Raw genomic sequence first — 1,153,433 nt, 5'->3', positions numbered from 1 at the left:
ACTTATTATATGTACTCCCATAGTACCTGAGCTATATTGCCTCTCACATATTTGTTACTACAAATACTATATGTACTCTCAAATAGGGATGATCCGAACACTCCCCTGTTCGGTTTGCACCAGAACCTTCGAACGGACCGAACGTTCGCGCAAACACTTAGAACCCCATTGACGTCTATGGGACTCGAACGTTCGAATTCAAAAGTGCTCATTTTAAAGCCTAATATGCAAGTTATTATCGTAAAACGGATTTGAGAACCTGAGTCTTGCCCCAGAGAACATGTATCAATGGAAAAAAAAGTTTTAAAAACGGCCGTTTTTTCTGGAGCAGTGATTTTAATGATGCTTAAAGTGAAGAAAAAATAATTGAAGATTCCTTTAAATATCGTACCTGCTGGGTGTCTATAGTATGCCTGTGAAGACAACTGTCGGAGATCTTACGGTTTAAAGCAAAAGCCCTAATCCAACGAGGGAAACAAATAGATTATGAAATAGGAGATAAATGTGGCAGATTGTTAGCAGGGAAAATTAAAGAAAAGAATAGGTCAACTTATATATCACAAATAAAAGATAAAGAGGGACATTTAAAACAGATACCTAAAGATATTGCCCAGACATTCGGGAAGTATTATGCTACTTTGTATAACTTGCCTCACGCTACTTCCCCTCAGTCCAGGATAGCAGAATATCTAACCTCGACAGGTATGACGAGATTACCCTCACCAGCCCGTTATAGTCTGGACACTCCTATTACGGTAAAAGAAGTGACTGAAGTATTAAAATCATTTAAATCTGGAAAATCTCCTGGTCCGGATGGCTTTACTATAAGTTACTACAGAGAATTTTCTGAGTTGCTAAGTAAACAAATGACAAAAGTCTTTAATGCGGTGGGTCTGACTTCCACATTCCCTATGGATACCCTGAGAGCACATATTACGTTAATTCCAAAAGAGGGGAAGGACCCGGCGGATTGTGGAGGTTACAGACCCATCTCGTTACTGAACACAGATTTAAAAATATTTACGAAAATATTAGCAACCAGAATACAATCATGGATCCCCCAAATAATAGATTTAGACCAAGTAGGGTTCGTCCCCACGAGAGAAGGTAGAGATAATACAACAAAAGTTCTTAATTTGATTAATCAGGTAAATGATAAAAAAATACCGTGTGTATTTTTAAATACAGACGTGGAGAAGGCGTTTGATAGGGTAGACTGGCGGTTCTTATTTGAGGTGCTGAAACAAATAGGAATGGGAGAACGAATGATTAGCTGGATTAAAAGTGTTTATACAAACCCTCAAGCGGTTGTAAAGGCAAATGGGGTCCTTCCTGAACCCTTCAGCATCTCGAATGGTACTCGCCAGGGCTGCCCCCTCTCACCCCTTCTCTTCGTTCTCTCTTTGGAACCATTGCTGAACAGAATTCGCCTGAATCCGGATATACAGGGTATTAGGGTTGGGGAAGGAATCCACAAGGTTTCTGCTTATGCGGATGATATGCTTTTTTCAGTAACCGAGCCTCATATTTCTCTCCCTACTTTGCTGAGTGAGATTGAGAAATATGGCACTCTCTCTAATTTAAAAATAAATCAGACTAAATCAGAGGCCATGAGCATGTCACTATCCCCTCTTTCCCGGGATTCCATTCGGGCGATTTTTTGTTTTAAATGGAGTCCAATGCTTAGATACTTGGGCACAAATATTCCATCAAAAGAAAAGGACATTTTTAAAATGATTTTTTTACCAATGTATAATCTATTACGAGCCCTACTTGACAAATGGCGACTTGGTTCCCATTCTTGGTTTGGCCGCATTAGTATAATCAAAATGTACGTTCTTCCGAAAATTTTGTATTTACTTCAGGCGCTACCAATTAAGATTCCAGTGACTTTTTTGCGTCAGATACGTAGTTTATTTATGAATTTTATCTGGGCCGGGAAACGTCCTAGGATTAAAAGAGATCTGTTGACTATGCCTAAGAATCTTGGTGGAATGGGGGTCCCAGATATATTTAAGTATTATTATGCAGTACATCTATCTAGATTAGTGGACTGGTGTAAACATGTTAGATCTAAGAGGTGGGTTGACATAGAACAACAGCTGAGTACAGTTCCTTTAGGTAGAGCACCTTGGTGCTATACAGTATTACCGGCTCCTCTTAAAAATCACCCTATAATTGGCACAACACTAAAAATTACTGCACGTATATGCCAAAACGGGAACTTTTCTACAGTGCGATCACCTTTGTTTCCCATATTGGGGAACCCAAGTTTTAGTCCGGGTAATGAAAGAGGATCTTTCCGGTTATTAATAGAGAAAGGAGTATATCAGGCCTCACATTTTATTATATCAGAAAACTGGCCATCGATTAAAACATTAATACAAATAGGAGGTCCTTTTGAAGTCAATATCTGGCAGGCGTTGCAATTAAGTAATTTTTTTAGATCATTAGGCCCGGGAAGTAATTTTCATCGTCAGTTAACAATCTTTGAGTCATACTGTAATGATTTAGAACCACTAGCCCGAGGGATCTCTAAAATGTATGGACTATTAAATAAATTTAGGGAGGATCAGGAGATACCAGGCCTTAACAAATGGGAGAAGGACCTAGATAGGACCTTCTCTGCATTACAACGTAAACAGATTATCTTTTTGACTCTAAACTCTTCAATCTGTACACGAATTCAAGAATTAAACTATATAATCTTGATGCAGTGGTACCATACTCCAGTACGACTCAAAAAATTCTGCAATGAAAATTCTGACAGATGTTGGAGATGTGGAGAAGAAAGCGGGACATTGATTCATATATTTTGGTTTTGTAAAAAAATAAGAGTTTATTGGTTGTCAATTATGAGAATCTTGCAAAAAATTAAAAGTTAAAAATACCCAATGATCCCGCTTTTTTCCTACTTCACCTATCTGAGATCCCAGTTCAGACTTATCGGAACTCAGTACTGTGCCATTTGGTGAATGCAGCTAAAGCAGGTATACCCTTACGGTGGAGGGATACTACGTCACCAACAGTTTTAGAGTGGATAAATAGAGTTAGAGATATAGAAGCTATGGAAGACCTAGTTCTCTCAGCTAAGGGTAAAAATAAACTATACAAAGAAACGTGGAAGAGCTGGAATTTGTTTAAAAATTCAGATGAGGGGAAAAGATTAATGACTGAACCTGATAAATGAAGAATTGGATACGCGCAGGGAATTATAATGTAAAATATAATATGAAGGATAAACCGACTTTCCTGTTATGAATTGTGGTTTAAGGGAGGGAGAGGATGGGGCTCCCCTTCTCTCTCCCCCTCTTTTATCTTTTTTTCTTTTTTTTCTCTTTTTTTTTTTTTTCTCTCGTCTTTTGAGGGGGGGGAGCTGGGAAAGGGCAGATGCATCACTTGTCTCTCTGTGAGAGAGAGTGATGACTAAGAAAAGGGTTAGAGTGGGAAGATTTAGTGAGGGAGTTTATGGGAGGGTCCAGAGCGAATATGTATGTATTTTTTTTGTCAAGAGGATTGTATTCATGTTTGTTTTTGGCAGAGTATTTGCCCTGTGCCTTTCCATATGCTGTTTTATGTAAAGAAAAGAAAAAAACAAATAAACATATAAAGTACAAAAAAAGTATGCCTGTGAAGTGGCACGTGTTTAGAACTGTCCCTTCACAAAATGAGATTCCTATAAGAAAAAAGTAATTTAAAACTGATTGCGGCTTTAATGTAATGTCTGGTCCCTGCAATATGGATGAAAAATAGCATGGGTTTACCCCCACTCCCCCCAGGTCATTACAAGCCCCTTTGGCCCTATATACTTTGAACAGCAGTATACAGGTGGTGCAAACAAGGCAGGGACTGTAGGTTTGTTGTTAAGTAGAATCTGTTTGTAATTGTGAACTGGTACTTTTTTAAAGTGTAGCTCCAGCCATAAAATCTATTTTTAAGCTTTTCTGAAAACGTAGAGAAGGGTTATCACCCCTGTAACATTTGTTTTGATGTCTGTGTGCATCTGTTCAGAAGATTGTAATTCACTTTCTGTCCCAATGACAAATGATTTTTTGAAAATGTGGGTTTTTTAGTGAAACAAGGATTGGTGATAAAGCATCAGTGAACAGGAGACACCTCTTACAGAAGATAATTTACCTTCCTAGGGGTAGATTTCCTCTCACTTCCTGTTGTCTCCTTCCGTTTGCACGTAGGAGTCGTTTGTAAGTTGGATGTTTGAAAGTAGGGGCCTGCCGTATATACTCTGCATAAATTTGGGCCCTAGGTGTTGGTGTTGCCACAACACTGTAAGCCCTCAAAGTTAGTCTTGGTGGGCGCTGGAACGCCCTGCTGTGTGAACTATTATATCAAAAACTGTAATTACATGCCATTGTTGAACAGTGGTAGAAAAATTGGGCCTTTGGTGCTGGCGCTGGTGCCACAACACTGTAAGTACTCACCGTTGGTAGGCGCAGGAATGGGCCCTGCTGTGAAATATTAGATCAAGAATTGTAATTACATGCCCCTGTTGAAAAGGGGCAGAAAAATTGGGCCTTTGTTGGTGGTGGCGCTGGTGTCACAACTCTGTAAGCCCTCACAGTTACTCTTGGTGGGCACAGGAATGGGCCCTGCTGTGAAATATTAGATTAAGAATTGTAATTACATGCCCCTGTTTAACAGGGGCCGCAAAATTGGGCCTTTGTCGGTGGTGGTGGTGCTGGTGCCACAACACTGCAACCCCTCACAGATTCTCTAGTTGGAGCGCAGGAATGATCCCGCTGCAAAGTATTGCATCAAAAATTGTAATTACACGCTCCTGTTAAACAGGGGCACAAAAATTGGGCCTTAGGCACTGGTGCTGGTGCCACAACACTGCAACCCCTCACAGATTCTCTAGTTGGAGCGCAGGAATGATCCCGCTGCAAAGTATTGCATCAAAAATTGTAATTACACGCCTCTGTTAAACAGGAGCACAAAAATTGGGCCTCAGGCACTGGTGGCAGTGCCCAGAACCAAAAATGTTCCTACAAGCTATCAGCATGATCATTGAGGAGGAAAAGGATAGTCACTCAGCATAACAGAATAGTCACTCAGCATAAGCATAGGTAGTCTTGAAGGGATCTGACATTTCAAAAAAAATTATTCAGTTACATCAGCATCAGGTGCTTGGTAGCTGGTGGTGATCCAAGCCATATTCATTCTTATGAAGGTCAGTCGATCGACCAAGTCGGTGGAGAGGCGCACCCTGTGATTGGTTACAAAGCCTCTAGCAGCACTGAATGTGCAGGACAAGGGTGTAGCTCAATTGCGTACTGCAAGCTCTGGCCAGTGATCCATCCTCAAGACCCAGTAAGCCAGAGGATTTTTGGTGGGAAAGGTGTCCATGTCTGATCTTGCCCCTAGGTATTCCTGCACCATGTAAAACAGATGCTGGCGATGGTTGCTGGAACCGGTCATACCTTGGGGCTGCTGACTAAAAAATTGTCTGAATGCATCGGTCAGACGACCACCTTCTCCACCACTCCTTCTGTGACTGACCAAAGCCTCAGCAACACGTTGTCCAGGACCAGGATTTTGTAACCTCCCAGTATCTGGGAACGCGTTGCACAGACCTTTCTTCAAGGCCTCCCGAAGATGTTTCATCTTCTGCTCCCTCTGTGCCGGCAAAATAAGGTCCGCAACCTTACTCTTGTAACGTAGATCAAGGAGGGTTGCCAGCCAGTAATGATCCCTCTCCTTGATGCCATGAATAAGAGGATCCTTCCGCAGGCTTTGCAGGATCAGGGAGGCCATACAACGTAGGTTTGCTGAGGCATTCGGTGCGGAGTCCTCTGGGTCACTGAGGACGACATGATCCGCAGCCACCTCGTCCCAGCCACGTACAAGTCCATGGGTTCCTTGGGACTGTAATTTATCCCTTGAACACTGCTGCTGATGCTGAGTGCTTTGCTCCACCTCCATGCTGACACAATCCTCCTCCTCCTCCTCCTCTTTTTGTGTGATAGGTGGGCAAGAAGGAACACTGTCTGGAAAAAGGGGGCCTTGAGAGGTAAGGAAGTCCTCCTCTTCCTCCCTCTGTTCTGCCTCAAGGGCCCTATCCATTATTCCACGCAGTGTGTGCTCCAACAGGTGAATAAGAGGGACAGTCTCACTGATGCATGCACTGTCACTGCTCACCATCCTCGTGGCCTCCTCCAATGGTGACAGGACAGTGCATGCATCCCTGATCATGGCCCACTGGCGTGGGGGAAAAAAAACAAGCTCCCCTGACCCTGTCCTGCTGCCATATTGGCACAGATACTCATTGATGGCCCTCTGCTGCGTGTGCAGCTACTGCAGCATGGTCAATGTAGAGTTTCACCTGGTGGGCATGTCACAGATTAGGCGGTTCTTGGGCAGGTTGTATTCCTTTTGGAGGTCTGCCAGCGGAGCACTGGCATTATATGACCGTCGGAAATGCACACAGACTTTCCTGGCCTGCTTCAGGACATCCTGTAAGCCCGGGTACCTGCCCAAGAACCACTGCACCACCAAGTTAAGGACATGAGCAAAACAGGGCACATGGGTCAGTTGTCCCTGTCGCAGGGCGTAGAGGAGGTTGGTGCCATTGTCGCAAACCACCATTCCTGGCTTAAGCTGGCATGGCGTCAACCACCTCTAAGCCTGCCCCTGCAGAGCTGACAGAACCTCTGGCCCAGTGTGGCTCCTGTCCCCCAAGCACACCATCTCTTTGCCTGCGTACCTGCGTAGCCCCTTGGACGTGTACGGAGCACTGCTGGTTCCGAGGACACATCAGCACAGGAAGAGGCCACAGAGGAAGAAGAAGAGGAGGGGATGGAGGAGAGAGGTGTGTCACAACCAGTAGTAGCATTTTGGAGGCGTGGTTGCGGAACAACCTCCAACACTACTGTACCTTGTCCTGCGTCCTTCCCAGCTGCCAGCAGAGTCACCCAATGCGCCGTGAAAGATAGGTAACGTCCCTGTCCATGCCTGCTGGACCATGAGTCAGTGGTAATATGCACCTTACCACTGACCGCCCTGTCCAGCGAGGCATGGACATTGCCTTCCACATGCCGGTAGAGAGCCGGAATCGCCTTCCGTGAGAAAAAGTGATCTTTGGGAACTTGCCACTGAGGTACCGCACATTCCACAAACTCACGCAAGGGGGCAGCATCTACCAACTGAAAAGGCAGCAGTTGAAGTGCTAGCAATTTAGCTAAGCTAGCATTTAACCGCTGGGCATGTGGATGGCTGGGAGAGAACCTATTTTGGCCTGGTACAATCTGCCATTGGTGTACCGATAGTAGATTGCCCACAAGTACTTGGCTATGACACACGTAATTCTACACCCTCAGTCCTATCAGTGCAGGCTTTAGAGAGGACTGAGGGTATAGTGGGGTTGGAGATCCCAGCTGATGAGGAGCAAGGGGATGTCCGCTTTGTTCTTTGGTGTGGGTCTTTGAGGTGCGCTTGCCAACGAACTGCATGGCAGGTCGACATATGTCTGGTCAAGCATGTGGTGCCCAAGCGGGTGATGTTTTGGCCACGCGAGATACGCTTGAGACATATGTTGCAAATAGCAGCGGTGCGATCTGATGCACTCGTCTCAAAAAAGGCCCACACCAAAGAACTTTTGGAATAACGCTGAGAGACAGCAGCACCCTGCACATGCGTAGCTCTGCGTTATGATGCAGTCGGTGTGCTGCCCTAAAGCTGGCCCCTGGAGGGCATCCTGCCTCGTTGGAGATGTGCCTGTGCCTCTTCCTCCTTCTCCTCTCTCCTATCAGGCACCCACGTAGAGTCAATGACCTCATCATCCCCTCCCTCCTCATCACTGTAGAAAACCTGGCAGTATGCTGCAGCTGTGGGGACATGACTGCCAGATTGCTGTTCTTCTTGGGCACCCCCTCTCTCTGGGCTCACTTTACTGCCTTCCTCTAGCTGTGTACCAGCATCAGAGCCTTCAAAACGCTGCGCATCCTCATGCAGCATGTACCCAACCCTGTGGTCAAACAGTTCGGGGGACTCCTCAGGAGGACATGGTGGGGCTAGGGAAGGAGTGACTGATGCCATTGGGCAGAGGGAAGAGGCCGCCTTGACAGCTGCTTTGCCAGACAAAGTAGCCTGAGCCTGGGTGAGAGAAGGTGAGGATGGCTTGGTCACCCACTCTACCAAGTCTTCGGCATGTTGCATCTCAACGCGGCCAGCTGCCGAAAAAAAGGATGAGCGTGTCCCGCGGTCACGTGCTGATAAGGATGAACCGTGTCCACGACCAGCACTGTTGCCTCTAGACGCAGAGCCTGCTTGCCCTCTTTTATCGGCTCGTGACTCTCTGCCTTTCCTTGTTGTCCTTCCAGACATACTAATGGCCTGCAGAGGACACAGACAGTACACCACGTGAAAGTACTTGCAGCAATATACCCTGCCTGTAGTATTAATATGAGCAGATCCCTGCTTCTAGGAGTAAATATCAGAAACATGAGGAGCACAAGCTTTACGTTAGGTGCACAATGTGCAGAGGACACAAGCTGTACACACACCACGTAGCTTTAGGTGCACACTGCAGAGGACACAGACAGTACACACACCACGTAGCTTTAGGTGCACACTACAGAGGACACAGGCAGTACACACCACGTAGCTTTAGGTGCACACTGCAGAGGACACAGGCAGTACACACACCACGTAGCTTAAGGTGCACACTGCAGAGGACACAGGCAGTACACACACCATGTAGCTTTAGGTGCACACTGCAGATGACACAGGCAGTACACACCATGTAGATTTAGGTGCACACTGCAGAGGACACGGGCAGTACACACACCATGTAGCTTTAGGTGCACACTAGAGAGGACACAGGCAGTACACACCACATAGCTTTAGGTGCACACTGCAGAGGACACGGGTAGTACACACACCATGTAGCTTTAGGTGCACACTGCAGAGGACACAGGCACTGCACACCACGTAGCTTTAGGTACACACTGCAGAGGACACAGGCACTGCACACCACGTAGCTTTAGGTGCACACTGCAGAGGACATGGGCAGTAAACACACCATGTAGCTTTAGGTGCACACTGCAGAGGACACAGGCAGTACACACCATGTAGCTTTAGGTGCACACTGCAGAGGACACGGGCAGTACACACACCACATAGCTTTAGGTGCACACTGCAGAGGACACAGGTAGTACACACACCACGTAGCTCTAGGTGCACACTGCAGAGGACACAAGCAGTACACACCACATAGCTTTAGGTGCACACTGCAGAGGACACAGGCAGTACACACCACGTAGCTTTAGGTGCACACTGCAGAGGACACAGGCAGTACACCACGTGAGAAAACTGCAGCTAGCACAATCACCTGCCTGCCTGTCAGTAAATTGCGAAGAGCGGATCTAGCTAAACTATACAGTGTATAAATATTGTAAGGGGTTAGCTCGGTAGCGGGGTGTGTGACCCCCTGGATGGGTTCACTACACACTGAATTTATACAGACAGGCAGTCGAAGACGGTTGAAAACAAAGATTTTGGTTTATTCTTCCATCTTGCTGGAAACAAGTGCAAGCATCCAAACAGCATAAACAAAATCAAACATAAAATAAACCCTGGCCACTTGGGTCTTCTACCTTCCCCACACAGGAACCTATCTAGGGAGTCTGGCACAGCCTAGTGCTGAGCAGACACTGCTGGTCATACAGCAGAAAAACAATAGTCTTTTGATTTTTATCACACAGAAAAATCAATCACCTCATCACCTCCTCAGAAGACTTTCGGTTATTGCTCTCCTTCACTCAGAAAGCCTCAGGATGCAGCAATTCAGTGGTAATCCTCTGAATTACTTATAGAGGCCTTAATTGCCTCATTCTGAACAGCTGAAGTTTTCCAACGCCCTTAGAGCTTGTCTGGCTATTTTTGCAGCCGACGCCTAATAACAATTGGTGTATTGTCTAAACAATGCAGAAATGTTAGTCCCGTCTGTGACAACACCCACAGATTTACCTGACTTCCTGGCAACCTGTGTCCCAACCCTAGGGTTGAAACAAGAGGGGGGGGTACATAACAGGGTGTTCCTCCCCCTTGATAATCTGAGACAGTACAGCTCCTAATCCCACATTTGACGCATCTGTCTGAACCACAAAGTCCCGTGAAAAATCAGGCGAATTTAAAACTGTCTGACAACATAAGGCCTGTTTTAAAGCCTGAAAAGCTGTTTCTGCTTCGGGAGTCCATTTGGTCATTACAGACTCCTTCCCTTTGGTCAAATTGGTCAGGGGAGCAGCCTTTGAGGCAAAATGGGGGATAAAGCGGCGATAATAGCCCGCGATCCCCAAAAATGCACAAACCTGTTTCTTGTTTGTGGGACGGGGCCAATCCTGAATAGCCTCAACTTTGTTTATTTGGGGCTTGATTAGACCTCTTCCAATGGTATACCCCAGACACTTTGCCTCTTCTAGCCCAAGGGTACATTTTTTTGGATTGGCTGAAAACCTGGCTTTCCAGATGGAATCCAACACAGCCTGAACTTTTGGCAAGTGTGATTCCCAATCCTCACTGTGGATGACAACGTCATCGAGGTATGCAGCAGCATAGGCTCGATGAGGCCGAAGGGTCTTATCCATGGTGCGTTGAAATGTGGCGGGAGCATTCTGTAACCCAAAAGGCATCCTCCGATAATGGAAAGATCCGTCTGGAGTTACAAATGCTGTTTTTTCGCTGGCCGACTCCGAGAGAGGAATTTGCCAATAACCCCTGGTCAGGTCTAACGTTGTCATGTACCGGGCAGTGCCTAGGCGATCAATCAGTTCATCTATGCGGGGCATAGGATAGGTGTCAAACTTAGTGATTTTATTCAGGCTGCCAAAATGTCATTACAAAACCGCCAACTTCCATCTGGTTTGGGCACTAAGACAATGGGACTGGACCAATCACTATTTGACTCTTCTATCACCCCCAGCTCAAGCATTTTTTTTACTTTCTGGCGAATTGCCTCTCGCCGGGCTTCTGGAATTCTATAAGGCTTCAACTTGACCTTATCCCCTGTTGTGGTGATAATGTCATGTTCAATTCCGGAGACCCAACCTGGCAGGTCTAAAAACTTCTCCTTATTATGGAGCACAAATTCTTTAACCTCCTGTTTCTGAGTTTTGGATAGAGTCTCTGCTATCCCAACTTCAGGGACAGCCAGGTTAAATGGAGCAGAAAATCGGGTAGTCTTAGCGACCAAGGACTCTCTATCCTTCCATGGTTTTAGCAAGTTCACGTGATAGTTGAAAGGGAAGAGTATAGCCTCTTTTAAAATAGTGGTAAAGGTAGTATAATGTGCCAACATCCCATTTGGTATGTAAAACAGTGAGACCTGATTATTGAGATATCATTGGCTGCTTGAAACCAATAAACATCAAACTCATAGGTCAGAAGGGGCAAGGGGGTGGGTTTTTTTTTGGTGGGGACTTTTCACGGCACTGATAGGAAACGGAAGTAGTAAAAAATAACAATATTTATTCAACATAAAACAATTACAATAAAACAACATTTAGGGACAGGCCCCTCATTGCACATCAGAAAACAAAAACCGACTGTGTCAATTGCAGGAAGCCAATGACCTCGACCGGTTTCGCGGTGATACCGCTTCTTCAGGAGGGAATTTCTAAAGGACATTCATAAAACATGTAAATAAAAATGCACAGAGTATATAAACATTTTGTTAAGAACACAGCAGCATGTTACTCAAGGGAGAAGAGACTCAACCAGGTTGGTCATATGATCAGGCGCAGGGCCTGGTTGTAGCCTTCTTTGGCGCATGGAGGGGGATTTTTGTTAGAACGGGCTCTAATAAGGTGAAAGGTATAATCAATGTACAATAATGGGAGTAGAATTTACTTATGTGAGGTTGGACACTGGGTGATGAGTGAGGTTGGGAGTGCGCAAGTGAGGGGAAGGACAAGGGGGTATGTGTGTATGCTGTGAGGGGTGGGGAAGACAGGGTAAAGGAAATGGGATGTATATATCAGGGGAAAAAAGAATGTGTAAAAGTTAAAAAGAAAAGGGGAAAGGGAAGTGGGGAAAGGAAAACCGAGAAGAAAGGGAGGGGAAGGGAGGGGGGAAAGGGGGGGGCGGGGGAAGGAAGAAGAAAAGAAAAGAAAAAAGATATGTGCAATGGAAAGAAATCATGGGAACGAAAGAAAGGAGAAATGACACATAAAGTAGTATAAAATCAAAAGAGAGAAGGGTAAAAAAACGGAAGGACGAGGGGGAAGAAAAATAAATAAGGCAGAACAGAACAATGTGATGGAGGGGAGGAGGGAATGAGGGTGGGGAGGAGGGAATGAGGGTGGGGGGGAGGGGAGGACGGGGAAAAAAGGGAGGAAGGGAAAAGAAGAAAGAAAAAGGGGAAAGGGAACGAGGAGCGGAGAAAGGGGGAGAAAGAAAGGAGGGGGGAAGGGAGGGGGAGTTTGAAAAAGGAAGAAAGTAAAATTGAGGGAAAAAAGGGGAGGAAATATATATATATAATCACAACTTGAAAGACCACAAAGGGTCCTTACCATGAAAATAGTAAAAATCCAAGATTACTGGAGCACATAGAGGCGGATATATTCAGCCAGGCAGATGATGCATGTAATTCCAAGTTATGGACAGTGCCTGGCACTTAGTCTGGCTATAGGGAAGTCAGAGAAAGAGAGCTTAGAATAAAAGCTCAAATTGTAGCAGGCATTTGAGGAGAGGGGTAAAGACCGTGTGGTAAGGCACTAGTCCAACTTACCATAGTCATGCGGAGTCGCCGTGTGTCCCCAGGGAGAGCGTCCGTGCTGTCTCACATTCACAGCTGATTCAGCTGCTTTTGTAAGGATCCCTGGACAGCGCCTGACGTCATCGAATTGCGACGCCATCCAACGTCCCACCCACACACGTGAGTGCGCAGGTGTGCAGCCTCAGACCCAATGGCTAAGCGCCAGGTCAGAGGCTGCAAACAGAGAGCTGCGATTGGTGCTCTCTGCTGGGGACGACATTCCATGCGCCAATAACTGAAGGGGGGGCCAGGCATAGGGCCAGTTCAGCCAATCAAGGCGGCTGAGCTCCGAGAACGTGCTGCTGTAAATAAACATGTACAAAAGACATTTACAATCGCGATTTAAGCAGAAATCAATCAGGAATACAGTATATATATATATATATATATATATATATATATATATATATATATAAAGGGGAATCATCCCATGATCATACCTATGTTGCAAGAAGAGAGCTGAATATTCATAAATACCGAAATAGGAACTAAGGATTGCATATAGCAGGCGTCATATAGGTTCAATATATTCAACCAAGTTGAGGTAACATATGAAGATAGCTATTGCCGCAAACCTAATTATGAAAGAGTGTGGTGATAACCACATGTGTGGGGGAATAGGCAAGATATAGATGGGGAAATGGAGGGGTAGGGAAACAAGGGAGGAGGAAGGGAGGGGGCAAAAAATGGGAAGATAAGGGGGAAAGGGAAAAACAAAAGAAAACGAAAAAAGGGGGAGGGGGGGAGGGGAAGGGAGAAGACTGGAAGGGGACAGGGAACACATAGAGATTATCGCAGAAATGATTTATATGAGTTCATTTCGTTTAGCCCTGGGAACACCGTAGAATTTTGGTGTTCAATCCAGAGGCATTCTTTTTGTAGAATAATTTTATCCCAATCACCCCCACGTGGATGTGGGGGGATCACTTTCAAAATAAAGAAACGCACAGCAGAGAGGTCATATTGGTGATAAAATCCGACATGACGTCCTACTGTCGTCAGTTTGCCGACATCTGAATCGTATAGGTGGTCACCCATACGTTGTCGGAATTCTCTAAAGGTCTTGCCTATATAGAAGGCTCCACAAATACAGGTCATAAGGTAAATAACCCCTCTCGTGCCACAATTGGCAGAAAAGGGGGGGTAAAACTCCTCGCCATTAGGTAGGGTGAAGCGTTCGCCTTCCAACACCCAGGGGCATCGTGGGCAACTGCCACATTGGTAGGTGCCCCTGGGTGTTGGTCGGGCTACACGTTCAGTAACGTAGTGACTCTGTTAGTCGGTCTCGTAATGAGTTGGCACGACGAAACACCATCTCAGGCTGTCCTTTGACATATTTTTTCAAGATATTATCCTCCGTGAGGATATGCCAGTGTCCTTGCAGAATGTTGCGCAGCTCATTGTGATGAGCTGAGTAAGTTGTTATAAATCGTACTGATTCATGGGTGCATTTTATTTTGTTTTTAGAAGGGCCATATAGCAGTGAGTTGCCTAGAACGAAGGCATGCCCTGTAATAGGCCCTTTTAAGGTTAGTGTGAGTGCAACCCCTAGCGAGGAGGCGTTCTCGTAGTTCATCAGCTTGTGTTTTGAAATCTGTCCATAACGTACAGTTCCTGCGTAACCGCAGGTACTGGGCAAATGGAATACTTCGGATGAGTGGTTTTGGATGAGCACTGGAGGCGTATAGTAGGGTGTTTCCCACCGTAGGCTTTCTATAGACGTCAGTGGCCCAGATTCAACATAGCTTGCGCGATATTTGCAGGGGAGCAGGGCAACGATTTTGCCCTGCGCCCCCGCAAATATTTTGCGCTGCCCTCGATTCACGGAGCAGTAGCTCCGTGAACTGCGAGGGCGCGCCGGCAAATTTGCCCGGCGTAAGCGCGCACAAGTTAAATGATCCCGCCGGGGGCGGGAATCATTTAAATTAGGCGCGCTCCCGCGCCGAGCGTACAGCGCATGCTCCGTCTGGAATCTTTCCCGACGTGCATTGCGGCAAATGAAGTCGCAAGGACGTCATTTGCTTCAAAGTGAACGTGAATGGCGTCCAGCGCCATTCACGAATCACTTATGCAAACGCTGTGAAATTCAAATTTCACGGCGCGGGAAGGCCGGCTATACTTTAGCATTGGCTGCCCCTACTATTAGAAGGGGCAACCTTGCGCTAAAGTTGCCGTAAGGAAACTCCGTACCTGGCTTGCGCGGGGCCCGCGCAAGCTTGTGAATCAGTGGTAGTATGCAATTTGCATACTACACGCTGATACACAATGGGAGCGCCCCCTAGCGGCCCCCGCAAGAATGCAGCCTAAAATCTGCGAGGCATAAGAGCCTTATGCTGCGCAGATTTTAGGCTGCAGCCGGTGTAGCGATGGTTCCTGAATCAGGAGCACTCATTACACCGGAGCAAGTAAGCAATTGCGCCGTGTAACTTATGGTTACACGGGCGCAATTGCTTCTTGAATCTGGGCCAGTGTGTAGTGTGCCATCTATTTGCTTGATGACAACCAGGTCCAGGAAGGGGACCTGGTTCTCATCAAACACAACCGTAAATCTCAAATTAAATTCATTAACATTAAGCATTTGTACAAATTCCAGTAGGGACTCACTTGAGCCCGTCCAAATGATGAAAAGGTCATCAATGAACCTGTACCAAAGTAGGATCTTATCCATGAATCTACTAAACATTTCACTTGCATTAAGGAACCGCTCCCACCCACCCAAGTATAAATTTGCGTAAGCCGGGGCACAGGAGGTGCCCATGGCTACGCCCTGGGTTTGTAGAAACAGCTCATCATTAAAGGTAAAATAATTTTTTGTCAAAATAAATAATAATAGCTGCAGGACGAAGTCAACAAGGGGCCAGGAGGTATTCTCCTGTTCGTAAAGAAACGAGCCAGCCATCCTGACGCCCTGCTCGTGGGGGATGCTCGAGTATAAAGCCTCGACATCCAAGGCCACGAGCAGGGCGTCAGGAGGGACTTGGGTCCCCTCTATGTGTTTCAACAGGTCAGTGGTGTCTCTGATGTAGGACGGGAGACTGATAACATGGGGCATCAAGAAAGCATCCACAAATTTACTGGTGTGATCTGTAAGTGAACCTATGCCGGAAACAATAGGTCGACCAGGAGGTTTCTGTAAAGTTTTATGTGTTTTGGGGAGGGCATAAAAGGTGGGGAGACGAGGAAATTTTGGGATTAGATACTCTAAAGTGTCCTTATCTATTAGGCCGTTGAAATAGGCCTCAGTGCATATGGCCTTTAGTTCATTGGAAAAAGAAGCAATTAAAGTAGAACAAATACGACAGTACCAATGATGGTTATTTAGTATAGATAGGCACATGTCTTGGTAAAACAGGTGTGTCATTAGAACAATGTTGCCCTCTTTGTCGGATTGTTTAATCACGATCTCGGGGTTCTTTTGCAAAGTTTTGAGGGCTTTGGTTTGGTTACTAGTTAGGTTTGGGGTGATCTTCTGCCACTCCTGTCGTTTGAGGTCACGTATTGTGGCCTGTACAAAGGACCATATCGAAGGACAAGTCATCAAATCGGGAAATCTCAGAGAGGAAAGTCGAAAAGGTTTGCGGGGAGGACGAGTAGAGGGAGGCTCTTGCGATGGACCAAGGTCGGGAACCGATAAAGACTCAGTGTGTTCTGGATTACTCTCGTCGTAAAGGAGCATGAGGTCGCGGAGCGCACGAAATTCAGCAACCGTGAACTGTTTGGTGCGCTCCGCCAGCTCACGCTCCAATCCCACGCGAGCTCGGTCACTATCAAAAATAAATTTATAAGTCAAGTTACGGGCAAAGAGGTAGAGGTCCTTGATCGTGTGAGTTACTTTAAGAGGGTCAAGGGGACAAAAGCCCAGGCCCAGTTGTAGGACTGAGGACTGATCCTCAGAAAGTGCATAGGGGGTGAGGTTAATAATATTTAGGTGGGTATTTTGAGAGGAGTTGGCTGGAGTGGGGGTGGTAGAGTTTGAATTGTTTTGAGAACAAACGTGTCTAAGTTTCCTTGTTGCTGTTTCTTTAGGTCTAAAAAAATGGTCCCATCATTAATTTTTGTATATCTGTTAGTCATGAGGGCGGAATTAAGCACTTTAGGGATAGCACCGTGTAGTGACGTAGATACTGCCGTGTTATCTGTGGGTAAATTGGTGTCAACCAAATCGCCTGCAGTGGGAACACGTTTTTTTGTACTTTTGGAGGTTTTTCTGTCACGTGATAGAGCTGCTCAGGTTTTCGTCTTCCCGGTTGGCTAATTTTATAATTCACCACTCCCATTTTTTCCAACACTTCATATGGACCCTGCCATTTGGCTAGGAATTTACTTTCGACCGTGGGGACCAGCACCAACACCCTATCACCAGGTGCAAAGGAACGGACCTGGGCCCCACGATTGTAAATCCTTTGTTGAGCAAATTGGGCTTGGGCTAAATGTTCCTTCACAATCGGCATCACTTGGGCAATTCTATCTTGCATTTGGGCCACATGTTCAATCACACTTCGATGAGGGGAACTCTCACTCTCCCATGTTTCCCTGGCAATGTCCAGTAGGCCCCGGGGGTGCCTCCCATACAGTAGCTCAAATGGAGAGAACCCTGTGGACGATTGGGGAACCTCTCTTATTGCAAACATCAGATAAGGGAGCAGATAATCCCAATTCTTTCCGTCTTTATCCACCACCTTCCTCACCATTTGTTTTAAGGTTTTATTAAACCTTTCCACTAACCCGTCTGTTTGAGGGTGATATACTGATGTACGTAAATGGGTCACTTTCAGGAGTTTACAAAGTTCTTTAGTAACCCTAGACATAAACGGGGTGCCCTGGTCAGTTAGGACTTCCTTAGGAAGACCCACACGGCTGAAAACCTGAAATAATTCTTTAGCAATGATTTTAGCAGAGGTGTTTCGGAGAGGAATCGCTTCTGGGTAACGGGTGGCATAGTCCATTAATACCAAGATGTGCTGGTGCCCTCTAGTGGACTTCAGTAAAGGGCCAACCAAGTCCATGGCGATCCTCTCAAAAGGGACCTCGATAATGGGCAGGGGTACCAACGGACTGCGGAAATGTGGCATGGGTGGAGTAATCTGACACACTGGACAGGAAGAGCAGTACAATTCCACTTCTTTAGTGATCCCAGGCCAATGAAACCGGGTTTTTTCTGCTCCCAAATGTCCCCCAAGAGTGTGCCCATGGGCCAGTTCCAAAACCATCTTGCGGTATGGTTTAGGCACTACCAGTTGTTCAATGGTGTCCTCTATCCTCTGTGACACTCGATATAACAGGTCCCTTTCAATAATGAAGTAAGGGAGGGCAACCCTCTCGTCAGGGTTAACTAACTCCCCATCTATCTTCACTACATTCTCCCAGGCTCTTAGCAATGTGGGGTCCCTCAATTGCTCAGTGACAAAATTTTCTCTGTGCACCTCGATGTCATCAAACCCTATCGACCGCTTTTCCTCTTCTGAGGTAGCAGGCTCCTCCCTAGGGACTGGTGTTTCCCCTGCTAATACTGAGAATGGAAACTCAGGAGAATCCTCACAGTTATAGGTTTCTGGAGTAGATGGTTCAGACTCAGAAGAACCACTTACTGTGGAATCTAGGCAGTCCCAGAGTTCCCAGAATTTTGGGAAATCCCTTCCCACAATGGCGTCATGTGGCAGTTTGGGAACTAAACCCACCTGGTTACATAGTTACATAGTTAGTCAGGTTGAAAAAAGACACAAGTCCATCCAGTTCAACCACAAAAAACAAAATAAAAAAACACAGTAAAATCCTATACACCCAACTTCATACCCACAGTTGATCCAGAGGAAGGCAAAAAACCCCAGCGGAGCATGATCCAATTTGCTACAGCAGGGGAAAAAATTCCTTCCTGATCCCCCGAGAGGCAATCGGATTTACCCTGGATCAACTTTACCTACAAATCTTAGTACTCAGTTATATTCTGTACATTTAGGAAAGAATCCAGACCTTTCTTAAAGCAATCTACTGATCTGGCCAGAACCACCTCTGGAGGGAGTCTGTTCCACATTTTCACAGCTCTTACTGTGAAAAAACCTTTCCGTATTTGGAGGTGAAATCTCTTTTCCTCTAGACGTAAAGAGTGCCCCCTTGTCCTCAGTGATGACCGTAAAGTGAATAACTCAACACCAAGTTCACTGTATGGACCTCTTATATATTTGTACATGTTGATCATATCCCCCCTTATTCTCCTCTTCTCAAGAGTGAATAAATCTAGTTCCTCTAATCTTTCCTCATAGCTGAGCTCCTCCATGCCTCTTATCAATTTGGTTGCTCTTCTCTGCACTTTCTCCAGTTCTCCTATATCCTTTTTGAGAACTGGTGCCCAAAACTGAACTGCGTATTCCAGATGAGGTCTTACTAATGATTTGTACAGGGGCAAAATTATATCTCTGTCTCTGGAGTCCATACCTCTCTTAATACAAGAAAGGACTTTGCTCGCTTTGGAAACCGCAGCTTGGCATTGCATGCCATTATTGAGCTTATGATCAACTAAAACCCCCAGATCTTTCTCCACTACAGACCCCCCCAGTTGTACTCCCCCTAGTATGTATGATGCATGCATATTCTTAGCCCCCAAGTGCATAACTTTACATTTATCTACATTAAACCTCATCTGCCACTTAGTCGCCCAATCAGACAGAGCATTGAGGTCGGCTTGTAAATTGGAGACATCCTGTAAGGACGTTATTCCACTGCATAGCTTGGTGTCATCTGCAAAGACAGAAATGTTACTTTTGATCTCAGACCCAATATCATTTATAAATATATTGAAAAGTAAGGGTCCCAGCACTGAACCTTGGGGTACACCACTGATAACATTGGACCATTCAGAGTAAGAATCATTAACCACGACTCTCTGAATTCTGGCTTTCAGCCAGTTTTCTATCCATTTACAAACTGATATATCCAATCCTGTAGACCTTACCTTACACATGAGCTGTGTGTGCGGAACTGTATCGAACGCTTTTGCAAAATCCAAATATATCACGTCCACAGCCACGCCTCTGTCCAGGGTTTTACTTACCTCTTCATAAAAGGAAATCAGGTTTGTCTGACAACTTCTGTCTTTCATGAATCCATGTTGACTGCTGCTTAAATAGTTTTTTTCCAGCAAGAACTCATCCATGTGGTCTTTTATTAAACGTTCCAGTATCTTCCCAACTATAGAAGTTAAACTAACAGGTCTATAGTTACTTGGTAAAGACTTTGTTCCCTTTTTAAATATGGGCACCACATTGGCCCTGCGCCAATCCAGTGGTACTATTCCTGTCTTTAATGAGTCCCTAAATATTAGATACAGTGGCTTTGAAATGACAGAGCTCAACTCACCTAGGATCCGTGGATGGATGCCATCAGGTCCAGGTGCTTTATCCACCTTTATTCTGTCTAAATATTTCTGGACCATATCACTTTTGAGCCATTGTGGATTTGGGGCTGTGTCACTCCCACCCCCATTTTGGACATGAGCTCCCCCATGCTCCATTGTATACACAGAGCTGAAGAAAACATTTAATAAATTTGCCTTCTCTTTGTCCCCAGTCACCCACTCTAGATTATTTTGTAAGGGGCCTACATGCTCAGACTTCACCTTTTTACTATTAATATATTTAAAGAATTTTTTGGGGTTTGTCCTACTATCTTTTGCAATCTGTCGTTCGTTTTGAATTTTTGCATCCTTGATTTCCTTTTTGCATATCCTGTTATATTCTTTGTAACATTTAAACAACACTAGTGTTCCTTCATTTTTATATTTTTTAAAAGCTACTTTCTTATTGTTTATAGCTTTTTTAACTTTGACCGTGAGCCACATAGGTTTTATTTTTAGCCTTTTAAACTTATTGCCCATGGGAACATACTTTGCAGTGAGGTTCCACACAGTCTTTTTGAAGAATTCCCATTTCTGTTCTGTGTTCATATGTGCCAATAGTCCCTCCCAGTCCAAGTCCTGGAGAGCAGCCCTCATCCTTGGAAAATTTGCTCTCTTAAAATTTAGTGTTTTAATATTTCCTGTATGTATTTCTTGCTTATAGTTAACATTAAATGAAATCATGTTATGATCACTGCTACCCAGGTGTTCCTTTATCTGAACATTAGTAATAAGCTCTGCATGGTTTGAGATTATCAGGTCCAACAGAGCATCATTCCTAGTTGGGGCCTCAATAAACTGCACCATAAAATTGTCCTGCAATAGGTTTTTAAATTTTTGTCCTTTAACTGTCCCAGAAGTGCCATTAATCCAGTCAATTTCTGGGTAGTTAAAATCCCCCATTATTATCACCGTCCCAGACCTTGCAGCCCTTTCCATCTGTGCAAGGAGCTGAGTCTCCACCTCCTCATTAACATTGGGTGGTTTATAACAAACTCCAATGATTAATTTTGAACTACGCACATCTGTATGCAGTTCCACCCATAATGCTTCAGCCTCATCACACGCTCCATCAACCAGGTTCTCTTTCACGCTTGCTTTGAGGTCACTTCTCACATAGAGACAGACCCCTCCACCTTTCCTTTTTACCCTGTCTTTCCGAAAGAGAGCATAGCCAGGAATATTAATAGCCCAGTCATGTGAGGATTGAAGCCAAGTTTCAGCAATACCGATTACATCATAGCTCTCCTCATGCATCAGAGCTTCCAGCTCACCTGTTTTGCTTGGCAGACTTCTGGCATTGGTGAACAAACACTTAAATGTATTGTTACATTTTTCTCTGGTGTTTTTCATATAATTTATAGTAGTACAAATGGCACTATTATTTCCAATGGCTGTTTGCAACATGGGAACTTTCTTGTCACCTGCCATAACCCTCCCCCCATCTATCCCCATTCCACTCTCCATTAATGTCTGACCACTAACTGACCTGTCTGCTCGATGTAATTCTAATTCACCCTCCCCCCTCAATCCTAGTTTAAATACTCCTCCAGCATTCCCATAAACCTCTCCCCCAGCACAGCAGACCCCCTTCCATTCAAGTGCAAACCGTCTTTAGCATATAGGCTGCACCCCAATGAAAAGTCACCTGGTGACACAAGTTACCGAGGGAGGTTTTAAAGGAAACCGTAGTCACCGGATATTCTCGAGTGTCCCCATGTACACAAACTACAGCCATTTTCCTAGGATGTAAGGTTTTTCCCACCACTAGATCACTTTTCACTAAGGTGAACAGGCTACCTGAATCCAACAATACCACAACATTTTTTCCATCTAAGCACATTCTATATAAAGGTTTCTCATTTCCCTTTACTGCAGTGCATGTGGTTGCAAAAAGGGACTGTCGTCTCTCTGTCAGAAAGTCACACTGCATGGGTTCATCACCCGCTGGGCAAACCGCTGCTACATGTCCCTCTTCCCGGCAACGGTAACAAATCAACCTTCTGGTCCTCTCCTGTGGGATGGGTCTTCCAGGCCGCTCTCGGCCAAACATTAGCAGTAGTCCCGATAATTCGGACAGAGATATAGAATAGATAGATAGATAGATAGATAGATAGATAGATAGATAGATAGATAGATAATAGATAGAATAGATGATATAGAATAGATAGCTAGCTATAGATATAGAATAGATAGCTAGCTATAGATATAGAATAGATAGCTAGCTATAGATATAGAATAGATAGCTAGCTATAGATATAGAATAGATAGCTAGCTATAGATATAGAATAGATAGATAGATAGATATATACATAGATAGAAATAGATAGATATAGAATAGATAGATAGATAGATAGATAGATAGATAGATAGATAGATAGATAGATATAGATATAGAATAGATAGATAATCGATAGATAGAGATATAATAGATAGATAGATAGACAGATAGATAGATAGAGAGATAGATAGAGAGATAGATAGAGAGATATAATAGATAGATATAGAGAGATAGATAGATAGATAGATAGATAGATATATAGATAGATAGATAGATAGATAGATAGATAGATAGATAGATATAGATAGATAGCTATAGATATAGAATCGATAGATAGATAGATATAATAGATAGATATATAGAGAGATAGATAGATAGATAGATAGAGATATAATAGATAGATAGAGATATAATAGATATATATATATATATATATAGAGAGAGATAGATAGAATAGATAGATAGAGATATAATAGATAGATAGAGATAGATATATAGTGAGATAGATAGATAGATAGATAGATAGATAGATAGATAGATAGATAGATAGATAGATAGATAGATAGATAGAATAGATAGATAGATAGATAGATAGATAGATAGATAGATAGATAGATAGATAGATAGATAGATAGATAGATAGAGATATAATATATATATATATATATATATATATATATATATATATATATATATATATATATATATATATATATATAGATAGATAGAATAGATAGATAGAGATATAATAGATAGATAGAGATAGATAGATAGATAGATAGATAGATAGATAGATAGATAGATAGATAGATAGATAGATAGATAGATAGATTTGGAATAGAAAGAGAGAGATATAGGAGAGAGAGAGATGAGAGAATACAGACCTATACACACAGCATGAGCTGCATGACTCTAGCATACTTGCCAACTGTCCCGTTTTTAAAGGGACAGTCCCGTTATTTGGGACCTAGTCCCAGCTAATTTAGCCTGCCGGGACTTGTCCCGGCTAGTGGGCAGTGCTCGAGTCCTGCAGGAATGCATCCCCGTCCCTCAGGGACTGGCCTTTGGCTGCTTACACACACAGCCCCGTCCACCACACACTCTGCCAATCAGAGCTTCACTTACATCATGCTGCAGAGCCCTGTTCCCGATATCCAATGAGGGCACTGCTGACATGTCCCTCCTCAGCCACCACGTGTGCCTGGCTCTCACTACTCTGTGGGTGTGCAGCGATTGCTTGGAGGAGCATCAAGATGCCGGGAGGAGGGGGAGACCCAAGATGACAGGGGTGGAGTGCTTAGGACTGGACACAGGTGAGCTGTGTCATTGCTGCTCATTAGTGTCTCTGTACTGTACAGATGGGAGCTGTATACTGTGTCCTGGGGGCAGACTGCATGTGTGTTAGGACAGACCTGAAGTGTGGATATGGGATGGGCACTTCAAGTTACTGCTCTGTCATCTATTAGCTATGTAGGTATGAAGAGTTATGTACAACTTGGGGGCCCTCCACCACACTATTTACTTGCCACAGTGATGAAAAAAAAAAGTACAAACTCCAGATCCTGTTAAGAGTTTTTGCAGGGCTAAGGACTCCATACTTACCTCCACAATCTCTGATCATCTCCTGTATTATGACCGCACAGTCTCTGACCATCTCCTGTATTATGGCCGCACAGTCTCTGACCATCTCCTGTATTATGGCCGCACAGTCTCTGACCATCTCCTGTATTATGACCGCACAGTCTCTGACCATCTCCTGTATTATGACCGCACAGTCTCTGACCATCTCCTGTATTATGACCGCACAGTCTCTGACCATCTCCTGTATTATGACCGCACAGTCTCTGACCATCTCCTGTATTATGGCCGGACAGTCTCTGACCATCTCCTGTATTATGACCGCACAGTCTCTGACCATCTCCTGTATTATGGCCGCACAGTCTCTGACCATCTCCTGTATTATGACCGCACAGTCTCTGACCATCTCCTGTATTATGACCGCACAGTCTCTGACCATCTCCTGTATTATGACCGCACAGTCTCTGACCATCTCCTGTATTATGACCGCACAGTCTCTGACCATCTCCTGTATTATGACCGCACAGTCTCTGACCATCTCCTGTATTATGGCCGCACAGTCTCTGACCATCTCCTGTATTATGACCGCACAGTCTCTGACCATCTCCTGTATTATGACCGCACAGTCTCTGACCATCTCCTGTATTATGACCGCACAGTCTCTGACCATCTCCTGTATTATGACCGCACAGTCTCTGACCATCTCCTGTATTATGACCGCACAGTCTCTGACCATCTCCTGTATTATGACCGCACAGTCTCTGACCATCTCCTGTATTATGACCGCACAGTCTCTGACCATCTCCTGTATTATGACCGCACAGTCTCTGACCATCTCCTGTATTATGGCCGCACAGTCTCTGACCATCTCCTGTATTATGACCGCACAGTCTCTGACCATCTCCTGTATTATGGCCGCACAGTCTCTGACCATCTCCTGTATTATGGCCGCACAGTCTCTGACCATCTCCTGTATTATGGCCGCACAGTCTCTGACCATCTCCTGTATTATGGCCGCACAGTCTCTGACCATCTCCTGTATTATGGCCGCACAGTCTCTGACCATCTCCTGTATTATGACCGCACAGTCTCTGACCATCTCCTGTATTATGACCGCACAGTCTCTGACCATCTCCTGTATCCTGGACACACAGTCTCTGACCATCTCCTGGTTGCACAGTCTCTCTCTTTTTTTATACACACTATTAGTTTTAGAAATTCCCGAGGGAACCATTATCACACATTGTGGTGTTTTTTTTTTTTTGTGTGTGTAATGCATGTAAATTTTGGAGCTGTCCTCGTGAACTGGCACTTTACAATGAATGTTGCACTTTATTTGTTTTATATATATATATAAATTATGCACACACACACACACATTCTTTTTATTTTTGAGGTGGGGGGTGGTCTTGGGTGAGTTCCCACACTTTTTTCCCCAGGACTTGACCCCTGCTAGTGGGGAAGGCATGTGCGGCTTCAGGGCCTCTCCAAATATTACCATGATGGGCGTTTGTCGGGTCCTCTGAGCTCAGCACAGTTCTCGGTCGGAATAATGCAGGACGCAGCGGGAGTCTGAGCGAGACGAAAAAACGGCACAACACACTGGATACAGATCACCGGAACCAGTGAGAGGGCAAGCTGATGCAAGAGAGATAAGATCACCGGAACAAGCGAGATCAACTGGTGGCTAGAGGGGGAGGGCTGCGGAACAAGAGAGAGGGAAACGTCTGCTAGAGCGACGGCTCAGTGCATGGAGAGGCGGGGCCGAGTTGTAGTCAGCCTCCCCTGTCACCTCAGCGTACTCCAGGACCGCTCCAAGAGGGAACGTAAGACCGGGGGAGGAATAAGGACGCACCGGAACCAGCGAGAGCGGGGAGGAGCGTCTCCTTTCCACCACAGAGAGGAGGGGCTAAGCCAACTCCTAAGAGACTTGGTGAGTGCTGCACTTTACACAGCATTATGTGTGAGCCTCTGTGATTTATTATTGTGTTAGTAAACAAGGTGGTGTGTAGGGGTTCTAGTCCAATGTATCGTGTCTGATAATAGAATGATAAGTAGGCAAAGATTATGCGGAGTGGGTGGAGCTTCGGGGGAAGTGAGTGTGGTAATTTAATTAATAGCTGTGCTGCAAAGTGTCCCTGGAATTTTTTTTCAAATGTTGGCAACTATGCTCTAGGAGGTTGCAGAGCTGGGGGCCCTCGTGTTACACATACTGGAGATGTGTAATAACACTAACAGCCCCATCCAGATTACTGTCCCCAGGAAATGTGCTAAAAGCTTCTCAGCCCTTCACTGTACTCTCCCCTCCTTCTACCTCCCAGATCCACTACACACAGGACACTGCTGCTGCACGTTCTGAGAGCACAACACAAGAGTTCTCTGCCTAATTACCTGCTAGCAGCTCAGTGAGATGTCCCGATGTTCACACTAGCGAGGATGAGTCACTGAGAAAACGGGAAGTGATTGGCTGGTCCGATAAAAGCACCGCCCTAAGTCCTATGGACCAGCCAATCACTAACCACCAACAGGACACATCCAGCACAGAGTGGTTGTGCGAGCGCGGAGCTTTGCGCTCCGTGGGCAGTATAAAAGCCAGCCGATAGATTTGCTTGCCCAATCTCACGATTTCGATGACATCATGCTTCCCACAGCACCTCGGTGGCCTGCGCTCCGCCCCCCCACACACACACTTAAAGGGACATGTTATAAAAATAAAAAAAAATGTCATTTTTTTTTTCATTTTTTTTTTTCATTTTTTTTTTCATTTTTTTTTTGTTGATGAGTAGCTTTGGGGGGGCGGCGCCCCTGCGCCCACTATGGATGGGCCGCCACTGCTCCTTGGTCCCTCTCTCCACCCCCATCCCTTGATGCAGTCTTACCTATCGGTGGGGAGGGTCTGGTCTAAGGGTGGAAAGTCTGTGCCTCTCTGGTGGAAGAGGACAAATTCTCTGTTAGGTACCTTTCGACCAGGTCTACAAGTTTGTCTGCGGTTTCTGGACCACCATGGTTCACCCATTTCTGCAGGGTGTTAGGAAGAGACCTAAGATATTTGTTCATGACTACTCGCTCCAAAATTTTTGGTCCGGACAGAGTTTCTGGCTGCAGCCATTTCCTAGCCAAATGGATGAGGTCATACATCTGCGACCGAGGTGGCTTCCTCAGCTGATAACTCCAATTGTGGACCCGCTGAGCACGGACATCCAGGGCTACACCAAAACGTGCCAATATTTCCTCTTTTAACCGATCATAGTTTTTAGCGTCTGCCAGCTCCAAATCAAAATATGCCTTTTGGGCTTCTCCAGATAATAGGGGGGCCACTAGTCCAGCCCACTGTTCTTTAGGCCAACTCTCTCTTTCCGCTGCTCTCTCAAACGTGGTCAGAAACATCTCAGGGTCCTCATCTGCAGTCATCTTTGGCAATAAGTGTCATACCCGAAAAGTCAGTATGTTACTGGCCTGACTCCCAGCCTCGATCTGCTGTCTCTGAAGCTGTTTCACGATGGCCTCCATTTGCTGCTGGTGTCTCTGTTCCAAGCCTGCAATGCTCTCTCAGTGAGCTGCAAGGCTCTCTTGGTGAACCTGTTGTTGAGCTGCCATGCTCTCTTGGTGAGCCTGTTGTTGAGCTGCCTGAGCCTGTTGTTGAGCTGCCATGCTCTCTTGGTAAACCTGTTGTTGAGCTACCATGCTCTCTTGGTGAGCCTGTTGTTGAGCTGCGTGAGCCTGTTGTTTGAATTGCAAGGCTCCGCTGCAAACCTGCATTTGTCTGCTGTTGATTTGCATTTGGCCAATTATGGCTCTCCGTTTTTTGGAAGCTGTGATTGGCCATGCATGCGGGTCATAGTGCATGCTTGGCCAATCATCAGCCAGCAATGCACTGCAATGCCGCAGTGAATTATGGGCCGTGACACGGCACTCGAATTTGGCGCGAACGGCCCGTAACGTTCGTATTTCGACGAACTGTCGAACATACGATGTTCAAGACGAACGTGAGTTCGACCCGAACACGAAGCTCATCCCTACTCTCAAAGTACCTGAGCTATACTGCCTCTCATACGTTTCTATTAGTTGTCAGTACAACTTGTGTATTATACGTGTACCCTCAGATTACCTGAGCTACACTGTCTCTCATATGCAATTAATACCTGTTACTACAAATACAATTTACTACGTACTTGACAGAAGTATAAAATACTTATAGGCCTTGTCCGAATTGTTGAACATGTTCGCTCTAACTTTTCTATGCTAGGGGCTGATTCTATTTCATAGCATCTCCCCTAGTGGCCTAAATACATCTCTACATGCTAAGGTTGATATGATGTAGAGAACCCCAAAACTCCTGTTGCTAGGAGTGACACCTGCGGTCCCTTACTGATAATTACTTGCATGTAGTGGTGTATTGGAATATTGACCTTGTACTATAATTTTAAACGCTAAGCCTTGGTTGTAATGCGTCCATGCTTAGTAGCTCAACGTCTTCCTTTATGTGACACAGAGATGATGTATAGATCCCCAAACTCCTGTTGCGAGGAGTGACGCCTGGGGCCTAATACTGAGTTGTTGCATAGAGAATCGCATTGAATTCCTTGCTAACCGCAGTTGTGGTACACTCCGTTCACCAGTGCCGTTACAATGGCATGCTAGGGCACAATGCAATGTAGGTAAACAGGGTAGATCAATAAATGAATAAACATAATAACACATGATAAAACAATGAAACCAGCAATGTGACCCAGAATGACATATAACCATAATAAATAGTAAAATACAATTGATGATTCAGACAATATCAAGCCCATAGTAATAAACATCTTCAATGTGACATGACAGCTATATTGTATGTTCGTATGCTCGATGCATTTCGTGGAATAACTCCACTCATCAGGAGTAGTGATGTCGCGAACCTAAAATTTTCGGTTCGCGAACGGCGAACGCGAACTTCCACAAATGTTTGCGAACGGGCGAACTGGGAGAACCGCCATAGACTTCAATGGGCAGGCGAATTTTAAAACCCACAGGGACTCTTTCTGGCCACAATAGTGATGGAAAAGTTGTTTCTTTCAATTGTTTTTTTATTGGTTCATAAAAAAGAGTGACAATACAAAAATTGCAGTTATCTATACATACGTATACAATTTTTCAACATTCGTCAATGCAGAACCAACGGATATTTGCGTAAAATTAGTAGAGGGAATAATACAAAAAGAGAAACTTAGCATTAAGATATTGACCGTAGAGTCACACCTGTCTCCAATGATTAATAGGTAAATGAGGAAGCACGCCCTACTGCTAAATGTGGGCGTTACCTCCCCTCTGGACATTCCCATGTTGGGAGGTGGCATGAACCCCAAGAGTACTATAGATCTTGCCGCCAAAACACTTATCCGGTGATCTAAATGATACCACACGTGGTATAGCAATGGATATTAACCCAGAATGTAGGTTGCTTGTAAATATAGCACCCAAGAAATGAACCAGGGTTATAATCAACAAATCAAAGGGGTACAAGGGGAAAACAAACAAAGAATGAGGGGAAAAGAAAGGAAGAGGAGGAAGATAGGGAAAAAAGAGGACTACCAAGGGAAGTAGAAAGAGAGAGAAGAAGAAGAGAGAAGAGATTGCCTCAAGAGTGACACTAGAGTGAATAGCTAGTAATTATATTTTGCCTGCCTGTCAGCACATATATTTCAGTAAAAAAAAAGAAAAAAAAAGAACCAACAGAGCTAAGAGACTGTTCGATGAACTATATACCTAGTTGCCTAGTTAACCTGGAATTTAGATGCCCATGAATCCCACTGGTCACGAAATGTTGCTACTGAATGGGATTGGGCAGCAAAATGCTTTTCATATGAGTACTGCTCCTGCACCCGTTGAATAACTTCACTAATGTTCGGAACTAAGGTGGACCTCCATTTAGAAGTGATTGTAAGCCTTGCTGCAATGATAACATGGCTTATGATGCTCCTAAGTTGTGTAGGGATAGTTTGGATGTTGAGAAAGAGAAGCGCTAATTGAGGGGAAGGTTTAAGAAAAAAACCTGTTATTGAGGAGATCAGTTTAAAAACTTCTCGCCAAAAACTGCGAATGGATTTGCACTCCCAGAGAATATGTAATATGTTCCCTCTTGCTCCGCATTATCTCCAGCACTCACTGGTCTCCGAGGAAAATATCAGAGACATCCTCACCAGAGTCAGGTAAGACCTGTGAAGTGTTTTTAACATTAGATCCCAGTGGTTGGAGCAATGAGAGACTCTATAGCAATTGGCGATTGCCCTTTTCCAGTGTTCTATAGAATGGACAGAGCCTAGATCCCTTTCCCAACTCAACATGTGGGAAGATTTGCTGAACCTAGAATTATTTTGTAGTAAGTCATAGAACCAAGACAAACCTTTAGGTTTCCCGTGATTAGTCCTGAGATATTCCCATACTTCATTATGCAAAAAATAAGTTTTATCTGGAAATCTAGAGCGAAAGTAATGAATCTGTGTTTTAGAGAACTGATGTGTATCTGGATCTCTTGCTAGCAAGTCCTCGTATGTGAGTATGTCTTCTTTTAGCCACTGACCCACACTAATGTTGGGAATCAGGTATTCGTACACCTGGAGACTAGACAAGGGATATTGTTTTAACGACTCCCGGGGGGCTGTGAGGTGGAGTTTTTTCCAAGCCATAAGCGTCGCCTCAATAGAGGGGAACTTAGGACAAATTAAAGGAGCTTCGATCAGGTTTGCTATAAGGAGGGAGGGAAGGTCTCTGTTAGACACTACTGATCTCTCTATGTGTACCCAAAGTTTGGGAGACTGTTGGTCAAACCAGGCTTTACTCTGGTCTAATATCGCCGCTCTGTAGTAATTTCTCATATTTGGGAATCCTGCCCCGCCATTTGTCCTATGCTTCTGTACTATTACATAAGGGATCCTAGCCATTTTCCGGTTCCATACAAACTGTCTAAAAAGTTTGTCTATAAGTGCGAAGAAAGATTCAGGAAGACATATAGGGATAGTACGAAAGTAGTAGATCAGTTTTGGGAGTACCACCATTTTTAATGCAGCAATTTTCCCTAGCCACGATAGTTCATAAGAGGCAATGTGCTGTAGATCGTTCCTCACTGTGTGGATCAAGTTAGGGAAGTTGGCCTCATATGTAAACGAGGAGGGGAAGGCTAAACGGACACCCAAATAAGAGATCGCCTTAGACATCCATTGGAATTTATATCTACTTTTCAGGTAAGATATTTGTCTCTGTGATAAATTTACGGGCAACAGGCATGACTTTACTACATTCAACTTATAATATGAGACATTGCTATACCTTGTCAATATTTCAAATACGCCCTCCAGGGAAGAAGCCGGGTCAGTGAGAGTTAATACTACGTCATCGGCAAAAAGACCGATCTTGTGGGTGGTTTTCCCTATCTTAAAACCCGAAATCCCGCCCACATCACAGTCATCCCCAAACCAGACAAAGACCCTACCCTATGCAGTAGTTACAGGCCCATTTCCCTTTTAAATATCGATACCAAACTCTTTGCCAAGGTTATAGCGAATAGGTTACTTCCCCTTTTACCCAAATGGGTTTCGGCTGATCAGACTGGTTTTATCCCTAACAGAGAGGCCAGAGATAATTCTCTTCGCACTCTGTCCTTGATCCATTATGTTCGGAAGTGCTCCCAGCCCACCCTCCTTCTTTCCACTGATGCTGAAAAAGCATTTGACAGGGTGGATTGGGACTACCTTAAAACTACTCTCCGTCATTTTGGTCTTGGCCCTAAAATGTTTTATCGAATTTTTTCTCTTTATTCTAACCCCACTGCACAAGTACGTATCAATGGCTCCTTAAGTGACTCCTTTTCATTACATAACGGGACTAGACAAGGCTGCCCTTTATCCCCTCTTTTATTTGCTATCTCGCTCGAACCCTTCTTAGCCACAATTAGAAATAATAGGAGCATTAATGGCATTAGAGTTGGCACTAGAGTTCATAAATATGCAGCTTACGCTGATGACATCCTATTCTTTATTCAACAGCCACGTATCTCTTTGCCAAATTTGATGTCAGAATTCTCCTCCTTCCAGACACTTTCTAATTTTAAGATTAACCTTTCCAAATCTGAGATTTTAAATATAACAGTTCCCCAACCGATAGCTGATCAGCTGAAACCCCTATTTCCTTTTCGTTGGGAACCAGCACGCATGAAATACCTTGGCATCTACCTGACCCCTCACCTTCACTCCCTCTTTAGACATAATTATATCCCTCTTCTTAACACCATTAAAGATGATCTCCGAAAATGGTCTTCTTTTTCACATTCATGGTTAGGTAAAGTTAATATAATCAAGATGAACATACTTCCCCGCGTTCTCTTTATATTGCAAATGATCCCCATAAAAGTTCCTATGGATTTCTTTACTCTTTTACAGACCATGATCACCCGTTTCATATGGAAAGATGGGCGTCCTAGGGTTTCCAGAGAGACTCTTTTTAGGACCAAATGCTCCGGGGGACTATCTCTACCCAATTTTAAAACGTACTATCAAGCAGTCATACTTTCACGTATAACGGACTGGAAGTATGCTTCTACCTCCAAATTATGGGTTCAACTGGAGCACTCCCTGAGCAATTCTGATCTCTCTGCGACCCCTTGGATTCCACGCTCTTTTAGAACTCTTTCCCCTAATACTTCGCCTCTTACTCTAATCTCCTTACAAGTATGGGACGGTCTTCATAAGAAATTCACATGGTCATACGATTCTCCATTAACCCCATTAGTATTTCATAACTACTTTGCACCAGGTTCCATTGACCCAGGTTTTCAAGCTTGGTCTCCAGGTGGACCTCTCCTCCTACATCATGTTGTCTCTGCCAATTGCCTTAGACCTCTGCCCGAGATTTTGGGTCATGGTTCACCCTCAATCTTGGACAGATGGAGATACAATCAATTGAGTTGTTTTATTCGATCTCTTCCACATCCATTACGGGGTATTCAGGATCTCAATGGCATAGAACAGGTCTTTCTTCATGAGGACCCCCCTATACATTGTATTTCCCAATTTTACAGGGCCCTTAATGATTTGCAATACCCTTTATACCCGGGATACTTATCCAAATGGGAGGGAGACTTGGGAGCTAATATCTCAGATAAAGTAAAAGACAAAGTGCTTAAACTTACACATGTCTCCTCCTTGGCTTCTTCCATGGCTGAAACTAACTTCAAGCTTCTAACTAGATGGCACTACACGCCTGTCAAACTCCATCACATGTTCCCTAATAACTCTCCACTCTGTTGGAGGAACTGCGGTCAGAACGCTACCCATGCCCACATCTGGTGGCTCTGCCCTTCCATTCGGCCTTACTGGGTGGAAATATTAGACATGATACACCAGATCACCGAAGTGAAATTGCCACTTGAGCCGTGGATAGTTCTTTTTCATGCCACTTCAAGACCCATAGGTAAATATAAACGTTCACTTATCCCACATCTCCTTAATGCAGCTAAAGCTGTTATCCCCCGTCTCTGGGGCCAACCCACAATCCCCACCATTAAATCATGGTTACAAAGAATCTCCGAGATTAGTCTCATGGAGGAACTCACCCATATTGCCAGAGACACTAGTGAGCAATACTCCAAAAACTGAGCCCCCTGGTCCTTATTTATTTCTACTCAACACTATAAAGATATAATTTCCCTACCCCCTCATGATTCTCAAACTTCATAAAACCTCATATCACTGATTTGGGGTCCCTGCTTGTACTAAATGTAGTGACCCTGGCCTCTCATTGAGGTTTTACTGAATATAATGATTTTGCCAGCTGTCCATTACTATTGCCATGTGTGCCGGCTTCATCCTCCCCCCCTCCCACTCCCCCTAATATCTCTCTCTACATCTCTCTCCTTTCCCTCCCTCCTTTTTTCTCTCTCTTACTCTGCATTTAATTTTATTTATTTCTTATTTTATATATTTTCTTTTTATTATATAATTATTATTATTTTTATTTTTTTTCTGATAAAAATGTTATATAGACTTGAACTACTTTGGTTCTTTGTAATAACATGTTGATTACATTTATCTGTATACTATTTGTATGCTATATTTCTCTTGTATCTTACCTTGTTGTGGTATTTGAATGTACCTTTTTTTTCTTTCAATAAAAACATATTAAACAAAAAAAAAAACGAAATCGAGTTATCAGTCCTAATGGCCTCCGCCAGGGGCTCCATCATAAGGGTAAAAATGATAGGGGAAAGAGGGCACCCCTGGCGGGTACCGTTCGTGATGTAAAACTTATCGGAAAGAGCAGTTGAGGTAGAAACTTTCGCCGATGGGTTAGAATATAGAGCTAGTATTGCCGATAGGATATGTCCCTGAAGGCCACATTTTTGCAGCGTAGCACAAAGGTATCCCCAGTGGACCCTATCGAAGGCCTTTTCGGCGTCGAGTGCTAGAATAGCTGCGGGGATTTTTTTGCTTTCAGCTATGTGAAGTAGGTTAAACAGCCTCCCAGTGCCATCAGGAGCCTGTCTTCCCTTGACAAAGCCCACCTGGTCCGATTTGACCAAGGAGGGAGTTATTTTAGCTAACCTGTTGGCCAGGATTTTTGCGTAGATCTTGAGATCCGTGTTAAGGAGGGAGATGGGTCTAAAATTTTGGGGCGAGTCCGGCTTCTTCCCCGGTTTGGGCAGTGTCACGATTATAGCTTGTAACATTTCCTCTGGGAAGGAGGCTAGGGATGAGACCTTACTGAACAACCTCTCCATATATGGGACAAGTAAGTGAGAAAATGCTCTGTAATATTCGGATGTGAAGCCATCCGCTCCTGGGGATTTGTTTTTTGGTAGGGAATTGATGGTGTCCAGTATTTCTTTTTGGGAAAACTGCGAATTTAGCATGGCTAAGTCTTCTTCCGTCAGCGAAGGTAGTGACACTGTGGATAGGAAGGAGTCAATGGAGTGAGGAGTCGGTTGTGGGGTGTCGCTATCTAAGTGGAGATTATATAGGTCACGATAATATTTCATGAAAGAATTGGCTATTTTATTGGGGTGATGTTCAAGTATGTTGGTGTGGGGGTCCCCGATAGATGTCAGGTTGGACTTCTGTTGTCGCCTAGATATGTAACTAGCCAAAAGTTTGCCCGCTTTATTACCGTGTACATAAAATTGAGCCTTGAGTCTCTTTAAGCAATTTTGATGGCCAGATAAAAGGGCTAAACGTACTTTCTGTCTACATTCGATTAGATCAGATTCTATTGCAGGGGAAGGGGTCAACTTATGAAGGTCCTCTAAGGATTTCAGGTCCCTGAGGAGGTTGTTCAGCAATGCCCCCCTGCGTTTTTTCTCCCGAGCTGCCGCTTGAATAAGCAATCCCCTGCTAAAAGCCTTATGTGAGCACCATAACATAGAAACATCTATATCAGCAGTATCATTAAATTAAAAAAATTCAGATATTTGAGAATTAAGAGAAGAAATAACAGAAGGATTAGTTAGGAGTTCAGCATTGTTTCTCCAAAGGTACGTGGGGGGAACATGAGAATTATTCTGCAATACTAAAGAAATCGGGGCATGGTCTGACCACGTAATGGAGTGGATTTTAGCTAACTGTGCTTTATGTAAAAGCGATAAATCCGTGAGGAAGTGGTCAATCCTAGAATATATGCGGTGAGGGGAAGAATAATAGGTGTAATCCCTTTCCGTCGAGTTGAGGCACCTCCAAGGATCATAAAGGTTGTGCTCCGACAGTAACGGTTGCAGTTCTTTTCTTGAAGAAGGCTTCGTGCCAGAGCTGTCTAAGTGCTTATCAACAATGCAATTAAAGTCACCGCATAACAATAGAGAGCCCTTCTTGATTTTATCAACTTTTTTTAATAATGATTTGAGAAAAGAGAGGGGTCTACGGTTAGGGGCATATACGTTCACCAAGGTATATGTGGAGTTGTTTAAATCGCATATCAGTATAATGAACCTGCCATTCGGGTCTGTAAACACTTCATGTAGCTTGAAAGTAATAGATTGCTTAATTGCAATTAACACTCCCCTTTTTTTAACTGCTGCTGTCGCCTGAAAAATATGAGGGAAGGCCCTGTGAGTGCATTTCGGTTGTTTTGTAGTCATAAAGTGGGTTTCCTGTGCACATAGAATTTCCCCTTTAAGTTTGATGGCTTCCCTCCACATAGCACTTCGCTTAAACGGGCTATTTAGCCCGTGCACGTTCATGGAGACTACAGACAAAGACATATTGAAGGGGTAAATCTAGATTCTTCATTGCTGATGATAAATAGTTCTTCCATATGTAGTACCAAAAAGTTACCTGTAGATGGTGCTATCGAAGTGGAGTTGGATGTCCAGGTCTCAACAGCAGTGCGAACGGCTGAATATATATGAAACAGGAGAATTGCATAGCAGGCAGGCATGGTGTCATACTCTTCAGGCAAGATGTCAAAAAGAAAAAAGAGAGAAGGGGGGAAGAGAAAAACAAACCAAACAAAAAAATAAAAGAGCAAAAATGTCAAACAACACATACAAATTTGAAAACTTTCACAGAGTGCGAGTATTCCTCGCATTTCTCACGGGGGGTATGAGCTCCCAAAAGAACCAAACATAGGAAAAAAAGATGACTACAGTTGTCATCATAAACCAGCCTCGGGTGAGGCGTAGAAGAAGAAGGCATTTAAAGCTAAGATACAATGCATTTCAAGTGGTGCTCCAATCAGGGGATAACCGAGCAGGTGTGGTTTTGGGAAGAGAAGTAGGAGGTTCTGCTGGAAGAAGGTTCCATTTTTTGGCTAGTTCCAGTCACTCATCGATATTTCTGATAGCAAAGGTGCGGTTATCTCTTGTGATCAGCAGCTTAGTGGGGAAGCCCCATGAGTATGTGATCTTGTTATTTTGCAGAATCTTGGTAATGGAGGTCAAATTTTTGCGAGCCATCATGGTAAATTGTGACAGATCCGAATAAATCGAAATGTCTGAGTATGGAGCAGGGAGGGGATGGTTTTTCCTCGCAAAGCGCATTAAATCATCCTTAATATGGAAAAAATGAATGCGGACAATGACATCCCTGGGGACTTTTTCAGGCAGAAATTTAGGTTTGGGGAGGCGGTGTGCTCTGTCTACAATGATCTCAGCACCAGGGACATCAGGCAAAATGGCCGCTATGAATTCCTGAACATATTGTCTTAGGTCCGATGGTGGCACTGACTCCTCCACCCCCCGCAATTTTATATTGTTCCTTCTGGACCTATCCTCTAAGTCTGCCAATTTTTCGCGCATGGCCTGGATATCCCCTTCTGCCTCATAGTGAGCCTCTACCAAGTCATTGTGAGCTATGGTGAAATCTCCCATTTTGTCCTCCACGTGGCTTATCCTGTCTCCAATGGCCGACACCTCATGCTTCAGTTGTGATACACACTGCATCATGTCCCTATGCATAGACCCTCTAAGGGTTACCAGCATGTCCTTCATAACTGTGTCACTGAGCGGGACCCCAGAAGTAGGGAACTTGTGGATCTGTTCCACAAAATCTCTTGTGCTATTTTGGGAGTTGCAGGTGTCATCTTGCTCACCTGCATATCTGTGGTCTTCCGATCTCCTCATAGCGGATTTCTGCGGGCTGTTCAGTGGGGACGGGGTCGGCGTGGAGCCCCCGCTTCCCCCCCCCTGTTCGATGGGACGGAGAACCGCTCGTCAGTTGCGATGGGCTATGCTGGCGTCCGCCGCCGTTGGAGCCGCGCTGTGAGGCCGAGGCCCCGGCGCCATCTTGCGGCCTAGGGGTGCTCGCTGCGGGGTAGAAGTCGGTAAGTTTTTTAGGCTTCCTATCTTGCTTCCGCTTCCCCATCGCTGCTCCTTCTCCTACTAGGATGTCTGCGGAGGTTAGGGAGTAGAAACTGGCTGGTTTAAGCGCTGGATGTCGATGGCTGGAGGTTCTGTGGACGGAGCTCCTCTCTCACACAGCCATCCGCTCCGGCTGCTGGCCACGCCCCCCCGGAAAAGTTGTTTCAAGGGGACTAACACCTGGACTGTGGCATGCCGGAGGGGGATCCATGGCAAAACTCCCATGGAAAATTACGTAGTTGTCGCAGAGTCCGTTTTTAATCCATAAAGGGCATAAATCACCTAACATTCATAAATTGTTTGGAATAACGTGCTTTAAAACATTAGGTATGATGTTGTATCGATCAGGTAGTGTAAGGGTTAGGGTTAAGGTTACAGACAGGGTTAGGGTTACAGATAGGGTTAGGGTTACAGACAGGGTTAGGGTTACAGATAGGGTTACAGACAGGGTTAGGGTTAGGGTTACAGACAGGGTTAGGGTTACAGATAGGGTTAGGGTTAGTCTGTAACCCTAACCCTGTCTGTAACCATAACCCTAACCCTGTCTGTAACCCTAACCCTATCTGTAACCCTAACCCTATCTGTAACCCTAACCCTATCTGTAACCCTAACCCTAACCCTGTCTGTAACCCTAACCCTATCTGTAACCCTAACCCTATCTGTAACCCTAACCCTGTCTGTAACAGGGTTAGGGTTAGGGTTCACAGTGACAGACCAAACTCCCCGTTTAACGCACAGCAAACAACCGCAAACAGTCCATTTGCACAACCGCAAACTCCCCATTTACACAAGGTTGAATACCAAGCTAGCCATGTCCCGTTCCTTGTCCTCACTGACGTCATTAAATGTCTCTTCCTCCACTCAGCCATGTACAAAACCAAGGGTCCCTGAAAGGTGACAACAAGCCCCCTGGGACGCCTGCTATGGTTGGTCTTCCACTTCCTCAAAGCCAACTTCCTCCTCTGACTCCTCTTCTTCAGACTCCTCTCTCTCAGAAAGAAGATTTGCGGTCCAAGGACCTAGACTAGGGATGAGCTCCGCGTTCGATTCGAACGTATGTTCGAATCGAACATCGGTCGTTCGATCGTTCGTCGAAAATCGAACAAAACGGGTCGTTCGCGCCAAATTCGAATGACACAAAACGTCCCATAATTCACTGGGGCATTGAGCGCTGATGATTGGCCAAGCATGCTGTATGTCCCGCATGCTTGGCCAATCACAGCGCTCAAAAAACGAAGAGCCATAATTGGCCAAAGCCAGGGTGGCTTTGGCCAATTATGGCTCAGGGGGATTAGTACACGCCCCCCACTATAAAAGGCAGCCTGCACGGCTGCCTAGTGTAGTGTGTTGGCGGTTCTAGAGAAGATCAGTCAGTCAGACAGAGAGAGATAGAGAGATAGAGACACAGTGTCTTAACCAGATAGATAGATAGATAGATAGATAGATAGATAGATAGATAGATAGATAGATAGATAGATAGATAGAGTAGTTAAAAGTACAGTTTGTAGAGAATATATTCACATCCTTAGGCGTTGTCAATATATTTATAAACTGTACAGCTCAGCTAGTTTATCTATTAGTATCTGTCAGGCAGGAGATTGTTCTACATGCAGCGCTCTAACGTGTTGTATTGCCTGCATTAGGGATTTACTTTAAATATAATTATTCTGTGTTATTTAACGTGTGCTAGTTAATTGCACACACAGACGCATTACCTGTTACTGCACGTGTGCAATTTATTTGCACAGAAGCGCAGTCGCTGTTAATGCAACTGGGCTATTGAATTGCACAGAAACGCAGTCGCTATTACTGCGTGCGTGCTGTTTAATAGCAACTAAAGGCAGTTGGTGTCACTGCGTGCGTGCTATTAAATCGCATTTGACCGCAGTCGCTATTACTGCGTGCGTGCTGTTTAATAGCAACTAAAGGCAGTTGGTGTCACTGCGTGCGTGCTGTTAAATCGCATTTGGCCGCAGTCGCTATTACTGCGTGCGTGCTGTTTAATAGCAACTAAAGGCAGTTGGTGTCACTGCGTGCGTGCTGTTAAATCGCATTTGACCGCAGTCGCTATTACTGCGTGCGTGCAGTTTAATAGCAACTAAAGGCAGTTGGTGTCACTGCGTGCGTGCTGTTAAATCGCATTTGGCCGCAGTCGCTATTACTGCGTGCGTGCTGTTTAATAGCAACTAAAGGCAGTTGGTGTCACTGCGTGCGTGCTGTTAAATCGCATTTGACCGCAGTCGCTATTACTGCGTGCTGCTTAATAGCAACTAAAGGCAGTTGGTGTCACTGCGTGCGTGCTGTTAAATCGCATTTGACCGCAGTCGCTATTACTGCGTGCGTGCTGTTTAATAGCAACTAAAGGCAGTTGGTGTCACTGCGTGCGTGCTGTTAAATCGCATTTGACCGCAGTCGCTATTACTGCGTGCGTGCTGTTTAATAGCAACTAAAGGCAGTTGGTGTCACTGCGTGCGTGCTGTTAAATCGCATTTGACCGCAGTCGCTATTACTGCGTGCGTGCTGCTTAATAGCAACTAAAGGCAGTTGGTGTCACTGCGTGCGTGCTGTTAAATCGCATTTGACCGCAGTCGCTATTACTGCGTGCGTGCTGCTTAATAGCAACTAAAGGCAGTTGGTGTCACTGCGTGCGTGCTGTTAAATCGCATTTGACCGCAGTCGCTATTACTGCGTGCATGCTGTTTAATAGCAACTAAAGGCAGTTGGTGTCACTGCGTGCGTGCTGTTAAATCGCATTTGACCGCAGTCGCTATTACTGCGTGCGTGCTGTTTAATAGCAACTAAAGGCAGTTGGTGTCACTGCGTGCGTGCTGTTAAATCGCATTTGACCGCAGTCGCTATTACTGCGTGCGTGCTGCTTAATAGCAACTAAAGGCAGTTGGTGTGACTGCGACTATTTTGTTACTTTACACTTGAGCCAAGTCGCTCTTACTGTGTGGTTGCTGTTTAATACCATCTGAACGCAGTTGGTGTGACATCGACTATTTTGTTACTTTACACTTGAGCCAAGTCGCTCTTACTGTGTGGTTGCTGTTTAATACCATCTGAACGCAGTTGGTGTGACAGCGACTATTTTGTTACTTTACACTTGAGCCAAGTCGCTCTTACTGTGTGGTTGCTGTTTAATACCATCTGAACGCAGTTGGTGTGACTGCGACTATTTTGTTACTTTACACTTGAGCCAAGTCGCTCTTACTGTGTGGTTGCTGTTTAATACCATCTGAACGCAGTTGGTGTGACTGCGACTATTTTGTTACTTTACACTTGAGCCAAGTCGCTCTTACTGTGTGGTTGCTGTTTAATACCATCTGAACGCAGTTGGTGTGACAGCGACTATTTTCTTCCTTTACACTTGAGCCAAGTTGCTCTTACTGTGTGGTTGCTGTTCAATACCATCTGAACGCAGTTGGTGTGACATCGACTATTTTCTTACTTTACACTTGAGCCAAGTTGCTCTTACTGTGTGGTTGCTGTTTAATACCATCTGAAAGCAGTTGGTGTGACAGCGACTATTTTGTTACTTTACACTTGAGCCAAGTCGCTCTTACTGTGTGGTTGCTGTTTAATACCATCTGAACGCAGTTGGTGTGACAGCGACTATTTTGTTACTTTACACTTGAGCCAAGTCGCTCTTACTGTGTGGTTGCTGTTTAATACCATCTGAACGCAGTTGGTGTGACAGCGACTATTTTGTTACTTTACACTTGAGCCAAGTCGCTCTTACTGTGTGGTTGCTGTTTAATACCATCTGAACGCAGTTGGTGTGACTGCGACTATTTTGTTACTTTACACTTGAGCCAAGTCGCTCTTACTGTGTGGTTGCTGTTTAATACCATCTGAACGCAGTTGGTGTGACAGCGACTATTTTCTTACTTTACACTTGAGCCAAGTCGCTCTTACTGTGTGGTTGCTGTTTAATACCATCTGAACGCAGTTGGTGTGACAGCGACTATTTTCTTACTTTACACTTGAGCCAAGTCGCTCTTACTGTGTGGTTGCTGTTTAATACCATCTGAACGCAGTTGGTGTGACATCGACTATTTTCTTACTTTACACTTGAGCCAAGTCGCTCTTACTGTGTGGTTGCTGTTTAATACCATCTGAAAGCAGTTGGTGTGACAGCGACTATTTTGTTACTTTACACTTGAGCCAAGTCGCTCTTACTGTGTGGTTGCGGTTTAATACCATCTGAACGCAGTTGGTGTGACAGCGACTATTTTGTTACTTTACACTTGAGCCAAGTCGCTCTTACTGTGTGGTTGCTGTTTAATACCATCTGAACGCAGTTGGTGTGACAGCGACTATTTTGTTACTTTACACTTGAGCCAAGTCGCTCTTACTGTGTGGTTGCTGTTTAATACCATCTGAACGCAGTTGGTGTGACTGCGACTATTTTGTTACTTTACACTTGAGCCAAGTCGCTCTTACTGTGTGGTTGCTGTTTAATACCATCTGAACGCAGTTGGTGTGACAGCGACTATTTTCTTACTTTACACTTGAGCCAAGTCGCTCTTACTGTGTGGTTGCTGTTTAATACCATCTGAACGCAGTTGGTGTGACATCGACTATTTTGTTACTTTACACTTGAGCCAAGTCGCTCTTACTGTGTGGTTGCTGTTTAATACCATCTGAAAGCAGTTGGTGTGACAGCGACTATTTTGTTACATAACACTTTAGCCAAGTCGCTCTTACTGTGTGGTTGCTGTTTAATACCATCTGAACGCAGTTGGTGTGACTGCGACTATTTTGTTACTTTACACTTGAGCCAAGTCGCTCTTACTGTGTGGTTGCTGTTTAATACCATCTGAATGCAGTTGGTGTGACTGCGACTATTTTGTTACTTTACACTTGAGCCAAGTCGCTCTTACTGTGTGGTTGCTGTTTAATACCATCTGAACGCAGTTGGTGTGACAGCGACTATTTTCTTACTTTACACTTGAGCCAAGTCGCTCTTACTGTGTGGTTGCTGTTTAATACCATCTGAACGCAGTTGGTGTGACTGCGACTATTTTGTTACTTTACACTTGAGCCAAGTCGCTCTTACTGTGTGGTTGCTGTTTAATACCATCTGAATGCAGTTGGTGTGACTGCGACTATTTTGTTACTTTACACTTGAGCCAAGTCGCTCTTACTGTGTGGTTGCTGTTTAATACCATCTGAACGCAGTTGGTGTGACAGCGACTATTTTCTTACTTTACACTTGAGCCAAGTCGCTCTTACTGTGTGGTTGCTGTTTAATACCATCTGAACGCAGTTGGTGTGACAGCGACTATTTTGTTACATAACACCTGAACGCATAACTATGGCTGGAAGGAAAAAGAGAGGCAGAGAGTCACGAGGGCAAGCAGGCTCTGCATCTAGAGGTAACGCTGGTGATGGATGTGGTGCATCCTCTTCAGCACGTGGCCGTGGCCGCTCGTCCTTCTTTTCGGGAGCTGGCCGTGTTGAGCCTCAACATGCTGAGAAATTAGTTGAGTGGATGACCAAGCCGTCCTCATCCTCCTCATCCTCTCTCACACAGACTGATTATAGTTTGTCTGGCAAAGCAGCTGCCAAGGCGTCCTCTACCCTCTGCACAATGGGATCACACAATCCTTCCCTAGTCCCACCGTGTCCTCCTGAGGAGTCCCCCGAACTGTTTCAACACAGTGTTGGGTACATGCTAGCTGAAGATGCACAGCGTTTTGAAGACTCCGATGACGGAACACTGATAGAGGAAGGCATTGATGTGAGCCCAGGGAGAGGGGGTGGCCGAGAGGGACAACAATCTGGGAGTGATGTTCCCCCAGCTGGAGCATACTGCCAGGTTGTCGCCAGTGATGATGAGGAGGGAGGGGATGATGAGGTCATTGACTCTACCTGGGTGCCTGGTAGGAGAGAGGAGGAGGAGGAAGAGGACGAGGCACAGGCACATCTTCAAAGAGGCAGCAAGCCCTCCAGGGGTCAGCTTAAGGGCAGTACACCAACTGCATTACGTGGCGCTGCTGTGTCTCAACGGTACAGCAAAAGTTCTTTGGTGTGGGCCTTTTTTGAAACCTGTCCATCAGATGCTACCTTTGCTGTTTGCAACATATGTCTCAAGCGTATCTCGCGTGGCCAAAACATCACCCGCTTGGGCACCACATGCTTGTCCAGACATATGTCGACCTGCCATGCAGCTCGTTGGCAGGCATACCAGAAAGACCCACACCAAAGACCAAAGCGGTCCTCCCCTTGCCCTTCTGTGACCTCAAACCCCACTAGACCCCTAGTCCTCTCTGCAGCCTGCACCGAAGGTGTAGAAATAGGTGTGTCACAACATAGTAGTGGTAGTACATCCGGCCAATCTACTGATATTACCAGACAAATTTCCCTGCCCCAGCTGCTGCAGTGCCGAAAGAAGTACGCTCCCAGCCATCCACATGCCCAGCGGTTGAATGCTAGCTTAGCAAAATTGCTAGCACTTCAACTGCTACCTTTTCAGTTGGTAGATTCTGCCCCCTTCCGTGAGTTTGTGGAATGTGCAGTACCTCAGTGGCAAGTACCCAAACGCCACTTTTTTTCACGGAAGGCGATTCCGGCTCTCTACCGGCATGTGGAAGGCAATGTCCATACCTCGCTGGACAGGGCGGTCAGTGGTAAGGTGCATCTTACCGCTGACTCATGGTCCAGCAGGCATGGACAGGGACGTTACCTGTCTTTTACGGCCCATTGGGTGACTCTGCTGGCAGCTGGGAAGGACGCAGGTCAAGGCACAGTAGTTTTGGAGGTTGTTCCACCACCATGCCTCCAAAACACTACAACTGCTTGTGACACACCTCTCTCCTCCACCCCCTCCTCTTCTTCTTCCTCTGTGGCCTCTTCCTGTGGTGATGTTGGCTCAGAACCAGCCGTGCTCCGTAGGCGTACGACGGGCTACGCAGGAATGCAGGCCAAGAGATGCCATGCGGTCCTAGAGCTGGTGTGCTTGGGAGACAGGAGCCACACTGGGGAAGAGGTTCTTTCAGCTCTGCAGGGGCAGGCTCAGAGGTGGTTGACGCCACGCCAGCTGAAGCCTGGAATGGTGGTCAGCGATAATGGCACCAACCTCCTCTCTGCCCTGCGACGTGGAAAACTCACCCATGTGCCCTGTTTTGCGCATGTTCTCAATTTGGTGGTGCAGCGGTTCTTGGGCAGGTACCCTGGCTTACAGGATGTCCTGAGGCAGGCCAGGAAAGTCTGTGTGCATTTCCGGAGGTCATATAATGCCACTGCTCGGCTGACAGACCTCCAGAGGGAATACAACCTGCCCAAGAACCGCCTAATCTGTGACATGCCCACCAGATGGAACTCTACGTTGGCCATGCTGCAGCGGCTGCACACGCAGCAGAGGGCCATCAATGAGTACCTGTGCCAATATGGCAGCAGAACTGGCTCAGGAGAGCTTGGGTTTTTTTCACCACGCCAGTGGGCCTTGATCAGGGATGCATGCACTGTCCTGTCACCATTTGAGGAGGCCACGAGGATGGTGAGCAGTGACAGTGCATGCATCAGTGAGACTGTCCCGCTTATTCACATGTTGGAGCACACCCTACGTGGAATAATGGACAGGGCCCTTGAGGCAGAACAGAGGGAGGAAGAGGAGGACTTCCTTACCTCTCAAGGCCCCCTTTATCCAGACACTGTTCCTGCTTGCCCACCTGGAACACAGGAAGAGGAGGAGGAGGATGAGGAAGAGGAGGAGGAGGAGGATTGTATCAGCAGCATGGAGGTGGAGCCTAGCACTCAGCATCAACAGCAGCAGTCTTCAAGGGATCATTTACAGTCCCAAGGAACACGTGGACTTTTACGTGGCTGGGATGAGGTGGCTGAGGATCCTGTCGTCCTCAGTGACCCAGAGGACTGTGCCCCGAATGCCTCTGCAAACCTACGCTGCATGGCCTCCCTGATTCTGCAAAGCCTGCGTAAGGATCCTCGTGTACGTGCTATCAAGGAGAGGGATCATTACTGGCTGGCAACTCTCCTTGATCCACGTTACAAGAGTAAGGTAACGGATCTTATGTTGCCATCGCAGAGGGAGCAGAAGATGAAACTACTGCGGGAGGCCTTGCAGAAGGGTCTGTGCAATGCATTCCCAGAACCGGGGGGATTACCAAAACCTGGCCCTGGACAACGTCTTGCTGAGGCTTCGGTGAGTCAGAGAAGGAGCGGTGGAGAAGGTGGCCGTCTGACCGATGCGTTCAGACAATTTTTTAATCCGCAGCCCCAAGGTCTGACCGGTTCCAGCAACCATCGCCAGCGTCTGGTTTACATGGTCCGGGAATACCTAGCGGCAAGATCCGACTTGGACACCTTCCCCACGAAAAATCCTCTGGCTTACTGGGTCTTGAGGATGGATCACTGGCCAGAGCTTGCACAGTACGCAATTGAGCTACTGGCTTGCCCTGCATCCAGTGTTCTTTCAGAACGTACATTCAGTGCTGCTGGAGGCTTTGTGACCGATCACAGGGTACGCCTCTCCACCGACTCTGTTGATCGACTGACCTTCATCAAAATGAATCAGGCTTGGATCAACACCGGCTACCAAGCACCTGATGCTGATGTTACTGAATAAGAATTTTGTGTTGAAATATCAGATCCCTTTGAGACTGCTGATGCTGAGTGACTGTCCTGTTGTGCTGCTGATGGAATATCCTTCTCCTCCTCACTTTTCATGCTGTTAGCTAGTAAGAAATTTTGTTTTTCTGTGCTCCGCCACCAGTGCCTAAGGCCTAATTTTTCTGCCCCTGTTTAACAGGGGCGCCTAATAACAATTTTTGATGCAATACTTTGCACGTGGCCTAAGGCACAATTTTTGTGCCCCTGTGTAACAGGGGCGCCTAATAACAATTTTTGATGCAATACTTTGCACGTGGCTCCTTGTTGCGCTCCAATTACAGATATTGGGAGGGGTTGCAGTGTTATGTTGCGCCTACGGACACATTTTTATGCCCCTGTGTAACAGGGGCGCCTAATAACAATTTTTGATGCAATATTTTGCACGTGGCTCTTTGTTGCGCTCCAATTACAGATATTGGGAGGGGTTGCAGTGTTATGTTGCGCCTACGGACACATTTTTATGCCCCTGTGTAACAGGGGCGCCTAATAACAATTTTTGATGCAATACTTTGCACGTGGCTCCTTGTTGCGCTCCAATTACAGATATTGGGAGGGGTTGCAGTGTTATGTTGCGCCTATGGACACATTTTTATGCCCCTGTGTAACAAGGGCGCCTAATAACAATTTTTGATGCAATACTTTGCACGTGGCTCCTTGTTGCGCTCCAATTACAGATATTGGGAGGGGTTGCAGTGTTATGTTGCGCCTACGGACACATTTTTATGCCCCTGTGTAACAAGGGCGCCTAATAACAATTTTTGATGCAATACTTTGCACGTGGCTCCTTGTTGCGCTCCAATTACAGATATTGGGAGGGGTTGCAGTGTTATGTTGCGCCTATGGACACATTTTTATGCCCCTGTGTAACAAGGGCGCCTAATAACAATTTTTGATGCAATACTTTGCACGTGGCTCCTTGTTGCGCTCCAATTACAGATATTGGGAGGGGTTGCAGTGTTATGTTGCGCCTACGGACACATTTTTATGCCCCTGTGTAACAGGGGCGCCTAATAACAATTTTTGATGCAATACTTTGCACGTGGCTCCTTGTTGCGCTCCAATTACAGATATTGGGAGGGGTTGCAGTGTTATGTTGCGCCTACGGACACATTTTTATGCCCCTGTGTAACAGGGGCGCCTAATAACAATTTTTGATGCAATACTTTGCACGTGGCTCCTTGTTGCGCTCCAATTACAGATATTGGGAGGGGTTGCAGTGTTATGTTGCGCATACGGACACATTTTTATGCCCCTGTGTAACAAGGGCGCCTAATAACAATTTTTGATGCAATACTTTGCACGTGGCTCTTTGTTGCGCTACAATTACAGTATGTTTGAGGGGTGCCCTTTTTTCTACAATTTTGCTTTCCCAAAAAGATAATGCCACCCCCCCACCACCCCTAAAATAATCGAGATATTGTTCCCACACAGCACGTGCGCAACCAGTATTAAATTACTTTGTTCTTATAATAATTTAATGTTGTGCAGGGACATTTCTAAACATGTGCCACTACTAGAGACACACAGCAGGTGTGATATTTGAAGGAATTTTTCTTTTTTTTTTTTTCACTTTAAACATCATTAAAATCGCTGCTCCGCAAAAACGTCCGTTTTTAAAATATTTTTTTCGATTGATACATGTTCCCTGGGGCAAGACCCGGGTTCTGAAAGACGTTTACCAACATTAAATTGAATATTGGTCTTTAAAATGATCGTTTTTGAATTCGAACGTTCGAGTCCCATAGACTTCAATGGGGTTCTAAATGTTCGCGCGAACCCGCGGTCTGTTTGAACGTTCTGATGCGAACCGAACCCGGGTATGTTCGGCTCATTCCTAACCTAGACTATGGAACGCTTTACCAACCAGCATTCGGTTGTAGGAGAATCACTTGGCCTTTAGGAGAAAGATCAAAACCCATCTCTTTTGAGGACAAAGAAGAAAGGGACAACGAGCGCCCAGAGGCGATTCAGTTTGCATGTTGCTGCGCTATATAAGTTTCTCACTCACTCATTTACTGTGCGTTGCCGCAGGTCCAGCAATCGACGACGACAAGGCTGCTTCTGGTGGTGATGGTGAGCACAACTCTTCCTCTTCATGCTCATCTACGGCCTGATCCAGCACTCTTCGCAGGGCACAATCCAGAAAAATCGCATATGGGATGAGGTCGATGATGTTGCCTTGGGTTTGACTGACCAGGTTTGTCACCATGAGCATGAGCTTATAGCCATTGTGCATGAGCGTTCAGTAACACGGCCAAAAAATACCCAGCTCCGCAGAGGCTGTGCTCTTTTTTTTTTTTAAATTAACAAAAATCAGTGCGTGCGCCGTGTAATGTACTGTGCAATCCCAATATGAGTGGTATGTTAAGTAGTACTATTCCTATCAGTTAAATCCCTGTTACGTCCCCTATCAGGAGACGTGTATGGAATAGAATTTAGACAACTGCAAAGAGTTGTCAATAGTTGACACACACATGACATAAATTTTATTCCTCTATGCGTCAATCTTGGTATAGTGATGACTGTGCTCATGCGCACGTTTTGGAGATTGCAGGCGATGGGGGTTTTTCAAAGCCTATGGTCGTGCTGAGGTAGTTCAGTGACAGTTAAGTGACCCAGAAAACAATGATTCTGCAGTGTGGGCCCATTGTTGGCCTAGTAGGCTTTAATGATCAACTTAGATGATCACACAGAAAATTAATGTTTTTTCTATGCAAAATTATGCAGCCGATCGCTTTTGGTCTGTTCACAATGAAGCAACGACCTTATCATCTGGGGTGTGCCAACATGGCCATTGACAACACACTCATAGAGGTGGTCGCTTCATTGTGATACGCAAGCCCCTTCACCACAACAAGGTAACGATCACGAAGGGGAATTGACACATGTATGTGCCTTTTTTTTGGTTTTGGTTTTGCAGCCACAGTGCAGCACCAGAGGCCAGAAAAATTAGGCATGTACACATGCCTGAAAAAGTAGGTACTGTTGCAGCCGCTGCTATAGCAGCGGCCAGAAAAAATTATGTTTTCCAGGCAGAAAGTGCACTAAAACATTGTGGCTTGAACCCTAGTTGGTGGTGGATAAGTCACGCAAGTCATCCGGCATGCAGAGATAAAATGCAGCAGCATGTGGACCATTTTTAGCCCAAGGAAGCTCATCTCATCAGGCCTTTAGTCAAATGTATCGCCCACTGTCAGTCCCTTCGGGATCCATGCCTCATTCATCTTAATAAAGGTGAGGCAATCTAGAATTTTTTGACCTAGGCGACTTCTCTTCTCAGTGACAATACCTCCTGCTGCCCTGAAGGTCCTTTCTGAAAGGACACTTGAAGCGGGGCAGGCCAGAAGTTCTATCGCAAATTGGGATAGCTCAGGCCACAGGTCAAGCCTGCACACCCAGTAGTCAAGGGGGTCATCGCTCCTCAGAGTGTCGATATCTGCAATTAAGGCGAGGTAGTCTGCTACCTGTCGTTCAAGTCGTTCTCTGAGGGTGCAGTTGATGTGGAGCAAGACACAGCAGCAGAAGAGGACTCAGCCGAGGAGGTTATCGAAGAGGATGGATTAGGAGGAGTAGAGGAGGTGGCAGCAGACCTGCCTGCAATTCGTGGCGGTGTCACCAACCCCTCTGCAGAGCCACGCATTACATGCTTGGCAGCCGTCAGCAGGTTTACCCAATGCGCAGTGTAGGTGATATACCTGCCCTGACCGTGCTTTGCAGACCAGTTATCAGTGGTCAGATGGACCCTTGCCCCAACACTGTGTGCCAGGGATGCCATGACCTCCTTTTGCACAATAGAGTACAGGTTGGGGATTGCCTTTTGTGAAAAGAAATTTCGGCCGGGTACCTTCCACTGCGGTGTCCCAATAGCTACTATTTTTTTGAAGGCCTCAGACTCCACCAGCTTGTATGGTAAAAGCTGGCGGGCTAATAGTTCCGACAAGCCAGCTGTCAGACGCCGGGCAAGGGGGTGACTCTGTGACATTGGCTTCTTACACTCAAACATGTCCTTGACAGACACCTGACTGTGGGCAGATGAGTTGGAACTGCTCAAGGTGAGAGACGGAGTGGCGGATGGTTGAGAGGGGGCAAGGGGGACAGCAGTGGTTGACGTGACTGAAGATGCTGCAACAGGAGGAGGATGGTGGCTTTGAGCTTGTGTGCTGCTTGTACTCGTCATCATGTGTTGATCCCATAGGTGTTTGTGATGTGTGATCATGTGCCTTTGCAAAGCAGTTGTACCTAGGTGGGTGTTGGATTTCCCATGACTCAGTTTCTTTTGGCACAGGTTGCAAATGGCATCGCTGTTATCAGAGGCAGACACACAAAAAAATGCCACACTGCTGAGCTTTGCAATGATGACATTCTGGTGGTGGCAACAGCATGCGTTGATTGGCGTGCTGTCTGGCTGACCCCGGGTGCCGATACATGCTGTCTGACTGTGCCACTAGCTCCTTGCGATGACTTCCCCCTGCTTCCAACTCGTCTCCTCCTCCTCTCTGTCTCCCCATCTGAACTTTCCCCCTGTTCTTCTTCTCTTTGAGCGGGCACCAACGTGACATCCCCGGACACATCATCATCATCATCAACCGCTTCACTTGCATCTGACAACTCAGCAAAGGAAGCAGCAGCGGGTACATCATCATCATTACACCATACATCCATGTGTGTAATACTGCCTGACTGAGTCATATCCCTTTTATCTACATCCTCTGGCAATAATGGTTGCACATCACTCATTTCTTCCAACTGATGTGTAAATAACTCCTCTGACAGATCAAGTGAAGCAGCTGTAATGCTAGTGTTGGTGGTGGCAGCATGCGGGCGAGTGGTAACTTGAGAGGTGCCCGAAGCTGAGCTGGAGGAGGATGGTGCATCAAGGTTCCGAGCGGAAGCTGTGGAAGATTGAGTGTCCTGTGTTAGCCAGTCAACTATGTCCTCAGAACTTTTCGAGTTCAGGGTACATGGCCTCTGAACACTGGGCATTATTCTAGGGCCAAAGGGAATCACAGCACCATGACCACGACGGCCCCTGCGGGGTGGCCTGCCTCTGCCTGTCATTTTTTTTAGATTAGTTTAGTTGTACTATGCGTGCAAGCTACTGTGCCACCAGATATGAGATGTGGCACTGGCAGGCAGGTGGGCACCGTTTACCCTGTGAGGCAAAGACACCCTGGCAGACAAAAGACTACTATTTAGTATTGCAGTGAATTTTGTTTTTATATCTTATCAACTGTGCCAACACAATATAGATGAGATGTGGCACTGGCAGGTGGGCACAGTTTAGACTGTGAGCCTGGGCCCCTTACATTACACAGCACCCCACATCTCTGGGCCCCTTTACATAGCACCCTGCACCACTGGACCCCTTTATATTACACAGCACCCTGCACCTCTAATATAACTAAACTATACAGTGTATAAATATATGTACAACTCCTGGTGATGTATATATATCCTCTACACACTGTAACATTAACTGACTAGCCTGCCTGCTCTAACTCCCAAAAATTACATTCTCTCTCTCTCTCTCTCTGTCTCTCTCAGTAAACCACGCAGCACAGATTACAGAGAAAAAAAAAGCTGACTGATTGATTAGCCCTAACAAGGGCTGTTTGGGGTGCTGTTCTAACAGCAGAGATCAGATGAGTCTTTCAGGACTGGAGTACACTGGCCTAACTATCGCTTTCCCTATAAAATCAGCAGCAGCAACACTGTCCCTCCTCTCACTAAGAATGCAGAATCAGAATGAATCTAAAATGGATGCTGCCCTAGAGGTGGGAGGGTCAGGGAGGGAGGGTATGCTGCTTATTGGCTGGAATGTGTCTGCTGACTGTGAGGTAGAGGGTCAAAGTTTGCTCAATGTTAATTAATAGGAGGCGGATCGAACAGCGCATATGTTCGCCGGCGAACGCGAACAAGCGAAAATCGCCGCAAACTAGTCGCCGTCGAACCGTTCTGTACATCACTAATCAGGAGTAGCTAGGGTATGGAGTAACCTACAATAAATAACAGTTGATATTGAGAAACTAATTAATGGTAATTAATTAGAAAGGGAAGAGAGGGAACACTACACGGTGATCCGAACAATCTTACCTATGGGTATTTGGTAAAACAATATAAGCAGTAGCAAAGCTGATAGAAGGCATTTGGGGGATCATATCCCCGGGAGCTGAAGTGGCTGCAAAGCGGCAGCAGGAGACACCCAAATTGACAAGGTAATCATGTAGTGATAGGTATAACAGTGGAAGTCATGAGGATTTCTGTAACAAATAATAAAGTATGCATAAAAATTGTGAACTGAACTAGTGGAAGGCAAAAACTATAATGATAAAAGTGGAAATATTAATATCAGGTCAGGGCGTATAAAACACCTTAATGTGTGAAGATAGCGAAAAAGTGGTGAGGGATGAATCGACCCAATGTATAGGAGTCAGAAACAACAGTAAAGTGAGTGTACCTATTGGCTGCGGGGCTGGGGGGATGTACTCGCTGCGCATCGCCGTCACGCCTCACACGTCCGCGCGATTGACGTCTATCCTGACGCCACGTGCTGGCGTGTGTATTTCCATCTGCATTAGCTATAAAGGGAGGGGTTAGGTGACTACTTATAGGCAATGGTTGCGTGTATGCGGTCGCCGCTCCTCTCCAGCACACCACGTGACGTTAGTGGGGCTCTGTCGGCTGGTGGGGTGTCCCTCTTTTGACTAGTGTCTATGGTCACTACCTTTACCTTTTTTCCTGGACACTTTTACACCATGGTTATCATGGTTAAACCTTCTAATTCACTCACTTTACTGTTGTTTCTGACTCCTATACATTGGGTTGATTCATCCCTCACCACTTTTTCGCTATCTTCACACATTAGGGTGTTTTATACGCCCTGACCTGATTTTAATATTTTCACTTTTATCATTATAGTTTTTGCCTTCCACTAGTTCAGTTCACTATTTTTATGCATTATTTATTATTTGTTACAGAAATCCTCATGGCTTCCACTGTTATACCTATCATTACATTATTACCTTGTCAATTTGGGTGTCCCCTGCTGCCGCTTTGCAGCCACTTCAGCTCCCCGGGGTTTGATCTCTCAGCCCCCAAATGCCTTCTATCAGCTTTGCTACTGCTTATATTGTTTTACCAAATACCCATAGGTAAGATTGTTAGGATCACTGTGTAGTGTCCCCTCTCTTCCCTTTCTAATTAATTACCATTCATTTGTTTCTCATTATCAACTATTATTTATTGTAGGTTACCCCAGTCCCTAGCTGCTCCTGATGAGTGGAGTTATTCCACGAAACGCGCCGAGAATACGAACATACAATATAGCTGTCATGTCACAGTGAAGATGTTTATTACTATGGGCTTGATATTGTCTGAATCATCAATTGTTTTTTACTATTTATTATGGTTATATGTCATTCTGGGTCACATTGCTGGTTTCATTGTTTTATCATGTGTTATTATGTTTATTTTTGTTACTATTAGAATGCTATATGATTTACCAATCATGCTTCTGTTATACATTGTAACTCATTTATTGATCTACCCTGTTTACCTACATTGCATTGTGCTCTAGCATGCCATTAATAAATATTTTTTATCATATTGATTGATTCACTCTGCCCTAGTGTTCTCTTTCAATTAAAGTAAAATAATTTATTTTTCCTTTTTCATGTTGCCGGGGATGGAGGCTTACGTGTAGGATGGCCATAGCTTAATTTAAAGTCCCACCCAATTAGGTTTTAAATTTAGCAATTTAAACTTTATATGTGGCCAGTTATGGTTCAGCAGGGGGCCTGCTCGCGCACTCCCCCCTTTCCTGGCCTGCCAGGCTGCATGCTCGGATAGGGGATTTAGGCATAGGGTTCCCCTCAAAAATCCATACCTGACCTATCGGGGCACTTTTTTGTTTGTTTTACTAAAGGAGTGCATTTTTATTTGACACTTTTTTGGTGAATGAGTAAGGGTGTGTACCATGTACCACATTCTCATTCATATAGGGGGGATCTGGGGGCATCCTTGTTAAAAGGGCTTCCAGATTTCAATAAGTCGCACCCCCACAACCACCAGGAGGAAAAAAAACAGCTTGGGGTCCCCCAATCCATACCAGGCCCTTGTCCTCATCAACAGGCACGCTGTTTTTATTTTTTTTACTTTTTATTGCCGCCAATTGTTTTGTTTATATTCAGCAAATTAGCCATTCATTGTCAGTGGCGTCTCCAGCTTTCATATTTAGGGGGGCACATGGGGGGACAGGGACAAAGGTAGGGGGGCCAACTATAAAATGCAATTATATATATATATATATCCTGGGGCCCTTTACTACGATCCCACAACGGGCCCTTTCACATGTTCTGCAGTGAGCTCCCTTCCTACTATACTGGGGCCCCCCAGGGTGGCAGAAAACAAGAGATATATGTCACCAGCACACCAAGAAAATATAAGAGTCCAAAGCAGTGGGAGAACTATCAGGGTTGCAAAGGTTGTCTTGCCACCGGGCCCTGGTGTTCTGCCACTGTGGGGTTCCCCAGCTGTCCTGTCCCTGCTATTGACAGCGCTGGTCTGGCGTCTGTCTCCTTGGCAGCGGCGGAAGTCTATTAGGACCTACTGCTGATGACATTATGGGTGCATGCGGGGGAAGGCTGGCACTATTGGTTATAGAGAGCTGAGCCCCCAGCTGGTCACCTAGCAGCAGTAATGCTGTATAACGTTCTCTGTTGTCATGCTGATCGGCATGTGATCCAGATGATGCTCCCAGTCAGATCTAATAAACACAGTATTTATTAGCATCAAGAGTACAACCACATATATATAATCAACCGTATATTCAGCAGCCATGTTGGCTCAATGCCTGTAAAGTGTGGGCTTTGATTAATAAAATCACTGATATTTAACACTAGGATTTGACTAGGAGCATCACCTGGATTACATCCCGATCAGCATGTCAGAGAAGGCTCCACTGCTGCTAAGCAACCTGCAGGGAGCGCAACTGTCTACAACCAATAGAGATGGGCTTGAGAGTGTTTAAAATACCCACATGCCTGAGCCCGCCAGGAAGCCGACACTCCACAGTGCTAATCACAGCCAGTGAGACATTTCCTGATCTGTGCAGCTGCGCACCGGGAAATGTCTCAATGCCTGTGATTAGCGCTGTGCAGTGTTGGCTTCCTGGCAGGCGCTGGCATGTGGAATTTTGAACATTCCCAGCCCATCTCTAACAACAAATTGTGCCGGCCCTCCTGTACATCAGCCCCATAAAGTAACCAGCACTGGGTTACAATGTGCTGCCGCCGCTGCCATGGAGACAGAGACCAGCGCTGTGAATAGCCGGGGCAGGACAGCGACTCTGGTTGTTCCACCACTGGTCCACACTGGGAGGATTCCCCCATCCACCTATAATATGTAGATGGGGGAATTGGATCATTTCTTTTTTTTTTTCATTAAACCTAATAGTTAAATGAAAAAAAGTGATCAATGTATGGGCTGCCTAAGAGCTAAGACCAGCCATAGACAGTTTAAATCTCAGCTGGTTCAGCAGGAACTGGCTGAGATTTGAACAATTAATGAGCAGATTCTCTTATGATTATCACTAGTGATTGTTATAGCCACTAATGATAATCACTGTTTGTCGGGAGAATACAATTGCTGGGCAGGAGGGATATTCCCCTGTCAGCACTCTCTGTGTTGATGGGGGAATCATGCAAGTTTCTTTTCTGCAATCTGTGGATGCATGAAAGAAATTTGCACCATCTATTACCTGCCTAACTGAAAGTGAAAGTAAATTGTGAATGTCTTGAAAGAACAGGAGAGGGGGAGGGAGACAGATGGGGGAGAGAAGGGATGGAGATAATGCAGTTCCTTGATTACAGTGTACTGCAGTCTGCAGTGCATACACTTACCCGTGGTCCAGGCTAGAATCTCAGGCATCATTCACACACAGCCAGGAATGCTGCTCATTTTCATATTTACCACCCACACATCCCCTCTCTTCAGATAAAGCAAGCCGGGATAGTGTGGGCGGGACTGGAAAGAGGAGGAGGAGCTGTATTCCTCCCTGCTCGTATGTGAGGAGAGTGAGGACTCACTGGGCTGTGAAAGAGTGTCATAGACTGACACTTGGCTCAGCTTGTAGTCACCACTCTCAGAATTTACAGGCTGGTTCTCCTGTCCTAAGGATGGGAGAAATCAGTCTGTTTTTTCAGTAACTGAGATGAAGGCTTGGGCCCCCCTCCCCCCACAGTGCTTGTAGAGTCCTTCCTGAAACTCACTCTTCTCCGTGCCAATGAGGATGCAGGGGAAGAAGCAAATCGGGCGGCTGTGGTTGTGTGGGCGCTCGCATTATGCAGTGTCAGCGAGCAGAGGGACGGGGGAGGAATCCCCTGCAGAGCTGACTGGTGACGCACTCCCTCTCAGGAGAGACTGTGTTACTCCAGTGGCAGCCCGAGCAAAATACAAAAAAAAAAGGAACGCCATTGTTCATTGTTAAGAAAGCAGCAGCTGGCTTGCTGGCCCCCTTCTTAACAACCAGCTATACACTGGTTGTTGAGGATGCCGTTGGGCCGCTGGCTATAAAAATTATTTATTTATTTTTCTGTTCCAAGAAGCTGAAGCTTGAAAAAAACATCTAGCCTAAAATAGTGTGCATGGACACCTAGGATAACACTATTTGCATCTAGGGGCAGAAAAAAAATCAGCTACTAGGAGCTTAAAAATAAGCTACTGTTCATGGAGCCTGAAAAATATGTTACATTTTTACAAATTTATTGCCCAGCTTTTCTTATTTGAAAACAATGTATTATCCTGGTTTAGAGTAATTTAAAGTGGATGTAAACCCACATTTTTTTTGCTGTCACAATGTAGAGTATAAGATTTCCTATCATCTGTGCCCAGTCTTGCCACAAAGAGTTAATCCAGCTCTGAGCAATCCTCTTTTCTTTTTTTCAGTGAGATAAAAGGACAAACAGGAGAAAACTTTTGTCCGTTCTTCCCCCTTGCTATGAATGACAGGTTATTTACATATCTCATGCACTAGCCTGAGACAGGCATTATTCCCACCCCCACTCCTTTTCTGAAGTCATATGGTTACTTTTCTGGATTTTGACTGGATGTTGGTGATTATAGCAGAATTTAGTGTAAGGAATACACATGAGAAAATGCATGTTGACAAGGGGAGTGTAGAGGTGGGCGGGGAGTCTACTAAAATCACGACTCCACCCACTGAGCTCCAGACAACAGACCCACCCACAATCTGCAGTTTTTCAGTTCTTATAACAGACAGAGGGGAGACATTTGACAGGTAAGAATACATGCAGGAGGCATGTATATCATTATAGATCAGCACTATGGCAGTAGTTTATAAAGGATGAGAGTGGGTTTACATCCACTTTAACCACTTACCGACCACCGCACGCGTATATACGTCTGCAGCATGGCACGGGTAGGCAAAAGGATGTATATATAAGTCCCTTTTAGGATGACGGCATTGTGGCCGCGAGCTCCATGACTCCGACCACGGGTCCCGTGGACTCAATGTTCATGGGCATACCCACGATCGTGTCACAGTGAGGAAGAACTGAGAACTGCTGATGTAAACAAGCATTTCCCCAGTCTTCCTAGTGACAGGACAGTGTTTACAGCTTCCTGTAATCGGAAGCTGTGATCACTGTCCTGTCACACACAGCCCATCCCCCCTACAGTTAGAAACACTCCCTAGGGCACACTTAACCCCTTCAGCACCACCTAGTGGTTAACCCCTTCACTGCCGGTGTCATTTTCACAGTATTCAGTGCATTTTTATAGCACTGATCGCTGTAAAAATTACAATGGTCCCAAAAATGTGTCAAAGGTGTCCGCCATAATGTCGCAGTCACGATAAAAATCGCAGATCACCGCCATTACTAGTAAAAAAAAAATTATAATAATAAAAACGCCATAATTCTATCCCCTATTTTGTAGACACTATGGCCCGGATTCAGAAAGAAGTTACGACGGCGTATCCCTAGACGCCATCGTAACTCCGAATGCGGGCCATCTCAACTCGGCGCCTGATTCATAGAATCAGATACGCCTCACAGTGGCCTAGATACGAGCGGCGTAAGTCTCTTACGCCATCGTATCTTAGTTGCATATTTACGCTGGCCGCTAGGTGGCGCTTCCGTAGATTAACGCGTTGAATATGCGTTGAATATGGTAATGAGCTAGATACGCCGATTCAGAAACGTAGGTGCGCCCGGCAAATTTTTTTATGCCGTTTACATAAGGCTTTTTTCGGCGTATTGTTACCCCTGCTCTATGAGGCGTAGCCAATGTTAGGTATGGACTTCGGGCCAGCGGCGAATTTTGCGTTGTTTACGTCGTTTGCGTAAGTCGTACGCGAATAGGGCTGTGCGTAATTTACGTTCACGTCTAAAGCAATGACTATTTGCAGTAATTTGGAGCATGCGCACTGGGATACTTTCACGGACGGCGCATGCGCCGTTCGTTAGTAACGTCAATTACGCAGGGTCACGACTATTTAGCATACAACACGCCCCCTACCTGCCTATTTTGAATTACGCGGGCTTACGCCGGCCCATATACGCTACGCCGCCGTAACTTCGGGCGCAAGTTCTTTCTGAAAACGGGACTTGCCTCTCAAAGTTACGGCGGCGTAGCGTATATGAGATACGCTATGCCCGCCTAAAGATAGGCATTTGTATCTGAATCCGGGCCTATAACTTTTGCGCAAACCAATCAATATACGCTTGCGATTTTTTTACCAAAAATATGTAGAATATGTATCGGCCTAAACTGAGGAAAAAAACTTTTTTTATATTGTCATGGACCTTGGGATGCTAAAGTGTTTCTACTTGACATCTGTTACACAGGAGAGGGTTGCTAATAAATCATAATTCATGTATTACATGAGATGGGACATATTACAGGTGATTTCATGTGGGCCAGAGTGACTCATTCCTCTGCATAACAGACTGTTGAAATGCTAATGTCCCACCACCAGCCAGCTCTCTATTCTAAAGGTTAATTGATCTATTGTGTGTGTGAAGAAGACCTTAAGAGATGTGTATTGTATCGTGGGGAATTGCAGACGAGACGCCTATTCACCTCGTCAGGCTAAATGATTAGATAATTGGCTCAGGTTAATTATTCTGATTGCTTCGTTGTTATTCTGTATTCTGTTACAATTAGTAATTAACTTCACTAATGTCATTACCTAAAGAAATGTGTCTTGTCAGGGTCGGCACCAGAGTGTCTACCTATAATCTGTATGGAAGCCCCAGTGTGGAGATTTCATTGTTCTTTGATTGATGATAAGCTTGTAAACTGTATATAACCAGCAGAATGCGGCCATTAAAGAGAGTCCTGTTTGAACTTACATACAGCCTGCCTGGTGTTTGTTCTTAATGGGTCTGAACGGCACATAGCTGTAGTTCGGATCCCGGAACCTTGGATGACTGGACCATCAGACGTTGCAATCTGCAAGCTGACTCAATAGTAGCAGAGGAGTGTCGGGAGAGCAGAACCGGGCGAGCAAAGGGTCTCGTCACATATATGTTTTTAGGGGATATTTATTATAGCAAAAAGTAAAAAATATAGATTTTTTTTCAAAATTTTCGCTCTAGTTTTGTTTATAGCGCAAAAAATAAAAACCGCAGAGGTGATCACATTTGGTGATACCACCAAAAGAAAGCTCTATTTGTGGGAAAAAAAGGACGTCAATTTTGTTTGGGAGCCACATTGCACGACCACGCAATTGTCAGTTAAAGCGTCGCAGTGCCGAATCGCAAAAAGTGGCCCGGTCTTTGGCTAGCAAAATGGTCTGGGGCTTAAATGGTTAAATAAGCAGCAAACCTGAATGTCTTTTTTTTTTTTTATATCCATACACCCATTCCCAGTAACATCATTTTCAGACCATTGCGAAAAGCAAGAAAACTATAATTTCTGTGTTAGGATGTCGCATTGGTCTGGTTTGGTGTCATTCCTGTTTGTAAATATGTATGTAGAAAATCCTACTTATTTCAATATGGCACTGGCATCCAATGTGTAAAAGATGTGCCACAATAGATCTTTTTGTGTCAGAAACGTAAGGTTGCTCTGTGGTTCTTAGTATTATTTACACTGGTATTGTTTTATTCTTGGTATCTGCATACATCTCTCAAGGAAAACTAAATTAATGTGTTCATTTTTTTCCCACTGCTTTCTACACAATGCATCAGCCAATGATGTATATCACATTAATAATACACATTAGGATATACATACGGTATATTATACGGAATCATGCTTCCTTTTGCACTATTAAAATACAGTCTTCGGATTTTCAGCCTGAGTACTCTCAGCATCATAAAAATAAAATAATAACAATAATACTGCAGTTAAGTGGTTTGACTGTGAGCTAATGTTGCAAATATAACGTTTATTAACGTATGGGGAAAATGTGCTCAAGAAAGAAGGGCATGCCAAACTACTTATTCACTGTAATGTCAATATGTGCTTTTTAAGATTTCTTCCCAGTAGCTTAGCTTCATTGAATTTACTGGCGTCAGGAAAACAAACCTACACTATTACTGTGAACTGAATGGGTGTTGGGGGGACAATATCACTTTTCCTATGGATAAAGATGGTGCCATCCTCATTGGAAAGTGATACACCAATGTAGTCTAATATATAAGGGAACAGCACAACTGCTCAAATTGTTTTGATGATTATCCTACAGTTGTGTTGAAAATTATTCAACCCCCCAATGCTGTAAAGGGTTTTAGTGAATTTAGTGTACATTTGTAATTGTATTCAGAATGAAATCCTACAAGGACTTCTTAACCTGTTCCCGACCCGCTCCTGTACATTTACGTCAGCAGAATGGCACGGACAGGCACATTAACGTACCGTACGTGCCCTGCTTGACGGGGGTCGGGGGTCCGATCGGGACCCCCCCCCCCGGTACATGCCGCGGGTCGGTAAGCTGCAGAAGCGATCCGGGATGGGGGGCGGCTGTTCGTTTTCAGCCACCCCCTCCGGATCGCTCTCAGCCAATGCCAGCGCTCCCCTACTCCTCTTCCTGTGTTTAGTGTAAACACAGGAAGCAGGAACTGTGTGATCTCTCCTCGTGGTGGTCATATCGACCACCGCTGAGGAGAGAAGACATCACACAAGTAAGTTGCACCCCAACACTACTCTAACACCAGCACATTAGGCACATTTGACCCCCCCCCCAGTCACCGCCGATCACCCCCCCCCCAGTCTCCTGTAACAGTGTCACTGAATGCAGTAATCATTTATTTTCTGATTGCTGCATTTAGTGTCAGTGATACAGAAAAAAGTGTTAGGGCAGTTAGTTTTAGCCCCCTTTAGGTCCAGGGTAGCCCCCTACCCCCCCCTAATAAAGGTTTAACCCCTTGATCACCGCCCTAGTTAACCCTTTCACCCCCTATTGCCAGTGTCACTAAGCGATCGATTTTCTGATCGCTGTATTAGTGTCACTGTTGCCGCTAGGCAGTTATTTTTTTTTGAGGTTCGCCGCCAGGTTCTATAGCGTTAGGTACCCCCATAAATAAAGTTTTTAACCCCTGATTGCCCCCTAGTTAACCCTTTCACCCAAATTGCCACTGTCACTAAGCGATCGATTTTCTGTTCGCTGTATTAGTGTCACTGTTGCCGCTAGGCAGTTAGTTTTTTTTGAGGTTCGCCGCCAGGTTCTATAGCGTTAGGTACCCCCATAAATAAAGTTTTTAACCCCTGATTGCCCCCTAGTTAACCCTTTCACCAGTGATCACCGTATAAGTGTTACGGTTGACGCTGGTTAGTTAGTTTGCTGTTTATAGCATCAGGGCACCCGCCGTATATAACCCAATAAAGGTTTAACCCCCTGATCGCCCAGCGGGTGATATAAATTAAATTTTAGCGTCAGTCAGGGTCTGCGTCGCCCCAGGTAGCGTTAGGTTAGGGCCAGTACCGCTTACACCCACTCGCAAAGCATACACCCCCCTTAGTGGTATAGTATCTGAACGGATCGATACCTGATCTGATCAGATCTATACTAGCGTACCCAGCAGTTTAGGGTACCCAAAAATGCATTGTTAGCGGAATCAGCCCAGATACCCGCTAGCACCTGCGTTTCCCCCTCTGCCCAGCCCAACCCACCCAAGTGCAGTATCGATCGATCACTGTCACTTCAAAAACACAAGACACATAACTGCAGCGTTCGCAGAGACAGGCCTGATCCCTGCGATCACTAACAGTTTTTTTCGAAGCGTTTTCTACATTTTCCTTTCTATAGTCAGGTGCTTTTTTTACCTGTGAATCATCACCAGTGTACCACTAAATTTAGAGCCCAAAATGGCAAAGCGAATGTACACTGGTGAAGAGGCCGTCAGGATTCTGTGCATGTCAGATAGTGAAGAGGAGGAGGTCACGCATCTGTCAGAATCAGGCTCAAAATATGAACCTGTTTACGACAGCGGCTCCATGTCAGGTAGCTCGGACGACGGAGTGGTGGTCCCTGCTAAGGCCAGGCGTACCCGACCCCGTTCTGATGTTGTTGAGCAGCAAGAACCGCAGGTCCCTCGTATGGAGCAGAGAGCCAGTACTAGCGCCGCTATTCCTTCTGGTGGATTGGCAAGCACCAGCGGCCTAGTACACCCTGGTCGTTCATCCAGCACTGCAGTATCACGTGGTGACGTGGCGAGTCCCATAAGTGCAGTTCAAGCTGGCGAGGTGGCAAGCATGAGTAGTGTCCCGCTGCCACCAAGAAGAAGACAAAGACAGGCCCGTCGTGCTCATAGTGCCCTTCCTGCAGAATTCGCCTATCCTGATTGGGTCCCCACCACTTCTGCAGAACCCGTACTTCCCCCATTCACTGGCCAACCCGGTATTCAGGTGGATACAGCGAATTTTATGGCACTTGATTTTTATTTGCTGTATTTCACGGAAGATCTCTATAGATCTATTGTGGACCAGAGTAATTTATATGCTGGTACCTACATCGCCGCTAATCCCCAGTCTCTCCTTGCCAAAGAATGGAAACCTATTGAGGTTTCCGAATTTAAAACCTTTCTGGGCCTTACCCTCAACATGGGCATACACCCATTTCCGGAATTGCGGATGTATTGGTCCACACATCCAATTGACCATATGCCCGTGTTCTCTGCTCACATGGCCAGGAAACGATACGAGGCGATCCTGCGGTTTCTGCATTTCAGTGACAATGCACTTTGTCGTCCACGTGGAGACCCTGAATTTGACCGGCTCTACAAAATTCGGCCCCTCGTAAACCATTTCAACGAACGTTTTGCAGCCTTGTTTAATCCCCAGCAGGTTGTTTGCGTTGATGAGTCCCTGGTTAAATTTGCTGGCCGCTTGTCTTTCAAACAGTACATTCCCAGCAAGCGTGCCAGATACGGGGTCAAGCTCTATAAGCTCTGTGACAGGGCCACAGGCTACACATGGAGCTTTAGGGTTTACGAGGGCAAAGATAGTCAGGTAGAGCCAGAAGGATGCCCAGATTACATGGGGAGCGCTGGCAAGATCGTTTGGGACTTGGTGTCACCCTTATTCGGAAATGGGTACCACTTGTATGTGGACAATTTTTACAGCAGCGTGCCACTTTTTAGTCACTTGTTTGATCGTCAGATTGGAGCATGTGGCACCGTGCGACCTAATCGCCGGGGCTTTCCCCAGAGGCTTGTAGATTCTCATCTAAGGCTGGGGGCGAGAGCCTGCTTCAGATGTAAACATTTGCTCGCTGTGAAGTGGCGGGACAATAGGAATGTTTTTGTTCTTACCACCCTTCACGCAGACACGACAGTACAAATTCGTACGGCGACTGGTGTTGTGGAGAAACCCCTCTGTGTCCACGAATATAACCAAAATATGGGAGGGGTGGACCTCAACGACCAGTTGATGGCGCCGTATCATATTGCCCGCAAGACGAGACGCTGGTACAAAAAAGTGTCTCTACATTTATTTCAATTGGCTCTACTGAATGCTCAGGACAGAGCTTCAGGACAGAATGGATCCTTCCTTCAATTCCAGAAGGATATCATCACAGAACTCCTGTATCCAGGCGGTACTGTACCTCACCATCCCCAACCAAATGCAGTAAGCCGACTGCATGAGAGGCATTTTTCATATGCCCTTGAGAGTACCCCTACCCAACGAGCCCCCCAAAGAAGATGTCGTGTCTGTAGCAAGCGCAGATTTAGGCGTGACACCCGTTATTTTTGTCCCAAATGTCCTGCCGATCCTGCCGGTCTTTGTATTGGTGAATGTTTTGAACGCTTCCAGACACAAGTTAATTATTAGTGTAGGGTAAAAACATTTCACAGGCTAGGCACACTTACACAGGGTCTCCCAAGATGCCATCGCATTTTGAGAGACCCAAACCTGGAACCGAAAAGTTGAACAGTTACAAAAAAAAAAGTGTTAAAAAAAACAAAAAAAAAATAGTTGTCGTTTTATTGTTCTCTCCCTCTCTATTCTCTCTCTATTGTTCTGCTCTTTTTTACTGTATTCTATTCTGCAAAGTTTTATTGTTATGTTTTTTCATGCTTGCTTTTCAGGTATGTAATTTACTTTACTGTTTTCAGGTACGCCATTCAGCTGTTGTGCGGACTTATTTATCTTGACAGCAACAGCGTTTGCTCCCACGATATATAAACCTGCGACTCCAGTGCTGTAGGAGGTGATTTCACCACCACAGTTAAAAAAAAGAGCATATATGCCGAAGCATGGGGGCAGCAGGGGCGGAGGAGCGATTTTGCTCCTAATGCCGCGTACATACGGTTGACATTCCTACGGAGGCTTTTCCGTGGAAAAGTCTGACCATGTGTACACGGCATAGAAAAGTCCGACCGTGTGTACGCGGCATAGAAAAGTCCGACCGTGTGTACAGGGCATAACTTTTTTGCGGGAGGATGCCCCCATGCTTCGGCATATATATATATTTTAGGCACAGGTTGCGTTAAAAAATGTTTTATTTTTTACTATGTTTTTTTTATTGGTATTTGCTTTGCAGGTATGGTATGTTCTTACTGTTATACTGGAATGTTACTTTGTTTTAATGTTAACCATCATTTGCTTAGCAGGTACGCCATTCAGTTGCAGCGCGGATTTATTTAGCGTGACAGCAACAGCGTTTGCTCCCACGATATATAAAGCCGCGACTCCAATGCTGTAGGAGGTGATTTCACCACCACAGTTCAAAAAAGAGCATATATGCCGAAGCATGGGGGCATTAGGGGCGGAGGAGCGATTTTGCTTCTAATGCCGCGTACATACGGTTGACATTCCTACGGAGGCTTTCCCGTGGAAAAGTCTGACCATGTGTACACGGCATAGAAAAGTCCGACCGGGTGTACGCGGCATAGAAAAGTCCGTACACACGGCATAACTTTTTTGCGGGAGGATGCCCCCATGCTTCGGCATATATAATTGGTGCATGTATGCCCATCATTAGAAGTGGGTGGATGAAGGGAGGTATTCTAAGGGTGGGCATACCCACCGATCAATCTTTTTTTCGTTCAGCCAACAGGCTGCATGAAAAAAAAAAGGTTACAATACATGTCCAACAAGAACCATCAACGTACTGGTATGTTGCTGGACTTTGAATGGTTATACCAGAATGATGCCTGCGGGTTTAGGCATCATCTTGGTATCATTCTTTTCAGCCAGCGGTCGGCTTTCATGTAAAAGCAGTTCTAGCGGCTAATTAGTCTCTAGACTGCTTTTACATTCAGTGGGAGGGAATGTCCCCCCCCCCGGATATAAACAGCGCCATTGGGAATATGGGAAAGCATTTTATCACACCGATCTTGGTGTGGTCAGATGCTTTGAGGGCAGAGGAAAGATCTAGGGTCTAACAGACCCATTTTTTTAAAAAAAAGAGTACCTGTCACTAACTATTGCTATCATAAGGGATATTTACATTCCCTGAGATAACAATAAAAATGGTAAAAAAAAAAAAAAAAATGGAAGGAACAGTTAACAAATAAAATAAAAAAAGCTAAATAAATATATATATATAAAAAAAAAAAAAAAAGCATCCCTGTCCCCCCCTGCTCTTGCGCAAAGGCGAACGCAAGCGTCGGTCTGGAGTCATATGTAAACAGCAATTGCACCATGCATGTGGGGGTATCACCCTCGAGGGCAGTCATTTTAGCAGTAGACCTACTCTGTAAATCTAATGTGGTAACCTGTAAAGGCTTTTAACCACTTAAGGACCACCCCATGTACATATACGTCCACAATATGGCACGTACAGGCACATGGGCGTATAGGTACGTCCTCGCCTATTAGCGGGTGGGGGGTCCGATCGGGACCCCCCCCGCTACATGCGGAGGTCGGGTCCGCTCGGGGAGCGATCCGGGACCACGGCGCGGCTATTTGTTTATAGCCGCTCCGTCGCGATCGCTCCCCGGAGCTGAAGAACGAGGAGAGCCGTATGTAAACACGGCTTCCCCGTCCTTCACTATGGCGGCGCATCGATCGCGTCATTCCCTTTATAGGGAAGACACGATCGATGACGTCATTCCTACAGCCACACCCCCAAACAGTTGTAAACACATACTAGGTGCACCCTAACTCCTACAGCGCCACCTGTGGTTAACTCCCAAACTGCAACTGTCATTTTCACAATAAAGAATGCAATTTAAATGCATTTTTTGCTGTGAAAATGACAATGGTCCCAAAAATGTGTCAAAATTGTCCGAAGTGTCCGCCATAATGTCGCAGTCACGAAAAAAATTGCTGATCGCCGCCATTAGTAGTAAAAAAAAATTAAAAAATAAAAATGCAATAAAACTATCCCCTATTTTGTAAACACTATAAATTTTGCGCAAACCAATCGATAAACGCTTATTGCGATTTTTTTTACTAAAAATAGGTAGAAGAATACGTATCGGCCTAAACTGAGGAAAAAAAATGTTTTTATATATGTTTTTGGGGGATATTTATTACAGCAAAAAGTAAAAAATATTGCTTTTTTTTCAAAATTGTCGCTCTATTTTTGTTTATAGCGCAAAAACTAAAAACCGCAGATGTGATCAAATACCACCAAAAGAAAGCTCTATTTGTGGGGAAAAAAGGACGCCAATTTTGTTTGGGAGCCACGTCGCACGACCGCGCAATTGTCTGTTAAAGCGACGCAGTCCCGAACTGTAAAAACACCTTGGGTCTTTAGGCTGCATATTGGTCCGGGGCTTAAGTGGTTAAAGGCTTTTAAAAATGTATGTAGTTTGTCGCCACTGCGCGTTTGTGCAGTGTCGTGTTTGGTATTCATGTACTCGGCCTAAGATCATCATTTTTATTTCATCAATAATTTGGGCAATATAGTGTGTTTTAGGGCTTTAAAATAAAAAAAAGTGTATTTTTCCCCAAAAAATGCGTTTGAAAAAACGCTGCGCAAATACTGTGTGGAAAAAAAAATTGCAACACCCACCATTTTAATCTGTAGGGCCTTTGCTTTAAAAAAATATATAATGTTTGGGGGTTCAACCTAACTTTCTTGCAAAAAAAAAATATGTTTTTATGTAAACAAACAGTGTCAGAAAGGGCTTTTTCTTCAAGTGGTTAGAAGAGTGGGTAATGTGTGACATAAGCTTCTAAATGTTGTGCATAAAATGCCAGGACAATTCAAAACCCCCCCAAATGACCCCATTTTGGAAAGTAGACACCCCAAGCTATTTGCTGAGAGGCATCTCAAGTCCATGGAATATTTTAGATTTTGACCCAAGTTGCGGGAAAAATAAATATATATATATTTTTTTTTTGCGCAAAGTTGTCACTAAATGATATATTGCTCAAACATGCCATGGGCATTAGTGGAATTGCACCCCAAAATACATTCTGCTGCTTCTCCCGAGTACGGGGATACCACATGTGTGAAACTTTTTGGGAGCCTAGCCGCATACGGGACCCCAAAAACCAATCACCGCCTTCAGGCTTTCTAAGGGTGTAAATTTTTGATTTCACTCCTCACTACCTATCACAGTTTCGAAGGCCATAAAATGCCAAGATGGCACACAACCCCCCCAAATGACCCATTTTGGAAAGTAGACACGCCAAGCTATTTGCTGAGAGGCATGTTGAGTCCAAGGAATATTTAATTTGTTTGCCCCAAGTGATTGAATAATGACCAAAAAAAATTAAAATAAAAAAATGTACAAAACATTGTCACTAAATGATATATTTCTCACACATGCCACGGTTATATGTGGAATTGCACCCCAAAATACATTCTGCTGCTTCTCCTGAGTACAGGGATACCACATGTGTGGGACTTTTTGGGAGCCTAGCCGCGTATGAGACCCCGAAAACCAATCACCACCTTCAAGATTTCTAAGGACATACATTTTTGATTTCACTCACACAAATCTTGAAGGCAGTGCTTGGTTTTCGGGGCCCTGTACGCGGCTAGGCTCCCAAAAAGTCCCACACATGTGGTATCCCCGTACTCAGGAGAAGCAGCAGAATGTATTTTGGGGTGTAATTCCACATATGCTCATGGCATATGTGAGAAATATATCATTTAGTGACAACGTTTTGTAATTATTTTTTTTTGGTCATTATTCACTGACTTGGGGCAAAAAAATTAAATACTCCATGGACTCAACATGCCTCTCAGCAAATAGCTTGGGGTGTCTTCTTTCCAAAATGGGGTCATTTGGGGGGGTTGTGTGCCATCTTGGCATTTTATGGCCTTCAAAACTGTGATAGGTAGTGAGGAGTGAAATCAAAAATGTATGCCCTTAGAACACTTGAAGGCGGTGCTTGGTTTTCGGGGTCCCGTACGCGGCTAGGCTCCCAAAAAGTCCCACACATGTGGTATCCCCGTACTCAGGAGAAGCAGCAGAATGTATTTTGGGGTGTAATTCCACATATGCCCATGGCATATGTGAGAAATATATCATTTAGTGACAACGTTTTGTAAAAATTTTTTTTTTTTTTGGTCATTATTCAATCACTTGGGGCCATAAAATTAAATATTCCATGGACTCAACATGCCTCTCATCAAATAGCTTGGGGTGTCTTCTTTCCAAAATGGGGTCATTTGGGGGGGTTGTGTGCCATCTTGGCATTTTATGGCCTTCAAAACTGTGATAGGTAGTGAGGAGTGAAATCAAAAATGTATGCCCTTAGAAATCTTGAAGGCGGTGCTTTGTTTTCGGGGCCCCGTATGCGGCTAGGCTCACAAAAAGTCCCACACATGTGGTATCCCCGTACTCAGGAGAAGCAGCAGAATGTATTTTGGGGTGCAATTCCAAATATAACTATGGCATGTGTGAGCAATATATCATTTAGTGACAACTTTTTGTAATTTTTTTTTTTTTTTGTCATTATTCAATCACTTGGGACCAAAAAAAAAATATTCAATGGACTCAACATGCCTCTCAGCAGTTTCCTTGGGGTGTCTACTTTCCAAAATGGGGTCATTTGGGGGGGTTTTGTACTGCCTTGCCATTTTAGCACCTCAAGAAATGAGACAGTCATAAAATAAAAGTTGTGAAAATTCCAGAAAATGTACCCTAGTTTGTAGACGCTATAATTTTTGCGAAAACCAATAAATATACGCTTATTGTGATTTTTTTTACAAAAGACATGTGGCTGAATACATTTTGGCCTAAATGTTTGACTAAAATTTAGTTTATTCGATATGTTTTACTTTTTGTTATAAGAAAAATCATTTTTTTTCAAAATTTTCGGTCTTTTTCCGTTTATATCGCAAAAAATAAAAATCGCATAGGCAATTAAATACCATCAAAAGAAAGCTCTATTTGTGGGAAGAAAAGGACGCACATTTCGTTTCGCTACAACATTGCATGACCGCGCAATTACCAGTTAAAGCAGCGCAGTGACAAATTGTAAAAACACCTTGGGTCTTTAGACAGCGTATTGGTCCGGGGCTTAAGTGGTTAAAGAACCATATGCAACTAAAATGACATCAATTGGTTTTGTAATACAGTAGTAAATGTTTATTTTGTGAATTCTTCATTTACACAATTATTCAACCCCTTAAAGACTACCACTCTGAAGAACTGAGGTTCATTGAAGTGTTTTCAATCAGGTATTGAAAACACCGGTGGATGTCAGGGAGCTGCAATAAAGCCTAATAAGCACCAATCATGCAGCTTTCAAATGACTTTGATACTCGGCTCCTTCTAGACATTTACTAGTGTGGTTACAAACATGGTGAAGTCAATGGAATGGTCCTGGAAGACAATAGAAGAGGTGATTACTCTTCACAGGAAGGGCAATGGCTATAAGAAGATTGTAAAGATGTTAAACATACCAAGAGACACCATAGGAAGCATCATTCGCAAATTCAAGGCAAAGGGCATTGTTGAAACGCTACCTGGTCGTGGCAGAAAGAAGATGCTGACTTCGACTGCTGTGCGCTACGTGAAGTGTAGAGTGGAGAAAAGTCCCTGTGTGACTGCTGAGGAACTGAGAAAAGATTTGTCAGATGTGGGTACTGAAGTTTCTGCTCAGACAATACGGCGCACACTGCTTAATGAAGGCCTCCATGCCAGAACTTCCCAGGCACACCCCCTTGCTGTCTCCAAAGAATAAGAAGATTCGACTGCAGTATGCAAAAATCATGTGGACAAACCACAGAAGTTTTGGGAATGTGTTCTCTGTACTGATGAAACAAAATTAGAAGTGTTTGGGCCCATGGATCAACGCTATGTTTGGAGGAGGAAGAACAAGGCCTATGATGAAAAGAACACATTACCTACTGTGAAGCATGGCGGGTGGTCAATCATGCTTTGGGGCTATTTTGCTTCTGCAGGTACAGGGAAGCTTCAGCGTCTGCAAGGTACCATGAATTCTCTTCAGTACCAGGAGATAGTGGATGACAATGTGATGCAGTCCATCACAAACCTGAGGCTTGGGGGACGTTGGACCTTTCAACAGGACAATGATCCCAAGCATACCTCCAGCGTCTGCAAGGTACCATGAATTCTCTTCAGTACCAGGAGATAGTGGATGACAATGTGATGCAGTCCGTCACAAACCTGAGGCTTGGGGGACGTTGGACCTTTCAACAGGACAATGATCCCAAGCATACCTCCAAGTCCACTAGAGCATGGTTGCAGATTAAAGGCTGGAACATTTTGGAGTGGCCATCACAGTCACCAGACATAAATCTAATTGAAAACCTCTGGTGGGACTTAAAGAAAGCAGTTGCAGTGCGCAAGCCTAAGATTGTGACTGAACTGGAGGCTTTTGCCCATGACGAATGGGCGAAGATACCCGTAGATCGCTGCAAGACACTTGTGTCAAGCTATGCTTCAAGTTTAAAAGCTGTTATAACTGTAAAAGGATGTTGTACTAAGTACTAAGATTGAATGTCAATTGGGGGTTGAATAAAACTGATAATGATGTGAGCACAGAAAAGACATTTGTGGTTATTTCATTATAAATGTTATGTTATATTTGTCTGACCTACACGTGCCTCTTTGATTTAATTGTAAGCAGGATGACAGGATGATCAAAATCAATGTCAAACTGGGCAAAACAATCAATTTCAGTGGGGGTTGAATAATTTTGAATACAACTGTATTCATTTTAAAAAGTTTAAATGTTTTGGTTATTCCATACTACAAGCGTATAAGCCAAAGCTTAGACCTCTTTCACACTTGGGCGGTGCAGGCGTTAGAAGTAAAGTGCCGCAAAATTTTGTGGCGTTTTACCGCTGTTATAGCAGTGCTTTGACAATGCTAGCGGGGCACTTTTAACCCCCCCAGAAGGGGTTAAAAGCGCCTGCTTAGCGCTGCTTTCAAATCGCTTTTAAGACAAATCGCTTTTAATTCATTTTAATGGCCAGGGGCGATGGAGGAGCGGTGTATATACCACTCCCCCACTGCCCCAAAGATGCTGCTTGCAGGACTTTTTTTTTCTGTTCCGCAAGCGCACCGCCCCAGTGTGAAAGCACTCAGGCTTTTACACTGGGGCTGCAGAAGAGGCAGTTTACAGGAGCTATTTTTTTTTTAAACAAAGTTTTATTTGTAATCAAAATTAACAGTTGTACAATCATACTAGCATTTGTACATGAATTTTAGCATGGTAAATGTAACATTTAGTTTAGCTGGATTCAGTAGTGGATGTTTTTTCCCCTTTTTTCTCTTTTCCCCTCCCCATTTTCCCTCTTTTTTCCCCCTCCCAACCAACTTCATTGTAAGAAAAAGTGCATACATGTCTTTACATACATCTAAAGTGTCAATGATAACATGAGGGTGTACAGTGATCAGAATACCGAAAGTTCAAAACCAGTGTCATGGCCAACAAACAAATAATGTTAATTAACTGAAAAAATAATAAAACATTTAAAAAAGAGAGCAGTATCTGGTACCGACATACAGGTCCTCCAGACCCACAACAGAGCGCCCAGCTAGGTGTAGGCCACCCATCTGGCACCACAGACCCGTGGCGCCTTACGTACAAGTATCAGAGTCTTGTAGCCAGCGGTCCCAAATGTTGTCATATTTGGTCGGGCATTCCCTGTTGATGTACATAATCTTTTTGAATGGTAGATTATTATTGATCTCCACCTTCCACTCCACAAACCTAGGGGGCATGGGTCGCATCCAATTCCGGGCAATAACCTTCCGCACCGAGAACAAGGTCTCATGCAGGAACGTCTTCGTATATTTGTCTATATTATCCGGAAGCACCCCAAGAAGGCACCGTTTGAGGTCCAGCGTGACCGGAGAGCCCATGTGATCGTACAGAAAGGGCCCCGCAGCCAAGGCGTATAGTAGTGGTGAAAGAGGGCAGCCCTGTCTCGTGCCTCTGCTAAGGTCAAACAGTCGAGACAGCCAGCCATTGGCCACCACCCTGGCCGTGGGCGCCCGATAATTTTTACTGCAAGAACCGTATGTGCCCAATTAAAAGTCATAAGTGCCGTTGCACCATTGTCATCCCGAGGTCACCAGATGAACAATAAACAAATATGTATAATAATAAGCGTTCAAAAAAGGAAGAAAATAATAACATATCTAATAGGAGGAGCAATAGATTCAGTGTATATTATTAGGAATGAATGAGTAGTGTATGATGGAAATATCCATCTGATAGCCCTAATAGTTGCTTAAAAAGCAATTAAGGTCAAAATCAACATTCAAACCTCCTGGGGTAAGTGTTTTAAGAGTGTGTATCCAGCGTGATTCTTTTTGGCTGATCATACGGATTTTATGACTCCCCCTCCATGATGCCTTGTATTTCTCCACGCCCCAAAATTGTAGTTTTGTGGGGTCTTGGTTATGTACTTTGGCAAAGTGGCGTGATACACTGTGTTTGGGGTACCCTTTAGCTATATTGCGAACATGTTCCTCTATTCTAGTTTTGAGTGCTCTCTTTGTTCTGCCCACGTACTGGAGTTTGCACTCAAACTGAAGAATATATATCACTCCCTCTGTGTTACATCCTATGAAGTCTTTGATGTCATAGGTGTGACCTGTGCTGTTGCCAACAAAGTCACTCCTTTTGCCTTGAAACGGTTTAGCATGTCGACATGCATAACAGTTTCTGCAAGGAAAGAAGCCCTTTCCATCAAAAAAAGAGAAACTTTAAATATCACACCACGTACTGGAGTTTGCACTCAAACTGAAGAATATATATCACTCCCTCTGTGTTACATCCTATGAAGTCTTTGATGTCATAGGTGTGACCTGTGCTGTTGCCAACAAAGTCACTCCTTTTGCCTTGAAACGGTTTAGCATGTCGACATGCATAACAGTTTCTGCAAGGAAAGAAGCCCTTTCCATCAAAAAAAGAGAAACTTTAAATATCACACCTGCTGTGTGTCTATAGTAGTGGCACGTGTTTATAAATGTCCCTGCACAACATGAAATTATTATAAGAAAAAAGTAATTTAATACTGCTTGCGCACGTGCTGTGTGGCAACAATATCTCGATTATTTTAGGGGTGGTGGGGGGCCATTATTTTTTTGTGAAAGCAAAATTGTAGAAAAAAGGGCACCCCTCAAACATACTGTAATTGGAGCGCAACAAAGAGCCACATGCAAAGTATTGCATCGAAAATTGTTATTAGGCGCCCCTGTTAAACAGGGGCAGAAAAATTTGTCCTTAGGCACAACACAACACTGCAACCCCTCCCAATAACTGTAATTGGAGCGCAACAAGGAGCCACGTGCAAAGTATTGCATCAAAAATTGTTATTAGGCGCCCCTGTTAAACAGGGGCAGAAAAATTGTGCCTTAGGCACAACACAACACTGCAACCCCTCCCAATAACTGTAATTGGAGCACAACAAGGAGCCACATGCAAATTATTGCATCAAAAATTGTTATTAGACGCCCCTGTTAAACAGGGGCACAACAATTAGGCCTAAGGCACAACACAACACTGCAACCCCTCCCAATAACTGTAATTGGAGCACAACAAGGAGCCACGTGCAAGGTATTGCATCAAAAATTGATATTAGGCGCCCCTGTTAAACAGGGGCAGAAAAATTAGGCCTTAGGCACTGGTGGCGGAGCCCAGAAACACAAAATATAGTATATAGACTTTTTCCTTCAACCCCTCGTTCAGAAAATGCCTTTGTATCTGAGGGATACCAAACAGGTGATTAATTTACTATCACAAATTCAGCCAGATAAGAACACTTGGATGGTGACAGCGGATGTCAATTAAACGTAGTTGGTCTGACTGCACGTTTGCTGTTTAATAGCACCTAAACGCAGTTGGTCTGACTGCACGTTTGCTGTTTAATAGCACCTAAACATAGTTGGTGTGACTGCACGTTTGCTGTTTTATAGCACCTAAACGTTGTTGGTCTGCCTGCCTGTTTGCTGTTTTATAGCACCTAAACGTAGTTGGTCTGACTGCACGTTTGCTGTTTTATAGCACCTAAACGCAGTTGGTGTGACTGCACGTTTGCTGTTTTATAGCACCTAAACGTAGTTGGTCTGACTGCACGTTTGCTGTTTTATAGCACCTAAATGCAGTTGGTGTGACTGCACGTTTGCTGTTAAATAGCACCTAAACGTAGTTGGTCTGACTGCACGTTTGCTGTTTAATAGCACCTAAACGTAGTAGGTCTGACTGCACGTTTGCTGTTTTATAGCACCTAAACGTAGTTGGTCTGACTGCACGTTTGCTGTTTTATAGCACCTAAACGTAGTTGGTCTGACTGCACGTTTTCTGTTTTATAGCACCTAAATGCAGTTGGTGTGACTGCACGTTTGCTGTTAAATAGCACCTAAACGCAGTTGGTGTGACTGCACGTTTGCTGTTAAATAGCACCTAAACGCAGTTGGTGTGACTGCACGTTTGCTGTTAAATAGCACCTAAACATAGTTGGTCTGACTGCACGTTTGCTGTTTAATAGCACCTAAACGCAGTTGGTGTGACTGCACGTTTGCTGTTTAATAGCACCTAAACGTAGTTGGTCGGACTACACATTTGTTGTTTTATAGCACCTAAACGTAGTTGGTCTGACTGCACGTTTGCTGTTTTATAGCACCTAAATGTAGTTGGTCTGACTGCACGTTTGCTGTTTTATAGCACCTAAACGTAGTTGGTCTGACTGCACGTTTGCTGTTTAATAGCACCTAAACGCAGTTGGTGTGACTGCACGTTTGCTGTTAAATAGCACCTAAACGCAGTTGGTGTGACTGCACGTTTGCCGTTTAATAGCACCTAAACACAGTTGGTTTGACTGCACGTTTGCTGTTTAATAGCACCTAAACGCAGTTGGTTTGACTGCACGTTTTCTGTTTAATATCACCTAAACGCATGAATATGTCTGGAAGGACAACAAAGAGATGCAGAGAGTCATGAGGGCAAGCAGGCTCTGCATCTAGAGGTAACGCTGGTGGTGGATGCGGTGCATCCTCTTCAGCATGTGGCCGTGGCCGCTCGTCCTTCTTTTCGGGAGCTGGCCATGTTGAGCCTCAACATGCAGAGAAATTAGTAGAGTGGATGACCAAGCCGTCCTTATCCTCCTCATCCTCTCTCACACAGACTGATTGTAGTCTGTCTGGCAAAGCAGCTGCCAAGGCGTCCTCTTCCCTCTGCACAATGGCATCACACAATCCTTCCCTAGTCCCACCATGTCCTCCTGAGGAGCCCCCTCGAACTGTTTCAACACAGTGTTGGGTACATGCTGCATGAAGATGCGCAGCGTTTTGAAGGCTCCGATGACGGAACACAGACAGAGGAAGGCATTGATGTGAGCCCAGGGAGAGGGGGTGGCCAAGAGGGACAGCAATCTGGCAGTGATGTTCACCGAGCTGGAGCATACTGCCAGGTTTTCAACAGTGATGAGGAGGGAGGGGATGATGAGGTCACTGACTCTACGTGGGTGCCTGATAGGAGAGAGGAGGAGGAAGAGGAGGAGGACGAGGACGAGGCACAGGCACATCTCCAAAGAGGCAGGATGCCCTCCAGGGGTCAGCTTAAGGGCAGCACACCAACTGCATTACGTGGCACATCTTCGCTTGTGCATGGCGCTGCTGTGTCTCAACGGTACAGCAAAAGTTCTTTGGTGTGGGCCTTTTTTGAAACATGTCCATCAGATCGTACCTTTGCTATTTGCAACATATGTCTCAAGCGTATCTCACGTGGCCAAAACATCACCCGCTTGGGCACCACATGCTTTCCCAGACATATGTCGAGCTGCCATGCAGCTCGTTGGCAAGCATACCAGAAAGACCCACACCAAAGACCAAAGCGGACCTCCCCTTGCCCTTCTGTGACCTCCAACCCCACTAGACCCCCAGTCCTCTCTGAAGCCTGCACTGAAGGTGTAGAAATAGGTGTGTCACAACCTAGTAGTGGTAGTACATGCGGGCAATCTACTGATAGTACCAGACAAATTTCCCTGCCCCAGCTGCTGCAGCGCCGAAAGAAGTATGCTCCCAGCCATCCACATGCCCAGCGGTTGAATGCTAGCTTAGCAAAATGCTAGCACTTCGACTGCTACCTTTTTAGTTGGTAGATTCTGCCCCCTTCCGTGAGTTTGTGGAATGTGCAGTACCTCAGTGGCAAGTACCCAAACGCCACTTTTTCTCACGGAAGGCGATTCCGGCTCTCTAACGGCATGTGGAAGGCTATGTCCATGCCTCGCTGGACAGGGCGGTCAGTGGTAAGGTGCATATTACCGCTGACTCATGGTCCAGCAGGCATGGACAGGGATACCTGTCTTTTACGGCCCATTGGGTGACTCTGCTGGCAGCTGGGAAGGACGCAGGGCAAGGTACAGTAGTTTTGGAGGTTGTTCCTCCACCACGCCTCCAAAACACTACTACTTGTTGTGACACACCTCTCTCCTCCACCCCCTCCTCTTCTTCTTCCTCTGTGGCCTCTTCCTGTGGTGATGTTTCCTCAGAACCAGCCGTGCTCCGTAGGCGTACGAGGGGCTACGCAGGAATGCAGGCCAAGAGATGCCATGCGGTGCTAGAGCTGGTGTGCTTGGGAGACAGGAGCCACACTGGGGAATAGGTTCTTTCAGCTCTGCAGGGGCAGGCTCAGAGGTGGTTGACGCCACGCCAGCTGAAGCCTGGAATGGTGGTCAGCGATAATGGCACCAAGCTCCTCTCTGCCCTGTGACAGGGAAAACTCAATGTGCCCTGTTTTGCGCATGTCCTAAATTTGGTGGTGCAGCGGTTCTTGGGCAGGTACCCGGGCTTACAGGATGTCCTGAAGCAGGCCAGGAAAGTCTGTGTGCATTTCCGGAGGTCATATAATGCCACTGCTCGGCTCACAGACCTCCAAAGGGAATACAACCTGCCCAAGAACCGACTAATCTGTGACATGCCCACCAGATGGAACTCTACGTTGGCCATGCTGCAGCGGCTGCACACGCAGCAGAGGGCCATCAATGAGTACCTGTGCCAATATGGCAGCAGAACTGGGTCAGGGGAGCTTGGGTTTTTTTCACCACGCCAGTGGGCCTTGATCAGGGATGCATGCACTGTCCTGTCACCATTTGAGGAGGCCACGAGGATGGTGAGCGGTGACAGTGCATGCATCAGTGAGACTGTCCCTCTTATTCACATGTTGGAGCACACGCTACGTGGAATAATGGACAGGGCCCTTGAGGCAGAACAGAGGGAGGAAGAGGAGGACTTCCTTACCTCTCAAGGCCCCCTTTATCCAGACACTGTTCCTGCTTGCCCACCTAGCACACAGGAAGAGGAGGAGGAGGAGGAGAAGGAGGATGATTGTATCAGCAGCATGGAGGTGGAGCCTAGCACTCAGCATCAACAGCAGCAGTCTTCAAGGAATCATTTACAGTACCAAGGAACACGTGGACTTTTACGTGGCTGGAATGAGGTGGCTGCGGATCCTTTCATCCTCAGTGACCCAGAGAACTGTGCCCCGAATGCCTCTGCAAACCTACGCTGCATGGCCTCCCTGATCCTGCAAAGCCTGCGTAAGGATCCTCGTGTACGTGCTATCAAGGAGAGGGATCATTACTGGCTGGCAACTCTCCTTGATCCACGCCTTGCTGAGGCTTTGGTGAGTCAATAATAATTAATTAATAATTTATTAATCAGCTCCGGGGCCCCCCTTTCTTCTTTAGCTCTTTCCGAAGGGGGGGTTTCTTCTCTCCCGATCTTCCGCCGGGACCCTGGGCTTCGGCGATTTCTGCCGGGGGAGGGCGCCATCCCTCGGTCCTCTCCGGAGCCTTCCGCCGGGACCCCCAACCCATTTAAGCTCTTTTTCATTAGGGGGGGGCATCCGGACTTCGGCGACTTCTGCCGGGGGATGGCGCCTATCCCCCGGTCTTTCCGGTGCCTTCCGCCAGGGTTCCGGTCTTGTTCGTCTTCTGCCGGGGATGCGCCAACTCCCCGGTCTTTTCTCTGCTGTCTTCTCTGTTCCCTCTTCTGCCTGGCTCCCCCGCGGAGCCAGGGCTTTCTTTCCACTTCTTTCTTCTCTGTTCCCTCTTCTGCCTGTCTCCTCCGGGAGCACAGGGCTTTCTTTCCGCTGTGTTCTCCCTTCTCTTCCATTGGATGTTGACACGACGAGGTTCCGCGCTGACATGCCGTGTGAGCGGTGGGCATCGACTTATATAGGGCAATGCCACCATGTGACCTCAACCCATGTGACATCACATTCCCTGGGCATGATGGGAATGTGATGTCACATGGGTTGAGGTCACATAGTACAGATTAGTCTTTTTCCGTCTTTTTCACATCCCCCGGAGGAGAAACCTTCCAAGAAAGGCCTAAAGCTAATCTGCTCATTGAGGCCAGGTGGAAGATTGGCCTCTAGTTCGGCAATCCAACAAGTTTCATGTTGTAACAGGATCTTGTTCCAATCCCCACCTCTGGGGCTTGGATGGATCCTATCGAGGATTAGAAATGTAACCCCTGAAAAATGTCCATTGTGTTGAGACAAGATGTGGCGCCCTAGTGGTAAGTCTGGGTTAGCCGAACGCATGGCATGTAAGTGCCGGGAAGCTCGCTTAAAAAATGGTAATTTGTTTTTTCCCACGTAGAACCTGTTACATTGACACGTGAGTAAGTATATTACACCAAATGTCTTGCAATTAGCAAAGTGTCTCGGTCTATAAGGCCGACCATTGGGTAATACAATGTCTCGCTCTATATTGATGTATCGACAAATAGAGCAGCCCCCACAGGTGAAGGTACCCTTCCTTTTACAAGGATCTTTCCTGAAGCTGTCCTTGAACTCACTGGCCACGAGGTGGTCTTTAAGTGAGCAGGCCCGTCGATAAGTTATCGCTGGCTCTTTTGGTACAAAGGGACTGAGTTGAGGGTCAAAGGAGAGTAGGTGCCAGAATTGTTTGAAGATCCCTCTCGTTTGTTGATGTTGAGTGTGGTACTTAGTGATTAGTCTGGTAACATCACTGCCATCGGGAGACTTCTTGCCTGATTGCACCAATAGGTGTGACCTAATTTGTCCATTGGCCCGTTGAAATGCTCTTTTGAGGATTTTTTTGGAGTACCCTCTGTGTAGTAATCTATCACGTAATCCAGCTGCCTCCCGTAGAAAGGATTCCTGGGTAGAACAGTTGCGTCTGAGGCGTAGATATTGACTATAGGGTATTGATCCTATCAGAGATGTGGGGTGTGCACTGGTAGCGTGCAGTATTGTATTACCCGCCGAGGGTTTTCTATAGAGCCCTGTTGATAGGTACCCATCGGGGCTTTTAAGCAGGGTAACATCAAGAAAGGGGATTTGAGAGTTGCTAGAGGATACTGTGAACTTTAGGTTCAGCTCATTGCAGTTCATGATGGACATGAATGACTCGAGCTCCTCAGTAGATCCCTCCCAAATCATGAGGACATCGTCGATATATCTGAACCATCCAGATACGAGATGAATAAATGGTTCTACCGGGTTACTGGTCAGGAATAGTTTTTCCCACTCCCCCAGGTACAGGTTGGCATACGATGGGGCACAAGAGGTCCCCGTCGCAACCCCCTGCACCTGGAGGAAGTGGGAGCCGTCAAACGAGAAGACACCGTGGTAGAGTATGAACTCCAAGGCCATGATGAGGAATTCCCCAAGCTTCCGATCAGCACGGAAGATGGGAAGTAAAACATCCCTTATAGCGGCCAAACCCAAGGGGTGTGGGATGGAGCTATAAAGGGCCTCCACGTCGATGGCTACCAGTAATGCTCCTGGAGATACTCTAAGATGCTCAACTTTGTTTAGAAGATGGATGGTGTCCTTAATATAGGATGAGAGGTGCGTTACAAAGGGTTTCAAGTGTGAATCGACAAAGATACTCAAGTTCTCCGTTAGGGCGCCACTGCCAGATACAATGGGTCGACCCGGTGGATTTGTGAGATCCTTGTGGATTTTGGGTAAGCAGTAGAAAGTTGGAATTTTGGGGTATTTGGTACGGATAAACTCCCATACATCATGGTTCACTGCACCCTGAGAAAAAGCTCCATCTACCAGAGCATAAAATTCAGTTTCGAATTTTATAATGGTAGATGTGGGGATGGGAATATACCAATCCCTATTAGAAAGGATTTTTACACACATAGCCTTGTATTGATCATTGGTTTGGATCACGATGTTGCCCCCCTTATCGGAGGGCTTGATGGTAAGTGAGTGGCAGTCTTTAAGTTTCTCTAGTGCCTCGTTTGATTGGTAAGCAAACTGTCTGGTGTTGCGTGGTTTTCGTAGTTTCTTGATCTCTGCTGTTGTGAGTGCTACAAAGGCAGCCAGGTTCGAATTAGTTTGTAAAGGAGGGAACTTATCCGACTTGATTTTTAATATGTTAGAAGTTCGTTCAGGTACTAGAGTGGGGATGGATTCCGACATAAGGGTTTCTATGTCCGAGATGTCATCAAAATCAGAGAGGTCTGCCTCGTCACAAAGTGATAGAAGCAGATCCATATCTTCTTTGTGCTGTTGGGCACTGGTATGAGAGATTTCTGTTTTGGGTTTAGAGTAAAGACTCTTAAGTAACAACTTCCTTGCGAACAGGTGAATATCCTTTATAATTTCAAAAGTGTCCAGGGGTGCCACTGGGCAGAAAGAGAGGCCCTTGGTTAATAATGTCGTTTCGTCGGTAGAGAGTTCATAATTAGAAAGATTTATTATATCGAGACCAACATTGGATCTCGATTTATCATCAATCAATTTGGGAGGGTCTAGGTGTCTTGCCGTGTGTGAACTACTTGGGGAAAAAACCCAATATCCGTGGTTTCTCTGATTGTGGGTCTTAGCCCTTCATGAGTGAGTTGGGTACTGTGTTGTTGTGAAGTCGAGAACACAGGGAACAGCCCAGTTGTTTGAGCTGGGGAATTGCTGTGTTGATTGGATCTATCAGAGTCAACGTGGGTATTGGTGGGTCCTGGCTGTTGGACTATGCGTTTCTTGATGGTATTATCATCTTTGTCCGACAAAGCTCGTTTCGGTTTAGCATTCCTGTTTCTAGTGAAATTTTGTGTGGGGGCATTGTTGGGAACATTTGATGAGGCCTTATTGCCCTTTTTAGGAATAAAGGCATTACCTCCTTTGGAGGAATTTTGTTGGATGGAATAGGCCTATTGCCATTTGTAGGCTTTGCCTTCTTGGAAAGACCGTTTATCCCTCCAAAATTTTGTTTCCTTTTTGTGCAGAGTTTCTGCAGTGACCACATCAAGTCGTCCCTTGATTTTAGTCTCATGCTCTTTAAAGGCGGGTAAAGCCAGGAAGGGTAAAAGTTTGGTATAAATTTCATCAATGTCCTTTTCAACTTGTGCCGATCTAGTCTTGTATTCTTCTATGAGAAGTTTCATCATGCTGGCAGTACAAAGTTGAAGGTTTAGCTCCCATTTTTTACGGAAATCAGAGTTCACATTGTCTAGCAATGGAAAAATCTGAATCCAAAGACCATAGGGATTAATATCTTCTCTTAGATATTTTTCAAAACTCTCAACGTGCCAAAAAAGCGCTGCCTTCTTTTCCACCAGTCTGCCAAGTTGGCTACACAGGGAGGAGAGCTCAGACTGTATGGCCTCCCCCTTGTGATGACTGGCAGAGTAACCCTGCATCAGTTCATCCTATTCCCTGCCTTGAAACATGGTCAGTGGCAAAAGTAAAAAACTGTACCAGATAAGAATGTCTACTTGCTCCAAAAATTGGAGTAAAAAAAAAAACGAAATCCACAAAAAATATATAACAAAGTTCAGTACAAATAATGAATAAGAGTAAAATTTGTACAGTAATTCAAACGAATATATGAGATAAATAGAGATCAAGCAAAGATGTAAATGGGGGGGCTGAAAGTGGTGGTAAGCCGCTTTCATGGGTATTTCCTACCCTAAATACAAAAATATGAATAGAACAAAAGCATGAGACTAAAATCAAGGGACGACTTGATGTGGTCACTGCAGAAACTCTGCACAAAAAGGGAACAAAATTTTGGAGGGATAAACGGTCTTTCCAAGAAGGCAAAGCCTACAAATGGCAAACGGCCTATTCCATCCAACAAAATTCCTCCAAAGGAGGTAATGCCTTTATTCCTAAAAAGGGCAATAAGGCCTCATCAAATGTTCCCAACAATGCCCCCACACAAAATTTCACTAGAAACAGGAATGCTAAACCGAAACGAGCTTTGTCGGACAAAGATGATAATACCATCAAGAAACGCATAGTCCAACAGCCAGGACCCACCAATACCCACGTTGACTCTGATAGATCCAATCAACACAGCAATTCCCCAGCTCAAACAACTGGGCTGTTCCCTGTGTTCTCGACTTCACAACAACACAGTACCCAACTCACTCATGAAGGGCTAAGACCCACAATCAGAGAAACCACGGATATTGGGTTTTTTCCCCAAGTAGTTCACACACGGCAAGACACCTAGACCCTCTCAAATTGATTGATGATAAATCGAGATCCAATGTTGGTCTCGATATAATAAATCTTTCTAATTATGAACTCTCTACCGACGAAACGACATTATTAACCAAGGGCCTCTCTTTCTGCCCAGTGGCACCCCTGGACACTTTTGAAATTATAAAGGATATTCACCTGTTCGCAAGGAAGTTGTTACTTAAGAGTCTTTACTCTAAACCCAAAACAGAAATCTCTCATACCAGTGCCCAACAGCACAAAGAAGATATGGATCTGCTTCTATCACTTTGTGACGAGGCAGACCTCTCTGATTTTGATGACATCTCGGACATAGAAACCCTTATGTCGGAATCCATCCCCACTCTAGTACCTGAACGAACTTCTAACATATTAAAAATCAAGTCGGATAAGTTCCCTCCTTTACAAACTAATTCGAACCTGGCTGCATTTGTAGCACTCACGACAGCAGAGATCAAGAAACTACGAAAACCACGCAACACCAGACAGTTTGCTTACCAATCAAACGAGGCACTAGAGAAACTTAAAGACTGCCACTCACTTACCATCAAGACCTCCGATAAGGGGGGCAACATTGTGATCCAAACCAATGATCAATACAAGGCTATGTGTGTAAAAATCCTTTCTAATAGGGATTGGTATATTCCCATCCCCACATCTACCATTATAAAATTTGAAACGGAATTTTATGCTCTGGTAGATGGAGCTTTTTCTCAGGGTGCAGTGAACCATGATGTATGGGAGTTTATCCGTACCAAATACCCCAAAATTCCAACTTTCTACTGCTTACCCAAAATCCACAAGGATCTCACAAATCCACCGGGTCGACCCATTGTATCTGGCAGTGGCGCCCTAACGGAGAACTTGAGTATCTTTGTCGATTCACACTTGAAACCCTTTATAACGCACCTCTCATCCTATATTAAGGACACCATCCATCTTCTAAACAAAGTTGAGCATCTTAGAGTATCTCCAGGAGCATTACTGGTAGCCATCGACGTGGAGGCCCTTTATAGCTCCATCCCACACCCCTTGGGTTTGGCCGCTATAAGGGATGTTTTACTTCCCATCTTCCGTGCTGATCGGAAGCTTGGGGAATTCCTCATCATGGCCTTGGAGTTCATACTCTACCACGGTGTCTTCTCGTTTGACGGCTCCCACTTCCTCCAGGTGCAGGGGGTTGCGATGGGGACCTCTTGTGCCCCATCGTATGCCAACCTGTACCTGGGGGAGTGGGAAAAACTATTCCTGACCAGTAACCCGGTAGAACCATTTATTCATCTCGTATCTGGATGGTTTAGATATATCGACGATGTCCTCATGATTTGGGAGGGATCTACTGAGGAGCTCGAGTCATTCATGTCCATCATGAACTGCAATGAGCTGAACCTAAAGTTCACAGTATCCTCTAGCAACTCTCAAATCCCCTTTCTTGATGTTACCCTGCTTAAAAGCCCCGATGGGTACCTATCAACAGGGCTCTATAGAAAACCCTCGGCGGGTAATACAATACTGCACGCTACCAGTGCACACCCCACATCTCTGATAGGATCAATACCCTATAGTCAATATCTACGCCTCAGACGCAACTGTTCTACCCAGGAATCCTTTCTACGGGAGGCAGCTGGATTACGTGATAGATTACTACACAGAGGGTACTCCAAAAAAATACTCAAAAGAGCATTTCAACGGGCCAATGGACAAATTAGGTCACACCTATTGGTGCAATCAGGCAAGAAGTCTCCCGATGGCAGTGATGTTACCAGACTAATCACTAAGTACCACACTCAACATCAACAAACAAGAGGGATCTTCAAACAATTCTGGCACCTACTCTCTTTTGACCCTCAACTCGGTCCCTTTGTACCAAAAGAGCCAGCGATAACTTATCGACGGGCCTGCTCACTTAAAGACCACCTCGTGGCCAGTGAGTTCAAGGACAGCTTCAGGAAAGATCCTTGTAAAAGGAAGGGTACCTTCACCTGTGGGGGCTGCTCTATTTGTCGATACATCAATATAGAGCGAGACATTGTATTACCCAATGGTCGGCCTTATAGACCGAGACACTTTGTTAATTGCAAGACATTTGGTGTAATATACTTACTCACGTGTCAATGTAACAGGTTCTACGTGGGAAAAACCAAATTACCATTTTTTAAGCGAGCTTCCCGGCACTTACATGCCATACGTTCGGCTAACCCAGACTTACCACTAGGGCGCCACATCTTGTCTCAACACAATGGACATTTTTCAGGGGTTACATTTCTAATCCTCGATAGGATCCATCCAAGCCCCAGAGGTGGGGATTGGAACAAGATCCTGTTACAACATGAAACTCGTTGGATTGCCGAACTAGAGGCCAATCTTCCACCCGGCCTCAATGAGCAGATTAGCTTTAGGCCTTTCTTGGAAGGTTTCTCCTCCGGGGGATGTGAAAAAGACTGAAAAAGACTAATCTGTACTATGGGGACCTCATGTCACCTATTGTCTTCGTCCGCAACCTTTTTTATTTTTATTTCTATTCTGTCAACTCCCATGTCAGTATCATACACTGAATGTTCCCTGCATTTATCATTATGCTCATGTACCCCTCTGCATACCCCCGGGGACTTCGCTTTCCAAGCGCAGACTGGCTCGATTGGCATGCCTTTTATTGTCACTCCCTAGCTAGGCGCACGTAAGCCGTCTGTCCTCCTTCTATGGGAGACGGCTTTTTCAGACCTGGTCTCCCTGCACCCTTTGGTGTCTCTGACCGTGGGTTGATACTTGCGCCTATAACAGGGGCAGGGATCACACAGTGGACATCTCCCATGCCCCTGTTCTTCCTTTTTGCCCCTGGACCTATCGGCCCCTGTGTCCATATTTTTGCATAATCATAATATCCTTATATATAATTTTTCATGTTGCTGTCCCTTTAATTTTAGGGTTGAGCATACCTGTATTTACAAACAATTTTACATACACACCTCTACGTGCACTTAGCAGTTTTAATATAGTAATCCCCCCTCTTTACTGTTCCTTCCTCAGCTGACCTTCCATGCACACATTTCTCCCTATGCCTGTGTCTATGATGCTTTTGCATCACACCGTCTTTGCCTACTCTGTCCAACTAGCTATCCATTTGCATATCTCCTGCCCCTCTGTCATGTGATCTCCCTGGTCACATGCTGTTGCACTCCTACGGTGCTGTGGCGTACTTACGCCATTCGCGCTGTGAGGCGGCGTTTGTGGGCAGCAGTGAGAGAGCAGGACGTATCTTCCGCCCTCTCTCTCCGTCCCGCCCATCATACACATGACCTAGTTGAGTCTCGATGCAGCCCTGCCACACTTACGTCACCAGTGCGGGCTTCCATGTGAGGAGAGCGAGGCACATCCGTCCTCCCCCTCCTCACTCAGAAGCGCATTACGTCACTACGTTTGAGTACCGCCCCTTTTCCACACTGACCCATAGCAACCTATGCTTTGATGACAGACGCCTCCCACCTTACTCCCCCTTCCCTTCCCTCTCCTATTTAAAGCTAAGCAGCCCCACAATGTCAGACATTGCTGGACGGCTGCAGCATCAGTATATACTTTACACTGATTGTGATTTTCCCCATGTAAGTACTGCCTCCTTTGATGTCTCCCAGCTAGACTCCCAGCCTGTTTTCATTGCTTTACATGTCATTTCCCCATACTCTGTATATCTCTAAATTGCCATTTATATTATTTTCACTTTCCAGCTTCTGAGCTCTCTACTGACCTCTCTGGCTACTCTTTGACATTACAGGTATGTCCCTCACCTTATATATAAATTTTGGTTCAGCTTTCTCTTGTGTTTTTTTCCGCTTGGTACCGTTGATATTATCTTGTCCTTTTATTTTTTGGGACAGGTAAAAATATAACCAACTAAACTTTTTACGCTGTGACACTTCGGGCCAAAGGTCTTGCTATATTGTGATTGATACAGGATGCCAGTCCTCATTCCTCTTTTCACCATCTGAGGTTTGCCATGCGTCCTGACTGCGATGTCCCACTCAGGGGTGTGCTGAGCCGTTGAAACGTCTTGGGTGGTATGATGTTTTCTTATCTGTGCCAGTTTAATATGCATTTTTCCATTGTATGTTATTATTTTCAACACATTGCTATCTATTTATTTTTCTAGAAAAGTTGTTTGTTACACTCTTTGACTCCACACATACTTCGGTCCCTGAAGAAGGAAACCCGAAACGCGTTGGGCCCTGTATTTATATTGTGGACTCTCTACTCTTTTCAAATTACACCCCAATATGTGTTGTTTTTAAAACTATTGTATTATATATGTTTACCATATTTTTTGATATTTTTTGTTACTATTAAACTACTATATATTTTTGTATCTACCATGACTATTTGTATTACTGTTGCCTAAAAAGCCCCACCCTGGGGGATCCTCCATTTTTCCTATATAAGTCAATGCCCGCCGCTCAGATGGCATTCCAGCGCGAGACCTCGTTGTGTCAACATCGAATGGAAGAGAAGGGAGAACACAGCGGAGACAACACCTAAGCTCCCGGAGGAGCCAGGCAGAAGCGGAAGGCACCGCAGAAGCCCGGAGGGTGGCACCCTCCGGCGGAAGACAGTGGAGACAAGCCCTGTGCTCCCGGAGGAGACAGGCAGAAGCGGAAGGCACCGCAGAAGCCCGCGGGTATCGCCCCCGGCGGAAGACACCGTAGAAGCCTGGGGGGCTACAGCCCCCCCCCCGGCAGAAAGCGACGAAGCCCAGAGCCCTCTCCCATAGGCAAGGAGCCTCATGGTGAAGGGGGCTCCGGCAGAAAACAGCCCGGGGGGGGGGGGGCTACAGCACCCCCCCGGCAGAAATCGACGAAGCCCGGAGCCCTCCCCCATAGGCAAGGAGCCTCATGGTGAAGGGGGCTCCGGCAGAAAACGGCGTAGAAGCCCGGGGGGCTACAGCACCCCCCCTGGCAGAAATCGACGAAGCCCGGAGCCCTCCCCCATAGGCAAGGAGCCTCCTGGTGAAGGGGGCTCCGGCAGAAAACAGCCCGGGGGGGCTACAGCACCCCCCCCGGCAGAAATCGACGAAGCCCGGAGCCCTCCCCCATAGGAAAGAAGCCTCATGGTAAAGGGGGCTCCGGCAGAAAACAGCCTGGGGGGCTACAGCACCCCCCCCGGCAGAAATCGACAAAGCCCGGAGCCCTCCCCCATAGGCAAGGAGCCTCATGGTGAAGGGGGCTCCGGCAGAAAACGGCGTAGAAGCCCGGGGGGCTACAGCACCCCCCCGGCAGAAATCGACAAAGCCCGGAGCCCTCCCCCATAGGCAAGGAGCCTCATGGTGAAGGGGGTCCCGGCGGAAGACGGGGGAGGGGGTAGGTGCACCCCCCGCAGAAAGCGCCGACGCCCGGGACCCTCCCCCATAAGCAAGGAGCTTCATGGTGAAGGGGGTCCCGGCAGAAGATGGCGCAGAAGACAGGGGTAGGTACACCCCCCCGCAGAAAGCGACGAAGCCCGGGACCCTCCCCCATAGGCAAGGAGCTTCATGGTGAAGGGGGTCCCGGCGGAAGACGGCGAAGCCCGGGGCCTAATGGGGTGGTGGTGGGGGGCCCCGGCAGAAGACCCCCAGCTGACTAATAAATTAATTTATAATTGTGTGTGTTTTTTTTACATTTTTTTCCCCAGGTGAATGGGTAGGGGTACAATGTACCCCATACTCATTCACATAGGGTGGGGGGGCCAGAATCTGGGGGCTACCTTATTAAAGGGGGCTCTCAGATTCTGATAAGCCCCCCGCCCGCATACCCTGACAACCAACGGCCAGGGTTGTCGGGAAGAGGCTCTTGTCCCTATCGACATGGGGACAAGAGTGCTTTGGGGTGGGGGGCAGTGCCCCCCTCCCCCACGGCACACACTCCCCCATGTTGAGGGCATGCGGTCTGGTATGGCTCAGGAGGGGGGGCGCTCGCTCGTCCCCACCCCCATTCCTGTCCGGCCAGACTGCGTGCCTGGGATAAGGGCTTGGTCTGGATCTTGGGGGGGACCCCACGCTGGTTTTCGGTGCAGGTTTAACCCCTCACGTTCCGGACCAAGCCAAAGAGCCCAATGTACCCCTGGAAGGGGACCCGCACTGGTTTCTTGTTAGAAATTTGGCGTGGAGTCCCCCTTTATCCCGGTCCTGTCAGGGGGGGGAAATGCCTGATCGTCTGTTCATACAGTGTATGAACAGCGATCTGTCATTTCCCCTAGTCAGTCCCACCACCCCCTTACAGTTAGAACACACCCAGGGAACATAATTAACCCCTCCCTCGCCCCTAGTGTTAACCCCTTTCCTTGCCAGTGACATTTTCATAGTAAGCAATGCATTTTTAGAACATTGGTCGCTAGAAAAATGCCAATGGTCCCAAAAATGTGTCCGCCATCATGTCGCAGTACCGATAAAAAACGCTGTTCGCCGACATTACTAGTAAAAAAAAATATAATAAAAAAGCCATAAAACTAAACACTATTTTGTAGACGCTATAACTTTTGCGCAAACCAATCAAACGCTTATTGTGATTTTTTGGAACCAAAAATATGTCGAAGAATTTTGGGGATATTTATTATAGCAAACAGTAAAAATGATTTTTTTGGGTTAAAAAAAAATGTTGCTCTATTTTGGTTTATAGGAAAAAAAAAAAAAAAGGCAGAGGTGATCAAATACCACCAAAAAAAATAATCTATTTGTGTGAACCACGTCGCACGACCGCGCAATTGTCAGTTAAAACGACGCAGTGCCGAATCACAAAAACTGGCCCGGTCATTGACCAGTAATATGGTCTGGGGCTCAAGTGGTTAAAAATTAACAAAACACTAAAGTTAGCCCAATTTACGCAAGTCCCGCCCACATATGTAAACATCATTCAAACCACACATGTGAGGTATTGACGCGTGCATTAGAGCGAGAGCAATACTTTTAGCACTAGACCTTCTTTGTAACTATAAACTGGTAACCTGAAAAAAAAAAAAAAAGGTCGCCTATGGGGATTTTAAAGTACTGAAGTTTGGCGCCATTCCATGAGTGTTTGCAATATTAAAGCGTGACATGTTAGGTATCTATTTACTCGGTGTAACATCATCTTTCACATTATCACCAAAAATTGGGCTAACTTTAGTGTTTTGTTAATTTTTAACCACTTGAGCCCCAGACCATATTACTGGTCAATGACCGGGCCAGTTTTTGTGATTCGGCACTGCGTCGTTTTAACTGACAATTGCGCGGTCGTGCGACGTGGTTCCCAATCAAAATTGTCGTCCTTTTTTTTTCACAAAAATAGATTATTAAATGTGCGTGTTCACTTCTGACTGGGAGGACAGGGGCATTTTAATTATTATTATTTAGTTTTGTTACGTAATAATTCACCAAGACCTCCCCTTCAGGCTGGAAAGCATGAGTTCAGGGGAAAAAAAAAAAAAGCTCTCATGCCATTGCAGCTTTATTCCTACATGTGTGATGAACTGAGTCTGCTCAGACACTTAGAAAAAATGTTCCTTTTTTTTTAAAAGGTGAAAATCACTTGGATGCTCATAGAGCTTGGTTGGGTTATTACCAGGTGTAAGCACTTACAAGCTCACCCAAACTAGAGACTGAAATTTGTTCATGTGATTTCAATTTCTTCATTACTAGCACATGTTATAAAAAGCATGGATCGATCAGTCCTCAGCTGCCCTCCGAGGGGCATGCAGGAATGCTGTTGCTAAACAGAAATGTGGTTTGTTGCATGTTTATTTTGCCAATGTTTTTTGTTTATTTTTAAATGATGTTCACTTTGATGTATTTGTCTCTGCTGCCTTATTTTGATAAAAATTTCTGAAGATGTTGGGACGGTTAACCTATGTTTATTTTGATCTTTGAAATGTATTTTTGTTTGTGTGTTTGTTTGTCTTTTTTTGCTTTCCTTGTTTTGTTGACCAATAAAAATTACTTTAAAATTTTGAAGTTTTGTTTTTTGTTACTTTTTCATGCTACATATTTTGACAGCTGCAGCTGAAATAGGTTTGGGCCTAACAAATTAGGTGTGATTTTTGTCTAAGCTTCTTTCTTGGTGTGTAATCATGAAATGTTTGCCATGTTTATTCTCCATGAATTTAAAGACAAAGTGGTAAGTATTTTCTTTTTACTGCAGTGGTCCTCAGCCCTCAAGTACCCCCGACAGGACATGTTTTGTGTATTTCTCTTATCAAGAATTGCTGTCCAGACTGTCTTTTAAAGCACATGTGCAAGATGAAGGAAAACCTGCAAACATGGCCTGTTGGGGGGGGGGGGGGCTATTGGTGGACAGGCTGGAAGTGCTGGGTTACAGCACTGTGCTTAAATCTAGCGCAAGGCAATCCTATTCTAATTGTGGGTGTTTGAGGGAAGCCAAGTGAGTGTTAGAACCCCTGCTTGTGTTTTTTTTTGGGTTGAGCTTTGTGTCCCTTTTCTTAAAATTGGCTTCACTTCCTGTCACACAGCTGAACAGGAAGTGAGGTTAAAACCCTACCAGTGTCTTTTCTTGGGGACACAGGTCAATCTAACTAGTGTCCCCATTAAGCAAATTACACTCCAGCACTGCTGTGTACACCCCAAATCATGGGTCTTCAAACTACGGCCCTCCAGTTGTTCAGGAACTACAATTCCCATCATGCCTAGTCATGTCTGTGAATGTCAGTGCATTACAAGGCCTCATGGGATGTGTAGTTCTACAACAGCCGGAGGGCCGTAGTTTGAGGATCCCTGCCCCAAATGATTATTTAGTTTGGGGTTTAGTAAAGGCAAAGCCACTCTGCAGTACAAGTGTAGTCGCTGAAAATCAGAGAGGAAGCACTGATGGTTTTAACATCCAATCCTGTAGAAGCAAAGTTGTTTTGTTTTCTTCCTTGCTTGTCCACTTGTAGTGCAAAATGGATTTGCCTTTAGTAAATGGACCCCAAAGTCCAAGATCCCTAATAATTTGGGGTGTACACAGCAAAATGCTAGAGTGCAATTTACATAATGGGAAACTATTTAGATTGATCTCTGTGTCCCCAAGAAAAGATATTAGTAAGGTTTTACCCTCAATTCCTGTTTGGCTATGTGACAGGAAGTGAATGAATTTGAATTAGAAAGGGTGAAGACACCTCACAAATGTTGTCACTATCAGGGGTACAGACATCCCCAAAAAATGAGCAGATAATACTTTTTTTTTTTAAAGGTTTTTATTAGCCATAAAGCACATTCACAGGAAACGACAGTGCATTCAAGGTACAAAAATAATGGTACACATTCCTAGTGAGGAGGATAGGAAATTCACATGGCATTCAAAGTACAAGAATAATAGCACACATTCTTAGAACGAGGAGGATAAGGAATTTCACATGTGCACGTCTCTTCATATCCAAATAACAGAAGAAGATCCTAACATGGGTCTTCCTAAAGTGCATACAGCAGTTTTTTTATATTTTACAAACTTGTTGCTACAACTAAACCTTGCAGTTCTGTCTAATAATCATCAAGTAGTACAGTAATCCATATCATGGAGGAGCGACATAGTGCGGCATAGCCATCATAAAATAGAACACAGAGTAAAGAAACTAAAATACAGAGAAAAAAAAAAAAAAACATACCAAAGTATCCCACCAGAAAAAAAAGAAAAAACCCCATTTGTGTGCCGTGCGCTGCAGTCCCTCCGATCCCCACATTTCTCTCAACATCAAGTATACAATGAGTGTTATATGTTTCAGTCAAAGCCAGCCGGCCCTTACGTCTCACCAGGATTGGTATCCATGGAGTCCACCCATCTCCCCCATACGCCACAGAATTTTTTCTTGCTTCATAGGTCATTTTATACATTGTGACATTGGTGTTGACCAGCCCCTTCCAAGCAGATAGAGTGAGACCTTCCCTCTTCACCCAATTCAGGACTATCAGTTTTCTGACATAGTAAAAGAGCAACCTCAAAAATATTCGCATATTATTACTCATAACTTCATCTTCTATAATGCCTAAAAGGCACAAAAGTGGACTACATATATGTGGGAGATCGAAAGTATCTGCAATAAACTGTGTAACCTGCGACCATAACGGGCAGATCCTGTCGCACTCCCACACCATATGAATAAAGGTGCCTTCTGCCACCAGACACTTATGACAAACAGGGTCATCTCTTCTGCCCATCCTATACAATCTGTGTGGTGTATAGTACATTTGGTGCAGGTACCTCAGTTGTATTAGTTTGTCCCTAGCGGAGATCACCGTAGGGAGATAGGATAATAGTACCTCCTCCCAGTGGGATTCAGTCAGTTCAGGGATTATAGCCATCCACCTAAGTTTCGCCTTTTCCTCCCTTGGCTGTGTCCTTCCCATTAGCACCGCATAATAAGTGGAAATCAGTTTAGTGTGTTCAGGCTTCAGTAGCAAGGACTCCAGCTTAGTGTTTTTCAAGATGACGGGTCCCGTACCAAAATGAGCGCGAACAGCATGCCTCAGTCTGGTGTAATGAAACGACCATGTTGCAGGCACACCCAGCTCTCCCCTTATATGTGTGAATGTCTTAAATTCCCCCCGATCGAAAATTTGATGGAGATGTACTAGGCCAAATTTGGCCCATCTATGCCCATCATCCAGCAGGTGAAGGTTCGCCAATCTGGGATTAAACCACAGAGGGGCATTAGGAGACAAGTGTAGGGGACTATCATGGACATGCTTCATACAGATCTCAAGCACCTTTCTGGCTGGTCGAAGGACCGCCATTCCACCCTCCGTCGGAGCCTCCCCCCTATAAAAAAAGTTTAACAGTGTCTCATAGGAGGTTGCCGCAGCTGCCTCCACCGCAACAGCGGCGTTGTTCAGCTGAGGAAACATACGACAGTGTGCCTGAACTAGCTGTGACGCCAAGTAGTACAGACGGAGGTCGGTAATTGCCAGACCTCCCCTCCCTACTGGTAGTTGCAACACAGCCAGCGCCACTCGAACAGCCCCACTTCCCCACAAAAAGGAGGACAGCAGGGAGTCAATGTATCTAAAGGTCTTCCTGGGGATGTACAGGGGGGCATTAGAGAGTATATACAAAAACTTTGGGAGGTATATCATTTTAAACAGGTTGGCCCTCCCCAACAGCGTGAGCGGAAGGTCCTTCCACTTCTGTACCCTGTCCCTGAAGTCTCTAATTACCGACCATAAATTTGTCTCAGAGAACCTGTCCACTGGTAGCTCTATATTTATTCCTAAATATTTAAAATGGGTTGTCACCCTGAGCGGGAACTGAGTGGGGGGGGGGGTCAGGGTCGGCTGTGGATCTAGAGGGAAGAGCGTCGATTTGGACCAATTGATCCTGAATCCGGAGAAATCTCCGAACTACTGTATCAGGGAGAAGGCAGCCGTCAAAGACACATCCGGGTCCCCCAGGTACAGGAGCATATCATCAGCATATAATGATACGCGTTCCTCCAAGTCCCCAACCAACAGCCCTTTGATGTCAGCCTGATCTCTGAGCTTAACCGCCAGGGGCTCTATGGCCAAGGCAAACAAAAGTGGTGACAGGGGACAACCCTGTCTCGTTCCCCTGCCAATGTTAAATGATTGCGAGATAAGTCCGTTGACCCTAACACTTGCTCTCGGTTCCTTATAAAGCAACCTAACCCAGCCCACGAAATGTGGCCCAAGGCCCAGCTTCAAAAGCAAAGCAAAGAGGTAGTTCCATTCGACAGAGTCGAACGCTTTTTTGTGTGTCGAGTGAGGCCACCACCCGCCTACCACAATTAGCATGTGACATTTGTAGATTGACATATAGCCTCCTCAAGTTCATCTGAGTGCACCTCCCCAGTATGAACCCGGTTTGATCTGAATGAATTAGCTTAAGTATCACCGATTGCAACCTACCGGCCAAAATTTTGGCCAATACCTTGACATCAGTGTTGATCAACGAGATCGACCTGTATGACTCGCATTCCAGAGGATCCTTACCGGGCTTTGGAATCACCACAATCAAAGCCTCTCGCATGGATTCCGGTAATATACCTTCCTTTTCTGCAGTGATAAACACCTTCTGAAGACAGGGAATCAAGCTCTCTTTATGCAGCTTGTACCACTCCGCCGGGAAGCCGTCCAAACCGGGCGATTTCCCCTGTTTAAAAGAAGCAATGGCAACAGCTATTTCCTCAGATGTGATGGGCTGGTCAAGAGTAGTCCTGTCACCCTCCGTCAGGGATGGCAGAGTCATGCCATCCAGATAGGAAGCGAGTTCCTGATCCGAACAGCAGGACTGGGATTGATACAAAGTATCATAGAAGTGTAGAAATGTGTCAAGAACGCTTTGGGAGTCACTCACTAAACCACCATCAGGGCTCTTAATCTGCAGAACCGAAGTAGGAGTATACAGGGGCCTCGCCAGGAAGGCTAAAAGTCTGCCGCTTTTGTCACCAAACTCAAAAATAGACCTGGCCTGTCGTAACTGCAGTTTCATAGTCTGGTCAGTCAGCAGTAGTTTATATTTTCTCGTCAGGTCCTGCCATGAGCTGTAGGCGGTATGGGATGGGGTCTGTGTGACGGTATCGGTATGATATCCCCGTCAAGCATTCCCTCCTCTCCATACAAGAACATCACAGGATTCCCCACACATGAGTCAAGACTGGATGCTGGAACCAAGCCACTTTATTGACACAAAAACTCAGCTTATATGTGGTTACAGCCTGTTAGGAACGCCCCCCTCACACAGTGGGGTTTCCCATACAGATTATAGGAGACAAGTCGGAGCCGACCATGCAGACACGTTTCTTTAGATAAAGACATCAGGGGAGTTAATTAATACACTGAAGCAATCAGAATAATTAACATACTACTTCTCTAATCATTTAGCCTGATGATACAATACACATCTTTTAAGGGTAAACACAGATCTTCTTTACACAACACAATAGATCAATTAACCTTTAGAATAGTGAGGGGACATTAGCACGTCAATAACCGGTCAGAGGAATGAATCACACATGAAATTCCTTTCTACCTCTACAGACATGGCAAGCAGGGAGCAGTACACTGAGACATATAGGCAAATGTATCACAATGGCCCCCCTTTTGCTCCCTGCTCCGGCAAATCCGGTTGGACCTTCCCTGGTCCAGTAGGGTTGACGGGTTCAGAGCTTTTAGTCCGAGGTTAACTCCGTTTGGCATGACTGACCTCCCTTGGCAACTGCTTCAGACTCAGGTATGTCACCGGGTCGTCAGATCACACGCCGGTCAGTCCCCAAGTCTTTGTGCGATCTGCAAAGTCACCAGAAGTCAGTGTGAAGACAGCGAATGGGTCTGTGCGCCGCCGTCTAGGTGTCCCGCTATGGGAGGGGGCAGGTTATGGCTCTGAAGTGACAATCACAGGAGATTCATAAAAAGAAAAAGTTATATTTGTTGAAATGCTGTAGCACTGGTGCTCAGAGTCCGGGGGGGGGGGAGAGGGGACTCAGAGCCCCATAAGGTCAGCCACCCCCTGCTCCCTCCGCAGCCGCCGGTTCTCCTCTTTGAGCTTCTCCAGCTCCATCTCCAGTTCATGGAGCCTGGGGGGGGTCAGCCCGCTGTGACCTCAGGTGGTTGTTCTCCTCCTCCATGCGGCTTATGCACTCCTCCAGCTCTATGTACTCACGGATCAGATCCTGCTTGCTCATGTCCTGCAGGCTCTCCACGTGGTCCTTCATCATCAGGAACTGGGTGGTGGTGTAAGTGGCCACCGGTGGGCCCTTGGCGAACATCTCGGCCCGCATCTGGGGCGCCCGCTGCGATTCCATCTCCTCCAGTCGCTTCTTCTCCTCCCAGGTCCGCTGGTTATATGACTTCCAGGACCTCTTCTTCTTGGAGGGTAGCTGGCGGTGCCTCTTTCTGCCCAGCTCCCTCCAAGGCCCCTCCGGCTCATGGCTGTCGCCCATGACCAGCTGACAATGGTGTTCCCTGTTGTCCGTAATAACAGATTGTACCATGAGGGCTTCGTAAGGGGTGCCCAATGGTTCTTCCTGACCCAGCTCCTGGGGATCCCAAGCCGAGTCTACACAATGGGCTGCTGCTGGTGGGCGGTACCCAGGTTGAGACCAATTTGACCTGGTGTTGTCATTCATGGGGCAATTCTGCTTGAAGTGACCCAACTGTTTGCACCGGAAGCAGCATTGTTCGTTGTCCTCCTGGCGTGGGTAGCGAGGGCTAGATGTCATCGGTCTGTTAGGCGGTTGGTATCTAGCGGCTGGTGGGTGTGAGGGCGCCGTTGGTTGTGGAGGTTGTACCCGTGGTGTGACCTGGTTTGTCTTGCGAGTATCCGCATATTCATCCGCCAACTTCGCGGCCTCTGGTAGAGTCATGGGCCTGCGATCTCTCACCCAATCTTTGACATCCGTCTGGATGTGATTGTAAAATTGCTCCAGGAGCATTAGTTGCAAAATGTCCTCTGCGGTGGTGGCCTGGCTGCTGTTAACCCAGTTAGAGGCCGACAGGGACAGCTGGCATGCCCATTCTGCGTAAGAGTCTTTCGTGGTTTTGCGTGAGTCCCTGAACTTCTGTCGGTGGGACTCTGGGGTTACTGCATAACGAGCCAGGAGCGCTTCTTTAACCCTGGCGTAGCTATGGATATCCTGATCTGGCACGGTCCGGAAAGCATCAGAAGCTTTGCCTGACAGTTTGCCTGACAATATTGCAACCCACTCTCTTCTAGCTATTCGGTGCAGGTTACATTGTCGCTCAAAATCCGCCAGGTAGTTATCAATCTCACAGTCCTTTTCATCAAAAGCTTTAAAAGCGCTAAACGGAATCTTCCTTGCGTCTGCTGTGCTGTACTCACTGTTCGTAGAAGGTGCGGCTGCTTGTTGGACTGCTGCCAGTTTTAACTGTAGCTCTGCGTCCCTTATTTGTTTATCCTTCTGTAGTTCTGCGTCTCTTATTTGTTTGGCCTCCTCCGCTAACAGGTCCATCACTTTCAGCACCACATCCGGCGTTGGGTTCGGGCCGAACCACGCTAGCTTCTCTCTCATTAGCTTGTTGGCTGGCGATTCCTCCTCCTGAATCACTGATGTCTCCATCTCTTGTACTGCTGGCGTTGCTGCAATCCCGTCCTCCTGGTCTATCTCCATTGATTCTGCTATGATGACCCGCTTGGTTTTGTTGCTAGCAATCCTTCCACGAACTTCCAGTAGTTCTTCCAGTGTCTGCTTGGAATCCGGGTGTGAAGGAGAGTAGAAGGGAAAATCCCACTGCTACCAACCAATTGTGACGGTATCGGTATGATATCCCCGTCAAGCATTCCCTCCTCTCCATACAAGAACATCACAGGATTCCCCACACATGAGTCAAGACTGGATGCTGGAACCAAGCCACTTTATTGACACAAAAACTCAGCTTATATGTGGTTACAGCCTGTTAGGAACGCCCCCCTCACACAGTGGGGTTTCCCATACAGATTATAGGAGACAAGTCGGAGCCGACCATGCAGACACGTTTCTTTAGATAAAGACATCAGGGGAGTTAATTAATACATTGAAGCAATCAGAATAATTAACATACTACTTCTCTAATCATTTAGCCTGATGATACAATACACATCTTTTAAGGGTAAACACAGATCTTCTTTACACAACACAATAGATCAATTAACCTTTAGAATAGTGAGGGGACATTAGCACGTCAATAACCGGTCAGAGGAATGAATCACACATGAAATTCCTTTCTACCTCTACAGACATGGCAAGCAGGGAGCAGTACACTGAGACATATAGGCAAATGTATCACAATGGCCCCCCTTTTGCTCCCTGCTCCGGCAAATCCGGTTGGACCTTCCCTGGTCCAGTAGGGTTGACGGGTTCAGAGCTTTTAGTCCGAGGTTAACTCCGTTTGGCATGACTGACCTCCCTTGGCAACTGCTTCAGACTCAGGTATGTCACCGGGTCGTCAGATCACACGCCGGTCAGTCCCCAAGTCTTTGTGCGATCTGCAAAGTCACCAGAAGTCAGTGTGAAGACAGCGAATGGGTCTGTGCGCCGCCGTCTAGGTGTCCCGCTATGGGAGGGGCAGGTTATGGCTCTGAAGTGACGATCACAGGAGATTCATAAAAAGAAAAAGTTATATTTGTTGAAATGCTGTAGCACTGGTGCTCAGAGTCCGGGGGGGGGGGAGAGGGGACTCAGAGCCCCATAAGGTCAGCCACCCCCTGCTCCCTCCGCAGCCGCCGGTTCTCCTCTTGGAGCTTTTCCAGCTCCATCTCCAGTTCATGGAGCCTGGGGGGGTCAGCCCGCTGTGACCTCAGGTGGTTGTTCTCCTCCTCCATGCGGCTTATGCACTCCTCCAGCTCTATGTACTCACGGATCAGCTCCTGCTTGCTCATGTCCTGCAGGCTCTCCACGTGGTCCTTCATCATCAGGAACTGGGTGGTGGTGTAAGGGGCCACCGGTGGGCTCTTGGCGAACATCTCGGCCCGCATCTGGGACGCCTGCTGCGACTCCCTCTCCTCCAGTCGCTTCTTCTCCTCCCAGGTCAGCTTGTTATACGGCTTCCAGGACCTCTTCTTCTTGAAGGGTGGCCGGCGGTGCCTCTTTCTGCCCAGCTCCCTCCAGGGCCCCTCCGGCTCAGGGCTGGAGCCCATGACCAGCTGACAATGGTGTTCCCTGTTGTTCGTTGTGACGGTATCGGTATGATATCCCCGTCAAGCATTCCCTCCTCTCCATACAAGAACATCACAGGATTCCCCACACATGAGTCAAGACTGGATGCAGGAACCAAGACACTTTATTGACACAAAAACTCAGCTTATATGTGGTTACAGCCTGTTAGGAACGCCCCCCTCACACAGTGGGGTTTCCCATACAGATTATAGGAGACAAGTCGGAGCCGACCATGCAGACACATTTCTTTAGATAAAGACATCAGGGGAGTTAATTAATACACTGAAGCAATCAGAATAATTAACATACTACTTCTCTAATCATTTAGCCTGATGATACAATACTCATCTTTTAAGGGTAAACACAGATCTTCTTTACACAACACAATAGATCAATTAACCTTTAGAATACTGAGGGGACATTAGCACGTCAATAACCTGTCAGAGCAATGAATCACACATGAAATTCCTTTCTACCTCTACAGACATGGCAAGCAGGGAGCAGTACACTGAGACATATAGGCAAATGTATCACATCCGTAATAGCAGATTGTACCATGAGGGCTTCGTAAGGGGTGCCCAATGGTTCTTCCCGACCCAGCTCCTGGGGATCCCAAGCCGAGTCTACACAATGGGCTGCTGCTGGTGGGCGGTACCCAGGTTGAGACCAATTTGACCTGGTGTTGTCATTCATAGGGCAATTCTGCTTGAAGTGACCCAACTGTTTGCACCGGAAGCAGCGTTGTTCGTTGTCCTCCTGGCGTGGATAGCGAGGGCTAGATGTCATCGGTCTGTTAGGAGGTTGGTATCTAGCGGCTGGTGGGTGTGAGGGCGCCGTTGGTCGTGGAGGTTGTACCCGTGGTGTGACCTGGTTTGTCTTGCGAGTATCCGCATATTCATCCGCCAACTTCGCGGCCTCTGGTAGAGTCATGGGCCTGCGATCTCTCACCCAATCTTTGACATCCGTCTGGATGTGATTGTAAAATTGCTCCAGGAGCATTAGTTGCAAAATGTCCTCTGCGGTGGTGGCCTGGCTGCTGTTAACCCAGTTAGAGGCCGACAGGGACAGCTGGCATGCCCATTCTGCGTAAGAGTCTTTCGTGGTTTTGCGTGAGTCCCTGAACTTCTGTCGGTGGGACTCTGGGGTTACTGCATAACGAGCCAGGAGCGCTTCTTTAACCCGGGCGTAGCTATGGATATCCTGATCTGGCACGGTCCGGAAAGCATCAGAAGCTTTGCCTGACAGTTTGCCTGACAATATTGAAACCCACTCTCCTCTAGCTATTCGGTGCAGGTTACATTGTCGCTCAAAATCCGCCAGGTAGTTATCAATCTCACAGTCCTTTTCATCAAAAGCTTTAAAAGCGCTAAACGGAATCTTCCTTGCGTCTGCTGTGCTGTACTCACTGTTCGTAGAAGGTGCGGCTGCTTGTTGGACTGCTGCCAGTTTTAACTGTAGTTCTGCGTCCCTTATTTGTTTATCCTTCTGTAGCTCTGCGTCTCTTATTTCTTTAGCCTCTTTCGCTAACAGGTCCATCACTTTCAGCACCACATCCGGCGTTGGGTTCGGGCCGAACCACGCTAGCTTCTCTCTCATTAGCTTGTTGGTTGGTGACTCCTCCTGAATCACTGGTGTCTCCATCTCTTGTACCGCTGGCGTTGCTGCAATCACGTTCTCCTGGTCTAGCTCCATTAATTCTGCTATGATGACCCGCTTGGTTTTGTTGCTAGCAATCCTTCCACGAACTTCCAGTAGTTCTTCCAGTGTCTGCTTGGAATCCGGGTGTAAAGGAGAGTAGAAGGGAAGATCCCGCTGCTGCCAACCAATTTGTGACGGTATCGGTATGATATCCCCGTCAAGCATTCCCTCCTCTCCATACAAGAACATCACAGGATTCCCCACACATGAGTCAAGACTGGATGCTGGAACCAAGCCACTTTATTGACACAAAAACTCAGCTTATATGTGGTTACAGCCTGTTAGGAACGCCCCCCTCACACAGTGGGGTTTCCCATACAGATTATAGGAGACAAGTCGGAGCCGACCATGCAGACACGTTTCTTTAGATAAAGACATCAGGGGAGTTAATTAATACACCGAAGCAATCAGAATAATTAACATACTACATCTCTAATCATTTAGCCTGATGATACAATACACATCTTTTAAGGGTAAACACAGATCTTCTTTACACAACACAATAGATCAATTAACCTTTAGAATAGTGAGGGGACATTAGCACGTCAATAACCGGTCAGAGGAATGAATCACACATGAAATTCCTTTCTACCTCTACAGACATGGCAAGCAGGGAGCAGTACACTGAGACATATAGGCAAATGTATCACAGTCTGTATGTAGAGATGCTCAGCAGCCGCGGCAGCCTGCTCGGCTAGCTGAACATCTGAGTTTAGCGCCTTTGCAAAGTCCCGTGTCTCCCTGGTAAACACCCCCCTCAAAGTGGCTTTAAAAGCATCCCATTGAGTGGACACCGAGGTGCCAGAAGCATTCTCGGTCCAATATTGATCCATGGCTAGTTTACATTTTATCGTCATGTACTCCTCCTCTAACCATTGCGTCTTCATTCGCCACATCCTTCTCCTGCTGGGCACATCCAAAGTCAATGTGACCTCCACGGGAGAGTGATCAGAAAGAGCCCTGGGGAGGTACCTAATCTCAGAAACGATGGGGAGAGCATCAACCGAGGACAGTAACATGTCTATCCTGGAGAGTGTCCGATGTGACCCCGAGTGGCATGAATATGCCCTGACCCCAGGGTTACGACAGCGCCATACATCCTTGAGGGCATAGCTGTCCAACCAGGAGGAAAGAGTAGGGCGCGGGCCAGCCGCACACCCATGTCTGTCGAGTGTCGCATCTGACACCACGTTAAAATCACCTAGCAGGAGCAGCGGACCCTGTGCCACCTGTACTGAAGCACTAAGGACCTCTTCCAGGACCTGGAAAGAGAAAGGAGGGGGGATATACACACACACCAATGTCATACATACCCCAAATATTTGACACACTAGGACAGCATACCTCCCCTTCGGATCAGTTTTAACCTGCAAAACATGCGCAGCCGCCCTCTTAGTGATTAAAATGGCCACCCCCCTAGAATAGGTAGAGTACTCAGCGTGTATAACCCTCATAATATTAGCCTTTTTCAACGCTAGAACCTTAGAGCCTTGGAGATGCGTCTCCTGTAGCATCATAATATGGGGTTTATACCTTTTTAAAAAGTCAAATACAAGGGAGCGTTTTATCTTCGAATTCAAACCCCGGACATTCCAGGACAGTATATTTATCTTACCCGCCATTCGGTGAGCAGACACATCAGTGATGTGCATTGAGGAACTACCTGGTCGACCAAAGGAGGACCGATACTTGCAACCTGCGGGGATCGAGAAAGAGAGAGACAGCAGCACACGGCACTAACCAACAGAAAATGAACAGTTCCCCACCCCCCACCCTGCACACAGCACCAACATGCCAAGTGCCTGTATCCCATAACCACAAAAAACAAAATTACTCCAGGGGGTTATAAGGCCTCCACCCTCTGTCCACCAATACCCCCTAAGGAGTACGTAGTTCACAATGTCAGTGCCAAGGGCACAGAGTCACTATTCCAGACCCCCCAAAAAAGAGAAAAAAAAGAAAAAAGGGGGGGGATAAACCACCTCACGGGCGGGTGAGGGGTGGAGGGGGGAGGACCGTCAGGAGATGGTCAAAAAAAATAAAACAAAAAACAAAAAAGGGGGAGGAGACGAAGGGGAGGCCCGGGGGGGGGGGAGAGGCCCAGCTAAGAACTGAGCAGCAGCTATTCAACCGAAGTCAAAGGAAAAAAAAAATAGCAGCAAAAAAAAAAGGGAAACAGGAACCGATTCAGTCAAATTGCTGGCAGGACCGGGCAAGGCATAGCCCAGGAAAAATGTAGCATCAGAGCAGATTGCAGAGCTGAACAGATCCGCAAAAGTTCAATTGCTGCAGGGCTAAGAGGTAAATAATAAAGGCCCATAATAAGGGTCAGGCAAACGACAGTCTTTCAGTGGCCATTTCTTTGGCTAGGGCGCCCCCTAGTGTCCAGCCATCTCAAAGCCTCTGTAGGAGAAGTGAAGAAGAAGACTTTACCCTCATCGACCACTCTAAGCTTTGCTGGATACATCATACTGTAGGCCATGTGTGCATCCCTCAGCCTCTTCTTAACATGCAGGAAGCTTGCTCTCTGTTTCTGTGTAGCTGCAGAAAAATCAGGATAGATGGAGATTCTGTTCCCATTAAATTGTAGATCACCCAGCGTGCGAGCCGCACGGAGGATATTTTCATGATCTCTGAAATGCAGGATACGGGCAATCATCGGGCGTGGATGAGATCCGGGGGGGGGGGGGGGGGTTTCGATGGTATACGGTGGGCCCTCTCTATAGCAAACAAACAGGAAAATGTAGTGTCTGCCATAGAATCCTTAAGCCACAGTTCAAGGAAGTCCTCAGGCTGCTTGCCCTCCACCTTCTCAGGGAAGCCCACTAGGCGTATGTTGTTCCTCCTTTGGCGGTCTTCCATGTCCCATAGCTTGTCAGTATGAGCCCCCACTTAAGAGTGGACATCATGGAGTTTGTTCTCTAAGGGACGGACCACATCTTCCAAGTCACTTATCCTTTGTTCAGCTTCACCCGCCCGTTCCCTGATAGTCTGCATGTCATGTTTAAGGAACGACATTTCAGTCTTAATGCCATCAATATGTTCGGTCAGCGTGGCCTGGCAGTTACAAATGGCCTCCATGATCTGCTTCAGGGAGGGCTCCCCCCCGCCTGTGTCAGGAACCTCATCCCCCTCTGCCTGCGGCTGCAATCCGGCCCGGTGTGAGCCCTTCTTCAGACCCTTAGTTCTGGGGGGTAGCTGGCTTACCTGGCTATCCGACAGAGGAGGCCAGTCATCGCCATCCGGCTGTGCAGAGCTGGGGCCCTGTTCCTCCGCCTCATGGCCGCCGCCATCTTGGGATCCCCAGGCAAGCTGGGAGATACGTTTTCCGGGGGATTCCACCGGCGTCCGGCCGTATTTAACCATCGCCGGGTGATCAGCACGGGTCCAGGAGTCTGCGGCCACCCGTGTCGGTGAGATTCGGCGGCTCTGACGCCCAGGATGAATGCAGGATCACTCTGCCTTGCACGGAGCTCCGGACCAGCGCTGCTCACATGTCGGCCGCTGGCTCTGCCCCGAGCAGATAATACTTATTTGTAAATTAATAATTTTTTAGTTAACATCGGGTGGTGTTTGTGGGGGGCCCTAACACACACATTCATACATATTAGCAACGCTGTATCCTGGCCTATTGGCATGGTTATATTTTCTTAGGCCTCTCAATAAAACTCTCTGAAATTTGTGCTTAAACTAGAACTATAATCAACACTTTTTATTTTCTTTAATTTTGGATAGAGTGAGGGAGGGTTATAGGCCCTGTCAGTTTATTTTGTATTATCTGTGTCCAATTGGGGAGATTTGCCTTCACTTCCTGCCCCATAGCCAAACAGGAAGTGAGAGAAAAACTAAATTAAGGGAGTCCAGTAACCCCCCCCAGAACTAGTGTGTGTGTGTGCCCTGAAAATTCCTGGGCGGGTCATACAAACGAGGGTGTGGCTTTGACAGGAAGGCATGGGTCATTTTTCTATTAGGAGGTGCAGAAATGTAGTCAGGCCTAGGGCAGCACAAAACCTAAATATACTACTGCATATTAGGGCTTATTTAGACCGGATCCGATTTACAGCATGTTTTTATATTGTGGGAGGAAACCCACGCAGGAACAGGGAGAACATGCAAACTGGTGCGGTTCAGGAGAGGGGGGGGCCGCACTCTGTCCCCCCCTCTTTTCTGTGGCTGGCCAGGTTAACGTGCTCGGATAAGGGTCTGGTGTGGATTTTTAGGGGGACTCCACGCCATTTTTTTTTAATTTGGGGTGGAGTTCCCCTTAAAATCCACACCAGACCTGAAGGGCCTGGTATGGATATTTGCGGGGAACCGCACGTCTTTTTTTTTTGTTTTTACGTCGGGGTTCCCCTTAATATCCATTCCAGACCTGAAGGGCCTGGTAATTTAATTTGGGGGAACCCCATACAATTTTTTGTTTGTTTTATGAATGAATCCTCTCTGAATTGTCAGAGCCGACAATTCATTATAGCCGCATGTGAATTTTAAATGACTTTTTTTCCTTCTGAATGTCATTTTGTGCAGAGACAGTTCTAAGTGCGGGAAAAATTTGCTATTTCACATGCTGACATTACACCCCCCCCCCCCCAGGTACGAAATTTAAAGGAATATTTCACTTTTATTGTTTCACTTTAAGCATTATTAATTTCACTGCTCCCGAAAAAACGGCCGTTTTAAAAAATAAAAAAAGCATTGATACATGTCCCCTGGGGCAGGACTGAGGTCCCCAAATACTTTTTAGGACAAAACTTGCATATTAGCCTTTAAAATTAACACGTTTGATTTCTCCCATAGACTTCTATAGGGAGTTTGGCGCAGCTTTACATATTACTTGCAATGCGCCAGCTGCTACGCTGGTTCATGCGCCTAATTAAGGCTTCACCCGGAGTATTAATTAAGGCATGAACCAGCGCAGCGCACTGACAATAGTAAATCAGCCCCTGTGTCTCTATCTAACTGTCTGACTGATCTGCTCTCATTAACAACCGCAACACACTACACGAGGCTGCCTTGCAGGCTGCCTTTTATAGTGTGGGGCGTGTACTAAACCCCCTGAGCCACAATTGGCCAAAGCCACTCTGGCTTTGGCCAATTATGGCTCTTCGTTTTTTGCGCGCTGTGATTGGCCAAGCATGCGGGACATAGAGCATGCTTGGCCAATCATCAGCGCAGCAGTGAATTATGGGACGTTTTGCGTCACTCGAAATTTGTCGCGAACGACCCGTTTTGTTCGAATTTCGTTGAACGATCAAATGACCAATGTTTGAGTCGAACATACGTTCGTATCTAACGCAAAGCTCCAGGGGCGTACCTAGAGCATTTGGCACCCGGGGCGGATCCTACATCTGGCACCCCCCCCCCCCCCAACGTTTACCAGAAAAAAAACACATTTTTTTTCATGTTTTCAAGAACATTTATTGCACAAAATTTGTAAACTTTACATCAACTTAAAAAAAAAAAAAACATTGGAAAATAAGTTATTAACTTACTTAAACCTATTTCAATTATTTATAACATTTACTGAACAGATAATACATGTCTACATTCTGCACACTGTAAATCGCACGTATCTACATTCTGCACACTGTAAATCGCACGTGTCTACATTTTGCACACTGTAAATCGCACGTGTCTACATTCTGCACACTGTAAATCGCACGTGTCTACATTCTGCACACTGTAAGTCGCACGTGTCTACATTCTGCACACTGTAAATCGCACGTGTCTACATTCTGCACACTGTAAATCACACGTGTCTAAATTCTGCACACTGTAAAATCGCATATGCCTACATTCTGCAACCCTCCCAATCAGGTCAGCTACAGTGTTACACTATACACATGGCAGGGGGGTTGCGGACACAGTAATCACCCCCCCCCCCCAATCAGGGCCGTCTTAATAGCATCATGGGCCCCTGGGCAAAGTAATGCTCTGGTGCCCCTACAATAGAGACAATGCAGGTAAACAGATATCAAGTAGGTAGGAGGTAGGGGATATCTAGGGTGAAGAGGGGTCAGAGTGCTGGAGTTATATCTGGGATGTAGAGGGGCAGCCCGGGGCCCAAGGAACAGCTGCTTTGGGTAAAAAAGCAGGGGCCCCCATGCAACTGGGGCCCCTGGGCAGTGCCCAGTGTGCCCTCTCGTAAGACAGCCCAGGGGCAGCTACATACAGTGCTAGTACACATGTCAGGGGGTGGCGGACACAGTAATCACCCCCCCCCCCAAATCAGGTCAGCTACATACAGTGCTAGTACACATGGCAGGGGGTGGCGGACACAGCAATCACCCCCCCCCCCCAAATCAGGTCAGCTACATACAGTGCTAGTACACATGGCAGGGGGTGGCGGACACAGCAATCACCCCCCCCCAATCAGGTCAGCTACATACAGTGCTAGTACACATGGCAGGGGGTGGTGGACACAGTAATCACACCCCCCTCCCCCCCCCCAATCAGGTCAGCTACATACAGTGCTAGTACACATGGCAGGGGGTGGTGGACACAGTAATCACACACCCCCCCCAAATCAGGTCAGCTACATACAGTGCTAGTACACATGGCAGGGGGTGGCGGACACAGCAATCACCCCCCCCCCCAATCAGGTCAGCTACGTACAGTGCTATACACATGGCGGCAGAAACAGTATCACCTGCCACTCCCCCCCCCCACATCCCGCACCCCCCCCCCCCCCCAAATCAGGTCAGCTACATAAAGTGCTAGTACACATGGCAGGGGGTGGTGGACACAGCAACCCCCCCCCCTCAAATCAGGTCAGCACATGGTGGCGTGGCAGAGCAGAGCAGACAGACACACATACACACTCCTCCAGGCTCTTCTTCTTCTTCTTCTTCTTACAACCCCCCCCCCTCTCACCACTGTTGTGCCTCAGGCTCTCAGACTCTGCCTCTGCTAGGGAGTAACTTGGGAGGTCCGGATTAGATCCCTGATCCTGCCTGTGTCTCTGTGTGTGATAGCAGCAGCTGAGCTGCCCCAGCGGAGAGAGATGACAGACACAGGCTGAGGCTGCAGTGGTGGGTGGAGGCGGAGCTATCAGGAGGGAATTCAGTCAATGAATGAGTGGACGATCTGGACTAGTCCATTGCGGCCGCGGCGATGGGGGTGTTCTAAAAAACACCTAAAGTAAAATGGAACAGCCAGAGCCAGCAGGGATGCCCTTGGGATGATTGGACAGTGTGACCCGAATCGGGTGCGGAGCACACCCCATATAGCGAAGTAACTCGGCCACTGACACCCCCCAATGTGTGGTACCTGGGGCGGTCCGCCCCCCCGCACCGCTATTGGTACGCGCCTGCGAAGCTCATCCCTATCAGAAACAGGTGACTACTTGCGAAGTCTGTTGTTGGGGACTATGGTCCCCATTGTCTCTGGAGGCAGAAGGAGGAAATTATATTTGTCGGGATGCGAGGAGAACTTTCGGCGAGAGTCGAGGCGTCATGGACGGCGTTTATCAGCCCCACATTCTGCAGAGTAGTTTGCAAATCCATTGCTCTACGGCAAGTATATTTGTGGTTTTGGTATGAGAATCTCACAGAGAAGGGGAAGCCCCACTGGTAAATGATGGTGTTGCGTTTCAGTATTTGGAGGAGTGGTTTCAGAGCCCTACTTTTGTTGATAGTTAGCTGCGACAGATTGGCGAAAAGTTGTTAATTGTATCCTTGAAATTGCAACGTATTTTATTTTTTTTTTCAAAAATTCTTTATTTATATCCAACAATGAGCGTCACTGCCTGGAATCACAGTGATATGCAAAACAGAGTGCCAACTCTAGGTATACAAATGAACAAAATTCCAGTCATACATACATTGTCAGCAAAATTCGTGCAGTCAAGGATCCGCGGATCCGCCCACCATTTTCCTATTTTCTATGAAGTAGCAAGAGCTAAGAATTTTTTTTTAGCAAAGAGCAGCAGCTCCCAAGACATAGCCTGGGGAGCTAGGGGGGATAGACACCTTGTGGGTAGAAAAAACCCGTTCGGGGGGTCCAGGAGAGGAGGAGGGGGGAAAGAGAAAGATAGGGGGGGGGACCGCGAGCATGGGCCACGCGTCTGGTGGCCCCTATCTGTATTTAGGTTGGTTTGGCCTGTCTGTCGCTGCTTTAACAAGGGAGTCAGTCCATCCCTCGGTTCTAAGTCTGATCTCCCTCAGGCCTGTCCGCTCATCTGAAATAGATGTAGATATTCTCACAACTGCCATGAGGCTTTGTAGGCATCTTGCCTGTCTATGACTTGAGAGAATCAAATCCTCCATTTTACTAATGTCGTCCCACCCTCCTTACCACATTGCAACAGTCGGTGGGTCTGGGGATTCCAACGGATGGGGGATGCATGCCTTAGCGGCGTCAAAGAGGTGTCCGAAGAATGGATTTTTTTATATTACACGGGCAGGGATGTCATTGGCGTGCAACAGAAAGGGAAAGGCTGGGTCGTCAGGAAGCTGTCGTTCGTGAACTTCTGGGAGATCTTCCGGACCTCCGACCAAGAAAGGGTCTCAACTAGGGCAGTGCAGCCATATTTTTATTGCCTTGCTGCATTCAGTAGTAGTTCTTTGGTCTAGGTATTAATGAAATTTGCGATATATATCGCGTGGCGGGCCATCTATTTTTTTTGGAGCGAGGGCTCTGTGTACCCTATCCATTTCAAGTCGCTCCACCTGTATTCCCGGTTGCAGTTCCTGAAAAAGAGCAGTCATTGTGGCCTGTAAATCAATCACTGTTTCGGAGATTCCTCTAATGTTTCGCGTGATTTTCGTAATCTTCTAATCTTGTTTGTAGAGTCAGATTTTCCTCTTTAAGGTTATCGATTTCTGAAGATAAATCAGCTGTACATTTTTTCCTTAATCGTCAGTCCTTAATTCTAGTGCTGAAGTTCGCTGCCCTAGTTCCCTAATCTCCTTAGTAAGGCTTGTAGTGATATAGTCTGAGGTAGCCTTTAATGATTTTTGCAGCTAGCAGCTCTATTTGTTCCAATGTTATTTGTGGTGGCAAGTCCTTCTGTAGTGTTTTTATCACAGGTTCTCCATTATATTCCCTGGAGAGTATTTATTCTGGCTTTGTTCCTTTAATGGGGCTGGAGCTTCACTGAGTGACACAGCAGGAGGGGCTGTCTTCTGTTTCAGCTCCCTCTCTGTTACGTCTGCATAGGATGGCTTCAGGGCCATGACAGAAGCACTGTGGCACTGTGAGGCGGCTCTCTCAGGCCGATTTTCGGCACAAAATGTGCTCCAAAACCCCCCCCGAAAAGGTTACCCATGTGAAGTAGGTGGCTGTGGGGTCCCTTTGGGTAGCTTTTTGGGCAGATTTGGGGGTTATCTCTGCCGTTATTAGGCTCCTCCGGTCCGTGGTGTATGGAGCTCTAGGCAGGCATTACCTCACCACCGAGCTCCGCGTGCGTCTTGACGTAGAGAAATATTTTTTTCCATTTAATGTTACCTTCCAATTTCACCTTGACATTAATTTGTATATCTGGCTTCCCCCATTAGCTGAATCTATATAAATAAAGACAGAATCATACTGACTACATTAAAGCGGAGTTCCACCCAAAAATGGAACGTCAGCTTTTCGGAATCCTCCCCCCTCCGATGTCACATTTGGCACCTTTCAAGGGGGAGGAGGGAGCAGGTACCTGTGTAATTCAGGAATTTGCTCCCACTACCAGGCATAGGTCGCCGCGGGGACCTACGCCACTTCTAGTGCCTTCTCTGTCACCCCGCTGTCTTCTGGGAGACACACACGTCCCAGAAGACAGCAGGGACCAGTGGGATCCCACAGCGCAACTCACGCATGCGCAGTAGGGAACCAGGAAGTAAAGCCGCAATGCTTCACTTACTGATTCCCTTACCGAAGATGGTGGTGGCAGCACCTGGGAGCCAAGGGACAGATCGGCTTCGGGTGTCGACATTGCGGGCACTCAGGACAGGTAAGTGTCGATAAATTAAAAGTCAGCAGCTGCAGTATTTAAAGCTGCTGACTTTTAATTTTAAGCGGAACTCAGCTTTAAAGTAGGCTGAAAGTTTAAAGGATATGTTACCCCAATATTTCATATTTCTGATATATGCCTTCTATTCCATGTGCTTGTATGAAAACGTATACTGTTCTCTTTGTATTGCTTCCTTTGTGTGAAATCCCTAGTGTTCTTGCCAGTCCCTCTGCTTTCCAATTTAAAAACTGACCACACTAAGCAGGAGAACACAACGTGGTCAGTTCTCTAGTTATGCTGGGAACTCAGCTTGTTCTGCAATGATCAGATCAGACTTGTCCTGAACCCCCCCCCCCCTGCACAGTCTTTCACTGGAAAGCTCAGTGTGCTGCTGTTTCTCCTCCTCCAGCTCTTATGTAGCTGAGAACAGAAAGTATGTGATCACCTATTAACTACTTCAGCCCCAGAAGAATTTACCCCCTTCCTTATCAGAGCACTTTTTGCGATTCTGTAAGAGGGGGGGGGAACTAATGCGCAAACCACACTAAAGAATAAGATGATCAAGAATGTGTAAATTAATAAATAAACAGCTGCCACAACCATACAACTGCTCTCACACTCAAAATAAATGATATAAGAGGGGGTGTTATGGCGCTTGCTAATACTAAATAATGTATAAATAAATAAATAAATATATTAAAGTAAAGTGCTATGTGCAATCCAATGTGCAAGCCACAAATGTGCATAAAACTAATAAGTACGCACAGAACACTGATACTGATGCGTGTCTGCTGAAAAAAATGGGTAAGTGGGTGGAGTGGGTAAGTGGGTGGAGAGACAGACATGTGGAGAGAGACAGAAAAGTGAATTTCTGCTAAGGGAACACAGACTATGGGGCTGATTTACTATGCTCTGTGCGCTGCACTGGTTCATGCCTGAATTAGTGCGCCGGGTGAAGCCTTAATTAGGCGCATGAACCAGCGTAGCAGCCGGCGCATTGAAAGTAATATGTAAAGCCGCGCCAAACTCCCTATAGAAGTCTATGGGAGAAATCAAAAGTGTTCATTTTAAAGGCTAATCTGCAAGTTTTGTCCTAAAAAGTGTTTGGGGACCTCAGTCCTGCCCCAGGGGACATGTATCAATGTTTTTTTTTATTTTTTAAAACAGACGTTTTTTCGGGAGCAGTGAAATTAATAATTCTTAAAGTGAAACAATAAAAGTGAAATATTCCTTTAAATTTCGTACCTAGGGGGGTGTAATGTCAGCATGTGAAATAGCGCATTTTTCCCGCACTTAGAACTGCCCCTGCACAAAATGACATTCAGAAGGAAAAAAGTCATTTAAAAATTCACACGCGGCTAAAATGAATTGTCGGCTCTGACAATTCTAAAGGGATTCATTCATTCATAAAACAAAAACAAAAAATGTGTAGGGGTTCCCCCAAATTAAATTACCAGGCCCTTCAGGTCTGGAATGGATATTAAGGGGAACCCCGCTGTAAAAACCAAAAAAAAAAGACGTAGGGTTCCCGGCAAATATCCATTCCAGGCCCTTCAGGTCTGGTGTGGATTTTAAGGGGAACTCCACCCCAAATTTAAAAAAAAAATGGCGTGGAGTCCCCCTAAAAATCCACACCAGACCCTTATCCGAGCACGTTGACCTGGCTGGCCGCAGAAAAGAGGGGGGGACAGAGTGCGGCCCCCCCTCTCCTGAACCGCACCAGGCCACATGCCCTCAACATGGGGAGGATGTCCCCATGTTGATGGGGACAAGGGCCTCATCCCCACAACCAGGGGCGGACTGACAGCTCATGGGGCCCCCGGGCAAAAGGAGATCATGGGGCCCCCTGTGTCTCCGCCCATGTGTGTACCCGCCCACGTTCAAGCTACATTTACACAAAGTCCCACCTACATATTGCACTGCCCACATTGAATGCGTTCAAAGAATTTCTCTACACAATGTTCAAAATACATGTTTATTATAGGAATTAGAAAATTCTTCCCACTGATCACCAATGTAAGGAACATTCTTCCCACTGATCACCAATGTAAGGAACATTCTTCCCACTGATCACCAATGTAAGGGACATTCTTCTCACTGATCACCAATGTAAGGGACATTCTTCTCACTGATCACCAATGTAAGGGACATTCTTCCCAGTGATCACCAATGTAAGGGACATTCTTCTCACTGATCACCAATGTAAGGGACATTCTTCCCACTGATCACCAATGTAAGGATCATTCTTCCCACTGATCACCAATGTAAGGGACATTCTTCCCACTGATCACCAATGTAAGGGACATTCTTCCCACTGATCACCAATGTAAGGGACATTCTTCCCACTGATCACCAATGTAAGGGACATTCTTCTCACTGATCACCAATGTAAGGATCATTCTTCCCACTGATCACCAATGTAAGGAACATTCTTCTCACTGATCACCAATGTAAGGGACATTCTTCCCACTGATCACCAATGTAAGGAACATTCTTCCCACTGATCACCAATGTAAGGGACATTCTTCCTACTGATCACCAATGTAAGGGACATTCTTCCCACTGATCACCAATGTAAGGGACATTCTTCCCACTGATCACCAATGTAAGGGACATTCTTCCCACTGATCACCAATGTAAGGAACATTCTTCTCACTGATCACCAATGTAAGGAACATTCTTCCCACTGATCACCAATGTAAGGGACATTCTTCTCACTGATCACCAATGTAAGGGAAATTCTTCCCACTGATCACCAATGTAAGGAGCATTCTTCCCACTGATCACCAATGTAAGGAGCATTCTTCCCACTGATCACCAATGTAAGGGACATTCTTCCCACTGATCACCAATGTAAGGGACATTCTTCTCACTGATCACCAATGTAAGGGAAATTCTTCCCACTGATCACCAATGTAAGGAGCATTCTTCCCACTGATCACCAATGTAAGGGACATTCTTCCTACTGATCACCAATGTAAGGGACATTCTTCCTACTGATCACCAATGTAAGGGACATTCTTCCCACTGATCACCAATGTAAGGAGCATTCTTCTCACTGATCACCAATGTAAGGGACATTCTTAGTGTACAGATGACAGTATTAGGCCGCTTTTACACTGGGGCGGTGGCGGTGGTAAAGTCTCGCTATTTTTAGCGGCGCTTTACTGTAATTTTTGTGGAGGTATTAGGCCGCTAGTGCTAGCGCTTTTAACCCCCGCTAGTGTCCGAAAAAGGGATAAAACAACCCGCAAAGCACTTCTGCATTTCAATGGGCAGGAGCGGTGTACACACCGCTCCTTCACCACTCCAAAGATGCTGCTTGCAGGAAAAAATTTAACGTCCTGCCAGCGCATCACCCCAGTGTGAAAGTACTTAGGCTTTTACATTTACACTGCAGAGGAGACGTTTTACAGGCGCTATTTTAGCCCAAAAGTGCATGAAAAACTTCCGCCCCGTGTGAAAGGGGCCTTAGTCCCATTTCACACTGGGATCAGTGATGATCCACCTCCGTATGCTCTGCTTGCTCTGTTGATCCCCGCTGAGACAGGGCGGTCCTCACACACTGTGCAGGGACCGCCCTGTCTTTTCTCCGCTCTCCCCTATGGGGGGAATCGGATGCACATGCACATGTTCATCCGATCCACAGACAGAAGAAAAAATAGGGTTTTCTTCCGTCTGCAAAATTGGATCTTTGTGGAGGTGGACAAGATTGGGTGTCAGCGGATGTTTATCCGCTGACACCCGCAATCTCATAGGGACCAATGTATGTCCCTTTTTCATCCGCAAACTGATGGATGAAAAAGCAGACATACGGTCCGCACGTGTGAAAGGGACCTTAGGGAAAAGCACTCAGTGTATACATTTCAATAATTTTTATATATATATATATAAAATGTGTGTGTGTGTGTGTGTGTGTGTGTGTGTGTGTGTGTGTGAGAGAGAGAGAGAGAGAGAATAACACTCACTTAGCCCAGGTTCACACTGACAGCGGGAATGAAATCCTGCAAGTTCAGCTAAACTCGCACGATTTCATACCCACATGTCAGTGCGAGTTTGGTGGGCGATTTCAAGAGACATCTGTGTGGGTTGCTGCACAGATGTCTATGGAAATTGCACCCAGAAGTCACTAAAAGTTGTACAGAAACTACTTTTGGGAATCGGTGTGGTGCCACAAATGGGGAATCGCACCGATTCGGGTAGTGCCATTGCCATGCGCTTTGACATGTCAAATCGCATGGCAAATTGCTCCCATGTGAACCAGGGATAAGTGCTAATCCCTATATAACACTGATATCTATACACTGAGTGCATTGAGTGGCATTCAGTGTACCAGATATCAGTGTGCACTAGTGAATAGCACCTGGCCTGCCACCTGTTAAATAGACACACAGTACAGGGCAAGAAAAAAGGAACCAGGAAGTAACACTCAGCATGGCTCTTCTAACAACACAGACACAGTGGCCCAGATTCAAGAAGCACTTGCGCCCGCGCAACCATAGGTTGTGCGGCGCAAGGGCTTACTTGCTCCGGTGTAACGAGTGCTCCTGATTCAGGAACCTCGTTACACCGACTGCAGCCTAGGATGTGACAGACATAAGCCTCCTTATGCCTTCACATCCCAGGCTGCATTCTTGCGTTGGCCGCTAGGGGGCGCGGCCATTGTGATCGGCGTATAGTATGCAAATTGCATACTACCACCGATTCACAAAAGTTGCGCGGGCCCTGCGCACGCAAGGTACGGAGTTTCCGTACGGCGGCTAATAGCAGGGGCAACCAATGCTAAAGTATAGCCGCGCTTCCCGCTCGCGACGTTCAAATTTTACGTCGTTTACGTAAGTGAACCGTGAATGGCGCTGGACGCCATTCACGTTCCTTGCGACGTCATTTGCCGCAATGCACGTCGGGAAAGTTTCCCGACGGAGCATGCGCTCGGCGCGGGAGCGCGCCTAATTTAAATGATTCCCGCCCCCGGCGGGATCATTTACATTAGGCAGCCTTACACCCGGCTGTTTAGCATATCGCCCGCGCAATTTACGGAGCAATTGCTCCATGAATCGCGGGCAAAGCGCAATATTTGCGTGGGCGCAGAGAAAAATTTTTGCTCTTTGCCCACGCAAATATTGCGCGAATCTACCTGAATCTGGGCCAGTAACTGCAGTGATTTCATTATCACACTGACCTGTTGCACACAAGGCAGGTCAGTGTGGATGCCGTTTGGAAATTTGAAGCTGTCTCAGTCCCCTCCGCTCTGTGTGCTGTGCAATGCACTCTCCCTCCAGCTCCTTCACAGACTGGACCCCACGGCAGTGACTTATGGCCCCGCCCCCTCAGCTGAATTCCCCAGGGGGAGAGGTGGCCAGAGCGCCTGTCACTGTCTGAACATCCCTGCACGGCTCACAGCTCTGATGAGCCATCCACCCCGGCCAGCTCACACCTCCAAACCGCTCATACAGCCACATCAACCGGGTGGCATTTAATAGTTTAATGGCACTGTTTCCTCGGGGGTACCGTTTTTCTTTTAATTCTGTGGATAATAATCTGCTGCTGCGGGCACCTCCAGGGGCAGACTGAGCCGACCCGGGCCCCCCCCACCACGGGGCCCTCGGGCAGTGCCCGACTGACCGAATGGTCAGTCCGCCCCTGCCCACAACCCTTGCCCGGTGGTTGTGGGGGTCTGCGGGCAGGGGGCTTATGAGAATCTGGAAGACCCCTTTAACAAAGGGGACCCCCAGATCCTGGCCCCCCCCTATGTGAAATGGTAATGGGGTACATTGTACCTCTACCATTTCACCCCAAAAAAAATGTCAAAAGTGTTAAAAATGACAGTAGCCGGTTTTTGACAAATCTTTTAATAAAATCTTCTTTTCTTCTTTCCTTCGGGTTTCTTCCGCTGCTTCTTTCTTGGGTCTTCTCGTCCACATCTTGCCCGACGTGTTCTTCTATCTTCTCTGTCCGTCCTTCAGCCTTCTGGTCCCGCATCTTGCCCGTTGTCTTCTCCTGTCTTCTTCTCCGTCCGTCCGCCAGCCTTCTCGTCCACATCTTTTTCTTCCCCGGACCCAGCGTTTGAATTTGATTTGGCCACCGTGTTGCGCTCCTGGGACCCGCCCCCCTCTGACGCCACAAGTAAACTCCTTAGAAGGTCATGTGCATATGTGCGTCAGAGGGGGGCGGGGTCACAGAGCGTCACACGGCGGGGAATTCAATTTCAAGCGCGCCGCCCGGAGAAGAAGATGCCGCCGCTTCCAATTGAAGTTCCCGCCGTGTCACACTCATGTGACCCCGCCCCCCTCTGACGCACATATGCCACACGCGGACTTTAATATGAGTTTACCTGTGGCGTCAGAGGGGGCGGGTCCCAGGAGCGGGAACACGGCAGCCAAATCAAATTCAATCGCGGCGTCCGGGGAAGAAAAAGATGTGGACGAGAAGGCTGGCGGACGGACGGAGAAGAAGACAGGAGAAGACAACGGGCAAGATGCGGGACCAGAAGGCTGAAGGACGGACGGAGAAGATAGAAGAACACATCGGGCAAGATGTGGACGAGAAGACCCAAGAAAGAAGCAGCGGAAGAAACCCGAAGGAAAGAAGAAAAGAAGATTTTATTAAAAGATTTGTCAAAAACCGGCTACTGTCATTTTTAACACTTTTGACATTTTTTTGGGGGTGAAATGGTAGAGGTACAATGTACCCGATTACCATTTCACATAGGGGGGGGCCTGTCCCCCCCTCTTTTCTGCGGCCGACCAGGTCAACGTGCTCGGATAAGGGTCTGGTGTGGATTTTTAGGGGGACTCCACGCCATTTTTTTTCAATTTGGGGTGGAGTTCCCCTTAAAATCCACACCAGACCTGAAGGGTCTGGTATGGATATTTGGGGGGACCCCACGCCATTTTTTTGTTTTTTTTTTACGGCGGGGGTCCCCTTAATATCCATTCCAGACCTGAAGGGCCTGGTAATTTAATTTGGAGGGACCCCCATTTTTTTTTTTTTTTTTTATTATTTTTAATGAGCAATGACTGTATTCTTTATAGCCATGAGTACTTTAAACTTCCTTTTTTTTGTTTCATTTCAGAAATGACATCTTGTACAGGGACAGTTCTAAGCACGGGAAACATGCGTGTACCCCCCTCCCCCCCTGTATAAAAATTTAAAGGAATATTTGACTTTTATTATTTCACTTTAATCACTTCCATACCGCGCCTATTCTGGCACTTCTCTCCTTCATGTAAAAATTATATTTTGTTCCTGGGAAATTAATCAGGACCCCCAAACATTATATATAATTTTTTAGCAGACACCCTAGGGAATAAAGTGGCGGTCATTTTTTATTTGATTTCCAACGGTATTTGCGCAATAATATTTCTAACGCCTTTTTTTTTTGGCCCAAAAAAAAAACACGGTTCATGAATTAAAAAAAAAAAAAAAACAGTAAAGTTAGCCCAATTTTTATGGATAATGTTAAAGATGATGTTACACCGAGTAAATAGATACCTAACTTGTCACGCTTTAATATTGCACACACTCATGGAATGGCGCCAAACTTCAGGACATAAAAATATCCATAGGCGATGCTTGTTTTTTTTTTTACAGGTGACCAGTTCAGAGTTACAGAGGAGGTCTAGGGCTAGAATTATTTCTCTCGCTCTAACGCACGCGTCAATACCTCACATGTGTGGTTTGAATGGTGTTTACATATGTGGGCGGGACTTACATGCATATTCGCTTCTGAGTGCGAGCTTCTAGGGACAGGGGCGTTATTTTATTTTTTTGTTTGTTTTTTTTACCTCATATTTTTCTTCTTGCACTTTTTTGACACTTTTTTTGATTTTTGGATCACTTTTCTTCCTATTACAAGGAATGTAAACATCCCTTGTAATAGGACTAGTGTGTGACAGGTCCTCTTTATGGAGAGAGGCGGGGTCAATAAGGCTGGAAAGCATGGTATTGGAAAAAAAAAAAAAGATCTCATGCTTTCAGCTGCAATCATGTTCCTTCAGCACAGTGGTGTAGTGTATAGCACTTTGACCTAGCAGCAAAAGGGTCGCTGGTTCGAATCCAGCCCGTGACACCATCTGCATGGAGTTTGCATGTTCTCCCTGTGCCTGCGTGGGTTTCCTCCCACAATATAAAAACACGCTGTAAATCGGATCCGGTCTAAATAAGCCCTAATATGCAGTAGTATATTTAGGTTTTGTTCTGCCCTAGGCCTGACTACATATCTGCACCTCCTAATAGAAAAATGACCCACCCCTTCCTGTCAAGGTCACACCCTGTTTTTGTATGACCCGCCCAGGAATTTTCAGGGGACCCACACACTAGTTCTGGGGGGGAGGGGGGCACTGGATTCCCTTAACCACTTCCATACCAGGCACTTACGCACCTTCCCGCCCAAGCCAATTTTCAGCTTTCAGCACTGTCGCACTTTGAATGGCAATTGCGCGGTCATACAACACTGTACCCAAACAAAATTGGCGTCCTTTTTCCCCCACAAATAGAGCTTTCTTTTGTTGGTATTTGATCACCTCTGCGATTTTTTTTTTTGCGCAACAACTAAAAAAAGACTGCAAATTTTGAAAAAAAAAAACGTTTTTATTTTTTTCTGTTAATTTTTTTGTAAATAAGTTTTTCTCTTTCAATTACGGGCACTGATATGGCGGCACTGATGGGCACCGATGAGATGGCACTGATGGACATCGATGAGGTAGTACTGACGGGCACAGATGAGGTGGCATTGATTGGCGGCACTGATGGGCACTCATAGGCGGCACTGATGGGCACTCATGGGCGGCACAGATGGGCACTCATGGGCGGCACTTATGGGTGGCACTGATGGATACTTATGGGTGGCACAGGTGGGCACTGTGCATGGATGGGCACTGTGGGGTGGCACTGATGGACACTGTGGGGTGGCACTGATGGACACTGTGGGGTGGCACTGATTTTCCCAGGTTGCCAGTCAGTGCCCATTTGTGGGCACTGATTGGCATCTTTTTTTCTTTTTTTTTTAATGCTTTTTGTTGTTTTTTTCCATATTTTTTTTTTTTTTTTGCCCACCCTGGTGGTCCAGGGTGGGCATCCCTGGTGGTCCAGTGTGGGCATCCCTGGTGGTCCAGTGTGGTGATCCGAGGGGGGGCTGCGCTGATAAACAATCAGCGCGAACGCCCCCTGTCAGGAGAGCCGCCGATCGGCTCTCCTATACTCGCATCTGTCAGACGCGAGTGAGGAAGAGCCATCGATGGCTCTTCCTGTTTACATCGTGATCAGCCGTGATTGGACACGGCTGATCACATGGTAAAGAGTCTCCGTCTCCGTGAGAGACTCTTTACCGAGATCGGAGATGCAGGGTGTCAGACTGACACCCCGCATCACCGATCGCCGCGCTGCGTGCCCCCACAGGCGCGCGCGGCATGAAATCCTGCAGGACGTCCTGTCAGGATTGTGTAACCACTTCCCGGACGTAAATCGGCCATAGGCTGGGCGGGAAGTGGTTAATTTGCATAGTTTTTCTCTCACTTCCTGTTTGGCTATGGGGCAGGAAGTGAAGACAAATCTCCCCAATTGGACACAGATAATACAAAATAAACTGACAGGGCCTATAACCCTCCCTCACTCTATCCAAAATTAAAGAGAATAAAACGTGTTGATTATAGTTTCCAGTTTAAGCACAAATTTCATAGAGTTTTATTGAGAGGCCTAAGAAAATATAACCATGCCAATAGGCCAGAATACAGCGTTGCTAATATGTAGGAATGTGTGTGTTAGAGCACCCCACCCAATGTTAACTAAAAAATTATTAATTTGCAAATAAGTATTATCTGCTCATTTTTTTTGGGGATGTCTGCACCCCTGATAGTGAGAACATTTGTGAGGTGTCTTCACCCTTTCTAATTCATTCACTTCCTGTCACATAGCCAAACAGGAAGTGAGGGTAAAACCTTACTAATATCTTTTCTTGGGGACACAGAGATCAATCTAAATAGTTTCCCATTATGTAAATTGCACTCTAGCATTTTGCTGTGTACACCCCAAATTATTAGGGATTTTGGACTTTGGGGTCCATTTACTAAAGGCAAATCCACTTTGCACTACAAGTGCAAAGCAAGGAAGAAAACAAAACAACTTTGCTTCTACAGGATTGGATGTTAAAACCATCAGTGCTTCCTCTCTGATTTTCAGCAACTATGCTTGTACTGCAGAGTGGCTTTGCCTTTACTAAACCCCAAACTAAATAATCATTTTGGGCAGGGATCCTCAAACTACGGCCCTCCAGCTGTTGTAGAACTACACATCCCATGAGGCCTTGTAATGCACTGACATTCACAGACATGACTAGGCATGATGGGAATTGTAGTTCCTGAACAACTGGAGGGCCGTAGTTTGAAGACCCATGATTTGGGGTGTACACAGCAGTGTTGGAGTGCAATTTGCTTAATGGGGACACTAGTTAGATTGACCTGTGTCCCCAAGAAAAGACACTGGTAGGGTTTTAACCTCACTTCCTGTTCAGCTGTGTGACAGGAACTGAAGCCAATTTTAAGAAAAGGGACACAAAGCTCAACCCCAAAAAAAAACACAAGCAGGGGTTCTAACACTCACTTGGCTTCCCTCAAACACCCACAATTAGAATAGGATTGCCTTGCCCTAGATTTAAGCACAGTGCTGTAAATCAGCACTTCAATCCTGTCCACCAATAGCAACCCCCCCCCCCCCACAGGCCATGTTTGCAGGTTTTCCTTCATCTTGCACATGTGCTTTAAAAGACAGTCTGGACAGCAATTCTTGATAAGAGAAATCCACAAAACATGTCCTGTCGGGGGTACTTGAGGGCTGAGGACCACTACAGTTAAAAGAAAATACTTACCAGTTTGTCTTTAAAGTCATGGGGAATAAACATGGCAAACATTTCATGATTACACACCAGGAAAGAAGCTTAGACAAAAATCACACCTAATTTGTTAGGCCCAAACCTATTTCAGCTGCAGCTGTCAAAATATGTTGCATGAAAAAGTAACAAAAAACAAACTTCAAAATTTTAAAGTAATTTTTATTGGTCAACAAAACAAGGAAAGAAAAAAAACAAACACACACAAACAAAAATACATTTCAAAACTCAAAATAAACAGATTTAAAGTCGCAACATCTTCACAATTTTTTCATAAAATAAGGCCACAGAGACAAATACATCAAAGTGAACATCATTTAAAAATAAACAAAAACCATTGGCAAAATAAAAACCCATGCAACAAACCACATTTGTGTTCCGCAACAGCATTTCTGCCTGCCCCTATGAGGGCAGCTGAGGACTGATCGATGCACGGTTTTTATAACATGTGCTAGTAATGAAGCAATTGAAATCACATGAACAAATTGCAGTCTCTAGTGTGGGTGAGCTTACACCTGGTTAATTAACGCTCTATGACCATCCAAGTGATTTTCACCTTTTAAAAAGAAAGAATTTTGAGCAGACTCAGTTCATCACACATGTAGGAACCAAGCTGCAATGACATGAGAGGTTTTTTTTTTTTCCCCTGATCTCATGCTTTCCAGCCTGGCCCGGTCATTGACCAGCAATATGGTCCGGGGCTCAAGTGGTTAAAAATTCACAAAACACTAAAGTTAGCCCAATATTTGGTGATAATGTGAAAGATGATGTTACACCGAGTAAATAGATACCTTACATGTCACGCTTTACTATTGGAAACACTCCTGCAATGGGGCCAAAATTAATTCCGTGAATATCCCCATAGGCGACCTTTTTCTTTTTTTTCAGGTTACCAGTTTATAGTTACAAAGAAGGTCTAGTGGTAAAAGTATTTCTCTCGCTCTAACGCACGCGTCAATACCTCACATGTGTGGTTTGAACGATGTTTATATATGTGGGCGGGACTTGCGTAAGTCTTTCACATTATCCCCAAAAATTGGGCTAACTTTAGTGTTTTGTTAATTTTTAACCTCTTTAGCCCCGGACCATATTGCTGGTCAATGACCGGGCCAGTTTTTGTGATTCGGCACGGCTTCGCTTTAACTGACAATTGCGCAGTCGTGCGACGTGGCTCCCAAACAAAATTGGCAACCTTTTTTTTTTCCCCACAAAGAGAGCTTTATTTTGGTGGTATTTGATCACTTATGCGTTTTTTTTTTTTTTTTTAGAGCTCTAACCAAAAATAGAGCGACAATTTTAAAAAATAAAGAATTATTTTTACTTTTTGCTATAATAAATATCCCCAAAAATATATATTCTAAAAAATAAAAAAACCCTCAGTTTAGGCCGATACGTATTCTACATCTTTTTGGTTCCAAAAAATCGCAAATAGCGTTTAGTGTTTGGTTTTGGCAAAAGTTATAGCGTCTACAAAATATGTCTTTTTTTTGTTTTAACTAGTTATTGCGGCGATCAGCGATTTTTATCGGTACTGCGACATTATGGCGGACACATCGGACACTTTTTTGGAACCATTGGCATTTTTCTAGCGATCAGTGCTGTAAAAATGCATTGCTTACTATAAAAATGCCACTGGCAGGGAAGGGGTTAACACTAGGTGCGAGGGAGGGGTTAAATATGTTCCCTGGGTGTGTTCTAACTGAAGGGGCGGGGGTGGGACTGACATGGGTAAATGACAGATCGCTGTTCATGAAGGGGAACTCCAGACCCCAAAAAAAAAATAACGTGGGTTCCCTCCAGGTGCATACCAGGCTCTTAGGCTTGGTCTGGAACATAAGGGGTTAAACCCGCGCAAAAAAAACAGCGTGGGGTCCCCCCCCAGATCCAAACCAAACCCTCATCCCAAGCACGCAGTCTGGCCCGGACAGGAATGGGGGTGGGGACGAGCGAGCGCCCCCCCTCCTGAGCCGTACCAGACCACATGCCCTCAACATGGGGGAGTGTGTGCTGTGGGGGAGGGGGGCACTGCCCCCCCACCCCAAAGCACTCTTGTCCCCATGTCGATAGGGACAAGAGCCTCTTCCCGACAACCCTGGCCGTTGGTTGTCGGGGTATGCGGGCGGAGGGCTTATCAGAATCTGAGAGGCCCCTTTAATAAAGGGGCCCCCAGATTCCGGCCCCCCACCAAATGTGAATGAGTTAGGGGTACATTGTACCCCTACCCATTCACCTGAGGAAAAAAAATGGAAAAATAATACACCACACACATTTAAAAATTAATTTATTAGTCAGCCGGGGGTCTTCTGCCGGGGCCCCCCACCACCACCCCATTAGGCCCCGGGCTTCGCCATCTTCTGCCGGAACCCCCTTCACCAGTGAGGGTCCTTGCCTTTGGGGGAGGGTCCCGGGCTTCGACGGTTTCTGCGGGGGGGGGTGCACTTGCACCCCACCCCCCTCTTCAGCGCCGTAATTCACCGGGACCCCCTTCACCAGTGAGGTTCCTGTCTTTGGGGGAGGGTCCCGGGCTTCAACGGTGTTTTCCGCCGGGGGGCAACACCCGCGGGCTTCTGCGATGCCTTCCGCTTCTGCCTGTCTCCTCCGTGGAGCACAGGGCTTGTCTCCGTTGTGTTCTCCCTTCTCTTCCATTCGATGTTGACACGACGAGGTCCGGCGCTGGAATGCCGTCTGAGCAGTGGGCATGGACTTATATAGGGCAATGCCACCATGTGACCTCAACCCATGTGACATCACATTCCCATCATGCCCAGGGAATGTGATGTCACATGGGTTGAGGTCACATGGTGGCATTACCCTATATAAGTCCATGCCCGCCGCTGACACGGCATGTCAGCGCGGAACCTCGTCGTGTCAACATCCAATGGAAGAGAAGGAAGAAGACAGCGGAGACAAGCCCTGTGCTCCCAGAGGAGACAGGCAGAAGAAGGAAGAGAGAAGAAAGAAGACGGAAGAAAGCCCTGGCCCCGCGGGGGAGCCAGGCAGAAGAGGGAGCAGAGAAGACAGAAGAGAAAAGACCGCGGAGTTGGCGCACCCCCGGCAGAAGACCAGGAAGACCGGAACCCTGGCGGAAGGCACCGGAAAGACCGGGGGATAGGCGCCATCCCCCGGCAGAAGACCCCGAAGTCCGGATGACCCCCCCTAATGTAAAAGAGCTTAAATGGGGTGGGGGCATCCGGCGGAAGGCTCCGGAGAGGACCGAGGGATGGCGCCCTCCCCCGGCAGAAATCACAGAAGCCCAGGGTCCCGGCAGAAGATCGGGAGAGAAGAAACCCCCCCTTGTAAGAGAGCTAAAGAAGAAAGGGGGGGCTCCGGAGCAGATTAATAAAATATTTTATTGTGTGGTGTTTTATTTTACTTTACACTTTCCCCCATGTGAATGGGTAGAGGTACGATGTACCCCATACTCATTCACATAGGGTGGGGGGCCGGTATCTGGGGGCCCCCTTATTAAAGGGAGCTCGCAGATTCCGATTAGCCCCGCCCGCATACCCCGACAACCAATGGCAAGGGTTGTCGGGAAGAGGCTCTTGTCCCTATCGACATGGGGACAAGAGTGCTGTGGGGTGGGGGGGCAGTGCCCCCCTCCCCCACAGCACACACTCCCCCATGTTGAGGGCATGCGGTCTGGTACGGCTCAGGAGGGGGGGGCGCTCGCTCGTCCCCACCCCCATTCCTGTCCGGGCCAGACTGCGTGCTTGGGATGAGGGCTTGGTTTGGATCTGGGGGGGGACCCCCGCGCCGAATCGGCGTGGGTTTAACCCCTCACGTTCGACCAAGCCGAAGAGCCTAATGTAGCCCTGAAGGGGGACCCGCGCCGATTTCAAGTTTGAAATTTGGCGCGGAGTTCCCCTTCATGACTGAAAACCGCTCGGAGATTCCCGTGCCCCGCGTCACGCAGCGCATTCACGGGTACGCCGCTTGGTATTTACCAAGATTTTCACGGCGTACTGACAAGGCGCACGGGAAGCGCCGAAATTTCTCTCTGCGCATGCCTAGTATGCAAATGAACCTCCCGAGGTTCAGGCGCACTGTGCAAGCGTACGGGGAACTGTTTTCAAAAAACACTTTCCCTTTCAATTCGGCCCGCCAAACACATTCAAACACATGTCACTTCACTTCCCCTGCATCACCCCACCTCCCCCCCTAATAAACTCCCGCCCAAACCCCCGCAATTTACATTTCAATGTGCCGTGCGCCAGGTCTGTACTGGTGCACAATGCACCCTCTCCTGGGCGCACGGAGCACATTAGTAACTAGGGAAATACACTGCACTAGCAGCGTATTTCTTTGGTAAATGACCAAACGGCTGCTACTCCTGCTTTTACTCCATGAGTCATGGAGTAAAGGCTTGGTAAATCAGCCCCTATATCTCAGTCTCTGGCTCTGGTCACTTTCCCCGTGAAAAATCTGTGTGCATCAGGATCGGCGTGCACACCTCGGCTCCCATGCTGCAAAGAGAAAGCAGTCAGATCAACTTAAACTGCTCCATAGTGTTTTACTCCTGTCTGTGTCCAGCTGGGGAGATTTCACTTTACTTTTTCTCGTGGCAACACAACAGGAAATAAGAGGAAATCTCATAAGGTTAATCCAGAGGAATGCGAAAAAATCCCAGCAAAGCATGATCCAGTGTGAAGTGTAAGTGTATCTACTTTTTTTAAATAAACAATCTGAAAACGTTAATGCACTATGGAGCCCCTGCTTTTCTCATTGTATATCTGAGAGCCATCCCTCCACGCTAGAGGTTATACTGTCATCCAGGAGCTGCGGCCATTGTGGATTTAGAGAGGCTTATTTGCAAGCCAGCCAAGGTGAGAGGCTGGGGGAAACGGGGTCACTTAGATTGGAGCACCTAACATTCAGGAATTGTTGTGGATTGGAGCACTGTACACTTAGAAATTGCTGTGGATAGTGGAAGATTGTGCACGATATTAGACTTTTATTTATTTATTTTCACTCAGAGACTCACTTTTTGCAATTTGTTTATGCATTTTTTGCATGAAGATATTATCACATTTTGGATGTTTTACAGTTATTTATTATCATTAATTACTATTTTAATCTGTTAGAAATTTCTTATATATTTTTAAGAATGTAACCTATTAAAAAATTTTTTTTAAACATTCAGCTTTTATTGAAAAGAAGTCAAGAAACAGGTTACATAGTATGTCATATGCAAGTACAGGTACATCAATAAACAATGTGATACCGTGTGTACATGAGTCAAGAGGATTGTAGAGTATTCCCATTTTAAGCAAATCAGTAGTTCAAAGGTTGAAACTTAATCTTCCTAAGCATGCCCCAAAGGATCTAAATACTGGTGATGTAGTTTCGCCCTGAGCCTGTGGCCTAGGTCACCTATTAAATTTTATGTAATTTCCCATCATTGTTTATTTTCTTTCCCTTGCAACATTGTCTTAAACCAGAAGGACACCTGATCTGAAAAGTTGAACCACCACTCAAGTTTGTCTTAAAAATTAGGCCTTAGGCCTCGTACACACGACCAAGTTTCTTGGCAAAAACCAGCAAGAAACTTGCTGGGAGATATTTTTTTGCCGAGGAAACCGGTCGTGTGTACATTTCCGTCGAGGAAACTGTCGAGAAACTCGACAAGCCAAAAAGAGAGCATGTTCTCTTTTTCCTTGACGGGAATGGAGAAAATTGGCTTGTTGAGTTTCTCGACGGCTTCACAAGGAACTCGACGAGCAAAACGATGTGTTTCGCCCGTCGAGTTTCAAGGTCGTGTGTACGAGGCTTTATGGTTACAAGTGGGGAATGACTGGACACATGATAATTAATGCTTAACCACTTACGGACTGCCCGCCGTCAATTTACGTCGCTATTTTGAAGAGGAATACCGTTGTTATGGTAGAAGATAGCTACCATAACCCTGGTATCCTCTTCAAGAGTGGGCAGTCCGCTTCAAGATAAAAGTGGTATCTGTGGCGGATTCACAGCGAGATCACTTTTCTCGGTGGCAGGGGGGGAGCCCCCCCTTCCACCACTCTCTGGTGCCCTCTGCCGCTTACCAGAGCTGCCGGCAGCAGTGGAGGCGATCGCGTCTGCTCCTTTGTGTGACATGGAGATGAGTGAGGGGAAGATGGCCCCCACACATCTCCATATAATTGCAGAGCGGAAGCAATGTCAAAACGCCACATCCTCCCAATGCTCTTAAAGGGACATTTTTATTTTTGTATTTTTTTTTTAAATGACATAACATTTTTATTTTTATTTAATTTTAGTCTAAATATAAGATCTGAGGTCTTTTTGACCCCAGTTCTCTTACTTAAAGGATCACTAAAGGAATTATTTTTTTTAGCTAAATAGCTTCCTTTACCTTACTGCAGTACTGGTTTCATGTCCTCATTGTTCGTTTTTGCTTTGAAGTAGCTGTAATTCTGCTGTGATCTCCACACTTCCTGCTTGCCTGGCTCCTTATAACCATCGTACTGGGAGCTTTTCACGGTGGTCTAAGCTGTCATTACTGTGTGTCTAAAACTCCTCAGAACCAATCAGATTCATTTTAAAAACAAAACACTGCCCTGGATTTGTTTGTTTTTTTTCTGTGAGTCTTCCCGACTCACCTCTCACCCGGAACTTCATGTATGTCCTTTAAAACCGAAAGTGAAACTAGAGGCACATTATATGATAGATTAAATTCAATTTTTAATCATTTTTAAAAGCAATCAGTTAACTTTTATGTCTCTATAACCAATAAACAGTCATTTCAGCAAAAAAAATGTTTTCCTTTAGTGACCCTTTAAGAGTTCATGTCATGCTTTTTTTCAATTACAAGGGATGTTTACAAAAAGAACATCCCTAAAAATAAATAAGAAAAAAAAAGATTTAAAAAAATTAACCGCGTTCCATCCCACGAGCTCACATGCAGAAGCGAACGCAAACGTGAGCAGTGCCCGCATATGAAAACGGTGTTCAAATCACACATGTGAAGTATCGCCGTGTTTGTTACAGTGAGAGCAATAATTCTAGCTCTGGACCTCCTCTGTAACTCAAAACATGCAATTTTTTTAAACGTTGCCTATGGAGATTTTTAAGTGGAAAAGTTTGTCGCCATTCCATGAGCGGGTGCAATTTTGAAGTGTGACATGTTGGGTATCAATTTACTCGGTGTAAAGTTATCTTTCACAATAGAAAACAATTTGGGCTAATATTACTGTTGTCTTATTTTCTAATTCAAAAAGTGATTTTTTTCCCTGACAAAAAGTATTGCAACGACCGCCCTATTTTCTAGGGTGTTAGAAAAAAAATGATTTAATGTTTGGGGTTCTAAGTCATTTTCTTGCAAATTTTTTTTTTAACTTGTAAATAGAGTTGAGCGAACCCGAACTGTGAAGTTCGGGTTCGGTACGGACTTTGGTTTTTTCCCGAACCCGGACCTGAACCCGAATAATTGGAAAAAGTTCAGGTCCGGGTTCGGAGTTCGGGAAAAAAAAATGCACGGAGGTCCCCGCAAATTCAATAACCAGACCCTTTAGGTCTGGTATGGATATTAAGGGAACCCCGCCATCAATTTAAAAAAAAATTACGTGCGGTTCCCCCTAAATATCCATAACCAGACCCGTTATCCGAGCACGTTGACCTGGCCGGTCGCAGAAAAGAGGGGGGGGGGACAGAGTGCGGCCCCCCCTCTCCTGAACCGCACCAGGCCACATGCCCTCAACATTGGGAGGGTGCTTTGGGGTGCCCCCCAAAGCACCTTGTCCCCATGTTGATGGGGACAAGGGTCTCACCCCCACAACCCTTACCCGGTGGTTGTGGGGGTATGCGGGCGGGAGGCTTATCAGAATCTGGAAGACCCCTTTGACGTACCCTCTGCTACGTCACTGGGGAAGCCCAGGAAGAGGGAAGACTGAGCTTACCTAGTGACGTAGCAAAGGGTGCGTCAGAGGGTGCGGGGTCACGTGACGGGTGGCCCTGCCTCCCCTATATAAGTAATGTCACAGCTTCAGCGCGTCATTCGCTGGGCTGTGTCCAGCTGCGCTCTGGATGGATGGATCTTCTCATCGCTGGAGATCACCCGAACCCGTCGCTGGATCAGGACAACGTTGGAGCAGGAAGCCGGGAACGAGTGGATTATAACCGCTCGGGTTTTTTTCTGCAAACAAAAGTCGTGGGCAGAAATTATATTGACAGGGATGCCAACTTCAGGGGTCAGAGTGAGAGTCTGTTCAATTTACCAAAAAATAAATGCAGTGACAGCCAGGAGGAGGAAGGGGTGAGTGGCAGACAGGAGGAGGCTGGGCCGAGTGGCAGTCAGCAGGTGCCCAGGCCCAGTGGCAGCAATGAATCACAGGTGGCTCCCCTCCAGATGCGCCCAAAAGAAACAAGGCGCATGTCCCACCTGGAGGAGGAGCCTCTGCGGGTCATTAGGGAGGCAGCTGAAATCATGAGGGCCCCCCTTAATGAGGGCTACAGCTCATACCTTGCTGACCAGCTGCAAAAAATGGATGAGCGACAACGGGCCCTGGCAGAGGATATATTTGCATCTGTGATTCAGAGGGGAAGAAGGGGCCTGCTGACTGAGACCACACAACTCAGTGACCCGGCCCAGTCTCCTCCTCCTCCTCCTGCTGCCACATTCTCACCACCTGCAAGGGGCCGTGGAGGGAGCCGTGGAAGGAACGCTGCAGGGAGCCGTGGAAGGAAGGCTGCAAGGAAGACCAGAAAGTGATTCCCTGGCTTCAAGCTGATCTGCCAGAAAACCGAGGTTGTTGTAGTACCACTGCTTGGGGTCATGTATGACATCTGCTGCTGCTTCTCATTTCTGAGATTTGGGGACCACATTGTAACCCCAATTAGAGGGACTCCTCATGTTATTGATTTTGTTGTTTATCATGGTGGAATGTGCCTTTGGGGTCCAAAGTCTGCATATATTTGGCTGATTGCTCAATTGTTGCCCTTCATGTTTTTTTTTTGTTCCAGAAAAAATGGAGATTTCATTTAAGTTAAATTCTTGTCTATTGTGTTTTTCTGGTGAATAGCCATAAAACATTTCAGAAATACAATGGGCCAGATTCAGAAAGAGATACAACGGCGTATCTCCTGATACGCCGTCGTATCTCTGAGTTCGGCCGGTCGTATCTATGCGACTGATTCAGAGAATCAGTTACGCATAGATATCCCTAAGATCCGCCAGGTGTAAGTGTCTTACACGTCGGATCTTAGGCTGCAATTTCAGGCTGGCCGCTAGGTGGCGCTTCCGTATTTTTACGCGAGGAATATGCAAATGAGTATTTACGCCGATTCAGAAACGAACGACCGCCCGGCGCTTTTTTTTACGTTGTTTGCATTCGGCTTTTTTTCTGCGTATAGTTACCCCTGGGTCTATGAGGCGCAGCCAATGTTAAGTATGGCCGTCGTTCCCGCGACTAAATTTGAATTTTTTACATCGTTTGCGTAAGTCGTTCGCGAATACGGCTGGACGTAATTTACGTTCACGTCGAAAGAATGGCGATTTTCCGACCTCATTTGGAGCATGCGCACTGGGATTCAGTCGCGGCCGGCGCATGCGCAGTTCGTTCGGCGCGGGGACGCGCTTCATTTAAATGATACACGCCCCCTACCCGCCGAATTTGAATTCCGCCGGGAGATTTACGCTACGCCGCCACAACTTTACAGGCAAGTGCTTTGTAAATAAAGCACTTGCCTGAAAAACTTGCGGCGGCATAATGTAAATGAAATATGTTACGCCAGCAGAAAGATCCGATGATCTTTCTGAATCTGGCCCAATGTGTAATTAACAAAGACACAACCTCCTTGAGGGGGGAAAAAATAAAATAAAAATGTTGTTGTGATAACTTGATAAAAAAAAAAACCTGAAATAAAAAAGAGATGTGGAGTACAAAAAAATTATTTTGGAGATCTGCCTTTTAAAAAAAAAAAAAAAGGATTATTCATGAGATCACAAGCAAACAATAAAAGAAGTCAGTATGGGAGAACTCTGTCTAAATACCATCAGCAAAACACTGGGCCATATTCTCGTAGATTTCCGGCGGGCGGCGCGTAAGCCATTTACACTCCGCCGCCCCAACCTACAGGAGCAAGTGCTGTATTCCCCAAACACTTGTTCCGTAGTTTGGGGCGGCGGAGTGTATTTGGCCTGGCGTATCCCCGCGTATCTCCAAGGGGCGGCTTCTATTTAAATTAAGCGCGCCCCCGATTCTAACGAACTGCGCATGCGCCGGGCTTAAAATAGCCCAGTGCGCATGCTCCAGTTCTCGGCGTAAAACGTTAATGACGCCGACGTGTGCGTCATTTACGTAAAGTCGTATTCAAGAACGACTTAGTAAAACGACGTACCCGACGGGAAAACACGACGCGGACCCGACGCCATACTTAACATGGCCTACGTGGGACTGGCGTAAGGTTACCCCCTCATATAGCAGGGGTAACCTTACGCCTACGCAAACGACATAAGCGACGGTTACGCGACGTAAATTCGTTCGGGAATCGGCGTATCAGACTCATTTGCATAAACAAATGAGACCTGAACGTAAACGCCACCTAGCGGCCGGCGGAGTAATTACATTTAAGATCCGACAGTGTAAGTGACTTACACATGTCGGATCTTCAGTGTATCTATGCGAAAATGATTCTAAAGGCCAGATTCACAAAGAGATACGACGGTGTATCTACAGATACACCATCGTATCTCTGACTTACACTGGTCCTATCTATGCGCCTGATTCATAGAATCAGATACGCATAGATAGGGCTAAGATCTGACAGTGTTACACTGTGTTACACTGTCGGATCTTTTTTTCAATTTAAAAATGGCGCCGGGGGCGTTCCCGCTGATTTACGATAAATAATATGTAAATCAGCGAGATACGCAAATTCACGAACGTACGCGGACCCGACGCAGTCTTCTTACGACGTTTCCGTAGCGGCTTTCCCGGCGTATACTTACCCCTTCTTTTATCAGGCGCAGCCAATGTTAAGTATAGCCGGCGTTCCTGCGTCAAATTTGAATTTTTTAACGTCGTTTGCGTAAGTCGTTCTCGAATACGGACGGACGGCGTTTACGTAAGCGTCGAAACCACTGACGTCCTAGCGACGTCAGTGCGAGGCAATGCACGCCGGGAAATTTCGCGGACGGCGCATGCGCATTTAAATCGGCGCGGGAACGCGCCTGATTTAAATAGTACACTCCCCCTAGCCGCGGAATTTGAATTCCGCCGGGGGATTTAGGATCCGCCGCTGCAAGTTTGGAGGTAAGTGGTTTGTGAATTAGCCACTTTTCCTCTCAAACTTGCGGGGAGCGTATGCTTAAATCACGTAGATCGAGCGGTTCTATAGATCCGCTGATCTACTGAATCTGGCCCTTTGAATCACTCGCATAGATACACTGGCCAAAAAGAGAGATACGATGGAGTATCCTGAGATACTCCATCGTAACTTTACTCAGAATATGGCCCAATGTCTTTATTCTAGCAATAGAACTAAGAAAAAAATGCGCTGCAATAAACGAGGCACTAATTTAAAAAATTTAGAATGTGCCATCTCCATAATGAACGCTAGTTTTACCAGAACGAGCGCTCACCCGACCCCTAATTTAGTCTGGGCATGCGTGGATTTATAACCGATGGACGTGCCTACAAACGATCGTTTTTTTGCTATCGGTTAGTATCAATCGGTTAAATTTAAGACAAGATTGAATTTTTTAAACTGATGAATAAATAACCGATGGGGCCTACACACGATCGGTTTGGTCTGATGAAAACGGTCCATCAGACCGTTCTCATCGGTTTGACCGATCGTGTGTACGCGGCATAACTGTCTATAACTGACATACATTATTAGATTCTGACCATGTCCGAAACTTCAAACAAGCTTTGAGGTTACCTTCTAGGGCTGAAGATGTCTTAATTACTCCACGTAATAAAGATTCTTGCCCGAAATTTGGTTCACTGCAGAGATATCCACTCATTGTTTGGATGACTCTGATTTTGTTTACATTTTATATTGTACCCGTTTTTGCATTCAAGATTGTATTTCTTTTCTTTGTGAAAATTTCAATAAAAACATTGAAACAAAAAACAAGTATGATCAGATGGTAGTGATAGCGTAGCATCGAAAAATGGCTCTACATGTTTTGTGGGTTCTTCCCACTCATCAGGAGCCGATGAAGAGTACATATACTTGTATCTGCAAAAAAGTGCATATATATGTAATCTGTTTTTTGATGCAAAGTACCAGGGATGAAGGCATATGACACTACCCAGTCACTGCCTCATTTAAAGTCCTACCTACCCCCCTTCTCAATGAGTCTAGGGGTTGCCCTGGGAAATTTGCAAAAACTTTGGGATATCTGGTTTGACTACTTAGCAACGAATCCTTCTTGGTATACCTCAACCTGATTCGCCCTCCCTCCCTACCTTTTACTTTATTGAACCATTGAAAGCACCTGCAAAGTGGAGGCAGATTGGTCAATGTTATCATTGGTTATGCCTATGCCAGAGAGCTGTATTCAAAAAGACACCTTGATTGCCAAGAGTCTAGTTGTGCTAAGCAGTGTTTTTGGGTTGCTTTTTCTTTTCCTTTCTTCTTTTTTGTGTTTTCTGTGTTTACCAATAGGCTGTGTTTTATATCGTAAATTCAAATACTTAAAGTGTTACTAAACCCACAACAGTAAAATCAGTCTATAAATAAATCATGCTTGTTATACTCACTGTGGAACCTAAGGGGGTAATCCTCTGCATTGTGTAAAAAGGCTGTTTGATCCTGTATGCACAGATCCTTCTCTTCTCCCACTGACTCCAAAACAAGTCCGGATATGACAGAGTTACTAGTGTCAGGCTGCACATGCTCAGTTTGGTGTGTATTGCTAGAGTTTTATTTTGGCATTACCCTGAAAACAGCAGAGATATATGTGTTGTTCTACTCTCAGAAAATAATCTGCAGCTTTTCAGAATCCATCAATAATAAATTCCAAGTAACTCTGTGAATAATAAGTTCCAAGTAACTCTACCTATGGATTATTTAATATCAATGCTATACTGGTAAAGAGACTAATTTGACCTATGTTAGATAAAATGGTAATTAACTATTACTCACAGAGTTCCTCTGTTACTAGTGTACTTAATGGCTTAGTGGTGTATTCATAAGCATTCTTTTTCTAAATACACACAGAATCATTCTGTGCAAAAAGGACCAACAAAAACAAATGTTGTCAGGCTATTCCTGTGCTGTTGAATGTTTTTCTTTGATTTAAAATTAAAATACCTGTGATGTCCTATGATACTTAGCGCTATCTACTGGCCAAATGTGGTATTTTCCATCTTCCCTTGTATTTGGCCACTAGATCGTGCTATGTATCACAGGAATTACCTATGATGCGTATAGAAAGATCACTCCAAAGAGTGTATTTCCTATGGTGGGACTTTGAAGGGAGCAATGAGGGAAGAGAGGAATGGAAGGAAACCCCCCAAGAGTGGACACAACACCACAAAGATGGACAGATATCCCCGACAAAACGTCAGCAGGTCCACAAAGGGCGCACCCAAGCCTGCAAAGGCCTCCCTCCTCATTTCCTTGAACAAGGGGAAACGGACCTAGTCACAATGGAATGGTCCACCACCGCCGAGTAGAAACTGCATATGCAACAGGGGATAAAGGATTCAGTGTCAAAAACCAGCCCACAGATTAAAAAATGGTGCATCAAGGCAGCCGAAGCAGACCGGATTCCCCAGTGCATGAATGAATTGTCACAAAAACAACACATAATTAGTAGGGGCTGTGCAAATTAACTTTTAATTAATCGATTAATCTTAAATTTTTTGATCGATCAAAATCTTTTTGATCGATTAAATTCTTTTGATTGGTACTCACCTCTCCCGCCGCTTCTGGGCCTTCAGGGAGTTCCGTTGGAGATCCAGTAATGTCACGGACACCGGCGGGGCATGCCGGTCCATCTGAAGGCTCCTTTGCTGTGCCTTCATATCTGCATGCCGGCAGGACCTTACTATCTGCCACACGCAAGGGCTGTTACACTTCCCATCGATCAACCTGGGATTCTACAGCCATCCACTGGGAGTTATGATAGTTCCCTTCATGGGACATTTCAGCCGCCGGACTGATGTTAACCTCTCCTCATCTGGATTCAGCAGTGGTATCGTTGTACACCATTTTATACCAGTATCATACTTAGCTACATGTTTTTTATGACCGTTTGGTATTACTCGCACAATTTTTACAGTTTATGTAGCTACATCGATTTTATCTCCAGTGCAATATTTATTTTGTTACCTATTTGAAGACTATAAAAGTTTTAATGTTATTCCCATCGAGCGCTGCCTTTGTGTGTTTTTTGTATCCTGCTATCCATTTTTCCAGTGGTTGGTAGCTGCACTGGGAATCAGCCTGCAAGGAGATCAGCTAAAAGTAGTTGGATCTGTATGTGAGTTATAATTAATCGAAATTAGTCGATTAATCGATAAAAATATAGATAGGGTTCATTTTCCTAATTTTAGACTCTGGATTGTATAGAAGATAATTTCTAGTTCTCAATGTGGCCCTCTTCTATGCCTTCTTAAGACATGTATTGGAACAGCCTCATTTTTGAAAATTGCACTGTCGGTGCAATTTCTCTGTATCCTTAGATACTGACTGAAAGGAATGGATGTTATGAGTGCATTAGGGTGAAAGCTACTGGTATGCAGAATAGAATTGCCAGAAGTTGGCTTTCTATAGAGACTGCTACTGAGATGGTCCATTTCATCCTTATGGATTGTGACATCCAAAAAGGTGATGGAAGATTTGTTCCATGTCATTGTGAATGTTAGATTAAAATTGTTTCGATTTAACTGATCAAGAAACATTTCTAGTTGGTCATGTGGGGCCCCCACACGAGGAAAACATCATTGGAGATTATATATATATATTATATATATATATATATATATATATATATATATATATATATATATATATATATACCAAATCCCAATAATCCTCATGAGGGGCATCTCCCCCAGGCACAGATTGGTGTACGATGGGCACACAAGGTCCCCATCGCAACTCCCTGTACTTGGAGGAAGTGGAACCATTGAAGGTTAAGTGATTGTGTTTGAAGTATGAAGTCGAGAGAACTCAACATGAATTCGTTGGTTTTCCGTTTGAAGCGACTATTTTTCTTAGTGATACTTAGTGCCATCTAATAGACAAATGCAGTTTCTTTATCTTTAAATCAATAAAAAACATTTGACCACACAGGAAATAGCCCAATAACAATTTTTGCCCAATTTGTATAGAATGAATGTACATGTACTTTTACTGGGCGAATTGCTATTTTTTTTTTGTTTTTATTTAGTTTTTTAGATATAGGGGTTGATTTACTAAACCCAGAGAATGAAAAATCTGGTGCAGCTGTGCATGGTAGCCAATCAGCTTCTAACTTCAGCTTGTTCAATTAAGCATTGTTGGAAAAAAGCTGGAAGCTGATTGGTTACTATGCACAGCTGCAGCAGATTTTGCACACTCCAGTTTTAGTAAATAAACCAAATAACAACAAAAACCTGGGGAATGCCCAGGGAAAAACCAAGCCTACTTACCGACCAGCTTGCAGAAAACCAATTTACCTGTCTACAGTATGCGTTAAAAACAGGGGTTCGGTCCGCATGCATTTGCAAACGCATGCGTGAGCCACAGAGCCCGCGCCAAGGCACCCTGTAATATCTGTGGTCCTAACACTAAATCAATGAGCGTCCCACAGTGGAGGCACATGCATGTTAATGGATAACAGGGGCAGGTGAACTGAAGGGAAGCCACCCCTCCTTTAAGGTACAAGAGCACACCAAGCACCCTAGTACAATAAACACAATAAACCCCCTAGTACAGTGATGGCGACTTTTGGGCACCACAGTTGTTTTGGAACCACATTTCCCATGATGGTCAGCTACACTGCAGAGTGCAAGGTTTGCCATCACTGCCCAAGTGTCTGTAAGGATCACGCTGTTATTTAAATGATTACTTTGAATTTACATATAATAATCCTGGTCTGTTCACAGGTGAGAAATCTATGTTACATGATTACCAGGAGGGAAAGAATGAAACACTCCATATGCAAACTTGAAGAGCAAATTTTCCAGCTACAGATGAAGCTTGTCGAAAAAGATCTCATCACGGTAAGAAGCTAAAGCCAAAAATATTAATTTTTTGTAATATTCTTTCTAATTTACTTTTAGAGATGTATAAACTCATTGAAAGGCTCTATTGTTTGCCTGCAGTAATGTAGCTGGAGCCATAAATCACAGAATAATTGTATGTATTAATTTAAGGAAACAGCTTTATTTTTGCTCTGTTCACTGCAATCAGGGGCCGCCTTAGCTGTTCAGGCGCCCTGTGCGAGCTAATCCTGTGCAAACCCCCCTCCCATTCAGTACCTCAGATCAGCGTGTGGCAGCACATGCACAGAAGGGTCCCCTCCCCCTCTGTACACATAAACAGAGAGGAGGGGGAGGGCGGCTTCACTCGGCTGTGCCTGTGGACATCAGGTGTTCTGTGAGAAGTGCCGAACACTGCTAATCGGGCAGCTCAGCCGCGGCCGTGAGAGGAGGGGATGATGGTGCAGCGATGTCACCCCCGCACCCCACCTTGTTATCGCGGCATCTGCCTGTGCCTGAGTCTCCCTGCAGCTCTTATTTGCCGCGGCGCTGCCTAAAGTCACAGAGCGTCGGCGGCGCTGTCACTGCATAAGTCACTGAGGGGGGCTCAGTGTGTGGCACCTCCGGTCCTGCCCGCCCCCCACTTAGTATGCCTCTGACCGCATGGCGCCCCTGTTGCCCATGACGCCCTGTGCGGCCGCACAGCTCGCACACCCCAAAGGCCGGCCCTGACTGCAATCATCCATTTATATACAGTACTTCATTTGCAGTACAGAAAAAATATTTTCTGATGCTCTTTAAGGCCCCGTATACACGACCAAACATGTATGCTGAAACTGGTCCGCGGACCAGTTTCAGCATACATGTTCGGTCATGTGTAGGCGCGAGCGGGCAGAATTCCAGCAAACATTTTCCCGCCAGGCCTTTTTCCAGCGGGCAAATATTCCTGGACTTGTTTTAAAACCGTCCGCTGGAATCCTGCCCGCTCAGACATATATGGTCGTCAGTACAGACCTACCGTACATGTCCGATCGCCCGCCGTCCCTCGCATGCGTCGAATGACTTTGAGGCATGCATGGAAGCATTTAAAAGGCAGGCCCACCCACGTCGCTGCGTCATCGCCGCGTCATCGTCGCGGCGACGGCGTGGACACGCCCCGCGTATTGTTTACGCGTGGACTTCTGTACGATGGTTAGTACAGCCATCGTACTGAAGTCCCCGGCAGACATGTACGGTGAAAACGGTCCGACAGACCGGGTTACTCGTACATGTTTGCCCGTGGTACCCGGCCTTAGAAGTAGTAAAAAAAAAATAACTTCACTTATTTACAGTGTGGGGTGAAGGGTTTACGTTTTACAGCTAATGTGGCACATAGACAACCAATATTAATCAAATATAAGAGCTTGATGCTATCAGCATACCAGTTCAACTTTAGAGCATGTCAGCCTATTTGGCAACATTGTAAGCTTGGCAAGTTGACTGATTTTGCTTTTAAATTGCTCTTTATGAAAGGATCTATGAAATTATCAAGTCTACAATTAGCTTGTCTGTTCCCAAAAATGTAACTGTATATTTTCAATGACTTTTAGATTGTGTATTCCGTTTTAAATCTCACTGGGTTGTAGCAGGTGAAGGAGGGAAACTTCTGTGGAAAATGGGCAGAGTTGTGGTGCAAACCTGTACAACTAAAAGATCTGTTCTGCAGTGTTTTGCTAACAGCCAGCAAAAGAACATCGGGAGAGTCTGTCTGTTGCTTTGGCCTTCAAACATTTTTGATCATTACAAGCTAAAAGAGACCTAGACTTAAAGGGTAATTTTCACACTTTTTTTTTCTAATTTCCAGCTCCCCTATGCACCAATATAGCATTCATGTACTTTTTTTGCAAAAATCTCAAAGCATTCCATTAAAACCTACAGTCACTGTCCTAATCCAACATTTTCAGACATTTTCCATTAGTGATGTATTTTTTCCTTTCAGTCTGTAGGTTTATGACACAGGAAGGAGATGACCAGATGACCTCATTAGCACACACCCTGCATCATCCACCCACCCACTCCCAGGTGCAAGTTTTTTTTTAAATTAATGCAGTCAATCAGTGATCACACTTCTCACTAAATACACAATATACAATCAGATTGTATAGTGTATAACCATTTTATACACTTAAAATTACTAGTTGAGCTAGTTTGAGCTTTCAGTGTCATTAATGTTAACGGCACATCCAAACACACATTTTGCAAATGCGAAAACGAGGGACACATGAGCAAAACGCACAGTAAAAAATGCACAACTGGTAAAATGGCCCATTACCACATGTAGTGCAGCCAATTGAAATCAACAGCCTGCCCTATGCATGCACAGAAAAAACGAGACACAAAATGTGCGCTCCCGCTGCCCACTATGCTAGATGTGAATGGGGCCTGAAAGTTAAATTGGTGCTGTAACACATGAACAATAAGGGTCCAGTAAAAAATGCACCGAGCTCCACTTTAAAAAAGCTCAAGAAAAGTAAGTGACTGTAGATTTAATGGAAAGCTTTGATATTTTTACAAAAAAAAAGTGCATGAATGCTATATTGGTACATAAGGGAGCTGGAATTTAGGTGAACTTACCCTTTAAGGCTCCATTCACATCTACTTCATGCACCGTATCGCATTTTTTTTTGTTCATGTGTCTGCATGACAGCATAGGCCAGCCCATCTATTTGAATGTGCAACAAAAGCGCCAAAGTAGCTCCTGAACTTTTTTTTGCAGTGAGCCTTGTGCATTTTTGAAAAACGCATCTTGGCGCCCTTTTTGTAATGCGTCCCTCCTCATGCACACAAAATGTTCCTGAAACGTCAAGATGTGAAGGGTGTCTAAATGTTGGTATGTCTTTCACCATATTTTTAAATAACATGCAGTATTTGTTTACTACATCTATGTCCAACAACAGAAAATAGAAAGCAGTTCAATGCACAAGAGCTAATTCAAGTTATAGGGGAGAGTGATTAAGTTGGTGTACGTTTAATAAACCGTGATTAGCCGAGATCATGATGATCTCAGAGTATTGCCGGTTTAATAAACTAAGGCTTACCTATATGTACAGTCAATATCTCCTAAACGTGCGCCATTTAGGAGATATTTACTTTGTACTGTGCTGATAAAGTAATCGCGCACACCCTGTGAAGAAACGGCCATCCGTGCCGTTTCTTCACTAGCGAGTGCAGTGACTGGCACTCCACGGCCCCGGAAAGAAGGGGAGCGAACTTGGATGCCTCCAGAGGGGACAGCGCGGATTTCGTTTGCAGGTAAGTGTTGCATAATGTGCTAGTATGGGATGCATATTAGCACATTATGCAGGGAACAAAAAAGAAAGTAAAACTCATCAAGGTTTACTTCCTCTGTAGCCACCCTGGCGTTATGATTATGTCAGATTTTTTAATCTCAATGCGGGACATTGTTTTGCATAGAAATATGGCATTTTATATTGTAGGCCGGTAATTCTTAGTAATAGCACACTTAAATCTGCCAAAACAAGAGTCTAGTAGACATTCTGGGTATGATAAAGTTTGAAACACGAAATCATAAATTATAATATAATAAATAACTATAAATAATTATGAAAAAATAATAATATAATAATAATAAAATTAATTTCCCCACAATTCGCTATCGCTCACTATCGCTAAGTGTTCTAATTTACTATCGCTGTTTCCTAGCTGGTCTAAAACCAATTTTGACGTAAAGGGATACTTTTTGGTTGCCGTGGACAATCTCAAGTTTCCAGACAGAAATAACAGTGGGGCTCAGAGCGAGTACGCCGGCGTATCTACTGATACGCCGGCGTACTTTCAAATTACCCGCGTCGTATCTTTGGTTTGAATACTCAAACCAAGATACGACGACATCTGGGTTAGATCCGACAGGTGTACGTCTTTGTACGCCTTCGGATCTAAGATGCAATACTTTGGCGTCCGCTGGGTGGCGTTCACGTCGTTTTCCGCGTCGGGTATGCAAATTAGCTATTTACGATCCACGAACGTACGAGCAGCTGGCGCATTCCTTTATGTCGTCTCTAGTAGGCTTTTTCCGGCGTATAGTTAAAGCTGGTATTTTGCGGCATATAGTTAGACTTGCCGTCGTTCCCACGTTTAATTCGATTTTTTTTTGTTGTTTGCGTAAGTCGTCCGTGAATCGGAAGTCCCGTCTATGTTAAAAAAATTAAGTCCTTGCGACGTCATTTTGCGCAATGCACGGCGGGAAATTTCGGGACAGCGCATGCGCAGTTCATTCGGCGCGGGGACGCGCTTCATTTAAATTAAACACGCCCCCTAATTGCCGATTTGAATTCCGCCGCCAGAGATAGACTACGCCGCCGTAACTTACGGCGCAAAATCTTCCTGGATTCGAACTAAAGCCAGGTAAGGTACGGCGGCGTAGCGTATCTATGATACGCTGCGCGGGTGCAGATCTCTGTGGATCTGCCCCAGTGTATATAATATAAAAGTGCATGCAGGGCACTGGACAAAGCACTAGGGACAAAAGGAATGTGAAATGATTTGATACAGTAATGTAATCTGTAAGGTTACAGTGTACTGTATGTGTTATGTTTTGTGTACTTTTTGAATTTGCCATGGGCTCCGTTCCCGTGCATCGTGACACTCATCATGAATGAGTCCGGCACACAGAGCATCGGGCGGAGGACACAGCCCGCAGAGACACAGCGGGGTGACATCACAGGATCCCAGGACAAGGTAAGTAACCTGGACCAGTATCCTGAGATGCAATCCCGAGTGTGGCTCGGGGTTACCACTAATGGTACTGAAATTTAACCCTGAGCCACACTCGGGATTACCGCCAGGGAGGTTAAAGCAACACAGTGCCGTATCGTAAAAAAATGATGCATGTAATTTTCTTTTTCTAAACTAACTGTCTCTATTTTAACAGAAAAAGCAAAGAAAAAAATAAAAGGGAACAAAGCTGATCCCAAACGAAAAAGCAGAGATGGTCTCAGAGGAAGTCCGGAGAAAAAGGAAAGAACAAGAAGAGGAAGCGGTTCTGTTTTAGGACAACTGGGTAAATATAGTTTTGAGAAATCTCACAAAATGTTAATAAAACTGGAAGGAAATATTATAGTTGTATATGTGCTTTTGCAAAGTTAAAGGGAATTCTCTTTTTCTCTGACTGTTCTGTAGTGTGAACTGCCACCTCATCAGTAATTTATAATTTACCTCCGCCGTTTTGGAGGACATCGAAGAGGTGTGTGTCAATGGAGAAATGTAGATTGTTGAGCATCCGATAGTGGTTTTTGTAGGTCTTGTTCCCAATTAGTTAAGAAGGGCGGCCAGTCCTTTGAGGATAGTGCCAAGGTTTCTCAGGCGGTTGATCATCTACTGTCAAAGGTGCTTAAAGCTGGTCCTCCTATATTAGCACCGCTCAGCTCTTAGGAATTTTCAATAAAGGTATTATATGCAATATAATGTGTCTTAGTATGAGATATACCGTATTTATCGGGGTATTGCGAGCTCCGGCGTATAGCGCGCACCCCTAATGTAGACCCGAAATTCCTGTAAAAAAACATTTTATTACTTACAGTTTTGGTGTTTTGCCCGGCGGCCTTGTCCGGTCCAGTGTCCTCCCGGCTTCTCCCGCGCTGTCTCCAAGTCGAATCCCCGCTTCCCGCGCTCAGTTTGAACGCCTCCGCCGACATATACCGAGCGCAGTACACTCGGGCACGCTCGGCCACGCTCGGCTTCTCACGTATAAACGTCACAGAGCGTGACCACGAGCGAAGCGGAGCCTGGCCGAATGTACCCGAGTGTACTGCGCTCGGTATATGTCAGCGGAGGGGTTCAAACTGAGTGCGGGTATCGGCGTATATCGCGCACCCACGATTTCCCCCTTATTTTAAGGGGAAAAATGTGTGCCGTATACGCCGATAAATACGATAATACTTATTATAAAATCATAAAATAGCAGCCACTTAAAAAAACTATCTGCAATAAAAACAATACTCAAGAATAAACACTATACATGTCCACATAAATATTGTAGTGGCGCTCTTGTAAAAAAACACTGACAAGCTTCTTTATGTAATTCATGCAGTTCATGTAGTTCATAAAGGAAAAGCAGAGATGGGTGCATGAAAAAGTTCAAATTCTATTTTTGTGCAGTGATTGGACGCATCAAGGCAGACACCATTCACCCAACGATACACCTCGTGGAACAAGGAGCCCCCTTTGGGGATGCACTTACCACAACGATAAGTGTAAGGCCCCATATACACGACCAAACATGTATGCTGAAACTGGTCCGCGGACCAGTTTCAGCAGACATGTTCGGTCGTGTGTAGGCGCGAGCGGGCAGAATTCCAGCAAACATTTGCCCGCCGGGCCTATTCCCAGCGGGCAAATATTCCTGGACTTGTTTTAAAACCGTCCGCTGGAATCCTGCCCGCTCGGACATGTACGGTCGTCTGTACAGACCTACCGTACATGTCCGAGCGCCCGCCGTCCCTCGCATGCGTCGAATGACTTCGACGCATGCGTGGAAGCATTAAAAGGCAGGCCCGCCCCACGTCGCCGGGTCATCGCGCGGACTTCTGTACGATGGTTAGTAAAGGCATCATACAGAAGTCCCCCGGGCAGACATGTACGGTGAAAACGGTCCGACGGACCGGTTTCATCGTACATGTTTTGCCGTGTGTACCCGGCCTAAAACGCTCTCATAAAGATAGATCCACCTCCTCTTTATTTCACCTTCCACCAACTTTAGAACACGTGTAATAAGAGATCCAGGGATCTCTCTCCTTCATGTGTCCACTTTAGAGCTCTAAAGTAGGGATGAGCTTTGAGTTTCGAGTCGAACTCACGGAGTGAACCAAAACTGCGGTTAGCAAGGAATTTTTTTATTTTTTTTAAAAAGATATTTTTATTGAGTTTTGCACATAAACAACAAAACAGTAACCAAACACAAAAAGAAACCATCACAATACACACACAAAACAGACAGTTTTGCTCCTAATATCACACTATGCCAGTAACGACAGTACATTTCTGTGGGTCACAATCAGAATAAAAAGCAACATACTCAGAAAGTACAAAGTAGGGCATCAATTAACACCTCGTGGGTCTGCGCATAAAAGGTACTATGGTAGAAGGAGACCTCGTTATTCGTTCTGCCCATCAAGGCTGGACAGGGGATTAGGGTCAGGGGCTAGCCAGCCACCTACCCCCAGATCTTATGGAATGATTTATTTATTTTCCTAATCTCAAAGGTGAGCTTATATAGCGGGCGGGCATCATTGAGCCAATTCTAACCATAGGCCCCTTGTCGGGGTCGTTGCCCCCTTTCCAGGTCATCAGGATAGACTTCTTAGCTTAGAAGTACAGGACGCAAAGCAATTTTTGACCTGTGAGGGAACAGAGAGGTCACCGAAAAAAAGACCCCCAGTAGACAGTTCTTAGGGTCCAGTATATTAGGAAGCTCCAGAGCAGAAGAGAGGAAGGATCCTATACTTCTCCAAAAGTCCCGTACAACGGGACAATTCCAGAAGCAGTGGATGAAATCTGCCAATTGACCACATCCAGGGAAACAGTCTGCAGAGGGTAAAATGCCCATTCTGTGCATCCTAGCCAGACTCAAATGCGATTGGTGGAAAATTTTTATTTGGATTACCCTGTCTCTGGAGGATATAACAGTAGCCTTGAAAGTGTCACAGAATTCAGACCAGTCATCGTCCGTCATAGCAATGTCTAGAGATTCCCATTTGCGTTGTGATGCCTTAAATCTAGGGTTAGAGTTTACTGCTAAAGCTAAATAATAAGTAGAGATGAGTTTTGTTCGGTCCGGGGCACGTAGAAGTTTTTCCAGGTCTGGAACCCACAAGTGGACTGTCCAGGGAGCCAAACTGGGCTCGTGCAGCGTGTCTTGAGCCGATAGTAAAAGAACAAATAATTGGAGGGTAGGGTAAAGTCGTCTCTCATTTGGGCGAAGGATTTAAAGCCCTATGGGGTAAACAGGTGGCACAGTATTTAACCCCTCTAGATATCAACTTCTGAGGGTCAGGCAAAGTATTCAATTCTAAGAGCGTTGTATTGAACCATAGTGGATTATTAGGAGATGTCAGCCACGAACCCGGGGCATGTTTAAGAGTCACCGTTTTAAACAAAGACAACAAGGTTTGTAGCACAGACAGTCCTGGCCCAGGAGGAGTGCATCCACGGTAGATAATATTGTGCAGTGTCTCGAACAACGTGACCATAGCTCCTTCAGTAGTGGTGCATGCATTATTTGAGTCAGGGGTGTAACCAGTCGTGAACATTCACCAACTGGGAAGCTTGATAATAGAGGTAGAAGTCAGGGAATGCCAATCCTGCAAATGAGACGGAAGTCTAAGCGTTTCTAGTGCTACCCTAGGGGCCTTACCATTCCAGAGGAATGCTATACAGATCGAGTCAATGCTCTTAAATAAGGATTTAGGAATCTTGCATGGGGCATTAGCTAGGACATACAGTAACTTGGGTAGTATATCATTTTAAGACATTGGCCCGTCCCATCAGATCTAAGGGTAAGTCTTTCCACTGTTTAGTCTGGGAGTGCAGCTGAAGTAACACAGGGCTCAAATTATTAGTGATATATAGGGATAATGGTAACTGGACCACAACAACCAAATATCTAAATTAAGTGGCCACCAGCAATCTAGAGTCCGAGTGGATTTGAAGATTAGGCGACTGATCTATGGGTAAATAATAGACTTCTCCCCATTTACTGAGAAATCCCCGAAATCTGACACCATTTCCAATACATTAGCAAGTGAGTCCTGGGCATCTGCCAAATATACTAATGTGTCGTCAGCATACAGCGAGATTCGCTTCTCAATACCATTAATGGGCGATACCCAGAAGCGAAGGGGCTCCATGGCTAGGGCAAAAAGCAGGGGTGACAACGGACAACCCTGCCCGGTCCCCCTAGTAATTGGAAAGCGTCCGTAACCTGCGAGTTGATTCGAATGCGGGCAAGTGGCATGTAATAAAGGAGTCGAATCCAGGCAACCAAAACCATACATCTGTAAGACCCGGAACAGATATGGCCATTCTACACTGTCGAAGCTTTGCAGGTGTCCAAGGACACCACAACCCAGTCGATGGACAGTCGTGTGATATGACAGGTTATGGAACAGTCTGCGAATGTTCATTCTAGTCGACCTTTCTGGAATAAAACCACTCTGATCACTTCCCACCAGGCGAGCAATCACCTTATTCAGACGGTTCGCCAGGGCCTTAGCTAAAATCTTCGCATCTACATTTATAAGAGATATTTGGACGGTAAGAATCACATTTCAGCGGGTCTTTCCTGGGTTTAAGAAGCAGAACAATCAGAGCCTCTCTCATCGAGGGGGGCAACACCCCCTCTTTCAGTGCCTCATTGTAAGTCCTAAGTAGAAGAGGGCTAAGAAGGTGTTGGAATTGCTTATACCATTCCACTGGAAACCCATCTAAGCCTGGCGATTTACGAGCCGGCATCTGTGAAATTTCAAGTGATAATTCCTCCACAGACAACGGTTCATCCAACTCCTCCTGAACCCGGTCCTTCAGTTTAGGTAGTGGTACTTGGTCCAGATAATCACTAAGCTGCGTATCAGAGTAGTCAGCCCTAGAGGTGTAAAGATCATGATAGAAAGAAAGGCATTCTGTTATATCTTGGGGACATCGCTAATCTGGTTTATTGAAGTCAATATCCTAGGGATAGAAATAGGGGTACTCTCAGCTCTTGTAATGTACGCGAGTAAACGACCCGCCTTGTTACCATGCTCAAACGTCTGAGATTCAGAGATTCACCTATATATTTCTCAAATTTAGGGTCTTGCCCTAATTTTGAAAAATGTTAAATACAAAAAAGTGTAAGCTGGGGAAATAGGCAGAGATTCACCTATATATTCTCCACCTATAGCAAGAAGCAGGAACCCAGCCCCTAAACAATGTACTGCACAGACAGTATATCACAGGGGACAGGTGCAGTGCTGTTGAAATATACAGAGTCACCTATAGATTGCTGACTGCCCCTATAGGAAAAATATTTCAGCAAACTCTCCCTGACTATGTACTTGACAGAAACACAGTATATCACAGGTGCACAGGTGGTGTGGCAGGTGTACTGCTGTTGAAATACTCAGTCACCTATAGAAGTGCTGACTGCCCCTATAGGAAAAATATTTCAGCAAACTCTCCCTGACTATGTACTTGACAGAAACACAGTATATCAGAGGTGCACAGGTGGTGTGGCAGGTGTACTGCTGTTGAAATACTCAGTCACCTATAGAGTGCTGACTGCCCCTATAGGAAAAATATTTCAGCAAACTCTCCCTGACTATGTACTTGACAGAAACACAGTATATCAGAGGTGCACAGGTGGTGTGGCAGGTGTACTGCTGTTGAAATATTCAGAGTCACATATAGATTACAAACTGCCACTATAGCTGACAAAATTCCTAAACTATATGAAGCACAGCAGATGTCACAGGAATAGAGTGCTTGTTGATATTTCTGGAGCAACATACACCTAAAACTCTCCCTAAGCAGATTTAGCAGCCTTTCCCTCACATAAGTGAAGCAGTGACACGAGCCAGATGCCATAAGATGATGCAGATATCAAAGAAATAAAGTGTGCTTCTTGATATTTCTGGAGCAGCATACCAGCATAGACCTAACACTGTCCCTGAGCAGATTCAGCAGCCTTTCCCTCACATAAGTGAAATACAGTGACAACGAGCCAGATACACCTAAGACTTTCCCTTAGCAGCAGATTCCAGCAGCCTTTCCCTATCATGAGTGAAGCAAAGAGACGATCTGTGCTGTGTGCCTCTATCTAATATAGAGACTGGTCACATGATGGGTCACATGCTGCACTGGCCAATCACAGCCATGCCATAAGTAGGCATGGCTGTGATCAGTTCCCAGTCACAGTAGTAACACGAATGGCGATTGGCTGCCGTGCAGCGCGCCAAAACATACTCGAACTCCGAACCGAACCCGGACTTTTTCCAATTATTCGGTCCGGGTTCGGGAAAAAACCCAAAGTCCGTACCGAACCCGAACTTTACAGTTCGGGTTCGCTCAACCCTAGTTACAATCAATTGCAAGTGTTAATTGCATATAACTCAGATAACAAAGAGAGGTATCTAGGTTTAGTGATTTGCGCACTTAATATAAAAAGTAAAATACAATAAAACTAAAGACAATAAAAGACAATGTGACCAAAAGGCTAAGTCAGACCCAAAAATACGCTGGGTTCACAAAAAAGTTGCTGCTTTGGTCCAACTCGACCATGGAAGCCATTTTGTGTGTGCCTCAGCGTACTTTCCAGTACTAGAGGCCATTGTTAACTCGCAATTGTAGTGTAGATTTACCAAGTCAATAGTACTTTCAATCGTTGGGGGTTGGGTATCTTTCCAGAGTCTAGTTATACTCAGTCGAGCTGCAAGTAAGATGTTAGTGACTACCAGTCTCGTGTTGTAGGGGATCAGGTCAATATGCATATTGAGCAATGCCAGTGCTGGCGAGGGAGGTATGTTGGTTCCTGTTATGTCTGATTAAAATTTGGAAAATATTCGCCCAGTATGGTTTGATAGACGAACATGTCCAAAGGATGTGGAAGATATCACCCTTGGTTGTGATGCATCTCCAGCAGGAGTCAGGGATATCCTTACCAAACTTAGCTATTTTAGCAGGAGTGAGGTACCAGCAGAGATTTTTATCGTGAGTTCCCATAACGTCGCATTGCGGGTGGATTTGTATATGGATTTGAGCGCAGAATGCCAATGCGTTTCAGTGAATGTTTGACCTGTGTCTATATCCCACTGATCGTGAGGTTTGGCTTTGGTGAACACCTGTTTCTGGCGAAACATATCATAGAATACGGAAATTCCCTTCTGCTTAGAGGTGGCGTCGGTCAAAAACGACCATATTTTGGGAAGAATGGAATAGCATGGTTTGGGCATCTGGGATAGACAATGTTTAATCCTAATGTATGTGAAGAGCTCTGTGTGCCAAAATTTAAATTTGTCCTGTAATTGAGGGAAAGTGAGCATTGAAGCACCTTGGAAGATGTCTTGTATGTAGTGTATACCAGTGGATGTCCAGTGGGACAACATAAGATCTTCTGTGCAATGTTCTAGAATAGTCAGTGGGAGAGGAGGTTGGAACGAATGAGGATGCAGTTCACCCTGTTTAACTAGAAATTTCCAAGCCAGAGTCGAAGCCCTCATCGTAGGGGAGACTGTGGGACCCCCAGAATCCAGTTTCGGAGTGTGTGGTGCTTGACCATCGTGGATTCCAACTGCCCCCAAAGGGTAAGGGGGCGAGGAAGGAACCAATCCCTAAGCTGGGTAAGGATCGTAACCCAGTAGTATTCTTTGAAGTCGATGGACCCTGCACCGCCTGCAAGTTTATGTTTAGTGAGTAGCTGTTTAGCGCACCGTGATTTTTTGCCTTGCCACAATAGTTTATTCAGGATAGTTTGGAGAGATTGAAAGTAGGACGATCAGATGGGTATGGGGATTGTCCGAAACAAGTACAATAGCTGAGGGAGATGCATCATTTTAAACGCTGCCAGTCTACCCAACCAGGAGAGTTCGTATTTGGCCAGTGAGTGAGTTTCGGCTTGGAGAGTAGCTAGGAAGGGTTTGAAGTTGCTTTTGAAAAGGTTTTTGGTGAATCTTGTCAGTTGAACCCCTAGGTAGGATATTTCTTGGTCCGCCCATGTGTAGGGAAATTGTGTTTGCAGAAGATTCCTAGTGGTAGCGTCTAGACCTAAGTCAAGTATATATGATTTAGTGGCATTAACTTTGTAGTATGATATCTTACTGAACCATTGAAGGGTTTTTTTGCGCTTCCGCCAGTGACAAAGTCGGGTTAGTCAGCATAAGGATGATGTCGTCTGCAAATAGACTGATCTTGTGGGAATTGGGGCCTATTTTGAACCCAGTAATGTTTGGATTTTGCCTAATATGTTCCGCAAGGGGTTCAATGAGTAGGTTAAAGATCAGTGGGGACATACTTGTCTAGTACCGTTCGTTATATTAAATGGTTGAAAAAGCATGTCAGCTGAGAACACTCGTGCTGATGGGGTTGTATATAGGGCAAGTAAGGCATTCGTTATTCGACCTTGAAATCCAAATTTTTGGAGAACCTTCTGGAGATATCCCCAGTGAATTCTGTCGAACGCCTTCTCTGCATCCAAAGCTAGGAGCAGAGAAGGCGTTCCGCTAGTCTCAGCATGGTGTAAGATGTCGATTACCCTTCTTGGGGCGTCGGACACCTGTCTCCCGGCAGTGAAACCCGATTGGTCTCTGTGGATCAACATGAGCATGACATTAAGGAGTCTCGTGGCAATCGTTTTCGCGTAGATTTTTAGGTCTAGATTTAGAAGTGAGATTGGACGGAAGTTTTGGGGGGTCGTCGGATCTTTTCCCGGTTTGGGCAGGGTTACAACAAGAGCTTGCAGGGATTCTGCTGGGAAATTGGAGGTAATGGCCGCATCGTTGAATAACTCAGTTAGTGCTGGCGCTAGTTGGTGAGCAAATTGTTTATATTATTCCCCGGTGAGGCCATCTGGGCCAGGGGATTTACCCGCAGGTAAGGAGTTGATGGTAGCTATTTCTGCAATGGTAAAGGGAGAGTTTAATCTGGACAACTGGTCTGATGTAAGGGATGGGAATCTAATGTGGCTGAGGAAGTCGTCTATTTCTGTAGAGGAAGGCTGGTGCGTGTTAGGATCAGTGTGCAGGTTGTACAGGTCACTGTAATACGCGCTGAACATGTCAGCGGTTGCCTGAGGGTTTTTAAGTTGTTCCTTTGTATGTGGATGTAAGATGTGGTCAATTTTAGATTTTAACCTCCGCCCCTTGATGCGTTGTGCTAGGACTCTGCCTGCTTTATTGAATGTGGAGTAGAAGAATGCTTTTATTTTCCTTTGGGTGCATTCAAAGGACTGCAATAGGAGGAGTCTAAGTTCCTGTCTTAGGGATAATAGTCGTGCGGAGTTGTTCGGGTCGGGGTTGGATTTTTTGAGTCGTTCTAAAGTGTCTAGTTGTGATACAAGAGCATCTATCCTTAACGATCTAGTCTTTTTATGAGCTGAATTCAGCTTAATCAAAATGCCTCTGATGAACGCTTTATACGCATTCCACACCACGCCTGGATCGGGCACAGAGCCTGTGTTAGTAGCAAAGTATTCTTTTAGGTGGTCAAAAATTTCCCGAGAGAAGGAAGGGTGTTGCAAAATATAATTGTAAGCTCTCCAAACAAATGTAGGTCTTACGGTTTGTGAGTCAGAAATAGTGATTGTTATGGGGGCATGGTCCGACCAGGTCGTGGTGTGGATCACAGATGCGCTGACAGATTGCAGAAGCCATTTGTCGGAACAGGTCAATGCGTGAATATGTTTTGTGGAGGGGAGAAAAGAACGTGTAGTCATGCTCAGAGCCATGGCAGCATCTCCAGACGTCAAACAAATCGTGCAAGGCGATGAAGTTTCAGAGGAGATTCTCTGTGTTTAGAGGCAGTGGTGGAGTCCAAGAGGACTTCCGGGACTTGATTGAAATCCCTGCATAAGATAAGGCGCCCTTGTTTAATGGGGTGGATGAGTTTCATCACTTTACCGAGGAATCTGATCTGTTTGATGTTGGGAGCGTATACGTTAATCAGGGTATAGTCAGTGCCATTCACATTACGCACAAGTACAATGTATCTGCCATCAGGGTCCAATTCAATGTGTTTCAGAAGGAATTTGGCAGTATCTCTTATCGCTATAAACACCCCCTCTAAAAACACGTGAGGGAAATGTCTATTAACACAAACAGGTGCACCATTAGAGATAAAATGTGTTTCTTGAACACATAGTATGTCACATTTCAGATCTAACGCTGTTTTCCATAGGGAATGTCTATTTGCCGGGTGGTTCAACCCATTGGCGTTAAGAGACAGGATCTTGATCGCCATTAGGGACTGGCTGTGAGTATAAAATGAGGTGGAAAGTCACTTACAGTTCAGAGAAGAGGCTGAGCTTGTCTGTACGAGTATACCTAAGAACGTTGTTGAGGTCACTGTTAATCGTAGATCTTAGGAGTGCAGGTCCCTGGACAGGCAACGTAGTAGCTGTAAAGGTAACACAGTTAGTAACAAAACTGAACAAGCAAGAAAAACTGGAGACCAAAGAGTGTGAACTAAGGGTGGCATCACCACCAATGAAACTAAGTGATGGAGTAGAGGAACGGTATTTCCAACTAAACCACTGGGGTGGGGAAACAAAAGTTAGTTATCGGCTGTAACAAAAAAGGTAGAGAGCTGGGTGCCAGGGAGAGTCTCTGATGTGTAGATGTAGAGGCCCTTAGTTATTCAGGACATTTGTTCTGGTTCATCATCACGAGTTGCGAGATCGCGACGTGGTGGGCGAGCATTTCGTTGTTCTTTCGGAGGTGCTAGTTCTTGCGGTGGTTTCAGGAGGATTCCCCAGGTGTGGAGCAAATGCAAGCCCTTCTGTAGGTCCTGGATCATATGGTTGGTACCATTTATCGTTATGAGCAGCGTAGCCGGGTAACGCCATTTGTACTGGATCTTGTGATTGAAAAGGCATTTGGTGATCGGATTAAGTTGTCGCCTCAGCTGTAGAGTATATTTGGAGAGGTCAGGGAAAATCTGGACTCCCTCAAACGGGTCTTGCAATGGTGGGCCGTTTCTGGCGGCTGAAAGCAGTCTCTCTTTGACGTGAAAAAAGTGGACCCTCATTAGTGTGTGCCTGGGGACTGTTGAAGCAAGGTGTGAGGGTTTAGCTATCCTGTCAACGCAATTAATTATCAGATCTCTAGGAGATGCATCTGGAAGGATCATATGCATAAGCTCTTTGGCATATCTAGGGAGGTCGGCAGGCATGATGGTTTCCGGGACCCCCCGCAATTTCAAGTTATTTCTTCTGGACCGATCTTCCAAATCGACCAGCTTGGCCCTCACCCAGGTTTGTTCCTTCTGCAGGTCACCATAGGAGTCGACTAGGTCATTTACTGTGGCTGTGCAATCCTCCATGCTGTTCTCAAGGTGGGACACCCTGTCATCCATCACATGCATGTCAGCGGTGAGTTTAGTAAAGATAGAAGACAAATTTGTCATAAGGGAGGTCTGGAGGGAGAGCAGCATGTCCTTGAGCGTGGTGTCCATCAACGGTTGTCCCGTTGTGGGGAAGGAGGCCATGGAGGATTTTAGGGCCTGGTTGGATGGACGGTGGCCATAAGCCCGGGCTCGATTTGCGGGGAGGAGCGCAGCGGTGCCGGTCCTATCCGCATCCGCGCTTTCGCCGGGCTGCCCGTGACAGGATTTTCCCCCGGTTTGAGCACAGGAGGAGGGGCAGAGAGGAGCCTGTGGTCCCGATCCGCCATCAGGGATATCTGGGTAGGCCTTGGGTGCCGCGGTCCCGGCGGCGCCATTTTGACTGACCTGACTCGGCTTTGTGAAGAAGGCCATCAGTTTCTGGGGGTGATGTTCCGTCATCCTCTTCCTGGACATGGTTCACTAGTGTCCACGAGGTGTTAGGATGTCGGATGGGTGCAGATTGCTGGCTAGGTTGGGCCCAGAACGCTCCGTTTCTCTCCCCTGGCAGACAAGCACAGAGTCTAAGCAGCCATCACCAGCGCTGGCAGACCACGCCCCCCGCTTAGTGTTTAAAATTATAGTACAAGGTCAATATCCCAATACACCACTACATGCAGGTGATTATCAGTAAGGGATCCCAGGCGTCACTCCTAGCAACAGGAGTTTGGGGGTTCTCTACATCATATCAACCTTAGCATGTAGAGATGTATTTAGGCCACTAGGGGAGATGCTATGAAATAGCATCAGCCCCTAGCATAGAAAAGTTAGAGCGAACATGTTCAACAATTAGGACAAGGCCTATAAGTATTTTATACTTCTGTCAAGTACGTAGTAAATTGTATTTGTAGTAACAGGTATTAATTGCATATGAGAGACAGTGTAGCTCAGGTACTCTGAGGGTACACGTATAATACACAAGTTGTACTGGCAACTAATAGAAACGTATGAGAGGCAGTATAGCTCAGGTACTTTAAGAGTACATATATCATTTGTAGTAACACATATTAATTGCATATGAGAGGTAATATAGCTCAGGTACTTTGAGAGTAGGGATGAGCTTTGTGTTCGAGTCGAACTCACGTTCGACTCGAACATTGTATGTTCGACAGTTCGTCGAAATACGAACGTTACAGGCCGTTCGCGCCAAATTCGAGTGGCGTGTCACGGTCCATAATTCACTGCGGCATTGCAGTGCATTGCTGGCTGATGATTGGCCAAGCATGCACTATGACCCATGGTGGCTTTGGTCAATTATGACTCAGGGGGTTTAGTACACGCCCCACACTATAGAAGGCCGCCTGCAGGTCGGCCTTGTGTAGTGTGTTGCGGTGGTTAGGAGAGAACAGAGAGAGACAGAGAGAGAGTGTCATTTTTTGCAGGTAGATAGAGCCGGCAGACAGGCAGGCTAGTCAGTTAGAATTACAGTGTGTGTCGTCATGGCGTGCACGTGAGGAAGAGGCGCGCTCGTAGGTGGGGGGAGTGAAGAGCGGGGAGTTTGCTGGGGGATGAGGACGGACCGTGCCAAATGAAGACAGGAGCTGGCAGCTCCCATCCGTACGCCGCATGCTGCCTCTCGGAAGTCGGCCCACTGGAAACTATCGCAGCATAGCGGCGGGGACGGACCACTGCACGGGACGGACCAGCCTAACCCGCATCACGCTAGGCTGTGTAGCCACATCGGGGCTCACAGCGGGTAAAGAAGCAGAGACAGACGGGAGAGGAGGAGGCAAGCGGAACGTGCAGCGGGGAGGTTTAAACCATGCAGGAGCGTGAGAAAGGTCGTATACATCTACCCATACCCATATCCACCATCACAGAAGATAAGGTCGGCTTTTATTTGTTTTATGCTTGTACTTCAAAGGCACTCGGAGGAGGTGGAGGTGAGGTAAAGGAAATCCCTAAGGGATGAGGATTAAGAGTCAGGGAAGAAACTGCCAATGCTGTTAAAGCTGTGCTAAAGGTTTAATTTTGTCTAGCTCTGTCTTGTTGCTTCCTAAGTTATTTGGAGTGTAAACTATAAGGCGTAACTGATGAAACTCGTAACGACTACTGACACTAGAAGATAGTAAAGGTGTGTAGATGATTGGACCTCTGACAGTGGCGTTTTAACAAAGGTTTCAACAATGTAAAAGACTCTGCTATCGGCGACCTGTGAGTCTTGTCTTCTTCCTCACAAAGACCTAGTTGCAGCATAGCACCAGCTTTCCATGACATTCTGGATCATCTGTGATGCATGGTCACTGCCCCTAAATGATGTGTGGAAGAGGTGTTATGGGGTCGAGGGTTAGGAACCATCAAATGCTGAGAATCCTTTTGTACACTACTAATGCCTTTACCTGTACACTAGTTTAATTCAATATTGCCTGTTATTGAACGGTGAAGATCTATAGAAAAGTGGTCAGAGAACCCAATAGGGGAAAAATATAAACATTGACAAAAAAACAGTAATCCCCTTTAAACTAGCCACACCAATTGGTGATCATCCAAAGTCTATAGATAGCTTTACTCTCCATGATGTTGTGACAGCTATGTAGAAATGTGTCAAGGAAATCCAATTCATCTCCATGCTCAAAGAAATGTGCATGCAGTCAGAACAGTCCACAGAACTGTGCAGGACCATACGTGCATTTACACGTGCATGTGCACATATAAGCACATATAAGTAAGCCTTAGCGCGCTAGTGAGCATGTACATTTGAATAGCCTTTGGCGCCCAATGGTCTATTTAAAGCACTGCAAGACTCAGGATCATTGCTAAACAGTTGTCAGCTCCTTCTGCCTGTGACCTGATCCTGACGCTTCCTCCTGCCTGCTGTTCCTTCTCTGCTCGCCCGATTCTGACCTTGGCCTGGCTCTGACTCCTGGTTTCCTATTCTCTACCTCTGCCCGGTTGTTGCCAAATTCTACCTGCCTGAAAACGCATCAGAGATCCTGCACTTCACAACTTTCCTGCTGCACTGCCTACCCTGTTGCAGTGTACCTCCCTCCCTTGATAGAAGGGAAACTAATTAAGCCTTTCCCCTATTATAATAACAACTACCCACAGCAATTTTGTTGGAAATATTCTGAAAATAATCTGAAAACTCGGGATATTATATATTCTTATACAAACAGGAAGGAGGCTCGGGGGAAGGAAGGGGATAGAGGAAAAAAAGAGAAAGGAGAGAGAGAAAAAGAGAGGGGTACCTTGCCTGAGATTGCCCAGCATCACGGAGGGGAGGGACAGTTAGGGGCGATCGCAGAGAGGGGGTTGAGGTGACAGGAGAGGAGGCAGAAGAAGGTCAAGCTGGGGAAGGGAATTAGAAGAAGAGACAATAATATGAGCAGAATGACAAGCAGGTCTACAAAGGGGGGACCCCCGACAACCCCAAGTAACATAACAACAAGCTCAATTAGACCATTTATGACTAAAGGAGAAAGCCCACGAATTCAAGGTACCCAGGGAACAACAAAGCAACAACAAGCAAACAAAGATAAGAAGCTAGAAACTAGAAAACCCCAGGGGGGGAATATCAGTGAAACATCTATGGAATTAAGAGAAGAAGGAATTATAGAGAGGGGGGCTGAAAGCAGTAGGACGGAGGAACAACATACAGACTCGCAGTCCCTAACAAAAGGAGAAATGGCAGAGATGATGCTAAAACTGGAAATAGCGATTAAGGGTGAAATACAGAACCTACGGACGGATCTGGGACACTTGCTCGGCAGAATCGAAACAATTGAAGAACGAACAGAGAAGCAAGAACAAGAAGTTAAAGCATTAAAGGACCAAATAGACCAGACACAACTACAACAGAGACTTATCCTCTACAAAATAGAAGATCAGGAAAATAGAAATCGGAGACAAAACCTGAGGATAAGGTCAATCCCAGAGGAGAGGGGAGAAGATCTCAGGAAAATAATGCAGAAGATATTTAACCCCCTGCTGGAAAAACCAGTAGAAGACCTTATTAGGATTGAAAGGGTCCACAGAGTGGGGAACCCGCAAAGAGCTAGTTCGGAGCGAACAAGAGACGTTATAATCAGGTTTCGACTCTACGAGGACAAAGAAATAGTGTGGAAGAAACTAAGGGGACAATCCCCGATAGTCTTTGAAGGAACAGAGCTACAGATATTTCCTGACCTATCACTAGAGACCCTGGCAAGGAGACGAGTATTGAAACCACTTTTAAAGCGGATGATAGATCTAAACATCAAATATACCTGGGGGTTCCCGGCATGCCTAATTGGTACAAAAGACGGAAGATCTGCAATACTGAGATTCCCGGAGGACTTAGAAGAGTTCTGTAAAAAATTATATATTCAGATACCCGACCTACCAGGATGGGGATAGAGGAGGAGGGGATAAGGGAGGAAAATGATTAGATAACCTATAATAGTCTATTCTCCGATTTTCTTTATCTTTTTCTTGGCGGTTCTTTTTTTTTTTTTTTTTGGGTAGTAGGGGATTTACCCATCCCCCCCCCCCCGCTCCACGATTAGATCAGGGGGGAGGCAATCCCAGGACCCCACCTAGAGGGAACTGGACCAAACATGGAGGATGGTTCAGAGGTCAATAATTGGCCTAATAGGGAGGGGGGGGGGAGGGAGGGGGGGGCGGGGAAGGGAGAGAGAGGAGGGGGGGAGGGGGGTGGGGGGGAGTTAGGGAGGGGAGGGGGGAGACTGGGCCTATCTCACCGAAATAATCAGAAGAAAGAATAGGGGAAAAATCAAAGATGCCACTAATTAAATGTTTATCATACAACGTAAAAGGTCTTAATAGCCCAATTAAGAGACATAAAGTGCTTAAAGAATTGAATTGAAAAGATATAAAGCAGATATTGCCTTCCTACAGGAAACTCATATCACTCTAGGATCAAATGTTAGACTATATGCCCCAGAATTCCCTATCGGGTACTATGGGGATACTATCTCCAAAAGAGCCAGAGGGATCGCAATTGGAATTTCAAAAAGGACACGGTTTGAATTAACTGAGAGACTGACTGATCCGGAGGGGAGATTCCTCTTTTTAAGGGGAAAACTGGAAGAGATGGAGTGTACCCTAGTAAACATATACGCTCCAAATGCTCTACCGATAAAATTCCTCTTGGGAATATTAGGGAAGCTGACAGACTTTAGGAGGGGGAGAATAATCATGGGAGGAGATTTGAATGTATGCATGAACCCAAAAATAGACAAGACGTCCCAGACACCGGGGGTACAGGGTGTACAGTTAAGAAAGCTAAAAGACACTCTATTTAGGAGTCAATTGATTGATGTGTGGAGAGCCTTCAACCCAGACCAACGTGATTATACTTTTTATTCCCCGGTGCATGGAACATATTCGAGGATCGACCACATATTGGTGGACCATAGAATGTTAGAAATAGTGGTAGAGACGAAAATAGAAACCATGACTATTTCTGACCATGCCCCGGTTAGCATTTCAATAGACATTCCAGGAAATCAAAGGCCGTTCCAAAATTGGAGGTTAAACGAATATTTGCTGGTGGACGAGACTAGTCTAACAAGGGTCCAAAAGGAGCTGGAAGAGTATTTCAGGCTAAACGAGTCAGATGAAGTTTCAGTAGCAACACTGTGGGACGCACACAAAGTGGTGATAAGAGGGGCCCTGATCTCAGAGGGAGCAAGGAAAAAAAAAGAGAAAAGCCGTAAAAAAGAAAAATTGATTGAAGAGATCTTCTTGCTAGAACAAAAACATAAGAAAATGGTAAAGCAACGAGACGTGTATATGGACCTGGTTAACAAACGCAACGAACTAAAAGAACTTTTGGACCAAGAAACTAGACGGGATTTCAATCTAATAGCCAGGGAAAGATACATGTGGGGGAATAAAACAATTAAACATCTAGCAAGGATGGTGCAGAAAAAGAAATCAAAAAATTACATAGATAAAATTAAAAATGGAAAAGGAGAGGTGATGCATACAACAAAAGATATAGCTGAAACCTTCAGAGTATATTACGAGAAACTCTACTCGGTTGAACAGAAGAATGGACAGAAAGGGGAAAAAATAAATAAAATCGCAAAATTCCTGAAGGAAGCAAGGCTGTCAAAAAATAAGCAGAACCGATGCATCAGTGATGGATAGGCCAATAACAGAAAAGGAGATTGAGCTGGCACTTGCGGGCTCAGCCTCAGGTAAAAGTCCAGGTCCCGATGGCTTTACCATACTGTACTACAAAAAATGCAAGAAGATCCTTATACCAAAATTATGTCAATACTTTAATGGACTGGGAAAAGATTTTAATTTAAGCAGAGAGGCCTCAGAGGCAAGTATTACGATTATCCCCAAGGAGGGCAAGGATAGGAGGGACTGTGCAGGGTATCGACCGATATCTTTGTTGAACAACGATATAAAACTGTTCGCAAAGGTCCTGGCCGAGAGAGTCAAACAGGAAATGATAAATCTGGTACACCCAGACCAGACAGGATTCATTCAAGGAAGAGAGGGGAGGGACAATGGTGTTAGAGCACTACTGATAATTCAAAAAATGAAAGCGACCGGGTCCCCAGGTCTACTCCTGTCTATAGATGCAGAAAAAGCATTTGACAGGGTAGACTGGGGACTCATGTTACGTACTCTGGAGGAAATGGGATTTGGCCAAAGGATGAGGGAGTGGATAGCGACGCTATATCAGGAACCTAGGGCCAAAATAAAAATAAATGGAAGTCTCTCCCAAGCACTGACAATGAAAAATGGAACAAGGCAGGGGTGCCCCCTGTCGCCACTCCTGTTTGTGCTCTCCTTAGAACCACTGTTGGCTAGGGTACGTAACTGTCCTGATATTGGAGGAGTTCAAATAGGAGAAGACGAACATAAACTCTCTGCGTTTGCAGATAACGTCCTCTTCTATCTGACAAACCCCAAAACCTCAATACCAAAGTTATTAGATTTATGTACGCAGTACGGAGAAATATCAAACTTCAAAATCAACGTAGCCAAAACTGAGATCTTGAGCATTAATATAAATAGGCGAGAAGAGAAGGACCTCAGAACGGAGCACCGATTCTCGTGGGTAAAAGAACTTAAGTACCTGGGCATTTTCTTAGCAAAATCAATTAAAAAAATGTATGCGATAAATTATATCCCCCTTCTAAATGAAATCAGGAAAGAAATAGGGAAGGTGAAAAATAGACCAATATCCTGGATAGGGCGGATTAACTACTGTAAAATGGTTATACTGCCAAAAATTATCTACAGGTTTCAGATGATACCTATAAGTTTGCCTGGAATACTTTTCTCAGCTCTCAAGAAACAGATTATGAATTTCATCTGGAAGGATAGGAAACATAGAATCTCTCTCCAGACCCTAAGACAACCAAAAAATAAGGGGGGATTAGCAGTACCGGATATTAAAACATATTATGACGCAGTAGTGGTGGCGAGGGTGGTGGAGTGGGCCAGAGCCAGCAAGGAAAAAAGGTGGGTCAACATTGAAAATGAACTGTCAAAGACAAGGTTGGATAAGATTATTTGGAACCCGCCCCAATTTAGGGCACTTGATAAAAATACACATGAGATAACAAAAAATGCACTAAAAATTTGGGACACAGTATATAAAAAAATTGAAAAGGAATATAATTCACCCTTATTAGCACTAAAAAATAATGAGTATTTTGCACCCGGAAAAACACAGATTGGAGGAAATTGGATAAAAAAGGACACTATGCAATTAAGAGACATAATTAAAGACGGGCACCTACTAACACTACAAGAATTAAAAGGGAAAAAGAATTGGATAGAAATCAACGAATGGAGGTATCAGCAGCTAGACCACTTTATCCAAACTCTGACGCATCCACTGAGGTCAGGGGAGCAGCTGACCGAACTGGAAAAACTGTGTACAACCGAGAGGATCAAGGGAACTACTTCAAAACTGTATAAAATCCTTTTGAAGGTGGACGGGCGAATGACTCCTCCATTCGTTGAAAAATGGGAGAGGGAACTTGGGTCACAAAGGGATAGGGTCACAATAGACAAAATGCTGACTCTGGTACACTCCTCGGCGGTAGACAGTCGCACAGCGGAGATGAGTTATAAATGCATCACAGGGTGGTACATGACCCCGGACAAATTATCTAAATTTAATGATGGACAAACAGGAGATTGCTGGAGGGGATGTGGTCTACCGGGAAACATGGCCCACCTATGGTGGAAGTGTCCCAAAGTGGAGGAATTTTGGGAAAAAATCCTGGGGTGCATAGAAGAAATCACAAAGGCGAAAATTAAGTTGGACCCCTGGGTGGTACTGTTCCATGGGGGAGAGGAAGGAATTAAAAAATATAGGAAAACCCTAGTGCCACACTTACTTAACGTGGCCAAGAGGCTAATACCAAGAAAATGGCAGGAGGTGGACTGTCCCTCAATTTGGGAATGGATTGATTCGGTGGAAGAGACTTATAGAATGGAAGAACTGAGAGAGGGATTAGAAGGCAATAACATAGCACAAGTTAAGAAATGGGACAACTGGAGGACTTTTAAGAAATCCTGGAGCTACGCGGAAAAATTAAGGGAGGCGAGTTAAGATAGCCCCCCCAAAAAAACAAAAACAAAGGGAAATTTAGATGGCATCAGAGATTATTTAGGTGAGATAGGGGGAGGGAGGGAGGGAAAAGGGAAGGGGGAGGGAAGGATAAGGGGATAAAAGTATAAGTCTTATAATACATATATATGTAAAAAAAAAAATATATATATATACATATATATATTTATACGAATAAGAAAAGCAAAGGAAAGCAAATAAATAAAAAAGACACACTAATGATGCGAAACCAAAACTAGAGACGCTAAGGGCTGGCAAACAGAACATGAGCGTACACACGCATACTCTATGAGGTTGGAGTCTGAAGTGTATAAAAAAAAAAAAAAAAGAATTACAGTGTGTAGAGGATATATGCACCCCAGGTGTTGTGTATATATATTTATACACTGTATAGTTTAGCTAGATCCGCTCTTCCTAATTTACTGCCAGGCAGGCAGGTGATTGTGCTAGCTGCAGTATTCTCACGTGGTGTACTGTCTGTGCCCTCTGCAGTGTGAACCTAAAGCTACGTGGTGTGTGTACTGTCCGTGTCCTCTGCACCTAACGTAAAGCTGGTGTTTCTCATATTTACGCCTAGAAGCAGAGATCTTCTCATATTAATACTACAGGCAGGGTATATTGCTGCAAGTACTTTCACGTGGTATACTGTCTATGTCCTCTGCAGTGTGCACCTAAAGCTACGTGGTGTGTGTACTGTCTGTGTCTTCTGCAGTGTGCACCTAAAGCTACATGGTGTGTGTACTGTTTGTGTCCTCTGCAGTGTGCACCTAAAGCTACGTGGTGTGTGTACTGTCCGTGTCCTCTGCACATTGTGCACCTAACGTAAAGCTGGTGTTTCTCATATTTACTCCTAGAAGCAGGGATCTGCTCATAATAATACTACAGGCAGGCTATATTGCTGCAAGTACTTTCACGTGGTGTACAGTCTGGGGCTGATTTACCAAGCCTTTACTCCATGACTCATGGAGTAAAAGCAGGAGTAGAAGCCGTTTGGTCATTTACTAAAGAAATACGCTGCTAGTGCAGTGTATTTCCCTAGTTACTAATGTGCTCCGTGCGCCCAGGAGAGGGTGCATTGTGCACCAGTACAGACCTGGCGCACGGCACATTGAAATGTAAATTGCGGGGGTTCGGGCGGGAGTTTATTAGGGGGGGAGGTGGGGGGATGCAGGGGAAGTGAAGTGACATGTGTTTGAATGTATTTGGCGGGCCGAATTGAAAGGGAAAGTGTTTTTTGAAAACAGATCCCTGTACGCTTGCACAGTGCGCCTGAACCTCGGGAGGTTCATTTGCATACTGGGCATGCGCAGAGAGAAATTTTGGCGCTTCCCGTGCGCCTTGTCAGTACGCCGTGAAAATCTTGGTAAATACCAAGCGGCGTACCCGTGAATGCGCTGCGTGACGCGGCGCACGGGAATCTCCGAGCTGTTTTCAGCCATGAAGGGGAACTCCGCGCCAAATTTCAAACTTGAAATCGGCGCGGGTCCCCCTTCAGGGCTACATTAGGCTCTTAGGCTTGGTCCGGAACGTGAGGGGTTAAACCCGCGCCGATTCGGCGCGGGGGCCCCCCCCCAGATCCAAACCAAGCCCTCATCCCAAGCACGCAGTCTGGCCCGGACAGGAATGGGGGTGGGGACGAGCGAGCGCCCCCCCCCCTCCTGAGCCGTACCAGACCGCATGCCCTCAACATGGGGGAGTGTGTGCTGTGGGGGAGGGGGCACTGCCCCCCCACCCCACAGCACTCTTGTCCCCCCACCCCACAGCACTCTTGTCCCCATGTCGATAGGGACAAGAGCCTCTTCCCGACAACCCTTGCCATTGGTTGTCGGGGTATGCGGGCGGGGCTAATCGGAATCTGCGAGCTCCCTTTAATAAGGGGGCCCCCAGATGCCGGCCCCCCACCCTATGTGAATGAGTATGGGGTACATCGTACCTCTACCCATTCACATGGGGGAAAGTGTAAAGTAAAATAAAACACCACACAGAATAAAATATTTTATTAATCTGCTCCGGAGCCCCCCCTTTCTTCTTTAGCTCTCTTACAAGGGGGGGGTTTCTTCTCTCCCGATCTTCTGCCGGGACCCTGGGCTTCGGTGATTTCTGCCGGGGGAGGGCGCCATCCCTCGGTCCTCTCCGGAGCCTTCCGCCGGATGCCCCCACCCCATTTAAGCTCTTTTACATTAGGGGGGGCATCCGGACTTCGGGGTCTTCTGCCGAGGGATGGCGCCTATCCCCCGGTCTTTCCGGTGCCTTCCGCCAGGGTTCCGGTCTTCCTGGTCTTCTGCCGGGGGTGCGCCAACTCCGCGGTCTTTTCTCTTCTGTCTTCTCTGCTCCCTCTTCTGCCTGGCTCCCCCGCGGAGCCAGGGCTTTCTTCCGTCTTCTTTCTTCTCTCTTCCTTCTTCTGCCAGTCTCCTCCAGGAGCACAGGGCTTGTCTCCGCTGTCTTCTTCCTTCTCTTCCATTGGATGTTGACACGACGAGGTTCCGCGCTGACATGCCGTGTCAGCGGCGGGCATGGACTTATATAGGGTAATGCCACCATGTGACCTCAACCCATGTGACATCACATTCCCTGGGCATGATGGGAATGTGATGTCACATGGGTTGAGGTCACATGGTTGCATTGCCCTATATAAGTCCATGCCCGCTGCTCAGACGGCATTCCAGCGCCGGACCTCGTCGTGTCAACATCGAATGGAAGAGAAGGGAGAAGACAGCGGAGACAAGCCCTGTGCTCCGCGGAGGAGACAGGCAGAAGCGGAAGGCATCGCTGAAGCCCGCAGGTGTCGCCCCCCGGCGGAAAACACCGTAGAAGCCCGGGACCCTCCCCCAAAGGCAGGAGCCTCACTGGTGAAGGGGGTCCCGGTGAATTACGGCGCTGAAGACGGGGGTGGGGTGCAAGTGCACCCCCCCCCGCAGAAACCGTCGAAGCCCGGGACCCTCCCCCAAAGGCAGGAGCCTCACTGGTGAAGGGGGTTCCGGCAGAAGATGGCGAAGCCCGGGGCCTAATGGGGTGGTGGTGGGGGGGCCCCGGCAGAAGACCCCCGGCTGACTAATAAATTAATTTTTAAATGTGTGTGGTGTATTATTTTTTTCCATTTTTTTTCCCCAGGGGAATGGGTAGGGGTACAATGTACCCCATACTCATTCACATAGGGTGGGGGGCCGGAATCTGGGGGCCCCTTTATTAAAGGGGCCTCTCAGATTCTGATAAGCCCTCCGCCCGCATACCCCGACAACCAACGGCCAGGGTTGTCGGGAAGAGGCTCTTGTCCCTATCGACATGGGGACAAGAGTGCTTTGGGGTGGGGGGGCAGTGCCCCCCTCCCCCACAGCACACACTCCCCCATGTTGAGGGCATGTGGTCTGGTACGGCTCAGGAGGGGCGCTCGCTCGTCCCCACCCCCATTCCTGTCTGGCCAGACTGCGTGCCTGGGATAAGGGCTTGGTCTGGATCTTGGGGGGGACGACCCCACACTGTTTTTTTTGCGCGGGTTTAACCCCTTATGTTCCAGACCAAGCCTAAGGGCCTGGTATGCACCTGGAGGGAACCCACGTTATTTTTTTTGGGGGGGTCTGGAGTTCCCCTTCATGAACAGCGATCTGTCATTTACACATGTCAGTCCCACCCCCCTTCAGTTAGAACACACCCAGGGAACATATTTAACCCCTCCCTCGCACCTAGTGTTAACCCCTTCCCTGCCAGTGACATTTTTATAGTAAGCAATGCATTTTTACAGCACTGATCGCTAGAAAAATGCCAATGGTTCCAAAAAAGTGTCCGATGTGTCCGCCATAATGTCGCAGTACCGATAAAAATCGCTGATCGCCGCAATAACTAGTTAAAACAAAAAAAAGCCATATTTTGTAGACGCTATAACTTTTGCCAAAACCAAACACTAAACGCTATTTGCAATTTTTTGGAACCAAAAAGATGTAGAATACGTATCGGCCTAAACTGAGGGTTTTTTTTTTTTTTATAATATATATTTTTGGGGATATTTATTATAGCAAAAAGTAAAAATAATTCTTTATTTTTTAAAATTGTCGCTCTATTTTTGGTTAGAGCTCTAAAAAAAAAAAAAAACGCAGAAGTGATTAAATACCACCAAAATAAAGCTCTCTTTGTGGGGAAAAAAAAAGGTTGTTTGGGAGCCACGTCGCACGACTGCGCAATTGTCAGTTAAAGCGACACCGTGCCGAATCACAAAAACTGGCCCGGTCATTGACCAGCAATATGGTCCGGGGCTCAAGTGGTTAAAAATTAACAAAACACTAAAGTTAGCCCAATTTTTGGGGATAATGTGAAAGATGATGTTACACTGAGTAAATAGATACCTTACATGTCACGCTTTACTATTGGAAACACTCCTGCAATGGGGCCAAAATTCATTCCGTGAATATCCCCATAGGCGACCTTTTTCTTTTTTTTTCAGGTTACCAGTTTATAGTTACAAAGAAGGTCTAGTGCAAAAAGTATTGCTCTCGCTCTAACGCACGCGTCAATACCTCACATGTGTGGTTTGAACGGTGTTTACATATGTGGGCGGGACTTACGCAAGTCCCGCCCACATATATGGGGCGGGACTTGCGTATATGGGGCTGACTGACAACTCATGGGCAATAGAAGAGTATGGGGCCCCTCTGGCTTACAGATGGCCACTACGCCAGGAGGTAGTGCAGAGGCAGGGCAGCTAAAATCTTGGGATATTCACATTAAAAGCATGTCATTTTCGGACATATCAGGGACAGATCTAAAAAAAACACAGATTTTTACATACTGTCCCTGGTTTTACTGAGCCTGGCAACCCGGATGGGGCCCCCTAGTGGCAGTGCCCGAGTGACTCAATGGTCAGTCCGCCCCTGACTAGAACTACAATCCAACACGTTTTATTTTCTTTAATTTTGGATAGAGTGAGGGAGGGTTATAGGCCCTGTCAGTTTATTTTGTATTATCTGTGTCCAATTGGGGAGATTTGCCTTCACTTCCTGCCCCATAGCCAAACAGGAAGTGAGAGAAAAACTATGCAAATTAACCACTTCCCGCCCAGCCTATGGCCGTTTTACGTCCGGGAAGTGGTTACACAATCCTGACAGGACGTCCTGCAGGATTTCATGCCGCGCGCCTGTGGGGGCACGCAGCGCGGCGATCGGTGATGCGGGGTGTCAGTCTGACACCCTGCATCTCCGATCTCGGTAAAGAGTCTCTCATGGAGACGGAGACTCTTTACCACGTGATCAGCCGTGTCCAATCACGGCTGATCACGATGTAAACAGGAAGAGCCATCGATGGCTCTTCCTCACTCGCGTCTGACAGACGCGAGTATAGGAGAGCCGATCGGCGGCTCTCCTGACAGGGGGCGTTCGCGCTGATTGTTTATCAGCGCAGCCCCCCCTCGGATCACCACACTGGACCACCAGGGATGCCCACCCTGGACCACCAGGGATGCCCACCCTGGACCACCAGGGTGGGCAAAAAAAAAGAAAAAGCATTAAAAAAAAAAGATGCCAATCAGTGCCCACAAATGGGCACTGACTGGCAACCTGAGAAAATCCGTGCCACCCCACAGTGTCCATCAGTGCCACCCCAAAGTGTCCATCAGTGCCACCCCACAGTGCCCATCCATGCACAGTGCCCACCTATCAGTGCCCACCTGTGCCACCCATAAGTATCCATCAGTGCCACCCATAAGTGCCGCCCATGAGTGCCCATCTGTGCCGCCCATGAGTGCCAATCAATGCCACCTCATCTGTGCCCGTCAGTACGACCTCATCGATGTCCATCAGTGCCATCTCATCGGTGCCCATCAGTGCCGCCATATCAGTGCCCGTAATTGAAAGAGAAAAACGTATTTACAAAAAAAATTAACAGAAAAAAATAAAAACGTTTTTTTTTTCAAAATTTGCAGTCTTTTTTTAGTTGTTGCGGAAAAAAAAAATCGCAGAGGTGATCAAATACCAACAAAAGAAAGCTCTATTTGTGGGGGGAAAAGGACGCCAATTTTGTTTGGGTACAGTGTTGTATGATCGCGCAATTGCCATTCAAAGTGCGACAGTGCTGAAAGCTGAAAATTGGCATGGGCGGGAAGGTGCGTAAGTGCCTGGTATGGAAGTGGTTAAGGGAATCCAGTGCCCCCCTCCCCCCCAGAACTAGTATGTGGGTCCCCTGAAAATTCCTGGGCGGGTCATACAAAAACAGGGTGTGACCTTGACAGGAAGGGGTGGGTCATTTTTCTATTAGGAGGTGCAGATATGTAGTCAGGCCTAGGGCAGCACAAAACCTAAATATACTACTGCATATTAGGGCTTATTTAGACCGGATCCGATTTACAGCGTGTTTTTATATTGTGGGAGGAAACCCACACAGGCACAGGGAGAACATACAAACTCCATGCAGATGGTGTCACGGGCTGGATTTGAACCAGCGACCCTTTTGCTGCTAGGTCAAAGTGCTATACACTACACCACTGTGCTGAACGAACATGATTGCAGCTGAAAGCATGAGATCTTTTTTTTTTTTTTTTCAATACCATGCTTTCCAGCCTTATTGACCCCGCCTCTCTCCATAAAGAGGACCTGTCACACACTAGTCCTATTACAAGGGATGTTTACATTCCTTGTAATAGGAAGAAAAGTGATCCAAAATCAAAAAAAGTGTCAAAAAAGTGCAAGAAGAAAAATATGAGGTAAAAAAACAAACAAAAAAAAATAATAACGCCCCTGTCCCTAGAAGCTCACACTCAGAAGCGAATATGCATGTAAGTCCCGCCCACTTTTGTAAACACCATTCAAACCACACATGTGAGGTATTGACGCGTGCGTTAGAGCGAGAGCAATAATTCTAGCCCTAGACCTCCTCTGTAACTCTGAACTGGTCACCTGTAAAAAAAAAAACAAGCATCGCCTATGGATATTTTTATGTCCCGAAGTTTGGCGCCATTCCATGAGTGTGTGCAATATTAAAGCGTGACAAGTTAAAGCGTGACAAGTTGGGTATCTATTTACTCGGTGTAACATCATCTTTAACATTATCCATAAAAATTGGGCTAACTTTACTGTTTTTTTTTTTTTTAATTCATGAACCGTGTTTTTTTTTTTTGGGCCAAAAAAAAAGGCGTTAGAAAAATTATTGCGCAAATACCGTTGGAAATCAAATAAAAAATTACCGCCACTTTATTCCCTAGGGTGTCTGCTAAAAAATTATATATAATGTTTGGGGGTCCTGAGTAATTTCCCAGGAACAAAATATAATTTTTACATGAAGGAGAGAAGTGCCAGAATAGGCGCGGTATGGAAGTGGTTAAAGTGAAAAAATAAAAGTGAAATATTCCTTTAAATTTCATACAGGGGGGAGGGGGGGTACACGCATGTTTCCCGTGCTTAGAACTGTCCCTGTACAAGATGTCATTTCTTAAGTGAAACAAAAAAAAGGAAGTTTAAAGTACTCATGGCTATAAAGAATACAGTCATTGCTCATTAAAAATAATAAAAAAAAAATGGGGGTCCCTCCAAATTAAATTACCAGGCCCTTCAGGTCTGGAATGGATATTAAGGGGAACCCCGCCGTAAAACCCCCCCAAAAAATGGCGTGGGGTCCCCCCAAATATCCATACCAGGCCCTTCAGGTCTGGTGTGGATTTTAAGGGGAACTCCACCCCAAATTGAAAAAAAATGGCGTGGAGTCCCCCTAAAAATCCACACCAGACCCTTATCCGAGCACGCTGACCTGGCCGGCCGCAGAAAAGAGGGGGGGACAGAGTGCGGCCCCCCCTCTCCTGAACCGCACCAGGCCACATGCCCTCAACATGGGGAGGATGTCCCCATGTTGATGGGGACAAGGGCCTCATCCCCACAACCCTTGCCCGGTGGTTGTGGGGGTCTGCGGGCGGGGGGCTTATCAGAATCTGGAAGACCCCTTTAACAAAGGGGACCCCCAGATCCTGGCCCCCCCTATGTGAAATGGTAATGGGGTACATTGTACCTCTACCATTTCACCCCCAAAAAAATGTCAAAAGTGTTAAAAATGACAGTAGCCGGTTTTTGACAAATCTTTTAATAAAATCTTCTTTTCTTTCCTTCGGGTCCGCTGCTTCTTTCTTGGGTCTTCTCATCCACATCTTGCCCGACGTGTTCTTCTATCTTCTCCGTCCGTCCTTCAGCCTTCTGGTCCCGCATCTTGCCCGTTGTCTTCTCCTGTCTTCTTCTCCGTCCGTCTGCCAGCCTTTTCGTCCACCTCTTAATTCTTCCCCGGACGCCGCGCTTGAATTTGATTTGGCCGCCGTGTTGCGCTCCTGGGACCCGCCCCCCTCCGACGCCACAAGTAAACTCCTTAGAAGGTCATGTGCGTCAGAGGGGGGCGGGGTCACATGAGTGTGACACGGCGGGAACTTCAATTGGAAGCGGCGGCATCTTCTTCTCCGGGCGGCGCTCTGTGACCCCGCCCCCCTCTGACGCACATGACCTTCTAAGGAGTTTACTTGTGGCGTCAGAGGGGGGCGGGTCCCAGGAGCGCAACACGGCGGCCAAATCAAATTCAAGCGCGGCGTCCGGGGAAGAATTAAGAGGTGGACGAGAAGGCTGGCGGACGGACGGAGAAGAAGACAGGAGAAGACAACGGGCAAGATGCGGGACCAGAAGGCTGAAGGACGGACGGAGAAGATAGAAGAACACGTCGGGCAAGATGTGGACGAGAAGACCCAAGAAAGAAGCAGCGGAAGAAACCCGAAGGAAAGAAGATTTTATTAAAAGATTTGTCAAAAACCGGCTACTGTCATTTTTAACACTTTTGACATTTTTTTGGGGGTGAAATGGTAGAGATACAATGTACCCCATTACCATTTCACATAGGGGGGGGGCAGGATCTGGGGGTCCCCTTTGTTAAATGGGTCTTCCAGATTCTGATAAGCCCCCTGCCCGCAGACCCCCACAACCACCGGGCAAGGGTTGTGGGGATGAGGCCCTTGTCCCCATCAACATGCGGACATCCTCCCCATGTTGAGGGCATGTGGCCTGGTGCGGTTCAGGAGAGGGGGGGCCGCACTCTGTCCCCCCCTCTTTTCTGCGGCCGGCCAGGTCAACGTGCTCGGATAAGGGTCTGGTGTGGATTTTTAGGGGGACTCCATGCCATTTTTTTTTTAAATTTGGGGTGGAGTGCCCCTTAAAATCCACACCAGACCTGAAGGGCCTGGAATGGATATTTGCCGGGAACCGCACGTCTTTTTTTTTTTTTTTTTTTTTTACGGCGGGGTTCCCCTTAATATCCATTCCAGACCTGAAGGGCCTGGTCATTTAATTTGGGGGAACCCCTACACATTTTGTTGTTTGTTTTATGAATGAATCCCTTTAGAATTGTCAGAGCCGACAATTCATTATAGCCGCATGTGAATTTTTAAATGACTTTTTTCCTTCTGAATGTCATTTTGTGCAGGGGCAGTTCTAAGTGCGGGAAAAATGCGCTATTTCACATGCTGACATTACACCCCCCCCCCCTAGGTACGAAATTTAAAGGAATATTTCACTTTTATTGTTTCACTTTAAGAAATATTCATTTCACTGCTCCCGAAAAAACGGCCGTTTTAAAAAATAAAAAAAACATTGATACATGTTTCCTGGGGCAGGACTGAGGTCCCCAAACACTTTTTAGGACAAAACATGCAGATTAGCCTTTAAAATGAACACTTTTGATTTCTCCCATAGACTTCTATAGGGAGTTCGGCGCGGCTTTACATATTACTTTCAATGCGCCGGCTGCTACGCTGGTTCATGCGCCTAATTAAGCCTCCACCCAGCGCACTAATTAAGGCATGAACCAGCGCAGCGCACAGAGCATAGTAAATCAGCCCCTCTGTGTCCTCTGCAGTGTGCACCTAAAGCTACGTGGTGTGTGTACTGTCTGTTTCTGTTGGGACAGAAAGTGAGGTGCAATCTTCTGAACAGATGCACACAGACAGCAAAACAAATGTTACAGGGGTGATAACCCTTCTCTATGTTTTCAGAAAAGCTTAAAAATAGATTTTATGGGGGCGTGGCTTGGATCGCGAGCCGGATGGACGCGTGAGACCAGAGCTCCGGACCAACGGGAATCAGAGCGGCACCTAGCAGCCCGTGTAAGGCCCAATTACACCCACAACACCCGGTGGATCTGCCCGAGAGACCTGTCGCCATGACCGGGAAGCGTCACACGGACAGAAAGCTGCAGCGGCTTACTGATTTTTTCATCCCGCACGGAAGAGCCGAGAAGCAAGATGGCGCCAAGGCCTGCTCGCCTGCACACTCCTCTACGCAGATGAAGCCAGCTAAAGCAGGTACTCGCACCCAAATCTTGCTATCCCCTGATGCTATGCCATCTGCTCCCTCGACCCCATCCTCCCGCAGCCCAGCTAAATCCAAACCCAGGCTAGATGATGGGGGATTCGATTGGGCCGCGAGCCTGAATGGGAGCCAGGCCTCAGACTCTGGGGATGACACGCGGGATCTACCCGAATCCATTGTATCCTATCCCACACAGAATCAACCAGTAGTTGATACTGTTCTAAAAGACAATGTTGATTTCACTGAGAAGCACTCTGCAGTCAGATATGGCATCATGCATGCATCGCCTCAGTAAAGACATACAAGAAGTGGGCAGGAGGGTAGACCATATAGAGACCTAAATGGAGGAGTATGGCACAACTATAAATGACCTGATAGACGCAAACGAAGACAGGGAAGGTGACTCTGAATCGGTTAAAGCGAAACTAGCGGATTTAGACAGGTTCAGGAGGAACAACCTAAAAATCAGGGGGATCCCAGAATCTGTGTTGCAACCAGACCTGTGCCAATACGCCACTACCATGTTCAAGGCCCTCATACCAGAGCTTGTCGATCTAGATGTCACGATCGACAGAATTCATCGTTTACCTAAACCGTCCCACCTCCCTGACCAAGTCCCCAGAGATGTACTCTTAAGGTTGCACTTTTTTCATGTTAAGGAGCAATTTATGTTACTGATGCGGAAGCACGAAGATTTGCAGTTTTTTGCAGACCTATCCCAGTACACCCTGCTGAAACGGCGGAATTTGAATACTGTGACCAAAGTGCTCCGTAATCACAGAATCATATACCGCTGGGGATACCTAACTAAATTCTCTGTTACCAAAGACAACCGCACCTTCACAATTACCTCATTAGAAAAAGGCCTCGACCTACTTAAAGAATGGGGTATTCTACCTGACAACACTGAAGGGCATTCGGCAGACCACACCCCCCGCCGGATTGAACCCGAATGGAGACAAGTCACAGCCAAGAATGCTAAGTCACACACCTGAAGTGGGCCATGGGCTCTATCCACACCTAGGTTCCCTGTACCCGGAACCGACTCAATCTGTTCTAACCTTTCCCCCTGTTGCAAGTTGCAATCTGCAGCGTGTTGCTGCTGAAGGAAACTAACCTTCTGTCCTGGCTGCTGCTAGTACCGCAGTGGCGTTGTTGTGTTTACAATCGTTTTGTTTTTCTCCCTTTTCTTTCTTTTTTCACATCTTTTTTGGTTCATTAACCAGCTCTTTTTCTCCTCACTGCCGTGCCGCAAGCTCTCCACACCAGAGGCCACAGGGTATGTTCTTCAGTCCTTTTACCGAGCCGAACAGTCCTATACACCTGGTCATGTGAGTACTATGTTTCTAATAACCGACCCAATGATGTATGGTCATGTTACCCACTCAACGGTGGCTGAGGTGGATTACTTGAGACTATTCATAGATATCTTATGCCACCAGGTAGCACTTCCTACTCCCCTACACCATACCGCTTAACATTTTATCCATGAACACTAAAGGGCTCAATCACCCGGTCAAGCGGAAGTCCCTATGGAAAGAGGCACTTACCCATTACTGTGATATCATCTGTGCCCAAGAAACGCACTTCTGTGCGAAGGCCCCACCAAGGTGCTCTCACGGGAGTTTTCCACATGTGTTCACGGCTAACGCGGACTCCAAAACTAAAGGAGTCCTAACTGCCATCAGAGATACCGTGGCGTTTAAGTTGCATGATCTCATCAGAGATCCCTTGGGAAGGTTCCTAATTTTGATTTGTGACCTGGATACCACCACTTACACAATAGTCAACGTCTACTCCCCTAACAAACATCAGGTGCACTTTTTCAACAAATTGATGAAGAAAGTCCAACGGGTCCAGCAAGGTTTACTTGTTGTGTGTGGTGACTTCAACATGACCCCTGATCCAACTATGGACTCCACCACCACCTCTACACGCCATCTCCCGGCGCTGTCCCCATCAATTATCAAGAACAACCTCTATGATGCTTGGCGCTGTCTACATGACAACGAAAAGGATTTTACTTTTTTTTCCACACCTCACTGTGTTTATACGAGGATAGATCTTTTTTTGGTAGAGCAGAGGGTCTTATTTCAGGTTAAGTGGGTAAAAATTAATGATATATCTTGGAGTGATCATGCTTCTGTGGTACTGTCTTTGGCTGATTTTGCTTCTTGTAAACAAACTCCGGTTTGGAGACTTAATACCTTCCTCCTACAGGACAGGGAGATTAAGGACAAAATCCAGTCCCACATATCCGAGTTCTTTAGAAACAATCTCGGCTCTTTTACACTCTGGAATGCCCATAAGGCATTTATCCGGGGTATTTTCATTCAAGCAGGGGCAAGACATAAGAGGCAGAGGCGACTTGCAGAGCTTATGGGTCAAATATCGGATTTAAAAATAAACAGAATCCAACTATCACAGTGTCTGAACAACTCACAAAACTTAGGTTTAATCTTAGGCTACACCTCCTAGAAAATCTTGAGCAGGCTTCCAAGCGTTTAAAGATGACCTATTATGCATCGGGCAATAAGGCAGGGAAATTGCTGTCAAGAGCCCTTAAAGGGTATAGGTACAAAACGAAGGTCCCTTTTGTAATACATCCTGACTCTGCCCAGAAAGTGTTCCACCCCCAACAAATTGCAGATGCTTTCAGCTGCTAATATGGCAAACTGTACAATCTCAAAGATGACTCGTCTACCATTTAACCAACCCCTGAGCTTATCTCCCAATTTCTAGAGAAAATAGACATCCCCAAGTTGTCAAGCAATCAACTTAATTTTCTTAACCTCCCCTTTAACGATAGCGAAATCTCTAAAGTTATAGACTCCCTACCTCTTAATAAGTCACCTGGCCCTGATGGCTTTAGCAGCGAATACTATAAAGAATTTAAACCCTTGCTTTCACCATGCCTATTGCAGATGTTTCAGTCGGCAGCTACCTCTGCCTCCTTCCCACCAGAAATGCTAGAAGCTCTCATCGTAGCACTACCCAAACCAGGTAAAGAACCCACCTCCCCGTCTAATTTTAGACCGATCTCACTACTCAATATAGACCTCAAAATCTATGCCAAACTACTTGCCACACGTTTCGTAGATATTATGCCCACGTTGATACACCCAGACCAATCAGGCTTCACTAAAAATAGACAAACATTGGACGCCACTAGGCGCATGATCAATGTTATTCACTTAGCAAAAACACAACGAAGGCCTTCTCTGCTCCTCTCTTTGGACGCAGAGAAGGCCTTTGACAGGATCCATTGGCTGTACTTGTCCAGGACTCTGGAGTCGTTTGGTTTTAGCGGCAGTATACTCACAGCAATTCAGGCCATGTATTCTAAACCATCGGCTAAGGTGTACATGTTGGGTATCTTATCGGCCCCATTTAGTATAACTAATGGTACGAAACAGGGGTGCCCCCTGTCCCCATTGATTTTTAACCTGTTAATGGAACCATTGGCTATTTCAGTGAGGACACACCCTAAAATAACTGGGTTCAAGGTTGGTAGAGAGGAACACTCTATCAGTCTTTTTGCTGATGATATTATTATGATTTTGACGAATGTAGATACATCGCTTGCAGCTACGCAAGACCTTCTAGGTCTATTTAACAAGGTTTCGTATTATAAAATTAATGAAAGTAAATCGTATATTCTAGGTTTGGGTCTAGATGATGGTTTGTCTGCTAAGATTAGACACCAATATCCAGTATAGTATTTTCTAATGTCTGGGACCGCAAGTCCTCCGTGTTTTTTTTTTCTGTTTTAAAACCAGGAAGGAGATTCTGTGTTTTTTATTTTTCCATATGTAATTCATTAACATAGTTTTAAGTACTCGAAGGAAAGACTGCGGCAATGCGATTGGTATCATCTGAAATGTATAAAGAATTTTGGGAGCAGGACCATCTTCAGGATATTAATTTGACCAATCCAAGAAATTGGCCTGTTTAACATCCTATTTATTCCTGTTTTAATTTCATCAAGTAGGGGGATATAATTAATTTTGTATATTTTCTTGATTGAATTGGCAAGTTTAATTCCTAAATATTTAAGTTCCTTCTGCCAAGGAAACTCAAACTCCGCCCTTAAGAGCCGTTCTTCTGACTTTCTAATATTTATATTTAGGATCTCGGTCTTAGTTACATTCATTTTAAAATTTGAGATATCTCCATACTGTTTAAGTATTTTTAATAAATTCGGGATTGATGTTCTGGGGTTGACTATATAGAGCAATACATCATTCGCAAAGGCGGATAATTTATGCTCCTCTTCATCCACTTTAATCCCATTGAAGTCTGGGCTATTACGGATACTGGCCAGAAGGGGCTCTAAAGACAGCACAAACAAGAGCGGCGAGAGGGGGCACCCCTGTCTCGTGCCGTTTTTCATTTCAAATACTGGGGATACCCTACCATTTATTCTTATCCTTGCCATTGGTTGGTGGTACAGTGTTTTCTTGTTCAATATATTTATTGAGTTTTACATGAAAAAAAAAAAAGCAAACAAAATGTAATAAGCAACATATTATGAGATACATATACAATAAGTAGAAACATGTCAATGCTTCCATAACTCCATGCAACTCAAAACTAACAGGAGAGTAGGAAGAAAACGTCATGAGTAGCACATAGTTAGATAACAAATGAGAGGACCCAATAATGGGTCAAATATTTTAAGGGTAAATTTCTGTAGAGCATGCCTCCTGACCACTCAACCAACCCAAATGGGCTCAAACTGTGGATGAGTGGGGGCACGCTCAGTAAATGTAAGAGTAATTAACGTAATTGAATAGTAAACCATGCGTTATGGAAAAAGGGATAAAATGTTCCCCTAACAAATTATAATTTCTATAGTGGAGAGTTTATAGCTATCATACCACTGACTTGTGGAAACAATAAATTGAAAGTGGAAATACAAAACATAAGAATATTGATCTATCAAACCGTCTAAATATAATTCTTCAGTGGTAGGATATGCCTCAAAAAAAAAGAGAGAAATAGGTATTCCTATATTATAAGTAACATATAGGGAAAGAGAGAAAAGAGAGAGAAAAAAAAATTTGATTCACTGACATGTCTGATTATAACATACCAACCTAAAAAAAAAGAAAACTTAAAGCAAAACATTAGTGACAGAGAGAGGGGAGAGGAAGGGGTAGGAGGAAGAATTTCCCGAGGTGATGGCCTGGCTCACGATTGAGAAAGACAAATAATTAGCAAATAGTGTAAGTAACCTAGTGTGGAAATAGCAAAGACTGGTCAAAATCAGTGGGGAGGTAATGTTTAACCCATGGTTGCCAAACCTTACGAAATGTATTTATTTTATTGTCTTCTATGGCTGCCGTCTTAGAAAATATAAGCGCTCTGTTCATTCTGTGTTTAGTCTCTGCTAGAATTAGAGTTTGGGATTTCCATGCTTTGGCAATAGTTTGCTTAGCTACTGTGGTAAGTTGAATGAGGAGTTGAAATTGTGCATGGGTGAATGCTGTAGCGGGATCAGGGTGAATTGAGGTTTCTAAAGCTGTAGATGCCATTAAAAAAACATTTGTCCAGAAATCCTGGGCTACTGGACATTGCCACCAAATGTGGAAATATGTACCTGGTGTTTGATAACCTCTGAAGCAATTAGTTGTGTATGTGGGGATAAATTTGGCTATTCTAGCAGGTACCATATACCAACGTGCTAAGACTTTATAATTCGTTTCTACGGCAAAACAATTAGGAGAGGAAGATTTAGTGGCTAACCAGATCTTAGGCCATTCTTTGGTATCGAACACTCGGCCAATGCCTTGCGCCCATTTAGTAGCATACGAGGGTAACATTTCATCAGTGGGCTCATTAAGACGTTGGTATATTATAGATATTAGACCTCTAATATGTGGGTCGCTCATACAGATCCGCTCAAATTGCGTCATTTGGTTAAGAGGTGAGCCTGTATGAAGTAACGGTTCGTAGAAATTTTTGATTTGCAAATAACGGAAAATTTCACTGTTAGGAAGGCCAAAGGTTTCACATAATACAGGGAAGGTATGAATAGTAGTAGCAGAGGTTAGTCTGTACAAACAAGTCAGGTTACTGGAGGACCAGGCAGAGAATGATCTTGGGAATTTCCAAGCGGGGTAGAAAGCTGGATTACTCAAAAATGAAAGTAGGGGATTATGTGGGGATTGAAGGTTATATGAACTCTTAAATTTGTCCCAAGTAGCTAAGGTTTGTTTTGTTATAGGGTTGGTGATACATAATCTATCGGCAGTACTAAGCCATAGTATGTTGGCCACTGAGATTGGGTTGTATCCACCGATTCGATAGCTACCCATAAGGGTGTTTCAACTGTAGCATGGTATTTGGGAAGAAGTGCGATTTGTGCAGCATAAAAATAGGAGGAGAAATTGGGTAATCCTAAGCCACCTCTCAATTTATGTAGATAGAGTGTGGATTTGGAAATGCGAGGCTTAGTGTTACCCCAAATAAAGGACATGACTCTCTGTTGAGTGAGCCTCAAAAAATAAGATGGTATCGAAATAGGAAGGACTCTAAATAAATATAGAAATTTTGGCAGAATAGACATCTTTATTGCATTGATCCTACCCAACCATGATAGTGTAAGAGAGGTCCATTGTTTCATAAAACTAGAAGTTTGTTTCAAGAGAGGTAAGTAATTGGCCGCAAAAAGATCTTTAAGAGAGATAGTGAGTTGTATACCTAAGTATGGGAGTTGTTTAGGGACCCAATTAAATGGTAGTTCTGATGGGGATAGAGAAATATTTAACGCATTTGATTTTGTTGGGTTAACATGAAGTCCTGAAATGTGGGCAAAGTTATCTAATGTAGCAAGTAAGTTAGGGGTGGATATATGAGGATTTGATAAGGATATCATCCATGAAAAGACATAATTTGTGTTGGTGACCACCTAATTCAATACCTTTAATATCGGGATTAGATCTGATTAATTGTGCCAGGGGTTCTATTAGTAAGGCAAAAAGTAACGGAGAGAGGGGACAACCTTGTCTGGTTCCTCTCCTGATGTCAAACATTGTTGACTTATAACCAGAGTATTTGATGTATGCTCTCGGATTATTATAGAGAGAAGACACCCAGGTTAAAAAATGGTTACCAAAACCCCATTTTTGAAGTGTATACTCCATATATGGCCAAGTGACAGAGTCAAATGCTTTCCTTATGTCTAATGAAACGAGACAAGCTGGGATGTGTCTAGTTTTTGCGGCATGGATGAGTAAGAGTGTTCTTATATTATCCCCCGCCTGGCGTTTAGGCATAAAACCTGTTTGATCTTTGTGAATTAGGTGGCCAATGATATTATTCAGTCTAGTGGCTAGGATTTTGGCTATCAATTTTATATCTAAATTAAGGAGGGATATAGGGCGATAGTTGGTCCAGGAAGTAGAATCAGAATGAGGTTTGGGGATCATAGCAATGATAGAGGTGAGTGTCTCTGACCTAAATGAGTGTCCTTTAAGGATCGAATTGAAAGCTCTAGTTAAAACTGGTGTTAAGAGTTGTGTAAACTGTTTGTAATATATTGCAGAGAATCCGTCTGGTCCAGGTCTCTAATGCAGTTTTAGAAATTGTATAGCATTCAGGACTTCAGTATCAGTAATAGGGCTTTCAAGAAGATCGCGTTGTTTTTGGTCAATATTTGGAAGTGTGATGTTAGAAAATGTGATGTGATGTTAGAAAATGTCCTATCGAAATTCGGGGCAGGGGAGTATATCTTGGCTAGATTGGAGCGAAAAACTTCGAGAATCTTAACTGGGTTGCTAGTGTACGCTGATCGGGATATTTTCAGTCAGATAGAGGTTTGAGGGTGTAATGTATTTTTAAAAAAATTCTGGCCATGGGCGTGTCGGGTTTATTAGCCTTAAGATATTGGATATGTTGGCGTTTGCGTATGGGTTTATCTGCCGAGTCAGTGAGAAAAAGATCTAAATCTAGGCGGGCTTTTTCCAGTTTAGCATTATTAATATTAGTCAGGGAAGATTGAAAGGTTTGATGGCAGTCATTAAAGGTAGCTTCAAGCTTTGTAAACATGAGTTTGCGTTCCTTCTTAAGTGCAGTAGCTAGTTGAATCAATCTACCCCTAATAACTGTTTTATGGGCTTCCCATAATGTGAGGGCCGAGATGTCATCCGTATCATTGGTTTCAAGATAGTCAGATAATGCTTTTTCAATCTCGGCACGGTGAGAAGGATGGGTCAGTATAGAGTCATTTATACACCAAGTGGTGTCTTGGGATCTAGGTACTAGGTACTGTGGATTTAATAGGTACTGTGGATTTAATAGTGGTAAAATAGTGGTAAAATGGTAGATACTTGGCGAGAACTTTATCCCACCAGTAGATGTTTTACTCACTATTCATACCCACACAACTCATTCTCACGAATAGACCATATTCTAATTCCTTCTAGTATGTTGCCAGAAATCATCTCATCCAAAATTATACCCATCCCGTGGACTGACCACTGTGCTATTGCACAGTGGTCAGTCCACGGGATGGGTATAATTTTGGATGAGATGATTTCTGGCAAAAAATATCATTGGGTGAATGGTGTCTGCCTTGAAGCGTCCAACTGCACAAAGATAGAATTTGAACTTTTTCACGCACCTATCTCTGCTTTTTCTTTTATGAACTACATGAACTGCATGGATTACATAAGGCAGCTTGTCAGTGTTTTTTAACAAGAGCGCAGCTACCGTATTTATGTGGACATTGTATAGGGTTGATCATCTACGAGGACGGTTTCTACCGGTGTTAGGTCTGCTAGAGTGCGCAGTAGTTTTGGAAGTGATTGTATGAATTTGGAGACCTGTTGGTATCTCCAATGGTCCATTAATGACACTGTAGAAGATGGTAGGAGTGTACAAGAGAGGTGAGATGCCGGTAGCGGATGTTACTTGGTGGAGTAGAGCTGGAGTCCCAAAGTTCCAAGTGTGAGACTTGGGGTCAAGATTTCCCAGGGGGAAGTAGGCATGATCCGTTTATTTCATTAGGGGAGAGTTATACAGCCATTTGTGCGCTTTGCATATTGAGTCCCAGATCGCAAGAGTGGACCGGGTAAGTGGTGAGGTGATCATGAACAGTTTCCAAAATGTCCTGGTTATCCATATTTCAGGGAATAGGTCCACGCCACTGAGGTTTAATTCAAAGAGTACTCACAGAGTAGAGTCTTTGTGGTATTTCCAATATTCTATTCAAAACTATTGCTAAGAAGTAACTCTTAGGCCGGGTACTAACGACCAAACATGTTCGCTGGAAAGTGTCCGACGGGCAGTTTCCGGCGTACAAGGCTGTTTTGTCTTTTGGCCCGCTGGCTTGTACACACCAGCGGACCATATTTCGCGGTGGACCAGAACGTGTGCACGTAAACCATGTTTGACGTCACTATAAAGGGAAAGGCCAAAGTCAATGGCGACGCCCTCTGTTCCGCTTTTGCTAGTTACGGCTTTGCTCGTGTTAGTGAAGGTTTGGTTAGAGCTGATTCGCGCTTCTCGGTCTCCGTGCTTTAGCAGGTCGTATTTTCGGGTTCAGTGCGTGTGCTTGTGGGTTCGTAGTTGGCATTCGGGTACAGGCGTGCAGTTCGTTCTGCTTTGCAGTTTCGTACTGTGCGCTCGTATCTGTTTGTCGCGCGTTCTTTGCAGGTACCGCTGGATTTGATTGTGCTTTCTGTTGGAGTGTGTTCTTGACTGACCAGCCGGCCGGTTTGAAGCCATGATGGAGCAGCAGCATCAATTTTCGCGAGTTGGTGCTGTTTATGGGATGGCTGCTGGATATGTTCATCATTCCAGTACTTTGGCCAGGAACAGGGGGCGGAGGCGTTCCTGGACCAAGAATTGGTTGCGCCAGCGTGACCAGTTCTCTCATATGCCTCTGCTTAGGGAAATCCAGGAGAATAATCCTAATGACTATAGGAACTTTCTCCGCATGACGGACCCCGTATTCAACCGTCTGCTGGATCTTCTGTCCCCCTATATCACGAGGCAGGACACTGTGATGCGCCAAGCCATCACGGCCGAGCAGAGGCTTATTGCCACGTTGCGGTACCTGGCGACTGGGAGGAGCCTGCAGGACCTCAAGTTCTCGACAGGCATCTCTCCGCAGGCGTTTGGGGTCATCATACCGGACACGTGTGCTGCCATCATCAAAGTTCTGCAGGAGGAGTATATTAAGGTAAGTTTCCTCATTTTACCCTCACAATCTGGCTTTAATAATGTGGGCAACTAACTATTTATTTTATTTCCCAGATATGCTGTGTGTTTAACTAATGTTCCCTTTTCTCCCTATGCATGTTGATATAAGCTTTCCATGTTCTTTTTCTTTTGGCCTACCTGCATATTTGTACCTTACCCAATATTAACCTGTCCAGCATGCTATCCTAGGGCCAACCCCCACCTTGCCTATTTGTAGTTAATATTTTTGATTTTTAAACAGTTTAAACACCCCCCACCCCCCCTTAAAAGTGTTTTTGTCCCCATCAGAGGGCTGTGGAGTCTCTTATTAATTAAGTGGGCCTATATATTTGTGCCCCGAAAATCTCCCTTCACAATTTGAAAATGCTATTTGAAAACTGTGAAGTTGCACAAGGATGCTTGTAGGATTATGTTTGCAATGTTTATGTGCCGAAGTCGTAAATCTCTTTTTTTGTTTGTCCCCACAGCTACCCTCCACACCACAGGAATGGCAGTCTGTGGCTTCACAATTTGCCCAGCGGTGTGATTTTCCTAACTGCGGTGGAGCAATAGATGGGAAACACGTCCGCATAGTGCCCCCACCCCACTCGGGGTCCTACTATTATAACTACAAGGGTTATCATAGTATTGTGTTGATGGCGGTGGTGTCGGCACAGTATGAGTTTCTATATGTGGACGTGGGGAAGAACGGCCGGCTGTCAGATGGGGGAGTATTCGCGCGGACAGAATTCTACAGTCGTCTCCAAGCTGGTGGTCTGGCATTGCCACCAGATGAAGATAATGTTGAAGGACTTCCGTTTGTGTTTCTAGCAGACAAAGCTTTCGGGCTTGGACCTAACCTCATGCGGCCGTTTCCCCAGAGGACCCTCACCTCAGAGAGGAGGGTGTTCAATTATCGGTTGGCCAGGGCTCGGAGGGTAGTCGAGAATGCCTTTGGGATCCTCACCAACCGGTTCCGCCTGTTCCTGACAGCGATACACTTGGCGGAATATAAATTAAACACCATTGTATTTGCCTGCTGCATTTTGCACAATTTTCTACGCAGGCACTCCCCCAGTCGTACCTACCCCCCATGGGCTCTGAGGCAGGACTACCCTCAGATAACATTCCTGGGCTGGACACTGGTCGCGCTGGCTTGGCTCCCTTATCTGCTCGTGAGGTACGCGACAAATATGTTGAGTACTTCATGGGTGGGGGGGCCATTGCTATGCCAGATCATATTTCTTTCTAATTCGGCCCCCAAAAGAAAGAAATATTCACAGAACTAATAAATAATTTGACCATTGGACTTTATACAGTTGTTTGTCATTATTGCTTTTTCTCTTTTTTTCTGTCTTGCTGGTTCTCAAACTAACTAGTGCACTTCTAGTGCCAATTTAAGTTAGGCAGATTTAGTAAATAACCACAATTGCACATTATTCACTCATCTACAAACTGGGTATTGAGTCGAGAAATACAAAGCCACTCATTTTTCATCTTTTGATGTCACCATTTTTATTTTTATTTTTTTCCTTACTCCACAAAAAATGATGCATTTTTGGAGTCAAACATGTTTTTTGAATTTGGAGTCAAATTTTTTTATTTATTTTTTTTAACATTTTTTTCAAATTTTTTTACAGTGATTAGCAAGAATACTGATAGAAACACAATGTCAGATATATTTTTTGCAAATATAGATAATAATTTTCTGGCTTGTCTATATATATATATATATATATATATATATATATATATATATATATATATATATATATATATATATGCACTTCAAAATGTACAAATCTTTATTTTTAGCATCAAAATAATCTTTAGATATTTTTTATTTTTGTGGTTTTCTGTAAACAAGATTTATTCTTTTGATCATATTTTTTGGGGGTTTTTCAAAAACATTTTTGAAAATCTTTATTTATTTTTTTTGGTTTTGTTTTGGTAAAAACAGTTTTTTCTTCAATTTTAGTTTTTTGGTTGTGTTTTTCAGAAAAATTTGCTTTTTGTATTCTTATTTTTATTTTTAATTACTCCTTCTTTATCCATCAATACCCCTTCAAAATCACTCAATTCTGCTTCATCAAGTTCCGCCTCATCTTCCCTGAATTCTAAATCCAAATTTAAGTCTTCCTCCTCTCTTCCTTCCTCCTGTCTTACTTCCACATCCTCCTCTCTTACTTCCACATCCTCCTCCACATGCGGAGGTGTGTGATTTTGGGGGTGTCTGGCCCTCTCTGCCTCCTCCAATTGCTGGCGTCTTCTTTCCCCTATAAGAAATAAGAAAAAACAAAAGGTATACTCATCAGCACACAGATATTGTAGAGCTGAACTCGCACACATTGCTTAGAAGAGGCCTTTTTTATTTTGTTTTATTTTCTTCTTTCAGCAAACCTACTTTTTTGGCGGAGTTCTAGGCCAAGCTCTGATCCTGCCCCTTTTTTGCTAAGAAGTGACACACATGGATGTCCCCCCAAAACATTAATTCTCGGATACCCTACTAAAAATTCTGCTTTTATTGTTGAGACACAGGTGCTTTGCATTTCCAGATGGGAAAACATCTGCTTTATTAGCACTGTTGAGAATGAATCTTGTTTGGCTGTCACATTCACTCAATTTAATTTCTCTGATTTTGCTTATCAACAATGTTTGCAAACAAAGTTTGGGGCCAGTCAGCCATGTCCAGGTGTGTTGTTCCTGGACTAACCTCGCATTTCTGCGAAACGATGTCATATTACACGGGTTACTATTTCACGATATTTGCTAAAGGTTGGTATTTAACATAAACACAATACAGTATCTACACGTGTTCAAAAGTACAAGGAGGCAGATGTCAAAATCTACATGTCAACACATTCTTGCAGACATTTCCCCCCCCCCCCCAAAAAATATGGACTTACTTTTCCGCAGAATTTTGAGAATCTTCTCCAGCAATTTCAAGTCGGACCAACGCTTCCTGAGTTGCTCTTTGGACCTGGTGACACCAAACATCTTCCTCATTCTCCTCGCCACCTTGTCCATAATGTGTGACTTTCTGCGGTTAGGGGTCTTGTAGGGCCCAAATTCACCATCATAGTCCTTCCTACGCATGATGTAAACTAACTCCACCATTTCGTCGAAAGCCATATTAGTGGCTTTATATCTTTTTGGCCTGGATCGCGACGGTCCTGCCTCTGTCCCTTCACTTGCGCCATGAGAGCTCCGTGCCCGCTCGTGTGACATCGCCATCTTTCCTTCCCACAGAGATTAGGGGCGTGGAAATGAGGAAATGTCCCGTCATGGGCGGAGATGAGGGCGGGGATTCATGCATATGCGGAGTGTCGAGAATGCAAACGTGTTTACGTAGGTTACGCGGAGAATATTTGCGCGATTCCAGAACCTACACAGTTAACGCCATATTTCCGTTTCACATTGATTAGGGGCATGGCAAAGGTGACGAGGGCGGCGTTTCATACATACGCGGAGTGTATAAAAGGCGCACGCCGTGATTACATAGGTTACGCGGTCATTAATCGACGTTACAAACGAGCAATTTGAGAGAGGAAGGTAAGAAATTTAAACATGGGATCAGCAGCGGCCTACAAAATGGAGAGCCATAGGATGGGGGTTTGGTCTGTTGGTTGCACCCTTTTATTAAGCTATTATGTCTCTTGGATACCACAATGGGATTTTGGGAGCCAAATGCTTTTGTAGACATCACAAAATATAGATGTGAAAAATGCTCTACCTCATTACAATTTATGTAGGGTGTATTCAGATCAGGCCAAGTATTGTTCTGTGTTGGTTGGACAGAGGACATTAGGAAGTGTCTTTCATGTAATCAATGCTGAGGGGCAGGATATCTACACATGAAATAGTGCCTTGATGAATGCTCTCATTTGTAATAATTGGGTATGGTTCTAGATTCCACTTATTTACTGCAATGGAACCAAAGGGGCAGAGCTGGCCAGCATTTTGGAAACAAGAGACACTGTGTTTGTATTTCTATATAGGTCATACATTTTGTGCCACATATTCTATCAATGTCAACGCTGAGCCTTTTTTAAATCGTGTTTTTGGTTTATTTTTCTTTTGGTAATCTAGACTAAAATTAGCCACAACAAATATTTGGAATGGATCTACTGCAGACCCAAGAGATTATCCAGCACTTGCTGGATAAATTCAGAGAAATGCCCATCCTGTGGGATTCCAAGCATCCCACTTACCACAATAAGGACCTACGAGCGGCAGCACTTGAGCAGCTAGCAGCATACATGAGAACATGGGTGCCAGAATGCAGTGCCAACATGGTGAAGGATAAACTTGCCAACCTCAGGGGCACATATAGGAGAGCGTACAAAGCTCACCAAAAGCAGCTAAGATCTGGAGCAGCAGCAAGACCAACAAAGGAACCCAAGCTATGGTATTTTAACCAGATGTCGTTTTTGCGGGATCAACTGGAGGGCAGGACATCAATGTCAAGTCTGCCTCCCAGCCTTCCCTCCACGCTACCTTCCAGCGGGACTTCCCCAGATCACCACAGCCCTGCAGAGTCGGATGAAGAGGGCCTGGCTGACAGAGACGCAGATCTGCGCCTCTACGATGATGAGGTATAGTAGTTTCCTAAATATTTCTGGACTAATAATAATTATTGTTGGATTATTGACTTGATATTGTAAAATAAAAGACAAGCTGGGAAAAAAAATTAAAAAGTCGTGGGCAAACAAATAGGTGTCAGGGATGACAAATGCAGGGGTCAGAGGGTGAGTCTGTTCAAGTTTAAATTAGCCCCAAAAAAGGAGATTCAAGCATGAAAATGTGAGTGATTAGATTTAGAAATATATTAAAACATGTCCCTTTTTTTTACACAGAAAGAAGAGACCAGCCAGGAGGTGGCAGATCCTCTCGTCACTGTCAGCCAGGCCGAAGGGGTCAGTGGCAGCCAGGAGGAGGCCGGGCCCAGTGGCGTTCAGCAGCTCCCCAGGACAACCACCACCAGCCAGGCTCCTCCCCTCCAGATGAGGCCAACAGGCCGAAAGAGGAAATTGGGGCCAGTGGAGGAAGCCAGTCTCAAAATGATTCAGGAGGCGAGTGCCATCATGAGGGCCCCCCTCAACCCCACTGAGGCCTACAGTGCCTCCCTGGCACACAATCTCAACAAAGGGACGGAGGAGCAGAAGCAACTGGCAAAGGGCGTGATCAACCAGGCCCTTTGGTGGATGGAGAGGGAGCTGCTGACCACAGACACTGGGCTATGTGACCCGGCCCGGCTTGCTGAACACCATCCTCCTGCTGCCACATCATCCCCACCTGCAAGGGGCCAGGGAAGACCCGCTGGAAGGAAGCCTGGTGGGAAGGTTGCAAGGAAGAGGAGACGGTGATTCCCTGCCTTCCATTTGATCCCCCACAAATGGCATCTTGTTTGGACTACCACAGCTTGGATTCCTTTGGTTATGTGCTGCTGCTTCAGAATTTTGTTTGTGTGCCTCCTGAGGTTTGCTAGTTTATCCTTCACCATGTTTGAAATGCAAGTCTGCATGTATTTTGCTAGCTGTTCAAGTGCTGCCATTCTGTTTTATTTACTTTTTCACATTTGCCAAAATAAATGGCTTTTTGTTTAATTTAAAAACGTGCCTATTGTTTGTTATACTGTGGGGATTATTTTAGGCATCAAACATTCAAAACAAATATAATGTTTCATTTAAAAATGACACAAAGTCCTTTGGGGGTGGGGGTGCATTTGGTGTGCCAACATGGTAGACAATTGAAACAACCTTCAATAAAATCTATGAAAAAATTCAAACAAAATCTAAATAAAAAAATTACGTACCACAAAATTAAAAATGGTGACATAACTATAAACACGGAAAAAAAGTGGCTAAGATGAACATTAAAGAAAACCTAAAATAAGATATACATGTGGAGGACCCAAAAAAATATGCTACATCTGGCCTAGAAAAGATTTCTAAAATATTACTACATCCCAAGCAACAAATGTCACTTTTCAGTATGGGACAACTTAGTTGAAATAGCATCAGCAAGATAACGGGTTTATTCTAGCAAGAGAACAATGAATAAAACGACGCCATCAACTGTTGTTTATTGCGTCGTTTTCTTCATTGTTCTATTGCTAGAATTAATCTTTCTATTGACGAATGTGCCATATCCCAAACAAACGTGAGTTTTACCTGAACGAGCGCTCCCGTGGCCTCCTTTAGTCTGAGCATGCGCGGGGTTTTTGTACGTTGCTTTTGTGTACTAACCACCGAACATGTCCGAGCGGACAGGATTTCAGCGGACGGTTTTAAAACAAGTTTGGAAATAAATGTCTGCTGAAAAATGGCCCGGCGGGCAAATGTATGCTGAAATTCTGTACGCTCGTAACTACACACGACCGAACATGTCTGCTGAAAATGGTCCGCGGACCAGTTTCAGCAGACATGTTTGGTCGTGTGTACGGGGCCTGAAAGTCCAGTAAAGCTAGACCCCCTTCTCTTTTTGATCTAATAAGAAGGTTTCTAGTAATTCTGGGTCGTTTGCGATTCCACACATATTTGCAGACTATCGATTTCAACACTGTAAAGAATCACAAGGGGATCTTGTATGGGATCCTTTGGAACATGAATAGCAGCCTGGGTAATATGTTCATCTTCGTAACACTAATCCTCTCCAACCATGAGTGTGCTAGCTGGGTCTATTTATGTAGGTCTGATCTAATCGTGTTTAGTTGGGTTAAAAAAATTACACAAAATAGAGAGGCAGTGTTGGATGTAAGAAATATGCTGAGGTACTTTGAGTGTGGTTGCCAACTAAAGGGAAAGAATAGTTTCAATTGAGCTACAGTTTTATGTGGGATTGAAATGTTTAACCACTTCCTGACGGCCGTACGACTTTATACGGCCGCAGGGTGGATCTAAATTTCCACTTTTAGTAGCACCGCCAACGGCGGCATGCGCGTGCCCACAGATGTAAACACATAGATCCACGTCCTGTCAGGGAGAGAGGAGAGCGATCTGTGTCCCTTGTACATAGGGACACAGATCGGTCACCTCCCCCAGTCAGTCCCCTTCCCCACAGTTAGAAACACTATGCAGGGCACACATTTAACCCCTTCCTCAAGGAGTGTCCATAGCATTTAAAAAGACATGCCCAGTTATCGTGATATCTTCACAAATAGACCCCAAGGGTAGGTACCTTTTCTTAAAAGCGAAATTGAACGGCTACTGCTATACATTTGCCTCAGTGTATGCCCCAAACACAGGCACGGCTAACTTCCTGATAAAAACCTTGAAATCACTAGAGAAGTATAGAGAAGGATTTCTGATTTTAGGGGGTGACATTAATTTAGTATTAAATCCAAGTATAGACACATCAACAGGCAAAACACCCATATCATTCAAGGCTCTAAAACACATAAAACAGCTTTTACGGACTGCCCATTTGGTAGATGGATGGCGAGCAACGCATGAGGGGATAAAAGACTATAGCTATTATTCAAAAATACACAATATGTACTCTCGTCTTGATCTTTTTTTCGTGGACCAGTTCTACCTAGAAAGGATCAGATCTTGTACGATAGAATCAATAACAATTTCAGATCATGCACCTGTCATTATGACCTTACATCCAGTATCATTGGGCCACTTGGAACGAACTTGGCGGTTAAATGAGACACTGTTAGACGACAGCCGCGTTGTGGAAGATTTAACCATTAAAATCAAAACATATTTTGAAAGGAACGTGTCTGGGGAAACTTCTGAACAGGCTATTTGGGAGGCCCATAAGTCAGTGATCAGGGGGGAATTGATAGCATGGGGGGCAAGGAAAAAAAAAAAGAAAAACAAAAAGAAATAACAGATCTGCTGGAAGAAATAAATAAGATAGAGATAAAACATAAATCCTCCATGGACCCAGCAGACGCTAAGAGGTTGGAAGAGGCACGAAGTAAACTGACACAGTGTCTAGATCAGAAAACCAGAAATAAATATAGATACTACGCACACCGTTTCTATGAACAGGGAAATAAATGTGGTCGCCTTTTAGCTAGACAACTTAAAAAACAACAAGATTCCAGACATGTTCATAATTTAACTATACAAAATAAAAAAATTGTAGAAACACAGGCAATTGCGGCAGAATTCCATAAATTCTACGAGAATTTATATAATATTCAACAGGAATTGGCAAGCACCACTAATGAATTCCGAGTGGGGGAGATTAGGGAATATATTGCGGACTCAGAGTTACCTTCACTGCCATCTGAAGCCACGGAGATGATAAACAGGCCGATTACAGTAGAAGAAGTGCATGGAGTAATAGCAAATTTGAGAATAGGAAAAAGCCCAGGGCCAGATGGCTTTACGAATTTATATTATAAAAAAAATTCTGAAAACCTGGGTGCCCCAATATGTGATTACCTCAATTCGATTAACATTCTGAATCCACTTCCTCCAGAAGCACTATTGGCACACATTACAGTCCTCCCAAAACCAGGAAAAGATCCCCAACATTGTGCTAATTATAGACCAATTTCTCTGTTAAATTCTGATACAAAGTTATTATCAAAAATTGTGGCACTTGGACTACAGGATCATTTAGTGAAGCTAGTTCACCCTGATCAAACAGGCTTTATGAAGGGCCGTGAAGCTAGAGACAACACCATAAGAGCATTAAATGTCCTCCATTGGATGCAATACGGTCCGGACAGAGCCCCCAGAATAATATTATCTATGGATGCCGAAAAAGCTTTCGACAGGGTTAGCTGGATGTTTATGACTGAGGTGGATGAAAGTGGGAGAGCGTGTGATGGGTTGGGTGCTGGCGTTGTACGCGTCCCCGAGAGCAAGAGTCTTTACTCTTTACTCTTTACTTAATGGCACTTTGTCAGACTATTTCCAAATATACAATGGTACGAGACAAGGGTGTCCCTTGTCTCCCTTATTATTTGCAATGATATTGGAACCCTTTCTCTGCAAAATAAGAAGAAATAACGGAATACAGGGAACGTGTATTGGGCCGGATGAACATAAGGTCTCGGCATATGCCGATGACCTGTTGTTCTATCTATCGACACCACAGACTTCATTACCTGCCTTGATGGAAGTAGTATCTAGGTTTGGGGCCCTATCCAATTTTAAAATTAATTTTGAGAAGTCTATATTATTTCCTAGCCATGTATCTTTAAGTATGGCGAACACTCTACAAGAAGCATATCGCTTCATATGGAATAAAAAATCACTAGTGTACTTAGGGACGCATATAACGCCTGACCCTAAACTTTTATACGACCTGAATTATGGTACCTTAATGGAAGGGGTAAGAGAGGATCTTCAGAAATGGAAGGGGCAGTTTTTAACTTGGTTTGGAAGGGTGAACGCAATAAAAATGAACATACTACCTAAAATAATTTATGTCTTACATACAGTGCCAATTCACCTCCCACAGAGTTTTTTTAAGGGCATACGGAAGGCTTTTGTATCCTTTGTATGGAACGATAAATGCCCCAGATTAGCCTATGAAATTTTGTGTAGCGAAAAGTCAGAGGGCGGAGTGGGGCTGCCAGATGTAATATCATATTATAGGGCAATGGCACTAGTACGTATACTAAATTGGAATCACGATCACTCAACTAAAACATGGGTAAAATTAGAGCAAACAATGGCAGGAAGGAACCTAGCCGGAGCTCCTTGGATACCGAAGACAGAAAGAGGGCTCTCAAAATGGATGTCACCATTAACTAATAATACACTAAGGATATGGGATAAAATAAATCAATCAGAAGATTATGCCCCTGGGATATCCCCCCTGGTCTCCTGGAGGGATTCCCGTGGTTCCCCCCCAGGCGAGGAAGTAGGATCAATGAAGGCCTGGGGGAGGGACACCACATGCGGCAAATTTGCCCCATGTGGAACCCTGACCCCCTTACCTGAATTGAGACGGAGCTTGGGAACAGCCACAATGGTGGAGTGGAGGTATCATCAATTAGGGTGCTTCTTTCAAAAGTGGAAAACCAGGATAAGGCCTCTTAATTCGCTTACTATATTTGAAACCAGATGTGTAAAGATTGGGAGGGCCAAACACTTACTGTCTCAAATGTATAGATTAATCCTAGGGACACGGAGAAAAACAACACCTTACTATATTAGAGACTGGGAAGGAGAGCTAAATCACAGGTTTACCACGCAACAAATTAAAAAACTTATTGATTCCACACACTATACATCTGTAAGCTCACAAATTCAGGAGATGTCTTATAAATTTCTATCTAGGTGGTATAGAACCCCAGTAAGATTGGCACAGATGTATAGGCTTGCGGACAATAGGTGTTGGAGGGGATGTGGACAAGAGGGTACCCTACTCCACCTGTGGTGGTCATGCCCAAAGATCAGAGGATTTTGGCAAGAGATTGCCCCTTGGGTTGGAAGGCTATCTCCCGAGGAAATAGAACTGACACCTTTAAACTTCCTATTCCACAGGTCAGCGAGGTCAATGGGATCATATAAGGAGAGTAGTACGCCTCATTTATTAAATGCGGCAAAATTATTAATACCTAGCTTATGGAAACAGGATAAAAGGTCAACTATTCTTGAATGGAAGAGAGAAGTTAATTTAATTATGGAGGCAGAAAGATGGATTTCCAGGGTTAAAGATAGAAAGGAAAAGTTTAGAGTAATATGGTCAGAATGGGAAAAATGCTCGCTAGAGATTGAATAATTTAAGGAGCTGTAGGAAAACGTAAGTGGATAGCCTGTGGGGGGGGGGGGGAGGTTCTGGAGAATAACTTGTTTGTCTTTTTTTTTTGTATTTATTTATTTATTTATTTATTTTTAGCTCTCAATATGAAATCCTGGCACTGCGCCTAACCCCCCACCTGTACAGGTTTAAGAGAGGGTGGGCACAGAGGGTGGGATTGGGATATACTACATAATAAGGGGTCCTTTTTTTTTTTTTATTATATACATTTACTTATTTTCTTTCGGGGTTGGTGTGTGGAATAGGGAAGGGAGAAAGGGTGAGATAAAAAAGCGGGGGGGGGGGGGGGGTTTAAGTCATTAGTGGCTTTATGGCCTGACAGAGGCCTCAGATTTCAAACACTTGGTAAAAGTGTTTTTAGGGGATGGGGTAACAAGGAATAATGAGCGATAAGCTATAGAATGGCTTTTTAGAAGCCTCATATCTAAGGGATCACTTTTTTTATTTATTTATTTATTTTATTTTCTGTTTGGTGTTTGGAGGGGGGGGGGAGAGAGCCACAGGGAATAAGTGAGGGTGGGGGGGGGGGTAATTTTTCTCCCCTTTTTATTTTATTTATTTATTTTTTTCTTTTTCTCCTTTTTTTCTTTTCTTTTTTTTCTCTTTATTTCCCCCGGGGGGGGGGGTATGGGATACAGACAAGGATGTTTATTGTACAAGGGCGTAATATAATGTAATATATTGTTAAATGGAAATGTTGAAAAACTAATAAAAATTTTGATAATAAAAAAAAAAAAAAAACCCCTTCCTCACCCCCTAGTGTTAACCCCTTCAATGCCAGTCAAATTTATACAGTAATCAGTGCATATTTATAGCACTGATCGCAGTATAAATGTGAATGGTGCCAAAAATGTGTCAAAAGTGTCCGATGTGTCCGCCATAATGTCACAGTGCCGATAAAAATCGCAGATCGCCGCCATTACTAGTAAAAAAATAAATAATAAAAAATAATTATGTCCCCTATTTTGTAGGCGCTATAACTTTTGCGCAAACCATTCGCTTATTGCGATTTTTATCGGCCTAGACTGAGAAAATTATTTATTTATTTTTTAAATTGGGCTATTTATTATAGCAACAAGTAAAAAATATTGATTTTTTTTTTTTTAAATTTACGCTTTTTTTGTTTATAAAAAATAAAAACCGCAGAGGTGATCAAATACCACCAAAAGAAAGCTCTACTTGTGGGGAAAAAAGGACGTCAATTTTATTTGGGAGCCACGACTGCGCAATTGTCAGTTAAAGCGACGCAGTGCCGGAAGCTGAAATTTCACCTTGGCAGGAGGGGGGTATATGTGCCCGGTAAGCAAGTGGTGAATATTTCGGATTTGGACGGGTTGATTTTAAAGTTGGAGATGGTTCCGAATACTGTAAAAGCCAACATCAGATTAGGGAGAGAGATAAAGGGCTGTTGAACGTAAAATATATATTATCTATGTAAGCCGCATATTTATACTGTTTTACCTATTTTAATTCTGTGGATGTTAGGGTTGTGTCTTATCATCGAGAGGGAAAATAAAATAGGGTAGAGGGGACAGCCCTGATGAGTGCCATTATGTAACGTGAAAGGTTTGCTTAAGGTACCATTAATTTGTAGTTGTACGGTAGGAAAATTATAAAGTGCTGCATAGTTACATAGTAAGTCAGGTTGAAAAAAGACACAAGTCCATCCAGTTCAATCACAAAAAATAAACAAACAAAATAAAAAACACAGTACAATCCCATACACCCAACTTCATACCCACAGTTGATCCAGAGGAAGGCAAAAAACCCCAGCAGAGCATGATCCAATTTGCTACAGCAGGGGAAAAAAATCCTTCCTGATCCCCCGAGAGGCAATCGGATTTACCCTGGATCAACTTTACCTACAAATCTTAGTACTCAGTTATTTTATGTACATTTAGGAAAGTATCCAGGCCTTTCTTAAAGCAATCTACTGAGCTGGCCAGAACCACCTCTGTTCCACATTTTCACAGCTCTTATTGTGAAAAAACCTTTCCGTATTTGGAGGTGAAATCTCTTTTCCTCTAGACGTAAAGAGTGCCCCCTTGTCCTCAGTGTTGACCGTAAAGTGAATAACTCAACACCAAGTCCACTGTATGAACCTCTTATATATTTGTACATGTTGATCATATCCCCCCTAATTCTCCTCTTCTCAAGAGTGAATAAATTCAGTTCCTCTAATCTTTCCTCATAGCTGAGCTCCTCCATGCCTCTTATCAGTTTGGTTGCCCTTCTCTGCACTTTCTCCAGTTCTTCGATATCCTTTTTGAGAACTGGGGCCCAAAACTGAACTGCATATTCCAGATGAGGTCTTACTAATGATTTGTACAGGGGCAAAATTAATCTCTGTCTCTGGAGTCCATACCTCTCTTAACCCCCCTGGCGGTAAACCCGAGCGTGACTCGGGGTTGGTTTTTCATGTTAGGATCGGTAACCCCGAGTCACGCTCGGGGTGGACGTGCAGAGTGTGCAGCGGCGCGGCTTACCTTCTCGCTGGATCCACAGGCAAGTTACTCACCTTGTTCCTGGATCCAGCGATGCCACCCGCTGTGTGAGCGAGCGGGACCTCCTCGCTCGATTCACAGTCTCCCCGTGTGCCACCGATCTCCGTTCCCTGCGACGTTACGACGCACGGAAGCGAAGAACGGCGCCAAATTCAAAAAAGTAAACAAACACTTTACATACAGTATACTGTAATCTTATAGATTACAGTACTGTATGTAAAAAATACACACACCCTTGTCCCTAGTGGTCTGTCCAGTGCCCTACATGTACTTTTATAAAAAGAAAAAAATTCATTTCTGCCTAAAAACTGTAGATTGTCCAAAAGTGTCCCTTTATGTCAAAAATGGTTTTAGATCAGCTAGAAAACAGCGATAATAAATTATAATCACTTGCAGAATTGTGCGATAGCGATTTGTGGGGAAATTCGTCATAAAAAAAAAAATGACAGCGACAATTCTGCAACTGAGCACATTTCAGTGATTTTGAGTTGATTACATTATTGAATAATTTTTATTATAATTATATTATTATTTGTTATAATTATTTATTATATTATAATTTATAATTTTTTTTAAAAAAAAAATCATACCCGGGATGCCTACAAGACTCTTGCTTGGTCAGATTTAAGTGAGTTATTTCTAAAAATTAAAGGCCAACAGTATAAAACGCCAAATTTCCTTGCAAAATAATTGTACCGCTTTTGGTACGTAATTCCAGACAGAATCATACCGCCAGGGAGGTTAATACAAGAAAGGACTTTGCTCGCTTTGGAAACCGCAGCTTGGCATTGCATGTTATTATTGAGCTTATGATCTACCAAGACCCCCAAATCCTTCTCCACTACAGATCCCCCCAGTTGTACTCCCCCTAGCATGTATGATGCATGCATATTCTTATTCCCTAAATGCATAACTTTACATTTATCAACATTAAACCTCATCTGCCACTCAGTCGCCCAATTAGACAGAGCATTGAGGTCGGCTTGTAAATTGGAGACATCCTGTAAGGACGTTATTCCACTGCATAGCTTGGTGTCATCTGCAAAGACAGAAATGTTACTTTTGATCTCAGACCCAATATCATTTATAAATATATTGAAAAGTAAGGGTCCCAGCACTGAACCTTGGGGTACACCACTGATAACATTGGACCATTCAGAGTAAGAATCATTAACCACGACTCTCTGAATTCTGTCTTTCAGACAGTTTTCTATCCATTTACAAACTGATATATCCAATCCTGTAGACCTTACCTTACACATGAGCCGTATGTGCGGAACTGTATCGAACGCTTTTGCAAAATCCAAATATATCACGTCCACAGCCACGCCTCTGTCCTCTGCTTTGAGGTCACTTCTTACATAGAGACAGACCCCTCCACCTTTCCTTTTTACCCTGTCTTTCCTGTCTTTCCGAAAGAGAGCATAGCCAGGAATATTAATAGCCCAGTCATGTGAGGATTGAAGCCAAGTTTCAGCAATACCGATTACATCATAGCTCTCCTCATGCGCCAGAGCTTCCAACTCACCTGTTTTGCTTGGCAGACTTCTGGCATTGGTGAACAAACACTTAAATGTATTGTTACATTTTTCTCTGGTGTTTTCATATAATTTATAGTAGTACAAATGGCACTATTATTTACAATGGCTGTTTGCAACATGGGAACTTTCTTGTCACCTGCTGCGATCCGGGATATCAGGGATGGGTCAATGCGAGTTAACGTCACCATCAGATATTCCACTTTTTAAGCATCTGTTCAGAGTAAAAGGGTGGGCTGGGAAGTTTTGCGAACCTGAGCTATCAGAGATAGAGTTTTTAGGAAATTATCACAAGCCTCCCTCCCTGGGATGAATCGGCTTTGGTCTCTAGATATCCATTGAGGTATTAGGGGTGTGAGTCTATTTGCGATGGCTTTAGCATATAGTTTGGCATCAAGTTCAATCGAGAAATTGGTCTATAACTTCCGCAGTTGCTGGGGTCCATACCAGGTTTAGGGAGAATAGTAATGTGAGCGTGAAGAGTTTTTGGTCAGAGAACACTACCTGCAGAAACAGAGTTAGCATAAGGAGTTAAACGAGGGAGTAATGTATCCACGAAGGCGCGGTAATAGGCTATTGTTAGGCCATCTGGTCCCGGAGCTTTGCAATTAGCCATGGCATTAAGCGCCACCCTGAATTCTGAGGTAGTGAATTTCCCTTCCAGAGCTTCAAGAGTGGAAGTGGGTAGTTTTGGTAGGTTAGCTTGTGTAAGATATTCTTGGATAAGGGTGTCTCTAGCCACTTTGTCTGCTACAGTGTGCTGCACGTGAAAGAGTTACTGATAGAAGAAACAAAATTCTTTAGCTATGGCAAAGGTCTCATGTACCAGGGTGTCAGAAGGAGTCTTAATTTTAAATTGGATATAAATGTTCCAGCTTTTTTCTGTTGCAACGAGCGAGCAAGAAGTCAGCTAGGCTTATTTCCCCATTCGCACATGCGTTGGGAAATTATGCAAAATTGCTGTTTCTGTTCTGAGTGGAAGAGGGCCTTTAATTATTTTCTCTTTAAAGTCAGGGAATTAAATATTGTCTGGGATTGTAATGTTTCATGTTTTCTCTCTAAGGAACCTATTTCCGGGATAAGCTCAGATTGTAGATGTGTTCTCTCTTTTTTTCCTAGAACCTAGTTCTATGAGCTTTCCACATATATGCGCCTTGTGAGCCTTCCAGAGCACACTAGGTGAAACATCTGGGGCCGTATTGTCTTTTAAATAAAGAGAGAGTTCATCCCCGATCAGTTTTTTATCAATGTCTCCAGAGATAAGGGTATCATTAAGTTTCCAGTTTGTAGTCTTTATGGACAAGGAGGGGATTTTCAATTTGAGACTAATAGTGGCATGATCCGATATTGAGGTTTCAGTGTCAGAATCGAGTAATAAGGCTAAGTGATGATGGTCAATAAATAATCTATCCTGGAATAGGATTGGTGTAGGTGTGAGTAGTGCGTGTAGTTTTTCACTTGCGGGTGCATCACCCTCCAAATATCCATGAGTTGAGTGTCGTGTAGACGTGTGCGGATATATATCAAATGTTTGTGGGAGATACTAGATCTACCCTGTGATGTGTCTATGGTGGGTTCCAGGGGAGTGCTAAAGTCCCCTGCCAGGAGAATGCACCCGCAAGTGAAATCCCACAATTTGGAAAGAGTGGCTGCAATGAAACCCGCTTGATCATGGTTGGGGTGTATATATTAGCTAAAGTGCATGGCATATTACCCAGGCTGCCTCTCAGGAAAAGGTATCGTCCTGAGGGGTCACTTAGTCTTGTTTCAAATGTGAAAGAGGTTCCCCTACAGAGTCCAATGGCCACTCCCTTTGCCTTATTAACATCTGATAGGCTGTAGTGCCATGTTGGATAGTGCTGGGGAAAAAAGCTTGTTAGAGGTAGTATGGTTAAGGTGAGTTTCCTGCAAGAAGACAATGTCACCTTGCAGGCGATTAAGTTCTCTATAAAGGTTATGTTGCTTACCAGGGGCATAGAGTCCCCACACATTGAGGGAGATCAAATTTACCATTGCCTTCGGAACCATAGGGGAGACTCTTGATGCACAGTCCACCAAAGATTCTGGAGCCGAGGCAAGAGAGGGGGAGCAAAAAGAAGAGGGAGGTAAAAAGAGCATAAGAGAGAAAACCAGTAAAAGTACACAAAAAGCAAATCAAAAACTTCAAACCACATGCAGGATTGTACAAGGTTTGCACGCAGAAATCTGCGGTGCATATACAGTGCACACGCGGGGCCCAACATCCACTAGCACGTCACCCAGTGAAGGACAACTACACAGGGGCATGGGGTCACATGGTGCCCCGCAGAGGGATGCTGTGCAGCCCCCGGACATCAGTGCATACCAAAAACCATCTGGATGCTCCGGCATGGGCACTGTGCATACAACAATGACGTGTTCATATAATAAAACCATAGCTTAGTAACAAAAGCATACGCATGAACAGAAACAAAACCACTGTTAGGCAGAGAAAATAATGTTCAACCAAACTTTAAGGACTGAAAGAGCAAACATATCAATCGATCTGACACTTGCGTGGAGGCTAGACCCCCACATAAGGGCCACGAGACAACATCATAGGTGATTCACCCCATCTGTGGTGAAGAGCCCGGTGTGGCAGAGCGGCGTTTCCAATCTACTTTCCGCTAGCGAACCTCCGAGGTATTAGAGAGCAGAGGGATAGCATCTTTCTAGCCTGTGAGTTCCAGAGGGTTGATGTTGAGATCCATATAGAAGTCTAAAGCACGATCGGATATTTGATGGAATCTAATCCGATGGATTTTTTTATCGGATATCCAATGAAGCTGACTTTACTCAGTCTTGCCTACACACCATCGGTTTAAAATCAAATCGTGTCCAACGCGGTGACGTAAAACACTACGACGTGCTGAGAAAAATGAAGTTCAATGCTTCCATGCATGCGCCGACTTGATCCTGAGCATGCATGGATTTTTGACTGATGGACTTCCCCACAGACGTTCATTTTTTTCTATTGTTTTTTTAACCATAGAAAAAATTTAAAACAGATTCTATTTTTTTTTACCAATGGAAAAAAACGATGGGGCCCACACACGATCGGTTTGTCCGATTAAAACGGTCCATCGGTCCGTTTTAATCAGACAAACCGATCGTGTGTATAGGGCTTAAGTCTTCTGGGAAAACGAAGAACAGCGGGTTTGCCATCCCTGTTCGCTATGAGGGAAGTCGGGAATCCCCATCGGTAGTTGATAGAGGCAGAACACAACTTATCTGTCAGGGGTTTAAGGGCCCTACGACGCTCCAGGGTTTCCCTAGCCAGATCGGGGAAGAAGGACAGGGTAACCCCATCGAAGTCCAGGGTAGCTGCTTCTCTTGCCTTCTGCATAAGGAGCTCCTTCTCTTCATAGTAGTGAACCCTGCATATCTCTCGGGGTGTCTGAAAAGAGGTTGCAGGGGCAGAAGGCCCAGTGGACTCGGTTCAATTTCAATGGATGTCTGACGGGTTGCTCAGCAGGCCATTAAAGATACCACAGAAAGAGACCGGGAGATCAACATCCCTTGTTGCCTCAGGTAGGCCTCTTATCTGTATATTGTTCTGCCTGTTACGGTTCTCTTGGTCTTTGATTTGGTACACAGCCATTCTTTGAGCAATAGAGAGATTGCGGGTGGTAGTCTGCAGGCTTCTAATGGCTACTGCATGGCGGTCTAGGCGCTGTTCAGTTTCCTCCACTTGCTCCAACACTTGTGACAGATCAGAGCGGATCTGTTTAAGTAGGCAGTCAACTTACCATAGTCTAGACCGATAGTCTAGACAAGCTCCTATCTCTGTCTGAGCCGAGAGAGGAAGCTGGAGACTGATGTCCGGATTCAGGCCTGTGTTGGGAGGCGGAGCCAGAGCCTGAGCCATGTGGAGAGCAGCCTAGTCCGTCTGTGTCAGTGAAGTCGTCCTGTTCCGTGGCCAGGAAGCGTTTAATGGGGCCCATAGGGGGGTTTTCCTTAGGCAGGGTCTTACCCGTTCTCTTGCCCATGATGACCGTGCTGTGAAAGCTGTCAGATATCGAAGTAAAACTATTAATACGGGTGCCAGCACAGGAGCTTACAGGAGAAGCATCCTCACTGCTTCATGCCGAAACCACACCCCTCCATTCATGCCTCATTCATGCCCATCTATGCCTCATTCATGCCCATCTATGCCTCATTCATGCACTAATGTGCCTCATTCATGCCCATATGTGCCTCAATTATTCACATCCGAGCCTCATCCATGCCCATCCGTGCCACATCTGGCCTCATCTGTGGTCATTCATGCCACATCCATTCTTCATCCATGCCACATCAGTGCGCTCATCTGTGCCACATCAGCGCTCATCTGTGCCACATCAGTGCTCATTTCTGCCACTACAGTGCTTATCAGTGCCCTACAGTGCCTCACAAAAGTGTAATAGGTAGTTAGGAAATTGGATTTCTAATTTTATGTCCCTAGAGCGCCTGATGGGTCCCCCTGAATGTTGGGCCTCTGTATGTGGCCAGGCTGTGTAAAAGTCTCACATGTGGTATCGCCATACTCAGGAGGCGTAGCAGAATGTAATTTTGTGGGTGTTTTCATTGTCCTGGTGTTCCAGGGCCTTCAAACGTGTAATTTATGCTCCTAGAATGCCTGGAGGTGCTACTTGCATGTTGGGGATCTCTATGTGGCCAGGCTGTGTAAAAGTCACACAGGTGGTATCGCCATATTTAGGAGGAGTAGCAGAATGTGTTTTGGGTTGTAGTTGCAAGTATGCCTATACAGTGTGTGAGAAATAACTTGGTAATATGACAATTTTGTGGAAAAAATAAATCCTAACTTTGCAAAGAATTGTGAAAAAAAAATTACAACTTCCAAAAACTCTCCATGCCTCTTACTAAATAGCTTGGAATGTCTACTTTACAAAAAAAGGTCATTTGGGGGGGGGGGGGGTATTTGTACTTTCCTGGCTAACAAGGCTCAGTTCACACTGAGGCAACTTGTCAGACGACTTAGCCGCCTGACAAGTCGTGCTCCATGCAGTGCAATGGAACCGTTCTAATCGGAGCGACTCGAGTCACCCCGACTTAGAAAAAGGTTCCTGTACCTTTTAGGGGCAACTTCGAAGTGGCTTGCATTTACCACTTTTACAGAAGTCATTTGCAAGCCACGCTGAAGTCGTGCTGTACAGGGCGGCTTCAGAGTCAGGCAATTTTGAAGCTGCCTCAGTGTGAACCGCCACTTGGTGTATCAAGAAGTAAGATAGGCCGTCAGTACATCAGGTGTGATAAATTTTTAATTATTGCCACCATAGCTTGTAGACTCTAAGGCTGGGTTCACACCATCGCCGCATGCGGCTTCCAGCAGGGGTCTGGTGCGTCCTGGTTCACCGTTTCAGGTCAGATTTCAGCCCGAATTTTTGCTGAATTCGTACCTGAAATGGACCAAGAGACGCACAGAGCTCCTGTGCAAATTCGCACCTGAGCTACAGCGGTGATATGTGAACCGGCTCCATAGAGAGCCGGTCAAAATCTCATGCTATTGGTGCAGTGGTGTTATTTGGGTTATTTTTACCGAAGATATGTAGCAGTATAATTTTTGGCCAAAATTTATAAAGAAAAATTACTAATTTGCAAAATTGTATAACCGAAACAAAGAAAAATGCATTTTGTTTACAAATTTTTTGGTCTTTTTCTATTTATAGCGTAAAAAACAACAAAAATAAACTGTGGTAATCATTGATTATACCACCAAAAAAAGCTATATTTGTGTGAAAAAACGAAACAAAAATTTAATATGGGTACAGTGTTGCATGACTGAGTAATTGTCATTCAAGGCGCTCATCTAGTGCTGAAAGCTGAAAATTGGAATGGTTAGGAAGGGGGTTTAAATGCCCAGTGGGCAAGTGGTTAAAGGAAACCTGTCATAACAGAAAAATGGGCGCTGCCATTGCTGAGCGTCTGAACATACTAGCATCCATGCTGTTTTGGTAACCTTGCTGCTTGAATACTTTGAGCCACTTACCTGGAACATGTGTGCAGATAATGGCCCGGATTCACAAAGCACTTGCGCCAATGTATCTCGCCGCGTAAGTGCAAATATGCGCTGACGTATCTATGCGCCTGACTCAGAAACTAAGATACGCTTGAAAATAGGCTTCATCCGACCAACGTAACTTGCCTACGCCGGCGTAGAGTGGGCGCATATTTACGCTGGACATATTTGGCGCTCCCATTGATTTTCTATTCACATATGCAAATGAGGGAGATACGCCAATTCATGAACGTCCGTCCGTCCGACGCAGTGCATGTAAAGTCCTTCGTCTGGCGTAAAGTTATGCCCCATAAAGGAGGTGTAACTCAGCAGCATCCATGCAAAGGGCTGCACCAGGGAACACAAGCCGACGTATTTTACGTAGTTTACATAGGACGTGAATATGACTAGGCGTAGGTTACGTTCACGCCGTAGGCAGTGATCTGACGTATCTTAGGCAGTTGTTCCGACGTGATTGTGAGCATGCACACTGAGATGCGTCCACGGGACGGCGCATGCACAGTTGGCGATTCGTATCTGTCTGGCGCTCGGCCCATCATTTGCATGGGGTCACGCCTCATTAGCATGGCTCACGCCCACTTCCACTTACGCCGACTTGCGCCTTGGAAACCCAGCGCAGATTTGGGAGGAAGTGCTTTGTGAATTCAGTGCTTGCCTCTCTGCGCTGCGTCGGCATAGCGTAAAGGAGATACGCTACGGCGGCATAAATATGCGCCAGTGTCTGTGAATCTGGGCCAATGAGTTTTGACTTTTTTACTAGTTTCTTGTTCTATGTATGTGTTTGAGATCAGTTATTTAAATGATATAGAAGCTAGTGGGTCAGCATAACTGCCAGTCAATTAGCATTTTAGAATCAAGGTCAATAGCCAAGTATATTTTGCGTGACAATTTTTAAACACTGAATTTTTGTATTGTTGTGTGAATCTGTATTTTAATATTTAAAAATATGTGGTTTATGTGTCTTTCTAGGTTTGTCATCAACACTCCCTATAGATGGCACATTTTTTAACAGCTGGCTAGCTCAGTCAGTTCAGATCACCACTGAGAACATGACAATGAGTGAGTGGGCCTTAAACAATGGTCACAAAGAGAATGACACTTCTGGTCTTCTGTCAGAAGAACTGTTACAGGATGAAGAGACACTGTTAAGCATCATGATGGATAACTCACTCAAATCTCCTTTCAAACAGATGGAGACTGTAAAGAAGGTTAAAAGCAAAACAAGAATGAATGGTAGGAAAAAACTACCAAGAAACAGTCCTGAAACTGTTCATAGGAATCCGCAGGATGACTCGGCCCAATGGAATAATGCAAACTATTTATCAGATGAGACTGAAATACCTCCTGGCTACAACTCCAAATCAAACAAAACTGGCAAAGGAGCTGCCAAGGTACAAGTGGACCACAAAGGCCCTGTTGAGAAAAAGACATTGAGAATGTGCTCTGTGTTGAAGTCTGATGGTAAATTCTCAGATCAGAGTCAAGTAAATAACAGTGAAATGACAGTGAGATGCACACAACCCAAGTCTGATTCTCTTGGCAAAGTGCCTGAGTCATTGGGTTCTGCAAAAACCGTCACAAGGTTTAAGTTACCAAAGGGAGGAAAAACAAATCTGGAGACAAAGTGTGTAGATCCAGAAAGGGCAAATGGACTTAGAGTCAAGGGAATGCCCAAAGAAAACCCCCATTTAGACAATGAAACTGATGGCTACTATTCAGATGCTGAAATGACCAACTCAGATGAGGAGTCAAGTAAAGCAAGGATGCAACTTAGCCAGTTTGACCCATCAAATGATGATATTGTTCGAATGAGTATTTTGGCATCTTAATTTTCTAGCTGAAAATATACTGGACAGCTCAATGATGCCTAAATCAAGAGATGACTGCCATTTTCAACACACCTACTTTTTCCAGAAGAGTCATGTATTTGTAATATGTCTTGCATATAGTCACGTATATGTAACACATAAGCAGGTTCAGTACAGTTGTCTTTCTCTGCTATTTACACATTATGCCTCACAAACACAGGTTGTTCTATTGTAAATGTTTCATGGTAGATCACAATGCATATGCCCTTTAATGCAAGCACATAAATCAAGGACTTGTGCTTGATACCCCAAAGAAAACTGTTAAAGGATGATGAGATAACATTAAATGGGCATTATTTTATGTAAGGGCAGTGATGAAAATACACATTGAAATGTCCTCCCTTCATCAAAAAAGGAAAAATACATAGTAAAATAAGCAAAAGGGGAAAGAAAAGCACAAAATAATTGCTTATTTGAAGAAAGCACTTATAAGTAGGGAAAGGCAACTCCAGCTGTTTAAAAGTTTAATCTTTGTTCTTCTCAAACTCATTCTCTTCCGTTGGGACTTTTTTGTTGGCCAAAAGCAGACATGTACATAGCAGAAGCGTGTGGCACTATGAGCCAAGCAAGGCTCTTCTTATCAATACATCTGCTACGTCTGTAAATGGAATGTGCAAACATCTATTGGAAAACATATATGGCTAAGCCCATTAAAAGCTAGTTGGATTTACTTGCTCAGGTGGATAAACCAGGCTTCGCCCCTGTGGTTGAGCCAAGAGGGTACAACTTAGGTAATTGTTTTTGTAACAAGACATTTTAAACCACCTATTCATCAATATAAGGGATATCCAGTTCCATCTGCACTCGTGATTGAGTTACAATTAAGTTCTAATGCGTGTTCCATTCCTTTGTAACAGTGCTATGAAGATACTTACAACTGTAAATGTCATATTGTGAGAATGGGCTGCCTCTAACACTTCCGTTGTTGGTGATCTATATTGTTCAAGTACCAACACGCCTAAAAATATGGCCAGCTTGGCATCATAAAAGATGTATCTCAACTAAAGTGACAACATTTCAGATTTCCTGACATAACATGTTTGGTTCCACTAAAAAAAGCTTGCATCCTGTTTTGTCAACGGAGATGATAGCAAAAAATATTGGTATTATCTATTTAGCGCAGGGGTTCCAAATGGAAAATATGTATATAAATGCACTTTTGTGGATTATCCACAGTCTTTTGTTTAATAAGGATCATTACGATAACCACACATAGATAGCATGGCATCTAATGTCAACAGAACAGTAAAAATAGACAGTTAAACATTGTGTTGCCAATCACTGCTTACATTTACCTGCTTATGACAATGCACTGGTACTCTAAGGGAATTATGCAAAGATTTGGTAACTAATCCATGTGCTGACTTCGGTGGGACAGAATAGGTTCCTCCAAAATTTCCAATGACACATTTTTGTCAGAAACTCTCCTAATAAGGGTGTATACTGACTTTGAATTGCACTGTACATAACCTGTGGCATCTTGATTTTTTCCACAATAATTACTGTCAACAGCGCTTCCTAGTTACTTCAAGGAACATAGGAGTTCCTATTTCGGGTAAAGCTAAGCCCTTCTATCAGTCTAGGATACTGGCCATACACATAGTGATTAAGCTACTGAGCCAGACCTGAAACACAGACACAGACACTTTGATCTTCAAAGCTTTTGGCCATATGTATATGGCCCAATCTGTTAGTTCCAGCAGTTACTGTGCTATGCGTATCATATATATTCTATTGATGAGGTGGGGGAGTTGTGGTCTCCCCTTAACAGTGGCCAGTTTTTCATGAAATTAGGTTAAAAACTAAGTTGTTTGGCCTAAGTTTAGGGGTAACTAAACTTTTATGTTCAACACTGTTCACATTACTCAATAAACACTATCAGTGTGCTGTATTTATTTAGGAGATAATGGACCCCTTTTTGCTAACATACAACAACATCTTTGTACCAAACAATGAAGTTGAAAACGAATACAGCGCTTCCAATTTTGAGAACCCTTTCTAATGATGTCCATTCAGGGTCGTGTCATTACAGGTTAAGTGTCCTAACTCATTTCACAGGGCTAGTACCAACTACCAGCTTCAACCATTGTTTCTTGTTGTACCTATGTTGGCTTCAAATTGTATAGACGTACATGTCTCAGGTTTTTACCTCGTTTGCACTTCAATTTTTTGAGAGATCTGTAAATTTCAAGTCAAGGTTTTTGTGTAGCCAGTTTGTGTTCTGAAAATTTGATGAAAATGTAAAAATGATCACTCATTTATAGCATAATAATAATATTGTTTAATTTAGCATGTGTGACATGGTTTAAAATCCTTCCATATGAGGATGGAGTCATTTTGCCTTCGCTAACATGTATAGGTAAACTCAGTTGTCAGAAGGCTCATGATGCTTTGGTGCACCAATAATGGCGGAAAAAACTATTTTCTTTGTTTTACAGGGACATACCAGAAACTAAGCACTGTTGACATTTGAGACAATTAGCACATTAGCCAACACGCAGTGATATAAGTCCCTTTAAGCCTTAAAAAAATGCTTTGTGCTTCTGTCAGTGAAATTGTGTATGGGTCAGAACATCTAATTTTATCTTACAGCATTCTTTAAATATGTATTTGATATTTTGCAGTTTGTGTGACCCCAGGGTGAGCTCAGGGAAAACCACATGTCATATAATTGAATAAAAAAGCAAAAACACAAACACAGGGCATTTCTGCGGCCTACAAACCTGTAGCTTTTCCAGCAAAGGAAAATATACTCCAAGAATACTGTAAGTCAGACAAAAATCATTCAGCAGATGCCAAAGAATGTTTGTATATGAGTAAAAGTTACAGTTCAGATACGTACCTTAAGCAAACTATTGGGGGTAAAAAAAAAATGCAGTTGTTTCAATCTTGGATCATATGAGCTCACAACATCCAACAGTAGAAATAAATGTCTGTATACACAGCTTAAAGTCTGATGACTGCGCCCCCTACTGTTTTTATTTACAACTTACTTTACGTCATCAGTTATGATTATCTTGTCAAAATGCCTTTCGGGAACAGCCGTACCAGCAGCTTAAACTGTTATACCTTTCTATAATGTTTCACTCCAGTAGCTTGTTTCATATAACTACACAAAAATAGAAAAACAATCAAGGATTATACTATAAATATGCCCTTTGTTTTTTAGTAAAGTGTCTGAAGAAAAAAATGTCATGCCCATAACAAAGATTGAGACTTTTTCTTCCATTTTCAATGTGAGATTGAAACAAAGAATCCTTCAAATACTTTGATAAATAGGGTTGAGTGTTGTGCATGATGTGAAATAATCTTGCACGTTTACAACACGTTTCGTATTTGGCTATATTGCTGGTGGGCAAGTGAAACCAGACAGTTCAGGTGGCTGTTCGTAATTAGCAGAATCCAATTAGTTTGGATTACAGAGCTCCAACTTTTACTAACGTGGAGCCAATGAAGGGTTTTTGTGTTAAAAATTTTAAATACAGGTTAGGACTAGTTCAACTTTACATGCTTGTTAGAATTTAGATATGATTACTAGTATTGGTTTAATACCAATAAGTAATATGCTGCATTTACTGTTATTGCTTCTGTGTGCTTCAGTTAAACTATGGATACAAAGTTACCCACAAACCATTGCTTCATGACCTACTTTTAGTGTTATTTGCCTGATCAGTACAGAAAGCAAACTGAGAATTTTCTTTAAAGAACAACCAGCTTTCTTTGTGCACACTTGTTAAACATTAATGTATTACAAAGGTTTTGTTCTCTAGGTATATAATAACTCTTAACCCAACAAATATTGGCAAGACACTTATTTTCTGACTGACTGTAATTTTTAGGCAGAGTAAAAAAAAAAAGAATATTAGGAGGGAAAACGTGTTATGGCACCGCTTACAAAGTTGGGAAAAATTTCCAAAAACCCACTCTGGAGAAGTCCACCGAAAGTTGATATTTTCTGTTCTGGATGGATGCATGATGGTTCATAGGCTTTTCAACACATCGGTATCTAACCAAAGCTGAAACTATGTGGCCAGACAAAACGAAAAACAAATTATTCTTGAATGCCTTCTGCTAAAAATGTATTCAGTTATCAAATGAAAAGTATCACATTTACATTATTTACAAGTTGCTGTTTGTATGAGTGTCTAACATGGCGCAGCACTTTGGAGGGAAGCAGCGCTTTAAAATACTTTTTATGTGAAAGAATGCTGCCACCTACACAAATATTATAATTCACTTATCTTCCTGCATCAAACAAACATATAAATATGTATAATTCTGAAAACAAAACCACATCGAAACAAGAAATAAACAAAATCTTAGATATTTCACATTTTTGCAAAAAGTTACAAACAAAATAGAAAACCTCCAAAAAATTTGTGATTTTCTTTTGCTTTCACTTTTGGTAATAGTGGTAATTAGGACAAATAGAGAGGGTGAATCTCACTAAGGCAGGCACAGACAGCAATAAAAACCTGACTAGTTATACATAAATGTTTAAAAAGGGTACCATATACTCCATAATTAGTAGAATCTCATATTATAAGTGATTACATCCTATTTCCTAGAAACACCATCCTATAAGGATTGAACAAGCATATAATAAACAATACAATATAGGAATTTAAGTGTGCTGCCAGAAAAATCCAAATACAATGAAACCTCAGATTGTGAGTAACGCGGTTTACAAGCATTTCACAATACGAGCAATTTTTTTTTAATTCCTGGCTCGATTTGTGAGCAGGATTTAACCCGCTGGGGTGTGTGTTACCACATTTGGCCAGGGGTGCGGGGCGCCAGTGACACTCGGAGACACTCCGCCCCTTCACCTCTGGCCACGGGCGGTACTGCATTCACCGGCACCCCCGCACCTTTGGCCACATACAGTACTGCATACACCAGCAGTCACTGTGGAATGAATTATCTGAGTTTCCATTGATTCCTATGGGGAAACTCGGTTTGATATACCAGATATACAGTACTTTGAATTACAAGCATGCTTTTTGAATGAATTTTGCTCATAATCCAAGGTACTATTGTACTTATAATAAAATTTATATTTTATTGTACAACAAATAATAAAACTGCCCATAACTAAATTGCCCAAATACAAAAGTGATCATTAAAATGCATATCACAATGTGTATGGACTATTTTAGGATATGCCCCATAAAGTTGGCGCATTTCATGTTCCTACTGCATGTCTACAACCAGAAGGAGAGATTGACAAGAATGTGAAATAGGGACAAGGGTGAGCTTAATTTGCATTTTTCATGAAGATTTTCTTTAAAGTGGTCAGTCCCTAACAGTAATTTTACATAACATTCTGTTAATAGTCTTGCTTTGATAGCTAGTGGATCAACAGAACGAGTTATTTTCCATTAAGAAAATGCTGGTCAAGGCTCAATTTAGCATAAGTCCACTATAAAGGAATTTTTATTTTTTTATCAAACCTATGTTTATTTTGGAGAAACAGCAGTACATAAAATATGGGATGGACTAATCAATATAAAGTACCCATTGTAAGATACAGATCATGAATACAATAATGACATAGCATAACGGCCATAAAAGTTGACAAGACAATAAAAAATAAATTTGAATCATGAGACTTGTTTGCAATGGTTGCATCCCAGTTATCATTACAAATGACTACTGTTTCACAGAAACTTCTTTTATATGTGTCTTTAGTTTACAAAGGGAACTCAAGACATATATTTAAACCCAATGGACAGAGAGGGTAAGAGGAATAAAGAGAGAGAGAGCAAAAAAAGAAAAAAAAAACGTAAAGGTAAGAGGGAAGAAAGTAAGTGCGAGTAGTTGGGTATGGGAAGGAAGTCCCCATCCCTTCCCCACTTCACATTGCTACATCAAGACCAGCAAAAGGAGAGCATTGTCTAACCTTCTGCTGTGAGGCTAGTGGTATTTTCTCTTTTTAAAAGAAATATGGTTTCCAAATCTGCCAATACTTCTCCTCCTGAACCTTCATAGCCATAGTAAGATTTCCCATTTGGTTTTCTGCAATTCTGGCAAGCAAATGTGACTTGGTAGGGGTGAACAGATTGTTTAGTGATAGAATGCAGGCTTTATAACATAAGGAGATGTTTCAGTAAGGAATGTTTATATTTGTTGTTGGATAAGGGAGTATCATGAAGTAGAATTGTTACTGGATTCCTCTCAAGATGCCCATAATTGTTTTTTTTTTTTTTTTTTTTACCACCTCAGCTTTTTACCAAATTCTAGAGACCAGCTCATGATTTGATGCTTCTTACGTCTCAGGTTGTGGTTTGCATCATATGTGGTATTTATTCTGCACTCTTTTTTTTTTTTTTTTTTTAACTTAATCGTAAGTATTACAGTTTCTATGTCGGCCAACCGCTGGGGCAGAAAGGCCTTGACCCTACTACATACCCTTCGACACCCCATCAATGCTGGTCGAGACCCAATATCATTTGACAAAGATTCTTAAAATTATTTACGCCCCCCCCTCCCCTCATGGCTCCCAGGGATCTCGTCCTATTCCCCTCAAAGATATCTCCTAACAAGTTCAGCAAAGGAAACTATGTATACATGTCCCTCTAATAGAAGACAATAAAAAAGATGCATGTGGTTTAAGGTCTACTTACACATTTCTTGTTCCTAGCAAACCCTGACTCTCTCAGCATAGCTCCATGTTTTTTTGTATTCCTTCCATTTTACCCATTTCTCCCTATATTCACTATTCATTTCCAGATGACTGTCCTTTAGTTCTTCTAACCTATACGTTTCCTCTACTTCGTCAATCCAGTTCCAGACGTGTGGGCTTTCCTTCTCCTGCCACTTTTTGGGTATGAGTCTCTTGGCTGCGTTTAAGAGATGGGGGAGTAAAGACTGCTTATATTTTTTTACCCCTTCAAGGCTACCGTGAAAGAGCACGACCCAGGGGTCTTTCTTTATCTCCTCACCCGTTATGGCCTTTATTTGGCTCAATATTGTGTCCCAATAGATTTGGATTTTTAGGCATAGCCACCATAAATGGGCCATCGTGCCTATTTCTGAACAGCCCCGCCAACACTCTGCGGGCTGGTTTGCTTTAAATTTATTAGCTTTCTCCGGAGTGATATACCACCCTGAGATGCACTTATAATTTGCTTCGGCTGTGCGTACGTCTATTGCAGATGAGTGGGTTAATTGAATGATCCTCTGAAAAGTGTTTGCCCCTCTCGTGATACCTAACTCTCTTTCCCATTTATCTATAAAGGGTGCTTCTCCCCGAGAACCTATCTTGACCAATATCCCGTAAAGTTTAGTGATAGTGCCCTTTGAATTCTTAGATTTACAAATCCTCTCAAGTGGAGTCAGCTCCGCCTCCATCCGTAATGGGCGGGGGAGGTGCCGCACAAAGTGATGCAGCTGGGAATAATGCCACCTATCGAGATTCCAATAGTCCGTTTTGGATTTCAAATCTCCGTAGGTCATTATTTCTCCGTCTTTAATAATATCTCCTAAGTGCACAGTGTCTTTCCTAATCCAGTTCCCTCCGATTTTGTTTTCCCCAGGTGCAAAATAAGGATTTTCTTTTAAATTCATTAATGGGGAATTGAATTTCCCTTCTAATTGTGCCTGAGTTCTATCCCACATTCTTAAATTGTCTCGTGTTATATCGTGTATTTTGTGATCTAGTGCTCTGTGTTGTGCAGGGATCCATAAGATATTATTCAAATATTTGCTAGTTAACGCTTTCTCAATTTGCACCCATCTTTTATCTGGCCTGTTCCGAGCCCATTCTACCGCCCGCGATAGGACCGCCGCTTTATAATAACTTTTGATATCCGGTACAGCCAGCCCGCCGAGTAGCTTTCCCTGTTTTAGTGTGGAGAGGGATATTCTATGCTTCTTGTTTTTCCATACGTAGTTTAGTAACAAGGTGTTAAGAATACTCAGAAATTGCTGTGGGAGGATGATTGGAACCAGTAAGAATTTATAAAGAATTTTTGGAACTACAACCATCTTCAGCATATTTATGCGTCCAATCCATGATATGGGTTTATTTGCCATACTTTTTAGTTTGTTCTTAATCTCATTTAGTAAGGGAACATAGTTTATTTTATACATCTTCTGTACTGTGTTGGCGAGTTTAATACCTAAATACTTTAGTTCTTTAGTCCAGGGAAAAGCACAGACTTCCTTCACTAATCCTACCTCTCTTTTATTTAAATTAATGTTCGAGATTTCTGATTTGGTTACATTTATTTTAAAGTTAGAAATGGCACTGTATTGTTTCAATACTTTGGAATGGATTTGACCGGGTTGGTTAAATAAAATAAAATATCATCGGCAAAAGCCGATAATTTGTGTTCCTCCCCGTCTACTCTTACTCCATTAATATCGGGATCCTTACGAATAGTAGCCAACAATGGCTCTAATGATAGAATGAAAAGGAGGGGGGACAGGGGGCACCCCTGCCTTGTCCCATTTTTCATCTCGAAGGGTTCCGATAACGTACCGTTTATTTTAATTTTTGCGGTAGGATGGAGGTAAAGTGTTTTGATCCAACGGGACATCCTATTCCCATGGCAGTAAGGGTCTCCGTCATGAGCCCCCAGTCTACCCTGTCGAAAGCTTTTTCAGCATCAACTGACAGGAGTAGACCGGGGGACTCGTTCTGCCTTATGGTCTGAAGCAGGAGAATTGCCCTTAGACTATTGTCTTTGCCCTCTCTGTTGGGTACAAACCCTACTTGGTCGGGGTGCACCAAAGAGTGCATAACCCCCTTCAGGCGCCCTGCAAGAATTTTGGCAAAAAGCTTGATGTCTGTATTTAACAGAGAAATAGGTCTGTATCCCGAGCAGAGAGAGCTATCTTTCCCTTCTTTCAAAATTATAGCAACCACGGCCGCTGTAGCTTCACTACTAGTTTCGAATTCGGAGCCTAGCCCATTAAAGTATTTGCACAACCTTGGAATCAGTATATTACTAAATCTCTTATAGTACAAGGTGGAGAACCCATCCGGACCCGGGCTCTTTCCGCCCGTGATGGTATTTAGAGCTATTTTTATTTCTGCCTCTGTCATGGGGCGATCCATGTTCAAGATCTCCGTCTCCTCCAGTCTAGAAAGTCCTGCCTTTACGAGAAAATCTCTGGTCTCTTCCTCCCTTTCCCCTTCCTGCCAACCTGGATGTTCTATTGTGTATAATTCCTCATAATATTTTTTGAAAGTATCCGCGATTTCGCAAGTTGCGTAAACCAAATTCCCATTTTTCCTTTTAATTTTTTCAATGTAGTTCCTAGTTTTCTTTTTTTGAGCCATTTTGGCTAAGAGCTTACTTGGTTTATTACCCCATATGTACCTCTCCTTGGAAATGCAGTTTAGTTTGTAGCTTGCTTCCTGTTCCATAATTTCGTTTGGGGCGTATATATTTGCTAGAGTGTAGATAATATTATCAATCTTTATTTTGAGAAATAAAAATCTCCCTTCGGGATCCGTCAACCTCGCCTCAAGAGTAAACCCAAAACCTCTTGTAAACCCGATAGCCACGCCCCTTGCTCGTTTTGAGATGGAGTCACCGTAAAACCAAATGGGGTACGCTGGGGAGTATAGCTTAATATTTGCGTCTATGGTCAAATGAGATTCTTGGATAAATACCTCATCCGCTCTAAGTTGTTCAATCTCGGCCAGGACTTTTAGTCTTTTGACAGCTGAATTTAAACCCTTTACATTATAGGATAAAAATTTTACTTCTGTCATTTCCTATTACTAGATCGTTTCCTTGAACGTGCTGAACTTTCTAATAGATCCCCTGGGAGCCTTATTCCCTATTCCCTCCCTATTTTGAAGGGGGAGAGTCCCCTCTCCCCTTCCAAACCCACCCCTCCACCTCCCCTCCCCCCCCTTGCCTAGGCCAGTACATCGCCTCTGAACCGTGGGGGTCCACGGTACCCCCTACCCGTCGGTTCTTTTGGATGAGGTGTAACACCCAGCGCCCCTCCCACACATTATCCCCAGGAATTTCCCGGGGAATCGATCTTATATGTGTGGGGTTACAGATCCGCCCTCCTTGTTCCCCTCTCTAGTCGCCCACCCACCCTCCCTCCCCCTCCTCTCTATTCAACCCATCCGGGTAACTCAATCACCGGGATATCCAGTTTACGGCAAAACCCTACCAAGTCCTCAGGGAATGTTAGTTTTGCTGACACTCCCTCTTTATAACCTATCAGGCAGGCCGGGAACCCCCATTGGTAATTTATGTTAGACTTCCGCATCTGTTCCAATAAGGGTTTTAAGTGCCTTCTTCTGGACAGGGTTTCCCAGGCCAAATCCGTGTAGATCTGGATTTCAGTCCCGTCATAGGATAAGGGAGGCTTTCTTCTTTTTGCCAGATTTCCTCTTTATCTTCGAAGTGTCTAAACCTGACAATTATGTCCCTGTGCCAATTTCCTCCTCCCTCCCTAGTCTTTCCCACTCGATGTACCCGTTCTATTTTTAGGGGACCTTCCAAGCCATTGTTTAGGAGGGGGAGGAGCAAATCATTGAGAATTTTCCTCAGGTCTTCACCCTTCTCTTCCTTGACCGATCGTATCCTTAGGTTTTGCCTTCTATTACGGTTCTCGTAATCTTCCAGTCGGTATTGCAGCAACCTCTGATTTTGTTTCATGTTCAGATGTTGGATTTTTAATTCTTTTACTTCAAGATCCTGCTTTTCTATTTTTTTTCTCAGCTTCCTCTACCCGTTCTAGCGTATAAAATAAGTCTGTTCTTAGTGTACTGATTTCCTCTCTTATTACATTCTCCAATCTCCTTAACATAGCATCCATTTCCCCCTTAGTGGGGATATGAGAGTCCGAACTCTAATCTTCCATTTGGCTGACTGCATATTCAAGTTCTGCTGAGGTATCAGCACTTGGGGTTGCTGCCCCCCCTATTCCCTTTTTGTTTGTCCCAGTTTTTTCTGCTTTTTTTGCCAGTCCTGGGCTCTTGGAACTACCTTCCGGCGTCATGTAGTGTCTAATCGTACTGGTGGTGGAGATATCTTTAGGGATTTTAGGGGCAGCCCCCCTTGTTGATCTGTTCATATTATATTTCTTTATCGCTCTGATGCGTTTCCCCAGTTTGAATGAAGGATGGAGAGCCTCACCCCCCCCCCCCCCCCCCCTTTTTTTTTTTTTTTTTTTTTTTAAGAGAGGTTTTTATAACTCCCTAGGGGGCAATTTTATATAATTACGGGGGTATTAATTCTTGTTGGGTATTTAACACCAGGTATTTCCATAGGTTGAAAAATGGCCCAAAAATTCACCCGTTTGTGCTATGGCGGGTTTTGAAAAGAAGGATTGCTCGCCCTCTGTTATAAGGGCGGTGCAACCCCTGATTGGGTTTGAGGCTTTCTTAGGATTTTTCCGCTGCGGGGAGCCTTGCGGTCTTTGGACAGCAACAATCCTATGGGGTGGGCCGTATTTGCAACCCCCCTTTTTTTTTTTTTTTTGTAGTTTAGTCAATACTTTGAATATAATGGGGCATGTTATACAATGGCCGCTGGTACTATCCTCCCAGCCCCCCCGAAATTTGCGGAGATTTTTATGGGTGAGGAATCTAAGGTCTCTCGGACAACAGACACCGTCCCCCCTGGGCCCCGGGGTCTAAGTCTGCAGAATATGTAAGCTGAGAACTTATAGTCCTGATGTAATTGGGTACCTTGAATAAGGGAATTAAATATTATCCTATTAAATATTATCCTATTTTCGGTTCATAACCAGCCTTAATTGATAATATAGGATATGTTGCATACCGACCCCTGAGGTATCAACCGGTGCTTCGGGGCATACCCCTTCCAGGATTTAACTAAATTTTATGGGGACAGGTACAATATCAGATGCTTTTCTACTTGTCCGCCAAAGTAAATGTCCGCAGTATATAAGGCTGTCAACCCATAGGTGGATGAATTCCTGTATAGGTAAGTGGACGTAGAGATATATAAAGCTTATGTAAACAGCATTCACCACAAGCACCCCTCTGAAGTTTCACAATTTTACCAGGTTACACAGAGTCTCCTCTTTGTTAGTTCCCTCCGCACACTTATTGTAACCAACCATGGGGTATCTGGGAATGAATCAGTAACTGCAGTTCTCCTACCCTGTCTCCGCTGTTAGGGGCAGGTCTCAGGTTACTCCCATTGCTACGATACAGTTCATATAGCAGAGAACGAAAGAAGAAAAAAAACGGATAGATATTACCAGTTGGCCGTTTGTTGTGTGCTGTTATTTTCACTCCTTCTTCTCCTTTTTCTCCGATGGCAAGGTAGCCTGTAGTCGCTGTGTACATAGGAGGGAGGGGGACTGCCCACCACCGCGCCACGAGTGGAGGCTTCCCTGCTATCCCTCCGTGCCGTACCTTACCTGCTGTCTCCCAAAGGGGTGCGAGGGGGGTCGGATGGTGAGGGGTTACCGGAGAGCGGCGGGCGCAGATGTAGTCCGCGGGTTGGATGGGCTAACCGCTCGGTGGGCTCCCTCTCTGCGGCACGTCCGCTGCCGCTGGGCCACCTCCGGGTCTCTGTCCTCCCATCTCCCGTTGCCGGGTCGGATCTGTAGCGCGAGCTGCTCCTCCCTCAGACGTGCGTGTGTCACGTGCACCACGTCATGCTGACGAGAACGCCCAACCGCGCCCATAATTGTTTTAATCATTTATTCAAACACATTCCAAAAATCTCAGTTTTGGGCATTCCCAGAAGATATGCAACAAGGTGCTTTCGGATTTCAGGCAGCGTCTCTAGACCTGTGAGAACATGGGGCGAAGGACCACAGAGATCTTGTACCACCTAGTGAGAGGTTTGTAACCCCTTGATACTAAAGAATGCTTTTTGATGATTTTTTTATCCAGGCTAACCTGATTGCTTCGATTTGTATGGAAATAAATGCAGTTCTCATTCAAACAAATACCCAGTTGCACCAACCCCAACATCAATTTATTTGTTTTTCAACTGATGTTGGTGTTGGTGTACTTGGGCATCTGAATGAAAACTGCTTTGCTTCCTATACAAATCAATGAGAAAAGAAAAGCAGTTAAAAAAAAAGGTCAGAAGAAACTTAAAAGCATCTTAAACAAACCTCAAACGTAAGCTGATCGCACCTGAAAGCATGCAGCATTTTGCACATCTACATTATCCCCTACATCTTTTTATTTCCAAATATATATATATATATATATATATATATATATATATTTTTTTTTTTAAATACAGCATGCCCCATGGCACCGGTGTCAGATTTAGCACTATAAAGCACTGTCTTTGATTGGCAAAGTAGCTAAGGTTTAGTCTGAAAACCCCACTTGCTCACAGAAAATATTTCATATTGACCAGTTTAAAACAAAATAAAAAGATAATAAATAATTTTACAATTTCAGTGCTTTAGTTTTGAACATACTAATGAAATACATAACACAATATACATTTATTGTAACTAGGTTAAAAGAAAATAAGCGTTGAATGTTTTGTGGGACTTTTATGAGTAAAGTAAAGGAAAACATTTTTACAAGATAACTTGCATCTGCAACTACACAGTATTGCTGGTTGTTCTTTAATACTTTAAATCTACTGATTATTCTTTGTCTCTCCATTCAGCAAATGAAACCGTATGAAACCACATCAGATGCAGAAACCTATATGAATGTCACAGGGGGAACACTCCTGTCTTTGTTTTTTAAGAAAAAAATAAAATGGATGTGCCATTTGTTAATATAAAGAGAAATATTGAAAATATATTGAAAAGAGCAATTATAAATTATTTTTGGCTTATGTTGCAATATTTATTTTCTTGTATTAGAAATTCCTTTGTAGACGGAAAGAAAATTGTATTTTTCATTAATGCAAAGACCTATTTCTCCTTTTTGTACATTTTCCATGTTAGGCGTTCCTTACAGCAATATTATATATATGGGAATTGTTCAGTGTTACTGTATATGCATGCAATTTGATTTGTCTGCTATTGTTTTACTCTTCTTTAGAGTCCGGCATTTGCTTTAAGACACATGGGACCACAACCCACTGCTCATGAAAAAAAAAAAAAATCCTTTGCATTCTTTTAATGTGATTGCAAAAACCGTTAATAAAGCAATGTTTTATGTGTATGCTAGTGTGGTTTCTGTTCACAGTCCAGACAGGGGAAATCTATAGCTTTGTGCCACCCAGAGGCGTATCTTGTGAAAATGGCGCCTATGGCAAGCACTGAAACTGCGCCCCTATTAAAACATTTGAAACCCATCTTTCAGATAATCTTAACAAAAAAGCTAACAAAACTACAGGTCAAATTTTCAAAATATGAAATTGTAGTATATTAGTGATGGTGACACCCTCTATTGTAAGTGGAGTTATTTTATTTCTTGAGGGGTGTTACCATCACTTATATATTTCAACTTGTTATCAAAAATCTTTTGAGGGGGTGTCAATATCACTAATATGCTGAAATTTTATATTTTGCTATTGTTATTTGTTTGAAAGATATAAAGTTGTATATTTGGTTTACAGGACACCACATATACAGTATATGGTATTCAGAGGGAAGGCTCCACCATCACTTAAAGTAGAAGTAAACTTCCTTTACTGCCTCTTACATATAGGTAGGTCTATAATAAGGCTTACCTATAGGTACAGTAAATATCTCCTAAACATGTACAGTTTAGGAGATATTCAGATTACATGGAGCCAGTGACATCACTGGCGCATGTGCTCTCAATGAACGGCCACCAGGGCTGTTCCTTTAGAAACCTATGCCATGAACGGTGGCTCCCGTGTGCATGCACGGGAGTGACTTCATCATGGCTCTGGCCAGTCACAGAGCCTGCAAACCTGGAAGCAAGATGAGTAAAAATTAGATCATCTGCTGTAAGTTTACCATAATCTACTAGTAGGCAATACATACTAGCACATTATACTTTTTGCTTGCAGGGTAAAAAAAAAAAAAAGTTCAGCAGTATACAACCGCTTTAAATTATGCAGTTACAGTTAAATTAAAACACTAAGGTGAAGGAGGACGCACATTATTGTATATTTTATTGTATATTTACAAAGTGTTTATACTGGTTATGGCAAGAGGGGAAAAAAGGGAGGGGGCAGAGAAGATGGAAGGGGGAAGAGAGAGAGAACTGGAGAGGGGGGGAGGGAGAGGGAGAGAGGAGGCATACAGAATACCTCAGAAAGTACAAAGAGAGGAGCTCTTGCAGTAAATGTCTCTTCCTGTGCACATTCTCCAGATTACCTGAATGCCTTATTCTGCTTCTCTTCCTCATTTCTCCCCCTTCTCTGCCCCCTCCCCTGTCTCCACGGCAGCTCAGCTCTTTCTCCAGGCTCCAGCATAGCTCCAGTACTCTTTTCTCAATCGAAGGGGGCGGGTTACAGCAGCGCCCATTGGCTCAGTAAGCAGCAGGAGGTGGAGCTGTTAACTCTTACTTGTCCTGTGGGTTTGCCAGCAGCCTTCCTATAATATAAGGCAGCTGGTTCTTTTCTGCTGCTTCTAATCTAAAGGGAGAGGAAGGAGGAAGCTGCAGCTGTAGAACACAGAGCCACTGGGAGTAAAGAGCTGCAGTTTCTGGACTGTGAAGCTGGAGAGGCACAGCGCACCTCCCGACTCTTTTCCTCTCTCTGGCACGGCAGCCTATTTTGCAAATATCCTAGGGGGACACCACTGCCTAAACACCTCTCTCCCCTTGTGCACTGGAGTCAGTGCCTGTGCCTCACATGCTTCTTGTGCACTCGAGAAGATGCAGGGAGGTGGGTGGAGCTAAGCAGCGGGCGCGAGGAGGAGGAAGTTAAATCTCCTCGCTCGCTGTGAATGCTGGTCTCTGCCTCTCTCCTCCTCGTGATGTCACTGGTTGCTAGACGCGAGGCGGGCCATAGCTAGCAACCAGTTTGGGCAGTGAGTCAGGGGACAGTGGTGAACAACCTAAAGCAATCTCCGCTAGCCAGGACCTCACCCCAGGCTTACAGTGAGCATTACCAGGGCCATATTAAGAAGAGATATCTATAAGTGCCTTGCTGCCCAGCCACTCAGGAGCCCCCCCTTCATATGGCGCCCATGGCACTTGCCATATCTGCCATACCCTGGATACGCCACTGGTGCCACTTGTGGCAATTCAGCTCATTTGATCCTGCCCCCCTAGTCTGACTCTAAGGTGTAAACATCTGACTAAGAATGACAGGCAATGTGATATCTGCCAGTCCTTAAAATGGAAACAAGAAGAAAGGCAGAGCAATGTCAGCAATTTTGTACACTTTATTAAGAATAAAGGAATCATCCACTTACATATAAAAAAAAATACTCAAGCCTGGTAGGGGGCGCAGTCACCAGCTCACAGGGTGCCACAGCATAACTGATACAGATAGGGAGAGCCAGGATCCACACACAGTACAGGAGTGCAGCCTCAGGAAACTGGAAATTGTGAGAAGCCAGAAATGCAGTGTTCAGGACCCTCTGTATTTTTATCACACCCAAAGTGTAAAAGAGCCCTTAAGCTGTTCACCAAAATCAAAGGGTGAGTATTAAATCAAGGGAGTATACCCATTTTTCTTTAATAAAAAAGGTGTCATCTTCGCCTCACCTCTGCAAGTGTAAACTGTTTTCCAAAGCATGTGCTATGGTTTGCTTAACTGCTAACAAAATATAAGTGATCAGTTTATGCTGTGAGGCACGAACCAAAGGTCCCTGGGGACATAGATACAAAACAAGTTGTGTATTAGCCCTTTTTCCCAAAATCTACCAATCAATGCACAGATCCACCATACAGTATATGAATAACATCCCCACCGGTACAGCCACAGAAGCATTTTCAAATGATTGCACAGCATGAAGATGTTCCATGAACCAAGAGGTAAGAACTTTAAAGGAAGATTCCAAGAAGGTATAATTAATTGAAATAGTAGTCACTGTGGGGCCAAATTTGTAACTAGATTCTAGGCTTCTAGATATTAAAATCCCTTTCCCACATGGGAAAAGCCATGACCTGAGGGATTAGATACTGAATTATAGGCTAGTAATCAATATAAATTAGTTTAGGGGATATAGTGGCATGAAAGCAAATTTATTTGAAGGATGGACAGCTGGACACCCAGAACAGTGTTGCAACTTATGAGAAATGAGAACCAATGTCTAATTTTAGGTATCAGAAAATTCCACTTTTTTTTTTTTTAATTTATCTTTGCTGTCCAAGCCAACTGAGGATAGTTCCATTATCTAAAAAAGAATAACCAAAAATGCAGTTATGGGGGGTCCATCAGTAAAACATTCCAGGGAAAACAATGGTTCTGCAGCAAAGGAAGCATTAGTAAATGCAGGAAAATGTATTTACTATAATTTTTTTAATATTTCATACTATCCCTGAGCTGGGAAAGAAAGGGACTTAGTGACGTATGGGACAAGGCTTGAAAAATGGTTGGGAGCACTGGTAAGGTTCCAGTTCTACCCATAATTATGCTTGAAAGAAGGTGTGAAAACAGAGTGATTTATGCTGCCCTGAAGTATTAAGCCAAGTTTGGAAGGCCTTGGTCTTGTATGTGTCCATACAAAATCCATGATGTAATTCTGGAAGGAGTCAATTCTATGTCTAGGAAGTGGAGTGGAATGTGTGCAAAAGAGGTGAAGCAGTTTTGGTAACAGTCATCTTAATTGCAATTGCTCTTACCTATAAATAAAAGATTATGTCAGAGAGAACGGAGAACAAATTGGATGAAGAAATATGTTACAGTGAAAAGTCTTCAGCAGAGAATAGGATATACCCTACTGGCTGGCTTGCCAAACTGTTGTAGAATTAGACCTAAATTTCGGTCTTAAAAATGCGTCTTTTATAGTACATCCGGAGGCACTTACAATAGGAACAGAAAAAAACGCAATCACCGAAGTGAGCAAAAGTCGGACTTTGAGGCAAGACAGAAGTATGTCTAAAATATATTATTTATTGCAAAAATAGAAAAAAATATATATATATTTTTTACAACATAGATGAAAATTCTATAAAAAAACATATAAATAATTGATTGATTATGAACAATTCCTTTGAAGTCGCCTACGCGTTTCGCCATTGGGCTTCCTCAGGACGAGACAAGAAGGATTTTTTGCAGTATACAAATATTGTTTTCACAATCTGAAACAATATGTATCAAGTTAGTACAACATAGAGACATTTTTAATGGTTTTACAAACAGTTACAACAAGGTTTAAAAACACCCACATATAAGGTCGGCGTGACGTGCGGACGTCGCTAGTTCGGTGCCCTTGGCTGTAGGAAGAAGATGGGGTACTGGGATACACCAGACGGAACCGATTGCGGGGAAAAGGCATTGCTGACAACGAAGATAGTCACGGGGCTGGGTGTAATGGGATCTGCATATTACATAGTGCTTTTCGAGCCTAAGACAGTACTGGAGGGCATTAAAAAAGCTGGAGGTGCAACTCTTGCTATGGCTTCGCTTGGAGCAATCTTTGGTATCACTACCTGTTTAACAGCCCAGATTCGTGAGAAGCCAGACGATGCATGGAACTATTTTGTAGGGGGTTGTACTTCTGGTGCACTCCTAGGATTAAAAAGTCACAGCTATGGAACTGGGGCCACGGCATGTCTTTTGCCAAGATTTCAAAAAAAGAGGGCTGGGTATGAATTCCATCTGAACCAAGACTCTGAAACTTTGTATTTTTGTCTTGTGATATAACTGCTGAAAAGAAATATGAACATTACTGAATTCTGAATTTGTTTTACAGCTGAGTCACACTTTTTGGTTGCTGTAGTGTACACAGTATATACATTGGTCCCTATCTGAGCAGATAAATAAACCTGCTACATTGATATTGTGTTGCAACTGTGCTCTATAATGCTTCACCATATGGAATAAAAAAACTTTCATAGATTAAAAAAAAAAACAAAAAAAACACCCACATATATATGTACAGCACAGTTACATCACCTAGTACATCATGGTGGACGTGTCCATCCAAACTATTTGGGCATTCCTTGAGTAGATCTCCCCTAGTCTGTAGCATACCATACGGACAGTATTTGCGTCTACGACGCAACTGCTCCGATGATAAACATTTTTAAATGGAAGCAGACCAATTATATATCAGACTATCCAGCAGGGGTTACAGCAGGACATGCCTTAAAAAGGCATATAATAGAGTAATAGGTAAACAGAGAGTGGAGCTACTTTCGAGAGTGGCCAAAAGGCCAATGCCTAACACTACCGGTTCATTACCACGTACTCCGATCAGCATAAACAGATACGAGATATTATGTACAAACACTGGCACCTTCTAACCATTGACCAGACGCTATCCAAGTACGTAGGATATAATCCTGAGATTACTTTTAGACGCGCTCCTTCCATCCATGACCGCTTGGTTAAGAGCAAATATTGTAAGTCAAGCTCTGAACCACTACCAATTCCAGGCTTATTTAAATGCGGGTGCTGCAATTTCTGTGATATGATATTGGAGGGCACTTTGGTTCGGCTACCCAATGGTCAAACACACAAACTGCGGCATCATATTACATGCCAAACCAAAGGAGTCATCTACATTATATTCTGCCAATGTGGCAGTTTTTATGTGGGTAAAACCATTCGCCCTTTTTGGAAAAGAATCAAAGATCATGTATATTATGCCACAAATGGCCTACTTAACACTACTATAGGCCACCATGTGGCATTCAGACACAAATACAAGCCTTCTTTATTCAAATTCTCTGCCCTGGAATGTATCCTCCAGGATACACGGGGGGGCAATTTCGATCAAAGAGTTTTACAATGTGAAACAAAATGGATCTACTGCCTCCGAGCGAACTATTTTCCAGGTCTTAATGAGGCTATTAGCTTTAAGTCCTTTCTGGAGAGCTGATCTGGTAATCCTATAATTGGGGTCCCAGTGTGCACAATTCTTTCCGTCCAATAAGTTTCTCCGCCCCTGCAATTTCCTGTGTTGTGGCTCTATCCAGGTTGGCCAATACCAACTTGGATATAAGTGCTTTTGAACTGGCTTTCAAACATGATATGTGAATAGTCCAAGGATAGGGACAATCTATTCTCGGAACCCCATGGGTCATATTCCTTGGACTGTCAACAATCAATTTGATTTAGGAATGACAACTGTTTAACGCTATACCATTTTTGTATATGAAAATATTATACCATTGCTATATTAGTGTTTTACTAATTAGGAAGTATTTTAATTTAGTGCAAGTATTTTTTCATTATTGTTTAATATATTTTCTATACTCATATGTCATGTGCACATGTATTGCACCCTCTTGTGCATTGTGGTACATTCTAGTGTCCATCCTAAAAATCATCTTAACCAATTGGCTAATTTTGGACACCACTCTTTTAATTTGTGCTGTCCCCTTTATTACAGACTCTAATATATGTTTTATGTGGAGAGGTTTTCTGTCCCTTTTCGCTTTTCTTATTTTTCCCTTTTTCCACAATCTTCCCTCCACTTCCCCTTTTGCTGTTCTACGTAAGGATTTCCTTTTCTGAGTGTGCCCTGCAAAAGGACACGGAGACGGATTAAAATATGCTCATTGATGACAGTCCTTTGTAGGTCCGGACGTTTATTAGGTGCCCTCCCTGTTGGTCTGCCCTGAATTGACCAATCACTGATCTATAACCAGACCGGTAGGCGTGTACTCTTCCAGGGTTACACGGTGCCTCCCACTAGTAATGAATGGCTTTCCAGCACACAATTGGCACCAAGCCTGTAATGGACGTTTAAGCGTCATGACGCTTGAAACGGGCTCCACCTTCCATAGACATCTCTGTGTTGATGCGCTGCTGGTGGTATGGCAATGACGTGACGTAATGACAATGACGTCATTACGTCACGCCGCTGCCACAGGCTATTTAAACTCAGCCCACATTGCTATCTGTGTACACAGCGTCGGCTGCTACCCTGGGGCATACATGTATTTCTGCTCATCATAGTAAGTTATCTAGGAGTTCTTTGCTCATTCTTGGTTGTAACTGTCCATTATTGTGCTATGTTTTTTAAATGAAGCGGTTGTCTGTTTTTTTTATCTTGCTCCTCTAGGAGCACTTTGGCTTGTTGGGCTCTATTGCCTCAAGTGCGTTCCATAGCTGGATTCTTACTGCACTGCTGCCTGTATGTGACTCCGTGGAAATCCACCCCAGTTATTTTTCCTTCATTGAATATCTTTGGTATATTTCTTATTATTTTTTATGGTTTTTGGTTCTGTTTTGGTAGTTATACTATTATGCGACCATGCGATTTATATAATTACCTGCGGTAGATATTCTTTATTTTTTATTTGCATATCCTATGTATTTCTTCTTAGAATGGGGTATCTGCCTGACTGATTGTTCGGCGACACCCCTATCTACCTGCTGCTGGTTGCTACCGTGCTGCATCAATATACCGCTTCTATCATATAATCTTTGACACCATGGGTCTACCATCATAGGTGGAATTAACTAGGACTACCGGTATGTCAATTTCACTTATATATTTGGAAAGTCTGGCTTGGTTTTGCTTTCTACCTTTTTCCTTTCCTGTTTTTCTCTTCCTAACTTCCCCCCTCTCTATATGAATGCTCCCACACAAACAGAGTCTATACAAACTGTTATTTATTTTACCCAATAGATGATCATCAGCTATTCTGACATAATCGATAGTAAGTGAAATCGATTTTTGGCATCTACTCAAGGAATGCCCAAATAGTTTGGATGGACACGTCCACCATGATGTACTAGGAGATGCAACTGTGCTGTACATATATATGTGGGTGTTTTTAAACCTTGTTGTAACTGTTTGTAAAACCATTAAAAATGTCTCTATGTTGTACTAACTTGATACATATTGTTTCAGATTGTGAAAACAATATTTGTATACTGCAAAAAAATCCTTCTTGTCTCGTCCTGTGGAAGCCCAATGGCGAAACGCGTAGGCGACTTCAAAGGATTTGTTCATAATCAATCAATTATTTATATGTTTTTTTTATTGAATTTTCATCTATGTTGTAAAAAATATATATATTTTTTTATATTTTTGTAATAAATAATATATTTCAGACATACTTCCGTCTTGCCTCAAAGTCTGACTTTTGCTCACTTCGGTGATTTGCGTTTTTTTCTGTTCCTATCATATACGGATGTAGCTCATGTGAGTGCTTTTTCCTAGTGTATCTTGCCCCCCCTTAATTTTTTTTCTTGCTTTCTCTCCCCTTTTTTCTATCCTTTCCCCTCCCTCCCCCCCTTTTCTCCTTTTCTTTTCCCTTTTTTTCCACCTTCCTCCTCCTTTCTGTGCCCTCAAGCTGCCCTTCCCTTTCCCATCCTCCCCTCCCTTTATTTTTTGAAGCACTTACAATAGGATTATGTAGCAAGTCCGGCACAGATTTAAATGCATAATCTACAAAGAAAATATATCACACTATACAGATTGGGCACTAACATATTTATCTGACTTCCTATGTCACCTGAATATAGTGGCATAATTGCCTATTACAGTTACAGTAATAATTATTTTCAGGAATTCTTGTTAGATGGTTATTCCCATTTTCCCAAGCTCCTTGTATGGAGATGACTCCATAATAGCTGGGGGTTGGGAAGACAAGGGATTGGAGTAATGTTTTAACTGTTGGTTAGTGTGTATAAGCCTTGGTGGAGTTTTCATAGACATATAGGGGTTGATTTACTAAAACTGGAGAGTGCAAAATGTGGTTCAGCTCTGCATAGAAATCGAACCGCTTTTTTTTGTCAGAGCTTAACCTGCCTATCGGTATTCCCGAGTCAGGCTCAGGGTAAATTTTACATACCAAAAGCGGTAACCCCGAGCCAGACTCGGGATCACATTGCAGAATACAGGGGAAGTTACTTACCTTGTCCCTGGATCCTACGATGTGTGTGCAAGCTGTTTTCTCGCTTGATTCACACACTGGTGACTGCCGAGTGCCGCCAAGCTCCGTTCCCGATCGGCGCAACGTTCGGGGGCGGAGTTCGGTGCCAAATTCAAAAAAGTAAAAACACAGTATAGATACAGTATACTGTAATCTTAATAATTCTAATTAATTAAGTAATATTAAGTAATAATAATGACACATCCCCTTTGTCCCTAGTGGTCTGTCCAGTGTCCTGCATGCAGTTTTATATTATAAAAACTGTTCTTTCAGCCTGGAAACTGGAGATTGTCCATAGCAACTAAAAAGTGTCTGTTTATGTAAAAAGTGGTTTTAGACAAACTAGAACACAGCGATAATAAATTAGAATCACTTGCAGAATTGAGCGATAGAGATTTGTGCGGAAAATTCATCATCAAACACTGAAAGTAATGACAGCGACAATTCTGCAACTGAGCAAATTTCTGTGTTTTTGATTTGATTACATTATTGGATAATTTTTATTATAATTACATTATTATTTGTTATAATTATTTATAGTTATTTATTATATTATAATTTTTGAATTTGTGTTTCAAACTTTATCATACCCAGGATGTCTACTAGACTTAATTGAACTAAGAGGTTAATTGAACAAACTAAAGTTATAAGCTGATTTTCTATCATGCACAGCTGCACCAGATTTTGTACTCCAGCTTTAGTAAATCAACCTCAGTGTTACTTCGTAATAAAAACAGAAGTCACAGTACAGCTTGGTAAATACAAAAGATATGTTAAAATGGGATCAACAATTCAACTAGGAAGCGGATCGATAGATGGAGGAAAGCTAAAATATGAAATTAGGTCAGAGTGCAGTAATAATAAGATCTACTGTTTAGGGTACCTAGTTTATAGAGTGAAAAAAGGCTTTAATCCATCTAGTCCAACCAATAGAAAAAAACTAATCAATATACTAAACAAATAGAAAACTTCCATGTACAGAAACTTATACCCACAGTTAATGGAATAAAATTATACCAGCGCAAAAAAAATTGTTAAAATATAAACAGCTGCTGAACACTTAAGGCCAATTTACAAAAAAATCCCAAGCAATAATAGTACAAAGAATAGTGCAGCGCTAAATATCACAATTTATACATCTCTTCATCCAATTAATCAATACTTGATAGATATAGTTATTGGAAAGGAAAAATCATAAAAAGTTAATATAGAAATCAGGACTCCAAAAAGTGATAATGTGCTGAGTCAATGAAGACTGAAAATCAATGAAGTCAACAAAATCCTGGAGAGTAGCAATAAACCTCTTCAGAGTGCAATGGGCATGGATCACCACATCAGCTCATATACAGGGGATCACAGCATAAGATCTTCAGTGTCCGAATATCCCGATATATGCAAATAAAACAGGAAATATCTAGTGCTCTCTGCTGGCATGTATGTAATATGATAAAAATGAAGAATCACACTTACATACCCTTGTATCACACTTACATACCCACTTCCATTAAGCCAGGGGTGCCCAACCTTTTGAAGAGCGAGGGCCACTTAAGCAACTTGGAAACCAGTCGCGGGCCACAATGAGTGGAGCAGGCGGATGACAGGTGACGGCTACTCTATAGGGCCTCCAATCTGATCTGCCCACATGGAAGGGGATGAATTCCCTTCTATTTTTTTTTAGAGGATCGGATTGGAGGTAGGTGGACGTAAACAGACAAAAGTCTGTTTACATCTGACGCTCTGTAGAGATTAATTGAGGGTCTGATTAGGTAGGGACGATCGTGTGAAAAGGGCCTAAGACTGCTTTCACACTGATGTGCTGTGGTTTACCCACACCGCGGGTGCAGTGTAGTGCACCTATGTCTATCCTGCGGGTTTTGCCATAGACTCCTCCTGTACAGGAAGCATCGGCTTATGGGTTTCTGCTCCGCAGTCATTTTCTTTCTTTACCACCAGCTTCATTCACAACAATGATGCTGTGGTATGACGGGTTGGCAACCTGCAAACTGGGCTTGCCAAGCCGCCATTCCAGAGCAGGAGGTCAAGGGCCACATCAGAGGGCTCCGCAGGCCACAAGTGGCCCCCGGGCCACTGGTTGGCCACCCCTGCATTAAGCATTCTGTCATATAAAACCACATGGAGTCAGCATGAGGAGACGGCCGTGGGTGAAGTCAATCCCTCTCGCACACGTATCATCCCAAGGAGCAGGACTTCATCAGCGTATGAGGAGATGTATTAATTGTGAGATTTAGCGCCGCACTATTCTTTGTACTATTAAACCCACAGTCAGTGCCGGCTCAAGAAAGAATTTAATGTCCCCCCCTAAAAAAAAAATATCGCCCACCAAAATGCTCCCACATCCATTATTTTTTATCATGATAAATAAAGTGGACCTGTCATGGCTCTATACATGTATCGGAATATAAAGAGGACCTGTCATGGCTTTATACATGTAACCGAGTATAAAGAGGACCTGTCATGTTTGTTTACATGTATGTAGGAGTGTAAAGAGGACAAATCATAGCTCTATATATGTGTATAGGTGTGTAAAAGGACGTGTCATAGCTCAATACATGTATGTAGGAATATGAAGAGGACCTGTCATGACTCTATAAAAAGGACTTGTTATGGCTCTATTCATGTCTAGAAGTATAAAGAGGCCCGGTCATGGCTCTATACATGTATATAGAAGTATAAAGAGGATTGGTCATGGCTATTTACATGTATGTAGGAGTATAAAAGGATCTGTCAGGGCTCTATACATGTGTATAGGAGTGTAAAAGGACGTGTCATGGCTCAATACATGTATGTAGGAATATAAAGAGGACCTGTCATGGCTCTATACATGAATATAGGAATAAAAAGAGGACCTGTCATGGCTCTATACGTGAATATAGGAGTATAAAGTGGACCTGTCATGGCTCTATACGTGTATATAGGAGTATAAAGAGGACCTGTCATGGCTCTATACATGTATGTAGGAGTATACAGAGGACCTTTCATGGCTCTATACATGCATAGCAGCATAAAGATGACCTGTCATGGCTCTATACATGTATGTAGGAGTATAAAGAGGACCTGTCATGGCTCTATACATGTATATAGGAGTATAAAAGGACACGTGTGTGGGGCCCGGTGGCCGCGATGCCAGCCGGCCACCCACGATCGCTCCAGAGAGCCAGAATGGGGATCTGTCAATGTAAACAGACAGATCCCCATTCTGACAGGGGAGGAAAGACAGATCTGCTGTTCCTAGAGATTAGGACCAAAGATCTCTCTCCTTCTCCTGTCAGTCCCATCCCTCCCAGTTAGAAACACCTCCCAGGGAACACATTTAACCACTTTCCTGCCAGTGACATTTACACAGTAATTAGTGCATTTGTATAGCACAAATAGCTGTATAAATGTCACTGGTCCCAAAAAAGTGTCAAAAGTGTCCGATCTGTCCACCGCAATGTCGCAGTCTCGCTAAAAATCACAGATCAATGCCATTACTAGTAAAAAAATAATAATAATAAAAATGCCATACATCTAGATTGTAGACGCTATAACTTTTGCGCAAACTAATCAATATACACTTATTGCGTTTTTTTTTACCAAACATATGTAGAAGAATACGTATCAACGTAAACTGATGAAGAAATTTTAATTTTTATTTTTTTGGATGTTTATTATAGCCAAAAGTAAAAAATATATATATATTTTTTCAAAATTGGCGCCATTTTTGTTTATAGCACAACAAACAAAAAACGCAGAAGTGATCAAATACCACCAAAAAAAAGTTTTATTTGTGGGGAAAAAAGGACGCAAATTTTGTTTAGGTACAACGTCACACAACTACGCAATTGTCAGTAAAATGCAGTGTCGAATCACAAAAAAGATTATTGAAGTGCATTATTTCTATTATTACATTGTTATATAAAATAAAATAGTTCAACTCACCATAATGCAGAAACAGTGGGAGCCCTGAGTGTGTCACTTGCCACGTCACCTGCCACCAGATGCAGATTGTCACTTGCCACATGTTGCAGATTGTCACTTGCCACAATGTCACACATTGCGAATTGTCACTTGCCATTATGTCACCTGTCAGCAGATGCGGATTGTCACTTGCCACGTCACCTGTGGATTGTCACCTGCCACCTGTTGAGAATTGTCACTTGCCACGTCACCTGCCACACATTTCAAATTGTCACTTGCCACACGTTGCAGATTGTCACTTGCCACGATGCCACCTGCCACATATTGTGGATTGTCACTTGCCACTTGCCACACGTTGCAGATTGTCACTTGCCACGACGTCACCTGCCACATATTGTGGATTGTCACTTGCCACAGGTTGCGGATTGTCACTTGTCACAACGTCCTTTGCCACACATTGCACATTGTCACTTGCCACAGGTTGCGGATTGTCACTTGTTATGATGCCACCTGCCACACATTGCGGATTGTCACTTGCCACGATGTCACACATTGCGGATTGTCACTTGCCACCACGCCACCTGCCACACATTGCGGATTGTCACTTGCCACGATGTCACACATTGCGGATTGTCACTTGCCACGACGCCACCTGCCACACATTGCGGATTGTCACTTGCCACGATGTCACACATTGTGGATTGTCACTTGCCATGTCACCTGTCAGCAGATGCCAATTGTCACTTGCCACGTCACCTGCAACACATTGCAGATTGTCACTTGCCATGTCACCTGTCAGCAGATGCGGATTGTCACGTCACTTGCCACACATTGCGGATTATCACCTGCCACACGTGAATTGTCACTTGCCATGTCACCTGCCACACGTTTCTGATTGTCACTTGCCACATGTTGCAGATTGTCACATGCCACGATGCCACGTGTTGCAGATTGTTACAACTCCACCTGTTGCAGATTGTCACTTGCCACACGTAGGGGATTGCCACTTGCTGTGAGTAAAGTGCTGTGAGTAAAGTGCTGTGAGTAAAGGCAGGCAGAATTTCTCTGCTGCCCGAGGCTGTAAACGGTAAATGATGTCATCTCTCTGCTCCCCGGCCTGCTGATTGGCCAGCAAGCCCGCTCACCTGATTGGCCAGCAAGCCCGCTCACTCAGCTGCCGACCCGCCCGCTGACTGTTCCCTGTTCTGCCCGCACGTTTGGCGCTTGGCATACTATCCACAGTGGAGCGGGTGGAACGGGCTGGGTGGCGGGCGGCAGTTCGCCGCCCCCTGAAAGTGCCGTCTGGGACCAGGGTACCATCGGGTCCCATGGTAGGGCCGGCCCTGCCCACAGTTGATCAAGAGGAAGGAATAAAAAAAAAACTACAAAGCATTTTTCAATTTTCTTCACCCAGAACTAGTTCTTGACTGAGCTTATTCCACATATTCAAAACTCTAAAGCCCTGTACACACGATCGGCTATCTGATGGAATCTAATCTGATGGATTTTTTCGTCTGATATCCGATGAAGCTGACTTTCATCAGTCTTGCCTACACACCATCGGTCAAAAATCTGACCGTGTCTAAGCGCAGTGATGTAAAACACTATGACGTGCTGAGAAAAAAGTTCAATGCTTCCGAGCATGCGTCGACTTGATTCTGAGCATGCGTGGATTTTTGACCGATGGACTTTGAAAGGAAGGTGGGGTTACCATTATGTTTTGGGTGATCTGGTCTGGCATAAGAACAGGAGGGTAAGAACCTTTATTTTCCTATCAAACTTAAAATTATTTTTAAGCTTTTATATTACAGATTCTTTTCTCGCTTATGAAACAAAGGCAAAAAGGCTTGTATTACAGGAAACTTAAAAGCTTGCATTTTGCAGAATGTGTGAAATATTATTTTCAAAGTGTGAAATACTGGCTAATATTTTATAGACATTTGGGGCCAGATTCACAAAAGAGATACGACGGCGTATCTCCTGATACGCCGTTGTATCTCTGTTTCTATCTATGCGACTGATTCATAGAATCAGTTACGCATAGATATCCATAAGATCCGACAGGTGTAATTGTTTTACACTGTCGGATCTTAGGATGCAGTACCGCGGCCGCCGCTGGGGGGAGTTTGCGTCGTAAACCAGCATCGGGTATGCAAATTAGGAGTTACGGCGATCCACAACGGATTTTCGCGTTCGCTACATCGCCGCTAGTCTAGTTTCCCGTCGCAAAGTTAGTCGTCGTTTTTGGTGCCCTAACTTTAGTCAGCAAACGTATTGCTGTCTAAAGTATGGCCGTCGTTCCCGCGTCGAAATTTAAAAATGAACGTTGTTTGCATAAGCCGTCCGGGAATACGGAATTACGCTACGCGCGTCGCCGTTCGAAAAAATGACGTCACTGCGCGCAAAGCACAACGGGAATTGCGAAACTGAGCATGCGCAGTAGGTCTGGCGCGGGAGCGCGCCTAATTTAAATGGCACACGCCCATTTGAATTGGCCCGCCTTGCGCTGGACGTCTTTACGATACACCGCCGCAAGTTTCCAGGTAAGTGCTTTGTGGATCGGGCACTAAAACTCGAAACTTGCGACGGTGTATCGTAAACGGGTTACGTTACACCGGCGCTCTTGTACGTGAATCTGGCCCATAGGTTTTATTAACAAGCTTATTAACAAGTTTTATACAATTATAGAAATAGTGTGAGACAATGGTCAGAAGATATTTTATTTTTGTTGATGAGTAATATCTAAGCAAATTTTGTATTTTAAGAAATTTTATTTATGGTCTTATGTGAACAAACTTGGTATAAAAAATATATACTGTAAGAAATTGTAACCTGATTGTCTGGTCCACGAAGAGATACATCCCAGAGGGTGTATCTCAAATTTTTAATAAAACCCGCTGAATTCCGGAAATAAATTGTAATCTTGCTAAATGATACTTGCGTGAGTGTCTTATTGGGAGATTACCCGACCGGTCATAGGACTCCTCGTACCCAGAGCAAAATAGCAGACCTAACAAATGGTACCAGTGGAAGTGGGGTGTGCCGTGTTTCAGCAGGTAAGTGTAAAACCTCTACAATGTATTTTCTCATAAGAGAATATTTGTATGAAGGTCGCACTTACCTTGCTTGATCCGGTACTCCGAACTAGAATATGATATAATATAATATACTTGACTGAAGTATTTTTAATATTTATTAGGAAGCTAGGTTGGCTTACCTGGGGCTGGTTTTTAGGAAATCATTTAGCGGAAGCTAGGTTGGCTTACCGGGGATAATTAATATTAGAAAAGATAGAAAATTATTTCGCGGAAGCTAGGTTGGCTTACCGGGGATAATTAATATTAGAAAAGATAGAAAATTATTTTGCGGAAGCTAGGATGGCTTACCGGGGATAATTAATATTAGAAAAGATAGGAAATTATTTTGCGGAAGCTAGGTTGGCTTACCGGGGATAATAAATATTAGAAAGGGTAGGATATTGTCTTGCGGAAGCTAGGCTGGCTTACCGGGGAAAATAGGAAATTAGGGACCTCCTGTAATAGAGAGGACCATACGGGACCCTCTCTCGCTCAGGGGACGAACAAGGGTGCGAGGATATCCAAACCTAAATATATGAAAAACGTTTATCTGATTACATTGGTTATCTGCGCACAATATTTTTGTCTGGTTATCCTGTTGATAGTGTTGTCTGGTTTGGTGTTTTGCAGTATTATAAATATTCTGATGTTTAGAGTTATCATATTGTGTGAAATACTGTATGATTTTATGTCACAAATTTCTTTATTACAAAACTGTCCGGGATTGTTATTTGTATGTACTAAAACATCTATCCGTTTGGCGGCCACTGTTCCAGGGGGTTACCACAGCAAATTGGGAAGGGGTCCGTATTTTAGAAACAGGACACCTAATTGTCCAGTGTCTCAGGTATAATTTGCACAATTCTGGAAGGTTCCCTTTGGGAAGAGATTGTGCAAATTATAAAGACTATTAGCTGGATACAGTAGAGCAGTAGATACGCAGTCGTAACTCTGAATCCGCGCCGCCGTATATTTAAGCATATGCTCAAACTGAGATACGCTTAAATGTTGCTAAGATACGACCGGCGTAAGTCTCCTAAGCCGTCGTATCTTAGCTGTCTATTTACGCTGGCCGCTAGGGGCGTGTACGCTGATTTACGCCTAGAATATGTAAATCAGCAAGATACGCCTATTCATGAACGTATGCACGCCCGTCGCAGTAAAGATACGCCGTTTACGTAAGGCGGTTTCAGGCGTAAAGATAAACCACCAAAAAGATGGCGCAGCCAATGTTAAGTATGGACGTCGGAACAGCGTTTTCACGTTTTACGTCGTTTGCGTAACTCGTCCGTGAATGGGGACTATTTGCGCTGTGATTTTGAGCATGCGCACTGGAATACGTTCACGGACGGCGCATGCGCCGTTCGTTTGGCGCGTCATTTACGTGAGGTCACAATTCATTACCATACAACACGCCCACTACAGCCTACTTTGAATTACGCGCGCTTACGCCGGCCCATTAACACTACGCTGCCTTAACTTAGGATGCAAGTTCTTTGTGAATACTTGCCTCTCTAACTTACGGCGGCGTAGCGTATATGAGATGCGCTACACCCGCCTAAAGTTAAGCACAGCTACGTGAATCTGGCTACATATATATAAAGATATTTGTGTAGTCTGCCCTAAATCTTGGAAATACATGAAACCCTCAGACGTTGGCCTATAATGGGTAATAAAACGGGGAAGGCTGCTTTTGAAGGTGAGCAAGAACGGCCAACCCCATATGATTTTGTTAAAGGTACCTGTGGTTTAAATTATGTCGAAACATATTGGCAAAATGTTCAAAAACTTGCCCACCAGTTACAATTGTCAGGTATAGGTCCCATGGGACCCTGCTCTGCTGAGCAATGGGAGGAGGTTAAAAAAAATTGTGGGGCACACCCTCAACATAATTATCCACCGGATAACTGGGATGATGCATATATGTTGAAATGTTGTAAGAAATGGGAAAAAAGTTTTAAGGAATTAAGGAATATAGAAACAGATTTCCCTTGTCAGATCCTGGTACTGAAAAATTGCCTAGGGCCTTTGATACTAATATATTAGTTCCCTCTTGTCCCTCACCCCCAATTTTAATACCCCCAATACTCTCCCCTACAAAAAATATCCCCACACCTTCAATCTTTTTTCCTTCAGCCCCCCCGCATCCTCCATCATCATCTTAACGATAGGGCATCAACAAGAAAGGGACGCAGAAAAAGAAAGGGAGAGGTGTAGGGAAAGACAGATAGAAATAGAACAGAGAGAAGCAGAGGAACACAGAAGGAAAAAAGATGCAGAGACCAGAGCTCAATTAGCATTAGAGCAAAAACAGGCTATAGCATTTGAGAGATATCGTCAGCAGCCCGAATCTGATGAAGAGGTAAGTACCGAAGAAAGAGAGGGTGCAAGGGAAGAAAGTGATGATGATGGGGAAGAAAAGAGATTAAGAGAAGAGCAGAGAAAAAAGTTGGAAAAGGAAAAGAGAAAAGCTAAAAAAGAAAGAGAGAAACAAGACCAAGCAGCAGTGATATTATAGACAATAGATGTAGAAGGTCAACAAGTTTTAAGATCTCAGGCAGCACGAGTGCAACAAGAGTCACAGGAAGAATTACCAGAAAGTTCTTCAGTTCCCGATGCTAAGATGCCTCTCATTAATGTAGAAAGGACAGAAGTACATGTACCCTTACAGATAGGACTATTAAAAGACCTAAAAGCCACATGCCCTAGTCCGAAAAAGGATCCCCGGGGAGCAGCCACATTTCTGCATAGATTTACTTCAGGAGCCCGCATCACACTGGAGGATGCTAATATTATTGTGCTGTCAATGGATCCATACCCACCCTTGCCTATTGATGTAGATAAACTTTTCACAGAGGCATCCCCATTCACCACTACAGGTGGATGGGAAACATTTTGGGATGCAGTGGGCAATGAATGGCAAAAGATGTATAAGGGGGAAACTACAATTCATACTATGTTATCATGCAAACAAGCCCCAGGGGAAGATTTTTATGCCTTTGCGAGGAGGTTACACAAGGCTTATGTGAGTTCTGGAATACACTCCGATGAACTGTGGACGTCTGGATCACTGAGAACAGGAACAAGCTGAGAACAGACCAAGACAGGAGAATTTCCTGGCCCAACAGACTGTGGCCAGACCAGGGCAAGAGGATCTCTTGCAGATGGACTGGCCAGGTCAGCGAACACAAACAAATATTCCACCATTAATCCCCGTGTCCAGCAACAACCCATTTCGTCCGCCTAGGGGTGGACAAGGTGGACAGAATGGACAATAAGGATGCCCGGAGCATGTCCCACCCTTGGTATTGCATTTTGTCTCTAGAACTTGGCGTGCCCTTCCCCAAATTTTGTTGAAAGTCAACCAAGAACCAGTTGTATTTTTGGCTGACACGGGGGTGGGATCTAGTTGTCTAACGGATCCGAAATTTATCACGGCAGAATGCACTGAGGGATGTTCTGTGGGAATTGATTTGGGATGAGATAATACATAAGGTAACACCGCTTTTAGAAGTTTCCTCCATGAAAGGAAAAGTCGTGGCACAGCTAACTTTTGCAGTATTACCTGCTTGTCCAGTTCCACTAAGCTACAGATTACCATTATTTTTGACAAAGAGGGTAACCTTTGGGCCAGGTCCCCCATTTGCAAACTGACAAACCCAAAGTACCAAGATTGGAGAGGACATTACATGTTACTCCCTGCAAACCTTGAGACACATCCCATATGGGCACAATCTAAATCCTCTGTAGGACTGGTCAAGTGCACGCCATATGTTCCAACACTACACTCACAATTCAAACCTTATTTTCACAAACAGTAACCACTCACAGAAGAGAAGAGGAAAGGGATAGAGCCCTTAATTCAGGAATACATAAGGGAGGGTATTTTAAGGCCCACAGTAAGCCCATGGAATACACCAATCAATCCAGTGAAAAAGGCAGACGGTACATGGAGATTAGTACAAGACCTCAGAGGGGTAAATAAGGCAGTCATACCCCACCCCCCTTTGTGGCAGACATCACTGCTATTTTTGTAGCAATTCCCTCCACTTCACAGTGCTACACGGTGATAGATTTAAGTAATGCATTTTTTAGTGTTGCTGTCGATTGGGAAAGCCAAAATATCTTCGCTTTTCAGTGGAATCATCAGGGGGGGACAGCTAACCTGGTGTAGGCTCCCTCAGGGCTTTGTGGATAGCCCTGCCGCCTTCTCAGTGGTTTTGAAAAAGTCATTAGATGACTGGGAGCCCCAGAAGGGATCTGTTCTGCTCCAATACATGGACGACTTACTGGTGTGTAATTAGAGCAAGGAAATTGTATGGTAGACTCTAGGCACATGTTAGACCATCTCGCCTCGAAAGGTCACTTGGCATCTCAGAAAAAAATCCAGTGGTGCAGGTCAGAGGTGGAATACTTGGGGTGTATCATTGCACAAGGAGAAAGGATGGTATCACCCGCCAGAGTAAGAGCGTTAAGCTCCCTCACACCTCCGGTGACAAAGACAGCACTACTGTCCTTCCTTGGCTCAATCGTCTACTGCCGGCAGTGGATTCCCGATTGCTCTCATTTTGATTCAATTTTGAGGCAGGCCACTTCAATGACATCCCCAAAGCTGGTTGAGTGGAGCGGATCCATGTTAGAGGCTTTTCAATATTTAATTAATTCTCTTGCCTCCGCCCCTGCACTTGGATTGCCCTTATATAAGAAACCTTTCTTGTTGCACTGTGTAGTCTCAGGGGATGCTTTTGCAGCTGTATTGGCACAAGATCACGGGGGAAGTCAAAGACCAGTAGCATATCTATCCAAGAACTTACCCAATTAGGTGCAGGGAATGCCCAATTGTTTACAAGCTCTGGCAGCCTGTGCTATGGCAGTAAACGATGCAAGTAAAATAACCCTGGGAACACCATTAACTCTTTACACAACACATTCAGTCACTTACCTTTTACAAAATATGTCCACACAACATGTAACAGCACAAAGGATGAGTGGATATGAAATAGTTTTGATGAACACAGCCAATTTAACAGTGAAATCATGCTCAGAAACCACCCCAGCAATAAGAATGCTACATTCTCTACTGAGAATGACTGGTGACTCACAAGACCTCCCAGCTTTACATGATTGTAATCAAACATTGCATGACACCACATCACCTAGGAAAGATCTCACCGATACTCCAAACGATGAATATTTAAATGTTTATGTGGATGGCAGCTGTACTAGGCCAACTGACTTTATTTTCCGGACAGGTTATGCTGTAGTGATGTTACCAGATATAGTGATTGAAGCCTATGCAGAGGCTACATCAGCTCAACAAGCAGAACTTATTGCTTTAACCAGGGCATGCCAACTTTTTGAGAATCAAAATGTTAATATCTACACAGACAGCAGATACGTGTTCAGGGTGGCACATGACTACGCCTTGCTGTGGCAGAAAACGGAAAATTTGTTATTCTTACCTACGGTAATTTTCCTTTCCTGGCCTGTCCTCACGTCAGCACATCATGGGTTAATCCCTCCTTCGGTCCACCAGTACCACCTTCTTCTAGCTAATAAGTAGGGGGCCCCTCCTCCCCAGTCCTTGTTCCACTAATTTGGCGGACGACAGACTATAGGGAGGGAAAGGCTGTGCTGACGTGAGGACAAGCCAGGAAAGGAAAATTACCATAGGTAAGAATAACAATTTTACGTTTTCCTGGCCAGTCCTCCCGTCAGCACATCATGGGATTTAATTTAGCACCCTAGGGCGGGAAAATGTATATAAGACTCGGACGACAACTATAAATGCTGCTTAAAGCGGTGTTTCACCCTAAAAAACAACTTTATAGCATGTCATTCAGCAATAGTAGCGCGAGCTACAGTATGCCTTTATATATATTTTTTTTGGCGCCGTACTAACTGTTTAATCGCGTAGTAAAGTTTCAGACTCCCCGCGGGGAATGGGCGTTCCTATGCAGAGGGCTCGTGATTGACGGCCGGCTATGGCGCGTCACGCTTCACGAAAATAGCCTGAGTATCAGGAACCTGTACTCACCGAGGCCGAGATGCTGAGGACGGCTCACCTTTGCGACCCTGCGCAGTCCACTCCCTGGAGTTGAGACAGAGGAGGGAAGGCACAAGGAGGCACCGGTGCCGGAAGCACGTAAGTAGACTTGGTGCAACTGACGGAAGCAGAGCAGACGTGGATGACTGGAACCACTGGAGGTCAGGCAGGAACTGGAAGGAACTGGCAGGAAGTCCAGGAAAAACAAGCAGGAGACAAAGGCAAGTCCAGGTCACAGGCCCTGGGTCAAGGGCTGGAGAAAGCAGAGAAAGTCCGTAGGTACAAGCCAAGTTCAAGGGGCAGGAGACAGCAGCAATCCAAGGTACGTTAGCCAAAAGGTCAGAGGTTCCGGGTGAGAGGAGAGTCGTCAGGAAGTCCGGGTCAAAACAGGAAGCTAAGGCAACAGGTACACACACTAAAGCTGATGACAAACCAGCAACCTGTTCAGGGGATGTTGCTGGTTTAAATAGGACTGTCAGTCCTCTGATTGGCCCCAGGGCTGCCGCGTGCGCGCCCGTGCGCGCGTCCACGCACACGGCGTGCCGCTGTACCGCGCATGCGCACGCGCAAGTTGCACCCAGGCATGCGCCGAAGCCCCATTCCACCGCGCATGCGCGGGAGTCTATCAGAGACGGGATTAGTACCCTGGCAGTGCCCCCCCCAAGGGGGGGACTCCGGACGCCCAAACTGGTCATTAACTCTGGGTGTTCCATATGAAAAGCCCGAATCAGGCGAGGGGCATGGAGATTCCGGGAAGGCTCCCAAGAGTTATCTTCAGGGGGATACCCCTTCCATTTAATGAGGTATTGTAGCTGCCTTCCTTTCTTTCTACAACTCAAGATAGCTTCCACCTCAAATTCTTTTTCCCCCTCAATCTCCACTGGTGGTGGTGGCAGTTCTTCTCTTCCGTTGAAGGGATCCGACACAACGGGTTTCAGTAGAGAGGCATGAAACACGGGATGGACCTTGTAAGACTCGGGTAGTGCCAGTTCGAAAGCCACTGGATTAATCTTCCGTCTGATCTCAAATGGGCCGATGAACCTCGGACCCAGCTTCCGAGAGGGGACAGGCAATTTGAGGTTGATGGCGGATAACCAGACCTTCTCACCCACTTCGAAAACTGGGCAATCCTTCCTTCCTTGGTCATAAAACCTCTTATAGTCCTCCTGAGCTTGCCGCATGACCTCCTGTAATTTCTGAAAATTCTGCTGAATGCAGGTTACATGTTCCTGGACAGCTGGCACAGGTGCTTCAGGGATGGAGTCTGGGAGAAAGGGAGGATGAAAACCAAAGTTAGCCCAGAATGGAGTTTGGTTAGTGGAGGAATGTATGGAGTTATTATAGGCGAACTCTGCTGAAGATAACAAAGAGGACCAATCATCTTGAGAGACTGAGCAAAAGCAACGTAAGTACTGTTCCAGCGTTTGGTTAGTCCGTTCTGTCTGGCCATTACTTTGGGGATGATAGGCAGAGGAAAGGCAGATCTTTACTTCCAGTGCTTTGCAGAGCTCCTTTCAAAATTTGGATGTAAATTGGGTACCCCTATCGGATACTATGCTTTTGGGCACCCCATGAAGTCTGACGACTTCTTTAAAAAAAATTCTGTCTGTATCTGCCGCAGAGGGCGTACCTATCATAGGCAAAAAATGCGCCATTTTGGACAGTCGGTCCACCACGACTAGGATCGTGGTAAACCCTGCTGATGGGGGCAGATCGACAATGAAGTCCATGGAGATGTCAGCCCAGGGGCGGTCCGGAATGGGTAGAGGTTTAAGCAGGCCCCAGGTCTTCGTGTTTGGACCCTTATTTCGTTGGCAGCGAATGCAGGAAGAGACGTAATCTTTGCAGTCGGACCTCCATTTTGGCCACCAAGAGCGAGAGATTAGCTCGGAGGTTTTACGTGTACCGAAATGACCAGCCAATTTGCGATCATGGAAAGTGCTCAGAATCAACTGCCTAGCTTCCGTTGGCACAAAAATTTTTCCTCGTGACCACAGCAGGTCATCCCTTTTCTCCACGGAGGAGATCTCATGGTCAGGGCACCGTCGACAAGCTGCTTTCAGAGTGGTCAACAAGTCCGCTTGAGGGAGTAGCAAGAAATTTTGAGGTGATAGGATAGTGCTGGGTTCGGATGTGTTGGGCGTTTCAGGAAACATCCTGGAGAGGGCGTCAGCTTTTTCGTTTTTTGAGCCGGGACGGTAGGTAATATGGAAATTGAAGCGAGTGAAGAAGAGAGCCCAGCGGGCCTGCCTGGGCCTTAGACGTTTTGCGGACCGTAAGTACTCTAGGTTCCTGTGGTCGGTGAAAATGATAATGGGGTGAACTGCCCCCTCCAGCAGGTACCTCCACTCCTCTAATGCGAACTTTATAGCCAGTAGTTCCCTATCCCCCACATCATAATTCCTCTCAGGAGGGCTCAGATTCCGGGAAGCGTAGGCTACCGGGTGAAGAAGTGACTTTGGCCCCTGTCTTTGCGAAAGAACAGCGCCTGTAGGACAAAAGGCATCAACCTCTAGGACAAAAGGCAGTGTTGAATCCGGATGACATAGCACAGGTGCCGAGGAAAAAGCTGTTTTAAGTTTAATAAAGGCCTCTTGGGCCTCTTGTGGCCACTGAAAACGGTGCCCCTGGCGGGTCAACTTGGTGATAGGGGAGACAATAGACGAGAAACCGATGATGAATCGTCTATAAAAGTTGGCGAAGCCAATGAAGCGCTGAACGCCTTTTTTGTCCGTTGGAGGTGACCACTCTTGGATTGCCCTGATTTTCTGGGGGTCCATGGCTACCCCATTTACGGAAATGATGAATCCTAAAAACTGCACCGATGTCTTTTCAAATTCACACTTCTCTGCTTTGAGATAAAGCTTGTGTTGTCTTAAGATAGTGAGAACCGTCCTGACATGATGCCGATGTAATTCCATTGTAGCTGAAAAAATGAGGATATCATCCAAGTATACTACCAGGAAGTCATCCAGGTGTTGCCGGAAAAAATTATTGACTAGATGCTGGAATGTGGCGGGAGCATTACAAAGCCCAAAGGGCATGACCAAGTACTCGAAGTGCCCGAATCTGGACCTAAAAGCTGTCTTCCACTCGTCTCCTGCTCTTATTCGAACAAGGTTGTAGGCGCCCCGGAGGTCAAGTTTAGAGAAGACCTGGGCCGTTCGAAATCGTTGGAACAGCTCGGGAATCAGAGGCAACGGGTAGTGGTTCTTGATGGTAATTTTGTTTAACTCCCTATAGTCAATGCAGGGTCTAAGGTATCCGTTCTTTTTTTCGACAAAAAAGATCCCCGCCCCAGCGGGTGAGGAAGAGGGGCGAATTAACTTTTTTTTTTAATTTTCGTCAATATAGACCTTGAGGGACTTCAACTCAGTCTCTGACAAGGGGAATATGCGCCCAAAAGGAATTTCAGACCCAGGCAGGAGGTCGATGGGGCAGTCATATGGCCGATGTGGTGGGAGACTGTCGGCTTGTTGTTTGTCGAACATGTCTTTAAATTCTAGGTAGACTGAGGGGACGTGCTGAAGGTCTTCAGGTGGAGTGGTTAACGTGGAGCAAGTGGCTGACACTGGTGCTAGGCAGTGCTGAGAACAATAGGAGGAGGAGAAACTGACTTCTTTTTTGAGCCAGTCGATGCAGGGCAGATGGACTTGCAACCATGGGAGACCCAGGATAATGGGGAACATGGGGGACGGAATAAGGTCCAATCGGAGAAATTCATGGTGTCCGGAGTCTGAAATGGCACGGATAGGAAGGGTTTCTTGGGTGATCAGTCCTGAACGGGGAAGAGAGCCGTCGGCCAAGTGGACTTGTAGATGAAAATCCTTGGTACGGCAGGGGATGCGCAGCTTTTGGGCCAAGGAAGAGTCCAGGAAGCAGCTGCAGGCCCCAGAATCAATGATTGCCGGCAGACGAGTTGCCCCTTCCGGGAGCTGTAGGGAAAGAAAGAGGACAACGTAAGTCTGAGGCAAACTGGTAACATGGTAGTTGAGAATAGGTGGAGGCTTCGACTTACAGGGTCTCACTGGACAGGTGCGCAAGAAGTGGCCGGCGGCTCCGCAGTACAGGTAAAGGTTGCATTGACGTCTCCGGAGTCTTTCTTCCGGGGTAAGAGGGGCCCGAACTAGGCCGAGCTGCATAGGCTCCGGTTTGGGTAGTGAAGAGGTTGGTGGAGATGAGTGGGGAGGCGGTGCTGAAGCATATCTCGGCGGGGCCCAGCTGGGACAATTGGTCTGGAACCTCTCAGAACGACGTTCCCGAAGGCGCCTGTCGAGCTGGGTGGCAGTTTGGATCAAATCTTCCAAGGAGGCAGGAGGTTCTGACCTCGCAAGCTCATCTTTAAGGTTTTCAGAGAGGCCTTGGCGATACTGGTATTTGAGAGCCACCTCATTCCAGCCTGTGTCAGCTGACCACTTTCTGAACTCGGCGGTGTAATCTTCCACCGGTCTTCTCCCTTGATTTAAGTTGTGCAGAGTGCCTTTTGCTGTGGCTGAAAGCAGAGGGTCGTCGTATAATTTGGCCATGTGGGTGAAAAAGGTATCGATGCTGTCAAGTATCGGACTTCGTTGTTCCATCAAGGAGTGCGACCACGCTTGGGGCTCATCCGACAGAAGAGAAATGACGAACCCGACCTTCACGGCCTCGGAAACAAAAGTTCTGGGTTGAAGGGCCAAATACAGGAAACAGGCATTTTTGAAGGCCCGGTACTTCCGGCGATTACCCGCAAAGCGCTCGGGCATGGGTACTCGAGGTTCGGGGTTGGTCCCCATCATGGCAGAACTTGCGGGAGCCTGTGAGGCTGAAGGTCCGGGAGGTGAAGCTACAGCAGCAGTGGAAGGTCCAGGTAAGCCAGCCAGTTGTTGGAGGTGGCCATCAATCTGAAGGTAGCCTTCCTGAAGTTTTTGAACTGCGTCTGTCAAAGCGGAGACCTGCTGGCACAGGGTCTCAAAAGGTGAGCGTGCCCTGTCGGCCTCAGACATCTGGCTAGTTTGTACTATCAGGAACCTGTACTCACCGAGGCCGAGATGCTGCGGACGGCTCACCTTTGCGACCCTGCGCAGTCCACTCCCTGGAGTTGAGACAGAGGAGGGAAGGCACAAGGAGGCACCGGTGCCAGAAGCAGGTAAGTAGACTTGGTGCAACTGACGGAAGCAGAGCAGACGTGGATGACTGGAACCACTGGAGGTCAGGCAGGAACTGGCAGGAACTGGCAGGAAGTCCAGGAGAAACAAGCAGGAGACAAAGGCAAGTCCAGGTCACAGGCCCTGGGTCAAGGGCTGGAGAAAGCAGAGAAAGTCCGTAGGTACAAGCCAAGTTAAAGGGGCAGGAGACAGCAGCAATCCAAGGTACGTTAGCCAAAAGGTCAGAGGTTCCGGGTGAGAGGAGAGTCGTCAGGAAGTCCGGGTCAAAACAGGAAGCTAAGGCAACAGGTACACACACTAAAGCTGATGACAAACCAGCAACCTGTTAAGGGGATGTTGCTGGTTTAAATAGGACTGTCAGTCCTCTGATTGGCCCCAGGGGTGCCGCGTGCGTGCGTCCACGCACACGGCGCGCAGCTGTACCGTGCAGGCGCAAGTTGCACCCAGGCATGCGCCGAAGCCCCGTTCCACCGCGTATGCGCGGGAGTCTATCAGAGACGGGATTAGTACCCTGACACTGAGTAGGTCTCAGCTCTTCACGGCGCTATACGGTGCCTGCGCACAGACATCGGAGCTGACTGCACAGGCGCCGTGAAGAGCAAACTCCTATTTCGGCTATTTCCATCACGCGTGACGCGCCATAGCCGGCCGTCAATCACGAGCCCTCTGCATAGGAACGCCCATTCCCCTGAAAATTTACTACGCGATTAAACAGTGAGTACCCCTTGGCTGGAGCACCCCTCCCCCTCTTCATTACCTCACATTAGTGGCCACCATTGTATAGGAAGAATCCCTTCAGTTCTCCCACATAGAGGAGTATATCTCCCATGGTTGAGACCCAGGTTCTTTCATTCTATTACTAGGGTAGGACCCACTAATTCGGGGTACTTTGTCGCAGTAAGTGGGCTTAGCACTATATGACTATATAGTGTGACCAAACCCCCGTATTTTTGAATATGTTCAGGTGTTTTTAACTAGCCTTGCAGGATAAATGTCATTTTTGCATGTGTGCACTATAATCTGTTTTGTACTGTATTTGGTCTTATAGCAGCACCAGCTTAGATGTATAGCATTTTTAGGGTGTGCCCACCAAGTATCTTTTTGTATTTTGTATAGACCCTGACCAGGTCTCTTGGCTGGAGCACCCCTCCCCCTCTTCATTACCTCACATTAGTGGCCACCATTGTATAGGAAGAATCCCTTCAGTTCTCCCACATAGAGGAGTATATCTCCCATGGTTGAGACCCAGGTTCTTTCATTCTATTACTAGGGTAGGACCCACTAATTCGGGGTACTTTGTCGCAGTAAGTGGGCTTAGCACTATATGACTATATAGTGTGACCAAACCCCCGTATTTTTGAATATGTTCAGGTGTTTTTAACTAGCCTTGCAGGATAAATGTCATTTTTGCATGTGTGCGCTATAATCTGTTTTGTACTGTATTTGGTCTTATAGCAGCACCAGCTTAGATGTATAGCATTTTTAGGGTGTGCCCACCAAGTATCTTTTTGTATTTTGTATAGACCCTGACCAGGTCTCTTGGCTGGAGCACCCCTCCCCCTCTTCATTACCTCACATTAGTGGCCACCATTGTATAGGAAGAATCCCTTCAGTTCTCCCACATAGAGGAGTATATCTCCCATGGTTGAGACCCAGGTTCTTTCATTCTATTACTAGGGTAGGACCCACTAATTCGGGGTACTTTGTCGCAGTAAGTGGGCTTAGCACTATATGACTATATAGTGTGACCAAACCCCCGTATTTTTGAATATGTTCAGGTGTTTTTAACTAGCCTTGCAGGATAAATGTCATTTTTGCATGTGTGCGCTATAATCTGTTTTGTACTGTATTTGGTCTTATAGCAGCACCAGCTTAGATGTATAGCATTTTTAGGGTGTGCCCACCAAGTATCTTTTTGTATTTTGTATAGACCCTGACCAGGTCTCTTGGCTGGAGCACCCCTCCCCCTCTTCATTACCTCACATTAGTGGCCACCATTGTATAGGAAGAATCCCTTCAGTTCTCCCACATAGAGGAGTATATCTCCCATGGTTGAGACCCAGGTTCTTTCATTCTATTACTAGGGTAGGACCCACTAATTCGGGGTACTTTGTCGCAGTAAGTGGGCTTAGCACTATATGACTTTATAGTGTGACCAAACCCCCGTATTTTTGAATATGTTCAGGTGTTTTTAACTAGCCTTGCAGGATAAATGTCATTTTTGCATGTGTGCGCTATAATCTGTTTTGTACTGTATTTGGTCTTATAGCAGCACCAGCTTAGATGTATAGCATTTTTAGGGTGTGCCCACCAAGTATCTTTTTGTATTTTGTATAGACCCTGACCAGGTCTCTTGGCTGGAGCACCCCTCCCCCTCTTCATTACCTCACATTAGTGGCCACCATTGTATAGGAAGAATCCCTTCAGTTCTCCCACATAGAGGAGTATATCTCCCATGGTTGAGACCCAGGTTCTTTCATTCTATTACTAGGGTAGGACCCACTAATTCGGGGTACTTTGTCGCAGTAAGTGGGCTTAGCACTATATGACTATATAGTGTGACCAAACCCCCGTATTTTTGAATATGTTCAGGTGTTTTTAACTAGCCTTGCAGGATAAATGTCATTTTTGCATGTGTGCGCTATAATCTGTTTTGTACTGTATTTGGTCTTATAGCAGCACCAGCTTAGATGTATAGCATTTTTAGGGTGTGCCCACCAAGTATCTTTTTGTATTTTGTATAGACCCTGACCAGGTCTCTTGGCTGGAGCACCCCTCCCCCTCTTCATTACCTCACATTAGTGGCCACCATTGTATAGGAAGAATCCCTTCAGTTCTCCCACATAGAGGAGTATATCTCCCATGGTTGAGACCCAGGTTCTTTCATTCTATTACTAGGGTAGGACCCACTAATTCGGGGGTACTTTGTCGCAGTAAGTGGGCTTAGCACTATATGACTTTATAGTGTGACCAAACCCCCGTATTTTTGAATATGTTCAGGTGTTTTTAACTAGCCTTGCAGGATAAATGTCATTTTTGCATGTGTGCGCTATAATCTGTTTTGTACTGTATTTGGTCTTATAGCAGCACCAGCTTAGATGTATAGCATTTTTAGGGTGTGCCCACCAAGTATCTTTTTGTATTTTGTATAGACCCTGACCAGGTCTCTTGGCTGGAGCACCCCTCCCCCTCTTCATTACCTCACATTAGTGGCCACCATTGTATGGGAAGAATCCCTTCAGTTCTCCCACATAGAGGAGTATATCTCCCATGGTTGAGACCCAGGTTCTTTCATTCTATTACTAGGGTAGGACCCACTAATTCGGGGGTACTTTGTCGCAGTAAGTGGGCTTAGCACTATATGACTTTATAGTGTGACCAAACCCCCGTATTTTTGAATATGTTCAGGTGTTTTTAACTAGCCTTGCAGGATAAATGTCATTTTTGCATGTGTGCGCTATAATCTGTTTTGTACTGTATTTGGTCTTATAGCAGCACCAGCTTAGATGTATAGCATTTTTAGGGTGTGCCCACCAAGTATCTTTTTGTATTTTGTATAGACCCTGACCAGGTCTCTTGGCTGGAGCACCCCTCCCCCTCTTCATTACCTCACATTAGTGGCCACCATTGTATAGGAAGAATCCCTTCCGTTCTCCCACATAGAGGAGTATATCTCCCATGGTTGAGACCCAGGTTCTTTCATTCTATTACTAGGGTAGGACCCACTAATTCGGGGTACTTTGTCGCAGTAAGTGGGCTTAGCACTATATGACTATATAGTGTGACCAAACCCCCGTATTTTTGAATATGTTCAGGTGTTTTTAACTAGCCTTGCAGGATAAATGTAATTTTTGCATGTGTGCGCTATAATCTGTTTTGTACTGTATTTGGTCTTATAGCAGCACCAGCTTAGATGTATAGCATTTTTAGGGTGTGCCCACCAAGTATCTTTTTGTATTTTGTATAGACCCTGACCAGGTCTCTTGGCTGGAGCACCCCTCCCCCTCTTCATTACCTCACATTAGTGGCCACCATTGTATAGGAAGAATCCCTTCAGTTCTCCCACATAGAGGAGTATATCTCCCATGGTTGAGACCCAGGTTCTTTCATTCTATTACTAGGGTAGGACCCACTAATTCGGGGTACTTTGTCGCAGTAAGTGGGCTTAGCACTATATGACTATATAGTGTGACCAAACCCCCGTATTTTTGAATATGTTCAGGTGTTTTTAACTAGCCTTGCAGGATAAATGTCATTTTTGCATGTGTGCGCTATAATCTGTTTTGTACTGTATTTGGTCTTATAGCAGCACCAGCTTAGATGTATAGCATTTTTAGGGTGTGCCCACCAAGTATCTTTTTGTATTTTGTATAGACCCTGACCAGGTCTCTTGGCTGGAGCACCCCTCCCCCTCATCATTACCTCACATTAGTGGCCACCATTGTATAGGAAGAATCCCTTCAGTTCTCCCACATAGAGGAGTATATCTCCCATGGTTGAGACCCAGGTTCTTTCATTCTATTACTAGGGTAGGACCCACTAATTCGGGGTACTTTGTCGCAGTAAGTGGGCTTAGCACTATATGACTTTATAGTGTGACCAAACCCCCGTATTTTTGAATATGTTCAGGTGTTTTTAACTAGCCTTGCAGGATAAATGTCATTTTTGCATGTGTGCGCTATAATCTGTTTTGTACTGTATTTGGTCTTATAGCAGCACCAGCTTAGATGTATAGCATTTTTAGGGTGTGCCCACCAAGTATCTTTTTGTATTTTGTATAGACCCTGACCAGGTCTCTTGGCTGGAGCACCCCTCCCCCTCTTCATTACCTCACATTAGTGGCCACCATTGTATAGGAAGAATCCCTTCAGTTCTCCCACATAGAGGAGTATATCTCCCATGGTTGAGACCCAGGTTCTTTCATTCTATTACTAGGGTAGGACCCACTAATTCGGGGTACTTTGTCGCAGTAAGTGGGCTTAGCACTATATGACTTTATAGTGTGACCAAACCCCCGTATTTTTGAATATGTTCAGGTGTTTTTAACTAGCCTTGCAGGATAAATGTCATTTTTGCATGTGTGCGCTATAATCTGTTTTGTACTGTATTTGGTCTTATAGCAGCACCAGCTTAGATGTATAGCATTTTTAGGGTGTGCCCACCAAGTATCTTTTTGTATTTTGTATAGACCCTGACCAGGTCTCTTGGCTGGAGCACCCCTCCCCCTCTTCATTACCTCACATTAGTGGCCACCATTGTATAGGAAGAATCCCTTCCGTTCTCCCACATAGAGGAGTATATCTCCCATGGTTGAGACCCAGGTTCTTTCATTCTATTACTAGGGTAGGACCCACTAATTCGGGGTACTTTGTCGCAGTAAGTGGGCTTAGCACTATATGACTATATAGTGTGACCAAACCCCCGTATTTTTGAATATGTTCAGGTGTTTTTAACTAGCCTTGCAGGATAAATGTCATTTTTGCATGTGTGCGCTATAATCTGTTTTGTACTGTATTTGGTCTTATAGCAGCACCAGCTTAGATGTATAGCATTTTTAGGGTGTGCCCACCAAGTATCTTTTTGTATTTTGTATAGACCCTGACCAGGTCTCTTGGCTGGAGCACCCCTCCCCCTCTTCATTACCTCACATTAGTGGCCACCATTGTATAGGAAGAATCCCTTCAGTTCTCCCACATAGAGGAGTATATCTCCCATGGTTGAGACCCAGGTTCTTTCATTCTATTACTAGGGTAGGACCCACTAATTCGGGGTACTTTGTCGCAGTAAGTGGGCTTAGCACTATATGACTATATAGTGTGACCAAACCCCCGTATTTTTGAATATGTTCAGGTGTTTTTAACTAGCCTTGCAGGATAAATGTCATTTTTGCATGTGTGCACTATAATCTGTTTTGTACTGTATTTGGTCTTATAGCAGCACCAGCTTAGATGTATAGCATTTTTAGGGTGTGCCCACCAAGTATCTTTTTGTATTTTGTATAGACCCTGACCAGGTCTCTTGGCTGGAGCACCCCTCCCCCTCTTCATTACCTCACATTAGTGGCCACCATTGTATAGGAAGAATCCCTTCAGTTCTCCCACATAGAGGAGTATATCTCCCATGGTTGAGACCCAGGTTCTTTCATTCTATTACTAGGGTAGGACCCACTAATTCGGGGTACTTTGTCGCAGTAAGTGGGCTTAGCACTATATGACTATATAGTGTGACCAAACCCCCGTATTTTTGAATATGTTCAGGTGTTTTTAACTAGCCTTGCAGGATAAATGTCATTTTTGCATGTGTGCGCTATAATCTGTTTTGTACTGTATTTGGTCTTATAGCAGCACCAGCTTAGATGTATAGCATTTTTAGGGTGTGCCCACCAAGTATCTTTTTGTATTTTGTATAGACCCTGACCAGGTCTCTTGGCTGGAGCACCCCTCCCCCTCTTCATTACCTCACATTAGTGGCCACCATTGTATAGGAAGAATCCCTTCAGTTCTCCCACATAGAGGAGTATATCTCCCATGGTTGAGACCCAGGTTCTTTCATTCTATTACTAGGGTAGGACCCACTAATTCGGGGTACTTTGTCGCAGTAAGTGGGCTTAGCACTATATGACTATATAGTGTGACCAAACCCCCGTATTTTTGAATATGTTCAGGTGTTTTTAACTAGCCTTGCAGGATAAATGTCATTTTTGCATGTGTGCGCTATAATCTGTTTTGTACTGTATTTGGTCTTATAGCAGCACCAGCTTAGATGTATAGCATTTTTAGGGTGTGCCCACCAAGTATCTTTTTGTATTTTGTATAGACCCTGACCAGGTCTCTTGGCTGGAGCACCCCTCCCCCTCTTCATTACCTCACATTAGTGGCCACCATTGTATAGGAAGAATCCCTTCAGTTCTCCCACATAGAGGAGTATATCTCCCATGGTTGAGACCCAGGTTCTTTCATTCTATTACTAGGGTAGGACCCACTAATTCGGGGTACTTTGTCGCAGTAAGTGGGCTTAGCACTATATGACTTTATAGTGTGACCAAACCCCCGTATTTTTGAATATGTTCAGGTGTTTTTAACTAGCCTTGCAGGATAAATGTCATTTTTGCATGTGTGCGCTATAATCTGTTTTGTACTGTATTTGGTCTTATAGCAGCACCAGCTTAGATGTATAGCATTTTTAGGGTGTGCCCACCAAGTATCTTTTTGTATTTTGTATAGACCCTGACCAGGTCTCTTGGCTGGAGCACCCCTCCCCCTCTTCATTACCTCACATTAGTGGCCACCATTGTATAGGAAGAATCCCTTCCGTTCTCCCACATAGAGGAGTATATCTCCCATGGTTGAGACCCAGGTTCTTTCATTCTATTACTAGGGTAGGACCCACTAATTCGGGGTACTTTGTCGCAGTAAGTGGGCTTAGCACTATATGACTATATAGTGTGACCAAACCCCCGTATTTTTGAATATGTTCAGGTGTTTTTAACTAGCCTTGCAGGATAAATGTCATTTTTGCATGTGTGCGCTATAATCTGTTTTGTACTGTATTTGGTCTTATAGCAGCACCAGCTTAGATGTATAGCATTTTTAGGGTGTGCCCACCAAGTATCTTTTTGTATTTTGTATAGACCCTGACCAGGTCTCTTGGCTGGAGCACCCCTCCCCCTCTTCATTACCTCACATTAGTGGCCACCATTGTATAGGAAGAATCCCTTCAGTTCTCCCACATAGAGGAGTATATCTCCCATGGTTGAGACCCAGGTTCTTTCATTCTATTACTAGGGTAGGACCCACTAATTCGGGGTACTTTGTCGCAGTAAGTGGGCTTAGCACTATATGACTATATAGTGTGACCAAACCCCCGTATTTTTGAATATGTTCAGGTGTTTTTAACTAGCCTTGCAGGATAAATGTCATTTTTGCATGTGTGCGCTATAATCTGTTTTGTACTGTATTTGGTCTTATAGCAGCACCAGCTTAGATGTATAGCATTTTTAGGGTGTGCCCACCAAGTATCTTTTTGTAAACAGGGAGTACGGCGCCAAAAAAATATATAAAGGCATACTGTAGCTCACGCTACTATGCTGAATGACATGCTAGAAAAAATTTCTTTTAGGGAGAACCCCCGCTTTAAGTAAATATATTGTAATAGTGAGGGTCCCGGTCACCATAAAACGCAGCAAAAACTGACACAGAGTCTGCATGTTTTGGCAGCTTTCTCCGGGTTTTGCTAAGTTTGAATGGGGCTGTGTGGTTTGGAGATCCTGCAGAGACGTGGGCGGGATGGGATCTCCGGCCCTGTATCCAGGTCTTGGGAATAGCCAGCAAGTTGGGTGCTCAGGTGAAAACAGCCAATATAATCAGGTACTGGTGAGAACAGAGTGGAGAGGAAGGTGGAGTGTGTGCAGCTGGCTGTTGCTGCAAGGCAGATCTGTGTGTGGGAAGCTGTCTGTCTACCCTGCAAGACTACATCCCTTGTGTGGGGGGGACTTCGTGCCGATGGACTGAGAGGCTAGTAGACCTGGGGTGGCTAGTGAGTCCAAGAGGGGCTGAAGGAAGTCCTGAAGTCGGGGAGACAATAGACTGGAGAATCCTGTTGAGGCCAGGAGTGGGCCAAGGTTTAACAGGTACAGCCAGGCTGAAGTAAGCATAGGAGCCAGGAAGCTTGGCATTTTGTGTTTGTAAACTGTAGTGGAGAAGAACCTCTGCGTGGGAATCCTATGAATGGACTTTTTATTTTGTTTCCTTTTAATAAAAATGGGCTGCCATGCCCTTAAATCTTACAACTGGCTGCTGTGGACTCTCTAAATCGCACTTACCACTTAAGCTAAACCCCCAATGTTTACAGTGGTGGATTCAGCGGGCATCTAGACTGTGAAATCCGGGTCCTTGGTGGTGAGTCGCAGCAGGAACTACTGCTAGCTGTGTGTGGCAGCCAGGTTAACGGCATTGCGCAGAAGTTTATTTTGACAGACTGTGTGGCATACAGATGGTGCACCTGTGAGATTTTTTTTCCCTTTTTCCTGCTGTGAACTGTGTGACAAGCTGCTGTGAATACGACTGCAAGGATGAGGCAGTCAAAACACAAGAAGTTCATGTTAAAGCAAGTTAAAGGAGAAGTGAGCTCAGCGTGGCCTGAGATGTCTCCACCTAGGAGGGCCAGTCAAAAGGGGCCAGTGGTGTATGAAACTGCTAATGAGTGGTTCAAGTGGAACCAGACTAAAGAGTCGGATGCGGTGCAAAGGGCAGAGATAGTGGCCTCAGATTACATGCAACCCATGCTACCTACAGAGGAGGTTGGAGACTTCCTGAACATTTTTGAAAAAGTCGCTGTCAGGAGAAAATGGCCTAGAGACGGGTGGCCAAAATTGCTGCAAACCTTATTACTGGTAGAGTACCGATCGATTTACCATTTGATGGACGGTGACCAGGATGACTACTGCCAGTTTAAAGAGGAAATCCTTCTTAGAGGAGAGTTCCATCGCATCATGGGCCGCCAGCAATGCCCCAGCAAAGGGAGGTCATCACCCATAGCAACGGGAGAGGCGTCCCTGCGACAGCAAAGCACCAATCAAGTAATGGCTCAGGAGAGCATGAGTGTGCATCGGTGTAGCCAACCATCTTTGGAGTGCTGTTACCCTTAGCAACAGGGATCCTGTGTTGCATGCGGTGGGTGTTGGTGGGTCTGAAAAGGCTGCAGTGTTTCTCCATGACCACATGAAAGATTCAGCCTATGGAGACACCACAGCTAAGAGACAGCGCACTCAAGTGAAGACTATGATGCCAGCCACTGAATATGGTAAGACTGTTTCAGTTTTTTTTTTTTTTAAATTGTTTATTTATTGAATATTTCAAGAAAAATAAAATAAAAGAAACATTGTACAGAATCAAAAAGAACTGTCAACAAAAAGGGATATATTCCCAATGAGAAAGAAATAATCATAACATGTCAGATGATCATCAAACAAATGGAATGCAACATGGTATGGAAAAGAAAAAGAAAAGTGCACAATAGGCTAAGCGTCATATGTTCACATGTTTCATCTAATCATTTCACTCCCAAACCTACGAGTCCAAAGTTACCTGTGTAATCTCAGAGTTATATTCAGAAGAATCCCATTTTTCCCAAATGGCGTCAAAGCTAGTTAAAGAATCTTCAATTACAGCTGTGAGGCGTTCCATTCTACGTATATCTATAATAGCCGTTAAAAATTGTGTAAAGGATGGAGGAACATTAGATAGCCAGCATTGTGGGATAGCCCGTTTAGCCGCTAATAGGATAAAGGCCATCAATTTCCTAAGGGGTTTAGGCATCCTTGGGAGGGGTAATCCCAGGAGGAGATATAAGGGGTTTAAGGGGATAGGAATACCTAGAACTTTTTCCAGAAGGGCATGTACTTTGGACCAATAGGGTGTAATCATAGGACACTCCCAGAATATGTGATAGTGGGTACCTAAGTAAGAACCACATCTCCAACATTGTCCAGAAGGTGTCAGTTTCCTTGCCAACAAAAATTCCGGGGTCCTATACCAAAACATTAATATTTTATAGGCAGTTTCCTTCTGAGCTACACACCTAGATACCTTGGAAGTAGCCTCCCAAATACTCCTCCATTCGGTTAAAGAAATGGGTTTATTTAAAATATGGGACCATTTCCGCATGTATGAATGAGTTTGCTCCATGATCTGAGGGGTATCATGCAGAATCTTATAAATGGTGGATATTAGGCGGGGTTCATAAGGTCCTCTGAAACACAACAATTCAAATTCCGTGGGCATAACTAAAGTAAGATGTGGGATTCTAGTGGAAATGAAATGTCTGATTTGTAAAAAAGAGTAGAAGAGAGTTTTCGGGATTTTGTATTTTGATTGCAGCTCAGAAAAAGTAAGAAATGTACGTGTCACTGGGTGTACTAGGTGGCGTAGCTGAAATACACCAGCTTTTGTCCAGGGTAACATGGCGTCGTATGATAAGCTGTCAGGAATTTCTGGGTTAAAGATAATGTTCACTAAAGGAGAGCATGGGGATGAGAGAGGGTATTTCACAGAGCATCTTTTCCAGATTGAAAGTGTAAACAGCATAGGGTTTAAACAGATTTTACGCAGCTGGGAGATGTACTTGTCAGAGGACGGCCACAACATGCAACAGGGGTGGGCAGGGACTGTAATGCTCATCTCTATCTCTGACCACCTATTAGGTGCACACCTGGACGTCCAGGAGGCTATAGCTCTCAAGTGTGTGGCATAATAATATTTGATTATGTCGGGCGCCCCCAAACCCCCACCATCGCGGGCTGCAAAAAGAACTGTGCTAGCTATTCTATGGGATGTGTTATTCCATATGAAATTCAAAAAGTTTCGTTGGAGTAATTTCAGTTGGGACATTGGGACCATCACTGGTAGGGTCTCAAAAAGGTAGAGGAGCTTAGGGACTACCGACATTTTGAGGACATTTATCCTCCCAAGAAGGGATAGGGGAAGCTTCGTCCAGGTCTTAAGCAACCTATTAATTTCCGTGAACAAAGGAGGAAAGTTAGCCTGAAAAAGTGAAAGGTAAGAGGGCGTTAGGTATACTCCGAGGTATTTGAGCGATTGAGAACACCATCTGTATTTGAAGTTTCCTTTTAGGTTCGAGAGTGTTTCTGCCGATACATTCACAGGGAGGGCCTCAGTCTTGGTCGAGTTAATTTTGAAACCTGAAATACTGCCAAATTGATTTAGAGTGGTATGGAGCAAGGGGAGTGAAATATGGGGGTGGGTCAGTGTCAATAAGATGTCATCGGCAAACAGGGACAGTTTGTATTCCCTATGTCTCAACGTCACCCCCTTTATATCTGGGTGAGAGCGAATGGCCGCAGCCAAGGGCTCTAGACTAAGGACAAAAAGTAGGGGAGATAAGGGACACCCCTGTCGAGTACCATTGCTCAGGGAAAATGGCGAGGAGACATAAGAAGCCAACTGGACCTGAGAGGTGGGTGTGGAATATAACGCTTTTAGAGCTTGCATAAAGGGACCATTGAAGCCGTATCTGGAAAGAATAGCGAACATAAATGACCAATTCAGGCGGTCAAAAGCCTTCTGGGCATCTAAACTGAGTATCACGGCAGGTTTCTTCGTCTTAGTTAGTAAGTCAATAAGGTCAATAGTACGCCTAGTGTTGTCTCCTGCATGTCTAGTGGGGACAAACCCTACCTGGTCCCTATGAATGAGTGAGGGAAGGAGTAGAGACAGTCTGTTAGCCAGAATTTTTGTAAATATTTTATAGTCAGAATTTAGGAGGGCGATGGGGCGATAGTTATCCGGTAGTGACGGATCTTTGTCCGGTTTCGGGATGACCGTTATAAAGGCGTGTAAAAATTGGGAGTGGGGGATCGTTCCAGACATCAGAGAGGCGAACAATTTAACCATATGGGGTGTCAGGATCGAAAGGAAGCTCTTATAGTAGGAGTAGGGTAACCCATCAGGACCGGGAGATTTGTGGGATGGGAGTTGATTCACGACCGCAGTGAGTTCTTCAACAGTGATGGGAGTATTTAGACCCGCGCGGTCTTCAGGAGAAATTGAAGGGAGTTTCAGAGATTCTATAAAGGCATTAAATTTTTCTTGAGTGAACTGAGGATTAGGGTCTACGGAAAGGCAATTATATAGTTTTTTGTAAAAGTCACCGAAGATTCGTGACATATTTTGGGGACAATATGTGGGGTTACCATCAGGCTGTAAGAGAAAGTCAGGGATAGAAGTTGTGGGTCTCGGTTTTAGTTTATGAACCAGCATCCTATGGGGTTTGTTAGCATAATCATAGAACTTTTGCTTGGACCAAAGTAAAGATTTAGCATGTTTAGTCGAGTCTAGAGACTTAATGCGATTACGTAACGAAATTACCGTCCTAAGACGTGTCACTGTGGGGAGAGTAAGCAAAAGTTTTTCTGCTTTGGATAGTTCAGCTAAAAGGGATTTCCTCTGATGTTCTCGATCACGTTTAAGACGGGAACCAGAGGAAATGCACTCCCCTCTGAAGAAAGCCTTATGGGCCTCCCACAGGGTGGACACTTCAGAGACCGAGCCCTCATTGAGTTCAAAGAATTCAGACAGTTTCTGTTGTAGATGGAGGTGAACATCAGATGTGGTGAGAAGAGATTCATTAAGACGCCAATGACATTGTCTAGGCGTAGGTTTGGCTAACAGGAGGTCCAATATTATGGGAGCGTGATCAGACCAAGTGATTGGGCTAATCTCCGAGTGGACCACATAAGTCAATAAGGGCGCTGAGACAAAAAAGTGGTCTAGTCTTGTATATAGCTTGTGAGGGGGGGAGTAAAATGTGAATTGTTTAGCAGTAGGGTGTTTCACTCTCCAAGTGTCGTAAAGGTTATGGGCATGTATCAATTTTCGGAAAGAGGAGGAGTTCCTTTGAACCTGGGGGGGTGAGGCTTTTGCAAAGAGGGCAAATCTATCTTTGATTGGTGACATGCATAAGTTAAAATCACCTCCAATAACCATAAAGGGTTGGGAAAAAGGTTGAAGTTTCTCAAAAAAGTCCTCTAAAAACCCAATCTGACCTGAATTGGGCACGTATACATTGGCAAGGGTGAAGGAAGTATTTTGGTGACTGCAGCTCAGGAGAATAAACCTACCTCGGGGATCTAAATAAGAGGATTTGACACGAATGGCAGAGGAGCGTCTCAGTAGAATAGCTACCCCTGCCTTACCAGAGGGGTCGGAGGCTACAAAAGCAGTGGGGAAGTGTTTAGAAGCAAACTTAAATGAACCCTCTTCTTTGAAATGTGTCTCCTGAACCATGATCACCTCTGCCCCAGAGGATCTGAACTCCTTCAACGCCAACCAGCGTTTACGGATGGAGCCCAGACCTTTAACATTACATGAAAACATACTGACAGCCATATTTAAACTGTATGAGCATAGCACACATTACATTCATGAAACGGAAGAAAAAAAAAAATATACACCATGGTGCATAATTCTTAAGAACTAAAATATTATGAACAATCAAATGACAATGAGGTGATAACTGAAATATATACCTGGGTAACAAACATGGGTCAAAAAGGGACCCTAGAACCAAAAAAAAAATGTGAGAAACATAAGGCCAGCAAAAAATAATAATAAAAATTGAGGTAAAAGAAAATAGAAATAAAGCAGCAGTGAGTAAGCCTTGAGTAGGATCAAAAAGGATCCATAAAGAAAAAAAAAAGAAAACAATGAAAAAAAGTATATACCAATTAGATGGTAGGCCTGAGGGGGGGGAACCCCTCAGGAGGTCATGGTCATATTTCAAGACCATGTTGAGGGTGGGGCACGGTAGCCTGCAAGGGTAGTCACTGAGGCCCAGCCCGGTCCAAACATCATAGAAACATGTAAAAATAGGGAACTGTCAACATATTATTTTTGAATGGGTTTGTAAGCAAAAAAGAAACAAAAAGAACGCTTACGTGGGGCATATTGGATGTAAAGAATCAGACTCCGAGCCCGGAGTCCCGGAGGGTATAGGTCTGCATGATGACCTATCCGTAAAGATGAAGCATGGAGGGAAGCAGACATATAGTCTCAAGTGGGGCCCTTGGACTGTCCAACTCTCTGGGGAGTGATTGGGGCCTTTCGTGACCTCTGACGTACCGGGGTCCAGATCCTCCCAGGCGTAGAGAATGGTCGTGGAGCAGGGATCTGCATCTGTAAGTCCTCCTCAGGTATAGGGGGGAGACCAAGGTTCCGGATAAAAGCCTCGCATTCCTGTAGATCTCTCATGGAATGTTGCGATCCATCTTTGGTAACAGACAGGCGGAACGGAAAGCCCCAGCGATATGGAACTTGATTCTGCTGCAAGTGGGAGGTGACTGGGCGCAGAGCACGGCGTTTAGCCAATGTAATGGGTGATAGGTCATTGAAGATTTGAATTTTTGCCCCCTTGAAATCAACTCGTGACTTGTTGCGGGTAGCAATGGTCAGGGCTTCTTTGCTTTCGTAAAAATGGAAGCGTACAATAATGTCCCTGGGGTTGGCTCCCGGGGGAGGCTTAGGAGCCAGCGATCTGTGAGCTCTATCAAGGCGCCAGTCTATGTCAGGAATGTGGGGTGCCAGAGTGACAAAAAGGGCGAGAAGATAAGGTCGGATTTCCTTATCTGGGATAGACTCGGGAACCCCGCGGATGCGTAGGTTCTGGCGGCGCTCCCTGTTTTCAAGATCTTCTTGTTGTATCTGCAATTGTGAGACTAAGTTTTTCAAATTAGCATTTTCTTCCTCTATGACATGAACATATTGTATCATGTTGTCAAATTTAGATTCCAAAGTGTCTGTCCGTTCCCCTAACTGGTCAATCTCACCCCTAAGTTCATGCGCCAGTTTGCCAACTTCTTTAGTAATGTTTTGAGTAAGGCTATGAAGTAAGGTCTGCAGTTTGGCGTCCAGCACCTCTACAGTAATTGGTGATGACATTGTGGAAAGTTCGGGTGGTCGTTGCTTGTGTGGGAGGTTTTCCACAAATAGAGTGGGGTCAACCAGCGGGAGGGCGTCTGCCGAGTCCACGTCAGTCGCTGGGGTCCCCGAGATCGGGGATGATGATTTCCTGAGGAAGCGATCCATAGGTTGGGAAAGCTGAAGTGCGTTCTGTGGAATGTGTTTCTGGTAGATATGCCGTTGGTTTCCAATCTTACCCATATAACAATCGGGAAGTAGCTGCAAAGTTCCCTAAGCTGATGAGACGGCTCCCGGATCTATTAAAGGCTAATAATGCAGAGCGGGAGCATCGGACAGGCGGGCAAAAAAGTCGGGCCTTACATCTTAAGCGACTGTCATCTTACATGCTAGGCGTGCTTCCCTCTGTGGGGTATTGTGAATGGAGAGCACAGGGGGGGTCCGCGGGTAATCCGTACGATTGCACAAGAGGCGGGACAGGGTCACAAAAATAAAAGGAGCGTATGAGTGAAAATAAGATGGTTAGTTTCTGTGAATCACAGCACCAATGCCCCAGCTAGAGTTGTGTAGATAAGGAGAAGAAAAGCTTGTTAGAGACCCTGTTGGGGATTACATGTTGCCAGACCAAGACTCCACAGGTGTAGGCAGCTTGGAGTTTGCCTGGGGTCAAGGCTTTTAGATCTAGGGCTGCAGACTGTAGCGGGTGGGTGACTACTTAATGGGCCAGTCCAGGATCTTAGGTCGGTGAGCCAGGGTGCCTCCGGGGATGGATGGAGATGTATTTCAGGTAGAAAGGCCACTGGGGTGTACCAAGATGGCCGCCGTAACTTACCAGGGCCTGCAGATGTCTCCAGGGGACAGTCTAGATCAGGGAGCAGATCCCGGATGGCACATAGGGTTAGGTCTGCGGAGGGGTAACCAGCCAGGGATGCGCAGCTGAGGGCAGGGTCAGTGCTGAGTTGGTAATTTGGCACAGGATCCGGTCGCCGCGTGTAGGCCCAAGCCGCGGCCTAAATTTTCGGATGGCTGGAGGGTCCGCGATCGTCTCACCTGGAAAACGTCCCCGAGTAGCCTACCTCAAAGGGAGTTGTTGCGGTATGGTCCGGAGGTGGTTGCCGCTCATCTCACGGCCCCGAGCGCGGCACCCGAGCTCTGCGAATCCCAGGCTTCACAGGCCTCAAGATGGCGGCGATACAGCAATGGATGGCGTCAGCTGCAGCAAGGACAGCAAAGTGATCCAGCGTCCCACTGCTCCAATACAGGTAGGGATCTTCTCAGGCGTAGAGGAACCTTTCTGATGCCCGGATCACAGGAGGCAGGAACGGAGCGCTCCGGAGGTATAGGCCGCAAGATGGCGACGGCGGGGATCGGACCTCACTACAGGCCTCAGAGGGGTATATTTTGCCCAAAGATGTCGAAAAAAATGCTGGGGTAGGAGCAGAGGGTGTTCCAAAGTAGGTGCTGCAGAGATGGGATCCAAAAAGCCAGAAACAGGGCTAGGATGGCAGTGGATCTAATCTGTCTGTGTGGAGCTCAGCATCCACACGTCCTCCCTGTTGTACGTCCGGACCAGACTGTTTCAGTTTATTATTCTGATCCCAGTGAAGTGGGAGTATGTCCAGTGGGGAGATCCGCAGTACAAATGGACATAGACTTGCTGCAGTGTGCTACCCAGAGCAGTGGGGTGGCATATGGTGAAGCCCAGCTGACGGCAAGGTTAAAGACTCAAATGGACGTGGGGACTGTGCATGCGCCTGCTATAATCCTGCAGAGTGCTGGGAAAGTTGAGCTAGGGGTGACCAAAAGTGTCTTTGTGCCATGTTCCCTAGTGACAGGTGCTGCAAAGTTGCCCAGGGAAACCTCCAATGAGCTTGCAGTGATGAAGCAGAGCGTTTCCCAGGTCAGCTATGGAGCTGCCCAAGGAGCAAAATATTCCCCTTTAAATATAGAGGGTTCTGTGAGGAGAGGCTCACAGGCTGTGGTGGGTAATGGACAATCCACAAAAGTAGAAGTTATGTCTAAACGTAATGAAAATGCTGATGGTTATACTGACAAAAGTGTTAATGTTGGAAAATGTGATGGTATTGGTGATAATGACATTGAAAAATGTGTTTCCCTAAGGCCGGGTACTCACGACCAAACATGTATGGTGAAAGCGGTCCGTCGGACCGTTTTCACCATACATGTCTGCCAGAGGGCTTCTGTACGATGGTTGTACACACCATCGTACAGAAGTCCGCGCGTAAACAATACGCGGGGCGTGTCCGCGGTGTCGCCGCGTCGATGACGCGGTGTCGCCGCGACAATGACGCGGCGACGTGGGCGGCCCGCCTTTAAAATGCTTCCACGCATGCGTCGAAGTCATTCGACGCATGCGAGGGACGGCGGGCGCCTGGACATGTACGGTAGGTCTGTACTGACGACCGTACATGTCCGAGCGGGCAGAATTCCAGCGGACTGTTTTAAAACAAGTCCAGGAATATTTGTCTGCTGGGAAAAGGCCCGGCGGGCAAATGTTTGCTGGAATTCGGCCCGCTCGCGCCCACACACGACCAAACATGTCTGCTGAAACTGGCCTGCGGGCCAGTTTCAGCAGACATGTTTGCTCGTGAGTATGGGGCCTTAATGTCGTGTCTGGAAATGTGTTTGCTACCAATGATGGAAGTAGGATATCTCCCATGACAACCAGAAGCGCAGGATTGTCCATGAAAGTCTCATGGGGTCCCCATGGGTTGGAGCCAGAGGTTTTCCAGGATGGTTGTTATGCGACTCTGATGAAACAAGGGAAGACTGTGTCACACAGTGAGTGTGTGTGGGCGCAGCCCCACAACCCCAAGTGTAACCCAGTTGTCAAGGGGTTAATTCAGCCTGCAAAAGCTGAAAGTGCAGAGCTGTGTGTGTCAGTAGCACCCCAGAGCAGGTAGGGCAAAAGCATGTATTACAGCCTGCCTTGTCAGACGTATCATCCCAATGTGAGAAGTATAGAAGTGACACAGATGATGTTTTGGCTAGTGAATCCCAGGTTCCTGTGGGGTCTTCTAGACCAGGTGATGGAACCACAATGGACTGGGATAGTTGGTATGAGAATGCAATCACAATACTAAATAATGTGGTGGACATAACACCTGCTATGCCCAATGGAGGGATCGCAGATCAGCTGGTGCTCAAGTACATGTTTGCTCCTGCGAAGGTTAATGCCCTCCAGTTTGAAGGAACAGTTCAGGGCACTGGCATAGCAGATGTGTTGTCCACAGCCCAGCAACTAAGTAATAGCAAGTGTCAAGGTGACAATGTGACTTGTGATGACCTGCAGAGGCTCATTGACACTGGTGCAGAAAGGATGAGTGTGAGACATGTGTCTGACAGCGCTCAAGGGGAGCAACAGGCAGTGATGATGGGTATCTCCCAGGAGGTGGAGGTCTCTTCATATGTCTCACCCTTTCAACCTGCAGTGGATGAGTCCCTCCATGTCTTGGACAGGGAAAAAGTCCCTAGAAAGGTCTGGTATTTAGACATGGGTTGCATAGAGATGACAAAAACCTTATTAGAAATGCTGGAGTTGTTAAAAACGCACTCGCTGTACACTTGGGTGTTTTCACCGCAGACGGACCAGGTTGTGCTGCGTAGTACCAATAGGTGGAGCCAGGTGGTACAGGCTGTGCAGGGAAACTTTGATCAAGAGTGGTATTGGTGGGTCCAATGCTTATTAACAGTGTGGCAAATAGTCCTGAGGTTCTCTAAGATGGTGCTCCCAGTTACTGAGTGGTATGGAAGGTGCTCAGACTTGTTGGAGACATCAAAGGTCTCTCCGGCTGGTGTAGTGACTGGAAACATCCCTGCTGGTGTAGTCCGAGGTGCAGCTGAGAAGTAGTCAGTAGAGGGCACAGACACTGTCTCATCAGCTAAACCTCATGAGAAGGAAGGGCCCAGAATAAATGCAGCACTAGCAGAGATGCTTTCTATCACTCAGAAAGAGGTACAACTTCAAGTACCCGGAGACGCTGTGAGAGAAAGTACTAATGTTGGTTTCTGCAACAATGTAATGTGTACATCAGAAAGAAGTAGTTGTGTAGATCAGTGTCATTTGTTTTGATCAGTTACCCATGGAGTGTCGGACAACAGGTGAGGTGGAGCTGTGCTATGGTCCTGTGGGTTGTAGTCACTTACCTGTGTGTGGTCCCTCCTCTGGTCTAGTTCTGCCAAGCACTAAGATGGATGGCACTGATTGTGTTGGACTGGCTGACATTGAAATGTCTGATCTGCTAATGAGTGGTGCTGTCAAAAGTAATGTGGTTGCCATGGGTAACCAAAGAGGGGTTCTTGAACCTGAAAGTCATGTGGTGAAAGGTAAAACTTACTTCTGTAAGCTGAAAGGTAGGATCAGGGAAGGTAGAGTTCCCCCGAGAAAAGCAAATAAGCCCAAGAACCCCAGAAGAGGGAGAAATCGTAGGATAGAAAAAAGTGGGATCCCATGGAGAGTCAGGGTACTTACCTGGAAGCGCACCCGAAAAAAGGGTTGGGCCTACGCGGCTGACAGCCAGCACAGAGGTGTCCCAACCCTGATGACGTGTGCTGGTGTTCCGCCCCCTTCGGGTTCGAAACAAAGGGGGGGGATATGTAATAGTGAGGGTCCCGGTCACCATAAAAACGCAGCAAAAACGGACACAGAGTCTGCATGTCAGTGGACTGCAGAACTTCACAGCATAACTTTAAAACGGAGAAAACTGTTTTGGCAGCTTTCTCTGGGTTTTGCTAAGTTTGAATGGGGCCGTGTGGTTTGGAGATCCTGCAGAGACTTGGGCGGGATGGGATCTCCGGCCCTGTGTCCAGGTCTTGGGAATAGCCAGCAGGTTGGGTGCTCAGGTGAAAACAGCCAATATAATCAGGTACTGGTGAGAACAGAGTGGAGAGGAAGGTGGAGTGTGCGTAGCTGGCTGTTGCTGCAAGGCAGACCTGTGTGTGGGGAGCTGTCTGTCTACCCTGCAAGACTATATCCCTTGTGTGGGGGGGACTTCGTGCCGATGGACTGAGAGGCTAGTAGACCTGGGGTGGCTAGTGAGTCCAAGAGGGGCTGAAGGAAGTCCTGAATTTGGGGAGACAATAGACTGGAGAATCCTGTTGAGGCCAGGAGTGGGCCAAGGTTTAACAGGTACAGCCAGGCTGAAGTAAGCCTAGGAGCCAGGAAGCTTGGCATTTTGTGTTTGTGAACTGTATTGGAGAAGAACCCCTGCGTGGGAATCCTATGAATGGACTTTTTATTTTGTTTCCTTTTAATAAAAATGGGTTGCCATGCCCTTAAATCTTACAACTGGCTGCTGTGGACTCTCTAAATCGCATTTACCACTTAAGCTAAACCCCCAATGTTTACAATATTTATTCTTTTCTTTTTTTTTTTCTTTTTTTTTTTCTTTTGCCTGAAAAGGTGCCGATACCACGGCATTTCCGAAACTAGACGCCTTAGATGACATCACGTCTAAACTGTAATGCCTAGCGAAGGTCTTGCAGGAACTCCAACTAGCCGTCCTGCATATTTCTTCAACTGGAATTTTGGCAAATGCTGCCCAAGAGGCTGCCACCCCTCTGGTAGAATGAGCTCTCGTTGCCTGCGGAGGCGTCAGCCCTTGTTTCTCGTACGTGAGCTTTATTACTTTGGTGATCCAGGTTGAGATTATTCTTGTTGAAGCTGCTTGTCCTCTTTAAGGCCCAGATGGTAAGATGAAAAGGGAATCTGTTTTGCGCACTTGTTGAGACCGGTGCAGGTAAATTGAGAAAAGGTTGACCATGTCCAGAGGTCTGAGGTCCAGTTCTTCTTCCTGCCTAGGAGGTAATGTAAAGCTAGGTAGCACTGCCTCCCAGTTAAAGGGGAGTTCCACCCATAAATATAACATTACATCAGTAGTTTTAAAAAAATGTCATTAGTCCTTTACGAAAAATTTTTTTTTTTAGATGCCTTCAAAGTGTTGTTGCTAGGCAGAATAGTTAATCTTTCCACTTCCTGCACCTAGGTGCTTAATGCTTCCTAACCTACACCGCACACACTCCTGGGAATGTAGTGGGTGTAACTTTCCAGGAGTCTGTGCACTCCCCAGTCTCAAAGAATCATGTGACTTGGACAGCACAGATGCTGAAACCTGATCTGACACTGCTTGTGCAGCACTGAGCATGTGCGAGATCTGCAAGGCTGAAATCCAGGAAGTCATACAGTCTGGCTTCATGATGCCCACACTTAATGGCCCCAGTCAATTTCTATTTTATAAAGTGTCTAAATGCTGTAACAACCTAACAAAACGGACCTTAGTTGAGCCCAGGTTCACACTGGGTATGATTTCCTTCGATTTGAGATGCGATTTCACATGTGAAATCGCATCTCAAATCGGCGGCATTTGCCGGCAATTGTCGGCAATGACACTGTCTTAATCGGTGCGATGCCGCATTTGCGGCGCTGCACCGATTTCAAAAAGTAGTTCCTGTACTACTTTTTGCGATTTCGGGGGGCGATTTACATAGACATCTGTGCAGAAACCTGCACAGATGTCTCTTAAATCGCGGCCGAAATCGGGACTGCCAGCGGGAGTGAAATCATGTGAGTTCAGCTGAACTCGCACGGCTTCACTCCTGCAGCCCAGTGTGAACCAGAGCTTACAGACTAACTTTACTAGAATATATTAAGCTTGTGTATTACAGGGGTATTTATATTTAAAAAGTGAAATTGTGGCCGTAACTCTGCTTTAAGGTGAAATTTTGAAACTACCTTGGGTGTTGCTATTGGTGAAGGCCTCAGAATTACTTTGTCTGGAAGAATGATGCAGTACGGTTCCTTACTGGACAGGGCCGCTAGCTCCGAAACCCTCCTTGCCGATGTTACGGCGGTGAGAAAAACCAGCTTAAGTGTTAGAAACCAGAATGGACAAGATTCTGCCGGTACAAAAGGATGTAGAAGCAGCGCTTTTAGCACTGTGCCTAAGTCCCAGGCCGGGAATAGAAACTTTCTTGGAGGATTTATTTTCATGGTCGCCTTTAAGAACTGTTTCACCAGTGGTTCGTCTGCCCATCTATATCCTGTAAAACACGACAAGGCTGATATTTGTACTTTCAATGTACTATAGGCCAAGCCTTTGTTTAGAGCAGATTGCAAAAAGTCCAGTACTTGTGCCACATTCGGATCCACTGAAGAGAAATTTTGTTGTAACGCAAAGGTTGTAAACTTTGCCCAAATCCTGTTGTAGGTGACATTGGTCGAGGCCTTCCTAGACTTTAACAGTGTTGAAATTACTTCCTTTGAAATGCCTTGTGCTTGGAGTCTGGTTGATTCAGCAGCCAGGCCGTCAGTTGCAACCTGCTCGGGTTGGGGTGTACCCATTGGCGCTGCCATAGGAGGTCCCTCTTTAGCGGTAAACATATCGGGGGAGCCAACGCCATGTGTAGGAGTAGAGGGAACCACGGCCTCTGCGGCCAAAAGGGAAGAATTATTATTGTATGGACCTTCTCCTTCGCAATCTTTAACAAAGTCCTCATTACTAGCGGCACCGGCGGAAAAATGTAAACTAGGGGAAAATCCCATGGAATGGAGAAGGCATCCTGGGTCAAGGCTTTGTTGCAACGGAACCTGGACACAAATTGAGGTGACTTTGCATTGACTCGCGTCGCCATCAGATCCACTGAGGGTGTCCCCCACTCGGAAAATATTGGTTCTAGGAACTTCTCGTTCAAGGCCCATTCGTTCTTGTCGAGGAAGTCCCGGATGATCCGCGATGGAATTCTGGCTGCCCGAAATGTAAGCTGCTGTTTGGGCCGAAACACATCTGGAAGCCCTAACAAATATTTTGGTTGCCACCTGCAGAAGTGGCAAGCTCTTGGTTCCGCCCTGTCTGGCTATATATGCCACTGCTGTCTTGTTGTCTAACATTAGTTTGACTTGAGCTCCCTGTACCAGTTTCTCGAAGGCCTGCAGGGCCATGTATGCTGCTTGCAGCTCTAAAAGGTTGGAGTGTCGGGATTGCGTCTTGTTCCAAACTCTTTGCACCTGCCTGCCGAGGCAGTGAGCACCCTAGCCCCGGAGACTGGCATCCGAAGTTATCAGAACCCAGTCCTCGGGGCTGAGGGGCATGCCCTGCGACAGGTTCTCTGATGACTTCCACCAAGCTAGGTTCTGTCGAATCCGGCTTGGTATGAGGATCCTCTGGTGAAGAGAGGTACCGTCCCATTGGTTCAAGAAGGTTGCCTGGAAGGCTCGTGTGTGGAACCTTGCCCAAGGAATGGTTGGGCTTGCTGCAGTAAACATCCCGAGTAGGGTCATACAATCTCTCGCCGTTAGCGATGTTGATCTCATCACGCTGCCAAAGCAGGCTACCAACTCTGCCTTCTTTCGTTCGGGTAGAAGGACCAGGCCTCTGTTTGTATTGAAAGTCAGTCCCAGATATTCTATCTGTTGTGAGGGAATTAATTGGCTCTTTTGCCTGTTGATGATCCAGCCAAATCTTGATAGGATTTCTAGAACCATCTCGCGTTGAGACGCCAGTTCTTCGCTCGAACGTGCTACTACCAGGATGTCGTCTAGGTAGTGAAAAATCTTTATGCCTTTCAGGCGAATGACGGCAATAACGGCTAGCAAGATTTTGGAAAACACTCGTGGGGCTGTGCTGATGCCGAACGGCAGACACCTGAACTGGAAGTGGTCTTCCCCCACCAAGAATCTTAGGTATTTTTGGTGGCTCTCGTTGTTCGGGACATGCAGATATGCATCCGTTAGATCAACTGATATCAGCCAGTCTCCTGGTTGCAACACAGAGATGATTGTAAATACGGATTCCATCTTGAACGTCTTGGGCTCTATGAAGTGGTTTAGAACTCTCAGGTCCAGAACTGGTCTGAGATCCCCTGATGCTTTGGGAACTAGAAAGATTGGAGAGTATACCCCTTTTCCTTGTTTACATAGGGGTTTAGGCGAAATTGCCTTCTTTTGCTGTAAGCCGGTTAAATATTCTTGTAAGCAGTTCCGTTTTCTCTGATCTGTCGGCCATTCTGTGTGGACCACCGTATTGGGTGGTTTCTTCTGAAAAGATATTTTGTAACCGTATTTGATCGTCTTGCGGACCCATTGGTCCTTGACTTCTTCCGCCCATACTTCCCAGAAGGACATTAATCTGGCGCCCACCTGGGGAGGATGGGCGGTTAACCCGTCAAAAAGACTTTTTGGGTTTCTTTGCGGTCTGTGCTGCTCTAGACTTTACCTTCCGCAAGAAAGAATTTTGTGGATTTTTCCAGTAGGGTCTTGTATATTCTCGTCCTGGCCTGTATGATCTGGCGTCATACGCCCTTTTGTACTCTGGCTGGGCTGGCCGGGTGGCCTGCTGTCTCTTCCTGGGTCTCTGTGGCATTAGACCCGATTTTCCCCCTGTAGCTCGACTAATAGCTTCTTCTAGGGTCTTTCCGAACAGCACCTTGCCGTTAAGCGGAATATTGCAGAGACTCAGTCACTGCAAAAGCCATGATATTTGCGAGTAACTTTGTCAGGTCCATAGAGGCTTCTGCTATGAAATCGGCGGCAAGATCGAATTCCTCCATTGTCTGTATGACTGATTCTGACCCTGTATCTGCCTTTAGGGCTGCTTGGGTTCTCGTGGTCCAGACCTTGAGTGCTCTGGAGACTGAGGTTAGGGCAATAGCCGGACGGCACGCTGCACCTGCGGCTGAGTACACCTTTTTTAGGTCTGTGTCTGCACGTCTGTCCATTGGGTCTTTGAAGGTTGTGGAATCTTGCAATGGCAAGGCGACCTGTCTGGCCAGGCACTGTAAGGCCACATCTAAGCCCAACGGTGAGTCCCAAAGGTCTGCCTCTGGGGTTTTAAAAGGGTACAACCTTGAGAAACGATTTTGTACGTTTGCCCTCTTTTCTGGCTTTTCCCATTCTTCCTCGAACCATTCTCGGATTTCTGGCAAGAGGGGGAAAGTAACTCCTTGTCTTTTACGGCTAGGAAAAAATCTTTTAATTTTTTCAGGTGGCTGAACATCTTGATCCCAGTCAATGGCCTCTCTTATGGCTGTGACAAATATTCTGAGGGCTCTTTAGAGTCCAATGAGCCTAGTGATAGTGCCTCCCGGGCAGGTGATTCATCGCGCACTGGTTGATTGGCGCTACTAACTTTGGATCTTGATCTAGGTGTTTTGGTGGCTGAGGCTGACTGAATACCCTCTGCCACTGCGTCTTGAATATAGTCTCTAATTCTTCTCGCCTCTGCTTCCCTGTCTGTAGCCACGTCTTTAATGCAGCCGGCGCAAAGAAGCTTGCCAGGTTCGGATGGTGCCGAACATGCCCAACAAAGACCGTCGTCTGGGCGGGGCCTTGACCCACTTGGCTCTGCTCCAGTCGCAGAGTGACTGGATTTGCGTGCTGGGCTGGAATGGGACTTATGCGTTGCCCGAGAGCCAGACGCCTGTGGAGATTTTGAGCGGTGGTGAGACTTTTTTCTCCGTACATGTCTTATCTTAGGGCTTCTGCTCCTAAAAAGACAACCAAGAAAAACTACCTTTAGCTCTTGGTATGCACTCTTTTACACTGTGGCCCCCGTTGACCCCTCCTACCTGTCAGGTGACCTTGGTGCATTCTGGGGCTGTGGTGAGCTCATGCTGTGTAAAGAAGCAGGATACGCACATCAGGTGGTGAGGCAATCAATTGTAGAGTCCACTTTAATATCATCTATCTATTATAAATATCTATTATATATATCTCCCATTATTATACATATATATATTTATTTCTTTTTAAAACTGAACTTTTAAATAGACATTTATTCTGTTTTTACCTTTTAAATGAAAAAATAAATCAGGGTGGCAGCAGGTATTTAGGAATGAGTTGCTGAAAGTCCTGTCAGATAAGTGAAAAAAAACAGCATATTGAAAATAGCACAGCGCTGACAGCGCTGCCACAATCTCTCTCAACCTCACTCCTCTGCTGGAGGCTTACCTCACGCTTCCTCTCCAAGGACAGTGGCAGACCGCACTGAGCCTCTTGCCATTGAGAGTTTATAAAGTCGCTCCGGGCCCGCCCACGGCACCGCCCCCCTGTGACGTCATCGCCGCCTGACAGAAAGCGGAGGAAGGAGGGGCGGCGCGCTCCTACGGAGCTCAGATTTCAGCAAGGGGAAGGAGCCACAACATGTCCTCGCAGATGGACAAGAGACACACCACAGCCCTAGTGAAACATCAAGCTCCTATAAGCTATAACGCCCGCAGCTCATGCACCTGAGCGTCCAGTGTCATAAAGGGGCATACCTTTATTACTTCTGGACCTTCCAACCCGAGGAGAGGCTCAACCTGGTTGGAGATGGTTCGGCAGGGGGGTATTATCCTCTTCATTTTGTAGTCTCTGGAAGAGTCTTTTGGTGGTCTGGTCGTCCGACCAAAAAAAAGGAACAAGGACTGGGGAGGAGGGGCCCCCTACTTATTAGCTAGAAGAAGGTGGTACTGGTGGACTGAAGGAGGGATTAACCCATGATGTGCTGACGGGAGGACTGGCCAGGAAAAGAGATTATCGATCAGCAAATAATAAGCCAATAGCTAATAAACAGCTCACTTACTTTTACCTGCAAAAATTTATGTCATCAAGGTTACAGCTCACACCTATGATAAAACCCCAATAGCAAGAGGCAATGCACTAGTAGCCAAGCAGGTGGCACTCCAATCCACACCAGAGACAACAACTTTGTTTTTCATGCAGGATTTTGTTTCCCCGGATTTTGCAACGGTAGTTACACAACTTCAAGGTAAAGCAAGCGAGTTTGATCTGATTTTCTGGGAGAGCGAGGGAATGAGAAAGGATCAGAATGGTCTGTGGACTATAGCAGATGTGAAATTAGGAAACCCTGAAGCCGTAGCTCCGCTGTAAGGCCCCGTACACACGAGAGGATCGATCCGCTGAAATTGATCCGCTGACCGGTTTCAGCGGATAGATCCCCTGGTGTGTACAATCCAGCGGATCTGTTTCTGTGGATTTTTGTCCCCGGGGATGGATTTCCAGCGGATAAAAATTTCCTAACATGCTAAGAAATCTATCCAACGGATTGATCCGCTGGTCTGTACAGACTCACCGGATCAATCCGTCCGAATCCATCCCCCGCATGCGTCGTAATGATTCGACGCATTCGTGGAAGTCCTTATATCGTCGCGTAAGTCGCCGAGTCATCACCGTTTCCGCGGATAAATCCTCTCGTGTGTACTAGGCATCAGTCTCCTACTTACATGGATCTGGACATATAGGAAGGAGAGCCACCCTTGCCAAATATAAAGAAGCTTTTGTAACTAGGAACATTTCAGACATTGTCCAAACTCTGGTATATTCATGTCTTACCTGTGCCCAAAATAATGTACAAGGAAATGCACATGGAAAACATGGTCATTTGCCCCCACCGATATGCCCTTTACAAAACTTGCAAATAGATTTCACCCATATGCCCAAACAAAGAGGAAATCTCAAATATCTATTTGTGATCGTTGACAGGTTTTCAGGATGGATTGAAGCCATCCCAACCACAGGAGAAACAGCAGGTATCACGGCTAGGGCCCTAATGAATCACTGGATTTGCAGGTACGGATTACCACAAATCTCTTCCAATCAAGGCCCCGCATTTACCTCTAAACTCACCCAGGAACTAACTAAAATCTTAGGGCCAGATTCAGGTAGAAGTGCGGTGGCGTAGCGTATCGTAGATACGTTACACCGCCACAAGTTTTCATCGCAAGTGCCTGATTCACAAAGCACTTGCGATGAAAACTACGCCGGCGGCCTCCGACGTAAGCCCGCGTAATTTAAATGGGCGTGTGCCATTTAAATAAGGCGCGCTCCCGCGCCGGACCTACTGCGCATGCTCCGTTTCGGAATTCGCGCCGTGACGTCATTTTTTCGAACGGCGACGTGCGTAGTGTAATTCCGTATTCCCGGACGGCTTACGCAAACGACGTTAATTTTTAAATTTCGACGCGGGAACGACGCCCATACTTTATACAGCAATACGATTGCTGTGTAAAGTTAGGGCAGGTCAAATAACAACTAAAATTGCGACGGGAAACTTGACTACGGACAACGCAGCGACCGCGAAAATCCGTCGTGGATCCGCCGTAACTGCTAATTTGCATACCTGACGCTGGAATACGACGCAAACTCCACCCAGCGGTGGCCGCGGTATTGCATCCTAAGATCCGACAGTGTAAAACAATTACACCTGTCGGATCTTAGGGCTAGCTATGCGTAACTGATTCTATGAATCAGTCGCATAGTTAGAAACAGAGATACGATGGCGTATCAGGAGATACGCCGTCGTATCTCTTTTGTGAATCTGGCCCTTAGGCTTTAAATGGAAGCTACATATAGCTTACCATCCCCAAAGTGCAGGTGCAGTTGAAAGGATGAATCGGAACATAAAAGACAAATTAAAAAAGGTCACCGCTGGAACTTTGAAAAATTGGTTGCACTTCTTACCAGGAGTGTTATTCCAAATCCGTACTACTCCGAACCCAAAGGCAGGCTTGTCTCCATATGAAATTCTCATGGGAAGACCAGCACAAAAGAGACAGTGTAAGGAGGGTGAAGAAATTAACCTTTATTTCCACCAAGAGGAGCACATTAAGCATCTAATAAATGTACTTACAGAAATATATGACAAGGTTGCTGTCACCTTTCCTCCTCTTTCCACAGATCCCACACATCCCTTCTTACCGGAAGAACGTGTGTTGATCAAACAACTTGCTGCCAGGCGACAGACAGGACCAATCTACCAGGAACCCTTTGAAGTTCTCAAAGTAACAAGGACAGCTGTTCTCACTGACCAGAGCCCCCAATAGATCCATGCATCGCGCCTAAAGAGGGCCCCAGTACCACCTATATCGTCCCCACCCAAGAATTCAGAGACATAATCCCAGAGTTCCTGTGGATCCAATGTGAAAGATGGTTAAACAATTATCCAAAACCATCCTGGTGGGAAGATCCTCAAGATGACACAGATCGAGAAAGAACAGAACATTACTTTTATAACAGATGGTCCGAACTTCCCTCTATCCAAAAGGACTTGAACTTTCCAATACATTGGCCCTGGTCCAATTTGATTGCAGGCCCAGTGAATCCAGACACCTTACCTCCCTTGTCCCTTTGTAGTACACCATCCACTTCTAAAACACCATCCCCTGAGCCATCACTTCAAAATTCCCCCTTTTATCCCCACAATGAACCCCAACCCCAAATGATCCGCAAGCCACTGTATGTGTATTGGTTTAAGGTGATACTGTTAATTTGTTTTACAATGACTATTTTTGTTGCAGTCTCACTGGGTGGTCTGTGGTTTATGCAAGGAAGAGGGGAGGGCTAGGGAGACATACATTTCCATGGCTCCTCCCAATGATAACAATATGTCTCATCCAATTAGAAAGACTAGGGCAATATCTTCTTTTGAGGCCCCCAAAGTTATCAAACAGTCTCAACCCCAGGACCTTCTGCATGTAAAGCTTTTACCCTGCTGTACTAATGTAGCTACTAAAATTACATACCAAGCTTTAAAAAAGGTTTATGGATATTATGAGCAAAAGAGGGACTCTCGGTGTTCCATCAAGGGAGAAATGTTTCATTGTGCTATTCCCCAAATCTTAAAAAAAAAAAAGAAATATGTCAGGACACAACGGAAGGTCGGGAAACCACCAATTTATGTAAATGAAATAGTCAGAACTAAAAAATCAGCCCAAAGAAATAATCCCAGAAAAACTATCTTCACAGTTGTAAACCCAAAAGACATAGAAATAGTTAATCCAGAGGACAAGGGTGATCCAGAAACATACACAACATTAGAAATTATTCCCCATCCATGGTTTTTAATGCATGCTTTTGAAAGACAGAAAAAAGAATAAAAATGCTGGGTATTTCACATTTGGCTACAGGACAACATATTTTTCCTATGATAGGGAAAGCAGTTTCTGTTTTGACCTCAATCAATACTACTCAATTACCAAAAGCACAACAGATCACCACCCAAAACAGGCCTTTCCTAATCCAAGGTTTCTCAGAGCCACTTAAAATATGTTTTCTGAATGGTGCATTTAAAATCCAAGTGGAAGATCAGGATCTCCCCAATGCAAAATTTTGTAGAAATGCTACTGTGAATTTTACTCTACTTGACTTAGATAAAATTAAGAAACAAGAAATTTATATTGAAGGTCTCAACACAACCACTGTAGGAGATGCTGCTGAAAGGATCGATCTATTAGCCACGTATAATATCACTAAATGTGCTAGGTATAATGGAGATTTTTACTCTGGGAGACTAGTTACAAACTGGTTACAGGATACACATTTCTTGGGACCTTGGATTACTTCTGAACCAGATCAGCCACCTCCATCCTTAGGAGATTGGATTTGTCTAATTGGTCTCAGATGGGGCCCACCCGTTCCAACTAGAGTTGCATCTCCACATATGCCCAAGGGATGGATGGTGTGTTGTGGTCTTTGGTGCCACAACACTATCCCTTATCCAACGGACGAACGATCCAGCGGATGGTGCACTTTTGTTAGATTGGTACCTTATCTGGGAACAGCTGAGACTGGGCAAGTTTCCATGCTACCAGCTATGGGACACCTTAGATTCCAACACCACCAACACAAAAGATCCCTAACTTATGAATGGGAAAAACATATATGTTTACTGGACCTTTCGGAATGTACTCTTTGCTGGCCAAACTAGATGACTTTGCTGACTTAATAGAAAAATGGTTGAATATTACAACTAAGGATCTGGGCTTAATGAATCAGGAAATTAGGGAAATTAGAATGGAGCAGGAGGTCATTAAGCAAAAACAAGAAAGAACATGATGGCTGTTACAGGGCTATGTGACCAAACTGAAAACAAACAACTTTGCTGCATATATTTTAATAATTTGTCCAAATCCACTCTGGATATTGAAGTTCCAGATTATTATGATATCATTAAGGGCCATCAGCAAGAAACAATAAGATTACAAACAGAGGCAAGTAATTTCGCTGACACGTGGAATCCATTTCAGGGTATGGGAGGAAGTTGGATTGGAGGAATCTGGAATAGAATCTTGGGTTTCTTTAAAAAGGCAGGAATGGTGATTTTGATGATAATCATATTGGCTGTCTTCTGTTACATTGCTTTCAAAATCATAATGTGTATAATTTCAAAAATAGCCTCAGCCAAAATACGTAAAGAAGAAGGTGGAACTGAAACTGAAATGATCAGATGGTATAGTGAGTAATTGATCAAATGTTCTTAAGCAGAACATTGATCAACAGGAGGGGTTGAAAGGAAGGTGGGGTTACCCGTATGTTTTGGGTCATCTGGTCTGGCATAAGAACAGGAGGGTAAGAACCTTTATTTTCCGATCAAACTTAAAACTCTATTTAAGCTTTTATATTACAGATTATTTTCTCGCTTATGAAACAAAGGCAAAAAAGCTTATATTACAGGAAACTTAAATGCTTGCATTTTGCAGAATGTGTGAAATATTATTTTCAAAGTGTGAAATACTGGCTAATATTTTATAGACATATAGGTTTTATTAACAAGCTTATTAACAAGTTTTATACAATTATAGAAATAGTGTGAGACAATGGTCAGAAGATATTTTATTTTTGTTGATGAGTAATATCTAAGCAAATTTAGTATTTTAAGAAATTTTACTTATATGGTATTAAAGTCTTATGTGAACAAACTTGGTATAAAAAATATATACTGTAAGAAATTGTAACCCAGAGGGTGTATCTCAAATTTTTAATAAAACCAGCTGAATTCCCGAAATAAATTGTAATCTTGCTAAATGATACTTGCGTGAGTGTCTTATTGGGAGACTACCCGACCGGTCATAGAACTCCTCGTACCCAGAACAAAATAGCGGACCTAACAGACTTCCACACAGACAATCGTTTTTTTCTATCGTTTTTTTATCCATAGGAAAATTTAAAACCATGTTCTATTTTTTTTCACTGATGGAAAACAAACCGATGGGGTCCACACACGATCGGTATGTCTGATGAAAACGGTCCATCGGTTCATTTTCATCAGACAAACCGATCGTGTGTACAGGGCTTTACTGTGAAAAAGTCCTTCAATATGTAGAGGTTAAATCTCATTTCCTTCAGATGTAAAGCGTGCACCCCTTTGTAATTAAGTTATTAAAATGAATTCTTCACAAAGTTTACTATATGGACCACCTATGTATTTATACGTGGTAATCATATACCCCCTTAATTGTCTCTTCCGAAGAGAATAAACTGAGTTCAACTAATCTTTCCTCATACAATGTCCTCCATGGATCTTATCAGTTGGGTTGTCTTTCTCTGCAAATTCTCCAGTTCCCCAATATCCTTTTTGTGAACTAGTGTTCAAAACTGTACAGTGGTAAAATATGTCTGTCTCTCTGGAGTCTATACCTCTTTTAATGCAAGAAAGTATTTGCTTGCTTTTGTATTATCTACCAGAACACCCAGGTCCTTCTTTGCCATTGACTTCCCCAGTTGTACTCCACGTACAATATACGTTTGCAGGTTTTAGCCCTGAAGTGCATAACTTTACATTTGTCAACAATAAACCTAATTTGCCAAATCGTTGCCCAATGAAAAGTACATTCAACACATCCTGCAGGGACTCTACTCCACTACATAACTTGTCTGGCACCTTCTCCACCCCCCCGCTATATTCTGGGAGACACACAGGTCCCAGAAGACAGCAGGGACCAGTAGCATCACGCAGCGTGACTTGTGCATGCGCAGTAGGGAACCAGGAAGTGAAGCCGTAAGATGGTGGAGGCAGCACCCGAGAGCCGAGGGACGGATCAGCTGCGGGTACCGACATCGCGGGCGCCCAGGACAGGTAAGTGTCCATATATTAAAAGTCAGAAGCTGCAGAATTTGTAGCTGCTGACTTTAACCACTTAAGCCCAGGACCATTTGGCTGGCCAAGAGCCAGAGCACTTTTTTGCGATTCGGCACTGCATCGCTTTAACTGACAATTGCGCGGTGTTGAGGCGTGGCTCCCAAACAAAATTGAGGTCCATTTTTTCTCCACAAATAAAGCTTTCTTTTGATGGTATTTGATCACCTCTGCGGTTTTTATTTTTTACGCTATAAACAAAAATAGAGCAACAATTTAGAAAAAAATCTATATTTTAAATTTTTTGCTATAATAAATATCCCCCAAAAAATCTATAAAAAAACTTTTTTTCCACAGTTTAGAAATAATACGTATTCTTCTAAATATTTTTGGTAAAAAAAAAATCGCATTAAGCGTATATTGATTGGTTTGCGCAAAAGTTATAGCATCTACAAAATAGGGGTAGTTTATGGCATTTTTATTCATTTTTTTCTACTTGTTATGGCGGCGATCTGCAATTTTTATCATGACCGTGACATTATGGCAGACACATCAGACACTTTTGGCTCTATTTTGGGACCATTCACATATATCAGTGCTATAAATATGCACTGATTACTGTATAAATGTGACTGGCAGTGAAGGGGTTAACCACTAGGGGGCTAGGAAGGGGTTAAGTGTGTCCTAGGGAGTAATTATAACTGTTAGGGGGCATGGCTAAGAGTGACACGTTACTGATTGCTGCTCCCGATGAGAGGGAGCAGACAATCAGTGACGTGTCACTAGGCAGAATGGGGAGATGCTTGTTTACACTTGCCTCTCCCCATTCTGCAGCTCTGTGACCCAATCGCGGGACACCGGCGGACATCAAGTCCGCAGCTCCCGCGGTCACCGAGCTCGCGGCAGGGGCGCTGTTGTGGAAATTTAAAGATGTATTGTCATAATGGCACCCAGTTTTAGTACTTCCGCAGCCCGCTCTAAATAGAACTGACTGGGGCAGTCTGAGGCTGGTTGAATCTCGTCTGGTAGTAGAAAATGTCTTGAGGTTGGAATGTGATGTTTGCGGCGTGGGCATATGTCCGCTAACGAGGGGCCCTCTGTGCATTTAGCACAGACGATCGTTGGGGAGGGTATGCGCTCACTCCGCAAGCACACGAGTGGTTATGGACAGATGTGCGTTCTTATCTGGGTCTTGTCTGATCAGCAGGGCTTGGGATTCGTAGCGTACGCCTGTAGATAGCCTCCATTCCACCTTAATAAGGGTATAATCTGGATATGCATTATTCTATGGAATGGCGCAGTTTCAGAATTCTATCAGCGTTTAATATGAGAGCTTATGGACGTTTCTGGAGGGGCACATGCGCTCCCCGCCCGGACACGCCCATAAGACTTTAGCAGCATTGTATGTATTTGTATTCATTGTATGTATTTCTATTCATTGTATTGTATTGTGGTGTTGTTGTATTATTTTGTTATTGTTATATTACTGTATTGAATCCCTGTTGGAAGGGCTTCCGTATATGGGCATCTGCTTGGTGGAGCTGACACCCTGTGACCTCACTTCCTACTGAGTCTTTAATAAAACTGCCTGTGAGGGCGTCGGCAGACCAGTGATGACTGGGACGGTGACTTGAGAACAAGCTGATGGGTGATGGTGTCTTTTTGTATGGATGGTGAGTGAATCTATTTAGTTTAAATATGGATTATTTCATTAAGACGGATTCTGTGCTTAATAGCACAGGGCAAAATGGCGGTGTGCTCTGCATACAGCCCAGTTTTGCCACAACAGGCGCCCACACAGCAGGAATTTTAAAGTGGAGTGAATATACGTTACTCTGCCCAGCCGTGCCATTCTGCCAACGTATATGTGCAGGAGCTGGTCATTGACCGGTTAAAAAAAAAAAAAATTCCGACAGAACTCCGCTTTAATGCCTGTTTAAGTTGAAACAAATCTCAATGTCTCAATGCCTGAACACAGTTTTGCAACTTTGTCATGTGTTTGTAAAACTGTACACATCATCGCCACTATTTAGTGTATCCAGTTAAATTATTCCTTGTTTTTTTTTTCCATGATAAATTGGGCCTTTATTTGGTTATAAATAGTAATGGGTCTCTCACTTGTTCATGTTTTATCACTGGTAAATGCTTTTACTATGACCTTGTGCTTCAATAAAAACGTTTGTAAACAAATAAATAGTAATGGGTATTGATTGAGTTTTTTTTTTGTTTGTTTTTTTAATCAAAAGAAAATTAGCCCCCAAAATATATTTTTTTTTACTTTGGCTGTATATTTCTTGCAATGACGCAACATAAAAAAAAATATCTACTCCTGATATTTTCAGCAATATCATAAATGTGTATATAAGAAACAATAGTGCGTTTTTTAAAACTCTGCCTAAATCATGCTGACCTGGACCTTTGACCCTTACTCTGGATTTTGAACGTGACCCTGATATTTCTAGATCTTACCTTGATCTACTTACTTTCTTTATTTTTATTTTCTTACACACAGAAGATACTTTTTTCTTCTTCTTTTCATAAGGAGAAAGAGAGTGTAGGGTCATATTTTACAGACTACTATGTCGCAGGCTATCACAGCAATCACATAATGCAGAGTCGGTCATCCTGACTCCCGATAATTAAAACAATATAAGAAGCTGCCAGGGTCAGTTAAGTCTCTGTGCTGGGAGTGCGCTATGGGGCACACTTTTAGCACAATTGCTGGCGCGCATATATGTGGTTCTTTCGAAGAAAGCCCACTTCTGTGACACCACATACAGTATATGTTTGGTGCTGGTGGCAACAGGTTAAAGGAGTTAGTCAATAGACCCAATGACCAAATGCCAAATTTATCACGATCATGCAAAAAGTATGTCCCCTAGCTAAATAAATATGTAGCCAGTTTTGAGGATAGTAACATGCAATGTATAAAAATGTTCGGCTGAGACCATGTAAATGTGTAGCAATAAAGTAATGTACAACTTAACCACTTCCAGACTGCTCCCTGACGTTATACGTCAGTAATTTGACGTTGAATACTGTTGTTCCAGCAGCAGATAGGTAAAAACTGCGAGCGGTCCGCTTTCAAATATAAGTGATCTCTGTGGCGGATTCGCTGCAAGACCACTTTTATCGGCAGCGGGAGAGGTGCCCACCCCCCTCCTAGAGACGATCTGGTCCTTTCTCCTCCGAGGCTGGAAGTCGAGTGAGGGAATGATGGCCCCCAACTCAACTCCATACCATTGGATGGTCTTAAAGGGGAATTGTTTTTCTTTTATTTTACTTTATTGCATTTAAGTGTAAATGTGAGGTCTTTTTGACTCCAGATCTCACATTAAAGAGGTCCTGTCATGCATTTTTTTTCTGCTATAAGGGATCCAATTTTTTTCTGCTATAAAGTGATCCAATTTTTTTTTTAAAGGTACAGTGTACAATTTTTTTTTAAAATAAATAATAAAAAAAATGTAAGTGTTCCGTCCTGCCGTGCTCGTGCGTATAAGTGAATGCATACGCAAGTCGTGCCCGAATATGTAAATAATGTTCAAACCACACATGTGAGGTATTTCTGCGATTGTTAAAGCGAGAGCAATAATTTTAGCAAAACACCTACCCTGTAGCTCAAAACTGGCAACCTGTAGAAATATTTAAACTTCGCCGATGGAGATTTTAAAGTGACAACGTTTCTCGCCATTCCACGAGTGGTTGCAATTTTGAAGCATGACATCTTGAAACATTATCTTTAACAATATACAGAAAAAAATTGGGCTAACTTTACTGTTTCCCTTTTTTTTTAATCCTTAAAATGTGTATTTTTTCACTGTGCAAATACAGTGTGACATATTCTCTAGGGTGTCTTAATATATATATATATATATATATAATGTTTGGGGGTTCTAAGAAATTTTCTAGCAAAAAACAAATGATTTTAACTTGTAAACTAGGGTGACCAGACATCCCCAGTTTCAGGGGACAGTCCCCTGATTGAGGACACTGTCCCCGGACCAAGTCTGTCCCTGGTTTTGTCCCCAGATTGGATTTAATATGGGGCAGGGGCAATTTCAAAGACAGTCAGTGCAGAATTAAAATAAAAAAATTTGAATTACACCCCCCCGCTCCGCCGTGCCTACTAGCAAGCATAGAGGGGTTGTATTTTTCCCATTATCTGTGCCCCTTTCTGACGATCATGTGCTGGTCGGAGCGGAGGGAATATTTCTTCAGTTTCGGTGCATGCCCATTCAGCTTCGCTCGCATGTTCTTCTGCCTTGGCTCAAATCCTGGCCAGCCACCTGCCTGTCTCCTTGCCTTCCCTGGCGGAGTGATCTTCCTCCGCTCCACATCCAGTAGTAGCCGGGGCCCGAAGAGTAAGACTTGAGAGGCTGTGAGGCGGGCGGCGACGGGCAGAGCGTTGCTGATTGTTGCCATTACTAGTAAAGAAAAAATATGTCCCCGGATATCATTTGAAAAATCTGGTCACCCCTTTGTAAACACCAAGTGTAAAAAAATAGACCCGGTCCTTAACCACTTCCGGACCGCCCGCCGTCATTTTACGTTGTTACTTTGAAGAGGAATACCGTTGTTATGGCAGAAGCTAGCTACCATAACCCTGGTATTCTTCAGCGGGTGGTCCGCTTCAAGATAAAAGTGGTCTCTGAGGTGGCAGACACAACATCACTTTTATCGGTGGCAGGAGAGGACGGTGCCCTCTGCCGCTTACCAGAGCCAGTGGCGATTGCGTCCTGTCCCTGGCTTGGCATGGAGATGAGTGAGGGAAAGATGGCCCCCACTCGTCCCCATATCATTGCAGGGCGGAAGCGACGTCAAAACGTCACTTCACCCATAGCTCTTAAAGGGACATTTTATTTTTAATTTATTTTTTCAAATGACATTCATTTTATTAAATTTTGTTATTGCATTTTAGTGTAAATATGAGATATTGACCCCAGATCTCATGCTTTTTTTCTATTACAAGGGATGTTTACATTCCTCATAATAGGAATAAAAGTGACACCATTTTTTTTAAAAGAACAGTGTAAAAATTAAAAAGCTTGTGTGCAGAAGTGACCGCACACGTGAGTAGCGCCCGCATATGAAAACGGTGTTCAAACCACACATGTGAGGTAATGGCACGATCGCTAGCGCAAGAGAAAAAATTCTAGCCCTAGAGCTCCTCTGTAACTCAAAACATGCAACATGTAGAATTCTTTAAACGTTGCCTATGGAGATTTTTAAGAGTAAAAGTTAGTCGCCATTCCACGAGCGGGTGCAACTTTGAAGCAAGACATGTTGGGTATCAATTTACTTGGCGTAACATCTTTCATGGTATAAAAAAATTGGGCTAACTACAGTTGCAAGAAAAAGTATGTGAACCCCTTTGGAATGATATGGATTTCTGCACAAATTGGTCATAAAATGCTACAGGCATCATTACAGGCATCATTCAGATATCTTTTTTTTTTTTTAGGTGGCGATTCTGCACATTATAAGAATGATCATAGCGGCGGTTCTGCTGCTTGATCATTCTTACAGGCAGCGAGAGGGGACATCCCCCCCTCCCGCCGCCATCCGGTGCTTCTCCGGGCTCTCCCGTGCCATCGGAGGCCTGGAGAACGAATCGGCTGCTGCCGAATGAAGAACATAGAGATTTCCGGTGACCGGTTATGACATCATGCCCGGGTACCCGAAAGTAAACAAAGCCGCAATCGCTGTTGAAAACATGAGATCTGTGATTTTTTTTCCAGCCTGGAGGAGATATGTGGGGTCTTATTGACCCCGCATCTCTCCATAAAGAGGACCTGTCACAAACTATTCCTATTACAAGGGATGTTTACATTCCTTGTAATAGGAATAAAAGTGATAAAAAAAGTGTAAAAATAAAAAAAATTAAGTAATATAAAATATATATATAAAAAAAAAAATTAAACGCCCCTGTCCCCAGTAGCTCGTGCTCAGAAGAGAAAGCGCACATAAGTCCCGCGCACATATGTAAACGCCATTCAAACCACACATGTGTGGTATCACCGCGTGCGAGAGCAATAATTCTAGCACTAGACCTCCTCTGTAACTCTAAACTGGTAACCTGTAAAAAAAAATGTAAGCGTTGCCTATGGAGATTTATAAGTACCGAAGTTTGGCGCCATTCCATGAGTGTGCGCAATTTTAAAGCATGACAAGTTAGGTATCTATTTACTCGGCGTAACATCATCTTTCACATTATACAAAAAAATTGGGCTAACTTTACTGTTTTGTTATTTTTTTAATTCATTAAAAAATGTTCTTTTCCAAAAAAAAGGAGTTTGAAAAATGATTGCGCAAATACCGTGCGAGATAAAAAGTTGCAATGACTGCCACTTTATTCCCTAGGGTGTCTGCTAAAAATATATATATATATAATGTTTGGGGGTTCTGAGTAATTTTCTAGCAAAAAAATTATGATTTTTACTTGAAGGAGAGAAGTGCCAGAATGGGCACGGTATGGAAGTGGTTAAGTGGATAAAGTGAAAATGTAATAACATGCACCAAAAGGCACTTTTTTTGGGCATACATCACTATTTATGAACAAAATATATGAATCTAGTGCCATTTTTGCAAATAATTCCTTTAACCACTTAAGCCCCGGACCAATACGCTGTCTAAAGACCCAAGGTGTTTTTACAATTTGTCACTGCGCTGCGCGGTCATGCAATGGTAATTGCGCGGTCATGCAATGTTGTACCGAAACGAAACTTGCGTCCTTTTCTTCCCACAAATAGAGCTTTCTTTTGATGGCATGTGATTGCCTCTGCGATTTTTATTTTTTGCGATATAAACGGAAAAAGACCGTAAATTTTGAAAAAAAATTATTTTTCTTATAACAAAAAGTAAAAAATATCGAATAAACTAAATTTTAGTCAAACATTTAGGCCAAAATGTATTCAGCCACATGTCTTTAGTAAAAAAAATCGCAATAAGCGTGTATTTATTGGTTTTCGCAAAAGTTATAGCGTCTACAAACTAGGGTACATTTTCTGGAATTTACACAGCTTTTATTTTATGACTGCCTATCTCATTTCTTGAGGTGCTAAAATGGCAGGGCAGTACAAAACCCCCACAGTGATTGAATAATGACGAAAAAAAAAAATGTTTACAAAAAGTTGTCACTAAATGATATATTGCTCACACATGCCATGGTTATATGTGGAATTGCACCCCAAAATACATTCTGCTGCTTCTCCTGAGTACGGGGATACCACATGTGTGGGACTTTTTGGGAGCCTAGCCGCATACGGGGCCCCAAAAACCAAGCACCGCCTTCAGCATTTCTAAGGGCACAAATTTTTGATTTCACTCCTCACTACCTATAAAGGTTTCGAAGGCCATAAAATGCCAAAATAGCACAAAACCCCCCCAAATGACCCCATTTTGGAAAGTAGACACCCCAAGCTATTTGCTGATAGGCATGTCGAGTCCATGGAATATTTAATATTTTGACACAAGTTGCGGGAATATGACAAACTGATTTTTTTTTGCACAAAGTTGTCACTAAATGATATATTGCTCACACATGCCATGGTTATATGTGGAATTTCACCCCAAAATACATTCTGCTGCTTCTCCTGAGTATGGGGATACCACATGTGTGGGACTTTTTGTGAGCCTAGCCGCGTACGGGACCCCGAAAACCAAGCACCACCTTCAAGATTTCTAAGGGCATAAATTTTTGATTTCACTCCTCACTACCTATCACTACCTATCACAGTTTTGAAGGCCATAAAATGCCAATATGGCACACAACCCCCCCAAATGACCCCATTTTGGAAAGAAGACATCCCAAGCTATTTGCCGAGAGGCATATTGAGTCCATGGAATATTTTTTTTTTTTTGCCCCAAGTGATTGAATAATGACCAAAAAAAAAGAATTTTGCAAAATGTTGTCACTAAATGATAAATTGCTCAAACATGCCATGGGCATATGTGGAATTTCACCCCAAAATACATTCTGCTGCTTCTCCTGAGTACGGGAATACCACATGTGTGGGACTTTTTGGGAGCCTAGCCGCGTACCGGGCCCCGAAAACCAAGCACCGCCTTCAAGATTTCTAAGGGCATACATTCTAAGGGGGGGAAAAGGGAAGGGGGGGAGGGGGGGAGGGATAAAGCAATAGTATCCTCATATGATTTATAAGCCATTTCTATCTATGTCTATACTGAATTATCATACAGAATCTACCCTGTACATGATTGTCAACATGCCAATAATAAGATGTGATGTTTGGATTACCAACCCTTATTTTTGTCAATAATCTGCTCTCCCCCCCCCCTTTTTTTCCCCCCACCCCTCTTCCCCTTCCCTTGCTATTTCTATGCTATTCTATTTATGCAAGGAATTTTCAATTATGTATGAAAAACATTTTTTGTTATATCCCCATAATTACTAATACTGCAATCAGTACTTAGCACTATACACACACGGGCAATGATTTCTGCCTAACTTTTCTTCCCCCCTTGCTTCATCTTTATTATGCCCTCTTCTATACCCTCTATGTATTTCAGTCCTGATGTGGTTAACTCCATCCACGGAGATTCCCCCCCCCCTCGATGCAATGGCTGGCCGCGCATTATAGGTCTCTCTTTAGAGATTTGTAATCGCACCACTAGATGGAGCCTTCTATCCTGGTGCGATACCTCTTATGTGTGACGCTGCAATTCCCTTGCGGCGCACACACATGATGAGGAAATGTGCGGATGACGTCACACGCAAACTGCCGTGTGCTACGTCCTCTCCGTTCTGAGCGAGGCTCTATTTAAGCCCCCGCACATGAGACACGTTTGCTGCAGTCTCTCGGGAGACATGTGGAGGAGGTTGCCGCTGTACTATTACAACCAGGTATGCCTTGGCCTATTTTCGTTTCCACATCTTCTTAACTTAGTTCCATATTCTGGTTATTAATAATCTTTAATTCTCCTCTTAACATACCAGGCTTATTCTTGCCTAAATATCTGGCTTCCAGCCGGCATCCAGACCTGGTTACTATCTTCACTTCTGCTACCAGGAAGTCTAGCATCCATTGAGGACTGACAGAGGGGATTGCTCATCCTCTCCCTTCTCACCTTTCCCTTAGGCTCTACCCTCCTTCATTGAAGGTAGGATGCCTTTACTGTTATCTTTGCACTAATATGCCTTAGTTATAAAGTTGCCAAACATATTAAAAACACCATTATATTTTATTATTCTCCAGACTTTTATTATTTTTATTTTGGGTCGTGTTTCACACTCCTTATAATACGTCCAGCAGCCCGGACATAGTCAACCCTTTTTTCTTCTATTGTTGCTACGAAATCTCCATGCTTAATACGCATTGTTCATGGATTATTTCCTATATCAATAAATACTATCTGTAAGTATTCACAGTATTCTCCTTATTTTATTATTTATTTCTCTCCTCCCCTAAAAGTATTCTACTATATACCCTTGCTCCCATTGTATCATTGAGGAAATGCTCTGTGCCTGGTCTTTACCCATCAGGACTCTATCTTCCCACCTTCTCTTCTCCCCCCCCCCCATTCATTCCTTCTTGTCCCATAACTTTTCTTCACTTCTGACCCTCTCTTTGTCCCTTTTCTTCCCTTCCTTTTCTTCCATGCTCCCCTTTCCTTTCCAGACCCCCCTCTCCCCTCTTAATCACCTTCTCCGCTTTTGTTTTTCCCTCCTTTTCTCTTCTACTTTAGAGCCTCCCCTTCCCTTTCTCTTTTTTTTTTTTTTTTTCCCCCTCCTTCCATTTTCTATTTGCCCGTATGTGTATTTTTATATCATTTTATTAATGTCATTATCCAAACTGATGCATCTTTTTCGCTTTATTTGTCTTTGTGTTATTATTTAATGTTGTCCTACAGTTGAAACCACGCTGCTGACTCCGTGAGGAAGCGCTATCAAAGCGCGAAACCGGTCGAGTCTACTAACGTAGCAAGCCATATTACTGCAGACATACTTCTGCCTGCATCTCCACAACCTGACAGGATTACCAATTATACTTATGCACTTTATTTTCACATTTTTGAAAATGTTCAATTCCTTTGTGGATATATTGATACTTTGTGTATGATTCCTGTCAATGCTTATGGATAGGCTTGTTTAGTTAGTCTTTTAGATAGCTCTTTGCTGGAAACGGCAATTACTTTTTCCCTTGTCCTATATATATTATGATATTTTATATCTAAATAAACAAAAACTTTTTAGAGAAAAATCTCTTCTTGTATGATTATATTCTGACCAACCAAATTGTGCCTAAAAAGTCCAAAAACTAGCCCTTAGTTATCTCCTTTATCATATATATATATATATATATTTTTTTTTTTTCCCGCAACTTGGGTCAAAATATAAAATATTCCATGGACTCGCGATGCCTCTCAGCAAATAGCTTGGGGTGTCTACTTTCCAAAATGGGGGGGTTTGAATTGTCCTGGCATTTTATGCACAACATTTAGAAGCTGACACATCACCCACTCTTCTAACCACTTGAAGAAAAAGCCCTTTCTGACACTGTTTGTTTACATAAAAACATATTTTTTTTTGCAAGAAAGTTAAGTTGAACCCCCAAACATTATATTTTTTTTTAAAGCAAAGGCCCTACATATTAAAATGGTGGGTGTTGCAATTTTTTTTCCCACACAGTATTTGCGCAGCGTTTTTTCAAACGCATTTTTTGGGAAAAGAATACACTTTTTTTTATTTTAAAGCACTAAAACACACTATATTGGCCAAATTATTGATGAAATAAAAATGATGATCTTAGGCCGAGTACATGGATACCAAACACGACATACTTTAAAATTGCACACAAACGCGCAGTGGCGACAAACTACATACATTTTTAAAAGCCTTTAAAAGTCTTTACAGGTTACCACATTAGATTTACAGAGTAGGTCTACTGCTAAAATGACTGCCCTCGATCTGCCCTTCACGGTGATACCTCACATGCATGGTGCAATTGCTGTTTACATATGACTCCAGACCGACGCTTGCGGTCGCCTTTGCGCAAGAGCAGGGGGGGACAGGGATGTTTTTTTTTTTTTTTATATATATTTATTTCGCTTTGTTTATTTTATTTGTAAACTGTTCCTTCCATTTTATTAATTTTTTACCATTTTTATTGTTATCTCAGGGAATGTAAATATCCCTTATGATAGCAATAGTTAGTGACAGGTACTCTTTTTTAAAAAAAATGGGGTCTATTAGACCCTAGATCTTTCCTCTGCCCTTAAAGCATCTGACCACACCAAGATCGGGGTGATAAAATGCTTTCCCATTTTCCCAATGGCGCTGTTATTATCCGGGGGGGGGGGCATTCCCTCCTACTGAATGTAAAAGCAGTCTAGAGGCTAATTAGCTGCTAGGACTGCTTTTACATGAAAGCCGACCCCTGGCTGAAAAGAATGATACCAAGATGATGCCTAAACCCGCAGGCATCATTCTGGTATAACCATTCAAAGTCCAGCAACATACCAGTACGTTGATGGTTCTTGTTGGACATGTATTGTAACCTTTTTTTTTTTCATGCAGCCTGTTGGCTGAACGAAAAAAAGATTGATCGGTGGGTATTCCCACCATTAGAATACCTCCCTTCATCCACCCACTTCTAATGATGGGCATACATGCACCATTTATATATGCCGAAGCATGGGGGGCATCCTCCCGCAAAAAAGTTATGCCGCGTACACACGGTCGGACTTTTCTATGCCGCGTACACACGGTCTGACTTTTCTATGCCGTGTACACATGGTCAGACTTTTCCACGGGAAAGCCTCCGTAAGAATGTCAACCGTATGTACGCGGCATTAGGAGCAAAATCGCTCCTCCGCCCCTAATGCCCCCATGCTTCGGCATATATGCTCTTTTTTTAACTGTGGTGGTGAAATCACCTCCTGCAGCGTTGGAGTCGCGGCTTTATATATTGTGGGAGCAAACGCTGTTGCTGTCACGCTAAATAAATCCGCGCTGCAACTGAATGGCGTACCTGCTAAGCAAATGATGGTTAACATTAAAACAAGGTAACATTACAGTATAACAGTAAGATCATACCATACCTGCAAAGCAAATACCAAAAAAAACCATAGTAAAAAATAAAACATTTAACGCAACCTGTGCCTAAAATATATATATGCCGAAGCATGGGGGCATCCTCCCGCAAAAAAGTTATGCCGCGTACACACGGTCGGACTTTTCCACGGGCAAGCCTCCCTCCGTCGGAATTTCGACCGTATGTACGCGGCATAAAAAGTTATGCCGCGTACACACGGTCAGACTTTTCCACAGGCAAGCCTCCGTAGGAATGTCGACCGTATATACGCGGCATTAGGAGCAAAATCGCTCCTCCGCCCCTAATGCCCCCATGCTTCGGCATATATGCTCTTTTTTTAACTGTGGTGGTAAAATCACCTCCTACAGCACTGGAGTCACAGGCTTTATATATCGTGGGAGCAAATGCTGTTGCTGTCAAGATAAATAAGTCCGCGCAACAGCTGAATGGCGTACCTGAAAACGGTAAAGTAAATTACATACCTGAAAAGCAAGCATGAAAAAACATAACAATAAAACTTTGCAGAATAGAATACAGTAAAAAAGAGCAGAACAATAGAGAGGGAGAGAACAATAAAACGACAACTATTTTTGTTTTTTTCATTTATATTTTTTTTTTTGTGTTTTTATTTTTTACTTTTTTTTTTTTTAACACTTTTTTTGTAACTGTAAACTGTAACTTCAACTTTTCGGTTCCAGGTTTGGGTCTCTCAAAATGCGATGGCATTTAGGGAGACCCTGTGTGAGTGTGCCTAGCCTGTGAAATGTTTCACCCTACGCTAATAATTAACATGTGTGTGGAAGCGTTCAAAACATTCACCAACACAAAGACCAGGATCGGCAGGACATTTGGGACAAAAGAAACGGGTGTCACGCCTAAATCCGCGCTTGGTACAGGCACGACATTTTCTTTGGGGGGCTCGTTGGTTAGGGGTATGCTCGAGGACATACGTAAAATGCCTCTCATGCAGTCGGCTTACTGCATTTGGTAGGGGCTGGTGAGGTACAGTACTGCCTGGATACAGGAGTTCTGTGATCATATCCTCCTGGAATTGAAGGAAGGATAAAGTGTGTCCTGAAGCTTTGTATAAGACAAAAGCATTCAGTAGAGTCAATTGAAATAAATGTAGAGACACTCTTTTGTACCAGCAACTCGTCTTACGGGCAATATGATACGGCACCATCAACTGGTCGTTGAGGTCCACCCCTCCCATATCAAGGTTATATTCGTGGACACAGAGGGGTTTCTCCACAACACCAGTCGCCGTACGAATTTGGACTGTCGTGTCTGCGTGAAGGGTGGTAAGAACTAAAACATTCCTATTGTCCCGCCACTTCACAGCAAACAAATTTTTACATCTGCAGCAGGCTCTCGCCCCCGGCCTAATACGGGCATCTACAAGCCGCTGGGGGAAGCCCCGGCGATTAGGTCGCACGGTGCCACATGCTCCAATCTGTTGATCAAATAAGTGACTAAAAAGTGGCACGCTGCTGTAAAAATTGTCCACATACAAATGGTACCCCTTTCCGAATAAGGGTGACACCAAGTCCCAAACGATCTTGCCAGCGCTCCCCATGTAATCTGGGCATCCTTCCGGCTCTACCTGACTATCTTTGCCCTCATAAACCCTAAAGCTCCATGTGTAGCCTGTGGCCCTGTCACAAAGCTTATAGAGCTTGACCCCGTATCTGGCACGCTTGCTGTGTAGGTACTGTTTGAAAGACAAGCGGCCAGCAAATTTAACCAGGGACTCATCAATGCATACAACCTGCTGGGTATTAAACAAGGCTGCATAACGTTCGTTGAAATGGTTTATGAGGGGCCGAATTTTGTAGAGCTGGTCAAATTCAGGGTCTCCACGTGGACGACAAAGTGCATTGTCACTGAAATGCAGGAACCGCAGGATCGCCTCGTATCGTTTCCTGGCCATGTGAGCAGAGAACACGGGCATATTGTGAATGGGATGTGTGGACCAATACATCCGCAAATTCGGAAATTTGTGTATGCCCATGTTGAGGGTAAGGCCCAGAAAGGTCTTAAATTCGGAAACCTCAAGAGGTTTCCATTCTTTGGCAAGGAGAGACTGGGGGTTAGCGGCGATGAACGACCAGGGTGTACTAGGCCGCCGGTGCTTGCCAATCCACCAGAAGGAATTGTGGCGCTAGTACTGGTTATTTGCTCCATACAAGGGTCCTGCGGTTCTTGCTGCTCAACAACATCAGAACGGGATCGGGTACGCCTGGCCTTAGCAGGGACCTCAACTTCATCGTGAGAGCTATCTGACATGGAGCCACTGTCGTAAACAGGTTCGTATTCTGAGCCAGATTCTGACAGATGCGTGACCTCCTCCTCTTCACTATCTGTCATGCTCATGAACTCGTAGGCCTGCTTATCATTGTACATCCGCTTTGCCATTTTGGGCTCTAAATTTAGTGGTACAATGGTAAGGATTCACAGGTAAAAAAAGCACCTGATCTGTAGGAAAGCTTAAAAAAAAACTGTAAGCGATCGCAGGGATCAGGCCTGTCTCTGCGAACGCTGCAGTTATGTGTCTTGTGTTTTGTAAGTGACAGTGATCGATCGATACTGCACTTGGGTGGGTTGGGCTGGGCAGAGGGGGAAAACGTAGGTGCTAGCGGGTATCTGGGCTGATTCCGCTAACAATGCGTTTTTGGGTACCCTAAACTGCTGGGTACGCTAGTATAGATCTGATCAGATCAGGTATCGATCCGTTCAGATACTATACCACTAAGGGGGGTGTATGCTTTGCGAGTGGGTGTAAGCGGTACTGGCACTAACCTAACGCTGCCTGGGGCGACGCAGACGCTGACTGACGCTAAAATTTTATTTATATCACCTGCCGGGTGATCAGGGGGTTAAACCTTTATTCGGTTATATACGGCGGGTGCCCTGATGCTATAAACAGCAAACTAACCAACCAGCGTCAACCGTAACACTTATACGGTGATCACTGGTGAAAGGGTTAACTAGGGGGCAATCAGGGGGTTAAAACCTTTATTAGGTAATATATGGGGGTACCTGACGCTTTCTAAAAACCTGGCGGCGAACCTAAAATAACTAAATAACTAACTGGCTAACCGCGTCACCAGTGACACTTATACAGTGATCAGTGGTGAAAGGGTTAACTCTAGGGGCAATCAGGGGTTAAAACCTTTATTTATGGGGGTACCTAACGCTATATAAACCTGGCGGCAAACCTAAAAAAAAACTAACTGCCTAGCGGCAACAGTGACACTAATACAGCGATCAGAAACCGATCGCTTAGTGACACTGGCAATAGGGGTGAAAGGGTTAACTCTAGGGGCAATCAGGGGTTAAACCTTTATTGGGGGGGGTAGGGGGCTACCCTGGACCTAAAGGGGCCTAAACCTAACTGCCCTAACACTTTTTTCTGTCACACTGACACTAAATGCAGTGATCAGAAAATAAATGATCACTGCAATCAGTGACACTGTGACAGGGGGTGATGTGGGGGTGCTCGGGGGGTGATCGGGGGGGGGGGGTTATGTGCCTATGTGTGCTGTGTCAGTGTTGTGTTGGTGCAACTCACAGTACAGACTTCTTCTCTCCTCTGGAACCGGACGAAAAGACCGACAGAGGGGAGAAAACATCACTTCCTCCCTGCCTGTGTTTACAGTTACACAGGCAGGGCGGGCTCAGGAGGAAGCCGATTCGCCGGGGGAGATCGAGAGGGGGTGGCTGGAAACCAATAGCTGCCCCCTCATCCCGGATCACCCGTACACCGTTCCCGACCTTCGCATGTACCGGAGGGGGTCCCGATCGGACCCCCGAACCCGGTAAAGGCAAGGACGTACTTGAACGCCCATGTGCCTGTACGTGCCATATTGTGGACGTACATTTACATGCGGAGGTCAGGAACTGGTTAACCACTTAACGCCCGCCGCACGACTATATACGTCCGCAAAATGGCACGGACAGGCAGATGGGAGTATATATACGTCCTCGCCTATTCGCGGGTCGGGGGTCCGTGCGGCGGTCGGTAAGTGGTTACAAGCAATCCGGGATGAGGGGGCGGCTATTCGATTCCAGCCACCCCCTCTCGATTGCTCACAGCCAATGGGCGTCCTGCTCAGCCCCTTCCTGTGTTAAGTGTAAACACAGGAAGGGGAAGTGAAGTCCTTGGATCCAGAGGAGAGAGGACTTCTGTAACGTGAGTTGCACCAAACAGTACACTGACACGTTACACATAGGCACACAACCCCCCCCCCCCCCAGTCACCGCTGATCCCCCCCCCCCCCCAGCCAACTGTCACAGTGTCACTATTGCAGTGATCATTTATTTTCTGATCACTGCAATTAGTGTCATTTGTGACAGAAAAAAGTGTTAGGGACATTAGCTTTAGGCCCCCTACCCCCCTAATAAAGGTTTAACCCCTTGATCACCACCCTAATTAACCCTTTCACCCCCTATTGCCAGTGTCACTAAGCGATCGGTTTTCTGATCGCTGTATTAGTGTCACTTTCGCCGCTAGGTAGCTAGTTTTTTTTTTAAGTTCGCCGCCAGGTTTATATAGCATTAGGTACCCCCATAAATAAAGGTTTTAACCCCTGACTGCCACTAGAGTTAACCCTTTCACCAGTGATCACCGTATAAGTGTCACTGGTGACGCGGGTTAGCCAGTTAGTTATTTAGTTATTTTAGGTTAGCCAGGCTTTTAGAAAGCGCCAGGTACCCCCATATATTACCTAATAAAGGTTTTAACCCCCTGATTGCCCCCTAGTTAACCCTTTCACCAGTGATCACCATATAAGTGTTACGGTTGACGCTGGTTAGTTAGTTTGCTGTTTATAGCATCAGGGCACCGGCCATATATAACCCAATAAAGGTTTAATCCCCTGATCGCCCGGCGGGTGATATAAATGAAATTTTAGCGTCAGTCAGGGTCTGCGTCACCCCAGGCAGCATTATGTTAGTGCCAGTACCGCTTACACCCACTCGCAAAGCATACACCCCCCCTTAGTGGTATAGTATCTGAACGGATCGATACCTGATCTGATCAGATCTATACTAGCATACCCAGCAGTTTAGGGTACCCAAAAACGCATTGTTAGCGGAATCAGCCCAGATACCTGCTAGCACCTGCGTTTTCCCCCTCTGCCCAGCCCAACCCACCCAAGTGCAGTATCGATCGATCACTGTCACTTCAAAAACACAACACACATAACTGCAGCGTTCGCAGAGACAGGCCTGATCCCTGCGATCGCTAACAGTTTTTTTGCTTTTCTATAGTCAGGTGCTTTTTTTACCTGTGAATCATCACCAGTGTACGACTAAATTTAGAGTCCAAAATGGCAAAGCGAACGTACACTGATGACGAGGCCTACTTGTTCATGAGCTTGACAGATAGTGAAGAGGAGGTCACACATCTGTCAGAATCTGGCTCAGAATATGTACCAGTTTACGACAGCGGCTCCATGTCAGATAGCTCTGACGACGAAGTTGAGGTCCCTGCTAAGGCCAGGCGTACCCGACCCCGTTCTGATGTTGTTGAGCAGCAAGAACCGCAGGACCCTTGTATGGAGCAGAAAAGTACTAGCGCCGCTATTCCTTCTGGTGGATTGGCAAGCACCAGCGGCCTAGTACACCCTGGTCGTTCATCCAGCACTGCAGTAAGACGTGGTGACGTGGCGAGTCCCATAAGTGCAGTTCAAGCTGGCGAGGTGGCAAGCACAAGTAGTGTCCCGCTGCCACCAAGAAGAAGACAAAGACAGGCCCGTCGTGCCCATAGTGCCCTTCCTGCAGAATTCGCCTATCCTGATTGGGTCCCCACCACTTCTGCAGCACCCGTACTTCCCCCATTCACTGGCCAACCCGGCATTCAGGTGGATACAGCGAATTTTATGCCACTTGATTTCTATTCGCTGTATTTCACGGAAGATCTCTATAGATCTATTGTGGACCAGACTAATTTATATGCTGGTACTTACATCACCGCTAATCCCCAGTCTCTCCTTGCCAAAGAATGGAAACCTCTTGAGGTTTCCGAATTTAAGACCTTTCTGGGCCTTACCCTCAACATGGGCATACACCAATTTCCGAAGTTGCGGATGTATTGGTCCACACATCCCATTGACCATATGCCGTGTTCTCTGCTCACATGGCCAGGAATCGATACGAGGCGATCCTGCGGTTCCTGCATTTCAGTGACAATGCACTTTGTCGTCCACGTGGAGACCCTGAATATGACCGGCTCTACAAAATTCGGCCCCTCATAAACCATTTCAATGAACGTTATGCAGCCTTGTTTAATCCCCAGCAGGTTGTATGCGTTGATGAGTCCCTGATTAAATTTTCTGCCCGCTTGTCTTTCAAACAGTTCCTTCCCAGCAAGCATGCCAGATACGGGGTCAAGCTCTATAAGCTCTGTGACAGGGCAACATGCTACACATGGAGCTTTAGGGTTTATGAGGGCAAAGATAGTGAGGTAGAGCCGGAAGGATGCCCAGATTACATGGGGAGCGCTGGCAAGATCGTTTGGGACTTGGTGTCACCCTTATTCGGAAAGGGGTACCACTTGTATGTGGACAATTTTTACAGTATCGTGCCACTTTTTAGTCACTTTTTTGATCATCAGATTGGAGCATGTGGCACCGTGCGACCTAATCGCCGGGGCTTTCCCCAGCGGCTTGTAGATGCCTGTCTTAGGCTGGGGGCGAGAGCCTGCTACAGATGTAAAAATTTGCTCGCTGTGAAGTGGCGGGACAATAGGAATGTTTTCGTTCTTACCACCCTTCACGCAGACACGACAGTACAAATTCATACGGCGACTGGTGTTGTGGAGAAACCCCTCTGTGTCCACGAATATAACCTTAATATGGGAGGGGTGGACCTCAACGACCAGTTGATGGCGCCGTATCCTATTGCCCGTAAGGCGAGACGCTGGTACAAAAAAGTGTCTCTACATTTATTTCAATTGACTCTACTGAATGCTTTTGTCTTATACAAAGCTTCAGGACAGAACGGATCCTTCCTTCAATTCCAGAGGGATATCGTCACAGAATTCCTGTATCCAGGCGGTTCTGTACCTCACCATCCCCAACCAAATGCAGTAAGCCGACTGCACGAGAGGCATTTTGTATATGCCCTCGAGAGTACCCCTACCCAAAAAGCCCCCCAAAGAAAATGTCGTGTCTGTACCAAGCGCGGATTTAGGCGTGACAGGCGTTTTTGACACCCGAGTGAAGTATTAGCGTAGGGTAAAACATTTCACAGGCTAGGCACACTTACACAGGGTCTCCCAAGATGCCATCGCATTTTGAGAGACCCAAACCTGGATCCGGAAAGTTCAACAGTTACAAAAAAAAAAAAAAGTAAAAAATAAAAACACAAAAAAAATATAAAATTAAAAAACCAAAAATAGTTGTCGTTTTATTGTTCTCTCCCTCTCTATTCTCTCTCTATTGTTCTGCTCTTTTTTACTGTATTCTATTCTGCAAAGTTTTATTGTTATGTTTTTTCATGCTTTCTTTTCAGGTATGTAATTTACTTTACTGTTTTCAGGTACGCCATTCAGCTGTTGTGCGGACTTATTTATCTTGACAGCAACAGCGTTTGCTCCCACGATATATAAAGCCGTGACTCCAGTGCTGTAGGAGGTGATTTCACCACCACAGTTAAAAAAAGAGCATATATGCCGAAGCATGGGGGCAATAAGATTTTGCTCTTATTGCCGCGTATATACGGTCGACATTCCTAAGGAGGCTTGCCCGTGGAAAAGTCTGACCGTGTGTATGCGGCATAACTTTTTATGCCGCGTACATACGGTCGAAATTCCGATGGAGGCTTGCCCGTGGAAAAGTCCGACCGTGTGTACGCGGCATAACTTTTTTGTGGGAGGATGCCCCCATGCTTCGGCATATATATATTTTAGGTACAGATTGCGTTAAATGTTTTATTTTTTACTATGTTTTTTTTTTGGTATTTGCTTTGCAGGTATGGTATGATCTTACTGTTATACTGTAATGTTACTTTGTTTTAATGTTAACCATCATTTGCTTAGCAGGTACGCCATTCAGTTGCAGCGCGGATTTATTTAGCGTGACAGCAACAGCGTTTGCTCCCACGATATAGAAAGCCGCGACTCCAACGCTGTAGGAGGTGATTTCACCACCACAGTTAAAAAAGAGCATATATGCCGAAGCATGGGGGCATTAGGGGCGGAGGAGCGATTTTGGTCCTAATGCCGCGTACGTACGGTCGACATTCCTACGGAGGCTTTCCCGTGGAAAAGTCTGACCATGTGTACACGGCATAGAAAAGTCCGACCGTGTGTACGCGGCATAGAAAAGTCCAACCGTGTGTACGCGGCATAACTTTTTTGCGGGAGGATGCCCCCATGCCTCGGCATATATAAATGGTGCATGTATGCCCATCATTAGAAGTGGGTGGATGAAGGGAGGTATTCTAATGGTGGGCATACCCACCGATCAATCTTTTTTTCGTTCAGCCAACAGGCTGCATGAAAAAAAAAGATTACAATACATGTCCAACAAGAACCATCAACCTACTGGTATGTTGCTGGACTTTGAATGGTTATACCAGAATGATGCCTGCGGGTTTAGGCATTATCTTGGTATCATTCTTTTCAGCCAGCGGTCGGCTTTCATGTAAAAGCAGTCCTAGCAGCTAATTAGCCTCTAGACTGCTTTTACATTCAGTGGGAGGGAATGTCCCCCCCCCGGATATAAACAACGCCATTGGGAAAATGGGAAAGCATTTTATCACACCGATCTTGGTGTGGTCAGATGCTTTGAGGGCAGAGGAAAGATCTAGGGTCTAATAGACCCCATTTAAAAAAAAAAAAGAGTACCTGTCACTAACTATTGCTATCATAAGGGATATTTACATTCCCTGAGATAACAATAAAAATGGTAAAAAATAAATAAAATGGAAGGAACAGTTTACAAATAAAATAAAAAAAGCGAAAATAAATATATAAAAAAAAAAAAAAAAAAAAGCATCCCTGTCCCCCCCTGCTCTTGCGCAAAGGCGAATGCAAGCGTCGGTCTGGAGTCATATGTAAACATCAATTGCACCATGCATGTGAGGTATCACCGCGAAGGGCAGATTGAGGGCAGTCATTTTAGCAGTAGACCTCCTCTGTAAATCTAATGTGGTAACCTGTAAAGGCTTTTAAAGGCTTTTAAAAATGTATGTAGTTTGTCGCCACTGCGCGTTTGTGCGCAATTTTAAAGTATGTCGTGTTTGATATCCATGTACTCGGCCTAAGATCATCATTTTTATTTCATCAATAATTTGGGCAATATAGTGTGTTTTAGTGCTTTAAAATAAAAAAAAGTGTATTTTTTCGCAAAAAATGCGTTTGAAAAAACGCTACGCAAATACTGTGTGAAAAAAAAAATTGCAACACCCACCATTTTAATATGTAGAGCCTTTGCTTTAGAAAAATATATAATGTTTGGGGGTTCAACTTAACTTTCTTGCAAAAAAAAAAAAATATGTTTTTATGTAAACAAACAGTGTCAGAAAGGGCTTTTTCTTCAAGTGGTTAGAAGAGTGGGTGATGTGTGTCATAAGCTTCTAAATGTTGTGCATAAAATGCCAGGACAATTCAAAACCCCCCAAATGACCCCATTTTGGAAAGTAGACACCCCAAGCTATTTGCTGAGAGGCATCGTGAGTCCATGGAATATTTAATATTTTAAACCGAAGTTGCGGGAAAAATAAATATATATATTTTTTTTTTGCGCAAAGTTGTCACTAAATGATATATTGCTCAAACATGCCATGGGCATATGTGAAATTACACCCCAAAATACATTCTGCTGCTTCTCCTGAGTATGGGGATACCACATGTGTGAGACTTTTTGGGAGCCTAGCCGCGTACGGGACCCCAAAAACCAATCACCGCCTTCAGGCTTTCTAAAGGTGTAAATTTTTGATTTCACTCCTCACTACCTATCACAGTTTCGAAGGCCATAAAATGCCAAAATAGCACAAAAAAAAACAAATGACCCCATTTTGGAAAGTAGACACCCCAAGCTATTTGCTGAGAGGCATGTCGAGTCCATGGAATATTTTATATTTTGACACAAGTTGCGAGAATATGACAAACTGATTTTTTTTTGCACAAAGTTGTCACTAAATGATATATTGCTCACACATTCCATGGTTATATGTGGAATTGCACCCCAAAATACATTCTGCTGCTTCTCCTGAGTACGGGGATACCACATGTGTGGGACTTTTTGTGAGTCTAGCCGCGTACGGGGCCCAGAAAACCAAGCACCGCCTTCAAGATTTCCAACGGCATACAATTTTGATTTCCCTCCTCACTAGCTATCACTACCTATTACTGTTTTGAAGGCCATAAAATGCCAAGATGGCACACAACCCCCCAAATGACCCAATTTTGGAAAGAAGACACCCCAAGCTATTTGCTGAGAGGAATGTTGAGTCCATGGAATATTTAATTTTTGTGTGAGCAATATATAATTTTTTTTTTTTTTTGTCATTATTCAATCACTTGGGACAAAAATAAATAAAAATATTCAATGGACTCAACATGCCTCTCAGCAGTTTCCTTGGGGTGTCTACTTTCCAAAATTGGGTCATTTGGGGGGGTTTTGCACTGCCCTGCCATTTTAGCACCTCAAGAAATGAGGCAGTCATAAAATAAAAGCTGTGTAAATTCCAGAAAATGTACCCTAGTTTGTAGACGCTATAACTTTTGCGAAAACCAATAAATATACGCTTATTGCGATTTTTTTTACTAAACACATGTGGCTGAATACATTTTGGCCTAAATGTTTGACTAAAATTTAGTTTATTCGATATTTTTTACTTTTTGTTTTAAGAAAAATATTTTTTTTTCAAAATTTACGGTCTTTTTCCGTTTATATCGCAAAAAATAAAAATCGCAGAGGCAATCAAATACCATCAAAAGAAAGCTCTATTTGTGGGAAGAAAGGACGCAAGTTTCGTTCCGGTACAACATTGCATGACCGCGCAATTACCAGTTAAAGCAGCGCAGTGCCAAATTGTAAAAACACCTCTGGGCATTAAGCTGCATATTGGTCCGGGGCTTAAGTGGTTAAATAGGACTAAAAATATGTCAATACAACTGACAGACAGGGGTTGTAAGACAACAAATAGTTTAACAGTCATATAAACTTCTATTTATGTTGTTTCCTTTATGCCATCATACCTAGGGGCAGATCCACAAAAGGATTACGCCGGCGTATCTATTGCTACGCCGGGGTAATTTTAAAATTCCTGCGTCGTATCTTTGTTTTGTATCTACAAAACAAGATACGACGGCATCTCGGGTCGATCCGGTCGGATCTTAGGTGTATTTTTTCCGAAATCGAAATCAAACTTTTTGGCAACAATGCAAAACGCTATGTTTGGCGTAAAAGCAACACAGCTCATCACCCTGAACACACCATCCCCACTGTCAAACATGGTGGTATCAGCATCATGGTTTGGGCCTGCTTTTCTTCAGCAGGGACAGGGAAGATGATTAAAATTGATGGGTAGATGGATGGAGCCAAATACAGGACCTATCAGGTACTATCAGGTAGTAACAAAAGTACACTTACCAAGTACCAAGTACACTTACCAAGGCCAAGATGCTGAGGGTGGCTGAGGGTGGCTCCCTGTCCGCCCCCTGAAGTGGGGACAGGGGAACAGACGCACCAGGAGGCACCGGTACCGATGGGAAGGTGAAGGTTGGGTGCGTGAAACAGGAACAACCAGGCAGTAGTCCACTTGGAAATGGCTGAAAATACGGCAGGGAATTCCAGGAGGTCCGGGAAGCAGGATTGGTATGAAACAGGGAAATCCAGAAAACAGACTGTGGTCAAGGAAGCTCAGATAAACAAGGTAGTCCAAAGTTCAAGCCAAAAAGGTCAAGGGCAGGTGAGATCAGAATAGTCCAATAGGCAAGCCGAGGTCAAGGTAGGAGAAAGCAGCAATCCGGTAGAGTATAGCCAAGGTCAGGTAAACAGGAACAAGATCAGGTAAGGTTTTTCCAGGATCCAGGAAACACTCCAAACAAACGCTGTGACAAACCAGCAACTAGCCACAGGAAAGGGAGAGGTTTAAATAGCCCGCTCAGGGCACTGATTGGCTGGACGGAACTACAGGTCTTGCGCGCCCGTGCGCGCGCCAACACCACGCACGCGCGCGCCAACACCACGCACGCGCGCGGCGCAAACAGCCGCGATTGCACTGTTCTGGAAGGCAGGTAAGAGTTAGTGCCCTGACAGTGCCCCCTCCCTAGGGGCGGACTCCGGACGCCTAAACTGTCCATCAGTTCCGGATGGTCCCGGTGAAAAATTCGGATCAGGCGAGGAGCATGTAAATTTCTGGAAGGTTCCCATGAGGTGTCTTCAGGCGGGTAACCCTTCCATTTGACAAGGTACTGGAGTTGTCTCCCTCTCTTCCGACAACCTAAAATAGATTCGACCTCAAATTCTTTTTCACCTTCAATCTCCACTGGAGGAGGTGGAAGTTCTTCCCTTCCTGGAAAAGAGTCTGGAATAACGGGTTTGAGCAGAGATGCGTGGAATACGGGGTGGATCTTGTATGACCCTGGTAATGTTAGTTCAAAAGCCACAGGATTGATCACTCTTTTAATTTCGAATGGGCCTATGAATCTAGGACCTAATTTACGAGAAGGAATGGGTAACCTAAGGTTCGTGGCCGATAGCCATACCTTCTCCCCGACTTTAAAAGCTGGACACTCCTTCTTTCCCTTATCGTAGGATCTTTTGTAACTTTCCTGGGCCTGTTGCATGTTTTTTTGAAGTCTTTGAAAATTTTGTTGTAAAGCAACTATATGTTCTTGGACAGCAGGTACCGGAATCTCGGGAATTGAATTTGGAAGAAAAGTAGGATGGTAACCATAGTTAGCCCAAAATGGAGTCTGGTTAGTGGATGAATGTAGAGAATTGTTATACGCAAATTCTGCGGATGGTAGCAAAGACGACCAGTCATCTTGCAACGAGGAGCAGAAGCAACGGAGATACTGTTCCAACGTTTGGTTGGTCCTCTCTGTCTGACCATTGGACTGCGGGTGGTAAGCTGATGAGAGGCAGATTTTAATCTCCAGAGATTTACAAAGTTCCTTCCAAAATTTAGATGTAAATTGTACACCTCTATCCGAAACGATGCTTTTGGGTGTTCCGTGGAGCTTCACGATCTCTTTGAAGAAAACTTTAGCGGTTTCTGCTGCAGAGGATGTGCCAATCATGGGCACAAAATGTGCAAATTTGGACAGCCGGTCGACCACTACCAGGATTGTAGTAAAGCCTCCAGAAGGTGGTAAGTCTACAATAAAATCCATAGAGATGTCCGCCCAGGGGCGTTCAGGAACAGGAAGAGGTCTGAGTAAACCCCAGGATTTGGCGTTTGGGCCTTTGTAACGTTGACACCGAGAGCACGAAGTTACATAGTCTTTACAGTCCGACCTCCACTTTGGCCACCAGAAGGAGCGGCTAACTAATTCCGCGGTTTTCCGAGCTCCAAAATGGCCTGCTAGTTTGTGGTCATGGAATATGCTCAGTACTAGTTGTCTCACTTGTTCAGGTACAAAAATTTTGCCTCGAGACCATAGTAAACCGTCTCGTCTTTCAAGAGAGAGTGAGGGTATGTTGGTAATTTGAGTGGAAGCCGTCTTTAAAGAGGAAAGTAGATCCAACTGAGAAATCAGAAAGAAATTTTGGGACGTCAAGATGGTACTGGGTTCTGACTGATCAGGGGTTTCGGTGAACATTCTGGATAGGGCGTCAGCTTTTCCATTCTTAGATCCTGGTCTGAAGGTTATGTGAAAGTTGAAGCGGGCAAAGAACAAGGCCCAACGGGCTTGCCTAGGTCTCAGACGTTTGGCAGATCGCAGGTATTCCAAGTTTTTATGGTCTGTGAAGATCAAGATGGGGTGAAGAGCACCCTCTAAGAGGTACCTCCACTCTTCAAGAGCGAACTTAATGGCCAACAGTTCCCGGTCCCCAACATCATAATTTCTTTCCGAGAGATTTAGTTTTCGTGAAGCGTAAGCTATGGGGTGCAGTAAGGATTTGGGTCCTTGTCTTTGTGACAGGATAGCACCGATGGCCGTCTCCGAAGCGTCGACCTCCAGGATAAAGGGCAAGCTTGGATCTGGATGCCCAAGGATAGGGGCTGAAGAAAATAAGATTTTTAATTTTTTGAATGCTTCTTGAGCTTCCCGGGACCAATGAAAGCGATGACCTTGGTGACTTAGAAGAGTGATAGGGTCCACAATGGATGAGAAACCAACAATGAATCTTCGGTAAAAGTTGTCAAAGCCAATAAAACGCTGTACCCCTTTTTTGTCAACTGGCGCTGGCCAATCCTGAACTGCTTTGACCTTTTGCGGATCCATGGATATACCGTCGGTTGAAATGATGAACCCCAAAAACTGAATTGTAGTCTTCTCAAATTCACATTTTTCCGCTTTAAGATAAAGCTTGTGTTCTCTGAGGATAGTCAGGACCTTCTTAACGTGGATGCGATGTAGTTCGAGTGATACCGAAAAAATGAGGATGTCGTCCAAGTAGACGACTAAAAAGTCATCCAGATATTGGCGAAAAATGTCATTTACCAGATGTTGGAAAGTGGCAGGGGTGTTGCAGAGGCCGAATGGCATTACTAGGTATTCAAAGTGCCCGAACCTTGATCTAAAAGCGGTCTTCCATTCGTCCCCATGCCTGATCCGGATGAGGTTGTAGGCCCCACGGAGATCGAGCTTAGAGAAAATCCGGGCTGATCGGAAGCGTTGAAAAAGTTCCGGAATGAGGGGCAAAGGATACCTATTTTTGACAGTGATTTTATTTAGCTCCCTGTAATCAATACAAAAGATTCCAGCCCCGGCTGGGGAAGATGAAGGGCGGATGAATTTCTTTCCTAAATTTTCATCGATATAAGCCTTTAGGGCCACCAATTCAGTCTCTGAGAGTGGGAAGATTCGACCAAAAGGGATTTTAGAACCGGGAAGTAAATCAACGGGGCAATCGTATGGTCGATGTAGGGGAAGGCGGTCAGCCTGTTGTTTATCGAACACATCCTTAAAGTCTGAGTATGCAGCAGGAACGTGTTGAAGATCCGATGGTGCAGATATCAAGGTGGAGCAGGAGGCTTTAACGGGAGGAAGACAATGCTGAGAACAGAAAGCAGAAGGGAATATGATGTCTTTTTTGAGCCAGTCTATAGAAGGTTGATGCGCTTGTAGCCAGGGTAAACCCAAAATAATAGGGAATAAAGGGGAAGGAATGAGGTCCAGGCACAGATACTCTCGATGGCCGGTGTCGGAGATGGCGTGGACGGGCAGAGTTTCCATGGTAACTAATCCAGAGCGGGGTAGAGAGCCGTCTGCCAGATGGATCTGTAACTGAAAGTTTTTTGGCCGGTATGGGACATGCAGCTTCTGGGCTAGGGCAGAATCAAGGAAGCAGCTGCAAGCCCCGGAGTCAACGATGGCTGGCAGCCGGAACGCCCCCTGCGGGAGCTGTAGAGAAAGAAAAAGTACAACATAAGTCTGTGGTAAGTTGGAAATATGGCAATTGAAAAAAGACGGTAGTCTTGACTTACTGGGTCTTATGGGACAGGTGCGAAGAAAATGTCCTGCAGCGCCACAATACAGGCAGAGGTTGGACTGCCGTCTACGTTGTCTCTCTTCAGGGGTGAGAGGTGCCCGGAGTAGGCCGAGCTGCATTGGTTCTGGATCTGAAGACGAAGCAGCAGGTGGAACTGGAGCAGGTGGAGGAGCCGGTGAGAATCTAGGCGGAATCCAATTAGGACGGGATGTCTGGAAGCGTTCCTGCCGGCGTTCTCGAAGGCGTCGATCAAGCTGGGTGGCCGATTGGATTAAGGCTTCCAGAGTGGCAGGTGGGTCACCTCTGGCTAGCTCGTCCTTGAGGAATTCCGACAACCCTTGGCGAAACTGGTATTTTAGGGCAGTTTCATTCCACCCCGTATCAGCAGACCATTTACGGAAGTCAGCAACGTAGTCCTCTACAGGTCTCCTCCCCTGAGTTAGTTGATGAAGGGTAAGTTCCGCGGTAGCTGAACGGAGAGGATCATCGTATAACTTAGATAAATGTTCAAAGAAAGTGTCCATGGTGTCTAATATCGGGCTCCCTTGTTCCAACAAACTATGGGCCAAAGCTTGTGGTTCATCTGCAAGGAGGGAGATCACGAAACCAACCTTTACAGCTTCTGAACAAAAAGTCCTGGGTTGAAGAGTCAGATACAGGGAGCAAGCGTTCTTAAATGCCCGAAATTTCTTTCGGTCGCCAGCGAATCGCTCCGGGGTAGGCACACGTGGTTCAGGGTGAGTTACCAGCACTGGAGGGGCAGAAGAGGGTTGAGAAGAAGCAGGACCTGTAGCTAATGCTGCCGAGGCGGTCGAGGATCCGGGGGTGACATTCATCTGTTGTAAGCGACCATCTATATGCAGATAGCCTTCCTGAAGTTTCTGTACCGCTTCGGTGAGGGCTGAGACTTGTTGGCATAGCGTCTCAAAAGGCGAGCGCACCCTGTCGGCCTCGGACATCTGGCTGGTTTGTACTATCAGGTACTATCAGGTAGTAACAAAAGTACACTTACCAAGGCCAAGATGCTGAGGGTGGCTCCCTTTGCGACCTGGCGCGGTCCGCCCCCTGAAGTGGGGACAGGGGAACAGACGCACCAGGAGGCACCGGTACCGATGGGAAGGTGAAGGTTGGGTGCGTGAAACAGGAACAACCAGGCAGTAGTCCACTTGGAAATGGCTGAAAATACGGCAGGGAATTCCAGGAGGTCCGGGAAGCAGGATTGGTATGAAACAGGGAAATCCAGAAAACAGACTGTGGTCAAGGAAGCTCAGATAAACAAGATAGTCCAAAGTTCAAGCCAAAAAGGTCAAGGGCAGGTGAGATCAGAATAGTCCAATAGGCAAGCCGAGGTCAAGGTAGGAGAAAGCAGCAATCCGGTAGAGTATAGCCAAGGTCAGGTAAACAGGAACAAGATCAGGTAAGGTTTTTCCAGGATCCAGGAAACACTCCAAACAAACGCTGTGACAAACCAGCAACTAGCCACAGGAAAGGGAGAGGTTTAAATAGCCCGCTCAGGGCACTGATTGGCTGGACGGAACTACAGGTCTTGCGCGCCCGTGCGCGCGCACCTGCACGCGCCCGCGCGCGCCAACACCACGCACGCGCGCGCCAACACCACGCACGCGCGCGGCGCAAACAGCCGCGATTGCACTGTTCTGGAAGGCAGGTAAGAGTTAGTGCCCTGACAGGACCATTCTGGAAGAAAACCTGATGGAGTCTGCAAAAGACCTGAGACTGGGACGGAGATTTGTCTTCCAACAAGACAATGATCCAAAACATAAAGCAAAATCTACAATGGAATGGTTCACAAATAAACATATCCAGGTGTTAGAATGGCCAAGTCAAAATCCAGACCTGAATCCAATCGAGAATCTGTGGAAAGAACTGAAAACTGCTGTTCACAAACGCTCTCCATCCAACCTCACTGAGCTCGAGCGGTTTTGCAAGGAGGAATGGGCAAAAATTTCAGTCTCTCGATGTGCAAAACTGATAGAGACATACCCCAAGCGACTTACAGCTGTAATCGCAGCAAAAGGTGGCGCTACAAAGTATTAACTTAAGGGGGCTGAATAATTTTGCACGCCCAATTTTTCAGTTTTTTATTTGTTAAAAATGTTTGAAATATCCAATAAATTTCGTTCCACTTCATGATTGTGTCCCATTTGTTGTTGATTCTTCAAAAACAATTACAGTTTTATATCTTTATGTTTGAAGCCTGAAATGTGGCAAAAGGTCGCAAAGTTTAAGGGGGCCGAATACAGGCACTGATATATATATATATATTGTGACAGAAGCCACTGTCACTGTGGCCCAGATTCAGGTAGATTTGCCCATTAGTTGCACATGTGAAGAGCAGCTGATTTGCTCTGCGCTGGGGCAAATTGGAAAGATTGCCACCTGATTCAGGATTCCTTTTGTCTGCTAATTTGCTCCTTTGTAAGGCAAAAATCAGGGCGTAAGGCAGCGCAAGTGAAAGTGGGTGTGCCCTATGCAAATGATCTTTTTTCCACTCAGCAGTGGTTTGCGCCTATTTTCAGGGCAAATTCTGCCCAGCTGCTTGCACTGAGCAAATAAATAGGGGCAGACCTGCGCAGGTCCTGTGCAAAATTACATCCTGCTTTTCCCACCCCCCCCCCCCTGAGCAAGGTAATTTTGCCCTTTTTTCTGAGATGGCACCTCCTGATAAGAAAAAAAAAAGAAAAGCAAATTTTGTCTCCGCTGAGATGGATATACTGCTTGCGGCACTGACGCGCCATACTGCCGTTCTTTTTGGTTCAGAGCGGAAGAATACCACCGTAGCCCAAAGGAGGGCAATATATGAGGCTATTACATTGGACATAAATGCCCTGGGCATTGAGGAGAGGTCCTGGGAGGACATCCAAAAAAAATTTACTGACATGCGTCGTCGAGTCAGGGACAAAATTGTCCTAATCAGAAAGCATAGCAGGGGCACGGGAGGAGGACCAGCCTGCTCTTTACGATTAAATCCAGAGGAGGAGGTGATCGCACAAAGTTTAGCGCTGGAGCAGGTGGAGGGACTCCCAGGCTATGACTCCACTGTTGGGGACTTGGGGACTGGTAAGTTTGTTTTCTCATATTTGCTGTGTATCATGGGAGGGGGTAGAAGGGAACATATGAGGGGGTAGAAGGGAAGATGTAAAAAGTTTTCATTTCTCATATTCGCTGTGTATCATGGGAGGGGGTAGAAGGGAACATATGAGGGGGTAGAAGGGAAGATGTAAAAAGTTTTTATTTCTCATATTCGCTGTGTATCATGGGAGGGGGTAGAAGGGAATAAGTGTGTTGCTCCAGCAACATATTTTTTTTGTGTCATCCACAGATGTTGATGATGAGGCTGGGCCAGCGTCGGCTGTAGGGCGACCCACACCATCCCCAGTACATCATGTGGTCCAGTCAGGCCCCCTGCAGATACTGGGCATGTTGGTGGAGGAGGATATCGGCCAGAGTCCATCTAGGGAGGAGGAAGTGGTGGAGGAGTTCATTATCCTCAACCTGGATGAATCTGTGTACCTCCAGGAGGATCCCACCATCCCTGACCTCCCCACCACCCCCCCGACCATAACGTCATCCCCCTCCAGGGCAAGCCCCTCCAGTGTCCCCCCTCCAGTGTCCCCCCCTCCAGTGTCCCACCCTCCAGTGTCCCTCCCTCCAGTGTGGCCCACTCCCCTTCTTCTCCCTCAGTTCGTGCCCCAGCCTCTCCTCCAAGGAAGGCTCTATGTAAAATGAGGGGTGTACCCTCCAGCCTCCGTGAAGGTCTGCAGGAGGAGCAGGCCCGGCAGACCCGCCATATAGGGGACATGGTGGGAGACTTGAGGCGGGTGGCGGACAGCCTGGCATCCTCCTCCTCCTCTCTGCAGCAGGCCCTCACCCTGCATGCTGACCGGGGGATACGAGATACTGAGAGCTTGGAGGAAGTCAGTGCCAACTGTGGAGCCATGGTCACCTGCATGGTCGAGCAGCAGGGTGCCATCGCTTTGCTAACAGCGGAGGTGAGCAGGTTGGCAGGTGCGGTGGAGGCCAACATTGCTGCTGTGCGACAGGAGGAGAGATTAAACCGGCGGCAGCAGAGGACCAATACCACCCGGCAGCTGCGGATGTTGGCCCAAACCAACAGCGTGCTCACCCGCCTGGCCAACGCCATGGAGGGCATGCAGGCACCACCTGCCAGGAGTGAGGAAGTAGGGGTTGATGCTCCTCCCCCCCCTCCATCCCCACCCCATGCTCCATCCCCACCACAGGCTCCATCCTCAGCCCAGGCTCCATCCCCACCACAGGCTCAACCACGCAGACTGAGGAGCCAGAGCCGGGGCACCCTTGGCACAAGGATGTAAAAAAAAAATATATATATTTTCCTTTTATTTTTTGTATTTTTTACCTATCCCTTGCTGCTCATATAATGAGCTTTTTCTATTTATTTTGATTATGCTTATATTTTTTTTTTTGGGGGGATATTTTTTTGTTGCTCAGATTAGGAGCTTTTCTCTATTTAGTTTATGCTCAAAGTTTTTTTTGTTTGTTTGTAGTCCCTACACATGGAGAGGAGTGCTGTAGTTGCTCTCCAGCTGACCTGTGGCCATCTGTTGCTAACATGCCCCTGCTTTTATAAAGTGCAAATTTGCCCCGGCCAAACAGCTTGCGCGCTTTGGGAGCAAAATGCTCCTCACACGCGCAAGTTTATGAATCAGTGGCAGTTCCTCATTTGCATATTTACTGAGGGAAAACCATGAGAGCGCAAGTTGCTCCCTGAGCAAAATTGCCCCTTAATTGCGCCGGGGCAGAGAAACTGCCTCCGTGCAAAAATGGCACATTTCAGGCTTAGCTTGCTTTCTGGGTCACCCGCAAATTTGCCTGGGAGCAAATCCGTACTTGCGCGGCGCAAATCACACTTGCTCCCGCGCAAGTCGTACCTGAATCTGGGCCTGTGTGTTTTGGCGGGGGCTGTGGGCTGGCCTCCTACCCAAAGACTTTGGCTCAGAAGAGACGGGAGACTTGGGGACAAGCTGGCATTGAGATAATGTAATGTAATGCTACAACACTTCTCCCCCATCCCCCCTCTTGTTGCTGTGTTTAATTGTGTTGGTTCATGGCACATAGACAATGGTCTGGACTGGAGACATCTCTCCGCAAGGGATGTGTATTGAGGGGCTGCCTGCCTACCATAATCCCTTTATGTTAAACTGTAGTCTATTTCAATGTGTTCAGTTCCCATTGGTTCTTCCTTGTCCCCTACCCCCTCCCCTCTATGACAAGGATAAGGGGAGTGCCCCTAACTGTGTGTAAAAGTGTATGTTTTGTATTTAATAAACAGTTTATGCTCTGCATGTTTAACCCTCAACACCTGTGTGGCTTGTCTTGTGATTGAGGGGTTAAGGGTTGGTTATTGCAAGTCTGCAGGCGCGTTTGGAGGACAGGAGACACAGGTCTGGCGGAGATGCCCACCTGTGGTATCCGAGATCCGCCACAGTGGTGGCAGCGGTGCAATGTCTCCTGCAGTCCAGGACATCCAAACCACCACCAGGATTCAAGATCCGGGCAGCTGCCGAGGAGCGATACGGGGACCGGCCAGCATGAGAGTGGTGTTCGGGAGGAGGCTGCAAGGCAGGCAGAAGCAACATCGGGGACCAGCGAAGGAGCACACCATGCTCGGCTGGGGGGGATGTGATCCGCCAGCAACTCTGGCATGAAACGCTAAGCCACAAGCGGCACCATCAGGGGAAGATCCTTCCCTCCGCCACAGAGATGTACTGGAAGCAGTACCGTGCGTGAGAGGTGTTCCTGAGGGAACAACCGTGAGATGAATGAAAGTCGGAGCTCAGAAGATTGGTCCAGGAGGAGATGTGGCTGGACGCCAGCTACAGAGTCCTCCAGTGGTTCACGGCTCAACTGTGGCCAGGTACAGCAGATGGCAGCCTGACAGAAGGCGTTGGCTACGGCGGTGTGGGACTGCTCCATCAAAAAATGTACGGAGACCCAGACTTTGTGAGAGATGAGGAGTGGCGGCTGGAAAACATCCTGGACTTCCGAGATGAGGTGCTGGACCTCCCCAAAGAGGTGTGGGACCTGGAGGAGTTGGAGTTCCTGGTTGAGCAGGAATGGGAGCTCGAGATTGCCTACAAGTGGCTGTTTGATGGTGATCAGCAGCCTGGCATGGCTCCCATTGCCTTGGACTGTCCAGGAGAAATAGCAGACAGGAAGCTGATGCCCAGCATCAGAAAAAGACTTGGATCCGGAGAGTCCGAGAGATGATTTTCGTGAGCCGTTACCCCAACAGCAGATACACCACTGGGAGAGGAGAAAGCAATTTTCCCTCCCCAGCAATTGGACACTATCCCAATGTTCATGCCCCCAGCAGAAGCGCTGGCTACGTGGCAGAGTGCCGCTGACCTCTGCCCACCCTTAGAGTTAGATCCAGGGAGTCCGAGGGATGAACTCCGTGAGAGGTTGCCAAGCACTTGGACACTACCCCAGTGTTTATCTCCCCAGCAGAAGCGCTGGCTGCATGGCAGAGTGCCGCTGGCCCCTTCCCAGCCCTCAGTATGTTTTTGGAGGGTTTGGGAGACAGCCCCTGTCAGAAGTTGCCTCGGCAGCTGGTCACAGAACCAGGAGGGGAGAAAACCCTTCCCCCTCCCTAGCGGCTGAACTCTACCTTTGTATATGTCCCCCCAGCAGAAGCGCTGGCTAAGGGGCAGAGCGCTGTTGGTCTCTACCCAGCATCAGAAAAAGAAATGGAGAGTCCGGGAGATAGTCCCTGCAAGATACCTCCCAAGCGGCTGGTAACTACACCAGGAGAAAAGCAAGTACCTTTTCCTCCCCACCGGCTTAGCACTACCATCCTACGCTCCCTACCAGCTGAAGCGCTGGCATCGGGACAAAGGATTATTCAGCTCCCCCCAATACCTACCACCCACCCCCCAATCTGCAGCGGCTTGTGTTTATTCCCGGGAGACCGTATGTGTGATTTTGCTCCCCAGCTCCAGAGTCGTACTTTTCCTTTTGCTGTTTGCCTGGGGTGGAAACTTGTAACTAACACAGGTCCAGACCAGTTGAGGGTCAGGAACCTGGTTAGTCTGTTTTTAAAAGGGGAGAAATGTGACAGAAGCCACTGTCACTGTGTGTTTTGGCGGGGGCTGTGGGCTGGCCTCCTACCCAAAGACTTTGGCCCAGAAGAGACTGGAGACTTGGGGACAAGCTGGCATTGAGATAATGTAATGTAATGCTACATCCCTTCTCCCCCATCCCCCCTCTTGTTGCTGTGTTTAATTGTGTTGGTTCATGGCACATAGACAATGGTCTGGACTGGAGACATCTCTTCGCAAGGGATGTGTATTGAGGGGCTACCTGCTTACCATAATCCCTTTATGTTTAACTGTAGTCTATTTCAATGTACAAGTGTTCAGTTCCCATTCATTCTTCCTTGTCCCCTACCCCCTCCCCTCTATGACAAGGCTAAGGGGAGTTTCCCTAACTGTGTGTAAAAGTGTATGTTTTGTATTTAATAAACAGTTTATGCTCTACATGTTTAACCCTCAACACCTGTGTGGCTTGTCTCGTGGCTGCGGGTGCGTTTGGAGGACAGGAGACACAGGTCTGGTGGAGATGCCCACCTGGGGTACCTGAGATCCTAGATCCGTCACATATATAATAAATAATATATATATATATATATATATATATATATATATATATATTTATATATATTGTACAGGACGCCAGGGTTGGGTCCTGGATGGACGCTACATAGCGCCAATTTTCGGAGTCTAGTCCCTTCTGACCCCGGGCTTTCAGGCACACAGGGGGTTAACAACTTCCAGGAAGTCAGCTAAAAGGAGAAGTGCTGACAGAGGGGGGAGGAGTGTGGAAGTGAAGGTGTCTGCAGAAGTTGTATGCTGCCGAGAAGGACTGGAATACTTACCAAACCGTATGTGCCTGTGTTTTGTTTTGATTGCTGTGCTGAAGGAAAAACAGGCTTTTTTTGTTTGTGCTGAAGACAAGCAGGACTTTTGTTTTGATGATTTTCCCTATGCTGAAGAAAGCGTTGTTTTGTTTGGTTTGGTTTGCAAATAAAAACCCCTTTTTATTCACTACTACGGTTTAAGCACTAGTCTCGCTGAGATAAAGAACCCCCAAAGTTCACAACTGGTGTCGAATGCGGGCAAAGTGCATTTGCATGCGCAAAAAAACGTTTAAAACTAAAAACTGACATTTAAAGTGTCCTTATGGCATGTATTGGGTGAAGTCAGCCCAGGCATTAAAAACAGCAGGCAAAGGCATGGAGGAGGTCATTAAGGTCACAAGCCACCCTGACCCAGCAGCAAGCCACCGTGACCCAGCAGCAAGCCTTAGCAGAGGCAAACCGTCGCCATGAGGAAGCGATGGCTCAGCAGCAAGAAAACACAAGGCTGCTGGCCGCTCAGTTTACGGCCCAGCAGGAGTCCATTAAAGCACAGGTGGCTGCCTTGCAGAAGGCAGTACAGCAGCTGTCTCAGGGACAAGAGCAAGCGGTCGTTGCCGCTAGCAACCCAGGGTCTGTGAGGGCCAGCCATTTCTTGCAAAAACTAACGCCCAACGTTGACGTGGAAGCCTTTCTCACCACCTTTGAAAGGATAGCAGAGAGATAGGGGTGGCCCCGGGACCAATGGGCCAGCATTATCTCCCCTTTTCTCACCGGTGACCTGCAAAAGGCCTATTTTGACCGCCCAGCTGAGCACATCAGGGACTATGAGCGTCTGAAAGCCGAGATCCTGGCCCGCCTGGGAGTGACCACAGCCGTCCGGGCTCAAAGGGTGCATCGCTGGCGTTACAAACCTGACCAACCACCCAGGTCCCAAATGCATGAACTAATTCAGTTAGTTAAAAAATGGTTGCAGCCAGAAAAGTTGTCAGGTCCACAAATGGTGGAACAAGTAGTGATGGACCGGTACCTACAGTCCCTACAAGATGACCTACAGCGCTGGGTAAGCCATGGAAACCCTACTAACGCTGACCAGCTGGTCGAGCTGGTCGAACGGTACACCGTGGTGGAGGACCTGCTTGGGCCTGCCAAGCGTCAGGAACCCACGCCAAGGACACCCAGACCAGCCACCACCCCAAGGAGAGAAGCCTTGCCAGATGTTGGCGTCCGCAGGTTTACACCGTCTGCCATAGAACCACGGAGGTCGATTCCTGTGCCAAAGATGGGGGACATACAGTGTTGGCGATGTCAGTCCTGGGGGCATACCCGGGCACAGTGCCCGCTTCAGGAGGAGCCAGTGCGAGATTGCCCGAAGAAGCTCTTTTTATGTGCAAAGAGCGTGTGCCACGCATCTCGCCCTAGCTTCCGGACGGTTTGAGTGTGAAGTGTGGGTGAACCACCTTGCTGCCAGGGCTCTACTGGACTCCGGCAGCATGGTCACACTGGTACATGCCAGGGTGCTTGGGAGGATAGGCCCAGTAACTAAGACTCTACAGGTAGTATGTATCCATGGGGACACCAAGGAGTACCCCTTGGTCCCGGTAACTGTGTCCTATGGCCATACCTCGGTTACCCAGGAGGTTGGGGTGGTAAAAAGCTTGATACATGACATCATAGTGGGGCGGGACTGTCCACTATTTTTGGAACTATGGAACCAGATACAGACGGGTCTGCCAGGAGAACTGGGGACACTGAGCTTGGAAGGGACAGAGTCTGGGGGATCCGGGCCTAAAAACCTCCACAACACACCCCTCTAATGTGGAGATACTTGTTGGTGATAATGACGTTGCAGAGAATCTTAGTTCTAATAATAATGGTCCTGTGTCAGGTCTCAAAACCGAGTTGACCTCTAAGGGGGGGGGAGTCTCCCCATTACAAGTCATGCTGAGGGAGGATGACGAGGAGCTCTCCCCGGTTGAGGAGGGTGAGGGGGAAACGTCCCCGAGGCCAGTGCATCCTGACCTGGATGTACCCAGGGGTGCGTTTGGCACTGCCCAGTTACAGGATCCTACCTTGGTGAACGCTCGAGAGCAGGTTTTTGTCATTGATGGGGTTTCACAAATACCAGGTGCAGATCAGAGGTTTCCTCATTTTGCGTTGAAGGGGGACCTAGTCTATCGTGTGGCTTAGAGCCGAGGGGAACCCATAGAGCAGTTGCTGGTCCCTCAACTGTATAGGTGGATGCTCCTTGATCTAGCCCACAACGACGCACTGGGAGGACACCTGGGGGCGGAGAAAACGGAGGCCAGGATAACCGACCGGTTTTACTGGCCAGGGGTGAAGGCTGAGGTTAAAAGATATTGTGAGTCTTGTCCTGTTTGCCAGTTAACTGCCCCAGTGCCCCGCTATAGAAACCCCCTAGTACCCTTGCCAATTATTGAGGTCCCATTTGAGCGGATCGCTATGGATCTTGTGGGACCCCTGGTAAAGTCGGCAAGGGGGCACCAATACATATTGGTCATCCTAGACTACGCCACTAGATACCCAGAAGAAAAATGTCCTCTAAGGCCATTGCCCGGGAGTAGGGTTGAGCGAACCCGAACTGTAAAGTTCGGGTTCGGTACGGACTTTGGTTTTTTTTTGCTCCCGAACCCGAATAATTGGAAAAAGTCCGGGTTCGGGTTCGGAGTTCGGGTATGTTTTGGCACGCTGCACGGGAAAGCCAATCGCCATTCGTTTTACTACTGTGACTGGGAACTGATCACAGTCATGCCTACTTATGGCATGGCTGTGATTGGCCAGTGCAGCATGTGACCCAGCATGTGACCAGCCTCTATATTAGATAGAGGCACACAGCACAGATGCTTTAGTTATGATAGGGAAAGGCTGCTGATTCTGCTGCTTAGGGACAGTGTCAGTGAGGTTTGATCCTGCTTCATACATCTAACCAAGCATTCTTTATTTATTTGACATCATTATCATCTTATGGTTTATGGGCCGCTTGTCAGTCTAGTGTAGCTATGGTAGGGACAGGCTCCGGATTTTGAGGGACAGTGTCAGTGAGGTGTATGCTGCTTCAGAAATCTAAACCAGCACTCTTGATTTCTGTGACATCTGCTACATATAGTACATTGTTTAGGGCTGGGTTACCTGCTTCTTGGTATAGGTAGAGAAATATATAGGTGAATCTCTGCCCATTTCACCAGCACACTCTACCTGTCCCCTGTCATATACTGTCTGTGCAGTACAATTGTTTAGGGCTGGGTTACCTTCTACTTGCTCTAGGTAGAGAAATATATAGGTGAATCTCTGCCCATTTTACCAGCACATTGTACTGCACAGACAGTATTTGACAGGGGACAGGTAGAGTGTGCTGGTGAAATGGGCAGAAATTCACCTATATATTTCACTACCTAGAGCAAGAAGCAGGTAACCCAGCCATAAACAATTGTACTGCACAGACAGTATATGACAGGGGACAGGTAGAGTGACCCTTTAAGCGTATGCTTATTTGGGTTCAATACCTCTGGTAAGCCTCCGCTTCTGGTGGTGGTCATTTTCACAAAGCTGAATGTAAGTTGGTTAAGACCACATCAACCGGATCTGGATATACGATTGGGAGGATACCCTGAAGACATCGTGTAAACCAGCACAGGGGGGAATAGCAACAACTTGGAGGTAATTCTCAAAGGATCAGGCCGTATCCAAAGTGCATAAAGGAAAACGAAGGCACATAGTGTGATACCGTAACAATGTTGAGATTTAATAACGGTTAAAAACACTTACAGTTTTGTTGAATTAAAAATTACATCAATAAGAAATAGTGCATGGCAGCAGCAGAGTCCCGACGCGTTTCGCAATAGTTTGCATCATCACCCCCAGATGATGCAAACTATTGTGAAACGCGTCGGGACTCTGCTGCTGCCATGCACTATTTCTTATTGATGACCTTTTTATTCAGCAAAACTGTAAGTGTTTTTAACCGTTATTAAATCTTAACATTGTTACGGTATCACACTAACGGTTAAAAACACTTACAGTTTTGCTGAATAAAAAGGACATCAATAAGAAATAGTGCATGGCAGCAGTAGAGTCCCGACGCGTTTCGCAATAGTTTGCATCATCACCCCCAGATGATGCAAACTATTGCGAAACGCGTCGGGACTCTGCTGCTGCCATGCACTATTTCTTATTGATGTCCTTTTTATTCAGCAAAACTGTAAGTGTTTTTAACCGTTATTAAATCTCAACATTGTTACGGTATCACACTATGTGCCTTCGTTTTCCTTTATGCACTTTGGATACGGCCTGATCCTTTGAGAATTACCTCCAAGTTGCTGCTATTCCCCCCTGTGCTGGTTTACGTGATGTCTTCAGGGTATCCTCCCAATCGTATATCCAGATCCGGTTGATGTGGTCTTCACCAACTTATATTCAGCTTGTATTGACCCTTTAAGCGTATGCTTATTTGGGTTCAATACCTCTGGTAAGCCTCCGCTTCTGGTGGTGGTCATTTTCACAAATCATTTACTTTGATTCACCGTGGTGTTTGGAACCATTGACTTGATTACTCATCCATCAACAGTTTATTTTTAACAATCTACTGTCATTGATTTATTATATATGGACTTTTTCATTTCATTACACTGTCAATTGGTGTTAACACAGACTATTAGTACCATATCGTTATCATTATTATTATTTTTAGCGCCACAAAATTGTTTTCTGTTTTTTCACTGCTTTCTTGTTTCACTGGATTGTTTGTGGCTGCTAAGTATTTGGATAGCGCAGATTTATTTTTGTTTTTGCCTCTGTTAAACAGGGTAGAAAAATTAGGCCTTAGGCACTGGTGGCAGAGCACAGAAAAACAACATTTCTTACTAGCTATCAGCAAGAAAAGTGAGGAGGAGAAGGATATTCCATGAGCAGCATAACAGGACAGTCACTCAGCATCAGCAGTCTCAAAGGGATCTGACATTTCAACAAAAAATTATTATTCAGTAACATCAGCATCAGGTGCTTGGTAGCTGGTGTTGATCCAAGCCTGATTCATTTTGATGAAGGTCAGTCGATCAACAGAGTCGGTGGAGAGGCGCACCCTGTGATCGGTCACAAAGCCTCCAGCAGCACTGAATGTGCGTTCTGAAAGAACACTGGATGCAGGGCAAGCCAGTAGCTCAATTGCGTACTGTGCAAGCTCTGGCCAGTGATCCATCCTCAAGACCCAGTAAGCCAGAGGATTTTCCGTGGGGAAGGTGTCCAAGTCGGATTTTGCCGTTAGGTATTCCCGGACCATGTAAACCAGACGCTGGCGATGGTTGCTGGAACCGATCAGACCTTGGGGCTGCGGATTAAAAAATTGTCTGAACGCATCGGTCAGACGCCCACCTTCCCCACCGCTCTTTCTCTGACTCACCGAAGCCTCAGCAAGACGTTGTCCAGGGCCAGGTTTTGGTAATCCCCCCGGTTCTGGGAACGCATTGCACAGACCCTTCTGCAAGGCCTCCTGCAGAAGTTTCATCTTCTGCTCCCTCTGCGATGGCAACATAAGGTCCGCTACCTTACTCTTGTAACGTGGATCAAGGAGAGTTACCAGCCAGTAATGATCCCTCTCCTTGATAGCACGTACACGAGGATCCTTACGCAGGCTTTGCAGGATCAGGGAGGCCATGCAGCGTAGGTTTGCAGAGGCATTCGGGGCAGAGTCTTCTGGGTCACTGAGGACGACAGGATCCGCAGCCACCTCATCCCAGCCACGTAAAAGTCCACGTGTTCCTTGGGACTGTAAATGATCCCTTGAAGACTGCTGCTGTTGATGCTGAGTGCTAGGCTCCACCTCCATGCTGCTGATACAATCCTCCTCCTCCTCATCCTCCTCTTCCTGTGTTCTAGGTGGGCAAGCAGGAACAGTGTCTGGATAAAGGGGGCCTTGAGAGGTAAGGAAGTCCTCCTCTTCCTCCCTCTGTTCTGCCTCAAGGGCCCTGTCCATTATTCCACGTAGGGTGTGCTCCAACATGTGAATAAGCGGGACAGTCTCACTGATGCATGCACTGTCACTGCTCACCATCCTCGTGGCCTCCTCAAATGGTGACAGGACAGTGCATGCATCCCTGATCAAGGCCCACTGGCGTGGTGAAAAAAAAACAAGCTCCCCTGAGCCAGTTATGCTGCCATATTGGCACAGGTACTCATTGATGGCCCTCTGCTGCGTGTGCAGCCGCTGCAGCATGGCCAACGTAGAGTTCCATCTGGTGGGCATGTCACAGATTAGGCTGTTCTTGGGCAGGTTGTATTCCCTCTGGAGGTCTTTCAGCCGAGCAGTGGCATTATATGACCTCCGGAAATGCACACAGACTTTCCTGGCCTGCTTCAGGACATCCTGTAAGCCCGGGTACCTGCCCAAGAACCGCTGCACCACCAAATTGAGAACATGCGCAAAACAGGGCACATGGGTGAGTTTTCCCTGTCGCAGGGCAGAGAGGAGGTTGGTGCCATTATCGCTGACCACCATTCCAGGCTTCAGCTGGCGTGGAGTCAACCACCTCTGAGCCTGCCCCTGCAGAGCTGAAAGAACCTCTTCCCCAGTGTGGCTCCTGTCTCCCAAGCACACCAGCTCTAGCACCGCATGGCATCTCTTGGCCTGCATTCCTGCGTAGCCCCTCGTACGCCTACGGAGCACGGCTGGTTCTGTGGAAACATCACCACAGGAAGAGGCCATAGAGGAAGAAGAGGAGGGGGTGGAGGAGAGAGGTGTGTCACAAGCAGTAGTAGTGTTTTGGAGCCGTGGTGGCGGAACAACCTCCAAAATTACTGTACCTTGCCCTGCGTCCTTCCCAGCTGCCAGCAGAGTCACCCAATGGGCAGTAAAAGATAGGTAACGCCCCTGTCCATGCCTGCTGGACCATGAGTCAGCGGTAATATGCACCTTACCACTGACCGCCCTGTCCAGCGAGGCATGGACATTGCCTTCCACATGCCGGTAGAGAGCCGGAATCGCCTTCCGTGAGAAAATGTGGCATTTGGGTACTTGCCACTGAGGTACTGCACATTCCACAAACTCACGGAAGGGGGCATAATCTACCAACTGAAAAGGTAACAGTTGAAGTGCTAGCAATTTTTCTTTTTTTTTTAAATCAAAAACAAGTTTATTGTAGAAAAATAGAGATACAATCACATGGTTGCACACAGACAGGTAAGTATCATTTGCAGTATACAGGGAAAAAACAAAAAGGGTCAGGATACAATCTTATATCAGCGTATATCAAGTTTCGGTCTAATACCAATGTACTCTAATGGCATGCCTGCCAACATAAACGTAAACAAGGCAGTTATGAGAAAGTGTTACACTTTACAATACTACAAGCAGTATGCATTATTACCCTGGTGAATGTAGTCTGACTGTGCACAGAAGCATCCGACTGCAATCTCAGGGGGTGAGAAAAAGTTTCACAAACTAAGGTTGAGAAAAAAGGGAGGAGGGGAGACAGGTAGTGAAAAAGAGTGAGAAAGAAAGAAAAAGGAAGAAAAGGATAAGGAAGAAGAGGGGAAAAGAAAAAGAAAAAAGAACTGTGGACCACCATTATGTTCTCAGCACCTCTTTGGGTTCTCCAATGAGTGGTGTAGCATGCCCCACTCTCTCTCTCTATTCACAGCGCAGTCGCATTTCCACACCCTGAAACAAAGGCATTTTATCCCTGCAATAATCTGTCCCTCACCAACTGCAAGGGGCCTAGTCCCGGCACATCTAGCCATGGCTGCCACATAGAATAAAATTTCTTTAATGCACCCCGATGTTGGTATGTTAACTTTTCGCGTATTAAAATACTGTTGACCTGTGTCACCCATTGTGTGCCTGTTGGTACCCTAGGGGTTATCCATAGTTTAGCTATCTCTTTGCGGGCAAGATAAAGCAATCTTAGCACTGCGGTATGGCCATTTGGGGGGAGGTCAGGTAGTTCCAAGGCACCAAGGAGGCAAACCACTGGATCAGTAATAACTGGAATCTGAAACACCTGAGCTATAGTATCCAGAACGAATTTCCAATACCGGAATAACTTGGGGCACTTCCACATCATGTGTAGCAGATCACCAGTTTGTGCAGTGCATTTTGGGCACAAGGGGGTGTCCCTAAAGCCCCATTTGTGTAGCCTGGCTGGGGTCCTGTACACCCTATGTAGTAAATATAAATGTGATAGTCTTTGAGATGTAGAGACTGAGACTAAGGGGGCGGATGTCAGACACAACTCCCAGGTTTCCCCATCTATAGGTCCCAAGTCACGCTCCCACCCACGTCTGCAGGGAAGTTTACTGGCATCATGAGTGTGTTGGAGCAGTCTTGCATATACCCGTGAAATCATACCTGCCCTGTCCTCCGTGGAGAGCACATCTCTCATCAGAGGGTGCGCTACCACAACCAGTGGGGAGAGCCTACCCTCACACTGTAATGCGTGTCTCAACTGTAGGTATTGATAGAATTGGGTGTTATGTAACCCAAAGTCCTCTTTCATGGCCGCAAAAGTTTTAAAGACAGTGCCAGAGAACAACTGGGTAACATAATGTATCCCGAGCCTCTCCCATGGGCCGAAGCCCTTCAGTGTAAAGAGCTCTCCTAAATATTTATTTCTCCAAATTGGAGTGAACTGGCAGATCGCTTTAAGTTTAAAAGTGTTTCTCACATATTTCCATAGAGTGTTCAATAGAGTTATCGTGGGAAGAGTATCAGGGAACTGGGTAAGACCAGCCTCCAGATACACCAGTGCCGGGAGTGCCGAATCTACTGGGACTATCAATGACCTAATCGGATACGAGTCATCAACCACAGCCCAATTACCAAGATGCTGGAGCTGTGAGGCTATAAAATAGAACCTCGAGTGTGGGACCGCAAGGCCCCCTTGATCTTTTGTAAGCTGCAGTGAGTGTAGACTAATACGAGCCACTTTTCCCCCCCAGATTAGTTCCCTAAACTGAGAGTCTATCCGAGTAAACCATCTATGTGTAATCCAAATTGGAGAGTTGTGAAAGATGTACAGGAGCTGAGGCGCCCAAACCATCTTAATTAAATTGACTCTACCAGTCACGGACAGTGGCAATTTCCTCCAGGCTGAGCATTTTAGGCGGAGTTTTTGTAGTAATGGCGATAGATTCCTGTCTAGGTATTGAAGCGGGAGTGGTGTGACCTGTATGCCCAAATAACGAAATTCATCCACCACAGCAATGTCCCTTGCGCAGTCAGGCAATGGACCCGGCAGGGGATCTAAGGGCATAAGAACCGATTTATTCCAATTAATAGAGAAACCCGAGAGCCGACCGAAGCCAGCAATTAGGTTCATAACATTTTTTAAAGAGCCGTCTGTATCTCCCAAGTATATTAGAGTGTCATCCGCATAAAGGGAGACCACATCTTTCCTAGGTCCTCTCTGAAACCCCACTATTTCCTGCATATGCCTGATGTGAATGGCCAGTGGTTCGAGAGCCAGGGCAAACAACAGGGGCGACAAAGGGCACCCCTGCCGGGTGCCCCTAGCAAGATGGAAGGGTCCCGATACTTCCCCGTTGACGCGCATTCTCGCCGACGGGGAACTATACAACAGCCGAACCCACTTCAAAAATGTGGATCCCACCCCAAATCGACTCAGGACTTCCCAAAGATAGGGCCATTCTACGCTGTCGAACGCCTTGGCGGCGTCCAACGATAGAACCGCCCTATTTCCTACATTGTCCGGGGGGATTTGCAAGTTTAAGAAAAGTCTGCGCAAGTTCTGCGAAGTCGACCTCGTCGGGATAAACCCCGACTGATCTCTGTGAATCACTTTTTGTATGCATTTAGCCAACCTGCTAGCCAGAGCCCTGGCCAACAGCTTGACATCACATGTCAGAAGTGAGATCGGCCTATAGGAATCCGGTGACAAGGGTTCCTTACCAGGTTTCAACAGGACCACCACAAGGGCCTCATTCATGGATGGGGGAAGGAAACCCGTTTCAAGTGCATGGTTATAGACTTTAAGAAGAGTAGGGAGGAGTTGGGTAGCATATCTTTTGTACACTTCAGATGGTAACCCGTCAGCCCCCGGGGCTCGACCATTTTTCGAGTGTGCTAGTGCTTCTAGTAATTCCTCCTCTGTTAGAGGAGCATTGAGCAGGGCAACATCCGAAGCAGACAAAGATGGAATGGGGTATTTGTCCAGAAACGTGTAAATCTCGGCCTGAGTGGGGTTAACTTTGGAAGAATATACTTCCTGAAAAAAAAGTTTGAAGGTCTCTATGACTTCCTTAGTTGAGTGACACGGAATCCCCGCGTGATTCGTGATCGACGTAATGTGAGAGGATGATTGTTGTGATCTAGCTAGTAGTGCTAACATGTGACCTGTGTTTTCACCCTCTTCAAAGTGGCTCTGCTGTAGGAAGAAACGTTTATTTTCAGCTAACTGCATGGATAGGTCTTTAAGTAAGGTTTGTGTCGCTAGCCACGAACGTCTATTATCGTCCGTGGGGTCAGCTATATATCTGGCTTCAGAGGATCCTACCTCCTCCAGCACCGACATCTCCCACTTCTTTGTGGACGTTTTGACCTTGGAAATTTCCCTAATAAATTGGCCTCTGAGGAAGGCTTTAATCGTATCCCATACCACGTCCAATGTTGCCGTGTTCAAGTTTCGTTCAAGGAAATTTGTGAGTAGTTCCAGGATAGGGTCTGGATCTGGAATAAGCGATAGCCAGAAGGGGTTGAGCTTCCAAAGGGTATTACCCCTGCGGGCTCCACACCTGATGTCTATTGACAATGGGGAGTGGTCCGAGACCTGCCTGGGGTGGTACTGGGAGGACTCTAACATTGGTAGGAGCAAATCATTCCCTAAACCGAGGTCAATTCTGGACAGGCAACCAATAGAGGCCGATTGACAGGAGTAAACCCTGGCCTCCGGGTTATGAGCCCTCCAGACATCTGTGAGGCCCATTTCCGCTAGTAAGCGGGCAAACGAAGTGGGCCCGCTCCCTCCCCGTACTCCCACTTCTCCTTGTGCAGACATTCTATCCCTAGTATTATCCAGACAGTTATTAAAATCACCGATCACTAATACAGGTATTCCCGTAAAGCGGGCCATGAAATCTGTCAATACCTTCAATATACTAGATGAAAACGGAGGAGGAATATATATTCCAGCCAAAATACATTTAGTACCGTGTATACAACATAAGATAAAGATATACCTCCCATCAGGGTCAATTTGTGTTTTCAGGACCGTAAACTGCGCGCCCTGCTTGACCAGGATACTCACCCCCCTCGAGTACACTGAGAAGGTAGAATGAAATTGGTGGCTAAATTGCCTTACCGCAAATTGGGGCGTGGAGGTCGGGGGGAGGTGAGTCTCCTGCAGACAAATAATATCAGCAGCTATCCGCTTGACCGTACGGAGCACGGCCAGGCGCTTAACCGGGTTGTTTAAACCCCTCACATTCCAAGACACAAATCTAGTCAATGCAGCCATTGTAGTTTAGAAACAGGTAAAACATGCATGGTAATAACAATACTATCATACTGAGTATGAGGATGGTAGATCAGACCGGCAAGGAGGAAATGGGCATCCGATCTCCGGCAGACGCAAGAGATATGTATCGGGGTAGGAAGGTGCGGCATCAGTAGTAGGGATGAGACAGAGAGCAATGTGCAATACACAGTTGAGGTAGTTACAAGAGGGGGGGCAAGTTCAGGACGTGAGTGGTACACGACGAATCGAGGTGGTCCTCCAGCGAGGTTACTCAGAAGATGAAGGGATAGTAGAAGAAAAAACAAAGTCATATAACCATAGGCCAACATGGCCAAACTTATGTGCTCGTAGGCAAGGTGGGGCCGCAGCCAGATCCACATGGGGGCAACAGTGGAAGTGCACCAAAGTGTTCAAACTTCTCAGCAGCTAAAACAAAGTAGCCCAATTAGTAAAATGTGGATTAAACATCAGCAGCTTCTCCGCCTTGGAATAGGAACAAACAGGTAGTTGTCAGCGATAATTAAATCAGAGTATTACCCGTCCTGTTGAGCGCGGCGTTGGATGCGACCATCACGGATTGAGCGTTCCTCTCTGTCCAGCCACTGTGCAGCCGAAGACGAAGGTCAAAAAAGTGAACGGAGCCTAGAGCTTCCACCCTTAGCTTAGAGGGGTATAGCATAGCATACTTTACATCTAGAGCTCTGAGGCGACGTTTAATGTCTATAAACTTTGCACGTTGCTTTTGTAGCTCAGCAGAGAAGTCAGGGAAGCAGGAGATTTTAGCATTATCAATCTTCATGGCTTCAGGTTTAAGCCTAGCATTGCGCAGTATAGCATCCCTATCTTTATAATGGAGCAGTTTAAACAGAAAGGGTCTTGGAGGGGCCCCCGGTGGCAGAGGCCGAGAAGGCACTCTGTGTGCTCTCTCAACTGAGAATAATGGAGTGAAAGCTTCTTTGCCAAAAGCAGTCACCAGCCAGTTTTCAATAAACTCAACAGGGTCCTTTCCTTCAGCTCTTTCAGGCAGACCAACCAGTCTCACGTTATTCCTTCTCATTCTGTTCTCTAATTCCTCTAATCGGGATGAGTGTTGAGTGAGGAGATGGTTATTATATGAGAGATCTCTTTGCATGGGGGCCATGTCATCCTCAATGGAGCTTATCCTGCCCTCTGCAGCAGAGGTTCTTTCCCTCAATTTTTGTGCATCTTGCCTCAAAAATGTTATTTCCGCCTTAACCCCTTTGATGTCAGCAGTCAGGGCAGCTAGGGAGGTATTGCACGTGGTAATGGCCGCAAAAATGTCTCTAAGTGAGGGCTCACTATCAGAGGCAGGGCTGGGGAGAGACTGCGGCCTAGTGGGGTTGCTATTAGGAGTACTCACGGCGCTCCATAGGAATTCCGGGCCTCCGCCATCCTCCAGAGGGACAGTATCGTCCGTATCAGATGTTCCCCCGGCCAGCTCGCTCTGTCTCTCCGGGAGAGCGCCGGGATCCGCAGCCAGTACTCTGGAGAAGAGTCTCTCCGCTCCATCCCTGTGCTTCTCCTTGGCTGTGCGGGAGGCCTGCGCGCCATCTTGGCTTGCCATGCTGTCTGCAGCTCGGTTTGCGTTTTGCTTCCTAGCTGCCGACATCCTCCTCGGATCTAGGAACGGAGGGCACCGGGATGATCAGGGCACTGTTCCGCAGCACTTGGGCACCAAGACCAGGCAGGACGGGCAACGTGCAGGATGGATGTCAGGAGATTCGGCGGAGAGAGCTGAGAGTGCGTCCGGTTACATCAGCTGCCTGGCCACGCCCCCTACAATTGTATCTAGCAATTTTTCTAAGCTAGCATTCAACCGCTGGGCATGAGGATGGCTGGGAGTGTACTTCTTTTGGCGCTGCAGCAGCTGGGGCAGGGAAATTTGTCTGGTACTATCAGTAGATTGCCCGCATGTACTACCACTACTAGGTTGTGACACACCTATTTCTACAACTTCAGTGCAGGCTTCAGAGAGGACTGGGGGTCTAGTGGGGTTGGAGGTCACAGAAGGGCAAGGGGAGGTCCGCTTTGGTCTTTGGTGTTGGTCTTTCTGGTATGCTTGCCAACGAGCTGCATGGCAGGTCGACATATGTCTGGACAAGCATGTGGTGCCCAAGCGGGTGATGTTTTGGCCACGCGAGATACGCTTGAGACATATGTTGCAAACAGCAAAGGTACGATCTGATGGACATGTTTCAAAAAAGGCCCACACCAAAGAACTTTTGCTGTACCGTTGAGACACAGCAGTGCCACGTAATGCAGTTGGTGTGCTGCCCTTAAGCTGACCCCTGGAGGACATCCTGCCTCTTTTGAGATGTGCCTGTGCCTCGTCCTCCTCCTCCTCCTCCTCTTCCTCCTCCTCTCTCCTATCAGCCACCCAGGTAGAGTCAGTGACCTCATCATCCCCTCCCTCCTCGTCATCATTGTCGAAAACCTGGCAGAATGCTCCAGCTGGGGGAACATCACTCCCAGATTGTTGTCCCTCTCGGCCACCCCCTCTCCCTGGGCTCACATCAATGCCTTCCTCTATCTGTGTTCCGTCATCGGAGTCTTCAAAACGCTGCGCATGTTCATGCAGCATGTACCGAACACTGTGGTGAAACCGTTCGGGGGACTCCTCAGAAGGACACGATGGGACTAGGGAAGGATTGTGTGATGCCATTGTGCAGAGGGAAGAGGACGCCTTGGCAGCTGCTTTGCCAGACAAACTATGATCAGTCTGTGTGAGAGACGATGAGGAGGATGAGGACGGCTTTTTTGTTGCTATTTTGTTGAGCCTCAACAATTTCTCTGCATGTTGAGGCTCAACACGGCCAACTCCCGAAAAGAAGGACGAGCGGCCACGGCCACGTGCTGAAGAGGATGCACCACATCCACCACCAGCATTACCTCTAGATGCAGAGCCTGCTTGCCCTCGTGACTCTCTGCCTCTCTTTGTCCTTCCAGCCATATTTATGCGTTCAGGTGGTATTAAACTGCACACGCGCAGTAAGAGCGACTGCGTTCAGGTGCTATGTAACAAAATAGTCGCAGTGACACCAACTGCGTTTAGGTGGTATTAAACAGCACCCGTGCAGTAAGAGCGACTGCTTTCAGTTGCTATTAAACAGCACACACGCAGTAAGAGCGACTGCGTTTCTGTGCAATTCAATAGCCCACTTGCATTAACAGCGACTGCGTTTCTGTGCAAATAAATTGCACACGTGCAGTAACAGGTAATGCGTGTATGTGCAATTAACTAGCACACGTTGACTAACACGGAGTACTAAGTTTAAGCTAAACCCTAATGCAGGCAATACAACACGTTAGAGCACTGCATGTAGAACAATCTCCTGCCTGACAGATACTAATAGCAGATCTAGCTGAGCTATACAGTTTATAAATATATTGACAACTCCTAGGGATGTGAATATATTCTCTACAAACTGTAGATTTAACTATACTGACTAGCCTTCCTGCTCTATCTATCTATCTATCTGGTAGAAAAGACACTGTCTCTATCTCTCTCTCTCTCTCTCTCTCTCTCTCTCTAACTGTCTGACTGACTTCTCTAACAAAAGCCGGAACACACTACACGAGGCCGCCGTGCAGGCTGCCTTTTATAGTGTGGGGCGTGTACTAATCCCCCTGAGCCATAATTGGCCAAAGCCACCCTGGCTTTGGCCAATTATGGCTCTTCGTTTTTTGCGCACTGTGATTGGCCAAGCATGCGGGACATACAGCATGCTTGGCCAATCATCAGCGCTCAACGCCACAGTGAATTATGGGACATTTTGCGTCACTCGAATTTGGCGCGAACGACCCGTTTTGTTCGAGTTTTGTCGAACGGTCGAACGACCGATGTTCGAGTCGAACTTACGTTCGTATCGAACGCGAAGCTCATCCCTAGCCACAACAAACAGCACCACCAGCTGATATGGAAAGTTTTAGCAGGAGGCAGCATTTCAGCAACATGGTGGAGCAGTATGTGTGCACACGCCTACACGTACTCAATGACGGCTATGCCCCCTTAAACTTCTGGGTCTCCAAATTGGGCACATGGCCTGAGCTTGCCCTTTACGCCTTGGAGGTGCTGGCCTGCCCTGCGGCCAGTGTATTGTCTGAACGTGTATTTAGCACGGCAGGGGGCGTTATCACAGACAAGCGCAGCCGCCTGTCCAGAGCCAATGTGGACAAGCTCACGTTCATTAAAATGAACCAGGCATGGATCCCACAGGACTTGTCCGTACCTTGTGCAGAATAGCCCCCGGGCCGGCCTTTTTTTTCTGATCTTTCTAGGGTTGCCATCTCATTCCTTTAAAAGCAAAAACATATTAATTACACGGGTTCTCTGGCTGATTAAGTTGCTGCTAATTAAACTCACTTGGTGCCTTATCGACAGTAAATTAGCCCCAGAACCTGTGTAATTACTCTGTGTTCTGGTTTAAAGGGATGACGTAGCAACCCTAGATCTTTCTGACTCTTTTGGGGTTTACCCTAATTTAAAAAATACATATATTAAAAACCAAAACCTGCTGTGTTGGCTACCTCCTCCACCGTCGCTTCCACCTACACCGCCACATCCACCACATCCTAATACATATGGACCTCGTCCTCCTAGGTCAAAATGATTTTATTTTTTATTTATTTTTTTTAATGTTTTATTGTATGTTATTTTGAGTTATTTCCCTATCCACATTTATTTTCAGAGTACTTGCCATGCTCTTCCCGACATTTTGCTGCCATTTGCAGCCCTCCAGCCCTTTCCCTTAGTTTTTTAGAGACATTTTGTAGTCAAAAGTCCGGGTCCCCATTGACTTCAATGGGGTTCGGGTCCGGGTCAAAGTCCGGGTTCGGGTTCGGTCCCAAACTTTTTTTTCAAAGTCCGGGTTTGGGTCCGAACCCGAACATCCAGGTGTCCGCTCAACTCTACCCGGGAGTTATTTCAAATGTTCTCACAAACTGGGTTCTAACGGATCAGGGCACCCCTTTTATGTCAAAGGTGATGGCGAACTTGTGCAGGCTGTTACAGATTAAGCAGTTGCGGACGTCCGTCTATCACCATCAGACCGAAGGCCTAGTTGAGAGATTTAACAAAACTCTAAAGTCCATGTTAAAAAGAGTGGTCCAGAAAGACGGGAAAGATTGGGACATGTTACTCCCTGCCATGTTGTTCGCTATTCGGGAGGTACCACAGGCATCCACGGGTTTCTCACCATTTGAGCTAGTGTACGGACGAAGGCCCCGGGGATTGCTTGATCTGGTAAAGGAAACGTGGGAAAGTGAGTCCCCCCCCGCACAAAACCGTGGTAGAGCATATTTCTCAAATGCGAGAAAGGGTGGCTAAACTGATGCCGCTGGTGAGAGAGCACATGCAGAAGGCTCAGGATGCCCAAAGAAGGGTATATAACCAGTCGGCTAAAGTGAGACAGTTCCAAGTAGGAGACAGGGTAGCTGTCCTAATACCCACAGTGGAGAGAAAGTTCTTGGCCAAGTGGCAAGGTCCATTTAAAATAGTGGAGAAAGTGGGTGAGGTAAACTATAAGGTACACCAACCAGGAAAAAGAAAACCCTACCGGATCCCAGAAGCTCATAGAGTGTCAGTGTCTGGAGAGGTTAAAAGGATGCTCGAACTTGGGGTCATCGAAGAGTCGCAGAGCGAGTGGTCCAGTCCGATCGTGTTGGTGCCCAAACCCAATGGTACTCTCCGCTTCTGCAACGACTTTAGAAAACTCAACGAGGTCTCCAAGTTCGATGCATACCCCATGCCACGGGTAGATGAGCTGATTGAGAGATTGGGTCCTGCCAGGTACATCACCACGCTGGACCTCACAAAAGGTTACTGGCAGATTCCCCTGACCAAGGAGGCCAGGGAGAAAACAGCTTTCTCTACCCCAGAAGGTCACTTCCAGTATAAGAGAATGCCGTTTGGTCTACACTGCGCCCCTGCCACATTCCAAAGGGCCATGAACAAAACTTTACGTCCACACCAACGGTATGCCTCCGTTTACCTGGATGACAACCCCCTGTGGTTAACATAGTCATTTTCAGCATGGACTGGGATTCCCATCTTCCCCGGGTACAGGCAGTGGTAGACTCCTTGAGAAGAGCAGGGTTTACCATCAATCCGGAGAAGTGTCCGGTTGGGGTGGAGGAAGCCAAGTACCTAGGATACATTGTAGGTAGAGGGTTAGTGAAGCCCCAAATGAGCAAGGCAGAGGCCATACAGGGCTGGCCCCGCCCCCTAACAAAGAAACAGGTTAGAGCATTTTTAGGCCTAGTGGGTACTATAGGAGGTTTGTCCCCAACTTCGCCACCATTGCGGCACCGCTAACTGACCTCACCAAAGGCCGAAAGTCGGTCATGATCAAATGGAATGCTGAGGCTGAAAAAGCTTTTCAAATGCTTAAGACAGCACTCTGCCAGGATCCGGTGCTTGTGGCGCCAGATTTTTCTAAGGATTTTATAGTGCAGACAAATGCCTCAAGTGAAGGGCTAGGAGCAGTTCTGTCTCAAGAAATCAACGGAGAGGAGCACCCAATAGTTTTTCTTAGTAGGAAACTGACGCCAGCTGAGAAAAACTATGCAGTGGTGGAACGCGAATGTCTTGCCATCAAGTGGGCTTTGGACTCCCTACGGTATTTTCTCCTAGGTAGGAGGTTTCGCCTTATATCAGACTATGCTCCTCTTACGTGAATGAGACAGAACAAACACACCAATGCCAGGGTAACAAGGTGGTTTTTGTCTCCGCAGGAGTTCAATTTCATGGTAGAGCACAGACCCGGGAGACAGCATCAGAATGCCGATGCCCTCTCCCGAGTCCACTGTATGATGGCAAATGGTGCCTGTAGCTGGCCAGCTAAAAAAGCATGTCCTGGAGGCAGAAACCTGTATAATAAGTTCATATAGTTAACACACTTAGGTGTATAAAAGTGACAATAACCCACACACAGAGTTTATATATGTATTTTTAAACTATGGAAAGAGTTATCGCTGTATTTTGCATTTAATATTTTGTTTGTGAGCAAGAGTAGAAAAGCAGGCTATGCCTGTGAGCTAGCTTTGATGGACAGCGATCCTAGCCAATGACAGATTACCCGCCCCCTCCCTTTGTGAGGCAAAGTGAAACCAAGCTTTCCAGCAGCCATTTTCCTTCCAGATCTAGAGAGAGCAGACAGCAGAAAGTCAGCTCCACAACAGAGAGAGTTCTGTGAAAGCAAGAGGCAAAATAGGTGAGCAAATCCACATATAGTATGATCTAGCTTATCCTTATTAACTGCAGAGTAAGCGGAACTGTATTTTGAATGTGTATCTATGTTTTATCTGCAGTTCCACCATATCATACCATACCACCATATCATACCATACCACCATACCATACCATACCATACCGTATCTACTGTTTCACCATTTCCTATTCCGAATACTTCATTATACTGATACGACGTGTTATATGGACTATGGCTGTGCAAGCAGCAATGTTATGAAGCAGTTTGAAGTTATAAATGAACGCAGTTATTAAAGAACAGTTATCTAAGAAGAATTGTATGGTGTGTTCTTAACCCTCTCAGCGCTTCACAGAACGGCATCTTAGGGAAGAGTCAGAGATTACATCATTAACCCTAATGCCATAGCGCATGGTGCTACTCAGTATTTAAGTAGTGCTGCGCCTGCCACAGTGCCTCCAACACCTCCGCGTTGAGGCAGGGGGGGGATATGTACAGGATGCCAGGGTTGGGTCCTGGATGGACGCTACATAGTGCCAGTTTTCGGAGTCTAGTCCCTTCTGACCCCGGCTTTCAGGCACACAGGGGGTTAACAACTTCCAGGAAGTCAGCTAAAAGGAGAAGAAGTGCTGACAGAGGGGGGAGGAGTGTGGAAGTGAAGGTGTCTGCAGAAGTTGTATGCTGCCGAGAAGGACTGGAATACTTACCAAACCGTATGTGCCTGTGTTTTGTTTTGATTGCTGTGCTGAAGGAAAAACAGACTTTTTCGTTTGTGCTGAAGACAAGCAGGACTTTTGTTTTGATGATTTTCCCTATGCTGAAGAAAACGTTGTTTTGTTCGGTTTGGTTTGCAAATAAAAACCCCTTTTTATTCACTACTACGGTTTAAGCACTTGTCTCGCTGAGCTTAACAACCCCCAAAGTTCACTATATATATATATATATATATATATATATATATATATATATATATATATATATATATATATATATATATATATATATATATATATAGTACTCATATCATATAGTTGAAGGAGAATCCCTCTTAATGCAAAATACCAAACAGGGCTGGTGTTGGATGTCAGGTGACTAACAGCACCATATAGTACAACTAGACAGATAATCAGTTCCAGGTGACTTGAAAAAAGTTTTCACATAGATAGAATGTCCAATAATGGTGAAAGAGGATATAGAGATTGTGCACCATCCACCGCACTCGCAATCCACCGCGTGTTGAGAAAACGGTCCCCGCAGGGGTTCAAACTCACCAGAGATAAAAACAAAGCAAACCTTTCACAGTAATCGAAGATAAAGCTATGAAGACTGCTGTCATGTCCGTCTCATAAGGGAATCACTTCTTATAGGATCGACCTCAGATGTGATAAATAAACACAAAAAATGCCAACATAGCGTGATTCTGTTTAATGTACATCCCTTCCATCAGGCACCCCCCTTAAAATTGTACGTACACAAAGTATAATCAAAATAAGCAGAGTAAAATCACTTCACCCGGTCCTTTGCAAAGAAGCAGCGTGCTTGGCCACAGTCCCCAGCTGGTATGCAGGTGGAACAACTTCCTTCTCGGATCCCTCAGTGTAGTGTAAATGACATATCCAGTTAAGGCGTAAGGCTGTAACCCTTACTAGTTTTGTCAATCGTGCGACTTCTGCGGAGGGTATAGCTACGCTCACGACATGACCGGATATAAATAATCTCCCTTCATCCATCCGACGGCCAATCGGAACCCCTAGGGGCATTCCTACAGGCAATCGCCTGTCAGCCAATCGGAACACAGAAGGCGTTCCAAACAGATGCACGTCACGGCGTCCCGTGTTATCGATCCACTCGTACGCTTAAAAAGAGTGTGTGGATCGGGATGAGGTGATAAAAAGCTGCTGCACACAGCAAGCGGACGTTCACCCTCAATGAGGGAAAAAACAAGCAGATAACTCATTAGCCCATCACGTGCTTCATTGCAGCAGCCGGGGTGAAAGGACAAATGGCATTTAACGGCAGCTTATATGTGTTTCCTCCACATTCATTTTTAGAGGAAACATTATTTCTGATCTTGTGTTTTTTGAAAAGTGAGAGTCCACCAGGCGCCGAGCTGTGTATTGTAGGCCTTTTAAGAATACACAATTTTACTATATATATATATATATATATATATATATATATATATTTTGTAAGGTTTGGGGGACCAGCTTGATCGCAGGACACAGGCTTTTTAAATCAAAACTGAGGTTTATTAAACTTAAAGCGGAGTTCCGGCCACAATTTTAAAAATAAAAACTTTTTAAATATGAAAACCCCTGTAATACACAAGCTTAATGTATTCTACTACAGTTAGTCTGTAAACTAAGGTCCGTTTTGTTAGGTTGTTACAGCATTTAGACACTTTATAAAACAGAAATTGACTGGGGCCATCTTAAGTGTGGGCATCATGAAGCCAGACTGTATGACTTCTTGGATTTCAGCCTCGCACACGCTCAGTGCTGTACAAGCAGTGTAATGGTTTCAGATCAGGTTTCAATAGCAACGGGAGTGTCAGAGGAAGTTACCGCCCCTTATCTATGCAAACCTCTCCTCCCCTCCTCCTTCCAGGAACCAGTAAATATACAAAATAATTTGTTCCTGTGCAGATATATCTACATAACAAGATGATATATATCTCTTGTTATATATGTGGTGTGTATACATATACCAGACATGTGCACTGTCAATAAATTCATTTTGTTTAGTTCCATTTCGCATTAGCCGTTATTTCGTATTTTGTGCCCGAAACTCAATTCGGATTCGTACGCTCATAATGGGCACAGCAGGAGTACAGCCACAGGAAGTCAGCACAGAACAGGGATGGTTGGAACCCTTAATGAGGGATTCCCACCATCCCTGCACTGAGTTCCCGGGTCTGTACACCCGCTGTGCCCATTATGAGGGCTTCCCACCATCCCTGTGCTGAGTTCCCGGGTCTGTACACCCGCTGTGCCCCATTATGAGGGGTTCCCACCATCCCTGTGCTGAGTTCCCGGGTCTGTACACCTGCTGTGCCCATTATGAGGGGTTCCCACCATCCCTGTGCTGAGTTCCCGGGTCTGTACACCCGCTGTGCCCATTATGAGGGGTTCCCACAATCCCTGTGCTGAGTTCCCGGGTCTGCACACCCGCTGTGCCCATTATGAGGGGTTCCCACCATCCCTGTGCTGAGTTCCCGGGTCTGTACACCCGCTGTGCCCATTATGAGAGGTTCCCACCATCCCTGTGCTGAGTTCCCAGGTCTGTACCCCCCTGCTGTGCCCATTATGAGGGGTTCCCACCATCCCTGTGCTGAGTTCCCAGGTCTGTACCCCCCGCTGTGCCCCATTATGAGGAGTTCCAACCATCCCTGTGCTGAGTTCCTGGGTCTGTACACCCGCTGCGCCCCATTATGAGGGGTTCCCACCATCCCTGTGCTGAGTTCCCGGGTCTGTACTCCTGCTGTGCCCATTATGAGGGGTTAATTTTGTTTATTGAAAATCTTACAAACAACAACAACTTATACAATAAAACCATAATAAATAAGTAAAACATATTTACAAAATAATTGAATATAAATACAAACAGAAAGAACAAGAACAAAATAAACATAATCCCTACGAGAAGCCAGACTAAGAAACATCACCGTCACCATGCATGTAGCCTTTTATCAAAAATATATTTGATCTGAAAATCTAGGGGAGTGAAGCAAGGATAGAAAGAAAGCCGCACACCCCGAGATCAACAGGCAGCAGCTACAGAGTCCTGATATTCCTCCACGCCTTTATCCAGGCCTCCTGCTGCCACCTGTTTTTCTCAAGACCCCGAATCTTCCCAACCTCACCCAGAACATCCTGCACCACCACATCGACAGGGAGGATTTTACTCCGTAAGGATACCTGACACCGTGCACTCCATGTGAAAAAACGTACTACTAGACTAACTAAAAAAAGTGTTTCCAAATCATAATCCTGAGGAGTCTGGAATGCCCCATACACCCACTCTGCATAACTCATATGGGGGAGGAAGGGTATACTCAGAGCCCTCCCCACCCTCTTGTACACCTCTATATTGAAAGGGCACTGAAGCAGAAAGTGATCCATGGACTCCACCACTCCTCCACACTCCACTCTCGGGCAGCCCCGATCACTCATGGAAAGAAACTTCAAGTTGCCCTTTACATATAGTTTTCCATGAAAGGCAAGTCAAGCCTGATCCCTAAACTTCATTGGGATTCTCTCCAAATTAATCAATCGCAAACCCGCCCCCAAAACCAGGCTTGGGCAATCCCTTAACCTCTTCCCCACCGCGCCATAGCGAAAATACTGCTACAGCGCGGTGGAGTTATTCCGGGACGACGTCCCTGGGACGTCCTCCCAGAATCCTTCACTCGCGCGCCCCCTGGGGCGCGCTCGCGGAATCATCTGTGAGCGCCGGGTCTAGAAGACCCGGCGCATCACAGATCGCGGTAAATCGCCGCTGATAGCAGCGGTTTACCACGTGATCGCTCCGTCAAATGACGGAGCGATCACTTGTAAACAAACCGGCGTCATGTCATGACGCTGGTTCCTCCCTCTCCTCTCTGTACCGATCGGTACAGTGTGAGAGGAGAGGGGGAGAGCGGCAGCAGCAGCAGCTGCTGTGGGATGGATCTGTGACACATGCAGTCACAGATCCATCCCTCCCTCCCTGTGCAATACTCTGCAATTAACCCCTCATACTCTGCAATACTCTGCAATTAACCCCTCATACTCTGCAATACTCTGCAATTAACCCCTCATACTCTGCAATACTCTGCAATTAACCCCTCATACTCTGCAATACCCCCATACCCCCCATAATCTGCATTTAACCCCCATACTTTGCATTTAACCCCCCATACTCTGCATTTAACCCCCCATACTCTGCAATAACCCCCTCATACTCTGCAATAACCCCCCCATACTCTGCAATAACCCCCCCATACTCCGCAATACCTGCTAATATGACAGAAACGATTTTTTTTTACAGAATTTTCAGTGTTTTTTCTTTTATAGCGCAAAAAATAAAAATCGCAGAGGTGATCAAATACCACCAAAAGAAAGCTCTATTTGTGGGAAAAAAAGGACAAAAATTTCAGATGGGCACAATGTTGTATGACTGAGTAATTGTCATTCAAATTGTGAGAGCACCGAAAGCTGAAAATTGGTCTGGTGAGGAAGGGGGTTTAAGTGCCCAGTGGTCAAGAGGTTAAGGCCAGTGGCTCGCAAAAAGCAAAGCTCATGATCCGCTTCTCAAGAAGTTTCCTTGGAAGGGATCTGACTTCTCCTGCCGTTACTTGCCACTGCCGAAGCATTTTCAAACACGGGGCAACATAAGCCGGATGCTTGTCATGCTTGACCCTCAGGCTTTTCACTGGCCCACCATTTTCCCAGTCTCGCAGAAAGGGCCTAAACCAGGACTGGAAAATACCAACCCACCCAGGCGGTCTCTCTGCCAACATATTACCAAGATTGTACTTCACAAACATCAGAGAGAAAAAGACTACAGGGTTGATCATCCCTAGACCACCCTCCCGCCTAGGAAGGTAAGTCACATTCCTTTTGACAAGGTTTATTCTGTTCCCCCATAACAGCTGGAAGAAACAACTATAGATCCTGGTATAGAGAGAAGCTGGCAAAATGCAAACAAAACTGACATACAGAAAAATCGGAATCAGGTAAGTCTTGATCAGGTCAACCTTTTCCCTCAAGGAAAGCCGCCAGCCCTTCCAGCTTGCCACCTTGGCATCGGCATTCTCCAGCCTGTTCACCCAATTTGCATGGCCATAGTCACCTGGGCCGAATTCAATGCCTAGAACTCTAATTTTTTGTTGGGGCTGCGGGAAGTCGTCCGGGACAACAAAGCTCTCACCTTCCACGCCCATCCAGAAAGCTTCACACTTGTCCTGGTTGACCTTTGAACCTGATGCCTCTGTATACTGCCTTATCACTGAGACCACCTCCTGCACCTCCCCAGTCCCAGAGACAAAAACAGAAACATCATCAGCATAGGCCACAACCTTCAAAGGAGGCTTACCAGCGATGCCCAAAGGTACACCGCACAATGGTCCACTCTCTAGCCTTCTGACGAAGGGGTCAATTGCAAACACATATAGCAGAGGACTCAATGGGCACACCTGACGCACGCCCGAGCCAACCACAAAGGGCTGCCCGACCCAACCATTAACCAGAGGAAAGCTTTCAGCCCCTTTGTACAAAATCTTGAGCCAATCAATGAAACCCCCCCCAGGCCATATTTGCCGAGAAGGAGCCATAAGTACTCATGATTAACCCGATCAAAGGCCTTAGCCTGATCCAATGTCAGCAAAAATTTACCCCAACCAGCAGCCCTACAACGCTCCAAGGCCTCCCGGACAGCTAACACTGCTGAGAAGGTACTTCTACCTTGGATCGAGCAGTGCTGGTGGTGGGATAACAAACTGCCTGCCACTGGTGATAATCGCCAGAAAAAAATCTTTGCCAGTATCTTTCTATCGACATTAAGAAGGCTGATGGGGCGCCAATTCTCAATCATCGAAGGATCTTTACCCTTTGACAGAAGGATCACTGCAGATTGCCTCATGGAGGGAGGGAGAGAACCCTCTTGTAAACAGCCATTAAAGACCTCCGCAAGGTAGGGAGCCAGGATTGTCTTAAAACATTTATAAAATTTGGCTGTCAAACCATCTGGCCCTGGCGTTTTCTTGATGGCCAGTTTCTCAATAGCCCGGATTACCTCATCTGCAGTGATTTCATCTGTCAAATTCATCAAAGGAACATTACTTTCCAGTCCTGGTGTAGAGTCCAAAAAACCCAACATCCTTGTCCGATCAAGGTTCCTTCCTCCGAGGAGATCGGCATAGTATGACCTGACAACCTCCAGGATCCCTAACCTAGACTTTGTCAGAGAGCCCGTACTGTCCTTCAGGCCATTGACTGTCTTAACTGCTACGCTCTGTTTACAGTTCTGGTAAGGGTCAGGCGAATGGTATTTCCCGTATTCCCTCTCCTGAACCAAAGAGGCGTGCCGGTCATATTGATGTCTCCTAAGGAGGAGCTTCACCTCAGAGATCGCCCCAGAATCTCCTCCATTCGAAACAAGGCGGTCAAGTTTCCTCCGCAAACGCTGGTAGGCGATATACTTATCCTGCTGCTTCTTTTTCCCTATGGCCTTGAAAAGCCCAACAGTCCGCTGTTTTACAAGCTCCCACCATTCTGACTTGCTGTTGCAAAAGTCTAGGATCGTTACCTGTGCTTGAAAAAAATCCTCAAAGGATTGTCTTACTCTCTCGTCTTCCAGGAGGGTGGAATTCAATCTCCAGATACCCCTCCCCCTAGGTGGCATGTCTGAGGCATTCAGAGTCACATATAGAATACAGTGATCAGAAAACTCCACTGCCCGACACACAGGTGCCGAAAAAGCAGAGTCTCCCTTTAAAAAAAACCTATCTATCCAACTCTGACTATTACCTCGCTGAAACGTGAACCCCGTGCTGTCTGGGCAGCGCTTAATGTGCGCATCTACCAGACCTGCTTCCCTAACTATCGCATTGAGAAAAAGGGTGTCATAGCCCAGCTTATCTCTGACACCTCTCCTGTCTTTAGACCTAGTAATGGTGTTGAAATCACCTCCAAAGATAACCTGCTGGGCCGTAAAAAGAAAAGGCTTAATCTTTGTAAAGAGGCATTTCCTGTCCCACTTCGTCTGGGGACCATAGATGTTAATCAGGCGCAGGTCCTGCCCCTTCACAGAGACGTCCAAGACCATGCATCTCCCAATCTCTACCTCAATTACCCGCCGGCACATTACCATACCAGAAAAAAGGACTGCAACCCCGCTGTAAGGCTCAGCCGCAAGAGACCAAAATGAGGGACCACGCCTCCACTCCTTCTTTGCCAGATGTACATCGGCCAGACTACTCAGATGGGTCTCTTGCAAAAACAAAATGTCAGCATCAAACTCGCTGAGCAAAAATAAGGCCATATGACGAGCACTTACTGATCTTAAGCTGGCAACATTAATGGTTGCCACTTTTAACGGAGTGGGAACTGCCATTAGGGTAGTTGAGGCAGCCGTTTCTTAGCCTGACTATTCCGTCTCCCTGGAGAACCAGCACGCTTTGCTGCACCCTGGCACTCATCATCCATAGAGGATGCAGAACTGAATGAGTCCCATTCCTCATCATCATCATCATCATCATCATCATCATCCTCATCAGACAGTACCTTAAATTTATTCGCCAAAGGCAAAACCTCAGGACTTAAGGTAACTGTACCTCCTTTTTTTTTCTTCCTTTTGCCCCTCCTCCTCCTATCCTCCAACCACTCCATATCATCCTTGGACAAACCGGAGTCAACAGCCTCCCCACACCTATCCTCCACTTCACCCCCCTCCCCCCCACACTCCCTTCCCTTATCTACCACCAGGCCAGCCTCTTCACCATCCTCCCCACTCCTCTGCACCCCACAATCCTTAACAGGAACCCTGCAGCGTCGAGGGAGGGGGACTGGCACTGCACTTGATGCACCAGCACCTCTTGCTGCCTCTGAAATTTTAGAAGACACAGACTGGGAAGACACTGACACACTAGGTAAACGCACAGACTGGGGCACCACAGACTGGGGAGACACGGCACATTGGGTGTTGGCACAGACTGGGACACCACTGACTGGGGCACCACGGACACATTGGGAATTGGCACAGTCTGGGGCACCACAGACACATTGGGAATTGGCACAGACTCAGATGGACTCACAGGCCCTCCAGCTGTTGAGCTCCGAGCATCCTCCATGTCCAGGCGGAAGAACTCCCTCATGAGCTCAGGCTTATTGTGCATTGCCTCAGGACACTGACTGTAAGGATGTCCCACCGCATTGCACAGATTGCACCTTATGATGTTACAATCCTTAGCCAGATGTCCTATTCCCTGGCACAGAGAGCACTTCATCACTGGACAGGAGGACGCAAGGTGACTTTTGTCTCCACACTTATTGCAGAGCTTTGGCTGGCATGGATAAAAGATGGTCAGCCTGTCTCTCCCCAGGAAAGCTGAGGATGGCAGATGCTGGACGACATTATCAATGATCTTTAGTTTTAACTGTACAGACCATCCCCCCGTCCATATTCCCCGGTCATCCAGAATCTTCTTTAGGGGGCCCAGGACGTCTCCATACCTCCTCAGCCATATACATAGATCCCCCTGTGGTATGGACTCATTGCGGACCAGAATCGTGACCACTTTAATGAGTGGCTGGCGGGAGACAAGTTTGGGCATGAGCCCCTTCCAGTCTGGCAGGCCCCTACACACGTGTTCATATTTCTCCCAAAAAATGTCCAAAGACTCCGGGCGGAGAAAGGACAAATCATACTCATAGGAACCTGCCGGACTGATCAGGGCGAAGATATCTGCGGGCGTGAACCCCATCTGTAGAATCTTATCCACCACCGCCCTCCTATGTGGGGGGATTCCACCGCCTTCCCACCTCAGCTGCACAACATTCCTCCTTTTAAACAGGGAGGAAGACAAACCATTCCCATGCTCCTTCCCCGCTTGTTCCCCCTTCCCAGATCCTGCAGCAGCAACACCAGCATAGGATTTCCTTCCACCCCCAGTACTTGCAGTCCTGTCCTTAGACACATTCAAACCTGCCGGCAAAGCGTCTGATTCAGCTGGGATTGTATTAGCAGAGGCAGGACCCACCCCTCCCCCCGCTCTGTAAACACAGCTCCAGTCCTGTCCAATGCAGACTTCTGCAGAGTTGTGGCACTACTGCACCCAGCATCACCTCCATCATTCGCAGGTACAGCCGCTGTGCCTGGTCCAGGCAAAGTCACTGTGTTGTCCATGGACCTCTCCGCAGACTGGCAGTTTTTATCAGGTGTACGCTGTACATTGTCTATGGGCTGACTGCCTGCAGCACTACAACCCTCAGCAAGCTTATTGTCAATAATAAAGTTCCCACCACCATCCTGCACACACACTGTACCTGCTTGCTGGGTTGTTACCTGTGCGATTTTATGGCTGGGATCAGAGCTTCCCTCAGCTGCTGCAGACTCCATGGTGGATCTTGCTCTCTCCACAGGACTAGAAACGGTGTCCATCTTGACATCACCATCTGGGGAAGCCGCATCTGGAGGGGATTCCAACTTGGTTATGAAATCCAGCATGGCAGGACCTTCACCCTCCTGAGATGTGCCACATTGCTGAGGTGTGAAGGGGGCAGAGGGCTCATCCTCCGGGCCCACCTTCTCACTCACCGCCGACCCTGCCTGTACCTGCATCTCCTCGCTGGCTTCCCCATCCTCCATGCATGAAGCGGCTCCTCTTCTCATGCGATTAAATCGCTCCTCATTCCTATATTTTTCTTTAAATATTCCGCTGTTCTCCTTCAGAGAGCTCACCAGTTCTTTCTGCTTCCTTACAGCTTGCTCCAGGTCCTTCAGCTCAGGCCTCAGAGCTGGTCTTTTCTTACTGTATACTTTAGCACAGATCTGTTTTTTCTTCCTGAACTCAGCCATCAAAACCATCAATTTCTCCTCCTCCTTCTCAATCTGCTTCAACCTACTGACAGTCCTCTGTCTGAAGGCTGACAGGGATTCATCTTTCCTTTGGGTAGGCCCAGAATCTTCCACAGGCCTATCCAGGGGGCCCCGCCCGGCTCTTCCCCAGGATCCAGCATCCCTCCTGGGGCAGAGAAGCCACTCTAGCCCCTGGTCTCTGGAGCACAGGAGCAAAAGGAACTAGCAACCACACCCTCACTGACAAGGAGTGGAATGGCAGTTTCCCACCATCCCTGTGCTGAGTTCCCGGGTCTGTACACCCGCTGTGCCCATTAAGAGGGGTTCCCACCATCCCTGTGCTGAGTTCCCGGGTCTTTACACCCGCTGTGCCCCATTATGAGGGGTTCCCACCATCCCTGTGCTGAGCTCCTCCTGCTTCCTTCTTCCCCCAGCACAGCACATTGCCACCATAACATTGCCCACCGCATCGTCTCCGGCACAGCACCCCGCATCGGCCCCAGCCCACTGCATCATCCCCGGCACAGCACCCCGCATCGGCCCCGGCACCCCGCATCGGCCCCAGCACCCCGCATCGGCCCCAGCCAACCGCATCATCCCCGGCACAGCACCCCGCATCGGCCCCGGCACAGCTCCCCGCATCGGCCCCCCGCTTTGGCCCCAGAACCACAACCAGACCCAAATGTCAGGGTACACCAGTGCAGATTATCAGTGCCCACCAGTGCATTATCAGTGCCCATTAGTGCGGTGACACCAGTTCATTATCTGTGCAGTGGCACCAGTGCCTTATATCAGTGCGGTGACAACATTATTAGTGCCCATCAGTGCGGTGACAACATTATTAGTGCCCATCAGTCTGGTGACAACATTAGTGCCCATCAGTGCGCTGACAACATTATTAGTGCCCATCAGTGCGGTGACAACATTATTAGTGCCCATCAGTGCGGTGACAATATTAGTGCCCATCAGTGCGGTGACAACATTATTAGTGCCCATCAGTGCGGTGACAACATTAGTGCCCATCAGTGCTGTGACAACATAATTAGTGCCCATCAGTGCGGTGACAACATTATTAGTGCCCATCAGTGCGGTGACAACATTATTAGTGCCCATCAGTGCGGTGACAACATTATTAGTGCCCATCAGTGTGGTGACAACATTATTAGTGCCCATCAGTGCGGTGACAACATTATTAGTGCCCATCAGTGCGGTGACAACATTAGTGCCCATCAGTGCGGTGACAACATTATTAGTGCCCATCAGTGCACTGACAACATTAGTGCCCATCAGTGCGGTGACAACATTATTAGTGCCCATCAGTGCGGTGACAACATTAGTGCCCATCAGTGCGGTGACAACATTATTAGTGCCCATCAGTGCGCTGACAACATTATTAGTGCCCATCAGTGCGGTGACAACATTATTAGTGCCCAACAGTGCGGTGACAACATTATTAGTGCCCATCAGTGCGGTGACAACATTATTAGTGTCCATCAGTGCGGTGACATCAGTGCGGTGACATTGGTGCGGTGACAACATTATTAGTGCCCAGTGCGGAGTGGGGGGAGGTACAGATGATCAGGCATACAGAGCGGATCTCTGATAGGTCTGTATGTGAGTACACTGATCGTAGTACAGCCCCGCCTCCCTGCACTAGAATTGTAACAGACAGTGCAGAGCGATGTTTCAATGTACAGGGAGGCGGGGCTGTACTACGAGCGGTGCTCTCAGATACAGACCTATCAGACAGAGATCCGCTCTGTCTGTCTGATGATCTGTATCTCCGTGCACCGGAGACAGACGGCAGGCTGGCGGGTGGTGGAGAGGGGAGGACGGGGCGGTGCTAGGACGGGGGAGGAGTTAGAGAGGGAGAAGAGGAAGGACACCACCTCTATGGGCGGCACTGCCCTCCCTCCCGCCCCCCGAGATGTTCAACTACGGCTGCGATGTTGAGGCCAGCCTCCTGGGATTGATGACACACATCTCCCAGGAGGCATAGCAGCGCTAGATGCGGCGGGGAGGCCATTCCGCCGCGGCGGGGGAAAGAGACTCACACCAAGAAAACCGTGAGTTTTTAAAAGACAAAAAAAAAACATCCCAAATGTATTTAAGGGGGCAGTGTAAAAACGAATGCAGATAAATTGAAAAATAGGGTGGAACTCCGCTTTAAATGGCTTAGCAGCAGCAAAAACGAAAGAAATAACAGTCTCACCGACTTGTACAGCTCAGAACTGCTATCGCAGTTAAACAGTCCTTGCAGGTAAGTCCTTCAGTAGCAGGCTTTCAGGCAGGACACTGCCAAGTCCTTTTAAAGTTGTTCACAGCTTCTCATAGCTTCCACTGCTTTCACTTCTCCACCATTACCAAGCAAAGACTCCACTACACTCCTTCACCCTCACCTGCAGCTTCCTGTCTGCTTTAAACTACTTCCTTAGACAGGTGTGTTAACCCTTTCCGTTCCCTTAAAGGCACCACAGTCCAAACAGAGGGGAAATATAACGTCCTTCCAGGACCCAGCCACGGCGTCCTGTACATATCCCCCCCCTGTGCCCCAACGCCAAGGAGGTAGAGGCAACAATGGAGCTCAAACAATGGACTCGGGAGAGGGCATCTGCATTTTGATGCAGTCTCCCGGGCCTATGCTCCACTACAAACTTAAATTCTTGGAGCGCCAGGAACCAACGTGTAATCCTGGCATTAGTCCCTTTACCCTGCCTCATCCATGTTAAAGGGGCATGATCAGAAATGAGCCTAAACTTCCTCCCCAAGAGGTAATACCTGAGGGACTCCAGAGCCCACTTAATGGCCAGACACTCTCTTTCAATTATAGCGTAGTTTTTCTCTGCTGGTGTCAACTGTCTAATGAGGAAGACTACTGGGTGTTCCTCACCATGAACAACCTGTGACAATACAGCTCCCAATCCTACATCTGAAAAATTGGGCGCTATCAAGATAGGGTGTTGACACAGTGCTGACTTGAGCTCCAAAAAAGCCTTTTCAGCGTCTGCATTCCACTCCACCATGACCGATTTCCGACCCTTAGTCAGATCGGTCAATGGAGCCGCCAATGTGGCAAAGTTGGGTACGAACCTCCTGTAGTATCCCACCATGCCCAGGAATGCACGTACCTGCTTTTTTGTGAGGGGGCGGGGCCAACTCTTTATAGCGTCTACCTTGCTGACCTGAGGTTTCACCACCCCTCTACCCACGATATAGCCCAGGTATTTCACCTCCTCCATTCCCAAAGCACAATTTTTAGGGTTTATTGTAAACCCCTCCTTCCAGAGAGAGTCCAGTACTGCCTGGACTTTGGGCAAGTGTGACTCCCAGTCTCTGCTAAAAATGACTATGTCGTCCAAGTGCACTGAGGCATACTCCCGATGAGGTCGTAAAATCCTATCCATTGCTCACTGGAACGTGGCTGGAGCAGTTTGCAGTCCAAAAGGCATTCGTTTGTACTGAAAACTCTCCTCTGGGGTAGAAAAAGCAGTTTTCTCTTTAGCAGCCTTAGTTAATGGGATTTGCCAATACCCCTTGGTAAGGTCTAATGTTGTGATATACCTGGCTGGACCTAGTCTCTCAATAAGTTAATCTACCCGGGGCATGGGGTAGGCATCAAACCGTGAAACCTCATTAAGTTGCCGAAAATCATTGCAGAATCGCAGAGTCCCGTTGGGCTTTGGTACCAACACAATCGGGCTCGACCACTCATTCTGCGATTCCTCAATGATCTCCAGGTCTAGCATCTTCTTTACTTCCTCTGAAACGCCCTTCCTTTGAGCCTCTGGGATGCGGTAGGGCCTGACAAAAACTTTGACTCCAGGTTCCGTGATAATATCATGCTCTATGATACTAGTTAGCCCCGGGAAGTCTGAAAACTTCTCTTTTTTTCTCTGCAAGAACTCCTTTGCCTGCTGACTTTGGTATTTAGATAGGGTATTTGCTACTTGTACACTCTCCACCCCAACCTGAGGCTCAAGTCTTGCACTAGCCAGGGAGGTCACCGGTCCCCTGTCTGTCCAGGGCTTTAACAAGTTGACATGATATATCTGATACGGTTTCCTCTTGCCTGGCTGGTGAATTCTATAATTGACCTCTCCCACTTTTTCCACAACTTCAAAGGGTCCTTGCCACCTGGCTAAGAACTTACTTTCCACAGTGGGAATTAGCACCGCTACTCGATCCCCCACTTGGAAGTGCCTTATTTTAGCAGCCCTTTTATAGACCCATCGTTGAGCCTCCTGGGCCTTTTGCAAATGCTCTTTGACTAGCGGCATCACGGTTTGGATCCTTTCCTGCATTTGGGAGACATATTCTAGGACACTCTTATGCTGAACAGGTTCACTTTCCCATTCCTCTTTAACCACGTCAAGAAGTCCGCGAGATCTCCGCCCATATACCAACTCAAAGGTCGAAAACCCTGTGAAGGCCTGGGGCACTTCCCGGATAGCAAACAGGAGAGCTGGTAACAGGCAGTCCCAATCTTTCCCATCCCTTTGTACCACTTTCTTGAGCATAGACTTAAGGGTCTTATTAAAGCATTCCACCAACCCGTCTGTTTGGGGATGGTAGACCGATGTGCGTAGCTGTTTAATCCGGAACAGCTTGCACACATCGGCCATAACCCTTGACATAAACAGGGTACACTGGTCTGTGAGTATTTCCTTTGGGAAACCAGTCCGTGTAAACATCTGGAATAATTCCCGGGCAATGGCCTTTGAGGAGGTATTCCGCAGGGGTATCGCCTCAGGATATCGGGTGGCATAGTCAAGAATCACCAATATGTAGGAGTGACCTCGAGCTGACTTTACCAAGGGACCCACTATATCCATGGCTATCCTCTCGAACGGGACCTCAATTATGGGCAGAGGGACCAAAGGGCTCCAAAAACGAGTCACTGGAGCGGTCAACTGACAGGTGGGACAAGAGGTACAGTATCTCTTTACCTCTGCTTTCAGGCCTGGCCAGTAAAACCGGTCGGTGACCCGTGCATCCATTTTTTCAACTCCCAGGTGTCCCCCTAACACATCATCATGGGCCATGTCTAGAACCTTTCGTCTATATTGTTGGGATACCAACAATTGCTCTACCACATTTTCTCTCTCCTTGGTAACCCGATACAGCAATTTGTTATATATTGCAAAGTGTGGCCACCTCTCATTCGCACCTGGCTCTTGGGGAACCCCATTGACTACTACAACTTGTTCCCCCTGGGGAACACCCAAATCCGGCAGCGCAGGGGTAGAGGCCACTTCCTCATCCTCTTCCCCCAGCATTACCTGAAGTGGGGAAGGCTCCTCCCCTTGGGGTTTTCATAGGTCTGTGGACCACATATCTTGACATCCTCAATAGTATCAACACTACTTTCATCACCATTAACCCAATCATTAGCATTTTCCTCATCTGGGTCCACATTAACGTTTGGCAGTTCAGGGTTATCCCTCTCAGCAGCAGGAACAGGGGGGCTAGTTTCTCCCCAGTCTCTGAACTGTTCTCCTTGTTCCCACAGTTTTGTAAACAATGGACAGTCTCGTCCTATTATAACATCATGCACCAAGTTCTTTACCACCCCCACCTCTTGCGTAACAAGCTGCCACATGCTGAGTAGATAGACAACGTGATGAGAGGGTACTCTCTAGTGTCCCCGTGAATGCATACCACCCATAAAGTTTTTCTTACCGGACCAATCTTCCCAATCACTTTAGGATGAACCAGGGTTACCATGCTTCCAGAGTCCAACAAAGCCCGGGCAGGTAGGTGGTTCACTTGGACTTCACACTCAAACTTTTCCTCATCCAGGTGTGTGGTGCACACTTTATGGGCACAAAAAGACCCCCTCCGAAGAACCCCGCATTCCATGGGCTCCTCTTGCAGTGGGCAGTGTGCCCGGGTATGACCCCAGGAATGACATCGCCTACATTGTACATCCCCTCCTCTCCAAACAGGAACAGAACGCTGAGGAGGTACCAGGAGTGACTCTTGGCCTTCCGGGGTGTTTGTCCCAGGGCTCCTTGGAACATCCTTTCGAAGGGCAGCAGTTGGTCGAACAGGCCGTGGCAGACTAGGCCCTATGCGCTTGGTAGGTCCCAGCAGGTCCTCCACCACTGTATATCGTTCCACCATCTCAACAAGGAGGTTTGCTGTTTTGGGGTCTCCATGGCTGACCCACCGCTGAAGGTCATCTGGCAGGGACCTCAGTTATCGGTCCAGCACGACCGGCTCTACGATTTGGGGGCCAGACAACACCTCAGGCTGCAGCCATTTCTTTACTAGTTGCACCAGGTCATGCATTTGAGACCGGGGTGGCCGATCTGGACGATATTTCCATTGGTGTACCCGTTGGGCCCGAACGGCCGTGGTCACCCCCAGATGAGCCAGAATTTCTGCCTTTAGCTTTTGATAGTCTTTAGCATCATCTGGTGGCAGGTCAAAGTAGGCTTTTTGAGGATCTCCAGTAAGAAAAGGAGCAATGAGACCGGCCCACTGGTCCTGAGACCATCCTTCTCTCTCCCCTGTCCTCTCAAACGTAGCAAGAAATGCCTCGACATCATCGCTTAGGGACAATTTCTGTAAAAAATGGCTTGCCCTCACAGTCACCTGGTTGCCAGGGGCAACAGCCGCTGGCTCCTGAACCTGAGACAGCTGCTGCACCGCTTCTTTTAAGGCAGTCACCTGAGCCTGCAAAACCCCTTGCTGGGCTGCTTGCTGGGCTGCTAACTGGGCCACCAACAGGCGAGTATTTTCTTGCTGCAGAGCCAGCGCCTCTTTGTGGTAAGTTTGCGCTTGTATGTTAGCCAGGGTCAGCTGTTTAATTAGCTCCTCCATTGCTTCAACTTTCAATGTTTGTGCAGCTTTAACCCAGGACATAAATTCAATGTACTGTCCCTTTAAATGTCAGTTCAATATAAAGTACAATGCAAAAAGAAAAAAAAAAAACGTTTTTTTTGTTTTTTTTCCTTATGCCTGTTATTCTGTCCTGCCCGCATTCGAGCACCAGTGTAATGTTTGGGGGACCAGCTTGATCGCAGGACACAGGCTTTTTAAATCAAAAGTGAGGTTTATTAAACTTAAATGGCTTAGCAGCAGCAAAAACAAAAGAAATAACAGTCTCACCGACTTGTACAGCTCAGAACTGCTATCGCAGTTAAACAGTCCTTGCAGGTAAGTCCTTCAGTAGCAGGCTTTCAGGCAGGACACTGCCAAGTCCTTTTAAAGTTGTTCACAGCTTCTCATAGCTTCCACTGCTTTCACTTCTCCACCATTACCAAGCATAGACTCCACTACACTCCTTCACCCTCACCTGCAGCTTCCTGTCTGCTTTAAACTACTTCCATAGACAGGTGTGTTAACGCTTTCCGTTCCCTTAAAGGCACCACAATCCAAACAGAGGGGAAATATAACATCCTTCCAGGACCCAGCCACGGCGTCCTGTACATATATATATATATATATATATATATATATATTTATGGTCGTTACCCTCTGAGAGAGAGATGTGGATCACATAAACACGCGACAAGACTTACAACATAAATAGACCTGAAGTGTGCCTTGGTGGTCTGGTCAGTATGCCAAGAAAAGGGGGCATACCCAAGGTAAGTAATGGGTAGTTAATTGAAGAAGGATATGCTGAGAATTGCCCTGAAAAAGGGAGGGCGGGAGGGTGTCGAATGCGATTGAATGCGCAGACTCAGGGACATGAGGTGAGCTGGGGAGAGTCGGCCCAGTGACGTGTAGTACCGCACACTGAACCGACAAAGAGCATGTGTGAGTGGTCTGCTTAAATACCCTCCGGGCTCCTCCCATAAACTCAGGCCACCATACTGGCCTTCTTATTTATGGTCGTTACCCTCTGAGAGAGAGATGTGGATCACATAAACACGCGACAAGACTTACAACATAAATAGACCTATTTTTTCACTCTCAATATCCTCCACTTTATGGTTATTTTTGTTGGATGGTATTCCGGTTTAGAGTGATACACTTTTAATCAATACCAGGAGGCGGAGTCTATTTTGTTGTATCTCTTATATATTTATTATATACATTATTTTAGTGATTTTTGTTGCAAGCGCCACCACATCCCCCATTTTATCATTTACTGTCAGTGTGTGAGCACTATTAGTGGTGGCTGCTGCATATTTATTTATTCTATATTTATTCTGTTCTTGATTAGGTTGGTTTGCGCATTAGTTCCCCCCTTATTTCATACTTGTTGTTAGATCTATACTACTTGTGCAGCAAACCATGGAGGTATTTAAATTTTTGGAGAATAGGGAATTAGATATGGATAATATCTTTGAAAAACCTGAGGAGAACCCAGGTGGAAATATTGAAAATAGTTTTAGGAAAATGGGCCATCTGATGGAAAAGAAAATAAATGCTTGGTGGGATATTGCTACCCATGAGAAGTACATCAAGGATAGACTAATCCCAAGGAGATTAAGATGGGATGTACCCATCAATGATGGCTTAACTAATAAGGAATCCACTGATGAGTGGTTCCAGTTTTTCAATGATAAAGGTCTAGAACTGCTACAACTATTGATTAAAAGGAAACAACGGAAAATCAGAGCCATTGATCGTAGTATGACAGAAATAAAAACTAACTTGGAAGGTAGCAAAGACCTTCCTGAATTTATGGCTCTGTCCAAACAATTACAATGGGACATGGAACAAAAAGATAAGGAGACAGCAGCTAGGAAAAAAAGAAAATACCAGAGGGACATGAAAGACTATGAGGATGATCTGGTGTATAAGTGGCAGAATAAAATAGAAGAAGTAGGAACGACCTCAAATAGGAGTTCTCCGGATCAGGACACAAGACTTGATGATAATAGCAATAAAGAAACTAATCAGAATACCAATACAATGGAAAGAAACCAAGGGGCCAATACCCCAAATCAAAAACCGAGAAAAAATGGGAATAACAATGGCTGGAAACCCTTTTGGAAAAAGAACTGGCAAAACCAGAATGCATATAATGCCCCTAGACCCTTCCAACATATGCCTAATAGGGGGAGATCACGGACACCTCCTTGGAGAAATCAGACTTATCAGGACACCTATCACTATGAAAATCCAAGACGGGATGGAAACTACTACCAACAGGAAGAGAGAAGGGTCTATGAAAATTCATATAATGTACCAGTGTATAACCATTATGACCACCTGAGAAGAGATGATGGAGGAGGAGGTACAACACCAAGACATTATGAAAATAGAACACCCAATCGCCACTACTCGTATGGAAGAGAGAATAGAAACGCATCACCAAGGCGTTTTTTAGAGCAAAGACGCCGAGAATCCCCCAGGCGTCACCAGGAGAATGGGGTACAGAGAGCACGGAATTGGAGTCCAGAAACCAGACCAGGCAATATGAGGAAAGAAGATCACAGGAATCAGAATGTTCAGAGGAATCGGGACAGGGAAGAGAAAACGAGGAGATCACCAGGAAGGACCCAAGAAAATCAGTCTGGAGGACACGGAAATCAAAGAGAGGATGCAGAGCGGGAGCAAAGAAGCAGAAGAAAAAGAGATTGATAGGAGAAGGGATTGTCAATATTAGTGGAGTAGAACTCACCAAGGAGGAAATAAAAGTATTGGACAAGGGCCTCAAATATGCCCCAAAGAAAAACTTTAATAAATTCGATGCCTATGTGGATATTAACAAATTTGCGAGAAGCCTTCACATCAAGAAGTACATGATGAACAAACCAGGAGAGGGTATAACAAGAAATCTCACGGAAGCTACAGATGTGGTGTTTAGTAACCTGAGAAACAAATCGGTATTCAACCCACCAATTAGTAATGATGGACATATTGAAGTTTTCAGACGGATGGTACTAAAAGATCTACAGGATTTGAAAATTAAGAGAATCTCGGATCCAGGAGACATCAAGAATGGTATAAGAAAATTGGAAGAAAGAAATGACGTGGTCGTGAGGCAAGCGGATAAAGGGGGAGCTATTGTCATTCAGTCCAAAGAGGCCTATAAAAGAGAGATTGAACGTCAACTGAGTGACAATACAACGTATTTGAGGCTACCAGGGAACCCTATAGTCCGGTATAAAGACGATTTAGCAAGCCTTATAAAAAGAGGAACCAAGAAAGGCTTATTGAACAAAAAAGAAGCTAAATATCTTCAACCCCTGGGATGCAAAATTCCAGTTCTATATACGCTCCCTAAAATACACAAATCAAGAGAAGATCCCCCAGGAAGGCCTATTGTGAATGGGATTAACTCTGTAGGTGCCAGAATAGGTGAATACATAGACTGGTTTTTGCAACCTCTAGTGAAAAAGACTGAATCGTACCTCAGAGACACAAAACACCCTATCCAGCTATTGGATACGATTTCACTTGATGAGAATTCTATATATCTAGCAACAGCTGATGTATCTTCATTATATACAATTATCAACCATAAGGAAGCAATACAAGCCACTGAGTGGGCATTGAATGGTCTAAGTGATCTTAAAACCGTACAGAAAGAATTTATTTGCAATTGTCTAGACTACAGTCTAGATCACAATTATTTCTGGTACGGAAATGACTATTTCAAGCAAATCTGCGGTATTGCGATGGGCGCGAAGTATGCACCAAGTGTTGCCAATTTGTATATGGCCGAATGGGAAGCAGATGTTTTATATAACAGAAAACCGCAACAGTTACTTTTATACAGGCGTTTTATTGATGATATTTTAATTATTTGGGCAGGAGATAGGGAGAGTCTTATTGACTTTGGCTTTTATTTGAACACAAATGAAAAAAATATCAAATTGACCTGGGAGATTAGTGATGAAAAAATCCACTTTCTTGATCTGGAGATTACCAAAGAAGGAACAAAATTGGTAACACAAACGCACTTTAAAACTGTGGATAGAAACAGCTACTTGCCTTTGGATAGTTGTCACCACACGCCCTGGCTAGACAATATACCAAAGGGTCAGCTTTTGAGATTAAGGAGAAATTGCACCAAAACCGAAGTATTCTTGAAACAGGCGGACTTTATTGGCAAGAGATTTGTGGAAAAGGGCTACAAATCCGATTTTATTGAGAAAAAGATACAAGATGTTGTTACCCTAGATAGAAATACACTGATCCAGGATTCTACAAGAAAAAACTCCTATATGGGGGGAGTACCCCTAATAATGGACTATAACGTGCAGCATAAGCAGATAGAGGCGATCTGTAGGAAATATTGGCACATTGTGAGGGCCGACCGTCATCTGGCATCAATACTTCCAGAGAGGCCATTATTTACATATAGGAGGGCCCCTACTCTACGGGACATGATTGCCAAAAATGTTCTTGATCGTCCAGAGAAAAAAAGTTTTTAATTTTTTTATGAGAAAGGTTACTATCCCTGTAAAAGATGTTTTACTTGCAAACGTACTAAGGAGAGTAAGAAGAAAAAAGAAAATTTTAAATCGTGCTTCACAGGGAAGGAATATAAAATCAAAGAATTTATTTCATGTGAGACTGAAGGGGTAGTCTACCTTCTGGAATGTCCATGCAAGATCCAATATGTTGGTAGAACTAAGAGAAAATTGAGGAAAAGACTACGTGAACACACGCAGAATATAATAAATGGGTTCCCTAAGCATAGTCTGTCTCGCCATTATGAGCAATATCATAATAAAGACCCATCCTCACTAATGGTGTGGGGTATAGAAAAGTATAAACCCCATTGGAGAGGAGATAATAAAGTGCAGAAAATTAGCCAGGCAGAATCCCGCTGGATACACGAATTGTGCACCTTAACGCCACATGGGCATAATGTGGAATTTTATCTTAATTGTTTTATTTCCAACTTTTAAGATTCTTATCCCATCACTCTCTTTTTTAACGTTTTTACTATTTTAATATATGCTTTTAGTGAGTATTTTATTACTTGCCATTTTGTGGATTTTAAAATACCTGTTGCGGTTTTTTAATATTTTATTAATAGTGATTTATATTTATTCACTTATCCTCTTTTATTGACCATTTATGGATTATCTATTATTATCCTTCCCTCTGAAATCATCTGTTATTAATAGGCATTTTGCTATAATATTTCCTGTTTTTTATCCCTTTGAATGGTCTGTTATCAGTCTGGATAAACTATTGTCCTATCCCAGGGTCTGGTTTCCTCAAATCTATGTATTTAGATATTTGTGACATATATTTTTATGTCCAGCAGGGGGTAGTGGCGTACCCTCATTTTTAGCTATTTTACTCCTACTATTCGCTATCATGCATATCCTCCCTCAACCACCAGAGGGGGCTATTTATGTTTATTTTGTAATTATTATTACATTCTTAGTTTTAACAATGGATTGCTGTTTTGAGAGTGAGATCGTCCAGGCGACATTGCAGTTATCTCATTGTGATGTTTCGCTGGCCGGTTTCTCTCATGTATTCATTAGTAAGCTACTATAAATGTCACCCTCGTACCAGCCGCCCTCCATCCTATGATTAAGCGACGTCGGCTGTCGCGATACGCGTGAGGACGTTGGAGGGCTGTTGGTGACGTCACCCGCTTGCGGCCGCAGAGCGGGAGACACAGGACTACACACACGCCGTTGTACATGCTGTTCTTACAGCACTGCTTGTAAGTTACTACTTTTTTCATTAAAATATTGTTTGTAATCATACACTATGGAGGCATTCCTGTGCTTTATTTTGAGAATCATCGCGCTGAGCCTGTGAATACATTGGAGTGGATCGATCGGTTGATTGTGGGAGATATCATTGGGAAATATTCCTATAGGCTATTTATTAGCCTCCCTGAGGTAAGGGGCTAGCACTTATATTCCTGGTCACCGTGGAGAATCGGGCTGACTGCAATCACAATTACTCTGCATGTCACAGCAACCTGAGCACAGATGCACTTTAGAAACTCATTATATTTATTAGCCACTGGATTTTTATTTTTCACTTTTGCACGATTTGTGCACTGGACATTGATTCCTATTTTATAGTTTTATTGGGACCTTTTTTACACAGGGACTCTTGTGTGGACTTTATATATATATTTTTTTCACTTTTAGCACTTTTTGGATTGTTTTTTATCATCGGATTTATTCACATTTATTTATTTGCAATATTTTGTGGACAGTTGGTCATTGGATATTTATTTATTTATTTGCATAGTTGCACATTGCACGATTTATGGATGAAGCACTGTTTGGACTATCATAATTATATTTGAAGGAAATGTTGTATGCACAGATTGAAGTTTGCTATTTTATTTAGACTATTGTGCTGTCATTGGCACATTGGTCACACATATTTCATTATTTTTTCACTCTCAATATCCTCCACTTTATGGTTATTTTTGTTGGATGGTATTCCGGTTTAGAGTGATACACTTTTAATCAATACCAGGAGGCGGAGTCTATTTTGTTGTATTTCTTATATATTTATTATATACATTATTTTAGTGATTTTTGTTGCAAGCACCACCACATCCCCCATTTTATCATAAATAGACCTGAAGTGTGCCTTGGTGGTCTGGTCAGTATGCCAAGAAAAGGGGGCAAAAGACTCAGATAGGGAAATAGTTTATATTGATTTCTTGTATTTATTGAGCCAGCTTGGTAAAGGCTTGCGCCATTCCTTCATGAGGATTTGGGATGTATGTGGCAAAACAAGGAGACTTCCATCAGCCTGGTATTTTGATTACGTAGTCTGGTACTCCCTGTTGGGAGGCAACTGAGGCTGCTCCAATTCGGAAAGAATGTCCAGAGAACTGACTGGGGTTTGAAGCCCAAGTTACTTAGGAGGATTCTGACATGCTTGACACACTGGCTGACACTCAGGGAGCTGGTTTAGAAAGGGTAGCAACGAGCTACCATCAGATTGGCTGGGTAGATGGAGCAGTAGTGGGTCGAGCACCGTCACTGGGCGTCAGGCGTTGTCAGTCTGAAACAGGTTGATGTCAACCCCAGGGGCTGGTTTGTTGCGTTTGCAGACTGTGAGAGTGTAGTGGTTCGAAAGCGAGTCGGGTGGCGTCGGAGCAGTGTGTGACTGCCGGAGCCGCTGACTAAATTCACTAGGTTGTAGGGAACCGTAGAAGGCCTGGTAGATGGCTGTTTGGGTGACTAGTCTGGGCAAAGCCCTAAACAGGGAACGAGTAAGGATTTTAGACATGTCCCTAAAGAGGGGACTCTTGAAAGGTAGGCGCTTGCCACTGACTACAGGTTGGTGCTTCTGTATGCCCTGTAGGAGGGACTTGACTGCATGGGCTCGAGAATACTGACGGTTTACTGGGGTCCAGCAGGGACAGGAAATGCTGGATGCCATCTAGATATGGCGTGATAGTATTGAGAAATGGTCAGCTGCATGTGGCAATACGATATGAAGGCTAGGATGTGTCCAACGTTGCCTATTGCTGCTCCGGGGCAAGGGGCCAAAAATGTGCGATTAGTGTTCCAAGCAGTGCGATAGGCCTTCAGTGTGTTGCGTGCCAAGGAGTGGTTAATAAGTTGGATTGCGTTGGTGAGATGTGACTTCAGTGCATCGTCAGCAATGTCCATGGTGGGACAGGGATAGTTGTTGGGTCGGCTCCAGGCTCTTGCTGGAAAAAACATCCATTTCAAGGTTGGAATAGGAAAGCGCATCAGCTGCTTTTTGCATTTGCCTGGAAAAGGTCTACATAAGATATTTTTTTTTTTTTTTTAGATTATAATTCTTTTTTTATTTTAAAACAAATCAGTACAACACATATATATATAAAAAAAAAAAAATACATAACAGAACATTATTACAAAACAACAGTCACAGTCCATCGTATTATTATACATCCCCTTTAACCTTGTTGTCAAAATCAAACATATATCTCCTTCTTACGTATCTCTCCCCTTCCCAAACATCCCTGAGAGAGAAAGAAGAAGAAAGGGAGAAAAAAAAAAAACGCAACAACCCACCCTACTTCCCTCTCCTCCGACCCTTCTCCATATTCCTGTGGTTTCTCATTAAATCCCACATATACCCAATCCAAGTTCCCGGGCTCCTTCTATACCAATCAGCCTTATCCCCCTTAACCTTCCCCCTTGTGGTCCATATAGGACTTCCAGGGAGTCCAAGTTCTTAAATATTTTTCCCTTTTATATTGTGTTGTCAGGACTAACTCTTCTAATTTGCTTATTTCCCTAACTTTACATATCCACATCTCCGCTGTTGGTGGAACTGGTGACTTCCACCTCTTCGTTATACAGGCCTTAGCGGCATCTAATAGATGGCATATAATCATTTCCCTATAGGCTTTTTCTGGTATTTGGTTTAAATGCAGAAGATAGAATTCTGGATCTTCCGGAATCTCATAATCTGAGCAAAACTGTAAAGCACTTTTAATCTCTGCCCAAAAACTCCTTAGCATTGGGCACTCCCAGAATATATGTAGCATCGTTCCTTTGCTTCCTTGGCACCTCCAGCATTTATCTGATACCTCTGCAAACATTTTGCTTAACTTTTCTGGTGTCCTATACCATCTTGTGAAGATCTTATAGTTTGTCTCTTGTATTCTCACACATATTGATGTTTCGTGTGTTCGCCTGTATATGCATTGTCGCTGTTCCGAACTGAAGGACTTCTCCAATTCCCTTTCCCATTCCTGAACGCACCTCAGAGGGCAACCTCCTGATTGTACTAATAACTCATAGCTTATTGAAAGACTATGTAGTAATGTTCCTTGTTCGTTACATATTTTCTCGAATTTCATGAGTGGTCTTTCAAAGCTCTCTGGATTTGGCAAAGTGTTCAGGAAGTGAACTATCTGAAGTGCATTCCAGAATTTCAAACGGAATACATTTCCTATTTCCATCAGTTCCGCTATGGTTACCCATCTTCCCATGTGGATATACCTTGCTACTTGTATACACTCTCTTTTTCTCAACTGCCAGAATGCTCCGTCTTCGTATCCCGATGGGAAGAGGGGGTTACCTATCACTGGGTATAGTGGGGAGGTCCTGGGCTCGATGCCCATCATAGGTAATGCTGCTGCACAGATCCTCACCGTGTTACCCACTACACTACATAAGATATTAACTGGTGACGGAGTGACAGCTGCGCGAGCCTGCGCAGGAAGTGATGGGGAGTGATTTAGATCTACCTTAATTGATGATGTCGGCTGTGGCCTGATTGTCTGTGGTGAAGAACAGTGTCTGTCCTGTTCAAGTGTGGTCCCAGACCTGGGCAGCTGCCACGATGGGGTGCAGCACGAGGTGTGATGAAGACTGGGTGAAGCAAAAATTTAAGAGAATTTCTGGGGGCCAAGTTTTGGAGAACCAGTGGCAGCCTAAAAATGGCTGCAAAAGCCTTTGGTGGCTCGGCTGACACTGCCGGGATGAAGATTGAAATGCTGTTCTATCAGGTGGGGAAGTTGTCCCACATAGCTAAGTCTGCTACTGATGCTTGGTCTAGTTTGAGAACTTAGACTGGATCTTGCATTGGTGTGAGAAAATCAAGACAATACACAGGTGCTCAACAAGACGATATACATGCACTCGCAGGCCAACGTGCACTCGCAGGCCAACGTGCACTCGCTGGTGCTGGATGAAAACCTGAACTAACCGCAGGGAAAAAACACAGAGAAAAGATTAGTGGCCCGCATGCCACTGAAGATGAATGGCCAACTGGGTGCCACTGTGTGTTTGTGTGGCTGATTGTTTGTCACTGAGGTGTGTTTGCAAGTTTAGTTTGTATTCGGGTTTTCACGTAGGTGCCTGCCGCAAAGTGTTTTATACTACTGCAGACAATATTGTGCGGTTGCAAGGGTGTCAGTGAGTGTCAGGTTGCTGGGACGATATTGTGTGGTTGCAGGGGCCTTGAGTATGAAGGTTTGTTTTGAGACGGCATTGCGTGTTTGCAAGGGTCTCAGTCTGGTTTGCTGAGACGATATTGCCTGGTTGCAAAGGTCGCGATGATTATGAGGTTTGTTTTGAGATGGCATTGTGTGGTTGCCACGACTTTGTATGGCTGCAAAGGTCTGAACGGGTGTCAGGTTGCTGAGATGAGATTGTGTGGTTGCAAAGGTCTAGACGGGTGTGAGGTAGCTGAGATGATATTACATTTAGCAAGGGTCTCAAATGAGTGTCAAGTTGCTGAGACAATATTCCCCTTTATTTTATTTTTTAATGAAAACGACTGTGAATGAAACGCTGGTAAACATGAGTTACCGCATCTGGCAGTGTTTACAAGCTGTTACAGGCATTGGCGTTTCGAATGCGTTTCGAATGCCTCTGAACATCCGTCTGAACCCATTTTTTTTTTACCAACAGCAGTATACATGAGGCCAAAGATGATTTGTCTGGCTGCAAGGGTCTCAATGAATGCCAGGTTGCGAGACTGCATGGTCACAAAGGTCTTTGACGAGTGGGAGGTTGCTCAAGACAGTATTGCGTGGTTGCAAGGGTCTCGATGAGTGTGGCGCTGCTGAGACGGTATTGCATTTGCAAGGGTCTGAACTATGGTGTGAGACTGCTGAGACGGTATTCCGTGGTGAGTGTGGGGCTGCTGAGACAGTATTGCGTTTGCAAGGGTCTGAACTATGGTGTAAGGCTGCTGAGACGGTATTGCGTGGTTGCAAGGGTCTCGATGAGTGTGGGGCTGCTGAGACGGTATTGCGTTTGCAAGGGTCTGAACTATGGTGTAAGGCTGCTGAGACGGTATTGCGTGGTTGCAAGGGTCTCGATGAGTGTGGGGCTGCTGAGACGGTATTGCGTGGTTGCAAGGGTCTCGATGAGTGTGGGGCTGCTGAGACGGTATTGCGTTTGCAAGGGTCTGAACTATGGTGTAAGGCTGCTGAGACGGTATTGCGTGGTTGCAAGGGTCTCGATGAGTGTGGGGCTGCTGAGACGGTATTGCGTTTGCAAGGGTCTCAACAATGGTGTGAGGCTACTGAGACGGTATTGCGTGGTTGCAAGGGTCTTGATGAGTGTAGGGCTGCTGAGATGGTATTGCGTTTGCATGGGTCTCAACAATGGTGTGAGGCTGCTGAGACGATTTTGCATGGTTGCAATGGTCTCAACAGGTGTCAGGTTGCTGGGCCGAGATTGTGTGGTGACAATTTATTTATTTTTTTATTATTTTTTTTGCACTTTTTATATTTCTTCTTGCGTGTTTTTTTTTTTTTTGCATTTTTTTTTTTTTGCGTTTTTTAAGGGTCATGTGTTGCAAGGGTCTTAACAAGGGTGTCAGGCTGCTGAGACAATTTTGTGTGCTTTCCAAGAGTCTCCATGAGTGTGGGGCTGCTTAAACGGTATTGCGTTTTCAAGGGTCTCAACAAGGGTGTCAGGCTGCGGAGACGAATTTTGCGTCGTTGCAACGGTCTCAACAGGTGTCAGGTTGCGGGGCTGAGATTGTGTGGTGGCAATTTTATTTATTTATTTATTTTCTGCACTTTTATTTCTTTTTTTTTTCTCTTTTTTTTTTTTTGTAAGGGTCATGTGTTGCAAGGGTCTTAACAAGGGTGTCAGGCTGCTGAGACGATTTTGTGTGGTTGCAAGAGTCTTGATGAGTGTGGGGCTGCTGAGACGGTATTGCGTTTGCAAGGGTCTCAACAAGGGTGTCAGGCTGTGGAGACGAATTTTGCGTCGTTGCAACGGTCTCAACAGGTGTCAGGTTGCTGGATTGAGATTACGTGGCGGCAATTGTTTTATTTATTTTTTGCGTTTTATATATTTTTTTCCATTTTTTTTTTTTTTTTTGTAAGGGTCTTGTGTTGCAAGGGTCTCAGCAAGGGTATCAGACTGCTGAGATGATTTGCATGGTTGCAAGGTCTCAATCAATAAGAATTGGGTTACTGAGAAAGGATAGAAACACCTGGTTTGTTTGTACCTTAAGCAAGCAGTATAAGGTAGAAGGACAATGCCTGTTTGAATCGTAGGGGCCACTAATGAACGATATGGGAGACAAAGAATGGTAGCAAATTGATAAGACATAAAGAATGTAATAACAAATCTTACTTGCGACAGTGGGCCATGCGAGTGAGTTTGCTGCGGACTGTGGCTGGAGTGAAACATGTCGGGAACGTGTAGCGTGATGCCGGGTGTAGAAAATAGAACACGAGAAGTGCGTATCAATGCTTTGTAAGCTCCACTGCGGGAACCAAACATATGGTACAGGTGACACCACGAGTGGCCACGAATTTGACATGACAAACAAGCTACCGAATCCTACCTGGACAGTGAACGTTCGACTGGGTTTGCTTTGGACTGGAGTGGATGTGCAACACATCCCAAGAGTGTGGTGTGATGCATGACGCACAGGCAATAACTTTGGTAAATAAATTAGAGAGAAGAGCCGTGTACAAGCAATACGTAAGTTCCGCTGCAGGAACTAAAACACACGACATGGGGGAAACAATGAATGACAACGGTAGGAAGTATGCAATGTATCTGATACAAAATGGTTGTAAAATGCATGAAATGAATACGATACGAATTGACAGTAAGGAGTATTGAACGAATCTGATACGAATTGGTTGTAGAGTGTATGCTACCCCTTGCTTTGAAACCGAACACCTACCAACCACCCATCCCCCCCAGGCTAATCAAGTGCAGACAAGGCACCATGTGAGTCCAATTACCACCTCAATCTGCCAAAGAACCCATACAAACACATGTCAATCTCCAAATGGATTTACAAATGAATCGTATGTTTGGCATAAGGAAGTTTCAAATGTACTACACCTGAGCCGAATGATGTTGAAACATGAGCAACAATAACTCAGAGGCAGGTTTTTTTCCCAAAAGAAATGCAGGATAGGAAGCATAACGAATTGCAAGATTGCACAAGATACAAAAAGGTTTGAATCCTACCTGCGACAGTAAGCGGGAACCACCGTCGAAGACCATGAAGGGAGAAGCCGCAAAGCGCTTGCGATGTCGAATGCGATTGAATGCGCAGACTCACGGACATGAGGTGAGCTGGGAAGAGTCGGCCCAGTGATGTGTAGTACCGCACACTGAACCGACAAAGAGCATGTGTGAGTGGGCTGCTTAAATACCCTCCGGGCTCCTCCCATAAACTCAGGCCACCATACTGGCCTTCTTATATATATATATATATATATATATATATATATATATATATATATATATATAGCAAGGAATGTGAAAGTACAAATATTTTCAATCCTGAGCAGCAATAATAAATTGAAACATAGAAATTGCATGCATGTGAATAGGATGTGGAGCTAAGTTGGCTCCCAACGGAAAATGGATCCTAGGAAGATAAGACCTGGATCCTGGGAAAGAGGCACGCTGGCATATTGTGGTAGGTGTTGTTAATTCCTTGATGTATCCAAAGGGGGGGAATTGCTGAGATATGAAAGGGGAAAGGGCGGCACCCTGGGTCAACAGTGGTCTAGAGGAGGTATATGGAACTGAAGGGTACAGTCATAGTATGTATGTGGCATGAAACGCAAGAGATTTAAATGCAAAACATGTCCTATAACCTTCCTCTCACTGTTGTAAACCATAATTTGATATCCAGAGTATGCATGCAACAGAGGCGGAACTAAAACCTTAAGGGCCCCAGTGCAAGAAACCATAATAGGCCCCTCTACCCCCCCCCCCCCCCCTTCCATCCGAGCCCCGGGCTTCCAATTTTGGGATAGTGTCCATGGACATCCTCCCAAAACCGTGGGACATGCATCCAGCGCAATCACAGCAGCACTTTACCATTAGTTCCCATCAATGCTACCTATCAGTGCTCATTAATTCTGCCTATTAGTGCCCATCAATTCTGCCTATCAGCACCACCTATAAGTGCTCATTAATGCCGTCCATCAGTGCCATCTATCAGTACTCGTCAATGCTGCCCATCAATACTGCCTAAGTTCTGGCTATCATTGTTCCTCAGTGCCACCTATCAGTGCACAATAGTGCCTCCTATCAGTGCGCACCAATGCCTCCTATCAGTGCCCATCAATGCCATCTATCAGTGCCCTCTATCAGTGCCCATTAGTGCCTTCTATTAGTGCTCATTATTGCCTCCTATCCGTGTCTATCAGTGCCTTCTATCAGTGCCCATTAGTGCCTTCTATCAGTGCTCATCAGTGAATCCAATCATTGCCGTCTGCCTTCTCAGGACAGCACTGCTCTGAGTGGAGAATGTGGCTATCATGGAACATCAGCACAGAGACAACGGCATTGATGGTTCTATTTCCCTCTCCGGCCATCCTCTCTCGCACGGGATGAGAGAGGACACAGCCGATCTGCTCCCCCCTCCTGTGTGTGTTTCACTGGAAGTGTGAGCTGGTTAGCTTCACACTTGACTGCTCGCGGAGCACAACCAGGAGAGGGGAGGGGGAGAAGGGGGAGCAGATCGGCTGTTTCCTCTCTCATCCCATGCAAGAGATGACGGACGGAGGGGGAAATAGAACTGTTAATGCCAGTGTCTCTGTGCTGCTGTTCCATAAGGGACACGCTCTCCGCTCAAAGCCGTGTGAATAGCAACCCCGCTGGGCCCCCCCTTACAATGACCAAATGCCAGGGTCCCGTCGCAAGTGCGACTGTTGCGACCCTGGTAATTCCGCCACTGTCATGCAAGTTGACATTCCTGGTCCATGGGAGTTACATGGATAAAAGCATATAGCATAAAAGCGTATAGCAAGTAGAAATAGATATTTATCAGATAGCGATGTAAAGACAAATCTTCTGTGCCAGTGCCGATTTCCAATGAAGCTTGTCAAGCATGAAAAGAATTGAGTATTTCTCTGGGGGCATCTGAAGAGACAGGGGTCCCCAAAGAAAGATAGAGGGCTACTATTGGCTGTAATGGACAATAAAAGATCATAGATAAAAAATATATATATATTATTGAATGTATCAAAAAGTCAGGTTACATGATAAAAAGTATCGCTCTCATAACAGGTGCTGTGAAAAACTAGTCTTTCTTAGAATTAGTCAGTGTAGCACTGTTATAACAAGGTATACAGTCAGGTGCACAAACAAAAAACACATAGACATGTGCAAACAATAAACAATAACAAACAATGAACCTGGAGGCCTGGATTCACGTAACACTTACGTGGTGTATCTCGATATACGCGGCGTAAGTGTAAATGTGCGCCGTCGTATCTATGCGCCGTGCCCATAGAACTAGATACTCCTGAAAATAGGCTTCCTCTGACCGACGTAACTTTCCTACGCTGGCATATCTTGGGCGCATATTTCCGCTGGCCGCCTCATTGTCCAACAGAGGCTCTGCTGTTGCCGCCGGGCCATCCTGTTCATACAGGGACCTGAAGAATATCTTCCTTAAAAATAGCACCACAACTTTATACACTGTAAATTCATCCATGTCGCTTACGGGGGAGAATGACATATCCCATTGTAGTAGTTGGATGTGTCTCGAGTCTAGGGGAAAAGATGACAGGTTGATAACTTTCATGTCACCAGGGGTAGTAATCTCCCCTTCTATCGTTAAATTTATCGATTCTGGCTCCTCATGCGGTAGCCTCCTCTTCCTCCATATCCTCCAGTCACTGGGGCAAGGTGGACAAGGAAAAAAAGAGCCTAACCGGTTTTGCCGGTCACCACCGACTGCGTCAGAGGCAGCGTGATCCCGTCAGATAGAAGGTTTTCCCTTGAGGTCTGCCAACCACGTAGTAGGTCTCAAACAAATGTAACTCTTTAGACTCTGACAGTGAGAGACCCTGCCACTGTGTAAATAGTTGTAAATACATTAGTAAATTATTGATTATGAGCAAAGAAAATGTTTTTCATAGATTTGACTGGATTTTGGTATTCCCAGACTTGGCTCCATAGTTTGGAGATTTTAAAGTTATTTGAGGGGGAAGAAATCTCCAACTCAGTGACCAGGCTTTGGGTGTGTGTTCAGCTGCACACAGCCCTTAACCACTTGCCGCCCGCCCTATTACAAAATGTTGGCGGCAAAGTGGTTTCAATACCCTGACCCAACGTCATATGATGTCTTTAGGATATTGAGCCACTACGTGCCCCCTGGGGGCGCACATCGCTGCGTTCGTTGTTGCGGTGAGTCTGACACCCCGCAACACCGATCTAGGTAAAGAGTCTCTGACGGAGACCACATGATCAGCCGTGTCCAATCATGGCTGATCACGATGTAAACAAGAAGAGCCGGTGATCGGCTTTTCCTCACTCGCGTCTGTCGGACGCGAGTAGAGGAGAGCAGATTTCTGCTCCTCTGACGGGGGTTTGTGCTGATCGATTATCAGCGCAGCCCCCCCCCCCCGCGAGGATGCCCACACTAGACCACCAGGGATGCCCACCACCAGGTATGCCACCCTAGACCACCAGGGATGCCAATCAGTGCCCACAATGGATGCCAGTGCCCACAATGGATGTCAGTGCCCACAGTGGGCATCACTGATTGGTATGGGACCCTGAGACAGAAGGCATTGGAAACCGCCAGGGTACATCCACCACCAAGCGCACGAGATCGGCGTACCAGGGACACAGAGGCCAATCTGGAGTGATTAGAATCATCAGGATCCCCTCTGCCTCCACTCTGCGGAGCAGCCGAGGAAGCAGCTTCAATGGGGGAAAGGCATAAAGTAGCCGATACTGACCCCACAGGGCCACCAACGCGTCAGATGCGTCAGCACAGGGATCACTAGACCTGGCCACAAACTTCGACACCTTGCGTTTGAGATGAGCGGCCAGGAGATCCACACCATGTGAGCCCCACCTCCTGCAAGGGAGCTGAAACACCTTCGAGTGCAAAGACCAGTCACCCTGGTCCCGCATTTGACAACTCAGTTAGTCCGCCTGCCAGTTTACCAGATAGTAGACATAAGCTACAGCCGTGGCGTTGTCCGACTGAATCCTGATTGGGCGACTTAGCAACCTCCCTGACCACGAGGAGAGGCGAAGCCTGAATGCCCGGAGTTCTAGGACATTGATCTGTAGACGGGATTTCTCTAGAGTTCAGCAACTCTGGGCCGACTGAACCCCCCAGACGCCCCCCCAACCCGTGAGGGTGGTGTCCGTCATAATCACCGTCCACTGGAAGAGAAGAAACAACTACCCGGACCGAAGAGCCAGGGATCTCTGCCACCAACTCAGAGAGACTAGGTGGCTTACCTGAATCTGACGATCCATAGACAAAGGAGATTTTGCAAAAATGGAGAGAAAACTATTTGCGTGATGTCAACACCTTCACTACAGACTGAAGAGTCTGCAAATTCTCCAGGCGAAGAAAGACCTTTGCTTTTAAGGAGTCCAGGATCAACCCTAGGTACTCCAAATGCTGAGTCGGAACCAGGAACGACTTCTGAATGTTTAACACCCACCCAAACTCTAGGAGGGTCTGGCTGGCTATAGACCCATCCTCCTCCAATTCTGAGCCAGAAGCTGCTCTCAGAACAAGGTCGTCTAAGTAGCCCACAATGGCAATGCCTCACTGTCTCAGCAAGCTAGGATCAGTGCGAGCACCTTGGTGAAAACTATTGGTGCTGACGCTAGACCAAAAGGAAGGGCCAGAAATTGAGAGTGGTCCTCCCCTAATGCGAGGCGCAGAAACCTCTGGTGACTTGCGCAAATTGGGACATGCAAGTATGTGTCCTTGATGTCCAAGGATGCCAGAAGGTCCCCTGGATGGAGCGCAGCTACCACCGAATGAAAGGATTCCATGCTGAACTTCCTTACTCTCACGAAGGCATTTAGGGCTTTGAGATCCAAAATTTGACAGACCCCGTCCATCTTCAGGACCCTAAACAGATTTGAATAAAATCCCTGAAAACTCTCGTCCTGCGGAATGGGTAAAATTACCCCACAGCTTAGCAAGTCCTGCACTGCCCCTAGCAGGGCAGACCGACGAGCCGGAAGGACAGGGAGACATGAGGGAAAGAATCTGTTTGGTGGATAGGAAAGAGCTCCTCTGCTGTGGGGGAGTGGGTGCCCCTACGGGATCCTCCTCATCACCCGGCGATTCACAGCCCCTCTGGCCATGGGACCATCCACTCCACTTCAGCGGTAAATATCTTATCATGTTAGACCCCAAATGGGACTTATGATGATGTTTTCCTATATCTGAAATTATGTAATGTTTTTTATAGAGCTAATTTCCCCCTGATGATGACCGCTACAGAGGTCGAAACGCGTCGGTGATTCCACCACGTTCAGCAATCTGATGTGTAACAATGTGCATGTATTGTGTAAACTTGAATACAAGCTACATTGTGGACTATGTATATTACCTATTGATCAGCCTTTTAAATGTTGTAACTTCATTCATTGTGATACCTGTACAATTTCAATAAAATGTACCCCTTTTTGCTATCCATTTGCCAATTTTTCAACTATATTACACTGCTGTCCAAAGCCCCACTGGGGAACCTTCCCATTCTTCTTCTACCATTCCAGGGTTCGCAGCGCTTAAATCTCTCCCCCATGTGTCCTTTCCCATAGCAAACTTTTTTGGGTGGTTAAATGCCCCTTTCCTCTTCGAGACACAGAGAGACACTATAGGATTTGTGTACTGTTCTTTAAATTGTCCCGTTACCTGCAAGTCAACCTTTCTACCCTAACCATTACATACATTTGTGGGTGATTTATCGTTAACCTCATTGTGAGGCTAATGGGGGAATAGATCTTAACTGTATCCTACCCCTTCTCACACATCAGGATATATCTAACCTATAATCCTGTATGTGCAGTATGTTCAGGCAATTAAACAATATTGTTCTGACCATACATGCAGAAATTCGGACCATTGAACGCCTACACAACTACTATTTTATTCAAACCAATATGCAATGGATATTGCTAGACTTATAATTATACCAATTTATTCTATGAAGTACACTATTGTGTCATGTGTCCTAATATATCATGCACACACTTGATGGGTGTGATTCTGCCGTTGAGTGTGGTAGGCCCCTGTGGTGCCCGCCTCTTGGTGGGGTGGGCCCTGGTCCTATGTGGCTTCCCAGCAGGGTGGGGCGGGGTGAGCACTTGTCCGCGTCCCCCCTACATTGCTTTTGTTGGCGGATGCATCCGCCGACTTTAGCTTTACCCTGCTGGCGGCGTCCCTTGTTCATCTCTGGACTGTTCCTGGCAAAGTGCGCATGTGCAGGTTTTATCGGCATGCACGCAACGCCATGACATCATGCGTCTTGCTGCGGAGATGACGGCAATGGCCGGGGCGACTTTGCCTTCCATGACCCCGAGGGAGCCACACGGAGGCCGCCCCCAAGCGGCCTGGACGCACATTCACCAGGGAGAGGGGGAAGGAGGCACCACCTGCATCTGTCTACCCTAATTGCCTTTGGTATATATCAATGACCAGCTGCTTGCAGATCACACCATGATCGCTCGCAGACCCTATGGACCACACTGCAAATATCCTCTCCTGGTTCCCAGTTACCAACTTTTCTGCCAGACCGCAGTTAAACCTATATTTCAACATATATTAACCAACATAATACAAGGTAAATGTTTTGATACTCGTTTAACTTTTTCACTAATTAGGTTCATTCACTCACACTCTAACACCCATTTGCAGACACACACACTTGTTTTTACATTGCTTCATCACCACAGCTTATATCCTGCAGGTAACATCAAAACACATACACATACACAACACACACATACACACCTTTTCTCATTTTCACATATTATTTTAATTTTATTTTTAATTAATTTATTTTATATTTATATTATATATATTTTTTTTCCTTCTTTTTTTCTCTCATTTGATCACCTTCAGCATTCCACACAACACCTTATCACTCCAATTTGATCACTAACACTTCACTGTCCCTGCTGGGCTTGCTCTATCACATATATATTTCACTCACATAACCTTCACCAATCCCAACACTCTTTTAATTCAAGATTGCACCTTAATCTACTACAATTACACTCCATCTTACATTGCAAACTAACATACCTTATTACCCATACCCCTAGAAGTTAACTATACTTCTGGGATTTTTGGTACCTGATGAGACATTATGATAGCGGTTGGTCCATATACTTCTAATAATCCATGTTAATGTCTCAAGAGCCAATATACCCATAACCTTTACACTCTATATACGGTCATTGATTGGGGATTCATTGCAGGTTCCGATTCTCCTGTCCCCTGGAGGGTGTCAATCTTTACACTCTATATACGGTCATTGATTGGGGATTCATTGCAGGTTCCGATTCTCCTGTCCCCTGGAGGGTGTCAATCTTGTGTGGCTCCTTGTAAGCCCCTCGGACCGGGCTCTTCCGCCGTGGGGGAGTGGGTGCCCCTACGGGATCCTCCTCATCACCTGGCGATTCACAACCCATCTGGCCATGGGACCATCCACTTCACTTCAGCTGTAAATATCTTATCATGCTAGACCCCAAATCGGACCTATGATGATGTTTTCCTATATCTGAAATTATGACGATGTTTTCCTATATCTGAAATTATGCAATGTGTTTTATAGAGCTAATTTCCCCCTGATGATGACCGCTACAGAGGTGGAAGCGCGTCGGGGATTCCACCACGTTCAGCAATCTGGGGCCAGATTCACGTATCTGGGCGCATCTTTGTGCGGGCGTAGCGTATCCTATTTACGCTACGCCGCCGCAATTTAGACAGGCAAGTGCAGTATTCACAAAGCACTTGCTCCGTAAGTTGTGGCGGCGTAGCGTAAATGGGCCGGCGTAAGCCCGCGAAATTCAAAGTAGGCTGGTAGGGGGTGTGTTGTATGGTAATGAATCATGACCCCACGTAAATGACGCGCCTAACGAATGGCGCATGCGCGCGCATGCTCAGTATCACGTAAAATTTTCTCCCTAAGTTACGCCGGCTCAATGCCAAGTCGACGTGAACGTAACCTACGCCCATCCCCATTCACGTACGACTTATGCAAACGACGTAAAATACAACGCTGTTCTGACGTTTCCGACGTCCATACCTTAACATGACTTACCCCTGCTTTATGAGGTTATGCCGGTCGTACGCCTTACGTAAACAGCGTATATTAATACGCTGGGCGCAAGTACGTTCCTGAATTGGCGTATCTAGCTCATTTGCATATTCGACGCGGAAATATATACGGAAGCGCCCCTAGCGGCCAGCGTAAATTTGCACCTATGAGACTTACGTCAGTCGTATCTTAGACAAATTCTGGCGTATCTGATTCTTTGAATCAGGCGCCGAGATACGACGCCTCACATTCGGACTTACATGGAGATACGCCGTCGTAAGTCCTTTGTGAATATGGCCCCTGATGTGTAACAATGTGCACAGTATTGTGTAAACTTGAATACAAGCTACATTGTGGACCATGTATTTTACCTATTGGCCAGCCTTTTAAATGTTGTAACTTCATTTATTCATTCATACCTGTACAATTTCAATAAATGTACCCCATGTAATCAATTTGCTAATTTTTCAACTATATTACACTGCTGTCCAAAGCCCCACTGGGGAACCTTCCCATTCTTCTAGAACTCTACCTAGTACCCCAAAGAGACCACCTCTCAGACCCACTGGTCGGAGGGCAGGGAGGTTCACCTAGCTGTGAACCTGCGAAACGGTCCCCCTACCCATGAGACGGGCAGGGGTAAGGCTACATACATTGGCAGGTTTGGGTGTCGGCTTGTGCGCACCCAGGGATGTTTCCGTCCCCCAGCTGAGCCCTTGTCGGCCTGGGATGGTTTACCTGTGGGCCCTGACTGATAAAAAATACCGCTTCTGAGCGGGGAATGAAGGACCCGGCTCACGGCGCGGCTCCTTTCTCCTGGTGGACTGAGGGAGGAGAGTGCTCTTACATCCTTGATAATGCCAGTGAGGTACCAAAAAAACTCACACCCCTGAAGGGTAAATCAGCCAGGGCTTTTTTGGATGCTTGGTCAGCAGACCAGCATTTTAGCCAAATCAGGCGGCGCAAAACCACTGCCGAAACAGAGGCTCTGGACATCAAGGATGCTGCATCCTGTGTAGCATCACAGACCTATACAAGGCCCTGGACCAACTGGTCGGCCGGTCTAACAAATTAGGGAGGGAGTCTGGTGCAAAACCTTGGCCATTCAGTGAGTGTCTGAGACACCAAGGTTGCGGCCACAACAGGCAGTGATGCAGACCCCAGCATGGTAAACATGGATCGGGTCAGCGCCTTGGACCTCCTATCAGTATGGTCCTTGAAGGCAGGGGTCCCTTCTATAGGGAGAGCGGTCACCCCCCTTTTTAACTGAGCACCGGGGCACACGTGTCTTTGGAGTGTGGGAGGAGACTGGAGTACCCGGAGGAAACCCACGCAGACACAGGGAGAGAACATGCAATCTCAGGCAGATTGGTGTCGGGGAGGAAGAACCAGACACTGACTCCATCTAGACAGCTCTCAGGGACCCATTTCAGACCTGAATAAATCCCACCCTCCTTGCTGCGCTGACCGGGGGGTTACCCAGGGGACTCACCATTCACCGGAGGAGATCGTTCAGCGCCACTGCCTACCCTCAGAACATAGCGTGTGTCTGAGGAGAAATGCTGTGAGGTAAAGCTGTGATCAAAAAATCATGAGGAGATCTGTTCGCCCCACATAAATAATCCACAAGGGCACCACAATAGGTACACTACATGTACAATACATTCCTTTTACTTAAAAAATGTCATGGTCAATATTCGTAAACCTAGACATTCCCCTACTTACATTTACCGTTCTACAACATATGCACTTCCTACACAAGTAGAATCCTTTTAGGTTGATTTTTATTGTTTGTTGGCCAGGTGGATCTTTCTTGGTCACTAAAATTGGTCTTGGTCACCAGTGCTCTTGGTCACAAAAATTAGGTGCTCTTCTGTATATACATTTTGGTTGATCTGGTAAGACTTCCCATGAAAGTCTGGGCCAAATTCTCAAAAACCTGTGTAAATTTAGGATTATCTAATTTATGTCATTTAAGTTACGGTGCCCTAAGTTGGTGTCGTAAGTACCGTATTCTCAGTGCATTTGCGCACAAAATTGCGCCATCCTTAACTTAAGTTTCAATGCGTAAGGCGTGGTTATGGCAAGTGGGAATGAAGTGGGCGTGCTTCATTGTAATGAGCCGTGACCCCATGCAAATGAAGTGCCGGCCGTACTGCGCATGCGCGCACGAATCTGGACCTCACTGCGCATGTGCAGAACTTTGGTCATCGCAATCAGTGAGATAGGTAAAAGGCCAAGCGTACTTAGTTTGAAGATCGCCCTGTGTCTAAATAGCCCCAGTCAAACAGACTTCAATTGCAAAAGTATTTCCCTGTGTTCCCTTCCTAAAGCAAGTTGCTTCTGCTTTGAACGTTTGTCAGTGTTTCTTGGTAAGATTTGTTTGTGAGAAAAGTGTTTGTGGAGTTGGAGGGTATAGTTGGTGTTTGTTTTTGATTATTTGTTTTTTGTTTTCCTTTTTTGCCTGTTTGTTTTTGATAAGTGTTTGTTTTTTGGTGTGTGATTGTTTTTTGGTTTCCTTTTTTGCCTGTTTGTTTTTGATAAGTGTTTGTTTTTTGGTGTGTGATTGTTTTTTGGTTTCCTTTTTTGCCTGTTTGTTTTTGATAAGTGTTTGTTTTTTGGTGTGTGATTGTTTTTTGGTTTCCTTTTTTGCCAGTTTGTTTTTGATAAGTGTTTGTTTTTTGGTGTGTGATTGTTTTTTGGTTTCCTTTTTTGCAAGTTTGTTTTTGAATTTATAGTCGCTGTCTGTATAATTTTTTTTTTTGCTTGTTTGTATTTTCTTTGTTGTGTGTGTGTATTGTTGTTTGTTTTTTGGGTGAGTTCCCTGTTGCTGGGTGTTGTCTGTCATGGCTCCCAAGCGCAGGAAGCTTAATTTTACCCTGGCAGAGAAGCATATACTTGCTCAGGGCGTCATTAAATTTGGGCGATTTCTCCATGGCCCTGAGAGCCACAACACCACCCCGGCCAGGAGGAAGGAGATCCTTCAAAAGATCACCGATCGGATCAATGCGGCGGGGGGGGAGACCAGGACCATCGCTGGAGTTCAAAAAAAAATTAATGACTTGAGGAGCGTGTCCCGGAAAAAGCTGGCAACGCTGCATGCCCATACCAGGGGCACTGGAGGAGGGGGACCCTGCCCAGTCAGGATGAGTGAGGAGGAATGGGCAGTGGCCCAGTGTTTCCACCCACAGCAGGTGGTGGGCCTGCCTGGCTTTGACAATGATCCTCTTATGAGGACAGGTAATTTTTTAGAATTTCTATCTGGTGATTAGCATGTGTGGGTGGGGGAAGGGAAGATGTGCCAAGTGTGTGGATCCAACAACCTGTGATTGTTTTGTGTCCTCCCCAGATGGCCAGGAGGTGGCAGCCCCATCAGCCCAGGAGGTGGCAGCCCCATCAGCCCAGGAGGTGGCAGCCCCATCAGCCCAGGAGGTGGCAGCCCCATCAGGTCAGGAGGTTGCTGGCCCATCAGGGCAGGAGGTTGCTGGCCCATCAGGGCAGGCTGCTGCACCACCCCCAAGACAGGCTGATGCAGAGTCCCAAGAAGGGCAGGATTCGCCATGGGAGGGGAGTGCCCACAACTCCCCTAATTTGGATGTTGAGTGGGAGGAGGATGAGGGGGAGGAAGATGACAATATTGTGATTGGGCAGGAAATAATGATGGGCCAAGATATGACCTTTGAGTCATCCCCTGAGGGAACCCCACAGGCGCCCAGCAGTCAGGCCACCATCATGGGTCGCCCCTTCCAACCCTCCTCCAACATGCAGCAGCACCCATGGCTCACTCCAACTCCTCCTCCAAGGCCACAAGCCTCAGGGGCAAGTAGGAGGCCGACCCCGGAAAACAGGGGGGGTTGGTGCGTCTGCCAGTCAGTCTGTTGAGGGACAATGTCCGGCAGACCCGCAGTCTGTCTGCAATCCAAAAAACAATGACCAAGGTGGAGCGCAGCCTGGGTGCAATGAGGGAGTCACTGGGTGACGTAGCCACCAACTCCGTGGGGGTCATCACCTGTTTGTGGGACCTGAGGAACGCCACAACAGGTGTGGCCCAGGAGGTGACTGCCCTCACCCAGGCTGTGCAGGCCAATACCCGGGCTGTGCAGGCCAATACGGCTGACATTACTTCCTGTCTGACAAGGATAGCCGTTGCCTTGGAGGGAAGGCCAGCAGGAGGACAGACACCAGGGGAGGCTGCTTCTTCCCCTGCACAGACCCCCCCTGAAAAGACTCCCTCCCCTGCACAGACCCCCCCCCCCTGAAAATACTCCCTCCCCTGCACAGACCCCCCCCTGAAACTAGTCCCTCCCCTGCACAGACCCCCCCCGTGAAGATCCCCCAGTCGGCCGTGGCCGTCCCCGTCCCCGTCCCCGTGCCCGTGGCCGTGGGCAGCCCAGAAGGAGCACTCGGCAACATCCTTAATTTGCAGGGGTACTTTTGATATTTTTTTTTTGCTACTGTACTTATGATTTGGTTTATGTGTGTGAATGATGTGTGAATGTGGGGGGGTGGCATTCCTAAAATCAGAAGGGTGTCACCCTCAGTTTTGGTGGAGTATGGATCCCCAGGACCAGGGAGAAGTCATCCTAGGTTCCTGAATGGTGTATGAATGCACAGTGACATAATTGGAGCCGTGGCGGGGCGTTACTGCTCCCAAGTACCAAAGGGGGGGGGGGGGTACTTGGATCTAATCCAATTCGATGTGCATGTGATGTGTCTGTGCTAGGGACCACAGTGAAGTGCATTCATGCATTCTCATGGTGAGATAATTAATGTGCGTTTTGTACCAAAAAAGACATTATCATTGACATATAAGTAATGTGCATTTTATGTGCAAAGAAAATATTTACAGGTCACATAATCTCTGTGATTTATTCTGGCCAAAGAAAAAAGAAAAAGATAATTAGGGTCCATTTACTGGGCAAAGATGCCTTCAGCCAGTTGTCTCCTTATTACCTGGCCCTCAGCAGTCCGGGTAGAGGGGTTTGGGGGGGGGATTGCCTGGGTGGGGGGTTAGGTCAGGACATATCTCCACATGCAGGCCCCTTCTCAAAGCAAAGTTATGGAGGATGCAACATGCCCCAATAATTTGGCAGACAAAGTCTGGGGAATACAAAAGTGTACCCCCAGTCTTGTCAAGGCATCTAAATCTGGACTTGAGAAGGCCAAAAGTCCGCTCTACTATTGCCCGGGTCTGGATGTGCACCTCATTGAATTTCCGTTCTCCGGGTGTTTGGGGGTTCCTAAAGGGGGTCATCAGGTGGGGTCCCAACGCATATCCTGAGTCACCTGTAAGGGAAAAGACAGGAGGATATTAGTCATGCATGTGCCCCTTGTGATGTCTGCATCATGGGGGGGGCATACCTGACACCAATGTCACTCACCAATCAGCCAGCTGTCTCCATAAACGTTCATCTCAAAGTCTCTGTAGATCTTGGTCTGCCTTAGGATGTAACTATCGTGGCACGAGCCTGGAAACTTGGCACAAACGTGCCAGATGAGGCCATGTGCATCTACGATAACCTGAACGTTTATCGAATGCCAGCCTTTCCTATTTCTGAACAGGTGTTCAGTATCATGGGGGGGCTGTAGTGCCACATGGGTGCAGTCTATCGCCCCGATGGTCTTTGGAAAGCCAGCAATGTTATAAAAGTCTGTCATGGCTTGCACACGCTGGTCCTCCTGGGTGGGCATGACAAACTGGTTGCTCATGCGCCGCAGTATGGCAGGGACCACCTGATGGACACATTTGCTCATTGATGACTGCACCATCCCAGCCACACCTCCAGATGCTCGCTGGAATGAGCCACTCGCTAAAAAATGGAGGGTTGCCATCACTTTTTCGAGAGGTGTCAGGGCATGGGACCGTAGGGTTGGGGCGATAAGATCCGCATTAAGGAGTTGGGTGATCTCCAGGATGGCCTCCCTATCAAAACGGTAGTTGCCAATCACCTCATAATCTGGCATTTGCCAAATATCACGCCGTGGACAATAAACTCGCGCCTGTGCCCTCATCCTTCTCCTCTGTGCCCTCCTCCTCCTTTGTGCCTGTAAGGCAGCAAGTGCCGTCAGAATCATAGCTGGTCCTGGCATTTTTCCAAAAATAACCTTCACAACTAGAGCTCTAACCTCTAGTCACTACCTACAGCAAACCCTTCCACAGCATGTGTAAAATTAGGGCTGGTTTTATAATGTGGAAATTTAGTCAGAAAAACTAACAGGTGCGCACAGGGCGGAAAATACGGCACACACACTTAATTCTGAGAATCGCCCTAACTCCCTCATTTGCATCTTTGCCTATCAAAAACAGCGGCGAGCCTAGCGTAATTTGCGCCCGGGAATGCGCAGGTGTAACTAATTTAAGTACGACTGAAAATACGGAAATGTTTGCTTAAGTCGTTTTGACGATCGTGCGCAAATATAAAATTAAATTAAATATAAAATGTAAATTTAGAAAAATGGAGTTAAGTCTGCGTATCTCTTTTGAGAATTTGGCCCTCTGTCTCTACTTAAAATGTGCAAATATTTTTTTTTAAATGGTTTCAATTTCCTTATACTGAAAATGAAAACTTGATATACAGTAAATCCCCATTGATGTTGGTCATTTGATGTTTTGACTTCTCTTTTCTTTAAACATTGGTCCCTTGGAGTATTTGCTACCTCCTGAATTATTTCATTCAGAGTGTTTTCTCGATGTCCCTTTTGTATAAATTTGTCTTTTAGTGTATTTGCTTGTGTATGGTAATCCTCTTGTTTAGTACAAGAGTTTTTGGCATTATTAGCAAGCATCAACCCTTTCTATGTGGTTTAACGCATTTGAGCCAAGCAGGAGAGTGTAAGGCACATAAAGTTGGTGAGTGCATTGTCTGAAGGGAGCGAAATCACTGGCACACTGGTGTGGTGAATGAATAGGAAGATACTGCACTGAATCAACTTCATTGGATTATTCTTATGGACTTTTTGTTATAAGATTTTATTTATTTGTTCACACTTGTCACAGGGTGATCATGTCTTATTAATTATTTTGTTTATTTTCACATATACATTTTTGCGGAGATAGGCATTCATTATATCACTGCATTATTGTGATTTAAGCGCCACAATTCTTTTCACTATCCAATTTTGATAGAGGTTAAAAACACTACTCAAATTATCCTACTTTACTGAAACGAACTACAAATTTGCTTTAAAAATGGTCATCCATACCAATCTCATGGTGTGGGAAAATTAATATAATAAAATGGCTATACTCCCTAAATTCTTATTCTTATTTAGAGTCCTTCCAATACATGTTCCTGCCTATTTCTTTAGAATCATACAACAAAAATAATACAATTTGCTTGGGGGAAACTCAAAACACACTTACCTAGAGAAGCTTTATACCTTTCCAAAATTCACAGTGGCTTAGGATTTCAAAAATGTACTTATATTATAAGGCTGCTCAATTGGCACAATTAACAAAATATCACTTCAATGTAGAAACTCATTGAAGCAATGGATTGTGACCCTCTCTCCATACAAAATATCTAGTGGCTACGCCCAATAGATCATAAGACTTTAAAGAACCCAATCACTAAACATTCCCTATCTATTTGGGACAGACACAAAATCTCAAACAATCTACAATCAACACATAATCCACTTTTTCTCAAAAACTCTTTTTACCCAGCATGAATATCTCCCTAGTCTTTTCAGGCCTGGTCTGAAGATGGTATAACATGCTTACACAACATGGTTTTAACTACAACAATCTGCTCCTTTGCAGATTTATGTAAATCTTTCGGGCTCCCCCAATCCAAACTATTTTGTTACCTTCAAGTCAAGAATTTTTACACCCATCTCTAAATAAAATAATCATACCATAGACAATTTCTCTAAATTTGAACACATATGCATGAAATACCCTCATGCTAAAGGCCCTATATCAACAAAATACTCTCAAATGATTATTAAATCAGATGTTTAGTGGACTGGCAGTTCCTTAGCGCGGTTCTGGAGAAGTCAGGGTTGGGCCCATGTATGTTAAGCTGGATCTCTACGCTTTATGTCTCTCCTACAGCACAGGTTAAGGTGAACGGTGGTCTCTCGGCTGGGTTCGCGATCCGGAATGGCACGAGACAGGGGTGTCCGCTCTCGCCCCTTTTGTTTGCATTGGTCCTGGAACCGTTGCTGCAAAGGGTCAGATCTAACCCCAACATTAGAGGAGTAAATGTAGGCTCCCTAGAACGCAAGCTCTCTGCTTACGCAGATGACATACTGTTCCATGTGGTAGAGCCCCTTGTCTCGCTGCCAGTCTTGATGGATGAATTAAGAGAGTACGGGGAGGTGTCGAACTTCAAGATAAACTATTCGAAATCCGAGATACTGCCTGTCACTGTCCCCCCCACCTTAGCGTCCTCTTTGAAGGACTCATTCCCCTTCAGGTGGTCCGCGTCCTCCATGAAGTACTTAGGGATCCAGCTTACTAATTTTTTAGACTCACTTTATTCCCAGAACTATATCCCTCTTTTGAAAAAGACTCTTGCAAATGATACCTATAAGATTACCGAAATGTTTTTCGCTGAACTACGAAGTCTTTTCACTAAATTTGTATGGGGGGGTAAAAGACCTAGACTGGCAATGACGATCTTGCAGAGGTCCAAGTTGAGGGGAGGCTTGGGAATACCAAATATCCTTAGGTATTATCAGGCGATTGCACTACAGCGCATCCTGAACTGGAAGTTCCATACGTCCCTTAAGTTATGGGTCCCTCTGGAAAAGACAATGGCGGGACGGGACTTGTCCTACGCACCCTGGGTCCCGACGGACAGCAGGGGGCTCTCTGACTGGGTGTCCCCGCTGACGGCTCACTCCCTGTCCATGTGGGATAAACTGAATGGTTGCCTGGCACTGGCGCCGAGGACTTCTCCTCTGGCGCCCGTCGGTGGTTACCCTTGGTTCTCCCCTGGAGAGCTGAAATCCTCCCTCGGAACGTGGGTTAGGGATGGGGTAGTTAGCCTCGCAAGATTTATGGACAGCGGAGATTTAACACCGCTGGCCACCTTGCACGCCCGATATGGTAGCTTTCCCTTTGACTTCTGGAGATACCGTCAGCTTGAGACCTTCACAGCAAAGTGTCAGAGGGTAGCACAGATCAGAACTAGCCTGACAGAGTTTGAGCGCCTTTGGGCGTCGGAAGATCCAGAGCCCCATTTGATCTCGGTACTATACCGGCTGTTGGAGGACGCATCTCCGAATCCCCATCCTTACTTTGTTAGAGAATGGGAGAGGGACCTACAGACTGACCTGACGGATGACCAACTTTACCACCTATACCGCCTGACCCACAAGAGCTCAGTTGATGCCAAAACCCAAGAAAATAATTATAAGTTATTGACGCGTTGGTACAGGGTGCCGGCCTCATTAGCTAGAATCTTCCCTAATGTATCCGATAGGTGCTGGAGGGGGTGTGGACAGAGGGGCACTGTAACGTACCTGGTGTGTAGAGTCTGACGCAGGGTAGCCTCTCTTACGACTCTGGTTCACGAGCCACTGAATGTGGGAACAGCGGACTCGGAGCACAGAGGGGTAGGAGTGCCGAGGTGATGATGGGTAGTTGCAGAAGGACGAATACCTCTGGTGAGTAGATGTTGAACACAGAAGCGGAGGATGGGTCAGCGACCCGCACGGGATCTGCGACTACAGCGGCACAAGCAGGAAACAGTTCAGATATAGCAGAGTCAGACAAGCCGGGTCATAACAGGTGAGCGTGCAGGAAGATGGCTGAAGAATAGTCGGTAAAACAAGCAGGTGGATCTGGCAACAGTGAAGTCAAGCAAGCGGATGGTCAAACGGAGCCGGGTCTGGATTGGAGAGGTTCGGGTAGTCAGGCAAGCCGGGTTCAGGTTTCAAACAGGTATTCAAGCAGGATAAACAGGTAACAGGTCTCAGGTATGATCTGGTCAATACTGCAGATCAGGCAGCGAAGACACTGTGCTGCTGAGGTGTTTAAATAGGGCAGCCTGCTGTTAATCACTAAAATCAGTCTGCACCATTAACCCTTAAGTGGCAGATCCATGACATTGCCCCCCCCCCCCCCCCAAGGGGCAGCCTCCGGATGCCCAGTCGGGCTTCTTTGTCAGGATGAGCAAGGAAAAAAGCACGTAACAACCTCTTGGCATGTATATTACCTTCTGGCTCCCAAGAATTATCCTCTGGGCCGTACCCCTTCCATTTGACTAGGAACTGATTCTGGCCTTGTCGCTTCCGACAGTCCAATATGGCTTCTACCACGTATTCTTCCCATCCGTCCACATGAATGGGTTCTGGAGGTTTAGACCCTCTGTTGGGAAAAGGATCGGCAACTGCAGGCTTGAGCAAAGAGACGTGAAACACAGGATGTATCTTTAGGGTGTCAAGCAAAAACAGTTCGTAAGAGGCTACATTAATTTTTCTTTTGACTGGAAAAGGACCCAAAAACTTAGGTGCTAGCTTTTTAGACGGACAAGGTAATCTGAGGTTATTTGAAGATAGCCATACCTGATCGTCCGGTTTTAGATCCAAGTCACCCCTTCTCTTCTTATCGAAAAAAAAAATTGCTGTCCGCCTGAGCCTTGGTAATTGCGTTGTGCAAAAGTTGATTGTTGCGTCTGAGAAAGTCCATAGTACTTTGTACGGTTGGAACTGGTGACTCCGAAAAGAAATCTGGCAAAAATGTTAAATTGAACCCATAATTAGCAAAGAAAGGAGATTGCCCAGTAGCTGAATGATTGGCATTGTTGTATGCAAATTCTGCCAAAGGTAGCAGGGAGACCCAATCGTCTTGGGAGAAGGTTGTGAAACATCTAATATATTGCTCTAATGTTTGATTCGTCCTTTCCGTTTGTCCATTGGACTAAGGATGATAGGCAGAGGACAAGGACAGTTGAATTTGTAGTGTTTCGCAGAGAGCTCTCCAGAATCGGGAAGTAAACTGAACCCCTCTGTCAGAGACGATATTAGAAGGTACTCCATGCAATCTGATAATCTCCTTGATAAACACGCGGGCCGTCTCCGCTGCAGAAGGCGTGTTTTTCAGGGGCAAGAAATGGGCCATTTTGGTGAAACGATCCACAACAACAAAGATCGCCGTACATCCCTCGGAACGAGGAAGTTCAACAATGAAATCCATTGCGATCATTTCCCATGGTCGGTTGGGTGCTGTTAATGGTTTTAGTAAACCCCAAGCTTGTTTTCGGGGTGTTTTATTTCAGTTGCATATAGGACAAGAATTGATGTATGACCTACAGAAGTCCTCCAGATTGGGCCACCAGAATGTGCGTCGTATTAATTCAAGAGTTTTATTAACTCCAAAGTGGCCTGCTAATGGATGATCATGACAAAGTTTCAAGACCTCGACTCTGATATCTTCTGGTACAAAAACCTGACTTCCTCTCCAAAATAGTCCGTCTCTAGAGGTTAGTGAGATATTAGAGGGTTTAGAGGAATCGGAAGAGGCCCTTCTGATCATAGAGAGTAGGTCGGTATGTAACAGTAGGAAGTTGTTGTCCGGTAAAATGGTATCAGGAGTGGATGCATCCTTCGGATTGTCGTGCATTCGGGATAATGCATCCGGTTTCACGTTTTTAGATCCTGGCCGGTAAGTAATGTGAAAACAAAAACAAGAAAAGAAAAGAGCCCAACGAGCTTGTCGAGGTTTAAGGCGTCTGGCAGTTTTTAAGTATTCCAAATTTTTGTGATCCGTATAGATCAGAACAGGGTGAGCGGCGCCTTCTAGCAAATATCTCCATTCCTCTAAGGCGGTCTTAATGGCTATTAATTCCCGATCTCCCACGTCGTAGTTCTTTTCTGTGGGGGAAAGCTTTCGAGAAAAGAATCCTATTGGATGTATTAGATCTTTATCTCCTAAACGTTGGGAGAGGACGGCCCCAACGGCAACTTCAGAGGCGTCTACTTCGAGGAGGAAGGGTAACGCTGGATTGGGGTGTCTGAGAATTGGAGCTGAAGTAAAAAGTCTTTTTAGAGTGTCGAAGGCCTTCTGGGCTTCAGGGTTCCAACGGAAGCGAAGGTTCTGTTTTGTGAGTTGTGTGATGGGGGCGACAATAGCAGAAAAACCTTTAATAAATTTTCTATAAAAATTCGCGAATCCTATGAAGCGTTGTACCCCTTTCTTATCTAGAGGTGTTGGCCAGTCTAAGATTGCAGATACCTTCTTTTGATCCATCTCAATTCCTGTTGGAGAAATTACCAAGCCTAAAAATTGAATGGTTTGCTGCTCGAACTCGCATTTTTCAGCTTTCGCATACAAACTGTGCTGGCGAAGACGATCCAAAACTTTACAGACATGTCCTCGGTGTTCTTCTAAGGAACGAGAGAAAATTAATATGTGATCTAAATAAACAATAACGAAAATGTCCAAGAAATCTCTGAACACGTCATTAACAAAATGTTGGAACGTTGCAGGCGCATTGCATAACCCGAAGGGCATGACCAAGTACTCGTAGTGGCCATAACGGGTACGAAATGCTGTCTTCCACTCATGTCCGTCTTTGATACGTATTAGGTTATACGCTCCCCTCAGGTCTAATTTCGTGAAAATGACGGCAAACCTTAGCTTTTGGAAGAGTTCCGGTATTAGGGGTAAGGGGTAACGGTTTTTCACTGTAACATTGTTGAGTTCCCGGTAGTCAATGCAGGGACGGAGAGATTGATCTTTCTTTGTAACAAAAAATATTCCGGCACCTGCTGGTGAAGTGGACAGGCGGATAAATCCCTTTTCCAGATTTTCATCCAGGTAGATCTTTAATGCGTCCTGTTCTTTTTCGGAGAGTGGAAAAATTTGTCCGAAGGGAATCTCAGCCCCGGGAAGGAGGTCGATCGGACAATCATATGGCCGATGAGGTGGAAGGGAGTCAGCTCCCTTCTTGCTGAAGACATCCAGGAATTGGTGGTAGGGTTTAGGGACGGATTGTAGCAGACTTGGATCGGTATTCAAACAAAGTAGGGCAGAAGATGGATCAGGGCGTCCAGGTAGACAGTGTACTTGACAGTAGGGGGATGAAAACAAGATTTCTTTGGATATCCAATCGATCGGAGGATTATGTGCTTTAAGCCAAGGTATTCCCAGGATCACCGGGAACAAAGGAGACGAGATAACGTCCAAAATCAAAAGTTCCTTATGATTGGAGGCAGTGATGGCAGGTAAAGGAAAGGTTTCCTGGGTTACTTGCCCGGATTTGATATGTGAGCCATCAGCCAAAAAAACTGAAAGTGTAAAGTTCTTTAAGCGGACAGGGATGTTGTGCATATCGGCAAATGAGGAGTCAATAAAGCAGCTGCACGCACCTGAATCAACGATGGCTTTGACCGACACCGTCTTTCCTGGAAGCTGTAACAAAAGGGAGATATCGAGAAGGTTGGTATTGGTAGAGATAGCAGAAATGTTACCAGGAACTGATGATCGGGACTTACGTAGTTTAACAGGGCAATTGTGAACGTAGTGGCCGGCCTCACCGCAATACAGGCATAAGTTCAGCTGGCGGCGGCGAATGCGTTCTTCTGGCGGTAAGGTAGGTCGCATCATGTCTAACTGCATGGGTTCAGGAGTGTCCAAGGAAGAGCCAGTAGAGTTAGAAGAAGTTGGTGGCTGATAACGAGAAGGAGGCAAAGGAGCTCGGGTAGTGACCCAGACTGGGCGACTTGGCTGAGAGGATCGTTCTGCTCGGCGCTCCCTTAATCGTCGGTCGATCTGCACAGCTTTATCGATCAGGTCATCCAGGGTGTCGGGTACCCCAATACGGGCCAATTCATCTTTTAAAGCTTCAGACAAACCTAAACCAAATTGATGGCGCAAGGCTGCGCTATTCCACTGAGTGTCCGCACTCCAGCAGCGGAAATCTGTAACATAGTCCTCTACGGCCCTTCGCCCCTGTTGGAGAGCGAGTAGAGCCGCTTCAGCTGTGGCAGTTCTCTGAGGGTCGTCTTAAAGTTGCGCCATGGCCTGGAAAAAGAACGGCAAAGTCTCGGTTTGGACACTGTTCTCCTCCAGTAATCGATGTGCCCAATTCAAAGGTTCCCCTTGAAGCAAAGAAACAACAAATCCTACTTTGGTAGCTTCCAAAGAAAATGTGCGAGGTTGCAAGGCGAAATACAACTGACAGGAGTTGCGAAAGTCCCGGAATTTGGTTCGATCTCCAGAAAATCGTTCGGGCATGGGAACCCTGGGTTCGGGCGGTAACATCACTACTGACGGACCAGAAGCGGATGAAGATGCAGATGGTCTAGCAGCAGATGCTGAAGTTGCGTCCCCAGATGCTGTTAAGTTCTGAACTTGTCCCTCCAACCTTAGATAGCCATCTTGCAGATTTTTCACGGCTTGGGTAAGGGAAGCTAGATGTTTACACACCTCTTCCATGGCCGGAACTACACCTGCAGACTCTGTCATGGCTGCCTGATACTGTAACGTACCTGGTGTGTAGAGTCTGATGCAGGGTAGCCTCACTTACGACTCTGGTTCACGAGCCACTGAATGTGGGAACAGCGGACTCGGAGCACAGAGGGGTAGGAGTGCCGAGGTGATGATGGGAAGTTGCAGAAGGACGAATACCTCTGGTGAGTAGATGCTGAACACAGAAGCGGAGGATGGGTCAGCGACCCGCACGGGATCTGCGACTACAGCGGCACAAGCAGGAAACAGTTCAGATATAGCAGAGTCAGACAAGCCGGGTCATAACAGGTGAGCGTGCAGGAAGATGGCTGAAGCAGGTGGATCTGGCAACAGTGAAGTCAAGCAAGTGGATGGTCAAACGGAGCCGGGTCTGGATTGGAGAGGTTCGGGTAGTCAGGCAAGCCGGGTTCAGGTTTCAAACAGGTATTCAAGCAGGATAAACAGGTAACAGGTCTCAGGTATGATCTGGTCAATACTGCAGATCAGGCAGCGAAGACACTGTGCTGCTGAGGTGTTTAAATAGGGCAGCCTGCTGTTAATCACTGAAATCAGTCTGCACCATTAACCCTTAAGTGGCAGATCCATGACAGGCACTCTCCTCCATATTTGGTGGGAGTGCCCGGTGCTTCGCCCCGTTCTGGGACATGGTAGCCAAACACGTGTCTGAGGGCTTGGGCATGGATATCCCGGCCCAACCCCAACATTTCCTGCTCCACGTCCCCCCCATCCCCCTGTCACGGTATAAACGTAGTGCTCTCCCCCACCTCCTCAATGCGGCAAAACGACTTATCCCGATTCATTGGAAAAGCTCACACATTCCCAGCGAGCAAGACTGGTTGGGAAAGGTGAGGGAGATCATGGAGGCGGAGGATTGGCTGGCCACTTGCAGGGATACCCGCGAAAAATTCGAGGTCACCTGGGCAGAGTGGAAGGCCCACGTTCATGACACGGCTTTGCTATCCTCCAGTTTGGATGAGGCGCTACTGGTGTTGGCTGACCCCTCCTTTGGGGAACTTGTCCGGGCGCATCGTCAGTCGGCCTCCTGAGGCCCCAGGTTGATGGGGGTCCTTTAAGTCGGCGAGTGTGGTGAGTGCTGGTCCATCTATCCTCTCATTTATCTTCTCTACACTCTCTCTGTCCCTCCTCCTGACTTTCACTCTGTTCCTCTATTCCTTGCTCCTCTTCCCCCTACCAAATGTTTAATGCATAGATATTTGTTTAATATTGGGACCATCGATGCAACCCCCAACTTGTTTGACTGGTCCCATTGTCTCAAGTCTGTTACAATTAGCATGTAGTAAAGGGAGCCACCTTGCTGGCTGCCGGGGAGCAGAGACACGGGGACACATTCCCTCCCCCATATTTAGGGGGGGGACCCGCCCATGAGGATCGAATGTCCCGGGCGGGCGGTGTGTCCTCCCGTCCCTGCTTTATGGCGGGCCATTTCTCCCGGTTTAATGTCTGCCTGAGCTCGGACCAGAGGCACTATCCCTAAGAGTCCCTTCTCCCCCCCTTCCCTTCTCCCTCCCTTTGGCCCACTATCCCATATCCCTCCCTTTCCTCACCGTCTCCCCCTACTCTGGTTATTGTTATTATTTTGTATTGGCTTTCTGTCTGATTGATAATGCCGCATTGTACAACTGTCAATACCTTTGTGAAAAATGAAAATAAATATTTTACAAAAAAAAAAAATCAGATGTTTACACCCTTACGGACCGCCTGCCGTCAAAATACGGCGGCACTTTGAAGAGAGGTATAGTTATCGGGTCCTCTTCCGTGTGTGGTGTGGAGCTGACTAATGGGAAGATGACCCCCACCCGGCTCCATATCACTGCAGGGCGGAAGCGACGTCAAAACGTCACTGCTGCCCATAGCTCTTAAAGTGGAGTTCCGAACAAAATTACACTTTTGAAATAAAAATACCCTTATAATTAGGGATGAGCTTTGTGTTCGATTCGAACGTATGTTCGACTCGAACATTGTCTGTTCGTACGTTCGACGAATTTCGAACAAAATGGGTCGTTTGCGCCAAATTTGAGTGACGCGCAACGGCCCATAATTCACTGCGGCATTGCGCGCTGATGATTGGTCAAGCATGCACTATGACCCTGCATGCTTGGCCAATCACAGCGCTCAAAAAACGGAGAACCATAATTGGCCAGGGTGGCTTTGGCCAATTATGGCTCAGGGGGTTTAGTACACGCCCCACACTATATAAGGCCGCCTGCAAGGCGGCCGCGTGTAGTGTGTTGCGGCGCTGTTACAGACCACATCAGACAGTCAGTCAGTTAGAGAGAGAGAGAGAGAGAGAGAGATAGAGAGAGACACAGTGGGCCAGATTCATGTAGATCAGCGGATCTTTAGATCTACGTGTTTTACGATCCGCCGGTGCAATTTAGCGAGGCTAGTGCATGATTCATAAAGCACTTACCTCGCAAATTGCACCGTCGGATCCTAACTCCCCCCGGCGGAATGCAAATTCTGCGGCTAGGGGGAGTGTACAATTTGCGCCGCCGGCGAAAAAGCCCAGTGCGCATGCTCCAAATGACGTCGCTAGGACGTCATTGTTTTCGGCGGCTAGGTTACTTACGGCCATCCGTATTCCTGACGGACTTACGCAAACGACGTAACAAATTTAAAACTCGGCGCGGGAACGTCGGCCATACTTAACATTAGCTACCCCTCATATAGCAGGGGTAGCTATCCGCCGGAAAAAGCCGAACGCAAACAACGTTAAAAAAGAGCGACGGGCGGGCGTACGGACGTGAATCGGCGGTTCTCCTCATTTGCATATGCGACGTGTAAAAAAAAAGCGACGACACCTAGCGGCCGGCGGGAGATTACAGCCTAAGATTCGACTGGTATAAGTCACTTACACCAGTCGGATCTAAGGGAGATCTATGCGGAACTGATTCTTATGAATCAGTCGCATAGCTCCGACCGTGGGATCTCACAGATCCGACCATCGGCTCTCACAGATACAACGGCAGATCAGGAGATCCGCCGTCGTATCTCTTGATGAATCTGCCCCAGTGTCTTTTCTACCAGACAGATAGATAGATAGACAGAGCAGGCAGGCTAGTCAGTTTAGTTAAATTCACAGTGTGTGGAGGATATATATACATCCTAGGCGTTGTACATATATTTATACACTGTATAGCTTAGCTAGATCAGCTATTCCTATTTGTCAGGCAGTAGATTGTGCTAGCAGTGCTCTAACATGTTGTATTGCCTGCATGCTGTTTAGTTTAGTGTTAGTGCACGTGTGCTATTTAATTGCACATAAACGCATTAGCTGTTACTGCATGTGTGCTATTTAATTGCACATAAACGCAGTTGCTGTTAGTGCACGTGTGATATTTAATTGCACATAAACGCAGTTGCTGTTAGTGCATGTCTGCTATTTAATTGCACATAAACGCATTAGCTGTTACTGCACGTGTGCTATTTAATTGCACATAAACGCAGTTGCTATTACTGCACGTGTGCTATTTATTGCACATAAACGCAGCTGCTGTTAGTGCATGTGGGCTATTTAATTGCACATAAACGCAGTTGCTATTACTGCACGTGTGCTATTTAATTGCACATAAACGCATTAACTGTTACTGCACGTGTGCTATTTATTTGCACATAAACACAGTTGCTGTTACTGCACTTGGGCTATTTAATTGCACATGAACGCAGTTGCTGTTACTGCACGTGGGCTATTTAATTGCACATAAACGCAGTTGCTGTTAGTGCATGTGTGCTATTTAATTGCACATAAACGCATTAGCTGTTACTGCATGTGTGCTATTTAATTGCACGTAAACGCAGTCGCTCTTACTGCACGTGTGCTGTTTAATTCTAATTTTGTCCTGTGCAGGCCATTAAAATGTCTGTAAGGACAACAAAGAGAGGCAGAGAGTCACGAGGGCAAGCAGGCTCTGCATCTAGAGGCAACACTGGCCGTGGACACGGTGCATCCTCTTCAGCACGTGGCCATCTGTCACGCTCGTCCTTCTTTTCGGGAGCTGCCCGTGTTGAGCCTCAACATGCAGAGAAATTAGTAGAGAGGATGACCAAGCCGTCCTCATCCTCCTCATCCTCTCTCACCCAGGCTGAGCTTAGTTTGTCTGGCAAAGCAGCTGCCAAGGCATCCTATTCCCTATGCACAATGGCATCACACAATCCTTCCCTAGTCCCACCATGTCCTCCTGAGGAGTCCCCCGAACTGTTTCAATACAGTGTTGGGTACATGCTGCATGAAGATGCGCAGCGTTTTGAAGGCTCTGATGATGGAACACAGATAGAGGAGGCATTGATGTGAGCCCAGAGAGAGCGGGTGCCCGAGAGGGACAGCAATCTGGTAGTCATGTTCCCCCAGCTGCAGCATACTGCCAGGTTTTCGACAGTGATGAGGAGGGAGGGGATGATGAGGTCACTGACTCTACATGGGTGCCTGATAGGAGAGAGGAGGAGGAGGAGGAGGAGGAGGAGGAGGAGGAGGAAGAGGCACAGGCACATCTCCAAAGAGGCAGGATGCCCTCCAGGGGCCAGCTTAAGGGCAGCACACCAACTGCATTACATCGCAGAGCTACGCATGTGCAGGGCGCTGCTGTGTCTCAACGGTACTGCAAAAGTTCTTTGCTGTAGGCCTTTTTTGACACATGTGCATCAGATCGCACCGTCGCTATTTGCAACATATGTCTCAAACGTATTTTGCGTGGCCAAAACATCACCCGCTTTGTGCTCCACATGCTTGACCAGACATATGTCGACCTGCCATTCAGTTCGTTGGCAAGCATACCTGAAAGACCCACACCAAAGAACAAAGTGGACCTCCCCTTGTCCCTCATCAGCTGGGACATCCAACCCCACTAGACTCTCAGTCCTTTCTGAAGCCTGCACTGATAGGACTGAAGGTGTAAAAATAGGTGTGTCACAACCTAGTAGTACATGCGGGAAATCTACTGATGGTAGCAGACAAATTTCCCTGCCCCAGCTGCTGCAGCGCCAAAAGAAGTACTCTCCCAGCCATCCACATGCCCAGCAGTTGAATGCTAGCTTAGCAAAATTGCTAGCACTTCCACTGCTACCTTTTCAGTTGGTAGATTCTGCCCCCTTTCCGTGAGTTTGTGGAATGCGCGGTACCTCAGTGGCAAGTACCCAAATGGCACTTTTTCTCACGGAAGGCGATTCCCGCTCTCTACCGGCACGTGGAAGGCAATGTCCATGCCTCGCTGGACAGGGCAGTCAGTGGTAAGGTGCATCTTACCGCTGACTCATGGTCCAGCAGGCATGGACAGGGACGTTACCTCTCTTTCACGGCATATTGGGTGACCCTGCTGGCAGCTGGGAAGGACGCAGAGCAATGTACAGTAGTGTTGGAGGTTGTTCCGCCACCACACCTTCAAAACACTACTACTGGTTGTGACACACCTCTCTCCTCCACCCCCTCCTCTTCTTCTTCCTCTGTGGCCTCTTCCTGTGCTGATGTTTCCTCTGAACCAGCCACGCTCCGTAGGCGTACGAGGGGCTATGCAGGAATGCAGGCAAAGAGATGCCATGCGGTCCTAGAGCTGGTGTGCTTGGGAGACAGGAGCCACACTGGGGCAGAGGTTCTGTCAGCTCTACAGGGGCAGGCTCAGAGATGGTTGACGCCACGCCAGCTTAAGCCAGGAATGGTGGTTAGCGACAATGGCACCAACCTCCTCTCTGCCCTGCGACAGGGAAAACTGACCCATGTGCCCTGTTTTGCTCATGTTCTGAATTTGGTAGTGCAGTGGTTCTTGGGCAGGTACCTGGGCTTACAGGATGTCCTGAAGCAGGCTAGGAAAGTCTGTGTGCATTTCCGAAGGTCATACAATGCCACTGCTCGGCTGACAGACCTCCAAAGGGAATACAACCTGCCCAAGAACCGCCTAATCTGTGACATGCCCACCAGATGGAACTCTACATTGGCCATGCTGCAGCAGCTGCACACACAGCAGAGGGCCATCAATGGGTACCTGTGCCAATATGGCAGCAGAACTGGGTCAGGGGAGCTTGGTTTTTTCCCCCACGCCAGTGGGCCTTGATCAGGGATGCATGCACTGTCCAGTCACCATTTGAGGAGGCCACGAGGATGGTGAGCAGTGACAGTGCATGCATCAGTGAGACTGTCCCTCTTATTCACCTGTTGGAGCACACGCTACGTGGAATAATGGACAGGGCTCTTGAGGCAGAACAGAGGGAGGAAGAGGAGGACTTCCTTACCTCTCAAGGCCCCCTTTATCCAGACAGTGTTCCTGCATGCCCGCCTACAGTACATGTTGCCGAGAATGTGTTTCTAGCATGACAGCATCGCGCTGATTCTCGGCGACATGGTGCCGACATCTCGCACTCGCTGGAATAGACAAAGCACATTCCAGCGAGCGCGTCATAGAAGCGACGGGGATCCGACTTGGATTCCCGCCAATTCTAGGTGCGGCATTTGGTATGCATTCCTGAGAGGGAGAACTCCACGCCAATTTTTAAATAAAAAACCAACATGGGTTTCCCCCAGGAGCATACCAGGCCCTTAGGTCTGGTATGGGTTGTAAGGAGACCCCCCCTACGCCGAAAAAACGATGTAGGGGGTCCCCCTACAATCCATACCAGACCCGTATCCAAAGCATGCTACCCGGCCGGCCAGGAAAGGAGTGGGGACGAGCGAGCGCCCCCCCTCCTGAGCCATACCAGGCCGCATGCCCTCAACATGCCCTCAACATGGGGACAGAGCACCCTGTCCCCATGTTGATAAGGACAGGGCCTCTTCCCGACAACCCTGGCCGTTGGTTGTCGGGGTCTGCGGGCGGGGGGATTATCAGAATCTGGGAGCCCCCTCAAATAAGGGGGCCCCCAGATACCGGCCCCCCACCCTAAGTGAATGGATATGGGGTACATCGTACCCCTACCCATTCACCTGGAGGCAAAGTGTTAAAGTTAATAAACACACGACACAGGGTTTTTAAAATAATTTATTAGTCTGCTCCGGGGGCCCCCCTGTCTTCTTTAGCTCTTTTAGCAGGGGGTACTTCTTCTTCCACTCTCCGGGGGGTCTTCTGCTCTCCGGGGGGTCTTCTCCGCTCTCAGGGGTCTTCTCCGCTCCCCGGGGGGATCTTCTCCGCTCTCGGGGGGTCTTCTTCTATCTTCGCCGCTCTCCGCTGTTGACTCGGCGCACCCCGGTTCTTCTCGTTCTTGTATCAGCAGCATGGAGGTGGAGCCTAGCACTCAGCATCAGCAGCAGCAGTCTTCAAGGGATCACTTACAGTCCCAAGGAATCATTACTGGCAACTCTCCTTGATCCACGTTTCAAGAGTAAGGTTGCGGAGCTTATCTTGCCATCGCAGAGGGAGCAGAATATGAAACATCTTCGGGAGGCCTTGCAGAAGGGTCTGTGCAACGCGTTCCCAGAACCTGGGGATTACCAAATCCTGTTCCTGGACAACGTGTTGCTGAGGCTTCGGTGAGTCACAGAAGGAGCGGTGGAGAAGGTGGCCGTCTGACTGATGCGTTCAGACAATTTTTTAGTCCGCAGCCCCAAGGTATGACCGGTTCCAGCAACCATCCCCAGCGTTTGGTTTACATGGTGCGTGAATACCTAGGGGCAAGATCAGACTTGGACACCTTCCCCACCAAAAATCCTCTGGCTTACTGGGTCTTGAGGATGGATTACTGGCCAGAGCTTGCACAGTACGCAATTGAGCTACTGGCTTGCCCTGCATCAAGAGTTCTTTCAGAACGCACATTCAGTGCTGCTGGAGGCTTTATGACCGATCACAGGGTGCGCCTCTCCACCGACTCTGTCGATCGACTGACCTTCATAAAAATGAATCGGGCTTGGATCAACACCTTTTACCAAGCACCTGATGCTGATGTAACTCAATAATTTTTTTTAAATGACAGATCCCTTGGAGACTGCCTATGCTGATGCTGAGTGACTGTCCTGTTATGCTGCTGACTGAATATCCTTTTCCTCCTCACTGATCTTGCTGATAGCTAGTAAGTACATTTATGTTTCTGGGCTCTGCCACCAGTGCCTAAGGCCCAATTTTTCTGCCCCTGTTTAACAGGGGCGTCTAATAACAATTTTTAAAGCAATACTTTGCATGTGGCTCTTTGCTACGCTCCAATTACAGTATCTGTGAGGGGTTGCAGTGTTGTGTTGTGCCTAAGACCCAATTTTTCTGCCCCTGTTTAACAGGGGCGTCTAATAACAATTTTTGATGCAATACTTTGCATGTGGCTCTTTGCTACACTCCAATTACAGTATCTGTGAGGGGTTGCAGTGTTGTGCCTAAGGCCCAATTTTTCTGCCCCTGTTTAACAGGGGCGTCTAATAACAATTTTTGATGCGATACTTTGCATGTGGCTCTTTGCTGCGCTCCAATTACAGTATCTGTGAGGGGTTGCAGTGTTGTGACACCGCCACCAGTGCCTAAGGCCCAATTTTTCTGCCACTGTTCTAGTACTTTTCTTTGTTTGATTCTTTTCTAATTTGAGTTCATTTTAGCTTTCTCCTACGTTATCATAGTGTCATGTTTATTTTCCTGTACTAAATACTCATCATTGTCAATGTAAACACCACAAATCTAGATTTGTTCTTTTAGGCAGCATTGATATAATAAGAAGCCACACATTGTTGAGTATCTAAAAATATGTATTGTATCACACTTAAAATGTGTCATTTTTATTTTTTTTTTAAATATCTTAATAGAAATTCTTAAATTTTTTTTTGTCAAGAAAAATATATTTTTGCTTTGAAATACTTGTCTACATCAATTTTTTATTTATTTATTTTTTTTTTTTTTTTTTTAAACCCTTCCCAGCACATCAATGAGATTCTTTAGTTTTTGGTCCACCTTTTTGTTTTTCTTTATAAGGTTCTCTAAGGTGAGGTTTGTGTCCTCTATTTCTGCCCTGCAGGACATGATCTCCCCAATTAGGACATGGGCACTGTAGGTGTCCAATCCGCCCCCAACAGCTCCAACACCTCCTGAAACTTGGAAAAAAAACATGTATTACAATTATGCAGGCCTACATGTATTACCTGAAGCTGTGCTGTATGACACTGACCTGATGTGGTGGCATTTTCCACTTCCTGCACATCCGGCGAGGGTGGGGCTTGGCTCTGTGTGGGGTTGGTCGGCTCCACTGCTGCAGCTTGATTGCGCCCTATGAGATTGTAAAAAAAGGGATACATGAATCAAAAAGATTAGAGGCCTGAAAGAGGAATATCAATCATTCTTTTTATAAAGTGTGGCACAATTGTCTGTTTTACAATCCTTCTAAGCATAACACAGGATTTTATCCATTACCAAAGCTGCTGCATTTCTCTATCTTTGGCCAAGTTTCCTACATGGAAAAACAACAAGTATACACTGGATCACCATTGTGTGACACCCTAACTAGGTTGTTCTTGTGGCCAACACTCAGTGCCGAACCTGCCCTCCCTGGGGCCCTAAGCAAAATGACATGGCACATTAAAAATGAGAAGCGGGGGGCGTGGCTTGGCGCATGGAGCAGTAAGACGTGCTTTCTCCTGGCTCCCTGGACACCCGGCTCCACGGACACTACCGCTGCTAGGATTTAGCTCAGAATCATCCCAAACTCGGCACATGGGGAAAGATAAGCCCCGGGCACAGAAGGGCTCAGGCGGGGAACGGAAAGGAGGCGATCTCGAGGACTATTTCGCCCGATCCCGGGCCGCATCACAGCGCCACTCTGAAGCCAAGATGGCGCCGGCTCCTCCGTCCCCAGCACGCTCTGAGTCCTCCCTGCAGTCCCAGGTGAGTGCACATGGCCCCCTCTCTCTCCCTGGGGAATCTGACTTTATGCTCACTAGGAGCCGTTCCAATGCCTCCCTGGGCTCAGGTGAGGGATGGGACATGGAGGCTCAGATACGCTCCCTGCACAGCTATATTAGGTCCCTGCCTACCAAAGCTGATTTTGAACACTGTGTTAACAGGATTGAAAAGGCCTATAAGAAAGAGATGTCTGATTTTAAAAAGGACGTAGGAGCACGTTTTGAGGACCTGGATGCCACCACTGATGGCCTTAGCACTGCAGTGCAGTCTCATGACAGAATCCTGAACTCTCATACTGTTATGTTGCAGCAGTTGGCGTATCAGCAAGACGACATCGAAAACCGTAATCGTCGCAATAATATTCGCATTCGCGGAATACCCGAATCTATTGACGCCAAGGCCCTGCCTGCCGCTGTGACCACCATTTTCAATCAGTTACTGCAGCACCCCAAGGATGATCCCATTGAGCTGGATCGGGTACATAGGACCTCGGGCCCTCGGACCCAGGACCCCTCTTTTGTCCGTGACACACTATGCCGGGTCCACTTCTATAAAATTAAGGAATCCATCATGAGAGCTGCCAGCTCACAGGACACTATTCTATTCAACAATACCCCTGTGATGCTCCTTCCTGACCTGTCACGCCAGACCTTACTGATGAGAAAAGCTCTGAAGCCGCTCACCCTACTCCTGCAATCCAAACAAATTAAATACCAATGGAGATTCCCGTTTCACCTGCGAGTGCACTACGAGGGCAAGACCGCCATTTTCCGTAATCTTGGGGACCTGCCCACCTTTCTCAGCACGCTGGAGCTTCCACAGGTGGCCCTCCCGGACTGGCCGTTCACACCATCTACACCTGGCTTGCCCTTTGCCTCACCATGGCAGACCCAAGGCCGCAGACGCAACCCCAAATCCCTGCACCGCCGGGACTCTGAAGATTGAACAAGTGCTGGAGGCACCGACCTCTTCATCCATCTTGCCCTCATAGGGGCTTACCCCCTGTGCCTGTGTTGCTATCTTGGTTTACACACTGTCGGAGTTACTGTTGTTTTTCCCATTCTCCCATCACTGACATCCCCTGAGAATTTGAACTGCCATCACTCCCCTAGTAACTGTCGGTTATCTAGGGTTCCCTCCTGTTGGGCTCCGGCCTATTGATACTTCTGCTTTAACTAACCCTCATGTTTCTTTTTCTCAGGTCAGTCGGAAACCGTGAATTAGCTTAGGAGTCTTCAGCAGACCACTCCAGACTGTTCGTTGTGTACAACCTCTGATAGTCCGCCTGTTTTTGCATATTTTTCTTTTATCTTTATTTCTATTTCTTTTTTTTGGCAGCTACAGCGTTTTGATTCACACTCGCTCGTAGCTCGGGATCGGGCATGCAATTTTCATTATTCGCTGGCCAACAAGTGTGGCAAACAGCTAGCTCGGGTCCTACACCCTAGATCTTCGCGATGCAACATCCCCTTTATTTCACGCCCTGATCACACCAAATCATTCCATACGACGGGTATATCCTCTGCCTTCCGGGAATATTACTCTCACCTTTATAATCTGTCGCCCACCGACGCGGCCGCACGCTCCATTCCTTCGGGGGGCGACATGTGGGACTATATCGTCGAGACTGCGTTGCCCACCATTGCCGCCTCTGACGTAGTTGCACTGGATAAACCCTTAGGCTCGTTTGAATTTCTAGGTGCCATCAAGGACCTGAAAATAGGCAAGTGTCCCGGCCCAGATGGGTATACCCCCCGCTTTTATAAAACCTTTGCCCCGTTGTTGGCCCCTTTGATGGCTAAAACATTCAATGCCATGGATGATTCTTTCCCCCCACCTAAGACATTATTATCCGCTAATATCTCCATTTTGCCCAAGCCGGGCAAAGACCCCTCCCTTTGCAGTAGCTACCGGCCGATATCCCTTCTTAATGTTGACCTAAAATTGTTCGCTAAGGTTTTGGCCAACCGTTTGTCCCCTCTACTCCCCGGCGTGATCCATAATGACCAGGTGGGGTTTGTCCCGGGCCGAGAAGCCAGGGACAACACCACCAAGACAATCCATTTAATCTCCCTTATCCAGCGCAAGGGCCTGAAGGCCTGCCTCCTCTCATTCGATGCTGAAAAAGCATTCGATCGGGTTAATTGGGGATTCCTCCGACTCTCGCTTGAACAGTTGGGGATAGGTTCGTCCTTTATCTCTAAGGTGATGTCCCTCTATTCGCATCCCTCGGCCTCGGTCTTGGTTAATGGCTCTACTTCAGAAGCTTTCGACATCTCCAATGGCACCCGGCAGGGCTGCCCCTTATCCCCCCTCCTTTTTGTCATTGTAATAGAACACTTAGCCTGTGCCATTAGACAAAACTCTTCCATACATGGGATCCACACACCTTCCGCCCATCACAAGCTTTCTCTTTACGCGGACGATCTTCTGGTATACGTACAGGACCCCTTCTTTTCCCTACCGTCCCTCTTCGCGGAATTCCGCCGTTTTGGCTCATTCAGCAATTTTAAGCTCAACGTTTCCAAGACCGAGGCCCTCAACATTTCCCTTCCCCCTGCCACCATGACCATGTTAAAAAACAATTTCTCCTTTCAGTGGCAAGCAAGGGGGATTTCGTATCTTGGGGTCATCATCCCGTCTAACCTCGCCAACCTATTTTCCCTCAATTATGTACCCTTGCTCTCACGCGTCCGAAAGGACTTAGAGGAATGGGGAGGGTCCTCTCTGCCGTGGTTTGGCCGGATCAACACACTCAAAATGGACACTCTTCCCAAACTTCTTTATCTTCTCCAAACTATTCCAATTGTAATCCCCAAATCCTTCTTCACTTCCCTACGCTCTCTTGCCATTAGATTCTTATGGAGTCGTGGGCTGCCCAGGGTGAAGTACAACTTGCTCACCCGCTCGAAGTTGCAGGGTGGAGCCGGTCTCCCTGACTTTGAAACGTATTACAAGGCCACCCATGTAGCACGAGTAATGGAATGGTTCCCTCGTCCGTTTTTAAAGGCCTCTGTTGCCATAGAACAAGACCTGGCCCACGTTGATCTCCGGTCCCTATTGTGGGGATATAGGTCTGACTTGACACGCATGCCTCCTCCATCCCCACTTACTCTGGCTTCCCTTAGGATTTGGTATAACAGGGGGTTGTGCGCCCTTTTATCCTCGGATCCCTCTCCACTGACCTCACTGTTTGATAATCCATCCTTCCCTCAGGGTATTGGGGTACCGTTGTTGGGTCCCTTTAGAAGGACCGCATGGCCTCAAGCACGCTCGTTTGTTCACCCGACACTGGGGACGCCGGTGGTACCGGAGGGGACGCACGATTGGCTAACTGCTATACATCTCTCTACACTCACTAAGCACCTACACTCTTCTTCTCAAATACACCGTCCTAATACCGAGTTTGAACGTCTGTGTTCTCTCTCTGAGACCCCTAGACACCTTCTATCAGCCATATATAGTCTTCTCCAGTCACTCACACACTCCGAGCTCCCGTCTTACACTAGGATGTGGTCCGCAGACCTGGGTGAAGACATCCCACGTTCAGATTGGCAGACTTCGTTTCACTTTACCCATAAGTCCACAATCTCCTGCTACTCGCAAGAAAAGAACTACAAGATTCTCTCAAGATGGTACAGGGTCCCCTCCATGTTGCACAAAATATTTCCGTCCACCCCGGCATCCTGCTGGCGATGCTCTGCAGCTACAGGGTCTTATCTACACGTCTGGTGGGAATGTGAGAGGATCCGCCCCTTCTGGACTCAGGTATTTGAGTGTTATAATAAGACTTATAATGAATCGTTGGTTCCCTCCCCCAAAATTGCTCTCCTTTCCGTTCTGCCTGGCTCCATTGCATCGCAGAAGCGGAGTCTCCTCCGCTTCTTTATGTCATCAGCGAGGCAGCTCATACCTTCCTACTGGAAATCGACCACCACTCCTCCCTTGTCACATTGGGTCTCAATTATGAATGACACTATGAGAATGGAGGAGATGTTAGCTCTGGACAATGATACCTACGAGAAATATAAACAACTGTGGCTCACCTGGCTCCACTTCTCTTCGTCTGATACTCTGTTGAGCATGTTGTCTCCCGCAACATGATCGTAAGTGTAATGTTTTATTCCCCGGGACGGGTTGGGGCCCCGATGTGGGACCTTCCGCCGTAGATACACCTTCCCTCACCCTCCCTCTAGATTGTCCTGTCGGCAGCCCACGCATTCCCCCCTTCAAATCCCCTCTCACCTGTGTCTCATTCACTTTCTCCCTCTCTCCTCCTTCTCTCTCCTTCTCCTTTCTCATTTCAACTTTCTCTACACTCCTGCTCCTCTTTTCCTCCTTGTTTCTCTTTTTTTTTTTTTTTTCCCCTCCCCCCCTTTATTTTTTATTTTTCTCTTGTCATATCAATACAGTAGTTTTACAGTCACAGCTCCACTAAAAAGCAGAGACCCTAGTGGTCACGCATAATTTCCTTTATTACTGGTTCATTTTATATAAAGTTGTAGCCATGTCTATTGTTTTGCTTATTGGTGAGAGTCTAGCTGTAGGCGATAGCCACTTGGCTGATTCTTCCCTCCAATCATTATTGTGACTGTATGCGGACTGTGCCTTCTAATGTTTATTGTCTTTTATCTGTTTGATATGTCGAAAATTTTCCAATAAACATATTTTCAACTCTAAAAATGAGAAGCGGGAGGCGCTGACGACAGTGACATGTCACATTAAATAGAGTTGAGAAGTGGGGGGAGGGGGTGTTCTGCTGTCAGAAATGACATCTTACATTAAATTGAGAAGCAAGGGGTGCTGACTTCTTGCCTCTTCTCCCATGCAGCCAGCGAGTTGAGAAGCGGGGTGAGAGGGCGAAAATAACTTCTTACCAGGCGGGGCCTCTAGTAATTTGGGGGGGCCCTTCGCAGCTTTGCGGGGCCCTACGTGGCTTGCCTATAGGGCGGATCGGCCATGCCAACACTTCTACTGCTACTGAGTCCATATGTGTAACCAACTGCTGAGCATACTCTCCTTTTACTGTATATTGACTTAAGTTGGATTATTTAAATCTAGTTAATAACACATCTACATTAAATAAAAAATTGGTCTCACATAAAAAGATCTTAAATAGAATGAACAACCAATTATTATGCCCACAAACATGAACCTTAAGACATCTATTCTTGAACTGTATATATACACAACCTGAAATAAACAGCACATGCCGCAAAATAATAAAAACAAATATTCAGAGTACACATGAAAATTACTTACGTCTTCTGATGACTCTTTGAATTCTCTCCATCTGGTCCGGCTCTCTGATTTTCAAATCAGACCATCTCTTGCGCAACTGCTCCCTGGACCTCTGCACCCCGAATTTTGCATGGATAGTCCTCCGTACCTTCTCCATGATCTCGGCCTTGACTTTATTTGGGTTCTTGTAAGGCCCTTTTTTGCAGTCGTAGTCCTCCTTTTTAAGAATAGCCACCATCTCAACCATCTCGTCCAAGGTCATGTTGGTGGCTTTGTACCTCCTGCTCCTCCTGGTGTGTGCCTGGCCTCTCTCCTGCCTGGTTGCAGCTTGCTGTCTCTCCTCCATCATGTCTTCACCGTCTTGCATTGACCGACTGAAAAGGGGCGTGGCAATCACTAGAACGATCGTCATGGGCGGGGAAACGTGCGGAGCTTCTCACATGCGCAGTGTATAAAGGGATATTGCGTGAATGAGAACGTCGTTCACAGTCGGTAGAAAATGTCGGAAAAACGATCGTGCAGTACGACGATACAAAACTTGATTTTTGGACTTCATGATCAGTGGATGAGTTTGTGGGTTAGATATGGGGAGGAAGCTAAGGCTTGACTGATATTAGCTTTTTTTGCTTAATTTTGACTTTCAGGAATAATGGAGGCCTTCAGAGAACAGGAGTTCTTCACAGAATTTGTTCAAAGGGGGCCCCGGATGGCAACCCCCCTTTTTTCTAAAATTTTTATTTCCCAAACAAAAAATGTATTCAGCCAAGATCTGGCATTGTAATGCCCCCCCCCAACCCTAAAATAATCGACATATTGTTGCCAGTTGCCACACAGCATGTACACTTTGGGTGGCCAAGCCTGTATGGACAGTCTCAGGGGCCACCACCACTGGAACATCAGTGGCCTCATCAGGCACAAATGTCATGCAGTTTGTTGAGGGTCTCTTTGGAAATTTTGCAATATGCAGGAGCAAAGTCCTTATCTTGTTTGCAACGCCTGTATACTGCTGTTCAAAGTATATAGGGCCAAAAGGTCTTGTCAGGGCCGATCCTCACTATAGGCTCACTATGCAAGCCGCTTAGGGCTCCGCAAAGCTGCAAAGGGCCCCCAAATTACTAGAGGCCCCGCCTGGTGAGAAGTCATTTTCGCACCCTCACCCCGCTTCTAAACTCGCTGGCTGGCCTGAGTCATTTACAACAGCAGAACACCCCCTCCCCCGGCTTCTCAACTTTCTTTAATGTGACATGTCACTGTCGTCAGCACCCCCCCCCCCCCCCCCCCCCCGATTCTCATTTTTAATGTTCCATGTAATTTTGCTTAGGGCCCCAGGGAGGTCAGGATCGGCACTGGGTCTTTTAATGACCTGGGGGGAGTGGTGGCGGGGAAACTCATGATTTTTATCCAAATTGCAGAGACCAAACATTACATTAAAGCCGCAAGCAGTATTAAATTTATGTTTTCTTATAGTAATCTCATGTTGTGCAGGGACATTTCTAAACACGTGCCACTATAGACACCCAGCAGGTATGATATTTAAAGGAATTTTTGATTTTTTTTTTCACTTTAAGCATCATTAAAATCGCTGCTCCACAAAAAAAACTACAGTTTTCAAAAGTTTTTTTTCCATTGATACATGTTCCCTGGGGCAAGACCCGGGTTCTCAAAGACGTTTTCCAACAATAACTTGAATATTGGGCTTTAAAATTAGTATTTTAAATTCGAACATTCGAGTCCCATAGACTTCAATGGGGTTCTAAATGTTCGAGCGAATGTTCGGTCCCTTCGAAAGTTCTGGTGCGATCCGAACGCGGGTATGTTCGGCTCATCCCTACTTATAATACACAAGCCTAATGTATTCTAGTAAAGTTAGTCTGTAAACTGAGGTCCGTTTTGTTAGGTTATTACAGCATTTTGAATTTTTATAAACTAGCATTAGAATGTGGCCATCTTAAGTGTGGGCATATGAAGCCAGACTGTATTACTTCCTGGATTTCATGCTTGCAGATCTCGCACATGCTCAGTGCTGCACAAACAGTGTAATAGGTTTCTGGTCAGGTTTCCATAGCAACGGCAGTGTTAGAGGAAGTTATCTATGCAAACCTCTCCTCCCTGCAGGAACCCGGCAATATACTGCATGCTCAAAGAATACTATTTTAAGAAATATATATATATATATATATATATATATATATATATATATATATATATATATATATATATATATATATATATATATATATATATATTGATATCTTGTTATATATATTTCTTATTCTGTGTGTGTGTGTGTGTGTATATATATATATATATATTGTGACAGGAAGTCAGGTAAATCTGTGGGTGTTGTCACAGACGGGAGATACATTTCTGCCTTGTTTGGACAATACAGCAATTATCATCGGGTGTCGGCTGCAGAAGTAGCCAGAAAGGTTTAAAGGCGTTGGAAAACTTCAGCTGTTCAGAATGAGGCAATTAAGGCCTCCATAAGTAATCCAGAGGATTACTACTGATGCTGCATCCTGAGGCTTTCTGAGTGAAGGAGAGCAGTAGCAGAAATACTTCTGAAGAGGTGAGGTGCTGTTTATTTTTCTGTGTGATAAAAATCAAAAAGAGACTATTATTTTCTGCTGTAGGACCAGCAGTGTCTGCCCAGCACTAGGCTGTGCCAGACTCCCTAGATAGGTTCATGTGTGGTGAAGGTAGATGCCCCAAGTGGCCAGGGTTTATTTTATGTTTGATTTTGTTTATGCTGTTTGGATGCTTGCACTTGTTTCCAGCAAGGTGGAAGAATAAACCAAAATCTTTGTTTTCAACCGTCTTTGACTGCCTTTCTGTATAAATTCAGTGTGTAGTGAATCCATCCCGGGGGTCACACACCCCGCTACCGAGCTAACCCCTTACACATGGTGGAGAATGAGGGCAATCTAGACGGTGGAATCCGGGACCTTGCTCCGTGAAGTGAGTCGCAGCAGGAACTAGTGCTAGCTGTGTGTTGCATACAGGTGGTGCACCTGTGAGATTTTTTTTCTTTTTATTGCTGTGAACTGTGTAACAAGCTGCTGTGCATGCGACTGCAAGGATGAGGCAGTCAAAACACAAGAAGTTCATGTTAAAACAAGTTAAAGGAGAAGTGAGCTCAGCCTGGCCTGATATGTCTCCACCTAGGAGGGCCAGTCAAAGGGGGCCAGTGGTGTATGAGACTGTGAATGAGTGGTTCAAGTGGAACCAGACTAAAGAGTCGGATGCAGTGCAAAGGGCTGAGATAGTGGCCTCTGACTATATGCAACCCATGCTACCTACAGAGGAGGTTGGAGACTTCCTGGAAAATTTTGAAAAAGTTGCTGTAAGGAGGAAATGGCCTAGGGACCGGTGGCCAAAATTGCTGCAAACCTTATTACTGGTAGAGTACCGGTCGGTTTACCATTTGATGGACGGTGACCAGGATGATTACTGCCAGTTTAAAAAGGAAATCCTTCTTAGAGGAGAGTTCAGTCGCATTATGGGCCGCCAGCAATGCTCCAGCAAAGGGAGGTCATCACCTATAGCAACGGGAGAGGCATCATGGCGACAACAAAGCATCAATCAAGCAATGGTTTAGGAGAGCATGAATGTACATCAGCGTACCAGTCCTGCGTTTTCTGCAAACATATCGGTTGTCACCCCTGGCAACAAGTGGCAAGAAGTCTGTGTGGCCTGCAAGGGGTAGCCAACCATCTTTGGAGTGCTTGTCTGCTGTTAACCCTAGCAACAGGGATCCTGTGTTACATGCAGGGGGTGTTGGTGGGTCTGGAAAGGCTGCAGTGTTTCTCCATGACCACATGAAAAATTCAGCCTATGGAGACACCACAGATAAGAGACAACGCACTCAAATGAAGGCTATGACAACGGCTAAAGGAATTGGTAAGACTGTTGCAGTTTATGGGACAGAACCCAATGAAGCGGAAGTGTTTTCAGTGGGGAGATCCGCAGTACAGGTGGACTTGCTACAGTGTGCTACCCGGAGCAGGGGGGAGGGGTGAAGCCCAACTGTCAGCAGCACTAAAGACGATAAAGGACATGGGGACTCTGTATGTACCTGGTGGAATTCAGCAGAGTGCTGGAAGAGCTGTACTAGGGGTGACCAAAGAAATCCGTATACCATGTTCCCTACTGACAGAGACAGGTGCTGTGGGGTTGCCCAGGGAAACCTCCCAGAAGCCCACAGTGTTGGAGCGGAGGGTTTCCCAGGTCAGCGGTAGAGCTGCTCAAGTGGGTAAGGGACCATCCACAATAGCTACAGCTATGTCTAAGTGTCATGATGATCCTCTAAATGTTGATAAATGTATTTCTGGAAATATCAAATTTGAGAGTAATATTGGTGATATGATTACTAAAAAGGATGGGAGTAGGATATCTTCCGTGACCGCCAGAGGCAGAGCTGCAGGGTTGTCCATGGAAACCTCCCGGGATCTCCCTGTGTTGGAACTGGAGGTTGTCCAGGACCGCTCTGGTACTACTCTGGGGGAACAAGGAGGGACTGCACCACACAATGAGAGTGTGTGGGTGCAGACCACCCACCTGATATGTGACCAATTTGGTGAAAAATGTCTTCATCCTGTAAAAGTTAGTAGTGTAAAGCGGGATGTGATGGTAGCGCCACCAGAACAATCTGGTCAAAATAGTGTATTGCACCCTGCGGTTTGTGGCGAAGCATCGTCCCAATTTGACATAAGTGAAACTGTGCTTGTACAATGTGATGCGTATAGAGATGACAAATGTACTGTATTGGGTAATGAGTCCCAGGTTCCTTTGGTGCTTCTTGGAATAGGTGATGCAGCGCTGCAGAATGCCTGTCAGGGAAGTACCACTGACTGGGACAGCTGGGCCAAATAATTGCTAGCCATGTTGGATAAGGCTAGGTTACATAACACAGATGTGGACATAACACCTGCTATGCCCAACGTAGGTACTGCAGGGGCCAAGGGCGTGTTGGCCCCTGCAGAGATTGATCCCCTCCAGTCAGAAGGACAGGTTAAGGGCGCATGCATGGCAGTTGTGTTATGCGCAGCCCAACCGCTGGAAAATAGTGAGCGCAAAAATGGCAATGTGACTTATGACCTGCAGCGGCTCACTGATGCTGTCGCAGAAGGGATAAATGTGAGACGTACATCTGACTGCGCTTCAGTTGAGCACCAGGCTCGCGATACTGCCAGTGAGGTGGAGGTTGTGGAAAATGTCTCTACCTTTCCAGCTTCAGTGGATGAGCCCCTCCACGTCATTGATAAGGGAAAAGTCCCTAGATGGGTCTTGTATGTAGATGTGGGTCACATTAAGATGACTAATGTGTTGTTGAAAATGCTTGAAGTCCAAAAAGCGCATTTGCGGTACACTTGGGTGTCTCCACCATGGTCGGACAAGGTGGTACTGCGTAGTACCAGTAGGTGGAGCCAAGTTGTACAGGCTATGCTTAATGTTATTCACAAGAGGAACTGGTTGATACCAAATTTGTTAGCAGTGTGGCAGATGGTCTCAAGGTTCTCTGAGATGGTGCTTCCAGTTACCAGTTTGGATGGAAGATGCTCAGGAGAACGTTTGAAAACATCAGAAGTCTCTCCGCCTGATGCAGTGACTAGGAAAATTTCTGCTGATGCAGGCCAAAGTGCGGCTGAGCGGTGGTCAGTAGAGGGCACGAACACTGCCTCACCCACTAGACTTCACATGAAGGAAGGGACCGAAATGGACATGGCAATAGCAGAGATTTTTCCTGTCAGTCGCACAAAGATACAAATTAAAGTATCCGGAGTTGGTTTCTACAACAAGGGTTTAGTTGCCATGGGTAACCTCAGACAAGTTGTTAAACCAAAAAAAACTGTTGTAATGGGAAAATCTGGTGTCGCTGAGAGAAAAGATGGTTCCCCATCAGGCGAAGTATTGGGAACAGGTTCCCTATATCAAAAAAGTGGGATCCCATGGAGAGTCAGGGTAGGACTTACCTGGAAGCGCACCCCTAAAAAAGGTTGGGCCTACGCAGATGACGGCCTGGCAACCTGTGTCCCAACCCTAGGGTTGAAACAAGAGGGGGGGTATGTGACAGGAAGTCAGGTAAATCTGTGGGTGTTGTCACAGACAGGAGATACATTTCTGCCTTGTTTGGACAATACACCAATTATTATCGGGTGTCAGCTGCAGAAGTAGCCAGAAAGGTTTAAAGGCATTGGAAAACTTCAGCTGTTCAGAATGAGGCAATTAAGGCCTATATAAGTAATCCAGAGGATTACTACTGATTGCTGCATCCTGAGGCTTTCAGAGTGAAGGAGAGCAGTAGCAGAAATACTGTTGATTTTTCTGTGTGACTCCCTATATAGGTTCCTGTGTGGTGACGGTAGATGCCCCAAGTGGCCAGGGTTTATTTTATGTTTGATTGTGTTTATGCTGTTTGGATGCTTGCACTTGTTTCCAGCAAGATGGAAGAATTAACCAAAATCTTTGTTTTCAACCGTCTTCGACTGCCTTTCTGTATAAATTCAGTGTGTAGTGAACCCATCCCGGGGGTCACACACCCCACTACCGAGCTAACCCCTTACACAATATATATATATATATACTGTGTGTATATATATATATATATATATATATATATATATATATATATATATATATATATATATATACATACATATATATATATACATACATACACACACACACACACACACACACACACACACACACACACACACATATATATAATATATACATACATACACACACACAATCAACGGGTACTTTTTTTCTGTACGGCTTTTCATTTAAAAAAATAATAATAATCTCAGCAACAAAATTCATTTATGCATCTAGATGTATTGAAGACGAATTTATGAAGTTCAAACTGCGCATAATAATATTGAAAAATGTGTTCTGGTGTTATATGGGATGGATATTTCAAAAACTGCTTATTTACAACCATTTGCACAAACAACTTTCTCTATGTTATATAGATAATCGTGTGAAAAATTTAGTAAATATTCCCAAATCGCATTGCATCGTCCCCCCGCTAAATTGCATCACAACACCCACCAAATCGCGTTGCCACATCACATCGCCCCCAGCATATCGCATCGCCTCAGCACATTGCATTGCGCCCCCACCAAATCGCATTGCCACAGCAAATCACCTTGACCCTGCCAAATCGCATTGCCCCATCGCATTGCCCACCCACCAAATTGCATTGCATTGCATCGCCCCGGCACATCGCATTGCCCCCACCACCACATTGCATTGCCCCCCGCCAAATAGCATATCCCCCTTGCTAAATTGCATTACATCGCCCCAGCACATCACCCGCCACCAAATCGCATCACCCCCCCCCGCCAAATTGCATTGCATCGCCCCAGCACATCACCCCGCCACCAAATCGCATCGCCCCCCGCCAAATTGCATTGCCCCAGCACATTGCATCGCTCCCCCACCAAATCGCATTGCATCACCCCAGCACACCACATCGCTCCGCGACCAAATCGCATTCCCCCCCGCCAAATTGCATCGCATCGCCCCAGCACATTGCATCGCGCCCCCATAAAATCGCATTGCCATCACCAAATCGCTTTGCCAACATCGCATCGCCCACCCACATTGCATTGCCCCAGCACATCGCATCGCCCCACCACCAAATCGCATCGCCCCCTGCCAAATCACATCTTCCCTATCGCAGCGCCCCCGCCAAATTGCATTGCATTTCCCCAGCACATCACCCTGCCACCAAATCGCATCACCCCCGCCAAATTGCATTGCATCGCCCCAGCACATCACCCCGCCACCAAATTGCATGGCCCCCCTGCCAAATTGCATTGCATCGCCCCAGCACATCACCCACCACCAAATCGCATGGCCCCCCCCGCCAAATTGCATTGCATCGCGGCCCCAGCAAATCGCATTGCCCCAGCAAATCGCATTGCCCCCCACCAAAACGCATTACCCACATCGCATCTCCCACCCACCAAATTGCATTGTATCACCCCAGCACATGGATGCATTTGACGGGCACAGTGAGGCAGCATTTGACGGGCACACTGGCTGCGTTTGACGGGCACAATGGCTAAGTTTGGTGGGCACAGTGGCTGAGTTTGGCACAGTGGATGGGTTTGACGGGCACAGTGGCTGCGTTTGGCACAGTGGATGAGTTTGACGGGAACAGTGGCTGCATAGGATGGGCACAGTGGCTGCGTTTGGCACAGTGGATGAGTTTAACGGGCACAGTGGCAGCATTTGATGGCAGAATTTAATGGCAATTATCTGTACTAATTGCTACGGGGCCCGCCCCCATCGTCAAGAGATGGTAAACATGCCGCCCACCCCACTAACACCTTGATTGTGCGCTTGATATGCATTGACAGGAGGGGGGCGGAGGGATGACACGCTCAGCCTCGGGCCGCGGCTGGAACAATGAAGAGGACTATACAATAATTAATAACACTGAGTTTAAAAAAAAAAATATGCCAAATGTGTTTAAGGGGACACAGTAGAAGGGGATGCAGGGGACTTGAAAAAGAGGGTGGAGCTCCACTTTACGGAGACTTTTTTTTTTCAAATTACATTTTTATTTTATTTTTGCTTATTGTATTTAGGTATAAATATGAGATCTGAGGTCTTTTTGACCCCAAATCTCATATTTACGTAGTCCTGCCATGCTTTTTTCTTTTACATGGGATGTTTACATTCGTTGTAATATGAATAAAAGTGACACATTTTTTTTTTTAAAAGACCAGTGTAAAAAGAAAAAAAGGTAAATAAGAAAAATAAAATCATTTTTACTGTGCCCCATTCCACCAAGCTAGCGTGCAATAACGAATGCATACATGGGTAGCGAATGTATATGAAAACAGTGTTCAAACTACACATGATCGTTAGAGCAAGAGCAATAATTCTAGCCCTAGACCTCCTCTAACTCAAAACCTGCAACCTGTATAATTAAAAAAAAAAAAAGTTTGTCGCCATTTATCAATTTACTCGGCCTAACATCTTCTTTAAAAATATAAAAAAAGAAATGGTTAACTTTACTGTTTTCTTATCTTTTTTATTCAAAAAAGTGTATTTATTCCCAAAAAGTGCACTTGTAAGACTGTTGCGCAAATACAGTGTGACAGAAAGTATTGCAACGACCGCCATTTTATTCTCTTGCATGTTAGAAAAAAATATATAATGTTTGGGGGTTCTAAGTAATTTTCTAGCAAAAAAAAAATGTTTAACTTGTAAACAACAAGTTTGAAAAATAAGTGTTAAAGTGGTTAAATTACCATCCTATGTAGTTAAATGGGAAAAAGATCTTGATCGCACTATAGCTAACCCAAAATGGTCTGCGATATGGTCTAGCATCAAATCTTATGTAATAGATATCGAAACTGTTTACAAGGTAGATTCACGCTGGTACTGGGGGCCAGATCCACGAAGCCCGGGCGCAACTTAACTTTTCGGATTTAAGTTACACCGCCGCAATTTTTCCAAGTTAGTGCCCGATCCACAAAGCACTTACCTGGAAATTTGCGGCGGTGTATCCTAAATCCGGCGCAGGGTGGACCAATTCAAATGGGGCGAGTCCCATTTAAATTAGGCGCGCTCCCGCGCCGGACGTACTGCGCATGCTCCGTTTCCGAACTCCCGCCGTGCTTTGCGCGCCGTGACGTCATTTTTTCGAACGGCGACGCGCGTAGCATAATTCCGTATTCCCGGACGGCTTACGCAAACGACGTTGATTTTTAAATTTCGACGCGGGAACGACGGCCATACTTTAGACAGCAATACACTTGCTGACTAAAGTTAGGGCAGCAAAAAAAAGTGTAGATTTGCAACGGGAAACTATACTAGCGGCGACGTAGCGAACGCGAAAAACCGTTGTGGATCGCCGTAACTCCTAATTTGCATACCCGACGCTGGTTTACGACGTGAACTCCCCCCAGCGGCAGCCGCGGTACTGCATCCTAAGATCCGACAGTGTAAAACAATTACACATGTCGGATCTTAGGGATATCTATGCGTAACTGATTCTATGAATCAGCCGCATAGATAGAAACAGGGATACGACGGCGTATCAGCAGATACGCCTGCGTATCCCTTTTGTGGATCTGGCCCTAGGTTCCTGCTAAATTTGCACCTGATCACTCAGGCCTCTGCTTTAGCGACTGCTCTAAACAAGGAACTTATATACACATATGATGGAATTGTTCTATTATACAAAAATTTGCGGAAAATGTTTTTCCACTTGCCTCAGAAATGTTTGAAAGTACAATTACACCAGATGCAGTAATGGCCCTTTAAAAGCTAAAACCTGACTGACTCGAAAACATCTAAAACTGTTTGCACAACTCTTGACAGCTGAGAAACAGACAATAGCTAAAGCGTGGAAAACACCTTTAATAATTATAGCAAAAATGGTACCTTTGGAGAAGGATAATTTAACAGAGTTCGAGGTTATAATATGGAGACTAGGGATGAGCCGAACATACCTGGGTTCGGTTCGCACCAAAACATTCGAACAGACCGTCCGTTCGCGCGAACATTTAGAACCCCATTGAAGTCTATGGGACTCGAACGTTCGAATTCAAAAGTGCTCATTTTAAAGCCCAATATGCAAGTTATTGATGGAAAACGTCTTTGAGAACCCGGGTCTTGCCCCAGGGAACATGTATCAATGGAAAAAAAAGTTTTAAAAACTGTAGTTTTTTCTTGAGCAGCGATTTTAATGATGCTTAAAGTGAAAAAAAAATTTAATAAAATTTCCTTCAAATATGGTAGCTGCTGGGTGTCTATAGTAGTGGCACGTGTTTAGAAATGTCCCTGCACAACATGAGATTACTCTCAGAAAAAAAGTGATTTAATACTGCCTGCGGGTTTAATGTAATGCTTGGTCCCTGCAATATGGATAAAAATCATTGAAAAAAATAGCATGAGTTTCCCCGCCACCACTCCCCCCAAGTCATTACACAAGACCCAGTGCCGATTCTGACCTCCCTGGGGCCCCAAGCAAAATGACATGGCACATTAAAAATGAGAAGCGGGGGGGCCCTGACGACAGTGACATGTCACATTAAAGAAAGTTGAGAAGCGGGGGGGGGGTGTTCTGTTGTCGGAAATGACTCAGCCAGCGAGTTTAGAAGCGGGGTGGGGGGCGAAAATGACTTCCTACCAGGTGGGGCCTCTAGTACTTTGGGGGCCCTTCACGGCTTTGCGGGGCCCTAAGCGGCTTGCATAGTGAGCCTATAGTGAGGATTGGCCCTGACAAGACCTTTTGGCCCTACATACTTTGAACAGCAGTATACAGGCGGTGCAAACAAGATAAGGACTGTAGGTTTCTTAAGTAGAATCAGAACCATGTCATACTTTGCTCCTGCATATTGCACAATTTCCTAAAGAGACCCTCAACAAACTACATGACACTTGTGCCTGATGAGGCCACTGATGTTCCAGCGGTGGTGGCCCGTGAGACTGTCCAAACAGGCTTGGCCCCCCAAAGTGCACGTGCTGTGTGGCAACAATATGTCGATTATTTTAGGGGTGGGGGGGGCATTACAATGCCAGATCTTGGCGCAATAAATAATTTTTTTGGCAAATAAAAATTCTAGAGAAAAGAGGGGTTGCCATCCGTGGCCTCCTTTGAACAAATACTGTGAAGAACTCCTGTTCTCTGAAGGCCTCCATTATTTCTGCAAGTCAAAATTTAGCCAAAAAAAATAATGTCAGTCAAGCCTTAGCTTTCTCCCCATATCTAACCCACAAACTCATCCACTGATCATAAAGTCCAAAAATCAAGTTTCGTATCGTCGTACTGCATGATCGTTTGCCCGACGTTTTCTACTGACTGCGAACAATGTTCTAACTCACGCAATATCCCTTTATACACTGCGCATGCGGGAAGCTCCACACGTATCCCCGCCTATGACGATCGTTCTAGTAATTGGCATGCCCCTTTTCGGTTGGTCAATGCACTTCACTGAAGAAGACATAATGGAGGAGACTCAGGAGAGACAGGAAGCTGCAACCACAATTAAGGAGAGAGGCCAGGCACACACCAGGAGAAGGAGCAGGAAACCAGCCACCAGAATGACCTTTGATGAGATGGTGGAGATGGTTGCAATTGTTGAAGAGGAGGACTATGATTGTCTAACAGGGCCTTACAGGAAACCCAAGAAGGTAAAGGGCCAGATCATGGAGAAGGTACGGAGGACTCTCCATGAGAAATTCGGGGTGCAGAGGTCAAGGGATCAGTTGAGGAAGAGGTGGTGTGACTTGAAAAGAAGAAACCCAGAGCAGCTCGAGACAATTCAAAGAGTCCTCATAAGACGTAAGTAATTTTCATGTGTACTCTGAGTATTTGTTTTTATTATTTTACGGCATTTGTGGTTTTTATTTCAGGTTGTGTATATATACAGTTCAAGAATAGATGTTTCAAGGTTCATGTTTGTGGGCATAATAATTGGTTGGTCATTCCATTTAAATTCTTTTTATGTGAGACCAATTTTTTATTTAATGTAGATGTGTTATTAACTAGATTTAAATAATCCAATTTACGTCAATATACAGTAAAAGGAGAGTATGCTCAGCACAGCAGTTGGTTACACATATGGACTCAGTAGCACAATGGTTGGTATTGCCGATCCGCCCTATAGGCTCACTATGCAAGCCGCTTAGGGCCCAGCAAAGCTGCAAAGGGCCCCCCAAATAACTAGAGGCCCAACCTGGTAAGAAGTCATTTTCACCCCCTCACCCCGCTTCTCAACTCGCTGGCTGCATGGGAGAAGAGGCAAGAAGTCAGCACCCCTTGCTTCTCAATTTAATGTAAGATGTCATTTCCGACAGCAGAACACCCCCTCCCCCCACTTCTCAACTTTCTTTAATGTGACATGTCACTGTTGTCAGAGCCCCCCGCTTCTCTTTTTTAATGTGCTATGTCATTTTGCTTCTGGCCCCAGGGAGGTCAGGATCGGCACTGAGTGTTGGTCACAAGAACAACCCAGTTAGGGTGTCACACAGAGGTGATCCAGTGTATACTTGTTGTTTTTCCATGTAGGAAACTTGGCCAAAGATAGAGAAATGCAGCAGCTTTGGTAATGGATAAAATCCTGTGTTAAGCTTAGAAGGATTGTAAAAACAGACAATTGTACCACACATTTTAAAAAGAATGATTGATATTCCTCTTTCAGGCCTCTAATCTTTTTGATTTATGTATCCCTTTTTTTACAATCTCATAGGGCGCAATGAAGCTGCATCAGTGGAGCCGACGAACCCAACACAGAGCCAAGCCCCACCCTCGACGAATGTGCAGGAATTGCAAAATCCCACCACATCAGGTCAGTGTCATATAGCACAGCTTCAGGTAATACATGTAGGCCTGCATAATTTTAATACATGTTTTTTTTTTTTCAAATTTCAGGAGGTGTCGGAGCTGTTGGGGGCACAGTGGACACCTACAGTGCCCATGTCCTAATTGGGGAGATAAATTCCTGCATGGCAGAAATAGAGGAAACAAACATCGCCCTCGAGAATATTATAAATAAAAAGCGAAATCTTGAACAAAAATTGAAGAATATTATAGATGTGCTGGGGAGGGATTTAAATAAAAAATAAATTAAAAAAATATAAAAAAATACATGTAGAAAAATATTTCAAATAAAAAAAATATTTCTTGACCCCCCCCCCCCCAAAAAAAAGAAAAAAATGTATATTATGATATTTTTTGAAAAAATAAAAATGACACATTTAAAGTGTGATACAATAAATATTTTTGGATACTGAACAATGTCTGGCTTCTTATTATATCAATGCTGCCTAAAAGAACAAATCTAGATTTGTGGTGTTTACATTGACAATGATGAGTATTTAGTAAAGGAAAATAAACATGACACTATGATAACGTAGGAGAAAGCTAGAATGAACTCAAATTAGAAAAGAATCAAACCAAGAAAATTACTGGAACAGGGGCATAAAATTTGGGCCTTAGGCACTGGTGGCGGTGTCACAACACTGCAACCCCTCACAGATACTGTAATTGGAGCGCCGAAAAGAGCCACATGCAAAGTATTGCATTAAAAATTGTTATTAGACGCCCCTGTTAAACAGGGGCAGAAACATTGGGCCTTAGGCACACCACAACACTGCAACCCCTCAGATACTGTAATTGGAGTGCAGAAAAGAGCCACATGCAAAGTATTGCATTAAAAATTGTTATTAGACGCCCCTGTTAAACAGGGGCAGAAACATTAGGCCTTAGGCACACCACAACACTGCAACCCCTCAGATACTTTTTTTTTAATCCACTTTATTTTTATTTATTTTTTCTTATTTCATACATAAATATGCCTAATCGGCATCCGTTGCATTTCAATTGACATAGATTATACAACATTTTTACATTCCTATTATGTTCCAATATACGTCTCTATATTTTTATATCCCACACCCTCCCCCCCGCCCCCCCTCTATCCTCTACACCATGGGTCCTCAAACTATGGCCCTCCAGGTGTTCAGGAACTACAATTCCCATCATGCTCAGTCATGTCTGTGAATGTCAGAGGTTTACATTGCCTCATGGGGTTTGTAGTTTCGCAACAACTGGAGGGCCATAGTTTGAGGATCCCTGCTCTACACTCTACATAGAGAATCTATCCATCACCAGTTTTGGTGGTGCAACATTCTCATCTCTCAACCAGGAATACCAAATCTCCTCAAATTTACCTTCTGTTTTCCTTTGTTTGTAGGCCAGGTGTTCTCTACCCAACAGGGAGTTGACATATGCAATCCATTGCTTCCCTGTGGGGACCCCCGGGGCCATCCAATAACGTGCAATGAGTTTTCTTGCCAAATACAGTAGTCTTGTTACCATATAGTACTTTCCTTTTGTATACTCTCTAGGATCAATGGCCCCTAACAAGTATACTAGGGGATCCAATGGGACTGGTACCTGTGCCACTCTAGTGATACACTGTGATACTTCCTCCCAATATCTGTGAAGCTTTGGGCATCTCCAAATCAAGTGTATGAAGTCCCCCTGCCACTTTGGGCACATAGGGGTGTCCCTTCTTCCCCATCTATGTAGTTGTGGCGCTGTTCTGTAAGCCCTGTGTAAAATAAAGAGTTGCGACAATTTGTGCGACGCAGAAACGGACACCAACGGGACAGATTCAAGCGCCCTCTCCCACTGGTCTCCGTCTATCTCCCCAATGTCTTCCACCCACTTCCTGTGGCTTCTATGGGAGGCATGGCTCTGAATTGTTGCTAACAATCCCTCATATATTTTTGTTATCAGTCCTCTCCGAGCTTCTGCTTGCAGAACTGCCGTCATCAAAGGTGACGGTGAAGTTACCACCAGTGATCGTGTTTGTTGTTGTTTCTGTAGAGCATGCCAGAGCTGGAGATACTGATAGAAGCCCCGTGGGGCTAATTGGTATTCTGTACACAGCTGCTCGTAAGTTTTCAGTACCTCACCCTCGTACAGCTGTGAAAAAAAACAGATTCCCCTCTTTTTCCAGAAGGTAAAGCCTACTAGATCCTGTAGCTCTACATATCTAGGATTGTTCCATATTGGAGTGAATGGTAACACCCCCTCTGTCCCCACTGTCTTCCGTAACTCCCCCCATACCTTTCTGAGGAGGGTTCCTGTGGGTGCTGCCTGTGGCATACTGGGCAAGCCCATCTCAAGATGGGAGGCTGCCTTTGATGAGGGAGCAGTACCAATTACCAAATTTCTATTTGGATCCTCTCTTTCTTCCCGAGCCCATCCCGCCAGCTGTTGTATCTGGGAGGCTAAAAAGTACGTTTTGGGGTGAGGTACCGCCAAACCCCCCCTATCTTTTCCATATTGTAAAGTGGTTAAGCTAATCCTGGCTACCTTTTTCTTCCATATCAACTCCCGCATCTGGGTATCAATTATTTTAAACCATTAGTTTGATATCCATACCGGTGAATTATGGAAGATATATAGGAGTTGTGGAGCCCAAACCATTTTAATTAAGTTAGCTCTCCCTACCACTGATAGGGGGAGTTTGCACCAACTGTGCCAGTAGTGGACCCAGGTTTAGTTGAAGATATTCAGCCGTATCCGGGGAAACTACCACCCCCAGATAGCAAAAACTACTTGATATGGTAATCTGCTCGGCTCCAACGGGTGGATCTCAATGGATCTATGGGCATTAATATTGATTTGGACCAGTTTATATTGAACCCAGAGAAGCTTCCAAATTCTCCTATTATCCCCATTGCTGTGCGCAGCGACGCTGCCGTATCACCTAAATAAATAAGTATATCATCTGCATATAAGGAAATTTTTTCCTCCCTCTGGCCCCTGCAAAACCCGACCACCTCTGATGTATTTCTAAGCAGTATCGCCAACGGCTCAACTGCCAGGGCGAACAGCAGTGGGGACAACGGGCATCCCTGCCGGGTGCCTCTATGTAGCTCAAATGGGAGGGAAAGGTTATTATTAACTCGGAGTCTGGTTTGGAGTAAAGCACGTGTTTGGGTAACATGTTATAAACATGTCTCCCAGTCCAAACCTAGTTAATATTTCCAAGAGGTAGGGCCACTCCACACTATCGAACGCTTTGGTAGCATCCAGTGACAGAATAGCCCTACCCCCTGGATTATCTACCGGCACCTACAAATTCATATATAGTCTTCTTATATTATCGGCCATTGAACGGTTAGGTATAAAACCAGACTGGTCTTGATGCACCAGCCTGTCTATAACCTGCGATAATCTTTTGGCCAGAATTTTAGCTAGAAGTTTGACATCCGTATTTAGTAAGAGATTGGACGGTATGAGTCTCGAGACAACTTATCTTTGCCTGGTTTAGGAAGTAATATAATTATAGCCTCCTGCATACTGTCAGGTAGAGTTCCCTTTTCCTCTGCTTCAGATAATGCTTCCAGCAAGGGCTGCAATATAACCTCTCCATATTGAGAGTATACCTCCACTGGTAGTCCATCTGGACCTGGGGATTTATGTTGCGCAGCCCCTTCCAGAGCTTCCTTCAGTTCTGCCAGTGTGATAGGGAGATTTAACATCTCCCTATCCTCCTCAGCCAGTTGGGGGATGGGGCAGCCCTGCAAAAACGAGGCCATCTCCGAATCTCCATTCTTGGTTTTGGAGGAATATAACTCCCTATAAAACTCATAAAAATCATCTAAAATGTCAGAGCTAATAGTGTGTGTCTCCCCGGACTCCACTCTTATAGCCAAAATGTTCGAGGAAACCCTTTGCTCCCTGGCTACCAGTGCTAAGATATGTCCCGTATTTTCCCCTTCCTCAAATTGGCTCTGTTGGTGGAAATATCTCCTCTTCTCCGCTGCTGACAACAGTACCGAGTTGTACAAAGATTGCGCCTCAACCCAGGAATCCTGGTTACTCTGAGAAGGATCTACTACCAACGCTTGTTCTCCGTTTTTCATTTCATCCCGGACTTTATCTTCCCATTCCCTAGAGCGGGTCTTAATGCCCGATATTTCCCTAATTAGGCACCCCCTCAAAAATGCTTTTAATGTATCCCATACCACCCCTGCATTTGCGGTACCCCTATTAAGTTGCCAATACTCCTGTAGCATGCCTACTGTCCCATCTGGGGATGGGAGTAAGGTCAGCCAAAATGGGTGATACTCAGATACTTTAATTGGAGCGCAGAAAAGAGCCACATGGTGGCGGTGTCACAACACTGCAACCCCTCACAGATAATGTAATTGGAGCTCAGCAAAGAGCCACATGCAAAGTATTGCATTAAAAATTGTTATTAGACGCCCCTGTTAAACAGGGGCAGAAACATTGGGCCTTAGGCGGAGCCCAGAACCAAAAATGTTCTTACTAGCTATCAGCAAGATCAGTGAGGAGGAAAAGGATATTCAATCAGCAGCATAACAGGATAGTCACTCAGCATCAGCATAGGCAGTCTTCAAGGGATCTGTCATTTAAAAAAAAATATTCTGTTACATCTGCAGTGCAGTTTTGAGGTTCACGTGCCCATACAGTGCAAGCAGAGAGGACGTGTTTTTGTGTGTGCTCCCTGAGTACTCACTGGCTGCACAGTCCTCCTCCGTGCTCCGTGCATTCGGCAGTCCTCCCTCCCCTAGGGCTTGAATCTGGTGCCTGCCTGTACCTACGGCGCACGCTCCTAGGAGTTAGGACGTGTGGCTCAGGCACCAGAACAGGCAGGGTTCGCCGGTCCAGCCCAGCCCAGCTCCGATAGTTCTGCCTTCTCCTGGCTTCTGGCTCCCTCCTAAGGTAAGCCCCTGGTTCACAGGGGTACCCCACTGCACCACTACTAGCAGTGGCCGTCCTTTTCAGGACAAGCCGCTGCGGCGGCCCTCGCGCCACCTTCTGGTTCTATTCGGCGGCCGCAACTTTAGGAAAGACCGCGGCTTCAGCCGCTGCCTAGCGGCTCGCCGCAACTACACACCGAGCTGCTTCCAAAAACCCTCACAAACAGCTCACCGCCTCCCATCCACCTCCAGATAGCCCAACAGCCCTTTTAGGTTCTGGCCACCCAACTGCACATCCCCCCATTGGGAGCACAGACCCTCAGCCCGGGCCCAGCTTGGTACACCCCTGATTCTCACCCCCCACCCCATTCTCAACCCAATAACTCCCTATTGGTACACCACCCCACCCCCCCCCCAGAAGTTACCACAGGCTTCTGTAGCATCTTGATCCAGGGATCCATCCGATCGCCCCTTGGGAATTTTTTCCCCTGCCACGGCACATTGGCATAGCACGGACAGGTTTTTTTTGCCTTCCTCTGGATCAAACAGGGAAGTACGATTCAGCGAATCGTCCCCCCCCCAGCATTGCAGGAACCCCCCCGATAATACATCACCCCCCAGTGTGTCAACAATCATGACTAATCTGAGATACTCGGCAGTAACCATTTGGGGCATAAAGCCATTTGCCTCAATACTACCGACCGCCACCAAAAATGCCTTAAAGAAAGAAAAACTTTTTAGAATCGATCGACAGCTAAACATTACACCAACCTATCCCAACCAAAGCGCATATCATGCGCTCTGGTCAATACAAGATCGGCAGTAAGACACCGACTGGAAATTCATGATCTCATCCTACAATGCAATTTAGACTGTCTGTTTATTACAGAAAGCTGGCTTTCAGCAGACTGTAACACCATTCTAAGTGAATTGGTGCCAGAAAATTATCGCATAATAACAGAAAACAGAGTGGGGCAAAGAGGAGGAGGATTGGCGGTGATCCACAAGAATCACCTCTCGGTCACTAAACCAATCCTCCAAAGCCCACTTCCATTCATGGAAACCCTCTCTCTGCAACTTCAAACAAATCCCCAGGAGACCGTCCATATTCTACTCTGCTATAGACCTCTGGGTCCAAAATCGCAGCTTCTTTCCTCTTTAACAGAGTTCATCTCCACTTACACCCTAAACAGCAAACATCTTTTGCTGCTGGGAGACTTTAACCTTTGGGCCAACTCCCCACAGGATCCCATTGCTGACGCCTGCATTGACCACTTGGAAGCACTAGGGCTGCAGCAGCTAGTGTGTGGGCCCACGCATACCTCGGGTCACACCCTTGATCTTATTTTCAGACAAGAGCTGGAAGTAAAAATCCTGAAAAATGAGCCCCTACCATGGACAGATCACCATATAATCAAATTCATAATTATTAAAAACGCCCCTTCAACAAAAACATTGAAACCAGTGACTACGCACTGGACAAGATCTCAGAAGAAGCTCCATTGGGAACTCTTCAAAACAACATTAAGAAACAAAATAAAATCAATCCAATTTTATCAATCAGCCACTGAAACCCTGGATGCCATAAACGCAGCGTTACTACAGTCAGCCGACGTAGTAGCACCCAAACGCAAAACTTGCATCCGGAAAAACAATGCCGGCTGGTTTAACGACCAGCTGGCGTTGATAAAGCAAGAGCGCAGAAGAGTAGAAGCAGCATGGAAAAGAAGCGCCTCAGATGAAAACCACACCACCTATAAGGTAGTAACAAAAAAATCCCACAAAGAAATTTTCAAGGCCAAAAAAAAACATTTTTCCTACATCATCACTAATGCCCTAAACTGCCCCCGCGAACTGTTCAAGCTTGTCACCCAGACCATGAATCCGGTCTGTCTGGAAGCCCCCAACTCAGACATCCAAGAATTTTGCAATGAATTATCAGATTATTTCATTAATAAAATTGAAAGGATCCGTGAAAGCATTCAGCAAAACAGAACCCCCCTCAATCTTCCCCCCAGACCCACACCCAACGCTCACACAAGTTGGCCGCAGTCAACAAGGTTTGTCCTAAAACCCATCTCCATTGAAACTACCAAAAACACCATTGACTCCTTGCGTAATAGCACAGCGCCTAATGACATTATCCCTACCAAACTGCTGAAGGAATGCGCCGATATTCTGGCACCACCTATCAAGCAGCTAATAAATCAATCATTTAAGGAAGGCTTGGTACCCACCCTGTTGAAACAGGGCATAATCAAACCTATCTTGAAGAAACCCAACCTTGACCCCAAGGTCCCTTAACATCGTCGTCCCATAACAGGCCTGAATGTCCTCTCCAAGGTAATGGAGAAAGCAGTGGTACAACAGCTGCAGCAGCATCTAGATACCCATAATTTGCTCGATCCTTTTCAATCGGGTTTCCGTCCCGGACACGGGACGGAGACAGCACTGCTCAAAATATGGGACGATGCTCTCGAGGCTGCAGACGAAGGAGAATCTTGTCTTCTGGTTCTGTTGGACCTAAGCGCAGCATTTGACACAGTAGACCACAAACTCATACTGACTCGGCTAGTTGAAGTAGCCAGAGTCACTGAAAGTGATTTGTCCTGGTTCTCCTCCTTTCTGGAAAACCGATCACAAACAGTGAAACTTGGTCCTTTCACTTCTGAAAAAAGGAAGGTGTCATGCGGAGTCCCTCAAGGATCCCCCCTGTCGCCGGTACTGTTCAACATCTATCTTCGCCCCCTCTTTGAAATCATCAGCACCCAAAAACTACTTTATCACTCCTATGCAGATGACACACAACTGTATTTTCGCATCTGCAACAAAAAGGATCATCATCTCGGTCTAGAGAAATGTCTCTCTTTGATAGAAAACTGGATGACCAAGAGTTATCTTAAACTCAATGGGGCAAAAACAGAACTTCTTCTGTTTCACGCCAGTCGTAAGAATCAACCAGCAACACCCTGGACACCTCCGCCCATTCTGGGCCAAATCATCACCCCTAGCGCCAAAGTCAAAAGTCTAGGGGTCATCTTTGACACCCACATGACAATGGATGCACAAATAGGGTCAGTAGTCAGCGGATCTCACCATCTGCTGCGCCTACTACGTAGACTTATCCCATTCATTCTCAAAGAAGACATAGCAGTCGTAGTGGGAACAATTGTGAACTCCAGACTGGACTATGCAAATACCCTTTACCTCGGACTCCCAAAGTACCAAATCACTCGTCTGCAGGTTGTTCAAAACTCGGCCGCCAGACTGGTGACTGGGAAAAAACCCTGGGAATCGATCTCACCTTCACTGAGAACCCTTCACTGGTTGCCAGTAAAAGATAGAATTGCGTTTAAAGCACTCTGTCTGATACATAAGTGCATCCATGGGAAGGCCCCCCAATATCTATGCGAAAAAATAAAAGCTCACAACCCCAATCGCATTCTGCGATCCACTAACCAAAATCTGCTCCAGATACCCAAAGCCAAATACAAGTCCAAAGGAGAGCGAAGATTTGCGCTCCAAGGTCCCAGACTATGAAATGCTTTAGCAAATAAATGGACGAGAACTGGACAGCCGCACTCCAAAATCACTTAAAAAAGTTGTCTTTTTATTTTTCAACTGCACAAACAGTCACTGCAAACCAACAAGATACAGTATGGCCGACGCGTTTCGCACTTACAGTCAGTGCTAAGCCATGACTAAGCACTGACTGTAAGTGCGTCAGCGGTAAGATGCACCTTACCACTGACTGCCCTGTCCAGCGAGGCATGGACATTGCCTTCCACATGCCGGTAGAGAGCGGGAATCGCCTTTCGTGAGAAAAAGTGGCGTTTGGGTACTTGCCACTGAGGTACCGCACATTGCACAAACTCACGGAAGGGGGCAGAATCTACCAACTGAAAAGGTAGCAGTTGAAGTGCTAGCAATTTTGCTAGGCTAGCATTCAACCGCTAGGCATGTGGATGGATGGGAGAGTACTTCTTTCGCCACTGCAGCAGCTGGGGCAGGGAAATTTGTCTGCTGTAATAATCAGTAGATTTTCCACATGTACTACTAGGTTGTGACACACCTATTTCTACACCTTCAGTCCTATCAGTGCAGGCTTCAGAGAGGACTGAGGATCTTGTGGGGTTGGAGCTTCCAGCTGATGAGGGGCAAGGGGAGGTCTGCTTTGTACTTTGGTGTGGGTCTTTCTGGTATGCTTGCCAACGAACTGAATGGCAGGTCGACATATGTCTGGTCAAGCATGTGGTGCCCAAGCGGGTGATGTTTTGGCCACACGAGATACGCTTGAGACATATGTTGCAAATAGCAACGGTGCAATCTGATGCACATGTCTCAAAAAAGGCCCACACCAAAGAACTTTTTGCCAACCAATGCAGTTGGTGTGCTGCCCTTAAGCTGTCCCCTGGAGGGCATCCTGCCTCTTTGGAGATGCGCCTGTGCCTCTTCCTCCTCCTCCTCCTCCTCATCTTCCTCCTCCTCTCTCCTATCAGGCACCCAGGTAGAGTCAGTGACCTCATCATCCCCTCCCTCCTCATCACTGTCAAAAACCTGGCAGTATGCTGCAGCTGGGGGAACATGACTGCCAGATTGCTGTCCCTCTCGGGCACCCGCTCTCTCTGGGCTCACATCAATGCCTTCCTCTATCTGTGTTCCGTCATCGGAGCCTTCAAAACGCTGCGCATCTTCATTTAGCATGTACCCAACACTGTGTTGAAACAGTTCGGGGGACTCCTCAGGAGGACATGGTGGGACTAGGGAAGGATTGTGTGATGCCATTGTGCAGAGGGAAGAGGACGCCTTGGCAGCTGCTTTGCCAGATAAACTAAGCTCAGCCTGGGTGAGAGAGGATAAGGAGGATGAGGACGCCTTGGTCATCCACTCTACTAATTTCTCTGCATGTTGAGGCTCAACACGGCCAGCTCCCGAAAACAATGACGAGCGTGTCAGACGGCCACGTCCTGAAGAGGATGCACCGTGTCCACCACCAGCATTGCCTCTAGATGCAGAGCCTGCTTGCCCTCGTGACTCTCTGCCTTTCTTTTTTGTCCTAGCCTGCACAGGACAAAATCGAAAATAAACAGCACCTGTCCAGTAAGAGCAACTGCGTTTATGGGCAAAAACACAGCAAACTTATAGTAAGATCGACTGAGTTTATGGGCAAAAACACAGCAAACTTATAGTAAGATCGACTAAGTTTATGGGCAAAAAACACAGCAAACGTGCAGTATGATCGACTGAGTTTATGGGCAAAAATACAGCAAACGTATAGTATGACCGACTGAGTTTATGGGCAAAAACACAGCAAACTTATAGTAAGATCGACTCAGTTTATGGGCAAAATCACAGCACACGTGCAGTATGATCGACTGAGTTTATGGGCAAAAACACAGCAAACTTATAGTAAGATCGACTGTCCGGGTCAATCCCGTACAGGTGGCAACCCTAGGTAAATGTCCTGCACCGGTCAATGGTCATGGTAACTCATGTATTAATGTCCTGCACAGTGCAGGGTGCTGTGTAATGTAAAGGGGTCCAGTGATGCAGGGTGCTGTGTAGTGTAAAGGGTCCAGTGATGCAGGGTTCTGTGTAATGTAAAGGGTCCAGAGGTACAGGGTGCTGTGTAATGTAAAGGGGTCCAGTGATGCAGGGTGCTGTGTAATATAAAGGGGTCCAGTGATGCAGGGTGCTGTGTAATGTAAAGGGGTCCAGTGATGCAGGATGCTGTGTAATGTAAAGGGGTCCAGTGATGCAGGGTGCTGTGTAATGTAAAGGGGTCCAGTGATGCAGGGTGCTGTGTAATGTAAAGGGGTCCAGAGGTGCAGGGTGCTGTGTAATGTAAAGGGGTCCAGTGATGCAGGGTGCTGTGTAATGTAAAGGGGTCCAGTGATGAAGGGTGCTGTGTAATGTAAAGGGGTCCAGTGATGCAGGGTGCTGTGTAATGTAAAGGGGTCCAGTGATGCAGGGTGCTGTGTAATGTAAAGGGGTCCAGTGATGCAGAGTGCTGTGTAATGTAAAGGGGTCCAGTGATGCAGGGTACTGTGTAATGTAAAGGGGTCCAGTGATGCAGGGTGCTGTGTAATGTAAAGTGGTCCAGAGGTGCAAGGTGCTGTGTAATGTAAAGGGGTCCAGTGATGCACAGTGATGTGTAATGTAAAGGGGTCCAGTGATGCAAGGTGCTGTGTAATGTAAAGGGGTTCAGTGATGCAGGGTGCTGTGTAATGTAAAGGGGTCCAGTAATGCAGGGTGCTGTGTAATGTAAAGGGGTCCAGTGATGCAAGGGGGGGGGGCACGTTTAATCCCCGCTAGCGGCCGAAGAAAGGGTTAAATGCGACTGTGTATCGCTGCTGCCGAAGCGCCCCCCCTGAAAAAATTTCAGCGGACGCCCATGATCTGCGGAGCTGTCAGAAGGAGCCCTACTTCTGACAGTGTGAGTCACAGCAGATTGTGTTTTGGGGATTGGGGGAATCGCATTGTGGGGATTGTGTTTTTGTATCTACCATGACACAAAAACTTATACGTCTGGCATGCATTTTTTTCCAGGACTGCTTTGCATTCCCAGTCAGGACCAACTCAGAGAATAGTTAGTGCCAGGGAGGCGAAAGTGTTAACACACACTGGATAGTTAGTTATTAAAACTATAAAAAGTGATGTGCGATCATATAAATGGCGACTACAAAGAAAAGAAAAATTGATGCAGAGTGTCGAGTTTTCCAAGAGAAAAGGACAAATGATTATTTTTTTGTTGAAGTCAAAGGCAAACCTGTGTGCCTAGTTTGTGGCGATGCATTAGCAGTAATAAAAAAAGTGAATCTGGAGCGTCATTACAGCTCAAAACATGCTAAATTCAGCAAATTGGGAGGCCAATTGCGCCTGGATAAAATCAATGCTCTTCAGCGGAGTTTGGAATCACAACAAGCCACTTTCACTAGACCTCGTTATGACAGAGACAACGTTATTCAGACGAGTTATGTAGTGAGTGAGCTAATCGCAAAGAAGCTCAGGCCTCATGTAGAGGGAGAGTTTGTGAAAGAGTGCATGGTTGCTGCAGCGGATTTGTTAGCACCAGACAAAGTAAAATTGTTAGTTTGTCTCGGAGAACAGTCTCAGAACGGATTACTGACTTAGCACAAGATATTGAAAAAACATTGAAGGATTCTGCAGGAGATTTCCAATTTTTCTCTCTGGCTTGTGACAAGACAACGGACATAACAAATACTGCTCAACTGGCTGTTTTTGTTCGTGGGATAACTGCAGAGTTTGACATACAAGAGGAACTGCTTTCACTGGAAGCTATGCATGACACTACAAGAGGTGAGGACTTGTTTGAGAGACTTGTTTTATCAATGAAAAAACTTGAGCTAACTTTTGAAAAGTTAAGTGGCCTTACTACAGATGGAGCTCCAGCCATGGTTGGCTCACAAAAAGGGTTAGTTGCCTTTGTCAAGAAAGAACTGAGTCGTCTCAATCTTGATCCAAATGATTTAATTATATGCCACTGCATCATACACCAAGAAAGTCTCTGTGCACAATCGTTGCGATTCAACAATGTGATGTCAACTGTAGTGTCATGCATACATTTTATCAAAACCAGAGGGCTTAACAGCCGCCAGTTTAAGGAGTTACTAAGTGATCTTGACTCTGAGTATGGTGATCTTGTTTATCACTGTGAAGTGCGGTGGCTGAGTCGCGGGAACATGCTCAGGAGGTTTTACGAACTGCAGAATGAAGTCAAGCAGTTCATGGAGATGAAGGGAAAACCTGTCATGGAACTTACCGATAGCAAGTGGCTGTGTGATTTAGCATTCATGGTGGACATTACCAAGTACCTCTCAGAGCTGAACGTCAAGCTGCAGGGCCCCTACCAGCTTCTCAGCTCACTGCTTTCAAACGTTAAATCATTTGAAGGTTAATTAATTTTGTGGAAAGTGCAACTCGAGAAGAATAACACGGTGCATTTCCCCACTCTGGAAGGACAAAAGCCTTCTACGACACAAGAATATGCCGGTGAATGTGCAAAACTAATTAAGGCATTTAATGAAAGATTCAAGGATGTGAAAAGTAAACAAATGGAATTGAACATCTTTGCTACACCTTTCAATGTGGAACCAGCTGATGTGCCTGATAACCTACAACACAAAATAATTCAGCTGCAAAGCGATGATGTGCTGAAAGCTAGGTGCAACAACCTCCCACTGCTTGAGTTCTACAAGCATTACATAAGTAATGATGAATTCCCAACTTTGAGAAGACATGCATTAAAATATGGAAAAAAACAAGATGCGCTACACGTAATACAATGTAAATAAGTGTCCAAAAACTAATGAAATAAATCATCCGTGAATAATTGTGAAATATACATGAACAGCAAATATTCGGAAACAAATCCTTAGTGGAAACAAAAAAGTCCTTTCACCAGTGATTATGAAAAGCAAAGTCCGTATTGGTAAGTGACAATCCAAAAAGAAAAGACCTCCACCAAACGAGTATTGAATCTGCTTACCAGATTCCCGGTGGTCTCTTAATTAAAAGAAGACCCCAGGTAGCATGAAGATTGTAAACTCTGCAGAGTCAAAGCTTGAAGGACAATCAGACAAACGATCTCGGTTGCACTCCAGTGTTAGGGGATACGGTGACCATACCACATAGAAAACATAGGAGGCCACAATAGTGTAAATCCATAAAGAAATACTTTATTAAAAGTTAGTAACAAAAACACACTTACAATTTAACAGTGTTTGACAGGCTTATCAAGTGAAGCTCCGGCCGGAAGCAGACCAAACAGCCCATCAAATGGTGTGGGAAGGGGGGCGTGGCCAGGCAGCGGATGTAGCCGGACGTGTCTGAAGTGAGCTCCGCCGAAAATCCTTCTATTCATCCTGCGGAAGAAATTTATACTCACCCACAGTCACACCGGAGGATTCCTTGTTGCTCGGGGAACACGTACATACCTTTCCCGGTGTCCTGGTCCCGCGATGTCGTCCGGCAAACGGCAGCTGGTGAACAAGCCAGCAGAACTCATGGTCCAAAATGGCGCGTATGCAGGCCGCACAGCGAGGGAGAAACACCGCGAGGCAGCTGAAAAACTGTTCTCCAAGCCACTGCTGAAAGAACCCACGGCCTCCTCCAGCACTCCGGAGGACTCACCGAGCGGAGGATCCGAGGCGGATGACACAGTGCCCCTGGAGGACTCGGTACAGGCCGGACTACTATGGGACACAGTGAGTACTCCAGAGCAGGCCTCAGATAAGACACAGGGCCCGGGGAGTCCTACCATAGAGGGAGAACCCACGCTGAGAGATATATTCACTGCAGTCACTTCATGTAATGTATCCCTGGCAGTACTGACCACGGAAGTAAAAGGGATGAAGTCAGAAATCTCATTTCTCAGACAGGATGCCCAAAAAATGAGAGAAAGAACCTCAGCATTAGAGGAAAGGGTGAGCACCATTGAAGATGACATGGGGCCTATGCAGAGGGACCTGACCTACAATAACCATTTAATAGACCAACACTCTTCTCGTTTGGAGGAATTAGAGAACAGGATGAGAAGAAATAACGTAAGGGCTATAGGCCTACCTGAGAAAATGGAAGGAAAAAATCCTGTGGAGTTTATTGAGAAGTGGCTGATTGCAGCTTTTGGAAGAGAAGCATTCTCCCCTATGTTTTCTGTTGAACGGGCACACAGGGTGCCATCTAGACCCCCACAGCCTGGAGCACCGCCTAGACCATTCCTGTTTAAATTCCTACATTATCGGGACAGGGACGCCACTTTATACAATGCCAGAATTAATCCTGCAGCACTGAAGGTTGACAATACTAAAGTCTCCCTATTCCCGGACTTTTCTGCCGAGCTACAGAAGAAGAGAAGCAAGTTCCTGGATGTGAAACGCCGTCTGAGGGACCTCGACTTGAAATACGCCATGTTGTACCCGGCCCGCCTTCGGGTAGAGGTTTTTGGTGCTGTCCAATTTTTTGATTCCCCGGCCACTGCAGCACACTGGCTGGATCGGGAAGAGCAATCCATCAAAGAGGCGAGGGGTAGACGACCAGCAGACTGAAAAGAAAGTCTAATCTGATGACCCAGCATATTATGTGCTCACTTTCCTAGTTGCCTTTGTAAGGCGGTTTTTGTTCACTTTGGTCACTAAGGCCCAGAGTTTTGCTGTTGAGAAGCTCTAAGACACTGTGGTGCGCTTCCACTGTTGCCCCCAATAGGGTTGTTTCAGGCCCTAACTTGCCCCCTGGGTAAACTTTCGTTAGCCATGTTGGCTACATTACATATGGTACTAAGGAGCGATGATCCCGCCATGCTCTGCTCTCAGGAAACTGCTCTATATACTTCTTTGTTGTTTTTTCTGTTTTTTTTACTATTTTTTTCTATGCTCTCCCTAGCCAGTAGCCCACATGATCATGAAATAGGGTTCCCTTACTGCAGTAGGCAAGGGTCCCAGAATGGTAGTATGCTTATTGCTTGTGTTATGCCTCTAATCTCCAAGATGGTCATAGATGATGCTTTAGATAATTTTTACTTATACGGTATAAGATTGTATTCTCCTACTGATATTAAGATTCCGGTAGCATGTCTAATATAACTAGGTGTCTGTCGTGGAATGTCCGAGGCCTGAATAGTCCGGTGAAGCGCCTTGAGGTACTGCGCACTATTAAAAGATTGGGCGCGGAGGTAATCTGTCTACAGGAGACTCACCTCCCCCCGGGTTCTACCCCGAAACTGGCAACTAGGCAATTTTGCCACCAATATCATTCTACCCATACGGTTTACTCGAGGGGAGTGAGTGTCCTGATCCGTAGTGGTGCACAGTACACACTTATAAATGTCAAGATAGATCCCGAGGGCAGATATGTCTTTTTATATTGTTCCCTTTATGGGGTCAAATGTGTATTAGCGGGAGTGTATATCCCCCCACCATTCTCATCTAATGTCTTGAAAACACTGGCTGAATTTGTGTCCTGTCTTCCTGGTATTCCAGTCCTAGTAATAGGGGACTTTAATAACCTAATGGATCACGAAAAGGACAAACTTAAGACTGGTGCGGGACAGGGGGGACATGATAGGAAGGGTCCCACACCTTTTGCCCGTTTAATTGAGGAATTAGGCCTGTTTGATGTCTGGAGACTGCATAACCCTGATTCTAGAATTTATTCCTGCAGGTCAGCTTCTGTAGGGGGATTGTCAAGGATAGACATGGGTTTCGGTAATGGTCTATTACTACCATTGGTACGGAACTCGACATACCACCCGAGACACACTTCCGATCATTCCCCGTTTACGGTAGATCTGGGCCTGGGTGAAAGACGAGGTAAAACACTGTGGAAACTCAACCCGTTCTGGTTGTCTCTTATTCCGGAACCAGACCCAATCCCGGCATTACTTAGTGAGTTCTTTAGGGATAACTTAGGCACGGCGGACATTCATGTGGTGTGGGATGCGGCTAAAGCCTTTATGAGAGGCCAATTTATTAGAACTATCAACCAAATTAAATCGGGCACAAAGGAATGGGAGACACGTGTGTTAGAGGAAGCTCGCAGCTCAGAGGCAGCCTACGTAGCAGATCCATCTAACGATGGCTTAAAAAGACAGTGGATGGCCTCCCATACCATGCTTAAAGACCTATCGTTTCAACTTGCAGAAAACAAAAGGTTCTTCTTACAACAGAGACATTTTGAGGAGGGTGAAAATACAGGTCATATGTTGGCGATCCTGGCTAGATCACAGCAACCCCCTTCTCATATTGCAGTGGTAGCGGATGCGGGGGGGACACTATGCCACTCCACACGTTCCATTATAACTTGCTTCCAAGAATTTTTCCAAAACGTATACTCTTCTAAGGTCAGCCCCACTAGTGAACAGTTGCACTCTTTCTTGGATAAATATCAGCTACCAAAATTTCCTGGGTCGGATGTAGCCATGCTTAATGCTCCCCTTACTAGTGAGGAACTTCTGGAGGCACTGGCGCAGGCACATAATGGGCGGGCGCCAGGGGCTGACGGTCTTCCCTCTGAGATTTATTGCAGATACTCTGAGCAACTCATCCCCATTTTACTAAAAGTTTATAATACAGCTTTTGAAACTGGAATTCTACCCCCGTCTATGAATGAGGCCCTGGTTGTGGTTCTGTTGAAGCCTGGTAAGGACCCTCTCTCACCAGACTCCTATAGACCGATCTCTCTCTTGACATTTGACATTAAGTTGCTGGCTAGAGTTCTGGCCACCAGACTCTCCAAATGTATTCATCAAGTAATACATAGGGATCAGTCGGGCTTCATCCCTACGAGGTCCACAGCACAAAACCTGCGTAGGCTATTCCTAAATATACAGGTGCCGGTGGACAACCCAGGTAATAGAGCTATATTCTCTCTAGATGCGGCCAAGGCATTTGATAGTGTTGAATGGCCTTATCTTTGGGAGACTCTGCATAGATTTGGGGTGGGACCATCCTTCCTAAAATGGGTTCAACTACTGTATAGCGCCCCGACTGCAAGAATGAGAATTAATGGGGAGGTCTCTGACTCTTTCAGGCTCTTCCGGGGCACGCGGCAGGGGTGCCCCCTGTCACCCCTGCTGTTTGCCCTAGCCCTGGAGCCCTTGGCAATACATATGAGAGCTTCACCCGACATTACAGGTTTCATCCGAGGTGCAGGGCGGGATGTCATTTCTTTATTTGCAGACGATACACTGCTGTATTTGGGTGATACTCAAAAGTCGCTGGGGAATGCGATGTCCTTGATCGCAGGCTTTGGCGAACTATCAGGATTCAGCATTAACTGGAATAAATCAGTACTTATGCCTCTAGACCCCCTAACAGACAGCCTGCCTGACTGCGCTAGGGATATTGTGGTAGTGAATGAGTTTAAGTACTTGGGAATTCTGGTCACGCCAGACCCCTCCCAATATCTCTCTCTGAATCTGGCACCATTGCTACAAAAATTCAGACAGAAATGTGCGTCCTGGAAAAAACTTCCACTATCTGTTACAGGCAGAGCGAACCTCATTAAAATGGTGTGGGCCCCCCAGCTTCTGTATGTTTTCCACAATACCCCGATTTGGATTCCCCACAGGTGGTTTGCTCAGATAGATGCCCAGTTCAGAGATTTAGTTTGGGGTGGTAAGGTGGCACGTATAAAACTTGCCACGTTACAACTAGCCAAGGACCAGGGTGGTTTAGCTGTCCCTCATGCCCGCTACTACTTTATAGCATCGCAAATACAGCATCTAGGAAACTGGGGGGAGGTAGACCTCGGAGACCCAATACGAGCCATATTACTCCCGTCGGGGCCAATGCTACCAGCGGTGTCTTACTTGGAAGCAGGACTCACACACCTGGACCAGACCTTACCTACGGTGGTGCTGCTTAATACGTTGTGGAAATACGTTCGTTCCAGTCTCAATGTCAGGGGGGTATGCCCCTTTACTCCCATTTGGAAAAATTCCTACTACAGGGAACTTTTTAAATTAGAAGGCTTCAGGACCTGGGTAAATGCAGGTATACACTATATCACACAATTGTTTAGTGGCCCAACCCTCAAATCGTTCGTTAATCTGCAGGAAGAGTATGGTCTGCACAGAACTCAGTTCTATAAATACTTACAGCTGAGACATGCAGCCCAGAGGGAAGTCAGGCTCTCCCCAATCTTGCTAATAAGACACCCCCTTCATAAAGATGTGCTTTTTAATGTGGACAAGAAGGGCATGATTTCCCTTGTATACTCCAGACTGCTTAATGTAACACATGATGCATCGGCATTACCATGTAGGAAAGGGTGGGTATCGGACCTAGGTCCCATCGATGGGGATACATGGGAGCTGTGTTTGACTTCCGCCCCTCTGGTCTCGGTATCGGCGCAACACAGACTTTCTCATCTATTTCTCCTCCATAGAGTATATAGAACACCCACTCGACTACATAAATGGGGTATACGGGATTCCCCAATATGCCCAAAATGTAATGTGCAGGAGGGAGATTTATTACACATGATGTGGAAGTGTCCAAAACTCTTCCGATACTGGAAATATGTTATTGATACTATATCCCAGGCGTATGGCTTTCCGTTGCCTCATGACCCGGTGGTGTGTCTGCTGGGTGGTCTCGAGGTACCCTCGCTGTCTCCCGGTGGCCATACAGCCGTACTTAGACTACTGTATGTGGCTCGCAAGGCCATCGCCAGATATTGGATCACTCCCCGAGTGCCTACGGAGGGTCAATGGGTAAAGCTGGTAAATAATCTACTGATAAGGGAAAAAGTCACATACCAACACAGAAATGCTCTTAAGAAATTCTACTCATTATGGCAACCCTGGCTGGACGTACCAGGCCTGGGACCCACGCAATTGATTATGGAAAGGCTACTGCAGGGATAAATAGATAGGATATGAGTCGAGATGGGCTGGCAAAGTGTGGGATGAATAATGTTCAAATAGTTTTTTGATCCTTGGAGCAGAGTGTGGGGCGAGGGATTCAGAACCAGGAGGTGGTTTAAGAATTAATGTGTTGGTTACAAATGTAAATGTTATTGCTTGCATTATGGCGGGGTAGGTTAAATAATTACTGCAATTAGAGGGTAGGGTAACATAGGATAGACGGCCTGAACGCAAATTGAATAAGGTTATATCCAAAGTACAGGTAGAATCTGGCTTTTCTTGGCCGCTGTCTAGGGGGGGTAAGCTCCTCTCATGTTTGATTTAGCTCATGTAATTATGATTGCACGACGTTTACCTGCCTCTCTCTTAATCTGGCATATGTTCACCCTGAATGTAATGATACTGTCTGTGTATGTATCCTAAAGTATTGTTTTACTATTTTTTGCATCAATAAACCTTTTTCTTGATTTAAAAAAAAAAAAATGGTGTGGGAAATATGCAGACGACGGAGGGTGATACCGATGTGAAAGCACGTTCTTGGACACATCAAGTTTTTGGACACTTATTTTCATTGTATTACGTGTAGCGCATCTTGTTTTTTTCCATATGTTTTCACTGTTTGTATATATTCAGTAAGGTGCAGCTTCACTTTATCACATTTGATTGTCACTCAGTAGCAGTTACTTTTTATCACTTTATACACTAGCGCGGTTGCTTCCCCAATTTTTCCATGCATTAAAATATGCATCTGTGTTTATGGGCAAAAACACAGCAAACTTATAGTAAGATCGACTGAGTTTATGGGCAAAAAACACAGCAAACGTTCAGTATGATCGACTGAGTTTATGGGCAAAAACACAGCAAACTTATAGTAAGATCGACTGAGTTTATGGGCAAAAAACACAGCAAACGTGCAGTATGATCGACTGTGTTTATGGGCAAAAAACACAGCAAACGTGCAGTATGATCGACTGAGTTTATGGGCAAAAACACAGCAAACTTATAGTAAGATCGACTGAGTTTATGGGCAAAATCACAGCACACGTGCAGTATGATCGACTGAGTTTATGGGCAAAAACACAGCAAATTTATAGTAAGATCGACTGAGTTTATGGGCAAAAACACAGCAAACGTGCAACGTGCAGTATGATCGACTGCGTTTATGGGCAAAAACACAGCAAACGTATAGTAAGATCGACTGAGTTTATGGGCAAAAAACACACCAAACATGCAGTATGATTGACTGAGTTTATGGGCAAAAACACAGCAAACTTATAGTAAGATCCACTGAGTTTATGGGCAAAAACACAGCAAACGTGCAGTATGATCGACTGAGTTTATGGGCAAAAACACAGCAAACTTATAGCAAGGTCGACTGAGTTTATGGGCAAAAACAAAGCAAACGTGCAACGTGCAGTATGATCGACTGCGTTTATGGGCAAAAACACAGCAAACTTATAGTAAGATCAACTGAGTTTGTGGGCAAAAACACAGCAAACTTGCAGTATGATCGACTGTGTTTATGGGCAAAAAACACAGCAAACGTATAGTAAGATCGACTGAGTTTATGGCCAAAAACACAGCACACGTGCTTTAACAGCGACTACGTTTATGTGCAAATAAATAACACACGTGCAGTAACAGCTAATGCGTGTATGTGCAGTTATATAGCACACATGTCATGCAGTAACAGCAACTGCGTGTATGTGTGCAATTAAATAGCACACGTCCACGTCCACTATACTATGTTTCAGTTAAAACTAAACTGCTTGCAGGCAATTCAACACGTTAGAGCACTGCAGCTAGCACAAAGAAATTGCCTAACAATAGGAATAGCTGATCTAGCTAAGCTATACAGTGTATAAATATATGTACAACCCTAGGAAGGATGTATATATATCCTCTACACCAGGGGTGGGGAACCTGCGGCCCGCGGGCCGCTTGCGGCCTGCAAAATCATTGAATCCGGCCCCCCATGTGATCGTAAAACACCGCCGCCGATTGTCACTATGGAGCGGAGTAAATGTATTGCTAAACACACTGACAATGAATGAATGATCATGGCGATCATTCATTCATTGTCTGTGTATAGCAATACATTTACTTCGCTCCTGTGGCCCGCCCCTGTTAGCCGGCGCCAGCCTCCAGCCAATAGCATTTACTCCGCTCCTGCGGCCCGCCCCTGTTAGCCGGCACCAGCCTCCAGCCATTGCACTGCAGCTGATAAGATGCTTCCCTAGGTTTACAGCCCCGCCCGGCGGCGTGACGTCACTCACGGCGGGCGGGGATTACCATTCATGGCTGGCTGGGATGGCACTGATGGGAGGAGCATAGAGAGGACGAGCCAGCGCCACCGACGAGGAACCATTTCCAGCAGCAAGTAAGGCAGCCATAAATATGCTGACAGCATCATGAAATATGGCAAATTTTTTTAATATGCAGCATAGCGGCGGGGGGAGGGGGGTAAATGTCCTGCACAGTGCACAGAACATTAATACATAAGTTACCATTGTAAGGAATGTGAAATAATGGAATATTATATGTCTGACATTATCTACTCCATTTTAGATCTAGGATTCCATTTTATATAACAGGTCTCTGTAGAGACATTTCAATATGTACTTTTTGATTTTTGCTTTTATTCTAACATTTAAGTTTTGCGGTTTTCATAAATAGAATATGTGCTAGATGGCTAGTTCCGGAGCAGGCATTCTGTATGCAAGTAACGTGTTCTTCTGTCTTTAAAGTTTAACAATTGTTCCTTAAAATCCTCTGAAATCTGTAAGACTGAAACTTGTTAAAAGAGGAACATCTGGGGGGCGTGGCCTGGACGAGGACCAAGATGGCAGCTTAAGCCTTGAGCTCCTGCGATCCAGGGAGAGAAACTTGCATTTTGGGGAACCCACAGCTCACCCCTGATCATGAGCAGAGCCACCCGAAGCTCATCTACGTCCAGGGCAACGGGAGAGCCCTCTACCCAACTGACCAGGAACATCCCGGAGATATTTCGAACGCAGCGCATGGCGGCACACGCGGCCTCGCAGGCCCCAACCCCGAGCCCGCTTAGTCTGGAATCCGGCCTGCAATCCCTGGAACCTGCCTCGTCTGCGGGCCGAACACACCCCCCAAGTCTGTTTGACTTGGAAACGATGACCGCGGATATCAAGAACGCTGTCACGGCGGCAGTAGCTGATCTCAAGACGGAGATCCGTGCGGTGGCCCACCGGATCGACGTGGTGGAACAGACCACCCAGGCCCACGCGGCCGCACTCCGCCAGGTCCAAGGCACATACGACGCCCAGCTCCCACACCTCCTGGAACTCCACAGACATGTCGAGGACCTCGACAATCGGGGTCGGAGACACAACATACATGTGCGGGGTCTCCCTGAGAGTGTGGAACCGGGGAACCTGCAGCAAGCACTCCAGGCTATCTTTAATGACCTGATGGAGCGCCCGGCGGACTCGCCCGTCGACATGGAGAGAGCCCATCGAGCGCTGCGCCCCCCGCCCAGGGACAACGAACCCCCGAGGGATGTAATATGCTTTATTATTAACTTTCAACTCAAAGAAGAGATCCTCCGCAAGGCGAGAGCGAGAGGTCGAATTCTCCATGATGGCGCCGAGGTGAAACTTTTCCAAGACCTGTCCCAGATCACGCTCCAGAATAGACGCGCCCTGCGCCCCCTGCTGGAGGTCTTACGCGCTAGAAACATACAGTATCGCTGGAAATTTCCTTTTGCGCTCTCGGCATCCTCCAGGGGGCGCTCCGCTCTCCTCCGCACTCCTGAAGACCTTCACAACTTCTGTGAGCAGCTCGATCTCCCGCCCGTGGACCTCCCGGACTGGTACACCTTCTACTTCCCCTCGGAACCATGGCTCCCGGTCTCCATGAACCCGTCCCCGAAAGCCCAACGCCACAGGTCCCGTAGGAACAGGGCAGGTCCGTCCTCCCCAGGCAACCATGCGTCCAGACGAGATCTCTACCAGCAGAACCCGGGCTCCCCCTCAACTCCATCTAGGGGTAGAGACCGGATCGAAGCTTGATGGTCTATTCGGTGCACCTCCTTGTTTCGTATCGCCACTCTTGCTCTATCTGTATCCCCTGCCCCAGCTCCCCGTGTGAGTATGTTTCTTTTTTGTCTGACTTGAACGTCTCTCTGGCCAGCGCCAGTCGCTTATCGGGTGCAACGCCGCATGCAGTTCAACGGGCACTGACTTTCACCTGATGATGGTGTTGCACGTGAAATGTTGGGTCTCTGCATTTTTGCCCCACTGCTGCTCTTGGTATTGCCTACCCCTCCGGACCCGGCACTGGAATGGACCACGCGATGTGCAGTGAAACTTCCTTGCTCGCAATGGAGGGGTCTTTTATTTTATTTTTCTTTTTCCTTTTTCTATTTATTTTTGATGTCTCCCCCTGTGCTCCACCACTCCCCCCCCCCCCTTTTTTTTTTTTTTTTTTTTTTCCCCCCTTTTTTTTTTTTTTTTCATATAGACTTGGACATTTATCTGGACCGGAACCCCTTGAAGCATTGCCTCTGGAATCCGCAGGCCCCTCAGGAGCAGACCCGAAGGACATTTGAGCTCCTCCTCAGCCTCCAAGTCTCTACGAGGGTAATCATGGGGTTATGCTGATGTTGTATGTCCTACTTTTGCCCGCTGTACTTTACCAGTCTCAACAAGGATTCCTGCGCCCTTTGCCTCCCGCCCTACCCCCCTTTGATGCCCTTCCCCCTTGCTCTCCCTGCCTCCCTCCCCTTCCCTTTGCCCCCCTTCCCCTCCTTTGCCTCCTCCTCTCCCCTCGCCCCTCCCGCCTTTCGTTCCCCCCCTCCCGCCCCCCCTTCTTCTGGCCCCTGGCTTCTGCGCCCCCCCGCCCGCCCCCGGGTGGAGAAACTCTCAGCTGGCACACGTTTGCTAATTCTTTGGGAGGAAGCGGTTCCTGTTTGGATCCCGTGATCCTGTCCCGATGCCGATCGCAGATCTTGCTGTCGCTATTTGGGGGGGGTGGGGGGGATTTATAATTATGATTATAATTGTGGTTATAATTTTAACTTTAATTTTACTTTTAGTTTTAATTGTGTTTTAGGACCCGTCAGGCATTCACTTTGAACCTTTTTACTCACACAGGGTGGTCGAATGCTACATGTTCATATGTTAATCTTTTTTCCTTGGCCTTTAATCATTTTGCGACCATATGGGCGCTGGGCTATTGTTATGTGGTGATACCTGTTGTTTCCATGCTGATACCATGCTAATTTATCTGCACTGCTGTATTGTATGTACAATGTTCTCTCTCTCTCTCCCGGAAGGTTCCCCTGTTTTATTCAGCATCTGCCACACATCCCAGCCCGTGTATTCCGCACACTATATAGGGGTGCCCTGCGCTCCATCTTTCCACACTTTACGGGTTCCCCACTACACTACACCCTTCTAATCATCTTCTTCTCTTTCCCTGGACCGCTCCCCCTTCGAGGTTTCCGTCCCTGTTTTCGCTCCCACACAGCAGTCCCACTGGGATTATTGCTGACCCCCCAGACCTTTCCCCTTTATAGGTGATTTAGCAGGCCTAATATCACCTCTGGTTCATATCCCCTCCGCTTTCGACTTTTCTTCACTTCCCCCGTACCGATCCTTTTCTCCCCCCTCTCTTCCGTACCCTCACCCCTCTACTCCCCCTACTCCCCTCCCCTTCTGCCCTTTTCTTCCCCCTCCCTGATCTCCCATCTTTTCCTGATCTCCCTTCTTCCTGTGCTTTCGACTGGGTCCGCGCCTGCCCTCCTGGTGGGTCCCCCCGCCGTTTACCTCCCTTCTTGTTCCTCGATCCTCTAGCCTAGCATTCTCGACCCCTCCCCCCTCTGACACCAGACCCTGCAGCATTGACCATTAGCTATGACACCCTTATCCCTGAAATGTGTATCTCTCAACGTTAAAGGCCTCAACTTACCAGAGAAGAGGTCACAGGTTTTGTCTTCGCTCTCCAAATACGGAGCTCATTTCCTTTTTCTGCAGGAGACTCACTTCCGTTCGGACGCCATTCCCAAACTTTCTAACCATGTCTATCGGACCGCATTTCACGCCACCAATCCCGGCTCCAAAACGAAGGGGGTCTCTATCCTGGTGTCCAGGCATGCGAACTTCACTTTGGAGGACTCTCTGATTGACCCGGGGGGCAGGTATGTTTTCCTTAGAGGGTCCTATGAATCTAAACCTATCACACTGGCCAATGTCTACTGTCCCAATGATCATCAGGTGGCCTTTTTCAGAAATACATGTGACCTCTTAGCTACCTTTAAGTCGGGGCTCCTGCTTCTAGGGGGAGACTTCAATGTCCCCCTGAACCCCCTGTTGGACTCCTCCTCAGGCACCTCCACCTTGACTTATAAAGCACTGAGGCAAATCAATCTCTGCCTTCAGACCCTGTCCCTGCATGATGTCTGGCGCACGCTGTCCCCCTCAGATAGGGATTATACTTTTTTCTCGGCCCCCCACCAAAAGTACTCTAGGATCGATTATTTTTTCCTTTCCCAATCAGACCTAACGTACCTTCAGAGTTCCACAATCGAACCGATGTTTTTATCGGATCACCACCCGATTTGTGTCACCCTAGCTTTTCCCGAAACGTCCTCTAGAACTAAGACTTGGCGTCTGAACCCGTCCTTACTCAAAGACCTAGCGGTTACTGACCAAATCCGCACGCGTATCCAACAGTATTTCATGGAGAACTCCGGCCCGGAGGTTACTCCGGTCTCCCTTTGGGAGGCACACAAGTGCGTCATTCGGGGAGAACTGATCGCCTTGGCTACGAAAGCCAAGAAACAATGCCAGAAATACATAAATTCCCTTATAGCGACAATCAGGTCGCTTGAAGCAACACACAAGAGATCCCGGGCCCTGGCTACCCTACAGGACTTGACACGAGCCAGGACCTCTCTTATGGAGGAACTGGGCAAATGCACTAAGAGACGTTATATTCTCGGGCAGAGGATATTTTACGAACAGGGCAACAAAAGTGGGCGCCTTTTGGCTCGCTCGGTGCAAAACTCTAAGCCTGTTTCCACGATACACCATATTCAGGGTCGGGATGGTACCCGACTAATTAAGAATGGAGACATTGCCAAGGAATTCGAAGATTTTTACTTTAAATTGTATAATCTCCACCCACAAGTTCGCTCCCAGTCCAAGTTGTCCTTGAGGAGATCGCAGATCAAGGACTTTCTTTCTCGTTATAGTCCCAAACCAATTTCCCCTCAAAAATCGCTCGCCCTGGAAGGCCCCATTACCGCTGCGGAGGTGGAGATGGCTGTAAAGCAAATGAAGGCCGGGAAGGCCCCGGGCCCAGACGGCTTCTCTCTGCAGTATTACAAGTCGTTTGGGGAGGTACTTACCTCCAGACTCCTGAACCTATTCAACGCCTTGTCCGACCCCCAGAATAAACCCGGCGGCATGCTGACAGCTCACATAACGGTGATCCCGAAGGAGGGCAAGGATCCTTCTGCGGTGACCAGCTACCGTCCGATCTCGCTCCTAAATGTGGACATTAAAATATACGCGAAAATCCTTGCGAATAGGATTGCGCCATTAGTCCCGGGGATTGTCTCATTGGATCAGGTGGGGTTTGTCCCTGGACGTGAAGCCAGGGACAACACCATCCGTACTCTGAATTTGCACCACTGGCTCACGTCCTCAAAGACCCAAGGATTTTTTCTTTCTCTCGATGCTGAAAAGGCGTTCGACAGAGTGGCCTGGGACTATATGCAGGAGGTACTAGTAGCTTTGGGCCTGGGGCCCCGTTTTTTGTCGCACATCCTGGCCCTGTACGCGAGCCCCTCGGCTGCGGTTAAAGTCAATGGCCACCTGTCGAACGTCTTTCCCATTAGCAACGGGACGCGACAGGGGTGTCCTCTGTCGCCTCTGATATATATTCTTACTTTAGAACCCCTTCTCAACAGGCTGAGAGAGCCTGTTGAGAAGGAGCTCCTCGCCAAGCCCCCTGCACTTACTCCCCTGGCTGCCACCCAGGAATTGGCCCCAATCCGTGCGGACTCACCCATTCATTTATCCCTCACTTTTGGTTTTTAAGAAAGCCTCAACGTTGGGGCCCCCGTCTTCCCAACCGAACCCCCTGACGTCCCTGAGGGGGAACACAGACTTTCCTCCTGGCATGTCGAAAGACTTTCTGAGCCAGGAATGGCCCTTTGAGGACGTACTAGCCCTTCAACTTTTTTCAGCTGGGAAGCCTTTGTCATTTGAAGCCGTGAAAGCTAGCTCTAAGACATCTTCCTTCCCGTTCTGGACTTACAGACAGATTCAACACTTCCTCGCATCCGTGGCAGACCGATCACTCTGGACGCGACAACTTACGCCCTTCGAGTCTCTGTGCTACCGCAAAATGCCGCAAAGACACCTGATCTCTATTCTATATACTCTCTTAATGGAAGGCCAGTCGCAAACGCCATCCCCGCCACAGCTCGCGTGGAATAAGGACCTTCAAACCTCACTGTCAACGGAAGACTGGCACACTATTTATGAATTTGCCCATAAAGGCTCTGCGAACGTGGCGGTTCAAGAGAACGGCTACAAAGTGATCACCAAGTGGTATAGGACCCCGTCGCGCCTTCATAAATTCTCCCCTGATATCCCTGACACTTGCTGGAGATGTGGTGCGGGAGTGGGGACCATGCTCCATGTGTGGTGGGATTGTGGCGCCCTCCAGCCTTTCTGGAGGGAGGTTCACGACCTCATCTCACATGTTACTACATACACCCTGGATTACACTCCCTCTCAATTCCTCTTGCATCACTCCTCGATCCCCAAAAGAGAATATTTCAGGTCCCTGGCCATGCACATGGTCAATGCTGCCAGGGTTTGCATCCCCAGTCATTGGCGCTCCACGGACGTCCCAACGATAAGAGAATTATCTCTCTGATAAAAGAAATGGAGGAGCTGATTCACATCTCCCAGGATAGAGTGCAGAAATTCTCCTTTACTTGGGCCTGCTGGAACCACTTTGTTACCACTGACCGCTACCGACAATATGTTTCCTGAGTCGGCGGTGATGAGGGGTGTCCCCCCCCCCAGATGATGGGGGGGGGGGCAGGTGCGGACCCACTCCTCCTTCTCCCTTTATTCCTGTTCTTTCCCTTCTACACTTTTGCCTTGGCTTTCGTCGCCCCCTTTTCGCTTCTCTCCTTTCTCTCCTTTCCTTCCCCCCCCGTCCCCTCCTTGCCGTCCTTTTCTTTTTCTTTACATAGACACTTGCTCCTTTCATCTCCATGATACGACACACTTTAATTACTGACCGAAAGTGAGGCCTTACATCACCTCCCCCTCTTTCGTTTGACGTGGGGGTTGTGGGGGAGGGGAAGATTGTCCGCCCTTCTCCGCTTATTTAGCCCTCTGTGCCTCATATATGGTCTAAACACGTTGATTGATGCCTTTTTGTGGTGTTGTGTATTATGCTGTCTTCTTAATTTCTGTTTTGTGATAATTATCTGGCTACGTATCTCATGGTATGTTTTTGCTTAAATAAAAATCTTTTATGGAAAAAAAAAAAAAAGAGGAACATCTGAATCTGTATAAAATACTCTGAACAATATAGACAATTTGCAATCTCTAATACAGCATATATCGTGTCTGTGTTATAAATTGGCCGACCGGTGTGGGGGTTAAAATATCCAACTGTCCAAGGTCCAGCCTAGGCAACAGAACCAGAACCGAACCTAACAGAACTGGTACCAGGAAGCGAGGTACTGATTGACCAGGTAAGGCCACACTTATTCTCGAATTTTACATTTGGGTGTTTTTGTGTTCTTTGCCTGGCTCAGTAGAACCTCGGATAATTTTAATTTTTAGTTTTAAAATTCTGTTGTGCGTATTGCAGAGGTTGCGGTTATAAAGGATAGGGAGAGTCCGACGGAGTGTCTGACTATAAACTAAGAATATTTCAGGGTAGCAGCAGATTGCTCCCTGAAGAAGGACGGACAGAGTGGAGCCCCAAGTACAAAAGAGCTAATTTCTTGTTTTGTATTGTCTGAAATTGATGTGATTTAATCTGTTACAACCTTTTGATTGATATAGAACACAATGTATTGTATAATATAAGATTGATGGTTGTTGTTTTTGTGACAAGTGATTGCATGTCATACTCTGTGCCAAAGACCTCCTGTAGTGAGTTCAAAACAGGTTTAACTTTCTTGGCAGACGGGTCAAAGTTATCCCTAATCTCTGTATGGCCGGGAGGACATAGAAGTCCAACCCAACTAGGCAACAGGAGATTTTACCCGTTTAGTCCCAAAAAAAAAACAGTCCCCCTGCACTAGAGTGCACCGAGTAAATATATATACAATCAGATACCGTTCACCCCACAGGAAGGTCTTAGAGAAGGCCTGTCCCCGGACGAAGTGAAGGAGATTGTGCAAAGGACAGGACAAACTTTAGTTGTCTGTCCCTTTTCTTTACCAGTGTCCCAAATATTTTAAGGAGGACTTGAAATACAGAGTACCGACATGGGTAATAAATTTGGGAGGGAGTGTTCAGAAGGTGAGCTGAAGCAACCCTCCCCTATAGAGTTTGTTAAGAATGAAATACCAATTGTATATTGTGATCCTTTTTGGGATTTGATAATGAAACGAAGCCATCAATTGCATATGTCAGGATACAGTCCAGTGGGTCCTGTGAATAGGGTATGAGGTAGATAAGATGTGTGGAATAGGAAAGAACATATATCCACCAGGAGATTGGGATACGGAGTATATAAAAAAAATGTTGTAAGAAGTGGAGGCCTTTAGTGGAAAAATATGAAAAGAAATATGCGGAGTTGGAACAAGGTACTGCCCTTCCTAGGGAGGTTCCTCCACCTTATACCAGGCGCCCACCCCCAGTTAAAACCGCGCCAACTCCACCATCCTATGTTTTTGTTAAAGAGGAAGCTCCTCGCAGAAAATTATACCCCGTTCTTTCAAATCCTCAAGTTGCAATCATGGCCTATGGCTCTGCAACTGACCAGCAAAGGTGGCAATGGGAAGGTAGAGCCAAAGAGGAGGCAGATAAGAGGGCATTTGAAGAAGACAGGAAAATAAGAGAAGCCCAGACAATAGCGGATACACTAAGAGAGCTTGGGGAGTTGCAAAGGGACTTAGAGGAGATAGAAGAATCGAGACGCATCCAAGAACAGCATAGAGAAATAAGATTAAAACGTGAACAAATGAGTGAGCATAAACAAACTCTTGATGAGCAAGCCCGGGAAATGAGTAATCTTAGGAAAAAACTTAGGAGGGATGAGGAGGAAATATTAGCACTTTAGATTTCAAATGTTCGAGTCCCATAGACTTTAACAGGTCTTTTTGAGGCAAAAGGATGATTGTTCCCAGCTTTAACGGGAGAGCCCATGCTGGAGGAAACACCCCTGTTGGCGGCACAAATGCCCTACCAACAACAGAATCAGTATCCTAGTGATAATCAGTATCCTCCACGCTCTGTGCCATGCCCTCGCCAGGGCCCACAAAATGATCAAGCATGTTTCCATTGTGGTGGCTTTGGCCACTGGAGGGCTAACTGCCCACAAGGGAGACAAAGTCATTGAGGTAAAAAGGGAAACAGGGGAGCTTATAGAGGTCAAAACCCTAACTGGAATGACAATAGACAGATAGCCCAGTACCCACAGTGGAACCAACAGGCACAATCTCAGTCCCGTCCTTAGTTCTTTGCTCTTGTTCTGGCATTTGGCAGGCTTTACCTACTTGAAACCTTGTTGTAGAGGGGGAAGACACCTCCGTTCCGGTTGACACAGGGAATTAATGGGATACCAACACCACATGACATAACATCAGACTTAGAAATATGTAACCAGGATGGCAAGTTTCTATGTAAATGCAGTTTTGCTCTGTTACTTACTTGCCCAGTCTCTCTAGCTGGTAGAGACTTACTGTCCAAATTACGGATCAAAATAATTTTTGAGCCCAATGGCACCGTGTCAGTTAAATCACCAGACTGTGATGTGTCAGTGCAGAAACGGGTGGACATCAGATCTTTCTTTGTGGCTCTACCCCCACCAATAGGTCAGCATAAAATATGGGCAGAGTCCAAAGATTCTGTGGGTTTCCTAAATTGCACACCCTACCGGCCGACAATCAGACAGGGATGTCTCCCCATTTTTCAGAAACAATATCCCCTGTCTGAGGAGAAGTTGAATGGTATAGACCCACAGATGGAATTATTTTTACAAAAGGGCATACTGACTCCAGTCATCAGTCCTTGGAACACACCCATTAACCCCGTAAGAAAGGCAAACGGAACATGGCGCTTGGTACAAGATTTAAGACCCTTGTACAAATGCATTACACCTCTACCTCCCCTTGTTGCAGATATTAGCACCATCTTTGCTCCTCTGACACCAGAACATAAATGGTATACGGTGATAGACCTTGCCAATGTATTTTTTAGTGTGCCCGTTGATGCTGCTAGTCAGCCCCTCTTTAGTTTTTCATGGAAACGCGACCGACTGACATGGACCAGGTTACTGCAGGGTTTTGTGGACAGTCCGGCCGCCTTCAGCATGGTGTTAAATCAATCCCTGACTGACTGGGTGCCTGAACATGGTTCAGTTCTGATCCAATACGTGGACGATCTTCTAATAGGAAATGGGACGGAAACTGGCTGTAGTAATGACTCTGTGCATCTGTTAGACCACCTCGCTGACAAGGGTCACTTAGCGTCTTTCAAGAAGGTGCAGTGGTGCTCGTCTCGGGTGGAATACTTGGGAGCGGTCATCTCGGAAGGTGCCAGGCTGGTATCCCCTGCCAGAGTAGAGGCCATATCGGCACTGAGCAGACCGAGCGACAAGCGCTCACTGCTGTCTTTCCTAGGCTCAATAGTGTACTGTAGGCAATGGATTCCAGACTGTTCATTTCATGACTCAGTCCTTAGGAAGGCTACACTCGCCACAGCCCCCAAACAAATTAACTGGACCCATGAGATGGTCACTGCCTATGACACACTGGTGCGTTCACTTTGTAATGCACCCGCTTTGGGGCTGATACAACATAGTAGGCCTTTTTCACTGTATTGTCTCGTTGTGGGGAATACCATGGCTGCTGTTCTGACTCAGGAGCATGGTGGTAAGCAAAGACCTGTAACGTATATTTCAAAAAAACTACCTGTTCAGGTTCAGGGTATGCCCGCTTGTCTTCAAGCACTGGCCGCCTGTGCCTTAGCAGTACAGGCGGCAGAGAAACTTGTTCTGGCATCACCCATGACCCTTTTCACAACTCACAGTGTCACACAACTGATGCAAAACATGAACACGCAACATATGACAGCTCAAAGGTTAAGTGGGTACGAGATAATTCTCTTAAACACACAAAATTTAGAGATGAAAACTTGTCCATCCACTACTCCTATAGTACGGTTTCTGCACTCCCTCATTAAAACTAATGCCTGAATCAGAGCCAGTGCCCGAGCATAATTGCGAAGACCTAATTTCCCAAACAACCTCCCCAAGAGCTGATTTAAAGGAGAAACCCCTAGAAGGGGGCATTGACATATATGTGGACGGTAGCTGTACACGTCCCGATGATAAAACCTACCGTACTGGTTATGCAGTTGTCCAACTTCCTGACATTATTCATGAATCAAAACCCTTAGTCGCAAAATCTGCGCAAGAGGCTGAACTTACTGCTTTAATACGTGCCTGTCAGCTGTTTGCAAACCCTTATTGAAACATTACTAGATGCCATACACCTGCCTAAAGCAATTGCAGTGATTAAAGTGAAAGCTCATACTACGAGTAGGACCACGGAAGCACTTGGCAATGCACTTGCTGACAAAGTAACCAAACAAGCAGCGGATACTATCCCTGCACATGATTTGCCCCCTCCATTAGGACCTCTTACAGACTTACAAATAGACTTTACACATATGCCAAAACAGAAAGGAAATGTAAAATATCTTTTGGTAATTGTGGAACGAATGAATAGAAACATTATCTTCCAGGTGTACTTTACCAGATAAGGGTCACTCCTAATTCTAGAGGGTATTCCCCTTTTGAGATACTCATGGGACATCCTCCAGCTGAGAATAGTGTAGGAAAGGATAATGATTTGTTTTCTCAACAGGAGACTTGGATGAAACATCTGGTGAGTACTATCCAACATACCCAAGAAGGAGTTGCTGTCACCCTTTCTCCTCTTTCCACAGATCCAACTCACCCCTTTATACCTGAGATGAGGTATTGGTTAAGCAATTGGCCGTGAGGAGAAAGACAGGCCCCATTTACCAAGGTCCATATATGGTGGAAAAGGTCCCTTGAAGATAAAGACCCCAGAAGCCCCGATGGCTCCCCTCTTGGAGCGAGGGCTCAAGAACAAGGAGGACGCAAAGCTAGAGACCCTGATGGCTCCCTCCATAGAGCAAGGGTCCGGGAAAACCAGCACTTAACTGCCAATCAGGTGTACAATAGAACGATACAAGAAGGGAAATATTGTGGACTATTACTTATACTGTTTGTGGTGACCGCTTTTGTGGTTTGCTACTTCACCCCAGGTTGATACATAAGATAGGAAAAGGCCAAGACCCAAAATTAGTCATAGTAAGGAAAAGATTCATACCATTTAGATGGCGAACCAAATTTGGTATAGTGAGTGATCCCAAGAAAGTAAACATTCTTTGGGATCAGAGGAGGGATGTAAGGAATGTGAAATAATGGAATATTATATGTCTGACATTATCTACTCCATTTTAGATCTAGGATTCCATTTTATATAACAGGTCTCTGTAGAGACATTTCAATATGTACTTTTTGATTTTTGCTTTTATTCTAACATTTAAGTTTTGCGGTTTTCATAAATAGAATATGTGCTAGATGGCTAGTTCCGGAGCAGGCATTCTGTATGCAAGTAACGTGTTCTTCTGTCTTTAAAGTTTAACAATTGTTCCTTAAAATCCTCTGAAATCTGTAAGACTGAAACTTGTTAAAAGAGGAACATCTGAATCTGTATAAAATACTCTGAACAATATAGACAATTTGCAATCTCTAATACAGCATATATCGTGTCTGTGTTATAAATTGACCGACCGGTGTGGGGGTTAAAATATCCAACTGTCCAAGGTCCAGCCTAGGCAACAGAACCAGAACCGAACCTAACAACCATGACCAGTGCAGGACAGTACAGGACATTCTGCATATTAAAAAGATCATATTCATCATATTTACATTTAATAATTTTCAAATTGCATCAATTCTGTATGCAGTCTGAAGTTTATTAACCACTTGAGATCCGCACTATAGACAAAATACGTCCGCAGCGCGGCTCTCAAGTGCCAAGTGGCCGTTTAAACACGGCCTTTTATGTGCATTACCACCCAGTGGCGCGCGGCGGGTAAAAACTGTCCCGGCGCATCGCCGAAGACCCGATGCGTGTACCTGGCGGCCGCGATGTCCGCCGGGTACACGCGATTGTCGGTGACACGGCAGGTGACAGCAGGGACGTGGAGCTCTGTGTGTAAACACAGAGCTCCACGTCCTGTCAGGGAGAGAGGAGACCGATCTGTGTCTCTTGTACATAGAGACACAGCATCGGTCACCTCCCCCAGTCACCCCCCTCCCCCCACACAGTTAGAACACACCCAGGCTACACAGTTAACCCCTTCCTCACCCCCTAGTGTTAACCCCTTCACTGCCAGTCACATTTATACAGTAATTCGTGCATTTTTATAGCACTGATCGCTGTATAAATGTGAATGGCGCCAAATTTGTGTCAAAAGTGTCCGATACGTCCGCCGCAATATCCCAGTCCCAATAAAAATCGCAGATCGCCGCCATTACTAGTAAAAAAAAAAATAATAAAAAAAATCATAATTCTGTTCCCCATTTTGTAGGCGCTATAACTTTTGCGCAAACCAGTCGCTTATTGCGATTTTTTTTTTTTTTTTTACAAAAATACGTCGAAAAATCCGTATCGGCCTTAACTGAGAAAAAAAATAGTTTTTAAAAAAAAAAATTGGGATATTTATTATAGCAACAAGTAAAAAAAAATATATTTTTTTTTTAAATTGTCGCTCTTTTTTTGTTTATAGCGCAAAAAATAAAAACCGCAGAGGTGATCAAATACCACCAAAAGAAAGCTCTATTTGTGGGAAAAAAAGGACGCCAATTTTGTTTGGGAGCCACGTCGCACGACCGCGCAATTGTCAGTTAAAACGACGCAGTGCCGGACGCTGAGATTTCGCCTGGGAACGAAGGGGGTTTATGTGCCCAGTAAGCAAGTGGTTAACTGTGATGACGGTCTGTGATTTTTTTAATATTCAGCATGGCGGCGGGGGGAGGGGGGTAAATGTCCTACCTACACAGTTGCACTGGTCATAGTAACTCATGTATTAATGTCCTGCACTGTGAGTTACCATGACCAGTGCAGGACATTTACCCCCTCCCCCCATGCTGCATATTAAAAAAAAATCGCAATGTCATTAGGGGCAAGTTCTTCTCTTTATTCAGCAGTTCTGAGTCCCGACAATCTAATCTCCCCACGTCCTCTTCTATACAGATACCCTGGCTGAGTAATGTAATTGCCGAGAACCTCTGCACAAGGATTACTCTGCCTGAGCCCGAAAACCATTAAATAGTCCCTGCAGAGTAATCCTTGTGCTGCTGATCCCGGCAATTACAGTACTCAGTGTATCTGTATAGAAGAGGACATTGGGGCTCAGATTAAATTGTCCGAACTGCTGTATAAGGATAAGAACTTTCCCCTACCAACTTTAACTACTATAGTGTTCCTCCACCAGCTAAGCCACAGTACAGTTTGAATCATGTGTCCGGGTTGAAAGCGGAAGGAGACCCGGACACATGATTCAAACCCCGTACTGTCCGGGTCAATCGCGTACAGGTGGCAACCCTAGGTAAATGTCCTGCACTGGTCAATGGTCATGGTAACTCATGTATTAATGTCCTGCACAGTGCAGGGTGCTGTGTAATGTAAAGGGGCCCAGTGATGCAGGGTGCTGTGTAGTGTAAAGGGTCCAGTTATGCAGGGTGCTGTGTAATGTAAAGGGTCCAGAGGTACAGGGTGCTGTGTAATGTAAAGGGGTCCAGTGATGCAGGGTGCTGTGTAATATAAAGGGGTCCAGTGATGCAGGGTGCTGTGTAATATAAAGGGGTCCAGTTATGCAGGGTTCTGTGTAATGTAAAGGGGTCCAGTGATGCAGGATGCTGTGTAATGTAAAGGGGTCCAGTGATGCAGGGTGCTGTGTAATGTAAAGGGGTCCAGTGATGCAGGGTGCTGTGTAATGTAAAGGGGTCCAGAGGTGCAAGGTGCTGTGTAATGTAAAGGGGTCCAGTGATGCAGGGTGCTGTGTAATGTAAAGGGGTACAGTGATGCAGGGTGCTGTGTAATGTAAAGGGGTCCAGTGATGCAGGGTGCTGTGTAATGTAAAGGGGTCCATAGGTGCAGGGTGCTGTGTAATGTAAAGGGGTCCAGTGATGCAGGGTGCTGTGTAATGTAAAGGGGTCCAGTGATGCAGGGTGCTGTGTAATGTAAAGGGGTCCAGTGATGCAGGGTGCTGTGTAATGTAAAGGGGTCCAGTGATGCAGGGTGCTGTGTAATGTAAAGGGGTCCAGTGATGCAGGGTGCTGTGTAATGTAAAGGGGTCCAGTGATGCAAGGGGGGGGCACGTTTAATCCCCGCTAGCGGCCGAAGAAAGGGTTAAATGCGACTGTGTATCGCTGCTGCCGAAGCGCCCCCCCTGAAAAAAATTTCAGCGGACGCCCATGATCTGCGGAGCTGTCAGAAGGAGCCCTACTTCTGACAGTGTGAGTCACAGCAGATTGTGTTTTGGGGATTGGGGGAATCGCATTGTGGGGATTGTGTTTTTGTATCTACCATGACACAAAAACTTATACGTCTGGCATGCATTTTTTTCCAGGACTGCTTTGCATTCCCAGTCAGGACCAACTCAGAGGATAGTCAGTGCCAGGGAGGCGAAAGTGTTAACACACACTGGATAGTTAGTTATTAAAACTATAAAAAGTGGTGTGCGATCATATAAATGGCAACTACAAAGAAAAGAAAAATTGATGCAGAGTGTCGAGTTTTCCAAGAGAAATGGACAAATGATTATTTTTTTGTTGAAGTCAAAGGCAAACCTGTGTGCCTAGTTTGTGGCGATGCATTAGCAGTAATGAAAAAAGTGAATCTGGAGCGTCATTACAGCTCAAAACATGCTAAATTCAGCAAATTGGGAGGCCAATTGCGCCTGGATAAAATCAATGCTCTTCAGCGGAGTTTGGAATCACAACAAGCCACTTTCACTAGACCTCGTTATGACAGAGACAACGTTATTCAGACGAGTTATGTAGTGAGTGAGCTAATCGCAAAGAAGCTCAGGCCTCATGTAGAGGGAGAGTTTGTGAAAGAGTGCATGGTTGCTGCTGTGGAGTTGTTAGCGCCAGACAAAGTAAAATTGTTTCAGAGTGTTAGTTTGTCTCGGAGAACAGTCTCAGAACGGATTACTGACTTAGCACAAGATATTGAAAAAACATTGAAGGATTCTGCAGGAGATTTCCAATTTTTCTCTCTGGCTTGTGACAAGACAACGGACATAACAAATACTGCTCAACTGGCTGTTTTTGTTCGTGGGATAACTGCAGAGTTTGACATACGAGAGGAACTGCTTTCACTGGAAGATATGCATGACACTACGGCCCCGTACACACGGCCGAGGAACTCGACGTGCCAAACACGTCGAGTTCCTCGTCGAGTTCTGGGATGAAGCCGCCGAGGAGCTCGGCGGGCCGCCTTCTCCCATAGAACAACGAGAAAATAGAGAACATGTTCTCTATTTTCTCGACGAGTTCCTCGGCGGCTCCATCGAGCCAAAAGTGTACAGACGACAGAGTTTCTCGGCAGAATCCGGGTTTTGACCGAGTTTCTCTGTGAATTCTGCCGAGAAACTCTGTCGTGTGTACGGGGCCTCAAAGAGGTGAGGACTTGTTTGAGAGACTTGTTTTATCAATGAAAAAACTTGAGCTAACTTTTGAAAAGTTAAGTGGCCTTACTACAGATGGAGCTCCAGCCATGGTTGGCTCACAAAAAGGGTTAGTTGCCTTTGTCAAGAAAGAACTGAGTCGTCTCAATCTTGATCCATATGATTTAATTATATGCCACTGCATCATACACCAAGAAAGTCTCTGTGCACAATCGTTGCGATTCCACAATGTGATGTCAACTGTAGTGTCATGCATACATTTTATCAAAACCAGAGGGCTTAACAGCCGCCAGTTTAAGGAGTTACTAAGTGATCTTGACTCTGAGTATTGTGATCTTGTTTATCACTGTGAAGTGCGGTGGCTAGAGTTGCCACCTCATCCCTTTAAAAAGGAACACATATGAATTACACAGGTTCTGAGGTTAATTTAATGCAGGTAAGGCATAGTGTTGAGCAGAATACGCCATATTCGATTTCGCGATATATCTCGAATATATAGTCGAATATTCGAGATATATTCGCTAAATTCGAATATTCGTGATATTTTATCGAAATGAAATGATTGCGAATTTTCGCTATTGCGAATGCGAAAATAATTGCGAATTTTTGATAACTGCGGTAGGAGCATGCTGATTGGCTCAGAATATTCTTGATATTTTTTCGAAATTTCGCAAAATGCGAATGCGATATTTACTGCGCAATTTCGACAAATGCTGTAGGAGCACTCTGATTGGCTCAGAATATTCTTGATATTTTACAATACAAAATAATTGAGAATATTCGGCAAATGCGGAAGGAGCACTCTGATTGGCTCAGAATATTCTTGATATTTTACAATACAAAATAATTGCGAATATTCGGCAAATGCGGAAGGAGCACTCTGATTGGCTCAGAATATTCTTGATATTTTACAATAGAAAACAAAAAGTGTTTTGCATTGGTGGTGATTCTTTACTCTATCCATCTGTCACAGCCGTTTGTCAATCAAACACCTTGAAGATTGAACACGTTCATGCTGCATGCTTTGGACTTTTTTTCACTTCACATATCAAAGACATTTTTATTAAAGATTATTTTTCTATTATTGGGACTATATTTCTTTATATATTTGTTTCACTGTGTATTTCACAAGTTATTTGCGCTTGCTTATTTTATAATTTGCCCACATGTCTTGTCACTAGACATATTTTTTATTCTTGTAGAGCGACTCCATTTTCTGTCTTGTATTAATTTATGTTGTATAACATTTTTGAGTTGCTGCTGTATTCTCCCCTTTTTTTAAGGTATGCGCAATTTTTTCCTTCTTACAAAAAAAAATAATATCAAACATACAAATATTCATAACAGAAACATACACAAAGCCCCCCCCCTTTTGCATCAGAGACAATCAGAGTTCTCCTACCACAGTTATCGAAAATTCGCAATCATTTTCGCATTCGCATTAGCGAAAATTCGCAATTTTTTTTTTTCAATTCGGCAACATAAAAGGATCGCCTCAGCTTAGCTACTCGGCCCAGGGTCTCTAATCATACCAGCAATGCTTTTAGACGTCGATAGGATGTGATCGGTTTTAAAAATAAAATTGAAAAAATGCGAATATTCGGAATTGCGAATATTCACCGCGAAATTCGAAATATATCGCGAATACTCGAATATGCCATATTCGAGCCGAATATTCGCAATACGAATATTCGTGAGCAACACTAGTAAGGCACCAAATGAGTCTAATTACCACCTTAATTAGCCACAGAACCTGTGTAATTAATATGTGTTCCTTTTTAAAGGGATGAGGTGGCAACCCTAGCGGTGGCTGAGTCGCGGGAACATGCTCAGGAGGTTTTACGAACTGCAGAATGAAGTCAAGCAGTTCATGGAGATGAAGGGAAAACCTGTCATGGAACTCACCGATAGCAAGTGGCTGTGTGATTTAGCATTCATGGTGGACATTACCAAGTACCTCTCAGAGTTGAACGTCAAGCTGCAGGGCCCCAACCAGCTTCTCAGCTCACTGCTTTCAAACGTTAAATCATTTGAAGGTAAATTAACCACTTGCCGACCTACTCATGTACATTTACGTCAGCAGAATGGCACGGACAGGCACATCAACATACCTGTACGTGCTCCGCTTGACGCGGGTCGGGGGTCCGATCGGGACCCCCCCGGTACATGCCGCGGGTCGGTAAGCTGTAGAAGCGATCCGGGATGAGGGGGTGGCTGTTCATTTTCAGCCGCCCCCTTGCGATCGCTCTCAGCCAATGCCAGCACCCCCCCGCCTCTTCCTGTGTTTAGTGTCCCGCTGCCACCAAGAAGAAGACAAAGACAGGCCCGTCGTGCCCATAGTGCCCTTCCTGCAGAATTCGCCTATCCTGATTGGGTCCCCACCACTTCTGCAGCACCAGCACTTCCCCCATTCACTGGCCAACCCGGTATTCAGGTGGATACAGCGAATTTTATGGCACTTGATTTTTATTCGCTGTATTTCACGGAAGATCTCTATAGATCTATTGTGGACCAGAGTAATTTATATGCTGGTAACTACATCGCCGCTAATCCCCAGTCTCTCCTTGCCAAAGAATGGAAACCTATTGAGGTTTCCGAATTTAAGACCTTTCTGGGCCTTACCCTCAACATGGGCATACACCCATTTCTGGAATTGCGGATGTATTGGTCCACACATCCAATTGACCGTATGCCCGTGTTCTCTGCTCATATGGCCAGTAAATGATACGAGGCGATCCTGCGGTTCCTGCATTTCAGTGACAATGCACTTTGTCGTCCACGTGGAGACCCTGAATTTGACCGGCTCTACAAAATTCGGCCCCTCGTAAACCATTTCAACGAACATTTTGCAGCCTTGTTTAATCCCCAGCAGGTTGTATGCGTTGATGAGTCCCTGGTTAAATTTGCTGGCCGCTTGTCTTTCAAGCAGTACATTCCCAACAAGCGTGCCAGATACGGGGTCAAGCTATATAAGCTCTGTGACAGGGCCACAGGCTACACATGGAGCTTTAGGGTTTACGAGGGCAAAGATAGTCAGGTAGAGCCGGAAGGATGCCCAGATTACATGGGGAGCGCTGGCAAGATCGTTTGGGACTTGGTGTCACCCTTATTCGGAAAGGGGTACCACTTGTATGTGGACAATTTTTACAGCAGCGTGCCACTTTTTAGTCACTTGTTTGATCGTCAGATTGGAGCATGTGGCACCGTGCGACCTAATCGCCGGGGCTTTCCCCAGAGGCTTGTAGATTCTCATCTAAGGCTGGGGGCGAGAGCCTGCATCAGATGTAAAAATGTGCTCGCTGTGAAGTGGTGGGACAATAGGAATGTTTTCGTTCTTACCACCCTTCACGCAGACACGACAGTACAAATTCGTACGGCGACTGGTGTTGTGGAGAAACCCCTCTGTGTCCACGAATATAACCAAAATATGGGAGGGGTGGACCTCAATGACCAGTTGATGGCGCTGTATCATATTGCCCGCAAGACGAGACGCTGGTACAAAAAAGTGTCTCTACATTTATTTCAATTGGCTCTACTGAATGCTCATGTCTTATACAGAGCTTCAGGACAGAATGGATCCTTCCTTCAATTCCAGAAGGATATCATCACAGAACTCCTGTATCCAGGCGGTACTGTACCTCACCATCCCCAACCAAATGCAGTAAGCCGACTGCATGAGAGGCATTTTTCTTTTTTTCAAAATTTTTTATTTGTGAAGAAGCAGAAGGGTCGGCTCAGGCCGGTCCACAGCATATCCATACATTCCAGCAGAGTCAACAATATCACTATATAGATATGAACATGTACATAAACAGAGGTTGACAACAGGGGGACATGCCTGCCAAGTGTCGTATTTGGTGTTCATCAGCAAATGGCCTCTGTCGGGCTCCCGTCCTCCAACAAGGGAACAGGGGCCTAAACCTGAGGGCCGTTACGGGTCTCCTATATTCCATTCGGGCTAAGCCCTTCAGGTCTCTGCTGTCTTTCACTGTCCAGTGGATGTGACTACACATCTATGAATGTGGAGCAAGAATCAGGGCCCAGGGGAGCCGACTCCCTCCTCCATTTTCCGCTTTTTCATCAAGAGAGTGGGGTAGGTACCTAGTAGGTGTAGAGGGGGAAAGAGAGAGAGAGTTAGAGGGGATGGGGGGGGAGGGAGGGGGAGATGCCGCGCAGGCATGGGCATCCCAAGGCGCCCTTCACGGGCGTTAGTTATCTCGTGAGTGCCCGAGGTTCGATGTTTTATCAGTGTTTCTAGTTTGACCGAGGTCAGACCGTCCCTCTGAGGGACTGTCCTTCCTCCGAATATTTAAATACATTCCAAATCTGCCAGGTCTTGGTGTAAGCTTCCTGTCTTTGTTGGCCAGTAAGGACCAGGTCCTCCATGTAACTGATCTCGTCCACCTTCTTAAGCCAAAGCGCCATCGTTGGCGGATGAGTGGATTTCCAGTGGAGGGGTACGCACGCCCTTGCCGCATCCAGGAGATGGCGAATAATCGATTTTTTATATGCTCCGGCCGGCATGTCCGTCGCATGGAGCAAGAAGTAAGCCGGGTCATCCGGCACCGTGCTCTCTGTAAATTTCTGGATTATGCGGCGCACCCCTTCCCAGAACTCCCTAATCCGTGGACAGGACCAGAAGACATGAAGGATGGTACCCCTGTCTTGTTTGCATCTCCAACAAGTGGGGTCAGAGGTTGGGAAAATTTTACTCAGTAGATCTGGGGTCTTATACCATCGCATGAGGATCTTATAATTCGTCTCCTGTGTTCTGGAGCAGATGGAGGATTTGTGGGTGAATCTGAGTATGTTTTGTTTTTTGGGAGGTGAGAATTGAACATTTAGGTCTCTTTCCCACTTAGCGAGGGCTGGGACCTGGTAGCCATCAGGGGGGGTGTTTAGCAAGGAGTATAGCAAAGACAGAGCGTGTGGGAGCGGTCCAGTCTCAGTGCAAAGGTCTTCTAGGACCGTTTGGGTGGTCTGTGAGTCTTCGCGAGGGGAGGTAAGGCTGCCTAAGAAATGGTTCAGTTGGTTCGCTCTTAGAAAGTCAAGTTTAAACTGCCCGACGGGGTCTGCGAGCTCCACCGCCGTCTTCCATTTTCCCCGATCGCTGAAGTGTGACGCCTGGAAGAGTCCGGTTCTGCTAAGGTCTAGAAATATACAGTCTCGAAGACCCGGATCAAACTTGGGATGTCCGATCACCGGGCGCAGAGGAGAGTTTTGGCTGGATAGGGAGAATTGTGTGAAGAGACGTGCACATGTACTAGTCGTATGCCCTATCAACGGGTGTTTAGTGAGTTGTGAGGGCAGGTCTGCCATGCACCAAGGGGCTCTGCGTAGCGGTATCACGGATTGTTCCTGTTCCACCTGGACCCATAGTTTGGAGCTCTCGTGTCGGCACCAGTCCAGGAGACGCACCAGCCGTGTGGCTTGGTAGTATGTCCTTACGTCCGGGAGTGCCAGCCCACCATGGATTTTCGGCAGGGAGAGTATTTTTCTCTGTATGCGTGGCTTCCTTCCCGCCCACAAGTAGTGAGTGAATGCCGCGTGTATTTGTTTAAAGTAGCTCCCCGGTATAAAAATCGGGAGTGCTTGTAGCAGGTATAAGAACTTGGGTAGCACGGTCATTTTGAGTACATTGCACCGTCCCACCCAGGAGTGAAGGCCACCCGACCATTGTTGAAGTAGCTTTTGGACTCCCCTCAGGAGGGGGGGGAAGTTTAGCCTGTACACCTAGGGGAGGGAGGGTGGAATGAATGTTCCCAGGTATTTCAGCGCTACTGCTGTCCAGCTAAAGTGAAAGTTGTCTTTAAGGTGTGACAGCGATCCCTGCGGGATCCCTACCCCCATGGCTTCAGACTTGGTTAGATTTATTTTTAGGTTAGATAGGCGGCCGTAGGTTTCAAATTCTTTCATTAGGTTTGGGAGGGAAATGTCAGGTTTAGTGAGGGTGAACAACAAGTCATCCGCGTATGCGGAGACTTTGTACTGAGCGTCTTTAATTCGTATACCCGCGATGTCCGGATTCAGGCGTACATGGCATAGAAAGGGTTCTAATGTGAGTGCGAATAGCAGGGGGGATAGCGGGCACCCTTGTCTCGTCCCGTTGTTGATGTTGAATGGTTCGGAAGTCACCCCATTGGCCCTCACCGTCGCTGTTGGGTTCCTGTAGATGACCGAGACCCAGTTCTGTATTCTCTCCCCAGCCCCTACATAGTACAGCGTTGACCGCATAAATTGCCAATCCACGCGGTCAAACGCCTTCTCGGCGTCAGTCCCCAAAAATAGAGAGGGCGTTCCTCTATTATTCACCACGTGCAGCAAGTTAAGGACCTTCGTAGTGTTGTCTCGGGCTTCCCTGGAAGGCACGAACCCCACCTGGTCCAAATGTATCAGGTGTGGGAGGTGTTGTAACCTACTCGCCAGTATCTTAGTGAACAACTTCAAGTCTGTGTTCAAAAGAGAGATCGGGCGGTAGCTCCCGCAAAGGGACGGGTCCTTGCCCTCCTTGGGAATCACAGAGATTTGGGCCTGGAGTGTGGTGGCGTGGAATGACTCTCCTGAGCCTATTTCATTAAATAATTTCATCATGTGATGGCCCAAGGAAGGCAGCAGGGTCCGGTAGTAAGCGATGGTTAGTCCATCGGGGCCCGGCGCCTTACCCGGTTTTGCACTTTTTAAGGCCTGCTGTAGTTCTGTCATGGTAATGGGGGCTTCCAAGTCCTTTCTTGCGTCCTCTGATAGGGAGGGCATTAGGGATGTTGTGATATAGTCAGCGGCTGCGTCGGGTGTAATTGGGGCCTTATCCAGATTGTACAAGGAGCTATAATAGTTCCTGAATTCCTGTGTAATTGATTGGGGCATAGAGTGTTTTTTCCCGTCACGCGAGGTTATGTAGGGTATATAGGACGCAAGTCTTTGTGATTTCAATGAGTTGGCCAGCATCCTGCCACATTTGTCGCCCGACATGTACGCTTTCTGTCTACATATTTGTAGTGCTGACTTGGCCTTGAAGCGCAAGGTGTCCGTCACTTGTGAACGTACGGTTTCAAGGTCAGCGCCTAACTGTCTGGTAGGGGCCTGTTTATGGGCGGTCTCTAAGTCATGTAGTTTATTGAGAAGCGTTGTCAGCTGTGCCAGCCTTTCATGCTTCAGGCGTGCTCCGTGTCTCATGAGTATCCCTCGGACCACTGCTTTGTGGGCTTCCCAGACAACTCCAGCAGAGCTCTCTGGGGTGGAGTTAGTTGCGAAATAGTGGCCTATTTCCCTAGTCACTTCACCCATGACCTCAGGGTCCTGCAGAAGGCTTTCGTTGAGCCTCCATACTGACCTCCGATCCCCAATGGGGTCGGACAGGGCGTAGGTCAATGTGATCGGGGCATGGTCAGACCATGTGATTGACCCGATGGAGATGTTTTGAATCGCGTGGAGCTGTCTGTGGGGTAGTAGGAAGTAATCAATCCGTGAGTAGGATTGGTGCGGTTTGGAAAAGAATGTGTAGTCCCGTTCTCCCGTGTGCAGCAGACGCCACGCGTCTACTAGTTGCAGGGAGTGAAGTGTCAAGCCTATTCGTTTACGCAGATCTCGTGTCGTTGATGATGTCCCGGAGGACGTATCCTCGTGCGGGTTCAGGGGAACATTAAGGTCACCCCCTACTATCAAATGGCCCTCCGCGAACCTGTGGAATTTTTCCAGCTGTTTCTTAAGGAAGACATCCTGGTGGACGTTGGGAGTATATAAGTTTGCAAGGGACACTTTCCTATCTCCTATCAGCCCCTTTAAGAACAGGTAGCGACCACTAGTATCCGTCCGGATATCTAGTAGCTTCCACGGGACTCTGGCAGAGATGATGACCGAGACTCCCCTGGCTTTTGCTTCTGTGTACTGTGAGTGGTAGGCAATGGGGAAATATCTATTTTTCAGGAGGGGTAAGTTGCTGGTCCTAAAGTGAGTCTCCTGCAGCAGTACTATGTCTGCCTTCATGCGACGCATTTCTTGCTGTAGCATGCGTCTCTTCTCAGGCGTGTTTAGGCCCTTAGAGTTCAGGGAGATTACCTTGAGCGCCTCCATGCCTGCGCGGGTCGGGGGGGGAGAGGAGAGGAGCGATGAAGTAACGGCTGGGGGGCCGAGTGGAGGGGGTAGTAAAAGGGGGAGAGGAAGTTGGGAATGTGTTAGAAGGGGAGATGTAGGGCGGAGAGGGGGATAGTGTAGAAAAAGGTAGTATTAAAGGGCGTGCACTACGGTGTGCAGCCAAAAGGGAACTATAGAGGCAGCCGAACAAAAAAAAAAACGGCTAAAAACTCTCACCGGGGAGGCCCGGGAATCGAGCGCAGTCCTAATGGGAGGTGGGGACTAGACAGGGTCAGGAAGCGAGCTCCCTGCCTTCTCCACCCAACTCCGGCAAATACAACTGGTGAAACGTCAAAGTGCAATCAACACAGCATTACTCAATATATATCTTAGAACATTATAAAACATATGGAAATCAACAAGGAGGCAAAACAGTATATGCAAGTAAATAGGAAAGTGCATCACATTAAGTGCATTCTATGTAGTGTATTTTGGTTAGGCTATGGCAGCACTGTGTGATGCGGGTCACTCGTTTAAAGTGGTGACCTCAGAAGGCTGGATTAAAGCCTCAGGTCTCCCCCCACACCGCCCACCATAGGCCCCCCCAGGATAGCAACAACCATAGTCCCCCCTCTCCCTCATGTCCAACATCATCTGACCCAGCACATTCAGTTCTCGGGATTCCGTGACCTTTTGGTGTCCGTTCCCCAGGTGCAGCGGTTTTCCGACTCCCTGGTAGAGAATCCCCCAGCTAAGGTCCAGAAGGCTCTGCCCCTCCCTCCCCTCCAACAGGGACCCCTGCGTCTATCTTCTGAGGCCTCCCTCGCTCGGGGTCGACCCGGGGTTGTCACCAGAGGGCTGTCCCAAGTCTGTGGTTTACACCCGACTCCGGGCGGTGACGTAGGTAGTGCCAGGGCCCTAAATCAAGTCCGGGGCTCAGAGGTCGCATGGTAGGCCGCAGCGGCAAAAAAAAAAAAAAAACAACAAAAGTGCCGGTCTCTCGCTGGCCAAGTGGTTCCGGGGGGCAACTATCCAACAGGGTCGGGGATCCCAGCCTGTCCGCGGGCAACTTTCCCCATGGTCATCCCCAAACAACTAGAAAAGGAAGGGGGTGGGGAGCGGGCACAGAGCTTAGCCACAGTATCGGGCAGGGGGGGGAGGCCGCAACAGCGGCTGGGGTCAGGCATGGGGCCGTCTCAGAGTCTGCGGGGGAGCGTGAACGGGGAGATGAGGGACTACTCGCCGCGGGAGAACCCGCATAAAGAGGGGGTACGGCTAGCAAAGCGGGGTGTCGGGAACGTACGGCCCAGGGCCTACTCACGTAGTGCTCCTCCTCTGGCTGATTGGCGCCGTCTTCTGCCCCTCTGTTGTCGGGGCTGCAGGGGTTCTCTCAAAGCCGCCGCACCTGACCGTCCGGTTTGACGGGGTAGAAGCTGAAGCCAGTCGGGGACTTGGATGGGTTCCGCGCCCATGAATCGAAACAGGGCAGGGAGGTCCGCCGTTGTCTGCAGCGCAAAGGCCCTGGATTCCTTCCGAAAAGTAACAGACAGGGGGTAACCCCATCTGTAAGTGTGTCCTGTCTGGCGGGCAAGTTCCAAGAGGGGTCTAAGCAGTGCTCTTCGCCGTAGTGTGGCTCTTGAGACGTCTGGCAGGATCTTGATTTTCGAGCCCTCCACCTCCATCTCCTCCTGGTCCCAAGCACTCCGCAGGATGGCTTCCCTAGTCACATAGCGGTGTACGCGGCACACTATGTCCCGCGGTCTGTCATTGTCTAACCTGTGCGCTCTGTCCAGTTCGATGGTCGCCTCGGGGTCTCCCAGCACCGTCCTGAATATCTCCACGATACGTGCCCCGACGTCCTCCCGGTCAGCAGACTCTGGCACCCCCCGGAGCCGCAGATTATTGCGGCGGCTCCGGTCTTCTACATCCTCAAAGTGGAGCTGCAGGGAGATAGCTGTTTCCCGGTGCTGGTCCCGGGAGTGTTCGAGAGCTGCAACCCGCGCCTCCAGGGAAGATACCGATTCTTCCCCTGCTGACATCCGATCTGCGAGGCCGGACACCTCTCCTCTCACTTCTTGGATGTCCCGTCTGTGAGTCTCCTCAAGGCGCAGGATCAAGGCCTCAATGTCGTTCCTGGTGGGTAAGGCTTGCAGGAACGATCTAATGTCCTGATCTAGGTCACCCATCTCCGGGAGTTGTGGGGGAGGCATCTCCCATGGCTCGGTTTCTGGGGGTTGAGTCTCTTCTAGAAGGGCCGCTGGGTTCTCTACGACCGGTGCTTGGGTCTCCTCTACAGGTCCACGTGCAGGGCCTCGTGGCGTCGGCAGGCCTCCTCCGGGGGACAGCTCCTGAATGAGCTTGAAATATTTGTGGATCTCTCCTTCAAACTTGCCCGCTGGGGTCCCCCGTGTAGTCGCCCTGGTTTTGTACTTTTTGGCTGAGTACATGCCGGTACAAAGTCTGATTTTTGCCAAGAATTGGGGGATCAGGCCGGGAGCTCTAGAGAAGTGCTGCTTCACGCATCCATGTCCAGGCCACGCCCCCGAGAGGCATTTTTCATATGCCCTCGAGAGTACCCCTACCCAACGAGCCCCCCAAAGAAGATATCGTGTCTGTAGCAAGCACGGGTTTAGGCGTGACACCCGTTATTTTTGTCCCAAATGTCCTGCCGATCCTGGTCTTTGTATTGGTGAATGTTTTGAACGCTTCCACACACGAGTTAATTATTAGTGTAGGGTAAAAACATTTCACAGGCTAGGCTCACTTACACAGGGTCTCCTAAGATGCCATCGCATTTTGAGAGACCCAAACCTGGAACCGAAAAGTTGAACAGTTACAAAAAAAAAGTGTTAAAAAAAAAAAAAAAAAAATAGTTGTCGTTTTATTGTTCTCTCCCTCTCTATTCTCTCTCTATTGTTCTTCTCTTATTTACTGTATTCTATTCTGCAAAGTTTTATTGTTATGTTTTTTCATGCTTGCTTTTCAGGTATGTAATTTACTTTACTGTTTTCAGGTACGCCATTTAGCTGTTGCGCGGACTTATTTATCTTGACAGCAACAGCGTTTGCTCCCACGATATATAAAGCCGCGACTCCAGTGCTGTAGGAGGTGATTTCACCACCACAGTTAAAAAAAAGAGCATATATGCCGAAGCATGGGGGCAGCAGGGGCGGAGGAGCGATTTTGCTCCTAATGCCGCGTACATACGGTTGACATTCCTACGGAGGCTTTCCCGTGGAAAAGTCTGACCATGTGTACACGGCATAGAAAAGTCCGACCGTGTGTACGCGGCATTGAAAAGTCCGACCGTGTGTACGCGGCATAACTTTTTTGCGGGAGGATGCCCCCATGTTTCGGTATATATATATATATATATATATATATATATATATATATATATATATATATATATATATATATATATATATATATATATATTTTAGGCACAGGTTGCGTTAAAAAATGTTTTATTTTTTACTATGTTTTTTTTATTGGTATTTGCTTTGCAGGTATGGTATGATCTTACTGTTATACTGGAATGTTACTTTGTTTTAATGTTAACCATCATTTGCTTAGCAGGTACGCCATTCAGTTGCAGCGCGGATTTATTTAGCGTGACAGCAACAGCGTTTGCTCCCACGATATATATAAAGCCGCGACTCCAATGCTGTAGGAGGTGATTTCACCACCACAGTTCAAAAAAGAGCATATATGCCGAAGCATGGGGGCATTAGGGGCGGAGGAGCGATTTTGCTCCTAATGCCGCGTACATACGGTTGACATTCCTACGGAGGCTTTCCCGTGGAAAAGTCTGACTATGTGTACACGGCATAGAAAAGTCCGACCGTGTGTACGCGGCATAACTTTTTTGCGGGAGGATGCCCCCATGCTTCGGCATATATAAATGGTGCATGTATGCCCATCATTAGAAGTGGGTGGATGAAGGGAGGTATTCTAATGGTGGGCATACCCACCGATTAATCTTTTTTTCGTTCAGCCAACAGGCTGCATGAAAAAAAAGGTTACAATACATGTCCAACAAGAACCATCAACGTACTGGTATGTTGCTGGACTTTGAATGGTTATACCAGAATACTGCGCAAATACTGTGTGGAAAAAAAAATTGCAACACCCACCATTTTAATCTGTAGGGCCTTTGCTTTAAAAAAATATATAATGTTTGGGGGTTCAACTTAACTTTCTTGCAAAAAAAAAATATGTTTTTATGTAAACAAACAGTGTCAGAAAGGGCTTTTTCTTCAAGTGGTTAGAAGAGTGGGTGATGTGTGACATAAGCTTCTAAATGTTGTGCATAAAATGCCAGGACAATTCAAAACCCCCCCAAATGACCCCATTTTGGAAAGTAGACACCCCAAGCTATTTGCTGAGAGGCATCTCAAGTCCATAGAATATTTTAGATTTTGACCCAAGTTGCGGGAAAAATAAATAAATATATATATATATATATATATATATATATATATATATATATATATATTTTTTTTTGCACAAAGTTGTCACTAAATGATATATTGCTCAAACATGCCATGGGAATATGTGGAATTACACCCCAAAATACATTCTGCTGCTTCTCCTGAGTACGGGGATACCACATGTGTGAGACTTTTTAGGAGCCTAGCCTCGTACGGGACCCCAAAAACCAATCACTGCCTTCAGGCTTTCTAAGGGTGTAAATTTTTGATTTCACTACTCACTACCTATCACAGTTTCGAAGGCCATAAAATGCCAAAATAGCACAAAAAACCCCCAAATGACCCCATTTTGGAAAGAAGACACCCCAAGGAAACTGCTGAGAGGCATGTTGAGTCCATTGATTTTTATTTTTTTGTCCAAAGTGATTGAATAATGACAAAAAAAAAAAAAAATTGTCACTAAATGATATATTGCTCACACATGCCATGGTTATATGTGGAGTTGCACCCTAAAATACATTCTGCTGCTTCTCCTGAGTACGGGGATACCACATGTTTGGGACTTTTTGGGAGCCTAGCCGCGTATGGGACCCCGAAATCCAAGCACCGCCTTCAGCATTTCTAAGGGCGCAAATTTTTGATTTCACTCCTCACTACCTATCACATTTTCGAAGGCCATAAAATGCCAAAATAGCACAAAACCCCCCCAAATGACCCCATTTTGGAAAGTAGACACCCCAAGCTATTTGCTGAGAGGCATGTTGAGTCCATGGAATATTTAATTTTTTTGCCCCAAGTGATTGAATAATGACCAAAAAAAAAATATTAAAAAATGTACAAAACATTGTCACTAAATGATATATTGCTCACACATGCAACGGTTATATGTGGAATTGCACCCCAAAATACATTCTGCTGCTTCTCCTGAGTACGGGGATACCACATGTGTGGGACTTTTTGGGAGCCTAGCCGGGTATGAGACCCCGAAAACCAAGCACCGCCTTCAAGATTTCTAAGGACATAAATTTTTGATTTCACTCACACAAATCTTGAAGGCAGTGCTTGGTTTTCGGGGCCCCGTATGCGGCTAGGCTCCCAAAAAGTCCCACACATGTCGTATCCCCCTACTCAGGAGAAGCAGCAGAATGTATTTTGGGGTGTAATTCCACATATGCCCATGGCATATGTGAGAAATATATAATTTAGTGACAACGTTTTGTAAAAATATATATATATATTTTTTTGGTCATTATTCAATCACTTGGGGCCATAAAATTAAATATTCCATGGACTCAACATGCCTCTCAGCAAATAGCTTGGGGTGTCTTCTTTCGAAAATGGGGTCATTTGGGGGGGTTGTGTGACACCTTGGCATTTTATGGCCTTCAAAACTGTGATAGGTAGTGATAGGTAGTGAGGAGTGAAATCAAAAATTTGCGCCCTTAGAAATGCTGAAGGCGGTGCTTGGATTTTGGGGCCCCGTACGTGGCTAGGCTCCCAAAAAGTCCCACACATGTGGTATCCCCGTACTCAGGAGAAGCAGCAGAATGTATTTTGGGGTTCAATTCCACATATAACCATGGCATGTGTGAGCAATATATCATTTAGTGACAACTTTTGGAATTTTTTTTTTTTTGTCATTATTCAATCACTTGGGACCAAAAAAAAATATATTCAATGGACTCAACATGCCTCTCAGCAGTTTCCTTGGGGTGTCTACTTTCCAAAATGGGGTCATTTGGGGGGGTTTTGTACTGCCTTGCCATTTTAGCACCTCAAGAAATGAGATAGGCAGTCATAAAATAAAAGCTGTGTAAATTCCAGAAAATGTACCCTAGTTTGTAGACGCTATAATTTTTGCGAAAACCAATAAATATACGCTTATTGCGATTTTTTTTTACTAAAGACATGTGGCTGAATACATTTTGGCCTAAATGTTTGACTAAAATTTAGTTTATTCGCTATTTTTTACTTTTTGTTATAAGAAAATATTTTTTTTTCCAAATTCTTGGTCTTTTTCCGTTTATATCGCAAAAAATAAAAATTGCATAGGCAATATGCCTATGGCCATCAAAAGAAAGCTCTATTTGTGGGAAGAAAAGGACGCAAATTTCGTTTCGGTACAACGTTGCATGACCGCGCAATTACCAGTTAAAGCAGCGCAGTGACAAATTGTAAAAACACCTTGGGTCTTTAGGCAGCGTATTGGTCCGGGGCTTAAGTGGTTAATGTTGTGGAAAGTGCAACTCGAGAAGAATAACACGGTGCATTTCCCCACTCTGGAAGGACAAAAGCCTTTTACGACACAAGAATATGCCGGTGAATGTGCAAAACTAATTAAGGCATTTAATGAAAGATTCAAGGATGTGAAAAGTAAACAAATGGAATTGAACATCTTTGCTACACCTTTCAATGTGGAACCAGCTGATGTGCCTGATAACCTACAACACGAAATAATTCAGCTGCAAAGCGATGATGTGCTGAAAGCTAGGTACAACAACCTCCCACTGCTTGAGTTCTACAAGCATTACATAAGTAATGATGAATTCCCAACTTTGAGAAGACATGCATTAAAATATGCATCTGTGTTTGGAACAACTTACTGCTGCGAGCAGTTCTTTTCCAAACTTACCATCGCAAAGAGTCGACTGCGCTCCAGACTGACCGACGCAAACCTGGAAAACCAGTTGCGAGTAGCAACATCATCAATATCGGCCAACATCACACACCTCGCCAAAGAGAAGCAGTTCCAGCCATCACATTAGCGGTTAGTTAATTAAATGTTTGACCAAATATGTGGTGACAGTTCATGTCCTGTTCATTGACAGCCTTATTTTTTTTACATGTCCATTATTTTTCCTTTGTTCTTTATTTGTAAAAATGGAGTATATAAATAAAGATTATAAAAAAAAAAATGTTTGACCAAATATAACAGGCTAATTTTTAAGTTGATCATTTTGTACGGCCCTCGAATGATGTTACAAAAATCCAAATGGCCCTTGGCAGAAAAAAGGTTCCTCACTGCAAATTTAACTATACTGGCTAGCCTTCCTGCTCTATCTATCTATCTATCTATCTATCTATCTATCTATCTATCTATCTATCTATCTATCTATCTATCTATCTATCTATCTATCTATCTATCTATCTATCTATCTATCTATCTATCTATCTATCTATCTATCTATCTATCTATCTATCTATCTATCTATCTATCTATCTATCTATCTATCTATCTATCTATCTATCTATCTATCTATCTATCTATCTATCTATCTATCTATCTATCTATCTATCTATCTATCTATCTATCTATCTATCTATCTATCTATCTATCTATCTATCTATCTATCTATCTATCTATCTATCTATCTATCTATCTATCTATCTATCTATCTATCTATCTATCTATCTATCTATCTATCTATCTATCTATCTATCAGAAAAGACACTGTGGGCTAGATTCACATAGATCAGCGGATCTTTAGATCCGCGTGATCTATGTGATTTAAGATCCGCTGCCGCAAGTTTGAGAGGCAAGTGGGTAATTCACAAACCACTTACCTCCAAACTTGCGGCGGCGGATCGTAAATCCCCCGGCGGAATTAAAATTCCGCGGCTAGGGGGAGTGTACTATTTAAATCAGGCGCGTCTCCGCGCCGATTTAAATGCACATGCGCCGTCCACGAAATATCCCGGCACGCATTGCTCCCACTGACGTCGCTAGGACGTCAGTGGTTTCGGCGTGAGCGTAACTTGCAACAATCGGGTTTGAGAATCGGCGTACGCAAACAACGTAAAAAAATAATATTTGACGCGGGAACGACAGCTATACTTAACATTGGCTGCGCCTCATAGAAGCAGGGGTAAGTATACGCCGGGAAAACTGCTACGTAAACGTCGTAACAAAGTGCGTCGGGCCCGCGTACGTTCATGAATAGGCGTATCTCGCTGATTTACATATTAATCAATATTTTAAATTGCAGTTAAGATCCGACGGTGTAACACAGTTACACCTGTCGGATCTTAGGCATATCTATGTGTAACTGATTCTGAATCAGGCGCATAGATACGACCGGCCTAAGTCAGAGATACGACGGCGTATCAGGAGATACACCGTCGTATCTCTCTGTGAATCTAGCCCTGTGTCTCTATCTATCTCTCTCTCTCTAACTGACTGTCTGTCTGACTTGTCTTTAACAAAGCCGGAACACACTACACGAGGCCGCCTTGCAGACAGCCTTATATAGTGTGGGACGTGTACTAAACCCCCTGAGCCATAATTGGACAAAGCCACCCTGGCTTTGGCCAATTATTGTTCTTCGTTTTTTGCGCCTTTTGATTGGCCAAGCATGCAAGGTCATGGTGCATGCTTGACCAATCATTAGCGTGCAACGGCGCAATGAATTATGGGCCGTTGCGCGTCACTCGAATTTGGCGCGAACGACCCGTTTTGTTTGAAATTCGTCGAACGTATGAACAGACGATGTTCGAGTCGAACATACGTTCGAGCCGAACACAAAGCTCATCCCTAATGGAGACCATGGGTCACACACAGTCTACCTACTAACTTTGAACATCAAGTACTCTTGTCATGGTAAGTGATGCTTTTGGTGATTCCTAAATTTCGTAAGAAAAAATGCGGAGGGAGGACGAGTGCGGTCCAGGGAGCACAGTTTTGGAACTCCCTGCCTCTAAAATTAAGGCTTGAGAATGATCTTTTTAAGTTCAGGAAGCTTTTAAAAACTGAGCTTTTCAGTCTAGCCTATGGAATTACATAGGTTTTTATAGTTCTTTGATCTGCTACTATTTTAAATTTGATCTGTTCCGCTGCCTGTGTGTGTTTTTTTGGTTGTTGCTGTATTGTTGTTCTCGGCGCATCGAGGCCTACGGGTAACTGACTGCGTTTTGTACTTTTTTGTACTTTTAAGAATTTTAATAAATAAATAAATAAATTTTTCATACAACTATGATAATACTTTCTGAAAGTGGTTATGCCTCCGGAATCCCCATACCCCTTTACCTTTCCTACTCCTTATTTTCTGTCTTTTTATTTTTAAGATTTCCTTCTTAATACTATTACATGTGGTATTTGACAACAACAGGTGATTTTGAATGTTTTTAGAAGACATCAATATCATGACACTCATAAGTTCTGTAGTAATAATTAACTCAATGGTTTAACACCCATGATACTTCAGACACAAACTACATATCCTCACATCTGATCAGTGGCATAGCATGAGTTGTCAGCGCCTGGGGCAAGGCAAGTAATTTCCTCCCCCTAACCTGCGGACTTTTAGCACTCCTCGAGTCCTTTTCCTTCCTACAATAGTACTGACCAGCCTGATTCCTACACTCTGACCACTACACTAACCTACCTGATTCCTACACTGACCCTTCATGATTCCTATAATGTCCACTGCACTGACCTACCTAAGTTCTACACTGACCTACACTGCCCACTACACACTGACTAGACCGCTACACACTGACCACTACACTACACACTGACCACTACACTACACAATGACAAGACCGATACACACTGACCAGACCACTACACACTGACCAGACCACTGACCACTACACACTGACCAGACCACTGACCACTACACACCAACCAGACCACTGACCACTACACTACACTTCACACTGACCAGACCACTACGCTAACCAGACCACTATACTACACACTGACCACTACACTACACACTGACCAGACCACTACAGTGACCACTACATACTGACCAAACCACTACACACTGACTACACACTGACCACTACACACTGACCACCACACTACACTCTGACCAGACCACTACACTACACACTGACTACTGGAGACAAGAAGGGGGCATGGCAGGCATGGGATTTTGCATGTAAAATATTTTTTTTTTATAGTGAAAGACTTATTTTATTTTTTATTTTATTATTGGAGGTGTTTATTTTAGGATCTCTCTGAAATATTCTTCCTTTTGCCGTTAACAGAACAAAAGATAGATGTATAATGTGGGGCTCAAAACATGAAGGAGGTTTGAAACCAAAGGCTAAAAATGCAGGTGTGTGTATTAGTTTTAAAGTATTACTATGTTCACAATCCACATGCCCTCTAAAGGGATAAAAGTAAAAGTAAAAAGAAGGTAAAAAAAAGTGGGTTAGTTAGTGAGACTGAGTGTAGTTATATGAGCATCAGCAATCAGGCATGCACCAATCTACCACAATTACCCCCCCTTAATGAACAATATTACTGACTTTTAGTATAGCTTTGGGGCCGTATAGTAAGATGGAAAGCAGAACATAATGGTGCCATTATGTTGCATGTTGCAAATGAGAAGGTGCAAGTAAAGAATGCACTTTTAGCTTCTACCTCAGTTGTAAAAGCTGGTAATCTTTTCAGTGGGCTCACCAGGTAGCCATATGATATTGGCTTCACAGTATCTCATTCTATACAATGTCTTATATGTCTAGTATACAGGGAGTGCAGAATTATTAGGCAAACTAGTATTTTGACCACATCATCCTCTTTATGCATGTTGTCTTACTCCAAGCTGTATAGGCTCGAAAGCCTACTACCAATTAAGCATATTAGGTGATGTACATCTCTGTAATGAGAAGGTGTGTGGTCTAATGACATCAACACCCTATATCAGGTGTGCATAATTATTAGTCAACTTCCTTTCCTTTGGCAAAATGGGTCAAAAGAAGGACTTGACAGGCTCTGAAAAGTCAAAAATAGTGAGATATCTTGCAGAGGGATGCAGCACTCTTAAAATTGCAAAGCTTCTGAAGCGTGATCATCGAACAATCAAGCGTTTCATTCAAAATAGTCAACATGGTCGCAAGAAGCGTGTGGAAAAACCAAGGCGCAAAATAACTGCCCATGAACTGAGAAAAGTCAAGCGTGCAGCTGCCAAGATGCCACTTGCCACCAGTTTGGCCATATTTCAGAGCTGCAACATCACTGGAGTGCCCAAAAGCACAAGGTGTGCAATACTCAGAGACATGGCCAAGGTAAGAAAGGCTGAAAGACGACCACCACTGAACAAGACACACAAGCTGAAACGTCAAGACTGGGCCAAGAAATATCTCAAGACTGATTTTTCTAAGGTTTTATTGACTGATGAAATGAGAGTGAGTCTTGATGGGCCAGATGGATGGGCCCGTGGCTGGATTGGTAAAGGGCAGAGAGCTCCAGTCCGACTCAGACGCCAGCAAGGTGGAGGTGGAGTACTGGTTTGGGCTGGTATCATCAAAGATGAGCTTGTGGGGCCTTTTCGGGTTGAGGATGGAGTCAAGCTCAACTCCCAGTCCTACTGCCAGTTTCTGGAAGACACCTTCTTCAAGCAGTGGTACAGGAAGAAGTCTGCATCCTTCAAGAAAAACAAGATTTTCATGCAGGACAATGCTCCATCACACGCGTCCAAGTACTCCACAGCGTGGCTGGCAAGAAAGGGTATAAAAGAAGAAAAACGAATGACATGGCCTCCTTGTTCACCTGATCTGAACCCCATTGAGAACCTGTGGTCCATCATCAAATGTGAGATTTACAAGGAGGGAAAACAGTACACCTCTCTGAACAGTGTCTGGGAGGCTGTGGTTGCTGCTGCACGCAATGTTGATGGTGAACAGATCAAAACACTGACAGAATCCATGGATTGCAGGCTTTTGAGTGTCCTTGCAAAGAAAGGTGGCTATATTGGTCACTGATTTGTTTTTGTTTTGTTTTTGAATGTCAGAAATGTATATTTGTGAATGTTGAGATGTTATATTGGTTTCACTGGTAAAAATAAATAATTGAAATGGGTATATATATTTTTTTTGTTAAGTTGCCTAATAATTATGCACAGTAATAGTCACCTGCACACACAGATATCCCCCTAAAATAGCTAAAACTAAAAACAAACTAAAAACTACTTCCAAAAATATTCAGCTTTGATATTAATGAGTTTTTTGGGTTCATTGAGAACATGGTTGTTGTTCAATAATAAAATTAATCCTCAAAAATACAACTTGCCTAATAATTCTGCACTCCCTGTACTACAACTCAATGCAGGTCATTAAATCGAACACTCTTTAAGTTAATTTCTTTATTCCGGCCTGGATACCTTACACTGAAAAATATAAAAATACCACAAAACTCATTTTAGATTTTATTGTTACAATTACCCTTACCTTGTAATTTTATAAAACTGTCAAAAAATGCAATGAAATATGGCAAGCTGTAGGTTTTTTTGTACACATTTGATTTACAAGCTGCCCCCAGAAATGTAATTTCCTGCTTTTATAATTGGTTCACTGATTTATTCAGGTATCTGCAATAAGATACAATAATATTTTTGCTTTCCCTGCAACAGGCATTTCATTTTTGGTGAGATACTCCCTAAGAGTTAATTACTTCTAAAGGGATGCTGACACAGCAACTTTCTTCTTGGAACACTGAAAGTGCACCAGGTGTTTATAAGTCATTCTTGCAAAGAACAGCTTCAGAAGAGAAATACATACATTTGTTAAAATCCTTGTACGGACATGGATCACCCAAAGGGCAAAAGTTTTTTTTTAACAAAAGTACAGTTATACTTCACATTAGCATGGGCGCTGTTTCACTTTTTTCAATTTTTCTGTTTATTCAGATTTCGTTTTTGAATGGTTATTTTCTTTGATTTTAATGTATTTTTTTTGATCATGTAAATCAATCATGTTTGTATCTTGATTGAATCTATGCCTGTACATGTATGGCATTTCACATCTCCAAGTAACTCTGATTATCTACTAATTGGCAAATTAATGACACGTTTATAAACTATATATTGAGCCATTTTTTGTATATGGCATTTGTAGTGAACAAGGCCCGAATGGCTGAAACACTTTTACATCTGCAGCCTGTGTCTTTTATAGAGAATCAATACATTTTGAAGATTTTAAAGCAAGCAAGAAGTTGTGGACCATCTTTTCTCATGATTGCACTGTTCACTGTGGTTTACTTGTTCTATGTTCCTTTATTTTTTTTCTGTTTATTCTGACTTTGAAAATCAAAGACTATAACCACTTCCAGCCAAGGGCCATAATATGACGTCCTTGACTTTCAGTGCAGATATCTGAATGATGCCTGCAGCTACAAGCATCATTCAGATATCTTATTTTTTAGTCTGCTATTCTGCTGTGCACCATGAAAATGATAGTTCCGCCGCTTGATCATTCTTATAGGCGTCACAATCTGGTGCTTCTCCCGGCTCTCCCATGCCATCGGGGACCCGAAGAAAGAATCGGCCGCCGCTGGATGACAACCATATGTATGACCTTCGGAGGCAAACAAAGCCACGATCGCAGCTGGTAAGCATGAGATCGTGATTTTTTTTTCAGATGATGGGGGCAAGCTTACAGGAAGTGAGAAATTCAGACAAAGAAAAAACACATTTAGAAGGGAAATCGAAGGAAAAGATAAGTGAACCAACAATGCACTAGCTTAAAGGAAACTATTTCGAAAATAAAAAACAAAACTTTACAAACCCTTTAAGCTAGTCACATGGTAGATGTGTACAAACTCAGTAAAACATTGATATTAAAATAAAATAGTACTTTATTGCAATTTAATCATATCTTCTTGAAATGGCACTGATGTATAGGAATTTAGGAAGTTATAAAATCCTAATGAAATGAAAAAAAAAGAATAAAGCACATTTTTTGTCAATCAATATATTGCGATAGCCAGCGAAATCCTTCCCCGTAGCCTTGTCTCTTCAATATGCTGCACATAAACAGTTCAATAGGTCTGGTATTTAGCTGCTTCTGTGATACCTTCCCCTAAGAATGAGAACATTCCATTGAACACTGTACAAATGTATTAAATAATGATATAATAATTGCTCATAGGCAATCTTTGCAGACTTTTTCCTAGTTTTTTTTTATTAAATGTGTGACATAGATCTATATATATATATATATATATATATATATATATATATATATATATATATATATATATATATATATATATAAACATCTCTGAATCTATATAGATATATGATATCTCTCTCTCTCTATATATATATATATATATATATATATATATATATATATATTTTTTTTTTTTTAACCTGAATACTGGGCCTCTTCACAATATGTACTTTGTTAATGCACCCTCATTAAGGCAACATAATGCCTTGGTCCGTGGGGGTACTTGAAGACTGGAGTTGAAAAACATTGCTCTACTGTAACAGTGGGACTGAGTGCCATTCAAAAATAAATGGCATCACACCATTACCTAAGGCACCAATCTGAATGGGTCCCTTCTTACAACCATTTAACAGGGCAGTCTATGTGTATTGTGCAATAATCAATGGCTAAATTAACTCAATTAATCTAGTCTAATTGTATGCATGGAGCTCTGCGTTTTGCATGTAGTCACTATAGGTTGTAGTACCTTTTTTAAATAATTGATAATGTCTTTAATGTTACTAGCAAAGTGTTAAAATCCATGTACTAGAACAGCACAATGGCTATGTATCATTTACTTTTATGTAAGTGCAATATAAGGTGGCGTCATTAAATGTTCATCAACAAAATATTTCCTGGGTGGCTTATCTTGTAAAAGATTTTCTCATTGCAGCCTTTCAGCAACTGGCCAGAGCAGAATGTGGCATATATACAGCAGGAAGATGGGGATGACACAACCTGTAGTCCATCAAGTCTATAAGGAATGTTACCATTTGGTTAAAAACTCTCTCCCCCCTCCAACCATCTCCCTCTCTCCCCTTTCAAAAGTCTGGTATTCAGAGTTCCTGATTCCTTTAAACGTATCTAATATTTTAATTGCTAATAAATCAGGAGTGTAATGTTAATGCAAGAAAATTCTATAATATTTCATAATGTTCCACAACATTTTGCTCTAGCTTTGTCAGGATAACATTTTAGAAATTACAGGGTCAATACCTTCCCTGTAGCATGCCCATAAAGTTCAAAAGTGTGCAGTAGCCTTTCTTCACTGATGGCCTCTGGTCTGTCAATCTTGTTGCCAAGCAGCAGTACTGGAACATTGGCAATGGTTTCATCAGCAAGTAGTGCCTAAAATACAAAGTAAAACTAGTTTATCAATACGTTGGTATGTTCAACCTTTTGTTAAAATTTTCCAGACAAATAATAATCCTTTTATTTCACCTGCTTTTAAGGCTGGATTTACACCTTTGAATTGTGGTGTATTTTTTCACCTAATGCATTTTCTATTCAATCCAGTGGAGATGCACAAAAACGTATGTCAATGCATGTTGCAGTGCGTTTTAACACCCACTGTGATGTGCTTTCCAGTGGCCATCAAAACATGTCATGTTGCAAGTCAACATACTGCAACATGTCAAGCAAACAGTAAGCATCATAATTCAAATTCAAATGTTGCACTCACATTTAGTGAAATGTTCAAAAGCCTGTAGTTAACTGAGAATCAGTAGTGGCTCTCAGGAGCTGTGTGGACAGCAGCAGAAAGTTCTAGCACATGGTGGATCATCTGGGGTTACCACTGAATTAATGCACTTTTAAAAGTACTTTCACTTGCATTTTCATAAGTTTTCATTGGCTTAACCACTTGCTTCCTGCCCAGGCGAAATTTCAGCTTTCGGCACTGTCACGATTTAAATGAAAATTGCGTGGTCGTGTGACGTGGCTCCCAAACAAAATAGATGTCCTTTTTTTCCCCACAAATAGAGCTTTCTTTTGGTGGTATTTAATCACCTCTGAGGTTTTTATTTTTTGCGCTATAAACAAAACAAAAAAAAAACAATTTTTTTCTCAGTTTAGGTCGATATGTATTCTACATATTTTTGGTAAAATCACAATAAGCGTATAGTGATTGGTTTGCGCAAAAGTTATAGCGGCTACAAAATAGGGGATAGAATTCTGCCTTTTTTTAAAAAAAAATACTAGTAATGGCGGCGATCTGCCATTTTTGTCAGGACTGCGATATTATGGCGGACGCATCGGACACTTTTGACACATTTTTGGGACCATTCACATTTATACAGAGATCACCGCTATAAATATGCACCAATTACTGTATAAATGTGATTGGCAGGGAAGGGGTTAACACTAGGGGGCAAGGAAGGGGTTAAATGTGTACCCTGGGAGTGATTCTTACTGTGGGGGGAGGGGACTGACTGGGGCAGGTGACCGATCTGTGTCCCTATGTACAAGGGACACAGCATCGGTCTCCTCTCCCTAACAGGACGTGGATCTCTGTGTTTACACACAGAGATCCACGTCCCTGCTCTGTCACTGCCGATCACAGGTACCCGGTGGCTATCATGGCCGGGATCTCAGTGACGCGCCGGGCACGTGCCCCCCAGGGGCCGGAGGACCCGAGGCCATAAAAAGAAGGCCTCCCAGCATTGTAGAGCCACTTTGGGGCCATCTTTTTACTATGGCCCAGGTCTAAAGAAGTTAAACAGAAATTATTATTTTTTCAAATACAATAGTATGATCCTGCCTTTTATTTTATCCATGTGTACTTTCAGTACAGGTGCTATCTTAAATTTAGAGGGGAATGAGAGAGTTACTTAACTCTCATCCAGGTAATTTGTGTAAATTAAGCCTTTGTTCTGCTGGGCTCTATTGTGTGTTCATTTTGTGTTCCTGAGGTGCTTTTCCACCCAGGGGCGACAGGTGGTACCAGTGGAGTCTAGGTGGGAGTGCCTCTTGCCAGCAGCCAATCAGGAGGGGTTTTCCCTCGCGGGGCATGCTGGGGGAGGATACTTTAGGAACAGACGCCATTCTGGCGGGGGGGGTTCGTCGTCCAGTTCTTTTTCCGGGTGCGGCACCCACCTTCAGGGTGTGCGAACATCATGGTGCCCGGCGAAATGGCCTACCAGGCTGGGGTGCGCTTGCTACGAGGTGTCCTTGGTTCCGGGAACATGTTGGCCCGGAGCAACTAAAGCTGTGGCGGGGCCCCAGTGATTGACTGGGTCCCCCAAACTTCTGAAGAAGATCCCAAGCGAGTTGTACTGTTCGGTGGGGAGTCAGTCTGAGGAGAGCCCGGAGGCAGGCAATCCAACAGGGCCTAGACAATCTACCAGGGTTCAAGGTGACCGGACGCTGAGAGGTTGGATGTCAGCAACCTGTCAGTCGGTGACCAAGTGAGAGCTACCTGAGGGAGCTTCAGGCACTAAATTCACTGGGGAAGATTCACTTCATAATTCTACGTACGGGGGAAGGGCCTGTGTCAGAGGTTCTTTCCTGATATTCATTTGCAACAGGTCTGTGGCAGAGACTTGCTTTTCTTCTGTGGCAGAGACTTGCTTTTCTTCAAGGTGACCGGACGCTGAGAGGTTGGATGTCAGCAACCTGTCAGTCGGTGACCAAGTGAGAGCTACCTGAGGGAGATTTAGGCACTAAATTCACTGGGGAAGATTCACTTCATAATTCTACGTACAGGGGAAGGGCCTGTGGCAGAGGTTCTTTCCTGATATTCATTTGCAACAGGTCTGTGGCAGAGACTTGCTTTTCTTCCCAGTGTTCCGAGTGATACACTGGCTGCCAGGTCAGTGTGAGAGGCCTGTCCAGGTACACTATACCCCCTCGACTGGAGGGGCGACGAAAGTAGATTGTCGTTTTGAAGCAGGACTGCTTCTATTCTGTTGGGCCTGAATCTGCTATTCTTCCTCCTCACCCATCTTTGACCTGTCTACCTCCTGTTTACTGTTTGCCGTGTTGGGCAAGAATAAAGCTACCAGAAAAGACACCTGCTGCTTGGACATTCCGTCATTGCTCTCATCATCATCATTCCCCTAGACGCTCACAGAGGTAACACGCCATCCCAAATCTAACCAGCGGCTCCTGCGGGGGTAGTGCTACACATATTTGCATGCCAAAACTGACATGCAAGAGTGAAAAGGTTTGGTTCTTTGCCTAATTAGACTAGTTTGCATAAAAATGTGGAGAAAAGCATATACCAGGGATAGGCAACCTCAGCACTCCAGCTGTGGTAAAACTACAAATTCCATTATGCCTCTGCCTCTAGGAGTCATGCCTGTAATTGTCAGGGTCTTGCAATGTCTCATGGGAATTGTAGTTTCACCACAGCTGGAGGACCGAGGTTACCTACCCCTGGCATACAGCGCCTTGAAAGTATTCATACCCCTTGAAATTTTCCACATTTTGTCAAGTTACAGACAAAAATGTAAATGTATTTTATTGAGATTTTCTGTGATAGACCAACACGAAGTGGCACATAATTGTGAAGTGGAAGGAGTCTCAGTGGCCAGGCAGGTCACTTCCTGAAGTCTTGTCCTACTCGTCCGGGAGAATGCTTGCACCTTAGGGGACAGACCTTTGGTGGCATTGTTTAGTCCCCAGTTATCCAGAAGGATAAGCCCCTGGTTCTGGTGACCCTTTCTTGGTCTGAGTCATCCATCGAGATACAGGCTCTAATACAGGCCTGTTCATTGATGGTGCTTTTATGTCTAAGCACTTGATTCCGCTGCAGCTTCATGCCACTCCACTTGCCTTTGAGGCCATTGATGGGAGACCTCTACATCCTGCCCATGTGACTGATGAGACTGCTCCAATGACCATGGTCATAGGGGCTCTTCACCATGAGATACTCCAATTCCAAATAATTTCCTCACCTCCTCTCCCGGTTGTTATCAGTTACAGAGACACAACCCCTCTTTTGATTGGCTTTGTGCTAAGGTTCTTTCCTGGTCACCACAATGCAGGAAGACATGTTTTCAGAAAGTAGCTAAGGTCTTGTGCACATCTTCACTCTCCTCCCTGCCGGAGGAGTACTGCAAATTTAGCGATGTCTTTGACAAATGTCAAGCCGGTAGTTTGCCCTCACACCGGTCATATGATTGGGCAATTGACATTCAACCTGGTACCATACCCCCTCTTGGCTGGGTTTACCCTTTGTCTGTCGCAGAGGACAAAGCCATGGAGGAGTATGTTGCTGACACACTTTCTTTAGGATTCTTCTGTAAATCCTCGTCTCCTGCTGGTGCTGGTTTCTTCTTTGTGAAACTGGTGAACTGAGACCTTGTAGTGATTTTAAGAGTCTCAATCACTTCACAATTAAGAATGCTTATCCGATTCCATTGATTGCAGAGTTATTTGACCGCCTCAAGGGAGCAACGGTTTCACAAAGCTTGATTTGTAGGGGGCATAAAATCTTGTGAGGATCAAGGAGGGCGACAAATGGAAAACTGCATTTAATTCCAGAGCTGGCCATTAGGACAACCTTGTAATGCTGTTTGGTCTTTGCCAGGGGTGTCCAAACTTTTTTCAAAGAGGGCCAGATTTGATGAAGTGAAAATTTGTGAGTGCCGACCATTTTGCCTGAGATTCTGTAAAACCATTAAAATTCGGTCTAAGTGTGTTCTTCCGACCACTAATACACGGCCCAACAAGAATTCTCTGGCCTTTGTGGCTGTGTGTGGTGAAGAGATGAGCTCAGATGTCCAATGGCAGCGCAAGAGACGGGACTTCCTTTTACAAAGGTCGCCGTGCAAACAGGAAATACTTCTGTATGCACGGCGCTCATCCCGCCTCCTCCTCAGCAGCCAGCATGTATTTATTTTGTGGTCCCCAGCACTTGGAGATTCATTGGTGGCCACAAAGAATATACATGTCAAAATGACCAGGCAGGCCATCCGAAACCGGAACGCGGGCCGCGATTTGCCGAACTCTTGGACATGCCTGGTCTTTGCATTGCTACGGCAGTTTTCCAGGAATTTATCAACGATGTCCTCTGAGACTTGTTGCAGCTATGTGTGGTGGTTTATCTTGACAATATCCTCATATTTTCCAATTCCCTAGAGAGACACCACACAGATGTCTGTCGTGTGCTTCAGAGGCTGAGAGAGAATAACCTGTATTGTAAATTGGAGAAGTGCGAGTTTCATTGTGAACAGGTTAAATTCCAGGTTTATTTCATTCCCACTGCTGGATTTTCGATGAACCCAGAGAAACTTTTGGCAGTTCTACAGTGGCCCCCGACCCATGGGTTTACGTCCACTGCAACGTTTTCTTGGCTTTGCCAATTATTATCAGAAGTTTATTTAACTTCTCTATACAAAAACAATTAAGTGGCGCTAAAAAATAATAATGATGAAAGTGATATGACAAAAGTCAATCAACACCACATAACAATGTGATCAGATGAAAAGTCCATATATATTAAATCAAACGACAGTGCGTCGCTGAGGGATGCACCGCCGATGAATGATCTCATATGATGGACGATTCTAGACACCACGGTGAAATGGGAATGAGTGAAATGTGTGAATAATAACCACCACCGGGAAGGGAGGCTTACCGAAGGTATTGAACCCTATTAAGCGTACGCTAAAAGGGTCAATACAGACTGTATGTAAGTTGATGGAACCACATCAATCGGGTCTGGATATACACTTGAAACGATGGCTTGAAAGCATCACTTTAAACCAGAGCAGGGGGAGTGGCAGCGTCTTGATGATAGCTCACAAGGGATCAGATCGTATCATTAATTCTCTGCCATTCATACAAGTCAAAAGACCTCACACCAGCTTGTTCTCATTCCATCTAGCTCCCAGTCATCATTCATTCATTTGTACCTTCTCGTCTCTGGTCAAATCCCTGACTGATATGACCAGAAAGAACGGTAACCCACAGAATTGGTTTTTGGATTCCATTAATGCCTTTGAGAGTCTAAAGGCTGCCTTTGTTTCCGCTCCTGTGTTGTACATCATGATCCTACGGTACCTTTCATCCTTGAGGTGGATGCATCTGAGACTGGAGTTGGTGTCCTGCTGTCTCAACATCCACCTCTAAGAGCGCTATGCATCCTTGTGGCTACTGCGGAATGCAATTATGAGATTGGGGACAGAGAGTTGTTAGCAATCATTTTATCCCTTGAAGGTTTTCCTCCGTTTCCAAAATGGAGTCAGTTCCTGCACCTGTAATTCCTCCTGATCGTATTCTGGCTATAGTTCGTACCAGTATAACGTGGGTGACAGAATTCTTGCCGTTTAGATCCAGTCTCCTCCTGAGAAACCTAGTGACCGCTGCTTTGTCTCCGAGAGTCTCTGCACTGTCGTGCTCCAGACTTACCATTCTTCCAAGGCTCCTGGCCACCCAGGGACGAATCAACTCATTTGGGCCATTTCCCAACAATTCTGGTGGCCTAGTCTGCATGCTCATGTAGCCGCCTTCGTAGCTGCTTGTTCTGTGGGTGCTCAAAGTAAGACACCACTACACCTTCCAGTAGGCCTCCTACAACCCTTACCCAATGGGGAGAGGCCTTGGACCCACCTGTCTATGGATTTAATTGTGGATTTACAAAACTCTCAGGGCAACACAGTTATCCTTATTTCGTGTGTTATAAAGTCAATTAGATAAAGTAAACCTCAGGGTTTAAAAAGAAGAAAGTCAATAAAATTCTCCAGGGGTTCCACGATCCTAATGTACGGAATGATGAATCCCACCCTGATGGTCCACACTTTAATACATATGCAACTCAACTGCCAGAGTCATGAGCAGCTTACCAGATCATTGACTTAAAACGACAGTCGACTGTGACCCAGCCGCAGCCTTTAAGGAGAGGAGGGGGGGGGGAAACCCACTTCCTAGATGTATCACTCACTCCCCAGAGATTAACAGAGACACAGAGTATGTGAGAGAGGGTCCACCGTGATTCACAGCACACTATGTGTGAAATCCCACCACCGGTATTAGAAGCAGCTTACCAGAACTCCAATCACAAACAACAGTCGGCTATGACCCAGCCGCGGCCTTTGGGGAGATTCCACTCCCTGGATGAAATCGCCACTTGCACCCTCGATAATTAACAAAGGCGTCACCGCACAAAAAAGAAAACGGCAAACATAGCGTAACTCCGTGGGATAGGTTATTTATTAAAACAGTAAAAGGGTTACTCACATAATGTAGTAATCACAAGGAGCATTTAAAATTGCCAGCCGGCATGTATACAGAGCGGAGCCCTTCCTCCAAACGTAATGACGTCACCGCACGTCCTCCCAGACGCGTTTCGTCATTCGCCATCTTGGTCGTGGGCAAACATGCCCATACCCGACTAACATCTAACTGGACCCAGCTTAGCCGAATGAACAAGTGCATAAGCAGTGTTATAATGGAAAAAATAATAAGTAGGCAGTTTATTGCGAACAGGCACTAGCGCAACAAACTGCAAGAAAGACATCAAAATTTAAATTGCAAGCGCTCACTGTACGCAGTGGCGGTACCTATAACGGCATATAGGAGCAAGGTGCCACCTAGTGGTAGCTTCACAACGGTGCACCAAAATTTCAAACAAAGAAAAAAGGTGAAGAGGGATCCCTTAGGGAAATCCTCATGTGCATTAATCCATATTAAAAGCTCACAGGGGACTGATAGCTGCCAATCTCCGGAGCCACCGTGGAAAAAATTCTATGTGTGTACAAGTGAACAAATTAGTGTAATTCTTAATTATGTACAAAAAGATTTTGAGTAAAAAAGGATTTGAATAAAAAACTTATGTAAACACCTATAGTTCCTTTAGTCATATAGGTGACAGTGTTAGAGTAAATAATGCTTAATATTTGAAACCATGTTGGTGTGAATGCAGAACAAACGGCATGTGACCAAAAATACTTATAAAAATTAATGGACAATGTGACCATATGAAAAAAAGGGGGGAAAAAATGAAAGGAAAAAGGGGGGGGGGAAGAAGGGAATACTGGTTGATGGGGGGTGCGACACCACCACCCAAAAGGCAGCTAAAAAGGTGCAACCAGATCGCTATACCCTAATTGTGATGATAAAGAATATTATGAATCCTATATTTATGTGTAAACATAACACCTCTAGACACTATACTGATCCCATGGGGATATAAACAGGCGTCTGCTGCAAATCTCCCACAGCCCACCGTGGGTTTCACAACTCAGACAATAAACAGTCGACTATATACATGGATCAGGAAACAAACAAAAATTATACAATAAATCAATACCTGGAATAGAAAACCTAAAAAGGGGATATATACTAGGCGTTGTTAATAAATGCATTAACGTCTGTCTCTATGTTCAGGCCGTAGGTTTTTAGCCGGTATATCCAGCTCATTTCCATCTTTGAGATGGACCTGACTAGATGGCTCCCCCTCCAATGGGGTTTAAATTTATCTATTCCAAGGAATAGCGTATTAGCTGGGTTTTTACCATGTTTAAGCAGGTAATGCTTCGAAACAGAATGGTTTCTGAAGCCACTTAGTATGTTGTATGCTGGCTCCTTGCTAAGAGTGGATCTGATGTGGAATTTCTGATCAGAAGTGGGATTTTTGAATACAAGTGGAAGAGTTAAAAAACAGGATTTGCTGTTAGCTGCTTTTAACTGTTTGTGCTTGAAAGTGTTGAATTGTTTGTCTCATTTCTCTGACACTTTTTAAACAGCTTTCTTTTTTTTCTTTCTGCTAATTAAGGGGAGTGTTTAATTGGTAACAGGTGAGTATATAAGTGTCTGTAAAAACTCCATAAGAGCTGGCTCCTTGCTAAGAGTGGATCTGATGTGGAATTTCTGATCAGAAGTGGGATTTTTGAATACAAGTGGAAGAGTTAAAAAACAGGATTTGCTGTTAGCTGCTTTTAACTGTTTGTGCTTGAAAGTGTTGAATTGTTTGTCTCATTTCTCTGACACTTTTTAAACAGCTTTCTTTTTTTTCTTTCTGCTAATTAAGGGGAGTGTTTAATTGGTAACAGGTGAGTATATAAGTGTCTGTAAAAACTCCATAAGAGCTGGCTCCTTGCTAAGAGTGGATCTGATGTGGAATTTCTGACCAGAAGTGGGATTTTTGAATACAAGTGGAAGAGTTAAAAAACAGGATTTGCTGTTAGCTGCTTTTAACTGTTTGTGCTTGAAAGTGTTGAATTGTTTGTCTCATTTCTCTGACACTTTTTAAACAGCTTTCTTTTTTTTCTTTCTGCTAATTAAGGAGAGTGTTTAATTGGTAACAGGTGAGTATATAAGTGTCTGTAAAAACTCCATAAGAGCTGGCTCCTTGCTAAGAGTGGATCTGATGTGGAATTTTTGAATACAAGTGGAAGAGTTAAAAACCAGGAGTTTAAAACAAGAGTTAAGTCAGGAGTCTTCTAAAACTGTAAGTAACTTCTTAAAACTTCCTACAAGTAATTGTATTGTAACTGGGAAATGAGTGCTAGCAGGGTTGAAGGGTTTGCTCAGTGCACAGTGTGTCACATGTATGCAAAATTGGTGCAACAGCTCCAAGATGGACACCGCTGTGACAGATGTGAGCAGGTTGCCTTTCTGGAAGCTCGTATTAGAGATCTGGAGGAGCAAGTTGCAACACTGGGTAGAAATGACAACCTTGAAAGGGGTCCTCTGCTCGCTGAGCAGGTGGTCAGTAAGGTTGATGTGGAGGATGGAGGGGCAAGACAGGATTATCAGATAGGGAGATGGGTTAATGTAGTTAGAGGGAGTGGAAGGGGCGTGAAGAAAGGGAAGGCCAGTCCTGTATTTGTGCATCAAAACAAATTTGCCAATTTGGGTGATGATGTGGAGGTGGCAAACACAGAGGTGGCAGCCCTAGATGTTACTGCTACCCCTAACAGCCGGGAGAGCAACCCATCTAGTAGAGGTGGGGAGGGGAGTGCAGGTAGGCCTAGACAGTTGGTGGTAATAGGGGATTCTATAATCAGAAGGACTGATAGAATAATTTGTCGCCAGGATCGCTTCAACCGAATGGTTTGCTGTCTCCCTGGTGCCAGGGTTCGGCATGTGGTGGACCGGGTGGATAAATTACTGGGAGGGGCTGGGCATGACCCAGCTGTCTTGGTACACATTGGAACCAATGACAGTATACATGGAAGGTGGAGGCTCCTTAAGAATCAATTTAAAGAACTAGGCTGCAAGATGAAGGGAAGGACCTCCAAGGTGATATTCTCTGAAATATTGCCTGTGCCATGCGCAACACAGGAAAGGCAGGGGGAGATTAGAGAGCTGAATGCATGGCTAAAGACCTGGTGTAGGAAGGAGGGATTTGGGTTTCTAGAGCACTGGGCTGACTTTTCATTGGGGTGCAACCTATATGCTAAAGACGGTTTGCACTTGAATGGAAGGGGGTCTGCTGTGCTGGGGGAGAGGTTTATGGGAATGCTGGAGGAGTATTTAAACTAGCATTGAGGGGGGAGGGTGAACTAGAATTACATCAGGCACACAGGTCAGCTAGGGGTCAGACATTAATGGAGAGTGGAATGGGGATAGATGGGGGGAGGGTTATGGCAGGTGACAAGAAAGTTCCCATGTTGCAAACAGCCATTGGAAATAATAGTGCCATTTGTACTACTATAAATTATATGAAAAACACCAGAGAAAAATGTAACAATACATTTAAGTGTTTGTTCACCAATGCCAGAAGTCTGCCAAGCAAAACAGGTGAGTTGGAAGCTCTGGCGCATGAGGAGAGCTATGATGTAATCGGTATTGCTGAAACTTGGCTTCAAACCTCACATGACTGGGCTATTAATATTCCTGGCTATGCTCTCTTTCGGAAAGACAGGGTAAAAAGGAAAGGTGGAGGGGTCTGTCTCTATGTGAGAAGTGACCTCAAAGCAAGCGTGAAAGAGAACCTGGTTGATGGAGAGTGTGATGAGGCTGAAGCATTATGGGTGGAACTGCATACAGATGTGCGTAGTTCAAAATTAATCATTGGAGTTTGTTATAAACCACCCAATGTTAATGAGGAGGTGGAGACTCAGCTCCTTGCACAGATGGAAAGGGCTGCAAGGGCTGGGACGGTGATAATAATGGGGGATTTTAACTACCCAGAAATTGACTGGATTAATGGCACTTCTGGGACAGTTAAAGGACAAAAATTTAAAAACCTATTGCAGGACAATTTTATGGTGCAGTTTATTGAGGCCCCAACTAGGAATGATGCTCTGTTGGACCTGATAATCTCAAACCATGCAGAGCTTATTACTAATGTTCAGATAAAGGAACACCTGGGTAGCAGTGATCATAACATGATTTCATTTAATGTTAACTATAAGCAAGAAATACATACAGGAAATATTAAAACACTAAATTTTAAGAGAGCAAATTTTCCAAGGATGAGGGCTGCTCTCCAGGACTTGGACTGGGAGGGACTATTGGCACAGATGAACACAGAACAGAAATGGGAATTCTTCAAAAAGACTGTGTGGAACCTCACTGCAAGGTATGTTCCCATGGGTAATAAGTTTAAAAGGCTAAAAATAAAACCTATGTGGCTCACGGTCAAAGTTAAAAAAGCTATAAACAATAAGAAAGTAGCCTTTAAAAAATATAAAAATGAAGGAACACTAGTGTTGTTTAAATGTTACAAAGAATATAACAGGATATGTAAAAAGGAAATCAAGGATGCAAAAATTCAAAATGAACGACAGATTGCAAAAGATAGTAGGACAAACCCCAAAAAATTCTTTAAATATATTAATAGTAAAAAGGTGAAGTCTGAGCATGTAGGCCCCTTACAAAATAATCTAGAGTGGGTGACTGGGGACAAAGAGAAGGCAAATTTATTAAATGCTTTCTTCAGCTCTGTGTATACAATGGAGCATGGGGGAGCTCATGTCCAAAATGGGGGTGGGAGTGACACAGCCCCAAATCCACAATGGCTCAAAAGTGATATGGTCCAGAAATATTTAGACAGAATAAAGGTGGATAAAGCACCTGGACCTGATGGCATCCACCCACGGATCCTAGGTGAGTTGAGCTCTGTCATTTCAAAGCCACTGTATCTAATATTTAGGGACTCATTAATGACAGGAATAGTACCACTGGATTGGCATAGAGCCAATGTGGTGCCTATATTTAAAAAGGGAACAAAGTCTTTACCAAGTAACTATAGACCTGTTAGTCTAACTTCTATAGTTGGGAAGATACTGGAACGTTTAATAAAAGACCACATGGATGAGTTCTTGCTGGAAAAAAACTATTTAAGCAGCAGACAACATGGATTCATGAAAGACAGAAGTTGTCAGACAAACCTGATTTCCTTTTATGAAGAGGTAAGTAAAACCCTGGACAGAGGGGTGGCTGTGGACGTGATATATTTGGATTTTGCAAAAGCGTTCGATACAGTTCCGCACACACGGCTCATGTGTAAGGTAAGGTCTACAGGATTGGATATATCAGTTTGTAAATGGATAGAAAACTGGCTGAAAGACAGAATTCAGAGAGTCGTGGTTAATGATTCTTACTCTGAATGGTCCAATGTTATCAGTGGTGTACCCCAAGGTTCAGTGCTGGGACCCTTACTTTTCAATATATTTATAAATAATATTGGGTCTGAGATCAAAAGTAACATTTCTGTCTTTGCAGATGACACCAAGCTATGCAGTGGAATAACGTCCTTACAGGATGTCGCCAATTTACAAGCCGACCTCAATGCTCTGTCTAATTGGGCGACTGAGTGGCAGATGAGGTTTAATGTTGATAAATGTAAAGTTATGCACTTAGGGACTAAGAATATGCATGCATCATACATACTAGGGGGAGTACAACTGGGGGGATCTGTAGTGGAGAAGGATCTGGGGGTTTTAGTTGATCATAAGCTCAATAATGGCATGCAATGCCAAGCTGCGGTTTCCAAAGCGAGCAAAGTCCTTTCTTGTATTAAGAGAGGTATGGACTCCAGAGACAGAGATATAATTTTGCCCCTGTACAAATCATTAGTAAGACCTCATCTGGAATATGCAGTTCAGTTTTGGGCACCAGTTCTCAAAAAGGATATCGGAGAACTGGAGAAAGTGCAGAGAAGAGCAACCAAACTGATAAGAGGCATGGAGGAGCTCAGCTATGAGGAAAGTTTAGAAGAACTAAATCTATTCACTCTTGAGAAGAGGAGAATTGGGGGGATATGATCAACATGTACAAATATATAAGAGGTCCATACAGTGTACTTGGTGTTGAGTTATTCACTTTACGGTCAACACTGAGGACAAGGGGGCACTCTTTACGTCTAGAGGAAAAGAGATTTCACCTCCAAATACGGAAAGGTTTTTTCACAGTAAGAGCTGTGAAAATGTGGAACAGACTCCCTCCAGAGGTGGTTCTGGCCAGCTCAGTAGATTGCTTTAAGAAGGGCCTGGATTCTTTCCTAAATGTACATAAAATAACTGAGTACTAAGATTTGTAGGTAAAGTTGATCCAGGGTAAATCCGATTGCCTCTTGGGGGATCAGGAGGGAATTTTTTCCCCTGCTGGAGCAAATTGGATCGTGCTCTGCTGGGGTTTTTTGCCTTCCTCTGGATCAACTGTGGGTATGGAGTTGGGTGTATGGTATTGTATTGTGTTTTTTATTTTGTTTGTTTATTTTTTTGTGGTTGAACTGGATGGACTTGTGTCTTTTTTCAACCTGACTAACTATGTAACTATGTAACTATGTAACTATGTTGGTTATGTGCTCGTTAAGCCGGATTTGAAGACTCCGCTTAGTACGGCCCACGTATTGTAGGCCACAAGGGCACTGCAATAAATAGACGACCCCTGTGGAGGCACAAGTTATGCATGGTTTAATAGTGTGCTCCTGACCTGTAGCTGTAGAGTTAAAGGTGGTAGTGCGTCTCTGTGAACAGGAATTGAGAGTGCATACTCTGCATTTCCTGCATTTATAATAGCCCGTGAGTTGTTCAAAAAATCCCATACCTCCCATGGGGGGATTAAGGACATTAGGGGCCAGTTGGGACCTTAAAGGTTGGGCCCCTCTAAAAATAACTCTGGGTTTAGCTGGAAGAACTTCCTTTAATACATTGTCATTGAGCGCCAAATGCCAATGTTTGCTAATGAGATGTTTAATACTTTTGTGTTGGACTGAAAAATTAGTGATAAAAGGTACATCCTTGGGAAAACCGTCACCTTGTACAGGGACCTTATCAGCCAAAAGGTTTTCTCTATTGGTATTTAGAACACCTTCTCTGGCCTCCAATAGTGATTCCAGGGGATAACCCTTCTCTAGGAATCTGCTCGTCAGAACCTCAGCTTGGTTTGAAAAATCAGCAGTATGACTACAATTTCTCCTAAGTCTGAGGTACTGACTCTTTGGTACTCCAGCTATCCAAGGTTTATAATGGCAGCTTTCGGTAGGTATAAACGAATTCCTATCTGTCTCTTTAAAATAGGTAGATGTTATAAACCCATCACCCTCTATTCTAATGGATAGGTCAAGGTAATGTATTTCGGACTGGCTCGCCTCAAACTTGAGCAGTATACCCCTATCGTTCTGATTTAGGGAGGCCATGAAGGACAATAGGTCCACATGCTCACCAGCCCATAGGAGGAGGATGTCATCAATGTACCTTGCCCAAAGGGCAATCTGGGGTACATTGTTACCCAAGATTACATCCTCCTCCCACTTGGCCATGAATAGGTTAGCCAAGCTGGGAGCATATTTGGCCCCCATGGCTACACCCGTATCTTGCCTGTAGAACTTCCCCTCGAACCAAAAATAGTTTGAGGCCGCTGCAAACTTTAACAGGGACATAATGAAATGGACCTGTTTCTCCTGTAAGTCCGAATCACGTTCCAGATAATATTGTACCGCCTCAAACCCCAAATGATGGGGAATGATGGTGTACAGGGATGTCACATCAATCGTGACCATCCACATATCTCTAGTTGGAACGAGATTAGAAAGCAGATTGATAATGTGTTTAGAATCCCTTATGTAGGAAGGGATCTGTTTTACCAAAGGCTGTAAATAAAAATCAATATATCTGCCCACCCGGGACGTGATGGAATCTATCCCACTCACAATGGGGCGTCCCGGGGGGCAGATGGGGTCCTTATGTAATTTGGGTAAATAATAGATGGTTGGAGTCCGTGGGGCCTTGGGTATCAGATGTAGTCTCTCCTTGGGAGTCAGAATACCCTCATACAGACCTCTATCCGTCAGCAGTCTAAGGTTTTTAATATACAAGGCTCGAGGATCACTGGGTAATTCGGTATAAGTGTTAGTGTCATCCACTATATTATGAAGTTCCCGTAGATAGTCAGCCTTGTCTAAGACTACAATACAACCGCCTTTATCGGCCGGCCTTATGACGAGATTTTTATTCTTACATAAGGTATCTAGGCCCTCTTGCAGAGATTTACTTAATCTAGCCTTTTTAACCTCCATAGTATCAAGATCTCTAATGAGCACGTCCCTAAACACTTTCAAGGATGGTGCCAGGGACCCTAGAGGGTTAAAAAGGGATGCGTTGGCTAACCCAGAATGAACATATTGGCTAGTCACTGTATTATTGGTTTGTGAGATACCCAACATATACCTTTTAATATTTAGTTTTCTCACAAATTTATGGATATCCATGAATGTATGGAATTTGTCAAGATTGGTGGGGGGGACAAACTTGAGACCTTTATCAAGGATCGATTTCTCAGAGTCGCTCAAGACTACAGTACTCAATTTCAAAATCCCCCTCCCTGCTACGTTCTTGCTCGCTTTAATTGCTCTGCTCCTCCTACCCCCTCTAGTTCCTCTTCTCTTTCTCCTTGTCTCTTTAATCCTTGGGTGGGTTTGTGAAAACCCCAGCTATTAGACCCATTGGTGCCAGGTTGGCCAGAAGAGACTGGGGGTCTAGTGTAAGTTTGATACGTAGGAGGGAGAGTTGTTCTTTGTGGTAAATACTGAGATTCTTCCGTAAAGGGGAAAAAGTCGGGTCCCTCCCTATCACTCAGTGGGAAGAAGGCATTGGATATTGGGATATTGTAATCCCAGCCAGACCCCCCCTCCGCCCCTAAGTATGAGGGGGATGGGTGATCTGAGTCACCTACTAGATTTGGTCGCCACCAATTGGGGTAATCCCCATGAGGTCCACTCCCACTCTGTGGTCCCTGAACCCAACCCCTACCCCGAGAGGGATGACCTCTAGGTTTGGGTGGAGGGCCCTGATATTGTGGTCCTTGATAAGTATTCGGTCCATAGTCGGTTCTAGGCCAACTGGGTTGGCGTGCCTGGCCTTTTTGGGGGTAACCACCCCTGGACGGTCCCTGGCCCCTTCTGGGGGAATGGTAAGATTGGACCAACACTTTTTTCCCTTTATCGGTGGTCTTTTTAGGAACCACCAATGGAGCCCGTTGGGAACCAAGCGGGTCAAATCTTCCCTCAACAGGGACTGTGGTGTCCATCTCATTAGAGTTATTTTTATTCTGTTCCTCCAACAGTTTTTTTTTTGCCAACTAAAGACGCTTCCTTCCTGATAGTCGGTGAGGTCTCTGTTGTATTTTTTCTTTTTCTTAATCCGTTGTTCCCTATCTTCCTTTTCCATGATTTTTTGGAGACTTGATGAACGGTCCCTATACTCATCACAATCTTTAATAGGATTAAGTTTTTCTCTGATGAGTTTAATTTCATCATCGAGCCTAGATAATTTAGAGGTCTTTCTCTCTATTAGGAACCTGAGGAGTGTCACTCCGACCTGGTTGAAATGTTTATACCAACCTTCCAGGTCGGTCTCACCCTTCTGGGGAGCCAGTTCCCACCTCAAGCTTCTAGGTACCATAAGATGTTTTACATATGTTTCTAGATAAACCACATCCCATTTGGTGTGGTTTTCTGAAACCATAAGGTTTTTTAAACGAACAAAGGTCCCTCCCAAGTCTGTTTCATCTTCTTTGAAGGACTCAAAAACCCCTTCTACATTCAACATCTTCTTAGCTCTAAAATCAAAAATGTCCATGTTAGGGACTGGACAAGGGGTGTCCATGGCGAAAAAAGACAGCAGCAATAATAAGCCAAAAAGCAAACAGTATAATAATAAAAAATTGCGCTTATCCAGCTAAATAATTAATGCACATAAATTAATATAACACAAAAAATATATAAATCAAAGGAAATATATATATGAAAAAATAGGGAAGGCAGCAGTTCTGGTGCCGAAGCACAAATACAAGAACAAGGAAAAGGGGGGTTAGAACTGCGCCATGGCACCCAGACTTTGTGTGTTATAAAGTCAATTAGATAAAGTAAACCTCAGGGTTTAAAAAGAAGAAAGTCAATAAAATTCTCCAGGGGTTCCACGATCCTAATGTACGGAATGATGAATCCCACCCTGATGGTCCACACTTTAATACATATGCAACTCAACTGCCAGAGTCATAAGCAGCTTACCAGATCATTGACTTAAAACGATAGTCGACTGTGACCCAGCCGCGGCCTTTAAGGGGAGGAGGGGGGGGAAACCCACTTCCTAGATGTATCACTCACTCCCCAGAGATTAACAGAGACACAGAGTATGTGAGAGAGGGTCCACCGTGATTCACAGCACACTATGTGTGAAATCCAACCACCGGTATTAGAAGCAGCGTACCAGAACTCCAATCACAAACAACAGTCGGCTATGACCCAGCCGCGGCCTTTGGGGAGATTCCACTCCCTGGATGAAATCGCCACTTGCACCCTCAATAATTAACAAAGGCGTCACCGCACAAAAAAGAAAACGGCAAACATAGCGTAACTCCGTGGGATAGGTTATTTATTAAAACAGTAAAAGGGTTACTCACATAATGTAGTAATCACAAGGAGCATTTAAAATTACCTCTTACCTTGGGCGGAGTTTGCTCATAATAGTGCCGTCAATACTGCTTCCAGATTGTCTCCATTCATGGCCAATTATAATTTCCAACCATCCATATTGACAGATTTATTTGTTCCTGAGAGCATTCCTGTATTGGAGGAGTAGCTCCGTGGTCTTCGTTCCAATTGGGTACAGGTCCAAGAGTCCTTGCAACATGCAAATGATATGTACAGACTCCATACTGACTGCCTTCCTACCACGTTGGGGACAGGGTCTGGCTGTCATCTCGCAACCTCTGAGTTTGTGTTCCCTCATTAAAACTGGCACCACAGTTTCCGTATTCGCCGTAGGATCAACCCAGTTGCTTACGTTTTAGACCTTCCTTCTAATATGCATATTTAAAATGTATTTCATGTCTCCTTATTAAAATCGTTGGTATGCAACCGCTTCACCAACTCAGCACCACATCCTCACCCTGTTCAGTAGCAATAGGAGGAAGGAGATGGACAGCCGCACTCTTGCTAGTGCTTAATCATAGCTGATTGCTAATGTGGAAAGGGTGGAAATTGGCCAGGAGGGGCATGGAGACAGAGACACTCAAACAGCGGAGGCTTCCAATACCCTGATACTGGAATATAATTTGCCGGAACCCCCAGATAGATTGGCACTGGAGGCTTTATCCCCAAAGGGGGATCTGGTAGCTGTGGAGAGAGGTGTCCCATTTCAAGAGGAGGAATTGGCAGTGATGGAGGGGGACCAAGCAATGGCAGGCCCTAGTTATAGCTCCTGTATACAAGGAGAGACCCCACAGGCCACAAGCCCTTCTCTGGTAGGGGAGGGAGAGGCGGCCCCCGGCATTAAGGGGGGGAGTGCAGGATACAGAGATAGATATTAGGGAGTTGTTGAGGGCCCTCCCAACAAAGGTAGATATCCAGCAGCTAATACGTGCGGTGGAACAGGCCTGTCAGCAAGCAGTAGAGGATTTAAGAGAAGATACACGGGCACTGGGGCATAGGGTGTAAAGTATGGAGAAGAGTCAGGAGGTAATGGTACAGGCGGTGGTGGATGTTCAAGATTCTATTAAAGACCATGAGGATGCCCTAAACTCATACAAGGACCAATTGGACGACTATGAGAACAGGGACAGAAGGCATAACATATGTATAAAAGGGCTATCTGAAATAATATATATAGATTGGAGGACATATAAAGTAGGAGCCCCCTTACAGCAGTCTGAACAGTGGCAACAAGTTTCCCCTAGGGGTTGATGCAGAAATCGCCAAGGAAGACGTAGACCCACATAAAGACTAGAAGGCCCTATCAGACGATTTTCCGGATGAGGAGGGAGAGGAGTCCCGCTCATAGCTCCTAATTTGTTTCCTCTCGATTCCCCCTTCTCTCATACCCCCTCTCCCTTTTTGGATGAAGAGGTAAAGTATTTATATGTTAAGACATTTTATTTTTGGGGGGGGGGGGTTTGGGGGGGGTAAGGGATGAAACTCATGTGATTAGATATGAGGGGAGATACAGGCCACTGTCCACGTTATATATGTTAAATATGTGTATGTGGATGAGATGGTTTTCTTTTGTGTGGGGGGGGGGAGATATGTATCTATGCTATGCCCATATTATATGTTATAGTATCTGGGGAGGCTATAGGGGACTTCTCAATCTTAAAAAGGGTCTTTGGATGATATAGTTAGAAGATTTAGCAACTGGGAGAATTTAAGAGAATAGTGCCCGGGGAAGAGGGAGTTAGATTGGGGTATTTAGGTATATCCTGTTTGCCAATAGGACGGGCCCGATATAATGGGATTGGTTAAACTGGCATCAGTGAGGGGGTGGAGAGGACCGGGTACAGGGTGTGTAAGCAGACCCCTCTCAGTTAGTTGGGATGCTTCGGGGGGGGGGGGTATATTTGGAGTATCTTTTGGGGGGGGGGGGCTTTTTTTTTTTTTTGTCCAAAAAAGCAAGTTTATTAATCAAAATTTGACACATACAGTCCAAAGTACCACAATCTTATCCAATATAGCAAATACAAACATGGCCATAAACAAAATAGCACTGTAATTAGACTGGGATAAACATTTAGAAAGGTCAACCACACCAACCACCACACCACCCACTGGCCCCCACCAGCGCCAGGTCAGCCCCCCCCCCCCCCCCCCACATCAGTGCCGGCCCATCTGAAGCAGCATACGCAACCCACAGCTAGCCCAAAAGTCTGTCCATGATCAGGTCATCCGGGGCTAGCCCCGGTGTTCCCAACCACAGGTCCCATAGCTTTTCAAATTTTCCAGAGCATCCCCTATACTGGTATATAACCTTCTCCATCCTCAGCGCAGCACCAAGTGCAGTGGTCCATTCCCTGACTGTGGGGGGCACCTCAGATTTCCAATGCTGCTTGATCAGTTTTCTGGCCATAAAAAGGGCCTTAGTGAGGGCCTCCCTAATATGGGGTTCCCATTCCAGCTCGTCTAGAAGATTCAGGAGACACTGTTTAGGATCTAATGGTATCGAAACCTGGAATACTGCGTTTAGTGTGTCTGTCACCCCCTTCCAATAGACATGCAACTTGGGGCAGCGCCAAAGCATATGTATCAAATCCCCATGGTCCCTTTCACATCTCGCACAAGTCGGTGTGGGCCGCAACCCCATAACATACAATCTGTGGGGCGTGTAGTATACTCTTAGGAGTGTATATAATTGCGTCAGGCACTGTGTCACATTCAGGGAACAAATGGTAACCGACTGCAGGGCCTCCTCCCACTGCTCCTCGTCCAGGGGTCCTACATAAACCTCCCACTTCCTTCTAACTGTCAGGGGGTGTTTCGTGAGATATTTACGAAGCAATGTACTATAGCTCTGGAAAATAAAACCCTTAGATGTCTCTGTACTTTTAAGCTGCGAAAGGATTGGAAGGGAATCCACATGCCAATTTGAGGCCCTGGATTAGGCAACAAATGCATGCCTAAGCTGCATATAGTAGAAGAGCATGTTTGCTGGTAAGTGATATACCTCCCTCAGAGTCTCAAAAGGCAATAAACTACCACTCCCCAGAATCTGTGTCAAGTAACGGATCCCATACCTCTTCCATCTCTCCCCCTGTTGCAATTTGGCTAGCTCGGATAGGAGTCATTTGCCCAAAATGGGGCTGAACTCAGTAATACCCGAGGCCCCTTGTAAATATTTAGTTTTATTCCATATCTTCTGCATTAAGCTATACGTGGGAAAGCTTTTATGGGACCTTTCAAAAGCCAGGGACTCTCGCTGACGGCCTGGTCCGGGGGTGTGGCCTGAACATGGCGGAGTAAGGTCATGCTGAGTTAGAGCTCCTGGACCTCCATGCCTGATTGATGAGAGAGGGAGTGTTACATAGCACCCAGACCGCAGAATAAACAGAGAAAGAAAACGCAGAGTGTCTGCTATTACCATTGCTGCTGCCGTTTAAGCATATAACCGCTGCTGCTGCCTACAACCCTGATTGAGGAGGGAGTGTTATAAGACATCTAAATCGTGGTATGAACAGGGATCGAAAGTGTAAAGCGTCCGCTACCGCTGCTGCTGCCGCTGTCATTCTCAACACAAAACAAACGCATAATAAAGCCTCACGGGAGGACATCAAGCAATACCTGATATCTTCACCTCCAGTCTCCAGCCGACTATCCTTGGGGAAAGTTGAAGCCACAAACGGTGTCCCGACCTGCACGGGAGTGGAGAAAGCACACTCTGAACGGGACCCTGCTGGGTCAGGTGACAGACGGAGGACAGAGGCAGTACTGCAGGCTGGAGACGAGTGTACAGAGAGGAAGGAAAAAGCAGGGGATATGGAGATTAATGATATTAGAATCCTGCTTGAAGCTCTGCCGACCAGACAGGATTTGGCGGCTCTCCCCACAAAACAGGACATCGAAGCAATGATCTTACGGTTAGAGGAGACACATCGCCGTGATATGGAGCTGGTAAGGACCGATTTACTTACCTTATCAGAAAAAGTTACGAATGGGGAGAGTGTAATGAGATCAATGGAGCAACGGATGGGAAGTGTTGAAAAGCTGCAGGATACACAAGCTAATTTAGAAGTCACAGATGTAATTTGCCGGGTGCGGGGTCTTCCTGAGGAGACGGAGGGGGAGGACTTAGAAGGAAGAATGAAATTAATATTCCTGAGCATCCTAGAACCCCCAATTAATGACATAATGATAGACAGAGTGCATAGAGCCCTAGGCCCTAAACCACAAGACCCTATGCGACCGAGGGACATAATTTGCAGAATGAATAGATATCAACAGAAGGAACTGATTTTAAGAGCAGCGTGGAATAAAAGTGACATTACTTATGAAGGTGCTCAAATTAAAATCTTACCGGATGTGTCGCGGGCAACACTTCAGCGGAGGGCCTATCTTCGGCCCATACTGGACAAGGCCCATCTGTGTACCTACAGATGGGGATATCCTTTGGCGGTCACATTCCGAAAAAATACATTTTCATTTACCCTTTGTGTTCCTGCAGAACTGCCCGAACTCTTTCGCTTTTTGGATATACCCCCTATCCAGGTCCCAAATTGGTTACTGGATATAGCGAGGACTAGGGGGAGGCCCTTGTATTCACAGGGACAGAGACAAGGGGCAACTTAAGAAAACGCAAGGAACGTATTCTGCTAAATAGTTTTCATAAAAAGGGGTAGAAGAGAAAGAGATGGCAAAGGGAAAAAGAACTGGAATTTGAGTTGTTGAATCCCTAGGGGGGGAGATAGAGTTTAATGGGATAAATAGATATGAAAAACTCATGGGAAAATGGCACCCTGTATAAAAAAAAAAAAAAAAAAAACCCTTTCTTTCTATTGCTAATTTTTTTTTTCTCCCCTTCCCCTCCCCCCACCGCTCTACTTAAGGGTAGTAGGAGTTAAAGCTGTGTCATAAGAACAGAAGAACATCAGGAGGGAGGAGTATATATATATATATATACACATATAATTTGAAATGAAATTGAGTACAATATTTATCTGGGATTCTTCTTTTCTTTTCTTTTTTGGGGGGGAGTGATGTGTTTCAAGCTTTCCCCCTTCTAAGGACTATAAAGTCTGGCTATAAAGTGTGATGGGTGTAATGTGTGATGGTAAATTGAATAACATTTGAGCATTTAAGTATCTAGAGGTTCGAACAATACTAAAAGGTTACTGGATATTAGAGCACATTGAACGTAATTGAACATGAGATGAGAGACGTAACTATATGTATATATAGATAAATAGATCTGTGGGGTTTATTTTTTATTTTTAGGAGAGGGGGAAGGGGGGAGGGAGGACCATGTCCCATTGGGCCTTACAGGTTGAGGGAAGAGGGGGGGGTCGAGGGGAGGGGGCTTTGCTGGGCTTTTTTTCATTTTTTGGGGGGGGGATTTTGGAGGGGGGGTCACGAAGTGTTTAAGGATAGATTTACTAGAGCACTGGGGTACAAAGGGGAGATGTAATTATAAGTATAGATATAACTATACATGAGCCCTAGAGAGGGTACTCTTATACACTTACACATATTATATTGGAGCTTTTTATTTTTATTTTCAGGATGATGATAAAATAATAAGGATATAATAACATAATAACACAATCTATATGATATATTTTGCACAGGGGTTAGTAATAATAACATTGGAGAATGGAGGGAGGGAAGGGGGAGGAGGGGGGAGGAGAGTGAGAGGAGATGTAAGGAGGGGGGTGGGAGGGAGAGAAAGTGGAGTGGAGAAGAGGGGAGGGGAGAGAATGAGAGAATGAATGGGGAAGGATGAGAATATGGAGGGTAAGTATGGCAGATGGGAAGGTATCCTCAGGTCATCTTATTTATTTGTTTTCTCCCCCCATTCACCCCCCTTTTTTTTTCCCCCCCACAGGGATATAGATATAGAATGATTTATAAATGATGTGTAAAGAAGTAGAAAGGTACATACAGTATGTAAGGTGCATAGTGTGTATTAACATATATATATGGATGTATAAGGAGTATAATACACAGTATGTATGTATAGTAGGTATGTAATGTATAAGTAATAGAGACATATGAGCATATGAGTATGAGTATGAATAAGGGAAAGGAATAACAAGTCCGGATAACCTTAAGTCTAAATATATATAAGTAGGGTTAATTTAAGCGATGTCCCATAGACAGAAAACCTCAATACACGAAAGGGTTCTAAAAGGGGATTGATTATTGAGCATTGCCCCCCCTTTTTATTTGTATTTTTTGTTTTTTGGGGTGCATGATAAAATTGACATAACTCTCCTCATTAATGCAATGTTTTTTTTTTTTTCTCGCTCCCCCTTTTTTTTTTTCTCTCGGGCATGGAGGAACTGGGGGCCTAACCCTCCGACTATTTCAGGCCTATACAATTCCAAATAGGTAGACTCTCAAACACTGTTGAAACGGTGAGCGTTTTTTTTAGCAAGAGCTAATATACTAGACAGGGGAAGGGAGGGAGGCTGGGCAGGTGGGTGGTAAAGATAGGTTAGGAAGAGGGAGGGGGGGGGGGGTTCTTCTTTGGGTTTTTTTTTTTTTTGTGACGGGCTGGAGACCCTAGATATCTTATCATTAAATGCCAAAGGACTAAACATCCTGGAGAAAAGGAAGATCCTCTTCCAAGATTTACGTCGAATGGGAACGGATATTGCATTTATCAAAGAGACGCACTTTAGAGATGATAAAGTCCCGATGTTAAAGAGTAGAGGGTTCCCGATAGTCTATCACTCTACAAATAAGATGGCAAAATCAAGAGGAGTATCTATTATGATATCATAAAAAATACCATGGAAACATTTAGACGTAAAACAAGATGCCACAGGCCGTTATTTGTTTGTAAAAGGGGAAATTGGTAATATAAGAGTAACACTAGCTACCGTGTACGCACCAAATGAAAATCAGGTGATCTTTCTAAACAAGACTCTGGGGACCCTCACGGAATTTACAGAAGGGAACTTGATTATAGGGGGAGACCTGAATATTCCCTTAGACATAAAAGAAGACACATCCTCAGGGATATCATCTATTTCCCATAGCGCCCGAAATAATATCACTCAAACTCTTCATAAGAACCAGTTAATCGATATATGGCGCTTACTGCACCCTAAAGAAAGGGACTATACATTTTTCTCCTCACCCCACAAATCGTATTCTAGAATAGATCTTTTTCTAGTGCCACATGCCCAACTCCATTCAGTTAAAGAAGCTAAAATAGGATCCATTACCTGGTCAGATCATGCCCCTATCTTCCTGACATATGACTTGCAGGACTTCTCTAAACCCAGATTTAATCATTGGAGGTTGAATGAGAGTCTTCTAAGGGATGGAGAGGTCCTGGAAGACGTGATCAGGGAGATAGATTTTTATTTTGACACGAACGATACATCAGACTGTGACCCAGGAACAATATGGGAGGTGCATAAAGCGGTTGTTCGGGGGGTATTGATAAAACACGGATCAAGGATTAAAAAAGAGAGAACAAAACAGTTAAAAAACTTATTAGAAGAACTAACTTTATTAGAAGGAAAACATAAACAGAAACGTTCAATATCGGTAGAAAGAGACCTGGCTATAAAAAGAATACAAATAACAGATATTCTTTATTTTAAAGCAAAGGCGGACATACAAAGATGTAGGAAAATTTCTTACGAAGCAGGAGAAAAATGTGGGAAATTGCTGGCCAGAACCTTGAGAGATCATAAAGCACGAAACTATATCCCTCAGATTACTATATCTAATAATATAAAGGTGACAAAACCAAGGGATCTAGCCCAAGAATTTCAAAAATATTTCCATACGCTATACAATCTCCAGAATAGTTATCCCACAGCAGAACAAATAGAACAATACCTCTCAGACTCACGAATGCCTAAACTATCATAAGATGAGAGGGAAAAATTAGAGGAACCAATCACTAAAGAAGAAATAGAGAAAGCGGTGGGAACACTGAAACTGGGGAAAGCGCCGGGTCCGGACGGATTAACAGCCCAATATTATAGAACTCTACTCCCTTCTCTAGTAGACTACATGACTACGCTTTTTAATGGGCTGGGTTCCTCAGCAACATTAGAAAAAGAAACTTTGAAAGCACATATAGCTCTAATACCGAAAGAAGGGAAAGACCTGGGACTCTGCGGAAGCTATCGTCCAATTTCCCTCTTAAACCAAGACCTGAAAATCTTCGCAAAAATCCTAGCAAATAGGATCCAAATATATCTACCAAATCTTATACATCTAGACCAGGTGGGATTTATACCAGCTCGTGAAGCCCGAGACAACACTACAAAAGCCATTAATTTACTACAGATAGTGAATAAAACAAATAAACATTCGGTATTCCTGAACATGGACGCCGAAAAGGCCTTTGACAGGGTGAACTGGAGGTATATGCAGGCAGTATTGAAATACATAGGCTTAAGTGGTAAAACACTGCAATGGATATCGGCTATTTATTCATGCCCATCAGCCCAAATAAGGGTTAACGGAATACTTTCGGAAACCTTTGACATTTCCAACGGGACACGGCAAGGATGCCCCATGTCTCCACTCCTATTTGCCCTGTCACTGGAACCCTTTTTGTGCATGGTCCGTTTAAATCAAAATATAAGAGGAATACAAATAAAGAACATACAGTGTAAAATCTCGGCTTACGCAGATGATATGTTATTTACATTAAGTAACCCAATATCTACAATCCCAGAATTGATGAAAGAATTTGAAAGATACGGCTTGATTTCTAATTTAAGAATTCATTTTAATAAATCAGAGGCAATGCCGGTAAACCTCCCACAATCAGCAATCAACCAGTTGAAAAAAAATTTCAGATTTTAATGGACAGATAGAGCTCTAACATATTTAGGTACACAAATTCCAACGAATGTAGCAAAGATTTTTGATTTAAATTTCCCGCCCTTACTACAAAAAGTAAAGCAATTATTGGACAAATGGAAACCGGGATACCACACATGGTTAGGGCGAAGTAACATTATAAAGATGAGTATACTCCCTAAATTTCTTTATTTGTTCCAAACATTGCCAATATATATTCCTATAAGCTATTTTAAGCAATGTCAGAGGATAATATTCGAATATATATGGGCACATAAAAAAACCGAGGATAAAACGAAAACAACTCACTTTTATTAAAATACAAGGAGGGTTATCAATACCGGACATACGAAAATATTATCAGGCAATATACATGAACAGAATTATAGATTGGAACAGACACAGGGAAACTAAACAATGGGTACAAATAGAACAAGCCCAGATACAGACCCCATTAAATAGAAGCCCATGGTGTTACAAGACACTGCCCAGAGAAGTGAAGGAGCACCCGGTGGTTGGGCACACGATTAAACTTTGTTCGACACTGTTTCCTACTCTAGGGATAGTGCCTGAAACTTCACCATTATATCCGGTGTTGGGCAACCCTATGTTTCAACCAGGGTGTGAAGGAAGGGACTTTCGACATTTGACTGACGCTGGATGCATGTATGCCTCCAGTTTCATTCAAAATAGAACTTGGCCAACAATTGAGGAAATGACTGAAGAAGGGGGTAGATTTGAACTTAAGTTTTGGAGTGCACTTCAAATTGCTCATTTTTTTGATACATTACCAGATCCAGAGAGGTATCTCAGACCTCTCACTGGATTTGAGAAGTTATGTAATGGAAATGGAGTAGTGGCTCACGCACTTTCAACGTGCTATGAACTACTGATAATACAACCAGAAGGATTCCCCCTGAGATGTATTCGGGAATGGGAAAGAGAAACTGGGAGGAATTTTGATCAGGAGCAGCAACAAAGGATGTGTAGAATGGTGCACGAAACATCAAGATGTACAAGAATACAAGAAACCAACTTTAAAATACTCTCTAGATGGTGTAAAACCCCAGAAAAATTTAACAAAATCTTCCCAGACGTTCCAGATATATGCTGGAGATGTCAGAGGGAAAGAGGTACTATGCTGCACATCTTTTGGGACTGTCCCGAGTTGAAAATTTTCCCTTTTTTTTTTTTTGGGGGTTAGGGGGGAAATAAGGGGGTTAGATAATAGGTCATAGATGTATGAAGTATATGTTATGTATATTAAGCTGTAATGGTTTTTTTTTTTCTCTCTCTGAGAGTTGTAATATGTAATTGCTTACCTATTAAGAAAATAAAAGAATGTTAAAAAAAAAAAAAAAGCCAGGGACTCAAGCGCTGTCGGAATTGACTCTCCCCCCACCGTCCGGAGCATAATATGCTCAGAGGCGCTGGGGGTTCTGCCCGCCTGTTCCCCCTCGGAGACCATAGTACCTATCAGGTGCTGCAATTGTGATGCCAGATAGTACAGCCACGGATTCGGCAAGGCAAGACCCCCCTCATCCTTGGGGCGCTGCAGATGTTCTAATTTTATCCTGGGCGGGCGGTTTTTCCAGATCAACTCTCGAAAAATGGTATTAACTATCCTGAAGGTCTTTAGAGGGATCACCAACGGGGAGTTGTGGAGCATGTAAAGCAACTGGGGCATAAGAATCATTTTGATCAGATTCACTTTGCCCGCAACCGACATACATAGAGCATTCCACGTTTTAGCACAGGAGCGGAACCTGGCCAGCAGCGGGGAGATGTTCAGTATACCATAGTCCCCGATACGCGGGGTCACTTGTATTCCTAAATACTTAAAGGAGGTAGCTACAGGGATACCACCCACCCGGTCTCCGTGTTGCAACTGGGCATCATCCAGGGGCATTAAGGCAGACTTAGACCAGTTTATTTTAAGGCCCGAGAACTCCCCAAACCGAACCACTGTCTCCATCGTCTTGCTCAAGGATTGCTCGGTATCGCCCAGCAGAATCATCATATCGTCCGCATAGAGCATCACCTTCTCCTGTCTATCTCCATAACAAAAGCCAGTGATACCCCTGTGTTCTCTAATCCGAATCGCCAGTGGACACCCCTGCCGCGTACCCCGGCCCAGTGCAAAAGACAACGACACTCTCCCAGCCTCTCTAATAACCGCCTGGGGGCGATGGTACAGCAACCGCACCCAAGAGATGAACACCTCTCCGAATCCGAATCGCCGCAACACCTCCCAGAGATACGGCCACTTCACGCTATCGAAGGCCTTCATGGCGTCAGGCGACAGCAGAGCTCTCCTGCCCACATTATCAGCCCGGGACTGCATATTAAGAAATAGCCTTCTGAGGTTTATTGCTGTGGATTTGTTGAGCATAAATCCCGCCTGGTCCGGGTGTATGACTGAGGTAATCACTTTATTTAACCTGAGGGCCAGTACCTTCGCCAGAATCTTGATATCTGATTGCAATAGCGAAATCGGACTGTACGAGGCCGGGTCCACTGGGTCTTTACCTGGTTTAAGGATTAGCACAATGTGCGCCTTAGCCATAGAGGGCAGGAGGGCATTAGACTCCCTTGCAGCATTAAAGACCCCTAACAGCCTGGGAAGCAAGATTAGTATGGTTTGTAAATCCCCATAGGTATTCCGTCTCCGTCCCCCTGGAGCTTTACAATTGGGGAAGGCTGCCACCGCCTCCTGCAGCTCCTCTAAAATCAACAGAGAATCTAGCTCTGAGCTTTGGGAATGGGAGAGAAGCGGGAACGCAATCTCATCCAGGTAGTCGGACAGCTCCTCAGAGATATACTCTGAGGCTGGGCGATACAACATTTCATAGAAGTCCGCTGGCGTCTGTATTATGAGGGGGGGGGCTTTATAAGGTAGGTTTTCTTTTTCTTTTATTTTTTTCCTGGTCAAAGGCAGAGTACAAGATTTGGTTGGTATTCTGAGAGATGGCTACACCACTAAAAATGGTATTGTATAATGTAAGGGGACTGTGTTTACAGCATAAAACGGGTCGTCTCTGGCATGAACTGCGTCATTATGCTGCAGATATAGCTTTTTTGACAAGAAACGCACTTCATGGAGGGGTCCATACCTAATATGCCTGGACACATGTTTAACCATTGGTACCATGCAACATTGCCTATTGAAAGAGCAAGGGGGGTAACAATTGCTATTAGGAAGTCCTGTCCATGGGTATTGCCATGGCAGGGACTTCTAAAGCAAAAATAAGGTTTACTCCCCTAGATTAGCAAGAGTATTCCACCAGAGGTTTCCTCATAAGCCTAGCCCTGAGAGGAGGGGAGTACTGTCAAGACCTGGGCTTAAACCTGGGACCTCTTCTGTGTCTGGCATTAACTCTTCCCATTGAGCTATCTGGTATGCTGGACAGCTCCCAGTCTGATCTGCTGGATAAACCTATCTGATCCATCAGACTACTCTGCTTGGTGTCTTGATTGCCTTGAACCTTGAACCCCATTGCTCCTCCCATGAACTTCCTATAAAAGCCTCATCTCAGCACTTCCTCTTTGCCAGGTTATTGTGCCTTCCCAGCCAGTGCCTTGCTATTTGTCTGCCCAGCTGCCATCTGTATTTGCTACCACTGGTGATTGACCCTTGGCTTGTTCCTTGACTACTCTACTGCCTGATCCCAACCTGCAACCACTCGTGATTGACCTCTTGGCTTGTTTATTGACCACGCTGCTGTTTAACCCTCATCTGCTTATCCGCTACTGGACCCCAGCTTGCTCACCTCCTGGTGGGGCGATCCTGAGGACCACGACCTGGTGCTAACACGCAGCAAAATCCATCTCCACCATCAGGAGCTCTGGTGAACACCGGTTAGCGCTTAGACTCTGCATCTCAGGTGAGCCTGTGTCATCTGCCAGAAGTGACTGTCTGTATACCTGTCTTCAACTGCTATAGCTATTGGCCTCTGAGCCTAATGCCTGATCATGACAGGTATTGATGTCTGTACAAGCAGACAGAGAAGGTCGTTTTTTTATATGCTAAAGGTACAATACATAGCCAGGGCTAATAGATTTTTTCGATTTATGCACCGAATGTGGGGACAATTAATTTTCTTGCTAAAACTTTGAAGATGTTGGAAAAATTTAGGGAAGGCTGTTTGATTTTGGGCAGAGATTTTAATATTACATTGGACCCAAGTCTGGATACAACAGGGAAAACTTCTCTAGCTTTTAGAGCTTTAAAGTATTTAAAACAACGTTTACACACCCAACACTTGGTTGACAGCTGTCAAGGACTATAGTTATTATTCGAAAACACATAAAATGTACTTGCATCTTGATGTATTTATGGTAGATCAATTTTACCTAGAAAAGGTCTGTAATTGTACAATCGAGTCTATAAATATCTCAGAATATGCCCCTATAACCCTGACACTCTCTCCGATCCTGGCAGGCCATATAGAACGGACTTGCCGATTGAACAAATCAATATTAGATAACAAAAAATTAGCTGAATTTTGCAGATACCCAACAACTAGAGAATCTACGAGCAGAGCTCTCACAATGTTTAGACCAGAGAATTAAAAATAAATGTAGATATTTTGCTCAGTTCTATGAGCAAGGGAATAAATGCGGGCGGCTGTTGGCTAAACAACTTAAAAAGCAACAAGAATCCAAACATGTCCATAACTTATTAATACGGGATAAAAAGATAGTGGAACCCAGGCTATAGTGACAAAATGTTATAGATTCTATGAAGCCTATAATATATAATATTATATAATATAATATTCGGACACCTGGGTCTTCACTATTAGAAGATAGGGAGGAACAAAGAAGGGAAAAGTTATCAGACTACATCAGGGAATCATTAATGCTTACCCTACCGGAGACAATTACTGCATAAATAGAACACCCAATCACAGTAGAAGAGTTGAGCAGAGTAATAGCAGCCTTGCCAACAGGCAAAAGTCCCGGCCCGGACAGTCTGACAAATACTTATAAAAAAATGTGTTCACTGTTGATAAGACCGTTATGCAACTATTTCAATACAATAAATGCTGCTAACCCGTTACCTCCAGAAGCCTTGCTAGCGTACATTAATCTACTTCCAAAGGGATGGAAAGACCCTCAATATTGTGCTCAAATCTTCTCTGCTCAACTCGGATACTAAACTGCAAGCTAAAATCTTAGCTCTTCGATTACAAGAGCATATCGGGCATTTAGTGCACCCAGACCAGACAAGTTTTATGAAAGGATGGGAGGCAAGGGATAAACCATCCGGGCTCTCCACCTCCTTCACTGGATGCAAAACGGCCCAGAGAAAGCCCCAAAGATCGTACTATCAATGGATGCCAGAAAGGCTTTTGATGAGTTTGATTGGGTGAATTGGGACTTCATGATTGAAGTTTTGAGGGGGTGGGCTTAGGTGACCGCATGATGGGATGGGTAATAGCTCTATATGCGGACCCAAGGGCAAGGGTCAAAGTAAACAGTACATTATCAGAATACCTTAACATACGAAATGGAACAAGGCAGGGGTGCCCATTTTCACCATTAATATTTGCCATAATATTGGAGCCATTCCTTTGTAAGATCAGAAGTAATGGAGAGATATCAGGGACATAAATTGGGGCTGTGGAACATAAAGTATCAGCTTATGCTGATGATTTATTATTCTATCTTTTGACACCACAGACATCCCTGCCAGCTCTTATGCGGGAAGTGGATAAATATGGGTATCTATCAAATTTTTTAATTAATTTAGAAATATCGATACTTTTACCCAGCCACGTCCCTCGAGAGATGGCGGGGATGCTGTGGGGTGCGTACCCCTCTTTGTTCTATTTGGGGGTACATATCACTGCAGATTAAAAATTGTTATACAACCTCAATTATGCCTCCTTAATGGCAGGGTTAATGGGGGACTTGAAGAAATGGACAGGACAATATTTAACATGATTTGGAAGAGTGAGTGTCATTAAAATGTGCATATTACCTAGAATAATTTACATACTACACACGGTTCCAATTAAAATACCAGAGGCCTTTTTTTTAAACAAATACGAAAGGCTTTCGTAGCATTCGTGTGGAATGACAATTGACCAAGGCTGGCTTATGACATCTTGCGCAGAAGCAAGGTAGAGGGAGGAATGGGGTTACCAGACATATCACTATACTACAAGGCAATGTCGCTAGTTTGATATTTGAACTGGTGCCATGACTTTTCTAGTAAAATGTGGGTTCCATTAGAAAAAACAATGGTGGGAGGAACCTAGCGGGGGCCCTTTGGATCCCGAGTATGTCAAGGGGACTCTCGAAATGGACATCTCCCCTGACTTGGAACTCCTTGTTAATATGGGACAAATTGAATAAAACAGGAGAATATTACCCCCAGATATCCTCTTTGGCCCCGCTGGAGGGATTCCCCTGGTTCGTACCGGGGGAAGGAGGGGGACTTCTCGGGGCGGGACGGAGACGCCACGTGTGGTAAATTTGCCCCACGTCGGATCCTAGCAACCCATTCGGAGCTGGCCGCAACCTTAGGGAATATACCCACAGCAGGATGGAGATATTACCAAATTACATTTTTTTTTAAATAAAATTAAACCCTTACTAAGATCATTAAATTCAATTACGGAGTTTGAGGGCCAGTGTGTACGTTTGAGGGACACTAGACGTCTATTGTTTCAGATGTATATACTGATCCTCAGTGCCCAAAATAATACAGTCCCATACTTTATTAGGGAATGGAAAAGAAAATTAAATAAGGTACTGACAGCTGAACAAATAAAAAAAAAATATTAAATCAACTTATTGCACATCCATAAGTTTGTATGTTCAGGAAATGGCTTATAAATTTATGACAAGGTGGTATAGGACACCAGTAAGACTAACTCAGATGTATCCAGTGGCGGACGCCCGGTGTTGGAGAGGCTGTGAGCAGAAGGGTACATTTCTCCATTTGTGGTGGGAATGCACCAAGATTGAAGTATTCTGGGTAGCAATTGCACCATGGATCGAGAAGTTGACCCCTAGACCTATGGAATTTACACCTCTATGCTTCCTATTCCATGGAACGTCCAGCTCCATTAAATCCTATAGGAAGAGTATTACACCGCACCTATTGAATGCAGCCAAAGTATTAATCCCTAGATTTTGGAAACAGATCACCTGTCCAACATTGATGGACTGGAAAAAGGAGGTTATTCAGATAATGGAAGCCGAAAGGTTGATTCAAGTAGTGAAGGGCCAACAAGGGGAATTTGAGAAGACATGGGCGGGCTGGATACAATGTACATCTGAGATGGATTAATGGGGATCTGACATGGAATGGGAGAGTATGAGGTGTATTAGATTCATAAGAACCCTAGTATGGCTAAAACTTGTGGTTTTAGCCATAGAAGATTAGAGTGGATTTATGAACACTGACCGGGTCTTCTTTTTTTTTGCTCCCTTGCCAACTCTCTGCTGCCCTGACATGGTGGAGCGTAATGTCTGCTCCTAACGAGGAGAGAGGGAGTGAGTCACGTTATAGTGGTGAGGGGGAGGGACGGAGAGGTGGACTATGGTCAAAGAGTGAGAAGATCACAGGAGGTGTGAAATGGGAATTTAGAGTAGAGTTAGGATAGAGACCACACATGGTCATCACATGTTTTGGGAAGGGGTTTATTTTTTGTTTGTTTTTTAAGAGTTGGGGGGAGAATTAGGCCATGAGGGCCACTTACATATAATCACGTCAGATAAATACATAATCACATTGTATAAGCACTTTATTTCTACTAATAAAACAAAATTACACTATGGCCATTAGTGGCCTCTTACATGATGTCTTGGTGGAGGCGGAATCAATAAAAACCCTGGTAGTAGGTGGGGGGCTTTTTTTTTGTCCTAAAGCACGGACGCAGAAGGTCACAATAGGAGAACACATGATTTTGAGTAGAGGACATGGTGAAGGAAGTTAAAGGGCAGATGAACCCCACCACAGTCAGGGACGGCGTAGAGGAGGGAGGGGGAGAAGGGGAAGGGAGGGAACTTCCCCTCTTTCCCCTCTTTTTTTTGTTGTCTCTTTGTTGTATGACTATTTTTTCTTGGGGGGGAGAGTATTCCTCTAACTTTTTCTTGTAACTCCTGTTCTCTTTTTATTATATACTATTGAAATATGGAATACAAGAATGTATAATATTGATTGGATGTGTTGAAATCTAAATAAAATAAAAATTTGATTATAAAGAAACATGACAAAATGTGGAAAATTTCAAAGGGTATAAATACTTTTTCAAGACACTGTAAATCTGTTGGCTCCACTTCAGAGCAACCCACACCTGTGGAGGGGGTACACAGGTGTAAAAAAAATGATGAAAATCTTATTAAAAAGGCACCTGAAAAGTCAATGAATATTGATCATAGTGACAAAAGGTTAAAATATTATTTAACCACTTGCTTATTGGGTTTAAACCCCCCTCCTGCCTAGACCAATTTTCAGCTTTCAGCGCTCTCACACTTTGACAATTATTCAGTCATGCAACACTGAATGAATGAATGAAAGCTTATATAGCGCAGCACATGCGAACTTAATCGCCTCTGGGCGCTTGTTGTTCCTGTCTCCTTTGGTATCAAAAGAGATGAGTCTTGATCTTTCTCCTGAACGTCAAGTGGTTCTCCTCCAACCGAATGCTGGTTGGTAAAGCGTTCCATAGTCTAGGCCCTTGGACCGCAAATCTCCTTTCTCCTTTGGACTTGTATCTGGCTTTGGGTATCTGGAGTAGATTTTGATTGGTGGATCGCAGAACGCGATTGGGATTATGAGCTTTTACTTTTTTGCATAGATAATGGGGAGCATTCCCATAGATACATCTATGCGTTAGACAGAGTGCTTTAAAAGTGATTCTGTCTTTTACTGGTAACCAGTGATGGGTTCTCAGTGAAGGTGAGATTGATTCCCAAGGTTTTTTCCCAGTCACAAGTCTAGCGGCCGTACACTGTACCCAAGTGATTTTTTTGTCCTTTTTTTCATACAAATAGAGCTTTCTTTTGGTGGTATTTGGTCACCTCTGGGTTTTTTTTTTATGCTATAAATGAAAAAAGAAAGAAAATTTTGAAGAAAATTTTTTTTTCTTAATTTCTGTAATAACATTTTTAAAACAATGGAAACACCCACACAATGATCCCATTTTGGAAAGCTAACACCCCAACGTATAATCTATGATGCATAATGAGTCTTTTGAACAGTTAATTATTTTCCAGAAGTTTTTAGGAAAATGTGGAAAAAAAATTAAAAACACATTTTATTTTTACATAAAGTTGTCAGTTTATAAGATATTTCCAACACATAGCATTTAGATAGCAAAAATTACACCCCAAAATACATTCTGTTACTTCTCCTGAGTAAAACGATACCACATGTGTGAGACTTTTACACAGCCTGGCCACATACAGAGGCCCGACATTGAAGTAGCACCTTCAGGCGTTCTAGTAGCATAAATTACATCTCATTTCTCAACCACCTATTACATTTTTGAAGGCCCTGGAGCACCAGGACAATAGAAACACCCACAAAATTACCCAATTTTGGAAAGCTAACACCCCAACGTATAATCTATGAGGCATAATGAGTCTTTTGAATGGTTCATTTTTTCCAGAAGTATTTGGAAAATGTGGAAAAAAATGAAAACGCATTTTTCTTTACACAAAGTTGTCCATTGATAAGATATTTCCAACACATAGCATGTACATAGCAAAAATGAAACCCCAAAATACATTCTGCTACTCCTGAGTATGGCGATACCACATGTGTGAGACTTCTACACAGCCTGACCACATACAGAGATCCAACATGCAAGATGCACATACCATGAATTACACCCCAAAATACATTATGCTGAGCAAAGCATAAACAAAAGATCACCTGTGGTTTTAGTAGCGCAGTTCTACACAGCAGGATAGCACTGGTCCAGGCAGCAGGCAGGGACTTGGTCAGCAACGGCATACACAATTGTCCAAAAATATTGGCCCTGGTAGTAGGCAGGTCCATGTCGTGTGGTCAGTTCATACAACAGGCAGAGGCATGATGGCATAGGTCCTACAGGCAGCAAGCAGAAGTAGGGGCTTGTTCAGGACAGAATGTGGACAGGGGTAGAAACTTCTCCCACCCAAATCTGTTTGAAGCCTCCAGACCCTAATCTAGGATGAGAAAACAAAAAAAAAATAGTTTTCTTCATCCAGAAAAACTTTTCTGGAGCCCATCACATATGTGAGACCCCTGTGTTGAATCCCACTAGTCCAGTAGCAGGGTACAAGATCAGTCCACGAGGCAGGCAAAAACATGGTCAAACAGTCCAAGGTCAGTTCCAGATCAGGCAGAGGTATTACAGAATAGTTAGGCAGAAGCATGGTCGAAAAAAAGTCCAGGGCCAGTTCTAGATCAGGCAGAGGTATTACAGAATCATTAGGCAGAAGAGTGGTCGAATAACAAGCCAGGGTCAGTTACAGAGCAGGCAGTGGCATAAGGGGTGTGAAGGTGTGTGAAGGCAGGAACTGAGGATTACGTTTACCATACTTCACTAATAATTTTCGTGGTCGAATAACAAGCCAGGATCAGTTACAGAGCAGGCAGTGTTATAAGGGGCATGAAGGTGTGTGAAGGCAGGAACTGAGGATTACGTTTACCATACTTCACTAATAATTTAGTAAAGTATGGTAACGGCGAAAACAGTCAATTACACAGGGGCCTGGTTGGGAAGGACATTGGGCACAATAATAAACTGAGTCTCGTCTGACTCCTCCAATGGCACACACCTTACATTTTTTTTACCTCGTCGGCCTGTTGCTGTGGGAGGGACTTTATCTGGAAAGTGATGTTCGTCGAGTCGACTTAGAACATCTAATCGGATGTTTTGGGGTAGGCCATTCTGGAATATCAGGGCAGTTGTGATTTCCTCCTGATAGCCAAGGAAGGGTAGGGGGTTTTGGGTGGACGTGCGGTAAATAATATAGGAGTTGTATAAGGCCAAATGAAAAAAATAAATTGTTACTTTTTTGTACCAATGGTATGGCAAGGTAGGGTTCCAGCATTTGGTCATTAAAGTCGACTACCCCCATGAACGAATTGTAGTCCTGGATGCATGTGGGTGTTTGGATGGTGGTGCCATTTTTTTGGGGGATTTCCATGAAGGAATTGTTGTAGATGGAAGATAACATGTACACATCCATTCTGTCCCTCCACTTCACTGCCAGAACCGCCTTGTTTCGCAGACTTGCCATTTTTTTCTGACGGTGCCACATGCTGGCGTCTCCTTCCGGTGAAGGTTGTGGAACAGGGGAAGAGATGTGTAGAAATGATCTACTTGCAGATGGTAGCCTTTGTCCAGTAGGGGGTTGATGAGTTGCCAAACAACTTTCCCGCTTGATCCCAAGTAGTCTGGGCAATTGGGGGGATTCAGCTGGGTGTCCTTCCCTTCGTACACTATGAAGGTATACAGGTACCCTGTGGCTCAGTCACATAGTTTGTATACCTTCACCCCTTTTTCTGGGGATAAACTGTTTGATTTTAAGTCTGCCACTAAATTTTACAAGGTACTCATCCACATACACACGTGTTGGTCCGGGGTATATAACTGGGGGAATACTTCTGAAAAATAATTTAATAATGGCCGAATTTTGAAAAGCCTATCATGATTTGGGTGATTTCTGGGAGGGCACTGGATATTATCATTGAAATGATTGAACCTCATGATTATGAGGTATCTGGTTCTGGGCATTGCCGCGGAGAAGATTGGCTTGTGGTAGATGGGGCGTTTTGACCAAAAGGATCGGAATTCATTTTTTTTGTTGAGTCCCACGCAAAATGTGTATACTGTAGGTGACCGCGATATTGTGTAAATTTTGCTCCCTTTCTCGCCGCGATGGGGAAAAAGCCGCCATAGAAGCAACGGGGATCCGACTTGGATTCCCGCCAATTCTAGCCGCGGCGTTTGGTATGAATCATGAGGGGGAACTCCACGCCAAATTTTAAATAAAAAAACAGCATGGGTTCCCCCCCCCAGGGGCATACCAGGCCCTTAGGTCTGGTATGGATTGTAAGGAGAACCCCCTATGTCGAAAAAATGGCGTGGGGGTCCCCCCACAATCCATACCAGACCCATATCCAAGCACGCTGCCCAGCCGGTCAGGAAAGGAGTGTGGACGAGCGAGCGGCCCCCTCCCTCCTGAGCCGTACCAGGCCACATGCCCTGCGGCCCCCCCACCCCAAAGTACCCTGTCCCCATGTTGATAAGGACAGGACCTCTTCCCGACAACCCTGGTCGTTGGTTGTTGGGGTCTGCGGGCGGGGGGCTTATCAGAATCCGGGCGCCCCACGTGGGTCCCGGAGCATGATGGGACTGTGACGCCATAAGAGGCCTATATAAATCGGTGCGAGCCACGCACCCGGCATTACAGCGGGAGGAAGCGTTGCGTCAACACAAGAAGAAAAGAAGGCAGAAGATGGCAAAAAAGAGAAGGCTGCGCCCCCGCTAGTAAGAGAGCTAAAAAGAAGATAGCGGCGGCCAGCCCCGGAGAAGGCACCGGAGAGCGAGCAGGAGAAGAACCGGGGAGCACCAAGACGACAGCAGAGAAGATGGAAGAAGACCCCCCGGAGAGTGGAGAAGACCCCCCCGTTGAGCGGAGAAGACCCCCCAGAGCTGACTAATAAATTATTTTAAAACCATGTGTTGTGTGTTTATTTTATTGACACTTTGCCTCCAGGTGAATGGGTAGGGGTACAATGTACCCCATATTCATTCACCTAGGGTGGGGGGCCGGTATCTGGGGCCCCCTTAAAGGGGGCTCCCGGATTCCGATAAGCCCCCCGCCCGCAGACCCCAACAACCAACGGCCAGGGTTGTCGGGAAGAGGCCCTGTCCTTATCAACGTGGGGACAGGGTACTTTGGGGTGGGGGGGGCCGAGGTACTGCGGTGTTGGTGGATGGTACTGAGGTGTTGCTGGATGGTACTTTGGTGAGGAGGCAGTGGCATCCACCAGCACCGGAGTGCCTTCGTTTGGCGGGCCGGCTATCTTCCCCCTCTGAGCCTGTCACTGTTCCACTACTGAAGACTGGCTCATAGCTTACGTTCGACTCAGAATCGGAATGGGAATCCAAAAAAGATAGCTCCCCGTTGCTCTTGTCTGGTGTTGAAAGAATTTGATATGCCTCCTCGGTGGAAAAGCATTGTTTTGACATGGTTGCTGGCGGTGGTGATGCGACTTCAAAAGGTGTGTGGCACAGATGTGAATAAATAGAGAACTTTGCGCTATGGTAATATTAAATATATTAAAGAAGCTGCTCCCCTAAAGTGGTGTGAAAATAACTTTAGCAATGTGGGGGTGTATAATAATAAGGGGGCGCTAACAGTGGGTGATAAATAAATTCAGAATTCTAGCCTAAAACAATATATTAACTATAAGGTCAACAATACAGTAGTGGTTTAAAGTGCAAGTGCTTATATAATAACAACATAAAAAAATAGGTGCAAACAGGTCCAAAAAATGCAGCAATGGTCAGCAAATGATAAGCATTGGTGAGTCCATGCATCAAATGATTGACTTGAAAGTAGACACCATCACCACGGAACAGATATCAAACTAGCGACACCCAGGTGAGAGGTAGAGGTAAGTGCCCACTTACCAGACCACCATGACCCTTTGTTTTAAAAAAAGGATCAGGTGGACCTTTAGTACAGTTGGTGGCCTAAGGTCTGTAATGGTACATGGATGGGACTGGCCAGGTATGGACTCCAACAGAAGAAATTACCATGGATAAAATTAAGAAAAACGGGCCATAGTGAAGTTCTGCGATTTATTGTAAAACAGATTAAAAACAAAAGCCGAATGGCCGCATACTTGTGCAAGTGCCGAGACCTTAGCACTAATGCCCCGTACACACCATCACTTTATGTGATGAAAAAAAACGACATTTTCTGTGAAGTAAAAAATGACGTTTTTGAAACTTCAATTTTCAAAGATGAAGTTGCCTACACACCATCGTTTTTCTCACAATGTTCTAGCAAAGCGAGGTTACGTTCCACCACGTTTTTCCATTGAAGCTCGCTTCATAAGTAGCTTCTGGGCATGCGCGGGTGTAAAAACGTCTTTTTAAACAACGTTTTTTGCTACACACGGTCAATTTCTGTGAAGTAAAAAACGACGTTTGGAAAAACGACACATAAAATTGAAGCATGCTTCAATTTTTTTTGGTCGTTTTTTAGAAGACATAAAACAACGTTTCCCCCCACACACGTAAAGTGATGGTGTGTACGGGGCATAAGGATTTAAACGTGTTACAGCTAGATGTGACGTGGAGCACCAGCTGCACTGTGTCTCACTCTCATGGGTAGATGTAGCGTGCATTCCACCGCCTCTCTGTGCCAAATCTGGAAGTAGCTGAACGTGACCAGGAACGCCTCGACGTACGTTTCATCTATTGATGTCGTCAGGAAGCTTCCTGGAATTTATTTATCACCTACTATTAGCGCCCCCTTATTATTATACACCCCCCACTGTGGCACAGATGTGCACTGAGGCGGCACAGATGTGCACTGATTGATTGCACAGATGTGTGTTGAGGCAGCATAGATGGGCACTGATGGGGCGTTACAGATGGGTCCTGATTGATTGCACAGATGTGCACTATTGAGGTGGCACAGATGGGCACTAATGAGGGGGCACAGATGGGCACAGATGGGTACTGAGGTGGCACAGATGGGCACTGATGAGGTGGAACAGATGTACACCGATGAGGCAGCACAGATGTGCACTGATTGATTGCACAGATGTGCACTGATGAGGCGGCACAGATGCCACTAATGAGGCAGCACAGATGGCACTAATGAGGCGACACAGATGGCACTGATGAGGTGGCACAGATGTGCGTTGAGGAGGCACAGATGGGCACTGATGAGGCTTAGGCCCCGTACTCACGACCAAACATGTCTGCTGAAACTGGTCCGCAGACCAGTTTCAGCAGACATGTTTGGCCGTGTGTTGGCCCGAGCGGACCATTTTCGGGCGGATCGGACAGGTTTCCAGCGGACAACTGTTTCCTGGACTTGCTTTAAAACAGTCCGCTGGAAACCTGTCCGCCCGGACATGTACGGTCGTCTGTACAGACCTACCGTACATGTCCTGCCGCCCGCCATCCCTCGCATGCGTCGAATGACTTTGACGCATGCGTGGAAGCATTTTAAAGGCGGGCCGCCCACGTCGCCACGTCATTGTCGCGGCGACACCGCGTCATCGACGCGGCGACACCGCGGACACGCCCCGCGTATTGTTTACGCGCGGACCTCTGTTCGATGGTGTGTATAGCCATCGAACAGAAGTCCTCGGGCAGTCCCCGGGCAGACATGTCCGATGGAAACGGTCTGCAGACCGTTTTCATCGGACATGTCCTGCCGTGAGTACAAGGCCTTACAGTTGGGCCCTGATTGATTGCACAAATGTGCACTGAGGCGGCACAGATGGCACAGATGGGTACTGAGGTGGCACAGATGGGTACTGAGGTGGCACAGATGGGTACTGATGAGGTGGAACAGATGTACACTGATGAGGCAGAACAGATGTACACTGATTGATTGCACAGATGTGTACTGAGGTGGCACAGGTGGGCACTGATGAGGCGGCACAGGTGAGCTGTACTGCTGGGTACTGATGGGTACTGATGAGGTGGAACAGATGTGTACCGATGAGGCGGCACAGATGTGCACTGATTGATTGCGGCACAGGTGGGCACTGATGAGGCGGCACAGGTGGGCACTGATGAGCACTGATTGCAGATGTGCACTGAGGCGGCACAGATGGGCACTGATCACAGGTGGGCACAGTTGGGCACTAAGTGTTTCACTGGCACTGATTTGCACAGAGTGTTTTGTAACTCACTTCTACTACTAACAGATCGCTCTCCCTCCTCACACGCGGTGTCTGTGTGAGGAGGGAGAGCCGGCAATGAGAGATGATCTCATATGTTTACATTTGAGATCATCTCTCATTGGCCACGACGATACAGTAAATAGTGAATAATAGTGATCTGTGATTGGCTGTGTCCAAGGGACACGACCAGCACAGAAGTTCCCCGATGCGCGCTCGGGAGCGCACGCAGGGAACTAGAAAAGGGGAGGCCGTATATAGACGGCCTCCCGACATTTTAGGTCGGCACTGTAGCCATATTTCGGCTATAGCATGAATGGGAAGATGTGAATACAGAATACATAACTGAATTAACTTGAAATATACAGTGCATGTGCTTTATGACAAATAATTTCTTGCATTGTCAATCTTTTTTTTTTTTTTTTTTTTTTACATAGACCCTACAAATAACAACGTAATGCTAGACAGAGAGGCTACATCCTTCACATGAGTTGTACTCTGCCAAGCATTAAGTTTATCCTTGTACATGATGAAATCACTATGAGGATAAACTAAGTAAATAACCTTCTCATATGAAATGTGAACAACAAACTGCTACTGCAGACAATTGCCCTCGGGCATAAAACTACTTGGTCTAATCCATACTCAATTGTCCAATCCATACTCAATTGTCCACATGGTACTCAAATCTCTTGCAGTGAGATCCATTCACTGTGCCATGTTACATTGAATGCTGCTCACTGTATTAGGTTTGAGTAGAATTCAAGGCTTTCTGTTCTTTAAAACATTAGTTACGTACAGTACACCCTGGTAGGACCTGTAAATAAGCTTCTCAAATTGTCAACAATAAACTGCTAATGCAGACAATTCTCCTCAAGGGATAAACCTCTCTGTGCATACTTCATTTAACTCTGATTTTAAATATCAGAAAGCCTTAAATTCTATGCAAGACTTAAAACATCGAGCAGCTTTCAGTGTGATATATCCAGGGCCAGCCTTTGGGGTGTGCGAGCTGTGCGGCCACACAGGGCGCCATGGGCAACAGGGGGGCCATGTGTAGGGCCAATCCTGGGGGGGCGCCCAGAGGGGGGGGGGCGCCGAAGTGTCAGAGCGCTTCCCTCCCTCCTCCTCTCCTTGATCTGTGCCAAAGCGTCGCTATGGGGAGGCGGTGCAGTCCACTAGTAAACACAAGCACTGTTAGGGTGGCGCCAGGAGCCGCAGCTGCCCGATTACATTTTTTCTCTTGTGGCTTCACACCGAGCAAGTCACTCATCTGTCTCGGAAAAAGGCGCGGACTACAACTCCCAGAAGCCACGGCGGCTGCCGTCACGTCACTCACTAGCTAGCTGACTTCACGTCACTCACTAGCTAGCTGACTTCACGTCACTTTAGCTAGCTGACTTCAGTGATGGCTGCCGCAGTAGCTTCTGGGAGTTGTAGTCTGTGGCTGCGTGCTGAGGTGGGTGGAGTGAGTAAGGAAAGTAAGTGAGGAAAGAAAAGTTGTGCTACAACTCTGGGTTTGGATCTTTATGCTGCGGGGCCTGCCTGGGCACGCTGCTGGCTGCAGTCAGTGCATGTAATAGAAAATTGACCCCAGCACAGGAGCATCGCCATAAGTGATGTCGCGAACCTAAAATTTTCAGTTTTGCGAACGGCAAACGCGAACTTCCGCAAATGTTCGCGAACGGGCGAACCGGGTGAACCGCCATAGACTTCAATGGGCAGGCAAATTTTAAAACCCACAGGGACTCTTTCTGGCCACAATAGTGATGGAAAAGTGGTTTCAAGGGGACTAACACCTGGACTGTGGCATGCCGGAGGGGGATCCATGGTAAAACTCCCACTGAAAATTACGTAGTTGTCGCAGAGTCCGTTTTTAATCCATAAAGGCATAAATCACCTAACATTCATAAATTGTTTGGAATAACGTGCTTTAAAACATCAGGTATGATGTTGTATCGATCAGGTAGTGTAAGGGCTAGGATAGGGTTAGGGTTAGGGTTACAGATAGGGTTAGGGTTACAGACAGGGTTAGGGTTAGGTTTAGGGTTACAGACAGGGTTAGGGTTACAGACAGGGTTAAGGTTAGGGTCTGTAACCCTAACCCTGTCTGTAACCCTAACCCTATCTGTAACCCTAACCCTAACCCTATCTGTAACCCTAACCCTATCTGTAACCCTAACCCTATCTGTAACCCTAACCCTTACCCTATCTGTAACCCTAACCCTGTCTGTAATAGGGTTAGGGTTCACAGTGACAGACCAAACTCCCCGTTTAACGCACCGCAAACACCTGCAAACAGTCCATTTGCACAATCGCAAACTCGCCATTTAAACAACGTTGGATACCAAGCTAGCCATGTCCCGTTCCTTGTCCTCACTGACGTCAATGAACGTTTTGGAGATTGCAGGCGATGGGGGTTTTTCAAAGCCTATAGTCGTGCTGAGGTAGTTCAGTGACAGTTAAGTGACCCAGAAAACAATGATTCTGCAGTGTGGGGCCATTGTTGGCCTAGTAGGCTTTAATGATCAACTTAGATGATCACAAAGAAAATTTATGTTCTTTCTATGCAAAATTATCAAGCCGATCGCTTTTGGTCTGTTCACAATGAAGCAACGACCTTATCATCTGGGGTGTGCCAACATTGCCATTGCCAACACACTCATAGAGGTGGTGGCTTCATTGTGATACGCAAGCCCCTTAACCACAACAAGGTAAAGATCACGAAGGGGAATTGACACATGTATGTGCCTTTTTTTTGTTTTGTTTTTTGCAGCCACAGTGCAGCACCAGAGGCCAGAAAAATTAGGCATGCCTGAAAAAGTAGGTATTGTTGCAGCTGCTGCTGTAGCAGCGGCCAGAAAAATTGATGTTTTCCAGGCAGAAAGTGCACTAAAACATTGCGGCTTGAACCCTATTTGGTGGCGGTTAAGTCACGCAAGTCATCCGGCATGCAAAGATAAAATACAGCAGCGTGTGGACCATTTGTAGCCCAAAGAAGCTCATCTCATCAGGCCTTTACTCAAATGTATCGCCCACTGTCAGTCCCTTCGGGATCCATGCCTCATTCATCTTAATAAAGGTGAGGCAATCTAGACTTTTTTGACCTAGGTGACTTCTCTTCTCAGTGACAATACCTCCTGCTGCACTGAAGGTCCTTTCTGAAGGACACTTGAAGCGGGGGCAGGCCAGAAGTTCTATCGCAAATTGGGATAGCTCAGGCCACAGGTCAAGCCTGCACACCCAATAGTCAAGGGGTTCATCGCTCCTCAGAGTGTCGATATCTGCAGTTAAAGCGAGGTAGTCTGCTACCTGTCCGTTGAGTCGTTCTCTGAGGGTGGACCCCGAAGGGCTGTGGTGATGCGTAGGACTGAAAAAGCTCTGCATGTCCTCCATCAACAACACTAGTGTTGCTCACGAATATTCGCATTGCGAATATTCGACTCGAATATAGCATATTCGAGAAATCGCGCTATATTTCGAATTTCGCGGTGAATATTCGCAATTCCGAATATTCGATTTTTTACAATTTTTTTTTTAAAACAGATCACATCCTAGATATCTCCATCGACGTCTAAAAGCATTGCTGGTATGATTAGAGACCCTGGGCCGAGTAGCTGAAGCGTTCATTGAATTTTGCCGAAAAATCGCAATGCGATTATTCGGCAAACGCAATATCGCGCGATTTTTTTCTTCGCCCCTATCTTCCGCATCAGAGCGATTTTTACAGTTTCATTTTTAAAACAGATCACATCCTAGTGATCTCCATAGACGTCTAAAAGCATTGCTGGTATGATTAGAGACCTTGGGCCGAGTAGCTGAAGCGATCATTTTATATTGCCGAATATTCGCAATGCGAATATTCGGCAATAGGAATATTGCGCGATTATTTTCTCCGCCCTTTTGCATCAGAGCCAATCAGAGTTCTCCTTCCACACTCGTCAGAGGTTAGCAACCAATAGGAACCTGCCTGCACGGACATTATATAAGGTCACTCCCAGCACCATTTCATTGCAGATTCAGAAGCTGGCTAGAGAGTGTGGAGGCTGTTTCTGTGTTCCTGTGTCTGTTCCTGATTGATTTATATCATCACCAGCATAGTGCTGCATTGCTATTTAGTGATTCCAGTGCATCTTTTCCAGTATATCAACTGCTTTTTTCAAAGCAATAGACAAAAGAGCTTTTTTCAAAGCTACGTTTTGTGCTGTTTTGTGCTGTTTTGTTCATCTTGTGTTACTGTTTGATCTTGCATCTTCGCTGTTCAGTGATATTTGCTAGTGATTTCAGTGCACATTTTGCTTAGTTTTTCCTAAAGAGCTTTTCTAAAAGCTAAGTTTTGTGTTGTTCAGTTTAGTTAAATTTTGTGTAGTAAGTGTACACACTGTTAGTGTACATTTATTTCATCTAGCTTAGCTTAGTGTGTGTTTAGTGTCTTTTTTTTTTTTTTTTTTAACACAAAACACAAAGTTAGTGTTTGTTTAGTGCTTTTTTTTTTTTTTTTAATTTTGTAGTCCTTGTCTTTGGTGTACTACTTTTATTATAGTTTAGTAGCTGTCTGTGTACGTCTTTGTCTGCGTGCCTGTCTTGTAAAAAAACACATAAAAAACATTCCCCCCCCCAATAAAGTTTACCCCCCCACACACATCAGCAATAATGAGCGGCATCCGTGGCCGTGGCAGCAGGGGTAGGGGAGTTACCCCAGGTGCTTGGTCGCTGCCAGCCTCGGGGTAGCTCTCGTGCCCTACTAGTGGTAGAGGATCGGGTGCAAGGGGAGTCCGCCTGATCCGGGAGTTCTTCCCATCGGGCAGCCGCCCGATATTGCCATCTCAGGCTGAAGTAGTGTGGATTACATGGGGCACAGCAGTGCCACGAGTCGTCGGTCCCGACACACAGTAGTACCACCATTACACCGGTGCCTGTAGTACCCCCCCCCCCAGCCCCCAAGAGTCCAGCATCTTACTGTTCGACAGCGACAGTGAGAGGGATATCTTGGGGGAGGCCATGCATCAGGCAGACCTCCAGCTCTGTCCTGATGGTCAGGACCTTTTTGAAGGGATGGATGAGGAGGATGGGATACCTGCTGGCAGTATCCCAGAGACATCCCTTCAAACTGGTGCTGCTGTTTTGGTGCAGGAAACAGCAGCACCTAGTCAGACCCAGGCGTGGGTGAGGGGACAGCGGAGCCAGGCTAGAGGCTCCATGTCAGTTGGTTCCCTCAGACCAACACATCTCAGCCCTTGGTCTGACATCTCTGGGGGCGAAGAGGGTGACCCATCATGGTTGCCATCTGACGCGTCGGCTCACTACGTCAGTGACGACGGGGAAGGTAGGCACCCTGGTGAAACGGTGCGCCAGGTCACCACCAGGGAGACCATCGTCAGGGTCTCCACTGGTGATGGCAGCAGGAGGTGTCAGGAGGAGGAGCAGCAGCAGCAGCAGCAGCAGCAGGCAGCTCCACCTGTGCGCACCGAGTCCCAGCAGGTGCAAGTAAGCGTCACCCCATCTGACAGGAGGGCGGTGCTGAAGTCACCTGTCTGGAACTACTTTACCCTGGTGGCAGGCAACCCTACCGTGGCCATCTGCCGGATTTGTAAAGTGAGGGTGAAGAGAGGGAAGTGTTTGGCTCGGGTGGGTACCACAGCCCTGAACCAGCACCTGAGGATAAACCACTGGGCGGTGTTTGACGAGATGAAGCGTGGTGGTGGTAGCAGCGCCACCACCACAAGTGAGCAGGGTACAGCAGCCCCTGCCACATCTTCATCTCTTTCCAGCAGGTCATGCCCCCCCGCTCCCTCTAGTAGAGGTACTGGTACCGGCAGCCAGACCTCTACTTCCACAGCACCCTCCGTGTCTGTGTCCCGCACTGCCGTCCGGCGCCAGGCGTCAATTTCAGACGCCTTTGACCGCACCACTCCCTTCCCCCCTGGAGACCGACGTGTGCGTTCCCTCAATGGGCTCCTGGCAAGGGTTATTGCCCAACATCTGCTGCCCTTCAACATAGTTGACAGCAACCCCTTCAGGCAGATGTTGGAGCAGGCCCAACCCCAATGGCGTGTCCCCAGCCGCCATTTCTTTGCCAGGACTGGTGTCCCTGCCCTACACCAGCACATTGTGCAGAATGTAACCCTGTCGCTGGATCACGCTGTCAGCGACAGGGTTCATCTGACAATGGATGGCTGGACCAGCAGGCATGGGCAGGGGCGCTACATCAGCTTCACGGCCCATTGGGTTTCCCTCCGAGGCGTCGGTGAGGGATCGGCGGCAACCGATCTTGTGGTGCCGCCCCGGGGTGTCCAGGGGAGAACTGCTGGTCTCCCTCAAGCCACTGTCTCCGCAGCTGCTGAGCCTCCCAGCAAGCGCCCCCGTAGCTACTCAAGTGTGGGGCACGTGCGCTGTCAGGCCGTGGTCCAGCTTGTTAGTTTAGGGGACCGGAGACACACTGGAGAAGAAGTGCTGAAAGCACTTCAGGCTCAGGTCCAGAAGTGGCTGACACCCCGAAGGCTCCAGGCAGGTATGGTTGTCTGCGATAACGGCAGCAACCTACTCGCCGCCCTCAGTGCTGGCAGTCTGACCCACGTGCCCTGTCTGGCACATGTCCTCAACCTGGTGGTGCAGAAGTTCCTGCGCACTTATCCCGGGTTGAGTGACATTGTGGCAAAGGCGCGTAGGATTGCCAGCCACTTCAGGCGCTCCCCAACCGCTACCGCGTCCCTGTCCGAGTTGCAGCGGAACTACAGTCTGCCCCTTCACAGGCTGATTGTGGACAGTGTGACGCGGTGGAACTCCACCCTCCACATGCTGAAGAGGTTGTGGGAGCAGCGAAGGGCGGTGAGGGAGTACCTGATGGACCTATGCACTGAGAGGGCTTCACCACAACTCCCTTTCATCGCCTGTGCGCAGTGGGGGCAGATAAACCAGGTCTGCCAAGTGTTGTCCTCCTTCGAGCAGGCGACAAAGATGGTCAGCAGTGAGCATGTCGGCCTCAATAACGTGCTGCCAATAGTGTTCATGCTGGAGAGGACACTAGATCGCCTGCTCGAAGCTGGGGAGAGTGCCTTGGTGGAGCAGGAGGAGTCAGCAATGCTCCACCGAGACCAGGGCCAGGACGAGGAGGAGGAGGAGGATGATGATGATGAGGAGGAGGTGGTTGCTGGTGTCATCCCGGAGTCAGGGCCTGGTCAGGAGGGAGAGCCGGTGTTGGGGGCACGATAGTCCGGGGGTTGGGCATCTCTGAGCGTGACCAGCAGCGCCTCAGGGATGAAGAGTCGGACCTCATTGACCTGGGCAGCAGTGAGGAGTCACAGCGGGCTGTGCTCTTCCCCATGGCTGCCCACATGCTGAGATGCCTTAGGAGGGACCCCCGGGTTAAGACCATCAAGGCGAGGGATGATTTCTGGATGGCCACCCTTTTGGATCCCAGGTGCAAGGGGAAACTGGAGCAGTTCATCCCAGCCAGCCGGAGGCAGCACCGGATGGAGGAACTGCAGGCAGGCATTGTCAGCCGGTTGGAGCAGGCAACTCCCCGGCCTCCAGTTGTCCCCCCTCATCTCACCCAGCAGGTGGCTGCACCCAGCAGCAGCCGAGCAGGGGACCTAATGGATGAGATGAGGATGTTCTTCCAAACCGAGCGACCCAGTACCAGCACCAGCAGCAGCAGTCACCACCAGCGGCTGGCCCACATGGTGGCAGACTACATGGCGTCCGTCGGTGCTTCTGACAGTATGAGCACCGGCGACCCCATGGAGTACTGGGTTGCCAGATTGGACACCTGCCGCGAGCTCGCTCAGTATGCGCTGGAGTTATTGTCTTGCCCCCCCTCCAGCGTACTATCTGAGCGGACATTCAGCGCGGCAGGTGGGGTGGTCACGGACAAGAGGACCCGTCTGTCCACAGACTCCGTGGACAGACTCACATTCATAAAGATGAATGAGTCCTGGATCGGCGGTGACTTTCTGGCACACGTCGTCGGTTCAGGGCGCTGAAGGGTCCCTTGTCATGCATTCCCTGATGGAGCCCCGGACCTGATGTATTTACAGTGCTGAATATAACTATTTTAACACCTGAGAAAATCAATGTTAATATTTGGTACAGTAGGCTTTCTTTGCAATTACAGCGGTCAAACCTTTCTTGTAGTTTTACACCAGCTTTGCACACACTGGAGGAGGGATTTTGGCCCACTCCTCCACACAGATCTTCTCTACATCAGTCAGGTTTCTGGGCTCTCGCTGAGAAACACGGAGTTTGAGCTTCCTCCAAAGATTCTCTATTGGGTTTAGGTCTGGAGACTGGCTAGGCCACGCCAGAACCTTGATATGCTCCTTACAGAGCCAATCCTTGGTTATCCTGGCTGTGTGCTTTGGGTCATTGTCATGTTGGAAGACCCAGCCTCGACCCATCTTCAAAGCTCTAACTCAGGGAAGGAGGTTGTTGCCCAAAATCTCGCAATACATGGCCACGGTCATCCTCTCCTTAATACAGTGCAGTCACCCTGTCCCATGTGCAGAAAAACACCACCAAAGCATGATGCTACCACCCCCATGCTTCACATTAGGGATGGCGTTCTTGGCATGGTACTCATCATTATTCTTCCTCCGAACACGGTTAGTGAAATTATGATCAAAAAGTTATATTATGGTCTCATCTGACCACATGATTTTCTCCCATGACTCCTCTGGATCAGTCAAGACACCTATGTCAGCAGTTATTTCACACTCTATATACTCTTATTACCACTGCTGTTCATCATGGCACCTCCTGCCCAAGTGATATGACTCTGTATCAACTACTACTGCTAATACTACTACTGCTGCTGCTCAGTCAAGACACCTATGTCAGCAGTTATTTCACACTCTATATACTCTTATTACCACTGCTGTTCATCATGGCACCTCCTGCCCAAGTGATATGACTCTGTATCAACTACTACTGCTAATACTACTACTGCTGCTTCTGCTGCTGCTGCTGCCCAGTCAAGACACCTATGTCAGCAGTTATTTCACACCCTATATACTCTTATTACCACTGCTGTTCATCATGGCACCTCCTGCCCAAGTGATATGACTCTGTATCAACTACTACTGCTAATACTACTACTGCTGCTGCTCAGTCAAGACACCTATGTCAGCAGTTATTTCACACTCTATATACTCTTATTACCACTGCTGTTCATCATGGCACCTCCTGCCCAAGTGATATGACTCTGTAACAACTACTACTGCTAATACTACTACTGCTGCTTCTGCTGCTGCTGCCCAGTCAAGACACCTATGTCAGCAGTTATTTCACACCCTATATACTCTTCTTAACACTGCTGTTCATCATGGCACCTCCTGCCCAAGTGATATGACTCTGTATCAACTACTACTGCTAATACTACTACTGCTGCTTCTGCTGCTGCTGCTGCTGCCCAGTCAAGACACCTATGTCAGCAGTTATTTCACACCCTATATACTCTTATTACCACTGCTGTTCATCATGGCACCTCCTGCCCAAGTGATATGACTCTATCAACTACTACTGCTAATACTACTACTGCTGCTGCTCAGTCAAGACACCTATGTCAGCAGTTATTTCACACTCTATATACTCTTATTACCACTGCTGTTCATCATGGCACCTCCTGCCCAAGTGATATGACTCTGTATCAACTACTACTGCTAATACTACTACTGCTGCTTCTGCTGCTGCTGCCCAGTCAAGACACCTATGTCAGCAGTTATTTCACACCCTATATACTCTTATTAACACTGCTGTTCATCATGGCACCTCCTGCCCAAGTGATATGACTCTGTAACAGCTACTACTGCTAATACTACTACTGCTGCTTCTGCTGCTGCTGCTGCTGCCCAGTCAAGACACCTATGTCAGCAGTTATTTCACACCCTATATACTCTTATTAACACTGCTGTTCATCATGGCACCTCCTGCCCAAGTGATATGACTCTGTATCAACTACTACTGCTAATACTACTACTGCTGCTTCTACTGCTGCTGCTGCCCAGTCAAGACACCTATGTCAGCAGTTATTTCACACCCTATATACTCTTATTACCACTGCTGTTCATCATGGCACCTCCTGCCCAAGTGATATGACTCTGTATCAACTACTACTGCTAATACTACTACTGCTGCTGCTCAGTCAAGACACCTATGTCAGCAGTTATTTCGCACTCTATATACTCTTATTACCACTGCTGTTCATCATGGCACCTCCTGCCCAAGTGATATGACTCTGTATCAACTACTACTGCTAATACTACTACTGCTGCTTCTGCTGCTGCTGCTGCTGCCCAGTCAAGACACCTATGTCAGCAGTTATTTCACACCCTATATACTCTTATTAACACTGCTGTTCATCATGGCACCTCCTGCCCAAGTGATATGACTCTGTAACAACTACTACTGCTAATACTACTACTGCTGCTTCTGCTGCTGTTGCCCAGTCAAGACACCTATGTCAGCAGTTATTTCACACCCTATATACTCTTATTAACACTGCTGTTCATCATGGCACCTCCTGCCCAAGTGATATGACTCTGTATCAACTACTACTGCTAATACTACTACTGCTGCTTCTGCTGCTGCTGCTGCTGCCCAGTCAAGACACCTATGTCAGCAGTTATTTCACACCCTATATACTCTTATTACCACTGCTGTTCATCATGGCACCTCCTGCCCAAGTGATATGACTCTGTATCAACTACTACTGCTAATACTACTACTGCTGCTTCTGCTGCTCAGTCAATACACCTATGTCAGCAGTTAATTCACACTCTATATACTCCTATTACCACTGCTGTTCATCATGGCACCTCCTGCTCAAGTGATATGACTCTGTATTGTCAATGTCTACTACTACTACTACTGCTCAATCAAGACACCTATGTCACTAGTTATTTGCCACTCTATACTACTATTACCACTACTGATGCTGCTGCTGCTGTTCATCATGGCACCTCTTGCCCGAGTGATTTGACACTGTATTGTCAATGTCTACTACTACTATTACAGCTCAGTCAAGACACCTGTGTCCCAATTTTTTGGTACACTATTGACTACTATGACCACTACTGATGCTGTAAAGTCTTCCCCAAGTGTTTTTATGCTATCTAGTACTATTACCACTACTGCTTGTAAATCCTGCCTGTGTGATACTTAGTGGGAATGCTTTAATAAGCATTCCCAGTATGGATACCCGTAAATGTATTAATTTTAATTAGTGTGAATGCTTTAATAAACATTTCCAGTATTGATATCCGTAAATTTAGTAATCTTATTATTCCTTACGTTTTTTGGTTCTGCGTAACTTCGGCATACTTTCAGCTATTGAGACCATTCAACTGTAAAAATGTTCGTCTCGTTCAGCTAATGATGGGACTTCTTCAAGTTTTTTTCGACTATTTACACTTTTATAAATTTTAAGCTTTTAGACCCTTTTTTAACATTGAAGTCAATGAGAACATCCTTTTCCCCTTTGAATTCACATGCCCTGCCAAAAGTTTCAGCTACTTCATACTTTCACTTACAGACACTAAAACTTTAAAGCGGTCACAAAATATTTAGCTATCCAGCTATGACTTTTCAGATCGTTATCGTTTACAATTTTTTGTTGAAAACGCAATTTACGTTTGGCGAATTTTTTACAAAAATGCAATCCGTTATAATGTAATCCTATGGAGGGGATTTAGAGTCTGTCATGTGACCTTAACATTGGAGATCTTTGTAATTAAAAATATCTTTAGAAAAAGGGGAAACAAATTGCTCTCACGCCCACAAGATTTACTTTTCATACACAATTTTTATATCAAAACGTAGCTATGCTTGTCTGGTTTCTGGCAATGTGATCAATTCTGCGATACGTATTTTAGTTTTAGTTATTGGAGCAACAGCCAGAAATTATGTCTCATAGACTCTCATGTTAAATTATCTAAAAAATGTTGCTGCAGAACTCACAAAGACGCTCTTTTCTAAATCGCAGACATGGCCACATTTTTAAGTTTATCAACATAAATTTCATATCGATGCGTTCACAACGGCCGTGTATTTCAAACGGTGTAGTCGTTGTATCGATCACATGTACGGTTGAGGATTTATTAAGCTTTGTTTGGAGGCTTAAATCATGTATTTGATCTGTGAATTAAAAGCGTTTGTAATGTTATTTCTTTCCATAAATAACTTTCCTGACCTCAGTGCAATATTCCTCCTCACTGACCTGGGGGGGAGGGGAAACCTCTTGAGGGGGGAGGGGCGACCAGGAAGTCAGCATACTCTATACTTTGCAGATAGAGAAAGAAGCTGTGTGTCCTAAAGATAGTGTAGTGGTTATGGTGAATGTCTTTGGCAAGGGGCTCAGCAATTAAGCTATTCAGCATTCCCACTCGCATTTTCCTCAGGAAATGCATTGTCTAGTTATATTATATTTTAATACTACTGCTGCTGCCTCCATGCTGAGTAAAGCTTCATGACCTCTCTGGCACAGCGGATCCACCAACAGCCTCCGCTACAAGCTACCAGACCGGATCTAAACAGCAAGTGTAACTATAACAATGAACCTTATGTCAAACCCTGTTTTGCGGCATTTATACTGCAACCATTGGGCTGTCTGCAAGAGCTCATCTGCATTCTCTCTCTCTTTCTTGCTCTCCCTCTCTCTCTCTTTGTATATATATATATATATTGTTGCTTTTGTTATGTTCATTTTTCAACAGTTTATTTTGTGTTCGTCGTGTCTGTGTCGTGTGCTTTAGTTTGTCCTAGGTTACTGTTAAATAAAATAATAGTATAAAATGTTTTTGCTTATTATGAAGTTAAATGTGTTGATGTTGATTTGTTTGATGTGAAGTTAGATGTGTTGAAAAACCTACAAATCTATCTCAAAAAGAAATGAAACATTTCCAAAAAATAAGATTTTTTAATAAAAAAATAAATTCAGATATAACTCTGATTGCGTTTCTGAAGCCGTTCCATTTCCGCAATATTTTTGGATTGCTGCTGCTCTAGCAGCGCATTTTGTTGCGTCAGGTAGCGGATCTTGCGTTGGTTTGCCAGGATCCTCTGGTGGGTTTTCTTGATGAGTGTGTTCTGCCTCATCATCTGTTTTGATACTGTTAGGATATAATAAAAAAACATTTGGATTTCAAAGAACGTTACCAAATAAATAAAATATTTTTTTTGCTTATTAATCAATCATTATCATGTGTATACACTTGTTATGTGTCTAACACATCCCGGGAGTGCAGAATTATTAGGCAAATGAGTATTTGGACCACATCATCCTCTTTATGCATGTTGTCTTACTCCAAGCTGTATAGGCTCGAAAGCCTACTACCGATTAGGCATATTAGGTAATGTACATCTCTGTAATGAGAAGGTGTGTGGTCTAATGACATCAACACTCTATATCAGGTGTGCATAATTATTAGTCAATTGCCTTTTCGTTGGCAAAATGGGCCAAAAGAAGGACTCTGAAAAGTCCAAAATAGAGAGATATCTAGCAGAGGGATGCAGCACTCTTAAAATTGCAAAGCTTCTGAAGCGTGATCATCAAACAAAAGAAGCGTGTGGAAAAACAAAGGCGCAAAATAACTGCCCATGAACTGAGAAAAGTTAAGCGTGCAGCTGCCAAGATGCCACTTGCCACCAGATTGGCCATATTTCAGAGCTGCAACATCACTGGGGTGCCCAAAAGCACAAGGTGTGCAATACCCAGAGACATGGCCAAGGTAAGAAAGGCTGAAAGACGACGACCACTGAACAAGACACACAAGCTGCAACGTCAAGACTGTGCCAATAAATATCTCAAGAAAGATTTTTCTAAGGTTTTATGGACTGCTGAAATGAGAGTGAGTCTTGATGGGCCAGATGGAAGAGCCCGTGGCTGGATTGGTAAAGGGCAGGGAGCTCCAGTCCGACTCAGACGCCAGCAAGGTGGTGGTGGAGTACGTGTGAAGAAGTCACCATCCTTCAAGAAAAACATGATTTTCATGCAGGACAATGCTCCATCACACGTGTCAAAGTACTCCACAGCGTGGCTGGCAAGAAAGGGTATTAAATAAAAAAAAGTAATGACATGGCCTCCATGTTCACCTGATCTGAACCCCATTGAGAACCTGTGGTCCATCATCAAATGTGGGATTTACAAGGAGGGAAAACAGTACACCTCTCTGAACAGTGTCTGGGAGGCTGTGGTTGCTGCTGCACGCAATGTTGATGGTGAACAGATCAAAACACTGACAGAATCCATGGATGTCAGGCTTTTGAGTGTCCTTGCAAAGAAAGGTGGCTATATTGGTCACTGATTTGTTTTTGTTTTGTTTTTAAATGTCAGAAATGTGTATTTGTGAATGTTGAGATGTTATATTGGTTTCACTGTTAAAAATAAATCATTGCAATGGGTATCTATTTATTTATTTTTTAAGTTGCCTAATAATTCTGCACAGTAATAGTAGTCACCTGCACACACAGATATCCCCTGAAAATAGCTAACATTAAAAACAAACTAAAAACTACTTCCAAAAATATTCAGCTTTGATATTAATGAGTTTTTGGGGTTCATTGAGAACATGGTTATGTTCAATAATAAAATGAATCCTCAAAAATACAACTTGCCTAATAATGCTGCACTACCTGTATACTTCTATCATAAATACCATATTATGGTTCTACAATCTGACAGGTGCGCTTTATATGTTGTCCATTTTTATATCTACATTTTATTGTTGAAATGTTATTAATCATTGTGCACATATTTACCTTCCTGAGCGAGGCTCACAGGGCCGCTGTCTTCCTCCTGCTCGTCTGCTTGAGACGTTGGGGTGGGGGGGGGGGAAGCTCCTCAGCTTGCTCCATAACAGGAGCTGGGGTTGGCGAGTGGGAGGGCCCTGGCTGCTCCTCCTCATCCATGTCCTCCTCTGCCGCATCCTCCTCTGCCGCATCCTCCTCTGCCGCATCCTCCTCCTCATCGGCCTGGCGCCTTCTGCGCTTGGCGCGAACAACTGGTATTGGAGCTCCTATAATAACACAATGTTCATATATTATAAAAATGTTTTCTAATGACGTATGCAAATTCTGTGTACTCTGCTGTATTGTATATGAATACAAATTGATTTATATAGACAGTTAACCAATGGGACAATGTTATATTAAAGGGTCTTGTGGGCACTACAGGGGACTGAGCGTGAGCTGGGATGCCACCATGTTAAAATGAGCTGTTTTTGTCTCCTTTGTTTTGTTCAGACGATCTCATGTTAAAAAAAGGGCCTGATGGAGCACACAGGATTACTAGAACAACCCCACGCCTAACACAGGAATTTAGTGGGAATCTATATATATAAAACTCAACGTGTGTGTGCATGTATGTATGTATGTATGTATGTTCCAGCATCACGTACAAACGGCTAAAGATATTTACATGAAACTTGGCACACAGGTTACTTATATGTCAGCCACAAACATAGGATAGGTGGTTTAACCCTTACCCACCCCCATTTGCCATGGTCGGGGTTTTTCTTTAAAGTCCCATTCAACTCTATGGGAAATACATGTTACTTCATAACAGCTGTAGATATTTCAATAACACTTGGTCACATGTTACCTATACGTCCACTTAAAGTATAGGATCGTTAATTTATCCCTTAACTACCCACTTTGGTGATGGTCTGGGTTTTTCTTTAAAGTCCCATGCAAAGCAATGGGAAAAGTATGTTCCCACATAACTTCTGTGTTCCTGTCTGCTGTCCCATGTCTTTTTTCAACAGTACTATGAATACCTTGGCTGGTGGTGATATATGTTAGCACAACATGGCATCTTGGTTAACAACATCTGACCTTACATGAATTACATATGACCTTACATAACTGTCACCAAAGGAGCTGCGGTGGCTCCACGCGATTGCCACTGCGCTGACAAGCGATTCACCTCTGCAGCTAGGGGTTCGGAACCCGCTCTCGGCTACAGGTGAATTGAGTTTGGTGGTCTCAGCCCCGCCCCCGGTGGGTGTGCTATGCGAGGTTGGGTTGGGAGGACCCCCTCACACCCGCCATTGCCACCCGGGGCATGGAGAAAGGTGGCAGATTGCCTCTGGGGGAGGCCTCCCAACTCCTGCAGGCCGGCTCCTCTCTCGAGTTCACGCACAAAATACACTTTTGAAAAAAAAAACATAACTGTCAACAATAACTTACCTGGATGATATCTATCCCGAAGACGTCTGACCTGATCCATGTGGCGCCTCTTCAGGTCAGACCACTTCTTCACAATCGCCAGCTGATTGTGTTGGCCGCCGAAGTCGGCCATTAGGGCGCTGACCACAGCCTTTTTCTCTGGCTGCCTGCGGAGCTGGTCGTACCCTGTTTCCAGGAACTTCTGCAAGATGAAGAACAAAGTATATTGTAATACTTCTGTTGACAGCCTTATGGATATATGACGTAAATGTATGCTATTCAACAATTGGAAGCATTCTCGCCTTATTAATCAATGACAGGGGTAACATGACAGATTTTATATCCTGCCATTTCAGTCGCCACCTTTTTTGCATAAATATAGCAGCCATTATCATTTGCATAATTATGTATATATTATTAACAACACAGGATACACGTATAGGGGAGATATGCGTTGCTAACTCTTTTCCCTGTCAGGAGCCTAACGCCCCGGGGGGTCAGAGACGGGACCTTTTCGGAGGACCACTGACGTATGCAACCGTCGCAGTTTTTTGTGATGTCACTCTTTAGGTGTGTGCACATTTTTCACTGCACCGGGTGGAGTTTTTGGGTTGTGTTTTGCACGCCACAGGCTTTTCAACAGAAAAAAAACAGCTGGAGGCAGAATGGTTGCAAAACACTACGGGTTTGTTACCTAACTCAGGGTTTCAAGACCAGTCCACCTCCAGCTGTTGCAAAACTACTACTCCCATCAGCCACGGTCTGTCAGTGCATGCTAAGAATTTTACTTTTGCTGCATCTAGGGTGCCACAGTTTAGAGACCCGTGCATAAAGGCCTGAACAATGTGGGCCTGCAGAACTTACAATACTAGAAGTGCCAGCATTCCCAGGCATGCTGGAAGTTGTAGTTCTGCAACATCTAAAGGGCAATATGTATTCGAACGTCCTTGGGCCTTGAGGACCCTGAAGTCAGGACATTCGCATACGTCCTATGTCCAAAAAAATGTTAAATTCATTATGCTAAATAACAAGGAAAAGTGCCTAAATACACATTTACCAACCAGGGTGTCTGCAGCTGTCCAGGCATGCTGGGACTTGTAGTTTTGTAAAAGCAGGAGACACATTGTTTGTGAAATACTAATATCTGATCATATATACTAACTTTTAAACTAGACTAAAATGCAGTTGAAGATAATGAAATAACAGTGGTCAAAATACTTACACAAATCAGCATCTTTTCCTCAGATGCAGTGAAATTACTTCCAACCATCTTGCTCTGCGATTGCGTTGCGATCATAAAGTTGGAAACTGGCAAGGCTCCAGGAAATGGTCGCGTGTTGTTCGCGCGATTGCGCATGCGCGATCGAAAAATCGCAATCGCAATATGTTTTTTGGCTAAAATATCATAAATATTCGATTTCAGAGTGCTGCTACAGCAGTTTTCGAAATATCTGCAATCAATTTCGCATTCGCATTTTGTGAAATTGCGTTAAAATATCTCGAATATTCGATTTCAGAGTGAGCCAATCAGAGCGCTCCTACAGCATTTCTCGAAATTGCGCAATAAATATCGCATTCGCATGTTGCGATATTTCGATAAAATATAACGAATATTCTGAGCCAATCGGAGTGCTCCTACAGCATTTCTCGAAATTGCGCAATAAATATCGCATTCGCATGTTGCGATATTTCGATAAAATATCACGAATATTCTGAGCCAATCGGAGTGCTCCTACAGCATTTCTCGAAATTGCGCAATAAATATCGCATTCGCATTTTGCGATATTTCGATAAAATATCACGAATATTCTGAGCCAATCGGAGCGCTCCTACAGCATTTCTCGAAATTGCGCAATAAATATCGCATTCGCATGTTGCGATATTTCGATAAAATATCACGAATATTCTGAGCCAATCAGAGTGCTCCTACCGCAGTTATCAAAAAATCGCAATTATTTTCGCATTCGCAATAGCTAAAAATCGCAAACATTTAATTTCGATAAAATATCACGAATATTCGAATTTAGCGAATATATCTCGAATATTCGAATATATATTCGAGATATATCGTGAAATCGAATATGGCATATTCTGCTCAACACTAAACAACACGTCTGTAAAGCATCCTGTCCTTGCCGGCGTGGTCATGGTAGGATTACTTTCACCTCTTCCACTGTTAGATTCCCGTTGTGCTGTGACATCACCCTTGTATGCTGTGTAAAGCATACTTTTTAATTTATTTTGGAACTGCTGCATCCTTTCCGACTTCTGGTAATTTGGTAACATTTCAGGCACTTTCTGCTTATACCGGGGGTCTAGTAGCGTGGCCACCCAGTACAGGTCGTTCTCCTTCAGCCTTTTTATACGAGGGTCCCTCAACAGGCACGACAGCATGAAAGACCCCATTTGCACAAAGGTTGGATGCCGAGCTACTCATGTCCCGTTCCTCGTCCTCACTGATCTCACTGAAGGTCTGTTCTTCCTCCCAGCCACGTACAACACCACGGGTACCAGATAGGTGACAACGAGCACCCTGGGATGCCTGCTGTGGTTGGTCTTCCTCCTCCTCAAAGCCACATTCCTCCTCTGACTCCTCTTCCTCACACTCCTCTTCCAGCGTTTCTGCAGGTCCAGCAAGTGATGCTGAGAAGGCTGTTTCTGGTGGTGATGGTGACCACAACTCTTCCTCTTCCTCTTCACGCTCATCTACGGTCTGATACAGCACTCTTCGCAGGGCACGTTCCAGGAAGAAAACAAATAGGATGATGTCGCTGATGCTGCCTTCAATGCGACTGACTAGGTTTGTCACCTCCTCAAAAGGACGCATTAGCCTACAGGCATTGCGCATCAGCGTCCAGTAACGTGGCAAAAAAATTCCCAGCTGCGCAGAGGCTGTCCTAGCACCCCGGTCATACAAATACTCGTTGACGGCTTTTTCTTGTTGGAGCAGGCGGTCGAACATTAGGAGTGTTGAATTCCAACGTGTCGGGCTGTCGCAAATCAAGCGTCTCACTGGCATGTTGTTTCACCGCTGGATATCTGAAAAGTGTGCCATGGCCGTGTAGGAACACCTGAAATGGCCACACACCTTCCTGGCCTACTTGAGGACGTCCTGTAAGTCTGGGTACTTATGCACAAAGCGTTGTACAATCAGATTCATCACATGTGCCATGCACGGGACATGTGTCAACTTGCCCAAATTCAATGCCGCCAACAAATTGCTTCCATTGTCACACACCACTTTGCCAATCTCCAGTTGGTGCGGAGTCAGCCACTGATCCACCTGTGCATTCAGGGCGGACAGGAGTGCTGGTCCAGTGTGACTCTCTGCTTTCAGGCAAGTCAACCCCAAGACGGCGTGACACTGTCGTATCCGTGATGTGGAATAGCCCCTGGGGAGCTGGGGGGTGCAGTTGATGTGGAGCAAGACGCAGCAGCAGAAGAGGACTCAGCCAAGGAGGTTATCGAAGAGGATGGAGTAGGAGGAGTAGAGGAGGTGGCAGCAGACCTGCCTGCAAGTCGTGGCAGTGTCACCAACTCCTCTGCAGAGCCACGCATTACATGCTTGGTAGTCGTCAGCAGGTTTTCCCAATGCGCAGTGTAGGTGATATACCTGCCCTGACCATGCTTTGCAGACCAGGTATCAGTGGTCAGATGGACCCTTGCCCCAACACTGTGTGCCAGGGATGCCATGACTTCCTTTTGCACAATAGAGTACAGGTTGGGGATTGCCTTTTGTGAAAATACATTTCGGCCGGGTACCTTCCACTGCGGTGTCCCAATAGCTACAAATTTTTTGAAGGCCTCAGACTTGTATGGTAAAAGCTGGCGGGCTAAGAGTTCCGACAAGCCAGCTGTCAGACGCCGGGCAAGGGGGTGACTCTGTGACATTGGCTTCTTATGCTCAAACATGTCCTTGACAGATGAGCAGGAACTGCTCAAGGTGAGAGACGGAGTGGCGGATGGTTGAGAGGGGGCAAGAAGGTCAACGGTGGTTGACGTGACTGAAGATGCTGCACCAGGAGGAGGATGGTGGCTTTGAGCTTGTGTGCTGCTTGTACTCGTCATCATGTGTTGATCCCATAGGCGTTTGTGATGTGCGATCATGTGCCTTTGCAAAGCAGTTGTACCTAGGTGGGTGTTGAATTTCCCATGACTCAGCTTCTTTTGGCACAGGTTGCAAATGGCATCACTGTTATCAGAGGCAGACACACAAAAAAATGCCACACTGCTGAGCTTTGCAATGACGGCATTCTGGTGATTGGCGTGCTGTCTGGCTGACCCCGGGTGCCGATACATGCTGTCGGACTGTGCCACTAGCTCCTTGCGACGACCTCCCCCTGCTTCCAACTCGTCTCCTCCTCCTCTCTGTCTCCCCATCTGAACTTTCCCCCTGTTCTTCTCTTTAAACGGGCACCCACGTGAGATCCCCGGACACATCGTCATCATCAACCGCTTCACTTGTATCTGACAACTCAGCAAAGGAAGCAGCAGTGGGTACATCATCATCACACCATACGTCCATGTGTGTGATGCTGCCTGACTGATTCATATCCCTTTTATCTACATCCTCTTGCAATAATGGTTGCGCATCACCCATTTCTTCCAACTGATGTGTAAATAACTCCTCTGACAGATCAAGTGAAGCAGCTGTGATGCTAGTGTTGGTGGTGGCGGCAGGCGGGTGAGTGATAACTTGAGAGGCGCTATTCGTTTAGTTGTACTATGCGTGCAAGCTACTGTGACACCAGATATGAGTGGCACTGTGCACTGGCAGAAGTTGGCAGAGTAGACGCTGTAGGCCTGACACACGCCTGCAGACAACTAACTGCTATTCTATTGCAGTCAAAATTGTGTTTTTTTTTATTTAATCTACTATGCCACCAGATATATGAGTGGTGGCACTGGGCAAGTGGGCACAGTATACGCTATGAGCCTGACACACGCTGGCAGCCAGGCAACTGACTACTATTCTATTGCAGTTAAAAAAAATGTTTTTTAAATGTTATCTACTGTGCCACCAGATAGATGAGTGGTGGGTGGCACTGGGCACAGTGTACGCTGTGCCCCTGACACACGCTGGCAGCCAGGCAACTGACTACTATTCTATTGCAGTCAATTTTTTTTTAATGTTATCTACTGTGCCACCAGATAGATGAGTGGTGGGTGCGGCACTGGGCACAGTGTACGCTGTGAGCCTGACACACGCTGGCAGCCAGGCAGCAGGCAACTGACTACTATTCTATTGCAGTCACATTTTTTTTTAAATGTTATCTATTGTGCCACCAGATAGATGAGTGGTGGGTGCGACACTGGGCAGAGTGTACGCTGTGATCCTGACACACACACGCTGCCTAGCAGGCAACTGCAATTAGATTACAGAGAAAAAAAAAGCAGACTGATATACTAGCCCTAAAAAGGGCTTTTTGGGGTGCTGTCCTTACAGCAGAGATCAGATGAGTCTTTCAAGACTGGAGTGGACACTGAAAACACTAGCCTAGCTATAGATTTCACTATTCAAACAGCAGCAGCTACACTGTCCCTCCTCTCACTAAGACTGCAGGTTCCGAATGATTCTAAAATGGATGCTGTCCAGGAGGTGGGAGGGTATGCGGCTGATTGGCTGGAATGTGTCTGCTGACTGTGAGGTAGAGGGTCAAAGTTTGCTCAATGTTAATTAATAGGAGGCGGATCGAACATTGCATATGTTCGCCCGCGGCGGCGAACGCGAACAAGCGTAAATCGCCGCAAACTATTCGCCGGCGAACAGTTCTGTACATCACTAATCGCCATCACCCCCCCCCCAGGAATGGAGGAGGCCATGCAACTTGCAAGGAGGAGTACCTGTCCTGCTGAGCTGGCAGCTGCCATCGGACGATGACTGAGGTGAGTGACCCTGACCCCCACATGATCATCCTATTTATTTCCCCCCCTGCTGGGAGCTGCCCATTACCCGTGGGTCCTGCTGGAAGCTAGCCATGGTGGCCTACAGGCCAGCAGGTCCCACAGGTCATGACCAGCTCCCAGCAGGACCCACAGGTCCGCGGCCAGCTCCCTGCAAGATCCGCGGCCAGCCCCCTGCAGGACCCACAGATCCACAGCCAGCCCCCTGCAGGACCCACAGGTCCGCCGGCCAGCTCCCTGCAGAACCCACAGATCCGCGGCCAGCTCCCTGCAGGACCCACAGGTCCGCGACCAGCTCCCTGCAGGACCCACAGGTCTGCGACCAGCTCCCTGCAGGACCCACAGATCCGCAGCCAGCTACCTGCAGGACCCACAGGCTGTAGCCCCCCTGCAGGACCCACAGGCTGTAGGTCCCACAGGACCCACAGGTCATGACCAGCTCCCAGCAGGACCCACAGGTCCGCGGCCAGCTCCCTGCAGAACCCACAGATCCGCGGCCAGCTCCCTGCAGGACCCACAGTTCCGCGACCAGCTCCCTGCAGGACCCACAGGTCCGCGACCAGCTCCCTGCAGGACCCACGGATCCTCAGACAGCCCCCTGCAGGACCCACAGGCTGTAGCCCCCTGCAGGACCCACAGGTCCGCGGACAGCTCCCTGCAGGACCCACAGGTCCACGGCCAGCTCCCTGCAGGACCCACAGGTCCACGGCCAGCTCCCTGCAGGACCCACAGGTCCGTGTCCAGCTCCCTACAGGACCCACGGATCCGCAGCCAGCTACCTGCAGGACCCACGGATCCGCAGCCAGCCCCCCTGCAGGACCCACAGATCCGCAGCCCCCTGCAGGGCCCATAGATCCACAGCCAGCCCCCTACAGGACCCACAGGTCCATGGCCAGCCCCCTACAGGACCCACAGGTCCGCGGCCAGCTCCCTGCAATACCCACAGGTCCGCGGCCAGCTCCCTGCAGGACCCACAGGTCCGTAGCCAGCACCCTGCAGGGGACCCACAGGTCCGCCGCCATCTCCCTTAGGACCCACAGCTATAGGTCCTGCTGGGGAACTGTCTCGCGATACCTATGGGTCCTGCTGGCCACTGACCTGTGATTCCTGCTGGCCGCTGTACCGCACCAGGTGACACCAACCCTAGCGATGCCACTGCTTCGTGTGTGTCTCGCACATCGCACAAGCTTTGGTCTGAAATTCCTGGTGGCACTGTAACAAAGTCCCGCCTCCTGTGAGATAGACGGAACACTGATGCAATGCAGTAAAATTGAATCAGTGTGACGTGTATCATAGAAGCCGCAAGCTGGTCTAGGGTCTAGGACTTTGTTACAGTGGCTGCCTGGGAGATTCAAATCCAAGCTCTATGACAGCAGGAGATCGTCGCTCCTCTGTGTGATCCAGGAGCACTGACAGGCTGCAATTGGTGTTCACTGATGAGCTGGATTTGGTGGGAACTGGTAGGTTGCATTTGATGGGCGCTGATGGGGCTGCAATTGGTGGGCACTGGTAGGTTGCAGGGGAGGGCGCCACAGGATTAGCTCGCACAGGGCGCCTGAACACCTAAGGCCTGCCCTGTATATATCACGGTGAATGGAAGATCCCACTTCATTTCAATAGCAAGAGGATAGACAGACAGACATTCTAATCTTTGGAATGCAACAGATTTGAGCACCATACAAACAATCGAGCAAGGATTAGACCATGCAGTGCTTAAGGTGGTTGTAAAGGTTCGGTTTAAAAAAACAAAACAAAAAAAGTCATATTTACCTCCGCTGTGCAGTTGTTTTTTTACAGAGTGGCCTACATCCTCCGCAGAGTGGCCTACATCCTCCGCGGAGGCACCCCAGAAGACTGGGGTGCCTCCGCGGCGCTCCTGGCTCCTCCTTTTCTCAAGTGCTCCATCTGAAAAGCGCTCTCCTTCGTGGACACCCTGTGCGGCACGCTCAGCCGCGTCCTGCTGGCTGCATCCATTGACAGACAGCAGGACTTGGCTCCACCACCTGGGCGTCCCACAGTCATTGGATTTGATGGACAGAAGCAGGAACCAATGGCTGCTCTGCTATCCATTATCAAATCAGGGACACGAGACACCGACCGGACAGCTGGTGGTGCTGGTTCCGCGTTGTGGAAATGAGGGGCTCAGGTAAGTAAGGGGAGCTCAGGGGAGTTGCTGCAGCAAAGGATGGTTTTTCACCTTATGCATGAGAATGCATGACCACGGGGCCGGTGCAAGGATGTTCTGCCTACACAAGCGGAAGCTCTCATTTGGCGGGGCGCGCCCCCCCCGCCCAACGGCCACCATCCTCCCCTTGCAAAAATGTTCTTTCATAATGTACCACCCCTCACATCATCCCCACCACATCAGTATTGCCCCCCCTTCACATATCCCCCCAACACATGTATTGCCCCCTTTCACATATCCCCCCACACAGTATTGCCCCCCTCTTCGACATATCCCCCACACAGTAATGCCCCCCTTCACATATCCCCCACAACAGTAATGCCCCCCTTCACATATCCCCCCACACAGTATTGGGCCCCCCCTTCACATATCCCCCCACACAGTATTGCCCCCTTTCACATATCCCCCCACACAGTATTGGCCCCCCTTCACATATCCCCCCACACAGTAATGCCCCCCTTCACATATCCCCCCACACAGTATTGCCCCCCTTCACATATCCCCCCACAGTATTGCCCCCCCCTTCACATATCCCCCCACAGTATTGCCCCCCCTTCACATATCCCCCCACACAGTATTGCCCCCCCTTCACATATCCCCCATCACATACCCCCACACAGGTATTTCCCCATCACACATCCCCCCCCCCCCCACACACACACAGCACTGCCCCCACACACAGCACTGTCCCCCCACAGGCGCTAATCCCCCCCCCCCACACACAGCACTGCCCCCCCACACACACACACAGCAGCTCTGCCCAGCACACACAAGCACTGTCCCCCACAGCGTGTGTGTAGTAAATGTACTTACCTGCTCCTCGCCTCGGTGACTTGGTTCCCTACTTGCACAGAAGAAGCAACATGTGACGTTCTCCCTCCTCTCTGAGTGCCCTGCAGTGCAATCTGGGAGTTGTAGTCACTGCAGAGCACAGGCCACCAGAGGGCCAAGTGAAGTCTTGTGCCTGTGCTCTGTTGGAGAACTACAACTCCCCGCCATGCTCTGGGGCTGCGTCGCCTTCTTTAGGGGAAAGGGCTAGGAGGACGGCGCCGCAGCGGTGGAGCCTGCTATTGGATGCAGGCAGCCTGAGCCGGGCCCTCCACCTCTATGAATGGTAAAGTCTTGTCCCTCGTCCGCCGCCGAGCGACCGGACTCTGCGGCTGTGTGCAGCGCGCCCCCGCTTGCGAGTCCCACACAACATACACCTCTGCGCCGACAAGAAAAAAAAAAAAAAAGTAATCTTTTCCGCCCCATCCCAGGCTGCGGACCTGCCCGCCCCAAGCGGCCGCTTGGGTCCGCCTGTGGTTGCGCCGGCCCTGTGCATGACTATGGTATAACCTAATATACCTCTTATCTACCTAAGACCCACACTTTTTACTCACCCTCTACCTTTAAATAAATATCTGAGACCACCACTGTAATGTTGGAGTAAAAAACTGTCCCGTACAGCCTCCTTTATTTTAAATAACCTTTAAATATTAAATAACATTTTAACACATAATATATGTATACCTGAGATAAAAACAACATTTTCTTTAACCCTACTAGTGCTGGGACTTTGCAGGCACCATTAACACTACTTGTAACCATTTTAACCATTTTGAGCACTGCGGTACCTAACCTCTGTCATAGCCTCAAGCCGACAAGCTGACTCAGAGACGACCACATGACCGCAGTGCCCCCATTAACCAACCTCCCTAGCTACACTTGGGTAAACTGGACTAACAGCCCCTTCAGAACCCATACCACCTCTGGGTAATGGCATCCACTTTTGGGGTAATTTCTTCTCCTGCAAAGTCCAAACACCCGCCACCAGCATCCAAAGGTAACTCCTTACCTTTGGGCGCACCTCCACACCCTCAACGCTCGCTGTAAACCATCCTGCAGGCCCAACACCCACATGTCAATACCCACGTCTGTCAAGTGAACTCCATCACCCCGCAGGTACCTCCATGTATCCACCTCCAACTCCGGATGTCTGACCACCAGCCCCCCATTCCTGATCACAAACCTCGCCACATCCCGGGTTGATCTTCCTCCTGGCCCTGTTCACCCCCTCCACCGACCTGGCCATTCTCCATGATGACCTGGCCACAATGTCCGACCACACCACTACCGTATCCGGGTATGACATGCGGATCCTTAAAAAATCTAATTTAATGTCCCTTGCGACATCTAGCATGGTACGAACACCCAAATCATTTCCTCCCACATGTAGCAACAAAACATCTGGTGGACGATCCAACCGTGCAAACTTGTGCACCTCCGGCACCACCCTGCTCCACAACATTCCAGGAAAACCCAACCACCGTAATGCACGCCTCCTGTCTTGGACCCCCAGCTGTCAACCGTCCGGGTCGCATGTCCGCTCTCCTAGCCCCCCAATGAACGAAGGAGTGGCCCATTATCCAGACCAATCCCTGTCCCGCACCTGAAAGACAGTAAGCAATACATCCATCACAAACAGGCCCATCGGGGAGACGCTCCATCCCCCGAAACCAACATGTTCCCTTAACCAAAAAACCCGACCCCCCACACATTGGAGGTGACCCCCTAAACCCTTCAGGTCCCCCCTTGGACATGTACTACTCTTACCCCTAGGTTCACCAGTAAATGTGGTCTCACGAACAGTCGAAACCTCCTCCGACTCCACCTGCCAATTCTCTTCACCATCTCCTGAAAACTCCTTTGCCCACGAGGCCCAATGCCCCCAGACACCTCTCTAAACACCGTCACAAATTGATACCGTGACAACGGTGTCCATCCTCATGCAGCAGAAATGAACCAACCAACGTTGACGCACGTCCAAGAAATCCCGCACCACCTTAATTGGGCACAGATCGACCCCTAATAGGGAACACCTGCACCGACCTTGCCCTTCCCCTTCTGATTCCGTTTTTGATCTTCTTAACAACAGCGTGACCCCCTCTTGCGCCCACATCACATCCGTGGCTAACATGCCACCCTGAACTGTTGAGGGGCTAAACCAACTCCCCACCCGAAAGGCTCCAAAAAACGCCAGCGCAAAAGCTGCCCGAAAACAACAACACCTCGTACAGGGGACGACCACAAACGTCCCCAATTCCCCATAATACCCCTCAGTAATTCAAATGACACCGGGCGCCGGGCGTCCGCTTCCGCCGCCCCTGCTTTCATATAACCTTGAGTGCCTGCCGCACACAAAATCCTTTGTAAAGTCCGACGGCCCTTGCCCGCTTAAACAGAAAAGCCAAACTCGCCAACTTCTTATCCAATACGGATCTGAGACACCCGGCCTCCATGTTCCTGGCCAAAAAATATATCACTAGTCCCTTACCTCGGGCCCAGCCGGTCCACCTCAGCCTCCAGAACCAGAGCCTGCCACTCCAACCAGAATTTCTCGTACGCCGTCCATGTACCCACACTTACCGACTTCCTGATCCAACTGGAGACGATTCCAACGGAATCCTCCATAGCCACTCCGGACAGGGGACCCCTTGCTCCTCTGCCTCCGGCACCAACTCCGGAACCTGTCCCACTGTAACCGAGACAAGGCGTCAGCCACTACATTCTCCACTCCTGGTTAATGCACCGCATCACAAATATATTCATCTGTAAACAGCGCAGCCACCAGGTGCCGCAATAGACGAATAACCGGGGGGTGAGGACGCCGTCACTCTGTTAATCACCTGAACCACCCCCAGATTGTCCCTATGGAACCGCAAAGAACCGGAAGGACGAGCCCCATAGTTCCACTGCCAGCTCCACCGGAAATAGTTCCAGCAGCACCAAATTCTTAGTGAACCCCGCCTCCAGCCAGGACTGGGGCCAAGGGCCAGCACTCCACTGACCCTGAAAAAACGCACCAAAACCCAACCCCCCGGCCGCATCCGTGAACAACTCCATGTCGAAATTGCTGACCGAACATCCACAAAGCCCTACCGTTAAAGGACTCCAAAAAGGAGTGCCACACCAACAGATCATCCCTGTGATCCCTCACCAAACGCACATAGTGTTTTGGTGACCTGACCCTCGCCGTGCTCGCCGAGAGGCGTCTGCAAAAGACTCTCCCCATCGGGAGAATGCGGCACGCGAAGTTGAGCTTCCCCAGGAGCGACTGTAGCGCTCGGAGTTGCACCTTCCGTGAACCCAACATCTCGCTTATCTCCGCTTTGGGGCCTTCCAGCTTGTCTAGCGGCAACCTGCACTCCATTGCCTCTGAATCAATCACAATACCCAAGAATTGGATGGACCGACCTAGGTCCTTCCGTTTTCTCGGGTGCCAGCGGTACGCCAAATCGCTCCGAAATGTGGTCCCAGCGTGGCCAACAATACTGCGCAAATGCGTGACCCCGCCGGGCCGACGCAGAGGAAGTCGTCCAGATAATGGATCACGGAGTTCACTCCGGCCACATCCTGAACCACCCATTCTAGGAACGAACTGAACTGTTCAAACAACGCACATGAAATGGAGCAGTCCATCGGTAGACACTTGTCCACGTAGAACTCTCCACCCCAGTGGCAGCCCAATAGCCGAAAACTATCCGGGTGGACCGGTAGGAGCCGAAAGGCAGCCTCGATGTCCAACTTGGCCATCAAGGCCCCTCGGCTATACCGCCTTACCCATCCAACCGCAGCATCGAAAGAGGTGTAACACACCGTACAATCCCCCGCGCTGATGGCATCGTTGACCGACCCCCCCTTTGGAAACGACAGGTGATGAATGAGCCTAATAACCAAGGCCTGAGGTGTGCCTTTGGCCTGCTGGTCGGTATGCCTGAGAAGAGGGCATACCCTGAATATAAGAATAAGGAAAATGTACAATGAGAATGTATGAAGGCTGGGGGAACAGGTGGGTGGGAACCCCGAAGGAGACGCCGACGCCGCACCTGACAGGCAAGGAGTCTATAAGTACTCTTAGACTCCTCCCACAAACTCAGGCTGGCCTGCGGCCAGCCTTCTCACTTGTAATCAGAGTCTTTGAGTAAGGAATGCGATAACCCTAATAACCAAGGCCTGAGGTGTGCCTTTGGCCTGCTGGTTGGTATGCCTAAAAAGAGGGCAAAATACACATATTTAGATGAAGAGGGGTAGATAAGCGACCATCAAGTAAAGCAGCGCGCGCCCGGATGGCAACAGTAAGTATGACCAAAAAGTACCCATTATGACACTAGAAGCCACTGACTCATGACCTGTGACAGAAGGAAGTCCCTGCTGAATGTGTGAAGCAGACACAACTCAACTAATGCCCCGAGAAAGATTGGTCCGAGCCTGCTGCCCGAGACAACCCAGATGAGAGCCTGAAGTGCTTGTGACAAAGGGATACGTGGGGGCAATTGGAGCCAGGGCTGGCCCGAGGAGCCCCTGCAATAATGGCCTATCAAAACGAATACTACCACCGGACACCAGTGATGTAGCTCCATGAGGAAACCTCCCCAACCCCTGGCCTACCATCAGGGGCGTTGCTAGGTGCCAAAAAGACCAGGGGCTTCAGCCCAAAGCCAAGCCGGCACTGGGGGGGGGGGGTTTGGGCGCGGTCAGTGGCGTGGCTCGGGGTGACCTACCTGACACACATACCCTGTTCTACATGTGTGTGTGCACACACTGACCTGTCCTGCATTCACTGACCTGACCCACATACACTGACCTGACCCACATACACTGACCTGACCCACATACACCGACCTGACCTCACTGACCTGACCTACATACACTGACCTGACCTACATACACTGACCTGACCCACATACACTGACCTGACCCACTGACCTGTCCTACATACACTGACCTGACCCACTGACCTGTCCTACATACACTGACCTGACCCACATACACTGACTGACCCACTGAACCTGTCCATACATACACTGACCTGACCCACTGACCTGTCCTACATACACTGACCTGACCCACTGGCCTGTCCCACATACACTGAGCTGACCCACAAACACTGACCTGACCCACTGACCTGTCCTATATACACTGACCTGACCCACTGACCTGTCCTACATACACTGACCTGACCCACTGACCTGACCTACATACACTGACCTGACCCACATACACTGACCTGACCCACTGACCTGTCCTACATACACTGACCTGACCCACTGACCTGTCCTACATACACTGACCTGACCCACATACACTGACCTGACCCACTGACCTGTCCTACATACACTGACCTGACCCACATACACTGACCTGACCCACTGACCTGTCCTACATACACTGACCTGACCCACATACACTGACCTGACCCACTGACCTGTCCTACATATACTGACCTGACCCACTGACCTGTCCTACATACACTGACCTGACCCACTGACCTGTCCTACATACACTGACCTGTCCTACATACACTGACCTGTCCCACTGACCTGTCCTACATACACTGACCTGACCCACTGACCTGTCCTACATACACTGACCTGACCCACTGACCTGTCCTACATACACTGACCTGACCCACTGACCTGTCCTACATACACTGACCTGACCCACTGACCTGTCCTACATACACTGACCTGACCCACATACACTGACCTGACCCACTGACCTGTCCTACATACACTGACCTGACCCACATACACTGACCTGACCCACTGACCTGTCCTACATACACTGACCCACTGACCTGTCCAACATACATTGACCTGACCCACTGACCTGTCCTACATATACTGACCTGTCCTACATACACTGACCTGACCCCACTGACCTGACCCCACTGACCTGACCTACATCCTACATACATACACAATCACTGACGTCACCTACCTCAGCTGGGGTTCGGCGCCGACATGCCCAATGTGCCCGTCATAGCGATCATGGAGCCAAGGAGGAGAGAGCCCGGAGAGCCGCCGAGCAGGGAGTAAAGATGTGGCGCGGCGGGCAGCCGTGGTGTGCGTGTGCCCATCATACATCTGCACACAGTCAGCCAGAGGACAGAGGAGACTCAGGAGCCATGGAGACGCCTCCCCCCCAATGTAAGCAGTGCTGTCCTGGTAGTCAGAGAAACCAGAGGTGAGATCTGCCTACCATTATTAATTACTCTGTTCTCTGTTCTAAATTTGTGGTTTTAAATAGGAACACCCTCCTTGGAAGCTGATCACTTTAATGCACCATCCATATTATATATACAGTGGATATAAAAAGTCTACACTGCTAAAATGTCAGGTTTGTGTGATGTAAAAAAAGTAGATAAAGATAAATCATTTCAGAACTTTTTCCACCTTTAAATGTGACCTATAAACTGTACAACTCAATTGAACAACAAACGAAAATCTTTTAAGTGAGGCCCGGAGCAACTGCAAGTCAGTGTAGGGCCGGCCATGACAGGGTTAACAGAAAACCCTGGTAGCTGGGGGGGGAGGAGTAACAGCGGTGGGAGGGGAGATATATATATCTCCTACCCTCCGTTTCCCGGGCAAGTGAGGCGTGGGGGAGCGAAGTTGCTGTGAGGTCTGCACAGCCTGCAGTGGATTCGTTGGCCCAGGTAGTAACGGCGGGCGGCGATGGCGGCGATTGAGGATTTATTTGCGCGGCTGAGGGCGGAGGACTGGCTGCAACGGCAGCTGGGAACGCTTCTCCCGCAGGACGTAGGGGACACTGGGCGGATGGCGTCGGGGCCTAGCCGCATGCAAGCTGGGCAAGCAGCATCGGAGCCGGATCACACAGGTGCGGTGCTGGCGGCGTCGGGGCCTGATCGTTCAGTCCGGGGGGCATCGCGGGCGCACGGGGACGCAGGACAAGCCGCATCGGGGGGCCTGATCACACAGGCGTGGGACCAGCGGCGTCGGGGGCCTAATCGCACAGGCCGGGGGGCCTCGCGGACGCGCTCCCCCCGACCCCCCCGCCCCCCCCCGCCGTTATTTCGCCAAGTCTATCCCCGGGACGGCAGAGGGGGGGATAGCGGACATAGCAGGGCCCCATCGGGCCCCCCGCGAAGCACGCGGCGTCTGCTGTTTCTGAAGGACCAGCCGGGGGCACCAGGAGTAGCGTGGGTGCGAGGGGGGGGGGACGGCCAGGGGGCTCGGATGCGGCGGCCCTTGCCCGCCCGGCGTGTGGATCAGTCAGTGACGGGCCCGGTTGTGGGGGTCTCGGCGAGCGGGATCGCAGGCCCATCGGTGGCTAGCCCCCCAGCTTCCTCGGCTAGCCACTTGCAGGAGATGGAGCGCGTCGGCAGCAGCAGGGTTCCGCCCAGGCAGGAAAGCTTCGGCAAAATCGGTGCACGGGTCCAGGGCCCGCAGGGGGAGTGAGTCCGGCCCTGGGCCTTCGGCCTCCGGGACCGAGCCGCCCGTTGGGTCATCATCGGGGGAGGAGGACCGGTCGGAGGGGGAGCGGTCTGGATCAGAGGACGAGGTCTTGCCCAGGACGGTGTCAGCAACGAGGGATTCGAGGCGATCGGCTGATGGGATTGCTTCCACGCAGCCCGGTAAGTCAGTTTACACCGATGTTTCTAATGTGCAATGTGTTGATGTGGTTGAGAGGAATGTGGTTGTTGCAACGGCGTCCCAGGTTACGGATGCACAGGTGGGGAATGCTGGAGGGGATGTGGGATTGCAGAGATTCCTGTCGGGGTTGGAGGCTCTGGTTAGCCAGCTTAAAGGGGGTGACAGACCTCCCGCGAGCCCGGCGGCGGCTTGGGGGCCGGTCGGGGGGGCTCCGGGGGTGACCGCGGCGGCGGTGGTGGTTGCCCCAACGACATTGGTGGCAACTGGAAAGGAGGCAAGTGGGGGTGGCTTGGGGGCCGGGGCATCGGTGCAGCCGGAGGTTACCGCCGAATCGGCGGGGGCCACTTCTAAGAAACGGGATTTGGTACGTTTGGTGGATGAGGCTAGGGGGCAGGTTTACACCTGTTACGATGCGCCACTGGGGTCGCACCTGAAACAGGAGGTACGGGAGAAGATCTGGAAGAGCGAGTACGTGGAGATATTCGCTCTGTTACCGTTGGAAAAATTCAATTTGGACAGGGTTAAACCGGAGGATTCTAAGAAGGAAGATGAGGAGAAGAGGAGGTACAGGCTGATACCTCGCACATTTGCGAACTGGTCGCAGGCGTATTCTATTTTGGCCAGCGTGATTGGCGAGAAGAACCCTGAGCACTGCTCGGCGCTCTTCAGTTACCAGGAGGCGATCAGTGAGGCCTACAGGTGCTATGGGGGCACGGGTTGGCTTAGATATGACGAACAGTTCAGGCAACGGCGGGCGATCAGGCCAGATATTCGGTGGGACGCCAAGGACATCAGCCTTTGGATGCGGCTGATGACGGCTCCGAGGACGTCTGCGCCGTTTTTTCAGGGGGCGCCGGCGGGGCCTCTTCCCTGGGACAGTCGGCCGGAAAGAAAAAGGGGGTTTGTTGGCAGTTCAACGAGGGCAACTGCAAGTTCGGAGGGTCGTGCCGATACAAGCATGAGTGCTCCGGGTGTGGTGGTAATCACCCCTCTTCCCGCTGCTTCAAGCAGGGCAAGGGCCGTCCCGGGGATTCTTCAGGTAAGAGGGAGCACCGCGGTGATGGTGAGAAGGATGCTGCCGTTTCTCGGTAGGTATCCGGACAGAGCGGCGGCTCAGCTTCTGGAGGAGGGTTTTACTGTTGGTTTACGTATTCCTTGTAGTTTGACGGTGGTTCCGCCACTGTCCAAAAATTTGCGTTCTGCTCTCCAGCACCCGGAAGTGGTTTCTGAGAAACTGCGGAAGGAGGTGGGGCTGGGCCGCATGGGGGGCCCGTTTGAGTCCCCCCCTTTGGAGGGTCTGGTGGTGTCACCGTTGGGGGTGGTACCGAAGAAGGAACCAAACAAGTTCAGACTCATTCACCACCTCTCATTTCCAAAAGGGGGGTCGGTAAATGATGCGATTGATGCGGGCGATTGTTCGGTGTGCTACACATCGTTTGACGCGGCAGTGGGATGGGTCAGGAAGTACGGCCGGGGGGCGTTGATGGCCAAGTCGGACATCGAGGCGGCCTTCCGGCTGTTGCCGGTGCACCCGGACAGCTTCAGGTTGTTGGGGTGTCACTGGGGGGGGTGAATTCTACGTGGACAAGTGCCTGCCCATGGGTTGCTCGGTATCCTGTGCGTTGTTCGAACAATTCAGTTCCTTTTTGGAATGGGTGGTGCGAGACGTGGCGGGAGTGAATTCGGTTATCCACTATCTGGATGACTTTCTCTGCATCGGCCCGGGGGGGGTCACGGATTTGTGCGGTTTTGTTATCTACGCTAGAACACATAGCGGAACGTTTTGGGGTGCCATTGGCGCCCGAAAAGACGGAAGGACCTAGGTCAGTCATTCAATTCCTGGGCATAGTCATCGACGCCGAGAAGATGGAATGCCGGTTGCCGGAGGATAAGCTAGAAGGCCTCAAGGCGGAGGTCAGGGGTATGATTGGAGTGCATAAGGTGCAGCTGCAGGCTTTGCAGTCGCTGTTGGGTAAGCTAAATTTTGCCTGCAGGATCATCCCGATGGGGAGAGTTTTTTGTTGACGGCTGTCGGCGAGCACTGCGGGGTGTTAGGTTGCCCAATCATTATGTGCGGCTCGTGAAGGAGCATAGGGAGGACCTGCTGGTGTGGCACTCTTTTCTAGAGGCTTTTAACGGCAGGGCCTTGTGGATGTCCGGCCCGGTCAGCAACTTTGACCTGGAGCTGTATACGGATGCGGCCGGGGGTTCGGGTTTTGGTGCCTTCTTTCAGGGTCATTGGAGTGCCGGCCCTTGGCCTCAGTCCTGGTTGATTGCGGGTTTTACAAAGAATTTGGTGCTGCTGGAGCTGTTTCCAGTGGTGCTGGCGGTTGAGTTATGGGGCAAGTCTTTCCGGGATCGGAAGGTGCGCTTCCATGGGGATAACTTGGGGGTCGTGCAAGTGATCAATCGCGTTACTGCGTCTTCTCCCCCAGTGATTCGTCTCCTGAGACACTTGGTGCTGCGCTGTATGCAGCTGAATGTGTTTGTGTATGCGGTGCACTTACCGGGTGTGGACAATGTCTTGGCTGACACTTTGTCTCGGTTTCAGTGGGACAGGTTCCGGGAGCTGGTGCCGGAGGCAGAGGAACGAGGGGTCCCTTGTCCGGAGTGGCTGTGACAGATTCCATTGGAACCATCTCCACCTGGATTAGGAAATCGTTGAGTGAGGGTACTTGGGCGGCCTATGTGAAGGTATGGTCGGAGTGGAGCGATTTGGTGAGGGAATCGGAGGTGTACCTTTCGGGACCGGAGGTGAGGACACTGGTTTTGTATTTTTTGTCTAGAAACATGGAAGCGGGAGTGTCGCAGTCGGCGTTGGATAAGAAATTGGCTGGGTTGGCATTTCTGTTCAAGTGGCAGGGGTGGCCGGATCTTACAAAGGACTTCTGGGTGCGACAAGCTCTCAAGGGGTACAGGAAACAGGGGCGGCGACCTGACGCTCGCCGCCCGGTGTCTTTCGACGTTTTGAGAGGGCTTCTGGCTACAGTGGGGTCAGTATGCTCGTCCGGTTTTGAGGTTACATTGTTCCGCGCAGCATTCGCGCTGGCATTTTTTTGGGGCCTTTAGGGTGGGCGAGCTGGTGAGCCCGTCGAAATTGGTCCAGGGGGGCATGGGGGTCTCGGATGTCGGTTGGGCCCCGGAGGGGGTCACGCTGTGGCTCAGAAGGTCCAAAACGGACCAGAGTGGCAGGGGAAGGGCGGTCCATGTGTTCCCGATTGAAGGTTCGGAGTTGTGCCCGGTCGGGCTGGTGCGGGACTACCTGGACATCCGTCCGGGGGTGGGGGGCGCCTTTTTGGTACACGAAAATGGGTCCCCGCTGTCACGATATCAGTTTGTGGCAGTGTTTAGGAAGTGTCTGGGGGCATTGGGCCTGGTGGCAAAGGAGTTTTCGTCTCATTAATTTAGGATCGGGGCAGCTACGGAAGCAGCAAGGAATGGCCTGGGTGAAGAGGCAATAAAGAGGATAGGGTGTTGGGAATCCAGGCGTTTTCGTTTATATGTCAAGCAGCAGCTGGTGGCTAGTTTGTGTTGAAGGTCTGGGGAGTTGGTTTTTTGTTAAGGGGCAAAGGGGTGGCAGTGATTGCTCAAAAAGCGGGTTGTCTCTGTTGGGTATGTTGGTGATATGTTCTTTGTTTACTGTCTTTCAGGTACTGGACCGCTTTTGGTCTGGATAATGGGCCACTCCTATGTGGTTCGGGGGGCCAGACGGGCGGATGAGCGCCTGACCAGTCGCCAGCTGGGGATATCGAGACAGGAGGCGAGTGTACGGTGGTTGGGGGTGCCCGGGATGTTGTGGAGCAAGGTGGTACCAGAGGTGCACAAATTTGCACGGCTGGACAGGCCACCAGAGGTTCTTCATGCCGGGGGTAATGATCTTGGAGTGAGATCGATGATGGAGATAGCACGGGACATTAAATTTGACTTTCAACGGATCCGGATGTCCTTTCCGGATACGATAGTGGTGTGGTCAGACATGGTGGCCCGGTCAACATGGAGGATGGCCAGGTCGGTGGATGGGGTGAATCGGGCGCGCAGGAAGATAAACAGGAATGTGGGGCGGTTTGTGCTCAGGAACGGGGGGCTAGTGGTTCGGCACCCCGAATTGGAAGTGGACACATGGCGGTACCTCAGGAGTGATGGTGTTCACCTCACGGACGTGGGGATTGACATGTAGGTGTTGCGTTTGGAGGAGGGGGTACAGCAAGCGATGAGGGTGTGGAGGTGCGCCCATAGGTAAGGGGTTACCTTTGGGTGCTGGTGGCGGGTGTTTTGGACTTTGCAGGAGAAGATATTACCCCAAAGATGGACGCCAGTACCCAGCGGTGGGAGGGGTTCTGAAGGGGTTTCTAGTTGCCAGTCTACTAATGTAGCTGGAAGGTTGGTGAATGGGGGCACTGCGGTCAATGGTCGTCTTTGAGCCAGCTTCGTCTTGAGGCCTATGACCAGAGGTTAGGACACCGCAGTGCCAAAAAGTGTTACATAGTTACAAAGTTTAAAGGTTAACGAGTTTAATGGTTAATGGGTCCTGCAAAGTCCAGCACCATGTTAGGAGAGGTTATTATCTCAGGAAATAAGTGTTTTTTCTCTATGTGTTATTGGTTATTCATTATTGGTTATTTATGATTATTTAAAGAGTATTTAAAATAAAGGAGGCTGCTACGGCCAGTTTTTACTCCAACATTAAGTAGTGGTCTCATTCTTTATTAAGGGTTAATGTGGGGGGGTATTAACTGTAAAGGGGGCTTAGCGGTCAGGGGTTATATTCTGGTATACCATAGTCAAGTGAGGCCCGGAGCAACTGCAAGTCAGTGTAGGGCCGGCCATGACAGGGTTAACAGAAAACCCTGGTAGCTGGGGGGGGAGGAGTAACAGCGGTGGGAGGGGAGATATATATATCTCCTACCCTCCGTTTCCCGGGCAAGTGAGGCGTGGGGGAGCGAAGTTCCCACCCACCCTCCCTTCTTTTTGTGGGTTATGGAGTATGGTACTGATGGGATTTGATGACTTGGTATGTGTTTTGGTGCTGTTTTGTGTTTTGTTTCATTGCAGGTGGGAAGGATCACGTCATCGTGGCAGTGGCGGGTGTTTTGGACTTTGCAGGAGAAGATATTACCCCAAAGATGGACGCCAGTACCCAGCGGTGGGAGGGGTTCTGAAGGGGTTTCTAGTTGCCAGTCTACTAATGTAGCTGGAAGGTTGGTGAATGGGGGCACTGCGGTCAATGGTCGTCTTTGAGCCAGCTTCGGCTTGAGGCCTATGACCAGAGGTTAGGACACCGCAGTGCCAAAAAGTGTTACATAGTTACAAAGTTTAAAGGTTAACGAGTTTAATGGTTAATGGGTCCTGCAAAGTCCAGCACCATGTTAGGAGAGGTTATTATCTCAGGAAATAAGTGTTTTTTCTCTATGTGTTATTGGTTATTCATTATTGGTTATTTATGATTATTTAAAGAGTATTTAAAATAAAGGAGGCTGCTACGGCCAGTTTTTACTCCAACATTAAGTAGTGGTCTCATTCTTTATTAAGGGTTAATGTGGGGGGGTATTAACTGTAAAGGGGGCTTAGCGGTCAGGGGTTATATTCTGGTATACCATAGTCAGGTGGAGGGAAGTAAAAATAAAACAAATTAAATATGGTTGCATACGTTTGTACACCCCCGTATAACTGGGGATGTAGCTGTGTTCAGAAATAAGCAATCACAATCAAACTCATGTTAAATAGGAGTCAGTACACACCTGCCATCATTAACCCCAAATAAAGTTCAGCTGTTCTGGTAGGCCTTTCCTGACATTTTCAGGCAAAAGCCATGGTCCGCAGAGAGCTTTCAAAGCATCAGAGGGATCTCATTGTTAAAAGGTATCAATGTAGGAAAAGGGTACACAAGAATTTACAAGGCATTAGATATACCATGGCAGTTGAAGATGCATATCCATCAAGATAGTCATGTCCAAACACAAAGTAACACAAGGGAGACTTTTTCTGATTAATAAATCTGGCCATCAGAGAGAACTAGCTGAATTTCAAACTGGCTCTGTTGCCACCCTCCTCCTATGACTGAATAATAAAAGCAGTCAGGCGGAAGATTGCCAGTCGAACAGCAGCTGCAGGCAATCAACTGTCAATAGCAGCAGTCTGTTAGATGTTTTTTTTTTTTTGTTCAGCTTGGTAGGTTGGATGAACAAAAAAAATCTATGTTTGTATGCTATCTTAACCTGCCTGGCAGTATCCCCGAGCGTGACTCGGGGTGGGTTTTTTATGTTGCGATCGGTATCCCCGAATCATGCTCGGGGTAAGCTATGCAGAGCCTGCAGCGTGCGCTGGCTTACCTTGTCCTGGATCCAGCGATGCCACCGCGCTGTGTGAGCGAGCGGGACCTCGCTCGATTCACACAGCGTCCTTCTGTGCCGCCGATCTCCGTTCCCTGCGACGTTACGACGCACGGGAGCGGAGAACAGCGCCAAATTCAAAAACGTAAACAAACACTATACATACAGTATACTGTAATCTTATAGATTACAGTACTGTATGTAAAAAAAACACACACCCCTTGTCCCTAGTGGTCTGCCCAGTGCCCTACATGTCATTTTATATAATAAAAACCTTTCTTTCTCCCTGCAAACTGTAGATTGTCCATAGCAACCAAAAGTGTCCCTTTATGTCAAAAATGGTTTTAGATCAGCTAAAAAACAGCGATAATAAATTATAATCACTTGCAGAATTGTGCGATAGCGATTTGTGGGGAAATTCGTCATAAAAAAAAAAAAATAATGACAGCGACAATTTTGCAACTGAGAACATTTCAGTGATTTTGATTTGATTACATTATTGAATAATTTTTATTAGAATTATATTATTATTTGTTATAATTATTTATAATTATTTATTATATTATAATTTATAATTTAGGTTTTTTTTAAATGTCATACCCGGGATGCCTATTAGATTCTTGTTTGGTCAGATTTAAGTGAGTTATTCCTAAAAATTACAGGCCTACAGTATAAAACAGTATAAATTTCCTTGCAAATAATTGTACCGCTTTTGGTACGTAATTCCAGACAGAATCATACCGCCAGGGAGGTTAACAAGGTTGCAGGGCCAGATTAAGAACATCAAGGGAGGCCCGGAGCGGAAAAAGACAAAGGAAAAAATAGTGAAGGGCCGGGCATGACATGGTGGAAAGGAGAGTCAACAAAAGGGTAAAGTTGGTAAGAATGGAAGGGGAGGATTCAGGAGTAAAGTGCTGGATAGGGGGAGGAGCTGTACAAAAGGTGGAGGCGGGAACATTTTCAGTTGGTGAGGGAGACAGAAGGAAGCAGTTTTACATGCTGCTCCTCTGTCAGGGCTGCCAGGGACATTTATCCTTCTTGCTATTCTGGCGTCGGCTCCGAGGGGGACTCTCTGGGGTAGGTTTTAGTTAGTTATACTGCGGTGCCCGGGGGGGGGGGTCTATCTCGCAGGCCTCTGCCTCCGCTGCGTTTTTGTCTTGGCCCTGTTTGGGACCGCTTCTGCCACGGCTATATGCAGGGGGCACTCCCCCCCCCCCCAGCAGAGCAAGCTCATTCATTCTAAAAAACTGGGGGTCGGGGCTACGCGCTGTAATGGCGCACGCCTTCCCCACGTGCAGGACAATTTTATTGTATGGCCCCTCACCTGTCCCAGCAAAATGGGGAGCAGTGGTGGGTGGGTGCAGCGGTATGGCTGTCAGGCCGTTTCCACGCGGCCGGCAGCCGGGGGGGGCACCCATGTAGCATGCCAAGGGTTGCGGGGGATATGGGGGGGTTGTTAGCGCGGCCTACTTAGTGATTAGGGGCGGGTGGCAGGGTCACGCAAGAGACGGCGGTCTGCAGAGACCTACGGCCTTCACCGGGGCTGGCGGCCTGCGGGGATGTGGCGGACACAGCAATCACCCCCCCCCAAATCAGGTCAGCTACATACAGTGCTAGTACACATGGCAGGGGGTGGCGGACACAGCAATCACCCCCCCCCCCCCAAATCAGGTCAGCTACATACAGTGCTAGTACACATGGTAGGGGGTGGCAGAAACAGTAATCACCCCCCCCCCCAAATCAGGTCAGCTACATACAGTGCTAGCACACATGGCAGGGGGTGGCAGAAACAGTAATCACCCCCCCCCCCAAATCAGGTCAGCTACATACAGTGCTAGTACACTGCTACGTCGGAAGTGGTGATGGTGAGTATGGTGGCAGGAGACGAAGGGGGGCTGTGGCATTTGTTGCGGATGCTTATAAGGGGGATGTGGGCGTTTGAGGCATTTGTTTTCAGGGACCGTTGGTGCACCGATAGCGGTACAGTGGGTGCGAGTTTGGCAAGGGTGAGTGGGTTAGAGGTTTCTCGTCACGAGTTCATTGGGTGGGGGACAGCCCGATGTAACATGGATGAAGGATACCGTTTTATCCCGCGGACATTCGTGTTTTGGATGCTGGTGGTCGCTAGCATGCCCGGTGTCATAGGTGAGTACAACCGGAGCGTTGCTTGACTTTGTTCTTTTATGCTAGGCACTGGGGGGTGGTTGGCAGTGGTTCTGGTGGGATGGAAACAGACCTCTGACTTGGGATGCGCTGGTAGGTCTTCTACGCGTGCTTCGAAGCAGTTTCTGCAGGGGGGGGCACCCGCCCCTGGATTGCCAACAAGAACGCGGAGTGGGTTGTGCGGGACATTTTGCCAGGGGGGCTGCTGTAGGTTTGGGGGGGTTCGACAGGTTTCAGCACGGGGCCCCTGGGGCGGTGGGCACACACCCCCCGTCCCGCTGTTTCACAGGGAGGCGTGCTGGGGAGAGTTTGCTAGCAAGCGGTACCAATTCGGTGGGGGGGATTCAGCCTTTTTCCTAGGTAGGGATAAGTAGGAGGTGGCGGCTAGTATGCTGGGCCTCAGGGTTTGTTCATGGGTTTGGGGCAATGGATGGGTTCCTTGACTGTAGTTCCGCTTATTGTGGGGATTTTCGGTCTTTTCTACAGTATCCAGGGGTGGTTGCGGTCACATTTGTACTGGATGTATCGCAGGGGGTGGGGGGGCAGTACGGTTATGCAAGTAAGGGTTCGAGGGGCTCACGGCTGGGGGGTGGTACCTTAGGAGGAATGGAATTCCTTTAACTTGCTCACCACCTCACAATTTGTAACGGGGGGGTCTGTTATTGTTTCATAGACACAGGGTTTGTACGGTGTCTTATGCTTCTGACACTGCTGGGGGGTTGGTTAGGCGGTATGTACAAGGGGCGCGCGTTTTGTCACTCGGACAGCTTTAGGCTGTCGGGGTACGTGGTAGGATGGGTTTAGGGCGCAGGGTCTGCCCTTTGGTCGCTCCATTACCTGCGCCATGTTACAAAGGTTGTTCAAGGGAAATGTTGTTCAGGACGTGGCTGGCTGGGAGTCCGGCATCCCCTAGTTTTATTTCCCAGGGGGGGGGGCCTTCCTATAAGGTGTGTACTATTGCTGTCATCGTTGGCGCGCATGGGGGGTAAGTTTTAGGGTCGGTTGCCTGCTAGCAAGCCTGGGGGGCCCGTCTACGGTCAGGGCCGTCTTTACCGCAGGGCAAATGGGGCAGGTGCCCTGGGCCCTGTCACTGTTGGGGGCCCAAAGCAACCCCCCTTTGAAAAAAAAAAAAAAAAACATTTTTTTTTTTTTTTTTTTTTTTTTTTAGGGGTTCGAGGCCCTCAGGGGGCCGGAGGCCCCCAGGGCCCCAGATGGCAACCCCCTTTTTTTTTATTTATTTTTAAATAAAAAAATATATTTTTTTAATATATTTTTATTTTTTATTAAAGGAACAATTTTTTTTAGGGGTTATTTTATTTTTTATTAAAGGGCCAATTTTTTTTAGAGGTCTGGGGGTCCCCAGGGCCCCCAGATGACAACCCCCCTTTTTTTTATAAAATTTTTTTTTTTATATATTCCTTATTTCTTTTATTTTATATATATATATATATATAATATATATATATATATATATATATAGTATATATATATATATATATATATATAATATAAATGATATTATTATTATTATTATTATTATTATTATTAAAGGACCCAGAGGTCCCCAGGGCCCCAGATGGCAACCCCCCTTTTTTTTTTTATAAATTTTTTTTTTTTTATTTTCTTTTTTTTTTTTTTTATATATATATATATATATATATATAATATATATATAGGGCTCAGAGGTCCCCAGGGCCCCATGTGGCAAACACCCTTTATTTTTTTATAAATGTTTATTTTTTTATTTTTGTTTATATATTTTTTTTATTTTTTTTTAATTAAAGGGCCCAGAGGTCCCCAGGGCCCTGGATGGCAACCCCCCCTTTTTTTTTTTATAAATGTTTCTTTTTTATATATATTTTTTTATTTTTTATTAAAGGGCCCAGAGGTCCCGGATGGCAACCCCCTTTTTTGTAATTTATTTTTATTAAAAACAAATTATCAAAGGGCCCAGGGGTCCCCAGGGCCCCAGATGGCAACCCCCTTTTTAAAATATATTTTTTATATATATTTTTTATTTCTTTTTTTTCTTTTTATTAAAGGGCCCAGAGGTCCCCAGGGCCCCGGATGGCTACATCCCTTTTTTAGATATATTTTTCTTTATTTCTTTCTTTATTTCTTTTTTTTAAAGGGCCCCCTGCTTCTAAATTTCAGGCGGCAGCACCCCCCCCATCCCGGGTCTCTGCTCCAGGGGGCCCATGCCTGAAGCTGTGTAAGTGGCCCCATAATTCCTGATGGCGGCCCTGCCGCCCGTTAAGCCCCTGTGCTGCCCACAAATCAGGCTGAAAATCATCAGCGGCACGCAGCCAGTGACAGTACTGCTTCCCTTCCCAGTGTTTTAAAATGTACAGCACCCCTGGCTTCCCTTTAGACGTGCACTTCTCCCTTCCTGCTACTGGGTGCTGCATGTATATAAAAGTGAATTAGAATGTGATTTTATAACATCCCCAGTTTGCTCTTCCCGAGGCTGACTTCTTCATGTCTTGCTCCTCAAGGTATGTCACTGTTTGCTAATCTATATTGTAAATAGAAGTTTTCTGTAGAGTGTGCCCAAAGTCTTTATAATATTTGATGATTGACTGCAGGTCTGGTCAGTGTTTTAAAAAGTTACTCTATTTTACACATGGCATGGCATGGGGTCACAGCACCGTCTGTCCATTCTGCTTTAGCACCATGGGACCCCATGCCATGCCATGTGTAAAATAGAGGTACTCTTTAAATCACAGACCAGACCTGCAGTCCAGGCTGAGTAAGGCCTCAGAGCACATGGCATTACTGTCTGTATTTAACTGCTTGATGGGCTTATTTTGGGCCTGGCTGGTTCACATGTATGTGTTTTGGCGGCCCACATTTGCACAGGCACAGCAGCCTATTCATTTGAATGGGCCGCCATGCCTGCGTTTCCTGCAAAGAAAAGCGCATGCCTCATGCGGCACACCTATGCCCATCAAGCACTGAAATACAGCACTGTCTGTCCATTCTGCTGTCTGCTGTGACTTATCTGCAGTTCCCGCACTGTCAAACTTGCTGCATTTTTAGACGTTTAGGTCACGCTTTTAAAAACACAGTGCGTTTGTGTGTGCAAGAACTGCAGGTAAGTAGCATGGTGCAAAAGCAGAATGGATTTCAAGGCAACTGTATTTTTAAAATGCTGAATGCACCTTTTTTCTGCAGGAAACAAAGGCATGGCAGCCCATTCAAATCAATGGACTGCTGTGCCTGCACAAATGAGGACCGCCAAAACACATACATGTGAACCAGCCAGGCCCAAAATAAGCTGGAGGGGGGCCCCAAAAAAAAAAGTTTGCCCAGGGCCCAAACCATATTAAAGACGGCCCTGTCTACGGTACTTGATTTTCTAGCACTGTTGACATGGGAGGCTGGGAGGGCTACTGCTGAGAGCCGTGGTAGAGAGTTTGGGGCGTGGGATTACTGGGAATAGGGCGCAGCTTTACGTGCGATGCAGGTTACGAGATTGGTGGGTAAGTCCATTTGCATGTTGAATTGATTTCATGGCTGAGGTCTTTATGCCGGCGGCTACCGGTGAGTTCTTGCCCCGATATATGTCAGCATATTGCACAAGGAGCTTAGGGGGGATTTTTGCCACTTGTCTGGGGATGTAAAATGGGCCATTGCCTGGGGTGGCTGGATCAGGGTGTAATGTTGTTTTAAAGTTCGTCACGTAGGCGGCAGGATCTGCGTGTATGGAGCGTTCTGGCGAGGGTTAGGGGGTTCGGAATCTTTATCTGGTGACTGGATATAGGTGCGGTTCCTTCGGTACAGGTACGGTGGGGATTGTTCCAGTGGTCCTGGCAATGGAGCTGGGGGGAGGCATGTTGGGACTTGAGGATTGGGGGGGGTACTGTGACAACAAGGGGGTGGTTCAAGTTATCGAACCAGTTTTCGTGTCGTTACAGACAGTGGTATGGTTGCTGTGCCATTTAGTTGGCATTGTTTACAGTTGGGTCAATTCCCTAATTTTAGAGTAGTAGTAACTCACATTCTTTTGGCGGCCAGGGCGCTTAAGCCAGGGCCGGATTTGCTCTCCCTGCTGCCTCAAGGCCAGGTTCCGCAATGCACCCCTTCTCCGCAAACCGACCCCCCCCAAATCAACATGGAATGGTAACCGGATGGCAGGGGCGGCACGGTTAGTTGAAAAAAATTTTTATCACTTTTTTTTTTTTGTAGCTTGTCGCTTTCTTTTTTTTATTTTTGTATAATTTTCTTATTATTTTTCTTATTTTTTTTAGCAATTTTTTTTTACTTAACTTTTTTGCTATCACACAGGAGAAAAAAAATTCCCTGTGTGATAGCAATTGGAGGTGACATGTTCTCTTTATTGACCCTGTCACCTCCAAAACAGGAGTCCTAGCATTGTGCTAGAACTCCTGTCACAGCTGAGATGGGAAGTGTTATACCTGAAGGGTTCCACATGTACTGGCTCTCCCCTCTCACTGTGTGCATCGGCAGCAGGAACAGGAGACAGACTCGGTGGTCTGGGGGAGGATGGAGGACGGAGTTCCGAAGACAGAGCCAGCAGAGAGGTATGTGGGGTGAGGGGGAGGGGGGAGAGGGGAGGACGGACGCACACATTTTTACAAGTGATTTCGGCGACATCGCCGCAATCACTTGTTAACGAGCGAGCGGATTCCCCCATAACTTACCACCCTTAATTGTATGTTCCGGGCATCGGGAGTCTATGCCACTGCCACTGAGCCCTTGGCTCCCTGCCGCCCCAAGGCCTGGCCTCAGTGGCCTTGTGGAAAATCCGGGCCTGAGCACAGCACTGGAAAGCGGATAAAGCCCCCAATGTCTCGGAAGTTCTCAAGATTATTCAGTCAAATTATGTTCATGAATCTCTCCTGGCAAGTAGGTGGGGTGATAGGGGTAAATTCGATTCCAATTGGTACATTTGGACATCTTGGTATAGTGGCAAAGCCTGACTCTTCCCATGGGTATGACGTTTCTGATTATGTGACGTTTGTATTTCTGTATCTGTTTATTATATATAGTGTGTATTTTTGTACGTTATGCACTCTCTCAACGGTCAGACCATGGACCATCCTTTTCCCTAACTTTTCCCTTTCCTCTTTATTTTATGTTCTTCCTCTTGCGCCCATCTTTTTCCTGCTTACTTCCCCCTCGCTGATATTCCTGAGTGATTATTATTTTTTTTGGAAGTTTGTGTTTTATTTGTATTTGATTATACATTTGTACGGCGGTTGTATTTTTTTGCTGTATCACTTACTTTGCTACCTTTACTTTGTAATATTTCTTTACAAATTTTTCAATAAAAAACAATTGAAAAAAAAAAAAAAGCTTAATATTTTAAGTTCTAAATAGTAGAAAAAAAAGTTGAAGTCCCATCATTAGCTGAAAGAGCTGAACATTTTAAAAGTTTAATGGTTTTAATCGCTGAAAGTATGCAGAAGTTACACAGAGCCAAATAACTGAGCCAGTTGTGTGGGAGGAGCTACAATTCCCCTCAGAGCTGTGTGGGAGGAGCTATAATTCCCCTCAGCGTTGCCAGGAAACCAATGTTTATGCAGGCTCTAAGCACAGACCTGAATACTTGTCGTTCTTCAAACGGTCGTATTTTAAAAACGAAAAAGCTTTATATTGTGAGAATCACAAGACGACCAAGGCCTACATTTTGATGTATTAAAATTTAAGGCACAGTCACAGTTTAGATATTGCCCTTTAAATTTTAGGGCCCAGATTCACATACAAACGCCTATCTTTAGGCAGGCGTAGCGTATCTCAGATACACTACGCCGCCGTAACTTAGAGCGCCATGTCCTGTATTCAGAAACAACTTGCGCTCTAAGTTACGGCGGCATTGTTTATCTGACATGGCGTAAGCCCGCCTAATTCAAACTAGTCTGTTAGGGGGCGTGTTGTATGTAAATGTGTTGTGACCCCACGTAATTGATGCTTTTTACGAACGGCGCATGCGCTCGCATGCTCAGTATCACGTCGAATTTTGAAAGTAAATTACGCCCGCTCAATGCTTAGTCAACGTGAAGTGCAATTTGCAAGGTTGGGGGGGCTAGGTGGCGCTGAGAAAGGTGGGAGTGCACTGTGGGAGGTTGGAGTGCACTGTGAGAAGTTGAGGGGCACTGTGGGATCTGAAGGGTGCCCTGTGCCCTGATGTGCACTGTACCCTGATGTGCCCTGAGCGTGCGTGCGCACTGGGGGGGGGGGCAAAATGCACCTTCGCCTGAATTGGCAAAAATCCTTGCACGGGCCCTGCAGCCAGGCGAACAGCATTACGCAGGAGTTCAGTTGACAGACTGTGTTGCATACAGGTGGTGCACAGGTGAGAATTATTTTTATTTTTTTGCTGTGAACTGTGTAACAAGCTGCTGTGTATGTGACTGCAAGGATGAGGCAGTCAAAACACAAAAAGTTCATGTTGAATCAAGTTAAAGGGGAAGTGAGCTCAGAGTAGCCTGAGAAGATGTCTCCACCTAGGAGGGACAGTCAAAAGGGGCAAATGGTGTATGAGACCATGAATGAGTGGTTTAAGTGGAACCGGACTAAAGAGTTAAATGCAGTGCAAATGGCTGAGATAGTGGCTTCTGACTATATGCAAGGAGGAATGGCCTAGAGACCGGTGGCCAAAATTGCTACAAACCTTATTACTGGTAGAGTACTGGTCGGTTTACCATTTGCTGGACAGGGACCAGGATGACTACTGCCAATTTAAAGAGGAAATCCTTCTTGGAGGAGAGTTCCATTGCATCATGGGCCGCCAGCAATGCTCCAGCAAAGGGAGGTCATCACCCATAGCAATGGGAGAGGCATCACTGCGACAAAACAAAACACCAATAGGGATGAGCCGAACACCCCCGCGTTCGGTTCGCACCAGAACCTTCGAACGGACCGAACGTTTGCGCGAACATTTAGAACCCCATTGAAGTCTATGGGACTCGAACGTTCGAATTCAAAAGTGCTAATTTTAAAGCCCAATATTCAAGTTATTGTTGGAAAACGTCTTTGAAAACCCGGGTCTTGCCCCCGGGAACATGTATCAATGGAATTTTTTTTTAAAAAAACTGTATTTTTTTCTGGAGCAGTGATTTTAATGATGCTTAAAGTGAAAAAAAAAAGAGAAATTCCTTTAAATATCGTACCTGCTGGGTGTCTATAGTAGTGGCACGTGTTTAGAAATGTCCCTGCACAACATGAGATTACTATAAGAAAAAATACATTTAATACTGCTTGCGGCTTTAATGTAATGTTTGGTCCCTGCAATATGGATAAAAATCATTGAAAAAAATAGCATGAGTTTCCCCGCCACCACTCCCCCCAGGTCATTACAAGACCCAGTGCCGATCCTGACCTCCCTGGGGCCCCAAGCAAAATGACATGGCACATTAAAAATGAGAAGCGGGGGCGCTGACGACAGTGACATGTCCCATTAAAGCAGTGTTTCTCAATTCCAGTCCTCAGGCCCCCCCCAACAGGTCAGGTTTTCAGGATTTCCATTATTTTGCACAGGTGATTTGATCAGTTTCACTGCCTTAGTAATCACCACAGCCTTTTCATTTGAGGGAAATCCTGAAAACCTGACCTGTTGGGGGGGGCCTGAGGACTGGAATTGAGAAACACTGCATTAAAAAAAGGTGAGAAGTGGGGGAGGGGGTGTTCTGCTGTCGGAAATGACTTAGCCAGCAAGTTTAGAAGCGGGGTGAGGGGGCGAAAATGACTTCTCACCAGGCAGGGCCTTTAGTAATTTGGGGGGCCCTTCGCAGCTTTGCGGGGCCCTAAGCGGCTTGCATAGTGAGCCTATAGGGACCCTTCGGCCCTATTAACTTTGAACAGCAGTATACAGGCGGTGCAAACAAGACAATGACTGTAGGTTTGTTAAGTAGAATCTGAACCATGTCATACTTTGCTCCTGCATATTGCACAATTTCCTAAAGAGACCCTCAACAAACTACATGACACTTGTGCCTGATGAGGCCATTGATGTTCCAGTGGTGTCCTGTGAGCCTGTGGCCATACAGGCTTGGCCCCCCAAAGCGCATGTGCTGTGTGGCAACAATATGTAGATTATTTTAGGGGTGGGGGGCAATTACAATGCCAGATCTTGGCTGAATAAATTATTTTTTTGGGAAAGAAAAATTCTAGAAAAAAGGGGGGTTGCCATCCGGGGCCCCCTTTGAACAAATTCTGTGAAGAACTCCTGTTCTCTGAAGGCCTCCATTATTTCTGCAAGTCAAAATTTAGCAAAAAAAGCCAATGTCAGTCAAGCCTTAGCTTTCTCCCCATATCTAACCCACAAACTCTTCCACTGATCATAAAGTCCAAAATCAAGTTTTGTATCATCGTACTGCACGATCGTTTTTCTGGCGTTTTCTACCGAATGTGAACGACGTTCTCACGCACGCAATATCGCTTTATACACTGCGCATGCAAGAAGCTCCGCACGTCTCCCCGCCCATGACAATCGTTCTAGTAATTGCCACGCCCCTTTTTGGTCGGTCAATGCAAGACGGTGAAGACATGATGTAGGAGACTCAAGAGAGACAGCAAGCTGCAACCTCAATGCAGGAGAGAGGCCAGGCACACACCAGGGGCAGGAGGAGTTACAAAGCCCAGATAATGGAGAAGGTTCAGAGGACTCTCCATCAGAAATTCAAGGTGTAGATGTCAAGGGAGCAATTAAGGAAAAGGTGGTCTGACCTTAAAAGAAGAGAGCCGGAGCAGATGGAGAGGATTCGAAGAGTCATCAGAAGACGTAAGTAATTTTCATGTGTACTCTATTTGTTTTTATTATTTTGCGGCATGTGCTTTTTCTTTCAGGTTGTGTGTGTGTATATATACAGTTCAAGAATAGATGTCCCAAGGTTCATGTTTGTGGGCATAATAATTGGTTGTTCATTCTATTTATGATCTTTTTATGTGAGACCAATTTTTTATTTAATGTAGATGTGTTATTAACTAGATTTAAATAATCCAACTTAAGTCAATATACAGTAAAAGGAGAGTATGCTCAGCTCAGCAGGTGGTTACACATATGGACTCAGTAGCACAAGTGTTGGCATGGCCGATCCGCCCTATAGGCTCACTATGCAAACCGCTTAGGGCCCCGCAAAGCTGCAAAGGGCCCCCCAAATTACTAGAGGCCCCGCCTGGTGAGAAGTCATTTTCGCCCCCTCACCCCGCTTCTCAACTCGCTGGCTGCACCCCTTGCTTCTCAATTTCATGTAAGATGTCATTTCCGACAGCAGAACATCCCCTTCCCCCACTTCTAAACTTTCTTTAATGTGACATGTCACTGTCGTCAGCACCCCCCGCTTCTCATTTTTAATGTGCCATGTCATTTTGATTAGTACCCCAGGGAGGTCAGGATCGGCATTGAGTGTTGGCCAACCTAGTTAGGGTGTCACACAGAGGTCATACATGGTGTTTTTGCATGTAGGAAACTTGGCCAAAGATAGAGAAATGCAGCAGCTTTGGTAATGGATAAAATCCTGTGTTAAGCTTTGAAGGATTGTAAAAACAGACAATTGTACCACACTTTATAAAAAGAATGATCGATATTCCTCTTTTAGACCTCTAATCTTTTTGTTTCATGTATCCCTTTTTTTACAATCTCATAGGGCGCAATCAAGCTTCAGCAGTGGAGCCGACCAACCCCACACAGAGCCAAGCCCCACCCTCGCCAGATGTGCAGGAAGTGGAAAATGCCACCACATCAGGTCAGTGTCATACAGCACAGCTTCAGGTAATAGATGTAGGCCTGCATAATTGTAATACATGTTTTTTTTCCAAATTTCAGGAGGTGTTCGTGCTGTTGGGGGAGGATTGGACACCTACAGTGCCCAGGTCTTAATTGGGGAGATCTTGTCCTGCAGGGCAGAAATAGAGGACCTAAACCTCGCCTTAGGGCAGCTTAAAAAGAAAACCCAAGTGGTGGACCAAAAACTCAAGAATCTGATTGATGTGCTGGGGAGGGTTTAAAAAATTAAAATAAAAAAATAGATGTAGACAAGTATTTCAAAGCAAAAATATATTTCTTGACAAAAAAAATTAAGAATTTCTATTAAGATATTTTTGGAAAAAATTAAAATTACACATTTTAAGTGTGAAACAATAAATATTTTTGGATACTCAACAATGTGTGGCTTATTATATCAATGCTGCCTAAAAGAACCAATCTAGATTTGTGGTGTTTACATGGACAATGATGAGTATTTAGTACAGGAAAATAAACATGACACTATGATAACGTAGGAGAAAGCTAGAATGAACTCAAATTAGAAAAGAATCAAACAAAGAAAAATACTAGAACGGGGGCAGAAAAATTGGGCTTTAGGCACTGGTGGCGGTGCCACAACACTGCAACCTCTCACAGATAATGTCATTGGAGCGCAGCAAAAAGCCACATGCAAAGCATTGCATCAAAAATTGTTATTATATGCCCCTGTTAAACAGGGGCAGAAAAATTGGGCCTTAGGCACTGGTGGCGGTGGACATAACCAACAATGTTCTTACTAGCTATCAGCAAGATCATTGAGGAGGAAAAGGATATTCAGTCAGCAGCATAACAGGACAGTCACTCAGCATCAGCATAGGCAGTCTCCAAGGGATCTGTCATTTAAAAAAAATTATTATGTTACATCAGCATCAGGTGCTTGGTAGCTGGTGTTGATCCAAGCCCGATTCATTTTTATGAAGGTCAGTCGATCGACAGAGTCGGTGGAGAGGCGCACCCTGTGATCGGTCACAAAGCCTCCAGCAGCACTGAATGTGCGTTCTGAAAGAACGCTGGATGCAGGACAAGCCAGTAGCTCAATTGCGTACTGTGCAAGCTCTGGCCAGTGATCCATCCTCAAGACCCAGTAAGCCAGAGGATTTTCGGCGGGGAAGGTGTCCAAGTCTGATCTTGCCCCTAGGTATTCCCGCACCATGTAAACCAGACGCTGGCGATGGTTGCTGGAACCGGTCATACCTTGGGGCTACGGACTAAAAAATTGTCTGAACGCATCGGTCAGACGGCCACCTTCTCCACCGATCCTTCTGTGATTCACCGAAGCCTCAGCAACACGTTGTCTAGGACCTGGATTCATTGGATAAGTTAAATCACTCCAATTTCCAGACTCCTTTAAAAATTCAACTTTAAAAATTCAAAATTAGAAATTAACTTTTGTTTCAAGCATTCAAATCGTCTCTGCTCTTTAAATCCTGAGCCATGGACACAGGGTGACCGCCATGTGCCCATGTGACTTATGCTCTTTGTCCGCCTTCTGTCATCTGTCACTTTTTTCATCTCATGTTTTTTTAGAATAATACTTTAATTAATCTGGAATATACCTGTAATACACATGTACATAAGGACAAGTATGGGATGGCAATTATGTTTAGAATATACATGTATGTTGTGATAGGGTCATCCGTGTTTTTGTAATTATGTGTATCAAAATATGGAACTGCATATATTCGTATGATTATATATGTGTTTGCTCTCATGTTTCTTCAATCCATCTACAAGTAATTCTTCTTCCCTGGAGTATTCCTTCTCCCTTTTCCTTATGACATGTCTCTTTGTTCGGCTGGTCCAGGATACTCCCCTCTTTTCCCAGGTTGCTGCAGCTGCCACTCATATGGGCGTCCCGTCCACCGCCCAGCAGGGTGAGACATTAGCGCAATTAGTTGCGCTATAGCATTTCCCCACATGATGGCGACAGTGCACGGCCGCCGCGTATGGGGAGCGCATTCTCCCCCTGCTGGTGGCATGTACGCACCACCCTCACACCCAGTGGCGTGCACCGCGCATGCGCGGCGGGCCCGCGCTCACGCGGGACGTCACATCATCACGTGGGATGGTGGAGGCGGCGGCTGTTAGCCGACGATGCTGGCGTGCGTACACGCCGAGGAGACCACCGCCGCTATGTACCTGGCCTGTTACCAGGTACGTTTTTGGGACCCTGACCCACCAGGGTGGATGGGGAATGTTGTGTCTGATTGGGCAGAGGGGCGGATCGACCGAAGCCCCCCCTGGTGGTACTCGTTTCCCCCCCCCTCCCTCCACAGGTGGTACTTGTTTTTCTATCTCTGTAATTAGGCCAGATGCACCCTATTTAATCTGGCCTTACCTGCTGGTTTGGAAGGATCATTTTTGGTACCTCCAACTACTAGCATATTGGTGGCCTCTATGCTATAGGTGAGTCGAATTTCCACACCTTTTCTCTGGCCAAATATTTTGGCTTTTCTGGCTTCATTCCAAAAAATGACCCCTTTTATTCTTATATTTTAGAAGGAATCACCTTGTCTGCTTGCCGCTGCTATTTATATTCCAGCAGCATTCCTTCTGACATCAGTGATCTCTGTTCAGGAAGTTCTCAAATTTCTTTGAATTCCTATACTGAATCTCCACAGTTCAAAGGTACAGCTCTCCCTACCCTATTCACCCTTCACCCTTGATGTGTTTTTTATCATCAGTTGTTTGTCACTCACTGTTTTATGTTGCCCAGCTGCCCTCACTTCAACATATCCTGTACTTTTCGTTCCCCATGTGTCTTCACCTGTCTCCATTCCCATCCTTTTTTTTGCTTTAGTTCATATATTTTTTCTTTATGCACTATCACCCCCCATTTCTCCTCTTTCCCCTGTTCATTTTCTCATATCGTTGCCTATTTTTCACTTCTTTTTTCTGCACCCTCACCCCCCACTTTTTATTTTTATTTTCCTTCTTTGTCTTTCCCATCTTCCTCTGCCCCCTCCCCCTGTCTCACACTTGTGTTTTCCCTACCAGCCCATTTTTACCTCCGCATTCTTGCGGCCGATGCGTGTCTATCCGTGCCTCCCCAGGTTATTCACTTCTTTCATTCACCGTCACCTTCACTGATCCTTTATTCCTTCTCACTACCTCTCATCTCTCCCCACACGTCACTCCAATCCACCCCCATCACCCCCATTTCCTTCACTCTTCCTCACTTTCCTTCATACACCATACTTCCACTGTTTCATCACATATTTTCAAACATTCTCTTTCCCATGCTTTATCTTTTCTTCTCTTCTCCTTTCTCCCCTTCTTTCTCTACTTCTACTTTTCTATGGTTCTTTAGCTCACATTTACTTTCTCTCTTGTCCTTTCTCTCTTTTCTGTCCCATTTTTTCTTTTGCGTTCTTTTCACCTTGCTTTCACTTTTTTTCCTTATATATTTATATATAATTTTTTCTTCCCTCTCACTCTTTCTTCCCTCCCTCTTTCCCCTTTTGCCTTTTTCTTTTCTTTTCTTTTTTTCTATTCTTCTTTCGGGAGACCTTTGTTTCTGTATTCTAGAGACTATTATTTTATCTTAGTACTCTTGAGCACTTCCCTTCAATGTAGCCTGTGACGGTTATCTACATTTACCGTTACTTCTTACCTTAGAGCCCCAATAATCTCCTAATAACTAGTGTTGCTCACGAATATTCGCATTGCGAATATTCGACTCGAATATAGCATATTCGAGAAATCGCGCTATATTTCGAAATTCGCGGTGAATATTCGCAATTCCGAATATTCGATTTTTTACAATTTTTTTTTTTAATCAGATCACATCCTAGATATCTCCATCGACGTCTAAAAGCATTGCTGGTATCATTAGAGACCCTGGGCCGAGTAGCTGAAGCGTTCATTGAATTTTCCAGAAAGATCGCAATGCGATTATTCGGCAAACGCAATATCGCGCGATTATTTTCCTCGCCCCGATCTTCCGCATCAGAGCGATTTTTACAGTTTCATTTTTAAAACAGATCACATCCTAGTGATCTCCATAGACGTCTGAAAGCATTGCTGGTATGATTAGAGCCATTGGGCCGAGTAGCTGAAGCGATCATTTTATATTGCCGAATATTCGCAATGCGAATATTCGGCAATAGGAATATTGCGCGATTATTTGCTCCGCCCTTTTGCATCAGAGCCAATCAGAGTTCTCCTTCCACACTCGTCACAGGTTAGCAACCAATAGGAACCTGCCTGCATGGACATTATATAAGCTCACTCCCAGCACCATTTCATTGCAGATTCAGAAGCTGGCTATAGAGTGTGGAGGCTGTTTCTGTGTTCCTGGTTTCCTGTGTCTTTGTTCTTGATTGATTTAGATCATCACCAGCATTGCTATTTAGTGATTCCAGTGGATCTTTTCCAGTATATCAACTGCTTTTTTCAAAGCAATAGACCCAAGAGCTTTTTTCAAAGCTACGTTTTGTGCTGTTTTGTGCTGTTTTTTTCATTTGTGTTACTGTTTGATCCTGCAATCCTCCCTGTTCAGTTATATTTGCAAGAGATTTCAGAACACATTTTGCTGAGCTTTATAAAAGAGCTTTTCTAAAAGCTAAGTTTTGTTCATCTTGTGTTACTGTTAGATCTTGCAGGTTCGCTGTTCAGTGATATTTGATAGGCATCTCAGTTCAAATTTTGTTTAGTTTTCCCTAAAGAGCTTTTATAAAAGCTAAGTTTTGTGTTCAGTTTAGTTAAATTTTGTGTAGTAAGTGTACACACTGTTAGTGTACATTTATTTCATCTAGCTTAGCTTAGTGTGTGTTTAGTGTCTGTGTTTTGTGTTTAAAAAAAAAAAAAAAAAAAAAGTTAGTGTTTGTTTAGTGCTTTTTTTTTTTTCTTTAATTTTGTAGTCCTTGTCTGGTGTACTACTTTTCTTATAGTTTAGTAGCTGTCTGTGTACGTCTTTGTCTGCGTGCCTGTCTTGTAAAAAAAACACAAAAACACATTTTGTTCACATTTTCCCCCCCCAATAAAGTTTACCCCCCCCACACACATATCAGCAATAATGAGCGGCATCAGTGGCCGTGGCAGCAGGGGTAGGGGAGTTACTCCCAGTGCTGGATCGCTGCCAGCACGGGGTACCTCTCGTGCCCCTACTAGTGGTAGAGGATCGGGTGCAAGGGGAGTACGCCTGATCCGGGAGTTCTTCCCATCGGGCAGCCGCCCGATATTGCCATCTCAGGCTCAAGTAGTGGTGGACTACATGGGGCACAGCAGTGCCACTGAGTCGTCGGTCCCGACTCACAGTAGTACCACCATTACACCGTTGCCTGTACTACCCCCCCCCAGCCCCCAAGAGTCCAGCATCTTACTGTTCGACAGCGACAGTGATAGGGATCTCTTGGGGGAGGCCATGCATCAGGCAGACCTCCAGCTCTGTCCTGATGGTCAGGACCTTTTTGAAGGGATGGATGAGGAGGATGGGATACCTGCTGGCAGTATCCCAGAGACATCCCTTCAAACTGGTGCTGCTGTTTTGGTGCAGGAAACAGCAGCACCTAGTCAGACCCAGGCGTGGGTGAGGGGACAGCGGAGCCAGGCTAGAGGCTCCATGTCACGTGGTTCCCTCAGACCAACACATCTCAGCCCTTGGTCTGACATCTCTGGGGGCGAAGAGGGTGACCCATCATGGTTGCCATCTGACGCGTCGGCTCACTACGTCAGTGACGACGGGGAAGGTAGGCACCCTGGTGAAACGGTGCGCCAGGTCACCACCAGGGAGACCATCGTCAGGGTCTCCACTGGTGATGGCAGCAGGAGGTGTCAGGAGGAGGAGCAGCAGCAGCAGCAGCAGCAGCAGGCAGCTCCACCTGTGCGCACCGAATCCCAGCAGGTGCAAGTAAGCGTCACCCCATCTGACAGGAGGGCGGTGCTGAAGTCACCTGTCTGGAATTTCTTTACCCTGGTGGCAGACAACCCTACCGTGGCCATCTGCCGGATTTGTAAAGTGAGGGTGAAGAGAGGGAAGTGTTTGGCTCGGGTGGGTACCACAGCCCTGAACCAGCACCTGAGGATAAACCACTGGGCGTTGTATGACGAGATGAAGCGTGGTGGTGGTAGCAGCGCCACCACCACAAGTGAGCAGGGTACAGCAGCCCCTGCCACATCTTCATCTGTTTCCAGCAGGTCATGCCCCCCCGCTCCCTCTAGTAGAGGTACTGGTACCGGCAGCCAGACCTCTACTTCCACAGCACCCTCCACGTCTGTGTCCCGCACTGCCGTCCGGCGCCAGGCGTCGATTTCAGACGCCTTTGACCGCACCACTCCCTTCCCCCCTGGAGACCGACGTGTGCGTTCCCTCAATGGGCTCCTGGCAAGGGTTATTGCCCAACATCTGCTGCCCTTCAACATAGTTGACAGCAACCCCTTCAGGCAGATGTTGGAGCAGGCCCAACCCCAATGGCGTGTCCCCAGCCGCCATTTCTTTGCCAGGACTGGTGTCCCTGCCCTACACCAGCACATTGTGCAGAATGTAACCCTGTCGCTGGATCACGCTGTCAGCGACAGGGTTCATCTGACAATGGATGGCTGGACCAGCAGGCATGGGCAGGGACGCTACATCAGCTTCACGGCCCATTGGGTTTCCCTCCGAGGCGTCGGTGAGGGATCGTCGGCAACCGATCTTGTGGTGCCGCCCCGGGGTGTCCAGGGGAGAACTGCTGGTCTCCCTCAAGCCACTGTCTCCGCAGCTGCTGAGCCTCCCAGCAAGCGCCCCGTAGCTACTCAAGTGTGGGGCACGTGCGCTGTCAGGCCGTGCTCCAGCTTGTTAGTTTAGGGGACCGGAGACACACTGCAGAAGAAGTGCTGAAAGCACTTCAAGCTCAGGTCCAGAAGTGGCTGACACCCCGAAGGCTCCAGCCAGGTATGGTTGTCTGCGATAACGGCAGCAACCTACTCGCCGCCCTCCATGCTGGCAGTCTGACGCACGTGCCCTGTCTGGCACATGTCCTCAACCTGGTGGTGCATAAGTTCCTGCGCACGTATCCAGGGTTGAGTGACATTGTGGCAAAGGCGCGTAGGATTGCCAGCCACTTCAGGCGCTCCCCAACCGCTACCGCGTCCCTGTCCAAATTGCAGCGGAAGTACAATCTGCCCCTTCACAGGCTGATTGTGGACAGTGTGACGCGGTGGAACTCCACCCTCCACATGCTGAAGAGGTTGTGGGAGCAGCAAAGGGCGGTGAGGGAGTACCTGATGGAACTAGGCACTGAGAGGGCTTCACCACAACTCCCTTTCATCGCCTGTGCGCAGTGGGGGCAGATAAACCAGGTCTGCCAAGTGTTGTCCTCCTTCGAGCAGGCGACCAAGATGGTCAGCAGTGAGCAAATTGGCCTCAATAGCGTGCTGCCAATACTGTTCATGCTGGAGAGGACACTAGATCGCCTGCTCGAGGCTGGGGAGAGTGCCTTGGTGGAGCAGGAGGAGTCAGCAATGCTCCACCGAGACCAGGGCCAGGACGAGGAGGAGGAGGAGGAGGATGATGATGAAGAGGAGGAGGAGGTGGTTGCTGGTGTCGTCCCAGAGTCAGGGCCTGGTCAGGAGGGAGAGCCGGTGTTGGGGGCACCGATAGTCCGGGGGTTGGGCATGTCTGAGTTTGACCAGCAGCGCCTCAGGGATGAAGAGTCGCACCTCATTCACCTGGCCAGCATTGAGGAGTCACAGCGGGCTGTGCTCTTCCCCATGGCTGCCCACATGCTGAGATGCCTCAGGAGGGACCCCCGGGTTAAGACCATCAAGACGAGGGATGATTTCTGGATGGCCACCCTTTTGGATCCCAGGTGCAAGGGGAAACTGGAGCAGTTCATCCCAGCCAGCCGGAGGCAGCACCGGATGGAGGAACTGCAGGCAGCCATTGTCAGACGGTTGGAGCAGGCAACTCCCCGGCCTCCAGTTGTCCCCCCTCATCTCACCCAGCAGGTGGCTGCACCCAGCTGCAGCCGAGCAGGGGACCTAATGGAAGAGATGAGGATGTTCTTCCAAACCGAGCGACCCAGTACCACCACCAGCAGCAGCAGCAGCAGTCACCACCAGCGGCTGGCCCACATGGTGGCAGACTACATGGCGTCCGTCGGTGCTTCTGACAGTATGAGCACCGACGACCCCATGGAGTACTGGGTTGCCAGATTGGACACCTGCCGCGAGCTCGCTCAGTATGCGCTGGAGTTATTGTCTTGCCCCCCCTCCAGCGTACTATCTGAGCGGACATTCAGCGCGGCAGGTGGGGTGGTCACGGACAAGAGGACCCGTCTGTCCACAGACTCCGTGGACAGACTCACATTCATAAAGATGAATGAGTCCTGGATCGGCGGTGACTTTCTGGCACCCGTCGTCGGTTCAGGGCGCTGAAGGGTCCCTTGCCATGCATTCCCTGATGAAGCCCCGGACCTGATGTATTTACAGTGCTGAATATAACTATTTCAACATCAGAGAAAATCAATGTTAATATTTGGTACAGTAGGCTTTCTTTGCAATTACAGCGGTCAAACATTTCTTGTAGTTTTACACCAGCTTTGCACACACTGGAGGAGGGATTTTGGCCCACTCCTCCACACAGATCTTCTCTACATCAGTCATGTTTCTGGGCTATCGCTGAGAAACACGGAGTTTGAGCTCCCTCCAAAGATTCTCTATTGGGTTTAGGTCTGGAGACTGGCTAGGCCACGCCAGAACCTTGATATGCTCCTTACAGAGCCAATCCTTGGTTATCCTGGCTGTGTGCTTTGGGTCATTCTCATGTTGGAAGACCCAGCCTCGACCCATCTTCAAAGCTCTAACTCAGGGAAGGAGGTTGTTGCCCAAAATCTTGCAATACATGGCCCCGGTCATCCTCTCCTTAATACAGTGCAGTCACCCTGTCCCATGTGCAGAAAAACACCACCAAAGCATGATGCTACCACCCCCATGCTTCACATTAGGGATGGCGTTCTTGGCATGGTACTCATCATTATTCTTCCTCCGAACACGGTTAGTGAAATTATGATCAAAAAATTATATTATAGTCTCATCTGACCACATGATTTTCTCCCATGACTCCTTTGGATCAGTCAAGACAATTATGTCAGAAGTTATTTCACACCCTATATACTCTTATTAAGACTGCTGTACATCATGGCAACTCCTGCCCATGTGATATGACTCTGTATCAACTACTACTGTTAATACTACTACTGCTGCTTCAGCTGCTGCTGCCGCCCAGTCAATACACCTATGTCAGCAGTTGTTTAACACTCTATATACTCTTATTAAGACTGCTGTACTTCATGGCAACTCCTGCCCATGTGATATGACTCTGTATCAACTACTACTGTTAATACTACTACTGCTGCTTCAGCTGCTGCTGCCGCCCAGTCAATACACCTATGTCAGCAGTTGTTTAACACTCTATATACTCTTATTCCTACTGCTGTTCATCATGGCACCTCCTGCCCATGTGATATGACTCTGTATCAACTACTACTGTTAATACTACTACTGCTGCTTCTGCTGCTGCTGCCGCCCAGTCAATACACCTATGTCAGCAGTTATTTCACACTCTATATACTCTTATTAAGACTGCTGTACATCATGGCAACTCCAGCCCATGTGATATGACTCTGTATCAACTACTACTGTTAATACTACTACTGCTGCTTCTGCTGCTGCTGCCGCCCAGTCAATACACCTATGTCAGCAGTTGTTTAACACTCTATATACTCTTATTAAGACTGCTGTACTTCATGGCAACTCCTGCCCATGTGATATGACTCTGTATCAACTACTACTGTTAATACTACTACTGCTGCTTCAGCTGCTGCTGCCGCCCAGTCAATACACCTATGTCAGCAGTTGTTTAACACTCTATATACTCTTATTCCTACTGCTGTTCATCATGGCACCTCCTGCCCATGTGATATGACTCTGTATCAACTACTACTGTTAATACTACTACTGCTGCTTCTGCTGCTGCTGCCGCCCAGTCAATACACCTATGTCAGCAGTTATTTCACACTCTATATACTCTTATTAAGACTGCTGTACATCATGGCAACTCCTGCCCATGTGATATGACTCTGTATCAACTACTACTGTTAATACTACTACTGCTGCTTCTGCTGCTGCTGCCGCCCAGTCAATACACCTATGTCAGCAGTTGTTTAACACTCTATATACTCTTATTAAGACTGCTGTACTTCATGGCAACTCCTGCCCATGTGATATGACTCTGTATCAACTACTACTGTTAATATTACTACTGCTGCTTCAGCTGCTGCTGCCGCCCAGTCAATACACCTATGTCAGCAGTTGTTTAACACTCTATATACTCTTATTCCTACTGCTGTTCATCATGGCACCTCCTGCCCATGTGATATGACTCTGTATCAACTACTACTGTTAATACTACTGCTGCTTCTGCTGCTGCTGCCCAGTCAATACACCTATGTCAGCAGTTATTTGACACTCTATATACTCCTATTCCTACTGCTGTTCATCATGGCACCTCCTGCCCATGTGATATGACTCTGTATCAACTACTACTGTTAATACTACTACTGCTGCTTCTGCTGCCCAGTCAAGACACCTATGTCAGCAGTTATTTCACACCCTATATACTCTTATTAAGACTGCTGTTCATCATGGCACCTCTTGCCCGAGTGATTTGACACTGTATTGTCAATGTCTACTACTACTATTACAGCTCAGTCAAGACACCTGTGTCCCAATTTTTTGGTACACTATTGACTACTATGACCACTACTGATGCTGTAAAGTATTCCCCAAGTGTTTTTATGCTATGTATTACTATTACCACTACTGCTTGTAAATCATGCCTGTGTGATACTTAGTGGGAATGCTTTAATAAGCATTCCTAGTATGGATACCCGTAAATGTATTAATCTTAATTAGTGTGAATGCTTTAATAAACATTTCCAGTATTGATATCCGTAAATTTAGTAATCTTATTATTCCTTACGTTTTTTGGTTCTGCGTAACTTCGGCATACTTTCAGCTATTGAGACCATTCAACTGTAAAAATGTTCGTCTCTTTCAGCAAATGATGGGACTTGTTCAAGTTTTTTCCTACTTTTTACACTTTTATAATTTTTTTGCTTTTAAGACCGTTTTTTTAACAATGAAGTCAATGAGAACATCCTTTTCCCCTTTGAATTCAGATGCCCTGCCAAAAGTTTCAGCTACTTCATACTTTCACTTACAGACACTGAAAAAACTGTAAAGCGGTCACAAAATATTTAGCTATCCGGCTATGACTTTTCAGATCGTTATCGTTTACAATTTTTTGGTGAAAACGCAATTTACGTTTTGCGAATTTTTCACAAAAATGCGATAGGTTATAATGTAATCCTATGGAGGGGATTTAGAGTCTGTCATGTGACCTTAACATTCTAGATCTTTGTAATTAAAAATATCTTTACAAAAAGGGGAAACAAATTGTTCTCACGCCCACAAGATCTACTTTTCATACACAATTTTTATATCAAAACGTAGCTATGCTTGTCTGGTTTATGGCAATGTGATCAAGTCTGCGATACGTATTTTAGTTTTAGTTATTGGAGCAACAGCCAGAAATTATGTCTCATAGACTCTCATGTTAAATTATCTAAAAAATGTTGCTGCAGAACTCACAAAGACGCTCTTTTCTAAATCGCAGACATGGCCACATTTTTAAGTTTATCTACATAAATTTCATATCGATGCGTTTACAAGGGCCGTGTATTTCAAACGGTGTAGTCGTTGTATCAATTGCATGTACGTTTGAGGATTTATTAAGCTTTGTTTGGAGGCTTAAATCATGTATTAGATCTGTGAATTAAAAGCGTTTGTAATGTTATTTCTTTCTATAAATCACTTTCCTGACCTCAGTGCAATATTCCTCCTCACTGACCTGGGGGGGAGGGGAAACCTATTGAGGGGGGAGGGGCGACCAGGAAGTCAGCATACGCTATACTTTGCAGATAGAGAAAGAAGCTGTGTGTCCTAAAGATAGTGTAGTGGTTATGGTGAATGTCTTTGGCAAGGGGCTCACCAATTAAGCTATTCAGCATTCCCACTCGCATTTTCCTCAGGAAATGCATTGTCTAGTTATATTATATTTTAATACTCCTGCTGCTGCCTCCATGCTGAGTAAAGCTTCATGACCTCTCTGGCACAGCGGATCCACCAACAGCCTCCGCTACAAGCTACCAGACCGGATCTAAACAGCAAGTGTAACTATAACAATGAACCTTATGTTAAACACTGTTTTGCGGCATTTATACTGCAACCATTGGGCTGTCTGCAAGAGCTCATCTGCATTCTCTCTCTTTCTTGCTCTCCCTCTCTCTCTCTTTGTATATATATATATATTGTTGCTTTTGTTATGTTCATTTTTCAACTGTTTATTTTGTGTTCGTCGTGTCTGTGTCGTGTGCTTTAGTTTGTCCTAGGTTACTGTTAAATAAAATAATAGTATAAAATGTTTTTGCTTATTATGAAGTTAAATGTGTTGATGTTGATTTGTTTGATGTTAAGTTAGATGTGTTGAAAAACCTACAAATCTATCTCAAAAAGAAATTAAACATTTCCAAAAAATAATATTTATTAATAAAAACATAATTTCAGATATAACTCTGATTGAGCTTCTGAAGGCGCTCCAGCTTCTCTATATTTTTTAATTGCTGCTGCTCCAGCAGCACATTTTGCTGAATAAGGTAGCGGATCTGGCGCTGATTTGCCTGGATCCTCTGGTGGGTTGTCTTTATGAGCGCGGTCTGCCTCCTCATCTTTCCTGATACTGTTAGGATATAATAAAAAAAAAATTTGGATTTAAAATAACGTTACCAAATAAATAAAAATTTTTTTTTGCTTATTAATCAATCATTATCATGTGTATACACTTGTTATGTGTCTAACACATCCCGGGAGTGCAGAATTATTAGGCAAATGAGTATTTGGACCACATCACCCTCTTTATGCATGTTGTCTTACTCCAAGTTGTATAGGCTCGAAAGCCTACTACAGATTAGGCATATTAGGTAATGTACAACTCTGTAATGAGAAGGTGTGTGGTCTAATGACATCAACACTCTATATCAGGTGTGCATAATTATTAGTCAATTTCCTTTTCTTTGTCAAAATGGGCCAAAAAAGGATTTGACAGACTCTGAAAAGTCCAAAATAGAGAGATATCTAGCAGAGGGATGCAGCACTCTTAAAGTTGCAAAGCTTCTGAAGCGTGATCATCAAACAAAAGAAGCGTGTGGAAAAACAAAGGTGCAAAATAACTGCCCATGAACTGAGAAAAGTTAAGCGTGCAGCTGCCAAGATGCCACTTGCCACAAGATTGGCCATATTTCAGAGCTGCAACATCACTGGGGTGCCCAAAAGCACAAGGTGTGCAATACCCAGAGACATGGCCAAGGTAAGAAAGGCTGAAAGACGATGACCACTGAACAAGACACACAAGCTGCAACGTCAAGACTGTGCCAATAAATATCTCAAGAAAGATTTTTCTAAGGTTTTATGGACTGCTGAAATGAGAGTGAGTCTTGATGGGCCAGATGGAAGAGCCCGTGGCTGGATTGGTAAAGTGCAGGGAGCTCCAGTCCGACTCAGACGCCAGCAAGGTGGTGGTGGAGTACTGGTTTGGGCTGGTATCATCAAAGATGAGCTTGTGGGGCCTTTTCGGATTGAGGATGGAGTCAAGCTCAATTCCCAGTCCTACTGCCAGATTATGGAAGAGACCTTCTTCAAGCAGTGGTACAGGAAAAAGTCACCATCCTTCAAGAAAAACATGATTTTCATGCAGGACAATGCTCCATCACACGTGTCAAAGTACTCCACAGCGTGGCTGGCAAGAAAGGGTATTAAATAAAAAAAAGTAATGACATGGCCTCCTTGTTCACCTGATCTGAACCCCATTGAGAACCTGTGGTCCATCATCAAATGTGGGATTTACAAGGAGGGAAAACAGTACACCTCTCTGAACAGTGTCTGGGAGGCTGTGGTTGCTGCTGCACGCAATGTTGATGGTGAACAGATCAAAACACTGACAGAATCCATGGATGTCAGGCTTTCGAGTGTCCTTGCAAAGAAAGGTGGCTATATTGGTCACTGATTTGTTTTAGTTTTGTTTTTAAATGTCAGAAATGTGTATTTGTGAATGTTGAGATGTTATATTGGTTTCACTTTTAAAAATAAATCATTGAAATGGGTATATATTTATTTTTTGGTTAAGTTGCCTAAAAATTCTGCACAGTAATAGTAGTCACCTGCACACACAGATATCCCCCGAAAATAACTAACACTAAAAACAAACTAAAAAATACTTCCAAAAAAATTCAGCTTTGATATTAATGAGTTTTTGGGGTTCATTGAGAACATGGTTGTTGTTCAATAATAAAATGAATCCTCAAAAATACAACTTGCCTAATAATTATGCACTACCTGTATACTTCTAGCATCAATACCATATTATGGTTCTACAATCTGACAGGTGCGCTTTATATGTTGTCCATTTTTATATCTACATTTTATTGTTGAAATGTTATTAATCATTGTGCACATATTTACCTTCCTGAACGAGGCTCACAGGACCGCTCTCTTCCTCCTGCTCTTCTGCTTGAGAAGTTGGGGTGGTGGGGGGGGAAGCTCCTCAGCTTGCTCCTCAGCAGGAGCTGGGGTTGGGGAGTGGGAGGGCCCTGGCTGCTCCTCTTCATCCATCTCCTCCTCTGCCGCATCCTCCTCTGCCGCATCCTCCTCCTCCTCCTCATCGGCCTGGCGCCTTCTGCGCTTGGCGCGGATAACTGGCATTGGAGCTCCTATAATAACACAATGTTCATATATTATAAAAATGTTTTCTAATGACGTATGCAAATTCTGTGTACTCTGCTGTATTGTATATGAATACAAATTGATTTATATAGACAGTTAACCAATGGGACAATGTTATATTAAAGGGTCTTGTGGGCACTACAGGGGACTGAGCGTGAGCTGGGATGCAACCATGTTAAAATGAGCTGTTTTTGTCTCCTTTGTTTTGTTCAGACCATCTCATGTTAAAAAAAGGGCCTGATGGAGCACACGGGATTACTATAACAACCCCACTCCTAACACAGGAATTTAGTGGTAATCTATATATATAAAACTCAACGTGTGTGTGTGCATAAATGTATGTATGTATGTATGTATGTATGTATGTATGTTCCAGCATCACGTACAAACGGCTAAAGATATTTATATGAAACTTGGCACACAGGTTACTTATATGTCAGCCACAAACATAGGATAGGTGGTTTAAACCTTACCCACCCCCACTTGCCATGGTCGGGGTTTTTCTTTAAAGTCCCATGCAAAGCAATGGGAAAATTATGTTCCCACATAACTTCTGTGTTCCTGTCTGCTGTCCCATGTCTTTTTTCAACAGTACTATGAATACCTTGGCCGGTGGTGATATATGTTAGCACAACATGGCATCTTGGTTAACAACATCTGACCTTACATGAATTACATATGACCTTACATAACTGTCACCAAAGGAGCTGCGGTGGCTCCACACGATTGCCACTGCACTGACAAGTGATTCACCTCTGCAGCTAGGGGTTCGGATCCCGCTCTCGGCTACCTGTGAATTGAGTTTGGTGGTCTCAGCCCCGCCCCTGGTGGGTGTGCTATGCGAGGTTGGGTTGGGAGGACCCCCTCACACCCGCCATTGCCAACCGGGGCATGGAGAAAGGTGGCAGATTGCCTCTGGGGGAGGCCTCCCAACTCCTGCAGGCCGGCTCCTCTCTCGAGTTCACGCACAAAATACACTTTTGAAAAAAAAAACATAACTGTCAACAATAACTTACCTGGATGATATTTAGCCCGAAGACGTCTGACCTGAACCATTTGGCGCCTCTTCAGGTCAGACCACTTCTTAACAATTGCCTTGTGGTCATGTTGGCCGCCAAAGTCAGCGATTAGGGCGCTGACCACAGCCCTTTTCTCTGGCTGCCTCCGCAGCTCATCGTATCCTGTTTCCAGGAACTTCTGCAAGATGAAGAACAAAGTATATTGTAATACTTCTGTTGACAGCCTTATGGATATATGACGTAAATGTATGCTATTCAACAATTGGAAGCATTCTCGCCTTATTAATCAATGACAGGGGTAACATGAAAGATTTTATATCCTGCCATTTCGGTCGCCACCTTTTTTGCATAAATATAGCAGCCATTATCATTTGCATAATTATGAATATATTATTAACAACACAGGATACACGTATAGGGGAGATATGCGTTGCTAACTCTTTTCCCTGTCAGGAGCCTAACGCCCCGGGGGGTCAGAGACGGGACCTTTTTCGGAGGACCACTGACGTATGTACCCGTCGCAGTTTTTTGTGATGTCACTCTTTAGGTGTGTGCACATTTTTCACTGCATCCGGGTGGAGTTTTTGGGTTGTGTTTTGCACGCCACAGGCTTTTCAACAGGAAAAAAACAGCTGGAGGCAGAATGGTTGCAAAACACTACGTGTTTGTTACTTAACTCTGGGTTTCAAGACCAGTCCACCTCCAGCTGTTGCAAAACTACTACTCCCATCAGCCACGGTCTGTCAGTGCATGCTAAGAATTTTACTTTTGCTGCATCTAGGGTGCCACAGTTTAGAGACCCGTGCATAAAGGCCTGAAAAATGGGGGCCTGCAGAACTTACAATACTAGAAGTGCCAGCATTCCCAGGCATGCTGGAAGTTGTAGTTCTGCAACATCTAAAGGGCAATATGTATTCGAACGTCCTTGGGCCTTGAGGACACTGAAGTCAGGACGTTCGCATACGTCCTATGTCCAAAAAATTTTTAAATTCATTATGCTAAATAACAAGGAAAAGTGCCTAAATACACATTTGCCAACCAGGGTGTCTGCAGCTGTCCAGGCATGCTGGGACTTGTAGTTTTGTAAAAGCAGGAGACACATTTTTTGTGAAATACTAATATATGATCATATATACTAACTTTTAAACTAGACTAAAATGCTGGGCTGGGCTGGGACTTGTAGTTTTGTAAAAGCAGGAGACACATTTTTGGTTAAATACTAATATCTGATCATATATACTAACTTTTAAACTAGACTTAAATGCAGTTGAAGATGATGAAATAACAGTGGTCAAAATACTTACACAAATCAGCAACTTTTCCTCAGACTTAGTGAAATTGCTTCCAACCATGTTGCTGTGTGATTGCGCTGCGATCATAAGTTGGAAACTGGCAAGGCTCCAGGAAATGGTCGCGTGTTGTTCGCGTGTTGATTGCGCTGCTTGGACCGAGATGGGTCCATATGGCTTCGGCTGTATGGACCACAGTAACTCTTTTCCCTGTCAGGAGCCTAGGAGCCTAACGCCCCGGGGGGTCAGAGACGGGACCTTTTCGGAGGACCACTGACGTATGCAACCGTCGCAGTTTTTTGTGATGTCACTCTTTAGGTGTGTGCAAATTTTTCCTTGCACCGGGTGGAGTTTTTGGGTTGTGTTTTGCACGCCACAGGCTTTTCAACAGAAAATAACCAGCTGGAGGCAGAATGGTTGCAAAACACTACGGGTTTGTTACCTAACTCTGGGTTTCAAGACCAGTCCACCTCCAGCTGTTGCAAAACTACTACTCCCATCAGCCACGGTCTGTCAGTGCATGCTAAGAATTTTACTTTTGCTGCATCTAGGGTGCCACAGTTTAGAGACCCGTGCATAAAGGCCTGAAAAATGGGGGCCTGCAGAACTTACAATACTAGAAGTGCCAGCATTCCCAGGCATGCTGGAAGTTGTAGTTCTGCAACATCTAAAGGGCAATATGTATTCGAACGTCCTTGGGCCTTGAGGACACTGAAGTCAGGACATTCGCATACGTCCTATGTCCAAAAAATTTTTAAATTCATTATGCTAAATAACAAGGAAAAGTGCCTAAATACACATTTGCCAACCAGGGTGTCTGCAGCTGTCCAGGCATGCTGGGACTTGTAGTTTTGTAAAAGCAGGAGACACATTTTTTGTGAAATACTAATATATGATCATATATACTAACTTTTAAACTAGACTAAAATGCTGGGCTGGGCTGGGACTTGTAGTTTTGTAAAAGCAGGAGACACATTTTTTGTGAAATACTAATATCTGATCATATATACTAACTTTTAAACTAGACTAAAATGCTGGGCTGGGCTGGGACTTGTAGTTTTGTAAAAGCAGGAGACACATTTTTTGTGAAATACTAATATATGATCATATATACTAACTTTTAAACTAGACTAAAATGCTGGGCTGGGCTGGGACTTGTAGTTTTGTAAAAGCAGGAGACACATTTTTGGTTAAATACTAATATCTGATCATATATACTAACTTTTAAACTAGACTTAAATGCAGTTGAAGATGATGAAATAACAGTGGTCAAAATACTTACACAAATCAGCAACTTTTCCTCAGACTTAGTGAAATTGCTTCCAACCATGTTGCTGTAATATTGCGCTGCGATCATAAGTTGGAAACTGGCAAGGCTCCAGGAAATGGTCGCGTGTTGTTCGCGCAATTGCGCATGCGCGATCGAAAAATCGCAATCGCAATATGTATTTCGGTTAAAATATCATACATATTCGATTTCAGAGTGCTGCTACAGCAGTTTTCGAAATATCTGCAATCAATTTCGCATTCGCATGTTGCGATATTTCGATAAAATATCAGGAATATTCTGAGCCAATCAGAGCGCTCCTCCAGCATATCTCGAAATTGCGCAATAAATATCGCATTCGCATGTTGCGATATTTCGATAAAATATCACGAATATTCTAAGCCAATCAGAGAACTCCTCAAGCATATCTCGAAATTCCGCAATAAATATCGCATTCGCATGTTGCGATATTTCGATAAAATATCACGAATATTCTGAGCCAATCAGAGAACTCCTCAAGCATATCTCGAAATTCCGCAATAAATATCGCATTCGCATGTTGCGATATTTCGATAAAATATCACGAATATTCTAAGCCAATCAGAGCGCTCCTCCAGCATATCTCGAAATTCCGCAATAAATATCGCATTCGCATGTTGCGATATTTCGATAAAATATCACGAATATTCTAAGCCAATCAGAGCGCTCCTACCGTAGTTATTAAAAAATCGCAATTATTTTCGCATTCGCAATAGCGAAAAATCGCAATCAATTAATTTCGATAAAATATCACGAATATTCGAATTTAGCGAATATATCTCGAATATTCGAATATATATTCGAGATATATCGCGAAATCGAATATGGCATATTCTGCTCAACACTACTAATAACTTGAACCTACTATATATGTATATAGACATCCAGAATATCAATTTTATTATTCTGTTTACAGGCTTCTTTATTAAACCTCCTCGTTCCACCGACATCCCCCTACCCCTCCTGGTTCTTGTATGGTCATTCCACCTTGGCCCCATAATTTTTTTGGGGGTGACCTCTTGTGGTGTTGAGCGGGGTGTTTCATATTACGTGGACAGCTGTTTTGCTGCCTGGGATGGAAGCTATCCTTATCAGACCGCCTGATGTTGCCGCTTGGACTGCAGCACATCATTGAGACACAACATCAAGGTAAAGGAATTAATAATTAAAAATTAAAAAATGTATCCAATATTTCTGTTTGCAAAAATGTACATGAATTTGCTTAATTTTTTGCTTTCATTGCATCTCTTTGCACACTGCTCTCCCAACCAAAGGGCTTTTGTAAAACCAAATTATAATCATGAGATGCCTAATCATTATGTGTTCCTTTTTCAGCCACACAAATTCTCTGAAGAAGAACTCTAAAGGTCGAAACGTTCGTTAGATTGTTTTTACTACAATGCACATTTTTGACTGTATAAACATTATTTGTGTACTGCTTTTTATACATTTATGTAAACGCTGTTTGTGTACTTGTTACAACTCATGCTCCATCCATTTTTTGCTATCCAACTTTTGTCCACTTCTGTCCAATTTTTAACATGTGAATAAATATAATTTTTTATTACATGGTATTACCTCTCTTTTTTCGAGCTGCGCAATAACCCCATTTGGGAAAATTCTTTTCATCGGACCTGGATTTGGTAATCCCCCAGGTTCTGGGAACGCGTTGCACAGACCTTTCTGCGAGGCCTCCCGAAGATGTTTCATCTTCTGCTCCCTCTGCGACGGCAAGATAAGCTCCACAACCTTACACTTGTAAGGTGGATCAAGGAGAGTTGCCAGCCAGTAATGATCCCTCTCCTTGATACCACGAACACGAGGATCCTTACACAGGCTTTGCAGGATCAGGGAGGCCATGCAGCGTAGGTTTGCTGAGGCATTCGGGGCACAGTCCTCTGGGTCACTGAGGACGACAGGATCCGCAGCCACCTCATCCCAGCCACATAAAAGTCCATGGGTTCCTTGGGACTGTAAGTGATCCCTTGAAGACTGATGCTGCTGATGAATGCTAGGCTCCACCTCCATGCTGCTGATACAATCCTCCTCCTCCTCTTCCTGTGTGCTAGGCGGGCATGCAGGGCCGCTGTCTGGATAAAGGGGGCCTTGAGAGGTAAGGAAGTCCTCCTCTTCCTCCCTCTGTTCTGCCTCCAGGGCCCTGTCCATTATTCCACGTAGCATGTGCTCCAAAATGGGAATAAGAGGGACAGTCTTACTGATGCATGCACTGTCACTGCTCACCATCCTCGTGGCCTCCTCAAATGGTGACAGGACAGTGCATGCATCCCTGATCAAGGCCCACTGGCGTGGGGAAAAAAAAACCAAGCTCCCCTGACCCAGTTCTGCTGCCATATTGGCACAGGTACTCATTGATGGCCCTCTGCTGCGTGTGCAGCCGCTGCAGCATGGCCAATGTAGAGTTCCATCTGGTGGGCATGTCACGGATTAGGCGGTTCTTGGGCAGGTTGTATTCCCTTTGGAGGTCTGTCAGCCGAGCACTGGCATTATATGACCTTCGGAAATGCACACAGACTTTCCCAGCCTGCCTCAGGACATCCTGTAAGCACAGGTACCTGCCCAAGAACCGCTGCACCACCAAATTCAGAACATGAGCAAAACAGGGCACATGGGTCAGTTGTCCCTGTCGCAGGGCAGAGAGGTGGTTGGTGCCATTGTCGCTAACCACCATTCCTGGCTTAAGCTGGTGTGGCGTCAACCACCTCTGAGCCTGCCCCTGTAGAGCTGACAGAACCTCTGCCCCAGTGTGGCTTCTGTCTCCCAAGCACACCAGCTCTAGCACCGCATGGCATCTCTTGGCCTGCATTCCTGCGTAGCCCCTCGTACGTCTACGGAGCACGGCTGGTTCCGAGGAAACATCAACACAGGAAGAGGCCACAGAGGAAGAAGAAGAGGAGGGGGTGGAGGAGAGAGGTGTGTCACAACCAGTAGTAGTGTTTTGGAGGCGTGGTGGCGGAACAACCTCCAACACTACTGTACCTTGCCCTGCGTCCTTCCCAGCTGCCAGCAGAGTCACCCAATGCTCCATGAAAGAGAGGCAACGTCCCTGTCCATGCCTGCTGGACCATGAGTCAGCAGTAATATGCACCTTACCACTGACCGCCCTGTCCAGCGAGGCATGGACATTGCCTTCCACATGGCGGTAGAGAGCCGGAATCGCCTTCCGTGAGAAAAAGTGGCGTTTGGGGACTTGCCACTGAGGTACCGCACATTACACAAACTCACGGAAGGGGGCAGAATCTACCAACTGAAAAGGCAGAAGTTGAAGTGCTAGCAATTTCACTAAGCTATCATTCAACCGCTGGGCATGTGGATGGATGGGAGAGTACTTCTTTCGGCGCTGCAGCAGCTGGGGCAGGAAAATGTGTCTGGTACCATCAGTAGATTGCCCGCATGTACTACTAGTTTGTGACACACCTATTTCTACACCTTCAGTCCTATCAGTGCAGGCTTCAGAGAGGACTGAGGGTCTAGTGGGGTTGGAGGTCCTAGCTGATGAGGGGCAAGGGGAGGTCCGCTTTGTTCTTCGGTGTGGGTCTTTCAGGTATGCTTGCCAACGAACTGCATGGCAGGTTGACATATGTCTGGTCAAGCATGTGGTGATGTTTTGGCCACGCGAGATACGCATGAGACATATGTTGCAAATAGCAACGGTGCGATCTAATGCACATGTCTCAAAAAAGGCCCACACCAAAGAACTTTTGCAGTACCGTTGAGACACAGTAGCGCCCTGCACAGGCGTAGCTCTGTGATGTAATGCAGTTGGTGTGCTGCCTTTAAGCTGGCCCCTGGAGGGTATCCTGCCTTTTTGGAGATGTGCCTGTGCCTCTTCCTCCTCCTCTCTCCTATCAGGCACCCCAGTAGAGTCAGTGACCTCATCATCCCCTCCCTCCTCATCACTGTCAAAAACCTGGCAGTATGCTGCAGCTGGGGGAACATGACTGCCAGATTGCTGTCCCTCTCAGGCACCCCCTCTCTCTGGGCTCACATTACTGCCTTCCCCTATCTGTGTTCCATCATCGGAGCCTTCAAAACACTGGGCATCTTCATGCAGCATGTACCCAACACTGTTTTGAAACAGTTCGGGAGACTCCTCAGGAGGACATGGTTGGACTAGGGAAGGAGTGAGTGATGCCATTGTGCAGAGGGAAGAGGACGCCTTGGCAGCTGCTTTGGCAGACAAACTAAGCTCAGCCTGGGTGAGAGAGGATGAGGAGGATGAGGACGGCTTGGTCATCCACTCTACTAATTGCTCTGCATGTTGAGGCTCAACATGGCCAGCTCCCGAACAGAAGGACGAGCGTGTCAAACGGCCACGTGCTGAAGAGGATGCACCGTGTCCACCAGCAGCGTTGCATCTAGATACAGAGCCTGCTTGCAATCGTGACTCTCTGCCTCTCTTTGTTGTCCTTCCAGACATTGTAATGGCCTGCACAGGACAAAATCAGTACACACACCTCGTACCTTTAGGTACAAACTGGAGAGGACAAGTGCAGTAACAGCAACTACGTTTAGGTGCAAATGAACAGCACACTTGCAGTAACAGCAACTACGTTTAGGTGCAAATAAACAGCACACTTGCAGTAACAGCAACTACCTTTAGGTGCAAATGAACAGCACACATGCAGTAACAGCAACTACGTTTAGGTGCAAATGAACAGCACACTTGCAGTAACAGCAACTATGTTTAGGTGCAAACAGCACACTTGCACTAATAGCAACTATGTTTAGGTGCAAATGAACAGCACACAGGCAGTAACAGCAAATACGTTTAGGTGCAAATAAACAGCACACTTGCAGTAACAGCAACTACGTTTAGGTGCAAATGAACTGCACACTTGCAGTAACAGCAACTACGTTTAGGTGCAAATGAACAGCACACTTGCAGTAACAGCAACTACGTTTAGGTGCAAATGAACAGCACACGTGCAGTAACAGCAACTACGTTTAGGTGCAAATGAACAGCACACGTGCAGTAACGGCAACTACGTTTAGGTGCTATTAAACAGCACACGTGCAGTAACAGCAACTACGTTTAGGTGCAAATAAACAGGAAAAGTGCAGTAACACCGACTACGTTTAGGTGTAAACTAAACAGCACACAGGCAATACAACACGTTAGAACACTGCAGCTAGCACAATCTACTGCCTGACAAATAGGAATAGCTGATCTAGCCAAGCTATACAGTGTATAAATATATGTACAACTCCTAGGATGTATATATATTCTCTACACACTGTAAATGTAACTAAACTGATTAGCCTGCCTGCTCTATCTATCTGGTAGAAAAGACACTGTCTATCTCTCTCTATAGGACTTCTCTCATTAACAACACCGCAACACACTACACGTGGCCGCCTTGCAGGCAGCCTTTTATAGTGTGGGGTGTGTGCTAAAGCCCTGAGCCATAATTGGCAAAAGCCACCACCCTGGCTTTGGCCAATTATGGCTCTCCGCTTTTTGCGCGCTGTGATTGGCCAAGCATGCGGGTCATAGTGCATGCTTGGCCAATCATCAGCGCGCAATGCCGCAGTGAATTATGGGCCATTGCACGGCACTCGAATTTGGCGCAAACGACCCGTTTTATTCAAATTTCGTCGAACCTACGGACAGACGATGTTCGAGTCGAACATACGTTCGACTCGAACACAAAGCTCATCCCTAAACACCAATCAAGCAATGGCTCAGGAGAGCATGAGTCTGTACCAGACCTGGGTTTTCTGTAAACATATCGGTTGTCACCCCTGGCAACTGTGGCAAGAAGTCTGTGGCCTGCAGGGGGTACCAATGAACATGAGGAATGTAAAGATGTGTATTATGGCCGCTTATGTGAAGTGGTCAGCCCAGAAAGGACACAACAGTCTGAAACCACCGTGAGGTGTAGCCAACCATCTTTGGTGTGCTGGTCTGCTGTTACCCCTAGCAACAGGGATCCTGTGTTACATGCAGGGGGTGTTGGTGGGTCCGGAAAGGCTGCAGTGTTTCTCCATGACCACATGGAAGAGTCAGCCTGTGGAGACACCACAGACGACACAACACACTCAAATGAAGTGCGTTATCTCCCATCTGTGGTTCTTGTACCAGGTGCTGGTAGGCTTGGAATGGGTAAGACTGTTGCAGTTTATGGGACAGAACCCAATGAAGTGGAATTGTGTTCAGCGGGGAGCTCAGTACAGGTGGACTTGCTACAGTGTGCTATCTGAAGTAGTGGGGAGGCACAGGGTAAAGCCCAACTGTCAGCAGGTCTAAAGATGAAAAAGGACATGGGGACTCTGTATGTACCTGGTGGAATCCAGCAGAGTGCTGAAGAGCTGTACTAGGCGTGACCAAAGAAATCCATATACCATGTTCCCTAGTGACAGACAGGTGCTGTGGTGGGTAAGAGGCCACCCACAATAGCTACAGCTATGTCTAAGTGTCATGATGATTCTCTAAAGCAGTGGTTCTCAACCTGGGGGTCGGGACCCCCTCAGGGGTCAAATGATTATTTGCCAGGGGTCATCAAATCCTGGGCTGTTCCTGAAGCCCACACCACTCTCCCAGCCTTCTTGCCACTGCTCAGCAGGGCTACCTCTGGAGCCGGTGGCCACCCAGCTGGGCTGTTCCTGGAGCACACAGCAGCCCACTCAGCCTCTTCGCAGCCACCCATTCAGTTCACGGCATTGCTGGGGGGCAGAGACTAGAGGTCCGCTGACTAGTGAGGATTGTGAGGTGGGAGGGGTTGGAGGAGACCCTATCTCCTGATTTCAGCATAGGTGTCACTGCTACGAGACACCACAAAGTCAGAGACACACTGGGTAACACTACCTGTGATTATAGTTGCCATTAACCACTTAAGCCCCGGACCTTTAGGCAGCTAAATGCCCAGGCCAGGTTTTGCGATTCGGCACTGCGTCGCTTTAACAGACAATTGCGCGGTCGTGCGACATGGCTCCCAAACAAAATTGGCGTCCTTTTTTCCTCACAAATAGAGCTTTCTTTTGGTGGTATTTGATCACCTCTGCGGTTTTTATTTTTTGCGCTATAAACAAAAATAAAGCGACAATTTTGAAAAAAATTCAATATTTTGTACTTGTTATAATAAATATCCCCCAAAAACATATATAAAAAAAAAAATTTCCCTCAGTTTAGGCCGATACCTATTCTTCGACCTATCTTTAGTAAAAAAAAATCGCAATAAGTGTTTATCGATTGGTTTGCGCAAAATTTATAGCGTTTACAAAATAGGGGATAGTTTTATTGCATTTTTATTAATTATGTTTTTTTTACTACTAATGGCGGCGATCAGCGATTTTTTTTTCGTGACTGCGACATTATGGCGGACACTTCGGACAATTTTGACACATTTTTGGGACCATTGTCATTTTCACAGCAAAAAATGCATTTAAATTGCATTGTTTATTGTGAAAATGACAGTTGCAGTTTGGGAGTTAACCACAGGGGGCGCTGTAGGAGTTGGGGTTCACCTAGTGTGTGTTTACAACTGTAGGGGGGGTGGCTGTAGGACTGACGTCATCGATCGAGTCTCCCTTATATAAGGGATCACTCGAACGATACGCCGCCACAGTGAAGCACGGGGAAGCCGTGTTTACACACGGCTCTCCCCGTTCTTCAGCTCCGGGGAGCGATTGCGACGGAGCGGCTATAAACAAATAGCCGCGCCGTCGTCCCGGATCGCTCCCCGAGGGAACCCGACCGCCGCATGTAGCGGGGGTGGGTCCCGATCGGACCCCCGACCCGCGGAAAGGCAAGGACGTACATGTACGCCCATTTGCCTGTACGTGCCATTCTGTGGACGTACATATACATGCGGCGGTCGGGAAGTGGTTAAAAGTCCCCACTACAGTTCTCAGGTCAGCAGATGACCTTGATCAAGAGCACCTAAGTTGGCTAAACAGATCTCCCCCCAGCATTGCCACTCATCCCATTCTCCCTTCACCAAGGAGTAAGAGAAGGAATTTAAAATAGAGAATACATGGAAGGGAGAGGAAAAGAGGGAGAGGAAGAAAGAAAAATGGAGAGAAAGAATAAGAGAAAAAACAAGAAAGACGGCTAGAGAGGGATGGGGGGAAAAAAAACAAGAAATTAGGATAGCGAGAGGTAAAAGGGAAAAAAAGGACAACAAAGAGAAAGAGTGGTACATCCTAAAATGTACCATATGAGGTATTTTTTTTGTATAATCTTTATTTTTATTTTTAAATCAAAAGACAAAAACAGTATGACTTCACAACAAAGCCACAACAATCAGGGAGGGAGGGGAGGGTAAGAGGCTACCATATGAGGTTTTAATACTGTACGAGTGGAGAGGACTCAGGGAGCGCTAAATTTCCATGGGTTAGGGGTGCAGATTATGGGGCAAATTCACAAAGCAGATGCGCCGACTTAACTCGAGATTTCTAATTTTACTCCGCGCGTATCTTTGCGCCCGATCCTCAAAACGAAAAATCCGGTTTTTCCGTCATCCCTAAAATAATTACTCCGGCGCATCCTCTGACGCAAATTACGCTAGTCACGCCGCTTTATTTGATAGGCAAAGATGCAAATGAGGGAGATAGGGCGATCCTCAAAATTAAGTGTGTGCGCCGTAGATTACGCCCTGTGCGCCGTAGATAACGCCCTGTACGCACCTGTTAGTTTTCTGGAGCAAAATTAGACTTTATAAAAGCAGCCCTAATTTTACACCAGCCCTGTAAAGGTCTGCTGAAGCAACACCATTTAGGAAGAGCTGCCAACACTTCTTTGCTGGACTTCATTGTGACTGCCAAAATGCCCGGGCCATCAATGATTATAACGGCACTCGCAACTTTACAGGCGCAGAGAAGGAGGAGGGCACAGGAGAGGGTATACCGCCCACGCCAAGATCTCTTTGGCATGACTGCGTCTGAGGTCATTGGCAACTTCAGATTTAACCAGGAAGCCATCCTGGACTTAACCAGGATCCTGCAGGATGATCTGAACACCCCAACCCAACGATCCCATGCCCTGCCAGCTCACATTAAAGTTATGGCCACCCTGCATTTTCTGGCCACTGGGTCTTTTCAAAGAACATGTGGAGGTCTGGCTGGGATGGTACAGTCCTCGATGAGCAGGTGTGTGCACCAGGTTGTCCCTGCAATACTGAGACGCATGGGCAGTCAATTTGAAAAGCCCACCCAGGAGGACCAGCGAATGAAGAGCATGGCTGACTTTTATCAGATTGCCCGATTCCCACGGACCATCGGGGCCATTGACTGTACCCATGTGGCACTACAGCCCCCCCATGATACAGAGCACCTGTTCAGGAATCGCAAAAACTGGCATTCCATCAATGTGCAGGTAATCGTAGATGCCCATGGCCTCATCTGGCATGTCTGTGCCAAATTTCCGGGTTCTTGCCATGACAGCTACATCTTCAGGCAGACCAACATATCACGTGAATTGGAGCAGAACGTGTATGGAGACAGCTGGCTGGTTGGTGAGTGACATTGGTGTCAGGTATGACTGTCCCCCCCATGATGCAGACATCACAAGGGGCACATGCATGACTAATATCCTCCTGTCTTTTCCCTTCCAGGTGACTCTGGATATGCCCTGGGACCTCACATGATGACCCCCTTCAGGAATCCCCAAACCCCAGGAGAGCAACGCTACAACGAGGCTCATATTCGCACCCGGGCAGTAGTGGAGCGTACATTTGGGCTGCTGAAGTCCCGCTTCAGATGCCTGGACAAGACTGGGGGTACACTGCTGTATTCCCCAGACTTTGTGTGCCAAATAATAGGGGCTTGTTGCATTCTTCACAACTTTGCAATGAGAAGGGGACTGGAGATTAACTTACGTGCTGACCTGACCCCCCACCCAGGCAATCCCCCCCTAGCCAACTCTACCCGGTCTACTGAGGGCACAGTAGCCAGGAGATGCCTCGCAGAAGGCATCTTTTCTCAGTAAATGGCCATAAATCATGTCACAATGATATTATTTGTTTTCACTGCAAACGCACATGAATTATGTGACAATGATATTATTTGTTTTCACTGCAAATGCACATGAATTATGTGACAATGAGAATGTTGCTTTGCACAGTAAACGAACATGATTAATGACACATTGAGAATGTTTTTGTCTCTGGAAACGCACATGATTTATGTCACAATGAAAATGCATGAATGCACACCACTGTGGTCCCTAGCACAGACACATCACATGCACATCGAATTGGATTAGATCCAAGTACCCCCCCCCCCCTTTGGTACTTGGGAGCAGTAACGCCCCGCCACTGCTCCAATTATGTCACTGTGCATTCATACACCATTCAGGAACCTAGGATGACTTCTCCCTGGTCCTGGGGATCCCTTCTCCACCAAAACTGAGGGTGACACCCTTATTTTGTCAGGAATGCCACCCCCCCACATTCACACATCATTCACACACATAAACCAAATCATAAGTACAGTATAATAAAACAAATTATAAAACCAAAAAAAAAAAGTACCCCTGGTATTTAAGTCCGGCGGCGAGTGCTCCGTCTGGGCTGCCCACGGGCAGGGGCATGGGCACGGCCACGGGCACCTGGAGGATCTTCACGGGGGGGGAGCAGGGGAGGGAGTATCTTCATTGGGGGGGGGGGCAGGGGAGGGAGTATCTTCATGGGGGGGGGGAGCAGGGGAGGGAGGAGCCTCCTCTGGTGTCTGACCTCCGGCTGGCCTGCCCTCCAAGGCCACTGCTATCCTGTTCAGTCAGTCAGTGATGGCAGCCGTATTGGCCTGGCCAGCCCGTGTGTTGTCCTGCACAGCCCGGGTGTTGTCCTGCACAGCCCGGGTGAGGGCAGTCACCTCCTGGCCCACGCCTGTTGTGGCGGTATGCAGGTACCACAAACAGGTGATGACACCCAATGAATTGGTGGCCACATCACTGAGTGACTCCCTCATTACATCCAGGCTGTGCTCCATCTTGGCCATAGTTTTTTTGATGTCACCCAGACTGCGGGTCTGCTGGGCATTGTCCCTCAGCAGACTGGCCGGCATATGCTCAGACCCCCCCCTGGTCTCCTGGGTCGCCATCCTGCCTGCCCCTGAGGCTTGTGGCCAGGTAGGAGGGGATAGAGTGACCCTTGTGGGTTGCGGCATGTTGTGGGAGGAGTGGGAGGGGCTACCCCTGATGGTGGCCTGACTGGTGCCAGCCTCTGGGGTAGCCTCTGGGGGAGCCTCTGGGGGAGCCTCTGGGGGAGCCTCTGGGGTAGCCTCAAGGGGAGCCTCAAGGGTCTCGTCAAATGTCATGAGATCTGTGGCAATAATGATTTCCCGGCCAATCTGGAGATCTTCTTCCTCCTCCCCCTCATCCTCCCCCCCCTCATCCTCCTCCCCCTCAGCCTCCTCATGAGGGGAGGTTTGGCCACTCCCCTCCCCTGGGGACTCCTCAGCAGCCTCCTGTCTTTGGGGTGGTGCAGCAGCCTGGCCTGATGGCCCAGCAATCTCCTGGTCATCTGTGGAAGACACCAAACAATCACAGGTTTGAGGATCCACACACTTGGCACATGTTCCCTTCCCCCACCCACACATGCTAATCACCAAATAGAAAAACAAAAAGCTTACCTGGCCTCACAGGAACATCAGACTGATAACCAGGCAGGCCCACCACCTGCTCTGGCTCGAAACACCGGGCCACTGCCCATTCCTCCTCAGTCAGCCGGATGGGGCATGGTCCCCCTCCTCCAGTGCCCCTCCTATGCGCAGTGAGCTTGGCCACCTTATTGCGGACCACGCTCCTCAGATCATTGATCTCTTTCTTAATGCCAGCGGGGGTCCTCGTCTCCCCTCCCCCTGCCGCATTTATGTGATCTGTTATTTTTGCATATATCCTCTTCCTTTGGGCCGGGGAGGTGTTCCGGCTATCAGGCCCATGTAAATATCTTCCATATTGGATGATATACCTGGCAAGGATTTGCTTTTCAACATGGGAAAAATTCAGCTTCCTGCGTTTTGGAGCCATCACAAACACCACACAGCAACAAGAAAACTCACAGGACCAACACACAAAAATACACACCAAACAAATACACAAAAATACACACACAAGCAGACAGCTACTACAAAGTCAAACACAAACACACAAAAACCAAACACAAAATCCAAGCAGAAAAAAAACAAAACAAAAAAATTAGCAGAAACAATCAAACAAAAATTACACTTATCACAAACCAACAACTACTATCTACTACTCCTCCAACACTTCTCTATCACACACAACTTACCAACAAACACTGACAAACTAAGAGCAGAAGCAAATTGCTCATGGAAGGGAACACAGGGAAATACTTTTGCAAATGAAGTGTGTTTGACTGGAGCTAGTTAAGCACAGGGCGATCCTCAAACTAAGTACACTTGGCCTTTTACCGATCTCACTGATTGCGCCAAGCAAAGTTCTGCACATGCGCAGTGAGCAGCAGATTCCTGCGCGCATGCGCAGTACGGCCGGACCTTCATTTGCATGGGGTCACGGCTCATTACAATGAAGCACGCCCACTTCCTTCCCACTTGCCATAACCCCGCCTTACGCCTCCGAATTTAGGTTACGGCAGGCGCAATTTTGTGCGCAAATGCGCTGTGGATACGGCAATTACGACACCAACTTAGGGCGCCGTAACTTTAATAACATAAGTTTAAAAAAACTTATTTTGCGCCGCTGGCTGTGGATTTGGCCCTATGTGCCTTGCCTTGGGTGCTGACAACCCACACTACGAAAATAATTTTACTGTTAGGGGTCCCCACAACTTGGGAAATTTTATCAAGGTGTCACGGCACTAAAAAGGTTGAGAACCACTGCTCTAAAGGTTGAGAAATGTATTTCTGGAAATGTCATATTTGAGAATAATCAGGGCTTTTTTTCAGGGGGAACTTGGGGGTACTCAGTTCCACCACCTCTGGCTCAGACCCTTTGGTGCCTGCTCACCACAATCACTTGTAAACACAGAAGTCTGGTTTCTGTGTTTACAAGTGACAGCTCTGCACTCTGGGGTAGATTCAGGTGCATTTGCAAATTTTTTGCGGAGGCGCAGGGCAACGTTTTTGCCCTGCGCCCCCACAAATTTTCTGCGCTACCCGCGATTCACGGAGCAGTAGCTCCGTAAATTGCACGTGCGCTCTGGCAAAATGCCCGGCGTAAGCACGCGCAATTTAAATGATCCAGTAGGGGGCTGGAATCATTTAAATTAGGAGCGTTCCCGCGCCGATCGTAGAGCGCATGCTCCGTCGGGAAACTTTCCCGACGTGCATTGCGGCAAATGACGTCGCAAGGACGTCATTTGCTTCAAAGTGAACGTGAATGGCGTCCAGCCCCATTCACGATTCACTTACGCAAACTACGTAAAGTTCAAATTTTGCGGCGCGGGAACGACGGGTATACGTAACATTTGCTGCCCCTGCTAATAGCAGGGGCAGCCTTACGCGAAAACCGCCGTACGCAAACAACGTAAACTGCGTACGCAGGGCTCGCGTAACGTTGTGAATCGGCGTTAGTATGCAATTTGCATACTATACACTGAGCACAACGGGAACGGCACCTAGCGGCCATCGCAAGAATGCAGCCTAAGATATGCGGGCATAAGAGCCTTATGCCGCGCATATCTTAGGCTGCAGTCGGCGCAACGAGGTTCCTGAATCAGGAGCATTCGTTACGCCGGCGCAAGTAAGCAATTGCGCTGCGTAACTATGGTTACGCAGGCGCAATTGCTCTCTGAATCCGGGCCTCTGTGTGTAACCCCCCTGTAATACAATCTTGATATTTAATGCCCCTTTAAGACCCTTCTACTGTTTGTGAAATCTGAAGGGGGTCGTGGTTGAGTTCCTGTACCTATTTTCTGAGAAAAAAAGCTCTGAGAATAATGTTGGTAATAGGTTTACTAAAAAGGATGGGATTAGGATGTCTTCCGTGACCGCCAGAGGCAGAGCTGCAGGGTTGTCCGTGGAAACCTCCAGGGATCTCCCTGTGTTGGAACTGGAGGTTGTCCAGGACCGCTCTGGCACTACTCTGGGGGAACAAGGAGGGACTGCACCACACAATGAGAGAGTTAGTATGTGACCAGATTGGTGAACAATTTATTCACCCTGTTAAAGCTGGTAGTGTAAAGCTGGATGTGATGGTAGCGCCACCAGAACAATCTGGTCAAAATATTGTATTGCGCCCCGCGTTTTTTGACGACATAAGTGAAACTGTGCTTGTACAATGTGATGCGTATAGAGATGACAAATGTACTGTATTTGGTAATGAGTCCCAGGTTCCTTTGGTGCCTCTTGGAACAGGTGATGCAGCGCTGCAAAATGCCTGTCAGGGAAGTACCACTGGCTGGTCCAAAGAATTGGTTGCCATGCTGGATAAGGCTAGGTTACATAACACAGATGTGGACATAACACCTGCTATGCCCAACGGAGGGATTGCAGGGTTGCCAGTGACTAAGGGCATGTTGGCCCCTGCAGAGATTGGTTCCCTCCAGTCAGAAGGACCGGTTAAGGGTGCATGCATGGCAGTTGTGTTATCCGCAGCCCAACTGCTGGAAAATAGTGCGCACAAAAAATGTGACTTATGACCTTGCAGCAGCTCACTGATGTTGTGGCAGAAGGGATAAATGTGAGACGTACATCTGACAGCACTCCAGTTTAGCTCCTGGCTGTGAAGACCGATACCACCAGTGAGGTGGAGGTCGCTGAAAATGTCTCTACCTTTCCAGCTTCAGTAGATGAGCCCCTCCATGTCATTGATAATGGAAAAGTCCCTAGAAAGGTCTTGTATGTAGAAGTGGATCGCATTAAGATGACTAATGTATTGTTGAAAAAGCTTGAAGTCCAAAAAGCACATTTGCTGTACACTTGGGTGTCTCCACCGTGGTCGGACAAGATGGTACTGCTTAGTACCAGTAGGTGGAGCCAAGTAGTACAAGCTATGCTTGATGTTAATCACAAGAGGAACTAGTTGTTACCATATTTATTAGCAGTGTGGCAAATGGTCTCAAGGTTCTCTGAGAGGGTGCTTCCAGTTACCGGTTTGGATGGAAGGCACTCAGAACGTTTGAAAACATCAGAGGTCTCTCTGCATGATGCAGTGACTAAGAAAACTTCTGCTGGTGTGGTCCAAAGTGCAGCTGAGCAGTGGTCAGTAGAGGGCACGGACACTGCCTCACCCACTTGACCTCACGTGAAGGAAGGCACCGAAATGGACATGGCAGTAGCAGAGATTTTTTCCTGTCACTGAGCAACAGACCAGGTCTGTTTTTCTTTAGCTCAGGTATGACGCTTCTGATGTTTGTTGTTCAGGAGTGGCTTGACAAGAGGAATACCACATTTGAAGCCAATGTCCAGGATCCGTCTGTGTGTGGTGGCTCTTGATGCATTGACTCCAGCCTCAGTCCACTCCTTGTGAAAGTCCCCAACACTTTTGAATGGGCTTTTCCTGACAATACTCTCCAGGTTGCGGTCATCCCTGCTGCTTGTGCACTTTTTTTCTTCCACACTTTTCCCTTCCACATAACTTTCTATTAATGTGCTTTGATGCAGCACTTTGGGAACTTTCGTATTCGTTATGTTCGCAAACAGCCAAATTTGAAAGGAAATTCCAATAACTATAATTTAATAGTTAGTAATAGCCAAGTTATTATTAGTTCTTTCAGATTTAGAATTTTCAGATTTTTGTTTTTCATTTTTCTTATTTTTGGCTTTCGAAAATTTTTGAATTTCCGAAATTTTCAAAATAGCCAAACTTTTCCAATGTCCAAATTTCCGAAATTTAGAATTTTCGAATTTCAAATTTCTGAAATGTTGACATTTCCAAATTAACAAATTTCTCTAAATTCATTAAAAAACTAATTTGGAACTAAACTAATTGCACATGTCTAGTACACAGGTGTTGGTGCTCTCTTTCTTGTAAAAATCCATATTGCTATGTGCATCCTTATAGGGGTGCACCATATAATAAAAGTGTATTTGAAATATGTAGTTTACAAAAAAAAAAAAAAAGGTTAAAAATATAAAAACTTAAAAAAGCAAACAACATTTACCACACACCATTAGAGTTATTAGATTGTGAGCTTCTCTAAGGTGACTGTTTCCTGTGGTTTATATGCCACATCTGATTCCCAACTACCTGTTCACAGCAGGCTTTCAAAAGGTGCTCAGTACCAACTTTGAGTAAACGCATTCAGTCTCATATGTTATCATGTATGACTAGCAACTAACAGGTGTCTTATAGTATTTTATGTAATTGTTTAGAAAGTAGAAAGTCTGAGAACTAGCAGTATGGGGGAAATAAAATAGAACAGTAAAAATATTAAATACTTACATCAAGTTCTACTTTAGATTCAGCAAGCCGGTCATGATCAGCGCAGTCAATCAGAAACACAATGCCATTAATGGCAGGGAGGTAATTTTTCCATACTCTTCGTGCTAAATGAAAAGTGAAACAATATAATATGATAAAGAAGTTGTAGATGTAGTTGTTTTCACATTGTGTAAAAAAGTGTAGTAATACACTTGCAAATATCACAAGTGCTTGCTACAGAGCAAAAAAAGGTTTTTAACATACTGGAAAATGTTTCCTTGTTACAAATTGAACAGGGAGCAAACCTTTTTACTGCAGATCAGAGAAACTAGAACATTATTGTGAACCAAATCAATAATGAAATAATTAATAGGTCCTAGCTGAGGGATTTTGGGTGTCATGCTTATAGACATGCTTGGGTATCCAAACTACTTATTTTATCAACCCACCGCTCATATAAATTACATTTTCTCTCTTCTCCAATCACGTAGATTTTGAACACATTTCTATAATGACGCATTACTGAATGACAAAAAAAATTAAAAAAATTGTTGTTCCATCATGTCATATTTCATATGTAATTATGTGGGATATATTAAATGTAACGTGTGTGCTTAGTCAGCTCTGCCATGTTTTAGTATGCTGCTATGTATTTTGAAATTCACATTATGATCACTATATATACATGGGATGCTTTGCTTGATGCGGGTATTTTCTCTTTTCGTCCATGGACAGACACAACCTTCACAAGTCTTGACATATGGGTTATGTTCCTGTTCATATGAGAGGACGAGGCAGAACATGTTAAATATATAAAAACATGTTACTTTAACAGAGTTGAACAGCCCCGTCCAGGGGCGGTCCCTCCGGACATAGCACTCCGCCCTGCAGATAGCAGCTCCGTTTTTTTCTGCCTAGCAGAGAAGGACGTAGCTCCCTTTGGGCCCAGAGTCCTGAAAAAGTTTTTTATTTTTGTGATTCTTCTATAAACTGCCGGCTGGGTGACAGGCTGGATAATATAGATCCTTGTAGTTTCCCCAGTCCGGCCATCGAGCGCGAGCAGACCTTAGCTACAAGCTGGGTCGGCCACGACATACCCCATGGCTCCAGGAGTGGCCGGTGGGCTTTTTGCTCCAGGGTCCACATATGACTGAAATAATAAAAGACAAATATATAGCGCAACCCCCAATATACATAAATGGAAAAAATACAACACTCAAAAACAAATGTAACAAATGTAGCAAATAATAAATAAAAAGTGAATCAATGTATCTTTTACACAAGAGGAAAATAAATATATGAAGTCCACTGGATGTAAAAAAGAACACTCGATCACTGTTCAAAGGATGTCCAGTATCTCCAACAGTAATATTACTTCACTGTGCAGAATTGCAACATGAGAAATAAATAAATAATGAATAAATCAATGAGTCTGCTGTAACAAGCTATCGAGATGTGTAAAAAACATATAGTCCACTTGTAGTGAATGAGAGCGCTGAGTCACTACTCAGAGAAGCGGCTAAATCCTCCACACATAATACAGCTTCAATATGCAGAAAAAGGGATGTAAAAATCCGGGCTGTGTGGTCCCTTACCAGAAAAGATGGATCTACAGTATATGACAAGAGATCATATAGGCATAAAGGTAAGGACTTCTTTGTACCGGAGGGGTGCAGGAAACAGGAGATCCGTCTTCCCAGGTTCCCAGGGACACTCACACTCTGTTCAGCTCGGCTTGTTTGCAGCTCTCCCGGAGGTATTGTGATCAGGAAATGGAATTAGAGGAGAAAAGAGGACTTCATAGCGCAACCAATTTAAAAATGTTCATATGAACAACTTTATTTGAAAAAAGTTGCAATGGACATCTAGGTTTGGCAACCACTTTTTTCATGAATTCAACAATGAAAAAAACGAGAGAGAAATGTCCAATATCCAAATAGGATGCATCTCTTTGCAGTATACGATAAAAACAAATATACTTATATAGTGGCTGTGTCTGATAATGAAGCTTCCAACCGACGCTGCGTTTCACCTGATAAGGTATCGACAGGGAAAGGAAACAGTACCAGACACTACACAGGCCGTTTCTCTTATAGGAGTGACAACGGAAGTGTAGGAAAATTAACCCACTTTTCCAGGTGACTCCTAAGGACTAAACAAACAGGAAAAAAAGGGAGGAGAAAGCAGCAGCCCAGTGATCTTACACACAAAGGCAGCAAACAAACCCTCTCGTTTTTGACTGACTATGTTACAAAATTAAAAAATATATATATATGTAAAAAATATTTTTTTTTTCCTTATGAAAAATCTTTTTTTTTTTTTTTATATATATTTATAAAAAAAACTTTATATATAAACAGTTTTTTCTCCTTATATATACACACAAGAGAAAAAGAAATACATAGAAGGAGGCGGGTTATATTTACTCATTAGTTGGCTATAAAAAACTGCAAAGAGGTACCTCCCGAATGGAGACTAAATGGGCATATAAATGAATTCTCCTACTTGTTTATAAAAATTCCTTCTCTAAAAAGATTCCAAAAGGAATTACATTTAATTGAAATAAAAATGCATAAATTCTATATGTATATAAAAGAACATGTATAATATCAATAATTAAATCATCTATTGATCTTCCCAGTGAATGGACACTCAGGTGTCTCCAAACACATAGAAAGTGAGGGTCCTTGGCTGCCATCGCCAGCTGCAATTAAAAACTGTTAAGCAGAAACAGCTTATGAATCTGATGAATCGCTGAAACATTTTGCTGAATAAGACCTCAGTGTTCATCAAACATGGCATCAGAGGTCCTCCCCGTGTCCCAGCTGCCAATGCGGGCCTCACCTCAGCAGTCACATTCCCCATTTAACAATGGACAGAGGGTCTTGAAACCAGGTCAGAAGAATCGCCCAAGTCTTGACTGTATGAAGATGCTAGAACCTGGCCGAAAAAAACTAAGCTCGGTGGAAACCCAGAGGGTGGTGGCAGCACTTGATGAGACAATCAAGAAACTTGAACTTGTCAGTCTTTTCCAGTATGCCATTGAATACCTGGAGAGATATAGCATAGTGTTTGGCTCTGAGCTGACGGGAGCTTTGAGGGAGCACCACAGACTACAAATTAACATGCAGAGACAACTTAGTCACTCGAGTAAAGAATTAACGGAAGAAAAGGGACAGCAAGGATCATTGTGGGGAAAAACAAATATGGCGGATACGGCTCACATGAATTTTACAACACTTCGTCAAGGAGTTCAAAGTTCAGTAAGAAACGTCTTGAGGTTGTTCTTGGCTAACCCTACTGCCAGTAAAGCAGTGAGATCCGAAGGGCAAGTAAGAGATCAGGCCTCCCAGAAACTCATCCAAAGCCTTTCAGAGTTGAGAGGATTTCTTTTTGAGATGCTCCTGACCAGCCCTCTTGAACAGAAGGAGAGGATTCGCTTGCTCCAGGAGATCACTCTCAGTGACCATAAGAACAGGGAGGCTTTGTCAGCTTTAGAAGAGGAGCTTAATGCAGCTATTCTTGATCGTGACACTGAGATTGCAAAGGAAAATGAGGTTATCTGGCAGTTGAAGATCAGTATACATCAGCTGGAGAAAAATTCGGAGTGCCAAGCGAGACGTACACTGCAAGAGGCAGAGAAACAGCAGAAGTCAGACCGCCGCGCCTCGCAAGGGAAGTGTGCAAAGCTCCAGCAGGACCTTCAGCAACTAAGATCACAGCTTAATGGTGCAATTGTTGAAAACCGTGAGGTTGAGCTAAGCCTCAGAAAGAAAAAGTATAAAGTTGAAACAGAAATTGAAAACTGGATACAGAAATATGATGCAGATATGGGAGAGAAACAAACTGAGCTGGAAGAAATAGAAGCTGTGTATGAAGAGGAAAAGGCTCAATTGGCAGAACTAAAGGAGAAGCTGTCAGTCTTCGAGGTTGAATATGTGCAGATTATGGAAGAAAGACATCAAGCCCAAATAAAGAAGGAAGCTGAAGAAAAGGAATTGGCCAAGAGGAACCAAGCGGCCGCCTTCATTCAGGCACACTGGAAAGGGTATCGGGTCCGCAAAGCAATGAAATCAAAGAAAAAGAAGAAGAAAAAGGGAAAGGGGAAAGGAGCTAGTGGTAAAGGGAAAGGCAAGAAAGGCAAAAAGTAGTGAAAAGTATTACAACATGAATGTGTCTCTTAAAGCGGAGTTCCGGCCACAATTTTAAAAATAAAAACTTTTTAAATATGAATACCCCTGTAATACACAAGCTTAATGTATTCTACTACAGTTAGTCTGTAAACTAAGGTCCGTTTTGTTAGGTTGTTACAGCATTTAGACACTTTATAAAACAGAAATTGACTGGGGCCATCTTAAGTGTGGGCATCATGAAGCCAGACTGTATGACTTCCTGGATTTCAGCCTCGCACATGCTCAGTGCTGTACAAGCAGTGTAATGGTTTCAGATCAGGTTTCAATAGCAACGGGAGTGTCAGAGGAAGTTACCGCCCCTTATCTATGCAAACCTCTCCTCCTCTCCTCCCCTCCTCCTTCCAGGAACCAGTAAATATAATAAATCATTTGTTCCTGTGCAGATATATCTACATAACAAGATGATATATATCTCTTGTTATATATGTAGTGTGTATACATATACCAGATATGTGCACTGTCAATAAATTCATTTTGTTTAGTTCCGTTTCGCATTATTAGCCGTTATTTCGTATTTTGTGCCCGAAACTCAATTCGGATTCGTACGCTCATAATGGGCACAGCAGGAGTACATCCACAGGAAGTCAGCACAGAACAGGGATGGTGGGAACCCTTCATGAGGGATTCCCACCATCCCTGCACTGAGTTCCCGGGTCTGTGCCCATTATGAGGGGTTCCCACCATCCCTGTGCTGAGTTCCCGGGTCTGTACACCCGCTGTGCTCCATTATGAGGGATTCCCACCATCCCTGCACTGAGTTCCCAGGTCTGTACACCCGCTGTGCTCCATTATGAGGGATTCCCTCCATCCCTGTACTGAGTTCCTGGGTCTGTACACCAGCTGTGCCCATTATGAGGGGTTCTCACCATCCCTGCACTGAGTTCCTGGGTCTGTACACCCGCTGTGCCCCATTATGAGAGGTTCCCACCATCCCTGTGCTGAGTTCCTCGGTCTGTACACCTGCTGTGCCCATTATGAGGGGTTCCCACCATCCCTGTGCTGAGTTCCTGGGTCTGTACACCCGCTGTGCCCCATTATGAGGGGTTCCCACCATCCCTGCACTGAGTTCCTGGGTCTGTACACCAGCTGTGCCCATTATGAGGGGTTCCCACCATCCCTGCACTGAGTTCCTGGGTCTGTACACCCGCTGTGCCCCATTTTGAGGGGTTCCCACCATCCCTGCACTGAGTTCCTGGGTCTGTACACCCGCTGTGCCCCATTATGAGGGGTTCTCACCATCCCTGCACTGAGTTCCCAGGTCTGTACACCCGCTGTGCTCCATTATGAGGGATTCCCTCCATCCCTGTACTGAGTTCCCGGGTCTGTACACCAGCTGTGCCCATTATGAGGGGTTCTCACCATCCCTGCACTGAGTTCCTGGGTCTGTACACTTGCTGTGCCCATTATGAGAGGTCCCCACCATGCCTGTGCTGAGTTCCTGGGTCTGTACACCTGCTGTGCCCCATTATGAGAGGTTCCCACCATCCCTGCACTGAGTTCCCGGGTCTGTACACCTGCTGTGCCCCATTATGAGGGGTTCCCACCATCCCTGCACTGAGTTCCCAGGTCTGTACACCCGCTGTGCTCCACTATGAGGGATTCCCTCCATCCCTGTACTGAGTTCCCGGGTCTGTACACCAGCTGTGCCCATTATGAGGGGTTCTCACCATCCCTGCACTGAGTTCCCGGGTCTTTACACCTGCTGTGCCCATTATGAGAGGTTCCCACCATCCCTGTGCTGAGTTCCTGGGTCTGTACACCAACTGTGCCCGTTATGAGAGGTTCCCACCATCCCTGCACTGAGTTCCTCGGTCTGTACACCTGCTGTGCCCATTATGAGGGGTTAATTTTGTTTATTGAAAATCTTACAAACAACAACATATACAATAAAACCATAATAAATAAGTAAAACATATTTACAAAATAATTGAATATAAATACAAACAGAAAGAACAAGAACAAAATAAACATAATCCCTACGAGAAGCCAGACTAAGAAACATCACCGTCACCATGCATGTAGCCTTTTATCAAAAATATATTTGATCTGAAAATCTAGGGGAGTGAAGCAAGGATAGAAAGAAAGCCGCACACCCCGAGATCAACAGGCAGCAGCTACAGAGTCCCGATATTCCTCCACGCCTTTATCCAGGCCTCCTGCTGCCACCTGTTTTTCTCAAGACCCCGAATCTTCCCAACCTCACCCAGAATATCCTGCACCACCACATCGACAGGGAGGATTTTACTCCGTAAGGATACCTGACACCGTGCACTCCATGTGAAAAAACGGACTACTAGACTAACTAAAAAAAGTGTTTCCAAATCATAATCCCGATGAGTCTGGAATGCCCCATACACCCACTCTGCATAACTCATATGGGGGAGGAAGGGTATACTCAGAGCCCTCCCCACCCTCTTGTACACCTCTATATTGAAAGGGCACTGAAGCAGAAAGTGATTCATGGACTCCACCACTCCTCCACACTCCACTCTCGGGCAGCCCCGATCACTCATGGAAAGAAACTTCAAGTTGCCCTTTACATATAGTTTTCCATGAAAGGCAAGCCAAGCCTGATCCCTAAACTTCATTGGGATTCTCTCCAAATTAATCAATCGCAAACCCGCCCCCAAAACCAGGCTTGGGCAATCCCTTAAGGCCAGTGGCTCGCAAAAAGCAAAGCTCATGATTCGCTTCTCAAGAAGTTTCCTTGGAAGGGATCTGACTTCTCCTGCCGTTACTTGCCACTGCCGAAGCATTTTCAAACACGGGGCAACATAAGCCGGGAGCTTGTCATGCTTGACCCTCAGGCTTTTCACTGGCCCACCATTTTCCCAGTCTCGCAGAAAGGGCCTAAACCAGGACTGTAAAATACCAACCCACCCAGGCGGTCTCTCTGCCAACATATTACCAAGATTGTACTTCACAAACATCAGAGAGAAAAAGACTACAGGGTTGATCATCCCTAGACCACCCTCCCGCCTAGGAAGGTAAGTCACATTCCTTTTGACAAGGTTTATTCTGTTCCCCCATAACAGCTGGAAGAAACAACTATAGATCCTGGTATAGAGAGAGGCTGGCAAAATGCAAACAAAACTGACATACAGAAAAATCGGAATCAGGTAAGTCTTGATCAGGTCAACCTTTTCCCTCAAGGAAAGCCGCCAGCCCTTCCAGCTTGCCACCTTGGCATCGACATTCTCCAGCCTGTTCACCCAATTTGCATGGCCATAGTCACCTGGGCCGAATTCAATGCCTAGAACTCTAATTTTTTGTTGGGGCTGCGGGAAGTCGTCCGGAAGAACAAAGCTCTCACCTTCCACGCCCATCCAGAAAGCTTCACACTTGTCCTGGTTGACCTTTGAACCTGATGCCTCTGTATACTGCCTTATCACTGAGACCACCTCCTGCGCCTCCCCAGTCCCAGAGACAAAAACAGAAACACCATCAGCATAGGCCACAACCTTCAAAGGAGGCTTACCAGCGATGCCCAAAGGTACCCCGCACAATGGTCCACTCTCTAGCCTTCTGACAAAGGGGTCAATTGCAAACACATATAGCAGAGGACTCAATGGGCACCCCTGACGCACACCCGAGCCAACCACAAAGGGCTGCCCGACCCAACCATTAACCAGAGGAAAGCTTTCAGCCCCTTTGTACAAAATCTTGAGCCAATCAATGAAACCCCCCCCCCCCCAGGCCATATTTGCCAAGAAGTAGCCATAAGTACTCATGATTAACCCGATCAAAGGCCTTAGCCTGATCCAATGTCAGCAAAAATTTACCCCAACCAGCAGCCCTACAACGTTCCAAGGCCTCCCGGACAGCTAACACTGCTGAGAAGGTGCTTCTACCTTGGATCGAGCAGTGCTGGTGGTGGGATAACAAACTGCCTGCCACTGGTGATAATCGCCAGAAAAAAATCTTTGCCAGTATCTTTCTATCGACATTAAGAAGGCTGATGGGGCGCCAATTCTCAATCATCGAAGGATCTTTACCCTTTGACAGAAGGATCACTGCAGATTGCCTCATGGAGGGAGGGAGAGAACCCTCTTGTAAACAGCCATTAAAGACCTCCGCAAGGTAGGGAGCCAGGATCGTCTTAAAACATTTATAAAATTTCGGCTGTCAAACCATCTGGCCCTGGCGTTTTCTTGATGGCCAGTTTCTCAATAGCCCGGATTACCTCATCTGCAGTGATTTCATCTGTCAAATTCATCAAAGGAACATTACTTTCCAGTCCTGGTGTAGAGTCCAAAAAACCCAACATCCTTGTCCGATCAAGGTTCCTTCCTCCCAGGAGATCGGCATAGTATGACCTGACAACCTCCAGGATCCCTGACCTAGACTTTGTCAGAGAACCCGTACTGTCCTTCAGGCCATTGACCGTCTTAACTGCTACGCTCTGTTTACAGTTCTGGTAAGGGTCAGGCGAATGGTATTTCCCGTAATCCCTCTCCTGAACCAAAGAGGCGTGCCGGTCATATTGATGTCTCCTAAGGAGGAGCTTCACCTCAGAGATCGCCCCAGAATCTCCTCCATTCGAAACAAGGCGGTCAAGTTTCCTCCGCAAACGCTGGTAGGCGATATACTTATCCTGCTGCTTCTTTTTCCCTATGGCCTTGAAAAGCCCAACAGTCCGCTGTTTTACAAGCTCCCACCATTCTGACTTGCTGTTGCAAAAGTCTAGGATCGTTACCTGTGCTTGAAAAAAATCCTCAAAGGATTGTCTTACTCTCTCGTCTTCCAGGAGGGTCGAATTCAATCTCCAGATACCCCTCCCCCTAGGTGGCATGTCTGAGGCATTCAGAGTCACAGATAGAATACAGTGATCAGAAAACTCCACTGCCCGACACACAGGTGCCGAAAAAGCAGAGTCTCCCTTTAAAAAAAAACTATCTATCCTACTCTGACTATTACCTCTCTGAAACGTGAACCCCGTGCTGTCTGGGCAGCGCTTAATGTGCGCATCTACCAGACCTGCTTCCCTAACTATCGCATTGAGAAAAAGGGTGTCATAGCCCAGCTTATCTCTGACACCTCTCCTGTCTTTAGACCTAGTAATGGTGTTGAAATCACCTCCAAAGATAACCTGCTGGGCCGTAAAAAGAAAAGGCTTAATCTTTGTAAAGAGGCATTTCCTGTCCCACTTCGTCTGGGGACCATAGATGTTAATCAGGCGCAGGTCCTGCCCCTTCACAGAGACGTCCAAGACCATGCATCTCCCAATCTCTACCTCAATTACCCGCCGGCATGTTACCATACCAGAAAAAAGGACTGCAACCCCGCTGTAAGGCTCGGCCGCAAGAGACCAAAATGAGGGACCACTCCTCCACTCCTTCTTTGCCAGATGTACATCGGCCAGACTACTCAGATGGGTCTCTTGCAAAAACAAAATGTCAGCATCAAACTCGCTTTCTTAGCCTGACTATTCCGTCTCCCTGGAGAACCAGCGCGCTTTGCTGCACCCTGGCACTCATCATCCATAGAGGATGCAGAACTGAATGAGTCCCATTCCTCATCATCAGCATCATCATCATCATCATCATCATCATCATCAGCATCATCATCATCATCATCCTCATCAGACAGCACCTTAAATTTATTCGCCAAAGGCAAAACCTCAGGACTTAAGGTAACTGTACCTCCTTTTTTTTTCTTCCTTTTGCCCCTCCTCCTCCTATCCTCCAACCACTCCATATCATCCTTGGACAAACCGGAGTCAACAGCCTCCCCACACCTATCCTCCACTTCACCCCCCTCCCCCCCACACTCCCTTCCCTTATCTACCACCAGGCCAGCCTCTTCACCATCCTCCCCATTCCTCTGCACCCCACAATCCTTAACAGGAACCCTGCAGCGTCGAGGGAGGGGGACTGGCAATGCACTTGATGCACCAGCACCTCTTGCTGCCTCTGAAATTTTAGAAGACACAGACTGGGAAGACACTGACACACTAGGTAAACGCACAGACTGGGGCACCACAGACTGGGGAGACACGGGCACATTGGGTGTTGGCACAGACTGGGGCACCACAGACTGGGGAGATACTGACACATTGGGAATTGGCACAGTCTGGGGCACCACGGACACATTGGGAATTGGCACAGACTCAGATGGACTCACAGGCCCTCCAGCTGTTGAGCTCCGAGCATCCTCCATGTCCAGGCGGAAGAACTCTCTCATGAGCTCAGGCTTATTGTGCATTGCCTCAGGACACTGGCTATAAGGATGCCCCACTGCATTGCACAGATTGCACCTTATGAGGTTACAATCCTTAGCCAGATGTCCTATACCCTGGCACAGAGAGCACTTCATCACTGGACAGGAGGATGCAAGGTGACTCTTGTCTCCACACTTATTGCAGAGCTTTGGCTGGCCCGGATAGAAGATGGTCAGCCTGTCCCTCCCCAGGAAAGCTGAGGATGGCAGATGCTGGACGACATTATCAATGATCTTTAGTTTTAACTGAGCAGACCATCCCCCCGTCCATATTCCCCGGTAATCCAGAATCTTCTTTAGGGGGCCCAGGACGTCTCCATACCTCCTCAGCCATATACATAGATCCCCCGGTGGTATAGACTCATTGCGGACCAGAATCGTGACCACTTTAATGAGTGGCTGGCGGGAGACAAGTTTGGGCATGAGCCCCTTCCAGTCCGGCAGGCCCCTACACACACGTTCATATTTCTCCCAAAATATGTCCAAAGACTCCGGGCGGAGAAAGGACAAATCATACTCATAGGAATCTGCCGGACTGATCAGGGCGAAGATATCTGCGGGCGTGAACCCCATCTGTAGAATCTTATCCACCACCGCCCTCCTATGTGGGGGGATTCCACCGCCTTCCCACCTCAGCTGCACAACATTCCTCCTTTTAAACAGGGAGGAAGACAACCCATTCCCATGCTCCTTCCCTGCTTGTTCCCCCTTCCCAGATCCTGCAGCAGCAACACCAGCATAGGATTTCCTTCCACCCCCAGTACTTGCAGTCCTGTCCTTAGATACATTCAAACCTGCCGGCAAAGCGTCTGATTCAGCTGGGATTGTATTAGCAGAGGCAGGACCCACCCCCTTCCCCCGCTCTGTACACACAGCTCCAGTCCTGTCCAATGCAGACTTCTGCTGAGTTGTGGCACCACTGCACCCAGCATCTCCTCCATCATTCGCAGGTACAGCCGCTGTGCCTGGTCCAGGCAAAGTCACTGTATTGTCCATGGACCTTTCCGCAGACTGGCAGTTTTTATCAGGTGTATGCTGTACATTGTCTATGGGCTGACTGCCTGCAGCACTACAACCCTCAGCAAGCTTATTGTCAATAATAAAGTTCCCACCACCATCCTGCACACACACTGTACCTGCTTGCTGGGTTGTTACCTGTGCGACTTTATGGCTGGGATCAGAGCTTCCCTCAGCTGCTGCAGACTCCATGGTGGATCTTGCTCTCTCCACAGGACTAGAAACGGCGTCCATCTTGACATCACCATCCGGGGAAGCCGCATCTGGAGGGGATTCCAACTTGGTTATGAAATCCAGCATGGCAGGACCTTCACCCTCCTGAGATGTGCCACATTGCTGGGGTGTGAAGGGGGCAGAGGGCTCAGCGGATGTCTGAGGTGTTGAACTGATGGGCTCATCCTCCGGGCCCACCTTCTCACTCACCGCCGACCCTGCCTGTACCTGCATCTCCTCGCTGGCTTCCCCATCCTCCATGCATGAAGCGGCTCCTCTTCTCATGCGATTAAATCGCTCCTCATTCCTATATTTTTCTTTAAATATTCCGCTGTTCTCCTTCAGAGAGCTCACCAGTTCTTTCTGCTTCCTTACAGCTTGCTCCAGGTCCTTCAGCTCAGGCCTCAGAGCTGGTCTTTTCTTTTTTTTTTTTTTTTTTTTTTTTTTTTTTTTTTTTGTTAAATGTTTTTATTGAAAAGATTTGCACAATATACATAAAGGTACAATAAGTCCCAATCAAAAGAAGACAGAATATAGCCTTATCCATATTAACATAAGCTAGAAATCACATATAGACTCGACCATAGTGACGGAAACTCCAAGTCCACCCTCCCCCCGAGCCCCTAGAGGGAACACACTGTCCCGGGAGTGGGGAACTGAGAATCCTCCAAAATGAACATATAGCCTAAATAATCCACCATAACTAAGGATGGGCCTTTTATATTATGTATAGCCTTGGACTAAAACAAGCTCGAGGAGGACCTGAGGGTCAACCAAACATATGGGTCATAAGAGATTGTTATGACCAATAAAACAACAAAAAACCTAACAAAATAAGAACTTTCAAAGACCTTAACAAAGCTTCACAAACCCTTATTGCAAAAAAAAAAACACAACAAATAAAAGTCAAAACCGAGTGCAAATAAGAGATCAGAACGAAGTGGACCCTCTCGGGCCTGAACTATAACGTTAATCACATTGTAGATACTAGTACAGTGAAGAAAAGAAAAGAAATGGAAAAAGATAGGGGGAAACAGATCAGAGAGAAGAAGACAGAATATCAAGAAGTAAGAGGATAACGGAGTTACACGGAGAGCCTAGCAAATCATATATTTCAAGGGCTTACGAATGGAATCAGAGGAGGACTCCGACATACGTTGCCCAAGGTTCCCAGATAAGCTTAAATTTATCAGCGGAATCAAGGATCATGTTGGAAATCCTCTCGTTGGACATCATCCACGAGATTTTTCTCTTGGCCATTAAAATAGAGACCGACGGGGATTTCCAAGCCTTGGTAATAGTCATCTTTGCCCCTAGTAAAATAAAAAATATCAGCGCCTGTGAGCTTTTGGGAATTTTGGGGATAGGGCTGTTGAGTAAGGCAATTACAGGATCACAAGCAACCCCTATTCCCGTGACTTTTCTAATAAGGTGGAAAACTTTGTGCCAGAAGGAACGAATCCTGGGGCACTCCCACAATATATGAAGGAATGAGCCAGAAAGTCCACAACCCCTAAAACACAGAGGGGAGGATTGCGGGTAAAATTTGGCAATTCGGGTGGGAACTAAATACCAACGGGTCATGACCTTGAGGCACGTTTCGGTAAGTGATACATTCAAAATGCCCCTAAAGGAGCGAGCCAAATTGGAGTGCCATCTTTCCAGTGACCAATCCAGATCAAGGTCACGCTCCCAATTCTTCATGTAAAGCGCTTTCTCCAGAGGTTCTGCCAAAGCTGAGTAAATTAAAGATATACCCCCCTTTGTGTCCATGGCTGAGGAACACCACTGCTCATAAGGGGTCACAGAAGGTTGTTCCGTGCAGGTCTTCTTAATCTGGTGTAAAAAGTGGGAAATTTGAAAAAAGCGAAATTTCTCAGAAGGGGGCATTTTTAGTCTAGAGGAGCAATAATTTAATGTGAGGGGTCCGTTCGAGTTAAAAAAGTGGCCAATTCTGTATAAACCTTTGTCCAGCCACCATTTGAAGGCTGTAATATCTAAACCGGGTGGGAATCGAGGATTATGGAAGATATGTGCAAGAGGGTGCCAATGAGACACCACTGAAGTTAGTTTATGCAATGAGTCACAAAGAGACATAGAGTGGGATAGTGTAGGAGCTAGAATCGGAGGTCGGTTCCTAGGGTGGGTCCATAAAAGGAAATCTAGGGTGAATCCCGGGGTCGCTGCTCTTTCCATGGAGACCCAGTCTGGCTTGGGACCTTTAAGGTAAATTATGGAAAACTGGCTAAGTTGGGCAGCACGATAGTACCACCATAAATTCGGTAGACCAAGGCCCCCTTTCAGCCTGGGCCGAAAAAGCACGGATTTAGAAAGGCGATTCCCTTTTTTTTCCCAAATAAATTTAGTTATAGCAGATTGGAGAGAATCAATATATGATTTAGTAACCGGGATAGGGAGGGAGCGGAAAAGATATAAAATCTTGGGTAGGAGGGTCATCTTAACTGCATTTACACGACCTAGCCAAGAAAGATTATATAAAGACCATTGACGTAGATCTTCCATTAACTTTTTAACCATGGGTGGGTAATTATGTTTGTGGAGAAATTCAGTCTGTGAAGTGAGGTTAATACCCAAATAAGGGATAGATGTAGAGTTCCAGGAGAATGGGAAGTTACTTTTCAAGCTATCTACTTGTGATTGCGGGAGGGATACATTGAGTGCTACCGATTTAGACATATTAACTCTTAGACCTGATATGCTGCCAAAATCATTAAGGAGGTGGATTACGTTAGGGGTCGAGGTAGATGGGGCTGTAAGAAAAAGGAGTACGTCGTCAGCGAACAAGGCACATTTATGTGTTGTTTGTCCGCATTGAACCCCCTGTATATCCGGGTGATTTCTGATCGCGATGGCCAAAGTTTCTATGGCCACCGCGAAAAGAAGGGGGGAGAGGGGGCAACCCTGTCTCGTTCCCTTTCTGATGGGGAATTTCGCCGAAAAATAACCCTGAAATCTAACCTGTGCTATCGGTTGGGAATACAGTGCTTCCAAAATTTTTATAAAGTCAGGCCCAAAACCCCATTGACGGAGCAACTCAAAAAGGTAAGGCCATTCTACCGTATCAAATGCCTTTTGCAAATCAATAGACAGCAGGTAGCCTTCTTGGGGGGACCCTCCATCCCAGCCCGACCTCATAAGGGAAATAACGTCCACTGCTCTCCGTATCTGGTCCGGTCCCTGTCTTCCCGGGATGAAACCCACCTGATCCTTATTAATATAAGATCCAATAAAGGAGGCCAGTCTATTGGCCAAGGCTTTAGTCATTATCTTCATGTCGTTGTTTATCAACGAGATTGGCCTATAATTGCTCACTTCACTAGGGTCCTTCCCCGGTTTGGGAATGACTGAAATAAACGCTAGGTTTGCTGAGGGATCCAATAATGGTTCTTTACGCATGGAATTGAAGAACCGAACCAGATAGGGAACCAGAATCTCGGAGAAAGTCTTGTAGTATTGGTTTGAAAAACCGTCAGGTCCTGGGGCCGAGTCAGTCTTAAGATCTTTAATAACATTGTGAATCTCTGCTATTTGAAATGGTGAATCAAGGATGGAGCGATGGGAGTCTGAAAGTCTAGGGAGCGGGACATTCTTCAAGAAAGTGTCAAGGTCCGCTTGGGAGTGTCGTTCATCGGAGGAATATAAAGTTGAATAAAAAGATTGAAAGGCCTTGAGAATCTTTTCGGGGTTTTGGGTCAAGTGGCCATTTGAAGCCTTAATCTTGGGAATCGCATACGACCTCAATTTAGGCGAGAGTTTGGCTGCTAACTGTGGCCCGAACTTATTAACCCGCATATAGAATTTACTGTTCCGCCATAACAAATGTTTATTCGCTGAGGATGTGAGAGCTAAATTAAGCGCCAGTCTGGCCGAATCAAGCTTGGCAAGGGAAGACCGAGAGGGGTTTCGCTTGTGGGACTTGCTTAGAATTTCAAAATCTTTTTCAAGTGTCAGTATGTCTATCTTATGTTCCCGTTTCAATTTTGACGAAAGCTGTATGATCTTACCCCGGATTACCGCTTTATGAGCCCCCCATAAGGAACTGGGAGAAGTCTCATTATTGTCATTGTTTTCAAAATATTCTCTAATCTCCTTCTCCAACATGGTACAATGGACCGAGTTGGAGAGAAGAGATGCGTTAAGGCGCCATGGACGAAACCCGGGAGAAGAAATCGAATTAGCCAATTTAACGACCACCAAAGAATGGTCCGACCAAGGAACCTCAAAAATGGATGCGGAAGACACATCGTGAACCTCAGAGGCATGTAAAAAAATATGATCAATTCTCGCGTAAGTTTTATGCGGAGCCGAGTAATGCGTGTAGTCTTTTACCGTAGGGTTAAATTCCCTCCATGTGTCTACCAGACCCAATGAATGCAGAAGACGGGCAATTTGAAGGCTATGTTTGGGAGGTCTTTTAAGGTGTGGGATCCCAGCTGCAGATTTGTTAAGGATATTGTCAAAGGTGACATTAGAATCACCACCCAAAATCACCCTTCCTTCAAAATGCGGCGCCAAAATGGTAAACAACCTAGAGAAAAAGTGATTTTGCCCAGTGTTGGGAGCATAATAAGAGATTATGGTGTGGACCTTACCTTCTATCGAACCCTTAACAAGAATGTAACGTCCGTCCTTGTCAGTGACAGTCATAGAATGTACGAAGTGGGTCTTTTTCGAGAAGAGGATAGCTACTCCTCTTTTTTTAGATTCAGCATTCGCCAGGAAAAAAGTAGGGTATCCATGGTGCAGAAAAGGGGGATTATACGTGATGGGGAAATGGGTTTCCTGAAGTAGGACAACGTCCAGGCCCCTAGATTGGTAACTCTGAAACGCCTTACGTCGTTTTAGTGGGGAGTTTAGACCTTGTGTATTGTGTGAGGCTATCTTAAGCGCAGCCAGTCTGGGAGGTGTATCAGCCATGGACCAAAAAGGGTGAGGACGTGCACACTGGAGAAAGGCTTACCGTAACCCGCGAAAGTCCAGGACCATACGATGAGGAGTCAGGTGGAAGACGTATGTTAGATCCCATTAAAGCAGAGGCTCTCCGTGTAACCTTCCGAGGATATAAAGGGAAACAAAAAGAAAAATATGAGAAACAATAAGCAGACATTAGAGTAAGGGAAAAAGGAAAAAGAGAAGAGAGAGAAGAAAAGACCTAGATAAAAATGCCTAGGAGAAAAATTTTAGACAGGACTGGCTGACCAAGTCCTGAATTTGGGTCCAAATCAAAGGTGGACCCTATAAGGTGACAACCCCAATAGGGGTCGTATGCCTGCAGTAACAAGAAGAGCAAACTCTAACCTGTCACCGCAGAGGGAGTGGCGTGCTAGACCGCCCCAGCCTAAAGGCCAATATAAAAGCATTGAAACTCAGGCTGGGAGGTGCCCAGGCCATAGGCCTAGATAAAAACATCAAAAAATAAATTTAAAAGTAAAAAATATATCATCAAAAATATAGCGTCAATGAAGAAGGTTAAAGCAAGAACAATATCAGTATGGCAGACAGACAAATATTAGCTTATAGGACAAAACATGAATTTGTAACCCCCATAAGGAGAACAGGAGCCAAAAAAAAAAAAAAAAGTTAGTGAGAAGACTATGCCTGCAAAATGAAAATACTAATGTCAACTTAAGTAGCACGAAGTCGTTGGGTATAGGAAGCAGCACTATACCGGCAGGAAACACAGCACCCTAGTAAGGGAGAGTTAGGCATAAAGAAAGTATATCCAGAAAAAACAGTCATCTTGAAGGACGAGAATCTCTGGATCTCTTTGTTTGCTGTTTATTCCACAACGGGGAGATGGGACTGCCAGTGGGGGGCCTTTTAGATGAACCGGAACGGAAGGAAGCATCCTGAGGGGGCAGTTCTTGGTTGATGAATCCGAGACGTAGTAATAGTTGTTCACCATCTCTGAAGCTTGAGAAGCTATAGGATTTGTCCTTATAATCAAACTGGAGACGAAATGGAAAGGACCACCTGTATTTAATGGATTTCTGCAAAAGGATCCCTAAAAGGGGCTTCAGGGACCTCCTCTTCTGTATAGTGGCTGGAGATATATCAGCAAACAGTTGTATCTTGGTCCCCTGAACATTGAGGTCATCAATATTACGGGATCTCCTCATGACCTCCTCCTTTACACTATAGTAGTGGGGTTTAACCACCACATCTCTCGGGAGTCCATCTTGGCGAGGAGGCTGTAGAGCTCTGTGGGCCCTGTCCAGTTCGAGCTTATGTTCAGGAATGTCAGGGATAATGGTTTTAATGAATAATTTCACTGTCTCAGGGATATTAACTACCCCCTCGGGTATACCCCGTATGCGAAAGTTATATCTCCTGTTGCGATTCTCTAAATCGTCAATTTTGGCAAGCGCTATGTCAAGTTGGTCCTGCAATGACTGAATACAGTTTGTATTTTGGTTGGTGCGTGCTGCTGTATTATCAACCGCTTGCTCAATAGCTTCCATGCGGGCTCCTATATTCTGCAGGTCAGCTTTAATAGAGGATGTAATCTGTGTTGCAGTCTGTGTTAAACCTGCTGACAGCATGTCAGAAAAACAGTTCAGAAGCTGAGCCATATCGGATTGAGAGGGATGGGGAATGGGAGATGGTGTCTGAAGGCCTGCCTGACTCATGGGGGATTGCAACATGGATGTGCCCAGAATGTTAGCCATAGTGTGCTTAATAAGCGATTCCGTGGATGCTGGGGAGATCATGATGGAGGAATCATTACTCACAGGAGTTGCCAGCAAGGGTAGAGTATGCTGGATTGAGGACGAGGGGTCTGCAATAGACTCTATGTCCGCAGCGTCTCCACGAGGAGGCGCCGCGGCCGCCATCTTGAGGTGTGAGGGAGCTGCTAGGCCGAAGTCCAGCTGACGGCTGGAACCCCTCTTTTCACTGCCGCCAGACATCCAGGGCTATGCTCCTTGTCCTCCGCTACTCACACGGTCCTTCCTCGGACAAAATCTCCCAGCAATTCAGGCGCTATAAGCCACGATGTGCTGGGGCGGTCCGGAGCTCCCGTTCAGCACGTCTTCACGGAAGTCCCGCGCATGCGCACTCCGAGCTGGTCTTTTCTTACTGTATACTTTAGCACAGATCTGTTTTTTCTTCCTGAACTCAGCCATCAAAACCATCAATTTCTCCTCCTCCTTCTCAATCCGCTTCAACTTACTGACAGTCCTCTGTCTGAAGGCTGACAGGGACTCATCTTTCCTTTGGGTAGGCCCAGAATCTTCCACAGGCCTATCCAGGGGGGCCCCGCCCGGCTCTTCCCCAGGATCCAGCATCCCTCCCGGGGCAGAGAAGCCACTCTAGCCCCTGGTCTCTGGAAGCACAGGAGCTAAGGAACTAGCAACCACACCCTCACTGACAAGGAGTGGAATGGCAGTTTCCCACCATCCCTGTGCTGAGTTCCCGGGTCTGTACACCCGCTGTGCCCATTAAGAGGGGTTCCCACCATCCCTGTGCTGAGTTCCCGGGTCTTTACACCCGCTGTGCCCCATTATGAGGGGTTCCCACCATCCCTGTGCTGTGCTGAGTTCCTCCTGCTTCCTTCTTCCCCCAGCACAGCACATTGCCACCATAACATTGCCCACCGCATCATCCCCGGCACAGCACCCCGCATAGGCCCCAGAACCACAACCAGACCCAAATGTCAGTGCCCACCAGTGCATTATCAGTGCCCATTAGTGCGGTGACACCAGTTCATTATCTGTGCAGTGGCACCAGTGCCTTATATCAGTGCGGTGACAACATTATTAGTGCCCATCAGTGCGGTGACAACATTAGTGCCCATCAGTGCTGTGACAACATTATTAGTGCCCATCAGTGCGGTGACAAAATTAGTGCCCATCAGTGCGGTGACAACATTATTAGTGCCCATCAGTGCGGTGACAACATTAGTGCCCATCAGTGCGGTGACAGTGCCCATCAGTGCGGTGACATTAGTGCCCATCAGTGCGGTGACATTAGTACCCATCAGTGCGGTGACAGTGCCCATCAGTGCGGTGACATTAGTGCCCATCAGTGCGGTGACATTAGGGCCCATCAGTGCGGTGACAATTAGTGCCCATCAGTGCGGTGACAATTAGTGCCCATCAGTGTGGTGACAATTAGTGCCCATCAGTGCGGTGACAATTAGTGCCCATCAATGCAGTGACATTAGTGCCCATCAGTGCGGTGACATTAGTGCCCATCAGTGCGGTGACAATTAGTGCCCATCAGTGCGGTGACATTAGTGCCCATCAGTGCGGTGACAATTAGTGCCCATCAGTGCGGTGACATTAGTGCCCATCAGTGCGGTGACATTAGTGCCCATCAGTGCGGTGACAATTAGTGCCCAGTGCAGAGTGGGGGGAGGGAGGTACAGATGATCAGGCATACAGAGCGGATCTCTGTCTGTGTAGATCTCTATGTGAGTACACTGATCGTAGTACAGCCCCGCCTCCCTGCACTAGAATTGTAACACACAGTGCAGAGCGATGTTTCTATGTACAGGGAGCCGGGGCTGTACTAGGAGCTGTGTTCACACATACAGATCTATCAGACAGAGATTCGCTTTGTCTGTCTGATGATCTGTATCTCCGTGCACCGGAGACAGACGGCGGGGGGACGGACGGCGGGGGGGTGGGGCGGCGATGACGGACGGACGGGGGCGGTGCTAGGACGGGGAAGGAGTTGGAGAGGGAGAAGAGGAAGGACACCACCTCTATGAGCGGCACTGCCCTCCCTCCCTCCCACCCCCCGAGATGTTCATCCACGGCTGCGATGTTGAGGCCAGCCTCCTGGGATTGATGACACACATATCCCAGGAGGCATAGCAGCGCGGCGGGGGAATAAGACACTCAGGGATAAAAACGTGAGTTTTTAAAAGAAAAAAAAAAGACATCCCAAATGTATTTAAAGGGGCAGTGTTAAAACTAATGCTGATAAGTTGAAAAATAGGGTGGAACTCCGCTTTAAGTTTCAACTATGCTCTTTTATCTCTACCAGTCAGTTATAGAGCTTATTATACCATGTGATTCCTGTTTGCAGGAACAGTGGTTAAATTCAGAAAAAGTTAAAACAAAAAACAATATCCACTATATCCTTAAAAACAATAAATCTGTTGAAAATGAAAAAAAAAAAAGAAAGTGAGGGAGCCCACATATTAAGTCATTTCTGCTGGAAATCCCACCCAGAAACTTAAATGACACTCATAATAAAAAGAATACGATTAAAAAAGGGGGACATACACATTAGTATTACAGATACAGCACATCAATAAACCCCCAGGTTCAGGCGGGTACCTCAAAAAATATGTATATACACCTTTCCCAAACAGAAGTAAAAAAAAGGGGGGAGGGGAAGAAGAGGAGGGGGGATGGTATGGTGTGAGTCAATCTAATGGGTTAATGTCACATTGGAACGTAGGGACATATTGTATCAATGAATGGGCATTATCCCATTCAGCTGTTATCAATGTAACAGTTGATGTCCCACTCTATGTTTAACCCATGCGGGGTGTAACACATCATGTCAAAAATCCATCGTGTTTCACGACGGGAAATGTGACGCTTCATGTTGTCACCCCTCCAGTGTGGATTATATCGCTCAATACCAATAACCTTAAGCAGAGCTGGATTTTTGCCATGATGTTGTTTGAAATGCAAGGAAACACTATGTTCTTCACATCCCTTACAGATATTACCAACATGTTCCCCAATCCTGATTTTCAAAGCCCTGATGGTTCTCCCAATATATTGTAGCCCACAAGGGCAAATAAGGAGGTAAATCACCCCAACAGTATCACAAGTGATCAAATCAGCTATGTCATACTGTCGGGAAGTAACGGTGGAAGTGAATGTGGAAGTTTTAACCGTCTCTGAGGATGCACATACTTTGCAACGTTTGCATGGGAAGAACCCCTTGAGGGACCCAAACATGGTAATCTTTGGGGGGGGGGGGATCTACTACACTAGGGGCCATCATATCCTTCAGATTTTGATTTCTTCTGAACAAGACCTTAGGACGTTCCGGTAGTTGTGGTCCCAAAATGTTGTCACTTTTCAGTATCTTCCAATATTTACATAGGACCTTTTTGACCCACCAAAACTTGGATGAGAATGTGGTCAGAAAAGACCACTGAAAATCCGAATTTTTCTCATCCGTTTTCTTAATCTTTGGGACCAGTAAGCTTGGTCGGTCCATCCCCAATACATTTTCAATGTTTTGATCCAGAACTTTCGATTGGTATCCCTTCTCCATGAAGCGATTTTTTAAGGACGTAGCCTGTACCTCAAAATTCTCTACCTTGGAACAATTGCGTCTCAAGCGCTGAAATTGACTTTTGGGTATAGCAAGGATTCCACATCCCCTTTCCATAAGAAAAAGGCATCATCAATGTATCTTCTCCATATCAGGAGACGTGGATCATCCAGGGAAAACTGTCTGTCATTCTCCCAAATGGCCATGAATAGTCCTGCAAGGCTGGGGGCAAATTTAGCCCCCATCGCAACTCCGGTGCTTTGCAGATAGAACTGTCCTCCATAGAAAAAATTGTTGTGTTCCATTGCGAAGCTTAAAAGCCTCATAACAAATTCACGAGTGGAGGTGTTGATGGTTAATTCTTTACATAAGAAAAATTTGGCCGCTTGATATCCCAAATGATGGGGAATAATAGTATACAGTGAAGAGACGTCTGCTGTCACCAACAGAACGTCATCTTCTACTGTTAGGGCTGAAATTTCTCTCATCACCTGCATGGAGTCCTTCAAAAAAGCTGGAGTTTTGGACACTGCTGGCTGTAAAAAGACATCTACAAATTTACCCACCCTAGCCGTGGGAGAGTTGATCCTACTAACTATAGGGTGGCCGGGAGGATTAATGGGGTTCTTGTGTATCTTGGGGATATAGGGCCAGATTCACAAAAGAGATACGCCGTCGTATCTCTGTTTCTATCTATGCGACTGATTCATAGAATCAGTTACGCATAGATATCCATAAGATCCGACAGGTGTAATTGTTTTACACTATCGGATCTTAGGATGCAGTACCGCGGCCGCCGCTGGGGGGAGTTTGCATCGTAAACCAGCGTCGGGTATGCAAATTAGGAGTTACGGCGATCCACGACGGATTTTCGCGTTCGCTACGTCGCCGCTAGTCTAGTTTCCCGTCGCAAAGTTAGTCATTATTTGACCTGCCTTAACTTTACACAGCAATCGTATTGCTGTATAAAGTATGGCCGTCGTTCCCGCGTCGAAATTTTAAAATGAACGTCGTTTGCGTAAGCCGCCCGGGAATACGGAATTACGCTACACGCGTCGCCGTTCAAAAAAATTACAGCACTGCGCGCAAAGCACGACGGGAATTGCGAAACAGAGCATGCGCAGTAGGTCCGGCGCGGAAGCGCGCCTAATTTAAATGGCACACGCCCATTTGAATTGGCCCGCCTTGCGCGGGACGTCTTTACGATACACCGCCGCAAGTTTCCAGGTAAGTGCTTTGTGGATCGGGCACTAAAACTGGAAACTTGCGGCGGTGTATCGTAAACGGGTTACGTTACACCGGCGCTCTTGTACGTGAATCTGGCCCATAGTAAATAATTGGAGTTCGCGGAGCCAAAGGTATCAGGAATTCCAATTCTTTATCATTGATTATCTGTTTACAATGAATTATGCTTTTTAATAATCTCCGATATTTATCAATAGGATCATTCTTCAAAATGGTATATGTATTCCGGTCCGCTAATAACAACTCCATTTCATTTAGATAATCCTCCTTTTTTAGAATCACAACCCCCCCCCCCCTATCTGCGGGTCTAATCACCAGATTTTTCCTTTCGCACAGCACTGCGATACCTTCATCAACTTTCTTTGGTCTCTCTTTCTTAACCTCTTGACCACTGGGCACTTAAACCCCCTTCCTCACCAGACCAATTTTCAGCTTTCGGTGCTCTCACAATTTGAATGACAATTACTCAGTCATACAACATTGTGCCCATCTGAAATTTTTGTCCTTTTTTTCCCACAAATAGAGCTTTCTTTTGGTGGTATTTGATCACCTCTGCGATTTTTATTTTTTGCGCTATAAAAGAAAAAACACTGAAAATTCTGTAAAAAAAAATAAAATAAATTTGTTTCTGTCATATTAGCAGGTATTGCGGAGTATTGGGGGTATTGCGGAGTATTGGGTGGTATTGCAGAGTATGGGGGGGGGTTATTGTAGAGTATGGGGGGGGTTATTGCAGAGTATGGGGGGGTTATTGCAGAGTATGGGGGGGGTTATTGCAGAGTATGGGGGGGGGTTATTGCAGAGTATGGGGGGTTAATTGCAGAGTATGGGTGTTAATTGCAGAGTATGGGGGTTAATTGCAGAGTATGGGTGGTTAATTGCAGAGTATGGGGGGTATGGGGGTATTGCAGAGTATGAGGGGTTAATTGCAGAGTATTGCACAGGGAGGGAGGGATGGATCTGTGACTGCATTTGTCACAGATCCAGCCACAGCAGCTGCTGCTGCTGCCGCTCTCCCCCCTCTCCTCTCACACTGTACTGATCGGTACAGAGAGGAGAGGGAGGAACCGGCGTCATGACATGACGCTGGTTTGTTTACAAGTGATCGCTCCGTCATTTGACGGAGCGATCACGTGGTAAACCGCCGCTATCAGCGGCGATTTACCGCGATCTGTGATGCGCCGGGTCTTCTAGACCCGGCGCTCACAGATGATTCCGGGAGCGCGCCCCAGGGGGCGCGCGAGTGAAGGATTCTGGGAGGACGTCCCAGGGACGTCGTCCCGGAATAACTCCACCGCGCTGTAGCAGTATTTTCGCTAATCCTTCAAAACTAAATCTTTAAACACTGCAATACCTGCTGCTGGTTTGCCTGGATTGAACAAAGAGGCATTCCTAAGACCAGTTGCCCCCTTTTTGTTTGGTATATTTGCCACTGAATTAGAAAGAATAGAATTGGATAAAAAATATCGTTTCATGTTCAACTTCCTGGTGAACTTATTTATATCCAAAAACATCTGAAATTTGTTGAGAGATTTTTTTTTTTTTTTTGAATAAACATTTTATTGAAAGTTTTCCACATAACAGCATAATCCAAAACATAGATATGTCAGTCATATTTCAAATATAATCTTAACAGGATCTTATGATAACAAGTGATCATAAATGATATGTCATATGAAACAAGTTAACGACACTTTTGTCCATTAATGGGTCAAGTCCTGAGAGCAAGTGACCAAATGCAAACAATAAAACCCACGTTAACAAAGAATATGATGCATCATAGCTCTTCACTAAACCTTTGTGATAGAGGCCCCCCTCTGCCCCACCCACCCCTTAACGGGGACATTCTGTGGGCAGCGCAGAGAGGGGAAGGGCTAAAGTCAGAGCAAAATAGGCTTAACTTCCAGTGTTCAAAAAACGGGTAGAAAGAGCAACAGCAGGAATTTGGCATACCAGCGATGTATCTAACCTTTTCCCTTTTACCCTTTGAGAAGAGCCAAGTCAGAGTATGTGTTCAAAGGGAGTGTATGGCCCTGTGTGGAGGGGAGGGGGGGTTGATACCAGATGGCAGGGCAAAAAAAAGGGGTGAGAAAGTACCTAACCATCAGATCTTTGGGTGAGTACAAGTCCTGATGTCGTAATTGAATTTCTCTGGGTACCGGATGGTGTTTGTGTAGGGGGGTTTCTATACAGTGACCAGCATGACCAAGTATGTCTGTATTTCTCGTGCATGTCCTTGGCTTGGTGAATAAGGCGCTCCATTTCCTCCACCCTGTCAACACGTGCATGCCAATCTTCAGTTGTTGGAATAGTTTTAGATTTCCAGAATATAGGGATGCATTGGGTGGCTGCATTGACAAGATGGAGTGTTAGTGATCTCCGGTATTGCGATCTTGGGATGGGAGTGTGATGTAACAAGAATTGCGCTGGAGTAAGACTTATTGGTAGTGTTGTTATTTGTACAATACGTTCATGCACCTCTTTCCAGAACCGGGTTAATAGAGGGCAATCCCACCAGATATGTAAAAGCGAGCCTTCCGCTCCATCGCACCTCCAACAAGACGGGGAAACCGCCGGAAAAATTTTATGAAGTTTCTCCGGTGTTCGGTACCACCTAGTGCAAAGCTTGTATCGATTTTCTTGTGCTGAGACATTGATAGATCCTTTATGTGTGTGATCCCATATAGTGTCCCAATCTTCGTCAGATAGGGACATGGAAAGATCCTTGTCCCAGGCTGAACGAGTGTTTGAGGAAGGAGTTGATTCTGGCATCAGTAGTGAGTGTAAAGTAGAAATCAGATGGCGTTTTGGTTCTCCCGCTATGCATATTTGTTCTAAGGGTGAGAGGTCTCTACACCATTTCCGTTGTGTCTGGGTAGGACCTAGAAAATGTTTGATTTGAAGATACTTGTATACGGACATGGTCACATGAGGGAGCGCTTTGGTTAGCTCTGGGTAGGATAATAAGTCACCATTATGGAATAATTGGTGAGCTCTGATGGCCTGAGAATTAGGATCCATAACTGGATATTTATAGGTTATATTTGGTATAAAATCAGGATTATGAGATAAAGGTGTCAGCGGGCCTGGGGAGGGAGTTATTTTCAGAGATCGACATATCACCTTAAAATTTTGGAGCGTAGGACCTATTAAAGGGTGGTTCAAGCAATCTGTAGGAATAGAGCGATGTTCTATCCATGGCAAATGGGTAATGGGGAAGGAGAGGAATGCGTTTTCTAGGGCAATCCAGTCCTTGTTTCCAGTGTGGAGATGCCAATCTACGAGCCTAGTAAGTAGACACGCTTTGTGGTATAGGGCTAGGTCGGGTATACCCAGGCCCCCCCTGCGTTTTGGCTGAATCAGTTTAGACCAGCTTAGTCTGGGTGCTTGGCCTGCCCATAGGAATGTTCTGCAGTGTTTTCTAAATGTTGTAAAAAAGGTCTGTGGGATCATGATCGGAACCGCCTGGAGAAGGTATAAGACCCTCGGGAGGGTGTTCATTTTAAGGATTGCTGTTCTACCAAACCACGAAAATCTGCCATTGTTCCAATCCGATAAGTCTGATTTAATGGTTGCAAGGTTTGGTAGAAAATTTAGTGCGAATAGCTTACTCAGATCTTTAGGGATCTTAATGCCCAAGTACGTGATATAGTCAGATTCCCATTTAAAGGGGAAGTTTTGTTTACATAGTTCAACTACTGGGGTTGGCAGAGAGATATTCAGAGCTAGCAATTTGTCAAAATTAATTTGTAGATTGGATAAAGTGTTAAATAATTTGAAGTCTTTCAAAAGATTGGGAATTGTGGTGATCGGATGCGAAAGGAACAGCAACACATCATCTGCGTAAGCTGCTGTCTTGTAATGCTTTCCCCGGATCTCGACACCCTTGATGGCGTCGTTCGCCCGAAGTTTTCTGAGGAATGGTTCCATTGTGAGAATGAAGATAAGGGGGGATAAGGGGCAACCCTGACGGGTTCCATTAGTTATAGAGAAGGCGTCCGATAGGTGGCCATTGACCCTGACCCGGGCAGTGGGACCAGAGTACAGCAAATGGATCATTTGGGTAAGGCGTGATGGTAAGCCCATTTTATTTAGGACCGCCAGCATGAAATCCCAGGCCACTCTATCGAACGCCTTCTCAGCATCTAGAGATAGAAAAAAAACACTTTTTTTTGAAGAGGACAGCCAATGATGTATATTGAGAGCTTTCATAGTATTGTCCCTGGCCTCCCTTCCAGGGACAAACCCAACTTGATTGGTTGTAAAAAATTTGGGGAGCAATGGGAGAATACGGTTGGAGAGTATTTTGGCATATAACTTGACGTCAACATTTAATAGCGATATCGGTCTATAGTTGGAGACAAGTGTAGCATCTTTGCCTGGTTTGGGAATTAGAGATATATGGGCCTCTAAAAAATCTTTTGTGCGTGAAGGGGAGTCCGAAAGGGTGTTAAAGGTTGACAGGAAGTTGGGGATTAGTATTTCGGAAAAAGTCTTGTAGTAACCTACTGGAAAGCCGTCTGGACCGGGACTTTTCCCTGGTTTAAGTTGGCTTAGTGCTAAAGTGATTTCTTCAGTGGTGATTGGGGAGCCTAGGTCCGTTATGTCTTCGGGGGCGGTGTGCGATGGGCAGAATTCCGACAAAAATTCCTCTATTAAGGTCTTCCTATCAGGAGCTACTTCCTGCTGACGGGATTTCTGCAGGTTGTATAGCAGGTTGTATAGCCCAGAAAAGTATTTTACAAATTGTTCTGCAATTCCATTGTTAGTAACAATGGATTCCCCGGAAGTGGCGGTTATAAATATTATATTTACTTGTAAGTGTGTGCTTACGGGCAAGCCTTTTCTTAATTTCCTCAAGGAGTTCTTCTCGGGCTTTTACTAGCTCATCGTGTGTTTGGGTAGCTAATGTTCGTTTGTGTGTAAGTTCCAGGGCCTTAACTTTGTCTGATAATTCTAAGATATGTGCTTTCCGCAGCTTGGCTCGTTTGGCCATTATTGAAATGAAATGGCCTCGAACGACACATTTATGAGCAGCCCAGACCAGTGGAGCGGAAGTGTCATCTGATATGTTTTCAGAAAAGTAATTTGAGAGGACCTTAGATATATCAGTAGTGTAATTATTGTCTAGCAAAATGGAGTCATCCAGTCTCTAAATGGGCGATCTGGGACGACTTGTAGGGATCGAGAGCAGAATAGTGATCGGATGATGGTCTGATAACAGCATTGGGTCAATAGTAGCGTTGACTAGGGAAGTGAGGTCGTTTTGTGTGAGAAAGAAGTGGTCTATCCGTGAATATTTTTTATGAAGTGGTGAAAAATAAGTAAAATCCTTCACGTTTGGGTAAAGGGTTCTCCAAGTGTCATGTAAGGACAAGGTAGAGAGGGTGGATTTGATCGCTTTCAGAGCACTGAATTTTAAACAGGTGGAGCCATTGGATGTATCTAAATCTGGTTGTAAGGGAACGTTAAAATCCCCACCTAAAATAAGGGTACCCCTTTGAAAGGATGTTAGTTGATAAAGGGTTGAACGGAAAAAGGGTGCTTGTTTCGTATTGGGAGCATATATATTAGCTATCGTGTACGTAACGTTATGTATGGTACCACGTAGGAATATATATCGTCCCTGGGGGTCCCTCTGAATTTCTGAGACTTGAAAAGGACAATGTCGAGAGATTAAAACAGAGACTCCTTTAGATTTCGCCTCACTATTAGGGGCGTGAAACACTAGCGGGAAATTCCTGTCAATTTGGGAATTACATCCGTACGAAAATGTGTCTCTTGGATAAAAGCTATGTGTACTTTTTCTTTTTGAAGTGAGAAAAGTAAGCGAGAACGTTTCTCGGGGGTATTCAGTCCCCTAATGTTTAAAGAATATAATTTAATGTGACTTAAGGGTCCCCCCATCTGTGAAGTGGGTAAGGGAGATGATACCGGCGTCATATCTGTGGAGCAATAATCTGGTGGGAGAAGGGCAGGAAATGTGTTAGGAAAGGGCTAGGATGGGAAGAATACAGGCCTCAGGAGTAGTTAACAAGGTAAAGGGCAATGTTGTTAAAGTACGCCAAACAGCCAGTAATTTATAGTTACCGATTAAGTGGTGGAGGTAAGTCCACTCACTTTCTATTTACAGAGGACAATCGGAAGGGTACAGTGGGTACCAGACCCCCAGGACCTCACCCAAGTCCCAGAAGCCCCAGCACACCACTGTTGTGGGGTTAACCAGAGCCAGCACAGGAAGGCAAAATTTTGTTAATAAAGTTTAACCTATGAGTCTATAACTAGGATTCTTAACAAAACAAGTAAATATAACCAATATTTGCCAAATCACCCCAGAATAGATTCAGACTGAGAGGAGACAGAGTGCATATTAAAAATGCATACAGGTGCCAATTTTGTTAGTTGACCTAAAGTGGATCATAAGAACTGGTTAAATTTAGAATAGTAAAAGATCTCTCAGTGTGAATCTTACATTTCTATCAATTCAGAGGAAAAAAAATTATTACTTCTTACTGTATGATAAAGCAGAATAAAGAAAAAACTGTTCAACTATTAGAAAGCAATATAGATTCACTATTAAAATTGTTATTATTCCTTTTTACTGGGCCTTGACCAATATTGCTAAGCAACTTCCCATCCGGGAAGAGTATAAGTAGCATGGGTGTGCTGCCAACAAGACCGGTCAAGGCCTTTTACCTGCTACCGTGAGTACTCATGGATGTCGAGGTCCCTTCAAAGTTATACAGGAGAGGGGAGAGGTTAGAGAGACAAGTGTGGGGACCTAACTATGATAGGTATTAGGTTTGGACTAGAGTATTAGGATCATACTATCCAGGTGAAATGATGATCGGAGAGTTTTCCGGTAAATCCAGTATCTGAAAACCGACTCCAGGGTTATCGGTCTCTGTGATCATCAAACATTAACTGGTGGAGTTTTACCAGGGTTGATCAGGGGAAAATGGGTATCCCTCAGTATAGGGCGAGATGATAGTTCATTGTTCTTTGGTCAAAGTGCGTTTTGGGTGCCCATAGAACAGTTTCTGAGGTTAAAATGTTTCCGCTATTATCCATAGAGGGAAGTCTATACGGTCAAGCCGAGGGACATCAGTCGGCGATGACACAATTGTGGAGAACAAATCGCTTTATGTCCTGAAGGTGAGAGGGAAAAGTAGTTCTCAGTATCTGGGACTTAGAAGAGAGTTATTCTTGTTTAAATAACCGAAAAAACTTTTTCTTGAGAACTCCGAAAAATGAAGAAAGAAAACACATCAATCAGGAATTGGTGAAACTTTCAAGGTCCATTAGACAGCATATACATATGACAAGCCGTTCACTCATTGTGATCTCTTCTGGCCCTTCTGGCCTCCGGTGGGGTCATGTGGTCTTGCTCTCTTTTTGCCCCAGGGGAGTTCTGGGGGAGTCTTGAGTTGGAGGGGGATCTCATCCTGCGAAACCTGGTAGCTTGAGTTTCCATGGGTGTCTCAGGTGGTTTCCCCCTTCTCCCAACTGACCGTCGGTAGGGTGCATACCAATCAGGCACTGAGATCGGAGGCAAACCAAGTGTTTCACAAAATCTGGGCAGGTCTTCTGGCACTCTCAGAGATGCATTGCGACCTTGGTTAGAAGCTGCCAGACAGAACGGAAATTTCCATTTATAATGTCTCTTGATCGCAAGGCCTCCAACAGTGGTTTAAGATCACGCCTATGTTGTAGGGTGATTCCTGAAAGATCTTGGTACAGCTGGACCGGGGTTTCACCGCAATGCAATCTCTGTCCCCTGGCTTTGATCAGAATTTCTTCTTTTAGTTTGAAGTCTGTCATGCAACATATTATGTCCCTAGGGGGATCTGTATCTCTACCCCTTGGGCGCAGGGCACGGTGTATTCTCTCAAAATCAATAAAGGTTTGAGGGGGTTTACCTATAATAGAGTTGAATAGGGTAGTGACTTCTCTTTGGATCTGATCGCCCTCAATTACCTCCGGCACTCCCCTCACACGAAGATTCCGGCGTCGGCCTCTGTTGTCTAAATCTTCCAGCTGTCGGTTGACTTCCCTCAGCTGGAGGGTATGGTTGTCTATCTTTCTGGTAGATTTTTGAAGAATTACTTCATGTTCATCCGTTATCTGTTCAGTGGCTGATACCCTGTCAGAGAGGGAGCGCAGGTCTATGCGGAGTTCAGCTATTGCAGCAGCAAGAGTGTCCTTGATGTCTGCCGCCACTGCTCTTAAGTCCAATATATTAATCTGTGGCAATCCAGCACTCCCGGTTTCCGCCATACCCCTAATCATTTGAGGGGGTATCTCTGGTCCCGGAGCGGTCAGCACGATGTCTGTGGGTGTTTGTGAGGAAGCCTGGAGTGAGCTCTGGGTAGAGCCCCGGTGGATGGGTGCCGTGTTCCCTCGGGGAGTGTGGGGCTGGTCCATGGTAACCTGCAACTCCGGTGTTTTCTCTGGGAGACCGGGAACGAGAGGCCGAGGAACGGCGGGATAAAGTTCCCATACTAACCGGCACCTGAAAGAGGTCTCCTGGGCAGTTTGTGCCTTATGTACTTCAGTCACTCCTGACAGTAGGCTGTAAGCGGGTATATTGCAGTAAAGTAAGGAGATAAGTCAATTTAGACAAAAGTGCTGTAGGCCACCTCTAGGTGGACCAAAATGGCTGCCGAGCCGGAGGTCTGACAGACTTTGCGGGCCTTTCCGACGTTTAATCCGGGCACAACGTACAGCGGCAATGTTGTTCCCCGGCCTTTCGGTCGTTGCTAAATCTGGTGGCTTGTTGGGGGGTCCGGAGGAGCAGGAATTGGGAGCAGAGGGGTACCTCAGGGAGGACCAATATGGCTACCGATACAGGGCAAAGGCCGGGTTTGCGGTCCAACAGACAGTTTTTTTTCAGGGGGCTGTGTATCTCTATGGTGTCCCCAGGCAACCCGGTCCCCAATTCAAGCGGTTGTGGGGTGTTGAAAATCAGGGGGAGACAGATATGGTCGCCTGGAGCCCACACAGGGAGGACCAAGATGGCCGCCGACACTGGGTATAGGCCTGGCACCACAGCCCTTCAGGCAGGTGTTACCTGGTATAGGGAACCCCGGTGGTGTCCACAGGCCGATTAGTCCCCGGTCCAGGATGTGGTGAGGTGTAGAGAAGCAGGGGGGAGCAGCTATCTCCGCCGGGAGCCTTCACTTAGAGGACCAAGATGGCCGCCGACTCCGGGTGAGGGCCGGGTTCGCGGCCTTTCAGGCGGTGTTTGAGGGGTGCAGTGTGCTCCGGTCGCGTCCCCAAGCTGTCCGGTCCCCGGTCCAGGCAGTGGTGGGGTGTTAAAGAGCACGGGGGGTCAGATATGAGCGTGGGAAGCCGTCGCCCAGAGGACCAAAATGGCCGCCGCTCCGCGACTAGGCCGAAGCCGCGGTCTTTCCTAATTCACTTCCCCCGGTCCAGGAAATCCGTCCACGGCGGCCTCAGTTCAACTGCAGGCAGGAAGGGTGTCTCCAGCTAGCCAGGCGTTTTCCTGATAGAAAAAAAGTTTATATCTGTCACTAAAGCCAATGTGCTTTTCTGAGGTGACAGGAGCTCTCAGACTAAGCGTCCATCATCCCTGCTGGCTAGGCCACGCCCCTTGTTGAGAGATTTACGTGGTGCATATTTAAGTCCTTGATCCAAAATAAGTTTCTCAGGTGGAGTGAGTTCCACTCCACTCAGATTAAAAACTCCTTCACATTTCACTTCTTCCTGGATTTTTTGGGGGTTCCTCCATTGCCCTCCTCTACATCCTCTCTTTGTCTTTTTCCCCCGTCCCTTTCCTAAAAAACTATCCTTTTTAGTTCTCAAGGGCTGGATGGTGGATGGATCATCCAGGTTCCTAGTTTTAGATTTATCATTTTCTGGATAGTACAATTCATGATCCGATCTGTATCCTTGTGAGGAGGTTTGTGGATCTCTTCCCATGTTATCTTGCCTCCAGTGTACTCCTGGGAAGCGAATAAAACTTCCATGTTGTCCCCCATCGGGGTATCCATAATAGGGTGGCTCCTCATAGTGACCATAATGGTCAATAGGGGGCACCCTACTAAGAGGATATGGATAAGTTACTGCTTGATGGGAATTGGATCCGTGGGATTGTCTACCTCCTCTCATACAGTAGGTGACCGCGATATTGTGTCAATCTCGCTCCCTTTCTCGGCGAGATTGACCACCTATGAGCCCCATCGCGGGAGCCAGTGCCGAGCTGGCTTGCCGCGATGGAGACAAAGCCGTCATAGAAGCGACGGGAGATCCGACTTGGATTCCGCCAATTCTACACGTGTGCGGCGTTTGTTATGAATCCTGAGGGGGAACTCCCCCCCCGGATTTTAAATAAAAATCCGGCCTGGGTTCCCCCCTCAGGAGCATACCGGGCCCTTAGGTCTGGTATGGGTTGTAAGGAGACCCCCCCCTACGCCGAAAAAAACGGCGTAGGGGGTCCCCCTACAATCCATACCAGACCCGTATCCAAAGCACGCTACCCGGCCGGCCAGGAAAGGAGTGGGGACGAGCAAGCGCCCCCCCTCCTGAGCCGTACCAGGCTGCATGCCCTCAACATGGGGGGGTTGGGTGCTCTGGGGCAGGGGGGCGCACTGCGGCCCCCCCACCACAGAGCACCCTGTCCCCATGTTGATGAGAACAGAGCCCCTTCCCGACAACCCTGGCCGTTGGTTGTCGGGGTATGCAGGCGGGAGGCTTATCGGAATCTGGGAGCCCCCTTTAATAAGAGGGCCCCCAGATACCGGCCCCCCACCCTAAGTGAATGGATATGGGGTACATCGTACCCCTACCCATTCACCTGGAGGAAAAATGTTAAAGTTAATAAACACACAACACAGGGTTATAAAATAATTTATTAGTCTGCTCCGGAGGCACCCCCTGTCTTCTTTAGCTCTTTTCACCAGGGGGGGGCTTCTTCTTTGACGTCTTCGGGCGGGGGCCGCTCTTCTTCGCCGCCGTCTGGTTCTCTTCCACCGCCGGGGGGGGTTCGCTTTTATAAAAGCGCCCACCCCCCGGCGGGTTTCTTCCGATGTCTTCGGCGGGGGGTGGTGTGCTTCTTCTTCCGCTATCCGGGGGGGTTTTTCTCCGCTATCCGGGGGGTCTTCTCCGCTCTCGGGCGGTCTTCTTCTATGTTCGCCGCTCTCCGCTGTTGACTCGGTGCACCCCGGTTCTTCCTCCCGCTGTCCGGTGCCTTCTCCTTCAGCGCTGAACGTCTTCTTCTTCTTCTGTGCTGTGACGTCTTCTTCTTCTTCCGTGCTGTGACGTCTTCTTCTGCCTTCTCCCGATGTTGACACGTCGCCTCTTCTCGCTGCAATGACAGGTGCGCGGTTTGTATCTGACTTATATAGGCCTCACAGTCCCATCATGCTCCGTACCTACCCATGTGATACCTACCCACGTGGGTAGGTATCACATGGGTAGGTACCAGAGCATGATGGGACTGTGAGGCCTATATAAGTCAGATACAAACCGCGCACCTGTCATTGCAGCGAGAAGAGGCGACGTGTCAACATCGGGAGAAGGCAGAAGAAGAAGAAGACGTCACAGCACAGAAGAAGAAGACGTTCAGCGCTGAAGGAGAAGGCACCGGACAGCGGGAGGAAGAACCGGGGTGTGCCGAGTCAACAGCGGAGAGCGGCGAACATAGAAGAAGACCGCCCCGAGAGCGGAGAAGACCCCCCGGATAGCGGAGAAGACCCCCCGGATAGCGGAAGAAGAAGTCCCCCCTGAGAACCACACCACCCCCCCCGCCAAAGACGTCGGAGGAAACCCGCCGGGGGGTGGGCGCTTTTATAAATGCGACCCCCCCGGCGGTGGAAGAGAACCAGACGGCGAAGAAGAAGAGCGGCCCCCACCCGAAGACGTCAAAGAAGAAGCCCCCCCTGGTGAAAAGAGCTAAAGAAGACAGGGGGTGCCTCCGGAGCAGACTAATAAATTATTTTATAACCCTGTGTTGTGTGTTTATTAACTTTAACATTTTTCCTCCAGGTGAATGGGTAGGGGTACGATGTACCCCATATCCATTCACTTAGGGTGGGGGGCCGGTATCTGGGGGCCCCCTTATTAAAGGGGGCTCCCAGATTCCGATAAGCCTCCCGCCTGCATACCCCGACAACCAACGGCCAGGGTTGTCGGGAAGGGGCCCTGTCCTCATCAACATGGGGACAGGGTGCTCTGTGGTGGGGGGGCCGCAGTGTGCCCCCCTGCCCCAGAGCACCCAACCCCCCCATGTTGAGGGCATGCAGCCTGGTACGGCTCAGGAGGGGGGGCGCTCGCTCGTCCCCACTCCTTTCCTGGCCGGCCGGGTAGCGTGCTTTGGATACGGGTCTGGTATGGATTGTAGGGGGACCCCCTATGCCGTTTTTTCGGCGTAGGTGGGGGGTCTCATTACAACCCATACCAGACCTAAGGGCCCGGTATGCTCCTGAGGGGGGAACCCATGCCGGATTTTTATTTAAAATCTGGCGGGAGTTCCCCCTCAGGATTCATAACAAACGCTGCACACGTGTAGAATTGGCGGGAATCCAAGTCGGATCTCTCGTCGCTTCTATGACGCGCTTGCTGGAATGTGCTTTTACTATTCCAGCGAGTGCGAGATGTCGGCACCATGTCGCTGAGAATCAGCGCGATGCCGTCGTGCTAAAAACACATTCTCGGCGGCAGGTACTGTACCTCCTCCTGATGTAGCTTTCCCATGACTCCTAGAATTCCCATTATTAAGTGATTGATAATGGTTGGATGAGTTGGAAGGAGTTTTGTGGACATTAGAATTTCCTCTGTTACTCATGTGTTGAGGAATTCTACCACTTCCCACTCTCAAATCACGAGTCTGAGGTGGCATGGGTTTCCTTGCATTTCAAACAACATCATGACAAAAATCCAGCTCTGCTTAAGGTTATTGGTATTGAGCGATATAATCCACACTGGAGGGGTGACAACATGAAGCGTCAGATTTCCCATCGTGAAACACGATGGATTTTTGACATGATGTGTTACACCCCGCATGGGTTAAACATAGAGTGGGACATCAACTGTTACATTGATAACAGCTGAATGGGATAATGCCCATTCATTGATACAATATGTCCCTACGTTCCAATGTGACATTAACCCATTAGATTGACTCACACCATACCATCCCCCCTCCTCTTCTTCTCCCCCCCCCCTTTTTTTACTTCTGTTTGGGAAAGGTGTATATACATATTTTTTGAGGTACCCGCCTGTACCTGGGGGTTTATTGATGTGCTGTATCTGTAATCCTAATGTGTATGTCCCCCTTTTTTAATCGTATTCTTTTTATTATGAGTGTCATTTAAGTTTCTGGGTGGGATTTCCAGCAGAAATTACTTAATATGTGGGCTCCCTCACTTTCTATGTGTTTGGAGACACCTGAGTGTCCATTCACTGGGAAGATCAATAGATGATTTAATTATTGATATTATACATGTTCTTTTATATACATATATAATTTATGCATTTTTATTTCAATTAAATGTAATTCCTTTTGGAATTTTTTTAGAGAAGGAATTTTTATAAACAAGTAGGAGAATTCATTTATATGCCCTAAATGGGCATTCGGGAGGTACCTCTTTGCAGGTTTTTATAGCCAACTAATGAGTAAATATAACCCGCCTCCTTCTATGTATTTCTTTTTCTCTTGTGTATATATAAGGAGAAAAAACTTTATATATAAAGTTTTTTTTATAAATATAAAAAAAAAAAAAGATTTTTCATAAGGAAAAAAAATATATTTTTTACATATATATATTTTTTCATTTTGTAACATAGCCAGTCAAAAACGAGAGGGTTTGTTCACTTCCTTTGTGTGTAAGATCACTGGGCTGCTGCTTTCTCCTCCCTTTTCCCTGTTTGTTTAGTCCTTAGGAGTCACCTGGAAAAGTGGGTTAACACGGCCTGTGTAGTGTCTGTTACTGTTTCCTTTCCCTGTCGATACCTCATCAGGTGAAACGCAGCGTCGGTTGGAAGCTTCATTATCAGACACAGCCACTATCTAAGTATATTTGTTTTTATCGTATACTGCAAAGAGATACATCCTATTTGGATATTGGACATTTCTCTCTCATTTTTTTTCATTGTTGAATTCATGAAAAAAGTGGTTGCCAAATAAATAGGTTCATATGAACATTTTTAAATTGGTTGCGCTATGAAGTCCTCTTTTCTCCTCTAATTCCATTTCCTGATCACGATACCTCCGGGAGAGCTGCAAACAAGCTGAGCGGAACAGAGTGTGAGTGTCCCTGGGAACCTGGGAAGACGGATCTCCTGTTTCCTGCACCCCTCCGGTACAAAGAAATCCTTACCTTATGCCTATATGATCTCTTGTCATAGAGATCCATATTTTCTGGTAAGGGGCCACACAGCCCGGATTTTTACATCCCTTTTTCTGCATATTGAAGCTGTATTATGTGTGGAGGATTTAGCCGCTTCTCTGAGTAGTGACTCAGCGCTCTCATTCACTACAAGTGGACTATATGTTTTTTACACATCTCGATAGCTTGTTACAGCAGACTCATTGATTTATTCATTATTTATTTATTTCTCATGTTGCAATTCTGCACAGTGAAGTAATATTACTGTTGGAGATACTGGCCATCCTTTGAACAGTGATCGAGTGTTCTTTTTTTACATCCAGTGGACTTCATATATTTATTTTCCTCTTACATAATCTGGTGTAATAGATACATTGATTCACTTTTTATTTATTATTTGCTACATTTGTTACATTCGTTTTTGAGTGTTGTATTTTTTCCATTTATCTATATTGGGGGTTGCGCTATATATTTGTCTTTATTATTTCAGTCCATTTCTGCCTATTTCAGCAGTTTCACAAATAGCAGCACCTCATCAGAGTTTTCTCTGTCCCAATACCATTCATTTATTTTAAACACCACTGTGGCTAATTAGCAGGTGTTGTACTACCTATATTTGCAATTAACCCTCTTTTCACCATTAGCTTTAGGTTGTGTTTAGTATTACACTTTTCTTAAGGGAAGCGCAAATTCACTACCGCTTTCCACATATGACTGGGCTGCTTGCTGTCTCACTCACAGTGGACCGGGTCGACAGCTACTCCAACTCGGTTGTAGGTCTGTCATGGACGCACCAGCGGGTCCTCGCATGGACGGGCAAGTACGGTTCCTCCCGCCTCGGCGGGATGGAACAGCTGGGCATTCCTGGCTCTTATCCTCCCTTTCCCTGCTCTGTCACATTTCCCCTTTTGCTCGACCGGCGCAGACCTGTGGGGGGACTCCGGATCCCAGTGGGGGACTGTGGGGTGTCAGGACCCGTTTTTCTGTGGGGGGTGCTCTGCCTCGGAAGTCCCTATCTTGGCCTTCTCGTACACATCGTGGTGCTCAGGCGCCATTTTGGCAGCGCCGACACCATTGTTAGTATGCCTGCTGCTTTCCATTGTATTTTCCCATTGGTGGCCATTTTGTCGTGGCCGCGCTGTGGAGCAGGTTAATATTGCAGGTGGCTACTTTCTTGTGGCCACGCCCTTTTTTCTCTGAGGCGTCTGGCAGCCATTTTGGTGTGGGTTTGGCCTCTAGTGCTGGCTTCCTGAACGGCGCGCAGCACAATTCTCCTCACAGATTTTCCTCGCACTTGCTGTGTACAGAAGGCAGGCAGCTGAGCGGTCTTATTGATGGGTGGAGAGTCCCCTGGGTAACCCCCCGGTCAGTGCAGCAAGGAGGGTGGACTTTTCAGGTCTTTGAATTGGTCCCTGAGAGCTGTCAGCATGGAGTCAGTATCTGGTCCTTCTTCCCCAAACATGCCAGAGGCGGCAGCTGGTGCCCTTGCACCTGCGGTTCCCATGGACACTTTGTCGGCGGCCCTGGAATCATTTGTTGCCAGGGTGTAACCGGCGTGAGTGTAAGGGGGGGTAAAAAGCGCACTGTCCCATCGCCATGCTCTGACCCGGGCCTAGCTGCGGCACAGGACCCCGGTTCTGGACTGTCAGAAGATGTGGACCAGGACCTTCCTTGTGAGGAGGACCCCTCGTCCGGGTCAGTGCATGACAGGGCACTTGTCAGTGCGCTTATCAATGCTGTAAGGGACTCTAAGCTGGAAGGAGCAGCTGAGGCGTCCACAGAGGGGTCAGTCTCTTTTGGGTCACACAAAATCAGACCGCTCTGTAAAAGTTTTTCCGTATGCATCTTTCTTTGATAAGTTCATAGAGAAGGAATGGGAAAAGCCACAAAAGTCCTTTGTGATACCTCAGCGCTTGGCGGTCTGTTATCCCTTTTGGAGGACAGCCTCTTGAAAAAATGGACTTCTCCTCTGGGGGTTGCCCCCCCCCCCCGGTCGCTCGATTGAATAACGTAACCACTTTCTCTCTGGAAGGGACCCCTGCGTTTAAGAACCATACTGATAGGAGGTCCGAGGCGGTGATCCGCTCCAGGTTTACCATGCTGGGGTCTGTATTGCGGCCTATTTTGGCTGCAACTCTGGTGTCTCAGACTCTCTCTGAATGGGCAAAGGATATTGCACCAGACTGTGGACCAGGACCTTCCTTGTGAGGAGGACCCCTCGTCCGGGTCAGTGCATGACAGGGCACTAGTCAGTGCGCTTATCAATGCTGTAAGGGACTCTAAGCTGGAAGGTGCAGCTGAGGCGTCCACAGAGGGGTCAGTCTCTTTTGGGTCGCACAAAATCAGACCGCTCTGTAAAAGTTTTTCCGTATGCATCTTTCTTTGATAAGTTCATAGAGAAGGAATGGGAAAAGCCACAAAAGTCCTTTGTGATACCTCAGCGCTTGGCAGTCTGTTATCCCTTTTGGAGGACAGCCTCTTGAAAAAATGGGCTTCTCCTCTGGGGGTTGACCCCCCCCGGTCGCTCGATTGAATAAAGTAACCACTTTCTCTCTGGAAGGGACCCCTGCGTTTAAGAACCATACTGATAGGAGGTCCGAGGCGGTGATCCGCTCCAGGTTTACCATGCTGGGGTCTGTATTGCTGCCTATTTTGGCTGCAACTCTGGTGTCTCAGACTCTCTCTGAATGGGCAAAGATATTGCACCAGACTGTGGAGGAGCATCAGCTCCCTCCAGGGTGTGCAGGACTGGCCGACCAGTTGGTACAGGGCCTTGTATATGTCTGTGATGCCACTCTGAATGCGGCCCCATTGATCTCCAGGGCCTCTGTATCGGCGGTGGTATTATGCCACCTAATTTGGCTGAGATGCTGGTCCGCTGACCAGGCTTCCAAAAATGCCCTGGCAGACTTGCCCTTCAAAAGGTGGGAAGCTTTTTGGTACCTTGCTGGATGATATTATTAAGGATGTCACTGGAGGGGACATCCTCCAGTGAGGAGGGTCCTTATTTTCCCACACAGAAGCAGTATTTTCATTAGGGCCCTCCGGTAGACCCTCCCAAGCTGACAAAGGCTCAGCTGGGGGACAGAAGCGTCCCTGGGTGCGTTAGCCGAACAAGCCGGCAACCAAAGCTGCCACCGCATAAAGTTTTGCCCCCGCCCGACTCATGGGTCGGGGGGGGGGGCGGCTTTGCAGGTTCACGGCTCGGTGGACCTCCCTGCTCTCCGACCAGTGGGTCTGCGAGGTGGGTACAAGATAGAGTTTCTTTCCTGTCCGCCGACCAGATTCTTTCCCTCAAATCTCCTTCCGGCTCGTCGGTCTGCCCTATTGGGGGCAGTGCAAGACTTGATAAGTTGCAGAGTAATTTTACCTGTATCACTGGACGAGAGGTTTCATGGATTTTATTAGAATCTGTTTGTGGTCCCAGAGAAGGACGGAGTCCGTCCGATCTTGGATCTCAAAGTCCTAAATGTCTTTGTAAGAGTACGGAAGTTCCGCATGGAATCCATTCGCTCAGTGGTTGCTGCGCTCCATCCGGGGGACTTTCTGGCGTCCTTTGACATAAAGGACGCATACTTGCATGTCCCAATTTTGCAATCGGCGAAGACCACTATCAGTTTGTGGCTCTTCCCTTTTGGCCTAGCGTCAGCACCAAGAGTGTTCACCATTCTAGCTTCTAGCTTTGTTGAGACAACAAGGAATTTCTATCGTGGGCTACTTAGACAATCTTCTTCTGAGAGCAGCTTCTGGCTCAGAGTTAGAGGTAGATGTTTCTATAGCCAGTCGGACCCTCCGAGAATTCGGTTGGGTCTTAAACATCCAGAAGTCAGTCCTGGTACCGACTCAGCATTTGGAATACCTAGAGTTGATTCTGGACTCCTCGTAGTCGAGTCTTCCTATTCTTGGAAAAATTGCAGACTGTCCAGTCTGCGGTGAAGTTGTTGGCATGACGCAAATGGTCGTCTTTCCGTTTTTTGCATGCGAGTCCTGGGCTTCATGGAAGCCTCCTTCGAGGCTGTACCGTATGCCCAATTCCACACGAGTATTGCAGAGGGAGATCCTGTCCAAATGGAACAGATCTCCATTGTCTCTGGATCGTCAGATTCAGGTAGGTCACCTGGTCAGAGTCTCTGAGTTGGTGACTGAGATCCCCAGCTCTTAAGTCCGGGAAGTCGTTTCTCCCCTTCCAGTGGACAGTGATTACAACAGACGCAAGCCTCACAGGTTGGGGGGGGGGTCCAGTCGGCCCAGGGTCGCTGGACTCTGGACGAATCCCATCTGCCGATCAATGTCCTGGAACTTCGGGCGATCAGGCTGTGCCTCTCCTCGTGGTCAAGGAGGTTGCAAGGACGCCCAATCAGGATCCAGTCAGACAACGCCACGGCGGTGGCTTATGTCAACCATCGGGGGAACACGGAGCTCAGCTGCAGCGTCCGAGTGCCGGCTCCGTCAGCCGTCTATATACTGGGTGTAGGAAACTGGCAGGCGGACTACCCAAGTCGCCAGATGCTGGACCAGGGAATAGTCATTGCATCCGAAGGTGTTTCAACTCCTTTGCAGGAGGTGGGGCCCACTGGACGTAGATCTCCTGGCTTCTCGCCTCAATTGCAAGGTGTCAAGGTTTGTGGCCAGGTCCAGAGATCCCCGGACAGATGCGTTGGTGGCCCCGTGGGGTCAGTATCGGCTAATTTATGCTTTTCCCCCACTGAAGTTGCTTCATCGTCTGCTCCGCAGAGTGGAGACCAAGAGGATCCCGGTGATTCTAATCGCTCCAGATTGGCCCGCTATCCTTGGTACGCCGACCTTGTGTGCCTGGTGGCGGATGCACCCTGACGGCTGCCAATGTGGGAGGACCTTCTGTCTCAAGGTCCCATACTTCATCCTGCTTTACAGACGCTGGCTATTGAAAGCCAGGTACTAAAGGGCCAAGGTCTTTCGGACTCGGTCATCTCAACCATGCTGAGGGCATGGAAGTCTTCTTCCAGGAAGATCTACCATCGCACCTGGAAGGCCTACATCTCTATGTGCGAAGAGATGGGGTGGCGTCCACGGACATATTCGGTTTCCAGGGTCCTGCTGTTTCTACAGCGTGGAGTAGATCATAAACTTGCTCTACGCACCATTAAAGGACAGATTTCATTCTTGGCTGTGTTCTTTCAACGGCCTTTGGAGACCCATTCTCTGGTGGGTACCTTTTTTTGTGCAGGGGGTTCGCCATGTGCTTCCCCCTCTTAGACAACCTCTTCCTCCATGGGATTTGAATCTGGTGCTCTTGGTTCTTCAGGAACCTCCATTTGAAAACATCAGAGAGATTTCTCTCTTGACACTATCTCGGAAGGTGCCCTTTTTATCGGCCATTACATCTGTCAGACGTGTTTCTGAATTGGCGGCCTTGTCATGCAAGTCACCATACTTGGTCCTCCATAAGGATAAAGTGGTGCTGTGCCTGCAACCTTCCTTCCGAAGGTGGTTTCGGCCTTCCACATAAATGAGGACATTGTGCTTCCATCCTTGTGCTTCCATCCCTGTGTCCTCGGCCGTCGCATCCCAAAAAGGCTGCGCTCCATACTTTAGACGTGGTACTTGCCTTGCTGGTGTACCTGTCTGCTACGGCTCCATTTCGGATGTCTGAATGGCTGTTTGTGGCGGTGTCTGGTCCACAAAAGGGCCTGGCGGTCTCGTCGGCCACCATTTCTCGTGGATCAGGCAGACTGTCATACAGGCCTCTTAAGGGGTGGGTGCCCCCTTCTCCGGTCACGGCACATTCAACCAGGGAAATTGGTGCTTCCTGGGCTTTCCGACATCAAGTGTCTGTCTCACAGGTGTGCAAAGCGGCGACTTGGTCGTCAGTGCACACCTTCTCCAAATTTTACAAGGTTGATGTGAGTGCATCTTCAGATGTTTCCTTCGGCCGCAAGGTTGTGCAAGCGGCTGCTTAAAGTTGCAACTCCTCCGTTGAGGAACTCTGCTTGTTTGGGGTGAAGTTAATTTTTAATACTGTTCCCACCCCTCGGTTTTTTGACACTGCTTGGGGACGTCCCATATGTCAAGACTTGTGAAGGCTGTGTCCGTCCATGGACGAAAAGAGAAAATAGGATTTTTTGTACTCACCGTGAAATCCTTTTCTCTGTTGTCCATGGACGGAGACAGCACCCACCACTCCTTTTTAGGTTTGTACTGCTTGTTACGAACTGAGTTGCTATCTGCAGGGCGGATGGTTATGTCCGGAGGGACCGACCCTTGGGCGGGGCTGTTCAACTCTGTTAAAGTAACTTGTATTTAATTATCTAACATGTTTCTGCCTAGTTCTCTCCTGTGAACAGGAACATAACCCATATTTCAAGACTTGTGAAGGCTGTGTCCGTCCATGGACGACAGAAAAGGATTTTACAGTGAGTACAAAAAATCCTATTTTTATGTCCCCGTGTCTCGTTATGCAATCTATAATTCATCCACGTTTTTTTCTTGGTTTCTTTTCTCCTTTTTGGAGTGCAAACACTGCTGAAGTGTGTGTTTTTTTTTTTTTTGTGACAATTCCGTTTTCTGATAATAACATCCGGTAGACGGGATTAATTATCTACTGGCAGTGTTTTTTCTCTTGCCAGGTGTTTAAATCACTTCCTGTTGATGCTGGTGTTGTCCTGTCTCCTGAAAGTGATGCAAGGCCGCTTTGGTTTTACCTGCTATTGAGTATTGCGGCCGTGCTGTGCATGCGCGGCCGTGTGATGCTATGCTTTCCTTAATGTTAGCAAGAGAACACGGCCATACTGCGCATGTGCCGCTTTGATTATGACGGCCGTAGTGCTCATGCGCGGCCGCACAATGCGGTTTTCTTTCATGTTTATATGGATGAGCGTGGCCGTACTGCGCATGCACGTCCGGCGCTTTGATAACACTGAGTGCAGCCGTTTTTATTTTGTGCTGTCCTATCAAGGACTGGGATGACCTAGAAGGGTCAGTATATATTTGGGCGTGCTTGTGTCATAGGCCACACCTCTGATGATATCCACATTGGATGAAACATGTCAGGCTAGCCGATGCAAGCACGCTAAGAGCCGCAGAGTTTTATATGTCATGATGTTTCTTTTGTTCTTGTAAGTAGACTACAATAAACACTGTAGGTTTTTACCTGTTCGGGCTTCACTATTATTGCCTCTTTCTTCATATTGGGCAAATCCCTGTTGAGGGTCATATATTATATCTATCCGGTCTTGTGAGTCCTGGAGGTCTTTCTGATGTTGATGATTCTGGATATCCCCATGATTGATCTGTCAAGTTTGAAGTATTGCATCCACCAGCATTGTATGATTACATCACCTGTTTATCTTTCTGGTAAGCAGATTGATAGCACGTTGGTGTGCCTTCTTTTTGCACATTGAAGTTTGGTGGAGGTTTCATATCGGCTTCACAGCAGTTTTCATCTCGCACTGTTTTTACATGGACTGTCACATTATCAGCTTTTCACTGAAGCGCTGCACTTTGGACTATATTATTTGTGTTTGCTATATCAACAAACTGTGATAGCTGATCATTTAAAAAAAAAAATTATTGCTGTTTTAAAGTTAGCGCAGATATTTGTTCACCCTGCTTTTAGTATATAATGTAAACTATACAAAAATGGCTTGCTAGCTGCAAGGACACCATACATTTCTGATATGCTATTTGTTGATATACTTATAACAGCTTACCTTGTGCATGTCCACCTAAATCAAAGGTAGTGAATGTCATTCCAGCAATTGTCAGTTCTTCTGATGCTAAAAAAGGTAAATCACAAAATTAGAAATCAGGACAACTTCAAGGCATACAAATGCTTTTTTTATGTGTAGCGCCCTGCTCCTGTTGACCAGGCGCCATTATTCAAATTTAGTGGGATATCTGAAATGTAGTTATTTCAGATGTGTTTTATGGCTAAACTGGGCTTTGCTCCAGCTTTGACTGAGTTTGGTGTATTTCCCACAGGTACCAGCAGGTGTCGTTGTCCCCATTGGTTCCGTGTTGGAGGTTACAGCCAGTCAGAGTGTATTGGGTGCCCTTTCCCAGAACCAACCTAGTGGGAGTTTCTTTACCGCTGGGCATGCTGGGATAGGGTACTTAAGGGGTGGATGCCATTTTCCTCGCTCTCTCACCTCATGGTCACCTTGACCTGGGGAATGTAACCGTTCCTTTTCTGTCTCGGGGCTGGCTGGCCCGAGGCTTCGCAACTGGAGGTAGGCCCAGAAGCTATCTGGGGCCTACTGGCTCGATAGTGATCCTGTGCTGTCTGAAAAAGCTGGTCAACTGAAGGATACGTCTTGGAGAGGACACAGCTGGCTTCTATTATATCCTACAGGTGTGGCGCACTTTCTGAAATAACAGAAGTCTGTGGCTCAGTGTTTGTTTCCTCTACCAGCGGCTTAATTCACAAAACTGTTGCTCTGGGATGGCGGGTCAGCAACCGTGATGTGGGCTTGCCAAGCTGCCATCCCAGAGCAGGAGGTCAAGGGCCACTGGTTGGGAACCTCTGGCTTAAAGGAACTTTGTCATACTTTGCAACTGAATTTACAGAGGAAAATTCTGATTATTGGATCCCGTGGCAGAGGATCGTTCAGCAGCTATTGATACTATAAGGTCTGTGGCAGAGACCTTCACCTTTGACTGTTCGTGCATTATTCTGGCTGCCAGGTCTGTGGCAGAGGCCTGTCCGGGTGAGCAAGATCCAACGACACTGAGTGGACCTGTCTCAGGGATCTCAATGTTTCATTGATCTACAGAAAGGTACCTGAACTTTCCCTCTTCCTCCATTCCCCTTGTTCCGTCAACATTGTGGTTGAATAAAAAGCCTTTGGAAAAAAAGAGTCAGTGACTGACAACTGTGTTTTTTTTAAATTTGATTAACCCTAGATTCTGAGGCCTTGTACACACGATAGGTTAACCAGAGGTTAACCTATGAAGTTGACTGATGGTCCGTCGTGCCTACACACCATCAGTTAAAAAAACGATCGTGTCAGAATGCGGTGACGTAAAACACAACGACGTGCTGAAAAAATGAAGATCAATGCTTCCAAGCATGCGTCGACTTGATTCTGAGCATGCGTGGATTTTTAACCGATGGACGGGCCTACTAACGATCGTTTTTTTTCCCATCGGTTAGGAATCCATAGGTTCATTTTTAAAGCAAGTTGACTATGAATAGATTAACTACTGTATTGTAACTATTGGCCTGGAAACTAGTGGCACTACCAGTTAACCTAATATCATTACCATAAGAACAGCTTTCCATCCAAGGTAATGATCTAGGATGATGCAGAACTTTTGTGAGATACAGAGGCCCACCAAAAACCCTAGTTTTGCCATTGCAGATTTCTAGGGGCTGCATCAGAAGTTGCCTTCATTGTTATTTTATTTCAAGTTTGGGACTTTTTAAACACAATAATAATTGATTCATATGGATCGGTTCACTCACATGTTATGTGTTTATGTATGATTACTTAGCCACTTCCATACCGTGCCTATTCTGGCACTTCTCTCCTTCATGTAAAGATCATAATTTTTTTTTACTAGAAAATTGCTCAGAACCACCATATATATATATATATATATATATATATATATATATATATATATATATATATATATATATATATATATATAATATATATATATATATATATATAAATCCCGATTCACGGACGACTTACGCAAACAACGTAAAAAATTCGAATTTCGACGCGGGAACGGCGGCCATACTTGACATTACTATTCCAACTAGGGCCCAGCTCTAACTTTACGCGGCCTATCTCTTACGTAAATGGCGTAAAAGTACTGCATCGGCCGGGCGTACGTTAGTGAATCGGCGTATCTCCTCATTTACATATTCTACGCCGACCGCAATGGAAGCGCCACCTAGCGGCCATCCAAAATATTGCAATCTAAGATAGGACGGCGCAAGCGTATCTCTGTTTGAGCATATGCTTAAACATACGTCGGCGTAGATTCTGAGTTAGGTCGACTTATCTACTGATAAGTCGGCCTAACTCTACCTGAATCTACCTATTAATTTTTTTCAAAGATTTCTATCTTTTTAGTTGTTGCGCAAAAAATAGAAAATCGCAGAGGTGATCAAATACCACCAAAAGAAAGCTCTATTTGTGGGAACAAAATGATAAAAATTTCATTTGGGTACAGTGTAGCATGACTGCGCAATTGTCATTCAAATTGTGACAGTGCTGAAAATTGTCTTGGGCAGGAAGGTGCGCAAGTGCCTGGTATGGAAGTGGTTAAAAATCTCCATAGGCGACACTTAATTTTTTTATTACAGGCTACCAGTTTAGAGTTAGAGGAGGTCTAGTGCTAGAATTATTGCTCTCGCTCTAACGCACGTGGCGATACCTGATGTGTGGTTTGAACGGTGTTTACATATGTGGGCAGGACTTGCGTGCGCATTCGCTGCTGAGCGCAAGCTACTGGGGACAGGGGCATTAAAAAAAAATTGTATATAGATTTTTTTTTTTGCACTCTTTTTTTTCTCTTGGATCACTCTTGGATCACTTTCATTCCTATTACAAGAAATGTAAACATTCCTTGTAATAGGAATAGTGTGTGACAGGTCCTCTTTATGGAGAGATGCAGAGTCAATAAGACCCCACATCTCTCCTCCAGGCTGGAAAGCATGAGATTGGGGAAAAAAATTCACCGATCTCATGCTTTCAGCCGTGATTTGTTTACTTCCGGCTACCCGGGCGTGACATCTTAATGTCGTTCCCGGGCCTACGACGGTCATAGAGATTAAATCTCTATGCTGTTCATTCGGCGGTAGCCGAATTTGTTCTCTGGGCCTCCGATGGCATGGGAGAGCCTGTAGAAGCACCGGATGGCGGCGGGAGGGGGGCATGTAGACAGTAATGTTGGGGTCTGCTCAGATGCTTGAACAACAGCTGGCTTAGCCTTTCAGCGTACCGCTAAGAGCCTGAGCCAGCTGCCCCCCCCCTCCCCTGCTCCAGTGTGTGCTGGACAGACACAGCAGAGAGCGGTGGCTGACAGCAGGCCCGTCGCAACAGGACAGGCAAAGGAAGCAATTGCTTGGGGCCCCGAGCTGGTGGGGGGCCCCAGCATCCAGCGGCTTGAAGAGGCACAGGCATACTGTCGTAGAGTGGGGGGGCAGAGGGGGCCGTGGCACCGGGCGAAAAAATTTGGGGGGGAGCAGCGCAAAACCCGGTGCCAGTGTCACGCCGTCCTAATGTGGATGGTGTCACTCGCTGCGCTCCAGACACCATATTCCGGCTCAGGGATGGGCAGCGGCTGCCTGGTGATTGGACGATTGGGGGTCATGTGCGGTGGCAGAGGCTGGGTTGCTCTGGGAGTCCCGCCTCTGCCTCGCCATGTGAGCCGCCACCGGCTTCTTCTCCTTCGCTGCAGACTGAATCTACTTTTCCCCATTGTGGCAGCCAGTCTGAGACTGGTACAGCGGCGCGCGCTCTATCCCACAGGCAAATGTGAGTGAGGAAATGACATCGCCGGGCTCTTCCTAAGCAAGTAAACTGTGGTATGTGACAGACACGATCACAGTACAGTCACACTACACAGAGCATCACCATCTTCTCCACTAATCTCCAATGTCCTCCCAATGTCCTTCCTGTCCCCCCCCCAATTATACCCAATGTCCCTCCTGTCTCCCAATTATCCCCAATATTCCTCCTGTCCCCCCAATGTCCCTCCTGCCCCCCCCCAATTATCCCTAATATCCCTCCTGTCTCCTCACTGTCACCCCAATTATGCCCAATGTCCCTCCTGTCCCCCCAATGTCCCTCCTGTCCCCCCAATTATCCCCCAGTCCCCCCACTGTCCCTCCTGTTACCCCAATATTCCTCCTGTCCCCCCAATTATCCCCAATGTCCCTCATGTCCCCCCAATGTTCCTCCTGTCCCCTAAATTATCCCCAGTGTCCCTCCTGTCTCCTCACTGTCCCCTCTGTCACCCCAATTATCCCCAATGTCCCTCCTGTCCCCCCCAATGTTTCTCCTGTCCCCCCAATTATCCTCCTGTACCTCCTGTTTCCCCCAATATTCCTCCTGTCCCCCCAATTATCCCCAATGTTCCTCCTGTCCCCCCAATTATCTCCAATGTCCTTCCTGTCTCCCCAATGTCCCCCCAAGGTTCCTCCTGTCCCCCCACTTATCCCCAATGTCCCTTCTGGCCCCCCAATATTCCTCCTGTACCACAGTGTTCCTCCTGTTCCCCCAATTATCCCCAATGTCCCTCCTGTCTCACCAATGTCCCTCCTGTCGCCCCCCAATGTTCCTCCTGTCCCCCCAATTATCCCCAATGTCCTTCCTGTCTCCCCAATGTCCCCCCAAGGTTCCTCCTGTCCCCCCACTTATCCCCAATGTCCCTTCTGGCCCCCCAATATTCCTCCTGCACCACAGTGTTCCTCCTGTTCCCCCAATTATCCCCAATGTCCCTCCTGTCTCCCCAATGTCCCTCCTGTCTCCCCATTGTCTCTACTGTCCCCCCAATTATGGTGGTGACAATTGATGGCATGGCACAGTGGCTGCGTTTGATTAGACAGTGGCTGCATTTGGCATGGCACAGTGGTGACAATTGATGGGCACAGTGGCGACAATTGATGGGCACAGTGGTGACAATTGATGGCATGGCATAGTGGCTGTGTTTGATGGCACAGTGGCTGTGTTTGGTATGGCACAGTGGTGACAATTGATGGCATGGCATAGTGGCTGCGTTTGATGGCACCGTGGCTGTGTTTGGCATGGCACAGTGGTGACAATTGATGGGCACAGTGGTGACAATTGATGGCACAGTGGTGACAATTAATGGCACAGTGACTGCGTTTGATGGCATGGCACAGTGGTGACAATTAATGGGCACAGTGAGTGGCGGCAATTGATGGCACAGTGGCTGCAATTGATGGCATGGCACAGTGTGGGTGAACTTACACTGTATCACTATGCTGTGGTTCTTGTAGGCTTTGAGTGCGTGCATGGGGGGGGGCCTCCATGTCCATTTTGCTTGGGGCCCCCAAATTCCTTCAAACGGCCCTGGCTGACAGACACCACTCTGTGCTCAGAGAGGACCCAAGAACGGAATTGCATGTTTCTCTGTGTATAGACGTTAGGTCTGCTGTAAATGCAGGAAATAATTTTTTTTTTATGGGCACTGAATTTTATACAGACTTCCCAGATGGCCTTAATCGACCTGTATTTTTTATAATCTGTCTTTAAAAAAATAGCATGGCACAGATCCCATCGACATTTTCATGCCCTTCTCATAACGGCTCTATGGAGAGACGAAGGATACAGTCACTGTGGAAATTTACCAAACTTCTAAGCACATTTAGGCTTCATTTCCACTGGCGTTTTTACAGCCACTGTTGTTAGGCTTTTTTACAGCTTAAAAACGCCTGTCCATGTTTATTTTGTAAAAAAAAAAAAAAAAAAAAAAATTTTTTTTTTTGTGAGCTGCAGCTTTAAAAATGCCGCGGTCGCGTTTTTGAGCGTTTTTGAGCGTTTTTGCGCGTTTTTGAGCGCTTTTGAGCGTTTTTTAACGTCTGGCGTTTTTACAGCTCTACTCTGGAGCTTCAGAACGCCCTGGTCCCGCGTTTTTTTTACAGCTCAAAAACGTCTATGCCACTTGCAGCTCAAAAACGCCTATGTGGGAATGAAGCCATAGAATAACATGGACAGGCGTTTTTAAGCTGTAAAAAACGCTCAGAAACGTGGCTGTAAAAACGCCAGTGGAAATGAGGCCTTAGGGTTATATTTATAAAGCAGTCAATGTGACATTTACCAAATATTCACTGCAGGTGTATCTTCCAGGGCTCAATAAAACATGTAAAAATTTGATAAAAGAGTCCATAGACATCCAGAGAAGAACAGAAGGTGGATTAACAGTCCCAGCAAGCACTGAAAGAAGAATCCATGTGAGAAGACCAATATCCCATGAAAGTGAGACTTTCCCTCCACCTCCAGAGTACTCTGTGACTCTGTGAAGAATATACTGCAAGCTACCGTTTGACATTCTAGTTAAGAAACGCTCTAAGGGCTGCTCAGCAGGGGATCGCTCTGCTGATCCCCACTGAGCAGGCTGATGACAGGTCCATCTCCGCTCACTGTGCAGAGTCCCACTCTCCTCTATTTGGCGAACAGATGAAAATAGACCGCCTGTATTCATCCAATCCTTTCCACCAGACAGATGGAAAATAGGGTCGGGATCGGATAGCTGCAGGTGTCAGTTGACATGTTACAGCTGACATCCGCTACTCCATAGGGGTGAATCGAGGGTCCGATCAGGTCCATCTGAAAAACTGGCAAACGGACCTGATTGGTCTGCCCATGTGAAAGAACCCTAAGGGTGCAATTCTCACAACTATGTAGTGATTAACAAAAATACTCACTTGGATGAAGGGTAGGAACATATTGACCCATTCGGCCATCTTTAAGCATCTGTAGCAATGTGGTTTTCCCAGCATTATCCAACCCTAAAAATACTAATTTTCCATTTTTCTTGTATAAACCTAAAAAATTATAAAAGAAAAGCCTTTTCAACAAGATCTTATATTAAGTCTGAAATCAATGAATGCACAAAAACAAGAAATGGATATGGTTGGTCTAAGCAACTTAATCTGCCATATAACCTGAAAATCTGACTGGGATATTGTTCTCTTTTGCGCAGACCAGTCGCTTATTGCGATTTTTTTTTGTTTACCAAAATTATGTAGAAGAATACGCATCGGCCTAAACTAAGAAAAAAAATGATTTTTTTTTTAAATTGGGATATTTATTATAGCAAGAAGTAAAAAATATTGTATTTTTTTCAAAATTGTCGCACTTTTTTGTTTATAGCGCAAAGAATAAAAAACACACAGGCGATCGAATACCACCAAAAGAAAGCTCTACTTGTGGGGAAAAAAGGATGTCAATTTTGTTTGGGAGCCACGTCGCACGACCGCGCAATTGTTAGTTAAAGTGACGCAGTGCCGAAAGCTGAAATTTCACCTGGGCAGGAGGGGGGTATATGTGCCCAGTAAGCAAGTGGGTAATAAATCACCCAGACAACTGGATGATTTGTGCAAATATTTGTGCTACTGCTCATATAGCTAGATTCACGTATGGCGGCGTATCTTTATGCCGGCGTAGCACATCCCATTTGCACTACGCCGACGTAACATAGTGAGGCAAGTACTGTATTCACAAAGCACTTGCCTCCTAAGTTACGTCGGCGTAGCGCAAATGGCTCGGCGTAACCCCGCCTAATTCATAATAGGCAGGTAGGGGGCGTGTTGTATGGTAATGAATCGTGACCCCATGTAAATGAGGGCCGTTTGTACAGCGCATGAGCGCACATGCTCAGAATCACATTGGAAATACTCAATGCTTTCGACATGAACGTCACCTACGCCCTGCCCCATTCACGTACGCTTACGCAAACGACGTAAAATACGACGGCTGTTCCGTCGTTCATACCTTGCATGGGCTGCGCCATCTTTTTGGTGGTTTATCTTTACGCCTGAAAAACGCCTTACGTAAACAGCGTTTCGGGCGCAAGTACGTTCGTGAATCGGCGTATCTTGCTAATTTACATATTCTAGGCGTAAATCCACGTACACGCCCCTAGCGGCCAGCGTAAATATGCAGCTAAGATACGATGGTGTAGGAGACTTACGCCGGTCCTATCTTAGCAACATTTAAGCGTATCTCAGTTTGAGAATACGCTTAAAGATACAACGGCGCAAATTCGGACTTACGACGGCGTATCTACTGATACGCCATCGTAAGTCTTACTGAATCTGGCTAATTGTGTCTATTAAACGATACATTAGTGACCAGGACTGCTACTTGAATCAGCTGCATATCTTCAAAAAATGTCATAGTTTATGGCTAATCTCTAGCATTTATGGGTAATCACAAGATGACCTTTTGTTGTATTACTCAATGAATTGCTGCAATAAATTAAATGAAAAAAAATAAAAACAAAATCATGCCAGAAGTACGTTATTATAATTGCTAGGAAAAAGTCCCTCATTATCCACCTAAACCTCCATTTACTAGCAGTTTGTACAGCAAAAATAAAATTTGTGCTTTTAAATAGCTACATTTTGTGACGGACCCAACCAGGACAGAGGCATTTGGAGAGGATTAGGGGCTACCCTCATACCCATTGATTCTATAATGGACAACAACCTGATGGACACAGAGTGTGGTCTGAATTACTTCTCTGATTAAGGATAATAAAGCTTCCCTTCTGGAGTGGATGGAAAAGTGTAATAATAATTCTGTACAGGATAATCGTCAGAGGGAATATGGTGGCCCTCCTGCAGACTGGGTTGGAGAGGCTCCTTCACTTAAAGGGGTTGTAAAGGTTTCGTCTTTTATTTTCTAAATAGGTTCCTTTAACCACTAGAGCCGCACTATAGACGAAAGACGTCCACACAAGGGCGGATCCAGAGTCTAGTCTCGGGATCGGGAGGGGCATTGCCAGAAAATAAGGTGTTGCTTACAGAAATCAATTAGGTGTCCTGTGTGTCCGCTGCAATGTTGCAGTACCGCTAAAAAAATCAATGATCGCCGCCATTACTAGTAAAAAATATTTAAATATAAATGCCATAAATCTTTCCCATAGTTTGTAGACGATTGTCAGGGACTGCAGACTTGGTACAAGAGATGGTCAGAGACTGCAGACATGGTACAAGGGATGGTCAGAGAATGCAGACATGGTACAAGAGATGGTCAGAGACTGCAGACATGGTACAAGAGATGGTCAGAGACTGCAGACATGGTACAAGGGATCATCAGAGACTGCAGACATGGTACAAGGGATGGTCAGAGACTGCAGACGTGGTAAAAGGGATGGTCAGAGACTGCAGACATGGTACAAGAGATGGTCAGAGACTGAAGACATGGTACAAGAGATCAATGCAGACTCATCAGTGCCCATCATTGCAGCCTCACTGTACATATGAACGCAGCCCCACTTTTGTATATTAATGCAGTCCCACTTTTGTATATAAATGCAGCCCCACTTTTGTATATAAATGCAGTCCCACTTTTGTATATAAATTCAGTCACACTGTATATATAAATTCAGTCCCACTTTTGTATATAAATGCAGTCCCACTTTTGTATATAAATGCAGTCCCACTTTTGTATATAAATTCAGTCCCACTTTTGTATATAAATTCAGTCCCACTTTTGTATATAAATGCAGCCCCACTTTTGTATATAAATTCAGTCACACTGTATATATAAATTCAGTCCCACTTTTGTATATAAATGCAGTCCCACTTTTGTATATAGAATAAAGAACAACAAGAGAAAACAGGCGCCACTTAGTAAAACTGCAAAACTTTTACTATAAAATTTAATAATAGCACTCACATGTAATTATGTAGATTAAGGCATACGTATGATGCACAGCCAATGGATGTCCCTTCAGTCTCTGTTACAGCGCTGGTGTTTGTGCTGTATAGCAGGTTAAACCTGCTTTGTCCTTGCGATGCGGTGTGGAGAGGAGGTGCACAGATGTGCTCGCAGGGATGCCGGAGCGCACGCTTTGGGATGCTATGGTTGCGGTGGAGGAGATGACGTCATCGCCGGGGACAGCAATTGTGCGACGCGTTTCCGTGCATGTGCTGTGGTTTGATGGGAAACCAAACACACAGCGCGCACCTTTGTCAAGCTGGCTGTAGGGGTCACTACAGCTCTTTTTTATATGCCTCTCACTTGGTTACCATCTTGTGGCCAAATAGTAAAATGTCCTCTATGAAGAGGAATTAATACTATAAGTGATTGTTGTTTATTTAACTATCGAAAATATGGGGGGGGGGGCGAGAGTAAGACAAAGTAAGTGTCAAATTCTTTGGGCTTAGACTATAGAATGGATACATAAATAACGCGCCTAAAACACATATAGTTCAATACATCTTATTTAAAGAAAAAGGCGGACGGGGTGTAGTTTAATATGTGGGACAAATAAGATGTGAACTTTACTATTTTTTAAAAAAGAAAGAGAAAAATGGGAAAATGGGACTAAAATTAAAATAATAATAAAAAAAAATTGTAAAAATATGAATATGAAAATAAAAATAAAAATGATAATAATAATAATGAGAAAAAATATAAATAAAATTTTAAAAATATGTTAATAAAATGGGAATAAACTTTAAAAAAATGAAATGGAATTGGAATGGAAGATCAAAAATGGATGGAAACTTAATGAGTGTAGACTAAGTGTATAAAGGTGATATGAATAAGTACGTGTGCTTTTGTGTGTGGTGCACATGTGTTTATAATGGAGAATCAATATATACTTTGAGCTGATGTATATAAGTTGTTTTGGAACACTAGTGATCCAATAGGCAGAATAAAGCAATGATATGTGATGGTGTGTTATATAAAAAATATATAATATGTGTGGGGGTAAAATATATATACAAAAATTTATATATAAAAAAAGGAAGGGATAAGACTGAAAAAGTCAATCTATAAGATAGTGGAGACTTCTAATTCTTCATTTAAGCCTCCTGGCCTAAGGGCATCGAGGGAGTAAATCCAAAAAGTTTCTCTTTCACATAGGCGATGGAATCTTTCAGCCTCGGTTAGTTTGTTGGATATTTGCTCTATTATCCACACTCTCAGGCCCTCGGTGGATTTGTTGTGGCATTCTAAAAAGTGGCGTGGGACGCTGTGTTTGTCCCTACCTGCCTCAATTTTCCTTCTGTGTTCGCCAAAGCGTTGGCGCAAGGGCCCTATGGTTCGACCGACATAAAGGAGTTCACAAGGGCAGGTTAAGGCGTAGACCACAAATTCTGAACCGCAGTTGTAGAATTCTTTTAATGGAGGAGGCTTAAATGAAGAATTAGAAGTCTCCACTATCTTATAGATTGACTTTTTCAGTCTTATCCCTTCCTTTTTTTATATATACATTTTTGTATATATATTTTACCCCCACACATATTATATATTTTTTATACAACACACCATCACATATCATTGCTTTATTCTGCCTGTTGGATCACTAGTGTTCCAAAACAACTTATATACATCAGCTCAAAGTATATATTGATTCTCCATTATAAACACATGTGCACCACACACAAAAGCACACGTACTTATTCATATCACCGTTATACACTTAGTCTACACTCATTAAGTTTCCATCCATTTTTGATCTTCCATTCCAATTCCATTTCATTTTTTTAAAGTTTATTCCCATTTTATTAACATATTTTTAACATTTTATTTATATTTATTCTCATTATTATTATCATTTTTATTTTTATTTTTATTTTTATCTTTATTTTTATTTTCATATTCATATTTTTACAATTTTTTTATTATTATTTTAATTTTAGTCCCATTTTCCTCTTTCTTTTTTAAAAAATAGTAAAGTTCACATCTTATTTGTCCCACATATTAAACTACACCCCGTCTGCCTTTTTCTTTAAATAAGATGTATTGAACTATATGTGTTCTAGGCGCGTTATTTATGTATCCATTCTATAGTCTAAGCCCAAAGAATTTGACACTTACTTTGTCTTACTCTCGCCCCCCCCCCATATTTTCGATAGTTAAATAAACAACAATCACTTATAGTATTAATTCCTCTTCATAGAGGACATTTTACTATTTGGCCACAAGATGGCAACCAAGTGAGAGGCATATAAAAAAGAGCTGTAGTGACCCCTACAGCCAGCTTGACAAAGGTGCGCGCTGTGTGTTTGTTTTCCCATCGAACCACAGCACATGCACGGAAATGCGTTGCACAATTGCTGTCCCCGGCGATGACGTCATCTCCTCCACCGCAACCATAGCATCCCAAAGCATGCGCTCCAAAGTGCGCTCCGGCATCCCTGCGAGCACATCTGTGCACCTCCTCTCCACACCGCATCGCAAGGACAAAGCAGGTCTAACCTGCTATACAGCACAAACACCAGCGCTGTAACAGAGACTGAAGGGACATCCATTGGCTGTGCTCAGACGTATCGCTGGACATCATACGTACTGTATGCCTGAATCTACATAATTACATGCGAGTGCTTTTATTACATTTTCTAGTAAAAGTTTTGCAGTTTTACTAAGTGGCGCCTGTTTTCTCTTGTTGTTCTTTATTCTATGTACCTGGAGTGTCGCTTCAACTCCCTTGGCATGGCTGCCCAGTAACATGAACTGTAAACTCATGCAAAAAATCTAACCTAGCTTATAGGACTTTTACTGAGGACTTTATTTTGATCTACATGGTACACCACATGCGCTTTATTGTATTTAATTGTCTGCACCACTTTTGTATATGAATGCAGTCCCACTTTTGTATATAAATTCAGTCCCACTTTTGTATATGAATGCAGCCCCACTTTTGTATATGAATTCAGTCCCACTTTTGTATATAAATTCAGTCCCACTTTTGTATATAAATGCAGTCCCACTTTTGTATATAAATATAGCCCCACTTTTGTATATAAATGCAGTCCCACTTTTGTATATAAATGCAGTCCCACTTTTGTATATAAATGCAGTCCCACTTTTGTATATAAATGCAGCCCCACTTTTGTATATATGAATGCAGCCCCACTTTTGTATATAAATGCAGTCCCACTTTTGTATATAAATGCAGTCCCACTTTTGTATATAAATGCAGTCCCACTTTTGTATATGAATGCAGCCCCACTTTTGTATATGAATGCAGTCCCACTTTTGTATATAAATTCAGTCCCACTTTTGTATATAAATTCAGTCCCACTTTTGTATATTAATGCAGTCCCACTTTTGTATATAAATATAGCCCCACTTTTGTATATAAATGCAGTCCCACTTTTGTATATAAATGCAGTCCCACTTTTGTATATGAATGCAGCCCCACTTTTGTATATAAATGCAGTCCCACTTTTGTATATAAATGCAGTCCCACTTTTGTATATGAATGCAGCCCCACTTTTGTATATGAATGCAGTCCCACTTTTGTATATAAATGTAGCCCCACTTTTGTATATGAATTCAGTCCCACTTTTGTATATGAATATAGCCCCACTTTTGTATATGAATGCAGTCCCACTTTTGTATATAAATTCAGTCCCACTTTTGTATATTAATCCAGTCCCACGTTTGTATATTAATGCAGCCCCACTGTATATATAAATGCAGCCCCACTTTTGTATATAAATGCAGCCCCACTTTTGTATATAAATGCAGCCCCACTTTTGTATATAAATATAGCCCCACTTTTGTATATAAATGCAGTCCCACTTTTGTATATAAATGCAGTCCCACTTTTGTATATAAATGCAGTCCCACTTTTGTATATAAATGCAGCCCCACTTTTGTATATATGAATGCAGCCCCACTTTTGTATATAAATGCAGTCCCACTTTTGTATATAAATGCAGTCCCACTTTTGTATATAAATGCAGTCCCACTTTTGTATATGAATGCAGTCCCACTTTTGTATATAAATTCAGTCCCACTTTTGTATATAAATTCAGTCCCACTTTTGTATATTAATGCAGTCCCACTTTTGTATATAAATATAGCCCCACTTTTGTATATAAATGCAGTCCCACTTTTGTATATAAATGCAGTCCCACTTTTGTATATGAATGCAGCCCCACTTTTGTATATAAATGCAGTCCCACTTTTGTATATAAATGCAGTCCCACTTTTGTATATGAATGCAGCCCCACTTTTGTATATGAATGCAGTCCCACTTTTGTATATAAATGTAGCCCCACTTTTGTATATGAATTCAGTCCCACTTTTGTATATGAATATAGCCCCACTTTTGTATATGAATGCAGTCCCACTTTTGTATATAAATTCAGTCCCACTTTTGTATATTAATCCAGTCCCACGTTTGTATATTAATGCAGCCCCACTGTATATATAAATGCAGCCCCACTTTTGTATATAAATGCAGCCCCACTTTTGTATATAAATACAGCCCCACTTTTGTATATGAATGCAGTCCCACTTTTGTATATAAATGCAGCCCCACTTTTGTATATGAATTCAGTCCCACTCTTGTATATGAATGCAGCCCCACTTTTGTATATGAATGCAGCCCCACTTTTGCTGTAATCTACGCCGTTTACGTAAGGCGTACGTCCGTCGTAAAGTTATCCTTGCTATAGGTGGCGCTACCCATGCAAAGGTATGGACGTCAGAACAGCCGTCAAATTTTACGTTGTTTACGTAAGTCGTACGTGAATGGGGATGTGCGTAGGTGACGTTCACGTCGTTCACATTGAGCCGTCGTATCTTATGGAGTATATGCGACGTGATTCTGAGCATGCACACGCATGCGCCGTTCGATCGGCCCTTCATTTACATGGGGTCACTGTTAATTTAAATGTAGCACGCCCACTACCTGCCTACTTTGAATTAGGCGGGCTTACGCCGACCATATTACGCTACCCTGCCGCAACGTATGGGGCGAGTGCTTTGTGAATACTGCTCTGGGCTCTCTGTGCACCGTCGGCATAGCGTATATTCGATATGCTACGCCGGCAAAACTATGTGCCGAGGTACGTGAATCTAGCCCATTGTGTTTTTTTTCCCAAATTTTATGTCTTTCTTTGTTTATAGCGCAAAAAATAAAATTTGCAGAGATGATCAAATACCACCAAAATAAAGCTCTATTTGTGGGAAAAAAATTATAAAAATATAATTTGGGTACAGTGTTGTATGACTGCGAAATTGTCATTCAAAATGCGTCAGCGCTGAAAGCTGAAAATTGGTCTGGGCACAAAGGGGGTTTAAGTGCCCAGTAATGAAGTGGTTAAGCTAGTGCATTGTTGGTTCACTTACCTTTTCCTTTGATTTCCCTTCTAAATGTTTTTTTTCTTTGTTTGAAATTCTCACTTCCCGTTTTTCCTCAGTAAGCTTTCCACCATCATCTGAGCAGTGGACAGTAATTTAGAACAGCTTACTGAACACCTTACTGAGGAGGAACAGGAAGTGAGAAATTCAGACAAAAAAAAAAACAAAGAAAAAAAACATTTAGAAGGGAAATCGAAGGAAAAGGTAAGTGAACCAACAATGTACTAGCTTAAAGGAACCTATTTAGAAAATAAAAAAACTAACCTTTACAACACCTTTAAGAAATATTTATCAACAATCTCCCTTAGACCCCTTTCACACTGGGGCGCTTTGCAGGTGCTAGAACGCTAAAAATAGCACCTGCAAAGCGCCCTGAAACAGCCGCTGCTGTCTCGGGCTTTCACACTGGAGCGGTGCGCTAGCAGGATGGTAAAAAAAAGTCCTGCAAGCAGCATCTTTGGAGCGGTGTGTTAACCACTCCTGGTCATTGAAATCAATGGGCACTGCGGCTATACCGCCGTAAAAGTGCCTTTCACGGCCGCTAGCGGGGGGTAAAAGCACCCCGCTAGCGGACGAATAGTGCCATGAAATTGATGTTAAAGCCCTGCTAAAAATAGCGGGGGTTTAAGCCAATAGTACACTTCCTGTTGACCATATAAGAAGGTCATACACCTCGTGTCTGTATGGGACTTTTGCTTTTTCACTTAGCATGTAGATTTCCATCCAGTTGTACCGGTGCAACTGAAATAAAGTTATCTTGCTTCTGGAACACTTGAAGTTTGACTGATCACAGGGGAAGAATTATCCTATCATTTTGGTCCTTCGAGCCGCAACCAATGCGTGAAGCCCGGGTCCAATGGTTCTGATCGATCAGAAATCGGTGAGTATCGGATCTCAAAACTCACTGAGAAAATAGGTCCCCCCACTTAACATTAGTGGTCAAATAGGGGCCGATTGCTACCAGGACCCGGGTCCAACCATCTGGTTCCGAACCTGCCATGATCCAGTCCTAGTGTGTTTTGGAGGTAAGATACTTTAAATTTCATTTTTTTTTTCTCTCCAAGTCTATTCTTTTTTTCTCTTTTTCTCTGCTTGATTCTGGTTATGAGTTATAGAACAGACATTGGGACTGATTGTATGACATCTTAATAGTCCGCTGATGAGTTGTGATAACAGACATTGAGACTGATTGTATGACATCTTAATAGTCCACTGTAAAACAGGCATTTGGGGCGTTGCCTGAGGTAAAAATGGACGTTGCCTGCTGTCCGGGACAGATAAAAAAAAGATTTGAAGGGTATACCGAATGTCGTAGGTTGCGGAGCCGACAATTTAAGCGCTAAAAGTAGCTGAGTTATGTAAATAGATTGCGAGGCCTACTGTTTTCTTGGTGATCACTTTTTCTCCTTTTATCTCTTTCAAATGGTTAACCTTGCTAACTTTACCTTTTGTTTGAACTTGTTTTGATATTTTTTTTCCCCCTGTATTCTTATTGTTATCGTGGCCAAGGATTGCTACACCAGTGATTTACAAATTATTGGAAACCCCAATTAATGCTAACAACAGGGAAATGTTTTGTTAAGGCAGTGTCTGCAATCTGGTGTTTAAACACTGGGCTCCCCCCCCCCCATTCAGACATTGCTAAGTACACTTGCTCTTTTGTGTGTGTGTGCATGTGTGAATTTAGACCAGGTCATTTTTTTTTCTCTCTTCTTTTTTGTTTGTTTTTTGTCTGTGTTTGTTTTAAACAAACTGTGCTTCTAAAAAAAAGGGGAGGGTTAAATGGTATAGGAAATATATGTGTGCATAGGTTTCCTGTTTGGGGAATTTAGACTTTGTTGTTTTATATAGATTTTGGTGGTATTTGTATTCTAAACTCAACACTGAAGCAAAAGAACAGAGCACCATGGGGAATAATTTCTGTAAAGGGATGTATTGTGTGTGTTGCTGTTGTGTTCCTAATGCACCATTAGAAGGTGATAAGAAATGTATGCATAACAAAGACCCTAAAATTGTGATATACTGTGCTAAAAGGAAAAGAAAATGTGTTTTTTAGAATAATTTAACTGTAAGGCCCCATACACACGATAGAATTTATCCGCGAATACGGTCCAGCGGACCGTTTCCGCGGATAAATCCTCTCGAGGATTTCTGCAGATTTTAATGCGATGGAGTGTACTCACCATCGCATTGAAATCCGCGCCGAAATCCTCTGGCGATGACGTGTCGCGCCGTCGCCGTGATTATGACGCGGCGACGTGCGCGACGCTGTCATTTAAGGAATTACACGCATGCGTCGAATCATTACGACGCATGCGGGGGATCCCTTCGGACGGATGGATCCGGTGAGTCTGTACAGACCAGCGGATCCATCTGTTGGGATGGACTCCAGCAGATGGATATGTTCTGCATGTCAGCAAATATCCGATCTGCTGGAATCCATCCCAGGGGAGATATATCCGCGGAAAAAGATCCGCTGGCGTGTACACACCATAGGATCTATCCGCTGAAACCCATTTGCTAGGATTTATCTGCGGATGGATTCTATGGTGTGTACGGGGCCTAAAAGGTTGCCAGAATTTGGTGAAAAAAGCTTAAATTGTTAAGATCAGAGAAGGTGTAAGTTAGAAATGGCGGCATGCTGGCTTGAACATGCTAGAAGAACAAAAGAAAAATACCAAGCCCAACTCCCCCTGGTGGACAAAGAGGATAATTTAATTTGTAGCACCCAGAGACCACCTTATAATGGTCCTCCCCCTCAGGTGCAAGCCACTGCCCAGAGTACCACCCTCCCTGTGACATCCACCCCTGTCAGAGGAACCGCCTCTGAACAAGACCCTGACCCTACTTCCTTAATCTCTCCAGATAGCAGCATGATCTCGGAGCTGAACAGATCAATCCTTGAAACTTTAACTGACGCCATAACCTATACACTAGGTGTCCCTGCAGGTGCCAAGAGATCAAGTAAACTTCCTATTAGGTATGGTGTAGATGATGGTGAAGTATACCCTTTGATAGAAGTCCCAAACCCCAGGGGAGGACAGGCTGACGGGTTGGGAGGACAGCATCCCCTGACAATGACTGTTTTCAGGCCATGGACTGAGAAGGACATACAAAAGGCTACAGAACACATAAAACATCCAAAATTAGGTCCAGCGGAATTTATTGAAAACATAGAGGGATTACGGAACAGTTACAAGTTGAACGGGTGGAGGTAGAGAGAGCCCTGAGGAGAGTACTGGGATCAGATTGGGCTTCCATAAAGGGGGATTGGGACCCTTGCGGCCTAGCAGATGGGCAGAGGTGAAGAGATCCATTACCTCCAGATAGCCCAGACTTGGGAAGCAGGTTGACTGCATTACTGAATAGAGGTCAGCTTAGATGGATTCAAAGGACTGATTGGCAGAAAATAAATATGACAGTACAAGAAGACAAGGAGAGTGTCAGTGACTACCTAAATAAACTACGAGAGGTTTTTAAAGTGTTCTCCGGGATCCCTGAAGCTGAGGATGTGAATAGTGCATATCAGCAACAGCTAAAAACAGTTTTTGTAAATGGATTAAAACAGGATCATAAGGATTACATGGTTAAAAATATGGTTATTTACCGAACTATATCAGTTCTAGATGTTTTACAATATGCTAAACATTCAGAGAAGTATCTGAAAACAATGGGAAACAAATTTGAAAGTAAAGGTTTTTGTGCAAAGTGTTGAAGGAGATGAGGATGTAGAGGAGTACACTGCCGAGGCGGAAACAGAGGAGTCCCATAGAAGGAAGCAGAGGAGGGTATTGCCTCTGTAATAGATACATTTTTACAAACAGGGGTGGTTATTCTGTGTCCTGACAGCCCCTGTAACACCCCTCTTTTCCCTGTTAAGAAGGTTCCGCCTTCCACAAGCTGGAGAATGGTACAGGATTTACAAGCTGTTAACCAGGCAGTTATACCAAGAGCTCCTGTGGTACCAGATCCACACACACACTATTGAATGATTTGGATCCAGGGAATGAATTCTTCTCAGTGATTGATATCAGTAATGTTTTTTTTAGCTTTCCAGTGCACCCCGACCATCAATTTTGGTTTGCCTTCACTTACCGGGGGAAAAGGTATACCTTCACCAGGTTGCCCCAGAGCTATCGTGAGTCCCCCACCATCTTTTCACAGGCAATGTCCACAAACTTGGCTCAATTTGTGCCCCTAGGGGGAAGCCAGCTCCTCCTCTATGAAGACACATTCTAGTGGCGTCTCCCGCAGAGGTTTGTAGGACTGATACAATGGCTCTGTTGTATTTTCTCCATGATCAAGGGCATAAGGTAAATAACACAAACTCTAGTTGTGGCAACAGCAGGTCAAATACTTAGGGTATAATATCTCAAAAGAAGGTCGGCACCTGGATGAAACGAGAATTCAAATCCTCCTATAGGTGTCGAGACCAAAAAAACAAATGATGTATTTTTTGGGCATGAGGAATTTTTGTAGGGTTTGGATCCCCGGGTATTCAATATTGACCGCCCCGTTGGTCCATGCCTTACATGGTAACCCCATGGCCCCACAGGATGCTATTAAATGGAGTGAGGAAACAGAGATAGCTTTTACTGACCTAAAACAAGTCCTTTCTAGTTCATCAGTGCTAGCCTTAACGGAATATGATAAACCTTTTTCAAACAAACAGTAGATTTAAGGGAAGGTCACATGACATCAGTACTTACACAGTCACATGGTGAGCGCCAGAGGCCAATTGCTTACTATTCTACAAAACTAGACAGTGTAACTAGAGCACTTCCACCCTGTGTACAGGCAGTGGTAGCTGCAGCCGAAGCAGTTAAGGCCTCAGCATCTATAGTGCTATATCACCTGCTGACACTCATAGTACCTCATGCAGTATCTGTTATTCTTTTACAACAAAAGATATCACATTTGAGCCCAGCACGACACCTTTCCTGTATGACAATACTCTTAACACAACCTCACTTAACAATACAGAGGTGTACTACATTAAACCCATCCAAACTACTACCACTCCCTACTGATGGCCATAAACATAACTGTACTGCTGCCATCACTGAAAAGGTACTGCCTCAAAGTGATTTGAAAGATGTACCTTTATCTAATCCTGACATGACGCTTTTTGTTGATGGCTCCAGTAGGAAAAATCCAGATGGCACAAATGCAACTGGATATGCAGTAGTGACACAGGATGAAATCTTGGAAGCCAGGCCATTACCAAAACATTATTCAGCACAAGTAGCAGAACTTGTAGCACTGACAAGAGCATGCATAATTACAAAAGGAAAATCTGTAACCATATACACAGATAGTCAATATGCATTTTCAACTGTACATGTTTTTGCACAACAAGGGAAAAACAGGGGGATGGTGACCTCTAGTGGTAAGCCAATTTCACACACGGACTTCATTCTAGAACTTCTAGATGCAATACAGTTACCAAAAGAGCTTGCAATATGCAAATGTCAAGCACACACAAAACATACAGACCCCATCTCGGAGGGAAATAAATGAGCAGATGAAGCGGCTAAAATAGCGGCACAAGAAACACATCAAATAATGACAGAACTGGAAATCATAAAGATAGATCATACAGTCCTTACTGATATGCAGCAGAATGCTCCCCCCGGGGAGAAACAATATTGGAAAACAAAAGGTTGCACATTGATAGAGAACATTTAAACATCACCTGACGGAAAACAAGTATTGCCAAAATCCCTATTTAGGTATGCAGCAGTGTTGACACATGGAGTAACTCATGTGTCAAACAGGGGTATGCCTGAGATGTTAAGTAAGGTATGTACAGCCTATGGCTTCACAAACTACTAAAAAACTTTTTGTTCTCAATGCATTGGATTTTCTGGTAAAGTCCGGCTACAAAGGGAGGTTCTGCACAAGGTGGGGCTTATCTCAAACCGGTGAAGAACTCCATTACCTTACCCCCCAGGGCTCTGTAGCTGGTTAGGATGGAAGGGACAGTAATTATCTTGGGTCTACTGGTGACTCTAGGTGAGACGTCTATACGTGGAGGCAGAAACTGGAAAGAGAAAGAACCTGGGCAAGTACGGGGAAGGCCTTGAACTTAACCTTCATAGAAGAAGTAACTAGTACTATTTTAGTTGATTTTTGCCAAATGGTGGACTGTGGGGACTTAACTGAAGCAAGAAGGCTCCAATGGGCAGATAAATATGTTTGTTATATTCCAAGTGGAACTGACTGTTCAGTATGGAACCACGGCACACTAAGATTGGGGGTACAACATTCTAGGCATAAATGGTTTAAAAGAAAGACTCACCATAACAAAGGCAGCCAATTCTCCCTGTACCCATGGCAGAGATTGCAATCAATTGCTGATAACATTAAAAGAACCTCAAAAAAAGGATCAACGGTTATATTCTATGGGAGCATGAGTGATCAGATCCTTTAGGTACATTTTTCCTCGAGGTATTACCACCCAATAAAACCAAACAGGAAAAGGTAGACACAGAAGAGAAAGAAGAAGGCCATACTAAGATAGAAGTTCTGAGTAACACTGCAAGATTTACTAACCTAACAGTAGAAGATGCCATAGTTTTGGAGACGGGTTACCAAGAAAGAAAATTAGTGGTTAGAATGGTTGAGGTACACGGTTAAAGCTCTAAAAAAGCGTGCTGGAGCTAGACCACATTTAGCAACAGTCCCTTTTCCTCTAGATTACAATACAGATCCAGAAGGTTTAAAATGTATGCTGCGGTTATATAATAAGAGTTATAAACCAGAAACAAATTCTACCTGTCACACATTGAGCTTGCTGTCTCCCCCAGTGCAGAGACCTCAGATACCTCCAGCGGTTGCTACGTATCCGGGCAATTTTACTTGTTTTACACTCCCAGGGAACAGTAGCGCGGTGGATCTTGGGTCATTACCGGATGACTGCTGTGCGGAGAGGATTAACAAGGAACATGGTGACTGGGTGGAACATGACATTCAGAGAGCTGATGTCTGGTGGATGTGTGGGGATAAGAAACTGCGAGCTAGGGTCCCAGCCAATGCCCGAGGGGATTGTGCCATGCCAGCTAGTTATGCCCCTGAGAATCCTGTCAGAACACCCGTGGACTAAGAGTCACCAAAGGTATCGAAGGGACACCTCTCCCAAAGGGTCATTTGACTCCCAGATCTACATAGATGAGATTAAAGTTCCTCGAGGGGTGCCAAATGAGTTTAAGGCCAGGAGTCAGGTAACGGCTGGGTTTGAGTCTCTTTTCTGGTGGGTGACTATAAATAAAAATGTTGACTGGATTAACTATATATACTACAACCAAAAATGATTTGTAAACTATACCAGGGACGCTGTAAAAGGTCTAGCAGAACAGCTGGGCCCCACCTCTCTAATGGCATGGCAGAACCAAATGGCTTTAGATATGATCTTAGCTGAAAGAGGAGGGGTATGCAAAATGTTTGGTAGCATGTGTTGTACTTTTATCCCTAATAATACATCTCCTGGAGGGACTGTGACCAAAGCCCTGGAAGGACTTACTGCTCTATCGAATGAATTAGCAGAGAATTCAGGTATTAATGATTCATTCACAAACTGGCTTGAAGGATGGTTTGGTAAATGGACTGGACTTATCGCATCATGTTTGATCTCAATTGCTGTGGCTTTGGCCGTTCTGGTCACTTGCGGATGTTGCTGCATTCCCTGTGGTTGAGGACTTTCACAAAAAGTGATCGAAACTGCAATCTCAAGAACAATGTATCAAGCACTTCCTACCTCCGAGGAGACATGTGTGGACGTTGAAGTTCAACTTAATGACATATAGCCCGAAAGTGTATAAAACACAGGGACTATCATCAAAATGTGTTGAGATAAAATAGCCACACAAGAGGAGGGAATGTTGGAAAAGTTTTCTATGTGCATTGTGTGACTATTTATAAAAATGTAAAATGGGGTCCAGTTTCTGTAATGTCTTCTAAGGACACGTTGCTTTAGCTCTTCTAGTTCTATTGTTTGTTTTACTTCCTTAAATCAAACTTTGCTAAGAGTTGTAAAGAGACACTGTGATTGGCAATAAAGCTGTTTTTCGTCATGAGCCACCGGTGGTCTTTAAGCCAATAGTACACTTCCTGTTGACCATATAAGAAGGTCATACACCTCGTGTCTGTATGGGACTTTTGCTTTTTCACTTAGCATGTAGATTTCCATCCAGTTGTACCGGTGCAACTGAAATAAAGTTATCTTGCTTCTGGAACACTTGAAGTTTGACTGATCACAGGGGAAGAATTATCCTATCATTGTACTTAAAGCCAACTTCTTGTCGATGCCCTCTTGTAAGAATTCTAGAATTGTTGGAGAATCGTATTCTTTTTTCCTATTCTCTTTTAGCCAGAGATTAAATTTTTTCCAGTGCTTCTGATAAATTGCTCTGGTATTTGGCTTGCGACTCTGCAACAGAGTTTTGATCACTCTGTCTGATACACCCTTGGACTTCAGGATGTCTATTTCAGATACCAAGCCGCCAGATTCAAAAAGGCTGGGTTGGGGTGCTGGACTGGACCTTGAGACAGCAGATCCTGACTGCACGGCAACATCCAGGGTGGCCGATCTACTAAGGCTAGTAGAAGTGAAAACCACGCCTTTTTTTGGCCAAAAGGGGGCTATCAAAATAAGGGAAGTCTTCTCCGTCTTGAATTTGGAGAGGACTCTCGGCAAAAAATGAAGTGGAGGGAAAGCATAGGTCAGGGTGAATGTCCAACTGTTCTGCAAGGCATCGACTGCTAATGGTTGATCTCTTGGATTCAGAGAGAAAAAGTTTGGTAGTTTGGCATTTTTCCTGCTTGCGAAAAGGTCGATTTCCGGAAGACCCCACTTGGCAACTATGTCTGCAAACACTGTCGGATCTAGAGACCACTCCTCTTGAGAGATCAACTGTCTGCTCAAAAAATCTGCTAGACCAGGGGTGGGCAATTATTTTTTCGATGGGGCCACATGAGAAACTAAAAATATTTTGGAGGGCCGGGCCAAAAGGCTAAACTCAATACTGCATAAAATCAATTGTATTTCTTTATAAAAAGCAGTAAATATCATTGTTGGAAAACTGGTACGAGTACTTGTTATAGACATGGCACAGGAGGGGGACAGAGGCTGGGGACATGGCACAGGAGGGGGACAGAGGCTGGGGACATGGCACAGGAGGGGGACAGAGGCTGGGGACGACACAGGAGGGGGACAGAGGCTGGGGACATGACACAGGAGGGGGACAAAGGCTGGGGACATGACACAGGAGGGGGACAGAGGCTGGGGACATGACACAGGAGGGGGACAGAGGCTGGGGACATGACACAGGAGGGGGACAGAGGCTGGGGACATGACACAGGAGGGGGACAGAGGCTGGGGACATGACACAGGAGGGGGACAGAGGCTGGGGACATGGCACAGGAGGGGGACAGACGCTGGGGACATGACACAGGAGGGGGACAGAGGCTGGGGACATGACACAGGAGGGGGACAGAGGCTGGGGACATAGCACAGGAGGGGGACAGAGGCTGGGGACATGGCACAGGAGGGGGACAGAGGCTGGGGACATGGCACAGGAGGGGGACAGAGGCTGGGGACATGACACAGGAGGGGGACAGAGGCTGGGGACATGACACAGGAGGGGGACAGAGGCTGGGGACATGGCACAGGAGGGGGACAGAGGCTGGGGACATGACACAGGAGGGGGACAGAGGCTGGGGACATGACACAGGAGGGGGACAGAGGCTGGGGACATGACACAGGAGGGGGACAGAGGCTGGGGACATGACACAAGAGGGGGACAGAGGCTGGGGACATGACACAGGAGGGGGACAGAGGCTGGGGACATGGCACAGGAGGGGGACAGAGGCTGGGGACATGACACAGGAGGGGGACAGAGGCTGGGGACATGGCACAGGAGGGGGACAGAGGCTGGGGACATGACACAGGAGTAGGACAGAGGCTGGGGACATGACACAAGAGGGGGACAGAGGCTGGGGACATGACACAAGAGGGGGACAGAGGCTGGGGACATGACACAGGAACGGGACAGAGGCTGGGGACATGACACAGGAGGTGAACAGACGCTGGGGACATACGCTGGGGACATGGCACAGGAGGGGGACAGAGGCTGGGGACATGACACAGGAGGGGGACAGACGCTGGGGACATGACACAGGAGGGGGACAGACGCTGGGGACATGACACAGGAGGGGGACAGACGCTGGGGACATGACACAGGAGGGGGACAGACGCTGGGGACATGACACAGGAGGGGGACAGAGGCTGGGGACAGGCAGCCACTGTTTAATCAATAACAATTGATTAAACAGTGGCTGCATGTGATGGCACAGTGGCTGCGTGTGATGGCACAGTGGTTGCGTTTGATGGGCACAGTGGCAACAATTGATGGCACAGTGACTGCGTGTGTTGGCACAGTGGCTGCGTGTGTTGGCACAGTGGCTGCATGTGATGGCACAGTGGCTGCGTTTGATGGGCACAGTGGCTGCGTGTGATGGGCACAGTGGCTGCGTTTGATGGGCAGAGTGGCTGCGTGTTATTGGCACAGTGGCTGCGTGTGATGGGCACAGTGGCTGCATGTGATGGGCACAGTGGCTGCATGTGATTGGCACAGTGGCTGCGTGTGATTGGCACAGTGGCTGCGTGTGATTGGCACAGTGGCTGCGTGTGATTGGCACAGTGGCTGCATGTGATTGGCACAGTGGCTGCGTGTGATTGGCACAGTGGCTGCGTGTGATTGGCACAGTGGCTGCGTGTGATTGGCACAGTGGCTGCGTGTGATTGGCACAGTGGCTGCATGTGATTGGCACAGTGGCTGTGTTTGGGAACAGTGGCAACAATTGATTGCACAGTGGCTGCGTGTGATTGGCACAGTGGCTGCGTGTGATTGGCACAGTGGCTGCGTGTGATTGGCACAGTGGCTGCGTGTGATTGGCACAGTGGCTGCGTGTGATTGGCACAGTGGCTGCGTGTGATTGGCACAGTGGCTGCATGTGATTGGCACAGTGGCTGTGTTTGGGAACAGTGGCAACAATTGATTGCACAATGGCTGCGTGTGATTGGCACAGTGGCTGCGTTTGATGGGAACAGTGGCTGCGTGTGATTGGCACAGTGGCTGCGTGTGATTGGCACAGTGGCTGCGTGTGATTGGCACAGTGGCTGCGTTTGATGGGAACAGTGGCTGTGTGTGATTGGCACAGTGGCTGCGTGTGATTGGCACAGTGGCTGCGTGTGATTGGCACAGTGGCTGCGTTTGATGGGCACAGTGGCTGCGTGTGATTGGCACAGTGGCTGCGTGTGATGGGCAGAGTGGCTGCGTTTGATGGGCACAGTGGCTGCGTGTTATTGGCACAGTGGCTGCGTGTGATTGGCACAGTGGCTGCGTGTGATTGGCACAGTGGCTGTGTTTGGGAACAGTGGCTGCGTGTGATTGGCACAGTGGCTGCGTGTGATTGGCACAGTGGCTGTGTTTGGGAACAGTGGCTGCGTGTGATTGGCACAGTGGCTGTGCGTGATTGGCACAGTGGCTGTGTTTGGGAACAGTGGCTGCGTGTGATTGGCACAGTGGCGACAATTTATGGTGGCACAGTGGCTGCGTGTGTTGGCACAAGTGGCTGCATGTGTTGGCACAAGTGGCTGCGTGTGTTGGCACAAGTGGCTGCGTGTGTTGGCACAAGTGGCTGCGTGTGACCCCTCCCGGCCCTGCCTACTGTTATCACCGCGGCGGGGAAGTTAGACAGCGTTCGTTTGAACAGCTGTTTTCCCCGCTGCGCATAGACACTCCCCCTTGGACGGATCTGTCCAATCGCGAGCAAGGGGGAGTGTCTATGTGACTCCCCCTTGCTCGCGATTGGACAGATCCGTCCAAGGGGGAGTGTCTATGCCATAGACACTCCCCCTTGGACGGATCTGTCCAATCGCGAGCAAGGGGGAGTGTCTATGTGACTCCCCCTTGCTCGCGATTGGACAGATCCGTCCAAGGGGGAGTGTCTATGCGCGGCGGGGAAAACAGCTGTTCAAACGAACGCTGTCTAATGTTCCCCGCCGCGGTGATTAACGTGGCAGCGGCGGCGGTTTCGGCGGCGGGGGTGGGCCGGATTAAAAGGTCCGCCGGGCCGTATACGGCCCGCGGGCCGTAGTTTGCCCAGGTCTGTGCTAGACTGTTCTGCGTACCCTTGAGATGGACGGCTGACAGTGACTCCAGATTCTGTTCTGCCCAAACAAACATTTTGTTGGCTATGTTCATCAGGGTGGGATTCCTGGTTCCCCCCTGTTTGTTCAGGTACGCCACCGACGTAATGTTGTCTGACCTGACCTGCAGGTGTTGATGTTTGAGTTGGTCTTGAAATGCTGCCATACCTTTTGCTACAGCCTTTAACTCTCTGTAATTTGCCGAGCGCTTCTTTTCTAGGCGACTCCAAGAGCCTTGCGCCCATTGATCCCCTAGATGGGTTCCATAACAGACCTCCTTTCAGGTTGTTTTGGTTTCTCCACCACCAAAGTGCTTGTTTTGTTTTTTCTGATAGGAAAGGACTTGGAAGACAAAGTGTTTCTAACAGATTTTGTAAAAGGAATGACTGGAGCGGTCTTTGGTGAAACCTGGCCCATTTCACTGCTGGGATGGAGGCTGTCATGAGGCCTAAAACTGACATTGTGACGGTATTGGTATGATATTCCCATCAAATATTCCCTTCTTCCATAAAGAACATCACCCAATATTCTACGAGGAGGAACATTCCTGGAATCGCCCCAATAAGCCACACATGAGTCAGCGCTTACTGCTGGAACAAGACAGTTTAATGGCAGCTTGCTGCTGGTATATATACGGTTTACAAGCTAAATCCTCAATCAAGGAACAATGAAATCTCCACCCCCTTTTCACACACAGTGGGGGCTCTCATACAGATTATAGGCAGACACTTCGGAGTCGACCCTGAAAACATTTCTTTAGATAATGACATCAGTGACGTTAATTACTAGTTGTACCGAATACATTATCTAGACAGCTTGGCCCCGCATACAGAAGAGGTAATTACCACAATGAAGCAATCAGAATAATTAACATGAGCCACTTCTAATCACAGCAAACAGTAAACACGGGTCTCCTTCACACAACACAATAGATCAATAAACCTTTCAACAGAGTAATGAGTCACACCTGAAACCACCTGCCACCTCCAACACACACACAATCACCAGCAGGGAGAATGACACTGAAGCATCCTTCACAGACATTGGGGCTGATTTACCAAGCCTTTACTCCATGACTCATGGAGTAAAAGCAGGAGTAGCAGCCGTTTGGTCATTTACTAAAGAAATACGCTGCTAGTGCAGTGTATTTCCCTAGTTACTAATGTGCTCAGTGCGCCCAGGAGAGGGTGCATTGTGCACCAGTACAGACCTGGCGCACGGCACATTAAAATGTAAATTGCGGGGGTTCGGGCGGGAGTTTATTAGGGGGGGAGGTGGGGGGATGCAGGGGAAGTGAAGTGACATGTGTTTTAATGTGTTTGGCGGGCCGAATTGAAAGGGAAAGTGTTTTTTGAAAACAGATCCCCGTACGCTTGCACAGTGCGCCTGAACCTCGGGAGGTTCATTTGCATACTGGGCATGCGTAGAGAGAAATTTCGGAGCTTCCCGTGCGCCTTGTCAGTACGCCGTGAGAATCTTGGTAAATACCAAGCGGCGTACCCGTGAATGCGCTGCGTGACGCGGCGCACGGGAATCTCCGAGCTGTTTTCAGCCATGAAGGGGAACTCCGCGCCAAATTTCAAACTTGAAATCGGCGCGGGTCCCCCTTCAGGGCTACATTAGGCTCTTAGGCTTGGTCCGGATAGGACCAATAGGCGACCTTTTTTTTTTTCTCAGGTTACCAGTTTATAGCTACCAGTTTATAGCGTGCGTTAGAGCGAGAGCAAGACTTTTAGCACTAGACCTTCTTTGTAACTATAAACTGGTAACCTGAAAAAAAAAAAAGGTCGCCTATGGGGAATTTCAAGTACTGAATTTTGGCCCCATTCCAGGCGTGTTTGCAATAGTAAAGCGTGACATGTAAGGTATCTATTTACTCGGTGTAACATCATCTTTCACATTATCAACAAAAATTGGGCTAACTTTAGTGTTTTGTGAATTTTTAACCACTTGAGCCCGGACCATATTGCTGGTCAATGACCGGGCCAGTTTTTGTGATTCGGCACGGCGTCGCTTTAACTGACAATTGCGCAGTCGTGCGATGTGTCTCCCAAACAAAATTGGCAACTTTTTTTTCCCACAAATAGATTATTAAATGTGCGTGTTTACTTCTGTCTTTAACACCTCCACTTCAGGCTGGAAAGCATCAGATCAGGGAAAAAAAAAAAAAAAAAGCTCTCATGCCATTGCAGCTTGGTTCCTACATGTGTGATGAACTGAGTCTGCTCAAACACTTAGAAAAAAATTATCCTTTCTTTTTAAAAGGTGAAAAACACTTGGATGCTCAGAGCGTGGTTTGGGTTAATACCAGGTGTGCGCAATTACAAGCTCACCCAAACTAGAGACTGCAATTTGTTCATGTGATTTCAATTGCTTCATTACTAGCACTGTTATAAAAAGCAGGGATCGATCATTCCTCAGCTGCCCTCAGAAGGGGCAGGCTGGCAGAAATGCTGTTGCTAAACACAAATGTGGTTTGTTGCATGGTTTTTGTTTTATTTTGCCAATGGTTTTGGTTTATTTTTAAATGATGTTCACTTTGATGTATTTGTCTATGTGGCCTTATTTTATGAAAAATGTGTGAAGATGTTAAAGCTATGGTTATTTAGATTTTTGAAATGTATTTTTGTTTGTGTGTTTGTTTGTTTGTCTTTTTTTGCTTTCCTTGTTTTGTTGACCAATAAAAATTACTTTAAAATTTTTAAGTTTGTCTTTTGTTACTTTTTCATGCTAAATATGTTGACAGCTGCAGCTGAAATCGGTTTGGGCCTAACAAATTATGTGTGATTTTTGTCTAAGCTTCTTTCCTGGTGTGTAATCATGAAATGTTTGCCATGTTTATTCTCCATGACTTTAAATACAAAGTGGTAAGTATTTTCTTTTTTCTGCAGTGGTCCTCAGCCCTCAAGTACCCCCGACAGGACATGTTTTGTGGATTTCTCTTATCAAGAATTGCTGTCCAGACTGTCTTTTAAAGCACATGTGCAAGATGAAGGAAAACCTGCAAACATGGCCTGTGGGGGGGGGGGGGGTTGCTATTGGTGGACAGGCTTGACGTGCTGATTTACAGCACTGTGCTTAAATCTAGGGCAAGGCAATCCTATTCTAATTGTGGGTGTTTGAGGGAAGCCAAGTGAGTGTTAGAACCCCTGCTTTGTGGTTTTTTTTGGGGGTTGAGCTTTGTGTCCCTTTTCTTAAAATTGGCTTCACTTCCTGTCACACAGCTGAACAGGAAGTGAGGTTAAAACCCTACCAGTGTCATTTCTTGGGGACACAGGTCAATCTAACTAGTGTCCCCATTAAGCAAATTGCACTCCAGCACTGCTGTGTACACCCCAAATCATGGGTCTTCAACAGGGCCGCCATCAGGAATTATGGGGCCCCTTACACAGCTTCAGGCATGGGCCCCCTGGAGCAGAGAACCGGGGGGGGGGTGCTGCCGCCATAAATTGAGAAGCGGGGGGGGTTGCCGCGGATTGAGAAGCGGGGGGGGCCTTTACACAAAAACGAAGAAATAAAGAAAAAAATATATAAAAAAAGAGGGGTAGCCATCCGGGGCCCTGGGGACCTCTGGGCCCTTTAATAAAAATAAAAAATATATATAAAAAAATATCTTTTTTTTTTTATATATATATATATATATATATATATATATAAATGTATGTGTGTGTGTGTGTGTGTGTGTGTGTGTATGTATGTATGTATATATATATGTGTATATATATATGTGTATATATATATATATATATATATATATATATATATATATATATATATAAAAATAAACATTTATGAAAAAAAAGGGGGGTTGCCATCCAGGGCCCTGGGGACCTCAGGGCCCTTTAATAATAATAATAAAAATATATATATATATATATATATATATATATATATATATATATATATATATATATATATATATATATATATTTATATATATATATATATATATATAACAAAATAAAAAAATAAACATTTATTAAAAAAAAGGGGGGGTTTGCCACACATGGGGCCCTGGGGACCTCTGAGCCCTTTAATAATATATATATATATATATATATATAAAAAATATATATATATATAAAGAAAAAAATATATATATATAAAAAAATATATTTTTTTTATAAAAAAAGGGGGGTTGCCATCCGTGGGGCCCTGGGGACATATGGGCCCTTTAATAATAATAATAATAATAATAATAATAATATATATATATGGAGACCTCCGGACCTCTAAAAAAAAAATGTCTCTTTATTAAAAAATAAAATAAAAATATATATAAAAAATATTTTTTTTTTATAAAAAATAAATAAAAAAAGGGGGGTTGCCATCCGGGGCCTCCGGGCCCCTGGGGACCTCTAAAAAAAAAATTTGCCCTAAATAAAAAAAAAAATGTTTTTTTTTTTTTTTTTTTTAAAGGGGGTTGCCATCCGGGCCCCTGGGGACCTCCGGGCCCCTTACAGGTGTAATGCCTGTACCCCCCTGATGGCGGCCCTGGTCTTCAAACTACAGCCCTCCAGTTGTTCAGGAACTACAATTCCCATCATGCCTAGTCATGTCTGTGAATGTCAGTGCATTACAAGGCCTCATGGGATGTGTAGTTCTAAAACAGCTGGAGGGCCGTAGTTTGAGGATCCCTGCCCCAAATGATTTTTTAGTTTGGGGTTTAGTAAAGGCAAAGCCACTCTGCAGTACAAGCATAGTTGCTGAAAATCAGAGAGGAAGCACTGATGGTTTTAACATCCAATCCTGTAGAAGCAAAGTTGTTTTGTTTTCTTTCTTCCTTGCTTTGCACTTGTAGTGCAAAGTGGATTTGCCTTTAGTAAATGGACCCCAAAGTCCAAGATTCCTAATAATTTGGGGTGTACACAGCAAAATGCTAGAGTGCAATTTACATATTGGGAAACTATTTAGATTGATCTCTGTGTCCCCAAGAAAAGATATTAGTAAGGTTTTACCCTCACTTCCTGTTTGGCTATGTGACAGGAAGTGAATGAATTAGAAAGGGTGAAGACACCTCACAAATGTTGTCACTATCAGGGGTGCAGACATCCCCAAAAAAATGAGCAGATAATACTTATTTGCAAATTAATAATTTTTTAGTTAACATTGGGTGGGGTGCTCTAACACACACATTCATACATATTAGCCACGCTGTATCCTGGCCTATTGGCATGGTTATATTTTCTTAGGCCTCTCAATAAAACTCTATGAAATTTGTGCTTAAACTAGAACCAGGGGCGGACTGACAACTCATGGGGCCCCCAGGCAAAAGAAGATTATGGGGCCCCTCTGGCTTACAGATGGCCACCACGCCAGGAGGCAGTGCAGAGGCTGGGCAGTAACCCCCTCCCCCCCAGTAACCCCCTCCCCCCCCCAGAACTAGTGTGTGTGTGTGCCCTGAAAATTCCTGGGCGGGTCATACAAAAACAGGGTGTGGCTTTGACAGGAAAGGGTGGGTCATTTTCTATTAGGAGGTGCAGAAATGTAGTCAGGCCTAGGGCAGCACAAAACCTAAATATACTACTGCATATTAGGGCTTATTTAGACAGGATCCGATTTACAACATGTTTTTATAGTGTGGGAGGAAACCCACGCAGGCACAGGGAGAACATGCAAACTCCATGCAGATGGTGTCACGGGCGGGATTCGAACCAGCAACCCTTTTGCTGCTAGGTCAAAGTGCTATACAGTACACCACTGTGCTGAACGAACATGATTGCAGCTGAAAGCATGAGATCTTTTTTTTTTCTCCAAAACCATGCTTTCCAGCCTTATTGACCCCGCCTCTCTCCATAAAGAGGACCTGTCACACACTAGTCCTATTACAAGGGATGTTTACAAGTGGTTAAAGTGAAATAATAAAAGTGAAATATTCCTTTAAATTTCATACAGGGGGGGAGGGGGGGTACACGCATGTTTCCCGTGCTTAGAACTGTCCCTGTACAAGATGTCATTTCTGAAGTGAAAAAAAAGTAAGTTTAAAGTACTCATGGCTATAAAGATTACAGTCATTGCTCATTAAAACAACAAAAAAAAAATGTATGGGGGTCCCCCCAAATTAAATTACCAGGCCCTTCAGGTCTGGAATGGATATTAAGGGGAACCCCGCCGTAAAAACCCCCCAAAAAAATGGCGTGGGGTCCCCCCCAAATACCCATACCAGGCCCTTCAGGTCTGGTGTGGATTTTAAGGGGAACTCCACCCCAAATTTAAAAAAAAATGGCGTGGAGTCCCCCTAAAAATCCACACCAGACCCTTATCCGAGCACGTTAACCTGTCCGGCCGCAGAAAAGAGGGGGGGACAGAGTGCGGCCCCCCCCTCTCCTGAACCGCACCAGGCCACATGCCCTCAACATGGGGAGGATGTCCCCATGTTGATGGGGACAAGGGCCTCATCCCCACAACCCTTGCCCGGTGGTTGTGGGGGTCTGCGGGCGGGGGGCTTATCAGAATCTGGAAGACCCCTTTAACAAAGGGGACCCCCAGATCCTGGCCCCCCCCTGTGTGAAATGGTAATGGGGTACATTGTACCCCTACCATTTTACAAAAGTGACAAAAGTGTGAAAAATTACAGTAGCCGGTTTTTGACAATTCCTTTAATAAAATCTTCTTTCCGCGGTTCCTTCTTCTTCTTTCATTCGGGTTTCTTCCTCTGCTTCTTTCTTGGGTCTTCTCGTCCACATCTTGCTGTCTTGCCGTCTTCTCCCATCTTCTTCTCTGTCCGTCGACCTTCTCGTCCCGCATCTTCTTTATCTTCTGGGTGCTGCGCTTGAAATTGTAGATCCCGCCATGTTCCCGCTCCTGGGACCCGCCCCCCTCTGACGCCACAGGTTAACTCATATGAAAGTCCGCGTGTGGCATATGTGCGTCAGAGGGGGGCGGGTCACATGAGTGTGACACGGCGGGAACTTCAATTGGAAGCTGCGGCGGGTTTTTCTTCTCCGGACGTCGCGCTTCAAATCGAATTCCCCCGCCGTGTGACGCTCTGTGACCCCGCCCCCTCTGACGCACATGACCTTCTAAGGAGTTTACTTGTGGTGTCAGAGGGGGGGCGGGTCCCAGGAGCGGAACACGGCGGCCAATTCAAATTCAAGCGCTGGCGGACCGAGAAGAAGACAGGAGAACACACAAGGAGGAGGCCGACGGAAGGAGAAGAAGATAGGAGAAGACACCGGGCAGACGACAAGGCTGAAGGACGGACGGAGAAGACACCGGGCAGACGAGAAGGCTGAAGGACGGAGAAGACAGGAGAAGACACCGGGCAGACGAGGAGGCTGAAGGACGGACGGAGAAGATAGAAGAACACGTCGGGCAAGATGTGGACGAGAAGACCCAAGAAAGAATCAGCGGAAGAAACCTGAATGGAAGAAGAAAAGAAGATTTTATTAAAAGATTTGTCAAAAACCGGCTACTGTCATTTTTAACACTTTGACATTTTTTTTGGGGTGAAATGGTAGAGGTACAATGTACCCCATTACCAATTCACATAGGGGGGGGCAGGATCTGGGGGTCCCCTTTGTTAAAGGGGTCTTCCAGATTCTGATAAGCCCCCCGCCTGCAGACCCCCACAACCACAGGGCAAGGGTTGTGGGGATGAGGCCCTTGTCCCCATCAACATGGGGACATCCTCCCCATGTTGAGGGCATGTGGCCTGGTGCGGTTCAGGAGAGGGGGGGGCCGCACTCTGTCCCCCCTCTTTTCTGCGGCCGGCCAGGTCAACGTGCTCGGATAAGGGTCTGGTGTGGATTTTTAGGGGGACTCCACGCCATTTTTTTTAAAATTTGGGGGTGGAGTTCCCCTTAAAATCCACACCAGACCTGAAGGGCCTGGTATGGATATTTGCCGGGAACCGCACGTCTTTTTTTTTTTTTTTTTTTTACGGCGGGGTTCCCCTTAATATCCATTCCAGACCTGAAGGGCCTGGTAATTTAATTTGGGGGAACCCCTACACATTTTTTTGTTTGTTTTATGAATTAATACTGTCAGAATTGTCAGAGCCGACAATTCATTATAGCCGCGTGTGAATTTTAAATGGCTTTTTTTCCTTCTGAATGTCACTTTGTGCAGGGGCAGTTCTAAGTGTGGGAAAAATGCGCTATTTCACATGCTGACATTACACCCCCCCTAGGTACGAAATTTAAAGGAATATTTCACTTTTATTGTTTCACTTTAAGAATTATTAATTTCACTGCTCCCGAAAAAACGGCCGTTTTTAAAAAAAAAAAAACATTGATACATGTCCCCTGGGGCAGGACTGAGGTCCCCAAACACTTTTTAGGACAAAACTTGCAGATTAGCCTTTAATAATAACACTTTTGAATTCTCCCATAGACTTCTATAGGGAGATCGGCTCGGCTTTACATATTACTTGCAATGCGCCGGCTGTTATGCTGGTTCATGCGCCTAATTAAGCCTCCACCCGGCGCACTAATTAAGGCATGAACCAGCGCAGCGCACAGAGCATAGTAAATCAGCCCCATTATCTCCCTTATTGTGACAGGGAGATTTGTCTGTATTTGCGCTACCTGTTGACTTAGGTGATCGATTTTTTCTTGAGGAAGAAAAGTCTTTTGTTCTGTTGAACTTAATATGTAGCCCAAGAACAGGATCTCCTGAGAGTGAATGAGGTTTGATTTCTCCTGGTTGATGATCCAACCTAACTGAGTCAACCACTGCTGGGCGACCACTAGGTCTGCCAGCAGTTTTTGCTTTGTCGGTGCCAGGAACAGCAAGTCGTCTAAGTATGGGACGACTGTTATGCCCTGGAGTCTTAGGGGGGCCAGTGTCTCCGCTAGAATCTTGGTAAAGATCCTCGGAGACGAGGAGAGGCCAAAGGGAAGGGCTTGACTCTGAAAATTATACATTTTCTCTCCCACTTGAATGGCTATGCAGAGGAACTTTTGGGAGCTTTCCCTGATAGGAATATGAAGGTAGGCATCCTTCAGATCTATTTTTGCCATGAAACAATCTTTTTGAAGTAGATTCTTGACAGAATAGATTGATTCCATCCGGAACTTTTTGTACCTTATGGCCGTGTTCAATGGTTTTAGGTTGAAGATCAGGCGATACTTGCCTGATGGCTTCCGCACTAAAAAGACGTGCGAGTAAAAACCCTGGCCTTTCTCTTGTTTGGGAACTGGTATTATGACTTTCTGATCTACAAGCTCTCCTATGAGATGTTGTAATGCCTGGGCTTTTGTTTGATTTTTTGCCAGTTGTGTAATCAAGAACCTTTTTGGTGGTACTTGATCGAACTCCAGAGCATAACCCTTTTCTATGACTCCCCTGACAAAACTGTTGGAGGTCAGTTTTTTCCATTGTGGAAGGAAGTCCCCCAATCTTCCTCCCACTTAGATCCTGGCATCACTGAGCCTTGGGATTTTTGTCAGGAGGGTTAAAGAGCACATTGGCTTTCTTTTTCCCCCCTTGTGACGCCCAGGGTCTATTTGGCTTTCCTTTTTCCTGAGTTTTCTTCTGCCCTTTAAAGGAACGAAAAAACTTCTTGGAACCTGACTTTTTCTTGTCAGGAAAAGTCTTCTTTTTATCCGCCGTGCGTTCTAACGCTTCATCTAGCGGAGTACCAAACAAAAATGTTCCTGAAAAAGGAACGCTGCAAAGTCGCAACTTAGAGGCAGTATCTCCCGGCCAGGTTTTGAGCCAAAGAGTTCTCCTCGCAGCCACTGATAGGGAAGCTGCCCTGGCTGAAAGTTTTACCGATTCTGCCGAGGCATCGGCGATAAAGCCCACAGCTTTAACCACTTAAAGACCTTAGGTGTTTTTCAGATTTGGTGTTCGCAAGACTAAAACATGTTTTTCTGCTAGAAAATTACTTAAAACCCCCAAACATTATATATATATATATATATATTTTTTTTTCTAACACCCTAGAGAATAAAATGGCGGTCATCGCAATACTTTTTGTCACACCGTATTTGCGCAGCAGTCTTACAAGCGCACTTTTTTTGGAAAAAATTCACTTTTTTTAAATAAAAAAATAAGACAACAATAAATGTGGCCCAATTTTTTTATATATTGTGAAAGATAATGTTACGCCGAGTAAAATGATACCCAACATGTCACGCTTTAAAATTGCGCCCGCTCGTGGCATGGCGTCAAACTTTTACCCTTAAAAATCTAGATAGGCGACGTTTAAAAAATTCTATAAGTTGCATTTTTTTGAGCTACAGAGTAGCTCTAGGGCTATAATTATTGCTCTCGCTCTAACGATTGCGGCGATACCTCACTTGTGTGATTTGAACACCGTTTTCATATGCGGGCGCTACTCGCGTATGCGTTCGCTTCTGCGCGCGAGCTCGTCGGGACGGGGCGCTTTAAAAAACATTTTTTTTTTTGTTTTCTTATTTAATTTTATTGATTTTATTATTTTTTACACTAAAATATAAAAAAAAAAATGATCACTTTTATTCCTATTACAAGGAATGTAAACATCCCTTGTAATAGAAAAAAAGCATGACAGGTCCTCTTAAAATATGAGATCTGGGGTCAAAAAGACCTCAGATCTCATATTTAGGCTTAAATGCAAAAAAAAAAAAAAGGAAAATGTGTCATTTAAAAAAATGACAAAAAAAAAATTGTCTCTTTAAGAGGCTGGGCGGGACTGACGTTTTGACGTCACTTCCGCCCAGCAGAGCTATGAGGACGGGTGGGGGCCCATCTTGCCCTCACTCAAGTCCTCACTCTCCAGGCGGCAGCATCGGATCTCCTCCGCCGCTACCGACGGCTCTCCGGTAAGCGGCGGAGGGCGCGGAAAAAGCGGCGGGAGGGGGGGCCCCTCTCCCGCCACCGATAACGGCGATCCTCGCGGCGAATCCGCCGCGGAGACCGCCGTTATCGTTTACACGGCCCCCGCTGAAAACATGGATATCTCAGTTGTGGCAGCAGCTGCTGCCGTTACTGAGATATCCATGTTTAAAAAGAGGACGTACATTTACAATACGCGGGTCGGGAAGTGGTTAAACAGCATGGGAAAGGATTTTAACAGCTCTTCTCTAGGAGTACCTGCTGTCAAGTGTTCCTGTAATTGTTTGAGCCAAAACTCCAAATTACGTGCTACACACGTGGTTGCTAGGGCTGGTTTAAAGATTAGCCATAGCCGTGTCCCAGGATCTCTTGAGGATAACATCCCCCCTTTTATCCATGGGATCCGTCAAATGGCCCATATCATCGAACACAAGGTCCGAGTGCTTTGATACTTTTGCTAGTGGGGCATCAAGTTTGGGAGATTGATTCCAGACCGCAGTGGGGTCCTCATCAAAAGGGAATCTCTCCTTTTTAGACCACCTGAAAAAGAAGGGCCTTTTGTCAGGTTCCTTCCATTCTTTCAGAACCAAGTCTGAAACTATTTTGTGCACTGGAAAAACCTTCTGTTTTTTTCCTGCTTAACCCCTGATACATCCTATCATGACGTGAGAGCGAAGCTTTTTCCTCCTTCACTCCAATGTCTCATGAATAGCCCCAATTAGTTCATCTACCTCCTCCTGGGAGAGTTTGAATCTAGTGGGGGTGTGGGAGTCATCCTGAACATTTTCTTGCCCAGAATCTGCCTGGGAAAGAATCTGCATCAGAATTATCAAGGGAAATCTCCTCATTCTCTACAGGATCACCTGTTCCTGATGCTACCAGAATTGGAGAGGTGGGCACCTCCTGCTGTCTAGCAGCTGAACCTGGAATCTGTGTGTCAGCAATTAGTTTCCTGAAATATTGAAAAGTGGCTTGCATTTCATCCTTAAAAGAACCCAGAAACGTATTAAGCGGGGAATCCTCTTCGCTATACAACAGTAGTAATACAGGGACCACACAAGCTTTTGGTATAGCCAGATGCAAGTCTTGAATTACATGCTCTAGAAGGGATTTTAGCATCCTTTGGTTCTCTCTGACAGGAAAAGAGAAGAGAGAATGTATCTTAGTAAATACATAACAAGTGCCCCCTCCTCCCCTGTCCTAAGGTGCCCACTGAGCTATACATAGGATTACAGACCTATCTAGCTCCCCTACACAGGTGAAAAACACAGGAATAAGGTTCTGGCACAGCCAGCCTACCTGTGAAGAGCCGGCGCCAGACTCCCCTGGAGCGTGTGCAGCGTCCATGCTGCTCGGTGGATAGGCAGAGTACAGCCCCACGCTTGCTGCCTTTTGAACGTCAAGGTGACATGTCTCCTCCGTTCTGAGGAAACACATAAAACTGACCAGATGCCTGAGGGACCGCCTTTTAAAGAGCTGGAGGTGATGTGTTTCCTGTCCAGGGAGGAGCTCCATCTCTCAAGGGCTGTCCTGGAAGATGCCTTGGGAAAAAGTGTTGTGAAGGCAGAGAGAACTCCTCCGATAGTTGCGAAAAAGATTTGGGGTTGCCAGACGGATCTTGGATAATAAGTTATACCTTGATTAGGCCTTTATCTCTCCATTTTGAGAATGCTCATATTGTAGACTAGGAGGTAAACATAGGGTTGCCTTGAATTGGAAGATGTCTAGAGATATGAGGGGACAAACCTAATCTCTTTCTCACCTCTCTCCAGGCCAATATTGTATCTCTAAGAGCCAAATTTTGTTTAATGGGCTTAGGTAGCCTTTGAATCAAACTATGAAGAAGAGCCGCCAGATCCACCGGGGGTGACCATGGCTGATTCCAAGTCATAGTTGGAGTATCGGGAAGAACGTAGTATCCAATCCATTCCTATTCTCAATAGGCAAGCCAAGTTATAAAGTCTAATATTGGGAAGACCCGCCCCACCCTCGCCCTTCGGGAGATATAGTTTGGTCAAAGCAATCCTGGGCCTGCCTTTTTTCCAAATTAACTTTGTGACAGCCTTATTTAAAGTTTGGATATCTTTATGTTTTAAAAGCAATAGTAAGGTTTGTAAAGGATAAAGCAGACGGGCAAAGCCAATCATCTTAAAAAGCGCACATCTCCCAAAGAACGAGAGCGGCATATCCGCCTAAGCCTCCAGTTCACCCACTATTTTTTCAATCAAAGGTGGATAGTTTAGATAGTAAAGAGAGGATGGTTCCTTACCAATTTTCAGACCCAAATAAGTAATGTAATGACCTGCTGTTTTAAAGGAGGAGGGGGGAATACAAGAGTGAGAGTGCCTTACACTAAGGCCTTGTACACACGGTCGGACCATCAGATGAGAATGGTCCAACGGACCGTTTTCATCGGTTCACCGCAGAAGTGGCCTGACGGCCTGATATGCGTACACACCGTCAGTCCAAAATCCGATCGGGTCAGAACGCGGAGACGTAAACCGCGTACGACGTCACAATAAAAGGGTGGGCCAAAGCCTTCGTCGCCTCACTTGAGTCCGCTTTTGCTAATTCAGTGTAACCACGTGTTAATAAAAGATTGGGGAGAGCCGATTCGCGCTTTTCAGTCTCCGCGCTTTTTCAGTCTCCGCGCTTTTTCAGATCGTATTCTCGGGTTCAGTGTGTGCTTGTGGGTTCGTATTTGTCATTCAGTACTGTCTTTCTGGTCGTTTCTGCTTTGCAGTGCCGTTCTGTCCGCTCGTATCTGTGTGCAGTGCGTTCTTTACAGGTATTGCTGGATTTGGGGGTGCTTTCTGTTTGAAGTGTGTTCTGACCAGCCGACCGGTTTGAAGCCATGATGGAGCAGCATGATTTTTCTAAAATTCGTGCTGCGTATGGGCTGGCTTCTGCAGCTTATAAGAACTCAAGGACTTTGGCCAGGATCAGAGGGAGGAGGAGTTCCTGGGCCAAGAATTGGTTGTGCCAGCATGACCAATTTTCTCATATGCCTCTGCTTAGGGAAATCCAGGAGAATAATCCTGATGACTTCAGGAATTTTCTCCGTATGACGGACCCCGTTTTCCACCGTCTATTGGATCTTCTGTCCCCCTATATCACGAGACAGGACACTGATGCGCCAAGCCATCACGGCCGAGCAGAGGCTTATTGCCATGTTGTGGTACCTGGCGACTGGGAGGAGCCTGCAGGACCTCAAGTTCTCGACAGGCATCTCTTTCCAGGCGCTTGGGATCATCATACCGGAGACGTGTTCTGCCATCGTTCAAGTCATGCAGGAGGAGTATATTAAGTTAAGCTTTCTCCTTTAAACATCACAATCTATGTTTTTTTAATGTATGCTAATCTCTTTTTTTTTTTTCAATCCCATGATTGTATTATGCTGTGTATGTTCCCTTTTGTCCCCATGCCTGTTTGAAGCTTTCCATGCTCTTTTCTTGTCCTACATGCATCTTTCCCTTCACTAAACCTGTCCAGCATGCTATCCTAGGGCCAAACACACCTAGCCTAGTCTTTTGTCAAACTTATTATTGTAGTGCCCCCCCTTTTGTTTTTGGTGTTTTTTGTAATATTTTTAGGCATAGTGCTACCTGTATTTAATTTTTAGGGCCTACACTCAGCTCGCCCCCCCCTAAAAATGTTTAATGCCCCATCAGAGGGGTGAGGAGCCTGATTTAAGTGGGCCTATATCTTTGTAATACTCACTCCAATGCTAGTAAATGTTATAATGATGTGGCACAAGGATGTTTTTGGAATTGTGATTGCAATGTTTATTTTGCAAATTTCTAATTGTAATTTTTTGTTTCTCCCCACAGTTTCCCTCCACACCACAGGAATGGCAGACTGTGGCTTTCCAATTTGCCCAGCGGTGTGATTTTCCGAACTATGGAGGGGCAATAGATGGGAAACACGTCCTCATAGTGCCGCCACCCCGTTCGGAGTCGTACTATTTTAACTACAAAGGTTTTCATAGTATCGTGTTGATAGCGGTGGTGTCGGCACAGTACGAATTTTTGTATGTGGACGTGGGGAAGAACGGCCGGCTGTCTAATGGGGGAGTGTTTGCGCAGACAGAGTTTGCCAAGCGTCTACAATCTGGTGGTCTGGAACTGCCACGGGATGAAGACAATTTGGAGGGACTTCCGTTTGTTTTTCTCACGGATGAAGCTTTCGGGCTTGGACCTCAGGGCCGCTGATAGGGCAGTACAGCCAGCCCTGTTGTACCGGGCCCCGGCCCTATCAGCTCATCAGGGGGGCCCGGACAGCTTTATAGTGCATTTCATTCAAACCCCAAAAATAGTGCTGAATAAATGACATTGACATCCTACTGGCTTAGGGAGTGTATAAATATATTTTCCTGGGCCCCTTTAGGTGAACAGAGGGGCTCAGGAGGTGGGCACTGGGGAGGGACTATTTTTCCATTTTTGGGCGGAGGTACACAAACCTGCGCCCAGCCACATGCTCTATAGATCCAGCTGCTCTTCCCTGGTGCTTGGCGGAGTGATCCGTACAGTGATTTACATGCTCTGCTCTTTCAAGGACTGATATGAGAGAGCTGACAGGGAGAGAACGGCGAAACGAATGCTAGCGACGGCGGAGGGTAGCGCGGTCTGCATCGGGCAGCACACAGTGAGTGAAGTTTTCACTGTAATCTCAGAAGAATCATCCATTTCCTCACAGTGCCTTATGATAATGATTCACACAGCACACAAGGTGCTCTATGGCTCTATCACAGTGTGTCACAGTTGTGTGCTGACTTTGTTACTTTATGGGTGTACTGTGTGTTACAGATTATAGCACAGTACAGCCACAGCAAAGTCAGCACACAACAGCATGTGGTACACTGTGATAGAGCCATAGAGCACATTGTGTGCTGTGTGAATGAATGTCCTAATGCTATAAGACTTCATGCACACAGGAGATTAAGAATGCCCCTTCTCTTGACAGCAGCCTTTTGCCAGAAAAAAAAAACACCTGTGTGCATGAGGCCTAAAGATCACAAGGACCTGTAAGATGCTACTGCACACTTGTGTTTTTGTTGGGGGGGGGGGTGTTGGGGGGGGGGGGGGGGGTAAATACACACAGCTGAGCTGTGTTTTTACAGCCCCTCAACCACTCCCCTTTAACCACGCCATTTTAAAACGGAGCTGAGGCCATGCAAGCATGTCTTTTTTAACACATATACACATTTCTGGCTGGAGACAGCAGCCAGGAGTGTGTGTATGCTTGTAAAGATAGTTGTCAGGTTTCATGTGGAAGTAATACGAGCAGCTCTGAAACCAGCCGATTACTTCCACATTCATTGCACCATATGTCCCCCCGCAACTTTTGAGACAGGGTCAGAGGCGGGGCCAAGGGTAGGGTCAAAGAGGGCCCCCCATGAGGTAGGCTGTACGGGGCCCCATGATTTCTAACAGCGGCCCTGTTGGACCTCACCTCATACAGCCTTTTCCCCAGAGGACCCTCACCCCAGAGAGGAGGGTTTTCAATTTTCGGCTGGCCAGAGCTTGGAGGGTAGTCGAGAATGCCTTTGGGATACTCGCCAGCCAGTTCCGCCTGTTCCAGACAGCGATACACCTGGCGGAATATAAATTGAACACCGTTGTTTATGGCTGTTGCATTTTGCACAATTTTTTTACGCAGGCACTCCCAGTCATACCTAGCCAACATTGGTGCTGAGGCAGGACTACCCTCAGATACCTTTCCTGGCATGGGACACTGGTCATGCTGGCTTGGCCCCCCAATCTGCTTGTGAGGCACGCGACAAATATGTGGAGTACTTCATGGGTCAGGGGGCCATTGCTATGCCTGAAAATATTTCTTTCTAATTCGGCCCCCAAAAGAAAGAAATATTAATTACTTAATAAATAATTTGACCATTGGAATTTATACAGTTGTTTGTCATTCTTTCTTTGGTTTCATTGTTTCTGTCTCCCTGGTTCTCCTTCTAGTGCACTTCTAGTGTCAACTGTAGTTCTCAGTTTTAGGAAATACACACAATTGCACAGTAGTCACACATGTACATACTGGTATTGAGCATAGAAAGAAGAAGCCACTCCATTTTTATCTTTTTCGGGGGTTTTTATTCTGTGCTCAACCTTTTTTTTTATGAAAAAAGTGAAATTCAGCGCCAAACAATAATTAAAATATAAAAAAAACTAAATACAAAAGCTGCACCTCATAAACAATACTGATTGTAATGAATGGAAAAAATAAGTAGAAGGCGCTTGACCACTCAGTGATACCAATTGCTAATTAATATTAGGTGAAGTGATCCTGTGAAAAAAATATATATGTATCACTATATGCAATTACAAAATAATAATACAATTATTGACAAATCATCAAAACGTGTCTCTGTGTCATAAAACCATGACATTGAGAGCCGGTTCACACTGGGGCGACTTGCGATCCGACTTCATGTCGCCTCAAGTCGTCCCAAGTCGTGCTGTAGAGAAAAACAATGGAAGTGAATGGGAGCAGTGTTAATACACACGACTCAAGGCGATCCGACTTCAGAAAAGGTTCCTGTACTACTTCAATCCGACTTGTAGGCGATTTGTACCCATTGATTTCAATGGAAGTCGCCTCAGAAGTCGGATCACTGTCTTAACTGAAGCTACTTTCTAGGAAGATAACATACATTTCTCAGGCAAACCCCTCCCTCCCCTCCCTCTCTCAGAGCTGATTGTTGTTTTATTGGCCACTGGAATGTCTCCTGTCCTGGAGACGACTTCAAGTCGTGTTGTAAATCTCCCCAGATCGCCCTGTGGTTCACATTCAAGTCGTGTTGGAATCGCCTCTGGAAGTCGCGCTGGAAGTCGGATCGCCCCAGTGTGAACCGGCTCTGAGTCCCAATAATGTGTTAACCAGTGTGTCACACATATGTAAAACAATTCTTCTTGGTTGGTTTAATCTTGCTTTAAGTGAGAAAAGGAAAAAGCCACCACCACACTCCAGTCTTCTTTAACACCCACTATTGTGTTGAAGCAAAAGGATGCTGTTACCGGAAAGAATGGACTATTTTATTTAAAAGATAGTCAAATGAGCCTATGCAGGATTGTGCCTGCATACACATCGGACAGGAAAAAAAGATCTTAGCCTCGTCACCAGGGATTCCAGTTTAGGATATGCAACAAAAAAAGGCAATGGAGATGCCAATAGTGTAATAGGTCAAATTTATTCATAAAAAACTAAGTAGAAAAAACAAACAAACGGCCGTCGTATCTCTATCTGAATCTGCCCCACTGTGCATCTTGAAATTTTGGCGTGTGGATTCTTCAATACAAATTGGTGTGCAAAACATAACCTTGAAACAGGTTTTGGGGGGGGGGGGGGGGGGTTAATCTTGTATACGCCCCATCATGTCAATGATGTTTTTTGAAATTTTGCTCCATGACATTCATCCTATTCCTCATAATGTCAATTTCAGTACTGCATTCCATAATTTGTTGGATTACAATTTGGGCACTAGCCCTGGAAAAATGTGTACTACCAGATGCAGGGATACCACCATCTTCATCCCCTAAAAAATAAATATTTTTTTTTTTGAGTAATGTGCAGGCCTACCTACAGTACATGCCGAGAATGTGTTTCTAGCACGACAGCATCGCGCTGATTCTCGGCGACAGGGTGCCGACATCTCGCATTCGCTGGAATAGACAAAGCACATTCCAGCGAGCGCGTCATAGAAGCGACGGGGATCCGACTTGGATTCCCGCCAATTCTAGCTGCAGCATTTGATATGCATCCCGAGAGGGAGAACTCCCACGCCAAATTTTAAATAAAAAACCGACATGGGTTCCCCCCCCAGGAGCATACCAGGCCCTTAGGTCTGGTATGGGTTGTAAGGAGACCCCCCCTACGCCGAAAAACCGACGTAGGGGGGTCTCCCCACAATCCATACCAGACCCGTATCCAAAGCACGCTACCCGGCCAGCCAGGAGAGGAGTGGGGACGAGCGAGCGCCCCCCCCCTCCTGAGCCGTACCAGGCCGCATACCCTCAACATGGGGGGGTTGGGTGCTCTGGGGCAGGGGGGCGCACTGCGGGGCCCCCCCACCCCAGAGCACCCTGTCCCCATGTTGATAAGGACAGGGCCTCTTCCCAACAACCCTGGCCATTGGTTGTCGGGGTCTGCGGGCGGTGGGCTTATCGGAATCTGGGAGCCCCCTTAAATAAGGGGGCCCCCAGATACCGGCCCCTCACCCTAAGTGAATGAATATGGGGTACATCTTCTCGCTGCAATGATGGGTGCGCGGTTTGCATCAGATTTATATGGGCCTTTCTTATGATGTCACAGTCCCATCATGCTCTGGTAGGTACCACGTGGGTAGGTACCGGAGCATGATGGGACTGTGACATCATAAGAAAGGCCTATATAAAATCGGATGCAAACCGCGCACCCGTCATTGCAGCAAGAAGAGGGGTTGGGTCAACATCGGAAGAAGGCAGAAGAAGAGAAGAAAAAAAGAAGACGTCACAGAAGAGCGGGCTGGCCGCCTGCTAGTAATTAACACAAATTAACACTACGTCACTCCGCCCTGACCAGTTTCGACATACCTGTCATTCTCAAAGGGCACGGGCGACGCACTGACATCACCACTTTATATAGGGAACACAGGTTAAACCAAGCCTCACTCTCAAAAGCATAGAGAGTCAAACCACACCTCGTTCCTAAAATCAGTATGGGCGGCGTCCAAAGCGGAGGGCCAATCACGGCGCCCCGCCCACCTATCTCGACCATAGGGCAAGGCTCAGAGTTACAGCCCTGCCACCCTATCAGAGGCTTTTGAGAGTGAGGCTTGGTTTAACCTGTGTTCCCTATATAAAGTGGTGATGTCAGTGCGTCGCCCGTGCCCTTTGAGAATGACAGGTATGTCGAAACTGGTCAGGGCGGAGTGACATTACCACGCTCCCACGTGACCCCGGAAGCACGGGCGATCGCTTTTTGCAATTTTAACTTATGCCGGCTTTTTTTTTACTGTATTATTTTTTGTTCACTAGCTTGTTTGACACCTGCTGGTTTTTACTGCTGTATTGTACACAGCTTTATAATAAACACCCGTTTTTTGCCAAGAGGTAATGCACATGTGGTCTATTACTCTTCTTTATCCCCGGTGACCCATGGGTGACTAAATAATATCATCTTACAAACTGCCCCAGAAGAGGATTCTGTGCGGAGATACCGTGTGGTCTGGAAGCTGGAGGATCCACTTGAAACCTTGGCAGAGGTTTATATCTGCTTACGTGAGTTTTGATCTCGTTGGAGATCCAACATTCTGGTAAGGGTCCCCCCTTTACTACTGTGTGCTGCACGGGAGAAGATTATATTGCTGTGGTGGTGGATGACAGTATCACTCTATATCTGCAGACACTTCTATCAGTGTTCACCTGGAATTTACATCTTTTCCTCTTTCTGATTGGACTATTCTCTGGTTTGATCTGCCCACCTGGCGATTTACCATATGGATGCCATCTGATATTGCTATTTTGTACTGTTTATTTACTGGCCCTTTTCACTTTTGGGACTTTGCATGTCGCACAGTATTTTTTTGCATCACATATATCAGTTTAAGTGTGGCTTATTACCATAATCTACCTTTTATGGTTGTTTTTTAATGTTTTACTGTCTTGAGTAGCGGTCACACCCATATCACATTGGGGTGTCGTTCATACTGCTGCCAAGCTGTTATTTCCACATTGCCTTCATTCACATGATATTAATGTTTATTTTTTACGGTATCACTTAGCGCAACCAGGGGCGTCTTTACCGCAGGGCAAATGGGGCAGGTGCCCTGGGCCCTGTCACTGTTGGGGGTCCAAAGCAACCCCCTTTGAAAAAAAAATTTTTTTTTTTTTTTTTTAGGGGTCCGGAGGCCCCCAGGGGCCCGGAGGACCCCAGGGCCCCAGATGGCAACCCCCCCTTTTTTTTAAATAATACAAAAAAAAATTATATATTTTTATTAAAGGGACAATTTTTTAATATATTTTTATTTTATTTTTTATTAAAGGGACAATTTTTTTTAGAGGTCTGGGGGTCCCCAGGGGCCCATAGTTCCCCAGGCCCCCCTTTTTTTTTATAAATGTTTCTTTATATATATTTTTTATTAAAGGGCCCAGAGGTCCCGGATGGCAACCCCCTTTTTTTTGTAATTTATTTTTATTAAAAAAAAATATTAAAGGGCCCAGAGGTCCCCAGGGCCCCAGATGGCAACCCCCTTTTTAAAATATATTTTTTATATATATTTATTTCTTTTTTTCTTTTTATTAACGGGCCCAGAGGTCCCCAGGGCCCCGGATGGCTACACCCCTTTTTTATATATATTTTTCTTTATTTCTTTCTTTTTTTGTAAAGGGCCCCCCGCTTCTAAATTTGCGGCAGTCCCCCCCCTGCTTCTCAATTTCAGGCGGCAGCACCCCCCATCCCGGTTCTCTGCTCCAGGGGGCCCATGCCTGAAGCTGTGTAAGTGGCCCCCATAATTCCTGATGGCGGCCCTGCCGCCCGTTAAGCCCCTGTGCTGCCCACAAATCAGGCTGAAAATCATCAGCGGCACGCAGCCAGTGACAGTACTGCTTCCCTTCCCAGTGTTTTAAAATGTACAGCACCCCTGGCTTCCCTTTAGACGCGCACTTCTCCCTTCCTGCCACTGGGTGCTGCTTGCATATAAAAGTGAATTAGAATGTGATTTTATAACATCCCCAGTTTGCTCTTCCTGAGGCTGACTTCTTCATGTCCTGCTCCTCAAGGTATGTCACTGTTTGCTAATCTATATTGTAAATTGAAGTTTTCTGTAGAGTGTGCCCAAAGTCTTTATAATATTTGATGATTCACCGCAGGTCTGGTCAGTGTTTTAAAAAGTTCCTCTATTTTACACATGGCATGGGGTCACAGCACCGTCTGTCCATTCTGCTTTAGCACCATGGGACCCCATGCCATGCCATGTGTAAAATAGAGGAACTCTTTAAATCACAGACCAGACCTGCAGTCCAGGCTGAGTAAAGCCTCAGAGTACATGACATTACTGTCTGTATTTAACTGCTTGATGGGCTTATTTTGGGCCTGGCTGGTTCACATGTATGTGTTTTGGCGGCCCACATTTGCGCAGGCACAGCAGCCCATTCATTTCCTGCAAAGAAAAGCGCATGCCTCATGTAATAGGCTGCGCACACGGCACGCCTATGCCCATCAAGCACTGAAATGCAGCACTGTCTGTCCATTCTGCTGTCCTGCTGTGACTTATCTGCAGTTCCCGCACTGTCAAACTTGCTGCATTTTTAGATGTTAAGTCACGCTTTTAAAAACACAGTGCGTTTGTGTGTGCAGAAACTGCAGGTAAGTAGCATGGTGCAAAAGCAGAATGGATTTCAAGGCAACTGTATTTTTAAAATGCTGAATGCACCTTTTTTCTGCAGGAAACAAAGGCATGGCAGCCCATTCAAATCAATGGACCGCCAAAACACATACATGTGAACCAGCCAGGCCCAAAATAAGCTGGAGGGGGGCCCAAAAAAAATGTTTGCCCTGGGCCCAAACCATATTAAAGACGGCCCTGAGCGCAACTATTATTTTAGTTTTTTGTATGTTTTCATGATTATCACGTTTATGTTGCTGCTTCAACCGTTTATTCTCACTAATTGATTTATTAATTTCACTGGTTTGAGATTAGCGCAGAGAGTATCTCCCTATTTTCCAAAATTTTGTCTCTTGATATTTATTACTCCAGCTGCTTTCTCGTTTTCTATATTCGCCCCATTTTTGGGACGATATTCACATATAGGTTTTTCCTTTCATTTATCTCTTTTCACTATTTTAAATTTATTTCACTATGGACGTTTTTTGAATATCGCTCGGTCAAAGGGTGATCAAAAAAGATGGTGTCTTTGAAAGTAATGGTGAAGTGGAGGGTGACCTAGGAGGGATGTTCATACGGTTAAAAAACCTTTTGATATCAGAAATCCATACCCAGTGGGACATAGCCTTCCTAGACCAATATATAGGGAACGCTATGGTCCCACGGAGTCTAAGATGGGAGGTGGGACCCCAAAAAGGTGAATTAGAACTCCTTGAATGGTTTCAATATTTTAATCAGGCTGGGGTAAAATTCCTAGAATTTTTAGTCCAACGTAAGAAAGGTAAACTGACTCGTTTGGACACGGAGATCAAGCTGATTAAGGAAAAAATGTTACCCCATACTGATAGTGAGGAATATAAGGAACGGTCCACAACCCTTAAAAAAACTTCTTGAAAAGGAAGAGATAGAACAAAAGAATAAGAAAAAGAAAAAATATAATAGGGATATGGGGGACTACAAGGCAGGTGCGGTCTTTGAATGGCATAGTAAGATCTCCACCCAGGGCGATGACTCTGCAAATGGGGCGACGACCTCAGTGTCACAGCCCTCAACGAGTAATCGTCCCACTGCTGTGCAATCCCAATCGACCCCTAGACCTAATAATACCACTAAAAGGGTTACACACAGATCACCTGAAAGGGACTCAAGACCTCCCCCTAACCTACCTAAATCCAAATCTGGGGGTACACCCCGCAAGGGACCACCACCGAAATCTCCAGCGTGGAGGAGTAAAAATAATAAACCCCAAGGTTATGGAGATTATGAAGAAAGGGGACAATATGGTCCCCCCAGGAGACCATATGTAGGTGGCCAACCGGATGTATACCGTCTACCCACGTTTAATCGGTTTCAGCCATTGTTTGATAATTATGCCCATCAGGGAGAACATCCACAAAGGGAGTGGGCTAACCACTATTATGGTAATCGGGCCCCAGATAGAGGTAATTGGGATGAGAGGTCATTCAGGAATTATCCTCCACCCCCCTTCCCTTCTTATCTTCCCCCTATGGGGAACTGTCAGTGTCCCTACCCACGGGACTCCTGGTATGATAGGAATCAATCCCAACAGTGGGGTTTTCCAAGGGCCGATCACCCTCTCGTAAGGCCTATAGAGGCACGAGAGGATGCCGAGGGGGGAGGAAGTCAAAGAAACAAAAGAAAAAGAACATAACAGGACAGGGTATATATAATTTGAGTACCGTAGAATTGTCAAAGGAGGAAATATCACTCCTTGACAAGGGTCTGAAATTTGCTCCCCCGAAAGGGCTGAACAAATTTCAAACCTATATGGATATTCATCGGTACACCAGAAAATTGAGTGTTAAAAGACACATCATGTCCAATCCTATTGGCAATCTTAGGATTGATGTTCCTGATGTTAAACACTCTAACCTGGCAAATGCATCCCTTTTTAACCCTCCAGGAGGTCTCTCTCCATTCAGTTCGGATTTTCAGAGATGTCCTCATCAGAGATCTCGAGAAAATTAACGTCAAGAAACCCAAACTGAACAAAACATTGCAGATAGGTCTGGATAGCCTATGTGACAATAAAAATATTGTTATCCGCCCCGCCGATAAGGGGGGCGGTTATTGTCATTTTAGACAAAAAGGATTATATCCATGAAACTTGAGTCTCTGGTCAATGATACTGAGACCTATGTCCCGCTGTCTGGGGACCCTAGATTCAGATATAGGAAGATCCTTAAAACTATTGTCCAATCAGGTTTTAATGATGGTATTCTTAATAAGAAAGAAAAGGCCTTTCTGATACCCGCTGCATCCCGTATACCCATCATATATTATCTCCCTTAAAATACATAAAGACCTGTACACCCGCCTGGGCGTCCCATTATGAGCGGGATAGACTCCATCACGTCCAGAGCTGGTAAATATATTGATGGATACCTACAGCCTTCAGTTAAATCTTTGCCAGCTTACATTAAGGACAGTAAACAGGTTATCAATCTCTTAAATACTTTCCCTGCGACAATGATATTTGGATGGTCACAGCGGATGTGACGTCCTTATATACCATTATCCCCCACCAGATGGGCCCTTTCATCTGTCAAACATTTTTTTGAGATAAGGACTTCCAGTTTGGGTCGCAAACAACAAGATTTTATTATGGAATTGCTCAAATTTGCGACCACACATAACTTTTTTTGGTTTAAGGGGGGCTTCTACCTACAAAACAGGGGGGTCGCTATGGGGGCAAAATTTGCCCCCAGCATGGCCAACCTGTTTATGGGTAAGTGGGAGGAGGACGTCGTCTATGCTGACCGGAGGCCTCAATTGGCCTTATGGGTCCGCTACATAGACAACATCCTCCTCCTATGGAAAGGCCCTAGAGATTCCCTGGATCTTTTCATGGAGTCTCTAAATAATAACAACAGAGGAATACAGTTTAAATATGAGGCAGATCAGCAATGCATACATTTTTTGGACTTACAAATCCGGATAGAGGAGGGTCAATTTCTGACCTCTACTTATTTCAAGGCAACAGACAGGAATGCCTTCATCCCCAGAGACAGCTGTCACCATCATCAATGGCTGGATTCTGTACCCAAGAGTCAGTACATTCGGCTCCGGCGGAATTGTACAAAAATTGAAGACTTCAAAGTACAGGCTGAGGTGATGACTGATAGATTCCTGGAAAAGGGATATTCTGCCGACGTCCTGAGAGAAAAAGTTCTTGAGGTGGAAAACCTAGACAGAAAAACTCTACTTGCAGATAAACCAGTTGTCACTGGAGGACAGGATACCTACACCTGGCCCTTCATCACTGGTTTCTCTGACCAGCATTTTCTGATCAAGAAACTCGTGAAAAAACACTGGCATCTGATTAAGGATGATGCAGTCCTGGGACCTATGCTTCCAGAGAGACCTATGGTTGTCTTCAGGGGAGTTCCCTCCCTTAGGAACTCTCTAGCTCCCAGTGTTTGTGATCCTCCTGGCAACACGCCAATGTTTTTCCAAAATTTGGTAGGATACTATAAATGTAAAAAATGTTCTGCCTGTACCATCAATAAAATTAAAGACCGCAAAATTACCAAATTCACATCTAGAAGTACTGCACAGGTGTTTGACATCAAATCCCTTATTACCTGTTCCACAACCCATGTGGTCTATCTCCTAATTTTCCCTTGTGGGCTTCAATATATAGGGCGTACTATTAGACCCCTTCATGTAAGACTAAACGAGCATATAACTAACATTCGTAAGGGGTACAAAGAGCACTCTGTATCAAGACACTACAGGGAGGTCCATCATAGAGACCCGACAGGTACCTCTTTCATGGCCATCGATAAGCTTCAGTGCCATTGGAGAGGGGGCTCAAAAAAGAGAGCCATATCCAAACTCGAAATAAGTTGGATTTATAGAGTTAAATGCCTCAAGCCCTCTGGCCTAAATATTGATATTGAAATCAATGCCTTTACCGATAATTCATGATTTTCCGTTGTCTGTACCTCTTTGTACAACTGGAGTCAGGTCCACAGGATCCGAGGGAAGAGTATGAGTATATGTCCATTTTATAATCTATCTGGGTATATTTTGAATATTATTATACTTTTTAATTATAATACATTTTTTTAACTTTATGGTTTTTAAATAAGTACTATATATACTTTATACATACAATTTCTCGTATATGTATATGTTGGTAACATACCACTTTCATATAGGCTATCATCTGTCCCCCCTTTTTTTGACACGTAACTATTTGAGATATGTGTGTTTGTGCATATATGCGCGTACGATTCTCACTTAGGAGTTAATCTGGGGGTCTGACTTCAGTTTTTTCTGACCTACATTGTGTTTTCATAACATATTGTGTCATAAGGAAACGTATGTGGTCATATCTTTTTTCATTTCAATAGGTTTTTATTGAAGTTTTAAGCAAACAAAAGGATGAGAAGATAAAACAAAATAGACCATAAGCATATGGAGATCTGTATAGTTTCACCGTATACATTCAAAACACATGAAAGATTGAGACATTGAATATTGAAACATTGAATACTGAAACATTTAAACATTGATTATCAAGTATCAAACAACCGCAGTGCTCGATCAATCTTAATACGGCCTCTCAATAAAACCCCTGGCCGGCACACCGCCTTCTCCCCTACGCACCCCCTTGGGAGCACTCTGTGCGCCGGGAGAGCTGACGGCGGCCCGTCCACATGTCCACTTTATATATACCCAATGGTGTCGAAGCCCACAAGGTCGACATAGACCGTGAGCTTGGACGTTCGAGGCCCACATTCTATGGCAATAAAGCCCACATATCATGAGCACCTCAGATATTCAGCATATAAAGACCATATGGCCGAGAATATTGAGCAGACTAAAGAGAACTAACAAAATAAAAATAGAACAGGAAATGAACTAAAACATTAAAGTGTAAAGTGTTGTTCCTCCTCATACCCTATAAACAGAAGCGATCAGCACGAGTCTGTTACATATCAATTTTTATGAACCGAGTTATACCACCTATTCCACTTAGACCATTTACGTTCCATATTGGCCATTTTGCCCTGAGATGCGGCAAACAATAGTTCATAGGAGGCATGGGTATTAGTTGTTTCCACAATTTCACTCAACGAAGGTGGGCCCGTATCCCTCCAGTGTCGTGCAATACTTAACCTAGTACTAAGAAGTAAATGAGTGATTATGGTTCTTGAGGAGAACGGGACATTGTCTAAACCCAAGGACAGAAGTGCCGCCCCCGCCGAGGGAATAATCCGGACCCCTGCGAGCTGGGACAATAGATTAAATACACTCACCCACAGTCGATTAAGTGAAGGGCAGGACCACAGGATATGGTGCAACGTCCCTACCTCTCCGCAATTCCTCCAGCACAGGGAGGAGATTTTGGGGTCAAATTTAGACAAACGATACGGCGTTAGGTACCACTGCACCAAAATTTTGTGAGACAATTCCCACAGATTCACGCTCTTAATCGCAGAAAATGTGCTCCGCAGAGCTGATTGCCATTGGTCATCAGAGAACGTTGCACCCACATCTCGCTCCCACGCCACCATATTCAAGGTTTTGATAAAGACATTTTTATTGTTTAAGAGATTATAAAATAGCGATATCCCCTTAATGTTAGTCGTGGGATTGGTAATATATAGCATAGCTCGCCAGGGAAGTGCGGTAGACGTTTGGGGGGACTTTTTGAGGAAGTGAGCTATTTGAAGATACCTATACAAGTCGGTGTCCGCTAAGCCAAATTCGACCTGTAGGGCCTGAAATGACTTAAGTGTGGGGCCTGTCAGCAAGTCTCCTACCGTTTTGATGCCTTTAATTAACCAGTGTGCAACAGATATGCCTGGTATGATCAATGGTAAACTGGAAATGGGAAGGGGTAGAAATGTAACTTCCTGGCTTAAAAAGGTGAGAGAGACAAACTTCTCCCACGTGCGAATAGTGGCTACCATTGTGGGAGAGAGTTGAGTCAGGGCCGGCATGAGAATTCGATTGGATAGTAAAGTGTCGGATAAACAATGACCCGGGTGGGGGGGGCGTGGCTTGGCGGCTCGTGCAGATGGCTGACTAGACCCGTAGCTCTGCAGTTCAAACGGCCAGAGCGACGATCACAGCGGCTCCAGAGGAGGATACTCTACTCACCCGACACCCTAAGCACCCTGTGAAGCCAGCGGGACATGTTGAAGAGGAGGAAGAACGCTTCTCTCCCCAGGCGGCTCACGGATTACTATCCCTCAGCAGACCTGGCAAACAGCCAATATGGCGCCGGCGGCGGCAGTGAAATGTTGGAGGGCCGCTCTCCTTCACATGCCAGTCAAAGTGCAGCGATGTCTCCGGGGTTCACTCGCTCTTCTGAGACACAGGGTGAGTGCTCTCCCCCCAACTCTCCCACAACCTCCAGCCCTGCTAAATCCAGGATTAGAACAGAGGAGCCACTACATCCATTGCCTGTCACTGCTCCCTGTCTGTTCTCTCTCCCCCCACCGCAGCAATCATCAGTGCTGGATTCCTTCCCTGCATCAGACCAGCCACTGTCTGAAAATACAATGAAGAGTATGCTGCTCTCTCTAAGGCACACTTTATATAGTGATCTCTTCACTGCTGTCTCCTCACTGTCAACCATTGTATATCAGCATGATCAGACCATCACCCAGATAGAAGCTAAAATGGGAGACTTACTCTCTGCACACAATGAGCTTGTTGATGGCTTTGCCGACCATGAGGATGAACTCCAACTGATTAATTTAAAGCTCGCAGACCTGGAGGACCGCTCCAGGCGCAACAATATTAAATTCCGCAATGTCCCGGAGACGGTCCAACAATCGGAACTGGTGCAATTTCTACAATCCCTGATGCGGACCCTCATACCTGACCTAACGGCCCATGACTTGGAGATAGACAGAGCACACAGGCTCCCCAAACCCTCTCACCTTCCTCCCTCCACGCCCAGGGATGTCTTGGCCCGTATCCATTTTTTTACGGTCAAAGACAGAGTAATGTATGCTGCGAAATGTGCGGCAAGGCTTCCTGATCCTTTTACCAACATAGCTCTGTATGCTGATCTATCCAAGGCAACTATGGAAAACCGCAGACAGCTGGCGACTATCACCAAGGCGCTTCAAAACCACAAAATACCATATAAATGGGGATTCCCTACTAAACTGCTGATTACTCACCAAAACAAAACCCACGCAGTGCGAACTCTCTCTTCTGGTCTTAAGCTGTTACGAGACTGGCACATACTCCCAAGAGACCTGCCGAACCCTTCTGACCAACTCCCAACGCGCATGGAAACTGGGGGTGCAACTTCTAATGGCTGAAAATCGTAGATCATATGCTTCTCTACACGCGCCACACGGCTGTGAAACTGCAGTGCTCCCTTCTGATATCTGCCTGCCTGTTTAGTGCTCCCTGTCCCTGATAGTTGACAGAGGACCACTATCCCCCACCGATTGTTTGCAGTAGTTTCTGCACATTGAGCCCCATTGTTAAAGGGCTCACCCTTTTTAACCCTGACCCTTCACCCGATCCCGGCACCAGCCGACAACCACACACCATTCATTCGAACTGTTCTCGGACCCCTTCTTCAGTGGTCAAGCCATATATCATTCCGCCCGCTCATCAGACTGACAGCTTCCCGCGCCACCCTACACCTACCCATTACTACCCTTGCCTGGGGACAATCTCTCCTGCCTTCACCCTCTCAAAATGGCGTTCAAACTGGTCTCCATTAACGCCAGAGGTCTGAACTCTCCACAGAAGAGATCTGCACTTCTCAAAGACGCCACCAGTCAATGTGCTGATATCCTACTAGCGCAGGAGACCCACTTTGCCTCCGCTAACACCCCCAAGTTCACTCTTAAGAACTATGATCTAGTGTTCCTGGCCTCAGGCCAAAAGAAGAAGAATGGAGTCCTCACGGCCATACAAAACTCTCTACAATTTAAGCTACACGATTCGATAATTGACCCCCAAGGACGTTTCCTGATTCTCATATGCGACATTAACCAAGTCACCTACACACTGGTAAACGTGTATGGACCAAACAAGCAACAGCTGCGATTCCACAAACGACTGTACAAGAAGATTACCCAAACCAGACGCGGAAGGCTTCTTATCGGAGGCGACTTCAATATAATTGCTGACGCGAACCTGGACACTACATCCTCAGCGACCAACCGTAGACCGGCACTGTTCCCCTTTCTTCACACAAATGATCTTTTCGATCTGTGGAGATGCCATCATGACTACTCGTATTTCTCTTCCTCTCAACTATCTTGATCCCGCATAGACTTCTTCCTGACTGACAAACTTACCCTCCAAGATGTGACACACTCAGAGATTGGATCCATTGCATGGTCGGACCATGCACCTATCTCCATCACCGTGGGTAATTGTAGACCCAGAACGACTCGCCTATGGAGATTCGATGCATCTCTCCTCTCTGACCCGAACACCGTCCAAGAACTGACTACCGAGCACCACTCCTATTTTGAATCAAACGATCTACCGGACACAAGTAGGTTTGTACTTTGGTCGGCCTATAAGGCCTACATGCGTGGACTCCTAATTAAACGCCACAGTCATGCTAAGAACCAGAGGTCCAGGCAAATTTATGAGGTCCTTTCCCAAATTTCCCAATTGGAGACCCAAAATAAATTGAATCCCTCCCACAAACTAGCCAGTATACTCTTAGAACACAGACAAAAACTCTGCTCGCTTTTACTCTATAAATTCGAGTATAACCTTAAATTAACTAAAGCCAAATACTATGCCTTAGGCAATAAAGCAGGAGCCTTACTAGCCCGGCAGGTCAAAACTCAACGTATTAAAAGTAAAATAGCCTCCCTCCACCACCCTACCACCAAGAAACTCCTTACAAATCCTCAGGATATAGCTAACGCCTTCAGCGACTATTACTCCTCCCTTTACAATTTAGCAAATGACGCGGCCACCCCTCAACCTACAGACCTATCTGTGCAAAATTTCTTATCTCTAGTGGATCTCCCATCTATAACACCTGAACAAGCAGCGGAGCTCTCCCAACCATTCCCGGACGTTGAAGTCCTTAAAGCGATCCATACTCTCCCCCTACATAAATCCCTGGGAGAAGATGGTTATACGAATGAATTCTACAAGACATTCGCTAAACTTATCACCCCTCATCTCACAGCTCTCTTCAACTCTGCCGCTACCTCTGGTTCTCTGCCACTTGACATGCTACGTTCGATTATCACAACCATCCCCAAACCTGAGAAAGATCCTACCTCCACGACCAATTACAGGCCTATATCGCTCATTAACACAGATGTGAAAATATTCGCCAAGGTTATGGCGGCTAGACTGCTGAAATGTCTTCCGTCACTGGTGCATCCAGACCAAGTCGGCTTTATGCCGGATAGACAGGCTCCCGACGCAACCAGAAGGGTCATTGATTTGGTTCATCGGGTCTCCCGATCCCGAGCGCCTTCTCTGCTCCTATCTTTGGACGCAGAGAAGGCGTTCGACAGGGTACACTGGAGTTTTCTGAAGGCAGTACTGGTAAAATTTGGAATCACAGGTTGGTTTCAGTCCGCGATACTATCACTTTACTCAAACCCCTCAGCTAGAGTTCTAACCGATGGATCCCTGTCTATTCCTTTTGAGATCACCAATGGCACTCGTCAGGGGTGCCCGCTCTCCACTCTCATCTTTGCTCTCGTTATGGAACCCCTGGCAGCAAGGATTAGAGGAGACAAGCGTATATCGGGCATTGTACACAATGATATGGAACATAAAATAAGCCTCTTTGCCGACGACTTCATACTTATGGTCACGAACCCGGTCCAATCCTTACCTGCTATTCAAGATAACCTTACTCAATTCGGCTTAGCCTCGTTCTATAAACTTAACTCCTCCAAGTCCCTAATACTCCCGTTTAATCTCACAAACAAACAGAAGTCCCTCTTGGAGGGCTCTCTACCTTATTCTTGGACGAGACACTATATTCCGTACCTCAGAATAAAGTTAGCGTCCACACTACCCCAGCTATACGACCTTAACTACCAGGCATTCCAAAAGCGGCTCCCCCAATTACTAAACCAACTGCGTACAACAGGTTTATCTACACTAGGAAGGATTGCCTCTTTTAAAATGTTAATCCTCCCCAAACTTCTTTATCTATTTCGTACGGTAATCTTACCTATACCCCATTCCTTCTTTGCCTCCTTACAGAAGCAAATTTCGAGGTATATCTGGGAATCCAAACCTCCAAGATGCGCACACTACATTCTAACCAGACATCACTCAAAAGGGGGCGTTAGTCTTCCCCATGTTCAAAACTACTACTATGCTTCCATCCTGGACCAGCTGTACTACTGGTGGCACCCGACTCCCACCAAGACCTGGTCGATCATGGAAGCGTCATGCTTCAAACCTAACAATTTACGTGACATACTGCTATGCACGTCAGCTGGGTTTCCCCCTGCCACATCGGATAGCCCCCCTTCGATTGTAGCCTCACTAACAGTATGGAAGAGATTCACCCAGGCGCCATCTACAACGCACCCGTCCCACGTTCTGTCAATCCCTCTCAGAACGCTAATGGTTCATCTCCAAAATATTAATCTGCTGACCTGGCAGAAACTTAAGCTCAGTTGCCTATCTGACCTCTACAATTCAGACACCCTTAAAACCTTTGCAGAACTCCAAACTGACTACAACCTTCCTCAGTCTGAAGCCTTTACCTATACTAGGATTTCACACTTTCTTCGGAAATCCAAATTCCCCACTGTAGTTAAAATACCTGAACCAATCCACAACTTTTACGCATGCACATCCTACCCAAAACATGGTATATCAACAATGTACTCTGCAGATAGCGACAACCGACCCTACTCCCAAATCTCTTCTTTCTCTAAATGGTCTGAGGAACTAAACGTTACTGTCACTCCTGAAATGTGGACACGTACCTTTAAACACACCTTTTCGGCCTCCCACTGCTCTAATCACTGGGAATCGTACCAAAAAAACATTCACAGGTGGTACCTCACACCATACCGCCTATCTAAATTCTTCCCTGGACACCCCTCTTCGTGTTGGAGGTCATGTGCAGTGCGGGGAACCATAGCACACATCCTATGGTTCTGCAAGTCCATTAGCTCATTCTGGAAACTAGTATTTGCTTTGATATCTACATTATCGCAGATCCCAACCACCCCCAACCCCTCACTAGCAATACTACATCTAGGGATAGACAAATTCCCCCCCAGGTCACGAGTGGTAATAGTACACCTAAGGCCGGGTACTCACGACCAAACATGTATGGTGAAAGCGGTCCGTCGGACCGTTTTCACCATACATGTCTGCCAGAGGGCTTCTGTACGATGGTGTGTACAACCATCGTACAGAAGTCCGCGCGGTAAACAATATGCGGGGCGTGTCCGCGGTGTCGCCGCGTCGATGACGTGGTGTCGCCGCGACAATGACGCAGCGACGTGGGCGGGCCGCCTTTAAAATGCTTCCACGCATGCGTCGAAGTCATTCGACGCATGCGAGGGACGGCGGGCGCCTGGACATGTACGGTAGGTCTGTACTGACGACCGTACATGTCCGAGCGGGCAGGATTCCAGCGGACTGTTTTAAAACAAGTCCAGGAATATTTGTCCGCTGGGAAAAGGCCCGGCGGGCAAATGTTTGCTGGAATTCGGCCCGCTCGCGCCCACACACGACCAAACATGTCTGCTGAAACTGGCCTGCGGACCAGTTTCAGCAGACATGTTTGGTCGTGAGTACGGGGCCTAATACTAGCAGCAAAACGAAACATCACCAAGCTCTGGAAAACTTCAGACTGCCCATCATACAATCGCAGACCTAAACCTCCAGTGTGAAATGGAGAGACTAGTAGCTAGAAAAAACTTTAATCTTGATAAGTTTCTCTATAGGTGGTCCTCCTGGCTCGCTCATCCCAAATGTACTGTCAATATCTGAAACTCTCTCTACATCGCAACCCCCTCCCACTTCCGACTCTCCATCTTTCGTTCTTTTTTTTCTCTTTCCTCTCTACCTACTTCCACTCCTTTATGCGGCTAACATGCCTACCTAGCTGGTGCCCCTCTACCTCCCCCCCCCCCCCCCCCCCCGTCTGGAGATTACATTGGGTGCATACAAAGCTGGACTTATCTCGGGTTGGTTTGAAATGCCTGACTGCTTATGTTTAGTCTTGCTTATGTTTCATCTCTCCTGTTCAGTGTGCTCCAGTCGGAACATCAGTTGTGTTGCAACGAATGTATCTATTGTTCGCTTGTTGAAAATATTAATAAAGACTGATTTAAATTAAACAATGACCCGGGACCTGCAATACTTCCAAGTCTAACCATCTAGGGGTGTGGGTTTGCACGAACCATAGCCTAGCCTGCGAGAGAACCGCAGCTGAGTGGTAGTCCTTCAGGAGGACATGGCCGATACCCCCAACTCTTCTGCCCGCTATTAGCTTTTTAAAGGAACATCTCGCTTTCCTGCCTTGCCACAAAAAATTGTTCATTTGGGATTGAAGTTTGGAAAAGAAGGAGGCGGGGACAGGGATCGGCAGCGTCCTGAAGAGATACAATAATTGCGGTAGGACTATCATTTTAAATGCCGCTAAACGGCCGGACCAAAGCAGTTCAATTTTGGATATGTCCTTTAAGGTTTTGCTCATAGAGCAGAGGAGCGGGGCATAGTTAGCTGCAAACAATTCACCATTAGTTGCAGTTAGCGATATACCCAGATACTTCAGACCACTATCTTTCCATGTGTAGGGGAACCAAGCGGCAAGTCTTTTCCGCAGTGGAGGGGCTATACTGACCCCCATTAGGTAGGACTTACTTTCATTTACCTTATAATAAGACAATTTATTAAACATCTCTAGAGCCGCATGTGCCGAAGCCAGGGAGGTCTCCACGTCTGTAAGAATTAAGATGATATCGTCTGCGAACAAGCTGATGGTGTGGGTGGAGTTTTGGACAGGGAAACCTTTAATGTCAGGGTGAGAGCGAAAGTATATAGCAAGGGGTTACTTTAGTAAGTTGAAAATTAATGGGGATAGTGGGCACCCCTGCCTAGTGCCATTGGAAATTAAAAACGGACTAGACAAAACTCCTGACGCGAGCATCTGGGCGGAGGGGTTGGAATATAAGGCCAGGATCGCGGACAGGATAGGACCTACAAAGCCGAATCTCTTTAAAACTTGAGCCATATAGGTCCAATGAATGCGATCAAAGGCCTTCTCTGCGTCTAAAGCCAAGAACAGAGAAGGCCTTTTGTGCAGGTTGGCCAAATGGATAATGTTAATCAGCCTGCGAGTGGCGTCCGAGGTCTGATGCCCCTTGGTAAATCCTGTCTGGTCTGGATGTATAAGCAGAGGGAGAATATCTAATAGGCGTGTGGCAATGATTTTGGCGTAAATTTTCAAATCTATATTAAGTAGGGATATTGGTCTAAAATTTGAAGGTGACGTAGGTTCTTTCCCCGGCTTCGGCAAAGTCACGATAACAGCAGACAACATTTCAGTAGGGAAGGCGGCCGAGGCAGCAGCAGCATTGAACACACCCTCCATGTAAGGGGTCAAAATCTGATTGAAGGTTTTGTAGTAATCTCCCGTGAACCCGTCGGGGCCAGGGGCTTTATTTTTAGGGAGGGACTCGATAACCTTACGGATTTCCTCTTTGCTAAAGGGCTGGTTTAGTGATCGTAATTGATCAGGAGATATAGAGGGGATATTTAAACCCTGCAAGAATTTGCCAATGGCTTCTGGTTCAGGTTGGAAGGTATCTGCATCATTTTTTAAGTTGTACAAGGAGCTATAGTAGTGGCTAAAAGCATCTGCCACATCTTGGGGATGGTGGAGTTTACATTTACTAACGGGATGGATAATATAAGGTAATTTGGATTTGAGTCTTACACCATTCACTTTGTGGGCCAATAGTTTACCTGCCTTGTTGCCTGTTGCATAGTACGTCATTTTCAATCTACGTGACGATTTTTCGAATGATTCTAGTAACAGGAGCCTGAGGTCATGTCTCAGTATGTTTAATTTTTGGGAGAGTACCGGGGAAGGATTTTGTTTGTTAGATGTTTCAAGCATGAATACTTCTTTGGTTAGGTCTGTCAATTTCTGCTGCCGCTGCCTTTTAGCCCTCGCCCCCCAATTGGATGAGAATGCCTCTGATGTACGCCTTATGGGCGTTCCACAAGACAAACTGATCCTGAACAGAACCCTCATTATTACTAAAAAAGTCATTCAAGTGTCTTTCGATGTGGCTCCTAGCCTCGACCTGCTGCAGTAAGAATGAGTTGACCCTCCATAGAGCCGGTGCACTATCAGCCATGCCATCATCCAGGGTGAGGGTAATGGATGCGTGGTCTGACCACGTTATCGAATTAATGGCAGTGGCCGACACTCTAGGGAGGGTGAGCTGGTCAACTAAAAAGAGGTCAATTCTGGAGTAAGCTCCATGGGGCAGGGAAAAAAACGTGAAAAACATTCTCCAGCGTGAAGGCACCTCCATGCGTCAAATAGGTCATGGTTGTGTATTGAGGTTGCCAATGACGGGCTCGAGCGCTTGGCGCCTGAGGAAGAGTCAATACCCGGGTCCGGGGTTGCATTGAAATCCTCACATATGAGCAACTTCCCCTTTCAGTGTGTCGCTACCTTGGCCATTAGTCTGTTGAAGAAACGAATTTGGTGCTTGTTCGGGGAGTAGACATTCACGATAGTGAACGTGATGGTATTAATATCACATACCAAAACAATGTAACGGCCCCCCCGGATCAAGGATAACCTCGTGAAGTGTAAAAGCAACCGTGTCTCTTATGGTCGTGAGGACCCCCCTTGTTTTGTTAGGCGAATTAGCTTTAAAAAGACGTGTGGAAAGCGACCATGAGAACAATGAGGAGGAGACAGTGAGGAAAAGTGTGTTTCTTGCACACGTAAAATGTCTGCCCGGTTGGAAGTGGCCTCTCTCCACATGGACTTCCTCTTAACAGGGTGATTTAGACCATTGGAGTTAATAGAAAGAAATTTTACACCCATTGTAACAACAATAGGACATTCGGTGATGAATTATTGCAGGGATTCATTTTCAAGAGAGGTTCCCCCTCCAGTGGCCATTCCGAGTATGGCAAGCAGTAAATTTTTGTATCAACAGGAGGTCTAGAGAGCACTCACGATTAGTTGAAAGGGTAAAGGTGTTCCGTACGATGGCAGGTGAGTAGGAGAGGCCAGGTTCTTCACTGTCTCCATGCGGAGGGGATCTCTTCTTCCGTAGACGATGATTGCAACGTTGAAGCAACACTTGAGGGTGAGGTGCAGAAAAAAGGAGGAACATAAAAGAAAAAAGGATGAACAGAAAAGCAAAAAAATAACAAAAACAGTCAAACAATTGGCATGTAGCCAACATGAGCTGGGTATGAACCCAACGCTCCCTAGAAGGGAAATCTGAAAGCAGCAGGGAGCTGCACAGGTTAAAATGGGGGTGAGTCCAGGCCTAAAGGCTCTCCGAGACTCCTACCAGGAGAGAACAAGTAGGTAGGTGCCCCATCCGGATTCAGTTGTGTGACTTGGCGTTCCTGTTAGTAACCGTCTTCCATGCGGGATCAGACCGTGCCCTGGATCTGGAGGAGGGTGTTGGAGCATCTGCTTCTTCCGGGAGAATCCCCTACTCCTCCAGCAGAGAGATGCCTTTTTCCAGTGAATCCACATTGTGCGTGTGGCCATCTCTGGTGACGGACAGCTTAGCAGGGTAGCCCCATCTGTAAATGATCTTGTGGTTTCTGAGGGCCTTGGTGATGGTGTTCAAATTTCTCCTCTTTTGCAGAGTATACTGGGATAAGTCTGCAAAAAACTGCAGATTTTGATACTGCGAGGGAATCTTCTCTTTTTTGCAAAACAGACTCAGGGACCCCCCGCACCTTCATGTTATTGCGTCTGTTTCTGTCCTCAATATCTGCGAGTTTGGCTTTAATCCATTCCGTGTCACCCTCCCTCTCCTCATGCGAGTCAACCAGGTCATTGATAGTGACAGCGTACTCCCCCATCTTGTGCTCAATATGCTCCACTCTGGCCTCCACGGCCTGTAAATCTGAATGGAATCTGTGCATACACTGCATCATGTCTGATTGCAGTGAACTTCTTAAGGATAGCAGCATATCTTTCATTACAGTGTCTATGACAGGTTGGTGGGTGGTGGGGAAGGACTCGATGGAGTCTGGCAGTTCCCGGGTGTCATCTCCTGATTCAGACATAGGGCTAGCTGACTGCATGGATCCCTCCCTGTCTAGTCTGGGCCTGGCTTTGGCCGGGCTGCCCGACGCTGAGGAGGGAGGGGGAGTCTGCATGATGTCAGGGGAGGACTTGTCCTGGGGTCCGCAGGCTAACTCAGGCCTGCCAGCATGTGCTGAGTGTGTTGGCGTGGACGCTGCTGCGGCGCCATCTTGCCTACCTCCACGCTGATGAGGGGAGAAGAAGTTAGTTAGCCACTGGGGCTTCCTCTGCTCCTTCCTCTTTCTGGTCATGCTCCCGGGGGTCTCCAGAGCTGGAACGCCGGGTGTAGTGGCCGAAAATCGGGTCCGGATGGTTGTTATGAGCCGTTTGTTCTCAGCTGGATGCGGAGCTCCGGATCCAAGCCGCCATTCCGCTCCGCCGCAGGCCACGCCCCCGATCATATCTTTTTTGACCGCTAGATGGCGCAAGAGATTTTATGTTTGTATTGCTTATATGCATGGTGTTTTTTTTTTTTCTGTTTAGTAATAACAGCTATTTGTCTCTACATTAGAGAGGCGGGATCTGAGGGTTAGGTGCCATGATTGGCCCTTCGTTCTGATGCCGCCTATACTGGTGGTTATGGTGAGGCTTGGTTTCTAGCTATGTTTGTGTTTCTTTACAGGGACTGTGATTCTAGGCCTCATCCTATCACTAGCCGAGGGGCGGCGTCCAGCGGTGGGGTGCCGTGATTGGCTCCTCGCTCTGGATATCATCTGTGCTGATACTCAGTATTGGGCCTGCTTCTCAGGCCTTTCCTGAAGTGAGGCTTGGCTCTCAGCTGGTTTTGTGGCCTCTGATAGGGCGGCAGGGCTGTAACTCTGAGCCTTGCCCTATGGTCGAGATAGGTGGGCGGGGCCCATCGGCGGGGTGCCGTGATTGGCCCTCCGCTTTGGACGCCGCCCATACTGATTTTAGGAACGAGGTGTGGTTTGACTCTCTATGCTTTTGAGAGTGAGGCCCCATACACACGAGAGGATTTATCCGCAGATATGGTCCAGCGGACCGTATCCGCGGATAAATCCTCTCGAGGATTTCAGAGGATTTCTATGCGATGGCGTGTACACACCATCGCATTGAAATCCGCGCTGAAATCCTCTGCCGATGACGTGTCGCGCCGTCGCCGCTATTATGACGCGGCGACGGGCGCGACGCTGTCATATAAGGAATTCCACGCATGCGTCAAATCATTACGACGCGTGCGGGGAATCCCTTTAGACGGATGGATCCGGTAAAGTCTGTACAGACGAGCGGATCCATCCGTTGGAATGGATTCCAGCAGATGGATTTGTTGTGCATGTCAGCAAATATCCATCTGCTGGAAATCCATCCCAGGGGAGATTTCTCTGCGGATAAATATCCGTTGGCGTGTACACACCATAGGATCTATCCGCAGAAACCCATTTGATGGGATTTATCTGCGGATAGATTCTATGGTGTGTATGGGGCCTCAGGCTTGGTTTAACCTGTGTTCCCTATATAAAGTGGTGATGTCAGTGCGTCACCCGTGCCCTTTGAGAATGACAGGTATGTTGAAACTGGTCAGGGCGGAGTGACGTAGTGACATTACCACGCTCCCACGTGACCCCGGAAGCACGGGCGATCGCTTTTTGCAATTTTAACTTATGCCGGCTTTTTTTACTTTATTATTTTTTGTTCACTAGCTTGTTTGATACCTGCTGGTTTTTACTGCTGTATTGTACACAGCTTTATAATAAACACCCGTTTTTTGCCAAGAGGTAATGCACATGTGGTCTATTACTCTTCTTTATCCCCGGTGACCCATGGACTGACGTTGTGGTGACTAAATAAATATCATCTTACAAACTGCCCCAGAAGAGGATTCTGTGCGGAGATACCGTGTGGTCTGGAAGCTGGAGGATCCACTTGAAACCTTGGCAGAGGTTTATATCTGCTTACGTGAGTTTTGATCTAGTTGGAGATCCAACATTCTGGTAAGGGTCCCCCCTTTACTACTGTGTGCTGCACGGGAGAATATTATATTGCTGTGGTGGTGGATGACAGTATCACTCTATATCTGCAGACACTTCTATCAGTGTTCACCTGGAATTTACATCTTTTCCTCTTTCTGATTGGACTATTCTCTGGTTTGATCTGCCCACCTGGCGATTTACCATATGGATGCCATCTGATATTGCTGTTTTGTACGATTTACTGGCCCTTTTCACTTTTGGGACTTTGCATGTCGCACAGTATTTTTTTGCATCACATATATCAGTTTAAGTGTGGCTTATTACCATAATCTACCTTTTATGGTTGTTTTTTAATGTTTTACTGTCTTGAGTAGCGGTCACACCCATATCACATTGGGGTGTCGTTCATACTGCTGCCAAGCTGTTATTTCCACATTGCCTTCATTCACATGATATTAATGTTTATTTTTTACGGTATCACTTAGCGCAACTATTATTTTAGTTTTTAGGTATAGTAGTTTACAACATATTTCTTGGCTGCAAAATCTTGTGAGTTTATTGAGATGAATTTGTTAGCAACAAGGAAAGCTTGGAAACACAAACAAAAGTTGTGGGCATAAACAATTGTGTCAGGGATGCCAACTGCAGGGGTCAGAATGAGAGTCTGTTCAATTTCTATTCTGAAAAATAAAAACAGACAAGAGCATGAAAATGTGTGTGATTGATTGTGCAAAAATTTGAAACATGTCTCTTTTTACTACACAGGAGGAGACCAGCCAGGAGGCGGCAGATCCCGAAGATGTCAGCCAGGCGGAAGGGGTGAGTGGCAGCCAGGAGGAGGTCGGGCCAAGTGTATGTCAGCCAGTCCCCAGACTCAGCACCATCTCCCAGGTGCCTCCCCTCCAGATGCGCCGACCAGGCCAAAGGAGGCGCTTGAGGCAGCTGGAGGAGAGCCTGCAGGTCATGAGGGAGACTGCAGAGATCATGAGGGCCCCCCTGAACGCCACGGAGAGCTTTAGCGCTTCTCTCTCCAATGACCTGCAGGAATTGGGAGAGGAGCAAAGAGAGCTTGCAAAAGACATGCTGAATCAGGTCATGTGGTGGGCCCGAAGGGAATGGCTGACCAGGGACACTGAGCTGAGTGACCTGGCCCGGCCTGCTGCTCATCTTATGACTCCTGCTGCCCCACCTTCACCACCTGCAAGGGGCCGTGGAAGTTCTGCTGCAAGGCAGCCTGGAAGGAAGGCTGTAAGGAAGACCAGAAAGTGAATCCCTGCCTTCCTGCTGATTTTTAAAAAAACTGAGCTTGGTGTAGTACCACAGCTTGGGGTCATTTATGGCATTTGCTGGTGCTTTTGTGTTCTGTGATTTGTGTAGCACATTGTGACTCCTGATGTTGTTTATTTTGTCCTTGATCATGGTGGACTGTGCCTTTGGTATCCATAAAGTCTGCATGTATGTTGTAAATTGTTTGTGTGTTGCCGTTCTTTTTATTATTTTATTTTTCCAGAATAAATGGAAATTTATTTTACATTACAACCTTGTCTATTGTGTTTTTCTGGTGAATAGCCATCAAACATTTCCAAAATACAATGTGTAATTAACAAAGGACACAACCTCCTTGAGGGGGGGGGGGGGACATTGGTGTGATAACTTGACAAAAAAAAAAAAAAAAAGACGAAACTCCAAAAAAAAAAAAAAAAAGATCACCCAAAAAAATAAATAAAGATAAAACATTGGTGTGATAACTTGACAAAAAAAATTGTGGAGTACAAAGAAATATTTTGGAGATCTGGCTAGGGAAAAATGATAAAAAAAAAGGAGATCACAAGCAAAACATTAAACAAATCTGTATGGGAGAACACTGGCTAAATAGCATCAGCTAAACAACGTGTTCATTCTAGCAATAGAGCGAAGAAACAAATGCTCAGCAAGAAACGGAACACTACTTTAAAAAATGTAGAATGTGCCATCTCAAAAACAAACGCGAGGTTTACAAGAACGAGCACTCCCGTCCCCTCATTTAGTCTGAGCATGCGCGGGTTTTGAACCGATGCATCGGTTTTTGAACCGATGCTTTTCTGTACTAACCATCGGTTTGGACTGATCGGGGCAGCGGTCCATCAGTTCGGTTTTGAAGCATGTTTTAAAATTTTGGACCGAAGGAAAACAGACCGATTGATTGATTTTAATATTTCTTTACAGCGCCACATACACCCTGAAGGGTGTGTCTAAGCGCTGGAAGGAGGTCCGCTGGTCTATTCTGGACCAAAAAGCAATCCAAGAAAAAGAAAGGAAGAAAGACTTCATAAACGAGCTGATAGCTCGTGTACATAAAAGAAAAGAGAAACCATGTAAAATATCAACAATAAAAACAAACGGTAGCAAGGGGGGTTTGGAGTGAGAGGGACATAGGACGAGGGGAGGAGGGGCCAGGTCAGTTTAATTAGGCGTGGTCATAATCAACTTGCCCCAAAGAGGAAAGTTTTCAGAGCCTTTCTGAAGGTAATAAGAACAGTAGACTTCCTCAAAGGCAACGGGAGAAGGTTCCAAAGCGAGGCGGCTCTGGCTCTGAAGGATCGGCCACCAAACGAAATCAACCTTACTGGAGGGATGGCAACAAAGTCCTGATAGGCCGATCTCAGTGCCCTGGGGGGATGGTAATGTATGGCCATGTTATTAATGAACAATGGGCCATGTTGTTAGAAGGCCCTGAACATAACACACAAAGCCTTGAATTCGATCCTCCTTGTGCATGGAAGCCAATGAATTAGTCTGAGAACGGGTGATATATGGTCCCATCTTGAGGTCCCCGTAATCAAACTAGCTGCCTGGTTCTGCACCAGCTGCAGCTTGGAGAGCCATTTAATAGGGAGTCCAAGGTATACCACATTGCAAAAGTCAAGGCGTGAGATGACTAAGGCCTGTACTAGTGTATTTCTATGTGTTTGGGAGAGCAGATGTTTTACCCGTCGCAGCATCCGAAGATAGTAAAGGGCATTCTTGGTACAATTCCTCACCTGTGGAATCCATGAAAGTTTATTGTCAAATATGTAGCCCAGGTTTCTTACTTGGCTGGATGGAGTGGGGCACGGGCCCATTGATACGGGCCACTCTGCAAGCAGGTTTAAGCTTTGTGTTGGACCTGTAAGAAGTACCTCAGTTTTGGATACGTTCAGGGCCAAACGATTGTCCTTCATCCATGTCTGGATAGATGAGAGGCAGCAAGAAAGAAGGTGGGCTGCCGTGGGGTTGAGAGCATCACTGGCCACAATTTGTATGTCCTATGTATGGCTCCCAGTTGATGGTGGCTTCACATGTGGACTCTCTGACCAGAAGTGCATTCTTTGACCAAAAGTGCCTGAGTTAAAAAACAGGAGTTTGCTATCAACTGCTTCTGCTTGCAGATTTTTTTCCCCCTCTTTTTCTCTGACACTTTTTAAACAGCTTTTTTTCTTTTTCCTTTCTGCTAATTAAGGGGAGGGTTTAATTGTTCACAGGTCTTCACAGGTGAGTATAAAGTGGCTGTACAAGCTCCCATAGGAGCTGGCTCCCAGTTGATGGTGGCTTTACATGTGGACTCTCTGACCAGAAGTGCATTCTTTGACCAAAAGTGCCTGAGTTAAAAACCAGGAGTTTGGCGGAGGCTCCTAAGATGGCCGCTTAAGCCAGGAGCTCTGCTCTGTCACAGCCATCACCCGGCCCTAGCACCGGATTCACGGCGGTGCGACAGCCCAGACAGGGTGGATTCGATAGGGGAACATCCCGCCACCTTCCCCATGTACAGTAGCGCGGTCCGGAAGGGCCTGGAACCGAGCTACACGGCGTTGGAGAATTGGGCCGAATCCAAGATGGCGGCCGCACCTCAGACACAGGCGTCTTATGCGGGGGGATGTCCTGAGGTGAGACAGGTAATCTCTCCAGCTACACTAAACCTTCCCCCTCAGACTGTCCAATGTACCTCAGGCCACATATCAGCACCACTTTCCACCTCAGAAGTCACAGTGGAATCCCCATTATCTCATTATGCTGGCTTCCCACAGGAATCATCACCAGTACATGTTATCACCACTATCCCCTCAGGAAATGCTGACTTTGTGACTCCCCAGAATGCAGGGGAACCTTTTCTGAAATTTTCTGAACTGCTTGAGCGGGGACTTGCTCAAACAGCCATTACAATTACAAATGAAATACGCTCTGATCATGGCGACGGATCCCATACCAGTGCCCGACTGGCTACAACTCCTGCCTCGTCAGACCGGTCGCTCGGGGATAGCGGCTTACCGTGGTCCCTTGCAACCCAGACAGAGGAGAAATGGACGGAGGCGCAACTAGGTCCAAGACACAGCCCCACGTGAGTAGGCCCTGGGCCGCACTTTCCTGATTCTGGATCCCCATGACTATCCCCCCTTGTTCGATCGCCAGATCCGCGCCCCTTGTTCTAACCCACCCTAACGGCCCATCTTCATCAACAATATAAAAAAGCCGCGCCCCTAGGGCGCGGCTTTTTTATATTGTTATATTTTTCTGTTATCGCACGCTAGCCGCTGCCTGAGGACTGTGTTGTGGCAGCGCGGTTTTGTTGTTTTACATCTTCATCAACGCTGCCCTGAAACCGTGGCCTTACACCCCTGAGAGAGTGTGCCCCACTCGAGTATTCTTTTGAGGGTGGCCCCGACCTAGCCCCGCTGGAGGGGACCCCCAACGGTCCTGCAGCTCTTATCAGTGGGACCGACTATTCCACCCCCCTTCCTTTTTATTTTTGCTACCCCCCCGGGGGGAGATGCTTGACCCCTGCCCCGGCCTAATGCTGAAATGTTCGGGACTATGTGTGCAGCTGGGAGGAGGGCACACAAGGGACATTGTGGTGCTATTGACTGTCCCGGCGGGACGTGTCTCCGAGAACATGGGCAGTTTGATTGACTGGTTTCCCGGGGGGAGGGGGGTTGGGGGAAGTCGGAGGCGAGATGGGGACACATGATCCACGGTTTGGGCGCTAAGTGCAAAGGTGTTTGGTATGGGAGTTACAGTTGCCATAGGGGGGAAAGAGAGAACTACCATGCCCCCCCTTGTCTTGAAGCATTGCCCTAGAGAGAAGGATGTGTCGGCATTGTGGGAGAGGGGCGGGGGTGAAGGAATGGGGCATTTGTTGTCCCCCCTTGTCGGGGACCTTCAGGAAGCTCGTCATGTGGCCCGAGCCTAACAACCACAATGTGTGTACCTGTTGTTAAACTGCATAGTTGTTTATTCTCTGTGCCTAGTTAAGTTATTATTTTGCATATGATTAGACTGCCTATAGCCTGACCGGTTAGCCAGTAACGTTGCTGTTGGTATATTCACCTTGCCGAGGTGTGTTTTCCTTTTTTACAACATCACTATTGCATGCTGGGATTGGGTGGGGAGAGCCGGGAGCTCACCTCCTGACTCTTTCCAGTACCTACCCCACCTAGGATTGCGCTCAATTTCCGGGTCCCCCCGGAGAGCGTCTTAGCCGTTTTTTAGGCTACTTTAGTTTACCCCAACCAGCTGCACACCCTAGTGTACGCTTCTTTTGTCTGTACTCAACTTCTTTCTCTTACCTCCCCTTGCTCCCTTCCTTTTTTCTCTCCCCCCTGTAGGGGGCCCCCCTCTCCAACCTTCCCCGCTCTCTCCTTTCGCGCAGGCATGGACGAACTCACTGTGATTTCGCTAAACGTGAAGGGCCTCAACACACCCGAAAAATGGCGTATGCTGCTCCATGATATGAGACGCATGAAGGCTGATGTGGTGATGTTGCAGGAGACTTACTTTAAGGCAAGTAAACTGCAACTACTGAAAAATAGACAATTCCCCACGACCTATCACTCACAATACACAGAGGCGAAAGCTAGGGGGGTCTCTATCCTTGTGGCCTCGGGGGTCCCATGGAAACCCTTGGAGGTCTGCACGGATACAGAGGGACGATTCCTATTCTTAAAAGGCACAATAGGGGACAGGAAAGTGACCTTTGCCAACTTGTACAACCCCAACACCCAACAAGACATCTTTTTTAAAAAAAGAAATGGCTCAATTGCGGCGATTTGCGGAGGGCTTTCTGATAGTGGGAGGGGATTTGAACATACCACTGAACCCGCCTGAAGACACCTCATCTGGGAAATCTTCCACGCCCGAGAGGTACGCAGAAGAATAGGAGATGTTCTCCACGCCCAGCAGCTAGTAGACGCTTGGCGCCTGCTCCATGTGGGAGAAAGGGACTACACCTTTTTCTCTAAGCCACATCAAACATATTCGCGGATAGACTATTTTCTGCTACCCCACGGACAGTTACAAGCAATCCGAGACATATCCATCGGATCGATCACCTGGTCTGACCACGCTCCGCTAACTTTGAAATGCACCATCTCAGACACCTCGGGGGGACAGGGGTACGTATGGAGACTTAATGAGAGTCTCCTGCAGAACTCATAGGTTTTGGCCGATGTGATCAGAGAACTAACACACTATTTCAAAATGAACACGACCCCAGACAGCACCTTGGGAGTGGTATGGGAGGCGCACAAAGCCGTGATTCGGGGGGTGCTCATAAAACATGGGGCGAGACTAAAACGCGAAAGATCCGCACAGTTGGCCACGCTCCTTGCTAAACTCCACTCGCTGGAGACGACACACAAACTGACTCCCACTAGACAACTTGGTGCGGAACTCGACTTAGTCCGATCACAGGTGACAGAGGTCCTACTTTTCAAAGCTAAATCTGCCCTTCAAATCTGTAGGCGAAAAACGTATGAATCGGGCAATAAATGCGGGAGACTTCTAGCAAATACACTTCGCACGCAGCGTCTCGCTACATACATCCCCTGTATCATGTCCAACACCGGTCAGAAACAATCCCTTCCCCAACAGATCACGAGGGAATTTAGGAACTTCTATGAATCCCTATACAATTTGGAGAAAACCCCAACCACCCAAGAGGCTGCTCGGGAGTACATTGCCTCGTCCCTCATGCCCTCCTTGACACCAGAGGTGAGGGAGAGCCTGGAGGAGCCGATTACCATGCCCAAGCTTCAACTCGCCCTGAAAAGCGCTAAGACGGGGAAGGCCCCAGGACCCGACGGTCTAACCATTGCCTACTATAGGGCCCTCCTGCCTTCCCTCGGTCCCCACATGATTAAGCTATACAATGACCTGGGCGTGGGGGAATCACTTCATGCCGCAACATTACAGGCCCAGATCTCGGTGATACCCAAGGAGGGCAAAGATCCGGCCCTCTGCGGAAGTTACCGCCCGATATCCCTCCTGAATGTGGACCTAAAACTGTTCACAAAAATCCTGGCGACCAGGCTCCAGAAACACCTTCTCCAATTGATTCACTTGGATCAGGTGGGTTTTGTCCCATCTAGAGAGGCGAGAGACAACACCACTAAGGTACTCAACCTCCTACATGTAGTAACAGACAGTAAGACGCCATGCCTGTTCCTGGGGACAGACGTCGAAAAGGCGTTTGACCGTGTGGATTGGCAGTTCCTTCAGGCGACGCTACAATATGTGGGCTTAGGTGATAGAATGCGGAGCTGGATCTGGGCAGCATACAAGGAACCGACAGCTAGGGTCAGGGCCAACGGGGTACTCTCTGAGCTGTTTCTCATTAATAACGGGACGAGGCAGGGCTGCCCCCTATCACCCCTACTGTTTGCCCTCTCTCTAGAACCCTTCCTGTGCAGAGTTCGGCTCAATCCTGACATAGTGGGGGTACAACTTAAAGGAGAGCAGCACAAAGTTTCCGCCTACGCGGACGATTTAATGTTCACCCTGACGAGGCCAGAAGTCTCCCTGCCAACCCTGCTACGGGAATTTGACAGCTACGGACAATTATCAAACCTGAAAATAAATCTGACAAAATCAGAAGCCATGGGTGTGGGGATACCACATCAGCAGCTTTCCCGCCTTAAAAACAATTTCCGCCTGAGCTGGACGGAGGTAGCGTTGAAATATTTAGGGACGCGTATCCCACCTTCCTTCCCGCAACTATTTAAACTGAATTTTCCCCCTCTGTTGAGAGAAGTCCAGAAACTACTTGATCAATGGTCCAGCGGCCTACATTCATGGGTTGGACGCTGTAACATACTCAAGATGTCCGTGCTACCCAAATTCCTCTACCTTATGCAAGCCTTCCCGATCCGCATCCCAAGTAGCTATTTCAAACACATACATTCGGCCTTTTCGCGCTTTCTTTGGGCCGGGAAGAGGGCGCGCATTCAAAGATCGGTGCTTTCCCTGCCAAAAGATCGGGGTGGGTTGGCGCTGCCGGAGGTCCGGATCTATTACCAGGCAATACACCTGGGGAGATTGCTGGACTGGTGCCGTCATGGGGCTACCAAACTCTGGACACAAATAGAACAGGGACAGGGAGAGATACCATTACACAGAGCCCCTTGGTGCCTCGAGACGCTGCCAACTAAGATCAAACGACACCCAGTGATAGGGAACACGATCAAGATATGCGCACGACTGTTCTCACAACATTCACTGTCTGACCAGTCCTCACCCCTCAGACCAATTATTGGTCACCCTAATTTTGAACCGGGGCTGCGAGACAAGGTGTTTTTTGACATCCGACGCGCAGGGCTCTATCAGGCATCCCACTTTAGTGCTGCGGGAAGGTGGAAGTCAGTGACAGAACTTGCAGATCCCTCCGGGATCTATGGACTTGACTTCATGAGAGCGAACCAACTGGGCCATTTTCTTTGCAACCTTTCCCCCTCCCCGGAGACTACAGACCCCCCTAACAACCCTTGAGGAACTATGTGAGGAGTCTGGGGTATTACCCCACACGATATCACTGATGTACTCCATACTAATCACTCCCCGTGAAGAATACCAGATTCCGGCTCTTGCAAAGTGGGAACGGGATTTGGGTATTCAGTTCTCACCAGCTGAGAAACAAAACATAGTCAGATTCGCCCACAAGTCCTCCTTGTGTGCCAAAATCCAGGAGACAAATTACAAGATACTCATGCAGTGGTATAGAACCCCGGACCTTCTGAGTAAAATATTCCCAGACTCCACAGCCACCTGCTGGAGATGTGGACAGGAGAGGGGCACGCTTCTACACGTGTTTTGGTCATGCTCGCGGATCAGGGGATTCTGGGGAGAGGTACGCCGCATCACCCAGAAATTCACAGAACGAACGGTACCGGATGACCCGGCGTTCTTTCTCTTACATGTAACTGGAATGCCTGCAAGGTCGTACAAAAAATCAATTGTACGCCATCTCCTGGACGCGGCCAAGGCATGCGTGCCTCTGCATTGGAAGTCCCCTCACCCGCCGACCATAGCTTTATGGCTCAGGAAGGTTGATGAAATAGGTCTGATGGAGGATCTGATCCTCTCGAGCCAGCAGAGGCAAGAAGCCTACACCAAAACCTGGAAAATCAGCATTTTTTCAAATTCTCTGACGAGGGACAGAGTCTCAGGAACTCTGATTGACTCGGGCCTGAGGGCCACTTACGCCCCCCGTAGGGCGCTTTGGGTAGTCCATGCTTGCGTGAAATCCCCCCCCTTCCCCCCTTCCTTTCTCTACTACCCCTCTTACACCCAACCCCCAATCTTCGCCCTTTCTGCTACTACCTGCTAGATCTTACTATCTGGAAAAAGGAAAAATTGGGTGGAGTGACTGGGCCGTTTGGATCCGGCTACACTAGCTCGGTTATAAACGGAATCAATGCAACCTTGGAAACAAATTGTTAGTAAAGGCCCCATTGGGCTGAGGGCTGGGGAGTCGGAGAGCTTCGGGCGGCTCCCCCGTCCGGGTCCGCGCGGCCCCCTACTGGGGGGGGCGGGCTTGGCGGGGGGTCGGCTGGGATGCTCATTATGTACTTAAACATATATGTGTTGTAAATGTTTCTTGCCCCATGCTAATGTTGACGTGTTGACTGTAATGTAAGGGTCCGGCCGGACTGGTTTCTCTGTCATAAATAAAAAATTTTGTAAAAAAAGAAATACACTCTGACTTCCAGAACTTGGGCTCCAGGATGGAGATAATAGAGAATAAGCTGGACATTACTGTCTCCAGAGCCAATCAAAATACTGACCAAATACAGTCCTTACAAGAGCAACTGGATGTGGCCCTGGACAGAATAGATGACCTTGAGAACCGCTCCAGAAGGGACAATTTTAGGGTCAGGGGCCTTCCTGAGTCTATCACGGACATCCCCAAAGCTATCCAGGATTTTATCAAAAGCCTGCTCCCCTCTATTGCCACACACAAACTAGAGCTGGATAGAGCTCATAGATCTCTGGGTCCACTGAGGAAGGATGGATCACCCAGGGACATAGTGGTGAAACCACATTACTATACTGTGAAAGAAGAGATTATGAGAATTTCTCGTCAGCAACCCCGCATCTCATTCCAAGGACATGACATTCAAGTTTTTGCCGACATCTCCCTCGCGACTATACAAAAACGCAGAACACTAAAACCACTGCTAGTGATCTTGATACAGAAATAAATAAAATATTGGTGGGCTTTTCCCTTTGCTTTAAAATTTGCGTAAAAAGGCAAAACCTATGCTTTTACCACTCTCTCTGAAGGTGAGAAAATCCTACTTGCACTAAAGTTCATTTCACTGGACTCAGCAATGGACACTTCAAATTTACAAGCAGGGTCATCTAAGCGTCCCACCCCCACCAGTCCTATTTCTCCTACCTGGAAGAAGAATAAAAGCAGACGAACCAAGGATCCAACAAATACCTGAATTAAGAACTTCATCTAGACTTTATTCTCTTTCTGCTAGTTAGACACCCTTCGGGTCTCACAAAGTTGGGTCTCCTATCCGTGGCTGGGGACCCATGTGACTCTGTTTCACCACCTATTGCAAAATTTGTTATTTATTTATTTCCTCTTCTAGAAAGACTTTCTGATCAGCACCTTTTTATTTTTTGTCATTCTCCTTATTTTATTTTTCTCATATTGTGTTGGTACATGTAGGAGTATGTGTATATATGTGCGTGTGTATATGGGTGTGTATGGGTGATTGGATGTTTAAGTAGGTGTGTGTGTGTGTGTGTGTGTGTGTGTGTGTGTGTATGTTCATATGTCTATGTGTGGGAGTAGGTATAGGTATATGAGTGTGCATATTTATGGATGTATTCATATACATATGTGTATGTGTTTATATGAGAGAGGGAGAGGGGAAAAGAAAAGGGGGGGGGGAACAGGGGAAGAAAGAATGTTTCTTTAATGTGTGTATACAGTGGTATATAGGTTACATGCAGCTCTTTAAATAGACAAGAGGAAAGTATTGTTAAATGTCTGGCGCCTTTCAGATATGATAGATTTACACTGTTGTTAATTTGATCGCATTGACCGTGATCCGTATATTATTACATGAAATGTTATAGTTTTTGATTAGAGCGTATTCCGCCGTTGTTTAATTTGCCTGTTCGCTCTAAGGGTTGGTTGGGGTTGAGGCAGATGCATTATGCCTCCGATCACTCCAGGACGGTGGGTTTTTCACTGTCGGGGGCTGGTCTAGTAGTCCGTGTTTTGGGCTACATTAGTTTCCTGAATAACGAAGGTGGGATGGACTTTTCTCCCTCCTACTTTCGTTGGTCTAGTTTAATTCACTTCACGAGATGTTACTTCTTACTCTCTTTTCTTCCTTCTATCTTTCTCTATTCCAACTTATTTTTCTTGATTGCCAGATTGCTCATACTAAGTCGATTTTGTCATGCCTTGGGTCCAGGTCCAGTACATAGCTCTCGCTCGTCTCTCCCAAGCCTCTCTCCATTTTGGGTAAGTGATATGATCATCTCATCTTTTTTCTCCCACAATGGCTACACCAAATAACTCCTCACCTCCTATCACTTTGAGAATAACCTCACATAATGTTCAGGGATTGAACTCACCTGTTAAGAGAAGGAAGGTATTCCAATCTTACCACTCCCAGAAAATATCGGTTGTTCTTTTGCAGGAAACCCATTTTCCAACAAGTTACTCTCCCTCTTTTTTTTTTTTTTCCATAAAGATTTTATTGAAAGTAGAAAGAGAACAATGTTACAGACAATACAGTGTCAACATTATATATTACATGCAAAATCCAGGAGAGCTACAACATATTGCTATGCTTGAGATTTAGGAACCAGCAAGACAAATATGGTTAGAGTCATACAGCATTTTCGTTAGCCCCGCATCAGCTTCCAACTATCATAAATCTCCCAGGGTGGAAGTAGAGTAAGGTATCAAGGAAGAGAGATACTGGGATATTCATAATCAGGGGCCTCTGGATCTTTTTACACAGCAAAACTCATAACCCGTTGTGACCTGTTACCTACATATACCGGTTCTATATCTGTCACTAAATTACCCCTGTTGTAAGCGGTATGGGTGGATAGGGATGGCATAACTCCATCCCGTCCTCCCAGCAGTAACAGAGAGAGCAGAGAAAGGAGAAAAAGGAACAATCCCAGTGTAGGGAGGGATGAGAGAGGGGAGAAAAAGAGGGGGAGAGAAAGAGAAAAAGAAAGAAGAGAGGAAGAGAAGAAAAAAAAAAAAAAGAAAAAAAGAAAAAAAGAAAAAGAGGGGGGAGGGGATACTACCTGAAGGGGAACGCCTTAACTCAAAATCATATAGCTGAGGAGATAAGTGAGGAGGGGGGTGGGGAAGCCCACTACCCTCTCCGTCCATATCATATTGAAATAAGATTGGACCAGAGAGGTCCCAGACCAGATACCAACCGGACCTAAAATCACCAGCTATCAATCAGCCTATGCTTCGCACAAGAGCCTGGTAATCCGCTGTGTCTCGGAACTCGAACCACTCGCTCCAAACGCAAGTGAACGCTTGAATTCTATCTTGTGCCGTGTATATCAGCTCCTCTATCGCCGCTAAGTGGTTAATGCGTGTCACCCATTCTTTTATAGACGGTGGCACTGTAGCTCTCCAGTGAACAGGAACACATAGTCTAGCTGCATTGATCATGTGTATCGCTACCGAGTTGTGGTAGGTTTTCCTGGAAATTTTGGATAAGTGAAGAAGGTACTGTGCTGGCGAAAACTCCAGGGGAAGCGAAGAAACCGCTGCCGTAACATCGTGTACCTTTTGCCAGTATGGTTGAATCAGCGGACAGTCCCACCAAATATGGAGGAGGGAGCCCAAGGCTTGCCTGCATCTCCAACATCTGTCCGGCACTGTAGGGGAGAACTTGTGGACAATGTCCGGTGTCCTATACCATCGCGTCCTAATTTTGTAACCATTCTCCTGAATGCTCACATTTAGCGACCCTTTAAAGATAAGCCAGTTAATCTTGTCCCAGGCTTTTGGGCTCAATCGATCTGCCCAACTGGGTTTCCCAGAAATCTTTCTCTGCTTGGAGGGACGTAAAGGGTGCGTCGAACATGGAAGCATACAGTACCGAAATCACATGCCTCTGAGGTGACGAACTGGCACACAGTGATTCAAATGCCGTAAGCGACTTTGTATACCTTTCCCTTATTCTTGGGTCATCAAGAAAGTGTCTCAACTGAAAGTAGGCGAACAGGGGGAATTTCTTAGTTAGGGATATTTTTTCAAGTTCTTTTATAGTCAGGAACCTGTCTCCAGCAAAGAAGTGCTTGGCCAGCATATCTGCGTGCGGCCATTCGGCTGTTAGATAGATCCCATCTTGTCCCGGAATAAAGTCTGGGTTTCCTCTGAGAGGAGTTAGCCTACATTCTGTCTTCGAAATTGTGTGCGCGTCACACGCCTTTGTGAAAGCCAATAGAGTTGCCCCTATTAGCGGGTGAGATTGGATCTTAGACGACCAATGCCTCTTAGGGATCCAAGGGATTTTCCCAAGATTGGCCTCTGCAATCTGATTTTCCAATCGTACCCATTCTTTGCAGCGTTCGTGAACTCGCCAGTCCACCACTCGCGTTAGATGCGTCGCCCAGTAGTACCTCTGCAGATCCGGGAGACCAATACCCCCCTCTGCCTTTGGGAGAACCAGTTTCGCCCAGCTCAACCTAGGTGCCTTGGAGCCCCACAAAAACTTCCTACATAGCCTTTTGTACGTTGCAAAAAAGGCAGGTGGAAGAGCGATCGGAATTGTCTGTAGTTTATACAGCATTCTGGGAAGCACCGTCATTTTCAAGATGGCGGCTCGCCCGAACCATGAAATCATAGGGGAGTCCCACTTCAGAATATCCTGTTGTATGGCCTTCAGCTCCGGTGAGAAGTTTTTATCGTATAAGTCTGAAAGCTCACTTGGGAGCCGAATGCCTAGGTATGAATGAATGAATGAATGAATGACTTGTATAGCGCAACGCATGCGAACTGAATCGCCTCTGGGCGCTTTTTCCAGCCAGAATCTGCTTGGCTGGTGCGGTCATTTTTACCCCGTAGGATCATGACACGCTAGGGACACACAGTCATACACACATATATACATATATACTGGGCCAATTTGGGCGAGATCCAATTTACCTACCAGCATGTCTTTGGAGTGTGGGAGGAAACCGGAGTACCCGGAGGAAACCCACGCAGACACAGGGAGAACATGCAAACTCCAGGCAGATGGTGTCGTGGTTGGGATTCGAACCAGCGAACCTTTTGCTGCTAGGCGAAAGTGCTACTCACTGCACCACTGTGCTGCCCATCTGTTTTCAGGTATGTGATGTCATCTGTTTTCCATAGAAAGGGAAAGTTCTCTTGGCAGCGAGAGACTAGCGATGAAGGTAGTGTAATATTCAGGGTAAAGGACTTTGAATAGTTGATCTTCAAATGTGAGATAAAACGGAATTGCTCAAAGACTTGTAGCAGGTTCGGTAAGGATATCAAGGGGGAAGATAGGAATAGCAAAATATCATCGGCAAAGGCTGCAAGCTTAAATTCTTTCTGATGAATTTTAACCCCTACAATGTCAGGGTGAGCCCGAATACAGCGGAGGAGTGGCTCTAGTGTAAGAATATAGAGCAAGGGGGAAAGGGGGCATCCTTGTCTGGTGCCATTGTGGATGGAGAAGGCCTCCGACAGGTAACCATTGACCCGAACCCTGGCTCGGGGATTTGTGTACAGAGCTCCAACAAATGCCCTCAATCTAGTCCCTAAGCCCAGAGCCTCCAAAACCGAGTTCATGTAGTCCCAGGCCACCCTGTCAAAGGCCTTCTCCGCATCCAAGGATAGAAAGAACCCCTCGCTCTTTGTGGAGGTAAGCCAATGATGCAGGTTGAGGGCCTTGATGGTGTTGTCCCTGGCCTCTCTGCCAGGGACAAACCCCACCTGGTCAAGGCCCACCCACGCCGGAACATAGAAGGCTAGCCTCGTCGCTAGAATTTGAGAAGATCTTCACATCTACATTCAAGAGCGAGATCGGCCTGTAACTCGCCACCTCCGAAGGATCTTTGCCCTCCTTGGGTATTACCGAAATATAAGCTTCCAGTAGAGTGTTGGAAGTATGAGAGGAACTTGCTAGCGAATTAAAAGCTTTAAGGAAGCCAGGCGCTAAGAGATCCGAGAAGCATTTGTAATACTGTGTCGATAGGCCATCCGGCCCCGGGCTCTTGCCCGTTTTGGCAGCTTTTAAGGCTTCCACCCATTCTTCCGATGTCAATGGCGACGCCAGGATTTGCTGATCTACTATGGAGACTGCCTTCGGGCAATATTTATGAAGAAAGTCTTTTATCAAGAATTCCCTAGTGACTGATGAGCCAACTCCTTCTTCCTTCGCCTTAATATTATATAATTCTCGATAGTAGTCTTGGAATTGACGAGCAATATCCTCTGTCTTCTTATGTATCCCTCCTTGTTTATCTTTCACATGATGGATAGTAGAGGCAAGGACACGTTGCTGTGTGAACCTAGCCAGAAGTCTTCCTGGCTTGTTCCCTTGCTCATAAAACAACTTCTGCGATAACATCATGCGCTTACGTGCCTTTTTATACAACTCCTCGCGCAAGAGTGCTCTTGCCTCAGCTAGTTCATCCGCTACCTTAACTGCCATTGAACCTTTGTGTTGCGTTTCTAATTTGGAAATTTTGTCTGTGAGCTCCTGAATAAGAGCCGTATGTTCCCTTTTTCTCCGTGTTGCGATGGACAACAGATGACCTCTCACTACACATTTATGGGCCTCCCATTGAGTCATGGGAGACACATCGGGCGTGTTGTTCAGCCTGAAGTACTCTCCAATCGCCTGCTTAAGGGTAGCCACATCTGCACCGTCCGTAAGCAGGGAGGCATCTAGTCTCCATACCTTTGTGCGTGATTCCCTTCTTGGAAACCGCAAGGTTAGTGTAACTGGATGGTGGTCAGATAAGACCATGTTTTCAATTGTTGCATCATGCAGGTACGAGAGGTCATTTTGGGAAAGAAAGATATAGTCCAACCTCGAGTAGCGTTGGTGTGGTGATGAGAAGAACGTGTAGTCCCTTCCTTTGGGATTCAAAGTGCGCCAGGTATCATGTAAAGCCAATGAGGCCAGGCTTAATTTCGCCTGCCTAACAGCTGAGAAAGGAAGGGACGAAGTCCCCGTAGAGGTATCGAGAAGAGGGTCTAGAGCCATGTTAAAATCCCCCCTAGAATTAAGAGACCCGATCTAAATGAGGTAAGTTTCAAAAGCGTCTCCTTCAAGAAAGGAACCTGTTTGGAGTTAGGGCAATATATATTAGCGAGCGTCATTGGTTTGTCTTTCCAGAGCCCCTTGAGGAAGATGTATCTACCGTCTGGGTCAACCATCTTGTCAGTGAGGCGGAATGAAAGTGTCTTTGCAAGCAGGATCGCTACTCCTTTCGTCTTAGAGCCAGCACATGTTGCATGGAAAACCTCAGTGTACCTTTTGTTGGTGAGACGTTGGATGGAATCCGATTTAAAGTGCGTCTCTTGGAATAAGACTATTTGAGCCCTTTGTCTATGTGCTTCTGCAAGGAAACTCGAACGTTTCTCAGGGAGATTGAGGCCCTTGGCATTAACCGAGAAAACCTTAAGCGACAGAGGAGCTGAAGATTGCATTATGGAAGCCATGTGTGCTTAAGGGTGAATCAACACCTATTGTTTTTTGTCGTAGACGGACGGAGAAGGCAGTAGGCAGGAAAGGGTTAAAAAAAAAAAAAGAAAAAAAGATAGATAAATAAGTAGATAAAAAGGGTGGGGGGGTAAAGAGGAGTATAAAAGGAGGAAAAAAAGTCAAGAGAAGAGTGTGGGCAGGACTCACGTAAAGTGGGAGAGACTATCTGTATCTCGTGCCAAATAAATCAAGGACTTCAACCGGAGTGCCTACCCAAAATCAGAAGGAGACCCCTGTTACGGGGTACCTATGAACGGTACCGGAGGTAACCTAAGACCCGCTTAGTCACCTATAGAATAAGAGGCAATCAAAAAACAGGAAAACCCAATATTATACCAGAAAGAACAAGGGGGGTACCAGCCTCTCTTGAAGTGGGGATGTGTGTCTGTACCCGAGGTTTCCTAGCTACCCCGCCGTCCAGCTCCCCCAGACCACTAGATAACCTTAATTTAGATAAGAAACCCTCTAGCGGATACTAAGGTAAAGAGGTCAGGCCGCGAGGACGCCCACGTCTAGAGGTAGTGGGTTTCCCGCGACCCTTTCCCCCATCCGTTCCCCCAGAACTCATCCTTAAATAGAGCCGTAACGTACATTTTGGCCCCTCTATGACCCAAGGGAGGGAGGGGAACCATAGATCCCTGAGACTCAGAAGCCGTTTAACAGGAAAAGCAACAATATACAACAACATTCTTAACGTCAACTTCACTGAAGAACAAGAGAAAGAAAAACATTTCACAGTACCGCTCATGATCGTCCCCGCAAGGACTATCATAGAGCTGCAGTCCCGTATTGACACGCCAATATTTAGGCGATTTCCGTGGGATGTATACATTTCGCGCTTACCGCAGAAAAACATTGTCTGGTCATCGGTATGTGTTTTACGTGTATGGAATTACCTTAGGGATGCCCTCCGAGCCTCCCCACCACCGTGAAAGGCGGGGCCCAGGAGGCCGCAGCGGGCACCCCCTTCCCACAACAAAAGAACACAGACCGAGAAAGAGTAAAAAAAAAAAAAAAAAAAATAAGTAAATAAGTAAAAGAGCCCCAAAGTGCCAATTCCCATATCAGAGTGTCAATAAAGCAGTATCCCCCAACCCCAACCCCCCACACACCCCCGCCGTCCCACTGGCCCAGTCAGTACATTGTCATCACCCGGAATAGAGAAATAGGGCGGGGGGGTTGGGAGGGGGAGGGGAGGAGGGGTAGTACTCTCCCTCTTTTATTCATACTCAATTTCCCCAATCTTTTTTAGCGAACGCTGAGGACAAGACTAGAGGGGTGGCGATCCTTTTTGCGAAGACCTGCAAATTCAATTCTCTTTTGACACATAGGGACCCAGATGGCAGATTTCTCTTGGTCAATGGAGAATTGAATGATCAATTGTTCTCCTTCATCTCATACTATGCCCCTAATAGAGGTCAGACGAAATTTTTTCAAGCCATGTTTGCCACTCTGGAACCTCTCCTAGAGGGGACAATAGTGTGTGGAGGTGACTCTAATATAGCTTTTGACCAAAGTTTAGATAAATCTAAACCCTTAGCAACACGGCTAACACGCCCAGTTAGAGCCAGCTCTCACATAGCAAAACTAATATATCAACAAAATCTGGTAGACATTTGGAGGGAACTTAATCCAACTAAAAGGGATTATACCCATTTTTCAAACCCACATAAATCGTATTCCAGGATTGATCATATACTCATTTCCACTAGACATATCCCCTCAGTTACTAAAGCTACCATAAAAGACACACCTCTCTCAGATCACTCCATGGTTGTTTGCTCTATACAAACACAAATTTTGGATCCCCACAAATCTCATTGGAAATTAAATGAATTCCTCCTTAACGATTGTGACGGTATCGGTATGATATCCCCGTCAACGTTCCCTTCTTCCCATAACGAAAATCACCCCAATATTCCACGAGGAGGGATATCCCTGGAATCGCCCAGAAAGCCACACATGAGACCAGCTTACTGCTTGAACAACACAGACTTTAATGTTATAACACACACAGCTTATATGTCATTTCCAAAACTGTTACAATGACAAATCTCCGCCCCCCCTCACACTGGGGCTTCCATACATATGAGTAGGTAGACACGACGGGGCCGATGCTGAAACACATTTTCTTTAGACAATGACATCAATGACGCTGAGCACTAGCTGTACTGAATACATCAACCAGACCGCTCGACCCCGCATATAGAGAGATAATTACCACAATGAAGCAATCAGAATAATTAACACAAGCCACTTAAACCCAGCTCTCCTTCACACAACACAATAGATCAATTAACCTTTAGAAATAGTGAGGGGACATTAGCACATCAATAACCTGGCTAGCAGGGAGCAGTAAACTGAGACATATAGGCAAATGTATCACAACGATCTTACTGTAGTTTCGGAAATTAACAAGGCCTTAAAAGAATACTTTTTATTAAATAATGTTGATGGAATCTCGGCTGAGCTGCTTTGGGCGGCTCACAAAGCTACCATCCGTGGTAAAATAATTCAGATAGCCTCTAAACGAAAAAAGGAAAAAAAGGCGGAGGTAGCTAAATTGGAAAAGGATTTTAGGACCTTATGTAGTAAGCATAAAAAAGACCAGACAAAGGTTCAGGTCGCACAGCTTGACGCTGCTAGATTAGCTTTGAATTTATCACTCACAGTTAGTGCTGAAAAGTACTTAAACTGGAGCAATGCAAGATTCTATTTACACAAGGATAAAATGAACACATTTTTAGCCAATCAGCTCTCTCCGAGATTCCGCACATTTGCACTCCCTAAAATTAGAACACGAGATGGGACCACGACCCTTAACCCCAAGCGCATTTTACAAGAATTCCAGACTTTCTATTCTACCCTCTACCAGAAGACTGGTACAGCCAAACAATTAGATATTAAGTCCTTTTTGGATCATCTACCTATTCCGAATTTACATGTGAACCATGTTGATTTGATGGAGGCCCCAATTTCTGTGGAAGAAACCATGGGGGTGATCAAAAACCTACAGGGTCGATCTGCTCCCGGACCGGATGGCCTCTCGGCCCCATATTATAAAACTTTTGCAGAAACCTTAGTTCCTCATCTCACTAAATTTTTCAATTCAATGCGTGGGGGTGAGGCCCTGCATTCTCACCTGAATGAGGCGTTTATTTCAGTTATACCCAAACCAGACAAAGATCTCGAACACGTAGAAAACTATAGGCCCATTTCTTTAATCAACAATGATTTGAAAATAATGACCAAAATTCTTGCTAATAGGTTAAATTCTTTTATTCACCTTTATATTCATAAAGATCAGGTCGGCTTCATCCCAGGGAGACAGGGTCCAGACCAGGTGAGGCGAGCAGTGGACATTATATCGTTGCTCCAGTCGGGATGGGATGGGGGTCCTCCTCAGGAGGGGCTCCTCCTGTCATTGGACCTTCAGAATGTCTTCGACTCCTTGTCTTGGCAGTATCTATTTGAGGTGCTGCGGAGTTGGGGTTTTGGAGAGAATTTTCGAGGGCTTCTGAGGTCCTTGTATTCTGAGCCCAAGGCAAGGGTTAAATTGCAGGGATATTTTTCAGATCCCATTATTATTGCCAGAGGTACGAGACAGGGCTGCCCCCTGTCCCCTTTGGTCTTTGCCATAGCAATTGAAACATTAGCTATCGCTATCCGATCTGAGCCGGATATAAAAGGGGTATCTTGTGGACCCCAAGTTCACAAATGCGCATTATTTGCGGATGATCTCCTCCTTTTTATCTCATCCCCGACTACGTCTCTACCCAACTTATGTAACTTACTCGAGTCTTTCGGGAATATTTCGGGGCTACGTGTCAACATGAATAAATCCCAGGCACTTAATATATCCACACGAACCTCCATAGTCGAACGTCTGAAACCTCATTTTGATTTCAAATGGGCCGAATCATCTATACGTTACTTAGGAATAAACCTAACTCCCAAAATTGAACAACTGTACCAGGCAAACTTTCCCCCTATGTTTCGCAAACTTGAATTAGACCTTCAGACATGGGCTCGACATAAAATTTCATGGTTAGGTAAAATTAACTCAATTAAGATGACTCTTTTACCCAGGCTGCTCTACCTATTCAGATCCCTTCCGATACCTATTAAAAAAGATCAACTGAAATCATTCCAAGGCAAAATTCTTAAATTCATTTGGGCAGGTAAGGGATATAGACTGGCCCAAAATGTCCTTTATGGGCCCAAAACACAGGGGGGTCTCGGGCTTCCGAACTTATTCAGATATTATCAAGCGGCTAGGTTAGCCCAACTATCTTCTCTTTTTTCAAAAAGCGAAAAACCTGATTGGATTGATATCGAGAGTTTGGCCGCCCCCAATCTTCCACTGGAAAGTCTATTTTGGTTATCACAAAAATCAAGGCCAGCTATAATGTCTCCTGCGTTATCCCAATCATTTAAGTTGTGGGATGATCAGAGACGTCTTCCCTCTCTGATATCGGAGGCTAGTCCCTTAACACATATTTTCCATAATCCCCAGTTTACGCCAGGAATGGACGCCAAAGCATTCCAATGGTGGTTAGACAAAGGAATCTATAGGATAGGGGATTTCCTTTTAACCACTGGCCCGCACTCTATGGAGCATTGCATAAGAAATTGGGATCTACCGGAATCTGAGAAATTGCGGTACTCTCAAATTTTTCATTTTGTAAAGTTATTTTGGAGGGATAAACCCTCTCCCCCAGTCTTTACTAGATTTGAGCGGTGGTGCTACCAAATGGAGGAGTGCAAGGGAGGAATAATAATAATATGCATCACTATCAGAGGTTTCTTCCAAATTTTCATACATGGAGGCTTGGGAGAGAGATCTGCAGGAGACCTGGAGCCTGGACGACTGGCATAAGGTAGGAACGAGAGCTTATAAAGGATTACTTAACGTATCTTTGATAGAGTCACCTGAAGGTACTGATGAGATGGTATCTAGTTCCTAGTAGGCTGGCGTTCCCAACAGCTTCTCCGCTATGTTTTTGTGATTGTCAAGCCCAGGGCACCATGCTGCATATTTGGTGGGATTGTCCTAAAATCAGAGGGTTTTGGAATAAGATCTTTAATCTCATCAGAAAAGTTACAGGTGTTCCAGTGAAAAAGAACCCACAAGTAGCACTACTTGGGACAAGGATCCCTCAAGCCTCTAAACACATGCAAAAATTGATAACCTTTATGCTTTTAGGCAGGGGCTTGGAAACAACCGAGAGTCTCCATTATGGCAGCCAAAAAGAAGATTTCTTGGGTAATGACTCAGGAGAAAATGGTTAGTTCCATTCTAAACACATCTCAGCTATTTGAGGCTATATGGGAGCCTTGGGCCAAATATGTGGGGGTTTCCCTACTTCCGGGTACCACGACGACACCCACAAACTTATGATTTTTCAGCTGGCAATCACCTCATTTCTATCCTTCTTTCTTCCTTTTCCTATTCTGCTCTTTTCCTCTGATTCTCTTATCTTCAGTGCTTCTTTTTATTTCTCGGTTCACCTCTCAGGTTTGCTATCAATCAATATTACTTTGAAGAATTACATAGGATAAAGGGATTCTGCAACGATGTTCATTGTTTTGCTTGAGAATCCGCACTATGTATGCTGTATCAGTGGGGATTTCCCGGGTTTCACTGAGTCTATGGGGTCCACCGCTAATACCTTCACTCATGGACACCTGCATGGCTCTGGAACTTTCTGTTTTTTCCGGAGATGCGTGGCTAGTACGTGGCTCCAATAGCACTTGAGGCTTACGTTTTCTTTTTTTTTTTTTTTCGGCACAGTGTGTCCCCATCAGGGGTGTCGGAAACAAGACTCATCGGTTAAGTGATTAGCTCAATGCTATGATTTTATTTTTCCTACCATTACAGAATGGTTCACTCAGGGTTGGATAGGATAACTTATTTAATGATGGGTGAGAGTCAAGGTATTATTGCTATTTATTTATTTTTTGTTTTATTTTGTATGTTTATTTATTTTTGGTTAACCAATGCCTCTATTTATCCTATGCTATGTTATCTATTTCAAATGAATTGTATGTACTTCTTCTTGCTCCAGATTGTTCCGGAGAAACTAAATTGTACAATGATAATCTTTAATAAATTTCTTTTAAAATAAAAAAATAAAAAAACAGGAGTTTGCTATCAACTGCTTCTGCTTGCAGATTTTTTCCCCCCTCTTTTTCTCTGACACTTTTTAAACAGCTTTTTTTCTTTTTCCTTTCTGCTAATTAAGGGGGGGGGGGTTTCATTGTTCACAGGTGTGTGTTTGTTCACAAGTCTTCACAGGTGAGTATAAAGTGGCTGTACAAGCTCCCATAGGAGCTGGCTCCCAGTTGATGGTGGCTTCACATGTGGACTCTCTGACCAGAAGTGCATTCTTTGACCAAAAGTGCCTGAGTTAAAAACCAGGAGTTTGCTATCAACTGCTTCTGCTTGCAGATTTTTTCCCCCCTCTTTTTCTCTGACACTTTTTAAACAGCTTTTTTTCTTTTTCCTTTCTGTGATGCATTTGCCTATATGCTTCAGTCTAATGCTCTCCCTGCTAACTTAATGCTGTGGGTTACAGGTAACAGGTGTTTCATGTGTGATTCATCTCTCTCTGTAAAGACTGTTCATATGTTAAATAAGGCTAGCTTTTGAAAGGCCTTTAATTGTGCGATAACCCTGTCTACAACCTAGTGATTCTCAGAGGTGTTAATAGGTGTCAAACTGGATACAGACGAAACGTCTGCTTAGGAAACTCAGTGTGTGAAGGTGGTTTGTTGTTTAAGGAATGTGCAGTGATTAGACATGATAATTGTCGGTCGGTGCCGACCTGTCTAGAATGTTTTAGTAATTAGCCTTAGTGTGTGATTGGGGGGGGTGGAGATTTCATTGTTGCTTCAATGTCTTGGACTGTATAAAAAGCTGAGAAGAAAAACCATTAAACTCTGTCTTGTTCTAGCAGTAAGCTTGGCATGTGTGGCTTTCTGGGCGATTCCAGGGATATCCCTCCTCGTGGAATATTGGGGTGATTTTCGTTATGGAAAGAAGGGAACGTTGACGGGGATATCATACCGATACCGTCACAATTGGTTGGTAGCAGTGGGATTTTCACTTCTACTCTCCTTTACACCCGGGATTCCAAGCAGACACTGGAAGAACTACTGGAAGTTCGTGGAAGGATTGCTAGCAACAAAACCGAACGGGTCATCATAGCAGAATCAATGGAGATAGACCAGGAGAACGGGATTGCAGCAACGCCAGCGGTACAAGAGATGGAGACACCAGTGATTCAGGAGGAGGAATCGCCAGCCAACAAGCTAATGAGAGAGAAGCTAGCGTGGTTCGGCCCGAACCCAACGCCGGATGTGGTGCTGAAAGTGATGGAGCTACAGGAGGCTAAAGAAATAAGAGACAAACAAATAAGAGACGCAGAACTACAGGAGGCTAAACAAATAAGAGACGCAGAGCTACAGTTAAAACTGGCAGCAGTCCAACAAGCAGCCGCACCTTCTCCGAACAGTGAGTACAGCACAGCAGACACAAGGAAGATTCCGTTTAGCGCTTTTAAAGCTTTTGATGAAAAGGACTGTGAGATTGATAACTACCTGGCGGATTTTGAGCGACAATGTAACCTGCACCGAATAGCTAGAAGAGAGTGGGTTGCAATATTGTCAGGCAAACTGTCAGGCAAAGCTTCTGATGCTTTCCGGACCGTGCCAGATCAGGATATCCATAGCTACGCCCGGGTTAAAGAAGCGCTCTTGGCTCATTATGCAGTAACCCCAGAGTCCCACCGACAGAAGGTCAGGGACTCACGCAAAACCACGAAAGACTCTTACGCGGAATGGGCATGCCAGTTGTCCCTGTCGGCCTCTAACTGGGTTAACAGCAGCCAGGCCACCACCGCAGAGGACATTTTGCAACTAATGCTCCTGGAGCAATTTTACAATCACATCCAGACGGACGTCAAGGATTGGGTGAGAGATCGCAGGCCCATGACTCTACCAGAGGCCGCGAAGTTGGCGGATGAATATGCGGATACTCGCAAGACAAACCAGGTCACACCACGGGTACAACCTCCACAACCAACGGCGCCCTCACACCCACCAGCCGCTAGATACCAACCGCCTAACAGACCGATGACATCTAGCCCTTGCTATCCACGCCAGGAGGACAACGAACAACGCTGCTTCCGGTGCAAACAGCTCGGTCACTTCAAGCAGAATTGCCCCATGAGTGACAACACCAGGTCAAATTGGTCTCAACCTGGGTACCGCCCTCCAGCAGCAGCCCATTGTGTAGACTCGGCTTGGGATCTCCAGGAGCTGGGTCGGGAAGAACCATTGGGCACCCCTTACGAAGCCCTCATGGTACAATCTGTTATTACGGACAACAGGGAACACCATTGTCAGCTGGTCATGGGCGACAGCCATGAGCCGGAGGGGCCCTGGAGGGAGCTGGGCAGAAAGAGGCACCGCCGGCTACCCCCCAAGAAGAAGAGGTCCTGGAAGCCGTATAACAAGCTGACCTGGGAGGATAAGAAGCGACTGGAGGAGAGGGAGTCGCAGCGGGCGTCCCAGATGCGGGCCGAGATGTTCGCCAAGGGCCCACCGGTGGCCCCTTACACCACCACCCAGTTCCTGATGATGAAGGACCACGTGGAGAGCCTGCAGGACATGAGCAAGCAGGAGCTGATCCGTGAGTACATGGAGCTGGAGGAGTGCATAAGCCGCATGGAGGAGGAGAACAACCACCTGAGGTCACAGCAGGCTGACCCCCCCAGGCTCCATGAACTGGAGATGGAGCTGGAGAAGCTCAAAGAGGAGAACTGGCGGCTGCGGAGGGAGCAGAGGGTGGCTGACCCTATGGGGCCCTGATATCCCCCCCCCCCCGAACTCTGAGCACCGGTGCTACAGCATTTCAACAAATATAACTTTTTCTTTTTATGAATCTCCTGTGACTGTCACTTCAGAGCCATAACCTGCCCCCTCCCATAGCGGGACACCTAGACGGCGGCGCACAGACCCATTCGCCGTCTTCACACTGACTTCTGGTGACTCTGCAGATCACACAAAGACTTGGGGACTGACCGGCGGGGACTGACCGGCGTGTGATCTGACGACCCGGTGACATACCTGAGTCTGAAGCAGTTGCCAAGGGAGGTCAGTTACGCCAAACGGAGTTAACCTCGGACTAAAAGCTCTGAACCCGTCAACCCTACTGGACCAGGGAAGGTCCAACCGGGTTTGCCGTAGCAGGGAGAAAAAGAGGGACCATTGTGATGCATTTGCCTATATGCTTCAGTCTAATGCTCTCCCTGCTAACTTAATGCTGTGGGTTACAGGTAACAGGGGTTTCATGTGTGATTCATCTCTCTCTGTAAAGACTGTTCATATGTTAAATAAGGCTAGCTTTTGAAAGGCCTTTAATTGTGTGATAACCCTGTCTACAACCTAGTGATTCTCAGAGGTGTTAATAGGTGTCAAACTGGATACAGACGAAACGTCTGCTTAGGAAACTCAGTGTGTGAAGGTGGTTTGTTGTTTAAGGAATGTGCAGTGATTAGACATGATAATTGTCGGTCGGTGCCGACCTGTCTAGAATGTTTTAGTAATTAGCCTTAGTGTGTGATTGGGGGGGGTGGAGATTTCATTGTTGCTTCAATGTCTTGGACTGTATAAAAAGCTGAGAAGAAAAACCATTAAACTCTGTCTTGTTCTAGCAGTAAGCTTGGCATGTGTGGCTTTCTGGGCGATTCCAGGGATATCCCTCCTCGTGGAATATTGGGGTGATTTTCGTTATGGGAAGAAGGGAACGTTGACGGGGATATCATACCGATACCGTCACACTTTCTGCTAATTAAGGGGAGGGTTTAATTGTTCACAGGTGTGTGTTTGTTCACAGGTCTTCACAGGTGAGTATAAAGTGGCTGTACAAGCTCCCATAGGAGCTGGCTCCCAGTTGATGGTGGCTTCACATGTGGACTCTCTGACCAGAAGTGCATTCTTTGACCAAAAGTGCCTGAGTTAAAAACCAGGAGTTTGCTATCAACTGCTTCTGCTTGCAGATTTCCCCCCCCTCTTTTTCTCTGACACTTTTTAAACAGCTTTTTTTCTTTTTCCTTTCTGCTAATTAAGGGGAGGGTTTAATTGTTCACAGGTGTGTGTTTGTTCACAGGTCTTCACAGGTGAGTATAAAGTGGCTGTACAAGCTCCCATAGGAGCTGGCTCCCAGTTGATGGTGGCTTCACATGTGGACTCTCTGACCAGAAGTGCATTCTTTGACCAAAAGTGCCTGAGTTAAAAACCAGGAGTTTAAAACAAGAGGTAAGACAGGAGTCTTCATTATTTTTTTCAATCACTGATCCAGAACAAGCTTACAGCTAATAAAGTTGGAACTCTTGATATATAGATTCAGCGGTGCAGCAGACGCTCTCACCTTAGTCTGCTCACCCCAGGGATAGTGAGAGCAGGACGCTCTCAAACGAGTCGGCTCTCCCCAGGGATAGTGCAGCCAGGCAGGGTCCTCCCAGCTCTCAGCTGCTGCAGACACAGCACAAAAAAAACAGGACTCCCACACCCCCCTAGGCAATTGATCCAGGGTTGCACCGATCGCCCGTTAAGGGGTCAGGAAGGAATTTTTTTCCCCCGATCGCTGCAGATTGGCACAGCACGCCTGGTGTTTTTCGCCTTGCTCTGGACCAATCGGGGAGAGAAGACTCAACGAGTGACGGCTCACTTGGACAGTCTTCCGCCCATCACCATATAAGACCCCCCCCCCCAAGCAACATTACTTCCCTGCGTTTTTTTCTGCGACCATGGGTTACCTAAAATACTCTGCAGAAACCATCCGGGAACTAAAACCATTTGCCTCTATGCTCCCAGTTGTCACCAAAAAAGCTCTAAGGAATGAGCGACTGTTGAGAATTAATCAACGATCAACAGTCAAAAACTGCGCGCAGGTACCCCAGCCCAATCGCATAATATGCGCTTTGGTCAACACAAGATCGGCAGTAAAACACCGACAAGAAATCTATGATTTCATCCTTCAACACGATCTAGACTGCCTCTTCATCACAGAAAGCTGGCTGACTGCAACACCATTCTAACAGAAGGAAAAATGAAAACAAGGTGGGATTTTATATGGGGCCATGTCAGGTCATGGCATAGTGCCCCCGTCCCTATATATTGGCAAGGTTGTGGAGACAAGGGGAGGAGAAAGGGGGAAAAACAGGGGGGGAGGGGAGGGGATAAGAGAGAATTTACACATAGACAGGTGGGACTTTATATGGAGCACACAGTCTTGAGGGAAAACCCAATATCAAAATAGTATAAAGATTAAATGAGAGAGTGGGTAACCGCTCAAAGAGAACCAGGTAATCTGATTCCTGTGGTCCGAGCCAAGGGTGCAGGCAGTGCAATCAAAATGCAGGTTAGGATGAAGGAAAAAAACTGGGACAGCCGCACTCCAAAAAAACTCCTCCTTTAACCACTTGCCCACCAGGTAAATTCTGGCACTTCTCTCCTTCATGTGAAAATCACAATTTTTTTGCTAGAAAATTTATCAGAACCCCCAAACATTATATATTTTTTTTTAGCAGACATCCTAGGGAATAAAATGGCAGTCATTGCAATACTTTTTGTCACACCGTATTTGCGCAGCGGTCTTACAAGCGCACTTTTTTTGGATAAAAATCACTTTTTTGAATTAAAAAATAAGACAACAATACATTTTGCCCAATTTTTTTATATATTGTGAAAGATAATGTTACGCCGAGTAAAATGATACCCAACATGTCACGCTTAAAAATTGCGCCCGCTCGTGGCATGGCGTCAAACTTTTACCCTTAAAAATCTCGATAGGCGACGTTTAAAAAATTCTACAGGTTGCATTTTTTGAGTTGCAGAGTAGGTCTAGGGCTAGAATTATTGCTCTCGCTCTAACGATCGCGGCGATACCTCACTTGTGTGGTTTGAATACCGTTTTCATATGCGGGCGCTACTCGCGTATGCGTTTACTTCTGCGCGCGAGCTCGTCGGGACGGGGCGCTTTAAAAAATTTTTTTTTGGTTTTCTTATTTATTTTTATTTAGTTTTATAATTTTTTACACTGAAAAAAATAAAATAAAAAAAATTGATCACTTTTATTCCTATTACAAGGAATGTAAACATCCCTTGTAATAGAAAAAAGCATGACAGGTCCTCTTAAATATGAGATCTGGGGTCAAAAAGACCTCAGATCTCATAATTAGACTTAAATGCAAAAAAAAAAATAAAAAAAAAAAGTCATTTTTTCAAATGACAAAAAAAAAAAATGTTTCTTTAAGAGGCTGGGCGGGACTGACGTTTTGACGTCACTTCCGCCCAGCAGAGCTATGAGGACGGGTGAAGGAGATTTCTCCTTCAGTCCCGTCCCCGCTCAGCTGCCGGACACATCGGATCCCCTCCGCCGCTACCGACGGCTCCGGTAAGCGGCGGAGAGCGGCGGGAGGGGGGGGGGCCCCTCTCCCGCCACCGATAACGGCGATCTCGCGGCGAATCCGCCGCGGAGACCGCCGTTATCGTGTACACCACCGCCCCCTGCAAAGATGAATATCTCGGTTGTGGCAGCAGCTGCTGCCGTTATCGAGATATTCAACTTTAAAAAGGAGGACGTCTTTTTGACATGGGGCGGTGGTCAAGAGGTTAATTAAAAATCACAAAATACATGCCACAGCAAAAAACAGCACAACAAAAGAAAAGCTGACGTTTCGCACTATGCCTTAGTGCTTCTTCATAGCTCATGAAGAAGCACTAAGGCATAGTGCGAAACGTCAGCTTTTCTTTTGTTGTGCTGTTTTTTGCTGTGGCATGTATTTTGTGATTTTTAATTAAAGGAAGAGTTTTTTTGGAGTGCGGCTGTCCCAGTTTTTTTTTTCCTTCAGTATAAAGATTAAGTTGATTTATTCGGTACAATAGAATGGTGTTTACATACAAAATTATATAAATATAATAAAATATAATGGTTGATAATACTAGCGACCATAAATACATAAAAAATCTCAATTTGATATTTGTACAATTCCCATAAAATTAGAAAAGCACTATGGACATGCATGGTTGGTAGGAACATTCAATCGGAACAGCTGCAATGGATATAGATCAATATCCAACCTTCCCAGCCTGTATCGATAGGACCGGACAGGGACCCCAGAAAGTGGAATCCCAAACTGGGATCCACAAAACTGGGACATGTATGGTGATACAATATTGCATATTATTATAAGTGCAACCACGGCTTGTGGCTAGCTCGACGCGTTTCGTGGTTTGATAGTACCACTTATCAGGAGCAGGCACGTGATGCGTATCTAAAAAGATATGAAATTATAAACAAGTTAGATTAATGTTTACTTGACCTGTAGCAGAGAATATAGTTGCACATAATGTGGAATGAACCAATTCCCATGGTAAAACTTACAGACAGGCATGCTGTGTAATGAGATATACCGTGGCCCATAACGCCCAGAGGTTAAACCGGTAAAGTCTCCCACGGGAACTGAGGGAGCGTGTGTCAGGTACGTGTCCCACCATAAGGCTCCCCAGGAGGGCATGGTTAACCATAATGTAAAGGCAAAATCCCAATGGCCTCGTGAGTGAAACCAGATAGAGCATGGGAACATCTATTCTTGACCTCTGAAAAAGTAACAATAAAGGCAAATATATAAAATAATATAAAAATGGAGTATAATGGCATAACAAATACGGGGGATTGGAGTCTGCAATAGACTAAAGTAAAACAACCCCAAGGGTAGTAATTTGTAAGAAAAAATAAAATTTGAATACCTTAAATGGGAGCATAGATGTTGATCCTAGAGGATAGAATGGTAATAAGGAACTGGGAGCCAAAGGAGAAACCCAAAACTGACGGGCTTAAAAAGGGGGGGCACGACCACCAGCACACACCCCCAATGTCACGCAGCGTGCTAGAGGGCAGGGAGGCGCCTCCGCTGGGCGCCAGAGACACCAGACGGCCGGCGCCAAAACAAGCCCCGTGCAGGCACGCAGATAGCAAAACACACCAACACGGCGGCGCTCCGGACAGAGCGCAACACACGTGGAAGCGTAGGCGTGACGTCGATGTGCAGCACTTGGCAACCGCCCATCCCAAACAAAGGAGAGGAGGAGGGGTGGCCAATGGTACACATCGCAGTTCCCGGGACTGACAAAAACCCGGAGAGACATGAGGAATGGTCACACATAATCCAAACAAAAACCAGCATATAACAGTGGCCATTAAAAGTCTGTAAGATCGGATAGGTTATACATTCCAATGGGCAAAAAATATATCTCCGGGCCAAACCAACAGGGCGGGGGTATAAATAGAAAAGTTATAAAATAAGCATTGCAGAGGTTCCTTTACACAGTAGATACAATTAGACCATTGTTCCAATACATGTACTGGTGATATATAATGAAAAAATAATAGCAAGACTGCGTGCTCCCATCCCTAATATATTGGAAAAATGAAAACAAGGTGGGATTTTATATGGGGCCATGTCAGGTCATGGCATAGTGCCCCCGTCCCTATATATTGGCAAGGTTGTGGAGACGAGGGGAAAGGGGGAAAAACAGGGGGGGAGGGGAGGGGATAAGAGAGAATTTACACATAGACAGGTGGGACTTTATATGGAGCACACAGTCTTGAGGGAAAACCCAATATCAAAATAGTATAAAGATTAAGTTGATTTATTCGGTACAATAGAATGGTGTCGCGTCGAGCTAGCCACAAGCCGTGGTTGCACTTATAATAATATGCAATATTGTATCACCATACATGTCCCAGTTTTGTGGATCCCAGTTTGGGATTCCACTTTCTGGGGTCCCTGTCCGGTCCTATCGATACAGGCTGGGAAGGTTGGATATTGATCTATATCCATTGCAGCTGTTCCGATTGAATGTTCCTACCAACCATGCATGTCCATAGTGCTTTTCTAATTTTATGGGAATTGTACAAATATCAAATTGAGATTTTTTATGTATTTATGGTCGCTAGTATTATCAACCATTATATTTTATTATATTTATATAATTTTGTATGTAAACACCATTCTATTGTACCGAATAAATCAACTTAATCTTTATACTATTTTGATATTGGGTTTTCCCTCAAGACTGTGTGCTCCATATAAAGTCCCACCTGTCTATGTGTAAATTCTCTCTTATCCCCTCCCCTCCCCCCCCCCTGTTTTTCCCCCTTTCCCCTCCCCTTGTCTCCACAACCTTACCATTCTAACAGAACTGGTGCCAGCAAATTATCGCATTCAAATGCAAAAAACAGAGTGGGGCAAAGAGGGGGGGCCTGGCGGTGATCCACAAGATTCACCTCTCGATCACCAAACCAGTCCTTCAAAACTCGCTTCCATTCATGGAAACCCTCACTCTGCAGCTGCAAACAAAATCCCCAAGATACGGTCCATATGCTACTTTGCTATAGACCACCAGGCCCAAAAACGCACCTTCTCACGTCATTGACGGAATTCATCTCCACATATACCCTAAACATCAAACACCTTTTGGTGCTTGGGGATTTCAACCTCTGGGCCAACTCCTCGCTGGACCCCGTAGCCGACACCTGCATCGACCATCTGGAAGGATTAGGTCTGCAGCAACTAATACAAGGCTCCACTCATGCCTCAGGCCATACGCTTGATCTCATTTTCAAACAAGATTTGGAAATTGACGTCCTGGGAAATGAGCCGCAACCATGGACCGATCACCATGCCATCAAATTCACAATCACCAAAGATGCCAGCCCAAAAAAAACGACAAAACCGGTGACAACTCACTGGACTAGATCTCAGAAGAAGCTCCACTCGGAACTCTTCAAAACAACACTAGGGAACAAAATAAAAACAACCCAACAAAAACAAACAGCCACAGAAACACTTGACACCATTAACAAGGCGCTACTACCGTCAGCTGACTTAGTTGCACCAAAACGCAAAACTTGCATCCGGAAAAACAACTCCAGCTGGTTTAATGACCAGCTGACGTTGCTAAAGCAAGAGCGTAGAAGAGCAGAAGCTGTGTGGAAAACGTGCTCTTCAGATAAAAACCACACCATTTACAAGATAATAACAAAGAAATCTTCACGGCCAAAAAAAATCATTTCTCTAACATCATCGCAAATGCCCTTAACCGCCCCCGAGAACTCTTCAAGACTATGGATCCAGCTTGTTTAGAGGCCCCCAATTCTGATTCACAAGAATTTTGCAACTAATTATCGGATTATTTCATTAATAAAATTGAAAAAATCTGTGAAAGTATGGTACGGTGTCATGCGGAGTCCCTCAGGGATCTCCCTTATCGCCCGTATTGTTTAATATCTATCTCCGCCCTCTCTTTGAAATCATCATCAGTAACCAGAAGTTACTTTACCACTCCTATGCAGACGACACACAACTATATTTCCGCATCTGCAACAAAAAGCATAATTCTCTTGGACTAGAGAAATGCCTCACTCTAATTGTCATCCAGTTATCCAACAGTTATCTTAAACTCAATGGTTCGAAAACAGAACTTCTCCTGTTTCACGCTAACCGGAAAAATCACCCCGTGTCAACATGTACTCCCCCACCCATTCTGGGTAAAACTATCACCCCAAGCACCAAAGTCAAAAGTCTCGGAGTCATTTTCGATACCTACATGACAATGGATGCACAAATAGAGTCAGTAGTCAGCGGATCCCACCATCTGCTGCGCCTACTATGCAGACTGACGCCCTTTATCCCGAAAGAGGACATTGCAGCCTCTCTCCCCTCTCTCCCCCTCCCTCTCCCCCCCCCCCCCTCTCCCCCTCCCTCTCCCCCCCCCTCTCCCCTCTCCCCCCCTCTCCCCAGATTTGTGTACGGGAGAGAAGTAAATTCCTTATCTACAGGGTGCTGCAACCTCCATGTGTCTATCAGATTGAGAGCCTGAACCATGTGGGAGAAGTGAGTGGTTTTGGCCAGACGAGTTGGGGCTAATTGTCTGAGTGTTGGACCGATCTTCCTGATTGCAAAAGGTGGAATTAAAATCACCCCCCACAAGGTGTGGGATGCCACCATCGACCGACAACTGGGATGCCAGTTTAGTGAAATAGGTTTGATCAGGAGAGTTAGGTGCATACACATTTGAGACTCTGAGTTCACCCGATGGAAGTTTAAGATGTACGGAAATTCGTCTACCTTCCTCATCCCCGTCAACGGATATTAAGTCATATACTAGATTTTTATGCAAAAGAATAAGTGTACCTGCCTTACGTCCTTTGGATGCTGATCCCAAAACCTTTCCCACCCAAACCTTCTGCATGCGGAAGAAGTCCTTTTCCTCCAGGTGGGACTCCTGAAGCAGGGCTATGTCGGCTTTAAGCCTTTCAAGTGCCTAAGAATTTTCATGCGTTTAGCGGGTGAGAGTAACCCCTTAACATTCCAGGAAATTATGCAAATTGGGGGCATAAATTATGTGGGATGGATAACGCGCATGGGATCAAATAAATTTTACCTGCCGTAAGCTGACTAATGGCGTGCCAAAGAGAAAAATGTCAAAACCTTGTGGCCGAATGCAGTGATAAATAGAACCATCCTCTCTTTAGGAAATAAGGTGTGTTAGGGGGGAGATAAAGAAACAGGAAATTAAATAAAGAAAAAACTGCGCTAGTTCAGAAAAAATGTGCCAAGCTGCTACATACAAACAAAGCCAGCAAAATAGTAAACAAACAATGTAGCGCTAACAAACTCAAAAATATATGGTACCAAGTGAGGTAACAACCTTCATAATATCAGTACATATATATGGACTACTGACACTGAAAAAAGTAGCTCAAACAGTGCTCAATATAAAAGGAAAATAGTCTCTATTTTCAGGGGCGTAACTAGAAATCACAGGGCCCCATAGCAAAATGTTGTATGGGGCCCCCCAGAGCCACCCTAGTGTCAATGCAGCGTGACCTGTGCCCCATACAGCGTGACCTGTGCCCCATACAGCGTAACCTGTGCCCCATGCAGCGTGACCTGTGCCCCATACAGCGTGACCTGTGCCCAATACAGCCTGGCCTGCCTGTGCCCAATACAGCCTGGCCTACCTGTGCCCAATACAGCCTGGCCTGCCTGTGCCCAATACAGCCTGGCCTGCCTGTGCCCAATACAGCCTGGCCTGCCTGTGCCCAATACAGCCTGGCCTGCCTGTGCCCAATACAGCACGACCTGTGCCCAATACAGCATTGCCTGTGCCCAATACAGCCTGGCCTGCCTGTGCCCAATACAGTCTGAACTGCCTGTGCCCCATACAGCGTGACCTGTGCCCAATACAGCATTGCCTGTGCCCAATACAGCTTGGCCAGCCTGTGCCCAATACAGTCTGAACTGCCTGTGCCCCATACAGCGTGACCTGTGCCCAATACAGCATTGCCTGTGCCCAATACAGCCTGGCCTGCCTGTGCCCAATACAGCCTCACCTGTGCAGAGGAAGAGGCAAGCCGGCCGGATCAGCAGAGAGCGGGATTGCCCGCTGTAATAGCTTTTATTTGAATTTCCCGTCTTCCCGGGGCTCATCGTCACATAGCCCCACCTCTTAGCCCAACGCCTTTGATGACGTCACATGGACCAGCGTTCTGTCGATCAAAGGTGCCGGACCAAGAGGTGGAGCCATGTGACATGAGCCCCGGGAACACTGGAAGTTCTAATGAAAGCATTACAGCGGGCAATTCCGCTCTCTGTGGATACGGACAGCTCGCCTCTTCCTCTCCTCTCTCTTCCCCTGGCTGGGAGACCATGCCAGCGATCAGGCCCGGACTGGGACAAAAAAATAGGCCTGGGCAATTTAGACTGAGCAGCCAATTTTTCAGCAACCGCCCATTCGCAAAGGTGACGGGATAATCACGGCGTCAGTCCTCCCCACTGTAATGTAATGGGGGCACTGTGATATAAAGGAGACTGCACTGTAACTGAAGCTGTAAGGATTACAGTCCCCCTTTACAGTGCAGTTCCCTTTTCATTACAGTGCCCCTACCAATCACAGCTCCCCATTATAGTGCCCCTTGCAGTCATGCCCCCTCTTTTTTCTCCGTAATCACAGTGGCCCTTTTTACTCTCTGCCTCCTCTGCACAGTCCTACCTTTGGCAGGGCAGAGGCAGGATTCAGCCTGTGTGTCCTCTACTGTCTCTCCCACCCTTCCAACGATGTCATCCTATCAGCAGAGTAGGGGGCGGGAGGAGCTGTAGATCAGGATCATATTAACAAATGGGTGATTACCTGCTTGTTGATATGAAAGGACTGCCGCTTTATTGAACCTGTATTACCATTGATTAGGTCCTTCTGCACCCTGGCTTTGTTCTCTTCTTTTTTCACCTGTAATATTTTATGTTTTCCCATTTTTCTTTTTTTCCTCTTTATGGTTTTACTCTTCGTGTTCTTTCATTTTTATCCTTTATTATTATTTTTTTATTTCTCCTTTTTTTCCCCCTTTTCTATTTTATTATTTATTTTTATATTTAATTATTTTTATATTTTCACACTTTATTTTTATTTTATATTACTTAAGTCATTTTCTTTACTTGTTTTTTTTTTTTAAGTTTATTTTCATACATTTTTCTCAGTTGTACCTTATCCTCTTAATTTGTCTCCTTTTCCCACTCATTTCTTCCTTTTTTCCTATTCTCATTTCTCTATCATCTTTTTATTTTTCACTCGTATTTTTTTCTCTTATTTTCCTCTCCTTTTCTGTTTTCCTTATTTTTCTCTTTATATAGCCCCCTTTTTTTCTATCTGTTCTTCCCTCTTCTTCCCCCTTTCTTATCTCTTTTGCCACCATTCATCTTTATCGATTTACACTTTCCTGTCTCCTCCTCCATTACCCCCTTTCTCGTTTACCTGTTTTGCTTCTGTGTCTCCTTTACTTGTCTCCCGATCTGATGGCTTCACTTCACATGTGTCCTCCTCCCTCCTGTTGGTTTTTGAATGGACGTAATCTGCCTGGGTGGGTGGGGTCTCCAGACGTCATACGTTTCTGTGTCATCAGCGGCCCCAGCCCTGGCAGCGTCGGCGTTGCCTAGCTACTGCAGGCAGCAGAGCGTGTGCGGGGACAGCAATAGCTGTTTTGATTGGATCCGACCTGCTTCCTAGCAACAACGGATCCCTGCACAGCACTCATGCTGTTCAGTGTCTCCGGCTTCTCCCAGCCCTGCTCTGCTGATAGATGACATTGGGCAGGAGAGGAGACACAGGCACAGCCGCATAGAGGGAGGTAAGCGGTGACTGCGTTAACCCTCTTCAGGCCGCGGTCCCCGCTTACCTCCCGCTGTGCGGCCCGGTCATGAACAAATATCGGACTGCGGGCCCCCCTGATCCTCACTCAGCTGCGGGCCCCATAGCGCCCGCGTGGGTCGCTATGGCGGTAGTTCCGCCACTGTCTATTTTGAAGATGGGTAAACATCAATTAAGTGATTGGTGCAAAGAAACAGGTGAGCTGCTATCCAAAGATTGAGATGCAACAGGTATACAAAGTTGTCTGTAGAACTCTATGAAGATCACAATCACATCAAGGTATGGAGTGGATATAAACACGCATACCAGATGAGTTGGACTCTAATACTGTACAGCAAAGAGTCAGCCAGGCATTGTGGTCTTTGGAAACCGGGACCACTGAAACCGGAATGGGACCATAAGCGGAACTGGAACTCCAATGGAATGGACAACAGGAACCAGCTGTGCTTGAATGGTGTATTGCGTCAATACCATAAACTCTGAATACAATCCTTGGACCATCAGTCAGGAGGTATAGGCAGAAGACGTAGCTAAAGCTCCAAAGAAGCCATGGGGTGGATGATATAAAATGGAAAAAGGAACTCCAATAGTGCAGGTCAATTAAAACCAAGTAGGTTTATTTGTAAAAGTCATAAACAAAAATATGACATAGATAAAAGTGATCACGTACAAAAATAGCAATGTGGGGTGCTCAGTAGCAATACTCGACGCGTTTCCGCTGAATAAGCCTTCAACAGGGGCATAAGGATGCACCCCCACATTGCTCGCTTAAATACACATAGTGGTTGCAAGGCCCTCCCCCAACGGGGGAAAAAAAAATACAATAGGGACGTTTCTGACTATGCTACCCAATTGGTTTTTAACTGGCAAAAAAAGATGGCCAGCAATGGCAACTCTGCAGAGAACCCTCAGGCTATGGAAGTTCCACCTACTACAGGCACTATTCCTTATCGGAGATTGCTTTTCCAACCACCTTCCTCCACTCCCCCGCAGACATCTACTGTATACCATTCTAACACCAATGGTAACAGAAAGAATGTTGTTCCACCTAATCATGAGGGAGGACGGGGAAAAAACCCCAATAGAGGGAGAACCCCGTCCCACCGAGGTGGTGGTCAAAATGATGTGGATAGAAATTATACCTATCCTAATGGCCCACAAAATGGGTGGTATGATGGTCGGGGACGACCCAATGGGAAGGCCCCTCCCATCACACCCCCATAAGGAAACAAGGCTATCCTATCCCTTCTAATACGGATCGGACCTATGATGCACAGTACGAACCATATTCCCATTCCAATAGGAATGATGTTGACGAGTACCATAGAATGCCTTATAATTACCATCCTGAGGTCCCTGACCAGTCTTATGATCAGGATTTTCACGGACCCACACCTCACACACCCAGAAATTTAAGACAAAACGAGGGTGCAGAGGGGGGGCGGCGCTTACAGCGCAAAAAGAAAAAAGGACAAAATAGATGCAGGAATTTTTAATTTAAGCTCTGCTATACTTTCCGAACATGAACAACAAATATTAGGCAAAGGATTAAAATTTGTTCCGCCCAGGAAATTAAACAAGTTTACTACCTTGATTGATATACAAACATTTGTGAGGAAATTGAATATTCAAAGACATTTTTTGGGGACACCCAGTCGGCATCCAGTGAGTTCTGGCCATACTGCCCCTATGTCTACTGGATCAACCAATAGTCGTACCATCAGTTCCACTGAAAATGTTACTCATTCTGGATTGTCAAATCCATCTTTATACAACCCTCCTAGTACATCTTCATCTATCAATGTATTCAGGAGCCTAGTATTGGAGGACCTAGACAAATTGCCTCCCAAAAAGTTCTATCAGGATCCATCCATTGAGGCAGGTTTAAAAGCATTGTGCCTCAGGAAGGATCTTGTTATCCGCCCCGCCGATAAGGGGGGGGGGGGGATTGTCATACTTGATAAAGCCGCATATATTCTAGAAATGAATAGATTACTCGAAGATAGGACCACATACGCCATCTTACCTAATGACCCTACTACTAAATACAAGAAATTATTGGTAGATATTGTAAAGGAGAGTCCCTATTATATACTACCTGCCGAAGGTACACAAGAATCCGATCAATCCCCCTGGATGACCTATCATCAGTGGGATCGATTCTGTGACTTTAAGGATAGGCAAATATATAGACCATTATCTGCAACCCTTGGTAAAACTTGTCCCCTTGTATCTTAAAGATACAGGAGACACGATTAGATTGTTGGAAAAGATTCGACACCAGGGTGACATCCTATTAGTTACAGCGGATGTGGCAGCACTCTATACGTGCATACCACATCATCTAGGGTTGGCCGCTGTCGAAACTTTTCTGACTAGAAACTCCCTGCTCTCTATTCTACAGAGAAATTTTATCATGAAACTTCTGATATTTGCTACTAAGCATAATTATTTTTGGTTTCAGAGGGTTTTCTACTCCCAAATCAGGGGCGTGGCAATGGGGGCTAAATACGCCCCTAGCCTAGAAAATTTATTCATGGCCCAGTGGGAAGAGGATGTCGTCTATGCTCTTAGGAGACCTGAGCTACTTTTATGGGCCAGGTACATAGACGACGTCCTCTTCCTCTGGAAGGGTGATAGGGAATCTTTGGATGCCTTTATGATCCAGCTTAATGACAATGACCGGGGGATTGTATTGTCCTATGGGGCTAGTGCCACTTCAATACACTTTCTGGATCTGGAGATTACCACTACCCATGACAAATTGGAATTTAAAACGTATTTCAAACCTACCGGCCGGAATGGGTACATTCCGGTCGATAGCTGTCATCACAGTAGGTGGTTAGAATCTGTCCCGCGGAGTCAGTTCCTCCGTCTTAGGAGGAACTGTACTAGGGACAGTGACTTCCACCTTCAGAGTGATATGTTAAAGACTAGATTTCTTGATAAAGGATATCGACCTGCATTGGTGGATAACGCTATCAATTCTGTGTCTGCCACCGACAGGGCCTCCCTTCTACAGGTTAAACCCAAGGTGGTTAAACAGGAGAGTTTCAAGTGGTCCCTTTTCACTATTCCATCCAACATAGCGAGATTAGTAAAATCTTAAATCGCCACTGGAAAATTCTTCTTAACGATAAGATCTTGGGGCCGTCAATACCTAATAGAGCCGGCATTTTTAGGGGTGCCCGCTCGGTTCAGAGTGACATAGCTCCCAATACCATCGATCCCCCAAAGAAGGTATCTTTTTTTCCTGAGGCTAATGGATTCTATCCATGTCGTTCCTGTAATGTTTGTGTCACCAATACCATAGTCAGGACGTAAAATTGATTCATTTTCCTCAACAGTGACAGGTCGGATATACACTATGAAGCAGTTCACTACTTGTTTCAGAAGTTTTATTGTATACCTCAGAACATGTCCTTGCAAATTTCAATATGTTGGGCGAACTATAAGAAACTTCTCCATTAGAGTCAACGAGCATATAGCGAAAATCCGAAAGGGCTGCCCCAAACATACCGTGTCACGGCACTATCTCGAACACCATGACTCTGATCCTAAGGGATCACTTTTCCAGGTGATCGATAGATTCGTTCCTCACTGGAGAGGCGACTCCAGATTAAGGGGTGTCTCAAGACTCAAGACTTTTTGGATACACAAGCTCAGGTGCTACACCCCTTTTGGCATGAACGTTGACTGGGACGTCAATTGTTTCATTAACCAGGGGTGAGCACCCTGAGCTCGTGTGTCCTTTTTGTGTATTTTTTTCTATTATTTTTAGTATTTGTTTTCATGTATATTTACATCGATCTATGGGTGTGGGATATTCCCATACATCTAGATACTGTGTGGTCTCATGCCTATTCATTTTTTTATTACTTATGGGTGCAGATTTAATGTAGCTGATATTCATTGGCCATGTCGTATCTCAGCTACAATGATTATTTTTATTTCATCCTTTGTAGATTGTAGCATTGTATCATTGGTGGCTTTTGTTTTCCCAGTCTGGGCGGGCCAACTGAGGTCACCCTTACATTGCATATAATCATCTCTCTTTTTTATACCAACTTCATACTCCCTTCTTAGTTTGTATATGTCAAAGTATTAAAGCGGGAGCTCACCCAATTCGTTTTTTTTTCTATTTTCCCCTTAGATTCCTGCTCGTTGTGTCTAGGGGAATCGGCTATTTGTTTTAAAATATGATCCGTACTTACCCGTTTTCGAAATGCATCTTCTCCGTCGCTTCCGGGTATGGGTCTTCGGGAGCGGGCGTTCCTTCTTGATTGACAGTCTTCCGAGAGGCTTCTGACGGTCGCATCCATCGCGTCACTCGTAGCCGAAAGAAGAGGAACGTCGGTGCGGCTCTATACTGCGCCTGCGCACCGACGTTCGGCCTCTTTCGGGAAAATCGTGACGCGATGGATGCGACCGTCGGAAGCCTCTCGGAAGACTGTCAATCAGAAGGAACGCCCAGTCCCGCAGCCCATACCCGGAAGCGGCGGAGAAGATGCATCTCGTAAACGGGTAAGTACGGATCATATTTTAAAACAAATAGCCGATTCCCCTAGACAAAACGAGCATGAAGCTAAGGGGAAAATGTGTAAGCTATGGGTGAACCTCCGCTTTAAGCATTTATTGATACCGGCCAGTGCCACATTTCAAATCAGAGACATATCCATCATAGTGCCTGATTTATGGGAGCACTTGGTGCCTGTACCTCTTGTATGTGTCACTCTGCCCTTTGGGTATATCCGGGAGTTTCAGGCTGTTAAAGCCTGTAATTATGAGTTATATTTCAGACAGGAGGCTTCGTATCTTGCATTAAATCTTTCTTTTTAATGCCCATAGCAGAAAACAGAACATTTATTTATTTTAAATAATAGAGAAAAAACTTCTTAGAACTACAATACCCAGCAGCCCCAGGGACCCCTCCCCTAGGCCACAGTCTCTATATAAGGGGCTGTCTGGGTCTCCTCCTCCTCTTTCTTTCTGCTCATGGCAAGATAAGTAGATGTCTATTCATTTTATTTGATATAATTATTACTTATACTGTATTTGATGTATTTCTAATTTCTGTGTACTATTGTATTTCTAATCTGTATTGTCTCCCTTTGCGACCGGAATATTGCGGTAATCCCGCTATTCCGGTTCGCGCTGACAGTCGGCGAGTACCTCAGTACTCATCTGATTAAGCAGCAGCCATATCTCCTCTCCAGCAGCTTCCCCCACTTCCCCCCCCCCGCACGCGCCGCTTCGCGGGCTTTTCTCTGTGAGAGAGGCGCGGCTGAGTGACAGACGACCCGACGTCACACCGCCGGCTCTCAGGCGTCCTATCACAGCGCTCCCGGCCGTAATCTCGCGAGATTACGGCCGGGGACTTCTGCGGGCCGGGTCCTCCTTCCTCCACTGTCGCTCGGACGGAGAAGGAGACACACTGCTGGCTGGGACGTCCGTTTACCCCCCCCCCCCCCTTAGGAACGATCACTTTCCTCAGGTACCTCAATTTCAGCTTGGGGAACGTTTTTCCCCAACGACCTCTGGGCACACACACAGGTCCCCACTAAGTACAGTGTACTGCACTACTGTGTTGTACACTTCTACCTAAATCTCAGCATAATTACCTAAACTTAAATCCCTTAAACTGATTGTCAGTGATTTATCCCTGACGATCCTCTAACTGAATACTTAAATTAAGAGTACTTAAATTAATATATAAATATATCTGTATTAAAATGGCAGCTGACGGTCACGCTTCTGGTTTCTCAGGACTGACCAATGAGGTGGTGGACTTAGATGCTTTGCACCTGCTATCTACGATCCAAATCCAGGACCTGATTAATAAGTCCATCCAAGCAGCTCTGGCTGCCAATACAAAAAACCCACTGCCCGTACCATCCACCTCGGGGTGCCCCCCTACTAAGGGTAAGGCATCCCAAAAACTAAAGCACTTAACTGTGCACTTCGACTCCCCGGCAGGGGAAGGTTATAATATGCCCCAGGCAGGACCCGAACCGGTCTGCCGCACCCCGCATATGCCTGATCAAACTCGACCCTTGAGCCCCAAGGAGTTTAAAAAAGGGCAGAGATCCGCCAGGCGGATTAAACCGGACTCGTTTGAAACGTCTGATGACGAGTCCGAGGTGTCTGACAGGGCCAAGGCCTCTGACTCAGACCTAGATGACGAGGATGATGCGGGGTTTACGGCAGAATATCAGGACGCCAACACTGAGGTGCAACAAACTGCCATCCTAGACTCTCAGGGTCAATCCTTATTTAATCCTGACGAAATTTCAAACCCTCGTTCAGGGGATTGGGCCCTGTTACCCCATGTGGCTCAATACCTCGAACTGTGGACCAGACGGTCCTTGGACAGAGTGAACAGCAACAAATTACGTGCGGAATGCCCCAGACCATATGTGGCAAACAAGGTCGCAATCACCCCGGAAACAGACCCGGTGCTCCTCAAATATCTTACGAGGTCCGGAAAGTACTCTAAAAAGGGTATTGAAAGGTCCTTCAAAGCCATTCAGGACCGCATACTGGACCTACTAGGCCCGCTCACAAAAATTTTAAATTTGTCGGAACAAGCGGCTTCATCAGCCCAACCAATAGACCTGACGCAACTGAGGGGCTGGGCCAACGCGCAATCTGCTTACTGGGTACCGCAAACACGAACTTGCTCAGTGGAGCGTCGCTGCTCCATTTTGATGAAATTGGACCCCCAACTCAGCCATCTAGCCGAGAATGAACCAGGACCATCCGCCGATGGTCTCCTGTTCGGGAACGATCTGATCAAAAATATTAATAAATTTATCAGCCTTTTCTCAAGCCTGGATAAGGCACAGACCTCTCTGAGGAAGTCACAACCTGGCAAGGTTTTTGGAAAGGCCGGTAGAAGCAGAGGGCGTTCTACCGGCCGCACTGCCCCATACAGGCCCTACTCAAGACCGCCAAGCCAGCAGTTCACTCCTGCTCCACAACCATATGCCATGCCTATGGCCCATCCAGCTCCCTTCTTTCCGCCACGAGGACGTCCCTGGAGAGGACGTGGTGGACGTGGATTTCCCAGGTCTAGACCACCGACCGGTGAGTACATGCCCACATTCAGTTCCACATACACTGGTGGGGGGCAGGCTAATGTATTTTTTCCCACGTCTGGTCCACGATTTCGGCAGACGCATGGATCCTCAATATGGTCTCAGGCTACCGGATAGAGTTCTTATCTCTCCCGATCCTAAATGTAATACCCCACCCATTTTTCTTCCCAAAACATGGAGCTCATAGACGAGGAGCTCAGGGAGCTTCTATCCAAAGGGGCGGTTCAGGAAGTAGATCCCTTCTCGCCCGGCTTTATCAGCAACCGTCATAAACCTGAGAGAGCTCAACCAACACGTAGCCTACCGCCATTTCAAGATGGAAGGTATCCACCTGTTACGCGATCTCCTCTGGCCGGGAGACTGGCTAGTAAAAATAGATTTAAAAGACGCGTACCTTACTGTCCCTATGCACATCGAATCTCATCCTTCCTAAGATTTCAGTGGAAGGACCGAATGTGGCAATTCACCTGCCTCCCGTTCGGATTGTCATCAGCCCCCTGGTGTTTCACCAAACTACTCAAACCGGTAGTAGCCGCTCTGAGGAGCAGCGGTGTACGCCTAATTATCTATCTGGACGACATGCTTATTTTGGCACGCTCCAGACGACAAGCCTCATTACACAGCCAATGGGCGGTCTCCTTGTTGACAGAACTCGGATTCCTCATCAACTACAAGAAATCAATCCTGGATCCCTCTCAAGAGATGAATTCCTGGGGTTTCTAGTAGACACCAAACAGGCTATGCTTCTCTTACCAAAGTCGAAACTGGCTCTGATTCGCAAGGAAATCAGAGCCACATTACGCAAAGGCCTAGTATACTTACGTGTGATTGCTCGCATAGTAGGCCTCTTGTCGGCCTCTATCCAAGCAATATTTTCACCCCCCTTACACTTTCGGGCTCTACATAGACTCAAAACGCTACATTTACGCCAGGGGCTATGTTACGCGGACGAAGTTCCGTTAGACCCAGAAGCAATAGAGGAATTGCTGTGGTGGCTTCGCCACGCCGTGGCATGGAACGGCAGGACGATTTTCAACTCCTACCCCGATGTGATCATAGAATCCGATGCGAGTCGCCAAGGCTGGGGTGCCCGATGCGGACACCTTACCACCGGAGGGAAATGGTCCGCGGGGGAATCTCTCCTCCATATCAATGCCCTGGAACTTCTGGCAGCATATATTGCGATCAGGAGTTTTCTCCCTCATACGGCCAACAGGTGCGTACTCTTACGCATGGACAACGTGGCAGCGGTGCAGTATATCAACCGCTTAGGAGGCACGAAATCCAAGGTTCTGGCGGACATTGCGTCCGAGTTTTGGCAATTTTGTCTTTCTGTAAATTCCACCCCAGTAGCGGAATACCTTCCCGGCATATCCAACACAGTTGCAGATTGGAACTCTCGCTACCTTACGGACTCCAGCGACTGGGCGCTGGATCGTACAGTTTTCCTTACACTACAAACCCTGTGGGGGCCTTTTCATACAGACCTCTTCGCCTCACGCCTCAACCGGCAACTACCACACTTTTACAGCTGGAGGCCGGACCCGGAGGCGGCAGCAGTCGGCGCGTTCCGGCAAATCTGGACGCGGGGGACGCACTATGCGTTCCCTCCATTCAATATGATCACCAGGGAACTTCTCCAGGTGGCAAGTCAGACGGCGACAGTGGTGTTGGTCACCCCCTGGTGGCCGACACAACCATGGTTTCCCCTTCTCCTGGGAATGTTGATCGACTACCCTCGACTACTCCCCTTCTCTCTTCATCTTCTGTCCAACGCAACCAAGGGTTACCACCCACTAATACTGGACGGCAACCTTCCTCTCCTAGCGTGGTTGGTTTCGGGGTCGAGGACGCCGATAACACTATTTCACAATTGGCTAGAGACCTCCTCGCCCTGGCCTGGGCCCCAGGGACTAGATCGGCGTACAGATCTGCCTGGACCCTGTGGGTTCGTTGGTGTGATCGACGGTAAATTGATGCCGTTCACGCACCTGTATCAGCCGTAGTGAACTATCTAGCTGACTCTTACGAGGCCGGTAAATCCTATACTTCACTGAATGTCTATAGATCGGCCATTTCGGCTTATCACTGTCCTGTAGACACTTTACCTGTAGGTAGGCATCCTTTGGTATGTAGGCTCCTCCGGGGGGTGAAGTTCAAACGCCCCCCTCGTCATAGATACCAGTCTACATGGGATGTCACCCGGGTTCTAGAGCTCTTCGCCACTTGGGAGGACAATGACGTCCTCTCTTTGAAGAATCTTTCTATCAAGCTCTCTACCCTTTTATGCCTGGTTTCCATCAAAAGGGTCTCAGATGTTAAGGCACTAGACATTTCCCGGCGTCAATTCTCGCCGGAAGGGGTGCGATTTTCCGTGGTTCGTAGGACGAAAACGGGAATTCATACAGTGTTCTATCCCTTTTTTCCTGATCACCCACATATTTGTGTTGTTCGATGTTTGCAACAATACGAGTCTAGGACTGCAGCCCTGCGGTCAACTGATCATAACCAACTATTGATCTCATACGTGAAACCTCATCTCCCGGTGTCCTCGGCCTCACTAGCCAGATGGGTGAGAACGGCCATGAAACTGGCCGGGATCGACGTATCGCTCTTTGGAGCTCACTCCTCCAGAGGTGCCATGGCTACCAAAGTGGTCACGTCGGGTGGTTCACTTTCGGACCTTTTACTGGCGGCAGATTGGTCGTCAGAAACGACCTTTCGACAATATTATTTCCGACCACAAGACCATGTCTCAACTTCAATACTTTAAGGATTGTATACTTGCATGTATTGTACAATGTATGCTAGCTTTAAACTTGCAAGATACGAAGCCTCCTGTCTGAAATATAATTCAGGATTTTCCTAGCTAATATGACAGAAAATCTGAGTTATATGATGACAGGAGACGAGTATCTGACCACCCTACCCACCCCTATCACGGTATGTTTTCTCATTTCAGGTTATTGAAGGGTGGAGTCTACGTTTACACGGACGGTAATGCAACGTTCTGAAGTTCCCGAATGACGGTTATTCTGTTTTGTTCCAGTTGAACACAGTTCTGATCGAATAGTAACCGACCAGTTGAACACGTTGAATGGCCCAGTTGGCCGGTTTCCAGCATCGGAGGAGGAGTCCCCGATCAACGCTGAACGAGGTCCACAACGACAAGGTTACGTGATGTTACAGGATCGCACAAAGAAAGAGGAGGAGGAGACCCAGACAGCCCCTTATATAGAGACTGTGGTCTAGGGGAGGGGCCCCAGGGGCTGCTGGGTATTGTAGTTCTAAGAAGTTTTTTCTCTATATTATTAAAATAAATAAAATGTTCTGTTTTCTGCTATGGGCAATAAAAAGAAAGATTTAATGCAAGATACTCGCCTCCTGTCATCATATAACTCAGATTTTCCGTCATATTAGCTAGGAAAATCCCGAACTATTTGTTATGATTCTTCGGATCGGTGGGCGGGGTTTCGTCACGTCATGCATTGTCAGCCTCACGGCGTTTGCTGATTGGAGGCCGAGATTGGTTGACGCATGCCTGCCTTCCGATTGGTGCGAGGAGATGTCTGGCCGTTCGTTAGTCAGTGTGGCTGCATGACGTGCTCCTCGACACCTTATTGGTGTGCGCGCTATCGCACATCCGATTGGTGCGGGAGACATCCAGAGGTGCCTGCTGAGTGGCCGGCGCGGCTCTACACCACGCCCCCCTCCTCGCCTGATTGGTGCGCGCGCTGACTGTTTGTATCAGCGCTGCACTGATCGGCGTGAATGCGGGGCTGTTCCCCTTTATGAATACACTTATGGGGGACTTTTTGTTTTAAGCATAAGCGCTGTCATCTACATAAAGCATCTTGTGGATGCATCATTGTGGAGCTCCAATGAATGTGAAATGTGTATAACACATCCTGGTGGTGCTGTGTCCCCATACATCAATTAGAGAAGTTCCTTGCCTGGTGACACAGTATAAGCTATGCTATTTCTTGTTGAACCATAAATTGTTACATATTATCGGTTTTGATTGATAAGATATGTGCTTTTTTTTTTAATACTTACTGTATTTGTATGTTATGCATGCAGTGTCAGTATTTAATGCACATTTGAGTAGATAATCATTGCTCTTTTTATTTTACTATGTTTGTTACAATGCATACTTGTTACATCATATCCTGTTTCAAGGCACCACCCCGTTGGGGCAGGGCCTTGCAACCACTATGTATATTAAGCGAGCAATGTGGGGTTGCATCCTTATGCCCGTTGAAGGTATTCAGCCGAAACGCATCGGGTATTGCTACTGAGGCACCCCACATTGCTATTTTTGTACGTGCTATTTTTGTACTGATCACTTTTATCTATGTCATATTTTGTTATGACTTTTACAAATAAACCTACTTGGATTAAATTGGACCTGCACTATTGGAGTTCCTTTTTCCATTTTAATAACATCCACCCCATGGCTTCTTTGGAGCTTTAGCTTCATCTTCTGGCTACACCTCCTGACTGAATGGTCCCAAGGATTGTATTCGGAGTTTATGGTATTGACGCAATACACCAGTCAAGCAACAGCTGGTTCTGTTGTCCATTCCATTGGAGTTCCAGTTCGCTTAATGGTCCCATTCCGGTTTCAGTGGTCCCGGTTTTCAAAGACCACAATGCTGGCTGACTCTTGCTGTACAGTATTAGAGTCCAACTCATCTGGTAAGCGTGTGTTTATATCCACTCCATACCTTGATGTTATTGTGATCTTCATAGAGTTCTACAGACAACTTGTATAACCTGTTGCATCTCAATCTTTGGATAGCAGCTCACCTGTTTCTTGCACCAATCACTTAATTGATGTTTACCCATCTTCAAAATAGAGACTATTTTCCTTTTTATATTGAGCACTGTTTGAGCTAATTTTTCAGTGTCAGTAGTCCATATATATGTACTGATATTATGAAGGTTGTTACCCTCACTTGGTACCATATATTTTTGAGTTTGCTAGCGCTACATTTTTTGTTTACTAAGATAAAGAAACATGAAAAAGATAAAAAACAATATTTCGTGACTTCACTTTCTTTCCGCATGCAATCTCACCACCGGACGTACCACTAGACGAATAAATGTATAACTTCCAACATTGCCCCCTAAATGGAGCAGCCACAACACTTGTACATGTTCGGTTGGATAAGATCAGAACAGCGCCGTCCTAGGACAGTTGTCAGGGATCGGATGGGAAACTGATTTGATGAGGTCGGCCTCTCTTATATCTCCTGTCCTGGCTCTGCTGAAGGTGAGACAGAGGAAGCCGAAGGACAAGAGGGACACGAGTGCCTGGAGCCGGGGGTCCCGGGAGAACAGCTTGGCAGGGTTCAGCAGCCTGGAGCAGACTGTGATGAGTTGCGCAGGAACAGGTGATAGCCAAGCAGGTAACCAAGGGTTAACAGCAACCAGGAACATAGACAGGAGCAAGGTCTCAGGAATAGCCAGGTTCGTCAGCAAGCGGGCAGTGAGGTACCAAATCATAGACAGAGCCAGAGTCAGGAACGGAGCCGGGTCAGGGATTGACATCAGTACAGGAACAGAACACAGAGCCAAGGTCAGAGAGCAAGCCGGGTCAGAATACTGGGAAGACATACAGGATCAGAGCAGGATTCAGGAACAAGCTGAAGATCAGTGAGCAAGGCATAAGAGTTACATAGTTAGTCAGGTTGAAAAAAGACACAAGTCCATCCAGTTCAACCACAAAAAATAAAAAAAACAAAATAAAAAAAACACAGTACAATCCTTTACACCCAACTCATACCCACAGGTTGATCCAGAGGAAGGCAAAAAAAAAACCAGCAGAGCATGATCCAATTTGCTACAGCAGGGGAAAAATTCCTTCCTGATCCCCCGAGAGGCAATCGGATTTACCCTGGATCAACTTTACCTACAAATCTTAGTACTCAGTTATATTCTGTACATTTAGGAAAGAATCCAGGCCTTTTTTAAAGAAATCTACTGAGCTGGCCAGAACCACCTCTGGAGGGAGTCTGTTCCACATTTTCACAGCTCTTACTGTGAAAAAACCTTTCCGTATTTGGAGGTGAAATCTCTTTTCCTCCAGACGTAAAGAGTGCCCCCTTGTCCTCAGTGTTGACCGTAAAGTGAATAACTCAACACCAAGTTCACTGTATGGACCTCTTATATATTTGTACATGTTGATCATATCCCCCCTTATTCTCCTCTGCTCCATGCACAGCAACGAGAGGGGTATGGATGCGCTGATAGCGCGGCGATCCGGGGCAATGCCGGGGCTTTATAGGCCGATTTCTGAACGGTCTGAGCGGAGCCTCCGGAGCCTGCTTCCTCTACATGTGGCGCCGGAACCGGGAAGTCCGTCTTTACATTTTAAGGTGGGGGGTGCCAGATATAGGATCCGCCCCGGGTGCCATATGCTCTAGGTATGCCCCTGCGGGTTAGCCCCCCACATGCAATTTTCTGGCTAAAAATCATTCAGGCTAATAGATATTCATTAGATCAAGTGGTTTTAACGTTAGATCACATAGTTTCAAAGATATTCCACATAAAATAGGGATATTAGGTGGTACAGAAGTACATCCATCTTCAACCGTCTCTGGATGGTCTCTGGAACCGTCTTTGGATGGTTCTTCAGCGGGTGCCTGTACGCTCTCCTCTCACACCTCCGTTCACCTCCCTGCCTCATGGTGATCTCTCCTCAGACAAACAAGCTTAAGTCTTTGGCTTGCCCCCCTTCTTTCAAAGCAGGCTGAGCCTGGTAGTTTTGCCCCCTGTAGAAATCAATGGGGCAGTTTTGTGATAAGACTTCAAGTTCTGTGGTCCTCTGCTGCTGCCTGATTGGCACCCTCTCCCTGCCAATAGGGACACATAAGAGAGCAGAGTGAGCGGATGCCTGTGAGTGAGCGCCGCTCGTCACTCAAGGAAGAGGAGAAGGAGGGGGAGAAATTTCCCACAGGGACTGACATGCGTGATCTCCCTCAGTGAGTGCCTGTGTCAGTGTCTATTCAGTTCGACGGTTGCTGGCGGGGATGGTGGGAGGTGCGGGACCATGGGTGACAGAGCAGCCCCCGTTACACACTCCCCCCACCAAAGAACCTTTGGTCTGCCAAAGGAGGTAAAGAGTCTATGACCTGTTACATGCTTTTGATATACACAAAAAAAAAAAAAAAAAAAAAAGGATAGTGTGCACAGGAAACTATACAATTTACCTCTGCATAAAGCCCTGGCAGAGGAACATCCCATCAATTAGCATAGGAGGGGAGTTTGTCCTGCCTCACTGTTTTCATCTTCAGCAAAGGGTACAGACTGAGATCTAGTCACTGGCTGGGATCTTTGAGAGGCAGTGGGTGTGGATTGTAAATCTGGCTGTGGTGGCACACAAACTGCTTCTGACAGAGGCAACAGATGATTGTGATGCCAAGTCCTCAGCGGGCCTGTGCTTCCTTCTGGTCGGGTTTGATTAACTGGAAGTCCTGGTGTTTGCAAACGACATAGGGCTTCGACTTCCAGCGGTCAGCCAACTTGTGCTTTCTAGGGACACCCAGGTTTCTCTGCAGTAACTTGTCATCCAGCTGTAGGTCCTGCACTTGTACCTTGAGGTCAAAGCCGGGCCTATCGTCTTAACATTAAACTATAGGGAGAGTAACCTGTGGCATCATGTGCTGTTATAAGCATGCACAATAGCCACTATATGCTTGCTCCAGTGCTGCTTTTGTTCTGATTTTAGAGTTCCGAGCATATCCAGGAGGATTCGATTGAATCTCTCTGGTTGAGGATAAGGGGTGGTTTTAGACTTCCTGATGCCCAACAGGTCTAAAAGTTTCTTGATGAGACTACTCTCAAAATCTCTCCCTTGATCAGCGTGGATGCGTTGGGACAGACCATAGTGCACAAAGAATTTCTCCACGAAGATCTTGGCCACCGTGGATGCTTGTTCGTCTCTCGTGGAAACGCCTGGGCATACTGAGGGAAATGGTCAGTCACTACCAGGATATTTCCCTGCCTGCTAAGATCATGCTCCAAGCACAGAATGTCAATGCACACTAGCTCCATGGGTCCCTGACTCTAAAGATGGTCCATATGGGCAACTCGGTGAGGCAAAGTCTTCCTTTGGATACATCTGATGCAGGAGTGGCAATAGTCCTCAACTTCAGCCTGCATGCAGGGCCAGTAGAACCGGTCCCTCACCAGTAGGGATGCGCTTCGTATTTGAGTTGAACTCACGTTCATCGAATTACGAACGTTTTGGGCCGTTCACGCCAAATTCGGGTGGCATGTCATGGCCCATAATTCACTGCGGCTGATGATTGGCCAAGCATGCACTATGACCCGCATGCTTGGCCAATCACAGCGCGCAAAAAAGGCTTTGGCCAATTATGGCTCAGGGGGTTTAGTACACGCCCCACACTATATAATGCTGCCTTGTGTAGTGTGTTGGTGGTTTACAGACAGAGAGAGAGAGACATTTTTTTGGGTTAGATAGAACAGGCAGGCTAGTCAGTTAGAGTTACAGTGTGTAGAGGATATATATGCATCCCAGGTGTTGTATATATATATATGTATACACTGTATTGAGTTTAACTGGATCTGCTCTAATTTACTGACAGGCAGGCAGGTGATTGTGCTAGCTGCAGTATTTTCACGTGGTGTACTGTCTGTGTCCTCTGTACAGTGTGCACCTAAAGCTACATCAATAGATTTGCTGGTGTTTCTCATATTAAATCCTAAAGGCAGTAGAGCTGCACGATTCTGGGAAAAATGAGAATCAATTCTTTTTCTTAGAATGAAGATCACGATTCTCTCACGATTCTCAAAAAAATGCATGGTGCTTTTGTTAGCATGCATTTTTATTTTCACACACATAATTATATTATATTTACATACATACACACACACACACACACACACACACACACACACACACACACAGTGTGAGTGTATATATATATATATATATATTTATTATATATACACACACACACACACACACACACACACACACACATATATATACATACACACAGTGTGTGTGTGTGTGTGTGTGTGTGTGTGTGTGTGTGTGTAATTTATATATATATATATATATATATTTTATATATTGTAGTAGTGTGGTACCCCAGGGGTGTGGTGACCCAGGGTTTTCAACTGGACTGGTTGAGGGGCTCCAGGGAGCTTGCAGTTTACAGAGGAAACTGGCATTCCAGTTTCCTCAATTGTTAATAAAATCCCCAGTCCTGGGTTCAGGCTTTAGAGCTGATCAGCACACTGATTGTGCAGGTGTGTGTGGGCCTGATAGGAGACTCAGGACCAGCATTCTGGGCTCCACCCTCCCGAGGAGTCCAGGCTTGCAAGGGAGAACTCAGAGAGTGCAGGTGTGCACTGGGAAGTAGCTAGAGAGCTGGAGAGTGCAGGGGTGCACTGTAAAACCACAGAGACCTGAGTCTAAGGTTGCTGACAGGAGTCAGGAGAGCTCCATGCTGGAGCCTGAGTGGTTGTGCTACTGCTGACAAGAGCCAGGTGGCTCGGTATTTTCTTTTGCATGTGTAAGCCAGGAGGCTGAAGGTACTGTTCTGTGTGGACAGTGAAAACCCCCTTCGTGGGAAACCTATGTTTGGATTTTGTTTATTTTTGCCTTTTCAATAAAAGTGGGCCAACAAGCCCTTAAACATAGTTCCGGACTGGCGTGAATCGCTTAAAATCGCATATCCCACTTGAGCTAAACACCCCCAATATTACAAGTGGTGGATTCAGCGGGCACAAGACGGTGGAATCCAGGTCCTTGCTCCACAGTGAATTCACGTCAGGAAATGTTGGCTGTGTGCGGAAGTGTAGCCAGGCGAAAGGCATTGCATGTTGCAGGTTCTGTACCTGTGAAAGGAGAATCTTGGCAGAACTGGAGATCCCTGGAAATGTAAGTTCATCTGTTATATGAACTGTGTGTGTGTGCTTGAGACCGCACAATCTGTGTGCAGCTGAGGAGAGCTTGCAAGAAGTGAAAAGCAACTTGCTTTAAAGTGACAGTGCTTAATTTTTTTTTTGCTGGACGGTGCAAACGTTTGGTGGAGTGACTGCAAAGATGATGCAAGGGTTTGAGCCTGCCGGAGAGGGAGGCCCTGAGCAAGAGACAGAAGCAATAGTGGAGGGCCGGGCATGACAGTGTGTCTAGTGACACCAAAAGGGTTAAGGAAAGGGGGTGGGGGAGTTAGGAGGAGCAGGATGAGCTCTGAGGGGCAGGGGAGTGGCCATATAGAAAGGTGGGGTGGGGCCAAGGGGCTCAGTTGCAGCTAGGCGAGCACGGAGGAAACAGTTTTTCCTCCTGCTCTTGGCTCTCACAATGGCGTCGGTGGACCTCGTGCTTGCCCGGTTGCAGGCGGAGGCTGCGAGTCGGGGACCGGAGTGGCTGGAGCAGCGCGCGGCCTAATGGATGTCTGACCGGGCGGGGCGGATCGGGCGTTGGCGGCGGCGGTGAGTTGACCCCACGCGGGCGGAGGTCGCGGCCTCCGGCCCGCTATTCCCCGGGGCCCTCATCCAGGACAGTAAGGGGGGCGCGGTCGGCCCCCCCGTCGAAGAGGGTGACTAGGAGCGAGGCGGAGGGGACCGAGCAGGACACACGCCGCCGACCTCCGTCGGTGGGCGGGGCCACGGGCCGTTTTGGCGCCGCTCCCTCGGCTGCGGGTAGTGGGGGGGGGGGACGCCTTCTCCCTCCATGGATGGATCGGGTGCTGCACGGGGGAAGAAGAAAGCCTCTGACCCACCTGGCAGGGCCGCGGGGCCCTCTTCACGTGGGGTCGGCGGTTCCGCGGGTGGGCGGGGCCCTACGCAGCGGAGCTCGGGACGCGAGGATGACGGCGGTCGGAGGGTGGTCGGAGCTGGGATGGCGTCGGGTGGTCTGCCTGCTGCAGCAACGCGGGGCAGAGGGGCAACGACGGGCCGGACGGGACAGAGGGATGTCTCCACGGCCTCCAGGTCAGCTTCTCCTGGGGGGCTGTCGGCCACACCGATCCCAGTCGGGGAGGACAGGTCGGAGGGTGAACTGTCGGAGGATGAGGAGCCGGAGCAGGAGCCGGCGGTGGAGGTCCAGTCGACGGCTGCGGGGGTGTCTCCCGGTAGGCCTGGTAAGTCCGCTACCTTACAAGTATCCTCTTTGTCTGATGCATTATGTGCTTTGTTGGGGGTTGGGAGGGGGGGTGTCGGCACCCCCGCCGCCGGTTGCGGTGGGTGCCCTGGGGGGGGCGGGCGTTGCGCCTGCCGCCTCTGGGTCCGACGCCTTGTTATGTGACTTGGTGGGGGGCCTCAGGGATCTTTTGGGCCGGGTGACAGCGGTACAGGGTCCTTCGCCACAGGTGGCCCCGTGGGCGCCGGTGACGGCGGGCATGGCTGGGGGGGGGGGGGAGCGCTGGGGGGGGCTGCGGCTCCCCAACTTCCTTCGGAGGCTCCGGTAGGAGGGCAGGTGGGGGCTGAGAAGGCGAAGGCAGGGGGGGCCCCGGAGGTGGCGACTCGTTCCGATCTGGTACGTATTGCGGATGCGGCGAGGGGCGAGGTGTATATCTGCTACGAGTGTCCGCTAGGGGCTCATTTGAAACAGGAGGTCAAGGAAAAAATTTACAAGAGTGAATATGTAGAGATCTTCTCACTGTTGCCGTTGGAGAAATTCAACCTCGATAGGGTGAAGCCGGACGACTCTAAAAAGGAGGATGAGGAGAAGAGGCTTATTCCGCGCACTTTTGTTAACTGGCTTCAGGCGTTTGCCATTATGGCAAGTGTCATCGGCAAGAAGAACCCCGAGCATTGCTCTGCGTTGTTCGGGTACATGGATTCCATTGGGGAGGCGCACCGGGTTTATGGGGGGTCGGCTTGGCTCCGGTACGATGAGCAGTTACGGCAGCGGCGGGCGGTGAGGCCTTCCCTTCGCTGGGATCAGAAGGATATCAGCCTCTGGATGCGGCTCATGGCGGCGGCTAAGGCCCCGGCGCAGTCTTTTCAAGGTGGGGCCGGGGGTTCGACCTCCTCAGGACCGTCGGCCGAAAAGAAGTGGGGGGTTTGCTGGCAGTTCAATGAGAACGCCTGCAAATTCGGAGGATCGTGCAAATTTAAACACGAGTGTTCAGGGTGTGGGGGCTCCCACCCCTTGTCCAAGTGTTTCAAGAAAGGAAAGCGTATCGGCGACGCTGCTCAGAAAAGGGACGACTCCGGTGATGGGGGAAAGGATGCGGCCTTTCTAAATAGATATCCGGATAGGGCGGCAGCGGAGCTGTTGGCCTCGGGGTTCAGGGACGGTTTCAAGATACCGTGTTCGCTGGCGGTAGTGCCGCCGGTGGCGCGGAATTTAAAATCGGCTCTTCTTCATCCGGGTGTGGTGGGGGAAAAGTTGGACAAGGAAGTAGGCCGGATGGACGGGCCGTTTGCGGTCCCGCCCTTGCCGGATCTGGTGGTGTCTCCGTTGGGGGTGGTGCCTAAGAAGGAACCGAACAAATTCCGTCTTATTCACCACCTGTCATTCCCGAGAGGGGGTTCGGTCAACAACTTCATCGATCCGGAAACGTGCACAGTGTCCGACACGTCGTTTGACGCGACGGTCAGGTGGGTGCGGCGGTATGGAAGTGGGGCTCTCATGGCTAAGGCGGACATTGAATCCGCCTTTAGGTTGTTGCCGGTGCATCCCAACAGCTTTAGGCTGTTGGGATGTTGCTGGCAGGGCCAATTTTATGTTGACCAGTGCCTACCCATGGGCTGCTCATTTCCTGCGCGATGTTTGAGACATTCAGCTCCTTTTTGGAATGGGTGGTCAGGCATGTGTCGGGCCTGGACTCGATCATTCATTATCTAGATGACTACCTCTGTGTGGGGCCGCCTTCCTCTGGTGTGTGTGCGACTCTACTGTCAACGTTGCAGCACATTGCGGGGCGTTTTGGAGTGCCATTGGCGGCCGACAAGACGGAAGGCCCCACGACGGAGATTAGTTTCCTGGGGATAGTGATCGACTCGGAAGCAATGGAGTGTCGTCTTCCCAGGGACAAGCTCGAGGCTATGCAAACGGAAGTTAGGGAGTTTCAGGGCTTACGTAAGGTGCAGTCGTTGCTGGGTAAACTAAATTTCGCCTGTAGGATTATCCCCATGGGCAGAGTTTTTTCCCGACGGCTGTCGGCGGCTACGGCGGGGGTGAGGGCCCCCACTCATTTCATTCGCTTGTCCAAGGATCATCGGGAGGACTTGAAGGTGTGGTATGAGTTTTTGGCGTCCTACAACGGCAGGTCAATGTGGCTGTCCGGTCCGGTGAGTAATTTCGACGTGGAACTGGTGACGGATGCGGCGGGGTCCACAGGCTATGGGGCTTTCTTCCAGGGGCAGTGGAGCGCAGAACCTTGGCCGAGGTCTTGGGTGGAGGCAGGCCTTCTCCGGGAACTTGGTGCTGCTGGAGCTGTTTCCAGTGGTGTTGGCCATTGAGCTTTGGGGGGAGGCTTGCCGCAACCTGAAGCTCCGGCTGAATTGTGACAACATGGGTGTGGTTCAGGTGGTGAACCGCATGTCCGCGTCTTCACAACCGGTCATTCGGCTTCTGCGGCATTTGGTGTTGTGGTGTTTGCAGCTAAACATTTTCGTTTATGCCGTGCATATCCCGGGCATCGATAACACGCTGGTTGACTCCTTGTCTCGTTTTCAGTGGGACAAGTTCAGAGAGCTGGCCCCGGCCGCGGAGGCGGTCGGGGTTCCTTGCCCGGGCTGGATTTGGGAGCTGGCGTTGGAATAGCCGCCTCGTTGATAAAGCAGTCCGTTAGCGAGGCCACGTGGTCCGCCTACGCCAAGGTATGGAAGGAGTGGTTGGAGCTGGGTGCAGAAGCTGGGGTTATTAGCGGGGGGCCTGATGATCGTTTACAGGTAATTTATTTTGTAGCCAGGAACATGGAGAGAGGGGTGTCGGCTATTGAGAAAAAGTTGGCGGGTTTGGCTTTCTTTTTCAAGCTGGTGGGTGGTGTGGATTGGACCAAGGAGTTTTGGGTGAAACAGGCGGTAAAGGGCTACAAGAAAGGGCGCAGGGTGCAGGATGCCAGGAGGCCGGTCTCTTTTGCCAATTTGGTAGGTATGTGTGAGGTCTTGGACGGGGTGAGTACTGGGCGTTACGAATGCCTGCTGTTCACGGCGGCCTTTTCGCTAGCGTTTTATGGGGCATTTCGAATCAGCAAACTGGTTAGCCCTTCCCGGATGAGGGCCGGGGGGCTGATGGGGGAGGATGTGCGGCTATCGGAGGACAAGGTTTGTATTCGGTTGCGTAGGTCGAAAACGGACCAGAGGGGTAGACGTGGTTCTTTTTTCTTTGCCAGGGGCCAGGGTTTGTCCGGTGTCAGCTGTCAGGGAATTTTTGGGGGTCAGGCCGGCAGGGGGCGGGCCATTGCTTAGGCATGCGGATGGGTGTTTCTTGTCCAAGTACCAATTTGTTGCGGTTTTTCGCAGGTGCTTGCAGAAAATAGGTTTGGACAGTTCCGCGTTTTCGGCTCACTCCTTCCGTATCGGGGCGGCTACTGAAGCTGCCAGGTGCGGGATGAACGAGGCGGCAGTACGGAAGATCGGGAGGTGGGAATCTCGGAGGTTCCGATTGTATGTGCGGCCGCAGTTAGTGGTCGTTTAGAGGCGGGGGGGGGGGGGGGGGGAAACAGGTGGGGTTTTTTTACGTTTGGTTTACCTGGTGTTTGTTCGTTCATTGGTGAGCTTTGTGGCCTATTTGTTTTCGTTTCAGATGGATGGACTACACGCCTCGTCTGGATTTTCGGCCATTCATATATGTTTGCTGGGGGGCGAGGTGGGCTGATGGGAAGCCCGACGGCAGGCAGCTGGGTATTTCCAGAGGGGAGGCGGTGTTGAGGTGGCTGGGGATACCGGGGATGATGTGGGGAAGGGTACTCCCTGAAGTTGAGAGGTACGCTCGACTGGACAGGCCCCCCGATGTTCTGGTGATACATGCGGGGGGCAACGATTTTGGTGTCCGCAAAATCAGGGCTCTGATTACGGACATCAAAGCGGACATGGAGCGGCTGCGATCGGCCTTTCCGGGGACGGTGCTGGTGTGGTCGGACATTGTTGCCCGAACACAGTGGCGCAGGGCACGGTCCGTGACCAGGCTCAATAGAGCCATCAGGAACTGGAGTCCAACATGGGCATGTACCTAAGGAGAGATGGGGTACATTTGAATGACGTGGGGATTGCTCTTTGGTCATTGGGGCTGCAGGAGGGGATTCAGAGAGCGTTGAGGTTGGGTGGGGGCCTTTAAGGTTGAGGTGTCATCCTTGCGGGCTGTGGCGGTAATTTCTGTTGGTCTTTTATGGTGGCAGTAGGAAACAAGTGATGTTGATTCATAAATGGTGGAGACTGGGGGACTGCCAGAAAAGACCAACAGCGTTGGGTTAATGTATGTTACGGATATGTTGGATATGTGTGTTTTCATTTAAGTTGGAGTTTTATCTTATGATGTTTAAATAAAATAAGCTGTTGTGGCCAAATTTTACTCCAAAGCAAAGGTGTGGTCTCTTTACTCTAGAGTTAAGTAGTGGGATAAGTAAGGGGTTGGAGTATATGGGGGTCTCAACGGTCAAGGTTATTGGGATACATCTGAACTACACTAGTCAAGGGAGGCCCGGAGCAAAAGACAGAAGCAATAGTGGAGGGCCGGGCATGATAGTGTGTCTAGTGACACCAAAAGGGTTAAGGAAAGGGGGTGGGGGAGTTAGGAGGAGCAGGATGAGCTCTGAGGGGCAGGGGAGTGGCCATATAGAAAGGTGGGGCGGGGCCAAGGGGCTCAGTTGCAGCTAGGCGAGCACGGAGGAAACAGTTCTTCCCACCCTCCCTCCCTTATGTATTACCGGTTGTTGTCTGTTTGTTTTCTTTTGCAGGTGCGGTGATGGATGGTCGTCACGACAGCGGGGTTGGCGGTAATTTCTGTTGGTCTTTTATGGTGGCAGTAGGAAACAAGTGAAAATGGGGGTGGGGGGCTCATCAGTATTATGGGCCCCTTCGGTGTATTCCAGCGAAAGGTTAGTTGGAATACGGTAATGGTTGCACTGCAGGCAGGGGTTGTCTCCGAGCGTACTACACGGACTGGAGGCCTAAGTTTAATGTTTGCTCGCAGTGTATTGTTCATATTGGTTATATTGAATCATAAATGGTGGAGACTGGGGGGCTGCCAGAAAAGACCAACAGCGTTGGGTTAATGTATGTTACGGATATGTTGGATATGTGTGTTTTCATTTAAGTTGGAGTTTTATCTTATGATGTTTAAATAAAAATAGGCTGTTGTGGCCAAATTTTACTCCAAAGCAAAGGTGTGTCTCTTTACTCCTAGAGTTAAGTAGTGGGATAAGTAAGGGGTTGGAGTATATGGGGGTCTCAACGGTCAAGGTTATTGGGATACATCTGGACTACACTAGTCAAGTATTGCAGACTGTTTTTTGCTAAACTAACGCCAGTTAAAGGGGAAGTGCATGTGGTTGCCCCTGGTAATGCTAGTACAAGCAGGCCAGCTGTTAATGTGCAAAGTCCTAAGTTTGAAAGAGGATGCAGTTGGGGGAAGCCCTGCTAAGGCTATGAAGCAAGAGCGCTGTTTGTGGTGCAGAGAGTGGGGGCATGTTGTCTCCAAGTGCCCTTTGTCTCAGTCGCCAAGACAAGGTGACATGGCCAGACAAAGGTCTGCAACCATGTTTGGAAAACCTAATTTGAGTGCCAGGAGTGTCCAAAAGGCGGATCAGAAGTTTGAGAGGTATGTGGTTGCCCATAGCAACGGTGGTGATATCAGGTCTGCAAACCATGTGAGAAACGAATTGCCGACAAAGGATCGTGGCAAGTTCAAAGCAACAATGTTTCAAGGATCGCAAAGTCGCTGCGTTTGGGAGAGTCAGCAAAGTACAGCTGGAAGAGTGCCATCTTCCTTAGCAACAAGAGATCAAATGTCAACCGGAAGGAGGAGCTACTGTGGAGATGTAGAGAGGCGTCCCATTAAAGATATGTGTAAAAATGTACCATGCCTGGAATGTGGCCAGCTGGGGCTTGAAATATTGTCTTGCCCTAGATTCTGGGGTGCACCTGGAGGTAATGAGCCAGTTTCCTGTGAAAATATATTTGCCGTCACCCCTGGCAACAAGGAGGAGTTTTCTGTTGTGCCTGCAGGGGGTGCTAAGGAGTCAGAAATGGCTGCTGTATTTCATCCCCATGGCCACCAGGAGAGTGGGCCAGTGAAAGTGCGATAAAGGATGGACAACGTACTCAAATGAACATGACAACCCCTGTTACAGTGATCAGTAATACTGTTGCTGGTAAATGCATGGAAAAGGACTATGGGAATGTGCATACTGCAGTTGAAATTACCCCAAATGGGAGATCCGCTGTCTGTGTGGAAAAGGACTTGCTTGCTGCAGTGCCCCTGTTCAGTGGGAGGCAAGTGGTAAACTTGAATATGACAATGTGATGGGTAAAACTGATAATATTGTGTTGGCTAAAGTTGATGGCCCAGCTGCTAATGGGCTAGTGCAGCTCACTAGAGATATAAATGTTGCTATGAATACAGTTAAAGATGTGTATCTCCCCTAGCAACCGTGATGAATGCCACAGAGGTGTCCCTAGAAACCCCCAGGGAGCTCTGCGTTTTGGAGCCGGAGGTTGCCTGTGACAGCTATGGTGCCGCTCTGAAGATAAGGACGGTACCTTGAACATGGTAATAATGAAATGTTAAATGCTAAAACTAATAGTTTGGAAACACTCATGCTGGAAATTGGGTTAATGCAGTCTGGCAATGACAGGTGTGAAGGTCTTCATGCATTTAATGAAGCGCCACCAGAAGGTGAGAGTGTGGTATTGAAGTCTGCTCTGGTTCAAAATGTATTTCCTCAGTCTGGTTTAAACAAAAGTGACATGTGCAGTGTGTCTGTTACTGAAAAATGGATATTACCGCGCTTATCAAAGGAGGGGAAGAAAGAAAAAGGGGGGGGGGGGAATGGAAGTGAGGAGAAGTGGAGGTACAGCTGCGGCACTGAAAGGTGCATCAAACCATAAGCAATTGATAATGGGGAGGGTAGTGCTGCGCTAATCAGTGGTGAATGGATAGGTGAATAAGCAGGTGGGGGAAGGGAATGAAAATTTGTATAAATGAAATGAGGAGCAATATAGCCCAAATGGCATCAGCATAAAAATAAATATAAAATGATCAGTGAACAATAACAGTACTGGTGCAAATCATAGACTCCACAGGTTCCTCTTAATGTGATGAAATACACTATAAATAAAGTGATAAGTGGTGCAAAAAATTCCCAAGTTACTGTGCTAGGTGGCACTCCTATACTGGTGATAAACAATCCATCAACAGGCTTGAAAAATATCAGCAAAAAATAAATATAAATAAAATTTCAAAAGTCCAAGAAGCAAAAGTGCATAGTGTGGGTCCGCAATATGAAGTAGAAGGGAATGGGTATCCAGTGATCCTTTTAGGGTAAGTAAGGATGTCCCCTTACCTTACTGCTGTAAGGTAACAGCATATAGATCCAACCACATTAATGGTTCTCTCGATGGCTCTGATCCAACAACGGCAGGTCTCCTTGGAGTTCTCGTCCCAGATTGGTCAGTTTCTCGCCCCAAAGAAATAAGCATCGATGGTGCGATACCGTTTTAAAAATTTTAATTCTCAGAGATACTAGACAGGGGTACTCACATAATCTAAAATACAATTGAGCATGTAAAAAGAGGGACAATCTGTCGCCAACGTCACCCTCCGATACCTCTCAGTGGATCAAGCGCATTCGTCACTATCATGTGACTTCCTCAGGAGTAGTGAGAGGCATAAAGGAGATCCTTTTTATAGGGCGACTTGTTTAGTAAGGCTGTCAGTAAACTCAGCTGTTTGTCATGCAAGAAATGCAGCTGCAGCCATTTTCCCGTAGTCTGCTGGCATTTAATAATAAAATCAAAATATCCCGCCCAGCATGTAAAATAAATTTAAATTAATAGCATTCAGATGAGGGTGACAGGCATGGCATCTCATTATATGGTTAAAATTAAGAAACTTCGGACAGGGGACGAAAACCACGGAGGGAACAGACACAGAAGTCCCATTGTATCATCATAGCATTCTGTGTTGACAGTGCACAGCGTTCCGCCGGAAGTCCGGCAGCCGCCATTTTGTTGTAGCTCAAAAGACGCCCCCAGCATCTCACAGAGCGCTGGGGATGCATCTTTCAAATTGAGCCATTCTGTCTGTTGTCTGGTCGGGAGCCTGCACGGGGCCCCCCCGACCTCGGCCAGCATCACAAATCGGGCTTCCAACACGTATCGGCGGCGTCCGTCAAAACGAGCGCCGACGGAAGTGAAGCCGCGGCCACCTTGCAGCCACCGGAAGTGGAGCCGCGGCCATTTTTTTGAAGCCAATGATTATTAAAATGGTAATACACGGCATCCTCAAAAGGGAGCATTCGAGAAAGCCATTCAGAAGCATAGGAGAAAAAAATGTATATATACATAATCACTCATAATGCACCAAGAGGGTTGAGGCTCGATTGATATTATATTATATATTAAAAATATTGAGAGCCAAAATTATTTGTTAAAAAAAAAAATATATATATATATATATATATATATGTTAAAAAATATAAAAGGTTTAAATGAATATATGTCGACATAATTTTTCATTAAATGGATATGCCACATAAGGTTAAAAAACGTAGATGACGTGTGCGAACAGATCCACATATAAAACTTAAAACAATCTACTCATCAATATTGGATAGCGAAAAAAGAGAACAGAGAGGGTAAGTAAAGCAAGAAATAAATCGAAATATAAAGTCTTATCGGTCACTCGAACCAGAAGAAGAAAGATTTTACTGCAACTAGTACAGGAGATGTATACGAAATAAAAGAATTTATCTGCTGTAACACAGAGGGAGTTGTATACGCACTCGAATGCAGTTGCGGTCTACAATACATAGGCCGGACAAAAAGAGCATTACGAGTGCGTATAAAACAGAGGTGGGCAAACTACGGCCCGCGGGCCGTATACGGCCCGGCGGACCTTTTAATCCGGCCCCCGGGCAGATCACTAGAAATAGCATTGTAGTGGATGGCCGTGGCGGAACTACTGCCATAGCGACCCACGCGGGCGCTATGGGGCCCACAGCTTAGTGAGGTTCGGGTTGGCCCGCAGTCCGATATTTGTTTATGACCGGGCCGCACAGCGGGAGGTAAGCGGGGACCGCGGCCTGGAGACGGTTAACACAGGCCGCGGTCACCGCTTACCTCCCTTTATGCGGCTGTGCCTGTGTCTCCTCTAGTCTCCAGGCTCTCCTGCCCAATGTCATCTATCATCAGAGCAGGGCTGGGAGAAGCCGGAGAAACTGAACAGCATGAGTGCTGTGCAGGGATCCGTGGTTGCTAGGAAGCAGGTCGGATCCAATCAAAACAGCTATTGCTGTCCCCGCACACGCTCTGCTGCCTGCAGTAGCTAGGCAATGCCGACGCTGCCAGGGCTGGGGCCGCTGATGACGTATGACGTCTGGAGACCCCGCCCACCCAGACAGATTACGTCCATTCAAAAAACAACAGGAGGGAGGAAGACACGTGTGAAGTGAAGCCATCAGATCGGGAGACAAGTAAAGGAGACACAGAAGAAGCAAAACAGGTAAATGAGAAAGGGGGTAATGGAGGAGGAGACAGGAAAGTGTAAATCGATAAAGATGAATGGTGGCACTGGCAAAAAGGAGATAAGAAAGGGGGAAGAAGAGGGAAGAACAGATAGAAAAAAAAGGGGACTATATAAAGAGAAAAATAAGGAAAACAGAAAAGCAGAGGAAAATAAGAGAAAAATACGAGTGAAAAATAAAAAGATGATAGAGAAATGAGAATAGGAAAAAAGGAAGAAATGAGTGGGAAAAGGAGACAAATTAAGAGGATAAGGTACAACTGAGAAAAATGTATGAAAATAAACTTAAAAAAAAAAAACTGGTGGCACACTGGCAGCAATTGATGGCACACTGGTGGCACACTGGCAGCAATTGATGGCACACTGGCAGCAATTGATGGCACACTGGTGGCACACTGGCAGCAATTGGTGGCACACTGGCAGCAATTGATGGCACACTGGTGGCACACTGGCAGCAATTGATGGCACACTGGCAGCAATTGATGGCACACTGGTGGCACACTGGCAGCAATTGGTGGCACACTGGCAGCAATTGATGGCACACTGGCAGCAATTGATGGCACAATGGCAGCAATTGATGGCACACTGGTGGCACACTGGCAGCAATTGATGGCACACTGGCAGCAATTGATGGCACAATGGCAGCAATTGATGGCACACTGGCAGCAATTGATGGCTCACTGGCAGCAATTGATGGCACACTGGTGGCACACTGGCAGCAATTGGTGGCACACTGGCAGCAATTGATGGCACACTGGCAGCAATTGATGGCACACTGGCAGCAATTGATGGCACACTGGTGGCACACTGACAGCAATTGATGGCACACTGGCAGCAATTGATGGCACACTGGTTTATGTATGTCTTAGTGATTGATTAACATCACAACTTCATTGATTTGAAAATTGGACCCTTATTTTTTGTATGATTTTTGCTTTTGCTCATCACTGCCACACACATGCAGCCATGCATTGCACGTGTGTGGCAGTAATGAGCAAAACTAAAAATCATACAAAAAAATCATACGAAAAAAAGCTATCAATGAAGTTGTGATGTGAATCAATCACTAAGACAATAAGACATACATAAACCATAATTTTCACTAATATGAGTCACAAATGGTGAAAAATGTTCATTGTTTTGGGAAATTGTTTAATAAATTTTTTTTTCTTGTAAGGCAACCTCACTTTTTCATTGTTTAACTATAACAAGTACTCGTACCAGTTGTCCAACAATGATATTTACTGCTTTTTATAAAGAAATACAATTGATTTTATGCAGTATTGAGTTTAGCCTTTTGGCCCGGCCCTCCAAAATATTTTTAGTTTCTCATGTGGCCCCATTGAAAAAATAATTGCCCACCCCTGGTATAAAAGAACATGTCCAAAACATCCTTAAAGGTTTTGATAAACATAGTGTATCAAGACACTTTCTTACCCACCACAATAAAGATCCGACACATCTTAAATTTTGGGGCATAGAGCCCTATGTGAGACACTGGCGAGGCGGGCATAAAGTTAGAACATTGAGCCAGTTAGAATCTCGCTGGATATTTACTTTGGATACTTTTGCTCCTCGAGGTCTTAACATAGATTTTGTTCTTAATTGCTTTTTAAGTGACCGATAAGACTTTATATTTCGATTTATTTCTTGCTTTACTTACCCTCTCTGTTCTCTTTTTTCGCTATCCAATATTGATGACGTAGATTGTTTTTAATTTTTATATGTGGATCTGTTCGCACACGTCATCTACGTTTTTTTAACCTTATGTGGCATATCCATTTAATGAAAAAATTATGTCGACATATATTCATTTAAACCTTTTATATTTTTTAACATATATATATTTTTTTTTAACAAATAATTTTGGCTCTCAATATTTTTAATATATAATATAATATCAATCGAGCCTCAACCCTCTTGGTGCATTATGAGTGATTATGTATATATAAATTTTTTTCTCCTATGCTTCTGAATGGCTTTCTCGAATGCTCCCTTTTGAGGATGCCGTGTATTACCATTTTAATAATCATTGGCTTAAAAAAAATGGCCGCGGCTCCACTTCCGGTGGCTGCAAGGTGGCCGCGGCTCCACTTCCGTCGGCGCTCGTTTTGACGGACGCCGCCGATACGTGTTGGAAGCCCGATTTGTGATGCTGGCCGAGGTCGGGGGGCCCCGTGCAGGCTCCCGACCAGACAACAGACAGAATGGCTCAATTTGAAAGATGCATCCCCAGCGCTCTGTGAGATGCTGGGGGCGTCTTTTGAGCTACAACAAAATGGCGGCTGCCGGACTTCCGGCGGAACGCTGTGCACTGTCAACACAGAATGCTATGATGATACAATGGGACTTCTGTGTCTGTTCCCTCCGTGGTTTTCGTCCCCTGTCCGAAGTTTCTTAATTTTAACCATATAAATGAGATGCCATGCCTGTCACCCATCATCTGAATGCTATTAATTTAAATATTTTACATGCTGGGCGGGATATTTTGATTTTATTATTAAATGCCAGCAGACTACGGGAAAATGGCTGCAGCTGCATTTCTTGCATGACAAACAGCTGAGTTTACTGACAGCCTACTAAACAAGTCACCCTATAAAAGATCTCCTTTATGCCTCTCACTACTCCTGAGGAAGTCACATGATAGTGACGAATGCGCATGAGTCCACTGAGAGGTATCGGAGGTGACGTTGGCGACAGATTGCCCCTCTTTTTACATGCTCAATTGTATTTTAGATTATGTGAGTACCCCTGTCTATTATCTCTGAGAATTAAAATTTTAAAACGGTATCACACCATCGATGCTTTATTTCTTTGGGGCGAGAAACTGACCAATCTGGGACGAGAACTCCAAGGAGGACCTGCCGTTGTTGGATCAGAGCCCATCGAGAGAACCATCTAATGTGGTTGGATCTATATGCTGTTACCTTACAGCAGTAAGGTAAGGGGACATCCTTACTTACCCTAAAAGGATCACTGGATACCCATTCCCCTTCCACTTCATATTGCGGACCCACACTTGCACTTTTGCTTCTTGGACTTTTGAAATTTTATTTATATTTATTTTTTGCTGATATTTTTCAAGCCCTGTTGATGGATTGTTTATCACCAGTATAGGAGTGCCACCTAGCACAGTTACTTGGGAATTTTTTGCACCACTTATCACTTTATTTATAGTGTATTTCATCACATTAAGAGGAACCTGTGGAGTCATATGATTTGCACCAGTACTGTTATTGTTCACTGATCATTTTAAATTTATTTTTATGCTGATGCCATTTGGGCTATATTGCTCCTCATTTCATTTATACAAATTTTCATTCCCTTCCCCCACCTGCTTATTCACCTATCCATTCACCACTGATTAGCGCAGCACTACCCTCCCCATTATCAAGTGTCTGTTACTGAGCCACTCTGTCCCTCTGGTAGCGCAGAGATAACAGACTGGGACAGATGGGCAAAAAGCCTGTTGGCTTTGTTGGAAAAGGCCTCTGTTGGTAAAAGTGGAGCAGACATGATTTCTGCAGTGCCAGTTGAAGGACCTGCAGAGCAACTTGTATGCAATGGTGCATTTGCTGCTGCAGATGATGTTGCTCACGAGATGGAAGCGCCAAGCAATGTCAAACTCACAGAGGAGATCATGTCTGTGATCCACAAAGGGCCTAATGATATGGTAATGGATGATGCCGCGCCAAATGAGCTGGTGTTGATGGAAGTGCCAGATGGCACAGCAATAAATTAAGTGATTGTAGTCAAAGGTCCAAATGTTGTGTTATGCGATGATGTTCAGTGGTCAGGACAGTTTCTGGCAGAGGATCTCATGCCAATGGAGTTTGCGTATACTGAAGCTGCCAAAAATGGCCACTCCGCTGGGTCCAGACACTGCCCTGCCAAACATGGAAGTGAAATATGACAAATGCATTGATATTTCTGACCATGATGAAAAATGCATGTTGGCGATTTTTGATGGTTTGGTTACCATGGGTGACAACAAAAATAATGGTAGACCTGATGGTCTTGGTCAAGTTGATCTGGTTGTAGAAAATTCTGAAAATTATAGTGAGACAGGAAATGATAGGTTTGACACAGAGGTAAAAGGTAAAGCAGAATAAGGCCCCCTACAGGTTCAGAAGGCTAATTCTGGGGAAGGTTTCCTGAGGTTCGAGGAACTTCTAGGATCTGAGAAGCATCCTGGTAAACAATGGTTGGAGGGAAATAGCCCAAAGCTTAGCAAGGTGTCATATGACTTAGAAACCTCAGAGTGGCGAGACAGTCAGGATGTCCTTCAGAAGGAGACTACGACGAGGCCGCAGTCTTATGAGGGTGTTAGTGATGAAACTGACAGAATGAAGCATGCAGTGTTCATGGGGAAACAAGTGACGCCAAGTTTGGACAGTAAGGGGGTGCCCGTACATAGAGCTCAGAGAGGGACCAGTGTCGCCCCAATAAAAGAGCCCCCGCTTATTGTTAAACAAGGGTTTAAAAATCTGATCCCTTCCAAATTAAATAAATGGAAAGGGGGTGGTCTATCGGAAATTGAGGGAGCCCTTGGTAATCTTAATGGTATCAGACCCTCAAAGCTCAGAAATCAGCCTGGGGTGCAAAAAGGTGCCAGGAGTAGTAAACTCCCTATTGATAAGGTGGCTAGGATAGGTCCAAGAGAAATAGAAAGCCATCACTTTTGGAAGCGCACCCGGAAAAAGGGTTGGGCCTATGCGGCTGACAGCCGGCACAGATGTGTCCCAACCCTGATGACGTGTGCTGGTGTTCGGGGTCGAAACAAGGGGGGGGGGAGATATGTAGTAGTGTGGTGACCCAGGGTTTTCAACTGGACTGGTTGAGGGGCTCCAGGGAGCTTGCATTTTACAGAGGAAACTGGCATTCCAGTTTCCTCAATTGTTAATAAAATCCCCAGTCCTGGGTTCAGGCTTTATTGTGCAGGTGTGTGTGGCCCTGATAGGAGACTCAGGACCAGCATTCTGGGCTCCACCCTCCCGAGGAGTCCAGGCTTGCAAGGGAGAACTCAGAGAGTGCAGGTGTGCACTGGGAAGTAGCTGGAGAGTGCAGGGGTGCACTGTGAAACCACAGAGACCTGAGTCTAAGGTTGCTGACAGGAGTCAGGAGAGCTCCATGCTGGAGCCCGAGCGGTTGTGCTACTGCTGACAAGAGCCAGGTGGCTCTGTATTTTCTTTTGCATGTGTAAGCCAGGAGGCTGAAGGTACCGTTCTGTGTGGACAGTGAAAACCCCCTGCGTGGGAAACCTATGTTTGGATTTTGTTTATTTTTGCCTTTTCAATAAAAGTGGGCCAACAAGCCCTTAAACATAGTTCCTGACTGGTGTAAATCTCTTAAAATCGCATATCCCACTTGAGCTAAACACCCCCAATATTTTATATATATATATATATATATATGGATAAAAATGCTATAGACCAAGTAGTGTCAAGTCCTATACCAAAACAGCGCTGATGTTGGTAAATAAATGTGGCAAAAAGTATATGACCAACTCCACAGTGATGATTAAGATGGCTGATAGAGTGCAAAACAATAAAGAAAAGTGTCTATGGGTGATCCTAGTGGATCCTAGTGGAGAGGACAGCGTGCACCTTCCACCGTAAAATCCAAATCCACCTCGTGGGACAAACACTCCCCCTTCGGGGTTCACACTCACCAGAAAGGAATTTAAACCAAGCGATTTATAAACTCCAAAAGATGTTGCACTCGTCACAACCCATTTCAAATTATGCCACAAGCAGACACCCTAGGGAATAAAATGGCAGTCATTGCAACTTTTTTCTCGCACAGTATTTGCGCAATAATTTTTCAAACGCCTTTTTTTTTTCATGAGTTAAAAAATAACAAACCAGTAAAGTTAGCCCAATTTTTTTGTATAATGTGAAAGATTATGTTATGCCGAATAAATAGATACCCAACATGTCACGCTTTAAAATTGCGCACACTCATGGAATGGCGCCAAACTTCGGTACTTAAAATTTCCATAGGCGACGCTTTAATTTTTTTTACAGGTTACTATTTGAGTTACAGAGGAGGTCTAGTGCTAGAATTGTTGCACACGCTCTAACGCACACGATGATACCTCACATGTGGGATTTGAACGGTGTTTACATATGTGGGCGGGACTTGCATGTGCGTTCGCTTCTGCACGCGAGCGACCGGGACGTTTTAAATTTATTTATTTTTTTTTATTTATTTTTTACACTTTTTTTTACATTTTTTTTTTGATCACTTTTATTCCTATTACAAGGAATGTAAGCATCCCTTGTAATAAGACTCACTGTGACAGGTCCTCTTTATGGAGAGATGTGGGGTCATTAAGACCCCACATCTCTCCTACAGGCTTACAAGCATGAAATCGGTGAAAAAAAAAAAATTACATGCCGACAGCCGCGATAGCGGCTTTGTTTACTTTCGGGTACCGGGCGTGACGTCATAACGTCGCGCCCGGTCCTCCGACGGTCATAGAGATGACTGACCGTCTGGTCACCAGTCATCTTTATGGTTCACCAACGAGCACCTGCCGATTCGCTCTCCGGGCCCCCGATGGCACGGGAGAGCCCGGAGAAGCACCAGATGGGGGGGGGGGGGGACGTCCCCTCCCGCTGCCTAGAAGAACGATCGAGCGGCGGAACCGCCGCTTTGATCGTTCTTCTGGTGCACAGAATCGCCGGCATCATTCAGATATCACCGCACAAAGCCGAGGATGTCCCAGGACGTCCTCCCGGTCTCAAGTGGTTAAAGCGGAGTTCCACCCTATTTTTCAACTTATCTGCATTCGTTTTTACACTGCCCCCTTAAATACATTTGGGATGTTTTTTTTTTGTCTTTTAAAAACTCACGGTTTTCTTGGTGTGAGTCTCTTTCCCCCGCCGCGGCGGAATGGCCTCCCCGCCGCATCTAGCGCTGCTATGCCTCCTGGGAGATGTGTGTCATCAATCCCAGGAGGCTGGCCTCAACATCGCAGCCGTAGTTGAACATCTCGGGGGGCGGGAGGGCAGTGCCGCCCATAGAGGTGGTGTCCTTCCTCTTCTCCCTCTCTAACTCCTCCCCCATCCTAGCACCGCCCCCATCCTCCCCCCTCCACCACCCGCCCGCCTGCCGTCTGTCTCCGGAGATACAGATCATCAGACAGAGCGGATCTGTATCTGAGAGCACCGCTCGTAGTACAGCCCCGCCTCCCTGTACATTGAAACAGCGCGCTCTGCACTGTGTGTTACAATTCTAGTGCAGGGAGGCGGGGCTGTACTACGATCAGTGTACTCACATACAGACCTATCAGAGATCCGCTCTGTATGCCTGATCATCTGTACCTCCACCCACTCCGCACTGGGCACTAATAATGTTGTCACCGCACCAATGTCACTGCACCAATGTTGTCACCGCACTAATGTTGTCACCGCACTGATGGGCACTAATGATGTTGTCACCGCACTGATGGGCACTAATGATGTTGTCACCGCACTGATGGGCACAAATAATATTGTCAGCGCACTGATGGGCACTAATAATATTGTCAGCGCACTGATGGGCACTAATGTTGTCAGCGCACTGATGGGCACTAATAATGTTGTCACCGCACTGATGGGCACTAATAATGTTGTCACCGCACTGATGGGCACTAATAAAGTTGTCACCGCACTGATGGGCACTAATAATGTTGTCACCGCACTGATGGCCACTAATAATGTTGTCACCGCACTGATATAAGGCACTGGTGCCACTGCACAGATAATGAACTGGTGTCACCGCACTAATGGGCACCGATAATGCACTGGTGGGCACTGATAATCTGCATTGGTGTACCCTGACATTTGGGTCTGGTTGTGGTTCTGGGGCCGATGCGGGGAGCTGTGCCGGGGCCGATGCGGGGTGCTGTGCCAGGGCCGATGCGGTGGGGCCGATGCGGGGTGCTGGGGCCGATGCGGGGTGCTGTGCTGGGGATGATGCGGTGGGCTGGGGCCGATGCGGGGTGCCAGGGCCGATGCGGGGTGCTGTGCCGGAGACGATACGGTGGGCAATGTTATGGTGGCAATGTGCTGTGCTGGGGGAAGCAGGAGGAGCTCAGCACAGGGATGGTGGGAACCCCTCATAATGGGCACAGCGGGTGTACAGACCCGGGAACTCAGCACAGGGATGGTGGGAACCCCTCATAATGGGCACAGCGGGTGTACAGACCCGGGAACTCAGCACAGGGATGGTGGGAACTCCTCATAATGGGCACAGCGGGTGTACAGACCCGGGAACTCAGCACAGGGATGGTGGGAACCCCTCATAATGGGGCACAGCGGGTGTACAGACCCGGGAACTCAGCACAGGGATGGTGAGAACCCCTCATAATGGGGCACAGCGGGTGTACAGACCCGGGAACTCAGCACAGGAATGGTGGGAACCCCTCATAATGGGCACAGCGGGTGTACAGACCCGGGAACTCAGCACAGGGATGTTGGGAACCCCTCATAATGGGCACAGCGGGTGTGCAGACCCGGGAACTCAGCACAGGGATCTGAAACCATTACACTGCTTGTACAGCACTGAGCATGTGCGAGGCTGAAATCCAGGAAGTCATACAGTCTGGCTTCATGATGCCCACACTTAAGATGGCCCCAGTCAATTTCTGTTTTATAAAGTGTCTAAATGCTGTAACAACCTAACAAAACGGACCTTAGTTTACAGACTAACTGTAGTAGAATACATTAAGCTTGCGTATTACAGGGGTTTTCATATTTAAAAAGTTTTTATTTTTAAAATTGTGGCCGGAACTCCGCTTTAAAGCCGCAAGCAGTTTTAAATTACTTTTTTCTTATAGTAACACCCAGCAGGTATGATATTTAAAGGATTTTTTCTTTTTTTTTTTTCACTTTAAGCATCATTAAAATCACTGCTCCAGGAAAAAAAAAAATTTTCCATTGATACATGTTCCCTGGGGCAAGACCCGGGTTCTCAAACCCGTTTTACGACAATAACTTGCATATTAGCCTTTAAAATTAGCACTTTTGAATTCGAACGTTCGAGTCCCTTAGACTTCAATGGGGTTCTAAAAGTTTGCGCGAACGTTCGGTCCGTTCAAAGGTTGTGGTGCAAACCGAACATGGGGGTGTTCGGTTCATCCCTACTCACCAGGTGAATAGATTAGTGAGCGAATGTCCAGTCATCAAATAAAGGTTTTCTGAATGCTTTATTCTCGGCCTAACATGATCAACATGAGGTAGAGAGGAAAGGTTGATGAAGCGATAGAGAACTTTGCAGTATCAGGCCTGGATATGAAGCGAGCAATCCTGCTCTCAGTAGTAGATACAGTTTGTTGTCACTCTAGCCAGAGTGGGTGAAGTGCCACCGGACAAACTCCTGCCATGAGTCTGGCAGCCGAAGCACTACTTTAAGGTTGCTGGGAGGAACAGGTCTCTGCCACAGACCTGGCTCTAGGGACCTCTGCCACAGGCCTAGTACTTGGATGAGCTGAATGGATTGAGCGAATCCTCCCAACTGTCGCCCAGGGGTGGGATCGGCACCCCTGGAGTGCAGACTGACCTACAGGACAGTTCAGGAATGACAGCAGCCCAGATTTAGCAAATTATAAATGGGAGTAAAATAACTCTCCCATTCCCCACTAACTTTAGCGTAGTGCCAAAACAAAGTAAGGGGGCGTTACACTTGTACAAGCTTTTAGATGCTTTTGCAAGAATCAGGATTTTTATTAATTTTTTTGTAAAAACGCTGCGTGCAAGAGTCCGTTAAGTCATTCAAAAATTGCAAGTTAGACTTACCGGTAACTTGTTTTCCAATAGGCTTTCCAGGACAGCACCTGAAAGATCATGGCTCCTCCTCCTACAGGAAACACCTCATCAATTAAGTCTTTAAAGAGAAAAGTAAACCCTTCACTTTAAATTAAAAAAAAAAACCTGCAAGAGAAAGGCATAATGAGCTAGTATGCACAGCAAATATGGCATTAACCCCATTAATGGCATTAAGAAAAACTGCACGCTCAGTGCGCCTGCCGTAGACATCGGCGCTCGTCTCAATTGTAAATATCTCCTAAACCGTGCAGGTTTAGGAGATTTCTGGCACCTACAGGTAAGCCTTAACCTAGGCTTACCTGTAGGTGCAAGATGTGTGGTTGGGTTTACAACCACTTTAATTGGAGGTCTCCACGTTGCTTCCTCAGTTGTTTGTAGAGAACCTCCGGCCCCAACACATAAGCGACAGTTATTTCATAGTATTGCAGCAATAGCATAAAAAAAGGGCAGGTTACTGCTGTCCTGAAAGCCTATTGGAAAACAAGTTACCGGTAAGTCCAACTTGCATTTTTCCAAAACGTCTTTCAGGACAGTACCTGAGAGTATAGTCAAGACTTACCCCATTTAGGGTGGGACAACACCCTGTAAGACTTTCCCTACGAAAGCCTGGTCCCCAGTCATCATGAGGTCTAGCCTATGATGATGGACAAAGGTCGCTAAACTTGTGTAGCTGCCTTGCAAATTTGTTCAGGGGTAGCACCAACTTTTTCTGCCCAACTCACCACCGCAGCTCTAGTAGAGTGAGCCCGGATACATACTGTACTCTCCTGGCATGCAAATGAATAGGCATTTGTGATAGCCATTCTCAACCATCTGGCAATGGTTTCTTCTAGAAGCTTGTTTTCCTTTTTTATTACCAGAAAATAAAATAAATAAAGTGTCTGAACACCTACAGTCTTTAGTAGCTTCCAAGTAACTTAAGACTGTTCTTTTACCATCCAGGGTATAGAATTCTTCTTCCTTCTTACCCGACGGATTAGAACAAAATGTAGAAAGTATCTCCTGAGAAAATTAGGATCCGTTTTCATTACACTTCAGTCTGAAAAAATAGAAAAAAATGGCTCCTTAATCGATAAGGCTTGCAGCTCACCAATTCTTCGAGCTGTTGTAATAGCCACTAAAAAACTGTTTTCAAATCAATAATTTTAGGGAGGCTAAGTTAATGGGTTCGAAAGGTTCCCTAGTCAAGGTGTAGAACAACTGATAAGTCCCTTGATGGACAGTTTTTGATCACCACTGGTCTAGACCGAGTGAGGCCTTCAAAAGGACCTAATCACTAGGGGTTCTGAAGAATTAGATTTTTCCAAAAATACCCCTAATGCGGCAAGCTAAACTTTGAGGGTACTGACCACTAGACCCTTGTCAGCTCCTTCTTACAGGCATTCTAGGATAGAAGAAATTGGTTTCAATGACCTGCCGGATGTTGTGCACCAAGAGTTAAAGACTTTCCAGACATTGTAATATATTGTTCTGGTAACCTTCTTTCTGCTGGATAGGAGGGTCTCGACCAACCTATCTGAGAAGAGTTGTTCCTCAGAAGCCAAGCTGTGAGTTTTAGCCTTTTTACTTCTTGGTGAAGCAGGGGACCTTGTAAGAGTAGGTCTTGTCTCAACGGCAGGTGCCAGTATGGTTTTATTTGCATCTGTAGAAGAGACGAAACCAAGGCCTTTTGGGCCAGAAGGGAGTGACGAGGAATACTGTTGTATCCTCTTTCTGGATTTTTGTTATGACCTGTGGGATAAGCTGAAATGGAGGGAAGGGGTAGCAGAGGTGAAATCTCCAACTGTGCACTAGAGCATCTATCCCCAATGATGACTCGTTCCTGTTCATTGAGAACAAGCATGGAAATCTGTGCATTTTCTTGGTTCGCAAAGAGATCCACTCTTGGTTGCCCCCATTTCTTCACTGCCCCCATTTCTTCACTATCAGATTGAAGACCTCTGGATTCAATCCACATGTTGCCATTGCTGGTTTTAGATTATTCATCACCGACTGCCAGGCCCTTTTAAGAAGCAGGTCTATATTTTTATCCATGGGCTCTTTTAACATGCCCATGTCTTCAAAGGCAAGATCAGTTGACTTTGAGACCTGTGAAAAAGCAGAGTCCAGTTTTGGAACCTTGTTCCAGATGGAATCCGGGTTTTCCCTCAAATGGAAATCTTCTCTTATGAGACCGGGGGAAAAAAATGACTTTTTCTCAGGTTCCAACCACTCTTTTTTGATCATGTCTGAGATTATTGAATGAACTGGAAAAACACAGCCTTTTGAATCACCCAAACCTGCATACTCGTGCAGTGCCATCTTAATAGCATCATGGGGCCCTGGGCAAATAAATGAGTTGGGGCCCAAACAATGAAGATGGTGACCTGCGTAGAGCTACACTGTCTGAGTCTGAGGATGGCAGAGGTGGGTGAAGCCGATCTACTTTTCCAGCCACTGAGAAGGCGGGCTATGAGTGCTGGGGTGGCCACGGCACGCTCTGAATGCTGGGGCAGCTGCAGCCTCTGATATTACTGCTAGGCCCTGGGCGGACAGTGATTCTAGCAACCAGTGCAGTCAAGTGGCATGCCACAGCTTCGGATGCTTGGCGCCCCGTTTCTGCAGCAGCTTACAGTGCCGGAGCACAGTGCACCCACCTGGGATCAGCCCTGCCTGTCCTGATGGGGCCCCATGGGCACCTGGGGCCCCTGGGCTGTGCCCAGGGGTGCCCACTGGATAAGATGGCCATGTACATGCGGTCATGTAGGGAGAGCTGTTTTTCCTCTATCCCCAAAGTCGCATGGATTACTTTTAAAAGTCCTGCAACCTCTAGCGACATTTTGTATTTAGAAGCGGCCTCTGCTTCATTTTCTTCCTCCTCAGACTCTGTTCCATCTGGAGCAAGGGAAGCAGATTCTTGGGAAGTGTCTATTGGATCTCCTAATATTTGAGAGCCGTCTTGGGGTTCTGAAGAAGGCTGCGGAGCCCTGGGTTCCCTTGAGGGACCTGGTTCTTCTCTTAGGTTTGACCTAAAAGCTTGAAAGGTGGCACAGAGTTCATCCTTAATAGTAGAAACAAAAGGATGGAGACTCCTCCCTGACTACATTTACAGTGCAATCTGCACAAAGCGACTTGGTCCAAGCCTCACTTACTTCTTCTTGCAGACAGGGCACCTTCTCTTCACTGGTTGGGCAGAACAATTGGCCTGCACAAACAGAAGAGAAAAGACCAGGAAACACGCTAAGAAAACTCCCACACAGCACAAAAAATAAAACACTTCTCACTTCCTTGTGTCTCGCAAGCCACCACCACCTTTTTTAAAAGATCCCCAGTTACTAGGCAGACATGCTAACTACCAGCCACTGCACCACCAGGGAGATGGGGGGGGGGGACGGGTGGACTGAGTAACCCCCCCCCACAGCAGAAAACGGCCCAGAGTAAAAAGAGGACATAGTCAGCGTCGCGCAGAGCTACATCCATGCCGAACCTCGGTTCTCTCCCCGCTCCGGGACAACCCCCTCCGCAGCGGCACCCATCCACAGCCCCCTCCGGGGATCGCCTAGGCCTCACTCGCCGCTGAGCCCCCTTCTTTAGCAGAGCTCCGTGGGACCCAGGACCGGCGTCTCCCCGTCCAGCTCCCGCCCCCCTCCTGCGGATCTCCCCCCTCGGATCACCCAGGAGACATCCGCCACTGAGCACCCTCTCAGTGGGATCCAAACACCGACGCTCCCCCGTTCAGAGCTCTCCTGCCCCCTCCGCAGCCGCTGCACTCCGCCTGTGGCTCCCAGGCGTCCTCGGGCGCAGAGCCACAGGAAAGACCGCGGCTGTGGCCAAACCCCGCCATCCCCACCAGTTGTTTACCTGCCTCTTTCCTCCGTAGCACCACCTCCATCCAGACAGGGTTCTTCCAGACCCAGAAGCACCCGGAGGCTGATTCTGACGCCCACCTAGCCACATCTCGGCTGGAGAGTTAGGAGAGGCCGCGGCTTGGGCCTAGCTGTGGCTCCGGCGGCCATCTTGGTACACCCAGGCTACAAAACCCGGTAAGTAAGGGCCATCCTTGGCCCCTCTCTCCATTCTTTTCACCCCCCCCCTGCACTTCCTTCCCCAGCTCACACATCACAGCGCAGCCTACACCGGCCAGGTAAGTCCTATCCCGGGGTCCACCTAGCAGCTTGATCCAGGGTTCTCCGATCGCCTCTGGGGTCAGGAAGGAATTTTTTTTCCCTCGCGACAGCAATTGCCCGCTAGGCTAGGGTTTTTTGCCTTCCTCTGGATCAACTGAGGGGGGCGGTTTAGGCCGGGCCACCATCTTCTTTTTTTGCAGCAACTTCGCCGATCCACATAACTGGCACTGAGCGAATTCAACGGGACCTTCCGGGAACATCATCAATCCCCCCCCCCCGACCACCATCCTCATCATCGTTGGATCAACAGGACCACAGTATCAGCACATCTCCAACAAGTCATCTCCCACCATGCTCATCTTCAAGTACGCAGCGGACACCCTCCACAACTTAATGAAGGCGGCCGCAACGCTACCAACCTCCATTCAAAAAACACTACGGAAAGAACAATTTCTAAGAATCCACCGCCAACCAAACCCAAAAAACGAGAAGCCACCGCAGCGACTACAACACTTAGAATGCGCCCTGATCAACACAATATCTGCAGTCAAGCACAGAAAGGAAATCCACGACTTCATCGTCCAACACAACACAGATTGCCTCTTTATCACGGAAAGTTGGCTTACACCCGACTGTAACCCCGTCCTAGCAGAATTGGTACCCGAAAATTATCGCATCCTAACCGAGCATAGAACAGGACAAAGAGGAGGAGGCCTTGCAGTGATCTACAAATCCCACCTCGCTCTCACCAAAACTACTCTACAGAACTCACTGCCCTTTATGGAAACACTCACCCTGCAACTTCAGGCTTCACCCGAGGAAACCGTCCACATACTACTATGCTACAGACCGCCTGGACCAAAGACGCATCTCCTCACTCCCTTCACCGAATTCTTCTCGACATACACCTTGAAAACCAAAAACCTGCTGCTACTTGGGGATTTCAACCTCTGGGCTAACTCAACCCAGGATCCCATCGCTACCGCCTGCATCGACCAACTCGAAGAACGCGGTCTGCAGCAACTGATAAAGACTTCAACACATATGTCAGGTCACACTTTGGACCTCATCTTCAAACAAAACGTGATTATCAGAAAATTGGACAACAGACCTTTACCTTGGATGGACCACCACGCCATCAAATTTATATTAACCACTGATACCATCTTTCAAAAACCCAAACCTTACAACTATACACTGGGCAAGATCGCAGAAGAAACTACACTCTGAGCTCTTCAAAACCACCCTAGCGACAAAAATAGAAGTACCAACTCTGAACCACTCAACGGAACAAACACTCAACGCTTTAAACAAAGCGTTACTACAAACAGCAGACAGTCGCTCCGAAACGCAGAGCTCTCAGCCGGAAAAACAACTCGGGCTGGTTCAACGACACTCACTCTACTGAAACAGGATCGCAGAACAGCTGAAGGAGCTGAACTGCGGGCAACAGTTCAACAGAAAAAACACACCAACCACATTCAGATACAGCAAGAAGAAGAAATCAACATAAATAATCCACGATCGACGATTTTTGAGCTGGTCCCAATTACAATCGACACCACAAAAAACATCGGAAGCCTCAGAGACAACACATCACCGAATGACATCATTCCTACAAAACTTTTGAAAGAATGCATGGACATCTTGGCACCCACCATAACGCACATCATAAACCAATCATTTAGGGAAGGGATAGTCCCGAACAACCTCAAGCAAGGCATAATAAAACCCCTCTTAAAGAAACCCAACCTCGACCCGAAAGACCCAAACCAGCGCAGACCGGTAACAAGCCTCAACACGATCTCCAAGATCATGGAGAAAGCAGTAGTACAACAGCTTCAGCCACACCTGGACGATCACAAACTCCTAGATCCTCTACAATCAGGTTTTCGCCCAGGCCACGGCACAGAAACGGCTCTTCTCAAGATATGGGATGACGCCCTCGAAGCAGCAGATGATGGAGAATCCTGTCTCCTAGTGCTGCTGGACCTTAGCGCAGCCTTCGACACGGTAGACCACAACATATTGCTCACACGACTCTAAGAAGTAGCAGGAGTCTGACGCGGCCCTACCGTGGTTCGCATCTTTCCTAGGAAATCGCACTCAGACCGTGAAACTTGGAGGTTTTACATCAGAAACACGGACCGTTACATGCGGAGTCCCGCAAGGATCGCCCCTCTCACCCGTACTCTTCAACATCTACATCCGCCCGCTCCTCAAAATCATCAGCAAACAGGACCTGCGCTACCACTCTTATGCCGACGACACGCAGCTTTACCTTCGAATCACCAACAAAAAAGAACAATTTCATGAACTTGGAAAATGCCTCACACTGATCGACAATTGGATGACTGAAAGCTCCCTCAAACTCAAACTCAACGGATCCAAAACAGAACTACTCACCCTTCATGCAAATAGGAAATCCATTTCTGGGACCACATGGACACCACCCACCATCCTCGGACAAACCATCGCGCCAAGCAACAAAGTCAAAAGTCTCGGAGTCATCTTTGACTCAGACATGACGATGGATGCACAAATAGGATCAGTCGTCAGCGGTTCTCATCATCTGCTCCGCATGCTACGTAGACTCATTGGTTGGAACTATCATCAACTCATGACTCGACTACGCAAATTCCCTCTATTTAGGACTACCGAAATACCAGATGTCACGTCTACAAGTCGTCCAGAACACGGCAGCCAGACTGGTAACTGGTAAAAAGCCGTGGGAATCAGTCTCCCCGGTCTTGAGGTCCCTCCACTGGCTGCCCGTACAGGACAGGGTGACATTCAAGACACTCTGCCTCACCCACAAATGTATACAGGGGAACGCTCCCCAATACTTAAGCGAGAAAAGTCACTCACTCACTCAGTCCCTTACCTTAGCCTTGCTGGTGCCTTGGCTTGCCCCCTTATCCGCTGCATCGCTCTCCATAGCTGCACTGCAGACGCGTGGTTGGAACGTAAGGCAGCAGGTGACCGTGCCCTCTCTCTCTGCTTTGCGCCCGTAAATTATGCGTGCGCCGACCCGGAAGTGCAGCCTCTTGCTATACAGGACGCAGTTGAGGCTCTCGGCCACCATAACAATGGTGGCTGCTGTAAAACTCCACGCTGCTATTCCGTGCACCGCAGGCAGCCAGCGGGAATACAGAAAACTGCTGCTCTGTTGGGAAAAAAAGGAGGCCTGGGCTGTACAGGCTCTCCCCGAGCACTGAAGAGGGAGAGGGAGCCCATGGGACCATCCAGCAAGGAGGTAAGTGGGAGGATCACTCTCCTGAAAAAAAATAAAAAGACTAGTCCAACAAGTGAGAACCTTGTCTCCCAGGAAAGCCCTGAGATCATGGCTCCCACCAGAGGTGTTCCTCTGGCTGGAGGAAACAAAAAAAACGAGGAAGTAACGTGGAGACCTCCAATTAAAGACTTAATTGATGAGGTGTTTCCTGTAGGAGGAGGAGCCATGATCTCTCAGGTGCTGTCCTGAAAGTTTGGAAATTAGTCATTTAGAGGGTGAGTTCTACAAAGCACATCTACAGACTGATGACATAACCCTGACTACATCTCCGAGCATGTACAGTACTTAGCCAAGTAAGGCTGGCCATACATGAAGCAAATTTATTTTCTGAAACCTGTGGTGAAATTCACTAGATTGCCCCATCAACACAGACAGGAAGGCATCCTTGCCAGGAGAAGACAGTGATTATTGCCGATATAGCTATAATCGCAAAAGAATCTAGTAGGCTGGTTGTACCCAAGTTGATCAATCAACTTGGTACATTCAGTCTGCCCATACACGGTTTGAACCTTGGCAGGTTCCTGCTGGACCGGCCGAGATCCAAACCATGTATGGCTTGCTTTAAAACGTTTGCCAACAATGGAAGAAAACAATGGTAATGCCTTATTGATTATTTTTTATAAATAATATATATATATATATATATATATATATATATATATATAATACATACACACACACACACACACACACACACACACACACACACACACACACACACACACACACACACATGCACAGTGCCTTGTAAAAGTATTCATGCCCCTGGAAATTTTACAACCAAAAACATAAATGTATTTTATTGGGACCTTTTTGTGATAGACCAACACAAAGTGCATTTGTATTCAGCCCCCCTGAGTCAATACGTTGTAGAATCAGCTTTTGCTGCAATTACAGCTGCAAGACTTTTTTGGTAGGTTTCTACCAGCTTTGCACATCTAGAGAGCTTTACATATCTAGAGAGTGACATTTTTTGCCCATTCTTCTTTGAAAAATAGCTTAAGCTCTGTCAGATTGGATGGAGTGTCTAAACAGAAATTTTTAAGTGTTGCCACAGATTCTCAATTGGATTTAGGTCTAGACTTTGATAGGGCGATTCTAACGCATATATATGTTCTGATCTTAACCATTCCATTGCAGCTCTGGCTTTATGTTTAGGGTCGCTTTCCTACTGGAAGGTGAACCTGAGCTATTGTATTTTGACAGCGGGGGGATTCTCCTCCTCCCATCAGAATACACAGATTCAAATTTTGGGTTTCCAGAATGCCCATTTGGCAAAAGCTGCCTGTTAAACTGGCTTCTGTTGAACAGACAGGTCCCTGCTGAACCAACCGATTTCCGCACCGTTGCTTAAATTTCAGCTCTGCATATGCAAACAGACTAATCAGCTGACCACAAAAAGTGTGTTTTTTGCTCATGATAAAAAGGAACCTTAACAAGGAATACATTTTAAAATAATGTACGCAGGGAAGCTGCAATGATGGAGTAGTCTACCTCCCTTTCATTGCTCCCACCCAAAACTATTGTTTGAACTAGATGGACTTGTGTCTTTCAACCAGACTAACTATGCAACTTCCAAAGGTTGTAGTCAAAGAAAGTGGGGATTGCAAAATGTAAATGTACTGCAAGTCTGGATCTACTGTTCATATCGTTAAACCCACCCAAAACCAAGTAGGTATTTAAGAGCCTCACTGCCACATTTGACATGTAAATGAAGACCTCACTAAAATGATTTATTATTGTTAATGTAAGGTGTATGTCCAGCCAATTTTTATTTAAAAGCAGAACTATACTCGCCTTGGATCCATCGATGCGATGTTCTGTAACTCCCCGCCTAGCTACTGACATCTTTGGGCGGACGGGTTCTGGATGTCAATTATTTATGTTTGTAAAAGTTCAATAAAGTTGTGGCCTTGCCGTTTTCCAACTTAATGAGCCTTCGTGTCAGTAAGGTATTGGTTTGATAATTAGTTATGTATGAGCATATGCTTCACAGCAGTCATAGTAGCAATAAAACCAAGGAGGAGTTTAACCCTTCAACAAAATATAAAAAACGAAAAACAAAGGTTTTGGCTGGACATGCACTGTAACCAGTTGCCGACCGCCCTACAGCAGTTTTACTGCTACAGGACAGCCATGCGGCACAGGATCACATACACACACACACACACACAATCCGAGGGGTTAACAAGCAGCTGTGAGATAGTTCAGTCTACTTAAAAGGCTTTATTTAGCAAAAAGCAACAACAAATTGACAGGCTGTCTTTATAGGCAGTTCAAACAGAAAAACTGTTTTTAGCAGTACAAGATAGTCCTTTTAAATAATGCTCAGCATCCCAGCCACAGCATATAACATAGCAAAGTCCCAGTTCAGGCAAACTCACCCAGCACGATCAAGTGATAGGCAACAGAGCTCCTTCCAGCTTCAAGCTGTTGTGGAAATTTTCTATAAATGTATGTTGTCCCCCAGTGTCGGTTTTGCTGTAATGTATTCACGCATACAGACGTTGGTGGAAGGCCATTGGCGCAAACACCTTTTCATGGACACAGCAGATTTGCGAGCTCCTTTTAAGGATGTTCTTCTATGCCTCAGCAAGGGACTGGCCACTTCTTGTCGACTGCATTAAATGACTCAGAGTGGACAGATCTGAGTACATGGGAACTGTAGCATAACTATACGAAAATTATGGTTATCTGATCCATGATTTAGTATGGTTTGCAACAATGGCAGTGATGGTTTGGTTTGCGCACGGCTTTGTGCAGTGACCATGCTCTCCGATTCCTTTGTGTCTCATAGAGCATGGTCACTGCCCCCAGCCGTTCGCACACATCACTACTAGCATTATTTGAATCACATGTCTGTGATTGGTTCTTTTGAAAGTATTCAAAATGTCTGATTGGCCGTTTTGTAAAGCCACTACCTTCTTTTGTTACTCAAGTTGACATAAATAAAGAGAGCCCAGCGCTGACCCTGGCATTATATAAAGAGAGCTATATGTGTGCTTTTAAGCGCAAGGAAATTATTTTGCTAGAGGAGAAGCGTATTATTGCTACAAAGCTCCTCTCGGCTCTGATAGCTCAACAGCCATCTCTCACAGCCTCCCTGTCCAGGTGCCTAATAAGCAGGCCTGAAAGGTACCCGTTTCATTAACCATTCCCAGGCTGAACCCCCCCCGTTCCAGGCCCCGGCCCCCAAAATGCACACGCCCAGGTCTATGTGCAACACTATCGGTAACCAGTTCTGGCACATTTGGCTCTACTAATGCTCAATAGGTACATGTGAATGTCCCAGACCCACTTACTTGATAATAAATGTCCCAGGCACATTCCTTCTCAGGGTGAAAGTCCCTTTTCCAGGTGGTGGTGGATTAATTGAGGGCACCAGTCACTTTGAATATGTTTTAGATGTTTTAACAATGAACATACATGAAGAGTGGGAAGGAGGGTGGGGGGAACACAGGATACCTGAGGGGTTCCATTAACAATACACAGTCTCTGAGCTCATACATGGTCTTCTCACTAATAACAATCCTTCTGTAACAGAACTCAGCTGGATGGAATACATCTTATAAATGTGGCACCTTGTCAACTGAGGTTCCTGTGTATTCTCAGTCTTGGGGTACAAAGCAGGACAGCAGTGGGAAGGTTCATGTGTTGCTTCCCACTCACCATGCCTGTGGTAGAACAACTGCAGCTTTGCTTCCCCAAACAACCAGTAGCGCTTCATCTCATCCAGCAGCTTAGGGACACCTCCCATGACAGGAGTTGAAGGTAATGTGTTGGGGCGCTCGCTAATTAAGAATAATTAGTAAATAAAATAAATAAATAAATAAATCTAAAATCCCAGAATGAAAAATCCCATGCAATTTCTGTGCACTAAGTGCATGGCAAAATACAACATCAAAAATGTGCAGCACTAAGGTGCATGATAGGTAATAAAGTGCCAATCAGGTGCATCCATACATTAAAACTAAATTCAGCAAACGGCACTGGATGTGCAAAATGAGTCCAATATAAATAAAAATAAATATCTTCATGCAATTGTGCAAAAACGCATTAAAAGTGCAAAATTCCAAAATTCCGGGTCAAAAATCCAAACATGCAAAATATATATATATATATATATATATATATATATATATATATATATATGTAAAAAGTAGAGTCCTTCTATAATTATGTTGATAATTGGGTGTCCTCATATTATCATAGTTACTTCTCGGGGGTTTTTCCGCCTTCATCTTCTCTTCTCAAATTTTCATAGCGGTTTTGTACAGGAACATTATAGTAATTTTCATAGCCTCTTCCATCCTCATGTTGATAGTGTCTGTCTTCTCGTCGTTCATTCTCATAATATGGATTCCCAGTCTGTTTACTAAAAATGAAGTATTCTTAAAACAAGCCAAGTTCATTGGTCAAAGATTTGTTGAAAAGGGATATAAACAAGATTTCATTGACAAGAAGATAGAAGATGTATCTGCCATGGAAAGAGAAGCATTGATCCAGGACTCAACCAGAAATAATACATTTGCGTGTGGTGTCCCTTTGGTAATGGACTATAACGTCCAACATAAAGAAATCGAGACGATATGTAAAAAATATTGGAATATCATCAAAGCTGATCGACATCTAGGGACAATCTTGCCTGAGAAACCCATGTTTACATATTGCAGAGCTCCCACCTTGAGAGATATGGTTGCAAAGAATGTTCTAGATCCACCCACAAAAAAAGCGTTCTCATTTTTTAATGGGAAAGGTTTTTATCCGTGCAAAATGTGTTATAAATGTAGACATACAAAAGAATGCAAAAAGAAGAAAGAAAGTTTTAAATCTACCGTTACCGGGAACGAGTATAAGATCAAAGACTTTATTTCATGCAAAACTGAAGGTGTGGTCTATCTCCTGGAATGTCCATGTCGGTTTCAATATGTGGGGAGAACTAAAAGTGAACTATGGAAAAGGCTTCGAGAACACACACAAAATACAAAAAATGGCTATCCGAAGCATAGTTTGTCCCGACATTTTGACAGATGTCATAATAGAGATCCCTCGTCCTTAAAAGTATGGGGAATCGAAAAATATAAACCACATTGGAGGGGGGATGATGAGGTCAAAAAAAATCAGCCAATTAGAATCCCGCTGGATACATGAACTTTGCACTTTAGTACCCCATGGACACAACGTCAAGTTTGATTTGAACTGTTTTATCTCCAATTTTTTATATTTTCCTCTGTCCAGTTTTAACCTTTTAGTGAGTTTTGACCAGTGGAGGGAGCTCCACTGTTTACTGGTCCTATCGTAACCCGACAGGACTCTTTCATCCCAGAAAGGAAAGGAAATTGTTTTAAATAGTCACCCTTGTCAGCACAGCTCCAAACCCTATGATTAAGTGGCGTGCACAGCCATGATACGCGTGAGGGAAGTGAGCTGTTGGTGACGTCGTCTCCGCTCCCGGCCGGGAGTGGAGATACTACTGTGTTTGATGTCTGATGTCTGAGATCCTTAACTGAAATGTGAGTGTTTATTATGTCTTTATTAAAATTATGCTGAAGTTTTTACACTATTGTGAGCATTGTGCCTTTCATATGTGCCTTATTGGGAAGCCATTGATTCAAATGAAGAGGGGCTTGTACACTGGCTAAGCGCTGCCTTTGTGGAGTGAAGTTGATCTGCAACGCTGCTGCATTTGGAAGAAAAGAGGAGCTGCCATTGGGATTTCACATAAGGCTTATTTTAAGCCTCTTAGAGGTAAAAGGCTGGTGAGACTGGGCACGTGGGGAGTGAAGCACTTTTTGAGCTAGTTCTGAGCACTGCACATTTGGAAAACGCTGTGGACTCTACTTTTTACATATAATTTTTTGCATGTTTGGGTTTTTTGCACCTTTAATGCGTTTTTGCACAATTGCATGAAGATAGATAGATTAAATATATATAATATTTATTTGTTTACATTGGACTTTTTTGCACATCCAGTGCCGTTTGCTTGAATTTATTTTCAATGTATGGATGCACCTGATTAACACTTATTACCTATCATTCACCTTAGTGCTGCACATTTTTGATGTTGTATTTTTCCATGCACTTAGTGCACGGAAATTGCATGGGATTTTAGATTATTTATTTACTAATTATTATTCTTAATTAGCGAGCGCCCCAACACATTACCTTCAATTACTGTTATAAGTGTGTGAACACCCAATCGTTGTGGCTGCTGCTGTAGCCCATCCGTTATTTAGTATTCAATAGTGTGGTTTGCGCATCTAGTTACCCCCCATTCCCATGACAGGAGGTCCCTCAGCACTCCATACCTCTAGGCAGGGCCGCCATCAGGAATTATGGGGCCCCTTACACAGCTTCAGGCATGGGCCCCCTGGAGCAGAGAACGGGGGGGGGGGCTGTGCTGCCGCAAATTAAGCGGGGGGGCCCCCCCCCATTTACAAAAAAAAAGGAGGAAAAATAAAAATATATATAAAATAAAGGGGGGTAGCCATCCGGGGCCCTGAAGACCTCTGGGCCCTTTAAGAATAAAAAAAAATGATATATATACACCCGTATTTATCGGCATATAACATGCACAGGTGTATAACACGCACCCTAACTTTAAGAGGGAAGTTTCAGGAAAAAAACTTTCCATAGCCCCCTGCGTATAACACGCAGGCACAGTTTACCCTCGATTTTCAGGGTAAAAAAGTGACACACACACACACACACACACACACACACTTTTTTTTATTATAAAAATAAATTACAAAAAAAGGGGGGTTGCTATCCCGGACCAATTTTGCTGGTCAAAGACAGGAGCACTTTTTGCGCTTCAGCACTGCGTCGCTTTAACTGACAATTGCGCGGTCGTGCGACGTGGCTCCCAAACAAAATTGGCGTCCTTTTTTCCCACAAATAGAGCTTTCTTTTGGTGGTATTTGATCACCTCCTGCTGTTTTTAGTTTTTGCGCTATAAACTAAAATAGGAGCGTCAAATATGAAAAAAAAAAAATGAATATTTTTTACTTTTTGCCATAATAAATATCCCCCAAAAATATATAAAAATTTTTTTTTTTCCTCAGTTTAGGCCGACACGTATTCTTTTCATTAAAAAAAATCTCAATAAACGTTTATTGATTGGTTTGCGCAAAAGTTATAGCATTTACAAAATAGGGGGTAATTTTGTGGCATTTTTATTATTTTTTTTTTACTATTAATGGCGGCGATCAGCGATTTTTTCCGGTACTGCGACATTATGGCGGACACTTCTGACACATTTTCGGGACCATTGGCATTTTTATAGCGATCAATGCATTGGATTACTATAAAAATGCCACTGGCAGGGAAGGGGTCAACACTAGGGGGCGGGGAAGGGGTCAAGTATGTTCTAACTGTAGGGGGGGTGGCCTCACTAGGGGAAATGACTGATCGCTGTTCATACATTGTATGAACAGACGGTCAGGCATTTCTCCCCTGACAGGACCGAGAGCTGTGTGTTTACACACACACAGCTCCCGGTCCTCGCTCTGTAACGAGCAATCGCGGGTGCCCGGCGGCGATCACTCGAGAACACACACACACACACACACACACACACACACACACACACACACACACACACACACACACACACACACACACACACACACACACACACACACACACACACACACACACACACACACACACACACACACACACACACACACACACACACACACACACACACACACACACACACACACACACACACACACACACACACACACACACACACACACACACACACACACACACACACACACACACACACACACACACACACACACACACACACACACACACACACACACACACACACACACACACACACACACACACACGTTTGGTGAGCTTTCTGAGAGTGCACCAAACCTGCAGAATATAATAGAAGTCTATTGCAAAGTGCAGGAAACAAAAGGTACACTGCGTTGCACCCGTAGTGCATGTAAACTGCAGCACATCAGTGTGAAAGCAGCCTTGGGCCCCTTTTACACTGTCAGTCCGACCAATTAAACCCTCCATTTACCTCTAAGTAGTGGCAGACATAAACCGACTTGTGTCCTACCTCTAATCCGATCTGCAAAAAAAAAAAGTATAGTGGGCTGTGCCCATGTCCACTCTGCATATACAGAGCAGACACGGACATGAGATCCTGCTCCGCTCATTGTGGCCCGCGATCGGTTACCAAGTTGCTTAAGTGGCCCTCACTCAAAAGGTTGGGCACCCCTGCTCTAGGACCTGAGGCCTAGATAAGTGGATTACACAGACATCCTCTTAAGGGAGATCCATGTAGGGAAAGAGCAGAAAGTGACTCAGATATTCAATAGCTCTCCCAGCATGCACAGCAAGCGCCCCAGGCCCGCTGATTTGCCAAGTATAAAATATCTATAATGTGCAGTCATATCTCTAGCACACCCTGCTGGAGAACACTCACACAGCATGTGACTGAGAATAATCACTGCACACTTAGGCCCCATTCAAACCGGAGCATAGCATTTTCAGGCAAAAAGTCATGCAATTTTGTACAGGTCAAAAGGTCACCAATGTAAAAAGCAGAAAAACACCCAAATCTGCCTAAAAAAAGTCCCAGAACTTGTTTGAGCTTCAGGCGTTTTAGAGCTTCTGGCTTCAGGCGTTTTAGAGTGGAGATGTGAACCAATAATAGATTTTTTCCCCCTCCAGCGTTTTGTAGCTTCAGGCTTTAACCCCTTCCCGACCGCCGCATGTATATATACACACACACGTCGGCAGAATGGCACGTACAGGCACATTGGCGTACCTGTACGTCCCTGCCTTCTAGCGGGTGGGGGGTCCGATCGCTACATGCGGCGGTTGGATTCCCTCGGGGAGCGATCCGGGACGACGGCGCGGCTATTCGTTTATAGCCGCTCCGTCGCGATCGCTCCCCGGAGCTGAAGAACGGGGAGAGCCGTATGTAAACACGGCTTCCCCGTGCTACACTATGGCGCTGCATCGATCGAGTGATCCCTTATATAGGGAGACTCGATCAATGACATCATTCCTACAGCCACACCCCCCTACAGTTGTAAACACACACTAGGTGAACACTAAATCCTACAGCGCCCCCTGTGGTTAACTCCTAAACTGCAACTGTCATTTTCACAATAAACAATGCAATTTAAATGCATTTTTTGCTGTGAAAATGACAATGGTCCCAAAAATGTGTCAAAATTGTCCGAAGTGTCCGCCATAATGTCGCAGTCACGAAAATAATCGCTGATCGCCGCCATTAGTAGTAAAAAAAAAAAAAAAAAATTATAAAAATGCGATAAAACTATCCCCTATTTTGTAAACGCTATAAATTTTGCGCAAACCAATCGATTTGTGGGGAAAAAAGGACGCCAATTTTGTTTGGGAGCCACGTCGCACGACCGCGCAATTGTCAGTTAAAGCGACGCAGTGCCGAATTTGTAAAAACCCCTTGGGTCATGTAGCAGCATATTGGCATGTTGCACAATGGGGTTGTGTTAACTTGACCCACAAAAAAATATAGAAATATGTTTGATTCATATAACCAAAATACATTAATCCAAAGTAAAGACATTAGTTTTTACTCCGTCAGTATCACCAGCAAAGCAGCTTTTAGTATTATCACATAATAAAGAAGAAGAGAATGTGCGCTGCTGTTCTTGATTTCAGAACTTGCCGCGTCACGAATGTGCTCTTTCAAATACCAACGCTAGTATTACCAGACAGAACGCTTCCGTCTGGTCTTTGCTTCTGAGCATGCGCGTTTGTACTTTGTCCAAAAGTCCGATTGCTTGCTGGTCGGACTAGGCACCATCGGACTTTTGTTGAAGTAAAGTTAGTCCGTTTGCAGACTGAACTTTTTGTACGATGAAACCCCAAAAAAGTTTGTCAGCGTACACATGGTTGGACTATTTTGAAAACGTGCTCATTTTGAAGTTTGTTGGCAAAAAGTCAGACCGTGTGTACGGGCCTTTAGAGTGAAAAGCCAGCACACAGCTAAGCTGACTAATACTCAGGGCCGCCATCAGGAATTATGGGGCCCCTTACAGTTTCAGGCATGGGCCGCCTGAAATTGAGAAGCGCCCCCCGCTGCTGCGAATTGAGAAGCGGGGGGGCCTTTACAAAAAAAGAAGAAATAAAGGGGGGTAGCCATCCTGGGCTCTGGGGACCTCTGGGCCCTTTAATAAAAAGAAATAAAAAATATATTAAAAAAAATTGTTTTTTTTTTTTTTTTTTTTTTTAAAGGGGGTTGCCACCTGGGCCCTTTAATAAATTATAATATATATATATATATATATATATATATATATATATATATATATATATATATATATATATATATATATATATAAGAAATTACAAAAAAGGGGGGTTTCCATCCGGGACCTTTATTAAAGAAAGATTTATAAAAAAAAAAAAAGCGGGTTTGCCACATGGGGCCCTGGGGACCTCTGATCCCTTTGATTATATATATATATATATATATATATATATATATATATATATATATATATATATATATATATATATATATATATATATATATTATAAAAATAAAAGAAATATTAAAAAAAATATTTTTTTTTATAAAAAAAAGGGAGGTTGTCATCCGGGGCCCTGGGGATTTCCGGGCCTCAGGGGACCTCTAAAAAAAAAATAAAAAAAAATTGTCCCTTTTAATAAAAAAATTAAATTAAAATATATTAAAAACAATATATATATTTTTATAAAAAAAAAAAAAAGGGGGGGGGGTTGCCACCCGTGGCCCTTGGGCCTCCGGGCCCATGGGGACCTCTAAAAAAAATTGGCCCTTTAATAAAAAATAAAATAAAAATATATTAAAAAAAAATTTTTAAAAGGGGGTTGCCACCCGGGCCCCTGGGGACCTCCGGGCCCCTTACAGGTGTACTGCCTGTACCCCCCTGATGGCGGCCCTGCTAATACTACACTAACAGATCACAATATAAAGCAAAAATAATTTAGAAATCACTACATCCCTACATAATGCCCCCTTCCTGAATCCACATCATTTGTAGTCTAGGATTGCTGCTGTAAACCCATCATAGTCATTTTTATCAGTTTCCATTAGTGCTACACTTCCTGGTACTTCCTGTGAGGAGCAGTTGCACCAATTCAGCCCTGCTCTCCACAGTAGGCCCAACCACCAGCACTTGACCCCCCCCCCCCCAGGTTTAGACACTGATCCTGGCGGATCAGTTGGCAACCCACTTTGAGCCCTCGCTAATGAACTTTAGCCTAAACCTAAAGAAATGTAAACATCCCTTGTAATAGATAAAAAAAAAAAAAGCATAGCAGGACCTCTTAAATATGAGATATGGGGTTAAAAATACCTCAGATCTCATATTTACACTAAAATGCAATAAAACAATTAAATGATTATTAAATGTCATTTGAAAAAAATAAAAATGTCCCTTTTTAAGAGCTATGGGCGGAAATTACATTTTGACATTGCTGCCTCCCTGCAATGATATGGAGATGGGAGGGGGCCATCTTCCCTTCACTCATCTAACTGCTGCCATAACAACAATATTCCTCTTCAAAGTACCAACGTAAAATTACGTATAATGCTTAGCATCCCAGCCACAGCATATAACATAGCAAAGTCCCAGTTCAGGCAAGCTCACCCAGCAGGATCAAGTCATCAGCAAACAGGGGTCTTTCCAGCTTCAAGCTCCTCTCAACTCTGATAGCCCAACAGCCTCTCTGATCAGGTGCCTAATAAGCAGGCCTGAAAAGGAAGTACTTGCCCTGTTTCATTAACCCTTCCCAGACTGACTCTCCACAATATATATATAAATATATATATATATATATAATGTCAGGGCTCAAAATTTCAAGTCCTGAGCTACTAGCCAGATCTCAAGGGTTACTCGCCACCAGTTGCCCCGCCCAACCCCTACCATGCCACACCCCCAATCGGGCCCCTAAACACGTAAAAAAGTACATTTATTTCAGTAATTCAATTCAAAAAGTGAAACGTGTATATTTTATAGGGATGCGTCACACACAGAGTCATATATTTCAAGCATTTCTTTCTTTTATTTTTATAATTATGGCTTACAGCTAGTGAAAACCCCAAATTCAATATTTCCGAAAATTTGAATATTACATAAGCTCAAAAAAAAAAAAGAAAAAGATTTTGAATACAGAAATGCTGGCTTACCGAAAAGTATGTCTATGTATAGTATAGTATAGTATACACTCAATACCTGGTAGGGGCGTTATGGAAGCAAAGGTTGCTTTAATAGCAGCCTTCAGCTCATCTGCATTATTGGGTCTGGTGTCTCTTATCTTCCTCTTGACAGTACCCCACAGATTCTCTATGGGCAGGTACCTCGGTCCCAGGTGGCACTTTCAGGGGGGGCGGCAAATCAATGTTCAAACTGCTGCCTAACTCTGTGTTTGAGCCAAGCTCCGCAATGGGCAGCGGTGGGTGTCATGTGATTCGCCTGAAGGAGCTGGACTGTGGGTAATCGCGCCAACCCTGCATGCTCCCGGAGTCCTAACTTGCACTGTCTGTGTGTCACCTGTCTCCTGAGGTCCGTGACCTTCTCTCTCATCTGATCTGTCAGCTGCCCGCGGCCCCCCCTTCTCTCTATCAGCCGCCTGCGGCCCCCTCCTCCTCTCTATCAGCCGCCTGCGGCCCCCCTCCTCTCTATCAGCCACCCACGGTCCCCCCTTCTCTCTATCAGCCGCCCCCCCTCCTCTATCAGCCGCCCCCCTCCTCTTTATCAGCCACACCCTCCTATCAGCTGCCCTCCCTTCTCCTCTCTATCAGCCACCCCCCTCCTCTTTATCAGCCACACCCTCCTATCAGCTGCCCTCCCTTCTCCTCTCTATCAGCCGCCCTCTTCTCCTCTCTATCAGCCGCCCCCCTCTCCTCTCTATTAGCCGCCCCCCCCCTCTCCTCTATATCAGCTGCCCCTCCTTCTCCTCTCTATCAGCTGTCCCCTTCTCCTCTCTATCAGCGCCCCCCCCTTTCCCCTCTATCAATCGCCCCCCCTCTCCTCTCTATCAGCTTCCCCCTTCTCCTCTCTATTAGCTACCCCCCCTCTCTTCTCTGTCAGCTGCCCCCCCTCCTCTCTATCAGCCGCCCACTCCTCCTCTCTATCAGCCTGCCCCCCCCTCCACTCGATCAGCCACCCGCGGCCCCCCTCCTTTTTTTTTTCACTTTTTGCTATAATAAACATCCAAAAAAATTAAAATAAACATGTCTTCATCAGTTTAGGTCGATATGTATTCTTCTACATATGTTTGGTAAAAAAAACAAAAAAACGCAATAAGTGTATATTGATAAGTTTGCGCAAAAGTTATTGCGTCTACCAAATAGAGGATAGATTTATGGTATTTTTATTATTTTTTTACTAGTAATGACGGTGATCTGCGATTTTTTTGTGAGACTGTGACATTGCGGTGGACAGATTGGACACTTGACACTTTTTTGGGACCAGTGACATTTATACAGCGATCTGTGATATAAAAATGCACTGATTACTGTGTAAATGTCACTGGCAGGAAAGGGGTTTAATGTGTTCCCTAGGAGGTGTTTCTGATGGGACTGACTGGAGGAGGAGAGAGATCTCTGTTCCTAATTACTAGGAACAGCAGATCTGTTTCTCCTCCCCTGTCAGAATGGGAATCTGTCTGTTTATATTGACAGATCCCCGCTCTGGCTCTCTGGAGCGATCGCGGGTGGCCGGCTGATATTGCGGCCAACGGTCACACACAGGTCCTTTTATACTCCTATATACATGTATAGAGCCATGACAGGTCCTCTTTATACTCCTACATACATGTATAGTGCCATGACAGGTCCTCTTTATACTCCTACATACATGTATAGAGCCATGACAGGTCCTCTTTATACTCCTAAATACATGTATAGAGCCATGACCATTCTGGTGGGTGTGATTTTTTCTTGGGGGGGGGGCAGCATTTAATTCTTGATGCCAGGCAGCACAATGTCTTGGGCCAGCACTGTCTATGGGGTTTAGGTTACATAGTTAGTTACACAGTAGGTGAGGTTAGGTTGAAAAAAAGACACAAGTCCATCAAGTCCAATCTATGTGTGATTATATGCAGGGCCGGCCTTTGCGGTGTGCAGGTTGTGCGCCCTCACAAGGCGCCGTTGAGAACAGGGCGCCGTGCATAGGGTTGCCACCTGTTTTGCCCGGGTACACATTCCACTGTGGCTTGTAGCAGCTGGATCTCTGTCTCGGGCGGCGCGCATGATCCCGTACTCTGGGCTCTGAGACAGTGGGTGCCCTGTGATTGGCAGAACGGGCCATGTGCGATGTGCGGGGCGGGCCGGGAAGCAGATATGGGGTCTGTGAATGGCTGTGCTGGTCATGTGTGGAGGCATGGGCAGGGCTGCACTGTGGATGGATACGAATCATCGTGCCTGCTTGCTCCCGGAGTCCTGCCTCACGATGTGAGTCCTGCTCATCTGCTCTGTCAGCTTACCTCCCTCCTCTGAGTCACCCCCTCTCCTCTCTTGTGTCACCCCCCCTCCTCTGTTGTGTCACCCCCCTCCTCTGTTGTGTCACCCCCCTCTCCTCTCTTGTGTCACCCCCTCTCCTCTCTTGTGTCACCCCCCTCTCCTCTCTCGTGTCACCCCCCTCTCCTCTCTTGTGTCACCCCCCTCTCCTCTGTTGTGTCACCCCCCTCTCCTCTGTTGTGTCACCCCCCTCTCCTCTGTTGTGTCACCCCCCCCTCTCCTCTGTTGTGTCACCCCCCCTCTCCTCTCTTGTGTCACCCCCCTCTCCTCTGTTGTGTCACCCCCCTCGCCTCTGTTGTGTCACCCTCTCCTCTGTTGTGTCACCCCCCTCTCCTCTCTTGTGTCACCCCCCCTCCTCTCTTGTGTCCCCCCCTCTCCTCTGTTGTGTCACCCCCCTCTCCTCTGTTGTGTCACCCCCCTCTCCTCTGTTGTGTCACCCCCCCCTCTCCTCTATTGTGTCACCCCCCCTCTCCTCTGTTGTGTCACCCCCCTCCTCTGTTGTGTCACCCCCCTCTCCTCTCTTGTGTCACCCCCCCTCCTCTCTTGTGACCCCCCCTCTCCTCTGTTGTATCACCCCCCTCTCCTCTGTTGTCACCCCCCTCTCCTCTGTTGTGTCACCCCCCCCTCCTCTGTTGTGTCACCCCCCCTCTCCTCTGTTGTGTCACCCCCCTCTCCTCTGTTGTGTCACCCCCTCTCCTCTGTTGTGTCACCCTCCTCTGTGAAAGCTTACCCCCTCTCCTCTGTGTAAGCTTACCCCCTCTCCTCTGTGTAAGCTTACCCCCTCTCCTCTGTCTCACCCCACTCTGCTCTGTCTCACCCCACTCTGCTCTGTCTCACCCCACTCTGCTCTGTCTCACCCCACTCTCCTCTGTCTCACCTACCCTCTCCTCTGTGTAAGCTTACCCCCTCCTCTGTCTCACCCCACTCTTCTCTGTCTCACCCCACTCTCCTCTGTGTCAGCTTACCCCCCTTCCTCTGTGTCACCCCCTCCTCACTCTCTCACTTAGCCCCTCGCTCACCTCCTCTCTCCCACCCACCACTCTTTCTCTAATCCCCCCTCTCTCTCTCATCCTCACCCCCCACCAACTCACCCAACCCCCTCTTTCTCCCCCCTCTCTCTCACCCCCCTCACCTCCTCCTCTCTCCCACCACTCTTTAATCCCCCCCTCTCTCTCTCATCCTCACCAACTCACCCCCCTCTCTCTCTCTCCACCCCTCTCTCTCTCCCCCTCTCACCCCCTCACCTCCTCCTCTCTCCCACTCTTTTTTTAATCTCCCTCTCTCTCTCTCCCCCCCTCTCACCCCCTCCTCTCTCCCACTCTTTGTTTAATCCCTCTCTCTCTCTCTCTCTCCCCCCTCTCACCCCCTCCTCTCTCCCACTCTTTTTTTAATCTTTCTCTCTCTCACCCCCTCCTCTCTCCCACTCTTTGTTTATTCTCTCTCTCTCTCACCCCCTCCTCTCTCCCACTCTTTTTTTAATCTCTCTCTCCCTCTCCCCCCTCTCTCTCTCCCTCTCTCTCTCTCTCTCTCTCTCACACCCTTCTCACCTCCCTCCCCCCCACCTCTTTCCATCCTCAGGGGGTGGCTGTATGCTAACAGCAGCCCTGTGAGTGAGTGTACCAGTTTGGATGTGTCCTGAATCCTGTGTTTCGCCGACACACTTCTTCACACAATGAAAGGAAGGAAAACGACACTACAGTAGAGGAGCTCCACCCCCCAAACTCCGGCTCCCACACTTTGTGGCTCAAAGCGGCTCTCGGTAAGGCAGTCTAATGGGGGTCTTTCATGGGGAAGGGGACACTGATGGGTGGGTTCCCTGATCTAATCAAGGGGGGACCAATATAAGGTAAAGGGAATCCTGGTGGACTACAAGGCCCAGCATTTTACTATAGGAGGCATTGGTGGGACTAAAATGCTGGGCCTTGTAGTCCACCAATACCTCCTATAGTAAAATGCTGGGCCTTGTAGTCCACCAATACCTCCTATAGTAAAATGCTGGACCTTGTAGTCCATCAATGGATCTATAGTAAAATGCACCAATGCTGTAGTGTCAGTGTGTGTATTTTGTAGCGGTCAGTGTGTATTGTGTAGTGGTCAGTGTGTATTGTGTAGCGGTCAGTGTCTAGCGGTCTGGGGGGGGGGGGCTCCACAGGATTAGCTCGCACAGGGCGCCTGAACACCTAAGGCCGGCCCTGATTATATGTCAGTATTACATTGTATATCCCTGTATGTTGTGGTCGTTCAGGTGCTTATCTAAGGCCCCGTACACACGAGGGGATCCGTATTTGGATCCGATGGCTTGTACTCACCATCGGATCAAAATCCGCGCGGAATTCATCCGCGGTGACGTGTCGCGCCGTCGCCGCGATGATGAAGCGGCGACGTGCGCGACGCTGGAAGGTAAGTACTTCCACGCATGCGTCGAATCATTACGACGCATGCGAGGGAGGGGAGCGGACGGATTGATCCGGTGAGTCTGTACAGACCACCGGATCAATCCGCTGGACCCGATTCAAGCGGATACATTTCTTAGCATGCTAAGAAATTTATATACGCTTGAAATCGATCGGGCCAAGAAATGTCCGCGGATAAATATCCGCTAGGCCGTACAGACGACCGGATTTATCCGCTGGAACTGATCCGCGGATCAATTCCAGCGGATAGATCCGGTGGTGTGTACGAGGCCTAATAGTTTTTTTAAACTATCGATGCTCCGACGATAGTTTGCTGGCCAATCAAGCACAGTGATACCATGATCATGAAACCAGGTATACTTTTGGCAGTGTGGGCAGGTGCCAAGACCTACTGGAAAATTAAATCAGCATCTCCATAAAGTCAGTAGAGGAAAGCATGAAGTGCTCTAGAATTTCCAGGCAAAGGGCTACACTGACTTTGGACTTAATAAAACACAGTTGACCAACACCAGCAGATGACATGGCTCCCCAAACCATCACTGACTGTGTTAAATTTTGCATTTGGAAATCAAGGTCTAATGCCCCGTACACACGATCGTTTTTCGGGTTGTAAAAAATTACGCTTTTTTTTTTATGTCATTAAAAACAATTGTGTGTGGCTTCAGAACATTTTTCGGGTTTTGAAAAACGGCCAAAAAAAAATTCAAACATGCTCTATTTTTTCACAGCGTTTTTAACGTTGTCGTTTTTTGGGTTGTAAAAAATGGTCGTGTGTGGGCTTTAACGACGTGAAAAACCCGCGCATGCTCAGAAGCAAGTTATCAGACGGGAGCGCTCGTTCTGGTAAAACTAGCGTTCGTAATGGAGATTATGTTGTAAATTATTGCATTGTGTAATACAGCGCATTCTTTTCTTCTTTTTAACCACTTGCTTACTGGGCACATATCCCCCCTCCTACCCAGGCGAAATTTTAGCTTCCGGCACTGCGTCGCTTTAACTGACAATTGCACGATCGTGCGACGTGGCTCCCAAACAAAATTGACGTCCTTTTTTTCCCACAAATAGAGCTTTCTTTTGGTGGTATTTGATTACCTCTGCGGTTTTTATTTTTTGCGCTATAAACAAGAAAAGAGCGACAATTTTGAAAAAAAAACTATATTTTTTACTTTTTGCTATAATAAATATCCCCCAAAAATATATAAAAAAACATTTTTTCCTCAGTTTAGGCCGATACGTATTCTTCTACATATTTTTGGTAAAAAAAAAAAAAAAAACGCAAAAAGCGACTGGTTTGCACAAAAGTTATAGCGCCTACAAAATAGGGGACAGAATTTTTTTTTTTTTATCATTATTTTTTTACTAGTAATGGCGGCGATCTGCGATTTTTATTGGGACTGCGACCTTATGGCGGACACATCGGACACTTTTGACACATTTTTGGGACCATTCACATTTATACAGCTATAAATATGCACTAATTACTGTATAAATGTGACTGGCAGGGAAGGGGTTAACACTAGGGGGCGAGGAAGGGGTTAAATGTGTACCCTGTATGGTGTTTCTAACTGTGGGGTTCCCCCCACAGTTAGAAACACCATACAGGGTACACATTTAACTGGGGGAGGTGACCGATCTGTGTCCCTATGTACAAGGGACACAGCATCAGTCTCCTCTCTCCCTGACAGGATGTTTACACACACAGATCCACGCCCTTGTCTGTTTAACCGCCGTTCGCGGGTGCCTGGCGGACATCGAGGCCGCCAGGCACGTGCATCGGCATCTCAGTGATGCGTCAGGCGCTCGCACGCCTCCCAGTGGCCGTCTAAAGACGTCCTCCCGGCAATTGAGAGCGTCTTTATACAATAGGCGGGATCTCAAGTGGTTAATGCTACACTAATCCAAATATTTTGCTGCTGATATTGTCACAAGCTTGTTACTTTATTATTTATTGTTATCTCATGAATATTATTGCTTTTTTTAAGCCAGATCTTCTGCATATTTTAAATCTTTTTTAATGTAGCTCTTCTTTTTTTTTTATTAATTGGATAATATTTTAGACTGCTTTCCATTTTTTTTTTTGGAGTGTGTCAAGTTACCACAAAGACATTATTTTTTTTTATAATTTACCCACAAGGAAGTAAGGCCCAGATTCACAAAGGAGATACCACGGAGTATCTCAGATACTCCGTCGTATCTCTCAGAGTATCTATGCGACTGATTCATAGAATCAGTTACGCATAGATATCCCTAAGATCCGACAGGTGTAATTGTTTTACACTGTCGGATCTTAGGATGCAGTACCGCGGCCGCTGGGGGGAGTTTGCGCCGTAAACCAGCGTCGGGTATGCAAATTAGGAGTTACGGCGATCCACGATGGTTTTTCGCGTTCGCTACGTCGCCGCTAGTCTAGTTTCCCGTCGCAAAGTTAGTCGTCGTTTTTGGTGCCTTAACTTTAGTCAGCAAACGTATTGCTGTCTAAAGTATGGCCGTCGTTCCCGCGTCTAAATTAAAAATTTCACGTCGTTTGCGTAACACGTCATGGAATACGGAGTTACGCTACGTGCGTCGCCGTTAAAAAAAATGACGTCACTTCGCACAAAGCACGGCGGGAGTTCCGAAATGGAGCATGCTCTGATTTCTGGCCTCTTTGTTTTTATTAAGGTTGCTTTTTGTTTGCCATAATATTGGCAGATCCCCCCATCTCTGCACAAATTCTGTCATAAATTCATGGGCCCGGATTCAGAAACGAGATACGACGGTGTATGTCCGGATACGCCGTCGTATCTCTGAGTGCGGCCGTCGTATCTATGCGACTGATTCAGAGAATCAGTTACGCATAGATTTCCCTAAGATCCGACCGGTGTAAGTGTCTTACATCGTCGTATCTTAGGCTGCATATTTACGCTGGCCACTAGGTGGCGCTCCCGTATAGTCACGCAAGGAATATGCTAATTAGGTATTTACGCCGATTCAGAAACGTACGTCCGGCCGGCGCATTTTTTTACGTCGTTTACGTTAGGCTTTTTCCGGCGTAAAGTTACCCCTGCTATATGAGGCGTAGCTAATGTTAAGTATGGAGGTAGTTCCTGCGCCGAGTTTTGAAAATTTTACGCCGTTTGCGTAAGTCGTTCGCAAATAGGGCTGTACGTAAGTTACGCTCATGTCTAAAGCAATGATGACTTGTGGCGTAATTTCGAGCATGCGCACTGGGATTTTTTCACACTATGCGCCGTTCGTAAAATACGTCAAATACGTGGGGTCACAGTGAATTTACATAAAACACGCCCACATCATCCCCATTTGAATTAGGCGGGCTTACGCCGGACAACATACGTTACGCCGCCCTAACTAAGGGTGCAAGTCCTTTCTGAATATGGAACTTGCACCCTAAATTATGGCTGCGTAACGTATCGTAGATACGTTACGCCCGCAGACAGATAGACGAATCTATCTGAATCCGGCCCATGGTCTTTAAAAACTCCAATGTTTTCTGCAAGACAAAACCAATACAAAAAAGCTAATGTCAGTCAAGCCTCTACTACTAAACTTTCTCACCATATATAGGCCACAAACTCATCCACTGATCAATAAATTCAAAAATCATGTTACGAACCGTCGTTGTACGCGTTCGTTCGTTCGTTCGTTCGTTCGTTCGTTCGTTCCTTCCACACACTGAACGTCGTTTTGACCCATGCGGTATCCCTTCATACACTGCGAAAGCGTGAAGCTCCGCAAGTTTTCCCCGCCCTGATGTTCGTTCTAGTACTTTCCCTGCCCCTTCTCAGTCATCTAGTGCAAGACAACATGGCGGACACTCGGCAAGTGGCAACCTCAAGCCAGGAGCGAACCCAGGCGTTACCACATACCAGATCCCGGAGATACAAGGCCACAAACATGGCGTTTGAGGAGATGGTGGAAATGGTGGCAATATTGAGGAGATGTCAAGTTTCATAATAATTGGTCGTATGAATCGTCTTTCATTCGTTCACTAATAATTAAATACGATCTTTTTGTCTGATACAGTGTTTTAGAAATTTCATCATGCCTATTTAGGCATGGTCAAATGTATTTAACACTGTATCAGACAAAAAGATTGTATTTTATTATTAGTGAGGGAATGAACATGATTCATACGACCAATTATTGTGCCCACGAACATGAAACAACATCTTAACCACTTCCATACTGGGCACTTACGCCCCTTCCTGCCCAAGCCAATTTTCAGCTTTCAGCACTGTCGCACTTTGAATGACAATTGCGCGGTCGTGCTACACTGTACCCAAACAATTTTTTTATCATTTTGTTCCCACAAATAGAGCTTTCTTTTGGTGGTATTTGATCACCTCTGCGGTTTTTATTTTTTGCGCTATAAACAAAAGAAGAGTGACAATAAAAAAAAAAACACTATTTTTTACTTTTTTATTTAATAAATATCACAATTTTTTTTAAAAAAAAACGTTTTTTTTCCTCAGTTTAGGCCGATATGTATTCTTCTACATATTTTTGGTAAAAAAAATCGCAATGATCATATATTGATTGGTTTGCGCAAAAGTTATAGCGTTTACAAAATAGCTGATAGATTTATGGCATTTTTATTTTATTAATTTTTTTACTAGTATTGGCGGCGATTTGCGATTTTTTTACTGTCACCGTGACATTGCGGCGAACACATCGGACACTTTTGACACGTTTTTGGCGCCATTCACATTTATACAGCGATTAATGCGATAAATATGCACTAATTACTGTATAAATGTGACTGGCATTCAAGGGGTTAACACTAGGGGGTGAGGGAGGGGTTAATATGTATACCTGAATTGTGTTCTAACTGTGGGGGAAGGGGGGTGACTGGGGGAGGTGACCGATCTATGTCCCTATGTACAAGGGACACAGATCGGTCTCCTCTCTCCCCTGACAGGACGTGGAGCTCTGTGTTTACACACAGAGCTCCACGTCTTGTCCCTGTAGCCGCCGATTCCGAGTGCCTGGCGGACATCGCGACCGCCAGGCACGCGCATCGGCATCTCGGGGACGCGTCGGCGCGCTCGCGCGCCCCCCAGTGGCCGCAAGAATACAGGATGTCAAATGACGTCCTGTTGAATATTCAGAGTCACCGTGGAGCCGTCATTTGACGATGGCCCGGGAATCTAGTGGTTAAACTATGTGAGAAGATTTTTTTTTTTGTGTAGATGTGTTCTTAACTAGATTTTACTAATCAAACTGAATTCAATATACAGTATGGAGAGTATGCTCAGCAGCTGGTTACACATGTGGACTCAGTAGCACAAGTGTTGGACACAAGAACAACCTATTTAGGGTGTCACACACAGGTGATCCAGTGGATACTTGGTTTCCATGTGGGAAACTTGACCAAAAATAGATAAATGTAGCAGCTTTGGTAATGGATACAATCATGTGTTCAGCTTATAAGTATTGACAAAACAGACAATTGTACCACACTTACAAAAATAATGATTCATATTCCTCTTTCAGGCCTCAAATCTTTTTGACTCAAGTATGCCTTTTGTAACAATCTCATAGGGCATCAAAGAGCTTCCAGACAGGAAACCCCACACCTCCTACCCAAGCCCCACCTCCACGGGATGTGGAGGAAGAAGAAGCGTAGGAAGGAGAAAGTGGCACCACAACAGGTCAGTGTCATACACCACAGCTTCAGGTAATAGATATAGGCCTGCATATTTATAGTACATGGTGTGTTTCAAAATTTCAGGAGCTTTTCTGGCTGGGGACCGCTTTGATACACACAGCACCCAGATGCTAATTGGCGAGGTTATGGCCTGCTCTGCTGACCTGGAGGACATCAACACAAGTTTGGTGCAGATAAGGGAAAAGATAAAACAGGTGGAGCAAAGAATAAAATACGTGACTGATGTTCTTGGGGGGGTTTAAAAAAAAAAAAAAAGTTAATATTAACTTTTAATTTTGTTTGTTGGTAATGTTTTATTTGTTTTTATTTGTATTTTAAAAAATAATGTATTTTTTTATAATCTGAATTTTTAGTTTTACGTGCTAAAATGCATGAACAATGACAAACCAAAAAAGTTACATTGTTTATGAGTTTTAACAAGAAAAACCTAAATTTTAGATTCTAAAAAAAAATATATATATTACAAAAAGAAAAAAAATATTTTTGGAATAAAAAAAAAAAATTCACCAAAAAAATATGAAACAATAAAAAATGTTTTATACTCATCAATGTGTGGCTTCGTATATCAATGTTGCCTAAAAGAACAAATACTGTACATATTTGTGGTGTTTACATTGACAATGATGGGTATTTAGTAAAGGAAAATACACATGGCACTACAATGGCACTAACTCTGTACCCACACAAATCTTTTTTGTATCTATGTATTATGTAATATGTATATGTCAATGTTTTATGTATGAAGAACTTATGAATCTTATAACGGTTGCTGATTTTAAAAACTTTAAGAAAGTTTGTAAAAAAATAAAAATAATTTAAAACAATGGCACTAGGATAACCTAGGAGAAAGATAAAATAAACCCAAATTAGAAAAAATAAATAAAACAGACTTTTTCATTACTAAATAACATTTTATTTAACATTTTTCATGAAAGATCAGGCATTGCAAATGCCCCCCTACCCATAAAATAATCCACATATACAGCTTCATGGGCCGGCAATGGCATTTGTTGAATGGCCTCATCAGGCCCAATGGATATATAATTAGAAGAATTTCTCTTTAAAAAGTTATGCAGAATGCAACAGCAAATGACGACGTACCCGCAACATGGCTAGAAAACGGTCGTCTAATCAGAACGAACTAAAAGAATGCACTGAAGAACAGCACGGCCTCTGAAGACCGACCTAAAAAACAGTAACGAGCGGACAAGAATGCACTGCAAAAACAGATACGAACTGACTACAAGCACTGAAAGACAGATACGAACCCACAAGCACAAACTGAACAGCACGAAGACTGAAAAGCACGAATCGTCTCTCACCAAACTTTTACTAACACGCGGTAACACGAAATCAGCAAAAGAAGCCCCAAGGGTGGCGCCATCCGCATGGAACTTCCCCTTTATAGTGCCGTCGTACATGTTGTACGTCACAGCGCTTTGCTAGAGCTTTTTTTTTTTCATGATCGTGTGTAGGTAAGACTTTTTTAATGATCGGGTTGAAAAAAACTTAGTTTTTTCTAGAGCCTGTAAAACGTTTTTTTACAACCCGAAAAACGGTTGTGTGTACGCGGCATCAGAGTCTGGAGGAAGAGTGGAGAGGCACAGAGTCCAAATTGCATGAGGTCCAATGTGAAGTTTTTACAGTCAGTGATGATTTGGAGAGCCATGTCATCTGCTGATTTTAGAGCACTTCATGCTTCCCTCTGGTGACCAGCATTATGGAGATGCTGATTTCATTTTCCAGCACCTGCCCACGCTGCCAAAAGTACCAATACCTGGTTTAATGATCATGGTATCACTGTGCTCAAGTGGCCAGCAAACTCGCCTGACCTAAACCCCATAGAGAATCTGTGGGGTATTGTCAGGAGGAAGATGAGAGACACCAGACCCAACAATGCAGACGATCTGAAGGCAACTATCAAAGAAACCTGGGCTTCCATAACACCTCAGCAGTGCCACAGGCTGATCGCCACCATGCCACACCGCATTGATGCAGTAATTCATGCAAAAGGAGCCCCCACTAAGTATTGAGTGCATACTATACTGTACATGAACATACTTTTTAGTAAGCCAACATTTTTGTATTAAAAATCCCCTTTTTTTATTGGTCTTATGTAATATTCAAATTTTCGAAGATATTGAATTTTGGGTTTTCACTAGCTGTAAGCCATAATTATCAAAATTAAAAGAAAGACATGCTTGACATATATCACTCTGTGTGGAACACATCTATATAAAATATGAGTTTCACTTTTTAAATAGAATTACTGAAATAAATTCACTTTCATATTCTAATTTTATGACATGTACCTGTATGTACAGCATATTGCTTTTGGTCTAGTAAAGATGTCAGAGTGTAATTATGCCATTTGGTCTACCACAGCTATTCTCATGAACAGGCGTCAAGCTTGAAGACCAGTAGCAATAGCAGTTGCAGGACAGGTATACAGGCAGTCACTTCTGGCAGGTGACACAGGCTCACCTGAGGTTCGGAGTCTAAGTACTAGCTGGTGTTCACCAGAGCTCCTGATGGTGGAGATGGATTTAGCTGCAAGCTAGTACCAGGCCGCAGTCCTCAGGTTTTCCCCACCAGGGTGTGAGCAAGCCGGGGTCCAGTAGCGGATAAGCAGATAAGGGTTAAACAGCAGCGTGGTCAGTAAGCAAGCCAAAAAGGTCGGTAACGAGTAGTTGCAGGTTGGGATCAGGCAGTAGAGTAGTCAAGGAACAAGCCAAGGGTCAATCACGAGTGGTAGCACATACAGATGGCAGCAGGGAAGACAAATAGCAAGGCACTGGCTGAGAAGACACAATAACCTTGCAAAGAGGAAGTGACGAGACAAGGCTTTTATAGGAAGTTCATGGGAGGAGCAAGGGGTTCAAGGTTCAATAGCAATCAAGACACAAGGCAGGGTTGTCCAACGGATCAGGCAGGGAGCTGTCCAGCATCATAGATATCTCAGTGGGAAGAGTCAATGCCAGACACAGAAGAGGTCCCAGGTTCAAGCCCAGGTCCTGACAGTACTCTCCTCCTCTCAGGACGTCCTCTGGACGTCTTAGGGCTTGGTTTGTGAGGAAACCTCTGGTGGAATTCTCTTGTTAATCTTGAGGCATGAACGTTCTCCTCAGGCTCCCAAGAATTTTCTTCTGGCCCATATCCTTCCCATTGGATCAGATATTGTAGCTTGTTTCTAGGGATGAGCTTCATATTCGAGTCAAACTCATGTTCGACTCGAACATCATATGTTCGATCGTTTGTCGAACTACGAACATTTTGTGCCGTTCGCGCCAAATTTGAGTTACGTTTCACAGCCCATAATTCACTGCAGCATCGCAGTGCATTGCTGGCTAATGATTGGCCAAGCATGCACTATGAACCGCATGCTTGGCCAATCACAGCTTGCAATAAACGGAGAGCCATAATTGGCCAAAGCCAGGGTGGCTTTGGCCAATTATGGCTCAGGGGGTTTAGTACACGCCCCACACTATAAAAGGCTGCCTGCAGGTCGGCCTTGTGTAGTGTGTTGCCGTGGTTAAAAGAGAGAAGACAGAGAGAGAGTGTCATTTTTAGTAGGTCGATAGAGCAGGCAGGCAGGCAGGCTAGTCAGTTATAGTTACAGTGTGTAGAGGATATATATGCATCCCAGGTGTTGTATATATATTTATACACTGTATAGTTTAGCTAGATCAGCTCTTCTTAATTTACTGGCAGGCAGGTGATTGTGCTAGCTGCAGTATTCTCACATGGTGTATTGCCTGTGTGTGCACCATAAAGCTACGTGGTGTGTACTGCCCGTGTCCTCTGTAGTTTGCACCTAAAGCTACGTAGTGTGTGTACTGCCCGTGTCCTCTGCAGTTTGCACCTAAAGCTACGTAGTGTGCGTACTGCCTTTGTCCTCTGCAGTTTGCACCTAAAGCTACTTGGTGTGTACTGCTTGTATCCTCTGCAGATTGCACCTAAAGCTACGTAGTGTGTACAACCCATGTCCTCGTCAGTGTGCACCTAAAGCTACGTGGTGTGTGTACTGTCTGTGTTTGTGCTATTTTTCTCAATGATTTTCATCAATATTGCAGGGACCAGACATTACATTAAAGTCGCAAGCAGTTTTAAATTACCTTTTTCTTATAGTAATCTCATTTTGTGCAGGGACAGTTCTAAACACGTGCCACTTCACAGGCATAATATAGACACCCAGCAGGTACAATATTTAAATGAATTTTTCATATTTTTTTTATTTTATTTAAACATCATTAAAATCACTGCTCCAGAAAAAATTACCGTTTTTAAAACTTTTTTTCCATTGATACATGTTTCCTGGGGCAAGACCTGGGTTCTCAAAGACGTTTTACGACAATAACTTGCATATTAGGCTTTAAAATGAGCACTTTTGAATTCGAACGTTCGAGTCCCATAGACGTCAATGGGGTTCTAAATGTTCGCGCGAACGGTCGGTCCGTTCGAAGGTTCTGGTGCGAACCGAACTAGGGGGTGTTCGGCTCATCCCTATTTGTTTCTAAAGATCCTGGAATCAAGAATTTTTTCCACCACAAATTCTACTTCACCCTATACCTCAACAGGTGGAGGAGGTAGAAAAGTTCTTCCAGGAAAGGGATTTTCACTAAATGGTTTAAGTAGCTAGAAGTTTTAGGCGAAAGGTAACCGGATTGATTTGAGCAGAAATCTTGAATGGTCCTACAAACTTCTGGCCCAGCTTTGCAGATGAAACATGGACCTTCAAATTTTTGGTTGATAACCAAACTTTGTCACCCACATGAAAGGTAGGAAGTGATCTGTGATGTCTATCTGCAGCCTTCTTGTAACATTCCTGAGCCTCCCTCAAAGTTTTCGATAAATTTCTAACGAATATCCTGCAATGTATTTAATCTGAATAAAGAATGATGAGCGCAAACTGAAAATCTAAAAGTGAATATAAAGACAGTCCATAAGGGACTGATAACAATCAATAAAGATATGCAGTGAATTCAAAATTAGTGAAATAACCCAAAACTGATAATAAATCCAAAAATAAAAGTCCAAATATATAAATCAAAGTTTGGATAAATCAATCTAGTGTGCCAGTGATAAACAAAACTTCTGCACTTCGGGCATCAATGTGGACAATCTTGATAACTCTTTGCTTAGCCTGGGCTCGCAGTGCGCTTACCTCTAGACACTAGGTCATGCGTGTCAACGAAATCCTCCCAAAACTGGAACAGAATCCAAACAGTGGGTAACACGTGTTGCACGGAATCTTCCCAGTGCTGAGATAGAATCGAGGGGCGTTCTCTGTATCCAATACCAGTATAGGTCCAGGCACAGCGAAGTCGACTCCACAGGATAGCCACAAGGTGTATCAGGAGCAAATGTAGAAATAAAAAGCTCTCATGGTGAAGTATGCAAGCACTTTAAAATTTAATAAAGGTAAAAATGTGCTTACATTGAAAAAACGAATAAAACGCCAAACAGCGGCACTTCCGGTGGACGGTCAGGGTGTCACGTCACTTCCGGTCACATCTAACCTTATGCATTACGTCACGACACGGAGAACCTCCGATGAAGTCACGTGTCGTGACGTAATGCATAAGGTTAGATGTGACCGGAAGTGACGTGACACCCTGACCGTCCACCGGAAGTGCCGCTGTTTGGCGTTTTATTCGTTTTTTCAATGTAAGCACATTTTTACCTTTATTAAATTTTAAAGTGCTTGCATACTTCACCATGAGAGCTTTTTATTTCTACATTTGCTCCTGATACACCTTGTGGCTATCCTGTGGAGTCGACTTCGCTGTGCCTGGACCTATACTGGTATTGGATACAGAGAACGCCCCTCGATTCTATCTCAGCACTGGGAAGATTCCGTGCAACACGTGTTACCCACTGTTTGGATTCTGTTCCAGTTTTGGGAGGATTTCGTTGACACGCATGACCTAGTGTCTGGAGGTAAGCGCACTGCGAGCCCAGGCTAAGCAAAGAGTTATCAAGATTGTCCACATTGATGCCCGAAGTGCAGAAGTTTTGTTTATCACTGGCACACTAGATTGATTTATCCAAACTTTGATTTATATATTTGGACTTTTATTTTTGGATTTATTATCAGTTTTGGGTTATTTCACTAATTTTGAATTCACTGCATATCTTTATTGATTGTTATCAGTCCCTTATGGACTGTCTTTATATTCACTTTTAGATTTTCAGTTTGCGCTCATCATTCTTTATTCAGACCTTTATTTGTTGTTAGCACATTTTAGATTTGAGCAGCATTTTGTTTTTCACTGGTCACTTTTAATTTTCACTGTTGGCTAGCGCTTTAGTCACCCACTTGTCTAATGTATTTAATCTGTTGGTAACAGAAGGAATTGGAGTTGAGATAGGGAGATCAGGAATACAAACTGGATGATACTCGTTGTTTAAATAAAAAGGACTTTGAGAAGTGGAGCTATGTTTAGAATTGTTATATGCAAACTCTGCTGTAGAAAGAAAATCCACCCAGTCATCCTAAAGATAACTGACAAAACATTGAAGGTACTGCTCCAAGGTTTGATTGGTCCTCTCAGTCTGACCATTAGACTGGGGATGAAAAGCAAAAGACAGATTAGCTGTTACACCTAAGGCTGAGCAAAGGTTTTTCCAAAATTGTCAGGGATTCCATGTAGTGTAAATACTTCTCGAAGCATTAACTCAGCAGTTTGTTCAGCTGAAGTTACCCCCTTAACAGGTATAAAATGAGCCATCTTAGTGTGACGGTCAACAACAACCAAGATAGTGGTCATTTCTCTTGAGGGAGGTAAATATACCAGTCCATAGAAATTGAGCCCCATGGTCTTGATGGAACAGGGAGTGGCTGGAGCAACTCCAAAGGAGACGCTCGGGGAGTCTTACTGCGTGCACAGGTCGGGCATGAGGCCACATAATGTTTGACATCTTTCTTATGTAGCGGGGTCATACTATCATGGGCTATTTGATAATTATGCATACCTAAATCCTCCCAGGAGTTTCAGTTACGATGTTTATATGCGTTTATTTTCTTCCTAAAGCAATGCATTGTGGGATTCAAAGTACTAGGAGAAAAGGACTCCATTGACATTAGTAGAAATAGACTACAGTACCCATAATGCATTGGCTTCCCAGAGCACATGACACCTCCGCACAGCTTTATGGGGGAGGTTACTTAAAGGCTGAATTCTCTCTCTTGGGACTGGCATTCTCCCCTCTGCGGAACAAGGGAGAGCACTGCAGCCAAGCAACTAGGCCGGAAGCCTGGGCCTGAATTCACTGGAGGATCAGACATCCGGAGAGAGACAAGATCAAGTGTGTCCAGTTGGTGCTTCCAAGAGACCGGAGTCACCCGCCAGCTGACGATTATAACAGTGGAGAGACAGAGACCGGAGACTGTGTGTTGCGGAGTGGTCACTGATCAGCAGATCTGTCGTGAGAAACCCAGGCGGACTAGGCCTGTTCGGGTGAGAGGGTAGAAGCCCAGACTTTAAATACTATCTTAGCCTTGTGACTCTCAGTGCTCCACAAATCAGAATAGCGCGCTGTATACTGATTTCATCTAGAGAGATAACATCTGAAAGTCACGCTAGCCGAGCTGACCTATACTAACTTAAGGATCATTCCACAATCACATGTATTGATCATACCGTTAGACTTATCTTGAATATCCTTGGATTACACATAAGTTAAAGTGCACCAACGTATCTACAAAAGACTTCACCACTGAGGAACATTCTGGAGTTATCTGGGCCAGGCCTAATTGAGATTACCAGCAACTGTACTTAAAGGAATCGTGAGCATAGACTACTTATAGCTACTTGCAGATTTGATAACATTAACCCTTCAGTTTTGTTCTTATTGACTCTTACAAGGGCCCTTGCAGAGTCAACTATATATATATATATATATTTGTAAACTGCTGTTTGCTCTTCTATCTTTTTACATGCCAAGTAAAGTTACCCTTGGTTTACTATATTGACTGTGTGAGGTGTGTTTGCTCCTGAGCACTGCATTCAGAAGGAGGTAACAACATTATTGCATGTCACGTGGGACTCACAATACATTTTACATTTGCCTGTTTTGCCAAGGGAGGGTTCGAGCCACTTAAAGGGGCTGATAGGTCAGAGAGTAGACTCAAAACTAATCAGCAGCTCCTACGGGAGTACCGCTACACGTGGGGGCTCGTCCGGGATTCTACTTCTCTGAAATCAAAAAAATTCCCTTTATATTTAACCTCACCCTTGCCAGGACCAGCCATGGATGCTGCTGCTGCAGCCAGGTGGTGCAGAGAAGAAAATGTCACCTTAAGAAATGGCTTAGTGGTCGAGATTAAGGGAGAAGCCTGGACAGAGGAAAAGTTGCTCCCAGTCCTGAGGACTTTATCCACAGATAGGAAGCCATGGGTGGTGGAGATGCAAATGGATAGTGCCAATCCTCACACATATGCCCTATGTGAGTGGAAGAAAGGACTCTCAGACTATTTTAAAGGTGCTAGCATAAAGACAGCAGACCAAGTAGAACTTTTCCTAATACACCCTGCTGAAGAACAAGGGGGTCACACCCCTTCTAGCCCACTTAGACCAAGAAGGGATAGAGAACAACGGACAGGGGGTCCTGGCTCCTCATCACTAAATACTCTTGGCCCAGAGTTATGTGCTGTGTTAGGAGAAATTGTGGCTCAGTGCAAGAAGGATTCCCCAGATTACCTGATGACTGGATACAGGGAGCTCAGAACCTTCTCTGGGAGACAACCAGTACCCTCATCAGAGGATGGATTTGAGGAGTGGCTGGACCACGCCACCCAGGCTCTGGAAGAGTGGGAAATACCCGAGAAGCACAAGAAGCAAAGGGTTATAGAGAGTCTAAGGGGACCAGCATTAGAGGTCATACGTAATCTTAAACTTAGCAGAAAGGACTGTGCCGCACAGGATTATCTAGATGTTCTACAGAGTGTGTTTGGGAGGACTGAAAACACCATTGAACTCCGCTACCAATTAGAACACTGTTATCAAAAACCAGGAGAGAAGTTGTCTGAATTTGTTGGGCGACTAGATAAGATCCTGCATCAGATCCTGTTGAAAAAGGGAATGGACCCAGGAAAGGTGGATGAGACCAGAGCCTAACAAGTTTTAAGGGGAGCTCAGCCTATGGATCCCATTGCCCTTCTGTTACGAACCCGACAAGGGGGCAGCGTGTTAGAAAACCCTGACTTGATTCGGATGATTAGAGAGGAAGAGGTCTTACTGGATCAAAAGAATAGGCACCAACCACCAGAGCTCCCAGCACGAGTTCGAGTAGTAAGCACAGAGGACGGCGGCTCTCAGGTCGAGCTTCTAAAGATGCAAGTGTCCCAGCTGATGGAAATGGTGGTCGCATTGACCAGTCAGGCAGAGGTATTGCCTTACCAAACCAAACAAGAGGAGCCAGAGAAGTCCACCTGTCGGCAGAGTGATCAAGCCAGGAAGCCAAGGAGGCCCATAATTTGCTTCAGCTTTGGAGGAGTAGGACATATGAGGGAAGTTTGTCCCAGCCCAGCTAAAGCTAATCAGCAAGTGCACAAAAGGGCAGAAAACTTCAGAGGGCCCCGCGGTGAAGGAGTCAACCGGGTGCCCGCCTACTGTAGACAACTCCAAAAGGACAAAGAAAGCAAAGAGATCAAGGAGGGAAAATGGACCTTTTTCAAAGCCACATTTCACCTCTTCCCCGCATGGATGGGTGGAAGCCAGAAAGAACCCTAATACAGAAAGGGGTAAGGGTGCAGGTTACAGAGCCAAAAGGAAAAACTACACCCAGAAAATTTCCTGAAAATGTTGTGGGGCCTTCCCCACTAGTTTCCATTCAAGTGGAAGGGATCTATACCAAGGCCCTTCTGGATACAGGAGCTCAAATGACTCTTTTGTATAGAGACTTCTATGACCGACACCTTTCTCACTTGCCCCTACAGAAACTGGAAGAATTGGGAATATGGGGTATTGGGACTCTGAGTTTCCCTTATGATGGATACTTACCAATCCAGTTGACCTTTGACCCTTCAGGAGCAGCAGAGACCTCTGACACCCTGGTCGTAGTCTGCCCCCGGCCACCAGGGGCCCACAAGAGCTCTCTTATTATAGGGACAAACACTGATTTAGTCAGGAGACTTTTGATCCCTCTAACGGAGGGGGCAGAGGCCTCATCACCCAAAGTCCATCCCATGTTACGGAGGGTCTATCAACAGTTAGTGATGGAGAAGAAGGCCCCTGAAGGAGTGGGTAAGATCTGGCGGCTGGACAAGACAGCGAAGATCTTACAACCAGGTGAAGTGACCTGCTTGAGGGCCTCTGTAAAGCTTACCTGGTCCCAGCCAGGCCCGTTCCTTGTTCTCGAGCCTGACCCTGCTGGACACTCAGAAGGAGTGGAAGTGATACCAGAGGTAATCCCACTGAAGGTGTTGGAGAGAAATCATGGAAGGGTGTCCGTCAGCATTAGGAATGCTACCACCAGCCCTGTGGAAGTGCCAGCCAGAATTCTACTGGGCCATGTACACCAAGCCACCCCAGTTGCTCCCTCTGACCTATAAGAGAGAAAGAAGGTAGAAGACCTCAAAGGGGGCTACCACCCTGACGGCACAAATCTTCCACCAGAATGGGAAGAGAGGGCAAAAGCTCAACTTGACAGGTGGCAAAAGCTATTCTCCAATATGTCGGGTGTGCAAGGCACTGTAAGGGGGGCTGCACTGTAGGGGGGGTCTCAGGTCTGTATTGTGGGGTGTCTGCACTGTAGGGGGGTGTCTGCATTGTAGGGGGGCTGCACTGTAGGGGTGTCTGCACTGTAAGGGGGGCTGCACTGTAGGTGAGGGGTCTCAGGTCTGTATTTTGGGGTGTCTGCACTGTAGGGGGGTGTCTGCATTGTAGGGGGGCTGCACTGCAGGGTTGTCTGTATTGTGGGGTGTCTGCACTGTAAGGGGGGCTGCACTGTAGGGGGGGTCTCAGGTCTGTATTGTCGGGTGTCTGCACTGGGGCAACAGGTGGCGAGTAACTCATATGCCGCGTACACACCATCGTTTTCTGCGATGGAAAAATGCGACGCTTTATGTGCTTTAAAAAAACGTCATTTTTCAAACTTCAATTTGAACAACGACGTAGCATACACACCATCGCTTTTTCACAACGCTCTAGCACAGCGCAGTTCCGTCAATCACGCACGACGTCACTATAAAGGGTCGTTTCCATGCGGAAGACGGCCTCTTTTGCTGATATCGTGTTGCTGCGTGTTAATAAAAGTTTGGTGAGATACGATTCGTGATTTTCAGTGACTGTGCTTTAAATATCGTTTTCTTGTCTATAAGCTGAAAAACACCTTAACGAATGTGCTGATTCCATTCTGAACAGTCGTTTTACATGAATGAGCGCTGCCGTCTCCTAACTTGCTTCTGAGCATGCGCGGGCTTAAATCGACGTTTTTACGTACACACGGTCAATGTTTAGAACACAGAAAACGACATCGGCCAAAAACGACACATAAAATTGAAGCATGCTTCAATTTTTTTCTGTCGTTTTTTAGAAGACATAAAACGACGTTTTTGCCCACACACGGTCAATTAAATTGACGTTTTTGAAAATGACGTTTTTTTCCATCGCAGAAAACGATGGTGTGTACGCGGCATTAAGGCTCAGTACTTGAAATTTTGAGGCCTGCAGTATACCACTCCTCGGATAGAGGATGCTTTACAGAGTCTGTCGGGAGCCAAATGGTTCAGTGTAATGGACCTAAAGAGTGGTTATTACCAGATTCCCATGCACCCAGAAGACAGGGAAAGGACAGCCTTCATCACCCCAGTGGGTTTCTTCGAGTTTAACCGCATGCCACAGGGATTGTCAGGGGCTCCAGCCACTTTCCAAAGATTGATGGAAAAGACAGTAGGGGACATGAATCCAATTGAAGTGTTGGTATATCTGGATGACATCATTGTGTTCGAGAGAACTCTGGAAGAACATGAAGAGAGACTGGAAAAGGTACTGAAAAGGCTCCATGATGAATGCCTAAAGCTCTCCAGAGAAAAGTGCCAATTCTACCATCTATCAGTTCACTATCTTGGCCACATTGTCTCTGCCGAAGGGATATCAACAGACCCAGAGAAGTTGGAGGCAGTGACCTCTTGGCCCAGGCCAGCTAATGTGACGGAATTACGGTAATTTCTGGGATTCTGCTCCTACTACAGGAGGTTTGTGGAGGGGTTTGCGAAAATTGCACGGCCTTTGAATGAACTGCTGAGAACCGAAGAGGAAGATGATGTTCCTGAATCAGTGAGACCAGTAAAGATCAATTTGGGGCCCCGGAAGCCTAAAGAGTCCATTCAGGACCAGGGGAACCCCAAGTGTGAAGAGGCGTTCATCCAGCTCAAGAAGAACTTAACTACTGCCCCTGTATTGGCCTATGAGCTGCACGTTGATGCCAGTAGAGAGGGACTAGGAGGGGTGCTGTACCAAGAATAAAGTGGTTATTTACGCCCTGTAGCCTATGTGAGTAGGAGTCTAACTCCACCTGAGAAGAACTATCCCACCCATAAACTTGAATTTTTGGCGCTAAAATGGGCTGTAGTGGATAGAGACTACTTATACAGAGCTGAGTTTGTGGTGAGAACTGACAACAACCCGCTCACTTATCTGTTAACCACAGCCAAATTAGATGCTACAGGACATACTGTAGATAGTTGGCCACCCCCTCTCAGGATTCAATTTCAGTCTGAAATATCGACCAGGAGTGGGGAACAGAGATGCAGATGCCCTATCAAGGAGGCCTCATGGGTCAAGTGACTCTGAGAAGGAATGGACTCAAATGGGCTCTGTATCAAGGAGTGAAGTTACAGATGAGAGGAAAACCCAGAGCTGAAGAGATAGGAGTTTCGGCTGTGGGAGTGCCCAAGTATTACTGTAACGTAACTCAAATGGGAAGCGAGGGCCTGCCTAAATTGTCCAAGAAGGACCTGAGTAAGGACCTAGAAGAAGATTCCCTTGGAAAATTGGTTCCACAGGCCCTTGAAGACCAAGACCCGGGTGTGCTCCTCACTAACTTCCAAAGAGAAGCACAGCTAATGCACAAAGAGTGGGACAGGTTGCAGCTACATCAAGGGGTGGTTTACCGAAGGGGCCCATCTGATGGTCCAGAAGAGAAATGGCAGATGTTCCTGCCCAGAAAGCACAGAGAGACCGTTTTAGCTGCACTCCATGACCAGCATGGTCATCTGGGCCCTAAAAGGACTTTCTAACTAGTCTGAGACAGGTTCTACTGGCCCTGTATGAGGGCTGAAGTTGAGGGATACTGTCATTCTTGTATCAGGTGTATCCAGAGAAAGACTTTACCCCGTCAAGCTGCCCCAATGGGTCATCTCCAAAGTCAGGGACCTCTGGAACTGGTGTGTATAGACTTTCTCTGTCTGGAGCCTGATTTAAGTGGAACAGGAAATGTCCTAGTTGTGACCGACCATTTCACCAGGTATGCACAGGCATATCCAACTAAGGACCAGAAGTCCTCAACAGTAGCAAAAGTGCTAGTAGAGAAATTCTTTGTGCACTATGGACTACCACAACGCATCCACTCCGACCAGGGGAGGGACTTTGAAAGTAAGCTAATAAAGAAGCTTTTGGATCTATTGAGCATAGAGAGAACCAGAACCACCCCTTATCATCCTCCGGGGGATGCCCAGCCTGAACGCTTTAACAGAACTCCTTTGAATATGTTGGGGACATTAAGCTCAGAAAAGAAACAACATTGGACCAAGCACGTGGCTGCCATTGTGCATGCATATAACAGCACTACAAATGATGCAACTGGATACTCACCTTACCGTTTGATGTTTGGGCGAGAAGCCCGATTACCAATTGACTTAGCTTTCGGCGTATCTCTGGATCATACATCTGCAACTTCTCACAAGGGTTATGTAGACCGATTAAGAAGCAGTTTGAAAACAGCCTATGAGAAGGCCCAAGCTAATTTGGATAAACGGGAACAGAGAAACAAAAGAAACTTTGACTTGAAAGCAGTGGCGGCTGGTGCTCAAAATTTTTGGGGGGGCGCAAAGGAAAAAAAATTGCAGTCTCACTGTGCCCAAACGCAGCCACTGTTACATGTCATCAAACGCAGCCACTGTTACATGTCATCAAACGCAGCCACTGTGCCATCAATTTGCACCACTGTGCCATGCCATCAAATGCAGCCACTGTGCCATCAATTCGCACCACTGTGCCATGCCATTAAACGCAGTCACTGTGCCATGCCATCAAATGCAGTCACTGTGCCATCAATTTGCACCACTGTGCCATGCCATTAAACGCAGTCACTGTGCCATCCATTGTCACCACTGTGCCATGCCATTAAACGCAGCCACTGTGCCATACATTGTCACCACTGTGCCATGCCATTAAACGCAGCCACTGTGCCATACATTGTCACCACTGTGCCATGCCATTAAACGCAGTCACTGTGCCATCCATTGTCACCACTGTGCCATGCCATTAAACGCAGCCACTGTGCCATACATTGTCACCACTGTGCCATGCCATTAAACGCAGTCACTGTGCCATCCATTGTCACCACTGTGCCATGCCAATAAACGCAGTCACTGTGCCATACATTGTCACCACTGTGCCATGCCATTAAACGCAGCCACTGTGCCATACATTGTCACCACTGTGCCATGCCATTAAACGCAGTCACTGTGCCATCCATTGTCACCACTGTGCCATGCCATTAAACGCAGCCACTGTGCCATCCATTGTCACCACTGTGCCATACATTGTCACCACTGTGCCATGCATTGTCACCACTGTGCCATGCCATTAAACGCAGCCACTGTGCCTTTCATTGTCACCACTGTGCCATGCATTGTCACCACTGTGCCATGCCATTAAACGCAGCCGCTGTGCCATGCATTGTCACCACTGTGCCATGCATTGTCACCACTGTGCCATGCCATTAAACGCAGCCACTTTGCCCTTTAATGGTCGCCGCTGTGCCAATTGTCCCCACTGTACCCTGTAAATTGCTTTCTTCCCCCTCCGCCCGGCACTTACCTTTACTGGTTTTAGGCATCCACGTCCCACGATGTCTTCTCCTGCCCTCGATGACTGACAGGCGTCTCAGCCAATCAGGTTACTGGTAGCCAGAACCGGCCAACCTGATTGGCTGAGACGCCTGTCATCTTATTCAAGGGGCGTACAGTCTGTGCGCTCCGAGAATAAGCTTCCGGGACCCGAGGGCTGTATTGGGAAAGCCTATCAGAGCTGTTGACTTTAATAGACATTTCCCTACAGCCAACCAGCAGGCGTTATTCAGATGGCCGGACATTGAGCGCCGACCATCTGAATAACAGCGGCGAAAATAACATAGATTCGTGCAATGCATGAATCTATGTTATTTGACTCAGTGGCGGTGAGAGCCAGAGGGGGCGGCGCTCCAGCGCCCTCTATGGACGAACCGCCACTGCTTGAAAGTCAGGATACAAGACTTGCAGCCAAGAGACCGAGTGTTATTGAGGAATCTGGGTATCCTAGGAAAGCATAAATTAACTGATCGCTGGAAGTCACAGCCATACATTATATGCAAACAGTTACCTGGTCTCCCAGTATACCATATCCGACCAGAAGGAAGTGTGGGCCCTCTAAAGACTTGGCACAGGAATCACCTGTTACCTCTCACTGAAGCTGTCCGAATACCTTCTGTATCTGCCTCTTTGGAGTTGCCCTTGACCTCCAAATCACCTGGAGCGGTATCCAGATCTCAGCTGACACATCCAGATACAGAGGATAAGGAGTCCACAGATGAATAAATAGGGTCAGAGTGGTTGTGGTCCTCTCAACAACTAGTGCCCAGTACTTCTTTCCTGCCCTCATCTGAAGTGACAAATAGTGGGACACTCTGACCGGAGGCCCCTGAATTTGTACCTCACAATATACTCACTGAGGAGTTTGAGGAGGATGTGGAGTCATCGTCCATAGGAGATCCCATGGACGCCTCAAGCCTACTTGACAGAGAATTGAGTGCTTCAAGAGGTATGGAGTCTGGTATACTTAATGCAGAAGACAGTGAGATTGAACCTATCCTTCCTGAGCCTATAATTTCTAATTTCTATTTTTATATATTTACCCTTATGTGTCTTTTCCAATGCTTCTCACTACCATACCATTCCTAGGTGGAGGCGGGGACACATACTCCCAGTCACCTGTCCTCCATCTACTCATTAGTATTTGCATGCCTCCTATTGAGGAAACTATATCAGTTTAGTTAGGACTACAGAAACGCAGAGAGCCGTGGAGTGACCTGTAGCTTATCCATGCATTTGCAAATGTGTGCAACCAATCCTCTGCTTTTAACATACAGTTAGACAGTTGAAGGTGGCTTGCTGTTTGGGTGGTAAGTTTGAGCTTGGTTATTACGCATTTATTACTTTACTACTGTTTGCATCAAATCGCATCTCATTTAAAGTCCCAACTTCTTTTCTTGCTATAATTTCTAAAGAACAGAGGGAAAGAAGAGTCATTCATCCACCCAAGAGACTGACTTATGATCATTTGGGGGAATGCTCTGAAGAGGTTATTATCACTTCCAAAAGATCCAGTACCATACCTAGTTCTCCCACTGTGAATTCAGTGGGGGACAGCCCTAACTCACCTCCTGGCACATCTGAGCAAATCACCTCAGTGTTAGTAGGTAGTAGCCTGCCTCCGGCTGACAATTGGTGGGAGATTCCTCTGTCCAGAATGCATACTGTTGTCCTCTTTGGGGACCAAAGTCTTTAAGTGGGGGGATTGTGTAGCGGGGTCATACTATCATAGGCTATTTGATAATTATGCATACCTAAATCCTCCCGGGAGTTTCAGTTACGATGTTTATATGTGTTTATTTTCTTCCTAAAGCCATGCATTGTGGGATTTCGAAGTACTAGAAGAAAAGGACTTGTACAGGACGCCGTGGCTGGGTCCTGGAAGGACGTTATATTTCCCCTCTGTTTGGACTGTGGTGCCTTTAAGGGAATGGAAAGGGTTAACGCACCTGTCTAAGGAAGTAGTTTAAAGCAGACAGGAAGTGCAGGTGAGAGTGGAGGAGTGTAGGAGAGTCCAATGCATGGTGAATGGTGGACAAGGAAAGCTGTGGAAGCTATGAAAAGCTGTGAAAAGCTGTGAAAGGACTTGGCAGTGTCCTGCCTAAAAACCTGCTACTGAAGGACTTACCTGGAAGGACTGTTGAACTGCGATAGCAGTTCTGAGCTGTACAAGTCGGTGAGACTGTTATTTCTTTTGTTTTCGCTGCTGCTAAGCCATTTAAGTTTAATAAACCTCAGTTTTGATTTAATAAGCCTGTGTCCTGCGATCAAGCTGGTCCCCCAAACATTACACTGGTGCTCGAATGCGGGCAGGACAGAATAACAGGCATAAGAAGAGAAAAAACAAAACAAAAAAAAACGTTTTTTTTTCTTTTGCATTGGACTTTATATTGAACTGACATTTAAAGGGACAGTACATTGAATTTATGTCCTGGGTTAAAGCTGCACAAACATTGAAAGTTGAAGCAATGGAGGAGCTAATTAAACAGCTGACCCTGGCTAACATACAAGCGCAAACTTACCACAAAGAGGCGCTGGCTCTGCAGCAAGAAAATACTCGCCTGCTGGTGGCCCAGTTAGCAGCCCAGCAAGCAGCCCAGCAAGGGGTTATGCAGGCTCAGATGACTGCCTTAAAGGAAGCGGTGCAGCAGCTGTCTCAGGTTCAGGAGCCAGCGGCTGTTGCCCCTGGCAACCAGGTGACTGTGAGGGCAAGCCATTTTCTACAGAAATTGTCCCTGAGCGATGATGTAGAGGCATTTCTTGCTACGTTTGAGAGGACAGCGGAGAGAGAAGGATGGTCTCAGGACCAGTGGGCCAGCCTCATTGCTCCTTTTCTCACTGGAGATCCTCAAAAAGCCTACTTTGACCTGCCACCAGATGATGCTAAAGACTATCAAAAGCTAAAGGCAGAAATTCTGGCTCGTCTGGGGGTGACTACGGCCGTTCGGGCCCAACGTGTACACCAATGGAAATATCGTCCAGATCGGCCACCCCGGTCTCAAATGCATGACCTGGTGCAACTAGTAAAAAAATGGCTGCAGCCTGAGGTGTTGTCTGGCCCCCAAATTGTGGAGCGGGTCGTGCTGGACCGATACCTGAGGTCCCTGCCAGATGACCTCCAACGGTGGGTCAGCCATGGAGACCCCAAAACAGCAAACCTCCTTGTTGAGATGGTGGAACGATATACAGTGGTGGAGGACCTGCTCGGACCTACCAAGCGCATAGGGCCTAGTCTGCCACGGCCTGTTCGACCAACTGCTGCCCTTCGAAAGGATGTTCCAAGGAGCCCTGGGACAAACACCCCGGAAGGCCAAGAGTCACCTCCTCAGCGTTCTGTTCCTGTTCGGAGAGGAGGGGATGTACAATGTTGGCGATGTCATTCCTGGGGTCATACCCAGGCACACTGCCCACTGCAAGAGGAGCCCATGGAATGCGAGGTTCTTCGGAGGGGGTCCTTTTGTGCCCGTAAAGTGTGCACCACACACCTCGACCTGGATGAGGAAAAGTTTGAGTGTGAAGTCCAAGTGAACCACCTCCCTGCCCCGGCTTTGTTGGACTCTGGAAGCATGGTAACCCTGGTTCATCCTAGAGTGATTGGGAAGATCGGTCCGGTAAGAAAAACTTTACGGGTGGTATGCATTCACGGGGACACTAGAGAGTACCCGCTCATGACGTTGTCTATCTCCTCAGCATGTGGCACTGTTACTCAAGAGGTGGGGGTGGTAAAGAACTTGGTGCATGATGTTATAATAGGACGAGACTGTCCATTGTTTACAAAACTGTGGGAACAAGGAGAACAATTCAGAGACTGGGGAGAAACTAGCCCCCCTGTTCCTGCTGCTGAGAGGGATAACCCTGAACTGTTAAACGTTAATGTGGACCCAGATGAGGAAAATGCTAATGATTGGGTTAATGGTGATGAAAGTAGTATTGATACTATTGAGGATGTCAAGATATGTGGTCGACAGACCTACCAAAACACTAAGGGGGAGGAGCCTTTCCCACTTCAGGTAATGCTGGGGGAAGAGGATGAGGAATTGGCCTCTACCCCTGCGCTGCCAGATTTGGGTGTTCCCCAGGGGGCATTTGGGACTGCTCAGATGCAGGACCCCACTTTGGCCCATGCACGGGAACAAGTTGTAGTAGTAAATGGGGTTCCCCAAGAGCCAGGTGCGAATGAGAGATGGCCACACTTTGCAATATATAATGAATTGCTGTATCGGGTTACCAAGGAGAGAGAAAATGTGGTAGAGCAATTGTTGGTACCCCAACAATATAGACGAAAGGTTCTGGACCTGGCCCATGACGATGTGTTAGGGGGACACCTGGGAGTTGAAAAAACGGAGGCACGGATCACCGACCGGTTTTACTGGCCAGGTCTGAAAGCAGAGGTAAAGAGATACTGTGCCTCTTGTCCCACCTGTCAGTTGACCGCTCCGGTGACTCATTTTCGGAGCCCTTTGGTCCCTCTGCCCATAATTGAGGTCCCATTTGAGAGGATAGCCATGGATATAGTGGGTCCCTTGGTAAAGTCAGCTCGAGGTCACTCCTACATATTGGTGATTCTTGACTATGCCACCCGATATCCTGAGGCGCTACCCCTGCGGAATACCTCCTCAAAGGCCATTGCCCGGGAATTATTCCAGATGTTTACACGGACTGGTTTCCCCAAGGAAATACTCACAGACCAGGGTACCCCGTTTATGCCAAGGGTTATGGCCGATGTGTGCAAGCTGTTCCGGATTAAACAGCTGCGCACATCGGTCTACCATCCCCAAACGGACGGGTTGGTGGAACGCTTTAATAAGACCCTTAAGTCTATGCTCAAGAAAGTGGTACAAAGGGATGGGAAAGATTGGGACTGCCTGTTACCAGCTCTCCTGTTTGCTATCCGGGAAGTGCCCCAGGCCTCCACGGGGTTTTCGCCCTTTGAGTTGGTATATGGGCGGAGACTTCTTGACGTGGTTAAAGAGGAATGGGAAAGTGAACCTGTTCAGCATAAGAGTGTCCTGGAATATGTCTCCCAAATGCAGGAAAGGATCCAAACCGTGATGCCGCTAGTCAAAGAGCATTTGCAAAAGGCCCAGGAGGCTCAACGACGGGTCTATAACAGGGCTGCTAAAATAAGGCACTTCCAAGTGGGTGATCGAGTAGCGGTGCTAATTCCCACTGTGGAAAGTAAGTTCTTAGCCATGTGGCAAGGACCCTTTGAGGTTGTGGAAAAAGTGGGAGAGGTCAATTATAGAGTCCACCAGCCAGGCAAGAGGAAACCGTATCAGATATATCATGTCAACTTGTTAAAGCCCTGGACAGACAGGGAACCGGTGACCTCCCTGGCTAGTGCAAGACTTGAGCCACAGGTTGGGGTGGAGAGTGTCCAAGTAGCAAATACCCTATCTAAATGCCAAAGTCAGCAGGCAAAGGAGTTCTTGCAGAGAAATAAAGAGAAGTTTTCAGACTTGCCAGGGCTAACTAGTATCATAGAGCATGATATTATCACGGAACCTGGAGTCAAAGTTTTTGTCAGGCCCTACCGCATCCCAGAGGCTCAAAGGAAGGCCGTTTCAGAGGAAGTAAAGAAGATGCTAGACCTGGAGATCATTGAGGAATCACAGAGTGAGTGGTCGAGCCCAATTGTGTTGGTACCAAAGCCCAACGGGACTCTGCGATTCTGCAATGATTTCCGGAAACTTAATGAGGTTTCACGGTTTGATGCCTACCCCATGCCCCGGGTAGATGAACTTATTGAGAGACTAGGTCCAGCCAGGTATATCACAACATTAGACCTTACCAAGGGGTATTGGCAAATCCCATTAACTAGAGCTGCTAAGGAGAAAACTGCTTTTTCTACCCCAGAGGGGAGTTTTCAGTACAAACGAATGCCTTTTGGACTGCAAACTGCTCCAGCCACGTTCCAGCGAGCAATGGATAGGATTTTACGACCTCATCGAGAGTATGCCTCAGTGTACTTGGACGACATAGTAATTTTTAGCAGAGACTGGGAGTCACACTTGCCCAAAGTCCAGGCAGTACTGGACTCTCTCTGGAAGGAGGGGTTTACAATAAACCCTGAAAAATGTGCTTTGGGAATGGAGGAGGTGAAATACCTGGGCTATATCGTGGGTAGAGGGGTGGTGAAACCTCAGGTCAGCAAGGTAGAGGCTATAAAGAGTTGGCCCGCCCCCTCACAAAAAAGCAGGTACGTGCATTCCTGGGCATGGTGGGATACTACAGGAGGTTCGTACAACTTGGCGGCTCCATTGACCGATCTGACTAAGGGTCGGAAATCGGTCATGGTGGAGTGGAATGCAGACGCTGAGAAGGCTTTTTTGGAGCTCAAGTCAGCACTGTGCCAACACCCTGTCTTGATAGCGCCCAATTTTTCAGAAGAGTTTGTTGTCCAAACTGATGCTTCCGATGTAGGATTGGGAGCTGTATTGTCACAGGTTGTTCGTGGTGAGGAACACCCAGTAGTCTTCCTCAGTAGAAAGTTGACACCAGCAGAGAAAAACTACGCTATAATTGAAAGAGAGTGTCTGGCCATTAAGTGGGCTCTGGAGTCCCTCAGGTATTACCTCTTGGGGAGGAAGTTTAGGCTCATTTCTGATCATGCCCCTTTAACATGGATGAGGCAGGGTAAAGGGAATAATGCCAGGATTACACGTTGGTTCCTGGCGCTCCAAGAATTTAGGTTTGTAGTGGAGCATAGGACCGGGAGACTGCATCAAAATGCAGATGCCCTCTCCCGAGTCCATTGTTTGAGCTCCACTGTTGCCTCCACCTCCTTGGCGTTGGGGCACAGGGGGGGGGGATATGTACAGGACGCCGTGGCTGGGTCCTGGAAGGACGTTATATTTCCCCTCTGTTTGGACTGTGGTGCCTTTAAGGGAATGGAAAGGGTTAACGCACCTGTCTAAGGAAGTAGTTTAAAGCAGACAGGAAGTGCAGGTGAGAGAGAAGGAGTGTAGGAGTGTCCAATGCATGGTGAATGGTGGACAAGGAAAGCTGTGGAAGCTAAGCAAAGCTGTGAAAGGACTTGGCTGTGTCCTGCCTGAAAGCCTGCTACTGAAGGACTTACCTGCAAGGACTGTTTAACTGCGATAGCAGTTCTGAGCTGTACAAGTCGGTGAGACTGTTATTTCTTTTGTTTTTGCTGCTGCTAAGCCATTTAAGTTTAATAAACCTCAGTTTTGATTTAAGAAGCCTGTGTCCTGCGATCAAGCTGGTCCCCCAAACATCACAATATATATATATTTGTAAACTGCTGTTTGCTCTTCTATCTTTTTACATGCCAAGTAAAGTTACCCTTGGTTTACTATATTGACTGTGTGAGGTGTGTTTGCTCCTGAGGACTGCATTCAGAAGAAGGTAACAACATTATTGCATGTCATTGTGTATTTTACATGTGGTATTGTGGTCCTAGCAACACGTGGGACTCACAATACATTTTTCATTTGCCTGTTGTGCCAAGGGAGGGTTCGAGCCACTTAAAGGGGCTGATAGGTCAGAGAGTAGACCCAAAACTAATCAGCAACCCCTACGGGAGTACCGCTACACTTATAGCTGGGCCACCAAAAGGAACGTGACAAGAGCTCTTCTGTTTTGGAAATCCCAAAATGCCCAGCAAGTTTTTAATCATGAACCAACCTGAGGGCTTCAATCCGAGCAGATTCAGGAACATAGAGACTATGTTCATGAGTCCAAAAGCCATTCTTCTACACAAGGTTAATATCCGTAGGTTGATTATTAAGAAGACGGTCATTTTCATACCCCTCCTTTAGGAGATTTAAGAATGTCTTGAAACCCATGGCCCCTATGAAGTTCCTTTGAGGCAGGATAGTACATTCAGGGTTGTCTTCCTGGCATGGTTCAGTAAACATCCTTGATAATGCATCGGCCTTACCATTCCTTGACCCAGGTAGATACAAGATTATAAAATTAAACCTGGAAAAGAACAGTGACCAACGTGCTTGTCTAGAAGACATCCTCTTGGCAGAACAAATTAATTCTAGATTTTTATGATCAGTAAGAACAGTTACTGGATTTTAAGCCCCTTCCAACAGATGCCTCCATTCAGAAAGGCTTCCTTAATTGCCAGTAACTCTTTATTTCCAATGTCAAAATTTCTTTCGGATGATGACATTAAGCCAGAGAAATATGCACAAGGATGAAGCTGCATCTTTTCTCCTTTTCGCTAAGAAAGGATAGCTCCCACAGCAGAGTCTGAGGCATCCACTTCCACTATAAAAGGAACTTCAGGATTGGGATGTACCAATATTGGTGCAGAAGTGAAAAGAGTCTTTAGCTTAATAAAAGCAGTCTGTGCCTCAGCTGACCACACAAAGGGCACCCCTTTCTTTGTCAGCTGTGTAATTGGTGCTATCACCTTTAGGAGAAATAATATATCCCAAGAACTGCATCTGGGTTTGTTCAAACTTCTCCAATTTAATATAAAGTTGGTTCTTCCTTAGCCTTTCAGAGACAGTGCAAACCTGTTTGCGATGTTCCTCCATGTTATTAGAAAAGATGAGAATATCATCCAGATAAGCAATCACAAACTGGTCCAATAGGTCTCAAAAAGCATCATTGATTAAGTGTTGGAATGTGGCAGGGGCGTTGCAGAGGACAAAAAACATAACCAGGGACTCAAAATGGCCATATCTGGTCCTAAAGGCGGTTTTCCATTAGTCTCCTTGACGCATCCGGATGAGGTTAACCCCCCCCCCCCCCCAAAAGTATAGTTTTGTGAAGACTTTTGCAGAGCGGAGTCTTTCCAACATTTCAGAGATTAATGGAAGTGGATAGCGGTTTTTAATAGTGATTTTATTCAGGTCACGGTAGTCAATGCATGGACGCAAGGTGGAAACTTTCTTCGCAAAAGAAGAACAGGGCTTCCCCTGCAGGAGACGGTGAGGGTCTAATGAAGCCCTTCTCTAAGTTCTCATTAATCTATTCCCTGAGAACCTTTAATTCAGGTTCTGAAAGATTGAAAAGGCGACCAAAAAGGTATTTCAGCCCCTGGGAGCAGTTCAATGGGACAATCATATGGGCGATGAGGAGGTAACTGATCGTCATTCTTCTTATCACAGACATCCCGGAACTCATGATATTGTGGAGGCAGGTTGTCATATGACTGCTTAGTAAAAACATCCACCTGTGATTCCTTGACCGGCAAAGAACTTGTTTGACAAGGTTCTCTATAGAATTCCTTGCAATGGGTGGGATGTAAAGTTTTTAATCCTTGCTTCCCAGTTGATGGAGGGATTATGGGTGGAAAACCAAGGAATGCCCAGGATGACAGGTAATTTGGTTGACGTAATCAGTTGAAAACTGATGGTCTCATGATAATTAGCCTCAAACTGCAGTACCAAAGGAACTGTCTCATGGGTAACAGGTCCTGAAGTTAAGGGTGAACCATCGACTATCTCCATATGGATAGTGTTATACCTGAAGGTTTTAACATGTACTGTCACTTGAAGGCTGGCTCCACCCAGCGGTGATGACAAGGGTCAAGGGGCATAGTAAAGAAGCTGATAAGATGTACTGTCCTGAAATGCATGTTGCAGTGTACAGATGACCTGAAATAAACATCCATTGTTCCAGACCAGAGTATTGTGTCTCTTACAACACAGAGGATATAACAGTGGCGACGAGGATCTGATTTACAAAGTGTCTATCAGTCTGAGAGGTTACGTTCAGCACTCTTTTCCATTGAAGCTAGCTTCATAACTTGCTTCTGAGCATGCGCGGGTTTAAAAACGTAGTTTTAAACGTCGTTTTGCCCACACACTATCATTTTAATTGACACAAAAAATGACGTTTTGAAAAACGACACAAAAAATTCAAGCATGTTCGAATTTTTTTTTTTGTCGTTTTTCAGAAGACATAAAACAACATTTTCCCCACACACGGTCATTTTAAATGACATTTTTAAAAACAACGTTTTATTTCATCACAAAAAACGACTGTCTGTACGTGGCATAAGACATTGGCAGAGCTGCTGACACTGCTAGAGAATCACTTCCAGCCGAAACCACTAGAGATTAGAGTTGAGCGAACCCGAACTGTAAAGTTCGGGTTCGGTACGGACTTTGGGTTTTTCCCGAACCCGAATAATTGCTGAAAGTTCGGGTCCGGGTTCGGAGTTCGGGAAAAAAAATGCGCGGAGGTCCCCCCAAATTCAATAACCAGACCCTTTAGGTCTGGTATGGATATTAAGGGGAACCCCGCCGTCAATTTAAAAAAAAATGACGTGGGGTTCCCCCTAAATATCCATAACCAGACCCTTCAGGTTTGGTGTGGATTTTAAGGGGAACTCCACCCCAAATTTAAAAAAAATATGTCGTTGAGCTCCCCCTAAAATCCACACCAGACCCCTTATCCGAGCACGTTGACCTGGCCGGCCGCAGAAAAGAGGGGGGACAGAGTGCGCCCCCCCTCTCCTGAACCGCACCAGGCCACATGCCGCCCTCAACATTGGGAGGGTGCTTTGGGGTGCCCCCCAAAGCACCTTGTCCCCATGTTGATGGGGACAAGGGTCTCATCCCCACAACCCTTGCCCGGTGGTTGTGGGGGTATGCGTGCAGGGGGCTTATCAGAATCTGGAAGACCCCTTTAACAAAGGGGACCCCCAGATCCTGCCACCCCCCTGTGTGAAATGATAATGGGGTACACTGTACCCCTACCATTTCAGGAAGGAAGTGTAAATAGTAGTTTTCAGAAAAAAAAACACACACACCGTAGAACAAATTACTTTATTAATTAAACCAAATAAAAATCCAGCGGTGAAAATAGACAATCGATGCTGCTCCCTGCTCCATCGTTGTCTCTATCCAGCGCCGGGTGATGTCTCCAGCGACGGACGATTGGTCCAGCGATGAGAACATCAATCCATTCAGAGCACAGCTCAGCGAATGATGCGCCGATGCTTTGACGTTTCTTTTATAGGGGAGGCGGGCCACGCATCACATGACCCCGTCCCTCTCTGACGCAAGGGCTGTCCCAGTGACGTAGCAGAGTGTGCATCAGAGGGGGACGGGGTCACGTGACGCGTGGCCCGCCTCCCCTATAAAAGAAACGTCAAAGCATCGGCGCGTCATTCGCTGAGCTGTGCTCTGAATGGATGGATGTTCTCATCGCTAGACCAATCGTCCGTCGCTGGAGACATCACCCGGCGCTGGATAGAGACAACGAGCAGTGGCAGAGCAGTGTATTTCTTTAGTTACTATAATGCCTAGTGCGCCCAGGAGAGGGCGCATGGTGCGCCTCTATAGAGCTACATTTAGAAATGTAAATAGAACGGGTTTGGGCGGGAGTTTATTAGGGGGGTGTGGGGTGCTGTGGGGAAGTGTAGTGACATGTGTTTGGTGATGTTTTTTGGGCCGAACTGAAAGTGAAAGTGTTTTTTGTGAAAACACCGCCGCACGCTGCAAGTACGCCTAAAGCCCGGGAGGTTTATTTGCATATTGCGCATGCGTACACGGCAATTTCGTCCTTTCACACACGCCGTCTCACTACGCCGGGAAAATCTTGGTAAATTCCAAGCGGCGTAGCTGCATTTGCACGGCTTGAGTCGGCGCACGTGAAAGGCCGAACTGTTTTCAGCTTGCGCTGACCATGAAGGGGAACTCCGCGCTAAATTTCAAACAAAAAAACGGCGTGGGTTCCCCTGAAGTGGCACATCAGGCCCTTTGGCTTGGTCTGGATCATAAGGGTGAAACCTACGCTGAAAAAACAGCGTGGGGTTCCCCCAAGATCCAGGCCAGACCCTTATCCAAGCACGCAGTCTGGCCGGACAGGAATGGGGGTGGGGATGAGCAAAAGCCCCCCCTCCTAAGCCGTACCAGACCGCATGCCCTCAACATGGGGGAGTGTGTGCTTTAGGGCACTGCCCCCCCACCCTAAAGCACTCTTGTGATAGGGACAAGGGCCTGTTCCTGACAACCCTTGCCGTTGGTTGTCGGGGTATGCGGGCGGGGGCTTATCGGAATCTGGGAGACCCCTTTAATAAGGTGGCCCCCAGATGCCGGGCCCCCCATCCTGTGTGAATGAGTATGGGGTACATCGTACCCCTACCCATTCACCTGGGGGGAAAAATGTAAAGAAAAAAAAACACCACACAGATTTTTGTAGTAATTTATTAGTCAGCTGAGGGGTCTTCTGCCGGGGCCCCCCTTTCTTCTTTAAGCTATTTTACAGGGGGGATGTAGGCCCGGTCTTCTCTCTTCCACCGGGGCCCCGGGCTTCGTAGTTTTCTGCCGGGGGGGGCGCCACCCCCTCTGGCTTTTCCGCTGCCTTCTTCCAGGGCCCCCACCCCCTTTAAGCTCTTTTTGATTCGGGGGGGGCATCCGGGCTTCGCCATTTTCTGCCAGGGGGGCGCCACCCCTCCGGGCTTCTCCGCTGCCTTCCGCCGGGGTCCCGGGCTTCGCTGTTTTCTGCTGGGGGGTGGGCTTCTCTCCGCTGTGTTCTCTGTTCCCTCTTCTGTCTGGCTCCTCCGTGGGGGCCAGGGCTTCTCTCCGCTATCTTCTTCCTTCTTCTTTTCCAGCGATGTTGACACGACGAGCTCTACCGCTGCAATGCCGTCTGATCGATGTGCATCGACTTATATAGGGCGTGGTCACCGGGTGATGCCACCCTGCGACCCCAACCTTTGTGACATAACACCCTATGCCTATATAAGTCGATGCACACCGCTGAGACGGCATTGCAGCGGGAGAGCTTGTCGTGTCAACATCGAATGGAACAGAAGAAGGAAGAAGATAGGGGAGAGAAGCCCTGGCCCCCGCGGAGGAGCCAGGCAGAAGAGGGAACAGAGAAGAAAGCGGAGAAAAGCCCGGAGGGGTGGCGCCCCCTCCCGGGCGAAAACGGCAAAGCCCAGATGCCTCCCCCGAATGTAAAAGAGCTTAAAGGGGTGTGGGGCCCCGGCGGAAGCCAGCGGAGAAGCCCGGGTGGGTGGCGCCCCCCGGCAGAAAACAGGGAAGCCCGGATGCCCCCCCGAATGTAAAAGAGCTTAAAGGGGGTGGGGGGCCCCGACGGAAGACAGCGGAGAAGCCCGGGTGGGTGGCGCCCCCCTGGCAGAAAACGTCGAACCCCCGATGCCCTCCCCAATGTAAAAGAGCTTAAAGGGGGTGGGGGGGCCCTGGCGGAAGCCAGCGGAGAAGCCTGGGGGTGGGGTTGGTGCCCCCCCGGCAGAAAACGTTGAAGCCTGGATGCCCCCCCTAATGTAAAAGAGCTTAAAGGGGTGGGGGCCCCGGCGGAAGCCATCGGAGAAGCCCGGGTGGGTGGCGCCCCCCGGCAGAAAACGTCGAAGCCCGGATGCCCTCCCCAATGTAAATGAGCTTGAAGGGGGTGGGGGGCCCCAGTGGAAGCCCGGGGGGGTGGCGCCCCCCCCGGCAGAAAACGTTGACGCCCGGATGCCCCCCCCCAAATGTAAAAGAGCTTAAAGGGGGTGGGGGGCCCTGGCGTAAGGCAGCAGAGAGAAGCACGGGGGGGTGGCGCCCCACCCGGCAGAAAACATCGAAGCCCGGGTGCCCCCCCGAATGTAAAAGAGCTTAAAGGGGGTGGGGGGCCCCAGCAGAAGACCCCCCAGCTGACTAATAAATTAATTTAAAAATCTGTGTGGTGTGTTTTTTTTCACTTTACATTTTTCCCCCAGGTGAATGGGTAGCGGTACGATTTACCCCATACTCATTCACATAGGGTGGGGGGCCGGCATCTGGGGGCCACCTTATTAAAGGGGGCTCCCAGATTCTGATAAGCCTCCCGCCCGCATACCCCGACAACCAATGGCCAGGGTTGTCGGGAAGAGGCCCTTGTCCCCATCGACCATGGGGACAAGAGTGCTTTGGGGTGGGGGAGCATTGCCCCCCCTGCCCCAAAGCACACACTCCCCCATGTTGAGGGCACGTGGTCTGGTACGGCTCTAGAGGGGGGGCGCTCGCTCGTCCCCACCCCCATTCCTGTCCGGCCAGACTGCGTGCTTGGATAAGGGTTTGGAATGGATTTTGGGGGAACCCCACGCTGTTTTTTTCGGCGTAGGTTTTCCCCCTTACGATCCAGACCAAACCGAAGGGTCTGATGTGCCACTGCAGGGGAACCCACGCCATTTTTTTTATTTGGTGTGGAGTTCCCCTTCAGCGTCCCCGCTCGCACCTGGTCCCAGAGCGAGAATCGGGAATTGTGTGTGTAAACACACAGCTCCCGGTCCTGTCAGGGGGACAAATGCCTGATCGTCATAGCGATCTGTCATTTCCAGTTAAAACTACACAGTGCCGAATCGCAAAAAGTGGCCCGGTCATTGACCAGCAAGTGGTTAAAAAATAACAAAACAGTAAAGTTAGCCCAATTTTTTGTGATAATGTGAAAGATGATGTTACACAGAGTAAATAGATACCTAACTTGACACGCTTTAATATTGCAAACACTCGTGGAATGGCGCCAAACTTCAGGACTTTAAAATCTCTATAGGCGACGCTTGATTTTTTTTTACAGGTTACCAGTTTAGAGTTACAGGGGATGTCTAGTGCTAAAATTATTGCTCTCGATCTAACGCACGTGTCAATACCTCACATGTGTGGTTTGAACGGCGTTTACATATGTGGGCGGGACTTAAATGTGTGTTCGCTTCTGAGTGCGAGCTACTAGGGACAGGGCGTTTTAATTATTTTTTTTACGTAATACTTCAATAAGACCGAACATCTGTCCTTCAGGCTGGAAAGAATGCGATAGAAAAAAAAAACAGAGATCTCATGCTTTCAGCCGCGATTGCAGCTTTTTTTCTGTTTCTGCCTCTGCATTTCTGGTGAACTGAGCATGCCCAGGGACTTAGAATTTTTGATGTTGATTTTTGTGTGTGAACTCACTTGGATGACTTAGTATGGGACTTGGATGGGTTAGTAATTTAAGGACATCCTTAACAGGTGTAACAAGTGCACCCAATGTAGATACTGAACTTTGTCCGTGTGTGTGTGTGTGTGTCTATTGTGTAATTTTCAAAGCATAAACCATATGCTGTTTACTGTCTCAACTGAACTATGTTTATTTTATTTTTTTTGTATTTATTTATTTTTGTTTATTTATTTATTGCTTTCCTTGTTTTCTTGACGAATAAAATAACTTTCAAATTTTGAAGTTTGTTTTTTGTTACTTTTTCATGCTACAGATTTTGACAGCTGCTGCAGAGTTAGGGCTGATTGGTGATTTGTCTCGAAGCTCCTTTCCTGGTGTGTATGCATGAAATGTTTGCTGCCATGTTTAGCCACCAGGAAAGGAAATACAGAGCGGTAAGTATTGTTTCCTTTTACTGCAGTGATTCTCAGCCTCCGTCCTCAAGTACCCCCGACTAGACATGTTTTGTGGATTTATCTTATCAAGAATTGCTGTCCAGACTGTCTTTTAAAGCACATGTGCAAGATGAAGGAAAACCTGCAAACATGGCCTGTTGTGGGTTGGGGGGGGGGGTGTTTATTGGCGGACAGGCTTGAAGTGCTGATTTATAGCACAGTGCTTAAATCTAGCGCAAGGCAATCCTATTCTAATTGTGGGTGTTTGAGGGAAGCCGAGTGAGTGTTATAACCCCTGCTTGTGTTTTTTGGGTTGGGCTTTGTGTCCCTTTTCTTAAAATTGGCTTCACTTCCTGTCACACAGCTGAACAGGAAGTGAGGTTAAAACCCTACCAATGTATTTTCTTGGGGACACAGGTCAATCTAACTCGTGTCCCCATTAAGCAAATTGCACTCCAGCACTGCTGTGTACACACCAAATGATTAGTTAGTTTGGGGTTTAGTAAAGGCAAAGCCACTCTGCAGTACAAGCGTAGTTGCTGAAAATCAGAGGGGAAGCACTGATGGTTTTAACATCCAATCCTGTAGAAGCAAAGGTTTTTTTTTTGTTGTTGTTGTTTTCTTCCTTGCTTGTCCACTTGTAGTGCAACGTGGATTTGCCTTTAGTAAATGGACCCCAAAGTCCAAGATCCCTAATAATTTGGGGTGTACACAGCAAAATGCTAGAGTGCAATTTACATAATGGGAAACTATTTAGATTGATCTCTGTGTCCCCAAGAAAAGACATTAGTAAGGTTTTACCCTCACTTCCTGTTTGGCTATGTGACAGGAAGTGAATGAATTTGAAGTAGAAAGTGACAACATTTGTGAGGTGTCTTCACCCTATCAGGGTTGCAGACATCCCCAAAAAATGAGCAGATGATACTTATTTGCAAATTAAGAAACTTGTTTATATAACATTGGGTGGTGTTTGTGGGGGTCCCTAACACACATTCATACATATTAGCAACGCTGTATCCTGGCCTATTGGCATGGTTATATTTTCTTAGTCCTCTCAATAAAATTAACATAAATTTGTGCTTAACCACTTACCCCCCGGACCATATTGCTGCCCAAAGACCAGAGGACTTTTTGCGATTCGGGACTGCGTCGCTTTAACAGACAATTGCGCGGTCGTGCGACGTGGCTCCCAAACAAAATTGGCGTCCTTTTTTTCCCACAAATAGAGCTTTCTTTTGGTGGTATTTGATCACCTCTGCGTTTTTTATTTTTTGCGCTATAAACAAAAATAGAACGACAATTTTGAAAAAAATGAATATTTTTTACTTTTTGCTGTAATAAATATCCCCCAAAAATATATAAAAAAACATTTTTTTTCCTCAGTTTAGGCCGATACGTATTCTTCTACATATTTTTCGTAAAAAAAAATCGCAATAAGCGTTTATTGATTGGTTTGCGCAAAAGTTATAGCGTTTACAAAATAGGGGGTATTTTTATGGCATTTTTATTAATATTTTTTTTTACTAGTAATGGCGGCGATCAGCGATTTTTTTTTTCGGTATTGCGACATTATGGCGGACACTTCGGACATTTTTGACACATTTTTGGCACCATTGGCATTTTTATAGCGATCAGTGCTATAAAAATGCATTAGATTACTATAAAAATGCCACTGGCAGTGAAGGGGTTAACACTAGGGGGGCGGGGAAGGGGTTAAGTATGCCTGGGTGTGTTCTTACTGTGGGGGGGGGGGTGGCCTCACTAGGGGAAACACTGATCTTCTGTTCATACATTGTATGAACAGAAAATCAGCATTTCCCCTGCTGACAGGAACGAGAGCTGTGTGTTTACACACACAGCTCCCGTTCCCCGCTCTGTACCGAGCGATCGCGTGTGCCCGGCGGCGATCGCGCCCCTAGTGGCGGCTAAAAGGCAGGACGTCCATTTACGTGGTCTCGCCTAGGAGAGCCACCTTGTGGACGTATAATGACGGTGCAGCGACGGCAAGTGGTTAAAGTAGAACTATAATCAACACTTTTTTCTTTCATTTTGGATAGAGGGAGGGTTATAGGCCCTGTCAGTTTATTTTGTACCATCCCTGTCCAATTGGGGAGATTTGCTTTCACTTCCTGCCCCATAGCCAAACAGGAAATGAGAGAAAAACTATGCAAATTAAGGGAATCCAGTGCCCCCCTCCCCCCCAGAACTAGTGTGTGTGTACCCCCCCTAAACATTTCTGGGCGGGTCCTAAAAAAACAGGGTGTGGCCTTGACAGGAAGGGGTGGGTCATTTTTCTATTAGGAGGTGCAGAAGTTTAGTCAGGCCTAGGGCAGCACAAAACCTAAATATACTACTGAATATTAGAGCTTATTTAGACAGGATCCGATTTACAGCATGTTTTTAGATTGTGAAAGGAAACCCACGCAGGCACAGGGAGAACATGCAAACTCCAGGCAGATGGTGTTCAAACCAGCGACCCTTTTTGCTGCACGGTGAAAGTACTATCCACTACACCACTGTGCTGAATGAACATGATCGCGGCTGAAAGGATGAGATCAGTGCTTTTTTTCCCGATCTTATGCTTTCCAGCCTGGAGGACAGATGTGGGGTTTTATTGACGCCCCTGTCCCTAGTAGCTCGCACTCAGAAGCGAACACGCATGTAAGTCCCGCCCACATATGTAAACACCGTTCAAACCACACATGTGAGGTATTGACGCGTGCATTAGAGCGAGAGCAATAATTTTTGCTCTAGACCTCCTCTGTAACTTTTAATTGGTAACCTGAAAAAAAACTTCAAGCGTCGCCTATGGAGATTTTTAAGTCCCAAAGTTTGGCGCCATTCCATGAGTGTGCGCAATATTAAAGCGTGACAAGTTAGGTATCTATTTACTCAGTGTAACATCATCTTTCACATTATCCCTAAAAATTGGGCTAACTTTACTGCTTTGTTATTTTTTAATTCATGAAACCTTTTTTTTTGGCAAAAAAAAAAAAGGCATTTGAAAAATGATTGCGCAAACACCGTTGGAAATCAAAAATATATAATGACCGCCACTTTATTCCCTAGGGTGTCTGCTAAAAAAATATATTTAATGTTTGGGGGGCCTGAGTAATTTTCCAGGAACAAAATATAATTTTTACATGAAGGAGAGGAGTGCCAGAATAGGCGCGGTATGGAAGTGGTTACAAGGGAAACAATAAACGTGAAATATTCCTTATATTTCATACAGGGGGGAGGGGGGTATAACATGCCTGTGAAGTAGTGCATGTTTCCCGTGCTTAAAACTGTCCCTGTACAAAATGTCATTTCTGAAGTAAAAAAAAAAGTAATTTAAAAGTACTCATGGCTATAAAGAATACAGTCATTGCTCATTAAAAAAAAAGCGTGGGGTCCCCCCAAATTCAATTACCTTCAGGTCTGGTATGGATATTAAGGGGAATCCCACCGTAAAAAAATAAAAAAATTATGTGGGGTTCCCCCCAAATATCCATACCAGGCCCTTCAGGTCTGGTATGGATTTTAAGGGGAACTTCACCCCAAATTTAAAAAAAATATTGCGTGGAGTTCCCCCAAAAATCCACACCAGACCCTTATCTGAGCACGTTAACCTGGCCGGCCGCAGAAAAGAGGGGGGGACAGAGTGCGGCCCCCCTCTCCTGAACCGTACCAGGCCACATGCCCTCAACATGGGGAGGATGTCCCCATGTTGATGGGGACAAGGGCCTCATCCCCACAACCCTGGCCGGTGGTTGTGGGGGTCTGCGGGCGGGGGGGCTTATCGAAATCTGGAAGACCCCTTTAACAAAGGGGACCCCCAGATCCCGCCCCCCCCTGTGTGGAATGGTAATGGGGTACATTGTACCTCTACCATTTCACCCCAAAAAAGTGTAAAAAAAATTAAAAATTACAGTAGCCGGTTTTTGACAATTCCTTTATTAACCACTTCCATACCAGGCACTTACGCACCTTCCCGCCAATTTTCAGCTTTCAGCACTGTTGCACTTTGAATGGCAATTGCGCGGTCATGCTACACTGTACCCAAACAAAATTGGCGTCCTTTTTTCCCCACAAATAGAGCTTTCTTTTGGTGGTATTTGATCACCTCTGTGATTTTTTTTTGCGCAACAACTAAAAAAAGACTGAAAATGTTGAAAAAAATTACGTTTTTATTTTTTTCGGTAAATTTTTTTTAAATAAGTAAGTTTTCTCTTTTAATTACGGGCACTGATATGGCGGCACTGATGGGCACGATGAGATGGCACTGATGGACATCGATGAGGTAGTACTGATGGGCACAGATGAGGTGGCACTGATTGGCGGCGCTGGTATGCGGCACTGATGGGCACTCATAGGTGGCACTGATGGGCACACATAGGCGGCACAGATGGGCACACATAGGTGGCACTGATGGGCACACATAGGCGGCACTGATGGGCAGCACTGGGCACTCATGGGCGGCACAGATGGGCACTCATGGGCGGCACTTATGGGTGGCACTGATGGATACTTATGGGTGGCACAGATGGGCACTGATAGGTGGGCACTGGGCATGGATGGGCACTGTGGGGTGGCACTGATGGACACTGTGGGGTGGCACTGATGGACACTGGGGTGGCACTGATGGACACTGTGGGGCAGCACTGGTTCTCATGTTGCCAGTCAGTGCCCATTTGTGGGCACTGATTGGCATCTTTTTTTTTTTTAATGCTTTTTTTTTTTAAGACTTTTTTTTTTTCAGCCTTTTATTTTTTTGTTTGGCCCACCCTGGTGGTCCAGGGTGGGCTTCCCTGGTGGTCCAGTGTGGCGATCCGAGGGGGGGCTGCGCTGATAAACAATCAGCGCGAACCCCCCCTGTCAGGAGAGCCGCCGATCGGCTCTCCTTTACTCGCGTCTGTCAGACGCGAGTGAGGAAGAGCCATCAACGGCTCTTCCTGTTTACATCGTGATCAGCCGTGATTGGACACAGCTGATCACGTGGTAAAGAGTCTCCGCCGGAGGCTCTTTACCAAGATCGGACATGCAGGGTGTCAGACTGACACCCGGCATCACCGATCGCCGCGCTGCGCGCCCCCACGGGTGCGCGCGGCATGAAATCCTGCAGGACGTTCTGGAACGTCCAGTCAGGATTTCAAAACCACTTCCCGGACGTAAATCGGCTATAGGCCGGGCGGGAAGTGGTTAATATCTTCTTTCTGCGCTTCTTCTTTTTCTTTTCTTCTTTCATTCGGGTTTCTTCCTCCATCTTCCTCTGCTTCTTTCTTGGGTCTTCACGTCCGCATGTTGCCCAGCGTCTTCTTCCATCTTCTTCTCCTTCCGTCAGGCCTTCTCGTCCCGCATCTTCTTCTTCTTCCCCGGACGCTGCGCTTGAAATTGAATTCCCCGCCGTGTGCCCCTCCTGTGACCCCACTCCCCTTTTACGCCACGGGTAAACTCATAAGAAAGTCCGAGTGTGGTATATGTGCGTCAGGGGGGGCGGGGTCACTGACTGTCACACAGCGGGAACTTCAAATGGAAGCTCATCCGCATCTTGCGCGGCTTCTTCCCCAGACGCTGCGCTTGAAATTGAATTCCCCGCCGTGTGATGCTCTGTGACCCCGCCCCCCTCTGACGTACATGACTTTCGTATGAGTTTACTTGTGGCAACAGAGGGGGGCGGGGTCCCAGGAGCAGGACACGGCGGGGAATTTAATTTCAAGCGCAGCGTCCGGGGAAGAAGAAGATGCGGGACTAGAAGGCCGTTGGAAGGAGAAGAAGATGGAAGAAGATGCCGGTCAAGATGCGGACGAGAAGACCCAAGAAACAAGTAGAGGAAGAAGAAGATGCGGGACGAGAAGGCTGACAGAAGGAGAAGAGGATGGAAGAAGACGCCAGGCAAGATGTGGACGAGAAGACCCAAGAAAAAAGCAGAGGAAGATGGAGGAAGAAACCCGAATGAAAGAAGAAAAGAAAAAGAAGAAGCGCGGAAAGAAGATATTAATAAAGGAATTGTCAAAAACCGGCTACTGTCATTTTTAACATATTTGACACTTTTTTTGTGTGAAATGGTAGGGGTACAATCTTCCAGATTCTGATAAGCCCCCTGCCCACAGACCCCCACAACCACCGGGCAAGGGTTGTGGGGATGAGGCCCTTGTCCCCATCAACATGGGCACATCCTCCCCATGTTGAGGGCATGTGGCCTGGTACGGTTCAGGAGAGGGGGGGGCGCACTCTGTCCCCCCTCTTTTCTGCGGCCGGCCAGGTTAACGTGCTCGGATAACGGTCTGGTGTGGATGTTTAGGGGGACTCCACGCCACTTTTTTTTTATTTGGGGTGGAGTTCCCCTTAAAATCCATACCAGACCTGAAGGGCCTGGTATGGATATTTGGGGGGAACCCCACGTCATTTTTTTTTTTACGGTGGGGTTCCCCTTAATATCCATACCAGACCTGAAGGGCCTGGTAATTGAATTTGGGGGGACCCCCACACATTTTTTTTATAAATGAATCCTCTCAGAATTGCCGGAGCCGACAATTCATTATTGCCGCAAGTGAATTTTAAATGTCTTTTTCCTTCATAATGTCATTTTTTGCAGGGACAGTTCTAAGTGCGGGAAACATGCACTATTTCACATGCTGACTTTACACCCCCCTAGGTACGAAATTTAAAGGAATATTTCACTTTTATTGTTTCACTTTAAGCATTATTAAATTCACTGCTCCCGAAAAAACGGCTGTTTTAAAAAATAAAAAAAGCATTGATACATGTCCCCTGGGGCAGGACTCAGGTCCCCAAACACTTTTTAGGATAAAACTTGCATATTAACCTTTAAAATTAACACTTTTGATTTCTCCCGTAGACTTCTATAGGGAGTTCAGCTGCGGCTTTACATATTACTTGCATTGCGCCCGCTGCTACGCCGGTTCATGCGTCTAATTAAGGCTTCATCCGGCGCACTAATTAAGCCATGAACCGGCGCAGCACATTGATATTAGTAAATCAGCCCCAAGGTGTCATCTCAAAGGTAGAGCACAGCGAGTGGGCATCACCAGTTGTACCGGTAAAGAAAGCGAATGGGGACTTGCGCATTTGTGGCGATTTTCGCATGGCACTGAACTCCAAACTGGAAATAGACCAGTATCCCCTACCCAGAGTAGATGACATTTTTGCCTCTCTTGCAGGGGGTAAAAAGTTCACCAAGCTTGATCTCAAACAAGCATATTTACAGTTTGAGGTCCATCCTTCTTCCCGCAAGTTTCTGACCATCAACACCCACAAGGGACTGTATGAATACAATCGGATGGTGTTTGGGGTAGCCTCCGCTCCAGCCATTTGGCAACGAAAAATGGATGAGATTTTGTGACATGCTCATCACGGGACGGACCGACCAGGAACACAAGCAGAATGTGGAGCTTGTGTTGGCGAGACTCCAAGAACAGGGTCTGAAAGTGAACTTAGCAAAATGCCAATTCATGGTGCCTAAATTGGAGTTTTGTGGCCACCTTGTGGATGCAGATGGTATACACACCACGGAAGCCAAGGTTGATGCTTTAGTCAAAGCTCCAGCCCCAACCAACGTCCACCAGCTGCGATCATACCTTGGCTTGCTGAACTATTACCACAAATTCCTGCCAGATCTGGCACACACCTTGTTTCCGTTGAACAAGCTTTTGGGGAAACACTTTATGGGGAGACCGAGTGATCATTCCACAGACCCTCCGGAGACACATTCTGGACTTGCTAAATACTGGTAATCCCGGGGGCACACGTATGAAACAAAAGGCCAGAGGCTATGTGTGGTGGCCAAACCTAGACATATGTGAATGCTTGTGCTGGATGTGCACAAACGGCAAGAGACCCTCCTCGAGGGTGCATCCAGCCCTGGACTTGGCCCACGGTTCCTTGGTTTCGCCTACACTTGGACTTGGACACTTGCAGGCCCGATCAGGCCCGATCAGAGGACACACCTTTTAGATCATAGTGGACGCTAGGGATGAGCTTTGTGTTCGACTCGAACGTATGTTCGACTCGAACATCGTCTGTTCGTACGTTCAACGAATTTCAAACAAAATGGGTCATTCGCACCAAATTCGAGTGACGCGCGCCGGCCCATAATTCACTGCAGCATTGCGCGCTGATGATTGGTCAAGCATGCACCATGACCCTGCATGCTTTGTCAATCACAGCGCGCAAAAAACGAAGAACCATAATTGGCCAAAGCCAGGGTGGCTTTGGCCAATTATGGCTCAGGGGGTTTAGTACACGCCCCACACTATATAAGGCCGCCTGTAAGGCGGCCGCGTGTAGTGTGTTCCGGCTTTGTTAAAGAAAAGAACAGTCAGACAGTTAGAGAGAGAGAGATAGATAGAGACGAAGGGCCTGATTTACTATGCTCTGTGCGCTGCGCTGGTTCATGCCTTAATTAGTGCGCCGGGTGGAGGCTTAATTGGGTGCATGAACCAGCGTAGCAGCCGGCGCATTGAAAGTAATATGTAAAGCCGCGCCGAACTCCCTATAGAAGTCTATGGGAGAAATCAAAAGTGTTCATTTTAAAGGCTAATCTGCTAGTTTTGTCCTAAAAAGTGTTTGGGGACCTCAGTCCTGCCCCAGGGGACATGTATCAATGTTTTTAAAAATTTTTAAAACGGCCGTTTTTTCGGGAGCAGTGAAATTAATAATTCTTAAAGTGAAACAATAAAAGTGAAATATTCCTTTAAATTTCGTACCTAGGGGGGGTGTAATGTCAGCATGTGAAATAGCGCATTTTTCCCGCACTTAGAACTGCCCCTGCACAAAATGACATTCAGAAGGAAAAAAGTCATTTAAAAATTCACACGCGGCTATAATGAATTGTCGGCTCTGACAATTCTAAAGGGATTCATTCATAAAACAAACAAAAAAATGTGTAGGGGTTCCCCCAAATTCAATTACCAGGCCCTTCAGGTCTGGAATGGATATTAAGGGGAACCCCGCCGTAAAAACAAAAAAAAAAAGACGTGCGGTTCCTGGCAAATATCCATTCCAGGCCCTTCAGGTCTGGTGTGGATTTTAAGGGGAACTCCACCCCAAATTGAAAAAAAATGGCGTGGAGTCCCCCTAAAAATCCACACCAGACCCTTATCCAAGCACGTTGACCGGGCCGGCCGCAGAAAAGAGGGGGGGACAGAGTGCGGCCCCCCCCTCTCCTGAACCGCACCAGGCCACATGCCCTCAACATGGGGAGGATGTCCCCATGTTGATGGGGACAAGGGCCTCATCCCCACAACCCTTGCCCGATGGTTGTGGGGGTCTGCGGGCGGGGGGCTTATCAGAATCTGGAAGACCCCTTTAACAAAGGGGATCCCCAGATCCTGGCCCCCCCCTATGTGAAATGGTAATGGGGTACATTGTACCTCTACCATTTCACCCCAAAAAAAATGTCAAAGTGTTAAAAATGACAGTAGCCGGTTTTTGACAAATCTTTTAATAAAATCTTCTTTTCTTCTTTCCTTCGGGTTTCTTCCGCTGCTTCTTTCTTGGGTCTTCTCGTCCACATCTTGCCTGACGTCTTCTTCTATCTTCTCCGTCCGTCCTTCAGCCTTCTGGTCCCGCATCTTGCCCGTTGTCTTCTCCTGTCTTCTTCTCCGTCCGTCCGCCAGCCTCCTCGTCCGCATCTTGTGTCTTCTCCGGTCTTCTTCTCGGTCCGCCAGCCTTCTCGTCCACATCTTTTTCTTCCCCGGACTCAGCGTTTGAATTTGATTTGGCCGCCGTGTTGCGCTCCTGGGACCCGCCCCACTCTGACGCCACAAGTAAACTCCTTAGAAGGTCATGTGCGTCAGAGGGGGGCGGGGTCACAGAGCGTCACACAGCGGGGGAATTCAATTTCAAACGCGCCGCCCGGAGAAGAAGTTGCCGCCGTGTCACACTCATGTGACCCCGCCCCCCTCTGACGCACATATGCCACACGTGGACTTTCACGTGATTTTACCTGTGGCGTCAGAGGGGGGCGGGTCCCAGGAGCGGGAACACGGCGGCCAAATCAAATTCAAACGCTGAGTCCGGGGAAGAAAAACATGTGGACGAGAAGGCTGTTGCGGACCGAGAAGACCGGAGAAGACACAAGATGCGGACGAGGAGGCTGGCGGACGGACGGAGAAGAAGACAGGAGAAGACAACGGGCAAGATGCGGGACCAGAAGGCTGAAGGACGGACAGAGAAGATAGAAGAAGACGTCGGGCAAGATGTGGACGAGAAGACCCAAGAAAGAAGCAGCGAAAGAAACCCGAAGGAAAGAAGAAAAGAAGATTTTATTAAAAGATTTGTCAAAAACCGGCTACTGTCATTTTTAACACTTTGACATTTTTTTTGGGGGTGAAATGGTAGAGGTACAATGTACCCCATTACCATTTCACATAGGGGGGGGGCCAGGATCTGGGGGTCCCCTTTGTTAAAGGGGTCTTCCAGATTCTGATAAGCCCCCCGCCCGCAGACCCCCACAACCACCGGGCAAGGGTTGTGGGGATGAGGCCCTTGTCCCCATCAACATGGGGACATCCTCCCCATGTTGAGGGCATGTGGTCTGGTGCGGTTCAGGAGAGGGGGGGGCGCACTCTGTCCCCCCCTCTTTTCTGCGGCCAGCCAGGTCAACGTGCTCGGATAAGGGTCTGGTGTGGATTTTTAGGGGGACTCCACGCCATTTTTTTTTCAATTTGGGGTGGAGTTCCCCTTAAAATCCACACCAGACCTGAAGGGTCTGGTATGGATATTTGGGGGGACCCCACGCCATTTTTTGGGGGGGTTTTACGGTGGGGTTCCCCTTAATATCCATTCCAGACCTGAAGGGCCTGGTAATTTAATTTGGAGGGACCCCCATTTTTTTTCTTTTTTTTTTATTATTTTAAATGAGCAATGACTGTATTCTTTATAGCCATGAGTACTTTAAACTTCCTTTTTTTTTGTTTCACTTCAGAAATGACATCTTGTACAGGGACAGTTCTAAGCACGGGAAACATGCGTGTACCCCCCCTCCCCCCCTGTATGAAATTTAAAGGAATATTTCACTTTTATTATTTCACTTTAACCACTTCCATACCGCGCCTATTCTGGCACTTCTCTCCTTCATGTAAAAATTATATTTTGTTCCTGGGAAATTAATCAGGACCCCCAAACATTATATATAATTTTTTAGCAGACACCCTAGGGAATAAAGTTAGCGGTCATTTTTTATTTGATTTCCAACGGTATTTGCGCAATAATTTTTCTAACGCCTTTTTTTTGGCCCAAAAAAAAAACACGGTTCATGAATTTAAAAAAAAAAAACAGTAAAGTTAGCCCAATTTTTATGGATAATGTTAAAGATGATGTTACACCGAGTAAATAGATACCTAACTTGTCACGCTTTAATATTGTACACACTCATGGAATGGCGCCAAACTTCGGGACATAAAAATATCCATAGGCGATGCTTGTTTTTTTTTTTTACAGGTGACCAGTTCAGAGTTACAGAGGAGATCTAGGGTTAGAATTATTGCTCTCGCTCTAACGCACGTGTCAATACCTCACATGTGTGGTTTGAATGGTGTTTACATATGTGGGTGGGACTTAAATGCATATTTGCTTCTGAGTGCGAGCTTCTAGGGACAGGGGCGTTATTTTATTTTTTTGTTTGTTTTTTTTACCTCATATTTTTATTCTTGCATTTTTTTGACACTTTTTTTGATTTTGGATCACTTTTCTTCCTATTACAAGGAATGTAAACATCCCTTGTAATAGGACTAGTGTGTGACAGGTCCTCTTTATGGAGAGAGGCGGGGTCAATAAGGCTGGAAAGCATGGTATTGAAAAAAAAAAAAAAGATCTCATGCTTTCAGCTGCAATCATGTTCGTTCAGCACAGTGGTGTAGTGTATAGCACTTTGACCTAGCAGCAAAAGAGTCGTTGGTTCGAATCCCGCCCGTGACAGCATCTGCATGGAGTTTGCATGTTCTCCCTGTGCCTGCGTGGGTTTCCTCCCACAATATAAAAACACGCTGTAAATCGGATCCGGTCTAAATAAGCCCTAATATGCAGTAGTATATTTAGGTTTTGTTCTGCCCTAGGCCTGACTACATATCTGCACCTCCTAATAGAAAAATGACCCACCCCTTCCTGTCAAGGTCACACCCTGTTTTTGTATGACCCGCCCAGGAATTTTCAGGGGACCCACACACTAGTTCTGGGGGGGCACTGGATTTCCTTAACCACTTCCATACCAGGCACTTACACACCTTCCCGCCCAAGCCAATTTTCAGCTTTCAACACTGTCGCACTTTGAATGGAAATTGCGCGGTCATACAACACTGTACCCAAACAAAATTGGCGTCCTTTTTCCCCCACAAATAGAGCTTTCTTTTGTTGTTATTTGATCACCTCTGCGATTTTTTTTTTGCCGCAACAACTAAAAAAAGACTGCAAATTTTGAAACAAAAAAACGTTTTTATTTTTTTAGGTTAATTTTTTGTAAATAAGTTTTTCTCTTTCAATTACGGGCACTGATAGGGCGGCACTGATGGGCACCGATGAGATGGCACTGATGGACATCGATGAGGTAGTACTGACAGGCACAGATGAGGTGGCATTGATTGGCGGCGCTGGTATGCGGCACTGATGGGCACTCATAGGCGGCACTGATGGGCACTCATGGGCGGCACAGATGGGCACTCATGGGCGGCACTTATGGATACTTATGGGTGGCACAGGTGGGCACTGATAGGTGGGCACTGTGCATGGATGGGCACTGTGGGGTGGCACTGATGGACGCTGTGGGGTGGCACTGATTTTCCCAGGTTGCCAGTCAGTGCCCATTTGTGGGCACTGATTGGCATCTTTTTTCTTTTTTTTAATGCTTTTTGTTGTTTTTTTCCATATTTTTTTTTTTTGCCCACCCTGGTGGTCCAGGGTGGGCATCCCTGGTGGTCCAGTGTGGTGATCCGAGGGGGGGCTGCGCTGATAAACAATCAGCGCGAACGCCCCCTGTCAGGAGAGCCGCCGATCGGCTCTCCTATACTCGCGTCTGTTAGACGCGAGTGAGGAAGAGCCATCGATGGCTCTTCCTGTTTACATCGTGATCAGCCATGATTGGACATGGCTGATCTAGTGGTAAAGAGTCTCTGTCTCCGTGAGAGACTCTTTACCGAGATCGGAGATGCAGGGTGTCAGACTGACACCCCGCATCACCGATCGCCGCGCTGCGTGCCCCCACAGGCGGGCGCGGCATGAAATCCTGCAGGACGTCCTGTCAGGATTGTGTAACCACTTCCCGGACGTAAATCGGCCATAGGCTGGGCGGGAAGTGGTTAATTTGCATAGTTTTTCTCTCACTTCCTGTTTGGCTATGGGGCAGGAAGTGAAGGCAAATCTCCCCAATTGGACACAGATAATACAAAATAAACTGACAGGGCCTATAACCCTCCCTCACTCTATCCAAAATGAAAGAAAATAAAACTTGTTGATTATAGTTCTTGTCAGGGGCGGACTGACCATTGAGTCACTCGGGCACTGCCCGAGGGCCCCATGCCACTAGGGGGCCCCATCCGGGTTGCCAGGCTCAGTAAAACCAGGGACAGTATGTAAAAATCTGTGTTTTTTTTAGATCTGTCCCTGATATGTCGGAAAATGACATGCTTTTAATGTGAATATCCCAAGATTTTAGCTGCCCGCCTCTGCACTACCTCCTGGCGTGGTGGCCATCTGTAAGCCAGAGGGGCCCCATACTCTTCTATTGCCCGGGGGCCCCATGAGTTGTCAGTCCGCCCCTGGTTCCAGTTTAAGCACAAATTTCATAGAGTTTTATTGAGAGCCCTAAGAAAATATAACCATGCCAATAGGCCAGGATACATCGTTGCTAATATGTAGGAATGTGTGTGTTAGAGCACCCCACCCAATGTTAACTAAAAAATTATTAATTTGCAAATAAGTATTATCTGCTCATTTTTTTGGGGATGTCTGCACCCCTGATAGTGACAACATTTGTGAGGTGTCTTCACCCTTTCTAATTCATTCACTTCCTGTCACATAGCCAAACAGGAAGTGAGGGTAAAACCTTACTAATATCTTTTCTTGGGGACACAGAGATCAATCTAAATAGTTTCCCATTATGTAAATTGCACTCTAGCATTTTGCTGTGTACACCCCAAATTATTAGGGATCTTGGACTTTGGGGTCCATTTACTAAAGGCAAATCCACTTTGCACTACAAGTGCAAAGCAAGGAAGAAAGAAAACAAAACAACTTTGCTTCTACGGGATTGGATGTTAAAACCATCAGTGCTTCCTCTCTGATTTTCAGCAACTATGCTTGTACTTTTACTAAACCCCAAACTAAATAATCATTTGGGGCAGGGATCCTCAAACTACGGCCCTCCAGCTGTTGTAGAACTACACATCCCATGAGGCCTTGTAATGCACTGACATTCACAGACATGACTAGGCATGATGGGAATTGTAGTTCCTGAACAACTGGAGGGCCGTAGTTTGAAGACCCATGATTTGGGGTGTACACAGCAGTGCTGGAGTGCAATTTGCTTAATGGGGACACTAGTTAGATTGTTAGAGTGTCCCCAAGAAATGACACTGGTAGGGTTTTAACCTCACTTCCTGTTCAGCTGTGTGACAGGAAGTGAAGCCAATTTTAAGAAAAGGGACACAAAGCTCAACCCAAAAATAAAAAAACACAAAGCAAGGGTTCTAACACTCACTTGGCTTCCCTCAAACACCCACAATTTGAATAGGATTGCCTTGCGCTAGATTTAAGCACAGTGCTGTAAATCAGCACGTCAAGCCTGTCCACCAATAGCAAACCCCCCCCCCCCCCCCCCACAGGCCATGTTTGCAGGTTTTCCTTCATCTTGCACATGTGCTTTAAAAGACAGTCTGGACAGCAATTCTTGATAAGAGAAATCCACAAAACATGTCCTGTCGGGGGTACTTGAGGGCTGAGGACCACTGCACAAAAAAGAAAATACTTACCAGTTTTGTCTTTAAAGTCATGGAGAATAAACATGGCAAACATTTCATGATTACACACCAGGAAAGAAGCTTAGACAAAAATCACACATAATTTGTTAGGCCCAAACCGATTTCAGCTGCAGCTGTCAACATATGTAGCATGAAAAAGTAACAAAAGACAAACTTAACAATTTTAAAGTAATTTTTATTGGTCAACAAAACAAGGAAAGCAAAAAAAGACAAACAAACAAACACAAACAAAAATACATTTCAAAATTCAAAATAACCATAGCTTTAACATCTTCACACATTTTTCATAAAATAAGGCCACATAGAAAAATACATCAAAGTGAACATCATTTAAAAATAAACCAAAACCATTGGCAAAACAAAACCCATGCAACAAACCACATTTGTGTTTAGCAACAGCATTTCTGCCAGCCTGCCCCTTCTGAGGGCAGCTGAGGACTGATCGATCCCTGCTTTTTATAACAGTGCTAGTAATGAAGCAATTGAAATCACATGAACAAATTGCAGTCTCTAGTTTGGGTGAGCTTGTAATTGGGCACACCTGCAATTAACCCAAACCACGCTCTATGAGCATCCAAGTGTTTTTCACCTTTTAAAAAGAAAGGATAATTTTTTTCTAAGTGTTTGAGCATGCTCAGTTCATCACACATGTAGGAACCAAGCTGCAATGGAATGAGAGCTTTTTTTTTTTTTTTTTCCCTGATCTGATGCTTTCCAGCCTGAAGGGGAGGTGTTAAAGACAGAAGTAAACACGCACATTTAATAATCTATTTGTGGGAAAAAAAAGGTTGCCAATATGCTTGAAATTCCCCATAGGCGACCTTTTTTTTTTCAGGTTACCAGTTTATAGTTACAAAGAAGGTCTAGTGCTAAAAGTCTTGCTCTCGCTCTAACGCACGCGTCAATACCTCACATGTGTGGTTTGAACGATGTTTATATATGTGGGCGGGACTTGCGTAAGTCCCGCCCACATATGTAAACACCGTTCAAACCACACATGTGAGGTAGTGACGCGTGCGTTAGAGCGAGAGTAATACTTTTAGCACTAGACTTTCTCTGTAGCTATAAACTGGTAACCTGAGAAAAAAAAAAAAAAAGGTCGCCTATGGGGATTTTTTTAAGTAATGAATTTTGGCCCCATTCCAGGCGTGTTTTCAATAGTAAAGCGTGACATGTAAGGTATCTATTTACTCGGTGTAACATCATCTTTCACATTATCACCAAAAATTGGGCTAACTTTAGTGTTTTGTGAATTTTTCGAGCTATAACCAAAAATAGAGCGACAAAAACCAAAAAGAGTAATTTTGACTTTTTGCTATAATAAATATCCCCTAAAATATATATTCAAAAAAAAAAATCCCTCAGTTTAGGCCGATACATATTCTACATCTTTTTGGTTCCCAAAAACTCGCAATTAGCGTTTATTGATTGGTTTTGGCAAAAGTCTCCAAAATATGGCATTTTTGTTGTATTTTTTATTTAACAAGTTATTGCGGCGATCAGCGATTTTTATCGGTACTGCGACATTATGGCGGACACATCGGACACTTTTTTGGAACCATTGGCATTTTTCTAGCGATCAGTGCTGTAAAAATGCATTGCTTACTCTAAAAATGCCACTGGCAGGGAAGGGGTTAACACTAGGTGCGAGGGAGGGGTTAAATATGTTCCCTGGGTGTGTTCTAACTGAAGGGGGGGAGGACTGACATGGGTAAATGACAGATCGCTGTTCATGAAGGGGAACTCCAGACCAAAAAAAAAAAATGTGGGTTCCCCTTCAGGTGCATACCAGGCTCTTAGGCTTGGTCTGGAACATAAGGGGTTAAACCTGCGCCGAAAACCAGCGTGGGGTTCCCCCCAAGATCCAAACCAAGCCCTCATCCCAGGCACGCAGTCTGGCCAGACAGGAATGGGGGCGGGGACGAGCGAGCGCCCCCCCCCCCTCCTGAGCCGTACCGGACCGCATGCCCTCAACATGGGGGAGTGTGTGCTGTGGGGGAGGGGGGCACTGCCCCCCCACCCCAAAGCACTCTTGTCCCCATGTCGATAGGGACAAGAGCCTCTTCCCGACAACCCTGGCCGTTGGGTGTCGGGGTATGCGGGCGGGGGGCTTATCAGAATCTGAGAGGCCCCTTTAATAAGGTGGCCCCCAGATTCCGGCCCCCCACCCTATGTGAAGGAGTATGGGGGTACATCGTACCCCTACCCATTCACCTGGGGAAAAAAAAGTAAAGAAATAAAACACCACACATGAATAAATTAATTTATTAGTCTGCCGGGGGTCTTCTGCCGGGGCCCCCCACCACCACCCCATTAGGCCCCGGGCTTCGCCGTCTTTCACCGGGACCCCCTTCACCAGTGAGGCCCCTGCCTTTGGGGGAGGGTCCCAGGCTTCTACGACGGTTTCTGCGGGGGGGGGGTGTGCACTGGCGGGCTTCAGCGACGTAATTCTTCGGGCTTGTACGGTGTCTTCCGCCGGGGGGCGACACCCGCGGGCTTCTGCGATGCTTCTGCGATGCCTTCCGCTTCTGCCTGTCTCCTCCGCGGATCACAGGGCTTGTCTCCGCTGTCTTCTCCCTTCTCTTCCATTCGATGTTGACACGACGAGGTCCGGCGCTGGAATGCCGTCTGAGCAGCGGGCATGGACTTATATAGGGCAATGCCACCATGTGACCTCAACCCATGTGACATCACATTCCCATCATGCCCAGGGAATGTGATGTCACATGGGTTGAGGTCACATGGTGGCATTACCCTATATAAGTCCATGCCCGCCGCTGACACGGCATGTCAGCGCGGAACCTCGTCGTGTCAACATCCAATGGAAGAGAAGGAAGAAGACAGCAGAGACAAGCCCTGTGCTCCCGGAGGAGACAGGCAGAAGAAGGAAGAGAGAAGAAAGAAGACGGAAGAAAGCCCTGGCTCCGCGGGGGAGCCAGGCAGAAGAGGGAGCAGAGAAGACAGAAGAGAAAAGACCTGGGAGTTGGCGCACCCCCGGCAGAAGACCAGGAAGACCGGAACCCTGGCGGAAGGCACCGGAAAGACCGGGGGATAGGCGCCATCCCCCGGCAGAAGACCCCGAAGTCCGGATGCCCCCCCCTAATGAAAAAGAGCTTAAATGGGGTGGGGGCATCCGGCGGAAGGCTCCGGAGAGGACCGAGGGATGGCGCCCTCCCCGGCAGAAATCATTGAAGCCCAGGGTCCCGGCAGAAGATCGGGAGAGAAGAAACCCCCCCTTGTAAGAGAGCTAAAGAAGAAAGGGGGGGCTCCGGAGCAGATTAATAAAATATTTTATTCTGTGTGGTGTTTTATTTTACTTTACATTTCCCCCATGTGAATGGGTAGAGGTACGATGTACCCCATACTCATTCACATAGGGTGGGGGGCCGGCATCTGGGGGCCCCCTTATTAAAGGGAGCTCGCAGATTCTGATTAGCCCCGCCCGCATACCCCGACAACCAATGGCAAGGGTTGTGGGGAAGAGGCTCTTGTCCCTATCGACATGGGGGCAAGAGTGCTGTGGGGTGGGGGGGGCAGTGCCCCCCTCCCCCACAGCACACACTCCCCCATGTTGAGGGCATGCGTTCTGGTACGGCTCAGGAGGGGGGGGGGCGCTCGCTCGTCCCCACCCCCATTCCTGTCCGGGCCAGACTGTGTGCTTGGGATGAGGGCTTGGTTTGTATCTGGGGGGGGACCCCCGCGCCGAATCGGCGCGGGTTTAACCCCTCACGTTCCGGACCAAGCCTAAGAGCCTAATGTAGCCCTGAAGGGGGACCCGCGCCGATTTCAAGTTTGAAATTTGGCGCGGAGTTCCCCTTCATGGCTGAAAACAGCTCGGAGAGTCACGCAGCGCATTCACGGGTACGCCGCTTGGTATTTACCAAGATTTTCACGGCGTACTGACAAGGCGCACAGGAAGTGCCGAAATTTCTCTCTGCGCATGCCCAGTATGCAAATGAACCTCCCGAGGTTCAGGCGCACTGTGCAAGCGTACGGGGATCTGTTTTCAAAAAACACTTTCCCTTTCAATTCGGCCCGCCAAACACATTCAAACACATGTCACTTCACTTCCCCTGCATCCCCCCACCTCCCCCCCTAATAAACTCCCGCCCGAACCCCCGATATTTACATTTCAATGTGCCGTGCGCCAGTTCTGTACTGGTGCACAATGCACCCTCTCCTGGCCGCACGGAGCACATTAGTAACTAGGGAAATACACTGCACTAGCAGCGTATTTCTTTAGTAAATGGCAAAACGGCTGCTACTCCTGCTTTTACTCCATGAGTCATGGAGTAAAGGCTTGGTAAATCAGCCCCACAGTGTCTTTTCTACCAGATAGATAGATAGATAGATAGAGCAGGAAGGCTAGTCAGTTTAGTTAAATTTACAGTGTGTAGAGGATATATATACATCCTAGCGTTGTACATATATTTATACACTGTATAGCTTAGCTAGATCAGCTATTCCTATTGTTAGGCAGTAGATTGTGCTAGATGCAGTGCTCTAACGCGTTGTATTGCCTGCATAGTGTTTAGTTTACACCTAAACATAGTACTGAGTGTTAGTGGACGTGTGCTATTTAATTGCACATACACGCAGTTGCTGTTACTGCACGTGTGCTATATAATTGCACATAAAGGCATTAGCTGTTACTGCACGTGTGCTATTTATTTGCACATAAACGCAGTGGCTGTTAATGCACGCGGGCTATTTAATTGCACATAAACGCAGTCGCTCTTACTGCACGTGTGCTGTTTTTTAGCTCATAAACGCAGTCGCTCTTACTGCACGTTTGCTGTGTTTTTGCTCATAAACACAGTAGCTCTTACGCTCTAAATGTGCAGGGATATTGCGTGAATGAGAACGTCGTTCACAGTCGGTAGAAAATGTCGGAAAAACTATCATGCAATACGACGATACGAAACTTGATTTTTGGACTTTATGATCAGTGGATGAGTTTGTGGGTTAGATATGGGGAGAAAGCTAAGGCTTGACTGACATTAGTTTTTTTTTGCTAAATTTTGACTTGCAGAAATAATGGAGGCCTTCAGAGAACAGGATTTCTTCACAGAATTTGTTAAAAGGGGGCCCCGGATGGCAACCCCCCTTTTTTCTAGAATTGTTCTTTCCCAAAAAAATAATTTATTGAGCCAAGATCTGGCATTGTAATGGCCCCCCACCACCCCTAAAATAATCGACATATTGTTGCCACACAGCACGTGCACTTTGGGGGGGCCAAGCCTGTATGGACAGTCTCACGGGCCACTACCACTGGAACATCAGTGGCCTCATCAGGCACAAGTGTCATGTAGTTTGTTGAGGGTCTCTTTAGGAAATTGTGCAATATGCAGGAGCAAAGTATGACATGGTTCTGATTCTACTTAAGAAACCTACAGTCCTTATCTTGTTTGCAACGCCTGTATACTGCTGTTCAAAGTATATAGGGCCAAAAGGTCTTGTCAGTTCCGATCCTCACTATAGGCTCACTATGCAAGCCGCTTAGGGCCCTGCAAAGCCGCAAAGGGCCCCCAAAGTACTAGAGGCCCCGCCTGGTGAGAAGTCATTTTCGCCCCCTCACCCCGCTTCTAAACTCGCTGGCTGAGTCATTTACTACAGCAGAACACCCCCTCCCCCCGCTTCTCAACTTTCTTTAATGTGACATGTCACTGTCGTCAGGGCCCCCCCCCCGCTTCATTTTTAATGTGCCATGTCATTTTGCTTAGGGCCCCAGGGAGGTCAGGATCGGCACTGGGTCTTGTAATGACCTGGGGGGAGTGGTGGCGGGGAAACTCATGCTATTTTTTTCAATGATTTTTATCCATATTGCAGGGACCAAACATTACATTAAAGCCGCAAGCAGTATTAAATTACTTTTTTCTGAGAGTAATCTCATGTTGTGCAGGGACATTTCTAAACACGTGCCACTACTATAGACACCCAGCAGGTACGATATTTAAAGGAATTTTTTTTTCACTTTAAGCATCATTAAAATTGCTGCTCCAAAAAAAACTACAGTTTTTAAAACGTTTTTTCCATTGGTACATGTTCCCTGGGGCAAGACCCGGGTTCTCAAAGACGTTTTCCAACAATAACTTGAATATTGGGCTTTAAAATGAGCACTTTTGAATTCGAATGTTCGAGTCTCATAGACTTCAATGGGGTTCTAAATGTTCGCGCGAACGGTCGGTCTGTTCGAACGTTCTGGTGCGAACCGAACGCGGGTATGTTCGGCTCATCCCTAGTAGACGCACATTCAAAGTGGCCTGAGGTCATTCCTATTACTCAGCCAACGACTAAGGCAACGGTTTCCATACTGTTACATCTCGCTTCTACGTTTGGATACCCCAGAGAAATCGTCACAGACAATGGTGCACAATTCACCAGTCAGGAGTTTCAGCATTTCCTGATTGCCCACGACATCAAGCACAAGTGGACCGCACCTTACCCCCCGGCTACAAATGGTCAAGCAGAGCGGTTTGTGCAGACTTTCAAACGCTATTTCAAAGCTACAGTGGCTGCAAGTAAACAACACTCCCTGTCACCCCAGCAGCTGGACTCCTTACTTTCTGCTTACAGAAACACACCACATGCAACCACTGGGAAAACACCAGCAGAACTCCTTCTGGGTCGGCAGCCATGGACTGTTTTGGATATGCTCCTCCCTCAAACAGTCCAGGAACATGTACTGCAGTCCCAAGACAAGATGGTCAAACACAATGAGCTCCCCCGATTCAATGCCCAACAAAAGGTATGGGCCCGATCTTATGGGGCTTCCAATACCCGTTGGCTTCCTGCTGTCATTACAGAGACTTTGGGATCCAAGATGTACAGGGTTTGCCTGGAAGATGGTTCCATTTGCAGACATCATGCGGACCAACTGCGTCCTCGTTCTCAACTGCCAGAATCCCTGATGCCGGCTGAACCACCAGTGTCTCAAGGATCTGCTCCCAGTGAATCAGGATGCACGGAGACTGATGATTGGGGGGACTCTGAACTTTTGAACTCCAGCTCCGGTCCGGAGGTCTGTTTACCCTCTGAGCTGGGGGATCCCTTCTTGGCCCCGCCGGTGCCCATTCCGGCCAGCCCTGTTTCCTCCGGTTCCGAATCGCTGGATGCCCGGCCTCAACAACACTGTCGCCCTCCTGACCGGTTTCAGTTGCAAGAGCGATTACGAGACTTTCGACGGGGCCGACGGAAGTGATCTGATGACATATTAACCCTGCAACTGTCCCTGGAAGCTTGGTCTCCCATCTGGATGTGGGAGAAGTCCTGTAATTCTCCTGTGTTTGGAGGACTGTTATTGGACAGTTATCAGTTAATGTTTTGTGCCTGTTATTGTTTTGTTGTGTTTTTTTTTGTTTTTGTTTAGGGATGGATGTTATAGGTATTATACCTGAAGGTTTCAACATGTACTGTCACTTTAAGGCTGGCTCCACCCAGCAGTGATGACAAGGGTCAAGGGGCATAGTAGCCATCTTGGAAAGCACATGTAAAGAAGCTGATAAGATGTAATGTCCTGAGATGCATGTTGCAGTGTACAGATGACCTGAAATAAACATCCATTGTTCCAGACCAGAGTCTTGTGTCTCTCACAACACAGAGGATATAACAGATAGGAGCAGACTTATTTCTTGTTTGGATATTATTACTGTGGGAACATTTTCCATAAAGTTACCCCCAACTCCAGAGTCCAGCATAGCAGAGCAAGGAATTTCATTACCATCAGAGATGAATTTTTGGCAAGAGTGGTCAATTGTCCTAGAGAATACGGCACCTCATCCAAGAATTAAAGTCAAAGGAAATAGGGGATGCGCGATTATTGCGGTGCCACAGAAAGTCGGTACCAATATGTAGAAAAAAAATGTCATGAGTTTTATTTGTTACTTAGAAAGATTAAGATAGATCATTTGCATATACAAAACAATGTTTTTAAAAGGTTGGATCTCATGGATAGTATAGTAGGAGCATTTATCTAATGAGTAGCGTTCAAGTCTTCCCTACTAGTTTCGCCAAACATTGGCTTCATCAGGGGACTAGGACGTGACCGATCTAAATGTGGCTCTACAATAACAAAATATATATATTAGGAAACATCATAATCAAATTGAGAAAACTTTCAAGCAGTGTAACATGGTTAGATGGTTGGACAAAAAGACAATACAGTCGAGTAACACCATGGACCCACCCCCCACCATCACATAGCGTGTGTACACGCAACAAGGCCCACAGATAGTAGATTTCCACCTACCCCAAGATCTCCACGAGATCAGATTGAGGCAACAACAACCCAGGAGATGCCAGACCAGCAATGCCAAAATTTGGCTGTAGAGGGCGATAAGGGAGACCAGAAAATAGTAAGCATATAAAAGGCCCTAATAAAACAAACAATAAGAGCTCATAATAATATCAAAGGGCATCAATCTCTGACCTAGTTACATCTAGAAGCGTTCTATTTATTTTAAGCTTATATGCTTAAAGGGTCACTAAAGGAAAACATTTTTTTAGCTAAATAGCTTCCTTTACCTTACTGCAGTACTGGTTTCATGTCCTCATTGCTCGTTTTTGCTTTGAAGTAGCTGTAAAACTGCTCTGATCTCCACACTTCCTGGTTGTCTGGCTCCTTATAACCATCATACTGGGAGCTTTTCACGATGGTCTAAGCCAGGGGTCTCAAACTCAAATTACCTGAGGGCCACAAGACAAGTTTTCATATGCCATGGGGGGCCGCATGTAAACTTTCAAACTTCAAAAACAACAGTACTGGTGTCAGCGAACACATTATTAACCCCCAGCACTGGTGTCAGCGAGCGCATTATTACCACCAGCACTGGTGTCAGCGAGCGCATTATTACCACCAGCACTGGTGTAAGTCAGGGTTTGACAAATTTGCTTGGAATCTAGGAGCCAGCTAAAAAAGTTAGGAGCCAGAAAACGCACCCCGTCCCGACGAGCTTGCGCGCAGAAGCGAACACATACGTGAGCAGCGCCCGCATATGTAAACGGTGTTCAAACCACACATGTGAGGTATCGCCGCGATTGGTAGAGTGAGAGCAATAATTCTAGCTCCTCTGTAACTTAAAACATGCAACCTGTAGATTTTTTTAAACGTCGCCTATGAAGATTTTAAAGGGTAAAAAAGTTTGTCGGCATTCCACAAGCGGACACAATTTTGAAGCGTGACATGTTGGGTATGAATTTACTCGGCGTAACATTATCTTTCATAATATTAAAAAAAATGGGGATAACTTTACTGTTGTCTTATTTTTTTATTTAAAAAAGTGTCATTTTTTCCCAAAAAAGTGCGCTTGTAAGACCGCTGCGCAAATACGGTGTAACAGAAAGTATTGCAACGATCGCTATTTTATTTTCTAGGGTGTTAGGATAAAAAATATATATAATGTTTGGGGGTTCTAATTAGAGGGTAGAATATGGCAGTGAAAATAGTGTAAAATTACATTAGAATTGCTGTTTAACTTGTAATGCTTAACTTGTAATACCAACGGCCACCACCAGATGGCGCCAGCTCACATCTGGTGGTAATAACTTGTAATACCAACGGCTCACCACCAGATGGCTCCAGCTCAAAAAAAAAAAAAATATTTTTTTTTTTTTTGCTCCCCTCACTTCCACCCTGCCTGCGGGCCATTTATAACTGGTCCGCGGGCCGCAAATGGCCCGTGGGCCGGTACTTTGAGACCACTGGTCTAAGCTGTCATTACTGTGTGTCTAAAACTTAACAGAACCAATCAGATTTTAAAAACAAAACACTGCCCTGGATTTGTTTGTTTTTGTTCTGTGTGTCTCTCTAGTTCACATAAACATGAAACCAGTTTAAAAACTAAAGTGAAACTACAGGCACATTATATGATTGAATTTAATCTATTTTTAATCATTTTTAAAAGGAATCAGTTAACTTTTATGTCTCTATACCCTGTAAACAGTCATTTCAGCAAAAAAATGTTTTTCCTTTAGGCCCCGTACTCACGACCAAACATGTCTGCTGAAACTGGTCCGCGGACCAGTTTCAGCAGACATGTTTGGCCGTGTGTAGGCACGAGAGGACCATTTTCGGGCGGATCGGACAGGTTTCCAGCGGACAACTGTTTCCTGGACTTGCTTTAAAACAGTCCGCTGGAAACCTGTCCCCCCGACATGTACGGTCGTCTGTACAGACCTACCGTACATGTCCGGCCGCCCGCCATCCCTCGCATGCGTCGAATGACTTTGACGCATGCGTGGAAGCATTTCAAAGGCAGGCGACACCGCATCATCGACGCAGCGACACCGCGGACACGCTCTGCGTATTGTTTACGCGCGGAGTTCTGTTTGATGGTGTGTACAGCCATCGAACAGAAGTCCCCGGGCAGACATGTCCGATGAAAACGGTCCGCGGACCGGTTTCATCGGACATGTCTGCTCGTGAGGACTCGGCCTTAGTGATCCTTTAAATTGACATGCTGTAATTGTAAGCTCCCTTTATATTTGTATCACTTTGCTATGTTTATATTAGTATGATAATTCTTTATTGAATCTCCACCATCTAATGGACTTATTTCAATTGTTCCATTTAGATTTATCAGCTCTGACGATTACCACAGCGCCCCGTTCTGTTTATTTATTTTTTCATACTTTCTATATAAAGGTTTTCTGGTATCTATTTGAGGCTTGATGCCCTTTAATATTATTATGAGTAGAGGTGCACCGAAATGGAAATTTCAGAACCAAAACGAAACCGAAAATTACTTTTCCTTTTTTTTTTTTTTTTATAATTGTTTGTTAAAACATACACTCACTGTGCCCCCAATTGCCGCCTCACTGTGCCCCCAATTGCTGCATCACTGTACCCCCAATTGCCGCCTCACTGTGCCCCCTATTGCCGCCTCACTGTGCCCCCAATTGCCGCCTCACTATGCCCCCAATTTCCGCCTCTTGTTTTTTTTATTTTTTATTACTTTATCACTTTTTTTTTGCAGCTTGTCATTTTTCTTTCTTTTTATAATGTTCTTATTTTTAATATTTTTCTTATTCTTTACTTTTTAATTACTTATTTTATTAATTTAATTATTTCTTTTTTTTTTTACACTTAACTTTATTGATATCACACAGGAGAAACTAATTGGAGGTGGCAGGTTCTCTTTATTAACCCTGTCACCTCAGGAGTGGATTGGCAGCAGAGGAGGGGGGGGAGGGGGACAGAGTCCCGAAGATAGAGCCAGCCGGAGGGAGGTATGTGGGGGGGGGGGGGCAGGGAGGACGGATGGCTGCTAGAAAAGAAAACAACTCACCGGCGCCCGTATGCTGAAACTGTCTCCGCTCTGCTACACAGCCCCGCCTCCTCCTAACCCCACGCTGTGATAGACAGAAAACATCTCAGCATTAGAACGGCATTCTGTTTATCACAGCGTGGTTAGGAGGAGGCGGGGCTGTGTGCGAGCAGAGCGGAGACAGTTTCAGTGTGTTTTACCGCTCTGCAGCCACTAGTCATATCGGCAATTTTAAAGCTGTTTCGGCATGTCCCCAAAACAGCTGTTTTCGGCCGATATGTATCGGCCACCGATTAATCGGTGCATCCCTAATTATGAGCTCTTATTATTTGTTTTATTAGGGCCTTTTATATGCTTACTATTTTCTGGTCTCCCCCACCGCCCTCTCGGTGTAGGTGGAAATCTACTATCAGTGGGCCTTTGTGTGTGTGCACACGCTATGTGATGGTGGGTCCATGGGGGTGTTTTACTCGACTGTATTGCCTTTTTGTCCAACCATGTTACACCGCTTGAAAGTTTTCTCAATTTGATTATGATGCTTCCTAATATGTATATTTTGTTATTGTAGAGCCACATTTGGATTGGTCACGTCCTAGTCCCCCGATGAAGCCAATGTTTGGTGAAATTAGTAGGGAAGACTTGAACGCTACTCATTAGATAAATGCTCATACTATACTATCCATGAGATCTAACCTTTTAAAAACATTGTTATGTATATGCAAATGATCTATCTTAATCTTTCTATGTAACTAATAAAACCCCTGAATTTTTTTTTCTACATATTGGTACTGTAGCACCGCAATAATCCCGCATCCCCTATTTCCTTTGACCATCAGAGATGAGTTTAATAGGGATGATAAAATTAATTAATGGGGAGATCGACTGGGTAATACAGTTTATTTGTTCAGGCAAAATCACATCAGTCGCCGCAATTGTTCTTCTAACCTTGTTCGGACAGTTACCTGCGTAATGCCCAGAGTCCCTGTAATATAGACAGAGGTTCTCCGAACGTCTTCTCTCTTTCTCCTGAGTAGAAATGGATCTCTTAATTGGATCAACCTGCATAGGTTCAGCCGTGTCAGAATCTGAAGAAACTCTTGGATCCTTCTGAACAAATTGACTAGCAGGGAAACGCATGCCACCATTGCTTCCAAACATTCCCAGCCTCTCCTTCCTCCTTTCTGTAAGTCTTTGATCAATTCGAATACATAGTTTGATGAAGGTCTCAAGATCATTAGGAGTCTCCACTCAGGCAAGCTCATCTTTTACCTATTCAGAAAGCCCTTGGTGGTACTGACTGTTTTGCGCTGCTGGGTTCCAAGTGGTATCTGTGATCCAACATCTGAATTCAGCTGTGTACTCGGCAACAGAACGTTTACCCTGCCGTAAACCATGCAATTTTGCTTCAGCAGTAGCACAGCAATTGGGATCATCAAAAACCTGATTCATCGCAGACTCAAAAGTCTGGAAATTATTCAGTGTGGCACTGTCTTGTTCTATATAAGAGGAGGCCCTGGCTAGAGCTTCCCCTGTCAGGTGGTTAATGACAAACATTACCTTCTGTTTTTCAGAAATTAATGCAGTGGGTTGCATTTGGAAATATACGCGACACTGGTTAAGAAAACCTCTGTAATTGCGGCGATCTCCACTAAACTTGGGTGGGTGAGGCATATGTGTATTAGCATCATCTCGGGAACATTGGTCCAGCAATTGTTTTTGTAGCCCTTTCACCACACTTTCCAGTATGGCAAATTTTTCTGAGGACCGTGACCTGGTGCTAACATGCAGCAAAATTCATCTCCACCATCAGGAGCTCTGGTGAACACCAGTTAGCACTTAGACTCCGCACCCCAGGGGGAGCCTGTGTCATCTGCCAGGCCTGTGTACCTATCTTGCTGGTCAGTGGTAGTCCTGCAACCAGGGCTGGACTGGGACAAAAATTTGGCCCTGGACTTCATCCAGACCGGCCCACTTTAATTCAATAAAATGCTGCCCCCACCCCCCCGAAAAATCAAGCCCATCAAAAGGCCCCTACATCCATTATTGTATATCATGAGAGGGTGAGAGAGAGGGGAATGAGAGCGAGAGAGAGGGAGGGTTGAGGAAAGTCAGTGTAAGAAAAAGAGAGTGAGTGTAAAAGAGAGGAGGTGAGTGTAGGACCCCTTTCACACTGAAGCATTTTTAGGCGCTTTTGGGCTAAAAATAGCGCCTGTAAAGCGACTAAAAAATGCCTCCGCTGCAGTCCCAGTGTGAAAGCCTGAGTGCTTTCACACTGGGGCGCTGCCTGGGCATTAAAAAAAGTCTTCCAAGCAGCATCTTTGGGGCGGTGGAGGAGCGGTGTACAAACTGCTCCTGCCCATTGAAATTAATGGCCATCGCAGCTGAAGCACCTGCAAAGCACTTCGGCAGCAGCGCTACATGGGCGCATTTAACCTTGAATTTGGCTGCTTGTGGGGGTTAAAAGCGCCTGCTAGATGCCGAATAGTGCAGCTAAAACGATATTAAAGTGCTGCTAAAACTAGCAGTGTTTTACCGTCAAGGCCTGCCCCAGTGTGAAAGCAGCCTCAGGCCCCGTACTCACGACCAAACATGTCTGCTGAAACTGGTCCGCAGGCCAGTTTCAGCAGACATGTTTGGTCGTGTGTGGGCGCGAGCGGGCCGAATTCCAGCAAACATTTGCCCGCCGGGCCTTTTCCCAGCGGACAAATATTCCTGGACTTGTTTTAAAACAGTCCGCTGGAATCCTGCCCGCTCGGACATGTACGGTCGTCAGTACAGACCTACCGTACATGTCCAGGCGCCCGCCGTCCCTCGCATGCGTCGAATGACTTCGACGCATGCGTGGAAGCATTTTAAAGGCGGGCCGCCCACGTCGCTGCATCATTGTCGCGGCGACACCGCGTCATCGACGCGGCGACACCGCGGACACGCCCCGCGTATTGTTTACGCGCGGACTTCTGTACGATGGTGTGTACAACCATCGTACAGAAGCCCTCTGGCAGACATGTATGGTGAAAACGGTCCGACGGACCGCTTTCACCATACATGTTTGGTCGTGAGTACCCGGCCTAAGAGTCAGGGAGTGAATGAGACAGAAGTGGGAGCTGAGAGACAGAGGAGGGGAGCTGAGAGACAGAGGAGGGGAGCTGAGAGACAGAGGGGGGGAGCTGAGAGACAGAGGGGGGGGGAGCTGAGAGACAGAGGGGGGAGCTGAGAGACAGAGGGGGGCTCTGAGAGATAGAGGGGGCTGAGAGACAGAGGAGGGGGCTAAAAGAGGGGGGCTGAGAGACACAGGGACTGAGAGACAGAGGGGGGGGACTGAGAGACAGAGGGGGGGACTAAGAGACAGGGGGGTCTAAGAGAGTCCCCGTTTTAAAAAACGGCCCACTGAGCCATCGGCCCACCGGGAAACTCCCTGTAGTCCCTATGGCCAGTCCATCCCTGCCTGCAACTGCTATAGCTATTGGTCTTCGAGCCTGATGCCTGATTGTGACAGAATATTCTGGCCCAAAACATGGAGGCCGCTATAGCAAATGCTGTGGCTCCGTTCATGCAGCAAATTGCAGAGCTGCAGGAGTTTGGTGTCACTTACCAAGAAAACATTTCTGTACTGGGTGTGGTGAAGGAGCAACACAAAGAGATCTGTGCTCTGACAAAACAATTGCTGGACCTAAATTTCTGAGATGATACTAACACACATATGCCTCACCCACCCAAGTTTAATGGAGACCGCCACCATTACAGAGGTTTTCTTAACCAGTGTCGCATCTATTTCCAAATGCGACACGCTGCATTCATCTATGAAAGACAGAAGGTAATGTTTGTTATCAACCTCCTGACTCTGGAAGCTCTAGTCTGGGCCTCCCCTTATGTTGAACAAGACAGTGCAATGCTGAATAATTTCCAGACTTTTGAGGATGCGATGAATCAAGTTTTTGATGATCCCAACCGCTGAAGCAAAGCTGCATAGTTGCGACACAGATGGAGAAAGTTGATCGTTCACCCCTATGCTCAGGACCTGTTACCCATAAAACAGTTCCTCTGGTAATCCAGTTTGAGGCTGATCATCGTGAGACCATCAGCTTTCAGTTGATCACATCACCCAAATTTCCTCTAATTTTGGGCATTCCTTCTTTCTCCACTCACAATCCCTTTATCAACTAGGGAGCACGGACCATAGATTTCACATCCTCCCACTGCAAGGAACACTGTAGGGAATCTTATCACACAAGTTCTTCGCTGGTCAAGGAATTGCAAGTTGGTGTGGTAACTACCCAGTCATATGACAACTTGCCTCCACAATACCATGCGTTCCGGGATGTCTGTGATAAGAAAAATGCAGATCAATTACCTCCTCACCGCCCATACGATTGCACCATTGAGCTGCTTCCAGGGGCCGAAATACCTTTTGGCCACCTTTTTAATCTGTCAGAACCTGAATTAAAAGTGCTCAGGGAGTGGCTTGATGAAAATTTAGAAAAATGTTTTATTAGACACTCAACATCTCCTGCAGGAGCAGCCCTATTCTTGGTTGAAAAGAGACTCCACCTTGCGTCCATGCATTGATTACAGGCACATGAATGAGGTCACAATTAAAAAACGTTATCCACTCCCCTTGATCTCGGAAATGTTGGAAAGACTTTGTTCTGCCAAAGTGTTTACAAAACTTGACCTACGGGGGCATATAACCTGGTCCGTATTCGTTCAGGAGATGAATGGAAAACCGCCTTTAGAACCAGATATGGGCATTTTGAGTCCTTGGTCATGCCTTTTGGTCTCTGCAATGCCCCTGCAACCTTTCAGCACTTTCAAATTTACATTAAATTGGAGAAATGTGAGTTTGAACAAATCCAGATCCAGTTCTTAGGCCCCGTACACACGAGAGGATCTATCCGCTGGAATTGATCTGAGGATCAGTTCCAGCGGATAGATCCGCTGGTGTGTACATCCCAGCAGATCTTTTTCCACGGATTTTTTTCTGCCCGACCGATTTCCAGCAGATAAAAATTTCTTAGCATGCTAAGAAATCTATCCGCTGGAATCGGCTTCAGCGGATCGATCCGGTGGTCTGTACAGACTCACCGGATCGATCCGTCCGATTCCCTCCCTCGCATGCGTCGTAATGATTCGACGCATGCGTGGGTATCCTTATATGACAGCGTCACGCACGTCGCCGCGTCATCATCGCGGCAACGGCGCGACACGTCATCGCGAAGGGATTTCGGCGCGGATTTCGATCCGATGGTGAGTACACTCCATCGGATCCAAATCCGGGGAAATCCGCGAGAGGATTTATCCGCGGATACGGTCCGGCGGATACGGTCCGGCGGACCGTATCCGCGGATCAATCCTCTCGTCTGTACCCGGCATTAGGGTATATTATTTCTCCAGATGGAGTGAGCATGGATCCTGAGAAGATTAAACCAGTGGTAGATTCAGGGCCGGCGCTAGCGCAAGGCAACATGGGCACTTGTGGAAAAAGAGAAAAAACTGCGCTAAACCACAAAAAAGGAAGCAGCCAGCACTCAAACAAAGTAAATGGGAAAAATAAATAATTAGTGCAGCGCTAAATGTGTCAAACACAATACTTATAGTAACATAAGATCAATGATATTGAATACAAAAATTGCAACTCAATAAATAATGTGAACGTCCATGTGCAAAGACCACACACCACAAACAGTGTGATGCTGGGTCAAAATGAGCACAAAACCATATATGTGAAATAATCTGTGTAAAAGAAATACCTTTTCAATCGCTGGCATGAAATGATGGATATCTAGTTGCCTGAAGGGATCACCAAGGCAGCAAGTATAGATATAATGAGGTACTCTTACCATAGGGTGTAGACTCAGATGATGGTGCATTTTCAATCACTCAGGTGGGATGAATGCCAGGAACAACAGGAACCAAACCAATGGACCTTCAGATGCAGGATATGTGGAAAGACAATTCCAACAGGCTCCGAAAAGCAAAAAGAAACAGAGTGCTCCAGATGGTGCAGGTCAAAAAAGAAACAATGACAAAAATTTAAAATTAAAAGTGATCACATAAATAAAAGCAGTATAGGGTGCTGTAAAGCGGAACCCAACGCGTTTCGGCTTAGAGAGCCATCACCAGGGGCATGTTACTGCACCCCCACACTGCTTACTTTCATACATGTATTAAACTAAGACCGCCCTAGAAATGGGCGGGTACTAACAGGATGTGATGTAACACGTATCTAGATAAAACAGGAAATTATATAATGCATATCCTATATATAGCAATAACATCAAAGCTGTACCCAGCACAGACATATCAATGTCATCATATGCATAATACTTCATATACAATGACAAGTGATCCATCAAATATATTGAAATATCCATAGACCTCTATATACATTAAGTAACATTCACAAACACCTATATCAATAGATATCAAGTGGTCGACTTCCTTATACTGGAGCCAAACCTCATTGGTATAACCCATATGAAAGTGAAACTATTAAGAAAAACATCACTTGGGGACGCCTCATAGACCAGAAGTGTCCCCAACATGGGAGAATTCCACATTACTGTGCATTGATCTCCGCCGTGGCGCCGTTAGATGATGTCACAGCGCTCCTCGTGTTCCACTAAATTGGTGGATATCCATGGGGGAGCCCTCACCTGAAGCCCCACACATATCCCCTATCCACCTTACAGGGGTACGTGCACCCAAAACCTCAGGTCGCAAGGTCCGGAGCGTAGGCCAATCGCACTCCAGTGCGAGCGGCCATGTGATCACCACCTGAGACGTGGGCCAATCGAACTATAGCACAGAGGACCATGTGACAACAACCTAAGGTCAAATGGTCGGAACTCAGTATGTCCGATAGACCCGCCCCCCCTGCAGCCGTACACAGACAGAGAGGCGGTCTTAGTTTAATACATGTATAAAAGCAAGCAGTATGGGGGTGCAGTAACATGCCCCTGGTGACGGCTCTCTAAGCCGAAACGCGTCGGGTTCCGCTTTGCAGCACCCTGTGCTGCTTTTATTTATGTGATCACTTTTAATTGTATATTTTTGTCATTGTTATATGACCTTTTAATAAAACCTGTGACTGTTTATTTTTTGACCTGCACCATTTAAAGCACTCTGTTTCTTTTTGCTTTTCGGAGCCTGTTGGAATTGTCTTTCCACATATCCTGCATCTGAAGGTCCATTGGTTTGGTTCCTGTTGTTCCTGGCATTCATCCCACCTGAGTGATTGAAAACGCACCATCATCCTGGGAGACCTTGTTGCAGTGATCCAGGTCCTTTGAGGCCATCAAGCGTATTAGACTTACTGTTGCAAAACAGCTGAGTCTACACCCTATGGTAAGAGTACCTCACTATATCTCTATACTTGATGCCTTGGTGATCCCTTCAGGCAACTAGATATCCATCATTTCATGCCAGCGATTGGAAAGACATTTATTTTACACAGATTATTTCACATATATGGTTTTGTGCCCCATTTTGATCGAACATGGGCACTTGCCTTACGGCGCGCCAGGGAGCAGGGCGGAAAATTGACCGGTCGCCCGCCCGATCATCGAGATAGTAGAGACGAGTGTGTGTCTGTGGCTGGGCTGCCACTGCGGGCGCCATCTGAAGGAAGAGTCCTGTCCCCCCGGTCCCTGCAGCGGCGCTAACCTGTGCAGTCACTCTGACTGTCACTCAGTCTCAGTGTGTGTGTCCTTGGCTACGCGGCGGAGGCTCCTACGTCCTACATCAGTGAGTTATGTAAGTGGCCCTGCCCCTGGCCGCGCTCACCTGCATGATGTGAAGGAGCGAAGCCAAGGGCTGCAGGAGGCGGAGCAACGGACGGACCGGACCCACACCAGCAGGCAGTGCAGCCTGCGGCCTCATCCTGGACCTTGAGGCGACCCAACGGCGACCTGTTGACGGACTTGGGACGGTAGACGCCCGGTGCACAGATTTTTCAGAAACAGGTAAGGGCGACCAACCTGTTTTAAAGTTTCCTGTTTAAAAAACAAAAAAATGGCAGACTGCACTGCTGGGATTTGTAGTCCTCTGTAACTGCTGGTATTCTGCATTGCGTTTTATATAATGTATTGCTGGGATTTGTTTGTTGTTCCCCTATAGCTGCTGGTATTCTCCATTGCGGTGTATAATTTATTATTGCTGGGATTTGTAGTTCCTCTATAACTGGTCAGTGGTAATCTGTATTGCGTTTTATATAATGTATTGCTGGGATTTGTAGTCCTCTGTAACTGCTGGTATTCTGCATTGCGTTGTATATAATGTACTATTTGTAGTTCCTCTATAACTGGTCAGTGGTAATCTGCACCGGCCCTGGCTAGATTGGCCTGCCCCCGGAAACATTAAGGAAATCCAACGATTTTTTCGGGTTTTCCAACTTTTACAGAAAATTCATAAGGAACTTCTCTAAGGTGATAGCTCCAATTACCCAGCTACTGTAACAAAGAAAGGGGTGTCCTTTGTGTGGTCATCTGAGGCACAGGCTGCGTTTGGAAAGTTAAAAACTCTTTTTACTTCTGCACCAGTATTGGTACATCCCAATCCTGAATTACCTTTTATAGTGGAAGTGGATGCTTCAGACTCTGCCGTGGGAGCTATCCTCTCTCAACGACATGGTGAAAAGATGCAGCTTCATCCTTGTGCTTACTTCTCTCGTTTAATGTCTTCAGCCGAAATAAATTATGACATTGGGAATAAGGAGTTATTGGGAATTAAGGAAGCATTTTCTGAATGGAGGCATTTGCTGGAAGGCGCTAAGCATCCTGTAACCGTTCTCACAGATCATAAGAATCTGGAATTCATTCGTTCTGCCAAGAGATTGTCTTCTAGACAAGCACGTTGGTCATTGTTCTTTTCCAGGTTCAATTTTATTATCTCATATAGACCTGGGTCAAGGAACGGTAAGGCTGATGCCTTATCACGAATGTTGTCTGGGCCTCTTCAGGAAGACAACTCTGAATACACAGTCCTGCCTCAAAAGAACTTTCTAGGTGCCACAAGTTCTAACGCATTCTTGAGTCTCCTTAAGGAAGGGTACGAGAATGACCCACTCCTCAAAAAGCCTCCTATGGACATCATCCTTGAGTACAAAAATGGCTTCTGGACTCAAGCACATCGCCTCTATGTACCTGAAGTTGCACGGGTTGAAGTACTCAAGTTGGTTCATGACTCCAAACTTGCTGGACATTTTGGGTTTTCTAAGACGGAGGAACTTTTATCCCGTTCCTTTTGGTGGCCTGGGTACAAAAGAGATGTCAAAGGTTATATAGCCTCATGCCTGGTCTGTGCAATAAGACACCCCAAGCTTCTCCTTTGGGGTTGCTCCAGCCACTCCCTGTCCCATCAAGACCATGGGGATTAATTTCTATGGACTTTGTGGTTGATTTACCCCCCTCTAAAGAAATGACCACTATCTTGGTTGTTATTGACTGCTTCACTAAGATGGTTTACTTTATTTATTTATTTATTTATTTTTACCACGTCAGCTTTTAACCGAGCACTAGAGACCAGCTCATGGTTTAATGCTTGCATTTGTCTCCATTTGCAGTTTTTCATCATCTGTGTTTTTTTTTTTTTTGTTTCCATGCATTTCAAAATATGTTATTTGAAAGGGCTGCAATAGTGCCTTCACTTCACTTGAGTCAACCATCAACAAACTCCCCAATCAAAATTAAATTCCACCCCTTTCTAGGCAACCTCGCCAACATTCAGCCAGATGGTCAGTTCTAAACGTATTAATTTTGTCAGGTGTAATGTACCAGCCAGCAATACATTTGTAGTTTGTCTCAGCGGTACGTGTGTCAATCGCGGAAGAATGGGTCAATTTCATCAACCTTTCAAAAGTGTTTTTCCCTCTACCTATACCCAACTCCCTTTCCCATTTCTGGGCAAAAGAGGGTTCACCTCGTGCATCCATCTTTATGAGTAATTTATATAATTTTGTAACAGTGCCCTTTGAATTCTCTGTTTTACACAATTTCTCTAGCGGTGTCAACTCCGCCCCCGTCCGTAATGGGCGGGGGAGGTGTCGCACAAAATTCTATAGCTGAGAATATCGCCACCTATCAAGATTCCAAATGTCAGTGTGTAATTTCAACTCTTCATAAGACCTAATTTCACCATCTTTAATTATATCCCCCAAGTGTAATTCATTTTTCTTTATCCAATTCCCCCCAATTTTTTTCCCCTGGTGCAAAATAGGTATTATCCTTTAAATTAATTAGTGGGGAGTTATATTTCATGTCTAATTGTGCCATTGTCCTATCCCAAACTCTCACAGTGTCACATGTTAAATCAAACGCTTTATTATTTAACTCTCTAAATTGTGCAGGTATCCAAATTATACTACTTAATTGTGCCTTAGCTTGTGCTTTTTCTATTTGAACCCATCTCTTGCCCTGTCTATCCCTAGCCCATTCTATCACTCGAGACAAAACCACCGCATTATGATATTTCCTTATGTCGGGCACGGCCAGACCCCCTAGTTGCTTATCTTGTTTTAGGATAGAGAGAGAAATCCTGTGTTTTTTATTTTTCCACACATAATTCAAAAGTAAAGAATTTAAGATTCTAAGGTATTGTTGAGGTAAGATTATAGGGATTAATTGGAATTTATATAGAATTTTAGGTACAAGGATAATTTTTACGGTGTTTATACGTCCTAAGAGATAGGCCTATTTGTTATTTTTTTATATTGTTTTTGATCTCGTTTAACAGGGGTACAAAATGTATTTTATAGACCTTCTTAACCGAATTGGCGAGTTTAATACCGAGGTATTTTAATTATTTTGTCCAGGGGAATTGACAGATCTCTTTCAACATCCCCTCTTCCTTTTTCTTTTCAAATTTTTTATTAAGCAAGAAATCACAGAGTACAATAACAAACATCTTTCAAATTGACATGGTTAAGGGTACATTGTGGTACAGTCCCAGTGGGATCAGTAAGACCGTAGAAATAATAACACAGTGATCAAGGTCTGAACAGCAAATGTCTACTGAGAGAGTGATCAAATACATTACAAAGAAGCAAAAGGACTGAGGGTTCAGCATCTATAAAAATATAACGTAAAGATCAGGGAAGGGAGGAAACCCAACCCAATATCAATGTACCGGTTAGGAAAGCACTCTGTAGATCAGAAGGAGACAATCCGTAGGCTAATTCCAGGCAAAAGCCTGTGGGATTGCCTAAGAGGATTCATATAAGGCATTTCAAAAGAAGCAGAGAACAGAGAGGGTGCAGAAGAGAAAAGAAAAAGGAAGAGGGGAAGGAAAGAAGGAGAACGAGCAAGAGATCTGGAGGGTAGAGGGGAGAGTGAAGGAAGTGTCGGCGGGGCCGCACGGACCCCAGAAGGGCATAGTACTTAAAAGGGTCAATGTGACAGTTACGAAACCAGCAAGGTCCTGTCAAATCCTGGGGGAAGAAAATGATCCACCCAAGGCGACCAAGTTTTGTCGTGGTGGGCCATTCGGTCTAAGATGGTAGCCTCTATTTTGCTATGGACCATCGCCTGGGTCACCCTGTTTTTAACTTCAGCTACATGTAAATTTGTGGTTTTCCAGGCCCTAGCTATAGACTGTTTAGCAGCCGTAGTTAGTTGTAACAAGAGTCTAATCTGGGCCCTCGTGTAATCTTTTTGCACATGATTTAAAAGGGCCATGGATGGGTCAGGGAGAAGTTTGTCATTGAGTAGGGTGGAAGCCATTTGAAATATAATTACCCAGAACTGCTGCACAACCGGACAGGACCACCATATATGCTCGTGAGTACCAGTCATACCACAACCCCGGAAACAGACAGGTGAATAAGAGCGTAGGAATTTGGAAATCCTAGCTGGGACCAGATACCACCTCATGAGGACCTTATAATTGGCTTCCAGAGCCACAATATTCTGGGAGGAGGATTTTGTACGGGACCAAATGTCGTCCCAGTCCGAATTATCCAGCGTTATCTGAAGGTCTTTAGACCACTGTGCAGCATAGAGGGGAAGATCAGTTGAGGAGGTTGTGAAGTGGCCATAAATTCACGAGATAATACCAGGGGCATGAGGATCCGAATTGCAAATATTCTCATAAAAGGACATGCCATCTAGGGAAGGGCAGTCGCCTATTATGGAACGAACAAAATGGGCTATCTGCAGGTAACAGAAACATTCTCTGGGGGGGAGTTCAGCCTGGGCCTGCAGATCTGGAAAGGACTTGAGAGATGTAGCAGTAACCAAATCGCCTATCCGGTGTAACCCGGCCTGGAGCCAGAGCCGAAAGGAGTCAGGCTCTGTGAAGGCTGGGTAAAAGAGCGGATGGCCTATAAAGGAAAGTAGAGGGGCGTGGGGGGAAACCAACCGGTAACGACCACGTAGGCTATCCCAGAGTTTGAGTGAGTGGCGGGTAACTGGGTTAAGTATAGGGCCACGAACCGAAGGGGGCAACCAGAGAAGGTTGGATACCCGTAACGGGAAAACATCCACAGCCTCCATGCTAACCCACAATGGAATTTCCAACGAGGCATGAAGTAACATCATTTGGGCCAGCTGAGCGGCCTGGTAGTAACGGGCAATATTGGAAATACCCAGGCCCCCACTGAGTTTGCTACGAAGGAGAATGGACCTGGAAACTCTAGGTTTAATGGGACCCCAAATGTATTTAAAAACCCGGGATTGGACAGCGCGATGAAAGTAAGAGGGGACTGAAATCGGAAGGACTCTATATAAGTATAAAAGTTTTGGAAGAAGGGACATCTTAACAGCTGCCACTCGACCGAGCCAAGAGACACAGAGCGGGTTCCAAGCTTCTAGAAGGGAAGATAAGTGCGATAACATTGGGAGGAAGTTAGAGCTATAGAGGGAGGCAGGATCAGTCGTCAGTTTTATACCTAAGTATGGCAGAGACGTGGTGGACCAAGCAAAGGAGAAATATTCTTGTAAGTGTGCAACTTCCAGAGGAGGTAGAGACACATTAAGAGCCTTAGATTTAGAGTTGTTTACTTCAAGGCCAGAAACATTCGCAAATTTCTCCAAAATGTGGATAAGATTAGGGAGAGTCGTACGAGGTGAAGTGATAAATAAAAGAGCATCATCTGCGAATAGGCAGATTTTATGGGAGATGGAAGCAACCTCCAGACCTCTTACATCAGGACTAGCCCTGATCATGGCTGCAAGGGGTTCAATCGCCAGAGCGAATATTAAGGGGCATAGGGGGCACCCCTGTCTTGTACCTCTTTCTATTTGAAAAGTATCTGAGCGAAACCCAGAATACTTAACATAGGCCTGAGGTTGGTTATATAAGGAGTTCACCCACTGTAAAAAATGCGGGCCGAAACCCCAACGGGTGAGAATATAATTTAGATAAGGCCAGGAGACCGCATCAAAGGCCTTCCTAATGTCCAGGGATAATAGGTGCATGGGGACTTTACGGGTTCTGGCTAAATATTGAAGGAGGACCACTCTTCTGATGTTATCACTGGCCTGGCGGCGAGGTATAAAGCCTACCTGGTCTTTATGTATCAGGCCACCAATGATAGGATTAAGGCGTAGGGCCATGATTTTGGCTAAGATTTTAACATCAAGATTAAGTAATGAAATAGGCCTAAAATTATCAACATTAGGCTTAGGAATCATGGCAATTATGGCTGTCAATGTGTCTCGACCAAAGGAATGTTTCTGAAGCAAGGCGTTAAAGGAGCTAGTAAGGAGTGGGGCTAGGGTACCAGCAAATTTCTTAAAGTAGGTTCCCGAAAGCCCATCAGGGCCCGGTCGCTTATGGGGTTTAAGGGTTTTGATTGCTGCTAGAACCTCCTCAGTAGTGATGGGTCTATCAAGGGATTCGCGACTAGAGTCAGATAAAGTGGGTAGAGGAACATTCTGAAAGAGCTCATCAGCGGTGGAAGGAGAAAAGGATGACTGGGCCTTATAAAGTGTTTGTAGCCTATTCCGAAATTCAGAAAGGACCTTTACAGGATTACTAGTATAAGTATTTTTATCTATACGTAGCCTGATAGGAACATGATTCCTTTCTGGACGGCGAAGACGAAGGGCCAGAAAGGTATCTGGTTTATTAGCTTTTGTGTAGATGGTATGATTAGACCTACGAATGGATTTATCTGCTAGTTCAGCCAGAGCCAGATCCAGCTCCGTCCTCGCCTTCTCCATCTGTATCCTATACGGCTCAGAGGGGGAGGATTGAAATTTAAGGAAACAGTAGTGAAAATCATTCTCCAGTTCGGCTAGCCTGGCCTTCCTGTCACGATTTAGGTGGGTGGATACCAAAATAAGTTTACCTCTGATGACTGGTTTAACCGCCTCCCAGAGGAGAACAGGAGAGATGTCAGGGGTAGAATTATGTTTCAAATAGTCAGCTAAGGCTATTTGAATATCAAAACAGTAAGATCGATTAGTGTTACGGAACCATGAACCAGACGTACAACAAGAGATAAGTGAAAATAAGAAGGCTTTATTGAATATCAAGCATACAGCAAAAGTCCAAACGGATGGTGAACCCGAAGCAGAGTCTTGCGAAGCCAGAGGTCAGGAACCAGAAGGGTAGTCAGACGAAGCCAGGATCAGGAACCAGCAGGGAAGTCAGACGAATCCAGGATCGGAACCAGAAGCAGCAGCAGTCTTAGAAGCATGTCAACACAGGAGGACCAAGCAAGGAACTGAAGCCACATACCCTCTATATATATGGGCCAGGCATCCAGCTCCTCCCAGTGGGAAGGAGGAGCCGCAGGGTGGGAGGCTACAAGAGACCCAGAAACCAAGATGGCCGCCAGCACATGTCAAACGAAGGAGACAGGAGAGAGGTAAGACCATGACAGTACCTCCCCCTCAAGGGCCCCTCCTCCGCGGTGCAAAAAACGGTTTCTGAGGGAAGCGTGCGTGGAAGGCTCGGAGCAAGGCAGGAGCATGGACATCTGCGGAGGGAACCCAGGAACGCTCCTCTGGACCATAACCACGCCAGTGGACCAAAAACTGCACCCGACCGCGGACCAGGCGTGAGTCCAGGATATTGCTCACCTCATACTCCTCATGATTACCCACTTGGACCGGACGAGGCTGAGGAACCGAGGAAGTGAAGCGATTGCACACCAGTGGCTTCAACAGGGAGACATGAAACACGTTGGAGATCCGCATGCCAGGAGGAAGCGCAAGGGCATAGGCTACCGGGTTTACCCTGCGAAGCACTCGGAAGGGACCAACAAAGTGAGGAGCCAGCTTGGGAGTGGGCACTCGAAGGTTGAGGTTGCGAGTGGACAACCATACACGGTCTCCGACCTGGTAGGAAGGAGCAGGCGCTCGTCTGCGATCAGCCTGGAGTTTCTGGCGCTGCGCAGAGACCTCAAGGGACCTCTGGATCTGTACCCAAGAGGCGCGTAGGACGGAAAGGTGATCCTCCACAGCCGGAATATCCTGGGGAGAGAATGCCTCCGGTAACACGGCAGGTTGGAACCCATAATTGGCCATGAAGGGAGACATCCCAGAGGAAGAGTTCACCGCCGTGTTCCTGGCAAACTCAGCCCAAGGCAGGAGGTCAACCCAATTGTCCTGGTGATCGGAGACATAGCAACGAAGGAATTGTTCCAATGCCTGATTGGATCGTTCTGCGGCCCCATTGGACTGAGGGTGGTAGGCCGAGGAGAAGGAGAGATGAATCCCCAACTGGGAGCAAAAGGCGCGCCAGAACCTGGACACAAACTGACTCCCCCGATCCGACACTATCTCCTTGGGCAAACTGTGCAACCGGAAGACCTCCCAGGCAAAAATCGTGGCCAACTCTTGTGCAGAGGGTAACTTCTTGAGAGGAACACAGTGGCACATTTTGGAAAACCGATCCACAATCATGAGAATGACCGTATGGCCTCGGGATGCAGGGAGGTCCACAATGAAATCCATCCCCAGGTGTGACCATGGGCGCTCCCCGGTGGCTATGGGTTGCAGCAGGCCCAACGGAAGGTGCCGAGGGGACTTATTTTGGGCACAAACGGAGCATGCCGCTACATATGCGGTGATGTCGGAACGTAGGGAAGGCCACCAGAACAGACGTGAAACCGCCCAGGACAGCTGATTCTTACCAGGATGCCCCGCGGTCTTGGAGTTATGGTAGGTTCGCAACAACCGAGTGCGCAACCCCTCAGGCACAAAACATCTGCCGTTGGGTCTCCCAGAGGGAGCACCAGATTGAGCCGCCAAAATCTGCTCACCAAGGGGAGAGGTCAGGCTGGTGCGAATGGCGGCCAGGATCTGATTCGGAGGTATGACCGAAGTCGGTATAGATTCCTCCCTGGACAGCTCGGAGTACTGCCGTGATAAGGCATCCGCCCTGACGTTCTTGGAACCGGGTAGGTAGGAGACCACATAATTAAAACGTGACAAGAACAGAGCCCATCTGGCCTGACGTGGTGTCAATCTCTTGGCCTCAGCAAGGTAGGTCAGATTCTTGTGGTCCGTCAGGATGAGAACCGGAACCACCGAGCCCTCGAGCAAGTGCCTCCACTCTTTGAGAGCCTGCACTATGGCCAATAACTCCCTGTCACCAATCTGATAGTTGCACTCCACGGGTGACAGTTTCCGGGAGTAAAACCCACAAGGAAGCAGCGGACCCTCTGGTGTTCTACGCTGAGACAGAAGGGCGCCTACTCCCGTCTCAGACGCGTCCACCTCGAGGACAAAGGGCAACCCAGGGTTGGGATGAGACAGAATCGGAGCCGACACAAAGGCGGATTTTAGGACCTCAAAAGCCCGGATGGCCTCGAGCGGCCAGACCTGGGAATTACTGCCCTTCCTGGTCAGATCCGTGAGAGGCTTGGCCAGCACGGAGAAGTCCCTGATGAACTTCCGATAATAATTGGCGAAGCCCAAAAAGCGCTGCAAGGAACGAAGACCACTGGGCTGAGGCCACTGTAAGACAGCCGAAACCTTCTCAGGGTCCATGGAGAACCCCTCAGCGGAAATGATGTAACCTAAGAAGGTTACCTGGGATCGGTGAAATTCGCATTTCTCACGCTTACCGAACAGCTTGTTCTCTCGTAACCGTTGCAACACTCGCTTGACATCCAGAATGTGGGCCTCCATGGACTCGGAGTATACCAAGATGTCATCCAAATAGACCACCACACACTGCTGCAACAGGTCACGGAAAACATCGTTGATGAATTCCTGAAAGACTGCGGGCGCATTGCACAACCCAAAGGTCATAACCAAGGACTCATAATGACCGGTCCTGGTGTTAAACGCGGTCTTCCACTCATCGCCCGACTTGATCCTTACCAGGTTATATGCCGCCCTCAGGTCGAGTTTGGTAAATACCGTGGCCCCCTTAAGGCGGTCGAACAGCTCGGAAATCAAGGGTATCGGGTAAGCGTTTTTGATCGTGATGCGATTAAGGCCCCTGTAATCGATGCAAGGCCTCAACTCACCGCCCTTCTTTTTCACAAAGAAAAATCCAGCCCCTGCCGGGGACGAGGATTTGCGAATGTGACCATGGGACAGCGCCTCCATCACGTACTCCTCCATGGCCTCATTCTCCGCAACCGACAGTGGATAGACCCTGCCGCGAGGAGGAACGGCACCAGGTTGTAACTCTATGGCACAATCATATGGGCGGTGCGGAGGTAGGGCAACTGCGCGTACCTTATCGAATACATCCCGGTACTCCTCGTATTCAGGAGGCAACAGAGAGTCCGAGGAAGTACACAGCAACTTGACAGGCCCATGGATGCACTTAGCCCCACACTGTGGTGACCATGAGAGGATCTCGGCCGATCTCCAGTCGAAAGTCGGATTATGCTTCTGGAGCCAGGGGTACCCCAAGACCACCGAGTAGTGTGGAGACGAAATAACTTGGAAGCAGACCGACTCTCTGTGAACGGCACCAATGGCTATCCCCACTGGAAGGGTCTCATGAGTCACGTGTGACGGCTGGAGGGGTCTGCCGTCTATCGCCTCTAGAGCCAGCGGGGAACCTCGAGCCTGTAGAGGAATGGAATTGGCGGCAGCGAACTCACTATCAATGAAAAAACCACCAGCACCAGAGTCCACCAACGCCTGGGTCGTCACCGAGCCCCCGACCCAGGAGAGGACAACAGTGATCAGTGGTTTATCAACACGGGAAACCGGGGACGAGGAGACTCCACCCAAGATCTGCCCCCGACAGGATCTCAGGTGCGAGCGTTTCCCGGACGGTTCGGACATGCCAACCGAAAATGCCCACCGAGACCACAGTACATGCATCGGCCCTCGCGTCTCCGGAGTACCCTCTCTCCCTCGGACAGGCGAGCAAACCCCAGCTGCATGGGTTCACCCCCAGACAAGTCAACCCCAGGAGGCGTGGGAGGAGAGGGAGGCACGGGTGGGACAGCAAACGTAGGCGCCAAACTGTTAGGAGACCTCCGCAGGCTCTCCTTAAAGGAAGGTCTCTCCCTGAGTCTGGTGTCAATCAAAATCAGGAAAGAAATAAGAGCCTCGAGCTCCACTGGTAGGTCCTTAGCTGCAACCTCATCCTTCAAGGCATCCGAGAGACCATGAGAGAAAGCAGCAACCAGAGCCTCATTATTCCAACCTACCTCTGCTGCCAGGGTACGAAACTCAATGGCGTATTCGGCTACGGGTCGTGAACCCTGTCTGACGGACATAAGGAGCTTCGCAGCAGAGGCGAAGAGAAGCAACAAAACCGGAAAACTCGGCAACCACCGGATTGTTGTTCTCCCATAAAGGACTGGCCCAGGCCAAGGCCCTGTCCGAGAGCAGCGAGATCAAGAACCCCACCTTTGATCTCTCAGTGGGAAAGGCATGTGGCAGCAACTCGAAATAAATGCCCACTTGGTTAAGGAAACCTCGGCACTGAGTTGGCTCTCCCCCAAATCGCTGTGGAAGGGGGGCAGAACCGGTCATACCCCGAGACACCGCAGGCGCAACAACAGGTGTCGGGGTAGACTCTGGCGCAACAACCGGAGCGGCAGTAGGAGCGGGACCAGGAGCGACAACCGACCCATCGGCAACGGAAGCGAAATGAGCCGTGCGTTCAAGCATGGTTTGCAACACCACGGCGAACTGGCCCAACAGGGACTCCAGCTGATCAAGTCTGGCAACCAGCGTGGGTAGCGAGGATGGCTCTGTACCGTCAAAATTCATGGCTTGGTCCTAATGTTACGGAACCATGAACCAGACGTACAACAAGAGATAAGTGAAAATAAGAAGGCTTTATTGAATATCAAGCATACAGCAAAAGTCCAAACGGATGGTGAACCCGAAGCAGAGTCTTGCGAAGCCAGAGGTCAGGAACCAGAAGGGTAGTCAGACGAAGCCAGGATCAGGAACCAGCAGGGAAGTCAGACGAATCCAGGATCGGAACCAGAAGCAGCAGCAGTCTTAGAAGCATGTCAACACAGGAGGACCAAGCAAGGAACTGAAGCCACATACCCTCTATATATATGGGCCAGGCATCCAGCTCCTCCCAGTGGGAAGGAGGAGCCGCAGGGTGGGAGGCTACAAGAGACCCAGAAACCAAGATGGCCGCCAGCACATGTCAAACGAAGGAGACAGGAGAGAGGTAAGACCATGACAATTAGTGAGGTGAGCCTCATTTATGCACCATGTACGATCTTTGGACCTAGGGACTAAGGAAGAAACCGTGGTGATAACTGCACAGTGGTCGGACCAAGGGATAGGCTGAACAATGGAGTTGAGTAATATGGGGGAGGAGGCAACCGAAACAAAGATATGATCGATACTGGAAAAGGATTTATGTGGGTACGAATAGAACGTGTAGTTTTTCTTAGTCGGGTTGCATTCCCGCCATGTGTCAAGCAAGGAGGCTTGTTGTAGGAGTTTCCGAAAACGGATGGAGGGGGAAAACTGGTCAGGAGCATAAGGGGATTTGTCCATGTGCGGTTGTAGCACCACGTTGGAATCACCACATAAAAATAGCGCGCCTTTGCCGTGAGAACGCAAGACCTGAAGCAAGTGTGAGAAGAAGGGGATTGGATTAGTGTTTGGAGCGTAATATGAGAACAGAGTAGTCTCCACATCTTGGAGTAGGCCTACTACTATGATGTAGCGACCCTCAGGGTCCTTAATCTCAGAAGTGACTGTGAAGGGGAGAGTGTGGTGAAGAGCAAGTAGGACACTGCAGTGTTTGGTAGATGCCGAAGCAGTAAACACCTGGGGATATCGGGAGCTAAAAAAAATTGGGGTAGTGCGAGCAGAAAAATGGGTCTCTTGGAGGGCTACTATACCTGCCTTTAAGGTTGCAAACGTTTGTAAAGCTTTAACCCTCTTATTAGGCAAGTTGAGGCCTTTGACGTTTAGGGAGAGTATATTCAAAGGGGCCATCTGGGAATGGGAATGGAGAATTTAAGCGATACCTTCAGGGCCATGTGACCCAGCCGACCTGGAAAGGGGGGAGAAGAAGAGAAAACAAAGGAGAGAAGAAAAGAAGAAGAGGAGAAGAGGGTAATCATGTAGGGCAATCAAACGGACACAGAGAGAGAGATGAGTCAGACTCTATTGCCCGACTAAATAGTGCACCAACACACGTGCCAGCCAGCTAGCCCGTGGGTGGGTGAACCGCAGTAAGGGGGAGCAGTGACAGCTCCCCGCCACTAATGGGATATATAGATATAACTTTTAGAAACAATTTGCAATAATAGTCGGCTCCCATTGAAGCCGGCATTTGAAAGTTAAAATAAAATACAAAAAACAATAAAACAAAAGTAACAGTACGCTTATTAACCCTGCCACTAACAATCGGGTATCTGCGAATAACATATGAAACATCAGAAGCAGATGGTGCAGTGGCAAAGTATCGTAATGCACAAGATAAGGATATGGGAAAGGCAGAGGGAAGGTGGGATTAGAGTTAAGGGGAAGAGAGAGAGGGAAGGGGGGTAGGAAGAGAGGGGGGAGGGGGAAAGGGATGGAGGGGACTGAGAAGTGAAAGGGAAGGACCTATGGGGCCAGCATGGAGGATAGAAAAGGGTGGGAGAGGAGGGAAGGGGTGGAAAGGGAAGGAAGGGTGTGGGGGAAAAAGGGAAGGGGTTAGACAGGGAAAGGTGGGGAGGGGAGAGCCTCAAAGATGTAATATATGAGAACTCGTGCAGTTATACAGGAGATTAACTTCCCCTTAGTGTAGCATAGGGTATATTGGGTAACCACCCTTATAATTCACGGGCTTCATAGCTCAGCATCCGCCAGCACCCAAATGGGCCCAGGCGGAGGCCAGGGCAACAGGACATAAAGAGTCACCTGTACTAGGCAGATTGGGGAAAAGGAGAACAAATAAGCACAAAACGTCTGTACTTGTGCTGTTAAAAGGAAAGACAACTAAACATGGTAAACAAATTAAACAACAGAAATTAGATTAATATAATACTGAACCTGAGCAACCCTCGTTGGCAAAGAGAGAGTTGCTGCTACCTTCTCCATGCAGGAGGGGAGAACTAGGGCAGGCTGTCCCTGAGTGCCGCAATTGGGGAACCGTCCATGGATTGGACAACTAGAAACGGAGGCTCCAGACAGTTCGATCGACTCAAATGAGGAGATTCGTCACGGCACTAGGGAAGAATCGGGAGACCTGCGAAAAAAGGTTTAGACAAGCAAACTCAGCGGGGTGAGTACAGCTGATGATTCGACGATCCATCTTTAGGTATGTGAGCAGGGGTTCCCTTACGAACGGAAGATGGACCCAGCTGAGGCCTCTGTGAGTTGGTCGTGTACGGATGAGCAGCGATGCGAGCCGGGGTGCGGGGAGAGGCAGTCTCTGGCAGTTGTGCCGGAACGGCTAGATGCAGTGACTCCAAGAGACGCTGGAGAGATTCAGGCGAGGCACAGGAATGCTGCTGGCCTTGGTAGGAGAATTGCAGGGCAAAAGGGAATCGCCATGTGTATTTCAGCTGGTGATGCACAAGCACCTGTAACTGTGGTTTCATGGCACGTCTTTTTGCAATCGTGAGTGGAGCCAGATCAGAAAAGAGTTGGTAAGTGTGGCCCTGGAACAGGAGAGCGTCCTTATTACGAGCAGCAGTTAGTAATTGTTCCTTCGTGCGAAAGAAGTGTAATTTAACAATGATGTCACGAGGGGGACCGTCTTGCTGGCGACGGGTCAGGGCCCTGTGAATTCTATCAAATTCTAATCGTTCAACCGGTATGGAGGATGCAGAGAGTTCCTGAAATAGGGCCGTTGAGAAAGATTGCAGATCATCAACACTCTCGGGTATACCTCGAATACGTAAATTAGACCTGCGAGAGCGGTTCTCCGCGTCCTCTAAGCGTGAGAGGAGGGTGGCATTTTCTTCACGGAGAGCCGCCTGCTCCTGGGCCTGTTCTTGGAGGGTCAGTTCCATGTCATCCACCCTAGTCTCTAGGTCCGCAGTGCGCTGGCCGAGCTCTCTAATCTCCCGTGACAGCCTGTTGGTTATCTGGTCGGAGGTAGTCTTAAGGGCCTTGTGGAGCATGGACTCCATGTGCTTAAGAAAGTCATTTTGCGACATACCCGATGACGGAAGAGTAGGGGAGCTGCCAGTATGAAATCCATCGCCATCCTCCGTCGCTGTCTGCCTGTACGGACCTGACCGGGGAGGCGGCCTGTTGTTTAGCCAGGGTCTTCGCCGCCATCTTGGACGAGGCGCGGGCCAGAGCTTCCTTGATCAGCTTGGGCTTCGGTTTACCGCGGTGGCCGGTCAGAACCATCCCGGGTGAAGCAGGCGGCTATCAGGGGTAGACTGCCCGAAAAAGCAGGGTTGCTGCACGGTTCAGATTGCTATACAAGTCCCGATGTAGTGGCGGGGAGTGCGGAGCTCTAAGGGAACGCGTCCACCATCGTGAGCCTCGCGCATGCGCCCCCCTCTTCCTTTTTATTTAAATTTATATTTAGAATTTCGGATTTTGTTACATTTATCTTGAAGTTTGAGATGTCGCCATATTGTAGTAATACCTTAGTCAACTTGGGGATTGTATTTAAAGGGTTGGACACATAGAATAGAGTATCGTCGGCAAAGGCCGATAATTTATGTTCTTGCCCCTCCACTTTGACCCTGTTGATGTCTGGATCTTTGCGAATCGTGGCTAGCAACGGTTCCAGGGACAGGATAAAAAGAAGGGGAGAAAGAGGACACCCCTGCCTTGTCCCATTCTTCATTTCGAAGGACTCCGAGAGTGTGCCATTGATTTTGATTTTTGCCCAGGGGTTGTGGTAGAGTGTTTGAATCCATCTCATCAACCTCTGCCCTAATCCCATAACTTCAAGGGTTTGCATCATGAGTCCCCAGTCTACCCTGTCAAATGCTTTTTCAGCATCCACTGACAGGAATAGACCTGGAGACCCATTCTTCTTTATTTTCTGGAGTAAAAGAAGTGCTCTTATCCCGTTGTCTTTACCTTCTCTATCAGGGACGAATCCTACCTGATCAGGATGGACCAATATGTGTATGACCTCTTTTAATCTCTCAGCTAAAATTTTATTTAAGAGTTTTATGTCCGTATTTAATAACGAGATTGGTCTATATCCTGAGCAGAGTGAGCCGTCCTTCCCTTCTTTTAAAATTAAAGTTATTGCGGCTGCGAGAGCATCCTTACTCATTTCAAACTCTGATCCGAGGCCGTTGAAATATTTACATAATTTTGGTATTAGGATCTTAGAATTTTTTTTGTAATAAAGTACAGTAAACCCATCGGGACCTGGGCTTTTCCCGATAGCTGTATTTTTCAGAGCTTTTTAAACTTCCTCTTCTGCTATCGGTCTGTCAAGGCTTAATCTATCAATGTCCCCAATCTTCGAGAGTCCTGCCTTTGCTAAGAAGTCTCGGGTTTTTGCCTCTTTCCTGCCTCTCCTGATCGTATAGACCTCTTCATAATAGTTTTTGAATGTTTCTGCAATCTTCTTATTGGTGTATACCAACTCCCCATTTTTCCTTTTGATTTTCTCAATATCATTTCTCTTTTTCTTTTTTTGAACCATTTTAGCGAGATGTTTACTGGGTTTGTTTCCCCAAAGATATCTCTCTCTGGCAATACTATTAAAAAAAAATTACGTTTTGTTCTAGGATCTCCTTGAGTTCATCTCTCTTTAGCGTTAAATTAAGATACGTCTCTTTAGATACTCGTTCTTTATGTTTTTGTTCCAAGTGCACTATTTCTTTAACCAAGGCATTTACCTTCCTCGTACTCTCTTTTTTTTCTCCCTCAGAAATTAGTATTCCTCTGATATACGCTTTATGCGTCTCCCAGAGGGTGGCACTTGAAATCCCTTCTGTATCGTTTACTATAAAAAATAGTTTGAGTTCCTCTTCCATCCTTCCGACCCTTTCTTCATCTCTTATCAGGTCTTCATTTAAATGCCAGGGGGGATGTTGTTTCATTTGTGCTGCTGTCTTGATTTTCATCGTTATCGGAGCATGATCTGATATGGACATAATTTCGATCTCAGTTCCAGTGACATTTTCTAATAGGCTGTGATCGACCATTATGTAGTCTAACCTGGAGTATGTTCCGTGAGGAGGAGAGAAGAACGTGTAATCTAGTGTATTTGGGTGTTGAACCCTCCACACATCTAATAGCTGACAGTCCTGCATCTTACGTTTTAATTTTTTAAGCTGTGCGTTACTTGTCTCCTTCACACGGGACGTACTGTCCACACTTGGGTTTATACACAGGTTAAGATCTCCCATCAGAATCGTGTGGCCCTCCGCAAAAATTTTTAACTTTCCAAGTATTCTCTCTACATATGTAATTAAGTTTATATTGGGGGCATAGACATTTGCTAGTGTATATACCGAGTTCCCTAGCCTCCCTTTCAGGAACAGATACCTTCATTCCGGATGCGTCAATCTTGCCTCAAGGGCAAAACCTGTCCCTCTTGAAAACCCAATCGCCACGCCCCTAGCGCGTTTGGATATAGAATCCCCATAGTACCAGGTTGAGAACATGGGAGAATACAGTTTAACATTCAAGTTTAATGTCAAATGGGACTCCTGCAGGAAGACCACATTCGCTCTATATCGTTTTATCTCTTCTAGGATCTTGTGTCTTTTTCCTGCAGAATTTAGCCCCTTGACATTATATGACAAAAACTTTATCTCAGCCATAACGTCCTATTCTGCAGTTGACCTTTGTTTACTTCTAGAGTCCCTGAGAGCCCCCTTCCAACCCTTCCCCACCCCCCTCCCCCCCCCTTGTTAGGCCTCGACCTAGCCTCTGAACCGTGGATGGTCTCTTTTCTCATTTTCCACTGGTTCTCTTGACCTGAGGTAGGCTTTAGACTGCGCCACCCCCCCCCAACAGTTCCCCTTAAGATGGAAAGTTCCGGGGCCAAGGAGGTTGATCTCAAATCCCCCCATTTCTCCTTCCTCCTCCACCCCCCCCCCGATCCCACCACCCACCCTCACCCCCCCACTCCTACCCCTTCAGGTCACTGCATCCTATTCTATCCATTCCGGCAGTTCTAATGCCGGAATGCCTAGTTTATGACAAAAACCTTCAAGATCTTTCGGGAATGTTAATCTGGCCGAAACTCCATCTTTCTTTCCAATGAGGCAAGCCGGGAAGCCCAATTGATATTCAATCCCCAATAACCGCATCTGTACCAAAAGTGGTTTCAAATGTCTCCTTGGGGCCAAGGTTTCCCGTGCCAGGTCTGTAAAAATCTGAATTTCTATTCCCTTATAGCTCAAAGGTGCTTTCCTTCTCAAGCATGACCATATTTCGGCTTTATCTTCAAAGAATCTGAATCTGACTATTATGTCTCTTGGCCACTCTCTCTCTCGGCTTTTCGCCCTTCCTATGTGATATACACGCTCAATTTTGAGGTGATCCTCAGTGTTGTTTTCCAAGATGGGTAGAAAAAGGGTATTAACCATATCCCTCAAATTTTCCCCTCTTTCTTCTTTGACTGAGTGTATTCTTAAGTTTTTCCTTCTATTACGGTTTTCCTGATCCTCTAACCGATATTGTAGCCTCCTCTGGTCCTGTTTTATTATAAGAAACTGCTCCTTTAACAGGTTTAATTATTTTGCTTGTTGATCAGACCTAGCCTCCGTCTCCTCCACCCGTGTCAGGAGATGGCTTAGATCTGCTCTTAGTGCGCCAATTTCCCCTTTTATTACCTCTTCTAATTTCCCAAGCATGCCACTCATTTCTTCCTTTGATAATGCTTGTGTAACTAATCTTGATTCCTCCCTGTGGCTAATGTCTTGTTCCCCTTATGTCGATGTATCAGCCTTAGCTGAATTACATTCTCCAGTTCCTTTTATGTTCTTCTCCTTTTCAGTTTTTTTTTTTAGTAGCCGGGCTCTTAGAGCTCACCTCCTGGGTCAGATATTGTTTTATGGTGCTAGTGGGGCCCTTATCCTTAGGGCCCTTAGGGGCAGACCCCCTAGTTGTACTCATATTATCTCTGTTTCTTGCTCTAATACGTTTCCCCAGTTTTGTATAGGTTTAGGGATTTATCGTACCCGGACAGGAACCGTTACCGTTCAAAAATGCAAATTAGAGGTGGCCATGTAGGAAGAAAGACAAAAAAAGAGAAAAGAGAAGACGGGGGCAAATCAAGGGGGCGCGGGAAGGAGATATGAGAGAGAGATCTGACTCTCCCCTCCACCCTCCTATCTCCCCTCTCGCAAATCCCCAGAGTTCCCAAGTTATATGAAGGCTTTTGCTCACTACATATAAAGGAACCTATGGAGGAACAAACCGAGGGGGGCGAGATACCAATCTTAGCCGTAAGGCGATATACAATTTAATGCCACAAACTCTTATGCAGTTTTTTTTTTACCATAGATCGAAAATTATAGGCATTAATTTAGGCTCTTCCCTCCCCTCGCATCCATGGGCACATAAAAGAGCGCAAAAGTACACCTCAGGCCGTAGAGACGTATGTTCCAATTTTAAGCCCCTGAAGCCATTCGGAATAGATCATCTAGCATAAATCATCCATGTATCAGCCTGCTAAGGATCTGTTATAGTCAGGGCGTGTGAATTTTGGCCAAAGCAAAGCAGCATACACCTGTCAAGCATCATCATCCGTCAATTCAAAGAAGCAGTGATTTAGATTTCATAAATAAAGTCTTTCTTACCCCTCCATTAGAACAATGTTGTTTTATCCAGGTATATAGATGAGGATGCAGAGCCTCTGTGTAAGCTGCTACAGACCCGGAGGTCTGCGTTAATATTACCTGAGCAACCCCAGGACACGTGGTGGGGGTGTGGATCCAGTAGGTGCAGGGAGATGCGCTCCGTTCCTTGGTGCTTCAGGAGCCCCTCGGCACCCACGCTACTTACTTCCTTCTTGCGGGAGCTAGCTCCGGGTGTTGGTGGTGACGGCGGTGGGGGAGCGGGGCTTGCCGCAGGATTACTGCGTATCGCAAGTGGGTGGATCTAGAGGACGGAGGACGATCCGACGGCGTTGCAGCCTCTCACGCTGCGCTGACATCCTAATCTCCGGCGTGGTGTGGCGCGGACCAATCCCCTCCCTCAACGTGCACGCCTCCCATGCTGCACGCTCCAGATGATGGTTTACTTTATACCGGCCAAGGGGCTACCCTCTGCAGAACAAACTGCAGAGTTGATGGTTCGAGAAGTCTTTAGACTACATGGAATTCCAGAAGATGTAGTTTCTGACAGAGTACAGTTCACTTCAAAATTTTGGAAAAGCTTTTGCTCAGCTCTAGGAGTAACAATTAATCTATCTTCTGCTTTTCATCCTCAGTCTACTGGTCAGACCGAGAGGACCAATCAAACGTTACAGCAGTACCTTCAATGTTTTGTTAGTTATCTTCAGGATGACTGGGTGGACTATCTTCCTACAGCCAAGTTTGCTTATAACAATTCTAAACATGGCTCCACCTCTCGGACCCCTTTTTCCCTAAATACCTGGCATCATCCAGCTTTTATCCCTGATCTCCCTATCTCAACTCCAATTCCTGCTGTTACCAACAGATTAACTGCTTTACAGGAGATCCAGGAGAAATTGATCAAGACTTTGAGGGAAGCTCAGAAAAGTTACAAGAAGGCTGTAGATAGACATTGCAGAGCACTTCCTAACTTTCATGTGGGTGATCAAGTTTGGTTATCTACTAAAAATCTGAAGGTTAATTTTCCATCTGCAAAGTTGGGACAAAAGTTTGTGGGACCTTTCCAGATCTTGGCCCAGATCAACCCTTAGCCTTTCGCCTAAAACGTCCAGCCAGTATGAAGATTAACCCTGTGTTTCACATATCGCTACTTTCACGAAAAAACTTTTTCTGGAAGAACTCTTCCACCCCCTTCACCTGTTGAGGTACAGGGTGAAGAAGAATATGTGATGGAGAAAATTCCTGATTCCAGGATCTATAAGAACAAATTGCAATATCTGGTTCAATAGGAAGGATACGGGCCAGAAGGAAATTCTTGGGAACCTGAGCAGAATGTTCATGCTCCTAGATTAACAAGAGAATTCTACCAGAGGTTCCCTCACAAATGAGGCCCTAAGACATCCAGTGGACGTCCTGGGAGGAGGGGGGTACTGTCAGGACCTTGACTTGAACCTGGAGCCTCAGCTGTATCTAGCAATGAACCTTAACAATGAGCTATCTAAGATGCTGGACAGCGCCTTGTCAGATTCTTTAGACAACCCTGCCTTGTACCTTGATTTCAGCTGAGACTTGAACTTTTTGCTCCTCCCACAAACTTCCTGATATAAGCCATGTCTCTGCACTTCCTCCTTGCCAGAATATTGTGCTCTGTCTTCCCTGCTGCAGTCCATATTTTCTACTGCTCGTTATCGACCCTTGGCTTGTTCCTCTACTTTGCTTCTGCCTGATCCCAACCTGCAAATACTCATTACCGACCTTTTGGCTTGTTTACTGACCACGCTTCTGTTTAATCCTTACCTGTTCATCCGCTACTGAACCCCGGCTTGCTCACCTCCTGGAGAGGCGATCCTGAGGACCGCGACCTGGTGCTAACACGCAGCAAAATCCATCTCCACCATCAGGAGCTCTGGTGAACACCGGTTAGCACTTAGACTTCGCACCTCAGATGAGCCTGTGTCATCTGCCAGGCCTGTGTACCTTTGCTGGTCAGTGGTAGTCCTGCAACTGCTATACAGTGGGGATCGAAAGTTTGGGCACCCCAGGTAAAAATTTGTATTAATGTGCAAGATATTAATTCTGCAGGGTGCCCAAATTTTTGCAGACGCCATTTTTTTGTTTTCTGTAATTTTGAAAGTGTAAATTATGGAAATAAAATCTAACTTTTTTTGACATATTATAAGAATGTCTAATCTGTAATTTGATGCCTTTTGGAGATTTTTCCATCTTTCCTTGGCTTCGTTATGCACATTAATACAAATTTTTACCTGGGGTGCCCAACCTTTCGATCACCACTGTAGCTATTGGTCTTCGAGCCTGAGGCTTGATCGTGACAAGGTGACACCAAACTCCTGCAGCTTCGCAATTTGCTGTCTGAAAAAAAGCCACAGCATTTGCTATAGCGGCCTCCATGTTTTGGCCAGGTTATTCTGTCACGATCAGGCATCGGGCTTGAAGACCAGTAGCTATAGCAGTTGCAGGACAGGTATACAGGCAGTCACTTCTGGCAGATGACACGAGCTGGTGTTCACCAGAGCTCCTGATGGTGGAGATGGATTTAGCTGCGAGCTAGTACCAGGTCGTGTTCCTCAGGTTTGCCCCACCAGAATGTGAGCAAGCCGGGGTCCAGTAGCGGATAAGCAGATAAGGGTCAAACAGCAGCGTGGTCAGTAAGCAAGCCAAAAAAGTTAGTAACGAGTAGTTGTAGGTTGGGATCAGGCAGTAGAGTAGTCAAGGAACAAGCCAAGGGACACTCATGAGTGGTAGCAAATACAGATGGCAGCAGGGAAGACAAATAGCAAGGCACTGGCTGAGAAGGCACAATAACCTGGCAAAGAGGAAGTGCTGAGACAAGGCTTTTATAGGAAGTTCATGGGAGGAGCAAGGGGTTCAAGGTTCAATAGCAATCAAGACACAAGGCATGTTTGTCCAACGGATCAGATAAGTTTGTCCAGCAGATCAGGCAGGGAGCTGTCCAGCTTCCCAGATAGCTCAGTGGGAAAAGTCAATGCCAGACATAGAAGAGGTCCCAGGTTCAAGCCCAGGTTCTGACAGCTATTCTCATAGATCACGCAGGTATGAAGGTTAGTATTTATCAGAAGAGCTTCAGCAAGTAGGAGCACAAGATAATTAATTAAAGACTGATTTCAGTATTATTAAACTATTAAGTAAAATTTCTCTATAGCCACCAATCTGCATGGATCTTGATGAATGATCTGAGTGCAGAAAACTAAGCTTTTTTGTCCATTTTATACAGCGATCAGTGCTATAAAAATGCACTGATTACTGTGTAAATGACACTGGCAGGAATGGGGTTAACCACTAAAGGGTGAGGAAGGGGTTAAGCGTGTCCTAGGGAGTGGTTCTAACTGTGGGGGGGCTGGGCTACCAGTGACACGACAGTGAACACTGCTCCCGATCACAAGGGCCATAAATAAGCACTAAGTCAGTGCGAAACGTCGGTTATCCTCCTGTTTCTGTTGCTGTGATCTGGTATGTTTTTGCTGTTCGTTTAAATAAAGACAACCTGTTTGGTTTGGAGTGCGGCCATCCATCCTTCATTTTACGCCAATGCTTGCCTAGTGCACTGCCAGCACCCTTGGAATCCTACACCTGTGTATGACCCTATAGCAGACCCACCTTGAGTGGTGATTTTCCTTCTTCTATTGCTTATTTTGGGTTACCGTATTTTCCGGCGTATAAGACGACTTTTTGGATGCAAAAAAATGCGGGGGTCGTCTTATACGCCGGAGACCGTCTCCGTCTGCTGTGAGCGTCAATGATTTAAAAGCCGCTCCTTCTCCTCAGAGTGTCCTGTGATAGGCGGAACACAAATCTTCCCAGCAGCGCCTCTGTTCTGTGTTCCTCCTAATCCATCTGTTTTACACTACTATTGTTGTCATTTTAAAATACTGTGTATTCCTCAATTCCCTTATGCTATGTTTATGTTTTAATAAATTGAACTTTTTTACCTTTACTATACTCTTTTGATAACTGATTTACCTAGTACCGACATAGTCCACTAGCCCTCACCCACCTCCCTTGGTCTCTTTGGGTCTCTGGGTCCCAAATGAACCTTATTTCTATTCAAATTATGTTAGGATGATGGTACTTTTATGTTATGTTATTTCTTTTTTACTGAGAGGTCTCCATATAAATCATTCCTCCTATCACAGATGCCTTCTCATCCTCGGACGAGATGAGAAGACGTCCGTGATAGGCGGAACACAGAACAGAGGCGCTGCTGGGAAAATTTGTGTTCCGCCTATCACAGGACAGTCTGAGGAGAAGGCGCGGCTTTCAAATCATTGACGCTCGCAGCAGACGGAGACTGTCACGGCCTGGAAGCCAAATCAGCAAAACGTGAGTGATGGCACTGTTCGCACAGTGGGGGGCAAGTTCAGGCACAGTGGGGGGCAAGTTCAGGCACAGTGGGGGGCAAGTTCAGGCACAGTGGGGGCAAGTTCAGGCACAGCACAGTGGGGGCAAGTTCAAGCACAGTGGGGGCAAGTTCAGGCACAGTGGGGGCAAGTGATGGCACAGTGGGGGCATGTAATGTAATGACACAGGGAGGCATGTAATGTAAAGTAATGGCACAGTGAGGCATGTAATGTAATGGCACAGTGAGGCATGTAATGTAATGTAATGGCACAGTGAGATTTGAAAAAGCCTGTTTCTGTCAGCGGTTCTGGCTACCCCTCAGCTTCCAGAAAGACTAGTAGGAAGGGGGTAGTCTTATATGGCAAGTATATCCCAAAACCAACATTTTTCCTAGAAAATTAGGGGGTCGTCTTATACGCCCAGTCGTCTTATACGCCGGCAAATACGGTATTGCATTTTACACATTTCTACTGCGCTTTGCATAACTTTATCAAATAAGGCCACAAATGTACCTAAATATAAATTATGTGCTGCAGTGAGGGAAAAAGTATTTGATCCCCTGCTGATTTTGTACGTTTGCGGCTGGTTGTCTAGTGGTTAGTGTCATGTGACAGTGGCACTAATATGCAGCACTGATGACGCGTGGACTGTGTCGGTCGTTTTTATTTTAGATTTTTTTTACATGTTTTTTTTTTTATAATGCTTTCCTTTTTTTTGGGGGGGGGGAGGCAGGGAGTGGATGGTGTCAGTGTGTTTTTTATTTTTGTTTTTTATTATTTTTACAATTTAACTTTTTCAATATTTATTTGATACAATTCTTTTTTTGTTGCCCTTTTGGGGGTGGCTTTGGTGATATACAGTAGCAGGGGTTTTAACAGATACTCAGTGACAGTTATGTTTATTTGGAAAAGGAAGGAGCCGGTAAATTACATATTTACTGGCTCCTTCCTCCGCTCTCCATCTTGAGAGAGGGGGCGGGGGACACGGAGGGGGACCGAGGAGCACAGAGGGGTCTGAAGAGCACAGAGGGGGATCAGAGCATGGAGGGGGACCAGAGTGCAGAGGGGGACCGAGAAGCATGAAGGGGGACTGAGGGGTAAATAGGGGAACCAAGGAGCACAGGGGGGACGGGCGAGGAGCACGGTGGGGGACCAGAGCATGGAAGGGGACCGAGGAGCACGAAGGGGAACCATAGCATGGAGGGGGATCGGAGGGGGACCGGAGCATGAAGAGGGATCGGAGCATGGAGGGGGATCAGAGGAGCACGGAGGGGGATTGGAGGAGTATATGGGGGACAGTCAGGAACAATCGTGCTGTATAGATTTCAATAAAGCAGCTTAAAGCTGTGGGTGGGGGGGGGAGAGGAGGAGAAGCGTCCGTCAGAATTTTTATTGAAATGTATATAGGGAGATCAGTGATTGTAACTCCCCTCACCACCGCACCGATCGTCCCTGACTGCCCAGATATTAGATCAGGCATCGGAGCATTTGCCCGAGTACAAGTACTCTGGAAAATGCTTGGTATTGGCACCGATATCGGTAGTATTGGTATCGGTGCAACCCCAATTAAAATGCAAATCAATTTATAACTTTTTTGATATGCGTTTTTCTGGATATTTTTGTTGTTATTCTGTCTCTGAATGTTAAAATAAACCTACCAATTAAAATTATAGACTGATCATATCTTTGTCAGTGGGCAAACGTACAAAATCAGTAAGGGATCAAATACCTTTTTCCCCTCACTGGATTGAGCAACAGAGAATCTTGTATCTATTCTGAAAAGTTACCTATTACAAATACAGAAAAAACAATTCTCACTTAATGGAATGTAAATCTTAGTTATACACATAACATGACATTTTGTTGATCAGCCTTACCTAAAAACTGCAGCACACTGTTGAAACCACTGTAGATCCATCTAAACAGGAAGGACATATCTAGCAGTGAATAATCCTGAAAGAAGAAACAAAATAAAATATATTTTTTATTTTCTTGTCATTTATGAAAAAAGTCAATGGTGTGGCAATGAAACAGAAAACAAATGAATAGTCTTTTATTGTCCAGGCAAAGAACAGTCAATGTATTATGTTTCATCAGATAATACCAAGTCACTACCTCCTGGAATTCCCATCAGAGACTTTGGGCCAGATTCAGGTACAATAGCGCCGGTGTAACGTAAGCCATTTACGTTACACCGCCGCAAGTTTTCAGTTTTAGTGCCCGATCCACAAAGCACTTACCTGGAAACTTGCGCCGGTGTATCGTAAATACGTCCGGCGCAAGGCGGTCCAAATCGAATGGGCGGGTAACATTTAAATTAGGCGTGCTCCCGCGCTGGACCTACTGCGCATGCTTCGTTTCGGAACTCCCGCCGCGCTTTGCGCGAAGTGACGTCATTTTTTCGAACGGCGACGCGCGTAGCGTACTTCCGTATTCCCGGACGTGTTACGCAAACGACGTGAAATTTTAAATTTCGACGCGGGAACGACGGCCATACTTTAGACAGCAATACGTTTGCTGACTAAAGTTAAGGCACCCAAAACGACGACTAACTTTGCTACGGGAAACTAGACTAGCGGCGACGTAGCGAATGTGAAAAACCGTCGTGGATCGCCGTAACTCCTAATTTGCATATCCGACGCTGGTTTACGACGCAAACTCCCCCAAACAGAGTTCATCTGTTTGCGAATGGTATGATTACTTTATAAGTATGACAATTTACATCCTGAGGCTGTTTAAATTTAATTATTTATGTGGCAGAAGTAACATTCTCTCCCTGGCTTGCCTCTCTACGTCTAGACCTCAAGCGTTGACACCAAAATTATTTTTCCTGGCTTGGTAGGTATAGTATCTTAAAGATGGACGTTTTCCCAAAACTATTGTATCACTTCCAAATATTTCCGATAGCTGTCCCACGTCACTTTTTGTGGTCGGTCGGTCCGTGGGGAGTTTTTGATCTTCTTCTGGGGCTAAAAATCAAAAAGACTGTCCCATCGTATCTTGACCTTATTAAGGGACCTGGGTGGTACCTAGCTGACACTTTTTGGGGACAAGTGACACTAATACAGTGATCAGTGCTAAAAAATATGCACTCTCACTGTACTGAGTGAGTGAGTGAAAAATGTATAAAGCGCAAGCACATGCGAACTGAATCGCCTCTGGGCGCTGTATCCATTTCATGGGTAAGGAACCCCTTGACCTCAGAAGAGATGGGTTTTAATCTTTCTCCTGAAGGTCAAGTGGTCCGACTCCAGTCGGATGGTGGTTGGTAGCGCATTCCACAGCCGAGAACATTGGACTGCAAATCTTCGATCTCCTTTGGACTTGTATCGGCTTTGAGTATCTGGAGTAGGTTTTGATTTGTGGATCGCAGAATGCGATTTGGGTTATGGGCTTTTATTTTTTCGCATAGATATAGGGGGGCATTTCCGTGAATACACTTATGCGTTAGGGAGAGCGCCTTGAAAGTGATGACACTGGCAGGGAAGGAGGCGATTAAAGGATGTGTCCCTAGGGAGGTGCTTTCTAACTGTGGGGGGGGGGTGCTTTGACTGGGAAAAACATAGATCTGTGTTTCTGCTTAGCAGAAACACAAGATCTCCATTTTCCCCTCTGGCAGAACAGCGATCGGCGGGTACCGGCGGACATCGCATCTACCGGACTAGCTGATTTGCTCCCGCTGTGTCCAATTACAGAAGGGTTGCAGTGCCGCATATGCCCCAGACATGTTCATTAAATCAAATACAGGTATGTGATTTCACGCAGGATGGCCGCCCTGCCACAGTATATCTGCGTGGGGCAGTCCGGAACTGGTTAAACAGAATGGCAACACTGAAGAAAATTCAGAGCTTATATCTTTGTGTTGTTACCTGACAAAAGAAATTGTAGTACTAATGATTTTTCAGGCACATTCAACAGATATGAAATCTGAACTCAACAGATATGAAAAAAAAATTACTAAATACAAAGATAAAATACATATAAGGTAGCTGTTACAAAGCATTGTATTTATGTTTATCCAGTAAATCTAGTGATTTACAAAGCTCTGTCCCACAGTTCAGTTCTGTTTTTCAGGAAGGGCCCTGATCTTTACCTGCTGCAGTTTCACTTTCACTTACAGGTCTCCACCTTATCCTCACCCTGTGACTGGACAGTCAAGGAGAAGAAGCAAACTGATGAGCTCATCTCTCTGTCACTCTGCTTTTCACCCCTCTCAGTATGTTTCTTATACACAAACTGATTGGCTTCTTCTGGATGGATCTACATGGCGGCCCATCCATTAGGGGTGCCGCCCCTCTGATTCATGTGCCCGACCCCTAATCTACATGCAAGGCGCCAGATGCATGGATTTCAATCTTTATTTTTTAGCACATTATTAGAGCCTGAGGCTTATATTGGCTTAAAAAGGATGGGCTCGGGGCGCATAGGCCACCCAGTTGTGTGACATTAGCAAATTAAAATTCTATATAATCACACACATAGGTTGGACCTGATGGACTTGTGTCTTTTTTCAACCTCACCTACTATGTAACTATGTAATGTCTTCCTGTTTCTCCTCCCAGCCAATCAGGAAGCGGGTCCTGACACTCAATTGGATGGGAGCCCTAAGACCCGAATTGGCTGAGAGTCCGAAGACCCGATTGGCGGGGAGGAGAAGCAGCGACCGCCGGAACACAGAGAAGAGGGAGGGGGGAAGTCACAGCTACGACCTGGTTGGAGCGACCAGAGGACACTGTGTCAGGCTAGCAGGGGGGGTAGTCCTCCAAAGACACACTATCACCCATAGTCTTCCACCAGAGACCCTGCCACTTGAGAAGGAAAGGGTGGGACAAATTTAGATGGGGGGCGCCTGATTTTAGTCTTGTCTAGGGCATAACAAAACCAAAATACACCACTGACCAAACAGTCTGCTCTTGAGCTAAATTTACTGGGACAGACAGCTAGTCCTGAACCATTCAGCACTACTTGTAAATAATTTTCCTTACAGCAGAATCATTAATTTATAAATAATTTGGCAATCCTTTTAAATTCCTTACCAGACTCATGGGCATTTACAACCTTCTTTCTTAGGCCCTTAGAGAGCTCTATTAGTCTTGGCATGATTACATCACACATGTTAATAGCAAAGAGAACACCAAACCCTAAATCTCTGAGGCTTCACTAAGACAGGTCCCTCCTGCATAATCCATAAGGGCCCATTCACACGGGGTGCATAGATGTGTCTCCCATGCAGGGTGGTCTTTTACCGCCACAGGGATGCACAGCTGTTGCATCCATTCAATCAGGGCCATCTTTACCACAGGGCAAATGGGGAAGCTGCCCAGGGCCCTGTCACTGTTTGGGGCCCAAAGCAGAGCTGCCATTTAGCCCGCGTGCTGCCCGCAAATCGGCACATTGGCGCTGAAAGCCCCCCCACACACAGTCTGTCACCAGCGCGCTGCGCGCACAGTGCAGCAGTGCCAGTGCTGCATTTTCTCAATGGAGGATCTGGCCGCGGGTGGGCGGGGCCTTGAGCACCACAGACGCTCTGGCACCGCCCCTTGCTATGTGTGCAGTCACTGCTGCCTGCCTGGTGACATCACGACGACGAGAGTGGAGCCCCAACATTCGAAGCGAGCCGGAGGATTCCTCCTCCTCTCGCCTAAGCTCCGCCCCTGACTCCACAACCCCAACTCTGGGTCTTCCCCGAAGGTGAAGGCTGTTCCTGCCTGGAAAAAAGGTAGGATAAATGCTCCCTGCACTACCCTGAGTAGCTCATGGTCACTCTGCTCCCTCCCATACACTGCTCTCCTTCAGTCATGCTGTACAGTTCCCCCATACTGCCTTCCACTACCCCCACATTATACTGCTCTCCACTAACACCCCTCCAATTATACTGCCCTCCACTACCACCCCTCCCATCATACTGCCCTCCACTAACCCCCTTCCCATCATACTGCCCTCCACTACCACCCCTTGCATTATTCTGCCCTCCACTACCACCCCACCCATCATACTGCCCTCCACTAACCCCCCTCCCATCATACTGCCCTCCACCACCACCCCTCCCATTATACTGCACTCCACTACCACCCCTCCCATCATACTGCCCTCCACTACCACCCCTTCCATTATACTGCCCTCCACTACCACCCCTCCCATCATACTGCCCTCCACTACCACCCCTCCCATCATACTGCCCTCCACTACCACCCCTACCATCTTACTGCCCTCCCCTACCACCCCTCCCATTATACTGCCCTCCACTAACCCTTTCCCATCATACTGCCCTCCACTATCCCCCCTCCCATCATACTGCCCTCCACTCACCCCCTTCCCATCATACTGCCCTCCACTAACCCCCCTCCCATAATACTGCCCTCCACTAATCCCCCTCCCATTATACTGCCCTCCACTACCACCCTTCCCATCATACTGCCCTCCACTACCACCCCTCCCATCATACTGCCCTCCACCAACCCTCCTCCCATTATACTGCCCCATTCCATTTACATTATACTGCCCTCCATTGCCCCCTCCCATTATACTGCCACCCCTCCCATTTACATTATACTGCCCTCCACTACTCCCCTCCCATCATACCGCCCTCAAGCCCATCATACTGCCCTCCACTGCCTACCCTCCCATCATACTGCCTTCCACTGCAAACCCCTCCGATCATACTGCCCTCCACTACCTCCCCTCTAGGGATGAGCTTTGTGTTCGACTCGAACGTATGTTCGACTCAAACATCGTCTGTTCGTACGTTCGACGAATTTCGAACAAAACGGGTCGTTCGCGCCAAATTCGAGTGACGTGCATCGGACCCTAAATTCACTGCGGCATTGCGCGCTGATGATTGGTCAAGCATGCACCATGACCCTGCATGCTTGGCTAATCACAAGGCGCAAAAAACGAAGAACAATAATTGGCCAAAGCCAGGGTGGCTTTGGCCAATTATGGCTCAGGGGGTTTAGTACACGCCCCACACTATATAAGGCTGCCTGCAAGGCGGCCTCGTGTAGTGTGTTCCGGCTTTGTTAAAGACAAGTCAGACAGTCAGTTAGAGAGAGAGATAGATAAAGACACAGGGCCAGATTCACAGAAATTGCGGCGGTGTAACGTAAATCCGCTCGGCGCAAGCCCGCCTAATTCAAATGGGGCGGGCACCATTTAAATTAGGCGCGTTCCCGCGCCGAACGTACTGTGCATGCTCCATCCGTCAAATTACCCGACGTACATTGCGCTAAATTACGTCGCAAGGACGTCATTGGTTTCGACGTTAACGTAAATGGCGTCCAGCGCCATTCACGGACGACTTACGCAAACGACGTGAATTTTAAAATTTCGACGCGGGAACGACGGCCATACTTAACATTGGCTAGGCCACCTAGAGGGCAGCCTTCGTTTTACGCGGCGTATCTCGACGGAAACAACGTAAATTTAGAGCGACGGGTAAAGCGTACGTTCGTGAATCGTCGTAACTAGTCATTTGCATATTCTACGCTGACCACAAAGTCAATTACACCTGTCGGATCTTAGGGCTATCTATGCGTAACTGATTCTATGAATCAGCCGCATAGATACGACAATCATATCTCAGAGATACGCCGTCGTATCTCTTTTGTGAATCTGGCCCACAGTGGCCCGGATTCAAAGAGATTTGCGCATTATTTACGGAGGCGCAGGGCAACGATTTTGCCCTGCGCCCCCGCAAATTTGCTCTGCTGCCCTTGATTCACGGAGCAGAAGCTCCGTGAATTGCGCGGGCGCGCCGGCAAAATTGACCGACGCTAGAGCACGCAATTTAAATGATCCCGTAGGGGGCGGGAATCATTTAAATTAGGCGCGCTCCCACGCCGAGCGTAGAGCGCATGCTCCGTCGGGAAACTTTCCCGACGTGCATTGCGGCAAATGACGTCGCAAGGACGTCATTTGCTTCCAAGTGAACGTGAATGGCGTCCAGCGCCATTCACGAATCACTTACGCAAACGACGTGAAATTCAAATTTCGCGACGCGGGAATGACGGGTATACTTTAGCATTGGCTGCCCCTACTATTAGAAGGGGCAGCCTTACGCTAAACACGCCGTACGGAAACGACGTAACTTGCATACGCAGGGCTCGCGCAACATTGTGAATCGGTGTTAGTATGCAATTTGCATACTATACACTGAGCACAATGGGAGCGCCCCCTAGCGGTCATCGCAAGAATGCAGCCTAAAAAATGCGTGGCATAAGAGCCTTATGCCACGCAGATTTTAGGCTGCAGTTGGCGTTACAATGTTCCTGAATCAGGAGCATTCGTAACGCCAGGCGCAATTGCTTCTTGAATCTGGGCCAGTGTCTTTTCTACTAGATAGATAGATAGATAGATAGATAGATAGATAGATAGATAGATAGATAGATAGAGCAGGAAGGCTTGTCAGTATAGTTAAATTTGCAGTGTGTAGAGGATATATATATATCCTAGCATTGTACATATATTTATACACTGTATAGCTTAGCTAGATCAGCTATTCCTATTGTTAGGCAATTTCTTTGTGCTAGCTGCAGTGCTCTAACGTGTTGTATTGCCTGCATGCAGTTTAGTTTTAACTTAAACATAGTACTCAGTGTTAGTGGGCGTGTGCTATTTAATTGCACACATACACGCAGTTGCTGTTACTGCATGACATGTGTGCTATATAATTGCACATACACGCATTAGCTGTTACTGCACGTGTGTTATTTATTTGCACATAAACGCAGTCGCTGTTAAAGCACGTGTGCTGTGTTTTTGGCCATAAACTCAGTCGATATTACTATACGTTTGCTGTGTTTTTGCCCATAAACGCAGTCGATCTTACTGCACGTTTGCCGTGTTTTTGCCCATAAACACAGTTGATCATACTGCACGTTTGCTGTGTTTTTGCCCATAAACTCAGTCCATCTTACTATACATTTGCTGTTTTTGCCCATAAACGTAGTCGATCATACTGCACGTTTGCTGTGTTTTTGGCCATAAACTCAGTCGATCATATTATACGTTTGCTGTTTTTGCCCATAAACACAGTCGATCATACTGCACGTTTGCTGTGTTTTCGCCCATAAACTCAGTCGATCATACTATAAGTTTGCTGTGTTTTTGCCCATAAACGCAGTCGATCATACTGCACGTCAGCCGCATATATACAACAATCGTATCTCAGAGATACGCCGTCGTATATCTTTTGTGAATCTGGCCCACAGTGTCTTTTCTACTAGATAGATAGATAGATAGATAGATAGATAGATAGATAGATAGATAGATAGATAGATAGATAGATAGATAGAGCAGGAAGGCTAGTCAGTATAGTTAAATTTGCAGTGTGTAGAGGATATATATACATCCTAGCGTTGTACATATATTTATACACTGTATAGCTTAGCTAGATCAGCTATTCCTATTGTTAGGCAATTTCTTTGTGCTAGCTGCAGTGCTCTAACGTGTTGTTTTGCCTGCATGCAGTTTAGTTTTAACTTAAACATAGTACTCAGTGTTAGTGGACGTGTGCTATTTAATTGCACACATACACGCAGTTGCTGTTGCTGCATGACATGTGTGTTATATAATTGCACATACACGCATTAGCTGTTACTGCACATGTGTTATTTATTTGCACATAAACACAGTCGCTGTTAAAGCACGTGTGCTGTGTTTTTGTCCATAAACTCAGTCGATCTTACTATACATTTGCTGTGTTTTTGCCCAAAAAACGCAGTCGATCTTACTGCGCGTTTGCCGTGTTTTTGCCCATAAACGCAGTCGATCATACTGCACGTTTGCTGTGTTTTTGCCCATAAACTCAGTCCATCTTACTATACGTTTGCTGTTTTTGCCCATAAACGCAGTCGATCATACTGCACGTTTGCTGTGTTTTTGCCCATAAACTCAGTCGATCATATTATACGTTTGCTGTTTTTGCCCATAAACACAGTCGATCATACTGCACGTTTGCTGTGTTTTCGCCCATAAACTCAGTTGATCATACTATAAGTTTGCTGTGTTTTTGCCCATAAACGCAGTCGAACATACTGCACGTCAGCCGCATAGATACAACAATCGTATCTCAGAGATACGCCGTCGTATCTCTTTTGTGAATCTGGCCCACAGTGTCTTTTCTACTAGATAGATAGATAGATAGATAGAGCAGGAAGGCTAGTCAGTATAGTTAAATTTGCAGTGTGTAGAGGATATATATACATCCTAGCGTTGTACATATATTTATACACTGTATAGCTTAGCTAGATCAGCTATTCCTATTGTTAGGCAATTTCTTTGTGCTAGCTGCAGTGCTCTAACGTGTTGTTTTGCCTGCATGCAGTTTAGTTTTAACTTAAACATAGTACTCAGTGTTAGTGGACGTGTGCTATTTAATTGCACACATACACGCAGTTGCTGTTGCTGCATGACATGTGTGCTATATAATTGCACATACACGCATTAGCTGTTACTGCATGTGTGTTATTTATTTGCACATAAACGCAGTCGCTGTTAAAGCACGTGTGCTGTGTTTTTGGCCATAAACTCAGTCTATCCTACTATACGTTTGCTGTTTTTGCCCATAAATGCAGTCGATCATACTGCACGTTTGCTGTGTTTTTGCCCATAAACTCAGTCGATCTTACTATATGTTTGCTGTGTTTTTGGCCCATAAACGCAGTCGATCATACTGCACATTTGCTGTGTTTTTGGCCATAAACTCAGTTGATCTTACTATACGTTTGCTGTTTTTGCCCATAAACGCAGTCGATCATACTGCACGTTTGCTGTGTTTTTGCCCATAAACTCAGTCGATCTTACTATACGTTTGCTGTGTTTTTGCCCATAAACGCAGTCGATCATACTGCACGTTTGCTGTGTTTTTGCCCATAAACTCAGTCGATCTTACTATAAGTTTGCTGTGTTTTTGCCCATAAACGCAGTCGATCATACTGCATGTTTGCTGTGTTTTTGCCCATAAACGCAGTCGTTCATACTGCATGTTTGCTGTGTTTTTGCCCATAAACTCAGTCGATCTTACTATACGTTTGCTGTTTTTGCCTATAAATGCAGTCGATCATACTACACGTTTGCTGTGGTTTTGCCCATAAACTCAGTCGATCTTACTATACGTTGGCTGTGTTTTTGCCCATAAATGCAGTCGATCATACTGCACGTTTGCTGTGTTTTTGCCCATAAACTCAGTCGATCATACTGCACGTTTGCTGTGTTTTCGCCCATAAACTCAGTCGATCATACTATAAGTTTGCTGTGTTTTTGCCCATAAACGCAGTCGATCATACTGCACGTCAGCCGCATAGATACAACAATCGTATCTCAGAGATACGCCGTCGTATATCTTTTGTGAATCTGGCCCACAGTGTCTTTTCTACTAGATAGATAGATAGATAGATAGATAGATAGATAGATAGATAGATAGATAGATAGAGCAGGAAGGCTAGTCAGTATAGTTAAATTTGCAGTGTGTAGAGGATATATATACATCCTAGCGTTGTACATATATTTATACACTGTATAGCTTAGCTAGATCAGCTATTCCTATTGTTAGGCAATTTCTTTGTGCTAGCTGCAGTGCTCTAACGTGTTGTTTTGCCTGCATGCAGTTTAGTTTTAACTTAAACATAGTACTCAGTGTTAGTGGACGTGTGCTATTTAATTGCACACATACACGCAGTTGCTGTTGCTGCATGACATGTGTGTTATATAATTGCACATACACGCATTAGCTGTTACTGCACATGTGTTATTTATTTGCACATAAACACAGTCGCTGTTAAAGCACGTGTGCTGTGTTTTTGTCCATAAACTCAGTCGATCTTACTATACATTTGCTGTGTTTTTGCCCAAAAAACGCAGTCGATCTTACTGCGCGTTTGCCGTGTTTTTGCCCATAAACGCAGTCGATCATACTGCACGTTTGCTGTGTTTTTGCCCATAAACTCAGTCCATCTTACTATACGTTTGCTGTTTTTGCCCATAAACGCAGTCGATCATACTGCACGTTTGCTGTGTTTTTGCCCATAAACTCAGTCGATCATATTATACGTTTGCTCGATCATACTGCACGTTTGCTGTGTTTTCGCCCATAAACTCAGTCGATCATACTATAAGTTTGCTGTGTTTTTGCCCATAAACGCAGTCGATCATACTGCACGTCAGCCGCATAGATACAACAATCGTATCTCAGAGATACGCCGTCGTATATCTTTTGTGAATCTGGCCCACAGTGTCTTTTCTACTAGATAGATAGATAGATAGATAGATAGATAGATAGATAGATAGATAGATAGATAGAGCAGGAAGGCTAGTCAGTATAGTTAAATTTGCAGTGTGTAGAGGATATATATACATCCTAGCGTTGTACATATATTTATACACTGTATAGCTTAGCTAGATCAGCTATTCCTATTGTTAGGCAATTTCTTTGTGCTAGCTGCAGTGCTCTAACGTGTTGTTTTGCCTGCATGCAGTTTAGTTTTAACTTAAACATAGTACTCAGTGTTAGTGGACGTGTGCTATTTAATTGCACACATACACGCAGTTGCTGTTGCTGCATGACATGTGTGTTATATAATTGCACATACACGCATTAGCTGTTACTGCACATGTGTTATTTATTTGCACATAAACACAGTCGCTGTTAAAGCACGTGTGCTGTGTTTTTGTCCATAAACTCAGTCGATCTTACTATACATTTGCTGTGTTTTTGCCCAAAAAACGCAGTCGATCTTACTGCGCGTTTGCCGTGTTTTTGCCCATAAACGCAGTCGATCATACTGCACGTTTGCTGTGTTTTTGCCCATAAACTCAGTCCATCTTACTATACGTTTGCTGTTTTTGCCCATAAACGCAGTCGATCATACTGCACGTTTGCTGTGTTTTTGCCCATAAACTCAGTCGATCATATTATACGTTTGCTGTTTTTGCCCATAAACACAGTCGATCATACTGCACGTTTGCTGTGTTTTCGCCCATAAACTCAGTCGATCATACTATAAGTTTGCTGTGTTTTTGCCCATAAACGCAGTCGAACATACTGCACGTCAGCCGCATAGATACAACAATCGTATCTCAGAGATACGCCGTCGTATCTCTTTTGTGAATCTGGCCCACAGTGTCTTTTCTACTAGATAGATAGATAGATAGATAGAGCAGGAAGGCTAGTCAGTATAGTTAAATTTGCAGTGTGTAGAGGATATATATACATCCTAGCGTTGTACATATATTTATACACTGTATAGCTTAGCTAGATCAGCTATTCCTATTGTTAGGCAATTTCTTTGTGCTAGCTGCAGTGCTCTAACGTGTTGTTTTGCCTGCATGCAGTTTAGTTTTAACTTAAACATAGTACTCAGTGTTAGTGGACGTGTGCTATTTAATTGCACACATACACGCAGTTGCTGTTGCTGCATGACATGTGTGCTATATAATTGCACATACACGCATTAGCTGTTACTGCATGTGTGTTATTTATTTGCACATAAACGCAGTCGCTGTTAAAGCACGTGTGCTGTGTTTTTGGCCATAAACTCAGTCTATCCTACTATACGTTTGCTGTTTTTGCCCATAAATGCAGTCGATCATATTGCACGTTTGCTGTGTTTTTGCCCATAAACTCAGTCGATCTTACTATATGTTTGCTGTGTTTTTGGCCCATAAACGCAGTCGATCATACTGCACATTTGCTGTGTTTTTGGCCATAAACTCAGTTGATCTTACTATACGTTTGCTGTTTTTGCCCATAAACGCAGTCGATCATACTGCACGTTTGCTGTGTTTTTGCCCATAAACTCAGTCGATCTTACTATACGTTTGCTGTGTTTTTGCCCATAAACGCAGTCGATCATACTGCACGTTTGCTGTGTTTTTGCCCATAAACTCAGTCGATCTTACTATAAGTTTGCTGTGTTTTTGCCCATAAACGCAGTCGATCATACTGCATGTTTGCTGTGTTTTTGCCCATAAACGCAGTCGTTCATACTGCATGTTTGCTGTGTTTTTGCCCATAAACTCAGTCGATCTTACTATACGTTTGCTGTTTTTGCCTATAAACGCAGTCGATCATACTACACGTTTGCTGTGGTTTTGCCCATAAACTCAGTCGATCTTACTATACGTTGGCTGTGTTTTTGCCCATAAATGCAGTCGATCATACTGCACGTTTGCTGTGTTTTTGCCCATAAACTCAGTCGATCTTACTTTACGTTTGCTGTGTTTTTGCCCATAAACGCAGTCGATCATACTGCACGTTTGCTGTGTTTTTGCCCATAAACGCAGTCAATCTTACTATACGTTTGCTGTGTTTTGCCCATAAACTCAGTCGATCTTACTATACGTTTGCTGTGTTTTTGCCCATAAACGCAGTCGATCATACTGCACGTTTGCTGTGTTTTTGCCCATAAACTCAGTCGATCTTACTATAAGTTTGCTGTGTTTTTGCCCATAAACGCAGTCGATCATACTGCATGTTTGCTGTGTTTTTGCCCATAAACGCAGTCGTTCATACTGCATGTTTGCTGTGTTTTTGCCCATAAACTCAGTCGATCTTACTATACGTTTGCTGTTTTTGCCTATAAACGCAGTCGATCATACTACACGTTTGCTGTGGTTTTGCCCATAAACTCAGTCAATCTTACTATACGTTGGCTGTGTTTTTGCCCATAAATGCAATCGATCATACTGCACGTTTGCTGTGTTTTTGCCCATAAACTCAGTCGATCTTACTATACGTTTGCTGTGTTTTTGCCCATAAACGCAGTCGATCATACTGCACGTTTGCTGTGTTTTTGCCCATAAACTCAGTCAATCTTACTATACGTTTGCTGTGTTTTTGCCCATAAACTCAGTCGATCTTACTATACATTTGCTGTGTTTTTGCCCATAAACGCAGTCGATCTTACTGCACGTTTGCTGTGTTTTTGCCCATAAACGCAGTTGCTCTTACTGGACAGGTGCTCTTTATTTCTGATTTTGTCCTGTGCAGGCTATTAAAATGTCTGGAAGGACAACAAAGAAAGGCAGAGAGTCACGAGTGCAAGCAGGCTCTGCATCTAGAGGCAACGCTGGTGGTGGACACGGTGCATCCTCTTCAGGACGTGGCCGTCTGACACGCTCGTCAATGTTTTCGGGAGCTGGCCGTGTTGAGCCTCAACATGCAGAGAAATGAGTAGAGTGGATGACCAAGCCGTCCTCATCCTCCTCATCACACAATCCTTCCCTAGTCCCACCATGTCCTCCTGAGGAGTCCCCCGAACTGTTTCAACACAGTGTTGGGTACATGCTACATGAAGATGCGCAGCGTTTTGAAGGCTCTGATGACGGAACACAGATAGAGGAAGGCATTGATGTGAGTCCAGAGAGAGCGGGTGCCCGAGAGGGACAGCAATCTGGCAGTCATGTTCCCCCAGCTGCAGCATACTGCCAGGTTTTCGACAGTGATGAGGAGGGAGGGGATGATGAGGTCACTGACTCTACCTGGGTGCCTGATAGGAGAGAGGAGGAGGAGGAAGAGGAGGAGGAGGAGGACGAGGCACAGGCACATCTCCAAAAAGGCAGGATGCCCTCCAGGGGACAGCTTAAGGGCAGCACACCAACTGCATTACATCGCAGAGCTACGCCTGTGCAGGGCGCTGCTGCGTCTCAACAGTACTGCACAAGTTCTTTGGTGTGGGCCTTTTTTGAGACATGTGCATCAGATTGCACTGTTGCTATTTGCAACATATGTCTCAAGCGTATCTCGCGTGGCCAAAACATCACCTGCTTGGGCACCACATGCTTGACCAGACATATGTCGACCTGCCATTCAGTTCGTTACCAGAAAGACCCACACCAAAGAACAAAGCGGACCTCCCCTTGCCCCTCATCAGCTGGGAGCTCCAACCCCACAAGACCCTCAGTCCTCTCTGAAGCATGTTAAACATGTTAAAAGCTGTGCTAACGCAATATTAAATGCAACAAGAATAAGATATTAATATATAAGCCAAACATTTTTGAAACGTTTTGAAACGAACATTGAAAGGATATTTAAAAAAATGTGGAATATTAGCATGTTTAAAATACATGTATAAAATATATGTAATAAAATAGATAGATTACAGATTATCTGTAATCTATCTATTTTATTACATCTATTTTATTACATATATTTTATACATGTATTTTAAACATGCTAATATTCCAAATTTTTTTAAATATCCTTTCAATGTTCGTTTCAAAACGTTTCAAAAATGTTTGGCTTATATATTAATATCTTATTCTTGTTGCATTTAATATTGCGTTAGCACAGCTTTTAACATGTTAATTCCTATAGTCATCTCCGTCTAATTCTATTCCTTGCTTAAAATCGTTGTTTGCTGCCAGCCTATCACAGCAGTTCCGCTCCTTTTTAACACGTCTGTCCTCTATGGACAGCATGGATCTGAAGAAACAGCTGACGCTGTGAAACGCGTAATCCCATTGGCTGGCCTGGACTCCCACATCACTTCCTGTGCGACGGCGGGACGCTGCGCTCCACTGTGGAGCGCACGCCGATTCTCCGTGTCCTTCCTGGATTTCCTACCCTCGGACATTAACATCACCAGCTTGCTGCTGCCCGGGACTTGGAACCTGAAAGTTGATGTCACCGAGTGACCCCAGGCACGCACCCGACTACCGATCACCTGCATCCCACCATTTTGGTTTTGTGTCCGTTTTCTACTTCCGTTTGTGAGTAGGCACTTTACATGTATATCTATTTTATTTATATTTCTCATTAAAATCTAGGCTTACTGCACTTAGATTGGCGCATCTTGTCCCCTTTTTTCTTTGAATCCTTCAGAGGTTTGCTTCTGCTTCAGGTGCTGCCACCAAGTGTCCCCTACAGCCATCCATACTACTATTATCCAGGACTTTCATGGACATTATTTTCTATACATGGACTTGATTGATTACTAGACTATTTTATATACCTCATTGTAGTGTTGTATGCTCTATTGGATCATGCGCCACATACCCCCTTTTTCTGCATATTCACAACCTAGTAGTACATGCGGAAAATCTACTGATGGTAGCAGACAAATTTCCCTGCCCAAGCTGCTGCAGCGCCAAAAGAAGTACTCTCCCAGCCATCCACATGCCCAGCGGTTGAATGCTAGCTTAGCGAAATTGCTAGCACTTCAACTGCTACCTTTTCAGTTGGTAGATTCTGCCCCCTTCCGTGAGTTTGTGCAATGTGCGGTACCTGTGGCAAGTACCCAAACGCCACTTTTTCTCACGGAAGGCGATTCCCGCTCTCTACTGGCATGTGGAAGGCAATGTCCATGCCTCGCTGGACAGGGCGGTCAGTGGTAAGGTGCATCTTACTGCTGACTCATGGTCCAGCAGGCATGGACAGGAACGTTACCTCTCTTTCACTGCGCATTGGGTGACTGCTGGCAGCTGGGAAGGACGCAGGGCAAGGTACAGTAGTGTTGGAGGTTGTTCTGCCACCACGCCTCCAAAACACTACTACTGGTTGTGACACACCTCTCTCCTCCACCCCCTCCTCTTCTCTTCCTCTTTCCTCTGAACCAGCCATGCTCCGTAGGCGTACGAGGGGCTACGCAGGAATGCAGGCCAAGAGATGCCATGCGGTGCTAGAGCTGGTGTGCTTGGGAGACAGGAGCCACACTGGGGCAGAGGTTCTGTCAGCTCTGCAGGGGCAGGCTCAGAGGTGGTTGATGCCACGCCAGCTTAAGCCAGGAATGGTGGTTAGCGACAATGGCACCAACCTCCTCTCTGCCCTGCGACAGGGAAAACTGACCCATGTGCCCTGTTTTGCTCATGTTCTCAATTTGGTGGTGCAGCGGTTCTTGGGCAGGTACCCGGGCTTACAGGATGTCCTGAAGCAGGCCAGGAAAGTCTGTGTGCATTTCCGAAGGTCATACAATGCCACTGCTCGGCTGACAGACCTCCAAAGGGAATACAACCTGCCCAAGAACCGCCTAATCTGTGACATGCCCACCAGATGGAACTCTACGTTGGCCATGCTGCAGCGGCTGCACACGCAGCAGAGGGCCATCAATGAGTACCTGTGCCAATATGGCAGCAGAACTGGGTCAGGGGAGCTTGGTTTTTTCCCCACGCCAGTGGGCCTTGATCAGGGATGCATGCACTGTCCTGTCACCATTTGAGGAGGCCACGAGGATGGTGAGCAGTGACAGTGCATGCATCAGTGAGACTGTCCCTCTAATTCACCTGTTGGAGCACACTCTACGTGGAATAATGGACAGGGCCCTTGAGGCAGAACAAAGGGAGGAAGAGGAGGACTTCCTTACCTCTCAAGGCCCCCTTTATCCAGACAGTGGTCCTGCATGCACAGGAAGAGGATGAGGAGGACGAGGACGAGGTGGAGGAGGATTGTATCAGCAGCATGGAGGTGGAGCCTAGCACTCAGCAGCAACAGTCTTCAAGGGATCACTTACAGTCCCAAGGAACCTGTGGACTTTTATATGGCTGGGATGAGGTGGCTGCGGATCCTGTCGTCCTCAGTGACCCAGAGGACTGTGCCCCAAATGCCTCAGCAAACCTACGCTGCATGGCCTCCCTGATCCTGCAAAGCCTGCGTAAGGATCCTTGTGTTCGTGGTATCAAGGAGAGGGATCATTACTGGCTGGCAACTCTCCTTGATCCACGTTACAAGAGTAAGGTTGCGGAGCTTATCTTGCAAGCGCAGAGGGAGATGAAGATGAAACTTTTTCGGGAAGCCTTGCAGAAGGCTCTGTGCAACGCGTTCCCAGAACCTGGGGGATTACCAAATCCAGGTCCTGGACAACGTGTTGCTGAGGCTTCGGTGAGTCACAGAAGGAGCGGTGGAGAAGGTGGCCGTCTGACCGATGCGTTCAGACAATTTTTTTAGTCCGCAGCCCCAAGGTATGACCGGTTCAAGCAACCATCGCCAGCGTTTGATTTACATGGTGCGTGAATACCTAGGGGCAAGATCAGATTTGGACACCTTCCCCACCAAAAATCCTCTGGTATACTGGGTCTTGAGGATGGATCACTGGCCAGAGCTTGCACAGTACGCTATTGAGCTACTGGCTTGCCCTGCATCCAGCGTTCTTTCAGAACGCACATTCAGTGCTGCTGGAGGCTTTGTGACCGATCACAGGGTGCGCCTTTCCACCGACTCCATTGATCGACTGACCTTTATAAAAATGAACCAGGCTTGGATCAACACCAGCTACCAAGCACCTGATGCAGATGTAACTGAATATTTTTTTTTAAATGACAGATCCCTTGGAGACTGCCTATGCTGATGCTAAGTGACTGTCCTGTTATGCTGCTGACTGAATATTATTTTCCTCCTCACTGATCTTGCTGATAGCTAGTAAGAACATTTTTGTTTCTGGGCTCCGCCACCAGTGCCTAAGGCCCAATTTTTTTGCCCCTGTTTAACAGGGGCGTTTAATAACAATTTTGAATGCAATACTTTGCATGTGGCTCTTTTCTGCGCTCCAATTACAGTATCTGAGGGGTTGCAGTGTTGTGTTGTGCCTAAGGCCCAATGTTTCTGTCCCTGTTGAACAGGGGCATCTAATAACAATTTTTAATGCAATACTTTGGCCGATGTACTAACGCCAAAAGGCCTCAATGTAGAAGTAGACATCAATTGTTTCATCAGTGATACATAGATACACAACATCCCATCATTGTAGACACTGCCAGTCCAGTAAGGGTTTAATAGTAGGATAAAGATTTTAATTTAAATTAATTTTAATTTAATTTGAATTTTATCATTACAAATATCTTCTCTCCACTCTGAAGAAATACAGTCACCCTGATTATAGTCACCAAAATAGTAGGGACTATTTCATTCAGGGATACTGTTGTGTTTTTTGGTTTAGTATATTCTGCCCCAAGTGGTCAGAATTATATTGCAAGTTCACAGGGATTTTGTTTATTTAAAATGAACAGATTCAGCGCATATATATATTTTCTGACATATATAATTTATGTAGCCACTCATCCATCCATGGGCTCAGTATAACCATGTTGGATTGGATCTTTAGTTAAGAGGATGGTTATGAATGTATTATGTTCTATATTTATATTTATATTGTAACATGTCCTATGTTTGCATATAGATAGGTACCTATATGAGCTCATAAGGAATTTTATGGAATTGTGTGTACTTTTACTTTATTTATTCCATAATTTTACGGTCATAATTTTATGGGCATTAATTTTATAGGGGTGCTTTAGATTCACAGATATTTTAAGTAATTTTAATTTATTTGTGATTTTATTCCTAGATTATATAGATGTTATGCTTTTTTATATTTATATGATGTTCCAGAGCAGTAATATGAATGTAGCATTGATCATATATTGGCTACACAATACCGGGTTAGAGCATGGACAGCATGGAAGTATGGAGTCACCTTACTTGCCTGCTGATACATTTTCTCTTTAATATCGTTGTATTCTATGTACCTGGGAGTATTGGTGTGAATACCCTAATATCGTTATTATTATTCGATGCATTTGATCGCATCGATAGTCAGCGTGTCAGTGCGCGCTCTGAGCCCGATTATGGTGTCAACAGGTTCGGGCATTAGTAGCGCAGTACATACTGCATGCAGAGACTTCCGCCCTGAGTAGGGATACTGCGAGCAATCGCGGCCAAGCATTAAGAATGACGCGAATGACGCAAGTGGGCGTCGATCATTCTGGGATGACGGGCGGTGCTGCTCTTTATAACTCCGGTCTGTGCCTGGGAGAGTCACGCCCTCAGTTGAAGTCCGGAAGTGACGAAACGCGTCTTGGAGTGACTCTCCAAACACAACAACCGGAAGTGACGTTTGCGCTCCACGAGGAAGGAACCAGGAAGCCGCCGTGAGGAAACTAGACAGAGCGGTCTTCAGGGTCAACAATCGTGAGGCAAACACTAATATATTACATGCCTGTTTTTCATTTTTATGTGGTACGCATAGTATTGAAGGGGAAAGCATATTTGGGGGAGTTTTTTCAATAAATTATCCAAACGTTACTACTCTATATGAGCTTTCTTTTCCTCATACATGCTGAATATCATGATTATGGTGAAAGTCTGACGATTACTAGTGAGGTGGATTACATGCTGTTTCTTATCTACCATCTGGTAAGTGTATCCCCTGAAGGGGTTTCCTATCCCCCACGTGGTGAACAACAATGGTGATTGGAGCACATCTTCTCTACCTCTACACTGTATAGGATCACAGCAAACGTAGAGTTTGCAGCGCTGCTGCAGGACTGTATTGGACTCATTGGGAGTCATTTCATTACATTTTCTGCCTTATGCACTTTTGGACCGTTTTTTTAGCAGCTGCTTTTTATCCATGGTACATTATCATTGAAGTTGGACAATTTGAGTGTTTATATCCTAAAGCGCAGAGCTGTACATAGATAAGCTGCGCCTGTTATTTCTGTACATTTGTATACAAATACTTTGCATGTGGCTCTTTTCAGTGCTCCAATTACAGTATCTGAGGGGTTGCAGTGTTGTGTTGTGCGTAAGGCCCAATGTTTCTGCCCCTGTTCAACAGGGGCATCTAATAACAATTTTTAATGCAATACTTTGCATGTGGCTCTTTTCTGTGCTCCAATTACAGTATATGAGGGGTTGCAGTGTTGTGTTGTGCCTAAGGCCCAATGTTTCTGCCCCTGTTGAACAGAGGCGTCTAATAACAATTTTTAATGCAATACTTTGCTTGTGGCTCTTTTCTGCGCTCCAATTACAGTATTTTGAGGGGTTGCAGTGTTGTGTTGTGCCTAAGGCCCAATGTTTCTGCCCCTGTTTAACAGGGGCGTCTAATAAAAATGTTTAATGCAATACTTTGCATGTGGCTCTTTGCTGAGCTCCAATTACAGTATCTGTGAGGGGTTGCAGTGTTGTGTTGTGCCTAAGGCCCAATGTTTCTGCCCCTGTTGAACAGAGGCGTCTAATAACAATTTTTAATGCAATACTTTGCATGTGGCTCTTTTCTGTGCTCCAATTACAGTATTGTGAGGGGTTGCAGTGTTGTGTTGTGCCTAAGGCCCAATGTTTCTGCCCCTGTTTAACAGGGGCGTCTAATAAAAATGTTTAATGCAATACTTTGCATGTGGCTCTTTGCTGCGCTTCAATTAAAGTATCTGTGAGGGGTTGCAGTGTTGTGACACCGCCACCAGTGCCTAAGGCCCCTTATTTTTTCTGCCCCTGTTCTAGTAATTTTCTTGGTTTGATTCTTTTCTAATTTGAGTTCATTCTAGCTTTCTCCTACGTTATCATAGTGTCATGTTTATTTTCCTTTACTAAATACTCATCATTGTCAATGTAAACACCACAAATCTAGATTTGTTCTTTTAGGCAGCATTGATATAATAAGAAGCCAGACATTTTTGAGTATCCAAAAATATTTATTGTATCACACTTAAAATGTATAATTTTAATTTTTTTTTTAAATATCTTAATAGAATTTTTTTTTATTTTTTTTTAATAACTATATTTTTGCTTTTATATACTTGTCTACATCTATTTTTTTTATTTTTATTTTTTTAAACCCTCCCCAGAACATCAATACACCTTTCTGTTGTTCTTTATGATCTTCTCGAGGGCGATGTTTGTGTCCTCTATTTGTGCCCTGCAGGACATTATCTCCCCAATTAGCACCTGGGCACTGTAAGTGTCTAAGCAGCCACCAACAGCTCGTACACCTGAAATTTGGGAAAAAAACATGTATTAAAATTATGCAGGCCTACATGTATTACCTGAAGCTGTGCTGTATGACACTGACCTGATGTGGTGGCATTTTGCACTTCCTGTACATCCGGCGAGGGTGGGGCTTGGCACTGTGTGGGGTTGGTCGGCTCCACTTCTGCAGCTTGATTGCGGCCTATGAGATTGTAAAAAAAGGGATAGATGAATCAAAAAGATTAGAGGCCTGAAAGAGGAATATCAATCATTCTTTTTAAAAAGTGTGGTACAATTGTCTGCTTTTACAATCCTTCTAAGCTTAACACTGGATTTTATCCATTACCAAAGCTGCTGCATTTCTCTATCTTTGGACAAGTTTCCTACATGGAAAAACAACAAGTATACACTGGATCACCTCTCTGTGACACGCTAACTAGGTTGTTCTTGTAACCAACACTCAGTGCCGATCCTGACCTCCCTGGGGCCCAAAGCAAAATGACATGGCACATTAAAAATGAGAAGCGGTGGGCGCTGACGACAGTGACATGTCACATTAAAGAAAGTTGAGAAGTGGGGGGAGGGGGTGTTCTGCTGTCGGAAATGACATCTTACATTAAATTGAGAAGCAAGGGGTGCTGACTTCTTAGCTTTTCCCATGCAGTCAGCGAGTTGAGAAGCAGGGTGAGGGGGCAAAAATGACTTCTTACTAGGCGGGGCCTCTAGTTATTTGGGGGGCCCTTCGCAGCTTTGCGGGGCCCTAGGCGGCTTGCATAGCAAGCCTATAGGGCGGATCGGCCATGCCAACCATTGTGCTACTGAGTCCATATGTGTAATCAACTGCTGTGCTGAGCATACTCTCCTTTTACTGTATATTGACTTAAAGCGGGAGTTCACCCATTTGTAAAAAAAAAAAAATTCTCCCCTTAGCTTCCTGCTCGTTCGGTCTAGGGGAATCGGCTATTTGTATTAAAATATGAGCTGTACTTACCCGTTTTCGAGCTGCATCTTCTTCCATCGCTTCCGGGTATGGGTCTTCGGGAGCGGGCGTTCCTTCTTGATTGACAGTCTTCCGAAAGGCTTCCGACGGTCGCATCCATCGCGTCACTCGTAGCCGAAAGAAGCCGAACGTCGGTGCGGCTCTATACTGCGCCTGCGCACCGACGTTCGGCTTCTTTCGGAAAATCGTGACGCGATGGATGCGACCGTCGGAAGCCTCTCGGAAGACTGTCAATCAAGAAGGAACGCCCATTCCCGAAGCCCATACCCGGAAGCGACGGAGAGGATGCATCTCGTAAACGGGTAAGTACTGCACATATTTTAAAATAAATAGCCGATTCCCCTAGTAAAAACGAGCAGGAATCTAAGGGGGAAAAGTGCCCTCTAAGGGTGAACCCCCGCTTTAAGTTGGATTATTTAAATCTAGTTAATAACACATCTACATTAAATAAAAAATTGGTCTCACATAAAAAGATCTTAAATACAATGAACAACCAATTATTATGCCCACAAACATGAACCTTGAAACATCTATTCTTGGACTGTCTATATACACAACCTGAAAGAAAAAGCACATGACGCAAAATAATAAAAACAAATATTCAGAGTACACATGAAAATTACTTACGTTTTCTGAGAACTCTTCTAATTCTCTCCATCTGGTCCGGCTCTCTGATTTTCAAATCAGACCATCTCTTGCGCAACTGATCCCTGGACCTCTGCACCCCGAATTTTGCATGGAGAGTCCTCCGTACCTTCTCCATAATCTGGGCCTTGAGTTTATTGGGGTTCTTGTAAGGCCCTTTTTTGCCGTCGTAGTCCTCCTTTTTAAGAACAGCCACCATCTCTACCATCTCTTCGAAGCTCATGTTGGTGGCTTTGTACCTCCAGCTCCTCCTGGTGTGTGCCTGGCCTCTCTCCTGCCTGGTTGCAGATTGCTGTCTCCCCTCCATCATTTCTTCTGACTCTTGCATTGACCGACTGAAAAGGGGCGTGTCAATCACTAGAACGATCTTCATGGGCGTGGAAACGTGCGGAGCTTCTCACATGCGCAGTGTATAAAGGGATATTGCGTGAATGAGAACGTCGTTCACAGTCGGTAGAAAACGTCGGAAAAACGATCGTGCAATACGACGATACGAAACTTGATTTTTGGACTTTATGATCAGTGGATGAGTTTGTGGGTTAGATATGGGGAGAAAGCTAAGGCTTGACTGACATTAGTTTTTTTTTGCTAAATTTTGACTTGCAGAAATAATGGAGGCCTTCAGAGAACAGGAGTTCTTCACAGAATTTGTTCAAAGGAGGCCCCGGATGGCAACCCCCCTTTTCTCTAGAATTTTTATTTCCCAAAAAAATAATTTATTGAGCCAAGATCTGGCATTGTAATGGCCCCCCCACCCCTAAAATAATCGACATATTGTTGCCACACAGCACGTGCACTTTGGGGGGCCAAGCCTGTATGGACAGTCTCACGGGCCACCACCACTGGAACATCAGTGGCCTCATCAGGCACAAGTGTCATGTAGTTTGTTGAGGGTCTCTTTAGGAAATTGTGCAATATGCAGGAGCAAAGTATGACATGGTTCTGATTCTATTCAAGAAACCTACAGTCCTTATCTTGTTTGCAACGCCTGTATACTGCTGTTCAAAGTATATAGGGCCAAAAGGTCTTGTCAGTTCCGATCCTCACTATAGGCTCACTATGCAAGCTGCTTAGGGCCCCGCAAAGCCGCGAAGGGCCCCCAAAGTACTAGAGGCCCCGCCTGGTGAGAAGTCATTTTCGCCCCCTCACCCCGCTTCTAAACTCGCTGGCTGAGTCATTTCTGACAGCAGAACACCCCCTCCCCCCGCTTCTCAACTTTCTTTAATGTGACATGTCACTGTCGTCAGGGCCCCCCCGCTTCTCATTTTTAATGTGCCATGTCATTTTGCTTAGGGCCCCAGGGAGGTCAGGATTGGCACTGGGTCTTGTAATGACCTGGGGGGAGTGGTGGCGGGGAAACTCATGCTATTTTTTTCAATGATTTTTATCCATATTGCAGGGACCAAACATTACATTATAGCCACAGGCAGTATTAAATTACTTTTTTCTGAGAGTAATCTCATGTTGTGCAGGGACATTTCTAAACACGTGCCCCTACTATAGACACCCAGCAGGTACCATATTTAAAGGATTTTTTTTTCACTTTAAGCATCATTAACCATTTAAGGACCGGACCAATATGCTGCTAAAAGACCCAAGGTGTTTTTACAATTTGGCACTGCGCTGCTTTAACTGGTAATTGCGCGGTCATGCAATGTTGTACTGAAACGAAACTTGCGTCCTTTTCTTCCCACAAATAGAGCTTTCTTTTAATGGTATTTGATTGCCTCTGCGATTTTTTTTTTTGCGATATAAACGGAAAAAGACCGTAAATTTTGAAAAAAAAAGATTTTTCTTATAACAAAAAGTAAAAAATATCGAATAAACAAAAATTTAGTCAAACATTTAGACCAAAATGTATTCAGCCACATGTCTTTAGTAAAAAAAATCGCAATAAGCGTATATTTATTGGTTTTCGCAAAAATTATAGCGTCTACAAACTAGGGTACATTTTCTGGAATTTACACAGCTTTTATTTTATGGCTGCCTATCTCATTTCTTGAGGTGCTAAAATGGCAGGGCAGTACAAAACCCCCCCAAATGACCCCATTTTGAAAAGTAGACACCCCAAGGAAACTGCTGAGAGGCATGTTGAGTCCATTGAATATTTTTTTTTTTGTCCCAAGTGATTGAATAATGACAAAAAAAAAGAATTACAAAAAGTTGTCACTAAATGATATATTTCTCACACATGCCATGGTTATATGTGGAATTGCACCCCAAAATATATTCTGCTGCTTCTCCTGAGTACGGGGATACCACATGTGTGGGACTTTTTGGGAGCCTAGCCGCGTAAGGGGCCCCGAAAACCAAGCACCGCCTTCAAGATTTCTAAGGGCATACATTTTTGATTTCACTCCTCACTACCTATCACAGTTTTGAAGGCCATAAAATGCCAAGATGGCACACAACCCCCCCAAATGACCCTATTTTGGAAAGAAGACACCCCAAACTATTTGCTGAGAGGCATGTTGAGTCCATGGAATATTTAATTTTTTTCCCCAAGTGATTAAATAATGACCAAAAAAAATAATTGACAAAACATTGTCACTAAATGATATATTTCTCACACATGCCATGGTTAAATGTGGAATTGCACCCCAAAATACATTCTGCTGCTACTCCTGAGTACAGGGATACCACATGTGTGGGACTTTTTGGGAGCTTAGCCGCGTACGGGACCCCGAAAACCAATCACCACCTTCAAGATTTCTAAGGACATACATTTTTGATTTCACTCACACAAATCTTGAAGGCGGTGATTGGTTTTTGGGGTCCCGTACGCGGCTAGGCTCCCAAAAAGTCCCACACATGTGGTATCCCCGTACTCAGGAGAAGCAGCAGAATGTATTTTGGGGTGCAATTCCACATATAACCATGGCATGTGTGAGAAATATATCATTTAGTGACAACGTTTTGTAATTTTCATTTTATTTATTTTTTTGGTCATTATTCAATCACTTGGGGCAAAAAAATTTAATATTCCATGGACTTAACATGCCTCTCAGCAAATAGATTTGGGTGTCTTCTTTCCAAAATGGGGTCATTTGGGGGGGTTGTGTGCCATCTTGGCATTTTATGGCCTTCAAAACTGTGATAGGTATTGAGGAGTGAAATCAAAAATGTATGCCCTTAGAAATCTTGAAGGCGGTGCTTGGTTTTCGGGGCCCCCGTACGCGGCTAGGCTCCCAAAAAGTCCCACACATGTGGTATCCCCGTACTCAGGAGAAGCAGCAGAATGTATTTTGGGATGCAATTCCACATATTACCATGGCATGTGTGAGAAATATATCATTTAGTGACAACGTTTTGTAATTTTCTTTTTATTTATTTTTTTGGTCATTATTCAATCACTTGGGGCAAAAAAATTAAATATTTCATGGACTTAACATGCCTCTCAGCAAATAGATTGGGGTGTCTTCTTTCCAAAATGGGGTCATTTGGGGGGGTTGTGTGCCATCTTGGCATTTTATGGCCTTCAAAACTGTGATAGGTATTGAGGAGTGAAATCAAAAATGTATGCCCTTAGAAATCTTGAAGGCGGTGCTTGGTTTTCGGGCCCCGTACGCGGCTAGGCTCCCAAAAAGTCCCACACATGTGGTATCCCCGTACTCAGGAGAAGCAGCAGAATGTATTTTGGGGTGCAATTCCACATATTACTATGGCATGTGTGAGAAATATATCATTTAGTGACAACGTTTTGTAATTTTCTTTTTATTTATTTTTTTGGTCATTATTCAATCACTTGGGGCAAAAAAATTAAATATTCCATGGACTTAACATGCCTCTCAGCAAATAGATTGGGGTGTCTTCTTTCCAAAATGGGGTCATTTGGGGGGGGTTGTGTGCCATCTTGGCATTTTATGGCCTTCAAAACTGTGATAGGTAGTGAGGAGTGAAATCAAAAATGTATGCCCTTAGAAATCTTGAAGGCGGTGCTTGGTTTTCGGGGCCCCGTACGCGGCTAGGCTCCCAAAAAGTCCCACACATGTGGTATCCCTGTACTCAGGAGAAGCAGCAGAATGTATTTTGGGGTGCAATTCTACATATAACCATGGCATGTGTGAGCAATATATAATTTAGTGAAAACTTTGTGCAAAAAAAAATCAGTTTGTCATATTCCCGCAACTTGTGTCAAAATATAAAATATTCCATGGACTCGAAATCCCTCTCAGCAAATAGCTTGGGGTGTCTACTTTCCAAAATGGGGTAATTTGTTTTTTTTTTGTGCTATTTTGGCATTTTATGGCCTTTGAAACTGTGATAGGTAGTGAGGAGTGAAATCAAAAATTTACACCCTTAGAAAGCCTGAAGGCGGTGATTGGTTTTTGGGGTCCCGTACGCGGCTAGGCTCCCAAAAAGTCTCACACATGTGGTATCCCCGTACTCAGGAGAAGCAGCAGAATGTATTTTGGGGTGTAATTCCACATATGGGGGAGTATGCTTTGCGCATGGGTGTAAGCGATGGTGGCTTCACATGTGGACTCTCTGACCAGAAGTGCATTCTTTGACAAAAGTGCCTGAGTTACACCGCCGCAAAATCTTTACCTAAGTGCCCGATCCACAAAGCACTTACCTAGAGATTTTGAGCGGTGTAACTTAAATCCGTCCGGCGGAAGGCGTTCCTAATCTAATGGGGCGAGTCCCATTTAAATTAGGCGCGCTCCCGCGCCGGACGTACTACGCATGCTCCCGACGCGATTTTCCCGACGTGCATTGCGCGAAATTACGTTACGCATAGTTTTGTGAATCGAGCCGGGTAAAAAAAGTTGCGTCGGGAAAAAAAAAAGATGCAGCGGGAAAAAATTTTTTTACAGCGTCGCGGGAAAGAAGGGTCTACTTTTACATGGTGTACTAACTTTACACCTTGTAAAAGCAGCCCTAATTTTGCGATGGCAAACTAATACTTACGGAGAAAAAACGAAGCTTAAAAGCTTTGTGGATCTCCGTAAGTGCTAATTTGCATACCCAACGCTGGATTTCAACGAGAAATGCCCCCAGCGGCGGCTGCGGTACTGCATCCTAAGATCCAACAGTGTAAGTCCCTTACACATGTCGGATCTTCTGCCTATCTATGAGAAACTGATTCTGTGGATCAGTTCCATAGATAGAAACAGGGATACGACGGCGTATCAGTAGATACGCCGGCGTATCCCTTTTGTGGATCAGGCCCCAGGAGTTTAACCTCTTTCCCACCGGGCTTGTTTTTCAGATTTGGTGTTTACGAGACTAAAGCAGTTTTTTTTGCTAGAAAATTACTTAAAACCCCCAAATATTATATATATTTTTTTCTAACACCCTAGAGAATAAAATGGCAGTCATTGCAATACTTTTTGTCACACTGTATTTGCGCAGCGGTCTTACAAGCGCACTTTTTTTGGAAAAAAATCACTTTTTTTAATTAAAAAATAAGACAACAATAAATTTTGCCCAATTTTTTTATATATTGTGAAAGATAATGTTACGCCGAGTAAAATGATACCCAACATGTCACGCTTAAAAATTGCGCCCGCTCGTGGCATGACGTCAAACTTTTACCCTTAAAAATCTCGATAGGCGACGTTTAAAAATTCTACAGGTTGCATTTTTTGAGTTACAGAGTAGGGGCCAGATTCACAAAGGTTAGCGGATCTTTAGATCCGTGTAACCTATGTGTTTAAGATCCGCCCTCGCAAGTTTGTGAGGAAAGTGTCAAATTCACAACACACTTACCTCCAAACTTGCGACGGCGGATCCTAACTCCCCTGGCGGAATTCTAATTCCGCGGCTGGGGGAGTGTACTATTTAAATCAGGCGCGCTCCCGCGCCGATTTAAATACGCATGCGCCGTCCGGGGAATTTCCCGGCGTGCATTGCTCCCACTGACGTCAATAGGACGTCAGTGGTTGCGACGTGAGCGGGACTTGCGACGCGCGTGTTCGTGAATCGGCGTACGCAAACGACGTAGGAAATTTCAAATTCGACGCGGGAACGACGGCCATACTTAACAATACTTACCCCTGCTTTTAGCAGGGGTAAGTATACGACGGGTACCGCGCTACGGAAACGACGTAAGAACACAGCGTCGGGTCCGCGTACGTTCGTGAATTTCGCGTATCTCGCTGATTTACATATTATTCAGTGTAAATCAGCGGGAACGCCCCCGGCGCCATTTTTAAATCCAAAAAAAGATCCGACAGTGTAACACAGTGTGACACTGTCGGATCTCAGCCCTATCTATGCGTAACTGGTTCTATGAATCAGGTGCATAGATAGGACCAGTAAAAATCAGAGATACGATGGTGTATCTGTAGATACACCGTCGTATCTCTTTGTGAATCTGGCCCTATGTCTAGGGCTAGAATTACTGCTCTCGCTCTAACGATCGCGGGGATACCTCAACGGTTTGAACACCGTTTTCATATGCGGGCGCTACTCGCGTATGCGTTCGCTTCTGTGCGCGAGCTCGTCGGGACGGGGCGCTTTAAAAAATAATTTTTTTTGTTTTCTTATTTATTTTTATTTAGTTAATAATTTTTTACACTGAAATAAAAAAAAAAATTGATCACTTTTATTCCTATTACAAGGAATGTAAACATCCCTTGTAATAGAAAAAAGCATGACAGGTCCTCTTAAATATAATATCTGGGGTCAAAAAGACCTCAGATCTTATATTTAGACTTAAATGCAAAAAAAAGAAAAAAAAATTGAAACTGTAATTTTTTCAAATGACAAAAAAAAAAATGTTTCTTTAAGACGCTGGGCGGGACTGACGTTTTGACGTCACTTCCGCCCAGCAGAGCTATGGGGACGGGTGAAGGAAATTTTTCCTTCACTCGCAACCCCAGTCAGCTGCCGAACGGACCCGATCGCCTCCGCCGCTACCGACGGCTCCGGTAAGCGGCGGAGGGCGCGGGAGAGCGGCGGGAGGGGGGGACCCTCTCCCGCCACCGATAACGGCGATCTCGCGGCGAATCCGCCGTGGAGACAGCCGTTATCGTGTACACCACCGCCCACTGAAGAGATGGATATCTTGGTTGTGGCAGCAGCTGCTGCCGTTACCAAGATATCCATCTTTAAAAACAGGACGTCTTTTGGACATGGGGCGGTGGTCAAGAGGTTAAAACAGGAGGTAAGACAGGAGTCTTCATTATTTTTTTCAATTACTGATCCAGAACAAGCTTGCAGCTAATAAAGTTGGAACTCTTGATATATAGATTCAGCGGTGCAGCAGACGCTCTCACCTTAGCCTGCTCACCCCAGGGATAGTGCAGCCAGGCAGGGTCCTCCCAGCTCTCGGCTGCTGCAGACACAGCACAAAAAAACAGGACACAGGGGTACATATCCCCCCCCTAGGCAATTGATCCAGGGTTGCACTGATCGCCCGTTGAGGGGTCAGGAAGGAATTTTTTCCCCGGTCGCTGCAGATTGGCACAGCACGCCTAGGGTTTTAGCCTTCCTCTGGACCAATTGGGGAGAGAAGACTCAACGAGTGATGGCTCACTTGGACAGTCTTCCGCCCATCACCATATAAGACCACCCCAATAAACATTACTTCGCTGCGTTTTTTTCTGCGACCATGGGTTACCTAAAATACTCTGCAGAAACCATCCGGGAACTAAAACCATTTGCCTCTATACTCCCAGTTGTCACCAAAAAAGCTCTAAGGAATGAGCGACTGTAGAGAATCAATCGACGATCAACAGTCAAAAACTACGCGCAGGTACCCCAGCCCAAGCGCATAATATGCGCTTTGGTCAACACAAGATCGGCAGTAAAACACTGACAAGAAATCTTTGATTTCATCCTTCAACACGATCTAGACTGCCTCTTCATCGCAGAAAGCTGGCTGACAGCCGACTGCAACACCATTCTAACAGAATTGGTGCCAGCAAATTATCGCATTCAAATGCAAAACAGAGTGGGGCAAGGAGGGGGGGCCTGGCGGTGATCCACAAGACTCACCTCTCGATCACCAAACTAGTCCTTCAAAACTCGCTTCCATTCATGGAAACCCTCACTCTGCAGCTGTAAACAAATCCCCAAGATACGGTCCATATGCTACTTTGCTATAGACCACCAGGCCCAAAAACGCACCTTCTCACGTCATTGACGGAATTCATCTCCACATATACCCTAAACATCAAACACCTTTTAGTGCTTGGGGATTTCAACCTCTGGGCCAACTCCTCGCTGGACCCCGTAAGCCGACCCCGTAAGCCGACGCCTGCATCGACCATCCGGAAGGATTAGGTCTGCAGCAACTAATACAAGGCCCCACTCATGCCTCAGGCCATACGCTCAATCTCATTTTCAAACAAATTGAAATTGACATCCTGGGAAATGAGCCGCAACCATGGACCGATCACCATGCTATGAAAATCGAAAATCACCAAAAATGCCAGCCCAAAAAAACGACAAAACCGGTGACAACTCACTGGACTAGATCTCAGAAGAAGCTCCACTCGGAACTCTTCAAAACAACACTAGGGAACAAAATAAAAACAACCCAACAAAAACAAACAGCCACAGAAACACTTGACGCCATCAACAAGGCGCTACTACAGTCAGCTGACTTAGTAGCACCAAAACGCAAAACTTACATCCGGAAAAACAACTCCAGCTGGTTTAATGACCAGCTGACGTTGCTAAAGCAAGAGCGTAGAAGAGCAGAAGCTGCGTGGAAAAGGTGCTCTTCAGATAAAAACCACACCATTTACAAGATAATAACAAAGAAATATCACAAAGAAATCTTCACGGCCAAAAAAAATAATTTCTCCAACATCATCGCAAATGCCCTTAACCGCCCCCGAGAACTCTTCAAGCTGGTCACTCAGACTATGAATCCAGCTTGTTTAGAGGCCCCCAATTCTGATTCACAAGAATTTTGCAACGAATTATCGGATTATTTCATTAATAAAATTGAAAAAATCTGTGAAAGTATTCAGCAAAATGGAACCGTCACCAACTCCCCCCCAAATCACAAACCTAATACCCACATAAATCCACCGCAATCACCAAAATTCACTCTAAAACCCATTTCCATCGATGCCACTAAAAATATCATCGGGACTCTGCGTAATAGCACAGCACCCAATGATATCATCCCCACTAAACTGCTGAAAGAAAGTGCCGATATACTGGCACCAGCTATCACGCAGCTCATAAACCAATCATTCAAGGAGGGCATGGTGCCCACCTTGCTAAAACAAGGTACAATAAAACCAATTCTAAAAAAAACTACCCTCGACCCCAAAGACCCAAACAACCGGAGGCCCATAACAGCTCTAAATGTCTTCTCCAAGGTAATGGAGAAAGTAGTTGTACAACAGCTGCAACTGCATTTAGACACCCATAAATTACTCGACCCGTTTCAATCAGGCTTCCGTCCGGGTCACGGAACAGAAACGGCGCTGCTCAAAATATGGGATGACGCTCTAGAGGTCGCAGACAAAGGAGAATCTTGTCTCCTGATACTGCTGGACCTAAGCGCGGCTTTTGACACTGTAGACCACGGACTACTACTGGCTAGGCTAGCTGAAGTAGCCGGAGTCGCTGAAGGTGTTTTACCCTGGTTCTCCTCCTTCTTGGAAAACCGATCACAAATAGTGAAACTGGGGTCTTTCACTTCTGAAAAACGTACGGTGTCATGCGGAGTCCCTCAGGGATCTCCCTTATCGCCCGTATTGTTTAATATCTATCTTCGCCCTCTCTTTGAAATCATCAGTAACCAGAAGTTACTTTACCACTCCTATGCAGACGACACACAACTGTATTTCCGCATCTGCAACAAAAAGGATCATTCTCTTGGACTAGAGAAATGCCTCACTCTAATAGATAACTGGATGACAAACAGTTATCTTAAACTCAATGGTTCGAAAACAGAACTTCTCCTGTTTCACGCTAACCGGAAAAATCACCCCGCGTCAACATGGACTCCCCCACCCATTCTGGGTAAAACTATCACCCCTAGCACCAAAGTCAAAAGTCTCAGAGTCATTTTCGATACCTACATGACAATGGATGCACAAATATGGTCAGTAGTCAGCGGATCCCACCATCTGCTGTGCCTACTACGCAGACTCACGCCCTTTATCCCGAAAGAGGACATTGCAGTCAGGTGGGAACAATCATCAATTCAAGACTCGACTACGCAAATGCCCTCTATCTAGGACTCCCCAAATACCAAATCACTCGTCTGCAAGTTGTTCAAAATACGGCCGCTCGACTAGTGACTGGGAAAAAAACATGGGAATCAATCTCACCTTCACTGAGATCCCTTCATTGGTTGCCAGTAAAAGACAGAATCACTATCAAGGCACTCTGCCTAATACATAAGTGTATTCAAGGAAACGCCCCCCAATATCTATGCGAAAAAATAAAAGCCCATAACCCCAATCGCATTCTGCGATCCACCAATCAAAACCTCCTCCAGATACCCAAAGCCAGATACAAGTCCAAAGGAGATCGAAGATTTGCAGTCCAGGTACCTCGCCTGTGGAATGCACTACCAACCACCATCCGACTGGAGTCGGACCACTTGGCCTTTAGGAGAAAGATTAAAACCCATCTCTTAAGAGGTCAAGGGGTTCCTTACCCATGAAATGGATACAGCGCCCAGAGGCGATTCAGTTCGCATGTGTTGCACTTTACAAGTCTCTCTCTCTCTCTCTCTGGCACTAACTAGCTACTTAGCGGCACCAGCGACACTAATACAGCGATCAGAAAAACGAGGGTTAACTCTAGGGGCAATCAGGGGTTAAAACCTTTATTAGAAAATGTATGGGGGTACCTAATAAAGGTTTTAACCCCTGATTGCCCCTAGAGTTAACCCTTTCACCCCCTATTGCCAGTGTCACTAAGCGATCATTTTTCTGATCGCTGTATTCGTTTCGCTAGTGCCGCTAGGTAGCCAGTTATTTTTGGAGGTTTGCCGCCATGTTTTTATAGCGTTAGGTACCCCCATAAATTTTCTAACGCTATAAAAACATGGCGGAGAACCTCAAAAAATAACTAGCTACCTAGCGGCACGAGCGACACTAATACAGCGATCAGAAAAACGATCGCTTAGTGACGCTGGCAAAAGGGGGGTGAAAGGGTTAACTAGGGGGTGATCAAGGGGTTAAAACCTTTATTGTGGGGGTAGGGGGCTACCCTGGACCTAACACTAACTGCCTGACACTAACTGCCTGTCACACTGACACTAAATGCAGTGACAGTGTGACAGGGGGGGCTGGGGGGGTGACTGGGGGGCGATTTGTGTGCCTATGTGTACAGGTGTCAGTGTAGTGCTTGTGTACTCACTGTTGTGATGTCTCCTCTCCTCCGCCGGACGAAAATACCGGCGGGAGGAGCGGTGACATCGCTTCCTCCTCTGCCTGTGTTTACAGTGCAGGCAGAGAAGGGCGGAGGAGGACGCGCATTGGCTGGGAGCAATCGTGAGGGGGCGGACAAAAACGAACCGCCACCCCCTCATCCCAGATCGCTCCCAGAGCCACGGGGACCGCCGCAAGTACCGAGGGGGTCCGATCGGACCCCCGACCCACGTCTAGGCAGGGACGTACAGGTATGGCAATGTGCCTGTACGTGCCATTCAGCCGACGTATATGTACATACGGCGGTCCAGAAGTGGTTAAAATCGCTGCTCAAGAAAAACTACAGTTTTTACAACTTTTTTTTCCATTGATACATGTTCCCTGGGGCAAGACCCGGGTTCTCAAAGACGTTTTCCAACAATAACTTGCATATTGGGCTTTAAAATGAGCACTTTTGAATTCGAACGTTCTTGTCCCATAGACTTCAATGGGGTTCTAAATGTTCGCGTGAACGGTCGGTCTCTTCGAACGTTCTGGTGCGAACCGAACCCAGGTATGTTCGGCTCATCCCTACTCCCCTCCCATCATACTGCCCTCCACTGCCACCCCTCCCATCATACTTCCCTCCGCTGCTACCAACTCCCAACAAAAACTGTAAAAAAAACTATAATGGTAAACAACAACAAAAAAAATTAATAACAAAAATTCTAAACTATTGATCCCGTCCACTGCTCTACTGACCACGCCCACTGCCCTATTGACCACACCCACTGCTTTACTGACCATGTCCACTGCCCTACTAACTGACACCATTCACAGTCCACACTGACACCACTGGCGGAACTACCAGCAAAGGTTGCACTTGTGACTGGACCCTGGCCTTCTGCCACCATGGCAGGGCCCAAGACTGCAGGACTGCACAACATGTGAAAGGGATCCGCTGTGGGACCATTAAGGGTGGTGGGATCAGTGGGAAGGGCTCTGGGCTTGGTTCTCACTCCTCCCCGAGCAGAGCGATGCTGACTGTCAGTCATCATCGCTTCTGCTCTACTTCTCAGTGCTCATTGGAACGCTGAGCTGTGGAGGGGCGGGGAGAGGCTGTCTCAGCGGCTCGCTGAGACTGCCCAGCTCAGTTCAGTGTGGGTCCCCGGCTCTCAGTGACTGACCTGGAGCAGCGAGAGCAAGTGCAGAGCATGGATGGCTCTGTCGATCCCTCCCGCGTGTCCCTCCCTCACGGTGCCGACTCACCCACCCTCCAAGCTGATGTGCTGCAGGAAGAGACTGGGCTCCGCTGCTGGCTGCCCAAATCATGAGTACCAGCTGCCCCTCAATGCTGATTAATACAAAGGGCTGGGTCCCTCTGACCCTGCCAGGCTATCTGAGGTCCCCTCTGACACTGTTCTCTGCTCTCTACTCCTCTCCTGAACCTGTGTGGGAGCCCTCTCCTCTTCCTGCATCTCCCATCTACCCTGCACTCCTCACCCTATACTGATCTAATCTATAGAACCCCCCCACCCATACTGATCACCCTGTACAACACTGTACCCCTCACTATACACCCTGCCCCCCCCCCCACAGAACCCTGCACCCCATACTGTTCTACTCTACAGATCACTGCACTGCTCACTTTACACCCTTCCCCCACCTTATAGAACATTGTATCGCTCACTGTTCACCCTGTCCCCACCCAATAGAACACTACCCCTCACTGCTCGCCCCTTTTTTAGATACTTTTTTTATTTTTTGAGACGTTGGGGTCAGGAGCAAAATTGCATTGGGGGTGGGGGGGGGGCCCAAAAAAATGTTTTGCCCATGGTCCAAACCATATTAAAGACAGCCCTGCATTCATTTTTGATTAATTTTTATGGAGAGATACAGTTGCACAAGTACAGCCGCTGTGTCCTAATATAACAGATGTAAAGAAAGAGGGCCAAGGATGTACCACATCCATATAAACTATAAATAAGAAAAGTAGGACTTAAGGGCGGACTTTAAAGGTACCAGAAAGGAATCGGCATAAATGGAAAAATATATAATTTTAATATACATAATTATAAAAGTGAACAATATAACATTAAAAACATAGCTATTGGACTCTCCAAAATAAGAGCCATACAATATATACAAATCCCTATTATTGTTATGTCAAAAAATAGTCTACGTTTTACGTTTTGCTTATTCGCTTCTTCAGGACTTATTTGTCGAATATCAAAAATAAAGGGATTTTGTATTGGCGGAACTCTCACATGCGCGTCATGCCCTATACCATCTCAGGGTGGCCGGTCTATAATGGTGGTTAAGTCTCTCCAGGAGCGAGATCTGAATTTGGGCTAGACCGATGCTATATATATGAGCGTGTGGCCTAAAGCATGCAGAAAAAGGATGTCTAGACTTTAAAACAGTAGACTGACAGTTGCTCAGACCAATAATGGGACGCATGTGTAGATGTTGGTACAGAAGGCACAATGTGTGATAGTCAAGAATATACTAATCAGTGTACATTGGGGTCCAGTATTGATGAGGCACAGATGGTTAGTAAAAAAGATTTTGCAGCTCCCAACAGCCAGTCTGTCATGATGAATCCACAGGACATGCCATCTGTATATTTACGTCAGCAGAATGGCACGTAGAGGTACGTCCCCTTTAAGATACCGCCGCGTGGTCGCGATGCCACCGCCTTCTCCGTAAACCCAACTGCATGTCCCGCGGACTCGATCGCCTCACGGAGAGATAGAGTGGGGAGATCCTTTTATAAGCATCTGCCCGCTCTGCCTAGTGACAATGTAATCGGAAGCAGTGATCACTGTCTTGTCACACACAGCCCTTCCCCCCTACAGTTAGAAGCACTCATCAGGGCACACTTAACCCCTATAGCGCCACCTAGTGGTTAACCCCTTCATTGCCAATGGCATTTTCACAGTATCAGTGCATTTTTATAGCACAGATCGCTGTAAAAATGACAATGGTCCCAATAATGTGTCAAAAGTGTCCGATGTGTCCGCCATAATGTCGCAGTCACAATAAAAATTTGGCTGATCGCCGCCATTACTAGTAAAAAAAAATATTAATAAAAATGCCACAAAATTATCTCCTATTTTGTAGACGCTATAACATTTGCGCAAATCGATCAATAAACGCATATTGTGATTTTTTTTTTTTTACCAAAAATATGTAGAAGAATACGTAGCGGCCTAAACTCAGGGAAAAACATTTTTTTGATATTTTTTGGGGATATTTATTATAGCAAAAGGTAAAAAATATTGAATTTTTTTCCCCAAAAAAAATTGTCGCTCTATTTTTGTTTATAGTGCCAAAAAAATGCAGAGGTCATCAAATACCACCAAAAGAAAGCCTTATTTGTGGGGAAAAAAGGACGTCAATTTTGTTTGGGAGCCACGTTGCACGACCGCGCAATTGTCAGTTAAAGCAACGCAGTGCCGAATCGCAAAAAGTGGCCCAGTCTTTGACCAGCTAAATGGTCCGGGGGTGAAATGGTTAAAGTCTGCCCTTAAGTCCTACTTTTCTTACCCTAATATAACAGGTTGATATGTGCAGGTGTGGGTCTCCCCGCTGTCAGAATATAAAAGCACAAAACAAAAAAAAAGAAAAAGCACAGCAGTAGGATTCCCCCCATCCATCTCAAATGTATGGATTGGCAAACTGGGTATTTTTTTATTCATTCAACCTGCTGGTTGAACGTTCTATATTAGTAGTATGACCAGCAAATTACCTCACCAGAGCACCCTGCCGGAGAAGAGTTTGATATAGTGATGAAATCATTATCATTAAATTGCTATTATGTTGTGTTTCAGGCTCCAATGACATAATGATACTTGTGCATCACATTGTCCAAATGTGTGGAGGTTTCCACAAAACTGATCACAGATTGGGTCACCTACAACCTCTGTGAATGTAAAGTAAAATTGGTCTGGTGGAAAGATGTTGTGGGCTTTAGTCAATCATGGTGGATTTCAGGTGGGTTCCTTGTTCTATTAAACTATCAAAAATGTTTATGTAAGGTTTTAAGATTAAAAATATTCCCGGCTCAACTGTCAGAGACTACACTACCTCGCACTCCAGCTCGCACCACGGCCCATCCATACGCAACCACCCCAAAGAGGTCTCAACCAGGTCCGTCCTCTATCCGCAAGGGGACTCCTGCCCGTTTACCCCGGGATGGTGCATCTGATCGTCAATTGTATTCACCTCGCTGAGTGTGACTGACTAACTTTGGGCCAGATCCTCAAAAGGGATACGCCGGCGTAACTCCTGTTACGCCGTCGTATCCCTGTTTCTAACTATGGAACTGATCCACAGAATCAGTTTCCCATAGTTAGGCAGAAGATCCGGCATGTGTAAGGGACTTACACTGCCGGATCTTAGGATGCAGTACCGCATCCGCCGCTGGGGGCATTTCGTGTCGAAATGCCGCCTCGGGTATGCAAATTAGCACTTACGGAGATCCACAAAGCTTTTCAGCTTTGTTTTTTCTCCGTAAGTTTTAGTTTGCAAACGCAAAATTAGGGCTGCTTTTACAAAGTGTAAACTGTTTACACCATGTAAAAACAGACCCTTCTGTCCAGCGCCGTGATTTTTATTTTTTTTTTATTTATTTTTTCGCGCCGTATCTTTTTTTTTCCCCGACGCAACTTTATTGACCCGTCGCAATCCACAAAGCTTGGCGTAACGTAATTTCGCGCTATGCACGTCGGGAAAATGACATCACGAGCATGCGCAGTACGGCTGGCGCGGGAGCGCGCCTAATTTAAATGGGAATCGCCCCCATGAAAAGAGGAACGCCTTGCGCCGGCGGAATTTAAGTTACACAGCCAAAAATTTATAGGTAAGTGCTTTGTGGATCGGGCACTTAGGTAGAAATTTTAAGGCAGTGTAACTTAAATGGGAAAAATTAAGTTACGCCGGATCTTTGTGGATTACCCCCTTTGTTCCTACGTGTTTCTTTTTTCTCCTTTTCCCCCGGGGCCAAATTAGTTTTTTTGACTGAAGTTCCCGGTATTCTACTTCTCATTTGCAGAAGACTCTTCAATCAAGGCACACAGGGACAGCCCGACTTAGACTACCCCCCATGGTTAGGGGGGGGCCTATACAGCCCCTTACCACCTTTGGGGGTTGCTCAGATTCAGTTTCAATTTTTTATTTTTATTTTACTCTTGTTTATTTTTTCCCTAATATGATGCTGCTTGTACATACAGTTTGAGTTTGATCTTTTATCGTTTTTGTTTATTTCCCTCATGTAACTTTCTGCATAATGGAAGTTTTGCATTTGTTTGTGACTACCTTGGATAGTCACAGATTTTATATTAAGGTTATCATGCTCCGTGGGGGTAGTTGCCTGCCACGGTCCATGACATTTTGAAAGGTTACTTTTTTCTCCTTTCCCCTCTACCCTCCTGCCTTTCCCAACCCTCCCTCTCCTACCCACACCCCCTTCCCCGCCCTCCCTCCCCCTCCTCCTCTATCCCTTCAGTTCCTCTACTTTCTTTTCCTCCCTCCCTTCCCATACTTCCCCTCATCCCACCTTTCCCTCCTACCTTACCTTTTTGTGTTTTTATGCTACTCTTTTGTCAATCCCCATCCCCAGATATATCTCTTAATTTGTGATGTGATGTTCACAGGATAGTGATGGTTTTTCCTATTGTGAGTTTATTTTTTGTCTCAGTCGCTAGCTCTTTTTGCAGACTGTTAATCCCCTCAGACTGTATATCTATAACTAAATTTGTTATATCCCGTTTGCGGCGGGGAACTGTCATTGCTCCCCCCTTCTATGGTGCACCCACCCATGAGCTGGCTGGCTGACTGGTGAGTCGGTGCACTATTTGGTCGGGCGACAGAGTTCGACTCTTCTCCCTCCTCATGACCATTTGTTTGCCCTACAATGTTTTTCTTCCTCTTTGTTCTTTTCCTACTCCCTGTCCTTTCTTCTCTCTTCTTCTCTCTACTTCTGGTTGGCTGGATCGCATGGCCCTGGAGGCACCCTCTAATACTCTCCCATTTATTCCCAGATGGCCCCTTTAAACATACTTTCATTAAATGTTAAAGGTCTCAATTCCCCTAATAAGAGGGTCAAGGCCTTTCAAACATTTGCATCCCTAAAAGCTGGTATAGTGGCCCATCAGGAAACCCACTTTTCGGCCCGTGCGACCCCAAAATATTTCGGTCCCCGATATCCCCTATGTGTTCACTGCTTCGGCCTCCACAAAGCAGCGAGGTGTTTTAATTGCCTTGCATCATACCCTTCCCTTCTCAGTGACTTCTGAAATTAGGGACCCTGAAGGTCGTTATATTATACTCGTGGGCCTACTTCAGGATGTAGAAACTACCCTTGTCTCCTACTATGCCCCGAACAACAACCCGAATCCCTTCTTCTCACATCTATTCCAAGTTTTGCGCACCCATTGTAAAGGTACACTGATTTTATGTGGCGACTCTAACTTAGTGATACAACCTCATCTGGACAAATCCCGTATGCCGCTGACCAGTACCCTCCTTCCATGCGTTTTCGGAAACTACTCCAACAAGCCTCTCTGCTCGATACCTGGCGAGAATGCAACCCAACTAAGAAAAATTATACATTCTATTCATACCCTCTCAAATGCTTTTCCAGGATCGACCATATTTTTGTCTCGGTTGCATCATCCCCAATATTACTTAACTCTATTATCCAGCCTATTTCTTGGTCGGTCCACTGTGCAGTACTTACCACTGTCTCTTCCTTAATCCCACTATCTAGGGATCGTACCTGGTGCATAAATGAAGCCCACCTCACTAATCAGTCATACTGTCTTGACATCCAAGTTGCCCTTTACGGATTACTTAAAACACAACTTCACCCCTGATATCTCTCCTGTCCTTCTCTGGGAGGCACATAAACCGGTAATCAGGGATACATGCATCTTGGTGTCAACCCACTTAAAACATGACAAAAAACTCCAGTTAGCTAAACTAGAACAAGATTTCCACCAATGTTTCCCTCAATTTCAGTCCTCTCCTACTGAACCTCATAGAATAGCCTTGGAGAAGTCAAAAACAGAGTTGGACCTGCTGTTGGCTGAATCGGCTGAGAAGGCCATCCGTAGATCTAACCATACCATCTACACAAAGGCCAACAAACCGAATACTTTTCTGGAAATGCGCTTTCGTCATCCGGAACGGAACCATGTTCCTATCAGGCTTCGGATAGACAAAAACACATACACTAGTAATCCTGTTAAAGTTTTGTCTGAATTTCGAAAGAGGTTGAAAGAGCTATATAAAGCTAAATCCTCCGTTTCCCCCTCCAATGCCCAAGCGTTGTTTCGGGATATTCCCTTACCCACATTATCTGACTCTAATCGTGAGTCCCTGGAGAAGCCCATTACAACTGAAGAGGTCATTTTAGCTATCAAAAATCTTAAATCTCATAAGCAGCCAGGTCCTGATGGGCTCTCCGGTACTTACTTCAAGAAATTTGCTGTTATTTTATCCCTGCTTCTTTCCAAATCTTTTAATGCTTTACTCCAACATCACTCCTTTGGTCGAGACACGTTAACAGCTATAATAGCCATGATACCTAAGCCCAACACGGTTAATTCCCTCTGTTCCAATTTTAGGCCCATTTCCTTAATCAATCTGGACATCAAGCTTCTGGCCAAAATTATGGCACTTAACCCCATCATTGGCAGGTTAGTAAATAAGGACCAGGTGGGTTTTATACCACGACGACAAGCCAGCGATAATATTCAAAGGGTTGTCCTACTTCAACATATAGCCAGAACCCGTAAGATTCCAATGCACCTACTGTCCCTAGACATCAGGAAAGCATTTGATATGGTTTCCTGGCCTTACCTAAATTGTATACTCAATCGTTGGGGTTTTGGTCCACATTTTTTACAATGGGCGAGTTCCCTATATAACCAGCCGCAGGCTTATGTCAAATATTCCGGGTTTCATTCCGATAGATTCCAGATAGAAAGGGGTACTAGACACGGATGCCCCCTATCCCCCTTAATCTTTGCTTTAGCAATCGAACCCCTAGCAGCCCTGATTAGAGCAAGTCCAGATGTCAAAGGATTGGAAATTGCTTCTACTTCCCATAAAATCTGTTTGTTCGTGGATGATGCACTTCTGTTCGTAACTTCTCCCCGCACAACTCTCCCGAACCTTATCCAGGTCTTGGAGAAATTTGCAAATATTACAGGCTTAGAAGTTAACCAATCCAAGTCCAGGGCTCTCAATGTGTCTCTCCCTCACCAGGAAGTTGAACATTTACAGGATTATTTTCCCTTTATTTGATCCACAACATCACTACCATATTTAGGCATAAAGCTCACCAGTGACCCAGCATCTCTTTATAGAAAAAATTATTTCCTTATGCTGTCACATCTATCCTCCCTATTAGATACCTGGAGACCGTTATGTGTTTCTTGGCTGGGACGAGTTGCAGTCGTCAAAATGCCCCTACTTCCTAAGCTTTTATATCTTTATAGAGTCCTCCCGATCGCTGTCCCCTCCTATTTTCATCGAATCGTCCAGACCCGGGTCTTTAAATACATATGGGATCCCATAAAACCTAGGGTGCCTAGATCCATTCTTCTTCGCAATAAACTTAGCGGAGGCCTCCCTAATTTTGCTTGTTACTACCAAGCTGCTCAGCTGGCTCAAATCACCTTACTTCACGCATCCACTGAAATTCCAATATGGGTCAGCCTGGAAGCAGTGGATCTTTCCCCCCTAATAGTATCTAACCTATTATGGTTGCCCCCATCAGCCCGTGGCCCTATACTTAATCCAGTCACGCGCCATTCACTGAAATTGTGGGATAGTCTACGCGGCCCTTTTAAATTAGTTTCTTCCCATACCCTGTAACTTTCATTTATAGGTCACCCACTTTTTTACCCTGCCTTCACCGAGCCTGGTTCCTTTCGGCTTTGGTCTCAGGCTGGGTTACATCAAATCTGTGATTTCGTCACTAATACCACCCTCAAAACTTTTCCAGATCTCCAGGCTCAGGCTATGTTACCCCCTAATGAATGCTTCCACTACCTTCAAATAGCCCATTTTGTCCGTGCAGTGAACGGTGCTTGGTTCCTCTCTGGATGGCTTGTCTTCCTATGGAAGTATCTGCAACTCGGATCCACATGCCCCAGGTATTATTTCACGTATCTACAACCACCTCACTACCCCTCCGGCTGATCTTCCCCTTTATGCTGTACAGTGGTCCAAAGACCTGCAAATAACATTGGATGTAGAGGAATGGGCAAACATATGGGCCTGCACAAAATCTTCTACACAAAATGTAGTGGCCCTGGAGGCCAACTATAAGGTTCTCATGCGGTGGTACCTTGTCCCCGCAAGGATTTCTAAATTTCTGCCATCTTACCCATCTGTGTGTTTTCGAGGCTGTGGGGAGAGGGGTACTCATGCACACATCTGGTGGTCCTGCCATATTGCACAACAATTTTGGACGACAATATTCCAAATTGCTTCATCGTTACTCCACGATACTCTTCTTCCTGACCCGTCCTTGGCTCTTTTAAATTACGTACAAAAAGATTATACAAAGGCCCAAATCCTTCTCCTCCTTCAACTAACCACAGCTGCTAAACAGACAATAGCCAGGGCCTGGAAGACTCCAAAACTGCACGTAGCAAAAGTGAAAAATAGAGAGACCCAAGCGATGATTCATAGTAAAATTTAAGCAACGATCTTAGATCGAATCACTCAACACAGCAACACCTGGACCCCTTGGGTGGAGAATTTTCTCCCCTCAGGGTTTGACTCTAATCTGCTCATACCATAACTCTCAGGAAGACATCCTTGTCTGAAACTATGACCTTCCGGGGATCCGTGCGGTCCCGCGGAGACGCTTTCTTCTTTTTTTCTTCTCTCCTTTTCACATTTTGTTTCTTCTCCTCCATCTTTCCTTTTACTTTTTCTCCTCTCTGGATTCTCTTTTTTCCTTGATTAAAATGTTTTATTTATAATTTCTATGACAATGGTGAGGCTTATTGCCTTAGTAAGCTGGAAGTTAGGGATAGTGGCGCTGCCTGTGTGGACACTTATATTAAAGGAGCTAGATCAGGGACAATGTCGTGTCCCCCAGATAGAGTGCTGAGTGTGCAATATGCTGTAATAGAACTCCTCAAATACCTCTGACCACTAAGGTGCACAGCTGATAAAGATTATTATCTACATACAATGTGCTCTGTTATATAAACAATGTACTCTTACATGGCTCAGTATATGCTAGTCAGTGGACTGTGTGTATTATCTAATATGCCATAAGATGATCCTAAGTGTCAGATAAGAGGCTTCTACAAAATAAAAGGTAACAACCTCTTCCTGGTCAATTGCCCTCAAGGGGAAAATACCAAGTGAGTACAGCAAATATCTAGCTCATATAACCGCATACATGAGTCATACTATATGATATAAATCAGGATAGAGACTCGCAATATATCATAAACAACTGTCCATGAAATAAATGGGTAATGTCCAGATATAATAATAATTAGATGGGCTCCTGCCCCCTGTGGGAAAAAAAAAAAAAAAAGAAGAGAGAAAACAAGATATATATATAGTCCAGCACCAATGGTGCAATGAGTGAACTAGTGTATACACACTATATATGATGTCCGTAATCAAAGAGGAAACAGTGTAAAAAATCTTATATGCATGTAAAGTTCATCATTATTCCATATATTAGCAGGACCGTAGGACAATGTGCAGGATATCTTGGTGGATTGGTGAAAGTCCAACAGGCAAGTAAGTGTGAAAGGAGTACCTCTGTCACACAACTCGGAGTGCTCCCGGTGCTCCCCTCAGGGTTCCCCACTCACCAGATAGAAGTCCCCTCTTGGGGTGATGCGCATATATCGGGGGTTCAGGCAACCGCTGCTCCACTCTGCTGCTGGGTCCTTCCTCCAGACAGGTATATTACTGCTAATGGTCCGGGTAATCCAGCTCCCTCGGTCCCTCAGATAGGAGAAAAACACATTTGGGGGGCTCCGATAGTATAGTATGGTCTGACACCTTTATCTTGTAAAAATTATTATTTATTCAAAGGTGCATGTCTGAGACAAGCCAGTATACAGATAATGAAAATAAAAAATGAAAAATGGCAGTGTTCGCACCTGGCTCCTAGAAGGAGAGTGTGCAGGCTAAGTACCAGTAAAAAATTTTTTTAAGAATATAAAAATATACCATAAAAAGACTAAACTAAAACAAAGTCCAAAAAGGTGAAAGAAAAATCACTGGTAGCCTCAGTTGGCCGGCTTGTGTCCGCCCTATATGACAGCTCAGCCTGGCTACACTAAGTGATAGCGTGTGTGTCCTAGGTAGTGGCGTGCGTTCCAGCCAAAACCACCTAACGTACACCCGGAAGTGACGTCACACGTACAGGCCTGACGTACGTTTCAAATTTGTGATTCGTCTTCTGAGGCTTGTCAGCGTGGCGTCAGCAGCTAATATTTATGGGAGTCGCCGAGCAGTGCTGGTCCGCCCACCCCCCGGGGAATCTCCAATCATTATATCTTATCCCCGGACTCGTGGCCAATGAGAATATTATGGTGGAAGCTCTAAATTGCACCCCGGGAAGAATCACCGCAGCTCAGCGTCTCAGCCATATATCAGAGTAAATGGCTAGTATAACTATATACTATACATCCCATACGGTTAGATAGAAGATTGGCTAACCGGGACAGGAGACAGATGGATATATATATATATAAACCTGGACATACCAGGCCCATATAAGAAATATATAAAATATATAAAATATATGTGTTAACCACAAAACGGTGTAAGCTCTAAATAAATATATGTGTCCATAGGGACCTATACCATAGAGGGTCCACATGTTACACGGGATAGATACATAGGTACAATATAAGGAGGAAAGTATGCCAAAAAAGATTTGTACCAAAAGAAGCCCATGGGAATCATATGCTACACCAATATCATTATAAATGATCCCTTTAAACTAGGGCGTGGAGACATCCATTATGGGAAGTATACCAGATAAAACCCATGAAGGTCATCTGCTAGGTCATTGTCAAAAATGAAGATACAAACGAAGACCTTGAGGAGACACTGATGGAAGCTAGCGGGACGGATCCCATATTCCTTCACTTGGAAGATTCCCCCATACCTGGAGCTAACTCCCAATCTTCGACAACAACACCGGGAGATAGAAACCATGAAACAGCATCAACCCAGGGATGGCACCAACAAAGACCGCGGAACAGAAGAGTGAGATACCAGCAGACTAGGAGCCCTGCTAATAGGAGAAGAACACCAAGTACCCATAACAGATATTCCTCCCTCTCCGATGAATATTCTGATGAATACGAACCCGCACCAAGACATCCCCCATCTGGAAATCGCCATTATGGCCAACAGCAGAGGTCTAGGGGAGTCTCCCCCCATATGAGAGCGAGAGATAATGGGGATTTTCGCAGGGGAGGATCCCGCAACAGACTTCCGGGCCGCTGGCAGGGGAGACCCACATACAACAACTCAGGGTGGAGGGGGAATGGCAACCGAGGGGGTACCCGTGGAAATACCCGAAGAACAGAAGAATATCGAGGGCCACGGATAGGACAACAACAACAACAAATGGACTACCAAGAACCAATACGGGACAACAGACATAGGGGACAACCAGTAGGACTACCACAGAGATACCCACAAAGAGAAAACGGCCAAGAGGATGCAGGGGAGGGAAGAAGCAAAAGGCCAAGACATCACTAGGGAAGGGCATCTTTAACCTCAGTGGAGTAGCCCTCACGAAAGAAGAAATTAATATTTTGGACCTGAGACTTAAATATGCCCCCGATAAGCCCCTACACCAATTCGAAGTATACATAGATTTCCAAAAGTTTTTGAGGAAGATTAATCTAAAGAAATACTTTGCTACTAATACAGAAGAGAGCGTGAACAATGATTCGCGTTATAAACAAACAGGGCTGAAAAATAACTCCACATTCAATCCAACTAACCCAGGGAATCAATGTGTTATTGCATTCAAAAAAATGGTGGAGAATGACCTCAGGAAATTGGAAAGGAAGATAGATAAAAAGAGTAAAAGCATATGGAAAACTATTAAAGAAATTGGGAATAAACATGAAATCGTCATCCGTCCTGCGGATAAAGGGGGAGGCCTAGTTATTCTTAGTCTGAAAGACTATGAGGAAGAAATGAACAACCTGCTTACAGTACCTAATAACTACCTGAAACTTAACGGTAACCCCAAACAAAAGTACCAGAAAAATCTTGAGAAGTATGTAAAAAAGGGAAAAGACATAGGAATCCTCAGCAGCAAAGAAGCGGAATACCTCATCTCCAGCTCCACAAAAACACCTGTCATATATTATACCCCAAAGGTTCATAAAAAGATGCCAAAACCTCCTGGAAGACCAATAATTAGTGGCATAAATTCGATATTCTCAAGGCTGGGGGAATACCTCGATACTTTCTTACAGCCACTAGTCAAACAAGGGAAATCGTACCTAAGAGACAGCCTTCAATTGATACAGGAATTGAGAGAAATAGAAAGAGCTGAAAACCTCATATTAGTCACCATAGACGTGAGTTCCTTGTATACAAGCATTGAGCAGGAGGACAGGATCATGGGGGTGGCCACAGCTCTATATGAGAAGACCACATATAGACAAGAGCAAATACAGTATATACTAGAAGGATTGAAGTTGGCGATGGGGTGCAACTACTTTTGGTATGCTGATGAGTACTACGTACAAACTAAGGGGGTTGCAATGGGGGCTCGGTATGCCCCCAGTGTTGCTAACCTGATGATGAATGTATGGGAGGATGAGTATATCTACCATGGAGGTCATTCAGAGATTAAGTTGTACCGTCGATACATAGACGACCTCCTCATCCTCTGGGAAGGACCAGTGGAGGCGTTACAACTTTTTCTAGCTGACCTCAATAACAACAGGTTCAACCTTAAGTTTACTGGGAAGTACAGTACCAAAAACATCGAATATTTGGATTTAGAAATCTATAAGAATGGTACAGCACTACATACAAGGACATTCTTCAAAGACACGGATAGGAATGGATATATTCCTATCAACAGCTGTCACCATCCGAAATGGAAGGCCAATATTCCAAAAGGACAACTGCTGAGGCTGAAAAGGAATTGTGATTCTAACGAGGATTTCGAAAGGCAAGCCCAGACTAGTGTGGACAGATTCAAGGAGAAGGGATACACATCTGAAAGCCTGGAGAAATTGAGAAGTGAAATTTCACAAAAAGACCGGAAAGACCTACTTAAGCAGAGCACAAGGGTCAGCCAAAGACGAAATAACTATCCCTTTATTACTGGTTTCAGCGCCCAGTATAAGGAATTCGAAAGCATCCTCAAAAAATATTGGCCGATCCTGAAGGAAGACTGTACCTTATCAAAGATTCTTCCCAATAAGCCTACATTCATCTACAGAAAAGCACCCACTCTCAGACATCATCTGGTGCACAACATTATTAATCATCCTAAGCAAGTGGAGATATGCCCAGACCTCAAGGGGTTTTTCAAATGTCAAAGGTGTTTAGCGTGCAGAGAAAGTAAAAAAACAACCACGTAGGAAAACCGAGTTTAGATCTAGGAATGACCAGAAAGTGTATAAGATCAGAAATTTGATAACATGTAACACCACCCATGTCACATATGCTATTGAGTGCCCCTGCCACCTATTATACATAGGGAGAACTACAAGGGAACTGCGGGTGAGGATACGGGAACACATAAACCTTATCAAGAAAGGGTCCTCTAAACATCATCTATATCGCCACTTTGAAGAAGTACATCAGAAGGATCCTTCAGGTCTCATATTCTATGGCATAGACAGTATCAAAGATAACTGGAGGGGAGGCAACAAAGAAATCGCAGTGTCACAGAACGAAACCAGCTGGATCTATCGCCTAGGGACACTTGTGCCACATGGCCTGAATGTTGATATAGATCTCAACTGCTTTCTGGCTAATCCTTAATAGTGACATATCTTAGTATTGAGAAGACCATACCTCTGCCATTATTAGCACTCTCACTTCATTTTCATTTTTTAGTTTTATTTATACATTCTTAATCTACTCACCTTGATTCTCAAACTACACATTAGAAGTTCGTAATTGTAATCTTAATATACCTTATTATATAGGTATCTATACGTAGGACATAATATGTACCCTATTCACATGATTTGGGGAATGGGATCCCTCATCTACATCATGTAACACATGCGTCACAGTTCGATGACATTAGCACTTTACTGAATCCACCACTGAGCCTTTGATGCACTGGGTAGGACATAATGTCTACTCATGCACCAATTAGCCATCACACTCTTTCTTCACTTTGACTGAGGGTCAGTCAATTCTACACCTCAGTTTTATACCATTAGGTGTAATATTGGGGAGGGTTTCGCCCCCTAATATATTGTGATATACACTATGGGAGCACTTATAGACTATGTGTATTTAAATTCACCTAATTAATTAACGTACCCACTCCCTCACACAGGATGTTTCATCTCACTTTCCAACCTTTGTCTCAATCAACATCTAGCATTATGAGGACTCGTTAGTCTTTTACATTATGCTGCGGGCCTAGGGGCGGGTAGGGGTAACAGCTGGTCCAATAAGGCGGCCTGGACTTCCAGCCCTCCCCCCTCATACAACTATTCACAATGACTTCCTTACCCATCACCCATTAGTTCATACTGGATGCATCTAGGTCCTATTGACAAGGGATCTTTTTGACAATGACCTAGCAGATGACCTTCATGGGTTTTATCTGGTATACTTCCCATAATGGATGTCTCCACGCCCTAGTTTAAAGGGATCATTTATAATGATATTGGTGTAGCATATGATTCCCATGGGCTTCTTTTGGTACAAATCTTTTTTGGCATACTTTCCTCCTTATATTGTACCTATGTATCTATCCCGTGTAACATGTGGACCCTCTATGGTATAGGTCCCTATGGACACATATATTTATTTAGAGCTTACACCGTTTTGTGGTTAACACATATATTTTATATATTTTATATATTTCTTATATGGGCCTGGTATGTCCAGGTTTATATATATATATCCATCTGTCTCCTGTCCCGGTTAGCCAATCTTCCGTCTAACCGTATGGGATATATAGTATATAGTTATACTAGCCATTTACTCTGATATATGGCTGAGACGCTGAGCTGCGGTGATTCTTCCCGGGGTGCAATTTAGAGCTTCCACCATAATATTCTCATTGGCCTCGAGTCCGGGGATAAGATATAATGATTGGAGATTCCCCGGGGGGTGGGTGGACCAGCACTGCTCGGCGACTCCCATAAATATCAGCTGCTGACGCCACCCTGACAAGCCTCAGAAGACGAATCACAAATTCGAAACGTACGTCAGGCCTGTACGTGTGACGTCACTTCCGGGTGTACGTTAGGTGGTTTTGGCTGGAACGCACGCCACTACCTAGGACACACATGCTATCACTTAGTGTAGCCAGGCTGAGCTGTCATATAGGGCGGACACAAGCCGGCCAACTGAGGCTACCAGTGATTTTTCTTTCACCTTTTTGGACTTTGTTTTAGTTTAGTCTTTTTATGGTATATTTTTATATTCTTAAAAAATTTTTTTACTGGTACTTAGCCTGCACACTCTCCTTCTAGGAGCCAGGTGCGAACACTGCCATTTTTCATTTTTTATTTTCATTATCTGTATACTGGCTTGTCTCAGACATGCACCTGTGAATAAATATTAATTTTTACAAGATAAAGGTGTCAGACCATACTATACTATCGGAGCCCCCTGTATGTGTTTTTCTCCTATCTGAGGGACCGAGGGAGCTGGATTACCCGGACCATTAGCAGTAATATACCTGTCTGGAGGAAGGACCCAGCAGCAGAGTGGAGCAGCGGTTGCCTGAACCCCCGATATATGCGGATCACCCCAAGAGGGGACTTCGATCTGGTTAGTGGGGAACCCTGAGGGGAGCACCGGGAGCACTCCGAGTTGTGTGACAGAGGTACTCCTTTCACACTTACTTGCCTGTTGGACTTTCACCAATCCACCAAGATATCCTGCACATTGTCCTACGGTCCTGCTAATATATGGAATAATGATGAACTTTACATGCATATAAGATTTTTTACACTGTTTCCTCTTTGATTACGGACATCATATATAGTGTGTATACACTAGTTCACTCATTGCACCATTGGTGCTGGACTATATATATATCTTGTTTTCTCTCTTCTTTTTTTTTTTTTTTCCACAGGGGGTAGGAGCCCATCTAATTATTATTATATCTGGACATTACCCATTTATTTCATGGACAGTTGTTTATGATATATTGCGAGTCTCTATCCTGATTTATATCATATAGTATGACTCATGCATGCGGTTATATGAGCTAGATATTTGCTGTACTCACTTGGTATTTTCCCCTTGAGGGCAATTGACCAGGAAGAGGTTGTTACCTTTTATTTTGTAGAAGCCTCTTATCTGACACTTAGGATCATCTTATGGCATATTAGATAATACACACAGTCCACTGACTAGCATATACTGAGCCAGTAAGAGTACATTGTTTATATAACAGAGCACATTGTATGTAGATAATAATCTTTATCAGCTGTGCACCTTAGTGGTCAGAGGTATTTGAGGAGTTCTATTACAGCCTATTGCACACTCAGCACTCTATCTGGGGGACACGACATTGTCCCTGATCTAGCTCCTTTAATATAAGTGTCCACACAGGCAGCGCCACTATCCCTAACTTCCAGCTTACTACTTATTTCTGCTCCCTAGGGGACAGTTTCTAGGGAGGCAGCAGCCTTATACCTTGGATATCCTAGCGCAGGTTTCTATACATTTGCTTATTGCCTTAGGCCCCGTACACACGAGAGGATCGATCCGCTGAAATTGATCCGCGGACCGGTTCCAGCGGATAGATCCCCTGGTGTGTATTTTTCCGCTGATTTTTTCCCCCGGGGATGGATTTCCAGCGGATCAAAATCTCTTAACATGCTAAGAAATCTATCCGCTGGAATCCATTCCAACGGATTGATCCGCTGGTCTGTACAGACTCACCGGATCAATCCGTCCGAATCCATCCCCCGCATGCGTCGTAATGATTCGACGCATGCGTGGAAGTCCTTATATGACAGCGTCGCGCACGTCGCCGCGTCATCATCGCGGCGACGGCGCGACGCGTCACCGCGGACGGAATTTCGCGGGGATTTTGATCTCATGGTTAGTACAACCATGAGATCAAAATCCGCCAGAGGATTTATCCGCGGAAACGGTCCTCCGGACCGTTTCCGCGGATAAATCCTCTCGTGTGTACTAGGCATAAGATTTATCCTACGGTCTCTTTTCCCTTGACCTGGAGAGTATATGGTTTTGATCTACACTGTTACTAGATTGGAGCTATTCCCCTCCCAAATGTACGCTTTATTTGTAGCTTATTATTAGGTTTGCAGTCGTCTCCACCATAGCATTCCGACATATTTTGTCCCGTTATATTATACGTTGTCTATGTTTACAAGGTTCTGTTGCTATGACTGTATTTACCTTATCCAAAATTTACTGTGAAATACCTTTTAAAGTTCCAACCAAGACTATTTGTTACTGTACTGTGTCTTTTTTTTCAATAAAAAATTTGAACAAAAAAAAAATATTAAAAATATTCTGTGAAATATAAATATTTTCAGCGCACAATAAATCTGGATGTCAGGCTCCGTACTGTGGATCCTTGGTGCCACAAAGTCTTGTGAGACAAGGGTACATTTTGACATGTAATGCTGGTTGTTAGGAGCTGGCACCCGCTGGCGTCCTAACTGTCCCTGTTGTTTGACCGTGATTCCTGGCGGACAGCAGAATGTAAGCAAAGGAGCCAGCCAGAAAAAACAACAACAACAAAAAAAATTACGCATGGGTCCCCGCACAACCCATTCCAGGTTCTTGATGATGAATGACGGCCACCAACTAGCACGAAAAAAAAAACCTCAATTGCTGGCCGACACCTGACCAATCCTGTCACTTGCCTCGCACGAAATGACATCCCTGCTTCTCCCCAGATTTCAGGAAGAACCAGAGAAAAACAGGTACCAATAGAAGAGGAACTAGAACAAATAAAAAAGAGTCTGAATCAATTTATTGGTTTGCTGGCTGGTAACTCCCGGTCTAGCAATAAACTTATGTACCTATATTTTCCCTGAAAAGCCCTATTTTGAGTCCAATCAAGTTTCTGATGTTAACCAAAGCCCAGATGAAGGGACCCCTGAAACTTGTTGGCTGTCTTTTATCACAAATTAATAATTCAATTTGGACTCTTCTATCATTTGGTCTAGCGCTCCTTTTGCTGGGTACCTACTGGAGGATAGCCCAATCTGTTGCAAGCAGCCTAATGTGGGGCATTGAGCATTCTCAACATTTTTTTTCCCTCACCATACCTTATATGAACTAAGATTAAAGTCCCAGTAACTCTTGGGTGTTTTTTTTTTGTGGTCTAAATTTCAGCGGGGCAACTTGCTGCAATTTTAATCTTATTTAATTTATTTCTTATGCAGTTCTCTAAATATAAAGCAATAAGGAATAAATAGTTTTTATATAAGAGTTATAGGTCCAGATTCAGAAAGGAGTTACGTCGGCGTATCTCCAGATACGCCGTCGTAACTCCGAATGCGAGCCGTCGCATCTCGGCGCCTGATTCATAGAATCAGATACGCCTCAATGTTGCCTAGATACGAGCGACATAAGTCTCCTACGCCGTCGTATCTTAGGGTGCATATTTACGCTGACCGCTAGGGGCGCTTCCGTAGATTTCCATGTAGAATATGCAAATGAGATAGATACGCCGATTTAAAAACATACGTCCGCCTGCCGCATTGATTTACGTTGTTTACGTAAGGCTTTTTCCGGCGTAAAGTTACCCCTGCTATATGAGACGTAGCCAATGTTAAGTATGGACATTGGGCCAGCGTCGAATTTTGCGTTGTTTGCGTAAGTCGTCCGTGAATGGGGCTGGGAGTAGGTTACGTTCACGTCGACTAAGCATTGAGCGGGCGTAATTTACTTTGAAAATTTGCTGTGATACTGAATGCGCGCAAATGCGCCGTTCGATAAGAGCGTCATTTACGTGGGGTCACGAAACATTTAAATACAACACGCCCCTACCAGCCTAGTTTGAATTAGGCGGGCGTACGCCGTGTCAGATACACTACGCCGCCGTAACTTAGAGCGCAAGTTGTTTCTGAATACGGGGCATGCCGCTCTAAGTTACGGCAGCGTAGTGTATCTGAGATACGCTACGCCCGCCTAAAGATAGGCAGATCTTTCTGAATCCGGGCCATAGTTTTTATTTTATAAGTCAATACATTGACCTGTGAAAAGTAAAATTTTTGTGCAGTGCAGTGCAATGACCATAAAAACTAATAATAATGAAAAAGAGATGTGAAATTCACACCCAAACTAAAGTCCATGTGCCATCATATAAAGGTTGTTTTAAAACATAAACATAACAGTCTTTTAACCAGTTAAGACCCGGACCAATATGCAGGTTAAGGACCTTGCCCCTTTTTGCGATTCAGCACTGCGTCGCTTTAACTGACAATTGCGTATTGGTCGTATTTGATCACCTCTGCGGTTTTTATTTTTTGCGCTATAAACAAAAATAGAGCGACAATTTTGAAAAAATTCAATATTTTTTACATTTTGCTATAATAAATATCCCCACAAAAGATATAAAAAAAATATATTTTTCCTCAGTTTAGGCCGATATGTATTCTTCTACCTATTTTTGGTAAAAAAAATCGCAAAAAGCTTTTATCAATTGGTTTGCGCAAAATTTATAATTTTTTCAAAATAGGGGATAGTTTTATGGCATTTTTATTAATATTTTTTTTTTACTACTAATGGCGGCGATCAGCGATTTTTTTCATGACTGCGACATTATGGCGGACACAACGGACACTTTTGACACATTTTTGGGACCATTGTCATTTTCACAGCGAAAAGTGCTATATAAATGCACTGATTACTGTGAAAATGACAATGGTAGTGAAGGGGTTAACCACTAGGGGGCGCTGTAGGGGTTAAGTGTGACCTCATGTGTGTTTCTAACTGTAGGGGGCGGGGCTGGACATGTGACGTCAGTGATCGTCGTTCCCTATATCAGGGAACAGACGATCACTGACATTGCCACAGAGAAGAACGGGGAAGGTTAATTTACACTCACCTCTCCCCGTTCTTCATCTTCTGTGACCCGATCGCGGGACACCCGCGGCAATCGGGTCTGCGGGTCCCACGGGTACGGTCACGGAGCTTCGGACCATGGCTGGGCTCTTAAAGGGGACGTGTATATATACGTCCCTGTGCCCAGCCATGCCATTCTGCCGACGTATATCGTCGTGCAGCAGTCCTTAAGTGGTTAATGGTGGGTGGAAACAAATGGTGTGAATAGAAGTGGGATTCCATGTGACATCAATGTTGAAGGGAAGACACAGACAATAGACCCACCACCGGTTAGTGAGGAGGCTTACCGGAGTGAGAGGACTCGAATGGGCATATGCTCAGTGAGTCAACAAGGCTTATGGTGCAACCACCAAAATATGGGACCTACACTTCTGAGCACCAGATCAAGTTGTAAGACAATCCAATTGGTCAAGAGATGTCACCGACAAGCAGTCCTCAGAAGCAGCCAACTTGTCAGACCAAATCCTCTCAAGTATTCCAAATGGCATGACCAAAAAAGAAAATACTCCACAGTGTTAATCCCTATAAACGTAAAAACGTATTAAAAGAAAATCGTAAACACTTACATTTAGAAAGTGGATCAAGCGCTTAAAATTTAGGTTTGTGGGTAATGCAATGACATCAGCAGGGCTCGTTCTGATGCGTTTCGTCTAAAGAGACATCGTCTGGGGTATTAATACATTGACCTGTGGCTATGGGGGTAAGTAAGACAGTAATGCTGGCTGCAGATAAATCAAAAGTTGTCTGGTTTAGTGGGGATCGGTCAAATTTCGATCAGTGTGTGGCCATTTGATCGATTTGCGTCAGAGACATACAGGAAAACTTTTGTCAATCAGCTGCTGATCTGTATATTTTGACAAATGGATATTCTGACAGTTGCGTGTCCCGCAAACAATGTCATTGGAGGGGATTCCTTCATTTACCTTGTTTGTGTGGATGGAGAAACCAGTTTGTTTTTTTTTCCTTTGGCCAGCTGACTGGAGGGAAAAAAACTATGGCAGGGCTGGAGTGGGACTCATTTTCAGCCCTGGAGTTTCATGCCTTAGACCAGCCCACTTTAGTTCACGACTATTAAAATAATGTAATTAAAACCTCAAAATATAAGTTTGCAATGGCGCACTGTTCTCTACAGCCTGTAATTCATAGTATTTTTCAAAAAATATTTCCACACTGACATAACCTACATACACTGACCTGACCTGTCCTGCATACACTGACCTGACCCACTGACCTGTCCTGCATACACTGACCTGTCCTGCATACACTGACCTGACTCACTGACCTGACCCACTGACCTGACCCACTGACCTGACTTGAATATGAATTTTTCAAGAACAGACAGGTGAACAGGACAGGTGATCTTTTTTAAAATGATATTACTTGTAAAAGCTCTTCATATAGGTTCACAGTGAACCTATATGAAGAGCTTTTACAAGTAATATCATTTAAAAAAAGATCAGTAACAGCTCCACACAGTGAAAAAGAATTAAGTGAATTTTTCGCGCTACTGTGAGTAGATAGGGAAGTAGGTGGAAATGAAAAAAAAGCTGCTGAATCTAGTAATGTTCACCGAACAAAAATGAATACATGGATGGAAATGTGATTAGCGCTAATGGAAATAAGGATCTGACAAGCAATGTATACAGAAGTTTAAATAATATAGATAAATACAAAATGGTATAAATATATATAGGACTAATCTACCATTTGCATACATCTTTATATTGAATCCATTTATTTTATTTTCTCTACCTTTGAAATATTGAACTATTTTACGGACATTGATGTTTCAGGAAGCACTTTTTGCACTTGATACAGAGTCGTTGCAATTAGCAACAGTTCACTTATTTGTATAGTCACTAATTTGCACAGGAGCACTTTATTTATATTTATATGTATGTACATATTCTTATATATATATTTATACCATTTTGTATTTATCTATATAATTTACACTTCTGTATACATTGCTTGTCAGATCCTTAGCATCACACAGCACGGTGATAGCAATATTTGTTTGTATTTACTTCCATTAGCGCTAATCACAGCTCCACACAGTGCACTGACCTACCTTAGCAGCCTCAGCCTTGGTGTGCGGTCACAGCAGGGCAGGCACTGACAGTCAGAGAGGAGACGAGGAGAGCCACCTGAGCGGGGATGTGGTGACGTGGCCAAATTGTAATTCCCGCCCTGGAGCCTGCAGCGCCTATAATTGACGTCACACGTCCCGCCATTGGCGCTGCAGGCTCCAGAAGGTGGGGCAGCATCCGATCACATTGTTAGCCCCGAGCCGAGCGTCTGAGAGTCAGGACCAATCTGATGCCGAAAGTGGCCGAGTGCCGCCAGCACCGACTCGCCGAGTACGGCACTCGGCCGTACTCGGAGACACTCGGCGCTGGCCGCACTTGGCCACCTTCGGCATCAGGTCCTGACTCCCAGACACTGGGCTCGGGGCTAACAATGTGATCGGATGCGGCATAGACTCGTTCACCGGCCCGCAACCCGACCAGCCTACCGGGAATTATCCCGGTTCTCCCGATTGGCCAATCCGGGCCCGATCTATGGCCAGCTTAAATAAAAAATGTGTGAGGGGCATAAGTTTGTATTGCAGCAAGAAAATAAAAAGATAAACAAGGGGGCAGATCCACGTACATCGGCGCATATATAGGCCGGCGTAGCGCATCTCATTTACGTTACGCCGGCTCAACTTAGAGAGGCAAGTACCATATCCCCACAATGGGCCGGCGCAAGTTAATATTCTAGGCGTAAGCCGGTGTTAGTGAAAGTAGGAAGGAAGTGGGTGTGTTTCATTGAAATGAGCCGTGACCCCATGCAAATGAAGGGCTGAACGGACGGCGCATGCTCAGAATTCGGCCCGGCGTAGTCAGTGAGATACGAACTAGGCCCGGCGTAATTAGTGAGATACGCCCAGGGCATAAATACGCCCAGACATGCGCCCATCCAGTGCAAAAGTACATCAGCTTGTTTCCCCCCCTGAAGCAAGGTACTTTTGTTCTGTTGTTTGTAGCTGTTAGATTTAGAGCCATGTCTGCTCCAGCAGCTCCGAAGAAGAGAAAGCTCAATTTTACACGACAGGAGAAGGCGATCATTATCAGGGCCATGGCCCAGTATGATACCTTTCTGCATGGGGCCGAGAGTGCCAACACCACCCAGGCCAGGAGGAAGGAGATCCTGGCACAGATTGCCACTGATGTCAATGCATTGGGGAGTGAGACCAGGAGCCCCAATGACATTTTAAAAAAGATCAACGATCTGCGTCGCCTGGTCCGAGGTAAGCTGGCCAGGATGACCACTCATGCCAGGGGCACTGGAGGGGGACCAGCAACTACCGAGACGCTCACTCCTGAGGAGCTGGTGGTTTCCCAGTGCCTCCACAGGCATCAAGTGGAGGGAGTTCCTGGCTTTGACTCCATTGAAGAGGCCTTGAGGATAGGTAAGTGTGTTTTATCTCCTATCTGGTGTGCAGCATGTGTGGGGGTGGAAAGGAACATGTGACAAGTGTGTGGATCCTCCAACATGTGAATGTTTTGTGTCATCCACAGACGTGCAGGAGGGTGCTGGGCCATCTGGCCAGTCCACACCATCCCCCGGACATCAGGCTGAGTCAGACCACCTGGCAAGCCCGGAGTCCTCAGTGGAAGGGAGTGGCCACACCTCTCCTCAGGAGGTGGTTGAGGAGGAGGAGGTGATGAGTGGGAATGAGGTGAGGCTCCATTTGGAGGAGTCTTCCCCTGTGGCTGGCACCAGTCAGCCCTCCATCAGGGGTAGCCCCTCCCACTCCTCCCCCAACAGGGCTTCCCCCCCAAGGGTCTCCCCTTCTCCAAGGCCCCAAGCCACATCAGGACCCAGGAAGGTGACCAGGAAGACAAGGGGGGTGGCAGACGTTCTGCCTGAACACCTCAGGAGGAACCAGGCCCGCCAGAACCGCCATCTGGGTGAGGTTGTCCTGAGTATGGACCACATGGCCAAAAGCATGGCCTCCCTAAAGGAAGCTGTGCAGGATGTTGGCTGCAAATCGTCAGCTGTGGTCACCTGCCTGGTTGATCTGCAGGCCACCACAGCAGGCGTGGGTGAGGAGGTCCTCACCCTGACAGAGGCAGTCAGGGACAATACTGCAGCCATCCAGGCGGGGGTGAGGCTGCAGGAGGACACCAATGCCATCCTCACCCGCATCGCCCTGGCGTTGGAGGGCAGGCCGCCAGGCATGGAGAGACCAGGGGATGCTCCTCCTCCTGATTCCCCCCCCCCCCACTGAGTCTCCCATGAGGAGCCGGGGCTCGACTCAGGTTATGATTGTTTTATGTTTATTTTTGGATTATACTCAGGTTATGAGTTTTTATTTTTTTTTGTAGCCCAAGCACACGGTTAGTAGTGCAGGCTACAGTGTGACTGGTGTTTGAATGTGGGGGTGACATTCCTGCCAGAAAAGGGGTGTCACCCTCGGTCGTTGGGGAGAAGTGATCCCCAGGACCAGGGAGAAGTGATCCCCAGGTCTGTGTGAATGGTGTATGAATGTACAGCAACATAATTGGAGCCTTGCCTTGGCGTTGCTGCTCCCAAGTCCTGAATGCTGGACTTGGGCTAATCCAATTTGATGAGGATGTGGGGTGTGTGTGCTAGGGACCACAGTGGTGTGCATGCGTGCATTCTCCTTGATGAATGTGTGTGTTTAATGTGCAACGATGCCTACTGTGAGGCATCTCCTGGCTGCTCTTCCCTCAGAAGACGGGGTAGCCTCGGTTAGGGGGGGAATGTCTGGTTCGGGGGTCAGGTCATCACATAGGTCAATCTCCAGGCCCTTTCTCACAGCGAAGTTGTGCAGCATGCAACATGCACCGATGATCTGGCACACAAAGTTTGGGGAATACAACAGGGTCCCCCAGACTTATCCAGGCATCGGAAACGGGACTTCAAGAGGCCAAAGGTGCGTTCCACCACTGCACGGGTACGTGTGTGTGCATCAATGTCCAGTATCTTTGCTCTCCTCTGGTTTCAAGATTCCGGTATGGAGTCATTAGATGGGGTCCAAGTGCATATGCAGAGTCACCTGGAAGGGAAAAGACAGGAGGATGTTAGTCATGCATGTGCCCCTCGTGATGTCTGCATCATGGGGGCGGACAGTCATGCCTGACACCCATGTCACTCACCAACCACTCACCAACCCAAATTCTGTTGGGATGGGGCTTTGACGGTATATGTAGCTGTCGTGGCTGGACCCTGGGTGTTTGGCACGGACGTGCCATATGAGGCATTGGGCATCGGCTATCACCTGTACATTGATGGAATGCCAGTGCTTCCGATTTCGGTATATGTGCTCTGTGTCACGGGGGGGCCGTAGTGCCATATGTGTGCAATCAATGGCCCCCACGGTGCGTGGGAATCCTGCAATACTGTAGAAATCCCGCATTGCCTTCACCCGCAGATGCTCCTGGGTGGGTCTGATGATTTGGTTGGCCATGCGTCTGAGGATTGCGGGGACAACCTGGTGCACACATCTGCTAATGGAGGATTGTGCCAGCCCAGCCACGACTCCACTTGTACGCTGGAACGAGCCACTGGCAAGGAAATGGAGTGTTGCCAGTACCTTGACCAGTGGCTCCACTGCTTGTGAGCGGTGTGTCTGGCTGGTGATGTCATCTTTCAGGGTTGCAGAAGGGCTGAATCTGAAGATGCGATACACCTCCGATTCACACATGCCAAAGACGTTTAGGCGCGGTCGGTATATCCTCTCCCGTGTCCTCCTCCGTGCCCTCCTCCTTCTACGCGCATCTAAAGCCAGTAGTATAGCTATGACCATGGATGCCCCTGGCATGTTGGCATACAGGTTGTTGTCCTGCAAGTGTGGATGCTCAGCTCGTCCCTAACGGTGCTACTGAAGCTGACCTGCACACGTCTGGTGCAAAGTTAAAGCTGCTTTTCTGAGGGGTAACTTTAGACCGGACGTATGACTTATGCGCAGCGCGCGTAGCCTGCGTCGGGCGCACGTACGTTTGTGGATCGCCGTATCTCCCTCATTTGCATATTTGCATAGCAAAACAATAGTGCGTCCAGCGTAAATTTGCGCCCACAATGCGCCGGCGCAGAAAAATTACGTTGGTCGGAAAAACCTATTTTTCAGGCGTATCTCGTTTTGTGGATATGGCACATAGTTATACTGGCGCATATATACACTTACGCCACGCATCTCGAGATACGCCGGCGTAAGTGCTTTGTGGATCTGCCCCAAGGTATTTTGGGAGCTATTCTGCCTGTCAGATATAAACCTTTCAACTGCAGATAAAAAAAAAAAAAAAACGGCAACCAATGAAATGCAAATAAAGTATATTTAAAAGAAAAGGTCAAGAACGTTCATGGATCTGACCGAACACGTCAGCAGTTTCACTTGTTGCAAAAAGACAATCCTAAAATGCCTCTGAAGGCCTGTTAGAGGAGTGAAACACGGTTACACAGACGAGAGGGTCAGGTTACAACAACCAACAAATCTGTTCATATGAGTCACCAGGAAAATCCTCTCACAGCAGTCATTTGTCACTGGTATTACGTACCAAAATGTTTTGTGAAGTACTTAGTGTGTAAAAAGGATTTAAAGAAATCCTGTTCCATATAGCACGTTCAGTACACCTGTGTTTGGTAAATCCTAGCTATATCAGAAACAAATTGAAAATAACCCTGTTAGTAAACCGTTAACTAAAGTAAATCATTAACATGCTCTTTCCCAAGCTTTGCTTTTCATACAGAAAGGTTAATTTCCCATATTTGTGGGTTTTAACCTCCCTGGCGGTATGATTCTGTCTGGAATTACTTACCAAAAGCGGTACAATTATTTTGCAAGGAAATTTGGTTTTTTATACTGTAGGTCTGTAATTTTTAGGAATAACTCATTTAAATCTGACCAAACAAGAATCTAATAGGCATTTTTTTTAAAAAACAAAATTATAAATTATAATATAATAAATAATTATAAATAATTATAACAAATAATAATATAATTATAATAAAAATTATTCAATAATGTAATCAACTCAAAATCACTGAAATTTGCTCAGTTGCAGAATTGTCGCTGTCATTACTTTTATTTTTTTATGACGTATTTCCCCACAAATCGCTATCGCACAATTCTGCAAGTGATTCTAATTTATTATCGCTGTTTTCTAGCTGCTCTAAAACCATTTTTGACATAAAGGGACACTTTTGGTTGCTATGGACAATCTACAGTTTGCAGGCAGAAAGAACAGTTTTTATTATATAAAAGTACATGTAGGACACTGGGCAGACCACTAGGGACAAGGGGGGTGTGTATTTTTTACATACAGTACTGTAATCTATAAGATTACAGTATACTGTGTGTATTGTGTTTGTTTACTTTTTTGAATTTGGCGCCGTTCTCCGCTCCCGTGCGTCGTAACGTCGCAGGGAACGGAGATCGGCGGCACACGGGGACACTGTGAATCGAGCGAGGAGGACCCGCTCGCTCACACAGCGAGGAGACATCGCAGGATCCAGGGACAAGGTGAGTAACTTGTCTGTGGATGCTGCGAGCAGGTAAGCCGCGCCGCTGCACACTCTGCACATCTACCCCGAGCGTGACTCGGGGATACCGATCGCAGCATTAAAAACCCACCCCGAGTCACGCTCGGGGATACCGCCAGGCAGGTTAAATCACAATTAGTGTCTGTGTATAAATAGTCAATGAGTTTGTTAGCTCTCACATGGATGCACTAAGCAGGCTAGACATTGAGCCATGGGGAGGTATAAAAGAACAGTCAAAAGATGCGTAATAAGGTAGTGAAACTTTATAAAGATGGAAAAGGATATAAAAAGATATCCAAAGCTTTGAATATGCCAGTTAGAACTGTTCAATCACTTAGAAGTGGAATATTTGGGGATCTTTTGATACCAAGCCAAGGTCAGGTAGATAAAGAAAGATTTCAGCCACAACCGGTGGAAGAATTGCTCAGGATACAAAGAAAAGCCCACAGGTAACCGCAGGAGAAACTAGCCATGTGACTGGCCATGGGATCGCAGCACCTGCGCACCAGTGGTGGCTGCCCTGATAGGGCTACCACGGTGATGCAGGGCGCATGTCAGAGTGCGGACATACTTTGGATTTATATCCAATGCGATTACTTCTCACGTTTGACTGCCGACCTATGAACTTTCTTTTACTGTGGTGGTGAGTGGATCAGAGGTGTCACATGACGCTTTGGCGGGCTTTTTGAGAATTTGTTTGCCATGTGCTAGTACTGATCTCTTCCTGGTTTGATTCATGAGTCATGTTTGAACCCAGAAGGACTTTACATCTCTACAAATGATTGGCTTGAGAGCTTAGAATTTGAACTTTGGTTTATCATGTGACCAGCTCCTGACCAATCGTGAATTTTATCAATGAAATTTTGTGTGATTGGCTGGCCACTGATTATGGCCTTGTATGTTTATTATATATATATTTGTGCAATATGGGGAACAGGCTGATGCCCCAGAAGAAGTCCTTCTTGGAACGAAATGCGTCGGGCAAGGTACACCGCTCCCCATATTGCTTTTATTAATTTTTGAACTGTGATCACCTTTTTAACTTGTATGTTGGTTTTTATCATTAAAACCTTCTTTTGTTGACCTGCACCATTGGAGCCCCTATTTTTTCTTTTCTTTGTATGCTCTGTGGAGGAAAAGTTTTTTGAGTGTCTCCAGTTGGTCCCCACCACCCCACCAAGGGTTGTTGCTTGCCTGAACCAAGTTGTTTTCAGATGCTTGGTGGATCTCCACGGTTTTTCCAACTGCTCCATGGTTTTGACACTTCCATTGGAGTCACCTCCAGCTGAGGAACATCGGGCCTATTGACCTTACCTTGAGCTGACATCTTCTGGTCACCAGGGAGGTGCACCCCACTTCTTCTTGGATCCTCATTGACAGTCCCGTTGCACAGCTTTTTGGATACCTTAGGCTCGATTGACCTGTTGTCGTACGACAGTCGGGTCCAACGGTTCCGGTAAGCACAGCCTCAATTACATCTCTCATCTGAAGATTATCATTGGGATGGTTTATTCAATCTTTTGACATCTTTAATATGTTATCCACACACGATGGACAATTTATCACATTGAATTTCTACATGGACTGATTGTTTTCATGTGGACTGAACATTATTATGTTATAGTTATACTCTGAGTATACATCATTTGGTGTTTTTTTTCATATTTCACTTACACGTAGCACTACACATTCACCCACACTCCTTTTTGAATTTGTCACATTCTAGTGCAGCTGCTACACCCTCTTCCCCCCCATTCTAGGGTTTTTGGTTTTTGTTCTGGGATAGCGCAATATTTTTCACATCCACTATTTAATATATATACAGTATATATACACATACATTCAGGCTTGTATATTATACACTGTATCCAGATACATATAGATCTGACTGCAGGCTGTTCCTGGTGTACTTTTTCTAATATACTGTCAGGCAGGCAGGTGACTCAGTGAGCTGCAGTGCATTCAATATATATATATATATATATATATATATATATATATATATATATATATATATATACAGGCTTGTGTGTGTATATATATATATATATATATATATATACACTGTATCCAGTGTAGCTAGGTGTGACGAACGCGAGTGTCAGATCCCCGCCCTCCGCGCTAACTTGCGACGAAGCACAGGCCGACCTCATACCATGCTGTCACTTATGTAACAATGCCACTCTCAGTTGCGCCCAGCACAAAAATGTACCAGCTTGCAGGACCACAATCTAAGTGCCAGCAGCCTAAGAGCGATTGTCACTGGGCTAATTACACAATTAACCCTTTAACTGCCACCACCCCGGTTTTGACCGAGTTAGGGGATACTCGTGATTTTAGCAATACCAATTATAATTTAGAATAAGCATCTGCAACACACACTGTCACCACAGACAGGTCTGCTCAGAGGGCTTATGCTGCGTACACACAATCATTTTTCGTCATGAAAAAAAAACCAACGTTTTTCGGCATGTAGAAAAAACAACGTTTTTCCAACTTCATCATTAAAATGACGTTGCCCACACACCATCGTTTTTAAAAAATGCTCTAGCAAAGCGCAGTGACGTACAACATGTACGACGGCACTATAAAGGGGAAGTTCAATGCGGATGACGCCACCCTTGGGGCTGCTTTAGCTGATTCCGTGTTAGTAAAAGACAATTCACGCTTTTCTGTCTGTTACAGCGTGATGAATGTGCTTACTCCATTATGAATGGTAGTTTAACTAGAACGAGCGCTCCCATCTCATAACTTGCTTCTGAGCATGCGCAGGTTTTTAACGTCGTTTTAGCCCACACACGATCATTTTTTACAACCCGAAAAACGACATTGTTTAAAACGTCGTTAAAAAATGCAGCATGCTCGGAAAAAAAAATTGTCGTTTTTCAGAAGCCGAAAAATGATGTGAAGCCCACACACGATCATTTTAAATTACATTTTTTTAAAACAACGTTTTTTTCATGCCGAAAAATGATCGCGTGTACGCGGCATTACTCTACAACAGTAGCGCTCTTCAAGAGGCAGAGGTTCGTTTATAGCTTGAATTAAGAGTTTTAGAGACAAGGTTAACACTTTTCAACATAAGGTTTATTCTGAAAAGGGCAAAGTTGGTGCAATAAAATGTTACAGAAAAATATGTTTTAAAGAGATAACGACAATATACAGCCACAAAGAAATAAGGTAGAATTCAAGAAGAAGAAAACTTGCAATTAACCACTTCCAGCCCAAGGACGTCATATGTAGGTATCGCCGCGTGCGTTAGAGCGCCAGAAACAATTCTAGCACTATACCTACTCTGTAACTCTAAATTTGTAAATTGTGAAAAAAAGCGACGCCTATGGAGATTTTTAAGTACTGACGTTTGGCGCCATTCCATGAGTGTGCGCAATTTTAAAGCGTGACATGTTAGGTATCTATTTACTCGGCGTAACTTCATCTTTCACATTATACAAAAAAATTGGGCTAACTTTACTGTTTTGTTATTTTTTAATTCACAAAACCGTTTTTCCCCCAAAAAAAGGCGTTTGAAAAATGATTGTGCAAATACTGTGCGAGATAAAAAGTTGCAATGGCCGGCATTTTATTCCCTAGGGTGTCTGCTAAAAAAACATATATAGTGTTTGGGGGTTCTGAGTAATTTTCTAACAAAAAAATTATGATTTATGCATGTAGGAGAGAAGTGCCAAAATAGGCCCGGTATGGAAGTGGTTAATGTCCATGGGTTGATCAGAGTTCAACTGATGAACTGGGTGGGTAATTGGTTCTCAAACTTGGCAGATGTTCCTGCATGGATGGTCAAAAAGGAGAACCACCTATTGACTTTGCATCTCCTCTTTTCTGTCAGATCAAAAGGGGCGTTGACACGACCAGTGACCAATTGTCTGGTCATCCTATTTAGGGTTTGGTTACTGGGAGGGGTCCACATTCATGCCCATATCCCAGGTCACTTTATGATCCATTTTCATATCTCTGAAGCTCTAATGTTTACAGACTAACAATATCCATTTTATTGTTCAGCGTGATATTTGCTTTAAGAAAAGTCCAAACATGACAAGTTTGCCATTGTTATTTTATCTAGGATGAATAAATGGGGCCAGGGGCCTTCCATATAATTAATCATATTCATATCTGGGCTTGAAATGTTACAAATTATCTGAGGAAACTAAATATGTCTGTTGTTTGGCTGTGCTATGATTTAGTTGTAAGTTATGAAACATGCTTAACTTTCATACTTATTCCACAGTTTAAGCTTTTATGAGTACTAAGGCATTTACGACCGTGGTCTGCTGGTTCTCTGAGGTGAGAGGGTGACGGATTTTTTGTTTCTGGAAAATGACTCAGGACCCCCAAACATTATATATATTTTTTTTAGCAGACACCCTAGGGAATAAAGTGGCGGTCATTAAAACGTTTTCTTTCCAACGGTAATTAATAATAATTTTTCAAACACCTTTTTTTTTGCCATGTTTTTTTGTTTCATGAATTAAAAAATAACAAAACAGTAAAGTTAGCCCAATTTTTAGGCATAATGTGAAAGACGATGTTACACCGAGTAAATAGATACCTAACTTGTCACGCTTTAATATTGCACACACTCATGGAATCAAACTTCGGGACTTAAAAATCTCCATAGGCGACACTTGATCTCATGCTTTCAGCCACAATCATGTTCGTTCAGCACAGTGGTGTAGTGGATAGCACTTTCACCTAGCAGCAAAAAGGGTCGCTGGTTCGAATCCCGCCCATGACACCATCTGCCTGCAGTTTGCATGTTCTCCCTGTGCCTGCGTGGGTTTCCTCCCACAATCTAAAAACTTGCTGTAAATCGGATCCTGTCTAAATAAGCCCTAATATGCAGTAGTATATTTAGGTTTTGTGCTGCCCTAGGCCTGACTAAACTTCTGCACCTCCTAATAGAAAAATGACCTACCCCATACCTGTCAAGGCCACACCCTGTTTTTTATGACCCGCCCAGAAATTTTCAGGGGGGGGACACACACTAGTTCTGGGGGGGCATTGGATTCTCTTAATTTGCATAGTTTTTCTCTCACTTCCTGTTTGGCTATGGGGCAGGAAGTGAAGGGAAATCTCCGCAATTGGACAGGGATGGTACAAAATAAACTGACAGGGGCTTTAACCCTCCCTCCCTCCCTCCCTTACTCTATCCAAAATGCAAAAAAAATAAGTGTTGATTGTAGTTCTACTTTAAGCACAAATTTCTGATAATTTTATTGAGAGGACTAAGAAAATATAACCATGCCAATAGGCCAGGATACAGCGTTGCTAATATACAGTATATGAATGTGTGTTAGTGACCCCCACAAACACCACCCAATGTTAAATAAACAATTTCTTAATTTGCAAATAAGTATCATTACTTCCTCAGAGACCTTAGCAGCAATACAAGCAACTTCCTGTAGGGGCGTGATGTCCTGTGTGCTGGCCACCGCTTTCTGAGAACCGCATATGCGCATATCCAATACACGTGGTCGCGCATCTACGTGCAGGACCCCAATTTTTAGTGAAAGTGATAGTAAAGCAGATACAGATCTCCAGGATTGGACTAACAAATGTTTCTAGTGAAAGGCAACTGGTGTTTTCTATTAAACAAGGGCTAAAGCGGCCATTGACATACATCACAGTTGATCTGAGGAATGTGGCTTTGCAAATTTAAAATAAATGAAATCCTTTCTTCTTTTTTTCTTGGGGCTAGAGTGCAGATTCAAAGTCTGCTCATTTTTTGTGGATGTCTTTACCCCTGATAGGATGAAGATACCTCCCAAATTTTGTCACTTTCTACTTCAAATTCATTCACTTCCTGTCACATAGCCAAACAGGAAGTGAGGGTAAAACCTTACTAATGACTTTTCTTGGGGACACACAGATCAATCTAAATAGTTTACCATAATGTAAAGTGCACTCTAGCATTTTGCTGTGTACACCCCAAATTATTAGGGACTTTGGGGTATATTTACTAAAGGCAAATCCACTTTGCACTACAAGTGGACAAGCAAGGAAGAAAAGAACAAAAAAAAAAATCTTTTCTTCTACATGATTGGATGTTAAAATCATCAGTGCTTCCCCTCAGATTTTCAGTGACTACACTTGTACTGCAGAGTGGCTTTGCCTTTACCAAACCCAAAATTACCTAATCATTTGGGGTGTACACAGCAAAGTGCTGAAGTGCAATTTGCTTAATGGGGACACTAGTTAGATTGACCTGTGTGTCCCCAAGAAAAGACATTGGTAGGGTTTTAACCTCACTTCCTGTTCAGCTGTGTGACAGGAAGTGAAGCCAATTTTAAGAAAAAGGGCACAAAGCCCAACCCAAAAAACACAAGTAGGGGTTCTAACACTCACTCGGTTTCCCTCAAAACCCACAATTAGAATAGGATTGCCTTGCGCTAGATTTAAGCACAGTGCTGTAAATCAGCACTTAAAGCCTGCCTGCCAATACCCCGCCCCCCCCCCCCAACAGGTAATGTTTTCAGGTTTTCCTTCATCTTGCACATGTGCTTTAAAAGACAGTCTGGACAGCAATTCTTGATAAGATAAATCAACAAAACATGTCCTGTCGAAGGTACTTGAGGACTGAGGCTGAGAACCACTGCAGTAAAAAGGAAAAAAGTAATACTTACCACTCTATATTTTTTCTTTCCTGGTGACTATCCATGGCAGCACACAATCCATGCATATGCCATCATGAAGGGACCAGGAAAGGAACTTCGAGACAAAATCACACCTGTTTTGGTAGGCCAATCAGCCTATTTCAGCTGCAATCACTCACTCTATACAATTATTTCACACGAACAAGGCCTAGAAGCTGTGCGCTTTTATCTCCAAAATGACACCTCTTTGGGGATTTTACAGAAGGATTTCATCATCAATCTTATCATTTTCGCCACTCATCATAACTATTTCTGGTTTGATAGTAATTTTTATTTACAAAAGTGTGGTGTTGCCATGGGGGCCAAATTTGCCCCAAGCCTGGCAAATTTGTTTATGGCCTGTTGGGAGAGGGAGGTTATAGATCACAATCCCCCCAGGGAACTACGTCTATGGAAAAGATATATAGACAACATTTTGATCCTGTGGGAGGGAGACATGACATCTTTTGAGTCTTTCATCCGTTTGCTCAATACCAACAATAGGGGTATTTGTTTGAAAACAGAGGCTAGCAGTACAGAAATCCATTTCCTTGACCTTAACATCTGTGTGAAGGATGGAGCTTTCTCTACTAGCACTTTTTTCAAGGAGACTGACAGGAATGGTTTCATTCCACTCACTAGCTGTCATCATCCAATGTGGTTAAGTGCAGTCCCTAAGGGCCAATTCCAAAGGATCCGCCGTAATTGCACTAGCATTACTGACTATCATAAGCAGGCCCTTGTCCTCAAATCCAGATTTCTGGAAAAGGGGTATAAGGAATCCAATATAGATGACATTATCCAAAATGTGGCTAGCACCGACAGCACTATGTTGACCAATCAAGGTCGACCCAGTCGCATTCGCGATAATCGTTTCGGTTGTTCAATGATCACAGGGTTTTCTAACCAGTACTTCTCAGTTAAAAGAATCTTTAATAAATATTGGAATATTCTAAAGAATGACAGGGTGCTAGGCCCAGTCATCCCTGACTGGGCCTAGCACAACCCGTGGTTGTGTTCAGGGGGGCACCATCCTTGCACCATAAGTTGGCACCGAATGTTATTAATCCCCCCAACACAATTTATTTTTTTCAAACCATGAAAGGATTCTTCCCATGCAGGAAGTGTAACATCTGTAAAGTGAACCAATTCCAGGGGCGTAAAATAGAGTCGTTTCAATCCACCCAGACTCTGAGGGCCAGATCCTCAAAAACCCGGCGCAAGGTAATTTTTGGCATTTAAGTTACACCGCCGCAAAATCTCTACCTAAGTGCCCGATCCACAAAGCACTTACCTAGAAATTTTGAGCGGTGTAACTTTAATCCGTCCGGCGCAAGGCGTTCCTCTTCAACAGGGGGCGATTCCCATTTAAATTAGGCGCGCTCCCGCGCCGGCCGTACTGCGCATGCTCGTGATGTCATTTTCCAGACGTGCATAGCGCAAAATTACATTACGCCAAGCTTTGTGGATCGCGACGGGTCAATAAAGTTGCGTCGGGAAAAAAAAAAGATACGGCGAAAAAAAAAAAATTCAAAACAAAAAAAAAAACGCGTTGCTGGACAGAAGGGTCTGCTTTTACATGGTGTAAACAGTTTCCACTTTGTAAAAGCAGCCCTAATTTTGCGTTTGCAAACTAAAACTTACCGAGAAAAAACGAAGCTGAAAAGCTTTGTGGATCTCCGTAAGTGCTAATTTGCATACCCGAGGCGGCATTTCGACACGAAATGCCCCCAGCGGCGGATGCGGTACTGCATCCTAAGATCCGGCAGTGTAAGTCCCTTACACATGTCGGATCTTCTGCCTAACTATGGAAAACTGATTCTGTGGATCAGTTCCATAGTTAGAAACAGGGATACGACGGCGTAACAGCAGTTACGCCGGCGTATCCCTTTTGAGGATCTGGCCCTGAAATCTTATCCCATTGATTCCTTCATCACATGTTCCAGCGACCATGTCATCTACTTAGTTCAGTGTCCCTGTCTAAAACAGTACATTGGATGAACAAAAAGGGAGGAACACGTTGGAAATATCAGGCGTGGCTTCCCCAAACACAATTTATCCAAGCATTATGCTCAGTGCCACAATCAAAACTTGGAGGGGACCCTGTTTATTCCCATCCTTAAACTGCAGCCACATTGGCGAGGTGTGAATAAACTACGCTCCATCTCCAGGATCGAGACTCAGCTAATTTACAATATGAAAAGCTATATTCCACACGGGCTTAATGTAGATTGGGATATAAATAGCTTCATAAATAACTCTTAAGATTTTGGGTTTATTTTTACTATTTTTAGCATTTTTATAAACCACCATTTTAAATATTAAATTTCTAACAAATAGATAATTTTTTCATTAACCACTTCCCGCCCGGTCTATAGGAAATAGACGTCCGGGAAGTGGTTACCAAATCCTGACAGGACGTTCACGAACGTCCTGCAGGATAATGCCTAGCGCGCGCCCGCGGGGGCGCGCAGCTCGGTGATCGGGGACGGCGTGTGTCCCTCGGACACAGCGCTTCCCCGATCACGGTAAACAGCCAATTTCATTGGCTGTTTACCACGTGATCAGCTGTGTCAAAGACACAGCTGATCACATGTCAAAACAAACTCGGCGGCGTGCTCCATGCGCGCCGCCAGAGGCTTGCAGAGCGGGGATCGGGGAAGGCGCGTGTCCCATGGACACAGCGCTTCCCCGATCAGGGTAAACAGCCAATGAAATTGGCTGTTTACCACGTGACCGGCTGTGTCCAATCACAGACGGTCACAAATGTAAACAAACAGGGCAGTTAGTACCTGATCTCTGATCTCTCCTCACACACCGATTTGTGAGGAGAGAGCAGGGATCAGTAAGTGAGATCAGTGTAGTTTGTTACTGTAGTTTGTGCACAACACAGCCCCCCCTCCCCCCACCAATAAAGAGGACCTGACACAGCCCACCTGTCAATCAGCCCACCTGTCAATCAGCCCACCTGTCAATCAGCCCACCATTCAATCAGCCCACCTGTCAATCAGCCAATCTGTCAATCAGCGGTACCACCGCCATCAGTACCACCACCACCCGTACCGCCATCGGTACCGCCGCCACCCATACTGCCACCACCCGTACCGCTGCCACCCTTACCGCCATCTGTACCGCTGCCACCCTTACCGCCATCTGTACCGCTGCCACCCGTACCGCCATCGGTACCGCCGCCACCTGTACCGCCGCCACCCGTACCACCACCACCCGTACCGCCACCACCACCCCTACCACCGCCATCGGTACCACCACCCGTACCACCGCCATCGGTACCAACACCACCCGTACCACCGCCATCGGTACCACCACACATTCCTGCCACTAATACCTCCATTGATACCGCCACACAGGCTACCAGTACCGCCATCTGTACCACCACCACCCGTACCAACACCACCACCCATACCACCGACACCGGTACCACCACCCATACCGCCATCGGTACCACCACCCGTGCCACCACCCATACCGCCAACGGTACCACCACCACCACCCAAACCGCCATCGGTACCACCACCACCCGTACCGCCATCGGTACCACCACCACCCGTACCGCCATCGGTACCACCACCACCCGTACCGCCATCGGTACCGGTACCACCACCACACGTACCAACACCACCACCCGTACCACCGCCATCGGTACCACCACCCATACCGCCATCGGTACCGCCACCACCCGTACCGCCATCGGTACCACCACCACCCGTACCGCCATCGGTACAACCACCATCCGTACCAACACCACCACCTGTACCACCGACATTGGTACCACCACCCATACCGCCAACGGTACCACCACCACCACCCAAACCGCCATCGGTACCACCACCACCCGTACCGCCATCGGTACCACCACCACCACCCATACCCACCACTAATACCTTTATCGGTACCACCACACAGGCCACCAGCAGTACTATTACGCAGGCCCAACAATAAGTACTGCCATACTGCCATAATGTCCAAAAGGCATTACACAACCGAGGAGGCATTTGTCATTATTTCCACCATGTCGGATAACAGCGAGGAGCTCCCATTATCCGATTCTGATTCGGAATACGAGCCAGTGGAGGATACTGGCTCAGAGTCAGAGTCAGAGTATGAGTCCCCGGAGGAAACCGTCCCTCCCAAAAGAATGCGATCGGGACCAAGTTCAGGACCAAGTTCAGGACCAAGTTCAGGACCAAGATCAGGACCAAGTTCAGGACCAAGTTCAGGACCAAGATCAGGACCAAGTTCAGGACCAAGTTCAGGACCAAGTTCAGGACCAAGATCAGGACCAAGATCAGGACCAAGATCTGCAGATCTGCCCAGCACCAGCAGCGCCATACCCCAGGAAGAGGAGCCCAGTACAAATAATGGAAATACACGCCCAACTCGAAGAATCCTGCCCCAGTCCTACCTTCCCGATGCCCTGGCAAACCCCTTATGGTTGCCTGCCAACTCAGGATCCGCTATCATCCCCCCTTTCACCGCACAGCCAGGTGTGCAGCCCGACACTACAGATTTTTCTCAATTTGATTATTTTTGTTTATTTTTCCCAGAAGATTTTATGCAGAATATAGTGGATCAAACCAATATATATGCATCCCAATTTATTGCCGCCAACCCCAATTCTTCCTACGCCCGCATGTTCCAGTGGCGGCGTCTAACATTGGAAGAATTTAAAATGTTTTTGGGCCTTATGTTCAATATGGGACTTACAAAGAAGAATGAAGGCCATTCATATTGGTCTACACGCCCCATTGAACACATGCCTATATTTTCCTCTGTCATGTCCAGGACAAGATACGACATGATAATGCGTTTTCTCCACTTTAATGACAATTCACAGTGCCCTCCCCGAGATCATCCCCACTACGATAAATTATACAAAATACGCCCCCTAATCAATGCCTTTTCCCAGAGATTTGCAGAAGTTTTCATCCCAGACCAAAACATTTGTGTGGACGAGTCCCTCATCCATTTCACTGGCTGACTGCACTTCAAGCAGTACATCCCAAACAAGAGAGCCAGGTATGGGCTAAAATTAAATAAATTATGCGATCGAGCCACTGGATATGTGTTCACATTCAGGATCTACGAAGGCAAAGACTCCCAGCTCCAGCCCCGTGATTGCCCCACATATATTGGAACCAGTGGGAAAATTGTCTGGGAGTTGGCATACCCCCTGTTCGGAAAAGGCTATCATTTATATGTTGATAATTATTATACCAGCCTGCCCCTTTTTCGTCACCTTTACAGCAAGCAAACCCCGGCCTGCGGTACCTTCAAAAAAAACCGGAAGGGATTCCCACAAAATTTGTTGACCAAAAATTTGAAAACTGGAGAATCGTCATTCATCGTCATTCAACGAGGAGGTGTTGGCCATGAAGTGGAGGGACAAGAAAGATGTCCACATCCTCTCTACCATCCACAATGACACCATGGTGGAGATCCAAAGACGACACGGCCCTATTACAAAGCCCGAATGTGTTCACGATTACAATTTGTACATGGGTGGGGTGGATTTAAATGACCAGATGCTACAGCCCTACTTATCAACAAGAAAGTCCTATTTTTGGCACAAAAAAGTTGCGTTTCACTTGTTTCACATGGCCCTTTATAATTCGTTTGTCTGCTACCAAAAAGCCAATCAGCCAACTCAAAACCCACAAATCTCCTACCTCAGATATATCAAGGATATCATTGAAGCTCTCATTTATCAACAAGATCCCGTCCCAGGAAGCATTCGCTCTGATTGTGTGAGTCGTCTTCACGAGCGACACTTTCCCTTTAGCATCCCCCCCACAGAATCTGGAAGAAAACGCCAAAAAAAATGCCGTGTATGCAGCAGAGCAGGAGTAAGAAGAGACACCACCTGTTACTGTCCTGATTGTCCCTCCCAACCTGGCCTGTGCCTGGGACAGTGCTTCAAAACGTATCATACATCCATCCAATATTAGTTCCCCTTATTATTAACAGACTGCCATTTCCCCATTTGCCTGCTACCATGTAACTACCTTCCATGTTAATTAACTGACCCTGGCCTGTTTACCGACGATGTCTTTGCTTGCCGATTTAAACCACGTTTCTGACCTCCATGTGTACCAACCTCAGCCTGTTTACCGACGATGCCTCTGCCTGCCGATTTAAACCACGTTTCTGACTTCCACGTGCACCGACCTTGGCCTGTTAATCTACCACGTTTTTGCCTGCCACTTGGACTGATCTTTTGGCCATTTACTTTTAGTACACAGGGGTCTCACATATGTGAGGGGCTTCAGAAAAGCGTTCTGAGTAGAGAAAACCAGTTTTTAGTTTTCTGTGCTCCCAGAACAGGGTCTGGTTGCCCGGAGGCTTCAAAGCGATTTGGGTGGGAGAAGCCTCTACCCCTGTCCCCCTGGCCCTAAGCTTGACGGTCCTTCCTGCTGCCTGGACCAATGCTTTGGCTGTGCTGACCATATTACTGCCTGTAATGACCCATGACATTATGGACCATGTTTCTTCCTGCTGCTTGGACTAATACTTTGGCTGTGTTGATCATATATCTGCCTGCTGCCTCTACTGACTTTGCACAGTATTTCTGCTGGGACACCTCTGCCTGCTACCTGGACCTGTGCTTTTGGCGGTGCTTTGGCTGTGCTTTGGCTGTGCTTTGGCTGTGCTGACAGTTTCTCTGCCTGTACGAACTATGGACAGTATTCCTGCCTGCTGCCTGAATGATTGCTTTTGTTGTCGCTGACCTCATCCCTGTCTGCTGCCTGGACTGATGCTCTCCTCTGTGGACCACTGCACTTCTAAAACCACAGGTAATCTTTTGTTATTTGGTATGTACCTGATATGTGTTAGATATATGAAGGGCCTTCAAAAATGTAATCGGTAGTCAGAAAATGATATGTGCAATTAATGCTGCTAGAATGCCTGGAAGTGCTACTTAGATGTTGGGCCTCTGTATGTGGTCAGGCTGTGTAAAAGTCCCACACATTTGGTATCGCCATACTCAGGAGGAGTAGCAGAATGCATTTTGGGGTGTCATGTTTGCTATGTATATGCTATGTGTTAGAAATATCTTATAAATGGACAACTTTGTGTAAAAAAAAAGCATTTTCATTTTTTTTCCACATTTCCCAAAAAATTCTGGAAAAAAATGAACCGTTTAAAAGACTCATAATGCTTCATAGATTATACGTTGGGGTGTTAGCTTTCCAAAATGGGGTCATTTTGTGGGTAATTCCATTGTCCTGGTGTTCCAGGGCCTTCAAAAGTGTAATAGGTTGTCAACTAGTTAGATGTGCAATTTATGCTCCTAAAACCCCTGATGGCGCTCCCTGCATGTTGGGCATCGGTATGTGGCCAGGCAGTGAAAAAGTCTCACACATGGGGTATCGTTTTACTCAGGAGGAGTAGCAGAATGTATTTTGGGGTGTCATTTTTGCTATGTACATGCTATGTGTTGGAAATATCTTATCAATGGACAACTTTGTGTAAAAAATATGCGATTTCATTTTTTTTCCACATATTCCAAAAAATTCTGGAAAAAATGAACCGTTCAAAAGACTCATTATGCCTCATAGATTATACGTTAGGGTGTTAGCTTTCCAAAATGGGGTCATTTTGTGGGTAATTCCATTGTCCTGGTGTTCCAGGGCCTTCAAAAGTGTAATAGGTTGTCAACTAGTTAGATGTGCAATTTATGCTCCTAAAACCCCTGATGGCGCTCCCTGCATGTTGGGCATCGGTATGTGGCCAGGCAGTGAAAAAGTCTCACACATGGGGTATCGTTTTACTCAGGAGGAATAGCAGAATGTATTTTGGGGTGTCATTTGTGGTATGCACATGCTATGTGTTGGAAATATCTTATCAATGGACAACTTTGTGTAAAAAAAATGCGTTTTCATTTTTTTTCCACATATTCCAAAAACTTCTGGAAAAAAATTAACCGTTCAAAAGACTCATTATGCCTCATAGATTATACGTTAGGGTGTTAGCTTTCTAAAATGGGGTCATTTTGTGGGTAATTCCATTGTCCTGGTGTTCCAGGGCCTTCTAAATTGTAATAGGTTGTCAACTAGTTAGATGTGCAATTTATGCTCCTAAAACCCCTGATGGCGCTCCCTGCATGTTGGGCATCGGTATGTGGCCAGGCAGTGAAAAAGTCTCACACATGGGGTATCGTTTTACTCAGGAGGAGTAGCAGAATGTATTTTGGGGTGTCATTTGTGGTATGCACATGCCATGTGAGAGAAATAAGCTATTACAATGACACTTTTGTGAAATTTTTTAAATAAAAAATAAAAATCTTAATTTTGCAAAGTGTTTTGGGAAAAAATTACAACTTCAAATAACTCACCATGCCTCTTACTAAATACCTTGGGATGTCTACTTTCCAAAAAGGGGTTATTTGGGGGGCATTTGTACTTTCCTGGCTTGTTAGGGTCTCAAGAAATGAGATAGGCCTTCAATACATCAGGTGTGATCATATGTGATAATTTATTATGATTTGCACTATAGCTTGTAGACTCTAAAACTTTCACACAGACCAAATAATTTCCAAAAAATCTGGGTTATTTTTATCAAAGACATGTAGCAGTATAAATTGTGGCCAAAATTTATGAAGAAAAATTAATATTTTGCAAAATTTTATCACAGAAACTAAGAAAAAAACATTTTTTTTCAAAAATTTCGGTCTTTTTTCATTAATAGCGCAAAAAATAAAAAACCCAGAGGTGATCAAATACCACCAAAAGGAAGCTCTATTTGTGGGAAAAAAAGGACAAAAAAATAATTTGGGTACAGTGTTGCATGACTGAGTAATTGTCATTCAAAGTGTGAGAGCCCTGAAAGCTGAAAATTGGTCTGGTAAGGAGAGTGTTTAAGTGCCCAGTATGGAAGTGGTTAAAATATTTTTTCTGTAACTTGTAGGTTTATTAAATTATAAATATTAGATTAAAGATTAAAAATGATATCACACATGTTATTGTACATATTGGCGTCTCCTCCCATTCTCCCTAGGCTGTCCAGTCTAATTGTGAGTTCATCATATATTTTTTATTTTTTGACGTCTTCTCCTATTTGGCCACATGATGGCAGCACTCTTTCCCGTCGTTCCTTCCTTGTTTTCCTATTTTTTAACATTTCCGATTCAGGCAGGATTTGCTATTTGGATTATTGCTTTCTCTTATGCCCATCTGTCGCCTCTTTCACTCTTATCAATGGAGGATTGCGTCAGAGAAGGGCAGCCTCGTTCTAGCCGTCCTTTCCCACTTCCAAAATGGCGGAACGATGGCATTTAAGGGCAGACGTGACGTCGTGGACGCAGCAGCCAATCCCTGAAGACGTTATCCTCTGACGAAACGCGTAGGCGTGGCTTGCGTCCCGACGCTATCTCGTCTCACATAGCAAGCTGGGACAGCGGGAGAATTTGAGGAGAAGACGCCGAGATTGTTCGTTTAGACGGCAGTCCATACAGGCGGACGCCATACTCTCATGTGTTTGCATTGTCGATTCAAATATACATTGTGAAGGTACTGCCTAGGATCTAGAAACCGGATATCCTTCAGTCTTGTTGGGAGACTATAAATATTACCCTGGGCCTATTCTGACCGCTGCAGTGGTCAATAGTTCTGGTAAGCAGACTATTATACCTTATCACTTTGGGTGTCTTACTCTGGTGGATAAGATCTCTTCGATTATTTTGGATGTCACACTTTGAATATTGCATAGACGATTTTCACTGGACTTCATTGTCACTGTTTGGATTTTCCACTACTCACCACTATAAGTGTATGGACTACACTCATTTATTACAAATTTTCTAATATCACCATTCAATATGAACTTTTTTTTTTTTTTTGGACTATTGGAATTTTACAATATCATATGTAATTTCTATATATGTATCGCTTGTGTTTTTATATATACACCTTAGTTCATTCATAGGTATTTTCATCAGTCACTAATAGTTTTTGCGCTGTACCTCTTCCCTTGTTCACTTATTTCAGCTGCAGCTGTCAAAATCTGTAGCACGAAAAAGTAACCAATAACAAACTTCAAAATTTGAAAGTAATTTTATTGGTCAACAAAACAGGACTTTGAAAAAAAAGCAAGGGAAGCAAAAACAAACAAAAATAAATAAATAATATAAAAAATAAAAATAAACATAGGTTCATTTGAGACAGTAAACAGAATATGGTTTATGTAATGGAAATTAACAGATAATCCTTAATAGATATCTGTGGGCCTGAAACATTAATTAGTCACAACATCTTGAGAAAGATTTAGCAAAATAATGCAGCACAGACAATTACATCAAAGTGAACACCCTAAAAACAACGTACATTGACAACCTCACAAATATTTCATGCGAAGATAGCCCCCCCCCCCCCCCCCACCCAAAATAAATAAACCAGTCAAAAAGCCCTTGATCAAAAACATATCTGTTTTGCAAAGACATAAATAAAAAAGGCATTCGATAAGGACACACAAATATTTTATTGCACAAATACCATTGGAGATAAAACGTTGCAATGGCTTTATTCCCTAGGGTGTCTTCTAAAAAAAATCATATAATGTTTGGGGTTCTGAGTAATTTTCTAGTAAAAAAAATGCAGATTTTTACATGAAGGAGAGAAGTTCAAGAATAGGCGTGGTAGGGAACTGGTTAAATAAAACACTGACATGGGTTTTTGTTACGCTGATCATGAAGGGGAAGTCAGCACCAAATAAAAAAAAAAAAAAAAATTGGTGTGGGTTCCCCTTCAGGAGCATACCAGGCCCTTAGGTTTGGTATGGATTGTAAGGGGGAACACCTACGCCGAAAAAACGTTGTGGGGATTCCCCCAATATCCATACCAAACCCTTATCCAAGCACGCCGCCTGGTTGGACAGAATTGGGGGTGAGGACGAGCCGTACCAAACCGCATGCCCTCAACATGGGGGGGTGGGTGCTTTGGGGCTGGGTGGGCACTGTGCCCCCCACCCCAAAGCACTCTTGTCCCCAGGTCGATGGGGACAAGGGCCTCTTCCCGACAACCCTGGCCGTTGGTTGTCGGGGTCTGCGGGGGGGACTTATCGGAATCTGAGAGCCCCCTTTAATAAGGTGGCCCCCAGATACCGGCCCCCCACCCTATGTGAATGAGTATGGGGTACATCGTACCCCTACCCATTCACCTGGGGGGGAAATGTTAAGTAAAAAAACACACTACACAGATTTTTGACAAAATGTATTAGTCAGCTGGGGGGGTCTTCTGCCGGGCCCCCTCCCCTTTAAGCACTTTTACATGGGGGTAGGCCCGGTCTTCTCCGCTGTCTTATGCCGGGGGGTAGGCCCGGTCTTCTCTGCTGTCTTCTGCCGGGGGGAACCAGACTTCATGCTGTCTTCCGACGGGCCCCCTCCCCTTTAAGCTCTTTTACATGGGGGGGGTAGGCCTGGTCTTCTCCACTGTCTTCTGCTGGGGGGGAACCGGACTTCACGCTGTCTTCCGCCGGGGCCCCCTCCCCCTTTATTTTTTAAGCTCTTTTACAAAGGGGGATGTGCCCGGTCTTCTCTGCTGTCTTCTGCCGGGGGGGGCGGTCTTCTCTGTTCTCTCTTCTGCCGGGCTCCACCGCATGGGGCCCAGTCTTCTCCGCTGTCTTGTTCCGTCTTCTCTTCAAGCGATGTTGACACAACAAGCTCTCCCGCTGTAATGCCGTGTTCGCGTTGCGCAACGACTTATATAGGCATGGGGCGTGGTCACCGGGTGACCCCACCCCTTGTTACATCAGATTCCCATCATGTCCCGGTAATGTGATGTAACAAGGGGTGGGGTCGCTGGGTGGCATCACCCGGTGACCAAGCCCCATGCCTTTATAAGTCGTTTCGCAACGCGGACACGGCATTACAGCGGGAGAGCTCGTCGTGTCAACATCACTAGAAGAAAAGACGGAACAAGACAGCGGAGAAGACCGGGCCCCCCGGTGGAGCCCGGCAGAAGAGAGAACAGAGAAGACATCGGTGAAGACCGGGCCCCCCGCGGTGGAGCCCAGAAGAAGAGAGAACAGAGAAGACCGCCCCCCCCGGCAGAAGACAGCGGAGAAGACCGGGCGCACCCCCCCTCTGTAAAAGAGATTAAAGAAGAAAGGCCGAAGACATCGCAAAGTCCGGTCCCCCCCCCGGCAGAAGACAGCGGAGAAAACCGTGCCTACCCCCCCATGTAAAAGAGCTTAATGGGGAGGGGCCCGGCAGAAGACCCCCCAACTGACTAATAAATTACTCATTAACATAGGGTGGGGGGACGGTATCTGGGGGCCACCTTATAAAATGGGGCTCCCAGATTCCGATAAAACCCCACACGCAGCCCACGACAACCAACGGTCAAGGTTGTCGGGAAGAGGCCCTTGTCCCCATCGACATGGGGACAAGAGTGCTATGGGGTGGGGGGCGCAGTGCCCACCCAGCCCCAAAGCACCCACCCCCCCATGTTGAGGGCATGCTGTCTGGTACGGCTCAGGAGGGGGGGGCCAGGCGGCGTGCTCGGATAAGGGTTTGGTATGGATCTTGGTGGAACCCCCATGCCGTTTTTTCGGCGTAGGTGTTCCCCCTTACAATCCATACCAAACCTAAGGGCCTGGTATGCTGAAGGGGAACCCAACCCATGCCGAACCCATCCCCTTCATGATCATAAGCTAAAAAATATTCTGCCATTCAGTTGCGTCGCTTCAAGCCACGCAAAGGCAGCTACGCCGCTTGATATTTACCAATATTTTGCCGGCGTAGTGAAGTGGCACACCTAAATGGCCGAAAATGCTGCTCACGTATGCGCAGTACACAAATAAACCTCCCGCAGGTTTAAATGTACTAGCAGGCGCAGCGGCTGCTTTTTACGAAAGTCACTTTCACTTTCAGTTCAGGCCATTAATGTTACACACAAACATGTCACTACACTTCCCCACAACACCCCACATCCCCCCATGATAAACTCACCCCCAAACCCTTTTATTTTACACCTTTACATGCCGTGCGCCAGGTCCATAGTGACACGCTGTGTGCCCCCTCCTGGGCGCATTCGGCATTATAGTAAATAAGGAATTGCACTGCATTGCCGGCGCATTCCTTTAGTAAATGCCGAAACGGCCGTTGCGCCCGCCGATGCGCCATGAATCATGGAGCAAAGGCATGGTAAATCAGCCCCAGTGTGTACAAACATTTTTGTTACCATCATGGGAGCAATCCCTCTGTCCTTCAAGTAACAGCTATTAAAAAATATACCCCACGGGGCGCATGCGCGAGGCTCACGATGGAGGACGTGTCCCGTTAGAGCTCCGCACTCTCCGCCACACCATCGGGACTTAACTAGCCTTCTGGACCACCTTGCAACCCCGCTTTTCCGAGCAATCCCCTCCGGAACAGATACCGCTCCATCCGGGATGGTTCTAACCGGCCATCGCGGCAAAACTAAGCCGAAACCCATCAAGGAAGCTCTTGCCCGCGCCTCTTCCAAAATGGCGGCGAAGGCCTTAGCAAGACAGCAGGCCGCTTCCCCGGATGGATCTGCACAGGCTGACAGTGGAGAGGACGACTGCGCTGAATTTCATACCGGCGGTTACCCTAACCTTCCGTCATCAGGTATGTCCCAGACGGACTTTCTCAAGCACATGGAATCCATGTTACAAAAAGCCCTTAAAACTACTTCTGACCAAATCACTAACAGACTGTCACGAGAAATCAGGGAGCTGGGCCAGAGGACATCTGACCTAGAAACCAGGGTGGATGACTTGGAGCTCACTCTCCAGGAACAGGCCCAAGAGCAGGCAGCCTTGCGTGATGAGAACACTGCTCTCCTCTCACGTTTAGAGGACGCAGAGAACCGCTCCCGCAGGTCGAATTTGCGTATCCGTGGAATACCTGAAACTGTTGATTACCTGCAGTCCTTCTCCACAGCCCTATTCCAGGAGCTCTCAGCATCCTCCATACCGATTGAACGGCTGAAATTTGATCGAATCCACCGGGCTCTTACCCGACGCCAGCAGGACGGTCCCCCTCGAGACATCATTGTTAAGATGCACTTTTTCCGCACAAAAGAACAGTTGCTCGCTGCTGCCCGCAATAAAGACACTCTCCTATTCCAGGGCCATGCTTACCAGCTGTTTTCTGACCTAGCCCCTCTCACCATTGCTAAACGACGCGCCATGAAACCGCAGCTACAGGTGCTCATGCAAAACTAATTGAAGTATACCTGGCGCTGTCCTTTTGCCTTGCAGTTTTCCTATCTAGGTCAGCAACACTCATGTACATCGCCGGAATCCCTCCAGCGTCTCTTGGAATGCCTTCGTCTGGCCGTTCCTGCACAATCCTCAGAGACTAACCTACCCCGCACTCCAGCTTGTGATGCTGCCCATCCGTACGGGTCTACCCCACAAAGGCCCCAGCCGGGTCCATCCTCTGTTCGGAAGGGAACCCCTGCTCGCACTCCAAAATCCGGTTTACCTGAACGTCAACTATACTCGCCTCGTTGAGTCTGTTTGCTTAACTCTTTCCTTGCAGGTTTTTTTTTTAGTACCCCCCTGATGTCGAAGATAGCCACTTCCTTCTGAGATGATCGAATCGCCGGGATCTTTCATTACCCATCGATCTACCTATGGACGATTCTTCATTTGAGGCACTCAGGGACTGCCTGCTTTAGTTCCTTCCCTCCATGATGAGGGGATTGCTGCAACCCATTACCATCCCTGAAGGTTGCTGAGGTTCAGATTAGTGTTGAGCAGAATACGCCATATTCGATTTCGCGATATATCTCGAATATATAGTCGAATATTCGAGATATATTCGCTAAATTCGAATATTCGTGATATTTTATCGAAATGAAATGATTGCGAATTTTCGCTATTGCGAATGCGAAAATAATTGTGAATTTTCGATAACTGCGGTAGGAGCACTCTGATTGGCTCAGAATATTCGTGATATTTTACAATACAAAATAATTGCGAATATTCGGCAAATGCGGAAGGAGCACTCTGATTGGCTCAGAATATTCTTGATATTTTACAATACAAAATAATTGCGAATATTCGGCAAATGCGGAAGGAGCACTCTGATTGGCTCAGAATATTCTTGATATTTTACAATACAAAATAATTGCGAATATTCGGCAAATGCGGAAGGAGCACTCTGATTGGCTCAGAATATTCTTGATATTTTACAATAGAAAATAAAAAGTGTTTTGCATTGGTGGTGATTCTTTACTCTATCCATCTGTCACAGCCGTTTGTCAATCAAACACCTTGAAGATTGAACACGTTCATGCTGCATGCTTTGGACTTTTTTTCACTTCACATATTAAAGACATTTTTATGAAAGATTATTTTTCTATTATTGGGACTATATTTCTTTATATATTTGTTTCACTGTGTATTTCACAAGTTATTTGCGCTTGCTTATTTTATAATTTGCCCACATGTCTTGTCACTAGACATATTTTTTATTCTTGTAGAGCGACTCCATTTTCTGTCTTGTATTAATTTATGTTGTATAACATTTTTGAGTTGCTGCTGTATTCTCCCCTTTTTTTAAGGTATGCGCAATTTTTTCCTTCTTACAAAAAAAAATAATATCAAACATACAAATATTCATAACAGAAACATACACAAAGCCCCCCCCTTTTGCATCAGAGACAATCAGAGTTCTCCTACCACAGTTATCGAAAATTCGCAATCATTTTCGCATTCGCATTAGCGAAAATTCGCAATTTTTTTTTTTATATTCGGCAACATAAAAGGATCGCCTCAGCTTAGCTACTCGGCCCAGGGTCTCTAATCATACCAGCAATGCTTTTAGACGTCGATAGGATGTGATCTGTTTTAAAAATAAAATTGAAAAAATGTGAATATTCGGAATTGCGAATATTCATTGCGAAATTCGAAATATATCGCGAATACTCGAATATGCCATATTCGAGCCGAATATTCGCAATACGAATATTCGTGAGCAACACTAGTTCAGATCTACATTTTTCTAAAGTTTATTTCTTATTCTTGTTTAGTTTATGTTTTATTTGCTCTCTCTTTAATGATGATGACCTAGACAGTCTATGTGGATTTATTCCCTCTTTTCTCCAATTCACCCAGTACAGGTGATTGTCTAAGCGGTGCTGGGTTGACCTCCGCCTGTATTCCTTTGAGTGCTGGCGGATGTTGACCCGCGATTGCTACATAAAGTGCAGGTACCTTTCAATTGTAACTACAACCATGAGGATGGGACATCATTGTCCCCCTATCGCTATGTGCACTTTAGTCCCCCTCTCCCTTTATGAGCCCTCTTCCCTCTTCCCCCCCTCCTGGTCCTTTCCCTTCCACTCTCCACTCCTTCGCCCCACATTCCCCCACTTTCCCTCCCTCCCCTCCCCCTCCCCACCTTCCCTATTCCCTTTGCACTTTTTGTCTTTACCTTTTTGTTGTCCCCACCCCTCCCCTGTTCCCTATTTCACTTCCCCCCCTTCCCTTCCTCCCTCGTACACTCCCCCCCAAGATTATACCCTTTTACAATGCTTCCTTGATCTCTTAGGGGACTCTCTTACCAGGGCTTCTCATAAGACATTGGTCAGGTTGGGCTGCTGAAGTCAGCCCCGTTAATTTTGATGTTATCTGCACTAATGTTTTAGTTCTGTTTGCAAAATTGCTCTTGAGCACAAGTTTTTTATTCAACTGACTGTCTATTGTAAACTGTCTAATATAATGTGTCATGTATCTCCCGTTTGTGGCGGAGAACCGTCACTGCTCCCCCTTTTCTACGGTCCACCCACCCACGGGCTAGCTGGCTTGCCCCTGTGTTGGTGTACTATTTAGTCGGGCGATAGAGTTATACTCTTCCCCTTCTCTATGTCCATTTGCTTGCCCTACATGGTTACTCTTATTTTCTTTTCTCTCTTCTCTTGTTTTCCTGTTTTTCTTTTTCTCTTTCCTCTCCCAGATCGGTTGGGTCGCATGACCCTGACGGTTCCATCTTGCCACCCTACAATTGATCCCAGATGGCCCCCTTGACTGTGTTCTCGTTAAACGTTAAAGGACTCAACTCGCCTAATAAGAGAGTCAAGGCCTTCCAAACCTTTGCTACCTTAAAGGCAGGTATAGTAGCTCTCCAAGAAACACACTTTTCAGCTCGCACTACTCCAAAGTTTTTTAGTTCACGATATCCTCAGGTGTACACTGCCTCGGCCCCCACGAAACACTGTGGTGTTTTGATTGCACTACACCACACTCTCCCTTTTATCGTACATTCTGAGATCAAGGACCCGGAAGGTCGTTACATTATACTAGTGGGCCTTCTCCAGGATGTTGAAACTACCCTAGTTTCTTACTATGCCCCAAATACAAATCCGACTCCCTTCTTCTCACATTTAATACATGTGTTGCGTTCTCACTGCAGAGGGACGCTGTTCCTATGTGGAGACTCCAACTCAGTTTTACAACCGCACATAGCTAAATCACCCTATGCTCCTGATCATTACTCCCCCTCTCTACGTTTCCGGAAACTTTTACAACAAGCTTCCCTGCTTGACACCTGGCGGGAATGTAATACAACCAAGAAAAATTACACCTTCTATTCGTACCCGCATAAATCATTTTCTAGAATTGATCATATCTTTATCTCGGTTGCCTCCTCCCCCATATTACTTAAATCTGTAATCCAGCCTATCTCCTGGTCCGACCACTGTGCAGTGCTTACCACCGTTTCTTCTCTAATTCCATTGTCCAAAGACCGCACATGGTGTATAAATGAAGCACACCTCACCAATCAGTCTTATTGCTTTGATATCCAAATTGCTCTAGCAGACTATTTGAAACATAACGCCACCCCCGACATTTCCCCTGTTCTCCTTTGGGAAGCCCATAAGCCAGTTATCAGGGGCAAATGCATCTCAGTATCCACCCATCGGAATCGTGATAAGAAAATTAGACTAGCTGAGTTGAAATCTGATTTCCATCTCTGTTCCCTCCAATTCCAATCCTCCCCCACCGAAGCACATAGAATTCTGATGGAAAAATCTAAGACAGAACTTGATTTGGCTTTGGCTGAATCAGCTGACAAAGCCATTCGCAGATCAAACCACACCATCTGTACCAAGGCTAACAAACCAGATTCCTTCTTGGCCCTTCGTCTTCGTCGCCCGGAACGGAACCATGTCCCTATTAGACTACGTATAGATAAACACACTTACACTAGTAATCCTGTAAAAGTCCTAGCTGAATTTCGAAAATGGTTGCAGGACCTCTATAAACCCCAATCTGCTTTCTCCTCCTCCACTGCAGATGCTTTATTCCAAGATGTTCCCTTACCCACCTTATCAAACTCTAATCGTGAGTGCCTTGAGAGACCCATCACGGTGGATGAGGTCCTAGCCGCCATCAAAACTCTTAAATCTCATAAACGACCTGGTCCTGATGGGCTCTTGGGCACTTACTTTAAGAAATTTGCCGGTACCCTTGCCCCGCTCCTTGCTAACTCCTTTAATGCTTTACTCCGATATCACTCTTTTGGACGAGACACATTGACAGCCATCATAGCCATGATCCCTAAGCCTAACGTAGACCGAATTTTCGGCCTATATCACTTTTAAATCTTGACATTAAGTTGCTAGCAAAAGTCATGGCCTTGCGCCTTAATCCCATTATTGGAAGATTAATCCACAAGGATCAGGTGGGTTTCATACCACGCCGACAGGCCAGTGATAACATTAGAAGAGTTGTCCTCCTACAGCACCTTGCTAGAACACGCAAGATCCCTATGCATTTACTATCCCTTGACATCAGGAAGGCCTTTGATACGGTCTCCTGGCCCTACCTGAATTATATTCTAACCCGCTGGGGCTTCGGACCACATTTTTTACAGTGGGTGAACTCCCTTTATAATCAACCCCAGGCCTATGTTAAAAACTCGGGTTTCTGTTCAGAGAATTTTCCGATAGGTAGGGGTACTAGACAAGGGTGTCCCCTATCCACCTTAATATTTGCTTTGGCTATAGAACCTCTGGCGGCCTTGATTAGAGCTAGCCCTGATGTCAAGGGATTGGAGGTGGCTTCTACCTCCCACAAAATCTGTTTGTTTGCAGACGATGCACTTTTATTTGTCACCTCTCCCCGTACATCCCTCCCAAACCTCATACAAATTTTGGAACAATTTGCTAATGTCTCCGGTCTAGAGGTGAACAAATCTAAATCTATGGCTCTCAATGTGTCTCTTCCCCCCTCAGAAGTTACCCATCTACAAGAATACTTCCCTTTCGCTTGGTCCACCACTTCCCTTCCATATTTAGGCATTAAATTGACACCTGATCCATCTTCCCTTTACAGATCTAATTACCTTCCTATGCTGTCACACTTAACTTCGCTGCTGGATTCTTGGAAGCCACTTTGTGTTTCTTGGCTGGGACGAGTGGCATCTGTGAAGATGTCCTTACTTACGAAACTGCTGTTTCGCAGAGCGGCAAGCATGGAATTCAGGAAGCCAGTGCTCCCCAAGCTGCGTCGGCGTGGCGTATATTTCGTAGGTGTAAGCCGGCGTAGGTGGAAGTGGGTGTGACCCCATGCAAATGATGGTCCGAGCGTGAAGCAGTTTTTTATGCCTGGCGTATCATGAACGGAGCATGCGCAGTGACACGGACGTATGAGCACTCCCTTGTGCGCATGCTCACAACTACGCCGGCGCAACTTCCTGGTATACGCCGGCCCACCGGCTTACGCCCAGCGCATAAATACGCCCAGCCATACGCCCGTCCAGCGCGAAAGTACATCCACTTGTTTCCCCCCCTGAAGCATAGTACTTTTGTTTGGCGATGGCAGCTGCAAATGTTGGCAAGGAGAGGAGGAAGAGAAACTTCTCTAGGGAGGAGAGGGCTATCCTGATCTCGGCAATAGCCCAATTTGATGTTTACCTGCATGGTGCCCACAGTGCCAGGACCAGCAGGGCACGTAAGAGGGAGATCCTGGAGAAGATCACCCTGGATGTCAATGCGATTGGGAATGAGACCAGGACCCCCGGCCATATCGGTAAAAAGATTAAGGACATGAGACGTCGGGTCCGGCATAAGCTGGCCAGCATGAGGAGGCACGCCAGGGGCACAGGAGGAGGACGCGCTTCTGCTCTGCGGTTGACACCTGAGGAGGAGGTCGTCGCAAGGTGTCTGGAGCAGGAGCAGGTGGAGGGCCTGGAGGGCTTTGACTCCACTGATCAGGACTTGAGGACAGGTAGGTGTGTTTTATCCCCCATTCAGTGTGTAGCATGTGAGGGTGTGGAAGGGAACATGTGACAAGTGTGTGGGTCCACCAACATGTAAATGTTTTGTGTCATCCACAGATGTGCTGGAGGGAGCGGGCCCGTCGTCTGCCGGTGTCGGACCCATGCCATCCCCGGAACATCCTGTGCCTGAGCCTGACCTCCTGGGAAACCAGGTACTATTGGTGGAGGGGAGTACCCACACCTCTCCTCTCGAGGTTGTTGTTGAGGAGCCGGTGGAAACCACCAAGAAGAATGCCTCTATCTTGAGGAGGCTTCCACCTTCCCCGGACCCTCAGACACCTCCCCGCCCATCAGGTCTACCCCCTCCCGGGCTACCCCATCCAGGTCTACCCCCTCCAGGTCTACCCCGTCCGGACGGGCACAAGCCTCTCCTTCCCCCAGGAAGGCTCTACGGAAGACCAGGGGTGTACCCGGAGCCCTCCAAGAGTGGCTGCAGAGGGAGCAGGCCAGGCAGATGCACCAGATGGGTGCCATTGCCGGTGACCTGCACCATGTGGCAGACGGCCTCCTCGGCCCAGACCCAGGCTGCATGCACAGCGGCTGAGCAGAGCAGCTCCATCTCTGATAGCCTTCAGGATGTGAGCTCTAACTGCGCTGCTCTGGTGACCTGCATTGGGGAGCTGCAGGCCACAACAGTAGGGCTCGTGGCAGAGGTGAGGTGCCTGGGAGTGGCTATCCAGGCCAATACTGCTGCCATGGAGGTGGAGGGGAGGCAGACCAGGTGCCACCAGCGGCACAACACCACCCGCCAGCTGCGGATGCAGGCTCAGACAAACTCGGTCCTCACCCGCATCACCCTTGCATTGGAGGGCAGGCAGCCAGCCAGTGACAAACCAGGGGATGTTCCTCCTGCTGATGCCCCACCCCCCCACCCGAGGCTCTCTCCAGACACCGCGGCTCCTTGTGATGACGTCACTGCGTCGGGGATATTTAAGCAGGCTGAGCCCTGCCTTGGATGTGTTGGACACCAGGCCCTAGGACTCCCACTGCTCCACCCAGCAACAAGTAAGTCTACTGCTCCATATATCCCAGTGTCCTAGATAGACATTTATGCCTGAACCTGTTACATCACCGGTCTCAGCACTGAGCCTACCTCTGGCCTTAATCCTTGTTCCTTACCACGCCTGTTCCTTTTCCATAGGTTGCCCTTGTTGGTGAGACTGCATCAGACCTCACTTCTGAATCCACACTGCTAACAGTATTATTGTGCGGCCTTTGTAACCACTTGCCGCTCATTTGTACATATTGCAACCGGGTCGTAGGGCCCTCATATTTTAGTTACTACTTTTAACACAGGTACTTTTAACATTATCACTCCCCTCAGTCTTTGTTCTCCCTCCCCTTTCCCTGCTCAACTCCCCCCCCCATTTTTTCTTTGCTTTTTTCCCCCACAACCCCCCCTCTCCCCCTCTCTCTTCCTGGCTTCCTGTCCTCCCCTGGTTTCTCTTCCTTCCTTTTCCTCCCTTTTTCAGTTACTTCTTTCCTTTCCTCTCTTATGCCTCTGCTGTGCCATTCCTTTCTCTCTTTTCTTGGCTGTTACCCTCCTTTCCCACTTAACCTTGTGTAGCGCTACCCCAGAAGGAGCCGCTGATTGTTTTTGGTATCTACTCTCTTTTGATTTGGCTCACCCCTATTTAAAGCGGAGTTCTGGACACAATTTCACTTTTTAAATATAAATACCCCTGTAATACACAAGCTTAATGTATTCTAGTAAAGTTAGTCTGTAAACTAAGGTCCGTTTTGTTAGGGTGTTACAGCATTTAGACACTTTATAAAATAGAAATTGACTGGGCCCATCTTAAGTGTGGGCATCATGAAGCCAGACTGTATGACTTCCTGGATTTCAGCCTTGCAAATCTCGCACATGCTCAGTGCTGCACAAGCAGTGTCAGATCAGGTTTCAGCACCTGTGCTGTCCAAGTCACATGATTCTTTGAGACTGGGGAATGCACAGACTCCTGGAAAGTTACACCCACTACATTCCCAGGAGTCTGTGCGATGTAGGTTAGGAAGCATTAAGCACCTAGGTGCAGGAAGTGGGAAGATTAACTATTCTGCCTAGCAACAACACTTTGAAGGCATCTAAAAAAAAAAGAAAAATTCGTAAAGGACTAATGAATTTTTTTTAAAACTACTGATGTAATGTTATATTTATGGGTGGAACTCCACTTTAACTAGCTTGAACCCTCCCTTGACACATCAGAAGTCTGGAGGGTGTATTGTGACCCCTGCTGGGCTGGGGGACACAATAACAGGCATACAGTATTCAATGACAATGTAATAGTAGTATTACCTGAATTATGGATGGTCCCTCCAGACAAGAAATGCACTTCAACACAGTAGTATATTTAATTCAAAAGAATGAGTTTACTTTATATGAACTCAAAGAGAAACAAGCATAAGTTTAAATCATTAAATGGATAACTGTTATGCAATAACACAATATGATTTCGCAAGGGCCCTTGCAGAAATCAGCACGTGACATTAACCTCCTTAGTACCGCACGCCGTCAAATGACGGCGGGCGGTATCCCCTGTTGTTAGAAGCTGCTAGGGGGCGCGCGTGCACCCGTCGCGTTACTGGGAACACTGTGCGCGTGCCCGGGGGCCGCGATGGCCGCCGGGCACCCGCGATTGCCCGGTAACTGAGCGGGGACGTGAAGCACTGTGTGTAAACACAGAGCTCCACGTCCTGTCAGGGAGAGAGGAGACCGATCTGTGTCTCTTGTACATAGGGACACAGATCGGTCACCTCCCCCAGTCACCCCCCTTCCCCCACCATTAGAACACTGATCAGGCCTACACATTTAACCCTTCCCCGCCCCCCTAGTGGTTAACCACCCCTTCCCAGCCAGTCCATTTATACAGTTATCAATGCATATTTATAGCACTGTTCATTGTATAACTGTGAATGGTCCCAAAAATGTGTCAAAAAAAGTTGATGTGTCCGCTATAATGTCGCAATCCCCGAAAAAAAAATCGCAGATCGCCGCATTCCTAGTACAAAATAAGTTTTTAAAAAATCATAATTATGTCCCCTATTTTGTAGGCAATATAACAAACCAGTCATTATACGGTTTAATGCGATTTTTTTTTTTTTAACAAAAATATGTAGAAGAATACGAATTGGCCTAAACGGAGATACATTTTTTTTAGTTTTTTTTTAAATGGGATATTTATTATAGCAAAAAGTAAAAAATATTGTGTTTTTTTTCAAAATTGTCGCTCTTTTTTTGTTTATAGCGCAAAAACTAAAAACCGCACAGAAAAGAAAGCTCTATTTGTGGGAAAAAAAGGACGTAAATTTTGTTTGGAAGCCACGTCGCATGACCGCACAATTGTTAGTTAAAGTGACGCAGTGCCGGAAGCTAAAATTTAGTCTGGGCAGGAAGGGGGTGTATGTGCACAGTAGGCAAGTGGTTAATGAAGAAAAACAAGTCTATACTGAAGAATGGTACCATTACTTAAACTAAGATAGGCAGTCTATGCTTGCCAGCGCCCTCTAGCGGGCAGTCCTGCGGAACAGTTAAAGTTCACGTTGCGGCCGGGTGGTGCAGGTTAAATTTATAATCCACAAGTGGCAATTGGTGGAAGAAGTTACCCAACAAAGTATCTGGAACAGTAAAACGTTGGTGAACTGATCGCTCATCAGCGTCAGTCACTTTTGTAAAACACTTAAACAGCTAACAGGGCCTCTAAGTTTCAGCTGGAGGCCAACACGTGTCTCTGGCCTGTGCTCTCTCACCCGACAGGCTGATCCGTCTCAGTTCTTCTCAGAAGGTGTGTTGATAAATCACTGCTCCACAGCACGAAGATCCTGGATGAGGGTTCTCCACTGTTTCAGTTGTCAGCTGGGTTGCCTCTCCGATCTCCGGGAACACAGGCTGGATGCTGGAGTCTTGCTTTCTTCTGGATGGCTGGTCTCTTGGTGAATTTAGGCCCAGACTTCTGGCCTAGCAGCACGGCTGGGCTGTGTCAGCAGCTCTGCCCAGGAGAAGATGCAGAGCCCAAGAGAGTGAGAGCAGCCCCTCCCTTTCCTTAAATAGCCTCTCATCTCCTTCTGAGTGGCTGAGCAGAGTTGTCACATGTTCCAATAACACAGGGCATTGTGGGAAGTGTAGTCTGTTTCTCCTATGAGTCAATGGATTCCATATCTCCTGCTACTTGTAGTCCCACAATGCATAACTTTCTCAAAGGCATCCTACATATTTACAAATGTGGATAAAGTTCCAGCGGGGATGGTCTGTCGTAAGATTCTGACAGGATGACCCCGCTACACTTGTATATTCATCTTCCCCTCTTTCCCCCCTTTTTTCCCCACTTCCTCCCTTCTTTTGCTCCCCTCTTTTCCTCCCCCTCCCTTCTGTTTCTGTTATATATTCGGTCCCTTTTCTCCCTTCCTTTCTTTCCCTTCTTCTCCCCTTCTTTTTCTCCTTCTTTGCTCGTCATCTCCTCTGCTCCCCCCTTTTTTTCCTTTTTTCTCTCCTCCCCCCCCCCTTTATTTTTTATTTTTCTAGCTCGGTGACTTGTATGGCCGGTCTCGCTATATGTTTGTTGTCTTGTATTGTTGTTACGATGTATTTTATGATTATGTCTGTCTTTTTGATACATGTGAATAAATTTATATGTTTTAATTACTCTTTGAGTTTACCTGCTCATACAGTACCGATATAGTCCTCTTGCCCCTTTCCCCTTTTTTGGTCTTTTGGGTCTTTGGGGTCCCATAAGTCCTAATTCTATTCTAACTGATCTGTAGGATGATGGTACTACTATTTCTATACACCATGTACTAAGAGGTTTCTATTTAAATCAGTGTGAAAAGGGTCTAAGAGACACATTTCCCATTGAGAAACCCGGTGGATATATGACTTACAGACAGCATGTGTTCTGTCATGGATCTGTCAGTGTCAAATGGCTTTTGGGTTCTGACTTTGGCTGTACTGTGTGTTACAAACTTTAACCCAGTACAGCCATAACAAATGTAAGCACCCAACAGCAATATGACACTGTGACAGATCCATTACAGAGCACATGCTGACTATGCTGCCTGTGTAAGTATCATAATTCTAAATAAACATAATGTAACATGCCATGCTGTGTGTAAGCAATACACAGTGAGGAGTCTGATAAAGGAAGTAACTGGGGGCAAGTTATTGGACCTTTTTTAGGCACAATTGGTTGGTCAAAATATAGTCACACAGGGCAAATCCACAAAAGAGATACTACCCGGCGTAAGCCGTCGTATCTCTGGTTCTAACTTTGGAACTGATCCTCAGAAGCAGTTTTCCTAAGTTAGGCAGAAGATCCGACATCTGTAAGGGACTTACACTGCCGGATCTTAGGATGCAGTACCGCATCCGCCACTGGGGGCATTTCGAGTCGAAATGCCTCTGTTAGTATGCAAATTAGCACTTAGGGCGATCTCAAAGCTTTTGTACCTAGTTTTTTTCGCCGTAAGAGTTAGTTTGCCCTGGTGTAAAACTAGGGCTGCTTTTACAAGGTGTAAAGTTAGTCACACTTGTAAAGGCCCATTCAAGCGACGGCATTTGGTATGCAATTCCCGAGGGAGAACTGCATGCCAATTTTCAATGAAAAAAACGGCATGGTTCCCCTCAGGAGCATACCAGGCCCTTAGGTCTGTTATGGGTTGTAAGGAGACCCCCCTCCGCCGCAAAATTGACGTAGGGGGTCCCCCCTACAATCCATACCAGACCGTATCCAAAGCACGCTACCCGGCCAGCCAGGAAGGGAGTGGGGACGAGCGAGCGCCCCCCCCCCTCCTGAGCCGCGCCAGGCCGCATGCCCTCAACATGGGGGGTTGGGTGCTCTGGGGCAGGGGGGTGCACTGCGGGCCCACCCACCCCAGAGCACCCTGTCCCCATGTTGATGAGGACAGGACCTCTTCCCGACAACACCCTTGCCATTGGTTGTCGGGGTCTGCGGCGGAGGCTTATCGGAATCTGGGAGTCCCCTTTAATAAGGGGGCCCCCGATACGGCCCCCCACCCTAAGTGAATGGATATGGGTACATCGTACCCCTATCCATTCACCTGTAGGCAAAAGTAAAAGTTAATAAACACACAACACAAGCTTTTTAAAATATTTTATTATTCTGCTCCGGACGCCCCCCCCTGTCTTCGTTATTAGCTCAATTACCAGGGGGGGCTTCTTCTTCCGCTCTCCGGGGGTCTTCTCCGCTCTCCGGGGGTGTTCCGCTCTCCGGGGGGGGCTTCTCCGGACTCCGGGGGGCTTCTTCCATCTTCTCCCCTCTTCCGCTCTTGACTCGGCGAACCCCGGTTCTTCTGCAGCTCTCCGGTGCCTTCTTCTTCAGCGCTGGCTGCCTGCTATGTTTGTGTGTTAGCTCGATTTCAAACAGGCAGCCGGCGCGGTCTTCTGTGACGTCAGGGTCTTCTGGTCTTCTGTTCTTCCTATGTTGCCTCGTCGCCTGTTGTCGCTGTAATGATGGAAGCGCGCCTTGCATCACATTTATATAGGCATCACCGTCCCATCATGCTCCGGTAGGTACCCACGTGGTGGGTGCACGTGGGTAGGCACCCACCACGTGGGTACCTACCGGAGCATGATGGGACGGCGATGCCTATATAAATGTGATGCAAGGCGCGCTTCCATCATTACAGCGACAACAGGCGACGAGGCAACATAGGAAGAACAGAAGACCAGAAGACCCTGACGTCACAGAAGACCGCGCCGGCTGCCTGTTTGAAATCGAGCTAACACACAAACATAGCAGCAGCCAGCGCTGAAGAAGAAGGCACCGGAGAGCTGCAGAAAACCGGGGTTCGCCGAGTCAAGAGCGGAAGAGGGGAGAGATGGAAGAAGCCCCCCGGAGTCCGGAGAAGCCCCCCCGGAGAGCGGAACACCCCGGAGAGCGGAGAAGACCCCCGGAGAGCGGAAGAAGAAGCCCCCCCTGGTAATTGAGCTAATAACGAAGACAGGGGGGGCGTCCGGAGCAGATAATAAAATATTTTAAAAAGCCTTGTGTTGTGTGTTTATTAACTTTATACTTTTTGCCTACAGGTGAATGGATAGGGGACGATGTACCCCATATCCATTCACTTAGGGTGGGGGGCCGGTATCTGGGGGCCCCCTTATTAAAGGGGACTCCCAGATTCCGATAAGCCTCCGCCCGCAGACCCCGACAACCAATGGCAAGGGTTGTCGGGAAGAGGTCCTGTCCTCATCAACATGGGGACAGGGTGCTCTGGGGTGGGGGGGCCCGCAGTGCGCCCCCCTGCCCCAGAGCACCCAACCCCCCCATGTTGAGGGCATGCGGCCTGGCACGGCTCAGGAGGGGGGGGGGCGCTCGCTCGTCCCCACTCCCTTCCTGGCTGGCCGGGTAGCGTGCTTTGGATACGGGTCTGGTATGGATTGTAGGGGGACCCCCTACGTCAATTTTGCGGCGGAGGGGGGTCTCCTTACAACCCATAACAGACCTAAGGGCCTGTATGCTCCTGAGGGGGAACCCATGCCGTTTTTTTCATTGAAAATTGGCATGGAGTTCTCCCTCAGGAATGCATGCCGAGCGACGCTGTCATTTTTTTTTATAATTATTTGTTTTCCCCGGCGCGTCTTTTTTTCACCCGTCGTAAACTTTAGTGTCCCGTCGCAATCCACAAAGCCGCCCGGCGTCAATTACGTTCGCCGCGATGCACGTCGGGAAAATGACGTCACACGCAAGCGCAGTACGGCCGGCGCGGGAGCGCGCCTCATTTAAATTGTAAACGCCCCCGAGAGGAGGAACGCTTACGACGGAGGCACTTAACTTACACTGCTTGAAATTTTTACGTAAGTGCTTTGAGGATCAGGCACTTAGGTAAAACTTTAAGTCAGTGTAACTTAACTGCTGAAAGTTAAGTTACGCCGCCTGGCTGATGGATTTGCCCACAGAGAATAATTTTCTCTAAAAAGTTTTTTGGTTTATTAAGACATAAAAATAAAAATTATAATACATATTAAAATGAGATTGCCATTTGCAGCAAGACTATCTGGTGAACCAGCTTGAAAACTTTGCAAGCCTCTCCAAACAAGGTCACAGGAATAGTGGGAGAGTAGCAGATAACAATATATCAAAAATAGGTTGGGGACTTTCAACAAACGAAAGGCAACCCCATGAATACAAATAATAGTCCTGTGTAGTTGTGGAGGTGCAGGCAGAGATGTCTGCGATGGTATGACTTGCACGGTTAGTTGACTCGACCGGTTTCGCGCTATCTTACAGCGCTTCCTCCCCAACCTTATTTTGATATATTGTTATCTGCTACTCTCCCACTATTCCTGTGACCTTGTTTGAGAGGCTTGCTAAGTTTTCAAGCTGGTTCACCAGATAGTCCTTGCTGCGAATGGCAATCTCATTTTAATATGTATTATAATTTTTCAGCAGACATTTCGGTCGTGTATACGGCCGACGGACAATTTTCCGGTGGATCGGACAGGTTTCCAGCGGACGAATGTTTCTTAGCATGCTAAAAAACATGTCCGCTGGAAGCCTGTCTGTCGGACATGTTCGGTCGTCTGTACGACTAAGGCCGGGTACACACGGGCAAACATGTACGATGAAACCGGTCCGTCGGACCGTTTTCACCGTACATGTCTGCCCGGGGACTTCTGTACGATGGCTGTACTAACCATCGTACAGAAGTCCGCGCGTAAACAATACGCGGGGCGTGTCCGCGCCGTCGCCGCGACGATGACGCGGCGACGTGGGCGGGCCTGCCTTTTAAATGCTTCCACGCATGCGTCAAAGTCATTCGATGCATGCGAGGGACGGCGTGCGCTCGGACATGTACGGTAGGTCTGTACTGACGACCATACATGTCCGAGCGGGCAGGATTCCAGCGGACGGTTTTAAAACAAGTCCAGGAATATTTGCCCACTGGGAAAAGGCCCGGCGGGCAAATGTTTGCTGGAATTCTGCCCGCTCGCGCCTACACACGACCGAACATGTATGCTAAAACTGGTCCGCAGACATGTCCGCTCGGCCGAAAGCCCTTGCATGCGTCGAAGTGATTCGACGCATGCGTGGAAGCATTGACCTTCCAGGGTCGCGCACGTCGCCGCGTCGACGGATCGGCCACGTCACCGCGTATCCTGTCCGCGGGGATTTCGGTTTGATTGTGTGTACAACCATCAGACCGAAATCTCCGAGCGGACATGTCCGATGAAAACGGTCCACGGACATGTCCCCTCGTGTGTACGAGGCCTCAGATGTAAGTGCTGATATATATTTTTTATAAATTTACTGGAAATACTACACCATGAAGTCCTTTTCTTTCTTTCCCTGCTAACGAGATTGGATAGGCGTACCTAGGAAAGGATGATTTATCTCTCTGAGTTTACAATCTAGTTGGATATCCAGCTGCACCAGAAAAGGTTTTTCCCCTGAGAGGAATCAGAGGATCTAAACCCTGCTGAGATTTATTGTTTGATTCCCTATAATCTGAGATCCGCAGATCTGGTAAAAAGCACTAATTTATCACTTTTCTATTACAAGAGCACCGGATGAATACTTTGTTCAATTTGTCACGCTTGGATGTTTTAGGATTGTTCTCTACACCTATATGAACTGCTAGTTTTTAAAAAAATATATAATTTTATTTATACATTTTTGATTAATTGATATGTTTGCACATTCCATGTGTGATTATTCACATGCACCTTTTTGCCCTTCAAGGTTAGAATTTATTCATTTATGTATATTTTTTTCTATATTTTCTCACTACAGTATTGATGAGAGTTTTTTTCTATCTATCTATCTATCTATCTATCTATCTATCTATCTATCTATCTATCTATCTATCTATCTATCTATCTATCTATCTATCTATCTATCTATCTATCTATCTATCTATCTATCTATCTATCTATCTATCTATCTATCTATCTATCTATCTATCTATCTATCTATCTATCTATCTATCTATCTATCGTGCCTTGCGAAAGTATTCGGCCCCCTTGAACTTTCAGGCTTCAAACATAAAGATATAAAACTGTATTTTTTTTTGAAGAATCAACAACAAGTGGGACACAATCATGAAGTGGAACGAAATTTATTGGCTATTTCAAACTTTAACGAAATAAAAAACTATAAAAATTGGGCGTGCAAAATTATTTAGCCCCCTTAACCACTTCAATACCGGGCTTTAAAACCCACCTCCTTCCCGGGCCTATTCTGGCACTTCTTTCCTACATGTACAAATCATCATTCTTTTGCTAGAAAATTACTCAGAACCCCCAAACATTATATATGTTTTTTTAGCAGACACCCTAGGGAATAAAATGGCGGTCATTGCAACTTTTTATCTTGCACCGTATTTGCGCAATAATTTTTTAAACTGCTTTTTTTTGTAAAAAAAATGGTTTCATAAATTAAAAAATAACAAAACAGTAACGTTAGCCCAATTTTTTGGTAAAATATGATGTTACGCCGAGTAACTAGATACCTAACATGTCACGCTTTAAAATGCGTACACTCATGGATGGCGCCAAACTTGTTACTTTAAAATCTCCATAGGCGACACTTTAAAATTTTTACAGGTTGCCAGTTTAGAGTTACAGAGGAGGTCTAGTGCTAGAATTGTTGCACATGCTCTAACGCACGCGGCGACACCTCACATGTGTGGTTTGAACAACGTTTACATACGTGGGCGGGACTTACGTGTGCGTACGCTTCTGAGCGCGAGCTACCGGGGACAGGGGCATTTTAATTTTTTTATTATTATTTTTTTTTTTATTTGACTTATTTCTTTATTTTTTACACTTTTTTTTACACTTTTTTTTTTTTTCAATCGCTTTTATTCCTATTACAAGGAATGTAAACATCCCTTGTATAGGAATGTGTGTGACAGGTCCTCTTTAAGGAGAGATGCGGGGGTCAATAAGACCCCACATCTCTCCTGCAGGCTGGAAAGAATGAGATTGTGAAAAAAATTCACAGATCTCATTCAAACTAGCCGCAATTGCGGTTTGTTTACTTACGGGGACCCGGGCGTGACGTCATCACATCGCGCCCGGGCCTCCGACGGTCATAGAGATGACTGGTGACCAGATAGTCACCAGTCTTCTCTATGGCAAACATCCGGCGGACGGCGATCATCTCTCCGGGCCCCCGGTGGACGGAGAGCCCGGAGAAGCACCGGATGGCGGCGGAGGGGGGGATGTCCCCTCCCGCCGCCTGTAAGAACGATCTAGCGGCGGAACCGCCGCTATGATCGTTCTTACGGTGCGCAGGATCGCCGCCGCTAAAAAATGATATCTCAATGATGCCTCCGGGTGCAGGCATCATTGAGATATCCCCCCCGCAAAGCCCATCACGTCATATGACGTCCACCCAGGATAACAGGTCCCCGTTTTGGACGTCATATGACGGCGTGCGGGTGTCAAGTGGTTAAGTTAATACTTTGTAGCGCCACCTTTTGCTGCGATTACAGCTGTAAGTCGCTTGGGGTATGTCTCTATCAGTTTTGCACATCGAGAGACTGACATTTTTGCCCTTTCCTCCTTGCAAAACAGCTCGAGCTCAGTGAGGTTGGATGGAGAGCGTTTGTGAACAGCAGTTTTCAGTTCTTTCCACAGATTCTCGATTGGATTCAGGTCTGGACTTTGACTTGGCCATTCTAACACAAGAATATGTTTATTTGTGAACCATTCCATTGTAGATTTTGCTTAATGCTTTGGATCATTGTCTTGTTGGAAGACAAATCTCCGTCCCAGTCTCAGGTCTTTTGCAGACTCCATCAGGTTTTCTTCCAGAATTGTCCTGTATTTGGCTCCATCCATCTTCCCATCAATTTTAACCATCTTCCCTGTCCCTGGTGAAGAAAAGCAGGCCCAAACCATGATGCTGCCACCACCATGTTTCACAGTGGGGATGGTGTGTTCAGGGTGATGAGCTGTGTTGCTTTTACGCCAAACATAACGTTTTGCATTGTTGCCAAAAAGTTCGATTTTGCTTTCATCTGACCAGAGCACCTTCTTCCACATGTTTGGTGTGTCTCCCAGGTGGCTTGTGGCAAACTTTAAACAACACTTTTTTATGGATATCTTTAAGAAATGGCATTCTTCTTGCCACTCTTCCATAAAGGCCAGATTTGTGCAGTATACGACTGATTGTTGTCCTATGGACAGAGTATCTCGGACCTGCCTGGTGTGTTCCTTGTTCTTCATGATGCTCTCTGCGCTTTAAACGGACCTCTGAGACTATCACAGTGCAGGTGCATTTATACGGAGACTTGATTACACACAGGTGGATTCTATTTATCATCATTAGTCATTTAGGTTAACATTGGATCATTCAGAGATCCTCACTGAACTTCTGGAGAGAGTTTGCTGCACTGAAAGGGGCTGAATAATTTTGCACACCCAATTTTTCAGTTTTTTATTTGTTAAAAAAGTTTGAAATATCCAATAAATTTCGTTCCACTTCATGATTGTGTCCCACTTGTTGATTCTTCAAAAAAAATTACAGTTTTATATCTTTATATTTGAAGCCTGAAATGTGGCAAAAGGTCGCAAAGTTCAAGGGGGCCAAATACTTTCACAAGGCACTGTATCTATATATACACACTTGTGTAGCTCAGTGTTCAGGCTATTGAAACAGCAGCACCTTTTCTATCACATTTTCTTTTGGGTTAGCGCAGATATATATTTTTTTTATACACATAGTGATATCAATGTGTTCTTCAGCCTCTTTGGCCTCCAGCAGTAAAGACCACCCACCTAAAGTCCCCAATACAACTGCAGAGAGTTGTTCACATGCTGCGGACTTTGCATTGCAGCCACCGCAAATTTAACACAGGGGGCCAGATTTAAGAAGCACTTAAGAAGTGCTTACTTGCTCCGGTGTAACGAGTGCTCCTGATTCAGGAACCTCGTTACACCGACTGCAGCCTAGGATATGACAGACATAAGCCTCCTTATGCCTTCATATCTCAGGCTGCATACTTGCGTTGGCCGCTAGGGGGCGCGGCCATTGTGATCGGCGTATAGTATGCAAATTGCATACTACCACCGATTCACAAAAGTTGCGCGGGCCCTGCGCATGCAAGGTACGGAGTTTCCGTACGGCGACTTTAGCGCAAGGTTGCTCCTGCTATAGCAGGGGCAACCAATGCTAAAGTATAGCCGCCCTTCCCGCTCGTGAAATTTAAATTTCACGTCGTTTACGTAAGTGATTCGTGAATGGCGCTGGTCGCCATTCACTTCACTTAGAATCAAATGACGTCTTGCGACGTCATTTGCCGCAATGCACGTCGGGAAAGTTTCCCGACGGAGCATGCGCTGTTCGCTCTCGCGCGGGAGCGCGCCTAATTTAAATGATTCCCGCCCCCGGCGGGATCATTTACGTTAGGCAGCCTTACGCCCGGCTATTTAGCATATCGCCCGCGCAATTTACGGAGCTACTGCTCCGTGAATCGCGGGCATTTCAAAAATATTTGCGTGGGGCGCAGAGCAAAACTCGTTGCCCTGTGCCCACGCAAATATTGCACGGATCTACCTGAATCTGGCCCAGTATCGAGCTGTGCTTCAAACCCCAGCCAACATTTGCTCATGATGTAGTGCATTAAGTCCCTTAAATTACTGTAGCAAACTCCAGAGGGAGCTGCTTTTGTTTGTTCAGTCCTTTACTCTGCCTTTCAACCCCAATGAACTGTCCCAGCCTTTCTGGCACACCTAGCAATGTGATTCATGGAATAACTCAGCAGGAATACACAACACAGTTCTTCTTGTAGTTTACTTGAAGAAAATCAAAATGCAGGTTAACATTAGTCAGCCAGGACCTGTGTATGTACCCAGGACTTGGTTGAAACAGTTTAAAGAAAACAACCAGGAACACTATGCAAACAACAAAGCAATAACTTTTGGTGTGTGTAGGATGCCGTGGCTAAAGGGTAACCCTAGGCCGGCCCACGATACCTCTAGTACACACCCAGTGAAATTATATCAATATCCGTGACATTCAGTCCATGAGCTGTTGCAGGTGTCCTTCTTAGCATAGACAGTCTGTTCTTCTTGGTTGAAGCTGCATGAACAATCTGTTCCTCTGGGCTGGAGCTGCATTAACAATCTGGGCTGGAGTTGCAGACTGTGTGTCCCTTGGTAGGCCGCAATTCCACACACACACACACACATAGAATGCAGATGCTCTCCTGATGGGGTGCAGGCAAAAAAGAGGCTCTGGCCTAGTTCCTCTGGCTTTTTATCTCCTCTCCCACAGTCCTTTGCTGCTGTATCATGATTGGCTCAGGCTCTTCCAATAGGGAGTTTACAGACAACCTCCAATAGGGAGTTTCCAAACAAGCAGTACTGAGTGTCTGTGTGTGAGAGAAAGGGGGGGTGAAAAAGCCCATGCTGCTGCAGCAGACAGCTGTCCCCTAATAGATTAGATCAGTCTGGGGAAGTACCTGCAACACAACTGTAAATGTAAAGAACAGCAAGAAACCCCCCAAAAACAGGTATTCAGAAGGCTGCAATGCCTGACAGCAGCTGCTTATCCATACTCTAAAAAGTGATGCACTGCAGGTTGCTTTTCAGAGAATGGACTAGTGCAGAGGTGTGGGCATCCTATTGCATTAGGGTGTGCACCCTAAAACAGTGAATGTTGGGTGTGGCCAAATCGTTTTTTACAGTGGGAGGGGCTTAAATGTGACTGGTTAAATAATGCAAAAGCCTTCCTGAACCCATAAAATATGCTTTTGGTCTTCCCTTCCCCCAGAAGAGTGCATTCACACTGATGCCATATGGTTTTCATGGTTGCAGCGCAGTGTGCCTCCAGTTTCCATGTGGGTAAGTTGCACTTTGTCATAGACTTCTATTATATCCCACGATTTTGGTACGCTTTCTGAAAACAAAAACTGAAAGGTTGGTTTTGGTGCACTTTCAGAAAACACATCAAAACAATGCAACATAATAGAATTCTACGGCAAAATGCAGCTTAGCCACACGAAAAACTCTTGTTCACTTACTACTGATCCAGAACTCTGGTTAAATTACTACTGATCCCTGAACCCCGCCTCACTTACTACTGATGTCTGAATCACTTGCTACTGACCCCTGAACTCTGGTTCACTTACTACTGACCCCTGAACTTTGGTTCACTTACAAATGACCCCTCAACTCCGCCTCAATTACTACTGACCCCTGAACTCTGGTTCACTTACTAAAGATCCCTGAACTCTGCTTCAATTACTACTGATCCCTGAACTCTGGTTCAATTACTAATGGTCCTTGAACTCTGGTTCAATTACTACTGACCCTTGAACTCTGGTTCACTCACTACTGACCCCTGAACTCTGCCTCACTTACTACTGACCTCTGAACTCTGCATTACTTACTACTGATGCCTGAACTTCACCTCACTACTGACCTCTGAATCACTTGCTACTGACCCCTCAACTCTGTCTCACTTACTACTGACCCCTGAACTTTGGTTCATTTACAAATGACCCCTGAACTCTGCCTCACTTACTACTGACCCCTGAACTCTGGTTCACTTACTACTGGCCCCTGAACTTTGGTTCATTTACAAATGACCCCTGAACTCGGCCTCACTTACTACTGACCTCTGAACTCTGGTTCACTTACTACCTACCCCTGAACTCTGCCTCACTTGCTACTGACCTCTGAACTCCACATCACTTACTGCTGACCTCTGAGTCACTTCTGAGCTCTGTGTCACATACTACAGAGGTTAGAGGTCAATGGCGAGTGCAGTAGTAAGGGACGCTCTGTCTCTTATTTATGCACTGCTTACCTGCGTTCTCCTCTCTTGACTTTTCACAGTACTCAGGATACTGCAGCTCTGGATCTTCTTCTCCTCCTATTCACTGCTCCTGTAGGTAGAGCTAAATTACAGCTACTAATAGGCCCATCTACTGGACCTGGGAATAGGAGAAGGAGGGGGGGGGGTATGGGGAGCTGGAGTTGTAGTATTTTGAATAATGTGAAAGCGAAGGGGAAGCCTCACTGTCAGATTCAGGCTCAGTATACAAACCCTGAGCAGCAGCACCCTGACAGATAGCTCTGACAATGGAGTAGTGGTCCCTGCTAAGGTCAGGTTTACCCGACCCCATTGTTCTGTTGTTGAGGTGCAACAACCGCAGGGTTCTTTTATGAAGAAGAGAGCCAGTACTAGTGCCGCTCAACCTTCTGGTGAACAGGCAAACATCCTGGTCATAGAGAAACCAGCACTGCAGTATAACAAAGAGAAAGCGAGTGGCCTGATGCATGGGTCCTTTTCAAACGTTTGTGTACATTGACATTCATTTACTATTTCATGTAAGGGGACATCTGCTGTAGTTCAGCTATAGTGGTTCATGTTAGCAACAATGTATGTGACAAATCAATAATATTCTAACATCTTTCTTATTTATACACACCTTTTATTAAAGGGTCACTAAAGGAATTTTTTTTTTAGCTAAATATCTTCCTTTACCTTACTGCAGTCCTGGTTTCATGTCCTCATTGTTCGTTTTTGCTCTGATGTTGCTGTACTTCCTCTCTGTTCTGGACACTTCCTGGTTGTCTGTTTCCTGATCACCACAGTACTGGGAGATTTCTCACTGTGGTGACTAATCAAGGAGGTGTGATTACTGTTAGGTAGATTCACGTAGATTGGATTAACTTTAGGTTGGCCTAGCCTAGTCTGTTTAGGCTACACCGGCCTAATCTGTAGAGCAAAGTTGATGATTCACCAAGCATTTGCGCGCCAATGTGCGCCGGCCAAACCTAAAGTTGGAGGCTTAAGTGGAAGTGGGTGTCAACTTATGTAAATGATTGTCTGAGCGTGGTGCAGTGGCTTACGCCCGGCCTAACTTCAACAGAGCATTCGCAGTGATGTTTTAGCCGGAGCGCTTTCTTGTGCGCATGCGCGCATCTAGGTCGGCCGAACTTCCTGTTGTAGGCCGGCCTATTGGCTAGGCTCGAGCGTACAAGTACGGCCAGACATGCATCCGGTCGATGCAAAATTACATCCTGCTTCCCCCCCCCTGAGCTTGGTAATTTTGCCCCTTGCTTTCAGTTTCGGAATTACGATGTCTGCTCCAGTGGCTGCTCCAGTGGCAGCTCCCGTGGCAGCTCCCGTGGCAGCTCCTGTCACCCACAGGAAAAAAAACTTTACACCCCAGGAGAGGGCTATTATTATTGATGGGATGGAGGAGTTCTATGAGTCTCTCCATGGCCCTTCCAGCCGGAATACGACGCGTGCCAGGCGTCAGGAGATATATAACACCATAGCCACTAGGGTCAATGCCCTTGGCAATGTCCCCCGCCTTGGCCAGCATATTTTGAAAAAAATAAACGATATGCGGCTTCGGGTGCGGGAGAAGGTAGCCAAAATCAGGAGGCACCGGACTGGCACTGGGGGTGGACCACCCTGCGATGTCGTGCTGACCCCGGAGGAGGAGAGGATCGCCCGGTGTCTGCACAGGGAGCAGGTTGAGAGGATTGAGGGGTTTGATTCCCGGGAAGATGTCTTGAGGACAGGTAAGTGTGTTTTATATTTCCTATCTGGTGTGTAGCATGTGTGGGTGGGGGAAGGGAACATGTGACAAGTGTGTGGGTCCCCCAACATGTGACTGCTTTATGTCATCCACAGATGTGCAGGATGAGGCGGGCCCATCTGGGGTTGTTAGCCGTCCTACCACCTCTTCCGAGGAGCCTCAGGAAGACCCCCAAGATGTTGTGGAGGAGGGGACAGTCCACACCAGGTCTATTGAGGTGGTGTTGGATGACTCGGTTGACCTAGGCCAGATCGGTCACATTATAGAGGAGTGCATTGTGATGATTGGGCCCTCTACCACCTCCACCCCCATTATAGGAAGCCCCTCTCCCTCACCCACCAGCAGGGCCACCACCACCAGGGGCTCCCCATACACCCGCTCTGTTGCCTCTTCTGGCCCCAGGAAGGCGACCAAGAAGACCAGGGGTGTAGTGGGCGACGTCCAGGAGCAGATCGCCCAGGACCAAATCCTCCAGACCCAGCATATGGGGGATATTGCTGGGCATATGAGGAAAATCTCACAGGATGCTGGACATCTGAGGGAGGCTGTGCAGGAATTGAGCTGTAACAGCTCGGCAGTGGCCACCTGCATGGTCGAGCTGCAGACCACCACGGCCAACCTGGCCACCAAGGTGGATTGCCTTTGTGAGGCAGTAAAGGCCAACACCACCGCGGTGCAGGAGGAGGGGAGAAGGAGGCAGCGGAGTGAGAGGGCCAACCTCACCCGCCAGCTGAGGATGCAGGCCCAAACTAACCTGGTCCTCACCAGGATCGCCGCTGCCTTGGAGGCCAGGCAGCCATCACCTGGCAGAAGTGGGCCACCTCCCGATCTCCCACCCCCCCACCACCCCAGGCACCGCCAAGGCAGCCATCATCTGGCAGGAGTGGGCCACCTGCTGATGAGCCTCCTGTTGATCAACCCCCCCCCCCACCACCCCAGGCTCCTCCCAGGCAGCTGAGGAGCCAATCTGCTGCCACCAGGCGAAGCCAAAGAAAGGCAAAATAAAAGCCTTATTTTCTTTTTTGTTTTGCTCAGGTCATGAGCTTTATTATTTATTTATTTGCTCAGGTCATGAGGTTTTTTTTTTATTTATTTGCTCAGGTCATGAGATTTATTTGAGTTCTGCCAGCACACGGTGAGGAGTGCTGCTTCAGTGTGACTGGTGTGTGAATGGGGGGGGTGTCACTCCTGCTGGCAAAGGGGTGTCACCCTCTGCCGTGTGAAAAGGGTATGAATGTACAGTGACATAATTGGAGCCTTGGCGTGGCGTTGCTGCTCCCAAGTCCCATTCCGGTGTCCTTGGGTCTAATCCAATTAGATGAGTATGTGATGTGTCTGTGCTAGGGACCACAGTGGTGTGCATGCGTGCATTCTCATTGTGACATGATTAATGTGTGTTTTTAACGTGTAAATATGTCTTCTGCGAGGCGTCTTCTGATTGCGGCTCCCACAGCAGACGGGTTATCCTCAGTTAGGGGGGGATTGTGTGGTTCAGGGGTCAGGTCATCATGTATGTCAATCTGCAGGCCCTTTCTCACGGCGTAGTTGTGCAGAATGCAACATGCACCAATGATCTGGCACACAAAGTTTGGGGAATACAACAGGGTCCCCCCAGACTTATCCAGGCATCGGAAACGGGACTTCAGGAGGCCAAATGTGCGTTCCACCACTCCACGGGTACGTGCGTGTGCTTAATTGTATCTTATCTCTCCTGGGGTTTGGGGAGTCCGGTATGGAGTCATGAGATAGGGTCCAAGTGCATATGCAGAGTCACCTGGAAGGGAAAAGACAGGAGGATGTTAGTCATGCATGTGCCCCTCGTGATGTCTGCATCATGGGGGGGGGCAGTCATACCTGACACCCATGTCACTCACCAACCAGCCAGGTGTCCCCATACATGTTCTGGTCAAAATCTGTTGGGATGTCGCTTCGACGGTATATGTAGCTGTCGTGGCTGGATCCTGGGTGTTTGGCACGGACATGCCATATGAGGCATTGGGCATCGACTATCACCTGTACATTGATTGAATGCCAATGCTTCCTATTGCGGTATAGGTGCTCTGTGTCACGGGGGGGCCGTAGTGCCACATGTGTGCAATCATTGGCCCCCACGGTGCGTGGGAATCTGTCAATTCTATAGAAATCCTCCATTGCCTTCTGCTGCAGATGCTGCTGGGTGGGTCTGATGATTTGGTTGGCCATGCATCTGAGGATTGCGGGGACAACCTGGTGCACACATCTGCTCATGCTGGTTTGTGACATCCCAGCCACACCTCCACTTGTACGCTGAAAAGATCCACTGGCCAGGAAATGCAGTGTTCCAGTACCTTGATCAGTGGCTGCACTGCTTGTGAGCGTTGTGTTGGGCTGGTGATGTCATCCTGCAGGATTGTGGTTAAATCCAGGATGGTTTCACGGGGCTGAATCTGTAGATGCGATACACCTCTGCTTCCCCATGGCAAAGACGTTCAGGCACGTTCGGTAGATCCGCTCCCCTTCCCTCCTACGAGTCCGTGGACTGCTTAGTAGTGCTAGGAGCACGCCTGCCCCTGGCATGTTGGCACACAGATGTGTTGTCCTGCAAGTGTGGGTGCCCTGCTTGCTCAGCTCGTCCGTAACGCTGCTGCCGGAGCTGCTCTCCAGCTGACCTGTGTCCTGGTGCAAAGTTATTCCACCTTTTTGGTGGAATAACTATAGGCCTGATGTAACACTTGTTTGCACTGGCCTTAGCCTAAGTCTGGCGCACTTTCCTTCGCGAATCAGGGTATCTCCGCAATTTGCATATTTAAATAGGAAATCAATGCAAGCGGAAGATGCGTCGCGCCTAAATAAGCGCCCGGCTTAGAAAAGTTGCATCGGTCGAAAAAAGCCTAATTTCAGGCCTATCTTGTTCTGTGGGTACGGAACAAATGCGCGCCGGTGCATATCTACACCTACGCCGCCTATCTGGAGATAAGCCGGCCTAACTCTTTGTGAATCTACCTATGTGTGTCTAAAACTCCTCAGCACCAATCCAGTTTTGTTTTGTAAAACCTTCACTGTCCTCTATTGGCTCTCTGGCTCTGTACATCAGAGAACCAGGAAACAACAGCAAAAACTAAACTAAACTGTAGGTACATTATATGATTGGTTTTTTATCTAGTTTTAATCATTTTTAAAAGGAATCAGTTAACTATTATGTCTCTATACCCTGTAAACAGTCATTTCAGCAAAAAAAAATGTTTTCCTTAAGTGACCCTTTAAGCTATATGGGGCATTGTTCTAATATATACAGTATATATTATAATGCCCCTCACATTTTTGTAAATATTTTATTATATGTTTTACTGTGACAACACTGAAGAAATTACACTTTGCTACAATGTAAAGTAGTGAGTGTATAGCTTGTATAACACTGTACATTTGCTGTCCCCTCAAAATAACTCAACACATAGCCATTAATGTCTAAACCGCTGGCAACAAAAGTGAGTACACTTGTCCAAATTGGGCCCAATTAGCCATTTTCCCTCCCCGGTGTCATGTGTCTCGTTAGTGTTACAAGGTCTCAGGTGTGAATGGGGAGAAGGCGTGTTAAATTTGGTCTTATCGCTCTCACTTTCTCATAGTGGTCACTGGAAGTTCAACATGGCACTTTATTGGCAAAGAACTCTCTGAGGATCTGAAAAAATTAATTGTTGTGCTACATAAAGAGGGCCTAGGCTATAAGAAGATGGCCAAGACCCTGAAACTGAGCTGCAGCACAGTGGCTAAGACCATACAGCGGTTTAACAGGACAGGTTCCACTCAGAACAGGCCTCGCCATGGTCGACCAAAGAAGTTGAGTGCACGTGCTCAGCGTCATAGCCAGAGGGGGAATAGACGTATGAGTGCTGCAAGCATTGCTTCCGAGGTTGTAGGGGTTGAGAGTCAGCCTGTCAGTGTTCAGACCGTACACCGCACACTGCATCAAATTGGTCTGCATGGCTGCATCTGAGAAACTGGTCGAGCATGTCTCCAGACCTATTGAGCATCTGTGGGGCATCCTCAAACGGAAGGTGGAGGAGCGCAAGTTCTCTAACATCCACCAGCTCTGAGATGTTGTCATGGAGGCGTGAAAGAGGACTCCAGTGGCAACCTGTGAATGAAGCCCTGGTGAACTCCATGCCCAAGAGGGTTAAGGCAGTGCTGGAAAATAATAGTGGCCACACAAAATATTGACACTTTGGGCCCAATTTGGACATTTTCACTTAGGGGCATACTCACTTTTGTTGCCAGCGGTTTAGACATTAATGGCTGTGTGTTATTTTGAGGGTACAGCAAATTTACACTGTTATACAAACTGTACATTCACTACTTTACATTGTAGCAAAGTGTAATTTCTTCAGTGTTGTCACATGAAAAGATAACATTTTATATTTACAAAAATGTGAGGGGTGTACTCACTCTTGTGAGATACTGTATATATTTATATATACCGTATTTATCGGGGTATTACGCGCTCCGGCGTATAGCGCGTACCCCTAATGTTGACCCGAAATTCCTGTAAAAAAAACATTTTATTACTTACAGTTTTGGTGTCTTCCCCGGCGTCCTTGTCCGGTCCGGGTTCCGTCCACTGCCTCGGTGGTGTCCTCCCGGCTTCTCCCGCGCTGTCTCCCACGCTCAGTTTGAAGCCTCCGCCGACATATACCGAGCGCAGTACACTCGGGCACGTTCGGCCACGCTCGGCTTCTCAGGCATAAACGTCACAGAGCGTGACCACAAACGAAGCAGAGCCTGGCTGAATGTACCCTGAGTGTACTGTGCTCGGTATGTCAGCGGAGGCTTCAAACTGAGCGCGGGAAGTGGGTATGGGCGTATATTGCGCACCCACGATTTCCCCCTTATTTTAAGGGGAAAAAAGTGAGCGGTATACGCCGATAAATACAGTACATACTTATCATTTGATATATGCCTTTCAAGGTTTGGAATAGAGTCCGCAATTCTATCTATATTTATATCTGTTCGGTGTTTGTTCAATGTAGAGCGCTGTGATGTAGAAGGAACCACCCTACAGTGAAGGGAAATCCACATAATAGAGTGGACCACTCATCCAGGTTTTCACCACACATCCAGTCCTCTACATTTTAAGATGCAGACTACACTTGGTACATTAAGGCTCTGAGGAAGATGAAAACCCTCGAAATGCGTTAGATAGACGATTATTCAATATTTATCCCGTATATGGACACCATTTTAATATTTAACACTGTTCAATAAGGGGTACTTATATTGTAACTCATCCACTCTTATGAATACGTAGTATCTTTTAGTATTTTCTGTATATACCATTTTGTTTTAATAAATGTTTTAAAAGGACCCATGCATCAGGCCACACGCTTTCTCTTTCTCCTTCTAGTATATAATTTCGTACTTCCTCCAGTCGGCCAAGGCAACGGGGCATGCATGCATGATAGATTACACATCAATACCTTTATGAAAATATTACCAGTTTTACTAAGACCTATCCGCACAAGCGCAGGAGAAATTTTTCTCTACACTAGCACTGCAGTATCACTTGATGACGTGGCGAGTCCCATAAGTGCAGTTCAAGCTGGTGCAGTGGCTAGCATAAGTAGTGCCCCGCAGCCACCAAGAATTCAAAGACAGGCCCGTAGAGCCCATAGTGTCCTTCCTACTGCATATACTAATCCGTATTGTCAGCCCACCACTTCTGCAGCTCCCGTACTTCCCCTATTCACTTGCCAACCTGGAATTCAGGTGGAAAACAGCAGATTTTAGTACCCTTGAATTTTACAAGCTGTTTTTTACTGAAGATCTTTACAGAGATAATTTATATGCTGGTCAATTTATTGCTGCAAATCCAAATTAGACCCTTGCCAGAGAATTTGCCTGGAAACCTATAATGGTCCCCAAAATTAATACCTTTCTAATATCCCTTCGAATGGGCATAACTAAAATGAGTGAGTTGCGGTCATATTGGTCCACTGACCCAAAAAAATGGCCATTGCATTTTGGGAGACCCTAAACTGGAACGTTCAAAGTTATAATAAAAGTGTAAAAAAAAGAAATAAATAAAAATTAAAAATAAATTAAAAATGAAAAAACACAAAATAGTTGTTGTTTTATTGTTCTTCTCTCTCTATTGTTCTCTCTCTATTGTTCTCCTCTGTTTTACTGTATTTTATGACAGGGTTTGACAAATTTGCTTGGAATCTAGGAGCCAGCTAAAAAAGTTAGGAGCCAGAAAACGTGCCGGTCCCGCCAAGCTCACGCGCAGAAGCGAACGCATTCTTGAGTGGCGCCCGCATATGTAAACGGTATTCAAACCACACATGTGAGGTATCGCCGCGATTGGTAGAGCGAGAGCAATAATTCTAGCTCTAGACCTCCTCTGTAACTCAAAACATTTTTAAACGTCGCCTATGAAGATTTTAAAGGGTAAAAGTTTGTCGCCATTCTACGAGCGACCGCAATTTTGACAATATAAACAATATAAAAAAAATTGGGCTGACTTTACTGTTGTCTTATTTTTTAATAAAAAAAAGTGTATTTTTGTCCCCAAAAAAGTGAGCTTGTAAGACCGCTGTGCAAATACGGTGTGACAGAAAGTATTGCAACGACCGCCATTTTATTCTCTAGGGTGTTAGAATAAAAAATATACATAATGTTTGGGGGCTCTAACTAGAGGGAAGGAGATGGCAGTGAAAACACAGTGAAAACACATTAGAATTGCTGGATTGCTGTTTTAAGTGTAATGCCAACGGCCATCACAAGATGGCGCCAGATCACAGAAGGAAGCTTAGGCCTGCAGAAGGCCGCAAAGCCGCTGCCTCAATTACTGGCCGGCGGGGAGGTGGGGGCCCACAGAGATGCAGGATCCTGTGTCTCCGTGCGCCCCCACCTCCCCCGCCAGTAATTGAGGCTGCGGCTTTGCGGCCTTCTGCAGGCCTAGGCTTCCCTGGGCACCAGGTCACTATTTCTTGTCGCAATTGCGACCGGGTGCCCGGATTTTGACGAGCCCTGTTTTATGATATACTGTAATGTTTTATTGTACTCTATTTTATTGTGTATGCTTTGCAGGTTCCTGTTGTCCTACTGTTATACTGTGTTTTATTGTTAACCATTATTTGCTGCAGCATGAATTTATTTATTTTGACAGCAATAGGGTTTGCTCTCACGATACATAAATCTGTGACTCTAGCGCTGCAGGAGGTGATTTCACCACCGCAGTTAAAAAAGAGCATATATGCCAAAGCATAGGGGCAGGGTTGGACATATGGGTGGATCGCCCATATGCCTTGGCATACATTTTTATATGTGTAGTGCCCTGCTATTTTCATAGCTGGTTCTGCCTTAAATTTAGAGGGTGGTCAGAGATTTAATTACCTCTGACCGTATTGTTTTACCAAATTTTGGGCCTCTGTTCCAGCCAAGGCTGTACTGTGAGTGACCACTATTGCTGTCTGGGGTGTCAGTACCACCTCAGGCCAATGGATGCAGCAGTCAAGTCAGGGTGTATTGGGTGTTTTCCCCAGCAGCCAATCAGTGGGGGTTGATCGCCTCGCTATGCATGCTGGGGGAGAGTACTTAAGGAACAGACGTAAATAGTATTGGGTCGACGTCGTTGTGTGGCCAATCCTGGCTGTCATCCCACAACCCTCCGTGTGTGGCCCTTATGGCCGGGGGTGCGTGTTCAAGTGTTTCTGGCTCCAGGACCACGTTGGTCCGGGGTTATGATCTACTATGTGGGCCTGGTAGTCAGACTGGGTCTACATTCGCAGAGTGGTCCTGTGCTGTCTGTCCTGAGGGAGCAAGCCGCCCGATGAAGAACCTGTCTGGGAGAGTACCGAGCACGAGACTGGTATCTCAGGAGAGACCTTGAACTTCATCGAAGGATGCACGATTTCTGAGAGGCTGAGTGATGGTCACCTGTCAGTTCTGAATTTACCAAGTTTATTCAAGAGAGATCCGGGTGCTTAATCCTGTGTTGAGAAGGATTCTGGACCGAATACATCTCCATCTTTGGGAAGGTCTGTGGCAGAGACTTTGCTAAAGTTTCCGTGTGACATCTTGGCTGCTAGGCTGGTGAGAGAGGCCTATCCAAGTGCGCAATACCCACTCTGGCTACAGTGGCGATGAAAGCTACATTGCTGGAAGCAGGAGTGCTTCCAACCAAAGTTATACACCTTAAACCACTACCTATCACCCCTTTCTGCCTCTTCAACTACTACAACTTGTATTCTTTTACTCCGTTGTGTAATAAAGCACATAAAAGGAAATCTAAAGTGTGGACATTGAAGTTCTTAACAGCTCTCATCAAGTACCCTAGACGGCGAAGGAATAGAGGTAACATGCCACCCAACACAAACCAGCAGCTCCTTCGGGGGTAGTGCTACATATGTATTGTATGCCCATCATTAGAAGTGAGTGTATGCAGGGTGGTATTCTAATGGTGGGCATACCACCGATCAATCGCTTTGAATGGAAAAATCTGTTAAGTTCTCTTTTTTCATTTAGGCCACAGGCTGAGAAAAAAAAGTTACAAAATATGCCCAACAAGGACCAGCGACGTACTGGTATGTTGCTGGATTTGAGTGGTTATACCAGAATGATGCCTGCAGGTTTAGGCATCATCTTGGTATCATTTTTTTCAGCCGGCAGTCGGCTTTTATCTAAAAGCAATCATAGCAGCTAATTAGCCACTAGACTGGTTTTAAAAAAAGTGGGAGGGAACGTCCCCCCCCCCTCCTGCCATCTTCCATGTTTTTTTTTCAGGCTCTCCTGTCCCACCAGGGGAACCTGGGAATGCAGCCTGTGGTTCTGCCAGCTGACCATAGAGCTGATCGGAGACCAGAAGGGTTCTAATCATCTGTAACTTCTCTGTAAATTTAAAGTTGCAACCTGTAAAGGCTTTTAAAGGCCTTTAAAAATGTATGTAGTTTGTCGTTGCTGCATGGTTGTGCGGAATTTTAAAGCATGTCATGTTTGGTCTCTATGTACTCGGCATAAGATCATCTTTTATATTTTACCAAACATTTGGGGAATATAGTGTGTTTTAGTGCATTAAAATAAAATAAAAAAAGGAAAATTTATATGAAATACTTACCGTAATTTTCCTTTCCTGATGGACTCCATGGCAGCCTACGTGTGGGTTAATCGCGCCTCTCATACCTCATAGGACCCTACTCCCATAAAGCTTTGCTTCTCCCAATAGACTGTGTGCTGCCATCAGGAAAGGAAAATTATGGTAAGTATTTCATATAAATTTTCCTTTTTCCTGACAGACTCCATGGCAGCCTACGTGTGGGAAATAAATAGCCATACACACCCGGGTGGGCAATTGCTGGTTAAAGAAAAAGTTTTAATTAACATTGTCAACAGATAGAACATGTAAACCAAAATTCACCAACGATAAAGAAGCAGGTTCTACGCAATAGTGCGTCATAAACGTATTCAGTGATGACCAAGAGGCCACTCTGCAGATCACTTCCGGGGGAACGTCCCGGGCAGCCGCCCATGACGTGGCCACGCTCCGAGTAGAATGTGCAGTTACCGCTTCCGGGGGAGCCAAACCTTTCGCTTTATAAGCCCCTTGGATGGCCTGTACAATCCATGCTGCAATGGTTCTAGAGGAAGCACGCATTTCCTTGTTCTTTCCGTGAAAGGAAACAAATAGGTGATCGGATTGCCGAAAAGATGCTGTAGCTTCCAGATACTGTTTCAATACGAATGAACATCAGAGTCCTCAGAAGGCCGAAATATGGGAAGGACGATCTCCTGGTTCTCGTGGAAGACCGATGACACTTTAGGTTTATGACCTAGCATGGGGATCAAAACCACACGATCCGGGAAGAAAGTAAGGAAAGGTTCCTTACACCCCAATGAGCCAATTTCTGAAACCCTCTTAGCTGAAGTCATGGCTATGAGAAATACCACTTTGAGAGAAAGATCTTTGATTGACTGTTGGTCTGAGTTCTGAATGTCTGTGAAAAAGTCCAAGACTAGAGGAAGATCCCATTTGGAGAATCTTGGTTTTCTTAGAGGTCTCAGTCGTATAGCTCCTCTGAAAAATTGTGGCCCAGGATATCCCTGTGAATGCGAAGATAGCTGAGACTTGGACTCTTAGTGAGCTAACGGATAGAGGTAGATCAAGACCCGACTGAAGAAACCCTAGAATGTCTTGAATTCTGGGATTACTAGGAGAACCGTCCATAGAAGAGGTGTAGTCTGAGAATTTTGACCATATCCTTTGGTAGATTCTGTTAGTACTTGGTCTTCTAGCACTCAATATGGTGGAGATGGCTCCGCTTGGACATCCTAACGCTTCCAGCCTTCCCCTTTCAAGAACCAGGCCATCAGATGTAGATGGGTTGGACATGGATGAGGGGTCGACCCTAGCAACAGGAGATCTGGTCTGGATGGGAGAGGAACTGGATCCCGGAAACTCAACTGAAACAGCAATGGGAACCACGGCCTCCCACCTGAGTCTTGATAGGAACCTGAGGATGACTGGAATTGGAGGGAAGGCATACAGTAGGTGCACGCGATATTGTGTCAATCTCGCTCCCTTTCTCGGCGAGATTGAGCACCTACGAGCCCCATCGCGGGAGCCAGCGCCGAGCTGGCTTGCCGCGATGGAGACAGAGCCGTCATAGAAGCGACGGGAGATCCGACTTGGATTCCCGCCAATTCTACACGTGTGCGGCGTTTGTTATGAATCCTGAGGGGGAAGTCCCCGCCGGATTTTAAATAAAAATTCGGCATGGGTTCCCCCCTCAGGAGCATACCGGGCCCTTAGGTCTGTTATGGGTTGTAAGGAGAGCCCCCTACGCCGAAAAAGCGGCGTAGGGGGTCCCCCTACAATCCATACCAGACCCGTATCCAAAGCATGCTACCCGGCCGGTCAGGAAAGGAGTGGGGACGAGCGAGCGGCCCCCCCCTCCTGAGCCGTACCAGGCTGCATGCCCTCAACATGGGGGGGGTTGGGTGCTCTGGGGCAGGGGGGCGCACTGCGGGGCCCCCCACCCCAGAGCACCCTGTCCCCATGTTGATGAGGACAGGGCCCCTTCCCGACAACCCTGGCCGTTGGTTGTCGGGGTATGTGGGCGGGAGGCTTATCAGAATCTAGGAGCCCTCTTTAATAAGGGTGCCCCCAGATACCGGCCCCCCACCCTAAGTGAATGGATATGTGGTACATCGTACCCCTACCCATTCACCTGGAGGAAAAATGTTAAAGTCAATAAACACAACACAAGAGTTTTTAAAATAATTTATTAGTCTGCTCCGGAGGCCGCCCCCTGTCTTCTTTAGCTCTGTTTACCAGGGGGGGGCTTCTTCTTTGACGTCTTCGGGTGGGGGCCGCTCTTCGCCGCCGTCCGGTTCTCTTCCACCGCCGGGGGGGGTCGCTTTTATAAAAGCGCCCACTCCTCGGCGGGTTTCCTCCGACGTCTTCGGCGGGGGGTGGTGTGCTTCTTCTTCCGCTATCCGGGGGGGTCTTCTTCGGCTATCCGGGGGGTCTTCTTCACTCTCCGGGGGTCTTCTGCTATGTTCGCCGCTCTCCGCTGTTGACTCGGCGCACCCCGGTTCTTCCTCCAGCTATCCGGTGCCTTCTCCTTCAGCACTGAACGTGGGTAGGTATCACATGGGTAGGTACAGAGCATGATGGGACTGTGAGGCCTATATAGGTCCGATGCAAGCCGCGCACACGTCATTTCGGCGAGAAGAGCCGGCGTGTCAACATCTGGAGAAGAGAAGAAGATGACGTCACAACCCGGAAGAAGAAGAAGAATACGTCACAGCACGGAAGAAGAAGATAGACGTTCAGCGCTGAAGGAGAAGGCACCGGACAGCTGGAGGAAGAACCGGGGTGCGCCGAGTCAACAGCGGAGAGCGGCGAACATAGCAGAAGACCCCCAGAGAGTGAAGAAGACCCCCCGGATAGCCGAAGAAGACCCCCCCAGATAGCGGAAGAAGAAGCACACCACCCCCCCGCCGAAGACGTCGGAGGAAACCCGCCGAGGAGTGGGCGCTTTTATAAAAGCAACCCCCCCCGGTGGTGGAAGAGAACCGGACGGCGGCGAAGAGCGGCCCCCACCCGAAGACGTCAAAGAAGAAGCCCCCCCTGGTAAACAGAGCTAAAGAAGACAGGGGGCGGCCTCCGGAGCAGACTAATAAATTATTTTAAAAACTCTTGTGTTGTGTTTATTGACTTTAACATTTTTCCTCCAGGTGAATGGGTAGGGGTACGATGTACCCCATATCCATTCACTTAGGGTGGGGGGCCGGTATCTGGGGGCCCCCTTATTAAAGGGGGCTCCCAGATTCCGATAAGCCTCCCGCCCGCATACCCCGACAACCAACGGCCAGGGTTGTTGGGAAGGGGCCCTGTCCTCATCAACATGGGGACAGGGTGCTCTGGGGTGGGGGGCCCCGCAGTGCGCCCCCCTGCCCCAGAGCACCCAACCCCCCCCATGTTGAGGGCATGCAGCCTGGTACGGCTCAGGAGGGGGGGGCCGCTCGCTCGTCCCCACTCCTTTCCTGACCGGCCGGGTAGCGTGCTTTGGATACGGGTCTGGTATGGATTGTAGGGGGACCCCCTACGCCGTTTTTTCGGCGTAGGGGGCTCTCCTTACAACCCATAACAGACCTAAGGGCCCGGTATGCTCCTGAGGGGGGAACCCATGCCAAATTTTTATTTAAAATCCGGTGGGGACTTCCCCCTCAGGATTCATAACAAACGCCGCACACGTGTAGAATTGGCGGGAATCCAAGTCGGATCTCCCGTCGCTTCTATGACGCGCACGTTGGAATGTGCTGTCACTATTCCAGTGAGTGCGAGATGTCGGCGAAATCTCGGCACCATGTCGCCGAGAATCAGCGCGATGCTGTCGTGCTAAAAACACAATATCACAAACACCTACTGTAAGCCCTGCGGAACCTCCACTGATCCGTCAGAGCATCCACCCCGAAGGCCTGGGGACAGCGGCATCTGGTGTAATACTTCTCCAGTTTGAAATTGCATGGGGATGCAAACAGATCTACGTCTGGTGAAAAATCCAGTGACAGGATCCAACTGAAAACCTTGCTGTGGAGAGACCACTCGTTGTTGTCGAGAGATGTTCTCAAGAGGAAATCTGCCTGTAGATTCTGAGATCCGGGGAGATATACAGCTGTCAAATCTTTCAAGTGTGTCTGCGCCCAAGACATAATTGGATTCACCTCTTTCAGTAGAGACAGACTGCGAGTGCCACCCTGTCTCTTGATGTACGATACTGCTGACGTATTGTCCATCCTTAGGAGGACTGAAGATCCCTTTATCAGGTGAAGAAACACTTGTAGGGAACAGAAGGCTGTGCAAAGTTCCAGAACGTTGGATATGACTTTCTGGGACGGAAAGTCCCACTTCCCTTGGGCTACTTCCTTCAGGCAGAGAGCCCGCCAACCTGTGTTGCTGGCATCCGACGTGATCATGATCCAAGACACAGGGGCTAGAGAATGACAATTGAGGAGGTTTTTCCTTAGTAGCCACCAAGGAAGACTTTCCCGCATGTGTGATGTTATCCGAATCATTTGGTCTTGTAATCTCGGATCCCACTGCTGGAGAAAACCCTTCTGGAAGGGCCGCATCTTCCACTGTGCCCATCTCACCATAGGAGTTGTGGAGACCATGGTGCCTATAATGTTGAGGCATTGTGAGGCTTTTAGAAAAGGAGACTCTAGAGCACAACGGATCCTGTCGCGAACAACTGGGATTTTCTCCAGGGGCAATGAGATGGTACTCAGAGATGTATTGAATTGGGCCCCGAGAAAGATCAGAGATTGTGTCGGTACTAGGTGACTCTTCTCCTTGTTTAGTAGCCAACCAAACTCGGTCAGAGTGGATATGACCAGATCCCGGGCGTCAATATTTGCTCCTTGTTTTGCGATAGCAGCAGCAGGTCGTCTAAGTAGTGGTGTAGACAAACGCCTCTGGTTCTGATCAGGGCCACGACGGCCAGTAAGAGCTTTGAGAATACCCGTGGTGATGTTGTGAGTCCGAACGGGAGACAAGTAAACTGGAGGTGAATACTGCCTACTGCAAACCGCAGATACTTCTGGAACTCCACAGCTATAGGCACATGAAAGTAAGCGTCTTTCAGGTCTATGGCCACAAGCCAGTCGCCTGGCTGAACTGCTTGACGGATCGTGAGCAGCGACTCCATTTTGAATTATTCCTTCTTGATAAAGGTGTTTAGATGTGTCAGGTCTATCACTGGTCTCCAGGAACCTGACTTTTTTTGGACCAGAAAAAGGGGTGAATACATCCCCTGGAACCTCTCGGCCGTTGGGACGTGTATAGCAGCACCTTGAGCCACGAGGGAGCTCGTGTATGACAGGAGGACTTGTCTTTTTTTCCTCTGAGCATGGCATTGTTGTGTGAATGACTTGAAGAATAGGGGGATCTGTAAATGTCCAAGAATGGCCTGTAGATACCGTCTTGAAGGACCAGAAATCTTTTATTGAGGCTGCCCAGACATGCTTGAATTGAAAGAGACGAGCCCCGACTCTTTCCGCCTGGGCCGGCTCTACATCAAAAGGATTTAGGGGCGTCACGTCCGCTGGAAGAAGGTCTTTTTGCCGGCTTCTGACCAGAGGGCTGGTTTCTTCTCCAGTTCCTCCTGAAATCACGCCCAGGCCTGTACCGACGAGCCTCCCTTGCCCGAACTTAATCCTGCCTGGGAAAGAATTTCTTCTGTCCATACGGACGACGATCCTGGGGAAGGAACCCTGACTTACCCCCTGTGGCTCGGGTGATGGCGTTGTCTAATTTGTTCCCAAACAGGGAAGAACCCAAAAAGGGTATCTTGCACCATGCATGTTTAGAGGCAGGGTCAGCCACCCAAGGACGTAGCCACAGGGCACGCTTGGCTGTAACGGACGAGAGTATGACCCAAAACACTAGACAAATAAGATCAAGGGAGGCCTCCCCCAAGAAAACTGAAGCCATCTTTAGTTCTTGGACTGGAATGCTTCTGGCTAAGTCTTCAGAGACGCAGGACAACACAGAGTCCATCTCACCTGTCCAGGCCTCCATTGCTTTTGACAGGGCTGCAAGAGCTAAGGCTGGTTTACAAGTCATGCCGGCTGTAATATAAATGCGTTTTAAATCAGTGTCTATTTTCCTCTCCAGACCATCCTTAAAGGAAACGGTGTCTTCCAAGGGGAGAGTGACATGTTTCACCAGCCTCATCAAAGCCGCATCAACTAGAGGAGCTGACTCCAAATGTCTCACCTCTTCACTCTTGAATGGGTACAGCTTTGCTATCTTAGATAGTAAAGAATTTTTCTTGTCTGTGCCGGACCATTCCTCTGTAATTACATCTCCAAGCTCACCAAGGAGGGGAAAATTTGGGTGGTCTTTTTTAAGCTGGCTGAAGTACTTCCTTTGCTTGGAAGGTGCTTCTACTGGATCTTCCCACTTTAAAGCGTCCTTGACTGCTTTTACCAATGTTGGGACCAGGGAAAAATCAAAACCTGCGGCATAATTTACACTTTCCATCTCACTGTCTGAAGACACGCTTGGGGAGCGGTTAACCCGAGAGGGCCCTGGAACTTCAGGATTATCCTGTACAAGGACTGGGGATGGTTCAACAGGAAGAACAACTGCTTGGACGGAATCAGAGCCGTTCAAAGATTCTTGGACCACTCTTCTGACCAGGGCTTCCACCTGCTGGTCTTCACCCCCTCTTTCCCTTACGGCACGGGAATAACATGGCTTACAGAGGGATTTTCCTTCTGGGACCTGGGCTCTACATCCACAACAGGATTTCCTTCCAGAGTGACTGGAATGGCGGTGAGAGTGGTGACCAGACGAGGATCTAGAACCTTCTCTATGATGTTTAGATGAAGATCTAGAGCTTCTAGAATTTGATTGATGATGTTGTGACTGAGTTTCAACATTATCTTCACGTGCTAATAATTGAGAAACAGACCTAGAGGGACTGGAAATAAGAAAAAAATAAAAAAGGTATTTTATAAAAACCAGCCAAACCCATAGAAAAAACAGGCAGATGGAAAACAATTCCATCCTACCTGCAGCGTAAGGTTTGGCCACAGGGGGGCGGTGACACATCCATGGCAGATAAGCAAAACAGTACTGAAAACAGACCAATGACACAGGTAAGGCAATGAAGATCAGCACAACATGAACAAAAAAGAACAAGGCAGTGATCCAGCACTGGCTCTTACCTAGGACCAACGAGTAGTACTCAATATATACTGCTTCAGGATTGTGCCACCAAATAGCTGTATCTGACAGCTATTTAAACCTGCCGTCATGCGATGACCTCACCGCGCTCGGCCGTGCGCGTCACGCGCCTGCGCAGTGCCCAGCGTCACCCGCACAAGCCTCGCGCGCAAGCGCGATCGCGACCAACTGAGCAGAACCATGCGTGCGCAACCAAGCCTCGTTCGGGGAACCAGACCGGCGCACGCACAGTACCATCTGAAGGCGGCAATGCGTTCCAGCGGCCATAGCTAATTCAGAATGCAACAGACAACACACAAAAAACGGCTGCCATAACAGTAAGTAAAATTTTCATACGTTACCACTAATGGAGACCCCATGATCCGGCCTGGAGACAATAACCACCGCTGCTCGCTCTGCAAAATCTGGGACAGTAGCAATGACCTCCTGCTAATAGCCAGGATGTATGGTCAGACAACTGCTTACCTGCCAGTGGCAGGTTAGTAAGCTTCATAAAGTACCGCAGACACTGTAACATCCGTCCAGCTAATAGCTGAGACTTGTTGGACTTTAGAGCCAAAAAAACACACCCTGTGTAAACACCAGGACTATGGATCAGGGAATATTGGGCCAGATTAACCAAAGAGATACGACGGCGTTTCTCCTGATACGCCGTCGTATCTCTGTTTCTATCTATGCGACTGATTCATAGAATCAGTAACGCATAGATATCCCTAAGATCCGACAGGTGTAATTGTTTTACACTGTCGGATCTTAGGATGCAATACCGCGGCCGCCGCTGGGTGGAGTTTGCGTCGTAAACCAGCATCGGGTATGCAAATTAGCAGTTACGGCGGATCCCCAACGGATTTTCGCGTTCGCTACGTCGCTGCTAGTCTAGTTTCCCGTCGCAAAATTAGTCGTCGTTTGACCTGCCCTAACTTTAGTCAGCAATCGTATTGCTGTCTAAAGTATGGCCGTCGTTCCCGCGTCGAAATTTAAAATTTAACGTCGTTTGCGTAACAAGTCCGGGAATACGGAAGTACGCTACGCGCTTCGCCGTTCAAAAAAAATGACGTCACGGCGCGCAAAGCACGGCGGGAGTTAGGAAACGGAGCATGCGCAGTAGGTCCGGCGCAGGAGCGCGCCTAATTTAAATGGCACACGCCCATTTGAATTGGCCCGCCTTGCGCCGGAGGCCGCCGGCGTAGTTTTCATCGCAAGTGCTTTGTGAATCAGGCACTTGCGATGAAAACTTGCGGCGGTGTAACATATCTACGATACGTTACGCCGCCGCAGTTCTATGTGAATCTGGCACATTATTTTGAAGGTAACAAAACTACTTCGGTCCTAGGAGGAGGACAAAAAAGGAACACAGTCTATTGGGAGAAGCAAAGCTTTATGGGAGTAGGGTCCTATGAGGTATGAGAGGCGGCATTAACCCACACATAGGCTGCCATGGAGTCTGTCAGGAAAGTGTTTTTCTCAAAAAATTGCGTTTTAAAAATCGTTGTGCAAATACTGTGTGAAAAAAAAATTGCAACAACCACCATTTTCATCTGTAGGGCCTTAAAAATATATATAATGTTTGTGGGTTCATCGTAATTTTCTATCAATATTTTTTTTCCATGTAAACAAAAAGTGTCAGAAAGGACTTTGTCTTCAAGTGAAGACAAAAAAAAATCGAATGGATTTAGTTAAATTGTAATGCATTATTTAAGCATTTCTCTACATTTTCAAACTCATTATATACTCCTGGAGTGAAATGTTTTATATGTTATTATTTATGATTTTAAGGTTTGAACATGCACTACAGACACCAATTTAGTCATTATATAATGTCTTTAAGGTAAACCAAGTTTCGTTACAAGAATATTGCTTTTTTGACAGAAGTGTAATGTTAAAAGAAATTTAAATAAAAACTCTTTGCGTGATGATGATGATGCTACATGTACATGTCTGCTTTCAGAAAATATATAATGTTTTGTGTGTGTGTGGGGGGGGGGTGTTTATGTAATCTTCTGGCATAAATTTTTTTTTAAGCATGAGTGCAAAAACATCTCTGGCAGCAAAAGGGTTAATCCTGCACAGATTAGACAGTGTGCTGTCAGAAATGTTGTTCTTTTCTCCTTATATTTTAAAAATGAATAACCCAGTTGTAAGTACAGTAAATACCACCAAAAAAGCTCTATCAGTCTCAAAGTAACAATATAAAATGTTGTTGACTAAACTGCTGCATTACAGTTTACTTTTCATTCAAAGTATCACCACACTGGAATCTGAAAAATTACCTGCCTTGCTAAACAACCTAATGTGACAGAAATCTGGTTGTCTGCCACAGAATATTTGCGATATATCATATGGATTCTTTAAGTGCCCCCACAAATTTAAGCAAACATTTTTTAATGATCATTCTCAATCAATGCATGTGAAATTCATTGTTAGAGATCATTTATTTATAATACCAGCACAAACTCAGCTTCCCATTGAAATTAATGGGAATCGCCAATTTTCACAGGAGCAGGCAACCCAAAAATGCACCAGAAACGCACTGCAAATGCATGTGAAATTTCAATGTGAAACTGAGTTTTAAGTGTGTTTTTCAAAACAGCACCAAAGATGCAGCATGCAGGACTTTTCAAAACGCACTGCACCTGTAATGCAGTGGTGTAAACAGTCCCATAGGATTTAAAGGGAAAATTTTTCTTGCGTTTTTCTTGCACAGAAAAAACGCAGGAAAAATGTATCAGTGTGAAAGGGACATAAGACAAATGATGACATGACCTTCAGTGACTAAAATAGCCTCTAATGCAGGGATATGCAATTAGCGGACCTCCAGCTGTTGCAGAACTACAATTCCCATGAGGCATAGCAAGACTCTGACAGCCACAAGCATGATACCTAGAGGCAGAGGCATGATGGGACTTGTAGTTTTGCAACATCTGGATGTCCGCTAATTGCATATCCCTGCTCTAATGGATATACACAGCATTAAATGTTTAGGCAGTTTAAAAATGTGGACGCCTACAGTTAATACTTTGCATGATAATAGCTCTTCTTTTGCCACATTTGTTCCACCCCCTTCAAGCAACTTTTTTAAGATTTGAAGGCAGCTGGACAGGATTGCACACATGCCAGTGCAGCAAAAAATTATTACACTTTTGGCATTCGGCAGGCAGGCAGTACTGTTGTCAAACACATCCTTTATAAGTGAATGGGGCTGCCCGTACCACAACTGCAAGACAAACCCTAGGCTTATGTTTGGGTATACTGTATGCCCATAAAAAAACAGGCAATAAGGAGGCAGCAGTATTACTTCCTGAATGCCTGCCAGCCAAGCCTGCACTGCTCTCTTAAATGCGATCCAGCGCGGATTGCTCTGACAGCAATGAATGTGTAAAGACAGGGGGCCAGATTCACAAAGCCCTTACGCCGACGTATCGAAAGTTGCGCGGCGTAATTGAAAAATGCGCCGCGCGTATCTTTGCGCCTGATCCTCAAAACGAAATACGCCTGAAATCCAGATTTTTCCGTCCTACTTAAAACGATTACACCGGCGCATCTTGAAGCGCAAAATACGATAGACACACCATTGATTTTCGATGCTAATATGCAAATCAAGGAGATAGGGCCATCCACAAAAGTACGCTTGTGCGGCGTAGATTACGCCCTGTGCGCATCTGCTAGTTTCACGGTGTAAAATTACACCTTATAAAAGGTGCCCTAACTTTACACCAGCCGTGTAAATGTCAGCTAAAGCAACACCGTTAGGGAAGAGCTGAGCACACACACTTGCAGGACAACAATCTGTATGCCAACATGCCAGGGGCATCCATGCTCATAGCTATACTAGTGACTTTACTAACCGAGGGTACCCCCTCTTCTGAGGGATCAGCAGCCAGGAGACGCCTCGCAGAATGCATCTTTGCACAGTAAACACACACATTAATCATGGCACAATGAGAATGCATGCATGCACACCCACTGTGGTCCCTAGCACAGACACATCACATGCACATCGAATTGGATTAGACCCAAGTACCCCCAATGGTATTAGGGAGCAGCAACGCCACGCCACGGCTCCAATTATGTCACTGTGCATTCATACACCATTCACATGGACCTGGGATCACTTCTCCCTGGTCCTGGGGATCCCTAATCCACCAAAACTGAGGGTGACACCCTTTTTCACCAGGAATGTCACCCCCACATTCATACATCATTCACACACATAAACCAAATCATAATCACAGTATAATAAAAAAATAATAAAAATAAAAAAACAAAAGTACAACCAAAAATTAATGGCGGCGGCATGAGCTACACCTGGGCCGGCCACGGGCACGGCCACGACCAACCAGGGGAGACTCATGGGGGGGGAGCAGGGGAAGGAGGAGACTCATGGGGGGGAGCAGGGGAAGGAGGAGCCTCCCCTGGTGACTGTCCTCCTGCTGGCCTGCCCTCCAAGGCCACAGCGATCCTGGTCAGACCCACAGTGAGGGCAGCCGTATTGGCCTGGACAGCCTGGGTGTTTGCTTGGACAGCCTGGGTCAGGTCTTGGTGCCCACCTCACTGACCGAGTCCTTAATTAAGCCCAGGCTGTCCTCCATCTGGGCCAAAGACTGGGTGAGCTGACCCAGATGTTGGGTCTGCCGGGCCTGGTCCCTCCGCAGACTGGCCGGCAGAACCTCGGCCACCCCCCTGGTCTTCTGGGTCGCCTTCCTGCCTACAGATGAGGCTTGTGGCCTGGGAGGAGGGGAGAGAGAGACCCTTGTGAGGGGAGCCCTGTTGGGGGAGGAGTGGAAGGGGCTATCCCTGATGGAGGCCTGACTGCTGCCAGCCACAGGGGTAGCCTCAGGGGGAACTACATCCGAAGTCAAAAGTATTTCCCTTGCAAGGTCCATCGGATCATCCCCATCCTCCTCCCCCTCATCCTCCCCCCCTCAACCTCCTCATGAGGGGAGGTGTGGCCACTCCCCTCCCCTGAGGATTCCTGCCCTTCTTGGGGCTCTTCAGCAGCATGTTGTCCCGGGGGTGGTGCAGCCTGGCCTAATGGCCCAGCAATCTCCTGGCCATCTGTGGAAGACACAAAACATTCACAGGTTGGAGGATCCACACACTTGGCACATATTCCCTTCCCCCCCACACATGCTACACACCAGATAGAAATACAAAAAAAAATTACCTGTCCTCACGCCCTCCTCGAAGTCAAAGCCAGGCAGGCCCACCACTTGTTGTCGGTGGAAGCACCGGGCCACTGCCCACTCCTCCTCAGTCAGCCTGACGGAGCAGGGTGGTCTTCCGCCAGTGCCCGTGGCATGGGCATTTATCTTGGCCATCTTGTCACGGACCAGGCTCCTCAGGTCATTTATCTTCTTAGAGATCCCACTGGGGGTCCTTGTCTCCCCCCCCTCCGCATTGATCTGATCCGTAATCTCCCGGATGATGACCCTCTTCCTGGCCGGGGGGGTGTCCCGGCTCTCAGGGCCATGCAAATATCGCCCAAATCGTGTGATAGCCCTGGCAAGTATTTGCCTTTCTCTCACTGAAAAGTTCAACTTGCGTCTCTTTGGTGCCATAACACCCAACACTCAGCACCAAACACACACACAAAAATCTAACACAACAAACAAACACAAATACACACAGAACAAACACACACAAAAAGACACAGACCAAACACGCACAAAAAGACACTGAACAAACACACACAAAAAGACACAGACCAAACACACACAAAAATCCAACCGCAAACACAGGGCCATCTTAATAGCATCATGGGCCCCTGGGCAAAGTAATGCTATGGGGCCCCTACAAGCCTGCCCCAATTTACGCACCTACTCTCAAGAATGAAAGTACAATATTTCTACTTTACAGTGTGTCACTTGCTACTGTTCCCTGCCACCAGATTCAGCGCGTCACTTGCTACGGTCCCTTGTCACCAGATTCAGCGTGTCACTTGCCACGGTCCCTTGTCACCAGATTCAGCGGGTCACTTGCCACCCATCACATCACCAGATTCAGCGTGTCACTTGCCACCCATCCCGTTACCAGATTCAGCGTGTCTCTTGCCACCCATCACGTCACCAGATTCAGCGTGTCACTTGCCACCCATCCCGTTACCAGATTCAGCGTGTCTCTTGCCACCCATCACATCACCAGATTCAGCGTGTCACTTGCCACCCATCACATCACCAGATTCAGCGTGTCACTTGCCACCCATCACATCACCAGATTCAGCGTGTCACTTGCCACCCATCACATCACCAGATTCAGCGTGTCACTTGCCACCCATCACATCACCAGATTCAGCGTGTCACTTGCCACCCATCCCGTTACCAGATTCAGCATGTCTCTTGCCACCCATCACGTCACCAGATTCAGCGTGTCACTTGCCACCCATCCCGTTACCAGATTCAGCATGTCACTTGCCACCGGTTCCTTGCCACTGATTCCTCTCCAGAGACAAAGCCGCTCTACTGCTGACAGGAGGAGGGGATAGGCAAGAAATAGAGCCCTCTTGTGACAGTGGCGGCTCGAGGGGGAAGGGGCAGAAGTTTCTTCTCTTCAGACCCGCTCGTCTTTGGCACTTGAGCTTTGGCGCCCCCCTCTGCCTTAGCTCGCTCAGTCACTCAGGGAGGTTTAGGAGAAGTGGTGACAGCTCAGCTTGCAGGCAGAACCAAAGATGCCGCTGCACGCTGGACTGCCTGTGCTCACTCAGCCTGACTCCCTTGTCCCACTGCTAGTGCTATTTGTCCGGCTCTGATGGGGCCGGGGCCAGGGCCCGTGCAAGACCATAGGCAAGATCAGCTACATGCGCCCCCCCCAAAAAAAAAAACTTCTGTACCTCTAAAATATAATATCTATACGGTATAGATATAGTCTAGCACAGGCCATGTCTATACCCCCCTGTGATGTTTGTTGCCCCCTCATTGAACTGCCATACACAGCAAGCATAGTTGCCAACATTTAAAAAGTATTATTTTTTAGAGGACTGGGTGACAGCAGAGGGACTGGGTGACAGCAGGGCAGAGGACTGGGCCAAAGCAGGGCAGAGGACTGGGTGACAGCAGAGAGACTGGGTGACTGCAGGGCAGAGGGACTGGGTGACTGCAGCCGGGCAGAGGCACTGGGTGACTGCAGCCGGGCAGAGGCACTGGGTGACTGCAGAGGGACTGGGTGACTGCAAAGGGACTGGGTGACTGCGGGGCAGAGGATTGGGTGACTGCAGGGCAGAGGACTGGGTGGCAGCAGGGAAGAGGACTGGGTGGCCGCAGGGCAGAGGGACTGGGTGGCAGCAGGGCAGAGGGACTGGGTGACTGCAGGGCAGAGGGACTGGGTGGCAGCAGGGCAGAGGACTGGGTGACTGCAGGGCAGAGGACTGGGTGACTGCAGGGCAGAGGACTGGGTGGCAGCAGGGCAGAGGCCTGGGTGGCAGCAGGGCAAAGGACTGGGTGGCAGCAGGGCAGAGGACTGGGTGGCAGCAGGGCAGAGGACTGGGTGACTGCAGGGCAGAGGACTGGGTGACTGCAGGGCAGAGGACTGGGTGACTGCAGGGCAGAGGGACTGGGTGGCAGCAGGGCAGAGGGACTGGGTGGCAGCAGGGCAGAAGGACTGGGTGGCAGCAGGGCAGAGGGACTGGAGGGCAGCAGGGCAGAGGGACTGGGTGGCTGCAGGGCAGAGGGACTGGGTGACTGCAGGGCAGAGAGACTGGGTGGCAGCAGGGCAGAGGGACTGGGTGGCAGCAGGGCAGAGGACTGGGTGACTGCAGGGCAGAGGACTGGGTGACTGCAGGGCAGAGGACTGGGTGGCAGCAGGGCAGAGGCCTGGGTGGCAGCAGGGCAAAGGACTGGGTGGCAGCAGGGCAGAGAACTGGGTGGCAGCAGGGCAGAGGACTGGGTGACTGCAGGGCAGAGGACTGGGTGACTGCAGGGCAGAGGGACTGGGTGGCAGCAGGGCAGAGGGACTGGGTGGCAGCAGGGCAGAAGGACTGGGTGGCAGCAGGGCAGAGGGACTGGAGGGCAGCAGGGCAGAGGGACTGGGTGGCTGCAGGGCAGAGGGACTGGGTGACTGCAGGGCAGAGAGACTGGGTGGCAGCAGGGCAGAGGGACTGGGTGGCAGCAGGGCAGAGGGACTGGGTGACTGCAGGGCAGAGAGACTGGGTGGCAGCAGGGCAGAGGGACTGGGTGGCAGCAGGGCAGAAAGACTGGGTGGCAGCAGAGGGACTGGGTGGCAGCAGAGGGACTGGGAGAAATTGGGTTGAAAACTTACACTCAGAACACTGCTACAGGAAAACCAGATACCATCTTTGTCAGCTAACAGAACTTTTTTACTTCTATGTAAAAGTCTAAAGATAGAAGTAATAAAGTTGACAAAGCTTAAGATGGTGTCTGGTTTTTCCTGTAGCACTGTCCTGAGTGTAAGAAATGGAGCAGAGCTGTTTTCAACACAATTTCTCTCAGTCCAGTGGCTGCATAGATAAAAAAACAGCATATTTAGAGGCTTTTTTTTTCTTACCTCCATGTTGCTCTGCCCAGAAGGATCATGCGATCATCCCGCTCTACCCCCCCGTGACATGGCCACTCCCCCTAACGAGTCCCGACCATTCACAGTGAAGGAGGCGGGCCAGCTGACACCCGATCTCGCCCGTTTCCGCATTTCTCCGATTCTGCAGACGGAGGAAAACCCTATTTTTCCTTCCGTCTGCGGATCGGATGAACACGGACAGACGGTCCGTGTTCATTCGATCCCCCCATAGGGGAGAGCGGAGAAAAGGCAGGGTGGTCCCTGCACAGTGTGTGGGGACCGCCCTGTCTTCCGCCGGCTCAGCCAGGATCAACAGAGCAATCCCCGCTGATCCGTCCCGTGTGAAAGGGCCCTTAGATACGCTGCAGTAGCCCACAGAAACCAATCAGCGTACACTAAGCTGAAAGTACAACTAAAGGCATTTTTTTACGTTTCGAATAGAGTGGAGAGGAATTAGAACACCGGTCATGTTTAAAAAAAATAAATAAAAATTCAAAACTTTGGGTTGTCCTCAGATTAGAGAGGGATATCCTCTCATTTCCTGTTTTAGTTATGGGACAAGTAGTGAGGAAAAATCTCCCCAATTAAACAAAGATGGCAAAAGAAAACTGACATGGGATCCATACTTTATCCTTATGCCGCGTACACAAGGTCATTTTCCGGGCATTAAATAAAATGACATTTTTTAAAACGTCATTTAAAATGATGGTGTGTGGGCTTCACATCATTTTCCGTCTCCTGAAAAACGACCAAAAAAATATTTGAACATGCTTCAATTTTTTATGTCATTTTTGAAAAATATTTTTTAAGTCAGACCAGTACAGATTGTATCCTGGTGGGTTGATTTGGGCAACTGCATTCAAAAGGAGTTCATAATTGAATAAGGCCAATTATAATCTCATATCATGGGATATAATGAAGCTGCATAGCAACAGTGTGTTTCTTTTTAGAGCAGAAGTCAAATTCTAAATAGCAATCGGACAGGAAATATTCAAGTATTACAAATCAAACCCAAGTTCAGCATTTTTCTAAATCTTTCTAGTTTTTAAGACTAAACAAATAGGCACAAATCACATAAACATCAAATTTTCTCAGAAGTCCTAGGTCATATAAAACAAATGGTTATTCATTCGCCAGCTCCTGATTGTCAGCCCTCATAATCAACAGGTGAAGCAAGCAGGGATTATTTTTCTAAAAAGACCCATAAAATAGGTATACAGAATAAGTCACCTGGCAGCGACAGGAGGAGATATTCAGCCCAGTAATCTCCGATGTACAGAATCACAAGATCCTCAGTGCAAATCCCTGGGATCAGGCAGTCTCCTCCTCGTTGCAGCAAGCTATGCACCGACACTCTACACCTGTCTTAGGCATGTCACCCAGCAAGGGGCTCCTTTTATTAATGAAGGTGGAGCTTTGCTGTCACAAGGTTTCACTTTGCAAATCTGTGCAGTCTTAGGCTACATTCACACTAGCCTCTTACATTTGGTTTATGTAAATGCAGGAAAAATATATGGGACGCATTAACAAAATGTATGCTTCCTATATCAAGTTTATCTGTGTTTAAGGGCTCATGCACATAAACATAAAAAACACTGCATTCAGGCTTATACTGCATCTAGTTTTTACAGATCTGAATTTACCAGTATTGTATGGTCCCCGTGTACACAGCTGTGGTGTGCTCAGTAATCTTGCACTACGTTTAGCTGTGTAAAATCAAAGTAGGAAATTCTGCATCTTTGATCATTATTTCTGCATAATTTACAAGTGTATCCATGTAAACACATGTACATGAACATGTACATACCCGTGTTGGGACGGAAAACAGAGATAGATGAATGGAGACAGAATTTTACAGATGTTAACATTTTACATGTCTAAAGTAAACTGAAGCACTTTACAGACGATTTCCATTTCATGCATTTTTTTCTGCCAGCAAGATACAATTTTTTTTTATTATTACGCTTGTGTGCATAACACCTAAATGCACATGCGTTTTGCATTATGTTTGGAGTATTTAATCTGTCCTTATACTCACAGAATGGGAAAGGAAAGGGAGTAGCCGTTTAGGCTCTCCTTTCCTTATGGGACCAAGGGCTGTTTGGAGGTCAGTGGCAGGTCAGAGGGGTATGGCAGTTCAGCACCCAGTTAATGAATCAGGCAGAACATCTGGGTTAGGAATTGTGGAAGGTAGCAAGATTGGGTCTGGGATTGGTCAGCGGGAAGCAGGTGACCCAGTGGAAGGTTCTGGTACCCGGTCCAAGGCTATTTAAGGCCCGGTTCCGGGAGGGCCTGCGGCCGTTTCAACTGAAATCCCAGCTGGAGGAGCTCCCCATGCTAACCCCCCCCCCCCGTTGCAGCCGATTCATGTGGTGGCTCCCTTAGGTGAGTCGTCTGAGGGGAGAGTTAAGAAATTCTCAAGCAGGTTGGTAAATCAGCTCGAGTCTCAGTGGCTGGGTTGAGGACGGTTATGAAAAGGTTAATTGGTGGATTTATTTACATTTATGAGCTATGAGTTTGATTTATATTTCAGATGAGACTTATTAAACCAATGAATCAGGCCGTGACCGAAGTTAATTCCAAACAAAATACTATATGTTATGTGCAGAAGTGGTAATACATTTTTGGAAAGAAATCATTGTCTGTTGTGTTATTCCTCTTTGCATGTTTTTGGGGTTTGCATAATGCCTGTGGTCCCATAAACCACGTGCACCTGAATGCAAGTGAATGCGCAGTTTGAATTATACCATTTAAAATCATTACATGTCTTTAGTTTAGTACAGTATATGTGTTTAGAAATGTAAGATCATAGGCCTTGTAAAAAAAAAAAAAAGGGGGGGGTGGAAAAAGGTGGGAAAATAGATAGGGGGGTCCACTCCCCTGTTAACAGCGGGCACCTTGGACACCAAAGAGCACTGATAGTTACATGCCTCCAGGGTGTTCTGAGCCTGAACCGATGATGTGCCAACCACACAAGGAACTGGGCTCCTCACAAGTAAATATATATGGAATATAGAAGTCTACAAGAGTGTGCTTGAATTCAGTGGTGCAGGAGTATGAAGTCCAATGAAACCACAGTTTATGAGTTTTGTGCTCTGTACCCTTCAAGACACTAGTGAGGTTCTCCATTTGCCTTATGTCTTCAATCCTGCAAAACCAAGGAGACAGGTAGGGTGGAGTGGACTAAATGCTTCACCACTGAGTTTTGATATGCCTTTGATGGAATGTAAGTATGATGTAGGAGGAAAAATGCTAGTGTATATGGTACAAATCAATCAGTGAACATCTGTACAATGGAATAGACCTGTTTCCAAAAGGACTGTAGTGCCAAACACAACCAAAAGACACGTATCTTGTCACCCTTTTCTTCTCCACAGGGCCAACAGGTCTCAGCACCAAATGATACCTGCAGTGTAGCAAGGCTGGAGTACGGCACCAGTATTTTACAATTTTGTACCATATTTTACTACGAATGGAGGATTTGTAGGAAAGAATTCGAATTTTGTTAAGCTTTTTGGATGTCAATTCAAGTTGGATGCATCTCAGTAAGCAAGAGTTTATAGGTGAAGAACAGGGTGTGTCTCGTGGGGACCACCGCCCAACATTCCGACTCAAACAGAATCAGGTAACAAGCAAACAAAAATGTGTCCTGCAGTGATTTAAAAAAATGGGACAGTTGGAGTAAAGGGAATCGACCAAGACTACAGAACGGCTAGGCCTGTGATATCTGAAGGACGTTTAGTCACTCTGATTGTTTGGTATGCTGTTGTGCAGAATACATGTGCTTTTGACAGTATGGAAAAATTGTTCCTTTTAGGCCTGGAGGGAATTTGGGATTGCCTAAGTTTGGATATAGAAGTGAAGGGTAGGGGGATAAGCCATACGAAGTGAAAGCTGACGCACAGTTTCCATGTAGGTTCTATAGTTGGATGATTAGGCAAAGTCAGGGAGGGCAGTGTTGGGCATCAAGGTACTATTACTTGTGTGGGATATGTGCATTGCTTCATGGCAACCCATTGTTTAGTATGCTGGTGTCTGCTCCCCCTTCCGATTTCAACCAGCTGGAGGATAGAATGCTTAATACGAACAGACTTCTCAGCCTCTACCAGTTTGTTCCAAACTGACTGTACTGTTTTATGATCGGAAAGTGGAATATACTGTAGATAGGTAGTCTGAAACAAGTACAACATTTGGGGTAATACATTTTGCCTAATGACATTTCATCTACCAATCCAGGAAAATATCTGAACTACCCTGATAGTTTCCACTTAAAGGAGGAGAGAAGTGGTGGGACGTTTAAAGTGAAGAGCTTGGTAAGGTCATTCATCAGTTTGATCCTCAAATACCTACTGTTGGAAAAGACCCATTTAAAGGTAAAGTTGGACCTGAGTCTCCTCATCAACATGCCTGAGTTTATTGAATGCTTTTATAAAGTACAGTTTTAGTTAAGACTGAAAACATTTGTAATATGTTAATGTGTACCCATCTGGTCCTGATGCTTTGCCTAGTTGTGTCTCTTTGATCACCTGAATGAATTCTATAGATGTGATAGGTTGCTCCATGGAAGCAATTGCATCAGGACTTAGAACTCTAAAGAGATGGGTTTTCAGAGATTACCTAAAAGTGGATAGAGTAGGCGATAGTCAAACAGATTGGGGTAGTGTGTTCCAGAGGATGGGAGTGGTTCTGGAGAAGTCCTGGAGGCGAGTGTGGGAGGAGGTGATGAGGGAGCTGTAGCACGGGAGGTCTTGGGAGGATTGATGAGAACAGATTGCTTGGTATTTTAAGACAAGGTTAGTAATGAGATGTGGATGGTGTTTTAAGTTGTTGTGAATATTTTTAATTTTGTTTGTTGGGTGAGTGGAAGCTAGTGGAGGGATTGGCAGAGAGGGGTAGCAGACACTGACAGGTTGGTAAGGTGGAAGAGTCTTGCACAGCATTCATGATGCACTGAAGGGGGAAAGCCTATGTAAAGGTAATACACAGGGATGGCCTATGTAAAGGAGTTGCATAAGTGAAGGCAAGAGAAAACCAGGGAGTGAATTAGAAAGTTTGTGGTATCATTGGTTATTAAATGGGCATATTTTGGAAATGTTTGGAAGGTTGAGGTGGCAAGATTTGGAAAGCGATTGTATGTGGAGCCAAAAGTAGAGTTCAGAGTACAGGATTACCCTTAGCACCCTAGCATGTATGGATAGACTGATAAGACGGGTATACACATTGAGTTTTTTTTTGGGGGGGGGGGGGTCTCATTCAACCAGCAGATTCAATGAAAATAAAACTCATAGATCCCTACATCGACACAAGCAATGTTGATGCAGGGTTCACTACTGCTCGGCTATTGGGCTATTGTATTCTCACAGCGGGGACTCACTTCCCCCATAAGAATCGACTGATTGAATGCTTGTCACCCAGCATGACCGTTTAACAGAAGCTGTGTATTAGACTGGCTTCTGTTGAACAGATACTGTAGTGGTACAGAAATTCAGCTGGTTTGTGCTGAACTGGACGATTTTCGGTTTATGTATACCCTGCTATAGTCAGGGGAAAGGGTACATGAAGGAGGAAATATTATGAGCTCAGTTTTGGATAGATTTTCACTTGTCCCTCTTATGATGAACTTTCTGGTTTATAGCTAATTAACTAATATATTCCGTGCAAGCATTAGTTGCATTTAGATCTGGTGTGTTTTTAGCATCATGTACACAAACCAAATGGTGTCCAAAACTGTCATAATCACATGCCACAATTTTTTTTTTTATCCATAAAGATTTTATTGAAAGCAAACCGGTATGGACAATTATACAAATATAACCGTAATATCAACAGATAATACAAGTCCTCACAAGAGGATACACAACAAAATGTATACATGAGGGAAGAAAAGCATGAATTAAGCATGGAAGACAGGTATCATAAGACAGATACATACACCGTGTAAGTCATCTTAACCATACATGTCTCACAAGGGAGATGCGTAGTCAATCGCTCCAGAAGCAGTATATTCACTGGTTATTATGTAAGATGCCCCTTTTGTCCTTCTAGAGATAACCGCCTACCCAGATCCCCTGACTACTTTTACGAAGTCCCATATTCACCCTTTGGATCCTCTTTGTACAAGTGGGATGGGTGAGGGGTCGACCCGGGATACCCCGTCCACCCCCAACACCCAGCCTCGATATACATATTAAAGAGAAGAGAAAGAGAGATAAGGAGAAAAGAGTGGGAAGAAAGAAAGAAGAAAGCGAAGAAAGAGAGAGAGAGAAAGAGAGGGAGAGAGAGAGAGAAGAAGAAAGAAAAAATAATAATAATACAAGGGATGGGGGAGGGGGGGGAGAAGGGGGGGTATTCAACACAGGGGAGGAGGGGGAGGGTGGAGGAGGTAAGTGGGAAGGCCCCTTACCCCCGCCGTCCACATCACAATAAAAAGCGGCACATAGTAATAGTGTCATAAACCAGACTTCATTCAGCCGTTTCCTTCAGGATCTTATTTAGCCTGTATTCTGTATAAGGGCTTGGTACTCTGCTGAGTTCCGAAATTCAAACCACTCGTGCCAGACAGAAGTGAAGCTAGAAATTCTATCATGTGCAGTACTTATCAGCTCCTCCATCGCTGCAATACGGTCGATGCGTGCCATCCATTCTTTGACAGTGGGAGGCTCTGTGGCTCTCCAGTGAACAGGAACACATAGTCTGGCCGCATTAATCATATGAATCGCTACAGAGTTGCGATAACGCTGTTTGGCAATTTTCGAAAGATGAAGAAGATACTGTGCTGATGAAAACTCCAGGGGGAGCGTAGAGACCGTTGTCGTCACGTCATGCACCTTTTGCCAATACGGCTGGATCAGAGGACATTCCCACCAAATGTGAAGGAAGGTGCCCAGGGCCTTTCCACACCTCCAGCACCTATCCGGTACGGAGGGGGAAAACTTGTGTACTACATCTGGTGTCCTATACCACCGCGTCCTAATCTTGTATCCACTTTCTTGAATGTTCACACACAGTGAGCCTTTAAAGATACACCAATTGATCTTCTCCCAATCTTTCATCCCAACTGTTCTACCCAGCCGGGTTTCCCAGGAGGTTTGTTCCGCCTGCATAGACACAAAGGGTGCCCTATACATAGATGCTGTAACGGAACCCCAAATGGGACAGGGGTTAAATCCGTTCACAATATTCCATTCCACCCAAGACAGCTTATCGACACTCCACAATCAGGCAAACGAACACCACTGATAATAATCCCCCCAGAAACGAGACACACAGCTCTTGTTTGAGGTTCAAAACAGGGAATGAATCTTTATTATCTGCACATGGTAATACATTCCTCTTCAAAATACATCCCTCCCACCCTTGGGAAACAGGGTGGGTTAAATTGTCCAATGACAATGGTGATACCGGTCAGGTGTGTTCAAACTTCTCCTTCAGTAAACAGTCTTAGCAGGGGGGGTTGCTGGAGTGATTCCCCCCCCCTTTCCTCACAGAAAAACACTTGAACATCCCATAATAGGTATGCAGACTGTCTACCAAGCTCCAATCCACATAGCAGACTTAATTACCACAATAGACAATGGAATGCAATCACACCCCACCCCTTTCATCACAGCAAGCTGACTAGTATACATCAGCCAACACACAATATATATACAATATCTGACCGCATTAAATGTGACTAGCACAGACCATAGTGGGGTTCTCATTCACCCTGTGCCCCTAAAGTGACTCCCGTTACATGGCTCCCTCCTTGTGGAACACTCCGGCAGACCCGGCTTGATCCTTTTCGGGTCAACTTGGGGATGTCCGGAACTAGGAGGCCGGGATGACGTCTGTTTGCCGGGATAACCCATCAGCATTGCCATTTGGCTTACCAGGTCGGTAGCTGATGGTGAAGGGGAATAATGGAATTCAGTTCTGGAACAGTCACTTGCTTTGCTCTCTCAATGGCTCCCAAAACCTGTTGCTGATGCTCTTGGGACAGATACGGCACCACCTGGATGCAAATCCCATTTAATCTTTTGACAATTTCAGCCTGTTTGTGCATTTCAATGTTCAAGCCACGGGACATCTCATAATACATGACATAGTGTCGTTGCATCTCTGATTTCTCACTGGCCAACTTGTCACATTCCCATTTTAGACTGTGATATTGTCCTGGATCTACAGTACATGTCGGGGAAGGTAGTCTTACCCGGGTCTCAGCAGCAAGCGAGTTGGTTCCAGCAACGCGGGTCTGGGCACAGGTAGTCACTGTGTGGGCTTCAGCGGGGCACATCGGGGCGTACGCAGAAACAAGGGGGGCCAAATCATTCCCCAGTAGTACATCTGCTGGCAAATCCTTCATCACCCCCACATTCACATGTCCCGAACCAACCCCCCAATCCAGGTGAACCCGGGCAACGGGTAGCCGGAAGACGGTGCCTCCCGCTACTCTTACGGCTACGGTGTCTCCGGTGTGCTGGCTCTCTGGGATGAGTTTCTTCTGTAGCAGGGTCATCGTGGCCCCAGAATCGCGTAGTCCATTGGCTACCTTTCCATTGACCCAGACAGTCTGCCTGTGTTGCTGCCTGTTGTCCTGGTTAGCTGCTTGTATCGGATCTGCCTCGTGCAGAACGCCCCAATGTTCTTCCTCCTCAACGCAGTGGGCCGCAGGCATGGATGTGCGGGGGTTCCCCCTTTCTGGCTGTCTCCATGACTGTGACTGCCTGGGTGGATTCAATGGACAGTCTAGCTTTCTGTGTCCTAGCTGTTTACACCCAAAACACCTGATGGGCTGTGAGTAGTCCTGGGAGTTGAACCTAGGCTTCTGAGGAGAAGTGGCCGCTGGAGGTGGTGTTGTAGGACGGTCCGACTGAGGATTGTAGGCAATAACCGGCGGGGGTGCCGCTGATCGATAATCCGCCCGAGCTGTGGTCTTGACCACAGAGTTATCCTGTTTGCGGGCGTCTGTGTATTCGTCCGCCAGGCGAGCTGCTTCAGACAAGGAGAAAGGGTTTCTGTCCCGGACCCATTCTCTGACTTCCCGGGACAGTTTGTCAAAGAAGTGCTCCAGCAGGAACACCTGCAGCACCTCTTCCCCGGATTCTGCTTGGCATCCATCGACCCAGTGGGATGCTGTGCGGTGTAGGCGGCATGCCCACTCGGTATATGAGTCTCCAGTCTGCTTGCTCGTCTCTCGGAACCGCCTCCGGTATGCCTCCGGTGTGACGGCATACCTGGCCAAAAGTGCTTCTTTTACCAGTCCATAGTTCATAATATCCTTGTCTGGGATGGCCCTGAACGCTTCACTGGCCCGGCCGGACAATTTCCCAGACAAAATGGTAACCCATTCCTCTGTGGGCACCCGGTGTAGGGCACATTGCCGTTCAAAATCAGCAAGATACCCATCAATCTCCCCTTCAGTTTCAATGAAGTTCTTAAAAGCAGCAAAATGTATTTTTCTCCTTTCAGTTGGTGCTGCTGTGACTTCTGCTGCTGCAGAACGTCTTTGCCGTAGCCAATTTGCATCCACAGCAGCTATAACCCGGTCTATGATCTCCGGTGGAGGGTTAGGACCATAGTGTGCCAGTCTTAGTTTGACAGCCCGATCAAAGCTTGCCTCCTCCGGGGTCCTGTCTGTTACGCTGGGCCTTTCCGTTAAGTTGGGTCTTCCAGCTCCATCCATTTGGACAAGTTCTGTGATCACGTCCATCTTCTTATGGTTGCTGGCCGGTCTGCCATGGTTCCTCAGTAAGTCCTTGAGGGTAGAGAGCTTCTGCTGTTCCTACTGTGTCTCCATTGTCCTGTGTCCTCTTGTAGCTGTCCTTTAAGGCTGTGGGATCATCTCACTGCTTGCCAACAATTGTAACGGAACCCCAAATGGGACAGGGGTTAAATCCGTTCACAATATTCCATTCCACCCAAGACAGCTTATCGACACTCCACAATCAGGCAAACGAACACCACCGATAATAATCCCCCCAGAAACGAGACACACAGCTCTTGTTTGAGGTTCAAAACAGGGAATGAATCTTTATTATCTGCACATGGTAATACATTCCTCTTCAAAATACATCCCTCCCACCCTTGGGAAACAGGGTGGGTTAAATTGTCCAATGACAATGGTGATACCGGTCAGGTGTGTTCAAACTTCTCCTTCAGTAAACAGTCTTAGCAGGGGGGGTTGCTGGAGTGATTCCCCCCCCTTTCCTCACAGAAAAACACTTGAACATCCCATAATAGGTATGCAGACTGTCTACCAAGCTCCAATCCACATAGCAGACTTAATTACCACAATAGACAATGGAATGCAATCACACCCCACCCCTTTCATCACAGCAAGCTGACTAGTATACATCAGCCAACACACAATATATATACAATATCTGACCGCATTAAATGTGACTAGCACAGACCATAGTGGGGTTCTCATTCACCCTGTGCCCCTAAAGTGACTCCCGTTACAGATGCGTATAGCATCGAAATCACATGCCTCTGAGGCGACTTACTAGAGCAAAGTGACTCAAGTACCGTGGGCGATTTCGTAAAACTGTCCCTGATCTTTGGATCATCCAAAAAGTGTCTCAGCTGGAAATAAGCAAACATAGGAAATTTCTTTGTCCGGGACATTTTCTCAAGTTCTTTCAAAGACAGGAACCTATCCCCTGAAAAGAAATGTTTGGCCAGCATATCCACATGTGGCCATTCAGCCATCAGGTAGCTATCATCTCGTCCCGGGATAAAGTCCGGGTTACCCCTAAGAGGGGTCATTCTACAGTCAGTCTTTGATACCTCATATTTATCACAAGCCTTCGTAAATGCCGATAAGGTTGCTCCAACTGTTGGATGAGACAGGACGTCAGACGTCCAATGCCTCTTAGAGATCCAAGGCATTTTCTCGAGTTGGGCTCCCGCGACCTGATTCTCCAACCGTACCCAGTCTTTGCAACGCGTGTGTATTCGCCAGTCCACTATACGTGTTAGGTGTGTAGCCCAGTAGTACCTTTGCAAGTCAGGGAGACCGATACCTCCCTCCAGTTTGGGCAACACCAGTTTCGCCCAGCTAATTCTGGGAGCTTTGGATCCCCATAGGAACTTCCTGCATATTCTCTTGTAGGTTGTAAAGAAGAGAGGTGGGAGCGCAATCGGGATCGTCTGCAGTTTATAAAGCATACGGGGAAGTACCGTCATTTTCAAGATGGCAGCTCGTCCGAACCAGGAGATTATGGGAGAGTCCCATTGTAATATATCTTGTTGTATGGCCTTCAGTTCGGGCATAAAGTTCTTTTCATACAGATCCGAAAGCTTACCTGGGAGCCGAATGCCCAGATAAGTGATATCATCAGATTTCCAGCGGAAAGGGAAATTCTCCTGGCAGCGGAGAACTAGCGATGGAGGTAAAGAGACATTTAGAGCAAACGACTTGGAATAGTTGATTTTTAAGTGCGAGATGTATCGGAACTGTTCAAACACTTCCAGTAAATTAGGTAAGGATATCAGGGGGGAGGAAAGGAAAAGCAAGATGTCATCGGCAAAAGCCGCCAGCTTGTATTCTTTTTGGAGAATTTTAACTCCTGTTATATCAGGATGGGCCCGAATACAGCGCAGTAGGGGTTCCAGCGTGAGGATATACAGTATAGGAGAGAGGGGGCATCCCTGTCTGGTGCCGTTGTGGATGGAGAAGGCCTCTGACAAGTGACCATTAACCCGGACCCTGGCTCGTGGAGTTGCGTAAAGCGCTCCGACAAGGGCCCTCAATCTGGTCCCAAGACCCAGTGCTTCCAGGACCGAGTGCATGTAGTCCCAGGCCACTCGGTCAAAGGCCTTCTCTGCATCCAACGACAAAAAGAACCCTTCATTTTTTGTGGAGGTAAGCCAATGATGTAAATTAATGGCCTTGATGGTGTTGTCCCTAGCCTCCCTGCCAGGGACAAAGCCCACCTGATCTAGACCAACCCACGCCGGCACATAGAAGGCCAACCGTGTCGCTAAAATTTTTGAGAAGATTTTTACGTCAACATTTAAGAGCGAAATCGGCCTATAGTTCGCCACATCTGTGGGATCCTTGCCCTCTTTAGGTATTACTGCGATATATGCGATATATGCAAAGTGTTAGAAGTATGCGATGAGCCCGCCAAGGAATTGAAGGCCTTAAGGAAGCCCGGTGCTAGAAGGTCAGAGAAGCATTTATAATATTGTGCCGTTAGGCCGTCTGGGCCTGGGCTCTTGCCCGGTTTGGTGGCCTTCAGGGCTTCCACCCATTCTTCAGATGTCAATGGCGATTCCAAGGATTGTTGATCTTCTACGGATAATGCCCGAGGACAATATTTACCTAAAAAGTCTTTAATCAGAAATTCCCTTGTGGTTGATGGACCCACACCCTTCTCCTTTGTCCCAATGTTATACAATGTGCTATAGTACTCTCTGAATTGACGAGCAATGTCTTCTGTCTTAGTATGGATCGTACCTCGGTTATCTCGTATATGGTGAATAGTGGAGGCAAGGACACGCTTCTGCGTGAACCTTGCTAATAGCCTACCTGGCTTGTTTCCTTGTTCGTAAAACAGTTTCTGTGATAGCATCATGCGTTTGCGTGCCTTTTTGTATAGTTCCTCTCGTAAGAGTGACCTTGTCTCCGCTAGTTCTGCCGCTGCCTCCACAGCCCTGGAGCCTTTGTGTTGCGCTTCTAACTTAGCTATTTTTTCTGAAAGCTCCTGGATAAGGGCTACATACTCCCTTTTCCTCCTCGCTGCTATAGATAGTAGATGTCCTCTCAGAACACATTTATGTGCCTCCCATTGAGTCATGGGGGACACATCAGGTGTATCATTATGTAGGAAGTACTCTCCAATTGCCTGCTTAAGAGTGGCCACATCTGCGATGTCCGTAAGTAGGGAGGCGTCTAGCCTCCAGACCTTTGTGAAGGGCTCTCTCTGCGGGAATCGTAAGGTTAAGGTCACCGGATGGTGATCTGATAAGACTAAATTTTCTATCGTTGCGTCATGTAGGTATGCGAGATCCTTTTGGGAAAGAAAAATGTAGTCCAACCTTGAATATCGTTGGTGTGGGGACGAGAAAAACGTGTAATCCCTTCCTCTGGGATTCAAGGTGCGCCACGTATCATGGAGAGCCAAAGAGGCCAATCCTAGCTTCGCTCGCCGCAAAGCTGAGAAGGGGAGGGATGAATGGCCTGTGGATGTATCGAGAGTCGGGTCTAAAGCCATGTTAAAATCCCCTCCGAGAATCAAGAGACCCGATTTGAAAGCGGTAAGTTTCGTAAGCGTGTCCTTCAGAAAAGTTACCTGTTTGGAGTTAGGGCAATACACGTTAGCAAATGTCATAGGCTTATCCTTCCAAAACCCCTTAAGAAAAATGAATCTGCCCTCTGGATCCACCATCTGGTCAGTGAGGCGGAATGCAAGTGACTTCGCAAACAAGATCGCCACCCCTTTCGTTTTAGACTCAGCACAAGTCGCATGAAAGACTTCAGAGTATCTTTTGTTAGTAAGACGCTGTATGTTGTTCGATTTGAAATGCGTCTCTTGAAAAAAGACGACATGAGCCTTTTGTCTATGTGCTTCTGCGAGAAAACTTGAACGTTTCTCCGGAATATTAAGGCCCTTGGCATTAACCGAGAGAACCTTGAGCGATAATGGAGCTGTAGACTGCATTATGGAAGCCATGGGCGTTGAACAGATGAATTAGCACCTACAAATCAAGGCAGTAGACGGAGAGGGTAAGAGGTAGGTAGGGTATACCTAGTCAACACAAAAAAAAAAAAAAGAAAAAAAAAAAAAGGGGAAGGGGGGGGGGGGAGGTAAGGTGAGAAGAGAAGATGATTTAGAAAGCAGAAGAAATGGGCAGCGCTCCCCGAAAGCGAGGGAGACAGAGATTATCTGTATCCTATGTGAGATAAGATAGAAACGGAGCCCTGGTGCGTCCACCCAGAGAAGAAAGAAAGAGAAAGCAACAGAAAAGAAGAAGGAAAGAAACAAAAGACCCCTGGTAAGGGGTAGAAGAGATCAAACCGGAGGTAGCCTAAGTCCCGCTGAACTACCTATAAGAAGTAAAGGGTAACCCAAAAAGAGAAGACCCGATTTTATACCAGAAGGAACAAGAGTGGTCCAGCCCCACTTGAGGTGGGGATGTGAACCTGTACCCGAACTGTCCGAACAGTCTCACCGTCCAGACCTCCCAGACCCAAGTAAAATTGTGCCTTAACCAAGAAACCCTCACGCTAACACCAAGGTAGGAGGGATGCATCATGAGAACACCCATCTCAAAGAGTGATGGGTCCCCCATGACCCCCCCCCCATTGCCCATGTGGCCCGCTAAACCCGTCTTAAGAGGAATGTTTGAGCTCACAGTCCTCTGTTAATCAAAAAAATTAAAACAAAAAACACACAAAAAAAAAAAGGGAAAAAAAAATAAAAAAATTAATGGAAACCCAGCCTAACTTTAAACATGTCATCTGTCACCTGATTGCGTTTTGACCCTTCCCCTGAGAAAGTGACCGTTGTATTGAAGTCTCGAACGTCAGTTTCAGCTTCAACGTGCCTCCCAATGAAGGAGCCTAGTCAGTCTCTGGGACTCGCATAAAGTGAACAACCCACAACAGCAGAAAATCAATCAACTATATAACATATCATTGAAAGCAACCTTGTTTTGTATTAGCTACATACATGGATCCCCATTAATATGTTTACAGCTAAATGGCCCCGTAGGACCCTATAAGTCTAAATAGTCTGCAGACGCATGGTAGCACTCCAGGGACCTCTCCTGAGACCTCCCAACTCCGCAAAGGCGGAGCCCGAGCGGTCACAGCAGGTGCCCCCCTCAGCACCAATAATAATGAAATAATGAAAACACAATACAGTAAACGTAAACTGATCTTATCAGCATCCACTCCTATCTCCACTTATCGTAAGCAAAAACATGTAGGCCCCATTAGCATAGTCAGGACACAGTCACCATATAAGGGGGGGGGGGGAGGAGGGGTTAGATGGGGGGAACGAAGGGGGGGGGGGTGCGGGTGATGGAGAGCAAGAAGCGAAAAGGGATAGGGGAGGAGGGGGGGAGGTGGCGGGGAAGTATAAGGGGAAGGGAAACGAGGGGAAGGAAGGGGGAGGGGAACCCAGCAAACTCCCATATGAGTTATTAAATACTGCAGTATGGCATCTATGTACAATAATATACCCCAGGCAACCCATGCACTTGTGATGGAATTGTGTAGTGGTCATCCAGGCGTAGAAAAGTTCTTCACAGGGACATAATGATGATGATGCTAGAGAGGAGAGAGAGAGAAAAAAAAGAAAAAACAAAAAACAAACAAACACATGACATGTCTCCTGGAAGTTTTTGTCCCGTGTATCCAAATAGAACCATATTGCAGCACATGGGGGCCCTGAGTACGGAAGGTGGTAGCTTACCTCCCTGTTACTGGGCTTAACTACTCCTGAAGGAGGGGAGAATCATCTTGGCAGCCAATATGTACCCCAAGGCTCAGGGTGAGTTCAACATATTTTCCCCAAAAATTCCGCCTGTCAGCATAGGCGGCTGCCCAAGCCATACTATCAGGTTAATAAAGTCAGGAGAAAGCCGGAGTTCAACAGGAGGCAGAGGAGCCCTCGACTCTACAAGCTTGTTGGATGGACTGAACGATTCAGGCCGCAATCATTCTTGACAGAGGCTCAGCCTCCCTAAATACCTAATTCATGCCCATTTCCTTAGAGCTTATGAGAATGAAAAAAAAAAACAGACTTAAAGCGCTCCCAAACCGGACAGGGGTGCAGAACTGACCCTCGAGGAAAAAAGAATCCAGCCTGAGAGGATGAGGCACCTGATCCCAAAAGCTGAGCTAGCTCAGGGAGGGAAAATAAAATCAAAGCTTGTGCGGCCAATAAGGAGCTACTACCATCACTTAGATCGCTTCCGCATGAGGTCTTTTTAGGAACGTGAGGATGAATGCGAGTGGTCAGAAGGCGTATGCCCTCTTGGAACCCAATCGATTTGTCAGGACATCCATACCGGAGGCCTTAACTGTACGGCCCTGAGTGAAATCCCTCTTAAGCTTGAAGTTGCCAGTGAAGAGAATAGATCCACTTCGGAATTGACTTCCCAGGAACAGGATCCACTTGAATGTCTGCACATGAATAGACCACTTGTTGGTGTTTAACCGAATACGCGTCAGGAAGTCCGCTTGGACAATCTGGGCTCCGGGGATGCAAGCCGCTGAAATGCTGGACAGGTTCTTCTGGTCCCAAGACAGAATGGGCTTGACCTCCCCCCGAGTGCTCCCTCAAACTCTTCATATAGGAGATCGCCGTGGTGTCGACCATTCTTAATGAAACTGACTCCCCCTTATGGAGACGGGAGAAGGACTGAAGGGCACCCTAAGCTGCCTGAGGCTCCAGAACGATCTAGCCCGGGATGAGAAGAAGCATAGCCAATTTGTCTTGGAGCAGGATCCATTCTGCAGAGGGCTCTCAAACCGGAACTGCTGGCATCAGTCGTGACCATGACCCATGAGATGGGGCAATTACGCCGGTTTAGAACTGAAGCCACCAGAAGAGGTTGCCCCTCATCCTCGATACGTGAAATAGGTTGACTGTTGCCCCTTGGTTTCCGTTGCTGTCGACAACCTAGCTGGAAAGAAGGGCGTACGTCTGCAGGGACCACTTGACCATAGGGATCGTGGAGCCCATTGGGCCGATAATCTTTGATACCATGAGGTCTTCAGCCATGAAGAGAAATTTAATTCTCCTCTGAAAAAAACGAGATCTTCCCCACTGGGAGTGGGATGGTGCCTTCCACTATAGAAAAAACAAAGCTGGGCTCCAAAGTACAGCGGGCGCTGGACTAGTTCTAGGTGGCTCTTTCACTGATCTAGGAGCCATCCACAGCTGGCCAAGGTGGAGACTACCTTCTCCCTGTGAACCAGCAGCTACCCTTTGTCTTGGGACAGCAACAGGAGGTTGAAGTAGTGAAAGGACGTACGTTCTGATGAGAGCCACTATGGCCAGATGAATTCTAGAGAAGACTTGGGTGGGGTTGACAGCCCAAAAGGAAGGAAGATGAAATGTAGATGTTATCGTCCAACTTGCAACCAGAGGTATTTGAGAAACTCCTTCGCCACCAGAACATGGAGGTAAGTATTTTAAGTCGATTAAGAATAGCCAGACGGAGTCTACATTTGACCCTTCATACTACATATACTTGTTTAGGTAAGCTAAGACTGTCACTGGTCGCCATAAACCTTTTCTCTTGTGCTACGAGAGAGGGGGGGTATACCCCCTGGGAATTTCCATCCCTTGGGACATGTACCGCTGCTCCCTGCGACTTCAACAATTTAAGTCCACACAGATGTGCCAGAAGTTCCAGCCAGGCCTTTAAGGGTGAGCTTCTCCCGAGCGTTCAGAACCTTCCATACTAGAAACTCTTCCGATCAAACAGACGCCTAACCTTGGGGAAGACGTAAGTATAAGGCCCACTAGCCGTGACCGAGGCTTGAGTATGGAGACATATGTTCTCTGTCCAGGTTTCCAAAGCCTTAGCCATAGCTGTTAGCGCCAGGTCAGGTCAACAGCCATCCCATAGATTTTCTTGGGTCTTGGCTTATTCTTCTCTCCAGCCCGTCCTGAAGGACGCAGGATCTTCTAAAAGAATGGTAACCCATTTAGCCAACCGTATTAATGCTGCAACTATGGGGGGAGTGTTCCCAGAGACTTCACTTCTTCTGTCATGAAGGGGTATACTCTGGAAATGTTTTTTTTTTTTTTTTTTGATGAAGCAGTTTTCATGTCCACCATAGTCCACTCCGATGATATCCTTTAATTCCGTAAGAATCTTAAAGAACCTCTTCGCTTAGCCTGGGGTGGAAGGGCCCACCCACCTAAGGGTCTCCTTAACCATCCTGACTAGTGGGGGAGCCAAAGAGCCATCAAGGCCGCTGACACTTTACATCACCTTCCAGCTCGCTGACCGAAGAATCCGGAGAAGCAGCGTAGGCCTGTAAGGATCCAAATCCTTTGGGCCGCATCAGCCAAGGAGCCATGTAGAATAGTGGACTGGCTCCGTGTGTGGGATGTATCCCATTTCTTTAGGGATTGATCTACCACATATTTCACCAGAGACTTTTCATACTTCATAGTTTCCAGTCTCTATTTCCCTCAACCGCCTGGGCATCACATTGGTCACATAAGGACTTGCCCTCCGGGACTCGTGTCCCATATCCCCAGCAGGCTCTGCGTTCAGAGCGGCTGTCACGGCAGTGGGTAAGGTGAATGGAGGAGGAATGGAGCGTCTCCTCTATTTGGAGGAGGAATGGAGTGTCTCCTCTATTTGGAGGAGGAATGCAACTTCTCCTCTATTTGGAGGAGGAATGCAACGTCTCCTCTAGTTGGAGGAGGAATGCAACGTCTCCTCTAGTTGGAGGAGGAATGCAACGTCTCCTCTAGTTGGAGGAGGAATGCAACGTCTCCTCTAGTTGGAGGAGGAATGCAACGTCTCCTCTAGTTGGAGGAGGAATGCAACGTCTCCTCTAGGTGGAGGAGGAATGCCACGTCTCCTTCCAGTCGCAGGAGGAATGCCACGTCTCCTTCCAGTCGCAGGAGGAATGCCACGTCTCCTTCCAGTCGCAGGAGGAATGCCACGTCTCCTTCCAGTCGCAGGAGGAATGCCACGTCTCCTTCCAGTCACAGGAGGAATGCCACGTCTCCTTCCAGTCGCAGGAGGAATGCCACATCTCCTTCCAGTCGCAGGAGGAATGCCGCGTCTCCTTCCAGTTGCAGGAGGAATGCTGCGTCTCCTTCCAGTTGCAGGAGGAATGCTGCGTCTCCTTCCAGTTGCAGGAGGAATGCTGCGTCTCCTAGATGTAGGAGGAATGCTACCTCTCCTAGTTGCAGGAGGAATGCGACTTCTCCTCTCGTCGGAGGAGGAAAGCGACTTCTCCTCTTGTCAGAGGAATGCGACTTCTCCTCTCATCGGAGGAGGAATGCGACTTCTCCTCTAGTTGCAGGAGGAATGCAACGTCTCCTCTAGTTGCAGGAGGAATGCGACTTCTCCAGTTGCAGGAGGAATGCGACTTTTCCAGCCGCAGGAGGAATGCGACTTTTCCAGCCGCAGGAGGAATGCGACTTCTCCAGCCGCAGGAGGAATGCGACTTCTCCAGCCGCAGGAGGAATGCGACTTCTCCAGCCGCAGGAGGAATGCGACTTCTCCAGCCGCAGGAGGAATGCGACTTCTCCAGCTGCAGGAGGAATGCGGCTTCACCTCCAGTTGCAGGAGGAATGTGACTTCTCCTCTTCTGTCTAGACGGCGAATCTCGTCTAGATCTAGACAATAAATGGAGAAAGTTGTGGTCTGGCAAGGTCTAGGACATCCTGGACCACAAATTGCTGGTCCGATCTTTTGAAAGAGCTGCAAAAGAAAGATTGGGGGGTGGGGACACCAAACGCAATCTCAAACCCTTGAGAATGCAACCTCAGCCCCCTCCCCTTGCCTGCACCTACCCAGTGCGCAAGGGCTGGCTGCAAAAAGGCAGTGACCTGTCCATAACCTCTGGACAGGACGTCAGCAAAAAATACATACAGTCTGCGGATGACCCATAAATGCTACCCAGGCCAGGGAAGCCAACCAGAAGAAAAAACATCTATTTATTATTATTTTTTGTTTTTAGATTATCAAATACATATTTTTATTTTTTATTTTTTTTACATATAGTGCATCCTGGTGCAGACTCAGCATGGGGGAAGCCACCGCTCACTGTCTGAGGAAAATTCCCGCACTGACAGGAGGCAGACCTTTGAATCCCCGGCCTGGTGACGTCACCGCCCCCTCCACCTCGCGCCTGCGCCGTGAAGACAGCCTAACGGCACCTGCGCGGTCGCCGGACCACCTGCCACTGCGTGAACATGAGAGCCAGGCCTCACTATCACAGAGGCCCCGCACATGCGCAGAGCGGTGGCAGCGTCCGTGACCCGGAAGTACCGTGGCACCCTGGAACGCAAATGCATTCCATGCGCCGTGAGGGGACACAGAGGTACCGGAGAGTACCAGAAAATAAAGGGAAACAAACAAATAGACACAGAGGCGACTGCCATGGAGGAAGTGAAAAAGGTTCAGACCTTGCCAGCCGTTGATGCGTCCACCTTCAGGCATACCGTGGCAACCTCCATTCCATCACTGGGGTATATATTTTTGGAAGTGCAGTTGTTCACCTTTTTCCTTTCAAGCTTTGGTGTACGTTTAATAAACCGTGATAAGCCGGGATCATGATGATCACGGCTGATCACTGCTTATCACAGAGCATTGCCGGTTTAATAAACTGTGATAAGGAGCAGAGAACACATTCTCCACTTCACATCACAGCACATGGATGTTTTGTCACAAACGGCCAGTTTAATAAACCGTGATATGAAGATTTCACAGCTCTTCACCTGAAATATCTCCCTTCCAGATTCACCAGCTCAGAGGTGGAGAATCTGGGAGAGAAGCTGGTGTGATAAGAGGAAGAAGGCTTATTTCTTCCTAATTTCAACACCAGTGGGTTAAAAATGAATATTAACAACAATATACACATGTGTGTGTGTGTGTGTATATATATATATATATATATATATATATATATATATATATATATACACACATACAGTATCTATATAACACGTGTGTGTGTGTGTGTGTATATATATATATATATATATATATATATATATATATACATATATATACACACACACACACACCGTATTTATCGGCGTATACCGCGCACTTTTTTGCCCTTAAAATCAGGGCAAAATTGTGGGTGCGCGATATACACCGATACTTGCTTCCCGCACTGTGTTTGAACTTTGCCGCCGTTCCCTGCTTCCCGCGCTGTGTTTGAACGCCGCCGCGGACATATACCGGGCGCAGTACACTCGGGTACAGTCGGCCAGGCTCGGCTCCCTTCTAGGTTATGCGAGAGGAGCCGAGCGTGCTCGAGTGTACTGCGCTCGGTATATGACGGCGGCGGTGGCGTTCAAACACAGCGCGGGAAGCAGGGATCGGCTCAGAGACAGCGCAGGAGCAGCGGGGAGGACACCACGAAGGCCGCAGTTGGATGCCGGACCAGACAAGGCCGCCGATAGACGCCAGGCAAGACACCAAAACTGTAATAAGTAATAAAAAATAAATAAAATTCAGGAATTTCACGTCCAGAGTAGGGGTGCGCGCTATACGCGGGTGCGCACAATAGGCTGATAAATATGGTATATATGTATGTATATATGTGTATATGTATATATATATACAGTGTATATATATATATATATATATATATAAAATATGTTATCACATGTCTGAAAACATTAATTACATGTTCTTTTAAACTTTAGTTTCACTTTTTGAATTCGGCTGCACCATAATCTCACAATATCTCACGAGATTACAGGCAGTCCACCCAGTTTTACACAGATCTCGGCTGTTTTCAGAGAAAAAACTTCACCTCTGTTCACCATCTGAGAACTGAAGTTCTCAGTTTATTAAACCGGCTGCAGAGGAGATAATTCTCTTCATGAGAACTGCCGTGAACTGCTGTGAACTGAACGGAGAAAAAACTTCACAGTTTATTAAACGGACACCTTTGTTTCCATGCATTGCCTGCACCCAGGCTTCTGAGAGGACACTGATTGCTTAGTGCACTCAGCTGGAGCGGCAGATCCCTTCTTCTCTATGGAGTGTATACTGCCAAAGAATTGCACAGGCCAACTCGTAGCTCAGCCCTGAGCTGTACCGCATGGATGATATGCCAAAAATTCAGGAAATATTCCAAACGGACGCCAGCAGGAACAAACGTGATGTAGGTCCATGAGGAGGACAAAAAAGGAACACAGTACTGATAGGTGAGCTGACTTTTATGGGTATGGGGTCCTATAGCATTGGAGAGGAGGCGGGATTAACCCACACGTAGGCTGCCATGGAGTCAGTCAGGAAAGACAAGGTTACTAGCCATTGACCAAGGCTTGTTAAAAGAGAAGTATGGGATTTTTTTTTCTTTTAATCATACTTACCTAGGTGGATGCTGCATCTGTTCCCTAGCCGTTTCTAAGGCTGAGAACTGAGCGAGCAGCGGTGTTTGACTGAGCTTCTGAGCATGCGTGGATTTTTTTTTTTTTCGGTTAAATTTGAAACAAGATTGCTTTTTTTTAACCTATGGATAAATAACTGATGGGGCCCACACATGATCGGTTTTGACTGATGAAAACGGTCCATCAGACCATTCTCATCGGTTTAACCGATCGTGTGTACGCGGCATAAATGGTACCTTAAAGGTTTTGCTACGCAGCCCCAACACACATAATTATGGCCCTAAAAGATATTATAATAAATCAATAACGTACATACAATAAATACAAAGTGCCAGTGATCCTGCAATGTTTCTGAGGATGGTTTTGCTACTGTATACTGTAAATGTGTCAGTGACTTCCAGGCCTATGCAAAAATTGCATAATATTTTTCACAATATATTCAGCTTTTATTTATCCCCTTTAGCCCAGAATAAGCGATGAAGATAATCTGAGACACAAGTAAAGCAGTCAGCTCACTCAGCAGCTGAATCACAGGAGAGTTTCACAATCTGACACGTGACAGTTTGAGTACTGTTGTTTTATCAGTAGAGTACAAAGTTTCTATACACGCTGGTAGCTACTGCAACAAATAGAGGCAAAGGCTGTTTTTCCTTTGTTATATCAGTGTGAGTGCATGAGAGTTTAAACTGAGGACAAAAATATTACATTTTGTTTAATCTCACAAAGTAACAAATTGCGTTTTTGTATGATACTTAAAGCCCAACTCCTAGCATAGCTATTTTTATGTTTTTTTTTTACATTTATTTTTTATCTTTAATGGGCAAATTAAAAATAGTAATACATGTAAAAAAAAAAACATTCACCTTGCTATGCAGGTTAATGTTACCTTGCATTCTGGCCAAGTTTCCTCTTGTATCCTATGACAACGTATAAACAATTCCTTGGTTAGAGAGCTGGTTGTGCATGCACCCGATTGGCAAAGGGAATATATAATTATTATTATTATTATTATACAGGATTTATATAGCGCCAACAGTTTACGCAGCACTTTACAATATAAAAGAGAGACAATACAGTTACAATACAATAAAATACAAGAGGATTAAGAGGGCCCTGCTCAGAAGAGCTTACAATCTAATAGGGTGGGGCAGGTGGTACAAAAGGTTGCAACTGTGGGGAATGAGCTGATGGAAGTGGTAAAAGATTAGTTGGAGACGTGATAGGCTTCCCTGAAGAGGTGAGTTTTCAGGGATCGCCTGAAGGTAGCAAGAGTAGGGGACAGCCGGACAGGTTGAGGTAGTGAGTTCCAGAGGATGGGAGAGGCTCTGGAGAAATCCTGGAGACGAGCATGGGAGGAAGAGACAAGAGAGCTTGACAGTAGGAGGTCATGTTGATGTACCAGAAGTCTGCTGACAATGCAGTACAGTGAAACCTTGGTTTTAGAGTAACTTGGTTTGAGAGCGTTTTGCAAGAAAGGCAACATTTTTAAATACATTTTGACTTGATATACAAGCGATGTTTTGATATACAAGTAGCGTCATGTCACAACTGAGTATAAAAGAGAAGCGCCTCTAATGCCCCATACATGCGATCGGAAATTCCAACAAGAAAACCGTGGAATTTTTTTCGACTGAATTTTGGCTCAAACTTGTGTTGCAAACACAGTCACACCAAATTCCGACCGTCAAGAACGCTGTGACGTACAACACTACAATGAGCCGAGAAAAATTAAGTTCAATGCTTCCGAGCATGCGTCGACTTGATTCCGAGCATGCGTAGGATTTTTCTCTGTCGGAATTGCACACAGACGATCGGAATTTCTGACAAGAACTTTTCCCGTCTTGGGGGAAATTCCGATGGAGCCTACACATGGTCGGAATTTCCAACCAAAAGCTCACATCGGACTTTTCCTGTCGGAATTTCCGATCGTGTGTAGCAATATGGTTACATTTAATGAAGGTACAACACTTATTGCTACACTTAGAGGGCCTTCTCTCCTCTTTTATATTCTGTAGCTCCTTCTGGATTTGGCTTCTAGTCCCCTTGTGGAGGCTTCCATTTGTGGATGGACATTTTATGGTTACACAATCACATTGCTATAATCTTTTTAAATGGACTAATAAACTGAAAACCCTATGAATAAATAGTTGTGTAACGAATCATCTGAGTTACCATTATTTCTTATGGGGAAATTCACTTTGATATACAAGTGATTTGGATTACAAGCATGGTTTCCGGAATGTGTAGACAAGATATATGAAAATCAGGGGAAGAAAACCAAAACATGCATTTACTTAATTTAGTAGATTTATGGAGAAAATATTATTACATTTTTAACTTGTGAAAGGGCTCTTTCACACGGGCGGACCATTTAGGTCCACCTGCCAGTTTTTTAGGCGGACCTGAACGGGCGCTCCGTGCTCCTCTATGGAGCCACAGATGTCAGCGGTGACATGCACGCTGACATCCGACCCGCTCCGACCTGCCAAAGTGTAACGGAGGAAAAACCTACATTTCCATCCATCTGGCGGATCGGATCGGGTGAACACGGACAGACAGTGTGCGGGGACCGCCCTGTCATCCGCCGACTCAGCGGAGATCAACGGAACGATCCCCGCTGAGCAAGCGGAGGTTCACGGGGCCGATCATTACTGATACGCCCCGTGTGAAAGGGGCCTAAGAGAGTGAAGGTCCAATTCACACATAATCTAGCTCTTTTTTTAATACTTCAGGACCTCTCTAAGCCACACTTCACATTGCACATTGTGAGTTGCACTTCCAACTAATTGCTGCACTGGACTGGTATCTATACTAGATAACATTTCTGATGTTGTGCCTTCATCCCCTACTTATGATATACCATTCACTAAGCATAGCACAGTGATGACGTTGCAGCTGTGCTATCTGCATGGCACATCACATGGAGGGGGCGAAGTCACAACACTGGTGTTGATTATAGACACTGTTTCAATGCAGTGAGGAGCTGCAAGTGCATCCCTCATTGTACTTAAAAATAAATAAAAATAATAATAAAATGTGCCTGGAGTTGGGCTTTAAAGTAATACTAAAGGTTAGTTGTTTTTTTTTTAAAATAACAAACATGTCATACTTACCTCCACTGTGCAGTTCATTTTGCACAGAGCCGGGACTCCGTGGAGATGAGGACGGCGGGGATGCGCCAAGGAAATGAAGGGCCTCAGCCAAGTAAAATGAGGGGGCTGGGGGGCCGGTGACTGCCAGGTGTTTTTTCACCTTAATGCATTAAGGTGAAAAAACACGAGCCTTTACAACCCCTTTAAGGCCCTTGTACCCAGCTGTCAAATACTGTCTGTCTGTAGATGCAGCTCAAATACAATTCTCTAAAATGAATTGGTGCTTTCAGAATGCCTCTCGTGATGATACACCTCTATGGTGACTAGAACTGGTGGTGCTGCATTGCAGTTTGTTTAGCACTGACAGGTCTAAAGCCTCATACACACAATCGAATTATCCAAGGGAATTGTGTGATGACAGGCTGTTGACGGAAAATCCTTGGACAAATGTGGGATAGCATGCTTTAAAATTGTCTGCCAACAATTGTGTGTTGTCGAAATTTTCCGATCGTGTGTACACAAGTCCATCGGACAAAACTCCAAAGTACAAACACGCATGCTCAGAAGCAATGCTCACCATAACAGAGCTGAAAAAAACACATTGTTTCATGTTTGTTGGCCGACAATTCTTTGCCGTTTGTATGCAATACAAGTTCCTGGCCAAAGCCCTTCGGACAAAAGTCCTACTCTTTGTCCGATGAAAATACGATCATGTGTATGAGGCTTAATATTGTGTCTATATTTTACAAAGTGCATTTTAAAGTTATACCACAATCTGCATCTGTAAAAATGAAGCAACATCAATGCCCCTGCACCATGAACCTAATATAGATTTTTATAAATAATGCTTGTGTAGCGGGGTCACACTATCATGGACTACTGATAGCCTGAATCCCCACTGGAGCTCCAGCCACATTTGTACATATATGTTGATATTTCTTTAAAAGCAATGCATTGTGGGATCAGAAGTACCGGGAGATATGGATTCCATTGACACTTAGTAGGAACAGACTACACTTCCCACAATGCCCTGCCTTATTGGAGCACATGACACCTCCGCACAGACTTATGGGGGAGGTTACTTAAAGACAGGGAGGAACTGACTTCACTCTCTTGGGACCTGCATTCTTCTCCTCTGCGGAGAGCACCACACCCGACCTGCTAGGTCTGAAGCCTAGGCCTGGATCCACCGGAAGACCAACCATCCAGAGGGAAGCAAGACCAAGTTTGCCCAGCTCGTGTTCCAGGATACCAGAGAAGCTCGCCAGCTGACGATCGTAGCAGTGGAGAGTCTGATACCGGAGACCGCGTGTTGCAGAGCAGTGACTGATCGGCGCGTCTTTGTGAAGGACTCAGGTGATCTCTGACTGAATCAGAGAGGCCTAACAAGTTGAAAGTTATACCAGCAGAGTTGACTGATGCTGACTGGAGATCAGTTCATCAGCATTGGTATTCATCATACCCTTTTTGACAAAGTTTATTCCCTCTTTTGCCCTTTTAGATTACAGTTTAAAAGTGCACCAACGGCTGCAACATATACTTTGTCCTTAGGAGACATTCGGGAGCTGTTTGAGCCAGGCCTGGCAGAGAGTTCTACATTAGCTGTTTTGCAGGACTACCCGCTAGGGGGAGCTCGTGAGCATAGACTGCCTAGCCTAACTGATGCTTAGCAATATTACCCTTGTAGTTTCGATTCTCTTGTCTTTATCTGCTGACTCTTGCAAGGGCCCTTGCAGAGTCATTTTTATGTTAATACCCATGTATGTTTGACCTGTTATTCAAACCCCTTTATCCTCTTTACCATACTCAAAGTAAAGTTGTTCTTTTGGTTTTAACATATTCATTGTGTGCGGTGTCTTGGGAGCCGTCAACTGGAAAAGGTAATAATATTACTGTATTACCATTGCATGTTTTATGTATGCTATTGTGGTCCCAGCCAAGTAGGGGTCACAATACTATTGCATTTTATCTGGTGTGCCTAGGGAGGGTTCGAGAAATTAAAGGGGGTGATTCAATTAATGAGAGTAGATCCCAAATCTAACCAGCGGCTCCTGAGGGGGTAGCGCTACACTTGGAAAGGCTTTACATTCTTTTATTGAAATTTTGTATCCTAATATCCATATAGGACAAACATGTTAGCATAGCTAAAAGTAATAAGTGTATAAAGGGAGCCCACACCACTAAGCGCTTAAGGGCACAGTTTCAATCAGCACTATTTTAACTGAGTAAATATAAAATTACTATTGGGTCATGAATAAAACCAGTCTTTGAGCAGCTGTTATAAAATCTTCAAACAAACATCCACCAAAGAATACATGCAACAAACACAAACAGCGCTCCTACATCAACCATTAATTGATGTAAACTGAAAATAAATGCAGTGCTGGTGATAGATGAACGAAAACAGTTCAAATGGGAGTTCAATGGGATGGTGCTCTGCAGATCCGCTGCATGCGCTGCCGGATTTCTGTCTGATGATTGTAGACACCATCAGACAGAAATCCGCGCGTAAACAATACGCGGAGCGTGGCCGCGCCGTCGCCACGACGATGACACGGCGACGTGGGCGGCCCTGGAAGGTCAAAGCTTCCACGCATGCGTCGAATCAGTAGGACGCATGCGAGGGATGGCGGTCAGACGTGCCCGGTGAGTCTGTACAGATGACCGAACACGTCCGATGGACAGGTTTCCATCGGACAGATTGCAGATTTTTGTCTGCTGGAAACTGTCCGATCCGCCGGACAATTGTCCGGTCGGGCCTACACACGACCGGATCTGTCCGCTGGAACTGTCCGTCGGACAAATATCAGCGGACAGATCCGGTCGTGTGTACGGGCCTCAGGCACCTGCTCTCCCTCTGTGTGCAAATATCACTCCCTATGAAATGAACACTTACCAGACCTTGGCAAGTGCAGAGCCTGACTAAATGATCTCATCAATCCTCCTCATAGACCGTTGTTAGCGCTGATGGATGATTCTGGACAGGCTGTATCTGGACATCAGGAAATGAATGGCTCGTCCCGCTGATCGTTCTGTCTATGGAGTCCACGGCCCGATTGTCCTCAAGCAGAGATCCCGGGGGTGATGCTGTGATCTGCAGGTAATGTGCAGGTAATGTCGTAACATCACAAGAGTAGGGATGAGCTTTGTGTTCGATTCAAACGTATGTTCGACTCGAACATTGTCTGTTCGTACGTTCGACGAATTTCAAACAAAATGGGCCGTTCGCGCCAAATTCGAGTGACGCGCAACGGCCCATAATTCACTGCGGCATTGCGCGCTGATGATTGGTCAAGCATGCACTATGACCCTGCATGCTTGGCCAATCACAGCACGCAAAAAATGGAGAACAATAATTGGCCAAAGCCAGGGTGGCTTTGGCCAATTATGGCTCAGGGGGTTTAGTACACGCCCCACACTATATAAGGCCGCCTACAAGGCGGCCGCGTGTAGTGTGTTCCGGTGTTGTTACAGATCAGACAGTCAGTCAGTTAGAGAGAGAGAGAGATAGAGAGAGACACAGTGGGCCAGATCCACAGTGTATTATAAAAGTATTAAAGTTTGTATCAAAATTAACATACAGTAGAAAACATAATGAAAAAAAGAGTGTTGAATAATATAATAGAAAGTGGGGGAACATTTCTAATGGAATCCCTGGAGAGCAGCAAAACTTGACATGGGGGCAGATCCACAGAGAGAGTACGCCGGCGTATCTACTGATACGCCGGCATACTTTCAAATTTCCCGCGTCGTATCTTTAGTTTGAATCCTCAAACCAAGATACGACAGCATCTGGGTTTGATCCAACAGGCGTACGGCTTTGTACGCCTTCGGAACGTAGATGCAATACTTCGGCGTCCGCTGGGTGGAGTTTGCGTAGTTTTCCGCGTCGGGTATGCAAATGAGCTATTTCCAACGATCCACGAACGTACGCGCGGCCGTCGCATTCTCTTACGTCGTCTCTAGTCGGCTTTTTCCGGCGTATAGTTAAAGCTGGTATTTTGCGGCGTATTAGATTTGCCATGTTAAGTATGGCTGTCGTTCCCGCGTCGAAATTAGAATTTTTTTTCATTTTTGCGTAAGTCGTCCGTGAATCGGAATGTATGTAAGTCCCGTCTAAGTTAAAAAAAATGACGTCCTAGCGATGTCATTTAGCGCAATGCACGCCGGGAAATTTCAGGACGGCGCAATGGGCAGTTCATTCAGCGCGGGGACGCACTTCATTTAAATGAAACACGCCCCCTAATCGCTGATTTGAATTCCGCCGCCAGAAATACACTACGCCGCCGTAACTTACGGCGCAAAATCTTTGAGGATTTGAAACAAAGCCAAGTAAGTTACGGCGGCGTAGCGTATCTCTGATACGCTGCGCCAGTGCCGATCTATGTGGATCTGGCCCAGTGTCTTTTCTACCAGATAGATAGATAGATAGATAGAGCAGGCAGGCTAGTCAATTTAGTTACATTTACAGTGTGTAGAGGATATATATAAATCCTAGGCGGTGTAAATATATTTATACACGGTATAGCTTAGCTAGATCAGCTATTCCTATTTGTCAGGCAGTAGATTGTGCTAGCTGCAGTGCTCTAACGTGTTGTATTGCCTGTATGCTGTTTAGTTTACACCTAAACATAGTACTCGGTGTTAGTGCACGTGTGCTGTTTAATTGCACATAAACGCAGTTGCTGTTAGTGCATGTGTGCTATTTAATTGCCCATAAATGCAGTCGCTCTTACTGCACGTGTGCTATTTATTTGCCCATAAACGCAGTCGCTCTTACTGCACGTATGCTGTTTATTTGCCCATAAAACGCAGTTGCTGTTAGTGCACGTGTGCTATTTAATTGCACATAAACGCAGTTGCTGTTACTGCACGTGTGCTATTTATTTGCACATAAACGCAGTTGCTGTTAGTGCACGTGTGCTATTTAACCACTTGACCACCGCACGCCGTAAAATAACGGCTGCCGGGTGGTTGCTTAACTCCGGGTGGATGTTATATAACGTCCTCCCGGAATCGCGCCCCCTAGAATGTCCGTGACCGCTGATAGCGGCCGTTTACCACGTGATCGCTCTGTCCAATGACGGAGCGATCACATGTAGACAAACAGGCGTCATTTGATGACGCCGGTTCCTCCCTCCTCTCTCTGTACCGATCGGTACACTGTGAGAGGGGGGAGCGCGGGTGTCAGCAGCGCTGTGGCTAGATCTGTGACTATTGCAGTCACAGATCCATCCATCCCTGCTCAGCCATCCCTGCAACCCCCACCCCAATACTCTGCAATAGCCCCAGCAATACTCTGCAATACCCCCTGCAATACTCTTCCTTCCCTGCCAGTACTCTGCAATACCCCGCAATACCCCCTGCGCAATACTCTGCAATACCCCCTGCAATACTCTTCCTTCCCTGCCAGTACTCTGCAATACCCCGCAATACCCCATGCGCAATACTCTGCAATACCCCCTGCGCAATACTCTGCAATACCCCCTGCGCAAAACTCTGCAATACCCCCGCACAATACTCTGCAATACCCCCGCACAATACTCTGCAATACCCCCGCACAATACTCTGCAATAGCCCCGCACCAATACTCTGCAATAGCCCTGCACCAATACTCTGCAATAGCCCCGCACCAATACTCTGCAATAGCCCTGCACCAATACTCTGCAATAGCCCCGCACCAATACTCTGCAATAGCCCCGCACCAATACTCTGCAATAGCCCCGCACCAATACTCTGCAATACCCCTGCACCAATACTCTGCAATACCCCCGCACCAATACTCTGCAATACCCCCGCACCAATACTCTGCAATACCCACACACAATACTTTGCAATACCCACGCACAATACTTTGCAATACCCACGCACAATACTCTGCAATACCCACGCACAATACTCTGCAATACCCACGCACCAATACTCTGCAATACCCACACACCAATACTCTGCAATACCCACGCACCAATACTCTGCAATGCCCGGAAAATACTCTGGGGGAAAAAAAATGCGTTTTAAACACTTCCCGCTCGCCGGCCGTCATATAACGTCCTTGACTTTGTGCAGGGATATCTGAATGATGCCTGCAGCTACAGGCATCATTCAGATATCATCTTTTTCAGAATGATCATGGCGGCTGTTCCACCTCTTGATCGTTCTTACGGGAGGCGAAAGTGGACGTCCCCCCTCCCTTCGCCCTCTGGTGCTTCTTCCGACTCACCGCTACGATCGAAGCCAGGATCGTTTTTTGTTTTTTTTCAGGCTTCCCAGCCTAGAGGTGAGATGTGGGATCTCATTGACCCCATATCTCACTGTAAAGAGGACCTGTCATGCTATATTCCTATTACAAGGGATGTTTACATTCCTTGTAATAGGAATAAAAGTGATCAAAACATTTATTTTTGGGGAAAACATGTCAAACTAAAATAAATAAAGTAAAATGAACAATAAAAAAAATATAAAAAAATTTACAGCGCCCCTGCCCCCGTGTGCTCGTATACAGAAGCGACCGCACTCGTAAGTCCCGCCCACATATGAAAACAGTGTTCAAACCACACATGTGAGATATTGCTGCGAACGTTAGAGCGAGAGCAATAATTTTGGCCCTAGACCTCTTCTCCAACTAAAAAGATGTAACCAGTAAAAATATTTAAAGCGTCACCTATGGGGATTTTTAAGTAGCGAAGTTTGGCGCCATTCCACAAGCGTGTGCAATTTTGAAGGGTGACATGTTGGGTATCATTTGACTCCACGGAACATCATCTTTCATATTATGCAAAAACATTGGGCTAACTTTAATGTTTTTTTTTTTTTAAAGCACGAAACTGTTTTATTTCCAAAAAAAGCATTCGAAAAATTGCTGTGCAAAAACCATGCGCGATTAAGAAGTTGCAACGACCGCCATTGTATTCTCTAGGGTCTTTGCTAAAAAAGCATATATAATGTTTTGGGGTTCTATGTAATTTTCTAGCAAATAAATGATGATTTTTACATGTAGGAGACAAATGTCAGAACTGGTCTGGGTGTTCCAGAACGCCTGATGGTGCTCCCTGCATGCTGGGCCTCTGTATGTGGCCACGCTGTGTAAAATACGCACACATGTGGTATCGCCATACTCGGGAGGAATAGCAGAATGTGTTTTGGGGTGTAATGTGTGGTATGCATATGCTCTGTTTGAAAAAAAATAACCTGCTAATATGAAAATTTTGTGAAAAAAAATATAAATAAAAAAAATCTTGGACCAGATCCACAGCCAGCGGCGCAAATTAAGTTACTCAAAACTTATGTCATTTAAGTTACGGCACCCTAATTTGGTGTCGTAAGTGCCGTATCCACAGCGCATTTGCGCACAAAATTGCGCAAGCGTAACTTAAATTCCGAGGCGTAAGGCGGGGTTATTGCAAGTGGGAATGAAGTGGGCGTGCTTCATTGTAATGAGCCGTGACCCCATGCAAATGAAGGGCCGGCCGTACTGCGCATGCGCGCAGCGAATCTGCTGCTCACTGGGCATGTGCAGAACTTGGCTTGGCGCAATCAGTGAGATAGGTAAAAGGCCAAGCGTACTTAGTTTGAGGATCGCCCTGTGTATAAATAGCCCCAGACAAACACACTTCCCTTGCAAAAGTATATTCCTGTGTTCCCCTTCCTAGAGCAAGTTGCTTCTGCTCTGATCGTTTGTTGGTGTGTGTTGGTGAGTTGTGTGTGATAGAAAAGTTTTGGAGGAGTATTAGATTGTAGTTGGTATTTGTTTCTGCTAAGTGTATTTTCTGTTTGTTTTTTTCTGATTGTATTTTCTGTTTGTTTTTTGCGTGTTTTTGAATTTGTAGTAGCTGTCTGCTTGTGTGTTTTGCTTTTTGTGTGTTTCTTCTGTGAGTTTTTTTGTTTGTTGTGTGATTATTTTTGTTTGTTTGTCCTGTGAGTTTATTCTTGTTGCTGAGTGGTGTCTGTGATGGCACCCAAGCGCAGGAAGCTCAATTTTACTCTGGTAGAGAAGCAAATACTTGCTTGGGCCATCGTCCTATATGGGCGTTATTTGCATGGCCCTGATAGCCGGAACACCTCCCCGGCCCAAAGGAAGGCGATGATTAAAAAAATTACGGATCAGATAAATGCGGCGGGGGGGGAGACGAGGACCCCCGCTGGCATCCAAAAGAAGATCAACGATCTTAAGAGCGTGGTCCGTAACAAGGTGGCCAGGATCAATGCCCATACCACGGGCACTGGAGGAGGGGGACCCTGCCACATCAGGCTGGGTGAGGAGGAATGGGCAGTGGCCCGGTGTTTCCACCCAGAGCAGGTGGTGGGCCTGCGTGGATATCAATCAGATGTTCCTGTGAGGACAGGTAAGTTTTTTTTGTTTTTCTATCTGCTGATTAGCATGTGTGGGTGGGGGAAGGGAAGATGTGCCAAGTGGGTGGATCCTCAAACCTGTGATTGTTTTGTGTCCTCCACAGATGACCAGGAGGTTGCTGGGCCATCAGGCCAGGCTGCTGCACCACCCCAAGGACAAGAGGCTGCTGATGAGTCCCAAGAAGGGCAGGATTCCCCAGGGGAGGGGAGTGGCCAAACCTCCCCTCATGAGGAGGTTGAGGGGGAGGAGGATGAGGGGAGGAGGATGAGGGGGTGGAGGAAGAAGATATGCAGATTGGCAGGGAAGTCCTTTTGGCCTCGGATTTGTTGACCCCTGAGGCTACCCCTGAGGCTAGCCCTGAGGCTAGCCCTGAGGCTGGCAGCAGTCAGGCCACCATCAGGGGTAGCCCCTCCCACTCCTCCCCCAACAGGCCTCAACCCACAAGGGTCACTCTCTCCCCTCCTCCAGAGCCACAAGCCTCAGCGGCAGGCAGGATGGTGACCCAGGAGACCAGGGGGTGGCTGAGCGTCTGCCGGCCAGTCTGCAGAAGGACAATGCCCGGCAGACCCGCCATCTGGGTCAGATAAAAGACACTCTGACCCAGATGGAGCACAGCCTGGGTGCAATGAAGGAGTCACTCAGTGATGGGGCCACATACTCATTGGCGGTCATCACATGCTTGTGGGATCTGAAGACCGCCACAACAGGCGTGGCCCAGGAGGTGACTGCCCTGACCCAGGATGTGCAGGACAATACCCGGGCTGGCCAGGCCAATACGGCTGCCCTCACTCTCTGTCTCACAAGGATAGCCGTGGCCTTGGAGGGAAGGCCAGCAGGAGGACAGACGCCAGGGGAGGCTCCTCCTTCCCGTGCTCACCCACCCCCCCATGAAGATACTCCCTCCCCTGCTCACACCCCCCCATGAAGATACTCCCTCCCCTGCTCACACCCCCCCCATGAAGATCCTCCGGTTGGCCGTGGCCGTGGCCATGCCCGTGTCCGTGCCCGTGGGTGGCCCAGGCATAGCAATCGCCGCCGCAATTAATTTTGCAGGGGTACTTTTGTTTTTTTATTTTTATGATTTTGTTTAGTATACTGTACTTATGATTTGGTTTATGTGTGTGAATGATGTGTGAATGTGGGGGGTGGCATTCCTGATTAAATAAGGGTGTCACCCTCAGTTTTGGTGGAGTAGGGATCCCCAGGACCAGGGAGAAGTGATCCCAGGTCCCTGAATGGTGTATGAATGCACAGTGACATAATTGGAGCCGTGGCGGGGCGTTACTGCTCCCAAGTACCATTGGGGGGTACTTGGATCTAATCCAATTAGATGTGCATGTGTCTGTGCTAGGGACCACAGTGGTGTGCATTCATGCATTCTCATTGTGACATAATTAATGTGTGTGTTTACTGTGCAAAGATGCATTCTGCGAGGCGTCTCCTGACTGCTGTTCCCTCAGAAGAGGGGGTACCCTCGGTTACTGAAATCACTAGTCTAGCTATGCGCATGGATGCCCCTGGCATGTTGGCATACAGATTGTAGTCCAGCAAGTGTGTGTGCTCAGCTCTTCCTTAATGGTATTGCTTTAGCTGACCTTTACACGGCATGTGTAAAATTAGGGCTGCTTTTATAAAGTGTAATTTTACACCATGAAACTAACAGAAGCGCACAGGGTGTAATCTACGGCGCACACACTTAATTTTGTGGATCGCCTTATCTCCCTCATTTGCATCTTTGCCTATCAAAACAGCGGCGTGTCTAGCGTAATTTGCGCACGAAGAAGCGCCGGTGTAATTATTTTAGGTAGGACGGAAAAACCTGATTATAAGGCGTATCTCGTTTTGAGGATCAGGCGCAAGGATACGCGCGGTGTAAATTTTAATTACGCCGCGTATCTCGAGTTAAGTCGGCGCATCTGCTTTGTGGACCTGGCCCCTTGATTTTTGCAAAGAATTGTGGGAAAAAATGACAACTTCAAAAAACTCACCATGCCTCTTTCTAAATACCTCGGAATGTCTTCTTTCCAAAAAGGGGTCATTTGGGGGGTATTTGTACTTTTCTGGCATGTTAGGCCTCGTACACACGACCGGATCTGTCCGCTGGGATTGATCCGCTGACTTTTTTCAGCGGATAGGCTGAATTTTCTGTTGGTCCGCTGGCTTTTACACACCAGCGGATCAAAATCCCCTCGGACCAGAACGCAGGCACGTAAACCACGTACAACGTCACTATAAAGGGAAAGACCAAAGTCAACGGCGCCGCCCTCTGTTCCGCTTTTGCTAGTTCCGTGTTACCGCGTGTTAGCGAAGGTTTGGTTAGAGCCGATTCGCGCTTTTCAGTCTCCGCGTTTTAACAGGTCGTATTCTCGGGTTCAGTGCGTGTGCTTGCGGGATCGTAGTTGGCAATCAGATACAGGCTTTCAGGTCGTTTCTGCTTTGTCAGTGGCGTCCTGTCCGCTTGTATTTGTTTGCCGCGCGTTCTTTGAAGGTAGTGCTGGATTTGATTGTGCTTTCTGTTGGAGTGTGTTCTTGACTGACCAGCCGGCCGGTTTGAAGCCATGATGGAGCAGCAGCGTCGATTTTCGCAAAGTAGTTTGGCCAGGAACAGGGGGAGGAGGAGTTCCTGGACCAAGAATTGGTTGCGCGAGCGTGACCAGTTCTCTCATATGCCTCTGCTTAGGGAAATCCAGGAGAATAATCCTGATGACTTTAGGAATTATCTCCGTATGACGGACACCGTTTTCCTCCGTCTGCTGGATCTTCTGTCCCCCTATATCACAAAGCAGGACACTGTGATGCGCCAAGCCATCACGGCCGAGCAGAGGCTTATTGCCACGTTGCGGTACCTGGCAACTGGGAGGAGCCTGCAGGACCTCAAGTTCTCAACAGGCATCTCTGCCCAGGCGCTTGGGGTCATCATACCGGAGACGTGTTCTGCCATCATAAAAGTTCTGCAGGAGGAGTATCTTAAGGTAAGTTGCCTCATTTTAACATCACAATGTGTCTTCAAAAAATGTGTGCTAAAGTCTAATATCTTATTTTTTTCCCTAATAACCATGAGATTGTAATATGCTGTGTGTTTGAATGTTCCCTTTTCTCCCCATGCATGTTGTTAACCTTTCCATGTTAATTTTTTTGGCCTACCTGCATATTTTGACCTTACCCACTATAAACCTGTCCAGCATGCTATCCTAGGGCCAAACACACCTAGCAATTTTTTTAAGATTTTTTGGCTACTCCATTGTAGTTCTGCCCCCCCCTCCCAACCGAAAAATGTTTATTGCCCTATCAGAGGGGTGTGGAGTCTGATAATTAAGTGGGCCTATATTTTTTAACAGAAATACTCACTCCACAATGATTGTAGGAAATGTGAATCCTGTTGTTGATGTTGCACAATGATGGTTTTTGTATTGTGTTTGCAATGTTTATGTGCCAAAGTACTAATAATTGTTATTTTGTTTGTCCCCACAGCTTCCCTCCACGCCACAGGAATGGCAGACTGTGGCTTCCCAATTTGCCCAGAGTTGTGATTTTCCGAACTGCGGTGGAGCAATAGATGGGAAACACGTCCGCATAGTGCCGCCACCCCGTTCGGGGTCGTACTATTTCAACTATAAAGGTTTTCATAGTATCATGTTGATGGCGGTAGTGTCGGCACACTACGAATTTTTGTTTGTAGACGTGGGGAAGAACGGCCGGCTGTCTGATGGGGGAGTGTTCGCGTGGACAGAATTCTACAGGCGTCTCCAAGCTGGTGGTCTGGCACTGCCATCGGATGAAGACAATGTTGAAGGACTTCCGTTTGTTTTTTTAGCGGACGAAGCTTTCGGGCTTGGACCTCACCTCATGCGGCCTTTTCCCGAGAGGACCCTCATCTCAGAGAGGAGGGTGTTCAATTATCGGCTGGCCAGAGCTCGGAGGGTAGTCGAGAATGCCTTTGGGATACTCGCCAGCCGGTTTCGCCTGTTCCAGACAGCGATACACCTGGCGGAATATAAATTGAACACCATTGTTTTTGCCTGCTGCATTTTGAACAACTTTCTACGCAGGCACTCCCAGGCGTACCTAACCAACATCGGTGCTGAGGCAGGACTACCCTCAGATACCCTTCCTGGTCTGGACACTGGTCGCGCTGGCTTGGCCACCCAATCTGCTCGTGAGGTACGCGACAAATATGTTGAGTACTTCATGGGTCGGCGGGCCATTGCTATGCCAGATCATATTTCTTTCTAATTCGGCCCCCAACAGAAAGAAATATTCACAGAAATAATAAATAATTTGACCATTGGACTTTATACAGTTGTTTGTCATTATTTCTTTTTCTCTTTTTCTCTGTCTTCTGGTTCTCCAAATAACTAGTGCACTTCTAGTGCCAAATTTTGTTTCCAGGTTTTAGTAAATAACCACAATTGCACATTATTCACTCATCTACAAACTGGGTATTGAGCATAGAAAGAATAAAGCCACTCATTTTTCAGATTTTGCTGTAAATTTTTTTATTTCCAGCTTGTTCATTATTCTCCAATTTTGGGAGGTTTTGAGCTAAACATGCCTTATTTGGCTTAATTTTTTCTTAAGAATATATTTATTTATTTATTTTTTTTTGGTCCCCAAATTTTTTTTGTTTTGGGTTTGATTTTTTTTAAAAACTCTTTTTTTATTTTTCTTATAGATTTTTTACAAAATATATATCTTTTTGTACAATATATTATTTTTACAGAAATATATATATTTGTGCTTATTTTTTTTGTGTTTAAAATTGTTACAATATTTTGTTTTTGTTTTTTTAATTTTTAATTTTTTTTTTGGTTTGTTGATTTCCACCAACTATTTTTTATTACAAAGGCTAACATGTAAAAACAATGTAACTTAGAAATGTGTAACTTTTCACTATTCACAAGAACAGTCATGGTGTGATTTCACACCAGAACACGCCAAAATTTGAAGATGCACACATTCATTGTAATTTGCAAAATGTCACTTCTTCTACATAGTAACACAGACAAATGGCCACATGTGCTATCTGCCATCATGGGTGATCAATGTCTGTGTTTTGTGGGAGCAAACCCTTCCTCGAAAACTACTTGAGAATCGAGGAGGGGGTTGTACCCACAAAGCACAGATAATCGATATTCTGTGATGGCAGATAGCACATGTTGCCACACTGTGTGTGCATCTTCAAATTTTGGCGTATTGCTGAGTATAAAATTTAAAAGGGTTGGAGGGGGGGCGGGGGAGGGTTTCAGTCTTTGACACGGCCCATCATGTCGATTATATTTTTATAATTCTGTTCTATGACCATCATCCTTTGCCGCATATTGTCCATCTCTGTGCTGCACTCCATAATCTGCTGGATAATTATTGCAGCACTTGCAAGCGAAAAATGCGGAACACCATCTTCATCCCCTAAAAAAAAAAAATATTTAACATTTTGCAGGCCTATCTACATCTGTTTTGCCCTATAAAGCTGGGGTGACACTGACCTGATGGTCTGCTCATTTCCACCTCCACAACTTCTCCATCTTCAATCACTCCTCCTTCCACCACTTCACCCTCATCTTCAACGAATCCTCCTTCATCCACCATAACTGCTTCTTCTTCATCCAGAAATCCACCTTCTTCCATAAATCCAATTTCAGCTTCCTCAACTTCCCCTTCATCTTCCATAACTCCTACTTCCAAAATGGCTTCTTCCTCCTCTCTTCCTTCCTCCTCTCTTCCTTCCTCCTCTCTTCCTTCCTCCTCTCTTCCTTCCTCCTCTCTTCCTTCCTCCTCTCTTCCTTCCTCCTCTCTTCCTTCCTCCTCTCCTTCCACATCCTCCTCCTCCTCCACATGCCAAGATGGGCGTTTTCTGGCGTGTCTGGCCCTCCCTGCCCCCTTAAAAATGCTGTCGTCTTCTTTCCCCTAAATAACACAAAACAAAAGGTATACTCATCAGCACACAGATATTGGAGAGCAGAAATCACACACATTGCTTAGAAGGAAGAGGCTTTAATTTAGTATCTTTTTTGGTCTTCTCCCACCAAACCTACATTTTTAGATGATTTCTAGGCCAAGCTCTGATCCTGCCCCTGTTTAGCGAAGTGACACACATGGATGTCCCCCCCTCAACTTAATTTCTCGGAGACCCTACAAATTAGTCTAATATTTTGGGGGAGACACAGGTGCTCTGGATTCCAGATTGGAAAACAGCTGCTTATTATCACTGTTGAGAATGAATCCTGTTTGCCTTTCACATTCTATTAATTGAATTTGTCAGAAATAGCTTTTACACAATGTTTGCAAACAATGTTTTTGGCCAGAGAGCCATGTCCAGGTGTGTTGTTCCTGGGCCAACATCGTATTTCTGAGAAACAATGTGATGTGAACAATGTTTACTATTAACAATCGTTGCAAAAGATAAGTATTTTCTTTAAACACATTCAATTTCAACATGTGTTCAGAAGTACAACCAGGCCAAGGAGACAGATGTAGAAATGTACATGTCAAATAATTAATGAAGAAAATTGCCCCCCCCCCAAAAATAAAGGACTTACTTTTCTTGATAATTTTCTTGATCTTCTTCAACTGATGTGGCTCCCGCAGTTTCAAGTCGGACCAACGTTTTCTTTGGTGGATGCACCGGGGCAGGCTGACCAGCGATCCTGAGCTCAGTGACCCGGCCTATCCTGCCCAACACCTGCAACCTCCTCCTGCTGCCACATCATCCCCACCTGCAAGGGGCCGTGGATGGGTCCGTGCAAGTTCCGCTGCAAAGCAGCCTGGAAGGAAGGTTGCAAGGAGGAGGAGAAGGTGATTACCGGCCTTCCAGATGATTCACCCAAAAACTGTTTTGTTTTTGGACTATCACAGCTTGGGCTCCATTGGCTCACTTGCTGCTGCTCCTGTTTTTTGGTTTTGTGGTTCTTTATATTATGTTCGGTATGTGCTCCTGAAGGTTTCCCATTTTGTCCTTGACCATGTTGCCTGTGCAGTCTGGAACACAAGTCTGCATGTATGTTGCTATCTGATCAAGTGCTGCCGTTCTAGTTAATGTAATTTTTTTGTTTTGCCAAAATAAATGGCTTTTTGCTTTACGTAAAAACATTGTCTATTGTGTTTTAATACTGTGGTGATTAGGCATCAAACATTTAAAAAAAATTCTATGTGTCATTTACAAAGGACACAAACTCCTTGGGGGGGGGGGGGGACATTTGGTGTACCAACTTGGTAAACCATAAAACAAAAAAAGGAAAAACACACGCACAAAAACAATGTTGACATAACGTGTAGTGTTGCTCACGAATATTCGCATTGCGAATATTCGACTCGAATATAGCATATTCGAGAAATCGCGCTATATTTCGAAATTCGCGGTGAATATTCGCAATTCCGAATATTCGATTTTTTACAATTTTTTTTTTGAATCAGATCACATCCTAGATATCTCCATCGACGTCTAAAAGCATTGCTGGTATCATTAGAGACCCTGGGCCGAGTAGCTGAAGCGTTCATTGAATTTTCCAGAAAGATCGCAATGCGATTATTCGGCAAACGCAATATCGCGCGATTATTTTCCTCGCCCCGATCTTCCGCATCAGAGCGATTTTTACAGTTTCATTTTTAAAACAGATCACATCCTAGTGATCTCCATAGACGTCTGAAAGCATTGCTGGTATGATTAGAGCCATTGGGCCGAGTAGCTGAAGCGATCATTTTATATTGCCGAATATTCGCAATGCGAATATTCGGCAATAGGAATATTGCGCGATTATTTGCTCCGCCCTTTTGCATCAGAGCCAATCAGAGTTCTCCTTCCACACTCGTCACAGGTTAGCAACCAATAGGAACCTGCCTGCATGGACATTATATAAGCTCACTCCCAGCACCATTTCATTGCAGATTCAGAAGCTGGCTATAGAGTGTGGAGGCTGTTTCTGTGTTCCTGGTTTCCTGTGTCTTTGTTCTTGATTGATTTAGATCATCACCAGCATTGCTATTTAGTGATTCCAGTGGATCTTTTCCAGTATATCAACTGCTTTTTTCAAAGCAATAGACCCAAGAGCTTTTTTCAAAGCTACGTTTTGTGCTGTTTTGTGCTGTTTTTTTCATTTGTGTTACTGTTTGATCCTGCAATCCTCCCTGTTCAGTTATATTTGCAAGAGATTTCAGAACACGTTTTGCTGAGCTTTATAAAAGAGCTTTTCTAAAAGCTAAGTTTTGTTCATCTTGTGTTACTGTCAGATCTTGCAGGTTCGCTGTTCAGTGATATTTGATAGGCATCTCAGTTCAAATTTTGTTTAGTTTTCCCTAAAGAGCTTTTATAAAAGCTAAGTTTTGTGTTCAGTTTAGTTAAATTTTGTGTAGTAAGTGTACACACTGTTAGTGTACATTTATTTCATCTAGCTTAGCTTAGTGTGTGTTTAGTGTCTGTGTTTTGTGTTTAAAAAAAAAAAAAAAAAAAAAAGTTAGTGTTTGTTTAGTGCTTTTTTTTTTTTTTCTTTAATTTTGTAGTCCTTGTCTGGTGTACTACTTTTCTTATAGTTTAGTAGCTGTCTGTGTACGTCTTTGTCTGCGTGCCTGTCTTGTAAAAAAAACACAAAAACACATTTTGTTCACATTTTCCCCCCCAATAAAGTTTAACCCCCCCACACACATATCAGCAATTATGAGCGGCATCCGTGGCCGTGGCAGTAGGGGTAGGGGAGTTACTCCCAGTGCTGGATCGCTGCCAGCACGGGGTACCTCTCGTGCCCCTACTAGTGGTAGAGGATCGGGTGCAAGGGGAGTACGCCTGATCCGGGAGTTCTTCCCATCGGGCAGCCGCCCGATATTGCCATCTCAGGCTCAAGTAGTGGTGGACTACATGGGGCACAGCAGTGCCACTGAGTCGTCGGTCCCGACTCACAGTAGTACCACCATTACACCGTTGCCTGTACTACCCCCCCCCAGCCCCCAAGAGTCCAGCATCTTACTGTTCGACAGCGACAGTGATAGGGATCTCTTGGGGGAGGCCATGCATCAGGCAGACCTCCAGCTCTGTCCTGATGGTCAGGACCTTTTTGAAGGGATGGATGAGGAGGATGGGATACCTGCTGGCAGTATCCCAGAGACATCCCTTCAAACTGGTGCTGCTGTTTTGGTGCAGGAAACAGCAGCACCTAGTCAGACCCAGGCGTGGGTGAGGGGACAGCGGAGCCAGGCTAGAGGCTCCATGTCACGTGGTTCCCTCAGACCAACACATCTCAGCCCTTGGTCTGACATCTCTGGGGGCGAAGAGGGTGACCCATCATGGTTGCCATCTGACGCGTCGGCTCACTACGTCAGTGACGACGGGGAAGGTAGGCACCCTGGTGAAACGGTGCGCCAGGTCACCACCAGGGAGACCATCGTCAGGGTCTCCACTGGTGATGGCAGCAGGAGGTGTCAGGAGGAGGAGCAGCAGCAGCAGCAGCAGCAGCAGGCAGCTCCACCTGTGCGCACCGAATCCCAGCAGGTGCAAGTAAGCGTCACCCCATCTGACAGGAGGGCGGTGCTGAAGTCACCTGTCTGGAATTTCTTTACCCTGGTGGCAGACAACCCTACCGTGGCCATCTGCCGGATTTGTAAAGTGAGGGTGAAGAGAGGGAAGTGTTTGGCTCGGGTGGGTACCACAGCCCTGAACCAGCACCTGAGGATAAACCACTGGGCGTTGTATGAGGAGATGAAGCGTGGTGGTGGTAGCAGCGCCACCACCACAAGTGAGCAGGGTACAGCAGCCCCTGCCACATCTTCATCTGTTTCCAGCAGGTCATGCCCCCCCGCTCCCTCTAGTAGAGGTACTGGTACCGGCAGCCAGACCTCTACTTCCACAGCACCCTCCACGTCTGTGTCCCGCACTGCCGTCCGGCGCCAGGCGTCGATTTCAGACGCCTTTGACCGCACCACTCCCTTCCCCCCTGGAGACCGACGTGTGCGTTCCCTCAATGGGCTCCTGGCAAGGGTTATTGCCCAACATCTGCTGCCCTTCAACATAGTTGACAGCAACCCCTTCAGGCAGATGTTGGAGCAGGCCCAACCCCAATGGCGTGTCCCCAGCCGCCATTTCTTTGCCAGGACTGGTGTCCCTGCCCTACACCAGCACATTGTGCAGAATGTAACCCTGTCGCTGGATCACGCTGTCAGCGACAGGGTTCATCTGACAATGGATGGCTGGACCAGCAGGCATGGGCAGGGACGCTACATCAGCTTCACGGCCCATTGGGTTTCCCTCCGAGGCGTCGGTGAGGGATCGTCGGCAACCGATCTTGTGGTGCCGCCCCGGGGTGTCCAGGGGAGAACTGCTGGTCTCCCTCAAGCCACTGTCTCCGCAGCTGCTGAGCCTCCCAGCAAGCGCCCCCGTAGCTACTCAAGTGTGGGGCACGTGCGCTGTCAGGCCGTGCTCCAGCTTGTTAGTTTAGGGGACCGGAGACACACTGCAGAAGAAGTGCTGAAAGCACTTCAAGCTCAGGTCCAGAAGTGGCTGACACCCCGAAGGCTCCAGCCAGGTATGGTTGTCTGCGATAACGGCAGCAACCTACTCGCCGCCCTCCATGCTGGCAGTCTGACGCACGTGCCCTGTCTGGCACATGTCCTCAACCTGGTGGTGCAGAAGTTCCTGCGCACTTATCCAGGGTTGAGTGACATTGTGGCAAAGGCGCGTAGGATTGCCAGCCACTTCAGGCGCTCCCCAACCGCTACCGCGTCCCTGTCCAAATTGCAGCGGAAGTACAATCTGCCCCTTCACAGGCTGATTGTGGACAGTGTGACGCGGTGGAACTCCACCCTCCACATGCTGAAGAGGTTGTGGGAGCAGCAAAGGGCGGTGAGGGAGTACCTGATGGAACTAGGCACTCAGAGGGCTTCACCACAACTCCCTTTCATCGCCTGTGCGCAGTGGGGGCAGATAAACCAGGTCTGCCAAGTGTTGTCCTCCTTCGAGCAGGCGACCAAGATGGTCAGCAGTGAGCAAATTGGCCTCAATAGCGTGCTGCCAATACTGTTCATGCTGGAGAGGACACTAGATCGCCTGCTCGAGGCTGGGGAGAGTGCCTTGGTGGAGCAGGAGGAGTCAGCAATGCTCCACCGAGACCAGGGCCAGGACCAGGAGGAGGAGGAGGAGGAGGAGGATGATGATGAAGAGGAGGAGGAGGAGGTGGTTGCTGGTGTCGTCCCGGAGTCAGGGCCTGGTCAGGAGGGAGAGCCGGTGTTGGGGGCACCGATAGTCCGGGGGTTGGGCATGTCTGAGTTTGACCAGCAGCGCCTCAGGGAAGAAGAGTCGCACCTCATTCACCTGGCCAGCATTGAGGAGTCACAGCGGGCTGTGCTCTTCCCCATGGCTGCCCACATGCTGAGATGCCTCAGGAGGGACCCCCGGGTTAAGACCATCAAGACGAGGGATGATTTCTGGATGGCCACCCTTTTGGATCCCAGGTGCAAGGGGAAACTGGAGCAGTTCATCCCAGCCAGCCGGAGGCAGCACCGGATGGAGGAACTGCAGGCAGCCATTGTCAGACGGTTGGAGCAGGCAACTCCCCGGCCTCCAGTTGTCCCCCCTCATCTCACCCAGCAGGTGGCTGCACCCAGCTGCAGCCGAGCAGGGGACCTAATGGAAGAGATGAGGATGTTCTTCCAAACCGAGCGACCCAGTACCACCACCAGCAGCAGCAGCAGCAGTCACCACCAGCGGCTGGCCCACATGGTGGCAGACTACATGGCGTCCGTCGGTGCTTCTGACAGTATGAGCACCGACGACCCCATGGAGTACTGGGTTGCCAGATTGGACACCTGCCGCGAGCTCGCTCAGTATGCGCTGGAGTTATTGTCTTGCCCCCCCTCCAGCGTACTATCTGAGCGGACATTCAGCGCGGCAGGTGGGGTGGTCACGGACAAGAGGACCCGTCTGTCCACAGACTCCGTGGACAGACTCACATTCATAAAGATGAATGAGTCCTGGATCGGCGGTGACTTTCTGGCACCCGTCGTCGGTTCAGGGCGCTGAAGGGTCCCTTGCCATGCATTCCCTGATGAAGCCCCGGACCTGATGTATTTACAGTGCTGAATATAACTATTTCAACATCAGAGAAAATCAATGTTAATATTTGGTACAGTAGGCTTTCTTTGCAATTACAGCGGTCAAACATTTCTTGTAGTTTTACACCAGCTTTGCACACACTGGAGGAGGGATTTTGGCCCACTCCTCCACACAGATCTTCTCTACATCAGTCATGTTTCTGGGCTATCGCTGAGAAACACGGAGTTTGAGCTCCCTCCAAAGATTCTCTATTGGGTTTAGGTCTGGAGACTGGCTAGGCCACGCCAGAACCTTGATATGCTCCTTACAGAGCCAATCCTTGGTTATCCTGGCTGTGTGCTTTGGGTCATTCTCATGTTGGAAGACCCAGCCTCGACCCATCTTCAAAGCTCTAACTCAGGGAAGGAGGTTGTTGCCCAAAATCTTGCAATACATGGCCCCGGTCATCCTCTCCTTAATACAGTACAGTCACCCTGTCCCATGTGCAGAAAAACACCACCAAAGCATGATGCTACCACCCCCATGCTTCACATTAGGGATGGCGTTCTTGGCATGGTACTCATCATTATTCTTCCTCCGAACACGGTTAGTGAAATTATGATCAAAAAATTATATTATAGTCTCATCTGACCACATGATTTTCTCCCATGACTCCTTTGGATCAGTCAAGACAATTATGTCAGCAGTTATTTCACACCCTATATACTCTTATTAAGACTGCTGTACATCATGGCAACTCCTGCCCATGTGATATGACTCTGTATCAACTACTACTGTTAATACTACTGCTGCTTCTGCTGCTGCTGCCCAGTCAAGACACCTATGTCAGCAGTTATTTGACACTCTATATACTCCTATTCCTACTGCTGTTCATCATGGCACCTCCTGCCCATGTGATATGACTCTGTATCAACTACTACTGTTAATACTACTGCTGCTTCTGCTGCTGCTGCCCAGTCAATACACCTATGTCAGCAGTTATTTGACACTCTATATACTCCTATTCCTACTGCTGTTCATCATGGCACCTCCTGCCCATGTGATATGACTCTGTATCAACTACTACTGTTAATACTACTGCTGCTTCTGCTGCTGCTGCCCAGTCAAGACACCTATGTCAGCAGTTATTTGACACTCTATATACTCCTATTCCTACTGCTGTTCATGATGGCACCTCCTGCCCATGTGATATGACTCTGTATCAACTACTACTGTTAATACTACTGCTGCTTCTGCTGCTGCTGCCCAGTCAATACACCTATGTCAGCAGTTATTTGACACTCTATATACTCCTATTCCTACTGCTGTTCATCATGGCACCTCCTGCCCATGTGATATGACTCTGTATCAACTACTACTGTTAATACTACTGCTGATTCTGTTGCTGCTGCCCAGTCAATACACCTATGTCAGCAGTTATTTGACACTCTATATACTCCTATTCCTACTGCTGTTCATCATGGCACCTCCTGCCCATGTGATATGACTCTGTATCAACTACTACTGTTAATACTACTGCTGATTCTGTTGCTGCTGCCCAGTCAATACACCTATGTCAGCAGTTATTTGACACTCTATATACTCCTATTCCTACTGCTGTTCATGATGGCACCTCCTGCCCATGTGATATGACTCTGTATCAACTACTACTGTTAATACTACTGCTGCTTCTGCTGCTGCTGCCCAGTCAATACACCTATGTCAGCAGTTATTTGACACTCTATATACTCCTATTCCTACTGCTGTTCATCATGGCACCTCCTGCCCATGTGATATGACTCTGTATCAACTACTACTGTTAATACTACTGCTGATTCTGTTGCTGCTGCCCAGTCAATACACCTATGTCAGCAGTTATTTGACACTCTATATACTCCTATTCCTACTGCTGTTCATCATGGCACCTCCTGCCCATGTGATATGACTCTGTATCAACTACTACTGTTAATACTACTGCTGATTCTGTTGCTGCTGCCCAGTCAATACACCTATGTCAGCAGTTATTTGACACTCTATATACTCCTATTCCTACTGCTGTTCATCATGGCACCTCCTGCCCATGTGATATGACTCTGTATCAACTACTACTGTTAATACTACTGCTGATTCTGTTGCTGCTGCCCAGTCAATACACCTATGTCAGCAGTTATTTGACACTCTATATACTCCTATTCCTACTGCTGTTCATCATGGCACCTCCTGCCCATGTGATATGACTCTGTATCAACTACTACTGTTAATACTACTGCTGCTTCTGCTGCTGCTGCCCAGTCAAGACACCTATGTCAGCAGTTATTTGACACTCTATATACTCCTATTCCTACTGCTGTTCATCATGGCACCTCCTGCCCATGTGATATGACTCTGTATCAACTACTACTGTTAATACTACTACTGCTGCTTCTGCTGCCCAGTCAAGACACCTATGTCAGCAGTTATTTCACACCCTATATACTCTTATTAAGACTGCTGTTCATCATGGCACCTCTTGCCCGAGTGATTTGACACTGTATTGTCAATGTCTACTACTACTATTACAGCTCAGTCAAGACACCTGTGTCCCAATTTTTTGGTACACTATTGACTACTATGACCACTACTGATGCTGTAAAGTATTCCCCAAGTGTTTTTATGCTATGTATTACTATTACCACTACTGCTTGTAAATCATGCCTGTGTGATACTTAGTGGGAATGCTTTAATAAGCATTCCTAGTATGGATACCCGTAAATGTATTAATCTTAATTAGTGTGAATGCTTTAATAAACATTTCCAGTATTGATATCCGTAAATTTAGTAATCTTATTATTCCTTAAGTTTTTTGGTTCTGCGTAACTTCGGCATACTTTCAGCTATTGAGACCATTTAACTGTAAAAATGTTCGTCTCGTTCAGCTAATGATGGGACTTCTTCAAGTTTTTTTCTACTTTTTACACTTTTATAAATTTTAAGCTTTTAGACCCTTTTTTTAAACATTGAAGTCAATGAGAACATCCTTTTCCCCTTTGAATTCACATGCCATGCCAAAAGTTTCAGCTACTTCATACTTTCACTTACAGACACTGAAAAAACTTTAAAGCGGTCACAAAATATTTAGCTATCCGGCTATGACTTTTCAGATCGTTATCGTTTACAATTTTTTGGTGAAAACGCAATTTACGTTTTGCGAATTTTTCACAAAAATGCAATAGGTTATAATGTAATCCTATGGAGGGGATTTAGAGTCTGTCATGTGACCTTAACATTGGAGATCTTTGTAATTAAAAATATCTTTACAAAAAGGGGAAACAAATTGGTCTCACGCCCACAAGATCTACTTTTCATACACAATTTTTATATCAAAACGTAGCTATGCTTGTCTGGTTTATGGCAATGTGACCAATTCTGCGATACGTATTTTAGTTTAATTATTGGAGCAACAGCCAGAAATTATGTCTCATAGACTCTCATGTGAAATTATCTAAAAAATGTTGCTGCAGAACTCACAAAGACGCTCTTTTCTAAATCGCAGAAATGGCCACATTTTTAAGTTTATCTACATAAATTTCATATCGATGCGTTTACAAGGGCCGTGTATTTCAAACGGTGTAGTCGTTGTATCAATTGCATGTACGTTTGAGGATTTATTAAGCTTTGTTTGGAGGCTTAAATCATGTATTAGATCTGTGAATTAAAAGCGTTTGTAATGTTATTTCTTTCCATAAATAACTTTCCTGACCTCAGTGCAATATTCCTCCTCACTGACCTGGGGGGGAGGGGAAACCTATTGAGGGGGGAGGGGCGACCAGGAAGTCAGCATACTCTATACTTTGCAGATAGAGAAAGAAGCTGTGTGTCCTAAAGATAGTGTAGTGGTTATGGTGAATGTCTTTGGCAAGGGGCTCACCAATTAAGCTATTCAGCATTCCCACTCGCATTTTCCTCAGGAAATGCATTGTCTAGTTATATTATATTTTAATACTCCTGCTGCTGCCTCCATGCTGAGTAAAGCTTCATGACCTTTCTGGCACAGCGGATCCACCAACAGCCTCCGCTACAAGCTACCAGACCGGACTACCAGACCGGATCTAAACAGCAAGTGTAACTATAACAATGAACCTTATGTTAAACCCTGTTTTGCGGCATTTATACTGCAACCATTGGGCTGACTGCAAGAGCTCATCTGCATTCTCTCTCTTTCTTGCTCTCCCTCTCTCTCTCTTTGTATATATATATATATATATATATTGTTGCTTTTGTTATGTTCATTTTTCAACAGTTTATTTTGTGTTCGTCGTGTCTGTGTCGTGTGCTTTAGTTTGTCCTAGGTTAATGTTAAATAAAATAATAGTATAAAATGTTTTTGCTTATTATGAAGTTAAATGTGTTGATGTTGATTTGTTTGATGTGAAGTTAGATGTGTTGAAAAACCTACAACTCTATCTCAAAAAGAAATGAAACATTTCCAAAAAATAAGTTTTTTTAATACAAAAATAAATTTAAATATAGCTCTCAATCCGTTTCTGAATGCGGTGCATTTCCGCAATCTGACCCGATAGCTGCTGCTCTAGCAGAGCATTTTGTTGGTTGAGGTAGCTCATCTTCCGCTGGTTCTGAAGGATCTTCTGGTGCGTCTTTTCGATGAGGATATTTTGCCTCCTCAGATCTCTTGATGCTTTTAGGATATAATAAAAAAACATTTGGATTTCAAATAACGTTACCAAATAAATAAATATTTTTTTTTGCTTATTAATCAATCATTATCATGTGTATACACTTGTTATGTGTCTAACACATCCCGGGAGTGCAGAATTATTAGGCAAATGAGTATTTGGACCACATCATCCTCTTTATGCATGTTGTCTTACTCCAAGCTGTATAGGCTCGAAAGCCTACTACAGATTAGGCATATTAGGTAATGTACATCTCTGTAATGAGAAGGTGTGTGGTCTAATGACATCAACACTCTATATCAGGTGTGCATAATTATTAGTCAATTTCCTTTTCTTTGGCAAAATTGGCCAAAAGAAGGATTTGACAGACTCTGAAAAGTCCAAAATAGAGAGATATCTAGCAGAGGGATGCAGCACTCTTAAAGTTGCAAAGCTTCTGAAGCGTGATCATCAAACAAAAGAAGCGTGTGGAAAAACAAAGGTGCAAAATAACTGCCCATGAACTGAGAAAAGTTAAGCGTGCAGCTGCCAAGATGCCACTTGCCACAAGATTGGCCATATTTCAGAGCTGCAACATCACTGGGGTGCCCAAAAGCACAAGGTGTGCAATACCCAGAGACATGGCCAAGGTAAGAAAGGCTGAAAGACGATGACCACTGAACAAGACACACAAGCTGCAACGTCAAGACTGTGCCAATAAATATCTCAAGAAAGATTTTTCTAAGGTTTTATGGACTGCTGAAATGAGAGTGAGTCTTGATGGGCCAGATGGAAGAGCCCGTGGCTGGATTGGTAAAGGGCAGGGAGCTCCAGTCCAACTCAGACACCAGCAAGGTGGTGGTGGAGTACTGGTTTGGGCTGGTATCATCAAAGATGAGCTTGTGGGGCCTTTTCGGATTGAGGATGGAGTCAAGCTCAACTCCCAGTCCTACTGCCAGATTATGGAAGAGACCTTCTTCAAGCAGTGGTACAGGAAAAAGTCACCATCCTTCAAGAAAAACATGATTTTCATGCAGGACAATGCTCCATCACACGTGCCAAAGTACTCCACAGCGTGGCTGGCAAGAAAGGGTATTAAATAAAAAAAAGTAATGACATGGCCTCCTTGTTCACCTGATCTGAACCCCATTGAGAACCTGTGGTCCATCATCAAATGTGGGATTTACAAGGAGGGAAAACAGTACACCTCTCTGAACAGTGTCTGGCAGGCTGTGGTTGCTGCTGCACGCAATGTTGATGGTGAACAGATCAAAACACTGACAGAATCCATGGATGTCAGGCTTTTGAGTGTCCTTGCAAAGAAAGGTGGCTATATTGGTCACTGATTTGTTTTTGTTTTGTTTTTAAATGTCAGAAATGTGTATTTGTGAATGTTGAGATGTTATATTGGTTTCACTGTTAAAAATAAATCATTGAAATGGCTATCTATTTATTTTTTGGTTAAGTTGCCTAATAATTCTGCACAGTAATAGTAGTCACCTGCACACACAGATATCCCCCGAAAATAACTAACACTAAAAACAAACTAAAAACTACTTCCAAAAAAATTCAGCTTTGATATTAATGAGTTTTTGGGGTTCATTGAGAACATGGTTGTTGTTCAATAATAAAATGAATCCTCAAAAAATACAACTTGCCTAATAATTATGCACTACCTGTATACTTCTAGCATCAATACCATATTATGGTTCTACAATCTGACAGGTGCGCTTTATATGTTGTCCATTTTTATATCTACATTTTGTTGTTGAAATGTTATTAATCATTGTGCACATATTTACCTTCCTGAATGAGGCTCACAGGACCGCTCTCTTCCTCCTGCTCTTCTGCTTGAGAAGTTGGGGTGGTGGGGGGGGGAAGCTCCTCAGCTTGCTCCTCAACAGGAGCTGGGGTTGGGGAGTGGGAGGGCCCTGGCTGCTCCTCCTCATCCATGTCCTCCTCTGCCGCATCCTCCTCTGCCGCATCCTCCTCCTCCTCCTCATCGGCCTGGCGCCTTCTGCGCTTGGCGCGGACAACTGGCATTGGAGCTCCTATAATAACACAATGTTCATATATTATAAAAATGTTTTCTAATGACGTATGCAAATTCTGTGTACTGTGCTGTATTGTATATGAATACAAATTGATTTATATAGACAGTTAACCAATGGGACAATGTTATATTAAAGGGTCGTGTGGGCACTACAGGGGACTGAGCGTGAGCTGGGATGCAACCATGTTAAAATGAGCTGTTTTTGTCTCCTTTGTTTTGTTCAGACCATCTCATGTTAAAAAAAGGGCCTGATGGAGCACACGGGATTACTATAACAACCCCACTCCTAACACAGGAATTTAGTGGTAATCTATATATATAAAACTCAACGTGTGTGTGTGCATAAATGTATGTATGTATGTATGTATGTATGTATGTATGTTCCAGCATCACGTACAAACGGCTAAAGATATTTATATGAAACTTGGCACACAGGTTACTTATATGTCAGCCACAAACATAGGATAGGTGGTTTAAACCTTACCCACCCCCACTTGCCATGGTCGGGGTTTTTCTTTAAAGTCCCATGCAAAGCAATGGGAAAATTATGTTCCCACATAACTTCTGTGTTCCTGTCTGCTGCCCCATGTCTTTTTTCAACAGTACTATGAATACCTTGGCCGGTGGTGATATATGTTAGCACAACATGGCATCTTGGTTAACAACATCTGACCTTACATGAATTACATATGACCTTACATAACTGTCACCAAAGGAGCTGCGGTGGCTCCACGCGATTGCCACTGCACTGACAACTGATTCACCTCTGCAGCTAGGGGTTCGGATCCCGCTCTCGGCTACCTGTGAATTGAGTTTGGTGGTCTCAGCCCCGCCCCTGGTGGGTGTGCTATGCGAGGTTGGGTTGGGAGGACCCCCTCACACCCGCCATTGCCAACCGGGGCATGGAGAAAGGTGGCAGATTGCCTCTGGGGGAGGCCTCCCAACTCCTGCAGGCCGGCTCCTCTCTCTTTCGAGTTCACGCACAAAATACACTTTTTTAAAAAAAAACATAACTGTCAACAATAACTTACCTGGATGATATTTAGCCCGAAGACGTCTGACATGAACCATTTGGCGCCTCTTCAGGTCAGACCACTTCTTAACAATGGCCTTGTGGTCATGTTGGCCGCCAAAGTCAGCGATTAGGGCGCTGACCACAGCCCTTTTCTGTGGCTGCCTCCGCAGCTCATCGTATCCTGTTTCCAGGAACTTCTGCAAGATGAAGAACAAAGTATATTGTAATACTTCTGTTGACAGCCTTATGGATATATGACGTAAATGTATGCTATTCAACAATTGGAAGCATTCTCGCCTTATTAATCAATGACAGGGGTAACATGAAAGATTTTATATCCTGCCATTTCGGTCGCCACCTTTTTTGCATAAATATAGCAGCCATTATCATTTGCATAATTATGAATATATTATTAACAACACAGGATACACGTATAGGGGAGATATGCGTTGCTAACTCTTTTCCCTGTCAGGAGCCTAACGCCCCGGGGGGTCAGAGACGGGACCTTTTTCGGAGGACCACTGACGTATGTAGCCGTCGCAGTTTTTTGTGATGTCACTCTTTAGGTGTGTGCACATTTTTCACTGCATCCGGGTGGAGTTTTTGGGTTGTGTTTTGCACGACACAGGCTTTTCAACAGGAAAAAAACAGCTGGAGGCAGAATGGTTGCAAAACACTACGTGTTTGTTACTTAACTCTGGGTTTCAAGACCAGTCCACCTCCAGCTGTTGCAAAACTACTACTCCCATCAGCCACGGTCTGTCAGTGCATGCTAAGAATTTTACTTTTGCTGCATCTAGGGTGCCACAGTTTAGAGACCCGTGCATAAAGGCCTGAAAAATGGGGGCCTGCAGAACTTACAATACTAGAAGTGCCAGCATTCCCAGGCATGCTGGAAGTTGTAGTTCTGCAACATCTAAAGGGCAATATGTATTCGAACGTCCTTGGGCCTTGAGGACACTGAAGTCAGGACGTTCGCATACGTCCTATGTCCAAAAAATTTTTAAATTCATTATGCTAAATAACAAGGAAAAGTGCCTAAATACACATTTGCCAACCAGGGTGTCTGCAGCTGTCCAGGCATGCTGGGACTTGTAGTTTTGTAAAAGCAGGAGACACATTTTTTGTGAAATACTAATATATGATCATATATACTAACTTTTAAACTAGACTAAAATGCTGGGCTGGGCTGGGACTTGTAGTTTTGTAAAAGCAGGAGACACATTTTTGGTTAAATACTAATATCTGATCATATATACTAACTTTTAAACTAGACTTAAATGCAGTTGAAGATGATGAAATAACAGTGGTCAAAATACTTACACAAATCAGCAACTTTTCCTCAGACTTAGTGAAATTGCTTCCAACCATGTTGCTGTGTGATTGCGCTGCGATCATAAGTTGGAAACTGGCAAGGCTCCAGGAAATGGTCGCGTGTTGTTCGCGTGTTGATTGCGCTGCTTGGACCGAGATGGGTCCATATGGCTTCGGCTGTATGGACCACAGTAACTCTTTTCCCTGTCAGGAGCCTAGGAGCCTAACGCCCCGGGGGGTCAGAGACGGGACCTTTTCGGAGGACCACTGACGTATGCAACCGTCGCAGTTTTTTGTGATGTCACTCTTTAGGTGTGTGCAAATTTTTCCTTGCACCGGGTGGAGTTTTTGGGTTGTGTTTTGCACGCCACAGGCTTTTCAACAGAAAATAACCAGCTGGAGGCAGAATGGTTGCAAAACACTACGGGTTTGTTACCTAACTCTGGGTTTCAAGACCAGTCCACCTCCAGCTGTTGCAAAACTACTACTCCCATCAGCCACGGTCTGTCAGTGCATGCTAAGAATTTTACTTTTGCTGCATCTAGGGTGCCACAGTTTAGAGACCCGTGCATAAAGGCCTGAAAAATGTGGGCCTGCAGAACTTACAATACTAGAAGTGCCAGCATTCCCAGGCATGCTGGAGTTGTAGTTCTGCAACATCTAAAGGGCAATATGTATTCGAACGTCCTTGGGCCTTGAGGACACTGAAGTCAGGACGTTCGCATACGTCCTATGTCCAATAAAATGTTAAATTCATTATGCTAAATAACAAGGAAAAGTGCCTAAATACACATTTGCCAACCAGGGTGTCTGCAGCTGTCCAGGCATGCTGGGACTTGTAGTTTTGTAAAAGCAGGAGACACATTTTTTGTGAAATACTAATATCTGATCATATATACTAACTTTTAAACTAGACTAAAATGCAGTTGAAGATGATGAAATAACAGTGGTCAAAATACTTACACAAATCAGCAACTTTTCCTCAGACTTAGTGAAATTGCTTCCAACCATGTTGCTGTGTGATTGCGCTGCGATCATAAGTTGGAAACTGGCAAGGCTCCAGGAAATGGTCGCGTGTTGTTCGCGCAATTGCGCATGCGCGATCGAAAAATCGCAATCGCAATATGTATTTTGGTTAAAATATCATACATATTCGATTTCAGAGTGCTGCTACAGCAGTTTTCGAAATATCTGCAATAAATTTCGCATTCGCATGTTGCGATATTTCGATAAAATATCAGGAATATTCTGAGCCAATCAGAGCGCTCCTCCAGCATATCTCGAAATTGCGCAATAAATATCGCATTCGCATGTTGCGATATTTCGATAAAATATCACGAATATTCTGAGCCAATCAGAGCGCTCCTCCAGCATATCTCGAAATTCCGCAATAAATATCGCATTCGCATGTTGCGATATTTCGATAAAATATCACGAATATTCTAAGCCAATCAGAGCGCTCCTCCAGCATATCTCGAAATTCCGCAATAAATATCGCATTCGCATGTTGCGATATTTCGATAAAATATCACGAATATTCTAAGCCAATCAGAGCGCTCCTACCGCAGTTATTAAAAAATCGCAAAAAAATTATTTTCGCATTCGCAATAGCGAAAAATCGCATTCAATTAATTTCGATAAAATATCACGAATATTCGAATTTAGCGAATATATCTCGAATATTCGAATATATATTCGAGATATATCGCGAAATCGAATATGGCATATTCTGCTCAACACTAATAACGTGCCCACAAAACAAAAAAATATATAAAAAGGGCCCAAAAAAACAATGTTGACATAACTTGCCAACAAAAACAAAACAAAAAAAAAGGGCCCAAAAAAACAATGTTGACATAACTTGCCAACACAAAAATATATATATATATATATATATATATATATATATATATATATATATATATATATATATATATATATATATATATATATATATATATATATATATATATATATATATATATATATATATATGATCAACATTAACTAAAAATAACATAACATAAATATATACATGTGGAGGACCAAAAGAAAGTTACAACATCTGGCTAGATAGCATCAGCAAGATAACGGGTTTATTCTAGCAAGAGAACGCTTTAAAAAAAACGAGGCAATAAATGACACACTAGATATTTAAAATGACGAATATGCCATGTCACAAACAAACACGAGTTTTACCTGAACGAGTGCTCCCATCCCCTCATTTTGTCTGAGCATGCGCAGGTTTTTTATCCGCGGATATTGTGTACTAACCAACGAATCTGTCCGGCGGACAGGTTCCCAGCGGATAGATTTCTTAGCATGCTAAGAAATCTTTATCCGCTTGACAACGGTCGGTTGGACAAATGTCCGCTAGGCCGTACAGACGACCGGATCTATCTGCTGGAACTGATCCGCGGATCAATCCCAGCGGATAGATCCGGTCGTGTGTACGAGGCCTTAGGGTCTCAAGAAATGAGATAGGCCATCAGTACTTCAGGTGTGATCAATTTTCAGATATTGGCACCATAGCTTGTGGACCCTAAAACTTTCACCCAGACTAAATAATATCCAAATTTTTTTGGCTGTTACCAAAGATATGTAGCAGTATACATTTTAGGCCAAATGTATGAAGAAAAATATTTTTTTTGCAAAATTTTATAATAGAAATGAAGAAAAATTATTTTTTTTTACAAAATTTCTGTTCTTTTTTCATTTATAGCAAAACAAATAAAAACCACAGAGGTGATCAAATACCACCAAAAGAAAGCTCTATTTGTGGGGGAAAAAAGGCCAAGAATTTCATTTGGTTACAGTGTTGTATGACTGAGTTATTGTCATTCAAAATGTGAGAGCACCGAAAGCTGAAAATTGGTCTGGTTATTAAGGGTGCTGTTTTTTTGCCCATAAACGCAGTCGCTCTTACTGCATGTGTGCTATTTATTTGCCCATAAACGCACTTGCTCTTACTGCACGTGTGCTGTTTTTTGCCCATAAACACAGTCGCTCTTACTGCACGTATGCTGTTTATTTGCCCATAAAACGCAGTTGCTGTTAGTGCACGTGTGCTATTTAATTGCACATAAACGCATTAGCTGTTACTGCACGTGTGCTATTTGCACATAAACGCAGTTGCTCTTACTGCACGTGTGCTGTTTATTTCTGATTTTGTCCTGTGCAGGCCATTAAAATGTCTGGAAGGACAACAAAGAGAGGCAGAGAGTCACGGGGGCAAGCAGGCTCTGCATCTAGGAGGCAATGCTGGTGGTGGACACTGTGCATCCTCTTCAGCACATGGCCGTCTGACACGCTCGTCCTTTGTCGGGAGCTGGCCGTGTTGAGCCTCAACATGCAGAGAAATTAGTAGAATGGATGACCAAGCCGTCCTCATCCTCCTCATCCTCTCTCACCCAGGCTGAGCTTAGTTTGTCTGGCAAAGCAGCTGCCAAGGCGTCCTCTTTCCTCTGCACAATGGCATCACACAATCCTTCCCTAGTCCCACCATGTCCTCCTGAGGAGTCCCCTGAACTGTTTCAACACAGTGTTGGGTACATGCTGCATGAAGATGCGCAGCGTTTTGAAGGCTCTGATGACGGAACACAGATAGAGGAAGGCATTGATGTGAGCCCAGAGAGAGCGGGTGCCCGAGAGGGACAGCAATCTAGCAGTCATGTTCCCCCAGCTGTAGCATACTGCCAGGTTTTCAACAGTGATGAGGAGGGAGGGGATGATGAGGTCACTGACTCTACGTGGGTGCCTGGGAGGAGGGAGGAGGGAGGAGGAGGCACAGGCACATCTCCAAAGAGGCATGATGCCCTCCAGGGGCCAGCTTAAGGGCAGCACACCAACTGCATTACATCGAAGAGCTACGCCTGTACAGGGCGCTGCTGTGTCTCAACGATACCGCAAAATTTCTTTGGTGTGGGCCTTTTTTGAGACATGTGCATCAGATCGCACCGTTGCTATTTGCAACATATGTCTCAAGCGTATCTCGCATGGCCAAAACATCACGTGCTTGGGCACCACATCCTTGACCAGACATATGTCGACCTGCCATGCAGTTCGTTGGCAAGCATACCAGAAAGACCCACACCAAAGAACAAAGCGGACCTCCCCTTGCCCCTCATCAGCTGGGACCTCCAACCCCACTAGACCCTCAGTCCTCTCTGAAGCCTGCACTGATAGGACTGAAGGTGTAGAAATAGGTGTGTCACAACCTAGTAGTACATGCAGGAAATCTACTGATGGTAGCAGACAAATTTCCCTGCCCCAGCTGCTGCAGCGCCGAAAGAAGTACTCTCCCAGCCATCCACATGCCCAGCGGTTGAAGGCTAGCTTAGCGAAATTGCTAGCACTTCAACTGCTACCTTTTCAGTTGGTAGATTCTGCCCCCTTCCGTGAGTTTGTGGAATGTGTGGTACCTCAGTGGCAAGTACCCAAACGCCACTTTTTCTCACGGAAGGCGATTCCTGCTCTCCACCGGCATGTGGAAGGCAATGTCCATGCCTCGCTGGACAGGGCGATCAGTGGTAAGGTTCTGTCAGCTCTACAGGGGCAGGCTCAGAGGTGGTTGATGCCACACCAGCTTAAGCCAGGAATGGTGGTTAGCGACAATGGCACCAACCTCCTCTCTGCCCTGCGACAGGGAAAACTGACCCATGTGCCCTGTTTTGCTCTTGGTTCTGAATTTGGTGGTGCAGCAGTTCTTGGGCAGGTACCCGGGCTTACAGGATGTCCTGAAGCAGGCCAGGAAAGTCTGTGTGCATTTCCGAAGGGAATACAACCTGCCCAAGAACCGCCTAATCTGTGATATGCCCACCAGATGGAACTCTATATTGGCCATGCTGCAGCGGCTGCACACGCAGCAGAGGGCCATTAATGAGTACCTGTGCCAATATGGCAGCAGAACTGGGTCAGGGGAGCTTGGGTTTTTTCCCCACGTCAGTGGGCCTTGATCAGGGATGCATGCACTGTCCTGTCACCATTTGAGGAGGCCATGAGGATGTTGAGCACTGACAGTGCATGCATCAGTGAGACTGTCCCTCTTTTCACCTGTTGGAGCACACACTACGTGGAATAATGGACAGGGCCCTTGAGGCAGAACAGAGGGAGGAAGAGGAGGACTTCCTTACCTCTCAAGGCCCCCTTTATCCAGACAGTGGTCCTGCATGCCCGCCTAGCACACGGGAAGAGGGCGAGGAGGACGAGGTGGAGGAGGAGGATGATTGTATCAGCAGCATGGAGGTGGAGCCTAGCACTCAGCATCAGCAGCAGCAGTCTTCAAGGGATCACTTACAGTCCCAAGGAACCCGTGGACTTTTACGTGGCTGGGATGAGGTGGCTGCGGATCCTGTTGTCCTCAGTGACCCTGAGGACTGTGCCCCGAATGCCTCAGCAAACCTACGCTGCATGGCCTCCCTGATCCTGAAAAGCCTGCGTAAGGATCCTCGTGTTCGTGGTATCAAGGAGAGGGATCATTACTGGCTGGCAACTCTCCTTGATCCACGTTACAAGAGTAAGGTTGCAGAGCGTATCTTGCTGTCGCAGAGGGAGCAGAAGATGAAACATCTTCGGGAGGCCTTGCAGAAGGGTCTGTGCAACGCGTTCCCAGAACCTGGGGGATTACCAAATCCTGTTCCTGGACAATGTGTTGCTGAGGCTTCGGTGAGTCACAGAAGGAGCGGTGGAGATGATGGCCGTCTGACCGATGCGTTCAGACAATTTTTTTGTCCGCAGCCCCAAGGTATGACCGGTTCCAACAACCATCGCCAGCGTTTGGTTTACATGGTGCGTGAATACCTAGGGGCAAGATCAGACTTAGACACCTTCCCCACCGAAAATCCTCTGGCTTACTGGGTCTTGAGGATGGATCACTGGCCAGAGCTTGAACAGTACGCAATTAAGCTACTGGCTTGCCCTGCATCCAGCGTTCTTTCAGAACGCACATTCAGTGCTGCTGGAGGCTTTGTGACCGATCACAGGGTGCGCCTCTCCACCGACTCCGTCGATCGACTGACCTTCATAAAAATGAATCGGGCTTAGATCAACACCAGCTACCAAGCACCTGATGCTGATGTAACTGAATATTTTTTTTAAAATGACAGATCCCTTGGAGACTGCCTATGCTGATGCTGAGTGACTGTCCTGTTATGCTGCTGAATAAATATCCTTTTCCTCCTCACTGATGTTGCTGATAGCTAGTAAGAAAATGTTTGTTTCTGGGCTCTGCCACCAGTGCCTAAGGCCCAATTTTTCTGCCCCTGTTTGACAGGGGCGTCTAATAACAATTTTTGATGCAATACTTTGCATGTGGCTCTTTGCTGAGCTCCAATTACATTATCTGTGAGGGGTTGCAGTGTTGTGACAACGCCATCAGTGTATAAGGCCCAATTTTTCTTCCCCTGTTCTAGTACTTTTCTTTGTTTGATTATTTTCTAATTTGAGTTCATTTTAGCTTTCTCCTACGTTATCATAGTGTCATGTTTTTTTTCCTGTACTAAATACTCATCATTGTCAATGTAAACACCACAAATTTAGATTTGTTCTTTTAGGCAGCATTGATATAATAAGAAGCCACACATTCTTGAGTATCCAAAAATATTTATTGTATCACACTTAAAATGTGTCATTTTTATTTTTTCAAAAAATATCTTAATAGAAATTCTTTAATTATTTCTTTTTTTTCTGTCAATAAATATATTTTTGCTTTGAAATACTTGTCTACTTCTATTTTTTTTTTAAACCCTCCCCAGCACATCAATGCGATTCTTTAGTTTTTGGTCCACCTTTTGGTTTTTCTTTATAAGCTTCTCTAAGGCGAGGTTTGTGTCCTCTATTTCTGCCCTGCAGGACATGATCTCCCCAATTAGGACTTGGGCACTGTAGGTGTCCAATCCGCCCCCAACAGCTCGAGCTCCTGAAATTTGGAAAAAAAACATGTATTACAATTATGCAGGCCTACATGTATTACCTGAAGCTGTGCTGTATGACACTGATCTGATGTGGTGGCATTTTCCACTTCCTGCACATCCGGCGAGGGTGGGGCTTGGCTCTGTGTGGGGTTGGTCGGCTCCACTGCTGCAGCTTGATTGCGCCCTATGAGATTGTAAAAAAAGGGATACATGAATCAAAAAGATTAGAGGCCTGAAAGAGGAATATCAATCATTCTTTTTATAAAGTGTGGTACAATTATCTGTTTTTACAATCCTTCTAAGCTTAACACAGAATTTTATCCATTACCAAAGCTGCTGCATTTCTCTATCTTTGGCCAAGTTTCCTACATGGAAAAACAACAAGTATACACTGGATCACCTCTGTGACACCCTAACTAGGTTGTTCTTGTGGCCAACACTCAGTGCCGATCCTACCCTCCCTGGGGCCCTAAGCAAAAGGACATGGCACATTAAAAATGAGAAGCGGAAGGCGTTGACGACGGTGACATGTCACATTAAAGAAAGTTGAGAAGTGGGGGGAGGGGGTGTTCTGCTGTCGGAAATGACATCTTACATTAAATTGAGAAGCAAGGGGTGCTGACTTCTTGCCTCTTCTCCCATGCAGCCAGCGAGTTGAGAAGCGGGGTGAGGGGGCGAAAATTACTTACCAGGCGGGGCCTCTAGTAATTTGGGGGGCCCTTCGCAGCTTTGCAGGGCTTTAAACAGCTTGCATAGTGAGCCTATAGGGCGGATCGGCCATGCCAACACTTCTGCTACTGAGTCCATATGTGTAACCAACTGCTGAGCATACTCTCCTTTTACTGTATATTGACTTAAAGGATCACTAAAGGAATTTTTTTTTTTTAGCTAAATAGCTTCCTTTACCTTACTGCAGTACTGGTTTCATGTCCTCATTGTTCGTTTTTGCTTTGAAGTAGCTGTAATTCTGCTGTGATCTCCACACTTCCTGCTTGTCTGGCTCCTTATGAAAAAACTCATGGGAGCTTCTCACTGTGGTCTAAGCTGTGTGTCTAAAACTCCTCAGAACCAATCAGATTAATTTTAAAAACAAAACACTGCTCTGGATTTGTTTGTTTTTGTTCTGTGGTTCTCTTTACTTCGCATAAACATGAAACCAGTTAAAAAAAGAGAGTGAAACTAGAGGCACATTATATGATAGAATTTAATCTATTTTTAATCATTTTTAAAAGGAATCCGTTAACTTTTATGTCTCTATACCCTGTAAACAGTCATTTCAGCAAAAAAAAATGTTTTCCTTTAGTGACCCTTTAAGTTGGATTATTTAAATCTAGTTAATAACACATCTACATTAAATAAAAAATTGGTCTCACATAAATAGCAATTATTATGCCCACAAACATGAACCTTGAGACATCTATTCTTGAACTGTATATATATACAGCCTGAAATAAAAAGCACATGCCGCAAAATAATAAAAACAAATATTTAGAGTACACATGAAAATTACTTACGTCTTCTGATGACTCTTCAAATTCTCTCCATCTGGTCCGGCTCTCTGATTTTCAAATCAGACCATCTCTTGCGCAACTGCTCCCTGGACCTCTGCACCACGAATTTTGCATGGATAATCCTCGGTACCTTCTCCATGATCTCGGCCTTGACTTTATTTGGGTTCTTGTAAGGCCCTTTTTTGCAGTTGTAGTCCTCCTTTTTAAGAATAGCCACCATCTCAACCATCTCGTCGAAGGTCATGTTGGTGGCTTTGTACCTCCTGCGCCTCCTGGTGTGTGCCTGGCCTCTCTCCTGCCTGGTTGCAGCTTGCTGTCTCTCCTCCATCATGTCTTCAGACTCTTCACTGTCTTGCATTGACCGACTTAAAAGGGGAGTGGCAATCACTAGAACGATCGTCATGGGCGGGGAAACGTGCGGAGCTTCTCACATGTGCAGTGTATAAAGGGATATTGCGTGAATGAGAACGTCGTTCACAGTCGGTGGAAAACGTCAGAAAAACGATCGTGCAGTACGACGATACGAAACTTGATTTTTGGACTTCATGATCAGTGGATGAGTTTGTGGGTTAAATATGGGGAGGAAGCTAAGGCTTGACTGACATTAGCTTTTTTTTGCTTAATTTTGACTTTCAGGCATAATGGAGGCCTTTAGAGAACAGGAGTTCTTCACAGAATTTGTTCAAAGGGGGCCCCAGATGGCAACCCCCCTTTTTTCTAGAATTTTTATTTCCCCCAAAAAAAAATTATTCAGCCAAGATTTGGCATTGTAATGCCCCCCCCACCCTAAAATAATCAACATATTGTTGCCAGTTGCCACACAGCACGTGCGCTTTGGGGGGCTAAGCCTGTATGGACAGTCTCACGGGCCACCACCACTGGAACATCAGTGGCCTCATCAGGCACAAGTGTCATGTAGTTTATATATACAGGAGCAAAGTATGACATGGTTCAGATTCTACTTTACAAACCTACAGTCCTTATCTTGTTTGCAACGCCTGTATACTGCTGTTCAAAGTATATAGGGCCAAAAGGTCTTGTCAGGGCTGATCCTCGCTATAGGCTCACTATGCAAGCCGCTTAGGGCACCGCAAAGCTGCAAAGGGCCCCCAAATTACTAGAGGCCCCGCCTGGTGAGAAGTAATTTTCGCACCCTCACCCCGCTTCTAAACTCGCTGGCTGGCCTGAGTCATTTACGACAGCAGAACACCCCCTCCCCCCGCTTCTCAACTTTCTTTAATGTGACATGTCACTGTCAGCGCCCCCCCCCCCCCCATTCTCATTTTTAATGTGCCATGTCATTTTGCTTAGGGCCCCAGGGAGGTCAGGATCGGCACTGGGTCTTGTAATGACCTGGGGGGAGTGGTGGCGGGGAAACTTTTTTTCAATGATTTTTATCCATATTGCAGGGACCAAACATTACATTAAAGCCGCAAGCAATATTAAATTTATTTTTTCTTATAGTAATCTCATGTTGTGCAGGGACATTTCTAAACACGTGCCACTACTATAGACACCCAGCAGGTATGATATTTAAAGGAATTTTTGATTTTTTTTTTCACTTTAAGCATCATTAAAATCACTGCTCTACAAAAAACTACAATTTTTAAAAGTTTTTTTTTTCCATTGATACATGTTCCCTGGGGCAAGACCCGGGTTCTCAAAGACGTTTTTCAACAATAACTTGAATATTGGGCTTTAAAATGAGCACTTTTGAATAGACTTCAATGGGGTTCTAAATGTTTGCGCGAACGTTCGGTCCGTTCGAAAGGTCTGGTGCAAACCGAACGCGGGTATGTTCGGATCATCCCTACACAAGAGACTTTCTCCTGCATTCCTGTTGAAGACCTGCTTGACTGTCGTACCCTCTGGCTACAGATCCTGCTTGCTGTATGTCTACCTTTATTGCTGGCTCTTGGACATTGGCTTGGCCGACTACCCGATCCGGTTACTGAACTCTGGCTATGTTTTGACTACGCTTACTCTGTTTACCTTTTTATTTTTATTATTAAATAAGATTGATTTAACTGTACTTTTGTCTCGGTCTGATACATGGTTTCTGACAGTAAAACAAAGGTGTGTGCTCCTATGTCTGTGTTTTATATAAAAAAAACTGCCGATCTGTACCTATATCAGAGCGTCTCCTGGCACTCACGTCACTCTCTCTCTCCTCCCTGGCTGACGTCAGCGAAAGTGCTCTGCCCTGCCTGCTATAGCTGTCAAAAGTAAACTTAATGATTTATTAATAAATACATATCTGCATTAAAGAATATATACACACATGCATACATATGTATATTACTTGGTGGACAGCTTTAATATTATGATAATATATAAATTAACTTTTGTAAGACTACTTCTGCTGATGATGGCAAAAAAAGATATGTTGTCAATAACTATGCATGTAAAACCTGCTGTTTTTTTCTGCTGCCTATAGATGCCCTAATGTGAATTATAGTATACGTAGCTGTCAGTTCTTGTGTGATGCTGTAACTTTATAGGAAAACATAATTTTTGTAAAAAATAAAAATACATAACATATACAATTGCTGCATAAAACATTGGGTTTTCTAAATTTGCCAAAAATGTAAGAATTGCTTCCTAAAACCATAGCAAGAATGTGTTTTGTTTTTTTGCACATATAATGTAAAAGGAGGGCACTAATTGGGGCCCACCTGCTTGAGAATGTGGCCAGCACACACCTGTAGTTATTAGTGCTAGCTAGGTCCGTTTAATTGTATATATGTACAGTCTTATGTTACAGGTGTGCTCGGTCCAATAGGATCTCGAGGAATGTACTGGAAGCCCCAGGTAGGCCTATAAAGATCCAGCTGCTATGGGGCTCATCCTCTTCCCCCCTGGACCAGATCAACAGGCGAATGGCTGGAACCTGCCACCGGGAGCAAGGACGACGAAGAAGCTGGGAGTTCCACCTCACAGAGGAGAAGCGCGGGTCAGTGGGTGGATGAGCCGCTGGTCGAGTGCCATCCACGGCAAAGCATGGCGACCAGGAGGACCAGCCCAGCTGCAGCACGGATGGAGGACGCGGCCGGAGGACAACATGGTGGCGGAAGATAGTGGGAGCCAGTCGGGCCGCGGCAGTCAGTCAGGCGTGAAGAGAGGGACCAGTTCGCGGTCACCAGCAAGCAGCGGACGGCTGGGCGGTCCGAAGAAGCCCGCGACACAGGCAGGAAACGGGGGGCCATCCCCTTCCAAAGCTTCCAGGCCTCTCAGCGCTGCCAAGGATCAGGCGCAGCCAGCAGACGGCCAGGCTAAAAATACACGAAGCTCTGAGGACACAGTACAGAGTGTGCTGCTGGATAGAGTGGCTCAGCAGGGAACAGGACAACCCCCAGTGGCTGGTGAGTGTAATCAAACACAGGCATTACAGGTTATTATGGATTCTCTGTCTTCCCTGGTGAAATCTCTCTCTCCTCCTGTTAACCCTGTCACTACTGCTCCCTCTACTGCTATAGTATCTGCTTCTCCTGCTAATGTCTCTGGCTTTTCTGAATCACTTGTGACACAGCCCGTTCCTACTGTTAATAGTGCAGGGATGACAATAATGAATCAGAGGCTTCCATAAACTCATATGCAAGATGTTATGCCATGTGAAGTTTCTCCCTATCACTTAAGTAGTCAGGTGAAAGAAAAAAATCTGGAAAGGTGATTTCATAGATATTTTGTCCCTTCTTCCCATACACAAAGAGCTGGGTTTTAAAACTGACAGACGGGAGGAGAAACAAGAGGAGGATAGACGCAGGCAGGCGCCTAGATCATTTCATAATTGGCTACAGCATTTTTTATTTATTCAGGTGTGATGGCTGAGAAAAACTCAAATTTATGCGGTGGGTTATTCCAGCATTTGGACCACATAAAAATTTTGGGGGGGGGGGGTGGTTCTTTTACGACGAAGCATTTCGTCAGAAATTGGCTATCCATCCCTCACTCAAATGGGGCATGAAAGATGTGGGCTTATGGCTCAACCTAATGGTATCCCAGAAACCGCCTGCTCCTACTCAGGGCACTGCCGTTCCACATATGTCAGCCAATTATAGGAAGGGTTGTTGTTTTGCTTTTAATGAACAACAATGTCGTTGGAACACCTCTTGTAAATATAGGCATGAGTGTTCATTCTGTGCTGGTGCACATCCGGTGGCAAAATGTTTTAAAAAGAATGCCACCGTATCCGCACCTGGGCAGAGAGATATTTTTCCCAAAGGCCTGCACTCCAGTGAGGCTGGAAAAAAATGCGCCCATGGTTGGATCTGTACCCAAGGCTCATGCCCTCATTTAGGGTTTTTCCCAGGGTTTTCAATACCTACCTTTATGGGGGTTGGGTGCAAGATGGTAAGCAACCTGAAATCAGTTTCAGATTATCCCCAGGTGGTAAGAGATAAGGTCCGGAAGGAAATTAGTGAGGGGCGGGAAGAAGGACCTTTTGGGGTTCCCCCCTTTAAAAATTTCCGGGTTGCCCTGATCAGGGCACTATTTTACATACCTTCTGGAACTGCAAATTTCTAGACCCCATATGGTCACTTGCAACAGCCAAGATTGAACATATCACTGGTAGAAAAGTTCCCCTTAATCCCATGGTGTGTTTATTATTCGCATCTATACCTAACATACCTATTAAACATGTTAGACTGATTCACACACTTTTTAATTCAATTCACTGGATGATTGCTTTTAATTGTCTCTCTTCAAATGTCCCATGGTCCCAAGTTTTAAATAGAATGGAACAAATCAAACTCTCAGAGCTAATCCACCATACTCTCTTTGACACAATGCATGTTTTCAAAAAGAAATGGTCCCCTTGGGATATAGCACTTCCGTGAAAATTTTCTAACTTATCAGATGTCCATAATGTAGCTGGTCTGTAATGTTTTACCATTTTCATCTTTACATGTTTCATGTTCTATATATCACATGTCAAGTACAAGCATGTTTAGTTTGATTGTACCTTTTGCTTCTGTAATGACTCTGTATTAATCTTTGACCTTTTGATATAATAAAATCGTTTGTAAACAAAAAAAATTTTTCCGTTTGTCACCTCTAGGGGTGGTTCCTATGAAAGAACTTAATTCTTTTTGTTTAATCCATCACTTGTCATTCCCAAAAGGGCAATCTTTGAATGATGACAGACATGTCTTTATGTTCAGTTTTATATGCTACATTTGAAGATGCAATTGAGAAAATCAGGTTGTGTGGTCCAGGGGCTCTGCTAGCTAAGGCAGATATAAAGTCAGCATTCCGTCTTTTGCCCATTTCCCCTGTGGCGTTTAACTCCTTAGGTTTTCTTTCTTTCTTTCTTTCTTAAAAGAAAGAAAATTAGGCAGGCGCAGAAGCAAGGGTTACTAGAAGAAATATGGAGTTTAGAACAGCTACATAAAAGATCACAGGAAGAAGAGGTGTATAAATCACTGAGCAGGAAGCGAGAGGACCTATGTAACCTGTTAGAATTGGAAACAAAATGGGTATTTAATAAAATGAATAACAATTTCTACGCCCTGGGGAATAAACCAGGGAGATTCTTGGCAAGGACTATTAAACCACGAAATTCAAAAATTTTTATATCAAAAATAAAAGATAAAAAAGGAGAACTGAGACACTCTACGAAGGAAATAACGAGAATATTTCAGGAGTATTATCAAAATTTATATAAGGTTAACCAAGAACAGTGCATAATAGAAACCCAGAATAAGAAAATGAAGATTAAACAATATCTAGAAAAGGTGAAGATCCCGTGTCTATCGGAGGAAGTGATTAGTAGGTTAGAGGGGGAAATCACAAAAGATGAAATAAATCAAACAATAAAGAACATTAAGATGGGAAAAAGTCCTGGCCCAGACGGGTATACATCAGCCTACTATAAAAGATTCGGAGAGACTCTAGGGCCCTTCTTTCAGAAGTATATGAATTCCATCGGGGGAGGCATGAGAATACGGGAGGAGGCCCTAGGGGCCCACATAACCCTGATTGGAAAGGAAGATAAGGATCCCTCACTATGTGCAAGTTATAGGCCCATATCCTTGATCAATGTGGATATTAAAATCTATTCAAAAATCTTGGCTGAGAGAATAAGACCACTCTTGCCCGAATTGATAGAGAATGATCAGGCGGGATTTGTACCGGGGAGGGAAACGAGGGACAACATCCTGAGAGCCCTGTTCTTGATACAAAAGGCCAAAAAAAGTAAGAAATCAACAATGTTTCTGTCATTGGATGCCGAAAAGGCATTTGACAGGGTGGACTGGGATTTCCTGCTTGCCACCCTGTCACATGTCGGATTAGGCCCAAATATGCTGAGGTGGATAGGGGCACTATATTCTAGCCTCTCAGCCCAGGTAAGGGTAAACGGCTCCCTGTCAGAAAGATTCCTATTGTACAATGGAACTCGGCAGGGATGCCCGCTTTCCCCCCTCTTGTTTGTTCTGACATTGGAGCCACTAATGGAGACAATAAGAGGGAATCAGGAAATAGAGGGGATAGTAGTGGGTGGGAGGGAGCATAAGATCTCTGCGTTCGCGGATGACATGCTGTTGTTTGTATCTAATCCGAGGGAAACACTTCCAAGGATAATAGCTGAATACGAGAGGTATGGAGAGATCTCAAATCTAAGAATCAACCAAGAGAAAACAGAGATTTTGAGTATCTCGGTGGGTCATGGTGAACGCAGAGAGCTTGAGGCTCTATATCCTTTTAAGTGGAAACAGAGGAGAATGAGATATCTGGGGGTATTCCTGTCTACTACTGAGAGGTACATATATGAAGATAATTATATACTCCTGTTAAATAAATTAAGATCAGAGTTAAAAGGGTATAATATAAGCAGAGTGTCGTGGTTAGGAAGAGTAAACACAATAAAAATGATGATATTACCTAAAGCTCTATATATTTTCCAAACCCTTCCGATAGGAATCCCAGAAGCTTTTTTTGGAATTTTGGGAAGGATAATTGGGGGATTCATATGGAAGGGTAGGAAATCCCGTATAGCAGCGGAAACCTTGAACAGACCCAGACAGGAAGGAGGACTCCTACTGCCCAATTTTAAACGGTACTATGAGGCCTCGGTACTGAGGAGGATGACGGACTGGTTTCTGAATGAGGGAAGGGAGAAAAAAAAATGGGTAGAAGTAGAAGAAAGTCTAAGTGCTAATAAACTAGGAGGAAGAATATGGGTACCGAAACAGTATAGGGGACTGCCCCAGGATGCCCCAATAATCACAAAAGAAACATATAAAATCTATGATAGGATATGTAAAAGGGAAGAATGGCCATATAATAGCCCACTGATGCCTCTTACGGGTACAGACTACTTTGAGCCAGGCAGAGAAGGAGGCATATACTTGGGGTTTGGGAACCTCGGGAACGTTAAAATTGATGGACTTGATGAAAGGTGAAGGTCTATGCTCACTTCTGGAATTGCGAGAAAGATATGGAGTATTCCCAGGGGACACTTGGAGATATGGGCAAATCAAACATTTTATAAACACTTTGCCGAAACCATTACGAGCCCCAAATAACTTAAACCAATGGGAAAAATGCACTCTCCGGGGAGAAAAGGGAAAGCAGGGACTCTCTAATATCTATAAGATCCTGACACCTAATGGTAAACTGGAGGCATTTAAAATAGTTGAAAAATGGGAAGCAGAATTGAACCAAACAATCAGTACAAAAAAAAAAAGGAAGATACTTGAAAATGTCCATTCTACGTCAATGGACGCCAAGATTAAGGAAATGAATTATAAACTTCTCTGTAAATGGTATTTTGTTCCAACAAAAATGCACAAGATAGATAGAGGGATATCACCCCTATGCTGGAGAGAGTGCGGGATGGAAGGATCACACGCCCACATATGGTGGCAGTGCCCCCTGATCCAGGAATATTGGAAGGAGGTATTGGCACATATAAAGGAGATCAGTGGATTTGAAGTGAAACAGGATCCCTGGGAAAGCCTATTCCATAACTCGGAAATGTCTAGGAAAAAATATAGAGGGTCTATGGTCCCGCATCTATTAAACGGAGCTAAGATACTTATCCCTAGAAACTGGAAGAAAAAAGAGGCACCCACTATAGAGGAATGGTTCCGTGAGATAGACAGAATCAGAAGGATGGAGGAACTGTGGGCTTTCCATGGCAACTCCAGGAGGAGGCAGGAGGAGGTTTGGGAGGGGTGGAGGAGGTTTAGGGAGGGGGGGAGTGGGGAGGGAGGAGGGGTGGGTATTGACGTGGGAGAAGTCCCCTAGTTCCCCTCCCTCTTCCCCCATTCACCTTAGAGAAAGAGAAAGGTATATATATATATATATATATATATATATATATATATATATATTTATTTATTTTTTTATTTATTTTTTATAGACATAATAGGGAAGGTGAGAATACTTCCCCTAAGGACTTTGTTTTTTTTTGTTATTTTTTTTTTTTTTATGTGGGTTTTTTTCTATTTTTTTTTTGTTTTTTTCCTTCTTTTTCTTTTTTCTCTCTCTTGTTTTCCCTTTTTTGTTTTTTTTTCGTTTTTTGTCCATCACCAAGGGTTGGGGTAGGGAGGAGGGGTACTTTTATCAGATTTATGAGGATTTAACACTTATATATAGAAAGGGAAGGCGAGAATACTTCCCTTGAGAGCAATTAATTAATTTGTTGTACTTATTTATTTATTTATTTATTTTTGCTTGAATCACTAGGGTGGGAGGTAAGGGGCAGGTGTTGTCCCCCTAGAGGTGGGAAGGTCTAGCACAATATATATATATATATATATATATATATATATATATATATATAACATTTTTTTTTCTTTTTCTTTAATTAACTTTCCTTATTGATCACTAAGGGATGAGGTAGGAAGGAGGTGTATTTGCATTAGATTTAAGAGGATTTAGTATTTATATATACATAATAGGGAAGGTGAGAATACTTCCCCTGAGGACTTGTGTTTTTTTTTTCTTTATTCTATTTTTTTTTTTTTTTTTTTTTTGTATTTTCCCTCCCCCCCATGATCTCTTCTTAAATTGGAGAGAGAGGAGTGGGAGGCCAGTTAGTTAGGTAGTGGTCACTTAGAAAGAAAAAAATTAGAATATCATTTAATAAATAGTGTGCTTGGGAGCCCTTGATTAAGGGGATGTTTGAACCACAATTAGAATTCTTTTTTTTTTTTTTTCTCTGTGTGTTTTTTTTCTTCTTCCCCCCATGATCTCTTCTCCAATTGGAGAGAGAGGAGGGGGAGGCTCCTCTGGTAGGTAGCCATCACATAGAAATACAAATTAGAATTTGAACAATGTAGTGCACTGGGGCACCCCTGATTAGGGGGATGCATTAATCACAGTTAGAAATGGGGATATTTTTTTTTTTTTTTCTCCTCTCTTCTTCTTTTCTCTTCTCCCCCCCCCCCCCCCTACCATCCATGCTTCCACATACCATATTAGTACCCGTATCAGGAACCATTCCGTATCGACCTATACAAATACTCTTTCTAAGTGAATGGGGGAAAATGACATGTTAGGGCCACCACAGAATAACTTAAATAAGGGATTATAAGGAGACCATGTATGTGTTGTTATATGTATGTCAAAATATAAATGTAATAATGTGAATGTTAAGTTTTTGTCAAAAATATTTAATAAAAAAATTTTATTGGAAAAAAAAACTCCTTAGGTTTTCAATTTGACAACTGTTTCTGTTTTGACAAATGTCTTCCAATGGGCTGTTCTTTATCATGTGCTTATTTTGAGGTTTTCTCCACATTTCTGCAGTGGGTAGTTTGTTTTCAAGCAGGGGTGCACAGTGTGGTGCACTACCTGAATGATTTTATGTGATGTGACGCCACGCGTAGGGACAGGAAGTACCAGACCCCACACATCCTAACGGGAGGAACACGAGCACGGCGCTCGTTTTGTTTGGAAACACCTTACCACTGGAAATGTGAGTTTTTTTACCCTTTCTTTTATATTAAACCTTTTATGCAGAGCTGCACCATTACCTTCCTCTTGTTTTTTGTTTACATACCCCTCCGAGCACCCAACACCCAGTGGATGCCTAGGTGGTAACGAAAGATGGAGGAAGTGCACCTATCAAGACGGATCGCACGAACTCGCCGTTCGTAGGAGATAGGCCCACTGCTATAGGCCTCCATGTGAGTGCATGTGCATGTGATATATTATCTTCCATACCTGCAGTCACAGTATTATGCCATATCTGCCCTTGTCTTTCACTTTCAACATGACTATTTGATGTGGAGATTTTGATGTCACCTCTACCCTGCTGAGCCTGTGAACATACAGTGTTTAGTTGGTTTTAGGCTGTCCGTGCTATGGCCTGGAGGTGAGCCTTTTACACCACTAGAGGTGTGCGCACCAAAGTCTGCTCTATTACCACGGGATACCCCCTTGGGCCTCTATTATCGTTCACAGTGCACTTTAAGACTTTATTTGTGTTATTTGACTTTTTTACCTTATTACGGTCAACATCTTCCCTCTTCTGGGACTCCATTTGCATTGTGTTATATTTGAACTTTCTGGCACTATCCACATCAACTAAGCTGTTTGGATTTACATGCTTCTCATGTTTGTAATGTTCACTATGTAATTTAATTATAGTGTATGTTAATATTTTATTTATGCTTATTGCTGTTCACCATTACTGACCCACAGACCTCCCACCCCCACTGGTTTTAGCGATTACTCAGTGGTGGGTTTTAAGACTTTATTTGTGTCATTTGCCTTTTTTACCTTATCACGGTCCCACATCTTCCCTCTTCTGGGACTTCTGGGACTCCACCTGGAGTGTGTTATATTTGAACTTTCTGGCACCATTCACATCAATTAAGCTGTTTGGATTTACATGCTTCTCATGTTTGTGATGTTCACTATTTAATTTAATTATAGTGTATGTTAATATCTAATTTATGCTTATTGCTGTTCACCATTACTGACCCACAGACCTCCCACCCCCACTGGTTTTAGCAATTACTCAGTGGTGGGTTTCAAGACTTTATTTGTGTTATTTGACTTTTTTACCTTATTACGGTCCCACATCTTCCCTCTTCTGGGACTTCTGGGACTCCACCTGGATTGTGTTTAATTTGAACTTTCTGGCACCATTCACATCAACTAAGCTGTTTGGATTTACATGCTTTTCATGTTTGTGATGTTCACTATTTAATTTAATTATAGTATATGTTAATATTAAATTTATGCTTATTGCTGTTCACCATTACTGACCCACAGACCTCCCACCCTCACTGGTTTTAGCGATTACTCAGTGGTGGGTTTTTGCTACTCACTTCCCTGTGCATCTGCTCTTTCCACTTCCTCACACAGCGCAGTCACCTCATTTACTTCATTCACATATTTCTGGCCAGGACCGGTTCCAGGTAACTGCAGCAGTGCCCCCCCCCCATAGTATTTAGCACCGATAGCGCGAGAGCCCTTCCAATTTAATGAAAGATGTGGGCTTATGGCTCAACCTAATGGTATCCCAGAAACCGCCTGCTCCTAGGCAGGGCACTGCCGTTCCACATATGTCAGCCAATTATAGGAAGGGTTGTTGTTTTGCTTTTAATGAACAACAATGTCGTTGGAACACCTCTTGTAAATATAGGCATGAGTGTTCATTCTGTGCTGGTGTACATCCGGTGGCAAAATGTTTTAAAAAGAATGCCGCCGTATCCGCACCTGGGCAGAGAGATATTTTTCCCAAAGGCCTGCACTCCAGTGAGGCTGGAAAAAAATGCGCCCATGGTTGGATCTGTACCCAAGGCTCATGCCCTCATTTAGGGTTTTCCCCAGGGTTTTCAATACCTACCTTTACGGGGGTTGGGTGCAAGATGGTAAGCAACCTGAAATCAGTTTCAGATTATCCCCAGGTGGTAAGAGATAAGGTCTGGAAGGAAATTAGTGAGGGGCGGGAAGAAGGACCTTTTGGGGTTCCCCCCTTTAAAAATTTCCGTTTGTCACCTCTAGGGGTGGTTCCTATGAAAGAACTTAATTCTTTTTGTTTAATCCATCACTTGTCATTCCCAAAAGGGCAATCTTTGAATGATGACAGACATGTTACATAGTTACATAGTTAGTCAGGTTGAAAAAAGACACAAGTCCATCCAGTTCAACCACAAAAAACAAAATAAAAAAACACAGTAAAATCCTATACACCCAACTTCATACCCACAGTTGATCCAGAGGAAGGCAAAAAACCCCAGCGGAGCATGATCCAATTTGCTACAGCAGGGGAAAAAATTCCTTCCTGATCCCCCGAGAGGCAATCGGATTTACCCTGGATCAACTTTACCTACAAATCTTAGTACTCAGTTATATTCTGTACATTTAGGAAAGAATCCAGACCTTTCTTAAAGCAATCTACTGATCTGGCCAGAACCACCTCTGGAGGGAGTCTGTTCCACATTTTCACAGCTCTTACTGTGAAAAAACCTTTCCGTATTTGGAGGTGAAATCTCTTTTCCTCTAGACGTAAAGAGTGCCCCCTTGTCCTCAGTGATGACCGTAAAGTGAATAACTCAACACCAAGTTCACTGTATGGACCTCTTATATATTTGTACATGTTGATCATATCCCCCCTTATTCTCCTCTTCTCAAGAGTGAATAAATCTAGTTCCTCTAATCTTTCCTCATAGCTGAGCTCCTCCATGCCTCTTATCAATTTGGTTGCTCTTCTCTGCACTTTCTCCAGTTCTCCTATATCCTTTTTGAGAACTGGTGCCCAAAACTGAACTGCATATTCCAGATGAGGTCTTACTAATGATTTGTACAGGGGCAAAATTATATCTCTGTCTCTGGAGTCCATACCTCTCTTAATGAGATGTCTTTATGTTCAGTTTTATATGCTACATTTGAAGATGCAATTGAGAAAATCAGGTTGTGTGGTCCAGGGGCTCTGCTAGCTAAGGCAGATATAAAGTCAGCATTCCGTCTTTTGCCCATTTCCCCTGTGGCGTTTAACTCCTTAGGTTTTCAATTTGACAACTGTTTCTTTTTTGACAAATGTCTTCCAATGGGCTGTTCTTTATCATGTGCTTATTTTGAGGTTTTCTCCACATTTCTGCAGTGGGTAGTTTGTTTTCAAGCAGGGTGCACAGTGTGGTGCACTACCTGGATGATTTTATATTTATTGGTCCAGCAGATGACACGCGTTGTGCGAACTTGTTGAGCACTTTTCAGTCCTTGGCGCAGGCCTTCGGCGGTACCATTAGCGGAGGAAAAAAACATGCACACCAGTTTCCTCTTTGGAATTCTTGGGGATACATATTGACACAGTTAAAATGGAGTTTAGCCTGCCTAAGGCAAAAATTAAGAAATTGAGATTCTTGTTGGTGCGTCTTATACAGAAGAAAAAGGTGCTGTTAAAAGAGCTACAGTCCTTATTAGGTATTTTGGCTTTTGCATGTGGGATCATGCCGATGGGTCGCATCTTTTCTCGAAGGCTTTCATTGGCCACTGCAGGTATAAAATCCCTGTTTGCGCACATTCGATTGACATGTTCCTTGAAGGAGGACCTTCCTGGAATCCTAAAATTGTAGATCAGTGTTTCAAAAGGATTTTGTTTTCGCCCCAGATTTAAAATTATTTACGGATGCAGCAGGTTCCAAGGGTTTTGGAGCTATTTGGAGGTCCCATTGGTGTTGTGCAGCTTGGCCAGATTCCTGGATACAACTGGGTGCTACTAAAAATATAGTCAGGGCCGTCTTTAATATGGTTTGGGCCCTGGGCAAACGTTTTTTTTGGGCCCCCCTCCAGCTTATTTTGGGCCTGGTTGGTTCACATGTATGTTTTGACGGTCCTCATTTGTGCAGGTACAGCAGCCCATTGATTTGAATGGGCTGCCATGCCTTTGTTTCCTGCAGAAAAAAGGTGCATTCAGCATTTTAAAAATACAGTTGCCTTGAAATCCATTCTGCTTTTGCACCATTTTACTTACTTGCAGTTCTTGCACACACAAACGCACTGTGTTTTTAAAAGCGTGACCTAAACGTCTAAAAATGCAGCAAGTTTGACAGTGCGGGAACTGCAGATAAGTCACAGCAGACAGCATAATGGACAGACAGTGCTGTATTTCAGTGCTTGATGGGCATAGGTGTGCCGTGTGCGCAGCCTATTACATGAGGCATGCGCTTTTCTTTGCAGGAAATGCAGGCATGGCGGCCCATTCAAATGAATGGGCTGCTGTGCCTGCGCAAATGTGGGCTGCCAAAACACATACATGTGAACCAGCCAGGCCAAAAATAAGCCCATCAAGCAGTTAAATACAGACAGTAATGCCATGTGCTCTGAGGCCTTACTCAGCCTGGACTGCAGGTCTGGTCTGTGATTTAAAGAGTTCCTCTATTTTACACATGGCATGGCATGGGGTCCCATGGTGCTAAAGCAGAATGGACAGACGGTGCTGTGACCCCCATGCCATGCCATGTGTAAAATAGAGGAACTTTTTAAAACACTGACCAGACCTGCAGTGAATCATCAAATATTATAAAGACTTTGGGCACACTCTACAGAAAACTTCTATATACAATATAGATTAGCAAACAGTGACATACCTTGAGGAGCAGGACATGAAGAAGTCAGCCTCGGGAAGAGTTTGTGTTATAAAATCACATTCTAATTCACTTTTATATACAAGCAGTACCCAGTGGCAGGAAGGGAGAAGTGCACATCTAAAGGGAAGCCAGGGGTGCTGTACATTTTAAAACACTGGGAAGGGAAGCAGTACTGTCACAAATTTAGAAGCGGGGGGCCCTTTACAAAAAAATAAAGAAAGAAAGAAATAAAGAAAAATATATATAAAAAAAGGGGTGTAGCCATCCGGGGCCCTGGGGACCTCTAGGCCCTTTAATAAAAAAAATATATATATATATATATATATATATATATATATATATATATATATATATATATATATATATATATATAAAAATATATATATATTTTTTTTAAAAAGGGGGTTGCCATCTGGGGCCCTGGGGACCTCTAGGTCCTTTAATATTTTTTTTTTATATAAATATAAATTACAAAAAAAAGGGGGTTGCCATCCGGGACCTCTGGGCCCTTTAATAAAAAATAAAAAATATATATATATATAAAAAAATAAACATTTATAAAAAAAAGGGGGGGGTTGCCATCCAGGGCCCTGGGGACCTCTGGGCCCTTTAATAAAAAAATAAATAAAAAAATATATAAACAAAAATAAAAAAATAAACATTTATAAGAAAAAATAAAAAAGGGTGTTTGCCACATGGGGCCATGGGGACCTCTGAGCCCTTTAATAACAAATATATATATATATATATATATATATATATATATATATATATATATATATATATATATATATATATATATATATATAAAATATATATATATATATATATATATATATATATATATATATAATAAAAGAAATAAAGAAATATATAAAAACATTTTTTTTATAAAAAAAGGTGGGTTTTTAACCCGGGGCCCTGGGGAACTACAGGCCCCATTGGACCCCCAGACCTCTAAAAAAAAAATTGGCCCTTTAATAAAAAATAAAATAAAAATATATTAAATATTTTTTTTATTTAAAAATAAATAAAAAAAGGGGGGTTGCCATCTGGGGGCCTCTGGACCCCTTAAAAAAATTGGCCCTTTAATAAAAAAATTAAATAAAAAAATATAAAAATTTTTTTTTTTTTATTTAAAAATAAATTTAAAAAAGGGGGGTTGCCATCTGGGGCCCTGGGAGCCTCCGGGCCCCTGGGGACCTCCGGACCCCTAAAAAAAAAAAGAAAAAAAAAATTTTTTTTTTTTTTAAAGGGGGTTGCTTTGGGCCCCCAACAGTGACAGGGCCCTGGGCAGCTGCCCCATTTGCCCTGTGGTAAAGACGGCCCTGAATATAGTACTACTAGAGCTGTTCGATGTTTTGGTGGCCTTGGAATTATGGGGAGAGTCGTTTGCGAATTAGCATATTTTGGTTGAAACTGACAACAAAGGTGTGTTATTTGCTGTAAACTGTCTTTCATCCAGCTCATTATGGGTGGTAAAAGCATTACGCCAAATTGTGTTGCTCTGTTTAAAACATAATATTTGGCTAAAAGCTAAGTACACCCCTGGTATATTTAACACGCTCGCTGACTCTTTATCACGTTTTCAGATGGACCGCTTTCGGAGCTTGCTGCCAGGGACAGATGAGGTGGGCGCCAGGTGCCCGGATCACTTATGGTTGATAGTATGAGTTTGGCTGCTGAGGCAATTAAGGTTTCGTGGCGCCCAAGACATGGGCAGGCTATTCGGCCTCCTGGAGGAATTGGATGGGTTTTGCCAATAATTCAGGTTTCAGTGGCAATACGCCATCGGAAGGTGGGCTGCTAGCTTTTGTAGCGTCTCTCATGGAGGACAAGTTTTCCTTCAGTCATATAGTAAGATCATTGGCGGGTATTTCATTTTTGTGTCGGCTAAAAGGTTTGCCATCATGCATGTCGTATTTCTCAATAACAGGCAATTAAAGGCTACAGAAGGAGAAACTTTGTAGCAGACTACAGAAGACCAATTTTGCTTGACATACTGTCCGGTTTGTGTGGCGGGACTAACATGGTGTGTTATTTAGAGTAGGAAGCACTGATTTTTAAAACAGCTTTTGTAATAGCGTTTTTTGGAGCATTGCGGATTTCAGAACTAGTACCGGATTCAAAATATGGTGGCTCAGTCATCCGCTCGGAGCATGTGGTGGTAGAAGATTCTGTGGTGCACATTTACGGGCTCAGATCAATGAAGTGGTATGTCCTGTATCCATGGTTCATCAATTTTTGAAGGCAAGACTGCAAAGTAATGGCCAATTTCTCATACACAATAATTTAGTACCTCTATCCAGATACCAATTTAATTTTGTTTTCAATAAATGCCTGGGGTTGCTAGGATTACAAGGTTTAAAGTTCTCTTCACATTCCTTCCGGATAGGTGCAGCTTCGGAAGCAGCTAGATGGGGTTTGGAGGATTCTGCCATTAGAAAAATGGGGAGGTGGAGGTCGAATTGTTTTAAACTATATATAAGACCTAAATTGTTTGTTTGATTTCCAGATTTGCATCGCACTGTTTGGATTCTGGGACATTCGTTCATACACTGGGCACATAAGAGAGCGGCTCATCGTCCTTATACGGTGAATTTATCACTACAGCCGGAATCCTACAGGTTGCTTTGGAAAGGAGTGCGTGGCTTCCAGTGGTATCAGTTATATTTTCATTTATCACATTTATTTCAGGTTTAGCCTCCATCTATATTGGTGCTGCATTTAGGAGGAAATGATTTGGGGAACCTCAGGACTTTAGATCTTTTAGGTTTGATCAAACGGGATCTGCACAGATTCCATGCCACCTCCCCAAATACGGTCAGTTTTCTCAGAAATAGTTCTTCGCCTGGCATGGCTCTCCTCTGACATGAGGAGGGTGATGGAGTGGATGAGGAAAAGGGTGAATAGGGCCATGGAGAAATACATGCCCACCATTGGTGGTTTATCTTATCGGCATGTTGATCTGGAGGGTGGTGTTCCCGGGTTCTACAGATCTGATGGGGTTCACCTTTCGGAGATAGGCTTGGATTTATTTAACCTTGGTTTACAATCCAGTATTGGAATGGCCGCGGTGGTGGGGGTGGGCCGGGCTTGAGGCAAGCCGGCTGGTGGGGACTGTTTGTTTTCAAATAAAATGGTGTGTACTGACTGCCCGAGTTTGTAATAACTGGGCAGGAAGCTTGGTGATTTTTGATAAGTTGAAATGGTGAGTTTAATAAATAAATTTGTTTGTTATGATGGTTAAACCAATAAAGGTACCGCGGCCAATATATTTGCCAAATAAGAATTAAATGGTGTATGTTTTATTTATTAGTTATAATAGGTCATTAAGATGGGTGCTGGTGTGTGTGTGGCCTACAGTCTCATGTAAAAGGAGGGCACTAATTGGGGCCCACCTGCTTGAGAATGTGGCCAGCACACACCTGTAGTTATTATTATTAGTGCTAGCTAGGTCCGTTTAATTGTATATATGTACAGTCTTATGTTACAGGTGTGCTCGGTCCAATAGGATCTCAAGGAATGTACTGGAAGCCCCAGGTAGGCCTATAAAGATCCAGCTGCTATGGGGCTCATCCTCTTCCCCCCTGGACCAGATCAACAGGCAAAGTGCTCCCTCCCACCCCTCCCCAGTCGTGCATACCTTTTATGTGGTATGAGTCACCCCAGGATCTGGGGGAATTGTTTGTTTTCAAATAAAATGGTGTGTACTGACTGCCCAAGTTTGTAATAACTGGGCAGGAAGCTTGGTGATTTTTGATAAGTTGAAATGGTGAGTTTAATAAATTTGTTTGTTATGATGGTTAAACCAATAAAGGTACTGCGGCCAATATATTTGCCAAATAAGAATTAAATGGTGTATGTGTTTTATTTATTAGTTATAATGGGTCATTAAGATGGGTGCTGGTGTGTGTGTGGCCTATAGTCTCACTGGTTCATTCTTTCCCCTCTAATTATAACAGGCAAACCCCACAAGCACCCAGGAAGTATGAAGTTATTTAAAATGAACATGTTAGTTTTAATAGAACAGCAGCAAGTAAAACTCTATACTAGTATACTATAAATACTAGTAAAATATGTAATTGATGGGGCTTTTTTTAACCGATTAAGGACCGCCGCACACAGATTTACGTTGACAGAAGAATGGCATGGCTGGGCAAATGGGCCTATATATACGTCCCCTTTAATTTGCCGGCCGCATGGTTGTGAGCTCCGTGACTGTGCCCGCGTGACCCGCAGACTCGATGTCCACGTGTTTCCCGTGATTGGGTCACAGAGCTGAAGAATGGGGAGATGTTAGTGTAAACACATCTCCCTGTTCTTCCTAGTGACATGTCACTGATGGTCTGCTTCCCTGTCATCGGGAACAGCGATCAGTGACTTATCACAGCAAGCCACGGCCCCTTACAGTTAGAAGCACTCCCTAGGTCACACTTAACCCCTTCAGCGCCCCCTACAGGTTAACCCCTTCACTGCCAGTGTCATTTTTACAGTAATCAGTGCATTTTTATAACACTAATTGCTGTAAAAATGACAATGGTTTCAAACAGTGTAAAAAATGTTCGATGTGGCCGCCATAATGTCTCAGTCACGATAAAAATCGCAGATCACCGCCATTACTAGTAAAAATAAATAATAGTAAAAATGCCATAAAACTATCCCCTATTTTGTAGATGCTATAACTTGTTTTTTACCAAAAATATGTAGAAGAATACATATCGGTCTAAACTGAGGATTTTTTTTTTTAAGATATGTTTGGGGGATATTTATTATAGCAAAAACTAAAAAAATATATTTTTTTTTTCAAAATTGTTGCTCTATTTTTGTTTTTTAGCGCAAAAATTAAAAACCGCAGAGCTGATCAAATACCACCAAAAGAAAGCTCTATTTGTGGGAAAAATGGACGTAAATTTTGATTGGGAGCCACGTCGCACGACCGCACAATTGTCAGTTAAAACGATGCAGTGCCGAATCACAAAAAAGTGGCCTGGTCTTTGGCCAGTCAAATGGTCCGGGGCTTAAGTGGTTAATAACAAATTGGAGTTACATTTTAATGAGTTAAAGGGTAACTTCCAGGTTAGCATTTTACAGAAGGGACTTAATTCTACTGTATGAAAACCCTAGACCTCCTCTGTTACTCAAAACATGCAACCCGTAGAATTTTTTAAATGTCACCTATGGAGATTTTTATGGGTAAAAGTTTCTCGCCTTTAATGTTGGGTATGAATTTACTCGGCTTAACATTATCTTTCACAATATAAAAAGTGTTTTTTTTTTTCCAAAAAAGTGCGCTTTAAAGACCGCTGCGCAAATACGGTGTGACAAAAAGTATTGCAACGACCACCATTTTATTTTCTAGGGTGTTCGAAAAAAATATATAATATTTGGGGGTAGTAAGTTATTTTCTAGCAAAACAAAAAAAGTTTTTAACTTGTAAACACCAAATCTCAGAAAGAGGCTCAGTCCTTAAGTGGTTAAGGTGAAAAAACACAAGGGTTTACAACCCCTTTAAGCCCAAGCCTCTATCTGAGGTTTGGAGTTACAAGTTAAAAAAAATGTTTTTGCTAGAAAATTACTTAGAACCCCCAAACATATATATTTTTTCCTAACACCCTAGAGAATAAAATGGTGGTCATTGCAATACTTTCTGTCACACCGTATTTGCGCAGCAGTTTTACAAGCGCACTTTTTTGGGAAAAAAATACACTTTTTTTAATTAAAAAATAAGACAACAGTAAAGTTAGCCCAATTTTTTTTATATTGTGAAAGATAATGTTACGTCGAGTAAATTGATACCCAACATGTCATGCTCCAAAATTGCGCCCGCTCGTGGAATGGCAACAAATTTTTACCCTTAAAAATCTCCATAGGCAGTGTTTAAAAAATTCTACAGGTTGCATGTTTTGAGTTACAGAGAAGGTCTAGGGTAGGGATGAGCCGAACACCCCCCCCGTTCAGTTTGCACCAGAACCTTCGAACGGACCGAATGTTCGTGCGAACATTTAGAACCCCATTGTCGTCAATGTAACTCGAACGTTCAAATTCAAAAGTGCTAATTTTAAAGCCCAATATGCAAGTTATTGTCAGAAAACGGGTTTGGGGACCCGGGTCTTGCCCCAGGGAACTTGTATTAATGGAATAAAAAGTTTTAAAAATGGTCGTTCTTTTTCTGGAGCACCGATTTTAATGATGCTTAAAGTGAAAAAAAAAATGAAAAATTCCTTTAAATATCGTACCTGCTGGATGTCTATAGTAGTGGCACGTGTTTAGAACTGTCCCTGCACAAAATGAGATTACTATAAGAAAAAAGTAATTTAAGACTGCTTGCGGCTTTAGTGTAATGTTTGGTCCCTGCAATATGAAAAACAGAGAAAAATAGCATGGGTTTCCCGGCCCCCCTCCCCCAGGTCATTACAAGACCCTTTGGCCCTATATACTTTGAACAGAAGTATACAGGCAATGCAGACAAGACAGGGACTGTATGTTTGTTGTTAAGTAGAATCTATTTGTAATTTTCAACTGGTACTTCTTTAAAGTGTAGCTTCAACCATAAGATCTTTTTTTAAGCTTTTCTGAAAACATAGAGAAGGGTTATCACCCCTGTAACATTTATTTTGCTGTCTGTGTGCATCTGTTCAGAAGATTGCACCTCATTTTCTGTCCCAATGACAAATGATTTAAAAAAAAAAAATGTTTGTGAAAAAGGATTGTGATAAAGCATCAGTGGACAGGAGACACCTCTTACAGAAGAGAATTTCCCTTCCTAGCGGTAGATTTCCTCTCACTTCCTGTTGTCTCCTTCTGTTTGCAAGTAGGAGTCGTATGTAATTTGGATGTTTGAAAGTAGGGGCCTGCCGTATATACTCTGCAGAAATTTGGGACCTAGGTGTTGGTGTTACCACAACACTGTAAGCCCTAACAGTTAGTCTTGGTGGGCGCAGGAACGCTCTGCTGTGAAATATTAGATCAAGAATTGTAATTGTTGAACAGGGGCAGAAAAGTTGGGCCTTAGGCACTGGTGCTGGTGCCACAACACTCACATATACTCTAGTTGGAGCACAGCAAAGAGCTTGTTGCAAAGTATTGCATCAAAAATTGTAATTACACGCCCCTGTTGAACAGGGGCAGAAAAATTGGGCCTTAGCCACTGGTGGCAGTTCCCAGAACCAACAATGTTCTTACAAGCTATCAGCAAGATCATTAAGGAGGAAAAGGATATTCAGTCAGCATAACAGGATAGTCACTCAGCATCAGCATAGGCAAGGGATCTGACATTTCAAAAAAATTATTCAGTTACATCAGCATCAGGTGCTTGGTAGATTGTGGTGATCCAAGCCTGATTCATTTTTATGAAGGTCAGTCGATCGACGGAGTCGGTGGAGAGGCACATCCTGTGATTGGTCACAAAGCCTCCAGCAGCACTGAATGTGCGTTCTGAAAGAACGCTGGATGCAGGACAAGCCAGTAGCTCAATTGCGTACTGTGCAAGCTCTGGCCAGTGATCCATCCTCAAGACCCAGTAAGCCAGAGGATTTTCGGTGGGAAAGGTGTCCAAGTCTGATCTTGCCCCTAGGTATTCCCGCACCATGTAAATCAGACGCTGGCGATGGTTGCTGGAACCGGTCATACCTTGGGGCTGCGGACTAAAAAATTGTCTGAACGCATTGGTCAGACGGCCACCTTCTCCACCGCTCCTTCTGTGACTCACCGAAGCCTCAGCAACATGTTGTCCAGGACCAGGATTTGGTAACCGCCCAGTCTCTGGGAACGCGTTGCACAGACCTTTCTGCAAGGCCTCCCAAAGATGCTTCATCTTCTGATACCTCTGCGATGGCAAGATAAGGTCTGCAACCTTCTTCTTGTAACGTGGATCAAGGAGAGTTGCCAGCCAGTAATGATCCCTCTCCTTGATAGCACAAATACGAGGATCCTTACGCAGGCTTTGCAGGATCAGGGAGGCCATGCAGCTTAGGTTTGCTGAGGCATTCGGTGCAGAGTCCTCTGGGTCACTGAGGACGACAGGATCTGCAGTCACCTCATCCCAGCCACGTACAAGTCCATGGGTTCCTTGGGACAGTAATTGATCCCTTGAAGACTGCTCCTGACGCTGAGAGCTAGGCTCCACCTCCGTGCTGACACAATCCTCCTCCTTGTCCTCTTCCTCGGTGTTAGGCGGGCAAGCAGGACCACTGTCTGGATAAAGGGGGCCTTGAGAGGTAAGGAAGTCCTCCTCTTCCTCCCTCTGTTCTGCCTCAAGGGCTCTGTCCATTATTCCACGCAGCATGTGCTCCAACATGTGAATAAGAGGGACAGTCTCACTGATGCATGCACTGTCACTGCTCACCATCCTCATGGCCTCCTCAAATGGTGACAGGACAGTGCATGCATCCCTGATCAAGGCCCACTGGCGTGGGGAAAAAAACAAGCTCCCCTAACCCAGTTCTGCTGCCAGATACTCATTGATGGCCCTCTGCTGCGTGTGCAGCCGCTGCAGCATGGCCAACGTAGAGTTCCACCTGGTGGGCATGTCACAGATTAGGCGGTTCTTGGGCAGGTTGTATTCCCTTTGGAGGTCTGCCAGCCGAGCACTGGCATTATATGGATCTTCGGAAATGCACACAGACTTTCCTGGCCTGCTTCAGGACATCCTGTAAGCCCGGGTACCTGCCCAAGAACCGCTGCACCACCAAATTAAGGACATGAGCAAAACAGGGCACATGGGTCAGTTGTCCCTGTCGCAGGGCGGAGAGGAGGTTGGTGCCATTGTCGCAAACCACCATTCCTGGTTTAAGCTGGCGTGGCGTCAACCACCTCTGAGCCTGCCCCTGCAAAGCTGACAGAACCTCTGCCCCAGTGTGGCTCCTGTCTCCCAAGCACACCAGCTCAAGCACCTTGAACGGCTATGGAGCACCGCTGGTTTCCGAGGACACATCAGCACAGGAAGAGGCCACAGAGGAAGAAAAAAAGGAGGGGGTGGAGGAGAGAGGTGTGTCACAACCAGTAGTAGCATTTTGGAGGCGTGGTGGCGGAACAACCTCCAACACTACTGTACCTTGTCCTGCGTCCTTCCCAGCTGCCAGCAGAGTCACCCAATGAAAGATAGGTAACGTCCCTGTCCATGCCTGCTGGACCATGAGTCAGCGGTAATATGCACCTTACCACTGACCGCCCTGTCCAGCGAGGCATGGACATTGCCTTCCACATGCTGGTAGAGAGACGGAATCGCCTTACGTGAGAAAAAGTGTTGTTTGGGAACTTGCCACTGAGGTACCGCACATTCCACAAACTCACGGAAGGCAGCAGAATCTACCAACTGAAAAGGCAGCAGTTGAAGTGCTAGAATTTTAGCTAAGCTAGCATTCAACCGCTGGGCATGTGGATGGCTGGGAGAGTACTTCTTTCGGCGCTGCAGCAGCTGGGGCAGGTAAATTTGCCTGGTACAATCTGCCATCGGTGTACCGATAGTAGATTGCCCGCATGTACTAGGCTGTGACACACCTAATTCTACACCTTCAGTCCTATCAGTGCAGGCTTCAGAGAGGACTGAGGGTATAGTGGGGTTGGAGATCCCAGCTGATGAGGGGCAAGGGGAGGTCCGCTTTGTTCTTTGGTGTGGGTCTTTGAGGTACGCTTGCCAACTAACTGCATGGCAGGTCGACATATGTCTGGTCAAGCATGTGGTGCCCAAGCGGGTGATGTTTTGGCCATGCGAGATACGCTTGAGACATATGTTGCAAATAGCAGTGGTGCGATCTGATGCACTCGTCTCAAAAACGGCCCACACCAAAGAACTTTTGGAATAACGCTGAGACACAGCAGCGCCCTGCACATGCGTAGCTCTGCGTTGTGATGCAGTCGGTGTGCTGCCCTTAAGCTGGCCCCTGGAGGGCATCCTGCCTCGTTGGAGATGTGCCTGTGCCTCCTCCTCTCTCCTATCAGGCACCCACGTAGAGTCAGTGACCTCATCATCCCCTCCCTCCTCATCACTTTCGAAAACCTGGCAGTATGATGCAGCTGGGGGAACATGACTGCCAGATTGCTGTCCTTCTTGGGCACCCCCTCTCTCTGGGCTCACGTTACTGCCTTCCTCTATCTTTGTATCATCATCGGAGCCTTCAAAACGCTGCGCATCCTCATGCAGCATGTACCCAACATTGTGTTCAAACAGTTCGGGGGAATTCTCAGGAGGACATGGTGGGGCTAGGGAAGGTGTTAGTGATGCCATTGAGCAGAGGCAAGAGGACGCTTTGGCAGCTACTTTGCCAGACAAGAAACCTGAGCCTGGGTGAGAGAGGATGAGGAGGATGAGGACGGCTTGGTCATTCACTCCACCAAGTCTTCGGCATTTTGCGGCTCAACACGGCCAGCTGCCGAAAACAAGGATGAGCGTGTCCAACGGCCACGTGCTGATGAGGATGCACCGTGTCCACGACCAGCACTGTTGCCTCTAGACGCAGAGCCTGCTTGCCCTCGTGACTCTCTGCCTCTCCTTGTTGTCCTTCCAGACATATTAATGGCCTGCAGAGGACAAAGGCAGTACACACCAAGTAGCTTTAGGTGCAAACTACAGAGCACAAGTGTAGTACACACCAAGTAGCTTTAGGTGCAAACTACACAGCACAAGTGCAGTACACACCAAGTAGCTTTATGTGCAAACTACAGAGCACAAGTGCAGTACACACCAAGTAGGTTTAGGTGCAAACTACAGAGCACATGTGCAGTACACACCAAGTAGGTTTAGGTGCAAACTACAGAGCACACGTGCAGTACACACCAAGTAGCTTTATGTGCAAACTACAGAGCACAAGTTCAGTACACACCAAGTAGGTTTAGGTGCAAACTACAGAGCACATGTGCAGTACACACCAAGTAGGTTTAGGTGCAAACTACAGAGCACACGTGCAGTACACACCAAGTAGCTTTATGTGCAAACTACAGAGCACAAGTTCAGTACACACCAAGTAGGTTTAGGTGCAAACTACAGAGCACAAGTGCAGTACACACCAAGTAGGTTTAGGTGCAAACTACAGAGCACACGTGCAGTACACACCAAGTAGGTTTAGGTGAAAACTACAGAGCACAAGTGCAGTACACACCAAGTAGCTTTGGGTGCAAACTACAGAACACAAGTGCAGTACACACCAAGTAGGTTTAGGTGCAAACTACAGAGCACACGTGCAGTACACACCAAGTAGCTTTATGTGCAAACTGCAGAGCACACGTGCAGTACACACCAAGTAGCTTTAGGTGCAAACTACAGAGCACAAGTGCAGTACACACCAAGTGGGTTTAGGTGCAAACTACAGAGCACAAGTGCAGTACACATCAAGTAGCTTTAGGTGCAAACTACAGAGCACACTTGCAGTATACACTAAGTAGGTTTAGGTGCAAACTACAGAGCACACTTGCAGTACACACTGAGTAGGTTTAGGTGCAAACTACAGAGCACACGTGCAGTACACACCAAGTAGGTTTAGGTGCAAACTACAGAGCACAAGTGCAGTACACACCAAGTAGCTTGACTGGTGTACTACTAGTGTCTTTGCTACTTAAACCAATAACAAACCCCAAAACCTCTTAACCCCCTATATAAACCATGCAACACCTTCTGGATTAAATGGCCACTAAAGGCCCCTTTATTTAATACAAAAGGTAAATATTAAAATAACTTTAATAAAATACCATTTATAAATATATATATATATATATCTTTATAAAACTTCATATATATATTTACCAAAAATAGAATAAATTAACCCAAACACAACAATTATACAAAACTGCTGTAAACGAGGGGTTCCTGAGAGAAGGGAAAGAAAAAGTGCTAGGTAATTGGCTGTACTCCATCAGCTCACAAGACAATGACTTCCTCCTTCATTTCACTCTTCAGCACGATTCACCAATAGCCCCCACCTAACCAGATAGGGAAGGTGCCCATCCCATGACAGGCCCCAACTCCTACCAACCATCTCAGGTATATACATCCCATATATATATATATATATATATATATATACCAACCACCACCCAACCCTCAGGAACCCCAGACCAATGCCACAGATGCACACGGTGACACCTCACGAGTGGGCGGCCCATCACAGCCCTAAGGTACGTTGTTACCCATCCTGGAGCCCCCAGGACCCACATATCAATACCCCCCGGGATTAAATGTACTCCATCATCCCTAAGGTACAGACCAAACCACTTTCAGTTCGCAATGGCGAACAACCCACCCCCGCCATGGATGACGAACTTGGAGACCGCCTTATTGGCCTTAATTCTGGCTTTGTTAATCCTGTCTACCGACCGGGCACCCCTCCAGGCTCCATTTCTGACCACAGGACTAAAGTATCAAAAAGCACACTGCGTAAGCACATGAAGTAAAATGCAATATCCTGTATCAAATCACGAGACGCCATAAGGCAAAGGTCAATGCCCACCGACATGAGCCAACAGCACATCCGGGGGCCTGTCCAATCTCGCATAATGTGGAACTTTCGGCATAACCCTGGACCAGAGCATGCAGGGAATCCCGATACAACTCACCCTGGCTTCTTCCTTAGAAGAACCCATCTGTCTGCCTTCTCCCCTAACCATCGCCCTCTTGGCCCCCCACTGAACATAGGAGTGTCCCCAGATATATATCAAGCATACCAGGCCTGAAAGAAACAGAACGGGGAAATACCAGAAACAGAGAATTAAACATATAAGATTCACACAACCACACAGAACAAACCACACACCCAGAACAAGCATTGACGTACTGACACACAACACCCAAGACTTGAGAACAGGGTAAGGAATGCCTAACCCCCTGTCCCCCCCTTATAACAGTTGCGGTCAGACATAAAACCTGAACCGGCGGGACTCCCCACGACCTATCCGCAGCAGGGTCTCAAGGCTCAAGCCCCAACGCGAGCCTCCCGTTGCCGCCCCAATCCTAAAAGAATGATGGGAGTAGTCCAGCACATTGAAAACCTCCCGCCCCCAAACATCGTTTAAAAACTGCCCCAAATTGATACCTGGATAAAGGCAGCCCATTCCCGAGACAAGGGGCGGACCCCGTCCCTGGAGGCCGTGAACCTAACCATTCCCGAACCAATTCCATCGGGCACACCCCCAGCCCCCGACACTTTTTCCAGAACCACCTTGGTACCCTTGCCCAATTGATTGGTTTATTGACCTCCGCATGAACAACGGGACCAAATCAGCGAGCACCGTCACATCAGATATGTGCATCCCCCTGCATCCGCCTTAGCAGGGCTGACCAATTCCCCAAACCTTAAAGCCCCAAAAATTTCCAACAAAAACGACGTCCGTAACAACTGAACCTCAAAGTTTGAAGAGCACACCTGAGGCAAAACACCCACAAAAACCTCCAACATATGCCAAGGAACCGGCCTCCTGGAATTCGGCCTGACCCGACCTTTACTATAACCCTGCAACGCCTTGTGAACCACGAACGCCTTGGTAACATCTCACACCCCATTCAATTGAAAAGGCATGCCAATCCAGCCATTATTTTGTTTAGTGAAGCCAAGTAAAAAATATGTGCAACCGGTCCTCAGCCGAGGAACCAACCTCGAGATCACTCACCAGGCCATGCCACTCCTGCCCAACACGCTCATACGACCCCCAAGTGGAGTCAGCCACTGACCTCCGAACTAGAGCCATCACTGTTCCAACACAAGGTCCCACAAGCCACTGGGGACGGAACTCCTACTCTGCCTCCGGTGCTAGCTGCCAGAACCAGTCCCACTGTAAATGAGAGCGTGCAACAGCCACCTCATATTCGACACCAGGGACATGCACTGCACCCACAACAATATTCAGCGCCAAACAGTTTAAAACCAATACAAGCAGTAACGAATTACAGGCAAAGACAAAGCTGTCAGGGGAGAAATGGCCTGTACTACCCCCACACTATTACGATGAAAGCGAACCTTCCGGTTCCTAACACCACCCCCCACAGCTCAACCGCCAACACTATCGGGAACAACTCCAGCAGCCTCAAATTACTGATCAATGCGAACCGGCCAGTTGCTCTGGCCACCGACCAGCGCACCACGTACCCTCAAAGTAGGCCGCAACAAACCTACTAACCCAGCCGCATCAGTAAAAAGCTCCAATTCACTCGCTGGGACCACCGGAGCCAACCACCATGATTTTCCATTGTATTGCTTCAAAAATGAGACCTGCACCTTCACATCCTCCCTGTGCTCTCGACCCAACCGCACAAAGTGATGCGGGGGTCCAACACCCGCCAAGGCAGTGGACAACCGACCGTAGAAAAACTCTCCCCATCTGGCAAGAGAAGTTGAGCTTTCCCAATAAAGCCCGCAAATCCGTAACTTCACTTTCGCACAACGCGCCTCCACCGCGACTGACTCACACAATTCCCCAGCTTGTCTTCTGAAAGCCGGCATTCCATCCTAACCAAATCAATGATAATGCCCCAAATTGTTTCAACTCGATCACCAGCCCTTTTGATTTGTCCTGAGCCAGCGGGACCCCAAACACCTTGAACACCTGCTGAATGGTGGCAAGTAAAATAAGGCAGGTCCGGTCAGTCGACAGACCGACCCCCAAGAAATCATCGAGATAATGCAACACAATTGCCAAGAACCCGAACCACCCATTCCAAAATTGAACTGAACATCTCAAAACATGAACAAGAAATGGCGCAGCCCAAAGGCAAACACCGGTCAGCAAAATACTCCCCCCAACAACACCCCCACAAAACGCACACCATCCTGGTGAACCGGCAACAGCCAAAATGCCAAATCAATGTCGGTCATGGCCAACAAGGCCCCCCCAAAACACTGGGCCCAGCACCCCGCCTCAATGAAAGACGCATCCGACACCTTACACAGGGCAGGGTAATGCATCATTCACCGACCCCATTTTTTGGGGTGAGAGAGAGGATGGATGAGCCAAAACTGATTCGGCTCACGCTTCGGCACTACCCCAGTGGAGTAACACCCACCTCCCCAACGGGCAGAGCCGCAAACGGCCCCGCCATCCTGCTCAATCCCACCTCCTTCCGGAGCTTTTCAGTAACCACCTCCAGGTAGTCGTAAGATGACTTTAGGTTAGCCGCCAAAGGAGGGATTTCTTACCAATCACTAGGAATTGGGAAACCCTTAAAAAAAAACAACCACAATGCCCGCGCAGCTATCCTATTCGGGTACCTACGTAGATACGGCGCCCTCTCCTCCACTTTTACTGGTCCTCCCTTTTTCCAGCATCACTTAGCTTCTTTCCTCTGTTGCAGCACTTTGACGAGGGGTGGGCTCCCCCACAACCAGAACACTCCTGGCAGAAACAACAAGATACCCTGAATTTCCAGGAGCCCTCGTTAAATTGCCAGCAGAACCCCTTGCGTTAAGCGACCGACGGCGAGAAGGCCTGAGCTCCCCCGAGAACCTTTTGCCTGTACACCCTCTTTGCCTCACTGAATGACAACAATATAGCAAAACAAGCCCTTGCAATTCTGCGGCGCCATTCCCCAATTACCCTTGCCAAAATATCACACGCCTGTGCCCAATTCGCAAACGACCAAGGAATAATGCGAAAATACATTGGCGCATATTTATGCCGGCGTAGCGTATCTTTTTTACACTACGCCGGAGCAGCGCGGAGAGGCATGTAGTGTATTCAGAAAGCCATTACTCACCAAGATGCGCCAGCGTAACGCATTTTCCAAGGCGTAGGCCAGCGTAAGTGTAAGTGGGCATCACCCCATGCAAATGATGGTCCGAGTGTGTCGCAGTGGTTTACGTCGGGCGTATCTTAAACGGCGCATGCGCTGTGACACGGACAAATTGACCGCACCCATCTGCGCATGCTCACAACTACGCCTGGCGTAACCCCTAAGATACGCCGGCCCACCGCCTACGCCCAGTGCATAAATACGCCCAGACATGCGCCCGTCAAGTGCAAAAGTACACAAGCATTTTTTGGTGCTAGTACTTTTGCATTTGGAGCCATGTCTGCACCAGTGACTGGTAAGGATCGGAGGAAGAAAAATTTTACCCCTGACTAGAAGGCAATTATTATCAATGCCATCTCCAAGTATGGCGCGTGCCTCCATGGGGCATAGAGTGGCACGACCAGCAAGGTTCAGAAGGACGAGATCCTGCAGGAGATAACGCAGGTGAATGCCCTTGGCCAGGAGGTAAGGACCCCCAAAGGATATTTTAAAAAAAATGAATGACCTGCGGCCTCTGGTCAAAGAGAAGGTGGCCACGATCAGGAGGCACGCCAGGGGCACAGGAGGTGGACCAGCCACTAAGATCACCCTCGCTCCTGATGAGCAGGTCATAGCCAGGTGCCTGGAGAGGGAGCAGGTGGAGGGCTATGATTCAGTTGATCAGGCCATGAGGACAGGTAAGTGTGTTTTATCTTCTCTCCGGGGTTTAGCATGTGAGGGGGTGGAAGGGAACATGTGACAAGTGTTTGGGCCCACCAACATGTGAATGTTTTGTGTCATCCACGGATGTGCTGGAGGGAGCTATGCCGTCGTCGACTGCTGTGCGACCCACGCCATCCCCAGAGGAGAGTGTCCACACCTCTCCTCTAGAGGAAGTAGAGGAGGAGCACGGTGCTCTGGATGATGTTTCCTACCTCGTGAAGGAGACCCCCATCCCAGAACCCTCCAAAACCTCCTCCCCAATCAGGGATATCTCCTCAAGGGCCTCCTCCCCATCAGGGATATCCCCTCAAGGGCCTCCCCATACCGTCGGCCCCAAGCCTCTCCTGCCCCCAGGAAGGCTACCCGAAAGACCAGGGGTGATCCAGATGCCTTGGAGGAGAATCTGGCGAGGGACCAGGCCCGGCAGACCCATCATATGGGTGCCTTAGTGGTTGTCCTGCACCGTGTGGCAGACAGCCTGGCCTCCTCGGCCCAGACCCAGGCTGCCTGCACCTTGGCTGTCCAGCAGGCCCTCACCCAGCAGGCTGTTCAGACTACCTTCATCACTGACAGCCTGCAGAATGTGAGTGGGAACTGCACAGCTATTGTGACCTGTCTGGGGGAGCTACAGGCCACAACAGCAGGCCTTGTCACAGAGGTCAGGAGCCTGGCAGCGGCCGTACAGTTGGAGGGGAGGCAGACCCATGGATGCAGGCTGAGACCAATAACTTTCTCCACTGCATTGCCCTGGCATTGGAGGGCAGGCAGCCAGCCAGGGAGAGACCGGGGGATGATCCTCCTGCAGATGCCCCACCCCCTCCACCTGAGGCTCCCCCCAGGCAATGGAGGAGCAGGAGCCGTGGCACCATGCGAGGCCCACGACAGGGCAGATGATTTCTTTTTTTACTTTTTCTTTTATGCTCAGTTGATGTATTTTTTTGTTTTTTTTAATACTCAGGTTATGAGATAATTTATTTTTGTAGTGTATGCACACGGTCAGTACTGCAGGCTACAGTGTGACTGGTGTGTGAATGTGGGGGTGACATACCTGCCAGTAAGGCGTGTCACCCTGGGTCGTCGGGGAGAGGTTATCCCCACGACCGTGTGAATGTGGTATGAATGGACAGCGACACCATTGGGGCCTTGGCGCGGTGTTGCTGCTCCCAAATCCTGCATGATGGACTTGGGCCAATCCAATGTGAGGTGGATGTGGTGTGTGTGAGCTAGGGACCACAGTGGTGTGCATGCGTGCATTCTTCTTGTGCCATGATGAATGTGTGTGTTTAACGTGCAAAGATGCCTACCACGCGCGATCTCCTGACTGCTCTTCCCTCAGCAGACGGGGTAGCCTCGGTTAGGGGGGGACTGTGTGGTTCGGGGGTCAGGTCATCACATATGTCAATCTCCAGGCCCTTTCTCATGGCGTAGTTGTGCAGCACGCAACATGCACCGATGATCTGGCACACAAAGTTTGGGGAATACAACAGGGTCCCCCCGGACTTATCAAGGCATCGGAAACGGGACTTCAGGATGCCAAATGTGCGTTCCACCACTGCACATGTACGTATGTGTGCAGCATTGTATTTTCTCTCTCCTCTGGTTTCGGGATTCCGGAATGGAGTCATGAGATGGGGCCCAAGTGCATATGCAGAGTCACCTGGAAGGGAAAAGACAGGAGGATGTTAGTCGTGCATGTGCCCCTCGTGATGTCTGCATCATGGGGTCGGACAGTCATGCCTGACTCCCATGTCACTCACCAACCAGCCAGCTGTTCCCGTACACATTCTGATCGAATTCTGTTGGGATGGTGCTTTGACGGTATATGTAGCTGTCGTGGCTGGCCCCGGGGTGTTTGGCACGGACGTGCCATATGAGGCATTGGGCATCGGCTATCACCTGTACGTTGATGGAATGCCAATGCTTACGATTACGGTATATGTGCTTTGCGTTTTGGTGGGGCCGTAGTGCCACATGTGTGCAATCAATGGCCCCCACAGTGCGTGGGAATCCTGCAATTCTGTAGAAATCCTACATGCCTTCTGCCGCAGATGCTCATGGGTGGGTTTGATGAAGTGGTGGGACATGCGTTTAAGGATTGCGGGGAAAACCTGGTGCACACATCTGCTCATGCTGGATTGTGACATCCCAGACAGGACTCCACTTGTACGCTGAAAAGATCCACTGGCAAGGAAATGCAGTGTTGCCAGTACATTGACTAGTGGCTGCACTGCATGTACGCAATGTGTCTGGCTGGTGATGTCATCATGCAGGGCTGTGGCTAATTCCAGGATGGCAGCAGGGCTGAATCTGAAGATGCGATACACCTCCGAATCACCCATGTCAAAGACGTTCATGCCCGTGTGGTATATCCTCTCCGGTGCCCTCCTCCGTGCCTGTAGACGCAGTAGTGCTATGACCACGGCTGCCCCTGGCATGTTGGCATACAGATGTGTTGTCCTGCAAGTGTTGTCCTGCAAGTGTGTCTGCTTTATGAGGGGTAACTTTAAGCCGGACGTACAGCTTACGCGCACTTCGCGTAGCCTGCGCCGGCCTAACGTACGTTTCTGAATCGCCGTATCTCCCTCATTTGCATATTTGAATAGGAAATCAATGGGAGCGCCAGATGTGTCCAGCGTAAATATGCGCCCACGATACGCCGGCGTATGAAAGTTACGTCGGTCGGAAGAAGCCTATTTTCAGGCGTATCTAGTTTTGTGGATACGGCTCATAGATACGACGGCGCATCCGTGGACTTACGCGGCGTATCAGTGGATACGTCGGTGTAAGTTCTTTCTGAATCTGGGCCTGTAACTTTAACTGACTAGACTGCCTGCTCTATCTACCTAGAAAAAAAGTAATTCTCTCTGACAGATCTCTAACCAGCGCCGCAACACACTACACAAGGCCGCCCTGCAGGCGACCTTTTATAGTGTGGGGCGTGTACTATAGCCCTGAGCCATAATTGGCCAAAGCCACCCTGGCTTTGGCCAATTACGGCTCTCTGTACTGACAGCGCTGTGATTGGCCAAGCATGCGGGTCATAGTGCATGCTTGGCCAATCATCAGCCAGCAATTCCGCAGTAAATTATGGGCCGTGACGCGTGACTCGAATTTTGCGCGGACGGCCTATAACGTTTGTCTTTCGACGAACGATCGAACATACGATGTTAGAGTCGAACATGGGTTCGACTCGAACACGAAGCTCATCCCTAGTTTAGGGCTAGAATTATTGTTCTCGCTGTAACGATTGTGGCAATACCTTGCATGTGTGGTTTGAACTCAGTTTTCAGTGGGTGCTGTTCGTGTATGCGTTCGCTTCTGCACGCGATCTTGGTGGGTCGGGCACGTTTAAAAAAAAAAAAAATCTTATTTATTTTACTTATTTTTTCACTGTTCTTTTTTTTTTTTTTATTCTTTATTTTGTTAACAGCAATCATAAAAATCTTCTGCATTCATATACAGTCACATCTCAGTATTTCAATTTACAATTTTCATCTACTTCTCTGGCTTAATACATTCTTTATATTAACCCTAACCTTTTTACCATTGGATGTCCTCAACTATCACTCTATATTATCAACACAAAACCTTTTTCCTCCGTTCCGACTGAGCCCCCCCGTTCTCAGCCACACCCTTCTTATCCTGAGCTGTTAACTACAAATAAAAACAGACCAAAAAAAGAAAACAAAACAAAAAAAAAAAAAAAACACACAAAAACACACATCCCTCCCCCCGAGGTCCGGTCCCCATTCCTCCCCCTTATGGATTCTGTTTTTTATACTCCTCGTATGGTAACCATACTTCTTGATATTTCCCTTCCTGTTCTTTTAATATCATGGTCAGGTTTTCCATTTGCTGAATCTCCGTTATTCTCCCCATCCATTGCATTTTTGATGGAGCTACTGTACTTTTCCAGAGACTCGGAATGCATGCTTTTGCTGCCGTAAGTAGATGTCTTACCAATGAATTTTTGTACTTTTCATTGGATAACGGGATGTCATGCAAAAGGAACACTGACGGTTTTTCTACAAGAGCCACATCTGTGATTTTCTTTATTGTCTCAGCCACCATCTTCCAAAAATCTCGCACCCCAGAACACTCCCAAAAAATATGTAATATGGTACCTTCTGCTTTTTGACACCGCCAGCATTGATTAGACACTTGAGGAAACATCCTACTTAATACTGCCGGAGTTCTATACCACCTGGTTAGGATCTTGTACCCTCCCTCCTGATATTTAGTCGCCATTGAGGATTTATGGGTGAATAACAGTATTTTCTTTTTCTGTGGGTCAGAAAAAGTCATTCCTAGGTCCTTCTCCCATGCTTTTAAAAACGCCAGTTCTTGTGGTGCTCCTAAGTCTACCACCAACGCGTACATAACCGAAAGTAAATGCCTCAGAGGCTCTCCCTTTAAACAAATCTTTTCAAAGTCCGATAACATTCATAATTCAGCCATGTGTTGCGTGGCTACCCGTATATATGTTTTGAGCTGCATCACCCTAAAGCTGTCTAAATTTTCCGAAAACTCACTTTCAATCTCCTCACGTGTCATTACATAGTTATTCCATGAAAAATGGATCAGCCTACCAATTCCCTGCTGCCTCAACTCTTTAAACCGTTGGTCTACTAATCCCGGCTCAAAGCTTGGTGTCCCCAAAACTGGGATCATGGGACTTGGGTATACTGACATCTTTGTTTTCTTAAACACTTTTTTACTGACCTGGATTGTAGCTCCTATCGTGGGATGTCCCTTCACCTCCTTTGGTATCACCCCCTCCTCTATCCACACTATTCCCTCCAAAGGTATATCAGTCATATTTTGCTCCATCTGTATCCATGGTTTTTCTTTATCCGCTATGCACCATTCTACCACTCTCATTCACTGTTCTTTTTAAAAATTGTGTCACTTTTATTCCTATTACAAGAAATGTAAACATTGTAATAGAAAAAAAGCACGACACAACCTCTTGATGAGATTTAGGGTCATGACCTTAGATGTCATATTTACACTAAAATGCAATAAAAAAAATCTAAATAAAAAAAATGTTGTTTAAAGAGGAAGTAAACCCTGATGGGTTTTACTTCCTCTTTGTTTCACTGCAAAGGTTAAGCATAATGTGCTACTATGCATCACATTGTAGCCCATTATGTGTCACTTACCTGAAACCGAAGCCTGCAATGTCCCCGATTTCCTCGCTGGCTGGAAGCGTCCATTCTTCACACCTCTTCATTCCGGGGCCACGATCTCTAGCTCTGTGACTTGCCGGGGTCGCGTGACATCACTTGCGCAGTGGAGCAGCCAATCACGGCATTGCCACATCTAGAAATGGCACAGCGTGCCCTTTCTAGAGTGCACATGCGCCGAATACACTGGTGCATGCGCGGAAGACATTGCCATATGAGGCAATTGTAATTATCTCCTAAACCGTGTAGGTTTAGGAGATATTTCAAGCACCTACAGGTAAGCCTTAATCTGGGTTTACCTGTAGGTTAGAGTGGTCTGTAAGGCTTTACAACCACTTTAAAAAAAACAAAAAAAAGTTGCTTCAAGACCCCCTTTCTGAAGCGTTTTTACAGCGTTTTAACATTAAAAATAGCGCTATTAAAACCTCATAAAACGCTCCCCATGCATGTCAATGGACCCTTTCACACTGAGTCCTGCAAGCAGCATCTTTGGAGCAGCTTTTGAGCGCTGAAAAAAACGCTCCAAAAATGCCCCTCTCCATTGAAATGAATTGAAAACGCTGTAAAAACGCCTTACCCTTTCACACTGAGGCACTGCAAAAACGACCTAAAACGTTAGGGTCTTAGCGGTGCTTTACCAGCACATTGGGATTGCAGATGAGGCTTTGCTCGAATAACGCTCGAATAACGCTCGAAGAACGTCCCAGTGTGAAAGGGGCTTAAGAGCTATGGCCGAAATAAAAGTGATCTTATGGCGAATCCGCCATAGAAACAACTTTTATCTTAAAGTGGACCACCCACTGAAGAACTAACATACCAGGGTTATGGTAGCTAGCTGCTGCCATAACAACGATACTCCTCTTCAAAGTACCGACGTATAACGACGGCAGGTGGTCCGTACATGGTTAATTGATAGTATTAATCATAATAATGTATTTACATCTAGTTCCTCATTGATTCTGCCAGGTGATAAAACATCAAGAGAATAAATCCAGTCCATCTCCCTATGGCACAGTTCGGCCAGAGTGAGATCTCTGGGCCTGGCCTCAATGACCCACACTTTAACCATTGAGGCGCACGCCCGCCGCGTCACTCAGGTGCCGATGCACGTGCCTGGCGGCCGCGATGTCCGCCAGGCACCCACGATCAGCAGTCACAGAGACAGGGACATGGATTTCCTCAGGGAGAGGAGACCGATGGTGTGTCCCTTGTATATAGGGATAACCATCGGTCACCTCCCCCAGTCAGTCCCCTCCACCCACAGTAAGAAACACCTAGCAGGGCACACATTAACCCCTCCCGCGCCCCCTAGTGTTAACCCCTTCCCTTCCAGTTACATTTATACAGTAATCAGTGCATACTTATAGCACTGTTCGCTGAATAAAGGTGAATGGTCCCAAAAATGTGTCAAAAGTGTCTGATGTGTCCGCCGTAATATCGCAGTCCTGACAAAAATCACAGATCGCCATCATTACTAGTAAAAAAAAAATAATGGAAAAAAAAAAAATCATAATTTTATCCGCTATTTTGTAGGCGCTATAACGTTTGCGCAAACCAATCACTATACGCATATTGCAATTTTTATTTTTACCAAAAATATGTAGAAGAAGAATACGTATCGGCCTAAACTGAGAAAAATTTTTTTTATTGGATATTTATTATAGCATAAAGTAAAAACTTGTGTTTTTTTTTTTCAAAATTGTCGCTCTATTTTTGTTTATATCGCCAAAAATTTAAACCGCAGAGATGATCAAATACCACCAAAAGAAAGCTCTATTTGTGGGAAAAAGGGAGTCAATTTTCTTTGGGAGCCACATCGCTCGACCGCGCATTTGTCATTCAAAGCGTGACAGTGCTGAAAGCTGAAATTTTGCCTGGGCAGGAAGGGGGTATATGTGCCCAGTAAGACTTTTGATGGTGTGATAAAAAAAAAAAAGTCTAGGAATTCCCCATACATTCTCACGACTATATGATCTAAATTTCCCACCCCTACTGAGAACAATTCAAACACTGCTAAACCAATGGCACACGGGTCTGCATTCCTGGATAGGTTGCTGTAACATTTTAAAAATGACGATCCTCTCAAAATATCTCTACATCATGAAAGCATTACTTATCCATATCCCTGCATTGTACTTTAAACAGGTACAATCCACATTTACAGAATTAATTTGGGCCATAGAGGCCACGACTCTCACACAAACTCCTAGTCCTTTCCAAACATCATGGTGGTCTTGCACTGCTGGACATTCACGCTTACCACTAGGCAGTACACCTACGGAGGCTCATAGATAGGTGCCGACACCAAGGGACAAAGCTCTGCACACAATTGGAACAAAATCCCCCTCAACAGGGCTCCCTGGTGCTACCAGACCTTACCGGGAGAAACCAAGCGCCACCCACTGATTGGCAACACAGCACGAGTTTGAGCCCCGATTTATTTCTCAGACATCTATATCCTTCCCCAACTCAACTTTGTATCCCATACTGGGAAACCCCGGGTTCATGCCGGGTATACAGGATACGACCTTTCGGAGGCTAGGCGATGCGGGCCTCCACCAGGCTTCTCACTTTAGTACTGGAGGTTGTTGGTACTCTATTGCTGAACTCTCTGACCCCACAGGCCTGTTTCGTTTAGACTTCTTGAGGTCCCGTCAACTAGGCCGCTTTCTTCATTCTTTGACACCCCCCGTCGCCAACGACCAACCTCTCACAACTCTGGAGGAACTCTGTAACACCTCAGGAACCATGACACATACACACTGTCCCTAGCCTATAGTCTCTTAAATACACCACGGGCAGACTTTGTTCCCCCGGGATTACTTACATGGGAAATAGAACTAAATTGCCACTTGAAAAACGACCAAAAGACAGCAAATCCTTAGATTTACACACAAGTCCTTCATTTGCGCCAAAACCCAGGAGACCAATTACAAACTCCCGTTAAGATGGTACAGGACCCCAGCAGTGCTCTACAAACTCTTCCCGGTGACGTCTGATCTTTGTTGGCGCTGCTAGGCAGACAGGGGGAACATATTTTCTGGTCCTGCCCCAGCCTGAACCACTTTTGGCGGGTGATACGAGAATTTGCTCAGAAATTTACGGAAAGAGCCATGAAAGACGACCCCACATTCTTCCCCCTGCATGCGTCTAGCATCCCGGAGAAAGTGTACAAAAAATCCGTTATTAGGCACCTACTAGATGCAGCCAAGGCCTGCATTCTGCTTCACTGGAAAGCCACACTGCCACCGACAATAACCTCATGGCTTGCAAAGGTGGAAGAAATAAAACACATGGAGGACGCAGGAGACACCTCACGGACACGTTGTAATGTTGATGCCCACCATGATGTATCTTTTTGTTAGTAATGTTGTTCTGTTTGACATGATATTGCATACCATGATCTGTAAATGTGTTATTACCTTGCCATATGTATTATATTGTACCATGTCGGCCCGTGTGGGCCTTGTCCCTGTTATAAATAATAAAAAAAAATATCTAGGCACACCGTGTGTGTCTATGCTCTCTGTGATGAGAGAACGATGATCACTGAAACGTACTTTAAAAACCTTTTTGACAGATTCCAATAAGCCCCCGCCCGCAGACCCCGACAACCAATGGCCAGGGTTGTCGGGAAGAGGCCCTTGTCCTCATCAACATGGGTAAAAGGTGCTTTGGGGTGGGGGCGCAAAGCTCCCACCCCCCAGGTTGAGTGCATGTAGCCCGGTATGGTACAGGAGGAGAAGGGCCACTGGCTCATCGCCCTCCCCATTCCTGATCTACCGGGCTGCGTGCTTGTATAAGGGTTGGTATGAAATGTGGGAAGGAATCCCACGCTATTTTTTTGGGGTGTGGGTGTTCCCCTTAAAATCCACACTAGTCCGAAGGGTCTGGTTAGGTCCTGGGGGAGAACCCCTCACTATTTTTTTTTTTCATTTTGGCCGGGGTTTCCCTTCAAGATCCTTCGCACACAAGTCACTCAGCAAGTCGGATCATCATCATCCGATGGTATGAATTTAATTCAAATCAATGGACTCCCATTGATTTTGAATAGAAGCAGAGAAACGCCTGATGAGGCTTAACGCTCTGTATACATCGTTAAGCTGCATTTAACAGCTTTTACTGGCCTCTGTCATTTTTACAGCTCTAGCGCTGGAGCCTCAGAACGCATCGGTTCTGTTTTTTTTTTTGCATTAAACTGAAAAACTGAGGGCTTACAACCCCTTTAATTACTCTTGGTTTTCCAACACTATTAACAAACTTTCTGCATGTTTCATAATCGTGATAATTCCTTAACACTATCTTTTATTGGAAAACATTATTGATGCAGACTTTCCCATTTATTCTTGCTCCATAGGGTGTACAGGACCCCAGTCTGCCTACATAGCTGGCGGTTTCGAGACTCACCACTCTGTCCAAAATGTTGCATACATTAAGGGGACATATGATGTGGAAATGTCCAAAACTATTCCGGTACTGGAATTGCGTTCTTAATACCATTTCTCAGGCATATCAACTACCGATTCCACAAGACCCCGTTGTGTGTCTGCTTGGTGCACTGTAGTTACCCTCGCTCTCGCCTAATGGTCACACAGCAATAATCCGTCTCTTATATATTGCCAGGACGGCGATTGCGAGGCTTTGGAAATCTCCCAGGTTACCGACGGGTAGACAATGGGTAGATAATGTCAACAGACTACTGATCCGTGAAAAAATCACTTATCAACATAGGAATGTCCTGAAAAAGTTTAGGTCCCTTACAACTCATTAAAGATAGACTGTTACATAGTTACATAGTTAGTCAGGTTGAAAAAAGACACAAGTCGAGAGGGGCGTGGCCTGCATGCATCGTGATGGATGCCTGAGCTAACAGCTCTGACTGGCATCTGGGGATTTCTCGGCCAATCCATCAAAATATCGCTCTGTGAATCGCCTGAGACTGATATTCTGTGAGGGGAGACCACACTCGATGCAGTCACGCAAGCGGATTAAAGAAACTCGCTTTAGAAAGCTGACTGACATGTCTGATATGTCAGCTGCAGCAGAGGATCAGCTTCAAAATGGCCCCCACAGATCTGAGGTAATGCCATCCTCCTATTATACTGATCTCCCTGATGAGATACAGGAAAACTGGGATCCAGACTCTCATGTATTTAACCCGGAGGTGTCTCCCCCTCATAGTCCATCCTCTAAAAGCCCGGCTAAAACGCGGATGAAATATGACCATTCAGAGCAATCCCCTGTAATTCCTGCGACATCATCAAGCCAGGACCAGGTAGGCCTTAAAGTGGCATCATCAATAGCCTGTTATCCTACCTCAGGCCAACCGGTCCTTGATACTACCATGAAGGATATGCTTTTATCCCTTCAATCGTCACTTATGGTGAATATATCTGCTATGCTCAATAACTTTTCTATTGAAATGAAAGGTTTGGGAGAGAGGGTCCTCCATGTAGAAAATAAGATTGAGAAACAATCAAAAACTGTGAACAATTTGGTTAACGCATATAGAGATCAAATGGATGATGCAGATTGGATGCGTGCTAAAATCGCGGATTTGGAAGATCGCTCTAGGAGGGAAAACATTAAACTGAGGGGAGTTCCTGAATCTATTGCTCAGGCAGATCTACAAAAGTATGCGGGAGACATGATAATGGCCTTGTTACCGGACATATCCCCAATAGAAAGAATGATTGAACGTATACACCGCATTCCTAAACCGAAACACCTGGACGCATCCGTCCCACGCGATGTTCTCATGAAAATACATTTTTTCCCTACTAAAGAGAAATTGCTGACCAGAGCTCGATCCCAACCTGAACTCCCTGCTCTTTATAAGGAGGTTCATATGTACGCTGATTTGTCAAAATATACTCTCAATATGAGAAGGCAGCTGAAAACTGTCACAAAAGCTTTAAACAACCATAAGATCCCATATAAGTGGAGACATCCTGCTACATTGCTGATAACATCTAACGGGAAAACCATCATCATATCCAAGCCTCTGGATGGACTTCGCTTGCTGCACTCGTGGGGCATTGTCCCTAAACTATCTGATGAGGAAAGACGGGCTATGGACGGTATACATCTTGGTAAAGGAAGCAACACAGCTCATCACATCCCTGCTGCAAAGTAATACATTGAAGAAGTATTTGTTGATGTTATTTTTCACTGCAACAATGTTCCCTGGATGCCAGTCTTTACATCCTTTGCTGTTTGAACATTACCCTGTTATAGTGTCGGGTTACTAATATCACCCGACATTAGTTGCATTTGACACTTTTGTTCTGGTATTGCTCTATCCAAGTTTGTAGGATATATTTCTGTTTAAGCATATCTTGCCTTGAATATCCTACTTCCTTGGTCCTGTTCTGATTGAGCAACTCACTGATACCTATTTTTTATTATATTTGTGTGCCTTTTTTTTTTGTTTGTTTGTTTTGTTTTGCCCTGTGTTTTTGTGTTTTTCTTTTTCTTTTCCCCTTATCATTCTAGTATATAGTGTACTAGGTAGTTATTTTCTGCACACTACTCCCAAAATTTGAACTTCATCGGCACATTCCAGCAGCTTCTACACGCTATTCACAATGTCTATCAATTTTCTTTCACTTAATGTGAAGGGACTGAACCACCCAGCAAAACATTCTTCGCTTTGGAGAACTGCTATCTCCCACAAATGCGATGTACTTTGCGTGCAGGAAACGCACTTTGCTCAAGGGGCGACCCCCCAATGTAACAATAGATCCTTTCCCTATGTTTTTAAGGCTGACTTTTCTAGAAAACAAAGGGGTGTCTTGATTGCCATCCGTGACACTATTTCTTTTCAGTTAATATCCTGCACTACTGATCCGAATGGAAGGTTTGTTATATTAGTTTGTAAATTAGACAATGTTTTGTATACTATTGCAAACTTGTATGCCCCGAACCACGGTCAATTGAAGTTTCATAGATCTGTGCTTGAGAAGGTTCGAAAAGTACAGGAAGGTCATCTGCTGTTATGTGGGGATTTTAATATTGTTCCAGATGTCACTATGGATGTTTCTTCCGGTCCCAAGAGGATTTCTTCCCCTCTATCCACCTTTTTTAGAGAGAATGATCTTTTTGACATATGGAGGTGTTGTCATGCGGAGGAGAGGGACTATACGTTTCTCTCCTCGCGTCACAACACTTATTCCAGGATTGACATGTTCATTTCTGACAAATGGCTACTACAGAATGTTATTGACTCTTGCATCCACTCTATCACCTGGTCGGACCACGCACCAATCAGTATTAAAATAGCTAATAAGAATTCTAAACAGCACTCGTACCTGTGGCGTGTTAATAATTATCTACTCCAAAACCCTTCTCACGAGGAATTTCTTAAACAAAAATTGACGGAATGTTTCTCCAACAACGTAGGTTCGGTGTCCGACCCGGCGGTACTGTGGAATGCCCACAAATCTTATATGCGAGGTTTCTTCATTCAACTCGGATCGCGAGTTAAGAAATTAAGAACTAAGAAACTCGATGAATTATCCAAAAAGATAGAGGAGGTTGATTTCAGAAATAAATCGACTCCGTCGCCTCACCTTCGGTCCCAACTATTTGAGCTGAGACACGAATTACGGTCCTTACTACTTGAATCCTATGAACTTAATTTGAGGAAACGTAAAGCAACCTCCTACACTGCTAATAATAAGTCAGGGAAGCTAATGGCTAGTCGTATCAGAGGTCTTAGACTTAAAACTAAAATCCTCTACCTTTATCACCCGACTTCTGGTGAAAAGCTCATCAATCCACAATCCATTGCCGATGCCTTCGGCATTTATTATGATAATTTGTATAACCTCAAATTGGATGCTAGCACCCATCAACCAACTAGTGAGGAGATTGGGTCTTTCCTCGATCAAATCACTTTACCTAAATTATCTGCTAAACATCTTGAGCAATTGAATGCCCCTATCACTATAAATGAAATCAGTAAAACCATTGATGGTCTGCCTTCCTCTAAGTCTCCGGGCCCTGATGGGTATACTGGGGAATATTTCAAGTTATTTAAGGATTTAGTTTCCCCTCACTTAACAACACTGTACAACCACTCGATTTCTACCTCCGCTTTTCCAAGAGAAATGTTGTCGGCCATTATAGTTACTCTACCCAAACCTGGTAAAGAACCCAACTCTCCTTCTAATTTTAGGCCAATCTCCTTACTTAACGTTGATTTGAAAATATATGCCAAGTTGATAGCCAGCAGATTGAATCAAATTCTCCCAGACCTAATCCACACTGACCAAGCGGGTTTTATGAGAGGCCGCCAGGCTTCAGATGCTACTAGGAGAATGGTGAATGTGATTCACAATGTGGGACTGATGGGAACGCCTTCTCTGCTTCTTTCTCTGGATGCAGAGAAGGCGTTCGACAGGGTTAATTGGGACTACTTGAACTTGACTCTTCGGAAATTTGGATTTGCTGGGCCTATCCTTGAAGCAATACTGGCTCTGT

General features: G+C 45.9%; 4 protein-coding genes and 1 long non-coding RNA gene across 5 annotated transcripts; 4 read left to right on the top strand and 1 right to left on the bottom strand.

Moving 5' to 3' along the window:
• The first annotated feature begins 143,884 nt into the window (after positions 1-143,884).
• On the top strand, positions 143,885-209,756 carry LOC120930265 (E3 ubiquitin-protein ligase Jade-2-like). The gene is made up of 2 exons (XM_040341490.1): positions 143,885-144,090; positions 205,985-209,756. Exon 2 carries the CDS (start codon positions 206,065-206,067, stop codon positions 206,842-206,844), a length of 780 nt encoding a protein of 259 aa, XP_040197424.1. The 5' UTR covers positions 143,885-144,090; positions 205,985-206,064; the 3' UTR covers positions 206,845-209,756.
• Positions 209,757-354,319: 144,563 nt separating this feature from the next.
• Positions 354,320-355,615, top strand: LOC120930468 (GATA zinc finger domain-containing protein 14-like). Its single transcript, XM_040341651.1, has one exon. It carries the CDS (start codon positions 354,320-354,322, stop codon positions 355,613-355,615), a length of 1,296 nt encoding a protein of 431 aa, XP_040197585.1.
• An 89,990-nt stretch (positions 355,616-445,605) lies between these two features.
• LOC120932423 lies at positions 445,606-451,084 on the top strand. The gene is made up of 2 exons (XR_005747985.1): positions 445,606-445,804; positions 450,237-451,084. It is a non-coding gene; the product is annotated as an uncharacterized LOC120932423 (long non-coding RNA).
• Positions 451,085-477,086: 26,002 nt separating this feature from the next.
• On the bottom strand, positions 477,087-1,047,212 carry LOC120932422 (GTP-binding protein SAR1b-like). Its single transcript, XM_040344773.1, has 7 exons — positions 1,047,074-1,047,212; positions 914,117-914,192; positions 658,353-658,472; positions 651,655-651,720; positions 606,487-606,590; positions 478,457-478,588; positions 477,087-477,328 (listed from the first exon to the last, which is right to left on the bottom strand). Exons 2-7 carry the CDS (start codon positions 914,172-914,174, stop codon positions 477,212-477,214), a joined length of 597 nt encoding a protein of 198 aa, XP_040200707.1. The 5' UTR covers positions 914,175-914,192; positions 1,047,074-1,047,212; the 3' UTR covers positions 477,087-477,211.
• On the top strand, positions 609,151-610,643 carry LOC120932421 (dynein regulatory complex protein 10-like). Its single transcript, XM_040344771.1, has one exon. It carries the CDS (start codon positions 609,261-609,263, stop codon positions 610,614-610,616), a length of 1,356 nt encoding a protein of 451 aa, XP_040200705.1. The 5' UTR covers positions 609,151-609,260; the 3' UTR covers positions 610,617-610,643.
• Positions 1,047,213-1,153,433: the final 106,221 nt, after the last annotated feature.

This window comes from Rana temporaria, chromosome 3 (genome assembly GCF_905171775.1).
Source record: "Rana temporaria chromosome 3, aRanTem1.1, whole genome shotgun sequence".
NCBI classification, from domain to species: domain Eukaryota; kingdom Metazoa; phylum Chordata; class Amphibia; order Anura; family Ranidae; genus Rana; species Rana temporaria.
Note: the sequence above shows the minus strand (reverse complement) of the source record. Positions and strands in the feature narration are given on the sequence as shown.

Coding starts and splice junctions, on each gene's coding strand:
- LOC120932421 (XM_040344771.1), top strand. CDS start 609,261: ATGGCATCAGAGGTCCTCCCCGTGTCCCAGCTGCCAATGCGGGCCTCA.
- LOC120930265 (XM_040341490.1), top strand. CDS start 206,065: ATGACAATGAGTGAGTGGGCCTTAAACAATGGTCACAAAGAGAATGAC.
- LOC120932422 (XM_040344773.1), bottom strand. CDS start 914,174: ATGTCCTTCCTGTTTAGATGGATCTACAGTGGTTTCAACAGTGTGCTG. Junction 651,721..658,352: donor TGTTCCTACCCTTCATCCAA/GTGAGTATTTTT, acceptor TACCTTTTTTAG/CATCAGAAGAACTGACAATT. Junction 477,329..478,456: donor ATGGGCATGCTACAGGGAAG/GTATTGACCCTG, acceptor TCTCATTCTTAG/GGGAAGGTATCACAGAAGCA.
- LOC120930468 (XM_040341651.1), top strand. CDS start 354,320: ATGGAGGTATTTAAATTTTTGGAGAATAGGGAATTAGATATGGATAAT.